At 47.6% G+C, this 1,153,433-nt stretch overlaps 2 protein-coding genes across 2 annotated transcripts; both read left to right on the forward strand.

Annotated features, from left to right (window-relative positions):
- The first annotated feature begins 134,543 nt into the window (after nt 1-134,543).
- Nucleotides 134,544-935,407, forward strand: GCGR (glucagon receptor). The gene is made up of 14 exons (XM_069655284.1): nt 134,544-134,820; nt 599,230-599,394; nt 612,675-612,771; nt 628,805-628,912; nt 652,189-652,310; nt 661,960-662,066; nt 699,449-699,605; nt 711,314-711,473; nt 747,825-747,885; nt 812,183-812,252; nt 856,071-856,159; nt 857,399-857,537; nt 912,797-912,838; nt 929,640-935,407. Exons 2-14 carry the CDS (start codon nt 599,341-599,343, stop codon nt 929,973-929,975), a joined length of 1,542 nt encoding a protein of 513 aa, XP_069511385.1. The 5' UTR covers nt 134,544-134,820; nt 599,230-599,340; the 3' UTR covers nt 929,976-935,407.
- LOC138448039 (spermatogenesis-associated protein 31H1-like) lies at nt 306,698-307,573 on the forward strand. Its single transcript, XM_069604579.1, has one exon. It carries the CDS (start codon nt 306,698-306,700, stop codon nt 307,571-307,573), a length of 876 nt encoding a protein of 291 aa, XP_069460680.1.
- Nucleotides 935,408-1,153,433: the final 218,026 nt, after the last annotated feature.

Consider the following 1,153,433-nt stretch of genomic DNA (forward strand, 5'->3'; position numbering starts at 1 on the left):
GTTCCTTGTCAGTAATCGTGTAATTGATTTCAGGAGGCGAGAATTTGCGGGACCAAAATGCCAGGGGATGCAACTGATTGGTTACCGGGTCCTTTTGTGATAGAACTGCCCCCATGGCAAGGCTTGAAGCATCAGTTTCCACGATGTAGGGGAGTTCGGGGCGAGGGTGTTTTAAGATTGGTGCAGAGATAAATTTAGTCTTCAAATCCTGGAAAGCTTGTTCCGCCTCGGTAGACCATTCAAAACGTTTGTTTTTCTTTAACAAGGCAGTGATGGGCTGGACTATTCGAGAGAATTCGGGGATAAACCTGCGGTAAAAGGTAGCGAAGCCTAACATGCTTTGCACACCTTTTACGGAGGATGGTGATGGCCATTTGAGAACTGCATCGACCTTCTTTGAATCCATACACACTCCGCCAGGTGATAATATGAATCCCAAGAATTCAACTTCAGTCACGTTGAAAACACATTTTTCCAACTTAGCGAAAAGTTTGTGTTGACGCAATCTTTCGAGGACCATTTTCACGTGTTTCCGATGTTCAGATTCCGATGAAGAATAAACGAGGATGTCGTCAATGTAAACAACAACACACATATCTATGAGCTCTCTGAGGACATCGTTCATAAAATATTGAAAGGCGGCCGGGGCATTGCAAAGTCCGAAGGGCATGACCTGATATTCAAATAGCCCATACTTGGTGTGGAAGGCCGTCTTCCATTCATCGCCCTCTTTTACTCGTACCAAGTGGTAAGCTCCTCTAAGATCCAGCTTTGTATATATGCATGCTTTTCTGACTTGGTCCAGGAGTTCAGGGATCAAAGGTAACGGATATCTATTCTTAACGGTGATCTGGTTCAGGGAGCGATAATCTATACAAGTTCTAAGGTCTCCTTCCTGTTTTGGAACGAAGAACAAAGCTGAAGAAGCAGGGGACTTGGAAGGACGAATAAACCCATTTGCCAGGTATTTATCCAGGTATTGTCGAAGGTGAAGGTTCTCAGGCTCGGTGAGGGCATACATTCTACTACAAGGAGGAGTAGATCCAGGTATCAGGTCTATCTGGCAGTCATAAGACCTATGAGGAGGTAGAGAGTTAGCCGGATCCTTCCGGAAAACATCTTGGTATTCTAGGTATTCGGGAGGTAACTGGGGAGTCTCTGAAGAAATTGCTGCCAGTGCAACACCAGGTGGAGGGTGACAAGTAGAGACACATTCTGGAAACTGGACCGTTCTTGCTCGCCAATCGATCAGAGGATTGTGTTTCTCTAACCAAGGTATTCCTAGAATATTCTGAAACTGAGGGGCCTTGATCACATCGAACACGATCTTCTCATGGTGTCCATCTTGACTTACTAGCGTCACCTCTTGAGTGGTATGCGTCACTGGCCCGGAGGCTATCTCCGTACCATCCACCGTAGTAATGACGTCCTTTACAGCCTTGGGACAAAGAGTTAGATTCATCCTCAAAACCATTTCATGATCCACATAATTGCCGATGGCACCGCTGTCGACGTAAGCTTCAATTGCATGTAATCGATCCGGATTATCAGGGCTAATGAGGACCATAGGTATCACGAAATGCGAGGTCACGGAACTGGTTTTCACGCTCGGCAAGAGGACCTCTATTCCTGTCGGGCGAGGTCGTTTCCCTGCTCAGAGTTTGTAACTTTGGTAACTGCAGCTCCTACTGCCTTCTTGGCAGGTTTCACCGGACAGTCTCGAAGAAAGTGCCCTGAGTTTCCGCAATAGAGGCATAATTGCAACTGTTTTCTCCTTTCCCGCTCCTTTTGTGTTAGAGGACCTTTCAGACCCCCTATTTGCATGGGTTCCCCGGAGTCTACTCCTTTGGAAGGAGTTGGCGGTTTGGAAAATACTCGAGCATCAAACTTGGAACGATCGGCCTTCCTGTTCTGCAGTCTGTGATCTATTTGAACGACTAAGTCTATATAGTCCGAACAATCTTGTGGGGGATTCACTACTTGGGCTAACACATCTTTGAGCTCTCCACGTAGACCTCTATAAAACAGCGTAATCCTTTTGTCCTCAGGCCATTGAGTTTCCACTATCAGTCTGTTGAAAGACGCAATATAAGCCAAAAGGTCTTGATTACCTTGTCGCAACGAAAGAAGCTCATTGTCCAAGGCCTGCCCCTGTGAATGTCTTGCGAACAGTTTTTCCATACTGAGCTGAAAAGCTTGAAAATCATGGAGGACCGGATCATCTTGATTCACTAGAGGGATCGACCAGTCTGCCGCATTGCCACTAAGGTACGAAAGCACGAAAGCTACTTTAGCTTAATCAGTTGGAAAGGCTGCTGGCCGGCATAAGAAATGCAACCGGCACTGATTGATAAATACTGCAAACCTCTTTGGGTCACCAGAAAATCGTTCGGGCGGAGCCAGAGGTACATTCCCAGGTAGGTTGATCTGCACTGGATTCATAGACGATGTAGAAGGAAGATTTCCCCCAGATGCGGGTAACGGGGTCTGTCCGGCTTGTGACTGTAGCAATTGTCTAGCGAGATCATCTGTTCGCTCCTTGGAAATAATCAGTTCCCTTCTTAGAGCGTTCGTTTCGTGACGGGCTGCATGCACTTCTGCCCTTAGTTCCCCAAGTAACTGGGCTAGCTGGTAGGTATCCGAGGTTTCCATAGCGCCTGGACGGGAGTTTTGTGGTAGGCTTTGCGTTCTGTAACGCTCACCTGATTCCCGTAGAGGCGCCGGTCTTGACTGGGCATATACCGTATCTTCAAAGGTGATGTGTAACACACGGCTGGCTCTTTGGACTGGACCTCTGTGCACTGTATGTCTGACTCGAAGGGTAAGATGTCTGCAGATAGAAAATATGGGATTAAGGAACTGGGTTATTGAATGTCTCTCTCTTCTTCCCTTTCTCTTCTCCTGTAGAACCCCAAAGGTTAATGCTCTCACCTTAGGTAAGTGAACGCCGTGCTCTCCATCTGCCTCGGGGCAGGGTGCTGTAACCAGTTTCTTCACTGGATAAGGGGAGCAGGCCTCTTGACTTCAGAGGACTGCTGTCCGTCGTTTACTGCATGAACGGTAAGTTTCGAGTAATTCTAATGTCTTTAAAGTCTTTAGTAATGATGTTTCTTGTTTTGCAGGGTTCCGGCGATGGCAGATGACGGGCTGAAGTGAGTTGAAGATGGAGCCCGTGTGATGAATAGAAGCGCCTGGAAGCACGTAAGTAAGCGCTTGTTGCCTGCTTCACGATGCGCTCTACCTGTCTTTTTATTTTGCAGGTACAAGTTCGGAGCGGCTTCAGGGTGCCGGAATACCCACTGGGTTAGATGTGGAAAGGAGTAATGGCACGTGAGTATTAAAGTTCCCCAATGTCTTTAAACGCACCTTGTTTTGTCTTTCAGATGCGGGATGCAGCGCCGAAGGCCTCCGGAGCGTGCAAAGAGTTGGTAAGCTTTTGTTTTTCAGATGCCGGAATGCAGTGTGAAGACCTCCGGAGTGCACGAAGAGTAGGTAAGCCTTTGTCTTTCAGATGCCGGAATGCAGCGCGAGGCGTTGGTGACAGCCGATGGACCAGGTAAGTGAAGAGCTGTCACTGAAGACCGTAATGCTAACCTGTTCTTTCTTGTCTTTATAGGTGTTGCTGAAGACTGGATTCAGGATGGTAAGCCTTTTTCCTTAGGCCCAGGATCAGATGCAGAAGACACGATGAGCGTTCTGCTGCAAAGGATGCAGAATAACGCAAAGCAAGATTCATCCATTGGGTGTGGTTTAAATAGCCTCCTGTAGTGCTTAGGTGTCTCCTAAGCCACGCCTAGGTAAGAAAAGAGTTCCTGCTTTCCAGAAGAGTTCCAGTGTTCTGAATCTAGGGAGTGGCTCCTGCCCCACCCAACAGGAAAAGTAGTTCCAAACAGAAGAGGATCAGAGGCTCAACTGGCAGGCAAGTAAGCAGCATGGTCTGCTGCAGGTAAGTCCACCCAAGCATTATGAGCCCGGCGCTTCCAGCGCTGGGACTGGGCATATTTATGAGCCTGGTGCCACTGGCGCCAGGACTGGGTCCAAAAGGTCCCAATTGGGACTGGTTGGCACTCGGAACCTGGGTTATGGATCTGCTTCCAAGGGAGTTGGGAAAACCCTGACCTTTTGGAAGCAGAGATCATGACAGCTATCTTCAGTTGTCTGCTTCCCTATTTGAGTCATGTGTTTGTACCACATGTTGTTCGAGACGTGTGCTGAGTCTTGTATGTAGTTGTCGATACCTTTGTTATCTGAGTATGTGCTGCGTTTAACTCTATTTTCCTTGTGTGGAGGTTTGCCAGTACCACCTGATGTAACACCTGTTGCAGCCGGGGGTGGGGGTATCTTAGGTTTGGGAACAGCCAAAATATTGATAGCATAACTGTTCTGCCATACAGAGGCAGCCAAGAACCCGGTGATCATCAAAATCCCTATCATTTTTATTACAGATGCTAGTCTCACCGGCATATTGCTCTTACCGTGCTGCAGTCCAGCAGATAATTCTTGCGACGTTAAAGTTGCCCGCCTGAAAATACTCAATATGCTTGTTATTAGTGTTAGTTGTTGGTTTCAAGCTCTCCCTATCAAGTAGTCGTTCAGTGCCCAGGCGAAGAGCTGTTCCCACGCCAATCTAAGCGATCTATCTCTTAGGACAGGCAAGTATGGGTGGAGGTGGGGCATGGATTGTTCTATGGCCAGGAGAAATGCTGTGTAGTAGACACGTACCCCTCTTCTTTTCAGGTATTTTGGCCTTTTTATGTGATAGACAAATTGGTGTGATAGCTCTTCAGGGTGGTTATGGTCTGAGGGTAGCGTCTACTCCTGGGCAGTGAACTTCGTTAGTAATCTCTTTTCTAACAGTACGATAATATGCGATACCTGCATGTGCGGGAAAGAAAAAGAGAACATTCAAGTGTTTACATGTGTAAATGTGTAAGATAGTGTCCTTCAGTCCGATAGTTACTACAGTAGGTAGGACATCGATAGGCAGAGTATTTAGGGTTCAACAGAAGGGGGTCATTTTACTCTTTTATCGTGTGACCATGGGGTGGGCGGTGTGGGGGTTGTCCTTCTCTATTTCGGTAGTAGTCTTTGGGGAGTCTGGGGGGTGATATGGTAGGGGGACACTTAGGTCGTTTGCAGTGGTAGAAGTCTCTTTTTCCGTTGGAGATGGCGTCGCTGTTCTCCCAATGGCCCTGTTGGTGACGCTAGGGCGGGTCTGGAGTTTGCAGATCTTTACGTCGTGTAGGTGGTTCCAAGCGCGTTTGTCCTGTAGCTTTACTGCTCTCGTTGATACTTCCTCTACCAGATGTGGGCCAGAGAAACGTGGGCTGTTCCACTTTCTGTTGAAATTGCGGAGTAGCACCTGGTCCCCTTTAGCAATTTTGTGCAGTTTTTCTTTTCCCAGTTCTTTGTCCGCATCTTCTTGCTGCTCACTCTTAGACCCGCCCCGCGTGTGCTCGAGCTGTTGAGACACAAACACTACACTAGTAATCAAAGAAGACACATATTGGTACATTTCATCACCGAGAACAGTAGCAGTATTTTCGTGGTCAGTAAATGCTCTTGATGTTGGCGTTAGGGGGAGGCGCATTTGACGGCCGGTCACCACCTCCTGAGGAGTGAGGTGGTGGTCGGAGCCTGGCCTATTCCTCAACTGAAATAGTGCTAGCGGGAGGTAATACAACCAACTCTTCTTTGTTGTTTGCTGTATTTTTGCAATTGCCTCCTTTAGCAGGCCGTTCAAACGTTCGCATATACCATTGGCCTGTGGGTGATATGCACATGCAAATTTATGTTTGATGCTCAGTAAGGATGTGATGTGCTGGAACATTTCATTGGCAAAGTGTGGGCCATTGTCTGACCGCAGTACCTCGCACACTCCCCATCTGGGGAAGACCTCCCTCACTAGAAATTTAGCTACTCTGAATGCATCTGGGTGTGAGCAGGGTCCTGCTTCAATCCACCTGGAGAATGGGCATACTACTACAATCATATACCTATTTCCTTAACATACGTTGATCATATCAACATAGTCAATATGGATATGTAGGAAGGGTCTTTCTGGCCGGGGTATAGTTCCTTTTATCACCTTCAGCGTGTGACCGGCCGTGAATTGTTGACATGTGAGGCAGTTGCTTACAAAATTTGTCACATGGGAATTTAACTCGGGGCAGAACCATTCTTCCCCAATTCGTGCTGCAATGACCTCCTTGCCTGTATGGGCTGGATGGTGTAATTGGCTCAGGGCAGTGTTCAATAGTGCCAATGGCATTACCATCTTTCCAGTGTTACCCTGGCGCCATAGTGCGTCAGTTGGTGACATTGTACATCCTCTTTTAACCCATATTTCTTTCTCTGCCATTGGTGCAGCTGCTTGTAGTTCCATTATCTGTGTGGCTGGGAGATGGGTGTATCCTTCTCTTATCAACATTTCTTTAGCTATTCCCCTCCCTCTCCCTCTCTCTGACTCAGGGGGGTTCCATATCTCACCAAAATATGCAGCATACTTCGCATGTGCGTCTGCTGCTGCGTTTCCCTTTGAGATGTGATCCTCTCCATTAGTGTGTGCAGTGCACTTGACCAATGCTAATTCTTGGGGGTTATTTATAACTTCAATTAGTTTAGCCAACAAGAGAGCATGTTGCACTGGGGTGCCGTCAGCTCTCCTAAACCCTCTTCTCCTCCATTTGGACAATCCTGAGTGGACAGTAGATGTGACATATGCGCTGTCAGAATATATGGTTAGTCGTTTGTCAAAGCTTTCCTGTAACGCCAAGATCAGTGCAGCTAGTTCAGCTGCTTGAGCAGAGTAATGTTGTGGTAATTGTACACATTTCATCGCCACACACACCGGTACCTCCGTCATTTTTACCACTGCCGCCCCAGTTCTCCTTATCCCATCATTTTGGTCAATTGTTGATGACCCATCAATGAACAAGAGCTCGCCTCCATCTAGTCCGTTCTCTTCAACTTTTCTAGTACATGCGTACATTTCAGTACTCTGCGTACAATCGTGTGTATAGTCGCCTTCCTCAATCACTTCTGCCATGAACCTTGCAGGGTTAACCGTGCTGTGCTGCATCTAACAATTGATTGTTCTGGCCTAGATAAGATGATCTCATAACCTGACGCCCTCTGTGTGGTCAGTGTGGACTTAGGTTTGTTCAATATTGCGAATAGTGCATGTTCTACAAATAATGTTGTTGAGCACCCTATGGTTATTGCTGAAGCTTTCTCTACTGCAAAGGCAGCTGCGGCGAGACCTTGTTCGCAAGGAAAATGTCCTAACATCACAGGGTCTAAGTGGCCGCTGTAGAACGCTACTGGTTTGTAGCCCGTGCTTGTTTTTTGAGCCAACACTGCTTTCATTACTGCTGAGTCGCAATGTGAAAATATAAAAAATGGCCGTTCATAATCTGTGGTGGCTAGTACTGGAGCAGTTGATATTGCATCTTTCAGTTCATCAAAAGTCTCTTTCATTTCCATTGTCCACCCCAACTTTTTCTCCCCTTTGTTAGCTTCTTTTAACCCTTCAAGTAGGGGACCTATGTATGAGCTGTAATCAAACACCCAGGCTCTACAGTAGTTGCACAGTCCCAGGAACTGTTGTAGTTCCCGCACTGTGTGGGGCAGTGGCGTTTTTGAAATGGCCTGTGCTCGTTGTGGTGCGATCTTTCTTCCGTGTTGGGATATGAGCTGGCCAATGTAAAGTACCTGTTCCTGACAGTACTGTAACTTTTCCTTGTCCACCTTGTAACCCTTTGCAGCCAATACTGTCAACATCTTCAATGAGTCCTCTCTGCATCTTATTTCGTTTGTGCTGCAAATTATTATGTCATCAACATACTGCAAAACTGTGCTTTCCACTTCAATGTTGGCCAAGTCCATCTGTATTACTCTGTTGAATATTGAGGGTGACTCGCAGTAATCTTGTGCAATCTGGTGTGTTTCCACTTTGTGTTTCTGTATGTGAAACTTGTCAAATTTTGTGAGTCTGGGTGCAGGGGTATTGAGAAAAAGGCATTTTTGAGGTCTATCACTGTAAATCGTGATGCTTCTGCTGGAATACCGCACAATATTGTTGCCAGGTTCGCTGCTATTGGATACTCTGCTTCTACTATGTTGTTCAAGGGCCTGAGGTCCTGTATGAAGCGCCAAGACCCCCCTCTAGCCTTGCGCACTGGGTATACAGCTGTGTTACATGGTGATTCTGATGGTACCAGTATGCCATTATTTATAAGGGCCGTTATTGTTTCATATATGCCCTCATCTGCCTCTTTTGATAGTGGGTACTGCTTCACTCTGGGGAGTATTGCACCTTTTTTCAACTTTATTCTTACTCCCCCTATGCTTTTTATGCACCCCACGTCATAGGGACTAGTAGTCCATAATGACGTTGGTACCTTTGCCATATCCTCCTCAAAGAAGGGAACTGGGGTTGGTGTGGGTGCTTCGAGTGCCATTGCTATTTTCTGTGCCACTTGTTTGTATGACACTCTTAGCCATATTTCTACACTCATCATAAACACCATTTCACCTTCTTCCTTTCCTTCGGAGAAGAGCTCCTTGTCAGACACCTGGGTGAGTCTACATCCCTCTGCTAGTGCTATCACTGCCCTCCATGCTCTTCCTTCTCTGTCTTGGGCATGTACTGCAATGTAATCAGCAGTGGCTATAATGCTCTCTATGTCCACTGAAATCACCTTTCCTTCTGGTTCATTGGCTGGTGTTTCTGGTCTAAAGAGATAGGCTGCTGGCCTTCTCCAGATCTTTCCTTCTATTCCAGGCATCCATGCAAATGCCGTGTCTGTCCCGTACTGGAACAGTTCACCATCTACTGGCTCAGCTCTAATCACAGTCTGTCCGCAGTATGCTTGCATAATTTGTCGTGCAGTGAGCATGTTAATTCCTGGAGTGGAGCAAACTATGCCGTCCTCCGTAAAGGAGATGGTCATATTTAGCCTACTCATTATGTCTCTCCCCAGTATGTTCACTGGTGAGGCCCTATGATACAAAAGTGGCACTGACATGTCATAATCTCCTATTGATAAGGGAACGTTATCAGTAAAGGGAACCAACCCCCTAGCCCCAGAGAATCCTTGGGTGTTCATGGCTTCACCTGACATTTTAAATTTACCTTCCTTTATGCAGGACCGGGTCGCCCCGGTGTCAACAAGAAATGATAATTTTTTGTCACCAATCGTTACCTCTATGCGTGGTTCCTCCGCACTATTAGGTGTTACTGACAGGATGGGACACACCAAGGTCGTCTGTGGGCTGTCCTATTGCGGGTACAATGATTGACCACTTCCTGTGTAAGGGTTGTGTCCCAGGACCGTCACCCTTCCCAGTTGTGTTTGTTGTAGTTGTGTATTGGTTGAGGTTATGTTATGGTCTTGGGTTGGGGCAGGTTGCTGTACTTTCTGTACTTGGTGTTGTTGTGTTACTAGTTCTTGCTGCCCATTTCCTTGTTGCAAGTTCTGTTGTTGCCAAGTGTTCTGCTGGTCCTGTGCGGGCCCTTGTTGTCCCTGTTCATTCCATGACGGTGTGCCTGGTCTTACTCTACATGTGCGTGACATGTGCCCTACCAATCCACAAATCCAACACACCGGTGGTTCCCTGTTCTGCCATGGGAAGCTTCCTGGGTTGTCCTGGTATGCTGGTTGTCCCGTGGGGTAGAAATTTCTAAGTCCTCCCCCCTGCTGTTGAGAGTTATATCCGTACCCTCTCCCCCTCATCATTCCTCCCCTTCCCCGATTATATTTATAATACCCCGCACCTGGCGTTGAGTACCCTCCTCCCATGTTGGCCGTGTATGCTTGAAATGGTGGAAGCTGCTGTGTTACAGTCTGTGATGGTTGTATTTGTGAGGGATCTTGCGCAGCTACTACTTGCGTGGGGCTTTGAGTCAATGTTGCAGGTGTAGTTATTAGTGCACCTTCCATCGTGTATTTAGTAAGTTTTTTCTGTACTAATTTAGCCTCTTCCGTTTTTCTGTCCTCTTCCTTCTGTTTCATTTTCTCTTGCCATGTCCTACAATGATGTACTATTGTCAGCTGTATCTCTGGCCAGGCTTTTGCTTCCATTCCCACCACTTTCTTCAATTGTTTCTGAACTGCTTCTGGGAGCCCTTGTACTAGTATATGATAGAATATTGCTGGTGTCTTGTCCCATTGTTCTCTAGTTTCCATGCACCACTTCTCTTGAATTTCCTGGATATAATCAACAGGATCTTCATTCTCATGCATCTTGCGTGAGGTAATTGCTCCTATGTCTGACGTGTCCGGGTACTGTACCCTCAGTGCCTGCCATAATGCATATCTGCAGTTTGCGAATGGTGCCCCATTGTGCGAGGTGTTTGTTATTGTGACCCCGGGGAAGCCTGCTCTCTTCCAAATGTCATCTGCTGCATCCCCTAGTATTGATATTAAAAGGCCCTTTACATCCCCCACTGCCAATTTCTGCCCTGCAGTGTGTTTTTCCATTTCATATATCCACTTCCCAGCACCTCCGCTTAATGATGGGAGCCTGCACTTTATATTTTCCTTGTCTGCGTGCTTCCAGGGGACATATTGTGGTCTAACCCCTCCCCTCTCCAGAAGTGGCATTAGGTTGTGTCCCGGTAGGCCCTTTGGGTCCCACACAATGGAATCCGTACACGCCTCCTCATCCAACCTATCTTCCACAACGTCAATGGGGTCCATATTTTTTCTGCCCGTGACTGTTTCTCCTCCATCTCTTCCCTTTCTTTTATCATATACTGTGGGCGTGTGCATTCGTTCTCCCTGCCTGCGTCCAGGGAGGTCGCTAAGCCTACCTGTGTAGGATGTCTGTTCGTGTGGGAAGAGCGCGAGTTTAGATGGGCATGTTGCACGTACTGGGTGCAAGGTATTGGAGCATGTGGTGAGGGATGGTGACGGTGTGGCTGTGCGTGTGTGCCTTTCCGCTATTCCTTGCTCTTCCACCTCACTTCCCTCTAGTTCTTCCTTTCTCCTGCAGATCCATGGTGATCCTCTATTTGTCCGGGTGATGTATAATTTATCTAGGCTTTCCCTGTCACTCTCTCTCCCTTCCTTCTCTATTCCTTCTCCTTCTTCACTGCAAAAGTCCTCCATTAATTCTATCCCCCAGTCTATCTTTTTTCCCATAATCGTTACTGATTCCAAGTCTATTAGGTCCGTTCCTCCCCTGTCATCCTTTCCAATTGCCCCCCTTTGTGTTGGAGTTGCTGTTACTCCTGTGTCGCCGTATACATATCTCCTTCCTTCAATCCCCCCTCTCCTTTCTTCTCTTTTCTCCTCATTTTCCTCCGCTCTTTCTCTACCAATGTCTTCTCTTTTCATTTTCAATTCCTCCATTACTTCAATACTCATTCTATTCATTAACCTTTCTTCTTCTTTCTCCCTTTCCCATCTCGCTCTCTCCTTCTCTAGTATACCCTCTATCATTCTCCCTTCTTCATGTTTCCTTTTGTTTTCTAATAATAGTCTCCTTCTACATATTTCTATTTCCTTTTCTCTCTCTTCTTCCTCCCTCTTCTTCTCACGCAGCGCTGCCCTCGATTCCCTTTCTGCAACTGCCTTCACCCTGTCTGCTTCTCTCCTTTTCTCCTCAGCTCGTTCCCTCATTTTGTCCAATTCATTCTTGCTCTCTTTCTTTTCCCGTGCTCTCTCCCTTTCCCTTCTCTCAAGCTGCCTGATCAGTGTGTTCTGCTCATCCCTTAATTCTGCTAATCGTTCTTCCAAAACCTCCTCCTTCTTTCTTAACAACTCCTCCTTCCTTTTCCCCTCTTCCCCTTTCCATTCCTCATCCATTTTTATTACTACCTTCTCTTCTTCTTCTGTTAATGAACCTCGTAATTTTAATACTACATTCGCAGCTACCCACTCATCCTGTCCTATCCCTGCGATTTGTTCTTCGCCAATGTCCCCTTCCCCTGCGGGAATTTTTGTGCGGGCTGGTCCCGCCGTGCTACTCTGCTCCCTTCCGGTGTGGCTAGCTGTTACTGTATATGGTGGCGGGCTGTATGCCGGGTTCCAGTACCCCTCAGCCGCCTTAAGTTGGACCATATCTCGAAGTTCTGTTAGAGGATATAACCCCCCTCCCTCCTTTTTCACTACCTTTGCTAGGGGTATATCGTTACTCTGTTCCCTTTTTACTTCCTTTTCGTTCATGTTGTTACTCTTTTCTCCTCCCTCTTCTCCATTCCCCGTGTTCCATGTGCTTTCACCCTCTTTTTCCCCATTCTCTCTTCCATCCTTAATCTTCTCTTCTTCCGTAGGTTCCCCCATAATAAACATTCTGTTCGGTCCTGGTCGGGACCCTTGGAACATCCTCCATAAGTTAAACACCTCCATATGGTGCATTAACTTCTTCCCCTTGTATGTATTACGCAGATGGTTTAATAGTGAATGTTGGGTATATGGGTCGAAACTGCCATTAGGCGGCCATGGTGTCGTCATTTTGTTGTCCATCCCCTGTGTCCATTCTATGCTATATTTGATCAGTTTCTCTCTATGGGGTACCAGTGTTTTACATATGTGCTGTAGCGGGGTAGTGAGAGTGTTCCCCCACCCTCCCGATCCTGCCCCGCATAACATAGTAGCGCTTTACTTGTTGTCCTTCCCTTATTTGGTAGTGGTTGTCTTACTAACACTTTATACTGTACAACCTTAGATCTTTACCTGGCCCCGTAAGTTTGGGGACTTGCGATAGTCGGTTAAGAAAAATTAGTAAAATATAACGTTGGCATTTGTATATTCTTTTCCTTTTTTTTTTTTCTTTACCGAACACCTTTACGGCCCCCTGCGGCCGAAGCGCACGTAGCCCCCTGCGGCTCTGTGCCCTTTTGTGACGTTCTTATACAGCCGTCCCGCTTTCCCTTACTCCTCCTCCCCTTTCTTCGCTTGCTGTGCCGGCGTTCTCCGTGCGTAGCCACGCCCCCTTTTTCACCTTCCCCTCGATCAACTCGTTACCATTTTATCTCCGTTTCCACACCATAATTCTCTTCTCCACCACTCTCATAAAATATACCTATATATATAAAAAAAAAAAAAAAAAACCCTACTGGTGACGTCACCGATCTCTTCAAACTACCGATAAGTTCCTCATATGTTTTTAAAAGTTGAAAATATGCTTTCAATCTACCCCCGTTAACCCCACAGCTGTCTTCCTGTCACGTCTGGAACAAGGTAATCAACAATATAATCGGACTGCGCACACTGCGTCGCCTCGCGTGTGATACGCCCCTCGACAGGAGGGCTTAACCAGCCAACTATCTTCCGTATTAGGCAACCAGCTAGCTACCACCTACAGGGAAACGTCATCTATCTATCGAGTTTCCTGCTCGACCAATAGGGATCCTCATCTACTCATTGATCAATAATCACCAAATCGTAGGAAACCGCACCCACACACACCCTTACACGCGGTCGCGACCTAGGCCAATCAGTGTCTACGAGCAGCCGCACGTGATGTTTTCGTGCTCTGCCCCTTTTCTTCCGTAATGTAGTGGACTGCTCTCGCATGTGTCCAGCTACCATTCGTTGTACCGTCAACACTGAGTTATCAAAACCTTCGCCGCGCACCTGTGCAACACCTCCCACCTCCCGTATTCAATTCCTCCCCCCTCCCTCACAATTTCACATTGCTTGTTGTGTGTGGTATACTCACCAAGTTCTCTCGATGCGGGGCCGCCCGACTGCGTGCACCCCTCCAAGCGGCTCGCCACCTCCCCTCGTCTGGACCACATCCGGACACTCGCCAACCGCGGGCGGGATACTTCTCAACCGGCTCCCGAAGGCCAATATTCGGATTGCGCTGTCCGGTCTTCTCGCAGTTCCGCGATGGTCCTGTAGTCCTCAAAAGGGGGCAGCGGCAGAGGGGGCCACGCCGCCGGGCCTCCTCGCAACAGGAGTACTCGGAAAAAGTAAAATAAAAGCAGACCTCAAACAGATCTCAGCAGTGCCTCCAACTTGTCGGGGGCAAATTCTGCCGGGGTCGGCTGGTCCGTCCGCGGACCTCCGGGCAGGGAGGCCCCAACTCCTCCCGTATATCCCAAAAATTGAGTATGAGACACACGCAAGAAGCAAGGTGATTCTGCTGTTTATTAGACAAAACGGCAGGGATGGGTCAAGGAGCGTACGCGTCCGTCCTGACACACACTTCAAATTCGTGGGGCTCGCAGGCCCTTTTTACCTCAGTATGACGCGCTACTTGCGTCGCCTGGGAAAATTAGCAAAAAACCTATCGCTACTTTGGATTGGCTCCTCGAGTGGTAGGGTTAGTATAGCATACATATAGAGAGCATTGTTAGTGGCTAATGGTTAGTCAGGTGGTACTATTGGGTTGTCCCTTCAAATTGATACACGAAAATTGTTACATGAGGATCCCTGGGGATTGGTCAATGCTAATGGCGTCAGTGATAAGAACCTCATGTTCTGATTGGTCCACGCACGAGCCCCCCAGTCTGGGACCATCGTTGTTCCCAGCTCGCGGTGCACCTGTCATTTACAACAATGTTTCACTATAATTATGTGCAGACAACGTGAAGATTTATTGGTATGCCTGAAGGCCGACTACTCCCACCGCTGCAGATGTCCATTGGATCATTTCATTGTATCTGCCGGTGTCTTGAAACGGGGGTTTCGGTGCCTCCCTTCTCCTGGGCCTGGCACCCTGTCAGATTTGGCTTGATCACGTGGGGTGGGACCGTGGTTGAGGCAGAATTCTGCACAATGAATATTGTATTTTTCCACCATGCGCCTGGTTTTAATTGCAGGTGTGACCTTGGCGTCGGCTCACGGCATACGAGATTGCAACATTGCGCCCTTGACTGTCAGTCATCGCCGGGCTCATTCTGCAGGGTCAGCAACTGTACTCTTGCTTATTCAATGTTCATGGAAACTGTTGCTTACGGCCTACTTGGGCCTGGTGCATAGGTGGAGATGTTTGATACCCCGCGCTTTAGGTTATGGTACCATATTGTTTTATCCCCAGTGTCGTGTCTTTGTTATATTTCTCATTGCAATGTATGGGTTTAGGAGAAGCGCAAGCAAGCGTTATAGATGAGTTCATTATGCTTCTTGCGCTTCAGCATTTTGAAAAGCCTATGTGAAAAATAATAAAGGTGCGCGTCAGTGAGTGTGTCCGTCATCTATGTCGTAGCACTGAATATGTTCTTCGTGTGGATTGGTGTGGGAGTGTCCAGTGTGCATGTTCGCATAGGTATGCTAACCTGTGGCTAAGTCGTCATGGCATCTCTAACGATGTGTTCATTTACTGCTGCATAGTTCAGTCGAGTTCATCAATGCCACAGGTGTTGGCATGGGCAGGACAGGCTGGTGGGCACATCCGTATGTTCTTGTACCAGGGTATTTGATCGTCTGGTAGATGGGCAAACTCCTCTCGTGGTGGGTGCCTGGGCCGTGATCCTCTAGGCCAGAGGCGTGAGGGGATTGGTGGGAGTCTTGTCTTCCATTTTCCCACTTCAAAGCTATTTTATGGTCCCCCTAATAAACCATCTGCCTAGGCCCTGGAAGGCCCATTGTTCAAAAGGAAGCCATTTACGACTACCCTAATAAACCTTCTGCCTGGGCCCAGGACAGGCCTTTGTTCAACTCCCTGTAGCTGCTCCACCCCTAATCTAATCAGAGAGGTGACAACTCCTTTTGGCAAGGGGAAGAGTGGCTGAGCAGGTTTTAACTCCTGTGGGGGTAGATGTCAGGCAGAATTCAGTTCCTTAAGCCAGGCCCCAACAAATGTCACTTCTAGTTACCCAGTTTTCTGCATTCAAATAAACTAACAATTTTTACACATGCAGCTAGAATGCTGATTCAAGGTTTAAAACTATGACATTTATACAATTGAAACCTATGTGACACTCAAAAGTAGGTCACTCATTTCTTTTAAACATTTAGATTTTTAGTGTCTTTCACTCCAAATTTACTTAAACTGCTGAAATCCACAGCTCAGCCAGTTTTGCTATGAACATTATTTTAGGCTCATCCTCTTTCCAGATTTTGTATGCCCACAAGACTTTATTCTGTCAAATGTCTGCTGGTGTTCAGTGAGATTGTTGGATATTCTGCAATGTTTGAAATGGGCATTCTGAGCTTGCCTTCAGAGAAACAAAGGGTGATTTTTAAAGTGCTTTCTAGCGAACAGGCACTGCTGTTTTTCTCTTTGGCACCCCATTTCACTCATGGCTCTTCTGACCCAGCACACCCGCACCGGGGGGTGGCAAGTCAGGCGACCATTTTGGTGTGCGCACAAACTGCGTGGTTTTCATAGATTCTGGCGCACATGTGGGCTTTTTCGGCCATCTTGGATTTCCTAAGCCCACAGCACCAAATGTTGTAGCATAATAGTCCAAACGTGGGTCAGAACACCCAACAGGCACCATGAAAAATAATATCCAGATGATCCCAGATGAGATACAAGGGATGAGAACAGATGTGGGGGTGAAACTGGCTGACCTTACGAGTAAAGTGTCTGCACTGGAGGACCGGATTGACGGATTAGAGAATAATCAAGTGGCCACTGACCTCCTGGAGACACAGATGAAAGCGAGATTTGTGGAGATACAGCGCTGCAAGGAGGAGCTCCGACTCAAAGTGGATGACATGGAAAATCGCAAAAGGAGGACCAATCTGCGCTTCTTCGGCCTGGTGGAAGCAGAGGGCGAGACTCCGTCAGGCCGGTAGGGCAAGGTACAGGACATAATCAGGATCATCCTGGGAGCAGACACTGGAGAAGGGGTCGTGATAGACAGAGTCCACCGGGTGGGGGGAGGTGGGAGGATCCCTCGCTCTGTGCTGGCCCAGCTACACTATTACAGAGCTAAAGCCAGGATCCTGGAGAAGGCAAATAATCTCTGAGATATACAATATGGTGACTCCAGAGTGGCCATTTTTCAGGATCTCTCGTTCCTCACGCTATTGATGAGGAAAATATGTGGTGCCCTTAACAAATGGCTACAAGCGAATGGGGTCAGATATCTCTGGGAACACCCATTTTACCTGGCTTTTGAGTGGCAAAGGGAGAGGCATCACCTTGTCGCCGAGGAGGACATCCAAAGAGTCACGGATGACCTGGTCAGTGGCCATCTGGCACGCTCAGGGGAACAGGCCGAGGGATGCCTGGATCCCACTTGGGGTGGGCTCTGAGGGCAGGGCTCACCCGCAAAGATGAGAATCGAGAGGCTCTCCTTGGGGACATGCAGGAGAAGAGGCAAGCTCTGCACACATTCCTTATTGAGAAAGTACTTAAAAAAATTAGATACAAGCAACAAAGTTATGACAAATGGGGGATAAAGTGGGGACCGTGTTGGCTCATAGAACTAGAGGCAGTAGGGTGGAGAGGCGGATGGGAGAGATTCGGGATGAAGAAGGGAGGCTCTGTAAGGAGGGAGAGAGTGTAGCGGAACGCTTTGCGGACTTTCATATGGAACTCTATACCAAGCAAGAGGGCGAGTCGATAGAAGATATCCACAATCACCTGAAGGCCCATCCCCTTCCCAAACTCAAAGATTCAGAACGAGAGGCACTGCAGGGTGAGATATCGGAAGAAGAGGTGGAGGGGGAAATTAAAAGGCTTAGGACACATAGGGGCTCCAAGGGTGTAAAAGCTAGACTTTACAAGCTATTCCTCCTGGCGGCCCAAGGGATCCTTCGACCGGCCAGATGAGATGGGGGAGGATCTAGGGGATGATATTGATGACAAAAGTTGGACCATCATGTGCAGACAGGCTAACCGCTCGACTGCCTCACTCCAGTACCGCCATCAGGCCCTGAAATTGCTGCACAAATGGAATTATCCCCCCGAGAGGATAGCCCGGATAAGGGAGGGGTACGATCCACACTGCTGGAAGTGTCATGTTGAAAAGGGAGACTATGAGCATATGTGGTGGAAATGTCCGATGGCCCAGATGTACTGGGAGGAGGCACTGTCCTGGATAAAGCGGGTGGACGGGATAGGGAGGACTTTGTCTCTGTGGCTTCTACTTTTTGGGGTTGAGGTGGAGTGAGACCATGGTGAGACACACAATCATATGTTTCAGGTCATGTTGGTAGCGGCTAGGTGCTGCCTGGCCCAGAGATGGAAAACTCCACGAATACCTGGGGGAAAGATTGCGTTACTAATGTTAGAGCAATCTACGACATAAAGTTGCTGACTTATCTCATGAACGAATCCAGGTCGAACATTGAAGGACAGTGGCTACTCTTTTTTTTAAAAATATGGACGGTCTGAGTGAGGGTCTTGAGGAACCCCTGAGGTGTTGCCCCGATGGTGTGCCCAAGGTTCTAGCGTGCATAGTAATCCCAGACTGAAGGGGAGGCAAAATGAAACCTAATGCGTCCGCCTCTTGATGTAACAACAGGTGAATGATCCATCGCAATCAGAAGGGGGGAAAAGGAGGGGAACTGTTATAATTATAACTGAAACCTAAATTTTGAGACTCCCATTACCTGTATTTTCACTGGCGAGTGCTACTGGTTCTTCCTGGGGTTTTTGGTCAGTGTGGTTCCACTGCGCCTTTGCTGCAGTGGTCTCAATGTGTTTTATGGACCCCACGGTCTACCTCGGAGAGTCCACGCCAACGCTGGATTCTTCCTGCTTCTGCAGTGAGTCGGGTTTACTGTGGCTCACGTAGTTCCTTTCGGCTTCTTCTTCAGAGACCAACTATCTCTCGATGCTTTGGACTCTGCAGAACAGACGCTAGCTTCCCTTGTTGCTCTTCCTGCACCTGAACACAACAAGTCCTTCTTTGGTTTTTACTTTAGATTGCTGGGCACGCCCCAGTGTAACGTCTGTGTTTGGTGTCAATGCCCTTGAAGTTATCTTCATGCCTCCTGGTGGCCACCTTGTCACAGTTATTTGGTAATTCCTTTTACTGTTGTTCTGTATATATCTTTGGTTCTTCTTCGTCTCAATCTTATTTGGTCTTACAGATGTGATAGTAGAGATTTCACAATAACACACAGTAGTAGTTTAATTGTGGGAGGGAGAAGGAGTCAATGGGGCCATGGCTTCTGGGAAAAGGGTTAATGGAGGTCTTTCACAGGACGGGTGTCCTTATCCCCATGAGGGGAGTCTCTTCCGATGAGGGCCTTCTGCTTTTACCACTCATAGGAGGACTATTGGATAGTTGCCTCACCTCCCTAGCCTCAAAGGGAAGAGCTCCCTTCCTGGGAGAAGTGATGAGAACCTGTGAATTGTCACATACCTTCCCATAACGGTTTTGGCTTTCCCATCTAAGGTTAATGCTGGGACTTCATCAACTTGATTTTAATTATGAACATTTCCTGGGATTTTTTCCCTCTCTCAAACAGGTGTGTCCACAGTGAACCCCTCTTCTTCCCAGCTGTTTAAGGGAGAATATTTAAATGGAGTTTTGTTGCGCTTACCAATTAAATCATGAAAGTAAGAGAAATCGGTGGCAATTATACCTTCCTCCCAAGGTCCAGGCACCACAGTAGAATTCATTACTATTTTTACACCCTGATTATTAATGATAACTGGGGCTCTAGGGTATATCTCTTAATCCCCATGCACACACATGATTCTTACTGGCTTCCCCATTTGTAAGTCCTCAGGGGTGTAAAAGGTTAAATCTTCTAGCCGTCTGTTTACTTCCCGAGTCTACTAATACCGAAGCTCGAACCACATCAATCTCTATTTGTTCATGAGTTTAAAGGGGGCTAGAACACAAAAATAACTGTTTGTGGTTTCTATTTCTTCTTCTCCTTGGTAGTCTGGTTCTTCCCATGTATCGGCTGCCATCCACACTATTTCCATAGGTTCCTCCCACTGATTTTGATGGCAGTGTCTTGCTAGGTGTCCTTTTTCCCTGCATACAAAATAAGATATGATAGGAATGTGAGTGAACCATACCTCTTTGGGTTTTATCACTATATTTGCTCTAAAATAGGGATGTTTCCTTTCTTCACTTTGCCTCTCTTCCCTAAACCCTGGTTTATTAACCTTAACTGTTTCTTCTGGTAAAATGTTCCTGGGGCTCGTTTTTATTTCTCTCCAGCCCTACTCCCCTCTATGTAGGGCTGTTATCTGTTTAGCATGAGCCTGTGAGTTTCTATATCAGTGTTAAGCATTGGATTACTTAGCTGTAGAACCACTATTTGTAAACATCAGGGAAGACTATTAGTCAACTGTTCGAGAGTCAGGACCACCATTGTCTCTGGCAAAGTTTTCTGTCACAACCATTGGGATAATGTATTCTGTCTGTATTCTGTTCTAATGGGGTTTCAGTAAAGCCCAAGCAGATTTCCCAGAACTTCGGGCGATACAAGTTCTCAGTTTGTCCTACTATTTTTAACAACCCTTGCTTGTTCTCATCAAAGGAAGTGGTACCCAATGGATTTAGGGTTTGATAGGAGGCTTGTAATTCACCTCTTAGTAAGGGGCGAGATAACAGGTCTTTATTTCTTCACTCCATCCAAACTGTTGGGCAAGCTTTTCAAAATTCTTAATAGTTTTTTCCAGGTCTTCCCTCTCCTGATAAGGCTGGAGGATGCTATGGGGGAGAATTGGGTGATGTTGAATGGATACTATTCTTTCCAGCCCCGCATGAAACCTTTGATCTTCCTGTATTTGGTGATTCACCAAGTGTTCCAGTAAAGTCTCTTTGGGATTCCTCCTGATTGTTTCTAATCGGTCTTTAAGGGATTCCTCCAGGCTTTCCCCATTATCTGAATCACTGGGCAATGGAGTCCTTGGGGGAGATGCGATTGAAGACCTTGTTAAGCTCGGTTTTATCCCCAGGGTTCCTGTTGGAGGTAACTGGTCATAGGGTCCACTTTGTTTCAGATGGACAGCGATCCCACTACTGACACCATATGTGGCATGACAGAGTAAGGAGGGTGACAGGGTGGTATCATTTTGGCTATAGATTTTTATTTAAGAAAAACCTCTTCTCTCCCTCTTTCTCATCTTAGAATAACTCAGGTGCTCATAAGGATGTAAGTCAAAAACAAATATACCATCCTCTGTCCAAACCAACTACTCTATCTCTACCACTAAAAAATAAACCAAGTAGAAAAGGGTTCAATTAACTTATTATCCAATTCACCAGGAGAATGGCTCAATTCTCATGGTGAAACAATCCAGTCTTAGGCTGACTCAACAGCAGTCTCTTGAATCAGGGTCTGATTGACCAAATACCCTTCTACTGGTCTATCTTGAAGAGGTTTGAAAACTGTATCTTCATACTACTTAATACAAGTCTTTAGAAGTCTGTTTACTATGTCTAAAGGATTTGCGAACAACAGAGTTAAGACTTTATTAACTCTTCTTCTTATGGCTGGTACTTTGTAGGGACTTTGTATATCTGGACAATTGGGGAGATTACTCCCTGACAGTTCTTGTTCCTTTTGGTATCTTTTACAGGTTGGGTTTCCAAATGAATGAGGGAGTTCACTCCAGAGGCACTCTTGATTTTTATGGTTTCTCGTGTCACCACTGTGACGAGGGCAATCACTCCAGATGAATTATTGACGCTTGGTTCTCTAGGTATCACTGCTGTGACGAGGGAGATCAGGGCTATCTTAACATTTTCTGGGGCCTGGGGCATGGACAGCATGGGCCTCCCTGAAACCCATGCCCTCCTCCCACCCCCGAAGAACCCCATGCCACCACATCCCCCAAATCCCATGCACCCTCCCAATCTGAAAAATGAAGGGATTACATACTCTGACTCAAATTCAACATAAACTTCATTATCTAGGCTTCAAACGGATGATCTAGTTTCTAATAACATATAAGCATTACACATCTCTGTGACCTGTTTCCTCAAAAGGGTGCTATATTGAAACATTTTCACTTTGTTTTTCTAATAATATATTAATTTTGAAAGAAAATAAAGCACTTTATTTTTAACCAAGTATTTCTTTAATAATATGATAGCCTAACAGTTTAATATGACTATTAGTTTTCTGTATGAGTGTGTTCAAAGTACATGCCCCTGGAAAACATTACATGACGCAGCATAGAAAACAAAAAGGCATATAACAAACATCAAAATTCACTTAGCATTTCAGTTCATGCCCAGGCAGCAGGCAAATTCAAGTAATCATAGAAAGAATGAAATGAGAAGCACCCAGTGAGTATATGCTTTCTACTGCCCTTGGTCGATATGCCTGAAACACTGCCAAGATTAAACTATACATTTCAATCTAGATTTGAAAACTGCTAAATCATTAATTATGTCAGAAAATGCAGTTTCTTCATCCATTCCAGAGTCTCTGCTTAGCAGAGCCAAACAATTCAAACTGGCATCTATCAGAAAGGTAAAAAGGGACAGTTTAGAGATGTATCTCCTTCAACTTTTTGGGTAACGTGGGCCGAGGGAAGGCTGTGCTCTTAAGAGGTGTGTGAAGATGAACCAGAAGTGACCCAAACACAAGATCACAGTCCAAAATAAAGGTAATGTCCAATAAAGGGTCTAGGAAAATAAATATACTTTAATAAAAAATAAATTGTAATAGAACAAATACAAAATACTGTACAAAATCCCACTCGAAGGAAGATCAGTGTAGATTTAAAAAGAAACTAACACTCTGAGCGTGGTTGCCGAGGTGGTAGGAGAATTTCTTGCCACAAAAAGGATATGTTGATTTTGAAAACAGGTGCAATTGTGACCTAACCAGACTCTCTCTAGAGCCCAAGTGGACCGAGGGGGCAGTTCAGGGTCAACCGTACCTGGATTCAATTCTTGGTGGGCGCCGGGTAGGGGCGAATGTGGTCGCTCTGTGCAGTGGAAAGGGTGCTCTGAATGACGCAGGTCAGAGCGGTCCCATGATTGCTTCACAGTTGAGCCAGGCCGAGTCGGGCTTTAGCTATTAAGAGGTGTCTATGAGTTAAGCTCCAGCGGTTCTAGTTGGTGGGCAACGATTGTCGAAGTGGTGACTTTGGGGACATCGATGTGCAGGTCGATGAGGTGGCTGCTCAAGGGCTAGCTGGGCCAAGACATGGTTGTAAACCCTGACCAGAATAGGTGTGTGACTCACCAGTGATTCAGATTGGGTCTCAGTGTCGAGCAGTCGATTCGGGCATAGCAGTATGTTGTAGGGGCTTCAGGAGGGTACAGGCCGGAGGGTGGGGGGGTTTCAATGTCTCGGGAAGATAGCTCTGGGGCAATGCGCTCACCTTGGAAGCAAGACTGATGCGGAGCAACGCAGGTTTGATCCCCTTGTCCGCGCTTAGAAACCTCTGGGTATTAAGCGCTTTATAAATAACCAATTATAATTATAATTAATAGGGACGCAGTGTGGGGAGGTTACTACATGCTTTGGGCTTAGAGTGCACTGTGAATAAAACGCCATCTTAGATAATAGCAGCCATATTGAAATCAAGGCCTAACTCTGCACTGCAGCCAGGACTGCAGGCCCAGGCCACAAACATGGAAACAAGCGTATGCATGCAGGAATAGGTTGCATCATGGGCACCGGTGAGAAAGGCCAGAGCTGGAGAGATTCATAGACCTTTCATTGGGCCTCATTACGACCTGTGCGGTAACCATAGCGCGAGTAGTGCCATGGTTGCCGCCGGTATTTTACCGATTCCGCCCTGGTGAATGGCGGAATTACCGCCCCATTCCAAGGTTGGCGGGGCGGTAATTCCCCATTCACCATTGGCCCTTCCCCATTCCCATTTTTGCCCCCATAGGGCTCAAACGAAATGGGGAAGGCGGTAGTTACGGTACCACAAATTGCAGTACCGTAATTACCTCCATGGTCCCTTTGCGGGTCCAATCCTTAACCGCTGGTAAAACCAGCCGTTAAGGTAGGGACCCGCAAGGGATCTCATAATAAGGCAGCAAGGGGTTAACGGCGCCGCCACCTTTTATGGCACCATTAACCCCTTACTGCCTGGGTCGTAAAGAGGCCCATTGTCTCATGTTGCCAGCATTCGTAACCCATGAGGAATGCACCCTGAAAGTCCACAAGGGAGTTGAGAGCTGCCTGCAAAGAGCGATCCCATGAGAAGGAGGGCACCGCCCTCTGACCTTCCCAGCTATAAGTAATAGTGCCCAAATGCCCCATCCCAAGACCCCAGCATTCCAAGGTACCAGCCAGTCCCAGACCACCGACAATAAAGCTGTTAGACTCCTGATCGATCCAAAAAGATCCAAAAACAGGGACAGGCTGCCCACACCATTAGGTCATGTGATTTGTGCTGCAAGGTCCTGGGAGGGGTAAAATAACACACCTAAAATGATGGTGGGGGGCTTTGGAAGGGCGCTGATGCATCTGGAGTCGAGCTAGGGTTTGTGGTTTACAGTGACCTTGAAGTATCCTCTTAGCTCTTGTCTGCAGTATCAGGTGCACATTAGGTTAGAGATAGAGAATGCATGGTTTTTCTTCATATAATGAGCAATTAACATAGCTATATGCCTGATGATGTGCGACAAGAAGCCCACATGGGAGAAGATGGACAGAAGCAGCTGGGACCAAAAGCCTGCCATTTCTTATGGCGAAGGTAGCCTAAGTATGGGGACTCACCAACTAGCCATTTGAATTTGTAAATTATGTAACTTACGTCACTGATGATGCTGTGTGCCTTTTTAATGTGATGCTTATGCTGATTTTGCCAGAATGTTCCGTGGCAGCAGAGCTCTCTGCTGGTGCATCTTTATTTTTATGGAAGCAAATTGTGTTCTCCTTGCAAGAGGTGTGCTGGGCTTTTTCCCTAGCAGGTTGCATTTTTTCTAGTTTGAGTGTTGAGGGGCTTCCCTACACTTATCTGCATTTGGTCTTCATCCCAGTCATCTAATTTTGCTGATGAGTGACTTGTAGATGAAGCAGACCTGAAAGCGGAGATCTGACGACTGGAGCAAAGTCGATTGGGGTGGTAAAGTGGCCTTGGGTGCAGCAGTGGTTGTACCTCGTTCTGGCAAAAAAGAGTTTGGTGCCGGTTCAACCACACAGCAAGGTACTGGTTTGAGGGAAGGTGGATTTGCGCTTGTGCTCCCTGCTTGAGATTGAAGTAGGAGCTGCGTGGACTGAACGGCCAGGGTATTAGAAAAAATAACCCTTGGACATGGCAGCAATCTTTTTTGCTAACAGTGACCAGTGTAAACAAAGTTACGGCATAGGTCTGAGTGGTTGGGAGAGGTGCGCATCTTCTTCAACGCAGTGTTTTCACTTCGGAATTAGATCAGTGGAGTGTGCATCTTGTTCGTTGCAGTAGTTTAACAATTTGCAGTGCAGCAATTCATATAGAAGTTCAAGCCTGTGGCACTGGTGATTATAAGAGCGACAGATAAAGAGAACGATAGGCTAGATGTCTATCGTGGTGCATCCTCCTCAGAGGTTTTTGTCTAACCCCGGAGTGCCTACCCTGGAGTGAATGGAAGCAATATTGGGGAAACTATCTGGGGGCAATGGAATATGAAGGAATGACAGCTGGAAAGAAGCAAATGTTGTTGCTACTTTGGGAAACCTGAAGGTGTCTCTCAATCTAGTCCCTGGGATCTGTCATCCAGGTGGCCAGGACATGGTCATTGCTATTGGATCCAGTTCCTGGGGCTGAACTAGAGCTGGAGGATCACTGGATGGGGGGTCATCGGGGAGTGGAATGGGAATACCAACAGGTGAAACACAGTATTCCCCTTCTGTCAAACTCTTTTCCCTATATTACTATACAGGTCATTCAACCTCTAAACCCTCCTTCCCGCTTTTCTGGCATCAACACTTTTGCACAGCACGAAAGACGACGGACTAACACCAGAGCTGTTTACCTGACATATCCCAATACAAGGGTCAGGCAAAGTCAGGCAATTGACCATAATCACACACACCTGATTGCCCTTTCCATTCCCCAGAGGGATAAAGGGTGGGGCGCAACAGCACAGTACGACCAAGGCAGACAGCATGACGTGAGAGCCAGTTCCGTCCAGCAGTTCAAGAGAAGACGAAAGACAGCGAGAGTCGAGAGGAGACTAGTGGGAGATGGGACCTTGGCCTTATCGATAGAGACCTGTAAAGCTTCAAGAGAATGAATCGTAAGGCCAGGAACAATAGCCCGCATGTGTTGCACAAGATGTCAACGGTACCCGGGCGTCTCTTCTGCTGACAGCCAAGCTAGGGAGAGATGCATGACCCCATGGTACCAGCCTTGACTCTACAGACAAGAAAGCAAAGTCGTTCATCACAATCAGTGAGTCAAGGGGAGACCGATATTGAAACCGAACTGTGTTGAACGAAGGTAGCAAAAGGCTAATTGAACTTTGAATGAGAAAAGAACTATTGATATGAACAAAAGGGAAAACCAGCAGAGCAGCATGAAACACCACGTGGCTGTTCACTTCAGAAACACTAGGTGATTACCCTGTAAATGAACCTCAGTAACCATAAGGCCTTAGGAAAAGACGAAAGGTGTAAAAGGGGTCAAATCCTCAGTGCAGTCAAAAATCTTTGACCGGCAGATGAATAGGAAACAAAGGGAAGAGAATCCCCCATGAAAAGTGCAAGAACGGTGTGCTGACAGGAGTTAATCTACAGAGGGACATCTGCATTGAACCGTTGTAGAAAAGGAGGCTGTAGTGAACCCGAAAGAGGGAGGATGATAAGCCAGGAGGGGACCAGAGTGAGACCAGAGGAGGGAGGACGACAAGCAGTGGTGAACCCTGAAGAGTTGAGATTTGTGAAACCGAGAGCTATTAAAAGACAAGGAGAAGTGCACTGTCCCGCTTGTCATTTGGTGTCCGAACCCGACCGAAGGAGAAACCAAGAGACATTTTAAGGCAAAGAGGAATGTCCTATCCAGCTTGTCATTTGGGGTCAGAGCCCGGCAGAGGGAGATACAGGGGTGAAAAAAGTATCACCCAAAGTTAATTGGAAATGGAACTCATTTGATTTGTTGAGGACTTGGGGTCTGAGACCGACCGAGAGAGATCCAGGGGTGAGAAATTATCACCCAGAGGTATTTGAAAAAGGAGCTGTTTATTTGATTTGTTCAGAAAGACTGTGAGGGGTCTGCGCCCAGAAGAGGCAGTCCCAGGGATGAAGCCACCACCCAAAAGCAATCGTGAAACAGAACATTTGTGTTTGTTTGTTGAAACTATCAGGCCCTGGAGGGTAAGAGTCTTTTTATTGGAAAGAGATGTTTAAGCCATCAAAGAACTTGACAGCTGATACTGAACTATTGGCTCGTGCTGTGAAAGCTTGAGTGTCTACTGTGCTCAGGAAACCCACCTTGTCCCGTGCTGAAAACGTAGGGAAGGCAGAACCCTGTAATCACATCCTGACTGTCATGATCACTGCTTCCAAGGAGCCAGGATCAGCCCAACGTCCTTGGAAGCAGGCCCCTAACCCTGATCCTAGGCACCAGCCGGTCCCCACAGTGACCTTTTGGACCTTGTCCTGGCGCCGGTGGCACCAGGCTCATCAGAAGCATCGGTCCCGGCACTGGAAGCGCCGGGCTCATCATTGGTGTGAAGGTGCTTGGGTGGACTTACCTGCGGCAGACCATGCTGCTTACTTGCCAGACTCTTAGAAGTCCTCGGTGAACTGGGACTACTTTCTTACCTGGGTGGGGCAGCTCCACTCCCTGGATACAGCACTGGAACTCTTCTGGAAGCAGGAACTCTTTTCTTTAGGCGGGGCCGTGGAAGGAGATGCCTCATCACTCCAAGGCTATTTAAACCACACCCGATTGATTAAACGTGCTTCGCGTTATTCTGCATCTGCAGCAGAACGCTCACCGAGTCTGTTCCAGCATTTCTTCTTTGGATCCTGAACCTGCAAGAATTATACTTACTATTCCTGTACCCGAGCAAAATCAGCACCTGCAAAAGACCAGAAACAACAGGTTAGCAGAACGAACTTTCACACGCAGTGCTTGCTTACCTGATCCATCGGCAGCGGCCGTGTCTCACGCTGCACCTTCGCCGGCAAAGATAAACAGCATTATTATACTTACCGGCACGCTGTGCACTCCAGATTCTTCACGCTGCATCTGCACCTGCAAAGATAAACAGCATTATTCTACTTACTGGCACGCAGTGCATTCCGGATTCTTCACGCCGCATCTTCACCTGCAAAGACAACAGCAGTGTCACACTTACCGGCACGCGGCGAATTCCGGATTTCTTCATTCTGCATCGCCTCCTGCAAAGACAAAGAAAGAGACAGTAAGAGCGCTGGCCATACTTACGCAACTCCAGGCGCTTCAGTGCCACGCATAAAAGACTATAAAGACTAAAGGTGTCCAGAAACTTACCGGTCGTGCAGTCAACGACGGTACCCATCCTCTGAAGTCAAGAGGCCCACGTTTCACCAGTGAAGGAGCTGGCAACGGCACCCTGCACTAGACGCAGATGGAGAGCCCAGCATTCACCTATCTAAGGTGAGCACGTTGACCTGGGAGGGGGGTTCAACAGACAAGCTGGGAGGAGAGAGAGATAGGGACATTCAACAACCCAGACCTTTAATCCCCATATTATTTCACCTGCAGAAACCTCACCCTTCGAGTTCGACACACAGTGCGGAGAGGGTCGACCCCAGAAGCCAACCGAATCCTGCACATCACGTTTCGTGTTACAGACACCTTCCTGCCAAGACCCGCGCCTCCGTGGGAATCAGGTGAGCGTTACAGAACGCGAAGCCGACCACTAAACTCCTACCCAGGCGCAATGGAAACTTCAGATACTGATCAACTAGCCCAGTTGCTTGGGGAATTAAGAGCAGAAGTACATGCAGCTCGCCAGGAAACAAGCTCTCTAAGAAGAGAACTGATAATTTCTAAGGAGCGAACAGAGGACCTTGCTAGGCAGTTGTTACAAACGCAGGCAGGACAGACACCTTTGCCCGTTCCAGGAGGAAGTTATTCTTCTGCCTCAGCTTCAAATCCAGTTCAAATCTATCTGCCCGGTAATGTGCCCTTGGCTCCGCCCGAACGCTTTGCTGGTGATCCAAAGAAATTTGCAGTGTTCATCAACCAGTGCCGCCTGCACTTCTTATGTCGACCAGCTGCATTCCCAACAGACCAGGCCAAGGTGGCTTTCGTGCTTTCTTATCTCAGTGGCAGCGCTGCAGATTGGTCGATCCCTTTAGTCACCCAGGATGATCCGGTTTTACACGATTTTCAAGCCTTCCAGGCCAGCATGGAGAAACTGTTCGCAAGACATGCACAAGGGCAGGCCTTGGACAATGAACTTCTCTCATTACGACAGGGTAACCAAGACCTCTTGACTTATATAGCCTCTTTCAATAGACTCATAGTGGAAACACAATGGCCCGAGGACAAGAGAATAACGCTTTTCTACAGAGGTCTGCGTGGAGAGCTCAAGGATGTGCTAGCGCAGGTTGTGAATCCTCCACAAGAATGTTCAGACTATATTGACTTAGTTGTCCAACTAGACCATAGACTACAGAACAGGAAGGCAGATCGCTCCAGATTTGATACCCGAGTGTTTTCCAAACCACAGACCTCGAATAAGGGAGCTGACACTGTGGAACCCATGCAAATAGGGGGCATGAGAGGACCTTTAACCCAGAAAGAGCGGGAAAGAAGAAGGCAGCTGCAATTATGCCTCTATTACGGTAATTCAGGACACTTTCTTCGGGACTGTCCCGTGAAACCAGCTAAGAAGACTGTAGGAGCCGCGGATACCTGTACCACAAATTCTGAGCAGGGAAACGACCTCGCCTGACAAGAGTAGAGGTCCTCTTGCCGAGCGTTAAGATCTTTCCCGTGACCTCGCATTTCGTGATACCCATGGTCCTCATTAGTCCTGAACGTCCGGATCGTTTGCACGCAATTGAAGCTTACATTGACAGCGGAGCAATCGGTAACTATGTGGACCGTGAAATGGTGTCAAGGATGAATCTACCCCTTGTCCCTAAGGCAGTAAAAGACGTCATCACTACTGTGGATGGCACGGAGATAGCCTCCGGACCAGTAACGCATGCCACCCAAGAAGTGACGCTGTTGAGTCATAATGGACACCGGGAGAGTATAGTGTTCGATGTAATCAAGGCCCCTCAGTTCCAGATCATTCTGGGAATCCCTTGGTTGGAGAAGCACAATCCTCAGATTGATTGGCGAGCTAAGACGGTTCAGTTTCCAGAGTGTTCTACCACTTGTTATCCTCGACCTGATGTTTCACTGGCGGCGATCTCTTCTGAGGAGATTCTCAAATTACCTCCCGAATACCAGGAGTTCCAAGACGTCTTCCAGAAGGATCAAGCTAACACCCTACCCCCTCATAGGTCTTACGACTGCCAAATAGATCTGATACCTGGAACAACTCCTCCTTGCAGCAGGATCTATGCCCTCACCGAGCCAGAGAACCTTCACCTCAGACAGTACCTGGACCAATACCTAGCTAACGGGTTTATCCGTCCTTCCAAATCTCCAGCTTCATCGGCTTTGTTCTTCGTTCCGAAAAAGGAAGGAGACCTTAGGACTTGCATAGATTACCGCGCCCTGAATCAGATCACTGTTAAAAACAGGTACCCGTTACCTTTGATCCCTGAACTCCTGGACCAAGTCAAAGATGCCCGTATATACACAAAGCTGGATCTCAGAGGAGCCTACCACTTGGTAAGGATCAAAGAGGGCGATGAATGGAAAACGGCCTTCCGCACCAAGTACGGGCTATTCGAATATCAAGTGATGCCCTTTGGACTGTGTAATGCTCCTGCTGCTTTCCAATATTTTATGAACGATGTCCTTAGAGAACTCATTGACGTGTGTGTAGTTGTCTACATTGACGACATCCTCGTCTATTCATCATCGGAAGAAGAACATCAGAGACATGTTAAAAAGGTTCTCGAGAGATTGCGTCAACATAGTCTTTTTGCTAAGCTTGAGAAATGCGTCTTCAACGCAACAGAAGTTGAGTTCCTGGGATTCATATTGTCACCTAACGGAGTCCATATGGATTCAAAGAAGGTTGATGCAATTATCAAGTGGCCATCACCAACCTCTGTAAAAGGAGTTCAAAGCATGTTAGGATTCGCTAACTTTTACCGCAGATTCATTCCTGAATTTTCCCGGATAGTCCAGCCCATCACCGCTCTGTTGAAAAAGAACAAACGTTTTGAGTGGTCTTCTGAAGCGGAACAAGCTTTTCAAGACTTAAAAGCTAAATTTATTTCTGAACCTGTTTTAAAACATCCTCGCCCAGAACTTCCTTACATCATGGAAACGGATGCTTCTAGTCTTGCTATGGGAGCAGTGTTATCACAAAGAGATTCGGTCACAAACCAACTACATCCGGTTGCCTTTTGGTCCCGCAAGTTTTCGCCTCCTGAGATCAACTATTCAATTACGGACAAGGAACTTTTGGCCATCAGATCGGCCTTTAAAGCCTGGTGGCATTATCTTCTAGGAGCCAGACACACAGTCACCGTAATGACTGACCACCGCAATCTACAATACCTAAAGACAGCCAAAGCTCAGTCTTCCAGACAACTTTGCTGGGCTCTGTTCCTAGCAGAATTTGACTTCATAATTACTTATCGACCAGGTAGTAAGAACGGAAAGGCGGATGCCCTCTCCCGGATGGGAGTAGATGAACATTTGATCAATCCAGATCCAATACCCATAATCCCAGAACAAAGGATTTTGGGTTTGGTCAGCACTCAATCTTTTGAAGACATCAAGAACACGGTGAAATCGCTCCTAACTCCGACCGATTTGCAGGACTGGCAATTAAAGGGAAAAGATTTCTCAGTAGATCAAGACCTACCATATTTCCGAGGACGATTGCACTTGCCCTGTGAGAGACTACAAAAACAAGTAATCTCCGGTTATCATGATTCTCTAATGGAGGGGCACCCTGGCATTACCAAAACCATGGAAAAGATTAAAAGACATTTCTGGTGGCCATCGTGGAAAAGGGATATTAGAGACTTTGTAATCTCCTGTGGTGTGTGTGCCCAGAATAAAAGTCAAAAGCAAAAACCAGCCGGCCTATTACAGCCACTTGACATCCCTCCCTGTCCATGGCATACCCACGTCTAGTCCATGGATTTTATCACGGACTTACCTCCATGCTTGGGATATACTACCATCTTAGTAGTCGTGGATCTATTCTCGAAAATGGCTCACTTCATACCCTTGAAGGGTCTGCCTTCAGCCTCAGTATTGGCCCGGGAATTCTTGGCGAACATCGTTCGCTTACACGGTTTTCCTTCGGTTTTAGTCTCCGATAGGGGAAGTCAATTCATCTCCCACTTCTGGCGCAGTTGCTGTCGTCTAGCCCAAGTTGATGTAAGACTTTCGACCAGTCACCATCCCCAAACGGACGGACAAATCGAAAGGACAAACCAGACACTAGAACAATATCTACGCTGCATGCTCCAACAAACAAAAAACCCCTGGAAGGACATTCTTTGGATCGCTGAATACGCGTACAACAATTCGACTCATTCTGGAACCGGGAAGACTCCTTTTTTCCTATTATATGGACACCATCCTAGAACCTCCAACCTGGATCCTCCCCAAGAAATTGAAGCACCTGCTGTGGATCACTTGCATTCGGAGATTACCTGTGCTTTTAAGGAAGCCACTGCCCATCTGCAAAGAGCTAAAGCGCAATTCAAAAAGGCAGCCGATCGGCACCGTAAAGAGGCCCCTCACTACGTTGTAGGAGATCAAGTCTGGTTATCCACTAAGCACCTGCCTTTAAAAGGACCCCGCACTTTCATCCCGAGATACCTTGGGCCCTACCTCATATCTGCCATAATCAATCCGGTGGCTGCCAAATTGGAATTACCTACGCATATGAAAATACATCCACTATTCCATGTCTCCTTATTAAAACCAGTACAACCAGAAACCCGATTGACTGAACTCCCAGAACCCGTTTTGGTAGACGGAGAACTCGAATTCGAAGTGAAGAACATCCTAGACTACAAAATTTCCAGGTCTAAATTATACTATCTGGTTGATTGGAAAGGATACGGTCCCCAGGAAAGGTCGTGGGAACCCTCAGAACACGTCCACGCACCTCGTCTGGTCAAGAGATTCCATCTGAATCACCCCGACAAGCCAAAACCCCCGGAGAAGACACACTTAGGAGGGGCCTTGAGGGGGGATACTGTCGTGATCACTGCTTCCAAGGAGCCAGGAAACGTCCTTGGAAGCAGGCCCCTAACCCTGATCCTAGGCACTAGCACGTCCCCACAGGGACCTTTTGGACCTTGTCCTGACGCCGGTGGCACCAGGCTCATCAGAATCATCGGTCCCGGCACTGGAAGCGCCGGGCTCATCATTGGTGTGAAGGTGCTTGGGTGGACTTACCTGCGGCAGACCATGCTGCTTACTTGCCAGACTCTTAGAAGTCCTCGGTGAACTGGGACTACTTTCTTACCTGGGTGGGGCAGCTCCACTCCCTGGATACAGCACTGGAACTCTTCTGGAAGCAGGAACTCTTTTCTTTAGGCGGGGCCATGGAAGGAGACGCCTCATCACTCCAAGGCTATTTAAACCACACCCGATTGATGAAACGTGCTTCGCGTTATTCTGCATCTGCAGCAGAACGCTCACCGAGTCTGTTCCAGCATTTCTTCTTTGGATCCTGAACCTGCAAGAATTATACTTACCATTCCTGTACCCGAGCAACATCAGCACCTGCAAAAGACCAGAAACAACAGGTTAGCAGAACGAACTTTCACACGCAGTGCTTGCTTACCTGATCCATCGGCAGCGGCCGTGTCTCACGCTGCACCTTCGCCGGCAAAGATAAACAGCATTATTATACTTACCGGCAGGCTGTGCACTCCAGATTCTTCACGCTGCATCTGCCCCTGCAAAGATAAACAGCATTATTCTACTTACTGGCACGCAGTGCATTCCGGATTCTTCACGCCGCATCTTCACCTGCAAAGACAACAGCAGTGTCACACTTACCGGCACGCGGCGAATTCCGGATTTCTTCATTCTGCATCGCCTCCTGCAAAGACAAAGAAAGAGACAGTAAGAGCGCTGGCCATACTTACGCAACTCCAGGCGCTTCAGTGCCACGCATAAAAGACTATAAAGACTAAAGGTGTCCAGAAACTTACCGGTCGTGCAGTCAACGACGGTACCCATCCTCTGAAGTCAAGAGGCCCACGTTTCACCAGTGAAGGAGCTGGCAACGGCACCCTGCACTAGACGCAGATGGAGAGCCCAGCATTCACCTATCTAAGGTGAGCACGTTGACCTGGGAGGGGGGTTCAACAGACAAGCTGGGAGGAGAGAGAGATAGGGACATTCAACAACCCAGACCTTTAATCCCCATATTATTTCACCTGCAGAAACCTCACCCTTCGAGTTCGACACACAGTGCGGAGAGGGTCGACCCCAGAAGCCAACCGAATCCTGCACATCACGTTTCGTGTTACAGACACCTTCCTGCCAAGACCCGCGCCTCCGTGGGAATCAGCCTGACATAGTATTTGAGAACACTTCTTTCTTTATTGAAACCCTATCCCACACTTCTTTGTATTTAGCGCAAGGATTGGCAATAGGCTTTTCTTACTATAGGCCCTTGTTTTTGACACAACGCCACTAGGACTGCCTGATTTTCATTTGATGGTCAACGCTTGCTCCCATCTTAGAATTAAGTTTTGTTTAGCCATTTTTCCACACCGCATTTACAGTTTAATAAACACCCTTAAACTATGATAACTTGTGTCTGTCTTTACTGTTGCCGCCATGAGTTTCTTACACTACATGCCCTCGGACCAGAGGGGGCAGAAAAGGTTTAGAGAAATTCCACCACTAGCAGATGGTCAAGGTGATAGTTACCTGGATTTATGTCAAAGGTGCCTCAAACAATTAGATGATTACAATGCAACTGAGGCAAACTTTGCAATCAGTAGTATCCATTTTATACTCACAGACAAGAAAGTCATGAGTCAGTTCAGAAATAGTTGAGTGCCCTCAGGACTCTAGCTGTTTTAAGTGAGTTCACTGCCAGGATGGACGCGGATGAATATGGTTGCAACTAATACAGAAGAATAACTAAGGAGGAATAGTTAAAAAAGATGAATCAAAGAAGGAGGGTGAGGGCAAAGGAGAGAAGAAGTAGATTGATCTGTCTGCAGAGTATGAAAAGGGCAAGTGATGTAGGTGTGGAAGAATGGGATATTATGCAAACTCAAATTTATGTTATGCAATCCATCAGAAGTGCTTTAAATGTGGGTGGAAGTGACACTTTGAAGCTATGTGTCACAGGAGGAAGAAGGTTTTGTGTGTGCAGGAAGATGGGGAGCAGGAAAGTTCTGATGATGAAGACCGTGTGGTAATGGTGCATGGAGCTGAGGAGGATAATTAAAAAAGGAAGTGTCCCAACTGCAAAATAAGAGTAGATGGGGGTCAGGTGAAGGTGATGGTGGACAGCTGTTCTCTCTATACCATTTTGACAGAGAGTAGATAGGAGAAGTTATAAGAAGCTGCTCTAAGGGGAACCCTCAAGAAGTCGAACATTAAGAACGTGGAAGAGTGTGAGGTTACAAAGATCAATATAAAAGGAATGTTTCAACTGGTTGTGGAGTATAAAGGGAGAATGGTTGCGTTAAATATTTCTGTAGCTAAGAAAGGAATAGACATTTTTGTATGGTGTGATTAAGTGGCATTTGGGATCAGGTTAGATCCCAGAAGTGAACAACCAGTCATGTTTGTGGTGGTGAACATCAAAGAGGAGGATCAGTTTGCATAGGTAGTTAAAAACAGAATTGGGTGCCTGCAAGGGTATGCTCATAAGATTGTGCTTAGGTCAGGAGCAGGGGCTGTGAGTCACAAGTTGAGACATATTCCTATGTCAATAAGAGGAGAAGTGTAGAAGGAAATAGAGAGATTGTTGGAAGGAGGAATAATTAAGTGGGGTGAGACCTATGAATGGATTACTCCCATAGTAATTGCCCATAAGAGGAATGGCAAGATCAGAATGTGTGTGGACTTAAGGGACGTGAAGGATGTTGTTTGGCTTGCCTTCGGCGTCTGCGGTTTCCCAAAGAGTGATGAGCAGGATTTTGAAAGGGGTCCCTGGTATGCTTGTGTAACAGGATGATATTTTGGTGTATGTAAGGGATGTGTTGGAGCATAACAAGAGATTGCATGATGTATTTACCAGGTTACAAGACAATGGGTTGACAATTGAAAGAAGTAAGTGCTGGTTTAGGGTGAAGGAAGTTGAGTACATCGGAAATGTGCTGAATGGAGGAAGGTACAGGCCGAAAGAAGATGCCATGAAAGCTGTGAGAGAAGCACCTGTTCCAAAGCATTGTGATAAGGTCCAGGCATTCCTAGGGTTGGTAAAGTTCTACAAGAGGTTTTTATAGAATTTAGCAGAATTGTGTGAGCCCATCAGAAGGCTGTTGAAAAAAGATGTAGAGTTTCAGTGGCACAGAATGTGCCAAGAAGCACTGGTATTAATTAAGGAAGGAATATGCAATGCAAAGAAAGTGGGAGAGATTAAAGTTGAAAACACTTCTTTCTTTATTGAAACCCTATCCCACACTTCTTTGTATTTAGCGCAAGGATTGGCAATAGGTTTTTCTTAGTATAGGCCCTTTTTTTTGACACAACGCCACTAGGACTGCCTGATTTTCATTTGATGGTCGACCCTTGCTCCCATCTTAGATTTAGGTTCAGTTTAGGCATTTTTCCACACCGCATTTAAAGTTTAATAAACACCCTTAAACTGTGATAACTTGTGTCTGTCTTTACTGTTGCCACCATGAGTTGCTTACACTACATGCCATTGGATCAGAGTTGCAGAAAAGGATTAGAGAAATTACATCAATAGCAGATGGTCAAGGTAATAGTGAACTGGATTTATATAAAAGGTTCCTCAAACAATTAGATGATTACAATGCAACTAAGGCAAACTTTTCAATCAATAGGTATCCATTTTATACTCACAGACAAGAAAGTCATGAGTCAGTTGAGAAATATGTGAGTGCCCTCAGGACTCTAACTGTTTTAAGTGAGTTCACTGCCAGGATGGACGCGGATGAATATGGTTGCAACTAATACAGAAGAATAACTAAGGAGGAATAGTTAAAAAAGATGAATCAAAGAAGGAGGGTGAGGGCAAAGGAGAGAAGAAGTAGATTGATCTGTCTGCAGAGTATGAAAAGGGCAAGTGATGTAGGTGTGGAAGAATGGGATATTATGCAAACTCAAATTTATGTTATGCAATCCATCAGAAGTGCTTTAAATGTGGGTGGAAGTGACACTTTGAAGCTATGTGTCACAGGAGGAAGAAGGTTTTGTGTGTGCAGGAAGATGGGGAGCAGGAAAGTTCTGATGATGAAGACCGTGTGGTAATGGTGCATGGAGCTGAGGAGGATAATTAAAAAAGGAAGTGTCCCAACTGCAAAATAAGAGTAGATGGGGGTCAGGTGAAGGTGATGGTGGACAGCTGTTCTCTCTATACCATTTTGACAGAGAGTAGATAGGAGAAGTTATAAGAAGCTGCTCTAAGGGGAACCCTCAAGAAGTCGAACATTAAGAACGTGGAAGAGTGTGAGGTTACAAAGATCAATATAAAAGGAATGTTTCAACTGGTTGTGGAGTATAAAGGGAGAATGGTTGCGTTAAATATTTCTGTAGCTAAGAAAGGAATAGACATTTTTGTATGGTGTGATCAAGTGGCATTTGGGATCAGGCTAGATCCCAGAAGTGAACAACCAGACATGTTTGTGGTGGTGAACATCAAAGAGGAGGATCAGTTTGCATAGGTAGTTAAAAACAGAATTGGGTGCCTGCAAGGGTATGCTCATAAGATTGTGCTTAGGTCAGGAGCAGGGGCTGTGAGTCACAAGTTGAGACATATTCCTATGTCAATAAGAGGAGAAGTGTAGAAGGAAATAGAGAGATTGTTGGAAGGAGGAATAATTAAGTGGGGTGAGACCTATGAATGGATTACTCCCATAGTAATTGCCCATAAGAGGAATGGCAAGATCAGAATGTGTGTGGACTTAAGGGACGTGAAGGATGTTGTTTGGCTTGCCTTCGGCGTCTGCGGTTTCCCAAAGAGTGATGAGCAGGATTTTGAAAGGGGTCCCTGGTATGCTTGTGTAACAGGATGATATTTTGGTGTATGTAAGGGATGTGTTGGAGCATAACAAGAGATTGCATGATGTATTTACCAGGTTACAAGACAATGGGTTGACAATTGAAAGAAGTAAGTGCTGGTTTAGGGTGAAGGAAGTTGAGTACATCGGAAATGTGCTGAATGGAGGAAGGTACAGGCCGAAAGAAGATGCCATGAAAGCTGTGAGAGAAGCACCTGTTCCAAAGCATTGTGATAAGGTCCAGGCATTCCTAGGGTTGGTAAAGTTCTACAAGAGGTTTTTATAGAATTTAGCAGAATTGTGTGAGCCCATCAGAAGGCTGTTGAAAAAAGATGTAGAGTTTCAGTGGCACAGAATGTGCCAAGAAGCACTGGTATTAATTAAGGAAGGAATATGCAATGCAAAGAAAGTGGGAGAGATTAAAGTTGAAAACACTTCTTTCTTTATTGAAACCCTATCCCACACTTCTTTGTATTTAGCGCAAGGATTGGCAATATGTTTTTCTTAGTATAGGCCCTTTTTTTTGACACAACGCCACTAGGACTGCCTGATTTTCATTTGATGGTCGACCCTTGCTCCCATCTTAGATTTAGGTTCAGTTTAGGCATTTTTCCACACCGCATTTAAAGTTTAATAAACACCCTTAAACTGTGATAACTTGTGTCTGTCTTTACTGTTGCCACCATGAGTTGCTTACACTACATGCCATTGGATCAGAGTTGCAGAAAAGGATTAGAGAAATTACATCAATAGCAGATGGTCAAGGTAATAGTGAACTGGATTTATATAAAAGGTTCCTCAAACAATTAGATGATTACAATGCAACTAAGGCAAACTTTTCAATCAATAGGTATCCATTTTATACTCACAGACAAGAAAGTCATGAGTCAGTTGAGAAATATGTGAGTGCCCTCAGGACTCTAACTGTTTTAAGTGAGTTCACTGCCAGGATGGACATGGATGAATATGGTTGTGACTAATACAGAAGAATAACTAAGGAGGAGCAGTTAAAAAAGATGAATCAAAGAAGACGGGTGAGGGCAAAGGAGAGAAGAAGTAGATTGCTCTGTATGCAGAGTAGGAAAAGGGCAAGTGATATAGGTGTGGAAGGATGGGACATTCTGCAAACTCGAAGTTATGTTGTGCAATCCATCAGAAGTGCTCAAATTTTGGGTGGAAGCAACACTTTGAAGCTACGTGTCACAGGAAGAAGAAGGTTTTGTGTGTAAAGGAAGATGAGGAGGAGGAAAGTTCTGATGATGAAGACCGTGTGGTAATGGTACATGGAGTTGAGGAGAATTATTCAAAAAGGAAGTGTCCCAAATGCAAAATAAGAGTAGATGGGGGTCAGGTGAAGGTGATGGTGGACATTGTTCTCCCTATACCATTTTGACAGAGACTAGATAGGAGAAGTTACAAGAAGCTGGTCTAAGGGGAACCCTCAAGAAGTCAAACATTAAGAACCTGGGAGGGTATGAGGGTATGAGGGTACAAAGATCAATATAAAAGGAATGTTTCAACTGGTTGTGGAGTATAAAGGGAGAATGGCCATGTTTAATATTTCTGTAGCTGAGAAAGGAGTAGATATTTTGGTATGCTGTGATCAAGTGGCATAGGGGATCAGGCTAGATCCCAGAAGTGAACAACCAGTCATGTTCGTGGAGGTGAACATCAAAAGGGAGGGTCAGTTTACGTAGGTATTTAACAACAGAATTGGGTGTCTGCGAGGGTATGCTCATAAGATTGTACTTAGGTCAGGAGCAAGGGCTGTGAGTCACAAGTTGAGACATATTCCTATGTAAATTAGAGGAGAAGTGTAGAAGGAAATAGAGAGATTGTTGGAAGGAGGAATAATTAAGCGGGTTGAGACAGTTGAATGGTTTACTCCCATTGTAATTGCCCGTAAGCAGAATGGCAAGATCAGAATGTGTGTGGACTTAAGGGACGTGAAAGATGTCATTTAGCTTGCCTTCGGCATCTGCCGTTTTCCAAAGAGTGATGAGCAGGATTTTGAAAGGGATCCCTGGTATGCTTGTGTATCAGGATGATATTTTGGTGTATGTAAGGGATGTGTTGGAGCATAACAAGAGATTACATGATGTGTTGACCAGGTTAAAAGACAATGGGTTGACAACTGAAAGAGTTAAGTGCCGGTTTAGGGTGAAGGAAGTTGAGTACTTTGGTATTGTACTGAATGGAGGAGGGTATAGGCCGAAAGAGGATGCCATGAAAGCTGTGAGAGAAGCACCTGTTCCAAAGAATTGTGATGAGGTACAGGCATTCCTAGGGTTGGCAAAGTTTTACAACAGGTTTGTATAGAATTTAGCAGAATTGTGTCAGCCCATCAGAAGGCTGATGAAAAAAGATGCTGAGTTTCAGTTGCACAGAAAGTGCCAACAGGCACTGGTATTAATTAAGGAAGGGATATGCAATGCAAAGAAACTTGTAGGGATTAAAGTTGCGGGAGAGTGTGCTATGACAGTAGGTGAAACTGTTCAAGGGTTAGAGGCTGTTTTGTCACAAGGGACAGATTTTGACTAAAGGACAGAGCAGTGACAGAATGTGGGGAGTTGCTAGCTTGCATGTGGGGTATAGAGTATTTAAGGAAGAATGTGTGGGGTCGATGATTCATGGTTAGAACTGACCAGAAAACATTGGTGGAAGTCTTTCCTCCCGCACCCCCAAGTGCTGTAAAGTTAGGCAAGACCTCTTTTAGGTGATATAATGGACTATGAGGAGGCGGGGCACTGGGAAGGCTCTCTCATGCAAATATAATCACATACACAGACATGGGCAAGCACTGAAGAAGGCAGTCATTCTTTAAATATAAGGCACAATTAACATTTAGCTGGATAGATTTGTAACATCAGATCCTAGGCATTGTAAAACCTTAGTGCTGTGTATGAGTCAAAAACTCCTCCTCATTCCCAGAAAGAATGCGGCCTGTGGAAATCTAAAAATTGGCCACAGGTGCTTACACAATGTTCGTCACTATCGCCAAGCACTGGCAGCACATGAGCTGGCTCATCAGCTGTCTACTGCCTGCCATGGGTCCATGCAGGGTAAGAATAGGAATTACATGTTCTGTGCAGCAAAATGCAGATTAGGATAAAATTAAGGGTGGAGGTAGTGCTACCGGCTCCGTTGTTGCCTCACTGCCTCATTACGAGTTCTGCTCACAGGGCCACCCTGTATGCCTGGTCAGGCCAGACGTGCAGAGTGGCACCCGCTAGCAGAACAGGATGCTAACAAAAGTCCCGTCATTAACAGGATCGTTGTTAGCATCCTCCCCATTCCCATTGAAACCTATAGGGCTCTAATGGGAATGTGGATGTACCGGGTACCGGTCCCACGAATGGGAATTACTGGGCCCGCAAAGGTCAGAATGGCCCGGTAATGCCCATTTTTCGGGACCAGGACCCGAGTTTGGGGGTAGCCATGCTGCTAAAAATGGCTTGGCTACCGCCAAACTCGTAATGATGCCCAATGTTAGCAGGAGGAGTGAAATATGTATAGAATGAATGAAAATTCTTCATAAAAATTTCAGGTTTTTCCCTTGGGCTAGGCCTCAAGGTTTGTAAAAGTCTGCAGAGCTGCAGTGTGCTATTGAATAGGAGGAAAGCATGAGCTACAGTGTGTTCTGGCAAAGATAGCCAAATGTAGAACAGCATGCCCTGACAAAAATCGCTAAAAACGCAGGAAGAAGGCTTTGGATCCTCCCTATTATGGAAGACATTACTGCCCTACTTTCTTACCAGTAGAAATCGCAAGAGTCAAGCGATGTGCCAACAGCCAATTACATTTTTCTCGTTCGTAGTAGTTACATCTGGTCCCGAAGATGATTTTTTCTGCCTTCTCAGAGAGCATTTTATTAAGTAAATACTTCTCTCATACCAGATAATTTTTCTTCAATTTTTCTTCTGGGCTTATCACATAATCTCTTTCCAATTTTTGAACCCCCACTTCAAGTAAATTCACCTCTGCATCCCTTGATATCCGTCTTTTACTAGAGAGGCCTATTAATAGACCTCACGTACAACATTTAAACGCTTCCCAAGTGGTTCCTATACTCACTTGCCCAATCAGTTTTTCTTAATTGTTCATCTTCCATGAGTTAAATCACCTATCGGTGTGAGTCCCAGACTCGGAAAGTTGTGTTGTATCTACTTAGTTCACTCTCCTGCCAACTCTCAATCTGTTGTTTACGGATCCCAGACGCTCTCTTTCTCCAGGGTGCCAGACCCTCTGGCTTTTGGGGACGTGTCAGAGACTTGCATGATTGGGTTGTATTCGTTTGTTTCGATCTCTTGCTTAATATACAACTATGTCTTATTTTCATCTGGGTTCCAGACCCTCTCTTTCTCTTAGGTCCCAGACCCTCTTTCTCTTGGGTGCGGGTCCAAGACTAGCCCCTTTGCATTGTATGGTACACTCTCCTGCCAAGTATGCAACTGTCTCTCCTTGATTACAGGGTCCCAGACCTTCTCTATTCAGTTCCGTAGCACACCCAATGCTTCCTCAGACCTCTCATGGTCCCAGGCAACCCGTTTACCTCTTTGCGGCTATCTTTGCAGTACCAACTCTTCCCAGGCAGCTATGCTCTTCCTGGAAGCTCCGGTAACATTTTGGTGTCCATTATGTTCTGCAGCGTCCCTGACGACAGAGACTTCCCCCTGGTTGCACGTTCTGTTTTCCCCGTGCTTCGCCTTGTGTCCGGGTAAGCCTCTTACTATTCCTTATCAGGGAACGGCTTTCCCTGGCTTGCGTCTCTGTGCTGTCTTCATTCCAGCTGCAGCTTGACTCTGGCCTCCTTTGGAACTCACGCATTGGGCTGATGTATTTGTTTAAGCCAGTCTGATCTTTCAATGTTGCCAGGTAAGTTAGTTTGGCTAACCTGGCAGCAATACATATTAGCCCTATCCAGGGAGGGGGCAGGAGGAGTAGGGAGGGCAGTTGGATATGGTGAAGCAGGGAAATGCAGCATTCTCTTATGATGATCGTCACCAATCCCATAGAGGGAGGTTCCATGTCTTTAAATCGAAAATGTTTCATCTACAAATTTTTCCATCTAATATTTTGTAACGAAAAAATGTTAATCGAATGCCTTTTTTTGTTTTTTGTTTTTTGTTTTTTCGGGTGGTCCTCCCTCAACCCCAATTAGAACCCTTAAAAACCCACCCCAAACATTTTGCAAACAAAATTAACCCTTTGCCCCACACAAAAATGCATTCGATGAACATTTTTTCGTTACAAAATATTCAATGAAAAATGTTTAGATTAAACATTTTTTGATGAGAAGACTGGATACCAAAGGGAGCTTCGCTCCTCATGTGATCCTACCTCTGCACCACCACCAGGGGGAATATTGTACTGTGGACGCACCACCTTGGCCCACGGGAAAGGTCTCACCCTAGGAGAGAATAGAAAACATCCTCAGATGTGTTAAGAGTGAGGATTAAGAAGGGCGCACATGTGCCAAAAGGCAGGTTGAGGTTTTCGGAGCCCAAGAGGGTTCTGAAGGTTTGGTCTAATGCCGTAAGAGTGGACGATGATTCCATTTGGAATTTGGACAGAGTGGTAACAGTTGATGAGAGGGAAGGTGGAGAGGAGTGGGTGTTCTGGTGGATCGTGGTTCCGGGGTGGTGGATTGTGTGGTGATGAAGGGATTGAAATTGGTGGCAGTGGTGAAAGGGGTATTGCAAGTGAGGTGGATTGTGGTGATGGCGGTAGTGGTAGACACATGAACTTTGGGGTGTGTGGTAAAAGGTCGGAGAGGGTGACAAAAAAGCCTGTGTGGTTCAAGGATTATGTCAGGCAATCATCCTTTCTTTCAAAAGTCAGGTTGACTATTTACTCTATCACGTGTCAATCTTGTCAAATGTTTCTGCCCTTATGATATGTTTTTACTGACTGCTTCATTGGCCCAGAAAATGCTGGTTGGTACTTGGTTTAACACAGTCTAGTGTTGCATCCTGTTTAGTACATGTCCTCTGTTAAATTGTTCATTGTTTTCGCCGTTTTCTTTCTTTATCGTTATGCTTTATTGTCATTTTTAAAGTTTTAAGGGGAAAAGGTGTAGGATTCTCTATGGGCATGACCAGGTTCCAGGATGGAATCTGATTCCTGGAACAAGTGGGATTGTGTGGTGGTTGGGAAGAGGCAACGGAGTTGACAGATGCCTGGAGAGTTTCTGCTGTATGCTGTGGGGCTTTGTTCAATTAAGTTGGGCTTACCTCATTTGGTCTCCGTCCCAGTCACCTCACTTCGACCCTGCCTAATTCTCCCTGAGTTTTACAGGCCAACATCCTAGTCTCACGTGCTCCACTTGTAGGATGCTTGATTGTGTGAAGTCAAAGCACATGCGAACCTCCTCTCATACAATATCTGACCATGTGATGTCCTACTGCATTAAATATTTCTCTTCTAGGAAGATTGTGTGTGATACCACATTGCATGTGAGGCTGTCCATGTTGGATTTGTATGTGTTTATTTTTGTATTTATCTGAAGAACAGCAATGTCAGTTTTGATCAGAAATAACATACAATACCAGCATTACCGATGGTGATGCATTACACAGAAGGATATCTGTGCAATAGCACAAAGATGAGAGCAAGTGATGAGCCACTCTATGAAGGTGTGAACAAAGTGGGTCATAGAGCAGGGACAAAACACAAACCAAACATAAATATAATGCACGACTTAGAACATTAGGGGGACAAGTGCAGCAAAGTAAAGAGGAGTTCTGTACAAATCTACAAAATGGCATTATGACGTGGCATGGGAGGGAGTGGTGGGGTCAGGAAGGGTAGATGAGGTAGGGCTGGAGGGGCTCTCTTTTTGACCAGTGACGCTTAAGCCGAGCTTTGAGAAGGTCCACCGTCGGGCAGGATTTGAATGTGATGGGCAGTGAGTCCCAATGGATCGGGGTGAGCAGGGAGAGAGAGTTAAAGCGGTAGGCGCGATGTGGTGCATGGGGCGGCGAGGTTGAATGCAGAGCAGAAGTGGAGGGATCATATGGGGAGATAAGTAGAACGAGTTACAGTCAGCCAGGTACTTAGGGGCAAGACCATTGATAGTTTTGTAGACTAGGAGAAGCAACTTGAAAAGGGATTGGTTGTTCATGGATTGCCAACCAGCAAGGTGTCAATAGGTAGAAGAAGGGAATGTGGGTAGATTGTAGAGAGTGCGGGTAGTGAAATTGAGGACTTTGCATTGAGGGAGAAAGGAATAGAGAGGAATGTCAAAGAGGAGGCACGAGTGGTAGTCGAGTTTACTGGGCTTGAGGGGAGGGTTTAAGGTTTTTGTGGTGTGGTGTGGTGAGAAAGACATAGATGGATTTTCTAAATGTTAAGCAGGTTAATACAAGTGCAGAGGGATATGACAGAGGACCCCAAGGTTTGCGAGCCTTGGCCAAGGAGAAGGTGATGGGGGAGGGAAGGGGATGAAGGGCATTGGAAGCTGAGAGAAAGAGGATTCCTGCTATCTCAATGTTTGACTGTGTGAAGGCATAGCGCTACCTGTGTTCTTCTTGTGGAATGTTGGCACTGTGGATGCTTGACTGTGGGTGGCCACAGTGCTTGTAATGTTGTGTACAAACCTTTGAGGCGGGTCATGGCACTGATTACACAGGCAGTAGGGCAAGATCTGGTGTTAAGTATAGGGTAGTATGCCCCATTCTGCATGTTATAAGAATATTGCAAGACACCAAGGAGTTCTGGGACCAAAAAGAAGCACTAGACAGAGGGCTGCGTCCTTTATGAGGTCACAGAACTCCAAGGTGAATGGCAATATCCTTTCAATGTACAGTAGTGGGTATTGTATTCCTTATAATACATGGCCGCACCATCAACCCCTTCAATGCTTGTCCTCTTGCTTGCTCTAGCGCAAGAGGTCTTTCAATGGTTGATGAATGTAACCAATGTACAATCTGTAGGAAAAAACACAACTATGCAGCTTGTACACTATAAACGACATAGTAATGTTTTTTCCTGCAGGTTTTACACTGGTTGCAAAAGAGATTTGAGGAGTTTAATACATTACAATTTCATATGTCTTATGTTTTAAAATGAGTGATCCTTTTAGATAGATGATTGCTCACCCGTATATCATTCCAGCAGTGCACAAAATAAACATACTACCATAAGCAGTTCTTTATCATTTAACGGCTGGAAAGTGTCACAGAAAGGTATTTGAGATGAAAAGAATATGAAATGTTGGCCACTTTAATTAAGTGCACCAGTGGCAGCTGGACTTTTCCTTCGTCTCATTGCAATTTTGTGGTGCTTCTCGGTCAGGAGTCACAATACCAAGACGCTTGTTTTTCTGTCTGTTTCTTTGTTTGTTATCTGTTTGTTTTACTTTCTTTTTCTTTATTGTGTTTTGTTCTAGACTGGGACTCAAATAATATGAATATGGTGGACCCTTCAAGCAAAGTTTAAGAGTGGTTTCCTGGAATGTTAATGGAATTAACTGTCCAAACAAAAGGATGGGAATGTTAGACATCTTGGCCAATTAAGGGCAGATGTGGCTCTTTTATGGAAAATCCATTTGATTGATGCTGATGCCAATAAATAAAGGAGTGGGTGGGTGGGCAGGGTCTTTTGCTTGTCCTTCTCTTCATGTTCAAGGGGAGTTTGCATTTTAGTTAGGAAGAGCCTACCATTAACTTTCCTTTCTTCTGATAAAGATAAGGAGGGAATGATGCATTCAATAATTGTGAAAGTGCAGCGCTCTGAAATTGTAATTTGCAGTGTTTGCGCCCCAATTGGAGTGATCAGTTCTTTTTCAGGTCATTGGCCCAATTCTTACAGAGCACTGGTCAGAACAACATCATTTTAGGAGGTGACTTCAATTAAACAATAGACTCATTTTTGGACAGGAGCAGTGGGTCTGCACTTGATATGGGTGACGGGAATGGCAGTGCCTTGACTTCTTGTTTGGATGAATTCCATTTAATGGATGTTTGGAGGCTGCTTTTATCACCCAATTTATAGGTGTTACAGCTTTCATTCGGGGTTTCAGGATGTTTACTCCCGCATTGACATGCTCCTGACTGCAGGGCAGTGCAGTCTTGTTTATGTCACCGGGGATATTTGGTTCATCAATATATCTGATCAGGCCCTCATATCGATTGATTTTTCCTTGTCATTCCTAACTCAGAAATCTAACTCATGGAAGATGAACAATTAAGAAAAACTGGATTGGGCAGGTGAGTATAAGATCCACTTGGGAAGCATTTAAATGTTGTATGTTTGGTCTATTAATAGACCTCTCCAGTAAAAGACAGAAATCAAGGGATGCAGAGGTGAATTTACTTCAAGTGGGGGTTCAAAAATCAGAAAGAGATTATATGATAAGCCCATCTGTGTTGAAGAGAAATTATCTGGTATGAAAGAAATATTTACTTAATAAGATGCTCTCTCCGAGAAGGCAGAAAAAATCCTCTTCAGGACCAGATGTAACTACTACGAAGGAGATAAATGTAATCGGCTGTTGGCACATCCCTTGACTCTTGTGGTTTCTACTCGACAGAAAGTAGGGCAGTAATGTTGATCTATTTCGATACCTTGATGACTGCAGCTTGCTGAGGATTACGAGTCAACCAAAAACAACCTGGAATTAGAAGATAGCGTGGATGAACTGAAAAAAATTGCCTTCCGCTTGAATGGAGGAAAATGTCCCGTCCCTGATGGATTGCCTGCAGAATGGTACAGAATAATGCCAGAAGTCAACTACTACCAGACATGCATCCATTTCCCCATTACTGAAAAAGTATAGCCCCCCCCACTTCCTCGAGCAGCTATAGGCCTATTAGCCTAGGATGACCAGAACAAAACAAAAAAAAGGGGACAGGCCAAAGTCATAGAAGTAGGACTACAGTAAAACACAAGCAGGATTCATATAACACGGTAGTCTTACTTCTGTGTCGCTGGCCTGTTGTGGTGGAGGGGGGGTGTGTTCCAGGCACACTCCTCTCATTGGATTTGAGTGACCGGGGAGGTGACGAGGGAGGAAATGAGGGCGTGGAAATCTTTCACGCATAGGAAGAGTCACGCCGGACTGTCAAACCGGATATTAAATTATGCCTCTCATTACAAACGATTTGTATGTATATTGGCCTACGCCAAGTTGCTTAAAAATTGTACGCGAATAACTCTCTGTGGCAAGGTCTTGACCTTAGAAATTGATGTAAGCCACCATCTTGAATCAAGCCTCCATTTTAGGTTAGAAACTGCCATTTTGGGGTTTGATACAAAGTCACCCTGTAATCTAAAATGCCCGTCTCGTGTGTCCTTGTTCTTGCCTTAACCTCTCCAACCTCTGTAGGGGTGTTAATGTCCAACCTGCCCTCAGGCTACATGTTAGGGTCATGTAGACCTTGTCCTTTGTTGACCTAGGGAGCAGGGGATTACTTGAATTAGCAATGTTAAAATGCTATCCGAATATAATATGTGAAACATTGTTTGGTCTGTTTTAAAGCAATATATAAAGAGTGTAAATGTTAAATTGAAGAATAATCGAGTGTGTTAGTAAATGTATTGAAAAGTAAACCGCATACACGAGATATGTAAATTAGGAAAGTGAACCTGGCGCGACCCTAGCCCAGTGCATAATTAACCTGTAAGGGGGCTGGACATCATTTTACAAATTGTATAAATGCATCGATGTCCACCTAGGAAATTCCCTCACTGCTCATATTGAACCCTGCTGGTGGTCTCTGTGATGTATTAACGGCCAAATAGCTATTTGTGTATTTTGTTGAATACTGTTCAGTTTTGTAATAAAGATTCTGGGAATCTTTATAAGCCCGTGTCGGTGTATTTTCCTTTGCTCGGTGTAACAGCCGTAAATTTGTATTTTTTCTGATTCCACAGATGGCGCCCGAATAGGGACCCTCAAGATTGACTTCGTCTCGTTGAAGGTTGGCTCGGCTATCGGACCGGGATCGGACGGTGTTAACAGAACTGGCCACTCTAAGATGAGAAGTGAATTCCTCGACGAAACTGCACGATCCGATCCCTGGACGATGAGCTATAGCCCGAGACGACGTCTTGACGAGGGTCCATATATTTGAGGTGGGTAAATTTGCCGAAAATCACCAGACACGTGGGTCCTTTGCATTGCCCTTAGTAACCCGATCGGGCCTCCCAGTCCTTTGGTCAGGTGAATCGTGTCCCAATTCTTTATTTAACCCTGACAAATTTGAATTTAGACCATTGTACTCGCGAGCACAATTATTTAACCAGGTAACACCGGAACTTTAATAATGCCTGGGAAATTGACTACCTGCTTTAGGGCATTTTTCCGCAGTGACAGACAATCTTTGGAAGATAGCCGTCCCGCACCACAGGAAGGGTCGCCGGCATGTACTATGTACTGTAAGAAAGGCTTTGGTAGTATAGCATTTGATGACATTTGGCACAGACAAACCAGACATAATTCTAATCTTCGGTGGCCAACCAATGGTAGTTTTGAAATCCCTCGTATACAATATTTAGAGTCTGTATTAGTAAAGAAGAAGGCCAGGCCTGCAGCGTTTGACGAGTTGCACAGTTGGAAAATAGAAGCTTTGCAGCAACAAAAGAGTAGAGAGAAACATATGCGTCGACATATGACGAGTGTCGAAAAGGCACGGTTATATGTTCAAAATAAACAATTGGAGTCAGTTAGGAACACGGACAGGGCATTTCAATTAGGCATTCAGAAAATCTACCCTTCAAAAGATTTTCATACGTCAGACAAATTGATTAATAAACTTTGCATGAACGAAGGCCTGATGCCTCCGCGCCACATCCATATGTCCCTCCTCCTGGCGCTTTGCCCCTTCCTGTTGTAGTTCCCCCTCCCATAGTTCCTCTGGTCCTCCCTGTTGTTCTTCCTGTTGTTCTTCCATCCGTCACCCCTTTGTCTCCCCTTGCCTTCACCTGTTGTTATTCAGAATGTGCCTACTCTTCCTCTTCCAAGTGATCCTGCATCACTTGTAGTAGACCAGGGAGCAAGACCAAGGGTTGTGACTCGTAATACTGTGTCGCCAGACAAGAGGAATGAATTGACTGCTTGGGCTAAACATTGTATGCAGAAGGGTGAACAAGCTGTTGTTTTTTCCACACTCAAAAATTTAAAAGATATTCCTGAGAAAAATGTTTTTATCGAAGGATTAGGGACTCATTTAAGTATAATGTGGAATAGACTAAATGATGTAGATTTCCCACAAGGGTTACGGGATTTGAACGCCTTAGCGTTGTCCAGAGATACTGCGGAGAAGGTATATGAGCATGTTGAGAGGATTTTTGAGTATAGGAAGGAGTTGGAAGAGTTACAGAACGAGGAAGTAGATGGTGATAGTTTAGGTACTATGTATTTACAGAAACGGTTTTCTCCTCGTCAAGAATTAAAAGGTGAGCAAGCACAAATTTGTACAAAGGACGCGATAAGATGGATTTCGGAAATGTCGATAACTCCAGATGAAGTATATGACACATACAGTCAATATACGTTAGAAATGCAAAAGAAAGTGATATGGGTGATGGTAGAGCACCTGCAGAATGAGTGTGTAAGAAGAAAGATTTGTTGTCCCGCAGAATTGTTGAGTGTTTATAAGAGAGCTTTTTCGATTGATACTTCTTCGACTGCCTTAGCGCTTGATTTGGCTCTGTTGCTTAGTAAGCGTTCGGAGCTGCCTACTTCTCAGGTGCCTATGAGAGAGGTCCCTCTGACATTTGTCCCAAAAGTTGAGATTGCGGCTGATGCTGCACGAGGTATAGTAGCCGGAGAAATTCTTGCACATTACGTTTCACAGTTTGTTCCCGTCCTGTTTTCAAGACAGGAAGTGAACACCATAAAGCAATCTATTCCTGATAAACGAAAGAATCCGACCGGATTCTATAAAGAAATAGAGTCGGTCTTACAGTCATTGATATTCACTCTAAGTGATATTGACCTATTATTTCCCGTACTCCTGCCAGTTGATTTGTGGAAGCAGATTAGGACGATAGATTACATACCTGGGTTGGGAGATACATGGGATAACATGACTAGGCTGGACAGAGGAAGACCAGCTGGCGAACGACCACCTCAAGTGAAATTAACCTTGCCTGATAGAATTATTGTAAAATTGAAAACTATGGTTCCAGAAAAAAAGAATCATCTGGGACAAGCTTACGGCCTGTGTCCAAGGAAAGTCTGAGAGTGCTACCGATTTTTTCAATCGGTTCGAGCAGGTATTCTCGGATTTCAGTGGACAAGACTTGGGCACAGAGTCAGGGAAAAGGTTGTTTGTCGACAAATTTGTACGTGGATTGCTGCCTGACATCCAGTTACAGAGTATGTCCTCTGAAAGCGCTTGGCAGGCGAAGTCCCAATCAGAAGTATTGCATATGGCTCAGTATTATGAAAATCGTGTAAACACTGAAAAAGAGAAACTTGAGAAAAAAAAGGGTGACTTGAAAACTAAAGTTTTATTGCAGCAGATCGTTAGAAACCCTAGAGGGGGTAATCAATTTAGAGGTCAGTACATTCCACAGGGAAGTGTGCCCTTGGCTCCGGTAACCATTAACCAGTGTGCCTATTGCCGGCAGGAAGGCCACTGGCGCGCACAATGTCCGACCTTACAGCAAAGGTCATTTGGGAACATGGGTAGACGATCCAGAGGTCGCCCAGGTGCAGGGGGCCCTGGAAGAGGTCAGTTTGCACCAGAATCACAGCAATCTCCTTCACAAGATAAGCAATTTTCGAATGTGGATAATAGAAACATTTTTGATCACCCTTCTGCCGCGTACCTCTCCGAAGAACTTCCTTTTGATAATATTTTGTTCCGCTAGGATTGCCCGAAGCAGGATTTGGAACCTACGCCTATTCCCGTTCATCAGAAAGGCCCCTATGTTGAGATAGCGGTGGGAAATAGGAAGCATCCATTTTTAGTAGATATGGGAGCACAGAAATGTTCCATTGACCATTCACGGGTTGCAAATATTCCCCTGTCAGGGCAATCCAACGTTTCCGTAGGGTTTTCAGGCACACCTGTAGTTTGTCGGGTCTCTTTGCCGGTAAAGATAACACTGGGTCCCTTCACGGAACAGTGTCCATTTTTACTTACCACAAACTGTGGGGAGATCTTGCTGGGGCTACATTTGTTGAAGGCATTACACGCAGTAATTCATTGTTCTCCGGATGGAATTCGGCTAACAATTTCACCCCAGCAATCACTCGCCTCTCAGTTTTTGACTCGATCTTTACCGCCAGAATTTAGTAATGTTCCAGAATGCTTATGGGCAATTGATGATAATGATGTGGGCATTCTCCAAATTGAACCTGTCAAAATTATTTTGAAACATGGAGTAAAATTGCCTCGCATCCCGCAATATAAGATCTCAGTTGAAGGCGAACAGGCTTTGAAATGTATAGTTTCTGATTTTGTACATCGTGAAGTAATTGAGGAGATTACGGGTAGCATATGTAACAGCCCCATTTTGCCAGTATACAAAAAAGGTGATAATGCGATTCCCTTTCGTTTTATAATTGATTTACGCGCTATTAACAAAATTGTGGCTCCTCAATTTCCTATTGTACCTGATGTTACAACGATATTAACCATGATTCTGGCTTCTGCCACTCACTTTAGCGTTGTTGATCTTAAAAACGCGTTTTTCAGTATTCCTATACACAAGGATAGTAGGTATTTGTTTGCGTTTACCCTAGATGGACGCTCGTTTACATTCACTCGTGCACCACAAGGGTACACTGAGAGTCCAAGTATTTATAGTAGGGGATTGAAAAGAGCAGCTTGATACCCTCGAGTTGCCTACTACTTGCACGTTACTACAGTACGTAGATGACCACCTCTTGGCTGCTGATTCTGAGAGTGCCTGTAAAGAAGGCACTGTGCTGTTGCTTTGTCATCTAGCAAAACATGGCCACAAAGCTTCACTTAAGAAATTCCAATATTGTTGCCAGGAGGTCACCTATTTAGGCTATCTCCTGTCAAAGGAGGGAAGACGGTTGACACCTGAACGAATAAAGACCATTTCTGGTATGCCTGTCCCAAATAAACAAAAGTTAGAGCCTTGATAGGTATGGCTTCTTATTGTAGATTGTGGATCCCGAATTTTTCGTTAACGATTAAACCAATGTTGGCTTTGACAAAGAAGGGCATTTCTTTGCCATTGCCATGGACCTTGGAACACCAGACAGAATTTGATTTGCTCAAATCCGCGCTGTGTTCGGCGCCGGTTTTAGGAACTCCGAATTATAATAAGTCCTTTGTATTGTTTGTGCATGAACGTGATGGATGTCCTTTGGCTGTGTTAACGCAGGAGCATGGAGGGAAGAATAGGCCGTGCGGCTACTATTCCTCCGCCCTTGATCCTGTAGCATGCGCTTTGCCAAGATGTTTGCACGCTGTTGCTGCTGCTGCTGTGTCTGTAAAACAGAGTGAGGGAATGGTCCTGGGTCATGCGTTAACCCTAATGGTACCTCACTCTGTAGATATTCTATTCAATAGAACTCAAACGCAACACCTCACTTCTGCATGATTGACAAGATATGAACTGATCTTGTTTGCTCCCCACATTCAAATTCAGAGGTGTTGCGTATTAAATCCGGCTGAACTTTTACCTGTCTCACAAAATATTTTTGATGACGACGATACGTCACACGATTGCCTTTATATGACAGAACAAGAGACTAAAGGCAGAATCGATTTGAAAGAAACACCTTTGAATAGCCCTCAAGGAGAGCTATTTTGTGATGGCTCTTGTTTTAAACTTCCAGACGGTACATCCACGGCTGCTTATGCTGTCACTGCTTTAATCACGGTTGTTGAAACTAAAAGAATTATGCATAACTCTGCGCAGGCCGCAGAAATTATAGCGTTAACTCGAGCTTGTGAGCTTTCTGAAGGGCGTACAGTGAATATATATACTGACAGTCAGTATGCCTTTGGGGTGGCCCACAATTTCGGTAGACTTTGGAAAGAACGAGGTTTCTTGACCTCGCACAGAACGAAAATCCAGCACGGCACTTTAATAGTGCGATTGCTTTCAGCACTTGCACTCCCTGTTCAGTTAGCTATCATAAAATGTTCAGCACATCAAAAAGTTACAGATGATGTAGGAAAAGGGAATGCCTTCGCCGATCAGATAGCAAACCAGACTGCCACTGATTTCAGTTCAGAAATGTACGCTGCAAAAGAAGTTGTAAATGTTTGCACTTTGGGAGAAAGTATTGATGTTGTAAAAGATATTCAAGCAGATGCTACCATAGAGGAAACTAAGAGATGGATCGTTGGTGCAGGAAGATTGGATGATGATGGGTGTTGGGTAGACAATGTTGAAGGGAAATGGTTACTCCCTGACGCCTACATTACAATGATGGTTATTATGGCTCATGGTCCGACACATGTGTGTGGGCGGAAACTAACAAAAATGCTACACAGTGTATGGGCCAATGATAAGATTTTCAAGATTGCGGAGCGTTTTGTCCAGAACTGCATGGTTTGCTTGCAGCACAATGTAGGGAAAGGTACCTCGACTCCTAGAGGAAGTTTTGCGTCACCTTCTGTCCCATTTGAGGTTATTCACTTTGATTTTATTGAAATGGAACGGTGTAACAATCTTGAATATGTATTGGTTGTTATTTGCGCCTTTATTAAGTGGGTTGAGGCCTTCCCGGTTAAAGATGCAACGGCCATAACCACGGCAAAAACTCTGCTGAAAGAGTTTTTTCCTAGGTTCGGGCTGCCGAGAGTCATCTGGTCTGATAATGGGCCACACTTTATTGCCACTGTAATCCTGCAAATTTGCAAAGGACTACAGATTGACAAGCGGTTCCATTCAGCTAGACATGCCCAGAGTGCCAGATTAGTGGAAAGGCACAACGGTATTATAAAGAACAAACTCGCTAAGACGTGTGCTGGCACCAAGCTAAAATGGCCAGACGCCTTACCGATCGTGTTACCATCGATGAGAATGACCCCTCAAACTAAGACTGGGCTCTCTCCCTTTGAGGTGGTAATGGGGAGACCTGCTAATATTTGGGGTATGCCAAAAAAGTCGCTCATTATGGGATGTAGAAAATGTGCTTCTTTCAGACTACTGTAACCAGTTGACTAAAAATCTTTTTTCAATTTATCACCAGGTGCGAGAGGCATTACCTGTACACTACGAGGGCCCCGGTCACAGTCTACGACCGGGGGACTGGATCCTCACGAAGGTTTTTGAGAGGTCATCTTGCCTTGCACCTCGGTGGAGGGGTCCCTACCAAGTCCTGCTAGTCACCCAGACTGCCGTGTGGGTAGTGGGTCGTAAACACTGGATCCATGCGACGCACACCAAACGGATCCCACAGCCCGTGCCATACGATACAGAAGACACAGAATCTCTTCCCACTGCTGTAACTCGTGTGCCTGAAACAGCAACAACCGACAAGGGAGAATCGGAGACCGCTTCAGAATCCGCAAGGCCGGACAAAACGGCCATCTTGTCTCCGCACTCCCCAACAGTGGAACTTCCGGATCAATCCTTTCTTGATCCCATTTCCGTCCGTTCACCACTTCCAGGAAGAAGTGATGACACTTTGTTCTCACCAGAAACTGCAAAATATAATTTGCGTCCAAGGAAATAAATGTACAGCATGGTCTGATTGTGCGACTGAAAAAAAATCATTTGAGGGCTTGTCTTTTTGGCCCGATTGTACGGAAAGATTCTGTTGGCTAAGGGTTGTGGGAAAGACATTAAGAAGACCCGCGACTGGAGTCGCCAGTAAACGAACAATTGGTGTTTTTCGATTGAAGACTACGATGCTTGCACCCGCTACCGCTCCTACTGAACTTTTAGATAAAAATGTGACTAGCAGAGACAATGATCAAGTATGTAAGGGGACCCCCAAAGTGTATTGTTGCCTTCTCGTTCTAATTACTGGATTTGTAATGACTTTTGGGTTTGGGTTATGGTATCTGGAAGAAGCATATCCGTTAGAGGACTTTTTACCTATTGAAAATGTATCTGTGATTCCCACTCCTTCTGTGCAATTGCATACTTTGTCACCTAGAGATTCTTTGCATAGACGGAATTATCAGAATAATACCCTTTTATTAATAATGAATGCCACTCATGCAATTTTTAATAAGACCAATTGCTGGATCTGTACACATTTACCGCAACATGGGGATAAAGCGCTAGGTTGGTATATTTACCCTTTGCCTCTGACAACTGCCTGTTACGCTTCTCTTAGAGCACTATTTTTTGGTCGATGGAATGACAGCATCTCAGGGAACTTTGATGGTACAAATTTAAATTGTTTTGAAAATAATGTTTTGATGCCCCTGGGATGCTCGCGTTTTGCAAATAGAAGCAAGCCAAACATTGCTTCTGTTAGGCCCTCTGATTGTCTCTTCCTTTTCAGTCTTTAATCTCTTTCAAAATGGCTCCTATATGCAATAAGGATGCCACACCTCCATCTTATTCTATTAATCACAGCCCCGATTCAGTATCCTTCTGCATACAGAGGAATGGAACACGGTCAATGGGTAATTTTAGAAAGTGCGCCAACGTTGCGAATTTGACTAGTGAAAACAGACCTAGGTAGGCGAACCTGTCTATTTTGTTTGCAGTAATGTGGCATTTCTGTGGTTGCCCAGGGATTGGCAAGAAACCTGTTATTTAGGGATTCTATTACCTGGGGTATTTATTGCCAGTACTACAGAAATTTCAAAGACTCATCCGCGACGAGGTGTAAAAGGGGATACTTCAGCGCAAACTTTAGGAGATATTATGAAATCTTTTGGACCATTTTTTGGGCAAATTACGAATTCAGAAGATATTAGGGGACTAGCGAGAGTATTGGAGAGAACCATCAATCGGACCACTGACATACTCTATAATATGACGTTAGAGCAGAGAGTGATAAGATTAGTGGCTCTTCAGAACCGGATGGCATTAGATGTCATCCTGGCAGAGCGAGGAGGAGTATGTAAATTAGTGGGGTCCGCTTGCTGCTTTACGTTCCAGACTCCTCTCCAACGATCTTTAGGGCGATCCAAAATCTACATGTTCTTAGTTCAGAAGTACATGTCCCTGAGGGAAATTGGGAACTTGGTACTGTCATGATGCCTGCCCCCGGAGCACCAGGCCAGGCCCAGCACCCCCGGAAGCAGGCATCATGCCCTCGGGTAAAATCCCAGCGGCCCCTTATAGGGGCTCTTTGGACTCAGTCCTGGCGCCTTTGGCACCAGGCTCATGTTGGACATCAGTCCTGGCGCCATAGGCGCCAGGCTCATAAAGGGAGGTGTTTGGTGCACTTACCTGATGCAGACCATGCTGCATGCTTCAGGCCTCCCTGAGACCTGAAAGGGACTATTTTTTCATAGGGACTATTTTTTCACTCGGGCGTTGCCAGGGAAGGATACATACCTAGTTGGGGAAGGATACATACCTGGGACTTCTTTGGAGGCTATTTAAGCCACGCCCAGACAGCAGCTCATGCTTCGCGTTGTTCTGCATTCCAGCAGCTGAACGCTCACCGTGTCTGCTCCTGCTCCTGGACTCCAGCCACGCCGGCCTCGAACCTGGAACTCCTGTTAGGAAAGAAGAGAATAGAAAGGTGAAAACCACGAACTATTTCAAACTTCTTACCTGCATCCGGAATCTTCACTCCAGCATCCCTGAAGAAGGACTTCCATTTAAAAGCATTGCGTTGCTCGCTGCAGCGCGCTCTTCACTCACCTGTCCTCGAGACATCTCCCGGCTCCATCGCAGCAGTCAGCACATGTCGCCACATCTCTGCGCCTACGGGAGAGAAGAAGAGACAAAAGGTGAGCAAAGGGAACACCGGAGGAAAGCCTAATTTACAGCCATAATACTTACCAGCTTTTCTTGGTGTCATCCCATATTTCGGGTCGGCGCCGCTCCGTTGGCAGGTACCGCACTCCGGCCCCTATGGGGAAAGGACAAAAGACATTATTGGGAAATGATAAAGACATTTAGAGGAATCTCCCTCACTAACTCACCTGAGTTTACCATCGGCAATTAACCCCTTCAACGCATCGTCTTCATTCTGCATCTGAAATAAAGGACAGATCACAAGTTAGGAAGACAACATAAAAGGGGGCTCACTCTTAAACTTTTGAATCTTCATACTTACAGCGTTTCGCTCAGAAAAGTCAAGAGGATTTTGCCAGCGCCATTCTGAAAACCAGTGAAGTAACTGGACTAACGTGCGCCCCTGCACCAGACGCAGGATGGAGAGTTCATCCTTCCAAACCATAAGGTGAGCTTAAACCGGGGGTTTGGAGGAGGAAGTTAGAGGAGAACGAAGGGGAACAAGGGGGGAATCAAGCACACTATTCTGCAGACGGTTAATTCCCTTTCTCAATTGCAGAAGGATATTCCTACGGGCCAGTCAAGCAAGATTTGGGGAACCAGTTCAATCGGTGTTCCGGGCTCTGCGCATCACGCTTGAAGAGGCCACAGCAATCCAGACTAGACCTGCACCTCCGTGGGAACCAGGTGAGCGTTACAGAACGCGAAGCCACCCTAAAAATTCCCACCCAGGCGCTATGGAAACTTCAGAGACTGACCAACTGGCCCAACTACTGGGGGAATTACGGGCCGAGGTACACGCCGCTCGTCAAGAGACTAATGCCCTCAGGAGAGAAGTGATTGTAACAAGGGAAAGAACTGATGCCCTGGCTAGACAGCTTTTGCAAGGTCAAGCTGGACAAACTCCTTTACCCGGTTCCGGGGGGAACCCCACTCCTGTGGTTTCCAGTAACCATGTACAGATTAATCTACCTGGAAACATGCCGCTGGCCCCACCCGAATGCTTTGCAGGGGCCCCAAACGATTTGCCGTATTCATGAATCAGTGTCGTTTGCACTTCCTATGCAGACCTGGGGCCTTCCCTAATGACCAGACTAAGGTAGCCTTTGCATTGTCATATCTCAGCGGCTGTGCTGCCGATTCGTCAGTTCCACTGGTTACTCAAGATGACCCTATTCTCCGTGACTTTCAAGGATTTCAAGCAAGCATGGAAAGGTTATTTGCTCGACACTCTCAGGGGCAGGCTCTGGATGATGAACTTCTATCCCTGCGACAGGGCAATCAGGACCTCCTATCCTACATTGCAACCTTTAATAGACTAATTGTGGAAACTGGGTGGCCAGAGGATAAGAGAATCACGTTATTTTATCGAGGTTTACGCAGAGAACTTAAAGATGTCCTGGCCCAAGTTGTGAATCCGCCCCAAGAATGCACAGAATATATAGACTTAGTGATCCAATTGGATCACAGACTTCAAAACAGAAAAGCAGATCGGTCCAAGTTTGAAACCCGGCCGTTGGTCAAGACCCACGTGAATCCCAAGGGTGCCGATATCTCCGAGCCTATGCAAATTGGAGAGGTTAAAGGACCTTTAACCCAAAAGGAACGTGAAAGGAGGCGGCAGTTAAAATTATGTCTTTATTGTGGGAACTCTGGACACTTTCTACGAGATTGCCCGGCAAAACCGCCCAAGAAGGTGGTAGGAGCCGCTGATAAAAACCATGAAGACTCTGTTTCGGGAAACGACCCCGCCCGACATGCGTAGGGGTCCGCTTGCCGAGCTTGCAAACTAACTCTCAGACCTCGCATTTCATTGTGCCAATGGTTCTCGTAGATCCGGAACAGCCTAAGCGGTTGCATGCAATAAAGGCATACATCGATAGTAGGGCTATAGGAAACTATGTGGATCGTGAATTGGTCTCTAGGATTAACCTCCCTCTGCGTCCTAAAACCAGCAAAGATGTCATCACCACAGTCGATGGAACTGAAATTGCCTCTGGACCGGTAACACATTCCACTACTGAGGTGACTCTTATTGGTCCAGACGGCCATTGGGAGGCAGTTGTGTTTGACGTAATCAAGGCTCCACAGTTTCAGGTTATTCTTGGAATTCCTTGGTTAGAGACACAACACTCGAATTGCTTGGCGAGTGAAGAGAATAACCTTCCCGGATTGTGCACAAACCTGCTACCCAGAAAATCTGAAAATTAGTCTAACATCAGTAACCTCTGACTCCATGCAACTACCTCCAGAATACCAAGACTTTCAGGACGTCTTCCAAAAGGAACAGGCCAACACGTTACCTCCCCACCGATCGTACGATTGCCAAATCGATCTGGTGCCCGGTGCTCAACCCCCTTGTAGCAGGATTTACGCCCTTACAGAACCGGAAAATCTGCATTTGAGACAATATTTAGATCAATACCTAGCCAATGGTTTCATTCGCCTGTCAAAGACTCCGGCATCCTCGGCTTTGTTCTTCGTGCCTAAAAAAGAAGGCGACCTTAGAACTTCTATCGATTACCGCGCATTGAACCAGATAACTGTTAAAAATCGTTACCCTCTACCTCTGATCCCTGAACTCCTTGACCAGGTAAAGGACGCTTGCATATACACCAAGTTAGATCTCCGGGGGGCTTATCATCTGGTACGAGTAAAAGAAGGCGACGAATGGAAAACGTCCTTCCGTACAAAATATGAACTATTCGAATACCAGGTGATGCCTTTCGGGTTGTGCAACGCGCCTGCTGCCTTCCAATTCTTCAAGAACGATGTCCTTCGGGAACTCATCGATGTCTGTGTTGTCGTGTATATCGATGACATTCTTGTGTACTCCTCTTCGGAATCTGATCACAGAAAGCATGTCAGGGCCGTTCTAGAGAAATTGCGCCTGCACAGACTGTTTGCAAAGCTGGAAAAATGCGTTTTACATACCACCGAGGTTGAGTTTCTTGGATTCATCTTGACACCTAAAGGGGTCCGAATGGACTCACGGAAAGTGGATGCCATCCTCAAATGGCCATCACCTAGTTCGGTGAAAGGCGTCCAAAGCATGCTTGGTTTTGCCAATTTTTATTGCAGGTTTATCCCGGAATTTTCACGTGTGGTGCAACCCATCACTGCACTCTTGCGGAAAAATAAACGTTTTTAATGGACCAAGCTAGCCGAACAGGCCTTTCAGGAATTGAAAGCTAAATTTACGTCCGCACCTATTTTGAAGCACCCACGTCCCGATCTCCCATATGTAGTTGAAACCGATGCCTCCAGTTTAGCCATGGGAGCTGTCCTGTCTCAGAGAGACCCTGAAACTAACCAACTGCACCCTGTAGCATTTTGGTCCAGGAAGTTCTCGCCGCCGGAGATAAATTATGCAATCACCGATAAGGAATTATTAGCCATTAAGTCCGCCTTTAAGGTTTGGCTGCATTACCTTCTTGGCGCCCAGCATACCATCACCGTGATCACTGATCACCGAAATTTGCAATATTTAACAACTGCCAAAGCTCAATCGTCTCGACAGCTCCGATGGGCTTTATTCTTTGCTGAGTTCGATTTTGTAATCACCTACCGCCCCGGCTGTAAGAATGGCAAGGCAGACGCTCTATCTCGAATTGGAATGGGAGAAATAGACACAAACTCAGAGCCTGTGCCGATAATTCACGAACAAAGAATTTTGGGGATTTTACAATCCCTTGAAGACATTCAAGCACGAGTAAAACAATTCCTGGACTCTTCAGCCTTGCAGGATTGGATCAAAAGAGGGTCTTACTTTTCAGTAACCGATGGCTTACCTTACTTCCAAGGATGCTTATTTCTGCCAGAAAAGGAATTGCAAGAACTGGTTATTTCCCGTCACCATGATACCCTGGTGGAAGGACATCCTGGCATTGCCAAAACAGAGGAAAAGATTAAACGACAATTCTGGTGGCCTTCCTGGCGAAAGGACATTAAATCTTTCGTGATGTCCTGTGGAGTTTGCGCCCAAAACAAAGGTCAGAAAACAAAACCCGCCGGTTTTCTTCAGCCCTTAGACATTCCACCAGCACCTTGGCACACCTTGTCACTAGATTTTATCACGGACCTGCCCTCCTGTAATGGATACAATACTATTCTGGTCGTGGTGGATTTATTTTCCAAAATGGCCCATTTTATTCCATTGAAAGGATTACCTACAGCTTTTGTTCTTGCCAAGGAATTCCTCGAAAATATCGTCCGATTGCATGGATTCCCGTCCATACTAGTCTCAGATCGGGGAAGCCAGTTTATTTCTCATTTTTGGAAAAAGTGTTGTCAACTGGCACAAATCGACGTAAGACTCTTAACCAGCCACCACCCACAGACCGATGGTCAGACGGAGAGAACGAACCAGACCCTTGAACAATATCTATGATGTATATTGCACCAATCGGAGGGTATTTGGAAGGACATTTTATGGGTGGCTGAATATGCATACAATAACTCGATACACTCTGGAACTGGTCAGAGCCCCTTTTATACCCTATATGGACATCACCCTCGTACTTCAGGCTTGGACTCACCTTTGAGCCTTGAAATGCCTGCAGTGGACCATTTGCATTCTACGATTACTCAAGCCTTCAAGAATGCAACTGCACATTTGCAACATGCGAAAGGGAAATACAAAAAGAATGCGGATTTGCATCGAAGAGAGGCGCCTCCATACCAAATAGGGGATCAAGTATGGTTGGCTACCAAATACCTATCACTCAAGGGGCCTCGAACTTTTAATCCAAGGTATTTAGGCCCTTACTCGATCAAAGCTATAATCAACCCAGTGGCAGTCAAGCTCGATCTACCAGCTAACATGCGGATTCACCCCGTTTTTCATGTGTCACTTTTGAAACCAGTGCACCCAGGAACCAGATTAACAAAGCCACGAGAACCGATTCAGATAGATGGGGAGCCTGAATTCGAGGTTAAGAACATTTTGGATTCTAAGATCTCAAAATCAAAACTTTTCTATCTAATTGATTGGAAAGGGTACGGGCCTCAGGAAAGGTCTTGGGAACCCAGTGACCACGTACATGCACCTCGGCTGGTAAAAAGGTTCCATCGGAATTTCCCAAAGAAACCGAAACCTCCAGAAGGAACGACCTTGGGAGGGGCCTTGGGGGGGGAGTGCTGTCATGATGCCTGCCCCCGGAGCACCAGGCCAGGCCCAGCACCCCCGGAAGCAGGCATCATGCCCTCGGGTAAAAGCCCAGCGGCCCCTTATAGGGGCTCTTTGGACTCAGTCCTGGCGCCTTTGGCGCCAGGCTCATGTTGGACATCAGTCCTGGCGCCATAGGCGCCAGGCTCATAAAGGGAGGTGTTTGGTGCACTTACCTGATGCAGACCTCCCTGAGACCTGAAAGGGACTATTTTTTCATAGGGACTATTTTTTCACTCGGGCGTGGCCACGGAAGGATACATACCTAGTTGGGGAAGGATACATACCTGGGACTTCTTTGGAGGCTATTTAAGCCACGCCCAGGCAGCAGCTCATGCTTCGCGTTGTTCTGCATTCCAGCAGCTGAACGCTCACCGTGCCTGCTCCTGCTCCTGGACTCCAGCCACGCCCGCCTCGAACCTGGAACTCCTGTTAGGAAAGAAGAGAAGAGAAAGGTGAAAACCACAAACTATTTCAAACTTCTTACCTGCATCCGGAATCTTCACTCCAGCATCTCTGAAGAAGGACTTCCATTTAAAAGCATTGCGTTGCTCGCTGCAGCGCGCTCTTCACTCACCTGTCCTCGAGACATCTCCCGGCTCCATCGCGGCAGTCAGCACATGTCACCACATCTCTGCGCCTAGGGGAGAGAAGAAGAGACAAAAGGTGAGCAAAGGGAACACTGGAGGAAAGCCTAATTTACAGCCATAATACTTACCAGCTTTTCTTGGTGTCATCCCATATTTCGGGTCGGCGCCGCTCCGTTGGCAGGTACCGCACCCCGGCCCCTATGGGGAAAGGACAAAAACATTATTGGGAAATGATAAAGACATTTAGAGGAATCGCCCTCACTAACTCACCTGAGTTTACCATCGGCAATTAACCCCTTCAACGCATCGTCTTCATTCTGCATCTGAAATAAAGGACAGATCACAAGTTAGGAAGACAACACAAAAGGGGGCTCACTCTTAAACTTTTGAATCTTCATACTTACGGTGTTTCGCTCAGAAAAGTCAAGAGGATTTTGCCAGCGCCATTCTGAAAACCAGTGAAGTAACTGGACTAACGTGCGCCCCTGCACCAGACGCAGGATGGAGAGTTCATCCTTCCAAACCATAAGGTGAGCTTAAACCTGGGGTTTGGAGGAGGAAGTTAGAGGAGAATGAAGGGGAACAAGGGGGGATTCAAGCACACTATTCTGCAGACGGTTAATTCCCTTTCTCATCTGCAGAAGGATATTCCTACGGGCCAGTCAAGCAAGATTTGGGGAACCAGTTCAATCGGTGTTCTGGGCTCTGCGCATCACGCTTGAAGAGGCCACAGCAATCCAGGCTAGACCTGCACCTCCGTGAGAACCAGGTGAGCGTTACAGAACGCAAAGCCACCCTACAAATTCCCACCCAGGCGCTATGGAAACTTCAGAGACTGACCAACTGGCCCAACTACTGGGGGAATTACGGGCAGAGGTACACGCCGCTCGTCAAGAGATTAATGCCCTCAGGAGAGAAGTGATTGTAACAAGGGAAAGAACTGATGACCTGGCTAGACAGCTTTTGCAAGGTCAAGCTGGACAAACTCCTTTACCCGGTTCCGGGGGGAACCCCACTCCTGTGGTTTCCAGTAACCCTGTACAGATTAATCTACCTGGAAACATGCCGCTGGCCCCAGCCGAACGCTTTGCAGGGGCCCCAAACGATTTGCCGTATTCATGAATCAGTGTCATTTGCACTTCCTATGCAGACCTGGGGCCTTCCCTAATGACCAGACTAAGGTAGCCTTTGTATTGTCATATCTCAGCGGCTGTGCTGCCGATTGGTCAGTTCCACTGGTTACTCAAGATGGCCCGATTCTCCGTGACTTTCAAGGATTTCAAGCAAGCATGGAAAGGTTATTTGCTCGACACTCTCAGGGGCAGGCTCTGGATGATGAACTTCTATCCCTGCAACAGGGCAATCAGGACCTCCTATCCTACATTGCAACCTTTAATAGACTAATTGTGGAAACTGGGTGGCCAGAGGATAAGAGAATCACGTTATTTTATCGAGGTTTACGCGGAGAACTTAAAGATGTCCTGGCCCAAGTTGTGAGTCCGCCCCAAGAATGCACAGAATATATAGACTTAGTGATCCAATTGGATCACAGACTTCAAAACAGAAAAGCAGATCGGTCCAAGTTTGAAACCCGGCCGTTGGTCAAGACCCACGTGAATCCCAAGGGTGCCGATATCTCTGAGCCTATGCAAATTGGAGAGGTTAAAGGACCTTTAACCCAAAAGGAACGTGAAAGGAGGCAGCAGTTAAAATTATGTCTTTATTGTGGGAACTCTGGACACTTTCTATGAGATTGCCTGGCAAAACCGCCCAAGAAGGTGGTAGGAGCCGCTGATAAAAACCACGAAGACGCTGTTTCGGGAAACGACCCGCCCGACAAGCGTAGGGGTCCGCTTGCCGAGCTTGAAAACTAACTCTCAGACCTCGCATTTCATTGTGCCAATGGTTCTCGAAGATCCGGAACAGCCTAAGCGGTTGCATGCAATAAAGGCATACATCGATAGTGGGGCTATAGGAAACTATGTGGATCGTGAATTGGTCTCTAGGATTAACCTCCCTCTGCGTCCTAAAACCAGCAAAGATGTCATCACCACAGTCGATGGAACTGAAATTGCCTCTGGAGCGATAACACATTCCACTACTGAGGTGACTCTTATTGGTCCAGACGGCCATCGGGAGGCAGTTGTGTTTGACATAATCAAGGCTCCACAGTTTCAGGTTATTCTCGGAATTCCTTGGTTAGAGACACATAACCCTCGAATTGATTGGCGAGTGAAGAGAATAACCTTCCCGGATTGTGCACAAACCTGCTACCCAGAAAATCTGAAAATTAGTCTAACATCAGTAACCTCTGACTCCATGCAACTACCTCCAGAATACCAAGACTTTCAGGACGTCTTCCAAAAGGAACAGGCCAACACGTTACCTCCCCACCGATCGTACGATTGCCAAATCGATCTGGTGCCCGGTGCACAACCCCCTTGTAGCAGGATTTACGCCCTTACAGAACCGGAAAATCTGCATTTGAGACAATATTTAGATCAATACCTAGCCAATGGTTTCATTCGCCCGTCAAAGTCTCCGGCATCCTCGGCTTTGTTCTTCGTGCCTAAAAAAGAAGGAGACCTTAGAACGTCTATCGATTACCGTGCATTGAACCAGATAACTGTTAAAAATCGTTACCCTCTACCTCTGATCCCTGAACTCCTTGACCAGGTGAAGGACGCTTGCATATACACAAAGTTAGATCTCCGGGGGGCTTATCATCTGGTACGAGTAAAAGAAGGCGACGAATGGAAAACGGCCTTCCGTACAAAATATGGACTATTCGAATACCAGGTGATGCCTTTCGGGTTGTGCAACGCGCCTGCTGCCTTCCAATTCGTCATAAACGATGTCCTTCGGGAACTCATCGATGTCAGTGTTGTCGTGTATATAGATGACATTCTTGTGTACTCCTCTTCGGAATCTGATCACAGAAAGCATGTCAGGGCCGTTCTAGAGAAATTGCGCCTGCACAGACTGTTTGCAAAGCTGGAAAAATGCGTTTTCCATACCACCGAGGTTGAGTTTCTTGGATTCATCTTGACACCTAAAGGGGTCCGAATGGACTCAGGGAAAGTGGATGCCATCCTCAAATGGCCATCACCTAGTTCGGTGAAAGGCGTCCAAAGCATGCATGGTTTTGCCAATTTTTATTGCAGGTTTATCCCGGAATTTTCACATGTGGTGCAACCCATCACTGCACTCTTGCGGAAAAATAAACGTTTTGAATGGACCAAGGAAGCCGAACAGGCCTTTCAGGAATTGAAAGCTAAATTTATGTCCGCACCTATTTTGAAGCACCCACGTCCCGATCTCCCATATATAGTTGAAACCGATGCCTCCAGTTTAGCCATGGGAGCTGTCCTGTCTCAGAGAGACCCTGAAACTAACCAATTGCACCCCGTAGCATTTTGGTCCAGGAAGTTCTCGCCGCCGGAGATAAATTATGCAATCACCGATAAGAAATTATTAGCCATTAAATCCGCCTTTAAGGCTTCGCGGCATTACCTTCTTGGCGCCCGGCATACCATCACCGTGATCACTGATCACCGAAATTTGCAATATTTAAAAACTGCCAAGGCTCAATCGTCTCAACAGCTCCGATGGGCTTTATTCTTTGCTGAGTTCGATTTTGTAATCACCTACCGCCCCGGCTGTAAGAATGGCAAGGCGGACGCTCTATCTTGAATTGGAATGGGAGAAATAGACACAAACTCAGAGCCTGTGCCGATAATTCCCGAACAAAGAATTTGGGGGATTTTATAATCCCTTGAAGACATTCAAGCACGAGTAAAACAATTCCTCGACTCTTCAGCCTTGCAGGATTGGATCAAAAGAGGGTCTTACTTTTCAGTAACCGATGGCTTACCTTACTTCCAAGGACGCTTATTTCTGCCAGAAAAGGAATTGCAAGAACTGGTTATTTCCCGTCACCATGATACCCTGATGGAAGGACATCCTGGCATTGCCAAAACAGAGGAAAAGATTAAACGACAATTCTGGTGGCCTTCCTGGCGAAAGGACATTAAATCTTTCGTGATGTCCTGTGGAGTTTGCGCCCAAAACAAAGGTCAGAAAACAAAACCCGCCGGTTTTCTTCAGCCCTTAGACATTCCACCAGCACCTTGGCACACCTTGTCACTAGATTTAATCACGGACCTGCCCTCCTGTAATGGATACAATACCATTCTGGTCGTGGTGGATTTATTTTCCAAAATGGCCCATTTTATTCCATTGAAAGGATTACCTACAGCTTTTGTTCTTGCCAAGGAATTCCTCGAAAATATCATCCGATTGCATGGATTCCCGTCCATACTAGTCTCAGATCGGGGAAGCCAGTTTATTTCTCATTTTTGGAAAAAGTGTTGTCAACTGGCACAAATCGACGTAAGACTCTCAACCAGCCTCCACCCACAGACCGATGGTCAGACGGAGAGAACGAACCAGATCCTTGAACAATATCTACGATGTATATTGCACCAATCGGAGGGTAATTGGAAGGACATTTTATGGGTGGCTGAATATGCATACAATAACTCGATACACTCTGGAACTGGTCAGAGCCCCTTTTATACCCTACATGGACATTACCCTCGTACTTCAGACTTGGACTCACCTTTGAGCCTTGAAATGCCCGCAGTGGACCATTTGCATTCTACGATTACTGAAGCCTTCAAGAATGCAACTGCACATTTGCAACATGCGAAAGGGAAATACAAAGAGAATGCGGATCTGCATCGAAGAGAGGCGCCTCCATACCAAATAGGGGGATCAAGTATGGTTGGCTACCAAACACCTATCACTCAAGGGGCCTCGAACTTTTAATCCAAGGTATTTAGGCCCTTACTCGATCAAAGCTATAATCAACCCAGTGGCAGTCAAGCTAGATCTACCAGCTAACATGCGGATTCACCCCGTTTTTCATGTGTCACTTTTGAAACCAGTGCACCCAGGAACCAGATTAACAAAGCCACCAGAACCGATTCAGATAGATGGGGAGCCTGAATTCGAGGTTAAGAACATTTTGGATTCTAAGATCTCAAAATCAAAACTTTTCTATCTAATTGATTGGAAAGGGTACGGGCCTCAGGAAAGGTCTTGGGAACCCAGTGACCACGTACATGCACCTCGGCTGGTAAAAAGGTTCCATCGGAATTTCCCAAACAAACCGAAACCTTCAGAAGGAACGACCTTGGGAGGGGCCTTGGGGGGGAGTGCTGTCATGATGCCTGCCCCCGGAGCACCAGGCCAGGCCCAGCACCCCCGGAAGCAGGCATCATGCCCTCGGGTAAAAGCCCAGCGGCCCCTTATAGGGGCTCTTTGGACTCAGTCCTGGCGCCTTTGGCGCCAGGCTCATGTTGGACATCAGTCCTGGCGCCATAAGCGCCAGGCTCATAAAGGGAGGTGTTTGGTGCACTTACCTGATGCAGACCATGCTGCATGCTTCAGGCCTCCCTGAGACCTGAAAGGGACTATTTTTTCATAGGGACTATTTTTTCACTCGGGCGTGGCCACGGAAGGATACATACCTAGTTGGGGAAGAATACATACCTGGGACTTCTTTGGAGGCTATTTAAGCCACGCCCAGACAGCAGCTCATGCTTTGCGTTGTTCTGCATTCCAGCAGCTGAATGCTCACCGTGTATGCACCTGCTCCTGGACTCCAGCCACGCCCGCCTCAAACCTGGAACTCCTGTTAGGAAAGAAGAGAAGAGAAAGGTGAAAACCACGAACTATTTCAAACTTCTTACCTGCATCCGGAATCTTCACTCCAGCATCCCTGAAGAAGGACTTCCATTTAAAAGCATTGCGTTGCTCGCTGCAGCGCGCTCTTCACTCACCTGTCCTCGAGACATCTCCCGGCTCCATTGCAGCAGTCAGCACATGTCGCCACATCTCTGCGCCTAGGGGAGAGAAGAAGAGACAAAAGGTGAGCAAAGGGAACACCGGAGGAAAGCCTAATTTACAGCCATAATACTTACCAGCTTTTCTTGGTGTCATCCCATATTTCGGGTCGGCGCCGCTCCGTTGGCAGGTACCGCACCCCGGCTCCTATGGGGAAAGGATAAAAGACATTATTGGGAAATGATAAAGACATTTAGAGGAATCGCCCTCACTAACTCACCTGAGTTTACCATCGGCCATTAACCCCTTCAACGCATCGTCTTCATTCTGCATCTGAAATAAAGGACAGATCACAAGTTAGGAAGACAACATAAAAGGGGGCTCACTCTTAAACTTTTGAATCTTCATACTTACGGCGTTTCGCTCAGAAAAGTCAAGAGGATTTTGCCAGCGCCATTCTGAAAACCAGTGAAGTAACTGGACTAACGTGCGCCCCTGCACCAGACGCAGGATGGAGAGTTCATCCTTCCAAACCATAAGGTGAGCTTAAACCGGGGGTTTGGAGGAGGAAGTTAGAGGAGAACGAAGGGGAACAAGGGGGGAATCAAGCACACTATTCTGCAGACGGTTAATTCCCTTTCTCATCTGCAGAAGGATATTCCTACGGGCCAGTCAAGCAAGATTTGGGGAACCAGTTCAATCGGTTTTCCGGGCTCTGCGCATCACGCAGGTGAGCGTTACAGGTACATGGTTTTGGGACCTCCTACAGTCATGGGGATGGAAGTTGTTCTCGGCCCCACTGATTATCTTGGGAGGTTTTCTGTTTCTTTGTTGTTGTATACAGTGTCACCTGGTATATGCTCAGTATTAGGGGGATGTTGCGCGCAAGCAACAAGTGTATTAGGGAATAAAATATACGCCCCAAAGGAGCTCTCCAAAGAGTATGTGTTGAAGGAAACTCTGGTATCAGACCTAATGGCAATAGATATGTCTGACAATGATTCGGGGTGTCTGGACGATGACGCATGGAGTTACTTACAATCAAATCAGAAATAGTATTAGCACTTGGCATCAGCCAAAAGGAGGGTTTGTCAAACCGGATATTAAATTATGCCTCTTATTACAAACGCTTTGTATGTATATTGGCCTATGCCAAGTTGCTTAAAAATTGTACGCGAATAACTCTCTGCGGCAAGGTCTTGACCTTAGAAATTGATGTAAGCCGCCATCTTGAATCAAGCCTCCATTTTAGGTTAGAAACTGCCATTTTGGGTTTGATACAAAGTCACCCTGTAATCTAAAATGGCCGTCTCGTGTGTCCTTGTTCTTGCCTTAACCTCTCCAACCTCTCTAGGGGAGTAAATGTCCAACCTGCCCTCAGGCTACATGTTAGGGTCATGTAGACCTTGTCCGTTGTTGACCTCGGGAGCAGGGGATTACTTGAATTAGCAATGTTAAAATGCTATCCGAATATAATATGCAAAACACTGTTTGGCCTGTATTAAAGCATTTTATAAATAGTGTAAATGTTAAATTGAAGAATAATGGAGTGTGTTAGTAAATGTATTGAAAAGTAAACCGCATACACGAGATATGTAAATTAGGAAAGTGGACCTGGCGCGACCCTAGCCCAGTGCATGATTAACCTGTAAGGGGGCTGGACATCATTTTACAAATTGTATAAATGCGTCGATGTCCAGCTAGGAAATTCCCTCACTGCTCATATTGAACCCTGCTGGTGGTCTCTGTGATGTATTGATGGCCAAATAGCTATTTGTGTACTTTGTTGAATACTGTTCAGTTTTGTAATAAAGATTCTGGGAATCTTTATAAGCCCGTGTCGGTGTATTTTCCTTTGCTCAGTGTAACAGCCGTAATATTGTATTTTTTTTTATTCCACAGGACTCCAATTTCTGAATAGGATCCGGCAAAGACCGGGACCGCAGCCACCCGCCCCTACAATCCTGGGACATGGTTCATTAAATTAAAAAGGTCTCGGGACCTCGGGACGAAGGACGATTTTCCCGGATGGTCCTGGGAAAACCGTGACATCTGGTCACCTTATATTAGCCTGATTAATACAGACAATAAGATACTCGAAAAACCTTACCAATGTGACTGGAAAACATTCTACCTCAGCTTGTGGACTCAAATCAGGCAGGTTTTGTTAAAGGGAGGCATGCCTCAGTCAAGAAGTGCAGGTTGATAATGACATTATACGAAGGTTGGAAACTGGTCACTGATGTGGCAATCCTCTCTCTGGACACAGAGAAAGCTGTTGACCGCATTGAATGGGGGATCTTCTTGGAAACTCAGTTTCGGTGCTACGCTGATAGATTGAATAACATTGCTGTACTACAAACCGTCTGCCTCTGTCATGCCGAACGTGCTATCTTTTGACAGTTTTGAGTTAGAAAAGAGGCATGAGGCAGGGATGTCCCCTTTCACTGCTGTTATTTGTACTTGCAATTGAACCATGGCTGACTCGATTAGGAATGATGCTGAGATACAAGAGGTACAGTATGCTGATTCAATGCAAATGTTGTGGCTTCTTCCATATGATCTTTTGCGAGTGGTCTAAAATGTGGGACGGTCTCTACCAGCACTGATGAAACAAACCGAAACTTTCCAATCCTTTTCCGGCTATAAAATAAACTGTCTAAAATCAGAGGCTTTTCCAGCTTCGAGTTCATGTGGGACACAACAAATCTGTTTGTTATGGATTCCAATGGTCCAGAGAAGATAAAGTATTGGGGATTTGGCTCACAAACGAGGTGAATCATATGATGAGAGAGAATATGAAGTGCCTGGTTTCGAGCTTGAGGACAGAGCTGCATAGAGGGATGGAAATAAGGTTGTCACTTTGGGGGAAAAGTGAATGCAATTAAAATGACAACTACACCACGGATAAAATACATTCAAAGCGTGCACCCGCTTTTTCCGGGCAAAGTAGAATTGAATGAGATAGTGAGGTTGATATAGGAATTTTTGCGGGATCACAAACAACCACGTTTGAAAAGACAGAAATTGCAGCTACTGTGAGAGAGAGGTGGCATAGGGGTCCCAGACTTTGCAGCTTATTATCTGTCTTCCTCTTCAATACACCTAATTCCATTTTTGGAGGAGTCACCTGATGTCTGGTCATGTACAGAGTCTAGTATGAATACACCTCTCACCTCTGGGGCACCGTTGATGGCGGAAACTACCGAAGGCAATGCATCCTCACCTCTTACAGAGTTTTTAAGGATATGTTGGCGTATGTTAAAATAATTGGCCGATGAGCACCCTTTTCTTTCAGAAAAATCATCCATCTGGCAGAATCCTAAGGTTAGGAAGGAAGGTGCTTTTTTGTCCGGATTGGTTTTTGAGTGGGGTTTGGTGACTAGAAGAACGGTTTGAGAATGATAGGTGGATCCCTTTCAATAGGGCAAAAAGATAAATTATGGGTCATATCCTTCTTTCTGGGGATGTCAAATGTGTTCTCCCTACCCTGGACACATACACTATTAGAAAAACAAGGAGTGGATCTCAAAACCTGACATTCTTTGCAGTACCAAGGATATTCAAAGAGCTCTTACCATCTAACTAGGAAAAGAGAAATCATAACCGATTTTCCTTTCTAAATGTATAAAACATCATCACATTTTATTTAAAGACAATTCACAATGCACAATTGATTGAATTAATTAATATAAATAATTGCTAGAACAAATATCACATTTATAAAAACAATATAAATATCAACGATTCCAGTTGATTACTTGAAGTGCTAAAGTGACTTTAGTTGTACTATACCCTCATTCGGTTCCATAAACACTAGAGAATAAGAATTCAGATATATAAGGGGATCTACAATATCATCAACCCTTTCTGCTGCCCAAAATGTTTCTGTTCCTTCCTCCTCATTGTGGTGAACATTCTTCAGGGGTTGTTATTTTAGTCACTATTCACTTTTTTTCAAACCAAAGGGTTTGAATTGATTGTATCATATACTTCAATGTCCTCCTTGTTTCTTCTCTTGCACTGCAAATAAATGACAAAAAACACCCATTACTTCCAGGTGCTATCTTCCATCAACACATTTATGTGTATGGACATGCCTTGTGTTTACACATTCCCTTCCTCTCAAGGATGCAATCAATGATTACCTTGCAGGGAGTCTGTGGCTGCATCGGCTGTGAAGGGGCGTCTCATTCACCAGACAGACTGTATGGCTTATCACCTATGATAGAAACGCCATAAATGCATTAGGAAGGGCCTCCAGCCGGTACACACACCAGTTTCTGTACTTGATACTCTCTGTACCAGATAGGTGTTATATCTGTATGGAGTAACGGAGAGAAAGTATTGGATATTTAACGTCAGGTGGGGCAACTAAGCCCTTCCTTCAAAGTGGCCACTATGAACGTCACTAAATGTACAACGTCCCATTGGCTACACAAACTATAGGACCCCCAACTATGTGGTCCCCTACAATTGGTTGGCTCCTAACCCCCTTCAGTAACTTTCCACCTATGTGAGCAGCACGCAGACCGAACAACCAGGTGCGGGTGAGCTTGTCTTAATACCAGCTTACCACCAATTAAGATTAAAATCCATCATCACCTCAATGGTTCAGTGTGAATTAGCACTTTGAAGTTGGCTTTGAGTCTGTACTGATCTCTGGGACTTTTTAAGGAGTATGGGTACTCTCTGGCTTCTGTGCATAGGTGTGACCTTCTCGTGCGTTCAACTTTCTTCCATCACGTGACTGGACACAACGAATTGAGCCTTTTCGTGTATTTGGATTTATTCTTCAATAGTCCTCTGACTTTCTTTGCTCTGCTAGACCTTCTTGAATATGAGTTTCTGTTCTTTCATGTTAATTGTATCCAATGTCAGCCAATTCCAGTTCTGATAAGACCTTGGATTTCGTGGCTCAGCCAACTCCTTTAGCTGAAATATATTCTGTTTAAATCAATTGTTTTTGTTACTGCAACACTGACTTGAGGCATTCCTTGTTGCTCAAGACTGCTTTATATGTAGTGGAAACATTCAGTCTTTATTTAATCCATATGTATCTATGAGGCATATGTATATGTTGGCGCTTGCCGCGGTCTAACTTTTTTAAAGCATTTGGCTTGCTTCATGATTGCTTTGTTGCCTGCGTTCCATTACATCTGTACACGTTTAAACTATCTAAGTATCTTCATCATGCTTGTGGCATATGTTTCTCTATCTTGATATCAAGATATCACTTATCCTTGGTATTTCTTCGTTCCTTATAAATCGTCTGCCTCTCTGGTCTGGTTATCTTTTTATCTGGTTGTCGATTCATCTTTGTAGATGTCTTTGTGGTCTTTCAGTTTCTTTGCTCCATCACGAATATCGTTCAAATGGCCATCATATTGTCTTGGATGCAAGTATGGTTTCTGTTATGTGATAAGTCTGTTTTGATATACCAATGCTTATGAATTTGTATTCAGTACAATGGTCTGATGTCACAAGGTTCCAGACTGTGGAACCCTAGTAGAATGTTGTTGCTTGAAATCTACAGTTTGATAAAGGAGAGTAATTTCTCTTCACAAACTTTCTTTTTGGTTTCTTTCTTTCCCTTATAAAATCTTTCTTTCTATCCGCACGGTGCAGTTGGAGTGCAAGAGAACTGCAGTTGGGAGCACCAGAGGTGTGTTTGGCAGGATCTGGCTGTAGACGTCCTAGGTCCTGTGGATATGGGTACGGGCCGAGGAAGGTTTGCGATTGCTCTGATAGATTTGTTCTCGAGGCGGACAGAGTTCAAGGTGATGAGGGATTTTACTTGTCGAAGTGTTGTTAGATTCCTGGAGGAGATATGCAAGAGAGAAGGATTGCCAAGGAGTGTGCTCTCGGATAATGGGCTACAGTTTACAGGGAAATTGTTTCAGGAGTATTTGTTCAGATGTGGCATAAAACACAAGAGAACTGCACTATACCATCCCCAAGGAAATGGGATGATTGAGAGAGTAAATCGTTGCATAATGGAGGCGATCAGAGGGGCGAGTGCAAGGTGTGTGGACCGTAAAGTTGCAGTCAAAGAACGTTTGTTTGCTTTGCGAATGGCACCGAATGTTGAGATGGGAGTTAGTCCTTTTGAGCTGATGAGCGGTCGGAAGGGTAACATATTGTTATCTCCTGCGTGGCTGGGTAGGGCGAGAGAAACTGATAAGGTAGTGGATGAAGTGAAGATGAGGATGGAAGCACGGAAGAAAAAGTGGGTTACGAATTTCAATAAGAGGTTTGCTGGGAAGACAACAATGGTTGAGGTGGGTGATTTGATCAGGAAAGCTGTTGTTTCTAAGAAGGGTGATTCTCTATATTCTGATCCTGTCAGAGTTGCCCAAGTGCTCCTGGGAGCGGTGGGACTGGAAAGTGGTCAAATATGGAACTTGTCTAGAGTTGCCAAAGTAAGGAAGTAAAGTGAGAACGAGAACCTACATTCCTGCTATGTGGTATTTTTCTATGTGTGGAACCTATTATTATTTGGTTATCTTTATATCATTTTTGTCAAATATTCTACTATGTTATCTTATAAGTTCAGTTACCTAGTTTTATCATTGAGGCTGTTCACGGTTGCTAGTTTGGAGCAACCCAAATGCTAGGTTTCATCTTGTTTTAGATAAGAGAGGGGGGTGTGTTATGTGATAAGTCTGTTTTGATATACCAATGCTTATGAATATGCATTCAGTACAATGGTCTGATGTCACAAGGTTCCAGACTGTGGAACCCTAGTAGAATGTTGTTGCTTGAAATGTACAGTTTGATAAAGGAGAGTTGGATGTATGCAGCAATTGTGGTTGTGGGTCTCATGTTTGTATCTGGATTATTGACAATAAACCATTGATGGACTACATCTTTCTTGGATTAGTTCCACAACATTTTCCACAATGGGCACTCCACCTCCCATATTCTCTTAGGTATAGGTATTCTTATGGGTACTGCACAGAGACCTCTCTCTTCGCTTTGCTGGTTTACTTGTTCAGTATACGTCACATACTTTGGTTCATATGTTTCAGGTAATGTAGGCGGGGCAGGTGGAGTGGGGGTACTTGGCTCCTCCTCTACACTCCCCCCTCTGGGAGATTTATCACTTTCACATCATCTTCTATACCTAGACATCCTGGTCTGAAGACATGCCTCTTAGGGATCCATATTTTTATGACTCCCCTCTAGCATCCAGCTGACTTCACATGTTCATCTTTGTTCCATGTCATGAGCATGCACTGCCCACTTGGACTGCAATAGATCCATCTTCCTACATACTTCTTATGGTCCTTTGGGTACAGGAACTTTGTTCTTTCAGGTGCATGAATACTGGCCTTCACAAAGTCTCTGATTTCTTCATCAGTCAAGTCTTTAGGCTTCCATCCTGGGACAACAGCAATCATCATTTTCATCCCTATGGCTTTCTTTGCTGTCTTCTTGCACTGTGAGATTATTATCTTGATCACACAGAATCCAAGCATCACTAACAATAGTAAAACTCAGAGAAATTTAAACATATCTGCCATCCATTGTGGAATCCAGGAGAAGAGTGATCCAATCCAGCTGTCATCAGCATTATCTTCTACCTCTTCTATCATTTGTCCATTGAGTTTTGTCAGCATGTCTATGGCCTCTGTCAAGGTTCAGTTCTCGTCATCGTGAGAAGGTATAAATGTCAATATGATTCTCCAATTTTGGCACAAACACCTCCATCCATGGCTGTGATCATGTCCAGGATGTTTCTGTTCTGGCGAGCCATCAGTCTTATAGCTCTCAGTTCTTCTCTGATTGCATTGAAATCTTTTATAGTTGTGTTAGTTGTCTGCAACAATTCCCATCTGGTAATTTGAAGACATTTGGTATTCGCTCCAAACTGGATTCTTGGCATAAAGATCATGGCGAACGCTGATGAAGTCTGGCTGAACAGCCTGTGTTCATATGGAATAGCATCAAAGGCTTCTATTGATTTGGCAGAGAAGTAGTTCTCTTTCTTGGTTCGTTTGATCATTTCTGCAGATATCTTCTTTCTTAGATGAGCATCTGCTTTCGGGAAACTCTCAATGTTCAGATCATCTTTAGGTATTACCAATGCAGGGTCCTGGACATTTACCAATATGCAAATTACTCCCCAATCTTTAGGCAGTCTGATGTAGGCTTTTGATCCACAAGCCCAATAGCAATCCATGATTACTGCTGTTACATGCACCATTCCTGGTACATCGAAGATCCGTCCACAGTTCTGATTTTCCCACATTTTTCTTGCACCATTGTTCCTGAATCATAATTTAGAACTTTCCAATGGTACTATCTGCAAGGGTCCTCCTCTGTCTTCAACCCATGTCAGTAGTTTAGCAAGTTTTGGCCATAATGAATTGCAGCCATTATGCACTATGTCAATAGTAGGTTGATAACAGTCAATAACTACCCATGCTCTGCAGAGTACTACTCCTTTTTCCCATCTGTCTGGTGATAATACTGTTCCCCAGATTTGCATTTGACCTCTGTTCTTCCATCTACAAGCTTCTTCTGCAGACTTTCCTGTGATGTCCAAATCTTATTCACTTCTCTTCTGATTTCTGCTCCTTTTACTCCAGGTTTCTCATACCTGATCACGATGCTCCTTGTTTTTGCATTGTTTCTTGTCTTTATATCTTGGATATAGTCATCTTCATCTGGATCTGTCTTTTCAGTTGCCCATTTGAGACAAGCATAACTTCCCATTAATTGACCTCTTGTTTTGCAAAGTGCTATGTGCGAAAGACAATGTGCTGTTTGAAAAGGACATCTTTTTCAATAGCTATGAAGATCTTTGACTTCCCCATGCTGTAAGGCAAGAGTGCACATACAAAGCATTCTTCATCTGACGTCCTTCTTCCAACTTCTTTCATGCGTTGGTACCATATGTTATTTCCCAGGTGTGCTGTGCTGTCTAGATAATCATTCAGTTCATAAATGCCTTCTTGGGTGCTTCTTTTAATTCTTAAAGTTTTCATGTAGTTTCTTATAACCACATCTCTGAATACATCAGTATAACTTCTTCTGGCTGGTTTGTCTGCAGGAACATCCATCCAGGTTTCTTGTGTAGAAGAACGTTCAGCAAGTCTTTCTTTACCCCCCTGTCTTTTTCTGGCAATGCTAAGAATGGCCATATAGATTCTGCTATCATCTTTGCACATGATTTTTCTGTGGGACTTGTGCTTGGGCTTCTTGTAACTGGATCATGCATTATCTGTGTGGGCCCAACCTCTGTCAACCCCTTATTTTGTCTATTCCACCGGCGTGCACAAGCAGTGTTTGAAGCAAGTGCGTTGTGTGATGTGTTACTAATAACATCCATTTCGAGCTCAGGTATCTGCCAATTTTTTCTAGGCATGACTATGTATGGCCTAGGCTGCTTTGTAGTTGCCATGCTCACCTTTTCCTTCTGTTCAGAAATATATACAGGAGTTTTTGCATCTTGTGCTCCTATATAGAATGCAGTTCTAACTGTCAGTGAAAGCAATATGAGTATGAATATTATACATGTGTAAACAATGCAGTGGTAAGTGAGTCTACAACATCTGCTTCTGGGACAGTATGTACGTCTGTCCTCTGGGGTAACACATAATTGCTGCTTAGGTTCCCCATCTCGATCATTTGATGCTAAGAAAAGAAAAACACTTTTTTAATGACACTGTATTTTGTTAGATTGCATCTGGAAGCTGTTGTCATTTTCAGCATTCATCCTCGATCAAGTAGCTGCTTTCTGGAACCAATCCCTTCACCAGTCGTAGTGCAAATGTTCCTTTATCATGAAGAAGAATGTCCTCTGTGGGCCTATATAAAATCTGCTTCATTTATTGGTTCCCAATCAATGCCTCGAATCTGCCTCAGTCCAGATGACATTGTAGCTTCCCTGTCAGCATGAACTAAGTTTTGTCCTTCATTCAATTCCTCGATCTGTTCCTCGGATGAAAGTTTCTACACAGCTCTGTGATCTGTGATTCCTTCCAGGATCACATTCAAATGTGCAGTGTTCTGTAGATCCCTCAGAAAGGTTACCACATCTGTGTGTCTTCCAACGAGAGGTGGATATTTTTCAATTGGACAAAAGAACACCACACTGACCAGTATATGTGCTGCATCGATTGATAAGGGCATTTTGTGTTTTCCTCACTGAAGTCAGGCAACTTCAAAAACTCTTCAGTGATGATTATGAGCAATCATCTAATGATCTTTTTGTGTCAGAATTACCAATAAAATATGGAATGCAGCAAGTTCTCCCCACCAGTGATGGATAAGAATGCAACACTCACTCAAGGTACGTAAGTATGTACCTAGAAAGGTCATCACTGGGCAACACCATGAGAAACACTGAACAAGAGCTCCATATAAAAAGGAATCAGGGTACTGTATCCTTTTCCAATTGCTGTGTCCACAATAAAAATGTGGCATATCCTTATTCTTATTACTGTGGTTTTTTAAGCATACAGATCTTCTTTTGCTCTGCAACTAGGATGCACAGAGTATTCAAATGTGTCCTTTTCCCCTTTAATTATAGCTCAGAAGGGGATAGTGTCCAATTCAAAGCACAGTCCAGCTAAAGAGTTGTTCACGCTTTCCACTTGTAAAGTTATGCGTCCTTCTTCCTCGTCATGGATCTCGTCTGCCCAAGCTGTGGTGCTTCCCCGATGTTTGTAGCTTCTTCGCGGTGGGGCATAAGCAGAGGAGTTTCTCCGGCGTAGATTTTAGTATCTCCCAGGAAGATCCAAGCTCGCCTACCTTGCAATTTGGCAGCAGATGCGTTACATCTTCAACAACGAAAGGGCCGTTAAAGCGGAGCTCGTCCCACTTTTTCCTTGTGTGATTATGAATCAATACTTTATCTCCTGGGTAGATTCTTGGATGTAGAAATTTGGGAGTTTGGATTGGTGAAGCATCTCCTTCTGTGTTCTGTACTGCCTTACACCCTTGTTTCTGCAACTGTCCTGAAATCACAGAAAAACTAGATGTTAAACAGTTCAAATAGTTTTGCAGTTCAAGTCCTAAGATTTCTGACGTTGGCTGAGCATCACTTCTAACTCGGGATGGAGGCATTAAAGGAGTTCTCATTCGCCTGCCTGTCACAATCTCGTGTGGCGTAAAAGGGTGGTCAGAACTTGGTTGTTTCCTTTATGCATACAATGCCAGTGGTAGGCAGTGCAACCACCCTTTTTTCAACGTAAGCTTCAACTTAACTATTCTTTCTTTTCACAGGCTGCTGAGCTTTTCACAGATACTGTTTCCTTGTGGATGATAAGCCGAAAAAATCTTGTGTTTTATACCAAGCAGCGAAGTGATCTGCTTGAAAACTGTATTAACAAAGTGAGGTCCATTATCCAATCTTATTACTTCATACACTCCCCATCTAGGAAACACTTTGCACACCAAGATTTTGGCTGCACAGGTAGAGTCTGGGTGTGTACATGGACCTGCCTCTATCCATCTGTAGAAAGGACATAATAAAACTAATAGGTTTCTATTAGTTTCTATTTCATGTATCCATTACAAACTTGTATCATGTCGACATAGTCGATATGTAAGTGCTGAAAAAGGCTGTTGTGTCTTGGGATGACCCCCCTCACTATGCGCAGTGTATGCCCAGCCATAAACTGTTGGCAAATAATACAATTTACCATAAAAAATGCAACATGCTCCATTAGGTTTGGCACAAACCAATCCTCAGCAATGGTTACAGCAAGATTCTCCCTAGTTGTATGCGTGGGGTAGTGTAGTTGTTCTAGCGGTACCCTTAATAAGGCTATAAGCATTACTGGTTTGCCAGTACTCTCTTGTCACCACAATGATTCGGAGGGGTTTAAAGAACACCCTCTTCATTTCCACAAATTCTTTTCCTCTTGCGGTGCTTCTCGTTGAAGTTCCACTATTTGTGTTTTAGGCATATGATTGTATGGCTCTTCCACACTCGTCATCACAGTCATTCTTTCATTCATATCAATGATTTGAATATTCATCATTCCTATATATGTATTTGTGCTTGGCTTCAGCGTCTGCTGCTTGATTTCCGTGTGAAATAAAATCTGTCCCTTTCCTTTGAGCTGCGCATTTTACGACCGCTATGCCCACTGGGAGTTGTAGTGCCTTAATGAGCCTGTCCAATAAGGCTGCATGCTGCACTGGCATACCGTCCACTCGGAGGTAGCCCCTCCTTTTCCAGCGTGCTAATCCTGCATGCACCATCGAAGTCACATAGGCGGAGTCGCTGTACACTGTTACTTCCTGGTCTGCATGATTCTCAATTGCGAGTATCAACGCCAATAATTCTGCAGCCTGCGCAGAATACTGCAATGGCATTCCAGTACTAACAAGCACTCGAAATTCTCCATTTGCCAAATGTTTCAATACCCCGGGGCCTGTATATCTTAGTCTGTCATTTTGATTGATTCTCAAAGAGCGGTCAATGAAGAAAATCTCTCTCCCCTGCGAGGGAATTTTCCTTTACTCTAGGGAGCTCATTACAGAATTCATCATAGTTTGCGCAATCGTGCATAGGCTCTCCTTCGGTAATAGGCTCAGCTATAAACATAGCTGGATTCACTATTTTACTTTGAAATATTTTAATCACTGAAGTCAATATAATTACCTCATACGCAGAAGCCCTTTGAGTGGTTAACGTACCTTTTGGTTTTTCTAAAATTGCAAATAATGCATGCTCAAAAAATAACATCATGGACTTTCCCATCACTATGCGTGTAGCCTTCTCTATGATGAACGCAGCGGCTGCTAAACTTTGTTCGCATGGAAAGTGACCTCTCATTACTGGGTCAAAAATTCAACTGTAATATGCAACGGGTTGAGCCCCAATGTAGTTATCAGTGTGAGTACTGCCGTCATAAAAGTACCATCTGTGTGCGAGAATAAACATAATTCCCCTGCATATTTGGGGATCCCTAGTACTGGAGCCTTGCAAATTGCTTTTTTCAATTCATCAAACCCTTCCTCCATTGCTTCAGTCCACACGATTTTCTCTTGCATTGCTTGTGCTTTCTTCAAGGCCTGTAAAATCGGCTTAGTATATGAGCTATAGTCAAAGACCCATGCTCTGACATGATTAAATAGCCCCAAACACTCTGTGCATCTGTTTTATCGTGTGTGGCTTAGCTGTTTTTAAAATGGCCTCAGCTCTTTCTGGGGTGACCTTCTTTCCTTCATGTAAAATCAATTGGCCTATGCACAACACTTCTTGTTGACAATATTGTAACTTTTCCTTGTCAGCAAGTATAATCATTAGCTGAAAAGAATTGCGTCTGCAGTCTTCTTCTGTGGTGCTGCAAACTAGAATGTCATCTACATATTGTAGCACAACGCTCTCTAAAGCAATATTGCTCAAGTCCATCTGGATGACTCAGTTAAAAATCGAGGGGGACTCACAGTACCCCTGACGCAACCTTGTGCTTGTTAATTGCACTTGTCTGAAAGTGAACAATGTCAAATCTTGTGAGTCTTTGTGCAATGGCATTGAGAAAAATGCATTTTTCAAGTCAATCACCGTAAACTATCGCGCATCAACAGGTATATTACATAGAATCGTAGATGGGTTCGGGACTAGAGAGAACTCGGCCTCTACAATCATGTTTATTGGTCGTAAATCTTGAATTAGTCTCCAAGACCCCCCTTTGATTTTTTAATCGGATAAACTGACGTATTACATGGTGACTCTGACATCACTAAGATACCTTGGTCCATCATGGCGGAAATTGTCTTGAAAATGCCTTCGTCTGCCTCTCAGGACATAGGGCCTCATCACAAGTTGGGCGGTAAACCAAACCCCCTTGTGCTATTAGCTCCGGATCACGGGTTTGGCGGAACGGTGAGTGCCCATTCCACATTGGGCCCATTCGGGAATTCCTCATTCTCCATTGGGCCCAATGGGGAATTTTCACGCTATTACTGTCGGAGGGTTTCCTGCCGGCGGTAATAGCACCGAAAATCAGCACATTTTTGGTGGATTTCCCCTCAGAGCTGGGGGGAAATCAGCCAAGGCCATGATTTGGCGGACCCTTAAATGCAGCGGTAATAGCCTTACCGCCACATTTAAGGGTTACAAACTCGTGATGAGGCCCATTGCCATGCTCGAGGCAGAATTGCTCCTGGTTTTAATTTAATCTTCACTTCCCCAACTACTTTCAGTAAGCCTACGTCATAGGGGCCAGTGGTCCATAATGAAATTGGTACTTTTGCCATATCTTCATCAAAATATTCAGGACACTTGTTTGCTAGCATCATTCTCTGCGGGACCTCTCTCTTAATCGCCTTAACCCAATAAGTAATGCACATTTCAAATATCACAAAATCATCAGATCTGTCATCTCCAAACAAGTCATCATCAGTGACGTCAGTCACTCTGCAGCTTTATTCAATGGCAATTATTGTGCTCCATCGTCTACCCTTATCATCAGTTGCATCAAGCAAAGCCATATTTCTTCTGACTATAGCTGCTTCTATGGCTAAGCGGAAAATTCACCCCTCCTCCTCATCTTTAGGTATCTGTGACCTAAATAGAAACTCATCTGGTATTCTCATGGTTCTGCCTACTAGGCCTGGCAGCCATGTTACCAATACACGTATTCCATAATAGAACACCTCAGGTTCAAGCAGTATTGCTCTAGGTGCTACTTGTCCTGCGATTGCCCTGATCATTTTGCACCCGTTCAAATAATGCATTCCTGGTGTTGAGCACACTATGCCATATTCTGTGAACGAAATGTTCATATTAATTTTTGTCATTAAATCTTGTGCTAATATGTTGATAGGTGTTTGCTTGAATAAAGTAGTGGCACCTTCATATCTCATTCTCCTATGAATGAGTACTGAGTACCAATTTTGGTTGGGTGATATTGTATGTAAATATGTGCTCTGTAAAGCGCTTTGGATAAAGGCGCTACCTAAATAAAACATCATTATCGTTATCCTATGGAGACTGGTAATTCTTCTGTAAAAGGAACTTGACTCATTGCTCTTGTAAAGCCCTGAGTATTCATTGCATCGCCAGACATTGAAAATGTGCCCTCACGTATACATGAGCGTGTGCACCCGTGTCCACTAAGAAGGAAAAAACATTGCCGTCTACAATTACATCTACCATTGGCTCCTCCCGAGGATTTGGCGTAATGGATAGGACTGAACACATCAGGTCTCCCAGTGAGCTGTCCTATTTCGGGTACAGTCTCACTCCATCACTCATGAATGGATTTCCTCTAGCAACAGTGAAACCTCCTATTCTACACATCATTGGTTGTTCTGTGTTTGTGTTTTGCTGAGGTTGCATAGGAGATTGCTACGATTGTCCTTGTGGTTAATTACCTGTCACTTGCTGTGGTTGCAAGCTTTTATACACTCTTGGCGCTTGCTGCTGCATTGTTGGATCTTGTGCAAATCCATTTCCGCCCTGCTGCGAATATGCAGGTAGATTTGGCATTCCCTGTCTTGAAAACTGAGCATTCCACACCATCCCTTGGCTTCTACACATATGAGCTATGTGTCCTGTCATTCCACATGTCCAACATACAAGCGGCTGTCTCCCCATCTGCCCATATTGCATGTTTTGATTACCATTTTGCATATTCTGGAACCCTTGCTGCCCATTCTGAAAACCTCCCTGATTATTCTGCCAATACCTTTGATTACCTTTGCCAACCTCTCCCTTGATATCCCCTTCCTCTTGGAGCATATCCGTTGTTTATCTGATCAAACTGTCTTTGGTTATTTACTTGTGGCATGTGTACTGCTTGCTGTGGGTTTGATCCACCCACGTTAGTTAACATTGGCCCTTCAATGGCATACTTGGATAACTTTTTCTGAACTAACTTCGCTTCTTCACCTTTGCGTGCATCGCCCTTTTTGCGATACTTTTCCTGCAGGAGTCTGCAATAATGTGCAATGGTTAACTGAATTTCTGACCATGGTTTTGCTTCTATTCCCACTAATTTCTTGAGCTGTTTCTGTACTTGGTCTGGCATCCCTTGGCATTATACATGTTAAAATACAGGTATAGACTTCCCCCAAGCTTCCCGTGTTTCAAGCGCCCATGCGTCTTGAAAACTTTGAATGTAAAGCAGTGGATCCTCTCCTTCCTTCATTTTTCTTGTCATTATAGCTCCCATATCAGACATGTCCGATTCTAGCACTCGAAGCGCTTTCCAAATCTCTGCTCTGCAGTTATTAAACGGCGCTCCGTCGTGTGCGGTGTTGACTGTAGTCATACCACGGTAACCTGCCCGTGTCCATACGTCATCAGCTCTCTCACCAAGTATGGCGATTAGAAGACCTTTAATATCCTCTTTAGCTAATGTGTTCCCTCCCGTCATTTTTTTTTACTCATGTATCCATTTTCCAGCGCCGGAAGTTAAATTCGTGAGTTTACATTTTAAGTTTTCCCTGTCCATCTGGGGCCATGGTATATACTGTGGCCTAGCCCCTCCTGTTTCCAACAAGGGGAACTGTGACGCTCCAAACTCATTCTCATTTCTCATCATTTGCCTATCTACTGCTGGAGTAATATTCCCACATCGTTGTCTACCTGGCACTGACCTTAGCCTGCTTACCTAAGGCGGGGACTCCCCCCTCTGACCATGGGGTTGCCCCTCATGTCGGTCTGACTGTGTCAGTGGCTCTGATGCCTTGGACATAGGTATCTTCAGATCTGACCATCTTACTTCTTTGTTCACAGGCGAATGTTCTTCTGTATTACATCTATCACTCCTAACCTACCACAAGAAGGTTTCCCTTTCTTCATCTGATACTTCTTGTGCCCAACTTGTGCAACTTCTCTCATCGTCATCTCTATTTAATCTTAGTCTGTCTAAAGACAGCTCCTTCTGTCTCGTACTACAGGAGGCTTCCTCTGTGTCATACAACTGAGTACTCTCGAGGCGATCATTTTTTCCCTTTCTTTGTGCTTCTTTCTGGCCTGCATTTCGTGGTATACTTTATCGATCGTTTCCGCAATGCTTTGCGAGTCAAACTCATCTTCCAGATTTGTTCTAGATGTGCTTGGTAATAACTCGGATTCGGGAAAGAATTCCTCTATGTCTTCCCATGCTACCTGTGCACTGGGATTTCCTACGCCCCTTTCCAAATATTCAAGATCACACGCTCTCTGTCTCCTTTTGCGTTCCATGTCATCATCAACTTCTCTGTGCTTTCTCGTCTCTTCTCTTACTCTATCTTCCTCTTTCTTTTTCATATCCCTTCGTTCATATGACCTTCGTATTTCTTCATCTCTTCGTCTCTGTATTCTCTTCTCTCTTATCCTTTCCTGTTCATCGTCTTCCATTCTTTTCTCTTTCAGCTTTTCGTTTTCATCGGCTGTTCTTCTTTTATTATCATGCTTTCTTTGCTCTTCTGCTCTCTCTTTTTTTAGCTTGCTCATCTTGATATAATAGTACTCCTCTTTGTCTATCTTTTGTTTTCGCTCCTTCATCTGTCAATTGTTCCTCCCTTTCTTTGTCTTTTCTGTCTTGTTCGTCTTGATCTCCCCTTTGTCTTACATCATCGATGCCTTTACCATTGAGTTTAAGTAAAATCTGACCTCCCAACCATTCGTTCTGTACGAGCGCTATCTCATCAGTTTTATCCTTATCCCCCTTCCATCTCTTTATTTCTCTCCTTATGTCTAGAGATGTACTTGCTTGATCACTTCTCTCCTTATCACGTCTCTCCTTGTCCCTCGGGACTTTGGAGGTTATATTTTTCTCTGTATCTTTCTATGGGCCCTCATCACTACTTTGCGTAGGTGACTCATATGACAGACTGCTATATCCCGTCACTGCTTTAAATTCTCTTAATGGGTACAACCCTTCTTCTTTCTTAATCTCCTTTTTCATTTCAGATGGGGCGGGTGGAGCAGAAGGCTCTTCACCCCCATCTTTGCATATATTGAGTATCCAATCTAAAGGAGGCTCCTCCTCCTTCTCATGTTCATACATTTTCCAAAGTTCTAGACTCGCTAGGTGCTTTTCTAACTTTTTTCCTGTATATGCAGCATGTAAATATGCCGCCATATGCTGTAGAACTGCTCTCGATAATGACCCGCCTTGCGGCCATGGCATAAACATTTTGTCTGCGGTCCCTTTAACCCATTCTGCACTGTACTGTTTAAGTTTAAGCGTGTGCTTTGGTAGCTGTTTGCAAAGATGCACTAAGGACGTAACTTCTTCCATTTCTTAACCTTTACTTTTCTCTTTGCTACCACTTGCTTATGCTTTAATTAGTTTTCAACTTTATGTTTCAATCAACATACACTTATGAGCAAGCACCAATCATCGTAAGCTCCAATCCCGTCACAATGCAATTTTTTTTAATTTACTTTAATCTTGCTAAAAAACAACCATCAAAGTTTTAATCTTACAATAATCACTTTTCGCGCCTTAACTTCACGTTTCTTCTATTACTCAAAACATTTCTTTTTTCAACCCTAACGCTATTACACCTCACAACCACATAAAACAAAACAGACAGACTTGACTGGCCACATGTACGTGCACCTCACAATCCTCTCTTAGGATTCGTCTTACCCTCTATATTCTGCTCCAATTGGAACTTAAGCTAATTCTGTTAAGAAAGCCCTTAAACTTATCTTGTCTCCTATATGTCCCTCGTAAAGGGCTCCGAATTAAAGCTTCTGCTAGCACTCTTTAAAGTCTAGGAACAGGGCGTATCCTCATAGCGTGGCTACACCTCACGACTATTTTCCTCATATATTACTTGGCAACACTCAAGTCAATATCTTTTTCCTATATATATCTATATCTATAGATATATATATATATATATATTCAGTGAAAAAACTTTGTTAAAAGGGACGTTATGGTTAAGTTGCGCTACTAAAAACCTATGAAATTCAGTGAAAAAACTTTGTCAAAAGGGACGTTATGGTTAAGTTGCGCTACTAAAAACCTAGCAAATTCAGTAAAAAAACTTGGTTAAAGGGACGTTATGGTTCAAAGTAAAACCGAAAAACCCCTGAAATTCGCCAGTTATGGTAAAATAAGCAACCATAACACGTGCCACCGTGCACTGCTAACACTAACACCCAGGACATCAAAGATGACATCACAAATGTCATTGATGACATCACTGATGACATCACATGGCTGGCTCTCCCTTTTTTTCCTTTACTGACATATCTAAGCCACATAGTTTTCTTCAGTAACAGTCAGGAAGTAAAAATTGAAAAGGTACTATATTTGTAGACTTAGGGTCAAGTCATATCATATGAAACATATATATAGCGGAAGACACAGGCTTTAAAGAGAGCAATCCTTTCTGTGCATGAAGATAATCATTAGAGTTATCAGCACTTTCTCATAGTTTTATTTTTATTACTATACCTTCCCTGTATATGCTCATATTTGTATACAATGTACTCACACTCCTTTCCTTAGGGTTCACTGACATCATTTGATACACATACATACAGAAAGTAGCACCTTTGAAACAGAGCAATCATTTCTCTGCATAAAGATAATCAGTTAGGTTATGAAGTCTTTCTGCTACTACTTCTGCTTTTTTGCTTACTTCTCTGTCCCTGTATATACTCATATTTGTATGTGTTGTTGTCTCTTTGTGTTTTGTCTGTATTAAGTGTAATTATGTATTAAGTGGGTCTTATTAGCTACTTATTACATGTTAGATTATGAATATTGCACCTTCATCATGTATACTGCACACACTGCCTAAGTTTCTGCATGAGTTGCTTAGTATACTGGATAGACCTTCATAATAGAATGCTATTTATATCAATGCATTGCTTAATGCACTAATTAGCTCATGATATTTATTCAAATGATTCTTCACACTTTTTGGTCAACATTATAAGAATCCCTCCTACAGAGTTTTCATGAAAAATAAATGCACATGTGATGTCATCAGTGATGTCATCAATGACATTTGTGATGTCATCTTTGATGTCCTGGGTGTTAGTGTTAGCAGTGCACGGTGGAGCGAGTTATGGTTGCTTATTTTACCATAACTGCTGAATTTCAGGGGGTTTTCGGTTTTACTTTGAACCATAACGTCCCGTTAACAAAGTTTTTTTACTGAATTTGCTAGGTTTTTAGTAGCGCAACTTAACCATAACGTCCCTTTTAACAAAGTTTTTTCACTGAATTTCATAGGTTTTTAGTAGCACACCTTAACCATAACGTCCATTTAACAAAGTTTTTTTACTGAATTTCATGTTTTTAGTAGCACAACTTAACCATAATATCCCTGACTTTATATACATGTAACATAGAACATACTGAACCCCTAGCTAGTGTTTTCGATGTCCGCGGACTACCGCCATGTCCGCTGACATATCGAAAATCTGAGCGTGGTGAATGTAAATTTAAATAGTGTGCCCCATTTCCCCTTTGAGGTTGGCTCTGAAAAGAGCCGTTTTTTTTTTTTTTTTTTTTGCAGATGCTTGACAGACACCTGTTATTTTGTATTTTTTTTTTGTTTTTCTTACTTTACTCCTAAAATCTTCACATAACCTTCTCCAAAGCAACCCTTACATTCCAAAACAGAATGGCATTTGCCATAAAAGATAAGGAAATGCCATCTTCTTTAAAATAAACAGCATTACTGGAATCAATATTCTCATTATCACAGAAGAACATACCAGCTCTAAGCATGAAGGCACACATGCCTCGGTTGATTACACACCTAGCATTGTTTTGCTGAGGACAAAAAACGAAGCTATTGTACCATATTGCCCTAGGTACTAATCCAGAAAAAATTACTTTGGCATTTGGAAGGATGTTCATTACTGCTTGAACCAAGTGTTCCAAATCTGCCAACAAAGTAGGGGCACTGACATAGCCCAAATGGAAAGCACCGTAGTGTGAAACTACCACATGGGGACTGTTGATCCTGCCCATATCTTCACAAACTTGTACAATTCCCTGTACATTGCAATCAGGCACAGTGCTCCACACCACCTCCACTCCTTTAACATCGAAATTCTTTGCAACATGCCTGCTTTGAGCATACTGTTGTAAACCATGCACAAACATATCTCTGAGAACCAACACCCTGACTTTCTCCACTTCTGTCATCTCCACTACACACAGTCTCTTTGAACACAAATCCACAACCTCGACATCTGATTGGCTGATCCGTACAGTCTTCTTTCCATGTTGGATTTCCTGGAAAAACCCGGATGTAGCACGCCCTGTCCACGAACAGCCGCGGTGTCCGCGGACGGCGTCCACTTTACTCTCTGTGCTATTCCCTCATTGCATACAGCTAAGCAATCACACAATACGAATAACGTCCTCAGAACACCCCCATTTTGTGAATTTTCGAACATTTCAGGACAATTATCATTTCATTATTCAACATATTAACATTGCAAATATTATACTTTTATCTTGTACTCTGCACACAATGCTATCTTTCTCCATTAGCAGCTCAGTATACTAGATAGAATCCCATAATACAATGCTATTTATATCAATGCATCGCTCGAAGCACTAATAACAGTATGATATTTATTGCAATATCCTTGACACTTTTTTCGCAACATTATAATAAAAATCCCTAGTACACAAATTCCATGAAAAGTACCTACACATGTGATGTCATCAGTGATTTCATCAATGACATTTGCGATGTCATGTTTGATGTCCTGGGTGTTAGTCTTACCAGTGCACGGTGGTGGCGCGAGTTATTTTTCATAGCTTACCATAACTTGCGATTTATAGGGGTCTTTCGGCTGTACTTAGAACCATAACGTCCTTTAAACAAACTTTTTTTAATATCAAGCAAACAATATACAAACATGGCGTGCAAAAACCAACTTCTACAGATGGCTTTATACAGAAAGTTGCAAAGTAAGAATTTATGCTCGTTCACAGTGAAGGTCAGCTGCTTCCATTTTTTTCTCGGGCCCCGTAGAGGCTCACGAAGTGGACTATAAGGTTGTATTGTGTTTTGACCTTGACAGACAGAGATTGTGATGAAAGACTTCTCTTGAAGTAGTGTTGCTAAAACGTAAGAGAAGATAAGGATGACATTTCTGAAACAAAACCACTTTTATATATTATATCACTATGCGAAAGATCGTTGGCACACGCGGTGTCGTACTTTGGGATTCCACCACTCGTAGACAATGGAAATTGCAATTGTACTGTAAGTAACCCTTTAGATTATTTTATACCAAATATAATTACAATAGCGTAGCATTAAAGACTGCTCAAGTTGAACTTGTTCGTTGAAAGTGACATAATGTTTTCTACCGCGCACCATCACCGCTGAATTGATCCCCTGTCGTTTAGAGGGCTCTGAAAAAGGCAGACGACACAGGGTGGGTTAATATAAATAATTTAACCGGTCTATAGGCGGTCAAGCGCTCTACTCGCTGTGCCACTTCACTGTAGCCTGTCAAGTGGCACAGCGAGTACAACGCTCGCTTTGACATCCGTGCACAGCTTGCTAACGCAAGTTCGAATCCCGGCAAGGCCAAACTCAGCCTTTCATCCTTCCGTGGTCGATAAATGAGCACCACACACCGTGATTAATAACAAGCACCGCTTAGATACCTCACGGTTCTTAGCGCTATATGAATGGGAACATATTATTATTTTATTACTAACATACTCCGTTGTACTATCTACGATAGCAAATAGTTTCACGCCCTAATAAATAAAATGATGATTTTTAATGAAGATCGGCTGGTGAGACTAATTTATGTTTTTTAAAACAGGTATGTGGCCCCATTTTGCCTATGTCACGATTTACAGACTCCAGCGGATGGTGTCTTCAACTGCCAGGTGCAGGTGCAAATATGCAACTTCATGACCCTCACCATTTTATGGGACAATCGCCAAGGACCAATATGCCCTTACGCAGTACTAGCGGCTACAAACAACATACCAACCAATAGGGTGAATGGCTCGTTGTTGGAGCAACCTTCCGATTATCAGAGTGACCATTTACTGCTTTTATCATAAACCAACAGCCTATCTACCGCAAAGGAACAACGCGTGGCTCCAAATAAACTTTTGCTGATCGACAGCAGAGACAATAGCAAATTGCTGAATATTCACTAAACATTTAATGTGAAATAAATGTACTTTACCAAATGTACAATCCTGCTGTTTACTTTTAAACCATAGTTTCATATTCCGAATTATGGCGCACTGAGTTGTAAGCTGATCTAACACCCTCTGTACCGCAAAGGAACATCGCGTGCCTCAACATGAACCTTTGCGGATCGACAACAAAGACAAATGCAAATTGCTGAATATTCTCTAAACATTTGATGTCAAATAAATGTACTTTACAAAATTTACAATCTTGCTGTTTGCTTTTAAATCACTGTTTCATATTCCGAATTGTGACGCGCTGTGTTGTGACATAATATGTGTTGTCTTCCGAGTTCTGCGTAAAGTCACTTAGGACTGGAGAGGACTGGGCGCGTTTGATGACGCACCCTGTAACGTCACGGAGAGAGGCGGGGAATATGAATGCTTTGATAATATCAGGCTTAGGGGCGGGAGATATGATTTAGTGTCGCAAAAGTAAGTCAGCCAGGTCAATAGCGCCAGTCATAGGATTATCACATAATGGGCCTCATTAGGACCCAGGCGGTAAGGGGTTTACGGCGGCGTAAACAGCGCCGACCCTTACCGCCTGATTCCGAGGTCCCTTAGCGCCATGGCGGATTTACCACCTGTTTTTAGCAGGTGTTAAAATCCATGGCGCTAAGGGACCATGTTGTTAATTATGCCACCGTAATTTACGGTGGCGTGATTAACGCCTTCCCCACTCCCATTATGCCCTATGGGGCAAAAATGGGAATGGGGAAGGGTAAATGGGGATTGGGTACTTACCGCCCCGCCGACCTCGGAATGGGGCGGTAAGTCCGCCAACCACCATGGCGTAAACGTAGTTTACGTCATGGTGGTAAAGGTACGACCCAGGCGGTAACTTACTGCCTGGGTCGTAATGAGGCCCAATGTCGGCGCACACCAGCCGGATTTATCGTTTCTTTAGTGGACAAAAAGTCGGTTGACGCCCATAGGAAATTGTACTATTAGCGGACAAAAGGAATGGTCTTAAAACACTTTCACCCTGACAACGAACAATACAAACAACGTTCTCAGAACACCTCCATTTTGTGTAATTGCAACCATTTCGGGACACCGCGAGTGTTCTTAGAACACATTCAACTAGACAGATTACAATACGGACAGCGTCCTGAGGACACCCCCAGTTTGTGTATTTACGAACAATTAAGTACACCGCGAGTGTTCATAGCTCATTTTTACCTTCCTTGCGAACAAAAATGACGCATACTCCGTCCTCTAAACACCCTTAGTTTATTTACAAAATGTCAGAACAGCCGTGTTCTCCGCGGACAAATCGAACGCAACAAAAACGTCTAGCACATAAAAAAACAAAACATTGAACCTATCTCATACTCCCCCACCCTCCCCAAACACTCTTACACACCAACACAGGGCACTAAATACAATTTTTTATCCACGTTTCACCGCGCTGTACGCGGTCGATGGCGAATACAAGATGGCGGGCGCCACAGAAAATCTGACGCGCTCCACGCCCCTCGCCGTCCAATCAGCGAACACGTCACATGTCCGCGGACATGACGCAAGGCCATGGGCCAATCGGGGTGCTGTCCGCGGAGCGAACAGGGAAGTGCGACCGCAAAGCGAACACAGATATCACTAATTGTTTTGCCTTACATTTTGGTCATTTTTTAAAAAACTACTGGACGGATTTACACCAAATTGGCAAAAGCACGCTTTCGGGACCAGGCCGCCACTACTGCCGCAAATTTGGTGTAAATCCATCCGGCGGTTCCGGCTGTAGCCAGTTTTTTCCCATTCAGTCTATGGGGAAAAAAAAAGTTTTGGGACCCCCCCTATAACTTTTCCCCCCCTGGACGAATCCTCACCACACTGCAAAAAAATTCAGAGTGGGCCATATACTTTTTTTGCAAAGTTTGGTGAGGATTCGTCCAGGGGGAGCGAAGTTACAAGCCGCCCAAAAAGTGCTCTTCCTATGGAAACACCAACTTAACCATAACTAAGCCATGTAATATATATATATGTATATATATATATATTACGCTCTTACTCTTGCATTATTTTTATATCCCACCTCCCTCCATTAATCTCTGTTATTTACCACGCAAGGATACTTTTGCCACACTCTTTGGTCTTATTCACTCACCGTTCGCATGTTTTTCATCTTCGGACCCTCGGGATCACTGTCATTGTTACCGCCCCTTTGAGCCGCTTTCCGATCCGCTTCTTGAAGATGTGGGAGGGGTTCCTATAGAAACTAGGGGTCCAGTCAACCGTCCTTGCAAGGATTTTGTCTTATTCTAACCACTATCCATGAGGAGCTTCACGTCCTGTCAGCTGAATGGCAAAGGTTGTGTGATATTGCCGAGACTCTAAAGTTACTTCTGTCGACGGCCGATGGTATCTTATCTAACCATCAATCTCTGCTACCAAGTGAACTGGTGGCTACCAGCCCTTTAAGATGAGTAGCAATACCCTGGAGATAGATGGGGATGCAGATTTTAATCAAACATCAATAATCCAGACGACACAACTAGCTTGGCAAAAGTTTGTCTGTTTTAATGCAACTATTTAAAACAGGGAGCACAATGAACATCAGCAATCGCTCGATACTCTAACTCTCAATCATTTAATAAAAAAGCTGGGTTCTTAAACCCATAATTGGTCATACCTGACGTGTTGACCCGAATCATTAACAACGCCATCCTACGTACAAAACTACTAAAACCTATTGGGAAGCAGGATTTGTCCGGAGTGAATAACTAAGTATAGGTGTTATATTTGTATGGAGTAACGGAGAGAAAGTATTGGATATTTAACATCAGGTGGGGCAACTAAGCCCTCCCTTCAAAATGGCCACTATGAACATAACTTAATGAACGACGTCCCATTGGCTATACAAACTATAAGACCCCCAACTACGTGGTCCCCTACAATTGGTTGGCTTCCAACTCCCGTCAGTAACTTTCCAGCTACGTGAGCAGCACGCAGACGAACAACCATGTGCGGGTGAGCATGTCTTGATACCAGCTTCCCACCAATTAAGAATACAATCCATCATCACCTCAATGGTTCAGTGTCAATTAGCACTTTTAAGTTGGCCTTGAGTCTATACAGTTCTCTGGGACTTTTTAAGGAATATGGGTACTCTCTGGCTTCCGTGCGTAGGTGTGATCTTCTCATGTGTCCAGCTTTCTTCCATCACGTGACTGGACACCACGAATTGAACCTTTTTGTGTATTAGATTTTATTCTTCAATAGTCCTCTGATGTCCTTTTTTCTGCTTGACCTTCTTGAGCATGACTTTCTGTTCTTTCACATTAATAGTATCCAATGTCAGCCAATTCCCGTTCTGATAAGACCTTTGTTTCCGTGGATCAGCCAACTCCTTTAGCTGAAATATATTCTGTTTAATTTAATTGTTTTTTGTAACTGCGACACTGACTTGAGGCCTTCATTGTTGCTCAAGACTGCTTTATATGTAGTGGAAACATTCAGTATTTATTTAATACATATGTCTCTATGAGGTATATGTATATGTTGGCGCTTGCCGCGATCTAACTTTTTAAAAGCATTTGGCTAGCTTCATGATTGCTTTGCTGCTTGCGTTCCATTGCATCTACACACGTTTAAACTAGCTAAGTATCTTCATCATGTTTGTGGCATAGGTTTCTTTATCTAGGTCCCAAAATATCACTTATCCTTGGTATTTCTTCTTTCTTTATAAATCGTCTGCCTCTCTGGACTGGTTATCTTTATTATCTGGGTGTCAATTCATATTTGTATGGCATCACAATTCATCCTGGTCTTTAAGTTTATTTGCTTCATCAGGTATCTTGTTCAAATGGCCATCATATTGTCTTGGATGCAAGTATGGTTTCCTCAATGGGCACTTCACCTCCCATATTCTCTTAGGTATAGGTATTCTTATTGGTACTGCACAGAGACCTCTCACTTCTCTTTGCTGGTTTACTTGTTCAGTATACGTCACATACTTTGGTTCATATGTTTTAGGTAATATAGGTGGAGCAGGTGGAGTGGGGGTACTTGGCTCCTCCTCTATACTAAAATACTAAACTTTGATTGGCTAGAATCAATGTCCTCTGGCATGGGATCCGTAAAGGTTCTCAGCTCTTGGAGTATGTTTTCAAGGTAATAAGAATGACTATGTGTCTGCATTGTGACTGGTGTTTACCACCTTAGTCTATGAGAGTGCTGGTTTGCTCAGTGCAACACTTGTCTCACATTGTAGCATCTTTGTTGTGAGCTTCTGTCTGGTAACGTGAGATTGGCTCTCTTTTTCAGAGCTGGTAGCTGTCCATTGCCTGCATCAGCCGGGTCACTTGTTCCAAGACCATGGTTTCAAGCTGTGCAGCTCTGAATTGTGAGGAATTATTGGGTCATGTGGATTATCCATCTTCGGGGAACCTGCTGGAAATAGTTCACACTGTGAATTCTTTGATCTGAGCTTGTCTCGTTCTGCAACAATTTCATCCTTCATCCCTCCTATGTTCACATCCATCAGGATTTGCCTTCCGATAGCCTTTTCTGCTGTTTTCTTGCCTTTTGCCATGCAGATTCTGGTCTGACACATTGAAGCTGCTTTCAGCACCTGGGCTCCTGCTATCACCTTCAGTCCGTCTGAAAGCCATGATGTCATCCATGATTATATATACACTAGCCAGTTCTTATCCTTCCCGGTTCCTCGTGCTTCATCTTCCATTTTTGCATGCATTTGTGCCAGCTTTGCTACTTTATCTGAGTGAGTTCTGTTATCTGCATTGTTAGCTGGAAAAAAATGTGTAACAGGAACTCCCTATCTTTGTGCAAACTCCTCCTTCCATAGCCATGAGGAGATCCAGAACATATCGATTCTGGAGCGACAGAGCTCTACCTTTATGGCATTGAACCCATTCACTGTAGAGTTAATTGTTACCATTAGCTCCCAACGAGTGATGTGAAACCACTTTGCATTCGTATATGTCTGTATTTCTGGTATTATTGATGCAAAGAACATCTGTGTCCTGCTGAACAATCTGTGCTCTGCTGGAATCTTGTCCAGTGCCATTTCTGCCTCCGAGAAGTAATTCCCCTCTCTGTTCACTCTGCTCAATCCTTCCCGTTTCTCTGCCTTCTTTACCTGGGTTGTTGATGGCAGTTCGACCCATCTTTTCTTTCTTTTGTTTTTGTCCACTTTCGGGAATTCATTGAGCTTTACATCTTTCTTTGGTATGACCAATGAGGGCATATTGCTGTGTACCAATGAGCAAACTCCTCCCCATTCTGGTGGCAATTTCTCATATGCTTTCGATCCACAAGTAATGATCCAACCTTGCCATTGCTCTGATAGCACAGAGCTGGTGTCTTCAGGTGGATTGTCGGCATCAGTCCAGCTTCATTCTCCATCCATGTCAGTAGCTTTGCACTCATGTCCCACTCCTTCAGGCACTTGTCATGTTCTTCCTGTGTCACGATCCATGCTCCTGACCCCCTCAGGTATAACAGCCCCCTGGCAGCAGTGGGGCTAAAACCCATCACATTGGCCCCAAGGGCCTTAAAACTCCATCTGAAACATACATGGAGTCAGTCCTGGCAACTTTCGCGCCAGGCTCATTATCAAGAATAAAGCAATACCAGTTTTGGACCTTAATCCAACATGGAGGCCTATTCCACAGCTCAGTTCTTTAGAACCAAGCCATGCAGTCTAGTGTTTTGGGTGTGGCTGGGCCTGGAACTACTTGGCCTGGAACTACTTCACCTAGGCTATTTAAACCACACCCAAACAGCAGAACATGCTTTACGTTATTCTGCACTCCTGCAGCATAACGCTCACCGTGTCCAGCTGCTGCTCAGCTGCTTCTCTGGCGGCCTGATCCTGAAGCCCTAGATCCGGATTCCATTAATAACCTGGAAGAACAAGAACAGCATTAGCAAGCAAGAACACTTACCTGTGAGGTAACCGGTCTTGAATCCATCCTGCGCTTCGTTTACCTCGCCCATCTCTGGAGTTCGCTCCAACCTGCAAGGGAGAAGGAACAAGGTCAGCATTAACAAAGCACTTACCTCGGCAAGCAGCGCTTCGATCGCTCATCACTCCTGAACATCCCCACAACCGGTACAAAGAAGAAAAGAGAACACAGGTTAGCAATTACCACCAACAAACAGCGCAGCGCTCCGCGCATCAATAACTCAATGTGGTCTTCGCCATCGGCATGGCAACTCAGAGATCGCAACCATCCCTGTGAAAACAAAAAGAGACATTGTTAGGGAACAGCATAGTAGAGCAAGATGCTGAGAAGACAGAGAAAACGGATGGAAAGAAAGAGACAGGATAAAGACGGAAAAGATATTATAACTCACCTGGAAGACAGCAAGCAGAGTCGGAGTCACAGCCGGTCTGCACCCGACATAATGGCACACGGACCAGTGAAGCAACTAGGCCCACGGAACGCCCGCACCTACCTCGCGGCCCTGCACAGAGACGCAGGATGGAGAGTTCAACGCACAAAAACCTAAGGTGAGCAATAACCCCAAGGGAGGGGATTTGGACCAGAGGGAGATGGGAGGCCACTCATCACAGAACCAGTATCTTAACCCTCCATTCTCCTGTTATAGGTGCTACCCAATGTCTGGCACATAACCAAGCAGAGAGGGTTCCGGGATAGCGCTTAGAGATCCATCCAGTATCGTGTGGCGCCCCGTGGATACCAGGTGAGCGTAACAGAACGCAAAGCCTCAATTAAAACATCCACCTGGGCATCATGGAAACATCAGAGACTGACCAACTAGCCGAGTTACTGGGAGAATTATGGGCCGAGGTGCACTCTGCCTGGCAAGAGACCAACACCCTTAGGAGGGTGTTGATTGTCACCAAGGAGCACACCAATGAATTAGCCAGACAATTGCTCCAAACACAGGTTGGGCAGGCTCGGTTGCCAGGAAGTATTCCGTCGGTTCCAGCCACATCCGTCAATCCAGTGCAGGTGTTCCCCTCGGGGGCAGTTCCTTTGGCCCCACTGGAACTTTTTAAGGGGGACCCAAGAAAATATGCAGTATTCATGAACCAGTGCCGCCTCCATTTTCTTTGTAGACTCAGAGCCTTTTCTAACGATCAGTCGCGGGTTGCCTTCGTTCTGTCATATCTGAGTGGCAGTGCTGCGGATTGGTCTATACCGTTAGTATGTCAGGATGACCCACTCCTGCGGGATTTCAGGGGATTTCAGCAGGAGATGGAGAAGCTGTTCACCCGACATACCCAGGGCCAAGCTATGGATAACAAACTTCTGTCCCTCCGCCAAGGCAGCCAAGATTTGTTAACATATATCGCCACTTTTAACAGACTTGTCGTTGAAACTGGGTGGCCTGAGGAGAAACGAACAACGTTATTCCATCGAGGATTATGGGGGGAATTGAAAGACGTCCTAGCTCAGGTGGTAAACCCCCCAAAAGACTGTGCAGAGTTCATCAACCTAGTGGTGCAGCTAGATCATAGGCTGCAAGATCGAAGGACAGATCGAGCCAGAACGGAGAATCGGACTGTTTATGTATGCTCAAAGGAGAACAGTCCACTTTCATCAGAAAACACTTCGGAACCCATGCAAATTGAGGGGGTACGGAGCCCATTAACCAAGGCCAAAAGACACAAAAGGAGACAATAGCAATTACGCCTGTACTGCGGGAAATCAGGTCACTTCCTCTGAGAATGTCCCGTAAAACCCCCTAGGAGAACAGTTGGAGCTACAGAGAAAGAAGGAGGAGAACAAGAGTCGGAAAACTTCCAGGCCCGGCAAGCATAGAGGTCCGTTTGTCGAGCGAAGGAATAGAGCGACAGACCTCACACCTTGCCCTGCCTGTGATTTTGATCAGTCACCACCCACCGTCTTGGATGCATGCTGTGGAGGCATACATAGACAGCGGAGCCATTGGTAACTACACAGACCAAGGCCTGGCAACAAGGATGGGGCTTCCCCTCTGTCAGAAAACAACAACTGAGAAGGTCACCACCATTGATGGCACAGAGATAGCTTCTGGTCCTGTAACTCAATGCACAGCAGAATTGACCCTTCTGTACCAAGACGGACATCGGGAAGCCATTGCCTTCGACCTTATCAAGGCCCCTCACTTCCGGGTGATTCTAGGGATGCCGTGGATGGTGGCTCACAATCCTAACATCGACTAGCGAGCCAAAACATTAGCCTTCTCCAATGAGTGTGCTCATGCGTGCTACCAAGTAGAAATGCCATCCTTTGACCCAGAGACACCTGTCATAGATAAAGAGGCGTTATTACTAGGTGTAACAGGTACACTACCTAGCGAATACCACTATTTCCAAGATGTTTTCCAAAAAGAGCAGGCTAATACCTTACCCCCTCACAGGCCATATGACTGTCAGATCGACCTCGTACCTGGTGCACAAATCCTGTGTAGTCGAATTTATGCACTCACCGAACCTGAAAATCTCCACTTGAAATCATATCTGGACCAATACCTGGCAAACAGTTTTATCCGCCCGTCCAAATCCCCGGCAGCCTCGCCCCTCCTCTTCGTACCCAAGAAGGAGGGGGACTTGAGAACATGCATTGACTACCGCGCACTAAAGCAGGTAACAGTTAAAAACCGTTATCCTCTACCCCTTATCCCAGAACTGCTTGACCTAGTCATGGAGGCCCATATTTACACCAAATTGGACCTCAGCGGGGCATACCATCTCGTGCGTGTAAAGAAAGGAGACGAATGGAAGACCACCTTTCGTACTAAGTATAGGCTGTACGTATATCAGGTGATGCCCTTTGGGCTTTGCAACGCTCCCGCCACATTCCAGTACTTCATGAACGATGTACTTCGGGAATTGATCGACATATGTGCCCTAGTTTATATCGACGACATCTTGGTGTACTCCTCTTCAAAACAGGACCATGTCAGGCACGTTCGCTCCGTCCTTTCAAAACTCTGACAGCATCAGCTATATGCCAAACTTGAAAAATGCTCCTTCCATGTCACCGAAGTTGAGTTCCTTGGTTTTGTTCTCACTCCCAGAAGCGTCCGGATGGATATGCACAAAGTAGACACCATCCTTAGCTGGCCATCACCGTCTTCAGTCAAAGGTGTTCAAATTATGCTCCACTTTGCAAACTTTTATCACCGATTCATCCCAGTTTTCTCCCAGATTGTGCACCCGATCACTTCTTTATTACGAAAAAACAACAAACTGTTCCAATGAAAAGAAGAGGCGGAGAAGGCCTTCCAGGAACTCAAGAAAAGATTTACCTCAGCCCCGGTGCTATGACACCCCCGACAGATCTCCCATATGTAGTGGAACTGATGCCTCCAGCATGGCAATGGGGGCTGTTCTTTCCCAAAGGGATCCCGAAACAGGCCAGTTAAATCCTGTGGCCTTTTAGTCACGAAAATTTACTACACCTGAACTTAACTATGCAATAACAGACAAGGAACTCCTGGCGATCAAAGCAGCCTTTAAGGCTTGGCGGCATTATCTCCTAGGTGCCAGACATACCATCACAGTAATCACGACCATCACAACCTATAATACCTCAAGACGGCAAAGGCTTAATCATCCCGTCAACTCCGATGGGCTTTATTCTTCGCAGAATATGATTACATAATCACGTGCCGACCTGGAGTCCAGAACGGAAAAGCTGACGCCCTATCCCGCCTGGGTTTTGATGAGAACACACATTCAACCCCAGACCCGGTGGCCATTATTCCAGGTGACAAACTACTAGGACTTACAACAACGTTATCTCTGGACGAACTCCAAAAGGAAATTCGGCTCCTAATGAACACCGAGGCTCTACAAGACTGGACCGCTCAAGGTGAACATTACACAACAAAGAACCAACTCCCATATTTCAGAGGGCGTTTATATCTACCGAATAAGGCACTATAAGAACAAGTCATTTCTAGTTATCATGACCCCATGATAGAAAGACATCCATGAATTGCCAAGACCCTAGCTAAGGTGAAAAGAAATTATTGGTGGCTGACCTGGTGAAAGGACATTACGCAGTTTATCCTGTTTTGTGACATTTGTGCACAGAATAAATCCCAGAAACAAAGACCTGCGGGCCTTCTTCAACCCCTGGAAATTCCACCTGCACCTTGGCACGGCGCAAACTCTCCCTCGATTTCAGCACAGATCTGCCTCCCTGTCAAGGGTTCAACACTATCCTAGTGGTTGTTGACCTATTCTCTAAAATGGCCCATTTCATTCCGCTTAAGGGTCTACCAAACGCATCCAGTCTGGAAAAGGTGTTTTTAGAGCAAATCGTAAGATTACATGGTTTCCCCTCCGTCCTGATTTCTGACCGAGGGAGTCAGTTCATGTCTAACTTCTGGAGGAAAAGTTGTGCAATTGCCCAAATCGATATTCGTCTGTCTACTAGTCACCATCCCCAAACTGATGGCCAAACGGAGCGGACGAATCAGACACTAGAGCAATACCTACGGTGCATGTTACATCAAGTGGAAGAAAGCTAGAAGGATGTGCTGTGGATAGCCGAATATGCCTACAACAACTCGCTACACACCAGTACCGGACAGAGTCCATTCTATACCGTATATGGAAGGCACCCACTTACTTCCGAATTAGATACCCCCCATGGCCTTGGAAATGCCTGTGGTGAAGACTTTACATACAACCATCACTCAAGCCTTTAAAAAGGCAGCAGAACACTTGATCCAAGCCAAAGAAAGACAGAAAAGATTCTCTGATTAACACCGAAGAAAAACCCCAGACTACCAAGTCGGAGATGAAGTCTAGTTGGCGTCTCGGCACGTGCCCATAAGAGGAACTTGAACAGTTCGTCCCAGATATCTAGGGCCCTATAGCATCAAGACTATTATAAATCCTGTGGCAGTAAAACTAGCTTTACCACCAAATATGCAGATCCATCCAATATTCCACGTGTCGCTCTTAAAACCTGGTCAGCCTGGAACTCGGGTCAAAACGCCACCAAATCTGGTACTGGTTAACAGAGAACCCGAATTTGAAGTCAAGGACATCCTAGATTCTAAACTCACCAGGTCCAAGTAATACTACTTAGTGGACTGGAAGGGATACGGCCCTCAGGACAGGACATGGGAGCCTAGCAAGCACGTCCATGTGCCACACCTGGTAATACGATTTCATCGGAACCATCCTAACAAACCAGGGCCAGACAAAGGAAATACCTTGAGAGAGGTCTTAGGGGGGAGTGCTGTCACGATCCATGCTCCTGACCCCCTCAGGTATAACAGCCCCCTGGCAGCAGTGGGGCTAAAGCCCTTCACACTGGCCACAAGGGCCTTAGAACTCCATCTGAAACATACATGGAGTCATTATCAAGAATAAAGCAACAGTTTTGGACCTTAATCTAACATGGATGCCTATTACACAGCTCAGTTCTTTAGAACCAAGCCATGCGGTCTAGTGTTTTGGGTGTGGCTGGGCCTGGAACCACTTTACCTGGGCTATTTAAAACACACCCAAACAGCCAAACAGCAGAACACGCTTTGTGTTATTCTGCACTCCTGCAGCGTAACGCCCACCGTGTCCAGCTCCTGCTCATCTGCTTCTCCGGCGGCGCGATCCTGAAGCCCTAGATCCGGATTCCATTAATAACCTGGAAGAACAAGAACAGCATTAACAAGCAAGAACACTTACCTTTGAAGTAACCAGTCTTGAATCCATCCTGCGCTTTGCTTACTTTGCCCATCTCCGGAGTTCGCTGCAACCTGCAAGGGAGAAGGAACAAGGTCAGCATTAACAAAGCACTTACCTGGGCAAGCAGCGCTTCGATCGCTCATCACTCTGGAACATCACTGCAACCTGTACAAAGAAGAGAAGAGAACACAGGTTAGCAATTAACACCAATAAACAGGGCAGCGCTCCGCGCATCAATAACTCACTGTGGTCTTCACCATCGGCGCGGCAACTTCGAGATCGCAACCATCCCTATGAAAACAAAAAGAGACATTGGCCCTCATTAGGACTCCGGTGCTAAACCATGGTGCTATTAGCACCATGGTACATGCCGGAGTCCGCCATGGAGAAAGGGGGAATTACCACCCCATTCCAAGGTTGGCGGGCTGGTAATTCCCCCTTTCTCCATGGCCCTTTCCCATTCCCATTTTTGCCTCATAGGGCTCAATGGGAATGGGGAAGGCGGCAATTACGGTACCGCAAATTGCGGTACCGTAATTGCCATCAAGGTCCCTTTGCGGGTCCCTACTTTAACGGCTGGTGCAGACCAGCCGTTCAGGTCGGGAGCTGCAAAGGGACCTCGTAGTAAGGCGTTAAGGGGTTAACGGCGCTGCAGCCTTTTACGGCGCTGTTAACCCCTTAACGCCAGGGTCCTAATAAGGCCCATTGTTAGGGAACAGCGTAGTAGAGCAAGACGCCGACAAGACAGAGAAAACAGAGGGAAAGAAAGAGACAGAATAAAGATTGAAAAGACATTATAACTCACCTGGAAGACAGCAAGCAGAGTCGGAGTCACAGCCGGTCTGAACCTGACATAAGGGCACACGGACCAGTGAAGCAACTAGGCCCATGGAACACCCAAACCAACCACACGCCCCTGCATAGAGACGCAGGACGGAGAGTTCAACGCACAAAAACCTAAGGTGAGCAATAACCCCAAGGGAGGGGATTTGGACCAGAGAGAGATGGGAGTCTACCCATCACAGAACCAGTATCTTAACCCTCCATTCTCCTGTTATAGGCGCTACCCAACATCTGACACATAACCAAGCAGAGAGGGGTCCGGGATAGCGCTTAGATCTCCATCCAGTATCGTGTGGCGCCCCCGTGGATACCAGGTGAGTGTAACATCCTGCACCTTGTTCTGACGATTGGGCTAGTGTCAGCGCCTTGCTACCACTCCATCTTGCTATCCATCGTTAGTGTACACTCATCCATACACTAATATCTGTGATCTTTCCCAGCAGCCTGGCTCTGCTCCTATCTCCTTCACTCTTGTCCAGGGACATGGCAGTTCCTTCAATGTGATAGTCTTTGTTTCTCCCTTCTCAGGTCCGTCAGTTATGTACTGCATCATATCCAATGTCTTTATGTTATTATCTTCATATGGGAATGTCCCTCTTGACATCCTTCTCAACGTTGCTGTCTTCCCTTGGAATCTTCCTTGTTTTTGCACCTTTACGAGATACATCATTCACTGTGCTCTTGCAGCTGGTATTTCAGTTGCTATGAACGTTGTAGAGGCAGTCATGGCGTAGGGGATTAAAGAGCAGATATAACTGCTCTCCCTGGTGGTTTCCTTACCTACAGTTGTCATATGTTTGTATCACATGTTGTTAGACACTCGAGCAGTGTCAGTGAGATATATACCTACTCCCTTCATGTCTGTGTCAACACTGCGCTTACCTCTCCTTACCTTATTATCAGTGTCCTCTTGTCCACCGGACATGGTCGTCCCACCTGCTTGGGTTGGGGGAATGTTAGTAGAGGGTACAGCAGTAGCAGTAACAATAACATATAATTGCCAAAATATGAATCCCAACAGGCCACTGGGAATTAATAGACACAACATAATGATAATGTTCTTTGTTGTTTCTTTCATATCCACTTACGCTGCTTGATCCTCTCAGCCTGAAAGGCGCAGAAAAAGACGTGATTGTGTTATTATTTGTCAGTGCCCTTAAGCCCTGCGGACCAAATAATCACTTAATGCGAAGGCAACTAGCTCCTGCCAGACTTTCCTTACTGGTGGGTCACTTAATGTGGCTAACACTGGGAGTTCAATGTGCTCAGGTTGTGGTATGTTTGGGCCAAGTACTCTACAAATCCAAGATAATATACTGCAGTGGATCGTGCTCTAAATCATCTGGGTCTTCTCACATAATAGACAAATTGAGCAGAGAAAGTTTCTAGGTGATGGGTGGAAGGTAACATCAGTGAAACAAACAGTACACCCAGGACATTCATGTAGATCCTGCGTGTGCAGAAAGAAAAATAACAAACAGACAGTGTATCTTCAGTCGATCTGTACAAGTATTTGTTACGCTCACCTGGTCTCTGCATAGGCGTTGGGGCACGGTTGCAGCCCTCCCTGAACTTGAATCACCCCCTTCAGGCCTCTCCCTCAGTAGAAAAGCTGTGAGTGGTGGTACATGGTGATACGGCTCCTGCATGGAGATAAGAGTGTGTGATTGAAGCAATCTGTGATTGTTGCACCTCTTGAACCCTTCACCCCAAAGTATGGTTTCTGTGAGCATACACCAGCCCAAAAAGCTCACCTGTGAATTATGAAAGATAAGCTCTCCGTCCTGCTACTTCTGGCAGGGGCGCGTCAAATGGGATCTAGTTCCTTCACTGATCCCTGATAAGGATTAGTCCAGTCCAGCTGCAACTATGCTTCTCCTTATAATTGGTAAGTCTTTCTTGAGCTCTTGTGATGCTGTTCATTCTGTTTAATGTCTTTATATGTTGCTCCTATTTATGCCCGCAATAATGTCTCTCTTCTGTTTTCTTCCCTTAGATGGAAATGCGGCCTCAATGCAGCTGTGAGACGCGAGACACGGCCGGATCGAAGATGGATGCAACCGCAATGTTCGACAGCAGGTATGTGATGGTTTAAGGAAAGCGCGAAGTATGGCGAAGCGCAACCTTGAACTGACTCTTTATTCAATGTCTAACCTTGTCTTTTGTTTTTCCTTGCAGGCGCTGCTGTCGACGATGAGTGTATCGTGCTGCGGTGCCAAGATGAAGATGTCGGTGTTCCGGAAAGTGTAAAGATGAATACTTTGTTCGTGTTCGCCAAAGAGATGTACAGGTAAGAACAGCTTCCCCCAGTTGGTAAGTATGCTGGCAGGAAGCAGGATGTCCAGGAAGCAGGATCTTCAAAGGTAAATCTGACCTCAGGCGACGGTGAGCGTTATGCTGCTTGCAAGTGCAGAATAACGTGAAGCGTCTGTCTTGAGGATCGGGCAGCTTATATAACTGAGATCGTGGGCACGCCCATTAGGGCCAGTTTACCAGCCACACCCTGCCGCTCCTAGAGAGTGAGTACGTGCAAAGGCAATCCATTAGCAGCCACACCCAAGAATACACTTGGGGCTACTTAATGGATGGAATGTTCAAGGTTAATGCATCCTGCTTAATGGATGGAATGTTCATGCTTAATGCATCTGAAGTTCTATGTCCATTATAAAAGCTTTTGGTGTTAAATGGATGTTCTTGTTTACTTTTGTTCATGAGCCTGGTGCCAAAGGCGCCAGGACAGTGTCCACCCAAGTCTCCTGCGCATGCGACCCCTGCATGCTTGTGCCCCTGACTTCATGACCATGACAGTATTCCAGTTGCTGCTTCTGCTGCTTAGGATCGTGTGACCATAGGATGCCCGGGTCTCCCTAATTGGGTAAGGTCTGCATGCACTTGTAGTTCATCTAGGTCCTGAATGTTGGCCCTGTCGTTCACGTAGACTCTGTTGGCAGGTGAGGCCACTGCTTTGTAGGGCTTGATGTCCAGGAGAACAATATCTAATAACAATATCTCCCACTTTCACAGAATGCTTTAGTTCACAGTCTTGTGGTGCGTCATCGCAGTCGATCTCTTCACTGTCTTCTGGGCCCCAATGGGATCGCTGTATCTGGCAAGAAATAAAAGAAGCGCTAGCAACAAAAGAAGTACTGTAGTCATGCACCACCTGTCCTAACATACCTGCACTATTCTAACAGTCTTTAGGTGCTCTTGTAGGAGGAGCCAGCGATAAGATGCATGCGCCGTCCCGTCTCCACCTCATGGGGCATTAAATGGCGGTCGAACCCTGGCTTATTGCGCAATGCAAATAAGGCAAGAGAAAAATAGTGCAACCAATTTTGCTGAGTCTTGGCTATGCACTCTTTTAGGAGTCTATTCAGGTGTTCACACACCCTATTTGCTTGTGAGTGGTACGCACAGGCAAACTTATGCTTAATGCCTAGAAGGGTTGTCATGTGTTGGAATAGTTTGTTGGCGAAGTGAAGGCTGTTGTTAGACCACAGGGCCTCACACACACCCAATCTCGGGAAGACCTTCCTGACCAAGAACATGGCCACTCTAACAGCATAGCATCTGAACTGGGACCAGCCTCTATCCACCTAGAGAATGGGCAGACAACCACTATCATGTAGCGGTACCCTTTATAGACTTGGATCATATCCTGGAGGTGGAGGTGCAGAAATGGTTTTGGTATGGCTCCTCTCAAAGTGCTGTAAACTGCTGGCATGTCAAGCAGTTATTGACAAATTCAGCCACATGTTCATTCACATTTGGACAAAACCACGTTTTTCCAATGTGTTTAGCAATGACCTCCTTCCCTCTGTGTGTTGGGTAGTGCAATTGTGTTAATGCTGTCTTCAACAATGCTAGTGGCATGACCACTTTCCCTGTGTTGTTCTGTCGCCATAAGGCATCTGTCGTAGACATGGAGCACCCTCTCTTTACCCATAGTTCCTTCTCCTCCTGAGCCGCAGCTCCCTGCAGCTCCATAACATGTGTCTCTGGTAATAAATTGTAACCTTCCTTCATCACCATCTTCCTCACTTCTCCCTGAGCCTTTTGTCTCTCTTTCAGTTCCCCCAATTGCCCAAAGTATGCTGCACATTTTGCCTCATATTCTGCTGCTTCATTTCCTCTTCAGATTGGATCTTCCCCTTTTATGTGGGCCTGGCACTACACTAGTGCTACCTTGTTTGGATATACAATCACCTTGATCAATCTGTCCAATAATAGCGCATGCAACACTGTGGTCCCGTCTGCTCTCCTGAACCCACTCATGAGCCATCGCGCCAGTCTTGAGTGTACTGTTGACGTCACGTAGGCAGAGTCAGAATAAATCATCACATCTTTCTCTGTGTTGTTTTCTAGTGCTAATCTGAGAGCCAGTAGTTCTGCTGCTTGTGCTGAATAATGGGATGGTAGCCACACACTTGAATACACCTCGCTTGTTCCTGTCATCCTTCAGTCTTACCACTGCAGTCCCAGTATGTCTGATCCCATCAGTTTGATCAATTGTCAATGAACCGTCAATCTACAGCACGTCTCCCCACTCAAGTGCGTCCTCCTCCACTTTGCTTGTCTCACTGAACATCGCTATGTTCTTTGTGCAGTCTTTTGCCTAATCTTCTACCTGTAGAACATCTGCCATAAATGTCACTGAGTTTACAGTCTTACTTCTTACTATCTTCAGTCCAACATTCAATAGTATCACCTTGTACCCTGATACTCTCTGTGTGGTCAGTGTGCTCTTTGGCTTAAGCAGTATCGCAAAGAGGGCATGCTCTACGTACAAAGTGGTAGTGCACCCATTGTCACTGCTGATGACTTCTCCATTGCAAAGGCTGAAGCTGCCAAAAATTGTTTGCACGGATAATGTCCTTTCATCACTGGGTCAAGTTGTCCACTGTAGTAAGCAATTGGTTTATGGCCCACGCTTGTCTTCTGTGTCAGTTCCACCTTCATCACTACACTGTCAGTATGTGAGAATAAGAATAATTCCTTTTTGTAGTATGGGGTCCCTAACACTGGGGAAGTGCTAACGGATTCATTCAGTTCCTCAAAGGCCTCAGTCATCTCTGTGGTCAATGTCAGTGTCTTTGTTCCTCTCTGTGCCTCTTTCAGAGTGCCCAGTAGTGGCCTTGTGTATGTGTTGTAGTCAAAGACCCATGCTCTGCAGTAATTACACAACTCCAAGAACTGTTGCATCTCCCGCACTGTCATGGGCTGGGGTGTCTTGCATATTGTCTGTGCTCTTTGTGGGGCAATCTGTAGGCCGTCCTTGGATATCACATGTCCAATGCACAGCACCTCCTTCTGGCAATACTGTAGTTTGGCCGTGTCCACTTTGTACCCTTCATATGCTAGCATTGTCAGCATGTGCACCAAGTCCCTCCTGCACTGATCTTCTGTCTCAATGCAAATCAAAATGTCAGCTACATACTGGAAAACAGCGCTTTATGTCTGTATGTTACTTAGATCCATCTGAATCACTCTGTTAAAGATAGGTGGTGACTCACAGTACCCTTGTGGCAAACAAATATGTTTCCACTTCTGGTTCGAGTAATTAAAGCTGGTCACGTTTTGTGAGTCTGGGTGCAGTGGCACTGAGAAGAAGGCATTCTTCAAATCAATGACCGTGAAACAGGCAGCTTTCGCTGGGATGCTGCACAGAATTGTTGCTGGGTTTGCTGCTAGAGGATACTCTGCTTCTACAATTTGGTTAAGAGGTCTTAAATCTTGAATAAAACTCCATGATCCCCCATTTGCCTTGCGTACAGGCTGCACTGTTCTGTTACATGGGGATTCTGATGGTTCCAGAATGCCTCTCTAAAGCAAGGCTGTAATTGTTTCAGAATGCCCTCACCTGTCTCCTTTGTTCAGAGGCATTGTTTTACTCTTGGCAAAATAGCTTCTGGTTTCAGTTTAATCTTCACCCCTCCTATGCTTTTTATGCACCCCATGTCATAAGGACTTGTCCATAGACTGCTGGGTACCTTGGTCATGTCCTCCTCCCTGACCGGGGATAGCGCCTCCAGCACCATTGTCATTCTCTATGGCACCTCTCTGTAGTGTATCTGCAACCAGTAGGTTACACTCATTTTGAACACCGTCTCCAGTTCCTGTCTCTCTTCTCAAAACAGTTTGTCATCTGTCACTATGGACAGCCTGCACCCCTCTGCAATTGCTATTATTGCTCTCCATGCCCTCCCAGTGTCATCTACTCCGTGCACTGCAATCCAATCCTCCCTCGTCAATACTGCCTCTATTTCTATGGACACTATCATTCCTCCTGGCTTGTCCAATGGTGTCACTGGCCTGAACAGGTATTCATTTGAATCTCGCCACACCTTCCCTGCAATGCCTGGCATCCATGCAACGGCATGTCAATCCCATATTGAAACATCTCTGGGTTCACTGGTACCCCCCTCTGTACCGTATGTCCACAATATGCTTGAACAATCTGCCTTATATTTAACATGTGTATGCCTGGTGTTGAGCACACTATGCCCTTGTCTGTGAATGATATGGTCATGTTTAGTCTGCTCATGATGTTTTGTCCCAATATATTTACAGGTGTCGGTCGAGAGTAAAGTAGAGGTCGTGATAAGACATGGGGCCTCATTCCGAGTACGGCGCTAACCAATGGAGCTATTAACGCCTTGGTTGACGCCGTACCCGGACCAGCAGCGCCTTGGTGGATGGCGGAATCACCGCCCCATTCCAATGTTGGCGGGGCGGTAATTCCCCATTCACCAAGGCTCTTCCCCATTCCCGAATGAGCCCCCATAGGGCTCAATGGGAATGGGGAAGATGCAAATAACGGTGACCGTTCATTACGATCACCGTTATTGGCTTGGAGACCCCTTTGCACCCTCGACTTTAACACCTGCTCAAAGCAGGCGTTAAGGGCGAGGGCGCAGAGGGAACTCGGAGTATGGCGGTAAGGGATTACAGCCACCGGTCTCGTTACCGGTGGCCGCTATCCCTTACCGCCATACTCGGAATGAGGCCCATGATCTCCTATGGATAGTGAGATATTATCAGTAAAAGGAACCACTACTCGAGCCCCAGAGAATCTTTGAGTGTTCATGGCATCGCCTGACAACATAAATGTTCCTTCCCTAATGCATGACCTAGTCGCACCAGCGTCAACAGAAAGGAAAAGGTTTTGTCACCTATCGCCACCCCTATGCGAGATTCCTCCACAGGGTTGGGTGTGATTAACAGGATGGGACACATCAAATACGTCTGTGGGCTGTCCTATTGAGGGTACATGGATAACCCATTTCCTGTAAAGGGGTTGTTCCCTACCATGGTAACTCTCCCAGTCATCAAACAGGTACTGTTGCCACTGTGCCCATGTGTGCTGGTGCGTCATCATTCTGTATTTGTGCTAGTTGTTGTGTGCTCCCTCTAATTGGTGGTGCTTGTAAATACTGTGGTAGTGGTGCTGGCATCTGTGGTACCTGCATCTGTGCATGTGGGACTTGTTCTTGTGCCATCTGTTGATATGTACCCTGCATCTGCCCTTGTGGTTGCTGGTCCTGTGTATAATATTCTTCTTGGCCCCCTTGATATGGCAGCTGGCCTTGCTCACCCCAATTCTGTTGCATCCCTCTAAATCGACATACCCTTGAGATGTGCCCTAGCTGCCTGCAGGTCCAGTACTGTGGTGGCTCCGTCCCTTGTCCTTGAAAATACCCAAAAAAGTCTCCTGGGTCCTGCTGCATCTGTTGTCCATATTCCCGAAATCCTCTGGAAACCCCCCTGGTTGTGATGCATCTGTGGCCACACCCCTTTTCTAGGCCTCGGGCCTACTGCTGTGGGCTCACCCGCACCATGTATCCTCCTTCCATGGGTGGTGCAAACTGTTGTGGCTGCTGATGCTGCTGCTGTGTCTGCCTTCCTGTCTTCACTTTTTGCTTAACCTTTTCCTGCCATAGTCTACAATGATGCAGTATCGTGAGCTGTATCTCTGTCCATCCTTTCGCTTCCATCCCCACCAATTTCCTCAGGCTCTTCTGAACTTGCTCTGGTAGCACTTACACTAATATGTAATAAAATATTGCTACTGTTTTGTCCCAAGGCTCTCGAGTTTCGTGGCGCCAAAGCTCTTGAATCTCCTGAATGTACTGCACAGGATCTTCATCATCTCTCATTTTGCGTGACTTAATCGCCCCTATGTGTGACGTGTCTGGGTATTGTGTTCTCAATGCCTGCCATAGTGCTGCCTTGTAGTTTGCAAATGGTGACCCGTCATGTGCTGTGTTCTGTGTCATCATGCCTGGGAAACCCCCCCTTTCATATGTCATCAGCTGCATCTCCTAACATCAATACTAAGAACCCCTTTATGTCACCCACTGCTAACCTCTGGCCAACTATCATCTTCTCCATCTCATAAATCCATTTCCCAGCTCCTGCACTCAATGATGGTAACCTACACTTCACATTCTCCTTGTCTGTGTGCTTCCATGACACATACTGGGGTCTCATCCCCCCTCTCTCCAATAGAGGCATCTGTGTGTATGCTGCCACCTGCTCAGGTCACCTGCTCAGGTCTTCTGGTCAGTCTAAATTGTTCAGGCACCCTCGTCTGCGCATCCATCTACTGGTTCCAATATAGGCACTGTCCTGTTATAATCATAAGCTCTAGACAATCGTCCTCTCGATCAAGCTGTCTCCTCCATCCTCCGTCCTGGGAGATTGCTTAGTCTACTAATATAGGTGCTGTGTGAGGTGCCAAAGTCGCCCATCTGTTGTGTCTGCTCATCTGAGCCACCTCCCTCTTCTCCCTGTGTTTGCTCCTAAGCTCCCATGACACCCATTTGTCTGTCTCTGTTCCCATGGACTGTGATCGATACTGCTCCCCACTCTCGTACCCACTGCATTTGTCCTTGTTTTCAGTCCCCGTGCCCATGTTGCTACAAAAATAATCTGTGAAACTCAGTCTTCTCGATTTTAAGCCTGTATTGAGTTTCATACTAAATCGATGTCTCTCAAGCTGCCCCGGGTTCCTCCTGCCCAGGCCCCTAGGCCTGCTCCACCTCCCTCATTTGTGATCCTGCACTGAGAATGTGTGCTGTCTGGTTCTGTCTGTCTGTCCTCCTCAAATCTATTCCTTTCCCTATCCAGTGCTACCGGTGTCTTCATCGCCCTTATTGCTTGCTCATCCTCCTCTCTGCATGCTTGTTCCCTTGCCAGTCTGTCCAATTGCAACTTTCTCTGTTCCCTCTCAGCTAATTTGTGTTTTTCTTGCTCTGCTATCTCTCTCCGTCTCTATGCATTTTTCAGTTCCCTTTCCCTCTTCTCCCTCATCTCCCTTTCTGCCCTCTTCCTTTCCTTGAGATCTCTCTCTATTATTTCTTCCCGCTCCCTTTCCAAGTGTTCCTTCTCTTCCTCCCTTCTTCGTTCCCTGTCTTCCCGCACCAGTTTCTCCTCTCTCGTTCTTTCTCTATCCTTGCGCTCCAATCTCACCTCCCTGTCCTTCTCCCTTCCAATCTCCGTCTCCATTAGTTTGTCGTGTTGCTGCCCCTTTTCAGGCTTTCTATCTCCTCGGTCGCACCCTTCTGCCTCTCCATTTGTCTTCCCTTGAAGCTTCAAATGTACGTGCGCTGGAATCCATTTGTTCATGCTTATGCCCTCAAGCCCCTCCTTCGCGCGCTGCTGCACCTCACTGCTTGTCTCTGAATCAGTAGTTGGCTGCCCTGCGCCTTTTGGGCTTTTCCTCCTTCGTATATGGTGGTGGCTTATATGTCAGATTTGAATATCACTCTGCTGCCCTTAGTACCCTCTTTGGATACATTCCCTGTTCATCATTTGTATCATCGGATACTACACTCGGAGGGGAAGGGGAGGTGCAGAGCGATGGGTCCCTTGGTCCTTCACCTCCTGCTGGCTGAGCGTCCACTGATGCCTCGCTGCATTCCCCTCTCCCACCTGAAACATGCGCCACAACTCGAATGTGGTCATGCTTTGTCATTTTCCTCCCCTTATAGGTACCCTGTATGTGTGTCAATAGTGATTGCTGCACGTCTTTGGAGAAACTTCCACAGGGTGACCATGGTTTGGTTAACTTCCCTTCTGTAATTTTAGACCATTCTATGCTATATTTACATATCTTTTCCCTCTATGGTGGAAGCAGATTACACAAATGCTGAAGGGGTGTAGCTCCTCCCCACTTAGCCTCTACATCTCAATACCTTTTACCTGACGTCAAGTCGAGGTTTTTGATAGTCCGCTGTTTAGGGATAAAAAGTCACAATGCAATAATAATAATGTTCAGTTTCTATGAGCCTCTCTTGCTCCACAACTTATCAGGCGTGCTCCGTGCACTGCTCCTCCTTCACAATCGCTGCCTCCTCCGGCACACGCACAATCCTACGCATGCACCTTCCACGCACGGCTACTGCATCACCTCATTTGCCAATCCCAAGTTTCCAATATTAGCTCCTCACCATCACAAGCTCTCCGTGTCCTATATTCAAACCTAAGGGTGACTTCACCAAGCTACCAGAATGACATAGGAAAATCAAATATCGTGCACACACTATAATAGGCTGTTACTCCAAAACCCACACAAAAAACCTGCAGCTGTCTTCCTGCACTCCAGACAGAGTACACCAATATTCTCTTGTGATCGAACTGCATCCGCTGCATCGCCTAACACGTGAAACGCCTCACTCCAGGAGACTTAACCAGTCGACTCACCTTCCGCAATCTAGGCTAGCTCCCTTGCTAACTCTCATGGGGGATACCGTCATCTATGACTTGAGCTAAAACACCCAACCCACAGGAATTCTTTATTTACATAACTTTTGTCATCCAATCCCTTGAGTCAATAGTCTAGGTTATTCACCAGAACCTTTTACCTCTAAGACAGAATGTGCCCTAAACATAGAAAAGGGACTTCTACATACGCTTCCTTACCTACTCACTTAAACACTAATAACCAATATTTGACAATACTAAACAATACTCCACAATACTTAATACCCTCCTTCACACCCACAATTGCCGTTAGACTGTGTCAATACTTACACTCTGCGGTTTGCTGGTGCTGCTTGTCTGCCGGCTCCCTGTCAAGGTGCTCACCTCCCCGTCCTGGTCTGCCTGGACAACTCACTAACTTTGGGCAGGTTGATTCACATGGGGCTCCTGACAAACTGTAAACAGGCACACGTTTTCACATCTTCCCCGAAATATGCAAGTGTCCCGCAGCCTCTCATGTACGCCGGCAAAGGAGACGACCTGGTGCCAGGCTGGTGCAGCCAACCATTCCTCTGGTACCAACTTGTTGGGACAAACTCCCAGGTATGCCAGAGGGCCACTAGGAGTTTGCGGACTCTCGGAAGGCCCAACACCTTCCACAGGACAAACGGAGGACTCAGTCAATGGCAAGTTCAAATTGCGGTTTATTACAAATAAAACCAACAGGGATCAGCACAAGGACAGAAGAAATCCGTGGACATCTCAACTTCTCCTGGCTCGCAGGCCAGTTTTGACCTAGAATTATGTCAGAGTGATGTCACAACCTGGGCCCTTCTCTAGAAAACCTATCGACATCTGGGATTGGGCGTCAGGAGCTTAATAACCTATATGGTCACCTATATGTGTTATTCTATTGGCTCTCCCATGTCAGGTGGCTGGCCTGGTCCATCCCCAAGTCACTGTCTATAACAATGTTGCAGTGTGAGGGTCTTGTCATTGGTTCTTGCCCGTTGCTATCCACTGCTAGGATACTAAACTGTGTTTGGCTAGAGCCGACGTCCCCAGGTCTGGGATCCGCAAAGGTTCTCAGCTCTTGGTGTACCTTTTCAAGGCAATAAGAATGACTATGTGTCTGCATTGTACCTTGTGTGTACGACCTTAGTCTATGGGAGTGCTTGTTTGCTCAGTGCAACACTTGTCTCACATTGAGCTTCTGTCTGGTAGCGTGAGATCAGCTCTCTTTCTGACCGCTGGTAGCTGTCTATTGTCTGCGTCGGCCGGGTCGTGTGTTGCAAGATCATGATTTTGAGCTGTGTAGCTATGAATTATGAGGAATTATTTGCATTTACTGCAGCTGGGGCTACTGTCGTTCAGGGAATGGAATGTCATCTGTATCTGGTGGCCTTGGCAGCGGGTCCTGTCTCACACGTGTGCTCTTGTCCAGCCTGAATTCAGCTCACCTTGATCCTGGCTGAGAGGCCTGTGGCCTTCTGTAGTTTTCCTAAGCCATAACAGGGCTTTTAAAGTGTTTATGCTATTCTATATTCTCCATAGGTTAGTCACACTTGGTTCTGTCAGGTCCTGTAGGTGTTCCTGCAGTTCCATAAGGTTATTTGCATGTAAGCATCTTCAAGCTCTACTCAGGATCTCTTACTCTTGCAGTTTCTACATTGCTGCATTAGCTAATCGTAAAATAATAAAAGCAATGACAGTATGTATATGTATCTGTCCTCTAACTATAGAACGGTATGCTTGTGTTCTTCATGCATTTGAGTGTGTGTTTGTGTCCCGAAGTGCAGATGGCACGTGTGCTTCATGTCTAATGCTGCTAAGTCGTGGTGTCTCTGTCGACATCAGCAACATGGCTTTTTGGTGCTTTAAATCAATACTTTAAATCTAGGTGTCTTTAGTTGCAGCCGGGGGCTCCTCATACACTCTGGGGTAGATTTGTACTGCACCTGGCCTATAGGGCTGGCTGAGGGGGTACCTCTTGACATACTTGTCAATCATTGGAGCACTGTTAATTGGTCCGAAATAGTATGGGTGATCGCGGTGTCTCCTGGCCTTCTTCTGTGTCATGTATTTTATAGGAGGGGGAATAGGTGGTAAACCTCCCCATACCTCTTCAGTATGTTAAAGACGGCAATTGGTGAACTGAAACCCATAGAGGGCAAAGACTTTTCTGGATTTCCGGAGAGATGGTCACATTGCTTCATATTTATATAAACTCTTGCTTAGCATTAAGGAGGGGAATCCAGATCTCCTTAGGTCATGGTCTGCAAACCTTGGGTCTGAGATGACAGGGAACAGGTGGCATAACTTGTGCAGGAATGTGTCATTAACCTCATTGAGCCTTGGGGAGATGGTGAGACAAATTAAGATCCTCAATAAGGTTTATTGGACACCAGTGAATGTATTTAGGAAGAGCATGAGTGATTTGGAAGCCTGTTAGGGCTGCGGTCTCAGGGTGGGGTCATTTGACCACATGATCTGGGAGTGTAGTAAGGTGATGTCATTTTAGATTGAAGTGACTGAGACCATGAACAAGGTTCTGATGGTAAGCATGGATTTTGGCTTTGCCGCTATTATTTTGGGTGAGGATGATCTTCTAGAAGATCTTGCTTACCCAGGGAAGAGCTGGTTTTTCAGAACTTCCTTATCTGATCTGTTCTCTCTTAGCACCGTGCACCTGGCCACCCTCTGTCCTTTGGGCCTAGGTACCTGCTCACCCTGCCACCCTCCCACACTGCCTCCGGACTCCCCGTTGCACTGGGGTCTGTATCTGTACCCATACAGGCCTCCCCTTTTTCATCCGGCACTTATCAGACCTACCCTGTCTGCTGCCTTAAACCCAGCACTTGCCAATTGCTGGCTGCATTACCACCGTTTGTTGCCTTTATTATTTATTTATTCATTCATTATTATTTATCTGTTTCTCCTTTTCTCCGCACTCTCCACTTCTCCCCCCTTCCATGCACTTTTCCCTCCCCCTCTCCCATGCACTTGCGCGTTCTCAATGTCACTGGGCCTAGTAAGATCGTTGTTTTGTTCTCCCCTGTTCCCCTCCCTTGCCTTGTCGCGCTCTGAAACACTTGTGTACGAGCGCGATAGAAATAAAATATCAATATCAATATCAGTCTGTTAAATAAAGGATGTTGAGAGGTTGGAAGAGTATAAATTCCCATCAAGTTCAGCATAGTTTAAAGATCTTCGTAAAATCTCCTTGTTAGAAAAGGTCATATTTCTAAACTCAAAAAAGAGTGCCCTGTCTGGAGAAATTTGGGGACAATGTTTGGATCTGCTGTAGGAAATTGCTATTCCTTGTTCCTTCCTGGCCTGTTATGTATTGTGTTGTATTTTATCTGTACTCTTGTTTGCTTCAATGGTTTTTATTTCTCTGCATTTGTACAATTAAAATATGAATTAAAAAAAAAACATTGTGGGCATTCTTATGATCCCAAAATGCTCTTTGCTATCATGCAAATCGCCAGGCTTAGGTTCCATGGAGAGGTACTGGGCTAGATCCTCAAATTATTTTTTGGCGCAAGCAGGAGAAGCCCAATATACAAAGGGCCTCTGAATGAACGCATCTTAAATGATGAGAAGGCTGAAAACAGCTGCTCCACCTGGCCGGTTCGTTGGGGCCTTTTTCCGGAGCTGCCCAACAGCCCCCCAATAGAGTGATACAGAGAGAGGTGCAGATTCATGGGGAATAAAGGTTTATGGGGGTCAGTGTCCAATGCTGTGCACTAGCCCCCAGGATAGAGCGGCATTGAAAGAGGTGCAGGTTCATGGGGGTCAGTAGCTGGTGCTGTGGAACCCAGAGGATAGGGTGGCATAGAGAGAGATGCTGCTACATGGAGGGCCATGCCTGATGCTGTCCCGCTGCCCACATGATAGGGTGGCATAGAGAGAGCTGCTGCTACATGGAGGGCCATGCCTGATGCTGTCCCGCTGCCCACATGATAGGGTGGTATAGAGAGAGCCGCTGCTACATGGGGGCCATGCCTGATGATGTCCGGGTGCCCACAGGATAGGGTGGTATAGGGAGAGCTGCTGCTACATAGAGCGCCATGCCTGATGCTGTCCCGCTGCCCACATGATAGGGTGGTATAGAGAGAGCCGCTGTTACATGGGGGCCCTGCCTGATGATGTCCGGGTGCCCACAGGATAGGGTGGTATAGGGAGAGCTGCTGCTACATGGAGCGGCATGCCAGATGCTGTCCCGCTGCCCACAGGATAGGGTGGTATAGGGAGAGTGGCTGCTACATGGAGCGCCATGCCTGATGCAGACCCGGTGCCACCAGGATAGGGTGGTATAGGGAGAGCTGATGCTACATGGAGCGCCATGCCTGATGCAGACCCGGTGCCACCAGGATAGGGTGGTATAGGGAGAGCTGCTGCTACATGGAGCGCAATGCCTGATGCAGACCCGGTGCCACCAGGATAGGGTGGTATAGGGAGAGCTGCTGCTACATGGAGCGCCATGCCTGATGCTGTCCCGGTGCCCACAGGTTAGGGTGGTATAGGGAGAGCTGCTGCTACATGGAGCGCCATGCCTGATGCTTTCCCGGTGCCCCCAGGATAGGGTGGTATAGGGAGAGCTGCTGCTACATGGAGGCCCATGCCTGATGCTGTCCCGGTGCCACCAGGATAGTGTGGTATAGGGAGAGCCGCTGGTACATGGGGGGCCTACATGGGGGGCCATGCCTGATGCTGTCCCAGTGCCCCCAGGATAGGGTGGTATAGGGAGAGCCGCTGGTACATGGAGCGCCATGTCTGATGCTGTCCCGCTGCCCACAGGATAGAGCGGTATTGGGAGAGCAACTGGTACAAAGAGGGCAATGCCTGATGCTCTCCCAGTACCCCCAGGAAAGAGCGTTATAGGGAGACCGGCTGCTACATGGAGGGCCATGCCTGATGCTGTCCGCGTGCCCCCAGGATAGAGCGGTATAGGGAGAGATGCTGCTTTATGGAGGGCCATGCCTGATGCTGTCCCAGTGCCCCCAGCATAGAGCGGTATAGAGAGACTGGCTACTAAATGGGGGACCATGCTTGATGCGGTCCCGGGGCTCCCAGGTTAGAGCGGTATAGAGAGCCACTAGTACATGCAGGGCCATGCCTGATGCAGACCCATGCCACCAAGATAGAGTGGTACTGGGAGAGCCTCTGGTACATGGAGTGGCATGCCTGATGCTGTCCTGGTGCCCCCAGGATAGAGCGGTACTGGGAGAGCCTCTGGTACATGGAGTGCCATGCCTGATGCTGTCCCCGTGCCCCCAAAATACAGCGATGTTGGGAGACCGGCTGCTACATGGGGGGCAATGCCTGATGCTGTCCCGTACCCCCGGGATAGAGCGGTACTGGGAGAGCCACTGGTAAATGGAGCGCCATGCCTGATGCTGTCCCCGTGCCCCCGGGATAGAGGGGTACTGGGAGAGCCACTGGTAAATGGAGTGCCATGCCTGATGCTGTCCCCGTGCCCCCAAAATACAGCGATGTTGGGAGACCGGCTGCTACATGGGGGGCAATGCCTGATGCTGTCCCGTGCCCCCCGGATAGAGCGGTACTGGGAGAGCCACTGGTAAATGGAGCGCCATGGCTGATGCTGTCCCCGTGCCCCCAAAATATAGCGATATTGGGAGACCGGCTGCTACATGGAGGGCAATGCCTGGTGCTGTTCCGGTGCTCCCAGGATAGAGCGGTATAGGGAGACCGGCTGCTACATGCCTGATGCAGACCAAGTGCCCCCAGGATAGAGTGGTATCGGGAGAGACGCTGCTACAAGGAGGGCCATGTCTGATGCTGTCCCGGTGCCCCCACGATAGAGTGGTATAGAGAGACCAGCTGCTAAATGGAAGGCCACGCCTGATGCTGTCCGGGTGCCCCCAAAATACAGCGGTATAGAGAGACCAGCTGCTAAATGGAGCGCCATGCCTGATGCAGACCCAGTGCCACCAGGATAGGATGCTATAGAGAGAGCTGCTCCTACATGGAGGGCCATACCTCATGCTGTCCCGCTGCCCACATGATAGGGTGGTATAGGGAGAGCTGTTGCTACATGGAGCGCCATGCCTGATGCTGTCCCGGTGCCCCCAGGATAGGGTGGTATAGGGAGAGCTGCTGCTACATGGAGCTCCATGCCTGATGCAGACCCAGTGCCACCAGGATAGAGGGGTATAGGGAGGGTGGCTGCTACATGGGGGGGCATGCCTGATGCTGTCCTGGTGCCCCCAGGATAGAGGGGTATAGGGAGAGCGGCTGCTACATGGAGCGCCATGCCTGATGCCGTCCTGGTGCCCACGGGATAGGGTGGTATAGGGAGAGCTGCTGGTAGATGGAGGGTCATGCCTGATGCTGTCCCTGTGCCCCCAGGACAGACTGGTATAGGGAGAGCTGCTGGTAGATGGAGGGTCATGCCTGATGCTGTCCCAGTGCCCCCAGGATAGAGCGGTGTATGGAGAGCTGCTGGTACATGGAGGGCCATGCCTGATGCTGTCCCTGTGCCCCCAGGACAGACTGGTATAGGGAGAGCTGCTGGTAGATGGAGGGTCATGCCTGATGCTGTCCCTGTGCCCCCAGGATAGAGCGGTGTATGGAGAGCTGCTGGTACATGGAGGGCCATGCCTGATGCTGTCCCTGTGCCCCCAGGACAGACTGGTATAGGGAGAGCTGCTGGTACATGGCGGGCCTTGCCTGATGCTGTCCCAGTGCCCCCAGGACAGACTGGTATAGGGAGAGCTGCTGGTAGATGGTGGGTCATGCCTGATGCTGTCCCTGTGCCCCCAGGATAGACTGGTATAGGGAGAGCTGCTGGTAGATGGAGGGTCATGCCTGATGCTGTCCCTGTGCCCCCAGGACAGACTGGTATAGGGAGAGCTGCTGGTAGATGGAGGGTCATGCCTGATGCTGTCCCAGTGCCCCCAGGATAGAGCGGTGTATGGAGAGCCGCTGGTACATGGAGGGCCTTGCCTGATGCTGTCCCTGTGCCCCCAGGACAGACTGGTATAGGGAGAGCCGCTGGTACATGGAGGGCCATGCCTGATGCTGTCCCTGTGCCCCCAGGACAGACTGGTATAGGGAGAGCTGCTGGTAGATGGAGGGTCATGCCTGATGCTGTCCCTGTGCCCCCAGGACAGACTGGTATAGGGAGAGCTGCTGGTACATGGAGGGCCTTGCCTGATGCTCTTCTGGTGCCTCCATGATAGAGTGGTATAGGGAGACCAGCTGCTACATGCCTTATGCAGACCCAGTGCCCCCAGGATAGAGTGGTATTGGGAGAGACGCTGCTACAAGGAGGGCCTTGCCTTATGCAGTCCTGGTGCCACCAGGATAGAGTGGTATAGGGAGAGTCTCTGGTACATGGGGGGCCGTGCCTGATGCTGTTCCGGTGCCACCAGGATAGACTGGTATAGGGAGAGCTGCTGCTACATGGAGGGCCTACATGGGGGGCCATGCCTGATGCTGTCCCAGTGTCCCCAGGACAGACTGGTATAGGGAGAGCTGCTGGTAGATGGAGGGTCATGCCTGATGCTGTTCCGGTGCCACCAGGATAGACTGGTATAGGGAGAGTCTCTGGTACATGGAGGGCCATGCCTGATGCTATCCCGGTGCCCCCAGGATAGAGCGGTGCATGGAGAGCTGCTGGTACATGGAGGGCAATGCCTGATGCTCTTCCGGTGCCCCCATGATAGAGCGGTATAGGGAGACCGGCTGCTACATGCCTTATGCAGACCCAGTGCCCCCAGGATAGAGCGGTATCGGGAGAGACGCTGCTACAAGGAGGGCCATGTCTGATGCTGTCCCAGTGCCCCAGGACAGACTGGTATAGGGAGAGCTGCTGGTAGATGGAGGGTCATGCCTGATGCTGTTCCGGTGCCACCAGGATACTCTGGTATAGGGAGAGCTGCTGCTACATGGAGGGCCTACATGGGGGGCCATGCCTGATGCTGTCCCAGTGCCCCCAGGATAGGGTGGTATAGGGAGAGTCTCTGGTACATGGAGGGCCATGCCTGATGCTATCCCGGTGCCCCCAGGATAGAGCGGTGTATGGAGAGCTGCTGATACATGGAGGGCCTTGCCTGATGCTGTCCCAGTGCCACCAGGACAGACTGGTATAGGGAGAGCTGCTGGTAGATGGAGGGTCATGCCTGATGCTGTCCCTGTGCCTCCAGGACAGACTGGTATAGGGAGAGCTGCTGGTAGATGGAGGGTCATGCCTGATGCTGTCCCTGTGCCCCCAGGACAGACTGGTATAGGGAGAGCTGCTGGTAGATGGAGGGTCATGCCTGATGCTGTCCCAGTGCCACCAGGACAGACTGGTATAGGGAGAGCTGCTGGTAGATGGAGGGTCATGCCTGATGCTGTCCCTGTGCCCCCAGGACAGACTGGTATAGGGAGAGCTGCTGGTAGATGGAGGGTCATGCCTGATGCTGTCCCTGTGCCCCCAGGACAGACTGGTATAGGGAGAGCTGCTGGTAGATGGAGGGTCATGCCTGATGCTGTCCCAGTGCCCCCAGGATAGAGCGGTGTATGGAGAGCCGCTGGTACATGGAGGGCCTTGCCTGATGCTGTCCCAGGGCCCCCAGGATAGAGCGGTGTATGGGGAGCCGCTGGTACATGGAGGGCCTTGCCTGATGCTGTCCTAGTGCCCCCAGGACAGACTGGTATAGGGAGAGCTGCTGGTAGATGGAGGGTCATGCCTGATGCTGTCCCTGTGCCCCAAGGATAGAGCGGTGTATGGAGAGCCGCTGGTACATGGAGGGCCATGCCTGATGCTGTCCACGCGGGCTGTCCAGTGTAGCCTTCATCATAGAAGCCCAGGGAGGGGGCGGTATGGGCACGGCGCTGGTACACGCAGCTGTCCAATCTCGGACAGAGCCACCAGCTGAGCATCCGATTGGTGTGTCGGTCTGTGAACCGAAGCGGTGCAGTGCGACGCGGCAATCGCACGCTTCCGTTCCCCACTCCACCCCCCACCCCCCAACCCCCAAAGACATAGCACAGGCATCTGGACACAGGGGTACTCCATAGTGCCTCCTGTGAGTGTCCAGGGTAAAGATTCCGTGAGAAGGGTGAGGGGACCCATGGGTGGCATCAGGGGCGGCTTAAAATGTGTCAGGGCATGTGGGGGACTATTTCAACATGATGTCTGGGAGCCTTTTTTACTACAGTTGGAAAACAGTCTGAAGCAACAGAGGGGCGCTTAAATCGTTACAGAAACAACTGAATGCAGCAGGGGGGTCAATTGCTGCAGATTACTAAAAGAAGCAGCCAGCACAGAGCTGAAACACTCAATGTCCCCTGAAAAGCTCTCTATTAGTCACTCTTTGTCAGCAAGTGGCTATGAAAGGAAACAGGAGTAAAAAGATACCGAAAAAACAAATATCCTAATTTTGGATCAACCATAATGCAGGAAAAGGTCACAGTTTATTTGGCGCTAGGGAACAACACAAATAGAGCAGACGGAGTCTTTCAGATACGTTATGTTATTTGGGTTTACAGTAAATGGTGTTTCAAGACGCTACTTGGCAGTTTGTATCAATATGAGTAGAGTAGAGGCACATAGCGAGAAAATACATGTTTTTAAATGCACACATGTTGGCAAATCAAGCAAAGATTCTAGATAGAAAATTATGCCATTTTTCTTGACTTCCTGTAATAGAGTTTTATAAATTAACGGTTATGTCTTTAACATATGCCAACAAACAGCCTGTCAAATAATGGACAAGTGGGCCAGTCACTCTAATGGTGTAAGAACTCCTATTAAGTTCCTCAATGGAAAATTAAATTGTTCCTCAAACAAAATGTGCTTATTTCACATATCTATTAGTGTCAAAAAGAAATTCATTTAGATCCGAATATTTACATTGTATCTCAATCTCAATAAACAAAATGTCCAATATCAACATTATAATTTCAATTTTTTAAAGAAGCAAAAAGAGGAAGCACAGATAAATCTATCATAATAGCCTAATGAATTCATCCATATATAACACTCCACAGTGTTCTTGAACACCATACTGTTTTACATCACATTGGATAACTTTGCTAAACTTATATTGAAGTAATGAAATATCAATATAGATGGTATATTATTAACTTCAGGAGTTCTTCTATAAGTTATACACTAGGCATTTCGGGTCAAATTCCCCTTCTTCGGGTGTGTGTGTTATTCTTTTCAATATCTAATGGATTAAAGATAAATAATAAGAGGTCAGATTTTCACCGCAGTCTACATTTTTTTTTTGAATGAATTGAATCAGAGAGGCTCTCACCTGTATAATCTTTGTAATATCGCAGTAATTACTCCAAAGCTGGAGCGTAAATAGCAATGTACATCACCATGTCTATCTATTCCTCTAACTTTAAACGTCAATCAGACAATTACAATAAAGAATCAAGAAAACCTGTGTAGGGCCAACTAACATCATATCTTGCCCGCGTATTTCAATAACAGTTGTTGCTTAGGATAGCTATGGCAACAATCGATCAGCCACCTTCAATGCATTGATCTCATCTGCAAACAAGATGGGCACAATGGGCCTCATTACACGGACGGCGGCCCCGTAATGAACGGTGCCGGTAAGGGACAGGCACCGTTCATTACGGGCCGCCACATTACGGGTCTGCTTGCGGGTGGAGGTAAGCACGTCTGGTCCAGACCAGATATGCTTACCGCACCCGCGAGCAGACCAGGATGCTAACAACGGGCCCATCATTAACAGGCCTGTTGTTAGCATCCTCCTCATTCCCATTGAGCCCTATGGGGGCTCAAATGGGAATGGGGATGTACATGGTCCTGGTCCCAAAATGGAAATTACAGGGCTCACCTAAGTTGGCATGGCCCAGTAATTCCCTATTTTCGGGACCCGGGGTATCCATGCCGCTAAAAATGGCATGGCTACCTCCAAACTCGTAATGAGGCCCAGTGGGCCTCATTACAATGAGGGTGGCAACGTAATGAACGGTACCGGTAAGGGACCAGGACCATTCATCAAGGGCCGCCACATTACGGGTCTGCTATGGGGGCTCAAATGGGAATGTACCGGGTCCCAGTCCCGAGAACGGGAATTACCGGGCCTGCCAAAGTCGGCATGGCCCGGTAATTCCCTATTTTCGGAACCCGGACATGGTAACCGGTTTGGGGGTAGCCATGCCGCTAAAAACGGCATGGCTACCTCCAAACTCGTAATGAGGCCCAATGTCCTAAATATACTGTATTGTATAAAACTAATGTTCTTCATCTGTTCCACATTGCTCTACGTCACCAAACACTTCCATTGCAAATAAACATGTGTCAAACTCACTAAACAATCGGCATACAATATATTCAATTACTGCTGCTCACTTGTGACACAGGAAACAGATAACGGCTGTGATAACAGCCTCCCATCCTGCGTCCACATAGTTTGATAGGCGATGTTTTTGGGCTTACCGTCTTTCATCTCTTACAAGCTTGGTGCATAAATCGGCACACCGCTGTGAAACCAGCCTCCCGTCCTGCGCCGGCGGTATATAATTGAGTACCACGCCATGTGACTCATTGTGTCACATGATGCTTCTCACATAGGACACCTCTACGGTTTCCTTTCCAAATACCGGAACCATCCTTGACTCTGGCGCTTTCAAAGAAAGAATATCTGCGCCACCCTCACTTCTTAATATCGGTCTGCCTACCTCCATCCTTACTTAGGTAAATATCTTTCTGGTGAAGTAATCTTTGTTCAAAACTTGAAAGAAGAGATTCACCTCAACAATATATGAATACATATCTGCTTGCTGTATTCCCATGGGACAAATATTTAATTTGAAGTACTAGCAACATCTACTTCGTATGTTTTTACTTACAAGCAAATGCTGTGTGTGGTTTGCATCCGGCGATTGTCTGCTTTGAAATAGAAATACTAGCAGCATTTTACGCTGTTTCCACCTGGCTAATCCATCATTGAATATATATAGGTCGTAAGGACTGCATCCATGTGGGTATATCTCTGCTCATTATTGTAAATACCACATATATTGATGATTCATAACTCGGTTGTCATTCAAGTCATGCACAATAATAAGGTGTCTGTAATACATCAGCAAGTTCTGCTCTCCTGGTTTGCAAAAAGCACTGCCAACCTTGCATTGTGTTCGCATGATTAACATGTTCTAATCTTGAACCAATTTGTCAAACTATGTTCGAATAATACCGTCTGATTATGAACATGGGCCTAAGTGCATTCGCATTTGTACTGAAAACCGCGCTTAAACAGACCTGAATAGAGTTGACTTTGCTTCCATCTTAGAACCATCCGCCATTTTGAGTCTAACTCCTGCTTTCTGTCCTAAATGTTAAATTGTGTTTTTGGCTGCAGCAGAGCAAAATGAACTTTGAACTATGTCAACATTGAGGCTGCTGAGAGCAGAAGTTTTGTCTTGTGGTAAGAAACCTTGGAGCAAAATTGAACCTCAATTCAAGTGTTGTCTGCACCAATAGCTTCATCCCTATACAAACACTGGAACTGAATGTTGGCCAACTAAAACTATGTGCCTTTGTAGAAACCCATTGAATTTGTTTCTTGAAACTGGACTTACTTTAAGCTGGGGAACCAACATGACCAGACAGAAAAAAGTTGTAACCATTGTATTTTGTAGACTGGAAAACTTCTGAAGTATTTAAAGACAATATTGTTGTATTTGTCATGTGAACTGGTAACATGACTGGAACCCTTGTAAGATATTAACTTGGAGAAGGGCTGGATGATGCGGCCGGGACTGTGTATAAATAATGCATGTTTTGTGATGTCCACCACTCTCTTCCCTCACAGTGTCTGTTGGTACACACTGTGAGGCACTTGAGAGCCAGATAGCTCTCTGTACTTGGATTAAAAAGTATACTTATAACTCTTAACTCGTGATTGGCGTATTTCATTTTGTTGGTACTAAGCCTCGATATTTCCTTTGATCTTTCAAATTGATATTTTTGTGTTGGTAATAACATGTAAAAATCACATTTTCAACTAATCAGTAATTCATTTCAATTCCAAGATATCGGTAAATTGATCATCATCTTTTGTTCACGTCCCTAACTATGGATACTCGGTACATTACTGATTATTTACAAAAGTATGACAGATCAAATTCAAGATTCAGACCTCATGGATTCAAAGCGTCATGGCTTTCTATCCAGAATATCTCTTTCTTATTAAGTAAATTGGTTATGTCTCCTCCTCTTTTAGGACCTTTCACCTGTTCCAAGATAACAAACCTCATCTAACATATGGCTCAGAATCGTTGCCTTTTATTCCACCAAATTTATGGTCGGACTTTGAAGGTGCATTTTGGAAACAGGTGCTGCGACTGCCAAGGTCAACTCCTATCCAAGTGATCAGAGAGAGCCAGGGTTGATCTTGTTAAAAGCAATGGTGGAGTGGAAATACTTAGCCTTATTTAGCCTTGTTTTAGAAGCACCACCCCCAATTTTTGATATCCTAAAAAATTAAATGACAAATTAACGATACTGTTTATTATGGAATTGTGGCGCGCAGTGCAGAGCTTTGCTTGATAAAGTATGTGCCTCGGAAGAGAATTTCAAGAGAAACCCAAACAAGGTGAAACTGAAAATTTGGGAACTGGATTAGATTTTAACAGTCGAATGGGCAAATAAGTATAAACTGCTTTACCATTTGACACATGAAATTAGGGCATTAAGCTCCATACCAAAATATCTGAAGAAGTTCCCAAATAGTGTTTTTAGAATTCAATTCACGAGGATCCTGCTGAACTTCCCCCAACCAAAGAAGTGCTATCTGCTAGACATCATATTAGACCGAGAGGCGTGCAATGTAGCTACTGTAATAAAAAGGGGATGGTGAAAATTTACATCATTTATTGTGATTTTGCACAGCTCTAACAACTTTAATTAAAATCAAAGCACTTTAAGACTTTTCTGGATGGCTTAAGCACTTCAATGCCTGAAGATTGGTAGCAACTTTTAATAAGTGGGGACATTATATTTTTGTATATAAGTACCTCGATGCCACATTCACCTGTATATATCTGCACATTGTATATACTGTTTATTCTGTATATTTTATCCTGTCATATGTAACCCTGTAACCTGCTCCGCGCCCAGATGCCTACAGGCCTGGTGTGCACTATGAATGAATAAACAATTACAATTACAATATCATAGGTTTTAGGAACTGTAAAATGTTTGGATATTGTGTTTAATAGGAATTTTTTGAATGTTCTTAGACTGTTTTATGTGTGAAAAAATATGAAATCTAATGGTTTGTTTTCTCTATTGTTGTAATGGTTTTATGGAGACGTGATTGTAATGAGTTAAATGCAAAAGGTTTGTAATAAACAAATAGTGCAATAAATTTTAAAAAACAATTTAAAAAAAGGTAACTAAGTGATAAGAATGCTGCTGGATACTGTAAGAGGCCCTAGTGAGGTGACAGCCTGAGGGTGTCAGCATAAGTAGCTTGCAACGTGTGTACTGTAAAACACACATTTAGTGTCATTAACTAAAGGCATATGCTGCTGTGACATAAGACTGCAAACAGGAAGGCAGCTACTCGAGGTACCCCACTGACGTCCTTTGCCAATTTCAAATGAAAAAGCTGAAATACCCTAACGGTTTCCCTGGGTGACATAGGGTGCGCCAGTACAGGCGTCCCTGAGAGGGTGCGAGACACTTGCCCTCCTTTCAGAATGTCTGCCCTCATCACTCTTTGGGCACAATTCATGGAATTATCAGCGTGGAAAATTGAGACTTTGACCGCCAAACTGCATGCAAAATCACATTTGTTGTGTCATGGAATCAACTGCGCTGGACTACACACAGGCTCAGCACGTCACACAGAGCACGGCCATGGCTTGTGCCCAGAACATGGTAGAGGGCGTAATGCAGAAAATTAGGAAGAACAAGGGAAAATGTGGGCGTTAGGATGGATGGCCCGCAGTCAGGCCATCGCATGCCCAGTATTGCATGGAGACGATACGCATTCATGGATCCCACCGTGCAACCTCTCACAGGGAAATGGTCATGCAAAGCCCTCAAACTATCTGTCACGTGAAGGCAGGCATACAGGCACTTGAACAAAGGATTCACTGCACAGGTATCGGATTTAGGGGTGCGTTTATGCAGTCGGGTTCTGATCTAACTTAGGGGCGCACGTACGCAGTGTAGCAGGGTGCAGGGATGGCTTAAAGGGGTTCACATGCAGATGTTCTGTGTTTTATTGAGTTACGATAAATCGTACGCATGTTGTTGGGGTGCCGGTAACAGTTGCAGGGGACGGAGAGCAGGATCCCCGAGATGGAGGCCTGCTTGCGGAGGACCCCATGCACTGTTTAAAGGGTGCATGTATTCGCACCTGGAGGAGCATGCAAAGGTAGCTGTTTCTGGCTGTTTTTGATTTGCGTGGGGGCATGTCGGAGAAATTCCGGCATCGAGTTGCGTATACGGTTACTTTGTGCAAACAATTCCATGAATATGCGGAGCGCACATTTTTTATTCTGCGCTCAGGCTCGCCCAGTGTCATTCTCGGCACACGGCCCTTGCGGGATATATGTGCAGTTTTCCATGAATCGGGTCCTTTAGCTGCTCCCCCTCTTCTCCACACCTCGAGTGAGAAGTAGCAGGGGAAGTTGCACCTGCGAGTTGCACCACAGGAGCTCCGTTCTTGGTCACCTTAGGAAGCTGAAACGCGTGTACACAGCATTCAAAGTGGGCTGCAGATTGACATGTGCCACAAGCCTCCCACACCACTGCTGTCTTGCAGTGATTGATGTGCTATATTTGCAAGGGTGAAGCTAAATTTGGAAACAGTGAATTCCATTACTTATATGGGAGTCAGAATTAACAAGAACATAAGCGATGTGGGACAATACCAACAGATCAGGGAAAAACGTACTAAACTTACTAATCAAGGTGGAGCGATACACAATCGATATGGATTTTACTCCATGATCCCCATCATAAGGTGGTGGCCGTTCTGACATATGGTGCTGAGACCCTCTTAAATCTATCGTGGAAGACCTGGGAAATCTGTGAGGGTTTCTTCTGGAGAAAAGTTCTAAGATTACCGAACTGTGTACCTGGTTACATGATCAGATACGAACTTAGACTCCAATCTCTGACGTCAATAACAATGGGGAAAACCATCTCCTTATACTGGAAATGCATAACAGGTACTGCACTGGCACCTTTTAAAGTTCTGAATAGCCAAATGGAGGGTAAAGATACGTATCTCATACAGTGGAAAGTCATTGTGAAGATTTTTTGGAGTCAAATAACATCGAAATAGAGATCTCAATGATAAATCCTTCTAGGGTTAAGAAATCACTCCAGGAAAAAGATTGGATTGAAACCCTAGAGGCAAGATCCGATAACAAATCGTGTACCTGCCTAACATGGGGATTGAAACAGCTAAATCCTCTCCTTAGTGACTTGCAAAAGTTCCCGTCGGCCCATTATCGTGACTTACCTCTGAGATGCAGAATGAAGGTCTTACCAGCAAGAGAAGTCATGCTCAAAAGAAGGCAAAGAAGGAAGCTGCCGGTTCTGTAAAGACCAGGATGGCATGGGGACATTACATCTAATACTGATCTGCCCGGCCCGTATGGACACACGAGTCCAATTTCTGGGGGGACTCCACCAAAGAAGAAAACTGGTGGGAAGGAATTCGGTCAGCAGAAAAGTTTGGTCCAACAATAGCGGCACTTAAATCATTGGAGAAATCACTTTTGGAGCCTTCCAGCCCCTGAACATTAATTACCAAGGAACTGTTTATTTGAGGAAATCATTAATTTTATGTTTTAAGAATCGATGGAGTGGTGTGAAAGGTGGAAAATTGTCAAAGGTTTAAAAATGTGTTAACCAATAAAATAATAAAAAAACATATTTTTTATCTACTCTCAAATTGATATCTCAATATTTCTGTGACTTATAAGTGTGGGCAAGATAAACGATTGCACGTTTTGATGTTACTGTGGCCTAGGTGTTCCTGTATCCAGCTAAACGTGTTCTACATAGCACTTCACACCGGATTCCTCTCGCTTCTAAGCGCAGTAACAACGTGTGTCAGTCTTGCGAAATGTGATGGTATGCAATGTATGGACCTGGGAAAGATTAAACAGCGAGTCACCTTTGCACTTGCTTAGCCTCTGAGCTAAGCGCCCAACTTGCTGAGCTATGTGTTTGGAGTACTGCAGCGTGACGTTTGATCAACGGTCCAGTGCAAAGGAAACGTTTCTGATGGGATCAACACGCCACCCTATCTCGACCCCCTCTACTCATTTGTTTGAAACAAACAAATGTCATGATGTTTCTATCATAATGTTTTTTATGGCGTGCTTCTAAGCACTGTAATAATAGCTGTCATATTAAAAGGCACTACAACTGCCAGAACCCAGTCCTTTTCAAAAGCCACGGTTAGGCACACTGTTATTGAGTACGGCTCAGATTTTAGCATCCATAATTCTCAGGAAAGCTTTCGGAGTAACTCCGTTGTCTTAAATCGATGCCACTTTGAGTGACTCCGGTGGGTCTAATTCATCAGCAGAAGCCCTTATACAAAAAAATCACAACTCTATCAGTGGCTCTGCTTCCGTGAGAAATGTTTGCTTTCGTTTGTACACGGCAACGCCTGAGCGTGAATGAGACTGGATACACGGCGTGTGCACAAAAACACTGGTGTGTGTTTCATTTTTCATGATATATGAATTCGATTCGCCCTTTATAGGTGCCGGCCCAACTTTGACATGTGGACACCTGTAAACAGCGGCTAACTATAATTCCCGGAGCTGCCGCTGGGGGTCACGTTCCCCCTGGAGCGTCGCGTCAGAGCGAGCGGGATTTAAAGAGTTTCGCCGAATATCAGTTTCAGAGTGTCCGTGCGTTTCTAAGTGTCTTCATTTAAGTGAGTGCAGGTGGGTTTCAGTGAGTGTCAATGAGCATCAGTTTTAGATCGTCTCCGTGAGTTTCAGTGAGAGTCAGTTCCATTTTCAGTCAGTTTGTTTGTGCTAGCGAGTTTCAGTGTCATTGAGTCAGAGTGAGGGTCCGTGAGTTCCAATCAATGTCAGTTTCAGATACTTTCAGTGGGTGTCATTGAGTTCTCAGTGAGTGGTGTGTTTCAGCAAGCTTCGGTGAGAGCCACTTTCAGTGAGGTTTTATGAATTTCAGTGAGCGTCGGTGAGTTTTAGCAAGTGCCACAGGCGTTGAGCAAGTGCCCGTGTCTTTGCCAGCGAGTTGCAATTCGTGTTGTGGGATTTCAGTTTCAATGACTTTCAATGGCAGTCTGTGAAGTGGCAGTCCGTGTCAGTGGCAGTCAGTGTTAGTTTCAGTGGCAGTCAGGGTTAGTTTCAGTGGCAGTCAGTGTTAGTTTCAGTGTCAGAGATTTAATGAGCCTCAGTTTCATATGCGCTTCATATCAGTGAGTTTCAGAGAGTGCTGGAGGTGTGCGTGTTAATTAGTGTCAATGGGTTTCAATGAGCGGCTTCAGATTTTCTGAGATCCGGATACATTTCAGTGAGCGTCATCGACTTTCAGTGTCGCATAATTAGTGTCACTGGATGGCATAATCTAATGAGTGTCAGTGTCACCGACTTTCAGTGTCAGTCTGCTATTGGGTGAGTGTCTTCTTCACCACGGCAGGCGGCCGGTCGCTGTCTGTTTATTCTGTCCTCACCGCGGACTCTAGGGGAAGGGAGGTGGGGGAGGGGGAGGGAATATCGCCATGGGCGGGGCTTGCCGCGGGGGCGGGGCGGGAGTCCCTCTGCTGTCAGTCTACACTCCTCACTCGCTGGAAAGTTTCTGTGTAGTGAGAGGTGACGGCTGACTACGGGGGATCCAAGGGGCTCGGGAGGCCACAGGAGGGACCATCGCCATCCGACATCTGGCCAGAAGGAGTCAGAGGCTCGGGAGGGGAGCGCCCGGAGCAGGTGCCCTGCGGCCGCCGGGGCAGGTGTGGTCGGAGGGCAGGAGTCGGGCTCTCTGGTCGGCTGCCGTTCTTGTGCCCATTTCTTGCACAGAAGATGCCGTACCGGGTTGCACGGAGACCGGTGGGACCCTCCGAGACAGGTAAGGAGCAAACCCCCACTAGTCGGCCGCCCTTACCGCCCTCATCCCTTTGCGCCCCCGAACCTCCTGACCCCGCTGTCTCCCATCCTTACATCTCCCCGGTACCCCCTCCTCCTCCCAGACCCATACGCGGTTCCTTGCCCCAGACTCTAGCGCCCAGAGCTCTGACGGACCTAGTGGAGCGGCGCCTTTTCTCCCTGGACGCCCCGCACCCTGGCACCACATGGCAGCACCTGCTGCTGTAGCTCTCCAACATCCAGGGGGTACCAACGGATCCCACCCGCCATCACTGCCCACTCTCTCCCCCAAACTTTCGAACCTGGCCAGCACCAGTCGTCACCGGTGCACTGGCGGGGCAGGTGCTTCCGGCTTGAGTCGGGGTGTGAGGTTCGGGTGGGGTGGAGTGGGGGCTTTATCAAGGTTTGTCACTGTCCGTAGTGGTCCGCCCCGGTCCTGCTGGCACAACCCCGCAGACGGTGCACCATGTTCAGTGTATGATCAGTGGTTTCATTGGGGCGGGGGGCGTCCGCTGTGCCACGGGGGTTGGGGCGAGGTTAACGTGGGCTTGATTCGAGGGGCAGTGTTGCTTGCCCACGTGTAACAGTCTCTCACACTGTGTGTATGAGGAATCGGGGCGGGAGGAGGGGTCTTCGCTCAGAATTGTCTTATGGTGGGAGATTTCTGGGTGTAGGTCTGTTAGTTTGGTTTGGCCCCTCCATGGCCCAGATGTGGAGGTTAAGATAGATTGGATGTCACTGTTAGGCAGGTGTGAAAGTTCTCGTGGTCAGGACCTGCCATTGTCTCCGCGTGAAGGTTGTAAAGCTATCAGCCCTGCCATTATCCAGAGGTGCACTTTCGGATGGGTTCGGATGTGAAGGTTTGGAAGAGCGTAGTTCTGTCATTATCCAGAGGTGCACTGTACCTTAGGACCTGCCATTGTCTCCGCGTGAAGGTTGTAAAGCTATCAGCCCTGCCATTATCCAGAGGTGCACTTTCGGATGGGTTCGGATGTGAAGGTTTGGAAGAGCGTAGTTCTGTCATTATCCAGAGGTGCACTGTATCTTAGGACCTGCCATTGTCTAGATGTGAAGGTTTGGAAAAGTTTAGTTCTGTCATTATCCAGAGGTGCTCTGTTGGATGGGCTCGGACCTTCCCTTTTCTAGATGTGAAGGTTTGCTAGCGCTTTTCCCTGTCATTAACCCGAAATGCACTGTTGGATGGGTTCAGACCTGACATTGTCTAGATGTGAAGGTTCGGAAAAGAGGGTAGCTCTGTCATTATCCAGAGGTGCACTGTGTGTTAGGACCTGCCATTCTCTAACTGTGAAGGTCTGAGAAGAGCGCATCTCTGTCATTATCCAGAGGTGCACTGTGTGTTAGGACCTGCCATTCTCTAGATGTGAAGATTTGGAAGAGCTAGCTCTGTCATTATCCAGAAGTGCACTGTGCCTTAGGACCTGCCATTCTCTAGATGTGAAGATTTGGAAGAGCGCAGCTCTGTTATTATCCAGAGGTGCACTGTGCCTTAGGACCTGCCATTCTCTAGATGTGAAGATTTGGAAGAGCTAGCTCTGTCATTATGCAGAGGTGCACTGTGCCTTAGGACCTGCCATTCTCTAGATGTGAAGATTTGGAAGAGCGTAGCTCTGTTATTATCCAGAGGTGCACTGTGCCATAGGACCTGCCATTCTCTAGATGTGAAGATTTGGAAGAGCGTAGCTCTGTTACTATCCAGAGGTGCACTGTGCTTTAGGACCTGCCATTCTCTAGAGGTGAAGATTTGGAAGAGCGTAGCTCTGCTATTATCCAGAGGTGCACTGTGCTTTAGGACCTGCCATTCTCTAGATATAAAGATTTGGAAGAGCGTAGCTCTGTTATTATCTAGAGGTGCACTGTGCCTTAGGACCTGCCATTCTCTAGATGTGAAGATTTGGAAGAGCGTAGCTCTGTTATTATCCAGAGGTGCACTGTGCCTTAGGACCTGCCATTCTCTAGATGTGAAGATTTGGAAGAGCGTAGCTCTGTTATTATGCAGAGGTGCTCTGTGTGTTAGGACCTCCCATTCTCTAATTGTAAAGGTTGGAAGAGCATAGTTCTGTCAGTATCCAGAGGTGCACTGTGCTTAGGACCTGCCATTGTCTAGATGTGAAGGTTCGGAAGAGCGTAGCTCCATCATTATGCAGAAGTGCACTGTGCGTTAGCACCTGCCATTCTCTAGATGGGAAGGTTTTGAAGCGTAGCTCTGTTATTATACGGAGATGCAATGAGTGTTAGGACCTGCCATTATCTATATGTGAAGGTTTGGAAGCGTGTAGCTCTATTATTATCCAGAGGTTCACTGCGCGTTAGGACCTGCCATTATCGAGATGTGAAGGTTTGGAAGCACGTAGCTCTGTTATTATCTGGAGGTGCACTGTACGCTAGGACCTGCCATTCTCTAGATTGGAAGGTTTGGAAGCGCGTACCTCTGTTATTATCCAGAGGTGCACTGTACGCTAGGACCTGCCATTCTCTAGATGCGAAGGTTTGGAAGCACGTAGCTCTGTCATTATCCAGAGGTGCACTGTGCGTTAGCACCTCCCATTCTCTAGATGCGAAGGTTTGGAAAAGCATAGTTCTGTAATTATCCAGAGGTTCATTGTGCGTTAGCACCCGCCTTTCTCTAGATGCAAAGGTTTGGAAGCACATTGCTCTGTCATTATCCAGCGGTGCACTGTGCGTTAGCACCTGCCATTCTCTAGATGTGAAGGTTTGGAAGCGCGTAGCTCTGTTATTATCCAGCGATGCACTGTGCGTAAGGACATGCCGTTCTCTAGATGTGAAGGTTTGGAAGAACGTTTTTCTGCCATGGTGCACTGTGCTTTAGGACCTTCCGTTATCTAACTGTAAAAGTTTGGAAGAGCGTAGCTCTGTCATTTTCTAGGTGTGTACTGCTGGATGAGTTTGGACATGACATTGGCCCTCATTACAAGTTTGCTGGTCTTGAAACAACGGTGCCAGCAGGTGCCGTTCCGCCCGCCTGGGTCAGACCTGGCGGGTGGAACGGCACCCACCTGCAGACCGGCACCGTTATTAAGGGTGCCTGTGATTCCGTGGTCCCCACTCCCATAGAGTTCTGGAATGGGGATCAACATTTCACCAGCGCCTGACTTACTGGACCGACAGGGCTGTAATGCCCTGGTGTTTCCGGCATGTCAGGCGGCAGTAATCATTACGGGTCCGGCGGCTACCTGCCGGTTTACCGTCACAGTTTCTGACTGACCCGTAATGAGGGCCAAATGTCTAGATGTGAAGGTATGGAAGAGCGTAGATCTGTCACTATCCAGAGGTGCACTGTGCCTTAGTACCTACCATTCTCTAGATATGAAAGTTTGGAAGAGCTTTGCCATGTCATTATCCAGAGCTGTCCTGTTGGATGGGCTTGGACAAGCCATTCTCTAGATGTAAAGGTTTGGAAGAGCGCAACTCTGCTATAATTGAGAGGTGCAATGTGCGTTAGGACCTGCCATTCTCTAGATGTGAAGGGTTGGAAGAGCGTAGCTCTGTTATTATCCAGAGGTGCACTGTGTTTTAGGACCTGCCATTCTCTAACTGTGAAGGTCTGAAAAGAGTGCAGCTCTGTTATTATCCAGAGGTGCACTGTGCGTTAGGACCTGTCATTCTCTAGATGGGAAGGTTTTGAAGCGTAGCTCTGTTATTATCCAGAGATGCAGTGAATGTTAGGACCTGCCATTATCGAGATGTGAAGGTTTGGAAGCGCGTAGCTCTGTTATTATCTGGAGGTGCACTGTGCGTTAGGACCTGCCATTCTATAACTGTGAAGGTTTGGAAGAGCGTAGCTCTGTTATTATCCAGAGGTGCACTGTGTTTTAGGAGCTGCCATTCTCTAACTGTGGAGGTCTGAGAAGAGCGCAGCTCTGTTATTATCTAGAGGTGCACTGTGCGTTAGGACCTGTCATTCTCTAGATGGGAAGGTTTGGAAGAGCGCAGCTCTTTTATTATCCAGAGGTGCACTGTGCGTTAGGACCTGTCATTCTCTAGATGGGAAGGTTTGGAAGAGCGTAGCTTTGTCATTATCCAGAGGTGCACTGTACGTTAGGACCTGACATTCTCTAGATGGGAAGGTTTTGAAGCGTAGCTCTGTTATTATCCAGAGATGCAATGAGTGTTAGGACCTGCCATTATCTATATGTGAAGGTTTGGACGCGTGTAGCTCTATTATTATTCAGAGGTTCACTGTGCGTTAGGACCTGCATTATCGAGATGTGAAGGTTTGGAAGCGCGTAGCTCTGTTATTATCTGGAGGTGCACTGTACGCTAGGACCTGCCATTCTCTAGATTGGAAGGTTTGGAAGCGTGTATCTCTGTTATTATCCAGAGGTCCACTGTACGCTAGGACCTGCCATTCTCTAGATTGGAAGGTTTGGAAGCGCGTAGCTCTGTTATTATCCAGAGGTCCACTGTGCGTTAGGACCTCCCATTCTCTAGATGCAAAGGTTTGGAAGAGCATAGCTCTGTTATTATCCAGAGGTTCACTGTGCGTTAGCACCCGCCATTCTCTAGATACGAAGGTTTGGAAGCACGTAGCTCTGTCATTATCCAGAGGTGCACTGTGCGTTAGCACCTCCCATTCTCTAGATGCAAAGGTTTGGAAAAGCATAGTTCTGTTATTATCCAGAGGTTCATTGTGCGTTAGCACCCGCCTTTCTCTAGATGCAAAGGTTTGGAAGCACATAGCTCTGTCATTATCCAGAGGTGCACTGTGCGTTAGCACCTGCCATTCTCTAGATGTGAAGGATTGGAAGCGCGTAGCTCTGTTATTATCCAGCGATGCGCTGTGCGTAAGGACATGCCGTTCTCTAGATGTGAAGGTTTGGAAGAACGTTGCTCTGCCATGGTGCACTGTGCTGTAGGACCTGCCGTTATCTAACTGTAAAAGTTTGGAAGAGCGTAGCTCTGTCATTGTCTAGGTGTGTACTGCTGGATGAGTTCGGACATGACATTGGCTCTCATTACAAGTTTGCTGGTCTGGAAACAACGGTGCCGGCAGGTGCCGTTCCGCCCGCCAGGGTCAGACCTGGCGGGTGGATCGGCACCCGCCTGCAGACCGGCACCGTCATTAAGGGTGCCTGTGATTCCGTGGTCCCCACTCCCATAGAGTTCTGGAATGGGGATCAACATTTTACCAGCGCCTGACTTACTGGACCGACAGGGCTGTAATGCCCTGGTGTTTCCGGCATGTCAGGCGGCAGTAATCATTACGGGTCCGGCGGCTACCTGCCGGTTTACCGTCACAGTTTCTGACTGACCTGTAATGAGGGCCTAATGTCTAGATGTGAAGGTATGGAAGAGCGTAGATCTGTCACTATCCAGAGGTGCACTGTGCCTTAGTACCTACCATTCTCTAGATATGAAAGTTTGGAAGAGCTTTGCCATGTCATTATCCAGAGCTGTCCTGTTGGATGGGCTTGGACAAGCCATTCTCTAGATGTGAAGGTTTGGAAGAGCGTAACTCTGCTATAATTGAGAGGTGCAATGTGCGTTAGGACCTGCCATTCTCTAGATGTGAAGGGTTGGAAGAGAGTAGCTCTGTTATTATCCAGAGGTGCACTGTGTTTTAGGAGCTGCCATTCTCTAACTGTGGAGGTCTGAGAAGAGCGCAGCTCTGTTATTATCTAGAGGTGCACTGTGCGTTAGGACCTGTCATTCTCTAGATGGGAAGGTTTGGAAGAGCGCAGCTCTTTTATTATCCAGAGGTGCACTGTGCGTTAGGACCTGTCATTCTCTAGATGGGAAGGTTTGGAAGAGCGTAGCTTTGTCATTATCCAGAGGTGCACTGTGTGTTAGGACCTGACATTCTCTAGATGGGAAGGTTTGGAAGCACTTTTCCCTGTCGTTATCCAGATGTGCACTGTTGGGTGGGGTGGACCTGGCACGAACCAGATGTGAATGTTTGGAAGTGCTTAGCCAGGGTACATCCAGATGTGTACTGTTGAATAAATGCTTAGCTGTCATGAAACAGATGTAAAGAGCCGTATGATCAGCCGGCCGCGAATGCTCCTGGGGCCAGTCCTGTCAGTTTCATTCAGGTCTGAAGATCCTTGAGTGTTGGGAGCTCTCACTTGCAGCTACGTGTGAAAGTTTTGATGTGACTTCCCCTACCATTACCAGGCTGTGAAGGTTCACTTTCATTTGCACTTGTCCTTAACAGATGTGAAGCCTCGGATGGATGCAAAACTCAATCCAGATGCTTCTTATCTTCTTGGATCATTTATAATCTGTGGATAGTATTAAAGAAAATACAATATTTGTATGGCGCTCAGTGAAAACCTTTACTCAAATAAAGAATACTTTGACTGTGGTGGGTTCAGACCGTCCTTACTATCCAGACGTGAAGGCTCTGATGTACCATAACCTAGCATTGTTATCCAGATGTGAATGTTTTGCTGTGCCACAACCTGCCACTGGCCCCCATATCGTAAACTTTCGCTCGGCCACAGCCTTCCATTACTGTCAACATGTGAATGTTCTGCTGTGGCTCAGCCGGCTATTATTTTCCAGATGTGAATGTTCTGCCCTGCCACAACCTGCCATTCTTAACCACACGTGAAGGCTGTACTGTTCCACAACCTGCCATTATTATCCACATGTGAATGTTCTGCTGTGCCGCAACCTGCAATTGTTAACCAGATGTGAATGCTGCAACGTTCCTCAGGCTGCCATTATTATACAGATGTAAAGGCTCCGCTGTGCCACACGCTACCATTATGTGTCCGATGTGCCTCAGCCTGCCATTATTATCCAGATGTGAAGGACGCACTATTCTCAGCCTGCCATTATCCAGATGTAAAGCCTCTGCTATGTCTCAGCCTGCCATTATTATCCAGATGTAAAGCCTCAGCTGTGCCTCAGCCTTCCATTATTATCAAAATGTGAAGGATGCACTATTCCCAGCCTGCCATTATCCAGATGTGAAGGCTCTGCTATGCCTCAGCCTGCCATTATTATCCAGATGTGAAGGACGCACTATTCTCAGCCTGCCATTATCCAGATGTAAAGCCTCTGCTATGTCTCAGCCTGCCATTATTATCCAGATGTAAAGCCTCTGCTGTGCCTCAGCCTTCCATTATTATCAAAATGTGAAGGATGCACTATTCCCAGCCTGCCATTATCCAGATGTGAAGGCTCTGCTATGCCTCAGCCTGCCGTTATTATTCAGATGTGAAGGATGCACTATGCCTCAGCCTGCCATTATTATCCAGATGTAAAGGCTCTGCTATGCCTCAGCCTGCCATTATTATCCAGATGTGAAGGCTCTTCTATGCCACACGCTGCCATTATTATTCAGATGTGAAGGCTCCGCTGTGCCGCAACTTGGCATTCTTATAGAGATGTGGACGTTCTGCTGTGGCACACACCGACATTGTGATCTCGTTGTGAACGATGCACAGGTTTCAGACCTGTCCTTACTTAAACAGATGTGACGTGCCTGATGGCTTTGAGTTCTTCCCCGGGCCGCTGTGAATGCTCGGCTGGGTTTGGACTTAACATTATTCAGATGTGAAGGTTTTTCTGTGGTCAATATGAGTCTGGTTAGAAGGATTTGGTAGATTCGGTTTTGCCATAATCCAGTTGTGAAGGCACAGCTGTGCAACAATCTGTCGATATCCAGATGTGTAGGGTCCTCGGGGCTACAGCCTGTCATTATTATCCAGATGGGAACGTTCCAGTGTGCCAGAGCCTGCTATTGTTATCCAGATGTGAATATGTCTCTGCTGCCACAACCTGTCATTATTGTGAAGGTACTTCTGTGCCTCATCATGTCATTTTTACCCGTATGTGAAATTTGCATTGTGACACAACATGCCATTGTTATCCAGATGTGAAGGTTCTGCTGTACCGCAACCTCTCATTACTAATCAGATGTGAGGGTTCTGCTGCGCCACAACAAATCTTTCGTATCCACAAGGGAATATTGCTCTGTGCCACAACCTGTGGCTATTATGCAGATGTGAGGGTTCATCTGTGCCACATCCTGCCATTAATGTCTACGTGTGAAGGTTCAACGATACCACAAGCTGTCATTTTTACCCACATGTGAAATTTCCATTGTATCCCAACCTTTGATTCCTATCCATATGTGAAGCTTTTGGTGTGCCATAACCTGTCATTATTAACCAGATGTGAAGGTCCTTTCTGTACTACATCCTTCCCTTAATATCCCAGTGTGAAGGATCCACTGTGCCACAATGCGTCATTACTGTTCAGATAGTAATATTCTGCTCTGCCACAACCTGACAATATTATCCAAATATTAAGGATCTGCCGCGCTCCAACCTGTCATTATTTCCAGATGTTAAGATTCGTCTATGCCACAACCTGTCATTATTTCCAGATGTTAAGATTCGTCTATGCCACAACCTGTCCTAATTATTCAGATGCAAACTTTATGATTGGTTCAAACTGTGCCCCGTGGCGATATGAAGTGAAGTCTTGAACATGTCATTATTCAGATGTGAACGCTTCCCTTTGTTAGATCAGCCATTGTTTAGCTGAGATGTGAAGGTTCAGACCTGCCATTATTATCTAGAAGTGAAGGTTTAGCTGGGTTCACACCTTTTCATTATTTTTCAGATAAAAAGGGTTAGATGAGATTAGACCTTACATTATTATCCAGATGTGAAGATTTGGATGAGTCCAGGCCTTTCATCATTATAGAGATGTTAAGGTTTAGATGGGCTCAGGCCAGTCCTTATTATCTAGATGTGGCGGCTTAACTGGGTGAGTTCAGACCTATTCTTGTTTTCCAGGTAAAAGAGATTTTGATGAGGTCAGACTGGTCCTTATTATCAAATGTGAAGGCTTAACTGGTTTCAGACATGTCATTATAATCCAGATATGAGGGTCCTGACGGGGTATGGATATCATTTGTATCTAGGTGTAAAGCTCTAATATGATCAGTTGTGTCATCATTATCCAGATGTAAGGGCCTTGATGGAGTACATATATCATTTTGTATCCTGCTGTTTTAAGGACAGGAAATTATGCAAGAAGTTGTGGGCAACGGGTTAAAAGGGGTGGGGAGGGGTTTGAGGTAGGGGTACTAGTATAGGAAAAGGTGGGGTTTGGGGGAAACCCCCCAAATTAAAAATACAAAATCATTGATTTTCTTCAAAATAATTAATTAGAAGTAATTCCTGTCGGTGAAACGACATGGAACCCTCTCATTTGTATCTAGGTGTAAAGGTTCTAATAGGATTATGGCGCGTGTATAAGTGGCCAGCAGCAGGATATGCTGTTTGTCTTGCACCTGAGGAGTCTGTCTACAGAGCCTTTACTCGTGAGAGAGACAGAGCCTGTTCTGGACTTGTGGAGCTGAAAACTTTAAAACCTGCCAGTACGCGCGTAGCGCCATGCTTGTGAAGTGGCGTATAAGCGGTCAGCAGCACTCCGAGGTGAGAGCGGGCAACATGGAACAAAGTAAGCCTCTCAGAACTTATAAGATGCCACGGAAAGTGCCTTGCAAAAGCAAACACTATAACTTGCGTGAAACTAAACTCTATGGAAAAACTACCTGTTACAGGAGGGCGTAGAAGGATGAAAGTAACCATGGAAATAGAGAGAGTCCAATCTTGTGTCAAGAGCCCCCCTCCTCCTACCAAAACAATTCCCCATGAACACTCTTCAACTATCCACATCACAGCGCAATTTAAACCAGGAGGCAAATAAAAAGAGGGGAAAGACCTTACGATTGAAAAACTGACTGAAGCAGAAATACATCCAAGAAATATCAAAATCAGCTTATTATCTGTCGCTTCTCTTGGAGAGATCGATGACAACTCTCTACTTGATTTGTGCTACCTTATCTATTGCATATCGAGAACTATTCAAGAGAAAAGCATTGAGAAAGAACCAGTGTCAGTATTATCCTCTTACTAAGCCAATGAAGCAGGCACCTCATATGAACATCAAAGACTTTCTACCACTCTGCTTCTTCTCCCTCCGACTCTGAACTCCCCGCTCAGAGTCGGCTCTGCCCCAGGCAACACAGCAGTTATTGAACAAAGTGAAAGTGGTGTTGAAGAAGCCCCACAGAGCATTCACCAGTCAAGAGAAGAAAATTCCACCACAACTGGGACCCAATTACCAAATGGCTTACTTAAATTTGCCATCAAAATCTTGTTAAAGCTCTGTGACCGCATTTATATGGAGACCCAAAAACATAGGGAGTTACTTGAGAGTCTACGTAATCAACTAAAGTGCGATATTAACAGTAGCGAAATACAGCTGAAGCCTGATGGTGAACCATTAACAGCAAAGCTGCTGCCCATCATTATCAATACTCAAGATGAAGACGAACAACTGATAATCCTTCATAACCAAACAGGCTCCCCCCTCACATACCCGACCCACAAGCAAAGGCGTAGATATGAGAAACTGCACAAAATACAAGAAAAACGCAAAGAGAAATCAACGTATGCTGACTCTGATTTAGATGAACAAGCGTAACCACTAAATTCCACCACCGTGTCTGCCTCTGATCCTCGTGGGAAAACTAAACGAACAAGGAAGAGAGAGAACAGAAAAAAGAAATGGAGACAACAGAAAATGGGAACACTAACCAGCTGGATATTACAGGAACACAACACCAGCGACAATGACGCCCAAACACTGTCTCCCCATCAAGTAAAACAGTCTTAATCATTCCTCAATGAAATAAGCTGTAATCGTCAAAATTCCGAGAAACTTTGTACTCGGACCAAGGCCATCCCTAAGGTTACACTTTATGGTGCGCACGACAAAAAAGAACTGGAACGTGCTCTAGGTGTCCGTATAGTAGTAATTAGTGAAAAAGTCAATGCCCAATCCAAAAAAAGATTAATAGAACTGCACTAGTACATTTATTCTGGAAAATACCTTCTCTTTGTGTCTTAAAATCTTGTAACTTTGATTTCACTGAACAAACGAAAAGAGGGTTTGGTGCAGTTTCCCGAATTCACTGTGTATTACCATCTACTGCTAGCTTGATTAGGAGTCAATGTGAATCACTGGATTACCTGGGCTATGACCTAGATAAAGAAATAATAACATTACAACAATCTCTTGCTGCGAACACGGCTGTGTAACAAAGAAGAAAGAGACAATCATTACTACCAGATCGAAGACGGAAAGCCTCGACAATCAAAAGGGGTCGCAGTGGCTGAAGAGTTGAGTGCACCAAACGGAGCCCTCACAAAAATGAGAATTTAAAGTGGCCTCATCGAATATAAGAGGCCATTCGCATTTTATAAAAACAGGTCCATCCCTTGAGACGCATGTGGTTTATTCCAGTGTTCATGCTGCAAGAAACTTGGTTGACTAATGATTTTTATTTGGTTAGTCATGTCATGCATCAAGTGAATGCTAAAAAAGGCTTAAAAGGCCGTGCACATGGCGGGCTGTTTATTGGAGTGAGCCATGAGTAACAATGTAAAAGAATAAATACGATGCATGTTAACGACAATGTATTAGCAATAGAGATTAAATCTAAGCATTCCATATATGCCCCAAACATCTTGATCTTAAACATATATGACCCCCCAACTGAAAATGTACCAGTGAGATATTTGATTATGTTGATGTAATAGTTACAAAATGGGCCATATCCTCTAATACCAATATGATCTTACTGGTTGGTGACCTAAACACCGGATGTGGTGTCTCAGTGATAGATGGTCACTATATAAATATTGCTTACTCCAATATCTTGACATATCCTAAAACCAACAGAAAGGGATTTGAATGCAATTCATTCATGGCTGAATGGGATCTATTGTAATTGAATTGCAGGACAATTAGTCATACCCCCGGCAAACCCACGTGGTACAACAGTACGAAATATGCAACAGTGGACTATTTATGTGGAAATGTGCCTCTATTACAATATGTAACTGATCTTAAAGTCCTCCCTACCTCATATAGTGATCCTTCGATTGTTTGTATTCACCTGAACAATTAAGTGGTCCATTACCAATATTTAAAAAATGTGCCGTGAAATACAGCGAATGGCAGAAGACTCTAACAATGTATTTTGATTGCTAAAAACCGATGAAATAGAACAATTAATTAGAAAACTATCTATATTCATTTTGGAGTACAAATTGCCCCCCTTGACCGTCATAGGTAAAAAGAAAAATCCAGTTTTTGATATTGAAATTCTCCACGCCAAGAGACAACTTTGTAAACAAATTGCAAGAGGTGAACCTTTTTGTTAGATCCCCTGAGGAGTGCACGAAAGAGCGTAAACATGAATCAATATAGAAATTGGTCTAAAAGAAGGCAGACCAGAAACTAAACACCCAGTGTAAAAATATAGTGGGAGCTTTGAAGGAAAATAATACTAGCTCTATTTGGAAACCTTTATATAAAGCCTGTGGAAACACCTGATGGGGTATGTCTATCATTTGTATGTAGGTGTAAAGGTTCTAGTGGGCTGAGACCTGTCAAAAGTACCCCAATGTGAGGGTCCTGGTGGGATATGGATATAATTTGTATGTATGTGTAAAGGTTCTAGTGTGCAGAGACCTGTCAACATTACCCAGATATGAGGGTCCTGGTGGGGTATGGTTGTCATTTGTATCTAGCTTTAAAGGATTCAATGGGCTCAGACTTGTCAGTATTACCCAGATGTGAAGGTCCTGATGGGGTATGGCTATCATTTGTATGTAGGTGTAAAGGTTCTAGTGGGCTCAGACCTGTCATTAATATCTAGATGTGAGTGTCATGGTGGGGTATGGATATCATTTGTATGTAGGTGTAAAGGTTCTAATGGTCTCAGACCTGTCATTAATATCTAGATGTGAGGGTCATGGTGGGGTATGGATATCATTTGTATCTAAATGTAAAGGTTCTAATGGCTCAGACCTGTAATTTTTCAAATGTGAGGGTTCTGGTGGGATATGGATATCATTTGTATCTAAATGTGAAAGTTCTAATGGCTCGGACCTGTAATTTTTCAAATGTGAGGGTCCTGGTGGGATATGGTTATCATTTGTATCTAGGTGTTAAGGTTCTACTGGGCTCAGACCTGTCAATATTACCCGGATGTGAGGGTCCGGGTGGGGTACGGTTGTCATTTGTATCTAGGTTTTAAGGTTCTAGTGGGTCAGACCTGTCAATATTACCCAGATGTGAGGGTCCTGATGGGGTACGGTTGTCATTTGTATCTAGGTGTTAAGGTTCTAGTGGGTCAGACCTGTCAATATTACCCGGATGTGAGGGTCCGGGTGGGGTACGGTTGTCATTTGTATCTAGGTGTTAAGGTTCTAGTGGGTCAGACCTGTCAATATTACCCAGATGTGAGGGTCCGGATGGGGTACGGTTGTCATTTGTATCTAGCTTTAAAGGATTCAATGGGCTCAGACTTGTCAGTATTACCCAGATGTGAAGGTCCTGATGGGGTATGGCTATCATTTGTATGTAGGTGTAAAGGTTCTAGTGGGCTCAGACCTGTCATTAATATCTAGATGTGAGTGTCATGGTGGGGTATGGATATCATTTGTATGTAGGTGTAAAGGTTCTAATGGTCTCAGACCTATCATTAATATCTAGATGTGAGGGTCATGGTGGGGTATGGATATCATTTGTATCTAAATGTAAAGGTTCTAATGGCTCAGACCTGTAGTTTTTCAAATGTGAGGGTTCTGGTGGGATATGGATATCATTTGTATCTAAATGTGAAAGTTCTAATGGCTCGGACCTGTAATTTTTCAAATGTGAGGGTCCTGGTGGGATATGGTTATCATTTGTATCTAGGTGTTAAGGTTCTACTGGGCTCAGACCTGTCAATATTACCCGGATGTGAGGGTCCGGGTGGGGTACGGTTGTCATTTGTATCTAGGTTTTAAGGTTCTAGTGGGTCAGACCTGTCAATATTACCCAGATGTGAGGGTCCTGATGGGGTACGGTTGTCATTTGTATCTAGGTGTTAAGGTTCTAGTGGGTCAGACCTGTCAATATTACCCGGATGAGAGGGTCCGGGTGGGGTACGGTTGTCATTTGTATCTAGGTGTTAAGGTTCTATTGGGTCAGACCTGTCAATATTACCCAGATGTGAGGGTCCGGATGGGGTACGGTTGTCATTTGTATCTAGCTTTAAAGGATTCAATGGGCTCAGACTTGTCAGTATTACCCAGATGTGAAGGTCCTGATGGGGTATGGCTATCATTTATATGTAGGTGTAAAGGTTCTAGTGGGCTCAGACTTGTCATTAATATCTAGATGTGAGTGTCATGGTGGGGTATGGATATCATTTGTATGTAGGTGTAAAGGTTCTAATGGTCTCAGACCTGTCATTAATATCTAGATGTGAGGGTCATGGTGGGGTATGGATATCATTTGTATCTAAATGTAAAGGTTCTAATGGCTCAGACCTGTAATTTTTCAAATGTGAGGGTTCTGGTGGGATATGGATATCATTTGTATCTAAATGTGAAAGTTCTAATGGCTCGGACCTGTAATTTTTCAAATGTGAGGGTCCTGGTGGGATATGGTTATCATTTGTATCTAGGTGTTAAGGTTCTACTGGGCTCAGACCTGTCAATATTACCCGGATGTGAGGGTCCGGGTGGGGTACGGTTGTCATTTGTATCTAGGTTTTAAGGTTCTAGTGGGTCAGACCTGTCAATATTACCCAGATGTGAGGGTCCTGATGGGGTACGGTTGTCATTTATATCTAGGTGTTAAGGTTCTAGTGGGTCAGACCTGTCAATATTACCCGGATGTGAGGGTCCGGGTGGGGTACGGTTGTCATTTGTATCTAGGTGTTAAGGTTCTAGTGGGTCAGACCTGTCAATATTACCCAGATGTGAGGGTCCGGATGGGGTACGGTTGTCATTTGTATCTAGGTGTTAAGGTTCTAGTGGATCAGACCTGTCAATATTACCCGGATGTGAGGGTCCGGGTGGGGTACGGTTGTCATTTGTATCTAGGTGTTAATGTTCTAGTGGGTCAGACCTGTCAATATTACCCAGATGTGAGGGTCCTGATGGGGTACGGTTGTCATTTGTATCTAGGTGTTAAGGTTCTAGTGGATCAGACCTGTCAATATTACCCGGATGTGAGGGTCCGGGTGGGGTACGGTTGTCATTTGTATCTAGGTGTTAAGGTTCTAGTGGATCAGACCTGTCAATATTACCCAGATGTGAGGGTCCTGATGGGGTACGGTTGTCATTTGTATCTAGGTGTTAAGGTTCTAGTGGATCAGACGTGTCAATATTACCCGGATGTGAGGGTCCTTAAGGGGTACGGTTGTCATTTGTATCTAGGTGTGAAGGTTCTAGTGGGTCAGACCTGTCATTATTATCCACGTGTGAAGAATGAGTTTGGATCTTTACTTCCCATCTTAATGTGAGGGCCCTGCCATTGTTATCCAGATGTGAGGTGTCTGCTTGGTTGTGACTTGTCATTCTATCCAGCTGTGTTCACCATGACCTGTCATTTCTATACACGTGCTGGGTCCATGCTTGTACTTTTAACTCAGATGAGGTGAGACTGGTGGGTGCTGAGCTGTCGTTATGAAGGTGATATAAGCGGGGTGTTTCCAGATGTGATTGATTTGATGCGTCCGGCCCTGCCATTCTATCGGAGGGGTTTGCTGTGTTGAGGCCTGTCATCCAATGGCGAAGGTGCTTAACCAGACGTTGATTTTCTTATCGCACCGCAGGTGTCCTTGTCCACATGTGAAGGTTTCCCTCATAAAAAGATCATATATAGCCCAGATCTGAGGATTCCCATGGGTTCTGACCTGCTGCCAGCAACCATTCATCTTTATCCAGATGTGAAGGTTTCCCTCGTAAAAAGACCATATATAGCCCAGATCGGAGGATTCTCATGGGTTCTGACCTGCTGCCTGCCAGCAACCATTCATCCTTATCCAGATGTGAAGGTTGTTATGGGTTAGTTACTGTCATCATTATCCAGGGGTGATGGTTCCAATGTGCACAGACCTGTCACTGTTAACCACATATGACGGATTTATTCATTTAGTTATATTCTAATGTGATGGTTCCGAACCTGTCATTAGGGCATTGGGCCAGCGAGGCGTAAGCCAGCCCACTGCCCAAAGGACCACTGAACCAAGGACAACAACCTGTCCTGTACCTGTCCAGTCCTTCCAGCCGCCACCGCCAGATATTCCTGCCCGATATTCCTCCAGAGCCCCAGCACGTTGACTAACCCGGATCCTACAAGCCCAGCCATCAAAGTTAACGTTTCCACGATATCGCCCACCTAACAATATTATCATCGCCTACCGTCAAGCGACGCCTACATCCTTGCGGCTATCATAAGCAATGATTGCAAAGTTGTAACTCGCAGGAGCCTTAAGCACCAGATTGACTATTTAGGAAATATTATCTAGCCGCATTGTTGAAGCACCACTGTCTGATGTAGCGCGTGACCTCCGTTAACTTGAATGACATACTCCTTTAAGCCCCACCTTTCTCGCAGTAACACACTCCTGTTGCCGGTAAGCTCTCCATCCAAAATCTGCAACTCACGTTGAACGCACCACAAGTATTGCTACTAACAAATTGTTTCACCTACTCCTCGCCATAGTCCATAACTGCTTACCTGCCTGCTCTATGAGCAACGGACCACACAGCAGGCCAATTGAACGCACTATGCAATGTTTCCCCGCTGTGGCCTATGACCAGTATTGTATGTAACGCTTTATATGTAAGTATCGCATCACATCTGCTTATGACTGCACTGTGTAACTCAGCACACTGCTTTTGTACATGCCGTTACTGAACTAGCCCATTTAATTTGCACCTTTCCCATGCTTATGTTGAACCAGCACCTTCTAATCGCACTCACCTTTCCCTATATTGGACCAGCCTATTTAACTTGCACTTGCCTATACCTATGTTGGACTAGCCTACTTGACCTGGATTTGCCTATACCTATGTTGGACTAGCCTACTTGACCTGGATTTGCCTATACCTATGTTGGACTAGCCTACTTGACCTGGATTTGCCTATACCTATGTTGAATTAGCCTACCTGAAATGTATTTGCCTATACCTATGTTGGACTAGCCCACTTGACCTGTATTTGCCTATACCCATGTTGGATTAGCCTACTTGACCTGTATTTGCCTATACCTATGTTGGACTAGCCTACTTGACCTGTATTTGCCTATACCTATGTTGGACTAGCCTACTTGACCTGGATTTGCCTATACCTATGTTGGCCCAGCCAATTTGACCCGCATCTACCCATACCTAAGTCGAAGCAGCACATCTGACCGGCATTGGCCCATGCCTATGTTGGACCAGTTTACCCCAATTTAATTTGCCTATGTTTACGTTGGACTAGCCTACCCTAATCCGCATTTGCACCAAACTATGTCCTCCAGTAAAACTCTGCTGACCTCTTTACTAATCATCCGACCACTAATCTACATAATATGCCACCAATTAGGCATTCACCTTGTCCACTCCTCGACAGAAACAATGGACTTGGAGCCAGACTACCATGTCTCTATGAGCCCAGACTGAATAATAACAAAAATCTAAATCCCTGATCCAGCTATAACGCCACCATCCCTTGCCATGAGCTGGCACCCAGACTTCGAAGCCATATCAATTACTCTAACCAGCCTAAACAGACCAACACTGGACCTCAGAATCCAATAAACATGACTACTATACCTGGAGCTCTTATTAACGCCAGATCACTAGTGGCTCAGCCGTGTGGAGTGTGTCGCTGTGCCCCCACCTATGACCCTATAACCCCACCTACTAAGCTCAGGCCGGGATTTCAGTTGCAGTGGACTAGGTTTGGTGATGGTTTGCAGGAGACCCATAACACCTGCTACTCCACTCAGGTGGCGCGGAGTAGCTTGGTGGCATGGTGACTGTGTGCAGAAGTACCTTTAAAACCTGCTGGTGCAGGCTCAGTGTAGTACCTGCTACTCAGTTCAGGGAGGGCTTGCAGGTACAGTAGAGTAGTGTGGCAGCATAGTGAAGGTGTTCAGGAGCACCCATGAACCCTGATACTCGTCCCAGGCAGGGCTCGAAGCTGCAGCAGTGTGGTAACATGGCCATGGCATTCAGGAGTACACATGACCCCTGCTACTCGCTTCAGCCAGGGCTTGCAGGTGGCATGGAGCAGCTTGGTGGTGCGATGATGGTGTGCAGAAATACCTAAAACTGCTGCTGGTGCAGGGGTTATATGCGAATTGACCGTTTCACAATTGACCGAATTGACAAATTACCAAATTTAAAAGGTCAATTAGGACATATATGCGGGGGGGGGGCGTTGCAACCCCCCACCGAATCCAAACCCCCTGCCACCCATTACCCAATCCCCTTATATTAATATAAACCAAAACCAATCCAATATATATATATATTATAACTAAAAGGTCAATTGTACAGAAGGTTAATTAGGACCACTGTAATTCGGTCAGTTAGGTCAAAAGGTCAATTGTGATCGGTCAATTCGGGTAACACCGGTGCAGGTGCAGTGGAGTAAGTATGGTTATGGTTTGCAGTTGACCCATGACCCTTGCTACTCAGTTCAGGCAGTAGGTGCAGTCGAGTAGTGTGGTAGCATAGTCATGGCATTCAGGAGTACACCTGACTCCTGCTACTTGGCCAGGCAGGGCTTGCAGGTGCAGTAGAGTAATGTGATAGTATAGTGATGATGTTCAGGAGATTCCATGACCCGGGTTACTCAGCTCAGGCAGGGCTTGCAGGCGCAGTAGAGTAGTGAAATAGTATAGTGATGATGTTCAGGAGATTCCATGACCCGGGTTACTCAGCTCAGGCCGGGCTTTCAGGTGCAGTAGAGTAGTGTGATAGTATAGTGATGATGTTCAGGAGATTCCATGACCCGGGTTACTCAGCTCAGGCAGGGCTTGCAGGCGCAGTAGAGTAGTGAAATAGTATAGTGATGATGTTCAGGAGATTCCATGACCCGGGTTACTCAGCTCAGGCCGGGCTTTCAGGTGCAGTAGAGTAGTGTGATAGTATAGTGATGATGTTCAGGAGATTCCATGACCCGGGTTACTCAGCTCAGGCAGGGCTTGCAGGCGCCGTAGAGTAGTGTGATAGTATAGTGATGATGTTCAGGAGATTCCATGACCCGGGTTACTCAGCTCAGGCAGGGCTAGAAGGTGCAGTAGAGTAGTGTGATAGTATAGTGATGATGTTCAGGAGATTCCATGACCCGGGTTACTCAGTCAGGCAGGGCTTGCAGGCGCAGTAGAGTAGTGTGATAGTATAGTGATGATGTTCAGGAGATTCCATGACCCGGGTTACTCAGCTCAGGCAGGGCTAGAAGGTGCAGTAGAGTAGTGTGATAACATGGTGATGTTGTTCAGGAGTACCCGTGACACCTGCTACTCGGCTCAGGCATGGCTTGCAGGTGCAGTAGAGTAGTGTAGTAGTATAGAGACGTTGCTCAGGAGTATCCATGACACCTGCTACTCGGCTCAGGCATGGCTTGCAGGTGCAGTAGAGTAGTGTGGTAGCATAGTGAAGTTGCTCAGGAGTATCCATGACAGCTGCTACTCGGCCCAGGCAGGGTTTGCAGCTGCAGTAGTGTTGTGTGGTTATGACTTTCCATAACCCCAGCTACTCAGGCAGGGCTTGAAGGTACCACATAGTAGGTTGGTGGCATGACGTTGATGGGCAGAAGTACCTTTAACTCCTGCAGGTGCAGTAGTAGTGGAGTAGCTGCTTCTCGGATCAGGCAGGGCTTGAAGGTGCATCAGAGTAGTGTGGTAGCATGGTGATGCTGTGTAGGAGTACACGTGACCCCTGTAATTTGGTTTAGGCAGGGCTTGCAGGTGGCATGCAGTAGTTTGGTGGCATAATGGTGGTGTGCAGAAGTACCTATAACCCCTGCTGGTGCAGGTGCAGTAGAGTAGGTATGGCGATGGTTTACAGGCGACCCATGATCCCTGCTACTTGGTTCAGGCAGTAGGTGTAGTAGAGTAGTGTGGGTAGCATGGTGATGGTGTTCAGGAGTACACATGACCCACCTTCTCGTCCTAGGCATGGCTTGAAAGTGCAGTCGTGTGGTAACATGGCCATGGCATTCAGGAGTACACATGACCCCGGTTACTGGGCTCAGGCAGGGCGTGCAGGTGGCGTGCAGTAGCTTGGTGCTGGTGCAGGTGCAGTAGAGTAGCTGCTACTTAGCCCAGGCAGGGATTGCCACCACAGTAGAGTAGTATGGTAGCATAGAGTTGTTGCTCAGGAGTACCCTGACAGGGCTTGCTGGTGCAGGAGAGTAGTGTGGTAATAGTGATGGTGTTCAGGAGTACACAAGACCCCTGCTACTCGTCTCAGGCAGGGCTTGCAGGTGGCGTGGAGTAGCATGGTGGTGTGATGATGGTGTGCAAAAGTACCCATAACCCCTGCTGGTACAGGTGCAGTAGAGTATTGTGATAGCATGGTGATACTGTGTAGAATAACCCTTGACCCCTACTACTCTGCTCAGGCAGGGCTTGCAGGTGTAGTAGAGTTGTATGGTAACAGAGTGATGTTCAGGAGTACCCTTGATCGATGCTACTTGGCCAAGGCAGGGTTTGCAGGTGCAGTAGAGTAGTGTGGTAAACATGGTCATTGTTTTCAGGAGTACCCATGACCCCTGTTGTTCGGCCCAGGCAGGGCTTGCAGGTGCAGCAGAGTAGTGTGGCAGCATAGCGATGTTGATTAGGTGTTTCCATGACCCTGGTTCCTCGGGTCAGGCAGGGCATGCAGGTGCAGCAGAGTAGTGCTATATCATAGTGATGCTGTATAGGAGCACCCATGACCCCTTCTACTCGGCTCAGGCAGGGCTTGCACTTGCAGTAGTGTGGTAACATGGCCATGGCATTCAGGAGTACACAAGACCCCTGCTACTCATCTCAGGCAGGGCTTGCAGGTGGCGTGGAGTAGCATGGTGGTGTGATGATGGTGTGCAGAAGTACCCAAAAACCCTGCTGGTGCAAGTGCAGTAGAGTAGCTGCTACTCAGCTCAGTCAGGGCTTGCAGGTGCAGTACAGTAGTGTGTTAACAGAGTGACGGTGTTCAGGAGTACACATGATCCCTGCTACTTGGCCCAGGCAGGGCTTGCAGGGGCAGTAGAGTAGTGTGGTAAAATGGCCATTGTTTTCACGAGAACCCATGACCCCTGCTAACCAGCCCAGGCAGGACTTGCAGGTGCAGTAGATTAGTGTGGTAGCATGGTGATGCTGTGTAGGAGCACCCATCCCCCCTGCTACTTGGCACATTCAGGGCTTGAATATCCAGTAGTGTGGTAACATGGCCATGACATTGAGGAGTACATGTGACCCCTCCTACTCGACTCAGGGAGGGCTTGCAGGTTGGCTGGAGTAGCATGGTGGCGTGATGATCGTCTGCAGAAGTAACTATTGCAGGTGCAGGTGCAGTAGAGTAGCTGCTACCCACCCCAGGCAGGGCTTGCATGTGCTGTAGAGTAGTGTGGTAGTATAGTGATGTTGTTCAGGAGTATCTATGACTCCTGCGTCTTGGCCCAGCCAAGGCTTGCAGGTGCAGTAGTGTGGTAACAGAGTGATGGTGTTGAAAAGTACACATGACCCATGCTACTCGGCTCAGACAGGGCTGGCAGGTGCAGTATAGTAGTGTGGTAGCATGGTGATGCTGTCTAGGAGCACCCATGACCCCTGCTACTCGGTTCAGGCAGGGCTTGCAGGTGCAATAGAGTAGTGTGGTAACATGATCTTTGCTTTTAGGAGCACCCATGACCCCTGCTACTTGGCCCAAGCAGGATGTACAGGTGCGGTAGAGTAGTGTGGGAGCATAGATATGTTGTGTGGGAGCACACATGACCCATGCGACTCGGCTCAGGCAGGACTTGCATGTGCAGCAGAATAGTGTGGTAGCATGGTGATACTGTCTAGGAGCACCCATTCCCCCTGCTACTTAGCTCAGCATGTGCAGTAGAGTAGTGTGGTAGTATGGTGATACTGTGTGGGAGCACACATGACCCCTGCTACTCGGCTCAGGCAGGACCTGTATGTGCAGCAGAGTAGTGTGGTAGCATGGTGATACTGTGTGGGAGCACACGTGACCCCTGCTACTCAGCTCAGCCAGGGCGTGCATGTGCAGTAGAGTAGTGTTTTAGCATAGGTGATACTGTGTGGGAGCACACATGCCCCTGCTACTTGGCTCAGGCAGGACTTTCATGCGCAGCAGAGTAGTGTGGTAGCATGGTGATACTGTGTGGGAGCGCACATGACCCCTGCTACTCAGCCCAGCCAGGGCATGCATGTGCAGTAGAGTATTGTGATAGCATGTTGATACTGTGTAGAATAACCCTTGACCCCTACTACGCTGCTCAGGCAGAGCTTGCAGGTGCAGTAGAGAAGTCTGGTAGCATGGTGATACTGTCTTGGAGCACATGTGACCCCTGCTACGTAGCTCAGCCAGGGCTTGCAGGTGCAGTAGAGTAGTGTGGTAGCATGGTGATACTCTCTGGGAGCCCACGTGACCCCAGCGACTCTGCTCAGCCAGGGCTTGCATGTGCAGCAGAGCAGTGTGGTAGCATAGAGATGCTGTGCAGGAGCACCCATGACCCTTGCTACTCGGCTCAGCCAGGGCTTGCACTTGCAGTAGAGCATTCTGATAGCATGGTGATACTGGGTAGAATAACCCTTGACCCCTACTACTCTGCTCAGGCAGGGCTTGCAGGTGCAGTAGAGTTGTATGGTAACAGAGTGATGTTCAGGAGTACCCTTGACCGATGCTACTTGGCCAAGGCAGGGTTTGCAGGTGCAGTAGAGTAGTGTGATAAACATGGTCATTGTTTTCAGGAGTACCCATGACCCCTGTTTCTCGGCCCAGGCAGGGCTTGCAGGTGCAGCAGAGTAGTGTGGCAGCATAGAGATGTTGTTTAGGTGTTTCCTTGACCCTGGTTAATCGGGCCAGGCAGGGCATGCAGGTGCAGCAGAGTAGTGCTGTATCATAGTGATGCTGTATAGGAGCACCCATGACCCCTTCTACTCGGCTCAGGCAGGGCTTGCACTTGCAGTAGTGTGGTAACATGGCCATGGCATTCAGGAGTACACAAGACCCCTGCTACTCGTCTCAGGCAGGGCTTGCAGGTGGCGTGGAGTAGCATAGTGGCGTGATGATGGTGTGCAGAAGTACCCAAAAACCCTGCTGGTGCAGGTGCAGTAGAGTAGTGTGGTAAAATGGTCATTGTTTTCAGGAGTACCCATGACCCCTGCTAACCAGCCCAGGCAGGACTTGCAGGTGCAGTAGATTAGTGTGGTAGCATGGTGGTGCTGTGTAGGAGCACCCACACCCCCTGCTACTCGGCTCAGTCAGGGCTTGAAGGTCCAGTAGTGTGGTAACATGGGCATGACATTGAGGAGTACATGTGACCCCTCCTACTCGACTCAGGGAGGGCTTGCAGGTTGACTGGAGTAGCCTGGTGGCGTGATGATCGTCTGCAGAAGTACCTATAGCTGGTGCAGGTGCAGTAGAGTAGCTGCTACTCGCCTCAGGCAGAGCTTGCATGTGCTGTAGAGTAGTGTGGTAGTATAGTGATGTTGTGTGGGAGCACACATGACGCATGCTACTCGGCTCAGGCAGGACTTGCATGTGCAGCAGAGTAGTGTGGTAGCATGGTGATACTGTGTGGGAGCACATGTGACTCCTGCTACTCAGCTCAGCCAGGGCGTGCATGTGCAGTAGTGTGGTAGCATGGGGATACTGTGTGGGAGCACACATGACCCCTGCTACTTGGCTCAGGCAGGACTTGCATGTGCAGCAGAGCAGTGTGGTAGCATAGAGATGCTGTGCAGGAACCCCCATGACCCTTGCTACTATGCTCAGGCAGGCCGTGCAGGTGCAGCAGAGTAGGGTGGTAACCTGGTCATTGTTTTCAGAAGTACCCATGACCGCTCTACTCAGCTCGGGCAGGTCGTGCAGGTGCAGCAGAGTAGTGTGGTAGCATGGTGATACTCTCTAGAAGCACACGTGACCCCCGCTACTCTGCTCAGCCAGGGCTTGCATATGCAGCAGAGCAGTGTGGTAGCATAGAGATGCTGTGCAGGAGCACCCATGACTCTTGCTACTCGGCTCAGTCAGGGCTTGCAGGTGCAGTAGAGTAGTGTGGTAACATGGTCATTGTTTTTAGAAGTACTCATGACCCCTGCCACTCGGCTCAGGCAGGGATTACAGGTGCAGTAGAGCAGGGTGGTAACATGCCCATTGTTTTGAGAAGTACCCATGACCCCTGATACTCAGCTCGGCCAGGGCTTGCATGTGCAGCAGAGCAGTGTGGTAACATGGTCATTGTTTTGAGAAGTACCCATGACCCCTGCTACTCGGCTCAGGCAGGGCTTGCATGTGCAGCAGAGCAGTGTGGTAACATGGTCATTGTTTTGAGAAGTACCCATGACCCCTGCTACTCGGCTCAGGCAGGGAGTGCAGGTGCAGCAGAGTAGTGTGGTAGCACAGAGATACTGTTCAGGAGCAACCATGACCCCTGCTACTCTGCTCAGCCAGGGCTTGCATGTGCAGCAGAGCAGTGTGGTAACATGGTCATTGTTTTGAGAAGTACCCATGACCCCTGCTACTCGGCTCAGGCAGGGAGTGCAGGTGTAGCAGAGTAGTGTGGTAGCACAGAGATACTCTTCAGGAACAACCATGACCCCTGCTACTCTGCTCAGCCAGGGCTTGCATGTGCAGCAGAGCAGTGTGGTAGCATGGTCATTGTTTTCAGACGTACCCATGACCCCTGCTACTCTGCTCAGCCAGGGCGTGCATGTGCAGCAGAGCAGTGTGGTAACATTATCATTGTTTTCAGACGTACCCATGACCCATGCTACCCTGCTCAGCCAGGGCTTGCATCTGCAGCAGAGCAGTGTGGTAACATGGTCATTGTTTTGAGAAGTACCCGTGACGCCTGCTACTCGGCTCAGACAGGGCTTGATTGTGCAGCAAAGCAGTGTGGTAACTTGATCATTGTTTTCAGACGTATCCGTGACCCCTGCTACTCGGCTCAGACAGGGCTTGCATGTGCAGCAGAGCAGTGTGGTAACTTGGTCATTGTTTTCAGAAGTACCCGTGACGCCTGCTACTCGGCTCAGACAGGGCTTGCATGTGCAGCAGAGCAGTGTGGTAACATGGTCATTGTTTTCAGAAGTACCCATGACCCTTGCTACTCGGCTCAGGCAGGGCTTGCATGTGCAGCAAAGCAGTGTGGTAACATGGTCATTGTTTTCAGAAGTACCCATGACCCTTGCTACTCGGCTCAGGCAGGTCTTGCATGTGCAGCAGAGCAGTGTGGTAACATGGTCATTGTTTTCAGAAGTACTCGTGACGCCTGCTACTCGGCTCAGGCAGGGCTTGCATGTGCAGCAGAGCAGTGTGGTAACATGGTCATTGTTTTCAGAAGTACCCGTGACCCCTGCTACTCGGCTCAGACAGGGGTTGAAGGTCCCAGGGAGTCGCTTGGCGACCTGGTGATGGCGGTGGGCAGAAGACCTATAACCCATGGTGGTGCAGATGTGTGGGTGTTGGCATGGTCGTGATGCGTTGTGCCGGGCTACCCCTGATCTTTGTTGTTCAGGGCAAAGCCTGCAGTGGTGCCAGTTAATTATTGTCCTGCAGCTGCAGAGTCAGCAGTGGGCGCGATTCGGCAAGGCAAGGGCACTGCGTGCGTGGGTGGCTGTGAGTGTGTTGTTTTTCTCCCACGTGTTGCTCTGCGGTGTTTTTCTCCCCAGACTCGTTGTGTAGTCTTCACTTCTTAACCTGTTCCTGCCTCCGTCTTCGCCACTCCTATTCTCCCAGGGATTGCCCTGCTACTCTTGGCCAACACCGGCCTACTTTCCCCTTGCCATCTGCCATTCCCAGGCGCTGTATGGCGAGGACAGTCAAGGCCGTCCACTCTTCAGAAAGACAGGTCTGCTGGGCTTACTTCGAGGGGTGATCCTGAGGCCAGAGTCACCCCTCAGCAGCACAGTACCCCCTCGCTTGAATACATGGCTTCATTACCAACAATGAAAGGAACAACAAGGAAACTCAGCCTGGCCGATTGACACAAACTATGGTGCTTTTCCAGCCAACAGGTCGCCCACGCGTGTAAGAAAACACAGGGTAAGATTAGCAAACGTGCTGGGCAAAGGTCGCCACCATGCGCCTGGGGACTTGGGCTGGGTCGCGAGAAGTGTGCCAGCAGCCCTCGCCCACCCCAGCCTGCTTCCTGCTCTCTGGCACTCCAGGGCCTCGCACTGGCACCCTGTCCTCTGGGTTTCCGTCGCAGGGGTCGCCGCAAAAAAGGGCAAAGTTAAGTCTGTCTCTCAGTGGAGTGCGTGGGGTACGATGAAGGCCTCGTGTCTCCTTGGGCCCCAAAGGAGCGGTTTTATGAACCTTTCCCCCATTTTTGTGGCTGAATGCATTTTCCACGAAGACCTTTTTAAATACATTCGATGAAAGTGGGCTGGACCTAGTGGACCTAGTGGACTTGGTAGAGTAGACACGGACAATGCTTTCAGAGCCATTCTGAGGCACTCTCACAAGCTACACACCAAAGAAACCAGAGCTCATAGTGCCCCCCCCCGTGGATACAGCATGACAAATATCACCTTACATAATAACCACAGACACCATTGCAAAGTATTTGGAAGCACAAGGTCACAGTTTTATTTGGAGCAACATAAAATGGGAGGGTCCCAGCCACATACGAACAGTAATGCACTACGCTTCTGGTTCTGACTGCCAGTCTGTAAACATTCTCGGGATCACTGACATCAGATGCTGTAGCCTCCACTGCCCTGGAGCGGAGTCAGTGCCCGTCACTTGGATTTGACTCGAGCCCGGCCATCCCTGAACTGCTCCCAGCCGAAGGACCGCCCGACACTGGGCTACGATTTGGGAGTGGATTCTCTGCTGCACCCAATGCCCCCACACAACTAGGCCATACTCACAATAACTCCAATCTGCAGCCAGCCCTTCTCAATGCCTCATGTAATGCCATGAGCAAGGCATCCATTTCCTTGTCAGACAGATGTACACCGTCTGCAGCAAAATGCGATGGGAGAGAATTCGCACAGCAATGCACAATGAAACCAAGACTTCCGATTTTGCTGATCTTTCCACGCTCCTATTGAACGCCTCCTAGATTTCTCCATCCTTTGCTGGGAAAGGGCGCCGCGCCAGTGCTTCCTCTGGGAAATCTCTGACTCAAATAAGTCTGCCAGGTAGCTCCTGAGCCGCCATGCACAGGGCCACCTGTACCTGGGCCAGCAAACCCCCCCGAATCAACTTGGCAAGGCCATTACCGACCAGGTGGATCACCATCATTATAGGTGCGGGCCTCCACTGCAGCTGGCAATGTATTGCGGTTAACAAGGAGTGCCACCTCATCCCTGGTGTGCCCAGCCATATCACTCTTGTTCCCCCGAAACCCCAAGCCCACTTTCCATTGCAGGGCCGTTTTCTCTGCCTGTGTTATAAAGGAATGACCAATCATCCGAACTGCATTATCTGTTGTTACAAATCATAAGTGTCATCAAAACCACTTTGCTCCTGCACCCCCACTTTGCTTGTGACACACTTCAAAACCTTGTTACCTGGGATGGGTGTCCACTGTTGAGGTCTGCATCCAATTTACCACCAGGCATAGGGCCCCCTTGGGTCCGTACATACAACCTTTAGCGGCTGGATTCTCATCTGCCCACCCTCATGATTGCCGGTGCTGACATCCCCGGTAAAAACGCTGTGGTGGCTGCTCCATTCCTAAAACTGTGCGGGGACCAACCCTTCGCATGGATGCCAATTGCTCCCAGGGTTACCGACAGGGCCTTCCTGAATTTTAACACTGTGAGGGGGGAGGCATCAGCATGCAGTAGGAGGGGGCCGCCTTCTTTGGTCCTCTTTGTTAGAAAGAGCTATAAGAGGTGTACCGGGCAGCTGTCCTTGAGTGGGGTCCCATGCATCTCAATATTTGTACCCTTACCTAACTGGTTTGTTTTGCATTTCCTCAACTTAATCATGACCCCTTCACCCGTACACTTGCTGAAAAAGTAAACGTCCCTTAAAGCAATGGCCCTACCTAATGCGTCTTTCTTTGAAGCCGAGACCAATTTGCTAATCCTAAAAGCCCTGAAAAAAGCCTGTGCAAAGGCAAGCCTAAATACGGACAGTTCACATGCATTAAAACAGACTGCCGCCAAGGCGGCCAGCAACCTTATCAGCATAGCAAATTTAATAGGTTTGAACCTGTCTAGTTTAGTAGGCTCCATCCTGGCCCAGCCCTTTAATGCAGCGCACACCAAAAATCCTTGTGTGGGATCGGCTTTCCCTTCCAATTTGCAATAAAAAGCCACCGCTGCTAGGTGAGCTGTTGCCCAGCTTTTAGTCTTTCCTTCCTTATGTGCCCACGCCACAAAAGCACGCACATGGTCTTCCATGGTGCGCTCAGTACATTGTAATGCCACAGTTACACTCAGGAATTTACCGTAGCTCTGCTGATACCTGGATCTGACGCCTGGTGTGAGCGATCACTCCCCCAACTCACAGAACGCCCTGTTCACGCTACCAACTGCCACCACTCCTTCTGAAACTGCGCTCTTCTCAGCTTGGCTGCCGGATGGGCCCTCCCCAACTTGGTCCACCGAAATCGAGAAAGAGCGTCAGCAGCAACATTCACAGTGCCCTGCAAATGCTGGAGCCTAAACTCAATATTACTGTACAAGCACACCTAGACCAACTTCCCCAGCAGGCTAAATACTGCAGGGTACGAGGCACACTGTAGATTAATGGCTTGCACCACAGCCTTGTTGTCGGACTAGAATCGTACCCTCTTGTTACCTAATTCCTTTGGCCATAACATGAGTGCTACCACAATTGGAAACACCTCCAACACCATGATGTTTCTTGTCCTACCGTTTTTGTACCATTGCTGCGGCCAGCGCTGAGCACACCACTCCTGTCCCAAGATAACACCAAATCCTTCACCGCCCGCAGCGTTTGAATACATTTGTAACTCCGAACTAGGCTCCCAGGGCGTTCTCCAAATCTGAACCCTGTTGAAACTCTCCAAGAATGTGAGCCACATTCTCAAGTCATCTTGTAGGCCTGCACTGAGGCAGATGTGGTGGTGTCAATTTCTATGCCAAAAAAAGTGAAAACCTCGCAAGGGCCCTGCGTCTTTTCTGGAGCCAATGGTATGCCCATCTTTTTCATCAAGTTTTGAAAGGAAGGTAACGTGTCGGCGCAGTCCTCGGACCCATCCCTGCCAGAGAACATAAAACCATCTATGTAGTGGAAGGTGGCTCCCTTTTGTTCCTCCCTGCATGCTGCACATTCAATAAAGGGGCTAAATGCCTCAAACAGTGCGCAAGACACCGAACAACCTATAGGCATACATTTGTCAACATAAAAGCTGCCCTCCCATTGGAATCCCAGTAAATGAAAGCTGTCTGGGTGTACTGGCAATAAGCGGAAAGCTGATTCGATCTCTACCTTGGCCAACAGTGCTTTCCTGCCCATGCCAGCCAACCATGGCATGATCAAAAGAGGCATAGTGCACCGGGCAGTGCTCAGGACTGAGTCATTCATTCAGTGACTCACCCCTGGGGTATGACAGGTGATGAAGTAACCTGACCTTTCCTGGTTCCTTTTTGGGCACTATACCTAGCGGTGATACAATGACATAGGGAAGGGGGTGGTGGGAAAAGGGACCGGCAATCCTCCCCAACTCTAGTTCCTTACATATTTTGTTCCCCACCACTAGGGGCTGGTCAGCAGGGGAGGGGAGGTTTTTGGCCACCAGGACAGTCAGGAGGCCCTCATAGGGGATGTGAAATCCCTCCGTAAATTCCCCAAACAGTAATCCCTCTCATACTGTTTGGGATAACCACTGAAATACTCCAGTAACACATGTTAATCAGAGGGGAGGGGCCCTTGACCTGTAGGCCACTACTGGCCTTCGTTGCGCTGGCTCCTGCCCCTGCCGCCACCTTCTGTTTTTATGCGTTTCACCACTTGCTGGCTGCCGCCGCATTTTGCACACTCATGGGGATACCTGCACTTGGGCCCCCATGTGCAATTCCCTTTGTTGAATGAACGGCATGGGTAGCCCCCTGTTTTTTGTGACCTTCAGCATTGTTGGACCGATGGTCTTGTCCCCCGTCCCTGGGGGCCATTGTGAAAGAGCTGCCCATTTGCCTTCTGGTCGTACTTACCATGCCAAGACCTTCAGGAACCTTTTTGTGCCTCAGTCAACACACAGTTGGCCCTCTCTCTGCCCCCCCCCATGAAGGAAACCCATCCCTCCATATCTTTCTGATCCCAAGACATTTCAGGAATCAAGGCAATTTTTTTTTAAAGTCCCTATCTTAATCAATCCAACCAGTTGAGCCATATTTCTTTTGCTCATTCACAATTGTCTCCTTATATTTCCACAAAGCGGGCCCATGCTCGGGAAATCTTTCCATCCACACCGCTGCCAACAAGGAAAAGGCCTTATTCCAATTAAATATATTTTCTACAGCTCTATATTTTTTCTGCCTTTTTTGTCATCATCTTGGCTGATAGTTATATATCGGGGTTCAGCAGTCTCACCTGCCAACAAGGAGAATATATCAAAATACTCCTCTTTCACCTGAAGGGGGATGTGCCACGCCAAAGAGGATCTGTCCGAAAGCAGGGAAGAAATGGTGACAAGTGGTGTGGAGGCTCCTGCACACGCACCACCTACAACGAATACACCCTGCTCCGAAGGTCCTGTGGGCATGGGGGCCAGATCGTGTAAAACCGACACAACCTTGTCCCCTTGACTAAGTGTGGGGAAGGTGCTACAAGCCGTGGCCTCTGGTGCCATCTGTACTCCTATGCTCAGCGGCGTTCCTACTGGACACTCCCAGACTCCCCTTGCTACCTGGCCAGTGCCCGTTATGATATGATATGATATTGATATTTTATTTGTATCGCGCTCGTACACAAGTGTTTCAGAGCGCGACTAGGCAAGGGAGGGGAACAAGGGAGAACACATCACAACATAAAAACGATCTTACTAGGCCCATTGACATTGAGAACGCGCAAGTGCATGGGAAAGGGAAAAGGGAAAAAGTGCATGGAAGGGGGCGAGTGGAAAGTGCAGAAGCCGAGGAGCGCAGATAAATAAAATAAATAGAAAATTGAGGCAAACTGTGGTAGTGCAGCCAGCAAGTGCTGTGTTTAAGGCAGCAGACTGGGTAAGTCTGAATAAGTGCAGAAAAAGAAGAAAAATGGTGGGGGGGGCTGTATGGGTACAGATACAGTCCCCAGTGCAAGGGGTGGCCAGGAGGCAGTGCAGGAAGGTGGCAGGGTGAGCAGGTACCTGGGCCCACGGGACAGAGGTTGGCCAGGTGCACAGTGCCAGGAGAGCAGATCAGCAGGGGAGAAGGGGAGCAAAGACAGAAGCAAAGAGGAAGGTTTTGAGGTGCTTCCGGAACCGGAGATGGTTCTCCTCAAGGTGGGGGGCATGCTCCCACCTCACCTGACCATCCTCAGCTTTTCCTCTAATAACATTCCAGAGGTTTCTGTTTCTACCATATTGCCAGTCGGGAGTACCAGGGCCGCACACTTTGCTGCCCTCTGAGCTGTAAGGGGCGCTGGTGCCAAAGCCAATGCACCCGAACCGTCCAAAGCACTGCCGTCTAAGGCGGGCGTCTGCGCCACTTGTAATGGTAATAGTTGTAGCTGGTCGCTGCCTACTTGCTCTAAAACAAACTCTTGGACCCCTGCCTGTGGTTTCTTACCCCTGGATTGGCGCTTCCTTTTAGCTGGTTGTGCCTTCAGGGGGCGCCTCGCTCGGGAGAGGGGTATCCGTCATGGGGGGTGTGGGAGGGAATCTGTGCTTGGACGACCAAGGGCTGGGTGGGACGTGCCTGCTTGCCCCGCCATACATTTTTCACCAAGCCCTGCCCCTGACTGCACATTCATTCCTGAAAGAGAGCCCAAAGCTCACCTTCAGCCTCGTCGTCGCTCCCACTGGGGCTGTTGGGAACCTCCTCGATACTATGGATCCCTCGATAGACTTGCCGACCTGTGGTAATGGGCACAAAACATAAAATTAATACACCAAGAGTGGCCTTACAGAGGCTGCGGCTACCAGTGCCCCCTTGCCTAACAGCACCTCTTTAAATGACCAGAACATGCTCCAACATGTAGTTCAATTTTCAGTCACTGGCATGTATGCCTTACCAAACGTCTTCTGGTCTTTTTAGGAAAGATAAAGGATCCATATGTGCAGCTTTGCTCCCTATGGTAGATGACATGTATTCAATACATAAGACATTACTTGTTAGTGTACCAACCCGATTACTCCATGCCACATCACAGGTAGTACAGTCCAATGTGCTAAAATCACATATTTCACTGTCGCGTATCATTGTCCCTCTCCCAAGGCCCTGTGCACCTGCTCTGTGCATAAAATCCAACACCAGTATGTGGTAGAATTCGTACAAACTGTACTTCCAGTACCACCACCTCGTTAGAATGGTATCAGGTAATAATGTCCCCATACATAATGTCCCCATACATAATGTCCCCATACACAATGTCCCTCCATACATAATGTCACCAGGAAAAGCCATTGACGACATTATATATGTTGACATTATCTATGGGGATGGGTTGCGAGGAAGTCCCCTGCTCACCTTGTAAAAAAAAAAAACATTCAGGGGTTGCGGGGTTGTTCCCCGCATGTTCAAGGTAATAATGTCTCTGCAAAAAATTGCGACTTTTTTGATAGGAGACATTTTTCCGGGGACATTATTACACAGAACCGTTAGAATCCCAGGTGCAAAGATTACTTGGTTCCAAAACTATCCCTATTGTCATCTCTGTTAATCAATGAGAAAAATCTTCTTTTAGTTATTTCCCTAAATAAAGTTGTTGTAAGTAACTTGGGTGCACCTCTTGGTCGAAAGGCAACCATGTCTTTCTTAAAGAGGGATGGGCGCTTCTATTACAAGCGATTCAAACAGTAGCTTAAGCAATCGCTTTGCTGATTGCTTTGTAATGGAGGAAGTAACACGTGAGTTGGTTTAAGTCTTGGGGGGTCATTCTGAGTTGGGCGGTAAGGGTTAACGGGCACCGGTAAGGATGCCGGTGCCGGTAAACCCTTACCGCCCAATTCCGAGGTCCCTTAGCGGGTCCCAGCAGGAACGGGTGGTCTGACCACACGTTCTCTGTGGTTGCCGTTAAGGGACCTTGGAGCATATAACGGTACCGCAATTTGCGGTACCGTCATTAGCGCCTTCTCCATTCCCATTGAGCCCTATGGGGGCTCAAATGGGAATGGGGAATGGTTTGTTCAATGGAGACTTACCGGTCCCTCAAGGGTCGGAATGCACCGGTAAGTCCCAATTGAACAAGACCGGAGCCGGACCTGGTATTGGAGGCAGCCATGGTGCTAATAGCACCATGGCTGCCTCCAATCTCGGAATGACCCCCAGGTTGTTGAAATAGGATCACAAATGGAGACGGACTGAGCACAGTACTGACAAACGTACTTATTGTACACTGAAGGAAAACTACTTCTTTAGCAAAACAGCTCCACATTAATAAAATCATCACCTCACTGCATCGCCTTTGCCGCGAGCAATTAAAGATTTTGTAGCCACCAGTGCCTTAAATGGCCTCTCATCATGGCGTTACGCGCAAACCTGTTACACATACAGTCCATGTTAATGACTGCCAGGGCTCAGAGGCCCATATACTGAAGCAATCCGGGATACATCCTCCAGCCCCCAGGCAGCACTGCCGAGAGCCCTCCGAATAATGAGATGGCTTGGGGACTGTTGTTCGCAAAACATGTAAATTACTCCGCTGATCAGGGGCCGCACAGCCCAAATCATCCTTTCCAGTGTGCCCGAAGCTGTCTCAAAAAAATAAAATACATGCCGGCCGTCGTACTTAACACAGCCAAATATTTGTGTAACGTAGAGTCCACAAACGCAAAATATGCACATATTGAATCGTAATACAGTCGCTGGACGGACACGCGTTGAATGTAGCCCAACTCACGCAGTGATCAATCAAGAGGCCAGAAACAACAACTTATGAAACAATGGCTGCAAGGCCACATCGGAAGGTACACACTCATAGACCCTAACAAAAAAAACACATTTTGATTAATCGGGCAGCGTAGAGGCCGCAAACCCAACATATTTACTCCTCATTACGAGTCTGGCGGTAACCTGTCGGTTTTTCCAGCTCAGTTACCGCCGGACTTGTTTTACCATTCCGCCTCCATGATTCCCAGAAGTACCAGGGCATTACAACCCTGGTGACCCGGGAATTCCGGAGGCGGAATTCAGTAAATCCCCATTCCCATTGAGTCCATAGGACTAGAAAAGAGGCCACCTGGATTTTGTGTCCTCTCCCCGGCAAAGAGGCCACTTGGATTAATTATGTTCCTCTCCCTGCCAGAGATCTAGAGTAGATTACCTCTCACTGGCTAGGAGACCACCTGTATACCTTGTATGTTTCTACCCGGCAGGAAGCCATTTGGCCATTTGGATTCCTTGTGTGCCTCTCCCTGGCAGAGAAGCCTCCGGGATTCCTTGCTTTCCTCTCCCTGGCTTGGAGAACATCTGGATACCTTGTGTGCATCTCGCTGGCAGAGAGATCACCTAGATACCTTGTGTGCCTCTCATTGGCAAGGAGGCCACCTGGATTACGTGTGCTGCATCCTGGCAGCAAGGCCACCTGGATACCTTGTGTGCCTCCCACTGGCAAGGAGGCCACCTGGATACCTTGTGTGCCTCTCACTGGCAAGGAGGCCACCTGGATACCTTGTGTGCCTCTACCTGCCAAGGAAAATATACAATGATCATCGAAAAATCGACGAGATATCCAGTACCTCTTGTGGGGAATTATCCTACAAGTTTTTTTTAATGAATTCTAGAAAAAAGATTCAAAAGAAAAAATATTTTGTTGAATTGATAATTACACTCAATAAAACAATAATTGAAAATACAATTCACTTGTATCAAGATTTCTATAAAAAGAAGAAGAATATTACATATACTCTTAATGGTGTGTATCACATGTTTATATAAGTGGGAATTGGAAAGCACATGGATCCACTCAAATATTTCACAGCCAATGTTACAATATAATAAACATGTAAGAAGAGTCCAACATCCACAAAGATGGCTCTTCTTCGAATTGCTCCCATTATCACTACGCCTTTTGGGACCCTCATCCGGTGGAAATATTTTCTGTTTTAAGTCTGTCTTTAAGCAATCTAATAAACAGAAAGGAAACAGTACCATTACAAATTATGCCCTAATAGGTAGTAAAGAAATAAATCAGCATATGTATAATTCTACATGTCCACTAACCTGTAACCTCATATGTTGGAAATAGCCATAAAGGAAATGAAAATAGAAATAATCCAATCAGCTCCACCTGATCTCACAGTTGTATTAAAAAAAGAATCTACGCCAAACTCTTTAGCAACAATCTCAATTAAACTGACCTTCCACCTCATCAACCGGCGCCAATGTCCAGAAGCTAAAAATAAATACAGAAATCCTAGTTGTGATGGTAATGTTTCACTTATTGTAACAGAACAACCAATATCATGCAGGATTCACTCCTCCAAGTGTTCAAAGTGCACATACATGGAACATATGACTGTTTAAACATAATATGCCTCATTACGAACCTGGCGGTAAGGGGTTAACGCCAGCTTTTAGCGGGTGTTAAAATCCATGGCGCTAAGGGACCATGGAGTTAATTACGCCACCGTAATTTACGGTGGCGTAATTAACGCCTTCCCCACTCCCATTATGCCCTATGGGGCAAAAATGGGAATGGGGAAGGGTAAATGGGGATTGGGGACTTACCGCCCCGCCAAGGTCGGAATGGGGCGGTAAGTCCGCCAACCACCATGGCGTAAACGTAGTTTACGCCATGGTGGTAAAGTCACGGCCCAGGCGGTAACTTACCGCCTGGGTCGTAATGAGGCCCAATGTCACATTCCTCCAGTCCACCGCAACAACAATTAAGCAATATAACCCGAGCGGTGGGGGCCTTACCGAAGGCCCTGGGGCATTACCTGAGTCGGTAATGCCCCCGCTGCGAGGGTTATATTGCTATTAGTGCCCCGGCCCACATTATGTGCGTGACCGGGGCACTAAAAGCTTTTTTTTTGTACCGACAGAAAAAAAAACAACCAAGAAAATGGCCGCCGCCATGAAAAGGGAAAACGGAGTCCGTTTTCCCTTTCCATGGCGGCGGCCATCGGGAGCAGACGCACTGGGAACACTTGTTACCAGCGCGTCCACTCCAGAAAAAAGGATCAAAAAGAAGGTAAGTATGTGGGATGGGGAAGAAAAAAAATAAAAAATGTATCTGCGTCCCCGGCGGGGGACGAGGGAAAACTCCTGCCGTGTGGAGCTCCGAGTCTCCACACGGCTGGAGGCTTCCAACGTCCCCTGCCGGGGGCGCAGGAACAAGAAGGTAAGTTGGGTGGGTGGGTGGGAAATGGAGGAGGGAAGGGAATAAAAAAAAAGACTTAGCCGAGTCTCCGGCGAGGGGCGAAGGCAGCCTCTCAGCCGTGGAGAGGCTCGGAGCGGGGATGGCCCCGCTTCGAGCCTCCTCATTGGCTGAGGGGCTGCCACGCCCCCCGTCGGGGACAAAGGCCGTGGAATCCCGACGAAGGGATTCCCAGCCGGGTAAGGACCCGGCACGAGCCAATCAGAATGCATGTTGCCTTCTGCTTGACTCTCGCCGGGTACTAATTCCAATTATTTCCTGCAAAATCAATTTAAACATCCCGTTTAGATTCAACCAGTCTCTAAAATATGGAGGCCTATGGAAACTATTCAGCCTCTAAAATGACTCACTTCACTTAAATCATGCAGTGTGCGGTCCCACACTCGCAAAACATAATACAACCCTTTGGTCACGTGATGGTTCCGTGATACATGACGTGTGACATCACAGTTAGTGTGCCATTTTTACTGGCGCTACAATGTCGGCCATCTTTAAAGGGAGTAAAGTGCGGCGTGGTAGACAAGAAGCTGCTGTGAACAGCATTGTGTCCCGCCTTCGCTTGGTTCAAATTAGCATATTTCTTTCTATGATGCCAACGCTTGTATTGGTAAATATTCAGTACAGGTAATCAATAGAACCCTTGCACTACACAGCAGTGACAAAGGCCGTGGCCTTGAAACCCACATGAAAAGCTTCAACTGGTAATCTAGTATATGTGACTACATATTCTCAACAGAGTCAACAAATTAAGAACAGTGGATTGGAATGTGTAGAGGAGCAGGTGTTGGCACCTCTAGTGCCCGTCCCCCTCACCTCTGTCATACTGGGCGAATACCAGTAGAAGAGCTCTATATGTGACACCAGGTATTGTCCTAGTACCGCATCAAGTATATGAGAGACATTACACACTCAGGCAGCCGTATCATAGGTATCCTTGTACTGAATTGGTGGAAGGATGCTGAAATACACCAGTGGACATAGAATAGATGTAAATGCTAGTTGACACGAGTAGAGTGATCTCATAAAGCAATGATACGAGTACATACAGAGACGATATGCAAATACTTAAAGATTGAAGGTGTAATTGAAGTAACAAAGTAATCAAGTGTAAAGAAATGGAGAAATTGTCTATGATGGAAAGACGCCCACATTCAGGCATGGGTCTCCAGCACATCCAATAACACAACTGAACTTTTTGGAATCTGCAGGGAACGAGCCAGCCCCTCTGCAGTCTCCTTTTCCCCTTCTCCTTCTCGGGCCGTCTGCAATGCACTGGCCTCATACGTTGCCACCAAAACTCAAGAAATTCTGACCACCCTTTCTGCTCTCCTTCACAACTCCCTCCACCAAACTCCCCCCTCCTTCTTCCTCCCTTTCCTCCGTCTCTCCTGTCACACCTGTAGAAGTTTTCAGAGTTGTCCACTCCTTGAAGGCCTTTACTAAACAGGTCTCCCATTGCTCATCCAGGACCATCAAGGATAACATTGGCTCTCTTGCCCCAGCTCTCGCTGATTTATGCAATCACTCCTTTAACACTGGATCTTTCCCCTCCACCTCATGCAATCCCTTGTGTGCCCACTCCTGAAAACAACATCCTCTGACCCTAACTGGCCTGCAAGCATCGCCCTATCTCCATCACACTCTTACCAGGGAAGCTACTGGAGAAGCTGGCCTTGCTCCAACTTAACTCTCACACTGAACTTGTTGGTGGCCTCTACGACCATTAATCTGGATTCTGAGCATCCAGAGGCACAGAAATTGCTCTTCTGAACCTGTGAAGAACTGCTCGCATCCCTGGACTCCAACTCCCGAGCTGTCCTTATCCTCCTCGATCTCTCCTCTGCATTTAGCACAGTTAACCATTCCATCCTTCTACAAAGGCTCCATGAAGCACTTGATATCTCGGAACAGGCACTGGATTGGTTGTCCTCTTTCCTCACTAACCGCTCGCTGAAGACATCCTCTCCTACATCCATCTCCACCTGTGGTGTCCCTCAGGGCTCTATACTCTCCGCTGGGCTCTTTCACATCTACCTTGCTCTCCTTGGACGCTTCATCTCCTCTTTCTCCTCCAACTTCCAGTGTTACACAGGTGACAAAGCTATTCTTCAGACTCCCTGCTGACCCTCTTGCACCCTCCATCCTCCCTGACTGCCTATCTGTCACCCAGTCCTGGTGCACTGCCAACGATCTCTGCCTCAAAACCTGTAAAACTGAGTTCCTTCCCATTGGGACCCCTGCTCCCTCCTTCTTCCCTTCACTCTAACCTTCTTCCTTGGGTTCTCCTCCTGCGCCCTCAACTGAAGCCAGAAACCTTGGAGTGATCTTTGACTCCTTTCTTTCCTTTCTCCTTCACTCTCAGGACATTGCCAAGAAGTCCAACTAGCAGCTCTTCCTTCTCAAAGGAATTGTACTTTTATCACTTTCCCTCAAAGGCTCAATGTGTTAAGCTCTTGTTTTCTCTAGACTTGACAACTGTAACAACCCTCTCCTGAATCTTCCTTCTTCCACTCTGTGACCCCTCCAGCTTATTCAGAATAGGGCAGCAAGACCTATCCTTTTCTTAAGCCCAGGGACTGCATCAGATCTCTTGCACTAAAAAGTATTCACTGGCTCCTGGTTGCTGCACAGATTAAATTCAAATCTCTCTGCATCATCCACAAGGCTGTCTGGGGCCAGGGACCACACTATCTTCAACTTTATCTCACCAAATACTTTCCCTCTAGATCACTATGTTCCTCTGGCACCAACTCTTTGTGTGTAAAGCGTTTTGCTAAACAGAGTGCAGGAGACACCCACTTTCCTCTGCAGGCTACCTCCTTTGGAATAGCCTCCCACCCCCCCTGCGCTTTGAGCAGGATGTTCTCAAATTCTGGAAGCTCCTTAAGGCTTTTCTCTTTTCCTCCTCCTTCTCTGCTCTGCTAATCCCGCAGTTGCTGAATCGGTGTCTTCGGGGCCTTGATGCCCATACCAATTCTTCCCAGATCCTGTCTTCCACAGCACTTGCATATGCACACCCTCCGCTCTGGAGACTTGTACTTACACCTCCCGTGGCCCAGGCTCTGTAGCACTCAACATTCCTAGCACTTCATCCAGGGCTCACGCATGAGCTCAGACTCCCTAGCACTTACCCCTTTCCCTCTTCCGTTCTGCACTTGCATGTTCTGAATACTCACAGCGCATATTAGGTTCGTCCCTCTTCCCCTTCTTCTCTCAATATCGTGTTGTAATGTATTTCCCTCCCTCCCTTCCTGCCCTGTGGGTGAATTGGGACGGTATATTCTTATTGTATAAGCGCCTAACAAGCAAACAATAAATAAAAAAACTATTAAAAGAGAAGCCTTGGCTTGTGGCCCAACTCATGAGAGATGGTAGGCTAATTGACCAAAGTAGGCAGTGTTCTGACGTCGTTCTCTGCACCTGGGTTTCCTTTTGTTCACATGCTGCTAGCGAGCCGAATGTCCAAGGTTGGGAGAGTATGCCAACCAATTATGAGTGGCTATGAAGCAGCATGCTATACAATGTTGCAGAAGCCAATCCACTGTTAGTATTTTTTGCTATAATCAGTATTATATGTATTTTAGAGGTAGTTTGAGGCGTGCCCACCAGATAAGGGGCAGCCAATAATGTTATTAACACTTACACATGCTATAAGTATATATGTTCCCCTAACCAATCCCTCCCCTCGATAACTTTTGTTGTTTGCCATGTAGGATGACATCATAGCTGACATACATTGAAGTATAACGTCTTTGTGTAAGAGAAAAGTAACCGAGAGCATGTGAGATGCAACTTGTTACGCTTGCCAGATTTCTCTCCTTTATTTGAGCTGACAATAAAGTAGTACTTTGCCATATTCTTTGAGTCTGTCTGGTTATTTGTGTCTGATGTCACTAATTCTGGTAATTCCATTCTGCACATGAGATACGCTCCAAGGTGCTACTGCACAAACGCATTGAAATTGGACCAAACTCTCTCACAACTGTTTGACCAACCCCCAACTTTTGCATATCGCGAAACGTAAATCAGTGATGGACTATTTGATTTGGTATGAATACATCTTACCTAACCCAATGAGTTGTCATTTAAGGGCACATTGCCATGTAATAATTGTCAACAAGGTCATTAGATCATGAAAGGCAATTATATTAACCATCCATACAGTAGCAGAAAGATTTGTTAATGCACTCGACTACATGTGATTCTTCAAATGTGATATATGGTATTAGGTGCCTGTGTGGCATCTTTTATGTTGGGATGACGACGAGAAACGTCAAAACGAGGTGGATGGAGCACAAGGCTAATGTGATTACTCACCAGGCGCATTCACCAGTAGGACAACATTTTGCACAAGCTCAACACACAATAGCTCAGATGAAGTTCCGGATCTTGTAACTTGTGAGGGTTCCCAAGAGATGGGGGGATTTGAATACTCATGGAAGCTCTGAGCCTAACGAGCCTGTATTTAGAATTTTATTTGACATGTTTGTTATGATGTAGACACATGGTAATGATTGATTTTTATTTATTTATTTAAATTTATAAAGCGCACAAAAGGGCCCAGAGGCATGATGCCAGTAGAACTTGGGAGGAACTAAAATCCTTCTCAGTGACATGTGGTGCTGATACTACTGGTAATATGATTTGAATTTCTAACAAGTTTCACAAATCAGCTGTTTGTTCAATAATGTACAATAGATTATACATTCTGCCAAGGGAGCATTTTATATCAGTGTTCTGAACAACAGATGTCATATAGACATGCTTAAGATTTTGATAGATTGTGCTGGATGTCAATAATATTTTGTGAAAATTACCGGAACATGCAGTCAATTGAAGAACAGATGAACACCTCAAGATGGTGATTTTTCTAGCAGAAATGTCTGGGAAGACAGAGTACATCATGTGTAGTGTATTGTGGCTACACACAGGCACAACTGAAGTAATCTTTGAAGCAGCCACTATTACAGGGCCTGCTGTAGTGGCCCTGTAGTTATGGTTAAGTTTCTCAACTCATAGAAAGAACACTTTTTGGGTGGCTTACAACTTTGCTCCCCCTGGACGAATCTTCAATAAACTTTGCGAAAAAAAAAGTATATGGCGCCCTCAGAATGATTTTGTGAAGTTTGGTGTGGTTTCATCCATGGGGGTAAAATTATAGGGCGGTCCCAAAATTAGTTGAAATCTTCATTGTTGCAATGGAAAAAACATTTTGCTTGTGCCTACAGCCCAAACTGCTGGATGGTTTTTCACCAAATCTGCGCCCGGAGTGGCAGCCTGGTCCTGAAAGCGTGCTTTTGTACAATTGGTGTAAATCTGTCCTGTGTTTTACTTTTTTTAAAGTGTCATAAAGTAAGTGAAAACAATATTGATATAACTGTGAGGGATTCGACTATCCGCACGGGAAGTGTGCGCACTCCTGTTATTTTACTTTATTTTATTTAAAAGAATGAATGATGAGAGAACAACATCCAAAAATATGTGGGGCCATTCCCGCATATATTTTCCATGCTCACCGCAGAGCAACAAAAATTGTCTTGTACTCAGCTTACCAGTGCTGCCCTCCCCTGTCATGTGTAGCTGACACCTAACAGCCGTGGGTACATTAAAAGCCTTTGGCCGTGGGCAACCTGATTAGAATTTCAAGGCCCTATGGATTTGCATCTCCATTGTCAAACCTTGGTGGTTGCGGAGAATACTGAAGACGGTTAATTAGCAGGCCTCAGAGAAGGTGTGGATGCAGGAAGTGACAATGGAGACCAGACGCCAACACCTCTTTGTAATGCAATGTTTCAACTTGGTACTAACACCCATCCTTGGTAAGAAAGGGCAGTGCATGTCCTGTGTGGAACCACACCTTTCAGAGCAGGGAAGTATTTGAATTGTATGAGACGAAAGTCTGCTTGAAACCCCCTACTTCAAAGGAGGTCCATGTTGTGATCAGAAGCTGTGTAGGGCTCAGTTAATGAGGGGGACACTTTGATGTACAGCAGACAGAAAGATGGGTGGGACTTAGAAGTATATGTGGTCATCCTTCTTCTGTCTGTTGCCAAGTGTCCTGGTTCTGACCTGAAGCATCACTGAAGATTGTTGGTGGAGACCTAGGATTGGCTCAATTAAGTTAGGTTTGGCCTACACCAATCCCTGTGCCCTGTTTGGCTTTAAAAGAGGGCTGAGCCCCTCACTGATCAGATCATCTGAAGAATTCACAAAGAGTAAGAAGAAGTACTCATTTGGACCTCGGCTGAAGTTACAGTCTACCTTAGATCTTCAGCCAGTGAAGGAAGGCCATGAGTTCCAAGAGGGAAGCAAGATCCCTCCCGTAAACTTCTCTCAGGAAAAAGAGGGAGATACCGGACTCAGAGGACCCGTCCAGCAGCTCCAGAACCGGTACCGGCACCCAGCGTGCCCTGCTATGTTCTGACAGCAAGCTTCGTAGGTGGGAAGTGCCAGAGAGTCTCTGGACAAAGGACAAGGCTTTTGCCTGCTAACACTCTCCTGAGCTTTGGGCCCTCTGTCTTGAAAGGACACAAGCCCTGCGAAGAAGGTAGGAGGAGTGCCACACAAGCATCATCCAGCGTCCATCTTTTTAAGGACAATTTAGAGACAATCGAGTCCTCGAACCGCATCCGGCTACATCACTGACTGTTGTCACGCCGCAGTCTCCAGAGCCGCCTGAGACGCCTCGACTAGCATTACAGATCGACCGACCAGCACAGAGACAATGATTCTTGGCCCCCGAGCCACCGCGCCGGACAGCCTGCAGACGTCCGTCCAGCCTCGCTAGCCAAACTGCCTGCCACCTGGTACCCACAGGTGTCTCCCACCACTAACTCTGTTTCATGGGCTGCGAAGCACTCTGGAACCACCTCGATGCTGTTGAGCACAAAGAACTTCTTCAGCACCAGGTACATTGTGATTCTCTGAAGGCCCCTAGAGACAGTTACGACCCTTTTTCCCCTTTGGTGTTGAAACCAAATAACCTTGAACTGTATGGCCGATTGCTTTACCAACTACCCTCCTGTCAGTATCCAGAGGGCATCCCTTTCCTTTGTGAAATTGTCTGTTCTCTGTGTTTCTTTACAGTGTGGTTTGTAATTCTAGTGTCCTAGAACTGTCTCTAGTAGTAATAATAAAGTACATATTTTTATACAACCTTTAGTGGACACTCCCTTTTATCATTGGGTAATAATTGTATATTCGCTGTGTTGCAACTACCCAACGATCCACGACCTTGTGGAGATAAGCCTACCGTTCCGTCCACGTTACTAAAATTGGACAAGGAGGACTTATAATTCACTTGTATTCTAACCTGTTTCGATCCCTTCTGGTGAACTAGAGGTGTAGGGCTGATTGTTGGTTTAGAAACCAATATTCATCCATGGAACACTAGTGCTTCGGAAGTTGATTCGTCACAATAACTTTGCTGCCTGGGCAGAGGGCCTGGCCTTTGGCAAGGACAAATGTCTACTCTGATTTGCCTATTGAGGAATGCGGCATGGCCGAAGCCCATGCCTCATGGATTATGGAGACTGGCCATGTCTGCAAGCCATGAGCACTGTTCATTGGTCACATTATGAGGGTATAGTGGACAATGAACTAGGATGCAGGGTAGGTGCTGTGGATAATGGGGGTGGTTTGTTGGGGTTGGGGACATGGTCGCGCCTCATTCCCTAGGCAATTCAACCATGACTTACATCCCCTGCAGGCGCTACTGATAACGACACACTTCAGCATGTGTTGCAAAAAATATGTTTCTTAAAGGAGGTTTACAGTTTTATATATGTTAAAAGAGGAATTATTAATACATTATATACCGTGATAACATCATGAAACATTTTCATTCATAAAAACCTATGAAATTCACCGGAAAAACTTTGTTAAAGGGACGTTATGGTTAAGATGCACTAATAAAAACCTATGAAATTCAGTGAAAAAGCTTTGTTAAAGTGACGTTATGGTTACAAGTAAAACCGAAATCCCCCAGAAATTCACCAGCTATGGTAAGCTAAGCAACCATAACTTGCACCAACACTGTGCACTGCTAAGACTAACACCAAGGACATCAATGATGACATCACTGATGACATCACATATGAAATTCATTTTGATGAAAAGTCCCTACAAGGGGTTGTGTTTATAATGTTGGTAACACGATGTCAGGGGTGATCGGAAGACCTATCATGAATTAATTAATGTATTAAAGAATGTACTCATCTAAACAAAACATTATATTGGAGTGTTGTTGTTAATACAGGAACCTAATCATACATACACATAGGCAATGGCTGCAGCATGCACCATAGGAGTACAATATTTTTAATCTGGTAATTTGGAATAGTAAAATAATGAATGCTACCTTATCAGAGTTTTGAGTCAGGTTAAACATGCAATAAATAGCTAATAATTCAAGACTTGCTGTATACTTGTGTTAGTACAAACAATACATATGAAGACCCACAAATCATACAAATCAGAGGCACATACAGGGAAACTAAAGTAAGGAAGAAAATAACACCATCCCCAGAAAATGTCAATAACATTTAAAGTTCATCATCATGTAGACAAATGAATTGTGTGTTTGAGGCCTGATTATTGCCCCATATATGTGCACCATGAGCTGAGACTAAATCGTAAGAAAAGTAATTTAAGAACATACAATAAGGGTAACGTCAAGATATACAGATCCTTTTCAATGTTCATATTTTGACTGTCAGTGAACAAAACCGCCTGGTTTATTTGTGATGTCATCTTTGATGTTCTGGGTGTTAGTCTTAGCAGTGCACGTTGGGTTGGTGGCGCGAGTTATGGTTGCTTAGCTTACCATAACTGGTGAATTTCAGGGGTTTTTCGGTTTTACTTGTAACCATAATGTCCCATTAACAACTTGTTTTCACTGAATTTCATAGGTTTTTATTAGGGCAACAAACTCATAACGTCCCTTTAACAAAGTTTTTTCACTGAATATATATATAAATAATTTTTCAGAAGTGCAAGGGTTCTATTGATTAACTGTACTAAATATTTACCATAAGAGCATTGTCATCATAGAAAGATATATGCTCATTTGAATCTAGCGAACGCGGGACAGCAGCTTATCTCCCATGCCGCACTTTACTCCCTTTAAATATGGCTGACAATGTAGCGCCAGTAAAAACGTCACACGCACCGTGATGTCACACGACACGTATCAAAGGCCATGTGACCAAACGGTTGTATTATTTTAAGCGGGTGCAGGACGGGAGGCTGTTTTGCAGCACTTTCCGATTCCCGCACGCTGCATAAACTGAGTTATTTCAGAGGCTGAATAGCTCCCATAGACTGGTTGAGTCTAAAGTGGATGTTTTAATTGATTTTCCAGAAAATAATCAGAATTGTTGTTGTGGTTGACTGCAGGAACGTGACATTATGTTGAAACAGTCATACGTTCCATCTAAGTGCAATTTGTACACTTGGAGGAGTGAATCCTGCATGATATTGGTTGTCCTGTTACAATAAGTGAAATAATACCATCACTGTGAAGGATTTCTATATTTATTTTTAGCTTCTGGACATTGGAGCTGGTTGATGACGTGGAAGGTCAGTTTAATTGACATTGTTGCTAAAGAGTTTGGCGTAGATTCTTTTTTTTAATACAACTATGAGATCAGGTGGAGCTGATTGGATTATTTCTATTTTCATTTCCTTTATGGCTCTTTCCAACATATGAGGTTACAGGTTAGTGGACATGTAGGATTATACATATGCTGCTTTATTTCTTTACTACCTATTAGGGCATAATTTGTAATGGTACTGTTTCCTTTCTGTTTATTAGATTGCTTAAAGACAGACTTAAAACAGAAAATATTTCCACCGGATGAGGGTCCCAAAAGGCGTAGTGATAATGGGAGCAATTTGAAGAAGAGCCATCTTTGTGGATGTTGGACTCTTCTTACATGTTTATTATATTGTAACATTGGCTGTGAAACAATTGCGTGGATCCATGTGCTTTCGAGTTCCCCCTTTATAGGCGGTTAACATGGGATGCTCACTATTTCGGAGTATATGTAATATTCTTCTTCTTTTTTGTAAAAACAACTTGATACAAGTGAAATGTATTTTCAATTATTGTTTTATTGAGGGCAATTATCAATTTTAAAAAGAAACGTTATTCTATTTAATCTTTTTTCTTGAATTCATTAATAAATAATTCCCCACAAGAGCGACTCAACATCTCTTTGATTATTCGATGAGCGGAGTATATTTAGTTTTCAGTCCCTGTAGCCAGGGAGATATCCAGGGCACCTGAAAGTTTGAATTACTACTTTAACAAGTATTAATAAAAAAACTTGAGATACAAGCATTTGTAGTGCACCCCTTCTGGAATATTTATACCTGGCAGGGAGGCCACCTGGATTCATTGTGGGCCTCTCCCTGGCAGGTAGGCCACCTGGATTCCTTGTGTACCTCTTCCTGGCAGAGGGGTCACATGGATTTCTTGCATTCCTTTCCCTGGCAGAGGGGACACATGGATTACTTGCATTCCTCACCCTGGCAGGAAGCCACCTGGATTCCTTGTGTAGCTCTTCCTGGCAGAGGGGACACATGGATTTCTTGCATTCCTCTCCCTGGCAGAGGGGACACATGGATTTCTTGCATTCCTCTCCCTGGCCGAGGGGACACATGGATTTCTTGCATTCCTCTCCCTGGCAGAGGAGACACATGGATTTCTTGCATTCCTCTCCCTGGCAGAGGGGACACATGGATTACTTGCATTCCTCACCCTGGCAGGGAAGCCTCCTGGATTCCTTGTGTAGCTCTTCCTGGCAGAGGGGACACATGGATTTCTTGCATTCCTTTCCCTGGCAGAGGGGACACATGGATTACTTGCATTCCTCACCCTGGCAGGGAAGCCACCTGGATTCCTTGTGTAGCTCTTTCTGGCAGAGGGGACACATGGATTTCTTGCATTCCTCTCCCTGGCAGAGGGGACACATGGATTTCTTGCATTCCTCTCCCTGGCCGAGGGGACACATGGATTTCTTGCATTCCTCTCCCTGGCAGAGGAGACACATGGATTTCTTGCATTCCTCTCCCTGGCAGAGGGGACACATGGATTACTTGCATTCCTCACCCTGGCAGGGAAGCCTCCTGGATTCCTTGTGTAGCTCTTCCTGGCAGAGGGGACACATGGATTTCTTGCATTCCTCTCCCTGGCAGAGGGGATACACGGAGTTCTTGCATTCCTCTCCCTGGCAGAGGGGACACATGGAGTTCTTGCATTCCTCTCCCTGGCAGAGGGGACACATGGATTACTTGCATTCCTCACCCTGGCAGGGAAGCCTCCTGGATTCCTTGTGTAGCTCTTCCTGGCAGAGGGGACACATGGATTTCTTGCATTCCTTTCCCTGGCAGAGGGGACACATGGATTACTTGCATTCCTCACCCTGGCAGGGAAGCCACCTGGATTCCTTGTGTAGCTCTTTCTGGCAGAGGGGACACATGGATTTCTTGCATTCCTCTCCCTGGCAGAGGGGACACATGGATTTCTTGCATTCCTCTCCCTGGCCGAGGGGACACATGAATTTCTTGCATTCCTCTCCCTGGCAGAGGAGACACATGGATTTCTTGCATTCCTCTCCCTGGCAGAGGGGACACATGGATTACTTGCATTCCTCACCCTGGCAGGGAAGCCTCCTGGATTCCTTGTGTAGCTCTTCCTGGCAGAGGGGACACATGGATTTCTTGCATTCCTTTCCCTGGCAGAGGGGACACATGGATTACTTGCATTCCTCACCCTGGCAGGGAAGCCACCTGGATTCCTTGTGTAGCTCTTTCTGGCAGAGGGGACACATGGATTTCTTGCATTCCTCTCCCTGGCCGAGGGGACACATGGATTTCTTGCATTCCTCTCCCTGGCAGAGGAGACACATGGATTTCTTGCATTCCTCTCCCTGGCAGAGGGGACACATGGATTACTTGCATTCCTCACCCTGGCAGGGAAGCCTCCTGGATTCCTTGTGTAGCTCTTCCTGGCAGAGGGGACACATGGATTTCTTGCATTCCTCTCCCTGGCAGAGGGGACACATGGATTACTTGCATTCCTCTCCCTGGCAGAGGGGATACATGGATTACTTGCATTCCTCTCCCTGGCAGAGGGGAAACATGGATTACTTGCGTGCCTGTACCTGGCAAGGAGCCAACTGGACACTTTATGTGCATCTCCCTGGAAGATAGATCACCTGAATACAGGGCCGGCCTTAAGTGCAGCAGCGCCCTGGGTGAATTGGTGCCCCCCTCACCACCTGTGCGCCCCTGGTTAACCAGGGGCAGGGCAGAAGGGGTGCGGGGCCAGGATGGGCCACTTTTTATTTTGTATATTTTTATTTAACCTCCTCGCTGTGGCGAGGAGGTAATAATATGAATAGGGTGCGTCAGCACCCGATTGTCATTGAATGAGCCCGCCGCCACGGGTGCATTTAATGACAATGAGGCATCTGCCAGGCATTCTGCCACTACACCAGCTCAGGGGAGCCCTTGGGGGACTCCCCCAAGCTGGCGTGGTGAGGGCTAAGGGTGCTCTGGGGGCGTGGCACCCCAGGCGGTTACCAGGCTCACCCCCCTCTAAGGCCGGCTCTGCCTGGATACTATGTGTATCTCTCCCTGGCACGGAGGCCACCTGGATTCCTCGGGTGCCTTTCCCTGGCAGGGAGGCTGCCTGGATTCCTTGTGTGTGTCTCCATGGCACGGAGATCACATCGGTACCTTGTGTGCCTCGCATTGGCAGGTAGACCATCTGGATACCTTGTGTGCCTCTACCTGGCAGAGAGATTATCTGGATACCTTGTGTACCTATCCCTGGCAAGGAGGGCACCTGGATTACGCGAGTGCCTCGCTCTGACAGGGAGGCAACCATGGATACCTTGTGTGCCTCTCCCTGGCAAGGAGGGCAGCTGGATATCATGTGGGCCTATCCCTGGCAAAGAGGTCATATGGATCACTTGCATTCTCTGGCAGGGAGACCACCTGGGTTCCTTGTGTGCCTCTGCCTATCAGGGAGGCCACCTGGTTTCACTGTGTGCCTTCCCCTGGCAGGGAGTTCATCTGTATTCCTTGTGTGCCTCTCCCTCGCAGAGAGATTAACTGGATACCGTTTGTGCCTCTCCCTGTCAAGGAGGACACGCGGGTACCTTGTGTACCTCTTCCTGGCAAGGGGGCCAGCCGTATTACTTGGGTTCCTCTCCCAACGCAGGGAGGCCACCTGGATAGGTTGTTGTTTATACCTGGCAAGGTCGTCACCTGGATACCTTGGGTGCTTCTCACTGGTAGGGAGGCATCCTGGACTCCTTGTGTATCTTTCCATGGCGGGTACACAACCTGGATCTCTTCTGTGCCTCTCCCAGGCAGGTAGGCTATCGGGATCTCTTCTGTGCCTTTCCCTGGTAGGGAGGTGTCGGGGGGAAATTCTGCCGGGGTCGGCCGGGCCGTCCGCAGACCTCCGGGCAGGGAGGCCCCAACTCCTCCCGTGTATCCCAAACGAGATAGAGTATGCAACACACACAAGAAGCAAGGTGACTTCTGCTGTTTATTAAACACAAATGGCAGGGATGGGTCAAGGAGCGTACGCGTCCGTCCTGACACACACACAATCGTGGGCCCTTTTTACCTTAGTATGACGCGCTACTTGCGTCATCTTACAAAGTTTAGCAAAAAACCTATTTCCACTCTGGATTGGTTGCTCGAGTGGTAGGGTTAGTATAGCATACGTATAGAGAACAATATTAGTGGGTAAAGTGGGTCAGGTGATATATCTGGGTTGTCCCTACAATTAGATACATGAGAATTGTTACATGAAGACTACTAATGATTGGTCAAAGTTAAATGGCGTCAGTGATAAGAGCCCCATGTTCTGATTGGTGCGTTCGCGAGCCTCCCAGTCTGGGACCATCGCTGTTCCCAGCTCGCGGTGCACCTGTTATTTGCAACAATGTTTCACTATGAGTACGTGTAGACAATGTGAAGACTTATTCATGAGCTGGAAGGCCGACTACTCCCACTGTCGCAGATGCCCATTGAGCCTTTCAAGTGTATCTGCCTGTGTCTCGTACTGAGGGATCCAGACACCTTCTTTCTTCTGGGCTTGGCATCCTGTCAGGTTCGGCTTGGTCACGTGAGGTGGGACCGTGTTTGAGGCAGACTTTTCACCATTAATATTGTTTTTCCATTGTGCGCTTAGTTTAATTTTGCAGGTGTGACCTTAACGTTGGTGTGCGGCATGCGAGGTTGCAACATCGTGCCTTTGATGGTCTGCTTTCGGAATGTGGGTTTGCAACATTACGACCTTGGCTGGCTGCTCTCGTCGGGCTCCTTCTGCGGGATCAGCAACTCGACTCTTGTTCTTTTCACGTTCATGGAAGCTCTTGCTTGCGGCCTACTTAGGCCTGGTGTATAGGTAGAACCATTTGGTGCACGGCGCTTTAGGTTATAGTAACATATTGTCTTATGACCAGGATCATATCTTCGTTATATTTCTCATTATTGAAAAGCATAGCAAGCTCTTTAGGTGAGTTTGTGGTGCGTCTTGCGTTTCTGCATTTAAAAAGCCTATATGAAAAATAATAAAGATGCACGTCCGTGAGTATGTCTGTCGCCTACGTCATAGCACTGAGTATATTCTTCGTGTAGATTGGTGCGGGAGTGTCCAGCATGTATATTTGCACAGGTGCGCTGATCGTTGACTAGGTCGTCATGGCATCTCTAACGATGTGTTGGCTTTAATCTAGTTGATCCGTGCCGCAGGTGTCAGCATGGGCAGGTCGTGCTGTCGGGCAGGCAGATGGACACATCCGTATGTTCCTGTACCAGGGTATTTGGTCGTCTGGTAGATGGGCAAACTCTTCTCGTGGCGGGTGCCTGGGCCGTGATCCTTTAGGCCAGGCGCGAGAGGGGAAGGACGGGAGCCTGTTTTTCCATTCTCCCACTTCAGTCCCCCCTCTCGTCGACTTGTTGACCACAAACATATCCTTTTCGTTATCTCCTCTCACTCTCCATATTTTAGTTATCCCTCCTAGATGTCCATAGTGGTTAACATGATCTTCAAACGACCAGTACATATATTCAGAGGTTCCTCCAGGAGTACAGTATACCCATTTCCCTATGTAACTCCTGGGGTTCTTTGGGTTTTCGATCTTCACTGAAGGTGGGTCCAAATGGTTGGTGATGATCTGGTTTCGCAGCTTCTCCCTTTCTTGTATTATTATGCCTGTGTGTTGGCCGTCATCTACTGGCATCAAAGGGTGCATACCGACCATTTCAAGCAATTCGTCAGTGGTGTGTGACTTCCGGGCCTTCCAAAATCTTATTATGATCAGTATAGCTCCAGCCAAAATAGTACAACCAACTATTATTTTCAGTCCATCTGACAGCCAAGATGGCATCCATGACCATAATAACGAAAACCAGCTCTCATCCTTTTTTACGCCGTTGCTTTCATCCATCATTTTGGAGTGCATCTGGGCCAATTGTGAAACTGCTTCTGTCAGTGTGCCGTTGTCAGCATCGTTGACAGGAATGAACGTGCAGCATGATTGTCCAATCTTTGCGCATACTCCTCCTTCCATGGCTGTGAGGAGGTCCAATACATATCTGTTCTGGAGTGCTACCATCCTTACAGCTCGCAAGTCCTCTTTGATTGCGTTAAATCCATTCACTGTGGAATTGATGGTCATCATTAATTCCCATCTAGTTATCTGGAGCCATTTTGCGTTTGCGTAAGCCTGTAGTCCTGGGTGTATTATTGAGGAGAAGAACATTGCTGCCCTGCTGAATAGTCTATGTTCTGGCGGAATTGAAGTCAGTGCTGTTTCCGACCTTCCCCATAGATAATTTCCAGTCAGAGGTTCTCCTTGTCTTTTCCTTCTATTCAGGATGGTTTTGTTACCGTTGGTCCTGTTCCCTTGCTCCTCCTGGGGTGGTGCGGATCTCTTCTTTCTCCTGTCCCCTTCATCCATTTTGGGAAAGCTTGCCACATTCACATGCTTCTTGGGTACCACTAGTGATGGTACATTGACGTGCACCATCGTGCATACACCATTCCACAGGGGGGGCAGTGTGTGGTATGCTTTTTCTCCACAGGCCCTGTAATGGTCCATTATTACTGCTGTTCCTGCTCCCCCCTCAGGCAACTCCATCACGCTGGCACAATTGGTGTTGTATCCTACGTCCACTTCCCCTTTATGTTGGTAGCATACCTTAGGCGCAGTCAGCGGCAGAATTGTTATTGGGTCTTCATCTGTCTCTACCCATGTGAGCATTGGTACGTACTTGATCCAAGTTGTCCAACACCTGTGGTTGTGTGCCTCGATAGTTGAGATAGTTTCCTTTGTCACCATGTTGCTTCCAATCACTCCTATCTCACAATTGTTATCCAAGTACACCTTCCCTGTTATCGTCACCAGTGGCCTCTCCCAGCATCCTAGTTTACCAGGAACTTCAGTTGCATACCAATCACATGGCAAATACTGCAATGTTACTCTCTTTGTTTCCCCTTTTGCAGGACCACTTGTTATGTATCTGAATGCTTCAGCATGTAAACTGCTCTTGTGATAACTCAAATAGGTCTTGAGGAAGTTGTTTTCATATGGGTATGAATCTCGTGTTTTCCACACCATGTGCACCACTGTCCCTTGAAATCTTCCTTTCGTTTGGAACAGTGCCAAGTATATAATGCATCGTGCTGTCTTTTCATCTATTTCCGTGGCCACACATGTTCGGGACGCGCTCATGGCGTAGGGTATTAATGAGCAAACGTAGCAGCTGTCTTCTGTTGTCTGCTTACCAATGCGGGTCATGTGTTGATACCATATGTTGTTTGAGACATGTGCCGAATCTTGGATATAATTATCAATACCTTTATTATCTGAGTATGTGCTGCGTTTAACTCTATTTTGTTTGTGTATACTTTTACTAATATCACCTGACTTGACACCTGTTGCAGCTGGGGATGGGGGTGTATTAGGTTTGGGTACAGCAATAATATTGATAGCACAGCTGTACTGCCATACAGAGGCAGCCAAGAACCCGGTGATCATCAAAATCCCTATTATTTTTATTACATATGCTAATTTCACCGGCATTTTGCTCTTACCTTTGCTGCGGTCCGGCAGCGTATTCTTGCGACGTTAAAGTTGCCCGCCTGAAAATTCTCAATATGCTTATTATTAAATATTAGTTGTTGTTAATTAAGCTCTCCCTATCAGATAATCATTCAGTGCCCAGGCGAAGAGTTGTTCCCACGCCAATCTAAGCGACCTATCTCTTAGGGCAGGCAGGTATGGGTGGAGGTGGGGCATTGAATGTTCTATGGCCAAGAGGAATGCTTTGTAGTACACACGTACCCTTCTCTTTTTCAGATACGTTGGCCTTTTTATTTCATATACAAATTGGTGTGACAATTCTTCTGGGTAGTAATCGTCTGGGGGTACCATCTACTCCTGGGCAATGAATTTGTTAGTTATCTATTTCCTTAACAGTACAATAATACGCAGTTCCTGCATGTGCGAGAGAAAAAAAAAAGAGAAAGCATTCACGTGTTTACATGTGTATTTGTGCAATATAATGTCCTTTAGTACAGTTATTACTCGTAGTTGGGGTAGGGGTCAATGGGCAGGGGGTTTTTGTTCACTTGGCTGAAGTAGTTTTACTCTTGGAGCGTGTGACCATGGGGTGGGCAGTATGGGGATCACCCTTTTCTTCTTCAGTTATTGTCTCTGGGCAATTTGGGAAGTGACAGGGTATGGGGACACTTGGGTCGTTGGCTGTGATAGAACTCTCTTCTTCCATTGGCGATGTTGTTGTTCTTCCAACAGACCTGTCGGTGGCGCTGGGGCGGGTCTGAGATCTGTAGATCTTTACATCGTGTAGGTGATTCCAGGCGCGCTTGTCCTGTAGCTTTACTGCTCTCGTTGATACCTCTTCTACTAGATGTGGGCCAGTAAACTGGGGGTCGCTCCACTTTCTATTGAAGTTGCGAAGCAATACGTGGTCACCTTTAGTAACTTCACACACTCTTTCTTTGTCCAATTCTTTAACCGCGTCTTCTTGTTGACTGCTGTTAGACCCGCCCCGTGTGCGCTCGAGCTGTTGAGACACAAACACCACACTAGTAATCAAAGAAGACACATATTGGTACATTTCATCTACAAAGACATCGGCAGTACTTTCATTGTCAGTAAATGCTCTTGATGTTGGCGTTAGGGGAAGGCGCATCTGACGTCCGGTAACCACCTCGTGTGGGGTGAGGTGGTGGTAGGACCCTGGTCTATTCCTTAGTTCGAATAGGGCTAATGGAAGACAGTATAACCAATTCTTATTAGTTGCTTGCTTTATCTTTGCTATAGCCTCCTTTAATAGGCCATTCAGGCGTTCACATACACCGTTAGCCTGTGGGTGGTATGCACATGCAAATTTATGTTTTATGTTCAACAAGGATGTAATATGCTGGAACATTTCGTTTGCGAAATGTGGGCCATTGTCTGATCTTAACACCTCGCACACTCCCCATCTTGGGAAGACCTCCCTCACTAGGAATTTAGCTGCTCTAAATGCATCTGGGTGTGAACAGGGCCCTGCTTCAATCCACCTAGAGAATGGGCATACTACTACGATCATATACCTATTTCCTTGACATATATTGATCATATCGACATAATCAATATGGAGATGCCGGAAAGGTCCCTCTGGCCGGGGTATAGTACCTCTTACCACCTTTAGAGTATGGCCGGCCGTAAACTGTTGACATATGAGACAATTACTGATAAACTTAGACACATGCGAATTTAGCTCGGGGCAGAACCAGTCTTCCCTAATTCGTGCTGCTATTACTTCTTTGCCTGTGTGGGCTGGATGATGTAGTTGGCTTAGGGCAGTATCCAAAAGTGCCAATGGTATTACAACTTTTCCAGTGCCGCCTTGGCGCCATAGTGCGTCAGTTGGTGACATTATGCATCCTCTTTTTACCCATATTTCTTTTTCGGCCATTGGTGCGGCCGCTTGTAGCTCCATAATCTGCGTGGCTGGGAGGTGGGAATACCCTTCTCTTATCAACATCTCCTTAGCTATTCCCCTCCCTCTCCCTCTCTGTGACTCTGGGGGGTTCCATATCTCTCCAAAGTATGCAGCATACTTAGCATGTGCGTCTGCTGCTGCATTCCCCTTTGAGACGTGATCTTCACCATTGGTGTGTGCTGTGCATTTTACTAAAGCTAATTCTTGGGGGTCGTTTATTACTTCAATTAGTTCAGCCAATAACAGAGCATGTTGCACTGGAGTGCCATCAGCTCTTCTAAATCCTCTCCTTCTCCATTTTGACAGCCCTGAGTGGACAGTAGATGTAACATATGCGCTGTCAGAGTATATGGTTACTTGTTTGTGAAGGCTTTCCTTTAACGCCAAGATCAGTGCAACCAATTCGGCTGCTTGAGCGGAGTAATGCTGTGGTAATTGTACACATTTTATTGCCACACACACGGGTACTTCCATCATTTTTACCACTGCTGCCCCAGTTCTCCTAATACCGTCCCCTTGGTCGATACTTGATGACCCATCAATAAATAAGAGCTCACCACCTTCCAGTGCGTTTTCTTCCACCTTCCTGCTACATGAGTATATTTCAGTTACCTCCGTACAGTCATGGGCATAGTCTCCCTCCTCAATTACTTCTGCTATGAACCTTGCAGGGTTGACCGTGCTACATCTAACTATTGATAGTTCAGCTCTCGATAAAATTATCTCATAACCAGATGCTCTCTGCGTGGTTAGGGTGGACTTAGGTTTATTCAATATTGCAAATAGTGCATGTTCCACAAACAAGGTAGTTGGGCATCCCATTGTTATTGTTGATGCCTTTTCCACTGCGAAAGCAGCTGCGGCTAGACCTTGTTCGCAAGGGAAGTGACCCAACATTACAGGATCTAAGTGGCCGCTGTAAAATGCTACTGATTTGTAGCCCATGCTTGTTCTTTGAGCCAACACTGCTTTCATTACTGCTGAGTCGCAGTGTGAGAATATAAAAAATCTTCTCTCATAATCTGGGGATGCAAGCACTGGAGCAGTAGATATCACATCTTTTAATTCACCAAAAGCCTCTTTCATCTCCATTGTCCACCCCAGCTTTTTCTCCCCTTTATTAGCTTCCCTCAACGCCTCAAGCAGGGGTCCTATGTACGAGCTGTAATCAAACACCCATGCCCTACAATAGTTGCACAGCCCCAGAAACTGCTGCAGTTCCCTCACAGTTTGTGGCAGTGGAGTGTTCGAAATTGCTTGTGCTCTTTGTGGTGCAATCTTTCTTCCATATTGGGATATAAGTTGACCAATGTAAAGTACCTGTTCTTGACAGTACTGTATCTTTTCCATGTCTACCTTATACCCCTTTTCAGCCAATATTGTCAACATCTTTAAAGAGTCCTCTCTGCATGTTCTCTCGTTCGTGCTGCATATTATTATGTCATCCACATACTGCAACGCCGTGCTTTCCACTTCAATATTACCCAAATCCATCTGTATCACTCTATTGAAAATTGAGGGTGATTCACAATACCCTTGTGGCAATCTAGTGTGTTTCCACTTTGTGTTTCTGTAAGTGAAGCTCGTCAGATCTTGTGAGTCGGGGTGCAATGGTATTGAGAAAAAAGCATTTTTAAGGTCGATCACTGTAAATCGTGATGCCTCTGCTGGAATGCCACACAATATTGTGGCCGGGTTTGCTGCTACGGGATATTCTGCTTCTACTATGTTGTTCAAGGGCCTGAGGTCCTGTATGAAGCGCCAAGACCCCCCTTTAGCCTTGCGCACTGGGCACACAGCCGTGTTGCAAGGTGATTCCGAGGGGACCAATATGCCATTATTTACAAGGGCTGTTATGGTTTCATAGATACCCTCATCTGCCTCTTTTGATAGTGGGTACTGTTTAACTCTGGGAAGTATTGCACCTTTTTTCAACTTTATTCTTACTCCCCCTATACTTTTTATACACCCCACGTCATAGGGGCCGGTGGTCCACAATGATTTGGGTACTTTTGACATATCCTCTTCAAAGAAGGGGACTGGGGTGCATGCGGGTGCCTCAAGTGCCATTGCAATTTTCTGTGCTACTTGTTTGTACGCCACCCTTAGCCATATTTCCACACTCATCATAAACACCATTTCATCTTCTTCCTTTTCATCTGAGAACAGCTCCTCATCTGACACCTGGGTGAGCCTACATCCTTCTGCTAATGCTATCACTGCCCTCCATGCTCTTCCTTCTTTGTCTTGGGCATGTACAGCAATGTAGTCAGCTGTTGCAATAATACTCTCAATGTCCATTAAGAACACCTTCCCTTCTGGTTCATTAGCAGGTGTTTCTGGTCTGAATAGATAGGTTGTTGGCCTCCTCCATATTTTCCCTTCTATCCCTGGCATCCATGCAATCGCCATGTCAGTTCCATACTGGAATAGTTCGCCATCTATTGGCTCCGCCCTAATCGCGGTCTGTCCGCAATATGCCTGCATAATTTGTCGCGCTGTGAGCATGTTAATCCCTGGAGTAGAGCAAATTATGCCGTCCTCAGTAAAGGAGATCGTCATATTCAACCTGTTCATTATGTCTCTCCCCAATATATTCACTGGTGAGGCACTATAATATAAAAGTGGAACTGACAAATCATAATCTCCGATAGATAATGCAATGTTATCAGTAAAGGGAACCAACCCTCTAGCCCCAGAGAATCCTTGGGTGTTCATGGCTTCGCCTGACATCTTAAACTTACCTTCCCTTATGCAAGACCGGGTTGCCCCGGTGTCGACAAGGAATGATAATTTTTTGTCACCTATCGTTACCTCTATGCGTGGCTCCTCCGCACTATTAGGTGTTACTGACAGGATGGGACACACCAAGGCCGTCTGTGGGCTGTCCTATTGGGGGTACAATGATTGGCCATTCCCTGTGTAAGGGTTGTGTCTCAAGACCGTCACCCTACCCAGTTGTGTTTGTTGTGCTTGGGGCTGCTGTGTCATCGCTACCTGTTGTTGTGGCAGCGAACACGTCTGTGGCTGTTGTTGTGCCAGTTGTGGTTGTTGTTCATTTCCCTGTTGCAACGCCTGCTGTTGCTGTATGCCCTGCTGTTCCTGTGAGGGTCTTTGTTGTCCCTGTTCACTCCATGATGGTATACCAGGTCTAACTCTACACGTGCGGGACATGTGTCCTAATAGTCCACAACTCCAACACACCGGTGGTTCCCTACTTTGCCATGGAAAGCTCCCTGTGTTGTCCTGGTATACTGGTTGCCCTGAGGGGTAGGGGTTTCTAAATCCTCCCACCTGTTGTTGGGCGTTATATCCGTATCCTCTCCCTCTCATAAATCCTCCTCTCCCCCGGTTATAATTATAATAACCAGCTCCAGTCATCGTTTGTCCACCTCCCATGCTAGTCATGTATGGTTGTATTTGCGGCGCCTGTTGTGTTACAGTCTGCGAGGGTGGTATTTGTGCACAATCTTGTGCAGCCACTACTTGTGCGGGGTTTTGGGTCATTGTTGTGGGCGTAGTTATTAGTGCCCCTTCCATCGTATACTTGGTAAGTTTTTTCTGTACTAGTTTAGCCTCTTCTGTTTTCCTGTCCTCTTCCTTTTGTTTCATTTTACCTTGCCATGTTCTACAATGATGTACTATAGTAAGTTGTATTTCTGACCATGGTTTTGCTTCCATTCCCACTACTTTCTTTAGTTGTTTCTGAACTCCTTCTGGGAGCCCTTGTACTAGTATATGATAAAATATTGCTGGTGTTTTATCCCATTGTTCCCTCGTTTCCATACGCCACTTCTCTTGAATCTCCTGGATATAATCAACAGGATCTTCATTTTCACGCATCTTACGAGAGGTAATTGCACCTATGTCTGATGTGTCTGGGTACTGTACCCTCAGTGCCTGCCATAGTGCATGTCTGCAGTTTGCGAATGGTGCCCCATCGTGCGATGTGTTTGTTATTGTTACCCCGTGGAATCCCGCTCTCTTCCAAATGTCATCCGCTCTATCCCCTAATATTGATATTAACAGGCCCTTTACATCTCCTACTGCTAGTTTCTGTCCTGCGGTGTGTTTTTCCATTTCATATATCCATTTACCCGCACCTCCACTTAATGATGGGAGCCTGCATTTTATATTTTCTTTATCAGTTTGCTTCCAAGGGACGTACTGTGGTCTAACCCCTCCTCTCTCTAAAAGTGGCATCAAGTTATGTCTTGTTTCGCCCAGTGTGTTCCACAATACCAAGTCGTCACACCCTTCCTTCTCCTCCCTTTCTTTTACATCTTCAATTTCGTCCGTATTTCCCCCATGGTGAACATTCCATTTGATCCTGGTCTGGACCCCTGGAACATCCTCCATAAGTTAAACACCTCCACCTGGTTTGCCAACTTCTTCCCTTTATATGTATTGTGCAGATGGTTTAGTAATGAATGTTGGACATATCTATCGAAGCTACCGTTAGGCGGCCATGGTGTTAGCATCTTGTTATCCGTCCCCTGGGTCCATTCTATGCTATATTTAATCAGTTTCTCCCTATGGGGTGGCAGTGTTGTGCAGATGTGTTGTAGTGGGGTAGTGAGTGTGTTCCCCCACCCTCCCGATCCTGCCCCATATGACATAGTAGCGCCCCACTTGTTACCCTTCCCCTATCTGGTATCAGTTTATCTCACTAGCAGATTGCAATATACAGCCTTATATTTCTTACCTGGCCCCGTAGGTTTGGGGATTTACGATAGTCCGTTTAAGAAAAATTACAGAAACTACGGTATGTTACATTTATATGTTTCCTTCTGTCTCCCCTACGGCCCCCTGCGGCCGAGGCGCACGTAGCCCCCTGCGGCTGCGTACCCCTTGATACGTTCTTATACAGTCGTCCTATTTCTACGAGCTCCTCCCCCTTTTACACTGACCGTGGCCGGCGTTCTCTGTGCGCGGCCACGTTCCCCCTGTTCACCTTTCCCCGATCAACTTATTTCCGTTTATCCCCGTTTCCACTTCCTTACCACAATTCTCTCCCCCACCAACCTCACTATGGAATACGCCTTGTGCTCGGGATATCCTATGAAAACCCTACTGGTGACGTCACTGATTTCTTCGAGCTACTGATGAGTTCTTCATATATTCTTTATATTCAAAATACACTTCTAATCTACCCCCGTTAACCCTACAGCTGTCTTCCTGTCACTCCTGGAACAAGGTAATCAAATCAATCATATAATCGGACTGCGCACACTGCGTCGCCTCGCGTGTGATACGCCCCTCGACAGGAGGGCTTAACCAGCCAACTATCTTCCGTATTAGGCAACTACCTAGCTACCGCCTACAGGGAAACGTCATCTACCTATCGAGTTTCTTGCTCGAACAATAGGGATCCTCATCTACTCATTGATCAATAAATGCCAAATCGTAGGAAACCACGCACACCCACACCCTTACACGTAGTCGCGACCTAGGCCAATCAGTGTCTACGAGCGGCCGCACGTGATGTTTTCGTGCTCCGCCCCCCCCCCTCTCTCGCGTAACGTAGCCGACTGCTCTCGCACTTGTTCGGCTACCATTCACTCCATTTCCAACACCAAATTCTCAACCCTTCGCCGCGCACCTGTGTAACACCTCCCGCCTCCCTTATTTAACTCCTCCCCCCTCCCTTACAATTTCACATTTCTTGTTGTGCGTGGCATGCTCACCAAGTTCTCCTGATGCGGGGCCGCTCGACTGCGTGCACCCCTCCAAGCGGCTCGCCACCTCCCCTCGTCTGGACCACGTCTGGACACTCGCCAACCGCGGGCGGGATACTTCTCAACCGGCTCCCGAGGGCCAATATCCGGATTGCGCTGTCCGGTCTTCTCGCAGCTCCGCGATGGTCCTGTAGTCCTCAGAAGGGGGCAACGGCAGAGGGGGCCGCGCCGCCGGGCCTCCTCGCAACCGGAGTCCCTGGAAAAAGTAAAAAATAAAAAGGCGGATCTTAAACAGATCTCAGCAGTGCCTCCAACTTGTCGGGGGGAAATTCTGCCGGGGTCGGCTGGGCCGTCCGCAGACCTCCGGGCAGGGAGGCCCCAACTCCTCCCGTGTATCCCAAACGAGATAGTGTATGCAACACACACAAGAAGCAAGGTGACTTCTGCTGTTTATTAAACACAAACGGCAGGGATGGGTCAAGGAGCCTACGCGTCCGTCCTGACACACACACAATCGTGGGCTCGCAGGCCCTTTTTACCTTAGTATGACGCGCTACTTGCGTCATCTTACAAAGTTTAGCAAAAAACCTATTTCCACTCTGGATTGGTTGCTCGAGTGGTAGGGTTAGTATAGCATACGTATAGAGAACAATATTAGTGGGTAAAGTGGGTCAGGTGATATATCTGGGTTGTCCCTACAATTAGATACATGAGAATTGTTACATGAAGACTACTAATGATTGGTCAAAGTTAAATGGCGTCAGTGATAAGAGCCCCATGTTCTGATTGGTGCGTTCGCGAGCCTCCCAGTCTGGGACCATCGCTGTTCCCAGCTCGCGGTGCACCTGTTATTTGCAACAATGTTTCACTATGAGTACGTGTAGACAATGTGAAGACTTATTCATGAGCTGGAAGGCCGATTACTCCCACTGTCGCAGATGCCCATTGAGCCTTTCAAGTGTATCTGCCTGTGTCTCGTACTGAGGGATCCAGACGCCTTCTTTCTTCTGTCAGGTTCGGCTTGGTCACGTGAGGTGGGACCGTGTTTGAGGCAGACTTTTCACCATTAATATTGTTTTTCCATTGTGCGCTTAGTTTAATTTTGCAGGTGTGACCTTAACGTTGGTGTGCGGCATGCGAGGTTGCAACATCGTGCCTTTGATGGTCTGCTTTCGGAATGTGGGTTTGCAACATTACGACCTTGGCTGGCTGCTCTCGTCGGGCTCCTTCTGCGGGATCAGCAACTCGACTATTGTTCTTTTCACGTTCATGGAAGCTCTTGCTTGCGGCCTACTTAGGCCTGGTGTATAGGTAGAACCATTTGGTGCACGGCGCTTTCGGTTATAGGATCATATCTTCGTTATATTTCTCATTATTGAAAAGCGTAGCAAGCTCTTTAGGTGAGTTCGTGGTGCGTCTTGCGTTTCTGCATTTAAAAAGCCTATATGAAAAATAATAAAGATGAACGTCTGTGAGTATGTCTGTCGCCTACGTCATAGCACTGAGTATTTTCTTCGTGTAGATTGGTGCGGGAGTGTCCAGCGCGTATATTTGCACAGGTGCGCTGATCGTTGACTAGGTCGTCATGGCATCTCTAACGATGTGTTGGCTTTAATCTAGTTGATCCGTGCCGCAGGTGTCAGCATGGGCAGGTCGTGCTGTCGGGCAGGCAGATGGACACATCCGTATGTTCCTGTACCAGGGTATTTGGTCGTCTGGTAGATGGGCAAACTCTTCTTGTGGCGGGTGCCTGGGCCGTGATCCTTTAGGCCAGGCGCGAGAGGACAGGGACGGGAGTCTGTTTTTCCATTCTCCCACTTCAGAGGCTACCCGGATAACGTCTGTGCCTCTCCCTGGTAGGGAGGCTACCCAGATAACATCTGTGCCTCTCCCTGGTACGTCTGTGCCTCTCCCTGGTAGGGAGGCAATCCCTCCCGTCTGTGCCTCTCCCTGGTAGGGAGGCAACCTGGATAACGCCTGTGCCTTTCCCCCCTGTAGGTTGGCTACCTGGATAACGTCTGACCAGGGAGGGTACCTGGATAACGGCTGTGCCTCTCCCTGGTAGGGAGGCTACCTGGATCTCTTCTGTGCCTCTCCCTGGTAGGGAGGCTACCTGGATCTCTTCTGTGCCTCTCCCCAGTAGGGAGGCTACCTGGATAACGTCTGTGCCTCTCCCTGGTAGGGAGGCTACCTGGATCTCTTCCGTGCCTCTCCTTGGTAGGAAGGCTACCTGGATTGTGCCTCTCCCTGGTAGGGAGGCTACCTGGATCTCTTCCGTGCCTCTCCCTTGTTGGGAGGCTACCTGGATTGTGCCTCTCCCTGGTAGGGAGGCTACCCTTCATCTCTTCTGTGCCTTTGCCTGGTAGGGAGGCTACCTGGATCTCTTCCGTGCCTCTCCCTGATAGGGAGGCTACCTGGATCTCTTCTGTGCCTCTCCCTGGTTGGGAGGCTACCTGGATTGTGCCTCTCCCTGGTAGGGAGGCTACCTGGATCTCTTCTGTGCCACTCCCTAGTAAATGGAACGGACTGTAGCAGACAGGAACACATTGGAGGCAGGGTCGGTCTGGGACATAAAACTGTACCGGGCACCGGTGAAAAAGTGACCCACCGTTGTGAATGGCAATTTATTCCTTTTGTGACAGACTAATGCCCACATGCTTGGTGCGGAATTCGGGCATTGCCCTATTGCCTTATAGGCCAGCCCGAGTCTGACTGGAGGGGCAATCCGAGTCTAACATGCTAATAACTATCCTTACTCACAGTTCAGACTTACACAGGGGCAAAGGGGGGGGCATTATTAGTCTAGTCAAATGAGCCTTATACAGGTGCCCTCACTCCCTTGGCAAGAGGAGGCTGCATGGACAGAAGGGCACAGTGGATCATTTGAGCTGTGGCCCTTCTGGCAGATTAGTGGGGCAACCATGTTCATGTTGCCACCCACCATCACCGGCTACTTACTCTGCCCTCTCTAGCCTTGGAGTCAAAGGCAACTCTGCGTGGTTCTTTACCACAGGTAGTTGCCAGCTGAACCCCCCAAGACAGACCCTGTGCTCAATTAGATAGTGGCATCCATGCCATGGGTTTGCCAGGTCCGATATTTATGTTAGGCAATGGATGCCAGGCCAGCCTTTGTGACGCAGTATTTGATGCCACCTGAGAGGGCATGCTGATGATTGGTTCTCTGCATTCACCTCCTAAGTACACTGGAGGCACATGGCAGCCACGCTGATATTCAGCAGGGTAAATCCGGAGACCATGCACGTATCCACTAGCCCCATGAGAAACCAACACAGGCCTTTTCACAGACGTAATGCTAGTCATTCCTAGCCACAAGCACTATCTGGGAGTCAGTGTCCAAGGAAAGTCCGTTCAATGCAAGCCCGGGACAGTGTAGCGACCTGGGAGGTCTGTATCCTTCCAGGGACTGAAAGCACACACGGCAGGGACATCACAGTGTCCAGAGACACTTCTCACACCTGGAGGTCCACTGTCTCTGGGGATCATTGTGCCCTATGTTTCCAGGGGGCCACATGCTGGGGCACCATTGTAAACTCTTGTCTAGTTTCCACTCCAAGTCAACGGGGACTTGCCCACTTGCCGCGAGGGTGGAAACAGGTGTGGGTGGGCACTTGTGCCTCTGGCGAGCGTGCTGCCCTCTGGGCACGTGCATCGCATGTGCCCCGCTTGCTGGACTCCCTTCTGCCAGGGGCCAGGACTGGGGTAGGGGTGCTGTCCCCCAGGGGTCCCGTCACGCTACCTTATTGTTTCCCTCTGCTGTGTGATCGTGAACTTTGGAGCCCGGTGATGACATCAGCAGCCTGTGGTCGGGCGCTCACCATGTCCCCTGCCCCCGGCCTCTGCATCGTGTTATTCTCAGCACTACGGTCTAGGCTTCCCCTGTTCAGATGTTGTGCAAATAACCGTCACCCCGGAGCTGAGCGTGCGTGGGTTAGAGCGAAAACAACCCCTTCTCTTGCCTAATTAGATGGCATTTCAACGGTTCAAGTTGTTCATTTTCAATTGATAGCCGACTGTTTGGTCGTTTCGTTTTATTCAACCTAAATCCGAGCTTCTTATTCCTGTATCATGGGGGAATCTCCCCACATTCCCCTCTCACTGCCCCAACCTCCTCCCCCGTCTCCATCTCCATACTCCCCTACCCCTTTGCACACATCTACTTTTATTTACATACATGTATATATTTATAGATATTTGGTTGAGCCGACCAAAAGTATTCGACCAAATTGTAGACTAATAAATGGTAGTCCGTGAAGAATGGGCATAGCCATTTAAACAGGACTGAGCAATGCAGGGTGGGGTCTCCGGCAAATCAGTGCACACCAAGGACTGCCCTAGCTACCAACCAGCTGCCCCTCTTTGGGGCCCACTACATAAAGCTTTGCAGGGTCCACTTCAAGCAGACGTGGATGGGCTACTAGAGAAAGGGAACATGTTGGATCTCACGGGAGCCAATCTTGACCCTCTTGAATCATCAGGGAAACATCACACAGGCCCCCTCCCCCCTCGTGATTGCGGGCTCTGGCAGGCGTTTTAAACGGTGTGCATCGCTAGGCTTGCCTTCCCAGAGGCGGCGTGCTGCATTTACTCTGCTCATGGCCTTTCCCCCTTTAAATCAGCCGTTGTGATGTCCATCCAGCCTGTCTCTAGCGCCAGAGGTTCCACGCCTGTCAGCCACTCTGCGCTGCTGGCCCTCCCTCTCCATAGCAGGCGACAATGTAACTTTTCATTGCATGCAAAGTCTTACCTCCTAGTATGTCTTCGGTAAAGCCCTAGGGGGGCCACAGGTGGGGCCTTGTAGCGCAGAGAGACCACTCGGATGCACCTCCATGTGTTTTGGTCCGGCCAGGGTTTTTATGACATGGGCAAGCGATTAAATATGAATTAAATTGGGAATTAATGAAATATGAATCCGTTGCCAAACACCCTGTGCTTTTAATTTGAGTTTGGTATTTGGGGCTTAATGTCGCGTGAACCTAGGTAGGAAGCCACGGAGCGCTGTACACATCAGTGGGCGGGACATATGAAATAAGGGCGGGGGGGCAGAGGAGGGGAGATTACAGTATGTGGCATGGGGGCTTCCAGCCAATTGGGTGAATTATGATGTGGGGCCACAAGGAGCCTAGGTGGCACCCCATGTTTCTAATGATGATCCGGCTACTCTAACAGATGCATAGAGGAATGTGTATTTGTTATGATTGATCCGGGAGAGATTTGAACCAACTGGTTTAAATGTGTTATTTATTTCCATGCGGCTTTCGCTTGTTAGTATTTATAATGATGAGTTCACGAGTTTTATAGGAACCAGTGATTCATGAGTAAAGTACACCCTAGGGCCTAGGCTGATACACGGCATAGCAAGCACGTATGCTGACATTAAAAGAGCACGCAAGGGCTGCCCAGGTGGGCTGCAGGCAGATGCTATGTGTGTGGCTTTGCTGTACTGTGGGCTGCAGGCAGAGGCCATGTGTGTGGCTGTGCTGCACTGTGGGCTGCAGGCAGAAGCTATGTGTGTGACTGTGCTGCACTGTAGGCTGCAGGCAGAATCTATGTGTGTGGCTGTGGTGCACTATGGGCTGCAGGCAGAGGCTATGTGTGTGGCTGTGCTGCACTGTGAGCTGCAGGCAGAAGCCATGTGTGTGGCTGTGCTGCACTGTGGGCTGCAGGCAGAAGCTATGTGTGTGGCTGTGCTGCACTGTGGGCTGCAGTCAGAAGCTATGTGTGTGGCTTTGCTGTACTGTGGGCTGCAGGCAGAAGCTATGTGGGTGGCTGTGCTGCACTGTGGGCTGCAGGCCGAAGCTATGTGTGTGGCTGTGGTGTACTATGGGCTGCAGGCCGAAGCTATGTGTGTGGCTGTGCTGTACTATGGGCTGCAGGCTGAAGCTATGTGTGTGGCTGTGGTGTACTATGGGCTGCAGGCCGAAGCTATGTGTGTGGCTGCGGTGTATGGTGGGCTGCAGGCAGAAGCTATGTGTGTTGCTGTGCTGTACCGTGGGCTGCAGTCAGAAGCTATGTGTGTGGCTGTGCTGTACCGTGGGCTGCAGGCAGGTGCTATGTGTGTGGCTTTGCTGTACTGTGGGCTGCAGGCAGAGGCCATGCGCGTGGCTGTGCTGCACTGTGGGCTGCAGGCAGAAGCTATGTGTTTGGTTGTGCTGCTCTGTGAGCTGCAGTCAGAAGCTATGTGTGTGGCTTTTCTGTACTGTGGGCTGCAGGCAGAAGCTATGTGTGTGGCTGTGCTGCACTGTGATCTGCAGGCAGAAGCCATGTGTGTGGCTGTGCTGCACTGTGGGCTGCAGGCAGAAGCTATGTGTGTGGCTGTGCTGCACTGTGGTCTGCAGTCAGAAGCTATGTGTGTGGCTTTGCTGTACTGTGGGCTGCAGGCAGAAGCTATGTGTGTGGCTGTGCTGCACTGTGAGCTGCAGGCAGAAGCCATGTGTGTGGCTGTGCTGCACTGTGGGATGCAGCCAGAAGCTATGTGTGTGGCTGTGCTGCACTGTGGGCTGCAGTCAGAAGCTATGTGTGTGGCTTTGCTGCACTGTGGGCTGCAGGCAGAAGCTATGTGGGTGGCTGTGCTGCACTGTGGGCTGCAGGCCGAAGCTATGTGTGTGGCTGTGGTGTACTATGGGCTGCAGGCCGAAGCTATGTGTGTGGCTGTGCTGCACTATGGGCTGCAGGCCGAAGCTATGTGTGTGGCTGAGGTGTACTATGGGCTGCAGGCCGAAGCTATGTGTGTGGCTGTGCTGTACTAAGGGATGCAGGCCGAAGCTATGTGTGTGGCTGCGCTGTACTATGGGCTGCAGGCTGAAGCTATGTGCGTGGCTGTGCTGTACTATGGGCTGCATGCAGAAGCTATGTGTGTGGCTGTGGTGTACTACAGGCTGCAGGCAGAAGCTATGTGTGTGGCTGTGCTGCACTGTGGGCTGCATGCAGAAGCTATGTGTGTGGCTGTGCCGTACTGTGGGCTGCAGGCAGAAGCTATGTTTGTGGCTGTGGTGCACCGTGGGCTTCAGGTAGAAGCTATGTGTGTGGTGGTGGTGTATCGTGGGTTGCAGGCAGAAGCTATGTGTGTGGCTGTGCTGTACTGTGGGCTGCAGGCAGAAGCTATGTGTGTGGCTGTGGTGTATGGTGGGCTGCAGGCAGAAGCTATGTGTGTTGCTGTGCTGTACCGTGGGCTGCAGGTAGAAGCTATGTATGTGGCTGTGCTGTACCGTGGGCTGCAGGCAAAGCTATGTGTGTGGCTTTGCTGTACTGTGGGCTGCTGGCAGAAGCTATGTGTATGGCTGTGCTGTACTGTGGGTTGCAGGTAGAACGTATCTGTGTGGCTGTGCTGTACTGTGGGCTGCAGGCAGAAGCTCTGTGTGTGGCTGTGCTGTACTGTGGGCTGCAGGCAGAAGCTCTGTGTGTGGCCGTGCTGTACTGTGGCTGCAGACAGAAGCTATGTGTGTGGCTGTGCTGTACTAAGGGCTGCAGGCCAAAGGTATGTGTGTGGCTGTGCTGTACTATGGGCTGCAGGCCAAAGCTATGTGTGTGTCTGTGCTGTACTATGGGCTGCAGGCATAACCTATGTGTGTGGCTGTGGTGTACTGTGGGCTGCAGGCAGAAGCTATGTGTGTGGCTGTGGTGTACTGTGGGCTGCAGCCAGAAGCTATGTGTGTGGTGATGGTGTACCGTGGGCTGCAGGCAGAGGCTATGTGTGTGGCTGTGTTGTACTGTGGGCTGCGGGCAGAAGCTATGTGTGTGGCTGTGGTGTATGGTGGGCAGCAGGCAGAAGCTATGTGTGTTGCTGTGCTGTACCATGGGCTGCAGTCAGAAGCTATGTGTGTAGCTGTGCTGTACCGTGGTCTGCAGGCAGAAGCTATGTGTGTGGCTTTGCTGTACTGTGGGCTGCAGGCAGAAGCTATGTGTATGGCTGTGCTGCACTATGGGCTGCAGGCAGAAGCTATGTGTGTGGCTGTGGTGCACTATGGGCTGCAGGCAGAAGCTATGTGTGTGGCTGTGGTTCACTAAGGGCTGCAGGCAGAAACTATGTGTGTGGCTGTGCTGTACTATGGGCTGCAGGCAGAAGCCATGTGTGTGGCTGTGCTGTACTATGGGCTGCAGGCAGAAGCTATGTGTGTGGCTGCGGTGTTCTATGGGCTGCAGGCAGAAACTATGTGTGTGGCTGCACTGTACTATGGGCTGCAGGCAGAAGCTATGTGTGTGGCTTTGGTGTACTATGGGCTGAAGCCAGACGCTATGTGTGTGGCTGCAGTGTACTATGGGCTGCAGGTCGAAACTGTATGTGTGGCTGTGCTGTACTATGGGCTTCAGGCAGAAGCTATGGCTATGTGTGTAGTTGTAGTGTACTATGGGCTGCAGGCAGAAACTATGTGTGTGGCTGTGCTTTACTATGGGTTGCAGGCAGAAGCTATGTGTCTGGCTGCGCTGTACTATGGGCCGCAGGCAGAAGCTATGTGTGTGGCTGCAGTGTTCTATGGGCTGCAGGCAGAAACTATGTGTGTGGCTGCAGTGTTCTATGGGCTGCAGGCAGAAACTATGTGTGTGTCTGTGGTGTACTATGGGCTGCAGGCAGAAGCTATGTGTGTGGCTGTGCTGTACTATGGGCTGCAGGCAGAAGCTATGTGTGTGACTGTGCTGTACTATGGGCTGCAGGCCGAAGCTATGTGAGTGGCTGTGGTGTACTATGGGCTGCAGGCCGAAGCTATGTGTGTGGCTGCGGTGTACTATGGGCTGCAGGCAGAAGCTATATGTGTGGCGGTGGTGTACTATGGGCTGCAGGCCCAAGCTATGTGTGTGGCTGTGCTGTACTATGGGCTGCAGGCCGAAGCTATGTGTGTGGCTGTGCTGTACTAAGGGCTGCAGGCTGAAGCTATGTGTGTGGCTGTGCTGTACTATGGGCTGCAGGCTGAAGCTATGTGCGTGGCTGTGCTGTACTATGGGCTGCATGCAGAAGCTATGTGTGTGGCTGTGGTGTACTATGGGCTGCAGGCAGAAGCTATGTGTGTGGTTGTGCTGCACTGTGGGCTGCATGCAGAAGCTATGTGTGTGGCTGTGGTGCACCGTGGGCTTCAGGCAGAAGCTATGTGTGTGGTGGTGGTGTACCATGGGCTGCAGGCAGAAGCTATGTGTGTGGCTGTGCTGTACTGTGGGCTGCAGGCAGAAGCTATGTGTGTGGCTTTGTTGTACTGTGGGCTGCAGGCAGAAGCTATGTGTATGGCTGTGCTGTACTGTGGGCTGCAGGTAGAAGCTATCTGTGTGGCTGTGCTGTGCTATGTGTGTGGCTGTGCTGCACTATGGGCTGCAGGCAGAAGCTATGTGTGTGGCTGTGGTGCACTATGGGCTGCAGGCAAAAGCTATGTGTGTGGCTGTGGTGCACTATGGGCTGCAGGCAGAAGCTATGTGTGTGGCTGTGTTGTACTATGGGCTTCAGGCAGAAGCCATGTGTGTGGCTGTGCTGTACTATGGGCAGCAGCCTGAAGCTATGTGTGTGGCTGTGCTGTACTGAGGGCTGCAGGCCGAAGCTATGTGTGTGGCTGTGCTGTACTGTGGGATGCAGGCAGAAGCTATGTGTGTGGCTGCAGTGTTATATGGGATGCAGGCAGAAACTATGTGTGTGGCTGCGCTGTACTATGGGCTGTAGACAGAAGCTATGTGTGTGGCTGTGGTGTACTATGGGCTGCAGCCAGAAGCTATGTGTGTGGCTGCGGTGTACTATGGGCTACAGGTCAAAGCTATCTGTGTGGTTGTTGTGTACTATGGGATGCAGGCAGAAGCTATGTGTGTGGCTCTGGTGTACTATGGGCTGCAGGCCGAAGCTACGTGTGTGGCTGGGGTGCTATGTGTGTGGCTGTGGTGTACTATGGGCTGCAGGCAGAAACTATGTGTGTAGCTGTGGTGTACCATGGGCTGCAGGCAGACACTATCTGTGTGGCTCTGGTGTACTATGGGCTGCAGGCCGAAGCTATGTGTGTGGCTGGGGTGCTCTATGTGTGTTGCTGTGGTGTACCATGGGCTGCAGGCAGAAGCTATGTGTGTGGCTGTGGTGTGATCTGGGCTGCAGGCAGAAGCTATGTGTGTGGATGTGGTGTACTGCAGGCTGCAGCAGAAGCAATGGCTATGTGTGTGGCTGTTGTGTACTATGGGCTGCAGCCAGAAGCTATGTGTGGCTGGCAGTGCTGTACTATGGGCTGCATGCAGAAGCTATGTGTGTGGCTGTGGTGCTATGTGTGTGGCTGTGGTGAACTATGGGCTGCAGGCAGAAGCTATGTGTGTGGCTGTGCTGTACTATGGGCTGCATGCAGAAGCTATGTGTGTGGATGTGGTGTACTGTGGGCTGCAGTCCGAAGCTATGTGTGTAGCTGTGCTGTACTGTGGGCTGCAGCCTGAAGCTATGTGTGTGGCTGTGCTGTACTGAGGGCTGCAGGCCGAAGCTATGTGTGTGGCTGTGCTGTACTGTGGGCTGCAGGCCGAAGCTATGGGCGTGGCTGTGTTGTACTGTGGGCTGCAGGCAGAAGCTATGTGTATGGCTGTGCTGTACTGTGGGCTGCAGGCCGAAGGTATGTGTGTGGCTGTGGTGTAATATGGGCTGCATGCCCAAGCTATGTGTGTGGCTGTGCTGTACTATGGGCTGCAGGCCGAAGCTATGTGTGTGGCTGTGGTGTACTATGGGCTGCAGGCCGAAGCTATGTGTGTGGCTGTGCTGTACTAAGTGCTGCAGGCTGAAGCTATGTGTGTGGGTGTGCTGTACTATGGGCAGCAGGCCAAAACTATGTGTGTGGCTGTGCTGTACTATGGGTTGCATACAGAAGCTATGTGTGTGGCTGTGGTGTACTGTGGGCTGCAGGCAGAAGCTATGTGTGTGGCTGTGCTGCACTGTGGGCTGCATTTAGAAGCTATGTGTGTGGCTGTGCCGTACTGTGGGCTGCAGGCAGAAACTATGTGTGTGGTGTGCTGTACTGTGGGCTGAAGGCAGAAGCTATTTGTGCGGCTGTGGTGTATGGTGGGCTGCAGGCAGAAGCTATGTGTGTTGCTGTGCTGTACCGTGGGCTGCAGGCAGAAGCTATGTGTGTGGCAGTGCTGTACTATGGGCTGCAGGCAGAAGCTATGTGTGTGGCTGCAGTGTTCTATGGGCTGCAGGCAGAAACTACGTGTGTTGCTGCGCTTTACTATGGGCTGTAGACAGAAGCTATGTGTGTGGCTGTGGTGTACTATGGGCTGCAGCCAGAAGCTATGTGTGTGGCTGCGGTGTACTATGGGCTGCAGGTCGAAGCTATCTGTGTGGCTGTGGTGTACTATGGGATGCAGGCAGAAGCTATGTCTGTGGCTCTGGTGTACTATGGGCTGCAGGCCGAAGCTATGTTTGTGGCTGGGGTGCTATGTGTGTGGCTGTGGTGTACTATGGGCTGCAGGCAGAAACTATGTGTGTAGCTGTGGTGTACCATGGGCTGCAGTCAGAAGCTATGTGTGTGGCTGTGGTGTACTATTGGCTGCAGGCCGAAGCTATGTGTGTGGCTGGGGTGCTATGTGTTTGGCTGTGGTGTACTATGGGCTGCAGGCAGAAACTAGATGTGTAGCTGTGGTGTACCATGGGCTGCAGGTAGAAGCTATGTGTGTGGCTGTGGTGTGATCTGGGCTGCAGTCAGAAGCTATGTGTGTGGCTGTGGTGTACTGTAGGCTGCAGGCAGAAGCAATGGCTATGTGTGTGGGTGTTGTGTACGATGGGCTGCAGGCAGAAGCTATGTGTGGCTGGCTGTGCTGTACTATGGGCTGCATGCAGAAGCTATGTGTGTGGCTGTGGTGATATGTGTGTGGCTGTGGTGTACTATGGGCTGCAGGCAGAAGCTATGTGTGTGGTTGTGGTGTACTATGGGCTGCATGCAGAAGCTATGTGTGTGGCTGTGGTGTACTGTGGGCTGCACTCCGAAGCTATGTGTGCAGCTGTGCTGTTCTGTGGGCTGCAGCCTGAAGCTATGTGTGTGGCTGTGCTGTACTGTGGGCTGCAGGCCGAAGCTATGTGTGTGGCTGTGGTGTAATATGGGCTGCAGGCTGACGCTATGTGTGTGGCTGTGCTGTACTATGGGCTGCAGGCCGAAGCTATGTGTGTGGCTGTGGTGTACTATGGGCTGCAGGCCGAAGCTATGTGTGTGGCTGTGCTGTACTAAGGGCTGCAGTCCGAAGCTATGTGTGTGGCTGTGCTGTACAATGGGCAGCAGGCCAAAGCTATGTGTGTGGCTGTGCTGTACTATGGGCTGCATGCAGAAGCTGTGTGTGTGTGGCTGTGCTGTACTGTGGGCTGCAGGCAGAAGCTATGTGTGTGGCTGTGCTGCACTGTGGGCTGCATTTAGAAGCTATGTGTGTGGCTGTGCCGTACTGTGGGCTGCAGGCAGAAGCTATGTGTGTGGTGTGCTGTACTGTGGGCTGCAGGCAGAAGCTATTTGTGTGGCTGTGGTGTAATATGGGCTGCATGCCCAAGCTATGTGTGTGGCTGTGCTGTACTATGGGCTGCAGGCCGAAGCTATGTGTGTGGCTGTGGTGTACTATGGGCTGCAGGCCGAAGCTATGTGTGTGGCTGTGCTGTACTAAGGGCTGCAGGCTGAAGCTATGTGTGTGGGTGTGCTGTACTATGGGCAGCAGGCCAAAACTATGTGTGTGGCTGTGCTGTACTATGGGTTGCATACAGAAGCTATGTGTGTGGCTGTGGTGTGCTGTGGGCCGCAGGCAGAAGCTATGTGTGTGGCTGTGCTGCACTGTGGGCTGCATTTAGAAGCTATGTGTGTGGCTGTGCCGTACTGTGGGCTGCAGGCAGAAACTATGTGTGTGGTGTGCTGTACTGTGGGCTGAAGGCAGAAGCTATTTGTGTGGCTGTGGTGTATGGTGGGCTGCAGGCAGAAGCTATGTGTGTTGCTGTGCTGTACCGTGGGCTGCAGGCAGAAGCTATGTGTGTGGCAGTGCTGTACTATGGGCTGCAGGCAGAAGCTATGTGTGTGGCTGCAGTGTTCTATGGGCTGCAGGCAGAAACTACGTGTGTTGCTGCGCTTTACTATGGGCTGTAGACAGAAGCTATGTGTGTGGCTGTGGTGTACTATGGGCTGCAGCCAGAAGCTATGTGTGTGGCTGCGGTGTACTATGGGCTGCAGGTCGAAGCTATCTGTGTGGCTGTGGTGTACTATGGGATGCAGGCAGAAGCTATGTCTGTGGCTCTGGTGTACTATGGGCTGCAGGCCAAAGCTATGTTTGTGGCTGGGGTGCTATGTGTGTGGCTGTGGTGTACTATGGGCTGCAGGCAGAAACTATGTGTGTAGCTGTGGTGTACCATGGGCTGCAGGCAGAAGCTATGTGTGTGGCTGTGGTGTACTATTGGCTGCAGGCCGAAGCTATGTGTGTGGCTGGGGTGCTATGTGTGTGGCTGTGGTGTACTATGGGCTGCAGGCAGAAACTAGATGTGTAGCTGTGGTGTACCATGGGATGCAGGTAGAAGCTATGTGTGTGGCTGTGGTGTGATCTGGGCTGCAGGCAGAAGCTATGTGTGTGGCTGTGGTGTACTGTAGGCTGCAGGCCGAAGGTATGGCTATGTGTGTGGCTGTTGTGTACTATGGGCTGCAGGCAGAAGCTATGTGTGGCTGGCTGTGCTGTACTATGGGCTGCATGCAGAAGCTATGTGTGTGGCTGTGGTGATATGTGTGTGGCTGTGGTGTACTATGGGCTGCAGGCAGAAGCTATGTGTGTGGTTGTGCTGTACTATGGGCTGCATGCAGAAGCTATGTGTGTGGCTGTGGTGTACTGTGGGCTGCACTCCAAAGCTATGTGTGCAGCTGTGCTGTTCTGTGGGCTGCAGCTTGAAGCTATGTGTGTGGCTGTGCTGTACTGTGGGCTGCAGGCCGAAGCTATGTGTGTGGCTGTGGTGTAATATGGGCTGCAGGCTGACGCTATGTGTGTGGCTGTGCTGTACTATGGGCTGCAGGCCGAAGCTATGTGTGTGGCTGTGGTGTACTATGGGCTGCAGGCCGAAGCTATGTGTGTGGCTGTGCTGTACTAAGGGCTGCAGTCCGAAGCTATGTGTGTGGCTGTGCTGTACAATGGGCAGCAGGCCAAAGCTATGTGTGTGGCTGTGCTGTACTATGGGCTGCATGCAGAAGCTGTGTGTGTGTGGCTGTGCTGTACTGTGGGCTGCAGGCAGAAGCTATGTGTGTGGCTGTGCTGCACTGTGGGCTGCATTTAGAAGCTATGTGTGTGGCTGTGCCGTACTGTGGGCTGCAGCCAGAAGCTATGTGTGTGGTGTGCTGTACTGTGGGCTGCAGGCAGAAGCTATTTGTGTGGCTGTGGTGTATGGTGGGTTGCAGGCAGAAGCTATGTGTGTTGCTGTGCTGTACCGTGGGCTGCAGGCAGAAGATATTTGTGTGGGTGTGCTGTACCGTGGGCTGCAGCAGAAGCTATGTGTGTGGCTTTGCTGTACTGTGGGCATCAGGCAGAAGCAATGTGTGTGGCTGTGCTGCACTGTGGGCTTCAGGCAAATGCTATCTGTGTGGCTGTGCTGTACTGTGGGCTGCAGGCAGAAGCTATGTGTGTGGCTGTGCTGTACTGTGGGCTGCAGGCAGAAGCTATGTGTGTGTGGCTGTGCTGTACTGTGGGCTGCAGGCAGAATCTATGTGTGCGGCTGTGCTGTACTATGGGCTGCAGGCCGAAGCTATGTGTGTGGCTGTGCTGTACTATGGGCTGCAGGTATAAGCTATGTGAGTGGCTGTGGTTTACTGTGGGCTGCAGTCAGAAGCTATGTGTTTGACTGTGGTGTACTGTGGGCTGCAGGCAGAAGTTATGTGTGTGGCTGTGGTGCACTATGGGCTGCAGGCAGAAGCTATGTGTGTGGCTGTGGTGTACTATGGGCAGAAGGCCAAAGCTATGTGTGTGGCTGTCTGTACTATAGGCTGCATGCAGAAGCTGTGTGTGTGGCTGTGGTGTACTCTGCGCTACAGGCTGAAGCTATGTGTGTGGCTGTGCTGCACTGTGGGCTGCATTTAGAAGCTATGTGTGTGGCTGTGCCGTACTGTGGGCTGCAGGCAGAAGCTATGTGTGTGGTGTGCTGTACTGTGGGCTGCAAGCCGAAGCTATTTGTGTGGCTGTGGTGTATGGGGGGCTGCAGGCAGAAGCTATGTGTGTTGCTGTGCTGTACCGTGGGCTGCAGGTAGAAGGTATGTGTGTGGGTGTGCTGTACCGTGGGCTGCAGGCAGAAGCTATGTGTGTGGCTTTGCTGTACTGTGGGCTTCAGGCAGAAGCTATGTGTGTGGCTATGCTGTACCGTGGGCTGCAGGCAGAAGCTATCTGTGTGGCTGTGCTGTACTGTGGGCTGCAGGCAGAAGCTATGTGTGTGGCTGTGCTGTACTGTGGGCTGCAGGCAGAAGCTATGTGTTTGTGGCTGTGCTGTTCTGTGGGCTGCAGGCAGAAGCTATGTGTGTGGCTGTGCTGTACTAAGGACTGCAGGCCGAAGCTATGTGTGTGGCTGTGCTGTACTATGGGCTGCAGGCCGAAGCTATGTGTGTGGCTGTGCTGTACTATGGGCTGCAGGCATACACTATGTGTGTGGCTGTGGTTTACTGTGGGCTGCAGGCAGAAGCTATGTGTGTGGCTGTGGTGTACTGTGGGCTGCAGGCAGAAGCTATGTGTGTGGCTGTGGTGCACTATGGGCTGCAGGCAGAAGCTATGTGTGTGGCTGTGGTGCACTATGGGCTGCAGGCAGAAGCTATATGTGTGGCTGTGCTGTACTATGGGCTGCAGGCAGAAGCTATGTGTGTGGCTGTGCTGTACTATGGGCTGCAGGCAGAAGCTATGTGTGTAGCTGCAGTGTTCTATGGGCTGCAGGCAGAAACGATGTGTTTGGCTGTGCTGTATTATGGGCTGCAGGCAGAAGCTATGTGTGTGGCTGCAGTGTTCTATGGGCTGTAGGCAGAAACTTTGTGTGTGGCTGTGGTGCACTATGGGCTGCAGGCAGAAGCTATGTGTGTGGCTGTGCTGTACTATGGGCTGCAGGCAGAAGCTATGTGTGTGGCTGCGGTGTACTTTGGGCTGTAGGTCGAAACTGTCTGTGTGGCTGTGCTGTACTATGGGCTTCAGGCAGAAGCTATGGCTATGTGTGTAGCTGTAGTGTACTATGGTCTGCAGGCAGAAGCTATGTGTGTGGCTGAGGTGTACTATGGGCTGCAGGCAGAAGCTATGTGTGTGGCTGAGGTGTACTATGGGCTGCAGGAAGAAGCTATGTGTCTGGTTCTGGTGTATGATGTGCTGCAGGCAGAAGCTATGTGTGTGGCTCGGGTGTAATATGGGCTGCAGGCAGAAGCTATGTGTGTGGCTGCGCTGTACTATGGGCTGCAGGCAGAAGCTATGTGTGTGGCTGTGGTGAACTATGGGCTGCAGGCAGAAGCTATGTGTGTGGCTGTGGTGTTCTATGGGCTGCAGGCAGAAACTTTGTGTGTGGCTGCAGTGTTCTATGGGCTGCAGGCAGAAACTATGTGTGTGGCTGTGCTGTACTATGGGCTGCAGGCCGAAGCTATGTGTGTGGCTGTGCTGTACTATGGGCTGCAGGCATACACTATGTGTGTGGCTGTGGTTTACTGTGGGATGCAGGCAGAAGCTATGTGTGTGGCTGCGGTGTACTGTGGGCTGCAGGCAGAAGCTATGTGTGTGGCTGTGGTGCACTATGGGCTGCAGGCAGAAGCTGTGTGTGTGGCTGTGGTGCACTATGGGCTGCAGGCAGAAGCTATGTGTGTGGCTGTGCTGTACTATGGGCTGCAGGCAGAAGCTATGTGTGTGGCTGTGCTGTACTATGGGCTGCAGGCAGAAGCTATGTGTGTTGCTGTGCTGTACCGTGGGCTGCAGGTAGAAGGTATGTGTGTGGGTGTGCTGTACCGTGGGCTGCAGGCAGAAGCTATGTGTGTGGCTTTGCTGTACTGTGGGCTTCAGGCAGAAGCTATGTGTGTGGCTATGCTGTACCGTGGGCTGCAGGCAGACGCTATCTGTGTGGCTGTGCTCTACTGTGGGCTGCAGGCAGAAGCTATGTGTGTGGCTGTGCTGTACTGTGGGCTGCAGGCAGAAGCTATGTGTGTGTGGCTGTGCTGTACTGTGGGCTGCAGGCAGAAGCTATGTGTGTGGCTGTGCTGTACTAAGGACTGCAGGCCGAAGCTATGTGTGTGGCTGTGCTGTACTATGGGCTGCAGGCCGAAGCTATGTGTGTGGCTGTGCTGTACTATGGGCTGCAGGCATACACTATGTGTGTGGCTGTGGTTTACTGTGGGCTGCAGGCAGAAGCTATGTGTGTGGCTGTGGTGTACTGTGGGCTGCAGGCAGAAGCTATGTGTGTGGCTGTGGTGCACTATGGGCTGCAGGCAGAAGCTATGTGTGTGGCTGTGTTGCACTATGGGCTGCAGGCAGAAGCTATGTGTGTGGCTGTGCTGTACTATGGGCTGCAGGCAGACGCTGTGTGTGTGGCTGTGCTGTACTATGGGCTGCAGGCAGAAGCTATGTGTGTAGCTGCAGTGTTCTATGGGCTGCAGGCAGAAACGATGTTTTTGGCTGTGCTGTATTATGGGCTGCAGGCAGAAGCTATGTGTGTGGCTGCAGTGTTCTATGGGCTGCAGGCAGAAACTTTGTGTGTGGCTGTGGTGCACTATGGGCTGCAGGCAGAAGCTATATGTGTGGCTGTGCTGTACTATGGGCTGCAGGCAGAAGCTATGTGTGTGGCTGCGGTGTACTTTGGGCTGTAGGTCGAAACTGTCTGTGTGGCTGTGCTGTACTATGGGCTTCAGGCAGAAGCTATGGCTATGTGTGTAGCTGTAGTGTACTATGGTCTGCAGGCAGAAGCTATGTGTGTGGCTGAGGTGTACTATGGGCTGCAGGCAGAAGCTATGTGTGTGGCTGAGGTGTACTATGGGCTGCAGGAAGAAGCTATGTGTCTGGTTCTGGTGTATGATGGGCTGCAGGCAGAAGCTATGTGTGTGGCTCGGGTGTACTATGGGCTGCAGGCAGAAGCTATGTGTGTGGCTGCGCTGTACTATGGGCTGCAGGCAGAAGCTATGTGTGTGGCTGTGGTGAACTATGGGCTGCAGGCAGAAGCTATGTGTGTGGCCGTGGTGTTCTATGGGCTGCAGGCAGAAACTATGTGTGTGGCTGCAGTGTTCTATGGGCTGCAGGCAGAAACTATGTGTGTGGCTGTGGTGCAATATGGGCTGCAGGCAGAAGCTACGTGTGTGGCTGCGCTGTACTATGGGCTGCAGGCAGAAGCTATGTGTGTAGCTGCGCTGTACTATGGGCTGCAGGCAGAAGCTATGTGTGTGGCTGCAGTGTTCTATTGGCTGCAGGCAGAAGCTATGTGTGTGGTTGTGCGTTACTATGGGCTGTAGGCAGAAGCTAAGTGTGTGGCTGTGGTGTACTAATGGCTGCAGCTAGAAGCTATGTGTGTGGCTGCAGTGTACTATGGGCTGCAGGTCGAAGCTATCTGAGTGGCTGTGCTGTACTATGGGCTTCAGGCAGAAGCTATGGCTATGTGCGTGGCTGTAGTGTACTATGGGCTGCAGGCAGAAGCTATGTGTGTGGCTGTGGTGTACTATCGGCTGCAGGCAGAAGCTATGTGTGTGGCTCTGGTGTACTATGGGCTGCAGGCAGAAGCTATGTGTGTGGCTGTGGTGTACTATGGGCTGCAGGCAGAAGCTATGTGTGTGGCTGTGGTGCACTATGGGCTGCAGGCAGAAGCTATGTGTGTGGCTGTAGGGCACTATGGGCTGCAGGCAGAAGCTATGTGTGTGGTTCTGGTGTACAATGGGTTGCAGGCAGAAGCTATATGTGTGGCTCTAGTGTACTATGGACTGCAGGTAGAAGTTATGGGTGTGGCTGTGCTGTACTATGGACTGCAGGCAGAAGCTATGTGTGTGGCGGCGCTGTACTATGGGCTGCAGGCAGAAGCTATGTGTGTGGCTGCAGTGTTCTATGGGCTGCAGGCAGAAACTATGAGTGTGGCTGCAGTGTTCTATGGGCTGCAGGAAGAAGCTATGTGTGTGGCTGTGCTGTACTATGGGCTGCAGGCAGAAGCTATGTGTGTGGCTGCGCTGTACTATGGGCTGCAGGCAGAAGCTATGTGTGTGGCTGCAGTGTTCTATGGGCTGCCGGCAGAAACTATGTGTGTGGCTGTGCTGTACTATGGGCTGCAGGCAGAAGCTATGTGTGTGGCTGCAGTGTTATAAGGGCTTCAGGCAGAAACTTTGTGTGTGGCTGTGGTGCACTATGGGCTGCAGACAGAAGCTATGTGTGTGGCTGTGCTGTACTATGGGCTGCAGGCAGAAGCTATGTGTGTGGCTGTGCTGTACTATGGGCTGCAGGCAAAAGCTATGTGTGTGGCTGCAATGTTCTATGGGCTGCAGGCAGAAACTATGTTTGTGGCTGCGCTGTACTATGGGCTTTAGGCAGAAGCTATGTGTGTGACTGTGGTGTACTATGGGCTGCAGCCAGAAGCTATGTGTGTGGCTGCAGTGTAATATCGGCTGCAGGTCGAAGCTATCTGTGTGGCTCTGCTGTACTATGGGCTTCAGGCAGAAGCTATGGCTATGTGTGTGGCTCTGGTGTACTATGGGCTGCAGGCAGAAGCTATGTGTGTGGCTGTGGTGTACTATGGGCTGCAGGAAGAAGCTATGTGTGTGGCTGTAGTGCACTATGGGCTGCAGGCACAAGCTATGTGTGTGGATGTGCTGTACTATGGGCTGCAGGCAGAAGCTATGTGTGTGGCTGTGCTGTACTGTGGGCTGCAGGCAGAAGCTATGTGTGTGGCTGTGGTGCACTATGGGCTGCAGGCAGAAGCTATGTGTGTGGCTGTGTTGTATTGTGGGCTGCAGGCAGAAGCTATGTGTGTGGCTGTGGTGCACTATGGGCTGCAGGCAGAAGCTATGTGTGTGGCTGTGTTGTACTGTGGGATGCAGGCAGAAGCTATTTGTGAGGATCTGGTGTACTATGGGCTGCAGGCAGAAGCTATGTGTGTGGCTGTGTTGTACTATGGGCTGCAGGCAGAAGCTATGTGTGTGGCTGTGCTGTACTATGGGCTGCAGGCAGAAGCTATGTGTGTGGCTGTGGTGCACTATGGGCTGCAGGCAGAAGCTATGTGTGTGGCTGTGTTGTACTGTGGGCTGCAGGCAGAAGCTATGTGTGTGGCTGTGGTGCACTATGGGCTGCAGGCAGAAGCTATGTGTGTGGTTGTGTTGTACTATGGGCTGCAGGCAGAAGCTATGTGTGTGGCTGTGGTGCACTAGGGGCTGCAGGCAGAAGCTATGTGTGTGGCTGTGTTGTACTGTGGGCTTCAGGCAGAAGCTATGTGTGTGGCTGTGGTGCACTAGGGGCTGCAGGCAGAAGCTATGTGTGTGGCTGTGTTGTAGTATGGGCTGCAGGCAGAAGCTATGTGTGTGGCTGTGGTGCACTATGGGCTGCAGGCAGAAGCTATGTGTGTGGCTCTGTTGTACTACTGTGTGAGCCGAAACCCGTGGCTAGTGCTGCTTGCGTCTGGGTTTGAACCAGAGTGTGATGCCTGCGACCGGCCAAGTGATGCCGAGCGGGAAGAGCCAGAGATGCCGCTACCAGGACAACTGTTTGCACATTGTGGGCTCTTCCTGACTTCGCTCATAACCGTAAGTCCATGATAGGGACTAGACTTTAGTTCTTGCTGTCGCCTGGTCCGTGTTGGCGAGGAGCGCTTAGAAGCCCTCTGTGCATTCACGCACAGCCCTGGGGACCACTCGTCCAGCTTTTTGGGGCACTGAACTGACATTGCTGAAGCGGATGGTCAGGACCTGTGTCCCCGCCTCTCAGCCTTCATCAGCAGGAAGCACTGTTGTTTCAGGATAAAGGTGACAGCAGCCTGGAGGAAGAGAATTGGAATCTGATGGAGTTGCCCATTGGAATGCCCACCTTAGCCCCGAAGATGCACAAACATCACCTGCTCTTCAGGAAGACATGTAAAATATATTTCTTCAAATAAATCCTTTGGTCCCAGAACTTTGTCCTGGAACCTGCTCCCTTCTTCTCTCCCTGCACTTAGTCCCGGAGCCTTTTCTCAGTTCACTGTCTGATCTGCCTCCTTACTCTCTCCCTGCACTTAGCCCTAGCGACCTATCTCATGTTAGTGCCTGCTTCCTTCCTCTGCCTGCCCTTATTCCTAAAACCTTGTCTCAGGTTACTGCCTGCTTCCTTCCTCTCTCCCTGCATTTACTCACGAAGCCTTATCTCATGTTACTGCCTGCTTCCTTCCTCTCTGCCTGCCCTTACCCATGAAGCCTTAACTCATGTTACTGCCTGCTTCCTTCCTCTCTCCCTGCCCTTACTCATGAAGCTTCATCTCATGTTACTGCCTGCTTCCTTCCTCTCTCCCTGCCCTTACTCGTCTAGCCTTATCTCTTGTTACTGCCTGCTTCCTTCCTCTCTCCCTGCCCTTACTCATTAAGCCGTATCTCATGTTACTGCCTGCTTCCTTCCTCTCTCCCTGCCCTTACTCATGAAGCCTTATCTCATGTTCCTGCCTGCTTCCTCTCTCCCTGCCCTTACTCATGAAGCCTTATCTCGTGTTCCTGCCTGCTTCCTTCCTCTCTGCCTGCCCTTACCCATGAAGCCTTAACTCATGTTACTGCCTGCTTCCTTCCTCTCTCCCTGCCCTTACTCGTGAAGCCTTATCTCTTGTTACTGCCTGCTTCCTTCCTCTCTCCCTGCCCTTACTCATGAAGCCTTATCTCATGTTGCTGCCTGCTTCCTTCCTCTCTCCCTGCCCTTACTCATGAAGCCTTATCTCATGTTACTGCCTGCTTCTTTCCTCTCTCCCTGCCTTTACTCATTAAACCTTATCTCATGCTACCTTCTGCTTCCTCTCTCCCTGCAATTAGTACTGGAGCCTTATCACATGTTACTGCCTGCTTCCTCTCTGCCTGCCTTTACACATGAAACATTATCTCATGTTACTGCCTGCTTCCTCTGTCCCTGCCCTTACTCATGAAACCTTATCTCATGTTACTACCCACTTCCTTCCCCTCTCTGTGCCCTTAGCCCTGAACGTATTATCACCTGTTACTGCCTGCTTCCTTTCCCTCTCCATACCCTTATTCCTGAACGCATTATTTCATATCACTGCCTGCTTCCTTCTCCTCTCCCTGCCCTTAATCCTGAAATCTTATCTCATGTTACTGCCTGCTTCCTCTTGCATGCCCTTAGTCCTGAAGCCTTATCTCATGTTACTGCCTGGTTTCTTCCTCTCTGCCTGCCCTTACTCCTGAAATCTTATCTCATGTTACTGCCTGCTTCCTCTCTGCCCGCCCTTAGTCCTGAAACCTTATATCAGGTTACTGCCTGCTTCCTTCCTCTCTGCCTGCCCTTAGTCCTGAAGCCTTATCCCATGTCACTGCCTGGTTCCTTCCTATCTCCCTGCACTTAGTCCTGGATCCAATCTCATGTTACTGCCTGGTTCCTTCCTGTCTCCCTGCACTTAGTCCTGAAACCTTATCCCATGTTACCACCTGGTTCCTTCCTGTCTCCCTGCACTTAGTTCTGGAGCCTCATCTCATGTTACTGCCTGATTCCTTCCTGGTTCCTTTCTGTCTCCCTGCACTTAGTCCTGGAGCCTTATCTCATGTTACTGCCTGGTTCCTTCCTGTCTCCCTGCACTTAGTCCTGGAGCCTTAACTCATGTTACTGCCTGCTTCCTTCCTGTCTCCCTGCACTTAGCCCTAGAGACTTATCTCATGTTATTGCCTGCTTCCTCTCTCTCTCCCCTTAGTCCTGAAACCTGATCATATGTTACTGCCTGTTTCCATCCTCTCTCCCTGTCTTTAGTCCTAAAACCGTATCTCATGTTACTGCATGGTTCCTTCCTGTCTCCCTGCACTTAGTCCTGAAACCTTATCCCATGTTACTGCCTGGTTCCTTCCTGTCTCCCTGCACTTAGTCCTGAAACCTTATCCCATGTTACTGCCTGGTTCCTTTCTGTCTCCCTGCACTTAGTCCTGAAACCTTATCCCATGTTACTGCCTGGTTCCTTCCTGGTTCCTTCCTGTCTCCCTGCACTTAGTCCTGGAGCCTTATCTCATGTTACTGGCTGGTTCCTTCCTGTCTCCCTGCACTTAGTCTTGGAGCTTTATCTCATGTTACTGCCTGGCTCCTTCCTGTCTCCCTGCACTTAGTCCTGAATTCTTATCCCATGTTACCACCTGGTTCCTTCCTGTCTCCCTGCACTTAGCCCTGGATCCTCATCTCATGTTACTGCCTGGTTCCTTCCTGTCTCCCTGCACTTAGTCCTGGAGCATTATCTCATGTTACTGCCTGGTTCCTTCCTGTCTCCCTGCACTTAGTCCTGGAGCCTTATCTCATGTTACTACCTTGTTCCTTCCTGTCTCCCTGCACTTAGTCCTGGAGCCTTATCACATGTTACTGCCTGGTTCCTTCCTGTCTCCCTGCACTTAGTCCTGGAGCCTTATCTTATGTTACTGCCTGGTTCCTTCCTGTCTCCCTGCACTTAGTCCTGGAGCCTTATCACATGTTACTACCTGGTTCCTTCCTGTCTCCCTGCACTTAGTCCTGGAGCCTTATCACATGTTACTGCCTGGTTCCTTCCTGTCTCCCTGCACTTAGTCCTGGAGCCTTATCTCATGTTACTGCCTGGTTCCTTACTGTCTCCCTGCACTTAGTTCTGGAGCCTTATCTCATGTTACTACATGGTTCCTTCCTGTCTCCCTGCACTTAGTCCTGAAACCTTATCTCATGTTACTGCCTGGTTCCTTCCTGTCTCCCTGCACTTAGTCCTGGAGCCTTATCTCTTGTTAGTGCCTGGCTCCTTCCTGTCTCCGTGCACTTAGTCCTGAAACCTTATCCCATGTTACTGCCTGGTTCCTTCCTGTCTCCCTGCACTTCGTCCTGAAACCTTATCCCATGTTTCCACCCGGTTCATTCCTGTCTCCCTGCACTTAGTCCTCGAGCCTTATCTCATGTTACTGCCTGGTTCCTTCCTGTCTCCGCACACTTAGTCCTCGAGCCTTATCTCATGTTACTGCCTGGTTCCTTCCTGTCTCCCTGCACTTAGTCCTGGAGCCTTATCTCATGTTACTGCCTGGCTCCTTCTTTCTCCCTGCACTTCGTCCTGAAACCTTATCCCATGTTACCACCTGGTTCCTTCCTGTCTCCCTGCACTTAGTCCTGGAGCCTTATCTCATGTTACTGTCTGGCTCCTTCCTGTCTCCCTGCACTTAGTCCTGGAGCCTTATCTCATGTTACTGCCTGGCTCCTTCCTGTCTCCCTGCACTTAGTCCTGGAGCCTTATCTCATGTTACTGCCTGGCTCCTTCCTGTCTCCCTGCACTTAGTCCTGAAACCTTATCCCATGTTACTGCCTGGTTCCTTCCTGTCTCCCTGCACTTAGTCCTGGAGCCTTATCTCATGTTTCTGCCTGGTTCCTTCCTGGTTCCTTCCTGTCTCCCTGCACTTAGTCCTGGAGCCTTATCTCATGTTACTGCCTGGCTCCTTCCTGTCTCCCTGCACTTAGTCATGGAGCCTTATCTCTTGTTACTGCCTGGCTCCTTCCTGTCTCCGTGCACTTAGTCCTGAAACCTTATCCCATGTTACTGCCTGGTTCCTTCCTGTCTCCCTGCACTTAGTCCTGGAGCCTTATCTCATGTTACTTCCTTGTTCCTTCCTGTCTCCCTGCACTTAGTCCTGGAGCCTTATCCCATGTTACCGCCTGGTTCCTTCCTGTCTCCCTGCACTTAGTCTTGGAGCCTTATCTCATGTTACTGCCTGGTTCCTTCCTGTCTCCCTGCACTTAGTCCTGGAGCCTATTCTTATGTTACTGCCTGGCTCCTTCATGTCTCCCTGCACTTAGTCCTGAAACCTTATCCCATGTTACTGCCTGGTTCCTTCCTGTCTCTCCGCACTTAGTCCTGAAACCTTATCCCATGTTACTGCCTGGTTCCTTCCTGGTTCCTTCCTGTCTCCCTGCACTTAGTCCTGGAGCCATATCTCATGTTACTGCCTGGCTCCCTCCTGTCTCCCTGCACTTAGTCCTGGATCCTATCTCATGTTACTGCCTGGTTCCTTCCTGTCTCCCTGCACTTAGTCCTGAAACCTTATCCCATGTTACTGCCTGGTTCCTTCCTGTCTCCCTGCACTTAGTCCTGGAGCCTTATCTCATGTTGCTGCCTGGTTCCTTCCTGGTTCCTTCCTGTCTCCCTGCACTTAGTCCTGGAGCCTTATCTCAGGTTACTGCCTGGTTCCTTCCTGTCTCCCTGCACTTAGTCCTGAAACCTTATCCCATGTTACTGCCTGGTTCCTTCCTGTCTCCCCGCACTTAGCCCTGGACCCTTATCTCATGTTGCTGCCTGGCTCCTTCCTGTCTCCCTGCACTTAGTCCTGGAGCCTCATCTCATGTTGCTGCCTGATTCCTTCCTGGTTCCTTCCTGTCTCCCTGCATTTAGTCCTGGAGCCTTATCCCATGTTACTGCCTGGTTCCTTCCTGTCTCCCTGCACTTAGTCCTGGAGCCTTATCTCATGTTACTGCCTGGTTCCTTCCTGTCTCCCTGCACTTAGTCCTGGATCCTATCTCATGTTACTGCCTGGTTCCTTCCTGTCTCCCTGCACTTAGTCCTGAAACCTTATCCCATGTTACCGCCTGGTTCCTTCCTGTCTCCCTGCACTTAGTCCTGTAGCCTTATCTCATGTTACCGCCTGGTTCCTTCCTGTCTCCCTAAACTTATTCCTGGAGTCTTATCTCATGTTACCGCCTGGCTCCTTCCTGTCTCCCTGCACTTAGTCCTGGAGCCTTATCTCATGTTACCGCCTGGTTCCTTCCTGTCTCCCTGCACTTAGTCCTGAAACCTTATCTCATGTTACCGCCTGGCTCCTTCCTGTCTCCCTGCACTTAGTCCTGGAGCCTTATCTCATGTTACCGCCTGGTTCCTTCCTGTCTCCGCACACTTAGTCCTCGAGCCTTATCTCATGTTACTGCCTGGTTCCTTCCTGTCTCCCTGCACTTAGTCCTGAAACCTTATCCCATGTTACCGCCTGGTTCCTTCCTGTCTCCCTGCACTTAGTCCTGTAGCCTTATCTCATGTTACCGCCTGGTTCCTTCCTGTCTCCCTAAACTTATTCCTGGAGTCTTATCTCATGTTACCGCCTGGCTCCTTCCTGTCTCCCTGCACTTAGTCCTGGAGCCTTATCTCATGTTACCGCCTGGTTCCTTCCTGTCTCCCTGCACTTAGTCCTGAAACCTTATCTCATGTTACCGCCTGGCTCCTTCCTGTCTCCCTGCACTTAGTCCTGGAGCCTTATCTCATGTTACCGCCTGGTTCCTTCCTGTCTCCGCACACTTAGTCCTCGAGCCTTATCTCATGTTACTGCCTGGTTCCTTCCTGTCTCCCTGCACTTAGTCCTGGAGCCTTATCTCATGTTACTGCCTGGTTCCTTCCTGTCTCCCTGCACTTAGTCCTGGAGCCTTATCTCATGTTACTGCCTGGTTCCATCCTGTCTCACTGCACTTCGTCCTGAAACCTTATCCCATGTTACCGCCTGGTTCCTTCCTGTCTCCCTGCACTTAGTCTTGGAGCCTTATCTCATGTTACTGCCTGGTTCCTTCCTGTCTCCCTGCACTTAGTCCTGGAGCCTATTCTTATGTTACTGCCTGGCTCCTTCATGTCTCCCTGCACTTAGTCCTGAAACCTTATCCCATGTTACTGCCTGGTTCCTTCCTGTCTCTCCGCACTTAGTCCTGAAACCTTATCCCATGTTACTGCCTGGTTCCTTCCTGGTTCCTTCCTGTCTCCCTGCACTTAGTCCTGGAGCCATATCTCATGTTACTGCCTGGCTCCCTCCTGTCTCCCTGCACTTAGTCCTGGATCCTATCTCATGTTACTGCCTGGTTCCTTCCTGTCTCCCTGCACTTAGTCCTGAAACCTTATCCCATGTTACTGCCTGGTTCCTTCCTGTCTCCCTGCACTTAGTCCTGGAGCCTTATCTCATGTTGCTGCCTGGTTCCTTCCTGGTTCCTTCCTGTCTCCCTGCACTTAGTCCTGGAGCCTTATCTCAGGTTACTGCCTGGTTCCTTCCTGTCTCCCTGCACTTAGTCGTGAAACCTTATCCCATGTTACTGCCTGGTTCCTTCCTGTCTCCCCGCACTTAGCCCTGGACCCTTATCTCATGTTGCTGCCTGGCTCCTTCCTGTCTCCCTGCACTTAGTCCTGGAGCCTCCAGGACTTAGTCCAGGACTTAGTCCTGGAGCTGCCTGATTCCTTCCTGGTTCCTTCCTGTCTCCCTGCATTTAGTCCTGGAGCCTTATCCCATGTTACTGCCTGGTTCCTTCCTGTCTCCCTGCACTTAGTCCTGGAGCCTTATCTCATGTTACTGCCTGGTTCCTTCCTGTCTCCCTGCACTTAGTCCTGGATCCTATCTCATGTTACTGCCTGGTTCCTTCCTGTCTCCCTGCACTTAGTCCTGAAACCTTATCCCATGTTACCGCCTGGTTCCTTCCTGTCTCCCTGCACTTAGTCCTGTAGCCTTATCTCATGTTACCGCCTGGTTCCTTCCTGTCTCCCTAAACTTATTCCTGGAGTCTTATCTCATGTTACCGCCTGGCTCCTTCCTGTCTCCCTGCACTTAGTCCTGGAGCCTTATCTCATGTTACCGCCTGGTTCCTTCCTGTCTCCCTGCACTTAGTCCTGAAACCTTATCTCATGTTACCGCCTGGCTCCTTCCTGTCTCCCTGCACTTAGTCCTGGAGCCTTATCTCATGTTACCGCCTGGTTCCTTCCTGTCTCCGCACACTTAGTCCTCGAGCCTTATCTCATGTTACTGCTTGGTTCCTTCCTGTCTCCCTGCACTTAGTCCTGGAGCCTTATCTCATGTTACTGCCTGGTTCCTTCCTGTCTCCCTGCACTTAGTCCTGAAACCTTATCCCATGTTACTGCCTGGTTCCTTCCTGTCTCCCTGCACTTCGTCCTGAAACCTTATCCCATGTTACCACCTGGTTCCTTCCTGTCTCCCTGCACTTAGTCCTGGAGCCTTATCTCATGTTACTGCCTGATTCCTTCCTGTCTCCCTGCACTTCGTCCTGAAACCTTATCCCATGTTACCGCCTGGTTCCTTCCTGTCTCCCTGCACTTAGTCCTGGAGCCTTATCTCATGTTACCGCCTGGTTCCTTCCTGTCTCCCTGCACTTAGTCCTGGAGCCTTATCTCATGTTACCGCCTGGCTCCTTCCTATCTCCCTGCACTTAGTCCTGGATCCTATCTCATGTTACTGCCTTGTTCCTTCCTGGTTCCTTTCTGTCACCCTGCACTTAGTCCTGGAGCCTTATCTCATGTTACTGCCTGGCTCCTTCCTGTCTCCCTGCACTTAGTCCTGGAGCCTTATCCCATGTTACTGCCTGGTTCCTTCCTGTCTCCCTGCACTTAGTCCTGGAGCCTTATCCCATGTTACTGCCTGGTTCCTTCCTGTCTCCCTGCACCTAGTCCTGGAGCCTTATCTCACGTTACTGCCTGGCTCCTTCCTGTCTCCCTGCACTTCGTCCTAGAGCCTCATCCCAGTTCACTGTCTGATCTGCCTCCTTACTCTCTCCCTTCATGTATTCCTGCATCCTTCTCTCCCTGCTCCGGGCCCTTTTTCCTCCACTCTGGCTGCCCTCCTGGTTCTTCACACTTACCCTTCTGTGCTGCTCCCTGTTGTAGGCACCTGTATCTATTGCACTTTTCTTCATTCCTCACCCCTGCACTTACTGATCTGAATGCTTTTAAGGCATGTAAAAGATCAATTGTCTTCACCCCCCTTCCTTACATTGCAGGTGCCAGGAAGCTGCTGCAACTTCAGTCGGCACTATATAAATCACCAATAAATACCATGATATCCGTCAGTAAAGGCCTCAAGACAAGAATTCGTTACAGAATTAGTTTTGAGAAAACACATTTTTAAGCAGACCTCCCAGAAAGGTCTCTTTATCACATGTATCAGGGGACCTGAGTCTGCAGGTCCCGCTACCTACTCATCAGAGCCTGATCTTTGACCTTAGTGTTCAATTTATCATGTGACTGGCACATTGGTGCCTTGGGTCATGGGACTGCGCCTATGTACATTTGGTTACATAGCCGTAACCACGGGTGCAGCCTGGCATCCAGTGGGCGGCTCACACCCACTGAGGGTGTATTCTTAAGTCAGGTCTTGCTCCTAAAGGGAGATCTTCCTGCTGGATCAAGCAGGAGATTCCCAAGATTTTTGTGAAGGAGGAAAGATTTGCTTGGGTTCTGGTAAGAGATTCAACCTCTTTTTCTGGTGGTAACATTTCTCATAATATAAAATGATAATTGTTCATTAAAGATAGAAAGGTTATTTTTAAAAAGTGGAAAAGGGGAATGGAAATATTATTTATTTAGGGTTCAGCACTGATTTTTGCTGAAAGAAGAAGCGACCCAGCCATCAGCAGGTCAATATTTGACTGAAAAAAGGCAGTCGATTCTGATTGCTGAGAATCAAAACGGTTCCATTGATCATTTTAAAACTACAAGGTTCAGATTTGCGACCTGCCAGACAGTGAGGCCCATTACAAGTGTGCCAGCCTGGAAAAAATGCCAATAATTCCGGACCGGCACACTTCAAGTATGCCGGTGGGGGCCACGGATCTCCAGGCAGGCCTGGCCTGTGGCCCCTACCGGCAAAGGAATGCCGCAATTACCAGCACCAGTAATACCGGTGCCGGAAATTGCAGCAATACCACCCCCTCTGAGTCCTTATGGGACTCCATGGGAATGGGAACTTACCGCCACTCCCCCAACTGTAATATCCCAGTAACACCGGGATATCGAGCGGCGGAAACGGTAAGGGCAGTTTCCCGGTATCCCGCTGGAATTACCCGCGGAAACTCTCAATGAGGCCCAGTGTGTGCTAATCACCCTGGTGAGAAGCACACACTGCCTCACATGTTTGGCAGTATGCAAGCTGAGCGCATTAGGGAGGTGGGCACAGTGGGAGCACTATGTGGAGGTGAACTGTGGACTGTGAGTAATGGAAAATGTGCAGTCCTTACGTGTAACTGAAAATACATTTGTCAAACAGTGCTTGGGACTGGCAACCAGCACTCCCACAATCTCCACACACAGGGGCGGACTGGCAACGTTTGGCAGGGGTGGGCGGGGGTCAAGATTACATTTATGGCCCATAGTGCAATAGCCCCAACTTCCAAAACAAGCAACCACAATACCAACCTCTCCCCCTGCCACACATTCTGAGGTATATACAGTAGGCATTATTGACATCAACCTCTCCCCCTGCCACACATTCTCAGGTATATACAGTAGGCATTATTGACACCAACCTCTCAGCCTCCCACACATTCTCAGGTATATACAGTAGGCATTATTGACATCAACCTCTCCCCCTGCCACACATTCTCAGGTATATACAGTAGGCATTATTGACATCAACCTCTCCCCCTGCCACACATTCTCAGGTATATACAGTAGGCATTATTGACACCAACCTCTCAGCCTCCCACACATTCTCAGGTATATACAGTAGGCATTATTGACATCAACCTCTCCCCCTGCCACACATTCTCAGGTATATACAGTAGGCATTATTGACACCAACCTCTCAGCCTCCCAAACATTCTCAGGTATATACAGTAGGCATTATTGACATCAACCTCTCCCCCTGCCACACATTCTCAGGTATATACAGTAGGCATTTTTGACATTACTTTCCTTTATGCAACATTTTTTTCATGTATGTTGGTGGTTTCTTAGAGTCCCAGACCCCTGGAAATTCTCCCACTTACCAAATATTGTAACATTATTTCACCAGGGTAATATAATTAGTGAAATGGGAAAACGGGTATTTGAGCTCCATTTTCAGTGTTTTACCGTTTGTAATTTGATGGCAGGCCACATCTCATCCCATCCCATCCCATATCAGCTTTATTTTTAGAACAATGAAAAGAGGTTGCAAAGCTGGAGAATTCATTGGTAGAGCAGAGCATTGGCTGAACAATGGGGTCTGGGTTTGCTCTCAGAGCCAAACATGAGCTGGCATGGGAAAAGACCCATACCTGGCTTCCTGCCACCCAGACCACAACACAAGACCATACCTGCACTCTGTATATCCACCCCACAACATAAGACCCTCTTTTGTCATCCTGCCCAGTATGCTTAACCTACTTTGCTTTTATTATAATTATTTATACAGTATAAACCCATATGAGTGAGGCTTTTTTCTACAGATAGTTAAGGAAAATAAGGTGCAGTGATGAAATGTGATTTGCTCAAGATCACATAACGTATGCGTACATTGTCACTGGGCAACATGAACCTGTCTGCAGCCTAGAATCCCCTTCCTCTCACTCACTATGGGGGCCCATGTGTAGGGGCCATGCACGCACAGCTGCAACATTGCGGAAATCAAGATGAATGCCTCGCCCCATTGCACAGAATTGGGGCAGGCTTTGCAGCACTCGGTTCCATTGTGGCAGGCTAGATTCTGAAGGATTTCATCCTTGCAGGTCTGCCACTGCTCACACGAGAGCCTCGATGGGTGTATGGAGGAGAGTTTATTCTTTGGGTATACCAGGCCCACTCTGTGAGGTGTGCTCAGGCCCTTAACTTGGGCGGCGGGCCATTACCTACATAATGCCTCAATGTGATGTTACCGAGGTGCCACTTCCTCCTTGGCCCTTCCTTTGGTCTTTAGATCTAGTCCTGAAACCCCAGGGTCCTGCCGGACCCCCGTGATCCCGGGCAGGGACTGGTCACTGCCTTTGCAGCCCTAATGAGATTCCCCTGGTATTTCTATCTGAGCCCTTGGAGCCCTCTTTTCCACCACCTTGATGATGTCATGGACCCCTGGGATGAAGCCCTAGACCTGTGCTTGGAATATATGATGGTACTTTCCTCTAAGCCTCTAGCTCACCTATCAATCCCTGCTCTGAGCGCTGATGGTCTTGATCTTCAAGGCAGGGCACTGGGGAGCAGGGATTGATTGGCTGCCAGCTGCCCTGCAGCATCACTCGGGGCTGGTGCACAGGTGGTTTAGTGCTGCCTCGCGGCACGTGGTCACTTTCCTCCTTCAAGCCAAAGGCTGTTTCAACAGAGACAAAGCAATATGATGATGTGTAGTTAGGATACCGGAAGCACATGTCACACTCTCTGCAGCCCTTCGCTCCTACCGTTATCAGTGTAAACACATGACTGTTGATCTGACATGCACATCTATGCATCCCATGTTTACTTGCAAAACAGAGATAGCTCACCGAAGTAGGCGCTTTCCACCCGTGTTCACTCTGCTGGTTACAGGGGCACGCCCCGCAGGGCCAACCAAGCTTTTCAACCTTCTGGGCGCTTCCCACCCATGTTCACTCTGCAGGTGGGTGGATGAAGCCCCACATGGACAACTCAGTATTTCAACCTTCTGGGCGCTTTCCACCCATGTTCACTCTACAGGTGGCTGGATGAAGCCCCACGTGACCAACTCAGCATTTCAACCTTCTGGGCGCTTTGCACCCACGTTCACTATGCAGGGGGGTGGATGAAGCCCCACATGGACAACTCAGTATTTCAACCTTCTGGGCACTTTCCACCCATGTTCACTCTGCAGGTGGCTGGATGAAGCCCCACGTGACCAACTCAGCATTTCAACCTTCTAGGCGCTTTGCACCCATGTTCACTCTGCAGGTGGGTGGATGAAGCCCCACATGGCCAACTCAGTATTTCAACATTCTGGGCACTTTCCACCCATGTTCACTCTGCAGATGGCTGGATGTAGCCCCACGTGACCAACTCAGCATTTCAACCTTCTGAGCGCTTTCCACCCATATTCACTTTGCAGGTGGCTGGATGAAGCCACACATGGCCAACTCAGTATTTCGACCTTCTGGGGACTTTCCACCCATGTTCACTATGCAGGTGGCTGGATGTAGCCCCACGTGACCAACTCAGCATTTCAACCTTCTGGGCGCTTTCCACCCATATTCACTTTGCAGGTGGCTGGATGAAGCCACACTTGGCCAACTCAGCATTTCAACCTTCTGGGCGCTTTGCACCCATGTTCACTATGCAGGTGGCTGGATAAAGCCCCACATGGCCAACTCAGCATTTCAACCTTCTGGGCGTTTTCCACCCATATTGATGAAGCCCCACATGGACAACTCAGCATTTCAACCTTCTGGGCACTTTCCACCCATGTTCACTATGCAGGTGGGTGGATGAAGCCCCACATGGACAACTCAGCATTTCAACCTTCTGGGCACTTTCCAACCATGTTCACTATGCAAGTGGCTGGATGAAGCCCCACGTGACCAACTCAGCATTTCAATCTTATGGGCGCTTTAAACCCATGTTAACTCTGCAGGTGGCTGGATGAAACCCCACATGGCCAGCTCAGCATTTTAACCTTCTAGGGGTATTCCACCCATGTTCACTCTGCAGGTGGATGGATGAAGCCCCACGTGACCAAATCAGCATTTCAACCTTCTGGGCGCTTTCCACCCATGTTCACTCTGCTGGTGGCTGGGTAAAGCCCCACATGGCCAACTCAGCATTTCAACCTTCTGGGCGCTTTCCACCCATGTTCACTCTGCAGATGGCTGGATGAAGCCCCACGTGACCAACTCAGCATTTCAACCTTCTCGGCGTTTTCCCCTCATGTTCACTCTGCAGGTGGCTGGGTAAAGCCCCACATGGCCAACTCATAATTTCAACCTTCTGGGTGCTTTCCACCCATGTTCACTCTGCAGATGGCTGGATGAAGCCCCACGTGACCAACTCAGCATTTCAACTTTCCTGGGTTGATACATATTGGACCAGTAGAATGGCTAATATTAACGCTGGTTCATGAAGCAGGGTAGCAAGCACTATATGTTGTGGTATTGGTATAATGTTATGTTTGTTAGCAAGGCCCATTGCCGCTGCCTCTGCACGTTGCCTGATTCCCAGCACAGGGCTTGGGAGTGAATATTATGCCATTGGCCCTGCTATGGCGCCATTTCTGCAATTGGTGGAGAACTCTTAGCTTCCTCTGGCAGTGCTTTGTAGTGAGGTAAGAGCAGTCACGGTGGTAGGTTTGGAGTGGAATATTTTTGGGCTTGCAGCTTTTGGATTATCATCAGCGCTAGCCAGCAAAGTAATGGTGAGGGATATTGGGAGTCGTATTCCAACACCTCTGGAAAGACGCTGTTGCTGTGATCCCTTAGGATCCTGCTCTGAGCCCATGGATTCTGCCGCCCCCTCTAAGGTTGGTTTCATTTTTTTACTTCAACGCCATTGCACTCCCTGGAATTGTTTGGCAACTCAATTAGGCTCTTTCCTTAGCAGGAGGCCCTGTCAGAGGCGCCGCTTGAGCTGTCGCATTCAGCTTGTGTCACTGCTGTGTGGGCGTGCCCATCCTCAGTCCCACTAAGGAGACCATGGCTCCGCTCCAAGTGTGGGTACTATGGACGTCATATTGATGTGGGTCATAGACAGACAACCCAGGATATTGCGGTATCCAAATTCTGCAGCAAGAAAAAGGAAAGATTGCAGCAGAAATATGCACATTTTGTGGCATTTATGCTTCTTTGGAATGGTCACCGCTAAACTTGCAGAATCCCATTGCTCTTGCCCTTTAGTACCGCAGGATTGCAAACAATGGTCCTCATTATGAGTTTGCCGGTCCGGAAATAAGGTGCCGGTAACAACGTGCTCTACAAGTCTGCCGGTACGGGCTGTGATCTACCGGCAAACCTGACCTGCCAGTAGCTCACGTCCCTACCCGGGCAGAAAATTGCCACAGACAATTGCCAGAATCACCGGCACCGGTACTACCTGTGCCAGTCTCTGCAGCATCCCAACTCCATAGGAATGGGGATTTACTGGCATCTCCGCTGCACGCAATATCCCGTTAACACCAGGATATCGGGGGGCAGAGATGGTACGGTAGTTCCCTGGTATCGTGCCGGAATTACCGGCGGGTTACCAGGGAACTTGTAATGAGCCCCAATATCTCACAAAGGGAGCCCCCACATGTAAATGATGCTTGGGATTTGGGGCTACAGGTGTGGTTGGCACTAGATATCAGAAACGGGCATCTTGAATTTGAATTGATATTGCAATCAGATCCTCCAGGGAGGATAAACAACTGGGCCGAGACTGAGCTGCATCTGGGCGTCAATGTTGTTTTTCCTGCGGAATTAAATGGTAAAACATTATGTGCAGTGAAATGTTCATTTATTCCAAGAGATATGTTTTGGGAGTTTTACAAACAAGTGGAAATGTGTCGAGAGCTGTCAGGTTAAGAGGTAATGAATTCCAGAGCGAAAATCGTCTGTCTCCTCTATGGGTATGATGCGATAACAAGCAGACATTGGTTGCCCGAGCCAAGAGATTGAATCGCCAGATATGATTGGGTCTTGCATTGACGCATTCTGCTCTGACCGGCACCCCCACCCCACTTCTTGTTACTGCACTTGCACGATCCGAATGACACAAGGCCTAGTAGGACTGTTTTTTGTTATTCCTCTTCTCTGTCACCCCCTCCCCCCCACCCCCAGACCCACTCCTTTGTCTTGTGGTGCCTGGAAACACCATTTGCTGTATAGGCGCATTATAAATACCCAATAAAACAAATAAAATAAATAAAGGGATGCGAAACACGGCTGCATTTTAGGCCCCCTGGTGGCGTGACATCTATTTTTCAGGGATGCCGGCTAATGTAGCTTTTCCGTAATGCTTTTTGGAGTTGATGAGGGCACCTACCACAGCAGGCCGGTGGGCTGTGTTAATGAGAGGGAGGACGGGACGAAGAAGCGAATCTGAAAACAGATTTCACTGTTTCACTCATCTGGGATTTGCGGTCCAGATAGATTGGCTTGCCTTATAAATCCTAGGTTTTTGACCTTAGGGGAGGTCGGGAGTTCGAATAAGGGAAGAGGGTGAGGGGGGACGGAAAACATGAGAGACTGTTTAATATATTTTTGGGGCCAAAGAGGGCAAGCTCCATTTTTGAGAGGTTGAGTTGTAGTTTGTTATGGGTCATCCATTGCCTGCCTTCGGGTGCGCAGTCCGTGATGTGTTGCAGAGATGCGTCAGGATTTCTGACCCAAATATAAATGTGGGCGTCACCTGCATATGAGTGGTAGCGCAGATCACATTTAGAAAAAATGCACACAAGGGGCTGGATGTATATATTAAAAAGCAGCGGGGATAGAGAAGAACTCTGGGGTACCCCATAGGAGACAAGAAAGGGGTCGGAATAGTTCATATGGATTTGTCAATCAGACTAATTACATTGATTGGCAGATGATTTATGTACTATATTGTACGCCATTTTAGTGGCAATTCACATATTTTGTGGCACATGTAAAAATGACACATTTTGTCCGATTGTGTTGCGATAAGCTGGATGGTCTGACGCGCATCCCGGTCTGCGCCATGTTGGGAGCCGGAGTCGCTAACGATAATGATGTATTCCTGTGCACTGTGGGTTTCCCTTCATGTGACTATGTCTGTGCATTGCCTAGGCATGTGCCCTGCGTGCGTGTGATTCTTTTTGTGTGCCTGTCGGAGCATAACCTGCTTTTGTCTGGAAGGATATGTGTAAGATTATCCTATACAAAGCATCTGTTTCTGTATATCTCTATGTACATGGTTATGCATGCCAATATGCAGCGAGTCTCAATTTGCATGCATGTGCTTAGTTTAGGCATACGCACTGCTTGCACTGCTTGCATCTTTCCCTCTTTATCTTCATGTGCCTGCCATGCACCGTGTTTCTTTACGTTTGAGAGTGCATGTATGATCAGAACCTAGGCATGTGCCCTGTGTGTGTTTCTTTGATCTACCTCTCTGATCTCCTTCTGCAATGGCACAGACTGACTGAACAACCATGGTATGGAAGGTGGACAGTGGTTATGATTAATTTAAAGCCTTCTATCCATCACTTTTTTGGTTTTAGTCTCCCTAAGCAAGGTGAGTATGCCCAGGTGTGGGTCTCTTGTAGGCTTCTCCAAAGGGCATCAGGCGGCACCTCAATCATGAGGCCTTACCAGTCCGAACACTGTCTGGGGTGGCTGTGTAAGAACATGGTGGTATGGAAGACTGCCCAGAGCAATGCCCGTGGTACCATTCATTTAAAGCTTTCCCTCCGCACGTCACGCTTTGGTTTTAGTTTGACGCACTCCTGCCCACCATATTTGTCCACTTTATAGGATTGTCACAAGCTCAGTGAACTAATGCACCGATCCCTTTTGGTTATGCTAATGACACTATCCTTTTAAAAGATTGCGCGGCACGCGCCGCCAGCGTGGAGTACTCCGCTGAACTCAAGGTGGTTAATCAGTGAGACCGAAAGCATAATTTTGTGCTGGTTGTCAGCCTCATTATACAAGTGGCGCCAATGGCATGTAGGGGTCCACCGATGTGCTGTGGGGTCCCCTGCGTGCAATTTTAAAGGTCCATGAGGCAGCATTGACAATGAAAGATTAGAACACGGCAAACTCGCTTTTCCACTCCATCTGATGCCATCCTGAGGCCTCCCGAGGCCATCCTGAGGCCTGCGGGCATGTTGGAGCGTTAAAAAAAATTTAAATAAATAAATTAAAATCTCATGGAAAAGTAAACACCACCTGCAAATTCCACCTGGTTTTAACTGGTTGCAACATCGCAGTGGATTCCATAGTGAGCCTTTGCTTTCACGCCTGCATGAATATCTCAAGCAGGTGGGAATTGAGATGCTCGCACGAGAGAGACGGAGATCTTTTCTCTACTCCGTGCCCCTCCTCTGCTTTGAGTGAGCAGGAACATGGAGCAGAGCAGGAAGTGGAGGCATTACGTCTTGCATTTACGTCTTCATTTTCCACTCCACCCCATGTAAAATGAGGGTGTTTGTCAAAAAGGCAGACAAGCGCTGAATGTCTCTATTGCAGAGAGTGTACGGCTGAAGCTGCACTCTAATTTGCGTCATGTCGCACTTGCTCGAAATTAAATCAGGAGAAATCCTCAAGCTATGATAGAGCACTACATGGGAACATCGCTCCCACCTACTGACTCATTTCAGTACCCCCTGTAAGTACTAGAAGCTGCCCACCCAGGAAAGCACTCTTTTGCAGTAGCCGTAAGCATTTGCCCTTTTCTGATCAGCACTTTACTTTAATCATTCTTCCTGACTCTACTTGCATGCAAACTCTCACAAACTCCATCCTTACTCCTCATTCCCATTCTTTAATGCGCTTTTAATTGTTCTATCCTTTACCCATTACCCTTCCCTGCTTCCATTTTCTATTATCCTGCAGACCAACATTTGCATAGACCTGGCAGGGACAGAATACACCATTTTTCGAACAGGCCTTGCCTCTGTTAGACCACCATGGTGGTGACCGGTGCACCATAAAAAGCTCTGTCTGGGTCTGATCTATGAATTAGAGGATGACCTGTACGAGGCACTGTCTGTCATCTCTCTCTCTCTCCCCATCTCTTCTTTCTCTTTCTCCATCTCTTTCTTCTCTCTTTCTTTTTTCCCCACTTTGTGTTTCTGTCTCTCTTTCTTGGTGGGTGAGAGTTGACTTGTCATATGTGCTGTCTCTGTTCCCTCTGTGAGTGTGGTCTGGTATGCTCTCACCGTCCTCCCTCTCTCTCAGTTCAGCCTTTTTCTCCCCTCTCTGTGTCATCCCTCTCTCTCTATCTCTTCCTCATCATGTGGCTCTGTCTCTCCCTCTATCGCTACCTCTGTGAGTGTCTCTGTTTATCTGTCTCTCTGTCTCTCTCCCACTCACTTATTATTTCACCCTTGATGTCTTACTCATTCGCACCTGGGAAAGGCAGATTGACCAATCACAATCTGCCTTTCCCGGCCCTATTGTGCATTCACCGGGCATGGTGAAAAATAAAAGTCAATAAAAATGGACACCATAAAAATAGAAAAGGGACTATGTCCCTTTTCTGATAACAGCAGCCATTTTAGAATCTGTTTTCCATGGCCGCCATCATCCAAAAAGGGACCTCGTTCCTTTTTATTATTTTAATTGCAGCGGCCATATTTTATGATATTTTGTTTTCTCCGACAGGAGATGGGTTTGCGCAGAGTTTATCTCCCGTTGGAAGAAAAGAAATAAATGAAAACTATCCGCACCCCGGGATGCGGGTCTCGTGCTGGCGGGCTATTAAATGCCATGTCCGACCCCCAGCCAGGGCGTGAAAGATGCAATTAAACAGCTCCTTCTTGCTCACAGAAGAGACAGAGCATTGGTTATAATCTGAGTGTGAAGCTTTCCAAGAAGGAAGGGCATTTTTGTTGCGTGCATTATAGACAAAAGAAGATATTAAAAAGGAAATCATTTCTTTTGTTTCACATTTTTTTTATTGTCAGTTATTTGAATACTTAATGTAAACTAATGAACATTTTAAAAAGGGTACAAACAGTTCGCCCCCATTCCCTTCTCCACATACAGCAGTACATTCCGTCTACAGTTCCGACATGCATGTCAACATTCAGTCTTGCGTATACATGCCTATGGAGTTCTCGAATACCCAGCTCCAAGTAGGCCAAAGTCTTGCAGCCTAAGCACCCAGCCGCAATCTTTTACATACCCTCCCATGTGTGCATCATCTAGTTCCCACACATTATTCTGAATACCCCATGTGCACCTCCATCATGGTGGCATCAGGTCCGATGACTCCAGTACTCATCCCAGACAGAGTACATGCCCTCATGTTCCACTGGCAGTGCCCGCTTCAGTCTCATATTCTTTTCGGGTATGGCCCATTTTATCATGTCTGTAACCAATCTCTCGAGCGATAGGACAGATTTTGTGCGCTGTTCCTTTTCATAATAAGATTGTACCCTTGCCTGACTGAGCAAAGCACATTATAACAACTTAGAATAATCAAATATGTTGTTTCCTTTTATGCTTCCTTTTATACTCTTTCAAAATACCCCTGTAGGGATGGTGACAAATAGCACCATAGATGGTTCCTGGCTGCTTTCTATAAAAACAAATAGCATTCGATGAAAATAAGGATGAGAAAATAGAGCTGTACATTTTGACAAATAGGTCTGTGATAAAAGGGTTGTATGTTTGATTCACGTCACGCACACCGGGCGTGGTGCTCATTTAATTGTTCACAACACTCTCCTTAACATTACAGCTTTTGGTACCTTGACTATGATATACTGATTTGTGCAGCCCTACTGGCTGGTTGTGAGGGTCAACTAGCTCATCTCTTACTTCATTAGAATCCCAGGGCTGGCCTCCTTTGCCCCGCTCTGACTTTTAGAAGCAGAGGTGCCGAGCGAGGTATTCTATATACATGCCAGTTCCCAATGCAGAGACATCCTTAGGGAATTCTAGATATGAATTCGCTTTTTTTCTTCTTTTGTATCTCCCAAAAGCGGCCCCTACTGGAAACATTTCTCATGGAAACCCAATGGTTATGTTTAGACCAGCCAAGTCTTCCCCGTCGGTGAGAAGGGAGGTGTGTATATTTGTTGTCGAAAGCAATCATACTCCCTAATATTTGAGGCAGGTGTGCAACACCACTGGGCTAATTGGGCTTCAGCCCTGCCTCCCAAAAATCATGATGGGTGTGATATGATATGGCATTTATAACGCGCCTATACACAAGGGTGCTGAAAGGCCCTTGCTCCCCTTTTGAGGATGTCATTAAGAGGATGCAGAGTCTGGTAATAAGCAGGGTCTGGGGCAGCGCTGTCCCAAGAAATCTAGCAGGGCCCAGCAAGTACCTTTCTAGTATCATTTCTTGGTTCAGCAGCATATTGTCTTACCAGCACATGTCAAATGAAATTCTGTGTATTTGTGGTGGATAGTAGCAGTAAGGGAGACGACTTTGATTGACTTTAACAGGTATGTCTAAATTGTGAGTGAATGGGGAGGCAAATGGAACTAAATTAGGCACACGTCCACCCGAAAGCTCACACATGCTCCAATTACCTACCAAATATGTACCTTCTTCTGAGGCAATTATGATGAGTCTCAAAATAAAGTTCCTTTTTTAAACTGACTAATTTATATCCTTTCTGTCGGCTAGTTTGACACCAGAAGAGGTTTGATGTTTTGTGGAAATTCAAATGTTCTTAGAGGCAAGCCTAATAACAATCTGCAATGATGTGCTAAACAATGACTATAGGCAGGAGGACTTATCAAACAGTTTATTTAGTTGCTTGTGTTTATGATCTGAAACTACCGTGGGAAAACCCAGAGATCTGTCAAGGTCTTTTTAGTGTGCCGTCAGTTACTTATAGCCTTCCGTTTAGGATGTGTGAGTTGCCAAGTTTGTTTCTTGTGTGACTTGTGCAATTAATCATATACAACAGAGGAATGTTGTCGTTATTTAAAACCAAAAAGTAGCACATAGATGTATCAACAACTAACATGTGTGATCCTGGGCATATGAGTTCACCTCGCTGTACCTCATCTTTAAACATTTTAAGTTCCTATAAGGGATTCAGTTCACATAACGTATGCTACCCGAAAAACAAAACCTGTGCATGGTTTAATAAACTATTGGGCTGCTTAGATATAATTAATAATACTGCACAGTCATAAATGGGTCACCACAAAGTGTTTTGTCTTTGGGCCTAATGACGGCAGCCCCACTTGAAAAACATGGCATTGTTCAGACTGGAAAGAGAAATATGTTGTATGACATTTTATTTTGTGTTTTATTATTTGCCTTTATCAAATCAATGATTTAGCAAAGTTCTTTAATGTCGTGTTTTTTTTTTTCTTGTTGCCTTGTTCCGTTAAGGTTTACTTTTTCGCTGATCCTGGATAACCAGGCCCTAGCCAAATTAGTCGAGAGTCTGTTTGGTACATTCTTCAAGAGCAGCCTTTAAGATTTTCACAGTTGCTAGGGACCAGGATGTTTTTGTGCCACTCAAAAGGCAACTCCACCACACTTCCTCTTCATAAAGGATGCTTGATTCAATTAGGGGTCCAAGATACGCTCTTCTCCATTTGATGGTTGATGGACATCTCATCAGGAGGTGTTTCACCGATTCAATTTCAGATTCGTCTTTGCATAGACGGCAATGATTTGTTGGCGATAGGCCTCTGACAGCCCAAATTTCATTTGTCAGGAGTAAGTTTAGGCGTGTCCTTAGAAAGGTGAGGCTCAGAGCTTTATCCGGGAACCTTTTAAGGATTTGGGCAGTGAAGTGCAGTTTTTTGGCATGAAAAGTTAAGTGGGCCAATAGCTTGTTTTTCTCAGCTGAGGCTTGTGTTTCGATCCAGTCCGCCTGGTCCATTTTACGTTTAACTTTTGTTGGGTTCTGTATCAGAACCGCTTCAGAGCATGCGATGTTGACCAAATGGGATCTCTGTTTGGCGGCCCATTTTGTTAACGCCTTCCAGCCTTGACCTTCATTTCCATTTTTATCATGTTGTACAGTGGGGGAGATTCCGGCATTCTCACTTTTCTAACAGAGCCATTTGTCCAGCTTTGCTTGCTGCTTTCAGAGAGAGTAAACCCAATTCTCTTTTAATTGCCGAGATGGAAGTTGAATTGGGAAATTGAAGGACCTTGCGCCAAAAGTAACCCTCCAGTTTTTGTCATATTGTCGAGGGGATCGTTGGCATTGCTTCACCTCCATACACCAGACTCGGCACAACTTTCCCTTATAGAACTTTAGTACTGGTAACAGCGAGAAACAACCGTATTTCCTGTCTATTATATGTGCCTGCATGGTAAGTTTTCGTGTCTTTTCCCACAGGTGTTTTTGCATCGTTGTCTCGCCTTTTGAGCTATCCACCATCACGCCCAAGTATTTAAGTCTTTAACTACTTCGATGCTTGAGTTTTCAATGTGCCAGCCGAGGGTCTTTGCCTTCTTTTTCGATGGTTTGTCTAGAATCAAGATTTTCGTTTATTCTTTATTTATCTCCAAGTTGTTTTTGATATATATTTGGCCCAGTTGTTCAGTTGTCTTTGAAGGCCAATTGCAGTCTGATATAGAAGAATAATGTCATCAGCGTATAGTACGCGGACCACTGCTGTTGGACCAATTATGGGCGAGAAGGATATTATGAGGCTGTCGTCCTCTTTGTAGTTGCCCAAAAATGAAGTAAACAGGGCCGGGGCAAGCGGGCAGCCCTGCTTTACCCCTCTGTGCGTTGGAATTTCCTCAGACAGCAGACTGTTTTGGTTTAGCTTGACTCTCATGTTGGTTGAGGTGTGCAGGGCCTTGATTGGATCGAGTATTTCTCTCGGACAGTTCCAGTTTTCCAGTTTAGACCATAACATCTCTCTGTCTATTTGGTCAAATGCTTGAGTGAGATCTATGAAAGCCAAGAACACCTTCCCTGTCCCTGTCATGAGTTTGTTTTTTATGATACTGAGTATCATAATGTTGACTGTCGTTCCGGAGTTTTTCATAAACCCCGCTTGGAAGGGGTTGGTGCATGGAGCGGTTTTTGCCCATTTCTGGAAACTCCTTAAGAGAAATGAGCCATAGATCTTTCCGATCATGTCCAGCAGCGCGATGGGGCGGTAGTTGCCAGGATCCGCTCTATCTCCTTTTTTGTAAATTGGAGCGACCACGGAGGAGGTCCAGCATCTAGGAATCGATCTTGAAAGGCAGCAGTTTTTAAAAACTTGGCTGATGAACGTGGCCCATTCTGCCGGGTGATTTTTCAGATCTATGTTGGTGATTCCGTACAGAACACAATACGGACATCTGCGAGGCGAGTCATGGCTATTGCCAATATCGCATGTACATACGGCCACTTCGGCAGATGAAACAGAAGACCCATATTTTGATGCAAGCTGTATTTGCACATGACGACGGTGCCGCCTGCAGCTGTGTCTTTACTCTCCTGAGGTGGCTCCCACATATTCAAGTGGACTATATGAGGTGCCCTGTTTCCAATATGCCTGTCTAGCAGGCTACTGCAGGAGTATTCTAGGGGCTGAATTTAGGACTAAACTTCCTGAAGAAGGTGGTCTTTATCCTGTTATAATCCACCGAAACTCCATACCTGCCACGTTCCTGTCATAGGTGCATGTGTACCTGTGACCGCCGGTCGTGGCGTTCATGCTTACTAGCGGAAGGCATATGTGTTTTTATAAGAAAAAAAGCTTTGTATTACATTGCTACCTTTGTAAAAACAACATTTTTCTGTACCATATATATAAAAACATTTTTTGGGTAAGGGTCAACTAGTCAACCCCCTCCCCTCCTTTAAATTTATTTTCGATAATTATTTGAGAATTTTTTATCAGAACAAGAATTGTTTGTTTGTTTTGGATAGATAAAAGACTTTCACTAGACTACTTGTTTCTGTACATTTGCTTATTATTTTTTTCTATGCCCTTCTTTCTTATTTATCTTTCTCCCCTTTATCTTATTCTTTTGTTTCTTACAATACTGAATGTATTTTGTATTTATTTTAAGATTTATTTTTTATATGTTTTTCTATTTTGCACATCATTGTTTTTTTATAAATAATAAAAATGTGTGTGTTTATACTTTTTTGTGTGGTTTCCATGTTAGGTACTTTCAATAAATGGCACTACCAAGGTTTAGCATGACTGGTGATATAAGTATATTTGCCAAATTGAATGATTTACTCTTTCCTAGCTACCAGTTGAATAGGTACTGCTAGTTCCTTAAAATGTTGCTAAAACTTTAGCTGTACGGGAACATCTCTCGTTAGATATATAGGTGATTCCGTCTGGGCCTGGAGCTCTGGAAGATTTTAGTCTCCTTATGGCCGTCTCAATGTCGTCTTTATTTGAGAAATCTTCCCAGTTGATTATTTCGGGGTCCTCTTGAATGGTGATCGTCTTTGGCAGGGGGGGCTGAAATATGCTGATGAAATGGGATTTCCAGCTTTCCTCCGAGACGCTGTTTAACGCTGTGAGAGTCGATGCGCAGCCAATCTGTTTGATCAATTGCCAGAATGCTCCAGAGTTTTTATCTTCTAGCTTTCTCAACATTTCCTCAGAGTCTTGCTGATAGAGGGAACATCGATGGAATGTTAATCAGGATTTGTACATTTTTTGTTCGTCTGAATTGGCATTTGCAGCCTGTCTCTTCAATTTCCTCAAGTTTCGCCGTTTCATCACCAGCTCCTTATCGTACTCATGAAGGGGTTGTCAATTTCCCCTTGGTTTTTTCAGAAAATTTGAATAGTACGGTAGTAATAGAGGTTGGTAGTCCGTTGGGGATGTAAACCCTCTCTCCTTCCTAGCGAGTTGAGTGGTGTAGTTTTTTGAAAGTTCTCTGATTCTTTCCGCCGTTAATCTAAGGCGGTTTCCTTGCGCAGTTGTTTCAATTTCTTCAGGCATTTGGAGTCTCGGACTGCTCTGAATGGGCCATGCGATTTTAAGTATATTGTGATCGCTGGCCTCAGCCCGTATGACCTCAAAGGATGTAATCAGGCTGAGCATCGCTTCTGATGTGAAAATATAGTCAATTGTCCCTTTTTGTGAGCCTCTTTCCCAAGTCGGAATGTGGCAAGCTGCGGGGAGAGACTGCTCAATGTTATGGAGATTTCTGGTGTCCATGAGCGATTGCCATAATTCTCTGCGAGATTCTGCCTGGAGTTTATGGCGTGGTGGATTGGTGCTTGAAACTCGCCTCGGACATTTAGCGTTCAAGTCTCCGCTTATTATTATTAGAAGTTCATCCTGGTCTGCAATAATTCCATCGATTTCTGTTTCAATGATGTTTAAAAATGTCTTGTCCGAGATGGCCTCAGGGTTCCAATAGGTTGTAATTATAGCGAGCCAGGAGATTGTCGTGGGTTGGGAGCGAACGCAGGTCGCTCCCACTTCACTAGTACTGCTAAGTGGCTCTGGGTGGAAGCAAGGCATTTTTGTATTGACAGACCAGAGCCTGATCGGACCGCTACTAAGAGTCCATCTGAAGGGCGGCCCAGTCGACCTTTAGTTGCTGGAGAGACCACTACAGTAAAGCCATCTATTGCTGGGGTGTTGAGGAGCCACGTTTCTTGTAGTGTTATAATGTCGAAGTCACCCAGGTTGACATCTCCTGCTTTTGTTAAATGGGTGTGTCCCCTGGTATTCCAGGACATCATTTTGAGATCCACAGTAGTTTGATTCTTCTCAATGTAAAATCCATTTGGGTTTGTAGGATCTGCGATTTTCGTCGTGGTTTTACTAGGTGGTGTTGGTTGCTATTTGCTTGTTAGATTAGCCGTGGCTTTCGGAAGCCACGCCAAACGTTGTTTGATCGGTGCAAATGTTGACGAGTTGTTGCGAGAGGATACGGGTTCCGAATGAGCGAGAGCTTGATGGTCCTTATCGGTAGGTCTCTGGGCTCTCGTTGTGGCAGCCCGGTATAAACCGGGACTGGCGTTGTTCATTTGAACGTCATGGATTTCTTTTAGCAAACTCGAAGGATTATCGGGGGCTTTCCTGTTTGCGAGCTTGGTCTGGATTTGATTATCAGTGGTAGCTTGCATTTGGTTAATGCCTGGTTTGTGGCATTGAGAAAAATTCCATTTATTGGCCTCTGTTTTTGACCTATAGTGGGGCTTCTGGGCTGAAGGATGTCTGTCCCTAATTTCGGGTTGTTTGTTCACCTGTTGTCCCTGTCATCTCTGTGACATAGTAGCCCCTTTTGAGGCGGTCTGCCTCTCCTTCTTTGGTCCGTCGGCCTAGGGAATTCGCTCTGACATGTAAGTAGGCCTTTGCTTTTTGGTCTTTGTGATGTGGCTCGACTAAGATTAGATCATCCATCATCAGGTCTTTAAAGTCTATGGCGTGTTTCAGGACTTGTAGAACCGTTCCCCTATTCAGGGTTATTGCCTCAGAGTTTTGCGGGATCTGCTCTAGCTTGAAAAATATTTGTCGGTGTTAGGCAACGCTGACTGGTGATTTTTGGCGCAGTGGCCTTTGCCCTGTGGGGGCTACTCTGCTTCTGTGGCCGAGTTTCTCTCGTCCTCCTGTCCGAAGTGCGTCTTTTTCTGCCCTCTTCTTTATCTCTATTGATAGATCCATGCTTTTATAATGTCTTTTTGGCGTTGAGGGGTGGGTTCTAAGAGATTCTGGGCCTCTCGGGTATCTAGAATTATTTACATTATGACATTTGTTTGTGACACTTTTTAATGTATGCATTCTTACAAATAAGCACTTATCTGTTAATTTCTGTTGTCCGCTCTTATTTGTAGTGGGCCCCCAAGTTTGATCCTTTTCCCTGCCTTCATGTGAGGCAGGGAGTCACTATCTATGGATGGGGGCAAACCAGGCCACTCTTTTTGGCCCCAGATTCTAAATGGGTGGCAGTCGATGAAGCCAAGAGGTCCCCCATTACATGATACGTACACAAAGGGTAGGAATTGGGATAAAGGGGTGATAAGCATGGGGGCCCATTAGCAATGCACGCTACTAACAGAATAGTCCCCTAGTGCTTGAGTAGTGGGCATTTTTGGAATTTGATTAAAATAAATGTGATGTTTTCAGCCTCGTTATTTTTTATATCCGGTATTTCAACGTAGAGCCCTACTACCCTACGCACTGATACTGTATTAACCATGAAGGGATGAAAGGCTGGTCCTGCCAGGATTCACAACTTACCTACAGGTCTGTGCTAAGTTCAATGATATCTTACTAGGGAGATTTTTAAAGCTTGACATCGCCAGTACACGGGGGTGTACTTGCAGCTTAGTGGCACTATGTAGAGATAATGGAGCAGTGTGCACACATTTTGTTGTTAAACATCTGTTGATACTGGAAACATATTTACCTGTGAAATTGGTTGTTACCTTGGAATGCATTTTAACCAGGTCTTTAAGTGGGACAGGACTAGTTGTGGCCGATCCTTGGGAGTCTCCAGAAAGGACTCCCGAGCCGGGGCCGAGCCAGGGCCCAGTAACTACTAGTCCCAAGCCACGTGGACACCTTAGGCACCCTGTGTAGCCGAAACGCTACACGGTTACAAGGGCTGGCTGCAGGTGTCCGCACTTCAGATTAGAAAAAAAGAAAAGGCATCCCATTTTCTTTTTTTCTAAACAGAAGTACTGATACCTGCACCAGCCTGTATAACCGTGGCTTCGGCTACACAGGCTGCCTGATGACTCTACTCAGAAACAGGAGGAGGGCTGGAGGTCCCGGCTAGCCTAATGTTTCTGGGTAATGAGTAATCAGGCAGGAGACAGACCTTTCACTCACAAGGAGCCCGTGGTTTTTAACCACGCGGGTCCTTGAATGAAAGGGGTGCCTGCTGCATCTGAGATCTGGGTCGCACTGGTGTCACACCTTTGCTGCGCCCCATCTCCCCTGCTTTCACCAGCCCCCTCCTTCTTAGATGAGGATTGCTTTCATTAAGGGCATGGCTTATGTACAAACATACTTAGGCCACGCCCCCTAACGAGACCCCCCCTCGATTTAGCACCCCACTTAAGGCAGTGATTTTAACCCATGTTACCATGTCCTTTGCTGTGATTCCACTTCTTGTGCTGTCACTTCCCTAGGTGACCCCAAGAATGAGAGACTAGAGGCACTTGCAGTACTGCCAATACATATGCAAATGAGCGGCGCTCCTTCTCTCTTGCCTCGCATGAACCCAAACATCCTAGGACTCCCACTACCAAAATGCAGATCAGTCTGAGGGCATGCACTTCTCATCCTTCTGGGCAGCGCTTAATTTGTAAGAAAATAAGTGCCAGTGCGCAAATATATGCTTGCACGTCACTGGCAAATCGGTGCCGGCAGCGCCCAGCCCACTGGCACCACCCATGCCTGCTCCATACAGTTCCAACATAATTGGTAGGGCACAGGGATTGTATTGGTAAATGAAACCACGACAGTGTGGAGCTGCTTCTTGATTTGTTTTCATTTCATTTGTAGTTTTATAATGTGCCAAATTACAAAAATACATTTTTCTGTGAACTGCAAGATGGACCCCCTTTCCCTTACAAAGAGGGTAGAAGTGGCGATATAGGGCAACAAGGAAAGTATACGAGGCACGCAAACAAGCAAGCGTGGGACGTTAGAAATCAGAGTTAATCAGCAAATCACATATCAATGCTAGGTAAGTGCCACTAGGAGAATAGGTGGGTGATGTAGAGCGAGGAAGCAGGTTTTCCTTAGCAATCACCTGTCCTCCTCTCCCCCCCTCTCCCCTCCACCCGGTACAGCTGTACTCCTCCTCTGTTTCCCTCTGTACCCCACCACAGGCTATACATCTGTGTTCTGTTGTTACCTCTGAAAAGTGCTCTGTTATGCATCTGCACTTTTATATACCTCTGTAAAGCGCTTCATTGCTTCTCGAGGCTAGGTCCACGCTCAGTATTTAGGGCCCAAGGGTACCCAGTGTTTGCCTCCATGCCTTTGCTTTTTAGATTTACGGAAGGTCAGGAAGTTCTCACCGGGCGATCTCAGTTTTCTACAGGCGGTCTTCTGTGTTTTGGGCCCCTTTTGTGCAGGCTTGCGTGTCTCAAGCATCATGATGAGGACACTAAACTGACTGAAGGAACTAAACTATGACCACGACACCAGACTGACTAAAGGAACTAAATATCTGCTCTTAAGGGAACACTGCACCAACCTATGACGACACCATACTGACTGAAGGAACTAAAGCCCTGCTCATCAAGGAACACTGCACCAACCTATGACGACACCATACTGACTGAAGGAACTAAAGACCTCCTCTCAAACGGGCAGATGACCCAATCCCTCCTCAGAGACAGGCAGATGGCATAATCCCTCCTCAGAGACAGGTATATGACCCAATCCCTCCTCAGAGACAGGCAGATGGCATAATCCCTCCTCAGAGACAGGTATATGACCCAATCCCTCTTCAGAGACAGGCAGATAACATAATCCCTCCTCTCAAAGGGGCAGATGAGTTTCTCCCTCCTCAAAGATAGATAGATGACATAATCCCTTCTCAGAGACAGCTATATGACCTAATCCCTCCTCAAACAGGCAGTTGACATAATCCCTCCTCTCAAACGGGCAGATGAGCTAAACGCTCCTCAGAGACATGTATGTGACCGAATCCTTACTCAGAGAGCGGAAGATGGTCTAATCCCTCCTCAGAGACAGCTATATGACCTACTCCCTCCTCAGAGAGAAGCAGATGAGCTAATCCCTCCTCAGAGACATGTATGTGACCGAATCCTTTCTCAGAGAGAGGCAGATGGTCTAATCCTTTCTCAGAGAGAGGCAAATGACCTAATCCGTCCTCAGAGACTGGCAGATGATTTAGGCCTTCCATAAAGAAGGCCCAGAAAACCCTCAGGGATGGAGAGAAGACCTGCCCCTCTTCAGAGACATGCAGAGACACTAATCCTTTAGAGACAGACAACTGGTTTGGATCACCTCGAGAGAGACGGACAGAGGGCCCGATCCTTCAGAAACACAAGCAGAGCCTGTCCGCTTCTCAATTATGGATAGAGGGGCCAGCCACGCAGAGTTAGATAGAGGGTGCAGACACCCAGCGACACATGGTTTCTGGACCCTTTTTATGGATGGATAATGGTCATAGTCCCTCATAGAGGGACAGAGGGTCCTGTCCCTTAGAGATTGAAAATAATCCAGACGCTTCTCAGGTACGGCCCCTTAGAGACAGAGAGTCTGCCCTCCCACCCCTAGACAGGAACAGAGAGAGACCCCAATTCCTAAGAGACAGAAAGAGGGCTGCCCCACACAGGATCAGACAGAGGGCCCAGTTCCTCAGGGAGAGAGAGAGAGAGAGAGAGAGACAGAGGCTCTGGTCCATTCTAGGGACAGTCAGAGGGCCCAGTTCTTCAGTAGTAGTAGTTTGTCATTTACATAGGGCCTTTATCCCATTAGTATGGCCTCAACCTGCTTGTGAGGGAACGCCCTCAGAGACTGAAGTCCAAGGTATGGGGAAATTGTCAGGAGGATTAGAACGCATATGTGAATTTGGCCATAATAGGTAGTTGGGTGGGCTGGAAAAGCTCCAGTAAGCTAACCATGATGGTCAGGCATGTGGATGGGTGCTGAGAGGTGGTCAGGAGAGTGTGCGAGTATAGAAGACTCGTCATGTGTCCAGCTAGACCAAATGTTTTGTTGTAGGATGTAGCTGCATTCTAATGGCAAAGATGTTGTGCTTTGTGTTTTAGTCTGGTGTATGGCGGTGAATGCATATGGGCAGCCGTGCCTGTGGTTCGTGCCCACCAAAGTGATGTGTAACTATATACCTTGAACCTCAGTCAGAGCTTTGCGTTTGATGCAGCTGTGTAATTTGATCGTCCGGTCTGCTCCGAAATTATACCTTACCTTGTTCTGGAAAATATACTGGGGAGGCACTGACAGTGTCAAGGCCTAGGTGTCATGGAGGTAAGTGCGAAATGGGGAAAGTTGGTCAGGTTACTGGAGGGAATGAGAAGGAATCCAGAAGGAGAGAAAGTCCTCATTGTGGTGGATGCTGAGGAGAAGGAAGTTCCAGAGGGTGGGAGCTTCGACGGAGAAGGACGACCCTCCAACTCTGGTGGAATTGAAAGTGGGGATCACAAGGAGGAGTGTAGAGCCACATTTAAGGCTTCTGATGGGTTGGTAGCGTGTAAGCTTGACAGAGATACATGGAGGCTATGGTGCCTTCTCAGGGATAGTCAGTGGTCAAACAGGTAGAGACTCCAGTCCCTTCTCAGTGATCATCAGAGGACTCAGTTCTTTAGAAACTGACAGATGATCTTGGAGATGGTCAGAAGGCCCACTTCCTAAGAGGACCGCAGAGGCTCTGGTCCCTTATAAGGGACGGTCAGAGGGCCCAGTTCCTCAGGAACATACAGATGTTCGGGTCCTTTCTTAGGTTCAGTAAGAGGGTCCAGTTCTTCATAGATAGAAGTTCTGGTCCCTTGTCAGGGACGGGCAGATGGCCCAGTGCCTCAGTCACAGATTCTATGGTGCCTTCTCGGGGAAGGTTAGAGCAGGGACGTCATTGGGAGTTGCCAGGTGCAGCAGCTGCTGGCTCCCCCTCTGGTACCCGTAGACCTGTCCTTGCGACCCCTGGGCCACTGGACAAAGAGGCAATGCCAAGAGAAGATATCTGTGTTGCACGTAAACACAGCAGTTGTAAATGCAGCTAAATGTGCCACCGCTTTTTTCACCTGGAATCTTGATCTCGTTAGCTGGAGAAATAACAGGGATGCAGGAAAAACCATGAAGCCGCCATCACTAACAGGTTAGCATTCCATAAGTGAAGAATGCCCGGTGGGGCTGTCTGGGGAGCTCATACCCAGTACTGTAGCAGCAGGACAGGTATGGGGGCTAGGTCTAGATAGTTGGCAATGGGTGAGAGCAGCCTACAGAACTCAGAGAACTCAGCGACAATACAGCATGAATGCAAATCTTATCAGTGTTTCACGTTGTCTGCTTTGCACATCCAGTGAGCTACTGGGCCTGTGATCGGATGGGTGTGCCCCGGTGGCTTCTGCCACCAATCCTGTCTGGGCACTGTGTGTCCTGACCCAGATCTGCCAGACCTGCATCACATGCATACTCTAGATCAACACAAGGTGAGATAATTAATTTACATGAAGTTGCCCTCCACCTTTGAAGTAAACCATCTGATGCTTCCTCAAGTAAAAAAACATACATGGATGGATTGCTCAGCGGCAACGCACTTGCTTTGAGAACAATATAATGAAGTGCAACATGGGTTCAGTTCCTGTTCTGGTGCTTAGAAGCTGGAGGAGGCTGGCATTAAGCACGATATGAAGGACCAAAGATAATTATAACATTGGCTTTTTCTACGGGTGATGTCATGGAGCTGCTGCTGCTGTTTACATTTGAGCATAAACAAAACCTGCAATTACTGTGGCCTGCAAAACATCCGTCCCTTCTATCTCCCATCTAAGAAGAACAACATTGGGGTAATACCATACACGCAAAACAGAAAGCTGATGGCTGGAAAGTTTCAAATCATTCATAACCACTAGCACAGCTCTGGGCAACCCTCCAGACCATGGTTTTTCAGCCTGCCAAGTTACTACAGAAGGGGAAAGACCATATGCAAATCATGCTTAGTCCCACCCCAAAAGGGGCAGTATGGTCCGAACTGCTAGGTCACATCCCTTCTGCATGAGACCACCAGCGTCCCCAGACATGTCCCAGCCTCATTTCGACATCATGAGTGAGGAGTAGCCTAGGCCCGTAGGCCCAGCAGGCTTTTTCTACGGGTAATGTCAGGGATACTGATGTTTAGATTTTCTAATTTAAAAAAAAAAAAACTGCAATTGCTGTGACCTGCAACCCATCCTTCCCCTATATCTCTCATCAAACAAAAAAAACTATGGGTTACTGACCAAATAAGCAAAACAGAAAGGTGATGGTCAGTTGCTGTTTCCAGTCTGTGGTCAGACACTTGGCAGGCACTGGAGGTTTCCGCTTTGGCGTTTTTGGCTCTTCAAGACTCTTTGTTTACAGTTTAGCCAGAGTGATGTACAATAATTCAGGTTGTTGTGTTGGATGTCTGTTTACAATCACAGTAATTTGGTAATATAGGCCTACACACACTGATATTAACACTGCATATGGTGATCCATTCTTGTATGAAATGTATATCATATTACAGTGATATCATAACCATATTTTTCGTTGTGTTCTGAAAAACAATGCCATGTGATGCCACTTCCTGATTTGTCAAGGGGTGAAAGGTCGTGTTCCATAACTTCCTGTGTTATTACTTGGGGTGGGGTCATATGACATCACTTCCTGTGATGTCATCAGAGGTCAAGAGTCGGGTGATGTCACTTCCGTGACCCCAGGCATTTTTGTGAAATGATGTCCCTGGGTCAGAGGGCCAGTTCCTTAGAGCCTGACACAGGCACTGCTTCCTTCTCAGGTATGGGCAGAGGGCCCAGTGCCTCAGAGCCAGGCACAGTCTCTGGTCCCTCCTCAGGGACGGCTAGAGGGCCCAGCCACCCGTGATCTCACAGACACAACCTTGGCTCAGAGCAGTGCTGAGGTCTGGACCATCTCAATCCTTGATTAGCCGCGGGCAGCTGTCCAGGCAGTGTTGGCGCTCCTTTGTCATTGTTGAGCGGATAAGGCCAGCGCCAGTCCTGCAGCTCATGCTGCCCCTGCATCCACATGCTCCCCCCCTGGCGATAACTCTGGGGCGACCATAGCACAGTACAGTACAGTCCAATTCATATGCCAATAAACAACTGCACATGTACTCAGCACTGCACAGTTTAATGTAACAAAGTCAGAAAAACAGAATCACTAGTCCAAATTGACATCAAAAAAATCTGAACGCGAGCGGCACATCTAAAAAAGTGATCATTATAGAGATTAGTTGCCAAGTCTCGAGCAGTCAGTGCACACAAGCCTTCTGTGTGCATGGTCTGTTGGACTTATTATGGCCACCCGTCTAACTACACAAGCAGCAATACCCCTTTAGGCAGGGCTTTAAGTGGGGCAGGGCTAGCCGGGACCCTGTTGGGGCTCATTAATCCTCCCTGGCAGCCCCAGCCACTACAAGACAAGGCTTTTTTTTCCAAAGCCTGTAGCTGTCGTTCATGTGTGAGAGATTCAGGCTTCAGAAAAAAATGCCTTTCATCCATAATGGGTGCCGACTGCACCTTCGAGGCATCCTTTCAAGCAAGAGATGCCCATGGGCCGGCGCCACCATTATGGAGAGAAAGGGAGGCCGCTGGAAGCAGAAGCTTTTTTTTCAAAATCCTGAAGCTCCCGCGAATCAGTGGGAGCTTCAGGATTTTGAAAAAAAAGGCCTCTGCTTCCAGCGGTCTCCCCTTTTCAGCTTTAATGGTGACGCTGCCCCTTCCAACACCTGACGAGGGGCAGCACCACTTTTAAGGCTGAAAAGGCGAGCCACTGACGCCTGCCAAGAAAATAATGCAGCCATCAGCAGCTTCGTTCCCGGGAGGTCTGGGTTCACATCCCTTAGGGGTCAGAAATGCATGTCCCAGCAGTAGCCTCGCTCCGGCACTTTCAGTCTCCTAGGTGAAACTCAGTTTGATGCTGTGTGGTCAGTGGCCAATGGTGGCAGCTCAGCTGGTCTCTCTGGTGCTGCAAGGGATGTCCTTGCATGAGTGCGGCCCTTGCGCCAGTTGAGGGGATCCCTCACCTGCTGCCAATCTGCCCCGCTGCTGCAGAAGACCGGTGATAAGTCGCCAGACACAGGCCCCTTTCTGTGCAGAAGTGTCCTATACCATTGTGGCCCTGCCAGGAAGAGGCCTCCACGTAAGGGCTGTTGCACAAAAGTGGCTTCCTCCTCAACAAGTAAGTATCAGGTAATTCATCAGTCTGCCTGAACCCCACATGTAATTGGAAAACCCTTGAGGTAAAGGGGCGTGCTGGGGGAGCAGAGAATCCACTTCTCGAGCTCTGCCATTCTACTGCTTCTGCACAGTGGGGGCAGCATGGCCGGCCTGTGAGCCGGGCTTTGAGCACTGCTAACTGGAAACATGAAGACACATAAAGACCACCCCTGAAACACCAAGGCTGGATTAAGCTTCTGGGGGAACCCTTCAGGGGGTCCAGCTGGAGACCCAAGCTACTCGTCACTGATGACGCCCATTGAGGCTGAAGCATGTCTGGGGATGCTTCTGGTCTCGTGCAGAAGGGATGTGAGCTAGCAGTTCGAGCTGGACCGCCCTTTTTGGGGTAGGACCAAGCCTGATTTGAATACAGTCTTTCCCCTTCTGTAGTGGCTTGACAGGCAAAAAATGATAGTCTGGAGGGTTGCTCAGAGTAATGCCAGAGGTTAAGATTAATTCTAAACCTTCTAGCCATCACCTCTTTTGTTTTGCTATGATTGAGAGGGGCTCTGCAGCAAACACACTAGTCAGCTAAGCTATCGTACTAGTTTTTGAAAGAGCAGGCTATATACTGACTGACCTCTTCAGCAAGCACCCGAACACGCAGAGCAATGTGGCTGGGGCTGGAATCTGTAACCGCAGAGCTATTTCACCAGCTTAACCGGAATTGTACTTTTTGCCCGACTATAAATGGTCGCAAGGACCAAAAGTTCTAAAAATGCTACCACCAAAGGTCGAACACCAAAAGTTCATTTAGTGGTAGCATTGCAGGTAAGTAAAACATTTTTTAAAAGACTGTAGGGGCTGCGGGTGTGTCCCCCGCCATACCCTGCTCACTATACTGTATGGCAGGGGACACCCTTGCAGCCCCCGTAATAAGTACGTTTGTTCACTTAGAACCACTTAATCTAGGTGGCTTTCATTAAGTGAACCATCTGCCATGTTTCGCTAGGCCCTGAAGGCTACTGTTTGGCAGCATTCTATGCAGTGCTTTATAGAAAGACCGGAGAGGGGTCATATGAAACTCTTGTGGGATGTACATTTGAACTGACCTCCCTTTAGGTAATTGCTAACAGGTGCTATTGCCCTCTATATGACACTTATTTAACAATCCAAAAAATTACGAAAAGCTGACATGTGAACCTTACGGAATGAGATCTACTGGAAGTTTTCAAGCTGCACACGTATTGCAATTATGACAGCAAAGAAAAAAGCAAGGCTGGAGGCTGGTGGTACATGCAGTTCCTCAGCTGAGAGGGTGATGTCACAGTTCAGTATCAAGTCTGTCTCTGCAGAGTTCCTGTGCTTGTAATGACCGGTGTCATCTCCAGGCCACCTGTTGGAACTCACTCCCAGTGCTTTAAGCGGGCTGGGGCCAGCCGGAGCTGGGACCCCGGCAGTCTCCGAAAAGTGGGGTTGAGCTGGAGCCCGGGGCTGGCTGGCACTTCTGTCTGTCATTGTAACTTCCTCTTGTGACCCCTCGCATGATGGGTCACAGGAAGTCACTGTCCTTTTGTTTCCCCGCCCCCTCCCCAGTTCACTGAGGCATATTTGACCCTCAGCGAACTTGGGGACTCCGTGCTAATTTCTATGTTTCTAAAAGATGGCTTGAAAAGTGCACAATTCAAGCCATCTTTTATAAAGCTTTGCCGATGGACAAAGATGCCTCAGACTTTTTCCATTGTGATAGCTTTATAAAAGATGGATGGAACTATGTACTTTCAAGCCATCTTTTATAAGCATAGACATGTTTAAAAAAGATGACTTAAAAAGTACGCAGACGATAAGTAATGGGAGGATAGCTCAGCGGCAACCTGCTGGCCTTGGAAGTAAGACGACACAGAGCAACACAGGTTCGATCCCCGGGTCTGTGCTTAGAAACCTCTGGGTATAATGCGCGTTATAAATAACTTATCATTTCTAAGGTATGTACTCAAATATATAAATGTTATATATTTGTGTGCGTTCCTTACTAGGGTTTGTGTACTTTTCAAGCCATCATTTATAAACATATTAATATGTAACATATGTCTATGTTTATAAAAGATGCCTTGATAGTACACAAACCATAGTCAGATACACACACAAATATATAAATGCTTAAATGCATTTATACATTTGTTTGCTTACCTTACTATGGTTTGGGTACTTTTTTAGGCCACGGCCATCCCGCAAGCCACGCCCCCAAATGAGCCCCTCCCCTTGAGTTCTTACCCCACTTAAAGCCCTGCTCAGTCCCATTCACTAGCCTATGTTCCACAAGGCACTCACACAATAACTGAACTCCATGCGTGTCTCCAGCCATGGGAGCATGACCAGACACCGTGCTGAAGCTTCAGCAAAGTTCTACCAACAGCCCAGAAACACTGTCTCTCAGCACAGTAAGCTGACAAGAATTCTTTTGTTGGCTGAAGCCAACAGTGACCTAAACCAAAGTCCAGGATGAATAAGTGCCTGTGCAGTTGGCTAATGAGTGTTTACAGCTTTTTGTCTCTGTACATGGCTGCACTTATCTAACACTTGTTGTCCGCACTTAACCTCTGCAGTGCCACCCGTGGCCGCACTTCTTGTTATTTGATGTTTTGATCCTATGTTTTGCACTTGCTCCTCCTCCACGTGCCCTGGCACTTTTCCCCTTCCCTCTCCCCTGCACTTGCACAATCTCAATGTCACTTGGCCTAGTAGGACCGTTGTCGTGTCCCCCCTTGTGCCCCTCCCCTGCCTCGTCGTGCCTTGAAACACTTGTGTATAGGTGCACTATAAATGTCCTATCATTTCATATCATATCACCAAATAGACATTCAAGGCCATTTCTTGGGGCAGTTAAAGAGGGCAGACCCGGGTGCAGGGACTTTGAGGGTAAAGGTTCCGAGTCGGGGTTTGGAGACTGCTTTGCACACCCTGTTTATTTTTTTTTTTTTTTGGCTTTGCAGCTCAAGTACAAATAAATAAATATGATGGCACAGAGTCTGTCAAGTGTGATTTTTAGAAGCCTGTTGCTGCCAGTGCATTTTAAAAGCTGAACAATGAGTGGCAGAATTCTGTAGACACAGCTGAGAGTGGCTCATTGGCAGTCACTATTGTTAGTGCGATGCCCCTTAAGAGGGGCACACATTGTGTGTATATAAAATAACGGGGCTGCATAACAAGCTCCATGTTGTGTAAAACAATGACGACAGACAAGTAACCTTATTATGCATTTTTTTTCACTAGTAACTTCAAAACTCCATAGGCTCCATAGTACAGCTGTAAAATGTAAAACCCAGAGAACATATGTTTAAGCTCCCATATCTGTCCCAACTAGAGCTGGGAAGGCGCGTGGTCCAGTGCATAGCTAGCAGACTGGGCTGCAATATCGGCTTCACCATTTACACAAAGTGTGTGATCCTGAGTAAATCCTTTAACCTTACTGTGCCTTAACTACTGAATTCGGGAGTCGCTAGAAGCGATTCAATTCGCTGTGTGAGCTGTTAAAAAAAAGACCCACTCATGTTTAATTGGATTGCATCTGCTTGTGCCTTCTAGTTTATTACAGTCTTTCAACTTTATGTGCGCTTGCATGTTGTGCTGTGTGTGTCCCTGAGGCCTACGGTGCGTTAAACCAATTTAATAATAATAATAATAATAATACTAATAATGATATAAAAAAGCCAAGCCAACCATTTTAGGTTGGGGATAGTGAACATGCTTTCTTTGTTCCAGTGTAGTCACCATACAAAGACATATTTGTTGTTCTAAATGTGAGGGTCACCCTATAGATCCTGCGTCCTGATGGAGCCTCTCAGCAAAAGCATCTGTACTCAAGTGCCTCTATACCCTCAACACAGACACAGACCACTTACAAACCAGTCCACAGACAGTGCCTGGATACTTCTGAATGACACACATCAGCACAGCAGCAAAGCTTCCTCGCATCCCCCTCTCTTCCCACTCACTGAAGTCCCCCCTCCCTTTCAGATCGCCAGAGAGCCGGGAGAGCATGCACATGGCACAGCTGCACAATATAAACACTGGTAACATAGCATAACATAGATGCATTCTGATGAAATCACATTGATGGCCTTGAATGGCTGAAGAGGGGCTGTTGCCTCTATTGGCTCATCTATTGATGCATTCACCTGAGGGCAAAACAGATCATACAACAGCAATAACGAGTTTTGCAGTAAGAGATCATACTTTAGACATGCGATTACACCCCCCCCTTCCACATTTCAGGGAGGAGCTGAAGACCCTCCCCTTCAAGTGATGGCTCCTCCCTAACAACGGTTCCATGTAATAATGTCCCCCCAAAATTGTCTCCTGACAAAAAAGTTGCTGTTTTTGGCACAGACATGACTACATTAAACTTGCAGGGGACGGTTCCATGTCATTTCATCGGGGGATGTTTTTTCACTGTTTTTTTTTTACCGCAGATATCTTTACGAAAAAACTCCTTGAATTTATTTATTTTTTACAAACCCCACCCCCTTTAATTTTTTATATATTCCTGAACACCCACACCCAATTTATATATGTTTTATCCCTCCAAAAATGTGATGAGTTTTTTTGTAAAAAAAATCACAGTAAAAAGCCCCATGAAAAAACATCCCACAATGAAATGACGTCGTACCGCGGGGGAACACCTGCAACCCCGGAATTATTTTTACAAGGGATACAGGGGTCATCCCTGTAACCCGTCCCCATACATAATGTCACCATATATAATGTAGCCAATGGCTTTCCCCGGCAACATTATGTATGGAGGGACATTGTGTATGGGGACAGTATTACCTGATGCACCTAACACCTCAGTCCATACACAGTGCACCCCCCGCCTTAGCTGAGATGGGTGATCTGATCCCGGCTGTTTCCTCCCCTGGTTACTTGCAGACCTATTGCCGGGTATTGCCCCCCTCCCGTCCCTGTTGTTAGATCCCCGCTCCCATGCTTCTATGCTCCCTAACTTTCTTCTTCCTCCTATGGATTATAAAGTGCTCCGCTGCTGCTCCGAAGCTAGGTCCGAGCTCAATAAATAACATAAGAATAATAATGATTGTGAATTCTTTATTGCAATAATGTTGTCTACTTTGTCAAGTCTACTTATTCCTTTTGAGTACTTTGCAAACCATGGAAACTATTGTGTTTGTGTTGCAATGATTTTTTAATGTTGTGGAGAGGTTGCAGTGCAGAGTTCCCAGTACACGGTTCATGCTACTGTTTTGCCCTGGCGGCTGTATTATCTAGAAACTGCCCCCCCCCCCCCCCCCCCCGCGCCACACACACACTACTCCCAGAGGCCTGCTACGGGTTTACAGGTTATAGCAGTATTGTAAACCACAGATAGATATAAAACCAGTTCAAAGATTCCCTCCTTTAACACTTTCCGGCAGTCTCTGAATTAAATGTGACCAGTATAGACTAATTTACTTACAATGTCAAACAAGCTCAACCCATTGAATTATTAAAAGTGAAAAACCTAAAAACACTGTCATTTTTAAAGAGCAAATATTCATGGCCGAGACAGGCTTTCTAGTCAATAGTAGTTTTGGGGATGCCCGGATATGACAGCAGGGGTATGGACCAGCAGCCAGGTAAGTTGCATGAAGACCGAGCATGGTGCATGCTGGGGTGAAACAGTCCTTTAGGTTTACTGCCTGTCTTTGTTACCATCCCAGTTATCATTGCAAAGAAAATAACATAGACTTCCTGTTATGTAATTCTATTCGCCGTTTCAGGATTGCGATGCAAAGCAATGGGAACTCCCGAATCGCAATTTTACATTTTGGTGACCTGTTTTCTCCTGCGCTTAATGCATCGTATTAATAGGAAATACTAATTCTATTTGCAGCGCAGATGTGTGCTACAGAGCATGACAGTAGCCAGAGCCCTCGAAGCTCAATGAGTTTCCAAAAAGAGATGTAATGACCTCAACACGTGTTTAATGCTAGATAACTGCACAGGCATGTCTCACAAACAAAGGTTCGACTGCCAGTTAACAATAAAAGCAAAGTAGTGAAATTCATCTGCATCAGGGGAGTGCCTAGTGATTATGGAGGCATGATGAAGATAAACCGTTTTCTTCTACAGAACTCCCATGCCCGCTTGTGCCAGGCTCTGTCCAACGTACCTGGGCAGGATTGACTCCTCTGGTATGCAGCGGACCGTTCACTGGTGAGCTCCATACATCCATACCTTGCGTAATGGAGATTGCAATTGCCCAAATCATTCTGTGAGAATTAGGTCCCTTAGCCGGCTTCCAGTGAAGCCATGCATATTTCGTTCCTCTAGACAGACCGGGATGCAGTCTTTGCTCTGAGGATACTTTTGCTATGGTGTAACAAGGACCCTTACAGTCAGTCTTGTCTAGAGCACTTTTCAGTCCAGTTTTCAGCATCTTGTGCTGGTCTGTGTGACGAATCAGCGTCCGGGGCACCAGTGGCCCATGAATGTATATAGGTTTCCAAACCATCAATCTGCCCACACCTCTAGTATACCAGAAGGGATGGAAACACAAGCACATTAAAAACCTCTTTGTCCAATTTTGGTAACGTGGACAGAACGGCAGGCTTATCTCTGCAAGGTCGTGCATCATTGGATAGTTGCACACAACGAAAATACAATTATTACCCATTGATAAAAGGGACTGTCCAGTCAGGGTTGTATAAAAATATCCACTTTATTATTATCACAACAGACAGCTCTAGCACACTACAAAATATAACCCACCCTGCAAAGGAATGCAGAGGACAGACAGTTTCAAACAAGGAACAGTGATGGACTTTAGATACTGACAGGGGGGTAGTCATTATAGTAAGTAATCACAGTAGTTCAAGGATACTTGGTTTCAACAGAAAGGGATAAATGAGTCGTAAAAGTACCAGGGGGACATAACAACAATGTACCTTGTGCTGTAGGAGTTCTGGATGTCCATTATTATTTCAATTCCGAAAATGTAGGAATTCACAATGTTCGAAATCGTAATAATCACAAACATTACCCCGCAGCAAAAATGACACTCTGGGACCATTCCCCCTACTTACCTTTTGACGCAACACTTGGCTGTGTGCCGCCGACTCTCTGTCTCCCTGCAATGCCAGTTCCCTTCACTTACATAGATGGGAACCGCCACCGCAGGGTCCTTTTTTTCCTTTTTTAAAAACTGTATTTTATCCGAAGTGGGGGACACCCCTGCAACCCCCTATGCCATTATTATCGAACAAGGGTAAAGGGGATAACCCCCACAACCTCTGCTCCCCGTGTTCGCTATAATGACACTGGATGGTGATACATTTTCGGCTGTACGTAACTTTCGTACAGCCAAAATTCGAACAAATATATCATAAGTTTTCTTTCCAATTAATTCTACAGATTCCAGGAGTTCTTGGCGCTCGATGGGGTCGGTTTCATTTTGCTTTGCAGCTTCTGCGACAGAATTCACGATGGGAGACAGCTGCGGGTATCAGGCAGCAGGCAGTTTGATGAGCGAAGCTGGACGGACAGAGGCAGATAGGCCCACACGTCGGCTCGGGGTCAGGAATCGTTGTCTCAGTGGTGGTCGGAGGTTCTGAAGCACTGGTCAAAGCGTCTCGGACAGCTTTAGCGACTGCAGCGTAACAACAGTCATCAGTGCAATTGGTTGCAGCTCAATGGGCTCGACGATATCCTTTAAGGCGGACGTCGATAGAGGCTTGTCGATATACTCCTCCTAGCTTCTTCCCTGGGCTTGTGTCGTCCATTAAGGCAGATGGCCTAAAGCTGAGGAGAGTGTTGCAGGCAGCTGCCTTGTCCTTAGTTTGGTTCAGAGACTCTCTGGCCCTTCCCACCCAGGAAGCTTGCTGCAGATGCAAGCATAGCACGCCCTGTGCTGGCTGGGTACCGGTTCTGGAGCTGCTGGTAGGTCCTCTGTATTCTGTATTTCCCTCTGTTCCCTGGGAGATGTTTAGGGGAGGGATATTGCTTCCCTCTTGGAGGTCCTGGCCTTCCTTCACTGGAAGAAGATGTAAGGCAGACTGTTCCTTCAGACAGGATCCAATGATGAGTTCTTCCTTGTGCTTCTGGTGAAGTATTCAGATGATCTGCCCAAAAGAGGGGCTTGGCCCTCTTTTAAAGCCAATTGGACCACAGGGATTGATGTAGTCAGCCAATCCTGGGTCGCCAGCAACAGTCTCCTGTATGCGTGAGGCCATAACCAGAGTGCTTTTCAATAGAAAAGGTAAAGGGATGATAACACTAAGTAATACTAAGTCCCACCCATCTTCCTGTTTGTTGTGGATCAAAGGGTCCCTGGTTGATAGAGCTCTATGTGGTTCCTGATTAAAGCAGCAGGTCTCCCATGAAGCTACTTTGTGACCAGACTTTCTGGCTCCGTCAAACCACATACTCGTACATTCTGAATGGGGTCTCCCTGCGGGGACGACTACTGTAAGCACACAGTCCCAGACATGACATTTCACTGTCAATCGATACTGAGGGCGGGAGCTGGCCTCAGGTTGACACAGTGCATATGAAAGGGTGTTGGTGTTTCCAGTCTCCTTTGTTAGTCTCTGCAGCCAGGCCCCCCAGGGGCCTATTTGAATCAACTCTGACTAATATGCAAATGATGTCACCAACTACAGGGCTCAAAAAAAGGACAGGGCAGATCCATGGAGGCTTTGTTAGTTAATTAGGCTCCCATGGCAGGGGGAAGGTTTATCCCTCTCCCTTCTGGAGATGCATTGTGTACTTCACCTGTCAGATTCCAACTAAATATGACGGGGGGACTCTGTCTGTAGGCTGTGTCCATCCAGAGTACACAGGTCTATGCGTATGTCGTGCGGTGAGCATAGGAAAATGTGGGCGGATCAGTGTGGTATGTTGACTTGCACAACAATAATTAGCCAACCTGCTATTAAATGATAACGCGAAGGCTGACTCGATGTCTACATCTTTTTATTGTCCCTTCAAAACTGCCAACTGCCTTCCCCACGTTCCCCTTCATTCCCACCCCGTTCCATTCTTTTCTGCAAGTTCCACTCTGCCAGATTCCATCTCCTACTCAGCCACAACACCCGCCCTTACTTATCATATAAGTTCACCCTATCCATCCGCTCAGTAAGTCTACATCTGTTCAATAAGACGTGGGGGCTTGTTGACAGTTCTTTGAGGGCCGCCAGTAGCCCCATGAGTTTCTTCGCTATGCAAATGAGTTGAAAATGTCCAGAATCTTCAGGGGACTTGACAGTGTGTAATGTGACAATGGGTTCTTCATCCCCCTTGACTAGGGGAAATGGGAAGTATTCATCTATAGCTACCAGTAGATGACCCCCTTCTTCCAATGGCCCATAGTAGTCTATTGCCACTCTTTGCCATGGCCCATCAGGTATGAGTACTATTTGCAGTGGGCATGGGGGCTTATTTGAGGCGGTCGCTTGACAGGCCACACAGTGTTTTAGGACATCTTCCACTATTGTGTCCATGTGTGGGAATCACACTTGATTCCTCAGAATCTTCTTTGTGTTCGCAATTCCACTGTGCCCTTCAAGCGCTATAACAATGAGAGCTTTCCTCAGGCTTTTCGGAGCCACCAGTCGACTCCCTCTAAGCAATATCCCCTGATCTGTTGTGGCCAATTCACTTTGTATTCTTGGCAACCTCTGGAAATCCCTCCTGTCCACCTCCCCATTTTCAAACTGTTCTGTTTCCAGGCACAGCCATCTGTTGGCATTGGTAAGCTGAATGGCCGCTTGGATGGTGGGATCAGCCTTACTCCTTTCTGCAAACAGTTCTTTTGTGATGGCCGGGGGAAGGGCGTTGAGGGATAAGTATGCAATGGATGCCTCTGCCTCCAACTGCATCGCATCTTCAGGCATTCCCCAGGGTGTCGAGAAAGATAGTTTGCAGGATTAGCCTCCTTCCCCGGCTTGTGAACTATGGTGTAATCATATTCCTGAAGGCAGATACCATTTTCCGGAGGTTTATCTACCATCATTCAATTTCATTTAAAATTTCAACGAAGCCTAGGCGAGCGCACACCCACCGTGGTGATGGTCTAAGTCCTCACAGTCAGTCTGTCTGTTTCTCCCTCTCTCTCTCACTCTCTCTCTCGCTCTCTCTCCTTCTCTCACTCACCCTCTCTTGCTCTCTATTATCTTTCTCTTTGATTGATATTTTATTTATATTGCGCTCATACACATGTGTTTCAGAGCGCGGCAAGGGAGGAGAACAGGGGAGAAAACAAAACAACGATCTTACTAGGCCCAGTGACATTGAGAATGCGCAAGTGCATGGGAGAGGGGGAGGGGAAAAAGTGCAAGGGAGGGGGGAGAAGTGGAAAGTGCAGAGCAAGAGGAGAGCAGGAATAAATACTGATAAATACATGATAATAACAGCAAACACAAAATAGTAGTGCTGCCAGCAAGTGCTTAGTTGAGGGAAGCAGACAGGGTAGGTCCGGTAAGTGCAAGGGAGGAAGGGGGGGGCTGTGTGGGTACAGATACAGACCCCAATGCAAATGGTGGCCGGGAGGCAGTGCGGGAGGGTGGAAAAGATAAGCAGAAGCCTGGGCCCGGAGGACAGAGGGTGGCCAGGTGCACGGAACCAAGAGAGGCCAGAATCAGTGGAGGAGAGGGGGGCGAACGGAGAAGCAAAGAGGATGGTCTTAAGGTGCTTCTGGAACCGGAGGTGGTTCTCCTCAAGTTTTAGGATTGTAGGGAGGCTGTTCCAGAGGGAGGCCCCAGCCGAAGAAAGAGATCTACCCACAGCTCGTTTCTTAGAAAAACGACTGACCCTGAGGTAGAGGAGCAGAGAGCTCGAGAGGGGAGGTATTTGCAGAGGGATAGCTGAAGGTATTTTGGACCCAGGCCCCAGTAAGCCTTGTGGATAATGTAGAGGGTTTTGAATTTAATCCTTGCATCCACTGGGAGCCAATGAAGAGATTTTGTCACTATCTCCTTTTCTATGAGTGAGAGTCACGTTCTCAGATGTACTCTCTTTGTTCTCTCTTTTTTCAGGGCAGTCTTGTATGCTCTCATGGTCTCGGGCTGTGCTGTCTATCACTCTCTCTGTGTCAATGTAGTCTGTCTCCCCTCTCTCTCACCCTCACACTGTGTTTGCCTCTCTCTCTCTATCTCCATATCTGTGTTTGTCTCTCTTTGTCCCTCTTTCTCTTCTCTCTCTCTTGCTTTCTGGCCCACCGCCTCACCCTGTGCGTGTCTCTCAATCACTGCCTTCTTTGCTCACAAATCACACTATCAAACCATAGAATAACCATATATATGAGTTCCTAGTATTCACACCGGGCTTTGTGTTGATCACATTTGTGAGAATACTCACCATGATATTACATTATGTGGAACCTTGCCATATATACGCCTTTGTATTGTTTCAGGATTTAGACATGCAAATGAAAAGGCTGTGATTGTGACATCTGTCACGTTCTTGGACTACAAGTGGTGTCCTTCTTTACCCCACCCTGAATTTTAAAAGGGGAGGAGCCCACAGGGGGCGTCTGTGTGCATTCCTAGTCCTAAAAGCACAGCCAACTTTACAGAATACCCCAGTAACCATTCCTTAACTCTTTAAGCTGGTATTAAAGGGTATAATTATACTCAGAAAAATATCTATGTATCCATCTACAGTCCTCTGTACTATACATGTGAATAGCCCAGGCTAAGTGCTCACCCCAGTGTGTGGGATAAAATGGAATCCTGCTCTGGCTGACTCCGCCTTTCATGTTCTAAGGTCGCTACACTGAATACTGCCATACTGGTTAATGCTAAGGCCAGCTATTACAGCCCTTAGGAGTGGGAGGCATCTGGAGTGAAGTGCTATATACACACCGGGCACTATTATCAATTTAGTTTGGTTTTACCTGCTCCTCAGCACTACCATTTGAGAACAGCGGAAAGTGCACCCCATCGGACCAAATGTCTTATAGAGTCAAAATACAGGGGTTTCTTCCAGGATAGTTTGGGGACCAAACTCTTACTGCCATATTTCCAATAAAATGACCCCCAACCCATGACGCTCATACAGTAAACCCCTGACTTTAAGGAGAACCTGATAAAGGCTGTGCCCTGCCAGTCCATTGAAACCAAAGCCTTCTCCAAATATCCAGCTGCCCGGGTCCATGAGCCACGTGCAGTCTCTATCTACTTGGGTGGGCACGAGGAACTCTGGTGTGGAATACTTGCCCAGGATAGCCCCCAAATGTCATTGTAAGAAACAGTGACAAAGAACCCAAAGAGTGGCTGTACGAGGCATCACACGAACACAGGACCTCCAACATATGGTAAAGGCTTCAAGGAAACATCTGTGCTGGAAGGGAAAAGTGTAACCTTTTATACCACAAGACCCCCAAGGGGGTTCACAAAGTGCTTCCTGCTTGTAGCATACCAGGTGGGGCATTCATTCTGGTGGCATTAGAATGTAATAAAATAGGTACACATCACAGTTTCAGCACTTGACCACAGCCTTGTTTTAATTTTATTTGGGTGCTTTGATTATTTGGGTTGTCATTGTGACTGGCAGTGCCCTAAAGAGAGCAACGATCAGGAGGAGAGTCAGTCTCTTTTTGGAGTGACTATACATAGTTGAGCTGAGTATGCTGGTGGAGGTGAAGCAGGGGATATTTATTGGCAGAGACAAACATACATACAGTGCCCATTTGGCCTTGGGCCAGTAGCTACAAGAATATCCACATCACATGACATCGCATCAACTTTCCTATAGACACTATTCTTCTTAATGTACACCATCTACTTTTCGGGACGCACCTGCTGCGAGGAATGTTCTCTGTAAAATGTTCAGATGCCCTTCGGTGCAACGTTGGTACAAAAGTACATTACTTAAACAAAATTCTTGGCCAATGTCCACTCATTGGAGTATGACCTGAAATTACCACAGTACCAAGATCATGGAGGTAAAGCCTGGTATGTACAGAACCAAGATTATTGAGATACGACTTGATAGCTGACTATAGTATGACCATTGGGGATGATCTTATCGTATCTACGATCATTGTGTCATGGATCGATAGCTGGCCATATCATGATCATTGGGGATGATTGGATAGTTTCTATGAACATTGGGGATGATCTTATCGTTTCTACGATCATTGTGTCATGGCTCGATAGCTGGCCATATCATGATCATTGGGGAGGATCTGATAGTTTCTATGATCGTTGGGGCATGGCTCGATAGCTGACTATATCATGGTCATTGCAGATGGTGGAATAGTTTCTATGATCATTGTGCTATCGCTGGAAAGCTGACCATTTCATGACCATTGGGGACGATTGATTCTTTTCTATGATCCTTGTGGTATCGCTCGATAGCTGACCATATCATGATCATTGGGGATGATTGGATAGTTTCTATGATCATTTCTATGACCCCCTTGCCCTGCATGGAGGTAGGGGTCACTACCTGGCAGCACACAGACTTTCTCACCCACTACAATACGACGCTGATGCCCCCATGGAAGATGGCCGGCACTATCCCCTGCTTACTGCACTGTCTGGTGGGCGCAGAAGGTGTGCATTCGATCTGCACGCTTGACTAGCTAGCTGCTAGCACTATTCCAGGGCTTACTCGAAGCCGGCAGGCGGAGCCGGCACTGTCCTCTGGGAAAAGCCGCCAGGAAAGGCAAAGGCCTGTCTGTGCTCTACAGACTACCGCCTTGTGTCGGCCTAATTCCACCATGACCCCCTTCCCCTGCATGGAGGTGGGGGTCACTACCTGGCAGCACAAAGACTTTCTCACCCACTACAATACGACTCTGAAGCCCCCCTGGAAGATGGCTGCTGCTATCCCCTGCTTGCTGCACTGTCTGGTGAGCGCAGAAGGTGTGCCTTCGATCTGCACGCCTGATTGGCTAGCTGCTAGCCCTATTCCAGGGCTTACTCGAAGCCGGCAATGTCCTCCGGGAAAGGCCGCCGGGAAAGTTGAAGGCCTGTCTGTGCCTGTCCGGTCCTAGCAAAGGGCCCAGCAGACCTCCGTATACCTAGGTATGCGCCTTCTCCTGTTACATTCGTTATACCTTTACATACTGTATTAAAACGTACTACTAAATCCTCCTGCTGTAACGACCGCAAACATCTTATTCTCCTACTGACTATGCTGGGACTGAGCAAAATTCCTATTTTCTTTGAGTACCTGCCAAAGGTCTGCATTGTCAGACCTTCTTACTGCCATCGACTACGAAACGTGTAGCTCTCTGACTCTGCTCGCCATCGCCTTCACACTACCGATGTAGCCCCCTCCAAAATGGGGTGAGGCTTTCCGTGTGTGCGCTTGGCTAACTTGCTGCATTGCTACTACCTGCCTAATGTATTCTGCACACCCATCGCGCCTATTTGAACCCAGTGAGATGGCTATGTTCCTTTAAAGCTAATTTATGTCGGATCTCGTAATTCACAGCAACTGTGTGAACTATCTATGTTGCTTTAACATCACCTGTAATTCTAACTTGTACCGCTCCCTCTCTTGCCTGATGTGATCTAGCACGAGAACTGCGCCTACTTGAAACCAGCGAGCTGGGATTGTTTCCTAAAGCCACTAACTTTGTGGGAATGTACTACATACTTATGTAGAAACACGCACTTTGCCGTAATGTACGTTAACCGCTTATGTATCTTGAACACCACTGGTAACTATAATGTGTAACCGCTCCCTATCTTGTCTGATGTATTCCTGCACCGAACCCAGCAAGCAGGGTTTGTTTTGCGTTAATGCTATTTATGACTGAATCACGTACCATAACTGCGTCATCCAACTCCGTATCTTCACCATTACCTGTAACTATAACTTGTAACCACTCCCCACCTTACCTGAAGTGTTCTCCGTGCACCGCGCCATTTGAACCCAGTGAGTGGGGTATGTGTATTTACAGATAATTCATGTCAAATCACGCACTTTTCAGTAACTGCGTGAACTACCTATGTTGCTTTAACATCACCTGTAACTACAACTTGTAACTACTACCCTCTTGCCTGTTGTGCTCCTGCAAGCGCACTGCACTTATTTAAACACAAAGCGGGGAATGTGTCCTAAAGCCTCTAACTTACTATGAATCAACTGCCTACGTATGTCTAATTACGTCACCCTTGTATCTGCAACTATGACCTGTAACCGTTTTCTTTTGTAACTAGCGCCCAGTTGCCTGAGGGCTTTGTGCACTGCTATAAATGTAAAACTAAATAAATAAGTACAATAAATTGGGGCATGGCCCGAAAGCTGACTATATCATGACCATCTTGGATGATTTGATCGTTTCTATGATCATTGGAGCATGGCTCGATAGCTGGCTATATCATGACCATCTTGGATGATTTGATCGTTTCTATGATCATTGGAGCATGGCTCGATAGCTGGCTATATCATGACCATCTTGGATGATTTGATCGTTTCTATGATCATTGGAGCATGGCTCGATAGCTGGCTATATCATGACCATCTTGGATGATTTGATCGTTTCTATGATCATTGGAGCATGGCTCGATAGCTGGCTATATCATGACCATCTGGGATGATTTGATCGTTTCTATGATCATTGGAGCATGGCTCGATAGCTGGCTATATCATGACCATCTGGGATGATTTGATAGTTTCTATGATCATTGGGGCGTGGCTCGATAGCTGACTATATCATGACCATCTGGGATGATTTGATAGTTTCTATGATCATTGGGGCGTGGCTCGATAGCTGCCTATGTCATGATCATCTCAGAAGATTTGATAGTTTGTATGATCATTGGGGAATGGCTCGATAGCAGGCTATATCATGACCATCTTGGATGATTTGATCGTTTCTATGATCATTGGAGCATGGCTCGATAGCTGGCTATATCATGACCATCTGGGAGGATTTGATAGTTTCTATGATCATTGGGGCGTGGCTCGATAGCTGACTATGTCATGATCATCTCAGAAGATTTGATAGTTTGTATGATCATTGGGGAATGGCTCGATAGCTGACTATGTCATGACCATCTTGGATGATTTGATCGTTTCTATGATCATTGGAGCATGGCTCGATAGCTGGCTATATCATGACCATCTGGGATGATTTGATCGTTTCTATGATCATTGGAGCATGGCTCGATAGCTGGCTATATCATGACCATCTTGGATGATTTGATCGTTTCTATGATCATTGGAGCATGGCTCGATAGCTGGCTATATCATGACCATCTGGGATGATTTGATCGTTTCTATGATCATTGGAGCATGGCTCGATAGCTGGCTATATCATGACCATCTGGGATGATTTGATCGTTTCTATGATCATTGGAGCATGGCTCGATAGCTGGCTATATCATGACCATCTGGGATGATTTGATAGTTTCTATGATCATTGGGGCGTGGCTCGATAGCTGCCTATGTCATGATCATCTCAGAAGATTTGATAGTTTGTATGATCATTGGGGAATGGCTCGATAGCTGACTATGTCATGATCATCTCAGAAGATTTGATAGTTTGTATGATCATTGGGGAATGGCTCGATAGCTGGCTATATCATGACCATCTGGGATGATTTGATAGTTTCTATGATCATTGGGGTATAACTTGATAGCTGACTATGTCATGACCGTTGAGGATGATTTGAGAGTTTCTGAGATTTACTGGGGCATGGCTTGATAGCTGACCATATCATGATAATTGGGACTTATCTGACAGTTTCTATGATTATTGGGGATGAGCTGATAGTTTCTATGATTTTTGGGGCATGGCTTGATAGCTGACCATATCATGATTATTGTAGATGGTTGAATGTTTTCTATGATCATCATAGATTGTCTGATAGTTTCTATGATCATTGTGCTAATCACTCGATAGTTGACCATATCATGATCATTGGGGATGAGCTGATAGTTTCTGTGATCTTTAGGGCATGGCTAGATAGCTGACCATGAGTGTTACATAATTTTTCTTCAATATATCAGAAGATTTGCTATCAACAAAGAGTTTAGTCTGATAGAATATTTGTATTTTTATACTTTAGAAACCATGTAGTGATCCTATACGTTGACGTGGATCCCCACAATCACCATCAGTTGCCATTGGTTTCAGACCATAGGAGCGGTGAGTACTGCTCACACAGAAATCGCATCTCATACCTTGTAAAGGTTACATTTGACACATATCAAATTTAGAACGCTGAATGCCCCTCCTCTTTTCTTTGTTAGGTGGAATACATTGGTGCAAGGAAAATTGCTCTGAAAGGGACACAAGTATCCAACTAGGAGAATAAAGGAACTTGAGCTGGTGAATTGTTCAGAGATAAGGAAGGTGAGATTAAGGCACTTTCCCTATACCTAAGGTTCTTGTTACTGCAGCTCGGGTATTTCTACTATTACCAAAAACATGTTATATGTTAGACTTGAACATTGTCTGATCTTTGTCAGCAAGGACGCCATACTATGAACTGACATCATACAGCTTTCAAAAATCTATCCCCTTGAAAACTGTTGCTTTTAGAACCCTAGAGATTATAAGGCACATTTGGTTTACCAAATCTTACTAACAATTCACATGCTTGTGGGTCCACATGCAAATGTATGGACCCTACTTACTGAAAAATGTTTCTTTCTGATTGTTTGTAGAAATGCCAACTGATCATGACCCATGACGAAGGGATTTATTCTCGAAACGCATTTGGTCAATTATTTAAAAATATATTCAAAATGTGTTTATATCTCAGAGCAAGAAAAGAATGTTTTGCATTGATGTGAATCTATTATGTCTAAATCCTCTATGGGCTCAACTCACAGAACAAAGTGGTTTCTATGACACACTTAGTTGATCATTGAAAAGGGTACACATTTGTACAAGATATTCATCTAATGTTTGGCTATTTTGGCCTGTGATAGTGTGCAAGGGACAGGAGTTCCCTATCTTTGGGAACGTTTTCTTGCTTTGTTTGTAGTTCAGTCCATGTGCCAGGGATGATTTGTCTCCCCAGCACCTTAAAACCTAGACAAAAGGATATACAATGTATTGTTTTACTATTTAGAAAATGTATTGTAAAAAATGACAAGAAGGATTGCATTGTGTCGCATTTTGGATAGGTAGCTGACCATACCATGATCATTGGAGATGATTGCATAGTTTCTATGATCATTGTGGTATGGCTCGATAGCTGACCATATCATGACCATTGGGGATGATTGATAGTTTCTATAAGCATTGGGGCATGGCTCGATAGCTGACTATATCATGACCTTTGGGGAAGATGTGATAGTTTCTATGATCATTAGGGCAAGGCTTGATAGCTGACTATATCATGACCATTGGGGATGATTGATAGTTTCTATAAGCATTGAGGCATGGCGCGATAGCTGACTATATCATGACCTTTGGAGAAGATTGATAGTTTCTATAAGCATTGGGGCATGGCTCGATAACTGACTATATCATGACCTTTGGAGAAGATGTGATAGTTTCTATGATCATTGGGCCAAGGCTCGATAGCTGACTATATCATGACCATTGGGGATGATTGATAGTTTCTATAAGCATTGGGGCATGGCACGATAGCTGACTATATCATGACCTTTGGGGAAGATTGATAGTTTCTATAAGCATTGGGGCATGGCTCTATAACTGACTATATCATGACCTTTGGGGAAGATGTGATAGTTTCTATGATCATTGCGGCATGGCTCGATGGATGACTATATCATGACCATTGGGGATGATTGATAGTTTCTATAAGCATTGGGGCATGTCTCTATAACTGACTATATCATGACCTTTGGGGAAGATGTGATAGTTTCTATGATCATTGCGGCATAGCTCGATGGATGACTATATCATGACCATTGGGGAAGATTGATAGTTTCTATAAGCATTGGGGCATGGCTCTATAACTGACTATATCATGACATTTGGGGAAGATGTGATAGTTTCTATGATCATTGCGGCATGGCTCGATGGATGACAATATCATGACCATTGGGGATGATTGATAGTTTCTATAAGCATTGCGGCATGGCTCCATAGCTGACTATATCATGACCTTTTTGGAATATGTGATAGTTTCTATGATCATTGGGGCAAGGCACGAGATCTGACTATATCATGACCAGTGGGGATGATTGATAGTTTCTATAAGCATTGGGGCATGGCTCGATAGCTGACTATGTCATGATCATTGGGGAAGATTACATAGTTTCTATGATCATTGGGGCATGGCTTGATAGCTGACCATATCATGATCATTGCGGATGATTGATAGTTTCTGTAAGCATTGGGGCATGGCTCGATAGCTGACTATGTTATGACCATTGGGGATGATTGATAGATTCTATAAGCATTGGGGCGTGGCTCAATAGCTGACAATATCATGACCATTGGGGATGATTGATGGTTTCTATGATCATTGGGGCATGGCTCGATAGCTAACTATATCATGACTTTTGAGGAAGATTTGATAGTGTATATGATCTTTGTGGCATGGTTCGATAGCTGACTATATCATGATCATTAAGATTAATGTGATAGTTTCTGTGATCTTTGGAATATGGCTCGATAGATGACTATTCCAACATCGGGGTCATGGCTTGGGTGCACTATTCCACGATTCCAGGGACAACCCATGCCATATGCACAATACCAATATATATGGCACCTTGGCTTATATGCAAACTGTGCAGAGATTTATGAGGCACTTTTTCTAAGAGGCGCACAATACCGAGATCAGCATGGAACGGCATGAGAATGATGGCATAGCGGGAATCATTCAGCTATTTGTGTCCGGTGTTTGAAACTGGATGGATCTTGACTAGGCCGTGGAATAAGAAAAATGTGACTGCTTTAAGATACATTGGCTCACTTATTGGTAGCATTGGTCAAACCATGGTGGAGCTTGGGCCTGGAGATGGATTCAGTGCTGGCATTGCCTGTGGTGATGAATATAATGCAGGCGCAATCGGCTGAATGGCAGCACCATGGCCATGGTGCCGGATGTTGAGGGAACATGTCGACCCACGCAAAGCTTCAAGAGAGCACAAATCCGAGGCCTGAATCAAGTCTGGTCAACCTCCAATTAGCAACAGACATGGCTGCAGAGGCCTCACACTGGGCTTTACTCAGAAATGGCCGAAAGGCTCTATTTTGGAGTGCAGTTAGGTCCTAGTCCCTAAAATCAATAAATTGCTTCCAGCCAGCAAGGGCCCGTAACAGCCAGCTCTGTGAGATTACTTCATCTTTACTTTGCTTTAATTAATGTGTATCGCACAGCCATGGACCCTGAGGCGTAAGGGTGCTAACAACACAGACAGTACGTGAAACAAGAAGGGACGGGGTCCCGCAAGGTCTGAGAGATCCAAGGCATGATGTGTAGACGAGCGGTCAGTAGAACCAAGATGTTCAGCAAAACCCTCATTGTGAACATTTTTGGGTTCCTAATATTAGGGAACACATTTGTGTCTACAATACTCCTTCTTGGTCCTTGAGTTCTATGCTTAATGACCATCACAATAAATGGTACCATTGATTTCCGCAGCCCACCCAAAGCACGGCCCACTGAGTCACATTTTTGAGCTTGTCCTGTGCTACCATAAGGTGAGCTAGAAGGTATTTCTCAGGAACAACTGGACTATTTGGTGTGCCACTCCCTGTATAGGCCATTGTGTGAGCTCAGCAGAAGTGTATTACGTTTCTGTCTATTCTTTTGACTTCTCTTGGACAGGCTTCCGAAATTACTAAAACACCCCCAACCTGATGCCACCTTGTTAATTATCTCAGAATCTGCCCTATTCCTCCCCTTATTGCACATTATTATATCCTACCACAGGGTCACTGCACTCTGCTGCTGCCTAACTAGGTTACCTATAATACCTAAATACATACATAAATGTATGCCAAGTGCGGTGGGCGGATCGGCAAGTAAATATGCAAATGTGCAAGTCAATGGATGGCAAAGCAAGCGCATAGATGGATAGGCTAGTGAGGTGGGTGAGTACGTAAATGGATGGGTAAGGGAGTGGGTACATGGATGCGTGAGTAGGTGGGTATTCTTGGCATCTGTCCTGGTATGCTTTCTGTATACAAATGCCAGTGGAATGATTTCATTTGTATACAGTGCCTATATCACTAGGGTACATTTTGGTATGTATACAGTACCAAGTACCGCTCTTCCGTCTCACCTAAGAATGATCGAGTCCCACCAAGCATTCTGCAAAGCCATCAAAACCAAGCTCTTTGTCTAACTGCCTCTCTAACTCTTATATGCTCTGTTATTTTTGCTGTGATATTGGTTGTTGGCTCACCTGTCATGTATCACCTACCTGTCTTGTATGAAGTCACCTACCTTTATTACACCTGTATCCAAGAGACCGCGTCGGTCACCTGTATTCACTTAATCTAAATTTCTTACAAATTACATGTAACAAACCTCGATGGCCCTGGTCTCTGAGTGCGCTATACAAATGCAAATAAATAAATAAATAAATCATGTGAGGCCTGCTCTGAGATGAGTAGAGCACCAAGGTCATTAGGAAATGACTCAATGTGTATGAAGACTGGCCTGATGTATGTTTAGATTGGAAATCTGATTAACACATGATCTGATAAGGATACAGTACCCGTATCATTGGGATATGTGCTGATATACATATCAGCTCAAACTTTTAAGATCATTGGGACATGATCTGGTGTGCATAAAATAGCATGACTAAGAATAACTGATGTGTATACTGTACGGAAGTCAGCGGACCATTACTTGTTATGTTTACAGTACACATCTCACCCATATCAACATCTTAAGTGTGTGTTGCCTAATGTGTGTACTAGACCAAGAACACTGAGGCATGATCTGACATGAATAAAATACCACGATTGCATCATCGCCTAATATGTATACTCTACCAAGATCAGCTATGCATGGCCCAACTGTGCAAACTCACATTAATGAGCTGATACGTATGTAGTGCAAAGGTCCTTGGACATTGGCTGATGAATACAGAGTGGAGAGAATACCTGGGCTGGGATGAAAACTGTACTGTTATCATATGGGCATGACTTACAATGTATACAATAATATAGCACGATCTTACTAGTATCCATTACTCAGATCATCAGAGCATGGCCTGACATATCTACAGTACCAACAATACAGAGCATGTCCTCATATGTTTGAAATACAGGAGTGATCAGGCTATGGTATAATATGCACACATGAACAAGCTCTTCTAGGCACAGCCTGATATGTATACAATACTAATTTCATCTGGGCATCGCCTGATATGTACAAAGTATCAAACTCATTTAGGCATAGCCTGACATGTACACAGTGGCAAGCTCATCTAGGTCTGGCCTAATATTTATAAAGTGTGCGAAGCCCATCTATACCTGTCCTGATATGTGCGCAGTAGCAAGCTCACATATGCATGGCCTGATATATGCACGGTACCAACCTCATCTAAGTATAGCCTGATATGTCAAAAACACCAGACTCATGTACGCATGGCCTGAAATGTATACTGTGCCTATGTCACCTAGGCGAGGCCTGGTACGTATACATTGCCAAGCTCACCTAGGCATGACTTAATATGTATAAAGTGGCAAGCTCATCTAGACATGGCCTGATGTGTCTACTGTACCAAGCTCACCTGGGGATGGCCCGATCTGTGCACAGTTCCCAGCCCATCCACCTGAATAGTGTGGAAGTATTTTGTGATCAACGGGTTCTGTGTCAGTGCTGGTGAAACTCAGTGTTTTGGCTGCGGCGGCGCCCCTGCGTGTGTGTTATCCCTGAGTTGGATGGTAGTGCTGGGGACCCCACGCATTGAGTATGTGTCGGTTTTACTCTAAGTGTTGGGTACGCATCGGTGTCCCTCAGGTACCACGACATTCCTTAGTGGCTCTCCCGATGTTTTGGGCTACAACGCCAATCAATCCTAGCCAGCACGGGCAATGGCAAAGGATTCTGGGAACTGTAGTCCAAAACATTCGGAGAGTCAAAGCTTGCACACCCTTTGCATAGTGATTCCTAAATGCTGACGCACCGCTGAACAACGTTGGGTGTTGTGGCAATTCTGTTAATCCTCTGGTGACCCCTGAGTGATGTGGTATCAGTGTGCGTGGCACTGCGTGGGCCCCCGAGTGCTGGTGACCCCTGAGTGGTGTGGCAGTAGTGTGCGTGACAACGCGCGAGCCCCCCGAGTGCTGGTGACCCCTGAGTGCTGTGGTAGCAGTGTGCGTAGCAACGCGCGAGCCCACCGAGTGCTGGTGACCCCTGAGTGCTGTGGCAGCAGTGTGCATGGCACTGCGTGGGCCCCCAGTGCTGGTGACCCCTGAGTGCTGTGGCAGCAATGTGCTTGACAACGTGCAAGCCCCCCGAGTGCTGGTGACCCCTGAGTGCTGTGGCAGCAGTGTGCGTGACAACGCGCGAGCCCCCCGAGTGTTGGTGACCCCTGAGTGCTGTGGCAGCAGTGTGCATGGCACTGCTTGGGCCCCCGAGTGCTGGTGACCGCTGAGTGATGTGGCAGCAGTGTGCGTGACACCGCGCAAGCCCCCCGATGCTGGTGACCCCTGAGTGCTGTGGCAGCAGTGTGCATGGCACTGCTTGGGCCCCCGAGTGCTGGTGACCCCTGAGTGCTGTGGCAGCAGTGCGCGTGACACCGTGCGGGCCCCTGAGTGCTAGGGAGCCCTGAGTGCTGTGGCAGCAGTGTGTGTGACACCCCGTGAGCCCCCAGAGTGCTGGTGACCCCTGAGTGCTGTGGCAGCAGTGTGTGTGACAACGCGCGAGCCCCCTGAGTGCTGGTGACCCCTGAGCCCCTGAGTGCTGTGGCAGCAGTGTGCGTGATACCGTGAGGGGGCCCCGAGTGCTGGTGACCCCTGAGTGCTGTGACAGCAGTGTGCGTGACAACTGAGTACTGTGGCAGCAGTGCGCGTGACACCGTGCGGGCCCCTGAGTGCTGGGGAGCCCTGAATGCTGTGGCAGCAGAGTGCGTGACACCGCACGAGCCCCCCGAGTGCTTGTGACCCCTGAGTGCTGTGGCAGCAGTGTGTGTGACAATGCGCGAGCCCCCCGAGTGCTGGTGACCCCTGAGTGCTGTGGCAGCAGTGTGCGTGACAACGCGCGAGCCACCCGAGTGCTGGTGGCCCCTGAGTGCTGTGGTAGCAGTGTGAGTGAAACCGCGAGGGGCCCCGAGTGCTGGTGAGCCCTGAGTGCTGTGGCAGCAGTGTGAGTGATACGGCGTGGGCCCCCGAGTGCTGGTGACCCCTGAGTGCTGTGGCCGCAGTGTGCGTGGGCAGCAGTGTGCGTGACACCGCGAGGGCCCCTGAGTGCTGGGGAGCCCTGAGTGCTGTGGCAGCAGTGTGCGTGACACCGCACGAGCCCCCCGAGTGCTTGTGACCCCTGAGTGCTGTGGCAGCAGTGTGTGTGACAATGCGCGAGCCCCCCCGAGTGCTGGTGATCCCTGAGTGCTGTGGCAGCAGTGTGCGTGACAACGCGCGAGCCCCCGATTGCTGGTGGCCCCTGAGTGCTGTGGCAGCAGTGTGCGTGATACTGTGCGGGGGCCCCGAGTGCTGGTGAGCCCTGAGTGCTGTGGCAGCAGTGTGGGTGACACGGCATGGGCCCCCGAGTGCTGGTGACCCCTGAGTTCTGTGGCAGCAGTGTGCGTGGGCAGCAGTGTGCGTGACACCGCGAGGGGCCCCGAATGCTGGTGAGCCCTGAGTGCTGTGGCAGCAGTGTGCGTGGGCAGCAGTGTGCGTGACACCGCGCGAGCCCCCTGAGTGCTGGTGACCCCTGAGTGCTGTGGCAGCAGTGTGCGTGATACCGTGCGGTGGTCCCGAGTGCTGGTGAGCCCTGAGTGCTGTGGCAGCAGTGTGGGTGACACGGCGTGGGCTCCCGAGTGCTGGTGACCCCTGAGTGCTGTGGCAGCAGTGTGCGTGGGCAGCAGTGTGCGTGACACCGCGAGGGGTCCCGAGTGCTGGGGAGCCCTGAGTGCTGTGGCAGCAGTGCGCGTGACACCGCGCTGGCCCCTGAGTGCTGGGGAGCCCTGAGTGCTGAGGCAGCAGTGCGGGTGACACTGGAGACCGCACTGATTGATGTGGCAGAGCTGATCACAAGAGTACTGCAATCATACTTGGCTTCCCCTTAGTACCGAGGCAATTCTGGCGAGCCCTGTTTATTGTGCCAGTGCTGGCGACCCTGGGTGTTGTGGCAGTGTGAGCTCAGGGTGAATCTGAGGCCCTGCTGGCACCGGCTGGCAGCACAGAGGAGGTTTCTGGCCAAGGGGACATTTGGTAATTGTGAAAACATCCCCAGGAAGCCTCGCAGTTCAGGCCCATCTTTCCGCATTCCGCAGTAAATTATTCCTTGCTGTCACGGGGTGCTTCTGGGACAGGTTCAGGGGAGGGGCTGCTGTCAGTCCAGATGGCATCTGGAGGCCAGGCCCAGTGGAGGTGAAGGTGATGAATGGAGGGGCTCCCAGGGTCCCGGAACTTTAGTAGGAGGGGCCAGAATCGTTCGAATAAGTGCTTCCCCCAAAACGTATACAGGTACAGCCCCTGGTGACTCGGCTCTATCCGCCTCCTCCACCCTCCAATTCTGTACCCCAGCCTTTCCCTTCCTACTTCTAAAGTGCTGACATCCCCTCTTTGCTAAAGTGCCTTGATCCCCATTCTCGTCACTAAAGCGCTTCAGTCCCTTCTTGTAGATAGATTTCACCCAGCCCCCTTTCCTCTCAATGAAGTAGCTTCTCATCTCCCCAATACCCTACGCTCTATTAAACACCCCCTAACTAAGACTCTCTGTATCATCCACCAGACTCAAGTTTTTCACGGTCCTCTCCCCTCACTGAAGTTCTCTCAATCTAAGTTCTCCATACCTCTGCTCCTAGCTCTTAGAATCAAGCTTGCTCATCCTTCTCTAGCAAATGAAAGCTCTCTCGAACCTCGCTTTTCCTACCCCTCCTTCTAGATGCCCCAATCCTCCTCCTACCTCAAGCTTTCCCTGCCCCCTCCTACTAACTAAATCTCTCTCAACCCTAACTTTCCCACCTTTACCCCCTCCTTCTAGCAGTCTCAGTCACCCCCCTAACTCAAGCTTGATCACCCTCCCTCTGCTCCATCCCCGCCTAGCACTCTCAATCCGTCCCCGAACTCGAGCTTCATTTATTTATTTATTTAATTTGTAAAGTGTACAAACAACCCTGAGGCATTGAGGCGCTGACTGCCTCCTGCTAAATAAAGCGCTCCCTACCACTCTTCCTGCCTCCTCCTAACTAAAGCTCCTGCGATCATCTCCCTAAATCGAGCTCATCGCCCCACCTAAAGCGCTCTCAATAATCCTCCTAGCTCAAGTTTGCTAGGCCCCCAGCTGCTAACTAAAGCTCTGTCAAACATCCTACAACCTCAAGCTTGCTCAGATCTCCCCTACTAACTAAAGCGTTTTCACCAAGTTCTCCCTATTACATTTTCCCCTCCTCCTAACTCTTCTCAATCACTCCTATGTCTGGGCTCCACATGCCAAATAAAGCTCTTTCAAACCAAGCTCTCCCTATTCTTGATCCCCTCTCCTCCTAACTAAACCTTTCTTAACCATTCCACTATCTCATGCTTGCCCCCCGCCCCCACCACTAACTAAAGCTCTCTTTTCAGGGGTGGAGCCAGCCACAACATTATTGGGGGGTGGGGGGGTTGGATGGCAGTTTTGAAAGCTGGCAGTGAGTGGGGCCATGACACCTATTGCACTGTTCACCCTCCCTCACCCCCGAGCCCAGGAGGCTGAATAGATATAACACCTTTCTTTGTCTCATTAGTTGCATCTTTCAGCCCAACTCACCAGGGGCGTAGCCATGATTCTGTAACAATTGGGGCCTGGAGCTAATGTAGTAGGGTGTGCGGGAGCCCGTACAGGGAACTAAGCTTGTTTTGCCCCGGCTGAATCCACAGGAGCAACAGAGTGTAGCGAGGGACAGCAAACCACTCAAGGTGGGTTTAGAGGGTTTCTCTACCTTTACCCCCCAAGAACAATATTTAAATAAGGCGTTAAAATTGTGCATTTTACAGTACACTAGCTGAAATACATTAAGTAACTAGCCACACAGTTTACTATCAGTTATGTAGGGCAAGACATGAAAAAACTCTATTAGAAGCCTAGTCACCAACAATGAACAGGAATATTTTCAAACACATTTTCCTTATGCCTTTGCCCAGTGTATGCCAGTACTCTGCAAGTGTACATAAAAAAAGGCATACTGGTTGTGCCCAAACATGTCCATTCTGGTGCGCCTATATATACAACTATTACCACTTAAGAAAATACTCATGTCTGCTTTGCCCATAATGCCAGTAATGATATTATAACAAAACCTGTTCATGCCGGCTCTGCCAATATATACCATATCCCCAACATACTCCTGTTGGCTTTGCCCTATTGCTAGTAAAACAAAAGCCATGCAACAGTAAGAAAGTATGTGTTTGCTACCTAGCTGTTAAGATAGCTCAGCAGGTTGAACGCCTGCTGATGTGATGAAGTCTGCAAGTGATCTGCAGGTATCAGGTTCAAATTCCGGCAAGACCAGCTCAGCCTTTCCTCCTTCCGAGGTAGATAAATGAGTACCACCTTCAGTTGGGTGATCATTTTATATAAATAGGTTCTCTGTACAGTGCTTTGGAGAAAGCTCTATACAAAATCCTTATAATTACACAAATGTCTAGGGCACTCACTTGGTTACATTACACAAATGTCCCCATATAAGAACCCTCATCATGTTGTATTTTCCCCTTAAAGCCAGTAAAAGAAATGTCATGCCACAGTAAGAAAACATTGCCTTGCGGGCTGCATAAATGCCCCCCTCCTGCCTATGGTAGAACACATATCATGTTGCTTTTGACGTTGACACTGTAGAACAGTGCCATGCCACAGTAAGGAAACATGCCCTACACGCCCCCATGTAAGAAGAATCAACATGTTGGCCTTGCCCTTAATATGAGTCCAACAGTCCATGCCACAGTAGGACCCAGTCAGCCCCATTGCAGTATTCTCCACCCACTCCAAACCCTCATTCACACAACATTCAAGTTGGCTTTGCTTTGCCACAAAACAGCAGTAAAACATGCAATGATCCAGGCAAACATTTTTCATACTCCAATGCCCCCTCCCCGGGCTCCAGCCTCACAGATACACTCAGACAGATACAGGATGTACACACACACACATACAGATATACACACGCTGAAATACACATATTCATACACATTCAGGCACCCACACAGCTTAAGTCATTCACATGCCTGTATCTCTCCCCACCCACTTTATTCTCAGACGCACACACTCGCACCCATGTAAACCATTCACACTGCATTCATTCATATGCATGCACTTACAGACACATCCTCGCATGCAAACATATTTACACACTCCCTGAAATGCATGCAATCCACGCACGCATGCATACACACAAACAAAACCACTTTTTTTTGTTTGTTACCTGTTTCCCTCTGGACCCGCTCAGGCCCTACTCTGTCTACCCATCTGAGATCACAGGCTATGCGTTTAGCAAACCATGGCTAATCATTGAAGGCATGGACCGACTCAAAGTTGAGCCCAGCAGTTAAGCCACTAGCACCCACACTGCCTTTTACCTAACTCACGCTTGCTCACTTCTCAACTAAAGCCCTCTCAATCTCTCTCCTAACTCACACTTGCTCACTTCTCAACCAAAGTCCTCTCAATCTCTCTCCTAACTCACACTTGCTCACTTCTCAACTAAAGTCCTCTCAATCTCTCCCTAACTCAAGCTTGCTCGCCTCCTCCTGCTAACCAAAGGTATCTCGACCCAAGCTCTCCCTACAACACTTACCCCTTCTCCTAACTAATGCTCTCTATGCCAAAATTCTCCCTAAACCTCCTCTACCTCCTTCTAATTGAAGCACTGCCAATTAACCCCCAACTCAGCTCCATCTAACTAAAGCTCTCCCAATCACTCCCCTAACTCAAGCTTGCTTGCACCCTTCTGCTATCTAAAGCTCTTTCAAGCCACTCCCTTTCTACCCTTGCCCCCTCTCCTCTAATTAAATCTCTCTTTCAATCATGCCTCTAACTTAAGATTGCTCGGCCGCTTCCTGCTAACTGAAGCTCTCTAAGCCATGCCCCGATCGCAAGCATACTCATCGCCCTACTGCTAATTAAAGCTCTCTCGAAGCTAAACTTTCTATAACTCTTTTAACCCTTTCTCTTAACTTAAGCTCTCCCAGGCAGTGCCAGCATGTGGGATCGCCTTAGCCTTTAGTAGAGAAACCCCAAATGCATGTGTGAGCAATATAAAAGACTTGTGCGCAGTCAAGGGCTTGAAACGCAAAATGTCACAGCAAATTCAGTATGTACGTTTTTGGGGACCAAGCAGTTTTAATGAATGCAGTTTTGTATGACTCAATGCACTTATCTGTTCACACATTCTGCATACGATATGATATGGCATTTATAACGCGCCTATACGCAAGTGTTTCAAGGTGCGACGAGGCAATGGAGGGGAAACAGAGGGAAGACAGAGACAGCGATCCTACTAGGCCAGGTGACATTGAGATCTTGCAAGTTCTGGGGAGGGGGCAAGGGGAAAAGTGTGGGGGGAAAGCGGAGGCGACAGTGCAGTATATAGGTTAATAGTAAAATAAATACATAAAATTGCGGCCAGCTGGTGGCAAGTGCAAGGGTAAGTAGGGATACAGAAATAGTGCCCGATTGCAAAGGTCACCAGGGGGGCAGTGCAGGCGTGCAACTGGCGGGGAGGGGACCTGGGCCCGAGATCAGAGGGTAGCCAGGTAACCAGTGTAGTTTCAGATTCAGCCAGGAGATCAGCAGGGGAGAGTCCATACACCGTAAGGACTGGGAACCATTCTTGGACAATTATCTGTTTTCTTTGTCATACTGAAACATAGTTTGAACATCTTCCTTGCTGTTTTACAGGCCTCTTAGATTAACATCATGCAAAGAATGCAGCCTTCACAGACTCTGCTTGTGGCTGAATTCTGTGACCAGGGCAATGCATGGGCATGATGGCTACCACGGGAAATGTTCAGTGCCCTCTGCATGGCAGAACAAAGGCGGCCAGCCGTGAAGCTGAAACATCAAATGACCACTTAAGAAAAAAACGATTCTAAACAGCTGTCTCTGTCAGAGTCAGAGACCAATGGCTCCAACATTTTGGGGCCAATTACAGTTAAAATGGTTGAAATTCCCTCACAATGGCCCTGCTCAAAGCCCCTTTTTCCCAAGCAAACCTCACATAAATTGACGCCTCAGACCCCATTTTAGATACATATCTTCCCCATCACACAGTAATGTGTTCAAAGCCCTCACATTGTAACTACATGCATCTCAAAGCCTTTCCCTCAGCCATCCTCCTTACGAAAGCAGCCCCTTCGCCAAAGGCATACATTCCTGCCCCTTCCTCCTAATTCAGGCTTTTGGCCCACTTTCTCCTAACTGAAATTGCACGTTCCCTGAATTAGCACTCTCGACCCTCAGCCTCCCTCTTACTCTGGCTTCTGCAGCCTCCTTCTTGTCCAAGGTCTCCTTAATCTCCTAACTCCAACTCTCCAAAAAACCCTCTTACCTAAAGCCTAGGTCTTCCCAATCCTCATCCTGACTGTAGCGCCCCCAGCCATCCACATACATAAAGATGAGTACTTCCCAAACCTCCTTATAACTCTCCTAGCCCTCATTCTACCCAAGGCCTCCTTAATCTCCTAACTCCAACTCTCCAAAAAACCCTCTTACCTAAAGCTTAGGTCTTCCCAATCCTCATCCTGACTGTACCGCTCACAGCCCTCCACATACCTAAAGCTGAGTACTTCCCAAACCTCCTTGTAACTCTCCTAGCCCTCATTCTACCCAAGGCCTCCTTAATCTCCTAACTCCAACTCTCCATAAAACCCTCTTACCTGAAGCTTGGGTCTTCCCAATCCTCATCCTGACTGTAGCGCTCCCAGCCCTTCACATACCTAAAGCTGAGAACTTTCCGACGCCTCCTGCTGACCGTAACTCTTCTACCCCTCCTTCTACCCAAGGCTTCCTTAATCATCTCTGACCTCAAGCTCTCCAAGCCATCCTCTTACCTAAAACTTCGGCCTTCCCAACTATCCTTTTACTTGACTTTAATATATTTATAATGCGCAGACCTTGGACCCGTGGGCATCAGGGCGCAACACACAAAGAGACAGAACAAAAACACAGAGCTATTCAGTAACAAACTGATCTTAGAAATTCATACTTGCAGAATCAAGCAAGTAGAAGTGTTTTTAGTTTCTTCATAAAGAGATCTATCGACTTCTGGCATCTAAGTTCCCAGGGCAGATCATTCCAAGCTTTTAGGGCTGCGATATGAAAGGCCCCTTTTTCGGCCCTCACGGTCCTGCACCTGGGGAGCACCAGCTGCTCCTGGTTACTAGATCTGAGAGTTCTTCTGTGGCTTTTTTCTACAGGAAGATCTTGAAGGTAGAGAGGCATTTTGCCCTGTCTACATTTATGTGTGATAACCAATAGGAGGAAGGAAAGCCTTGCCTCAACTGGGAGTCAATGGAATGCCCGTCTAGCCACTGACACATGGTCTCTGCGAGCGAGTCCCATAACCACACGCACAGCCCTGCTTCCTTTAGCACTCTGAGCTCTCGAGAACACCCAAACCCAGCCTGCCAAGCCACTCTGTTCCTTTGCAGTGAACTCTCTTCATGTTCCCATTCGCAGGAAAACAGAACAAGAACTCTTTCTTTGTCATTTTATGTTTAGGCAGCGACGAGGACCTGGCGATGACCAGGCTACCTGGCTGGAGTATTGTGCTCCTAGTACAGCACTCCTCCCGAGGTGATCTGTCCTAGTTGCAGCATTCCCATCCTGACTGAGAATTCCACTTTTCCGAGGGTACCTTCATTCTTGCTGAGGATACTCTACTACTATTGGGGATGCTCTATTTCTATTGTGTTACTCAGGTCCTGTGCGGGCACGCTACTGTTATCAATGCATTTTCTCTCTGCTGGAGCACTCTGCTCGTATTGGGGATACTACTCCACTTATGTTTGGGTACTTCAGACCTACTAGAGGCACCCATATCCTACCAGGAATACTCAGATCCCGTGGATAGTGCCCTGTTTCTGTTGGAGTACTCTTGTTATGCGTTGATACCCTACTCCTGCTCAGGGTAATGGAATCTTTCTGAGCTACTACTTGTCTCCAGCTGGGGGTACTCTGGCTCTAATGGGTGTGCTATGCTGCTGTTGGGGATACTCTATTATCATGCTTTGGGTACTTTTATGCAGCTGGTAGTACTCTGATCTTGCTGTGTGAGCTCTGATCTTAGAGTAGATATTATGATCCTGCTAGAAGTACTCTGATCTTGTTGGAAGTTCGATGAGTCTGCTACGATTTAACCTGATCCTGCTATCAGAACGCTGACCCTGATTTGGAGGATGAGTGTCAAGGTGCACTCTGGTTCTGCTTGATATTCCGCGGCCCTGATGGGAGTATGCAGATCCTAGTTGAAGTGATCTGATTCTGCTGCACTACTCTGATGTGGCAACTCATCAACTGATCCAAGTGAGATTATTCTGATTTTGTCTAGGGAACTCTGCTTCTGCTGGGAGGTACTTTGGGGCCACTCAGACCCCTCTGGTTGTTCTCCTCGGGTGCTCTAATCTACTGGTTTCAATCTGATTGTCCTGGGGGTACTCTCGCCCTATCAGGGGAGGAAGAGTCTGTTGCTAGAATTTTTCGGATCCTGAAGGAGATACCCATATCAAACAATCAAAAACTCCCCTTCTCTTCTGAAGATTCTAGACAAATTGTGCATGAGCAGATACAGACGTTTCTGGTTACTCAGAGCATACTGGAGCATGAACAGTCAGGATTTCGGAGTGTGCATAACACCAAGTCCACTTTGCTGGACCTTAAGACCAACAGCCTGCAAACTATGGATAAGGGTAAAATATCATTGCTGATGCTCCTGGAACTCATGGTGGCGTTTGACCTGGTGGATCATACCATCTTGGCCAACAGACTGACAGGAAGGGCTTCCTTCTCTAAGGAAGCAGTCAGTTGGGTGCTCTCATTCTTGTCAGACCGGACTACCAAGGTCTTCCATGAGGATGCTATGTCAGAAGGTGTTGTTTTGAATTGTGGAGTGCCACAAGGCTCGTGTTTGTCCCCCACCCTCTTTAATAACAATTGAATGGCAAAGGCACTATTATGCAAATTACGCTGATGATACTGAGTGCCTTTTTCCACTCACAGGTGACTACCTTAAGGACACCAAGGTCATTAAGCTACGTATAATCAAGTACACCTCTGGATGCTGCATAATGGTCTAGCCTTAACCAACTCTAAAACAGAGATTACTATTCTGGGAACTGGTCCTAAATTCGCCATTTGGACAAAGCCTATTCCTTCATCCAAATTGCTAACTGTCTTCTTCCAACTCTCAAGAAAGTGAACATCTTGGGAGTTACTTTTGATCAAGAACTCTCAGTGAGGGCTCACATCAGTAGCCTGGTGGCAAACTCCACATACTACATCAAACCTCTGGCACAGATTAGATCCTTCCTTGATGCATCCAGCTGCACCATGTTTGTCATGGCAATTATTGGAAGCCACTTGGACTACTGTGCCAGTGTTCTACTGGGAGCAGGCAAAACAGAAATAAACTGCCTGCAAGTTGTTCAAAACAATTCAGTGAGGGTCGTAGTAGGTCTACGAAAAACTGATCATGTGTCAACAGCACGACGATTGCTGCACTGGCTGCCTATAGCAAAGAGAGTTATGTTTCGCACTCTTGTATCTCACACTCTTGCTTGTATGGTAAGAGCCCGTCGTACCTGGCAGCATAACTCAAATGGCTGCCGGACAGACGCAGCCTGAGATCCAACAACACTGGCTTACTCCAGATACCAAAGACAAAACTGTCTCAAATAAAAGAGGGCTGTTTTCCATCCTCCACCCCACGCCTACGGAATTCCCTTCCACCCGACTTGAGGCTATGTCCTAGTCCCTCCAATTTCAAAAACAATCTGAAAATGTTCCTATTTTAAAGACTATAAATTCCAGGATACCTCTTTCTCCTGCTTTTTTTGCATCTCGTTGTGTTATTGTTTTGTCTTATCTTAGCTCTCCTATGCCTCAGGGCTTTTTGTCTTCAGCGCTATAGAAATCAAATTAAATAAATAAATATCCTCCTGGAAATACTTTGCCTCTGGTGGAAAGGATATTCTGATCATATTGGCCCCCCTACAATGGAACTTCTTACCTCTCTCTATCTGCTCTAAACCCACCTACACCTCCTTAGGCACCTCCTTGAAAGCCCTTCTTCTTCACTCTCCCCCTTGACCTTCTACTATTTCCCCTCTCCATCTCCCTATCCCTCATACTTTCCCTTCTCCTCCCTTCTCACATCCACCTGACCTTATATCTCATATCTGACTATACTACTCCTCTTCCTTTCTACCTCCTCTCCCTTCCTTCTTTCCGTTCCATCATCTCCACTTCCAAGGAAACTGTTCTACATATTAAATCATTGTTTGTATCATGATTGTTAACTTGCTTCTACCATTATTGTATCTTGTTGTTATATTCTAAAGTGCTTTGGCTTAAAGCGCTATATAAAATAAATAAACATAAACATAAACATATCACTGGTACTCTGATCCTTATGGTTTATTCTTTTTTTCTGCGATTACTTAAATTTTCTTGGAGATACCCTACTCCTGCATGCTCTACTTTGATACTATTTTGGTGATCTGTACCTGGTGGATGTACTGTGATGGTTTTGCTGGCACTATGCTGATCCTAGTGAGAGTACTGCTGAGGGCACCTCTTTTCTTGTGGGGGCACTCTGATTATATTGGACAGGCACTCACACCCTGGTGGGGCTACGGTTATCCTGTTTGAGCTGCTCTGAGCCAACTGGGACTACTCTAATTCTGGTAACGGTGCTCCCGTTGTACTGTCGGGTACCCTGATCCTGATAAGGCTACTCAAATCCTGTTTAAAGGTATTTAATCTTATTATGGGTGCTCTGACCCTGCTGGCTGTACTCTGATTCCCCCGGGGATACATTATTCCCTTAGCAGAGGAAGGATTCTTTGCATCTAGTTGGGTTCTCTGATCCCACAGCAGGCTCTGGGCCCATGCTGGATACACTCTGATCCATTCAGGGGTACTCTTATCCTACTGGTAGCTGTACTGGTTTTAAACTTCAAAATAAAGATGTATTACTACTACTGATAGTGCTCTCGTTCTGTTGAGCAGTATTGAGAACTCTTGCACTAATAGGAGTTCTCTGATCATGAGGGAAGTACTCTTACCCTACATGAAATACTCTATTCCTGGTGGTACTCTGGTCAGCTTAATGGTATTCTGATCCTGACCGTGTTCCTGTAGGATGTCTTAAATAGTTTTGGTGACATTCCAGACTAGCATGGGGTATGATGATCCTACTTCAGTAGTTTGCTCTTGCAGTGTTACTGGTAATTTGGTAGGAGCAAACAGATTCTATTTAGGTCTCTCTGTTTCTGCTGGGACACTCTGATTTTCCTAGAGGGTACACTAATCCTGCTGGTGTTACAAAGACCCATCTGGGGATAGTCTGAGCCTGATATCAGTATTCACATCTTGGCCTGATACTCTTATCATGTTGGTGGTGCTCTGATCCTAGGTGGGCACTGCCTAGGACCTCTGGAGGTACTCTCAGGGTCCGACTGGGGCATAAAATTGTCCTGGGCACCAATGGAAAAGTGTCCCACAGTAGCAAATGGCAATACATTCATTTTGTGACAGACTGTTTGAGTATTAGATAAAGGGGACGTTTTTTTTATCACTTTTGATACAAATTGTGTATTTTAAAGAATATTTATTCAGTAACACTGGTCAGAACTCCTGGCCGCAGGGTGAAGTAACGTAAGAAACTGGCCCACTTTGCCCAGAAAAACGAGCCCACACCAGCATTTTGCGTTTTGGTTTGGGCATTGCCTATTGCCGTGCGACCCTGGGTGCTCCGATCCAGGTCAGTTTGCTATGATCCTTATGGGAGTCTCTACTCCTGCTTGAGGTACCCTGAACTTGTAAGATGTACTGTGACCTTACTGGGAGCACTCTGTTGTTTCTGACTGCACTCACCTGTACTGGGGAATACTCGGATTCTGATGTGGCTACTCTGATCCTATGGGAGGTGAAACCACTTGGTACACTCTGCTTCTACTGGGTGGGGAACGGAGGATACAATGATCCCACTTGGGGCCACACTCGGCCTTCTGTGGTAATGCTGATCTTGGTGTGAGTACTCTTCTCTTGCTGAGAGTGCTCCTATCCTGACGGCGGGGTAATCTGAATCGTTAAGGATACTTGTATCCTGTTGTTAGAAGAGGGATACATAACTCCTAATGGGATACTCTTCTCTCAAGTATTCTGTATACTTAACTTGCTAGGGTTCACTAATCCCCTAGAGGAGTACGCCAGTCCTGCTGGAAGTACTCTGCTCCTGTGGGGGGTGGGGTATTCTAGTGTTACCGATGATACTCTTTTCCAGTTGTCGTACTCCGTACTGTTGGGTTTATTTGTATCCTTTAGTCAGTACCCTAATCCAGCACATGGTACTCTGCTCCTCCTGGAGTACTCTAATACTAACAGGAATACTCAGCTTTGTATTTATTCTACTTATTGAACATTAGGGGTGTCATTTCTAAAGCAGATACCATCCTATGATCTGCTCCTTTTTGGGCTCCTGTCATTCTACCTGGAGTAATATTATCACTCTAATCTGATTCTGCTATGGGCATTTTGTTTCTGCTGGGAGATACTCTGATTCCACTCTAATCCTGCTGGGGATACTTTGATCCTGCTGGGGCTACTATGATCCTGCTGCAGGTACCATGACCTTGCTGAGAGTACTCTAATACTGCTGGTGGTATCCTGCTGATGCTGGGCGATACACATATCTTGCTGCGGCTTGCTCTATGATCAGTGTGGGGGACATTGGGGCGAGGTCTCTCTCTGGTCCTCCTGGGCTCCCTGCTCACGTCGGGCTACTTTTATCCTACACACAATATGATGTTATGTTATTTGGTTTTATACATCACTCCCCTGCCATTTGTAGGGTCTCTCCGTGCTTGTGCTCCTGCTTGCGGTGCTGTTCCTGCTGGGAGCACTCACCTCCCATTGGGAGTATTTTCTATCCTGGTAAGTACACGGTGCTCCTGCTGTGAAAGCTACACTGATCCCGCTAGGTCCACCTTGGGCTTGCTGGTGGTACTCTGATCTGCTCAGAGTATTCTGATCTTGCTGCGGGCATTTTGATACTGATGGTGGTATTGCAATCACCCCAGTGAGGGCTTTATGCAGTTTGTTTCTGGCTGTGGGAATGCCCTGGTCATACTGGAAATAATCTGCCCTTGCAGGAAGTACTCGACACCTTCTGGGGGTTACTCTGGTCCTTCTCATGGATATTCCTATTCTGCTGGTTGCACATCTCTTCTGCTGGGCGTACAATATTCCTGCTGTGGTTCCTCAGCGCCCAAGGCGGCACCCTGATACTAATGGAACTATCCTGCTGCTGAGGTGGTACTCTGATACTACTGTCTGTACTCTGCTCATGGTTGATAGTCTAATCATGATGGGTGTCCAGCGATCCTGCAAAAGGCATTCTGGTTCTAAGGGCATATGGTGCTGCTGGAGAAGGCACGCTGATCCTACGGAGAGTCTCTGTTTCTGCTTGGGGCATTGTGATTTTGCTGATTACTCTGATCCTGCGGAGAGTCTCTGTTTCTGCTTGGAGCATTGCAATTCTGTCGAGTACTCTGATCCTACGGAGAGTCTCTGTTACTGTTTGGGGCATTGCGATTATGCAGATTACTCTGATCCTACGGAGAGTCTCTGTTTCTGCTTGGAGCATTGCGATTCTGGAGAGTAATCTGATCCTACGGAGAGTCTCTGTTTCTTCTTGGGGCATTGCATTTCTGCCGAGTACTCTGATCCTACAGAGAGTTTCTGTTTCTGCTTGGGACATTGCGATTCTGCGGAGTACTCCGATCCTACGGAGTGTCTCTGTTTCTGCTTGGGACATTGTGATTCTGCCGAGTACTCCGATCCTACGGAGAGTCTCTGTTTCTGCTTGGGGCATTGCGATTCTGCGGAGTACTCTGATCGCACATTGTGTTCTGACACTGCAGGGGGCAGTTCCCTTCTGCTGGGATGGTACTGCGATACTGTTCTGATCCTGCTGACAGTAATCTTGGGCTGATTCATGGAAGTGTTTTACAATGGCGCAATCCCATGGGAAAACGTTCCATGAATATGCCCCTTATCTTGTCGAGGGTACTCTGTTCCTGCTAGTGATACTGTTTTCATCCCTATTTTGCTATGTTCCTTTTGGAGATGAGGGGTAATATTGCTTCTAAAATGAAAACTCTGTTCCTGCTAGGAATACTCTTCCTCTGGATGGGGCTATGCAATCCCATGAGGGATACTTAGATCCTACTGCGAGTACGCTGGTCATGCATTCAGTACTCTTCTATTGCTATGTGAACTTTGTTCCTGAGAGTGGTATTCTGATTCTATCAAAAGTATTAGGCTGCTGTGGTACTCTCATCCTGTTGGGGGATCTCTGCTCCAGAGAGGGGGATACTCGGTTCATACTTTCGGTACGGTACTCTGATTCTGCTGTGAACACTACTCTGATGTTACTGTGGGAAACTTGCTCCTGCCGGGAATATTCTTGCCCTGCTAAGGGGTCGCCGCTCTTTCTGTGGGTGCTTTGCTTCTGCTGGTGGCCTTACTGTGTATACTCTGATACAGTGTGGGTGGGCCATTCTTATCCCAAAAGGGTATGGTGGGATCTACGTTTTTTACATAGAGGGATTTCTCTAATCCTGCTTGGGCTACACTGTTCCTTAGGGGTAGGGTGGGATAGGTGTTTGTACTCTACAGGGTGTATCCCCAGAATTCATTAGAAGGGGTTCAATTATATTGCTCTGGCCATGGTGTGCACTGTAATTGTGAAAAGGGTGCTTGGCGCTGGCACTGTGATGCTGCTTGGCGTAGTCTGGTCCTGGATGGTAACTCTGCCCCCAATGGGGGTACTCGGAGCATTTGGGAAATGTTTGGCTATGCGTTACTCTGATCATACAGAGGTCTCAGACCCTGAGGGGAATACTCGCAATAATCCGGTGGGGTTCAGGGGTAACTCTCATCCTGTTGTGGCAGGCAAAGTGACTTAATTGATCCTACAGGGATTTTCTGCCCATGCTGTGGGTGCTCCCCATCTGGTAGGGGGCAGTGTTCAGCTTCCAGGCATCCAGGAATAGGGCATTCTTTGGGCTGTGTTTACTTGCTTAGTGCTGAGGTGTGAGCCAGGGTCGGACTGAGCCATAAAATGGTCTCGGGCACCAACACAAAAGTGGCCCACAGTTGCAAATGGCTAAACAGTACTTTTGTGACATTGTTTAAACAGTAACTAAGGGGGTGCTTTTTGATAAAGTGTGATGCAAATTGTGCATTTTAAGGAATATGTATTCAGCAGCACTGGTCAAAACTACTAGCCACAGAGTGAATTCACTCATCAAACTGGCCCAAATTGGCCACAAAGGCGGCCACTTTGACCCAAAAACCGGGCCACACAAGCATTGTGTGTTTTTGGTTCGGCCATGGGCCTGTTGTCATATAGGCCAGTCTGAGCCTGGTGGGAGGAGCTCCCAGCACAACAGTCTTCCTCAGTCATCACTTTTGAGCATTCCTCCTATCAGGGCTGCCTGGATGAAGAGTGTGTTTGGAGGATGGGGTCACATGTGCAGGACTATTAAGGGGGGGTAAAGAATCCCGCTGCTTCCCTAGCCATCAGAAGAGCAACATTGCAACCAAGTGAGTCCCGGCGGTTAACCACGAAAGGAGAAATAACCGAATTATATATTATTTTTCTGATAATGCCCCACACACTCACCTTGTCCCCTTCCGTTACTAATACCCTTGCCCCAGCCCACACCTATATTTTAATAAAAACGACCCAACATTTAGAAAAAAGTAGGTCAAAGATTTGTCATTTCTTTTTCGTTTGTATTCGATCATTTATACGGATACCAGCACAGACCGCCCATTTAAATCATTATTTTGCACGTAAGTGGAATGTGACCCCGGCACAACTTTCCACCACTCTGTTCCATTTCTCCCTTTGCAGCTTAACAGCAGTTTAGTAAAATAACACATGTATGAACTCAAAGGCAACACTCTTCTCTTTTGCACGCCCCGTACAGTTGTCCGGCCCCTGGGCCATGATCGCAGTCTGCTGGGTCAGTTTTACTTCTTCAATGAATGTCATCTGCACCTTTCCATGTTCGCATGGAAATCCCCGCCCCCACTGCGTTCCAGTTCACTGACACTTCCTCTACACCTACACAGAGTTTGGATAAAAAGTGGTTGGGTGTAAACACATCGGGATGTTTCTCCATTCAAGTACGCCCTTCTCAATTACTTTTCTCCCCTGTCTCCACAGCCCTCTCAATTGCCGTGCCCCCTCCCTCTTCATCGTCCTCATTTGCCATTACAGACCGCCCTTCTGCGCTCCTACTTCGCTGCATTCACGCATGCCCTCCTTCTCCACTCTGTCCTGTGACGCCCCTGCTCATCTCCATCACCGGCTACTAGTCTTCTCCTCCTGCACTTTCCCCTTTCCCTTTCTACTGCCCTCTTGATTTCGGAGCCCTCTCCTTTCCCACCGGCCCCTGCTTTCCTGACCTTTACCCCTCTCTTTATCATCTGCTTTCCTGTTTCCTAGCACAGTCTTTCTTTCTCCCGCTCTCTTCAATTCTGGAGTCCTTCTTCTGTTTCTCTTACTGCATTCTGAGCTTGCATTGCTGCACCGCTTTATCCTTTATCTCGCTCAATGGCACATTGCTTGCCCTTGTTGCTGCTTTGGTGGAGAGCATCAGTCTTTTCCACTAGTATCTACAGCATATTGGAGTGCCACGAGACCATGCAAGTGGCAAGAGTGCGCAGTACAAGTTCCATTAACATATTTAATGATACTTAGCAGTACATTTGTATATCTGGCTGAACTAGAATTCCTAACTAGAGAGAATGCCACCTGCTGTCCCAACAATAAATCGAGGGGAGCCCATACCTCAAGCAATGAGGCTGTCTATACTGCCAGAACTCAGGGGAATGGTGCCAGCTAATCAGGAGATTAAAAATACGGGACATAGTCAGCGTTCTATGCCAACCTCCTGTGCCACTCCCCAGAGCCGCCATCTTGCTTTTAACCATCAGTCACTTCTCCACATTCCCCATTCCCGCTCTTCTCCCTTCACTTCTCTCCATTCCCTGCCACTCCATGCCACAGCCCCTGCTCCAAAACCATACTTACCTGCCCGCCGGACTCCCCTTTCCTATGTGTCACAGCTGCACACAGCAAAACAGCAGAAATACCTACCACGCTTTTGCCATTTCTGACTCCAGCTATTTTGTTTGGTTGCTATTTTTAAAGGCAATTGGGCTCACACTGGCTTTCCTGTTTCAAGAAACAGTATTAGCACCCCATATCACGGATGACCTGGGGTGCTAAGAGCATTAATGGCTTTGGACAAGGGCAGGCTTGGCTGTTCATGAGCCGAGTCTTTCCCAATGCCCTTACTTTGCTCGGGTCTCCTTAGGCTCCATTCTATGGGGATTAATGCCATATAAATGTCAAAGCTCAAGTCTACTAACTTTGGGAATGCCAATGTTAAGGTTCTTACAAACAGTCAATCTACATGACAAATATTTACCAAATAAAAACTGTTTCTGACCACTCCTTCACAATCTCACTTCAACTAAATAGCACTCATGTAATAGACCTAATATTTAAAGTGACAGTGGGCATGATATGATATGATATATGATATGGCATTTATAACGCGCCTGTACACAAGTGTTTCTAGGCTTGACAAGGCAAAGAGGGGGAAACAAAGGGAGGATAAAATAATGATCTTACTTAGCCTTGTGTAATTCAGATCACGCAAGTGCGGGAAGGGTGCGAGGAAGAGGGAATGGGAGAAGTACCAGGGTGGGAGGGGTAGGGGGAAGTGCAGTTAACTCACAAGTGCAGCCAGCGAGTGGCTCATAAGTGCAGAGAAAAGGGACTGTAGGGTTGCAGATACAGACCCTTAAGTGCTGGACAGCCCAAAGGCAGTGCAAGGGCAACTGGACATGCAGGGGCATGGGCGCGAGTTCAGAGGGTGACCAGGTGACCAGTGTGCAGAGCAGTCAGGTGCATCAGCAGGTGAGAGGAAGCGAGAAAGTGGAAGCAAAAAAGAAGGTCTGGAGTTGCTTCCGGAAGCAGAGGTGGTTCTGCTCAAGTTTGAGAGAGGCAGTGAGGCTGTTCCAGAGGGAGGCCCCAGCTGAGGAGATAGACTGGCCCCCAACTCTCTGCTTGGAGAAGCATCTGACCCTCAGAGAGCTGGAGGTGGATGAGCGGAGAGCTGTAGAAGGAAGATGTTTTGGAAGAGGAAAATGGAGGTAGAGTAGTCCCAAGCCCCAGAAAGCCTTGTGGGCGATGCCGAGGGTCTTGAACTTGATCCTTGTAGCCACAGGGAGCCAGTGAAGAGATTTCAGAGCTGGAGAGATACCATCTATGTGCTTCAGGCCAAGAACAAGTCTCACAGTCTTGTTCTGGGTAAGCATCATTGCAAGTTAGGCAGTCTGGAAATAAGGGTGATGGTAGCAATGTATCGGCACCCTTTCCGGAACAGCCAAACTGCGTTTTTGCCGAAAGGGGCACAGAACTCCTGGCCGGCCTGACCTGCCGAGTGTTCAGGCCCCTAACGGCAGTATTTTCACTGAAGCACCGGCACTGTTAGCAACAGTGCTGGCGCTTCAGTGTCCCCATTCCCATGGAGTCCTATCGGATTCCACAGGAATGGGAATTTACCGTTTCCGCCGCCTGCCATGATTTCCCGTTTGCAGCCCACAGCCTACTGGCGGGTTCTACCGCCGACCCCGTAATGTGGCCCAATGTATATTTGGGGGAAAAGCATAAGGTAATGGCTGGAATGTTTTCAATCCATGATAACCACTGGCACAGCTCTCCAGACAATCGTTTTATAGCCTGCTAAGCCATTACAGAAGGAGAATGACCATATGCAAATCAGCCTAGGTCTCACCTCAAAAGGGGCATTTCAGACCAAACTGCTAGGTCACATCCCTGGGTATACCCAGATGTGGGTCCTGAGCCTGCTGGGTCTAGAGTCTGAAGCTACTCCTCACTGATGAGGCCCAACAAGGCTGAAATATGTATGGGGATGCTTGTAGTCTCGTGCAGAAGGGATGTGACCAAGCAGTTTCGGCTGGACTGAGACTTTTGGGGTAGGACCAAGCCTGATTTGCGTGCATTCTTTCCCCTTTTGTAATGTCTTGTCAGGTGAAGAACGATGGCCTGCAGGGATGCCCAGAGCAATGTCAGAGGTTATGAATAATTCTAAACCTGTCAGCCATCATCTCTTTTGTTTTGCTGTTGTCACCCCGAGTGGGAGGGGTATGCCAGATGTGAGTTCCATGCCTGCTGGGCCTACAGAGCTAAGCTACCCTTCACAGATGAGGCCCAATGAGGCTGAAACTTGTCTGGGGGTACGTGTGGTCTTGTGCGGAAGAGATGTGACATAGCAGTACAGGTTGGACTGCCCCTTTTGGGGTAAGACCAAGCCTGATTTGCATATGGTCTTTCCCCTTTTGAAATGACTTGGCAGGCGAAGAACGATGGCCTGGAGGGTTGCCCAGAGCAATGCCAGAGGTTAAGATTAATTCTAAACCTGCCAGCCATCACCTCTTTTGTTTTGCTGTTGTCACCCCAAGTGGGAGAGGTATTCCAGATGTGAGCCCCATGCCTGCTGGGCTTAGAGACCCAAGCTACCCTTCACAGATGAGGCCCAATGAGGCTGAAACCTGTCTGGGGGTACGTGTGGTCTTGTGCGGAAGGGATGTTCGGGCTGGACTGCCCCTTTTGGATCCATGTGTTAAAATTGCGGCACAAATGGCCGTGGACACAAAATATTGTGGCAAAAAAGGCAGTGGTTTTGCCGCCGCAATTCATGTAAAGGATGCGGGAACACCCCTGCTCCACTTAAATGGTATAATGTAATACACCTTTACCGGTTCAAACCACTGCATGTTTGCTGCAATTTTGCCACGATTTTATCACTGCATACCCTCCATTTGGGGTAAGACCAAGCCTGTTTTGCATATGGTCTTTCCCCCTTTTGTAAAGGCTTGTCAGGTGAAGAACGGTGGCCTGGAGGTTTGCCAAGAGCAATGCCAGAGGTTAAGATCAATTCTAAACCTGCCAGCCATCACCTCTTTTGGTTTGCTGTTGTCTTCCCGAGTGGGAGGGGTATGCCAGATGTGAGTCCCATGCTCACTGGGCCTAGAGACCCATGCTACCCTTCACAGATGAGGCCCAACGAGACTGAAACCTGTTTGGGGAGGCTTGTGGTCTGCGCAGAAGGGATGTGATCAAGCAGTTTGGGCTGCCCCTTTTGGGGTTGGACCAAGCCTGATTTGCATATGGTCTTTCCCCTTCTGTGATGGCTTGGCAGGCGAAGAACGATGGCCTGCGGGGTTGCCCAGAGCAATTTCAGAGGTTAAGATTAATTCTAATCCTTCCATCCACCACCTCTTTTATTTTGCTAATGTATTTTTATGGGTGCTGTACTTATTCCCAAAATGAGAAAATGAAAATATAATATCTCTGGGTTGGCAGAGGCGATGTTTGTTCCCCGTCAGATTTTGGGGTGTGCAAAATAATCTAAAAAATCCAAGGAGACTATTTTTAGATATTTATTCTGAAAGTGTTTTCTTGGAGTTCATGGAAAATCCCATTTACCAAAACTGGAAGAGACTGTCTCTGACTCTTCTTTGGGACTATGGAAATGTTCAAGAAATGTCCCGATATGTGGGGTGCATGCCGTTGTGTTCCATAACTTAAGGTTGTTGAAGTTGGGTGAAGTTCCATTGACGAGGTCAAAGGTTTTAGAGGAAAATGATTTTTCCTACGTAAGGTGTAACGCAATGTCAACTAAAGTGTTTACACAAGCCAAAGTTTGCCCCATTTTTTTAAAAACTTTTTCTTGGGGGAGAACCCATCACAGCACACTGCCCTTCAGAGTGGGGCTGGTTTCAAATGGGGATGTTGGGCACGTTTCTCAAGCCGTCCCCGCTAGTGGGGGCCACACTGCGGCTTCTTGGCTTAGTCTGATGCTGCTGCTGGCTTCCTCTGGAACCCGCAGAGTGGAATGGGGAAGGGTGAGGGGGTGAGGGGGGGTCGTGCTTGCATTATGCTCTGGGTGGGTACTCGTCACTCTACTCAGCTGGAATAGCGTCCCAGGCCGCGGTTCCTCTTCCTTGTGGCCTAGGGAGCACGCGACATCTCAGAGGCTACAGAACAGCTCCATGGGTGAAGATGAGCTGGGACACTGCTCGGCGTGTTTGTCTTTTTCCAGGTGACCCACACATAGTATTCACCCTCTGAAATTCTCCAAAGGCAAACAGAGGCTTCATCTGTCACTATCTGCCGAGGGTGGACTATGCCCTGCCCTGGAACAAGGCCCAGAGGCCTCGTGGAGGCTGCTGCCAAGTCACTCCACAACAGTGGAATGTTCCACTAAGGCTAGTCTGCGGGGGCGAGCTGTGGCATCGCCAGTCATCCTCTAACAGGTGCGCCGCCCTCTGACAATCCTTCCACTACCAACCACCATCATCTCTACTGCCAGCACACTCCACTGCCACACGCTTCACTCGCCCTTTTCATAAGCCCCTCTCAGATCTGTAAATCACCTTCTATTCACTGCCAACCCCCCGCCCCCTGCCCACTTCCACTTGCTATGGCCACTTGGTACTGCACCCAGGATGCAGTGACCCCACGAAGTGTACTCACAGAGCGTGGCATGGCCGCATTCCATGCCATTTGTATATGACACCGGGGCTTCAACTGGGCCTTTGCCCTACACAAAGTACATATCTGTAGGGTACTCAGAGGTTCGGCCATTGTCCGCTCCTCTCCTCCCCGCCACCCTGCACAGCTGTACCCCTCCTCTGTATCCTACCGCCCACGCCTCCCCCGCTGTGTATATGTTCTGTTGTTTCCTCTGTAGACCGCCACGTCATGCATCTGGACTGTTGTGTACACCTCTGTAAAGCACTCCGTTGCTTCTCGAAGCCAGGTCCGCACTCAATAAATGCCGTAATAAGGATTTAATGAGATCTGGTTTGCGGCAATGCCACAATCGCCCCTCCTATATCCACATCATCCCCAAAGTAGGGCCCGCATTTGGGTAGAAGCGGCAGCATTGACAGTCCCAATGCCACCAGCACGGCTTTGCCATAGCATGTGAGTAATGACTTCAATGCCCCGGACACAGCAGTCACGCCCCCTCCAAGGATTGGCCGTGAAAGTCCGGGATCCCAAACGCAGGCCCAATGTCCTTTGTCTACTAAGATGTCCATGTTTGGTGACGTGGCCAGTGGTTTCATGGGTTGGAACATTTGGGATGCTTATGGCGGGGCGAGTTGTGGTTGCGTTGCTAACCATGACAGTGAATTATAGTGGTTTTAGGTTTTGTACGCTTTGTATTGAAACCATAACATCGTTTCACCTAAAAGTGTCTCCAGTGGAGTTTTTATAACTGCAATTTAGCAATAACCAATGACTGGTTTAAGTGAATTTCAAAATTAATTTAATAACGAAAGATGAACCATGACCTATTTTAACAATGTTTTATGTGGGGAATGTGTGGCTTTTCGATATTATAGTATATATCAATATATATCCATATTGAGTGGTCGTTACCCCCGGCATAGGCCTTGGTCCAGGACCCTGGCACAGTGAATCTGTTGGCAATGGTCACTAGGCATGGCCTGTGCCTGAGCCCTGGGAACACTGACCATACCTGCACGCCTCCATGTGCAGCGGCAACGTGCCTGGCCTTACCTGAGCACACCTGTCCTACCTGCAGTGCTAGCTGGCCTTGATCTGTGGAGACACTTTGCTTGAATCCTCTCTTGAAGATGTCCCACCCCCCGCCCGAGATGGAACTTCAAGAAACCAAAAGTTGTCTATGTATGTTTTTTGGGAGGCTTCAGTCAGGTTTGTTTATGGGGCCAAGGATAAATATGGAAAGGTTATTTTTAGCTCCCCTAAAACATCTGACCCCTGGACAGAATTTCACAAAACTACTACCAGAGATTTAAACTTTGCTATTACTGTTTTCTTTTGCAAAGTTGTGTGCAGTTCGATCTATTGGGGAGGCAAAAGTGTAAGCCTCCCAACATGGCCTTTTTCCTATGTTCTGACATCAATCGAGGGTTGGCAGTGCCTGCTTTTCCGGATCTGCAGAGGGCAGCAGTCTATGTTGTGGGCATAGTGCAGCCCTCCTTGGAATGAACTTACCCTTTCCAGGGACCTGGTGTGCCACTGGTGGGCGCTACGGGCCTCTTTCACGCACGTATGTATTGTACGATCCACAAGGTACACGACTGGGTGTATTTTATGGTGTGTTTAGTGTCTAAATATGCAAGAAAGATTACCTTTTCATTTCCAATGGTTATAGACTGCAACTTTAAATAGCAACATTTTTTAAAACGTTTCTATCTTGCTTTCCAAGTTTTTGAAGGTAGTATTGTATGAATGCTGCATGCATTATGTGTGTTGTTTTCCTTTTGTTTTGTGCATTATTGTGTTGGTTGGGGCATACTATTTTGCGATTGGTCTGAGTATATGAGGTGTATACAGCGTAGCGTGCAAGGGGCTGGACCTGTGTTAATGTGTAGATGCAGTATGGGTTTCTGCTTTGAGCAATGAAGACACTGCACGCTCATGCGTGTTGCTGATGTATTTGTTGTGTAGAAAGTAACTCAGTTATGAACTAAAGTGTCTACTTTCTGGGACTCAAGCATCCTTTTCTAATTCAGTGGAACATGAAACCATGCATAAGAAATATTTTGAGTGCCTGTTGGTGTTGTGAGGGTCATGCTCTTGATTTTGCTAGGTGTAGTACAGCAAGACTGGACCTTGTCAAGTTGAGGTGTGTGTTGGTATTGTGAAGACTCCATTCTTTCTTTAGTGGCATATCTTTTATGTTTTGGTATAATAGAGAAATTGATGGGATAATGATCTGTGTGTACACCTGGTGGGGTATATTATAATGCCGGACTTTGTCTATGTGTGTATGTTCCTATTTTTTTTTTTTTTTTAGGGGCAGGAGTTTTTATCTGAATGTTATTTTGACTTTTGACTGGCACGAGTACATTTCTTCTAGGGCTTGACTGGCACGCGTACATTTCTTCTGGGGCTTCTTTTGGGAGTGGAAAGGTATTTACGAAGTTTCCAGTGAAGTTGCAGTAACACCTTGAGTGTATGATGGCTGCTCCAGATTTCAGACCCCTGCAGCCTGTGTGGGACTGTCGAGTTGCATTTGTGTACGGTGCCAGCTTTCGCGCGAGCGCGCGTGTGTAAGTGTGTGCATGTGTCTGTGTGTGTTTGGTGCTGGAGATGAGTCGCTGTGTTGCACAGTAAATTACAGAAGTGCTTCAGCGCCGCAGACCTCGCCACACACGCGTTTCGTGGGGAGTGTGGTGCGTGCAGATGTTCGTGGTTGCTGTCTGCTACACACCTCATTGTGTCTGTCTCTCCGAACTTACTACACATGTGTTTCTGCAGGCTGTCTGGACTGTTGGCCAATGTGTTGGGCGGTACACATGTGATAGTTTGGACCTCCGTGGGACCTATGTTCACACTGCTCAGGTCTGCAACTCTGCATGCATGTTTTGGAACTTAAAAGTGAACATCCGAATGTTTGCCTGTTGCGGTTTTCGCTTTTTGTTGGCAAACACAACTTCAGCATAAGGCCTTGCTGTCTGCCAAAAACTCCCCCAAAATGTAAATGGACAATGTTAATATAACAAGGGCCTAATAGTACTTTCTTCAGCCTAAAAAGTCCTTTCCAAAGAAACAGATTTTATTATCAGGCATGCAGAGGCGCGTGGGACTTGGCCGCACGTGTTGTGAGTGCTGGGACTTGACGAGGCGAGTCACGTGCCGAATCTGGTCAATTTTCATTAATTAAAACAAAGGTTACTGAAGAAATATGTTTTTGTGTTTTCCTACATAAAATGGATCCAACTTTAAGTATATATTGCTGCTGCTACAAAAATAAATATACATTAAAAATGAATTAATATTCACTATCGCCATTTACAAGAGGTTGACAATTACTCTTTATTTTTCATATGTTAACAGGGCTGAGTTTGGCAAGTTTTTTCTAAAAGTGGGAAGTTTGTGTCCTATTTCAGAACATTTTAAAAGCAATTAATTTTGCAGGAATGTTGTGATCACACATTTGTTCTCTGCAGTCCGCAGCTGTGTACAGAAATGTTAGACCGGTTGGACAGTGGGTTTGGTGCACGCGGTGACGTCAGTTCACCAAAATGCCTAAGGTACCGGAAGTGACATCACACAGGCAAAGGCATCGCAGGAAGAGCAGCTGCAGAGGCCCCGACAATGCCAACCAATTCCAGTGAATGCCTTTTATGATGGGCACAAGGCACAGTATAGGCAGCCTCCCATATGCCAAGTGCAGCCTTAAATGCCCCGTAATGCCATCCAGTGCCCTTATGACTCATATGTGTGGTATACATAGCTCTCAACCATTTTTGTCTTATAGGCGGGTGAAATCACCGGATTTTGTTTTTGGCGGGTGAGACGCCCATTGGAATGAATGGGCGTGCCCGAGGCTTGGCGAGTGTTTCTGCCATTTACAAGGCGTGTGACACCCGCCAAAAGCGTGTGAGTTGAGAGCTATGGGTATATGCTACTCAACCGCATATGTCTAATTGCAATTAAAATCATCGCCAAGCACATAATCAAATACCCCAATAATGCCATGCAATGCTTCTTATGAGGCTTTAAATGTTTGCCACAAGTGCCCGTAAGTATTGTACAACTTCCTTGTCTAATTGCTGCATCACATATCGGGCATAGTGGCATTAAATACAGGCTAATGTCTCAAATAGACAGTGTAAGGCTCCATATGCAGTGTGCGACCTGCTCTGTGCACTCGGGCATCCTCTAAAGCACCTTTTAAGCCACCCACTGCTCATACGTAGGTGGCAAGAGTCGCCATACATACTGTTCGGCTTCAAGTATCCAACTGCTGCATCATGTGCCAACTACGCACTCAAATAGTCCAATATGGGCACTCAAAGCTAGTTAATGCCTCACATGTTCAGTATCAGGCAACACGTGCGGTGCTCAGTCTTGAACACTGCTGCTGCCACCATGTGTCAAACAACACAAGGCCTAACATGTATGTCAAAAGGCGCCATATGTATTGATCAGCCTTGCATGTCTAATTGCTGCCATTGTATGTCAAAAGCAGCTTCAGCTGCCCTAATGCTATGTCATCACGGACATTCTTGCATATCAGTACATTCTAATGAATGGATGCATACCCGACTCCAAAGGATGCACCCACTGAGCTGGCAATGTTTCCCTTCTGCCACAACATTCTACTTACAGGCACCGAAAACCTGGAATTACCTACCTAAGAATATACGAAACACAACAAACCACCTAGCATTCTGGAAACTCCTCAAATCATGGCTCTTCACAGCGTAACTACAAGAGCGACGCACTAGAATGCCCACCCCGTTAAACAACGATGAAAATAACACCAACCTCGGTCACTCCCAAATGGACATACACAGAACCCAAGGAACGGACCCCACGACAGACCATAAGATATTATGGGAAATAGCCACAAAGGAGGTCACCATAGACTGATCCCATACTCAGACCCAGACGAAAGCGCTAAATGACTCATCCACTGCCATCCGGCCGTACCGTATCCAAACCCCAGCAGACACATTTAGATAGAAAGTTTGTAAGAGGAGACCACAACACCTGCTCCAACACCCAAGGAGGAGAATAGACACCCAACCCACATTAATTAGTTCACCAGCATGAGAACACCTACAGAGCTCGCTAGAATAGAACGGCTAGTGCATGTATGTATACCTGCCAAAACCGGAGGTTAGGCAGGTATACATACAGCTCACTATATCGCACAGGCTCTCCTGGGCTGTGTCTAACATTTCAAAGTAGCGCAAGCCATAGGACAACTTGCAGCCTCTCCAAACTGTCCTGCGTCCCGGTACTTCTAATCAAGGAGTTAGAATGTGCGTATGCATGCAAAAATGGGATGCGTTGAAACGCCATCACTCGCAGAGCAGGATTGGGCCACTTTGCTTCAGCATATTCTTGCAGGAAACAAGAGTGTGAATGAAGGAGCAACGTTTTTATTTTTTATTTTGAAAAAAGTCAGCAGAGGTTTGTCAACATTACTAGCTTTTACATTGTCAGCAGTTTCGTACAAGCTGCGGCAGAAGAGAAAACGTGTAATTACGTCACCTAAGTGCGTCCATCCCATGGGACCAGGTACAATAAACCAAGTTCTTCTGAACTAGGTTCTGATCACTCTCTGTAACAAGCGCCACAATGCTCTCGGGCTGTTGCGCGCTCTATAAATATGAATAAATAAATAAATAAATCACACCGACTAAAACCCAACCCACAACACTCACTCCATCAGAATTAGAACACATACAGAGCACGTTAGAACAGCACAGGGAGCGCCTCACACAAATCTAAAACCCTGCCAGGTGCAACCCCTTCGCCCATCCTGACGTGATTGGGAGGATTGGCGAGCGCCACACTCGGACAGAGTTCTGAATGTTAGCATGTTAAACTTCATACAGCCCACTAACAAAAAAATCAGCATTTCTGCAGACTTATCTCACTCAAAAATCTCACACAACCATCTCTCGCACAACAACCCGCACGCACTTCACAACAATGCAACAACACATAAGCCGCACCAACAGCACACGAGGGCTGACATCGATCCGATACTCGCACCAAAGCTCAGCACCCGGTGTACACCGAGTTGAAGCTGCCAACAGAACACCACTCCTCTCACTATCCTACTCCCGCTTCACCCTACTAACCCATCCCACCTTCTCGTTTGCAGATCCGCCAGAGCGCCTGGGGACCAACTCCGTTGGTGACGGTGCGTGGTACAAATACCTTTACCATTTAACATTTGCATGCGTGATGCCCCAGGAGCAAGGAAAGGCCGGTGCCATCTTCAGCCAGCCCTGCTAACCGCTGCCAACTCCCTCACCTACCATCACCCTTTACTCATTTAAGCTTCATGCAGAAACAGAGCTCTCAAGTGAGGTTCAGCCAGTGCTGACGTGTAGCTCACGTAACTCTGCAAGTCATACATAAAACTATCAGAGAACCATGTCAAGGTATATGAACTTAAAAGCAGAACTTGCTATTGTGAATCCGATAACAAAACGGGAGTTTTCTGTGAAATGTCTACTTCTGTCGATATTTCAAGGCATGCTCAAAAGACCTTATGCTATCCCGTGGCTGTCAGTTACTCACAATCACAAAGAATAGTGAATACTAGTAACTTGCTATACCTTCGTCAGCTGCAGCTAAGGTCTCTGCTTTGTTGAACACCATTAAGAGATCTGCGCACTTTTTCTTGGAGGTTGGCACACTCTTGCAGGCACTCCGAAACAGAACTCCCACTCCTTGTCCCTGCCCCAGTTGCTCATCAGCCAATAGGAGCTTGCAGAGGTGCTGGGGCGTGAATGGGGGCGGAAATGTACAGCCAAAAGTAAACTGGGTTCCAATTAGCCTATTTTACACCCGGTTTTGCAGGGGTTACAGAGGCGGTGTGAGAGGTCTAAGGTCTCCGGGGAAGAGCATGGAGCCTCCGGGTTTCCGGCAGTGACAGCAAATCCCCCACACCTTCACGTGAGTGGCTACAAACATATTGCTAGTGGCCAATCACATGGAGGCGTGGGAGGATACATAGCAATGCAAGCGAATCCTGCCCCTTTTCTGGCATCATACCGTGGTGTTTGCCTTTTTTAAAACCATGTGGGTGGGGCAAGCCGGTGGGGTCTTGTGTGCGTGGGGCATCGGGGAGACGTGGATCTCTGGGTTTTTCTTTTTTCATTGTAGTCAGGTCGGGTCTCAGGGGAGCTGCCAGGAGTCGTAGCTGCGACACCTGGCAACCCCATATGGCATCTACGTCTGACCATGGGCTCATGCTTGTTGTAGCACCCCAGGGGTCGATCCTGGCACCCATGCTTATTAATGTTGGGGCATGGGACTGCTGGGAGATTTGGTGCCTGATGCGGTCATCCCCGCGCACCATTACACATATCACCCAATTGGACCTGGTTGTCCTTTCTCCGGGTGGATGCCCCTCTCTTCAAAGTCTGCGTTTGATTGATCGGGTGTTGGACAGCATCACATTTTCCTAAACTAAGCCCTGCATGTCCTAAATTCCGCGTGTCTTCTCTTTCCTGGCATCATCTTCAAGATCTGCTAACTTCTTAGGTTTCACAATGGATCCAGAAGGCTGTCTCTTTTCACCCCTCACATCAACACTCCCATGAATTCTAATGTCCTCAGTGTTATTAAATCTTTTGTTTTCACTTCTTATTTGTGATTTGTGCCCAAAGGAACAAGTTGCTTCTTGTCTTAAGATAGGGAATTCTGTTCTTGGGGGTTAAATCCATACCACTCCTGTCTCGCTCCCTTGATAGCTGCCCTCTGGTCTGCTGCCACTTTGGGGGCCGATAAGAGGAAATTGGGCTCAATCTCCCCAGTACCAAAACAACTGCACAGACATCCCCTGAAAACCAGGATCCGTTTAAGGAACCACAAGGCCGGTCAGTCTGCTTCCTCAAGCATTTAGATCCTCCACAGCCGTGGTGTGTGGTGATTTAAGGATGTAGGAGAGTCGTGAGGGACCTGCTCAAGGATTCCTGAGTTCCACGTATTTATTTATTTATTTATTACATTTATTACTTGCCCAGACACTAAGGTATCATGGCGAGGTTGCAGACAGCTTAAAACATTCTTAAAACACAATAATCAATTATGTTAACACCATATGTACAGTAATGCAAAAAGTAAAACAATAGGAGATTAGACATTATTTACAGAGTATGGATCTGAGCAGGAGGGAGTTCCAGAGTTTGGGGGCAAGGCATTGGAAGGTACTGCCGCCAGCTTTAGTGTTTTTGAAGCGGGGTGTTACCCTGAGAAGGTTGTCGTTAGATCTCAGAGATCTAGTGGATTCCGTTTTCTCTATGGCATTGTTCAGGTAGATGGGTGCTTTTTTGTGAAAGCATTTAAAGGCGATGCAGAGAGTCTTAAAGATGATTGTGGCTTTGATGGGCAGCCAATGGGAGTCTCTCCTTATTTTGGAGATATGATCTAATTTTTTTTATCCCTAATGCTGCCCACCTCTTCTGAGCTTTGAAAAGGTCAGTCTCTGGCGTGCCCAGCTGAAATGCCCTGATAGGGGCTCTTGGTCAAAGCAGGCAAGAGTTAACTTAGTATTGGGTCTCTGCATGTTCTGATCTCTCTCCAGCCAATTCCAGAGTATTCATTCTATGTGAAATTTCCGCTTTTTGAAGGCCCCACATAAAAAAGACCGAATTATTTGGGTCAAGTTTGTGCAGCCCTCAAAAAGCAGAAATAAAATTAATTCGGGGGTTTCATCCCCCAAACCCCCTTTCCACTTTGCTCCCCCACACTGCCTCCTTTCCCCCAAGCATACTCACTGAATAGCCAACCACATTCATACACACACACATGCAAACACGCAACCAGATGCATTTACCCCCTGCCCCTCCCCTTCACAAACATTCCTTTTACATGCACACACACACACACTCTCACATATACACAAACACACACACACAGACAGTCACACACACACCTCAGTCTACCGTGACTCCTCCCCTGGACCCGCCGTGCCTGTCAGCCCCAGCGTGCACTCGTGTGCGTCGCAGTGTCTGACAGTTCGGTCTTTCTAAATCGGTCATTTTTTTTATCGATTACAAAAATCGACGTATTTACTTAGAACGAGTTTGTTGCTTGTTCTCCCTGTGCTACTGCAGAGGTTCCTTTGTTCTGCGCTGTGCATGGTTGTCAGTGTTTCTATACTTCATATAATGGTTCTTGTGGAGTGCCTGGGGACCAGTTTCGTTGGTGACAGTGCGCGGTACAAATTCCTTTAACATTACCCTTAACTTGCATTGTGTGCATCATTTTTAATTGCCCAGATCTCTGATGTAAATCGGTGTATTTATCCATGGTTTATAAAAATACTCAAAACATAAGAGCAATGAGTATAATTATCAGTTGACTTGATTTTGCCATGACTAGTGATAACACAATGGCAATTCATTCAATTGCTTCATGGCTGCTCCCTGCCCCGCCCCATTCACAATGTGCAGCAATTTGCATGGAGAGATGATCACACCTGCTCCATTGATCATTTAAAGTAATTGTCGGGCTCAGAGAACAATGCGTCGCATGGCTCAGAGAACACTGCGTCACATGGCTCAGAGGACAATGCGTCACATGGCTCAGAGGACAATGCGTCGCATGGCTCAGAGGACAATGCATTGCATGGCTCAGAGAACAATGCGTCGCATGGCTCAGAGAACAATGCGTAGCATGGCTGAGAGGACAATGCGTCGCATGGCTCAGAGAACAATGCATCTCATGGCTCAGCGAACAATGCGTCGCATGGCTCAGAGAACAATGCGTCGCATGGCTCAGAGGACAATGCGTCGCATGGCTCAGAGAACAATGCGTCACATGGCTCAGAGAACAATGCGTTGCATGGCTCATAGGACAATGCGTCGCATGGCTCAGAGAACAATGCGTCTCATGGCTCAGAGAACAATGCATTGCATGGCTCAGAGGACAATGCGTCGCATGGCTCAGAGAACAATGCGTCGCATGGCTCAGAATACAATGCGTCGCATGGCTCAGAGGACAATGCGTCGCATGGCTCAGAGGACAATGCGTCGCATGGCTCAGAGAACAATGCGTCGCATGTCTCAGAGGACAATGCGTCGCATGGCTCAGAGGACAATGCGTCGCATGGCTCAGAGAACAATGCGTCGCATGGCTCAGAGGACAATGCGTCTCATGGCTCAGAGAACTATGCGTTGCATGGCTCAGAGGACAATGCGTCGCATGGCTCAGAGAACAATGCATCTCATGGCTCAGAGAACAATGCGTCTCCTTGCTCAGAGAACAATGCATCGCATGGCTCAGAGAACAATGCATCGCATGGCTCAGAGAACAATGCGTCGCATGGCTCAGGGGACAATGCGTTGCATGGCTCAGAGAACAATGCGTCGCATAGCTCAGCTGATATTCCAGGCTTCCCATTCTTAGAAATCCGTAAGACAGGAATGATGTTATTTGCCGTGAATTATGACAAATAATTCAACAGTACGGCATGAACCCATTTAGTCATGGCTTTTGTCGGCAAAGGTTCTCTGCCCTTTCTAAAAGGCCGTGTGACCCAAATTTGAGGTTTCTCTGAGACCAGGCCCACGTACAACAAGCATTGGCAAAGCCAGCAATTGTGGCTCTTGTGTAGACATTTTCCAGGCAACACAATTGGAGCACCTCGTACACCAGCTATCAGGTGGCGCCATCTTATGGGTGCCATCTTTGTCCTGGTATTGAGATGGCCTGGCTAGATATCTAAATCATGTGGCACATGACATGGCATGTATTTCTTTCATCTATCTGGCATGGGCTTCATATGTCCAGGTATTCATATAATTCCCAGGCATCGCCATTAACAGCGCATGTATATCCCTTTGCTATAGCACATTGACAGTCATCGTGTGGGCACATGGGTATACATTGGCAGTGCCTCGCAAATGCCTATCAAATGCTCTTCCAAGACAGAATACACTCATTCAGACTTAACCCCTGGCTCATGCTGTGCAAAAGGAACCCTATATGACTATGTTGCCTGGACATCAATTCCGGTCCCGCGTGCATGTAAGCCATATGCCATGATGGAAATATAGGCACAGAAATTACAATACATGCCCCACCATCATAAATAGCATACATAAGAATGATCTCGCCAATAGAAGTAGCTGTTTGTGCTCGATGCCACACAATAGAGAAGACCCCATTGGGTCAGGGTTCTGGTGGGAACCCTTATTTGCTTAAACCAAACATCACCCGCGGGCTATGCATTCATCCATGCATCCATCTCCCCTGTTTCCACACTCTCAAAGCAATTGTTTTTCCACGCTGAGGCCACATTACGAGTATGACGGTAATTGCCTGAATTATCACCACATTCATTTAATGTTACCACCAAATGGTCTGAGGGAATTACCACTGGATTAGGAGTGGTGGTAAAGCAGTGTTAATTCCCATTTTTAGAGTCTATAGGACTCCACAGGAATTTTTTACAGATTTACCACGAGCGGTAATTCTGTCAGGGTAAATCCACCCATTTTGGAGGTGAAGTGGCAGCTCTATGCCAGAGATAAAGCCGTTTAACAAGGAGTTTGGCAGTGCAGTAAACTTGGCAGTAATTCTGTAACTGTCCAAAAAATCTGCAGCAACAGGATTACCGAAACATATTGAGAACACACAGCCAAAGCAGCTATTGCTCCCAACGGATCCAAAAAAAGCCTACACCAACCAAATCCATCCATTGCAGGTCCTCGAGGTTCTCCCGGGAGAGGGAGCACACACCCAAGGCAGCTATTGCTCCCAACTGATCCAAAAAAATCCGCCACCAACCAAATCCATCCATTGCAGCTCCTCGAGGTTCTCCCGGGAGAGGGAGCACACGCAGCTATTGCTCCCGACTGATCCAAAAAAAGCCAGCACCAACCAAATCCATCCATTGCAGCTCCTCGAGGTTCTCCCGGGAGAAGGAGCACACACCCAAGGCAGCTATTGCTCCCAAATGAACCAAAAAAATCCTCTACCAACCAAATCCATCCATTGCAGCTCCTCGAAGTTCCCCGGGAGAAGGAACACACACCCCAGGCAGCTATTGCTCCCAACTGATCCAAAAAAATCTGACACCAACCAAATCGAACCATTGCAGCTCCTCGAGGTTCTCCGGGGAGAAGGAGCACACACCCAAGGCAGCTATTGCTCCCAACTGAACCAAAAAAAGCCACCACCAACCAAATCCATCCATTGCAGCTCCTCGAGGTTCTCCTGGGAGAGGGAGCACACGCAGCTATTGCTCCCAACTGATAGAAAAAAAAGCCTCCGCCAACCAAATCCATCCATTGCAGCTCCTCGAGGTTCTTCCGGGAGAGGGAGCACACGCCGCTATTGCTCCCAGCTGTTCCAAAAAAAAGCCTCCACCAACCAAATCCATCCATTGAAGCTCCTCAATGTTCTTCCGGGAGAGGCAGCACACACAGCTATTACTCACAACTGATGCAAAAAAAGCCAGCACCAACCAAATCCAACCATTGCAGCTCCTCGAGGTTCCCCGGGAGAGGGAGCACACACAGCTATTGCTCCCAACTGATCCAAAAAAAAGCCTCCACCAACCAAATTCATCCATTGCAGCTCCTCGAGGTTCTTCCGAGAGAGGGAGCACACGCAGCCACTGCTCCCAACTGATCCAAAAAAAAGCCTTCACTAACCAAATCCATCCATTGCAGCTCCTCGAGGTTCTCCCGGGAGAGGGAGCACACGCACAAGGCAGCTATTGCTCCCAACTGAACCAAAAAAAGCTGCCACCAACCAAATCCATCCATTGCAGCTCCTCGAGGTTCCCCGGGAGAAGGAGCACACACACCAAGGCAGATATTGCTCCCAAATGAAGCAAAAACATCCTCTACCAACCAAATCCATCCATTGCAGCTCCTCGAGATTCCCCGGGAGAGGGGCAGTGTGGGATTACCCATGAAACACACCAGGGACATGCCTAGGCACCCCGAATATTACGGTGCAACCCCCACTCCCCCAGAGCCACAGGGATAGTTTCGGCTGTACATTAACTGTGAACGCAGGCTGCTTTAAAAACCCACCATGGTCTTTCCCGTGTATTTGGCAGTGGTTTCCCCTCTCTCAATCCTGATGCTTTTCACCATGTTTTTCAGTTTTCCTCTGCTCATCCAGGTTTGTCCAACTCCAGACCTTGAGTGCCGGATCCATGTCGGGTTTACAGGATACCCATCATTAATATGCATGAGACAAATTTACATACAATGATTCTAAATGAATTTTAATGCATATTAATGAGGGATATCCTGAAAACCCGTCTGGATCCCGGCCCTCGAGGCCTGCAGATGGACAATAGACAAAGGAAAGTCTTCAGCACAATATTGCTGCAGCCTCGTATAATGCAATGGGAGACAAGTCTTGGATACCCACCTTAAAATGAATTAGGCTAGCATCATGTTTCCATGGTGACCTTTATCCCGAGTGGCAGCCATAGAACCATTCATTTGTTGGCAATAAAATCATGAAGCAAATCATTTTCTTTTGATTGGCTCTGCTGTTTAAATGTTTTTAAACCCTGGCACAAAATCGATAGGCTCTGGTTTATGAGTTTGATGGTATTATTTCAGGTAATACCTAAAACTCAGTTACTGCTACGTCATGTGGTTACATTAGGGCAAATGATTGGGTCTGCATGATTGCAAGCTATGTGGACCCATAGGGTCGCCCCCCAGGCCTCCAGGGGATCAGTATTAGCGCATGCAGCAATTACCGCTTGCTGTAATGCTTTTGTGTGGCGATAATTACCACCTATCAAGCTGCAAAAATGAGTTTTGTTATTGAAACTCGCAGCTCGGTGCAGTGGTAAAATATACAGTATTCCAAAGTACCAGCTGGATTACCACTCTGGCCCACCTTGGAATCAGGCCCATAGAGTTGCTAACAAGCCCCGGGTCATCAGGAGCATCTTTATCCAGGCCAGAGTTTGTATTCCTCACTTTTGATTATGCTGGCTAGCGATGATGGGAGTGTAGGCCAAACCATCTCCTGTTTGGGTTGGGGGGCGGGGGTATTTATGTCACGCTGCTTTAAATGTTAGCCACCTCTGATGGAAACACTTTTTGTAACTTTTGAAATGATCAGGAAGGACGCCCTGGTTTTTGGTGCCTAGAGTCCGCAAAGGGCCGTAGTCCGGCAGTTATGTCAGACCTAGTATGATTTCTCTCTCCTGATCCTCAAAGAGCCAAATGGGTCTTGTTTGCGCATCCCATTTTACACCACAAAAATAGTGCAAGCTCTGGGCTACACCGTCTGCAACCATTAAAAACCGCAACGTAGGACTTTGAAGTTCGCATTAATTCCCAGCGAATGCTCCAACGCCTCTGCCAGCACGGTGCCAAGGGTGCTTTGCATCTGAAGGTGCTTTCCTGGAAACACCCTACCCCTCTGCGCTTCAGGATGGTATTGCAAGGTGTTGCGCTGCTGTGGCGTGGAGCGTGCTGATGTTCCTACCCAGTGTGTGCCTGCACTCGTCTCATTTCTCTGATGTTAGGCGGGTCTGTGCTGCTTGTGTTGTGGTCATACTGTACCCAAGTCCCATCAACTGGACTCAATAATGGTCTTGAAGTGTGCTGTGCTGCTGGGCCTAATGCATTTATCATCCAGCAGAGGTTCATCTTTCAGTTCTGTGAAATCAGAGATCTTCTTGGAGAATTTCCCAGAGTTCTCGGTTTTCTCACACTTGTGACAGTGTCTGAGGAAGTGCTCACTTCCTCAAGGCCCAGGTCACAATGATGAACGAGCTGGTCTTGCTTTGCTTCTGGGGCTGTCTGTGTAGGCCTGCTCCCATTGCCAGCCTCTGGGTACTGACTCTATACTTTATCTGCCTGTTTTTCGGATCACTCGATCCAATTGTGCCTACGGGCACTGGCCCTGTGCTTGACCATTATCTGCCTGTGTTCTAGATTCCTGGGTGTTTGAGCTGACATAGCGGGGGCCACATCAAGCTTCAGAAAGAAATTATTTCTTTCTCAAGTCAGATCATTTATTTCTGAAGTCGGAGTGCATGCACTCCGACTTCCGAAAGAAATGTGCTGGTTGCAGCGTGGGATGGAGGCAGTCTGGCTTCCCTGTAAATGTCAGGAACCAAGGAGCTCTCCATGCTTTCTGGTTCCTGTCGGCATGGAGCGCGGGAGCCACAGGCCTGCCTGGAGGAGGAGTCCCTTGGGAGAGATGGATTCGGGAAACAGCCAAATACGAAAAATATATTTTTCATAAGTGTATGTACGTGCATGCATGCAAAGGTGTTGCATATCTATAATGTATGTTTGTATTTATGCATGCGTGCATGCAAGTGTGTGTTATGTATTATGTAATGTGAGCGAATGGGTGAGTGTGTGATGTATTGGTGGCTGGTTGCATATGTGAATGAGCAAGTATATGGTGTGTAAACGCTAAAGTGAATGTTGTGTGAATATTTGTGTGTGTGTGTGTGTGTTTGTGCTGGGTGGCTGGCCAGGATCTGATTTTGGCGGGTTTAGGAGCGGTGGACTACTAAGTCATTTTTAATAGGCACCCATCCTCAATAAAGCAAGCATGATGTGTGTCATTAGGTGGATATGCTGACATTTTGGTGCAGCCACTTTAGCCATTGTTACTGTGCCATGACGTGTTTTACTGTGAATTTATAATAAAGCAAGCATGATACATGTTATTTTGTGGCTTGAGTGTAATTTTGGTGCAGCCAGTCTATCCAATTCCTACTGTAACATGACATTTTTAATGGGTATCTAAGACAAAACAAGCATGATACGTGTTATTAACTGGCTAGACTTGGATTATAATGCAGCCAGGCTAGCTATTTCTTACTGTAGCATGCCATTTTCTTCTGGGTAGCTAAGGCAAAAAAAGCATGAGAAGTGTCATTACGTGGCTATACTGGCATCATGATGCTCCTGTCTAGACATTACTTCCTGTGGCATGGCATTTCATTCTGGGCATCTATGATAAAGTAAGCATGATAAGAGTTATTACTTGGCTAAACTGGCATTTTGATGCAGCCGGTCTATTTGTTACTGTGACATAGCATTTGTACTGGGCATCAAGGGAAAAGCAAACATGAGAAGTGTTATTTCATGTCTAGACTTGCTTACTCTGTGCAGCCAGCTTGGACAGGCTTTCCTATTGTGGCATGGTGTGGGGATACTGCCATATATTGGCATAGCCAGCCTGGAAATTGTATCTTACAGTATTAATACTGACATTATGTGCACACAAATCAAATTTGAGTATTTTTCTTATATGGGAATACTGGCTTATGTTGGTGCAGCATCACGGACATGTATGGGCACAGCCAGCATGAAAAGGTGTTTGTACTGGTATACATTGAGGGCAATGACATCATGAAAATGCCTGGGGATATGCTCTTGTGCACTGTTGGTGCATTGCATCTACTGATTTATTTACAGATATTTTGGTTTGGAGTTACCCTACAAAGCAAATCAACTTGCAAACTGTTTGGCTTTGTATGCATTTTTTCCACAGAAAGTGCGCTGTATAATGCACCATTTTCATCCATTATTAAAAAAACATTCTCAGGGCAGAACCCCTCCTCTGTCCCGAATGCCCTTTGGTTGGTATGTGACCCCCTCACTACGCTTGGTGGCTCTGGCATTTTTGTGGGACATTGAAAATGTCACCAGCCTCCACTGGGATAGTGGCTGGTGGGGGAATGTGTATGCATGTGTGTATGAATGTGTGCATGCAATGCCGGGGCCCGGCAAGGGGCAGTGGTGCATTGACGTGTTCTTATGTGTTTTACTGGTATTTTGGGGCAAAGCCAGCTTGTTGAATATTATTACATGGAGGAGAGTGGGGTTTATACCACAATGTGACCGGCAGACTGGACATGTATTTTCTTGGCATGTTTTACTTACATGAGAGGCAAGACCAATATGATGCGTGTTCTTACATCGGAGGGTGGGGGGCACTTCTGCAGTTCGCAAGTAAATGTTTTCTTACGTTGGCATTGCACGTTTTACTGGTGTGAAGGGCAAAGTCAACATGACGAGTGTTCTCCCATGGTGGCTGGAATCATTTGTGAAGCCAAACAAGGAAATGGTTCCTTATTGTAGCACTGTATGTTTTGCTGATGTTGAGGGCAAAGTCAACATGAAGAGTTTTTTTTACATGGTGTGGTGGTTGGACAAGTATTTGTGAAGCAGCAATATTCTGTTTTTTTCCTGAGGCAGGAGGCTTTTACTGACATTAAGGGCAAAGTCAACAAGAGAATGTTTGTAACTTGGGATACTGGCATATGCTGGAAGAGGCAGCATGGACATGTTTGTTTTCTTGTGGTTTCATTACTGTGCATACTATTACTGAGCACGCACAGAGTCGGCTGGTACATTTGGGTGCCAGGAATCAGGAGCCAAGCACATCCCCCTTGTTTCCAAGCTATTCTACGCGGTTGTTTGATTAAAACACATACGTACACCGTTCACCTAGTGCAGCACGCAGCATGCCCCTAAAACAGCATGATCGTCATGTGCATTGATCGTGTGTGATGGACCAGGCCGGCCCAGAGTGCGGCACAGCATGTGATTTGTTGCAGAGGTTAGGGGGATCAGTATAGCTTGCAGGGGGGGGCATCTTTTGTGTTACTCCACTGGTTGTTTGCATGTCTATCCCAATCCCCCCCCTGTAGGCACTGCCTCTGTAATTGGCCACTTGCTGCCTGTTTTTGAGATTCCTAGGTCTCTCTGTGCCTGTTTCACTTGCCAGATTTTGGGCACTGGCCCTGTGCTTGGCTACTAGTTGCCTGTTTTCAGGGTTAGTAAGTCCCTTTGTACATGTTTCACTTGCCAGATTTTGGGTACTGGCCCTGTGCTTGGCTACTAGTTGCCTGTTTTCGGGGTTAGTAAGTCCCTTTATGCCTGTTTCACTTGCCAGATTTTGGGCACTGGCCCTGTGCTTGGCTACTAGTTGCCTGTTTTCGAGGTTAGTAAGTCCCTTTATGACTGTTTCACTTGCCAGATTTTGGGTACTGGCCCTGTGCTTTGCTACTAGTTGCCTGTTTTCGGGGTTTCTAAGTCCCTTTGTGCCTGTTTCACTTGCCAGCTTATGGGAGCTGGCCATGTGCTTGGCCATTAGCTACCTGTGTTTGGGATTCCTAGATCTCTTTGAGCCTGTGTCACTTGCCAGTTTATGGGTGATGGCCCTGTGCTTGGCCATTAGCTGCCTGCTTTCAGGATTCTTGGGTCTTTGCATGCCTGTCCCAATCTCCCCCTCTGGAAACTGACCTTTGCTTGGTCAGTAGCTCTCTGTGTGGGGATCACTGTTTTTATGTTTGCCTTTTGTTTCAATTGCGACCTATGAGTCCCAAATCATGGGTTTTGTCATTTCGCTGGTCATTGAGTGCCTGTATTTGGGATTCCAGCATTCTCAGTGCCTGCTTCAATATCCATCTGTGGGCATTGGCCATGTTCTTGGTTCTTAGGTGTCTATTTAAATGCTTGCGCGTGGGTCTATCTCGGTATGGTCCTTAGGCGCCTGCATAATGGAACCCCCAACACTCTGTGTCTGTTTCAAGCGCTGCCTGTGGCCACTAACCCTGTAATGTCATTAGGTGCCTGCATCTGGGACCCAAAAATTTACCTGTTCCAGTCACTGCACGTGGGCCGCCACCCCTGTGTTTGGTCCTTGGTTGCTACTGTAATTCCCATCTGTGCTATGCGGACTCTCTAGTGACATGCACTTAGTGTAAGCTTCAGCTACAGAGGTCCTCTGGAAGGGGAACGCCAGCAGAGGGACTGAAGTACGCTTGACTGAAACCAGCTCACCGCTGCTACAAAAAGTGGGAGGAAATAACCTAGCTAATGTCCTCCATGACCACGTGAACTCCTCTTGCCCAGTACACCTGCGTGACCCTCCCCAACAACACCCCCTCACAAAAGCAGGAATCATTAGAAATATCTTTTCATCTGGGCCTGAAGGTCACACCGGTCATTAGGGGAAATAGATGCCATTCACAGTAGCCCCAGGGTGGACTGAGAAACATGGGGTCCAACTTAACGTTACAGTCTCGAGGAACCTCTATCCAAAGCATGGATTATGCATTATCAACTACAGCTTCTTAGGCTTCCTTCCTCACCTCACAGGCCAATTATTCAAGAGCTAAGACACACCCAGCAGTGGCCTGGCTGTTCTCACAAGCCCCTCTCCATTTTCCCCCCACTGCAGCTAATCCAGAATAGGTCTGAAAGACTTATCTCTCTGCAATAGCCTCTTCCTTAATCTAGCCTCTTCTTCTCTAAGACCCCCTACAGCTAACCCAGGATAGGGCTGCAAGACTTATTCTTGGCCTCACACCCAGGGACCGCATCTCTCCAGCCCATAAAACTCTCCACTGGTCCAAGTTGCTGCAAGGAGCAAACTCAAACCCCTCTGCATCATCGATAAGGCTGTCTGGGGCCGAGGACCACGCTTTCTAACACTTGCTGTCACTAAATACTCCCCCCCCCCCCGATCTTTACATTCCTCTGGCACCAACTCTCTGTGCGTCAAGTGCTTCGTTACGCAGGGAGCTGGGGGCCAATCTTGCTTCTGCTGTCTCCCTCATACGGAACAGCATCCCCCTTCCTCTTAGTCCTGAGCAGGATCTCCTCAAATTCCGGAAGCTCATTAAGACTTTCCTTTTCACCTCCTCCTCTTCCTCCCTCTTCTGCTAATCCCACAGTTGCTGCGATTGGTGACCAGGGCCCTTATGTATAATTTGGGGCCCTGGAATTCCACACCCAATCACCTTCAGCACTCCCAGCACTTGCCTCGGCACCCACTGGCCCTGGCACCCACTGGCCCATGCCACTGCAGGCCTGCACATACTGACTGACAGTTGATCACTAACCCAGGCACTTACGGCTGCTCACTCCCTGGCACTTCCCTCTTGGTACACCTCTGCTCTCTGCACTTGTACGTTCAGAGTACTCACAAGGCCTAGTCGGGCTGCCCCTGTCCTTCATTGTTTTATTTGCTTTTCATTCTCATGTTTCCTCCCTGTTGCCCTGTATAAGCGCCTTACAAATGCACAATAAATAAATAAATAAATAACCCCAAATCTACCAATTCCCAGGGCAATTCCTGCCAATGGAACATAGCAGAACACCCCTAGTACATACGACCAAACAGGTGTGCCACCTCCAACTGGCCTGGAATCTCTCCAGCACACAGGCACCGAGTGCTTCTGGGCCGTCGTAGTAACATGTCTGCTGTGGCACCTTGCTTCGCCCTCTGGTCTCACTAACCTCGCCAGCCCCAACAGCACCCTTTTCCACATTGCCCTGTGAGTAGAGACCAGGCTGCTGAACTGTACAAGTATCCAATTCCCCACCTGCCCCCCCCCCCTCAACCGAAGCCCCCGCCATAGGGTAGATGAACAAGGGGTAAGTCCGACTTATCAGCGCTGTGTGGAGATGCACATTTAAAAGGGTTAGCATGTTTTAAATGAATACTTTTCACTCTAACAACATGCCGCACATCTAGATTGAGTTGGCCTGGCTTTTCTAACACAATGCTTGCATCTCAGAAGACACACATATGTAAGGCATTGAGCGGTGCTGCTCCCTACGTTACACAAACCCAATGGGAGTTCCATTCCAAATAGTTACCTTGGCGACAGCAGCCCTTGTTCGGTTTTGTCGTGCAACATAGTTTCAACCCCAAAAATTACAAAATGGCAACCTACTTCATGGTCGATTTCATCGTGGGGTTAGGGGGGGTTAATATATGTAGAGGGGTGGGGAAGGAGGGTATGTGGGACCCCCTGTAACAGAAACAACACTCAGAAAGCTACCACAAGGCTACTTGCGGGATTCATTCGTGAAGATCCATTTTCAGAGAGTACATAGCCTGGACACTTAATAAAAGTGCCCACTAAGCATACCCGTCTAGTGATTGGATCTAGAATAGTTTGTTATACTTTTTTTGATAAAGTAACTTTAAGTGCAGAACATTGCGGCGGCGGTTCTGTAACAAAGCTCTCCTGGGAAGAAAGTTTGGCCTGCACCAAATTCCCCCGGCTTCTTTACCATCTCTAGATGAGATACTTTGCTGTTACTTGGGTCTAAGACTCAACAGACTACAACGAGTTCGCAAATTTGGACTAACGGAGGAACCAGTTCATTTTTTATTTTGGGATGCTCTCTTGGACCACCCTGCTCTAACGGTTCCTCGTGGATTGGGAAAGGGAGCTTGCGCCTTTTAGTCAGTTGTGCTATGACTGATATTTGGGATGCTCTTGTTAGGAAAGATTTCGTAATTGTAGGTAATTTTCCTTCCATGTGGCAACCCCTAAACTTTTTGCTGTTGTTTTTCACCTTGTTCTCGACTTTGCCAGAGAAGTGCAGCCTTCTGCTGCACTCCTCTGGGCTTCGCTCCTTTCTTACGGGGAAACTGACATGCCCTTAAGACAGTCAGTACCGGGAAACAGTGTTTTCCGTAGTTTCTTTTATCATGTTTCGTCTTTCGTGCAACATGACACAAGAGGGCACTGTAAGCTAAGTTACTGCTCTCTTGGGTCTCTAGCCTTCTACAGGCCCTAGATACTCGTTTAGGATTGTCACTGATCGGTGCAAGTAATTCACGGACGGGAATGGTGGCAGCGATCGTATCTTGTGTTTTGAGCTACTTTTGGCGTTTTAAGCGCGTTTCTCGCGCTTAACCCAAAATGGTGGCCTGGATCCCAAAATGGCCAGACCACGAGGCTCCTTTGTCCTGTCCGCTGACCGTCTTGCTCCCTTCACCTTCCCCAGGTCGAGCCGACCCGGGGCCTTCCTTATTTGGGCATGTACTTTCCCGCGAAACACGGATGCTTTTGCGGGCTTCTACATGCCTGGTGTGTGCCTCCAGGATGTGGGCTGGGATGTCTGGTCCCAATACACATCCTGGGTGCCAGAGAGTCTAGGGTGGTGTGAATGCCTGGGACCACCGTGGTCCGTGATAGGTCCACGAATGGTGTGAGTGTTGATGAGCGGATCTCCCATTGGGTCCCCTCCGTTTTGGCGCGAAGGGAACCGTGGATAAGAGGGGGCTGGAAACACCACTACCATGTCGATCTCCTGAGTTCTCACGAACGAAGGAATACAGGAGCTAAGTATCCTGCAACCAAGAGGCTGAACCGAGGAATCGCTGGTGACCCACTGAAGGACTGCTCCTCTGCACTGCTGTCGCCTTGTGAAACCCTTTTTACCTTTGATCGAACCAGAAGGCCTGGACTGGTACTTCGACCCTTGGAATAGCGGGAACAGCTATCCTCGGCATCTTCACCATCTCCTGCTCGTAAGCCTTCGGAAGCGTCTCTGGGCCATCCAGCAGACTGACCAGCCTACACAGGAGTCTTGCTCTGTAACCGCCGCCAGGTTGTGTAGTATTTCGAGTCCTTGTCACTTTCACACGATTCGTACACTTGGCGTTCCCAGGTCTGAAGTGAGTAGTGTACATTTGGCTCAGATACACACGGCCGCTCCTTTGCCCTGCTGTGGTAACAAACTGTGCGGGTTCCTTCGTTTGGGACGTCTTTTACTCAACTCTGCTGCTGCAGACTCAACACGACGACGAGATGTCCCCTGCTCTTCTGAACCTGCCAGCGACTGAAACTGACGCGGAGAAGCCTGGGTCTGCTTGCGTCGGGGACCGGTGAGTAGCATAGCTAGGAACTGGTCGCCTTCCTGCAGGAGCCCATAGCTTTTCCCCGCTGTGTCAAAACAGCACGCCTTTCCGTACTCGCGCTCTGCTTCTGCCCACAGTGGAGGCTGCGCTTGAGTCGCGGGACACTGTTCTTCTTCATTTGTGCACTAAACTGAACTGCCTGATTTCCCTCGAAGAGACTCCCCTGTTGCCCGTTGGCACCAGTGTGTGCAGGTACTTTTGAGCACAAGGCTCCACTCTTCGTAGGGCTCGGACTTCCTTTTAGTTAGGTACCTCTGAAGGCGGACTGGGTCTAAGCATTATTTCGCACTGCCTGTTTTCCTTCCCTTTTAGGTGGTCTACACATTTCGTGCATCTAACGCTTGAGACTTGTTTGTATTTGTATATATATTGTATTGGTATGGTATGTGTTGGTTTACTAGAGTTGTATTGTGATTTCTCGCTACGGTCATTGTTTTAAAGGCCTTGGAATAAATGTGTATATATTTTTAATATAACACCTGTTTGGAGTAGTTTGTAAGTGTCCTTGTTTTATGTGCTCATTGCGGGCTTTCAGTCACCCTCACCCCTCATGAGACCTAGTCTTGACCGCCGCGATCGCTACCCTGATTGGTCTGGCTTGTCCAGAGGTTACCCTGTTCCAAGTAATTAGGTTGGCCTTCTGAACTTCTGCGCCGCCAGGACAGAGTTCAGAAATCCGTCTTAACAAATTGGTGTACAGCGGTGGGATACGACTGAAGGTATCCAGTGTTGCGCACGAACTAAGGCATTTCAAGTTATTCCTACCAGGACACGTAGTGAATTGTTGTAGTATAACTTTAAAAAGGCCATAGTCCTATCTAACAGTATGGAAACAAATACCTTGTTAACTTTAAATGCTTCCAAATCAGAAACATTGAAAAAGATGTGTGCGGAGAGAGGTGTTTCCTCTCAAGGCACGAAATTGGATATGATCCAAAGAATCGTGGCGTGGCAAGAAGCGCAGCTTGACGCTATAACTTCTGAGGACAGTGTGTTAGGAGGTGGGGCTGCTCTCACTGGTAGAACCGACGGTTCTGCCGCTGCACTGATCCACCGCGACCACGAGGACAGGGAGGATGAGATGTCTCATGTTTCCTCTGCCAGTGCTGATGGGGAGGCTATGCTTGAATTCAAGAAGCAAGAGCTGCGGTTTAGGCAGAAGGAGCTTGAATTCAGCATAGCCAAACTAAAAATCGAACAGGCAGAAAAACAGAAGACAGGGATCACCAGTTGGAACTGGCCAAGCTTCAGGTTGCAAATGGGTCCAAGGGTCCAGGACATGGGTCTGGGGCCTCCTCTCATCCACGGTTTCCGAAAGATCTGCTCAGTGTGTTTGAGGAAAGGAATGACATTATGGACTGGCTGAATGCGTTTGAGTATGCATGCGAAGTTCAAGTTGACAATGCTGATAAGATTGCCTGGTTACTCAGCAGACTGCCCCATTCTGGCTGTAGTGCCATTATGGAAATGTCGAAGGCTGAGCGAGCTGATTTCGCAATGTTAAAGCAAACTCTCATTTTAAAGTTTGGGAAGACTCCGGCCCAATATTTGAAACGATTCAGAGAGTATAAGAAAAAGGAAGGTGGTACTTGGGTATCTTATGTAACTGAATCCTTAAAAAACTTAACTAGCTGGGTCGAAGGTTATAAGGTTTCTATCTTCGAAGGCATGATAAATCTTGTCATGCTGGAACACATTTTTGCATCTTCTTCCCCGGAGCTTAAGCAGCATTTGGCCGATTCGGAGGAGATATAACCTAAGAAGCTGGCCATTGCAGCAGACTTATGGGTGTCACATCGAGTGTCCCATAAGGACAAAACTCATCCTGGTAAGCAGGAGGAAGGGAAAAAGTCCAAAGATAAGGAGGGTGGAGAATCTGATAAATCTTCTTCCCAAAAGGGCCACAAAAAGAAAAATAAGGGTAAGACACAAGAGAACTCACAGGGTAGTGGAGGTCAGCCTCCGAAACAGAACTCTGGTTACAATAAGCCTCCCTATGTAAACAGACCCAATGGATCTTGTTTTGCTTGTGGAGCAATTGACCACGTGATGGGGGATCCCCGGTGTAAGGTTAGACATTTGGGGGTCCACTCCGCTAATCTGGCCTTCTCCTCCTACGAGGAAGAAGAGATTACAGGAGCATCCTTCTCCTCAGACTCATTTCCCAGCGGGATAGAAGCTGAGGTAGTTTTAGTTTCCCTGGGTTCCTGGGAGCCTAAAGTCGCAGAGGCTTATGCTAGGATTCCAGATAATACCAAGCACTACTTTAAAGACAGTGTGCTGATCAATGGAGTAGATACTCCAGCTCTTAGGGATAGTGGGTGCAGTCGAACTGTAGTGGATTCTACCTTGGTAGACTCAGAGGAAGTTGCCAGAGCTACTCTGATGCCCACTAAGTTGGCTGACGGCCCACTCCGTATGTTCCCAGTAATACCTGTAAATCTTACTTTAAATCGTACAGCAGTCAGGATTCCAGTGAGCATTCAGAGAAACGTCCCAGGAAAGGTCTTGTTAGGTAATGATCTCAGAGCTTTAGGGCTCGTAGGAGACACTGCCGAAAGACCCTACACACAGTCTCAAGCATGGGCAGCATTGGCCAAGACCAATACGCCGCCCCAGCCGAAGGGGAAACCGAAGGCGAAAGGAGTAAACAAGTCAAGACGAGGGAAAGAGAATATTCCCCTGAGCTCGCCTACCACTGCGGTGGAGGAAGTTGGTCAATCGCCCGGGCCTGACGAGGAGGTGGCGATGCCTGAAGTATTTGACCCCAACGACCATCCTGAACTAAAAGACTTGTTAGTAGAAGGTGGTCCTGATAGGGACGAATTCAGTAAAGGCCAACTTGAGTGCCCATCTCTGGAAGGCCTAAGGAGACAGGCCTGCTCCCAGCTTGAGGGTGAACCTCCTGGGACGCATCGGATTTATTTGGAAGGTGGACTCCTGTATAGTGAGCCCACAGAGTCTACAGAAGGAGACCATAGGAGGTTGGTGGTTCCCCTTGCTGTTAGGCCCTTCCTTCTGCAGTTGGCGCATGAAGTGCCCCTTGCTGGTCACCTTGGTATTAAGAGGACCAAGCAAAGGTTATCCATGCACTTCTACTGACCCAAGATGGGGGTGCAAGTAGAAAGTCACTGCAGGAGTTGTGCCTCCTGCCAGTTATCTGGTAAGGTTGGCTCGACAATCCAAGCTCCATTGGTACCACTCCCAGTTGTGGGGGTACCATTCGAAAGGGTAGGGATCGACATTGTTGGTCCCCTTGACCCGCAAACATCCTCGGGCAATAGGTTTATGCTGGTGCTGGTCGACCATGCAACCAGATATCCTGAGGCCATCCCATTGAAAACTGTAGCTGCCAAGTCAGTTGCAAAAGCTTTACTTGGCATATTTACTAGGGTTGGCTTCCCTAAAGAAGTTGTGTCGGATCGTGGCAGCAATTTTGTGTCGAAGTATATGCAGGCTAGTGGAAAGAATGTGGGGTCACCTACAAGTTCTCTTCTGCATACCACCCCCAGACCAATGGTCTGGTGGAACGTTTCAACAGAACGTTAAAAAGCATGATCGGGGCTCTGTAAGAACCCCAGAGAAGAAAATGGGATCTTCTTTTACCATGCTTACTGTTTGCCTACCGAGAGGTACCACAGGAGGGTGTTGGCTTCAGCCCCTTCGAACTTCTGTTCGGTCACCCTGTAAGGGGACCCTTAGCCATAGTCAAAGAGGGATGGGAGATGCCTACTCCCCCTGTTACTACCAACGTAGTTGATTATGTGCTAGGGCTCAGGAAACGGATGGTACTTCTGATGGGCTTGGCTAGTGATACATTGAAGGCAGGACAAGCGCTGGTGAAACATTGGTACAACCAGAAAGCTTCCCTCATCAACTTTACACCTGGTCAGCAAGTCCTGATCATGAATCCCATAAGGCCTCGAGCTTTACAGGACAAATGGTCAGGCCCTTACACACTGGTGGAGCCCCTGGGTGAGGTTAACTATTTAGTGGACCTTGGAAGGCCTGGACAGGCTCCAAAAGTGTTTCACGTGAATAGGCTGAAGGCTTTCGTCCCAAGAGTCGAAATCGCAGCACTGCTACTGGCTTCAGATGTTGAGGAAGAGGAGTCTGAACCTCTCCCCGACCTGTTCCAAAGCGGTCCTTCAGATAGCTCCTTTGAGGGTGTCCGAGTGGCCCCTCACCTGACTTCTGATCAGCAGGCTGAGGTGAAAGGTTTGCTTAGGCAGTTTTCCCCCCTGTTTTCACAGTCGCCTGGTTTGACACCTTGGTGCAAACATAACATAGACACAGGAGACAGTGTACCTACCAAAAGTAGGGGATACAGGATGTCAGACAAAGTACGGTCTTATATTAAGACCGTGGTCAACAAGATGTTAGACCTTGGGGTGATTGAACCCTCTAGTAGTCCTTGGTCCAGCCCTGTGGTTTTGGTTCCAAAGGCAGGCACTTCTGAATTGAGGTTCTGCGTGGATTACAGGGCTCTGAATGCTGTCACCAAGACAGATGCACACCCCTTGCCTCGAACAGATGAGATGGTGGATACTTTGGGTGCCTCCAAGTACCTCAGCAAGTTTGACCTCACTGCTGGCTATTGGCAAATAGCTTTAGCAGAACATGCCAAGGAGAAGACAGCATTTTCTACTCCAGACGGCCTTTACCAATTCCGGGTAATGCCATTCGGGTTGAAGAATGCACCTGCCACTTTCCAGAGGCTTGTGAATCATGTTTTGAATGGGTTGGACGAATTCTGTCTTGCATATCTGGACGATATAGCAGTTTTCAGTGCCACCTGGGAAGACCATGTGAAACACCTCGGGATTGTGCTCCAGGGTCTTCAGAAAGCACTCTTGACCATAAAGGCTAGTAAATGCCAGATTGGACAAGGCTCAGTGGTTTACCTTGGACATGAAGTAGGTGGAGGGAGGATACAGCCTCTTCCCAGTAAAGTACAAGCAGTACAAGACTGGCCTACCCCCACTACACAAACCCAAGTGAGAGCCTTCTTAGGACTCACGGGGTATTACCGAAACTTCGTGGCAGACTATGGCACCATAGCTGCCCCTCTGACTGCCCTCACCACTCCGAAGAAACCCAAGAAGGTAACTTGGACCGACGAGTGTGAGAAGGCCTTCAATGGCTTAAAAGACTCCTTGTGCCAGGCCCCTGTCCTCAGGGCCCCTGATTATCAAAGACCTTTTATCGTGCAGACGGACGCCTCTGACACTGGGATAGGAGCTGTACTATCACAAGTAGATGAGAAGGGTAAGGAACACCCTATTGGTTTTATAAGCCGCCAGCTTAAGGACAGAGAGCTCAGATGGTCCACGGTAGAGAAAGAATGTTTCTCTGTTGTGTGGGCCCTAAGGAAGCTGAGGCCCTACCTCTATGGGACCCACTTCACTGTGCAAACTGACCATAAGCCCTTAAAGTGGCTAATGAACATGAAGGGGGAGAATCCAAAGTTGCTTAGGTGGTCCATAAGTCTACAAGGCTTCGACTTCACTATTGAGCATAGGCCAGGTGTCCAACATAGCAATGCTGATGGGTTGTCCAGAATGTTTAACCGACCTGAACAAGAGACTCAGCCAGGGGTGGATTAGTTCCCCTGTCCGTAGTCTGGGAGGGGCGAGTGTTAGGAAAGATTTCGTAATTGTAGGTAATTTTCCTTCCATGTGGCAACCCCTAAACTTTTTGCTGTTGTTTTTCACCTTGTTCTCGACTTTGCCAGAGAAGTGCAGCCTTCTGCCGCACTCTTCTGGGCTTCGCTCCTTTCTTACTGGGAAACTGACATGCCCTTAAGACAGTCAGTACTGGGAAACGCTGTTTTCCGTAGTTTCTTTTATCATGTTGCGGCTTTCGTGCAACATGACACAAGAGGGCACTGTAAGCTAAGTTACTGCTCTCTTGGGTCTCTAGCCTTCTACAGGCCCTAGATACTCGTTTAGGATTGTAACTGATCGGTGCAAGTAATTCACGGACGGGAATGGTGGCAGCGATCGTTTCTTGTGTTTTGAGCTCCTTTTGGCGTTTTAAGCGCGTTTCTCGCACTTAACCCAAAATGGTGGCTTGGCTCCCACAATGGCCAGACCACGAGGCTCTTTTGTCCTGTCCGCTGACCGTCTTGCTCCCTTCACCTTCCCCAGGTCGAGCCGACCCGGGGCCTTCCTTATTTGGGCATGTACTTTCCCGCGAAACACGGATGCTTTCGCGGGCTTCTACATGCCTGGTGTGTGCCTCCAGGATGTGGGCTGGGATGTCTGGTCCCAATACACATCCTGGGTGCCAGAGAGTCTAGGGTGGTGTGAATGCCTGGGACCACCGTGGTCCGTGATAGGTCCACGAATGGTGTGAGTGTTGATGAGCGGATCTCCCATTGGGTCCCCTCCGTTTTGGCGCGAAGGGAACCGTGGATAAGAGGGGGCTGGAAACACCACTACCATGTCGATCTCCTGAGTTCTCACGAACGAAGGAATACAGGAGCCAAGTATCCTGCAACCAAGAGGCTGAACCGAGGAATCGCTGGTGACCCACTGAAGGACTGCTCCTCTGCACTGCTGTTGCCTTGTGAAACCCTTTTTACCTTTGATCGAACCAGAAGGCCTGTACTGGTACTTCGACCCTTGGAATAGCGGGAACAGCTATTCTCGGCATCTTCACCATCTCCTGCTCGTAAGCCTTCGGAAGCGTCTCTGGGCCATCCAGCAGACTGACCAGCCTACACAGGAGTCTTGCTCTGTAACCGCCGCCAGGTTGTGTAGTATTTCGAGTCCTTGTCACTCTCACACGATTCGTACACTTGGCGTTCCCAGGTCTGAAGTGAGTAGTGTACATTTGGCTCAGATACACACGGCCGCTCCGTTGCCCTGCTGTGGTAACAAACTGTGCGGGTTCCTTCGTTTGGGACGTCTTTTACTCAACTCTGCTGCTGCAGACTCAACACGACGACGAGACGTCCCCTGCTCTTCTGAACCTGCAGCGACTGAAACTGACGCTGAGAAGCCTGGGTCTGCTTGCATCGGGGACCGGTGAGTAGCATAGCTAGGAACTGGTCGCCCTCCTGCAGGAGCCCATAGCTTTTCCCCGCTGTGTCAAAACAGCACGCCTTTCCGTACTCGCGCTCTGCTTCTGCCCACAGTGGAGGCTGCGCTTGAGTCGCGGAACACTGTTCTTCTTCATTTGTGCACTAAACTGAACTGCATGATTTCCCTCGAAGAGACTCCCCTGTTGCCCGTTGGCACCAGTGTGTGCAGGTACTTTTGAGCACAAGGCTCCACTCTTCGTAGGACTCGCACTTCCTTTTAGTTAGGTGCCTCTGAAGGCGGACTGGGTCTAAGCATTATTTTGCACTGCCTGTTTTCCTTCCCTTTTAGGTGGACTACACATTTCGTGCATCTAACGCTTGAGACTTGTTTGTATTTGTATATATATTGTATTGGTATGGTATGTGTTGGTTTACTAGAGTTGTATTGTGATTTCTCGCTACGGTCATTGTTTTAAAGGCCTTGGAATAAATGTGTATATATTTTTAATATAACACCTGTTTGGAGTAGTTTGTAAGTGTCCTTGTTTTGTGTGCTCATTGCGGGCTTTCAGTCACCCTCACCCCTCTTGAGACCTAGTCTTGACCGCCGCGATCGCTACCCTGATTGGTCTGGCTTGTCCAGAGGTTACCCTGATCCAAGTAATTAGGTTGGCCTTCTGAACTTCTGCGCCGCCAGGACAGAGTTCAGAAATCCGTCTTAACAGCTCTCTTGGACCATCCTGCTCTAACGGTTCCTCGTGGATTGGGAAGGGGAGCTCGCGCCTTTTAGTCATTTGTGCTTTGACTGATGTGAAAAAGTAGGTTGTCTTCTGGGGCTTTGAGCATGATTCTGGGGAAAGCACGTGGAAGAAAGCCTACTTTCTAATTTGCCAGCAAAGATGGCCTTTACATGGTCTTAAAGACCATACCTGCAATCCCACTTATGCATCGTAGAACCCTTACAAACCCCCTGGCAGGATCAAACAAGTCTGCTCCCCTGTATGATCTCTACAGAGGGAGCAGGGGGCACACTATGCTTGTTGGTATAAGGCTGCTACTCGTGACCATTACAGGGATGTAGGGAAGAAGCATTGATGCCACTGTTGTGCCCTTTCAGTGAGGTCTTGACACCTTGTTAATCAAATACATATCATTGACTAACAGGATAGCCTATTACACTAAAGGATTTATAGGATTAGCCCGTCTATTGCACTTAGAAGATTATTACATTTGACAAATACGTTTGTGATATTGATCCAAGCCTGCAATCCTTCTGAGCCCATAATGCATGCTCGCCTTGCTGCTCATTTAATTTGTGATAACACCTTAATAGTAAAATGTTTGCAAACCATGCCTCCTTGTGACACATCAACCTCTGGGGCACCAGTGGTCTAGGGATAAATATCTGTTTCTAATCCATCAATCAGCCCCACACCTCTAGTACACCAGAAGGGATCAAAACAGATTGGAAACACAAGCAAATTATAAACCTCCTTGTCCAATTTTGGTAACGTGGACGGAATGGCAGGCTTATCTACGAAAGATCGTGGATCGTTTGTTAGTTGCAACACAGCGTAAATGCAATTAATACTCAATGATAAAAAGAACTGTCCACTTAAGTTTGTATACAAATAACTTCTTTATTATGATCGCAACAGACAGTTCTCGCACTACCAAGAAATACAACCCACCCTATAAAGGAATGCAGAGGACAGACAATTACAAAGAAGGAAAAGGGATATACTCCGGATACTGACAGGATGGTGGACGGTATAGTAAATAATCGCAACAGTTCAAGGATACTTGGCTTCAACACAAATGGAGCAATGAGTCTTAAAATGTGTCTAGGGGCCTTTGGAGAATGACCAGGGGAACATAATCACAATGTACATTGTGCTTGTAGTTGTTCTTGATGCTCGACAGGGTCAAATCAGTTTCGGAGCACTTTGCAGCTTCTGTAACAGAGTTCAAGACGGGAGACAGCTGTAGGTATCAGGCAGCAGACAGTTTGGCGAGTGAAGCTGAAGGGAAGGCTGCAGGGAGGCCTACACAGTGGCTTGGGGTAAGGAATCGTTGTTGCAGTGCTGGTCGGTAGTTCTTAAGCACTGGTCGAGATATCTCAGATGGATTTAAGTGACTTTGACATAACAACAGTCAGCGGTGCAGTTGGTTGCAGCTCGAAGGCTCGAAAAAATGTCCTTGAAGGCGGACGTTGGTAGATTCATGTTGATGCACTTCTAGCTTCTTCACTGGGCTTGTGTTGTCCTTTAAGGCATACGTCCCAACGCTGAGGAGTGTGCTGTGGGCAACTGCTTTGTCCTTGATTTTCGTGTTCAGAGACTCTCTGGCGATTCCCATCTAGGAAGCTTGCTGCAGAGCCTAGCAGGACACTGGGATATTACAAGTCCCCGCAAATCGGGAAATCAGGTGCCGGAAAATGTAAGTCCCCATTCCCGTGGAGTCTGGAATCCACGGGATGGGGACTCGGAAGCACCGGCACCATTGCTAATGGTGCCGGTGCTTCCCGGAAACTCTGCTTTCCGGGGGTTGTTGCACCCAGCAGGTCAAACCTGCCAGGCACACAGGCCCTGGAAAGCAGAGTTGTAGACTGTCGGTCCGGAAAGGGTGCCAGTACGTTGCTACCAACACAGTAATTTCCAGACCGGCAGACCTGTAATGAGGCCCAATATCCAGGTGGCGGCACTGCCTCACACCCCTCTTACATGAAGCCCTGGTGTGGCTAAGTGCTGTACAGCGCTCTGTTGCTTCCCAGCTAGGATTGCCATGCAGGAAACCCAGCCCATGCACATGTTACGTTATTCATCTCCACCCTAGTGGTGCACCAAGCCTTGTCAGGGTAGAGGTGACTGGTGACTCTGCCCAGGATGGCAGCCAGACCGTGGTCTGTGGGGTGAAACGGAAACGTTTCCCGCTCTGAGAGAGCGCATCGCCTGTTCTCACCATCAACATATGTCGAATTTAGATGGTTAACAGTGACAGCTAACTGCGTAAGACTCTCGCTGTTTGCATATGGAAATAGAAATGGGTAAATTCGATGATTTGTCCACCATTTGCCCGCTACATTGTGTGCCACTTAACTCTACTGGCACACAATTGCCAATTCAAAGCGAAGCTCGTGTCTTAAAGCTTTGCAGTGAGCTGGACTTCAATGTCTTAGGATGCAATGAGGCTTCCTGGTGAAAGATAAGCCCGGTCTTTCATTAAGATGTAAACATTTAGGTTATAAAGCCTGCAGATAGATTATGCCAAGGGTTAAAGATCAATTACCCTTGTTTCTGGCGGGTGACCCGGTGTAACCTGCCGCCCACGGGCTCGTCTCTAATGTAAACGCGGCCTCCCGCCTGCCTCGGGAGCTGTAAAGTGGCTCCCGCCCTCATGACCTCCGCCGAGCGATGGGAGATGTGGATAAACATCCCCGCAGGTGGGGTCGCCTTTCCCGTGCCTGCTTCCGCCCGTCACGAGGCGCCTGCCCCCTGAACTGTCGGCCTAAAGTGAGGGGTGCGCGGAGGCTGGGCTGAGGCTGCGGAGGTGCGGGGGAGGCCGCCCTGCTCCTGGATTCCACCATCGCCAGCTGACGCGGGAGGGTTTCATTTACAGACTGAAGGAAAGTTATTTTGGGAAAATGATTTCGCCCGGAGATGTGCAGGTGAATGTTTTTACCCGGCTTATCTACCCCCTTCCCTCCCTCCTCTCCCTTTCTCCCCTCCCTTCCCTGCCCTGCCCTCCCTCCCTCCCTCCCTCCCTCCCTCCCTCCCTCCCTTCCTTCCTTCCTTCCTTCCTTCCTTCCTTCCTTCCTTCCTTCCTTCCTTCCTTCCTTCCTTCCTTCCTTCCTTCCTTCCTTCCTTCCTTCCTTCCTTCCTTCCTTCCTTCCTTCCTTCCTTCCTTCCTTCCTTCCCTCCCTCCCTCCCAGTGGCGTAACACAAAATGTGGGGGCCCCCCTGTGAGCCTTGCCGAGGGGTCCCCTCCCAACTCGGCAACAAATCACGGGTCGCGCCACACTCTGGGCCGGCCTAGATTGTCACAGGTGTGCAATACACACGAACGTGCTGCTGAATGGGGTATGCCGCACACTGCACTAGGAGAAAGATATAAATATGTATTTTAATGCAATATACAGCACACTTTCTGAGAAAAATTGGCTAAAAAGCCACAGTGTTTGCAATTGTTTTGTAGGGTAACACCAATCCAATACATGTAAGTCACCAACAGTGCACAGGAACATTAATGCTTTGCTGTTGAAAATGCCATGCCACAATGAAAACATGTCCAACTGGCTGCACAATATAGACCAGTGTAGACACGTAATAACATTACAGTAAAGCATGCAAGGCCACATTTAGACATACCTAGACAGGTTGCACCAAAATTCTAGTCAAAGCAATAACACTCATCAAGAAGAGAGCACACATTAAAACCTGTGACTCCGCAGCCTCTACCAACACAGCCGAACTCTTTAAAATCTGCATGGAACTGGTCAATCCTGTTGCTCTCTCTACCTCTCCTGCTCCCTCCAAGGCCGTCTGTACGGCTCTGGCCTCCCACTTCTACGCTAAATCTCAGGACATCCGGTCCTCTATCTCCTCTTCCTCTCCCTCTTCCTCTCTCGACCCCCTTTGGCCATCTCTACCTCTCCCCCTCCTTTTTCCTCTTTCTCTCTGACAACACCTGATGTGGTTTCTAGACAAGTCTGATCTATGAAAGCGTCGTCCAAACAGGTGCTCCCCTGCTCCTCCAGAACCATCAAGGACGATATTGACACCCTCACTCCAGCCTTGGCCGATTTTTGTAATCACTCTTTAGCCACTGGAACGTTCCCCTCTCTCCTTAAGTACTCCCTTGTGCACCCACTCCTCAAGAAGCCGTCTGCTGATCCTACCTGCCCGGCAAACTATTGCCCAGTCTCCATCACCACTTTCCTGGGCAAACTCTTGGAAAAGCTGGCCATCTCCCAGCTTACTCTCCACACTGAATCTGTTGGTTGTCTCCTTGACCATCAGTCTGGCTTCAGACCTGCCAGAGGCATGGAAACTGCTCTTCTGAACACCCATGACGATCTTCTCTCTAACCTTGATTCCAGCATTCCTTCTGTCCTCACACTCCTTCTTTCCTCTGCTTTCAACATGGTCAACAACGCCATCCTGATCAATGGACTCCGTGAGAACTTGGGCATCACGGATCAGGCCCTGGAGTGACTGACCTCCTTCCTCTTGGACCACCTCCCCTCCCAGGTCCAACCTGGTCCCAATCTCTCTGCCTCCTCTATCTACCTGTGCCATTCCCAAGGGATCTATACTCTTATGCTGGTTTTTCAACCTCTACTTGGCCCCTTGGCCCACCTGATCTCTACCTTCTCCTCTAACTTTCAGTGTTATGTCGATGACTCGGGTTTCCTTCAGGCTCACCTCAGCCACATCTCCTATCTCGCTCATTCCTGACTGTCTATCCGCGATTCAGGATTGGTGCGCCTCCAACGATCTCTGCCTTAATGCCAGTAAAACGAAGATCATTCTCATTGGGACCGTGGCACCAGCTTTCCCTCTCCAACTCTGGCCGTCCGCCTTGGGCCCTCTTCCTTCACCTTCCTGCGAGGCAATAAACCTTGGTGTTATCTTCTATGCCACTCTCTCTTTCCCTCCTCACTTCTCGGATGTCACCAACAAGAGTTCCACTACCAGCTGCTCCTCCTCAAAGGGACTCTTCCCATTCTCACTTTCCACCAGAAACTCACTGTCTCCAGAGCCCTGGTTCTCTAGGCTGCTGCAACAACCTCTTTCTCATTCTGCCTTCCTCTACTCTCCGTCATCTGCAACTAATACAGAACAAGACTGCAAGACTTATCCTTGGCCTCAAGCCCAGGGATAATATCTCTCAAGCCCTGAAATCTCTCCACTGGCTTCCGGTGGCTGCAAGGATCAAGTTCAAGACCGTTGCATTGTCCACAAGGCTTTCTGGGGCCTGGGCCCGCACTTCATCCAACGCTCTCTTCCAAAATACCTTCCTTCTCAAGCCTTTTGCTCAGCTACCTCCAACTCTGTAAGGGTTAGACGCTTCTCCAGGCAGAGAGTGGGGGGTAGATCTCTCTGCTCTGCTGGTGCCTCCCTCTGGAATGGCCTCCCTACTCCTTCAAACTTGAGCCGGACCATCTGAAATTTCGGAAGCAGCTCAAAACTTTCATTTTTTCCTCTGCTTTCTCTCTCTTCCCTCCCCTGCTGACCTCCCTGTCTGCTGTACCGATCGGTTGCTTTGATACCCACAGAGTCTCTCTGAGTCCAGGCTCTTTCTTGATTGGTCACCCTTGCACTGTCTCTGGGCCTACCATGCACGTAGGGGCTGTAACTGTAACCCTGCAGCCACTTGTTCTCCTTGCACTACCCATAGCCGCGCAGCCCTGGCTGCACTTACTCAGAGCATTGCAGCCCTGTTTTCCCCTCCCCTTTCCCCTGCACTTACACCCTCCCTTTCCTCTTGCTCCCTTTCCTCTTGCACCTCTCGTTCTCACAATGACACAAGGCCTAGTGAGATTGTTTGTCTTGTCCTCCCTCTATCTTCCCTCCCTTGTCTTGTCGTGCATAGAAACACTTGTGTACAGGTGCATTATAAATGACTTTTATCATATCATTTAATCACAGATGCCCAAAAAAATATACAATGCCGCAGTAAGAAATGGCTAGATTGGCAGCACCCAAATGCCAATCTAGCCAGGTAATTACACTTAGCAGGACTGCTATATCAAAAATTCCCAGTTAAAAGAAAGTCATACCAAACTGGGGAATGACTAGACTGGCTGCACCAAAATGCCTCTCTAGCCACTAATACCACATATCATGCCTGCTTAGCCTGGACATGGACAACCATTATGAATAATCGCACAATCCTGCCCCCACACACATGCCCTCTCCCTACCACCCCTAACCCAACCTCCAAAATCATCTCCTTGGCCAAGAATTACCTCCAAGTCCCTCTTCCTTGTCCTAGAGCTTACGTATGAGGCTCCTTGCCTCATAGGTAAGTACTGGGATGAGGAAGAATGGGACTAGGAGTAATGAATATTACAGGTAGTTAAGTTGGGCATTACCTCCATGTACGTATACCTCATCCCAGTACTTGTGTATGAGGCAGAGTACACAAGTACTGCCTCATACATTAGTACTGGGACGAGGAAGAATAGGGCTCGGAGTAATCAAGGCATTAAACACAAGTAGTGGCGCAACACCATTGAGTTGACTGGGCTTCAGCACTCCCCCCCCTGACATTTTGGGCTATGTTGACTCGACCTGGCTGACCTTTAGAGCAGTTGCCGGACAGAACAGGACACAGATGTTAAACGGCACTTGGGTTTTGCTGTTAAAGGCCCAGCAATTACCAACATGAAGCATTTCACTGCTAGTACCTGCATTCAAATGCCACATTTTTTAGGCATGTGGGTCTAGTACTTGCATGCCAGTGGAGTGATTGGAAGGGTAGAGAGGGAATAGGAGACTTAAAGGAGAGAGTTAACTGCTTGTAACATTGAAGCTGCACTAGAATAGTCTAATTAAAACACGTAAAGAAGTTAGATGCCCCACAAAAATAAGTTTGCCCCTCCTCACCACCCGTGAAGTTAGAGCCTCTCCCAACATTTGAAGGGTTACCCCCTAAAATGTAGGTTTTCTTGTGCCCCTGTACACAAGCACACACACCATTCACCATATACACACCCAGCCATCCATACATTTAAGTGTGCACTCTTTCACCATACTTGCACACCCAGGCAGCCATCCATACATTTAAGTGTGCACCCTTTCACCACACAGGCACACTTAGGCAGCCACCCATACATTTAAGTGTGCACCCTTTCCCCATACAGGCACACCCAGGCAGCCACCCATACATTTAAGTGTGTACCCTTTCATCGTACACGCACACATGTACACCCAGCGACCCATACATTTGTGTGCACCCTTTCACCATTCACTCACACACGCACACGTCATGGGGTTGAGGTGAGCCCTATAACTTCAAAAAGAAATTGGGGCTCATTACGGGTCTTGCAGTAACTGTGCCGGTGCTACCGGCAGGTTGCCACGAGACTCGTAAAAAAAATGACCGGCGCCTGACTTCTCGGTGCCACAGGACTCTTCTAAATCCGGCGGCTGGGAAGGCAAGCCCCGGTAATTTCGGTAATCCCCATTCCTTCCTTCCTTCCTTCCCTCCCTCCTTCCCGGGGCCATGGGCGGGCGAAGGAGAGGGCCGAGTAGAGGTGTTGAACCCAGAACTTCCTAGGTAGGGGGAGCTGGAGTTTTCATAGTTGGCTGAGTTCGCTCAACGGGTCCATTCTTGACACAATAAGCCCTGACCGACCTATGGTGGTTCTGTTCTGCTGAACGGACAGGCCATGCTAGGTGGCACAATAAGAGGATACAGACGCCGGATATGAGTGTTGACTGACCTCTCATCTCTGGTAGCCCAATGTGCCCACCGTGGGAGGCGTCTCCAGGGATGCTGGGTCGCCAGGTGCCTCACTGGTTCCTCTACAGTCGCAAAGCCACTCATAACTGGTGGCGTGGCCTTCGCACCAACCTTGGATGACTGCCGCTACTCTCACCTACCTCTAGGAGGCGTAATACATACCTCAGGCAGAGAGCTGGACAAGCTGCCCTCCCTCCCTGCCTCGTGGAAATCCTATTGGTGCATTTTTCAAAACCCCTCTCGAGGAATAGGCACATTTTGTGATGTAAAACCTTTTTTGGTCCTTACTTATTACATGCCATCACCATGCCTTCAAATTGTTCTTTTGCAGAGGTGAACACCACTCAGATAAGAACCGCTGCAAGGAAAGCAGGCGAGGGGCAATTCCTCAGGGACCCCGTTGTTGGCGACCAATTTGCCCTAGGAGACAGCTGACTGGACACAGGTTGTGGCATTCCCTGCGGTGGCCTGGCTGGAGGGTGAATGTAGCGTTGGTACAGTCTGAACGTCAGCGACCTACTTTCCTCATTGCTCCGCCCACCAGGCCCGCTGCTGCAGCCTCAGAGTCTGCCCCAATCCTGAGCGATTGTGCTCCATAACTGCTCTTAATACCGTGATAACACCCCAGAGTCACTGAGATTGGTGGCCTGGGACCTTATGTGTCCTCCTGGGTCCCGGCCTTCCTCCTTATCGCCCGCAGCCATCGGCACCATCTAGCACTCTCCTTCTGGCTTGCGTCTCACAGGCCTGCACTTATTAACGGCAGGTGATCAACCTGCACTAAGCGATCCCAGCCAGGCACTTACTGCTGCGCTTAACTATCTCCTCTGCACTTCCCGCTATGGAATCCCTGGCACTTACCCCCTCCCCTGTCCCTTCCTCGCTCCCTGCACTTGCACGTTCTGAATGCTAACAAGACTTAGTAGGACCTCCCCGTTCCTGTGTAGATGGTTATTTTCTTCGCCTTTGTTCCTATGACCCCTCAAACCCCACTTTGCCCTGGGGGCAATTTGAAACACAGTTTCTTGTTTTACAAGCACCTTACCAATGCACAATAAATAAATAAACTAATAAAATACCTGGTGGACACGTTTCCAAATAATCTCTTGTTGCCTGGACAAGCGGCACCTTCTGTGTTGGTTTTTAGGGAGACCAGGCCCCCTTACCCCTCATCCCTGTTTTTCATACAAGGATCTTAAAACTCATCCATTCGTGGTCGAACCAACAGTCCGTCCATAACTACAGCCTGCTTTCAGCTTCTTTCTTGGGCACTGCCAGTTCACACACTATAGTGGCACCAAAAATACTATTAAATATGCACATTGGAGTAAGACCACCGCGGAAGCGTCTCTGCACACTTCTTGTAAACTGTGCAAAAGCCCTCCCAAAATAGCAAATGATAGCTCTCTCTTCCTTTCCCACTCTCTCTCTTGCTCTGATCTCAGCCCAATTTTCCATTGTCGTCTTCACTTTTGGGAATCTCTCCCAAGTTTATGATATCAAGGTGGCTGCTGCCAACTTTCCTGCTGCCCAGAACCTACATCCCCTTTTCTCCCATTCCACTCCTATTTCCACCTCTAACCAGTACAATGTACCCAGTTCCTCTAAACCTACCATCTCTGTAAACAGTCTCCTCCAGCTTTCTAGATAGCTTTGGTGGCTTTGGAAAGGGCAGAACATATGGTTGAAGGTCCCAAAATGCCAAAGATTGTGTAGAAACAGTCCATCTCTTCTGCTTCTGGAGCCAATCACCAAAATCTTTCCCACTAAAATTGAGATAAAGCATTATCAACAAATCTCACATCGAAGTCGTCTCGGGAGGATATCAACGCGCTCGTCTTGGAAGCAAGACGAGGCAGCGCAATACAGGTTCGATCACCAGGTCCGCGCTTAGAAACCTCTGGATATTAAGCGTATTATAAATAACCCATTACAATTGCAATTACAGTTGTTCTCATTCAAACAGTGCAACATCAGTGCCCTTGTGCGCGCCTTGCCGACTGCTTATTCAGCACCTTTAGGTTAGGCGAACAGTTTGACCAAAACACTATCGGTCTCATTACGAGTCTGGTGGTAATTGAGCAGTACATCTTCTGAATTACCACTAAACATGGTTACCATTAGCCACTTGGTCCTGTGGATTTACCATGGGATTATAAATAGTGGTAACTCCCCAGCTGTAGTGCAGAGGACTCATGGGGATTACCATGTGATACATCTGCCAATTTCCAGTGGTGAAGTGGTAGATTCACCTCCACACCCTCCATTTCACCTCCAATCTTATAATTCGCCAGTGCGGGGGAAAATGGTTGTAATTCCATTATCGCACAAAAGAATGGCAGTAAGAGAATTACCACCAGTTCTTTCCTCATCCACCAAGCTTGTAATAAGGCCCATGTCTTTGTTGCCCAATCCCGCCCCCCAAATTTATGACTGTCATCAAGACGGCGTTAAGAATAAGGAAATTGATGCTTATAGCCAACTCGATACTTCTCCAGCTGACAGTCTACCTCATGGCGCACCGTTGCTTCCCAGTAAGAGCGCCAACAATAACATTGCCTGATGCATTCGAAAAACGTTCCAGTTGCACACTGCCATTCCTGGCACTCCTCTACAAGGAAGCTCTATCGAATGCCCATTACTCCACGGCCATGATTCGACGCTTTCCTGCGTCTGGTGAAGGCATGCTTGTGTCTTAACTTGACAGTGTCCCACTCCCTAGTCAACCATCATTGCATAGGTAGTATAATGAAGTCGCAACGCGCTCGTCTTGGGAAAAAAAGACGAGACAGAGCAACACAGGTTCGAATCCCGGTCCGTGCTTAAGCGCGTTATAAATAACCAATTATACAAACATCATAAAAATGGCTTGCTTAGTGGTGGAAGGGCCTGCAACTGTCAGATAAATCCTTTGAGAAGGTAATTAATGATTTCCGTGCCTCTGTGTCCAGCTCTATTCCCAGGAAGGGAAGGCAGGTGATATGCCCGTTGCATTCATCTTGTGTCACTGGGACTCCAAGCCAAGTCATTGCCCACAAACGATCTACTAGCCTGTGTCCTTCCTTGCTAGCCCTCAAACAGGAAGTCATCTGGATAATGTACCTTCTGATAACAGTGTCACTATAAAATGGTAGAGCAATGCTTAAACACAACACCGGAAACATTGCAACCCATTGAAACAGCTACCATAGCAATACTAAAATATCCGAAGGCCAGCAGGGGGTAAGTCTCTGAATGAACCAGCCCAAACGTTGATTTAACATCTGGCCGTTTAAGGTTCTAACTCCTTTTTCTCTCACCATGGAGACCGCTTCACCCAAAAGAGTTGTCAAATACTGTATAGTCCTCCCTGTGTAAATGGTGGTCCACAGAGCTGGCGCCTGGGTTTATGGGTCATATATCAGTCTTGCAGTGACCCCTTTATATTCTGTAATGGAGGCCCTGGTAATGGTGTGACCCCCAGGACCAATACGAACTTCTTCCTAATCTTGTCCTTTGAAACCACAGGCAGCTCTCTTGCTGACTTTCGGGTCCCCCACCCGAGAGGGTCGCCTGGGCCTTAAAAAGGACTCACAAAGTCATTCATGGGCTCATCCAGCAATACTAATCTGCCCCCATTCCTCACCTTGTCCGGCTATAGCTTTCTCGGGGCAGCTAACTACGTTTTATGGGTGTCGCAGGGGTGCCACCACCCCTAGAAACTGGTTTCTTTCCCAGATCTCTCACTAGTGACCAGGTTGAGGTCCCTGGACTGCTTTTAGGGGGGAGGGATCCCCGGAGAAACATTCTGCTCAAGTTTAAAGTCACCTTTTCAGACCCGGTTTTCTTCTCAACATCCATTTTCTGCATGTTGAACTGGGGCGATTCCCTCCACAGTGCCCTCTACAGTGGGTATATAGTATTGCAGTGCACGCTCAGCCTGTTCATATCTCAAGCAGAACTGTTTCCTTCTTGCCCCCTCTGACCTTATGTGGTCCCGTATCTGCCCTTCTGCCCGAGGGGCTGGCTCTAAAGGGCTGGCAGACAGGCATGTCCATTGAATTCAGCATATAAACATTGTATAGCTTTTCCCAGCTGGTAACCGGGTTCTTTTCCTTGTGGCAGTCATACTGGTCACCTTGGAAGCACCACACACCCCTCCATGCCTGTCATGTATGCTCTGAATCAGGTCTTGGCACTGGTTGATGCCCTCCTTTAAATAAGGACCCTCGTCTTCTGTGATCGATTTCATGATAGGCCAATTCTATAATGTTTGGGGTACACATATCTGGGATGCTTTCTTCTCAGGATCAACCCATGTATCTGACCACAGCGGGTACCTTACTAACCCGGCAACACGGAGAGCAAGGCATCTATGTACGGATTACTGACCCAGCACAAAAACCAGGATAGTTGCCCTACTGAGAGCGTCCGCGACCTTCAATTAAACACATAAAGAGGAAGTCCAGTAGATATTACTAACCTGGTTGCAGCAATATAAACAATTGTGCTGGGAAATCTGGAATACCAACCCTCTTACCGCGTTAGCTGAGAGAAGAAGCCCTACATCGCCATTGCGAGAGACGCAGAGGTGCAGCACATGACTCGGGTATATCTTCAAATGCGGTGAGGATGACTGCAAACTCTACCTCACCAACAAAGATTGTGAGTATATCACTTATTTATAAGACCGCTCCGACAAAAGTGGAACAAGAAATATTGTCAACCTGAAACCGGTCAACAACGGTGGCGATGGCTAGTGGATAAAAAAGCCACAATCCACAGATAACTTGATTCTCGATGGGGGAAGTAGTTTAGACCCCATAAGTATAGCAAGTTGGTATTTTTAAACTTCAATTTATTTTTCAAAAATTGTTTCTGGATGCTTGTGCTCCCAGACAATTGGTCATTAAAGAATTTAAGGATTTGCTATAGATAGCATTCTGGGTACCTCATATTTTAAACTACATGTTTACTGTCACTGAACGCCCCTCCATACCTATCAGAAAGGGTTACCCTCAACCCTACTTCCAGACCCACTAGAGCGCATCTATCCAAATAGATCTATGTCCCCTCCCTCAAACGGTCAAAAGCAGGAGGCACCAGCTTTCAACACCTAGCCCCCAAAAACTGGAATGCACTCCCCACTACACTCAGGAATGAGAATCCTACACAATATTCCGTAAAATGCTGAAAACCAATTTGTTCAACTAATCGTGTAATGTTGCTGCAATTGGAACACGCCCTCAGGCTGATATGCTGTTCTCTGTAACCAACGAACAGGCATCTCCTCCACAGATTGTCTACTATGTCTGCCTTGTTGTTCTGCCTTTGAAAGCCTGTACTAAGCAAGAATTCTGTAACAGCGCCAAGATGCCCCAGGGCCGATGTGCGCTATACAAATTCAAAAAAGTAAAATCAAATAAATAAATAAATAAATACATGTAAATGTGGAAGTGAGGGTGAGGAGATAAAAATCAATCCGAACCAAGACCTGAGGAGAAAATACTGCTCGTACTTGACCTATCCACTTTCAGATCGGCGGCGCATCAGCACGTTAGCGCAAGTTAGCTGCTGCTCTCTGTCCTCCTTTTCCTCCCTGTTCATACCCTGTTGATCTCATGATCTAAAACCAAAGAACTGTCACATCGCCACCCTCTCTGAATGATTGCTTGCACGTCTTTTTGGTACATAATTGAAATTTAGAAGAGCTCTGCCCAATTCTAGTGTGATAATACTTTGGAGCTGGGGCAGGTCCCTATTAGCTCATGCACGACCCTTCTTTGAGTGTTTTTCACCTCTTGTCTTCACCCTCTTCTGGTAGCAAGGAAATCATGGACAGGCACTTTAAATCCACCACCTAGCTCCCCATATGCTGGCCTGGTAGGATAGCTCTGGGGCAACGTGTTTGTTTTGGATTAAAGACAAAGCAAACCAACACAGGTTTGAATCCTTGTCCCGTGCTTAGAGACTGGCCTCCTGTATTCAGTACATAATAAAACATTAATTAATTAATATATGTGCCTCAAAATGAACATAGCCTTTTAGCAGATTCACCCACATGACCTCCATTTTGAAGAGTAAGGCCCTCATTATGAGGTTGAGGGTAGCACCAGAGGACCTACCAGCAACCTCGGCTTACCGTTTCTGTCGACCGATATCCCGGTAATAGTGGGATACTATGAGCGAGGGAGGAAGTCTAAGTTCCCATTCCTGTGGAGTCTGGGTACACTGAAGCAACAGCGCCGTTAGTAAATGTGCCAGTGCTTCCATGATTTTTCTGCCAGTAGTTCACTGCCCCTGCTGGCAGACTTGGAATGACACAGTGTGTAAAACCGGCACTTTTGTCCGGCCCGGGTCACTCATAATAAGGGCCTAAGTCTTTGAGAAGCCCCATATTGCATCTGTACCTACACATGTTCCTGTTCTCCCTTTTATTCTTTTGTCCTTAATACTGTGTTGGTTTGTCGCCTCCTTCACTTCTGATTCCACCGGAGTCAATTGTGTCAGCAAAACTTGCAATAAATGCACATCTCTCAGCCGGCTTTGGCTGTCCTGAGCCTGCTCATTGCCAGTGCACTCTCCCGTTCCCTTGCTACTAAGGCCCGAGTTCTTACTTTCCCTTTCCCTGCCCTTCCTTCATCCTTGTCCTTCTGCTACACCACTGTGGACTTTCCGCTGCCCACCATCCCTTCACTTTTACTCTTACATTCTCTCTCTTTTACTTGAGTTCTGGATGTTGTAGCTCTGGCTTCAACCTTGCATTGTCTCTTCAGTGCCCATTTCGGTGCAGAATTTCCAGGAATTTTCTTGCCACAGTCAGTCCAATATGGCTGCGCTAATCTCAGCATGCACCCCCATGCCATTACCTTTCTATTCACTTTCCTTCTGGTCTTTGCTTGTGACATCTCCTTCTGCCTGTACCTCTTCATCCTCCACGGCCCTCTCCTTTTCATTACACACTCTTCTGCCTGCATCTATCACTCTTCCCTTTTTTCTTGACCCACCTCACACTTTTGTCTTTTTCCTTTTCCAATCCCTTCCTCTCCTCTTCTTTGTTCCTCTTCCTCTCCGCCATTTCCCTCTTTCTCCAGCCTCACCCTCTGTTCCTCTAACCACTGCCTCTGCTCAGTGCCGCGCCTCAATTTCTTTGTGTTATTCCATCAGTCTCTTACTCGTGCTCGCTTCCCATTCCCTCTCACTCTCATGCTACCACCTCCTCTCCCACTTCTTCGCCATCTCCCCTTCTTGTTCCAGGGCCATGCCTTTCTCGCTCAGCACCCTTTTTCTTTTAGGCTGACCTCCCTCCTGTTCTCTTACTCCTCCACGCTGGACTGCTCTCTTGGCTCTCTGGGCCGCTCACCATCTCATCAGCATCAAGCCTTACAAGCTCACCATCTCAAACCTCCAGTTTCTCGCCTAACTCCCACACTCCGGCAAGAGGAAGAGTAGAGTAGTTTGGGCGAGTCGGTCTCCCCTCAACTTGTTCTCTCTATGTTCTGCCTTTGCTGCCCTCTTTTCTGCTGGTTCAGTCTTCCTCTGTATTTGAATGAACCTCTGCATCATGGTAGCAGACAGATTGTTGAATTACTCCATGTTGGACATTTCGCCCCCTTACCCTCCCTCTTTTTGCCATTTCCTGCCATAATCAAAACATTTCTCAAATGAGTCCCACAAGGAGTGTTGCTAGGTCTGGAAAAGACTGGGACTATGCTAATGTGGGGACTGGTGGTACTCAGGGCTCGGTAGCCTTTTGGTTGTAGCACCTGAGCTTCTATCTGGGGCTACAACCAAAAACCCAGAGCTATAGACCCCTCCCCAGCTCCTCCCTAGAGACGCCCCTCTGTCCCACTCTCCCAACCTCATCACTAACCATCTCAATGAGTGGCACCAGCCACCTAACTTACCCGTCCCAATGAGCGGCGCCAGACTCCAGACTTTCCCACCCCAAATGCCTCAACAATACACCTGCTGGATAAAACCCTGTTGAATAGCATGCACTAATTACTATGGAAGAAGTGCCCAATATCCTACATCTTGGTCCCTCAAAATGTAGACATACACACCATATAACACCCTCTACTTGTTGATTCAATCATTAGTCCAATAAACACAAAGGGCCCCTGTTTGGGAGGAGGTAGGCTGAGAAGGGTGGGCGCAATCAACTTGACCAAATTATCCACCCATACTTCCTTTTATCCAAATGATGTCCCTCCCACATTTTTAGTGGTCCAGCGATCCCTCAACCCCTTTTCATCTACCCTTTGTAGTTTGGGTTATCACCTACCAGTCGAAGCTATTGCAATGGAGTACAGCTAGAGAGAAATGGCATATGAGGAGGGACACACAGCTTGTAGGTGTTGCTTGGTTATTTCCCCACCCATTGACTGCCCATGGTCATGCTAATCGTTATGGACATTCCCACCCAGCTCCTGCCCCTCGCCGCCAAAAGCACCTCCTCATCAGAAACTCTTTGAGCTTGCTTTAATGAAGCCTTACCATCAAACTTTGCACTCAAAGTGCCTGCTAGTGGTTTTCAAAGCAGTCTTCAGAGATTTTATTACTTAATTGGATCTTTAGAGGTGCTACTGGTGTAATAACAATGTCTAAACAAGGTCTGCCTTCAGCCACCCGATTTATAAGGACTTTTATGTCCTTCCATGAAGTCCTGTTAAAAAAAGCATTGACAAAGCCAATAGTTTTGGCTTGTGTATAAGTTTAAGGCATTTGCCAGGCACTGCTAGTAGATGCCTAGGTACTCCATCTCTGTTTATTTCAAATCACCTGGTGGTCAGAGGGACCTATTCGTTTTCCCTAACAACCCTGGTGTCCAGTGGACTGTGCAAATTATGTTTGATCTGATTCCCTGGGATCCTGCGGCTCCCCAGTGCCCCCCCTTTCCTCTGTACACAATCCCTAGTGATGCAGTGGACCGCTCCCTTCTTGTTGCCACTAATCTCCTTCCCAAGGGCCAGTGGGCTTCCTACCTTGAGCGCCCAATCACCTGTTGGTCTTGGTGGTCCAGTGGACCTTCCTCATGTAAGGTGGGTCTTTCCTCATATATGGCACAATTCGCCAGGTGGTCCAGTGCGTTCCATATCCCCACTCCTCTTCCCTCACTTTCCTCTGTTTATGGTGCCATGATGTCTACCCCAAGGATCGTGGCATCCGGCGGGGCTTAGTCGTTTGCTCCTCCCTCGCCACGTCGCTCTGGTCATGCTGTGTCACTCGCCGCATGCTGCTCCCACTCCAGCTCCTGGATTAGGTTCTTGCTCGCTAGTCCTCCGGAACTGTAGCTGCCACGCCAATCCTTCCCCGCGCCTCTGCTGCTGGTTTCCTCTCCCATCGTGTCCTCTTGCCAATCCGTCCATGAAGGGAAATGCAAAGAACCACACTCCTCGCTGTCCACCACCACCAATATTCCTTGCCACTGCCCGCAGCCACCTGGTACAACCTGAAGGGAAAAGCAAAGAACCGCACTCCTCGCTGTCCACCACCACCAATAGTCCTTGCCACTGCCCGCAGCCACCTGGTACAACCTGAAGGGAAAAGCAAAGAACCGCACTCCTCGCTGTCCACCACCACCAATAGTCCTTGCCACTGCCCGCAGCCACCTGGTACAACCTGAAGGGAAAAGCAAAGAACCGCACTCCTCGCTGTCCACCACCACCAATGTCCTTGCCACTGCCCGCCACCACCTGGCACAACCTGAAGGGACAAGCAAAGAACTGCACTCCTCGCTGTCCACCACCAGCAATAGCCCTTGGCAGTGCACGCTAACTCCTTTAGTTCTTTGGTCCGTTGCGTGAGGTGATGATGCTATTACACTGGACCTGCACATCACGCGTTGCCCACTGTAGGGAGAGGTCCAGGCGCAAGTATGTTGGTGCCTCCTCCGCTTCACAAGCTCCACCAGCTTAATGGCTGACATTTGTCGGAGTGCACTTGTGTTGTGAACCTGGAAAGAGGAAAGAGTCCTCGTTTGGGCCAGAAGAACCAATGTTCTCCAGCTGACATCCCATTGGTTCTGCCCATGCACTCTCTAGAAGCCCTGATGAAGCGGGGCAGACCCCTTCCTGTGCGTCTGGAGGGACCGACCACTAGATGACCATTTCAGCCAAACAGCACTCGGCGCCTCACTTGTTGTTAAGCATAGATTGTTGTGACACCTTTGAGCACAATGGTGCATCAGCTCTCCAGACCAGACAGGTTTCTTCAGTAGATGTAACCAGGACCTAATCTGTGCGGGTGTTTGTGCCGGGGCTCATCCCTGGCACTCATTTCTGGTGTCCGGCACTTATTTTCCAACTCAGGTTCATTATGTAGTGATGACGGTCAGAGCATCCATCAACCCCTATGAGCAGGTGTGAGCTGTAGCTTAACCCCAAATGTGTCAACACTGTGCAGCGTGTTAGAAAATATTTGGGCCCTGGCACTTAATTTCTTGCAAATTAAGCGCTGGATGTAACAGGTTGAAAGAGAGGAGCATGTAAGCTGACAACATGTCACTTCTCTTTGAGGGGGGCCAGCTGAATTAAAGAGCATAATCACCTTCAGGGGAAAAGGTACAGTGGTATAGGATAACAACAATACAACACTCGAATCACACTCTGCTAACTTGTCCCAACCGATTCTTTTAATTTCAAGACTGACACATCAACTATGCACCGCTGTCAAGGGTCACATTGTTCCAATCGTATCAATGTTAATGTTTCCCAAACCAATGTAGCCCTTTGTAGCTATGCTTTAGCAGGCTCGGACTGGCCTATACCAATGTAGCCCCTTTGTAGTTAGGTTTTAGCAGGCTCGGACTGGCCTGTAGGGAAATAGGGCAATGTCTGAACCAAAAACGCAAAATCCTAGTGAGGGCCCATTTGTTGGGTCACAGTGGGGCACTTTTTTCGCGGATTTAAATTGCACAATTTGCTGCATTACATTTTATCAAAAAACTCCCCCTTGGGCACTATTCAAACTATCACAAATAGAATCACTAGCCATTTGCACCCGTGGGCCACTTTTTTCATTGGTGCCCGAGACAATTGTATGCCCCAGTCGGACCCTGGGCTTTAGTAACGGCACATACTTAAACTCCGATGAATATTGAGTGTTACCTTGCAGTGCTGCAATGGCGAGTGGGGATGAAGGAACCAGAGACATGGGTATAGCCAGCCCGAGCCCAGCCCGAGCCCAGCCCGAGTCCAGCCCGAGCCAAACATGAGCCGAGCCCAGCCCGATCCCAGCCCGAGTCCAGCCCGAGCCAAACATGAGCCCAGCCCAGCCCGAGCCCAGCCCGAGCCAAACATGAGCCAAGCCGGCATGGGAATAATGCCTGTGTAAATATTGGACATGAAAAATGTGTGGACCGTGCAAGCTTTCAGCACTTGCCCAGTGTATGACTCTCCACTAGACCCCCACCTCGCATACACCCTCCCACCAAGAAAACACCCCAACCTGGCAGCTTGCCAGCTCATGGAAATGGCTGCAGCTGCGCTTTATAAAACCCAATGGCATTTCTGGTACACAAACGTTGCTGACTTGCAAAGTGCTGACCTGCATAAGCAACTCATGCACTACTTATGTGGTGCGTGCATCCGTTCTGTGGCGGCATTTGCAGAAATGTTCACTTTGGCCGTTTAATTTGATTTCAGTGTTGCTATTCTCATCGACACAGTCACACTATATTAGTTTTTATCATTACGGTTTATATGATTTTCAGGTTGTAGTATTTAATATCTGTTAAAGGTACTTGTGTATTATAGACTCCTGACATCCCTCCCACCTCAAATCACCATACCCCTAAAGTTAGTCTACACGCAAAACCCCTGACCATTTAATCCTCTCCATCCTTCTCACCATAACGCCTCCCGCTAACTACCAGACTCCACTCTAAATTCATTTTTGTGAATAAATAATTTTTTATATTTAAATACATATATCTTAAAATATTTGAAATTGGGTTTTTGAACTGCGGAATACGACGTAACCTTTTCTCCAATGTCTTCCCCCTCAGTCGCCTCAAATACCTCTGTAGTTGTTGAAAATTGTTTTAAAAAGAAATCTAATAATGCATTTTTCTGAAAAAAAAACGCTTGACATTTTTAAATTTTTTTTTTTTAAATATGAACCCTAGTAAAACGTTGTACTGAAACCTCATTTGGGCACTAGTAGGGAAGATCAAGTTTCTTTTACAACTCCTAAAATGATCAGCATCCAGTTTGTGGTAATATGGGGTTTCTTTGGCAGTGGGCCTCATCACAAGTCCGGCAGTAACCTTGCCGATAAAACCGACAGGTTGCCGCCGGACTTGCAAATTTGGCCGGCGCCTGGCTTGCCGGAAACAGCAGGGGATTACAGCCCGGCGTACCGGGAAGTCAAGCGCCGGTAATTGTATCTCCCCATTCCCATATGAGTCCGAGGACTCAATGGGAATGGGGACCATGGAAGCTCCGGCACTATTAATAACAATGCCGGTGCTTCCGTGAAACTCTGCAGGCAGGTGCTGTTCCGCTCACCAGGTCTGACTCTAGCAGGCGGGACGGCACCCGTCTGCAGAGTCGTACTGTGCCAGTCCGGTAACAACAGTGCCGGTGCTTCCGTGAAACTCTGCAGGCAGGTGCTGTTCCGCTCACCAGGTCTGACTCTAGCGGGCAGGACGGCACCCGTCCGCAGAGTCGTACTGTGCCAGTCCGTTAATAACAGTGCCGGTGCTTCCGTGAAGCTCTGCAGGCAGGTGCCTTTCCGCTCACCATGTCTGACTCTAGCGGGCAAGACGACACCCGTCCGCAGAGTCGTTCTGTGCCAGTCCGTTAATAACAGTGCCGGTGCTTCCGTGAAACTCTGCAGGCAGGTGCTGTTCCGCTCACCAGGTCTGACTCTAGTGGGCAGGATGGCACCCGTCTGCAGAGTTGTACTGTGCCAGTCCATTAATAACAGTGCCGGTGCTTCCGTGAAGCTCTGCAGGCAGGTGCTGTTCCGCTCACCAGGTCTGACTCTAGCGGGCGGGACGGCACCCGTCCGCAGAGTCATACTGTGCCAGTCCGGTAACAACAGTGCTGGTGCTTCCGTGAAACTCTGCAGGCAGGTGCTGTTCCGCTCACCTGGTCTGACTCTAGCGGGCAGGACGGCACCCGTCCGCAGAGTCGTACTGTGCCAGTCCGTTAATAACAGTGCCGGGGCTTCCGTGAAGCTCTGCAGGCAGTGCCTTTCCGCTCACCAGGTCTGCCTTTAGCGGGCAGGACGACACCCATCCGCAGAGTCGTTCTGTGCCAGTCCGTTAATAACAGTGCCGGTGCTTCCGTGAAACTCTGCAGCCAGGTGCTGTTCCGCTCACCAGGTCTGACTCTAGTGGGCAGGACGGCACCCGTCTGCAGAGTCATACTGTGCCAGTCCATTAATAACAGTGCCGGTGCTTCCGTGAAGCTCTGCAGGCAGGTGCCGTTCCGCTCACCAGGTCTGACTCTAGCGGGCGGGACGGCACCCATCCGCAGAGTCATACTGCGCCAGTCCGGTAACAACAGTGCTGGTGCTTCCGTGAAACTCTGCAGGCAGGTGCTGTTCCGCTCACCAGGTCTGACTCTAGCGGGCAGGACGGCACTCGTCCGCAGAGTCGTACTGTGCCAGTCCGTTAATAACAGTGCCGGTGCTTCCGTGAAGCTCTGCAGGCAGGTGCCTTTCCGCTCACCAGGTCTGACTCTAGCGGGCAGGACGACACCCGTCCACAGAGTCGTTCTGTGCCAGTCCATTAATAACAGTGCCGGTGCTTCCGTGAAACTCTGCAGGCAGGTGCTGTTCCGCTCACCAGGTCTGACTCTAGTGGGCAGGACGGCACCCGTCTGCAGAGTCATACTGTGCCAGTCCATTAATAACAGTGCCGGTGCTTCCGTGAAGCTCTGCAGGCAGGTGCCGTTCCGCTCACCAGGTCTGACTCTAGTGGGCGGGACGGCACCCGTCCGCAGAGTCGTACTGTGCCAGTCCGGTAGCAACAGTGCCGGTGAGCTTACCGGCATCGTTGTTACGGGACTGGCATAGTTAGAATGAGGCCCAATGTCTAACTTTGACGATCATTTGAGTAGAATATATGTAAAATGCCACTGTGTCTGAAATCCACATTATTTTCAAAGCAGCGATTATATTATTAGTAAACTTTTTAAAGAATATTCTAACATAGAGTAGCCACATAATATTTGTTTTAAGAAGCGCCTGAAGTTTTGTATGAACAATGTACTGAAACACACCATTCCCCAGCAATGCCCAAGCCTCCAGAGCAGGCCTTCGTTTTCTGTTCATCCCTTTGTCTGATCTACCCACTTGACTGCTCATGCACTCATACATCCGCAACCGCAGCCCGCGTGTTCCCAACTTCTCCTTCTTTCTTGCCTTCTTTCTGCTCAGTCTGTACGTGTATCCTCTTCTGCCTTTTTTCGTCTTCCCCGCTACCACTTTCCTGCACAGGCCAAAGTCTAGTTCGCCGCTGTTGGGGTTCCAAAATCTCTCCTTTTGTCGGTCAAGCTTTGGTGCTGTAAGACCTCTCTACTGGTGACGAGCACATTAGGAATGCTCAAAAACGTAACATAACATGTTTATCCCCGAAATGAGAGCGTTTTTAAGATTGAGACTGTAATTGAGTAGACCATCTTCATCCATTTGCATGCAAGATTTACTGAGCACATTCCTGCAGGACTACCAGTCTGATTTCAGATCACAATGCACCATAGAGGCCACCAACATACATACACTCGATGATGTCTACACATCCTGGACAACGGGGACCCCGGCTTAGTCATCCCACTTGAACCTTTTATTGCCTTCGATACTGTTGACCTTGAAGTCCTCCTGAACATTCCCACCACGTGCATGGTCTTCAAAAGAGCTGCAGTGGTTCACCTCCTACTTCTCCAAAAGAGAGTGGTTTGTCCAGTTTTACCCATAGAGATCCCGTGCCACACAGTAACGTGCAGAGTTTAACAAGGTTCCCCATTGACCCTGCTATCTTCAAACTTCACACGGAACCTCTGCTGGAACTCCTTTCCAACACCAACATCAAGGTACACCAATATGCAGGTGACCCACGGCTTTGCTAAAAGGTTAATTGCAGCAATGACTTCCATCAACTCAAGCACTGTCTGTCCCTTATCGAAGCCTGGATGGCAAGTGCCCACATGAGGCTCAACCCTACAAAAAACAAATGAATTCTCCTAGGAAACCCTCCAAGCATGTCTGAACCTAGAATTGGCAGACTGACCACAAGTCCCACCCAGTGCTGAATCTCTCTGCTTTACCATTTACTTTGACCTCTCATTCAAAATACAGTTCACCCAGAAGACCCGGGTAGCAGGGTTCCAGCTTGTGCTTCTCTGCAAGATCAAGCCTTTCATCCCTGCAGAGTTTCAGAACAGTTTTCCAAGCCCACCTTAACGTTGGCAACACTCAAAGGAGCCCCAGATGCCACTTCGGCCCCTCTAAAAGCTGGCCGGCATGTGGCAGCATGCCTCATCACGGAAGTAAGAAAACCTGAACACATCGCTCTACCATCATAGGTGGCACTGGCGGAATGAAGAAAACCTGAACACATCGCTCTACCCTCGTAGGCTGCACTGGTGGAATGAAGAAAACCTGAACACATCGCTCTACCCTCGTAGGCTGCGCTGGCGGAATGAAGAAAACCTGAACACATCGCTCTACCCTCGTAGGCTGCGCTGGCGGAATTAAGAAAACCTGAACACATCGCTCTACCCTCGTAGGCTGCACTGGCGGAATTAAGAAAACCTGAACACATCGCTCTACCTTCGTAGGCTGCACTGGCGGAATTAAGAAAACCTGAACACATCGCTCTACCCTCGTAGACGGCACTGGCGGAATTAAGAAAACCTGAACACGTCGCTCTACCCTCATAGGCGGCACTGGCGGAGTTGAGAAAACCTGAACACATCGCTCTACCCTTATAGGTGGCACTGGCGGAATAAAAAAAACCTGAACACATCGCTCTACCCTCATAGGCGGCACTGGCGGAATTAAGAAAACCTGAACACATCGCTCTACCCTCATAGGCGGCACTGGCGGAATTAAGAAAACCTGAACGCATCGCTCTACCCTCGTAGGCGGCACTGGCGGAATTAAGAAAACCTGAACACATCGCTCTACCCTCGTAGGCGGCACTGGCGGAATTAAGAAAACCTGAACACATCGCTCTACCCTCGTAGGCTGCACTGGCGGAATTAAGAAAACCTGAACACATCGCTCTACCCTCGTAGGCTGCACTGGCGGAATTAAGAAAACCTGAACACATCGCTCTACCCTCATAGGCTGCACTGGCGGAATTAAGAAAACCTGAACACATCGCTCTACCCTCATAGGCTGCATTGGCGGAATTAAGAAAACCTGAAGACATCGCTCTACCCTCATAGGCTGCACTGGCGGAATTAAGAAAACCTGAACACATCGCTCTACCCTCATAGGCTGCACTGGCGGAATTAAGAAAACCTGAACACATCGCTCTACCCTCATAGGCGGCACTGGAGGAATTAAGAAAACCTGAAAACATCGCTCTACCCTCATAGGCGGCACTGGCGGAATTAAGAAAACCTGAACACATCGCTGTACCCTCATAGGCGGCACTGGCGGAATTAAGAAAACCTGAACACATCGCTCTACCCTCATAGGCAGCACTGGCGGAATTAAGAAAACCTGAACACATCGCTCTACCCTCATGGGCGGCACTGGCGGAATAAAAAAAACCTGAACATATCGCTCTACCCTCATGGGCGGCACTGGCGGAATTAAGAAAACCTGAACACATCGCTCTACCCTCATGGGCGGCACTGGTGGAATTAAGAAAACCTGAACACATCGCTCTACCCTCATAGGCAGCACTGGCGGAATTAAGAAAACCTGAACACATCGCTCTACCCTCATAGGCTGCACTGGCGGAATTAAGAAAACCTGAACACATCGCTCTACCCTCATAGGCGGCACTAGCGGAATTAAGAAAACCTGAACACATCGCTCTACCCTCATAGGCGGCACTGGCGGAATTAAGAAAACCTGAACACATCACTCTACCCTCATAGGCTGCATTGGCGGCCCCTGCCAGCAGGCATCATGCTCAATGCTGACTGCACAGCCCACAAAGCTGTCACACCAAAACCCACCACTATGCCGGGCCGAGAAACTCACCATCGCCGGATGCCCGTGCACGACCACAGGCCACAAAATCTCCAAACTTGAAACAAAGAACTGCGAGATGAATAAATACAGGAAATCGGCCTGTTGCTGCTATGCGGATAAGAATGTGCCCTGCATCCTACACCTCAGCAGGGATTTGCAGACCCCACATTCCAAAGAAAATTTCTCAAAATCACTAATCGCTCCACACAACCCACATTCTCCAACTCTGGAGCCCTCCCTCTTCTAAACCCCCTACCCATCATCCATCGCTGCTCCTCTGCCATCCTGCACCTTTAGCTGAAACCCTGAGTGGTGTTCCAGGTCTGGAAAAGATCTGGGGCTAGGCTAATGTCGGGACTGTCGAGACTCGAGGCTAGCTAGCCTTTTGGTTCTAGCTCCTGAGCTTCTATCCAGGGCCAAAAGACCCAGGACTACAGCACCCCAGAACCTCCCCAGCGACAACCCTGCATGTGTCCCTGAATCTCATGAATCCAGCCCGCACATGTCATAAAGGTCAATATTGCTTAACAACCCTTCGAAAAATTTGAAAATAATTACAAGTATGCACATTTAAAAAAATATAAATACAATTTAGAACTTTTAAAGTTATTTGTCATTTTTATAAATGATTTATTTCCCTTTTCATAATAATGCAGGATAAAAAAGAAGTCTTTTTTCTACTGGAATGAATACTTATGTATGTGGTAATGTAATTTAATAAACAGTTATACTGTGCACAGCAACCAGAAAAAGCGACGAAAAGCGTAGGCTTTTGAAATGCAGACACCACATTGTGCACAGTTACTCAGCGGAGGGATATGCCCCACTTTGCTGTGCACGGCTACTCAGCGGACGGATATGCCCCGTTTTATGCCTATTTCTGTAGGAATATGCATTGTTCTTCCTCTGATCGCTTGAACTACTTTATTTGCAACATAAATCCACCACCTTCCTCCTTCCCCTGCAGCACAGTTTGCCAACACCAATATGCTCTCACGAATGCAAACTAGGATGATGTCCCTGGCACTGAACTTGCAGAAGAAAGAGGATCTTGTTAAGGATTCTAATCGGGCGTCACACACCGGACCAGGACCCTTGTCCTTAACCTGGGATGTAGCGCTCAATTAGAATGCTTTTTCTTTATTTCATACAATTCAGATTGAGCTGGCACCCAACCCGTCCCAGGCCGGTTGGTGAAAATGCAATATTTATTTATTTTAAATTCAAAGAAAATCACACAGTTTTAATATTGGGCAGCAATTACCAATGGGGTGATCATTACAATGTAACCTGATGAAATACACTTCGTGGACCTTCTACTAGAACATATCCAAAGCAGAGATGAATAGGAGCAATTTTACTGTTTGGGTAGATAGCACCCAAGTTAAGATTTCCCCCTGCATTGCTCCCTAAAACCCCTAATAATCGAATTTTGAGAAAGAAGCAGCAAGGAGTCAGGGATACTAGGCAGCAAACGGAAATAAAATCCGAAATGGGAGGCAAAATCGGGTTTGAAAACCTTTGCAATTGCATAAATGACACTCGGAATTGGTAAATAATTAATTTAAATGTGCGGTTAAATAAATGAGGTAAATATGATTTATCACAGTATCAGGGATGTAATAACAGTAGCAACTACAAGGCAAGGTAACAACAACGGGCATACAGTTCAAAAATCCACTTTGGAGGGACAACACAGTGCAGCCAGAATCACATGCACAGAATTTGCATTTGCTAAATTACACGGGTTTAAATGTAAAAAAAACAGTTTGAAAAATGGGTGAAATAGACATAATCGGAATGCAGTTTTTAGGACGGGTGATAGATGTACATCACATGGATGATGGGAAAGTGAAAGAGTGACCCTAGCTTGAGAACTGGATGAGATTTTCAAGGTGAACGTAAATTCGGTTTTGGGTAAATAAAGCAGTTAAAAGAGAAAAAGGACAAGTTTCACTTAAGCTAGATTTAATGACTAGATTGTTAAAGAAAGACACGATACGCTCCAAGGTTAATTTGCAAGGTTAACCTTTTCACGCCGCATTCAGCTCTATGTGGGAATTAATTTAAATTATGCAAAATATGACTAAGGACTTATGCAAGTCAGAAATGAAGGGAAGAATTACGCTAACACTAGAAAATCAAGCACCAGAATACGCAGCGGATTCAGACCTTAAACAAATTATCAGGGTATGGATGGTATTACTTAGAGAGTGAAATAAAGACAGGGTACCAAGATAGGGTATACTATGTGTTGCTATGGGATGGGGAAATACTCACAATCAACGCTTAGGTTTGGGATTTGGGACAGCCAACTAGGTTTCTAGACTCAAAGGATCTGGTTACCGCAGCAGACTCTCCTGACAAAAGACAGCTGGGCAGAGGTCTGGTCACGGCACAGCGACGCCTCAGCTGGATGGAGCAGGTAGCAGGACAAGCAGGCAGCACTGGAGAATCCCAAAGCGGCCTCAGCCACCTTTCCCCTTTCTCCCTGAATTTAGTGGGATTTTGTTATGAGGTTTAGTTCTGAAGGGTGGTTCTGCCTGGATAGGAGGGCCTGAACCAACTATCCCTTTCCTGGCAGTGGGGTCTGGAATCTGTAGGGTGGATCTGGAATCTGCAGGATGAATATGAAAAGTCTGGCTACGCAGCAGCTGGAACATTCAGAAGTGTGTGTCCTGTCTTTTTGAACCTCTACCTTTTATAAGCGGGTGACATCACAGGATTTATTTTTGGGCAGAACTAAGCTAGACCTACCCCTAAGAATCGGATAGGTCAGTCTATGTTATGTCACCTCCTCCTTAGGGGCAGATTGAACTGAAGGAGGGGACTGAGTTTTATGGGGTTTGTTTTATGAGGTACAGATCCATCCCACATTCACATTTGCCAAAATCAGTTTAGGATATACATCACACATTTTTTCAGTAGTGGTGCTTCCACAAATCATATAGGCAAATTGCATATTCCACACAGAGCATAATACCCCCACTCCCAGGTTAGTAGGACTTTGTTTCACCCTTCTAATAATTTTCCATCATTTTCAGTGAGAAATATTTGACCTATATTTCTATAACTTTATACATGTATACCTATTATCATAAGGCATGTTAGTATTGAATTTCAAAGTGGCACCCACCACACACACTTTCCTCAGAATATACAATTTTCCATCATTTCCATCCCCAAAATGCTAGTGAAGGCTACCACGTCTTAATTTAAAGCCACCAAAATTGCATTTAAGCTGTAAAACATTTACATTCCGGCGTGGTCCGGTTGCAGAGATAAAAATGCATAAAGTTTATTGATAAAATAGTCTTTTAAGCCAGAGGGCCAGCATTGTCTCACAAATAAGGGCATAACTTCCAAGGCTGTTCTGGAGCTGGATTTGAAGCCGCCCCAGTTGAAGTTGAGGGGAGGTGTTCTTTGCAATTTCACACCTAAGTGTCCTGGAACTCTATTGTAACAGGCTCAAGCCCAGACACAAAGTCTGACAAGCGTGTGATATGCTTCCTCTTGGTCCATCCAAAGTTTCCAAGGGGGTGGCTCCTTTTGGGGGAAGTCCCCTCCTGTTTCCAGCATGCAAATTTAATTTGAAGCCAAGCAGGAACACCTGTTTTGCAGGTTCCCCATTACAGAAAATGCATTTTTTTCCCTGAGCCAAAAGGCAAGGCTTTTGGAATGAAACATTATACTAGATTTCAAACAAACCCCCCTTACATTTCTAGGCAAGGACAGGGCCTTATTCAACATTACACTTTTAAAACAGACATTTTTCTTGTTTGCAAAAGCAACCCTTTTTACATGTGGGGAATTCTGCTGGGATGTCACTTTCAAATGTGGCCATCTTGCATTCATTTTCTGAATCTTTCCAAAGCCCATGTCATGTTTCTAATACAGAGGAGTCTGGCCATGGCAAGGGTCCAATGAACTGACATAAGCACAGAGATATAGGATTTCTTTTGAAGAGTTTATCCGGGATATTTTGTCGCAAAAAGTCAAGTGTTTTTCCGTATGGCTGGGAATAAAGTTGTTTGTGATTTCACAGATTTTTGCCTGACACAGCCTGTCATTCAGTGGAAAATGCTTTCTTTTGCTGGAGCACAACCTGAATATGGCTGGGCATAGCTGGGTCTCACTGGATCAGGACCGTGCATTGTTGAACAGATGAAAAAGCGCATCGGGCTCCATCATTTTAATGCAAAATATTTCCTTTTTCATGGCAAATTTTGGAGCTAGCAGCCAAGCAGCGCTGCTTTTTAACTCTCTTCTTTGGTGCACATCAGAAACACATTGGCAACCTTTAATTATGTATTTATTTATTCACACTTGTAGAGCACACAGCAGCCCTAGGGCATCGTGGCGCTTGTTACAGAAGGTAGGCTTAGCTTAGTTACAGTAGCAGCAGGTATACATTTTTCAACTTTTGATAGTAAAGCCTTTCTTGCTGTGTTCCCGGTTCCATCTTGCCCCGTATGTGCTTGGCAATGACAGCGCAACCATGATTTTGGTGACTGCAAAACACAGTTTTTATGGCAAGGCAATAGTGCTCAACAGCACCAGCACAGCCATTTTGCTGGTAAATGCTGAAGTGAAGATTGGTGATGGAGGGGAATTCAGCTGGGTGGGTAAATGTACCCCACAGTCTGACCCTCATAGACTGGGAAATAAAGGAAGATGTGTGCACACATGAAAAAAAGAAACACAGTGGTAATTGGCAATTGGTTGCTTTTCTGCGGGGGCCTTCTTGGTCAAATTTGTTGAAAACAGTGCATTTTAAATCACATTTGTCAGTAACATTGGTCAAAACCACCAATGCTGCTAACTACACAGTGCAATAACTAATCAAACAGGCCACAAAAGTTGCCCTCACTAGTATATTGGGCCACCCTTCGGGAATTGCTCTTCAAGGCCTTTCCAAGCCTGCAACCAGAAGTGATAGATGGATTAAGGCTGCTCTTCAATTTGTTGCTCAAAAGTGACACTGCACCATTTAGCTATTTTCCTTCAGTTAACAGTGCTTCATTTGTGAGGGTGTTTCTCGGGGCTATGTGTCAAGGCTTATTGCTTAGCGACTGCGCTTATTTCCCAGATTCAATTTGATAATGATGTTGGGCTGTTGCAACTTTAGTATTATAACGGTCAGTCATAGACACAGCAGTGTGGATGACACGTGCCTCTGCTTCCTGGACTTGCTCATTATTATTCATGAAACTGAAAAGACACACTGACGCTGATTTCACCAAATCCAATTCCCCATAAGATGAAATCTTTGATTTATTTTCTTATGTACGGGGCGACCCACGCCCTCCCCCACTTCCGTCTACCTCATCCTACTCCGTAACCCACCCCATCTATGTTTTAAATTTACCTACTTACCTAACCAATTCGAAGACATTTTTTTTCTAAGATTTCTGAGTAGGTAAAATTGGATTCAGTGAAATCGACGGTATCAGTGCCAGTTAGCCTTTTTCATGAGCCAGATGGTGACAATTTTATTTATTCATTTATTTATTTAGATTTGCAGAACGCACTACAGCCCGCAGGCATCAAGGCGCTATATCAGAGCATAGGAAGGCTTTATTATGGGTTACAAAGAAGCCACCCAGTGAATACTTGCTTACAATTCAGCGTACATGTTTACATAGTATCAAAGAGTACATGTTGATACATGTTGATACATGTTGTCAGAGAATACGTGTTGATACAGTCAGACAAAGAGGTTTGATTTGATGGCTTTGCGAAAGGCTGAGTGAGATTCAATGATCCTGATGTGAGCTGGTAAGGAGTGCCAAAGTATGGGGGCAGCGGGGTGGGGAGGCTAGAGCCGCCCGCCCGGGCTTTACGAGTTCTGAATGATGGGTTATCTTGCTGGCCATGCCTGCACACTGCTCCAGGCAGCTTACATGACGATGGCTCTGCCCATGTGCTGCAATCACCTGCAGCACTATTGCAGCAGGGTGGGTGGCTGCCGGCAGCAGGTAGCCAGCTGCAGTATGAGCGGCAGCTAACTTGCCTTACGATGGGTATGCTAGAACACACAAGCATATCTGCCAATGTCAGGGGTATGGCTGGCACATGGCATGCCTGCTCTGGCTCTGACTTTCCTCTGCGGTCTGGTGCACCCGATGGGCACATGCATGGCCTTGTTAGGCTGGGCACTTCCCCTTTCTCCTCTGGTGTGCGGCCAGCCTGGGGTGTGCTGATATACAGGCACGTGCCAGGTAACCCATTTACTGAGTCTTAAACACACCCTGGCTCACGACCGCAATCAGTGCTCCACAGTCGCAGGTGCCATTGGTGGGGCAGACAGGCTCCTGGCATGGCGAGGACAGCAGCAGCAAAGCCAGCAGCAGCACCACAGGGGCAATGCCAGGGGAAATGCCACTGCTGAGGAGGAGCGCCAGCTTCTGGGAGATGTTCTTGGTGTAGTGTTGGGCAGGCAGGTTCATCTGTGCAGTAATGGTTGTGTCTGCACGTGTTCACTTTAATAGGGCGCAAATTAACGCACATTCTAGTGTGTGTCGACAGACAATCACACTGTTTCACTTGCCACCTACAGAATCAGAGCTCAATTATAATAAGGACAATGTGTTCAAAGAAGCACTTGAGTGCTGCCTCATTTCAAGACACAACGAACATGTGATGTGGATGCATGGTATTGTTAAATTGCACACCTACCATACCCCTCTCCCTCCCAAATGGGTCGCTGGGAGCGGCAGCTGCAACCCCAAATATGTTGACACTGGAAGCAGCAATGGGCGGTGGCAACTGTGGGTGGTGAGCTGCCGTCACAGGCAGGGTCAGACTGGGCTATAAAATTGTCTCGGGCACCAATGAAAAAGTGGCCCACAGTTGCAAATGGCTATTCATTCCTTTTGTGATACTGTTTGAATAGTACCCAAAGGGGAATTTTTTTGATAAAACATTATGCAAATTGTGCATTTTAAAGAATATTTATTCAGCAACATTGATCAAAACTACTTGCCACATAGTGAAGTAACTCATCAAACTGGCCCATATGGACCAAAAAAGTGGTCCACTTTGACCATAAAAACTGGACCACACCAGCATTTTGTGTTTTTGGTTTGGCCATGGGCCTATTGTCCTATAGGCCAGTCCGGCCCTGGTCCCAGGGTGGCACTGGCGCGCTAGAAAACATGTGGGACCTGGCACGGCGCCTGCCCGCCTTCCTTGGGTTCGCCTTATTTAATTGAAGCAATAGTTGCACAGTTCGAACAATATTATAAGATGACGTTTTTTGTCTATCAAACCAGTGCTGAAGTTTTCACTGGATATAAACATTGAGGCAAACAGCAGCGTGTTATAAGCAGCTGTGCTCATCTGGTGTCTTTGCAATTTGGCATAGGTTTCTCTGGCAAGTCCAGCTTCTTTTCCGGTTTGTTATGCAGAAGTGTCTTCGTTCCCAGGATGGAGCGAGGGCAGCGTTGGGCTCCTTTCCCTCCCACCCAGTATATATCAGGGTGCCATACAGTTCAATGATGATCTATTGGCATGGCTAAACGTAACACTTGCAATACTGGCTTCTCCGTCTATTTCTAATCAGTTTGTGTGGATGTGATAATGTGTTATTTATATAGCGCTTTCGCTAAAGCGCTGTACAGAGACCATGCGCACATACAGTTATCAACCAAACGAAGTCGGTACTCATTTATCAACTTTGGAAAGTTAAAAGGCTGAGTTGCCCTAGGCGGCATTCGCACCTGCGACCTACAGATCACACTCAGATTGCAGCACTGAGCACTCAACCCACTTAGCCGTCTTACCAGCATTTACATTTGTTGTGCATGATCCGTAGTGTCAACTAGGCTGCGTGTTTATGGGTCTGGATATGATATGATATGATAGGTTATTTATAATGCGCTTAATACCCAGAGGTTTCTAAGAGCGGACCCGGGGATCGAACCTGTGTTGCTCCGGGTCGTCTTGCTTCCAAGGCGAGCACGTTGCCTTTGAGCCATCCTCCCGAGACTCCCGAGGATTTTTGGGCTCCTTACATGATGAGATGTTGTCAGGGTCTGCTCCCAGTTCTCACCCTGAGGGAATTGCATCTTAATTCATCATTTAGGTTCTGCTAAACCTTGACGCTTGTTGCACTATGTGAGGTAGCGCGTTTGATCTCCCATAAGGACGTTCCGTCTCCCATAAGGACCATCACATCACTTTTCTGTGACCTTTCCATTCTCTGCTTTCCCACTCTGTTTGTGTTGGTTGCAGCGTGGCTGCAGTTGGCAAGTTGGTCTGGTTCAGGTGTAAGCTGATACTCTGTGGGTGATGTCCCGGTGTGTTGACTCCTCAGGTGAGGCTGTTCCAAGCGCTGTACCCTTTCCACTGGTTATGGTGCAGTCCAAGGAAGTGCATCTAAGGAAAGGAAGACACATTGGTGAAGTTGATGCAGGGCCAAAATGAATGAAGTCCTTAAGTTTTGGACTACGGCTTCCATGATCCCTCAGCATCGACTGTGCTGGCTAAGGATAATGGGTGTTACAGTTAAAAACCTCTGGAGCGCCAAAGGTTTCAGACAAGGGACCTAGATGGTCTTTGGACATCCTGTGCAAATCAAGAACAGGGCACCAGTTTAGTAGAGGTTGGTCAGTAGATTTTGTGGTTGCAGGCTCATGAAGTCCTTTTCCTGGTAAGCCATAGGAGGATGCTCTGTGTGGGGCTGCCATGGGCTCCAACACCTGCTGGTAATATTAGCCTTTGACAGGGAGGTGGTTGTGCGTGATTCGAGCATCACGAGGCGTGTGGTGTCATTTTCTGGAGCATGCATCCTTTTCGTCCTCTTCTGATGTTTGCTGGGTTCTTGTGCCTCGGCGTGGATATTGTCGCGTGAAGGCAACCGATAGACACATTGGGCATGTTGGACTTGGACTGGCAAATTCTTGCATCTTGTCTCTTCCACAAGAAGCATGTGGTCACCCCGACTAAGCTTTCCATAGCCAAGAACTGCCATTTCTTTATATTATTTCATCAAGTAGAAGGCAGCGTGTCAGTCTCAGAATTGATATAGCGACATGCGGGGGAGCAGTTAGGCCCTTGCTGGTGTTGGGCTTTACGGACTTTCCCAGTTCTTATGTTTGTGTTTATGTTTATGTATGCTTATATCGCGCCGGAACCCGAGGCTCGGCACATTGGGCCTCATTCCGAGTATGGCGGTAAGGGATAGCGGCCACCGCTAACGAGAGCGGTGGCGGTAATCCCTTACCGCCATACTCCGAGTTCCCTTAGCGCCATGGTGCTTTTAACACCTGCTTTTAGCAGGCGTTAAATACCATGGTGCTAAGGGACCTTGATGTTAATTACGCCACCGTAATTTACGGTGGCGTAATTGACGCCTTCCACACTCCCATTATGCCCTATGGGGCAAGAATGGGAATGGGGAAGGGTAAATGGGGATTGGGGAATTACCGCCCCGCCAACCTTGGAATGGGGCGGTAATTCCGCCAACCACCAAGGCGCTGCCGGTCCGGGTACGGCGTCAACCAAGGCGTTAATAGCGCCATTGGTTAGCGCCGTACTCGGAATGAGGCCCATTGTTTCAGTTCCTTCTTGAAGGCAGTGTTGGGGCCGCCTGGCCTCCTGCTTCTGTGGTTTCTGCTTCCTTTCTGGGCCTCCCAGTGTTCTGTGCGCTGCTGTTTTCCGTGTTGATGGACGGGGCAGGCGTCCCTGGCCTGCGCTCGAGCTGACTGCAGCGTTGGAGCTGCTGTTGTGCAGAAGGGGGGCACTCTTGGTTGATGTGCCTCTGCCCCGGAAACAGGAAGTGAGTGGGTGTGGTGAAGGGCCTGCGGTGAGTTGTTGTTTGCTGTTTTCTTCTTCGCAAGACCACGCAGGTCATGAACGGAGTGAGAATTGCAAAGGTGCAGACCACAGACACATCACAGGGCGGGCAGCTAGTACACCATGGCATGTCAAATGGGCGCCTAACACGTGGCAGCCGCGTCAAGAAACGTGTGTTCTTCCTCTGTCTGGAAGTCATTTACAGCTGAAAATGGCAATCGGGTGTCATTGCTACTCATGTAAAACCCATATACTTAACTCCTGAGTCGCAAATAAGACTCGCAAAGCTGATAGTTTTACTTGCAGTGCCTTTCTCGGGTAACTTACTTAGACAGGAAAAATGAATTAAATCGGACGAAAAGCATTAAGAAACATGTTTTCTATATTCGAAAATATTTTTTTAACCAAATATTCTTTTTTACTCCGCACTCACTGCATGTTTACATACATTTTCATTTTCTTTCACACATCACAACACTCACACCTAGAACACTTGCATGTGTATGTTATGCAACTGTGCCAACACGTACACCAATAGGAACATCGTACATCCTTTTGCTAATCACCGAACTTGTGTTGTGAATCCAGAGTAACTTATATGAACACTTTTTCCATAATCAAGTCAAATATACTCCTGTATAAAACTTTGGAGAAATAGACCCATTGCATTTAAGATAAATAGTACACATAGAGAGAGCGGTTGTGGCCTATGATGGGGGTAGGAGGCTCTGGGGTCAGGCATGGGGGCTGGGAGGGAAAGGGGTGCTGTGTGGGAAGGGGCAAGCATACACCACCTTTCATAAAGAGGGTGGCTGGCTATCTTACATCCATAGTTTACTTTCATATGTGTTTTCTGTGATGTCACTCGGCACTTGAAAGCACAGCTTTCATTCGTTTTGGGTCAATGTTCCTTGCCTTTATTTCTGTTTGAGAATTGGGTATCTAGTCAATTCATCTAAAACCATTCCATCTAATACCATTCCATCGACATTTTTCCATCTAAAATATTTCCATGTAATGCACGTTTTTTGGGGGCAAAGGGTTAATTTGTATTCGGGTGTATTTTAAAGGGTAAAACACAGTGGTTTGGGGGAGGACCCCCCAAAAAGGGTAAAACACAGTGGTTTGGGGAAGGACCCCCCAAAAAAAGAAAAAAAAGGGAAAAAAAGCATTAGATGGACATTTTTTTGCTGGAAAAATTTCGATGGAATGGCATTAGATGCAATGATTTTGGATGAAATGACAATAAACCCACGTACAGCTGAGGTACAGTCTCTCCCTGGCAGGGAAACAATGGGTTAAATCTGGCCCATGTGATGAGTTCGCTTTACTCTGAGGTGCTCAGAATAGACCCTGGTTTAGCGAGGTCTACAATGCTCACCGTCACCCCGAGCTGCACCTCCATATTCCAACAAAATATACCTTTACACTCAACCGCAGCAGGTAACCTTTAATACTGGGCCTGGCCAATTTGAGTCTAGTGATGTTTCAGCTAAGCCCTGTATTATTTCACTCCACCCGCTGCAGGGTTTAAAACAAGTATTGGAGCTTGCACGTAGGTTTGGCTGCATTCATTCAGGCTAAAAACAAATCTGGCGACTGTTGGTGCCAAGTCATGATCCTCAGGCCATTCTTTTCTTTCCTTCTTTTCCTCTTTTCCTCTGCGTCTTTTCCAATGTCTTTCTTCTGTTGAGTTTTAGAGGCAGGGCCACTATCTACGACGAAACAAAAATTGAGATCTTACATTTCCCAGTTTCTACTTCTGTTTTATTCCTTTTTTCCTTTTGTTTACTTCCGTTCAACTTCTTATTTCTGACTGTCCTCGTAATCTTGGGTTTATTTTTGATTCCAATCTTTCTTTTCAGAAAGAAATATTCTCTGTTACACTATCTTGTCCTTTTCAATTGTTTAATATTATAAACAATTGATATCTACTTACATTTCCAGCCACTAAATTATTGATTGAAACTTTGGTACTTTCTCTGTCCTAATTACTATAGTTCTCTTTATGCTGACCGACCTCATTACACTGTTTGCCTTTTCAATCCATGCTAAATTCGGCTTTTCGTATTTTGTTTAATCTTAAGTATTCCATTTCTAGCCCTCCTTATCTTGCACACACTCATTGTTTACCTTTATCTAACAGGTTTCTGTTTCATATATATATATATATATATATATATATATATATTTTTTTTTTTGTTTAGTTTATTTGTATTTAGTCAATAATGATCCTTTACATAAATTAAACATTACATTCACAGTAAACTTAATAACATTTATCATACGTACAGAAAACAATTTAATTCATGAAACAACTTAATTCATACATATAATTATTCGTGAATATTCAGACCACCTTACAAACCATATATGCATATTTCTTTTACGCTTTTCAGTTCATGTGTTTTAAAATTTCATACACTCAAAAGCTAGCTAAATCCCTATCAGTGTTATGTGATACGACCACTGGCGTGGTCCTTTTCGGGTCCTTTATGCTCCGTTATGTAGCTCAACTATTGAGTTCATCAAAGCGCATATTCACGCGGCACCATACTCTGTACAAGGCAATATGAACAGACCAATTTTCTGTGTTCTGTGACCAGAATCTGAGTGATTTTATCGACTCGTACTCATGAGTCAGGTGGCCTAGCAAATGTCTCATAGTTTCTACAGATGAGACAGTTTTACAGATTCTACAGAATCTCCCCTCTCGTGGAATTTTCCATTGGGTTCCCCGGAAAGCATGGACAGGCAGGTGGTTGGTACGCTTTAATAATCTAAATCGACGCAGTTCAGGGTCGGGGCAACGTAAGTGATACCCTTTGGTTTCATGTACTTGTGGGTAACCCGCACAACTTGGCAATTGCCATGAAGTTTTTGCAAGTGGTCATAGTTGCTTGCCCAATCCCATGTTTCCATGCGTCTTGAATATGCCCCTTTTAGTTTCAAGAAATTCAAACTTTGTTTGAAATCTGGTCTCCAGTCAATCATAGAAAATGCCTCTTTTACCAACTTTACAAACCCATTGTTTTTCTCATGTGTGTGGTCAAGGCAATAATTCGCTCCCAGCATTGTTAACAGAGGACAGGTAGATAGAGTTTTAGATTTTAAGAAACATTCTCAACAATAGTAAACCCTATTCTAGGTTTATATACTCAAATGATGTTGATGGAGGTAGCCTTAACACACAACGCTTAAAGAAACCCTCAAGTACTTGCAACCAATCCAAGTCATGGAGTTCAAGTGCCTTCAACCCGTACAGAATTACTGGACAGAACGACTGCTTATACAAAACGAGGATCCCACCCAGAGAGAACCCTGCATGACCCAGCGCAAATTTACAAACCATGAACAGAATGTGTTTGGATCTGCAAGATTTAGTTGTTATAATCTCGCTGTGTCCCTTTTTAATTGTCATTTCTAGTCCTAAGTAGGAATAGAACTGGCTATATTCTATACAGCCAAGGTCTGTACTCATTGTTTGCCTCTTTATGTGGTGGGATGTAGCCAGCATGGTTTTTGTTTTTCTTAGATTAACAGTCAGACCATGTTCGTCTGCATAGGAATTGCTTTCATCCCAGACAATAAGTGGTCACATAGAACAAGATCGTCAGCATATAGCATGCTTTTCTCTATATCATGTTCGGATACATTAATTTTGTACCGTTTATCCTGTGTTTGTAAAGCACTTTGGATAAAGATACCATATAAATAAATAAATACATTAATTAATTTATAAAATTACTTTGTTAGCAAATTGTAACTCATCGTCGTTTAAAGGAAAGTTTCACCCAACAAAAAAATTCTAATAAAAGGTAGATTCTTGGATAAAGCAACCTGTTTGTTGCAAATAAACACAATGGGCCTCATCACGTGTTGGGCGGTATCCCGGCTGTAATACCACCCAACTATAGTTGCCTAGCCGCCAACCGGTCTGGCTCTATTAGCGCTGGATCACGGTTGGGCGTTAATGGTAAATCCCCATTCCCCATTGGGTCCATTGATCCCAATCGGGCATTTTCCGTGCAAATGCTGCACGCTAATACAGCCGGCGGTAATTGCGCCGAAAACAGAGCGATATTCACCTCCAGAAAAATGCTGGAGGTAAAACAGCCCATTTAGCAGCCAACTCATGATAGGGCCAGCCTTTAAATACAGCAGTAATACCGTTAGCGCTGCATCTACGGACTACTGCCCAACTCGTGATGATGTCCAATGACTCATCATAGCCTTGGCAATATCCAGGCGGTAATTGCGCCGGGATAACACCAAAGCTATTAGCATTACCGCTACTCAGTCTAGCACTATTAGAGCTGGATCCAGAGTAGTGGTAAGGCAGTAATTCCCCATTTGTTGGAGAGTTCATAGGACTCAATGCGCTATTACCGCAGGGGGTGATAGCACAGAAAACGGGCGGAAAGCTGGAAAGTTACCTCCATCTCCAGCTTTACACCCAATCTTGGGATTGGGCGGAGCAGTAATGCGGGGGTAATAGTGTTACTGCTGCAATTTTGCCAGTCTGCCCAACCCCTGATGAGGCGGAATTGATTCTTAGATAAAGGAACATATATAAAACTAATATCACCTGGAAAACCCTTCCCACAAACATAGTGCAGCAAATTAGTGGATATTTGGATTTTCAACTCATATCACAATTTGTGAAAACGGTATTTGAATACAACCAGACCTAGTTTCTATATAAATTCCTAGGGACGTTAATTCAACAAAATGGCTAGGGTAGTGCAAGTGACATCAAACGATTGATTCCATACTGATGACATCTAGGAACTGATGTCACATGATCTTTGACCTTAATGGCATCACATGAAGTGGTATCATGGATGTAAAGAAAGCTTAAATAGGTTTAAGGCGAATACAAAAATAGTTACTAAAGCATAAAAAGACTATTTTCATTACTAACCATATTTAAAGGTTGATGTCAAGTTGATGTGCCATGGCTGGGCCCTGATCTGCCTGGGGTCCTTTCAGCCGAATGAACATAGACTGCTGTCATTGCTTTCAGAAGCCAGTACATGGGTACACGACCAGCTACTGCCATCTTAAAGCATTTATTACCAGAAAGCCATAGTCATTATATACTAATTACATCTCCAGATCCTCTGGTGGTTCTATAATATGCCACGATATAGTCACACATGCCATGTACAGCCTCTCATATCCACATGCAGCACCACAAGCCAAAGGGAGCCTAAAATGCCTCTGTAGAGCCACCCGATGGCAGTTAATGCTAACCATGGCATGGCAGGTATGGTCACCATTTGTAAGGTACAGCATCATGTGTGCAAGTCCAGCCTCAAATTCTTCAATTATACCTTCCTATGCTGGATAATGCCACTTATGTTATGTTAATGGCAATTTACATAATATACTCTGTATGTAACCTTGCACAAATTGCCCCCTGATGCCCCCGGGCCTGTTGGCTGCGCATTATAAATAAATAAATACAAATAATGCCACGTATGTTTTGTCAGGTCATCTTGTGCAACATTCAGCCTCCCCACAGTTCTATAACTCACCCCTGCTTCTTACCCCCCAAAGGATTTCACTTTTAAAGCCGTTTTTTCGTCTTCCCTCCCCTGCTGTTCCACTCTTGCTGCATCGCAAACTTCCTGCTGACATGTTGAGGGTGTGGGGGGAGTTCCTGCCCTCTTTCCCTCTAATTGCCAGGGGATTTGGGGAGGGACCGAGTACAGCAGAGCAGACACACTGTCCTTATGGAGGTACTGCTTGCACCCTGTTCAAGACAAAGGGGCCAGCTCATTCGCTGGCAAGCTGCTTACAACGTCCACGTTACTTCCCCTGAAATCACCCGCCCATTAATATGAGCATAGAAAGGCACGATGGCTGCGCCTGGTTAAGGAGTCCTTGAGGTTATACCTGGGCAAACGAGCCTCTGCCTGGCATGTGAGACTTTGCATTTCATGCCTTTAACTACGTGTCATCATGATATGGTATCTGTTATACTTGCATTGTATTTATTGAACAATATTGATGCCATTTTGCCCAGAAGACCCATCTCTGACGGGTTATGTGTTTTATTACTTGCACTCCCTTCTATTCATTTGTAGGAATAAAATGCCAGCTATAAATGCCAAAACACCTAAGTGGAAAGGGAGACAGTAAGGGAGAGCTGTTATTGCAACCCTAACATGTGGGGATTTATGGCATTTTTTATTCTTTTGCCCACTTGATTCGTCTTGGAGACAGAAAGCGCTCATGCTTGCAGGTAGATCCTGGCCTGTTAATGGATGCACACCGGCCAGCACCAATGTACCTTCCGGTGCTTAAGGGTGAATTAGTTTGTTGTTGAGAGACATTTGCTGGGGGGTTTCAACACCTGAGGTTCTGTAGACTATTGCCTAGCGTGGCTTTTTTGTAGATTTAAGCTGGCATGTGACAATGTTTGTGGAATGGGTGCACGATTGTTGTTGTTTTTGTCACATTTTATCTTATTTTATACTTTTCTTATCGAAATAAAGGTAATTGAATTAATTTGAGTTACATGGGATGCTTTAGAGTTGATGGAGGTGATCTCTGGGTGGGATGCAGTGGCATAGTGGGAGACCCGGCAACCCTTGCGGTTCATGTCGCACCGCCACCCCATGTCTGGGAGGGGTTTGCCTCATCCATTACCCTGGAGTCGACAAGGACTGGCTTGCAGCAGGGGAAGGGGCTGTTCTGCCACTGGCTCCCCTGCTACGTCAGACAGGAACCAGGAAGCTCTCCCTGCTTCCTGAATGGATGGAGTGTGGAAACTGGATGCCTGGAGATGGAGAACTTAATCAGACAGACCAAAAGCGGAAAAAAGGTAAGAACATGTTTTGTGTGTGTATGTGTAATCTGTGCATGTGTGTAATCTGGGTATGACGCATGCATGAGTATTTATTTATATATGCACACATGTATGAACTGGGGTGACTGCATGTATGGGTGTGAGTGCACATGTCATTGTGTCAATGAGAATGCAGTGTGTGAATAGTCTGGGTGGGTGGGTGTGCGTCTGGAGAATGCAGTGTGAATGTTCTCTGTGCGCGTGCAAGTAAATGTGAAAGAAGGTGTATGGGTGAGTTACTGGTGGGTGAATGGGTATGAGTGTGATTGTGTGTTCGAATGGTATGGGTGAGCGCACATGTAGAGAATTCAGTGTGAGGGAATGTGAGCAATGGTGTGTGGGTGAGTGACTGGTGGGTGAATGGGTATGATTGTGATTATGTGTGTGCATGAATTGGTTGGATGTCTGTTTGGAGAATGCAGTATGGGTGTTCTAGATGCATGTGTTAGTGAAAGTGAGATAAGGCGTATGGGTGAGTGACTGCTGGGTGGATGGGTTTGAATGTGATTGTGTGTGAATGTTCTGGGTGGGTGTGCATGTGGAGAATGGAGTGTTCGTGGATGCATGAGAAGGTGAGTGACTGGTGGGTGAATGGGTATGAATGCGATTGCATGTGTGGGTGAATGTTCTGGACAGGTGCAAATGTGGAGAATGCAGTGTAAATGTTGTTCTGGGTGTGCATGTGAATGAATGTGAGAGAAGATGTATGGGTGAGGGACTGGTGGGTGAATGAGTATGCATGTGATTATGTGTGAAAGTTCTGCATAGGTGCCAGTTTGGCGAATATAGTGTGAATTTTCTGGGTGCGCATGTGAGGGAATATGAGGGGAAAGTGCATGGGTGAATCAGTGGTTGGTCAAAAGGTTATGAATGTGATTATGTGTGAGTGCAAGGCACTGGGGGGCGGGGAGCACTGGAGCATTATTGACATTTCCTTAAAGTGACATGGAATGTTTTACTGGCATTGTTTGGGCAAAGCCAACTTGATGAGTGTTATTACCTGGCAAGATTGGCATTTTGGTGCAGCCAGTCCATCCTTTGCTTAATGTGAAATCACATTTTTTACTGGAGATCTATGATAAAGCAAGTACAATAAGTGTAATTGTGCGACTAGACCAGCATTTTGGTAGAGCCAGTCTAGACATTTCTTACTGTGACATGACATTTTTACTGGGTATCTATGTTAAAGGAAGCATGATATGTGTTCTTTTGTGGCTAGGCTAGCATGTTGGCACAGCCAGTATAGCCATTTATTACTGTGGCATGCCATTTTGTTACTGGCCATTTGTGTTAAAGCAAGTGTGATAAGTGTTATTATGAGGCTACACTGGCATTTTGAAACAGCCAGTCTAGCCATACCTAGTGTGGCATGACATTTGTTACTGGGTATCTATGACAAAGCAAGCAGGGTAAATGTTATTACATATCTTGACTGGTATTTTGGCGCAGACAGTCTAGCAATTTCTTGCCATCTCATGAAAGAGTTTAGTAGGCATATATGATAAAGCAAGCAAGCATGAAAAGTGTTACATGACTAGACTGGAATTTTGGTGCAATTCATCAAGTCATTTCTTACCGTGGCATGACATATTTTTTCCTGGGAATCTATTATAAAGAAAGCACAGTAAGTGTACTTGTGTGGCTAGACTGGTATTGTGTTGCAGGTAGTTTAGCCATGTCTTACTCTAGCATGACATTTTGTATTAGATATCTATAATAAAGCAAGCATGATAAGTGTTATTATGTGGCTTTACTGGCACTTTGGTGCTGCAAGCCTAGTTATTTCTTACTGTGGCATGCATTTATTTTTACTAGGCATCTATGATAAAGCAAGCATGATAAGTGTTATATCGTGACTTAACTGGCCTACATTGTTTCTTATTGTGGCATGGTATTTTTAATCGCAAAGCCAACAGGAGAATGTTTATTTATTTATTGTTTGCTTGTTAGGCACTTATACAGCAAGTAAAATACCGTTTCAAAGTGCCCACAGGGCGAGGGGAGGGAACAAGGGAGTGAAATACATTACAAAACACAATATTTAATAAGAGCAGTGGAGGGAAAAGCACCAACCTACTATGCCTTGTGAGTATTCAGAATGTGCAAGTGCAGCAAGGAAGAGGGAAGAAGGCGTAAGTGCTGGGGAGTCCAGGGTCATGGGTGTACCACAGATGAAGTGTTTGGGTTGTTGAGTGCTACACGGCCAGCGGACACATTAAGGGTAAATGTAAAACCTACAGGGTGGAGGGTGTGCCAAGGCAAGTTCTGAGAGAAGACAGGAGCTGGGCCGATTCGGTGCGGGAGGTCAGGGGCTCCAAGGATGCATCAGGGCCCCGGACACCAACCACAGCAACAGTGGGATTAGAAGGGCAGGAGAGGTAAAGAGGACAGACTTGAACAGCTTCCGGGATTTAAGGAAGTCCTGTTCAAGGCACAGAGGTAGGGGGAGGCTGTTCCATAGAAGGGAGCCAGCTGGGGAAAGCGATTGACCACCTCCCCTCTGTTTAGCAAAACACATTACACACAAGGAGTTGGTGCCAGAGGAACGTAGTGGCCTAGAGGGAGAGTATTTAGTAAGAAACCGGGAGCCAGTGAAGAATTTTTAGGACAGGAGAGATGCAGTCCCTGGGCTTAAGGCCAAGGATAAGTCTTGCTGCTCTATTCTGGATTAGCTGGAGGGGTCGCAGAGTGGAAGAAGGTAGATTCAGGAGGAGGCTATTGCAATTGTCAAGTCTAGAGGGAACCAGGTCTCGGGTAACATTGAGCCTCTGGAGGAAAGTGAGAAAAGAGAGAATTCCTTTGCGAATGAAGAGCTGAAAGTGGGACTTCTTGGCAATGCCCTGAGTGTGAGAGAGGAAGGAGAGAGAGGAGTCGAAAATGACTCCAAGGATTCTGGCTTCAGAAGAAGGAGCAGGGAGAGAGCCCAATGAGGAAGACCAGAGTGAAGGGGTGAAGGAGGAAGAAGGGGTCCCGATTGGAAGGACCTCAGCTTAACAGGCGTTGAGGCAGAGATCAATAGAGGTGCACCGGGACTGGATGGCAGATAGGCAGTCAGGGATGATGGAGGGTCAGCAGGAAGTTTGAAAAAGGGCAGTGTGTCATCTGCGTAACACTGGAAGTTGGAGGAGAAGGAGGACATGAGGTGTGCAAGCAGAGCAAGGTAGATGTTAAAGAGCCAGGGGCGGAGGATAGAACTCTGGGGGACATCACAGGGGGAGAAGGCAGAAGGGTAGGAGAAGGTGCCCAGGATGATTTGTGAAGAGTGGTCAGTAAGAAAGGATGCTAGCCTGTCCAGTGCCTGTTCTGAGATACCGAGGATATCGTGGAGCCTTTGTATGAGGATGGCATTGTTGATTGTGTCAAATGCAGAGGAGAGATCGAGGAGGATAAGGACAGCTCAGGAGATGCGAGCAGCTCTTCACATGTGTTCAGAAGAGCAGTTTCTGTGCCTCTCGATGCTCGGAATCCATATTAATGGTTGTGGAGACCATCAACAAGTTCAGTGTGAGAGTTGAGTTGGGGCAATGCCAACTGCTCCAGCTGCTTCCCCAAGAAGGTGTTGATGGAAATAGGGTGGTAGTTGGCAGGGCAGGTAGGATCTGCTGAAGGTGTTTTCAGGAGTGGGTGCAGAAGGGAGTGCTTGAGGGGGGAGTGGAAAGATCCAGTGTCAAAAGAGTGATTGCAGATACAAAAAACGATTGCAAACTGTCTGGCTTTTTATCCAATTTTTCACAGAAAGTGTGCTGTATAATGCACCATTTTAACACATTATACAAACAATTTGGACTGCCTCACTACGCCAGGTCGCTCTTGCATACTTATGACAAATAATTACACCCCTCAAATTAAAATGTTCACCATCCACCAGGGGTGGCTGGTACACTTGGGTGCCAGGGGCCATACACTGCCCCTTGTTCCTACACTTGGAGAAAGATTTAACCTCTGATTAAAAAACATACGTACATTTTTCACCTACACCAGTGTGCGCATACCCTTGCGACAGCTTCATCATCGTGGGCATTGCGTTTGCATGGTGGTCCATTGTGGCAGGAGTGTGGCGTGTCCCAAGCTTTGAGGAGCGGGGGGGGCTGGGCACATTTTTCTGTTCTGCTACTGGTGGTGTGCCTTTGTAGTGTGCAATGGTTTGGGGCTGATTGTACACCAGGTGATGAGGGGTGGTTAGTGTAGGACATACACTGGGGACAACGACAGGGAAACAAACATAAATAGGATAAGGCCCAGTGCCATTATTTATGTTGGAAACGTTACACATATCAAGATAATTAACATTATGACGGATGATATTGAGGGAGGTATGCTGGCGATCAGAGAAGATGGGTGACACTCCTTGGCCAGCTGGTAAGTAGCTTGGGTCTTGAATACTTCCACTGATTGCCTGGATTTGGTGGCTTCGGGAAAGCATTCCAGTGCATGGGGAAAGTAGAGCGAAGGAGCGGAAGTGGAAAGAGGTGCAGGGTTGTCATGGAATGGAAAGGAAGTGTAGGGATAAGGATCTTAAAGAGTGAGAGGGAGAGTAAAGAGAGGTGCATTCAGCAAAGGATTGGGGGTTAGACCTTTGATAGGTTTGAAGACAAGGCATAATACTTTGAAGGGGCAGCAATCTTGTATGAAGAGACATCAACGTACTGTCAGCAGGGGTGGACTGGGAACTAAAAGAGGCCCTGGAAATAATTACTGTGGGGCAAAAGAGGCCCTGGAAATACTTTTCAAAGTGGCCCCATATGACACATTTTCAGCAAGCGCAATGCTTTTCCTATGAGAAAATTTGGAAATGCCACAAAAAAAGAGGCCCAGGGTGCAGAAGCCCACCGGGAAATCTCCAGTGTTCCCTATAGGCCAGTCCTCCCCTGACTGTCAGAAAGTGTAGGTGCAGCCAGATCTGGGTTGCTTGCAAAAGGTGCTAGTAAAGAAGCCTGGAAGTTTGTTAAGGGGTAAAAGGGGTAGCGGGAAGGCAAAAGTGTAGGCGGGCAGAGATTACAAGTTTAATGGAGTGATGGATGTTGTAGAGAAACCCCTCAATGCTCACACCAGAAAAAATGCAACCCAGTAGGGAAAAGCCCAGCACAACTCTTGCCAAGAGACCAACATTTTATTTCCACAAAAAATGAAATATACTAGCAAAGCACTCTCCTGCCACAGAGCATTCTGGCAAATGTAGGACTTTGTGAAGGCACAGAGCATCACCAGGGACACAAATTACATAAGGTATAAATCCAAATGCTTGGTGGTCGCGACTCTATTTATTTATTTAAATGTTTTAATTTATTTTAACACACCATAGCCCGCAGGCATCATGGCGCACAGATACACAAGTATGTTACAACATAAGACAGGATGAGTGAGAGATAAGCGAGGGGGTTTATTCAAAGAGTACGTTTTAATGTTTTTTTCAAACGGTAGTGGATTTTTCTTCTGAGCGCATAGACACGGGAAGACTATTCCATGCACTGGCCGCTCTGAGAGGGAAGGATCTACCCTTTCCTCAGACCCGTTTAGCATGTAGAATGGTGAGAAGGCGTGATGAGCCTGATCGCAAGGTCCTGCTGGGGTTATGTCGTATCAGAGTGGGCTTAAGATAGCCAGAAGCATCACATGTAGGCACTATTGAGTCGAGGTTAATGTTTTACATTGGGTTCTCATTTCCACGGGCAACTAGTGGAGCTCTTCCCGCAATTTAGTAATATGTTCTTTCTTAGAGATGTTGTATATTATCCTGACAGCATCATTCTGGATAATCTGTAGTTTCTGAATATTTTCCTTGATAGCTTCACTAAGCAGGGCATTGCAGTAATCCAGCCGGGGCATTGGTATGGCGCTCGCCAGAGTTTTACAGTTCTTTTATGATATAAGCGGGTTCATTTTCCGCAGGATACTGAGATGGCAGTGAGCATTTTTAGCAAAATTATTGACGTGAGTGTCAGTGCTAAGGGATGCCTCTAATACTGTGCCAAGTGTTTTTACTTTGTCACCTACATGGATGGAGCGGTCTTCCATATGTCAGACTTAACTTACTCCTTGCTTGTTTGGTACCAACAATCATGAGCTCCGTTTTAGAGCATTTGAGGCACATCCAGTAACTAACCATCGATTCCCTAATGGATGAATAGATGTCATTAAGATTGGCTGAGTCGGTCATATAAATAGGCTACCTGCTCGATACGTATTGCTATTGGTCCCAGCCCCGTCTTTTCATCATCTTCCACGTGGGCTCCTCCTTGCACATCATCAGGTACAAAAATACAGGAAATTGGCAATTATGTGAAGAAAAACAATACATGTTCTATATGTAACCTAATGTTCACCTAGTACTGCAGACAGGGGCTAAGATGATACTTCGAGGTCATATGATCGCACACACCAGCGTGATTCCACATACGTCGACGCCCATCCAAAGCTTCCCACCCTCGTTTTAGCTATCCTGTTTTTATCCCTCCATGCACCTGGCAGCACAAATCACATGGCCTATGGTGAAGGCAACTGGTCCCTGCTTTCTGAGCTTTTCTGATTGATTGGAGGTTTTAACACTTTTATGGTCGGGGGACTGGCTGGTTCCTTGGAATATTGGAGGGCTTGGAATGGTGGCCTTTGGGTACCATTACATAGAACTGGGACAGGGATGGTGAGAGGCTTGTGGGCGTTCTACTCGTAGGATCCCTTTTCGCAGAGAGCTCTTATCCCCCTTGTGGCCTTGCAGAGCGCATCCCTTCTGGGATACGAATGCTAGCAACATGAGACAATGAAAGGCACATGAATCTCGACTCTCCACAGCTCTGACCTTTCTCACTGGTGCCTAGGCTGCACCCTATTCTCTATTCCTGCATGCATAGGCCCATGTCCATGTGTGGATAGGCACAGCGATTTTGTCTCTTGTGCGAAGCTATGCCTCAGTACCAATATGACAGCTAATCTCAAAAATGCTGTCTACCTTCCCCTGGTACACACTCCCAGGCCTCTGCCGCATTCAAAAGCACTTAGAGGTCTGGGACGAATGTCCCCCCCTTCCCAACAATGTCATGAGGGCGACTCGAGTCTCTTTGTTGAAGAGGTGGATGGCTGCAGTGGCCGTTGTCGTAAATACACTGGAGGAGTCTGACGTCTCTGTGAAAGGTGTCTCGAAGGTTGTGAGGCCTGGGGGGCAGAGTTGACGAGGCCATAAGGGAAGGAGATTGGAGATGGAAACGTGGTGTTAGCATTGGAGGCGCGAGAAAGATGACTTCTGTATTGGAGGAGGTTAGCCTTAGGCAGCGAAGAGCCATCAAGTATCAGCTAGCTGAAAGATCCTGCGATGGCAGGGATGAAGGAGGGAAAAGATCTGAGGGGCGCTGAGAGGTGGCATTGAGGGCCGAAGAATGAGGTGCGATTACTCATGGAGGATGTATAAAGGGTAAACAGGACTGGACCAAAGACTGACCCTTGAGGGTCGCCCACAGCAGGAGTTTGGGAGAGGAAGTATTAGAGTTCCATGAGAAGGAGAAGTCGGTCCATAAAGCCAAGAGAAGAGAGGGTTTGTAGGCGAGAGGTGTCAATCACAGAGTGAGTTGCAGGCTGCAGAGAGATCAAGGAGAATGAAGGGTGGGGCAGAGATGAGAGTGGACAGAAAATCAGAGACATGGATTGGAGCAGCTTCAGTGGAGTGTTTGCACTGAGCGTCTGATGGGATGAGATCACTCGGTGTGTGCATCTTCAGACAGTTGACGATGTGACTGAAGACAACTTGCCAAGACATTAGGCGTGGGGTGGCGCAGCGGTAGACAAACAGAGCTGTAGAGAAAGTGGTTGATGGGATAAGTAGTGTCTTTCTTATGTGTTCTCACATCATCCTGGGGAAGCACCAGAGGTCAGCTTTTAAAAGGTATGGGCCGGAGTTTGCTCAAACGTTTGATATTTGATTAAAAACATGTATTATTACTCGGCTAAGTTGTTTGCAAAATTAGTTACGTTATCAGAAATCAGCTTTAACTAGTGTTGTACAAAAAAGGTGAAAAATAAAAAATATATTCTTGTCTTAGACAGAATAGTGAATGTTTCCATTTGTCAAATCCTGATGCAGATAAACTCACATATGTGTTTCAGAAATCAGAATTCTGCAAATGTAACTCTCCGAGTGGCTTACTGTTAATCTGCTACTTCCTGACTTTGAAGTTGTGTAACTTCAGATAAGTAGAAGAAACGAGAGAACAATGGTCGCATACCTGGCATAAGAATGCATTTCCTTATAAGGGCATAGAGACTTCTGATAGTTGCTTCCCCCCATCCTGGCGGATCTGAGTATTAAAGCCACTACTTGGTAGCTCCTTAGTGGAAGTGGCACTGGAGTCACCTGCCCGCGAGTGTAAACTCTCTCAGCACACACTCACAGACTCACAGACAAGTGGAGCGGGCAAGTGGCAAGTAACCACCTGACTGCTGTCCTGATGTGGCAACTGAATCCAGTTCTCAGAATCTGTTATTAACTCAAGAAGGTTAATACGCTGCTGTATCAGAGCAAATTCTATGTTAATTATAATTCAGATGCAGCAAGCACACTGACCACTCGAGCTGACTTCTAGTCGATTTAATACAATATTGTATTTACCTACTGCACTATTTTAATTATTTTATTTGTTTGAAGTATTTTATTGTGTATGTGGTTTTAAAAAGTCACCTTACATGAGCAGAATAAAAATAATGTAAAAAGTACCCGAATGACAGTAAAAAATGGGAATACACATTTACAAAATTGTGTCAGTGCAATTATTAATGAGCTCTGATTGCTCGATAACAAATTTAATTTTTATTTAAGTGACTGCACAAATGTTCAGGCTAATATGGTCTAAAGTGTAATTAATTTGCAAAATGTTAGTATCGCAGTGAATGTTCCTCATTGCTTTTTGAAAATATCATTTGTTCTTATTCGTTTTCCCTCTTTTTATATTTTTTATTTTATTTCATTGGTATTTCTATCACATTAAATACATGGAGATCGAACCTGCGCTGCGTCGTCTAGCTTCCAAGGAGAGTGAATCGCCCCTGAGCTATCCTCCCAGCCCTCCATTATAGCTATTGGTATATGGCCTTGTAAGAACCCTAAGCTGTTGTACATTTTTTGGGTATAATTTTTCTATATTACTATAACAGTATTTGGGTTCATTGTATATTCTTATGCTTTAATGCAGTGCCTTGAAACTGGATTTTTCGGGTACATATTTTGCATGAAAGAAATATGTTTTACCACTACAATGAGCCTCATTACAACTCCGGCGGTAGCTGTGCCGGCAAAACCGGCACTGCTGCCTCCGGAGTTGCATTTTTACCGGCCCCCGCAAATGGGCAAGAACTGGGTCATGCCGAGTTCGGCGGACCCGGTAATTGCCCATTTGCAGGTGCCGGCAATAAGGGACTTCCCATCATTCAGAATGGTGCTGGTGAATCCGACCTGCTGATGAAACCAACGTGCTGTGCTCGTGGGTGCCGCTATGCCCGCCAAGTCAGACCTAGCGGGCTGACAGGCACCCGCGAGCACAGCTCGTAGTATGGCGGTCAGGGAACTACGGTACCGGTATGCTTACCGTTACCGTAGTTCCCAGACCGCCAGGATCATAATGAGGCCCATTTATTTCTACAGGCATTCACATAGAATAGTCCCAGTTTGGGAAAACCAGCATTCCTGTTTTGTTATTAGAAATGTGCTGAAACATGGCCTATTATGACATAGAGAAAGGAGGACAAAAAAGGAGGACAGAGTGAGCGATAGTGTTGGAAATAGGGGAGAGCAAAGTGCGTTATACTGTTAGGAACTTCAGAAAGAGAGGACAGAGTGAAGAGCAGTGTTACACCATTTGGGGCCTAATTCACAGAAGCGTTTTATAATGGCAAACTTCCACTGGAAAACGCTTCCTGAATCATGGCCTAAGTGAGGAGGATAGAGTGAGCGATAGTGATAGGAAATAAAGACAGGTGAACAGAATGAGGGATAGTGTTAGGAAACAGTGAGAACAGAGCGAACAATAGTGTTAGGAAATAAAGATAGGTGAAGCGGGAGGGAGTTAATGTTAAGAAAATGGAGAGACCATAACAGAGTGAGCGATACTGTTACAAAATTGAGAGAGGAGGACAGATTGATCGCTGGTGTTTGGAAATAGTGCAGACAAAAGTGAGGAATAGTGTTAGAAAATACAGAAGAACAGAGGGAGCAATAGCGTTGGGGAATAGAGTAAGGGAGGACTGAGTGAGCGATAGTGTTAGGAAATAATCAGAGGGGGACAGAGAGAGCGACGTGTTAGGAAATAGAGAAAGGGGCGACAGAGTGAGCGATAGTGTTAGAAAATATAGAACCGGGGACAGAGTGAGCAATAGTGTTAGAAAATATAGAGGGAATGTAGAGAGGAGGAAAGATTGAGCAATATTCATAGACTGTACAAAATTGGAGGACAGAGTGAGTGATAGTTTTAGAAAACAGAGATGGCGACAGGCAGAGCTATTGGGTTAGTGAATTCACAAAGGGGGGACAGAGTGAGCAATAGTATTAGGAAATAGTGAGAACAGAACAGAGTGAATGACACTGTTAGGAAATATTGAGAGGGGGATTGAGTGTGCGATAGTGTAAGGGAATAGAGAAAGGGAGGGCAGAGTGAGTGATAGTGTTAGAAAATATAGAGAGCAGGACAGAGTTAGCATAGTGACAGGGAAAGTAGAGAGGAGGAAATATTGAGTGATATTGATAGACAGTAGAGAAATGGAGGATAGAGTGAGTGACAGTGACTTGACTTGTTGGTTCAGCTTTAGCGCCGAGTTGCCTTCTGGTGTTGGTTGCGCTACACCCTTTTTGGGGGTGAAAAATTATAACATAACATAACAACAACATAACATAGTGTTAGAAATCAGAGAGCGTGACAGGCAGAGCTATGGTGTTAGTGAATTGACAAAAGGAGGACAGAGTGGGCGATAGTGTTAGGAAATAGTGAGAACTGAACACAGTGAACGATAGTGTTAGGAAATATTGAGAGGGGGACAGAGTGAGCGATAGTGTTAGGGAATTTTGAGCGCGGGAAAGAGTGAGCGATAGTGTTGGGAAATATTGAAAGGGGGAAAGAGTGAGCGATAGTATTAGGGAATAGAGAAAGGGAGGACAGAGTCTGCGATAATGTTAGGACATTTTGAGAACATAATAAAGTAAGTGACAGTGACAGGAAATAGAAAGAGGTGAATCGAGAGAGTGATACGATTAGGAGATAGAGAGAGGACACCAGAGTAAGTGATACTGTTATGAAATTGAGAGAGGAGGACAGATTGATTGGTGCTGTTAGGAAATAGAGAGCGGAGACAAAGGTGAGGGATATTGCTAGTAAAAACGGGAGAACAGAGTGAGCGCTAGTGTTAGGAAATAGAGAGTGCGATCAATAGCGTCATTAAATAGAGGTGAAGAGAGTGGGAGATCGAGAGGGAAACACAGCGAGCAATAGTTTAAGGAAATTGAGGGAACTGAAGAAAGTGAACGATGGTGTTTGGGAAAAGAGAGAGAACTTAGTGAGTGCTAGTGATAAGCATTAGAGAGATGTGAAGAGAGTGAGTGATAAGGTTAGGAAATAGAGAGAGAGAACTGAGCGAGGGATAGTGTTAGGAAATAGAGAGGGGATAAGAGAGAGATGAATAGTTCCATTGAATAGGAGTGGGGGATGACCTTAGGAACCAGGCAGAGGGGAACAGAGTGAACAACCGCGTCAGAAAAAGCGTGGGAAGGAAGTGGGGGATAGTATTAGTAACTAGAGGGTGCTGAATAGAGTGAATGATAGCATTTGGAAATAGGGAGAGAACAGAGCCAGTGCTAGTGTTAGGAAATAGAGAGATGAAAACGGAATGAGTGATAGTATTATGAAATAGTGAGTGGAAAACAGAGTGAGTGATTGTATGAGGACATAGAGAGAGGACAGCAGAGTGAGCAATATCCATGAAATAGAGAGAGGCCAGCAGAGTGGGGGCTAGTGTTAGGAATGTGAGTGAGGTGAAGAGAGTGAGCGATAGTGTTGGGAATGTGAGTGGGGCAAAGAGAGTGAGCGATAGTGTTGGGAATGTGAGTGAGGTGAAGAGAGTGAGCGATAGTGTTGGAAAATGGACAAAGGGGAACATAATGAGCGATAAGGCTTGGAAACAGAGCGAGAGAGAGAGAGAGAGAGAGCAATAGAGTCAGTAATTAGGTGTGAAGAGAGGGAAATAGTGTTAGGAAATAGAAGCGCACAGAGTGAGTAGAGAGTGAGCGAAAGTGTTAGGAAGTAGAGGTGAAGGGAGTGAGCGATAGTGTTAGCAATGTGAGTGGGGAGAAGAGAGTGAGCGATAGTGTTGGGAATGTGAGTGAGGTGAAGAGATTGAGGGCTAGTGTTAGGAATGGGAGTGAGGTGAAGAGAGTGAGCGGTAGTGTTGGGAATGTGAGTGAGGTGAAGAGATTGAGGGCTAGTGTTAGGAATGGGAGTGAGGTGAAGAGAGTGAGCAATAATGTTGGAAATGTGAGTGAGGTGAAGAGAGTGAGGGCTAGTGTTAGAAATGTGAGTGAGGTGAAGAGAGTGAGCGATACTGTTGGGAATGTGAGGTGAAGATAGTGAGGGCTAGTGTTGGGAATGTGAGTGAGGTGCAGAGAGTGAGGGCTAGTGTTAGAAATGTGAGTGAGGTGAAGTGACTGAGCGATAGTGTTGGGAATGTGAGTGAGGTGAAGAGAATGAGCGATAGTGTTGGGAATGTGAGTGAGGTGAAGAGAATGAGCGATAGTGTTAGGAATGTGAGTGAGGTGAAGAGAGTGAGGGATAGTGTTGGGAATGTGAGTGAGGTGAAGAGAATGGGCGATAGTGTTAGGAATGTGAGTGAGGTGAAGGGAATGAGCGATGGTGTTGGGAATGTGAGTGAGGTGAAGAGAGTGAGCGATAGTGTTGGGAAATGGACAGAGGGGAAAATAATGAGCGTAGGGCTTGGAAATAGAGCTGTGAACACACCGGGAGAGAGAGAGAGAGAGAGAGAGAGAGAGAGAGAGAGAGAGCGCAATAGTGTCAGTAAGTAGGCGTGAAGAGAGGGAATGACATTGAGGCGAACAGAGTGAGCGGAGGGTGAGCGTTAGTGTTAGAAAACAGAAAGAGGTGAATAGGGTGAACTGAACATCTGAAAATGGTTTAGAAAGGAGGTCGCGGTTTTCTTAATTGGTGCCCAAATGCCACATGGGACAGAGTCGCGTAGAGAGGTGGACTCACGCGTTGTCCCGATGAGTGGATTTTCTTCCCATCCCTGACAAAGTTAATAGCCGACGGATCTCGAAGACTTGAGTCTCGGTCCCTTCACAGCTGAGGTTGAGATGCAAGTTTCCATTCACTATGAATGGGGCAAGGATCAGATAACGGGCTCATGAGCCAGGCTGGCCTGGGCGGACAGCTGACGACCTAAGCACTTGGGTGAGAGGCTGGCTCTACGCAGGTTCGAGTCCTGCACGCGGCGGCCTCGTCCTTTCATCCTCCAGGGACCATACATTCACTCAGAGAACAATAGCAACTGTTATTTCAGCGCTTAGAGGCGGCGGGAGAAAGTGCTGCGTAAAAACGCAAGTTATTACTTCTAAGGAGACCCCCCTTATCCACACCTTATTTATCACCTTGAAACTACCAACAACATTCCATAGGACCCGCTGCCCAGACCCACCTGTGCTCCGCCTCATGGCGCTTTACTCAATACGTGTATGCGGATTAACAGAACAGGCAAGACGAGGGAGTGTCTTCATTTATGTCAGGTAGCCAAACAAAATCACATTCTGGGGGACACCCCCGACCCACAAGTGCATTGACCTGAGTGTTGTACCCCCGGTGGTATATAGATAAAAGGTCTTATTAGAAACCTGGCAAAATGAGTTGTGCTAATACCACCGAACGGAGTTATTGCCACTTCCGGAAATAACGGAAGTTTGCAGCTACTTTTATGGTAGTGGTTTCTGACCATTTTGGGGTTCCGTTGGACGCCATTGGTGATAGGCTGGAGGTAACAGCACAACTAGGTATATTTTTTTACATATAGCTGCCCAAACCACCAATTGTGCAGAAAGTTAGAACAGTATTCCGAAACACTGCCAGTTTCACACTTACCACACAACTTATAATGCGAACCAAAGGATGTTCATGTTCTCTGCAATTCGCAGAAGACTCTACATTTCATTAAACGCGAGTAAGACGCCCCCTTACTCCTGCGCGCTTCCCCTGGCGGTGCCTGCATGGAGGGACTCCATACTGCAGGGAGTCAGGGGCGCCGCTTTCATTTCAGGCTTGGGGGTCCCAGGCCTTCTCGGAGAGGTGGCAGTTACTTCCGGAGCCTGCCTCGAAGCTCCCAGTGGAAGACTCCTGCATATCCTGTCGGGCTGTCACTCAGAGGCTGCTCTGCCAGGGCGCAGCTTTTGCTACAAACCCTACGGTGTGGACATGTCTGCCGCTGGCTAATGTCTTGAACACATTGGGGGCGATTACCGGCTTAGCAGTATTTCCTGCAGTAATACTGCCAAACTGAATTACCGTTACCGCATGCCGTAGGCATTCAGTAACTTGAACGCTCTGCATGATTCTGACTCCTGTGCAACCTTCAGTTATTACACATGTTGGAGTGCCATGGCGAAACACCATATTAACACGTGTAGGATTACTGCATGCAGTAGCATCGCAAGTGGCACCGCATTCTGTAGCATCATATGTGGTACCGCATGCAGTAACATTGCGGGTGGTACTGCATTCAACAGAATTATCAAATGTGGTACCACATGCAGTAGCATCGCATGTGGTACTACATGCAGTAGCATCGCATGTGCCACTGCATGCAGTGGTACCGCATGCAGTAGCATCGCATGTGGTACCGCATGCAGTAGCATTGCATATGGTACTGCATGCAGTATCATCGCATGTGCCACTGCATGCAGTAGCATTGCATGTGGTACCGCATGCAGTAGCATTGCATGTGCCACTGCATGCAGTAGCACCGCATGTGGTACCGCATGCAGTAGCATCACATGTGGTATTGCATGCAGTAGCATTGCATGTGCCACTGCATGCAGTAGCACCGCATGTGGTACCGCATGCAGTAGCATCACATGTGGTATTGCATGCAGTAGCATCGCATGTGCCACTGCATGCAGTAGCATCGCATGTGCCACTGCATGCAGTAGCACCGCCTGTGGTACCGCATGCAGTAGCATCACATGTGCCACTGCATGCAGTAGCATCACATGTGGTATTGCATGCAGTAGCATCGCATGTGCCACTGCATGCAGTAGCATCGCATGTGGTACCGCATGTAGTAGCATAGCATGTGGTACTGCATGCAGTGGCACAGCATGTGGTACCGCACGCAGGAGCATTGCATGTGGCACTGCATGCAGTAGCATCATATGTGGTACGGCACGCAGTTGCATCGCATGTGGCATGCAGGGCTTCACATGTGCTACTACTTTTGTGCGAAGAACACTTCCTCCCAACACAAACAAACGTAAATGAGAGCTTTGTTAATGAAACTCGTACTTTGGCAAAGCAGTAAATTATATGGTCTTGGGAAATACTGCATGTTTCACAACTACTGTAAAACTTGCAGTCACGCTCTTGGTTTGATTTTCGGCCAGGTAAGCTGTCACTATTCTTTTAAAGACACACGCCCTTTGTATAAAGCAGTGGTACGCTTTATTAGATTTGTTTTCACTAAGTATAAGGCCAGTTCCGAAAAGGCGCGTTTGCAGGCTCACTGTTGCGATTAGATTTTAGGTCTGGCTTGGGAGCCCGTTGTGCTCTCGGAAGGCAAACCTTTCTGTGTGCGAGTTCAGACAAGGGGCAGGGGCCTCATTACAAGTCAGGCGGAATGGGTTAACGGGCTCCACCAATGGTGGCGGGCCCGTTAACACCATTCCACCTGATTATGAGGTCCCCTCGTGGGACCCGGTAAGGACGGCTGGTAAAACCAGGCGTCGTTACCGGGTCCCACAAGGGGAAGAGGGAGCTAACAAAGGGCCGGTCGTAATTGGCCCGTTGTTAGCTCCCTCCCCATTTCCATTGAGCTCTATGGGGGCTCAAATGGGAATGGGGAAGGTACGGGTACCCGAACTCGGAATGGCCCGGTAATTCCCCATTCAGGGAACACGGACCCGGTTTTGGTGGCAGCCATGCCGCCAATAGCGGCATGGCTACCGCCAAAGCCGTAATGAGGCCCAAGAATTCCACGGAGTAGCAGCGCACACTAGGAATATTCCTTTCGCTATGCAGGGCTAAAAGACTGGGGTGCGATTTGTTCATGAGGGGTGAGAAAAGGGGAGTTAGACCCCAACACCTAACTCAAGAGGACTACCTCCTGAGTCATTTGTGTTCACATCAGCCTACTGGGAGAACGCTGGGAGGAGCGCCTCTGCTCAATGCCAGTTGTTCATTTACATGGGTTGCAACATATAGGCGAAGGCTCAATATTGCACAACCCACTCATGCTCTGCCAATGAAAAGTGGTTAGGCCTGAAGTGACCCGCCTTACCGGGGCTGTGGTGGCCCCAAATAATGCAAGATTATGAATGCATCTTTTATACCACGCTTAATACCAGAGTCCAGTCTCTCAGTAGAGGACCTTGATTTGAACCAATGTCTGCATTTTCTTGCTTCCAAGTCAAATGTGTTGCCCCTGAGCTATCCTCCCGGCCCGGCCAGGAAGCGTCAACCGGCGTAAACCAAGAATTGCAGCCACACTATCCACACACAGCACTTAGGAACAACTCAGCACAGGAACTAAAAAGCATAGACTATAGAGCAGGTCTAAAGTCCTCACATGTTAACTGTTGGACTGATTTTCCCCATAGCAGGTCACCCCTTTTTTCACTGATACCTCCCCAGGAACACTTCATTCCATTATTGGGGGGAGCACTGATAACCTCAGCCGGCTGGCTCTATGGGGTGTGATTTTTCACTGTGAATGGGCCTTCTTAATACAGCTTTCATTTCCCTATTTTTCACCCGAACCAATCCTACCCCCCCCTTCAGAGAGCACCCCGAAGTGACTATTACTGTCCCATTTTGGGCCTGTGGCATGTGACCAATGAAAGCAAAATAAAAAAAGATGGTTCCAGCAGCAGTTGCACCAAAACTCAAGCTTCAGTGCCAGGGGGTGCAGCAATAGGTACAAGGTGTGCCTCTTGCTACGCTGTTCCGTAGGTCACATGCAGGAACAATGCCCATCATATGCCAGTTGCCGCCCCACACATCCAGCTAATGTAATAATATGTGGGCAGGTGAGGCGCGCAAATCATCTGCCAGTGCTGCCCTTGCCTGGACAAGGGTGCGAAGAGGCTTATCTCTCAGAAAGCAGTTGCATAGAGCCGCAGTCTAGCAGGAGGCATGCGTGATGCACTTTTCCCACACAGCACTTCCTTCCCTTCCATTGCATGGCCTCGCTGCATTCGGCAAACTATCCTCTCTCCTAACCCCTCTGGATCTCTCGTCGCCTTTGGAATGGTGGAGCACTCCTCTCTCATCAGATCCTTGCCCTATCCCATCAGCCCTTCTCCATCTCGTAGAACACGGACACTCTGATCCAACCTCCCTACTGGTTGGTTACCCCCAGGGCCCTGTCATAAGCTACGCCGCCTCGATTGGTCAACTGATCTCCTGCTTTGGTTTCTTCTTTCATCACTGTGCAGATGAATAATACCTCTTCTTCTCCTTCAGTACTTTTACTCCTGTCCCTAATTCCTGCAAAAGTGAATTGCTCTTTCCTTCCTTCACCCATCTCCTTTCCACTTGGCTAACTACCTCCCACCCCCCACCCCAAAGCACTGAAACTTGTTATTGTACCCCGATGGAGACCTTAGGCCATCAACACTTTATTACTCATACCCCTAATGTGGCCAGGATTTAACTTCTTCTATCAAGAAAATCTGTCCCATCCTCAAAGCCCTCACACTGACCTTGATACTTAGCATTCTCAAAGCCCTCACACTGAAATTGATACTTAGCATCCTCAAAGCCCTCATTCTGACCTTGATACTTAGCGACTTCAAAGCCCTCACACTGACCTTGATACTTAGCATCCTCAAAGCCCTCACACTGACCTTGATACTTAGCATCCTCCAAGCCCTCATTCTGACCTTGATACTTAGTGTCTTCAAAGCCCTCATACTGACCTTGATACTTAGTGTCTTCAAAGCCCTCATACTGACCTTGATACTTAGTGTCTTCAAAGCCCTCATTCTGAACTTGATACTTAGTGTCTTCAAAGCCCTCATACTGACCTTGATACTTAGCGTCTTCAAAGCCCTCATACTGACTTTGATATTTTGCGTCCTCAAAGCCCTCATACTGACCTTGATACTTAGCATCCTGAAAGCCATCCTACTGACCTTGATACTTTGCATCCTCAAAGCCCTCATACTGACCTTGATACTTAGCATCCTCAAAGCCCTCATAGTGACCTTGATACTTAGCCTCCTCAAAGCCCTCATACTGACCTTGATACTTAGCTGACTCGGCTACTGAGCCAGCCTCCTCTGTGGCCGCAGCCTCTTCTCCTTCTCCCCACTTGACAAAGTACCCAACTAGGCCACCCAAACCGTCTGCAATCTTCCTGTTTTTCCCCTACCTCTACACTGCCTTCATGCCGGTTCATCACTTTCCATGAAAAACTGGAGCCTCTTAAAAAGCCTACTGCCTGCTTTCAAATCCCTGCACGAGCTTGCAGGCAGCTATCCAGCAAACTCTATCTCCCACAACTCTACTCCTCGCAGCCTCTGGCCTAGTGCATTCCCTAATCTCTCTGTCCAGCAACCAAACTATGGCTCCTCCCACTTCCGCCTCGTCATAACTGGAACTCCATTCCTCGCCATATTAAAAATGCTGCTACTACCCACTCCTTCAAATCTGCGCTAAAGCTCCACCTTATTAACTAAGCAGGAGCACCCTCTACTTACTGCCACATTAATCCCATGTGTACATACTTAAACTGTATAGTCCTAGCCCGAGGGCCGTACCAGGAGTTATGGGCCCCAAAGAGTGAGTTAAAGCCCCGAGCACAGGTTTACGAGGGCCGTACCAGGAGTTATGGGCCCCAAAGAGTGAGTTAAAGCCCCGAGCACAGGTTTACGAGGGCCGTACCAGGAGTTATGGGCCCCAAAGAGTGAGTTAAAGCCCGAGCACAGGTTTACGAGCCCATAACTCCTGATATGCCCAGGGGGCATGGTCTGAAGCTATTATCACTCTTTAGGGGAGTAGGGTTTAGAAAAAAGCAATGAGCTTGGAGTAGTTGCTTGGAACTTGCTATAATGGGCTAAAAAGATGTCATCCATGCTCGGACTGGCCTACAGGGCAATAGCGCATTGCCCAAATCAAAAAACACAAAATGCTAGTGTTTTGGCCAAAGTGAGCCCATTTTCTGGCTAATGTGGGCCTGTTTGATAAGTTACTTCACCCTGCGGCTAGTAGTTTTGACCAGTGTTCCTGAATACACATTCTTTAAAATGCCCAATTTGATTCACATTTGATCCAAAACTCCTCTTTCTCTACTACTCAAAGAGTCTGTCACAAAAGGAATGAATTGGCATTTGCAACTGTGGGCCACTTTTACATTGGTGCCCGAGACAATTGTATGCCTCAGACCGACCCATGGGAGGGAGCAACTGGCATCTGAGGCTGCAACTAGCATATGTGCATGCAAGGCTGTCCATGGGCATATGGTGGCTGCACTTGGGCATATGAGGCTGCACCTGGACATATGAAGGAAGTGTCCATGCACATAAAGCTGCACTTGCAAATATAAGGCTTTGCCTGGGTATTGACGCCGGCACCTTGTGTACGTGAGGCCGTTTGGCCCATGATGGCTGAGGACGAGTATAAGGCTACAGCTGGCATAAGGTGGCAATATGTAGGCATTCGCCTGAGTGTATGATGCTGAAACTTAGCATACGAGGCTGTATGGGGCCGTGTGACACCCAATGGTGGACATGGGTGCATAAGCTGTGTCTGCATAGGATTGCACTATTCTGGTATTCATTGGCTGTCCTTAGTCATCTGATGACTGTGCCTGTGCGCAACATATTGCACCTGGGCCTGCGATTGCTCCATCTGGGCCCACGGGGCTGCATGTGAGATATGTGACGTATTATCGCATTAGCTGGATGTGTGGGGCTGCAACTGGCATACGATGGCAGTACTTGGGCTCACAAGGATGTGCCTTGGCATAGCTCTGCATCTGAGACTGCGCCTGGGTATATGTGCATAGGGTGTTAGCATGTTACTTAATAGCCCACTCAGGCTGTTAGAAAGTGCTATTAGGGAGAGGCCAAAGAGAGGAGGAACAGGGCAGAGGCCTGGAGGAGGAAGGGAAGTGGTGAGGTTTGCACAGAAATCAGGGGGGCGGGGGCAGTCAAGAGAAACAGGGTGTTAATTGGCCCCCTTACGACTTTGCCGGTATTCTGGCAGTAATTCCACCAGTATACCAGTAAATGGTAATACCGTTTCTGGTACTCGGTCTAGCGGTATTACCGCCAGATCACGAGTGCCGAGCTGACGGAGTAAATAAATACCCATTCATTGAGACCCATGGGACTCCATGCGGGATTTGCCGTTATTACCTGCAACACCAGTGCCTATAATACCGGCTATTCTTTGCTGGTAGGATGATGGAATTACCTCTAGCTCTTAGCTGGAGGTAATTCCTCCATCCCACCGGCAAACTTGTACTTGGCCGGCACAGAAACGTGCCGGTATAGGGCTATACAAGCACATCCATTCTGCACCGGGCAAGTTGTAAGCACAGATTATCAAAGGGGCTATGCCAGTTATAGCCCTCTTCCGCGGCACACAACTTTAATTCCCTTCTTCTTCTCCGATGACAAGCACGTCAGGGTTTGAATGAGGTCACCCTCCCAGGGTGCTAAGAGGCAGGCTGTGGCGCCAGATCTAGGTTTAAGGGGCGAGGTAAGGACCCTAAGCTGCTTGGATGGTAGCTCCATGAAGCGTCACTGGCCTGGAAGCTCTGCCTCACAAAGCCTGTGATTGTGTCTGTGAATGTTCGGGGAGCTCAGAGAACACTCTCTGCCTGTTCTGCGCCAGGATTAGTATGTAGCAGTAACTGGGCCTATGAGATTGCGCCTTTGTTGTGAGGCTAATGCTAGGCACACAAGGGTGTATATTTGCATTTAATAGCTAAGACCGGGCATGTAAAGCTGCACCTGGCGTAGGAGGGCCGTACTGTGGCATATGATGCTGGCACCTGTGTATGTGAGGCTGTGCTTCTGTATATGTAGCTATGCCGGCACACAGGGCTCTATTTGGGCGCATATGAGACGGTAGTTCAGCGCATGGTGGCTGACATATGATTGCAGTGCCTGGTATCAGAAGCACTACTTAGCACTCATATTTAAGCAATAATGTCACATTCTAGCTGGTAAAGGACCTCTGCCCAATTTAAAGTCTTGATCAAAAAAGCACTCATGCCAGCCATTAGCACCCGGGTGGGGGTCGCAGCCAATCAGGTTCCGCAGATTGCGGGCTGAAATCTCTGTTCTCAGCCCGCGTTCCATATAACCCGGCACGCTGCCTCCCCTGCCGCTGGCTGCCATCTTCTACATACCCTATCCCTTGATTTAATTTTATTTTTAAAAAACGTATCCCAGCCCCCCTACCCAGCCCCACTCAAATGATTGCGGTGGCAACGCCTGCCATCACAACTCCTTCTGTCCTTATGGTTTGCAGCTGCCATGGAAATAGAAGAGGGGCTCCGTTTGGAGCCCCGCCTTCCACAACCATGGTGGCCATCTTGGCACAGTATTTTCATTCATTAAACAGGACGCTGCACGTGTCCCATTCTATGAATGAAAATACTTTTTTTTTAACACCCTGCATTACCGCTTTGGTAACCCGGGATGCTAATAGCATAAGCACCCCGTTAGTGCACTCATTATAGGCCTGAGCGAAGCTGCCGGGCTGTTACCCCCGTTCCAGCCCGTGGAATGGGGTGCTAACACTATATTATTGCCCTCTTGCAGTGCATTGTCTGCTAGGGACCCTCCACTGTTCTAATGATCTAATTGGCGATGCCTGGAGGTGTGTGGATGCAAGAGAGGATTTTATGAGTGTACATAGCGCCTGATGGACGTGCTATAGAATAAGAGGCTGCGTGTAAGCATATGATGGCTTTCTTGACATGCGAGCCTCTAGTCCCTAGACATGGAGGAACATGTGGCCATGTGAGGCTTCAGGCGGGTTTATGAATCTATACCTGAACATTGGGGGTTGTTACCAGTCATATGAGGCTGTATTCCGGAAAGAAAGGGACATGTGATTGTTGTGCCAGTGCATATAGGCACACCTGGGCACGTTATGCCAGTAATTGGTCCCATGAGCCTGCACTTGATATGTATCACCAGCCCCTGGGCAGCTACGCTGAGGCCTATGAGGGGGTGCCTGTACCTCTGCTGGCTTCAGCGTGGCAACTGAGGATGCAGATGTCTTGCTATTGTTGTTTCTGGATACATGAGGCCCTACCTTAGCATATGATTTCGGGCCCAGGTCTCTGCCTGCCCAGTGGCACTCTTGCACTGCCTCCTGGCAACCCGTGCACTTGGGTCTGTATCTGTAAAACTACAGCCCCCCTACCAGCACTTATTGGACACCCGTTGTCTGCACTTACCCTTTCACCTGCCACCTGCTGGCTGCATACTTGTTATTGTTTTGATCCCATGCACAGCACTGCCCCCTCACCTTTACCCTGGCCCTTTTCCCCTCCCCCCTTCTCCTGCACTTGCGCAATCTCAATGTCACTTGGCCTAGTAGGATCGTTGTCTGTCTTCCCTCTGTTCCCCCTCTCTGCCCTCGCCGCCCCTTTCATTATCGGCGCGTTATAAATGCCATATCATATCATATCATATCATATCACTGTGTACAAGAGTCTGCAAATTGCAAATGATGACTGTAACTGAATAATTAAGGATGGAAGACATGTCAGGATGTACATACGCATCCATGCCTCTGCATGTGAGCAAGGCTGCGCCTAATCAATGATGGTAAAACCTTGGAAGAGAAGGTTGCTCATGGCCTGTGATAGCAGTGTCTGAGCATGTGAGGCTATATCTGGCATGTGAGGCTATATCTGGCATACGAGGCTGCATTTGAAACTAGATGGGTGTACCTGAAACTACAAGGCCAAAAATGGCAGATGATAACAGTACTTGGCCATGATGTTACAACATCAACTTGTGAGACTGTGCTTTGGCATATGGGGAGTGTTTCCTGGCATATGAGACTCGATACATGCTGACTGTATCTGGGCATTAAAGGAGACACATGGCATATGACAGAAACACATGGGCATATAGTGGCAGTAATTGGGAATATGAGGGTATGGTTACGCATATGAAGATATACTAGAAGATACAAGGTTGTACATCCATGCACCTTATCATGCCATATATGCATATGGCGTTGTATGATCAAATTAAGCCGTACCTGAACAAACAAGGCTTCAAATGGCAAATTAAGACAATGGGCCTCATTCCGAGTAAGGCGGTAAGGGATACCGGGCACCGGTAAGGAGACCGGTGCCGGTAATCCCTAACTGCCCTACTACAAGGTCACTTAGTGGGTCCCTCCAGTAATGCCTGGTCTGACCAGACGTTATGGACGGGACCCGCAATAACGGGCTTGACATGCGCGAGCCCGTTATTTGCACCCTCCCCATTCCCATTGAGCCCTATGTGGGCTCAATGGGAATGGGGAATGGTATTTTCAATGGGGTCTAGACCGGTGCCGGACCCGTTATTGGTGGCAGTCATGGCGCAAATAGCGCCATGACTACCACCAATCTCGAAATGAGGCCCAATGTCTGGGCACACGACAATCCATTTGGCAAATGGTGGCATTACATTTTTTCGAGAAGCTGTGTCTGTCATGTGGCTGTCCGTACCTTGACGTATGATAGTGGTAGCTGAGCACATGATCCAGCACCCACTGGCTTTATCTGGCATATACGTCTGTACTCGGACCCTTAGGCTAGTACCTGGTCTTTGATGGCTGTGGCTACCATTTGATGGAAGGACATAGGAGTCTACACCTATGCATATTATGGCTATACATCTGCTTATGTGCTATTGTCTGGAACAATGGGTCTCTGCATGGGGATGTGAAGCTGTCCATAGATATCTAACCATATATGTGATCACATTATGGTTACATCTGGACATATGAGATTGAAACAATGACACGTAAATATTACCTAGTCATTTGAATTCATACATGGTGTCACGGTTTATTACACGGCACACTCCAGCCAGGGAACTCCTTCCCCTACACTGAATGTGGCACACAATATAACGGCTTTTTTATTTTTATAATCCTACAGATTCTTTTGAGTAGTCTCCAACCCGTCTCACACCCAACCTCCGCAAACATCCTGTGTCACAGTGGACTAGGAACCAGGCCAGTGTGTATTAATAAGATATTTATACATTTATTATTTAATGAAAAAGGAAAATCAAACAATTTCACAGCCACCAATGTTGTGGCAACACAAATGCAATAACATCTACAAATCCATCAGGTTAAGATATACCATTACAGTTTATTCTGTTTTTTTAATGGCAGAACAGAAAAAGAACAATTTACCTCAAGATGATAGCACCGACAGTTAAGTACTCTCCTCTGCACAATACCAAAATGGGTTTTCAATGATTCAATACTAATGATATGGGGCAGCACACAAGGGTACTTTGGGCTGCTTACACTAAAGGACACACTGGGCTTCAAAGACAGAAAGACAATGAAAAAAAGGGAATGCATTTCAAAATCCGCACTCAGAATCTGATAGAGGAAGGGGAATACTCTAGTAAAAACGCTTATTAAAGGATGAAAAGACGTTTTTAGAAAAATGAAAATTGGAATCACATTAACTTTGCTGGGGCTGGAAATGACACACAAGCTTTCAACAATGAGAAAGGCACATAGGAAAATCAGTAGGTTTTGGGCAAAGGGATTACTCACAATGGGAACAACAGTGTGGGTTTAATAAGACAGATGCCAATAGGAATGACAGTGGCAAATGAAAATTCGCTTAGCAGGGAGGGAATACTTTAGACACCTGGACAAATTCAGTTTTCAGCACACAATGGGACTAATTCTTTTGAGGCAACACTTCAATGACTATAACAATTAAATAAAAACACTAGACAAGGATGGTTGCTCTCGAATTTCAACAATCCCGATCCGTGAAATTCAATGGTGGAATTAATTGATTTACTTACAAAAATACTAAGGATTTACAGTCAAATGAGAGGTTTTTCAAAGGAGATATGCTAACATACACAGGCAAACCAAAGATTTTTCTATAGGGAGATGGATGAACTACACAGGCAATTTGGGGTTTTCAAATGGGGAATATTGGATGCACTATTACAAAAATGACGATCTTATGCATTCTAGGGCTGGGTTTTTCAGGCCTTTGTTTAAGATTCAGGAAAGCCTGCTGCATCTCAGGCCACTCTGGAAAGAAAGGGTAGGGGTCTGGTCACTGCACTCTCAAAGATGGCAAGGTTTAGCAGCCTTCTCTCCATCCTCCTTTTTCTGTCTTCCCTGGTTGTTGTGTGTCCTGAGTCCTAGCACAATCCCCCTAATATAGCAGAAATGACATCACTAATTTTACAATCTAGGGGAAGTACCCTTCAATAATCCTGGCTGCCAGGATTGGACAGTTTTTCTCTTTCTCTCTCTCTCCGCCCCAAATCAGGATTGGATTAGGGATTTTGGAGCACCAATTGTCTTTTCCCCTTTATTACCATCCTTTGAGCTCACTACAACTTTTTGGCACCAACTAGTTATGTATCATAACTTCATAATTGTACTAGCAACTGCCATATGAAACACACATTCGGTTTGAGCTGATCATGGGGAATTAGATGAGCTGATCGCCAAATCTGTATGATGTAGCATGGCCATGTGCCACATTTTTGTTGTTTTCATAAAATGTCCAACAGTTATAAATATGTAAGTCATCAAGCCTATTCCCAATTTCATTTTCCATCTTTTCATCAACTTTTACATTTGCCAAATGTCCAGATCAGCCAGAAATCTAGTCTAACTGGCCAGAGTTCCCAGAGTCCCAGGTAAATGCAATTTATATCCACAAAACTGCCTGGAAATTACATGAACAATGTCATGAAATTGAGATAATTCCTCAATCTGATGGCTGCGCAAAATGCCTAAAATGAAACAGTCTTTTAATATCAATTGGGAGTGTCTGTTCAACATGTGGGAGGGCTGCTTCATCCACCACAGCCATCTGCCTTCCTGGGCTCAAACTGTGACCAGAGATTTTTTAATAAGTCTCTTTGAAGTGGTCAGGGCTCTTTTAAAGTGGATGCAACAAGGGCTCACACCTTTTTGTTATTGCATAGCCAAGGATTGCCTTCTTTTGAAATCTCTGCTTTCTTGCCGGCCAGTCTGCAGAATAGGGAAGTTTGACACGTCCAACAGCATCACATTTTATTGCAGGGTTGCTGGCTGGTAGGTGCGACATCCAGCTGGAAGCGGGGCATTTCATTGTGAAGTTTAGACCTCAGGCAGAACAAGTTTTTCCTAACGTAAGTGTCTCTTCAAATGTTTACAGGAATTTTGGTGGGTGAAACATAATATACATTTGCTTTGGTAACCCCCACACATCAGGTGTTGCCTTCCTGACATTTCTCTGTGAGCAGTGGTGTCTTTTTCCATTGTGGCTTTTTAAAGCTGTTTTTGTTTGCAAATACCTGTAGAGGCCGTCTTTTGCTTTTAATGTTTAAAACTCCTTTTTTCCATGTCACATGATTCTTTGATTCCTCCTTCTTGGGTGAATTACATTGCTGCTGGTCCATTGATAATGGCAGGTAGGCCTCTTTCCACATGGCTCTCTTTACAACTTAAAACCTTACATGACACAAAAGAAAAAGCCAGGCCATTTTTAGTTGCAATGTTTGAATGCCTGCCATTCATGTGACAGGGAAAGTAAAAGCCAGGCCATTTTTGGTTGCAGTGTTTTAATGCTGCTGTTCATGTAAAAGGGACTTCGGTTTGGGACCTTTAAATACACCCCACAATGGAATTTGTATCTCTCTTTGGGCACTTGATCACAACACTTTGGCATGTTAGATGTACTAAGCGTAACCTGCTTACACGACTGCCATTGGGCATATCAAGTAGTAACTGGATCATTGATGTGTGCACGCTAGTAAATGATACTGCATCTACTCAATGGCATAACACAAAATGTGAGGGCCTCCTGTGAGCCATGCTGAGACCACTGCCGAAGTCCAGAAAAAAAACACAGGATGCACCAAAATCAGTGCCGGCATGGAGCACCATGAATGCACAGTGCACACAATGATCATGCTGCTGCAGGGCCACTGCGCACTGCTCCAGGTGAAAGTTGTAAGTAAGTGTTTTAATCAATGCTTAAATCTTTCACCTAGCGTAAAAACGGGAACTGTGCCTGCCTCCTGAGTCTTGACACCCACATGTACTAGCCAACTGTGTTCATAGACAGTAATATTACGCACAACAATGGTACCATAAGAAAACATGTTCATTCTGGCCCTGACAGTATATGTCACTATACCCAGGTACAAATATTCTCTTCTTGTCTTTGCCCTTATTGCCAGAAAAAATCCCCTGCCACAATATGAAAACATGTTATTACTGCTGCACAAATGCTTGCCCAACCTCATAACCACCAAGTAAGAATACTCTTTATGTTGACTTGGCTCTCAATGCAATGAAACTGTAGGAAAACATGTAATTGCTGACTGCACAAGTGCCCCCACCCTCTCCATCTAAGAAAACACATCATTTTCTCCTTGCCCATTCAACGAGTAAAACATGCCATGCAACAGAAGGAAAATGTCATGCCTGCCTGTCCCATTGCCTTCTCCATGTAAAAACATTCATCAAGTTGGCTTTCCCGAACAATACCAGTAAAACATGTAAGAACATGTCCATGCTTTAAAGTCCCTTGCCTTGGCCCCGGCCTTGCACAAGTACATTTATACCCATTCACCAACAGTCACTCACCCAGGGTTGATTGGTCAATTTTTTTATTGGGTGGATGTAAACATTTCCCACAAATATGCCAGAGCCAGGAGCGTAGCAAGGGATTCCGAAACATTAAAAGGTGGTTCAGGGAGAGGTTTGCATGCCCTACTCTCCCGGGGAACATTTTTGGAATAATGGGTTATAATAGTGCCTTATACAGCACACTTTCTGTATAAATTGGGTAAAAACCAGACCGTTTGAAAGAGGTTTTATTGGCTAACTCGAATCCAAATGTCCAAGGTGTGCAACTCACCAACAGTGCACTGCAGCATTTACCAGTGCATTTTCATGATGCCTTTGCCCACAATGCATGCCAGTATAAAAACATGTTCATGCTGGCTGTGAACACAGATGTCCATTATGGCTGCACCAATATATTCCAGTTTGTGTGTAAGGGCAGTAATAATACTATAAGAAAACCTCTCCCGGTGGGCTCTGCCAATATACAGCAGTATCTCCACATAAGGATATAGGCCTGTTGGCTTTGATGTTAAAAATGACATGCCACAAATGTCCAAACTGGCTACACCAAAATTCCAGTCTAGCTACAAAATAACACTTCTCATGTTTACTTTGTCATATATGCCCAGAAAAAATGCCATGCCACAGTAAGAAATGACTAGACTGGCTGCACCAAAATGCCAGTCCAGTCATTTAATAAGACTCATCATTCTTGACGTATTATAAATGCCCAGTTAAAAATGTCATGCCATAGTAAAAAAAGGCTAGATTGACTGCACCAAAATGCCAATCTAGCCAGGTAACACTTTATCATGCTTGCTTTATTATAAATGTCCAGTAAAAAAATATCATGCCACAGTAAGAAATGGCTAGACTGGCTGCACCAAAATGCTGAGATACGAGGGGGTTGAGTCAAAGGCTTCCCAAGCCAATAGCTTGATAGGAGGTTACTGAAGCCTTGCAGGAAGAGCTAGATTATTACTAGCTCAGAACAAAAAATCACCGTAGAGGAACAATACAATATAAATTTATTTAACAGGAAGACATTTTTGAGTTTTTTTGTGCCATTATGTGGCATATATGCATACAATAGATCTGCATTATAGTGGATTAGTATACAATAGTGACAGTCTATTTTCTGTGTTGTTTACTTTCACAACACATTTTTGATTGAGTTACTCAAGGGAGTAAAAGTGGTGACGCAGGTCATTTTAGAGTTGGATTGATCTCTGGTGGTGGGAGTAAGGCAAGTCTCCCGATTGGTGTGTTTGACTCTTTTTCTGGCCTGACGGATAATATGGCTAGGATATCCCCGTTCTTTTAGACGGGTAGCAAGTTCTTTGCTCTTGGATTCGTATTCCGTTAGTGTGGAGCAATTACGTCTGATACGTAAGAATTGGCCATAGGGTAAGTTGGTTTTTAACCCTAGAGGGTGGAAGCTGGAGTATTCTAGTAGAGTGTTTTTGGATGTGGGTTTGCGGTATAGAGAGGTGCTGAGGGAGTTGTTTAGGTTCTTGGATATTGCTAGGTCCAGAAAAGGAATTTGATTTGGACTGTACTCCATGGTGAATTTGATGCATTCATGTTGTGAGTTTAACCAAACCAGGAACGCGTGGAGATTTTCTTCGGTCCCTTTCCAAATCATGAACACGTCATCAATATATCTTAGCCAACATCCAATTGATTCTTTAAAGGTGTTGTGTTTATTGTAGATGGAGTTTTTTTCAAAAGTGTCCATGAACAAATTTGCCACATCTGGGGCAAAAGTGGCTCCCATGCTGGTCCCGTGGCATTGTTGGTAAAAAGATTGTTTGAAAATGAAGTAATTTTCCGTTATTATTCCCAGCTCCCGTGCTGACATGTTCAACACCGAGGTGGAATTACGTAAATTCTTTCGCACCATCCGTTTACGTTATTTCTTCAGAGATAGCCCTGAAAAAGAACCGCCAAAATCAACAGGCCTAAAACCTCCATCTACTTTCACCCCCCTCTCCTCTATGATATGTCCAGAGATTCTATCTTTTGAGAATCGCATCCTTTTAGAAATGCGGAACTTCTTCGACAAACAAACCCACTTCAAGAATAACCTCTCGGCCCAACAGAGGTTGGCCCTAAAATCATTAGAAAACAATAAGAACTTTCTCATCAAACCAGCAGACAAAGGCGGCGGTATCGTTCTCTGGAGCAACACCCTATACGACACTGAAGTAATAAGACAACTATCGAATACCAAGTTCTACAGACCAATACCGTTGAACCCCACATCTAGGATCCTGTCCGAAGTCACCAGCCTGATGTGTCACGCATATGACGAAGGTTGGATCGACGAGGACGAGAAAGCTTTCCTGGTCAACAACCATCCGATTATTCCAGCATTCTATCTGCTCCCAAAAATCCACAAAAACACAACCAATCCACCTGGGAGACCTATCGTGGCCGGCATCGGATCAGTCCTAGAGCCCCTATCAATCTACGTGGATCACTTCCTAAGGCCTTTCATCAGTAAGATGCCCTCCTACGTCCAAGACACTAAGTCTATGATAAAAAAACTGGACACAATACAAGCCGAACAAGTGGACCTATTAGTTACCCTGGACGTAGAATCGCTTTACACGAGCATCCCTCAAATTGAATGCCTGCAAGTTCTTAAAACCTACTTAGACGAGAGGCGAACAAGTGAACCCCCCACCGCTTTTCTCCTTGAGTGTACCCGACTAGCTCTAACGGAAAATTACTTCATTTTCAAACAATCTTTTTACCAACAATGCCACGGGACCAGCATGGGAGCCACTTTTGCCCCAGATGTGGCAAATTTGTTCATGGACACTTTTGAAAAAAACTCCATCTACAATAAACACAACACCTTTAAAGAATCAATTGGATGTTGGCTAAGATATATTGATGACGTGTTCATGATTTGGAAAGGGACCGAAGAAAATCTCCACGCGTTCCTGGTTTGGTTAAACTCACAACATGAATGCATCAAATTCACCATGGAGTACAGTCCAAATCAAATTCCTTTTCTGGACCTAGCAATATCCAAGAACCTAAACAACTCCCTCAGCACCTCTCTATACCGCAAACCCACATCCAAAAACACTCTACTAGAATACTCCAGCTTCCACCCTCTAGGGTTAAAAACCAACTTACCCTATGGCCAATTCTTACGTATCAGACGTAATTGCTCCACACTAACGGAATACGAATCCAAGAGCAAAGAACTTGCTACCCGTCTAAAAGAACGGGGATATCCTAGCCATATTATCCGTCAGGCCAGAAAAAGAGTCAAACACACCAATCGGGAGACTTGCCTTACTCCCACCACCAGAGATCAATCCAACTCTAAAATGACCTGCGTCACCACTTTTACTCCCTTGAGTAACTCAATCAAAAATGTGTTGTGAAAGTAAACAACACAGAAAATAGACTGTCACTATTGTATACTAATCCACTATAATGCAGATCTATTGTATGCATATATGCCACATAATGGCACAAAAAAACTCAAAAATGTCTTCCTGTTAAATAAATTTATATTGTATTGTTCCTCTACGGTGATTTTTTGTTCTGAGCTAGTAATAATCTAGCTCTTCCTGCAAGGCTTCAGTAACCTCCTATCAAGCTATTGGCTTGGGAAGCCTTTGACTCAACCCCCTCGTATCTCTGTACTTCTCTACCCTCTTGAGTCAGGCCCCCTAAAAAAGAGGGTCCGCCCATTCTTTTTTCTGCACCAAAATGCTAGCATAGCCACATAATAACACATACCATGTTTGATTTATCATGTATGGATGCCCATATAAAAATTCTCTAGTAGTTCTCCCTGTCCTTCACCCTACATCCACCAAATTGAGCTCCCAGGCAGCGGGCCCAGCACAAACACACACACACCCATTCACACAACATGCACTCACCCGTTTACCCTCACCATTTACTCGCTCATTCACATGTGCACCTATACACCATACACTCGCTCATTCACACATGCACCCAGCCACACATACATCATACACACATTACATAATACATGACATACATAGCATGCACTCATGCATACATACAAACATACATACATCATCAACATGCAGCATGCAAGCACACACACTTACAAAATGTTTTGTTCTTACCTGACGGTTCCTGATCTGAGTCTGTCTTCTCTGAGGGACTCCTCTCTAGGAAGGGCTCTGCTCCGGCAGCGGCTCCTGCATGCCAGCTTCCACCAGGAACAGGAAGCAGGTGTCATGCACAATGCAGCACTTTGCAACTGGCTCATTTCTTTCTGAAGTCGGAGTTCATGCACTTCGCTACAGAAATAAATCATTTCTTTCTGAAGTCGGAACGCATACACTCTGACTTCAGACACATTATCTGACTTAATCGAGGAATCGATGGGTTAAGCAGGGTTGTCCCCTGGCGCCGGCACTGTTTATAGCATTTCTAGGTGACTACCAACTCTCAGAAAGCAAAATCCGATCTTTCCCCCCGAAAATCGGGAAAACGGAGATCCCACGCCTATTCTACGCGGATGACGTCATTTTGATCGATCAGACAAAAGTGGGCCTACAAAGAAAATTACGTAACTTGGAGAACTACATTGCTGAAAACCACCTGGAGCTAAACAAAACAAAGACAAAAATTCTGGCGATGGAGAAAGTTCCCAGTAAATCGACAAAAAAAACAAATTTGTTCATCGACAACACCAGAATCGAAATAGTAAAACATTTCAAATATCTAGGGATTCAAATGGACAGTTCCAGAACAGAAAAGAGTCTCCAAAACCAACAATGGGAAAAAGCAAAATGCCTGACCGCCCAAATAAGAGCAGTTGATCGCAAGTTCGGAAAATTCTCACTGATACCGGCAATAACCTTTTACAAAGCCAAAGTGGTTCCTGCTTTGGCTTATGGAATGGAGGCCTCACTAAACTTCCCACGTAACACCTGGAGCAAATTAGAAGGCTATGTTTGGAAAACAGTGTTGGCCCTTCCTAAATCCACTGCAATGCCGGCTATCAGGAGAGAGCTGGGGCTTGTGTCATTAGCGTCCATGGTAGATCAAAGTGCGATGCGTCTGTATAGAAGAATAATCATGTCGGACACGCTCCCCATCTTTAACATCATAAAGGATGAAATGGAAACAGGCAAATGTGAGGCTTTGAAAAAATGGGTAAAAGCTAGAAAGGATGATCTGGCAAAAATTGAATGTACTGAAAAAGAGCTGAAAGAAAATCCAGATCGAATTAAAAGAAAAACGGAAGAAACGGACTGGATTCTGACAACAGAGAAAGCGGTGGGGAATAAACTTCTAAACCACCTGCCTCCAACATTCAATAAAGTGAAAAAACCACTGAATTACTGTGCCAAGTTCCCAGACAAGAACCTGAGAATCTGTATTATGAGAGCAAGACTCAACCTACTGCCAACCAGAGAGATCATAACAATCAGAGGAGCTTCAACCGACAATCGATGCCGCCTTTGCAAAAAGGAATCTTCCATCGAAACATTGAAGCACCCTGTGATAGAGTGCACAAAAATGAACGAAAACAGAAACATCTACCTCCCCTCGCTGGCAGAAAACCTCTGGATATTCCAAATGAACAATCTGTGGAACAGATTAATTTCTGACGAGAACACAAGATGGACCACAGCTTTGGCCAAACTAATCGAACTTGCTTTTGATCAGATTAACCGTCTACAGCCCGACGGCTGCACTTTGCAGGACTCTGACCCAGGACAAAGAAATGAAGAATCAGGAATTTAAGCAAGCTTAAGTGGCTTGGCCAGCTTTGGGGAGGTTTCTGCAGTTTCTCAGAGAACAAGATCCTGAAGACGTGGAAGTTTTGACAAAACTTAGTTGTAACTGAGTAAAGTTCAAATAAATAAAAATAAAAAAAAATAAAAATTATCTGACTTAAAAAAGAAATCCTTTCTTTCTGCATCTTGTTGAGGTCCCCCAGGACATGGTATGGCGCCCCCACCCCCTGCAGCGTCTGTGGAGGGGGGCCTTGCTAGGCCAGTGCATCTACCTTTTAATAACTGTACCTGGGCATGCAAGGCTGCACGTGGAATGTGGTGGGAGTTCATGGGCATGCCAAGTTGTGCCGAGGTACATGAAGGGAATAGCCATACATATCGATCTGTGCCTGTAATGTGAGGCTCTACAATATAGTGAATGATGACGATACCAAAGTTTATAAGGCTATATGCCTTGGTACAGCATGCCTGTACCCCACGTATGAGGCTGTACACAATACTGCGCCTGTACACGCCATGAAGCATTACCCAGCCATATGAGGCTTCATTATTGAACATGAGACGTAATTCCCCGCATCCCATCTCCCTGACCCTGGGACGCTTTATATCCGGGTCACATGGGAGTTTCCTAACCGGGCTCTGCTTTTGCGCCTGAAGAGGCTCCATCTGGCGAGCAGCCCTGGGCGTCTGCGGGGGGAGAGCTGCCAGGCACACGCAGGCCTTGATGAATGGGATTTTCGCGCTCAGAGGATGAGATCGCAAAGGAAAAATTGCTCCAGTCCTCACAAAAAGCCATCAGGCTTCCAGGGAGAAACTTTTCCCACATGTCTATAAATAGGTATTTTTACACAAGTAGTTCAGAGTGATGGCAAAGTGGGGAAGGTACTGGTGAAAGAGGGTGGCGGAGGGAACACTGGTCCTGGCGACAGGGGACGGGGGTGGGTGGAGTACAGACTGTCACACAGAAGCGGGATGTAGTTATGGCGTGAGAATTAGTTGTCTCACAAGGGCAGGGCTGTTTCTAGGGCTGGGCAAACCAGGCAACACCCCGGGGCACAGATGGATGGAAGGGGCCCAGCTTAGACATCCTGTACATTTCCCACCTGGGAGAGCGCAAAGCCTTGGGATTTTTGTATCATGAACAGGCAGAAGACAGGGGACAGTAGCCTCTACTGGCCGTATGCTTCTGTCCCCCTTGATGCAGGCAGAGGCTTAATACTCTGCTGATTTTGTAAGAAGGCTCACACATGCCACATTAGCATTACTTTGTGAAACTAAACATCTTCAAACTGTCCACAATCTTGGACAGAGCGGCAATTGCTACACAGCGACACTGGCATGTCAGAATAGGGGGCTGGGAGTTTCTGAGGGCCTTTTTTGCTTGGATACTTGCAGGAGTAGGAGGAGTACGGACAGAACATAGAATTTAGTGGTCAAAGTAAGCGAACATGAAGACCTCATATATTAGAAAGGGTGGAATTGGCGTTCACCTATGGTCTTTTATGCGCATTTTCTTATCTGTGTGATGTTTTATTGCAATCAAACAGGGACTCCATGGCATTCGGACACCACTGGCATTTTTTGGGAATTGTATTCTTTTCTCATATGTCAATCGAGATGAAACAAAAAAATAAAACAAGTTCCAGAAAACCATGTCCTGTTACATGAAAGACCAGGGCCGGTGAACATGTGTTCATGTGACTTGGAGTCCCAATGACAAACTATGCTGTTTACTGGCAGGCACAAAACATCCTTGAGTATGCAGGGGGAAACAGCAATATTGTTGCTCATTATGCTTGCTGCTCCCCTTTAAGTTTTAGGCAAAGGGGCCAGGAGTTGGAAAAATGGGAGGGTAATGGTTTAGAGCGTAAGGCAGGGTTGCCCAACTCCAGGCCTCGAGGGCTGGAACATTTTACATTTTTCACGATACCCCACTCATTAATATTCATGAGATACATTTGCATGCAATGATTTAACGGGTATGCAAATTCTTTCTCATGAATATTAATGAGGGATATCCTGAAAACCCATCAGGATTCTGGCCCTCAAGGCCTGGAGTTGGAGAACCCTGTCTTAAGGGGGCAACTGTCTTTGGTGTTGTATTTGTCCATCAGCAATTTCTAGATAGTACCATCCTACACTCGGGTACTCTCACTATCTGGCAGATGTTATTTATTTTGAATTGGTTTAAGAAAATGAAACCTCACAGGGCTATTTTCCATATGTAGCATATTTTCCAATTAAATGCTCATCCACTCAGACCATTTGGCTGTTATTGTTATAAATGGTGCCGTGTTCCCCCAATGTATGGCAACATGCTTCTCCTCATAGCCTACCTACTTCTCTTGCCTTCTCTGATAGTGCTTTGTAGCAGCATTGAAACGCTTTTTGCAATCTAGCCTAACTTAATATATATGCGAACTGCCCCCTCTTCCCCACCACCTAACTCTCTTTCCCTTTTTCTACAGTTTCAATTGAGAGCAAAACTGTTGGTAAAAGTATGCAGAACCAAAAATGCCCTTCATTTAGATTATATTTAACATAAAGATTGGATAAAGAAATGAATTCCTGTTTGTAATATTGTTGTGTACATTGTGATCTATTTTATATTATTATTATAAGTGCAATGTTATTTAATTTGCAATGACTTAATAATGTTGCGGAGGGACAGCACTGCAGGAGGTGGTCCTTACCAAGGCCACTTGCTGCCTGTTAGGCCACAACCCTTTCGGCCACTCCCCCTGTCACAGTTCCCCATCGATTTGGCATATCACTCAAAGCACTCTGAGTACCCTGATATGCTCATACGCATTGGGGGAGGCATCAGGCAGCCAACCACGTCAGAGAACAGCAGGTGCCACAGCACTTCTCTGCCTTGGATAAGGAAGTGGCTAAACTGGCATGAAAAACAGGCCGTGCATGATGAAGGGGAGCAAAATAGGGGTATTTAAGCAGAGGGGGTTCAGTGCACTTCAACTATTGGAGGCAACAATGAATGAAATAGAGGTATGGCTGCAAGAGGACCTGTGCGGTGGCGATCTGGTGCGCCAGGCAATGTTGTTGACTACGTTGAGGGGTCAGGCTTGGTGGCTGCATCATGTGGGATCAGGAAGGTCACCCCTATGCACACATAAGAGAAGGGGGCATGGTTGGATACCGTGGGGAATAGTGAAAGCTATGTGGAGCCAGGATTGCTCAGCCGGTGGAGGAGCCACCACGGAAGCCACAGAAGCGTGGATCATGTCTGAGGGCCTACATGAAGCAGGTAGGGAAGGTGTGGGGGACGGAGGTGGAGGTGGAGATCATTTGGAAATGGATAAGAGAACAGAGCGGGGTGAGCGGTTGAGTGCGGACACAAAGAGCCAACAGGGCCATCTTAATCACTTTGGGGGCACGGGGCACATACAGCTTTGAGACCACCTCCACCGAACAAAGAAATAAAGGGATCCAGAATATCTGGTCACACACCCCTCATCAGGATCACAACACATAGCTTGAGTTGTTGCCTTGCAGCAATAAAAATAGTCACAGTGGAGCATGCAAACTAAGTTACATGGGCTGAGCAAAGGTGTCCAATGAGCAGAAGACAGAGGACCTGGCAGCTGGGCCTAGTGGGGAAGGTGGCAGAGGAGGGCAAGTGGTGGATAAGGAGGACGCTGGGCTAATTAGAACATAAGGGTGCCGTATACGGGGGTAGCAGGACTCTGGGATTACACCTGACAGCGGGCAACTCTCCTACTACTTCATAGACCTAATGACACATTTAATAGGATTGTGTGATAAAGATTCCTGCTTGTAGTCACTCTTTGACACTGTCCTGGAGCTTGCTGTTACGCGTGATGAGATTAAATCTGCAGGTGAACGAAAATGTTTTTTTTATGTGCCAACCAGCCATTGTGGGCATCGAACATTGTGAGCATTGTGGGTTCTGAAAACCATACTATTTTTACTCCATTTTTGTTTTTTCGAATGCATGTCATTATTATGCAGGGAATTGTGGATTGCGTGAGGTGTTGCATGCCCCACCGCTAACGATCCAACTATTCACACTCCTCTGTAGATCTAGGGTATGTCAGAAAGGAAGGTTTGACCCGCAATACAACTCTCTGCTGTGTCTGCAGCAGAACAGGACCTAACAACGATGCCTCACAACAGTGACAGGAGGATAACAAGTGATGGCAGCCCAGCATGAGAGCCTGCTGGGAAAGCTCAGCTCCAGTGGCTCTACTGGCTGACACTTAAATAGGGCACATCTCCTTCTCTGTGGCAGGTGTAAAGGCAGGCATAATCCACTTGCATAGCACCCCAACTTGTGTCTGTGTAGGGGGTGATGTGGGGAATGTTCAGTGCGGGTGGTGGGGAGGGGTCTGGCATGGTTTTGCCAGTGCCAGTCGAGGGAAGGGTCCTGCGGGTGTGTTTGCAGGTGGTTGGCCCCGTGTTCGACAGGCTGAATCTGTGGTGGGCACACGGGACGGAGTGCCACAGGTTGTCTTGCACCATGCTGTGCAGGAAAAGTAGATACTTTGCCCTAAAGTAATCCCAGCACACCGTTACTCCGCGTTACTCGCTCTGTTCTCTGGCGGCTCTGATGGCAGCATTAACATTCATCATTACCAAGGCCCCAGAGTGCAGACAGAGCCCACCCTTCATACCCCCCCACCCATGCACCGCTGTTCCCATTGGGCTATCCCACCAACTTACACTACACACAGACACCCCCCACAGATGGCTGCCACAGGCCTAGCTGTTAGCACATCACCACTACCGAGCCACTACTAAGCCCTCCTTAGCCCTGTCACACTCTCGCACATCAGAGGAACCAGACCCAGAGTGCTGCAGTCTCACAGATCCCGGGTTCTTCCCTATAGACGACCTACTCTCAGGTTTCTCCACCAAACCCACAGAAAGCAGATTGGCACTCAGGAACCAGGTACTTCCCACCTGCACCCATCAACAGCACAGGTTTCACTGTCAACCTAATAAACCCCACCCCATTTTTAGTTTGTGCTATTCGGTTTCACTTGAGCCAAAACTATTCCATTAGAGTACAGATAGGAAGAAATGGCACATGAAGAGGGACACACAGCCTGTAGGTGTTGTTTATTTGCCCACCCATTGACTGCCCTGTGAACATGTTATAGTCGTTCCCACCCAGTTCATGCCCCTCCCTTCCCAAATCACCTCCTCATGTCAACTCTTGCATCAAGCCTTACCATCAAGGTTTGCCTTCCAGTGATTTTTCAAAGAACTCTTCTGATAGTTAATAGCTTAATTGGAGTTGTGAATTTGTTACTGGTGTAATAAAAATGTCTTAACCATGTGTGCCCTTTACTGAAGACCTATTAAAAACAAGCATTGGCAAAGTCAACAATTTTGGCTTGTGCATAAGTATTAGGCGTTGGCCAGAAACGTCCATTAGATGCCCAGGTACTCACACCATTTTCCCTTGCTAGTCAATGGCCAGTTAATAACACTACGGCTATGCCTGGCAAGTGCCTTTCTCCTGCCTACACAAAAGCCCAAACGGTTGGCATTGCCAATGCTTGTTTCTGACACACCCATGTACAGCGACAGCACCAATCGTGCCAGAACGGAACGTATGCACGACTAACACTACATTAGGCTTGGTATAGAGTCAGCAGAAGTCATGAGCGTATGTGACGGCCAATTGCGCCGTCTCAAGTGATCCGTCTTTGGCTGAGGCGTCCAGGCTCCTGCTTGTGCGGTAAATAGAACCAAGCAAAACCTATGGGTCTTGTGTTGATGCGGTGGAGGGCTGCAGGTAGGGGGTGGGCAAAGGGCTGGAAAATCACTCTCTTTACTTCATGCTATATTTACACTATTGTAGCACGTCAAACGCTGGCATGCACACGTTCAATGCATAAGATGGGGTCCTAGATTTCGTGTACGTCAAATATATATACACACACACACACACACACACACACACAAAAGTGCTTTCTATGATTTGAGCAACTTAACCATAACTACAAGGCCGCTACCGTAATATGAAATGAATGGCACATATTTGACAACTATTTATGCATTTGTAAAATATGTCTACACTAGGCTGACTACATGATTCATATACGATATTTAGGGCTCTTCAGCCTGACATTGTGTGGTAAACTAAGCCACCTTCTTCATAGAACAAGAACACCAGAAGGAAAGTTTACATGTAGGTTTATTTCTCCAGTTGTTAAGTAGAAAAAGCACTGGGACATCCATCCAGTAAAGCACATTAGGCCCAACTGACCCCAGTAGAACCCAGCACTCCAAACATCCATCAACACTCCACATAGAATGTCAGTGACATCACCAGATCATCATAACACACATGGCCATAATCAGGCCCCAGCACAGATTATGACACATTGCTGCCACACGTGCTTAGACATAAGTACCTCCCCCAAACATGGCGCAGCACAGCAGACCTGCAGCTACCACAAGATGTGGCACACCCGTACCCAGTGCAAAAAGGGCACACGCCTTTCGAGGTAGCCTTTATTCACCATCAAAACAGAAGAGGAGCGCAAAGGGCAGACTCAGAGGCCCGATGCTGAGGGGCACTTAAAAGCACCATATTTTGTCAAAATGAGAGTGTGGTGGACTGGCATGGAAGCCTCTACTTTTTTCATGTGCCCGATTTACGGCTTGACAACAGCCCTAGCAAGCATGGGGAATGCAGGGCAGCCAAATGGAGGGGATTCTCCTCTCAAAACCCCTGGTTTTGTACTGCACACCTTTTCCTTTATAATGTAGGCGTTCCTCAGTTTGCAGCCCCACTTTCCTTATTTACTGAAGGGACACTTGGTAAATAAGAAAAGTGGCAGACTTTTTAGAAATGCTCGCAACTTAATCGGGGCACACGCTGGCCACACACAGGCAGCTTGTTTCAGCTTTTGAAGCGGACAAGCACAACTTCTCCCAATGTCGCCTTTCTTCAGTAATGTTATCCCTAGCTCAGAATCAGGGCCTTAATGGGGCGGTGCTGAAGACTTGGGTGTCGGGCAGGGGGCAGCGCTCAGTCCATTAACGTCAGCTCACGGCAGCAGCTCCCACACCCGCAGTCACCCCAGGCCTCGCGGTCTTCTTAGCCTGGAGGAAGCACGTCAGCTCTTTAAGGGGATAACGAGCTCCGCTAATCCGTTAATGGGGTCACTAGCCTGCAACACATTCATTATCCTAATGAATACACCTTTGATTCACAATCACCGAGAGACCTTGTTGCAATTCTGAGACACCCATAAAATCAGCTTAGCTCATGCTATAGCCCAGGCCAAGTGTATCGGATCAGAGGAGCCTCGTAGACAAAGCCAGGACACATAGCACCCACACCCACATACTGCCCCACGCCCCCATTCCCCTGACTCCCAGCACCTCAGCCCAGGGGGTGCCAACTTTGGCTCTGACCATTGTGGCAAACCTTTGACCCAAGTGATGTCATGGGAAGTGACATCAAAGGGAATGAGCACCTCATCCAGGGGATGCACTTTTGGGTCTGAACCTTATGGAACAAACTTTGACCCAGGTGATGTAATGGGAAGTGACATCACAGGAATTGCAATCAAAGGCACGTCACTGTAGACGATGCACTGGCTATGCCTTGTTTTTTCCAGTGACAGTCTGTTTTTTTCTCAAACTAAAAAGGGATGGATAGAAGGTTTTAAATTAATGATAGCCACTAGCCTCGTTCTGGATAGCCTTTCATTTCACACATAGGCTACGGGCCCTAAACACGTTTGCAACTGCCTGGTTCTCTTCTGCAATGAGGAACACATGCAACAAAAGGTGCAGGAAGGCTGCTCAGAGTCATGATAGTGGCCATGGTTAATGCAAAGCCCTGCATTCATCACTTTTGTAGCGCAACGAGGCTGTGCAAATGGAAGTTGTGCTAGACAAATCCCAGTTACATTACAATACGTTTTCATTTTACTCCACATGCCACTCCAGAATGACACTCCTCATATATCAGTGCTTATTTTACACCTATCCTCAAGAAGGCAAAGCCACAGGACAGATCATTTTAAAATAATGATTAAGGTACCACAGTTGGTTGATGCTCCTGCTGCAGTAGTACATTTGGTTGATGCATCTGTGTTGCAGTTGCAGGTCACAAGTTTGTATCCTGGATGTGTTGCCAGATCACGTAATCCTTCTGAGGCTGGTACAATGAGTACCCTTGTGTCGGCTCGTACCCTCCTGTCCGGGAAGGGACGAGCAAGCCTCACACAGAGCTGCTAGTGGGCTAAAGTCATACGGGCCCCGGTCCCCCATCAGGCAAATGTGGGAGCATCAGGTGGCGCTCACATGTCCTGGAAGGTGGAAGAGAAGGTCGAAAAACCAGCGCCATGTGGAGAAGCTCGCAAGCCCCAAGAGTAGGCCAGCAGCCCCATGCCTAAAATGAGCTTCTTCTCTCCCACCACCCCACCCAAAAACTGTGTAGCGAGTGGAGACCCCACATCGAATACCCCTTCGCTAATGGGGTGTGGGTTTAATAAATCAGGCTGTCAGACTCCTTAGGTTCCATGTAATAATGCTGCCACAAAAATATCGCCATGCAAAAATATTGCCGAAAAATGGCCGTTTTTTGTGGCGACATTATTGCATGGAACATGCTGGGGACACCCCTGCAACCTTTTTTTAAAATTATTATTATTATTATTTTATTTTTTGCCCCCCTTGTCCCCATATATATGGTCACCCATATAATATCGCCACGACCTTTTCCCGGCGATATTATTTACGGCGACCATATATATGGGGATAATATTACCTGATACCACTCCTTCCACAGTCAATGCCCACCACCTACCAACCAAACATTGCAACACTTAAGTTAACCTTTCTGTTAGGAGCATAGCAGGGCTCACGAGTGATGGTGCATGAGCAATGATCAGGCTAAGGCGACATTCATCATGGCAGGTGCGCTATATTATTACATGGACCCAACACCATAGTCTATAGTGATCAATAGATTGGTCAAACCGGAAGCCTTGCCTTAAGCACAGGCTTTCTAGCTGCCATGTTCCTTGTTAGATGTTCATTGCTTGCAGGAAATTGCTATGCCTCTATCACACTGCCTCAATCTGGAAAATGGCTCTGGTGGGTCCACATTGCTCCAAGAAAATGTGCATGCCTGTGTCACAGACAATGCTCAAACTGCTTTCATATCAACAGCAGAAAAAGGCTTTGGCATTGCCAAACTGGCCCCGGACAAGACAATTGCCACCCCTATAAATGTTTGCCTGTTCCTCGTCTGCATGTCCCACATCTTACGTAATGAATAGATTCCATGCTAAATTGGGCTAATGTTCGGGCCTATTTTGCACATGCCTGCTTGTCTGAAACACAAAGCACATCAAATCATGGGAGGTTTTATTTTTTATATAACAGAATATTTTGGTGCATATTAAGTGATTCTGCTGTGGCCTGATGGCTTTCAGTTACTGTACATTGTGAAGATAAAATCATTTTTATGTTTCAGGAGAAATATATGTCATTAAGCAATGACCAGAATGTGTGTAGAAAGTCATGTGGATTTCTGTATTATAAAGATGCATGTGCTGTGTAATTTGGTTTTCTGGCCATTTTGAAAAATCAAATGCATACAGAAAAACTAGCCTGCTCAGAATGTAACTCATCTAGTTATTTACATAACACTCAATGATAAGCCCACAAAGCACACTTACAACAAGTGGGACCCACCCTTTAATCCAGCAAGGAATTGAAAGCAATTTATCTATAATTACTTCTTTCAGTATTTGGTGCGCAGATGAAACATTAAAAAGGCACATAACGGGTAAGTTTAAATCAAACGAATATGCAGGAAACTTGCCCCGGTGCCAGGCGCACCCTGGTGCTCACACAGCACTAAGTTATTCTTTAAACATTCAGTAAACATATTTCATCATAAGCAACAAAAAAACATCCACTTTCTGTTTTTCATCTGGTCGATATTATTGTTGTGTCTATTTTTGCACAGCATATGATAATGATATTGCTATATTAAAGACAGGTACGTTTGCTCACTTTGGTCTATATTTGTAGATTTACTTTGCTGTTTCTGATTCATTCTACATGTTAGGAGGACTCCATTTCTTTGTATTTGTACTGTTTTTCATTGTGTTGCTATCCTTTGCCTATTTACCCCTGCTGATGGACCCATAAGTCTGAAATGCATTGGCCATACCTCATCTGCCTCCATTTTCTATCAGATGAAATCCAGACACATTAAAGCATAGTGCCAAGAAGCAACTTTTCTTGAATTAGTCTGTCTATGATGAATGTTGTCTATTGATTGTTTACGGAATAGCTTAGTGCTTCGTGAGTAGAGAGTGACTTCGCCACCCAGGAAGGTTTCCTGGGTATTCGTTTGGTTTTAGCCTGTGAAGCAGGCAGACAGTTGGCTATGCCTGGCCATTTCATTGCCTACACAACACCCCCATGTGTAGCATAACAATATTTTAAACCAGCTGGCTAGGTTGGAATATGGGAATAGACCCAAGATTTAAGGCCATGATGTCATGCTTCGACTCACTTCCGTTGTTTTCATAATAACTCATTCTAAAGGATGGGAGCCGGCAGCCGTCTGATCTAAGTAAAACTATGCACAGACAGTACAAGAAAAACATGGGTTAACTAAGCAAGCATGAGTCCTCCATATAGAGGTAGCTCAAAAGGGGAGGGGAACACACATTCATGCATTTAGTTGCAAGGAGATTCCATGAGGGGCAGCGTTGGCAGGCAGGGCCAACCCTTAGAGCTTCAAAGACTGACTGCTTTGAGTAGGAATAAGCAGAATTGATGCTAATATATTTACCAGATCAGAGAAAATTAGCTCTTTCTGCTGCGAAGAATTGGCACTTTTGCCAATTCTCCCAAATTTTAATTGAATGCTTCATTCTATATGTTGGGGCCTAAATTAGGCCTTTTAAATCAATGTTTACATATATGTGTACCTTTTAAACATAGCTCTTTTTCCCATGATCTTTAAAAAGCAAGAGTTGCCATGATATATTTGTGTTAGGCTAGCTCCTCCTTACCTTGTGGCATATGGAGAAACATCAACCCTTTTTGTGATGCAAGTTTGGGCAAAGTACATATCAAAACCTCTGTTCCCCCTTGCAGTTTCCATAGCCATGATAAATGGCAGCACCTATTCCCTGGTGGGTGGAAGGGAGGAAACCAACAGGTGGATTTCTACACTTTACCTGGATTTGTAATCAATAGCTTTTGTGTTTAGGCTTTTTCCCTGAAAAGTCAAAGGCTTTAGATAAAGTTGTTTAGCCAGTTCCAGGTACGTGGGTTGAAGTGACTGGAACCCCACCACCTGGCTATTGCCTCACACATTGCGTTAGCGCTACTGTGAGCATATCCTAGGTTTTAATGTGCCATATTTAAGGTGGCTATGCACATTATTGAATGTTTGTAGGTTTTAAATTCCTACAAGTTAATAGGAGGAGGATAGGATGCTAGTACTAGTGGGCCACATTATTGCTAATATCGGCAACTGTTCATGGTTGACTGCACTATTTTCAATGCTCCTACATTCAATGCTCCCAGGCGCCGGTCCGCCATTCTTTCTGGTTAGCTCCACCTGCTCGCCCTCCAACCTACACCACTTCAGTGTGTACCGTCAATTGTGGTAAACTAGGGCTTTTTCTCCCCTCGCAGGACTCTCAAACTTAGGTGGCCTCTACACTGGGTACCTTACTCACATTTACTGTTGCTCTGTAATTGTGGTAAACTAGGGCTTGCCGCTTCATTCCTGTCCGCTTGCTCTCGTCTGTCTTCCCCGCCCCCCAATCCCTCCTTATTCCATGGTGCTCTCTATCTCTCCTATCTTCTCTAACTGCTTCTCCATTGACTATCCTGCTCTCCTCACTAAATCTGGTAGGAAAAAGTTTAAAAAGGATATCCTGGTCTCCAACCCAGGCCTCCCTATCGCTGACACCTACACCAGTGCCTCTTCCAAGGAAACTCTTACTGACATCCTCTTTTTCGTGCCTTCCCCTGACCAATGGACCGTTCATATGGTCTCTGTGCTCTCTCCCTTCCCCTCTTCTCCCATTAATGGTGGCACCCGTTGGGATGTCCTTTTGGCCCCCTTCCGCTCCTCTAAGGCCATCATTAATGTCTACGCTAATGGGACCGTCTTGGTCCAAGGCCCTCAGGCCAACCTCCACCTCTTTGATAAACATTTCCCGCGCCTCATCAACTTCCTTTCCTCTCCTGCTGTCCCCTCTTCCCTGTCCTCGGCTACCTGCCTCCACCCTCTCACCCTGCCCTCTCTCTAGCTCCTTCTTCTTCACGATCCACAGGGCGTACCTCTGATCTGTACCCCTCCCCGGAAATCCTTCAAGGATGGCAACCTTCTCCACATTGCCACTCTCAACTCTCGCTCTGCCGTCAAACATTCCTCTGATATCTGTCGACTTCTTGAGGAACTGGACCTTGACATCCTCGGTCTCACTGAGACATGGTTTACGGCCAGCTCTGTCACCAGCTTTGACACACTCCTACCTGACGGTTACAAGGTCCTCTCCTTGCCCAGGCCCAACCGTGCTGGGGGGGTGTGGCCCTTATTTTCCCTGAGTGGATTCCTGCCACTGTCACTTCTACGCAGACCTACTCCTCCTTTGAATGCCTTGTCTGCCGACTCTCTCTCACCTAGCCATTCCCTTACAGTGGCTACTATCTATCGGCCACCTGGTCAAATTTCCGCCTTCCTCTCTGAGTGGGCTAACCTCTCCTCCTCACTCCTGTCCTCAACCACTCAACTCCTCTTTCTTGGGGACTTCAATATCCACCTTGATGCCTCCTGTCCTCCCTCTGGACTCTTTCGCGACCTCTGCGACTCTCTCTCACTCTCTATTCTCCCGTCTGGGCCGATCCATTCTGCAGGGCACACTCTCGATGCTCTGATCTCTTCTGACCTTCCCCTCTCTGTCCCTCTCTGCACTCCTCTCTCCTGAAGTGATCACTTTCTCCTATCCTCCCACCTCACCCTCCCTACCCTACAGGCAAAGCCACCCTCATCACTGCCACCCACCTTCGCGGTCATCCGACCCATGAAGCGCGTGTCAGTCGAGGCTTTCGCTACCACCTTCTCGCCCCCTCCCCCCTTTGGCTGACTCCCACCTTGACACAGCCCTCTCTACTCTCCACTCTGCTATATCTGATACCCTTGATATCCTTGCCCCTGTCATGAGGATCCGCCTGAAGCCCAAAGCCAAATGTAACTCCTGGTATGACTCAGATCTCGTCGCCCTTAAACGCAAGTGCAGGGTGGCAGAGAGGAAATGGCGTGCCTCATGTTCATCCTCGGACAAACTGGCCTGCCGCCTGCTCCAAAGGCAATACCGGCTCTCCGTTCTCACTAAGAAGAGAGCCCTTATCCAAGCCCGCATCTCTGCGGCATCTAACAATTCGGCCGAACTCTTTAAAATCTGCAAGGAGCTGGCCAACCCTGCCGCAGTCTCCACCTCTCCTGTCCCCTCCCAGGCCCTCTGCACGGCACTGGCCTCTCACTTAATTTCAAAAACTCAGGACATCCTGTCCTCACTCTCCTCCTATCACTTCCCCCCCTCTATTCCCTGCTCTCCCTCTGGCCCTTCTGCAGCCTCCCCTCCTCCCTCCTTCTCTGCCTTTCCCCTTTCTTCTGCTGACGAGGTATCGAGACAAGTCCGATCTATGAAAGTCTCGTCAAAACAGGTCCACCCCTGTTCCTCCAAAACTATCAAGGACCACATCGACTCCCTGGCCCCTGCCCTGGCTGACTTCTGCAATCACTCCTTTGCCTCTGGAGTCTTCCCATCCCCCCTCAAGCACTCCCTTGTGCACCCCCTTCTTAAGAAACCCTCTTCCGACCCCTCCTGCCCAGCTAACTATCGCCCAATCTCTATCACTCCCTTCCTGGGCAAGCTCCTGGAGAAACTGGCCATCTCCCAGCTTAGTCTCCATGCTGAATCTTTTGGTAGTCTTCATGACCATCAGTCTGGCTTCAGAGCTGCCAGAAGCACGGAAACTGCTTGCCTGAACATCCGTGATGACCTGCTCTCTAACCTTGACTCTAACACCCCTTGTGTTCTCATTTTGCTCGACCTCTCTTCTGCCTTTGACACTGTCAACCACACCATCCTGCTCAACCGTCTCCGTGATAACCTGGGTATCACTGGTCAGGCTCTGGCGTGGCTGACCTCCTTCCTCTCCAATCGACCCTCCCAGGTCCAACTGGGTTCCTTCCTCTCTGACATCTTTTTCTCTACCTGTGGTGTCCCCCAGGGATCTAACCTCTCCCCCTGGCTGTTTAACTTGCTCACCGCATCTCCGCTCTCTGTCCCAACTTTCAGTGCTACGCGGATGACACCCAGCTCATTTTCAGGCTACCCTAGGCCTCCTCTTCCCTTTCCCTCATCTCTGACTATCTCTCTGCTATCCAGGAATGGTGTGCCGCCAATGAACTCTGCCTTAACGCTAGTAAGACTGAGATTCTACTTATCGTCACACCCACTCCCTCCTTCCCTGCAGCTCTCTGGCCGGCCTCCCTGGGCCCTCTTCCTGCGCCTACCTGCAAGGCAAAAAACCTTGGGGTCATCTTAGACTCCACACTCTCTTTCTCTCCTCACAAATCTGACGTCTCCAAGAAGTCACACTACCAGCTACACCTCCTCAGGGGTATCCTTCCTTTCCTCTCCTTCCCCCAGAAGCTCACTGTCTCCGGAGCCCTGGTTCTCTCGAAGCTGGACAACTATAACAGCCTCTATCTAAATCTTCCTGCCTCTACTCTCCGCCCTTCGCAACTCATCCAGAACAGGACTGCGAGACTTGACCTTGGCCTCAAGCCCAGGGACCGTATCTCTCCAGGACTGAAATCACTACACTGGCTCCCAGTGACTGCGAGGATTAAGTTCAAAACCCTCTGCATTGTCCACAAGGCCTTGCGGGGCCTTGGACCAAAATACCTTCAACTCTCTCTTCCGAAATATCTTCCTTCTCGAGCTCTTCGCTCATCCACCTCCAACTACCTCAGGGTCAGCCGCTTCTCCAAGCAATGAGCTGGGGGTAGATCTCTCTCCGCAGCAGGGGCCTCCCTCTGGAACAACCTTCCTGCCTCCCTGAAACTTGAGGAGAACCATCTCCGGTTCCGGAAGCACCTCAAAACCTTCCTCTTTGCCTCCGCTTTCTCTCCTTCTCTCCCCTGCTAAATTCACTGAACCTGCACTGAATCTGCTACTGGGCCACTTACCGATCTCGGTCCTTGGCCCAGCCACTCTTCCCTGCACTGCCTATCTGCACTACGGGACTGTCTCTGTATCCTTCAGCCCCTTCTCCCGGCACTTACCTTGCACTTGCCATCAGCTGGCCCTATTATTTATCTTGTATTCGACTAACCATGTACTGCACTTTCCTTGCACTTGCCACCACCTGGCCCTATTATTTATCTTGTATTCTGCTAACCATGTACAGCACCTTTACCCCCCTCTCCCCTTCCCCTTGCACTTTTCCCAGTCCTCTTTCCCTTGCACTTGCGCGATCTGAATGACACCTGGCCTAGTAGGATCGTTGTCTGTCTCCACTTATCCCCCCCCTGCCTCGTCGCGCCTTGAAACACTTATGTATAGGCGCGTTACAAATGCCATATCATATCATATCATACCTCTGTAATAGAATAAATCCACCTAGGTGCTAAAGTGAGAGCTTTATTGCTGTTTTGATATGAGCATAAATAATCAAGTTTAAATGCCTGTTGGTTTAGTGGTGAAGCTATGTAGGGAAGTTATTGATGACATCTAATGTTAATTATTTACACACAATAGTTCTAAGATATTCTAGGGGTATGACTACACCATTTATGCTTTCCAATAGTAAATCTGTGGGGTGCTCAGTGATAGAGGATTACCTTGTGCTAAGCCCAGAGGGCCAACTATTTCCATAGTCTTACATTGGGTATAGTATATACTTAAGCAATATAACCCGAGCGGCGGGGGCATTACCGACTCAGGTAATGCCCCGGGGCCCATAGTTATAGGCCCGAGTGAAGCGAGGGCCTTACTGAAGGCCCTGGGGCATTACCTGAGTCGGTAATGCCCCCGCCGCAAGGGTTATATTGCTATTAGTACCCCGGCCCGCATTATGTGCGTGACCGGGGCACTAAATGCATTTTTTTTGTCCCGAAATGCTGCGGCGCTTCGGGACAGAAAAAAAAAAAAAAAACGACCATGAAAATGGCCGCCGGGAAAGGGAAAACGGGAGTCCGTTTTCTCTTTCCATGGCGGCCTTCGGGAGCGGACACGCTGGGAACACAAGTGTTCCCAGCGCGTCCGTTCTCGAAAAAAAAAGAAGCAGAAGGTAAGTGGGGTTGGGAGGGAGGGAGGGAGGGGAAGGGGAAAAAAAAAAAAAAAAGAAAACGTACCTTCCTCCCTGCCAGGGAACGATGGAAGCCTCCAGCTGTGTGGAGGCACGGAGTCTCTACACTGCTGGAGGCTGCCATCGTCCCCCACCAGGGACGCAGGAGCAAGAAGGTAAGTGGGGTGGGGTAGGGAGGAGGGAGGAGGAAGGGAAGGGGAAAAAGAAAAAGCTTACCCGAGTCCCCAGCGGGGGGCGGAGGCAGCCTCTCAGCCGCGGGGATGCTCGGAGCGGGGATGGCCCCGCTTTGAGCCTCCTCATTGGCTGAGGGGCTGCCATGCCCCCCCGCCGAGGACAAGGCAGCTAGAGTCCTCCCGGCCGAGAATCGGAGGATTCTCGGCCGGGTAAGGACACGGCGAGAGCCAATCAGAATGCGTGTTGCATTCTGCTTGACTCTCGCCGGGTACTAATATGTCAAAAAGAAAAAAAAAATGCCTGCTGCAGCACCAGGTGGGTATTTTCAACACCTCTGGTATGAAGGTTAGGCGCGGGCATGCAGGGTGTGATACAAATCATAACATGCTGCACTCCAAGATAGCCTCAATCACCTATGCTATGATACTCGGCTACATCACCCTGGGCTTACAAATAAATGCTACGGTTTCTGGGTGCCTACTGGACTAATCCACTACATTTTGGTTGTAGCTATCCCAATCCACTATATTCCTGTCACTACAGGCCAGATCCACTGCAGTCTTCTTGCTACCAGCCTAATTCAAGGCCATTTGGCTACTACTGAACTAATCCACCGATTTTGGTTAATTTTTGCCGTTAGTCAAATCCACTACATTTTGATCACAGTTTGCTTAATTCACGGCAACCAACTTAATCCACTGTTTTGTTCAATGCCCTCCTACTCCTCTGTAGTTGGGTTGCTACCTAATTCACTGTGCCAACCAATGTCCCTGCTTTCCCATCATTCTCCTACACCTCTTTATCCTTATCCTAGAGGTGGCCCCTGGTGAAATGTAGTGCTTTGACAATGAATAAACCAAATAAAGAATGCTAGTCTAATAGCTATGCAAGTTATTTGCACTCTATGTGCAACAGGACCGCACAGGTTTGGATCTGGCCAGGGCTGCCAAAGCACTTCCTCCTTCCAAAATGTACACATTGAGACCCATTGAGTATAGTAATAGCACCTACTCCTGCAGTACCTACACATAAAAGAATTCTTACCTAAAATGCTGCATGAAAGCGCTCATATATTATTAGTATATTTTATCTTGCATCAGACATATAGGAGAAATTATCAGTAAATGTAGGGTAAGAAGTCACATCAAGCCAAGGACGACTTTGGTGAAATTACAAAGAACACAGCGTAAAACCAGTTCTTTATGATGTTATAGATCTTCTGATCCAATTTCTATAACTTGATAACACTGAAAGAGTCAACATCCTAAAGGTTTGATCAATAAGCGAAACCTATTATGTTATAAATAAACTGGAGTGACTATCATCCAAATTTCTTCGGGTTCTTGATGTTTATTTTTTATGTTTTGTTTTTTCTCTTTTTCCTTGATTCATTTTTATGTATATTTATGTTTATCTATTTTACTATATTATCATTAGGATTTGTTTTATTGCCTGATTTGTTCTTCTATACTGTTTTTAGATCTATTTTGATTTGTAAACATGAATAATCACATACCTTTTTAAATCCCTGGTCTATTCTATTTGTTATTTTCATTTACATTTTTTGATTAGATCTTTTTAAAAATATTTTTGTTTATATTTCTTTTTGTTCCTGCATGTGGTGTTCCTATATTTTGTTTTATTTTGTGTCAAATTTCATTCCATTTTTGTTGACTATGACTGTGCATTGTATTATGCCACACCGTGTTGCCCACATGACTCTGTTGCATCAACAGGTGGAGTGAGCCTCTGTGTTGCCGCCTCTTGTCGTTTCACTTTTTCTCTCTTTGGTTGTTCCGTTACCTATTTATTCTAACTTATTTGGGACATTTCGAGCTGCTGGTTAAGCCATATTTCAGAATTGCATGTACATATTTGATTCCAATTTACCAGGTAGCATATGCTTGTTTTTTTATTTTTACTTTATGTTTTATTTTTTATGTATCTCACCCAGCTTCCCTGTAATAGTACAACACTTCCTTAACTTTTAAAATGTCTCTTTAATTTTTGTATACTTATTTTAGACATTGTTGAACTGGGCCTGGGAGAGTTATTCGTGATATATGATCACAGTTTTGAGTGTAGATTGCTGAAACACTTTATAGGTGATGCCTCTCCTTCTTGATGGTCTTGTTGACCAAAATGTGTTGGGCCTTATTTTGTTATTCACTCTCATAATATGTTGACTTCATTTGTTGGTCTATACATAGTATATGCATTCAAAATGTTTCCACTGAGCGGATTTGAATGTTCATATTGAAACTTATCTTCATTCACTCTTTTGATGAACTCCAATTTTGATTATCTCTGGTTTATAAGTTCATGGTAATATTGTACCTCTGTATAGCAGAATTATAAATTGAGTGAAGGGTGCAAATTGATAGACGGGAGGATTTCTTAGGAGATTCGCACAATAATCTAGATGGGAAAAAATGAAAGAGAAGAGAAGAAGTTTAGTGTAGGATAGAAAGGAGCAAACACTGCAAATATTATATATGTGAATGTGACAGATATGTGCCATATTGGAGATATGGGTAGTGAAGGAAAGAGAATAATCAAACAAGACACCCCGATCACTGACTGAAGATGAGATTAGGATAGAAGAGATAGGGAAAGAAAGGAAAGAGAAGAAGGAAGTAGGATAAGAAAGAGAAGCAGGAAAGGAAAGTACCTCAATCTTAGTGGGGATCAGGTGAATAACAATGGGAGAAGAGACATAAGATCAAAATGATCAGGAAGAGAAGAGTAAAGGGATTTTCATTAAGAACAGGGACACGAGTAACATGCTTAAACTCTAGTACGAAGACAGCAGTGGAAAGGGATGTGTTGTAAAGAGAGATCAAGATGTGAAGCAAACAGGGATAGATTTCTTTTGTATCAGGTGAGAGAGAAGAGGATCATACTGAAAGACTGGGGGGTGGGTACGAGCCAGAAAAGAAGCAATGGCAGTATTGGAGAGATGGACGAAGAGAGAACTGGTGTGGAGGAATTAGAAGAGGGTGGAGTCAGGGCTATTTAACAAGGCAGAGGGGAAAAGGAAGAGTGCAAAAAAACAACTTCAGTCGAAAAGTACTGGGCAAAGCCAGAAGAGGAAAGAGAAGAGCATAAAAGGGTCCAGGAGAAGGCAAGGACAAAATATGATATAAAATCTGTAATACCTGCCAAGGATGAGAGGACGGTGAGAGCACAAAGTCAGGGAAATAATGTTTCTTAGCCGTAAGTAGGGAAGTATCATAGGAAGCATGTGAAGTAGAAAGTGAAGCAAGATCATAAAGAGATTGTCTTTTCATCCAGCGTCGTTCAGCACTGTGCAGAGACCGCCAAAGAGAGGGAAGGTCCAAAGAAAGCCAAGGCTGGGGATGGTTCCATGCGAAACGAAAAGGGTGAGAAGGAATAGTCGTCCAGCGTCGTTCAGCACAGTGCAGAGACCGCCAAAGAGAGGGAAGGTCCAAAGAAAGCCAAGGCTGGGGAGAGTCCTATGCGAGACGAAAAGGGCGAGAAGGAATAGTCGTCCAGCGTCGTTCAGCACAGTGCAGAGACCGCCAAAGAGAGGGAAGGTCCAAAGAAAGCCAAGGCTGGGGAGGGTTCCATGCGAGACGAAAAGGGTGAGAAGGAATAGTCATCCAGCGTCGTTCAGCACAGTGCAGAGACCGCCAAAGAAAGGGAAGGTCCAAAGAAAGCCAAGGCTGGGGAGGGTTCCATGCGAGACGAAAAGGGTGAGAAGGAATAGTCGTCCAGCGTCGTTCAGCACAGTGCAGAGACCGCCAAAGAGAGGGAAGGTCCAAAGAAAGCCAAGGCTGGGGAGAGTCCTATGCGAGACGAAAAGGGCGAGAAGGAATAGTCGTCCAGCGTCGTTCAGCACAGTGCAGAGACCGCCAAAGAGGGGGAAGGTCCAAAGAAAGCCAAGGCTGGGGAGGGTGCCATGCGAGATGAAAAGGGCGAGAAGGAATAGTCGTCCAGCGTCGTTCAGCACAGTGCAGAGACCGCCAAAGAGAGGGAAGGTCCAAAGAAAGCCAAGGCTGGGGAGGGTTCCATGCAAGACGAAAAGGGCGAGAAGGAATAGTCGTCCAGCGTCGTTCAGCACAGTGCAGAGACCGCCAAAGAGGGGGAAGGTCCAAAGAAAGCCAAGGCTGGGGAGGGTGCCATGCGAGATGAAAAGGGCGAGAAGGAATAGTCGTCCAGCGTCGTTCAGCACAGTGCAGAGACCGCCAAAGAGAGGGAAGGTCCAAAGAAAGCCAAGGCTGGGGAGAGTCCTATGCGAGACGAAAAGGGTGAGAAGGAATAGTCGTCCAGCGTCGTTCAGCACAGTGCAGAGACCGCCAAAGAGGGGGAAGGTCCAAAGAAAGCCAAGGCTGGGGAGGGTGCCATGCGAGATGAAAAGGGCGAGAAGGAATAGTCGTCCAGCGTCGTTCAGCACAGTGCAGAGACCGCCAAAGAGAGGGAAGGTCCAAAGAAAGCCAAGGCTGGGGATGGTTCCATGCGAGATGAAAAGGGCGAGAAGGAATAGTCGTCCAGCGTCGTTCAGCACAGTGCAGAGACCGCCAAAGAGAGGGAAGGTCCAAAGAAAGCCAAGGCTGGGGAGAGTCCTATGCGAGACGAAAAGGGTGAGAAGGAATAGTCGTCCAGCGTCGTTCAGCACAGTGCAGAGACCGCCAAAGAGAGGGAAGGTCCAAAGAAAGCCAAGGCTGGGGAGAGTCCTATGCGAGACGAAAAGGGTGAGAAGGAATAGTCGTCCAGCGTCGTTCAGCACAGTGCAGAGACCGCCAAAGAGAGGGAAGGTCCAAAGAAAGCCAGGGCTGGGGAGGGTTCCATGCGAGACGAAAAGGGTGAGAAGGAATAGTCGTCCAGCGTCGTTCAGCACAGTGCAGAGACCGCCAAAGAGAGGGAAGGTCCAAAGAAAGCCAAGGCTGGGGAGAGTCCTATGCGAGACGAAAAGGGTGAGAAGGAATAGTCGTCCAGCGTCGTTCAGCACAGTGCAGAGACCGCCAAAGAGGGGGAAGGTCCAAAGAAAGCCAAGGCTGGGGAGGGTGCCATGCGAGATGAAAAGGGCGAGAAGGAATAGTCGTCCAGCGTCGTTCAGCACAGTGCAGAGACCGCCAAAGAGAGGGAAGGTCCAAAGAAAGCCAAGGCTGGGGATGGTTCCATGCGAGATGAAAAGGGCGAGAAGGAATAGTCGTCCAGCGTCGTTCAGCACAGTGCAGAGACCGCCAAAGAGAGGGAAGGTCCAAAGAAAGCCAAGGCTGGGGAGAGTCCTATGCGAGACGAAAAGGGTGAGAAGGAATAGTCGTCCAGCGTCGTTCAGCACAGTGCAGAGACCGCCAAAGAGAGGGAAGGTCCAAAGAAAGCCAAGGCTGGGGAGAGTCCTATGCGAGACGAAAAGGGTGAGAAGGAATAGTCGTCCAGCGTCGTTCAGCACAGTGCAGAGACCGCCAAAGAGAGGGAAGGTCCAAAGAAAGCCAGGGCTGGGGAGGGTTCCATGCGAGACGAAAAGGGTGAGAAGGAATAGTCGTCCAGCGTCGTTCAGCACAGTGCAGAGACCGCCAAAGAGAGGGAAGGTCCAAAGAAAGCCAAGGCTGGGGAGAGTCCTATGCGAGACGAAAAGGGCGAGAAGGAATCGTCGTCCAGCGTCGTTCAGCACAGTGCAGAGACCGCCAAAGAGAGGGAAGGTCCAAAGAAAGCCAAGACTGGGGAGGGTTCCATGCGAGACAAAAAGGGCAAGAAGGAATAGTCGTCCAGCGTCGTTCAGCACAGTGCAGAGACCGCCAAAGAGAGGGAAGGTCCAAAGAAAGCCAAGGCTGGGGATGGTTCCATGCGAGATGAAAAGGGCGAGAAGGAATAGTCATCCAGTGTCGTTCAGCACAGTGCAGAGACCGCCAAAGAGAGGGAAGGTCCAAAGAAAGCCAAGGCTGGGGAGGGTGCCATGCGAGATGAAAAGGGCGAGAAGGAATAGTCGTCCAGCGTCGTTCAGCACAGTGCAGAGACCGCCAAAGAGAGGGAAGGTCCAAAGAAAGCCAAGGCTGAGGAGGGTTCCATGCGAGACGAAAAAGGGCGAGAAGGAATAGTCGTCCAGCGTCATTCAGCACAGTGCAGGGACCGCCAAAGAGAGGGAAGGTCCAAAGAAAGCCAAGGCTGGGGAGGGTTGCATGCGAGACGAAAAGGGCGAGATGGAATAGTCGTCCAGTGTCGTTCACTTATAGGGACAGGGCGTGAGGTGTTGTCGCTATTAATTAGAAATAAAGCAATGCTAAACACTATTTCAAAGGTACATATTCTTTGTTTCTAGTAGCGCTGATCGTCACTTCAGAGCGCTTTGTTAAGGAAGACTGGGGCCTTGTTCCAGTAGATACAGCTCGGATAGGAATACAGTTCCGGATGAGTACTTGGTAGCCTCTGGTGAGAAAGGTTTGATGTCTGAAGTATGACTCCTTGAGAGGTATTAGGAAAGAGAGTTGCTAGTAGCTGGTTAAGTGAGCAGCCATTATTGTGAGGAGGTTTGCACTCTGCTTAATGTGGATCGCATGATGATGAGGCCTGAGCTTTGTGTGAGGTTTTGCACCTTTCTGGCTTAATGCAGCATCTCTCCCTCGCTATCCCACTTCCCAGTTGAAGCCTTGTTTATTCATTATTAGTACCCGGCGAGGGTCAACCAGAATGTATGAAACATTCTGATTGGCCCTCACCATGTCCATACCTCGCTGGGAATACTTTCCTTTGTATCCGGCGGGGGGTGTGGCTGCCCCTTCGTCAATGAGGAGGCTCAAAGCGGGGCCATCGATGCGTTGAGCCTCCACGTGGCTGGAGACTGCCTTTGTCCCCCGCCAGGTATTCAGGTACGTTTTTTTTCCCTTCCCACCTCCCCTGCACACAATCCCCTCCACGCCCTCCGAACCCCACTTACCTTCCTATTTCTGCCTTTTCGGGAGCGAACGCGCTGGCAACACGCGTCTGCTCCCGGTGGCCGCCATGGAACGGGAAAACAGACGCCGTTTTCCCTTTCCCGGGGGCCATTTCCTTTGACATTATTTTTCTTTTTTTCTGTTCCGAAATGCTGCAGAGTTTCGGAACAGAAAAGAAGGCTATTAGTACCCCAGTCTTGTTTTCCGGGGTACTAATAGCAAAATGCCCCTCGCCGCAGGGGTATTACTGAGGCAGCTAATGCTCTGGGGCCTTCGTTAAGGGTCCCAGGGCCTTTACCTGACTCTGTAATGCCCCCGCTGTTCGAGGCATATTGCTTAATTATTGGACAAACTAACAATAGAGGTGCACTTAGCTTTCTGCCTAAAACATAAAACTAGATTGGAAATACAAGACCAACTTCAGAACTAAACAGCCGTGAAGAAGAGCATGTAGGTCGCAACGCGTGTCGGCCATGAGAGTTTGACTGTAAGTTAATTGATCTAGTACGCCGAAATACCCTGGTTAAAATAACTTGAACATGTAATGCCTGACAGCCCTTTTGAGGATGCACTCATAGCACAAGCTCAGGTTGATCCCAAAATCCATGCCATTTAAAATATTCGAAACGATTGTTGAATAATCCCCTGTTGCTTCAAGCTTTCCACCAGCACTAAATGGCCCCTTGGTAGAGAATAAGGTTCCAGGTTCCGCGAACATGCAGTGGTTATATTTCTTCTTTAGAAGTCATCTTTGGACCAAACTGACTTATTCAACTTTAACCAATATTCAGAATGATATATTTAGCAAATCTCCTGAAGAAGCTCATTCTTTCTCACACGCAGACAATTGTCGAAACCCATAACTTAATCTTTCACAGAAAGGATGTCAACCTAGTAGAGGCCCTGAGTAGGTTCTTATTGCCATGGTGGCAGCATAAGACAGTACCTAGATGATGACAGTGCTGAGGTGCTAATCCGTTTGGCTTTATCAGTGACTTTTGACACAGTCGACGATGTCCTTCCTCTTGGTCACCATTCTGACGTCAGCATGAGAGACTCCACTCTGGTGTGCTGCTTCTCTACCATATGGTCTTGGTCACAGTTAGTAACATTCTCTTCTTTTTTTCTGCAGAGCCAAAACCTCTGACCTGTTGTGTTCCCCAGGGCTCACCATTATCTCTGTTGTTCGTCAATACTTATATCCAGTTATTGACTGATATCATCTGTGTTTATGATTGGGCATTCTTTAATTATGCACATGATACCCAAGTGTGGCGTGATTGTTGGATGCTGAATGATGGATGCCCGTGAATCACCTTGAGCTGAATCCCAATAAAGCATAAATGGCCGCCGTTGCTATCAACCCATGGTCTAATAGTGACTGGCCATCGTCCTTGGACGTGCACCCACAGTTGCCATCCCCATTGCAGACTCAGAGAATTGTGGCTGGTATGCCTCTCTTGTTTGTGATGCAGATCACACGCACTGCCTCAAACCTACAGAGAAAAACTCTCAAGTGGATATTGAAATTCTTCTAGTTCTCCAGGGTTTCAGCCACAAAACAAGGGTCTGCGTCATGAGTGGATTCCACCAATGGACTCCATTTTGGTTTCCGGAACTATGCTCCTCACGGTGCAGACCGAGCAGAGTCTTCTGTATGCGCTGTTGCGGTTCTGTTACTTCTGGGTTGTGCACTGGGTGCCCATGATGCCCATTTAAGGCCTTATGCCCTTAAGTATGGCATCCAGGACCTTCACGTTATAGCTGATTCTTACAGAATTGCACATTTTGACCATATTTAGTGGGACGATATCTGCACTCCACTCACGGCTCCTTAGTACAGATCTCCTAAATTCGGCGTAGCAAACTGGCTTATACTCGTTCTCTTACTGGATGTGAAACTCTATTCAGCTAGTTACCGGACATCGACCAATCACACCCCACTCAACACATGGTTGAAACCATCTCTGTGAACATGGGATTTCGTTTGTTTACAATTTTTGTTTTGTATGTGAACAGTAATGATTTTTTAGTTTAAAAAAAAGCAAAACACGAAATATTCCAAAATACAATAAGTGCAATTAATTCCTATATTTCGAATATAATTAGTATCCTATAAAACAAACAGCTGTAAAACCCTTTCATTTCAGAATGAAATTGAGAGAATGTTTTTTCAATTTCTCAAACACATCATTAAAAGCTTTAAAAAGTTTAACACATATTGCTGAATTGACTATACGGGCACAATTTCTACTATAAAGGTGCATTTCACACAGTTCAAAGTTCAGCGCTCAACCACACATTTCCAGTATTGCATTAAAACTAATTTCAATCTTTTCATAGGTGAGAATTGCAAACAAAAAACATTGCTCTGATGCATCCAGAAGAGAAAATTACTTCCCTCTCCCAGGACTTGTGAAAACAATAAGGACGATGACCTAGTTCCACCTAAAATAACCTTATAATAAATATATATTCATTTTCTGCCCAGTCCCTTTATTGTAGAGGTCAAATCATCAGCGAGAAATGACAATACCTCCTACACGTAGATGTTGCAGCGCTATAGCAGTGCGATTAGCGCCTTCCCGCCTCATTAATCCAAATGGGTGTAATCTGCGTGATTAGGAGAAGGAAGGGAAACCAAAAGACCATGTGCACAGCTTTCCAAAGCAGCCCCACGAAAACAGCACATGCTTTCTTTCAGCTGTTCCATGCCCTCCCCGAGCTGCTTCTAGCCATCCGAGAAGGGAGATATGAGGATCCTCACTGCAGCAGCACAGTGAGTCTGTTGACAGCCTGAGTCTCCTAATTGTACAGGACTCAAGGACAGGTTGCATGCTCTTAAAGTTCTTCAACCCTCGCCTTCTTCTCTTTTTAGAGTTCTGCTGCACTTTGTCTTGGGAGGATAGCTTAGTGGCAACGTGCTCGCCTTGGAAGCAAGACGACACGGGGGCCCGCGCTTAGAGTTATAAATATCATCGAGACAATATCAACATCGGTGAAAGTTGTCACCACCACTGCCAACCAATCACTAGAGATGCCATCAATTCTCCTCTTCTCAAAAGAAAAGAGAGATCCAGTCAGAGCCATTTCCAGCTCCCTCCAGTACAAGGACAGATGAAATAGGATGTGGGGTTCAAGTCGCCCTAATGGCGCAAACACCAATTTCCATTCGAAAACCTCACCTTTCTAGAAGAAAATATTTCCGATAGAGCTGCACCCTGCAGTGTCTGATGCTAGCCCTTGGCACAGATAAATTGCAGTAAAAGGGCCCCACATAACGGCGAAGTAAAAATTGCAGACTGCAAAAATGTATTTCGAAATGCACATTTCCCTGCAATTATATGTGGTGGCAAGGTTCATTGTGAGCAAATGTTTCAAGAAAATAATTCGACATTTTCGTTTCCGACATTTCGTGATTGCAGTGATCACATAGATCCGATCATAGTAGTCAAAAGTCACTCCCAGTCCCTCAATGCACCATTGAAACCCCCTTTTACTCGCACTGAATCGGACTGGATTTCATTTACCATCGTTAATTATCAATGTATTGGTGGCAGAATGATTGTATACAGGCCCGAAGGCTCCTTGTAAACCCAAGGGACACTGAGAGTAAAGAGCTGATTGGCCTGCAAAGGTAAGCAGTGGGATTGCCACACCACTCACTTTGAGGGAGAGAAACTATCTGCGTCAGCACCTGGGGTGTGCCAGAGATGAAGTGTGGGGTGAAAACTGCACCCCGTCCTTCACTCTTCCAGCTATTGGAGCCGCATTCCAATAAGAACCATCATGGTCCGAGGAGATCTGGACCTCGGTGTTGCATAGACTTGCATAATAGCCTGGCAGTTAAGGGGTTAATCATTCCAGGAATAAGAGGGGCAATCCCCCTATTGGTTTATTTGGGCTGATCGATTGTATCACATTCTGCGAGGCAATCTATCAGACAGCAATAGAGAGTAGCATATTGCAGATTAATAACTAATGCCCTTGACTCCGTGATGACATCACAGGGAGTGATATCATACGATCCTTATTGAGCCTGGTGACTGCGGTTCAACTTACCTTTTCTGAAACAAACGTCTTTGAACACTGGAAAATGTGAAATTGTAATTAAGCAGGAGTTGGTCAGAGACAAAACACCCACCTCGTAAATCTAGTGTTGGGCCATAGTGTGCTGGCTCTGCTATTCCATCTATGCCAGCCTAGGTAACCCCACTGGACTGCACCTAACATATCACAGGGCGGTTTCCAGATGCCAGCGACACTGGGCACTCCTTATTAAGGCATAACCACTGCAATCAACTTTAGAAGAGGAAGATCACAAATGGAGATTGCTTTGCATGCAGGGCCGGGCATAAGGCACTCAATGTGTTCATTCTGTCTACCCCACCCCCTTACCTTTTACTCCCTCTGCCTCCCTTGCCAGCAACTTTCCCCCCTCTGACGGGTCCGGCTCTTGGATTAGGCGGCCTTCTGAGGGGGCCTGCCAGTCACAGAATTATTATTTGGCATTGCACCTGTAGGTCACGGTTTTAAGTCTACCCATCTATGGGGATTGCCCAGGCACGCTTCCAAGCCCCTCAAGCACCAACACTACTGTAGTGAGTGTCCTGTCTCCCAGGGAACACGGGCAACATGGGAGTTACGAGCACACATTGTATTTTTTGGGTAGCATGATCCCTGCTCCCAGCGCCACCATCCTCCAACCGTCTCCCTTCACGCACCCCCTTGCCCCCCCACAGTTCTGGACTCCCTCCGCCTCCATGCCATCCGATGGTGACACGACACCACAACCGCTCAGTCTACATCTGATGATGCCCCAAACCCTCTACGGAATCCCAGTGCATATATCAGCCCAACCCATTCCCTTCGCTGCCACCTTTCTCTAGAGGACTGCCCATCTATAGTGCAGGGAGAGGCGTCCAGACTGAAGCACGCGCTTGCTCTGGCCTGGCTCTGTCCATGCATCCGCAAGCTCCTTGCCCGCTTGCCCTCCAGCTGGTTCCATCCACTGCGGCTCATGCTCGTTTTACCAGCAGACTAAGTTCTGGTTACCCCAGGTGGCAGCAAAACACACCACCGACAAATATGCAGCGCTTTGAAACGGCTCCACTGGTGATTTGGGCGCAGTACAAAAGCACAGTAACAGACATGACCTAACATAATGGCACGGTACCCCCCCATCCTCCAGGAGCGGCACTGGCTACCCCTTCAAGCAGGCATTGTGTTGAAGAAACAGTCTCCTACCAAGCGGTCACAACCATAACACTACTCTGCCTGGCAGAGAAGCCCAGCTTCTCCGGAGGTCAGAGTACAAGCAGAATCCACACTACCACCAGACTGAAGGTGACGGACGGGGAGCGCAGCGAATGGAGGAGGCACCCCGATAACCGGGGCAGGGGCCTTCCTCCTTTACGCTCTCTTACCCCTCCCCCCACAGGGGAGAGGGCGGCAAAGGAATGAAAGGAAAGGGCGCCAAGAGCCCTGGAAAGCCCGCGAAGGGCAACAAAGGAAGGAGGAGGGGCTTGGGGCATAAAAACGGTGGGCGCCTGGCGCAGGAGCACTTGCAGCTCTTCCAGCAGCCGGGCACCCGCCAAAAGTGGAGGACTTTGTTCTCCCTATGCCTGGATAGCTCAGTCGGTAGAACATCAGACCTTGCTCTTGTTTCCACCAACACCCATCGAAGAGGCATGGGTGGAAGTGCACGCCCAGGAGGGGGAGAAGCAGGACATCGAGGAGCTCGAGGAAGAGGACGAGCCGGTCGGCAAAAGGAAAAGAGTGATGACCAAGAAAGCAAGGGACAGCCAGCAGCAGGCGGCAGCGGCGCAGAAGCGGAAAGCCAACCCCGAGGGAAAGGGGAGGGCGCAGGAGGTTGAAGCCACACCGGCACCTGTTCTTGCTGAGGCTCCAAGGCCAATGGGAGGTCCTCGCGGCACACCTGTAGCCACACCGGCGGTAGCAGCTGAGGTTCCAACCACCTTGGAGATGGTGAAAGGTATGTTCAGGGAATGTATGGAAGCATGGGGGACTGGTGTAAATGGTCAGTTACCTTTTAGTAGTAATAATGCCTTGAACCTAGTGGGTAAAGGGGCGCAAGGGGGAAGTGTGGTCGTGGAGCAGCGGGGCCCGGGGGGGAGTCAGCCCGTGGTAGGTGTAAGTCAGCCAGTAGTGGGGGTGAACCCGGGGCAGATGGCGATGCAAGGGGCAAACACCATCTATACGCCACAAATAGGGGGAACACCTTGGTGGGGTGCACAGGCTCCCCCACATGTACAAGGGCAAGAGCTGGCTAGCAATAACACAATATACGGGAGGCCCATGCCGGGGTTTGCACCAGCCAGAGTGGCGATTAACGCATTGACATGGCACATCCCGCTGGCATACAAAGAGCGGGTATGGAGGAAGGAGTTCATGGATATTATGGAGTTGTTGGGGATGGTCCCCTCGGGACAGGGTTTCAGTGAGCCCACTGAGATGGAAAAGGAGAAGAGGGAGAGGGAGAGGCCTAAAATAGAGCTCAATATCCATACCTGGTTGAGGGCTTTCCGGGTATATGCCACTATTATGTTAGAGAAATTCCCACAAGATGGCGTGGCATTGATGGCGTACGAGCAGTATGTTCATGAGCAGTACTTGAAGCATGGGGGAGATTCATGGAGCAATTATGATAAGGGTTTTAGACTCAAAATGCAGGTATGGCCAGCAATGACCTGGGATGAAGTGGATGTGGGCGGGCGCATAGACACAAAAATGGCCCCAGCCAGGCCAGTGGATGAGATTGTTACAAGCGAAAGATCAGCCCAGGGCAAGGGCAGGGGGTCCTACTCAAGGGGGAGGGGGTCCTTTCCCGTTCCAACTACCAAGGGGAGTTGCCAAAATGTTGGTTGTTTGCAGAAGGGAAGTGCTCCTATGGAAATGCATGCAGGTTCAAGCACTCAAAGGCCGCGAGCGCAGGGAGGCACAGCTCCTCCAGCTGAGAGGGTAAGGCAAGGGGCAGCGCAAAAAGCAAGGTTAAAAACAAGCATGATTAAAACACAGCTGCCAACGCCAATACGTTTACAGGCTATGATTCCTTTTCTGAATGCATATTGTGACAAGGGTGATGCAAAATTGTTATGGGAAGGTTTCAGGTGGGGTTTTAAGATTCCTTTCAACGGGCAAATAGGACCAAGGGAGGCGTGTAATTTGAAGTCTGCATTAGCAATGCCTGAGGTCTTGACACTGAAAGTGGGAAAAGAGGTGCAGTTGGGGAGGGTGGCTGGCCCCTTAAGCACACCTCCACTGGAATACCTGGTAGTGTCCCCGTTGGGCCTGGTACCTAAAAAGGAGACGGGGCAGTACAGATTGATACAGCATCTATCTTTTCCTGAGGGGGAGTCAGTTAATGATGGCATTTCTGGAGAAGAATGCAGGGTTCATTACGCAGCGTTTGAGGATGCGGTGGAGTTGGTAAAGTCTGTGGGGGTGGGGGCCCTCATGGGGAAGGTCGACATAGAGTCGGCTTTCCGTTTGCTGCCAATTCACAAGGACAGCCATCATTTGCTGGGGTTCAAGATGTTACAAGAGTACTTCTACGACAAATGTTTACCAATGGGGTGTGCAATTTCATGTGCGTATTTTGAGAGGTTCAGCAGGTTCCTTGAATTTTCAGTAAGGCAAAGAACCAAGGTCGGGGGGATGCTCCATTACCTCGATGATTTCATGTTTATTGGGAGAAAAGGAACGCAGGATTGCAAGAATCTCATGGCGGTATTTCAAGAGTTGATGGAAGAGTTTGGGGTTCCGCTGGCTAAAGATAAAACTGTGGGTCCGGTCACGACACTGGTATTTTTGGGGATTGAAATTGACTCAGTGGCAGGGGTGTGCAGGCTTCCGGGAGACAAAGTACGGAAGTTGAAGGAAGTAATTGCAGGGTTGTTGGGCAAGGAGAAAGCCACTTTGAAGGAGCTTCAGTCCCTAGCTGGCAGCCTGAATTTTGCGGGCAAAGTGATCCCGGCAGGTAAAGTGTTCGCTAGAAGCATAGAGTTGAAAACAGTGGGCTTGAAGCATGCGGGCCAGCATGTGCGCCTGGTAAAGAAGGTTAAGAAGGATCTAGAAATGTGGAATACCTTTTTGGACCGTTTTACCGGGGTGTTGGTGTGGAAAGAAACCCTGGGGAAAGGGAATGGCCCGAAGCTGGTTACCGATTCATCAGGGGCTCTAGGTTTTGGTGCCATCCTGGGCAAGAGGTGGTGCGGGGAGGCGTGGCCGGCTGAATGGCGGGTCGAGGGGATCTCCAGGGACATTACGGTTCTGGAGTTGTTCCCGATAGTGGTGGCATTCAAGCTCTGGCCAGAGCAAATGCAAGACAAAAAGGTGCTGGTTTGGTCGGACAACCTAGCGGTAGTGCAGATTCTCAACCAAGGAACAAGCAAGAACGGTAGGGCGTTGGGGCTATTCAGGGAGCTTACAAAGTACTTGCTGCAGCTGAATGCAGAGGTCAGGGTACGACATATACCCGGGGTTAAGAATGTGGCCGCTGACTCTGTTTCTCGTTTACAGTGGGGAAAGTTCCGGGAAAATCACCCAGAGGCGAGCACAAGGATGACACCCTTCCAGACACAATTGTGGGGATTGGGTGGGTAGATCTGAGCTCACTGATCGACACGGCTCTCGCACCAGGCACTATGTGAAGATACAAAGGGTGCTGGGAACGATTCATGGCCTTTCAAAACAACATCCTGCCCGAGAGCGAGAAGGAAAGGCCAGTGCGTACCTTTGTGGGATGGTGTTGGCACCAAGGAAGGTCCAGGGATTGGGTGGCTTACAACCTGGCAGCGATTGTGCATTTCTATAAATTGGGGGGCAGGCCCGACCCCACTAAAGAGCATTACATTGTTATGGCAATGAGGGGTTGGGCCAAACAGGTGACAGTGAAACCCGACGAGAGGCGGCCCATAGATGTGGAGAAGTTGCACGAATTGATCAGGAGCTTGGGGGTGGTGTGCAGGGATGATTATGAAAAAGCATTGTTCGCAGCAGCCTTCTCACTTGCATTTTTTGGGGCCTTAAGGGTAAGCGAGTTGGTGCCAGCCAACAAGAAGGGTAAAGGCTTGAGTTTCCTTAGGAGCTGTGACATAGGGGTACAAGGGGAGCGGTTATACATATTTCTGAGGAGATCCAAGACCGATCAGACAGGGAAAGGCAGAAGCATTATGTTAGGGGGTACCCAGGACAGTCCGGTTTGTCCAGTAGGATGCGTAAGCAGGTATTTGAGTCGGAGGATTCACACGGGGGGGGAGGCCCCTTTTCTGGTACATAACGATGGGTCAGCGTTAAGCCTGTTTCAGTTTAAAAAGGTGTTGGACATGACACTGGTGGAGGCAGGGTTCTCGAATGGGGTTTATGGGACGCATTCCTTCAGGATAGGGGCAGCTACGTCTGCGGCAGGGATGGGCATGGGAGCAGAGGCAATCAAACAGATTGGGGGCTGGAGGTCCGGTTGTTTTAAACGGTACATCAGGCCTGAAAAAATGTAAGACTAACGGTTCCGCACTCCTATCTCCTCGCAGTAGCATCGAAGAAGGGAAGGCGACGGTCTGCCTTGGTGGTGGGCCATTTGTTTGTGTCAAGGGCCAGGGCAAGCTGGACAGTCAAGCAGGAGGTATTGACCGCCGGGGAATACCGGGTGCAGTGGCACGGAGTGCCGGGTATGAAATGGGCACAGTTACAGGGGCACATACGCAGACTCCTGAGGGAGCATCGGAGGCCCGATGTGTTGGTGGTGCACCTCGGCGGCAAGGATTTGGCTGGTCTGGGGAGGGGGATCTTGCTCAGGGAAATGATGTCTTCATTACAGGAGCTATCGGCGGAAATGGGGGACATGGAAATCGTGTGGTCGGAAATCATCTCGAGGCACGAATGGAGGGGCGCTGAGAGTCAGGCAGCCGTGGAGAATTCAAGGAGGAAGTTGAATTGGGCCATGGCTAAGTTTTGCAAAGGGAGAGGCTTTCAGCATATCAGACATGGTTTGATCAATCTTAAAAACAGGGAGTACTACTTGAAGGACGGAGTGCATTTGTCGGAGCAAGGAATGGATTCGTTTTTCTGGAATATCTGCACAAAATTACTGGAGTTATAAGCAAGGAAAGGAGGGAGCCACAGTGGGCGATAACCCACCTTTGGCGTGGCGGGTTGTGGCAACCTATGATAAGACAAAGACTCCGAATGAGCCATTGCTAAACCGGAAGGGGCTTCGCCCATTCTAGACAGCGCCTCCTGGGAGCCTAAACGGCGGGGGTGTCTGGCGGTAGCAATTGGGGCTCAACTTCCCCCCAACAAACAGCGCTCCCCCAGTCCGCAAAGACCTTCAGGGGTAGGCGGTTCTCAGACTCGAAGGCCTTGGGGGAGTTGTGCCTGCAATCAACATGGAGGTAAAGGGGGAAGCAGGACGAGGAGCAGTCGCCACACCTTTTGGAACTAATTTTAATACCTGTTTGCAGTGGTTATGTATATGTAAAAATAAATCTGCGGCCTTGTTATGCCAAACCAAAGGAAATGTCTCATACAGCACCTTACTGGAGGGGAAAGGAAAGGGGCGGACAAAATGAGTAATGTTGGATACAAACGGCATAGCTAATGGACGAATGTCCAGGTTATGAAGGTGACGGACGGGGAGCGCAGCGAATGGAGGAGGCACCCCGATAACCGGGGTAGGGGCCTTCCTCCTTTACGCTCTCTCACCCCCCCCCCCCCAGGGGCAGGGCAGAGGGCGGCAAAGGAATCAAAGGAAAGGGCGCCAAGAGCCTTGGAAAGCCCGCGAAGGGCAACAAAGGAAGGAGGAGGGGCTTGGGGCATAAAAACGGCGGGCGCCCAGCGCAGGAGCACTTGCAGCTCTTCCAGCAGCCGGGTGCCCACCAAAAGTGGAGGACTTAGTTTTCCCAACCTCCCACCCTCCAGTTATGACGGAGCCTGGACGTCGTCGTCGCAGGATGGACAGGCGGGTTGTGGCAACCTATGATAAGACAAAGACTCCGAATGAGCCATTGCTAAACCGGAAGGGGCTTCGCCCATTCTAGACAGCGCCTCCTGGGAGCCTAAACGGTGGGGGTGTCTGGCGGTAGCAATTGGGGCTCAACTTCCCCCCAACAAACGGCGCTCCCCCAGTCCGCAAAGACCTGCAGGGGCAGGCGGTTTCTCAGACTAGAAGGGCTTGGGGGAGTTGTGCCTGCAATCAACATGGAGGTAAAGGGGGAAGCAGGACGAGGAGCAGTCGCCACACCTTTTGGAACTAATTTTAATACTGTTTGCAGTGGTTATGTATATGTAAAAATAAATCAGCAGCCTTGTTATGCCAAACCAAAGGAAATGTCTCATGCAGCACCTTACGGGAGGGGAAAGGAAAGGGGCGGACAAAATGAGTAATGTTGGATACAAACGGCATAGCTAATGGACGAATGCCCAGGTTATGGAAACAAAGAGCTGCAAGAGGGCACGGCATGGGTAACAGAGCTGTTCCTGCCCCCGGGGCAAGTTACCAACACACATCAGACTGACCCGTCCAGCCTACACTTCAGCAAAGACCTGAGGCCCACATCTATAAGCAACACCTTGCCAATGGCCGATCACTTCGCTAACCCGACTTCCCCAGAGCGCTCCCCATCCCCTGCTCCCCCTACTCATCCCAGAGTGTCTGATATCCCCCACACCCTGCGCGTCACCCCCTCAATCAATCGCCAGTATGCAGCGCTACACTGCCACCCAGCTGGGTGGGCGCTTTATGACTCCTACCATTCCTCCATGCCCCCATATAGGCAGGGGTGTAGCTAGGTCTGGAAAAGATCCGGGGCTGCGCTCATGTCGGGACTCGGGGCTAGTTAGGCTTCTGGTTGTAGCCACTGAGCTTGTATCCGGGGCTACAGCCAAAAGACCCGGGGCTATAGCTCCCTCAGCGCCCCTCCCCGCCCCCCCAGCAACGCCTCTGATCATAGGGTACGCCAAATATGGCGAAGCACTGCGGTTAGTTTTGGAGCCTTTCTGCGGTGGTCCCCAGTAAGTCACTACTGTATTATGGCGTGGATGCGACGCGTGAGAGGGGAGTCATCTCTGTGTCCTTGGCTTCGTTACCCTTTGGGAATAGTGTCCAAAAAAATGTTTAAAGGAAAAGGAGATGAATTATTTATTTGACTTAATTGTAATAGAATTGTAGTTGGTATTTAATACAATGTGCATTTTCTACTAATGTTTAATGTACTGCATAAAATGTTTCTTTGTAAGCAGGGGTGGACTGGCCTATCAGGAACTCTGGAGATTTCCCGGTAGGCCTATGCAGTCTGGGCCTCTTTTCTGTGGTATTTCCAAATGTTCTCATAGGAAAATGGTTCAGCTTGCTGAAAATGTGTAATATTGGGCCACTTTGAAACATTTTTCCAGGGCCTCTTTTGGTTCCCAGTCCACCCCTGTTTGTAAGCCAAAATATACTCAATAAACCACGGAAGAAAATGCCATTTTTTGCGTGTCTGCCCCCCCAGCGCCCAACTGCACTGAGCCTTTCACCCTTGCATCAGTACAGCTGTGTGTCTGCAATCCGATGGCAGTGAAGGGTCCCCCTGGTGCCCCCTCACTAGTCTGGTGCCACAGCATTTACTAACACATGTCTGAACCATGCACGTATTACTTACCGATGACGTCCGTTACAGCCAGTCCTAGTCTTCCTCGTCACAGTCCTTGCATGCACCAAGCGGGACTGCCATCGTGCAATGAGCATGAGGGGGCATGAGTGTAATTGATAGCAAGTGTTGGCCCAGGTCAATGGTTCGGGCTTGAGGGCGTCATTGGCCAAGTCAGGCCCAGGGCCTTTTAGAGATGGCATTAAGTGCATTGTGCAGGTAATCGCCCATAAAGGAATATTCATGTTGCAAGGGACCGACTTCATTCTAAAGAAGTGTTTCTCATTGGACAATAACCTTTCCCCGGCCCTGGAGTAGGTCTCTCTGGGACCTGTGTAAAGAGCTTACACACTGTAGGTCATCAATGAAGGAACACAGGGTGTGTAAAGGGCCTAAATACTGCAGGTAATTAATGAAGGAACCCAGGGGACCTGTGTAAAGAGCTTACAGACTGCAGGTCAGTAATGAAGGAACACAGGGGACCCGTGTAAAGGGCCTAAACACTGCAGGCCCTCAATGAAGGAACACAGGGGACCCGTGTAAAGGGCCTAACACTGCAGACCCTCAATGAAGGAACACAGGGGACCTGTGTAAAGAGCTTGAATACTGCAGGCCATCAACGAAGAAACACAGGGGACCTGTGTTTCACACTTCACACTGCAGGCCATCAATCAAGGAACACGGGGGACCTGCGTAAAGAGCTTTCACACTGCAGGCCATCAATGAAGGAACAGAGGGGACCTGTGTAAAAGGCCTAAACACTGCTGGTCATTAATGAAGGAACCCAGGGGACCTGTGTAAAGAGCTTACAGACTGCAGGTCATTAATGAAGGAACACAGGGGACCCGTGTAAAGGGCCTAAACACTGCAGGCCCTCAATGAAGGAACACAGGGGACCCGTGTAAAGGGCCTAAACACTGCAGACCCTCAATGAAGGAACACAGGGGACACGTGTAAAGGGCCTAAACACTGCAGACCCTCAATGAAAGAACACAGGGGACCTGTGTAAAGAGCTTGAATACTGCAGGCCATCAACGAAGAAACACAGGGGACCTGTGTTTCACATTTCACACTGCAGGCCATCAATCAAGGAACACGGGGGACCTGCGTAAAGAGCTTTCACACTGCAGGCCATCAATGAACGAACAGAGGGGACCTGTGTAAAAGGCCTAAACACTGCTGGTCATTAATGAAGGAACCCAGGGGACCTGTGTAAAGAGCTTAGACACTGCAGGCCATCAATGAAGGAACACAGGGGACCTGTGTAAAGAGCTTGAACACTGCAGGCCATAAATGAAGGAAGACAAGGGACCCAAGTAAAGAGCTTTCACACTGCAGGCCATCAATGAAGGAACACAGAGGACCTGTGTAAATGGCATAAACACTGCAGGCCATCAATGAAGGAACCCAGGGGACCTTGTAAAGAGCTTTCGCACTGCAGGCCATAAATGAAGGACCACGGGTGACCTGTGTAAAGACCTTTCACACTGCAGGCCATAAATGACAGAATACTGGGAACCTGTGTAAAGAGCGTAAACTCTGCAGGCCATAAATGAAGGAACACAGGGGACCTGTGTAAAGAGCTTAAATGCTGCAGGCCATAAATGAAGGAACACAGTGGACCTGTGTAAAGAGCTTTCACACTGCAGGCCATAAATGAAGGGACACAAGGGACCTGTGTAACGAGCTTGAACACTGTAGGCTATAAATGAAGTTTCAAAGAAAGAGACATGTGTATAGAGCTTGAACACTGCAGGCAATCAATGAAGGAATACAGGAGACCCGAGTAAAGAGCTTGAACACTGAAGGCCTTAAATGAAGGAACACGGGGGACCTGTGTAAAGAGCTTGAACACTGCAGGCCATAAATGAAGGAACACAGGGGAGCTCTGTAAAGAGCTTTCACACTGCAGGCCATAAATGAAGGAATACAGGGGACCTGTATGAAGAGCTTAAACTCTGCAGGCCATAAATGAAGGAACACAGGGGACCTGTGTAAAGAGCTTAAATGCTGCAGACCATGAAAGAAGGAAGACCGAGGACCTGTATAAAGAGCTTTCACACTGCAGGCCATAAATGAAGGGAAACAGGGGACCTGTGTAAAGAGCTTGAACTGTAGGCTATAAATGAAGTTGCAAAGAGACCTGTGTATAGAACTTGAACATTGCAGGCAATCAATGAAGGAACACAGGAGCCCCGAGTAAAGAGCTTGAACATTGAAGGCCATAAATGAAGGAATACAGGGACCTAGGTAAAGAGCTTGAAGAATGCAGGCCATAAATGAAAACACTGCAGGCCACCAATGAATTAGCACATGCGGACTGTGTAAAGAGCTTACACACTGTGGGCCATAAATGAAGGAACACAGGGGACCTGTGTTAAGAACTTGAACACCGCAGGCCATCAATGAAGGGACACAGGGGACCCGTGTATAGTGCCTAAACACTGCAGGCCATCAATGAAGTAGCACGGGGGACCTGTGTAAAGAGCTTACACACTGTGGGCCCTAAATGAAGGAACACAGGGGACCTTTGTACAGAGCTTGAACACTGCAGGCCATAAATGAAGTAGCACATGGGACCTGTGTAAAGGGCCTAGACACTGCAGGCCATCAATGAAGGAACACAGGAGACCTGTGTAAAGAGCTTTCACATTACAGGCCCTCAATGAAGGAACCCAGGGGACATGTGCAAAGAGCCTGAAGACTGCAGGCCATAAATGAAGTAGCACATGCGAGCTGTGTAAAGGGCCTAAACACTGCAAACCATAAATGAAGGGACACAGGCAACCTGCATAAAGAGCGTACACACTGCTGGCCATAAATGAACACTGCATGGGGGAGATGGAAGGACCTTTGGTGACCTGTGACAAGGGCCTAGACACATCCACTAGGAGAAACGCAGGGGACTCTGCAACGAGACCAGAAACCGCAGACTGGGACTTCAGGGCACATTACCAAGTGGCTGAACACTGTAGGCCTTAAATGAAGCAATGCAGGAGACCTGTCCAAGGGCCTGAACACTGCACAGAGGAAATGAAGGAATGCAGATCACCTGTCCAGGGGCCTGAACACTGCACAGAGGAAATAAAGCAATGTAGGAGACCTGTCCAGGGGCCTGAACGCTGCATGTAGGCCATGAAGGAATGCACGAGGCCTGTGTCAAGGGTCTGAACTCTGCATTCGGGAAATTAATACATGCAGGAGACCTGTCCAAGGGCCTGAACACTGCATGTTGGGCGGGGGAGGAATGCAGGAGATCTGTCCAAGGGCCTGAACACTGCATGGGGGGGATGCAGGAGGCCTGTGCCAAGGGCCTGAACACTGCATGGGGGGAATGCAGGAGACCTGCCCAAGGGCCTGAACACTTAATGGGGGAAGGAAAGGAATGCAGGAGACCTGTCCAACGGCCTGAACACTGCACAGAGGAAATGAAGGAATGCACGAGGCCTGTGTCAAATGCCTGAACTCTGCATTCAGGAAATTAATCCATGCAGGAGACCTGTCGAAGGGCCTGAACACTGCATGGGGGAAATGAAAGGAATGCAGGAGACTTGGGTCAAGGGCCAAAACAGTGCATGGAGGAAATGAAGGAATGCACAAAACATGTGCCACGGGCCTGAACGCTGCATGGAGGCCGTGAAAGAAGAGGCCATGAAAGAATGTACGAGACCTATGATAAGGGCCTGCACACTGCACAGAGGAAATGAAGGAATGCACGAGGCCTGTGTCAAGGGCCTGGACTCTGCATTCAGGAAATTAATACATGCAGGAGACCTGTCCAAGGGCCTGAACACTGTGGGGGGGGGGAGGAATGTAGGAGACCTGTCGAAGGACCTGAACTCTGCATTCAGAAAATTAATATATGCAGGAGACCTATCCAAGGGCCTGAATACTGCACGGGGGGGAATGAAAGGGATGCAGGAGACCTGGGTCAAGGACCTGGACTCTGCATTCAGGAAATGAACACATGCAGGAGACCTGTCAAAGGGCCTGGACACTGCATGGGGGGGTGCAGGAGTCCTATCTAAGGGCCTGAATACTGCAAGGGGGAATGAAAGGGATGCAGGAGACCTGGGTCAAGTGCCAAAACACTGCAGAGAGGAAATGAAGGAATGCACAACACATGTGTCAAGGGCATGAACACTGCATGGAGGAAACGAACAAATGCAGGAAGCTGTCCAAGGGCCTGAACGCTGCATGTAGGCCATGAAGCAATGCACGAGACCTATGATAAGGGCCTGCACACTGCATGGAGTAAATGAAGGAATGCACAAACCTGTGGCAAGGGCCTGCACTCTGCATTCAGGAAATGAATACGTGCAGGAGACCTGTCGAAGGGTCTGAACACTGCATGGAGGAAATGAAGGAATGAACAAACCTGTGACAAGGGGCTGAACACTGCACAGAGGAAATGAACAAATGCAGGAGGCCGTCCAGGGCCAGAACACTGCATGGAGGATATGAAGGAATGCACAAACCTGTGTCAAGGGGCTGAACACTGCAGGAGACCGTCCAGGGCCTGAACACTGCATGGAGGTAGTGAAGGAATGGGGGAGACCGTCCAGGGCCTGAACACTGCATGGAGGTAGTGAAGGAATGCAGGAGACCGTCCAGGGAATGAACACTGCATGGAGGTAGTCAAGGAATGCACAAACCTGTGTCAAGGGGCTGAACACTGCATGGAGGTAGTCAAGGAATGCACAAACCTGTGTCCAGGGCCTGAACACTGCATGGAGGTAGTGAAGAAATGCAGGAGACCGTCCAGGGCCTGAACACTGCATGGAGGTAGTGAAGGAATGCACAAACCTGTGTCAAGGGGCTGAACACTGCATGGAGGTAGGGAAGGAGTGCAGGAGACCTGTTCCTGTGCACTTGTGTTGGTGGCTTTGGCGCCTTGGGCCAGGCCTGAGGAATCACAGAGGACTCTGCAACGGGTCCGACCTCGTTCAAGCATGTCATTTTACCAAAGGTCACTCGGTACACATTTGATAAAGGTTATGCAATATTCCTCTAAACCAGTTCTCCAGTGGAGAAAAGGTCAGTCCACAAACAGCCGGTCGTCGCTGATTTCCCAAAAGGGAGAGGCTCTCGCTGTTAAATATTTCCCCTTCCCCACCACAGGTGTCTAATATATCCCGCTGCCCCGTGAGTACGTGAGTACTTGGATGCCAGGGAGTAGTGGGTATGGCGGGGAAGGGTCAGTGTAAAGCAGTGCTACTCAAACCTTTTTATGCTGACCCCCCCTTTAGTAAACATGTTGTTCCTGAGCCCCCCCTTGAGTATAAATATTACTGCCTCCTACCCCCCCCCCGCATGACATTTCTGCTTGTATTTTTGATTAAAAGCAGTCACCATACTCCCTTTTGGAAGAGCCTTAGGCGACTCCCACCCCCCCACCCCCACATCGTTGGCCCCCCCACCCATGAATCCAGCCCCACAGTATGAAGAACACTGGAGCAAAGGAAAGGGGCAGTGTGAACACTACACATCCTTTTCTGTGTTTTTATTTTATTATTTTTATTTAGTTTATTACAAACTTTTGAAAAAAACAAATTTACTTATCAAAGGCGCACTATCGCTACAACACTGTAAGTTGTAATAAGTGCTACGTTTACATACTCTTTAAATACTTAAAACTCTTATTAGCACATACATTTTTGGATAAAGTCACAGTTAAATTGGACATTTTTTTCGTTACTGAACTTCAGAAAGTCTGATCTCGAGATATTTCAAAAATAACGTAAGTGCAATCACCAGTTTCTTGTTTGTACTGCAATGCATTCTTGACCACCATTCGTCAACAGTGTAAGTCGACCCTTTTTCTTTGTTGAAATGAGAACGAGTAATGTCCAAAATGGAGCTCAATGGAGGCCTTCATAGCAGGAGGGTAAGAACGCCGGGCCGGGTAGGGTGGCTGCATAAATCCGTGTCTGCAGGGCCGGGTAAGGTGGCTGCAGAAATCCGTGTCTGCAGGGCCGGGTAGGGTGGCTGCATAAATCCGTGTCTGCAGGGCCGGGTAAGGTGGCTGCAGAAATCCGTGTCTGCAGGGCCGGGTAAGGTGGCTGCAGAAATCCGTGTCTGCAGGGCCGGGTAAGGTGGCTGCAGAAATCCGTGTCTGCAGGGCCGGGTAGGGTGGCTGCATAAATCCGTGTCTGCAGGGCCGGGTAAGGTGGCTGCATAAATCCGTGTCTGCAGGGCCGGGTAAGGTGGCTGCATAAATCCGTGTCTGCAGGGCCGGGTACGGTGGCTGCATAAATCCGTGTCTGCAGGGCCGGGTAGAGTGGCTGCATAAATCCGTGTCTGCAGGGCCGGGTAAGGTGGCTGCATAAATCCGTGTCTGCAGGGCCGGGTAAGGTGGCTGCATAAATCCGTGTCTGTTGCACAGGACGTATATAAAGAAAACACGAAGCTTCGAGTCATAACAGGAATGCACACAGTACAAATAAGTTTATTGGACAATCAAGCCAGGCAGGTGCTGCCAAGGGAAACAAGCTGAGGAAAGTGTACCTAGGATGATATAGACCTTACGCTAGGCAAACTTTCCGCACTGTTTCACGCATTGTTAGGGCAGTGGAAGACACACATGCAGACAGTCTCCTCTGTGGGCAGTCACACTCTAAATGTCCCATCTGGTGGCATGCGCCAGTTCTCTCTTCTGTTAATGTGCGCCGGAGGTCTCATAAGGAGAAATTCGCTGCACGTCTCTTTTGGTGAAATTAGACTTTCGTGGTGGCAGAGACAGTCTCATCACAGATAGTCTGGTACCCGGGCAGCGTTTTCTATTGGTTGCCCAGACGCTTCCGATTACCCTTGCAGACAGTCTCTTCTGGTGGCATACATAGGCTGGGTGTGACATGCAGTGCCGGATTAAGCCCTTTCGGGGTCCCTAGGCAGTCGGATGTCGGGGCACCACACGCAAATGATCTCCTAATACGTTTTTATTTTCTGCACCCCTTTATTTTGATCCATTGTCGCTGGGCCCCTAGAAGGAGTGGGGCCCATAAGCCGGTGCCTACTTGGCCTAAGGGATAAGCCGGCACTAGTGACATGCTCTGTCCCCATCAGGTGACAGTCCAGTTTTTGACGTACTCAGATAGTCTGTTCGAGTAACTATCACTCCGCTCTACGGTTGCTGGTGTTTCCCAATCGTTCACTGCGTGTTTTCCACTTCCGTTTTACTCAGGAAGTCTTGCTTTCCTCGCAGAATGCGGTGGATGTCTTTGTGTGAAGGGCAGTGGAGGAGACAGTGACTGCCCTTCGGCCTCTGGCACTTCCCTCGGGCCACACTACTGGCGAAATCTGCCCTCTCTGGATGTGGAGTTTTGGTCTCCACCCCCAGCTCCATTTCCTGCCTGTGGTTAGGGCCGGACCCTCGCAAGGTTCAGCATACTTGCCAGCATTCTGTGACCAAAAAGATGTAGAATTGTTTCTAAAATACACAACGACTGAAACAGCAGCACATGGAAAGTTGTTGGTAGTGGCACTTGCCAGTGCTCTGTAGCAGCAGCCTCGGCAGTACATAGTTATTCCTGCAGTGCAAGTGAAACATTGAAGGACATGGGGACTGATACCCGCCCCAGTCTGATAGGCAGATGCAGTGTGATGGTGGCGCGCTCCTCCACTTGCCTTCACTGGTGGTTCACCTAAGGCCTGTCCGGGCCAGAGTGCAGGCCAGTGGATTGGTCTGACCCCATCACTCAAAGTAATCACTGAACAGCCCAATGCACAGACAGATTCATGAACGTGTTGCTTGCTTTGTCCTGCAGCCTGCCTTAGAGTCACACACATTACCTGCCACTGTAAAAAGCAGCAGGATCTGTCACCCAAATCTGCAGGCGGTAGGGCTACTGCCTCAATCAGTAAGGTTGGCAAGTATGGGTTCAGCGGTGGAGAAAGTGTCCCTCTGGCCCTACTTCCCCCGGGCCACACTACTGGCGGATTCTGGCATCTCTGGATGTGGAGTACGCTCTATGCCTGCCAGTTTCCTGTCTGTGGTCGCAGACAGGCTTTCACGAGGTCAAGTGAAAGGGAGAGCAAGGTATCTTCCAAGATGGCAGTTCCACAGCTCCCAGCTATCACAGCGCGCCTGTTATTACTGGTCAAAAATAATCCAATCAAATGCATCAGTTAAAGTATTACAAACTGGTGGAATAAAACATTCACCTAACATTAACTGTAGGGCATGCATGCATCCGTCAGGACTTGCAGGAGCTCTGGAGGGGATGACCCTCCTTCTGGCGCTCTGTGTGCACTCCACGCGTGCCTTTGCAAGCACTGTCACCAGTGCTCCTCCCCGCGGACCACCAGGTCATCAAGCGTGCAACACGAAGGTCACCCACAGAGCACTCTATGGTACCACAGACTTCATTTCCTTTAGACACATCTCCTCGTCCTTGAACGTGGTTCAGATCAGTCAGACTGCTTTGCAGGCAACCTCCTCTCTCTCTTTTGCCTTCCCCGGTGTTCTGGTGACGTGACATTTTCGGGGTGGGAGGAGCCTCCCAGAGGTGCTGCCTTTGATAAAACTATTGGCCCTTTGTACTTGGCTGTTGGCCTGTGGATTATATAAGACAGATTTGCACTAGGTAATAGCACAACTGGTTGGGTACCTTTTCATTTCTGCAGAGACTGACTGGACCCAGTTGCCAGTCACAATTTCTTGTTTCTAACTCTTTGAAAGATCTCCATCAGAACACTTATAAGCGTGGATGTGATGCTGAGTTTCTTGAGTTTCAGGTCCAAGGGTTGAAAGCAGGGTGCTCGCAGGAGGTCTCTTGCATCTTGCAGAAGGTTCCTCTCTGAGCTGGATCCCAAGCAATGCCTTGCCTTGCCTTGCCCTTTCTTTGCCAGAATTGCCAAGTGCTCTGTCTTTTCTGAGAACGCGGACACAAACAGGGCAGAATTCCTGGCTAGGCCTAGGCATGGCTTAAGTTCCTCTTTGTTGCCGGGTGCCAAGGCATTCATCGTGGTGCTTAGCAAGTTGTGTTTTGGAATATGCTGCTAAATGATATGGAATATCCCAATTACTCCCTTGTGTTGGCCTGAAGACACACTTCTACCTGCGTAGTCGCAATCCTGATGAGTTTAATCTCTGAAGCACGATGTTCAAAATGGTGTTATATACCTTTGACTTGCCGCATATTAGTATATGGTCCTGCAGACAGACGGTTGAGAGAGTATTGCAATAGAACTACTTGGGGGTAATCATTGACCACCAACTCAACAGGAATTTATAGTGGGAAAAAATTGGGGTGGGAGAGCGTTGGCAAATAGGGGCAATTGGATCTTTTGCAGTAGAGCATGCTGGATATTCTTTCTCCTGTTTGATTTTCATATATAAGCCAAAATGATCCCAATAACTTTGTATGGAATAGAATCGGGGGTGCAGGTCAAGAAAAGGATCTCAAGAAATTTGAGAGTTGCGGTCTAAGAGCAATGTTGAATTTCCCGCAACGCCTCCCAGTGGAATTTCTACTGGGATAATTGGGTATTTGTTCTATCAACTCTCTTAAATACTTCCTTGTTTGTTGTATTACTGGAAATTGATTACTGCTGGTAATAACACCCGTCTGAATCTACTGCTAGAAGAGGCGACTAAGAAGGATAGCAATTCAAAGAAAATGACGTGGGTACGGAATATGATCGAGGGATCAATACGGTGCAATCGATTAAATCCTGATCCTTTTAGAACCCCAGTGCCCAGAGTTCAAAGACTCAATACAAGTGCAATTGTAGAACTGGATTGGGGACACAATTGGGGCAACCTGGCCAACAAATCATCAAGCAGGAACTACATTTCCAAGATGCCCGCTTTATCTTACTTCCATATGTATGTAAATGAGTTTCCTAGTTCCTTTATTCAAACAGAAAACACGAGTCAAATATAATCTGATAGTGACCCTGGATGTTTTGGGAGCTAGGCTTTCTTTGAAGAGAGAGCACTGAATGTGTAGGCTGTGTGATGCTAGGGCTATGGAATCTGCTAAACATTGGATGTGCGTGTGCCAGGCTGTGCTAGTTCTGAGAAGGACCTCTCTGAAAACCGCAGGAGATTGGAATGCCTTATTTCCCTGTCAGGACATTCTGTGGAAGAGCCAGATGGATGGTAGCCGCAGTCTATTAATTTATCATCTCACCATATTCTGGTTAAAAATGAAAGCCTTATCCAAATGTTATGTTGGGGAGGTTAACTTTCCTCAGTGCGTGAGTGAAAACATGAATTGTTAACCAAAACTTTCCCCTTTTTTATTGCATTGTAATGTTGATAATCAAATTCGAAATTTTGTATTTGTGTATAAAAAGTCATTGATTTGACGGTACTATACTATAATAAAAATACAAATAAATGTCATCCCTCAGGTATATGACATTGTGAACATCCCCCAGCACCAATTCCATAGAGCATAGTCCAATTATTATCATTAATATTAATTTATTTGTAATGCGCTGAAATCCTCATAGTGGCACCAGAGTGCATGCATGTGCTTTGGAATGTTACTAATGGTGAAATGAATGTGGTGAGGGATTCAAAGGAATCGGGGTCCTTCTGTTGATGGTAGGCGTTGCGCATATGCGTATCCAATTCGGAAAATACCATGGCGACCCTTAACCTTGAGATGCTCGGGTGGGGAAATCTATCTGTCACTACCTCCTTGGCAGGTTTCTAAGTCTATGCAAAGGTGTATTTGTAGAAATGCCTTTTTTGTAAGCTTACTACCAGCTCGGCGAGTCCGTAACTTCAGCAGTCTCTATGGGTTCCTTTGTGCAACAGTCTCTTTAGCAGTGCTTTGAGCCGTTCCTTTGCCGCAGCCGTGTCGGGGCTTATTTTGTGGCGAAGCTTTATCGTGTAGTCACACTTTTTGGTGCATTGTGGTTGTTGAGGACAGTCTCCAAGCATTCCTTTTCAGTCGGCAAGACTTGCTCTTCACTGTTGGAATCCAGCGCAGTGTTGAGCTTTGCTTCATTTTACCATCCTAAGATGGTGGGCCCATGAACACTGAACATCCCATCTCATCGAGGCGGCACTTCTTGCACCCGGGAGCTTGACTGTAGACCCACCATAGGCTGTGGGCTTCATGTGTCCCATCTCCACGTGTCTATTGTCCTTGCTGACCATCATTTTGTGAGCCTTGAGGAACCACAGTGAGATCCATACACAAATCTGCCATTAATTGGGCATGGCTTCATGGACTCGTGCAGCACAGTGTGGTTTGCTTCTCTTCTTTTGTGGCCTAGGGCATAGAGCATTGTTGTCGCTCCTACTGAGGGTGCCATCACTAGTGTCTAATCCCGTGAGGGTGGCAATGGTGCTGTGACGCTTCTGCAGACATACCTTGGAGAAGTGCCCCAATTTGTCTCACTCGGCTCATTCTCTGTTCTTTACAGGGAGTCTTCTCTCATGCCCGGTGTGGTCTGTATTGCCACATCTGCAGCAGGGGTGCTCCTGCTTTATGTTTCTTTCCTTTGCATCTGTATCTGGCACCTTGAGTCCCTCTCTTGGACCTGATTGTGGGTTTGAAGTGCGGGACGTGCACTTCGGTAGTTGCAGTGTTGCGGGCTGGGTCTCTTTCTTCTGGTGGAAGTTTATGTGATGTGCTTAGTCAATTGCCTGGTGTTTTTGTTCTCTGAAACCCTCATGTTCCTTGTCGTAGTTTGTGTGGATGAACATCGTTTCCCTTACTAAGCCTTCACCATATGTTTAGAAATATGATTTTATAACGTGTTTAAATCCAGGAGGTTTCTAAGCGTGGACCCAGGGATCGAACCCGTGTTGCTCCGTGTTGTCTTGCTTCCAAGGCGAGCACGTTGCCGCTGAGCTATCCTCTCATGACGAAATGTACTCATTTGCTAGATCACCATGCAACTGTACTCTAAAATAGATTTCATCTTCTGGGACACGTTTTCTTTATTGTTAAATCTTCTGCAATTCTCAATGCAGCCTCTTTCAAGTCTCTGTATTCCTCTGTGTGTTCTGGCGGTGGTTTCTTCTGCAGCGATTGAAGATTCTTATGACTCTACCCCCATTGCATTATCAGCGCTCCCTTATTCCTGGCAGTTGTGTAATCAGCCCCACAGACGAGAGAAAATGAGGGATGAAACAAGTATGTTTGTTGCATGAAAAGAGAGATAAAGCCTGGCTTTGCGAATATTGGAGAGATGGAAATGACCAGAACTGGAAAGAGCAGACATATGAGGAGAGAAGGCCAGAGAAGAGTCAATGTGTATGCCAGGATTATGAGCAGATAGAATGATAGGGAGTGCAGCAGGCAGAAATGAAATAGAAGTTGGGGGAGATTGTAGTAGCGGGACAGATAATAACCTAATTCTTGGAAGGATTGAGGTAGAAAAAGTGATCAGACAGTCTGGATAGCTGGGGTACAGGACGTAAGAGTAGCGTGAATGGATGAAATGAAGAAAGGAATAGGAAACGTTGTGTGTCATCAGCACAGACGTGATGAGACAGACCAAAGGAAGTCATGATAGAAGCAAGAGGAATTGTGTGAAGAGAAAGGTACTCAAGAAAGAGGCTTGATTTATGGTATTAAGCGAACAGCTCTCCTATATTTACAGAAAAAAAAGTTCATTTAGAAAGAGAGCTAATTGATTTCGAACGACATCTTTGAGACCAGAGTGGTCTTTCTGAATCAAACTGTCATGCCACTGCAGCAGACGCGTGCGCTAAGGGGCTGGTAGGTACATCCAGGACTGAATACAGGCGTCATGGCCGAATCAGGGAACCGTATGGGTGTGTGTGTGTGTGTCTGTTGACGGAGAATGTTTGTAGCGTGGTGGGGTGTAGGAGATAAGCTATGTGTAAGGGTGTTTGAGTGGGGGCCGAGGAGGAGTATCTGTGTCATGGAAGAGAGCGGGCGGGTGAGTGAGTACGTGTTTGTGTGTCTGTTAGTGTGTGTGTCTGTGATAGGTTGGGGTTTAGGTTAATGCTTTGACCGGAAGTGGATGGGAGAGCAAAGGAGGATTAGGGAGGTGAAGCCTCCAGTTTTAAGGTGAGACCGCAGGGGAGTGGGTGAAGGGGCAGTTGGGGGAACCCCCACTGAAATTGTGATATATCTAGAATATTGTGGGCCGCACCAAACTGGGTGAAATAAATCCGTCTTCTTGATGTGCGACCTTCAATATTTGACATCACATAGAACTCTGAGGTCACCATGTTGAAGGGGAAATATAGATAAAGTGTGGTTTGCCCATGAGACAGAGTAAGTGCAGTGAGAAAGGTAGGAACACAACAGCGCCTTTGAAGCCTAGAAAGGAGAGAGAGCATCGTGGTCAACAGTATCAGAAACGGTTGAGAAAATAAGGCGAACCGAAAGAGACAGCTGTTCAGCATAGTGACCCGAAAGACGGGAGTCGCAGGCGGAAAGAAAGCCAGTGTCTGTATAGTGACTAGGATGAAAGCAGATTGGGAAAGAGAGAATTCGAGTTGCGATAAGTAGAAATCGGAGAGTATGTGATACGCTCAAGGAAACAGAGAGAAAGGGAAGACATGACATCAGTAGAAAATTAGGCAGAAGAGAAGGATCAAGAAATGTTTTTTTAAGGCTAGAAAGAATGGTAGCATGTTTAAAAGAAGACGGGAAAGTAGAGGATACGAGAGAAGAATTGAAAAAGAGAAGTAACATAGGGGAGAAGAAGGGGATAGATTTGAAGAATTAGGGACGAAGGGAGACGATGTGTGGGGACAGAGGCAGGGGATCTTCAGTAACAATATTAGAGTCAAAAAGGGGAAGAGAAGAAGATGAAGAAGAGGAGGAAAGAGGAGAGCAGGGGGAAGTAGAAGGAACACAAGAAGAGAACATGGAATAATGAGAGACAGCAGCCTTTGTAGACAAATAAGAGGCCATGTCAGATGCAGACATGGGGGTAAACAAGAGCTGGGTCAGGAGTAGTGGGGAGGAATACGAGTCAAGGTCAGCAAGAGATGAGCGGGATGAGAAGAAAGGGAGAGTAGTCAGTGTAGCATTGCAGTGTAGCTAGAAGAAAGGAAGTGTCAAAGGCAGTGCAAGAGTAGTGAGGAGGTTATAATCAGAGAGGAAGTGGGGTCCCCGCCAATAACGCTCAGCCTGGCCTAAAGTGCGATGAGGGAGCGAAGTGACAGAGTCCTCCAGGTGTGGGGTGACTTGCATGTAGGAAAGAAGGGAGAGTCAGAATAGAGAGAATGAAGAGTATTAGAAATGACGAAGAAGGAGAAGAGTCAACTGATATACAGGTAAAAGCGGTCAGTGAAGGGAGAGATGAAGACCAGAAGTAAAAGCAGAGGCATTAAAAGCAGCGACGATCACGAAAAGTCGGACAAGAGAGTGAAGGGGAAGGGGGTGGAGAGGTGGTGACAGAGAAGGACAGGAGAGAATGGTTAGATGATTATACGGGGAAAGCAGGACCAGAGATGAGGGATAAGAGAGAAGAAACAATGAGGTATCAGAAAGAGCTAGCAACATGAGAAGGCATGGAAGGAATAAGGGATTTAGGGTAGAAATGGGAGGAGTGAAGAATTGGTCGTGGAAAGATAGAGATTAAAGTCATCAAAAAGGATCAGGGGAGTACCGGAAGGGAGAAGAGAAGCCAAAAGTGCATCTAAGACGTCACAGAAGGAGCTGAACAACCCCCACGCCACTCACACACAAACACGCAACACTCTCATCCAAACATGGACCTTGAGGCCAGCGTTGCTGTCTGAGCCGGAGTGAGTACAGCTTGAGATCAGACAGGAATGGAATTTGAAACGTTCTAGCCAAAAATGTTAAATAGCAACAGTGTTTTTTGCAGAGACGTTTCAGATTTCGCTCTGCTCTCCATCTTCACCTGGAGCGGCGCGACCACCTGGCAAGGCAGGAGATCATGACCGAAGACTACTACCTAGACGTCCATCTGGTTCTGTGTATGGCGGCATATCATCATCTTATTTATTTATTTTAAATGGTTTGGATACATGCCCAATTGTTGCCTGGCGGCTACTTCTGATCCAGGCATATATGGTTAGAGTAAACAATCAAATTATGTAGAAACAAAGAAACGTACATAAAACAGTTTAATATCAGTAAGTGGTGCAGGTTAATAGAAAGGTACTAGAATGGGTGTGGAGGGTGGGTTGACCCAATTGACTACTGGGGCCGGGAAGGGTTCGAATCACTACCACAGCAAGAGATGGTCCTGCTCAGACATTACACATTGTTCATGATTTTATGTTGTCCAGAGAAGCCTTACTCCTTCACCGGGTCATCATGTCCATCCTTTGTCCAGTGTGTCTTTGAAAGGTTTGCTGATCCGGATCTTTCTGAAGGTCGGGTAGCATGGTTCAGCCCTTCGAGCCAGATCTAATGTTCCTCGGGACTTCAGGAGCAGTACTCCGAGAGCTCCACCAACATGTTTTTATCTTATGACTTTTTGTTAATGTAAGGCTTGGGATTTCGATGAGCAAAGGTTCCTTGGTGGTATATAGTGTGGTGTGTCTGGGTATGCCAAATTGCAGTCGTTGAGTTGTGCCATCACTAGGGACTGTGTTTTGTTTTCAAGAAAGGCAGAGTGTTGTCCAGCATCCATAGACAGAAGTTGATTGTTTTGACCGCTGCACAGATGTGGGGCTGGGGGGAAACATAGGTGGTGCATCAAATATCGCTCCCAGGTCTTTTAACTTCTGAGTCAGGGATGGAGCACTGCTCAGTGCAATGGGATCCTCAAATTGAATAGCTTTGTCGGTTGAGTCATCCAATAGGACGGTCTCTTACTTGGAGCCATTGAGGCAGACAAAGCTCTCCCTCATCCAATGGAAAATGTAATCCACTCTCCTCGTAAATATGGACCAGTTTCCCACCTGCTTTCCCATATGTAGGCGGACTTGTATGCCATCTGCTTGATTCCGCATATCAAGCTGGTATTTTTTGATTAGTTTGGCCAGTGCCTGCATATAGATGTTGAACGAGAGGGGCGTTTTCGGGATCTGTTCTTAATTTTCTGACTGTGAATGCTGAGGAAAAGTGAACCATTTAAGAAGGGTCCTGAGGCACCGACCCATTCTTTTAATCTTTTTAATAAAAAGGCATGGTCTGCGGCGTCATAGGTCACCCACGGGCCAATAAGACTATGGACCCCCTTTTGTCATTCTTCCAAGGTCATCGACAGATCATCTCATAGATTTGCCAATCCGTTGCATCCTCCCATGGACCTACCCTCTGATTGCTGGATGAGAAGTCGATTGTTCTCCTCCACATACTTCAGAAGATGCCTCTCCAGTATTCTGCTTAGGCGCGGTGGTTTGACATCATCCTAAAATGTGATAGATTTTCAGGATCAAGTCTGGGTTTCTCCAGATGTGGGCTGATTACACTTAGTTTCGATTAATCATAAACTTTCCACTTGGCGAGGGCTGCATTAAAGATGTTATGGCTGTAAGGGACCAATGGTGAGGGAAGGTCTTTGAGGCATGCAGCCAAACCATGGTTTGAGCAAGTGTTGGAAACTTTGATTTCATTTACCAGTTTTTTTACTTCTGATTCCATTGGTTTGAGCTTTTTTCTTTATATTGAGCTTCATGCCAGAGATCAGCCTCAGGACGGGGATTCGAACCCTTGTTCTCTTGCTTCCCAGACAAACGCATTGCCTTCTGACTCAGACTGAAACAGGATAGCATGCAAGTGGTGTGTGTGGTGTCAGGGATGTATACAATGAGAGAATTTAGTTGTTGGCTATTTCCTCTCAATTCTAATGTTGTTTTGAACTATTGGGTGCATTTTCCACCTCCATGTTTCTGTTTGACAAACTCATTATCCCGCCCGAAACATACACAATTGTTCAGGTTTTGTATATTTATGCTGGAGTAATTAATTCTCAGAAATTGTCACAAACTCTCTAGTTCGCTTTCATGCATTCCTAAGGCTGATACTAGGCTTTTCTGCCCCATATGCTTAGTGCCCAAATGGTGATGAGTATATATTTGTTTGTTTGCTGGGCAGTGGCAGAAGGGCAGTGCCATTGTGGCAGGATGTGTGAGTGACATCGGAAAAGTGCCATGCGTGCCTTGTTTCCAGGCACTGAGATCCTTTCTGTTTTCTGGGACACACATTTTTAGGAACACGCCCATTCCTTTCCCATGCCCCAAAGACTTTCTCCCAATGCATGTAACCCACCGCAGATTTTCCTGAGGGCAGGGAGAGCCAGATAAGGATTTGCCCGCAGGATTCGCATGAACCACTTCTGCAAATTGCCGGGGATTTGCATGATCTGAACTTTCATGGTCACGAAATCCTGAAATTACGGTAGGCCTATGGCGTACTAACAAGAGTCTCTGAGATCATCTTCGTCAAAGAAGGGTGAGTAATCCAGGAAAAATCCCTGCAGGACCTTCGGGTTCCACTGCCAGAGCGGCACCAGCAGTGCCCTTCCCATCTCAATGTGCGTCCCATTATAAGGTCCCTTTCAGGGGTAGCATCAGAGGCGTTACTGGGGGGTGTTGAGGGGGCTATAGCCCCAGGTCTTTTGGTTGTAGCCCTGGATAGAAGCTCAGGGGCTAGAACCAAAAGACTAGCTAGCCCGAGTCCCGCCAGTCCCGACATTAGCGTAGCCCCAGATAGAAGCTTAGGGGCTACAACCAAAAGGCTAGCTAGCCCCTAATCCCGCCAGTCCCGACATTAGTTTAGCCCCAGATAGAAGCTCAGGGGCTACAACCAAAAGACTAGCTAGCCCGAGTCCCGCCAGTTCCGACATTAGCTTAGCCCCAGATAGAAGCTCAGGGGCTACAACCAAAAGACTAGCTAGCCCCGAATCCCGCCAGTTCCGACATTAGCTTAGCCCCAGATAGAAGTTCAGGGGCTACAACCAAAAGACTAGCTAGCCCCGAGTCCCGCCAGTTCCGACATTAGCTTAGCCCCAGAAGACATTAGCGTAGCCCCAGATAGAAGCTCAGGGGCTACAACCAAAAGACTAGCTAGCCCCGAGTCCCGCCAGTTCTGACATTAGCTTAGCCCCAGATAGAAGCTCAGGGGCTACAACCAAAAGACTAGCTAGCCCCGAATCCCGCCAGTCACCACATTAGCTTAGCCCCAGATAGAAGTTCAGGGGCTACAACCAAAAGACTAGCTAGCCCCGTGTCCCGCCAATTCCGACATTAGCTTAGCCCCAGATAGAAGCTCAGGGGCTACAACCAAAAGACTAGCTAGCCCCAAATCCCACCAGTCCCGACATTAGCTTAGCCCCAGATAGAAGCTCAGGGGCTACAACCAAAAGACTAGCTAGCCCCGAGTCCCGCCAGTCCCGACATTAGCGTAGCCCCAGATAGAAGCTTAGGGGCTACAACCAAAAGGCTAGCTAGCCCCTAATCCCGCCAGTCCCGACATTAGTTTAGCCCCAGATAGAAGCTCAGGGGCTACAACCAAAAGACTAGCTAGCCCCGAGTCCCGCCAGTTCCGACATTAGCTTAGCCCCAGATAGAAGCTCAGGGGCTACAACCAAAAGACTAGCTAGCCCCGAGTCCCGCCAGTTCCGACATTAGCTTAGCCCCAGATAGAAGCTCAGGGGCTACAACCAAAAGACTAGCTAGCCCCGAATCCCGCCAGTTCCGACATTAGCTTAGCCCCAGATAGAAGTTCAGGGGCTACAACCAAAAGACTAGCTAGCCCCGAGTCCCGCCAGTTCTGAAATTAGCTTAGCCCCAGAAGACATTAGCGTAGCCCCAGATAGAAGCTCAGGGGCTACAACCAAAAGACTAGCTAGCCCCGAGTCCCGCCAGTTCTGACATTAGCTTAGCCCCAGATAGAAGCTCAGGGGCTACAACCAAAAGACTAGCTAGCCCCGAATCCCGCCAGTCACCACATTAGCTTAGCCCCAGATAGAAGTTCAGGGGCTACAACCAAAAGACTAGCTAGCCCCGAGTCCCGCCAATTCCGACATTAGCTTAGCCCCAGATAGAAGCTCAGGGGCTACAACCAAAAGACTAGCTAGCCCCAAATCCTGCCAGTCCCGACATTAGCTTAGCCCCAGATAGAAGCTCAGGGGCTACAACCAAAAGACTAGCTATCTCCGAGTCCCGCCAGTTCTGACATTAGCTTAGCCCCAGATAGAAGCTCAGGAGCTAGAACCAAAAGACTAGCTAGCCCCGAGTCCCGCCAATTCCGACATTAGCTTAGTCCCAGATAGAAGCTCAGGGGCTACAACCAAAAGACTAGCTAGCTCCGAGTCCCGCCAGTTCTGACATTAGCTTAGCCCCAGATAGAAGCTCAGGGGCTACAACCAAAAGACTAGCTAGCCCCGAATCCCGCCAGTCCTGACATTAGCTTAGCCCCAGATAGAAGCTCAGGGGCTACAACCAAAAGACTAGCTAGCTCCGAGTCCCGCCAGTTCTGACATTAGCTTAGCCCCAGATAGAAGCTCAGGGGCTACAACCAAAAGACTAGCTAGCCCCGAATCCCGCCAGTCCCGACATTAGCTTAGCCCCAGATAGAAGCTCAGGGGCTACAACCAAAAGACTAGCTAGCCCCGAATCCCGCCAGTCCTGACATTAGCTTAGCCCCAGATAGAAGCTCAGGGGCTACAACCAAAAGACCAGCTAGCTCCGAGTCCCGCCAGTTCTGACATTAGCTTAGCCCCAGATAGAAGCTCAGGGGCTACAACCAAAAGACTAGCTAGCCCCGAATCCCGCCAGTCCCGACATTAGCTTAGCCCCAGATAGAAGCTCAGGGGCTACAACCAAAAGACTAGCTAGCCCCGAATTCCGCCAGTCCTGACATTAGCTTAGCCCCAGATAGAAGCTCAGGGGCTACAACCAAAAGACTAGCTAGCCCCGAATCCCGCCAGTCCCGACATTAGCTTAGCCACAGATAGAAGCTCAGGGGCTACAACCAAAAGACTAGCTAGCTCCGAGTCCCGCCAGTTCTGACATTAGCTTAGCCCCAGATAGAAGCTCAGGGGCTACAACCAAAAGACTAGCTAGCCCCGAATCCCGCCAGTCCCGACATTAGCGTAGCCCCAGATCTTTTCCAGATCTAGCAACACCCCTGGGTAGCATCCATCCTTGCAGTGGCCCTCGGGAGTGTCTTCCTCTGGACTGGCTCCATTGGACAGACGAGCCGCCCGCAGCCCCAACTCCAATTCCTAAGGATTCCTACACTGCCTCCGGAAATACTTCTAGAAGAGTGCAGCTTTGGGTGCAGAGGTCGCAGGATGTGAGCGACCACATCAATGACTCCTCATTTTCCAGGCTTTTGTGGCTGCCTGGTGGGGATGACGAAGATATGACCGGTTGGGATTCTCGGGTGTGCAACGTTTCTAAGGGATTTTCCACAGGGTCCATTTCTCCACTGGGAGAGCGTCTTGTCACCAGTGCCACCCGAGGCTACACCATCTATCTTCTGTGGCAGATAAAGGAAACCCTTCTTGACCAAGGCAACTGCATGCTTTATTGCTTTTCCCAGTAAGACAGAGAGCAGCTGGGGACTGAGTCGTAGGGGAAGCGCAAGGACCCAGCAAAGCCTTCATCCGGGACTCGAGCCAATCAGCGACCATGTAGAGAGGCATCTGTGCAGAAGTACGGGAAGGGCCCGCCAACTGGGTACACTGCTCCAGTGCTAGTAGCAGCCAATCGGAAAGAAGGGGGCGTGTTTTGAAGCCGCTTTTAGCAGCAAAGCCGGAAGAGAGGCTTGGTTTAAATGGATGAATGAATCCTTATTGATATTCCCGTTCTTTATTTGAATGTCATCAAGCCTTCGGGTTTAGCCCGGCCACCAAAGCCCTGATCTAAAAACAGTGACACGTGCGTCTTACAATAAACCGCTCTTCATGACTTTCTATACTGGTAGCTTTTTCGCAAGGACATGTGTTTGTGGCGGTTCCTGTAGTTTTCATCATACTTTAGGTCCAGAGCTGTGGAGGCATAATGGAGAAAAAGACGGTTACAAAATCTGCAACTGTGTTTAATTAGGGTGACCAGATTAAAAACGTTAAAAACCGGGACAGGGCAACTAAAATAAAAGTAGCAATTACTCTTGAAGGTGGCTGTCAAGGCACTACACTCCAGTAGCGTTTGGAGGAGAAGCGGGTTTAAGTGTTAATGTTCAAAGAAACATGTTGCCGTACAGATGGGGCGGCAGTGCGGCGGTGATTTGAAAGTGCTGCACGTGCCCTGCCCGTTGCACGCGTATTCCGTGTGGCTATGCAGCGGCTCACCTTCTGCAGTGCTGGTGGGGGCACCGGAGCAGGCGCAGGCCATAACTAATTTCCGCGGGCCTTGCTTGGTTTACACGCGGTCCGCGCGGCCGTGCAGCGGTTGTCCTCCGGGAGGAGCCGTTGATGGGAGGCATGCCGACGCGCTAAAACTGCCCGACGGCAGGCTTCACTCCCAGGCACGAGCGGGTTGGGCACCCCTCGTCCCCATTGTTGAAGCCCTAGGCGGCGTGGGCCTGCAGGCTCGTGTAATAAAACACGGAGCTGAGCTGATCTCTAACTATCTTTATTGCATAAAAACGGCAACTGCCGGAAACCCGTGCCCGCCCCTCCCTAGCCCCAACGTCATGTCCTTATCTCTCCACGCGCCTGTGTTCCTCAACTAGACCACGCCCACATAACGATGTGGACATCGCGGACAAACCCTATCTTAAGTTGTAAAATGCAGCATTTCTTCTGGGCGAGATTGTGCATCCCTGCCTGCCAGCTATGAAGACCTATTACCAAAAACCAGGACCACTGCAGTTTCCAATGGGAATATAATCTTGAGAAACTGGGACAGAGAACCAAATACCGGGACGTCTGGTCACCCAGGTTTAATAGAATAATCAGAGTAGTAATTATGATTATTATTTCTCATTTATATATAGTGATTTGTGCTAGGTTACCCCGCTTCTCAGAGCTGTATCGACAGCTGTAATTATTACCTAATTTACCTGTTCACCGTTTATCAACTCATCTCAGTATTATACAGGGCTGAGACAGACCTACTGGAATTCGAACCTTTCTCCTGCAGGCTGAAGGCTGATGTGAGGAGTGGTTAATTCACCATGCAATTAATGTGTGTACTCACTAAACTAAGGTAAATATTACATCAATCAAACAGCAGGCTGGAGGCGACCTCACAACAATCACAGCACCACGTCATGTGGGAGCCAGGCGATGATTAGTATTTTCTTAAACAGGTGCATCGCGGCAGGCGACTATTCCAATCAAATAAGAAATAAAGTGAATAGATCACAGACACCTGAAACATATTCACGGGGCTAGAGTAGGAACAGCGGCATTTACATAATCAGCAAACTATGCTTCCCGCCACCACTGAACCAGGCATCCAACATGTGACCTGAGCAGAACAGCCGCGGTGAAATGACTTTACTACAGTCACAGCAAGAGTTCAAAGGGGCAGCAATAGACAAACACCGCAGAAAACAACCCATAACAACCACAAATCCGAAGTCAGTATCAGTGAGTCAGGAACAATGCGAAGCCACATCATGTGCACACTGGAGGCGTCCGCAACCACACAGTGAGTGCAGCACTACACGGGCTGGAGCGAGCACACGCAAGGAGCGTGCGACTGGAGCTGCACCGCATGCAGACTGCAGCATCGTGCATGGATACTGTGGCAGACGCCGAGGCAAGGGCTGCATGACTGCATAGACCAGGAATGTCTGCTGGGCTGCTTATCAAAGAGCTACTGCTCGTGGTGGGGAAAGGAATCAGGTCCAGGAATAGAATATTAGACAGAGGCCATTTCTGCAGAACGGAAGCTGCCCTGGGCCTTACAACACTATGCCACAGGCAGCCACTGGACGTGCACATGGCTTCTCACGACCAGTGACAAACCCAAGCTACAGTACTATGCCACAGGCAGTCACTGGACGTGCCCATGGCCTCTCACGACCAGTGACAAACCCAATCTACAGTACTATGCCAGAGGCAGTTACTGGACGTGCACATGGCATCTCACGATGAGTTACACAGATCCACTGCACAATATTACGCCAAAGGAAGTCACTGCAGGTGCACATGGCATCTCATGACCATTGACAGATCGGCTCTACAGTAGTATGACACAGACAGTCACTGGACGTGCACCTGGCATCCAGCGACTTGTGACAGATGATTCTACAATACTATACCGCTGGCAGTCACTGGAGGTGCTCATAGCATCTCATGACCGGTGAACGACGCACTCTTAAATACTATGCCACAGGCACTCACCGGAGGTGTACATGGCATCTCATGACCGGTGACAGATGCACTCTTAAATACTATGCAACAGGCACTCACTGGAGGTGCACACGGCATCTCATGACCAGTGACAGATGCACTCTACAATACTATGCCACAGGCACTCACTGGAGGTCCACATGGCATCCTGCGACTTGTGACAGATGCATTCTACAATACTATGCCACAGGCACTCACTGGAGGTGCACCTGGCATCCTGCGACTTGTGACAGATGCATTCTACAATACTATGCCACAGGCACTCACTGGAGGTCCACATGGCATCTCATGACCGGTGATAGACGCACTCTTAAATAATATGCTACAGCCACTCACCAGAGGAGCACTTGGCATTTCATGATCGGTGTCAGATGCACTCTACAATACTATGCGGCAGGCACTCACTGGAGGTGCACATGGCATCTCATGAATGGTGACAGATGCACTCTACAATACTATGCCACTGGCAGTCACTGGAGGTGCACATGGCATCTCATGACCAGTGACAGATGTACTCTACAGTACTCTGCCACAGGCACTCACTGGACGTGCACTGGCATCTCATGACTGGTGACAGATGCACTCTACAATACTATGCCACTGGCAGTCACTGGAGGTGCACATGGCATCTCATGACCGGTGACAGATGTACTCTACAGTACTGTGATACAGGCACTCACTGGACGTGCACTGGCATCTCATGGCCGGTGACAGATGTACTCTACAGTACTCTGATACAGGCACTCACTGGACGTGCACTGGCATCTCATGACCAGTGACAGTTGTACTCTACAGTACTCTGCCACAGGCACTCACTGTACGTGCACTGGCATCTCATGACCGCAGACAGCTACACTCTATAATACTATGCCACAGGCACTCACTGGGGTTGCACTGGCATCTCATGACCGGTGACAGATGTACTCTATAATACTATGCCACTGGCACTCACTGGAGGTGCACCGATCACAGATCCACACTATAAACCTCTACCACAGGCACTCACTGGAGATGCATATGGCATCTCATGACTGGTGACAGATGTACTCTACAATACTATGCCACAGGCACTCACTGGACGTGCACTGGCATTCCATGACCGGTGACAGATGTACTCTATAATACTATGCCACAGGCACTCACTGGACGTGCACATGGCATCTCATGACCGGTGACAGAGGCACTCTATGATACTATGCCACAGGCACTCACTGGGGGTGCACTGCACTCTATAATACTATGCCACAGGCACTCACTGGAGATTCACTGGCATCTCATGACGGGTGACAGATGCACTCTATAATAGTATGCCACAGGCACTCACTGGAGATGCACTGGCATCTCATGACCGGTGACAGATGCACTCTATAATACTATGCCACAGGCACTCACTGGACGCGCACTGGCATCTCATGACCGGTGACAGATGCACTCTATAATACTATGCCACAGGCACTCACTGGAGGTGCACATGGCATCTCATGACCGGTGACAGATGCACTCTACAGTACTCTGCCACAGGCACTCACTGGACGCGCACTGGCATCTCATGACCGGTGACAGATGCACTCTATAATACTATGCAACAGGCACTCACTGGGGGTGCACTGCACTCTATAATACTATGCCACAGGCACTCACTGGAGATTCACTGGCATCTCATGACCGGTGACAGATGTACTCTACAGGACTCTACCACGGGCACTCACTGGACATGCACTGGAATCTCATGACCGGTGACAGATGTACTCTACAGTACTCTGCCACAGGCACTCACTGGACGTGCACTGGCATCTCATGACCCGTGACAGATGCACTCTATAATACTATGCCACAGGCACTCACCGGAGGTGTACATGGCATCTCATGACCAGTGAAAGATGCACTCTTAAATAATATGCCATAGGCACTCACTGGAGGTGCACTGGCATCTCATGACTGGTGACAGATGCACTCTACAATACTATGCCGCAGGCACTCCCTTGAGGTGCACATGGCATCTCATGAACGGGGACAGATGCACTCTACAATACTATGCCACAGGCACTCACTGGAGGTGCACCTGGCATCCTGCGACTTGTGACAGATGCATTCTACAATACTATGCCACAGGCACTCACTGGAGGTCCACATGGCATCTCATGAACGGTGACAGACGCACTCTAAAATACTATGCCACAGCCACTCACCAGAGGAGCACTTGGCATTTCATGATCGGTGTCAGATGCACTCTACAATACTATGCCACAGGCACTCACTGGAGGTGCACATGGCATCTCGTGAATGGTGACAGATGCACTCTACAATACTATGCCACTGGCAGTCACTGGATGTGCACTGGCATCTCATGACCGGTGACAGATGCACTCTACAATACTATGCCACTGGCAGTCACTGGAGGTGCACATGGCATCTCATGGCCGGTGACAGATGCACTCTACAGTACTCTGCCACAGGCACTCACTGGACGTGCACTGGCATCTCATGACCGGTGACAGATGTACTCTACAGTACTCTGCCACAGGCACTCACTGGGGTTGCACTGGCATCTCATGACCGGTGACAGATGCACTCTATAATACTATGCCACTGGCACTCACTGGAGGTGCACCGATCACAGATCCACACTAGAAACCTCTACCACAGGCACTCACTGGAGATGCATATGGCATCTCATGACTGGTGACAGATGTACTCTACAATACTATGCCACAGGCACTCACTGGACGTGCACTGGCATTCCATGACCGGGGACCGATGTACTCTATAATACCATGTCACAGGCACTCACTGGAGATGCACTGGCATCTCATGACCGGTGACAGATGCACTTTATGATACTATACCACAGGCACTCACTGGGGGTGCACTGCACTCTATAATACTATGCCACAGGCACTCACTAGAGATTCACTGGCATCTCATGACCGGTGACAGATGTACTCTACAGTACTCTACCACAGGCACTCACTGGACGTGCACTGGCATCTCATGACCGGTGACAGATGCACTCTATAATACTATGCCACAGGCACTCACTGGGGGTGCACTGCACTCTATAATACTATGCCACAGGCACTCACTGGAGATGCACTGGCATCTCATGACCGGTGACAGATGTACTCTACAGTACTCTGCCACAGGCACTCACTGGACATGCACTGGCATCTCATGACCGGTGACAGATGCACTCTATAATACTATGCCACAGGCACTCACTGGAGGTGCACTGCACTCTATAATACTATGCCACTGGCACTCACTGGAGATGCACTGGCATCTCATGACCGGTGACAGATGTACTCTACAGTACTCTGCCACAGGCACTCACTGGACGCGCACTGGCATCTCATGACCGGTGACAGAAGTACTCTACAATACTATGCCACTGGCAGTCACTGGAGATGCACTGGCATCTCATGATCGGTGACAGATGCACTCTATAATACTATGCCACAGGCACTCGCTGGGGGCGCACTGCACTCTATAATACTGTGCCACAGGCACTCAATGGAGATGCACTGGCATCTCATGACCGGTGATAGATGTACTCTATAATACTATGCCACTGGCACTCACTGGAGATGCACTTTCATCTCATGACCGGTGACAGATGTACTCTATAATACCATGCCACAGGCACTCACTGGACGTGCACATGGCATCTCATGACCGGTGACAGATGCACTTTATGATACTATGCCACAGGCACTCACTGGGGGTGCACTGCACTCTATAATACTATGCCACAGGCACTCACTGGAGATTCACTGGCATCTCATGACCGGTGACAGATGCACTCTACAGTACTCTACCACAGGCACTCACTGGACGTGCACTGGCATCTCATGACCGGTGACAGATGCACTATATAATACTATGCCACAGGCACTCACTGGAGATGCACTGGCATCTCATGACCGGTGAAAGATGCACTCTATAATACTATGCCACAGGCACTCACTGGAGGTGCACATGGCATCTCATGACCGGTGACAGATGCACTCTACAGTACTCTGCCACAGGCACTCACTGGACGCGCACTGGCATCTCATGACCGGTGACAGATGCACTCTATAATACTATGCAACAGGCACTCACTGGGGGTGCACTGCACTCTATAATACTATGCCACAGGCACTCACTGGAGATTCACTGGCATCTCATGACCGGTGACAGATGTACTCTACAGGACTCTACCACGGGCACTCACTGGACATGCACTGGAATCTCATGACCGGTGACAGATGTACTCTACAGTACTCTGCCACAGGCACTCACTGGACGTGCACTGGCATCTCATGACCCGTGACAGATGCACTCTATAATACTATGCCACAGGCACTCACCGGAGGTGTACATGGCATCTCATGACCAGTGAAAGATGCACTCTTAAATAATATGCCATAGGCACTCACTGGAGGTGCACTGGCATCTCATGACTGGTGACAGATGCACTCTACAATACTATGCCGCAGGCACTCCCTTGAGGTGCACATGGCATCTCATGAACGGGGACAGATCCACTCTACAATACTATGCCACAGGCACTCACTGGAGTTGCACCTGGCATCCTGCGACTTGTGACAGATGCATTCTACAATACTATGCCACAGGCACTCACTGGAGGTCCACATGGCATCTCATGAACGGTGACAGACGCACTCTAAAATACTATGCCACAGCCACTCACCAGAGGAGCACTTGGCATTTCATGATCGGTGTCAGATGCACTCTACAATACTATGCCACAGGCACTCACTGGAGGTGCACATGGCATCTCGTGAATGGTGACAGATGCACTCTACAATACTATGCCACTGGCAGTCACTGGATGTGCACTGGCATCTCATGACCGGTGACAGATGCACTCTACAATACTATGCCACTGGCAGTCACTGGAGGTGCACATGGCATCTCATGGCCGGTGACAGATGCACTCTACAGTACTCTGCCACAGGCACTCACTGGACGTGCACTGGCATCTCATGACCGGTGACAGATGTACTCTACAGTACTCTGCCACAGGCACTCACTGGGGTTGCACTGGCATCTCATGACCGGTGACAGATGCACTCTATAATACTATGCCACTGGCACTCACTGGAGGTGCACCGATCACAGATCCACACTAGAAACCTCTACCACAGGCACTCACTGGAGATGCATATGGCATCTCATGACTGGTGACAGATGTACTCTACAATACTATGCCACAGGCACTCACTGGACGTGCACTGGCATTCCATGACCGGTGACAGATGTACTCTATAATACCATGTCACAGGCACTCACTGGAGATGCACTGGCATCTCATGACCGGTGACAGATGCACTTTATGATACTATACCACAGGCACTCACTGGGGGTGCACTGCACTCTATAATACTATGCCACAGGCACTCACTGGAGATTCACTGGCATCTCATGACCAGTGACAGATGTACTCTACAGTACTCTACCACAGGCACTCACTGGACGTGCACTGGCATCTCATGACCGGTGACAGATGCACTCTATAATACTATGCCACAGGCACTCACTGGGGGTGCACTGCACTCTATAATACTATGCCACAGGCACTCACTGGAGATGCACTGGCATCTCATGACCGGTGACAGATGTACTCTACAGTACTCTGCTACAGGCACTCACTGGACATGCACTGGCATCTCATGACCGGTGACAGATGCACTCTATAATACTATGCCACAGGCACTCACTGGAGGTGCACTGCACTCTATAATACTATGCCACTGGCACTCACTGGAGATGCACTGGCATCTCATGACCGGTGACAGATGTACTCTACAGTACTCTGCCACAGGCACTCACTGGACGCGCACTGGCATCTCATGACCGGTGACAGAAGTACTCTACAATACTATGCCACTGGCAGTCACTGGAGATGCACTGGCATCTCATGATCGGTGACAGATGCACTCTATAATACTGTGCCACAGGCACTCGCTGGGGGCGCACTGCACTCTATAATACTGTGCCACAGGCACTCAATGGAGATGCACTGGCATCTCATGACCGGTGATAGATGTACTCTATAATACTATGCCACTGGCACTCACTGGAGATGCACTTTCATCTCATGACCGGTGACAGATGTACTCTATAATACCATGCCACAGGCACTCACTGGACGTGCACATGGCATCTCATGACCGGTGACAGATGCACTTTATGATACTATGCCACAGGCACTCACTGGGGGTGCACTGCACTCTATAATACTATGCCACAGGCACTCACTGGAGATTCACTGGCATCTCATGACCGGTGACAGATGTACTCTACAGTACTCTACCACAGGCACTCACTGGACGTGCACTGGCATCTCATGACCGGTGACAGATGCACTATATAATACTATGCCACAGGCACTCACTGGAGATGCACTGGCATCTCATGACCGGTGAAAGATGCACTCTATAATACTATGCCACAGGCACTCACTGGAGGTGGACTGCTCTCTATAATACTATGCCACTGGCACTCACTGGAGATGCACTGGCATCTCATGACCGGTAACAGATGTACTCTACAGTACACTGCCACAGGCACTCAATGGACGCGCACTGGCATCTCATGACCGGTGACAGATGCACTCTATAATACTATGCCACAGGCACTTACTGGGGGTGCACTGCACTCTATAATACTATGCCACTGGCAGTCACTGGCGATGCACTTTCATCTCATGACCGGTGACAGATGTACTCTATAATACTATGCCACAGGCACTCACTGGAGGTGCACTTTCATCTCATGACCGGTGACAGTTGTACTCTACAGTACTCTGCCACAGGCACTCACTGGACGTGCACTGGCATCTCATGACCGGTGACAGATGTACTCTATAATACTATGCCACAGGCAGTCACTGGAGCTGCATTGGCATCTCATGACCAGTGACAGATGTACTCTACATTACTCTGCCACAGGCACTCACTGGACGTGCACTGGAATCTCATGACCGGTGACAGATGTACTCTATAATACTATGCCACTGGCACTCACTGGAGATGCACTTTCATCTCATGACCGGTGACAGATGTACTCTACAGTACTCTGCCACAGGCAGTCACTGGAGCTGCACTGGCATCTCATGACCAGTGACAGATTTACTCTATAATACTATGCCACTGGCAATCACTGGAGATGCACTTTCATCTCATGACCGGTGACAGATGTACTCCACAGTACTCTGCCACAGGCAGTCACTGGAGCTGCACTGGCATCTCATGACCGGTGACAGATGTACTCTATAATACTATGCCACTGGCACTCACTGGAGATGCTCTTTCATCTCATGACCGGTGACAATTGTACTCTACAGTACTCTGCCACAGGTACTCACTGGACGTGCACTGGCATCTCATGACCAGTGACAGATGTACTCTATAATACTATGCCACAGGCAGTCACTGGAGATGCACTGGCATCTCATGACCGGTGACAGATGTACTCTACAGTACTCTGCCACAGGCACTCACTGGACGTGCACTGGCATTTCATGACCGGTGACAGATGTACTCTATAATACTATGCCACTTGCACTCACTGGAGATGCACTTTCATCTCATGGCCGGTGACAGATGTACTCTACAGTACTGTGCCACAGGCAGTCACTGGAGCTGCACTGGCATCTCATGACCGGTGACAGATGTACTCTATAATACTATGCCACTGGCACTCACTGGAGATGCACTTTCATCTCATGACCGGTGACAGATGTACTCTACAGTACTCTGCCACAGGCAGTCACTGGAGCTGCACTGGCATCTCATGACCAGTGACAGATGTACTCTATAATAATATGCCACTGGCACTCACTGGAGATGCACTTTCATCTCATGACCGGTGACAGTTGTACTCTACAGTACTCTGCCACAGGCACTCACTGGACGTGCACTGGCATCTCATGACCGGTGGCATATGTACTCTATAATACTATGCCACAGGCAGTCACTGGAGCTGCACCTTCATCTCATGACCGGTGACAGATGTACTCTACAGTACTCTGCCACAGGCACTCACTGGACGTGCACTGGCATCTCATGACCGGTGACAGATGTACTCTATAATACTATGCCACTGGCACTCACTGGAGATGCACTTTCATCTCATGACCGGTGACAGATGTACTCTACAGTACTCTGCCACAGGCACTCAATGGAGATTCACTGGCATCTCATGACCGGTGACAGATGTACTCTATAATACTATGCCACTGGCACTCACTGGAGATGCACTTTCATCTCATGACCGATGACAGATGTACTCTACAGTACTCTGCCACAGGCAGTCACTGGACGTGCACTGGCATCTCATGACCGGTGACAGATGTACTCTACAGTACTCTGCCACAGGCAGTCACTGAAGATGCACTGGCATCTCATGACCGTTGACAGATGTACTCTACAGTACTGTACCACAAGCACTCACTGGACGTGCACTGTCATCTCATGACCGGTGACAGATGCACTCTATAATAGTATGCCACAGGCACTCACTGGAGATGCACTGGCATCTCATGACCGGTGACAGATGTACTCTACAGTACTCTGCCACAGGCACTCACTGGGGGTGCACTGCACTCTATAATACTATGCCACAGGCACTCACTGGAGATTCACTGGCATCTCATGACCGGTGACAGATGTACTCTACAGTACTCTACCACAGGCACTCACTGGACGTGCACTGTCATCTCATGACCGGTGACAGATGTACTCTACAGTACTCTGCCACAGGCACTCACTGGACGTGCACTGGCATCTCATGACCGGTGACAGATGTACTCTACAGTACTCTGCCACAGGCACTCACTGGAGATGCACTGGCATCTCATGACCGGTGACAGATGCACTCTATAATACTATTCCACAGGCACTCACTGGGGGTGCACTGTACTCTATAATACTATGCCACTGGCACTCACTGGAGATGCACTTTCATCTCATGACCGGTGACAGATGCACTCTACAGTACTCTGCCACAGGCACTCACTGGAGATTCACTGGCATCTCATGACCAATGTCAGATGTACTCTATAATACTATGCCACAGGCACTCACTGGAGATGCACTTTCATCTCATGACCGGTGACAGATGCACTCTACAGTACTCTGCCACAGGCACTCATTGGACGTGCACTGGCATCTCATGACCGTTGACAGATGTACTCTATAATACTATGCCACTGGCACTCACTGAACGTGCACTGGCATCTCATGACCGGTGACAGATGCACTCTATAATACTCTGCCACAGGCACTCACTGGGGTTGCACTGGCATCTCATGACCGGTGACAGATGTACTCTACAGTACTCTACCACAGGCACTCACTGGACATGCACTGGCATCTCATGACCGGTGACAGATGCACTCTATAATACTATGCCACAGGCACTCACTGGAGATGCACTTTCATCTCATGACCGGTGACAGATGCACTCTACAGTACTCTGCCACAGGCACTCACTGGGGTTGCACTGGCATCTCATGACCGGTGACAGATGTACTCTACAGTACTCTACCACAGGCACTCACTGGACATGCACTGGCATCTCATGACCGGTGACAGATGCACTCTATAATATTATGCCACAGGCACTCACTGGAGATTCACTGGCATCTCATGACCGGTGACAGATGTACTCTACAGTACTCTACCACAGGCACTCACTGGACGTGCACTGGCATCTCATGACCGGTGACAGATGCACTCTATAATACTATGCCACAGGCACTCACTGGGGGTGCACTGCACTCTATAATACCATGCCACAGGCACTCACTGGAGATGCACTGGCATCTCATGACCGGTGACAGATGTACTCTACAGTACTCTGCCACAGGCACTCACTGGACATGCATTGGCATCTCATGACTGGTGACAGATGCACTCTATAATACTATTCCACAGGCACTCACTGGAGGTGCACTGCATTCTATAATACTATGCCACTGGCACTCACTGGAGATGCACTGGCATCTCATGACCGGTGACAGATGTACTCTACAGTACTCTGCCACAGGCACTCACTGGACGCGCACTGGCATCTCATGACCGGTGACAGATGCACTCTATAATACTATGCAACAGGCACTCCCTGGGGGTGCACTGCACTCTATAATACTATGCCACAGGCACTCAATGGAGATGCACTGGCATCTCAAGACCGGTGACAGATGCACTCTATAATACTCTGCCACAGGCACTCGCTGGGGGTGCACTGCACTCTATAATACTATGCCACAGGCACTCAATGGAGATGCACTGGCAACTCATGACCGGTGACAGATGTACTCTACAATACTATGCCACTGGCAGTCACTGGAGATGCACTGGCATCTCATGACCGGTGACAGATGCACTCTATAATACTCTGCCACAGGCACTCACTGGACGTGCACTGGCATCTCATAACCGGTGACAGATGCACTCTATAATACTATGCCACAGGCACTCACTGGGGGTGCCCTGCACTCTATAATACGTTGCCACAGGCAGTCACTGGATTTGCACTGGCATCTCATGACCGGTGACAGATGTACTCTATAATACTATGCCACTTGCACTCACTGGAGATGCACTTTCATCTCATGACCGGTGACAGATGTACTCTATAATACCATGCCACAGGCACTCACTGGACGTGCACATGGCATCTCATGACCGGTGACAGATGCACTTTATGATACTATGCCACAGGCACTCACTGGGGGTGCACTGCACTCTATAATACTATGCCACAGGCACTCACTGGAGATTCACTGGCATCTCATGACCGGTGACAGATGTACTCTACAGTACTCTACCACAGGCACTCACTGGACGTGCACTGGCATCTCATGACCGGTGTTTGATGCACTCTATAATACTATGCCACAGGCACTCACTGGAGATGCACTGGCATCTCATGACCGGTGACAGATGCACTCTATAATACTATGCCACAGGCACTCACTGGAGGTGCACTGCACTCTATAATACTATGCCACTGGCACTCACTGCAGATGCACTGGCATCTCATGACCGGTGACAGATGTACTCTACAGTACTCTGCCACAGGCACTCACTGGACGCGCACTGGCATCTCATGACCGGTAACAGATGCACTCTATAATACTATGCCACAGGCACTCACTGGGGGTGCACTGCACTCTATAATACTATGCCACTGGCAGTCACTGGCAATGCACTTTCATCTCATGACCGGTGACAGATGTACTCTATAATACTATGCCACTGGCACTCACTGGAGATGCACTTTCATCTCATGACCGGTGACAGTTGTACTCTACAGTACTCTGCCACAGGCACTCACTGGACGTGCACTGGCATCTCATGACCGGTGACATATGTACTCTATAATACTATGCCACAGGCAGTCACTGGAGCTGCACTGGCATCTCATGACCGGTGACAGATGTACTCTACAGTACTCTGCCACAGGCACTCACTGGACGTGCACTGGCATCTCATGACCGGTGACAGATGTACTCTATAATACTATGCCACTGGCACTCACTGGAGATGCACTTTCATCTCATGACCGGTGACAGATGTACTCTACAGTACTCTGCCACAGGCAGTCACTGGAGCTGCACTGGCATCTCCTGACCGGTGACAGATGTACTCTATAATACTATGCCACTGGCACTCACTAGAGATGCACTTTCATCTCATGACCGGTGACACATGTACTCTACAGTACTCTGCCACAGGCACTCACTGGAGATTCACTGGCATCTCATGACCGGTGACAGATGTACTCTATAATACTATGCCACTGGCACTCACTGGAGATGCACTTTCATCTCATGACCGATGACAGATGTACTCTACAGTACTCTGCCACAGGCAGTCACTGGACGTGCACTGGCATCTCATGACCGGTGACAGATGTACTCTATAGTACTCTGCCACAGGCAGTCACTGAAGATGCACTGGCATCTCATGACCGTTGACAGATGTACTCTACAGTACTCTACCACAAGCACTCACTGGACATGCACTGTCATCTCATGACCGGTGACAGATGCACTCTATAATAGTATGCCACAGGCACTCACTGGAGATGCACTGGCATCTCATGACCGGTGACAGATGTACTCTACAGTACTGTGTCACAGGCACTCACTGGACGTGCACTGGCATCGCATGACCGGTGACAGATGTACTCTACAGTACTCTGCCACAGGCACTCACTGGGGGTGCACTGCACTCTATAATACTATGCCACAGGCACTCACTGGAGATTCACTGGCATCTCATGACCGGTGACAGATGTACTCTACAGTACTCTACCACAGGCACTCACTGGACGTGCACTGTCATCTCATGACCGGTGACAGATGTACTCTACAGTACTCTGCCACAGGCACTCACTGGACATGCACTGGCATCTCATGACCAGTGACAGATGTACTCTACAGTACTCTGCCACAGGCACTCACTGGACATGCACTGGCATCTCATGACCGGTGACAGATGTACTCTACAGTACTCTGCCACAGGCACTCACTGGAGATGCACTGGCATCTCATGACCGGTGACAGATGCACTCTATAATACTATTCCACAGGCACTCACTGGGGGTGCACTGTACTCTATAATACTATGCCACTGGCACTCACTGGAGATGCACTTTCATCTCATGACCGGTAACAGATGCACTGTACAGTACTCTGCCACAGGTACTCACTGGAGATTCACTGGCATCTCATGACCGATGACAGATGTACTCTATAATACTATGCCACAGGCACTCACTGGAGATGCACTTTCATCTCATGACCGGTGACAGATGCACTCTACAGTACTCTGCCACAGGCACTCACTGGACGTGCACTGGCATCTCATGACCGATGACAGATGTACTCTATAATACTATGCCACTGGCACTCACTGGATGTGCACTGGCATCTCATGACCGGTGACAGATGCACTCTATAATACTCTGCCACAGGCACTCACTGGGGTTGCACTGGCATCTCATGACCGGTGACAGATGTACTCTACAGTACTCTACCACAGCCACTCACTGGACGTGCACTGGCATCTCATGACCGGTGACAGATGCACTCTATAATACTATGCCACAGGCACTCACTGGAGATGCACTTTCATCTCATGACCGGTGACAGATGCACTCTACAGTACTCTGCCACAGGCACTCACTGGGGTTGCACTGGAATCTCATGACCGGTGACGGATGTACTCTACAGTACTCTACCACAGGCACTCACTGGACATGCACTGGCATCTCATGACCGGTGACAGATGCACTACATAATACTATGCCACAGGCACTCACTGGAGATTCACTGGCATCTCATGACCGGTGACAGATGTACTCTACAGTACTCTACCACAGGCAATCACTGGACGTGCACTGGCATCTCATGACCGGTGACAGATGCACTCTATAATACTATGCCACAGGCACTCACTGGAGGTGCACTGCACTCTATAATACTATGACACAGGCACTCACTGGAGATGCACTGGCATCTCATGACCGGTGACAGATGTACTCTACAGTACTCTGCCACAGGCACTCACTGGACATGCACTGGCATCTCATGACTGGTGACAGATGCACTCTATAATACTATGCCACAGGCACTCACTGGAGGTGCACTGCACTCTATAATACTATGCCACTGGCACTCACTGGAGATGCACTGGCATCTCATGACCGGTGACAGATGTACTCTACAGTACTCTGCCACAGGCACTCACTGGACGCGCACTGGCATCTCATGACCGGTGACAGATGCACTCTATAATACTATGCCACAGGCACTCGCTGGGGGTGCACTGCACTCTATAATACTATGCCACAGGCACTCAATGGAGATGCACTGGCATCTCATGACCGGTGACAGATGTACTCTACAATACTATGCCACTGGCACTCACTGGAGATGCACTGGCATCTCATGACCGGTGACAGATGTACTCTACAGTACTCTGCCACAGGCACTCACTGGAAGCGCACTGGCATCTCATGACCGGTGACAGATGCACTCTATAATACTATGCCACAGGCACTCGCTGGGGGTGCACTGCACTCTATAATACTATGTCACAGGCACTCAATGGAGATGCACTGGCATCTCATGACCGGTGACAGATGTACTCTACAATACTATTCCCCTGGCAGTCACTGGAGATGCACTTTCATCTCATGACCGGTGACAGATGTACTCTACAGTACTCTGCCACAGGCACTCACTGGACGTGCACTGGCATCTCATGACCGGTGACGGATGAACTCTATAATACTATGCCACAGGCACTCACTGGGGGTGCACTGCACTCTATAATATTTTGCCACAGGCAGTCACTGGATTTGCACTGGCATCTCATGACCGGTGACAGATGTACTCTATAATACTATGCCACTGGCACTCACTGGAGAAGCACTTTCATCTCATGACCGGTGACAGATGTACTCTATAATACCATGCCACAGGCACTCACTGGACGTGCACATGGCATCTCATGACCGGTGACAGTTGCACTTTATGAAACTATGCTACAGGCACTCACTGGGGGTGCACTGCACTCTATAATACTATGCCACAGGCACTCACTGGAGATTCACTGGCATCTCATGACCGGTGACAGATGTACTCTACAGTACTCTACCACAGGCACTCACTGGACGTGCACTGGCATCTCATGTCCGGTGACAGATGCACTCTATAATACTATGCCACAGGCACTCACTGGAGATGCACTGGCATCTCATGACCGGTGACAGATGCACTCTATAATACTATGCCACAGGCACTCACTGGAGGTGCACTGCACTCTATATACTATGCCACTGGCACTCACTGGACGTGCACTGGCATCTCATGACCGGTGAAAGATGTACTCTATAATACTATGCCACAGGCAGTCACTGGAGCTGCATTGGCATCTCATGACCAGTGACAGATGTACTCTACAGTACTCTGCCACAGGCACTCACTGGACGTGCACTGGCATCTCATGACCGGTGACAGATGTACTCTATAATACTATGCCACTGGCACTCACTGGAGATGCACTTTCATCTCATGACCGGTGACAGATGTACTCTACAGTACTCTGCAACAGGCAGTCACTGGAGCTGCACTGGCATCTCATGACCGGTGACAGATGTACTCTACAGTACTCTGCCACAGGCACTCACTGGACGCGCACTGGCATCTCATGACCGGTACCAGATGCACTCTATAATACTATACCACAGGTACTCACTGGGGGTGCACTGCACTCTATAATACTATGCCACTGGCAGTCACTGGCGATGCACTTTCATCTCATGACCGGTGACAGATGTACTCTATAATACTATGCCACAGGCACTCACTGGACGTGCACTGGCATCTCATGACCGGTGAAAGATGTACTCTATAATACTATGCCACAGGCAGTCACTGGAGCTGCATTGGCATCTCATGACCAGTGACAGATGTACTCTACAGTACTCTGCCACAGGCACTCACTGGACGTGCACTGGCATCTCATGACCGGTGACAGATGTACTCTATAATACTATGCCACTGGCACTCACTGGAGATGCACTTTCATCTCAGGACCGGTGACAGATGTACTCTACAGTACTCTGCCACAGGCAGTCACCGGAGCTGCACTGGCATCTCATGACCGGTGACAGATGTACTCTATAATACTATGCCACTGGCACTCACTGGAGATGCACTTTCATCTCATGACCGGTGACAATTGTACTCTACAGTACTCTGCCACAGGCACTCACTGGACGTGCACTGGCATCTCATGACCGGTGACAGATGTACTCTATAATACTATGCCACAGGCAGTCACTGGAGCTGCACTGGCATCTCATGACCGGTGACAGATGTACTCTACAGTACTCTGCCACAGGCACTCACTGGACGTGCACTGGCATCTCATGACCGGTGACAGATGTACTCTATAATACTATGTCACTGGCACTCACTGGAGATGCAGTTTCATCTCATGGCCGGTGACAGATGTACTCTACAGTACTCTGCCACAGGCAGTCACTGGAGCTGCACTGGCATCTCATGACCGGTGACAGATGTACTCTATAATACTATGCCACTGGCACTCACTGGAGATGCACTTTCATCTCATGACCGGTGACAGATGTACTCTACAGTACTCTGCCACAGGCAGTCACTGGAGCTGCACTGGCATCTCATGACCGGTGACAGATGTACTCTATAATACTATGCCACTGGCACTCACTGGAGATGCACTTTCATCTCATGACCGATGACAGATGTACTCTACAGTAGTCTGCTACAGGCAGTCACTGGACGTACACTGGCATCTCATGACCGGTGACAGATGTACTCTACAGGACTCTGCCACAGGCAGTCACTGAAGATGCACTGGCATCTCATGACCGTTGACAGATGTACTCTACAGTACTCTACCACAAGCACTCACTGGACGTGCACTGTCATCTCATGACCGGTGACAGATGCACTCTATAATAGTATGCCACAGGCACCCACTGGGGGTGCACTGCACTCTATAATACTATGCCACAGGCACTCACTGGAGATTCACTGGCATCTCATGACCGGTGACAGATGTACTCTACAGTACTCTACCACAGGCACTCACTGGACGTGCACTGTCATCTCATGACCGGTGACAGATGTACTCTACAGTACTCTGCCACAGGCTCTCACTGAACGTGCACTGGCATCTCATGACCGGTGACAGATGTACTATACAGTACTCTATCACAAGCACTCACTGGACGTGCACTGGCATCTCATGACCGGTGACAGATGTACTCTACAGTACTCTGCCACAGGCACTCACTGGGGGTGCACTGCACTCTATAATACTATGCCACAGGCACTCACTGGAGATTCACTGGCATCTCATGACCGGTGACAGATGTACTCTACAGTACTCTACCACAGGCACTCACTGGACGTGCACTGTCATCTCATGACCGGTGACAGATGTACTCTACAGTACTCTGCCACAGGCACTCACTGGACGTGCACTGGCATCTCATGACCGGTGACAGATGTACTCTACAGTACTCTGCCACAGGCACTCACTGGAGATGCACTGGCATCTCATGACCGGTGATAGATGCACTCTATAATACTATGCCACAGGCACTCACTGGGGGTGCACTGTACTCTATAATACTATGCCACTGGCACTCACTGGAGATGCACTTTCATCTCATGACCGGTGACAGATGCACTCTACAGTACTCTGCCACAGGCACTCACTGGAGATTGATCTTGAGAAAGGGGACAGAGCACCAAATACAATGACAGTCCCGGCAAAACCGGGTTGACTGGTCACCCTATATCAAATTCAACAATAGTATAAAACAGCACATATATAGAAAATATCAAGTAACACAATGGGATTTTAAGCCATGCAGGGCAATTGGCAACAACATTCTAAACACGCAGGCAGAATAAAGACGAAATGCAAGCGTCTGCATACATGCTCACAATTAAACAGCCAAATACAGTAAACACAGAAACAGCCATTGTGCAAATATCCTTCTAGGCACACGTGTAAATGCAATCGATCCCCTTTTCAGGATCCATTCCAGAGTTGAGGGGTTTGCAGAATGACGTGAAGAGCTTTATTTTGGTGTTGTGTTAGGGGCGAGGTTTGTGTGTGCAGAGTCACACAGAGAGGTTTTATAGAATGGATCCCCAGAGATGTCTTTATGGGAGGGCAAACGGGGCACTTGCCCAGCCAGGGCCCCACATTGGAGGGGGCCCCCTCAAGGCTGCTTATTCTAAAGTAAGATTCCATTGTCCACCAGACTTAAATAGCACACACCATGATATTTCATGACATGCTGCCGAGGCGCTAACCCTCTGATCATTCTGCAGTGATCAATTAATGATGTGATGCTTTCTGTGTTCACTGTGGAATACATGGTTTGTGTGTTCCGTACGGCACAACTTCTGTAGCATTTTTTTCCTTCCTCTGTGAATTATGTTGATCATGTGCAATAGCCAAAGTTGAAATCCATATTGATAAATTGAGTGCCACAATGGTTCAGAAGTTAGCTCAGTGTGTTAAGCACTCATTGTAGAGATATGTGTTAATATGAAAGATTAGAAGAGCACATTCCAAGGCTGGCTGAACCTTTCCTATGTCTGAAGTTTATAAACCTGCCTGCATACGTACTTGGTTTTGCAGCATAAGAGGTGCTATTATCAGCAATGTTCCGGCACCAGAAAGGGGTTGCTATAAAAACTAACATGTCATTCATATGGTGAAGATCTACAAATTGGTTTGTTAAGATGGGGCGTTCTAAAACCTAGGCAATCCCCACCAAAGATGAGCATAAACTATTAGTCCAAGAATAGAATAAGTATTCAAATTCAAGACTATGGAACCAAAGTGTTCATGCTTGTGGCCTGGCTTTGCCAGCAGACGATACAGTGATCCTGGTCAAATCCTATAATCTCTCTTGCATTACTGTGCTGTCATCTGGCATGTTGGTGGCATCGTTTAGCTCATTACTTGATATTTCTTCTTATGCAGGCCATTTGAGTGGAAGGGGTGGTAGACAGGAGAGCGTGGACCAGAGGTTGTAGGCCTTATGCAAGCATATTTTAAGGTCTGCTAATTTGACACAAAAAACGTTTTGCTTTTTGTATAAAAGTCAAAAGTTTTTCTGCATGCTTATGAATGACAATGTCACAAACCATTGTTTTGGAAGTATTTAAAGCTTAAAAGTAAAAAAGACATACCAAGATTAAATCTGTTGAATCACATCGATTGGTATGCTGGTACTTATATACTTCCCTTGATGATGGAGCAAACAAAGCTAGAATCATTCCCATTTTGCGTAACACCCTTCTGTAATATTTTAGTTTTAAAAATGGTCAGATTTGGAAATGTGATTTGGATACTTTGCAAGTCAGTTTTATGAAATGAGATAGTTAGCACACATCCCAGCTTCACCCCTTAAGCAATGTGTGATCCTCGGCAGCTCATTTAATCTTGTATTGCCTAACCTCTCAAAATTGCCAGTCCCTAAACCTTTCAAAATTGTCAGCCATTCAGAGTGATTTCCTTCTCAGGGTATGATCTTCATAAATGCCTCACTCATTGATACACTGCACACCACAAGCACTTGTTCCCTTGATCTCTAATGGCAACACTATTTGAAAACCACATCCCACTTCTAATCCCAGTCTGTCTGGATACAGACATCTTCCTCGTAGCTTCTAATCCGCATCCACTATCCATGCCATGCTATGTGTAGATTTCTCCTTCCTTACAATTGGTCTCCTCTATCCATGCTTGAGCACTTTTGCATTCTCTGAGGCAGCTGATGTGAGTTCCCTGCCTATTTTGGGTTACATGTACCTTTTACATACATTCCCGCATGAATACAAGAGGCTGCATACCTTACCGGATGCTATTGATAAAATGTATCTTGTTTCTATTCTAGAAGAAAAGTAACCTCTTCATAGAAGGCTAATGTTGGGCTTCAAATGCTCCTTGTTTATCATTCTGATTAGAGCAAGTATGGAGAGGGTAAGGAGTAAGCATTCTTATTTTGAATGTTGCGAGACAGCATATCAACCAATACGTTATGATCACGGCGGGGGTTGGGGGGTGCCACCAGATACTATTGATCACTTAATTCCTTTGGTTTGGTGGAGGGGGGCCCCAAAGATGTCCACGCCCAGGGCCCCAAAAATGCATAAAATGGCCCTGTCCCCGTGGCTTGGCTCCCCACTGAAATACTGTCCCAGCCTCAATGGCTGAACGAGTGCAGCCTGAGATGCTGGCGCCAGCGCCAGGCAGAGAATGTGAATGGGGGAATCCTAGGGGTCCAGCGGGAGCGAGGCCACGGATGAGCTCTAATTACAATGAACTCCCACGCTTTAGATCTTGGCCTCGCTCGCTAGTATACACTGTCTTGTTTAGGGAAGAGGCAAAAACCCTAACTCACTCCTGAAAGAGCAACCGGAACGGAAAATGAATAATGTTTGGTTTGATAGCAGGTCACTGTGGAAGTTAAAATGCCTTGCCTTTCTTGCTTCACAGCACCCAAATACAGGAAACACTGAAACAGCCATTGCGCAAATATCCTTCTGATTTGTTAAAACATTGTTTTAAGCTATTGCTTCAAAGCATAATAAAACAGCATGGCAAACACATACACAGCATGAACTATGTCCCAAAGAATGCCGAACGCTATGCACACAGTCTAAAGCAACACCGGGCTGTACCTACCTTCTTTCTGAGATGTTGTGCACACAACCGAGTGGGGGTGCAATGCAGTCTTCTTTCTTCACAGGGTCAGGAAAGCCAGGAACGCTCAAAGGAAGCAGCCATCTTTATTCCACTGTGGTGTTATATTCCTGCAGGATTGCAAAGGCGGGCGGCCACCAGGAAAGTCTCCCTTTTGTGCCCCACGTGGCGCGATAGTTCTCAGAGCCTCTGACTTCCATAATGTCACGTAGTACTTGCACGCAGCAGTGTCAGAACCTGCTACAGCTACTGTGCTGCGGAACTCTCCCCACGACAATCACGCCCCACAAACTGGGAAATTACGCCCTCCAGGGACCCGGGCAGTTGTGCCCCCCAGGGCTATTGCACCCCGGGCAGCCGCTCCCGCCTGGCCCGGGCCAAGAAATGGGTCTGCCTATGACTTTGTCAAAAGAATATGCAGAAGTGTCCCACTTTCTTTTTGTCACGTGTAGTCCCGTATTTTCGATGGAAACATAAAACTACAAGTACCAAAATGCACCAGACATGGGGTATAGTTAGGTTATCAAACTGCTCTACACTTACCGGCCTCACATTCTAAACACAACGTTGGTCTGCTGTCTGGTGTCACATGTGTGTAGTCCATGCAGTCCCCATGCTGTTTTCTTGGAATTCTGGTAGCTCTAGCTCTGCACGTCTGGTGTGGGAGGAAGAAGGAAAAGAAGCAACGCGGGAGGAGCCACTCAGGCGGACATGGGGTGGGAGGATAAACCTCTTCTTCCCAAAGTAGGTAGTAGCAGGGAAGAGCTCAGAGGCGACCAATGCAGCTTTTTAGTCAGCAGCACTTTGCACTTCACGATTTGTAGGCCATCGCTTAAGGTGAAAGCATCACCCCAAGTCCCAAAATGCAAATCAGAGTTCACATATGCTAGGGCTGGATGACAGAGTTAGACAGCGCTATGAGGTGACTCTGATTGCCCGTTTGGCACCGACCTTACAAGTGAACTATTAACACATATAGAAATAGACAGGCCATCATGGAACCACTCGGTGAAGCTTCAAGCATTCCTAGAATTAAATTCCCTCTCCAGGTCATTCTGTCTCTTTCATATCAAGTGTGAAATATAAGTAAAATATGTGGTGATGGGTGGAAGATACTGGATTAATCGTAACCACCGGCATTGCTCTGCACAAACCTACACACCACCGTTGTTTAGCCTGTCTGCACCATTGCAGAAGGGGTCCAGCTATTTGCAAATCAGTAATGGAACTTCCACCAATGGGAGCAGACTAGCCCAAACCGCTAGACACGGTCCCCTCTCCACAGAAACCCAGCAAACCCAGACATGTTCCGGCTTTGGGCCTCATAAGTGAGGTGAAGCTTGGGTTCCCATGGCGTAGCGAGCAAGCGGTAAACATCTGAGGCCGAAAGATGTCTGGAGTTGCTTGAGGTCTGGCGCAGAAGGGATGTGACCTGGCAGTTTGGACTCGACTGTCCTTTCTGGCAGAGAACCAAGATAGACTTTTCTTATGGTCTTTCCCTTTCTGTAATGACTTGGCAGGATGAAAAACGTTGGTCAGGAGGGTTGTACCGAGCAATGTCCATGGTTATGATTAGTTCAAACCTTCCAGCCATCACCCTTGAGTTTTCCTTATGTCACTGTAAGTATGCCCAGATGTGGGTACTGAGTCTTCTGAGCAGGGGGGTCGGGGGGAACTGGCCTATAGGGAACTCTGGAGATTTCCTGGTAGGCTTCTGCACTCTGTGCCTCTTTTGTGCGGTATTAACATTTTCCCAAAGGAAAAGAGCTGGGCTTACTGAAAACTGTGTACTATAGGGCCACTTTGGAAATTATTTCCAGGGTCTATTTTGGTTCCCAGTCCACCCCTGCTTTTGAGGCAATTGACACAAGCTACACCTCACCGATGATGCATAGGGAAGTTGAACCATGTTGCGGGTTGCTTGCTAGCTCGTGCAGAAACATCTCACCCAGCAGTGCGAAAAGGACTCAATTCTTTGGTGTGGGCCCTACCCTGGTTTGCGTATTATCTTTCTTCTTCTATAATTGCTTGTTAGGCTAAAGCACAATTGTCTGGATGGTTGCCCAGAGCAATACCCGTGGTTAGCTTAATTAAAAGCCTTCCAGCCATCACCCTTCAGTTTTGCCTAAGTCACTGCAAGTGGGACAAGTATGCCCAGACGTGCGTACCGAGTCTTCTGAAGCAATAGACCCAAGCTACACCTCACCGATGATGCATAGTGAAGCTGAACCATGTTTGTGGTTGCTTGCTTTCTCACACAGAAGGGATCTCACGCACCAGTTTGAACTGGAGACAATTCTTTGGTGTGGGCCCTACCCTGGTTTGCGTATTATCTTTTGTCTTCAGTAATTGCTTGTTAGGCTGAAGCATAATGGTCTGGATGGTTGCCCAGAGCAACATCTGTGGTTATGTTAATTAAAAACCTTCCAGCCATCACCTTCCAGTGTTGCCTAAGTGTGAAATACTGCACCAGCCATGCCCCCTTGGCTCACACCCCCCTACACATCTTCTCCTTTTAGTTCTGTATTTACAATGGGAAAACGAAACTACAATATGACAGAGAGTGATGTAAGCCAAATCACCAGAGCCAGAAGTACATCTCAAATCTAGACCTGACAGTACATCACAAATCTAGACCCGACAGTACATCTCAAATCTAGACCTGACAGCACATCTCAAATCTAGACCTGATAGTACATCTCAAATCTAGACCTGACAGCACATCTCAAATCTAGACCTAACAGTACATCCCAAATTTAGACCTGACACACATCTCAAATTTACACCTAACAGTACATCTCAAATCTAGACCTGGCAGCACATCTCAAATCTAGACCTGACAGTACATCTCAAATCTAGCCCTGGCAGCACATCTCAAATCTAGACCTAACAGTACATCCCAAATTTAGACCTGACACACATCTCAAATTTACACCTGACAGTACATCTCAAATCTAGACCTGGCAGCACATCACAAATCTAGACCTGACAGTACATCTCAAATCTAGCCCTGGCAGCACATCTCAAATCTAGACCTGACAGTACATCTCAAATCTAGACCTAACAGTACATCCCAAATTTAGACCTGACACACATCTCAAATTTACACCTGACAGTACATCTCAAATCTAGACCTGGCAGCACATCACAAATCTAGACCTGACAGTACATCTCAAATCTAGCCCTGGCAGCACATCTCAAATCTAGACCTGACAGTACATCTCAAATCTAGCCCTGGCAGCACATCTCAAATCTAGACCTAACAGTACATCCCAAATTTAGACCTGACACACATCTCAAATTTACACCTGACAGTACATCTCAAATCTAGACCTGGCAGCACATCACAAATCTAGACCTGACAATACATCTCAAATCTAGACCTGACCGCACATCTCAAATCTGGACCTGACAGCACATCTCAAATCTAGACCTGACAGCACATCTCAAATCTGGACCTGACAGCACATCTCAAATCTAGACCTGACAGCACATCTCAAATCTAGACCTGACAGTACATCACATCTCACATCTCAAATCTGGACCTGACAGCACATCTCAAATCTGGACCTGGCAGTACATCTCAAATTTAGACCTGACAGTAAAATCTCAAATCTAGACCTGACAGAACATCCCAAATATAGACCTGACAGCACAGGAACACGACTTCTGCAAAGTCTTGAGAAGTGTAAATGAGGGCCTGGTTTCAGACAACAGTGGCAATATATTGTCTTATTTTCTAATTTTACTGCCCCTCAAAAAGGTATTTGGCAGGAAGACTACCATTACGTCCCAAAACAATCTAAGGTGCACCGCTGCCCACGTTGCATCAGGATTATGCAGCCAAGGTTTCTGGCTAGAATATGCCTGTGCTGGTATTACACAGAGACTGATATTGGCTGAGGACAGGGGAGTGTAGGCATGGGTTGTATAGCTCAGTGGCAATGCACTCGTCCTGGAAGCAAAACTACTCAGAACGGCACAGGTTTGCATCCCGGATCTGCGCTTAGAAGCCTCTTCCGTATTAAGGAAGATGTGAAAGTACACACTTTTGCTGCTGGACACTGCCGGCATGTTTTCTAATCATAGACAAGCACCAAATCTTCGGCTCTATGAGTGTTTCCTGACTTGCCTTTTGCCAAAGGCAACTTTGCTGAATTCTGTTCCCAATTTATCTCTTCTTTTTACTTCAAATAGCGAGGTGAGACCCCCTGCTTTTACCACTAACCCAACACAACCTCTACACACCATACCCACACTTAACATCTATAGTTTTAGGTAAAGGAAAGTGGTACAACATTGGCTAAGTTGCATTTTGGCAAAAGTGTGAAATATCAAGTCTTCATTGTCTCTGCAGGTCATTAATGAAGCATTTCAGACCTCCCAAGTTATTGCCCCGGGTGAAGCTGAGGGCTACGTCTTATCCCACAATCATCGTCCATATCGAGGTCTATAAGGATATTTGCACATGTAGTTATGCAGATAAAAAGGAAAGGGGATGCTTTGAAGCTGCTGCTCAGGACCAAATGTTTGGTTTTTGGAACATTGAGCATTTTGAACGTTCTGATTGGCTCAGAGGAGGTCAATAATGGAAGCACATGCATCTTTTCTGATTGCCCCTGAAAGGTTGAAGCACCATGTCAGTGCCCTAGAGTTCCCACATACCTCTGCAGAAATCCTCAGCCTAGAAAGCTATGCTGCTGCGATTGTCTTGCATTTTATTACCATTGTGTTGCACTAATCAATTGCTAAATGGTGTGCGGAAGTGTGACAACATCTCAAGTAGTTGACTGCAACCGTGCTGTGCCACCCACTGCACATTTATGATAAACCAGTGGAGTTCACTTATTTTAACACAAATACAACTGTTTTCTTCCTTGCATTGGATAATGTACTGGGGGAAATTACCAGCGTGGTTTTTGCTAAAGATTTGAATTTTGAAAGGTTGATTTGCCATGTAGCTTGGTGGTTTGCAAGTCGGCTTCATTAAACCCAGTAATAATGTAAAGTTTGTAATCAAACTGAATCATTTAAAAAAAATCAAATTAAAAAAGAATTAAACCCAGTAATGGCTTAGCTTTGGAACTAAGCAGAAAGCATTGACTTAAGGGGGCTGGGAAGTGTGTAGATGTATTCTACTGGCTGCATTTCCTGTTCGAAACAATCAATCCTGGCTTCCTGACTTAACCGTGCTGTGCCACCCACTGCACATTTATCAATGTGCATTATTGACTTTCGTTCCAAAGTTTGGATCTTTCATTAGAGGCCAACCGATGCCATCCTGTGCAAGTTAATCATAGCCCATTATTCTCTTCCGTTCCGAAGTTTGGATTTGCAGAAGGAATTTGTTTATGTGTGCTTTGCACACAACAACACATTCATGCTTGGTTTAATGCACTACGATGCTGCTTCTTTTATAATAATATATTATTATTATTATTATTATTATTATTATTATTATTATTATTAGCACAATACTACGTTACAGGCAGCAATAAGAAAAGAAAAGACAAGCACTGACAATGCCAACAGATTTCGCTTTTGTGTTGGCATGGGTAAATGGCATTAACTGGCTGTCGATGGTAGCAGCTGCAAAATGGTGCGAGTATCTCGGCATATAATAGTAGTGCCTGGAAAATACCTAATACTTATACACAAGCCCAAACTCTTGGCTTTGCCAATGTTTGTTTTTAATAGGACTTCAGTGAAGGGCACCCATACTGCTCATAAATCGATTGGCTGAAGGCAGATGTGGCAAGACATTTTCATTACACCAGTAGCACATTTACAGCCCCAATTAAGGCATTAACTCTCGGAAAACTACTTTGAAAAAACACTTGAAAGCACTTCAAACACAAACTTTGATGGTAATGCTTGATAAAGGCGCCGCAATGGGCCTCTGATGACTACTAGTCCTGCTCCTGCCTGCCTATGCGCACCAGCCAAGGTGTGTCCTAGACTCACTGAGTCTGTGATTGGGGCCTGGCTGGCATGCAAGTAAAAAAAAAAACTAAAATGCAAGTCAGCAGGCAGGAGGGTATAGCCACCCAGACGAAAGAGAAAAAACAATGCTAACGCTGCGCAGCGCACAAAGGCCTCTGCCCTGCTGCTGCTGGAGCAGGCCAGCTGAGAAGTACCGAAAAAAGAGTCCCATTGGCCATCCCCGGCAAACACCGGCACACATTAAGCACTGACAGGGCCCCTAAAAGGAGTGGGGCCCATAGGCTGGTGCCTACTTTGCCTATCTGACTTACTAAGGTAGTGTTTACAAATACTATTAAACCCTGCCCCACATGGGAGCATGTCCGGCAAGGTTTACTCACTTTGTATGGCTGCAGGGATGTTGCTAGGTCTGGAAAAGATCAGGTGAACTGGATAAGATGGTGGTCGGTCCAAGGGAGGCGAGTGTTTGCACTGACAACTAGTGGGCAGTTGTGGTGTGCTAGCCAGTCCAGGATTCAGCCTTTGATGTGTGTGGGGTCCATGATGGTGTGTTTGAACTGCGTACAGAGAATCGTCCTAAGCTAGCATGGGCAAACAAAGTGAGTACAATAATGTGAAAAGTCTTGGTATTCAAGTACTACCACCAGATCCCATGTATGCACATGTCATGTTCGGCACTCCAGGACTCCCTGCAGGGTCCGCCACTTCTGAGAGGCACACATCACGTCCTGTGAAAGGGCGTAAACAAAGCATGCTTGCACAGGACTATGTGGGCAGAAAGGTGGGGTGGTGTAATAATGACTGATATTGAACCACCTACAGCTGCAGTCTGTAACCTTTAGCTCTCCAGATGTTATGAACTACAACTCACATTTGCCCTAGCCAGTATAGCCAAGTGGGAGGTATCCTGGGAATCATAGTCCAAAAGATTGGAAGAGCCTCAGGTTTCAGACCCCTGACCCAAAAAACACTCTTCCATCCACAAGGGTGTGCATCTACACAATAGTGCTAGAGCATAACATGACACTTTTTCTTGTGTGTTCTCACAATCGTCCCATCCAGCCTCACGGAAGCATGGGTACGCCCCCTCCTAAAAAAAACTCACTCGACCCTAACACCCCTAACAACTACAGACCCATAACCACATGCCCCTTCTTACTAAACATTGTGGAAAAAGCAGCCTACTTACAAGTCCAACACTTCCTGGAATCAAACAACATCCTTGGCACCCGACAATCTGGCTTCCGCCCCGGCCACGGAACTGAAACAGATGGATGATATTAGAGACACTGGCAAACCCACCCTACTCTTCCTTTTAGACCTCTCTGCCATTTTCGACTTGGTCGACCACAAGCATCTGTGTCAACACCTCTCCTCCTCAGCAGACTTCTCCGCTAACACTGTTGCCTGGATCTCCTCCTTCCTCCAAGGCAGAGCCATGCGAGTATTCTCCGACCAAGCTTCTGCAAAACCAGCCATCATCCAATGCAGAGAACCACAAGGTTCCTGCACATCCCCTACGCTCTATAACATATTCACCAGACCACTTTTCAGCATACTTGATTCTCTCTGCATCATGTATACCAACTATGCCGATAATACACAAGTTCTCCTCCCTCTGTTGGGCCACCATGAGGCTGATGCCAAGACCATTAACGCCATCTACTCCACCATCCACACCAGAATGGCTGAAAACTGGCTTTGCCTCAACGGTGAAAAGACAGAACTGCTACTGCTAGGACCCATTGACACACTGAAAAAACCTGACAACAGCACTATCCCAGTATCCCAGGCTGTAAAAACACTTGGGGTCTAGCTAGATGCCACCCTATCCATGTCCAGTCAAGTCAGCGCCATTGCATCCTATGCAGCCTACTACACAAAACTTCTAAACCCAGCCAGGCCATTCGTCGCCTCAGGAAAATGCCCATTGCAGGAGCCCTAATTGGGTCTAGATTGGACTACTGCAACGTCCTCTTCATGGGCACATCGGCAAAAAGCCTTGACAAACTTCAAACCATCCAAAATAATGTCCTTTGCGCCGCCATAGGCATCCTCAAAAGGGAAGACATCTTCTCAGCCAGACGACAAGCCCACTGGCGTCCCGTCCGCGAATGTGTCCTATTTAAAACACTTGCCCTTACTCACAAGTGCATCTACCACACAGCCCCACCCTACCTACTTCAGAGAGTAAACATACCCCTCTCCTCCAGACCTACAAGAACACCCTACGCCAACCTGCTGCCTGTGCCAAAAGTGAAGCGCGGCAGAGGAGGTGGAGTAAGTTTCCCCTTCATTGCTGCTAGGCAATGGCACACCCTGCCGCTCGCCCGCAGATCTGAACCCTCACACCTCGACTTTTCGCAGCGCATTTTCAAAACAAGGTTATTTTCTTACCCCCACCACCCAACTGAGCCTTCAGCATCCCTCTGCCAGGTCAAGATGTGCACTCATGCCAAAATAACTATATGTATTGTGCAATGTCATGATATGCTCTACACTATGTAACCCCCTACGTGACCATATCGCTACCCATGTAACACATCATGCACCCAAGTACGTACACCCACTTGTACCTAAGCCGATTCCATGTAACAGTGCCACGATGCCTCCGGGCTGTTTGTGCGCTTTATAACTGTAAATAAATAAATAAATACATTATGTCAGCTAACTGTAACACTCATGTTGGCTTTGCTGCTGCCAAAACACTTTTGTGTATTTATCTTAAAATTCATAAGCGCAAAAGCCTTGCCCTGAAGCCAGCAGAGAGCTGTACAAATAAACATTCTGTCCGAAGCATGACATTAAAACCACATTCTTAATTGAACAATCAGTAGGAGCCATCAGAAATCACCAGAAAGCTAAAATGCATACTTAGGGATAAGCTAATTTAAACAAGTTTTAAAGGCTTTTCGAAACTGAACTCCCAAACAAACAAACAGAAGGTGGTGGAACCTTCCAGACCCAAGATGCGGCTTGCGAAAATGCCTAGACAGGAAAGGTCGAATGTTTGAATCTGCGGATTTCCAGCTAATGCAGCAGATCTTGAGAGGGGTGGGAGCCAATGGAGAGAGAGACGTGGCGTGACGTCATATGCTCGAACCTACGCACCGCATGACGAGCCGCCCTCAAAGTGGCCGATTGATGGTAAAAGCAGGCCCCTAAAGACACCGTCACCGCCACCCAGGTGTGCAAGAGCCAACGCCCGGACAGCTGAGCCAAAGCCCCAGGGAGGAATGAAAGGTTTAATCTTTCAGAGAAGGGAACACTTAATAAAACGGGACTGTAGGGAGGAAAGTTCTGATTTCAAGCTAAGTTTAGAGTCAAGAGTTGAAGCAAGAGATGTGACAACGATTGCAAGATGCAATTGCCCCAGATTTGCATGATATATTTGTCGGGGTTTGATCTTCAGCTGTGCCAAGGTTGTATCCTGTTTGGACCTGGGCACAGGCCTATCTACATTATGAGTTTCTGTGAACTTCCAGAATGATAGAGGAGTATCAGAGGGCACCTGCATTTCCTTTGCTGCGATGACCAACTCTGCTTTTGTGAAGTCGTTCACACCTCATCGCTCCCGCACTCATCTTTGCTTATGACGGAGCGCCTTACACCTTCATCTGGGACCGCAAGGACTGAGCAGCCCAGGACTGCTCTTCAGCTAGGCTGTGTTGATGGAAAGTCCCGGGACTTCTCTTCACCTGCGCTTCAATGATGGAGTGGCCCGGGACTTGGTTTTTCTTCACTGTTCCATCCGACGTAGTGGAGCAGACATTTGACGCCTCCTCTTTCCACTGTTCACCGCCCAGGCTACACCTAGCATATACGGCCTGGTAGAACTTTTTTTTCTTCAGGGCCTCCCTGTCTGCCTCTGAGGGGGGCCGTCACGGAGCAAGGTCATGTCGCGGAGCTAGGCCCCACAGCCCATACGGCAAGTCTAGGTGGCATCTCCTCCTCCTTCCCTCATCCGCCCACACGTCTGCATGTTTTGCTGCTTGTGTCTGTTTGATCTGACCCCTGGGAGGCCCAAAAGTCCATACAGTCCATGAGTGTGGATGCTGCTCTGGGCATGCAGCCTGGACAAAGAGTAGACACCAGAAAACAAATGTCCTCGTTACGAAAATTGTTAGGCCGTAGAGGGCCCTCGAAGCAACAGCCTCCAGTGAACTGAGATGTCTTGCCTCCTCCTCAGTCTTTGGTGTTTTTTTCTTATTCTTTATCATTATTTCTCAGAATGTTCCCTCGTCCCTGCCCAGCCTAATCCTGGTCAACTGACCTCTGACCTTTGTGATTTTTTCTTTAGTCCTTCCACATTCCATCTAGCCCCATGGTGGACTGGATGGTTCAGTCCAGGTAATGCCATCAAAGCATTATCACTACATAAACATTAAATAAACTAACACATTAAATCAAATATTTCTCAAATATTTTTCATAAAATTAGAGGCGCTGGCGACTTAGCATTGGGTAAACCAACCGCCACTGAATTGGTTTCTCTAACGTTGGAAATATGTGCCGGCAGCAGCATGGAATATTGTTAAGCCACCGCTGGCACATATTTAAAATGTTAGTAAAACAGATTCAATGTTGGTGGGGGCTTAGTTTGCTCTGCACCTGCTCTGTATAGCAACTGCAGCCATGACAGTGAAAACCGCACTTTACCTCACAGTGAGAAGTGGATTCTACGATATATATTTCAAACATTGCCGGCGGCGGCCCACCAACATTAGGCAAACCAAGCTGCTGCCGGTAAGCATTTGCAACGTTAATATAACAAATGCAATGTTGGCGGCGGCCACGAGCCGGCACATTTTAAAAGCATTACATCATAAGCACATTTTTACATGTTGATAAAAACCAAAAAAGCGAAGAAAAAAGGATAAAATCACTTGCAGTGTAAATACATAATTTACTTTAGAACTGGCAATTATAAGTAAAGCACATTCCAGTATCAGAGCCAACAAATCCATACATCAAAACACATAACTTAACCTCTCTCATCGAATTTTCAGCAAACAAAATAAGCAACATCCCATCACATCACTAATTGCAGAGCCAATCAGGCGCTCATTACATCAAAAACACTACACCAATCCCCCAAAAGTCACCAGATGTACATTTACAAAACCATTTTAAACCAAAATGTAACTATTACACTATCTTGTTTATGTTTAATAAAAAAAGACTGTGAAATGTTTAACATGAATTGAAAGCTGCAGCAAATATATTTTAAAACATCAATCAAGTCAAATAACTTTTAAATAACATTAACAGTTGGCTGCCATTTTGAAATTCAAAATGGCTGACAAATTCACCACACAGTATGGATTCTGCCAAATAATGGAAAAAGAGGTGTGGTTGCAGGTAAAGGGGCGGGAATGGGAGGAAAAGCCTATGGATTTCACTTAGCCATGGGCTTTAAATGAGTGGGCCACATACCAAATTACATAATATATCCTCATATGTCATCTGCATTGAAAAGCATTACAAACCTACATTCAAAGCCCCATTTCAAGCTCTTCTGTTAAAGGTCTTATTTTAACGACAATAGTGTTGGCTTTAAAGGTAGCGCTTTCAGAATCACCTAATAGCCAACACTAAAAATTAGGGCGCAGAGCAGTACTGTCAGTGTGCAAAGCACAGCTGAGACACAGTGGGGGGCTGTCTGCTCCCTTTGTTGACATCTAGCGCCCTGCCATGGCCCTGCTCGAGGGGAATGAGGTGCTATGGCCAAAGAGAATGAAGAACACACCTCTGAGAGCACCAGCGATCAACCATTAACCCTTTAATGCGCTTGCTGAAAACCACGCATATAGAAAGAATCATGCGTTAGTCCGTTTCTGCAGATCAATGTGCATTCAAGATTTGACAGGGAGCCCAGGTAGAGGCGCTACAAATGGTACATAGGGGAAAAACATGGTTATGGGCAACATGGAGCTACAGCACTGCCCCGAGGCCAGTTTTTGGAGAGAGCCCTTGCCCAAGAGTCGGGCTGAGAGACTTCTGATCTTTCCTGCATGATCTCGGTCTTGAGAGGGAGGCCCAGTGCAGCCTGAGCATTCTGACCGTCAGAAGTAATGCATGTGGGTGGGGCTGGAGCAGCAGGGTAAGATTTCCACGCGGAAGTGCTGGCGGTGGAGAAGGATGGCTGCTGCAGCTGCGCCAGGGTCGGCTATGCCAACTTCCAAGAACCTCTCTTGGCACAGGAGGTGAGGCCATAAGGAAGGGGATTATCGGAAGTCCTCTGACGTGCACGTTTGGATGCCGATGCTACATGTTGTGTGAGTTGGTGGAGACTTCACTAGGTGCTTGGTTGTGTGTCCGCTATAGCTTGGACCCTCCGGATGGATATTCTCTCTTGCATTTTTCCCAGAGTGCAATATTTGCTTTGTGCCCAAAGATTGTGATCAGCCCCAGTCAATGTCAAAGCCAAACTGCCACATATGAACTTAAATCTGGCACTTGTGCATACATGTTGATAAAAACCAAAAAAGCGAAGAAAAAAGGATAAAATCACTTGCAGTGTAAATACATGATTTACTTTAGAACTGGCAATTATAAGTAAAGCACATTCCAGTATCAGAGCCAACAAATCCATACATCAAAACACATAACTTAACCTCTCTCATCGAATTTTCAGCAAACAAAATAAGCAACATCCCATCACATCACTAATTGCAGAGCCAATCAGGCGCTCATTACATCAAAAACACTACACCAATCCCCCAAAAGTCACCAGATGTACATTTACAAAACCATTTTAAACCAAAATGTAACTATTACACTATCTTGTTTATGTTTAATAAAAAAAGACTGTGAAATGTTTAACATGAATTGAAAGCTGCAGTAAATATATTTTAAAACATCAATCAAGTCAAATAACGTTTAAATAACATTAACATTGGGCTGCCATTTTGAAATTCAAAATGGCTGACAAATTCACCACACAGTATAGATTCTGCTAAATAATGGAAAAAGAGGTGTGGTTGCAGGTAAAGGGGCGGGAATGGGAGGAAAAGCCTATGGATTTCACTTAGCAATGGGCTTTAAATGAGTGGGCCACATACCAAATTACATCATATATCCTCATATGTCATCTGCATTGAAAAGCATTACAAACCTACATTCAAAGCCCCATTTCAAGCTCTTCTGTTAAAGGTCTTATTTTAACGACAATAGTGTTGGCTTTAAAGGTAGCGCTTTCAGAATCACCTAATAGCCAAAACTAAAAATTAGGGCGCAGAGCAGTACTGTCAGTGTGCAAAGCACAGCTGAGACACAGTGGGGGGCTGTCTGCTCCCTTTGTTGGCATCTAGCGCCCTGCCATGGCCCTGCTCGAGGGGAATGAGGTGCTATGGCCAAAGAGAATGAAGAACACACCTCTGAGAGCACCAGCGATCAAGCCATTAACCCTTTAATGCGCTTGCTGAAAACCACGCATATAGAAAGAATCATGCGTTAGTCCGTTTCTGCAGATCAATGTGCATTCAAGATTTGACAGGGAGCCCAGGTAGAGGCGCTACAAATGGTACATAGGGGAAAAAACATGGTTCTGGGCAACATGGAGCTACAGCACTGCCCCGAGGACAGTTTTTGGAGAGAGCCCATGCCCAAGAGTCGGGCTGAGAGACTTCTGATCTTTCCTGCATGATCTCGGTCTTGAGAGGGAGGCCCAGTGCAGCCTGAGCATTCTGACCGTCAGAAGTAATGCATGTGGGTGGGGCTGGAGCAGCAGGGTAAGATTTCCACGCGGAAGTGCTGGCGGTGGAGAAGGATGGCTGCTGCAGCTGCGCCAGGGTCGGCTATGCCAACTTCCAAGAACCTCTCTTGGCACAGGAGGTGAGGCCATAAGGAAGGGGATTATCGGAAGTCCTCTGACGTGCACGTTTGGATGCCGATGCTACATGTTGTGTGAGTCAGTGGGGACTTCACTAGGTGCTTGGTTGTGTGTCCGCTATAACTTGGACCCTCCGGATGGATATTCTCTCTTGCATTTTTCCCAGAGTGCAATGTTTGCTTTGTGCCCAAAGATTGTGATCAGCCCCAGTCAATGTCAAAGCCAAACTGCCACATATGAACTTAAATCTGGCACTTGTGCATACCCCTATTAGTCTCTAGGACAGAAGGGGTGGGTGTGTTGTTCGTGTTTTAATCGCTACTTCCTTCCTGCCTAAGTGCTAGCTTCCCCACGACTTGGAGAGCCTATTCCCATGCCACAGTATGATCTATAGCAGTACTTCCTTTTCCATTGCCAATGTGATACTCCTCCCTCTGTTGACTATTGCTGGAGATTGTAATGTATGCTGAGCGCAGCTTCCAGCCAGCTCAGGCCAGCCGAGCCCTTTGTCAAGACCCTCAGCTTGAGACACCCCCGGATGGGCATAGCATGACCTCTGGGTGGCACCATGCGCTGTGTGATTAATAGAGGTAGTCTTGCCTTTTTGTGTTGCATTCTGGGACTTGTCGTTTTGTTTTCCTCATTATAAGTATGGGCCTACAAGTTCCAGCATTCAAATCTAAAAGCCGGACTGGCCCAAGGGGTCACGCATGACTTGGGGGCACTTGGCAGCTATGGTGAAATCAGGCCCGGGTAGTATGTGTAGACTTTATCAGCCTAATTATAAGGTAACAGGCTTACTCCCCATGAAGGGAAGCTGACCCCCTTCTCTTTTCCCTGAAACCCTGCTCATCTTTTGTCAGAAAGTAAGGGTCCACAAAACATGGCATTTTCCAGCGACCCACGCATGGGCAAGGATGATCCCCTGGCCTCCTAGCTGGAACATCCGGAGAACCTCTTTCTCCACAGCGGGTGGTGAGGGGCAGTGCCAAATTGCACAATGCTCCCAGATTACTTCAAGCATCTGATATTCTGTGGTTCACTCCCTTATTCCAAAGGCTGTGGTGATTTAAAAAGGCAAACCTTCTCCTGACTGCACCTCTACCTGACTGTGGCACCGGGGCTTGTATGCCTGGGACCCTCACACTTACCAACACCTCTTCTGTTCAAGAGGGGACCCCACCAGAGTCAGTTGCCACCCAAACTCCCGAAGAGAAGCTGAGCTGCTCCTGCACTAAGCCGCTGATCCCCCCACCCATTTCACCATGTTAGGGACCCATTGCCATCCACAGGGAAACTGCCAAAGGAAGTGGGTAGCCACTTGCCAAACACTCCACCTCTTGCTGCTAGTGCGAGTGGGCACTGTGTTAGAGATGCTCTTTAAGGGGCATTGTCCCCAGGCGGAAGTAGTGTCCATTGGCCCTCATTAGGGTCACTCAGTACGACAGTGTGTCAGATCTGTGCGGCCAACACCGCGGTTCAGCCAGTGGTCGAAGTGGGCAGGACCGGTTGGGATGGGTGCTCCGCTACTTTTTCTAGTATGTTTTACTTTTCCTATACTTTTCAGAATGGTTTAGTTTTAAAATAAAAGTGTAGTATGAAGTTGAAACTTGCACTTGAGTGCACTGCACTGAGCATTCCCTTAAAGAGCAGATGTGTTTGTTTGGGTGTTAGGATTGCGGTTGGGATAATGCGTGGCCATGGGGTTTGTGGGCAGCAGGGGACGGCAGCAGGATATAGTTCAACTACTTTTCATACACTTCGACCACTGGGTTCAGCCGCCTGACGTGAGTCAACATCTGGGGTCCAAATCTTACTAGAAAAATTCACAACCGTCAGGAATGAGTGTGCGCTGAATGCCACACCTGTGCTCCTTTTCTCCCATTTGCAAGCACGTGGCAGGCTGAATCCCCGAGTCCTGCACGCTCAACTAGTCCCCATGAGTCCCCACACCTACCACATGTCTCTGCCCACGCAGACTCTGTGCGTTCAGGCCTGTGCATGCGCCTGCTTCTTAGAAGCCTTCAACACCCGAACTCCAGACCTCTTGCCTCTAAGGTAAACCTGTGCACGTGCGCTCGATGGTTGCGGATGCGCAACCTGCACAGACTAGTGACCGATTCTCATGCTCTGAGTGAGGCCTTCCTGCCTGACTCCCTGGAACATGGAGTATCATCTGGACAGGGGCTACCGGAAAGCAAGCGAAGGGGCACTGCTTTGCGGCCCAAGCGACCAGAATCTGAAACTTCCACTGTCGCTCTGTACAGAATCTAACCTTTTCACCTTCCAAAAAGACCTTTGAAACATTTCTATTCAAAATGATTCAAACAATTACAATTTAGATATGCCATTCAGCTGTTCCTTGTTTAGCCTAATGGCGTTCTGTGTCCTTTCCTCTTCCGTCTATAGCACCAAGAAACCCTGGGGTAATCGTAGCGCTCTATAAAACACTTACATAACATAACATTCTACATTGCGGTGTGATGCTTTGCCCCTCGCTTCAGGAGGAATCTGCATCATACGAAGGTGTTTGGGCAGAGCCCATTCCCCTCTGACCATCCTGGAAAGACCACCACATTCCGCCCCCACTCATAGTAGTGTGCTCATGTGGGCAGAGTTTCCCCGTAGTAGTCCTGTGCTCCGGGGCTCTGCCCCACACTTAGAAACCTCTGGGTATTAAGCGCGTTATAAATTACCTATCATATCATATCACTGCCTTGACTCCTTTGGAAATGTGTTCAGGACCTTGGGGAATTATACCTATTTTAACAAATATCATGTTAACAATTGCGTCTTTTCTACCCAGTCTTACTGTTGTCCAGGCATGTTCATGTTCATGTAATTTTTACTTATGGGGCATATTTAAAATTAGCAGCGGGGGTGGGGGCATAGACCAGTCAGCTTCCACATACTGCGACATTATGCTAGTGACACAAGCTCATGCTCTGCGTGCGACCCTCCTGCCTGACTCCCTGGAACATGCCTCCTGCCACACAACCCACACTCTCCATCGCCACCGTGCCTCCTGCTACACAAGCCACACTCTCCATCTCCACCGTGCCTCCTGCCACACAAGCCACACTCTCCATCTCCACCGTGCCTCCTGCCACACAAGCCACACTCTCCATCTCCACTGTGCCTCCTGCCACACAAGCCACACTCTCCATCTCCACCGTGCCTCCTGCCACACAAGCCACACTCTCCATCTCCACCGTGCCTCCTGCCACACAAGCCACACTCTCCATCTCCACCGTGCCTCCTGCTACTCTTCCACAAACACCTGAGCCTCCCATTTACCTTATTTTGCGATGGTGGCTGAGAGGAAGTGGAGGGCTCCGGGCGCATCCTCTGACAAAATGGCCTGCCGCCTGCTCCAAAGGCATTACAGACTCTCTGTCCCGTCCAAGAAGAGAGCCCACATTCAAGCCCACGTTGCTGCTACCGCTATCAACACGGTGAGCTTATGGGATCATACAGAATAATTCTGAGTCCAAATAACAGTACCAACTCAAGAAGATGGCAAAGTACTGTTTTATTAACAATTATCTAAAACAGGGAGTTTACAACGAACATCAACGTACGTACGCTCAGTCTCTCAGTGATCTTTACACAAAACATAGTTTTTATATCAATGATACATCAGAGGTGATGTCATACTATGTGACAATAATGAAAAACCTATCAAGGGTAGGGATTGGCTAAGGGAAACATCTAAGTATATTTTTCTATAGGAGCTATAATTGTGATTGGTTGTCCACTATCAGGTGGACAACATCTGCCTACCTCTAACACATGTCATCTTCCCAAACATTAGATACACAGTTTCTCATTGGTCTTCAAACTATAAGGTCCTTCGTTATATGGACTAATCTGATTGGTTGGCACATTTGTTTCATGTCTGGAACATTCCGTTCATTTAACAACATCTAAGCCCAGACCCACGTACAAGGATATGCGGCATGACACTACCTCCCCACCAGAGTAGGCCAGCATCTCTCATCGCCCACTCCTTCTGCCATGAAGATTGTTTTTGGACTTGACAAGTAAGTTGTTTCCTCACACAAAGAAAACAGTGCCACACAAATTCACTGTGTTTCAAAAACATACTCTTATTTTTTAATCATAAAACACAAAAGTTGAAACCCCTATAATGCGATAGTGAGTGCCCTTTAGATTACACGTGTTTCAGCACTGCTTGTGCCTTTTTCAAATCAGGGCAAATTCAATCAGACCAAATTCTAATAACTCATATAGATGGTCTATTTTCCCATCTTTATTAAGTGTCATGTTCAAAAGCCATTGGGTTCAAATCCCTCCTGAAATGTATTCATCCTGCCTCCTCGCATCGGCCAACAAAACCCCAACCATTCTATGTCTTTGGACTTGGCCTTGCAAAGTATCCTTGTCTTTGAGAATGCACGGGAGTGAGAGCACTCACTATCGTGTCTGGGACTCCAAGTTCATAATCCATTTTTATCCTTGGCTCACGTGACAGGAGACCACAATTTGGTCCATTTTGCAGGTTTTAAATGCTCTAAATGAATTAAACTTTGCACCTTTGGCGTTCTTTCTTTGCACCTCAGCAAGGGAAGATTCCTTCGTCACACGCTCACTCCTTTCCCAAATAGATAGCTGACCTTGGCTGCTTCAGTCTTGACTCCGGGCCAGACAGCCTCACCATGCAGCGCCACGATTCTGCTTATTCTTGCTGCGACACAGTTTTCCCTTCCTGCTTCGTGGGCCCCGGCTTATTAAATGTATGATACCAATGTCCAGATTCTAGACAATGGTTGTATTCACTACTCATAGCCAGCTTCTATGATAACTTAGTCTACTTTGCGTTTCAGAGTCTGTACATTTATTGAACGGTTGAGTTTCTGGAGCACTTTGTGCACGTGTAATCTTCTTTTTTATATTTAAAGGTCCACTTGATTCTTTACTTCGTCATTAGTTTCTTTGGGATCTATACATCTTCTTCCGTCAGTATCTCGGGACATCATGCATACTTTTTATGATGTCACTACCTTCTTTTCTTTGCTCTTAATCATACTCCTTCAGGGAGTTCCTCCCTTAGGTTGTCATCACTTCAGGGATACTTTCAGTAAGGTTGTCTCAACAGGTATCTTCTTTTGAACATACGCTGCGATATTGGCACAACGGCTGTTGTCAAACACAGAGGAAGGCACGCGGGGTCTCCTAAAGAGGTATACAGGTGCTCCTCTACAACGGGCACATTCTTTAAAATTGGAAAGGAACTGGGCAATCCTGCTGCAGTACCTACCTCTCCTGTTCCCTCCCAGGCACTCTGTCTGGCTCTGGCCTCTCACTTCACCCCTAAAACTCAAGACATCCTGTCCTCTATCTCTTCTTACTCTTCATCTCCCTCTTCCTATCTCGGCCCCTCTTTGGCCAACTCTCCCTCTCCTCCTCCTTTCTCCTCTTTCTCTCTGACAACAACTGAAGAAGTTTCAAGACAAGTCCGATCTATTAAGGTTTCGTCCAAACAGGTGCTCCACTGCTCCACCAGAATCATGAAGGAGCATATTGACACTCTTGCTCCAGCCATGGCTGATTTCTGTAATTACTCTTTAGCCACTGGAACTTTCCCCTCTCTCCTAAAGCACTCCCTTGTTCAACTCCTCCTCAAGAAGCCATCTGCTCATCCTACCTGTCTGGCTAACTATCGCCAGATCTCTGTCACCCCTTTCCTGGGCAAGCTCCTTGAAAAGCTGGCCATCTCCCAGCTTACTCTCCACACTGAATCCATTGGTTTTCTCCATGACCATCAGTCTGGCTTCAGAGCTGCCAGATGCATGGGAACTGCTCTCCTGAACATCCATGAAGATCTGCTCTCTAACCTTGATTCCAGCATTCCCTCTGTCCTTGTCCTTCTTGATCTTTCCTCTGCCTTTGACATGGCCAACCACGCCATCCTGATCAATCGACTTGGTGAGAACCTGGGCATCGCGGATCAGATACTGGAGTGGTTGTCCTCCTTCCTCTTGGACCGCCCCTCCCTAGTCCAATATGGTTCGTTTTTCTCTGCCACCTCTCTCTCCATCTGTGGCATTCCCCAGGACTCTATCCTCTCACCCTAGTTTTTCAACCTCTACTTGGCACCTTTGGCCCACCTGATCTCTACCTTCTCCTCAAACTTTCACTGTTATGCGAATGACACTCAGATCCCCTTCAGGCTCCCCTCAGCCTCCTCTACTCTCTCACTCATTCCTGACTGTCTATACGCGATTCTGGATGTTGCGCATCCAACAATCGCTGCCTTAATGCCAGTAAGACAGAGATCTTTGGGACGCCTGCTCCCACTTTCCCTCTCTCACTCTGGCCATCCTCATTGGGCCCTCTACCCTCGCCTTCCTGTGACGCAAAACACCTTGGTTTCATCTTCGACTCCACTCTCTCTTTCTCTCCTCACATCTCAGATGTTCCCAAGAAGTCCCATTTCCAGCTTCACCTCCTCAAAGGTATTCTTCCCTTCCTCACCTTCCCACAGAAGTTTAATGTCTTCAGAGCCCTGGTTCTCTCTAGGCTGGACTGTCAGTCTAGAAAAATGGATACCTCTCATGATTGACAGCAAAAGTATTTTGGTGGCCGTGGGCCAACCGTCTCATGCACGATACGATAGAAATACAGGTTTCCGAGTTTACCAATGAACGGCCATTTTGATGTAACAAGGATCGCCATTTTGTTTTCTAATAATTGCTCATTGCTTTCTGTTCTTATTGCTTCGCAGCACATTTTCTGCTTACACTGCTCGACTGTTAATATTGTTGTCTGAACATGAAAGTAAAAGGCCGCAGGGCCGCAAGGCTAATATGAGTTCGTTGAAACACAACGTAGGCAGCGCCGGGAAGGAATGCCTGGCTCCCTCCCAAATGTAGCCTTGAAGCAGAGCAGCAGGGCATTTAATCATTTCACAGCTGCCAGCCAGTCTCGTTATATGGTAGAATATGTTAGAATAAAGCAGCTAAAGGCTTGAATTATGCTCTTCTTACGACCCCCCTTTACCGAGCCCTGTAGAGCGTGTCGGCTCCCAGGACACGAATAGCACCTCATAGATAGCAAGGTCTGGAATGTGACTCTTCCCCCGTATGTAGCTCGCTTCCAAGAACAGAAGCACTGTGTTCTGTTCAACAACTAAAAGATGCCTCCGCACTTGCAAAATTGCATATTGTTACTAGAATAGATATTTGAAGGTGTCATAATTGTCGAAAGTGTCCATCATCACACCGAGTTCAAAGAAACCCAATAAAGGGGGTGTTAACCATGTCACAGCTGATTGTATGATATGAATTTTGTATATATGTAACTGATGTACGTAATTCACTCTCTTGCGTCCCTCGAGGTCTAGAGATACACGTCGCGGGGCGTGAGACCGAGTTGGCCAACTGAGACTATTTGCGTTGCAATAAACCCTAGCTTTGGGAATACAACCTTGTGTCTGTTGTTTCTATCGTGTGTGGTGACTTGCCTTGTTTCCATAGACGTAAGGGACCCCTAGGAGTCCCTTTCAAGATGGCGCCCAAATAGCGACCCTCCCCCACTTGTTCCATCGTATACGTTGTAATTGAGTAAAGGCGGAGAATGGCGAGGACGGGATGATCGAGCCGGGATCAAGAGGTGTTCGGGGCGCTCTGTAGAAGAGATGAGAGATTCCTTTGCAGATCTCACACATCTGATCCCTGATCGACGTACCTGGCTAGAGAACAAGGAGGCGATGATCCCGAAACAAGGCGGAAGCCAAGAAACGCAGACACGACGTCATTGGTTGCGTCAGTATACAGACGACTTGTGTCCTAAAGGACAAATTGATTTATCAGGTGAGTCATTCCCCGATTAAAAGTAATCCTGATATTGGTTGAGAGTTGACTTTGCAAAATCAAACGCCCTAGGTAAGGTTGTTTAACCAGGGGGAAGGTTGTAACATGCCTGGGGTATTGTCCACCCTAGCAGGGTTTTTCCGCTGTGGTAGACAATCTTTGGAAAATGGCCAAATTGCACCACCTGGAGGAACGCTGGCATATGAGATGTATGTGAAGTATGGAGTGGGTGCAATAATATTCTGTGAGGCTTGGCATAGGCAAACCAGAAAGCAACAAGACCATCAGTGGCCGATTAATGGTAGTTTTGAAATAGCGAGAATAGACAACCTGGAAAGGGTGTTGATAAGAAAGAAAGCACATCCTGCAACATTTGATATTGTTAAGGACTGGAGAAGGGAAGCAATGCTCCGACTTAGAAGTAGAGCAAAGCATGCGCACAGGCATAAATAGAAAGGTGAAGTAGCAGAGGAAAAAGAGGAGGATTGGACTGAGAGTCTAATGAGGTCAGGTAGACGTGACCAGTTGAATATAGAAAAAATATACCCACAACGAAAATTGCACAAAGCAGATGAATTGATAGAAAACATATTGATCCATACAAAACAAGGCCCAAGATCAGAATCGAGGCCAAACATGTCAGTAACTATTGCCCAAACCCCTCCTGAAGCCCAAACTCTCCCTCCCGCAGCTCAAGCCCTCCCACAGCCACAGACCGTGCATGTAACACTTCCTATTAGCCACCAGGCCCACAGCAGAGACTCCCCGCTTCTGTTGTCCCATCCGCACCTCCCGTTTTAGATACAGACTCGGTACCGTCCGTCCCTCCCGGGGGTGAAATAGAAACCACAGGGGCGAGAGGCGGGACAGAACAAAGTAGATGCATGAGGGTAACTCGCAGTACGATCAGCAAAGAAAGGAAGGTGGAATTACAGCAACAGGCAGAAATGTATATAGACGTGAATGATGGGACGGCAGCACTGGCTTCGATGTATGACTTCCGAAGAAGCAACGAAAGACAGGTAGTGTTGGAATGTATGGGTGAATATTTGGTGGAGAGATGGAAACAGTTAATTGGGAAATTACCACTGCAGCGATTGTTAGATTTGAATGTATTAGCACGCTGTAGAGAGAGAGATGAAGAAGTGAGAGAACATGTATATGGACTTTTTGAACTTAAAAATGCATTAGATAATGATTATGCTGAAATGTTTACTGCTCCTGGGTACAGGGGTAAGGATATCGGGAGACATAGGAAGGAAGCGGTAGAGCCATATATACAAAGACAACATTCAATGTCGTCAGTACAGAGGGGCGACAAATTGAAAGTATGTATACGAGGAGCGTTCAGATGGATGTCGGACCCCAGTATTCCCACAATGGAGATACATGAGATATTTGATGAATATTCCATGCCCATGAAAAGAAAAGCACTGCAGTCGATGGCTGAACATTTACTAGACAAAGATATAAAAAACGACAAGGCCAGCCCACCCGAAATAATGACAGTGTATAAGAGAGCACTAGAGCGAGGGACAGGAGAAACAGCCCTATCGCTTGATCTGGGAATATTATTGCACATGAGAAAAGGGGGAGGGACAGCAAGTGCGGCATTTTCTATGAGAGAGGTCCCACCTACCTTTGTGCCCAAAGTAGAGGTTCCCGCAACGGACAACGTAGCGGCACAGGTAACACCAGCCCATTATACAGCCCAATATGTGCATGTCCCCTTTTCCAGACAGGAGGTGAACAACATAAAGCAGACAATTCCCGATATAAGAAAGAATCCTGCAGGGTTTTACAAGGAAGTAGAGTCCTGCCTACAATCATCTGTGCTTACCATGGGTGACATAGACCTAATATTCCCGGTGATCCTGCCAACAGACATATGGAAGCAAATAAGAAAGGTGGATGACGTAACGACCTGTGGCGCCACATGGGCGGATTTGGTAATAGAAGACAGGAATAAAGCGGTTGGAGGAACACCGGGAGCGAACCTGGTAGCATTACCAGCACGCATAGTACAGAAATTAAAAGAAATTCTCCCAGAGAAAAGAATTCAGTGGGACAAATTGACTGCATGTGTACAAGGCAAGGATGAGTTAGCTACAGATTATTTGAATAGGTTTGAAGAAGTATTTACAGACTTCAGTGAGCAGGATGTGAGCTCAGAAGCGGGAAAGAGGTTATTTGTTAACAAATATGTGAGGGGGTTAAAACTTCCAATCCAGAACCTAATAATGACATCAGAGAGTGCATGGCAAGCAAAAACGCTGGGCGAAGTATTACACATGGCCCAATATTATGAGAACAGAGTGACTGCGGAGAAAGAGCAAGAGGAGAAGGATAGGGTAAATCTGAAGACACGGGTGCTACTGCAGCAAGTAGCAGGACATATTAGAGGGAGAGGGAATGCACAAGGAAGGAGTAATTTGAATATGCATGGGGGGCCAGTGGGACCAAATCAGTGTGTGTACTGTAAGGAGGAAGGACACTGGCGAGCGCAATGTCCGCATCTGCAGAATAGAAATGGGTCTGGTCAGAGAAGACAGCACAGAGGGCACCAAGGAGCGAATGGACCAAATAGGAATAGTATGCAGCAGCACCACAATAATGGAGGTAATCAAAACCAAGCCCAAAACCAAAGTGCTCCTAACCAGAGTCAGGTTCAACAAAACCAACAGTACAATGGAAACCAGAGTGGGGGAAATAGAGGGAAGAGTGGGAATGTTTTTTGATACACAGCCAAATATGTATTACAGTAATAGTAATGATTACACATCGGATGATGTGTTATTTCCCCAATAGGACAGCCCAGGACAGGGGTCGGAACCAGTGTCTATTCCCGTGAATCAGAGAGGACCCTACGTAGAAATGAGAGTCGGGAATGAGGAGCACCGCTTCCTTATAGATACAGGAGCGCAAAAGTGTTCAATAGACCATCACTTGGTTCCGGATATACCACTGTCAGGGCAAAAGAATGTTTCCGTAGGGTTCGCAGGTACACCAATTATAAACCCAGTGTCCCAACCAGTCCCAGTTACTATAGGACCATTCACTGAACATTGTCCTTTCCTTTTAACAGAAAATTGTGGGGGGAACCTGTTGGGATTAAATTTGTTGAAAAAGTTAGGTGCCAGTATACATTGCACGGCAGACGGGGTGTTCCTGACGATTTAGCCAGATAATGCCCCTGTGTCAGAATGAATGTTTGAAACTTTACCAAGAGAGCTAAGTAAAGTGCCAACCTGTATATGGGCAATGCATGACAACGATGTAGGATGCTTGAAAATAGAGCCAGTAAAGATCCTTTTGAAAGAGGGTGTTACACTACTATGAATTCCCCAATATAGAATTTCGGCTGAAGGTGAGAAAGGATTGAAGCATATTGTTACAGATTTGGTGAAATTAGGGGTGATTGAAGAAATTGCAGGCAGTACATGCAACAGCCCGATTCTTCCAGTTTATAAAAAAGGAGGCAATGAAGTACCATATAATTTCATAATTGATTTGCGCGCGCTAAACAAAGTAGTAGATCCACAATTTCCTTTAGTCCCAGATGCCACTACAATATTGACAATGATACCTGTCTCAGCAGCATACTTTAGTGTAGTTGATCTGAAAAATGCGTTCTTTAGCATTTCGGTGGACAAGGACAGCAGATATTTGTTCGCGTTCAAATTAGGAGGACGATCATTTACATTTACACGGATTCCGCAAGGATACACGGAAAGTCCGAGTATTTACAGTAGAGCTTTGAAAGAGCAGCTAGACATGCTAGAAATACCAGTGGGTTGCATACTCTTGCAATACATAGATGATCTGTTGTTAGCTGCTGACACAGAAGAGATTTGTAAAGAAAGCACTGTATTACTACTGTCACATCTAGCGGCACATGGCCATAAAGCTAGTTTGAAGAAGTTTCAATATAATCGAAAGGAGGTAGCTTATTTGGGCTACCTACTTTCGAAAGAGTGGAGAAGGCTAATGCCAGAACGCATAGAAACATTTCTTGTATGCCTATTCCAAAGACACAGAAAGGAGTCAGAGCCATAATAGGCATGGCTTCGTATTGCCGACAATGGATCGGTAATTTTGCGTTAATTGTGAAACTGATGGTGAATTTGACTAGAAAGGATGCGGGTATGCCTTTACAGTGGGATGAGGAATGTCAGAGAGCGTTTGATCAATTGAAAACTGCATTATGTTCTGCTCCAGTTTTGGGCACACCAAATTATGAAAAGGTTTTTAGACTGTTTGTGTGTGAAAGTGAAGGATGTGCATTGGCGGTTTTGACACAGGAACAAGGTGGAAGAAATAGCCCATGCGGCTATTTCTCTTCCGCGCTGGTCCCTGTAGCGCGCGCACTACCACGATGTTTGCGATCTGTCGTGGCGGCTGCTGCATTGGTGAAACAAACGGAAGGGATGATATTGGGGCATACTTTAATTCTGATGGTGCCACATGCCATAGACGTTCTATTAAATAGGACACAGACCCAACACCTCACCTCTGCTAGATTGACAAGATATGAGATTATCTTGTTCGCGCACCTTATCCAAATTATGAGGTGTAGCGCTTTGAATCCTGCAGAATTAATGCCACTGCCCATAAAAGAAATTGGTGACAACGAATCACCCCCCCAGCCTTGATTGCTTAATGGTCACTGAGGAAGAAACGAAGGGGAGAGTTGATTTAAGTGACACCCCACAGAAAGAGCCAGATGGAGAGTTATTTTGTGACGGCTCTTGTTTTAAATTACCTGATGGCACGACAACTGCCGCCTGCGCTATCACTACCCTAGAGAGCGTTGTAGAAAGCAAAATAATCCCCTATAATTTGGCACAATCTGCGGAAATAATAGCATTGACCAGAGCCTGCGAGATTTCTGAAAATTTGAATGTGAATATATATATACTGATAGTCAGTATGCTTTTGGGGTGGTTCATAACTTTGGTCGACTCTGGGCTGAGAGAGGTTTCTTGACATCACATGGTGCCAGAATTCAACATGGCCCTTTGATTGTACGATTACTGTCTGCACTCACGTTTCCAAAGCGCCTAGCAATAGTGAAATGCGAGGCACATAAAAAAGTAACATGCAAAGTAGGAGAGGGAAACGCGTTTGCAGACAGAATTGCGAAACAAACTGCCACTGATTTAAATACTAAGATGATGACAGTCCAGACTGAGGAAGTACCCTGTATGATAGAAAATGGAATTGCCACTGTCAAAGAAATGCAGGCCGAAGCCACGGCCGATGAAATACAAGGGTGGGCAAAGGGCTCTGCTGAGTTAGATCTGGAGGGTTGTTGGGTGGACAAGGGAACTAGAAACCGGATGTTGCGGGTGGATGAACGGAAGTCGTTGATCCATGCCACCCATGCCAAAAAGATCCCAACTTCGCTGAAAGACTTGCCTGACCCAGACGACCGGAAAGAGACAGCAGTCCCAGAAACGAAAGAAACTGTTGCCTGTAAACTGTCACCAAATCTGCCCGAGCGAGAAGTAAAACTCGAAACAAAGCCTGAAACGATTGCCAAAAAGCGGGAAGGGCAAAGAGTGCCCCAACGTGGCCCAACAAAATCTACATCACTGTTGGCTGACACAAAATCTTCATTGCAAATACCGGCAGACACTAAACGTGTACCCCTTTGGCGCCCACCAGCACTTGCCAGCACCACAAAGACCGAATCTGCATCACTGGCGTGGCGCGCACCAGCACTTACAGTAGCTCCACAGGCTGACTTTGAGCCTGGATCTGGAAGTGCACCGGTACTGTTCACGGATCACACAATACCAGGAGTGAGGCGATATGATTTATGGCCTCGAAAGACAAAGTGATCCACAGTTCTTTGGTGCCTATGTTAACCTCTGGTTCCGCTCATGGACGGAGAAGGAACTTGAGGTGTAGAGGAGAGAAGCGGGAGAATTGTGCAGGTCAGACAATTCAAGACTCGCTGCTCCTCGGTGCGATCATAAAAAGTACATGTGTCTGGAACCAGAGCGGACAAGCTGGGTGCACATGGTACTAAGGCAATAGATAACTGATCAAAAGTCCTCTGAGCAGTATGAGAAAGGACAAGTGATCTTGCCTAAAATCAAATAAGTAAATCCAGGCTATAAAGGACTGGCAGAACTGAACTGTGACAATTCCGTTGAATTTATTTACATCAGAACAAGTGCAACAAAGAGAGATATCCACGACGAACTCTAAAAAGGAAGAATAAGGACGATGAGAAACATGTCGGGACCAGTTTCAGCCTCCTCCTGCACCGCTGCTGAAGATAAGTTTGTTGTAAAGACTGTAAGCTTAAGGAAAAGGGATGGTAAAACGAATTGTATGCTGGCACTGACAATAATCATGTGCTTCATGAGTGTGGTAGCACCAATAACGACAGCCCTAGTATTATGGTATGTGGAATCTATACACCCATTGGGGATGTTTTTACCATAAGTTAATATATCCACTACTGAAAGCCCGGTTCAGGTGATTACCTATACCTTGTCCCCAATGGAAGAAAGACATAGGGAAGGGTATGGGAACAATACGCTGTTACTGATCATGAATATGACACATGCAATTCTAAAGAAAACAAACTGCTGGGTATGTGCCCATTTACCGCAGCATGCTGGGAAAGGAATAGGTTGGTATGTACAACCATTACCATTAAGTTCTGCATATAGTGCATCTTTAGGTGCAATGTTCTATGGGAAATGGAATAAGAATGGTACGGGTCAATTAGACAGAACAAACATGAGTGAGTTTGAGGAAATAATTATGAGGCCTGTGGGTTGTTCCATATTCCATAAAGCACAAGTGATGACCCCAGAACCTTCGAGGAAAAGTACACGAAAAATAACACGACAAAATAGACAAGATAGATTGTCCCCACCAGTTAAAACATCTGTGATGACGTTTTGTGTAAGAACAGACGAGAACAAAGATGCAGTTCCCCCTTCTTACACGGTGAATTATAACCCGAGAACTGTCCCTTTTTTGTCTAAAAAAGAAAGGCTCCTATTCAGTCGGAACATTTACTGGATGCATGAATACAGTGGTATTAAAAGGGGAAATAGAACCAGTATATGTGGGAGATCCAGTTTATTTTATATGTGGAGAGAAGGCATATCCTTGGTTGCCCAGAAACTGGGGAGGTACAATGTTATCTAGGTCTACTGTTCCCAGGAGTGTTCCTCTTAGAAACAGCAGACATGGCCAGACTATCCAGATCTAGAACCAAAAGGAGTAGCAAAGGTGTTTTGATAGCGACTGACGTAGCAAAATCATTCATTCCATTCTTGTCCCAGATAGTGAACTCCTATAACATAAGGTAGCTGTCCAGAATACTAAAAGATACCATAAACACAACAACAGATATACTATTTAACATGATGTTGGAAGAAAAAGGAATTAGGTTAATGACACTGCAAAATAGAATGGCTCTCGATGTGATCCTGGTTGATCGTGGGGGAATTTGCAAGATTGTGGGAGCAGCGTGCTGTGTATTTGTAGATGACTATTCCCCTACGATTTTTGAAGCAATAAAGAAAATGCATGTCCTAAGCTCCGAACTCCCTACTGGAGAAGGGGGTTGGGGAATAGAGTCCTGGTTTTGGGGAATATAGCGTTCTTGGGGATGGAAGTTGATCTCGATATTAGTAGTGGTGCTTGGAATATTCTTAACGTGCTGTTGTTGCATACACTGCCTACCGTTAGTTTGCACTGAGGTAACGGAAGGATGTACGAAGGGATGTATGCATATGATAACAAGAAGAAAACCAATTTATGGCCGGGATGACAGAGACACAAATGAAATGAAAACAGTGAAAGAATTAATGGCTACAGATATTAATGAAGATGATGCTTATAGTAGTATGCAAAACTCAGACATAAGTACTTTAGACTTATCGTCATCAGAGGAGGATACAATAAATGAATGGGACGTTTGGCATACGGCCAAAGGAGGGTTTGTCAGTCTAGAAAAATGGATACCTCTCATGATTGACGGCAAAAGTATTTTGGTGGCCATGGGCCAACCGTCCCATGCACGATACTATAGAAATACAGTTTTCCGAGTGTACCAATGAACGGCCATTTTGATGTAACAATGATCGCCATTTTGATTTCTAACAATTGCTCATTGCTTTCTGTTCTTATTGCTTCGCAGCACATTTTCTGCTTACACTGCTCGACTGTTAATATTGTTGTCTGAACGTGAAAGGATAAGGCCACGAGGCTAATATGAGTTTGTTGAAACACAACGTAGGCAGCGCCGGGAAGGAATGCCTGGCTCCCTCCCGAATGGAGCCTTGAAGCAGATCCGCAGGGCATTTAATCATTTCACAGCTGCCAGCCAGTCTCGTTGTATGGTAGAATGTTTTAGAATAAAGCAACTAAAGGCTTGAATTATGCTCTTTTTACGGCCCCCCTTTACGGAGCCCTGTAGAGCGTGTCGGCTCCCAGGACACAAATAGCACCTCATAGATAGGTCTGGAATGTGACTCTTGCCACGTATGTAGCTCGCTTCCAAGAACAGAAGCACTGTGTTCTGTTCAACAACTAAAAGATGCCTCCGCACTTGCACAATTGCACACTGTTACTAGAATAGATATTTGAAGGTGTCATAATTGTCGAAAGTGTCCATCATCACACCGAGTTCAAAGAAACCTAATAAAGAGGGGTGTTAAACATGTCACAGCTGATTGTATGATATGCATTTTGTATATTTGTAACTGATGTATATGTAATTCACTCTCTTGCGTCCCTCGAGGTCTAGAGATACACGTCGCAGGGCGTGAGACCGAGTTGGCCAACTGAGACTATTTGCTTTGCAATAAACCCTAGCTTTGGGAATACAACCTTGTGTCTGGCATATTTATCGTGTGTGGTGACTTGCCTTGTTTCCATAGATGTAAGGGACCCCTAAGGGCCCCTTTCAGGACTACTGCAAAAGCGTCTTTCTCAATTTGCTTTCTGCTTCTCTCCGCCCTCTGCAACTAATCCAGAACAGGACTGCAAGGCTTATCCTTGCCGTCAAGCCCAGTGACTGTAGCTCTCCAACAATGAAAGGTATCCACTGGCTCCTGGTGACTGCAAAGATCAAGTTCAAGATCCTTTGCATTGTCCACAAGGTTTTCTGGGGCCGGGGCCCGCACAACATCCAACACTCTCTTCCTAAATACCTTCTTTCTCGAGCCCTTTCGCTCAGCTACCTCCAATTCTCTAAGGGTCAGATGCTTCTCCAGGCAGAGAGTGGGGGGTAGATTTCTCTCCTCGGCATGTGGCTCCCTCTGGAATGGCCTGCCTGCCCATCTCAAACTGGAGCCAGACCACCTGAAGTTCCGGATGCAGCTCAAGACCTTCCTTTTCTCCTCTGCGTTCTCTCTCTCTCTCTCCTCTGCTTACATGTCTGCTGCGCCAACTGGTTGCTTGGCTACCCTCAGAGTCTCAGTGGGTACCAGGCTCTTTCCTGATCAATCTCCACTGCACTGCCTCCAGGCCTGTCGTGCACTTAGGAGCTGTAACTGTAACCTCTTCAGTCCCTTGCCTCCTGGCACCCTGAGCTGCACTGCCCTGGTTGCACTTTCTCAGAGCAATGCTGCCCTGATTTCCCTTCCCTCTCCTTTGCACTCCCCCCTCCCTTTCCCCTTGCACTTCTCATTCTCGCATGATCTGAATGGCACAAGGCCTAGTAAGATTGCTTGTCTTGTCCTGCCTCTGTCTTCCCTCCCTTGTTATGCTGCGCCTAGAAAGACTTGTGTACAGGCGCGTTATAAATGACTTATATCATATCATGCTCCGGATTCCCGCTTGGTGACACAGCCGGCGATGGAAAGCACATGGCACGCCCCCAAAAGGGCTCAAAACGCTAAGGCATAACATGGCAGAGGGGCCGAGTTCCGCCGCATGCCTCCTGCCTCAGTAAGGAGGCGCAGGCAGGAAAAAGAAATTGAGCCATAAAGTATGGTCACTAAATCTAGTACCTGGGCAGAGGTTGCGGTCTCTGCATGGCCGCTCGCACTTCAGCAGGATCAGTGTTTTCAAGCACACGTCGCTGGCGGATGTAAGGTGCGTGGGGTTGAGGGTCAAGGTACCTGCTGGACCCTTCGCAAGCAGAGCAATGGCGGGTAAGCCTTCTGAACATCGACCTCTCTGCCCCTTTTGCTGTTTCCCAGCCCAGCATAATGCAGTGTGGGTGCCGGGCGGGTAACTCTGGCGCCGGCTCTTGGTACCGGCACAATAGGGGTACTCGAGGGGTGAAGCAGGCCCAGAGGCAGGGGGTTGTTAGAGTCTATCGGCCCAGGGGAAGGCGAGAGTATCGTGCAAGGAGCAAACGCAGCACAGATGTGTCGCTTTCACCACAGCTTCGATAGGAGTGAAAGGCCCAGATGTTGCAGTGTAATTTGCCACTGGCGAGATATTAACGGCGCAATGCCCCGCAGGCTTTGCGGCTTTAAAGTAAAGAGTTGCTCACGTGGGAGCAAACTGACAGAGCGAGCAACGTGTTTTGGAAGAATATACAGGCACAGTTAACAAGAACGTGCTGTATGATTGCACTTTGCACTTCTTTGCTGTTCAGAAGCTTACGGTTCCGGCGGCGAGCGGGAGGTTTGTGATGTAATGCGTCTGGAGGTAATATTTCCCCACGGAAGGCTTAGTCTGCCGCACCGATCTTTGCCCAATACTTTACTGTTGGCGCCTTCCGGGCCCTTCCACGCGTCAGAGTCTTACTGTGCACTGGAATGAGGGGTGCGGGAGCACATCGTTAAGGAGACGCCATTAGAGTTATGTGGATGCAGGAGGCGATTGGTCGTTTTTCTGCCGGATCGGGCCGCGTGCAAAGATAGCAGTGTGTCCGATGTATGTGCGCGCGCCAGCGGGAGGGAGAAATACAATCAGAACAAATGGCCTGGCGAAGGGGGACAATCAAATGAATGATGCACAAGGAGCGGCCATTCTCCCCCTCCAGCGCTAGGATCGATTCCCCCTCGCTGCCATCTGCGGCGCTGTGATTCATGGCGCCTGATAAGAGCATCTGTGCCACCAGTTGTTTAAATCGTGCTGCTAATTAACTGGTGGGACTGCGGTGACATCATTGCCAGTAATTAGTTGACCATGTGAATGGTGACAATAATCACATTTTTAGGATCAACGACCAGTCTGCTTTAAAATGTAATGATAATTAGACAGGATAGAATGTTTTCCTCTTTCTCATTATGACTGATGGAATGCATTAAGTTACCTGACGCTTTGCAGGCAGAGGATGTAAGCAGGCGCCAGTGTGGTGCTGGTCGCTTTGGAGGCTGAGGATGTAAGCAGGCGCCAGTGTGGTGCTGGTCGCTTTGGAGGCTGAGGATGTAAGCGGGCGCCAGTGTGGCGCTGGTCTCTTTGGAGGCAGAGGATGTAAGCAGGCACCAGTGTGGTGCTGGTCGCTTTGTAGGCAGAGGATGTAAGCGGGCGGGCAGAGGATGTAAGCGGGCACCAGTGTGGTGCTGGTCACATTGCAGGCAGAGGATGTAAGCAGGCGCCAGTCTGGTGCTGGTTGCGTTGCAGGCAGAGGATGTAAGCAGGTGCCAGTGTGGTGCTGGTTGCGCTGCAGGCAGAGGATGTAAGCAGGCGCCAGTGTGGTGCTGGTTGCGTTGCAGGCAGAGGATGTAAGCAGGCGCCAGTGCGGTGCTGGTCGCTTTGCAGGCAGAGGATGTAAGCAGGCACCAGAGTGGTGCTGTTCGCTTTGGAGGCAGAGGATGTAAGTGGGCGGGCAGAGGATGTGCGGGCGCCAGTGTGGTGCTGGTCGATTTGGAGGCTGAGGATGTAAGCAGGCGCCAGTGTGGTGCTGGTCGCTTTGGAGGCTGAGGATGTAAGCAGGCGCCAGTGTGGTGCTGGTTGCTTTGGAGGCTGAGGATGTAAGCAGGCGCCAGTGTGGTGCGGTTCGCTTTGGAGGCTGAGGATGTAAGCAGGCGCCAGTGTGGTGCTGGTCGCTTTGGAGGCTGAGGATGTAAGCAGGCGCCAGTGTGGTGCTGGTCGCTTTGGAGGCTGAGGATGTAAGCAGGTGCCAGTGTGGTGCGGTTCGCTTTGGAGGCAGAGGATGTAAGCAGGCGCCAGTGTGGTGCTGGTCGCTTTGTAGGCAGAGGATGGAGGCAGGCACCAGAGTGGTGCTGGTTGTGTTGCAGGCAGAGGATGTAAGCAGGCGCCAGTGTGGTGCTGGTCGCTTTGCAGGCAGGGGATGTAAGCAGGCGCCAGTGTGGTGCTGGTTGCGTTGCAGGCAGAGGATGTAAGAAGGCGCCAGTGTGGTGCTGGTCGCTTTGCAGGCAGAGGATGTAAACAGGCGCCAGTGTGGTGCTGGTCTCTTTGGAGGCAGAGGATGTAAGCGGGCGCCAGTGTGGCGCTGGTCACATTGCAGGCAGAGGATGTAAGCAGGCGCCAGTGTGGTGCTGGTTGTGTTGCAGGCAGAGGATGTAAGCAGGCGCCAGTGTGGTGCTGGTCGCTTTTCAGGCAGAGGATGTAAGCAGGCGCCAGTGTGGTGCTGGTTGCGTTGCAGGCAGAGGATGTAAGCAGGCGCCAGTGTGGTGCTGGTCGCTTTGCAGGCAGAGGATGTAAACAGGCGCCAGTGTGGTGCTGGTCTCTTTGGAGGCAGAGGATGTAAGCGGGCGCCAGTGTGGCGCTGGTCTCTTTGGAGACAGAGGATGTAAGCAGGCACCAGTGTGGTGCTGGTCGCTTTGTAGGCAGAGGATGTAAGCGGGCGGGCAAAGGATGTAAGCGGGCGGCAGTGTGGTGCTGGTCACATTGCAGGCAGAGGATGTAAGCAGGCGCCAGTCTGGTGCTGGTTGCGTTGCAGGCAGAGGATGTAAGCAGGTGCCAGTGTGGTGCTGGTTGCGCTGCAGGCAGAGGATGTAAGCAGGCACCAGTGTGGTGCTGGTTGCGTTGCAGGCAGAGGATGTAAGCAGGCGCCAGTGCGGTGCTGGTCGCTTTGCAGGCAGAGGATGTAAGCAGGCACCAGAGTGGTGCTGTTCGCTTTGGAGGCAGAGGATGTAAGTGGGCAGGCAGAGGATGTAAGCGGGCGCCAGTGTGGTGCTGGTCACATTGCAGGCAGTGGATGTAAGCAGGCGCCAGTGTGGTGCTGGTTGCGTTGCAGGCAGAGGAAGTAAGCAGGCGCCAGTGTGGTGCAGGTCGCTTTGCAGGCAGGGGATGTAAGCAGGCGCCAGTGTGGTGCTGGTTGCGTTGCAGGCAGAGGATGTAAGAAGGCGCCAGTGTGGTGCTGGTCGCTTTGCAGGCAGAGGATGTAAACAGGCGCCAGTGTGGTGCTGGTCTCTTTGGAGGCAGAGGATGTAAGCGGGCGCCAGTGTGGCGCTGGTCACATTGCAGGCAGAGGATGTAAGCAGGCGCCAGTGTGGTGCTGGTCGCTTTGCAGGCAGAGGATGTAAGCAGGCACCAGAGTGGTGCTGTTCGCTTTGGAGGCAGAGGATGTAAGTGGGCAGGCAGAGGATGTAAGCGGGCGCCAGTGTGGTGCTGGTCACATTGCAGGCAGTGGATGTAAGCAGGTGCCAGTGTGGTGCTGGTTGCGTTGCAGGCAGAGGAAGTAAGCAGGCGCCAGTGTGGTGCAGGTCGCTTTGCAGGCAGAGGATGTAAGCAGGTGCCAGTGTGGTGCTGGTTGCGTTGCAGGCAGGGGATGTAAGCAGGCACCAGTGTGGTGCTGGTCGCTTTGCAGGCAGAGGATGTAAACTGGTGTCAGTGTGGTGCTGGTCGCTTTGGAGGCAGAGGATGTAAGCAGTGTGGTGCTGGTCTCTTTGGAGGCAGAGGATGTAAGCGGGCGCCAGTGTGGCGCTGGTCTCTTTGGAGGCAGAGGATGTAAGCAGGCACCAGTGTGGTGCGTTGCAGGCAGGGGATGTAAGCAGGCACCAGTGTGGTGCTGGTCGCTTTGCAGGCAGAGGATGTAAACAGGTGTCAGTGTGGTGCTGGTCGCTTTGGAGGCAGAGGATGTAAGCAGTGTGGTGCTGGTCTCTTTGGAGGCAGAGGATGTAAGCGGGCGCCAGTGTGGCGCTGGTCTCTTTGGAGGCAGAGGATGTAAGCAGGCACCAGTGTGGTGCTGGTCGCTTTGGAGGCAGAGGATGTAAGCGGGCACCAGTGTGGTGCTGGTCGATTTGTAGGCAGAGGATGTAAGTGGGCGGGCAGAGGATGTAAGCGGGTGCCAGTGTGGTGCTGGTCACATTGCAGGCAGAGGATGTAAGCAGGCGCCAGTGTGGTGCTGGTCGCTTTGCAGGCAGAGGTTGTAAGCAGGCGCCAGTGTGGTGCTGGTTGCGTTGCAGGCAGAGGATGTAAGCAGGCGCCAGTGTGGTGCTGGTCGCTTTGCACGCAGAGGATGTAAACAGGCGCCAGTGTGGTGCTGGTTGCGTTGCAGGCAGAGGATGTAAGCAGGCGCCAGTGTGGTGCTGGTCGCTTTGGAGGCTGAGGATGTAAGCAGGCGCCAGTGTGGTGCTGGTCGCTTTGGAGGCTGAGGATGTAAGCAGGCGCCAGTGTGGTGCGGTTCGCTTTGGAGGCAGAGGATGTAAGCAGGCACCAGTGTGGTGCTGATCGCTTTGCAGGCAGAGGATGGAAGCAGGCGCCAGTGTGGTGCTGGTCGCTTTGGAGGCAGAGGATGTAAGCAGGCGCCAGTGTGGTGCTGGTCGCTTTGGAGGCTGAGGATGTAAGCAGGCGCCAGTGTGGTGCGGTTTGCTATGGAGGCATAGGATGTAAGCAGGCGCCAGTGTGGTGCTGGTCGCTTTGTAGGCAGAGGATGTAAGCAGGAACCAGAGTGGTGCTGGTCACTTTGTAGGCAGAGGATGTAAACGGGCGGGCAGAGGATGTAAGCGGGCACCAGTGTGTGCTGGTCACATTGCAGGCAGAGGATGTAAGCAGGCGCCAATGTGGTGCTGGTTGTGTTGCAGGCAGAGGATGTAAGCAGGCGCCAGTGTGGTGCCGGTCGCTTTGCAGGCAGAGGATGTAAGCAGGCGCCAGTGTGGTGCTGGTTGCGTTGCAGGCAGAGGATGTAAACAGGCGCCAGTGTGGTGCTGGTCTCTTTGGAGGCAGAGGATGTAAGTGGGCGCCAGTGTGGCACTGGTCTCTTTGGAGGCAGAGGATGCAAGCAGGCGCCAGTGTGGTGCTGGTCGCTTTGCAGGCAGAGGATGTAAACAGGCGCCAGTGTGGTGCTGGTCTCTTTGGAGGCAGAGGATGTAAGCGGGCGCCAGTGTGGCGCTGGTCACATTGCAGGCAGAGGATGTAAGCAGGCGCCAGTGTGGTGCTGGTTGTGTTGCAGGCAGAGGATGTAAGCAGGCGCCAGTGTGGTGCTGGTCGCTTTTCAGGCAGAGGATGTAAGCAGGCGCCAGTGTGGTGCTGGTTGCGTTGCAGGCAGAGGATGTAAACAGGCGCCAGTGTGGTGCTGGTCTCTTTGGAGGCAGAGGATGTAAGCGGGCGCCAGTGTGGCGCTGGTCTCTTTGGAGGCAGAGGATGTAAGCAGGCACCAGTGTGGTGCTGGTCGCTTTGTAGGCAGAGGATGTAAGCGGGCGGGCAGAGGATGTAAGCGGGCACCAGTGTGGTGCTGGTCACATTGCAGGCAGAGGATGTAAGCAGGCGCCAGTCTGGTGCTGGTTGCGTTGCAGGCAGAGGATGTAAGCAGGTGCCAGTGTGGTGCTGGTTGTGTTGCAGGCAGAGGATGTAAGCAGGCGCCAGTGTGGTGCTGGTCGCTTTTCAGGCAGAGGATGTAAGCAGGCGCCAGTGTGGTGCTGGTTGCGTTGCAGGCAGAGGATGTAAACAGGCGCCAGTGTGGTGCTGGTCTCTTTGGAGGCAGAGGATGTAAGCGGGCGCCAGTGTGGCGCTGGTCTCTTTGGAGGCAGAGGATGTAAGCAGGCACCAGTGTGGTGCTGGTCGCTTTGTAGGCAGAGGATGTAAGCGGGCGGGCAGAGGATGTAAGCGGGCACCAGTGTGGTGCTGGTCACATTGCAGGCAGAGGATGTAAGCAGGCGCCAGTCTGGTGCTGGTTGCGTTGCAGGCAGAGGATGTAAGCAGGTGCCAGTGTGGTGCTGGTTGCACTGCAGGCAGAGGATGTAAGCAGGCACCAGTGTGGTGCTGGTTGCGTTGCAGGCAGAGGATGTAAGCAGGCACCAGTGCGGTGCTGGTCGCTTTGCAGGCAGAGGATGTAAGCAGGCACCAGAGTGGTGCTGTTCGCTTTGGAGGCAGAGGATGTAAGTGGGCGGGCAGAGGATGTAAGCGGGCGCCAGTGTGGTGCTGGTCACATTGCAGGCAGTGGATGTAAGCAGGCGCCAGTGTGGTGCTGGTTGCGTTGCAGGCAGAGGAAGTAAGCAGGCGCCAGTGTGGTGCAGGTCGCTTTGCAGGCAGAGGATGTAAGCAGGTGCCGGTGTGGTGCTGGTTGCGTTGCAGGCAGGGGATATAAGCAGGCACCAGTGTGGTGCTGGTCGCTTTGCAGGCAGAGGATGTAAACAGGTGTCAGTGTGGTGCTGGTCGCTTTGGAGGCAGAGGATGTAAGCAGTGTGGTGCTGGTCTCTTTGGAGGCAGAGGATGTAAGCGGGCGCCAGTGTGGCGCTGGTCTCTTTGGAGGCAGAGGATGTAAGCAGGCACCAGTGTGGTGCTGGTCGCTTTGGAGGCAGAGGATGTAAGCGGGCACCAGTGTGGTGCTGGTCGCTTTGTAGGCAGAGGATGTAAGTGGGCGGGCAGAGGATGTAAGCGGGTGCCAGTGTGGTGCTGGTCACATTGCAGGCAGAGGATGTAAGCAGGCGCCAGTGTGGTGCTGGTCGCTTTGCAGGCAGAGGTTGTAAGCAGGCGCCAGTGTGGTGCTGGTTGCGTTGCAGGCAGAGGATGTAAGCAGGCGCCAGTGTGGTGCTGGTCGCTTTGCAGGCAGAGGATGTAAACAGGCGCCAGTGTGGTGCTGGTTGCGTTGCAGGCAGAGGATGTAAGCAGGCGCCAGTGTGGTGCTGGTCGCTTTGGAGGCTGAGGATGTAAGCAGGCGCCAGTGTGGTGCTGGTCGCTTTGGAGGCTGAGGATGTAAGCAGGCGCCAGTGTGGTGCGGTTCGCTTTGGAGGCAGAGGATGTAAGCAGGCACCAGTGTGGTGCTCATCGCTTTGCAGGCAGAGGATGGAAGCAGGCGCCAGTGTGGTGCTGGTCGCTTTGGAGGCAGAGGATGTAAGCAGGCGCCAGTGTGGTGCTGGTCGCTTTGGAGGCTGAGGATGTAAGCAGGCGCCAGTGTGGTGCGGTTCGCTATGGAGGCAGAGGATGTAAGCAGGCGCCAGTGTGGTGCTGGTCGCTTTGTAGGCAGAGGATGTAAGCAGGAACCAGAGTGGTGCTGGTCACTTTGTAGGCAGAGGATGTAAACGGGCGGGCAGAGGATGTAAGCGGGCACCAGTGTGTGCTGGTCACATTGCAGGCAGAGGATGTAAGCAGGCGCCAGTGTGGTGCTGGTTGTGTTGCAGGCAGACGATGTAAGCAGGCGCCAGTGTGGTGCCTGTCGCTTTGCAGGCAGAGGATGTAAGCAGGCGCCAGTGTGGTGCTGGTTGCGTTGCAGGCAGAGGATGTAAGCAGGCGCCAGTGTGGTGCTGGTCGCTTTGCAGGCGGAGGATGTAAACAGGCGCCAGTGTGGTGCTGGTCTCTTTGGAGGCAGAGGATGTAAGCGGGCGCCAGTGTGGCACTGGTCTCTTTGGAGGCAGAGGATGTAAGCAGGCACCAGTGTGGTGCTGGTCGCTTTGTAGGCAGAGGATGTAAGCGGGCGGGCAGAGGATGTAAGCGGGCGCCAGTGTGGTGCTGGTCACATTGCAGGCAGAGGATGTAAGCAGGCGCCAGTGTGGTGCTGGTCGCTTTGCAGGCAGAGGATGTAAGCAGGCGCCAGTGTGGTGCTGGTCGCTTTGCAGGCAGAGGATGTAAGCAGGCGCCAGTCTGGTGCTTGTTGTTTTGCAGGCAGAGGATGGAAGCAGGCGCCAGTGTGGTGCTGGTTGCATTGCAGGCAGAGGATGTAAGCATGCGCCAGTGCGGTGCTGGTCGCTTTGCAGGCAGAGGATGTAAGCAGGCACCAGAGTGGTGCTGTTTGCTTTGGAGGCAGAGGATGTAAGTCGGCGGGCAGAGGATGTAAGCGGGCGCCAGTGTGGTGCTGGTCACATTGCAGGCAGAGGATGTAAGCAGGCGCCAGTGTGGTGCTGGTTGCGTTGCAGGCAGAGGATGTAAGCAGGCGCCAGTGTGGTGCAGATCGCTTTGCAGGCAGAGGATGTAAGCAGGCGCCAGTATGGTGCTGGTTGCGTTGCAGGCAGAGGATGTAAGCAGGCACCAGTGTGGTGCTGGTCGCTTTGCAGGCAGAGGATGTTAACAGGTGTCAGTGTGGTGCTGGTCGCTTTGGAGGCAGAGGATGTAAGCAGTGTGGTGCTGGTCTCTTTCGAGGCAGAGGATGTAAGCGGGCGCCAGTGTGGCGCTGGTCTCTTTGGAGGCAGAGGATGTAAGCAGGCACCAGTGTGGTGCTGGTCGCTTTGGAGGCAAAGGATGTAAGCGGGCACCAGTGTGGTGCTGGTCGCTTTGTAGGCAGAGGATGTAAGCGGGCGGGCAGGGGATGTAAGCGGGTGCCAGTGTGGTGCTGGTCCCATTGCAGGCAGAGGATGTAAGCAGGCGCCAGTGTGGTGCTGGTCGCTTTGCAGGCAGAGGTTGTAAGCAAGCGCCAGTGTGGTGCTGGTTGCGTTGCAGGCAGAGGATGTAAGCAGGCGCCAGTGTGGTGCTGGTCGCTTTGCAGGCAGAGGATGTAAACAGGCGCCAGTGTGGTGCAGGTTGCGTTGCAGGCAGAGGATGTAAGCAGGCGCCAGTGTGGTGCTGGTCGCTTTGGAGGCTGAGGATGTAAGCAGGCGCCAGTGTGGTGCTGGTCCCTTTGGAGGCTGAGGATGTAAGCAGGCGCCAGTGTGGTGCGGTTCGCTTTGGAGGCAGAGGATGTAAGCAGGCACCAGTGTGGTGCTGATCGCTTTGCAGGCAGAGGATGGAAGCAGGCGCCAGTGTGGTGCTGGTCGCTTTGGAGGCAGAGGATGTAAGCAGGCGCCAGTGTGGTGCTGGTCGCTTTGGAGGCTGAGGATGTAAGCAGGCGCCAGTGTGGTGCGGTTCGCTTTGGAGGCAGAGGATGTAAGCAGGCACCAGTGTGGTGCTGATCGCTTTGTAGGCAGAGGATGTAAGCAGGCGCCAGTGTGGTGCTGGTCACTTTGTAGGCAGAGGATGTAAGCAGGCACCAGAGTGGTGCTGGTCACTTTGTAGGCGGAGGATGTACACGGGTGGGCAGAGGATGTAAGCGGGCGCCAGTGTGTGCTGGTCACATTGCAGGCAGAGGATGTAAGCTGGCGCCAGTGTGGTGCTGGTTGTGTTGCAGGCAGATGATGTAAGCAGGCGCCAGTGTGGTGCCGGTCGCTTTGCAGGCAGAGGATGTAAGCAGGTGCCAGTGTGGTGCTGGTTGCGTTGCAGGCAGAGGATGTAAGCAGGTGCCAGTGTGGTGCTGGTCGCTTTGCAGGCAGAGGATGTAAACAGGCGCCAGTGTGGTGCTGGTCTCTTTGGAGGCAGAGGATGTAAGCAGGCGCCAGTTTGGCGCTGGTCTCTTTGGAGGCAGAGGATGTAAGCAGGCACCAGTGTGGTGCTGGTCGCTTTGTAGGCAGAGGATGTAAGCGGGCGGGCAGAGGATGTAAGCGGGCGCCAGTGTGGTGCTGGTCACATTGCAGGCAGAGGATGTAAGCAGGCGCCAGTGTGGTGCTGGTCGCTTTGGAGGCAGAGTGTGTAAGCAGTGTGGCGCTCGTCTCTTTGGAGGCAGAGGATGTAAGCGGGCGCCCGTGTGGCGGTGGTCTCTTTGGAGGCAGAGGGTGTAAGCAGGCTCCAGTGTGGTGCTGGTCGCTTTGCAACCAGAGTATGTAAGCAGGCGCCAGTGCGGTTCTGTTTGCGTTGCAGGCAGAGGATGTAAGCAGGCGCCAGTGTGGTGCTGTTCGCTTTGCAGGAAGAGGATGTAAACAGGCGCCAGTGTGGTGCTGGTCGCTTTGCAGGCAGAGGATGTTAACAGGCGCCAGTGTGGTGCTGGTTGCGTTGCAGGCAGAGGATGTAAGCTGGCGCCAGTGTGGTGCTGGTCGCTTTGCATGCAGAGGATGTAAACAGGCACCAGTGTGGTGCTGGTCGCTTTGGAGGCAGAGGATGTAAGCAGGCACCAGTGTGGTGCTGGTCGTTTTGGAGGCAGAGGATGTAAGCAGGCACCAGTGTGGTGCTGATCGCTTTGCAGGCAGAGGATGTAAGCAGGCTCCAGTGTGGTGCTGATCGCTTTGCAGGCAGAGGATGTAAGCAGGCTCCAGTGTGGTGCTGGTCGCTTTGCAGGCAGAGGATGTTAACAGGCGCCAGTGTGGTTCTGGTTGCGTTGCAGGCAGAGGATGTAAGCAGGCGCCAGTGTGGTGCTGTTCGCTTTGCAGGCAGAGGATGTTAACAGGCGCCAGTGTGGTTCTGGTTGCGTTGCAGGCAGAGGATGTAAGCAGGCGCCAGTGTGGTGCTGTTCGCTTTGCAGGAAGAGGATGTAAACAGGCGCCAGTGTGGTGCTGGTTGCTTTGCAGGCAGAGGATGTTAACAGGCGCCAGTGTGGTGCTGGTTGCGTTGCATGCAGAGGATGTAAGCTGGCGCCAGTGTGGTGCTGGTCGCTTTGCATGCAGAGGATGTAAACAGGCACCAGTGTGGTGCTGGTCGCTTTAGAGGCAGAGGATGTAAGCAGGCACCAGTGGGGGCTGGTCGTTTTGGAGGCAGAGGATGTAAGCAGGCACCAATGTGGTGCTGATCGCTTTGCAGGCAGAGGATGTAAGCAGGCTCCAGTGTGGTGCTGATCGCTTTGCAGGCAGAGGATGTAAGCAGGCTCCAGTGTGGTGCTGGTCGCTTTGCAGGCAGAGGATGTAAGCAGGCGCCAGTGTGGTGCTGGTCACTTTGTAGGCAGAGGATGTAAGCGGGCGGGCAGAGGATGTAAGCGGGTGCCAGTGTGGTGCTGATCGCTTTGCAGGCAGAGGATGTAAGCAGGCTCCAGTGTGGTGCTGGACGCTTTGCAGGCAGAGAATGTAAGCAGGCGCCAGTGTGGTGCTGGTCACTTTGTAGGCAGAGGATGTAAGCGGGCGGGCAGAGGATGTAAGCGGGTGGCAGTGTGGTGCTGGTCGCTTTGGAGGCAGAGGATGTAAGCAGTGTGGTGCTGGTCTCTTTGGAGGCAGAGGATGTAAGCGGGCGCCAGTGTGGCGCTGGTCTCTTTGGAGGCAGAGGATGTAAGCAGGCACCAGTGTGGTGCTGGTCGCTTTGGAGGCAGAGGATGTAAGCGGGCACCAGTGTGGTGCTGGTCGCTTTGTAGGCATGGGATGTAAGCGGGCGGACAGAGGATGTAAGCGGGTGCCAGTGTGGTGCTGGTCACATTGCAGGCAGAGGATGTAAGCAGGCGCCAGTGTGGTGCTGGTCACGTTGCAGGCAGAGGTTGTAAGCAGGCACCAGTGTGGTGCTGGTTGCGTTGCAGGCAGAGGATGTAAGCAGGCGCCAGTGTGGTGCTGGTCGCTTTGCAGGCAGAGGATGTAAACAGGCGCCAGTGTGGTGCAAGTTGCGTTGCAGGCAGAGGATGTAAGCAGGCGCCAGTGTGGTGCTGGTCGCTTTGGAGGCTGAAGATGTAAGCAGGCGCCAGTGTGGTGCTGGTCGCTTTGGAGGCTGAGGATGTAAGCAGTGCCAGTGTGGTGCGGTTCGCTTTGGAGGCAGAGGATGTAAGCAGGCACCAGTGTGGTGCTGATCGCTTTGCAGGCAGAGGATGGAAGCAGGCGCCAGTGTGGTGCTGGTCGCTTTGGAGGCAGAGGATGTAAGCAGGCGCCAGTGTGGTGCTGGTCGCTTTGGAGGCTGAGGATGTAAGCAGGCGCCAGTGTGGTGCGGTTCGCTTTGGAGGCAGAGGATGTAAACAGGCACCAGTGTGGTGCTGGTCGCTTTGTAGGCAGAGGATGTAAGCGGGCGGGCAGAGGATGTAAGCGGGCGCCAGTGTGGTGCTGGTCACATTGCAGGCAGAGGATGTAAGCAGGCGCCAGTGTGGTGCTGGTCGCTTTGGAGGCAGAGTGTGTAAGCAGTGTGGCGCTCGTCTCTTTGGAGGCAGAGGATGTAAGCAGGCGCCAGTGTGGTGCTGGTCGCTTTGGAGGCTGAGGATGTAAGCAGGCGCCAGTGTGGTGCGGTTCGCTTTGGAGGCAGAGGATGTAAACAGGCACCAGTGTGGTGCTGATCGCTTTGCAGGCAGAGGATGTAAGCAGGCGCCAGTGTGGTGCTGGTCGCTTTGTAGGCAGAGGATGTAAGCAGGCACCAGAGTGGTGCTGGTCACTTTGTAGGCAGAGGATGTAAACGGGCGGGCAGAGGATGTAAGCGGGCGCCAGTGTGTGCTGGTCACATTACAGGCAGAGGATGTAAGCAGGTGCCAGTGTGGTGCTGGTTGTGTTGCAGGCAGAGGATGTAAGCAGGCGCCAGTGTGGTGCCGGTCGCTTTTCAGGCAGAGGATGTAAGCAGGTGCCAGTGTGGTGCTGGTTGCGTTGCAGGCAGAGGATGTAAGCAGGCACCAGTGTGGTGCTGGTCGCTTTGCAGGCAGAGGATTTAAACAGGCGCCAGTGTGGTGCTGGTCTCTTTGGAGGCAGAGGATGTAAGCGGGCGCCAGTGTGGCGCTGGTCTCTTTGGAGGCAGAGGATATAAGCAGGCACCAGTGTGGTGCTGGTCGCTTTGTAGGCAGAGGATGTAAGCGGGCGGGCAGAGGATGTAAGCGGGCGCCAGTGTGGTGCTGGTCACATTGCAGGCAGAGGATGTAAGCAGGCGCCAGTGTGGTGCTGGTCGCTTTGGAGGCAGAGTGTGTAAGCAGTGTGGCGCTGGTCTCTTTGGAGGCAGAGGATGTAAGCGGGCGACAGTGTGGCGGTGGTCTCTTTGGAGGCAGAGGGTGTAAGCAGGCTCCAGTGTGGTTCTGGTTGCGTTGCAGGCAGAGGATGTAAGCAGGCGCCAGTGTGGTGCTGTTCGCTTTTCAGGAAGAGGATGTAAACAGGCACCAGTGTGGTGCTGTTCGCTTTGCAGGCAGAGGATGTTAACAGGCGCCAGTGTGGTGCTGGTTGCGTTGCAGGCAGAGGATGTAAGCTGGCGCCAGTGTGGTGCTGGTCGCTTTGCATGCAGAGGATGTAAACAGGCACCAGTGTGGTGCTGGTCGCTTTGGAGGCAGAGGATGTAAGCAGGCGCCAGTGTGGTGCTGGTCGTTTTGGAGGCAGAGGATGTAAGCAGGCACCAGTGTAGTGCTGATCGCTTTGCAGGCAGAGGATGTAAGCGGGCGGGCAGAGGATGTATGCGGGTGCCAGTGTGGTGCTGGTCACATTGCAGGCAGAGGATTTAAGCAGGCGCCAGTGTGGTGCTGGTCGCTATGCAGGCAGAGGATGTAAGCAGGCGCCAGTGTGGTGCTGGTTGCGTTGCAGGCAGAGGATGTAAGAAGGCGCCAGTGTGGTGCTGGTCGCTATGCAGGCAGAGGATGTAAACAGACGCCAGTGTGGTGCTGGTCGCTTTGGAGGCAGAGGATGTAAGCAGGCGCCAGTGTGGTGCTGGTCACGTTGCAGGCAGAGGATGTAAGCAGGCGCCAGTGTGGTGCTGGTCACTATGGAGGCAGAGTGTGTAAGCAGGCGCCAGTGTGGTGCTGGTCGCTTTGGAGGCAGAGTGTGTAAGCAGGCGCCAGTGCTGTGCTGGTCGCTTTGCAGGCAGAGGATGTAAGCAGGCACCAGAGTGGTGCTGTTCGCTTTGGAGGCAGAGGATGTAAGTGGGCGGGCAGAGGATGTAAGCGGGCGCCAGTGTGGTGCTGGTCACATTGCAGGCAGAGGATGTAAGCAGACGCCAGTGTGGTGCTGGTTGCGTTGCAGGCAGAGGATGTAAGCAGGCGCCAGTGTGGTGCAGGTCGCTTTGCAGGCAGAGGATGTAAGCAGGCGCCAGTGTGGTGCTGGTTGCGTTGCAGGCAGAGGATGTAAGCAGGCACCAGTGTGGTGCTGGTCGCTTTGCAGGCAGAGGATGTAAACAGGTGTCAGTGTGGTGCTAGTCGCTTTGAAGGCAGAGGATGTAAGCAGTGTGGTGCTGGTCTCTTTGGAGGCAGAGGATGTAAGCGGGCGCCAGTGTGGCGCTGGTCTCTTCGGAGGCAGAGGATGTAAGCAGGCACCAGTGTGGTGCTGGTCGCTTTGGAGGCAGAGGATGTAAGCGGGCACCAGTGTGGTGCTGGTCGCTTTGTAGGCAGAGGATGTAAGCAGGCGGGCAGAGGATGTAAGCGGGTGCCAGTATGGTGCTGGTCACATTGCAGGCAGAGGATGTAAGCAGGCGCCAGTGTGGTGCTGGTCACTTTGCAGGCAGAGGATGTAAGCAGGCGCCAGTGTGGTGCTGGTCGCTTTGTAGGCAGAGGATGTAAGCAGGCACCAGAGTGGTGCTGGTCGCTTTGTAGGCAGAGGATGTAAACGGGCGGGCAGAGGATGTAAGCAGGCGCCAGAGTGTGCTGGTCACATTGCAGGCAGATGATGTAAGCAGGCGCCAGTGTGGTGTTGGTTGTGTTGCAGGCAGAGGATGTAAGCAGGCGCCAGTGTGGTGCCGGTCGCTTTGCAGGCAGAGGATGTAAGCAGGCACCAGTGTGGTGCTGGTTGCGTTGCAGGCAGAGGATGTAAGTAGGCGCCGGTGTGGTGCAGGTCGCTTTGCAGGCAGAGGATGTAAACAGGTGCCAGTGTGGTGCAGGTTGCGTTGCAGGCAGAGGATGTAAGCAGGCGCCCGTGTGGTGCTGGTCGCTTTGGAGGCTGAGGATGTAAGCAGACGCCAGTGTGGTGCTGGTCGCTTTGGAGGCTGAGGAAGTAAGCAGGCGCCAGTGTGATGCGGTTCGCTTTGGAGGCAGAGGATGTAAGCAGGCACCAGTGTGGTGCTGATCGCTTTGCAGGCAGAGGATGGAAGCAGGCGCCAATGTGGTGCTGGTCGCTTTGGAGGCAGAGGATGTAAGCAGGCGTCAGTGTGGTGCTGGTCGCTTTGGAGGCTGAGGATGTAAGCAGGCGCCAGTGTGGTGCGGTTCGCTTTGGAGGCAGAGGATGTAAGCAGGCACCAGTGTGGTGCTGATCGCTTTGCAGGCAGAGGATGTAAGCAGGCGCCAGTGTGGTGCTGGTCGCTTTGTAGGCAGAGGATGTAAGCAGGCACCAGAGTGGTGCTGGTCACTTTGTAGGCAGAGGATGTAAACGGGCGGGCAGAGGATGTAAGCGGGTGCCAGTGTGTGCTGGTCACATTGCAGGCAGAGGATGTAAGCAGGCGCCAGTGTGGTGCTGGTTGTGTTGCAGGCAGAGGATGTAAGCAGGCGCCAGTGTGGTGCCGGTCGCTTTTCAGGCAGAGGATGTAAGCAGGTGCCAGTGTGGTGCTGGTTGCGTTGCAGGCAGAGGATGTAAGCAGGCACCAGTGTGGTGCTGGTCGCTTTGCAGGCAGAGGATGTAAACAGGCGCCAGTGTGGTGCTGGTCTCTTTGGAGGCAGAGGATGTAAGCGGGCGCCAGTGTGGCGCTGGTCTCTTTGGAGGCGGAGGATGTAAGCAGGCACCAGTGTGGTGCTGGTCGCTTTGTAGGCAGAGGATGTAAGCGGGCGGGCAGAGGATGTAAGCGGGCGCCAGTGTGGTGCTGGTCACATTGCAGGCAGAGAATGTAAGCAGGCCCAGTGTGGTGCTGGTCGCTTTGGAGGCAGAGTGTGTAAGCAGTGTGGCGCTCGTCTCTTTGGAGGCAGAGGATGTAAGCGGGCGCCCGTGTGGCGGTGGTCTCTTTGGAGGCAGAGGGTGTAAGCAGGCTCCAGTGTGGTGCTGGTCGCTTTGCAACCAGAGTATGTAAGCAGGCGCCAGTGCGGTTCTGTTTGCGTTGCAGGCAGAGGATGTAAGCAGGCGCCAGTGTGGTGCTGTTCGCTTTGCAGGAAGAGGATGTAAACAGGCGCCAGTGTGGTGCTGGTCGCTTTGCAGGCAGAGGATGTTAACAGGCGCCAGTGTGGTGCTGGTTGCGTTGCAGGCAGAGGATGTAAGCTGGCGCCAGTGTGGTGCTGGTCGCTTTGCATGCAGAGGATGTAAACAGGCACCAGTGTGGTGCTGGTCGCTTTGGAGGCAGAGGATGTAAGCGGGCGCCAGTGTGGTGCTGGTCACATTGCAGGCAGAGAATGTAAGCAGGCCCAGTGTGGTGCTGGTCGCTTTGGAGGCAGAGTGTGTAAGCAGTGTGGCGCTCGTCTCTTTGGAGGCAGAGGATGTAAGCGGGCGCCCGTGTGGCGGTGGTCTCTTTGGAGGCAGAGGGTGTAAGCAGGCTCCAGTGTGGTGCTGGTCGCTTTGCAACCAGAGTATGTAAGCAGGCGCCAGTGCGGTTCTGTTTGCGTTGCAGGCAGAGGATGTAAGCAGGCGCCAGTGTGGTGCTGTTCGCTTTGCAGGAAGAGGATGTAAACAGGCGCCAGTGTGGTGCTGGTCGCTTTGCAGGCAGAGGATGTTAACAGGCGCCAGTGTGGTGCTGGTTGCGTTGCAGGCAGAGGATGTAAGCTGGCGCCAGTGTGGTGCTGGTCGCTTTGCATGCAGAGGATGTAAACAGGCACCAGTGTGGTGCTGGTCGCTTTGGAGGCAGAGGATGTAAGCAGGCACCAGTGTGGTGCTGGTCGTTTTGGAGGCAGAGGATGTAAGCAGGCACCAGTGTGGTGCTGATCGCTTTGCAGGCAGAGGATGTAAGCAGGCTCCAGTGTGGTGCTGATCGCTTTGCAGGCAGAGGATGTAAGCAGGCTCCAGTGTGGTGCTGGTCGCTTTGCAGGCAGAGGATGTTAACAGGCGCCAGTGTGGTTCTGGTTGCGTTGCAGGCAGAGGATGTAAGCAGGCGCCAGTGTGGTGCTGTTCGCTTTGCAGGAAGAGGATGTAAACAGGCGCCAGTGTGGTGCTGGTCGCTTTGTAGGCAGAGGATGTTAACAGGCGCCAGTGTGGTTCTGGTTGCGTTGCAGGCAGAGGATGTAAGCAGGCGCCAGTGTGGTGCTGTTCGCTTTGCAGGAAGAGGATGTAAACAGGCGCCAGTGTGGTGCTGGTTGCTTTGCAGGCAGAGGATGTTAACAGGCGCCAGTGTGGTGCTGGTTGCGTTGCATGCAGAGGATGTAAGCTGGCGCCAGTGTGGTGCTGGTCGCTTTGCATGCAGAGGATGTAAACAGGCACCAGTGTGGTGCTGGTCGCTTTAGAGGCAGAGGATGTAAGCAGGCACCAGTGGGGGCTGGTCGTTTTGGAGGCAGAGGATGTAAGCAGGCACCAGTGTGGTGCTGATCGCTTTGCAGGCAGAGGATGTAAGCAGGCTCCAGTGTGGTGCTGATCGCTTTGCAGGCAGAGGATGTAAGCAGGCTCCAGTGTGGTGCTGGTCGCTTTGCAGGCAGAGGATGTAAGCAGGCGCCAGTGTGGTGCTGGTCACTTTGTAGGCAGAGGATGTAAGCGGGCGGGCAGAGGATGTAAGCGGGTGCCAGTGTGGTGCTGATCGCTTTGCAGGCAGAGGATGTAAGCAGGCTCCAGTGTGGTGCTGGTCGCTTTGCAGGCAGAGGATGTAAGCAGGCGCCAGTGTGGTGCTGGTCACTTTGTAGGCAGAGGATGTAAGCGGGCGGGCAGAGGATGTAAGCGGGTGCCAGTGTGGTGCTGGTCGCTTTGGAGGCAGAGGATGTAAGCAGTGTGGTGCTGGTCTCTTTGGAGGCAGAGGATGTAAGCGGGCGCCAGTGTGGCGCTGGTCTCTTTGGAGGCAGAGGATGTAAGCAGGCACCAGTGTGGTGCTGGTCGCTTTGGAGGCAGAGGATATAAGCGGGCACCAGTGTGGTGCTGGTCGCTTTGTAGGCATGGGATGTAAGCGGGCGGGCAGAGGATGTAAGCGGGTGCCAGTGTGGTGCTGGTCGCTTTGGAGGCAGAGGATGTAAGCAGTGTGGTGCTGGTCTCTTTGGAGGCAGAGGATGTAAGCGGCGACAGTGTGGCGGTGGTCTCTTTGGAGGCAGAGGGTGTAAGCAGGCTCCAGTGTGGTTCTGGTTGCGTTGCAGGCAGAGGATGTAAGCAGGCGCCAGTGTGGTGCTGTTCGCTTTTCAGGAAGAGGATGTAAACAGGCGCCAGTGTGGTGCTGGTCGCTTTGCAGGCAGAGGATGTTAACAGGCGCCAGTGTGGTGCTGGTTGCGTTGCAGGCAGAGGATGTAAGCTGGCGCCAGTGTGGTGCTGGTCGCTTTGCATGCAGAAGATGTAAACAGGCACCAGTGTGGTGCTGGTCGCTTTGGAGGCAGAGGATGTAAGCAGGCACCAGTGTGGTGCTGATCGCTTTGCAGGCAGAGGATGTAAGCAGGCTCCAGTGTGGTGCTGATCGCTTTGCAGGCAGAGGATGTAAGCAGGCTCCAGTGTGGTGCTCGTCGCTTTGCAGACAGAGGATGTAAGCAGGCGCCAGTGTGGTGCTGTTCACTTTGTAGGCAGAGGATGTAAGCGGGCGGGCAGAGGATGTAAGCGGGTGCCAGTGTGGTGCTGGTCACATTGCAGGCAGAGGATTTAAGCAGGCGCCAGTGTGGTGCTGGTCGCTTTGCAGGCAGAGGATGTAAGCAGGCGCCAGAGTGTGCTGGTCACATTGCAGGCAGAGGATGTAAGCAGGCGCCAGTGTGGTGCTGGTTGCGTTGCAGGCAGAGGATGTAAGCAGGGGCCAGTGTGGTGCTGGTCACTTTGCAGGCAGAGGATGTAAACAGGCGCCAGTGTGGTGCTGGTCTCTTTGGAGGCAGAGGATGTAAGCGGGCGCCAGTGTGGCGCTGGTCTCTTTGGAGGCAGAGGATGTAAGCAGGCACCAGTGTGGTGCTGGTCGCTTTGCAGGCAGAGGATGTAAGCAGGCGGCAGTGTGGTGCTGGTCGCTTTGCAGGCAGAGGATGTAAGCAGGCGGGCAGAGGATGTAAGCGGGTGCCAGTGTGGTGCTGGTCACATTGCAGGCAGAGGATGTAAGCAGGCGCCAGTGTGGTGCTGGTCGCTTTGCAGGCAGAGGAAGTAAGCAGGCGCCAGTGTGGTGCTGGTCGCTTTGCAGGCAGAGGATGTAAGCAGGCGCCAGTGTAGTGCTGATTGCGTTGCAGGCAGAGGATGTAAGCAGGCGCCGGTGTGGTGCTGGTTGCGTTGCAGGCAGAGGATGTAAGCAGGCGCCAGTGCAGTGCTGTTCGCTTTGCAGGCAGAGGATGTAAGCAGGCTCCAGTGTGGTGCTGATCGCTTTGCAGGCAGAGGATGTAAGCAGGCTCCAGTGTGGTGCTGGTCGCTTTGCAGGCAGAGGATGTAAGCAGGCGCCAGTGTGGTGCTGGTCACTTTGTAGGCAGAGGATGTAAGCGGGCGGGCAGAGGATGTAAGCGGGTGCCAGTGTGGTGCTGGTCGCTTTGCAGGCAGAGGATGTAAGCAGGCGCCAGTGTGGTGCTGGTCACTTTGTAGGCAGAGGATGTAAGCGGGCGGGCAGAGGATGTAAGCGGGTGCCAGTGTGGTGCTGGTCGCTTTGCAGGCAGAGGATGTAAACAGGTGTCAGTGTGGTGCTGGTCGCTTTGGAGGCAGAGGATGTAAGCAGTGTGGTGCTGGTCTCTTTCGAGGCAGAGGATGTAAGCGGGCGCCAGTGTGGCGCTGGTCTCTTTGGAGGCAGAGGATGTAAGCAGGCACCAGTGTGGTGCTGGTCGCTTTGGAGGCAGAGGATGTAAGCGGGCACCAGTGTGGTGCTGGTCGCTTTGTAGGCAGAGGATGTAAGCGGGCGGGCAGAGGATGTAAGCGGGTGCCAGTGTGGTGCTGGTCACATTGCAGGCAGAGGATGTAAGCAGGCGCTAGTGTGGCGCTGGTCGCTTTGCAGGCAGAGGTTGTAAGCAGGCGCCAGTGTGGTGCTGGTTGCGTTGCAGGCAGAGGATGTAAGCAGGCGCCAGTGTGGTGCTGGTCGCTTTGCAGTCAGAGGATATAAACAGGCGCCAGTGTGGTGCAGGTTGCGTTGCAGGCAGAGGATGTAAGCAGGCGCCAGTGTGGTGCTGGTCGCTTTGGAGGCTGAGGATGTAAGCAGGCGCCAGTGTGGTGCTGGTCGCTTTGGAGGCTGAGGATGTAAGCAGGCGCCAGTGTGGTGCGGTTCGCTTTGGAGGCAGAGGATGTAAGCAGGCACCAGTGTGGTGCTGATCGCTTTGCAGGCAGAGGATAGAAGCAGGCGCCAGTGTGGTGCTGGTCGCTTTGGAGGCAAAGGATGTAAGCAGGCGCCAGTGTGGTGCTGGTCACTTTGGAGGCTGAGGATGTAAGCAGGCGCCAGTGTGGTGCGGTTCGCTTTGGAGGCAGAGGATTAAAGCAGGCACCAGTGTGGTGCTGATCGATTTGCAGGCAGAGGATGTAAGCAGGCGCCAGTGTGGTGCTGGTCGCTTTGTAGGCAGAGGATGTAAGCAGGCACCAGAGTGGTGCTGGTCACTTTGAAGGCAGAGGATGTAAGCAGGCGCCAGTGTGTGCTGGTCACATTGCAGGCAGAGGATGTAAGCAGGCGCCAGTGTGGTGCTGGTTGTGTTGCAGGCAGAGGATGTATGCAGGCGCCAGTGTGGTGCCGGTCGCTTTGCAGGCAGAGGATGTAAGCAGGTGCCAGTGTGATGCTGGTTGCGTTGCAGGCAGAGGATGTGAGCGGGCGCCAGTGTGGCGCTGGTCTCTTTGGAGGCAGAGGATGTAAGCAGGCACCAGTGTGGTGCTGGTCGCTTTGTAGGCAGAGGATGTAAGCGGGTGGGCAGAGGATGTAAGCGGGCGCCAGTGTGGTGCTGGTCACATTGCAGGCAGAGGATGTAAGCAGGCGCCAGTGTGGTGCTGGTCGCTTTGGAGGCAGAGTGTGTAAGCAGTGTGGCGCTGGTCTCTTTGGAGGCAGAGGATGTAAGCGGGCGCCAGTGTGGCGGTGGTCTCTTTGGAGGCAGAGGGTGTAAGCAGGCTCCAGTGTGGTGCTGGTTGCTTTGCAGCCAGAGTATGTAAGCAGGCGCCAGTGTGGTTCTGGTTGCATTGCAGGCAGAGAATGTAAGCAGGCGCCAGTGTGGTGCTGTTCGCTTTGCAGGAAGAGGATGTAAACAGGCGCCAGTGTGGTGCTGGTCGCTTTGCAGGCAGAGGATGTTAACAGGCGCCAGTGTGGTGCTGGTTGCGTTGCAGGCAGAGGATGTAAGCTGGCGCCAGTGTGGTGCTGGTCGCTTTGCATGCAGAGGATGTAAACAGGCACCAGTGTGGTGCTGGTCGCTTTGGAGGCAGAGGATGTAAGCAGGCGCCAGTGCGGTGCTGGTCGTTTTGGAGGCAGAGGATGTAAGCAGGCACCAGTGTGGTGCTGATCGCTTTGCAGGCAGAGGATGTAAGCAGGCTCCAGTGTGGTGCTGGTCGCTTTGCAGGCAGAGGATGTAAGCAGGCGCCAGTGTGGTGCTGTTCACTTTGTAGGCAGAGGATGTAAGCGGGCGGGCAGAGGATGTAAGCGGGTGCCAGTGTGGTGCGGTCACATTGCAGGCAGAGGATTTAAGCAGGCGCCAGTGTGGTGCTGGTCGCTTTGCAGGCAGAGGATGTAAGCAGGCGCCAGTGTGGTGCTGGTTGCGTTGCAGGCAGAGGATGTAAGCAGGCGCCAGTGTGGTGCTGGTCGCTTTGCAGGCAGAGGATGTAAAGAGACGCCAGTGTGGTGCTGGTCGCTTTGGAGGCAGAGGATGTAAGCAGGTGCCAGTGTGGTGCTGGTCACGTTGCAGGCAGAGGATGTAAGCAGGCGCCAGTGTGGTCCTGGTCACTATGGAGGCAGAGTGTGTAAGCAGGTGCCAGTGTGGTGCTGGTCGCTTTGGAGGCAGAGGATGTAAGCAGGCACCAGAGTGGTGCTGGTCGCTTTGGAGGCAGAGGGTGTAAGTGGGCGGGCAGAGGATGTAAGCGGGCGCCAGTGTGGTGCTGGTCACATTGCAGGCAGAGGATGTAAGCAGGCGCCAGTGTGGTGCTGGTTGCGTTGCAGGCAGAGGATGTAAGCAGGCGCCAGTGTGGTGCTGGTCGCTTTGCAGGCAGAGGATGTAAACAGGCGCCAGTGTGGTGCTGGTCTCTTTGGAGGCAGAGGATGTAAGCGGGCGCCAGTGTGGCGCTGGTCTCTTTGGAGGCAGAGGATGTAAGCAGGCACCAGTGTGGTGCTGGTCGCTTTGCAGGCAGAGGATGTAAGCAGGCGCTAGTGTGGTGCTGGTCACTTTGCAGGCAGAGGAAGTAAGCAGGCGCCAGTGTGGTGCTGGTCGCTTTGCAGGCAGAGGATGTAAGCAGGCGCCAGTGTAGTGCTGGTTGCGTTGCAGGCAGAGGATGTAAGCAGGCGCCAGTGTGGTGCTGGTTGCGTTGCAGGCAGAGGATGTAAGCAGGCGCCAGTGCGGTGCTGGTCGCTTTGCAGGCAGAGGATGTAAGCAGGCTCCAGTGTGGTGCTGATCGCTTTGCAGGCAGAGGATGTAAGCAGGCTCCAGTGTGGTGCTGGTCACTTTGTAGGCAGAGGATGTAAGCGGGCGGGCAGAGGATGTAAGCGGGTGCCAGTGTGGTGCTGGTCGCTTTGCAGGCAGAGGATGTAAACAGGTGTTAGTGTGGTGCTGGTCGCTTTGGAGGCAGAGGATGTAAGCAGTGTGGTGCTGGTCTCTTTGGAGGCAGAGGATCTAAGCGGGCGCCAGTGTGGCGCTGGTCTCTTTGGAGGCAGAGGATGTAAGCAGGCACCAGTGTGGTGCTGGTCGCTTTGGAGGCAGAGGATGTAAGCGGGCACCAGTGTGGTGCTGGTCGCTTTCTAGGCAGAGGATGTAAGCGGGCGGGCAGAGGATGTAAGCGGCTGCCAGTGAGGTGCTGGTCACATTGCAGGCAGAGGATGTAAGCAGGCGCCAGTGTGGTGCTGGTCACTTTGTAGGCAGAGGATGTAAGCGGGCGGGCAGAGGATGTAAGCGGGTGCCAGTGTGGTGCTGGTCGCTTTGCAGGCAGAGGATGTAAACAGGTGTCAGTGTGGTTCTGGTCGCTTTGGAGGCAGAGGATGTAAGCAGTGTGGTGCTGGTCTCTTTCGAGGCAGAGGATGTAAGCGGGCGCCAGTGTGGCGCTGGTCTCTTTGGAGGCAGAGGATGTAAGCAGGCACCAGTGTGGTGCTGGTCGCTTTGGAGGCAGAGGATGTAAGCGGGCACCAGTGTGGTGCTGGTCGCTTTGTAGGCAGAGGATGTAAGCGGGCGGGCAGAGGATGTAAGCGGGTGCCAGTGTGGTGCTGGTCACATTGCAGGCAGAGGATGTAAGCAGGCGCTAGTGTGGCGCTGGTCGCTTTGCAGGCAGAGGTTGTAAGCAGGGCGCCAGTGTGGTGCTGGTTGCGTTGCAGGCAGAGGATGTAAGCAGGCGCCAGTGTGGTGCTGGTCGCTTTGCAGTCAGAGGATATAAACAGGCGCCAGTGTGGTGCAGGTTGCGTTGCAGGCAGAGGATGAAGCAGGCGCCAGTGTGGTGCTGGTCGCTTTGGAGGCTGAGGATGTAAGCAGGCGCCAGTGTGGTGCTGGTCGCTTTGGAGGCTGAGGATGTAAGCAGGCGCCAGTGTGGTGCGGTTCGCTTTGGAGGCAGAGGATGTAAGCAGGCACCAGTGTGGTGCTGATCGCTTTGGAGGCAAAGGATGTAAGCAGGCGCCAGTGTGGTGCTGGTCACTTTGGAGGCTGAGGATGTAAGCAGGCGCCAGTGTGGTGCGGTTCGCTTTGGAGGCAGAGGATTAAAGCAGGCACCAGTGTGGTGCTGATCGATTTGCAGGCAGAGGATGTAAGCAGGCGCCAGTGTGGTGCTGGTCGCTTTGTAGGCAGAGGATGTAAGCAGGCACCAGAGTGGTGCTGGTCACTTTGAAGGCAGAGGATGTAAGCAGGCGCCAGTGTGTGCTGGTCACATTGCAGGCAGAGGATGTAAGCAGGCGCCAGTGTGGTGCTGGTTGTGTTGCAGGCAGAGGATGTATGCAGGCGCCAGTGTGGTGCCGGTCGCTTTGCAGGCAGAGGATGTAAGCAGGTGCCAGTGTGATGCTGGTTGCGTTGCAGGCAGAGGATGTGAGCGGGCGCCAGTGTGGCGCTGGTCTCTTTGGAGGCAGAGGATGTAAGCAGGCACCAGTGTGGTGCTGGTCGCTTTGTAGGCAGAGGATGTAAGCGGGTGGGCAGAGGATGTAAGCGGGCGCCAGTGTGGTGCTGGTCACATTGCAGGCAGAGGATGTAAGCAGGCGCCAGTGTGGTGCTGGTCGCTTTGGAGGCAGAGTGTGTAAGCAGTGTGGCGCTGGTCTCTTTGGAGGCAGAGGATGTAAGCGGGCGCCAGTGTGGCGGTGGTCTCTTTGGAGGCAGAGGGTGTAAGCAGGCTCCAGTGTGGTGCTGGTTGCTTTGCAGCCAGAGTATGTAAGCAGGCGCCAGTGTGGTTCTGGTTGCATTGCAGGCAGAGAATGTAAGCAGGCGCCAGTGTGGTGCTGTTCGCTTTGCAGGAAGAGGATGTAAACAGGCGCCAGTGTGGTGCTGGTCGCTTTGCAGGCAGAGGATGTTAACAGGCGCCAGTGTGGTGCTGGTTGCGTTGCAGGCAGAGGATGTAAGCTGGCGCCAGTGTGGTGCTGGTCGCTTTGCATGCAGAGGATGTAAACAGGCACCAGTGTGGTGCTGGTCGCTTTGGAGGCAGAGGATGTAAGCAGGCGCCAGTGCGGTGCTGGTCGTTTTGGAGGCAGAGGATGTAAGCAGGCACCAGTGTGGTGCTGATCGCTTTGCAGGCAGAGGATGTAAGCAGGCTCCAGTGTGGTGCTGGTCGCTTTGCAGGCAGAGGATGTAAGCAGGCGCCAGTGTGGTGCTGTTCACTTTGTAGGCAGAGGATGTAAGCGGGCGGGCAGAGGATGTAAGCGGGTGCCAGTGTGGTGCGGTCACATTGCAGGCAGAGGATTTAAGCAGGCGCCAGTGTGGTGCTGGTCGCTTTGCAGGCAGAGGATGTAAGCAGGCGCCAGTGTGGTGCTGGTTGCGTTGCAGGCAGAGGATGTAAGCAGGCGACAGTATGGTGCTGGTCGCTTTGCAGGCAGAGGATGTAAAGAGACGCCAGTGTGGTGCTGGTCGCTTTGGAGGCAGAGGATGTAAGCAGGTGCCAGTGTGGTGCTGGTCACGTTGCAGGCAGAGGATGTAAGCAGGCGCCAGTGTGGTCCTGGTCACTATGGAGGCAGAGTGTGTAAGCAGGTGCCAGTGTGGTGCTGGTCGCTTTGGAGGCAGAGTGTGTAAGCAGGCGCCAGTGCGGTGCTGGTCGCTTTGCAGGCAGAGGATGTAAGCAGGCACCAGAGTGGTGCTGTTCGCTTTGGAGGCAGAGGGTGTAAGTGGGCGGGCAGAGGATGTAAGCGGGCGCCAGTGTGGTGCTGGTCACATTGCAGGCAGAGGATGTAAGCAGGCGCCAGTGTGGTGCTGGTCTCTTTGGAGGCAGAGGATGTAAGCGGGCGCCAGTGTGGCGCTGGTCTCTTTGGAGGCAGAGGATGTAAGCAGGCACCAGTGTGGTGCTGGTCGCTTTGCAGGCAGAGGATGTAAGCAGGCGCTAGTGTGGTGCTGGTCACTTTGCAGGCAGAGGAAGTAAGCAGGCGCCAGTGTGGTGCTGGTCGCTTTGCAGGCAGAGGATGTAAGCAGGCGCCAGTGTAGTGCTGGTTGCGTTGCAGGCAGAGGATGTAAGCAGGCGCCAGTGTGGTGCTGGTTGCGTTGCAGGCAGAGGATGTAAGCAGGCGCCAGTGCGGTGCTGGTCGCTTTGCAGGCAGAGGATGTAAGCAGGCTCCAGTGTGGTGCTGATCGCTTTGCAGGCAGAGGATGTAAGCAGGCTCCAGTGTGGTGCTGGTCACTTTGTAGGCAGAGGATGTAAGCGGGCGGGCAGAGGATGTAAGCGGGTGCCAGTGTGGTGCTGGTCGCTTTGCAGGCAGAGGATGTAAACAGGTGTTAGTGTGGTGCTGGTCGCTTTGGAGGCAGAGGATGTAAGCAGTGTGGTGCTGGTCTCTTTGGAGGCAGAGGATCTAAGCGGGCGCCAGTGTGGCGCTGGTCTCTTTGGAGGCAGAGGATGTAAGCAGGCACCAGTGTGGTGCTGGTCGCTTTGGAGGCAGAGGATGTAAGCGGGCACCAGTGTGGTGCTGGTCGCTTTCTAGGCAGAGGATGTAAGCGGGCGGGCAGAGGATGTAAGCGGCTGCCAGTGAGGTGCTGGTCACATTGCAGGCAGAGGATGTAAGCAGGCGCCAGTGTGGCGCTGGTCGCTTTGCAGGCAGAGGTTGTAAGCAGGCGCCAGTGTGGAGCTGGTTGCGTTGCAGGCAGAGGATGTAAGCAGGCGCCAGTGTGGTGCTGGTCGCTTTGCAGGCAGAGGATGTAAACAGGTGCCAGTGTGGTGCAGGTTGCGTTGCAGGCAGAGGATATAAGTAGGCGCCAGTGTGGTGCTGGTCGCTTTGGAGGCTGAGGATGTAAGCAGGCGCCAGTGTCTTGCTGGTCGCTTTGGAGGCTGAGGATGTAAGCAGGCCCAGTGTGGTGCGGTTCGCTTTGGAGGCAGAGGATGTAAGCAGGCGCCAGTGTGGTGATGGTTGCGTTGCAGGCAGAGGATGTAAGCAGGCGCCAGTGTGGTGCTGGTCGCTTTGCAGGCAGAGGATGTAAAAAGACGCCAGTGTGGTGCTGGTCGCTTTGGAGGCAGAGGATGTAAGCAGGCGCCAGTGTGGTGCTAGTCACGTTGCAGGCAGAGGATGTAAGCAGGCGCCAGTGTGGTGCTGGTCACTATGGAGGCAGAGTGTGTAAGCAGGCGCCAGTGTGGTGCTGGTCGCTTTGGAGGCAGAGTGTGTAAGCAGGCGCCAGTGTGGTGCTGATTGCTTTGGAGGCAGAGGATGTAAGCAGGCACCAGCGTGGCGCTGGTCGCTTTGGAGGCGGAGAATGTAAGTGGGCGCCAGTGTGGTGCTGGTCGCTTTGGAGGCAGGGGATTTAAGCAGGCGCCAGTGTGATTCTGGTCGCTTTTCAGGCAGAGGATGTAAGCAGGCGCCAGTCGGTGCTGGTCGCTTTGGAGGCAGAAGATGTAAGCAGGTGCCAGTGTGGTGCTGGTCGCTTTGGAGGCAGAGGATGTAAGCAGGTGCCAGTTTGGTGCTGGTCACTTTGGAGGCAGAGATTGTAAGGAGGCAGAGGATGTAAGCAGGCGCCAGTGTGGTGCTGGTCGTTTTGGGGGCAGAGGATGTTAGCAGGCACCAGTGTGGTGCTGATCGCTTTGCAGGTAGATAATCTAAGCAAGCTCCAGTGTGGTGCTGATCGCTTTGCAGGCAGAGGATGTAAGGAGGCTCCAGTGTAGTGCTGGTCGCTTTGGAGGTAGAGTATGTAAGCAGGCGGCAGTGTGGTGCTGATCGTTTTGGAGGCTGAGGATGTAGGCGGGTGGGCAGAGGATGTAAGCAGGCGTCAGTGTGGTGATGGTCGATTCAGAGGCAGAGTGTGTAAGCAGGTGCCAGTGTGGTGCTGGTCGCTTTGGAGGCAGAGTGTGAAAGCAGTGTTGTGCTGGTCGCTTTGCAGGCAGAGGATGTAAACAGGTGCCAGTGTGGTGCAGGTTGCGTTGCAGGCAGAGGATGTAAGCAGGCGCCAGTGTGGTGCTGGTCGCTTTGGAGGCTGAGGATGTAAGCAGGCGCCAGTGTGGTGCTGGTCGCTTTGGAGGCTGAGGATGTAAGCAGGCGCCAGTGTGGTGCGGTTCGCTTTGGAGGCAGAGGATGTAAGCAGGCGCCAGTGTGGTGCTGGTTGCGTTGCAGGCAGAGGATGTAAGCAGGCGCCAGTGTGGTGCTGGTCGCTTTGCAGGCAGAGGATGTAAACAGACGCCAGTGTGGTGCTGGTCGCTTTGGAGGCAGAGGATGTAAGCAGGCGCCAGTGTGGTGCTAGTCACGTTGCAGGCAGAGGATGTAAGCAGGCGCCAGTGTGGTGCTGGTCACTATGGAGGCAGAGTGTGTAAGCAGGCGCCAGTGTGGTGCTGGTCGCTTTGGAGGCAGAGTGTGTAAGCAGGCGCCAGTGTGGTGCTGATTGCTTTGGAGGCAGAAGATGTAAGCAGGCACCAGCGTGGCGCTGGTCGCTTTGGAGGCGGAGAATGTAAGTGGGCGCCAGTGTGGTGCTGGTCGCTTTGGAGGCAGGGGATTTAAGCAGGCGCCAGTGTGATTCTGGTCGCTTTTCAGGCAGAGGATGTAAGCAGGCGCCAGTCGGTGCTGGTCGCTTTGGAGGCAGAAGATGTAAGCAGGTGCCAGTGTGGTGCTGGTCGCTTTGGAGGCAGAGGATGTAAGCAGGTGCCAGTTTGGTGCTGGTCACTTTGGAGGCAGAGATTGTAAGGAGGCAGAGGATGTAAGCAGGCGCCAGTGTGGTGCTGGTCGTTTTGGGGGCAGAGGATGTTAGCAGGCACCAGTGTGGTGCTGATCGCTTTGCAGGTAGAGAATCTAAGCAAGCTCCAGTGTGGTGCTGATCGCTTTGCAGGCAGAGGATGTAAGGAGGCTCCAGTGTAGTGCTGGTCGCTTTGGTGGTAGAGTATGTAAGCAGGCGCCAGTGTGGTGCTGATCGTTTTGGAGGCTGAGGATGTAGGCGGGTGGGCAGAGGATGTAAGCAGGCGTCAGTGTGGTGATGGTCGATTCAGAGGCAGAGTGCGTAAGCAGGTGCCAGTGTGGTGCTGGTCGCTTTGGAGGCAGAGTGTGAAAGCAGTGTGGCGCTGGTCTCTTTGGAGGCAGAGGATGTAAGCAGGCGCCAGAGTGGTTCTGGTTGCGTTGCAGGCAGAGGATGTAAGCAGGCGCCAGTTTGGTTCTGGTTGCTTTGCAGGCAGAGGCTGTAAGCAGGCGCCAGTGTGGTGCTGGTTGCGTTGCAGGCAGAGGATGTAAGCAGGCGCCAGTGTGGTGCTATTCGCTTTGCAGGAAGAGGATGTAAACAGGCGCCAGTGTGGTGCTGGTCGCTTTGCAGGCAGAGGATGTTAACAGGCGCCAGTGTGGTGCTGGTTGCGTTGCAGGCAGAGGATGTAAGGTGGCGCCAGTGTAGTGCTGGTCGCTTTGCATGCAGAGGATGTAAACAGGCACCAGTGTGGTGCTGGTCGCTTTGGAGGCAGAGGATGTAAGCAGGCACCAGTGTGGTGCTGGTTGTTTTGGAGGCAGAGGATGTAAGCAGGCACCAGTGTCGTGCTGATCGCTTTGCAGGCAGAGGATGTAAGCAGGCTCCAGTGTGGTGCTGATCGCGTTGCAGGCAGAGGATGTAAGCAGGCTCCAGTGTGGTGCTGGTTGCTTTGCAGGCAGAGGATGTAAGCAGGCGCCAGTGTGGTGCTGGTCACTTTGGAGTCAGAGGATGTAAGCAGGCGCCAGTGTGGTGCTGATCGCTTTGGAGGCTGAGGATGTAAGTGGGCGGGCAGAGGATGTAAGCAGGCCTCAGTGTGGTGCTGGTCGATTTGGAGGCAGAGTGTGTAAGCAGGCGCCAGTGTGGTGCAGGTCGATTTGGAGGCAGAGTGTGTAAGCAGTGTGGTGCTGGTCTCTTTGGAGGCAGAGGATGTAAGCGGGCGCCAGTGTGGTGCTGGTCGCTTTGGAGGCAGAGTGTGTAAGCAGTGTGGCACTGGTCTCTTTGGAGGCAGAGGATGTAAGCGGGCACCAGTGTGGCGCTGGTCTCTTTGGAGGCAGAGGATGTAAGCAGGCTCCAGTGTGGTGCTGGTCGCTTTGCAGGCAGAGGATGTAAGCAGGCGCCAGAGTGGTGCTGGTCGCTTTGGAGGCAGAGGATGAAAGCAGGCGCCAGTGTGGTGCTGATCGCTTTGGAGGCTGAGGATGTAAGTGGGCGGGCAAAGGATGTAAGCAGGTGTCAGTGTGGTGCTGGTCGATTCGGATGCAGAATATGTAAGCAGGCACCAGTGTGGTGCTGGTCAATTCGGATGCAGAGTGTGTAAGCAGTGTGGCGCTGGTCTCTTTGGAGGCAGAGGATGTAAGCGGGCGCCAGTGTGGTGCTGGTCGCTTTGGAGGCAGAGGATGTAAGCAGGCGCCAGTGTGGTGCTGGTCGCTTTGCAGGCAGATGATGTAAGCAGGCGCCAGTGTGGTGCTGGTCATTTTGGAGGCACAGGATGTAAGCAGGCGCCAGTGTGGTGCTGGTCGTTTTGGAGGCAGAGGATGTAAGCAGGCGCCAGTGTGGTGCTGGTCGTTTTGGAGGCAGAGGATGTAAGCAGGCGCCAGTGTGGTGCTGGTCGTTTTGGAGGCAGAGGATGTAAGCAGGCGCCACTGTGGCGCTGGTCGCTTTGGAGGCAGAGGATGTAAGCAGGTGCCAGTGTGGCGCTGGTCGCTTTGGAGGCAGAGGATGTAAGCAGGCGCCAGTGTGGCGCTGGTCTCTTTGGAGGCAGAGGATGTAAGCGGGCGCCAGTGTGGCGCTGGTCGCTTTGGAGGCAGAGGATGTAAGCAGGCGCCAGTGTGGTGCTGTTCGCTTTGCAGGAAGAGGATGTAAACAGGCGCCAGTGTGGTGCTGGTCGCTTTGCAGGCAGAGGATGTTAACAGGCGCCAGTGTGGTGCTGGTTGCGTTGCACGCAGAGGATGTAAGGTGGCGCCAGTGTGGTGCTGGTCGCTTTGCATGCAGAGGATGTAAACAGGCACCAGTGTGGTGCTGGTCGCTTTGGAGGCAGAGGATGTAAGCAGGCACCAGTGTGGTGCTGGTTGTTTTGGAGGCAGAGGATGTAAGCAGGCACCCGTGTCGTGCTGATCGCTTTGCAGGCAGAGGATGTAAGCAGGCTCCAGTGTGGTGCTGATCGCGTTGCAGGCAGAGGATGTAAGCAGGCTCCAGTGTGGTGCTGGTTGCTTTGCAGGCAGAGGATGTAAGCAGGCGCCAGTGTGGTGCTGGTCACTTTGGAGTCAGAGGATGTAAGCAGGCGCCAGTGTGGTGCTGATCGCTTTGGAGGCTGAGGATGTAAGTGGGCGGGCAGAGGATGTAAGCAGGCGTCAGTGTGGTGCTGGTCGATTTGGAGGCAGAGTGTGTAAGCAGGCGCCAGTGTGGTGCAGGTCGATTTGGAGGCAGAGTGTGTAAGCAGTGTGGTGCTGGTCTCTTTGGAGGCAGAGGATGTAAGCGGGCGCCAGTGTGGTGCTGGTCGCTTTGGAGGCAGAGTGTGTAAGCAGTGTGGCACTGGTCTCTTTGGAGGCAGAGGATGTAAGCGGGCACCAGTGTGGCGCTGGTCTCTTTGGAGGCAGAGGATGTAAGCAGGCTCCAGTGTGGTGCTGGTCGCTTTGCAGGCAGAGGATGTAAGCAGGCGCCAGAGTGGTGCTGGTCGCTTTGGAGGCATAGGATGTAAGCAGGCGCCAGTGTGGTGCTGATCGCTTTGGAGGCTGAGGATGTAAGTGGGCGGGCAAAGGATGTAAGCAGGTGTCAGTGTGTTGCTGGTCGATTCGGATGCAGAGTGTGTAAGCAGTGTGGCGCTGGTCTCTTTGGAGGCAGAGGATGTAAGCGGGCGCCAGTGTGGTGCTGGTCGCTTTGGAGGCAGAGGATGTAAGCAGGCGCCAGTGTGGTGCTGGTCGCTTTGCAGGCAGAGGATGTAAGCAGGCGCCAGTGTGGTGCTGGTCGTTTTGGAGGCAGAGGATGTAAGCGGGCGCCAGTGTGGTGCTGGTCGTTTTGGAGGCAGAGGATGTAAGCGGGCGCCAGTGTGGTGCTGGTCGTTTTGGAGGCAGAGGATGTAAGCGGGCGCCAGTGTGGTGCTGGTCGTTTTGGAGGCAGAGGATGTAAGCGGGCACCAGTGTGGCGCTGGTCGCTTTGGAGGCAGAGGATGTAAGCGGGCGCCAGTGTGGCGCTGGTCTCTTTGGAGGCAGAGGATGTAAGCGGGCGCCAGTGTGGCGCTGGTCGCTTTGGAGGCAGAGGATGTAAGCAGGCGCCCGTGTGGTGCTGGTCTCTTTGGAGGCAGAGGATGTAAGCAGGCACCAGGATGTACACGATGCATTGTGGGTAACTACTTATTTCTCATGTTACAACCGAGATCTTAGTTTCTACCAGTTGCACGTTTCATCGAAATTAAGAAGTTTGCCCTGTCTGGATGTGGGGATACCAGGACCCCAGAGGCGTAGCCCGGAGGCTCTAACAAATGGGGGATGAGGCTGATCTAGTTGGTCCCACCACAGTGACATTAACATCTGTATATGCCCACATAGCACTGCTGAGTGGGCGTGCCTTGCCCGCTCAGGCGCTACGCTGTCTATGCCTCTGTCCTACTCCCAGGTCATTGAGAAACAATGGGTCTAATGGCATGATTAACATGTTTAGGGCCCACTTAGGAGGTATCCTTGCAATAGCGCCGCGTGCAAATAAAGCGGGGGGGGGGGCGGGGGTGTGTGAACAGCTTCAATGATAAATACGGTGGTAAATGGCAATGAGGCATGCTCAGCAAGGGAAGGAATAGTGACATGGGTGACCCCCCATGGTTCAAAAGTGGGCATATGTAGCTGGAGCACGGGGGACGAATCAATGCATTAGGTGCAGACATACAGACTGGCCGTGCCTTGCCTGCCTGGAAGGAAAGCGCATCGGTGCATCTGATGCCAGGCCTACCCAGCTATCTGCACTAACAGTGGGCATCTACCCAGCTATCTGCACTAACAGTGGGCATCTACCCAGCTATCTGCACTAACATTGGGCATTTGAGACAGTCTATACGTAAACATGAGGGCGAAGCTATGCGATAGTTACAGCATAAGGGGTATAATGGGCTCCAGTGCAAGTTCGAGTTGCGGATCGCTCTGTACTAGCTCCTCGTTCCCCACTCGTAGCGCCTGGTCACTCGTCCAGGCGGGATACCCGGAAGCTGCTCGTAGCTGCTGCTTAGCCAATCCTAATTTGCGGCCCTTGTGGCTCTGGCAGTGCAACAGCCATAGCAGCAAATTAGCAGCGTGTTCCTGGTGCGTATTAGGAAAGCCAAGGGGAACATTTCCACTGGCACATAACTAAACCCAAATCGCACCTGCTGTTGCAGGGGGGCGTACAGGAGGATGTTTGGTTAAACACAGAAGCACGGGCGGCATAGAGAAGGACCTTTGACATTAACTGGTGCAGAGTTAAGTCTTGGTGGGAAGGAAAGCGTAACGGTGCTCCCCGTAGCCCAACGGCGGCGGCTGTCAAGGCGATTTGCCCTGAGCGGCAGGCTCAGGGAGGTCGGGGGAGTGAGACATAAGGATGCTGCAGAAGAAACGGTAGACATGGCATACAGGGTGGGCGGAGTAGTCGAAGAGAAGGGTGGCTGTGTACTAGGATTTACTGTATGTATTGAGTCAGACCAGGATATGAAGGGTAGAGTGGCGACGTAGACCAGAGACAAGAGTAGAACACATACATATTATAATATTAAAGCACCTAGGGGCACTAATTACAGAGGGAACGTTTTTATTTTCATAGCCCTGGGAGTAGAAGGTGTGAGAGGTAGGCTAGGGGGTTCATTGGGGTCTGAAAGAGTTGTGGTGACGGGGGCTCATTTGGACGCTAGCAGGGGCCTTTGGAGTGTGGGTTTAAAGAGTTCTACCAATTTAAAGGTTTTGATGCCTGGCGGGGAGAGCATTTGAGTGGCGTGGGGCAAGTATATGAAAGGAGAAAAGTGGGAGGAGGCTCAGGGGGCTGGGAACAGATTGCTTGCAGAGAGCCCGGGCGGGAGAAGAGCGGCAGCCGGCAAGAAAGTGGGGTGAGGGCATCAATGGATTTAGAGTCGAGGAGCAGGAAGTTGAAGATAGAAGGATTTTTCATAGTCAGGCATCCAATCTGGTGTCTGTGGAAAGAGGTGGGATAGGATCTAAGGAGGCTTAAGAGTGTGTGTGTGTGTGTGTGTGTTGCAAAGTTGACAACTTTGTTGATGGGAGTGAAAGATAAGTAGTGAAGACCAAAGAGAAGGCTCTCACAATTGCCAAGTTTGCAGAGCTCTTCGGTAGAGATTAGCGCTTTGGTAGAGTGCTGTGTGAAGTGCTGGAATACTCTACTAATGATTAAGAGATTGAGCCTGGCAGCAGGATAGATAAATACTTTATTATCGCTTATCACCATTTTAAGCAAAATAAGCGTTGATGCTCGCGCTGTTGACGATTTATCAAGTATATTATTTCCTCTTTTGAGCGAATGACAAGAAAATGTTCATAATTGCTGGTTTTTATTGATACCTGTACTGTATATTTTTTCATGATTTTTTAAATGACTCAATTTGTATTGTATTTTATTTAGCTTGTAAATGGGCAGCACATGAAGTATATATCTATCTGGCCGCAGGTGCATCAGCTGTGATCAACTGGGAGAGTTTCAGGTTGCTATCAAAGAGGACACCAAGGCTGTGAGCCATGAGTGAAGGGGTGTGGAACTCATGGTACAAGGAGACAGGAGAGGGAAGAGTGAGGTTGGTGCTGGCGGCAGGGAGAAAGATGACTCCTGGTTTAGAGGATGTGTGCAAGGGGCGGTGTAGAGCACCAGTCTATCGCTTTCTTTGCCTGTGTTTCCCCACCTCTCCGGCTTTGTAACGTGTAATGACCTAGCGTGCACCTATCTCCAGAGTGCAACACAGCCCGTCATGCAGATGGATAGGAAACACATCCAATCAATCGTAACATGCAGCACGAGGGCCGGGGTTCACAGGAAATCCCACAGGCTGAAATGTTTCGAGTTAGGGATGGCTCTGGGGTCGCCTGCAGGTCAGTTCCCGCTGAGCAGGAGGTAGTGTTGTCTAAACCAGGGATGTCCATCTTCAGCCCTCGAAAGCCGGAAGCATGTTTTGTTCACAATATCTCTCATTAAAATTCATGAGATCCATTTCCATACAATGATTCTAAATGTGTGCAGGTTTTTTCTCAGAAATATTAATGAGCAGTATCCTTAAAACCCATCAGGCTTCCGGCCCTCGAGTTGGACAACGATGGTCTAAACAGATGCATCTTGCGTTCCGTGATTCTGAAAGGAGCAGTTCGTTCTAGATTGTGGGAGTGTACATTGGTATCGTTTTTCTTCAGGTTTTTCCATGTTGAATTTTTATTTCTCGAAGAAGTCCAGGAAGCGGGCTATTTTCTATGTCCTATTAACAGTCCATCCGCAGTTCTAAGAGCTGCCTCTGGGGCGGTGAGGTGTGATGTGGAGAAAGGGCAATGTATATTAGGGCTGGACACCTTGCATATTAGGGCTTGCCTTTGTGAGCAGGTACGGAAGAAGCCCAGACATTTGGCTCATTGTGTGACTTAGGGGAGAAGCGGGATTGGACCTCAAGGTGTGGTGCACCACGGTTCAGGAGGACAGATGATGTTAAGGTGGTGCTTAGAAAAATGGCTGACATTCAGCTATGGATGGCTGAGAGGCAAGAAGTTAGTCGTTAGGTGTTTTCTAACAACACCCTGAGTTTGGAGCTGAATGTTGCCTGTGTTTTGGTGGATGGTGATGCAAAGATTCTCTCATGAAACCCTCACAGGTCCAGAAAATACATGTAAGCATCATGGCTTTCAGGGAGGCAATGCGTGTGAAGACATAAGGGGGCTAAGCGATGGCATTAGTTCATCACCTGGCTAAGCTGATGTCTCATTGTTTGGCAAGATATGAGTGCCATTGTACTGTACGTCACATGTCCATTCAGGATGCGAGAAAGGGGAGGAAAGGTTAACCAAGCCAATGCTGTCAGATTCTGACGGAACCATCAAGATAAGCCGACACATCTCCTTAATCCATGATTTGTACTGGGTCATTAAGTCCTGATAGTAGCGATCTCTCTGTGGCATTGAAAAAAGAAGTCTGATTGGCTAGTAGGGTTGGTCAATGTAAGGTTGAGGTTGTAAAGCTAGAACTATTTATAGCATTCTTCCCAAGAACAGGGGGTGAGGAAGTGACTGGTATGTTCATCTGGACCTAGTTGGGTTTCTTCTGGCGGAGTAAGGTTTGGCCAGGTTTCAGGAAGCAGGACACTGTGGGTGCTCACAGGACTGTGTTGGCTTTGTTGAGGATCAGGTTGATGGATTGGGGAGTTGATTTTCATGAATGAGGATATCATGACCTTGTTTTTGCAGATGGTGACTTTGAACTTGTTGACAATGTGTGTGAGGGATTGTTTACAGTCTTACATTTGCTAATTAAGTATTCACTGATAGTTACGGATTTGTCCACCAAGTGTGGCGCTGGAGGACTTGAAGATTCATTTGCTTTTGTGGTTGCTGTGTGTGATGGTGTTTGAGAAAAACATCTTTTAAGCATTTGATTGAAGGGTCTCCTGGAAGCATGAAGGCTGGAGAGTAGGGGAGGGGGAAGGTCAGCTCAGAGAATGGGTTGGTAAACATTTCCTGAAACTAGATAATCTATTGATGAGGTGGGAGGTGATGGAGTGATTTGTAAACGAAAAAAGATCTACGGAGAGTAGTTTGAAGGTGCTGCAATGGTCCAATTTGATTTCAGTTCACAACGTAGGGCCCGATTCATGGAATTATTTGTGCAGGAAATAGGGAACTTGCACGCCAAACTGGGTGTTCGTCGATTCATGGAATCGAAAGCGCGGGACTTTTCCAGGACTTGCATGGACATCTCTGCGAGTCGTCTAGTGCATTGCGCGAGACACCACGCAGAGCATGGGTGTGGCTTGTGCAGAGGGGTGGGAATGGGGCGCTACACAGAAAATGGGGAAGAACATGCAAAAAAGTGGGCGTTCCGATGGACAGCCTGCAGGCAATCCCTCACACGCCCACAATTGCACCAAACAAAACATATTCTGGGAACCACACGCGCGGCCTCTCGGCATAGAAATGGACACGCAAATCCGTCGATCTCTATGCCACATGAGGACAGGCGTAAAGAGGTGTGTTTGCATGTCAGATTTAGGGGTGCGTCTACGCAACTGGGGTTTGGATCTAATTTAGGGGAGTGCATACACAGTGTAGCAGGGTGCAGGAATGGTTTACAGGGGTTTGCATGCAGATTATTTGAGTTTAACCCGAGTTATGAACTTTCATACGCATATTGTCAGGGTGCTGGCAGTTGTGGGGACCTTTTGCAGGGTTCCCAAGATGCAGGCCTTCTGCGGGGGACCCCATGCACTGTTTGAAGGGTGCATGTATTGACGTGTATTGACACCCTGCGGAGCACGCCAGGGTAGCTGTTCTGGCTGTTTATGCTTTGCGTGGGGGAGTGTTGGGGGCGTTCTGGGGGTGACTTGCGAATACAGGTATTTCGTGCAGGTTCATGCCTTGTCATTCTCGGCACGTGGCAATTGCGGGAGAAATGCGCACTTTTCCATGAATCTGGCCCCTAGCGTTTTTTTAATAGATGATGGCTAGCCTCCTTCTGTCATGTGGAGGGGTTTCTGTTAGAACAGTGTGTAGGCAATAGAGATTCATTAATTGAAGAGTAGGCTGATAAGTAGGTTTTTGGTAAAGAAAACGTTTTTGGATGCTGCTTTTCTGATAATGGACCAGGCAGCGATTGGTGAGAATGAGGGTGTCAGACTGTTCAGTTTTGTGTTGATGTGGTATTTGTCTCAGGAATGTGTTGCTATTGATCATGAGCATGTGGGTTTGATGTATGTATTTGATGTATGTATATCACTGTAGGAAGGGAGGGTTTCGTGTTTCAGCAACATGTTTGCTGGCATACCTGAAAGTCCTATTCCAGGGTTTAACAGGGCCAAACAGGTGGCATCATTAGCTTCACTGACCTTAACTGCGACGCCCAAGAAAAGATATCTTGAATCTCTGGATATAAATGAAGTGAAGATGACAAGTGCACATTTTATTGACAATAATTCCAATTATAAGTCGCTTACAACCACTATTTACTCTCGATGGCTTAGACCACATATCTTCAGGATACACTATTTTCAATGAAACCCTGGTGTATCCTCTGGGAGGGTAACAGCCCCATGCAATTTTACACATCCAGCATGGCACCCCTATATTGATATAGGCTCCCACATGCCCACAAGCATCCCCAATGCAAGAGATGCTTCAAGGCTCTTTGATCTTCAATTGAAGTGAGGTCAATCTCTGCCTGAAATGCAGCTTTAGGGGAGCTCGTCGATAAGGATTGTAACCTCTAAAGAAATGCACTCCCTATAACAGTCAGAATTGGTTTATATATTGTCTGTATTCATTGGTTTGCCTTTTGTTCATATTCTCACAATTCGTGTGGATGTGTCTTTCACAAGACAATTCAGTGTCTATGGGTAAAACAATTATTTAATTTCTCAAAATGTGTTTGTAGCCAAATGTGTATTATGGACAAAAGACACAATTATTTGTTAGCCAAGAAGGAGAGGCTGTGATATAAAACATTACCTTATGAAAAAGGAAGACAAAATGCAGCCTGCATTTAGAAGCAAATATTCCTTTTATTCTTTAGATTGGTGGCTTAGGATAATGCTATCTAGCAAATTCCAGATTCACATGCCGGAGAGGATGTGTGGGTGACCCTCTGTATAAGCCCGAAGACCATTCCCCAAAATCGTGTTGGGGCACTTTAACCATGGCTTTACTCAAGTCTATTACACTTCAAAATGTTGGGATAGTCATGGTATCTTGCTAAAGTCTTATTATGCTCCAAATCTTGCGATTCAATGGGATCCGCACTGGTGGACATGCATTGGCTGCTTCCTTCTTTAGTGACATCATTTAGACAGGAACAGCTCTCCTGTGTACTTATGCTTTTAAAGTTTCAGTTGTTATGTAACATTGCATGATAAACAAAAGAATACACAGCGTACCATTCAATGAAGCCACGCCTTACTCTTTGATGTAATAGAACATGATTGATTTTCAGCAATAATGGGTACCAATGTTTTGCCCCTTTTGCTCACAAACATGAATGTATGTATTCATCGGTTACGCTCATTCATGGTATGATATGATTGGTTATTTATAACCCAACCCAGAGGTTTCGAAGTGTAGACCTGGGGGATCCAACCTGTGTTGCTTCGTGTCCTTTGCTTCCAAGGCGAGCGCGTTGCCGCTGAGCTAGGATAGCGCCCTGTCTCGGGAGGATAGCTCAGCGGGTTTCCATTTCCATTCCACTCTCCCACATGCCACCACCAGAGAGATTGACATTGACGTTGACGTTTAATTAGAAATGATTCCAATTTGCGCCTAGGGAAGAGAAGTCTCCTCCTGTAGATGCATCTTTCTAAAGTCCTTTTTTCCCTCTTAAATTCCAGGTGGTCCTTAACATTCCCATATTCTAGCAATTAAACGCCATCCTTTTATTTATCCTAGTGTGGATCACTGTGAATGCTGCACATTCCTGTGTCCGCCCTGCTCTGGAAGCATCGCATCCAGGAGAATTAAAGCAGGTCTAATCGGTCACGCATAAAGAGTCAGAGGGGTGAAGAAGTTAAACATGCATTTCTCAATGTTTGAGGTTACGTGTGGATAGTATGAGAGACTTGAAGATTTGTTGCATTGGGAAATGGGAAAGGTCTGAGGATTTCCAAAGCGCTCGTTCACCACTGGACATCTTGGCACTGTCGCACGCAACTGGACGGTAAGACGGGATGCTGATTTATGGAAAGAAAGCGTCCTTAATTGCCTGATGAGAAGGGAGATGATCAGTAAGCAGCTTATCTGCGAAAGGTATAGTGTGCCATAATCGAGGGGTTGCACCATGAAAGGGGTGAGCATATTTATGTTTAAGGCAATAGCCAATAAGAGGTTTCCATTCACCGAATCGAGATAATGGGAAAGGCGATGGGCAGTCAGCCAATCAGTGTTGGCGGAAGGCCCAAATCTATCAATTGGCCAGTGTGCTTTAAATAGTGTGTTAAATGTAGTTCTTTGTCTCATTGGCAAACAGTGCAATCTGTGGAGGTGTGTGTGGCGTAAGGGGGTGGGGGGCAGGGTGAGGGATATCTAATGAGTTCTTTCTGAAGTGCTGCCTGGCACCAAGCTGCAGCATCCTTTATATCCTGGCATCTTTGCAGCAGCTGCTCCAGAAGGCCTAGGGTGTAATTAAGGTGGGCAATAACTGTTGCTGAGATACTTCGTGTTTTGTGGCCATAAGAAAGGTAAGGTGGAATTTCAATATGGTCTTTAAGCAAATAACATTCATGAAGCAGTCACCGTCCCTATTTCCAACTTGAGACTCGGTTCAGATTTAGATTGAAACCAGAGAGTAGCCTTAACCCTTTTTAACGCCCTCTTTCCACTTTATAAACATATGGGCGTGTATTACTTTCCAATGGAGCAATTGACAGCTTGTTTGACCAATGCGTATCTCGCACATCAGCAGCATCTGATGCAAAGGTACCTTAAGAGATCATACGCTTCTGATATCCTATGGGTGATTTCAAGGAGAATATACCCAGGGCAATTTTCTGCACACGTGGGAGGTGGGTCGAACATGTTCTGCATAACAGCTCTCCTCTCTGTGCTCTGTATCTGAAGACTCCTATCTGGATGATGATGTTGCTTCCTGAAAGAGTGACATTAGTCCCGTTTTGAATTGTGGCCCCAGGGCAGTACGTCTGAGCTAGTGCCAGCTCACCAACACCACCACCACCAGGCCAATGTGGAAAGGGCCCCAGAGATTATAAGGATTGCTTTGCTGCTTGATGTGGCGCTAGAAATCTCTGCCATCTTGACACAAGTGCACACAAAGAGTGGATCAAAATGGACTACAGTCCAGCCCGGAAGCTAGCAGATATCCAGTCTGGGGGTGCTATGTTGCCTCGTCGCCCCACTAGCATTATGGCCATTCGCAAGACATATAGACACTTGGATTGTTGCTTTTGTGGATGCCAAGGTTGCGCCCGTTCCAGAGGATAAAAGCGCATTACGTTGGATGGTGTCTCTGGCAACTGCGCTTCCTAGCACTGGGCAGTGGGGAGACAGGGTATACATCCAGTTGCTCTATAAATAGTTTCACGTGGGATATTGATGTGGACTATCCCTACCCATGTTTAATCACTATTTGCTGTACCTGCATTAATCCTGCTTAAAGGCAATATTATTTCTGCCTCCAATTAAAAATACATTGGTGGGTATGCTTATCTATGGTACCGGCCCAACTTACGGGCAAACTCATCGCGCCCATTTTGCCGCAATTTTAGTGGTATTTTTAGGGTGGGTGTGCAGGGTTATGGTATATTTTCTTTTAATTTTGAGGGTTGGGGAAGGGTTAGGGAGGCATAGAAGAGTGGTGTGAGGGGCACGCCCCACTTGCAAGGAAATTTCCACAACGAGCTGGCCACCTACGAGTTGTACCAGGTCTGCCTTTACACAACCTTGCCCTTTTTAAACTCGGTTTGTGTTGATTTGCTCGAAAACATTTGCTCGTTGGAGAATTGGTCGAATTATTATTTTTCTGCACATGCATTTTGCTGCATACGTATGCAGGGGGAGACCCCCGCAACCCTCCCTTAACACTCATGCATTCGCGCAATGATGGGTTATTCAAAACGCGCTTAATACGCAGAGGTTTCTAAGCATGGACTGAGGATCGAACCTGTGTGGCTCAGTGTTGTCTTGCTTCCAAGGCAAGCACGTTGCCCCTAAGCTATCCTCCCAAGCCAATCATGTATCATAATCATATATCATATTCATGATACCCCTAAACCCACCTACCACCTATATATGCTGCAAAGTGCAGTAAAAAATGTGCAACCAATTCTCCAACCATCAAATGTGCAGTGCAGTAATCAACCATCCGCATAAACTCCATAGCGGCATCTGTGGGCGGCCAAGCTCGGTGCGGATCCTGCTCACTGGTTTCTACCGACAGCTCTACCCTGCTCATTGGAGTATTGTGCGAGTTATATAACTATTCCCAATAACATTACAGCAAAATGATATCATTGTTCATATAGATAAGGATCTGTTAGGACCGAGTTTAGTGTACCGAGGGCAAGGTTTTATAAATGCTGGGGTGGGAGGAGGATGATAGTTCAGGTAGTAGATACCTTCAATTGGTGTCGAGGGAGTTTGGAGGGGCAAAGTCCTGGTGTACGAAGCTTAGATGAGAGTATTGGAGAGTGAGCGGAAGGGTTCATGTATGTTATCCGAACGTCTATAAGGAGGGGGCGAGACTTAGGTGGAGGGATAGAGATACTCGAATCGCAGGAGCACAGCTGGAGAAGGCTTGTTGACTCATTGACTTGCCACCGTCTACGTGGGGCTGCACAAGTCTTTGGACCATGGGTCAAAAGTTCTTTTGGTGGAAATAAAAAGGGGATGATTCTCTTCAGGAGACTCAACTGGTACCAAGAGGTCTGGTACTTCATCTTGGTGTTTTCTTTGAATGATAGGTCAGGTGTTATGCAGCATGGGAAAGAGGGGGAACTGAGAGAGAAGACGTCAAGGTGCTCCTACGCGAGGCATTCTTTCTGGAGTGGTTGGAATCGTCTGCCGTTGATCACTCTGAGTTTGGATATCTGCAAGACAGGTTGTTCCAGTGGTAGGGAGTAGGGATCCCAAGGAATGGAAGGGAGAGGCCGCCGTGGGTGGGCGAGAAGGAGATAGATAATGGCACTGGAGGGGATGGTGCAAGCTGGTGAATATCGGTAAGCGTGGGGCGAGCCAGAGGATAGGTGTGACGAAGGATCAGCTATGCACAGAGCGCAAGCAGCATGGAGACGGTGGATAGAGATGGGAGAAGAGCGTGGCAGGTCATCGAGAGGGCCTGTGGCCATTTATTTTAAAGCGGCAAAGGAGTAAAAAGGGACCCCAGGAGGAGGCTCAAATAGTCACATCTCCTATGTCGGAGAATACTCCTGAGAACGTTCTTTTACTGGGTCTGAATGGTATCTAGGGAGCTTCTGCGACGGTCCTTGTGAACGGTGTTTGTCGTGGGATTCCCAGCGGTTTTTTTACGATAAGGTAAAGGATGCAACAGTGGGAGATGCCAGAGTTAAAGGGAAGAGGAAGAAGTCCTCTTAATCAAACCTTCACTGGCCTTCGGTGGCTACTAAGACCAGGAAATGCAATAGAGCTGGAGGAGCCAAGCAAGGGTCTAGCCTGCCCGGGTCAAACAACTGACTCTAGCTGACTCTAGCTCAACCCAAGCTTTGAGACAGTGCCTGCCCAAAAACCAGGGCATGAGCCGAACCTGGGTCCTGCAGAGGATCAGAGCAGGCGTTACTGCACTGTGCTACCAAGCCTGCACACCTGTTCTTTGAATTATGCATACATGCTTTCCGACTGTCTCGATGGCATGGTCTGTTCCAGTGCAGGGTAATCTCTCCACAGTCTTCCCAGCACTCAGAGCGCAAACTGGAGAGTACTCACATTGTATTTCAAGCACAGGATGGCACCGCAGCCCGCTCTCGGCTCCTTAGCACAGCCTTGGTTTCAGCAGAGCACTGCACCGTGTGAGTTATTGGTCCGAGGACCGCAGACACAGCAGTGAGGTGTCTATAGCAGGGGATTATAAATGCGAGGTTGCGAACTGCTGCATGCTCTGTGAAATAATGACTACTAGCAATTGATATCATCATGTATTTTTTCAGTGTGTGTCGAAGATGCGATAATATGGTAAAAAGCCAAAGAGACGTTGGTTAGGCTCACATTACTTTTGATGCAGCTACTGTAAACTTCCATTCAAGATGGGGGAAATAAAGCTAAATTCCTGCTCTTTTTGATCGACATGCTGCCACAATTATTTATATATTGTTAGGTTTGTTGTGTCATTTGGGTACACTTCAATTCATTTCTATAAAACAACATATTATTTTAGCATTAGCAGTTGAAACCAAAACGTCAACCAATATTTGTAAAACCTAAGCCTGGGAAGATATGTGCCTAAGTGCCTGCATTGCAGACTGGGGCTCAAATCCTGATCTCATACTTAAACACAATGTCCGATTGTGATCAGAGCTGCTCCAATCTCACTGGGCCTTGTCTGTCATAATTGGGAGTCAAGAGAAGTGATTCACTTCGCAGCTTATGTTATTTAACAAAAAATCCCCACTCGTGGTTTAATAAACAATAGAGGTGCTCAATGCATTTGATAACAGTAATCACTCTTATACTGCAAAGCACAGCGTCAGATGTCTTTTGGTTTACATGGCAACATCTGCCCTCAAAGACTGATGATGCTCATTGTCCAGTTCTATGATGTTGCTTCTGATGATTCCAACACAAATGTAAATTACATATGCAATTTGCATATGCAAATTAGAGGACCCGCAAGTCTTGGCCTAAAAAACTAGGACTAAATTCTAGCCGGTCAGAGCCCTGTATTGATTTTTTAAGGCTCTGTATGTGATGAAATGCCATTTGCCACTAATGATGTCGAAAATGCAATGTAGTGTTGGATAGGGGAGCGTGAATGGCACTGTCCAGGACCACGCGCAGCCCATACTGATTCTGATGCCTCTATGGGTGTAAAGTGTCCCGGGAAATAATTGTGTAAAGTTGCCCACACTGTTCTGCGTGCTTGGCATGCAAACATTTAACTCATGCAAGCATCCGAATCACGCTGCTACCTTCCCAATCCACCACCTTTTTAGGTTGGGCCATTAGGTATCGCTTGTGACACCTGTAAGCCGAAGCTATTGCATTAGAGTACAGACATGGAGGGACTCACAGACTGCAGGAATAAGAACTGTGATTGAGATATGTGCAATTTAAATATCCCACATAAGTTCATCTGAGTACATTGAACCCCAAACCAGGTCTCTTTTCTATTTAAACTGTACAACGCTCATAAGGCTAGAACATGTATTTGTTAAAAACAGAAAAGGGGGAACTCACTGCAGATTTGTTTCACATTGCCTATAGCAACAAGCTGCCAACCTGGGTTAAACAATGACTACAAGCAGGTGACTGTCACACAGGCTCTTCTGGACTGTGGCTGTATACCCCTAAAGTAGAATAGCTGATGTGACAGACCACAGCAATCTCAAGTTGCCTCATTTCAGATGTAAAATTATCATCCAGTCCTGACTGACATTTTGGCGCATGTCATGTTGCATCCTACTACTTTTAGGCCTTGATTTACAATATGAAGAAATTAGAATACAAAATGACATGCCAAAAGAAGCTACCACTTCAGGACCCAACGTATACTCTTCTCTGTGAGCACTTTCATCACCATCTGCTTCTCTTAAGTCATGCTAGGCGAGAGAAGTGGGCACTCATTTGTTGGCATTAGCACCCAGAGGCAAGGGGGTGCCAGCTAATCAGGTAGTTTGGATCGCAGACAGATCCCGCGTTCCAAGCCTGCGTACCGAACAAGCTGAAGGCTTCTCTCACCTGCGCTGCAATCTTACCACCACCCTCCCCCCACCTCTAGTCTCGTTCCCTTCCCTGGCCAACCGCGACCCGATTTACCCGATTCCTTTGGCGGCGATGCACCACGGCCGCCGCCGCTTCTCCAGCTCCAGACTCCCAGGGACTCACGTCTAGGCATATCCATCCCACTCTGGATAACTATTGCAAAACAAAAGAGGTGATGGCTGGGAGGTTTACAATAAATGTAACCTGGGACAGGTATTCCCAGACTCACTCTATACCTCTCTTGTAGTTCCTATCATTTCCTCCTTTGGTATATCTCACCACTTCTACGCCGATGATACCCAGCTCTGCCTCTCCTTCTCTTCTTTCACCCCCGACATCCACCTTAAGCTCTCTTGCCTCTCTGCTATTAAGTCCTGGATGTCCTCCCCCTTTCCTACTCTAAATACTGACAAAACCGAAGTCTTATTCTTTCATGCTAATACTCTCCCTCCCTCTCCCTCTCCCCATGCCCGCAATCTTGGCCTACACGTTGACTCCAACCTCTCCTTTACTCACCACATTTCTCTCACCGGCTGTACCTGTCACTTCCATCTCTATAACATTCACAAAATCGGACCCTTCCTTACCTTTCACGCCACTAAACTCCTAATTTCCTCTTTAATCTTCCCTCGACTCTTCTACTGCTCAGCTCTCCTCTTTGGTCTTCCTTCCTCACATATAAGCCCTCTTAAATCCATCTACCACTCTGCCATCAGCTCTCTCTTCATGACTTATCTCTTCTTCTCGCTCCTCACTGGGCTGGCTCTCCTTTCATTCCCAACTCAAATTCATCTTCCTCTGTCTCGTCCTCAAATCTCTCTATGGTTTTGCTCCGCCCTACAGTTCCTCCCTCCTCTCATTCTACTCTCCATCTCGTCCACTCCGCTCTGCTGATCATTTCCTACTCACTGTTCCACGCTCACCCTGCACACCTACCCGCTTCCGTTCCTACCAACTCTTTGCTCCTCTCCACTGGAACCGTCTCCCTCTCCCTATCCGCTCCAACACCTCCTACCCCTCCTTCCGCACTTCTTTCAAATCCTACCTTTTCCACTCCCCGACCTGACATCTCTCTACTGTTTTCTCTCATAACTGTCCTGTCCTACACATGCTTACTCATATGTACTCCTGGTAAATTGTTCTATACATTGTTCCCAGTTTTTTGATTCATGACACGTTATGTATTGCTTATAATGTATTCAATGTTGTTCATGTAAAGCGCTATATAAAATTCAATAAATACAAAATACAAATACGTGGGTCCGGAGACTGCGGGGCCTAGAGACCCAAGCTACTGCTCATGAAGAGGCCTAACCAGGCCGAAACATGTCTGGGGAGGCTTGTGGTCTTGTGCAGAAGGGATGTGACTGAGCAGTTTGGGCTGGACGGCCCCTTTAGGGGTGGGGCCAGGCATATGGTCTTTCCCCTTTATAATGGCTCGGAAGGCTGAACAATGATGGCCTTCAGGGTTGCCCAGGGCTGGGGCAGTGGTTATGATTTATTCAAACCCGCCCAGCCATCTGCATTTGGGTTTGGTTGTGTTTGTGAACTATGGTGTGCTGCTTTCTTCTGGTGGCTCAATGCTGTCGTTTGGGTGAATGCAGCATAGTGTACTAGATTGGGGGTTCATAGGTCATTAGTAACTTGGTCAGCCCGAATGCCTAACGAGTTGCTTCAGGGAGAACGATGATGCTGTTGGTTGCAGAGATCCAGCAGGCAACAGTTCCTCTAGCCGGGCAGTTGTTCTGACAGCCTTTTGTGGGCATTTGGGACAGTGGGTAGGATTCATGTGGATGTCATGTTCTTCAAGTGCAATGCATGACGTTTGCCCTGGGTCGCCCTAAATCTTTATTGCAAAAGTGCTGAGTCCAGTGGAGTGTTCCGGCTTCACGGCAGCTGGCGGAAGCACATTTCCTGACCTTAATGATTGTATTGAAAGCTTTGAATGCTCTCGCTGGGGTCAGGGTTAGTGCTAACACGATTTATTAACAACGCTGAAAGTTTAGTCCATTGTATCTAATAGGATGAGTACTAGGTTGCTTTCAGATGAGTGGCGGCGCATGGCCAGCACACTTCCCCCTTGGTGAGCGTGGGCCCAGCCTTTGGAGTCATTGCATCTCTTGTATTGTTTGGCCTTGTGAAAGGGTGTTGCCCTTTAAATTCACATTCCTTTTTACAGTCATTGGCCCATGGCCCTACTTGTCCATTTACAATATTTGGCACCTATCGAGTAAACGCAAATCTCAAGTAAAACAGGGATTGATAAATGGACTCTGCATGTTTAAGATAAACCAAAGCAGCAGCTCTCGAATCCATACGGATTCTAGCACAAGCAGCACCCCACAAGTTTCATTCAGTATAGGCACATTATGAGGTTCTATTCGTAGCAAAGGGGTTTAGAGTTGGGTGGACAGTTAATAGTGAAATGAATATGGAAAAACGTAAATGGAATTGGTGTCTCATTAAGAACATTACTTTAGTTGGGCACAGTGTTTTCCGAAATACACAAGCTGTGAGAAATTCTCACCCAATAATTAACAAAGAAATGGCCTGTTCTATGGGCTGGGGTAATCCAGGCGTGGTCCCTTGCTCCTAGGATTAGGATTGCTGGTCCGATCCAAATGTGGTCTCCTTCTCTAAGGATTAGGATTGCTGGGGTAATCCAGGTGTGGTCTCCTTACCTCAGGATTAGGATTGCTGGGGTAATCCAGACGTTGTCCCCTACCCTCAGTATTAGGATTCCTGGGGTAATCCAGATGTGGTCCCTTGATCTGAGGATTAGGATTACTGGTGTAATTCAGATGTGGCCCCCCTTCTCTCATGATTCGGATTGCTGGGGTAATCCAAATGTGGTCCCTTACTCCCAGGATTAGAATTGCTGGTGTAATCCAGATGTGGTCCCCTTCCCTCAGCATTGCAATTGCTGGGATAATCCAGGCGTGATGCCCTGACCTCAGGTTTAGGAATGCTGGGGCCCCCTTCCGTCAGGATTCGGATTCGCTGGGGTAATCCAAATGTGGTCTCTTACTCACAGGATTAGAATTGCTGGTGTAATCCAGATGTGGTCCCCTTCCCTCAGCATTGCGATTGTTGGGATAATCCAGGCGTGATGCCCTGACCTCAGGTTTAGGAATGCTGGGGTAATCCAGATTTGGTCCATTACTCTCAGGATCAGGATAGCTGGTTATTTCCAGACAAACCACCCTGCCCTCAGCATTAGGATTGCTCGGATAATCCAGATGTGGTCCCAGACTTCAGGATTTGGATTGCTGATGTAATCTGGATGTGGTTTGCTTCCCTCAGGATTAGGATTGCTGGGTAATCCATTTGTTGTCCCCTTCCCTCAGGATTAGAATTGCTGGGATAATCCATAAGTGATCCCTTGCTCCCAGGAATAGAATTGCTGGTGTAATCCAGATTTGGCCCCCTTCCCTCAGGATTCGGATTGCTGGGGTAATCCAAATGTGGTCCCTTATTCACAGGATTAGAATTGCTGGGGTAAGCCAGATGTGGTCCCCTTCCCTCAGCATTGCGATTGCTGGGATAATCCAGGCGTGATGCCCTGACCACAGGTTTAGGAATTCTGACGTAATCCAGATTTGGTCCACTACTCTCAGGATTAGGATTGCTGGTTTTATCTAGACAAAACTCCTGCCCTCAGGATTAGGATTGCTGTGGTAATCCAGATGCGGTCCATTACACTCAGGATCAGGATAGCTGGTTATTTCCAGACAAAACCCCCTGCCCTCCGCATTAGGATTGCTCGGATAATCCAGATGTGGTCCCAGACTTCAGGATTTGGATTGCTGATGTAATCCGGATGTGGTTTGCTTCCCTCAGGATTAGAATTGCTGGGATAATCCATAAGTGATCCCTTGCTCCCAGGAATAGAATTGCTGGTGTAATCCAGATTTGGCCCCCTTCCCTCAGGATTCGGATTGCTGGGGTAATCCAAATGTGGTCCCTTATTCACAGGATTAGAATTGCTGGTGTAATCCAGATTTGGTCTCCTTCCCTGTGGATTAGGATTGCTGGGGTAATCCAGATGTTGTCCCTTAATCTCAGGATTAGGATTGCTGGTGCAATTTAGATGTGGCCCCCTTCCCTCAGGATTCAGATTGCTGGGGTAATCCAAATGTGGTCCCTTACTCACAGGATTAGAATTGCTGGTGTAATCCAGATGTGGTTCACTTCCCTCAGCATTGCGATTGTTGGGATAATCCAGGCGTGATGACCTGACCTCAGGTTTAGGAATGCTGGGGCCCCCTTCCCTCAGGATTTGGATTCGCTGGGGTAATCTAAATGTGGTCTCTTACTCAGAGGATTAGAATTGCTGGTGGAATCCAGATGTGGTCCCCTTCCCTCAGCATTGCGATTGTTGGGATAATCCAGGCGTGATGCCCTGACCTCAGGTTTAGGAATGCTGGGGTAATCCAGATTTGGTCCATTACTCTCAGGATCAGGATAGCTGGTTATTTCCAGACAACTCCCCCTGCCCTCAGCATTAGGATTGCTCGGATAATCCAGATGGGGTCCCAGACTTCAGGATTTGGATTGCTGATGTAATCTGGATGTGGTTTGCTTCCCTCAGGATTAAGATTGCTGGCTAATCCATTTGTGGCCCCCTTCCCTCAGGATTCGGATTGCTGGGGTAATCCAAATGTGGTCCCTTATTCACAGGATTAGAATTGCTGGTGTAATCCAGATGTGGTCCCCTTGCCTCAGCATTGCGATTGCTGGGATAATCCAGGCGTGATGCCCTGACCACAGGTTTAGGAATTCTGACGTAATCCAGATTTGGTCCACTACTCTCAGGATTAGGATTGCTGGTTTTATCCAGACAAAACTCCTGCCCTCAGCATTAGGATTGCTTGGATAATCGAGATGTGGTCCCAGCCTTCAGGATTTGGATTACTGATGTAATCCGGATGTCGTTTGCTTCCCTCAGGATTAGGATTTCTGGGTAATCCATTTGTGGTCCCCTTCCCTCAGGATTAGAATTGCTGGGATGATCCATAAGTGATCCCTTGCTTCCAGGATTAGAATTGCTGGTGTAATCCAGATTTGGTCTCCTTCCCTGTGGATTAGGATTGCTGGGGTAATCCAGACGTGGTTCGTGTCCCTCATGATTAGGATTGCCTGGGTAATCCAGAAATTGTCCCCTGCCCTCAGGATTAGGATTGGTGGGGTAATCCAGATGTGGTCCCTTACTCTCAGGATTAGGATTACTGCTGTAATTCAATGTGGCCCCCTTGCCCCAGGCTTCGGATTGCTGGGGTAATCCAAATCTGGTCCCTTACTCCCAGGATTAGAATTGCTGGTGTAATCCAGATGTGGTCCCCTTCCCTCAGCATTGCGATTGTTGGGATAATCCAGGCGTGATGCCCTGACCTCAGGTTTAGGAATGCTGGGGTAATCCAGATTTGGTCCATTACTCTCAGGATCAGGATAGCTGGTTATTTCCAGACAAACCCCCCTGCCCTCAGCATTAGGATTGCTCGGATAATCCAGATGTGGTCCCAGACTTCAGGATTTGGATTGCTGATGTAATCTGGATGTGGTTTGCTTGCCTCAGGATTAGGATTGCTGGGTAATCCATTTGTGGTCCCCTTCCCTCAGGATTAGAATTGCTGGGATAATCCATAAGTGATCCCTTGCTCCCAGGATTAGAATTGCTGGTGTAATCCAGATTTGGCCCCCTTCCCTCAGGATTCGGATTGCTGGGGTAATCCAAATGTGGTCCCTTATTTACAGGATTAGAATTGCTGGTGTAATCCAGATGTGGTCCCCTTCCCTCAGCATTGCGATTGCTGGGATAATCCAGGCGTGATGCCCTGATCACAGGTTTAGGAATTCTGACGTAATCCAGATTTGGTCCACTACTCTCAGGATTAGGATTGCTGGTTTTATCCAGACAAAACTCCTGCCCTCAGCATTAGGATTGCTTGGATAATCGAGATGTGGTCCCAGCCTTCAGGATTTGGATTACTGATGTAATCCGGATGTCGTTTGTTTCCCTCAGGATTAGGATTTCTGGGTAATCCATTTGTGGTCCCCTTCCCTCAGGATTATTTTTATTTATTTATTTATTTATTTATTTGTTACACGCCCAGACCCTCGGGTGTCACGGCGAGGTTATAAGATAGCTTAGAAATTAGTCACATTCAAACATTACATTAGTTGCATTACATGATATAGGTTACAACATATTCACAACAATATACAGTGGCCTAAGTATTCACAACAGTATCCGATGGAAGGGGTCCTATCTTTGGGTGCTAATATTGGTTGAATAACCAGGTTTTTAGCTGATTCTTAAAGATCGTGAAGGAGGATGCTTTTTTGATGATGATGGGTAGGGTGTTCCAGTGTTTGGGGGCTAAAGTGGTGAAGCTGCTGCCCCCTGCTCTTGTGGTTTTGAATCGGGGGGGGTCCAGGAGGAGTTTGTCGTTGGATCTCAGTGATCTTACGTTAGTTTTAGGATGCAGAGTGTTATTGAGGTAGATAGGTCCTTTTTTTGTAATGCATTTGTGGGTGATGCATAATGTTTTGAAAATGATGCGGGCTTTGATGGGGAGCCAGTGGGCATCTTTCCTGGTCTTGGATATATGGTCTGATTTTTTTATGCCTAGCGCTGCCCTCAGGACTTTGTTTTGCAAAAGTTGCATTTTGGCTAGGTTGGTGTTGGATGTGCCCAGTAGTAATACATTACAGTAGTCCAATTTCGATAGGACCAGTGCTCTGGCCAGGGTGAGGCAGTTTGCTGGGGTCAGAAATTGTCGGCTGAGTGCAATTAATTTGGAAGTGTAGGCCGTGGAGGAGGAAAGTACATTGATCTGTTTAGTCATGGTCAGGCTAGCATCGAAGTACACGCCCAGTGTTTTTACTTGTTTTGACACTGGAATATTGGTGCCGTCGATGTTGATGGTTGAATATTCTGGCTGAAGGGTTGCTAATTTGGCTGGAGCTCCTACGATGAGGACTTCCGTCTTCTCATCGTTAAGACATAGGCTGTTTAATGCCATCCAGTTTTGTATGATGACGTAAATTTTATTGATTGTTAAAGTGTCCTGGTCATAGTTGCCTGTAAGAGGTATAAGGATCTGGGTGTCATCCGCAAAATTTGTGTATATGACACCCATATCGTCGAGTGCTGAGAACAGGAGCTTGGTATATGCGTTATACAGCGTGGGAGAAAGGCAAGAGCCTTGGGGCACTCCTATTGGGACTGGGATGGGGTTGGCTGCTTCTTTGCCTATGGACACTCTGGAGGTGCGGTCAGTTAAGAATGATTTCACCCAAGCAGTGGCTGCCCCAGAGAAATTAAATTCACGGGCAAGTGAGTTGCAGAGTTTGTCGTGGTCCACCAAGTCGAACGCAGCTGAGAGGTCCAACAGCAGGAGAATGCAAAGTTTCCCTGAATCTCTAATGGCATCCATCTGGATTTTGAGGTCCAAGAGAGCTGTTTCAGTGCTGTGGTTGGGCCTGAAGCCTGATTGTCTGGTGCCGAGGAGCTGGTTAGATTCTAAATGGGTTTGAATTTGGTAGTAGGCTAGTTTGTCGATGATTTTGAGTAAGAATGGGACCGTGGTTATGGGGCGATAGTTAGTTGGAATGGTGGGGTCTAGATTTGTTTTTTTTAGAAGTGGTGTAACCCAGGCTTCTTTAATGCAAGTCGGAACTGTATTGGAGTTGAATGAGGCATTGACAAATTTAGTGATGAGGGGGGTCAGGGTGGGTGCACAGGCTTTGACTAGTTTGGCTGGGACAGTATCTCCTTTGCAGTTGGATGCTTTTAGTTTGGAGATAGTCTCGAGTACGAGATTGTGGGTGACTGGTGTGAATTGGAAGGGGGGGTTGGAGTTGTCACTGGAAAGGGTACAGGGATTAGGGAAGGGGGGGTTTTTCGTAGCTAGGAGTCATTTTTTGGAGTTGATTTTGTTTTGTAACATAGTGATTTTGGAGGCAAGAGCATCTTGTATGGTGGTACACCATTCTTTGCTTGTGTTTATGGGTGTGTCGGTCGGAAGTGGGTTTTCAAGTTCTCTAAGGATAGAGAAGAGCTCTTTGGAGTCGGATGCTGCATTGCTAATGCGAGCATTGTAGGCGTTAGCTTTATGTGAGATGATAGCTGATTTGTAGAGGGTATATGCGTCTTTGAATGCTTTAGCTGAGTCCGGGGAGGGATGTTTATTATGGGCATGCTCAAGAGAGCGTTTTTCCCTTCTAAGGGCGATTAATTCCTCGTTGAACCAGAAGTTGGATTTTTTGTTGAGGCGCCTTAGTTTGGAGGTTACAGGTGCTATGGTGTTAATCGCTGTGGAGAGGCATTTGTGGTAGTACTCAGCGATAGTAGTTGGGTCATTGCTGAGGATTGATTGGGTATCTAGCAATTTATTCAAGGTGGGGTCGAAGTTCTCAGCTGTGAGCTTTTTAGAGTTTCTACTTTCGATGATGTCCATAGATATGTTCTTGGGTGTGCAAGGGTCGTCGCTAGTGATTGTAAATTCTATGCAGTAGTGGTCTGTCCAATTCAGTGCGGTAATCGGGCCTAAGGTGATGTTGGTGTTGAGGGTGAGGATCCAATCAAGGGTTCTGCCCTTGGTATGGGTGGGGACATTGACGTGTTGGCAGAAGTTCATGTCATTTAGTGCCAGGATGAGGGCGGTTGCTTTGGTGTCTTGGTTATCATTAAAACCTAGATTCAAGTCACCAATGATGATACATTTCGTTTTGGGTTTGAGGAAGGGCGCCAGTATTAGTGGGATGTCTGTTTCTGGGTGGCTGTTTGTGCTAGGGGCTCTATAGATGACCACTATGTTAATTGTGGTGTTTTCATTCAATGAGAGTTTGGCGAGTAGTAGTTCGTACCCTGAGATTATTTCAATGGAACTTGATCTAAGTTTGATAGTGTTTTTTGCAATGATGGCCACACCGCCTCCTGGAGTGGTGGTTCTATCAGATCTGAGAATGGTGTAATCTGGTGGAATAGCCAATGCTAGCAGAGGGCCTGATGCTTGGTGTAGCCAGGTTTCTGTGATTACTAACATGTCAAGGTCAAGTTCGATGATGAGGTCATGAATATCAATGGCGTGGGCTCCAAGGGAGCGGGCATTGATGAGTGCATTTTTGAGACTAATGGGAGGGTTGGGCTCCTTAGAGTTTATAGTTGGTGGGCCACTTAGTGGAGTAGTTTTAGTTGCTCTAGGCTGGGTGTGTTTGTCGTTAGTTGTGTGGGCCGTGGGTTTGGGTGATCTGGGAGGCTGGGTCTTGGTAGTAGGGTTGTAGTGTGGTAGCCTTGTGCGAGCTCTTAAACGGGATGTTCTCTCATATCCTAGGATAGGGTGTGTTTTACCATTGCTTGAGGGGTTGGGGTATACATGTGGATCATCAGTGATGGTCGGGTTGGGATGGTGTTCCTTACTGGTTGCGTAGGTGTCCTTGAGCCTGGAAAAGAGAATGGAGGAGGATGGGAAGGGAGGTGTGGTAGGGAGGAAGGGGGTAGGACAGGGGATGGGATGGTGTCTTGGGCAAGCTAGTTTGGTGAGCCCATTACTGAGGGCGAGGAAGTGAGTGCCAGTGCACGGGGTGTCCGCTCGGACAAGGCAGAAGGGGAACATGATGCACAATATCCAACTTAACATAGCTAGGGATATAGGGGGGTGGTGTAAAGTGAGGCTCGGCTCGCTTTATTTGCACCAATTGGGCTAGATACAGTAGTCAACAGTAAAATACTGTTAGGCTAATAGCAAAAATCCTAGGAGGGCCTGTGAGCGGTCAGGAGCGACCATAAGGCACAACACAGTATCACAGAGGTCTCTGAGCGACCATAAGGCACACCACAATATCACAGTGGTCTCTAAGCAACCATAAGGCACAACACAATATCACAGTGGTCTCTAAGCGACCATAAGGCACAACACAATATCACAGAGGTCTCTGAGCGACCATAAGGCACAGCACAGTATCACAGAGGTCTCTGAGCGACCATAAGGCACAGCGCAATATCACAGTGGTCTCTAAGCGACCATAAGGCACAACACAATATCACAGAGGTCTCTGTGCGACCATAAGGCACAACACAATATCATAGTGGTCTCTGAGCGACCATACAATTGGCAAGCGACCAGGAGGGTCTCAAATGGGTCATAAGGTGTATTAGTAGGGGACCATGTTTATGCAGTAGGTGGTGAAAAACACACTGTTCAGGGCTGCTCAAGCTGTAACAGTACTATGAAGGTCAGCCTATTGTGGACGCTAAATTTCAATAAGCACGGAGAGCTGGATAGGATATTTCAATCGGGCATACTGGACAGAGAATAGCATATGCACAGTAGGCCACAGTGGCTAAGGTTCAAGTAGCATAGGCCCAGTGGGTAGCAGAAACTAAGTTACACAAAATCAAAGAGGGCATGGTTCAGCATAGTCTCCATAGGCTGCAATGACTACAATACTCATGGGCACAGTGGGCAGAGAACAGCAAAGGCTACATTGACTAAGATGCTTGTAGGCACAGTGGGCAAAGATCAGCCTAGGCACAGTGGGCTGCAGTGACTAGGGTGCAAGTAGCAAGGCACGAAGGGCTATAATGATTGCATTTCAAATGGCATAGGAACAGTGCAGGCAACAAGGTAAAAGCAGGTGACCATATCGCTGGCAGGGAGGGATAGCATATTATAGCTACCTATTGAACTGTGATGGGCAAGCCTGAGCACCCATGTAGTGGCTAGTTCCAACACATACGGGGAACACCTTATTGAAATAGCGCGGTCATTATGGAAAGTCGAGCTTCATGCTTTGGGACTGTGTGAGCTGCACGATAGTGGGCAGAGTTATATGAGAACAGCTCGCAGCAGCGCAAGAAGTGTTACAGAATGGCTCTATGTCATTAAGCGGAGCGTAGATACTGGATCTCGATTTCAAGGTTTTTCGTTTCCCTGCTAGAGGTGCAGATTAAGATTAGAATTGCTGGGATAATCCATAAGTGATCCCTTGCTTCCAGGATTAGAATTGCTGGTGTAATCCAGATTTGGTCTCCTTCCCTGTGGATTAGGATTGCTGGGGTAATCCAGACGTGGTTTGTGTCCCTCATGATTAGGATTGCCTGGGTAATCCAGAAATTGTCCTCTGCCCTCAGGATTAGGATTGGTGGGGTAATCCAGATGTGGTCCCTTAATCTCAGGATTAGGATTACTGCTGTAATTCAATGTGGCCCCCTTCCCCCAGGCTTCGGATTGTTGGGGTAATCCAAATGTGGTCCCTTACTCCCAGGATTAAAATTGCTGGTGTAATCCAGATGTGGTCCCCTTCCCTCAGAATTGCGATTGCTGGGATAATCCAGGCGTGATGCCCTGACCTCAGGTTTAGGAATGCTGGGGTAATCAAGATTTGGTCCATTACTCTCAGGATTAGGATAGCTGGTTTTATCCAGACAAAACCCCATGCCCTCAGAATTAGGATTGCTCGGATAATCCAGATGTGGTCCCAGCCTTCAGGGTTTGGATTGCTGATGTAATCCGGATGTGGTTTGCTTCCCTCAGGATTAGGATTGCTGGGTAATACATTTGTGGTCCCCTTCCCTCAGGATTAGAATTGCTGGGATAATCCATAAGTGATCCCTTGCTCCCAGGATTATAATTGCTGGTGTAATCCAGATTTAGTCTCTTTCCCTGTGGATTAGGATTGCTAGGGTAATCCAGATGTGGTCCCTTAATCTCAGGATTAGGATTACTGGTGTAATTCAGATGTGGCCCCCTTCCCTCAACATTGCAATTGCTCTAATAATCCAGGCGTGATGCCTTGACCTCAGGTTTAGGAATGCTGGGGTAATCCAGATGTGGTCCCTTACTCTCAGGATTATGATTACTGGTGTAATTCAGATGTGACCCCCTCCCCTCAGGATTCAGATTGCTGGGGTAATCCAAATGTGGTCCCTTACTCCCAGGATTAGAATTGCTGGTGTAATCCAGATGTGGTCCCCTTCCCTCAGCATTGCGATTGCTGGGATAATCCAGGTGTGATGCCCTGACCTCAGGTTTAGGAATGCTGGGGTAATCCAGATTTGGTCCATTACTCTCAGGATTAGGATAGATGGTTTTATCCAGACAAAACCCCCTGCCCTCAGCATTAGGATTGCTCAAATAATCCAGATGTGGTCCCAGCCTTCAGTATTTGGATTGCTGATGTAATCCGGATGTGGTTTGCTTCCCTCAGGATTAGGATTGCTGGGCAATCCATTTGTGGTCCCCTTCCCTCATGATTAGAATTGCTGGGATAATCCATACGTGATCCCTTGCTCCCAGGATTAGAATTGCTGGTGTAATCCAGATTTAGTCTCCTTCCCTGTGGATTAGGATTGCTGGGGTAATCCAGACGTGGCACCTTCCCTCAGGATTAGGATTGCTGGGGTAATCCAGATGCGGTTCGCTACCCTCAGGATTAGGATTGCTGGGGTAATCCAGATGTGGTCCCTTACTCTCAGGTTTAGGTATGCTGGGGTAATTCAGATGTGGACCATTACTCTCAGGATAGGACTGCTGGTTTTATTCAGACAAAACCCCCTTCCCTCAGGTTTAAGATTGCTTGGATAATCCAGATGTGGTCCACTGCCCTCAGCATTAGGATTGCTTGGATAATCCAGATGTGGTGTCCTGCTCTCAGGATTTGGATTGCGGATGTAATCCGGACGTGGTTTGCTTCCCTCAGGATTAGGATAGCTGGGTAATCCATTTGTGTTCCCCTTTCCTCAGGATTAGAATTGCTGGGATAATACAGATTTGGTCTCCTTCCCTGTAGATTAGGATTGCTGGGTTTATCCAGACGTGAACCCTTGCCCTCAGGATTAGGATTGCTGGGGTTATCCAGACATGGTCCCCTTCCCCCAGGATTAGGATTGCTGAGGTTATCCAGACGTGGTCCCCTTCCCTCAGGATTAGGATTGCTGGGGTTTTCCAGACATGTCCCCTTCCCTCAGGATCATGATGGCTGGGGTAATGCAGATGTGGTCCCCTGCCGTCAGGATTAGGATTGCTGGGATAATCCAGACGTGAACCCTTGCCCTCAGGATTAGGATTGCTGGGGTTATCCAGACATGGTCCACTTCCCCCAGGATTAGGGTTGCTGAGGTTATCCAGACGTGGTCCCCTTCCCTCAGGATTAGGATTGCTGGGGTTTCCAGACATGTCCCCTTCCCTCAGGATCATGATGGCTGGGGTAATGCAGATGTGGTCCCCTGCCGTCAGGATTAGGATTGCTGGGATAATCCAGAGGTGAACCCTTGCCCTCAGGATTAGGATTGCTGGGGTTATCCAGACATGGTCCACTTCCCCCAGGATTAGGATTGCTGAGGTTATCCAGACGTGGTCCCCTTCCCTCAGGATTAGGATTGCTGGGGTTTCCAGACATGTCCCCTTCCCTCAGGATCATGATGGCTGGGGTAATGCAGATGTGGTCCCCAGGCCTCAGGATTAGGATTGCTGGGGGATTCCACATTTTGTGACGTTGTGATCCAGGAATTGTGGAATTGGAATTGTGATTTGCGAGTCCTCCTCCAGCCAATCACATTTGCTTCCGGCACCGTCCCAGCCAATTTGAAACAATCCTGGGTACTTCCGCTTCTCAAGAAGCAAACTTTAGACCCACTTATCGATACCAATTACCGCCCCATCACAACAGTACCATTTCTTCTCAAAATTTTTGATAAAATTGCATACTCGCAGATCCAAAAACACCTTGATCAGCACAAACTCCTAGGGGTCCGTCAGTCAGGATTCCGACCATTACACGGGACGGAGACTGCACTGATAGACCTGAAGACACAGATCGATGAGCTGAGAGACCAAGGGAAAACAGCACTATTGCTGCTGCTCGATCTCTCAGCTGCATTCGACTTGGTCGATCATAAGGTCCTTTGTAGGCATCTTGATACAGCAGCCCACTTCTCTATAGGCACTGTTAAATGGATAGAATCCTTCCTGAGCGAAAGAACTAGCAGAGTCTTCTCACCCTCTGCAGCTGCGGATCCTACTCCTACCTTCTGTGGGGTCCCTCAGGGTTCTTGTGTGCCCCCCACTCTCTACAACATATTCACCAAGCCTATGTTCGATGATTTGGACCTTCTGGGTGTCACCTACACTAACTACGCAGAAGACACTCAGATTCTCCTCCCACTTTCCGGGGATCATGGCAGGGACCTGGCATTGGTGAATAGAATCTATCTCATCATTCAGGCATGGATGGCCACCAACGGCCTATGCCTGAATGATGACAAGACAGAGTTGATAATCCTTGGCTCCCCTTCCAACATCTCCAAACTAGGGCATGAATATGCTTCTTTCATCATTGACGGTAATAATACCATCGTCTCCAAGGAGGTAAAAACCCTTGGTTTCTATCTGGATGCAATAAGCAACTAAACTCTCTGGCTTCTACTACAGCCTACACTTGTAAACTGATTAGAGCAGGCAGGCCCTTCCTCTCCAATGACAGCTTCCTTATACTGTCCAGAGCACTCATTCTATCAAGATTAGACTACTGCAACGCCCTCTACAGTAGTGCTAATAAAACCATCATCCAAAAACTCCAAATATTGCAGAACAATGCCATAAGAGCTGCACCAGGCATCAACAAAAGCCTGCATATCTCTGCTATCAGATGTCATCATAAATGGTTATCGACCCATAACAAAATACAACTAAAAATCACCTCCCTGACACACAAAGCACTACACAATGTGGCTCCGAGCTACCTAAGTGACAGAATATCCAGAAGAACCTCCAGTAGACCGACAAGAACTATCAATACCAATTGCTTGTTAGTACCCAGATTCAAATTGTCTAAGATTGGCGGCACCAGCTTCCCTGTGATGGCCGCTAAACTTTGGAACTCCCCGCCACACCAGTTGAGAGCTGACCTCCCCTACTCTTTATTCAGAAAGAACCTCATTACTCACCTCAACCTGACTGAGAATTATTCTGCCTCTCCATGTAACTTAAGTTCTGCTTATTGTATTATATTGTATTATTTCATGTGTATGTTGACATTTTGTATAACGCCTGTATATTTGTAACATATGTAAGCTTTGCATATCAGTCTGCACCCTGCTACTCTTGGGTCTGGTGCGCCTTATAAGTGCAATAAACAAACAAAAAAACATTATTATTTTGTAACCATTCAAATTGTCTTTTCGACACTTAAAAAACAGATATGCAAATGTAACTCGCAATACATGCATAAGTAAACAGGCTCTCCTTTTTTAACTTTTTTCTTCTTTACGGATTTTATCAAATTCGGAAAAGCACACTTTCGGGATGAGATGGCGTCCCTTGCAAAGGTTTGGTGAAAATACGTTCAGCGTTTTTATCTGTAGTTAAGAACAAAATCCCTTGTATAAAAATAATTAGGAAATGAAAAATGTTGGACCCTCCCTGTGACTCGTTTGCCTCGTATACAGAATGTTACAAAACTATCCTCAACAATTAGAGGTGCATGTATATGTTTTGCCAAGTCGCATTACAATTCATTAAATGGCACCAAAGTTAAGCATCTCAATATTGCCTCTTCCTATGGAACCACCAACTTAACCATAATTACACAGTCACAACTGCAACTCTGTAATAAATAGCACTAAAGTATCATATATATCTACCAGCTGGGAAACCCCGCTGAGGGGGGCGGACTCCAAATTCAATGTTCTCCAGATCGCGATGTAAAAGACATTCCCATTGCTGGTCCCATAGCTGATTATAGTATTGCCCATCAAAGAGGCTTTTCTCTAGCGCTCAGGGACCTCATAGATAGAACGTGTTTCACAGCTGATATAACTTGGTCATGATCGACAACCCGAGTAACCAGCAGGTATGTATCGGACCAGGGAATCCCATGTATCATATTTAGGAAATCCATAGTGTCTTTCACATAAGACGGGAACGTTTCAACAAAAGGAAAGTGGAATGTATCGACACATTTGGAGGTTTTCTCTAAAAGTGATTCATTTGAGGCTTCAATAGGCCAACCCGGTGGTTTTGTTGATTCCTTATGAATTTTAGGAATACGATAAATGATGGGAATTATAGGGAAATCCTGAGCCAGATACTGTTTCTCATCCCATTGTAACAATCCCTTCTTATACCATTTAAGGAGCATCCCATCATATTCCTTTGTGTACTCTGGATAGGGGGATTCACAGCCAATGTTTTAATAACATTTATTATCACTCCATTTCTGATTTGCTTCGGCAATATAGTCTTGTGTGTTTAAAATGACTACATTGCCCCCTTTATCAGATGATGTAATGACTATGCTATTGTCCTTTTGCAAACCCTGGATAGGTTTCCATTGTGTATATTCCATATTCCATATTCAAACCCATCTTAACTAGATCCTCCAAACGATCTATATTGGGACAGTTAGAGATAGTCAAATTGAATATGGATTTTCTCTTGAATTTACTATCTACAGACTTCATAGGATCTATTCCCAATGTTTCTGGTATAACAACATCCCATTCTTCTGATACATCTCTGTCTTCATCAGAGGGTACACATACATCAATGTCCATCTCCAATGATTCCAAAGCACATAGAGCTGGCATCTCCCGATAGGGAGAAAGGAGGCTCTTTCATGGGTGCCATATTATCCGGATCTAAGTTCTCATAACGCTTGGCCAATGTTACCTTTCTGATGAAACAATGCAAATTAATAAGGGCTTGCTGGTAATTACATGTAGTTAACGGATATTTTAAACCCCTTAGGTAGAACCTCCCAATCAACTAGAGAGAGTTCTCTATTGGAGAGATTGATCACTTGTTAATCATTATTTCTTTTTTGATCTTTCGCCCCCGACCTGCAGAGCGCATCTGATGCCCTGGGAAGGGCAGCTCTTTTTGATTGTCCGCTTCCTCTTTGTCCTGTTCCTGTTCTCTTTGTACTATAATATTTCTTTCTGGTGGTCTTCCTCGCTACTTTCCCGTTTGATAGATGTTTCCCGTCCTGATGTAGGAGTCTAATTTCTTCTAACATATTAAGATAAATGGGGGTACTTTCATAGTCACTAACCAATGTTCCAGTAGATGTACTGGGACTGTCTTCTCTCTCTGATTCCATTTCCTGTGCCTCTATTATATCTGTATGATGTGCTGCTTGGCGCATAGCGTCAAACCTTTTGGCAAAGGCATAGATCCTCCCAGATTCAGGATCCTCTTTGTCCCTCAGGAACTTTCACTTTTTCCTATCTTTAATTTCTTTTTCATATTTCTAAACATTACTGTCCATTCGAATCTTCAGGTTTTTCCCTGTTTTTTCATCTGGTCCTCTTAATACCATGTCCTCTTGTTCTTTAATTTCTCTAAAGGTCTTATCTCTATCGCTTTTCGCATACTTAAGCAAGATAGCCAATTGTTTAAATGAGCACTCAGTGGGAGCCTCACCCCATACGTTTAACATTCGTGGCTCAGGGTCTCCATATGTAGGAATAGTCACAATGCGCAGCCCTCTCGGTATACACGTCATGCCAATGTTCTTCTGCAATGAGGCCGTTTCCTACCACTTATTTGTCTCCTTTTGTGTAGATTCTAAAATATAAAATTTTTTGTTGTATAGTTTTATTTTCTCCTTTACGTGGATTTGCCTTTGTTTTAAGACTGAGAGCCTCATCAAAAAGTGCCGTGCCTCTGCATGTCTTGGATCTCCTTGTCCAACATTTCAATGCTTCTTACTACAACCGATGAATTCACAATCCGGAGGGCTTGTGCTATGGACTGAAGGAGAGTGCAGTAATGTGGAGCAAAGAAATATGTGTTGTGACCGCCTGTCCTTACTATGTCACCAATCTCGAAGTCCATACACAATACCTGTGCCTCTCGCCCCATAGCAAAACCAAAGGGTATCAATGTCCAGTCGCAATGTGGTGTAACGGTGTTAAGCTTAAACCGCCACGCTTACCTCACCTGCGCTTCTTGCATACCTGCCTAGTCTCCGGGTTTAACCCAGTGACTCGGGGTTTTCAAGCTCTTCTCTGGGTCTCTGGGGAAGAGGGTGGAGTCTCTGGGTTTTTTCCTGGGAGACCACAGATGGCCCACTGCAAGGCACTTCTGCAGCGCAGGATTCTGGTCCACTTCCAGACGTGCTAATCGTGCACATTGTTATTAGACACTCCCCCAATGCGCCGAACGTTATCAATAACAATAGAACACCTTCTCCTCCAACACCTCAAGGGACAGTGCAGCAGCCACACCACTCGGGCAAGTGCCCGGGCCATTATGCAATATTCAGCCAGATTACAGTTTAATTGCAAACACTAATGAAGACACCCCCAGCTCTCAGGGTGGGACCGACCCCCTATTGGAATGTTTGTGCTCTCCAAAGGACGTTAATTTAGGCGGGAGTGGAAATTAGGAGAACGGCTCTACAGAATAATAAAGGGAAAAATAACTCCTCAGTTGTCCAGTCCTAACTCCACAAACCATTTCAATCAGCCTTGCACATTCGGTCCAATTTAATTAAAAAAAAATAGATTACCAGTCTCCAGCTTGCAAAAATGTGGGCGGCGTGGGTGGACGGAGTCTCATGGAAAAGGGAGAGGGGGGGATCCGATGACGCCATCCTACGCGTTTTCTTTTGGCAAATGTAGGCAGGTATGGCTTCTTGGGTCCTCTGACTCAAGCAGCAAGCTTTCAGCCAAGGGGCATCCGTAAGAGTTGAAATGTATGGGGCTGTTCCGTGTACGGGGTGCATTCTAAAGGCGTGTGGCAGCGCCGGAATCAAAAAGTTCAATGTCCGACCAATACTGGATGGTTAACAACGCACTGTACGGCGGGCAAATGTAAGCGGACAAAGACGGCTCCGGGTACGGGTGCCTGTCAGAAACGCAGCCGATCCCGTTGTTGTAATACACAACAAAACCAGCTGGGAAACCCTGCTGAGAGGGGCGGCAGCAGTCCAAAAATAACGTTCTCCAGTTCATGATATAAATCATTGGTGGAACAAAACAACGTAATGCACTTCACCCAAACCTGGGCTTCAGAATGCAGGCAGTATAGAGGGGGCAACATAAATACATGCTATTTTAGTCCTTTTTCTCTTTTCTTCCTCTGCACCTTCCTTGCAAATGCTCAGCAAATAGGAGCGCCGAATTAGTTGATTCTAATTGACAAGGTTTTCATACCATAATGTTAAGGCAGTTCCACTGAATCGTGCATTATCTCAATAATCATAGTAGGGTTCATGCAAAATGTCAATCTTATGAAGACATAAGGCTTCATTACACGGAATGCGGTAAGGGTATACTGGTACCGGTAAGGGCACCGGTACTGGTAAACCCTTACCGCCTTACTACGAGGTCCCTTTGCGGGACCCGACCTTAACGGCTGGTGTAGACCAGCCGTTAAAGTTGGGACCCGCAAAGGGACCTTGGTGCTAATTACTGTACCGAAATTTGCGGTACCGTAATTAGCTCCTTCCCCATTCCCATTGACCCCTATGGGGCAAAAATGGGAATGGGGAAAGGCCATGGAGAAAGGGGGAATTACCGCCCCGCCAACCTTGGAATGGGGTGGTAATTCCCCTTTTCTCCATGGTGTTACCGGTATGGTACCGGCGGCAACCATGGTGCTAATAGCACCATGGTTTACCGCATTCCGTGTAATGAGGCCCATAGTGTTATAAATAGTTTTCAAACACAAAGTGCAAGTGCATGTAATATGATATATACTAAAATACTAAAAACCTCCATTGGGCATAAACATATCGAATTAAATTGTATGCAAGTGCTCATATTGGGATATTTCCTTTGTAACAAATCCAGTTTACACAATGCAAGGGCATAAGAGACCCCCTACATTCCAAACAATGACCAAATCTACTGCAAAACAATGGTGTTCAAATGCAAAGTGCAAATGCCTGCTTATATCTTACTTCATCTAAGAGCCGAAACTTCTTCATTATAAAGATTATATCATATAAACTGCAAATGGATATAATAAAGTGCAAGCATCTACAGGAGTTCTAATAATAGAATTTAAGTGCATATGCCGTATTCTACTAATAATAGAAATTAATGATATTAATATTAAAGTGCAAGGTGCTAATAAATACATTGAAACGCAGAGGCCTGCTGTGCTCTACCTCCATATAAATACCAAGCCCACTACATTGTATAAAGGGCAAGTGCATTAATTAAAGCGCTGGTTCTAAATTGAAATCTAGATGATAAAATGCAAAGGCATGAACATCTACAAAGAGAGCCCACCTCATTCCATCAATAGTGGATGTATAAGGTGCAGATACATAGATTTTATTTAATTAGTGTGCTTTAGTTAAACATAGCTTTTCACACCATCATGCAAAAGAAATCAAACATTAAATGAGAATAGAAATACCTATAAAAGATAAAGGAATTGTCCCCTTCGCAAGTGCATACAATTCTTACATGAATACATTACTACAAATCACATCTCTCATAAAGCCGAGGACATAAATGCATCATTATTAATGTCCATGTTATTCCATATGTGCTAATATCGAGTGCTTGGCCAGTTCTTTTTCAATCTCCCTCCACAATGTAATAGTACTAGCGACAGGGAGACACTTGAGCCATGCAAGCATCTTATCCAAAAAGTGAGTCTGTTTCATCAATTCCCTTAACAGAGGTGCCTGAATGGCAAGTACGGGTAGTAATCAATGCCTCCCGCTCCATCGTTAGGTGGCTCAGTGATTCCACAGAGTCCCACGTTTTCCAAAGTCTGCAAAACCTTTCCTTCATCAGAACCTTGTGTCAGGCTCCCCAGATTCCCCTGGTTTTCTCTTGATTAAGTCTTAATAACAAAACTGCTCTCTTGAAGTTTGGATTCGGGAATTGACTAATGTAGGGTTGGGGATTTAAACAGTCGAAAGATAACTTAGCAAATGTATTAAGTCTTTTCAGTCTCTCTCTATGGGCATAGTTTCTAGCCCAGTCCTTCAGTTGGACACGCTTCTTCAACATTTGCAGAAGGACCCATTGGGTCCTAATTTGGTGCCCAGACTATCTCACTGAAGAAGGCATCATTCATTGATCCCTCCTCCACCATTGCCTTCTAAGGTATTGTCAAAAGTGAAGATGCAGGAGCCTATTAGCTTCACCAGTGCTGCCAGGGAAGGAAGCCTGAGTTCTACTCTGACCACTGTTTTCCACAATGTGCCTTCCAATGTGTCCAGCCACTTATCCAAGTCCCCAGGGAATGTCTCTAACGCATACACACGACAAGTTATATACTCTTATTATACCAAGCAGACTAAATCCTGCATACCTATCAGCAAAGGTCTTAATCATTACCAGAGTAGTCAGTGCCTTTTTTTCCTTTATCCACCCAGTCCCTCAGACTCTTTTCATGATGTCATAACCAAGTTAAGTAACTGTTGACACTCTCAATCGACTGACCCTAGGATGTCTATTGACACTTCGGCACGTCTTCTACTGTCAAAGCACGTCAGCTTTCATTTGGCCATATTAATAGTCAAGGCTTGTGTGTGGCATATTCCATAAGCGCCCTGACACTCCTGTTCATTCCTACACGTGTATGATTGATTAAAACAACGTCATCTGCATACTACATGCTTGGAACATGGAGACCCCCACCTTGGGCGGGAAGGTCCTCACTTTGCGGAGGCAACCCTTCCTATCCACCAGGTACAAATTGAATAGCATGGGATCCTTGGGGGCCCAGGCACGTCCCTGCTGAACACCCCTTGCCAACGGGACTGTCCTGGTGGAATCTCCCATGCCCTTCGGCCAGACCTTTGCCACAGTCCCCACATGGATCAGCCTAATTAAACTTATTAGCCCCAAAGGCATCCCCAGCAGCCCCAGCTTGTTCCAAAGTCATGCACGATTTACTGAGTCGAAGGCTGCTGAGAAATCAATAAAAACAACAGGGTCGTTTCCCTTTCATTTTTGCCTGCTCGATAAGTAAATTCAATAGACATATGTTAAATATTGTGGACTTCCCGGCAGGAATCCTGTCTGTAACGTAGATCGCGCCTTCACATTACCAGCCCACAACTCAATTTCTCCCAATAGAACCATAGAGAAACGTTTGCTCGGCATGGCTAAACGTAAAATTAACCTGTAGCTACTAGGGTACGATCTTTCACCTGTTTTAAAAATTGGGATGATATGGGACATTTGCCAGGAATCTGTGATTTTCCTATGTTCTAGGGCAGAATTTAATAGTCTCAGAAGAATAATAGCCAATTCTTCTGGTTCTTTACTTAGAACAACATTGGCAAGGCCCCGGAGCCCTGGATACTTTTAATCTTTTAATAATCCTTACTATATCATCATCCAATTTCTCTAACCTGTAGGGAGTCCACTGCGGGTCTGGTTCTTCGGCCGCCTCAAACCTTTCTTGAATGAACTGACACCAGGACTCTTCCCGAACACTGTTAATTAGACATGGGGACTTCTTACATTCCTGACCAGGTCCCACATTTGTCTACTCGTACCAGGTTTCAAGACTTTAAGCATTTCTTGCCAACGCCAATTATTTTGCGAGCTTCAATAGCCCTTCATCCAATCATGATATCCATTTTTAATTCGTTTCATTGTGAAAGGATATGTTGGCCAGTCCAGGCTGTTATTTTGAATCCTTCTGATCTCCTGTCTCAATTGTCTCTTACGCCACACAATTACTGGGTCACTCGAGGCTATTTTGCACCTTCTCGGTGGATAATCCCATTACCCAGGGGGGCCAAATTCATCGTAATCTGAATCATCCACTCTCCGATTTGATGAGGAGGGTATCCCAGCAAGGGCCTAAAGACTTCAGCAGGTAAATACTGAATATAGTCAGTAATAGCCTGAATATTTCGGTCTGCATTTATGGTGACTTCACCCGACTGCCTCCTCCTATGCGGGAGGGATGGTTTCGACAAGGTTAGCGTTAATGGTCACTGAAATCATTACATTTAACCGCCATGGCCAGAATATGGTTTTTTTGTAAAGCTGTTTTTATTAGCATTTCAGGCAAAAACAACCAGAACTCAGCAATAACAAGGGAAACAGTACCTAAACCCTTCCACCCAACCCATCGTCCCTCCCACCACTGTGAATACCGTATGGAACCTGTGCAGAAATAAAGACACGAGAGCATAAATAACTAACCAGTAGCAGTATAACATTCCTAGCATGGGTTACATAGCAATCTTGTGAAAACAGTTCAACTCGGGATCCCAGAGACAAACAACAAGCCCTCTGGAGGAGGAAATCCCACCTCCTAGCAGGACTCTGGGAGAGAAAGCCATGCATGGTCGGATTCCAGAGGGCCCCCACCCTCAAGTCATACCAACACTCCTGGGCGTCACCCCGTGCACTGGGCCAGGCTGGGGGTGCCTCAGTTCTTGACAGCATATATGATCGGAATGGGGTCCAAATGTCCAATCGTCTGCAGTGAGACGGGAGCATCTGGGCATACTGTGTCTCTCTGCTCTCACACATTGACATATTATTAAGCCATTCATAAAATGTAGGTGTCTTGTTCGATCCCCAGGATTTAGCAATAAGAGACCTCGCAACCGTGGATGCCATGGCTATGAGGTGTTTCTCAGCTCGGAGGCCCTCTTCCATCAGTGCCATGAGACATAATTCAAGGGAGGTCCCTTTCTGGGGCCTAGCATCTCGGACATTGTGGCCTCCACCCTGTTCCACAGGATTTGTACCCGGGGGCAAGACCAAGCTATATGAAAGAAATCTGCAGAGATCTGACCGCATTTCAGGCAGTTTGGGGACCATTCAGGGTAATATTTATGCAGGCGGGGTGGGGAATAGTACATCTGGTGATAGAATTTAAACTGTATTAGGCAGAGTTGGCTGTTAAACGATATAGATCTACTTTGTGAGCACACAAAGTGCCACTGTTCCATTGTCAGTGCCTTCCCCAAGATATTTCCCCACTTACCCCTGGGGCGGTCCGGGCGAGTGGGGCTGTTTAAATGGGAAATTGTGTACAGGGAGGAGACCAGCATGCTTGTGGTTGGGGGTGGTGGTGATATACAGCAATATTGGGGAGACAGGCAGGGTTATTGGGAAGTCGGGCCCTCTGGATCGTATCGCCTCACGGCGGCGGTAGTATAAGAGCATAGTGATAGGAGTCCATTCCCCCCTGTCCTTCAATTCGCTCCACGAGATAAACCTGCCATTAAGCACAACGTCCCCCAGGGTATGAACATTCAATTTAATAAAGTGTTGTCTAAATATCTTGTCGTGTGTGAGGGGGGTGCCTCTGACACCGTAAATCGCCATGAGGGGGAGTACCACTGATTCTGTCCCACCCGCCGAGCCAGGTGGTCCGAAGCCTTAAGTGTTACCTCCACGGACTGTACCTATGATCTTTCCTGTTTCTCCGGAGGTCTCCACAACAGCCCCTCCACTTCATTAGGGAGAAGAAATTCCCTCTCAAGGTGAGTATGCAAGAGGGCTCCTGCGACCACCGCCCAGTTGTCCTGCTCCATAATTTGCCTCTCAACTAGGATATCCAGTGGAATCCTATTAGTATGTTTTCCGTCTGGGGGATCATAGACGTTTACCAATAATAACTTGGTTGCATCTTTCACCACAATTCTAGTTATTAAAACAGTGGGATCCCCGTCTTCATGTACACTTAATTCTGATACTAAAGAGCAATGACATGCAGTTAACAACCTGATCATTGGACTCCCTTTCTCACCCTTCATTGCCCCCCACATAAACAGTAAAACCATCAATCGCCAACTCTTTTAAAAGCCATGTTTCTTGAAGCATAACAATGTCTGCATTAATCAATAAAGCAGCAAATCCTGATTCATTATCTAACAAATGTTTATGACCTCCATTGTTCCAGATTTTGATCTCCAAGCATCACCACTTCTTAGCTTTCTTTGTTAGCAGGAAAGCTGATAGCACACCCACTCATTGCATTCATGTTCACTTTCCTCCCTCATAACTTGAGCCCCAAAATCAGGCATGTCACGGAATGACCTCCTGCCCCTAACATTATCAGGGGTGCATATAGAAATGAGGGGGAACACTCCCTTTGTTTCTTCATAGGCATGTTGGTCAATGTCATATCCTGGGTTTCAGTAATGGAAGGGTACTGTCCTTCACAATATTAGCAACTTCTGAAGACCAACAGTGGATTCTTGAAGTAGTTTTACGAATATTACCCAACTGCTCAACATAAGAAACATTTTGAGACTCTAGCACCCTCAAAGCTAGGATGTGAGCTATCAGGTGCAGAAAACACACTCTGTTTGAGGGAGGTAAGCACTCATCCGCGAAGATTCTTGTAATGGTAAGGTCCATTACTGTATCATCCCTTATTGTTTCCCGCAATATTGGTTCCTTGACAACCCTTTTAATGGTTCTATCAACGATCTGATTTGAACTCCCCAAGACTACAAAATGTGACCGAGGATGGAGGTCTCAAGCACTTCTAGGTCCTTATCCCCTGCTTATTCTATCAAACAAACCACAGATTGCTTCTCAGGCCTCATAAATTCAGCTTGGCCAGTATTCGATCTAAGGAGCCAATTTGTCAATTTTCCTGGACCTTCCTCTTCCCATCTCCTTTTCCTACTTGCCCTTTCCTGTGCTTTCTTGGCTGTGACTCAAGTTACTCTGTTGCCCATGAATAAGTTGTTGTTCCGTTCGTGTCTCTATCATGGGCATTACGTTTACACCCTGTTGGTGTTGCTGCTTCTTAGCTTTTTTTTGTTTTCTTCTGTCTTTATGAGATAGGAGGCAGTGGTCCTCTACCACACTTAGTGCTTCTTGCTGGTGAGTTGAAGTTGATTCCACTAAATTGACGCATTCCTCATTTTCTCTGTTAGTGGCCGGTTGCTGATCTAGTGGACACATTTCTCTTCGAACACCCAGCTCTATGGCATTCCCCAGCCTTTGCTCATTTCCCTCCCTTCTCTCCAATATACAAGAATGATGTTGATTTGCTTCACAGATTCTTGAACACATCTTTAGGAGAGCTTTTAGGGCAAAATTTATAATCTTGTTGTCTGCAGAGTTTGTGATTCTCCTGCTGAAATTAGGGTTCTTTGTGCATCTTCTATTTCATCCTGGTGACAGAGCACTGGGGATGCTGATAATCTATCCACCAGATTCCATTGAGCACCTCTTGCTTCACTTTGGAGAACCCGCTCACCACACTCCACTGATTCAGAGATTCTTTGTGAAAGACTGTTAACCTCATTCTGAAGGGAATAAAAAAGTTTGAGTAATGATTTGTTATCAATCAGTGACAATGCTGACCGATTCATACTCACTTTGTCTCCATTCTGCTGACCTGAAACTTCATTCTCTTTAGTTTGATGAAAGTAGTTTGTGATTTTCCTGTGATTACTCTTTTCAGGCAGGCTGGACGTTCTCAACCAGACCCGGAACATCAGGCAGCTTATTATATTCCTGATCATCGTCAGTTACTATGTTCCGCCGTCAGTAGACTTTCTACTGCACAGGTGATGGCTTATTTTTAGCCCTCTCCTCATCATGGCTTTTAACCCTCACTTTAGCACAATGTTCGACTTCCAAGAATATAATACAATATACGGGTGAAGGTAAGTTCACTCACCTTATTTCAAGTCTCTCCCTCCCTGAAAGGTAACCCAACTTACAGGGGTACCGCTTTAATTATATGGGTACCCCTAATCACGCTCACACCAGATTAAAGTTCACCACTCTAGGGAATTAAGGCCAAGAGTCTTATCTTGCAAGGATAACAAATTTAATCTTTACAGAAAATGAGGAGGGGGAAAAGAACTATGCTCCTGAATGGCATTCTGTCCCTCACCATTCCCAGCTCCCTCAGACTGATACCAAGCAGGAGCCTTATACACTGTTTAACTTGGTTATTGGATATTGGCATGGCTCATCCAAAAGTGTCCTAGGGATGCGGCAGTCTTCCTTCTTGCATGGCGGGTTTCCGTTTAGGGCAAACTACTTAGCATACTGCTAGCCTATGCAAGAATACATTGTAGCTCCTGTTTATCATCATTTTGCTATATTATAAACATTTATATATACACATATTTTCCCATCATACTCTCCATAATTCACTCCATATACTCATATTTTATCTGGTCCAGTAATTCCCCTTACAATCTTATTTTCCCGTAAATTTTCATTGTGTACGTGAGTCCCAGCCTGCCTGGGTTTTTTGATGGACAGGAAACAGCTGCTAAGTTACGTGCTGGCCTGCCAGCACTAGCAGAGCACCATGGCAATGCCTGTAGTCAATTTTGAGCACACGCTGCATTCCTTTTGGCACAGAGCCTGCTGCTCTTTACTGTACTTTGAGAAAAACGAAATACAATTTAAAATGTTTACAAATGTATCCAGCTATATGTATTTACACCTTACATTGAAATAACTGCTTTCTTAGTGCTCCCCCATGGACTCTTGTAGTGCTTAGAAATAGTTAAAAGAAGACTTGCCTAATTCTAAAGCACTTGGGAAGCTTGGGAATGAAGGAAGGCTCTAGCTTCTTCCCAGCATGCCGCACCGGGTCACCTACACCGTTACTTATGGCTCGGCACAGGAAAAGTTTGACCAGCTAGAGAGCTTGACCTTCACTGCTGGATGCCACCCATTGACTGCCTTCTGCGAACTCAATGCACTTGCTGCTCTCGCGCAATCAAGCAATCTATTACAGAAGTCCCCTCAAGGCGGCAACGCTACGGGGAGAGGGGAAATGAGGAGAGGGAAGGAAAGGGAAAAAGGGGCGTGATCATTTGGGAGAAATGGAAGCACACAGGGAGTCACCAGGGGCCAAAATTGAAGTGATAGCACAATGAAATGCAAAACCACTTACTTCATCTCATCAGCTGAGAGAGCTGCGGCAACTAATAACCGCTGTCGTTGGGCAAGTAATGGAGGCCAGGCAAGAAAAACACCCCAAAGTTCTGGATCTCATAGGTGTGAGGAGGGTCAAAACTCAGCGGCAAGCTGTCAAATTACCAGTAGGCCCACCAAGGGACACCGAGGCCTCTGTGATCCAGTCCTACTGACACTACTCCACTACTCCTCCTTGAATAAAGCTACCGGCAACTTGCTCTGTCTCTCCTCATCTCCCGTTCTCTGTGCTTGAGCCAGTGACACAGAGGGCCTGATTCATGGAGGTGTTTTATAATGGCGCAATCCCATAGGAAAATGTTCCATGAATCAGGCCCAGAGTCTCACCACCTAACTGGATCTTTAACAGTAGGATTGGCTAGAAAAAAGGACCGTCCAACGTCCTTGCACATAAAGGGCCTGATTCACAGAGTGTTTTCCTATGGGATTGTGCCATTATAAAACACTTTTGTGAATCAGGCCCACATTGTCAAGCCGCACAGATGCAACACGTTTCAGCCACTTCTGACACCAAAATGCGAGAGTGAGAGACAGTGAAAAAAGGGGGGTAAATAAAAGACAAACCCCCTTTATCCTAGGGTACACTTCAAACACTTCTTTAAGCTGAACTTTTTCAGACCCAATATCCTATTCACAATGCAGCTTAAAATGGTTCCCTCTCTAGTTGTTCATATTGCAGAACAATCACATATTTTGGACAAACTAACTTCAAATTCCTCCAAATAAGGACATTAATCACACAGTGTCAATTAACGCACATACAGTTTAAGATAAGTGTTCACCTGGGAGAATCAAGTGATATGACTTAAATTGTTATCCATGAGGTTCTTACCCACTATTCACCAATGAAACACGCACCCCTTCATACTTATTATGGCCATCAATATATATCTGTGTATTATGCTAGCGCATAGCATAGTTAAGGTTAAGACAAATTGGGCCTCATTACGACCCAGGCTGTAAGTTACCGCCTGGGGCGTACCTTTACCACCATGGCGTAAACTACGTTTACGCCATGGTGGTTGGCGGACTTACCGCCCCATTCCGAGGTTGGCGGGGCGGTAAGTCCCCAATCCCCATTTACCCTTCCCCATTCCCATTTTTGCCCCATAGGGCATAATGGGAGTGGGGAAGGCGTTAATTACGCCACCGTAAATTACGGTGGCGTAATTAACATCAAGGTCCCTTAGCGCCATGGATTTTAACACCTGCTAAAAGCAGGTGTTAAAATCTCCATGGCGCTAAGGGACCTCGGAATCAGGCGGTAAGGGTCGGCGCTGTTTACGCCGCCGTAAACCCCTTACCGCCTGAGTCGTAATGAGGCCCATTGTCTATGGAGTTTCAGAAAGTAACTTTTTGTGATAACTGTAGATCCCTTCCATGAATAACTCATTTGGGCACGCACCTAGAGATTATCACGAATCGATGCACTGAAAGAAACGTGCAACTTGAGCTGTCCAAGATCAGGACATTGATGTTTTAACATGTATCTGCATATGACGCCTGCACAGAACGAGTGTGCATCATCTATATGAACTGGACACGTACATGAAGAAGATGTACATTTCATACATGCACGCTACTATACGAATGAAAGCTCACGTCAAAAGCAGGTGTGACTTTGATGTTAGCTTTCATATGTGTATAAGAGATACACAATGCGTACGTGGAGGACATGTTCAGCTCGTATACGCCTCTTGAACATATTGTAAACAGACATCCTAGCTAGGCCTTACTTCAAGGTGAGCTTCTTTATGTGTAGGAGGCATATAAGACATGAGCAGAATTCATCTACATCTTATATCTGAACTGTGCGTGTACTCGCGGGAAATGTGCATTCTGTGCATGAATACATACATATGAAAACCCACATCAAAATCAGGACTGACTTTGATGTCAGATTTAAGGAGATGCAGATTATGTACATGTATGAATGGCAGAACTCTGTATAAGAATCTGAGAGACACATACAGCATGTTCCCATGGCAGGGCTACGAGTAATGCTGGACAAGTGACTCCTCAATGCTCTCCGAGTCAGAGGTGCTTCTCTGTTCATTCATACCCTGCTAGCAGTGGGAAGAGGGATTCTTATTAATACTCATATTTGATTACTGTGCTGAGGGTATGGCTCATCTGATCTTCATGAATATTCAGGTGCTTGGTATATGGCTAGGATGGTAATCATTAATACTCTGTTGCTATTGCTCGATTGTGAGCATAGGTGCATATTTCCTTTGATACTCCTAAGGGGCAGGGGTGATCCCCGTTGATGCTGTGGTTTCATTACTCTTCTGCAACTCTTTGGTCATACTAAGTTCATGTCGGATTCTGTTCCATTGCTGGGAGCAAGACTTGTTGAGGGCGTGGTTTTATGGCTGCTTGCAAGCAGTGTTTATTATTACTCCGATTAATACTCCTCCGAAAGAAATGGGATGTTGCTTTTCTGTAATTGAGATATTAACTATGGAGTAAGGGGTCTGAATATCTGATTAAAGTGGGCATTGAGTAGGGTATCCTACTGGTGTGAGCCCGGCATGCTGTAGGGCTCCTGAATGGGCACTAATGCCACCGTGCTCATTGACCACAGCTGCATGAGGTAAAGAGCAAAGCCTGTGGACTCTGCCACCCCGGCCCACATCCTTCCCTGCCACCGCCATCCTCAACGCATCCCCCACTCTCCACGTTACACTGAGTCATGAGGTACCGATTTCTGCCAGCAGGATGAACTCTTATTGACCCCAAGAACTTTCTACATACTCTGGCTTTCAGCATCGAATGGTGTCTGCACCACACACTGCATGGCTCCCACATCTGGCCAGCTCGTTAGCCGAGAGAAAACACCAACATCTGTCCAGAGACCCCAGACGGTGAGTCCTTAAACAGCTGGCAGCAGCCAACATCCGAACAGAACCCGTAGATAGTAGTAGCCTTGAATAGCGGGCGACAGCCGGCAGGCCAGTGGTGCCACAACATCTGCACAGAACCCGGAAGACCACAGTGCCCTCCAAAATACCCTTAGAGCCTAGATGCCTTTGGGCTCGGAGCACTCTACAAATGTTAAATAAATAAATAAAAATCTGTCCAGATCTTGCAGTCTAGTGGTGACCCTCCTTCTGCAAAGTACCCACAAACAATGGTAGCCTGCAGCCTTTGTGCAGGGCATGCAGACGAGGGCCGCTCCGTACCCCTGTATTGAACCAGCAGACTGTGGTGGCCTCAAACATGGGCCATATAACCCACCCTCAAAATCTGTGTATGACTGGCAATCAAGGGGGGTCCCCAAGCTCTGGCCACTGTGCAAAGAAGGTGAAACTCACACATCTGTCAAGAGCCAGCAGGCAATGGGTACCCCAATATCTGCATAGATGCTAAAGAGAGTGTCAAACCTAAATATCTCTGCGGAACGCGCAGATGAAGGAAAATAGCACGTTCGGCCCAGATCCCGCAGACAAGCGGCACCCCATCATCTGCACAGACTGCGACAGTCTCCAACATCTATCCAGGGCCCACCGACCAGGGGCACGCCAATATCTAGGAGGGTTGCCCCAACATGTGTCCACAGCCCACTAATGGAGGCAGCCACGACATATTTCCAGCAATGTCCACCAGAGCAGGGCCAACATGCACTTAGACTCCATACACCAGAGGAACCTAAACATCTCTATATCTATGCACGTGAAATCTGAACACGAACACACTGCCTGCCTTAGGCATGTAAATGGCTCTTTGTTTGCCGGAGACTATGCAGCAGAAAGTCCCTGGCAGAAGATTTGGCTCAGGGAGAAGTGACAGGGGCCACCGGATTCAGAAGTGTCAGACAGGGCGGCCAACGGGGCCTGCATGGCTTCAACATTGGAGGTGGGAAATGTTCTATGGCGAGGCACTAGATCCAAGAGGTACATTCTAGGTGGAAGCAGTTCACCTTGCAAATGGCAACCAGCAACAAGAGGGCTTGGCATGTATTTCCAAGCAATTCCATCCTGAACCAAAGCGACTTCTTCCCAGAATTCACTGCTCGCTTCTGGCACCTAGGCAGCAGAGAAACCATTCAAGATTTAGAGTTAGAAAGGTCAGGCTGATTCAGGCCATAGCAGGCCATTGGCAGGCATTCCACTTCTGTGTCTACTGTCCTCGAATCCTAGAAGAGGAGAATTGGTTTGAATTGGGATCTTAACATTTCAAGAGTCATTTAGGCAAAGCCTGCGGGCTAGTGTCAGTGGAAATACAGGGTACACCCACCCAGCGTACCCTGACTGATAAGTGTGGCCTGGTGACATCACCTTGGGAGATGGCCTGACTGCCTGATTGGTTGTGATTCAGTGAAAGGGATGCTGGGACTATGTCTAGTCTTCTGAAACCTGCACTGAAAATGTTCTAGGATCACATTTTAGACTTCCACTGCATACTCTAACAGTTGGATATACCGCTCCACTCTGATAGCATAAGGTGACTGAAACGGTGGGTGGGGGGGTGTCGGTTTAGACATTCCTGCTTTGAGGAGCTACTTCATCCTTCCTTTTCCCCTTGCACAGTTTGGATCATTTGCTTTTCCTCCCCTGCCGATGGACCATGCACTGTGTTTAAGAAACCCCCAGCTTCCTCCAACAGCATTTCTTTGCCTTTAATGCAAGTGCACGCCCATGCATGTTCATTTTACACACTACACTAACCACCATTTGCAACTTGGAGAACAGCCATTGACCAGTAAAAAAAGATATTCTTAGTTCAAAATCTTAGCCTTCCCTTTGGCGTCTTTGGGTGGACAATGCACAAAGTACAGTTAATATTTTCCACTCCCTGTTTTCTTTACAAATTAAAGATTAGGTGTCACCGAGCTACTGCTACAAAGTAGCAGCCCTTACTTCCCTGAACTTCAGAGATGAAGAAAATATGTCCTTCGTTCAAGTCTATTATTGAATGTTTGTGACAAATAAACACAATGCGTTGGAAGATTAACTGTAGATCTCCTCCCACCGAAGCCACATTGAGGGTTAATTCTTGGGGCCAGTTGTAATACTTGTACAAGTCTTTTGCTGTTCTCAAAGGTACTACTGATGATTACTACAATGTTTTTAAAGCATATGCTTGTGTGCGCCCCTTTCAATAATACATGAATACATTATGGAGGTGAAGGCCAGGAGTAAAAGGCCACAGGAAGAGACGGGGAGGATGACTTGGAAGCAATATTTAGCAATACTAATGGGTAGCATTTTCTTCAGAGGGGCAGTGAATGGATGAAATGCCAGACCATATGGACGGGTACGAGACAATAACTGTAAACAATATAATATATATGACTATGGATCTCTCCCTCGAGAATCCCTTCAATTTGAACGATTTGCCCCTACTCTCGTGTACCCCCTCACTGTGCACAGCTCTCTCTTCCCTGTTATAGCACCCTTTTCAACGCTTGCTGTATCCATTCTCCCTTATAATAATAATATATTTCTTATATAGCGCTACACACCCATAGGTCCCAGAACGTTCAAATAACAAAAGACATTGTTAACCCACAGAGTGGAACTCATTTTATAAACCTCAGAAGGATGAGTTGACCCTGCCGGGATTCAAACCTGCCACAGCAGGCTGCACACAAATATCCAGGATGAGCGCTTAGCGTGCTGTGCTATCTGTGCCTTTTCTCTTTAATGCTGTCTGTTTTCACCAGCCTTTTCTTTGTTTCCTTTCACCCAGTATGTCCTACCTTGTTGCACCCTCTATTCTTGCACACTTTCCAGGGTTGCATCTCTTATGCGTTCAATTGACTCCCACGGTTTGAATCCATCCCTCCATGTGTTACTCTCATAGTTGTTCTACCTTTCACTCTCTTTCGTGTCTTATTTGTTGGCCTTGTTTTCTCAATAACAGCAGCGTGCACCAGAAAATTGCACTTATCCAGTTATATCATAACAAGTGATTTCATTAACGCATATAATACAAAAATCAAAACGTATCCCTTTCCAAATATGATACAAATGACACACAAAGTCTTTCCCTAACCGACACGTGTTTCGACCAAGGTTGGTCTTTCTCAAGGCAATTAGTTTAAGACAATGACATATTACCTAATCAACAGTCTGGCTTTAGGAGCGATCACAGCACGGAAACAGCATTGCTAGATCTCCAGTCGCACATGCTTAAGATAATGGACAAAGGCAAGTTGGGATTTTGATATTACTCCACTTGTCGGCGGCCTTTGATTTATCCGACCATTAGCAGCTCCAGTGGGCACTGGACTATATGGGAGGCTGTTCAATAAAAACCACAAAATGTATACTCTCTTTACTAGCTAATCGAAAGTCTAAAATACAATGGGGGGGGGAACTTCTCACCATCAGAACCCATTAATTTCGGGGTCCCACAAGGGACGAGTCTGTCCCCCCTACTTTTCAATTTATATCTGAGAGACTTCTGCAGAGTGCGCGAGAGAATCTGAGCCTTTTTCACAAATTACGCTGATGACACACAGCTGGTGATGGAGCTGACTGGTTGTTATGATACAGACACAGGTAATTTGGAGACGCTTTATAACAACATTGAGATATGGATGAAAGCCAATTGGATGTGCCTGGACGCGAGTGAAACAGAGCTGATGATATTTGGTTCACCGCAGGCGCGAGCAAGACTTGGTAACGAATACGAAAGCGTCCAGAGAAAAAACTCACCCATAACAGTTGCAGAAAAGATAAAGACCCTGGGAATTTACCTAGAAGCGTCGCTAAGCGCTGAATCCCGTGCCAACTATCTAAGCAAGAATTGTAATGTCATCTGCGACTATTGAGGCGCATCAGACCATCTCTGAATGAGAAGAAGAGTGCCACCATAGCAAGGGCCATAATCCTGTCTAGACTAGACTATGGTAATGCCCTGCTGGCAGGAGCCAATAATGGGTGCATACCCAGGTGCCAGGTGATCCAAAACAGCATGGTAAGAATAGTGAGCAAGAGAACTAAACGGGATCACATCGCCCCAGAGAGGAGATCCCTTCACTGGCTGACAATCAAGGACAGCATTATGTTTAAAGCTAGGACTATAGTCCATCGATGCCTCCATGGAAAGTCACCTAGACGTCTGAGGAAACAGATATACCAATACATCCCAGGTCGACCACTGGGATCGGAATCACTGGGGCAGATTCCTTGCTCCTTGTTCCAGAGATCAAACGGTCTGGGTAGATCCTTCACGGTCATAGCGGCCGAAATGTGGGACCGACTACCAAAGCCAACCAGATGAGAGAGCAGCCACCTGGCATTCGGCAAAGCTTTGAAGACAGCCATTTTTAAATAAATCAGAAACGCACAGGTCATGTAAAACACACCCAGGTGTCCCTTCTTAATAATACGTTGTCTTAGTCTGAAATGTAAGCGCCCCGATGCCCGCGGGCTTCGGCGCTATAAAAGCATATAAATAAAGTATCATCATATTACGAAGGCATCCCTTAGGTTGGCAACTCCACCTCAATTCAAAGTAATACATATAGATAACAATGATCTTGATAATATGAGAATTCGCATGCGTTGGCACTGCTCAATGTGTCAGCAATTCAGCCATTCCAAAACATTTGATTTCACGTCTCAATAAGAACAAGTTCCCAGCATGTGTTTTGCCTCTGTTACATACAAGCAAGTTTGTTCTCATGCTATGGAATGTTAATAACAGGATGTCCTGTTAGGGTCCTCCTAGCCGAGGTGGGCGCCCCGCAGGTAGTCTTTTTTTCCTTTCCTCCACTATGTTCTACCAGTGCCTCTTAGTTTTCTTCTCCACTGTTTGCACCACCCCCTCCCCCCCACACACACACAGGCACACACACTAGTTGCACCCTCTATTCTTGCACACTTTCCAGGATTGCATCTCTTATGTGTTCAATTGACTCCCAGCGTTTGAATCCATCTCTCTGTTTGTTAGTCTCATAGTTGCACTGCCATGCCCTCTGGTAAGATGGCTCAGCGGGTTAAGCGCTGGCTGCTGTGATCTGTGTTTGATTTGCAGTTTGCAGGGTCGAATCCCAGCAAGGCCAACACAGATTTTCATCCTTACTGGGTCGAAAAATGAGTACCAATTTCGATTGGGGTATAATACTAATGTATGAAAATATGTCCTATTTAAAAATGCATTCTCTTTCGTGCCTTGTTTGTGGGCCTGGTTTCCTCCAGTGTCGCCTCTGCTTGCGTGCCTTGAACCTTGGTTTCACTCATGAACCCATTGAGCTGCCACGGTGTTCACCCGTCACTTTCTCTCGCCTCCTCTCAGTGTTCAGAGCTGTCCTGTTTGTTCTGTCCTTTCCGGCTCGGGGGTGGGGTCTGCATCGATTTGATTTTCTGCCTCTCTTGCATGTTGTGACCAGTGACCCTTCTTGAGATCCCGGCTGTGTGACATGTTCTTGAGTGCACTCAATGCTCAGGCTTCCCATTGTTCTCTCCCTCTCTCTTGATCTCTGTCCCTCTCGCTTGTTTCCACTCCCCTGTCTTCTGGTCGCCTGTTTTCTCTCCTGCACCCTCTCTGCGTGTGTAATATTCACCAGTGTCTCCATCTCGCCCACGTTCTGCTTGTGTCTCTCTTTGCTATTCCATCTGTTTGCACGGTTTTCCCGTTTTTTTCCAGTTTTCCCTCCAGTTGTAAGATTTCACAAGACCTGCTGTATCTCAGACATTTGCACGCTTTTCATTAGACTCACTCTCGTGTACAGGGTTTTAACCAGGCTCCCTCTCTTTCTAAGTCGGGAAAGTCGCGGGGTGTGGACTTGCTGCCCTTTACTGGTCTAGTCATCCGCCCTTGAAGCTCTGAGTTTCACCACTGCCTTTCCCATGTTTCACCGCAGCCAGCACTAGTGTCAGCTGTGCCTCTGTCTTTGTCCATCTGTTTCATCTTGTCATTCGGTTTGCACGGGCTTCAGCTGTGCCTCTTTCTTTGGTTCTCTATTTATACGCATTTCACCTGTGGCTCCTTCTTTGTCCATCTGTTTGTACGGATTTCACCTGTGCCTCTTTCTTATTCCTGTTTGGACGGGTTTCTCCTGTGTCTCTTTCTTTGTCGTCTTTCATTGTCCTTCTGTTTGCACAGGTTTTACATGTGTCTCTTGCGCAGTCCTTCTGTTTGTGCGGGTTTTACCTGCGCCTCTTTCTTTGTCCTTCTGGTTACACAGATTTCACCTGCGCCCCTTTCTTTGTCCTTCTGTTTACACAGATTTCACCTGTGCCTCTTTCTTTGTCCTTCTGTTTGGAAGGGTTTCTCCTGTGCCTCTTTCTTTGTCCTCATTCTTTGTCCATCTGTTTGCACAGGTTTCACATGAGCCTCTTTCTGTGTCCTTCTGTTTGCACGGATTTCACTTGTGCCTCTTTCTCTGTCCGTCTGTTTGCACAGGTGAAACCTGTGCTTCTTTTATTGTCCTTCTGTTTGCATGGGTTTACACCTGTTCCTCTTTCATAGTCATTCTGTTTGCACGGGTTTCACTTCTACCGCTTTCTTCGTCCATCTGTTTGTACGAATTTCACCTGTGTCTCTATCTTTGTCCTGTTTGCACGGGTTTCACCTGTGCCTATTTCTTTTTCCTTCTGTTGGCATGGGTTTCATCTGCGCCTCTTTCTTTGTCCTTCTGTTTGTACGAATTTAACCTGTGTCTCTTTCTTTGTCCTGTTTGCACGGTTTTCACCTGTGCCTATTTTTTTCCTTCTGTTTTCACAGGTCTCACCTGCACCTCTTGTTTGTCCTTCTGTTTTCATGGGTTGCATCTGTGTCTCATTCGTAGTCATTCTGTTTGCACGGGTTTCACACGTACTTCTTTCTTTGTCCTTCTGTTTGCACGGGTATCACCAGTGCCTCTTTCTTTGCCCTATTTCTTTGTCCCTCTCTTTGCACAGGTTTCACCCGTGTCTCTTTCTTTGTCCTTCTGTTTGCACGGGTTTCTCCCGCACCTCTTTCTTTGTCCTTCTCTTCGTACAGGTTTTACCTGTGTCTCTTTCTTTGTCCTTCTGTTTGTACAGGTTTCACCTGTGCCTCTTTCTTTGTCCTTCTGTTTGTACGGATTTCACCTGCGTCTCTTTCTTTGCCCTGTATGCACAAGTTTCTCCTGCACCTCTTTCTTTGTCCTTCTCTTTGTACAGGTTTCACCTGTGTCTCTTTCTTTGTCCTTCTGTTTGCACGGGTTTCTCCTGCACCTCTTTCGTTGTCCTTCTGTTTGCACGGGTTTCACTTGTGCCTCTTTCTTTGTCCTTCTGTTTGTACAGGTTTCACCTGTGCCTCTTTCTTTGTCCTTCTGTTTGCACGGGTTTCACCTGTGTCTCTTTCTTTGTCCTTCTCTTTGTACAGGTTTCACCTGTGTCTCTTTCTTTGTCCTTCTGTTTTCACGGGTTTCTCCAGCACCTCTTTCTTTGTCCTTCTGTTTGCATGGGTTTCACCTGCGCCTCTTTATTTGTCCTTCTGTTTGTGCGAATTCAATATGTGTCTCTTTCTTTGTTCTGTTTGCACGTTTTTCACCTGTGCCTATTTTTTTCCTTCTGTTTTCACAGGTCTCACCTGCACCTCTTTCTTTGTCCTTCTGTTTTCATGGGTTGCATCTGTGTCTCATTCGTAGTCAATCTGTTTGCACGGGTTTCACCTGTGTCTCTTTCTTTGTCCTTCTGTTTGTACGGGTTTCTCCTGTGTCTCTTTCTTTGTCCTTCTGTTTGTACAGGTTTCACCTGTGCCTCTTTCTTTGCCCTATTTCTTTGTCCTTCTGTTTGCACGGGTTTCACCTGTGTCTCTTTCTTTGTCCTTCTGTTTCCACGGGTTTCTCCTGCGCCTCTTTCTTTGTCCTTCTGTTTGCACGGGTTTCACCTGTGCCTCTTTCTTTGTCCTTCTGTTTGTACAGGTTTCACCTGTGCATCTTTCTTTGTCCTTCTATTTGCACGGATTTCACCTGTGTCTCTTTCTTTGTCCTTCTGTTTGCACGGGTTTCTCCTGCGCCTCTTTCTTTGTCCTTCTCTTTGTACAGGTTTCACCTGTGTCTCTTTCTTTGTCATTGTGTTTGCACGGATTTTACCTGCGCCTCTTTCTTTGTCCTTCTGTTTGCCCGGGTATCACCTGCGCCTCTTTCTTTGTCCTTTTATTTGGCCGGGTGTCACCTGTGCCCATCTCTTTCATCCCCATAGCTGCACATTTGTCGTCAGTACCTCACATTTGCATCCCCACTTTTTGCACTGCTTTAACCAGCGGTTCTTTTGTGGTCCTTCTGTTTGCATGAACACGCTTTGTTTGCACAGTGTTTACCTGTTTCTTTCTCCTGCATCCATTCTGCGTGCACAGTTTTAACTCTCTCCCCCTCACTCTTTACATCTCTCCCTCTCTTCTTCACCTATCTCCAGCTCGCTCCCTTTCTCTGACTCTCTCCCCTTTTATCTCTCGCCTTTCCCTTTGTCAGTTATGTCTATTAGGTTCCACTTATATGTAAAACTATTGCATTGGAGTGGGGCTAGGAGGGGGACGACATGTGAGGAGGGACACACAGATTGTGGGTGTTGTTTGGTAGTGACAGACACTTTGACTGCCCATGACCAGGATAATTCATATGCTAGTCCCACCCACCACCTGTCCATAGTACCCAAAACCCATCCTCCACGGGTCTTTTGGAGACAGCTCTATCAAGCAGCAACATCTAACTATGGCCTGCCAGTGTGATTTCTAAACCGCCTGCTCGGTGTTAATGGGTGAAGTGCAGCTTTAAATGAGCTACTGGTCTAATAGAAATGTCTCCCCAAAGAGTGCCCTCAATCGCTTGCTGGATATCTGCTGCTTGTGCTGAAATCTTGTTAATATGAGCACTGACAAAGCCAACCGTTGGGGATTATGCAAACAAAATAGATGGACATTTGCTAGGCACCTCTATCATATGCTCTGCCAGTCACATAATGCTGCAGGTGGTGGCACCTTGTGGCTATGAAGAACTATTATGCCAGTGCCTGAGAAAAGCCTGGCTCATGCCCACACAAAGGCCGAAACTGTTGGCTTTGCCAGTGCTTGGCTCTGTGCCTCTCCCTCGTGCTGCGACCAGTGCTTGTTTGCCATGTCCCCGCATTTGCACATGTGTCACCAGTGCCTCCCTCTTGTGCCCCCTCTGTCTGCAGGGCATCCGCGCGGGCACCCAGGAAGGAGAGGCGCGCCCAGGTTCCCTGAAGTTTGGCTGCAATAAGAACCCCGGAACGCGTTCCAGATGCGTTTCGAAGGACGGCAGAGGGATGTTCCAGACCGTTCACCTCAGTGCCATGCTGGCACTCCTCTTCATCTGCCAGGTACCACATTGACACGCCTTTTCTACTGCACGCTAGATCGCTCGGGTGATGCCACTTTACTCGTGTTTCTCTTCAGGGCACCTCATGAATTGCTTCTATGCCAGTTAACGCAATGCTGACAATCCCGCCCCTTTGCCATGAAGGCCTGGACCTGGTCCTCTCAGCTGGCATTCGTGGTCCTCTATTGTGCCACGCTTGCATTTGTGCCTAGCGCTCCTGTTCCTCTTCAAGTGCCCTCAGTGCTGCCCATCCTATTCAATTCACCCAGGATTTGGCACTCGCATTCCGCATCAAAGCAGCTCGTTCGGTGCACTCCAGTTTCCACTCCTGTTCTTCTGCCCGCCACCACTGACACTACTCCTCTCATCGGGCACCCCTGATCCTCTGCTGCCATACGTGTTCCTCTCCAAAGTAGCTCCCTGCTGGCTCTCCTGTTTCAGATCCCTGCTACCTCACTGCTGGCACTCCTGTTTCTTTACCCATCATCCTACTTCTGGCACTCCTAACCCTCTGCTAGCTCTCTTGTTCCACTGTTGGCACACCTGTTCCTCTCTAAAGTAGCTCCAGGCTGACACTCCTGTTACCTCTCCCTGGTACCTCACTGATGGCAATCATATTCTTCTGCTAGTCACCCTACTTCTGGCACTCCTAATCCTCGGCTGGCTCTCCCGTTCCTCTGCCCCACAAGTGTTTATCTCCAATGTAGCTCCCTGCTGTCACTCCTGTTTCCTCACTGCTGGCACTCGTGTTTCTTTGCGCGTCAACCCACTTCTGGCACTCCCAATCCTCGGCTGGCTCTCCCGTTCCTCTGACCCACAAGTGTTTATCTCCAGTGTAGCTCCCTGCTGCCACTCCTGTTTCCTCTCCCTGGTACTTCACTGCTGGCACTCATATTCTTCTGCTCGTCACATCACCTCCGGCACTTCTGTTATTCAGCTGGCACCCCTGTTCCTTTGCTGCCACAATTATTTCTCTCTGAAGTAGGTTGATGCTGGCACTCCAGTATCCTCCAACTCGCACCTCATTGATGCAACATCTATTCCTCTGTCGACACTCCGGTTTCCTGTTCTTGCTACCTCGCTCCAGACACTCCTTTGCCTTTGTAAAGTACCCCACGACTGGCACTCCTGTTTCTCTGCTAGCCCTCTAGCTCCTCTGCTGGCACTCCTGTTCCTCTGCTAGCCCTCTAGCTCCTCTGCTGTCACTCCTGCTCTGCTAGCACTCTAGCTGTTCTGCTGGCACTCCTGTTTCTCTGCTAGCCCGCTAGCTGCTCTGCTGGCACTCCTTCTTCTCTGTTAACCCCCAGCTCCTCTGCTGGCACTCCTGTTTCTCTGCTAGCCCTCTAGCTCCTCTGCTGGCACTCCTGTTCCTCTGCTAGCCCTCTAGCTCCTCTGCTGGCACTCATGTTTCTCTGCTAACCCTCTAGCTGCTCTGCTGGCACTCCTGTTTCTCTGCTAGCCCTCTAGCTCCTCTGCTGGCACTCCTGTTTCTCTGCTAGCCCTCTAGCTCCTCTGCTGGCACTCCTGTTCCTCTGCTAGCCCTCTAGCTCCTCTGCTGGCACTCCTGCTCTGTTAGCCCTCTAGCTGCTCTGCTGGCACTCCTGTTTCTCTGCTAGCCCTCTAGCCGCTCTGCTGGCACTCCTTTTTCTCTGCTAGCTCTCTAGCTCCTCTGCTGGCACTCCTGTTCCTCTGCTAGCCCTCTAGCTCCTCTGCTGGCACTCATGTTTCTCTGCTAGCCCTCTAGCTCCTCTGCTGGCACTCCTGCTCTGCTAGCCCTCTAGCTGCTCTGCTGGCACTCCTGTTTCTCTGCTAGCCCTCTAGCTGCTCTGCTGGCATTCCTGTTTCTCTGCTAGCCCTCTAGCTGCTCTGCTAGCACTGCTGTTTCTCTGCTAGCCCTCTAGCTGCTCTGCTGGCACTCCCTTTTCTCTGCTAGCCCCCTAGCTCCTCTGCTGGCACTCCTGTTTCTCTGCTAGCCCTCTAGCTCCTCTGCTGGCACTTCTGTTTCTCTGCTAGCCCTCCAGCTCCTCTGATGGCACTCCTGTTTCTCTGCTAGCCCTCTAGCTCCTCTGCTGGCACTCCTGCTCTGCTAGCCCTCTAGCTCCTCTGCTGGCACTCCTGTTTCTCTGCTAGCCCTCTAGCTCCTCTGCTGGCACTCCAATTCATCTGCCGACCTTCTGGTTCCTCTTTAAAGTAACTCCATGGTGGCATGTCATGATCTCTGCTTCCAAAAGGTCAGGGTTTTCCCAACTCCCTTGGAAGCAGATCCATAACCCAGGTTCCGAGTGCCAACCAGTCCCAATTGGGACCTTTTGGACCCAGTCCTGGCGCCAGTGGCACCAGGCTCATAAATATGCCCAGTCCCAGCGCTGGAAGCGCCGGGCTCATAATGCTTGGGTGGACTTACCTTCAGCAGACCATGCTGCTTACTTGCCTGCCAGTTGAGCCTCTGATCCTCTTCTGTTTGGAACTACTTTTCCTGTTGGGTGGGGCTGGAGCCACTCCCTGGATTCAGAACACTGGAACTCTTCTGGAAGGCAGGAACTCTTTTCTTACCAGGAACTATTTTCTTACTTGGGCGTGGCTGTGGAAGGAGACACCTAAGCACTACAGGAGGCTATTTAAACCACACCCGGTGGATGAATCTTGCTTTGCGTTATTCTGCAACCTCTGCAGCAGAACGCTCATCGTGTCTTCTGCATCCGGTCCTGGGCCTAAGGAAAAAGGCTTACCATCCTGAATCCAGTCTTCAGCAACACCTATAAAGACAAGAAAGAACAGGTTAGAATTCCGGCATCTGAAAGGCAAAGGCTTACCATCCTGAATCCAGTTTTCAGCAACACCTATAAAGACAAGAAAGAACAGGTTAGCATTCCGGCATCTGAAAGGCAAAGGCTTACCTACTCTTCGTGCGCTCCGGAGGTCTTCACACTGCATTCCGGCATCTGAAAGACAAAAGTTTACCAACTCTTCGCACTCTCCGGAGGCCTTCGGCGCTGCATCCTGCATCTGAAAGACAAAACAAGGTGCGTTTAAAGACATTGGGGAACTTTAATACTCACGTGCCATTACTCCTTTCCACATCTAATCCAGTGGGTATTCCGGCACCCTGCAGCCGCTCCGTACTCGTACCTGCAAAATAAAAAGACAGTTAGAGCGCATAGTGAAGCAGGCAACAAGCGCTTACTTACGTGCTTCCAGGCGCTTCTATTCATCACACGGGCTCCATCTTCAACTCACTTCAGCCCGTCATCCGCCATCGCCGGAACCCTGCAAAACAAGAGACATCATTACTAAAGACTTTAAAGACATTTGAATGACTCGAAACTTACCGTTCGTGCAGTAAACGACGGACAGCAGTCCTCTGAAGTCAAGAGGCCTGCGCTACCTATCCAGTGAAGAAACTGGTTACAGCACCCTGCCCTGAGGCAGATGGAGAGCTCAGCATTCACTTACCTAAGACATCTTACTCTACACGTCAGGCATACAGTGCACAGAGGTCCAGCCCAAAGAGCCAACCGGGTGCTACACATCACCTTTGAAGATACGCCCAGTCAAGACCGGCGCCTCTACGAGAATCAGGTGAGCGTTACAGAACGCAAAGCCTACCGCAAAACTCTCGCCCAGGCGCTATGGAAACCTCGGATACTGACCCCCTAGCCCGGTTACTTGGGGAACTAAGGGCAGAAGTGCATGCAGCTCGTCAGGAAACGAATGCTCTAAGAAGGGAACTAATTATTTCCAAGGAGAGAACAGACAATCTTGCTAGACAAGTGCTACAGTCACAAGCCGGACAGACCCCGTTACCCGCATCAGGGGCAAATCTTCCTTGAACATCCTCTATGAATCCAGTGCAGATCAACCTACCTGGGAATGTACCTCTGGCTCCGCCCGAACGATTTTCTGGTGACCCAAAGAGGTTTGCAGTATTTATCAATCAGTGCCGGTTGCACTTCTTATGCCGGCCAGCAGCCTTTCCAACTGATCAAGCAAAAGTAGCTTTTGTACTTTCGTACCTTAGTGGCAATGCGGCAGACTGGTCGATCCCTCTAGTTAATCAAGATGATCCGGTTCTCCATGATTTTCAAGCCTTTCAGCTTAGTATGAAAAAACTGTTCGCAAGACATTCACAGGGGCAGGCCTTGGACAATGAGCTTCTTTCGTTGCGACAGGGTAATCAAGACCTTTTGGCTTATATTGCATCTTTCAATAGACTGATAGTGGAAACTCAATGGCCTGAGGACAAAAGGATTACGCTGTTTTATAGAGGTCTACGTGGAGAGCTCAAAGACGTTTTAGCCCAAGTAGTGAATCCCCCACAAGACTGTTCGGATTATATAGACTTGGTCGTTCAAATAGATCACAGGCTGCAGAACAGGAAGGCCGATCGTTCCAAGTTTGATGCTCGAGTATTTTCCAAACCGCCAACTCCTTCCAAAGGAGTAGACTCCGGGGAACCCATGCAAATAGGGGGTCTGAAAGGACCTCTAACACAAAGGGAGCGGGAAAGGAGGAAACAGTTGCAATTATGCCTATATTGCGGAAACTCAGGGCACTTTCTTCGAGACTGTCCGGTGAAACCTGCCAAGAAGGCAGTAGGAGCTGCAGTTACCAAAGTTACAAACTCTGAGCAGGGAAACGACCTCGCCCGACAAGAATAGAGGTCCTCTTGCCGAGCGTGAAAACCAGTTCCGTGACCTCGCATTTCGTGATACCTATGGTCCTCATTAGCCCTAATAATCCGGATCGATTACATGCAATTGAAGCTTACGTCGACAGCGGTGCCATCGGCAATTATGTGGATCATGAAATGGTTTTGAGGATGAATCTAACTCTTTGTCCCAAGGCTGTAAAGGACGTCATTACTACGGTGGATGGTACGGAGATAGCCTCCGGGCCAGTAACGCATACCACTCAAGAGGTGACGCTAGTAAGTCAAGATGGACACCATGAGAAGATCGTGTTCGATGTGATCAAGGCCCCTCAGTTTCAGATTATTCTAGGAATACCTTGGTTAGAGAAACACAATCCTCTGATCGATTGGCGAGCAAGAACGGTCCAGTTTCCAGAATGTGTCTCTACTTGTCACCCTCCACCTGGTGTTGCACTGGCCGCAATTTCTTCAGAGACTCCCCAGTTACCTCCCGAATACCTAGAATACCAAGATGTTTTCCGGAAGGATCAGGCTAACTCTCTACCTCCTCATAGGTCTTTTGACTGCCAGATAGACCTGATACCTGGATCTACTCCTCCTTGTAGTAGAATTTATGCCCTCACCGAGCCTGAGAACCTTCACCTTCGACAATACCTGGATCAATACCTGGCAAATGGGTTTATTCGTCCTTCCAAGTCCCCTGCTTCTTCAGCTTTGTTCTTCGTTCCAAAAAAGGAAGGAGACCTTAGAACTTGTATCGATTATCGCTCCCTGAACCAGATCACCGTTAAGAATAGATATCCGTTACCTTTGATCCCTGAACTCCTGGACCAAGTCAGAAAAGCATGCATATATACAAAGCTGGATCTTAGAGGAGCTTACCACTTGGTACGAGTAAAAGAGGGCGATGAATGGAAGACTGCCTTCCGCACCAAGTATGGGCTATTTGAATATCAGGTCATGCCCTTCGGACTTTGCAATGCCCCGGCCGCCTTTCAATATTTTATGAACGATGTCCTCAGAGAGCTCATAGATGTATGTGTTGTTGTTTACATTGACGACATCCTCGTTTATTCTTCATCGGAATCTGAACATCGGAAACACGTGAAAATGGTCCTCGAAAGATTGCGTCAACACAAACTTTTCGCTAAGTTGGAAAAATGTGTTTTCAACGTGACTGAAGTTGAATTCTTGGGATTCATATTATCACCTGGCGGAGTGCGTATGGATTCAAAGAAGGTCGATGCAGTTCTCAAATGGCCATCACCATCCTCCGTAAAAGGTGTGCAAAGCATGTTAGGCTTCGCTAACTTTTACCGCAGGTTTATCCCCGAATTCTCTCGAATAGTCCAGCCCATCACTGCCTTGTTAAAGAAAAACAAACGTTTTGAATGGTCTACCGAGGCGGAACAAGCTTTCCAGGATTTGAAGACTAAATTTATCTCTGCACCAATCTTAAAACACCCTCGCCCCGAACTCCCCTACATCGTGGAAACTGATGCTTCAAGCCTTGCCATGGGGGCAGTTCTATCACAAAAGGACCCGGTAACCAATCAGTTGCATCCCGTGGCATTTTGGTCCCGCAAATTCTCGCCTCCTGAAATCAATTACACGATTACTGACAAGGAACTTCTGGCTATCAAGTCTGCCTTTAAGGCTTGGCGGCATTATCTGCTGGGGGCCCGACACACCGTTACTGTGATTACGGATCACCGAAACCTGCAATATTTGAAGACCGCAAAAGCCCAATCCTCTAGACAACTCCGTTGGGCATTATTCTTTGCCGAGTTTGACTTCATAATTACCTATCGACCTGGTACAAAGAACGGTAAAGCCGATGCCCTTTCTCGGATGGGAGTGGAAGAACACTTGGTCAACCCTAAACCTGTACCAATCATTCCCGAACAAAGAATTCTGGGTGTAATCGCCACAGAATCCATAGAGGAAGTTAAGGATAAAGCCAGGCAACTTGTAACTCCAGCAGACATACAGAATTGGCATCTGCAGGGAAAGGACTTTGCAGTAAAGGACAACTTATTGTATTTCCAAGAACGATTATACCTACCCAGCACAGATTTACAGAAAAAAGTAATCTCTTGTTATCACGACTCTTTAATGGAAGGTCATCCCGGTATAGCCAAGACCTCAGAAAAGATCAAGCGCTACTTCTGGTGGCCGTCTTGGAAAAAAGATATCAGAGACTTTATAATGTCCTGTGGAGTATGCGCCCAAAACAAGAGTCAAAAGGAAAGACCAGCAGGCCTCTTACGCCCTATTGACATCCCACCTCGCCCTTGGCATACGCTTTCTATGGACTTCATCACCGATCTACCTCCATGCTCCGGATACAATACGATTCTAGTAATCGTGGACTTATTCTCCAAGATGGCGCATTTCATTCCGCTCAAAGGCTTGCCAACAGCAGCAACTCTGGCCCGAGAATTTCTCGAAAACATCGTCCGACTGCACGGTTTTCCTTCGGTTCTAATTTTGGATCGAGGTAGTCAATTTATTTCTCATTTTTGGCGAAGTTGCTGTCGGTCGGCTCAAATTGATGTGAGACTATCGACCAGTCACCACCCTCAGACCGACGGACAAACCGAGAGGACCAATCAAACTCTGGAACAGTATTTACGCTGCATGCTGCAACAAACTGAAAAAACTTGGAAAGATATCCTTTGGATAGCCGAGTATGCCTACAATAACTCTGTCCATTCGGGAACTGGGAAAACCCCGTTTTTTCTTTTGTACGGCAGTCACCCTCGAACCTCGGAGTTGGATCCCCTCCAAGATCTTGAAACACCAGCAGTAGACTACCTGCATTCTACAATCACCCAAGCCTTTAAGGAAGCTGTTTCTCACCTTCAAAGGGCTAAAGAACAATACAAGAAAGGAGCAGATCAACATCGGAAGGAAGCCCCTCACTATCAAGTAGGGGATCAAGTCTGGTTATCCACCAAATATCTATCTCTAAAAGGGCCACGCACATTCAACCCAAGATACCTTGGTCCCTATTCCATCACTACCATAGTAAACCCAGTAGCGGTCAAGTTGGACTTGCCCCCGCACATGAAGATACATCCGGTCTTCCACGTCTCTCTATTAAAACCCGTGCAACCTCAAACCCGACTAACCAAATCTCCAAAACCTATCCTAGTGGATGGAGAACTCGAGTTTGAAGTCAAAAGCATTCTGGACTCCAAGATCTCCAAATCTAAACTATTCTACCTAATTGACTGGAAAGGCTACGGCCCCCAAGAGAGATCCTGGGAACCTGCTGAATATGTCCACGCTCCTCGCCTAATCAAAAGATTTCACCGAACATTTCCTGACAAGCCAAAACCCCCGGAGAAGCCCGGTTTGGGAGGGGCCTTGAGGGGGGGTACTGTCATGATCTCTGCTTCCAAAAGGTCAGGGTTTTCCCAACTCCCTTGGAAGCAGATCCATAACCCAGCTTCCGAGTGCCAACCAGTCCCAATTGGGACCTTTTGGACCCAGTCCTGGCGCCAGTGGCACCAGGCTCATAAATATGCCCAGTCCCAGCGCTGGAAGTGCCGGGCTCATAATGCTTGGGTGGATTTACCTTCAGCAGACCATGCTGCTTACTTGCCTGCCAGTTGAGCCTCTGATCCTCTTCTGTTTGGAACTACTTTTCCTGTTGGGTGGGGCTGGAGCCACTCCCTAGATTCAGAACACTGGAACTCTTCTGGAAGGCAGGAACTCTTTTCTTACCAGGAACTATTTTCTTACTTGGGCGTGGCTGTGGAAGGAGACACCTAAGCACTACAGGAGGCTATTTAAACCACACCCGGTGGATGAATCTTGCTTTGCGTTATTCTGCAACCTCTGCAGCAGAACGCTCATCGTGTCTTCTGCATCCGGTCCTGGGCCTAAGGAAAAAGGCTTACCATCCTGAATCCAGTCTTCAGCAACACCTATAAAGACAAGAAAGAACAGGTTAGAATTCCGGCATCTGAAAGGCAAAGGCTTACCATCCTGAATCCAGTCTTCAGCAACACCTATAAAGACAAGAAAGAACAGGTTAGCATTCCGGCATCTGAAAGGCAAAGGCTTACCTACTCTTCGTGCGCTCCGGAGGTCTTCACACTGCATTCCGGCATCTGAAAGACAAAAGTTTACCAACTCTTCGCACGCTCCGGAGGCCTTCGGCGCTGCATCCTGCATCTGAAAGACAAAACAAGGTGCGTTTAAAGACATTGGGGAACTTTAATACTCACGTGCCATTACTCCTTTCCACATCTAATCCAGTGGGTATTCCGGCACCCTGCAGCCGCTCCGTACTCGTACCTGCAAAATAAAAAGACAGTTAGAGCGCATAGTGAAGCAGGCAACAAGCGCTTACTTACGTGCTTCCAGGCGCTTCTATTCATCACACGGGCTCCATCTTCAACTCACTTCAGCCCGTCATCCGCCATCGCCGGAACCCTGCAAAACAAGAGACATCATTACTAAAGACTTTAAAGACATTTGAATGACTCGAAACTTACCGTTCGTGCAGTAAACGACGGACAGCAGTCCTCTGAAGTCAAGAGGCCTGCGCTACCTATCCAGTGAAGAAACTGGTTACAGCACCCTGCCCTGAGGCAGATGGAGAGCTCGGCATTCACTTACCTAAGACATCTTACTCTACACGTCAGGCATACAGTGCACAGAGGTCCAGCCCAAAGAGCCAACCGGGTGCTACACATCACCTTTGAAGATACGCCCAGTCAAGACCGGCGCCTCTACGAGAATCAGGTGAGCGTTACAGGCATTCATGTTCTTCTGACAAGTATCACACTGCTGGCGGCCCTGGTGTGCTGCAAGGTTCCTCCCTGCTAGTACTCCTGCTTCTCTGCTGGCACACACATGCATTCCTCTGCTGGCACTCATATTCCTCTACTGACATTCCTGTTCCTTTGCTGGCACTCATATTCCTCTACTGACATTCCTGTTCCTCTGCTGGCACTCATATTCCTCACTGACATTCCTGTTCCTCTGCTGGCACTCATATTCCTCACTGACATTCCTGTTCCTCTGCTGGCACTTATGTTCCTCTGACAAGTATCACACTGCTAGCGGCCCTGGTGTGCTGCTAGGATCATCCCTGCTGTTACTCCTGCTCCTCTGCTGGCACATGCGTTCTTCTGCTAGCACTCATATTCCTCTACTGACATTCCTGTTCCTCTGCTGACACTCACGTTCTTCCAACAAGTATCACACTGCTATCGGGCCTGGTGTGCTGCGAGCTTCCTCACTGCTAGTACTCCTGCTCCTCTGCTGGCACAAACATGCATTCCTCTGCTGGCACTCATATTCCTCTACTGACATTCCTGTTCCTTTGCTGGCACTCATATTCCACTACTGGCATTCCAGTTCCTCTGCTAGCACTCATATTCCTCGGTTGATATTCCTGTTCCTCTGCTGGCACTCATATTCCTTGGTTGATATTCCTGTTCCTTTGCTGGCACTCATATTCCTCGGTTGATATTCCTGTTCCTCTGCTGGCACTCATATTCCTCGGTTGATATTCCTGTTCCTTTGCTGGCACTCATATTCCTCGGTTGATATTCCTGTTCCTCTGCTGGCACTCATATTCCTCGGTTGATATTCCTGTTCCTTTGCTGGCACTCATATTCCACTACTGGCATTCCAGTTCCTCTGCTAGCACTCATATTCCTCGGTTGATATTCCTGTTCCTCTGCTGGCACTCATATTCCTTGGTTGATATTCCTGTTCCTTTGCTGGCACTCATATTCCTCGGTTGATATTCCTGTTCCTCTGCTGGCACTCATATTCCTCGGTTGATATTCCTGTTCCTCTGCTGGCACTCATATTCCTCTACTGGCATTCCTGTTCCTCTGCTGGCACTCATATTCCTCTGTTGATATTCCTGTTCCTCTGCTGGCACTCATATTCCTCGGTTGATATTCCTGTTCCTCTGCTGGCACTCATATTCCTCGGTTGATATTCCTGTTCCTCTGCTGGCACTCATATTCCTCTACTGGCATTCCTGTTCCTCTGCTAGCACTTATATTCCTCGGTTGATATTCCTGTTCCTCTGCTGGCACTCATATTCCTCTGCTGGCATTCCTGTTCCTCTGCTAGCACTTATATTCCTCTGTTGACATTCCTGTTCCTCTGCTGGCACTCACGTTATCATGCTGGACTTCTTGTTAATCTTCTGGCACTCCAGTTTTTTTTCCAGTTCCTCACTGCTGGCAATTCTATTGCTACTTTGGCACTCCAGTTCATTATTTTCAGTAGCTCACTCTTGGCACTTTTGTTCTTCTGCTAAGTACATTATTGCTGGCACTCCAACTCTTCTGCTGGCACTCCATTTTGCTCTTCCCTGTTTATCACAGCTGGCACTCCTGTATCTCCACTGGCACTCCATTTTCCTCTTTCTGTTACCCCACTGTGTTCCTCTGACAGGTACCACTGTTCCCCTGCTAGCACTCATATTCCTCCAGTGACGCTCCTGTTCCTTCACTGCCACTCCTGTTCCTCTACTGGCACTCCAGTTTCCCCTTCCTGGTACACCACTGTGTTCCTCTGCAAGGTACCCCTGTTACCCTGTTAGCACTAGTATTCTTCCACTGATGCTCCTGTTCCTCTACTGCCACTCCTGTTCCTCCCACGGGCACTCCAGTTTCCTCTTCCTGGTACACCACTGTGTTCCTCTGCCAGGTACCACTGTTCCCCTGTTGGCACTCATATTCCTTCAACGGCACGCCTGTTCCTTCGCTGCCACTCCTGTTCCTCTATGGGCACTCCAGTTTCCCCTTCCAGGTACACCACCGTGTTCCTCTGCCAGGTGCCCCTTTTATCCTGTTGGCACTTGTATTACTCTACCAACGCTCCAGTTACTCTGCTGGCACTTCTGCTCCTCTGCCAGGTTACTCGCCATTGTGGTAGCCCGATTTTACAGCAACTGTGCTTGTGTTGAGGACCCAACCCTGCTACTATATCATGTAGTTGTCTGCTCCAGTTAGGTAATGCTGCTCGCTTCCTCTCCTTGTTATGTTATTGGTAATTTGTATAGTGCCTTTCACCATTGATATGGTCTCAACGTGCTCTCGATTGAACGCCGTCTGGGACCGTATTCCAGGTCAGTGGAGAAATACAGAGTAGTAAATAGTGCGTGTGTGCACTCTGTATGTGTGCAGCTAGGCCACATTTTCGTTGTGATTAGCTGCATTCCAATATTAGAAGTAATGTGAAGGTTATGTGGGACAGGTATTATGTGTGCAGCTAGGCCGAATTGTAATGGGGTAGCTGCATTCTAGTGGAGGTGGTGCTTGTATTTGTATTTGAGACTTTGTGTGCAGCTAGGCCAAATAAATCATGGGGGTAGCTGCATTCTAATGTTATATGGTGCAGAGTGGAGAGTCAGTATATCGGGAGGTATGTGAGAGTATTTGTGCAGTTGGAAGAGGACCTCCTGTTCCTGATTACCTTCCTGTGCCTACATAATTAACTGCTCTCCCCTGTATAGTGTGGCACATTACCTCCCCCCAACAATCCATCTAAGTGTGGCACATTACCTCCCCCCAACAATCCATCTAAGGGTGGCACATTTCCTACGCCCAACAATCCATCTAGGTGGGGTACATTACCTCTCCTAACAATCCATCTAAGGGTGGCACATTTCCTACGCCCAACAATCCATCTAGGTGGGGTACATTACCTCTCCTAACAATCCATCTAAGTGTGGCACATTACCTCCCCCCAACAATCCATCTACGTGTGGTACATTTCCTACGCCCAACAATCCATCTATGTGGGGCACATTACCTCCCCCCAACAATCCATCTAAGGGTGGCACATTTCCTACGCCCAACAATCCATCTAGGTGGGGTACATTACCTCTCCTAACAATCCATCTAAGGGTGGCACATTTCCTACGCCCAACAATCCATCTAGGTGGGGTACATTACCTCTCCTAACAATCCATCTAAGTGTGGCACATTACCTCCCCCCAACAATCCATCTACGTGTGGTACATTTCCTACGCCCAACAATCCATCTATGTGGGGCACATTACCTCCCCCCAACAATTCATCTAAGTGTGGTACATTTCCTACGCCCAACAATCCATCTAAGTGTGGTACATTTCCTATCCCAATAATCCATTCAAGTGTCCTCCCCCCCGATGATCCATCCAAATGTGGTACATTTTGTACCCCCAACAATCCATCCAGGTGTGGTACATCACCACCCCACAACAATCCATCCAAGTGTGGTACATTTCCTACCCCAACAGTTTATCTAAGTGTGGTACATTACCTCCCCCCAACAATCAATGCAAGTATGATTCATTTCCTACCCCCAACAATCCATTTGTTTGGTTCATTACCTCCTCCCCAGCAATCCATCTAAATGTGGTACATTACTTCCCCTCAACAATTGATCTATATGTAATACATTACATCCCCCCAATGATCCATCCAAGTGTGGTACATTTCATATCCCCAACAATCCATCCAAGTGTGGTACATTACCTTCCTCCAACAATCCATATGTGTGAAACATTGGTGAAGAGGATGGTAATAGTTAAGTCAGCTGGCATCTTGTTCCAAAAGCTTTTAGTAGTGTGGGACCTTGCTGACCTCTTTCTTCTCCCACAGGGGTCCTCAGCGCAGATCATGGATTACCTCTACGAGCGCTGGAGAAAATACGACATGGAGTGCCGTGAAACCATGGCAAGGGATCCAGCCCCCACAGGTGAAGCTTTCAAGGCAGATACAATGCACACCTCATTAGGATTGCATACATACACCACTATGCCCCTAACCATACTCCATCATACATAGATATGTATTTTTACTTTTTTATTTTATTGCTTAAAGGGCGCAGTGCTGCTGGAGTGTTTTCCCGTGTGGTCTGAGCTGTGTCTGTCATTGTTGCTAGCTGTGAAGGAGGAGCAAAGCTACCAAATCTCACCTCCCATGCAGAGCTGTGGAGTGCTGTGGGAGCGTTTCCTGTGTGGTCTGAGCTGTGTCTGTCATTGTTGCTAGCTGTGAAGGAGGAGCAAAGCTACCAAATCTCACCTCCCATGCAGAGCGCTGTGGAGTGCTGTGGGAGCGTTTCCTGTGTGGTCTGAGCTGTGTCTGTCATTGTTGCTAGCTGTGAAGGAGGAGCAAAGCTACCAAATCTCACCTCCCATGCAGAGCGCTGTGGAGTGCTGTGGGAGCGTTTCCTGTGTGGTCTGAGCTGTGTCTGTCATTGTTGCTAGCTGTGAAGGAGGAGCAAAGCTACCAAATCTCACCTCCCATGCAGAGCGCTGTGGAGTGCTGTGGGAGTGTTTCCCGTGTGGTCTGAGCTGTGTGACAGCCTGTCATTGTTGCTAGCTGTGAAGGAGGAGAAAAGCTACAAAATCTCGCCTCCCTAGCGGCGCGTTGCCGCTTGCTGCGGGTGTGTTTCCCGTGCTCCCCAGGATGTCCTGAACCTTTGTGATAGTAGGCGATCCAGTTCGGACCTCTAGGGAAGTCCCAAGAACCTCTACTACCTACGGGATTACAGGCTGATTTAAAACGATAATGCTCTGGCTGGAGGCCAAGAGGATACTGGCACCCAGACAAACAGAAGATAGATGTCTGTTTTGACTCTCGAGCCCGCTCGAACTTTGAACCTCGGTTAACTCGTGGCTGTACCGATTGAAGCCGTTACCCCCACAAGGAGGGCTGGAAGTGATACCTACAACGCCCACATGACTCAGGAATCTTCTGTCTCCTCCCGCCTTCCACAAACAAAACGCCAAGTGCCGAGCCATGACCGTGGTTGCCTGCTGGCCTGCTAAAAAGTCTGAATCTTCAGCTAGCGTTCCTCTCACGCGCCCCTTCCAAACTGGCTTGACAGATGCAGACACCTGGCGGCAAGACTCGCAGGTCGGTATCGAATGTGGGAGTCTGTCAAAGGTTTTGACATCTGAAAAATCTCTCATAAGGCCAGCTGTACACCGCTCTCCTTCCATGGAAACACAGCCTCTTCCGCTCCCTAATGTCCCCAAGAAACGTATTAACAGCTTTGATTAATGATTTGAAAATCCTAAGTGCAGGGAGCAGGGGGCTTGATGGAAGGGATGCTGAAATGTTAGAAGGCGATTTATCACCATCCATTGAGAATGAAACGGCAAATGCAGTGAATAGGGGGATTGAGTTCATGGACATAGAGATGGTAGAAGCTGATTAATCCCCTTCCATGCGGTCCAGGGCCGGGCCTGGTTTAACTTCAAATGAAATGGCTGAGGTGGCAGAATCAGACACTTCATTGAACTCTGTTCACTCTCTACAAACGCTTTGAAGCACTTGTGTATAGGCGCGTTGTAAATGCCATATCATATCGTACAAAAGTCCCACTGTAACCTTCCCGGGACGGCCTCTTCCCCTCAGGCTCAAGCTCTGACGACTTCGACAATTCTGTCGACTTCACCTGAAATGGCAGCAACGACACAGAAGCCTGTAATTCAGGCTGCCCAACACGTATTTTCCTCACAAAGCATCGAAGGCGTGTCCTCACCCTTAGCGGCACGTATAGCCAGAGAGATTGCCCTTATTAAAGAGAGACTCGAGGAAAAAGAGAAACCCACTAGCCTTGAACTTGTCATTAACCCTCTGGACTCTCATTTGATACGGCCAAAAAGATATGTTTTTATTTTTATTTTATTCTGTATTTGTAAGGCGCTTATACATCAAGAAAATTGTGTTGCAAAGATGTTATGAACGATCAGAGTAAAATCGCCTCTCAGGATATAGCAGGAGATGGTCCGAAGGATGGTACCAGATTAACGGGAACTGAGGAAGCCTCTAATACTGCTCCTCTGTTGATCCCATTATTATCACAATCTGTATTTGATCCCTCTAATATCCATCCAACTCCATCATCTTTCTCTTCATTGGCTCTTGATGATTACATTTTTTTACCAAAAACAAATCTGTGGCCAGCGCATCCTATAAACTCCACTACATTTCAAAACCATTGCAACATTATGTCAGTGTTAACCATCACTTTGGCTCCAATTTTAAAACTGTACGAATCAATCAATGAAAATATTCAAGATCAAGCAACTCAATTAGCTGTGATCAGCTAAAAAATGATATAAGTAGAATAATTGATTAATTCATTGCAAACAAGAGTGGATCACGAAGCAACAATTTCCTCTCAGCTACAAAAGAAGCTCTAGGAATCACTTCAATTGGAGCGTGCAGACAAAAACAGTATGCTAGGATCACTGTTGGAGGTTTTAATGGGGGAAAAAAGTGGTCATGACCAAAGCCTTATGGGTTTGGACCATCAAACTGTTGATCGCAACTCAAATAATAAAAACAACAATTGAATCTAACACTCTGCCACTCTCTAAATCAACTAGCTATAGAGACCAAATGGCTCAGCTCCCTTGTGTGATTCCCATAGATTAACAGCAGTCTTTAAACAAATAGACATCAGATTCTAACAGAGTCCCCTGTAGTCTGTTGTTGAGAATAATGGAAGAGTCAAATCGAGATCCAACTAAGCCAGAAAATGATGGGACATTCCCTACTCAGATGACTGTCGAAGGAATCCTGGAAAAAGCGATTTCACTGAATGACTCTTATCCTATATTTCAAAAGAGAAAGAAAAGAAAATTGCTTACAAAAAACATCAAAGTGGGATCGCAAATAAGGAAAACAAAACACTGCCAACAAGGAAAAAGAGGTCATTCTAATAATACGAGGAAGTTCTCATGCAACTTATCAACCCCCCCTTTGTCCTTGAAGCTAATACCAAGTAAGAAAAATAAGTCTTTGACATGTCAAAACCGAAACAGTAAAAATATAATATTGACAAAGCTGTCGTGAGTGAACATCAAGATGAAGAAGACCTCCTGGACCTTTCAACTTACATGATGGATGATGGACTGAAAGAACCGGGGATCTTGGAGATTGAAGAACAAGAACCAAACTTGACTGAGATGGAGATAGAGAGAGACGAAATTCAAGTTTATTCATCCAATGACAAGTCGCCTTTTCTTACCTGAGCACAAAAAAGAAATGGCCGTCGGCTTGAAATTCAGGATGATGACTAGTCGTCAAGAACCTAAACCATTCACTGAGGGAATGATAAAAGGGGTATAAATCCAATTATTGACAGAAAAGAGACCCGGGGCAATTCTAATTTTTTGAGGCATAGCAAAATGGGTCCTAGTTCAATCATTGACAATAAAGAGCTCAAGGGTAACATCCGGCTCTTGCAACATTTATTACCAACAGAAGAAGATGGTTTAGTCTTAAACTGGTGCAACATTTTGAGATCATTCCATCACATCCCTTTATTACGTTTCATCAACACAGAAGATATAAAGATTGTAGAATTTGTTAATGAGTCCCAATTAGACCGGGGGATTCTCCACCTGAACTCAAACTTGGTCAAAGCCTCTTTGCTAGAAGTTGCCCATTTGCTGCTACCCTTGGGTTTTGAACTAGGTGCATTTTCGGCCAACATGCAGTCTACAACAGAAAAGTTACAAGAAACTAATAAGTTAGTCATAAGAAATAAGTCACAGAAGTCGATAACTACCACCAGTCCAAACTTTGGGGAATATCAAATTTGCGAATTACGGCTAAGGAGGAAGATTTGAATGTTTCCGACTTAAATAAAAATCACCCTTTATACCTTAAGCAGTACGAAAATATTGGATTGAAAGGTTAGAGAAGAGCCCAAAAACCCTGAAAGAACATTTCAAGATGACCAGTGGTGCTGGATGGCAGAGGATCTTTCCCAGTCCAATAAATAACATCAAGAGTTACCTAAAAGACCGATTTGGGTTATTGGCGCATGTAATACCCGAGGTTTCATTAAGTTGTTCACTGATTGTGAACTTCATCTCGACAGTTTTGATTGCGTATGCTTGCAGGAGACATGGTTGCAGTCTACACCTATTCTTGATGGTTACCGTTTATTTTATATCTTAATCCAGTTTACAAGGGTTCCTGTGGTAGACCCTCTTCAGGGCCCCTTACATTAGTGCAGAACAGGACAGGGTTAGTGACAACTTGGAACTTGAATCCCATTACCCAAGCTATTTTATTAGAGTTTCACCAGGAGGGTTCTCAGAATTCAAACTTGGGGCTAATTCTAAATATGTATTGGAATCCTGATGCGATAGCGTCCAATAACTTTGTGGATTCTCTGATGAACATCAATGATAAAAACAGGATCCAAGTGAATGCAGCATTAATTTCTATATGTGGGGACTTGAATATTCACTGTATTGATAAAAACAAAGTCCAGATCATCACAGATTTTGACAATACTACTAATAGGGGCCATGAAAGAGCAGTGGAATGGTCCAACACAATGCAGAAGAGAGATTTGTATATGTTAAATGCGCAAACACAGGGCAACATCCCAAGTAAATTTACTTGGTCCAATGGTGCTCAACTTGGAGTTCTAGATTATTTTCTTGTTTCTGGGAACATGATTAATGACGTAAAGATTACAATGCATGCTGAATCCAGGCATAAGTGCTTCTCAGGCATCCAGAGAAAGAGACAGGGAAGGAGTACAATCCATGCTGAATCCAGGCATAAGTGCTCTCAATCATCTAGAGACATGGGTGGATTATAATGTATGATTAATCGAGGTTTAAGAGTTTCTCTGGCACCTAGAGAAAGAGACAGGGGAGGATTACAATGCATGCTGAATCCAGGCATAAGTGCTTCTCAAGCATCTAGACAAAGAGACAGGGAAGGATTACAATGCATGCTGAATCCAGGCATACATGCTTCTCAGGCATCTAGAGCAATAGACAGGGATGGAGTACAATGCATGCTGCATCCAGGCATAAGTGCTTCTCTGGCATAGAGAGAGAGAGAGACACGGAGGGATTAAAATGCATGATAAATCCAGGCATAAGTGCTTTTCAGGCATCCAGAGAAAGAGACAGGGAAGGAGTACAATGCATGCTTAATCCAGGCATAAGCGCTTCTCATGCATCCAAAGAAAAAGACACGGAAGGATTACAATTCATGCTGAATGCAGGCATAAGTGCTTCTTAGGCATCCAGAGAAAGAGACAGGGATTGAGTACAATGCACGCTGAATCCAGGAGGAAGTCTTTTTCAGGCATCTAGAGAAAGGGACAGGGAAGGATTACAATGCACGCTGAATCCAGGCATAAGTGCTTCTTGGGCATCCAGGGAAAGAGACAGGGAAGGATTATAATGCTTACTGAATCCAGGCATAAGTGCTTCTCAGGCATCTGGAGAGAGAGACACAGATGGATTACAATGCTTGCTGAATCCAGGCTTAAGTGCTTCTCAAGCATCTAGAGAAAGAAACACAGGACGCATGCTGAATCCAGGCATAAGGGCTTCTCATGCATCTAAAGAAAGAGACATGGGTGGCATGCTGAATCCAGGCCCAAGTCTTGCTCAGGAATCTCGAGAAAGGGACAGGGAAGGATTACAATGCATGCTAAATTCAGGCATACATGGTTCGCTGGCACCTGGAGAAAGAGATGCAGATGGATTACAGTCCATGCTGAATCCAGGCATAAGTGCTTCTCAGGCATCTATGGAAAGAGGCAGGGATGAGGTACAATACATTCTGAATCCAGGCATAAGTCTTTCTCAGACATCTGGAGAAAGAGACACAGAAGGATTACAATGCATGCTGAATCCAGGCATATGCACTTCTCAGGCATCTAGAGAAAGAAACACATAAGGATTACAATGCATGCTGAATCCAGGCATAAGTCTTTCTCAGGCATCTAGAGAAAGAGACAGGGAAGGATTAAAATGCATGCTGAATCCAGCCATAAGTGCTTCTCAGACAGCTAGAGAAAGAGACAGGGGAGGAGTACCATGCATCCTGAATCCAGGCATACGTGCATCTCAGTCATTGAAGGAAAGAGACAGCGAAGGAGTACAATGCATGCTGAATCCAGGCATAAGTGTTTCTCATGCATTCAGAGAAAGACACACAGAAGGATTGCAATTCATGCTGAATCCATGCACAAGTGCTTCTCGGGCATCCCGAAAAAGAGACACGGAAGGATTACTGTCAGATCCTCACTCCTCTTGACAGGCGCAGAGGCAGCACAAACTCCTCCCTCCCCATTGGGTCTTGGCACCTGGGAAATGAAAACCGCAGGCCACCGCAACCCTCTGGGGAAAGAGGGTTAGGGTTCGTTGAATGGATGGGTAGAGGGAGTTCAGGATCACCGGAAAGAGGTTTAGGGAATCACAATGGATGGGAAAGGGGGTTTTAGGGAAACATGCTCCTCGGCTCCAATGCTCCTCCTGCTGATGGTTGTTGGCATTGACTTTGCTCACACACACTTTCTCACTACCATCACTCTCACAGAAATTCTCCTTGGAGGCCTTTGTATTGGAGCCTCTAACCAACTTACACCTAGATCAGTATTCTCTAGTGCTGGCTTGGTTTCACACTGCTTTCTCAAACATAAATATGCAGATTACATGTTCCCCACCTCACCCTGTGCAATAGTAACAACAAACAATAACATGCACATGAGGTGCTAAAGCACTTAGCTCAGTGTTCTGTAGAATTCTAGGTCCTACAGCCTTTTCGTGTTGATGGGCGTGATATGTCTCACCAATCCGATCAAACAATAAGCTGAAAATAGCAAAACAAAGTCAGTGCACGTGCGTGCGAAATTGCTGCTCCAAAGGAACGTTCCCTAAAGGGTTAAAGATTTGTTAAAGGTGCGGTTGCTTCACCGCCAAGCTAACTCCAACTTTGGGTTAGTATCATGCTCTGCATGCAAACATGTGTAACTCGTCTTTTTGTGCTTCCGAAAATGTCAACAGAATACTTTCATCAGCGCGTAACGCGTTTCCCTCCCACGGGATAAATCAGCTGTTTATGAAAATAGTCGTGCACTTAGCTTTTCATGTACGCGGGGCCGGGGGTTGAGCTGGCGGGCGGTGCCCCGCGTAGGCGTGCCTGCAGGAGCTCGAGACGAACACGTCCTCTCTTGCCGATGGCCAGGATTGCGAGCGCTGCTCCCTGGGCGCGGCTCGCGCATGCGCAGTAGCGCGTGTGGTCCTTTTCCTCCCAGCAGGCCCGTGATGCGCATGGCCTGCTGGGCAATGTAGTCTCTGGGCGGTTCTCCTTCCTTGGGCCTTTGTCCTGCAAAACGGAAGGAGAACACGCCTGGACAAGGTGGTGGGACTCCCCAGGGCCCTCTTAACTCCTCCCAAAACCCCCAAAACACTGCCAATTGCCCCAGCCCTGACAGTACTCCCCCTCCCTCCAGCAGGTCCTGGTTTAGTGGGGTGTAACACATGAAATTGGCGGAGGAGCCGAGGAGCATGAATATTACATGCGGGCACCCATGAGCGGTCTTCTGGGCCATACCCCTTCCAGTCCACCAAATGCCAGAGTGATCCCTGTCTACGGCGTGAGTCTAGGATGTTGTGGACTTCATATTCAGGGATGCCATCTCTCAAGACCGGTGGGGGTTTCTTGGATGTTATGGAAACTGGGGCTGGTTTGAGTAATGAGATGTGAAACACTGGGTGTATTTTCATGGATGGGGGTAGGATTAACTTTGTTGCCACAGGGCCAACCAGAGCTTTAATCGGAAATGGGCCAATGAAACGAGGGCTAAATTTGCGGGAGCCCTGTAGATGAAGATTGCGTGTCGAAAGCCACACTTGATCCCCCACCTGGTATAAAGGACTTGGTCTCCTTTTCCTGTCAGCATGGCGTTTGTAAGTTGCTTTAGCGAGATTTAGACTGCATTGCGCAGCTTGCCAGATGCTTTCCAAATGTTTCTGTCTCTCCCTGACTGCCAGAACTTCGGGCACTGGTTCATGTGCCACAGGCTGAAATCGTGGGTGATAGCCATAAGCACAATAAAATGGGGTGACCTTAGTTGATGCATGTACGGCATTGTTGTAAGCCAGTTCGGCCAGCCAAATTACTTCTGCCCATTCGTGTTCTTTTCCTTGAGTCAGATAACGCAAATATTGTTCCAATGTCTGATTAAGTCTCTCGGTTTGACCATCAGTTGCTGGATGGTAACTGGTGGACAACCGAATCTCAATCCCTGCTGTTTTGCAAAAAGCCTGCCAGAATCGCGAAGTAAATTGAGGTCCTCGATCTGAAACTATCCCATACGGTATACCATGAAGCCGTACCACGTTCTGTAAAAACAAGTTTGCTAGCATGCTGGCTGTTGGTGTGCCCTTGCATGGTATGAAATGAGCCATTTTAGTTAAGTAGTCCACAACAACTAGTATAGCTGAAAACCCCTGACTTGGTGGTAATTCGACAATTAAGTCCAGCGATACCGTGTGCCATGGTGCCGGAGGAGTGGGAAGGGGTTGCAACAGACCTGCAGGTTTTCTGTGCTCAGTTTTGTTCCTTAAGCAGGTTTCACATCTTGATATATATTGTTTCACATCTTTTTGTACATTAGGCCACCAGAAATGACGCATGATTAGCTCCTTGGTTTTCAGTGTTCCAGGATGACCCACGAAAGGGGAGTCGTGGCACCACCTGATGGCTTGTTGTCGAAGCGGTATAGTAGGTAAGTATAGCGCTGATTTGTAAAATGGCAACCCCTCCTTGATAGTTTGCTCTTGACTCCTGCTAGCCCATTGCACCAGATCTTGCGCTGACATGGCTTTTCGGATTTTTTCAAATATGGCGTCTACCACCACACTTCCGATTATTCGTGTCGGGTCCACAATTGGTTTGGGTTCATCTATGGTCTTTGATAGAGCCGAATTTGCCTCCGGATACCTAGAGAATATATCTGCCTTTCGATTTTCCACTCCAGGTCGATATGTGACGACAAAGTCGTATTCTGAGAACTGCATGGCCCACCTGAGTTGTCTCGGACTAAGCGCCCTGGTGGATTTCAAGAATTGTAAATTACGATGGTCGGTATAGATGGTGATAGGATGATGAGCTCCCATGAGGTGATGACGCCACTCATCGAAGGCCACCTTAATAGCCAACAATTCCTTGTCTGCAATAACATAATTTTGTTCTGCCGGTAACAATGTTCGCGAGTAGTAAGCGACTGGGTGTAATTGCCCATTGTTGTCACGCTGCGACAGAATAGCACCCACCGCATAACTGGATGCATCGGTTTCTATGACGTAAGGCTTAGAAGGGTCCGGATGCTGCAACACTGGTGCTGCCACGAACGCTTCTTTCAAAGTCCGAAAACTAGCTTCAGCCTTTTCGTTCCACTGAAAAGGAACTCCTTTTCGTAGTAGTTGTGTAATGGGTTGGACCTTCTTGGCAAAACCGTCAATAAACCGGCGGTAGAAATTGGCAAATCCCAACACCGTTTGAATATCCTTCACTGAACTCGGAGAGGGCCAGTTGGCAATGGCCTGCACTTTCTTTTGATCCATTGTGATACCTTGAGGTGACAAGATAAATCCTAGGAATTCTACGGTGGTTTGATGAAATTGGCACTTCTCAAGCTTGGCATATAACTTATGTTCCCGTAACCTCTGTTAAACAGCCTTCACATGGCCCTGATGTTCTGCAGCATTGCGAGAATAGATTAAGAAGTCATCGATGTATACGATGGCAAAGACATCTAGGTAACCACGTAACACCTCATCTAAAAAGTGCTGGAATGATGCTGGGGCATTACATAGCCCGAAGGGCATGACCTGATATTCGTACAGGCCCAACTTGGTCCGAAAGGCCGTTTTCCATTCGTCGCCTTCTCTGACGCGTACCAGATGATACGCGCCTCGCAGATCTAACTTCGTGTATACGGTGGATCCTCGTACTTGATCCAACAACACAGGGATTAAGGGCAACGGGTAACGGTTTTTGATGGTAATGCGATTTATTGCTCTATAATCAATGCACGTCCTCAGGTCTCCCGTTTTTTTCAGTATGAAAAACAAAGGGGAGGATACCGGGGACGTAGAATGTCGTATGAAACCGTTTGCCAAATTGGTTTCGATGTATTCCTTCAGGTGTTCATTCTCGGCTTCAGTGAGTGCGTATATTCTGCTACAAGGTAGCACAGCGCCTGCTTCTAGGTCTATGCGACAGTCAAAGGGCCTATGTTGTGGTAAAGTCTCGGCGGCCACCTTACTGAAGACATCCCGATACTCCTCATACTCTTCAGGTAGAACCACATCTGTACTGCCTCCTATGTAGTGGGGACAACACTTCCCCACACTACAATTAGCCTTGCAATGCATTGACGAGAACTGCAGCGTTCCTGCGGCCCAATCCACGGCTGGGTTGTGGAGTCTTAACCAAGTGAGGCCCAAAATGAATCCAAATTGTGGTGCAGAAATCACATCAAACTCAATACTTTCTTGATGTCCCTTCCCACACTTTAATTGCATGGACTGCGTATGCTGAGTGATCGGGCCTGAAACCAACGGCGATCCATCCACTGATTTCACTTGTTCTGGCTGTTCTTTAGCCACCAATGGAAGTCCTAGTCTCTTAGCTACTTGAACGTCTACGAAATTACCAGTGGCCCCTGAGTCGACCATAAGTGACACTGGTATGCGCCTTCCTTGTACTTCCAGATGACCAGCCAGCATAACGTGAGCTGACGGAGTGTGATGAACATTTGCTAGCATCTTTGGGGTATCTTCAGATTCGCTCGCCCTCACCCCCCTCATGGACGAGCTGGGGCGTTTCCCAACTGGGTTCCCTTGGTGGATGGTTTATTGGTGCATTCTCGGACGAAGTGGCCCGACTTTCCGCAATAAAGACATAACTTTTCTCTCCTTCTTCTCTCTTTCTCCTCTTTAGTTAAGGGGCCTCGTATGGTTCCAATCTGCATCGGTTCCTCGGTTCCCTTCTCAGATAGCTTGGTGTTTTTCTGTTGATCCAGCCGAACCATAGGCTTATTGTCCCATTTACGACGGTCTTGGTGACGTTCACTTTGTCTCTGATCTAATCGTAATGCCAGATCAATCATGGTGGAACAGTCTTCTGGTTGGGGGTCTACTTGCGCAACTAAATCTTTCAGGTCCTCCCTTAGACCCTGATAGAATAGGGCCATTCTCTTTTCCTGGGGCCAATCAGTTTCCACTGCCAAACGGTTGAAAGCTGTGACATACGAAACCAAGTCTCTGCTTCCTTGCCTCAGTGTCAGCAATTCTCGATCTTTAATCAATGTTGCAGCCCTACGGTTAAATATTTTACCGAATTCCTCCAAGAAAGTATCCCAGTTGTACAATAAGGCATCGTCCTTGCGAACCAGTGGTGTAGCCCAAGAAGCTGCATCCCCCTGTGAGATAGGATATTACGAATGCTGTGCGGGCTTGTGCGGTTCTAAAAACTCCTGGCTTGGTCAAAAAGTGCAACTGGCACTGCATGATAAACTGGTTAAAATTCTGTGGGTCCCCATGGTATCTTTCGGGTGCAGCTAGAGGCAGGGATGGTTCCGTGGCTACCTGCACTTGTACTGGCGCTGGCGGGGGGTTTCTGGGCAAGGGCGTTGCTTTGGCCTGAGTCTGGATAGTCAGGGTATGGACTTGACCTGCTAAGTTCTGATAATCCTGCCTGGTTGCTGCCAATTCAGCCTTGAGGTCCTGGAGAAGGGCTACTACGTCTGCCATGATTGTGCTGCCTAGGCGCCGAAAGAATACGTGGGCTCGCAATTCTGTCAGATCCTCACTCCTCTTGACAGGCGCAGAGGCAGCACAAACTCCTCCCTCCCCATTGGGTCTTGGCACCTGGGAAATGAAAACCGCAGGCCACCGCAACCCTCTGGGGAAAGAGGGTTAGAGTTCGTTGAATGGATGGGTAGAGGGAGTTCAGGATCACCGGAAAGAGGTTTAGGGAATCACAATGGATGGGAAAGGGGGTTTTAGGGAAACATGCTTCTCGGCTCCAATGCTCCTCCTGCTGATGGTTGTTGGCATTGACTTTTCTCACACACACTTTCTCACTACCATCACTCTCACAGAAATTCTCCTTGGAGGCCTTTGTATTGGAGCCTCTAACCAACTTACACCTAGATCAGTATTCTCTAGTGCTGGCTTGGTTTCACACTGCCTTCTCAAACATAAATATGCAGATTACATGTTCCCCACCTCACCCTGTGCAATAGTAACAACAAACAATAACATGCACACGAGGTGCTAAAGCACTTAGCTCAGTGTTCTGTAGAATTCTAGGTCCTTCAGCCTTTTCGTGTTGATGGGCGTGATATGTCTCACCAATCCGATCAAACAATAAGCTGAAAATAGCAAAACAAAGTCAGTGCACGTGCGTGCGAAATTGCCGTTCCAAAGGAATGTTCCCTAAAGGGTTAAAGATTTGTTAAAGGTGCGGTTGCTTCACCGCCAAGCTAACTCCAACTTTGGGTTAGTATCATGCTCTGCATGCAAACATGTGTAACTCGTCTTTTCGTGCTTCCGAAAATGTCAACAGAATACTTTCATCAGCGCGTAACGCGTTTCCCTCCCACGGGATAAATCAGCTGTTTATGAAAAGAGTCGTGCACTTAGCTTTTCATGTACGCAGGGCCGGGGGTTGAGCTGGCAGGCGGTGCCCCGCGTAGGCGTGCCTGCAGGAGCTCGAGGCGATCACGTCCTCTCTTGCCGATGGCCAGGATTGCGAGCGCTGCTCCCTGGGCGCGGCTCGCGCATGCGCAGTAGCGCGCGTGTGGTCCTTTTCCTCCCAGCAGGCCCTGATGCGCATGGCCTGCTGGGCAATGTAGTCTCTGGGCGGTTCTCCTTTCTTGGGCCTTTGTCCTGCAAAATGGAAGGAGAACACGCCTGGACAAGGTGGTGGGACTCCCCATGGCCCTCTTAACTCCTCCCAAAACCCCCAAAACACTGCCAATTGCCCCAGCCCTGACAATTACAATGCATGCTGAATCCAGGCATAAGTGCTTCTCAGGCATCCAGAGAAAGAGACAGGGAAGGATTACAATGCATGCTGAATCCAGGCATAAGTGCTTCTCAGGCATCCAGAGAAAGAGACAGGGAAGGATTACAATGCATGCTGAATCCAGGCATAAGTGCTTTTCAGGCATCCAGAGAAAGAGACAGGGAAGGATTACAATGCATGATGAATCCAGACATAAGTGCTTCTTAGGCATCCAGAGAAAGAGACAGGGAAGGATTACAATGCATGATAAATCCTGGCATACGTGCTTCTCAGGCATCCAGAGAAAGAGACAGGGAAACAGTACAATCCATGCTGAATCCAGACACAAGTGCTCTCAATCATCTAGAGACATGGGTGGTTTATAATGTATGATTAATCGAGGTTTAAGAGTTTCTCTGGCACCTAGAGAAAGAGACAGGGAGGGATTCAAATGCAGGCTGCCTCCAGGCATCAGAACTTCTCAATTATCCAGAGAAACTGATACAGAAGGATTACAATGCATGCTGAATCCAGGCATAAGTCCTCTGAACCCTCTAGAGAAAGAGACACAGAAGGATTACAATGGATGCTACCTCCAGGCATACGTCTTTCTCAGGCATCTAGAGAAAGAGACAGTGAAGGATTACAATGCATGCTGAATCCAGGCATAAGTGCTTCTTAGGCATCCAGACAAAGAGACAGGGAAGGATTACAATGCATGCTGAATCCAGGAGTAAGTGCTTCTTAAGCATCTAGAGAAAGAGACAAGGAAGGATTGCAATGTATGCTGAATCCAGGCATACTTGCTTCTCTGGCATCTGGAGGAAGAGACAGAGACAAATTGTAAAGCATGCTGAATTCAGAAGGATTACAATGCATTTTGGCCTAAGTGCCAGAACTCAAGCATCTATAGAAAGCACAGGGACTACAATTTATACAGAATCCAGGTTTCAGAACGTGAATAATATCGATTGGCTCTGGGCAGTTATCCTATTTTAGCTATTGATCTCACCCTGCCTCTACATCTTTAACCTTGGCCTTGTTAATTCCTCGATTGTTGGAGCCAAGTCCATCCCCATTCAACGATATATCTAATAACACTCCCCACGGGGACACATCCGCACACACTGGCATGCTCCCCCTTTATTAAACCTTGACTTGTTTTTTAGGGGGTGAACGCACTCTGGAGTGGCCTCTATGGGACATTGAGGTGCCACATAAAACTCTTACAAAAGTAAATCAGAACCTTACAAAATGAACACCTCTTAATCGTTCCAATGTCCATGTTACAGACGTATATTGTTCACGCTGTAAACATGTCAGACTCCAACTCCTTGTAGCGGCCTCTGTTGCACGTGGCCAGTCTGATGATGTGGGCCATGGCCTCCAGAAAGCTTGCAAGACCAGATGCCTGTAAGCCTGATAGTGGCATCATCCATTGCAGGCTGCATCTTCATTGGTTGCTTGTTTAGAAATGTGTTGTGAAATGGGTGACCCTGCCTTCAATGCATTTCAAAGTGAGGGGAAAGGGAAGATGGGAGGATAGGAGAGAAGGAGACGCAGGGTGACTTTAGAAGGGACATCAGAATAGTGGCAGTGATTGTTTACAGGGAACCACCGGCTTCTAATCCTCGCAAGAAATCTTGCAAGTGTAGGTGTACGGGTCACTCCACTCTCATTGTGTTCAGAGTCCGGTGGTCTTCACCTCATGCCCGGAAGGCATATGGGTGTGAGGTTCTCTAATCACCAATCGAGGCACTTCAAGCTGATGTACTCCCAGTAGTAGAAGCTTGACCTCCTTTGAGTGTCGGGGAGAATGTGTGGTCTTCGCTAGGTGTTGGGCCCAGGACCACAGTATCTGTGCCTGGCAGGAGAGCTAGGAATGTATTTTCTGGACACTGCCATGGGTCGGACTATGCGGACCCTTGTAGATGATGATGGCTGCTTTAATGTTACTCGCTTTGAGATGGCAAGCCAATATACCGAGACCCCCTACACTGCGATGTGGATGCACCTTTTTAGCCCTCTGGTTAGGTGTCCCAGTAATGCTTTGGAAGTTCACTGGACATCAGATGTCAGTTTAAGGTGTAGCCTTCCTTTAGGGTCCTTCGGAGTGGAGTCAGAGGATTCACAGCTGCCCTTTCCACTATGGATCCTTTTACTACTTGGTGAATCAGGGCCCAATACAAAGGCAATATTATAGCACATGCGTTAGGCAAACTGATATTCTCCTCCAAACTGTTCCGTTCACGGCACTGCTGCGGCTTGCAATCCATGGACAAATGTAGCCTTCTATCCTCTTCTAGTAGCAGGGTCTGGATGGTTGTGTCATCATCTGGGCCCCATTTGGATCACTGTGTCAAACCTGGTGATCAAATCTGGAGCCTTGTATCCTAGTCTAGAAGAAAGGTCTGGGTTGTTCTGTTCATCTTGAGAGTCACACCTGGAGCCTTGTATTATCTTCTAGAGGCCACATCTGGATTGTTGTGTTCATCCTAAGGGTCACATCTGGAGCGTTGTTTTCTGTTCTAGATGCCCCATCTGGATCGGTCTCTCTATCTTGAGGGACACATTATGTCTATGCTGAGGGACTTGTATCCTGTTCTAGCGAAGCAAGGTCTGGATTGTGTTGGCCATCCTTATGATCACATCTGGAGCCTTGGATCCTGTTCGAGATGCAAGTGTGGATTGTCGCAACCGTCCTGATGGCCCATCTGGAGTACTGTGCCACGTTCTGCTTTATTCACAGTACTGCCCACAGTTGTTCCTATGCTTACTTTCTCTCTGCCACTTACCAGATCCTCTGCTTCCCGTTATCCCTGATACACCCTGTACCCCCCTTTTCTCTCTGTCTGTAACACCGTACTCTACCTAGTATGTATGTTCTTCTTGTGTCCCCCCTACTTACAGCTCCTCTTCTCTATTCACAGGTCTCGTGTGTAACCGGAGCTTTGACAGGTTCTCCTGCTGGCCTGACACTCTGCCCAACACCACGGCGAATGTTTCCTGCCCTTGGTTCCTCCCCTGGCATGATAAAGGTACAGTGTACTCAAGGGTATGCAAGGCGGAGAAGCAACAGGGCGACTGGGTAGCCAGGGTGGCTATAGGAGTGGATTCCTGGCAGGGCAACAAGAGGAGGTCGGAGAGGGCACATGGTGGGACAATTGAGGGCATACAGGAGGGCGACTAATGATCTAGAAGAGGCTCCCAGGGAGGGCCACTAAAGGCTCAAAGGGAGGGTGACTGAAATATGCCAGTATCCAGTGATTTTAACGAATAAAAAACAGAATGACTTTAATAACTAAACAATAATAATGAAAACATATCATTTTTTCTAAACTATATATGGGCGGTGTGGTAAGGAATGAAAATGGGTGGGGAGGGTGTTGGGGTGTGTTTAAAAGCATAGGGAAACGGAGGGCGTGAGGGCAGGACCCCCAAACAAAAAAACGAAACCAATTGGAAATCTTTTCGTTATAAAAGTTTTGTTGTAAAATCATTCTCTGTAATTTAATTTGGTAACATCACATAGACCCTAATAGCCACAGGGGCTGTCATGAGGAGAAGCTGAACTGCCAGGCACGGCAACTGCCAGAACACATGGGGCACGTGACCCGCACAGCATCGGGAATGACCACTGGTGCACTGTGCTAGTGTTTCGCGGTTATGTGCGCACATCAATCACAGGTGTTTACACGAAGCTGCGGAACTTGGCTGGGGATCCCAGCCTGCGTGTGGCTCACCTCCGAGCCTCCCGTAGGAAGCATGCCCGCTGCCCAGAAGCTTTCACATGCTTGAGGGAATTTAGAGCGTGAGGTGGCCGCCTTCTGGAAGGTGGGCCGCTGGGCCTCCTGCCGCAGCAGTGGTGCACACGAGGCCCAAAGACAGCAAGAAACACACCCAGCAGTGAGGCAATGCTAGGGGCAGGCAGGTGCACGTGAGCTGGGGCAGGCACGGCGACGTGAGCCGGGGTACCCCAGGTATTCGTAGAACGTGAAGCTGCTACAGTGTTGACATAAGAGGGCGTGCATTTAGAAACTCTGCCCCTCTGGTCCGCACCTGCAAGAGGGAAACGACATGCACCTGCGCCCCTTTGTCCACACAACAAAGGCCTGATTCATCAAGCAATGTACCAAGCAATGTTCGCAAAATGCGCAAACAATCAGGAAAATGCGCGTGCGTGCAATTTAAATCTGCAGTGACGCTCAGAGAGGATTTGCGCCTGCACATTTTTTACTACATCAATGCAAACAAGTCTTCGCTGATGCATCACCTGAAGGTGCAATGCCACGGAAATGGTCTCCGCCTTTCTGGCTACATCCTATCTGAAGGTGCAATGCCACGGAGATGGTCTCCGCATCTCTGGCTGCATCCTATCTGAAGGTGCAATGCCACGGACATGGTCTCCGCATCTCTGGCTGCATCCTATCTGAAAGTGCAATGCCACGGAGATGGTCTCCGCATCTCTGGCTACATCCTATCTGAAAGTGCAATGCCACTGAAATGGTTTCTGCCTCTCTGGCTGCATCCTATCTGAAGGTGCAATGCCACGGAGATGGTCTCCGCCTCTCTGGCTGCATCCTATCTGAAGGTGCAATGCCACGGATCTGAAAGTGCAATGCCCCGGAGATGGTTTCCGCCTCTCTGGCTGTATCCTATCTGAAGGTGCAATGCCACGCAGATGGTCTCCGCCTCTCTAGCTGCATCCTATCTGAAGGTGCAATGCCACGGAGATGGTCTCCGCCTCTCTGGCTGCATCCTATCTGAAAGTGCAATGCCACGGAGATGGTCTCCACATCTCTGGCTGCATCCTATCTGAAAGTGCAATGCCACGGAGATGGTTTCCGCCTCTCTGGCTGCATCCTATCTGAAGGTGCAATGCCACGGAGATGGTCTCCGCCTCTCTGGCTGCATCCTATCTGAAGGTGCAATGCCACGGAGATGGTCCCCGCATCTCTGGCTGCATCCAATCTGAAGGTGCAATGCCACAGAGATGGTCCCCGCATCTCTGGCTACATCCTATCTGAAAGTGCAATGCCACGGAGATGGTCTCCGCCTCTCTAGCTGCATCCTATCTGAAGGTGCAATGCCACGGAGATGGTCTCCGTATCTGTGGCTACATCCTTGACTTAGGCATCCCCCTCCCCCAAACCTCCCTCACCTCTTCCATTGACACTGGCATATACAATCACCAGGGGATGCGGCATTACTGACGCCTGCACTGCAGTGCCCCTGTGCATTGTATGGGACGTGCTCTTGAAGCTGAGCCCCACTGTGCATTGTATGGAACGCGCTTTTTATGCTCAGTCCCCCTGTACATTGTATGGCACGTGCTCTTGAAGCCTAGTCCCCATGTACACTTTATGGAACGCGCTCTTTAAGCACAGTGCCCCTGTGCATTGTATGGAACGTGCTCTTGAAGCTGAGCCCCACTGTGCATTGTTTGGAACGTGCTCTTGTAGCTGAGTCCCACTGTGCATTGTATGGAACGTGCTCTTGAAGCTGAGTCCCACTGTGCATTGTATGAAACATGCTTTTGAAGTCCAGTCCCATGTACACTGTATTGAACGCACTCTTTAAGCTCAGTGCCCCTGTGCATTGTATGGAACGTGCTCTTGAAGCTGAGTCCCACTGTACATTGTATGGAACGCGCTCTTTAAGCTCAGGGCCCCTGTGCATTGTATGGCGTGCGCTCTTTAAGCTCAGGGCCCCTGTGCATTGTATGGCGCGCGCTCTTTAAGCTCAGGGACGCTGTGCATTGTATGGTACGTGCTCTTTAAGCTCAGGGCCCCTGTGCATTGTATGGTACGGGCTCTTTAAGCACAGTGCCCCTGTGCATTGTATGGAACGTGCTCTTGAAGCTCAGTACCCCTGTGCATTGTATGGCATGCGCTCTTTAAGCTCAGGGCCCCTGTGCATTGTATGGTACGTGCTCTTTAAGCTCAGTGCCCCTGTGCATTGTATGGTACTGTAACGAGTGCCCTCTACACCCTCCAAATCCAGTTCGATCCCCTCCTCCTCACCTGAACCTTCAGGTATATCTTGAATCCGCCTTTCTTTCTTCCTTCCTATGGCTCCTTTTTTTATAGAGATAAGGCCTGCTCCAAGAGGCAGCCGCCGTGGCTGCTGATAGATCACAGCACACCACTGGCTGCTCTCTCGAGACAAGCCCTCCAAAAGGGGAAAAAAGCCAGAAGGCTAAAAAAAACACCCTTATAGAAATCCAGAATCTGATTAAGGATCCTGGTGTAGTGATCTGCCTAGATCAGAAGACTGCACTAGTGGTAGTGCAGGCAGAATACTGCAGGGAACCCCAGGTGCGCTGGTATGAAGACTGGCAGCAAGTTGGTCCAGAGTGATAGTGCAGAAATCTCCAGAAAGCACAGGCAGCAAATAGGCAGAAGGTTGGACTGACAGCTGGCAGGTAGAAGGCTGGACTGCACAAGCAAGAAGAAGTTCTGGGGATATGGAAGGTACGCCAGTGGGTAGAGAAGGGGAACAGAAGGACAACGGGAAAGCAGGGAGGACGAGAGAAAAAGGAAAAGGACAAAGGGGAAAGTCGCAAACGAACGGGGCACAGAAGGTAGCAGGGCGAGGAGGAGAAATAACGAACAATGGGGCACGGGGCCGGCAGGAAGAGGGAAAACAAGCTGGAAGCGCTGGATGAGCAGGGAAGCGTGTGTCCAGGGCAGGGAAAGCTGCGGATGCAACGCGACGCCCGCCGGCTACAACAGGAAGTTAAATCCTCCAGCGGCCGCACGTTGCAACCGCTAGACTGGGAACGAGCACTGGGCCCCGAACGTAATGGAACGCTCAATGGCATCCAAGCCACCAGCGATTCCAGAGACGATGGAGAGCCCAGCGCGTGACAGTATGCCCCCGTCCAAAGACCGCTCCTCTGGGTTTCCCTGGATGAGCTTGGTGAAACCTCCTAATTAACCTCGGAGCATGGACAAAGCTCTTGGGTTGCCAAGAGTCTTCCGATGATGGGTAGCCCTTCCAGTGTATGAGATATTCTAAACGCCTCTTGTGGTAGTGCGATTCACAGATCCGAGACACTTCATATTCCGCAGGCATGGGATCCTTAGGAACCGGACCCTTCTGTCTAGTCAGGGAGGTCAAGTCTGGGGCTACGGATTTCAAAAGAGAGGAGTGAAATACAGGGTGAATGCGTGACAGACCTTTTGGCAGTTTCAAGCGATAGGCAACAGGATTAATCTTGGCAAGTATCTCAAAAGGTCCCAAATACCTGGGAGATAGTTTAGACGGGTGAACCCATCGGGGTAAGCATTTAGTCAACAACCATACCTTAGAACCAACCTTCCACTCAGGACATTCCCTGCGGAAGCGATCCGCCTGGGCCTTGTACCGAGTGTGAGCCTCCGCTAGGGCCTTACTGGCTATCTGGTGGGCAACGGCTATGTTCTGAAGGGTGGCTTCTATCGAGAGGATGTTAGTATGGGTGGAAGTGTCAAAGGGTAAGGCTCGAGGATGCAGACCATAAGTACAGTATAAAGGGCTAATGCCTAGGGCCGAGTGCACTGAGTTGTTATACGCGAACTCAGCGGTGGGTAGGAGTGAAACCCAATTGTCTTGGAACTGATTGGAATAACAATGAAGATACTGCTCTAGCGTGGCATTAAGGCGTTCAGTTTGCCCATTAGTTTCGGGATGAAAACCTGAAGAAAGCGCTCTATCTATCCCCAGGGACTTACAGAGGGCTGTCCAAAATCGTGAGGTGTACTGACTTCCCCTGTCGGAAATAATAGTCTCGGGTAAACCATGTTGACGGAAAATGTCTCGAATAAACGCTTCTGCCATCTTGGAAGCAGAAGGTACACCTGCCAAGGGGGAAAAATGTGCCAGCTTAGAATATGAGTCCACAGTGACCATTATACAAGTACACCCCTGGGATTCTGGGAGATTGACAATGAAATCTGTGGATATCTGCGACCAGGGCCTTGGGGGGACCGAGGCAGGATGGAGAAGACCATAAGGTCTCTGCGTACTGTACTTGTTTCGGGCACATACTGCACAAGCCTTACAGAATCTAACGACATCACTACTCATCTTGGGCCAATAAAAGGAGCAGCAAATTAACTTGAGTGTGTTCTTTACTCCTCGATGACCAGCAGTCTTGCTGTTATGGCACCATAGTATCACTTTCCTTTGAAGAAGGGAGGTAGGTACATACACCTTCCGGTCAATGAACAAAATTCCCTCTCTCTGTTCGATCTGGTGGGGACCCCTAGGTAGCACAGTTTGTGTGGTGGCTGTAGCTGCCTTCAGATCTTGAAGAAAGGAGGACACCAGATAGACAATCTTATTGCGGGGAAACATGGGGCTAGCAGGATATTCAGTGTGACAGTCAGAAAACGCCAGGCGAGAGAGAGCATCTGCCAAAATGTTCTGACTGCCGGGGATGTAAGTTACAGTGAACTCATGGTGGCTAAAAAAATGTGCCCATCTGACCTGCCTGGAGTTAACACACTCCATATTCTGTAGAGCCATGAGATTCTTATGGTCAGTGCGGATGAGAAAAGGGCTGACACCCCCCTGGAGGAGGTGCCTCCACTCTTCGCAAGCTGTCTTAATGGCCAATAGTTCTTTCTCTTTAACGAATAATTCCGTTGACTAGCCGAGAATGTCTTCGACAAATAGGCTATCGGATGTTCCACCCCATTCCATTCTTGAAGGAGGACAGCCCCTAGAGCCCCAGGAGAAGCGTCTTTCTCAACAATGAACTCCTTGGACTGATCCGGTTGACACAATATTGGGGCTGAACAAAAGAGTTCTTTGAGCTTCCGGAATGCCCGTTCGGCTTCTTCGGTCCATAGAAAGGGTTGACTTCCTTTCTTCAAGAGACCTGTAATGGGTAATACCACATCCAAAAACTTAATGATGAACTTCCGATAAAAAATGGCAAAACCTAGGAATCTCTGAATGTCCTTAACGGAAGAAGGAGTGGGCCAATCTAGAATGGCTGTTACCTTAGCAGGATCCATCTTAATCCCCTGTTGAGAGGGGACAAATCCCAGATAGGGTACCGTGGAGGCCTTGAATACACATTTTTCAGGCTTGACTAATAATTTGTTGTCCAAAAGTTGGCGTAGTACCGCCTGCAGATGTTGGTCATGTTCTTGAAGGTTTTGGGAGTAATCCAGGATATCATCCAGATAGACTATGGTATTCAAGTATAGGAAGTCTGTCTGAGAACAGGCGGTCCATAAAGCGTTGACAGATGGCCGGGGCATTCACAAGGCCAAAGGGCATAACTCTGTATTCACACAGGCCGTAGGGAGTACGAAAGGCTGTCTTCCACTCATCACCGCTCCGAATCCGGAGCATGTGGTAAGCACTTCTGAGATCCAGCTTGGTGAATATTGATGCTCCTTGAACAGCTTCCAGAATATCAGAAATCAGGGGCATGGGATAACGATCCCTTATCATGACCTTGTTGAGACCCCGGTAATCTATACAAGGTCCGAGATCCGAGGAATTCCGTTTAGGAATGAAGAATAAGGAAGCCCCAGCAGGCGATCTGGATGGCTGAATAAGACCGTTCTGTAGATGGGCATCTAAATATTCCTTTAGGGCTTTCTTCTCTACTAGGGATAAAGCAAACATCCGCCCAAAAGGAATCAAGGCGTTGGGGATCAGGTTGATGGCGCAGTCCACTGGACGATGAGGAGGTAGATCGAGAATGGTCTTATTCACAAATACCTCCTGATATTGCTTCAGTTCTGGTGGAATGCAACAGATTCCTTTGGGTAGATCTTTGCAGGTTGGCAGCACTTGTACAGTATCATTCGGTTGAGCAGAAAAACAGTTACTTTGGCAGTACAAAGAAAGGAATGCAAGGGAGTTCTTGCTCCAATCAATAGTTGAATTGTGCTTCCTAATCCAAGAGACCCCTAGGATAACAGGGAAATGTGCTGCTCGGATGATGTCAAAGGCTAAGTTCTCTTTATGTTGGCCCACTGTTACTTGCAACGGTTCTGTAGTGTGGGTAATGGGACCAGAAGAGAGGGGCGTGCCATCCACGCCTTCTACCTTTTGGTTTTCATTGCAACTAAGGCGATGCAAGTTCATCTGGTCCGCCCAAAGGGCATCGATAAAGTTGCCAGCGGCACCATAGTCTATCAAAGCGATAGCTTCAATCTTCCTTTCCATGGTATGTAGTTGGAGTTTGACCACCATTAAACGGGAGTCCTCCGAGCCATTTGGAGGCACCACAGATAGGGTCACAAAGGGACTGTTAGAAAAACCTCGGTAGCCCGTCCCTACTAGGTCCGAGGTCGTCCGTTTCCCGATCTCAAGAAGCTCCATGCAGTTTCGGAGCAAATGCTTATCGGAGCCACAGTACATACATAACTCAGCATCCCTTTTACAACTCTGCTCTTCTTGAGTTAAAGGTCCCCTGGCGGCTCCTATCTGCATTTGTTCTTCTTTAGACGTCCTGTCCATGGTGGGAGGAGGTATATAGGGTGACGGGCCAGCAGCGGACAGGGCTCGGTTGTTCCTTTTCTCTGTTCTTCGCTCCCCTAGCCGGAAGTAAATCTGAAGGACGGTTGACAGGAGCTCAAATAACGATGCCGGCCTAGGGATTCAGGCCAACTCATCCTTTATGTCTTCTTTAAAGCCCCTCCAGAAGATAACATACTGCGCCTGTTCTGCCCACCCAGCCTCGGACGCCAACCTTTTGAATGTGGAGATGTAGGTAAATAAGTCCATAGCTCCTTGATGGATGTCTAATAATTCTTCACACGCTCCAAATGATATTTCTGGACGCTCAAACGTCTGCTTGTACAGAGAGTGGAACCCTTCATAGTCCAGAAGTAATGGGTCTTTGGCGGTAACCAAAGGAGTGGCCCAGGCTAGTGCGTTACCAGTCATGTTCGAGACCATATAACCCACCCGAGCCTGATCAGAAGCATAGGCGTGGGGTCGAAAGGCAAAATGGATTGTACATGCCTCAATGAACTCTTTTAATTTCTTGGGAGAACCATCATATTTTCCAGAAGAGAGGGACATTGGGGGCAAATCCATTGGAGGGGGTTCCCTGGCGGAAACCATCTGGCCGAGTACAGTGTTTTCAGACTTCAGGTTTTGCACCTCCGGAGTCAAGCCCTGAACAGCGGCTACTAACTCCTGAATCTGTTCTGCGGTAGACATAGCAATACTTGGGCTTTGCAAACTGTAACGAGTGCCCTCTACACCCTTCAAATCCAGTTCGATCCCCTCCTCCTCACCTGAACCTTCAGGTATATCTTGAATCCGCCTTTCTTTCTTCCTTCCTATGGCTCCTTTTTTTTTTATAGAGATAAGGCCTGCTCCAAGAGGCAGCCACCGTGGCTGCTGATAGATCACAGCACACCACTGGCTGCTCTCTCGGGACAAGCCCTCCAAAAGGGGAAAAAAGCCGGAAGGCTAAAAAAAAAACCCTTATAGAAATCCAGAATCTGATTAAGGATCCTGGTGTAGTGATCTGCCTAGATCAGAAGACTGCACTAGTGGTAGTGCAGCCGGAATACTGCAGGGGACCCCAGGTGCGCTGGTATGAAGACTGGCAGCAAGTTGGTCCAGCGTGATAGTGCAGAAATCTCCAGAAAGCACAGGCAGCAAATAGGCAGAAGGTTGGACTGACAGCTGGCAGGTAGAAGGCTGGACTGCACAAGCAAGAAGAAGATCTGGGGATATGGAAGGTACGCCAGTGGGTAGAGAAGGGGAACAGAAGGACAAGGGGAAAGCAGGGCGGACGAGAGAAAAAGGAAACGGACAAAGGGGAAAGAGGCAAACGGACGGGGCACAGAAGGTAGCAGTGCGAGGAGGAGAAATAACGCACAACGGGGAAATAACAGCTGGAAGTGCTGGACGAGCAGGGAAGCGTGTGTCCAGGGCAGGGAAAGCCACAGTTGCAACGCGACGGCCGCCGGATACAACAGGAAGTTAAATCCTCTGGCGGCCGCACGTTGCAACCGCTAGACTAGGAACGAACGCTGGGCCCTGAACGTAATGGAACGCTCAATGGCGTCCAAGCCGCCAGCGATTCCAGAGACGATTGAGAGCCCAGTGCGTGACAGGTACATACTCTTTAACCTCAGTACCCCTGTGCATTGTATGGTGCGTGCTCTTTAAGCTCAGTGCCCCTGTGCATTGTATGGTGCGTGCTCTTTAAGCTCAGTGCCCCTGTGCATTATATGGTACGTGCTCTTTAAGCTCAGTGCTCCTGTGCAGTGTTTGGTACGCACTCTTTAAGCTCAGTACTCTGTGCATTGTATGGAACGTGCCCTTGAAGCCCAGTCCCCATGTACACTGTATGGAACGCGCTCTTTATGCTCAGTGCCCCTGTGCATTGTATGTAACGTGCTCTTGAAGCTCAGTACCCCTGTGCATTGTATGGCACGCGCTCTTTAAGCTCAGGGCCCCTGTGCATTGTATGGCGCGCGCTCTTTAAGCTCAGGGCCCCTGTGCATTGTATGGCGCGCGCTCTTTAAGCTCAGGGACGCTGTGCATTGTATGGTGCGTGCTCTTTAAGCTCAGTGCCCCTGTGCATTATATGGCACGTGCTCTTTAAGCTCAGTGCTCCTGTGCAGTGTTTGGTATGCACTCTTTAAGCTCAGTACTCTGTGCATTGTATGGAACGTGCCCTTGAAGCCCAGTCCCCATGTACACTGTATGGAACGCGCTCTTTATGCTCAGTGCCCCTGTGCATTGCATGGAACATGCGCTTGAAGCTGAGTCCCACTGTGCATTGTATGGAATGTGCTCTTGAAGACCAGTCCCCCTGTAAATTGTATGGATCGCGTTCTTTAATCTCAGCCCCCCCTGTACATTGTATGGATTGCTCTTTATAAACTCAGTCCCCCCGTGCATTGAATGGAACGTGCCGTTTAAGCTCAACCCTCCTGCGCATTGTATGGGTCTCGTTCTTTAAGCTCAGTTCCCCTGTACGTTATGTGGAACATGCTCTTTAAGATGAGCTTAATGTACTATATTCGTTTAAAAAGAAATATTCTGCATTATTCAAATAAGAAATCAGTATGTAAGGTTAAAAATGATATTTCACTAAATTATGTACCATACATTTTTTGATCATGGAGCAATGAAAAGCTGAGCCCGTTCTGTCCCGCTGCTTAGATTTTAACATGTGAATTAGCCGCCTTGGCCCTTCTTGTCAGATGAATACATGACACTGATCCTTTAATTTCTGAAAATGTTAGTAGTTTTAAAACCAGCTGTAAAAACCATCCAAGAAGCTTTATTTTAAGATTTGAACACTTGTGAATCCTTGGAGTAGCCCAGAGAGTGAAGAAACTGACACACAGATCTAGCTGCAGGTTTCACATAAATCCCTGCAGCAGGCACATTAACCCATCAAGCAAACATTCCAAAATAAATTTGCATGGTTAAAAGGTGAGAGTGCACAGCAATAACAGAATAGTCTGTTGCAATTTTTAGCGGTTACACTGACTTCTGATTTGTTTTATTTGCAGTCCCTCCTTGCCATTTGCATAAACTCGCTTGTTATTAGATAAACCCATTTTATCTTTGTTGTGGTGATTGTTAGGCATATCATAGAGAAATGTAATAGACATCTCGCACCCTTACACAACTGTGAAGTTTAAGTTTCCCAATGAAATGCAGATCCACAAGTAGCAGGCTTGAAGTTTGATGCAGGCATAGAGGCCATGGAAGCCAGTAAGATAGCTTAGTGCGTTGTGAACTTGCTGCTGCAATCTGTATGGCATCTGTATGGGATCTGCAGGTCGCAGGTTTGGATCCTGGCATGTCCATCTTAGTCTTTCTTCCTTTCAAGGTCGTTAAAGAAGTACCAACATCAATTGGGTGATATTGTATGCAAATAAGTTCTAGGTAAAGCACTATATTAATAATCCATATCCTAGATAGCAACTAATCAACTCTGAATAACAATGGTGTAACTCTCACTTGAAGTTGATTAGCTTTATAGATCTGCAGAGAGGGACTACATTCCAAGAAACCCTAAAGCATTGAGAAATGGTTCAATAATGTGGCTGACATCTCTGAACCAACACTGGCTGTTCATTCAACAGTGCTTTGCATTCCGGGACTTGTAGTTTAGCTTTTCTTAAATGTTTGTACCACAAATCAAATGCAAATTGGCATTGGCTTAATAGCAAACACGGACGACTTGTCAGCTTTTTTCCCTTCACTGCCTCCGTACTCTATATGGTGGTTGTGAAGCAGAGATGTATATTAATAAACGTTGCTTGCTTTTTGCATTGTCGTAAACAGGTATCCATCATAATGTCTTGCATATCTGTAAATAAAATATGCAGTTCTGGAAAAAACTGTTTTTTGATTTCAAACAAGCAGGCAGCTTTGTAGATTTCTTTAAATATAATGTGTGCCTTTTCTTTCACAAATGAGCCAAACAGCTTGAGAGTCCTGTTGTCTGGGCTTGCCTTTAAAATGCAACTCTCTGAAGGTCAGATGCTTTTCCAAACAAAGAGCTGGGGGCAGATATTTTTCTTCAGCTTGGGCCTCCCTCTGGAACAGCCTCCCTGCCTCTCTCAAGCTTGAGCAGAACCATCACTGGTTCCGGAAGCAACTCAAGACCTTCCTCTTCGTCTCCGCCTTCTCTCTTCCTCTCCCATGCTGATGACCCGTCTGTTCCATGCACCTGGCTTACTTGGCCACCCTCTGAACTTGGGACCAGGTCCCTGCCTATCCAGTTGCACCTCACACTGACGCTAGGCCCTGCTAGCACTTGTGGTTTGTATCTGTAACCCTATAGGCCACTCACTCTGCACTTATTAGCCACCCGCTGGCTGCAAGAGAAACTCAGTGAGGAATGAATCAGGAAACTGCTCCCTTTTCGAACTCAAAACTTGAACTATCTGGTGAATAGTCACTCTTTTGGCCTCTTCGTCTGCAGCTTTATTCCTGTGTGAGATAAAGTCAGTTTGCTTAGAATGTGCTGTGCACTTAACTATTGCGATGGATACTGGGAGTTGTAGTGCCTTGATAAGCCTATCCAATAATGCAGCGTGTTGTACTGGAGTGCTAGCCGCTAGGAGGTAGCCCCTCCTTTTCCAATGTGCTAGACCTGCATGCACGGTTGAGGTCACATAGGTGGGGTCACTGTACACCATCACTTCCTGCCCTGCAGGTTTTTCAAGTGCAGCAATAAGCGCCACTAATTCTGCTGCTTGTGCTGAAAAGCGAGACGATAGTCTTGCACTTGCTACCACTTCAAATTCCCCATTAGCTCTGTGCCTTACCACAGCTGAAACTGAATGCCTTTCCCCATCAGTTTGATCAATGTTTTAAGACCCATCAATGAAGAGAACCTCCCCTCCTGCTAGCGCATTCTCCTTTACTCTTGGGATATCATCAAAGAACTACTCGTATTTAGAGCAAACATGTACATGCTCACCCTCTGCCACAGGCTCAGCTACAAACGTGGCAGGGTTCACTATTTTCCACCTGACTATTTTGATTGCTGGATTCAATGTAACTACCTCATAAGCAGAAGCCCTCTGTGACGTCAATGTACCCTTAGGTTTCTCCAAACCAGTAAACAATGCATGCTCAACAAACGTCATAGAACATCCTATCACAATGCTTGTAGACTTTTCAATAGTGAATGCGGCTGCTGCTGCCAGCGATTGTTTGCACAGAAAGTGTCCTCTCATAACTGGATGCAAAATCCCACTATAATATGCCAGAGGTTTGTACCCTAGTGTATTCCTCTGTGTAAGCACTGCTGTCACAACTGTCCCATTTGTGTGCGAAAATAAGAACTCCTCAGAATAGTTGGGAATTCCTAAAACTGGAGCTGTACAGTTGCTTTCTTCAATTCTTCAAACCCTCCCTCCATTTCCTCAGTCCATTCTATTTTTTCCTTGTTCACTTGTGCTTTCTTCTGAGCCTGTAAAATGGGTCATGTATATGTACTATAATCAAATACCCATGCTCTAACATAGTTGCACAATCGCAAAAGAGGTTTTGCTGTTTTCATAATCCTCAGCTCTTTCATATGTAACTTTCTTCCCCTCATGGGAGATTAACTGTCCTATGTACAACACTTCTTCTTGACAATATTGCAACTTCTTCTTGTCCACTTTATATCCCTTGTCTGCTAGAATAATCATTAACTGAATTGAATCTTGCCTGCACTCATCTTCTGTCGTGCTGCAAACCAAAATGCCATCTACGTACTGCAGCACAACACTTCTCAAATCAATATTGCTTAGGTCGATCTGCAGGACCATATTAAAGATCGATAGAGACTCACAGTACCCTTGGGGCAAACGGGTGCTCTTCATTTTAGTCTGACGAAACGTAAAATGACGTAAGGTCTTGGGAGCCCTTATACAACAGGATTTAGAAAAACGCCCTTTTCAAGTCAATCACCATGAAATATTGTGCCTCTGTGGGGATAGTACATAGTATCATCACTGGATTCGGAACTAAAGAAAACTCTGGCTCTGCAATCTGGTTAATTGGTCTCATGTCCTGAATTAGTCTCTACTGCCCCCTTTCAATTTCTTCACTGGGTACACTGCAGTATTACATGGTGACTCTGACATCACTAAGATACCCTGTTCCATTAGTGCTGACATAGTCTTAAAATACCCTCATTCACCTCTCGAGACATGGGGTACTGTCTTGCTCGAGTTAAAATTGCTCCTGACTTCAGCTCAATCTTAACCTCCACTAAGCCCATCAGCAGGCCTATGTCATAGGGCCCTGTAGTCCATAAAGAGGTTGTCACTTTTCCAAGCCCTCGTCGAAAAATGCTGGGCACTGCCGCACTATCATAATTCACTGTGGTTTTTTCCCTTTTCTCTATTCTGATTCAATATGTAATACTCATTTAGAATATTACTTCATCATCTGATGGATCATCTCTAACATATCCTCGTAAGTGACGTCAGTCAATCTATACCCTTATCTAATGGCAATCACTTTTCTCCATGGCCTGCCCTCGTCATCGGTTCCTACGAGCATGGCCAATTCCCCACGCACTATGGCTGCATCTAACCCTAGGGGAATAGTTTGTACCCCCTATTCATCCAATGGTATCTGTGGCCTGAACAAAAACTCATCAGGATAATCTTTCCCACTAGGCCGGGTAGCCATGTCAACAAAATGTGCACCCCATAAAGAAAGACCTCTGGCTCTAATGGTATTCATCACAAAGCCATTTGCCCTGTACATGCCAATATACATTTGTCCACGTCCAGATAATGTATCCCTGGAGTGGAACACACGATGCCTTCATCAGTGAAATTAATAGTCATATTTAGCTTTGTTATTAAATCTCGGCTTAGAATACTAACCAGTATCTGTCTTGAATACAATAATAGAACAGACATGTAACACTCTCCTGTGGAGACTGGTAATTCATTAGTAATAGGAACTTTGCTAGTAGCTCCAGAGAAGCCTTGCGCATTCATGGCATTTTACGATAATGGATATTTTCCTTCTCGTATACATGAGCGAGTTGCATCCTTGTCTAAAAAAGAAAAAGATGTGCCTCCTATGGTAACATGAACCCTTGGTTCCTATTGGGGGGTCTGGTGTCACCGATAGTACTGAACACATCAAGTTGCCCTGTGAGCTGTCCTATTGTGGGTATATGCTTATCCCTGTACCTGTAAAAGGACTTCCTCCCAGCACAGTGATACCCCCTAGACTGGGTGTAAATAACTGTCCCGTGTTTGCACGTTGCTGTATCTGCATGGGTGCTTCCTGTGACTGCCCTTGCAGCGAATTCAAAGGTGCTTGCTGTGGTTGCAATGCTTGTTACATTTGTGGTGCTTGTGCTTGATGCACTGTCTGATCTTGGGCAAACCCATCCCTATTTTGTGAGTTATATGCAGGAGGATAGGCTGTCACCCCTCTTGAGAATTGCCCATTCTGTACATACCCTTGGCTCCCACATGTTCACCCGATGTGCCCTGTCATTCCTGTCATTCCACATGTCCAACATATAGGAGGAGCTCTTCTGACCAGCCCTCCTTGGTTGAATCCCTCTTGCCCATTCTGATTCTCATTCAACATATTCTGAAACCCGCCTTGGTTATTTTGAAAACCACCCCTTCCTCTGTAGCCCATTCCTCTGCCTCTCGGCATAAACCCATTTCCTCCTTGGTCCATATGATGTTGATTATTCGCCTGCGATGTACCCACTGCTTGCTGCATTCCCAGTCTCTCTCCACTTGTCAGTATCACCCCTTCTATGGCATATTTTGACAATTTCTTCTGAACTAACTTGGCTTCCTCAAGTTTTCTAGCGTCTTACTTCTTCTTATTTTTCTCTTGCAACAGCCAGCAGTGATGTGTGATAGTGAACTGTATCTCTGCACATGTCTTCACTTCCATTCCCACTAGTTTCTTGAGCTGTCTATGTACCTGTTCTGGCAATCCCTGGCACAGAACGTGGTAAAATGCTGCCACTGATTTCCCCCATGGCTCCCTCATTTCCAAAGTCCAGCGTTCCTGAATACTTTGAATGTAAGCAAGCGGATCTTCATCACCTTTCATTTAACGTGCCATAATTGCACCCATATCTAACGTATCAGGATACTGTACCCCGAGGCTCCTCTAGGCATCTGCTCTACAATTATTAAATGGTGCTCCATCATGAGCTGTGTTCTGTGCCGTGACAATAGAATACCCTGCTCTTGTCCAAATGTCATCAGCCCCTTCCCCAAGAATGGCTGCTAAGAGACCCTTAATGTCCCCTATTGCCAGAGTATTTCCTCCTGTCATTTTTTCTAGCTCATAAATCCATTTCTCCACCACAGCAGATAAACTGGGGAGTTTGCATCTTAAATTATCCTTATCCATCTGTGGCCAGGGAATATACTGTGGTCTGGCCTCTCCTTTCTCCAATACAGGCAATTGCATAAACCCAATTCCGCAATCGGTTCCCATCGTCTGCCTATCCATCGTAGGGACAATGGTTCCTGATCGCCTTCTACCTGGCAATGACCTTAGCCTGCTCATATATGGTGGCGATTCTCCCTTCTCACTATCCGACCGTCCTTTAGAGTGCTCTGGATATGCTATGGGATCTGGCGTCCTATCCTTAGGCTGCTCTAAATCAGACCATCTTACTTCCTTGTCTGTCTGCAGACATCCCTCAGGACCACATGCACTTTCTCCCTCCTCCCCACGGAAGGTCTCTCTCTCTCCGTCTGACATATCTAGTCCCCAACTAGTATGGCTTTCTTCTCTTTTGCCCTTGTCTAAGTTCAGCCTGTCTAAGGACAAGGATCTATGCTTGAGACTGAACAGGCTTCCTTCGTCATCCCGCGATTGGGCAACTATAAATCAATCTTCTTTTCCTCTACTTCCCGATTCACCTCTTGCTCTCAAATCCTGATAGGCTTTATTCCTATCTCTGATATTCCCTATCTCAAAGTTCTCATCTAATGTAACATTAGATGGTCCTGTTGTTGCTCCCTGCGATGAGAGGAACTCCTCTGGGCTTATCCTAAGTGGTCTTGCTGTTGCTTCCTGCAGTGGGAGGAGCTTCTCTGTATGGCACCATAATATTACTGGACTCGAGTCCATTAGCTCTTTATGAATGCGATCAATATCACATTCCCTTTGTTTACTTTTTCGCTCCTTTTCTTCATCTAATTCTCTTCACCTTCTTGCTTCCTGTCTAACCCTTTCCTCTTCTTGTCTTTTCGCTTCTCTTCTTTCATTCTCTCTATGCTCTTCTTCCCTTCGTCTTTGCATTCTTTTATTCCTTAATTTCTGAGCTTCCTCCTCTTCTCTCTTCTTCTCTTGACTGTCTCATTCTTAGATTGCTCTCTGCCTGTTGTCATACTTTCTTTGCTCCTCTGCCTTTTCTTCTATCTTTTGCAGCTCCTCTTGATACACCTGTTCTCGCTTCTCTCTGTTCTTTCTCTTATATTTATCCTCCTTTAGTCTCTTTTCTCGTTTCCTGTCTTTTCAATCCTGTTCCTCTTGATCTTCCCTCTGCCTAACTTCTCGATACTTTTCCCATCGAGTTTGATCAATAGCTGTCCTCCCATCCATTTGTTCTGCATGGGCGTTACCTTGCAAGCTTTATCCTTCTCTCCTTTCCATCTCTTAATCTCTCGTTCTATGTCTAGGGTCACATTTGTTCGTTCGCTTTTCTCCTCTTTGTTTTGTAAGACCTTAAAGGTCTCCTCCTTTCTTTTAGTCTCTTCTGGACTATCATCACTGCTATAGGCAGGTGGTTCAAATATTGGATTACTATATCCTGTCGCCGCCTTCAGTTCTCTTAACGGATACAATTCTACATCTCATGTACTATTGCCGTTTACTTCGGGTGAGGTAAGGAGAGCAGAAGTCTCAACACCTTCCTCCCTATACTGGTTAACCATCCAATCCTCAGGAGCCGCGTTTCCCGATCCTCATAGTACATTTTCCAGATTTCTAAAATAGCTAACCTCTTTTCCAATTTCTTCCCTGTGTACGCAGCGTGCAAGTATGTGGTCATGTTTTGCAAAACCGCTTTTGACAGTGATCCTCCTTGTGGCCATGGCATGAACATCTTGTCTGATGTGCCCTTTATCCAATCCGCACTATACTGTTTGAGCTTGGGTGCGTGTTTTGGCAGTGTTTTGCACATATGCATCAGTGGAGTAACATCCCCATTGTGACAAGCCTCAATTGACTGTCAATTCTTACCGTTGATTTACCCAGATACGTTTCAGAAAAATAACAAATATGAGCGCGCTCCAACAGTCGCCGCTCAAAGCCTCTACTTCTCAATGACCTGAACCTATCTTTTCAGGCAGCGCTGACAATGACTAAAAAAATAGATAACTTTTTATATCTTCTTTAACATCACAATTTACTGTTGTCACTCTTTGACACTTTTTTTCAACTTCAAAATACACAAATAGACTTGTCGACTTTACATATATCTCAGTATGATACTCCTTTTCTCTTAGCTCCTAAAATACAGAAATTGTAGTTTGAGTCATTCCCTCTCATAAACCTGTTTATGTGCAGCCTAAGTACCCACTTGGGTTTTGAACTGACTCCTTCTAAAGCTCCTTGAGCTAGGACACTAGGCTCTATAGAACGCTCCTCGACACTTCTCATTTACATCAAACAACCCTGTTACTTTTCTACTACCACAATCTCATCCCCTTTATTTTTCCAGTCCACTCAATCTACTCACCATTCCATTTTCAGCTCCAGACCTTCGGGATCATCCCCTCCTCCAATCAGCCACCGTCACCTTCGGTCCGCTCAGCGCCTGTGGAAACCAGGAGGGATTTCGTCAAAGAGGGACCCATCCCACCTGTATCGATTTTCTTGCAAGAGTTCTATATTGGCCGCTCTACACAGGAAACCTTGCGATCCTCCAGCTAGATGGAGGGGGGTGTCTGATTTTCTGAAAATTCAAAAGACCTACTCATCGACGGACCCAAAACCATCCTCCTTCTGCTACCATGTGAAACCGTAGGCCCTTTAAGAGAGGTAGCGCTCTATAGGATGGATGAGGATGAGATCTTACTCTCGCACCAATAATCAGACTGACTCAGGAAGTTGGCAAAACACAACCGCTTTAATTGTAATTGTCTAAAACAGGGAGTACAATGGGTGTCAACAGACATTCCACCGCATAAGTCTCTCGACGATTCACATGAAAATATACAGTTATATAGCAAAAACTCATCATACGTGACATCATACTACGTGGCAAAATAAGGACACTTATGATTGATTGGGGTTGGTCTACGGGAAAACATCTAGGTATAGTTTCTATGGGGTATGGGATCGTGATTGGGTCTCTAAGGTCAGGTGGTCAGCTACGCCCACCCCTAGTGCAAGTCATCTTCCATGTCATAAAAATACACAATGCTACGTGGCCCTCTACGTGGCCCTCTACAATCGGTTGGCACGCAGAATATTCCACTCGCTAGCAGCACGCAAGCTGGTACCCCAGGTGCTGGAGGGTTGGACTTGACCATACATCCCCACCCAATTAGCCCAACATTCATCATCACTCCTACTGTCTGCCATTCAATTAGTCCTTTGAACTCATCCTTGCAAAGGATCACTGTGCCTGAGAATAAAAGGAAGTGAGAGTATGGTCTTATCTTCTGGTGGTGCAGATCACCCAATGTCTGTTTTCTTCTGACAATGTGACAGGAGGCCGTGTTTTGAGCACCTTCATTGTATTTAATATTATTAAATGACTAAAACCTGGCACTTCTAGTCATTTTCCATTACACCTCAACAGGAGCCTGTCTTGCTTCTCACTTTCATTGCATCTCCTCGAATAGATAACCAGTTTCTTGGCTGCCCCAACCCTTGACACTGGGCCAGACAAGCCTTCTTGAATCTTCTTTCGCCGTCAGCTGTTTAATTCTACTGCACCACACTTTCAGCCCTTCTATTCACAGCGTCCAAGTCCGTGGAACTTCCAGATTCTATACACACTTATATATACTGGCGGCACCGCCTGCAGTCTATTCACTGCGTATAGCCAGCCTTATGATTACTTAGTCTACTTGCGTTTCAGTATCTGTACAATAATAAAATGGCTTTGCATTTTCTTCAGTGCTCTCCGCACGTGCATTTTTTTTTTTGCTCAGGAAATGTTGCTCAATTCTGTACTTAGCCATCAGATTCTATAAGGTCTATGCACTCCCTTCTTTAGCATCTCTTCTGGGTGCATCATCTCTGCTTCATGTGACGTCACCAGTCTTCTCTTTCATTCATCTTCACCCTTCTTCTGGAACTTCCTTCAGAAGACTAATTACTTCGCGGGTACATCTTCTAGAGTTTTCTCAATGGATACCTTGTTTCAAGAACTCTTTGCGGGATAGGTACCATTACTGGCGTTGGGTATGTCGCAATTTCCGGTTTCCAACATATAGGTAAACTGGGGGCGGGACTTTCAGTAGAGGCACTTGGCTCTTCCTCTACACGATTATTCTTCCTTCCCACCAACCAGTTCCTAAATAGGGGTAACAATGCTACATTCAAATCCAGTATTCAAGAAGGGGAAAGTTAGTTAGATGCAGAGCCTGTATTCAAGAAGGGGAAAGGTAATTAGCTGTAGTTCCAGTATCTATGAAGGAGAAATTATCTACAAAGACAGAATTCAACAAGAAGCAGATCCATATCCAAGAATGGGAAACTAATTAGATGCAGATCCAGCATGAAAGAAGAGGAAACTTAGCTAGATGCAGACAATACATCCAAGGACAGGAAAGTTAGCTAGATGCAGACCCAGTTTCTAAGAAGGGGACACTTAGCTAGATGCAGAAATTACATCCACGGACAGGAAAGTAAAGTAGATGCAGGCCCAGTCTCTAAGAAGTGGAAACTTAGCTAGATGCAGACATTACATCCAAGAAAAGGAACGTTAGCTAGATGCAGACCCAGTCTCCAAGAAGGGGATGCTTATCTAGATGCAGACATTACATCCAAGGACAAGAAAGTTAGCTAGATGCAGACCCAGTCTCCAAGAAGTGGAACCTTAGCAAGATGCAGACATTACATCCAAGGACAGGAACGTTAGCTAGATACAGACCCAGTCTCCGAGAAGGGGAACCTTGGCTAGATGCAGACATTACATCTAAGAAAAGGAAAGTTAGCTAGATGCAGACCCAGTCTGCAAGAAGGGGAACCTTAGCTAGATGCAGACATTACATCCAAGAAAAGGAAAGTTATCTAGATTCAGACCCAGTCTCTAAGAAGGGGACACTTAGCTAGATGCAGACATTACATCCAAGGACAGGAACGTTAGCTAGATGCAGACCGAGGCTCCAAGAGGGGACGCTTAGCTAGATGCAGACATTACATCCAAGGACAAGAAAGTTAGCTAGATGCAGACCCAGTCTCCAAGAAGGGGAACCTTAGCAAGATGCTGACATTACATCCAAGGACAGGAAAGTTAGCTAGATGCAGACCCAGTCTCTAAGAAGGGGACACTTAGCTAGATGCAGACATCACATCCAAGGATAGGAAAATTAGCTAGATGCAGATCCAGTCTCCAAGAAGGGGAACCTTAGCTACATGCAGACATTACATCAAAGAAAAGGAAAGTCAGCTAGATGCAGACCCAGTCTCCAAGAAGCGGACACTTAGATAGATGCAGACATTACATCTAAGAAAAGGAAAGTTAGCTAGATGCAGACCCAGTCTCTGAGAAGGGGACACTTAGCTAGATGCAGACATTACATCCAAGGACAGGAAATTTAGCTAGATGCAGAACCAGTCTGCAAGAAGGTGAACCTTAGCTAGATGCAGACATTACATCCAAGAAAAGGAAAGTTATCTAGATACAGACCCAGTCTCCAAGAAGGGGACACTTAGCTAGATGCAGACATTGCATCCAAGGACAGGAATGTTAGCTAGATACAGACCCAGTTTCCAAGAAGAGGAACCTTAGCTAGATGCAGACATTACATCCAAGGACAGGAAAGTTAGCTAGATGCAGACCCAGTCTCTGAGAAGGGGACTCTTAGCTAGATGCAGACATTACATCCAAGGACAGGAAATTTAGCTAGATGCAGACCCAGTCTGCAAGAAGGGGAACCTTAGCTAGATGCACTAGATGCAGAGATTACATCCAAGAAAAGGAAAGTTAGCTAGATACAGACCCAGTCTCTAAGAAGGGGAACCTTAGCTAGATGCAGACATTACATCCAAGAACAGGAAAGTTAGCTAGATGCAGACCCAGTCGCTAAGAAGGGGCACTTAGCTAGATGCAGACATTACATCCAAGGACAGGAAAGGTAGCTAGATGCAGACCCAGTCTCTAAGACGGGGAACCTTAGCTAGATGCAGACATTACATCCAAGGACAGGAAAGTTAGCTACATGCAGACCCAGTCTCTAAGAAGGGGACACTCAGCTAGATGCAGACATTAGATCCAAGGACAGGAAAGTAAGCTAGATGCAGACCCAGTCTCCAAGAAGGGGACACTTAGCTAGATGCAGACATCACATCCAAGGATAGGAAAGTTAGCTAGATGCAGACCCAGTATCTAAGAAGAGGAGACATAGAAAGAAGCAGGTTCTAAGCATGGAAAATATGCTAGATGCAGATCCCACATTATCTAGCTGCCCGAGTCTTAAGGAAACAGGCAGAGAAGCCTTTCTAGGTGAACAGGCAGGAGTAAGTATTGGGGGGCTGAACATGTGTGCTATATCATAAAGCACTGGTGGGTGAAATGATTTCCAAAGGACATTCCTTCTCCTGTAGTAAGAGTTCTAGTGAAGAGGGGGGCGAAGCAGGAATGAAGTTTACGTTTAGGACTGTGTTGAGACATCTGCAAAATTAATACATACATAACAAATAGTATCTGAAATGTTTTTGTTCCTTATTAAATGATTAGCTAATATCATGTAAATTGCTTAACCAGATGATATTCTCAAGCAAAATGTAGGTTCTTAATTGAAAATGGAATACACTGCCCACCCTAGCCCACAGCAAGACTTGTATGGTACGAGACCCACATTGCATGGGAAGTTTAGACCAAAGGCCCGGATTTGTGTGAAGGGGTGGGTGGCTTTGGGAAACAGCAACCCTGCCAATCGGGGCAGTTCACCATTGCAGCTGGGGAACGGCAATGAATTGTGCCTTGGTCAATGGGAATGCACCATCTATTGGCGGGCGCCGCATGCATGATTTTAACATAGGACACGGCAAGCTCAGAGGCGTGGCGGTCTCCTAAGCCTGCAGTGAAGGGGCTTGGACGGATGGAGATCGACGACGGACAAGTCTGGGGCGGGGCCGGCACAGGACGGACAGTGAGTAGGAGAGAGGTGGAGGGCAGGGAGTTGATGGGGTCGGCGAAATGTCTGTATTTCACTCTGCAGGTTAAATGGCGAATTCTGGGCAAAATCCGCACTCTCAGCAAATGTTCACTTTTGGCCAGTTTTCCTTCCTGAAATGTCGTTTTTGTCACAGCTTAGAGGCACGTGTGCGAATATGTCTGTCAATTAATTGGACCCATAACTTTTCAGTTTCCTAATTGAGCAAAAGGTTTCCATTTCTAAAGCAAAATTGCCCAACATACTAAGGGCCTAATTCACAGATGCGTTTTATAATGGCAAACTCCCATTGGGAAACGCTCTGTGAATGAGCGGCTAAATGGTCCCAAAGAAGGGCAAAATGAGAAAATAACCTGCTCTGCACGGAAACAAAAGTAGAGGCACATGTGTGCCATTCCGCTTTGCCGAGAGTGATTTCACTTATGCTATTATTATATGGGTCACTGCCAATATAACCATTTCTCTCTCTCTCTCTCTCTCTCTCTCTCTCTCTCTCTCCCCCCCACTCCCTGCAGTGCAACATGGGTATGTTTACAGGAGGTGCGGTCCTGAAGGCCAGTGGGCTCCCACCATGAATGGACACACTGTGAGGGATGCCACCGAGTGCGAAGTGGATGCCGAAGAGATCCGAGCTCAGGTCTGAATAGTGGTCCACTTTTTTGAGCTTGTATGTGGAAGCCTTTGCCGCTGCAGTGTGGTGCAGTGGTCTGGTGCGGTACAATGCGCCACTGCGCGAAGGCGCAGAACGCGCTTTGCTTTGTTTGTAGAACATTGTCCTCGGGTCTTGAGCCCCACAAGCGGCCTGCGCACAGCTCGGGAGACTACCGCTGGGTAGTAGTGTTGCGCGGTATAAATCAACATAACATAACATCTCACCAGAGCACCATGGGCGTGTGCCGACGGTGGACGCAACCTCTGGCCCTTCCACTCAGCACCTTCCTCTTTCCATTCTTGCTCAGGCCTCTAAACTCCGGTCCTGGCCCTATTGCCACCTGCCCCTTCCCTCTCCATCCTAGCCCAATTCTTTTCACTCCCATTACTAGCGGACCCTTCTTCTGCACCTTCAGCCCCGCCCACTGCCTCACACCTCTGCCACAACCCCGCCACACTCCTCTAGCTTGATATCCCACTTCCTCTTCTATACTCTCTTTCATGCCCCTCCCCGCTCTAGGCTCCTCCCCTCCCCAGCAATTTCCCAAGCCTCCTCTCAGTGTTTACCTCTCTGCTCACACCGCCCCCTCCTCAGTCTCCCCCTCACTCTTCCTGAACTCACTGTTACCCAGGATTCCTCTGCAGGGCTTCCTTCTGCCTCTAATCTCCCTATGCCCTCTCAGCACACATGGTGTGTTCGCAAAAAGGATGTGTGCTCAACAATGTGTGTATCCTATGTGTTATGTATGCTGTGAGAATCGGAAATGTGTGCCAAATGTTTGAGGGGGGGTAATCTATTTTTAGAATGCAACATCATATTTATGGCATTTATAGTGTTATTTTATGATGAGTTGTATAATTTGTTTTTTATGTTGTGTTTTTTGTTAATGGATAATTTCAATAAACAACTTTACTGCTACTACATTTTATGTTTGCCGGTGTAGTGTTTCTACACGGACATTGGCTCTGCTGACATAGGGTGACCATATTTTGAAAATTAAAAAACGGGACAGGCCACAGACATAAAAGTAGGACTAGTGACACACCCGGGGGCTGAAGAGAAAAATGGGACAACTGAAAGCAAGAGAACTGTTCATTATCAATGAATATCTCCGTCATTTATTGCATCGCTGCAGTGGTCGCCAACCCTTTCGTAAAACCGTGACAGGGGCCGAATTCTGGGACCGCCCTGGCAAAACCTGGAGGTCTGGTCACCCTAGCTGATAGCGTGCGTGAACACAGGGGGAGTTTGGAGACAATGTGTGCATACAACAAAGCATGTATGCTGACAGTGTGTGCCTTCATTCTTACTCTGTTTGTAGATGGTGTGTTAATAAATATAGGCCATGATTGTAGTCTGTTTGTGTATCCCGGAAAGATGTGTTTACAGGGAGTGTATATAGACGGTCTTTGTTTGCGGATACTGTTTGTGTGTCCAGACAAGCTGCCTTTGCAGACAGTGGGCTCCATTCACACCCAACAGGCCTGTCAGGAAGCATAGCTGATGCACCTATTTGAGAGGCCCGCTTGTGAATGGGCACGGCCATTTTATCCTGTGCATTTACTAAAGGCTGGACGGGTGGCATGCACCTGAAATGCTGCAAAGCCTGGCCCCAAGAATGCACGAGTCTTAGGTGAGTGCCCAATATACATGCTATATTATTGGTTCCTAGCATCCACAGGAAACTTCAAGGCCTAAGAATGACTACTCTATTGCCTTGCTCCCTTCGCGCCTTCAAGCGCTTTGAAGCACTCCACTTGTGTATAGGCGCTGTATAAATAAACAATTACAATTACATGGCTAATGGGAGCACAATCCACAATCTAGCATGGCAGGTCCCTCCCACTCTCTCCGCCACACTTAATTACCCCCGAAGCACCTGCTCTCCACCTGTAACCCCCTGGGTGTGCCCGCTATGTGCAGCGCGCTGTTGCTTCCAGCTAGGTATGCGATTCATAATAAATCACTTGGATACAGACCTTAAAGTGTTCCTCATGCCGGATTGCAGAATTTCCTGGAAATACAAAAGGCCAGGAATACATTTCAAGCAGGAGCGCCTCGTGCCACTGTTATCCACAGCTGAGACTATGCACAGAAGTCATTATGTATCCTTGCATTTTGCATTGCCCCGTGCCTCTTACGAGTCTGCGCCAGGGGAGCCCTGAACAGCCCCCTGTTCTTTTTTTGTGCATGTCTCATTTTTTTTAGTTTTGACTATTAGGTGGCGCCAATGCGCTCCCAATATGCTGAAAATGTTCATTAGAGCACAGGTAGGAGGGCGACTGGATATTATTAGGGACACAAAGCTTCAAGGTTCTGTTGGTTATTTACTACCCACAGCCATGCTAATCCCTATGACTATTCCCACCAAATTTCTGTCCATCTCTGCCCAAATTCCCGGCCCCCTCCCTGCGGGATCTCTTTGATATGCCATTATCAGGCAGTAACATGAACGTTTGTGCTCAAAGTGTCTGCCAGTGACATTTCAAAGCAGTCTTCTGAGAGCGAATTGCTTATTTGGAGCGCTAAATGCGCATCTGGCGTAATACAAATGTCTTAACCAAATGCACCTTCAGCAGCAGTATGTGTGCCCTACACTGAAGTCCTGATAAAAACAGGCACTGGCAAAGCCAACAGTGTTGGCTTGGTTTAGGTATTAGAGAGCATTTGCCTGGCACTGATATTAGATGCCCAGGTACTCACACCATTTTGCAGCTTCTGTCAAGGATTAAAAGATGAACTTAATCGAGGAGAGACACACATCCTTTTTGAGCCTGGTAGCAATGGGCTTTATATTGAACTGCAGGCTATAGTAAAACTTAGGGAGTAGGAAAGTAAGTGTGCCTAGGCCGGCACCCCTTGTATCCTCTTTGGGAAACTAACCGAAGATACTGACTCCGAACCTATGCAAGCAGGCTCAGCCGGGGGGGTGGGCTATTCCAAGAGATACAGACAAGACCATGAATGCTGGACGTGTGCATCTGTCGCGACTTCAAAGGACACCTGCATCTCCAAAAAAGAAGCCAAGTGACACCATCTCCCTTCGCTGAAGAGAAAGGAGCTCCGACGTATCCACGAACCCCCTCCAAGGAATAGCAATGCATCCACCGTTTCTATACACTCCTTGGAATCGGGCTCATTCGTTACTCAAGATTCCCATTTCCATTCCCACGCGCATTTCTGCTGGACACACACAGTGACAACGTGTCTTTCTGCTGGAGAGACCCAGTGACAGCGTGTCTTTCTGCTGGAGATACACAGTGAAAACGTGCCTTTCTGCTGGAGATACACAGTGAAAGTGTGCCTTTCTGCTGGAGATACACAGTGAAAACGTGTCTTTCTGCTGGAGAGACACAGTGAAAGTGTGTCTTTCTGCTGGAGAGACACAGGGAAAGTGTGCCTTTCTGCTGGAGATACACAGTGAAAACGTGTCTTTCTGCTGGAGAGACACAGTAAAAGTGTGTCTTTCTGCTGGAGAAACACAGTAAAACTGCGCCTTTCTGCTGGAGATACACAGTGAAAACGTGCCTTTCTGCTGGAGATACACAGTGAAAACGTGCCTTTCTGCTGGAGATACACAGTGAAAACGTGTCTTTCTGCTGGAGAGACACAGTAAAAGTGTGTCTTTCTGCTGGAGAAACACAGTAAAACTGCGCCTTTCTGCTGGAGATACACAGTGAAACCGTGTCTTTCTGCTGGAGAGACACAGTGAAAGTGTGTCTTTCTGCTGGAGAGACACAGTGAAAGTGAGCATTTCTGCTGGAGATACACAGTGAAAACGTGTCTTTCTGCTGGAGAGACACAGTGAAAGTGTGTCTTTCTGCTGGAGAAACACAGTGAAAGTGTGCCTTTCTGCTGGAGATACACAGTGAAAACGTGTCTTTCTGCTGGAGAGACACAGTAAAAGTGTGCCTTTCTGCTGGAGATACACAGTGAAAGTGTGCCTTTCTGCTGGAGATACACAGTGAAAGTGTGCCTTTCTGCTGGAGATACACAGTGAAAACGTGCCTTTCTGCTGGAGAGACACAGTGAAAGTGTGTCTTTCTGCTGGAGAGACACAGTGAAAGTGTGTCTTTCTGCTGGAGAGACACAGTGAAAGTGAGCATTTCTGCTGGAGATACACAGTGAAAACGTGCCTTTCTGCTGGAGATACACAGTGAAAACGTGCCTTTCTGCTGGAGATACACAGTGAAAACGTGTCTTTCTGCTGGAGAGACACAGTAAAAGTGTGTCTTTCTGCTGGAGAAACACAGTAAAACTGCGCCTTTCTGCTGGAGATACACAGTGAAAACGTGCCTTTCTGCTGGAGATACACAGTGAAAACGTGCCTTTCTGCTGGAGATACACAGTGAAAGTGTGCCTTTCTGCTGGAGATACACAGTGAAATTGTGCCTTTCTGCTGGAGATACACAGTGAAAACGTGCCTTTCTGCTGGAGAGACACAGTGAAAGTGTGTCTTTCTGCTGGAGAGACACAGTGAAAGTGTGTCTTTCTGCTGGAGAGACACAGTGAAAGTGAGCATTTCTGCTGGAGATACACAGTGAAAACGTGCCTTTCTGCTGGAGATACACAGTGAAAACGTGTCTTTCTGCTGGAGAGACACAGTAAAAGTGTGTCTTTCTGCTGGAGAAACACAGTAAAACTGCGCCTTTCTGCTGGAGATACACAGTGAAAACGTGTCTTTCTGCTGGAGAGACACAGTAAAAGTGTGTCTTTCTGCTGGAGAGACACAGTGAAAGTGTGTCTTTCTGCTGGAGAGACACAGTGAAAGTGAGCATTTCTGCTGGAGATACACAGTGAAAACGTGTCTTTCTGCTGGAGAGACACAGTGAAAGTGTGTCTTTCTGCTGGAGATACACAGTGAAAACGTGCCTTTCTGCTGGAGATACACAGTGAAAACGTGTCTTTCTGCTGGAGAGACACAGTAAAAGTGTGTCTTTCTGCTGGAGAAACACAGTAAAACTGCGCCTTTCTGCTGGAGATACACAGTGAAAACGTGTCTTTCTGCTGGAGAGACACAGTGAAACTGCACCTTTCTGCTGGAGATACACAGTGAAAGTGAGCATTTCTGCTGGCGATACACAGTGAAAACGTGTCTTTCTGCTGGAGAGACACAGTGAAAGTGTGTCTTTCTGCTGGAGAGACACAGTGAAAGTGTGCCTTTCTACTGGAGATACACAGTGAAAACGTGTCTTTCTGCTGGAGATACACAGTGAAAACGTGTCTTTCTGCTGGAGAGACACAGTAAAAGTGTGTCTTTCTGCTGGAGAGACACAGTAAAAGTGTGTCTTTCTGCTGGAGAGACACAGTGAAACTGCACCTTTCTGCTGGAGAGTCACAGTGAAAGTGTACCTTTCTACTGGAGATACACAGTGAAAACGTGTCTTTCTGCTGGAGATACACAGTGAAAACGTGTCTTTCTGCTGGAGAGACACAGTAAAAGTGTGTCTTTCTGCTGGAGAGACACAGTGAAACTGCACCTTTCTGCTGGAGATACACAGTGAAAGTGAGCATTTCTGCTGGAGAAACACAGTGAAAACGTGTCTTTCTGCTGGAGAGACACAGTAAAAGTGTGTCTTTCTGCTGGAGAGACACAGTGAAAGTGTGCCTTTCTACTGGAGATACACAGTGAAAACGTGTCTTTCTGCTGGAGATACACAGTGAAAACGTGTCTTTCTGCTGGAGAGACACAGTAAAAGTGTGTCTTTCTGCTGGAGAGACACAGTGAAACTGCACCTTTCTGCTGGAGAGACACAGTGAAAGTGAGCATTTCTGCTGGAGAAACACAGTGAAAACGTGTCTTTCTGCTGGAGAGACACAGTAAAAGTGTGTCTTTCTGCTGGAGAGACACAGTGAAACTGCACCTTTCTGCTGGAGATACACAGTGAAAGTGAGCATTTCTGCTGGAGAAACACAGTGAAAACGTGTCTTTCTGCTGGAGAGACACAGTAAAAGTGTGTCTTTCTGCTGGAGAGACACAGTGAAAGTGTGCCTTTCTACTGGAGATACACAGTGAAAATGTGTCTTACTGCTGGAGATACACAGTGAAAACGTGTCTTTCTGCTGGAGAGACACAGTAAAAGTGTGTCTTTCTGCTGGAGAGACACAGTGAAAGTGAGCCTTTCTGCTGAAGATACACAGTAAAAGTGTGCCTTTCTGCTGGAGAGACACAGTGAAAGTGTGCCTTTCTGCTGGAGAAACACAGTGAAACTGCGCCTTTCTGCTGGAGAGACACAGTGAAAACGTGTCTTTCTGCTGGAGAGACACAGTAAAAGTGTGTCTTTCTGCTGGAGAGACACAATGAAAGTGTGCCTTTCTACTGGAGATACACAGTGAAAACGTGTCTTTCTGCTGGAGAGACACAGTAAAAGTGTGTCTTTCTGCTGGAGAGACACAGTGAAACTGCACCTTTCTGCTGGAGATACACAGTGAAAGTGAGCATTTCTGCTGGCGATACACAGTGAAAACGTGTCTTTCTGCTGGAGAGACACAGTGAAAGTGTGTCTTTCTGCTGGAGAGACACAGTGAAAGTGTGCCTTTCTACTGGAGATACACAGTGAAAACGTGTCTTTCTGCTGGAGATACACAGTGAAAACGTGTCTTTCTGCTGGAGAGACACAGTAAAAGTGTGTCTTTCTGCTGGAGAGACACAGTAAAAGTGTGTCTTTCTGCTGGAGAGACACAGTGAAACTGCACCTTTCTGCTGGAGAGTCACAGTGAAAGTGTGCCTTTCTACTGGAGATACACAGTGAAAACGTGTCTTTCTGCTGGAGATACACAGTGAAAACGTGTCTTTCTGCTGGAGAGACACAGTAAAAGTGTGTCTTTCTGCTGGAGAGACACAGTGAAACTGCACCTTTCTGCTGGAGATACACAGTGAAAGTGAGCATTTCTGCTGGAGAAACACAGTGAAAACGTGTCTTTCTGCTGGAGAGACACAGTAAAAGTGTGTCTTTCTGCTGGAGAGACACAGTGAAAGTGTGCCTTTCTACTGGACATACACAGTGAAAACGTGTCTTTCTGCTGGAGATACACAGTGAAAACGTGTCTTTCTGCTGGAGAGACACAGTAAAAGTGTGTCTTTCTGCTGGAGAGACACAGTGAAACTGCACCTTTCTGCTGGAGAGACACAGTGAAAGTGAGCATTTCTGCTGGAGAAACACAGTGAAAACGTGTCTTTCTGCTGGAGAGACACAGTAAAAGTGTGTCTTTCTGCTGGAGAGACACAGTGAAACTGCACCTTTCTGCTGGAGATACACAGTGAAAGTGAGCATTTCTGCTGGAGAAACACAGTGAAAACGTGTCTTTCTGCTGGAGAGACACAGTAAAAGTGTGTCTTTCTGCTGGAGAGACACAGTGAAAGTGTGCCTTTCTACTGGAGATACACAGTGAAAACGTGTCTTACTGCTGGAGATACACAGTGAAAACGTGTCTTTCTGCTGGAGAGACACAGTAAAAGTGTGTCTTTCTGCTGGAGAGACACAGTGAAAGTGAGCCTTTCTGCTGAAGATACACAGTAAAAGTGTGCCTTTCTGCTGGAGAGACACAGTGAAAGTGTGCCTTTCTGCTGGAGAAACACAGTGAAACTGCGCCTTTCTGCTGGAGAGACACAGTGAAAACGTGTCTTTCTGCTGGAGAGACACAGTGAAAGTGTGCCTTTCTGCTGGAGAGACACAGTGAAAGTGTGCCTTTCTACTGGACATACACAGTGAAAACGTGTCTTTCTGCTGGAGATACACAGTGAAAACGTGTCTTTCTGCTGGAGAGACACAGTAAAAGTGTGTCTTTCTGCTGGAGAGACACAGTGAAACTGCACCTTTCTGCTGGAGAGACACAGTGAAAGTGAGCATTTCTGCTGGAGAAACACAGTGAAAACGTGTCTTTCTGCTGGAGAGACACAGTAAAAGTGTGTCTTTCTGCTGGAGAGACACAGTGAAACTGCACCTTTCTGCTGGAGATACACAGTGAAAGTGAGCATTTCTGCTGGAGAAACACAGTGAAAACGTGTCTTTCTGCTGGAGAGACACAGTAAAAGTGTGTCTTTCTGCTGGAGAGACACAGTGAAAGTGTGCCTTTCTACTGGAGATACACAGTGAAAACGTGTCTTACTGCTGGAGATACACAGTGAAAACGTGTCTTTCTGCTGGAGAGACACAGTAAAAGTGTGTCTTTCTGCTGGAGAGACACAGTGAAAGTGAGCCTTTCTGCTGAAGATACACAGTAAAAGTGTGCCTTTCTGCTGGAGAGACACAGTGAAAGTGTGCCTTTCTGCTGGAGAAACACAGTGAAACTGCGCCTTTCTGCTGGAGAGACACAGTGAAAACGTGTCTTTCTGCTGGAGAGACACAGTGAAAGTGTGCCTTTCTGCTGGAGAGACACAGTGAAAGTGAGCCTTTCTGCCTCATCGCAGCTCGTTATTTTCCAATTCTTGGTCTCCCTTTGTATTAACATTGCAATCCCTAAATCAATTGCTCTTCTGCTATGATGTTCTTTTGATGGTGTGTTGTATAAGCACAGGGAGCGTTCAAGTAGTCACTATGTGTGAGCAGGTGTGGGTGCCACTGTTCAGACTTGACCCGAACTGCTTGTGCTTGGGTTGATCACGTCGGGTCACAGAGAACAACCATATAGACCTACATTGCATTTCTGTAAACCATTTCTGACAAGACGGAACATCCATCCAGTGGGAAACAATGGTGTGTTCAGAGATGGGGAGGGCCTAGTAGTATCGTACAAGTACAGTGTGAACAAAAGGTGGTAAACTATTAGTGGGCAAGGTGTGGGCGCACATGATAAGTGAGAAGGTGTGTGATCAGCCACAGTATGTAAGCAGTCATGAGCAGATGGTGGCTGTGAGCATGTGCGTGTGGGACTAGGTAGAGCATGGGACTAGTCATGAGCAGATGGTGGCTGTGAGCATGGGCCACGTGGGATCAGCCACAGTATGTGACTAGTCATGAGCAGATGGTGGCTGTGAGCATGGGCCACGTGGGATCAGGCACAGTATGTGACTAGTCATGAGCAGATGGTGGCTGTGAGCATGGGCCACGTGGGATTAGCCACAGTATGTGACTAGTCATGAGCAGATGGTGGCTGTGAGCATGGGCCACGTGGGATCAGCCACAGTATGTGACTAGTCATGAGCAGATGGTGTCTGTGAGCATGGGCCACGTGGGATCAGCCACAGTATGTGACTAGTCATGAGCAGATGGTGGCTGTGAGCATGGGCCACGTGGAAAGTATGTGACTAGTCATGAGCAGATGGTGGCTGTGAACATGGGCCACGTGGGATCAGGCCCATGTGGGATCAGGCACAGTATGTGAGTAGTCATGAGCAGATGGTGGCTGTGAGCATGGGCCACGTGGGATCAGGCACAGTGTGAGCAGCCAGAGTGATTGACCAGCTGGGTGTGTGATCAACTGGTGCGCAAGACTGGAGGATGTGAACAGGGGCAGTGTGTGAGCATCCTGTGTGTGTGTGCGTACGTGGGTGGTAGTATTTGTGGCATGTCAGATGAAGGGTGACTTTATCTGGTGGGCAGTGCTAGGAGGCACAATATGTGAAGAGGCTAAAAGTACTGGGGATTCTCCATGTGGGAAGTATTCTAAACCCTCTTCTGTTTCTCTGTTACAGGAAGAAAGCGCACAGACGTATAACAGATTTAAGATCATGTACACAGTGGGATTCTCCCTGTCGCTGGGGACCCTGGTGCTGGCCCTCATCATCCTCCTGGGCTTCAGGTAAAGGGGGCATGGGCCAGGTGGCTGCACATGTTCATAGAGAGGAAGATCCAGGAAAAAGAATTGAGAATCTCACACCACTCCTTCTTGTTGTCACTTTCTTTCCTCTTTCTCACCCTTTCTCTCTTCCATGACCATCCCTCCCTCCGCCTGAAGTCCTACTCGGGATCTCCACCAGCCTTAATTCTCAGTTCAGTACTTGCTGGAACCTCAATGGTCCCCTTGCATCACACGAGGCATGCAACCTCATCTGCCAGTGGTCCCCTTGCATCTCACGAGACAAGCAACCTTATCTGCTAATGTCCCCTTCCATCTCATGAGACATGCAACCTCACCTGCCAATGGTCCACTTGCATTTCATGAGCTATGCAACCTCATCTGCTAATGGTTCCCTTGCATTTTGCAAGACATGCAACCTTGTCTGCTAATGGTCCCCTTGCATCTCACGAGACATGCTACCTCATCTGCTAATGGCCCCCTTGCATATCATGAGACCTGCAACCTCATCTGCCAATGGTCCCCTTGCATCTCACGACACATGCAACCTCATCTGCTAATGGTCCCCTTGCATCTCTGAGACATGCAACCTCATCTACTAATGGTCTCCTTCCATCAGACAAACCATGCAACCTCATCTGCTAATGGCCCCCTTTCATCTCACGAGACACACAACCTCATCGGCCAATGGTCCCCTTGCATCTCACAAGACACACAACCTCATCTGTCAATGGTCCCCTTGCATCTCACAAGAAATGCAACCTCATCTGCCAATGGTCCCCTTGCATCTCACGAGACATTCAACCTCATCTGCCAATGTCCCCTTGCATCTCACGCAACATGCAACCTCATCTGCCAATGGTCCCTTTGCATCTCACGAGACATGCAACCTCATCTGCTAATGGTCCCCTTACATCTCTGAGACATGCAACCTCATCTACTAATGGTCTCCTTCCATCAGACAAACCATGCAACCTCATCTGCTAATGGTCCCCTTGCATCTCTGAGACATGCAACCTCATCTACTAATGGTCTCCTTCCATCAGACAAACCATGCAACCTCATCTGCTAATGGCCCCCTTTCATCTCACGAGACACACAACCTCATCGGCCAATGATCCCCTTGCATCTCACAAGAAATGCAACCTCATCTGCCAATGTCCCCTTGCATCTCACGCGACATGCAACCTCGCCTGCTACTGGTCCCCTTGCATCTCATGAGACATGCAACCTCGCCTGCTAGTGGTCCCCTTGCATCTCATGAGACATGCAACCTCATCTGCTAATGGCCCCCTTTCATCTCACGAGACACACAACCTCATCGGCCAATGATCCTCTTGCATCTCACAAGAAATGCAACCTCATCTGCCAATGTCCCCTTGCATCTCACGCGACATGCAACCTCGCCTGCTACTGGTCCCCTTGCATCTCATGAGACATGCAACCTCGCCTGCTAGTGGTCCCCTTGCATCTCATGAGACATGCAACCTCATCTGTCAATGTCCCCTTGCATCTCACGCGACATGCAACCTCGCCTGCTACTGGTCCCCTTGCATCTCATGAGACATGCAACCTCGCCTGCTACTGGTCCCCTTGCATCTCATGAGACATGCAACCTCCTCTGCTAATGGTGCCCTTGCATCTCACGAGCCATGCAACTTCATCTGCTAATTTATTTTTATTTTTTATTATTGTGTAATTTAGTTTTACATTAACATAAAACTTTTAACACAATCCTCATCAATCCTAAAATGATCAACTCTTCAGTGGAGCCTTATTTACATCTCTGTGATCCGAAATCTCCTCAATCTCCACCTGACAGTTCATGTCCCCTGCAGGTTTTCTTGTTCTTTCTCTTTCATAAGGTTATCCAGTAGAACAATGGCGGCTGCTGTAAAGCGTGGATTTCCACCTTGAGTAAAGTAATGCCACCAATCGTCCATCAGGAAGATTAACAGGCTTTTCCTCCTTATACTGGCAACCCACAGGCACTCCAACAAAACATCACGTGTTGTTAATAATTCCGTTCGAAGTTTGCAAAATCGACAGCTCGCTAACCTGTGTTAAACTTGAAGGCATTCGTTGGTTAGAGAGCCAGTCTTATTTGCATCAATCTTTCTCTAATATGCTTTGTGTAGGATTTCTCTAAGTATGCTCGTAAGGTGTCTCTCTTGCGATGCTCAGTGGCAGCATCTTCTGGGATTTATATGATGACCGAATATCTCTAGTCTTTATCGAATCTTGTGTTTTTTCTCTCTCTTTGGTTTTTCCTGGATTAGCTATTCATTCATCCTCCGAGGAGCCTAGTTTTATGAGCTCATCCTTCCACTTCTCTTTCCAAAGTGACAGCATCTCTGCACTTTTTCCGGATTCGCACTTTGCAAGGATTTGGTAACCTGCTGGCGGTTGTGGTAGAATCGTTTTTCTTAATAGAGCCAACGGTTTCCATTTTATGACAGAGTATAGTGATTGTAATCCCAATTGGGCTCGTATCGCTGCCATCGGTGTACTTCTCGGCATGTAATATTCGCTTCCAAAATTTACTTTCAAGCTTTGTCCAGCCTTTCCAGGTTATATTCAGAGCCGCCTCTCTTCCATAAATTAGTGCTGGTATTACTTTTTGTACGTAAAATGCTCTTACTGGTAGTAACGAGATCTTTCCGTATCATCCATTCATGATTGCCCGTTGCATACTTAGGGCCTCATTACACGGTATGCGGTAAGGGTTTACCAGTACCGGCAAGGGCACCGGTACCGGGAAACCCTTACCGCCTTACTACGAGGTCCCTTTGTCGGACCCAACCTCAATGGCTGGTTTTACCAGCCGTTAAGGAACGGGCCCGCAAAGGGACCTTGGTGCTAATTACGGTACCGCAATGTGCGGTGCCGTAATTACCTCCTTCCCCATTCCCATTGAGCCCTATAGGGGCAAAAATGGGAATGGGGAAGTGCCTTGGTGAATGGGGAATTACTGGCCCTGCTCACCTTGGAGTAGGCCGGTAATTCCGCCATCCACCAAGGTGGACACGGTAAAGTACCAGCGGCAACCATGGCGCTAATAGCGCCATGGTTATCGCATACCGTGTAATGAGGCCCTTAATCTTTTAGCTTTTATGTGCAGTTCGAATTCCCAATTCCGTTCGGCAATTGACTGATTAAATCTAATTCCAAAATAAGTTTTTCTAGTTTTTCCTCCCCTATGTGCCAATTGAATTGTTTATCTTTCTTCGTGTTGGCTCCTCCGATCGAGAGTATTTTCATTTTTTTGATGTTATTTTCTAGTTCATTTGACTTGTAGATCAACCAACATATGCTGTAACCCAATTTGTGTGCGGTCCATTAGGATAATATCATCCACATAACAAATAGTTGGAATCTCTACATTATTCAATCTTGGTGGAAATGGCCTCGTGTTTTTAAGACAGTCTGGGAGGTCTGCTATATAAAGCTTAAAAAGTGTTGCCACTAAGGGGCAGCCCTGTTTGACTCCTCTTTTGGTCTCGAGATCTGCTGAAAGTAGACCCTTGTTGTTTATCCTGCTTTTTGTTGAGGTATGATCGGGAAGGGCCATCATTTTATTTTTTTATTTATTTATATTTTTATTTTTTTGTTTATTTTTGTTATAAACCTTTACAAAATTCAAAAACAGTATACAGTTCAATGGCAGATAAAATCTATCAAAGAAAACAATCACTCAATTTTTTAACTAAAGCACACGAATCATCAATGACGCATAAAGTAACAATTTGGCAAAAAAAAAACTATAATTCCATTTTCATACTATAAACATAACAATCACCACTATCAGATATAATGTTAACACAGATCACAAACGTTTCTCAGAAAAGAGGTTACACATATACTTTACAGCATTCTATTTCATATCAATTCCCTATTAACCGTTTCAGTTGATTGTACAAATTGTGCAACGTAAGCAATCCTTTGACTTTTAAGTGCGGAACAGATGAGCAGTACATGTTGGAGTGATTCTACTACCCCCTCAACTTTACAAAATCGACACCATTGCCATTCTTCTGAACATTGGTTTCTGATACTCTTTATTTGATTTGTTTGGATCACATTAAATCTAAAACGCATAAAATCATTGCATAGCCTCTTACATGGATATTTGGTTAGATATCCTTCCATAAAAGGTGACCATTTTCATGTCGAACAAACCTGATTGTACAGTTTGGACTCTAAGATTCTATTCATTGTATTCTGCCAATCAAAGCCTATTAAACGTTCTTTGATTTTATTTGGTTTATTGAGCAGTGTTGTGACAGACATGCCTAGATTTCCCAAGTATATCGTCATCTCGTTATGCAAAGTATTTATGAAAGGAATAATGATTTCTTTGCCTGCACACGCATAAAGTTCCTCCTCATTTGCCATTTTCCATTTTCTCCACAGAGACATTCTTTTCCAAATTACCAGAGTTGAAAGGGATTTTAGGCCTAATTCGTACTTTATAAGTTCAATTGGGATACATTTTGGTAAAAAAAATCACACAGACCTCCAGATTTTACCCTCCAAACTCCCCAGGTAACCCGTGAGCTCATTAGAAGACAGTTCCAAATGATAAACAAGTCTTGGTACCACTTTCATAGTATAGAAATCTCTCAAGGGTACCATAGACAACGTACCAAATTTCGTTTCTATGGAGCACATTTGTCTTATTGCAACTTCAGCTTTTAATTTGAGTTGACTTTTGATTAGGATGGTGGAGCCTACCCCAGAAAAGTAGTATCCCAAGTATTTGAATGCCGGTTGAGATCTAATCAGTTTTCCTTCACAAGACCAGGTAAAGGCACTTTGACTCTTATTTGGTCTACCAAAGCGAACAATAATTGTCTTTGTAGGGTTGATTTTCAAAGATAATTTAGAAACAAACCCTTCAAAGACTTTTATTAAATGTTGGAGTCCCACCTTTGTATTGTCCATCAAACAGAAGTTGTCTGCGTAAGCCATCCATGAAAAACTAGTATTGTTAAGTTTAGGTGACACTAGTCCTTTGTGGGACAACGCTGCTTCGGCACCACTGACATACAAGTTATATATCGTGGGGGCCAACATGCACCCCTGGTGTAAGCCATTTGGTATTATAAATTCTGTAGAAAGATGTCCCGTAGAGTTGAAACGCACCTTTAACCTGGAAACAGAGTAGAGAGCAATCACAATGTCTAACAGATGTCTTGGCATGTCTAAATCTATCAACAACTGCCATAAAGTATTTCTGTCGACAAGATCAAAGGCCATACTTCAGTCCATTGATGCAATGAATGGCGGCTTAGCTCCTATTTTCATTGATTTCTCGGATAAATATTTTAAAATTAGACCCCCATAGTCGGTACCAATGTTCTTTTTAAAGCCAATTTGTTTTGGATCCAGAATGTGATCCATTTCTGAATATCGAGAAGTACCAAAGAAGCAAACAGTTTGGACTCAGGATCGGCTATTGCAATTGGCCTATAACTCGAGGGACACAGACGGGATCCTTTTTTAAACACTGGTATCACAATCAAAACTCTCCATGATTGTGGAATAAGTTTAAGCAACAAGATGTTATCAAAAAGCAGAAACAAGATTTTAGCCCACAGTACTGGATTAAGCTTCAATATTGTATTAGTTACATTGTTTGGACCTGGAGCACCCGAATCTTTAGATCTTTTGATTAAGCCCACAATATCATCTAGGGAGAAGTCCAGGGTCCACTTTAGACTATCATCAATCACAATCCCCTCCTTCTTCCCAGAGCTGTTATATAATGACCTAACCAGGAAGAATTGACAACGTCTCTGGTCTTTCTAAGTCATTAATCAATTTCCAGATGTTAGAGGAATTGACCCCCCGCAAAGATTTTAACATCCCTTCACCATTCACTTGAGCTATATACCCTCTGTGACTGATCATCCAGTTTTTATAATTTTGTAATTTTATATAATTATATAATTTTGTAATTTTATAAAAATGTTTTCTTTACCAGGATAACCGTTTCAGGAAGCCCTGATTTAAATAGGTGCCTTAGTTCTTTCCTCATATGACATTTACGGTCATGCACCTCGCTGTCTGTCTGGTGTTTGGGAGATTTATTCATCATTGTCCTCTTAGAAGAGTTATCCTCCAGCTTTGAAGTGTTGGTTGTTATGTATTGGGTGAAGTTGGTTGCTGAATAGATGTCAAACCGCTGATAATGAGAAAATGTATCATATTCTCTTATCATAACTGCTGAGAATTTTACTGTTTTTTTGTTAGTCTACTTTATTCTGTTGCCCCTAGTATTGCACTTTATACCTTCGTTGTAAATATCGACCTTTGGCTGTTGAGAGTAAGCCGATAATTATATACATACGCATACAGTGATCACTACAGGCTGACTCCTTAACATCAAATTTTAACAAACGATTCATCAAGCCAACAGACAGGAAAATATAGTCAATTATTGATTTGTGACCCCTAGATTTCCAGGTGAAATGTTCATTATTTAACACATCAAGCCCACATATCTCACCAAATGAACCCATAACCTCCCTCGCAGTTTGGAGTTTCCACCCACTCTGACGTGAGTGCCTATATTAGAGAATATCACATCCCCGGTCAAACGTTCAACTGAGTAGTCGGCATTCATGTCACCAGCAACAACAAGCTGCCCCTCTGAATTTGCTTGAATCCATGCTTCAATAAAGACCCCTAGGTTGGTTAACTCATTCTCCAGCCATTGGTCTGAATGCTCATTGGGATTCCAGTATACATTCACGATAAGTAGGGGTACACCTGCTACTTTGTCCCCAACTATAAAAGGCACCACCAGAAAGAAGTGTGAAAAGAACCATTCCCCTGTTTTGCACAACTGATTGGAGTCTTTTGCTGCTATGATAAGTCTGCCCTTAGGGCGTCCCTTGTTGCTGCCTTGCGCATAAAGTACAGACATGTTAAAACCTTCTCAACACAATTTTTCTCTTGCCCAGGACTCTTGAATAATAAAGTCAAACCGTGCCAAATACAGCATCAATTTCTCATTATTCATCAGGTTATAACAGCCTCTCGAATTCCAACTCACCAACTTTAAACGACTTTGAGAGCTAAAAGGGTTTACCCAATTTTTTCAGTGTATCAATTGACTCACGCAAAGACAGAGCAGACCATCTCCAGTCCTGTTTCTCAGGGTTGGAATCCTGAATACAATTCGACCTTTCATAATTGCCTCTTGGTAACCTCGTTCGGTATTCACTGTAACTTGTGTATTAATCTGGGCAGTGGGAATCGTAAAATTGTATTCAAAATTATCAAAACCTCTACACTGTAGCTGTTCTGCTTCTTTCAAAAGCAATGACCGCACCAAGAGGGAGGGTATAACCAAACATACATAGTCATATCTGACTTTATGAATGAAATCAACCAGGTATATGTCTTCAGAGGTGATTAAGCTTAACTCAGGAATGGCTGAAAAGAAAGACAAAATATAAGGTCTGTTCAGGGATATATTTTCAGTATCATTAAATAGACATTTTATGATAAGCCCAGGTAGCTCCGGATCGGATAGCTTTCTCAGATCCCTCTCTTGATTCATTGTAAAAAACAGATCCCGCCCCCCCAACTTGGTTCACAAACTCATGAGAACCCATCTCCTTATTCCTAGAAGTAACATACCCTTTGCTATTGTTTGTACTAGTTTCAGTTGGTTTCATTGATGGGTTCATATCAGCCAAATTCAATCCATTCTCTGAAGGGGTTTGTTTTTCTGCAAACATCTTAAGGATCAGACGTCTCAAATCGTCTTCCTTTTTTGCCTGCTCGTCTATGTCAGACACTTTAGGTATATCTTTTATTTCAGTTGGATCCAGTATGACTCCATTTTCATAAGTGACTAATTGATCTGGCACTGTAGTTAAATTAATACAGGTCGTGTCATGAGCGACCTTCCACTCCGCATTGCCAAGACCTGCATTAACTGTAATTCTCTCTACTTTCCTAGGAGAGTCAGGTGAATCACATATATTAATCGTGGGTTGGGTCGTAGTATCCTTCATAACCGAAGTCGACGATGGATTACCAGTACCACTCGACCCCCAGTCAAGTTACGGTTGCTAGTTTTGGAAACATTAACAGTTGGGGTTGGATTTTTGAAAATATCGAAAACATCTTCCCTTTTCTTTTTCATTATATCAGAGAGCGCGTATTCACCCTCAGAAAATACGCTCTGCGAGGCTGGATCAGATAATACCTTGGGCTGGGGGCCAGAGTCAATCTTACCCTTCCTTGGCCTTTCCACTGGTCTCTCTAGTACCCGTACCACTTCAAGTGCCTCTTGAATAGTGTGTTTGAGGTTCGAATCCCTCAAAAATGTCCTTGATGATTTTTAATTTGCCTCATTTATTTTTTTTTGCCCTGTCGTTTAGACATTCTAATTTGGAAATCGTCCGTGTCCACCTGACTCTGGATTCCTTCACCTCCTTTGGGCTGATTACTTTCCCTTCCCAACATCTTATTTGTTCCTTATGAGTGTCCCTCACTGGGGAGAGTGGACTGAAACCCCTCCTCTCCCTGTGTTTTGGGAATTGTTATTGTTTCCCTGTTTACAGATGGTATGTATCGCCCACTAGGTGTCTTAACTGTAGTCCCAAGCCCCTCTTCAGCAGTGAGCTTGACTAATATATCCTTTCTAACAAGGAGTTCTAGTGCTTCACTCATCCTATTTGGTAACATCGCCACTTCGACAGATAAATTGGTCATTGCAGCCGACTGCTTTCGTAATTCAAGCAGAATCAGCCTGTTAAATATACCCAGCATAACTGAAGTGTCTGGATCAACTACAAGTTGGTTGATATCTGACATAGAACCATTAATGTTACATTCAATGGCGTGTTCCTTTGAAAGAAAAGTACTCGGGGAGTCAAAAATATAATCACAATTAGGGGTGACAGGTTTACATAGATCCTCCAGTGTAGGTCTCATGTCTTGATTGCGTTTGATGGGCTCTGTTGACTCCTCCTCCACAAACAGTGGTTGTGAAGGGTCCATCAAGTCCTCTGTGTTTTTTTCGGCCAGTGAGCAATCTTGTGCACACTGCAAAAGAGCAGCCTCTTCTTCATTAGACGCAGGTAAAGGTAGAGCTGCTGCTCTAGCAAGACTGGCTCGTCTCGTGCTTACTGCGGCAAAGACATCCGCACCAGGTTCTTTCCTGAGGGTTGGCATTCTACTCTTTCTCATGATGATTTAAGACTTTAGATAAAACCACCAAAACTGAGTCCAAAATATCCGTACTTATTCCCCATGACTAGCACAATGACAAACACACAAGATTATAATTGAGCGCTCACTTCAACAGTAAAGCTACCTCCTTCTTCTGCCAGCCGAACAGCCCACCCGCCTTCACTTGCAAGTCACTTACGGTGCGTGTGCAGTGCGCATAGCCGGAATAGATATGACTTGCAAGGACCAATGGCTGAACTAAGTGGGCAGAGCTAAGGCGTGTGTCACTGCAGGAAGGAGGGGCCATGGGTGGTGTTAGCAATCTGAAGTCCGTAGTCTTACACAAGTAAATGTTTCGTCCGAGTTTCTTCCTCTTGCCGACTAGTGTCCAAAAACAGCAAACAGAATGGCGCTTCCAGCCCAACAACCGTCACTTGCAAGTCACTTCCGGTGGGCCATTATAGGCTGTAGGATCTCCCTCGGACAGTTCCAAGTCGTCTTTAATTTAGACCATAGTTTTGCCCTACTGCTCTACTGACACCATCAAAAGCCTGCCTTAAATCTATAAAGGCTAGATGTAGGTTCTCTTTGGCTTTGATGGTGTACAGCTTCAAGAGGGAGAGAATAAACGGGTTCAGCTCAGTGCCTGTTTGCTTTGTAAACCCAGTCTGTCGAGGATCATTGATATGTTGTTGATCAGCCCAGTGGCTTAATTTATTTTGCAAACAATTTACCAATTGTAATCAGAAGGGCTATCGGCCTGTAATTACCGGGATCACTTCTCAAGCCCTTTTTGAAAATAGGAACTGTGATGCTGGTTGTCCAAGATTCAGGTATTTTCTTGTAGATTTGGATGTTCATAAGTATTTTCCTGATCAGACTACCGCATGTTGCAGGATATTTTTTAGATTAATATTTTTAATCCCGTCGGAGCCGACTGCAGAGGAGGAGAACAATTTGGTTATTCTCAACAGTATTTCCTCCTCATCAACTAGCACATCCCACGTCGTGTTGCATTGTGGACCCTCCACCCCTTTACATACTTCATTACTCCCAAAAACCTTTGAGTAATGTTCCATCCACGCCAACTCGGGGACACCAAACTGCAGTCGACTCTGTTTGTTGAGGGTTTGATTGTTGATGATAGACCACAGGTCCCCGTGTTAGATTTAGATAACCCCGTAGCATCAGCTCTCCTTGTTCTTGGTCTCTCATTTTCCTAAATCTAATCAACCAGTTCTTATATGATTGTTTTTGACGTGTTATCAACTGATTTTGATGCTCAGGATGTTCTAGCTTCTTAATTAATTTTATTTTTTGTCTCATCTTTTTCCTCTGAGCCACCACTATTTCACTATAACAATGTTTAGGGGCTAGGAGTGGATGTTTCAACCCAGTCTTTTTACATGTATAGTCTTTCAGCAGTGGTGTATATGAACCATGGTTCAAGCCTTTTCCATTTTCGGCATGAAACTTCATATGTAAATCTTTGATACCTTTATTCATTTCTACGTCACTCAGGTCCACATTTGCAACTTCGTCTCTGAGGCAGTCGTTCCATATAAGTCTGAGGATGTTGTGGTCACTATTTGATTGATTTAAAATTTCAAATATGGCCACTTTGTGTAGATAGCATTTTTTGAACCACATGTAGTCAATCATGGATTTTAACACCCCATTAGACCATGGCCCTCATTACGACCCTGGCGGAAAGCGACTGACCGGAGCGCCACAGCGTAAATAGCGTTTCCGCCATTGCACGAAGGAGCAAAGTGCGGCCCATTCCGACCCATCGGGCACGAGCACCACGGCATGGCGGAAGTGCAAAGTCCGCGATGGCGGAAATGACCCCAAAACGGCCCACACCGCCGCCGTATGGCGCCCTAGGTGCAATACCGCCACCCCTCTTAGCGGTCACCGCAGTGTGCGCCTACCGGAAAGTACGGTGCCCGGAAATATACGGAAACGGAAGTTAAAACATGGGCCCGGAACGGGAAACATCCCGGCGTACACCTATAAATACACTAAAACCACACAACCACTAAAATCACTACCCTGAAACACACCCCAACCCGTCAACCACCCTAGCGAAACCAAGAAAAATGGGAAAAGTAGCGAAGAAAGCGTGCGACCGCAAGCGGCAGGTCCACTTCTCCCGTGAGGAACTCACCGTGCTAACAGAGACCCTCCAGGAGAATGCTGCCGTCGTCTTCTGCACGCAAATGACCAGGACGGCACTTGCAAACAAGAAGGCCATATGGGCTCTGGTGGCACAGCGGGTAAGTGCGGTGGGGACCGCACCCCGCACCCCACAGCAATGCCGCAAGCGATGGGACGACCTGCGGATACGCGTCCGCAGCATACTCTCTGCCAACCGCAACATTGCCACAGCCACCGGGGGAGGTCCTGAATCACCCATCAAGTTGACCCCCTGGGAAGAAATCTGTGCCTCCACCATCGGAATGGAGAGCATAGAGGGAGTCGGAGGGATGGAGAAAGGAGTGCAGACATCCGAAGATTCAGGTAGGTGGGCCAGATAAAACAATGCCAAATCCACACAGTCCATCCATGTGAAGTACCATGCGTCCACATAGTGCAACAGAAACACATGTCCAGGAGAACGTCCACACACATCGGCCTGATAGCGCACGTTAAAACCCACAATAAATACATAAATAATTAAAAACCCCTAATACACGCACTACACGTGCAGCAGGCACACCCTAACTGCAGGCTGCCAAACAACTGCACCCTCACTCCACACACAAATCAAAGCACCTCCAAGGCCCCGACCCAAATCACCCTCAGGTACCACCCCAATGCATGTGATACAATGCCATTCCAATTCCCACAGACCCATCAATAACCCTCGCCCTCCTTTACTCCACCACAGGGTCCGATCCAAACGACGAGCTACAGGACACCCCTACCAGCACACCTGCAAAGAGGGCCAAGACCAACGGCCAGAGACCCTCCACCTCAGCTGCACGCATCAAGACACGGCAGCAGCACAAATCAGGTGGCAGCACAGAGGAGGGAACATCAACAGGCACCCCAGCAGCCAGCATGCCCACAACACCACCACCACAGGTCCCCCCAATGGATGCCACAGAAGGCACTGCCTCTGGTGGCAGCAGCACCATAGGTGACACCCCATTGATGGCAGCATGCTCGGACACAGAAAACGGGGATGCCGAAGTCAGATCCATCCATGACCTGTCCCAATCCCCCTGTCTGTCCCATCCCGTACAACATGAGGATACCACGCAGGGGCACCCACAAGACGACGACTGGCCATCCCCCACAAGCCCTGTGGCAAGGCAACATGAGGACAACAGCCCCTCTGTGACACCCCCGCAAATGGCCATGGCCCAGCAGAGGCAACAGTCCCTCGACCAGTTGATCGAACAACAGCAGCAACTGGCCACGCTCCTCAAGGACCATGCTGATGAATGTGGGGGCACTAAGGCAGACATAGAAACATCAACTGAGACACTTAGGGCACAAATCGAGAGTAGCACCGAGAGCCTGAGAGTCCAAATGGAGAGTAGCACCGAGAGCCTGAGAGTCCAAATGGAGAGAAGCACCGAGAGCCTCAGGGGGGAACTGCATGGGACGGCCAAGGACGTATGTGCCGAACTTGCCGCAGTGCGCCGTGTGCTCACTGAGCTCTCGCAAACCCTTAGGGACATGCATGGACGTGAGCAGGCAGACACATCATCCGTTGCAAGTTCCGTCCAGGGCAGCCCCCAACGTAGATCTGGAAGGAACCTGCGCTCCACAGGCAGGGGTGCCCCTGATACCCGCAGAGGGGGCATGCAATAGCGACAGCCCACTGACAATGAGCATCTTTGGACACTGGTGTTCGGGGGGGAGGTAGGAGGGTGGAGGGGGTGTGTTGGGCTCACTTGGGTGGCGGGTCGATAGGGTGTTCAACATGACATCACATATGCCATAAAAAGTGCACGATCAACCAATGAGATGTGTGGACATTGATCTTTGTGTACTAGGCCATCATAGGCGTACAGTCCATATTGTGCATGTCCCAGACACACGCAGTGCCACGAATCCCGTGTCCATGTATCAGCCACCAGGCGTGAGTGCTAGAAGCATACATCAATGAGATGCTGACGAATGTCACGGGCCTCCGGTGCCTCGCAGACTCCATGAGGTGCTGCCACATCCCCACCCTCATCATGACCATCATCAGGTGCTTGCAGTTCTGCGTCAGGGGGCATGGGCACATTTCTACGTACGCACATGTTGTGGAGCATGACACATGCCATCACCATCTTTGCAACCTTCTCATGGCGGTACAGGAGTGCCCCGCCAGACCTGCTGAGGCAGCGGAAACGGCCCTTCAGTAGGCCGAATGCCTGTTCTATGACTAGACGGGTACGTGAGTGGGCATGGTTGTAGTCCTCCTCATGCTGGTCCCGTGGGTTCCGGACTGGTGTGAGGAGCCATCTCTTCAGTGGATATCCAGCATCACCTGTATGTGGACGAGAAACGTATGATGTGGAATGCCATTGATACGTACGCACCGCCCCCCCCTTCCTGCCAGGTCATTGCCAATTCACATACCCCACATCATCATGCATGTAATGAGACTCACCGAGTAGCCAGGATCTGTTCCCTGCGTATCGCTCCATGTAGCGTGGTATTGTAGAGTTCCTCAAGACCATAGAATCATGGGTTGATCCAGGGAATCGGGCACAACAATGTGTAATGATCCTGTTGGAGTCACACACCATTTGTACATTCAGGGAATGAAATTGTTTTCGGTTGCGGTACTGGGCCTCCATGGCATGTGGGACGACCAATTCCACATGGGTGCAGTCGATGGCACCAATGCAACCCGGTATGCCGGCAAGTGCATGGAATCCCACTTTCGTGTTTGTAATTTCCTGCTCCGAGCGTGGTAGGGAGATGTAGTCGTCTGCGTGCTGCAGGAGGGCATCGAGCACTTGCAATAGTGTCCGTGAGAACAGTGGCTGAGAAATGCCATGCAACTGTCCGACTGTGTGCTGGTAGGTGCCTGTGGCCAGGAAGTGGAGTACAGACACCACCTTCAGTAGGGGTGGGATGGCGGTTGGGCTATCTATCATGCTGACAAGGTCAGCCTGTGTCATGTCCACAATGGCGGCTATGGTGTCCCGGTCCAGACGGTAGAGGGTGTGGATCTGCTCATCAGTGAGGTTGAACGGATGTGCTCGGAGGCGTGGTATTGCGGGCTGCCTGCGTGGTGGTAGTGGCTGTGCTGGTGGGCCTTGCTGGCCCTGCCTTGGCCTCCTCCTCCTCCTGCGTCTCCTCCGTGCGGCTGGTTGTAGTTGGTGTTCGTCTTCTTCTTGGAGTTGGAGCACTTGCAGTGCTATCAGGTCCCCCAGGGCCAACATCGCGAGTCCTGCCGGTAGCATTTCGGTGTGGTTGTGGGAGGAGACTGGCTGTGCAATTTATGTGTTTTCAGGCTGTATGGCCTCCACCTGTGGTGATTCATTCCACCTGTTCAAACTGCTCTCCCCTTTGGCCGAGCACGTCACGCGCACAACGCTGCAATTCGGGGAATGGTATCTTGCTATTGCTATCATGTATTTGTACCCGATGGCCGTGTAAGATTGGTTGATATGTTCATTCTGCTGTGGTCCCATTGTTTCCCATACTATCTGTGCAGTCGCGAACAGACTTGTGAAGGGTCAGTGGAACGTAGTACTCGAGTAACGGTGGGCCCTCATGCATCACTGTACCGAGTTGCAACGACGGGCGGGGCGTCCCATTCGTGGGTGAAGGCAGTTGCCATTTTCACACACAGCCGCACTCGATGGAATAATTAGTGATTTCAAACGGCCACAGATGCCTTTCCGACGTGGTGTTCCAAATGAGGAATTCGAAGGGCGGCGCTTTCGGTTTCCAGCTAGCGGCGAGGAGATGCCCACAGGTCTGACTGCAAATATAACGTTCTATTGTTCAATGTCCTTGAGACAGGGCCCATGGCGAGGGAGCAATGATTGATATGAATAGTTTGGGATGCGCAATAGCTACGTGGGCGATGAGGCCGGCCGTTCCCAAATACATGTTACTTCACAACACTGGAATTACGGGCTGGGGCACTGTGGATTTTGCAGGCTGCATAACGCACAGACTCAATGGATGTTTCTAATGTTATGTGAGTAATTATTCAGGCGTTTTGATCCCGGGATGAGGGAATGATGAATGGATGCATGGGCAGGTGATTTGATACAGAGTTTGCCATGTACAGGGCTTCTTGGGATCTATCCGCCTCCCCTACGCTATGTGATGCAGGGCTGCCATAGTGGGACCATCGTCTATCTGGCCTTGTTGAGCCCTCCCTGTCTCGAGGCGCCCTCAGACACTTGTGTCCATGCACGTTAACATTCCCATCTGATGGATTCTGTTTTGACAGACGCATGCACAGGTACACTCGTTTGTGATGGTGTTTGCACCTCGATATAGATGGTTATGAGTCGCAAGTGGTTTTGGGGTGGTGATGATCCTTTTGAGTGGGCTAGCATGCATATGGCTGTGGATTTCGTGTGATCATTGAAGTGAGTTGTTCGAATGTAGTTCTGATGGCCATTCTGTTCTTTTTCTTTTCTTTTGGTTGACAGGTATCTCCTCCCCTTTTGCCACTGCCATCTGTATGCCACTCCTGCAGATGGATTTTACTCCCGACACCTGCTGCTTCGTGTTAATCAGTGGAGCAGCATTACGATCTTATGGGACGATCGCCAATGGCCCACATGCCCTTACGCAGTACTGGTGGCTCGGAGCAACATTTCGGCCTTTCAGCTGGACTAGTGCCTCCCCATTGGGACGGCCCTGCGGTTCTGTGCGCTTCCATGTTGCCTTTTCGTACGTGAATGTGGCTCTGTGTACCATGGGGGAACAGGGCGACACACAAGTAGTGGCTGGTCATTTCTTGCGGATGCAGCCCACAATGGTGATTAGTGTTTTGGAGTTCATGGCCTGATGGCTGTATGGGCTTGGTGACTTTGATGTGCATAAATTTCTATTCTGATTTGGCCCGTGTAGCGTTTTTCTTTGCAAGTGATGTGGCATATGCCTATTTGGGGGGCGATGTATTGTGAGGAGTTCTGCATTGGGTTCCAGCTTCGGGGTTTAGTTGCGTGGTACTGTACTGGGCGCGTTTGCCTACTAAGCCCGTGAGGTCAGGGATGGGGGCTGCCTATATGACAGTTTGAATGTTGTCATGCTCAGGGGCGGGGGATTGGGTTTTGTGTAACAGATGCCGGTCAGCCAGGTGGACTGGTGGAATGATGTGATTTTCGGAATATTGCTGGTCACAGGTGCCTGTGTTTGCGTGCGTTTCTTGGTGGGGGACTGTGGTCATGTCCATTGGGATGGCTTCTGTATTCGTGCCATCTGTGCCCTGCAGCTCCCATTGGCCCCTCTTGTGTTTCTTTTGTTCGTTGGCATGCATGGGTGACTTGTACATTTCAATGGTTGCATTGTGACTTCATTGCACCTACGGGGAGTTGTACTTTGTGGGCAGGGAGCGGTGTACAGGCACTCAGTGGGGCCGTTTACGGTTGATTCGCGATGCCGTACTTCTCGCCATGGCGGAATGGTACATTACGCCATGCCTGATGGCGTTAGGTACATGTCCGCTAGGGTCGGAATTGGCGTACCCTTGCGCCATGGTGGTGTTTGCGGTTTGGCATGGCGCGCGCGCGCGCGCGTGCTTGGTGCAGTTAGCGTTGGCGTTCACTACGGTGTCGCTAATGGCTTCGTACTTTGCGGTGACGGGTCATAGTCGCACCGAGCGCTATTCGATGGCGGTATTGCATTTCCGCCATCGTTTTTCGATTTCTGCCAGGGTCGTAATGAGGGCCCATGTGTGTTTGCCTGGTAAGTCTCCTATCACCTCTCCATTTAACACAAACATGTTCAAATCTGACATCTTTTGCAGCCATTGAGCTGTAGCTCAGTTTCCTCTGAGTTTTTCCTCAATAACCCACCGACCCATTGTGTCTAAACATTTAATATCCAGATCTCCCACTGTTATAATGTTTAGAAAGGGATTTTTCCCTAGTTGTTTTTTCATTAATAGAGCCTTCTTTTTTTAGTAATTTCACAGTATTTTCTTGGGCATGGTTCCAATAAATGTTTATAATCATTTGATGCTACTTTGCTCGACCGACATTGTCTCTTTTCAATTATAGCCCATTGGCCAAAGTTCATCACATTGCCATGCTCAATTATTAATATATTGACCCCTTGTTTTATGAGCAATAATAACCCTCCCTACGGCCTTCGATTATGCCCTTTTCGCGCAGGATTCTATAGTACATCATAGTTTGGACAGACTGGTTGCTCTTGCACCCATGTCTCCTGAAGGCAGATGATTGTACTATTTTCTAGTTCCTTGTTCGTCTTGTTGAAGAGGTGTTTAAAACCTCTGGTATTCCAAGACAAGAGGGAATCCCTCACCTCCGTTATGTTCTTTGTTGGCTAATGATGTTTGGAAGTGGACAAAGCATTTGCTATCCAAGCCCAGTCCTCAGGCTCCCTTTCCGAATGATCTTGCCCTTTACCTCCTTTGGACCCTTGTGGATCCCTCAGAGCATTTTTGAACGTAACCTTGAAAGACCCTCTTTGCGTAGAATCTTTTGATTTTGATTCTTTCTGTTGTTTGATCACTCTTCCCTTTGCCGATTCTACAGGTGATTTCCCACTGTAGTCTTCAACCTCACAGCCGAATTTTAACTCATCTAGGAGGGTGTCTTTAACTTTCGAAAGAGGTCAAATGGAGGATCACTCTGTCCACTCTGACTTCATCCACATATTCCACCACCAATATGTCATTCGTGTCGAGAGGTCTTAGTGATCGAACCCCATGTAACAGATGCAAGACATTCTTTCTATTGAGGTTAATCATATTCTGCTCTTTCAGAATATATTCGTTAGTTTGATTTTGAAGGTATTGTTACCTCTGTCTCTCACACTTTTCTCTGCTTGTTTTCCCTTGTCTACTGTGCAAATTGCACCTGCAGGTTTTGTTGGATTCCAGTTCATTTCTGTAGAATTTGAAGACTGATGCCTTTTTTTTGCCTTTGACTGGTTTCCACCCTTTCTAGTTTTTTTCATTTATCTTCCATGGATGTGAAGGGATAGTCACTTGTGCACAAATCCGTGGCTGTTTCTTCATCTAAGTTGCCATCATCTGAGTCTATATTTTGGATAGTATTGCTTATCTCGTCCATATCTGTCTCCTGGGTGGCTGTTTCCTTATTATTCGATCTCTGCACACTTTGACTTTCTTCACTATAGTAGGAAGCATCATCAAAGTGTGTGTCAGCCTGCCCATCTTTCATGACTTTTTCATTATTGCGTCCCATCGTCGTTTTTCTTTTTGATGGTTTTTCCTGATTTTGCGTGCCTCCTATGGGGGTTAACATTTCAGACTGAACAGCAGCAGTCATCACTAACTCTGAGCTTTCCATTGTTCCCGCAAGAGAGGAAACTTCTGATAAGTTGTTAGTTGGGACATGCCCTTCCATTACTCCTCCTGTCGCTCCATTTAGTTTTGTGGTTATATTTGATTGTTGGATGGCGTTTATACCCGGAAGTTGCACAGTTGGAGTGTACATCAATGTCCTTGTTTTTCGCACCCCAATTCCAATGGTTTCTGCCCCGAACTTCGAAGGACCCTTTGGCTGTTGGTAGCCTTCTCTGATCCTCTCCAAGTGAAAATGTTGGTCTCTTTCATGTCTTTCCATTGACTTCTGCATCCATGTCAATTAATCTAGAAGTGCTCTTGAGATAGCAGCAGAATCTTCTTGACTGCTAACAGCTATATCATGTAATTGTCTTTGCCAAGTGGCTGAAGCTTTGGATTCTCGATTGAGATGTTCTTCTGTCTTTGACGTAAATGATTTGAGATAGACGCGCTTCGAATGAACCAATGCCAGCATTGTTGTATTATCCTTCACATTTTCATTGATTGATTCATATAATTTTGTGTATGGTGCCAGTGAGATGGACAATGTGGTCATTGCATAATTGTGAATCTGCATTCCCTCAGCTATTGACAGATTGCTTTTGTCAGCTGTCTGCTGTTGATTGTCTTCACTTTTCAAGTCCTTATCATGTAAGGACCCAGGCTCAATCGTATTCATCGGTCTTTGTATTGAAACTGGCGGATGGCCGTTCATCGGCCTTGAACTGTATCATCCTCTTAAGTCGATTATTGCCTTAGATGCCTCTGTTTTTTCCTGCTCACTCATTGCACCTCCTCTTGATCTTACAGAGCTGTCTATATTGGAATCTTTGGCGCCTTTAAAGCCAGCAAAATCATCTCGCTTGCTGCGAGGAGCCAACTGCATACCTATCGGATATTCTTTATTGTCCTTCGTTCTTAAATTCATCTTCTTGATTAAAGAATGGCGTCATTCAAGTTGACGAATTTCATCGGAAAATGAGGTTTCCTGTATGCTTAGTCTTCATTAGTTTATTTTCCTTCCTGTTAATGGTGTAGACATTTGATTCTTGTCTATTATTTTATTAGGATGAACCCCTCTGTTAAGAGAATGGTTTGAGGTGGTCTCTTCCTTATCGTTAAGTCTGAGTCCCTTAGATGTGCTTGGATTGGAAGACTCCTCACGTCCATCCATAGTTTCTCCTCATCTAGGTCCTTCTAGGTCCTGTTGCTTCTCCATTTCCTTTCTAGGAGGCAAATATCGCACACCTTTAGTGAGCTCACCAGTCTCTAGCCTGGCGTTGCCTGCTGGTTCATCCTGCCTTGTTATGTTAGCCATGCCTAATTTTGTTTGGGTTTATTCAGCCCTGCTTGTGCTTGACAAATGTCTCGCAAGACAGTATAAGATCCCTCTTTGGTTCCCTCAATTGCAAGATCATTACTTATTGGAGATGTAGTTGTCATTGGACGCTGTTGCTCGTTCAATTGTTGCAGTAATGCATTTTGTTCCTCCACACTCACATGCTGTTCGTATTGCTTATCGGCAGAATTTGCAGAATTTTCAACCAGTTTCTTCCTCATAAGCAGTTCTTCGTTGGAGGGACTTCCAACAATCTCATAGTTGTCGTTCGTTTCTTCTCTGGTACCCTCTGTTGTTACACGATTGAAATTGCCAGGCGCTTTTTCATGCTTGTATTCTGCCGGCAAAGTATTACGTAGTCCTGCCATTGTAGCATGATCCTCTCGTGCATTACCCTCAGCAAAGTCTTGACCCACTGTTATCATTGTACTTCCCTGTTCATGCTGTTGGCCGTGAGTGGGCTCCTGTATGGCGCTCATGAGTGGTATTCTGGGTGGTGCCCTCTCCGTCTCCAACTCGTGAATACTGTCTGACAGTGAACTCACCTCCATTGTTGTTTTTAGTGTGGCGAGAGCATGCCCACTCTCCTTCCCTGTTTTTGCCTCATGCCCCTCGTGCACAGCACTTTGCGTCAAGCCCCCATCACCACGCCCCCATTGATCGCCTTTGTTCTCCGAGCCAAACTCAAGTAGCTCGGCAGCCGTTACGTCCAGGCTATCTTGGCTTCTCGTGATGTGACGGCAGCTCTCCGCATTGAGGACTCGGATGCCTGGCATTGGATCGCAGGGTGGGGGGGCGCACACGTTTGTCTTACATGTAGTTTGAGTTTTTATAGCAGAGGCACTTACCGGCTGCCTATCGTCCTCGCCTTCTCCCGCTGGATATTATGGAGCACCTGTAGTAACGAGGGCTTCTTCCCGAGGTGGGCACGGGTATTTGGTCTTTGGTCGCCCTCCATGATACCCTCTTCCCCCGGCATCATCCCGGCGTCAGCGTCGAACTTTAACTCTTCTTAGTTCTTTTCCATTCGGAAAGTGCTTTCTGGGTCCGGAGGTACAGAGCTGCCACGGATGTGACAAACTGCACCTGACACTCTGCTGCAGCCTTCACATCTGCTAATGGTCCCCTTGCATCTCACGATGCATGCAACCTCGTCTGCTAATGCTCCTTTGCATCTCATGCGCCATGCATCCTTGTCTGCTAAGGGTCCTTTGCATCTCATGCGCCATGCATCCTTGTCTGCTAATGGCCCCCTTCCGTCTCACGAGCCATACAAATTTGTCTGCTAATCGTCCACTTGCATCTCATGAGCCATGCGACTGAATCTACCTATGGTCCCCTACCATCTCACAAGCGGTGCAATCTCGCCTGCTAATGGTCCACTTCCATCTCAAAGGCCATGTAACCTTGTCTGCTAATGGTCTCCTTGCATCTCGATCCACGCAACCTTGTCTGCTAGTGGCCCCATACATCTCACCAGCCATGCCACCTCGTCTGCTATATGGACCCTTTGCATCTCACCAGTCATGCCACCTCGTCTGCTAATGGACCCATTGCATCTCACCAGTCACGCCACCTCGGCTGCTAATGGACCCTTTGCATCTCGCCAGCCACGCCACCTCATCTGCTAATGGACCCTTTGCATCTCACCAGACACGCCACCTCGTCTGCTAATGGACCCTTTGCATCTCACCAGCCACGCCACCTCGTCTGCGAATGGACCCTTTGCATCTCACCAGCCATGCCACCTCATCTAATGAAGCCTTTGCATCTCACCAGCCATGCCACCTCGTCTGATAATGGACCCTTTGCATCTCACCAGCCATGCCACCTTGTCTGCTAATGGACCCTTTGCATCTCACCAGCCATGCCACCTCTTCTGATAATGGACCCTTTGCATCTCACCAGCCATGCCACCTCGTCTGCTGGACCCTTTGCATCTCACCAGCTATGCCACCTTGTCTGCTAATGGACCCTTTGCATCTCACCAGCCATGCCACCTCGTCTGCTAATGGTCCACTTGCATCTCACCAGCCACACCACCTCGTCTGCTGGACCCTTTGCATCTCACCAGTCATGCCACCTCATCTGCTATACGGACCCTTTGCATCTCACCAGTCAGGCCACCTCGTCTGCTGGACCCTCTGCATCTCACCAGTCATGCCACCTCGTGTGCTGGACCATTTGCATCTCACCAGTCATGCCACCTCATCTGCTATACGGACCCTTTGCATCTCACCAGTCAGGCCACCTCGTCTGCTGGACCCTTTGCATCTCACCAGCCATGCCACCTCGTCTGCTAAGGGACCCTTCGCATCTCACCAGTCATGCCACCTTGTTTTCTAATGGACCCTTTGCTTCTCAACAGCCATGCCACCTCGTCTGCTGGACCCTTTGCATCTCACCAGCCATGCCACCTCGTCTGCTAATGCACCCCTTGCATCTCACCAGTCACGCCACCTCATATGCTAATGGACCCTTTCCATCTCACCAGCCACACCACCTCGCCTGCTAATGTACCCTTTGCATCTCACCAGCCACGCCACCTCGTCTGCTAATGGACCCTTTGCATCTCACCAGTCATGCCACCTCGTCTGCTAATGAACATTTTCCATCTCACGAGCCATACCACCTCATCTGCTAATGGACCCTTTGCATCTCACCAGTCACGCCATCTTGTCTGCTAATGAACCCTTTTCATCTCACCAGTCATGCCACCTCGTCTGCTAATGGACTCTTTGCATCTCACCAGCCACGCCACCTCGTCCGCGAATAGACCCTTTGCATCTCACCAGCCATGCCACCTTGTCTGCTAATAGACCCTTTGCATCTAACCAGCCATGCCACCTCGTCTGCTAATGGACCCTTTGCATCTCACCAGCCACGCCACCTCGTCTGCTGGACCCTTTGCATCTCACCAGTCATGCCACCTCATCTGCTGGACCATTTGCATCTCACCAGTTATGCCACCTCATCTGCTATATGGACCCTTTGCATCTCACCAGTCATGCCACCTCGTCTGCTAATGGACTCTTTGCATCTCACCAGCCACGCCACCTCGTCCGCGAATAGACCCTTTGCATCTCACCAGCCATGCCACCTTGTCTGCTAATGGATCCTTTGCATCTCCCCATCCACGCCACCTCGTCTGCTAATGGACCCTTTGCATCTCACCAGCCACGTCACCTCGTCTGCTGGACCCTTTGCATCTCACCAGTCATGCCACGTCATCTGCTGGACCATTTGCATCTCACCAGTTATGCCACCTCATCTGCTATATGGACCCTTTGCATCTCACCAGTCATGCCACCTCGCCTGCTAATGTACCCTTTGCATCTCACCAGCCACGCCACCTCGTCTGCTAATGGACCCTTTGCATCTCACCAGTCATGCCACCTCGTCTGCTAATGAACATTTTCCATCTCACGAGCCATACCACCTCATCTGCTAATGGACCCTTTGCATCTCACCAGTCACGCCATCTTGTCTGCTAATGAACCCTTTTCATCTCACCAGTCATGCCACCTCGTCTGCTAATGGACTCTTTGCATCTCACCAGCCACGCCACCTCGTCCGCGAATAGACCCTTTGCATCTCACCAGCCATGCCACCTTGTCTGCTAATAGACCCTTTGCATCTAACCAGCCATGCCACCTCGTCTGCTAATGGACCCTTTGCATCTCACCAGCCACGCCACCTCGTCTGCTGGACCCTTTGCATCTCACCAGTCATGCCACCTCATCTGCTGGACCATTTGCATCTCACCAGTTATGCCACCTCATCTGCTATATGGACCCTTTGCATCTCACCAGTCATGCCACCTCGTCTGCTAATGGACTCTTTGCATCTCACCAGCCACGCCACCTCGTCCGCGAATAGACCCTTTGCATCTCACCAGCCATGCCACCTTGTCTGCTAATGGATCCTTTGCATCTCCCCATCCACGCCACCTCGTCTGCTAATGGACCCTTTGCATCTCACCAGCCACGTCACCTCGTCTGCTGGACCCTTTGCATCTCACCAGTCATGCCACGTCATCTGCTGGACCATTTGCATCTCACCAGTTATGCCACCTCATCTGCTATATGGACCCTTTGCATCTCACCAGTCATGCCACCTCTTCTGCTAATGGACCCTCTGCATCTCACCAGTCACGCCACCTCATCTGCTAATGATACAGCCACGCCACCTAGTCTGCTAATGGACCCTTTGCATCTCACCAGTCACGCCACCTCATTTACTAAGGGACCCTTTGTATCTCACCAGCAACGCCACCTCGTCTGCTAATGGACCCTTTGCATCTCACCAGTTATGCCACAACGTCTGCTGGACCCTTTGCATCTCGCCAGCCACGCCACCTCATTTGCTAAGGGACCCTTTGCATCTCACCAGTCACGCCACCTTGTCTGCTAATGGACCCTTTGCATCTCACCAGCCACGCCACCTCGTCTGCTAATGAACCCTTTGCATCTCACCAGCCACGCCACCTCGTCTGCTAATGGACCCTTTGCATCTCACCAATCTTGCCACCTCATCTGCTAACGGTAACCTTTGCATCTCACCAGCCACGCCACCTCATCTGCTAATGGTACAGCCACGCCACCTAGTCTGCTAATGGACCCTCTGCATCTCACCAGTCACGCCACCTCATCTGCTAATGGCACAGCCACGCCACCTAGTCTGCTAAAGGACCCTTTGCATCTCACAAGTCACACCACCTCGTCTGCAAATGCACCCCTTGCATCTCACCAGTCACGCCACCTCGTCTGCTAATGAACCCTTTGCATCTCACCAGCCACGCCACCTCGTCTGCTAATGGACCCTTTGCATCTCACCAATCATGCCACCTCATCTGCTAATGGTACCCTTTGCATCTCACCAGCCACGCCACCTCATCTGCTAATGGTACAGCCACGCCACCTAGTCTGCTAATGGACCCTTTGCATTTCACCAGTCACGCCACCTCATTTGCAAATGGACCCTTTGCATCTCACCAGCCACGCCACCTCGCCTGCCAATGGACCCTTTGCATCTCACCAGCCACGCCACCTCGTCTGCTAATGGACCCTTTGCTTCTCACCAACCATGCCACCTCGTCTGCTAATTTACCCTTTGCATCTCAGCAGTCACACCACCTTGTCTGCTAATGGACCCTTTGCATCTCACCTGCCGCGCAACCTCGTCTGCGAATGGACCCTTTGCATCTCACCCGCCATGCAACCTCGTCTGCTAATAGACCCTTTGCATCTCACCAGCTATGCCACCTTGTTTGCTAATGGACCCTCTGCATCTCACCAGCCACGCCACCTCGTCTGCTGGACCCTTTGCATCTCACCAGCCACACTACCTCGTCTGCTGGACCCTTTGCATCTCACCAGTTATGCCACAACGTCTGCTGGACCATTTGCATCTCACCAGTCATGCCACCTGATCTGCTATATGGACCCTTTGCATTTCACCAGTCACACCACCTCTTCTGCTAATGGACCCTCTGCATCTCATCAGTCACACCAACTCGTCTGCTGGACCCTTTGCATCTCACCAGCGACGCCACCTTGTCTGCTAAGGAACCTTTTGCATCTCACCAGTCACGCCACCTTGTCTGCTAATGGACCCTTTGCATCTCACCAGCCGCGCCACCTTGTCTGCTAATGAACCCTTTGCATCTCACCAGCCACGCCACCTCGTCTGCAAATGGACCCTTTGCATCTCACCAGTCACGCCACCTCGTCTGCTAATGGACCCTTTGCATCTCACCAGCCATGCCACCTCGTCTGCTAATGGACCCTTTGCATCTCACCAGCCGTGCCACCTTGTCTGCTAATGAACCCTTTGTATCTCACCAGCCACGCCACCTTCTCTGTTGATGGACCCTTTGCATCTCACCAGTCATGCCACCTCATCTGCTAATGGACCCTTTGGATCTCACCAGCCACCCCACCTTGTCTGCTAATGGACCCTTTGCATCTCACCAACCATGCCACCTCGTCTGCTAATGGACCCTTTGCATCTCACCAGTCACGCCACCTTGTCTGCTAATGGACCCTTTGCATCTCACCAGCCATGCCACCTCGTCTGCGAATGGACCCTTTGCATCTCACCAGCCATGCAACCTCGTCTGCTAATAGACCCTTTGCATCTCACCAGCTATGCCACCTTGTCTGCTAATGGACTCTTTGCATCTCACCAGCCATGCCACCTCGTCTGCTAATGGACCCTTTGCATCTCACCAGCCGTGCCACCTTGTCTGCTAATGAACCCTTTGTATCTCACCAGCCACGCCACCTTCTCTGTTGATGGACCCTTTGCATCTCACCAGTCATGCCACCTCATCTGCTAATGGACCCTTTGGATCTCACCAGCCACCCCACCTTGTCTGCTAATGGACCCTTTGCATCTCACCAACCATGCCACCTCGTCTGCTAATGGACCCTTTGCATCTCACCAGTCACGCCACCTTGTCTGCTAATGGACCCTTTGCATCTCACCAGCCATGCCACCTCGTCTGCGAATGGACCCTTTGCATCTCACCAGCCATGCAACCTCGTCTGCTAATAGACCCTTTGCATCTCACCAGCCATGCCACCTTATCTGCTAATGGACCCTCTGCATCTCACCAGCCACGCCACCTCGTCTGCTGGACCCTTTGCATCTCACCAGCCACACCACCTTGTCTGCTGGACCCTTTGCATCTCACCAGTTATGCCGCAACGTCTGCTGGACCATTTGCATCTCACCAGTCACACCACCTCTTCTGCTAATGCACCCTCTGCATCGCATCAGTCACGCCACCTCGTCTGCTAATGGACCCTTTGCATCTCACCAGCCGCGCCACCTTGTCTGCTAATGAACCCTTTGCATCTCACCAGCCGCGCCACCTTGTCTGCTAATGAACCCTTTGCATCTCACCAGCCACGCCACCTCGTCTGCTGCTGGACCCTTTGCATCTCACCAGTCATGCCACCTCGTCTGCTAATGGACCCTTTGCATCTCACTAGCCATGCCACCTCGTTTGCTAGTTTCTGGCACATTCTTCCTACACTCTACCTACTACCTAGTAGTGTTTTATGGGGACTGGCATCTTTTAAAGACCATAATCTACACCACTAAATTCATCTGTAATAAAATCCACACTATTGGGTCATGTTTGAAGGCGAAAAAAGTGACTTCTTTTGAACAAACTAGAGCAGAGAACCAGCGATGTCCAATGTAATGCTGGGGTTGCGTTGCCTCGCGGCCGTGAGAAGGTTTATGATTTGCTCTTTTTCAGGGGGTTATGAAAATGGCGGCCGAAAGTTCAAGTTTAAGTGTCCTTTAAATCCAATCGTCCGCCCTCAGACACACAAGAGGGAGGGATCTCCCTCCCCTGGAGCTGACCCAAGACCACCCGCTGATCTCTCATCCAGGAGGGCCTTGAAGGCCAGGAGATCTGCTCTTAAAAACCGCTAGAAATCTTAGGCTGGTGGATAAATGGTGCAGAACAGAATAAGGATCCTGGCAGCGTATTACATTTTAAGGTGGAGACCATTCCAAGTTAAATACATCAATCCACTAGAAGCGCCTTTTTTTGCCAGTTCAAATCTCTGTATTCCTGGAAAATATGTAAGCAATATATTATTTAAAGAGAATCCCTGCCCAGGCAAAAAAACGGCAAACGAAACATCACTTCCAGGTTAAAGGTTACAGCAGGTCGATGAATGAACTCCCGTGCATGCCAACCGTGAGCAATACTTGACACATCTGCCGTTCTCTAATTACCTTCAGTAAGAAGTAAACAACCCAGGACCAGATGAGAAAACAACAGGTGATTTTCAATAGGAGGAGCAACTTCTAGCTAATAAAAAATACGCGTGACAACCCTTAAAACACTGGACTTTATAAACAACACACAAGACTTAGAACATTGTCATTTCAGTACTTTACAGAACTGGCAGCAAAAAACGCGGACATGTTCAGTGCCCTAAAGAATCCGGTCTGGCACCCGGAAGCCCCCCACTAGTCTCTCAGCAATACTGTTCTTGGTTTCAAAATTGGAAGATGTCCAAATGAGTATATGTGGCTCGTTGTTTGCGGCCATTTTAATCTTTGCGTATTATCATAAATTAAATAGGCAAGCAGGCCAGTGTGCGTTATGTGCTCAAAAAACTGGCAGGCTTGAATCACTGTCACAGATATGTCATGAATAAAAATGTGTGTTCATTTTTATGTTCCCAAAACGCTCTCTGATTTTATGCAAAACATCAAGTAGCTTCCATTGGTTCCATTTGCCCCCCTGCCCATTTTATGGGTGAGTTCAAGGCTGGCTTAAGATGAGTGGGGGCTCCGTGGTAGCTCATTTCAAAATAATTTCTGGTTGCACTGTAACCCCCATTTCTGAGACCGCTGTGTGGCGTGTATATTATTATGGAGATGTATCCTAATGCAAAATCCAATTAGCGATTTTCCTGGGTTTATCAAAGAGGCTGCCTACCATGGGCCCTCCCTTGGACTTCTATATTCCTCAAGCATAATCCAGGCCCCACACCAAAGAGCTGAAAGCAGCGTAAACATGCCAGGGACAACTTAACACCTTTCAAAGAGGTCTTTCTTTGGCCAGCAGAGGCCCATTTAAAGTGACAGAGCATTTTGTTTGAGACGCCATTACAGCCATTACATGCTGGTTTCTACTGTGGCAAAACCCCAGAGAAACGGAGGCATGGGGGCATGAGGTTTATAACTTTCCGATAATCATGGTACTGGGGCGCTGAAACTCTAAGTTAGCACTTAAGAAACATTACCGCATTAAGGTGATTTACTCACTGATGGCATTGCTCACACACTGTGTAAGAAGCATATTTATTTACAGGTAGAAACTGATTTAGAAATTGAAACAGAGGGATCTTGCTTTGCAGTATGCAGACTAGACCACCTGAGACACTGCGAAGTGACTCAAAATACACGTTTGCAGGTCCTCGTGATGGACTGTTTGGGGCAGGTGGCCCTTGCCTAAGCCACCTGCCCCTCTTTTAGGGGACACGCACAGAGACGTCATTTCACCAAAATGCTAGGGGTAGCGGAAGTGACATCCCACGACCCTTGACCCCCCTGATGATATCACAGGAAGTGATGTCATTTGACCCGACCCGAAGTGATATCGCGGGAAGCATTGGAACACGACCTTTCACCCGTTGACAAAATAGTGGCATCAGAAAGCATTGTACACAACGAAAAATATGGTTACGATATCACTATAATGTGATGTACATTTCCAGTGTGTATAGGCCCATATTACCGTGAATGCAAGCAGACGTCCATGACCAAATGATAATGATGTGCTATTATATAGCACTTACGCTTAAGTGCTTTATATAAACAAATAGACACCCAATATCACCCAACCTGTGCTGGTACTCATTTATCGACCTCAGAAGGATGAAAGGCTGAGTTGAGGCGTTTAAGAACAGACTAAATCAGTGATTCACCCCCTGAAGTGTGCCTGAAATAAAACTTTAATGAATCTAGCAATTATTGTATAGAATTCCAGAAAGACACATTATTTGGTAGTTCTATTCTTTCTTATTAAGGGTCAGTGCTGAAAGTGTTAGACTTGTGGCGCTCCTGTTCTTATTTTTCTACTTTTTTTAGGAGGCCTGAACAAGAAAGCCAGCCACTCCAAAAGTAAAGAGCCACATGGTGCTGGCCACAGCCCAGGAGCTTGCATTACCCAAAAAAACCAAAAAAAGTATATTTTTTTCTTTAGAGGTCGCAGTGGCGACCTCTGGCAACCCCCAAATGAAGTTCCTTGACACTCAGCACTCTTTGCCATGCTCAAGACCAGAGACACCCCTCTATCCCCTTTATTTTGGATCCCACTTAAAGCACTGCATGGCCCCCTTTACATTTCGACATAGGCAAAGCTTTAAAATGTTACTCTACTACCAATAACAATACAACAAGCTAAACTGCCTATCTCTCGAAGAATATAATTTCAAATGAGCCGTAAGGTCAATGGAAGACACAAAAGTGCTGCGTAAGGCCTTTTCATTTTCCATTCACACCACCGCTCATTTTGATACAATTGCATGCCGGAGACGAGGGGCGGAACGCAACTTGCGTTTGTGCCACTCCCTTCCTCTCTGCTATACAAATGCTCCTGCATTTGCACAGGCATGGATTTTCATGCCGGCAGAAATGCTGGAGAACCCGATAGGGCCCGCCAGCTTTATGCAGCAGAACGGAGAAGGACCCCGTAGGGATGGATTGTAAATGCTGTCTCCAATACTTGAATCGCAGACAGCGTTTGCAATTACAAATAAACGCTCTCCAACATGCTTGCATGTCAGAGAGCGTTTATTATCCATTGTGAACGTTGCTTACCATGCGCACTTGCTCTCTCGCCGCTTGCCATGCGAGCATGACAAGCAGCGCTCACAATCAAAAGTAAACACTGCCTGGTGGGACAGCATGGCAGGCAGGGTTTACTCACTTTGCACTGCGGAGTGCAATTGTGAATATCAGAAGCCAGCACACACTCTTGTATGCCATCTTTTGCTCTTTACATTTGCACCCCTCAGTGCAAATGACAAAAAGTTGTTGCTGGGGACCTGACTATGCCTCAGTACAAATGTGGCTGGTCCACGCTGTCAAATTACGTCTGGGTGCAAAAGTATCTCCTGTGTGTTTTCTCTGAGCAGAGAATCGTCTAGACTCCAGCATTCCTCTAACATCAGTAATCTCTATTTGGCATCAGAATCCTGACCAGGTCCAGTTATTAGGAACAGCAGTCAACTTGAATACTTCAAAAAAGGTAGAATTGAATGTAATTGTGGATGACCTGGTACTAGGCACGTGGCCTGGCTTCACAGTTTCTAACCAATCACTGCACCGCCCAGTCTGGGCTAGTCCCCTCTCTTCACAGGAACTCGATATGAAGGTTATGTTTGCAGAGGGCACTTACAGGACCCAGTGATGCCCAGGTCATCGCCCACCTAAGCCAAAGGAGGGGCAGGAATGTTCAGAGCGGGCCTTTGTTTCTAGCAGAGCACCCCTAGAGGTCTCCCGCCAAGCCCTCGCTCTCTTACAGTCACTTCTGGGTCTGAGCCCTGACAAGCAAGGTGCAAACGCAACACCACTTAGGAATGGGACGTTACCATTCCTTATTGTTCGTGTCACGTTTAAACGATCAAGTCTACAGGTTTATCATGAACTTGAAAACCAGAATTCTAACAGCAAGGAGCTTAATACCCACCTTTAAAAATATCGAACACTTTGGATCATAAGATTGACTATAATGGCTGCAACCACAGAAAGTACTTTCGACATGTGTGATCCAGGAAATAGGCTCGGAGGGTTTGCAGCACAACTGTGACTAGCCTATGTCTAGCTCAAATCGAGTTCACTTACAACAGCAAACCTGACACTCATTTGGTGTACAGCTTTGAAGCAACTCCATGTGACTGACACTCAACATCCTCTAACTCCTTTCCGATCAGTCACTCCTAACCAGTGCCCAACTTACTCACTTCTAATTAGCACCCAGTGGGGGATCCAGCCAGTAAGGTGGCTAGTAACGCAGTCTTGAACCGCAGGTGAAAGCCTGCGTTCCATGCCACCTGACGGCTGGCTCCCCCATCGCCATCTTCCCCCAACCTCCGTTCCCTCATTAAAAAACATATTTTACCCTTTTCCCACCCCCAATTACCTGTTTGCTTCCCCGCTTCTCCGGTAGACATGAAAAGGGATTTCCATGGTGGACATCTTGGAAAAGGATTCCATTAATTGAACGGGACACCTTGCGCGTCCTGTTCAATGAATGAAATACTTTTTTTTCTTTTTTTTAGCACCCCGGGTTACCACTTTGGGGCTGGGATGTGGGTGTTAACGTCCTGGGTCCCTCCGGACTCTGGCTTTTAACTTGGGCCGCCGGGCCATTAATACCTGTTCCAGCCCCTGGAACCAGTGCTTAATGCCACGTTCACAAATGTCAGTCAAGCACTCCTAGACCTAACTCTTCACTGATTTGTGAGCTATTTCTTTTCAATACAATAAACATAGCATAGTGTATTGGCTATGCCATGCAAGTTTCGATCATAGTAAATACCTCGAGTGCATTAAATAAAGTGATCCTTGGTGTTGCAATGGTATTGTATGCACTGTTGTATCTTACACTCATGTAATGTGCATGCCACTCTAATCCTTGCTTCCTGTAACGGTTTATTGAGAAGCCACCCTCAACACAGGGAGTCTCTTCCCTCCCCACTCAAGTGGTTATTCAACAAACTGTTAAACAGATTATTTTTTCAGCCCTATCTCAGACACAAATCATGCCCCTTGGATCCCTCGCCCCTGAGTCAACAATGAGCCAAGAACCAGGCCCTTGTACGGGAAATATATTGGTATTTATGTAAATTAAAAGTAATAGAAATGAGCATGAAAATGTTAAAAAAAATCTTGCCACAATGCATTCAACTTCTCTCAGCATACATAATTCACAAAAGTGAGTTAAAAAGACACAATTTCACTTATTCACTTTCTTTAAATATCACTCCACAATATAATTACACTGATCAATAATGAAGGCATGTATGTACCGTTGTGCTATTTTGATTTTCCTGCACGCTTAAAAGGCTAGCCATAGGATTTCAAGATTGGTAAAAATACATATGGCAATCATAATTTCGCCCACACATTTGGTTTAAAATAAACACAAGGCAATTTATCGCTTTGTTTTTCAGATCCCCCCACCTTGCTTTGGTCTAGGTTTGGAAGTCAGACAGAAAAATTGGAATGCTTTGGGGATCTTTGGATTTTAGATGCCCTTACTGAAAGGCCTGTGTTCGGGAAGCTGGACAAAAAGGTTGGACTGATTTAAGAACAAAGACACCCCTCTTCATTAAAGAAGTTGGGGTCAGCAGCACAACAAGGATTACCCAATTAAATTATAGGCTATAGTTTTCAGTGCACACTGGGAAGTGAGCTTTGTTCATTTAGAATTTTAACAAAATTCACCCCATAGTGTTCTGCCAAATGGGGTATTAATTAAATTAATATATTTGGTTACATAGGCTAAGGATCTACACAGTTGTACCCCCCCTCACCCACTATAAAGGGAATGGGTTCAAGGCAAGCAGACTCCCCACCTTCTGGTTTCCCAGGGCTCAGTTCTAATTACATAGCAAGCCCCTGTTTAAGGGTCAGGTAAGCCAGCTTCATCTCAGGACACTCTAGAAAGAATGGGCAGGGGTCTGGTCACTCCACTCTCAGGGTGCCTACCACAGGACCCAGTCAGCTTTGAGGCCTTCCTAGAAATAGACAGCTCCACCCAGATGCACTCTCAGCAATCCCTTCTGGTGTCTGCTTAGAGCTGTCAGATGGTAAGTTTCAGCAGCCTTCCTGATGTAACAAAATTTATTGAAGCGCACATACGCCCAAATGCATCATGGCACTGGAGGCATGAGGACGTTTTTAGTGGTATAGCTGATTCTAAAATAGAATCGTTTTCAGTAGCTGATGAAAGATAAAGAAGTTGGTGGTCCCCAGCGGAGCAAGAGAAAGGTAATTCCAGGCTTTGGCATCTGCCACTGAAAAAGCGTGCCCCCCCTTGTTGAGATAACCTGAGCCGAGGAATCGCTACAAGAGAAGCCGACTGGGATCGGAGAGAATGAGTGGGCATGTAGTGGACGAATTTAGCTTGCAAATATTCCGCTCCCATGTCGTAAAAAGCTCGATGTACCATGCACATGGACTTAAAAAATATCTGGTCGGCAACGGGGGGCCAGTGCAGTTGCCTCAGCAGAGGAGACATATGGACTCCAAAAGGGGGGCAAAGAATAGATCTGGCCGCAGCATTCAGGAGTAACTGTAACCGCTTGATCAGATAACAGGTCTGTGCCAGATAAAGTGAATAACAATAATCCAGTACACTTAAAACCAGAGCTGCGGCCACTGGGGCCTGACATACTGTCGGAATGAAAGGAAGAACCTTCCGGAGGACACAAAGCTTAAAATTGCCAGTCTTACAGACCGCAGCAACTTGCTCATCCATGGCCAAAGAAGCAGCAATTTTTACTCCCAAATTCCTGACTGACAGGCATGTGGACTGGGCCAATAGATGAGTGCCAAAAATCAGTGGTCCAAAACAGGTGAGGAGATGTAGTGCCTACAACCAAGACCCCGGTTTTTACTGCAATTTAGCTTTAGCCAATTCGTTTTCATCCATGTCCCCAGCTCCTCAAGACACTTTCTCAGCTGAACAGCTGTCTTAGATTGAGTAAGGTCCAATCGAACCAAAATCTGGGCATCGCCTGCATAAGAGTAGTAACGGAACCCATGCGACTGAATGAGGAGCAGTAGATATCTAATAAAAATGTTAAACAAAATAGAAGACGTGCCGATCACTGAGGGACCCCACAGCAAAGTGAAGCAGGAGCAGAGTGGAAGGGAAGACACTGATTGGGAACAATCTTCCAGAAAAGTCGAGAACCAGTTCAGGACTTGACTAGACAAGTCAGCCGCGGAGATATGGAAGATCAGGGTAGGCTGGTTAACTGTGTCAAAATCAGCCGACAGATCAAATAGCAAGACTGCTCCAACAACCCCCTGATCCACCAAACACACCAGGTCATCCAGTACTGAGTTCAGCACAGATTTGGTGGCTCTACCAGATTGAAACACATCAAAATACTGGGAAGACTCCAGGAAGTTAGAAAAAAGGGGGATACCAATCCTTCCAAAACTTTCATCAGGAACAGCAAGAGTGAAATGGGGCAATAGTTGGCCAACACTTTGGGATCCAAGGAGGGTTTTTTTAAGCAAAGGAATGACCAAAGCGTGCTTAAGTGAGCATGGGATCACTCCAGTAGCAAAAAAGCGTTAACTGATGTTGTTATATGGACAATTAAATCACCGGACACCTCCTTTAGAAGAGCCAAAGGTATGGCATTCGCAGGAGAGGCAGATTTCAATCGCATAATAGCTGACAGTACGTCTGAATTAGAAAATAGCGGAAATGTGGATCACAACCATTTAGCAGGGGGATTCCACAAAGGTCCTATCAGCTTTAGACACAAGCGCCTCATCCTTTATCTTATCCCGAATGGTAGAGATTTTGGTCACAAAGAATGCTGAGAGGGAGTCACACAAATCCTGTGAGGGCGGCACCAAAACATGTCCTTTCTCTGGAGTGGAAAGTGACAGAACCATGTCAAATAGGGTATTTGGTTTGTTAAGGACCCCCACAACCATATGACTGAAGAAAACTTTCTTAGCACTTATGACTGCCTAATGGTAGGCAGTGAGAGTACTGCGAAAAATGATTTTAGATTCACAGGAGTAGCTAAGATGCCACTTTCTCTCACCCTGCCTACAACACAGTTTGCTTGCTCTAAGTTCTTGCAAAAACCAGGGTCTTTCTCTTCTCTTTGTTCTCCTGTCTTTCTCCTTTTTCTGTCTCCCTCTGTCCTATTGCAATTATATAGCAGCAATGACACCACCAATTTTACAATCTTGGGGAAGTACCCTGAAATAATCCCTGCCACTAGGATTGTACAGTTACCCTTCTCTCTCTGCCCAAACCCAGCCTCCAAGTCAGGATTGGGGTAAGGGTTTGGAGCAACATATGTCTATTCCCATGTGCCATCATCCTTTGTACTCCTTTCAACTTTTTGGCAAAAACTAGTCATATATCACAACTTCATAACTCTACTAGCAACTGCCATACTAAAAATATTCTCTGACTTAGCTAATCATGGAGAATCAGATAAACCAACCACCAAATCCGTACAATGTGGCACCTTTCTGACCTTTCCATAAAAAGCACAACAGTTATGAATATGTAACTTATTGAACATACCCACAATTTAATTTTCCATCCGCTCACCAACTCTCACACTTGGAACATGTTCAGATCAGCCAGAAACCTAGTTTAACTGGCCATTACAGTTCCCAGAGTCACAGGTAGATGCATTTTATATCCCCAAATTACATAGAAAATGGTATAAAAATTAAATCAATCCAATCCACATTATGTTTGTCCTTTTAAATTAATTGTGAATCTTCCTGTGGGACAAATGGCAAATGTTTTCAATGGGTCTGCCTGTAGCTGCATCAGTCTCCTTTGTGTTGGAAGCATGCTCTTTGAAGTGGGTGCCCCCATTTTCACACATATTAGTCGTGCTCCAGCCAAGGGTGACTTTCCTTGAAGTCCCTGCTTTCAGGGCTAGCAGGTCTGGAGAACACTGAATTTCGACACCTTTGGCAGGAAATGTGTATTGTGGGTGATTATTAGATGGGAGATGTGACATCCATCCTGGAAATTGGAGTTTTCCTTTGTGAAGTTTTGTCCACAGCCAGAAACACGGTCTGCCTTGGGCTGACATTTTCCATGAAGACAAAGTGGCTCTTCATATGTCACTGGAGATTTGTAGGTGAAACATAATATACATTGCTTTTGTCACCCCACACATCATGTTTTGTTTTCCTGACATTTTTCTGTGAGCAGTGATAATTTTTCCTCTTTTGCTTTTTAAAAGCCTTTTTTTTATTTGCACACACACGTGCAGGCCGTTTTTGTTTTCAATGTTTAAAAATCCTGTTTTCCATGTGACAGGGATCTTTGATTCCTCCCTCTTCTGTAAATTAAAATGTGGCGTGTCCTTTGGTAATGACCGGCCCCTTCCGCATGGCTCTTTAGCTGTACTTGAAAAACAAAAACAAATGCCAGGTCGTTTTTGTTTCAGTGTTGAAAATCTTGCTATTCATGTTAAAGGGACTTCGGTTTGGGGCCTTTAAATGCATCCCACATTCTCCACCATCCTCCCTCCCCACTCGTTGTTCTCCCTCATCTCTAACCTCACCCACAGGTCTTTCTCTTTACCGAATCGCACACTGAAGTTATATTTTGAACCCAATGATCCAGATCCATGGAATATTTTGCACGGTTCAAAGTGAGTTTGCACTGCTGAAAAGTGACTTTTGACTGCCGATGCAAACCCTGAGTCAGCGTATTCTTGCAGTGCAAAGTCAGTACAAAGTCATTTTTGTGGTACAACATGACTTTGAACTGACTGTGCACTGCAAAAAAACACTTTGCACAGTTCCATGAATCAGGGATTGTGTCGGCAGTGCAAAGTCACTTTTCAGAAGCGCAAAGTCACTTTGAATCGTGCACAAAATTGCATGAATCAGGCCCTGTGTGTCTCCCTGATCCTCCACCTGCTATTCAGGTTTTCCATTACTCCATTATACTCTAGGCACCGTTTACTCTGCCTCACAATCTGTTGCCCTGTCTCTGAACTCAATGAGTGTTGTTTCTTCTATTATAAGTGGGACCTTGTGTTATCACACCTGTTGAGCGCGGACTTGTCTCTCTCCCTCACTGGGTGTCACCCTTTCTTTCAGTAAGCTGCACTGCATGCGGAATTACATCCACATGAACCTGTTTGCCTCCTTCATCCTGAGAGCCGTGTCTGTCCTCATCATCGATGCGCTTCTCAAGACCCGATACAGTGAGAAGATCGACGATGACTACAAAATTCACATTTGGCTAAGCGACGCAGTGAGTATATCCATGCTCTGCGGTTACTGTGGAGGCTTGAACCCTGCTGTGCAGAGTCACTGTGACCTGCAGAGGGCACTATCACTGCCAAAAAATCAGGCACTGTCTGTGTTCCGAAGTGGCTCCACCCTCTCGCCACATGAAATCTGATCCGTGAGGATGCACTGTTTTGCACAAATTCTGCTGAACCACACTTCTACCTCTTCCTGGGGGAGGCCGATCCCTGCAATGCCCAGCCATTGCTCCCTAAGAGCACTCTCCAGTACTCAGTAACTGCATTGCATTAAGTCTCCCGAAAACACAATGCACCCACTAGAGAGCTACTTCCTTCTTTATTAAAAATAAATCAAATTGGTTTCTTATATTGCGCTTCATGCCGGACTCCAGCCTCTAAGCGAAGTACCAGCACTGGTTACTGAACCCGTGCTACTCATTGTAGACTTGTTTACAAGGCCAGAGCTTGCTCTGAGCTATAGATCAACTGCCAGGCACCTTCACTGCCCTATGTAGAGGATCCCCCAAACTGTGCAGTCCATCGCTGCCCCTGATTGAGACTCCCAGCCCTACAGTGCAGTGGAAACCCTCCCTGGTTCCTTGGGGAGTTCAACCCGACAGTGCCTGGTTACTTCTCAATGTGGAAACCCCCAGTGCAGGAAATAGGCCGGAGCAAGACAGAGCAGCGCTTTGGGTTTACTGCACAAAAAAATCACTTTAAAGTGGAAAAGGTTGCTTTAATGTGAGAGGCCACCGCTCAAAAAGAAACGCTACCTTGGCTCCCTGGCCTTATAGACTAAATAACCGTTTTAACAATTGCCAAACAATTAAATAAATAAACAATTTCCAGTCCCCGACAATTGAATAATTAAAGCATTTCAAATTCCTCCCTTCCTATCCCTTGCTCCCTTCCGTCTCCTTAAAATCCTCTCAACCTTCATTCCTGCCTTCTCCCCGAGGCCGAACCCCTCCTTCTTCAATACCTGTTCCCCCTCTTTGTACCCCCGGGGCAGCCCGTTTGTGCAAACAGCACTCCCCCCCCTTCCTTTACCGCGCTAGTACCCCATTGTGCTTCCCCCACCCCGCCTCCAAACGCCCATTTTCCCGGCACCAGAAAAACCCTCCCCTGAGGTGTTCTTTCTGCCCCACCTACCTAACCTTTCCTCTATGTCTAATTTGTATTATCCCCTTATCTCCCTAAATCACTGCTGTAACTGCAGCCCAGTTGAGGCCCAACCATCCGTTATCTCCCCTAATCCCCTGCCCCTTAACAATCTGATGGCCATAAATCCTTATCTGCAGCAACTCACCACTCCTCCATTCCTCCATCTGAAAAAGAAAGTTGTTATGAGTTTCTCTTCGCCATTGCCAAACCCCTCACCCCCTTGCTCCAGCCCTCGCTACAAATCTGATCCCAATGTCCAGAACTCTCTACTTTTACCACCTGTACTTTCCTTAAACCATTGCCCCCCCTTTTGCCTTCTTCTCGGCTAGGCCCATCCCGCAACCTTCCGGTGCCGTCCGCCAACCTCCTGAAAGCATCATTTCCCAACCCCTGCCCGCTCTCCCCCTGGGCCACCAAAGCTCTCCTCCTAACCCTCCAGCACTTGTGCTGCCACCTCAGCCGACCCGTCCCCGCACTGGAGACCACCCGTTTTCTCCCCCATATGTCTCCCCAAGACAATCCATCCTCACCGGGTACCACTCCTTACTCCCCTTATGGAAGCACCCAACAGCCCTTCCATCCTAATCACCTTTTCATTTGTGCATCCCTACCCACCTAATTCTAGATAAATGCACCTCCCTCAAATTGGGCCTCCTTCCTCTGTCCTCCATTTCCCCCCTCTGTTCTCTCTTGACCAACCCTCCCACACCTTATTTCCTTTTCCCATGTTTCCCAAACTGCACCAGGAGCCCTTATGCATCCCAGTCCATGCAGGCCCCCATCTCCTCAACCCCCCCACTGCACCAGAGGCCAACCTGCGCTCCGGTCCATGCAGACCATTACGCACCTTACGTCCATTTCACCATGTTTCCCACACTGCACCAGGGGTCCTCGTGCACCCCCGTCCATGCAGTCACATCACATTGCTTTCCCCTCCACTGCACCAGGGGCCACAAGCACCCCTGTCCATGCAGTCCAATCTATGTAACCTGCCCCTCCAGCACCTTACGTCTTTTTCACCATGTTTCTCCCACTGCACTGGGGGCCCTCATGCACCCCTGTCCATGCAGTCACCTCTCATCACTTCCCCTCCCACTGCACCAAGGGCCCAACGAGCGCCCCGTCCATGCAGTCCAATCTCCCTAACCTGCCAATTCGTGTTGCCTCTCGGCCCAATTATCCTTTTGAATGCCTCTCTTCTTCTGCTCATACCTCAAGCACCAGCTCTGATTTTGCCCCTTTTTGCCACCAAAATACTTCAAATAATCCAAGCTCAAACTTGCAATTCCCGAGACCGCACCTTCCTACCTCCTCCTGTGGTCTGTGTACGGAGTTCCCGCCCTATCGTGTGCCCTTTCCTCTACCCACATGCAAACCTAGGACACAACCGTACAATCAAAATTGTGATACCCTCTTCCCTTTCGGCAATCTCTCAGTATTATTTCCGTTCCGCTATCACCCTCTCTCGCCCCCCACTAGCCTGCTCACATTGTGCGGCAAGTGTGAGGACCTGGCCGCCACATCAAGCTCACTCCCTAGAAATGTCAACACCCCCACCGGTTCTTCGGTTATAACCTACTGCCCATGGCCCTCCCCATTCCTACCTTCATGTCTGACAAGAACTCCACGACAGCCGACATCCCTGTTCTCTGCCCGTCCCACTTAAAATCGTCCAGCTACTGCACCCTCTTACACACCCGAAGCTGTAAGAAAACCCACTACAACAACAGCTAAAGCGCACCCACGCACATGAACATATCCAGCCCTTGGGCAACACTATGTCCACATAATTTTGGTGTTTAAACTGCATCCACACCCCTCCCCCTTTGACCTTGCTAACTCACTTAAAGCCCTCACAAAATCATTCCCCCAAAAATGTTGGCCACTTCCCAGTCTGGGGAAACTGAGCCCCTCATTCATCCCACAACTCTAACTGGAGTATGGACCTTCCCCCCAACTCTTTGCCCTATTCCCCGCCCTCTCCCTCTATCCCCTGATTGAAAACATTGCGTAATCGGATTCCGCCCTGCGCATCCGCTGCACTCGTGCTGAACTTTCCCACTGCCCTTGTGCACCCTCTGTTATTGAAAGCCCAACATGCTGCTGAGTGCTGATCCCGCCTCCTCCCCCCTCCCCTTCTGGGATGGGGCGACAATGAAAGGGCCGGTAAGGCACGGGTAACACGCTCGCTGTATTCAGTTTTGGTGCTGGCTGCGTGGGCGCCTTCCACTGCAGACAGAGATCCATGTCAATCTCTCCCCACACTGCCTGGCTGTCCTCCGCCATTCTTGCCCTAAACTCCTCATCATATCTTACATGCAAATGCCTTCCTTATTACATCCATGTATTTCAATAAGGCTGCACATCTCTCAGGAAACTTCTAAAAGTAAAGACTTGGATATAGGATGAAAGCTGACATCCAGTTATCAGTTGTAACTGGCAACTTAGGTCTTGTGGCCAACTCCCTCTCTTCCTCCTTGGACCCTTCCTTCACCTTTACCTCCCTGTGTAGAAGTTTAAAAATGTCCACAAATTCCCCTGCCCATATCTTTTCTCTTGTTGACCCCATCAAATGTGCCCCAACAGTTCTGTAATGACGATGTAAGGCATTATTTTGTCTTTCCCAGTACCTTCTGCAGTCTTTTCTTTCGTAACGTCCACTACCCCTTGCACCACGGGCCCCGCCACCTTATCCGTTTGCACTTCCACCGAGGATACACATTTTCCGTCTCCCCTCTCCCTCCTTGCGCCCTGCACCCCAGCTCCCTCCATACCTGTCCCCCACCTTGTGCCCGGCCTGTGCAATGCCACCGACCATTCCTGTTCCTGCTCACCTCTTTCTGCCCTGCCGTCACCGAGCTGCAGCATCCTGGCCTCCACTCCGACACTCCTCGTCTCTTTTCTCACTGGGCTCCTGCTTCAGGGACAAAAATTATCTGCAGACTCTCCCAGCCCATTCCCTCTCTGCCCTCTTGCACTTCTACCCCCAAAACTAACCTTCCCCTTCAAACCTTAAAGGGATGGTCTAGTAAAAATTTTTATTTAAAAAATAGATAGGCCACATAAAAAAAAAATACTAGCATCCTCCGTTTTAAAACTTCCTATGTAAAATTTTGAGCTATTCAAGCTGAAAATTCGAAAAAGCAAGCACAGGGGCGCAGCCATTTTGTGAAATGGAGGCCCTCCTGTGCTGGCTTTTGCTTTTGCGGCACTAATGAAGGAAAAGCCAGCCAGCTGTAGTAAACAAAGTCTACCGCTGGGTGGCTTTCCCTTCATTAGTGCCGGGACTCGGAGGACGCGGACCGGAGACCAGAGCAGGAAAGCTGCAGCTGGATCTCGGTAAGTGCTATTTATTTTTTTTACAAAAAATAAGCACTAGCTGCGTTTTTTTTTCTAAGTTTTCCGGGCTGGAGGAGCCCGGAAAACTTAGAAATAAAACCGCAGCTTTAAAAACGTTGTATTTATGTTTGTGGTCGCTTTTGAAGCGACTGCAAACATAAATACAACGTTATTGTGTTGGAAAACGCTGCGGTTTTTCTTTCCAAGTTTCTCAGGCTTCTCCGGCTCGGAGGAGCCTGAGAAACTTGATAAGAAAAACCGCAGCGTTTTCCAACACAACCGCGTTGTGTATGGTAAAGCAGATTCAGGCAGACACAACGCGGCATTGCGGAAAACAACCGCGTTGTGTCTGCCTGCATTTGCTTTTCCATTTGGGGCTCTCGGGCTCCCCACGGGGAGCCGAGAGCCCCAAATGGAAAAGCAGATGTAGGCAGACACAACGCGGCATTGCGGAAAACAACCGCGTTGTGTCGGCCTGAATCTGCTTTTCCATTTGGGGCTCTCGGGCTCCGCGTTGTTTCTGCCTGAATCTGCTTTCTCATTTGGGGCTCTCGGGCTCCCCATGGGGAGCCCGAGAGCCCCAAATGGAAAAGCAGATTCAGGCAGACACAACGCGGCATTGTGGAAAACAACCGCGTTGTGTCTGCCTGAATCTGCTTTTCCATTTGGGGCTCTCGGGCTCCCCACAGGGAGCCCGAGAGCCCCAAATGGAAAAGCAGGTTCAGGCAGACACAACGCGGCATTGCGGAAAACAACCGCGTTGTGTCTGCCTGAATCTGCTTTCCCATTTGGGGCTCTCGGGTTCCGCGTTGTTTCTGCCTGAATCTGCTTTCTCATTTGGGGCTCTCGGGCTCCCCATGGGGAGCCCGAGAGCCCCAAATGGGAAAGCAGATTTAGGCAGACAACGCAGCATTTAGCATTTCCCATTTGGGGCTCTCGGGCTCCCCACGGGGAGCCTGAGAGCCCCAAATGGGAAATCAGCTGCAGGTAGAAACATTACGGGGCATGTAAACATAACCCCGTGTGTTTCTGCCTGCTGTGGCTTTCACTTTGGGTCTCCGGTGTTCCCCTGGGAGCACCGGAGACCCAAAGTGATAGCCACAGCAGGCAGAAACACACGCGGTTGTGTTGTATTTATGTTTGCGGTCGCTTCAAAAGCGACCGCAAATATAAATACAACGTTTTTAAAGCTGCGGTTTTATTTCTAAATTTTCCGGGCTCCTCCAGCCCGGAAAACTTAGAAAAAAAAACGCAGCTAGTGCTTATTTTTTGTAAAAAAAATAAATAGCACTTACCGAGATTCAGCTGCAGCTTTCCTGCTCTGGTCTCCGGTCCGCGTCCTCCGAGTCCCGGCACTAATGAAGGGAAAGCCACCCAGCGGTAGACTTTGTTTACTACAGCTGGCTGGCTTTTCCTTCATTAGTGCCGTAAAAGCAAAAGCCAGCACAGGAGGGCCTCCATTTCACAAAATGGCTGAGCCCCTATGCTTGCTTTTTCGAATTTTGAGCTTGAATAGCTCAAAATTTTACATAGGATGTTTTAAAACGGAGGATGCTAGTATTTTTTTTTCATGTGGCCTATCTATTTTTTAAATAAACATTTTTACTAGACCATCCCTTTAAACCCCTTCTCACCCTTTCCCTTGCCGTAAACCATTATGCTCTTCTTCCTCCCATTGTTCAACATTCTCTTCCTGCCAATCATAATCCCCAATGCGATAACATTGTTGGTGCAAGCTCCCGCTTGGGCCGGCAGCTCCTCTTCGGGTGAGCCCGGGGTGTAACCCTGCCGCTCCTTCGACGTCTTTTTGGCAGGCCGGGCCAACCCCCGTCTGCTCTTCTCTTCTACGGCGAGGGGTTCTCTCCTCCACCCTCTGCTCCTCCATGCTAGGGGCCGTGCTGCGCTCTCTAGTCTGTTCCCCGCGTCCTCCAAGAGGAGCCATTCTCAAGCCCTCTCCTACTGCCCTTTCAGGAACCACGGGGGCCATACTCTGCCCTCCGTCTGTAATCCTCCTAAGCGGGGATGTCGTTCCGCACCTTCCCCTGTCTACCCTAACCGACGGGGACCGCTCCTTCCTCTCCCACCTGCACTCTTTTGCAGGTATTTCCCCCCTCAGACGCCCCTGCCTTCGCCCCTAGCCTGCTTCCTGCCCACCTCTGGTCCCACTCCACTAGATGCCTCCACCAGGTCTTCGACTCCCAGCCCACTACCCAAACCCTCACCTACCCCCCTAAACCCCAGAACGCTCTTCTAGGATCCTCCCTCCTACTCCTTCTAACCCCTTTTTCCCATACTCCTTCCCTACCTGCAGAAGGGCTACAAGCCAACACTGTGGCGAGGGCCATATCCGCCGCTGCTCTATGCTGGGGCCTACCCTCCCCGGCACCTTTTTCCCCCGTAACTCCACCTACTGCCCCCTCCAGCTGGGCTTTGGTTGCCCTGCTAATAATGTCCACCAGGCCCTTACTCCCAGCTCTCCTTCCTGCCATCCTCGGCACATGAAATTTCTTAATTAGATGCTATTGCCCCTTGCCCCTTCCTCAATAAACTGGCACACCTGAGCCTTGCTGTTAACTCCCTGTGTGGCTTTGCCTGCAAATATCTGACTGCTGAGTGGGGGGCGGAGGTAGCAGTTTCAATTGACAACCCTATTGATTCCCCCTAATACCCACCACTTAAATCCTCTCCCGTATATGTCTATACCCACACTACAAGAACGATAATTAAAATCCACAATTATTATTTATTTATTTATTTATTTAATTTAAACTATGCCACCTACACTGTAATTGAGCCAGCCCAAGCGCTCCTTGCCCGGTAAATCTGACACCCCCAACATCTAAATTACTAAATTATCCCCCCAACTGCTGGGGTACCCCTGCTACTAAACGTGCCGTTGAAAACAAGGCTCACCCCCTGGTGACGCGATGCAGGCACCGCACCCCTGTGCCCCGTCAATGGTATACTGCCGAGCCAAATGCTCCCGGCTAATTCTCTAACAAGTGCGGCGCATTTAAGGCTCTGCACTGCCACCTCTGGCCCCACCCCACCACCACGCTGTAATGAACTCAGCGCCGGTCACCAGACCTCTTGCGCCCGACTTGTTGGGGTCCCGCTTTAACCCCAAGGGGGTGCAAAATATGCCCAGATGCGTCCCGCGTCCACCCTTCCCCTTCAATGACACTGCGAGGACCAGCAGTTGCACCCCCCTCCCAACGCCACTACCCGGTGTCGCTGAAAACTGTGACGGAGCGCCCTCCACACCCACTGACCCTCAGATACAAATCCACACCCTAACCAACAGGGCCAGCCACTGGGGAGCCGCTCCGCGGTAAGGTTGAGGGTGCCTTATCTACGGCACCCCGGCTATATTATTATTATTATTTTTTTAAACAATGTAACTTAATTCCTATGCCTACCCACCCACAACAACCGCACTAAACCTACCTCACCAAGAACAACCGCAAAGCTTATAGGCCCCACGCGGGGAAGGCTTGGGAGCACGGAACTAGGACAAATGCACGTCTCAACTGTCGCCTGTTTCTGAACCTTCCCTGCCCCCTATATATACACCTGGGCGCTCTGCATCGCTGGCCTGTGCTGTGCCCAAAATTACCCCAGGGGGGAAACGCTTTGCATTCCCCCCCAGGGCCCCTGTTCTGCAAACTCCACCCTGCAGACCCAGGGGGTACCAGACACAGCTCTCGTGCTTCTTCTGAAAGCAGAGAACTTGGTGGGCAGCTGCACAACCTATGCTTCAAGCCTGCATACAGAAACTGCAGAAGCCTCACATACAGTTTTACAACTGTTCAAACTGGTATATATGTCCTGCATTTTACAGATATCTCTTTATTGGGGTGAATATTGTGACCAATGAAAACAGAAGAGTCCATTATTCACTTAAAAGGTTTTCTTAATGAACCACCATGAGACATGTTATCATTTAAAATTGTGGACATTATGTTGTTCCCATAATGCTCTTTGCTTTTATGCAAATCGCCAGGAATGGAGTCTATATAGAGATAATGTATTGCGCAACCTAGGGGGTCACATCCCTTGGCACCGCCCCCTCCTTTGCAAAGCCCCAACCTCCTAAGAAGTAACGGTTCTCCCAATAAATGTTTATACATTTCCAGCACTGGGAACCCCACCTGTCTGCCGCACAGTCACTAACTACCCTTTGTGCAGGCTTACGCTGCCCACGGTCCAAAGTGTAGACTGGGAACCAAAGGTTGCCCTGGATATATTGTTCAATGTGACCCCATACAGCAGTGTGTGAGTGATCGCAGCAACCAAGACCAGCCCCTCTAAGTAGGGGTTGTGGGGATTCTCCCATAGGAAAAGTTGAAAAGATGGGTCCAAATGGTGAAGATTTCCACAAGTCCCTCTTCGGATTTGCGGCGTTCTGCGCAGTAGAGAAAGGGCATGCATTTGGAGTTGATCATCACGCAACAGTGGTTATATCCAAGTGTGTGACAGGCCAAGATCTCTTGGATGGAAGCCTGTGTTGCATATAAAGGAACCGCTTTTTCCTTCATTTGTTCTTATGTTTTTTCTATTTATTCTTTTTCAAATAGTTAAATAATTCATTTAGTTGTGTATGGAAACGTTCTTTCTCTGATTTGCTTTGTCTATGTCAAATCACCAACTTTGCAAAAAAATTGTTAATTCAATTTTTGCGCAAATAAATAAAATAAATAAATGAAGGCACTGCTTTAATCAAGATCATCAGTGTGTGGTTGTGCAAATCTTGAAAGTCATACAGAATTAGGACCTGCCTTGAAAAAGACCATCAATTGGTCAAAACACGTGTCGGCCGTGCATTACATATTATTTAATTGAATCTTTTGGTCTTGGGACTATTTGGTCTATCTGATTTTAAATCATGTGATGAAAAGTAGGATTAGGTCGGGGTGCAAGTGGCCAGTAGTTCTGTTTGCTCTATATACAAATGCAGAAGTGTCCAGGCTTGCGATGTCACTCATTCAGTGTGAGCGTCTTTTGTCTATTCAATGTCAGTGTGAGCTCCCTCCAGCTGTACCTTATCAGTGCTATATGACTGCAGTAGTGTGAGTTTCCTCCACCAGTGCCCTGTCAGTGCTATATGACTCCAGCAGTGTAATGTCAGTGCTATATGACTCCAGCAGTGTGAGCTTCCACCAGCAGTCCCCACTCAGTTATACATGGCTCTTCCACCAGTCCTGTCAGCGTTATATGACAACAGCAGTGGGAGTTTCTTCCAGCCGTGCCATGTCAGTGTTATATAATTCCAGCAGTGTGCGCTTTCTCCAGTAGTGCAGTGTTTTTGCTATTGGTATATGACTATAACAGTGTGAGCTTTCTTCAGAAATGCAATGTCAGTGCAAAATGACTCCAGCAGTGTGAGCTTTCTCCACCAGTGCCCCGTCAGTGCTATATGCCTCCAGCAGTGTAATGACTGTATGACTGAAGCAGTGTGTGATTCCTCAAACAGTGCACTACCAGCACTATATGACCCTGCAAATCGAGCTTCCTTCAGCAGGGCCCCGTCAGCTCTATATGACTGTTTGATCTAGGCCATGGGTAAGGCCTCCTCACCCTCTTGCAACTGACACTACTTTGTCGTGTCTGCTTTATAACATCCTATGACTCCTGTTTCTGGTAGAGTCCGTCTTGTTCCTACCATCCTTGTCTTTTTTTCATATTCTATGTTCTTCATTGTCTGTTTCTTTCTCTCCTGTGTGCGCCCTGAGGCCTTAGGGTTAGTGGCGCAATAAAAGAGCACAGATAGATAGATAGATAGATAGATAGATAGATAGATAGATAGATAGATAGATAGATAGATAGATATGTAAGATTCCTCCAGCAGTGCCTTGTCAGTGCTATATGACCCCAGCAGTGTGAGCTTCCTCTAGCAGTGGAGGGTTAGCACAGTATGACTGCAGCAGTGTGAGCTTCGACCGCAGCCCCCTCTCAGTGATACAGGGCTCATCCAGCAGTGCCCTGTCAGCGCTATATGACAACAGCAGTGTGAGTTTTTTCCAGCAGTGCCATGTCAATGTTAAATGATTCCAGCAGTGTACGCTTTCTCCGGTAGTGCATTGTTATTGCTATATGACTATAACAATATGGCTATAACAGTGTGAGCTTTCTTTAGCAGTGCAATGTCAGTGCAATATGACTCCAGCAGTGTGAGCTTCCTCCAGCAGTGGCCTGTCAGTGCTTTAGGAGCCCAGCAGTGTACACTTCTTTCCTGGTTGTGCCCATTCAGTGCCACGTGAGCCTGTTTGAGCTTCTTCCAAGAGTGTCCTGTCAAGGCTGTATTACCTGGCAATGTGAGCTTCCTCCAGCAGTCCCATCTTAGTGCTACCTTTCTCTTTCAGCACGGCCGTGTCAGCGCTATATGATTCCAGCAGTGTGAGTTTCTTGCAGCAGTGCCCTGTGGGTGCTATATGACTCCAGCAGTGTGAGTTTCTTCCGGCAGTGCCCTGTCAGTGCTATATGACTCCAGCAGTGTGAGCTTCCTCTAGCAGTGCCCTGTCAGTGCTATATGAATCCAACATTGTGAGCTTCCTCTGGCAGTGCCTATTAAGGTCTATATAACTCCCGCAGTGTGAGCTTCCTCCAGCAGTGCCCTGTCAGTGCTATATGACTTCAGCAGTGTGAGCTTCTTCCACCCGTGCCCAGTCGGTGCACTATGCCTCCAGCAATGTGAGCTTTCTCCACCCGTATACCCTGACACTGCTATATGAATCCCGCAGTATGAGCTTCCTCCACCCATGCCCTGTCAGTGCTATATGACTACAGCAGTGTGAGCTTCCTCCAACCGTGCCATGTCAGTGCTATATGACTCCACCCGTGCCCTGCCTGTGCTATATGACTCCAGCAGTGTGTGCTTCCTCCACCCGTGCCCTGTCAGTGTTATATGACTTAAGCAGTGTGAGCTTCCTCCGGTAATGCCCTCTCAGTGCTATATGACCCCAGCAGTGTGAGCTTCCTCTGGTAGTGTCCTCTCAGTGCTCTATGACCCCAGCAGTGTGAGCTTCCTCCACCCGTGCCCTGTCAGTGCTATATGACTCCAGCAGTGTGACCTTCCTCCAGCGGTGCCCTGTCAGTGCTATAGGAGCCCAGCAGTGTGCGCTTTTTCCTGGGCGTGCCCATGCATTGCTACGGAAATCTACCTGTGCCCTGAGTGTAGCCTGGGCATTTACCTGTTCTTCTTCGCCCACAGGCTGCTGCAGGGTGCCGCGCAGCCACAGTTCTCATGCAGTATGGAACTATCGCCAACTACTGCTGGCTGCTGGTGGAGGGCCTCTACTTGCACAACCTGCTGGTGTTGGCTGTCTTCTCCGAGAAGAGCTACTTCACAATCTATGTGTGCATTGGCTGGGGTGAGTATACAGAATTACGTAGCCATTGACTGGGGTGAATACAAAACATGATGTGCACTTTGGCTGGGGCGAATGTAGAACAGCATGTGTGCAATGCTTGGCGTGAGGACGGAACAATCTGTATTTCTTAGCGCATGTAGACCACTCCTTATGCATTGGCTGTGGTGACCACAGAATGCTATGCATGCATTGGCTGATATGCATGCATGGGCTGGGGTGAGCACAGAATGCTGTGCATGCATTGGCGGTAGTGAGTACAGAATGCAATGCATTGGCTGGGGTGAGTACAGAATGCTATGCATGCATTGGCGGTAGTGAGTACAGAATGCAATGCATTGGCTGGGGTGAGTACAGAATTTTATGCTTGCATTGGCTGGGTGAGTACAGAATGCTAGGCTTGCATTGGCTGGGGTGAGTACAGAATGCTATGCTTGCATTGGCTGGGGTGAGTACAGAATGCTATGTTTGCATTGGCTGTGGTGAGTACAGAATGCTATGCATGCATTGGCTGGGGTGAGTACAGAATGCTAGGCTTGCATTGGCTGGGATGAGTACAGCATGATATGCTTGCACTGGCTGTGGTGAGTAGCGAATGCTATGCATGCATTGGCTGGGTTGAGTACAGAATGCTATGCATGCATTGGCTGTGGTGATCACAGAATGCTATGCATGCATTGGCGGTGATGAGTACAGAATGCAATGAATGTATTGGCTTTGGTGAGTACAGAATGATATGCTTGTTTTGGCTGTGGTGATTACAGAATGCTATGCATGCATTGGCGGTGGTGAGTACAGAATGCTATGCATGCATTGGCTGGCTAGGGTGAGTACAGAATGCTATGCATACATTGGCGGTGGTGAGTACAGAATGCAATGAATGTATTGGCTTTGGTGAGTACAGAATGATATGCTTGTATTGGCTGTGGTGAGTACAAAATGCAATGAATGCATTGGCTGTGGTGAGTACAGAATGCTATGCATGGATTGGCTGTGGTGATTACAGAATGCTATGCATGCATTGGCGGTGGTGAGTACAGAATGCTATGCATGCATTGGCTGGCTAGGGTGAGTACAGAATGCTATGCATACATTGGCGGTGGTGAGTACAGAATGCAATGAATGTATTGGCTTTGGTGAGTACAGAATGATATGCTTGTATTGGCTCTGGTGAGTACAGAATGCAATGAATGCATTGGCTGTGGTGAGTACAGAATGCTATGCATGCATTGGATGGGATGAGTACAGAATGCTATGCTTGCATTGGCTGGGGTGAGTACAGAATACTATGCATGCATTGGCTGTGGTGAATACAGAATGTTATGCCTGCATTGGCTGATATGCATGCATTGGCTGGGGTGAGTACAGAATGCTAAGCATGCATTGGCGGTAGTGAGTACAGAATGCAATGCATTGGCTGAGGTGAGTACAGAATTTTATGCTTGCATTGGCTGGGTGAGTACAGAATGCTAGGCTTGCATTGGCTGGGGTGAGTACAGAATGCTATGCTTGCATTGGCTGGGGTGAGTACAGAATGCTATGTTTGCATTGGCTGTGGTGAGTACAGAATGCTAAGCATGCATTGGCGGTAGTGAGTACAGAATGCAATGCATTGGCTGAGGTGAGTACAGAATTTTATGCTTGCATTGGCTGGGTGAGTACAGAATGTTATGCTTGCATTGGCTGGGGTGAGTACAGAATGCTATGCTTGCATTAGCTGGGGTGAGTACAGAATGCTATGTTTGCATTGGCTGTGGTGAGTACAGAATGCTATGCATGCATTGGCTGGGGTGAGTACAGAATGCTATGCATGCATTGGCTGTGGTGAGTATAGAATGCTATGCTTGCATTGGCTGGGATGAGTACATAATGCTATGCTTGCACTGGCTGTGGTGAGTAGCGAATGCTATGCATGCATTGGCTGGGGTGAGTACAGAATGCTATGCATGCATTGGCTGTGGTGATCACAGAATGCTATGCATGCATTGGCGGTGATGAGTACAGAATGCAATGAATGTATTGGCTTTGGTGAGTACAGAATGATATGCTTGTTTTGGCTGTGGTGATTACAGAATGCTATGCATGCATTGGCGGTGGTGAGTACAGAATGCTATGCATGCATTGGCTGGCTAGGGTGAGTACAGAATGCTATGCATACATTGGCGGTGGTGAGTACAGAATGCAATGAATGCATTGGCTGTGGTGAGTACAGAATGCTATGCATGCATTGGCTGTGGTGATTACAGAATGCTATGCATGCATTGGCGGTGGTGAGTACAGAATGCTATGCATGCATTGGCTGGCTAGGGTGAGTACAGAATGCTATGCATACATTGGCGGTGGTGAGTACAGAATGCAATTAATGTATTGGCTTTGGTGAGTACAGAATGATATGCTTGTATTGGCTGTGGTGAGTACAGAATGCAATGAATGCATTGGCTGTGGTGAGTACAGAATGCTATGCATGCATTGGATGGGGTGAGTACAGAATGCTATGCTTGCATTGGCTGTGGTGAGTACAGAATGCAATGAATGTATTGGCTTTGGTGAGTACAGAATGATATGCTTGTTTTGGCTGTGGTGATTACAGAATGCTATGCATGCATTGGCGGTGGTGAGTACAGAATGCTATGCATGCATTGGCTGGCTAGGGTGAGTACAGAATGCTATGCATACATTGGCGGTGGTGAGTACGGAATGCAATGAATGTATTGGCTTTGGTGAGTACAGAATGATATGCTTGTATTGGCTGTGGTGAGTACAAAATGCGATGAATGCATTGGCTATGGTGAGTACAGAATGCAATTAATGCAGTGGCTGTGGTGAGTACAGAATGCTATGCATGCATTGGATGGCGTGAGTACAGAATGCTATGCTTGCATTGGCTGGGGTGAGTACTGAATGCTATGCATGCATTGGCTGTGGTGAATACAGAATGTTATGCTTGCATTGGCTGATATGCATGCATTGGCTGGGGTGAGTACAGAATGCTAAGCATGCATTGGCGGTAGTGAGTACAGAATGCAATGCATTGGCTGAGGTGAGTACAGAATTTTATGCTTGCATTGGCTGGGTGAGTACAGAATGCTAGGCTTGCATTGGCTGGGGTGAGTACAGAATGCTATGCTTGCATTGGCTGTGGTGAGTACAGAATGCTAAGCATGCATTGGCGGTAGTGAGTACAGAATGCAATGCATTGGCTGAGGTGAGTGCAGAATTTTATGCTTGCATTGGCTGGGTGAGTACAGAATGTTATGCTTGCATTGGCTGGGGTGAGTACAGAATGCTATGCTTGCATTTGCTGGGGTGAGTACAGAATGCTATGTTTGCATTGGCTGTGGTGAGTACAGAATGCTATGCATGCATTGGCTGGGGTGAGTACAGAATGCTATGCATGCATTGGCTGTGGTGAGTATAGAATGCTATGCTTGCATTGGCTGGGATGAGAACAGAATGCTATGCTTGCACTGGCTGTGGTGAGTAGCGAATGCTATGCATGCATTGGCTGGGGTGAGTACAGAATGCTATGCATGCATTGGCTGTGGTGATCACAGAATGCTATGCATGCATTGGCGGTGATGAGTACAGAATGCAATGAATGTATTGGCTTTGGTGAGTACAGAATGATATGCTTGTTTTGGCTGTGGTGATTACAGAATGCTATGCATACATTGGCGGTGGTGAGTACAGAATGCTATGCATGCATTGGCTGGCTAGGGTGAGTACAGAATGCTATGCATACATTGGCGGTGGTGAGTACAGAATGCAATGAATGCATTGGCTGTGGTGAGTACAGAATGCTATGCATGCATTGGCTGTGGTGATTACAGAATGCTATGCATGCATTGGCGGTGGTGAGTACAGAATGGTATGCATGCATTGGCTGGCTAGGTGAGTACAGAATGCTATGCATACATTGGCGGTGGTGAGTACAGAATGCAATTAATGTATTGGCTTTGGTGAGTACAGAATGATATGCTTGTATTGGCTGTGGTGAGTACAGAATGCAATGAATGCATTGGCTGTGGTGAGTACAGAATGCTATGCATGCATTGGATGGGGTGAGTACAGAATGCTATGCTTGCATTGGCTGTGGTGAGTACAGAATGCTATGCATGCATTGTCTGTGGTGATACAGAATGTTATGCATGCATTGGCTGGGATGAGTACAGAATGCTATGCATGCATTGGCTGGGGTGAGTACAGAATGCTATGCATGTATTGGCTGTGGTGAATACAGAATGTTATGCATGCATTGGCTGGGATGAGTACAGAATGTTATGCTTGCATTGGCTGGGATGAGTACAGAATGCTATGCTTGCACTGGCTGTGGTGAGTAGCGAATGCTATGCCTGCATTGGCTGGGGTGAGTACAGAATGCTATGCTTGCATTGGCTGTGGTGAGTACAGAATGCTATGCATGCATTGGCTGTGGTGAATGTAGAATGTTATGCATGCATTGGCTGGGATGAGTACAGAATGCTATGCATGCATTGGATGGGGTGAGTACAGAATGCTATTCTTGCATTGGCTGGGGTGAGTACAGAATGCTATGCATGCATTGGCTGTGGTGAATACAGAATGTTATGCATGCATTGGCTGGGATGAGTACAGAATGTTATGCATGCATTGGCTGGGATGAGTACAGAATGCTATGCTTGCACTGGCTGTGGTGAGTAGCGAATGCTATGCCTGCATTGGCTGGGGTGAGTACAGAATGCTATGCATGCATTGGCTGTGGTAATTACAGAAGGCTATGCATGCCTTGGCGGTGGTGAGTACAGAATGCTACGCATGCACTGGCTGGCTGGGGTGAGTACAGAATGCTATGCATGCATTGGCGGTGGTGAGTACAGAATGCAATGAATGTATTGGCTGTGGTGAGTACAGAATTATATGCTTGTATTGGCTGTGGTGAGTATAGAATACAATTAATGCATTGCTGTGGTGAGTACAGAATGCAATGCATGTATTGGCGGGGATTAATACAGGGCAGCATGTACAAATTGGCTGAGCTGATCACAGAACATTCTTTATTGTGCACGGTGTGTACAGCATTCTGTGTGCATTGGCTCGGGTGAATATAGAAGAGTGTGTGATGTGTACATGGGCTGGAGTGAGCACAGAACATTCTTTATTGTGCACGGTGTGTACAACATTCTGTGTGCATTGGCTGGGGTGAATACAGAAGAGCATGTGATGTGTGCATTGTCTGGGGAGAATAACGTGCAGTATAAGTGCAATAGTTGGTTGAGCACAGCACTCTTTTTGTGTGGGGTGTATACATGCTCCGTGTGCATTGGATGAGTATAGCAAACTATAAGTATCCTGACTGGGGTGAATATAGAACTGTCTTTGGCAGGTGTGAGTATAGCACTGTTAATGTGCCACATCTGGGCTGATCACAGAACATTCTTTATTGTGCACGGTGTGTACAACATTCTGTGTGCATTGCCTGGAGGGAATACAGAAGGGCATGTGATGTGTACATTGTCTGGGGTGAGAAACGTGCAGTATATGTGCAATAGTTGCTTGAGCACAGAACAATCTTTTTGTGTGGCGTGAATACATACTCCGTGTGCAATGGCTGAGTATAGCAAAGTATGTGTGAGTATAGCACTGTTTATGTGCCACATCTGGGGTGGCCACAGGGGATTCTGTATTGTTTAAGCTCTTTATAACATTCTGTGTACATTAATAGGTGAATAAAAGGGCAGTGTGTGTGTGTGTGTGTATGTGTGTGTACATTGTCTTTGTTGAGTATAGAACAGCATGCACGCTTTGGCTGATGTGAGTGTAGAAAGGTATGTGTGCATTGGCTGGGGTGAGTATGGAAAATACTGCATCGCTTAGTGTGTGTAGGCCATTCTGCGTCCATTGGCTGGGGTCAGTCCAGGGCACTATAGCTACATTGGCTGTGATGACAGACAAGTCTATGGAGCTCATTTTAGAGGGCCTGTAACGTAAACTTAATGTGAAAAAGTGAAAAAGTCATGTTTGGCTCATTTTCATTCATTTAAGTGGCGAGAGGATGCATTCCCGCCGTTACGATTCCGTCTCGCCCTTCCTCTCCGCCTTATGAATAAGTATTTGCGGCAGCATGACGTATTCAGACTGGCACAAATGCTGTGAACTTCCATTGACTTCACCGTCTTTTTGCACAGGTGAAAAAAACAGGCGGCTTCCATAGGAATCCATTGTAAACGCTGCCTGTAATTCACATGGCCACCAATCTACACTCCCCTTTTCCAGTCGGCCATACAAAAGTTGAAAATTATGCAGAGGGGGCCTGTGTACGCCAAAGTGTAATTGTAACCAGTCCCCTCCACTTAAATGAGTTCCTATGTATGGATACTGCCATATTTTAAAGCATTGTGTGTGCATTGGCTTTAGTGAGTACAGAACATTCTCTGGGGTGTAGGGTGTTTGCACTGCATCATTCACAGTTTACAGTATAATGTGTGCATTTGCTTTAGTGAGTACAGAACATTCCCTGGAGTGTAGGGTGTTTGCACTGCATCAGTCACCACCACAGTTTACAGCATTATGTGTGCATTGGCTTTAGTGAGTACAGAACATTCCCTGGAGTGTAGGGTGTTTGCACTGCATCATTCACAGTTTACAGCATAATGTGTGCATTGGCTTTAGTGAGTACAGAACATTCTCTGGAGTGTAGGGTGTTTTCACTGGATCAGTCACCGCCACAGTTTACAGCATTATGTGTGCATTGGCTTTAGTGAGTACAGAACATTCTCTGGTGTGTAGGGTGTTTGCACTGGATCAGTCACTGCCACAGTTTACAGCATTATGTGTGCATTGGCTTTAGTGAGTACAGAACATTCTCTGGGGTGTAGGGTGTTTGCACTGCATCATTCACAGTTTACGGGGGGGCGTGGCCAGCGCCGATGGTGTAAAGACGTGTCTGTGAGGAGCTCCCGTCTCGATCCTGGCCTAGATCCTTAATTCGATCGATATTTTTGACCTGAACAAGATCCAAGCCCATACTCCGGTGGGGGAAGCGATTCTGGCCCTGCTCGGCGCAGGAACGAAGAGAAACGGAGCCGGCGTCCCTGAAAACGCAGCATCCGAACTGATACCCCCGGGAGAAACAAGATGGCGGACGGCGCCGAGGCCTGACGGAAGAGCAGTTTAAGCCGGCAGCGAGGCAGCGGGGAGAAGGTCCAACGGGCGCTGCCTCCTTCGTCGCGTCGAAGGAGTCCCTGTGAGTAGAGCGGAAAGACCCCAGTGGAAACCAAGCGCAGGACCGGCCGCCCTTGGATCTCCCTCCCCCCCAGAAGCCCCCGAGCGCACAGGAGAGCCTCCGCATTACCCAGGGGAGCGAACGGAACTACATCCGAGGCCCTGGGACCGCTGCAGAGGAGACACAGGGGGTGAGCGGACCGCTGCCATTTCGAGGGAGACCCGTCGGTGAACTGCCAGCCGCGAGTGCGGTGGTGCTCCGTGAGCCGGAGAGGCAGCAGAGTTAGCGGACCCTTGCCGCTGTCGTTACAGCGTACTGCACGGGGCCCTCCTCCCTCCCTGAACAGGCAACCGCTCGGTTGAAGAGGGAACGGTCCACGCTCAGACGAACCGGAAGACTTGTAGACCCTAACCCAACACCGGGGAGCAGGAACTCGCCCGTGCCGCAGACAGCAGGGCCTAGCAGGGTTACAGGACAGTGGCCCAGCGTGCTGAGAGATCGCAGAGCACTCCATTGCCCAACCGGGAGAATACCCTGCGCAGGAGCGTATACTTAATTGCACCCCCCTGTGTTCTCCGGTGCCATCACTGACTATCACTGTGCATCACTGCATAACGCTCGCCTTGTTACTCACTGTCTGGGGGCTCATATCTGCCTCCACAACACTAGGAGGGACTAATGTCTACTTTACGAAACAAAAACAGGGGTGCAACAATCATGGACTCGTTCTCAGGGGCTAAACCTAAACAGCCCAGCCAATATGAGATCCCCACACAGACGGAACCCCCTGCAACAGTTGATGACCCCAGCAACGCCCAAGTGCTGCAGGCCATTGCTACACTCCAAACGTGCATGGAGACCAGGATAGATGAACTTAAGGTGGACATGCAGCTCATCCGCCAAGATGCCCGCAACCTAGCGGAAAGAATAAACACGGTGGAAATAAAACTCCAGGACACCACAGACACTGCCAAGGACTTAAAGCACAAAGTTATCGCACTTGAGAAACAAGTGGCTCATCTCGAGGCGAGGTCTGAGGAAGCAGAGGGAAGGGCCCGCCGCAGTAACATCCGAGTCCTTGGCGTTCCGGAAGGGATGGAAGGTACTGACCCCACAGAATTTATTGAGTCCCTATTAATGCAAGAGGTTGGAGCTGGCAAGCTTACACAGGGATTCTCCGTCGAGAGAGCCCACTGCTCCCTACAGAAACGATCCCCACCGGGATCACACCCACGCCCGATGATAGCCAAGATCTTAAACTTTCGCGATAGAGAGACGATCCTCAAATTCTCGAGGGACGGAGGCGAGATCAGACGCAATGGCTCCAAGATCGTTATCTACCCAGATTATACCCCGCAAGTGCAGCGCGCCAGGAACTCATTTATACCTATCAAAGCCCAACTGCGGAAGCTGGATCTTAAATACATGCTCCTGTACCCCTCGCGCCTTAAGATACTATACAAAGGCAAAGCTGTCTTCATGGAGACTCCGGCAGCAGCCACTATGTGGATGGAGCACAATAATTTGGCTGAGGGAGAAGATCACGCCCTGACGCCCAACGGCTGATCACAAACAGATCTCTTTGCTGTAATGATCAATTAGTTCTTTCAAGGACGGGAGCTATATGGACTACCCACGGACATTGTCACAACCCACCCCACCCCAAGCATGGCTGGCCTATGGCCAACACCACATCCGCACCTCACGACCCGGATCGGCCAATGGGTAGCGGAAGCCCCCGAGCGTTGTCCTCCCAGAACGACTGCTGGGGGCAACACACAGTTATCTTTCATATTCGATCCACCTGTTCGAGTGGAAGTTAAATTTGTTCATAAGTCTCCGTTTAATATATCAACACAACAATCATGGGCAACAGGAAGATTACAATGCGCATTGCTGACGGCCGACCCAGGGGGCATTTGTTCAGCACACGAAGCCGGCTTGAAGACGGACGAGACTGCCATGAGTTCAGCGCTCCAACTCCTCTGCCACCATCATGTCTACACGCCTTAAGATCGCCACTTGGAATGTGAGGGGTTTGGGTACCTACTTACGCCGCAACAGAGTTAAATCCTATCTACACAGGAAGAAGATAGGGCTGGCCCTATTACAAGAAACCCACTTAACCAAGGAATCCACCGCGACGCTCCAATCATACTGGGGTGGACAGGGGTTCGGGTCCGCCTATTCTAAATTCGCAAGAGGGGTGTTCACTTGGATCAGCCCTCACATCCCCTTCCAGCTTAAAAAAGCCGAACAGGACCCGGAAGGAAGGTACGTGATACTCTGGGGCCACATCGAACAAACAGAGATATGCATTGTCAATTCATACCTCCCCAACAACAATATCCCTGCGCACCTCACTATGTTGTACACAAAGATTACACTGTATAGAGACACATTCTTTATCTGGGGAGGCGATTTTAATTGCGTCAGTGACTCAGTGCTTGACAGATCTGCTCCTCCCTTGGGGGGCCCGTCGACCGCTACCACCGCTATGAATGTCATGCTGAACCGCCTAGACCTGGTAGACATCTGGCGGGAGCAACACCCAGGGGATCGAGGCTATTCCTTCTACTCCTCGCCACATAATCTTCACACCAGAATTGACTACCTCTTTACCGGCAGAGAAAGCTTTCCCCAGATTGCTTCTTCCAATTATTTGGGCCGCACCATCTCTGATCACTCTCCCCTGGTAATTGAATGGAACATAACTGGCCCCAGACCTCCTATACCTACATGGAGGATGCCCACCGAGGCACTTAAAGATTCGGAGTTCAGGGAAGATCTCAGGGAATCCCTAGAGAACTACATTCGTGAGAATAAAGACAGTGTTGACCACCTAAGCACAGTCTGGGATGCTCTCAAAGTGGTTGTAAGGGGAGAGGTCATAGCAAAGGCTGGAGGAATGAGGAAACGCCTAAGAACTGAACTTGAATTACTAGAAACTGAAATAGAACAGCTAGAATCCAACACCCTGGACCCCCAACCGCAGGAAGACAGGCTTGCCAGTACTAGGGCCACCTGCAAGGAAGCTTGGGACAGACTGGCCAAATTTGATTACATCACCAGAACCAATAAAGCACACGCCCACGCTGATAAACCTGGTAGACTGCTCGCCTGGCTGTGTAGGAAAGAACACCCTAAACATTCGACTACAGCCTTAAGAGATGCTGATGGCACGCTACATCGGACCCAACATGGGATTAACGACACTTTCGGGCAGTTTTATGCCCAACTATACTCCCATAATGACGTGGTGCCCCCTGAGGAAATTTCAAACACCTTGGATGAAATTGGCCTGCCCCTACTCCCGCTGTCACATAAGGAGGCTTTGGATGCTGATATCACCATAGATGATATAACCGATGCCATCAAGTCTCTGGCCACTTGTAAGGCCCCGGGCAGTGATGGGCTACCTGCTGAATTTTACAAAACCTACGAGCCGGAATTGACTCCGCTGCTGCACGAGGTGTTCCTAGAAGCCTATGAGTCGGGTATCCTGCCTGGGAGCATGCGTGAGACTTTGGTGGTTCCGCTCCTCAAGCCAGGTAAACCTGCAGATGACTGTGACTCCTATCGCCCTCTCGCGATGCTCAATTATGATGTCAAAATTCTTACAACCATTCTGGCTAAGCGGCTGTCCAGGGTGATCGGAGGAGTGGTGCACCCCGACCAGAGCGGCTTTGTGCCGGGCCGCAACACCACTGCCAATCTTCGTAGGCTACAACATCTATTATCACATTCCACTCATGTAGGGGAATCTTATGCTTTGCTCTCTTTGGACGCCATCAAGGCGTTCGATTCTATTTTCTGGGAATGGCTAATTGCGGTGCTTCGGGAGTTTGGCTTTGGAGAACGATTCGTTAGATGGATCACAGTTCTCTACACTAAACCACGAGCACGAGTAAAATCTGGCCGGCTCATCTCCACGGCATGGGACATACAAAGGGGCACGAGGCAGGGCTGCCCGCTCTCCCCTATGTTATATATACTTGGGCTCGAACCCATCGCCATTTTTTTTAGGAAACAGTTCTTCGATGCTGGTATAAGGCTAGACGGGGTGGACCACATAATTTCCCTGTATGCAGATGATGTCCTCCTTTATGTGAGGGACCCGCAGTTGAATGTCCCGACCATGCTGGAGGTCCTCGGCAACTTTGCCAAGGTATCAGGCATACACTTCAGCAGACATAAGTCTTGTCTGTTTCCGTTGGGTGCCCTCCAAAACACACACGTCGATGACCTCCCCTTGTTGGGTATAAGTTGGCGCCCCATCACGTTCCGCTATCTGGGCATTAATATCTATCACACGCCCGAACTTATGCACGTCAATAACACGGCAGCGGCGCTGCCTCCCTTGCGCAAGTCGATTAGGTTTTGGGCTCGCCTCCCCCTATCCATGATGGGCAGGGCTTCCATCATCAAGATGATTGTTCTCCCCAGATTTCTTTATGGTTTCCAAAACATTTTTTATTATATTAGGACACCCTTCTTTCGCCTTTTGGGGAAGATACTTAAAGACTTCCTGTGGGGAATTAGTAGGCACAAATTTGCATTATCCACGCTGACCCTACCCTATGAGCAGGGAGGCATTCGGCTCCCTGATCTGGAACGATACTACCTGGCTGCCCAACTAAGCTTCGTGGCTAAATGGCTAGCCGATGATGACACCCCCGAAACAATGCTTTTACAACGCTCAATTGCTCCGATCCGGCTAAACGAACTCATCTGGGCCCCTCAATGTCTTGTGAATGGGATCCCATATTTAGCTACCCTGGGTCGTCAGATATGGCAAAGGGTTAAAATTCTTCTCCACTTGAAACATAGATATACTCCGGACACACCGCTCCTTGCCGACCTGTGCCAGAACTCTGTAGACCTTGCTTCCATTAGATACTGGGAAAGGCTGGGAGTGTACACTTGGGGGGATCTATATAACGAGGGCTCCTTCCGGGATTTCTCCTCCTTGCAGTCAGTCGATGGCGTCCCAGCTGGCCAATTCCTTTGGTACTTAAAGATCCGTAAATTTGCTCGGACCAAATGGGACGCGTGGCCAGAAGAACCTGAAACTGACCCCTTCATAACACTCCTATATAGTTTGGGAGATGGATGGAGGCCTGTGTCCCGTATATACAGCCACCTAATCGATAGGCCCAATCCCCGCAGTCAGGCTCTCAAACTCAAATGGGAAGGAGACTTGGGGCATGAATTGTCTGAAGCAGAATGGGGCAGAGCACTAGCGTTTCCCAACGTGGTATCTAGAAACTCTAGATTTAAATTGATTCAGCTTAATATGTTATATCGCTCGTACCTGACACCACTTAGAATAGCCAAAATATATGAGCTACCCCAACATAACTGCCCTTGGTGCGGCAGAGATGAAGCAAATCTTTTACACATGTTCTGGGGATGCGTCCAGGTCCGGCAACTCTGGGCGAGAGTGGAACTCCTCTGTAGCGAGGCAGGCATGACCAGATATGAGTGGACCCCAAAGGAGTGCCTTCTCGGAACGTATCCCAGACTGGCCAATTTCAAACACTCAGTTAAGCTCATGGACCTAGTATGCATTCTGGTCAAAAGGACCATTGCTATGGCCTGGACGCGACCCGGAGGCCCACGATACCAGGTATGGCGTAACGAACTGGAGCGCTGGATAGGGGCAGAAACCTCTGCTTGGGAGGATGGTGTTACCACATCCCCCGAAGACACGAGCTTGGCACTTTCTGCCTGGAAAACTCTCACCTGGGCCTTACTTAATCCCCCCAATGACGATAAACCCCCTTGAGTAACTTGCCCCTATGGATACATGCTATCTGACACGGAATATTTGCGCAGTCCCTAACCTGAACTTATTTGTTGCCTGATCTCCCCACGTTGCTTACGCCACTGACCATACGGAGACTTGTTAATGTTGTTTACATTTTGTTGTTTCTGTTTAATTGTTAATTTCTATTTGGCCTATTTTGTTTAATCCTGACTTATACCAATGTGATCGCACAATGTTACGATGCAACTGTCTCTTATATAAATGCCAATAAAGAAATTTGAAAATAAATCATTCACAGTTTACAGCATAATGTGTGCATTGGCTTTAGTGAGTACAGAACATTCCCTGGCGTGTAGGGTGTTTGCACTGGATCATTCACAGTTTACAGCATAATGTGTGCATTGGCTTTAGTGAGTACAGAACATTCTCTGGCGTGTAGGGTGTTTGCACTGCATCATTCACAGTTTACAGCATAATGTGTGCATTGGCTTTAGTGAGTACAGAACATTCCCTGGAGTGTAGGGTGTTTGCACTGCATCATTCACAGTTTACAGCATAATGTGTGCATTGGCTTTAGTGAGTACAGAACATTCCCTGGAGTGTAGGGTGTTTGCACTGCATCATTCACAGTTTACAGCATAATGTGTGCATTGGCTTTAGTGAGTACAGAACATTCCCTGGAGTGTAGGGTGTTTGCACTGCATCATTCACAGTTTACAGCATAATGTGTGCATTGGCTTTAGTGAGTACAGAACATTCCCTGGAGTGTAGGGTGTTTGCACTGCATCATTCACAGTTTACAGCATAATGTGTGCATTGGCTTTAGTGAGTACAGAACATTCCCTGGAGTGTAGGGTGTTTGCACTGCATCAGTCACCACCACAGTTTACAGCATTATGTGTGCATTGGCTTTAGTGAGTACAGAACATTCCCTGGAGTGTAGGGTGTTTGCACTGCACCATTCACAGTTTACAGCATAATGTGTGCATTGGCTTTAGTGAGTACAGAACATTCCCTGGAGTGTAGGGTGTTTGCACTGCATCATTCACAGTTTACAGCATAATGTGTGCATTGGCTTTAGTGAGTACAGAACATTCCCTGGAGTGTAGGGTGTTTGCACTGCATCATTCACAGTTTACAGCATAATGTGGCATTGGCTTTAGTGAGTACAGAACATTCCCTGGAGTGTAGGGTGTTTGCACTGCATCATTCACAGTTTACAGCATAATGTGTGCATTGGCTTTAGTGAGTACAGAACATTCCCTGGAGTGTAGGGTGTTTGCACTGCATCATTCACAGTTTACAGCATAATGTGTGCATTGGCTTTAGTGAGTACAGAACATTCCCTGGAGTGTAGGGTGTTTGCACTGCATCAGTCACCACCACAGTTTACAGCATTATGTGTGCATTGGCTTTAGTGAGTACAGAACATTCCCTGGAGTGTAGGGTGTTTGCACTGCATCATTCACAGTTTACAGCATAATGTGTGCATTGGCTTTAGTGAGTACAGAACATTCCCTGGCGTGTAGGGTGTTTGCACTGCATCATTCACAGTTTACAGCATTATGTGTGCATTGGCTTTAGTGAGTACAGAACATTCTCTGGCGTGTAGGGTGTTTGCACTGCATCATTCACAGTTTACAGCATTATGTGTGCATTGGCTTTAGTGAGTACAGAACATTCCCTGGAGTGTAGGGTGTTTGCACTGCATCATTCACAGTTTACAGCATAATGTGTGCATTGGCTTTAGTGAGTACAGAACATTCCCTGGAGTGTAGGGTGTTTGCACTGCATCATTCACAGTTTACAGCATAATGTGTGCATTGGCTTTAGTGAGTACAGAACATTCCCTGGAGTGTAGGGTGTTTGCACTGCATCAGTCACCACCACAGTTTACAGCATTATGTGTGCATTGGCTTAAGTGAGTACAGAACATTCTCTGGAGTGTAGGGTGTTTTCACTGGATCAGTCACTGCCATAGTTTACAGCATTATGTGTGCATTGGCTTTAGTGAGTACAGAGCATTCTCTGGAGTGTAGGGTGTTTGCACTGGATCAGTCCCCACCATAGTTTACAGCATTATGTGTGCATTGGCTTTAGTGAGTACAGAACATTCTCTGGAGTATAGGGTGTTTGCACTGGATCAGTCCCCACCATAGTTTACAGCATTATGTGTGCATTGGCATTAGTGAGTACAGAACATTCTCTGGCGTGTAGGGTGTTTGCACTGCATCAGTCACAGTTTACAGCATAATGTGTGCATTGGCTTTAGTGAGTATAGAACTTTCTATGGAGTGTAGGGTGTTTGCACTGGATCAGTCCCCACCATAGTTTACAGCATTATGTGTGCATTGGCATTAGTGAGTACAGAACATTCTCTGGCGTGTAGGGTGTTTGCACTGCATCAGTCACAGTTTACAGCATAATGTGTGCATTGGCTTTAGTGAGTATAGAACTTTCTATGGAGTGTAGGGTGTTTGCACTGCATCAGTCACCGCCACAGTTTACAGCATAATGTGTGCATTGGCTTTAGTGAGTACAGAACATTCTCTGGAGTGTAGGGTGTTTGCACTGCATCAGTCCCCACCATAGTTTACAGCATTATGTGTGCATTGGCTTTAGTGAATACAGAACATTCTCTTGAGTGTAGGGTGTTTGCACTGGATCAGTCCCCACCATAGTTTACAGCATTATGTGTGCATTGGCATTAGTGAGTACAGAACATTCTCTGGCGTGTAGGGTGTTTGCACTGCATCAGTCACAGTTTACAGCATAATGTGTGCATTGGCTTTAGTGAGTATAGAACTTTCTATGGAGTGTAGGGTGTTTGCACTGCATCAGTCACCGCCACAGTTTACAGCATAATGTGTGCATTGGCTTTAGTGAGTACAGAACATTCTCTGGAGTGTAGGGTGTTTGCACTGCATCAGTCCCCACCATAGTTTACAGCATTATGTGTGCATTGGCTTTAGTGAATACAGAACATTCTCTTGAGTGTAGGGTGTTTGCACTGGATCAGTCCCCACCATAGTTTACAGCATTATGTGTGCATTGGCATTAGTGAGTACAGAACATTCTCTGGCGTGTAGGGTGTTTGCACTGCATCAGTCACAGTTTACAGCATAATGTGTGCATTGGCTTTAGTGAGTACAGAACTTTCTATGAAGTGTAGGGTGTTTGCACTGCATCAGTCACCGCCACAGTTTACAGCATAATGTGTGCATTGGCTTTAGTGAGTACAGAACATTCTCTGGAGTGTAGGGTGTTTGCACTGCATCAGTCCCCACCATAGTTTACAGCATTATGTGTGCATTGGCTTTAGTGAATACAGAACATTCTCTTGAGTGTAGGGTGTTTTCACTGGATCAGTCACCGCCACAGTTTACAGCATTATGTGTGCATTGGCTTTAGTGAGTACAGAACATTCTCTGGTGTGTAGGGTGTTTGCACTGGATCAGTCACCGCCACAGTTTACAGCATTATGTGTGCATTGGCTTTAGTGAGTGCAGAACATTCCCTGGAGTGTAGGGGGTTTGCACTGGATCAGCCACCGCCACAGTTTACAGCATTATGTGTGCATTGGCTTTAGTGAGTGCAGAACATTCTCTGGGGTGTAGGGTGTGTGAACTGGTTCAGTCACCGCCATAGTTTACAGCATTATGTGTGCATTGGCTTTAGTGAGTGCAGAACATTCTCTGGGGTGTAGGGTGTTTGCACTGGATCAGTCCCACCATAGTTTACAGCATTATGTGTGCATTGGCTTTAGTGAGTACAGAACATTCTCTGGAGTGTAGGGTGTTTGCACTGCATCAGTCACAGTTTACAGCATAATGTGTGCATTGGCTTTAGTGAGTACAGAACATTCCCTGGAGTGTTTGCACTGGATCAGTCCCCCCCCATATTTTACAGCCTGTATGTGCATTGGCTTTAGTGAGTCCAGAACATTCTCTGGAGTGTTTGCACTGGATCAGTCCCTGCCATATTTTACAGCATTATATGTGCATTGGCTTTAGTGAGTACAGAACATTCTCTGGGGTGTAGGGTGTTTGCACTGGATCAGTCCCACCATAGTTTACAGCATTATGTGTGCATTGGCTTTAGTGAGTACAGAACATTCTCTGGAGTGTAGGGTGTTTGCACTGCAACAGTCACAGTTTACAGCATAATGTGTGCATTGGCTTTAGTGAGTACAGAACATTCCCTCGAGTGTTTGCACTGGATCATTCCCCGCCATAGTTTACAGCATTGTGTGTGCATTGGTTTTAGTGAGTGCAGAACATGTTCTGGGGTGTAGGGTGTTTGCACTGGATCAGTCCCACCATAGTTTAGAGCATTATGTGTGCATTGGCTTTAGTGAGTACAGAACATTCTCTGAGTGTTTGCACTGGATCAGTCCCCGCCATATTTTACAGCATTATATGTGCATTGGCTTGGGTTAGTGTAGCTCATTATGTGGTCTGGCCATTTGCTGGAGTAAGTACAAAACAGACGTGTACTTTGGCTGGGGCCAGTGTTGAGCGGTATGTGCAAGGGCCTGCTGGGTGAGTACACACATTCTGCATTGATTAGGCTGTCAAGACTATTCTGCGTGTATTGACTGGGGTGAGTACACATGTACTCGCAAAGAGAACAGGACTCACCCCATGTCCTTCTTCGGTGGGTAGAACGCATTTTGTGTACTTTGGCTGAGGTGAGTTCAGAGCATTCTTTTTTTGTGTACAGCTCTCTGTGCGCATTGGCCGGAGTGCACCACAGCCAGGGTGAATAACGAATAGTATGCATACTTTAGAAGGGGTGAATATGGCACTGTACACATGAAATAGCTGGGGTGAGTACAGGACAGTCTGTATTGTTTAATGTGTGTAAAACATTCTGTGAGTATTAACGAGTGTCCCTATGTGCTCTGACTCCCCCAAAAACATGCATTACCGACTTTAATTCTGGCATTAATGCAGTGGGTTAGCAGCTGCCAGCTGCTAAAAAGGGACAGATTCCATAAGAAACCATGTTAAATGGCTGTCACCGTGAGACCATGGCCAGGGACGTCGTTTCACCAAAATGACAGGGAAAGAGGAAGTGACATCGGCTGACTATTGGCTTCTGGTGACGTCATGGGAAGTGATGTAATTTGACCCCACCCCCAAGTGACATCACAGGAAGTGATGGCACATAACCTTTCACCCCTCAGCAGAATAGGAAGTGTTATCACAGAGCTTTGTTCCTCAGTATACTAATAATAATATGGTTAGGATATCACTGTAATACGATATACATTTCATACAAGAATGGATCACCATATGTAGCGTTAATCGTGTGTATAGGCCCATATTACCAAATGACTGTGAATGTAAGCAGACATCCAACACAACAATCTGGAGTTTTGTACATCCCTCGGGCTAAACTGTAAACAGACAGCGCATCTCGAAGAGGCCTAAACCCCAAAGCGCAGACATCCACTGCCTGCCAAGTGTCTGACCTCAGATTGGAAACAGCAAGTGACTCACAAGTCTAACCGGAAGACAATCATGGGCTGTTCCACTTCATACTTTTACACTTAGACAATATGGATTTTCTTGTCAATAGTGAACTTTGAACCATTGTACAGCAACACACTCCCACCAGTCACCCAGAGCTGGAATATCCCCCTACCTTGTTCACCACGTGCACTCCACCATCCACTGCAAATCGCTAAGGGCCCTTAGTCAACAGCTTTAAATGTCTGGCACCCACTCCTGCCCACCAACACCTTACACCTTCATGTTTACACAGTGCCACCCTGCTGTGCCGCTTGTAAATTCCCTGACAGATGCCAGTATCACGTTCTGCTTCTGGAGGCTGCCTGTAGTACCAGAGTTGGCCTTGTGCACCCCCAACACTGTCTTGCTTAAGCAAGCTGCTCTTGTTTGCCAGAGATGTCAGTGGGGCTGGGACAGGATCAGGATCATTGTGACCACGCAATGAAAATATCACAGTAGCACTGCTGCTCGCCTGGAAATTTTCAAAATAATATATAAAAAATGGTGCAATTTCTTTCATGTGGCTTCTTTCCAAACTCCATACTGTACATTTCCACTTTAAATCACTTCCATGACACAGGTACACCCACTTTTAGTACATTAAGCGATCCATAGACACGCTGTACAGTAGAAGCCTACCAGGGTAGCTCATCAGGTTGACAGACCGATACTGAGATGTTATATATTCAAAACTAAATGCTGTATCATATCAAATCACAAGTGTTTCAAGGCGCGACGAGGCAAGGGAGGGGGAACAGAGATAAGACAGACAATGATCCTACTAGGCCAGGTGTCATTCAGATCGCACAAGTTCATGGGAAGGGGGAAAGGGGGAAGGAGGAAAGTGCGAGGGGAAGGGGACCATGCAGTACATGGTATATTAAATAACAATAAGTAGCATCCGGCCAGCTGGTGGCGAGTGTAAGGGTAGTGCAGACATCAGGTGTCAAGTGCTAGTGGTGGAACTGTAGGGGTACAGAACAGTCCCTAAGTGTGGGGGGTTGCCAGGAAGGCAGTGCAGGTGTGCAACTGGTGTATGGGGGGCCTGGGCTTGAGAGCAGGGGGGTTGCCAGGTGACCAGTGCAGGTGACCAGTGCAGTTTCAGTATCTGCCAGGAAGTCAGCAGAGGAGAGGAGAAGAAAAGCAGAAGCAAAGAGAAAGGTTTTGAGGTGCTTCCGGAACCGGAGATGATTCTCCTCAAGTTTCAGGGAGGCAGGAGGCTGTTCCAGAGGGAGACCTCAGCCGAGGAATGAGATCTACCACCAACTTGTTGCTTGGAGAAGCGACTGACCCTGAGGGAGTTGGAGGCGGATGAGCGAAGAGCTTGAGAAGGAAGATATCTTGAAGAGAGAGCTGAAGGTATTGAGGCCCCAGGCCCCAGAAGGCCTTGTGGACAATACAGGAGGTTTTGAACTTAATCCTTGCAGCCACTGGGAGCCAGTGCAGAGATTTCAGTCCTGGAGAGATACGATCCCTGGCCTTGAGGCCAAGGACAAGCTTCGCAGTCCTGTTCTGGATGAGTTGCAGAGGGCGAAGAGTAGAAGCAGGCAGATTTAGAAAGGGGCTGTTGCAATAGTCCAGCCTAGAGAGAACCAGAGCTCTGGAGGCAGTGAGCTTCTGGGGGAAGGAGAGGAAAGGAAGAATGCCTCTGAGGAGGTGTAGCTGGTAGTGTGACTTCTTAGAGACGCCCGAGATGTGAGCAGAGAAGGAGAGTGTGGAGTCGAAGATGAGCCCGAGGGTTTTAGCCTCACAGGTGGGAGCAGAAGGATGGTCAAGGGAGGCCGGCCAGAGAGTGACAGGAAAGGAAGGAGCAGGTGTTCCAATCAGGAGAATCTCGGTCTTACTGGCATTAAGGCAGAGATCATTGGCGACACACCACTCCTGGATGGCGGCCAGGCAGTCAGAGATGAGGGAGGGAGAAGAGGTGGCTGAGTGTAGCCTGAAAATTAGCTAAGTGTCGTCCGCTTAGCTCTGGAAGCATAGAAAAAGATCTATAAAATGTTTTTGGCCAGGGTATGGGTTGGGCTGGTTGCTTGCTTATATTCAGGGCAGAGGTGGGGATATTTCTGCCCCAGTAGTGAAAATCAAAAGTTGGCACCCATGAACCTACAGTTTAATTTCCTAAAAACTGCTCGTCAGCACAACAGAAGCATTTATTTGTGATTAACCAGTTTGACAAGCATATAACATCTTTATAAATATAACCTGTGCTAAAACACAGAGGGGCACACAAATAACAGAGTATGTGTGGTGTCTGACAAAAAAACATTTCAACGAAAACTAGTGAACGCAAGCAGCATTTTTCAATTTGGAAATGACTTTTGTTTTTTTATGGAAGTGTGAAATGCACATTTGGAAAACAATAGAGTGTCTAGCATGTAGAAAGCCTGTATAAAACGCAAAGGAAGGGCACAAACATGACAGGATATTTGTGTGGTAGTCCAACAAATATCTGTGTTTTTGAGACAGCTACTAATAAATAATAGTGCAACAAAGAGGTTTTTGAGATTCTTAATATAATCGTGAAGGCATATGTTATTCCATCTGTTTATAGAGAGGAAATAATTGGGGCAAAAAAATATTGGTAAAAATTTAGAGGTTTATAAATATCCCCACCCCGATATTGCCTGCTAGTAGCTCTCCACTGTTGACCTCCACTACAAGTAGCTCTAGCTAACGTAAAGGATGGAGACCCCTGCTGTAGGCGATTTATCAAGTGTTGGAAGCGAGTTGTGTTCACGGAACGGATGCCTCATTCATACACCGCCTGCAAAAGCACTTGGTTTTACATCAGCATGGATTCCTATGGAATTCGTCTGTTTTTAGCACTGACTAATATAAGTTAAATTCCACAGGAATCCATTGTAAATGCCTCCCGCTAATGCCACATACTGGGGCGTTTACAAAGTGTAAAGGTCATGTCACCTCTTTTTAAATATTGTTTGCACTTTGTAGTGCAAATCAATTGCACAGAGGGGAACATATTTCATGGAAGTTCAAACGTAGCTGCTCCCCTCTTTGCCATTTATTTATTATTTTTTTTAATGATACTCAAAGGGTCTCATTTTCTGTAAAGGGTAAAATGTACAAGTTTGCACCTAGTGCAACAAGTCGCACTTAGTGCACAAAGGTGCCCCCGTCAATTGCAGTCATTTGTACTTCTAAGTGCAAAGGAAAGTTGTAAAAACAGGCGCTATCGTGTTTTCGCCTTCTGTTTGCAACTTGTATTGCGAATAGTGTAAATACAGCTCGCCATATACGCACGGCAGTTTCCGTGTACAATGTGTTCCTTTGGAATTCCCCTGCCTTGGATATATGCTAAAAAGCAGGTGGGTCCTTTAGGAAGGCATGAAATGACAGGCTGCTGTAAAACTAAGTTGCTCTTGTTTGCGGTTAGGAAGGGAGGCAGGCGCAGTCCTCACGGAACGTGCCCCCATTCCACCTCCAGAGCCCATAGAATAGCCTGGAGCATAACAAAAGCCCTGGAGACAGGTGTAACACCTTCATGCCTGTCTTTAGTCCCGTTGTGTCCCCTTTGGGGACTTGGAAAATGAGCCCCTGCGTGGGCATTGAGTACACCCAGTGCCTGACCTTCTGTGTGCAATAGATGTAGCGTGTGGAAGATTCTGCACATTGGCTGGGAGAGTACATGGCATTTTGTGTGCATGGGCCTGTGCATGGACGGAGGGGGCCCGAAGACCTTTACCTGCAACAACACTCTGCACATGGTCTGACATTGAGTTGGTAAACGTGTGCAGAAGTGGGTTCGTCCCAGGAAGCGTAGAGTAAGCGCGCTCTGCTCACATGCAGCAATTAACTTAGATAGAGAAAGGGAGCACTTTGCACCATTAAAGCAATTTAACTCATCATCGTAATCACACATATTAATATTTGTCTACAACAACGTTATCAGCGGCCTTCTGTGTAAACAATGCTTCAGTGTAATGTGAAAATCACACCCCCTCGAGCGTATACACATGGCAAATACTCAGGGCTGGCTGTGCATGTTGCCTCTTATTTCACTTCTGAAGTGTCACAGCTCGCTCTTCTAGTGCTCCTGCTCTAGGGCACTATACCTTTACCCTATAGACCACTCCGAGGCTGGCGACTAATACATAATGGGTGAGGGGGTATCGACCTAGTGGCCCCCTCACCCATTACGGAGCATTTTGACCATTGTTGCTGAATACATATTCCCTAAATATCACACGTTGGTTACATTTTAACAAAAAACACCCCTTTTGGTACTATTCAAACAGTCTGTCACTAAAGGAATGACTTGCCATTTGCAACTGTGGGCCACTTTTTCATTGGTGCCCATGACAGTTTTACGCTCCAGTCCAAGCATGTGAGCTGCCCCTGCCCATTTAAAAAAAAAAGGAAAAAAAAATGTCAGGATGGGAACTCATGCCCCCCCCCTGCATTGCGGCCATGTGCTCCTGGGGGGGTGCGCCCCACAGTTTAAAGACCTCTGCTCGAGGGCATCTCTGGCCCTTTCCTCTTCTTATTCACGCGCTTCTGTTTCGATGCTTACGGGTACTCAGACAGCTACATGTGTTGCTTGTGATCACCTTACGGCTGCCCCCTCTGATCCCCTGTCGTCTTCCTTTATTCAAATCTTACCCCACCTAATTCGTCTGTTTAATACCTCTCTAACTCCCGCAGTCTTTCCTTCTTCCTTTGAACTCGCAATTGTTGTTCCTGTTTGGAGTAAACCCTCCCTTTGTGCGGCTGTTCTATCTAGTTTCTCTTCTTCCTTAAATCTCTAAGATCCTTGAAAGAGCGGCCGCCTCTCAGGATTCGTCCAATGTGAAGCGCCACTCTCTGCGTGCACCTCTCCAATCTGAGATCATTCTGCTGACGCTGATCTACTCTGTTACCGGCTCTCTTCTGTCTGCCCGCTATGATAAAGTTTCTTCTCTCCTTACTTTATTAGATCTGTCTGCGGCCTTCTACACGGCTGATTGTGCTATTCTATCTGATGCCTCCCACATGGCTGATCGTGCTATTCTATCTGCAGCCTCCCACACGGCTGATCGTGCTATTCTATTGGCTGATCGTGCTATTCTATCTGCAGCCTTCTACACGGCTGATCGTGCAATTCTATCTGATGCCTCCCACATGGCTGATCGTGCTATTCTATCTGCTGCCTCCTACACGGCTGATCGTGCAATTCTATCTGATGCCTCCCACATGGCTGATCGTGCTATTCTATCTGCTGCCTCCTACACGGCTGATCGTGCAATTCTATCTGATGCCTCCCACATGGCTGATCGTGCTATTCTATCTGCTGCCTCCTACACGGCTGATCGTGCAATTCTATCTGCTGCCTCCTACACGGCTGATCGTGCAATTCTATCTGCTGCCTCCTACACGGCTGATCGTGCAATTCTATCTGCTGCCTCCTACACGGCTGATCGTGCTATTCTATCTGCTGCCTCCTACACGGCTGATCGTGCTATTCTATCTGCAGCCTTCTACACGGCTGATCGTGCTATTCTATTGGCTGATCATGCTATTCCATCTGTGGCCTTCTACACAGATGATCGTGCTATTCTATCTGCTGCCTCCCGCACGGCTGATCGTGCTATTCCATATGTGGCCTTCTACACAGCTGATCGTGCTATTCTATCTGCTGCCTCCCGCACGGCTATCTGCTGCCTCCCGCACGGCTGATCATGCTATTCCATCTGTGGCCTTCTACACAGCTGATCGTGCTATTCTATCTGCTGCCTTCTACACGGCTGATCGTGCTATTCTATTGGCTGATCATGCTATTCCATCTGTGGCCTTCTACACAGCTGATCGTGCTATTCTATCTGCTGCCTTCTACACGGCTGATCGTGCTATTCCATCTGTGGCCTTCTACACAGCTGATCGTGCTATTCTATCTGCTGCCTCCCGCACGGCTATCTGCTGCCTCCCGCATGGCTGATCATGGTATTCTATCTGCTGCCTCCTACATGGCTGATCGTGCTATTCTATCTGCAGCCTTCTACACGGCTGATCGTGCTATTCTATTGGCTGATCATGCTATTCCATCTGTGGCCTTCTACACGGCTGATCGTGCTATTCTATCTGCTGCCTCCTACACGGCTGATCGTGCTATTCCCTCTGTGGCCTTCTACACGGCTGATCATGCTATTCCATCTGTGGCCTTCTACACAGCTGATCGTGCTATTCTATCTGCTGCCTTCTACACGGCTGATCGTGCTATTCTATTGGCTGATCATGCTATTCCATCTGTGGCCTTCTACACAGCTGCTCATGCTATTCCATCTGTGGCCTTCTACACCGCTGATCGTGCTATTCTATCTGCTGCCTCCCACACGGCTGATCGTGCTATTCTATCTGATGCCTCCCACATGGCTGATCGTGCAATTCTATCTGCAGCCTTCTACACGGCTGATCGTGCTATTCTATCTGCTGCCTCCCACACGGCTGATCGTGCTATTCTATCTGCTGCCTCCCACACGGCTGATCGTGCTATTCTATCTGCAGCTTTCTACACGGCTGATCATGCTATTCTATCTGCTGCCTCCCACACGGCTGATGGTGCTATTCCATCTGTGGTCTTCTACACGGCTGATCGTGCTATTCTATTGGCTGATCATGCTATTCCATCTGTGGCCTTCTACACAGCTGATCGTGTTATTCTATCTGCTGCCTTCTACACGGCTGATCGTGCTATTCTATTGGCTGATCATGCTATTCCATCTGTGGCCTTCTACACAGCTGCTCATGCTATTCCATCTGTGGCCTTCTACACCGCTGATCGTGCTATTCTATCTGCTGCCTCCCACACGGCTGATCGTGCTATTCTATCTGCTGCCTCCCACACGGCTGATCGTGCTATTCTATCTGTGGCCTTCTACATGGCTGATCGTGCTATTCCCTCTGTGGCCTTCTACATGGCTGATTGTGCTATTTTATCCTCTGGGCATTCTTTGCTTGGCACCGCTGGTACTGCTCACACATGGCTTCTTCCCATCTCTCTGGCAGTTTCTTGGGCTGGACACTCTTATTCTGCTACCTAGAGTTTGTTGGTGGCCCAGGGTTTGGTTCTGGGCCCTCTTAATTTTTCACTCTATACTATCCATGGCCATGATTTCTTTTTTCATTTCTCCTATCACATTTACGTAGCCGGACCACAGATTTATTTTTCATTGTCATCCTTTTCAGAGTCTCTGCCTTCTAATCTTTCTGCTTGGCCTTCATTTATTCCGTCTTGGATGACATCTATATTTCTTAATTTAAATTTAATTTACCTCTCTCTATTACAGTTCGTAAACGTGTGTTATCTTCAACTCTTAACTTTCTTTTGCTCCTGAAATTTTTTCGATTGCTTTTGTTGTTTTCATTTATGTAACATTCATAGAGCCCAATCCATCAGATTTATTTTGGTGAAAATCGTGTGCAATATAAAATACAATAATACCAGCTCCGTAACACAAGTCAAAATCATGAATAGAAGCAACATTGTTTCAACGTAGACATACCATGACAAATTCATATCAATATGCAAAATAACAGTTTGAAATAATATCGAAGAATTCCTCCCCCTATTGATATGATACATTTCGATGAACTATGAAGGCCATATACTTTACACCTGAGTTATACCATCGGATATTCTAAGCAATCTCCAAGAGTTGGGAGATTCCCTGCAAAGAAGCCACATATTATTTATAAATACTGTAAAGAGATATTTTCCTCTCACTGCCATATAAAAGTGGCATGTATCTAAGCGCTGGCCGGGGCATCTAAGCGCTATCGTTCAGCTACGTGCACGGAAATTGCTAAAAAAGAAACTTGACCTGCTCTAGGGCACAGATTACACTTGTCTGTATGTTCAATCTTCAATCAATGGATAAACACACCCAAAGGTAGCATTCCTGGGTGGAATTTCAGATAAAGGAGCCTAGCCTGAGTGCCTTCTATCACCGATAGATGTAGTTCTTGGCCCAGTGGTTCTTCGTGTCTAGGCATCCGCATGCCGTGCCCTGGATGGGGACTGCTGGCATAAGGCCAAATCATGTTTACCTTTCATGCTACTCAACCTATGGCTTCTAGCATTATTCTTTCCCGTCTTGACTACAGTCCTTCTCTTCTTCTTGGCTCCACTCGGATCTATGGTCAATTCCTCTCTTTGCCTCATATGACATCATTCTGCTCATGATTCCACAGCTTCTCGCTGCTGGTTGGCCTTTGAATCTCGTCTTTAATTTCACTTTCTATATATTGTATTCCCGCGTCTGCATGGGATGGCGCCTTGTACCTTTCTGCTCTCATTTCTTGGTATCAGCTTTCACATTCCCTTTGCTCTTAATCACAATATTTATTACCCGGTCGTTTTGCTCAATCACAAACTTGCTTTTTTTCTCTTTTGTCACCTAAACTTTTGAACTCTATCCAGGTTTCTGCCTGGTCCCTTACTTCCTTTTCTTCTTTCCATTCCCATCTAAACTTTTGAACTCTATCCAGGTTTCTGCCTGGCCCCTTACTTCCTTTTCTTCTTTCCATTCCCATCTGAACTTTTGAACTCTCTCCAGGTTTCTGCCTGGTCCCTTACTTCCTTTTCTTCTTTCCATTCCCATCTAAACTTTTGAACTCTATCCAGGTTTCTGCCTGGCCCCTTACTTCCTTTTCTTCTTTCCTTTTCCATCTGAACTTTTGAACTCTCTCCAGGTTTCTGCCTGGCCCCTTACTTCCTTTTCTTCTTTCCATTCCCATCTAAACTTTTGAACTCTATCCAGGTTTCTGTCTGGCCCCTTACTTCCTTTTCTTCTTTCCATTCCCATCTGAACTTTTGAACTCTCTCCAGGTTTCTGTCTGGCCCCTTACTTCCTTTTCTTCTTTCCATTCCCATCTGAACTTTTGAACTCTCTCCAGGTTTCTGCCTGGCCCCTTACTTCCTTTTCTTCTTTCCATTCCCATCTGAACTTTTGAACTCTCTCCAGGTTTCTGCCTGGTCCCTTCCTTCCTTTTCTTCTTTCCATTCCCATCTGAACCTTTCAACTCTCTCCAGGTTTCTGCCTGGTCCCTTCCTTCCTTTTCTTCTTTCCATTCCCATCTGAACTTTTGAACTCTCTCCAGGTTTCTGCCTGGTCCCTTACTTCCTTTTCTTCTTTCCATTCCCATCTAAACTTTTGAACTCTATCCAGGTTTCTGCCTGGCCCCTTACTTCCTTTTCTTCTTTCCTTTTCCATCTGAACTTTTGAACTCTCTCCAGGTTTCTGCCTGGCCCCTTACTTCCTTTTCTTCTTTCCATTCCCATCTAAACTTTTGAACTCTATCCAGGTTTCTGTCTGGCCCTTTACTTCCTTTTCTTCTTTCCATTCCCATCTGAACTTTTGAACTCTCTCCAGGTTTCTGTCTGGCCCCTTACTTCCTTTTCTTCTTTCCATTCCCATCTGAACTTTTGAACTCTCTCCAGGTTTCTGCCTGGCCCCTTACTTCCTTTTCTTCTTTCCATTCCCATCTGAACTTTTGAACTCTCTCCAGGTTTCTGCCTGGTCCCTTCCTTCCTTTTCTTCTTTCCATTCCCATCTGAACCTTTCAACTCTCTCCAGGTTTCTGCCTGGTCCCTTACTTCCTTTTCTTCTTTCCATTCCCATCTAAACTTTTGAACTCTATCCAGGTTTCTGCCTGGTCCCTTACTTCCTTTTCTTCTTTCCATTCCCATCTAAACTTTTGAACTCTATCCAGGTTTCTGCCTGGCCCCTTACTTCCTTTTCTTCTTTCCATTCCCATCTGAACTTTTGAACTCTCTCCAGGTTTCTGCCTGGCCCCTTACTTCCTTTTCTTCTTTCCATTCCCATCTAAACTTTTGAACTCTATCCAGGTTTCTGTCTGGCCCCTTACTTCCTTTTCTTCTTTCCATTCCCATCTGAACTTTTGAACTCTCTCCAGGTTTCTGCCTGGCCCCTTACTTCCTTTTCTTCTTTCCATTCCCATCTAAACTTTTGAACTCTATCCAGGTTTCTGTCTGGCCCCTTACTTCCTTTTCTTCTTTCCATTCCCATCTGAACTTTTGAACTCTCTCCAGGTTTCTGCCTGGTCCCTTCCTTCCTTTTCTTCTTTCCATTCCCATCTGAACCTTTCAACTCTCTCCAGGTTTCTGCCTGGTCCCTTACTTCCTTTTCTTCTTTCCATTGCCATCTGAACTTTTGAACTCTCTCCAGGTTTCTGCCTGGTCCCTTCCTTCCTTTTCTTCTTTCCATTCCCATCTGAACCTTTCAACTCTCTCCAGGTTTCTGCCTGGTCCCTTACTTCGTTTTCTTCTTTCCATTCCCATCTGAACTTTTGAACTCTCTCCAGGTTTCTGCCTGGTCCCTTACTTCGTTTTCTTCTTTCCATTCCCATCTGAACTTTTGAACTCTCTCCAGGTTTCTGCCTGGTCCCTTACTTCCTTTTCTTCTTTCCATTCCCATCTGAACCTTTGAACTCTCTCCAGGTCTCTGTCTGCTTCCTTTTCTTCTTTCCATTGCCATCTGAAAACGTATTTTCTTTCTCCTTCATAAAACTGGATAATATCATATTTTGCTGTTTGCATTGAAACATACAGTTTTATATTTGGCGATAAGTGCTATATAAGCACACATGAATATAAATACATTTGCACCAAGGGGCGTGCCAGTTCAGTACCTCTCAATGCGGATGGTGGCCTGGACGTTGGCGCATGGCGCAGTGTTTTAAATGGGCACATAACATGCGCAATCCAGCTTGTGGGTGCTCCGCTAAAAATGTGAATCTCAGTGTGCAGATTTGTTCAATGCTGATACGCTTGGTAAATAACGAATGTTGCATTGTACTTCCTATATGTGTGCCATCCTAGGTGTCCACTCCCAGCCTAGCACGCTACCCTAGACCCACCATCCCATGCTTGCACTGCCCGTCGCATTGGCGCCCTTCTCACTATCTAAGTGTATAGGCGGGTTATAAATGCCATATCATATATCTTTCCACCGTACTTATTGCTACCATCCTCCACCATGGTCTCAAAATCGGACTTCCCATCTATCATCCTGGGTAAAGCGTTACTGATCCTCCATTCTGCCAACCCTTCACACCACAATCAATCAAGAATTTGCTGCCAACCTGACCCTACCACCTTCCTCGCTTCAGCATTCTCCTTCCCTCTGATATGCTCCCAGCTGGGAAGGTGGCCATTATCCATCACAAGGTATCGACTGGTCTATTTCCTTCCTTAACCAGTTTCCAACCGCATCACTGACTACCTGGAGGCCAAGAGACCCAGTGAGCCCTCAGTGAACGCCCAGTGAACCCCATGGGATTTGCAGTAGATGCTCCAGGGTGCCAGCACCCACCAATGCCCTTACTGCCTCTAAACGGTTCAGCCCTGCACCCTAGACGCATTTCCTGAGCTCTCTCTCCCGCCGTTGACACTGTGGCTCAGCCCGCCCTCCTTCAGACGCTCCCACACCTTCGCTGCCAGGGCGCTCTCCTCGCTTGGGTGGCCTCCGCCCTGTGTGAGCAATACTTCACCCTCTCTTTGCACGCAAACGTTTTGACCACAACAGGTAATTCACGCTGTGCAAGGAAATCACACTGATTTGTGCGCGTAACTAGGATGAGGCAACCCACATATGTAAATATGGCTAATTGTGCTCCAGGCAGAGCGAAGTCATTTTAAAAATAAATCACCTGACATTTTGGACAGAACGTTCTTTCGACAGACGTTTGACAACGGAAGAGTTGCCCCTCGCGTATTGCTCATGACAGTACATGGAAAAGGTCCCCGTCTTCATTCATGGCAGCTTCAGCATTGACGCTATGCCATCAAGCATCTATGCCATCAAACATCTATGCCATCAAGCACCTATGCCTTCAAGCACCTCTGCCATCAAGCACCTATGCCATCAAGCACCTATGCCATCAAACATCTATGCCATCAAGCATCTATGCCATCGAGCACCTATGCCATCAAGCACCTATGCTATCAAGCACATCTGCCATCAAGCATCCATGCCATCAAGCACCTATGCCATCAAACATCGATACCATCAAGCACCTCTGTCATCAAGCATCTATGCCACCAAGCACCTCTGCCATAGAGCACCTATGCCATCAAGCATCTATGCCATCAAACATCTATGCCATCAAGCACCTTTGCCATCAAGCATCTATGCCATAAAGCACCTATGCCATTGAGCATCTATGCCATCAGGGCGCCTGCACCATTAGACGCTGGTGTTTTCTCCTCAAACCTTTCAAACTCACCCACGGGACCTTCCGAGTTTCTCAATAATGGGCACTCTTTGCAAATACATGCGATGTTTACCCCTTTTTAAAGTCGCCATGCAAGTGAAACTTTTTCATAAGCAAGAGTGGCTGCAGTTCCCTGTGCACTGACACACCACTATAGGCAATGCTATCTATTTTGATCAGTGGTAGAAGGGTACCAAAAAAAGGAGTGGAACTGTGACCACGCAGCGACCAGAGAAGGCAGGAAGGGAGCAACGTGCAACACATTTTCCAAGGGTTGCAGTCTTGCTTGTTGACAGCCAATTGAGTTGAAACAGATTTCAGTTTAGCTGTAATTGCTATTGGGTGGTAAAGTGGAGAAGTGTGCTTTAACTTCACAAAATACGGTGGAAAAGGTTGCAAATGTAGTGGAATTGTTAACAGTAAAAAAAAAAAAGTTGTGGAACGCCATTCCCGACCATTCCCGCTCACTTCAACCACTGATTTTGATCATATTTTGTCTCAGGGTAGTTTGCAGTAAACAGGCTGAGGCTACAACAGGTTCTGGGATCTCCATCTATTATTATCAGAGTATTTATTCAGTGCAAACCTAGCTTTGGGAAACAACAGAGTGCTTTACAATAATAGGGGGACGCACACAGCATCGCTGTGTCCAGACTCTTTTGACTGGGGTGGTCCTAATGGGGAACTGACTTATGCAGGGGTGGCATGAATTACAAGCGCACACACACATATGATTATAGGGTGAAGTTAGGCTCTAGGAGTGGAACCTGCCTGTGCTAAGCTCCATTTCATTTAAGGTTTGGGAGTATCGCAAGATCACAGGAGTGGTTTTGGGGTTTAGCCTGGACCCCAGTTTGGTAGGTAGGTAAATAGTTTTTACTCCTGGATATCTTGCTTGGATTTGCTGCAATGGTTAGTTCCAACACTCTTGTAGGTACGAAACAATTCGTTTTTTATTTGGTGGTTTTCTTGGGTGGTTTTTTTAATACAATTGTCAGTGTTGTGCCCTCATTGGGGTCCTGGTGCAGTTGTTGAAGGCTGTCCTTGTGGCAGTCTTGGCTCCTGTCGGGCCCTGGAGCCCGAGGTTGAGCGTCCTGGGTGCTCTGTCGCGCTCCTGAGCACGCTCAACCTCGGACATGTCGGCTGACCGAATTGGTACATCAAGTCCTAATATTGTTTTCTAAACACTGACAATTGTATTCAAATTATTGCAGCAAATCCAAGCAAGATATCCAGGAGTAAAAACTCTTTACCCACATATGATTATAGTTTCGGATAATGGGTTGGCACCTTGGGTGCCCAATCAGATTCCAGGGCTAGAACGTGCAACCCCAGGCCGGTTCTATGTTTATTCTTCACCCGTTTTTTATTCGTGGCTCTTTTTGCAGAACTTTTTTTTGGGGGAAAAAAAATTGCATTTATTTGGGGGCTGTCCCCCCAAACACCCCTCACCGATTATGTATTCCCTATACACCACCCCACCCTACCCCTTATATGCCCCCCATATTTGTTGGTTTTTTTCAGCAAAACATTTTGGGCAAAAAATGTCAAGAAAAAAGAAACAGGGGGTGAATGAACGTTGTATCCCCAGGCCACTCCTTGGTCACAACACCGGAACAAAGTGAAGGAAGCAGAAAAACAGGAAGTGGGGAGCTAACAACAGGGGGGAGGGCGGGCAATTTGGCAGCAAGGGATCTACAGGCAGCCAGGGGAGGAAATGGTGGTGAGCAGATCAGCAAGTCTCAGGGAGGGTGTGGAACAGAGGGTGTGTAGACCTATGTGTTAGGCAGAAGCCATTCCTTGAAGAGGAGGCTCTTCAGTTCCTTCCTGAACTGTAAAATCGATGTTGATGGGGAGGAGGTTCCAGAGTCTTGGGGTGTTACATTTGCACTCAAACTGGGACTTGCGTATGAGACAATAGGGCAATGCCCTAGTGCAGGCCCAACATGCAAGCATGGGCTCATCTATTTGTGGTCAAGTTGGGCCAGTCTGATGAGTTGCTTCACTGTGCAGCTTGTAGTTTTGAATAGTCTTACTGTACACATATTATTTACAATGCACTATTTACAACACATTGTATCCCAAAACCTCCCCCGTGGGTTCTACTCAAACAGTGTATCACAAAAGGAATGATTTGCCATTTGCGACAGTGGGCTACATTTCATTGGTGTCAGAGACATTTATAAACCCCAGTCTGACCCTGTGTGCGCCAATACAGTGACATACCGAAACGGGGGCAATGATGTAAAGACAGACCCCCATTTTGTGTTTGCCTTTGCTGCCATTTTGTCTCTCATATCTGCCATCTCTTTGCCTGTCCAGCCCATCCATCGATGATTGATATGTCGTCTCCCTCTCTCCCTAAGTTTTTCCCTCTCCCTGAGTGTCTCCCTCTCTCCCTGCGTGTCTCCCTCTCCCCCTGAGTGTCTCCCTCTCCCTGAGCGCCTCCCCCTCTCCCTGAGTGTTTCCCTCTCTCTGAGTTTCACCCTCTCTCCCTGAGTGTCTCCCTCTCCCTGAGTGCCTCCCTCTCCCTGGGTGTCTCCCTCTCCCTGAGTGTCTCCCTCTCCCTAAGTGTCTCCTTCTCTCTGAGTGTCCCCCTCTCTCTCTGAGTGTCCCCCTCTCTCTCTGAGTGTCTCCCTCTCTCCCTGAGTGTTTCTCTCTCCCTTTGTCTCTCTCTCTCCCTAAGTGTCTCCCTCTCCCTGAGTGTCTCCCTCTACCCCTGAATGTCTCCCTCTCCCTGAGTGCCTCCTCCTCTCCCTGAGTGTTTCCCTCTCCCCAAGTTTCACCCTCTCTCCCTGAGTGCCTGCCTCTCTCCCTGAGTGTCTCCCTCTCCCTGAGTGCCTCCCTCTCTCCCTGGGTGTCTCCCTCTCCTCCTGAGTGTCTCCCTCTCCCCCTGAGTGTCTCCCTCTCCCTGAGTGCCTCCCCCTCTGCCTGAGTGTCTCCCTCTCCCTGAATGTCTCCTGCTCTCCCTGAGTGCCTCCCCTCTCTATCTGAGTGTCTCCCTCTCTCCCTCAGTGTTTCTCTCTCCCTGTGTCTCCCTCTCTCCCTGAGTGTCTCCCTCTCCCTGCATGTCTCCCTCTCTCCCTGAGTGTCTCCCTCTCCCTGAGTGTCTCCCTCTCTCCCTCAGTGTTTACCTTTCCTTGGGTGTCTCCCTCACTCCCTGAGTGTCTCCCTCTCTCCCTGAGTGTCTCCCCCTCCCTGAGTGTCTCCCTCTCTCCCTGAGTGTCTCCCTCTCCCTAAGTGTCTCCCTCTCTCTGAGTGTCTCCCTCTCTCCCTGAGTGTCCCCCCTCTCTCTCCGAGTGTCTCCCTCTCACCCTGAGTGTTTCTCTCTCCCTGTGTCTCCCTCTCTCCCTAAGTGTCTCCCTCCCCCCCTGAGTGTCTCCCTCTCCCCCCTCCCCCTCTGAGTGTCTCCCTCTCCCCCTGAGTGTCTCCCTCTCCCTGATTGACTCCCCCTCTCCCTGAGTGTCTCCCTCTCCCTGAATGTCTCCTGCTCTCCCTGAGTGCCTCCCCTCTCTATCTGAGTGTCTCCCTCTCTCCCTGAGTGTTTCTCTCTCCCTGTGTCTCCCTCTCTCCCTGAGTGTCTCCCTCTCCCTGAGTGTCTCCCTCTCTCCCTGAGTGTCTCCCTCTCCTGCGGAAGAATGGGGAGAATCTGGAGAAGAGGTAGAAGTAGTAGAAAGCCAGGAAACTGAGGAGAACGTTCGCTTCCAACCTATTGAGAAGGAAGATATAGAAGCTTTAATACTCAAGTTAAAACCCACTAAAGACTTGGCTTTTCCTATACCAGCATGTACCGCTATTCGTTTAGCAGCCAACCTCACCCCTTTTTTAACAATTTTTGTAAATAAATCCCTATGAGAGGGCTATGTTCCTTGCTCACTTAAGCGAACGGTGGTAAAGCCGCTATTAAAAAAGCCCAAGTTGGACCCCATGATACAAAAAAATTACCGTCCTGTGGCTAATCTATGCTGGCCTAATAAAATTCTTGAAAAAATTGTTTGTAACCAATTCCAGCAGTTCGTCGACAATAGAGACATCTTGGAGGAACACCAATCAGGATTTCGCCCGAATCATGGGACAGAGACTGCCTTACCGGCAGTCCAGGATGACCTACTAGAAGCTGCGGACAGAGGAAGCAACACAATACTGTTGATGCTCGATCTGTCGGCAGCATTCGACACAATCAACCACAAAATTATACTCCAACGGATTGGAAGTATAGGCAGAGCAGCTAAAGGTGTGGTGGATTGGTTTAGATCCTTCCTACAAGACAGAACTCAACAGGTGGCCCTGGGAGCCTTCCTCTCAGAGTTAATACAACTGAGATGTGGAGTCCCCCAAGGCTCAGCGCTTTCACCTCTGGTTTTCAACCTATATATTCGACCACTGTTTGACATCCTGAGGAAACACGGTCTATGTTTCCACTCTTATGCCGACGATACGCAGATCTATGTGGAGACGGATAATCTTCCGGAGGCATTTGAAAGGATAGACCGGTGTATGCAAGATGTCAAAAAATGGATGGCTTGCAACCAGTTACAGCTCAATGCAGCCAAAACGGAGGTAATCCTGTTCAGATCAGAGAACAAAAACAGAGAGGAAGGAACCCACATAACTCCACAGATCTTAGGTCAAAGCATCCCGTTCTCTAGGAAAGTAAAACATCTTGGTTGCATCTGTCAAGAAAACTTGGCCAGTGAAGCACAAGTTGGGGCAAAAATAAAAGCAGTATATTACGCCCTGCACTTGCTTAGGAACGTACTTCCTTTTTTAACACCCCAAGATCAGCCAGTGGTGGTGGGAGCCTTGGTAAATGTCCATCTTGACTATTGTAACAGTCTCATGACAGGGATTCCTACGAAACAAATGTCAAGACTACAAAAAGCCCAGAATGCGGCAGTGAGGTTAACTGCCCACCTGGGCAAAAGAGATCACGTTTCTACATCTCGAAAAGCATTCCACTGGCTGATGGTGGAGAACCGTATTAAATTCAAGGTGGCGTGTCTGGTTTATAAATATTACCACAAACTCGCACCCAGATACCTGAACACGAGAATCCACCAGTATTACCCTACCAGAGACCTCAGTTCAGGAGACAAACTCCTGCTATGTGTCCCTCGGACAAAATACACCTCTAAAGGATTCAGGAGGTTCTCCGTGTTCGGCCCCAAGCTGTGGAATCAGCTGCCTTTTGGCATTCGTTCATGCACTACACTGGCAACGTTCAGAAAGGAACTAAAAACATTCCTATTCAAATGAACTTAAGTAACCATGGAGACCCTAAGCCTCCACAGCTAAACATATAACATATAGTTAACATCTGCGCCCGAATGCAATTGCTTGCTTGGTGCGCGTAAGAAATGAATCAAAATTAAAAAGAAATCAAATCTCCCTGAGTGTCTCCCTCTCTCCCTGAGTGTCTCCCTCTCATTGAATGTCTCCCTCTCTCCCTGAGTGTCTCCCTCTCCCTGAGTGCCTCTCTACAGCTCATCCGTTTTTGTCTCACCTGGCTTTGTTTTCTTCTGCCACCATATTCTTCCGTTTGTCTTCTGTGTCTCCTCCACCCTACAGCCCCTCACATCCTTTTCCCCTGTTAACGGCCTGATGCTTACCCCTTGCTAATTTGTTCTTTTCCGCAGGAGCACCAGTGTTATTTGTCATTCCGTGGGTAGCTGTGAAGTACACATACGAGAACATTCAGTAAGTACATGGATGTCTTTGTGTGGTGCAACTGACAATACTGCTGGTTGTGTTGGCTAAGAAGCGTGTGTGTTCTGTGTGCGTATGTTCTGTGTAGAAGCAATGCGTTTTTACTGTGTGGGGTGAGGCGAAGGCTTAATTCACACCCTGTCTGTGCCTCTGGCCTCTCATGCTGCACAGAGCTTGCAGGAAGTGCTATGCATGTCACACACCAACCTGGCGTCCTCTCACTTTCTTTCCCTCTGCGAGCTCTTTCAGTCTCTTGCTTTTCTCTCTCTGCCTCTCTCTGAGTCGCGTTGTCAGTGCACTCTCTCTGTCAGTGTGGTCTGGTATGATCTCACTGTCTCGCTGTTAGTAAAGTCAGTTTCTTTCAGCCTGTCTCTCTCTCTCACTCTCTCTCTCTCTCTCCCTCTTACTCTGTTCACTGATCTTCCGGGCTCTCTTCTCTCTGTCTCTCACACTCTGGTACACCCATGCTTTCTCTGCCACCGTGATCTGGTTCTACATCTGCATATGCCAGTCCCTCTGTCAGAGGCTCTCTCGTAACCCCACACTTCTCTTTCCCCCTGTCTCTATCTCTCTCTCTCTTTCTCTCTGCTTTTCCCTCTTTCTCTCCTACTGTCTCTCACTCTGAGTGTGGGTCTCTGTCATAACTTTGGCAGCATTTGCATGAATTAGAACGCTAATTGAAGTCATCTGATGTCAAGAAACTATTTTCCTTACTGCAAGGCTTGCCGTGAACTTAAAATGTGCTGGTGCACGATTATTTTGCCCCATTATTCAGGGAGATGTGCAGGGAGAGATTACTCGGAGATGAAATCCGAAGTCTCTGTTGATAGCAGGGTTCCATGCGGAGAAGGGGTAGATTCTACAAACCCCCCCTATCCCTGTCCTATTAATCTCCCTCCTCCCCAACACATCGATTGCTCCCTCAGTACTAGAGCTACCCCAGCTGTTGCTGACAGTAGAGCAACCAGAGAAAAAACACAGACATATGGAAGGAGTGTTGTAGTTTGGGGGTAAAAGTAGAATGAGCGCACCAGCCATGGAGGTGGGGACCCATCCGGTGTTTAGAGATATGCATGGCCATTGCTTGTGTCCTGCAAGAAGGTTTTCATCACAGGGGGGGGGACATGGATAAGGTCCGCAGGAGGAGCTGGGTTTAGACCTGATATGGGAGCATAGAATGAGCTTCATAATATATAATTGTTCATTTATAATGCGCTTAATACCAACAGGTGGGTTCTAAGCGTAGGACCGGGATTCGTACCTGTGTTGCACCGCAGTGTCTTACACCCTGCAGCTCTGTATATTCCATAAGCAAAGCAGATGACAGTCTTTCTTTTATGTCTAGTGGTGGACAAGCAGGCATTTAAAAAGAAATGGGGCACTGCTGTTACAATCCAATATGAAGGATACTGAGGTAGGCTGCAGGTATGATGAGCAGGTTACTTTAATCACGTTATAAAGGTTTAACCAGGTGATAGAAGGTACATCAGGAGATATGAAGTACGGCAGGGGAGCCCACTGGCTCCCACCACCCAGGCTACATCACCCAACTGCCCTGGGTGGAATCACATTCGACCTCAAACATTCCAGTCACTCTCACAGCATTCCATTCATGACATCACAGCATGCATTCACACACCATGCATTCAGGGAACAGGGACCAATCAAGGAAAACCAATCATGACACGTGCCTCATCCACAGGGTTTATAATTTAAAAAAAAGGAAGTTGAGAGGATAGGGAAAAACTGCCACATCATGCTGCAAGCTTGTGGCAGGACTGAGGGGCCCAATTGACCTGTAAATCGCCTCATTTACTCACAAATACGCGTGAGTCGCCTTTACCAAAGTAAACTGAGGCCTAGTCAGAATTATGCATATTTTGATGAAACTATGTGCCCGGTGTAAGGTAATGTTTGAATGCGTGTGTATGGTAGGTCTGTGTGTGTGTGTGTGTGTGAGTGTACTCTGCCAGAAGCACGCATACGTGCTATTTATCAGGACTTCATGAAAACTGTGACTGAACAGTGCTCAAACATGTTTGTGCCTACCAGACAGAATTTTCAGCACACTGAATCAGGGGGTGTGTTACAACGGTGTGTGCGTAATCATTATTTGTGTGTGCGTGTAATATCTGCCATAATCATGTGTGTTGTTTGTTTACTATGTAAGAAATGTGTCTATAAGTTGTGTGTCTGACTATGGTTGTGTAATGATCTCATTTGTGTGCTACTTGTCTGAAGACCCTGATTGCGTAGTGTGGTTCAGCCATAAAATATGATTGTATGTCTGTTGGGTTGGGGGGCTGTGCCTCCATATTTGTCAGGTAAGAATGAACAAAGTGCCTGATGTTTGGAAAAAGTATAGAAACACAGTCCCCTATTGGCTGGGCCACAAAGCCCAAGGATCACTGCAGCTGGAATAGGCAACACAGGGCAGCCGTGGCCTAGTCACCTGTTTGGGCGCACCTCACCTGGAAGCCCTGTGTGCCCGTTGGACCGCTGCTGTGATCTTGTGGGCGGAAGGAATAAACCAGCACACGCTGTTGCGATAGGGCCTGCACTCTTTGACCCACCAGATGTTGAGGACTACAACGTCTCTCGACACCAGCCAGCATACTCAATGGTGAGGGACAGTGGGAGTTGCAGTCCAGAACACGTGGCGAGCCTCAGGCTGCAGACCCCTGCGCTGCACAGTAGCTCAGCAGCTATGCAGACAAGACACCGCACGCAACGCGCCTTGAAGAATCCTTTCCTCTCATGGCAAACTGCCAGAGTCCCAAGTTTAAACACAGGCAGTGGAGAGATGCCAGGAAACAGCCGAACACAACAATCGCACTGTATAAAAAAGCGAAGAATGGCCCAGCAAAAGAGGACCATATTACTATCATCTCCTGTTACTAGAACTAACAAGAGATTCAAATCATCACAAGCAGAGTTGGAAAAGTCTCCCTTTTATGGGCCTTGACAAACTGATCTCAAAGATGGCTCTGAAGAAATCTATTTCCTAAAAGTCCCTTGCAATCTACAGCTGGTATACAATTAAATATAAAAAAAAACCTGTGTCCCGAGGAAGATTATCAGGATAAAGGCCCACATGCAAGTAAAGCTTGCCGAGTAGGGTTGTGGGGTTGGGTCGTGGGAAAAGTTACATTTGTGTCTAACCAACTTTCTGGGTGAAGAATTCTCCGAGGGGAGCTGAAACTGAAGCCATCTCTGTTGGGCATAATGTCCCGTGTGTGGCTCTGATGCAAGTTCTATTCTGTAATGCTATTGGTGGATTTAGGTGAAGAGATCCTCTGTGCAGGCGATGGCGAGGAGGCGATCCAGCAAGGGCTCAACTTCCTGTGCTGGCTCAGCAGTGGCTCAAGGCCACGGGGATCCATCCAGCCTTAGCCTCTGGTGTGTAAGGACCATCCTGTGAGGTGTGGCTGGGAGTGTAACTGGCTGCTCGAGGCAGGATGGCCCCTGCTTGACCCCTAGTGACCCGCAGACAGGTTATGCCCTTAGCCTGTGACTCTGACTGGTTTCTCTCTGACTTGAAGTTTAGGTTCAGGTACTTAGACTTATTTTGGGTGCCTGAGATTCTGGCATTATGGTGAGTGGTGTGGACTGGAATTTGAGCTGGCGCTGGTATGGGGGTCTCCAACTCTGGTTCACGAGAACAAAATCCACTCCATGATTTTAGAATAGAAACACACAATTTATCTGAACAGAGTACATCCAAATAGTAGTAATTTACATAGCCACTGGCTTGCCTGTGAGCCAATGGGCCTTGGCGTCAATACTAATCTTCCTGCAAGGAGGTAGTCTGAGCAGAGCACCAATAATGTCCCCACTACTAGGTGAGCCAATGGGCCATGCCATCAATAGAAATCTTCCAGCAAGGAAGAAGTCTGACCAGAGCCCAAATCATGTCTCTAGTGTTAGGTGAGCCAGAGGACCATGACTTCAACAAGAAACCTTCAGGCATGGAGGAAGTCTGACCAGAGCCCCAATTATGTCCCCACTGATAGGCGAGCCACTGGCCATGAGGAAGTAGTCTTCTTCAGGGGCATACCTGGCAGCAGACAGTAACCCACTTTTCTCGTGCCCTTTGTCACACTGTGCTGCATGTTATTAGATTTGCACTAAATGGAGATTGTTTGGGACCTTGAGAGGTCAAGTACACATCAGAAAAACACGAGTCTGGAAGCCATATGTCTGGGACATAACAAGCAAGACAAGGTTTTCCTCACAATCGTGAACTCCATTAAAACCGCTTGATGCATATTGACACTTCCTGGGGTGTTTGTGGTCATTTGTAGCACAAAACCGTCCCCTCTTCTCTCCAGTCTTTTACCAGCTGCAGGACCTGAATCTGTCCTTTTTAGTATGAACCAGTTACACCAGATTGTACCATTTCACATGATACAAGGGCAAATAGAGATCTGACATAGAACTGATAATGCAAAGAAATTTCAAATAAGAGGTCTCGTAGGTAGGGTGCAGAATCGGCGCTACATTTGGTGCAGCTAGTCCAGCCATTTCTTACTGTGGCATGATATTTTTTCCAAGGCATCTATAAAAAGGCAAGCATGATAGGAGTTATTACATGGCTAGACCGGCATTTTGGTTCATCCAGTCTAGCCATTTCTTGATGTGGTATGACATTTCTTACTGGGCATCGATGGTAAAGGAATCATATTATTTGTTATTATGTGGGTAGACTTGCCTGCATTGGAGCCAATTTGAACATGTTTTCTTATTGTGGCATGGCATTTTTAATGGCAGAGCCAACAGGAGTATGGTTCTACGTGGGGTTACTGGCATATATTGCTAGAGCCAGCTTGGGCATGTTTACTTATAGTATCATTACTGGAATTATACGCAGAGCAAACATGAGTATTCTCATATATGGGAATACTGGTCAGGTACATATTGGTGCAGCCAGCATGGGCAAAGCATGCATGAAAATGAATTTTTATAATGCATACATTGTGGTGAAAGGCATACAAATGCATTGGGAAATACCACTGTGCACTGTTGGCAACTTGCATTAATTTGACATTTTTTTAGTTGCCCTACAAAAAATGTCTGCCTTTTTGCCAAATTTTTCAAAGAAATTGTGCTGTAAAATGCACAATTTTAATCCATTATTCCAAAGGTTTTCGTTGGTTCAGGCTTCTGGGATATGCTTGGTCGTTCTTGCATACTTGTGGCAAATATGGATGCCCCTCCAATTAAAAAAATCACCATCCTTCGCCAGTGGCTGGTACATTTGGGTGCCAGGGAGCAGGCACTCCCCTCTTGTTTCTACTCAAGGTAAAGGATTTAAGCTTTGATTACAAATATTTTTACATCTTTCACCCAGAGCAGTGCACATGGCCCTGCAGGTGCACGATCATCATGGCCATTATACACAAATGAGGGTCCTGGACAGCTCTGAGTGTGGAACATCCTGTGCTCTGTTGAGCTTAAGGTGAAGGACCCTCAGCATGGCTCACAGTGGGGCCCACAAATGTTATGTTACACCACTAGCCATATAAGAACCCTAGTCATGTTGTCTTTACTGTCAAAGCCAATAAAAAAATGCAATGCCACAGGAAGAAAACATGCCAGACTGACGGCAACAATTTGGGCAGTAGGGTCATGTAAGAACACCCATAATGCTGGCGTTGCCCTTGATGCCAGTAGGAAATTACATGCCACAGCAAGAAAACATGTTCAGAGTGGCTGTGCCAATGTAGGCACGCATAACCACTCAAGAACACTCATCAGGCTGGCTTTATCATGAGGTCAGTAAAACATGCCATGCCACAGTAAGAACATATGTCCTGACTGGTGGCCCTAATGTAGGTCAGTACAGCCCCTTAAGAAGACTCATCATCCTGGTTTACGTTTGATTCCAGTAAGAAATGGTATGCCACAGTAAGGAACTATGTCCAGACTTGTTCCACCAATTAAACCAGTGTGGTTTTACAAGAACATTCATCATTTTGGCTTCACCAATAATGCCAGTAAAAAATGCAATGCCACTATAAGAAAACATGTCCTTACTGGCTGCTCTAATATAGGCATTTGTGGATAATTAAGAACACTCATCTTATTTACTTTGCTCATAATACCAATAAAAATGCAATACCACTTAAGAAAACACGGCCTAGACTGGTTGCACTATTGTATGGCTGCATGGACATGTAAGAGAACTCATCTTGTTGTCTTTGCTTATATTGCCTTTAAAATTCCAAGTTTGAGTCCAAGCACCCGCTGCCCATTCACTCCCACCCTCCTCTCATCTCACTAGCTGTTGGAGCGGCATTACACTCATTCATGCATGCACTCTAATGACTCCTTGCATGCGTGGATACATTCAAACACACAACCATTCTGTAAATACATCATTCCTACACTTACCTGCTAGCACATGCTGTTGTCGCAAGCTGGTGGTGCAATATTGGCAGATGGTGGGGCCAGGCCAGCCTCTCAATGTTGATATGTACATCTAATTACTATTTGGAAGTTTGTTTTCCCATTCCTAGGCAATTAAAGCCAACTCGCTTCAAGGGGGCATTATGAGCTCACGCCGAATCCATCACATACACTAAAATGCGTAATATTCTCTAGTAACCCTTTCCTCATGTAAATGTTTCCATTATCTACAGACACCATTAAACTTAAACGCTCAGCACAATTCTTTCATTTTCCAGGTTTATGGGAGCATCATGCACCCGAACCTTCTCAGACATTGCTCTTCTCCATTTTACCTCCCATTTTATATCTTTCCCTGTTCTTACTTTGTTACAACCGTTTTCCCTTACTCTGCCCCAACCCCTTTCCTCTGTCTTCACAGATTACAGCCAGTGTTGGACAAGCCTAGGCACTCTGACACTACTACGGTGGTGATTTGCCTCATTATAAAAGCGTTGTAACTTGGCAGGGAGAAAGAGAGTAAAAGGCTGCTCACCCACTTGAGGCCCAATGCACCAGGTACGCCCCCTCTCCACCAAATGTTGTAGTATGTCCTTTATTTCACATGTATTTTAGGGTAGAACCCTGGCTCACAAGTCACAGCAGCCTGAGCAAAAAATAGCAACCTACTGGAAAATTCACTATTTCAATTATAAAAAATATTTTATTTTTATTTATTTATTTGCATTTTAGTTTGTTAAAACTTATATCAAAAGAGAGATTGACATCAGGTATTTTTACAGACCATCTAGTCCTGATCTAAGTTTGTCGCAGTCGCTCCACTATTTACTTCTTGTCCAAACATTCTACTTGCAATTACCCGGGAGGTCTTCTCCACCAATCCTCAGATGAGAGTGTAGAGGTGCCGTCCTGTAATCTTGAGAAGACCCTTGTCCTTAGCTCTGTCAACGTGGTAAAGGTCGTGAAGATGTGTTGTAGATCTTCCAGAGATCCCTCGCAAAATCTGCAGGTCACGGCTCTCGTCCCCTCTCTATTTCTCACTGCTAGGACCTCCTTCGTGTTATGCAGGTTCAGTCTCATCCTCATAAATTGGGTCCTATAACGGGGATCAGGAAATGTTCTTACATAGCCTAGGATATTTCCCAGTGCGCTGGTTTCCAGCGATAAGCTTCGATATAGTTTATATTGGTTTTCATCGTCGCAAGTTTGGATCCAGTCATGTTCCCTCAATTTCTTTTTAACTTTATTCAGGTTTTTTGTGCAGGTCCTCAAGTATGGCATTAACCTGCTCCAGCATATCTCTACAGCCTTTTGCCCAATTCTGCACTGCTTTGTCGAGTCCTCTTTCTAGTTCTGTTTTGATTATTTACAGGATTGGGGCGTTGTCCCCTTTCAAGCATTTCCTGTATAATGTCAAGACCTTCCAATTAACCATTGCTTTTAGTGAGGTAAATCCTAGTTCTCTTCTAATTACTGCACCATAGGACATACTTGCTACCACCTTTGCTTTGTAATATTCCAGCAGCGGGAGCAGCATCTTCATCTTAGATCAGTGCTCTGTGTTTCCACGTGGCTTTTACTAATTATCATCGCAAGGTACTTAAACTGGTCTACTTTTTCCAGTGGTAAACCCCCGAGATGCCATTTAAATGACTGTGATCTCTTGCTCCTCCCTCCAGTCAGACATAGTATTTTTGTTTTGCTAGAGTCGAATAATAAGCCATTCTCGGCTGCATATTCCTCTAGTCTTCTTAGCTGTTTTTGCAGTCCCATCTCTGTGTGGTCTACTAGGACTCAGTCATCTGCATAAAGCAGGTGACTTACGTGCACTCCACCCACATTTGGTGGAAATCTTTTACCTGTCTCCATAAAATGGCCTAGGTCGGAGATGTATAGATTGAAAAAGGCTGGAGCTATGGAGCAGCCTTGTTTGACTCCCCCTTGCTATTTCAATCTCTTTCCTTAGTTGCCTTTCTAAGTTTAGACATACTCTCATAGAGGTGTCTCGGTATAAGCTTTTAATTTGGGCTACCAGATCTTCCAGCCAATTCCAGTCCCCCATTGTGTTCCATAGTCGCTGTCTTTTTATGGTATCAAAGACTTTATTCATCATAATAATAATAATAATAAAATGTATTATTATTATTATTTATATAGCGCTACAAACCCTCAGGTATCTGAGCGCTGCTTATTATTACCCATGGTGTGTGGTGCTCATTTATCGACCTCGGAAGGATGAAAGGCTGAGTTTGGCGCTGCCGGGATTCGAACCTGCGTTAGCAGGCTCTGCACAGATGTCAAAGCGAGCGCTCTACTCGCTCTGCTATCGGACCGGTTTTAACCAGGTCAACAAACGCTAGGAGCATTTTGTTGTTTTTCCTTTTGGTTTGCTCTTTTATTATTGACAGCAGGAAGATTGAGGGTGGGGGGTACCCAGTCCTTTTCCGAACCCGCATTGGGATTTATCTTGCCTCTTTGCATTGTATGACAAGTCGTTTAACCTCCTCAGCTATAATGGCCCATAAATCTTCTCCATGACGTCCAAGAGGGCAATAGGGCAGTAGTTGTTTGTGTCGTCCCTACTGCCACTCTTGAAAATTGGGATCAAATTCGCCGACCTCCATGACGTACGGACATTTTGGACCTCTCTCACATTTTCTAGGATCTGACATATCAATTTGGCCCATTGGTCTGGATGTTCCTTCAACATATAATTTGATATTCCGCTTGTACCTGGGGTACGTGAGACACACGTGAGGCGCTTGCTCACTTTATCAGGTGATTGAGAGCTATCTTTTGAGACCGACATGCGTATAAAGCCTTAAAATGATTTCTCCATGTCTGCTACGCGACACCGTTGATCTGTAATATCTGCGGATTATTTACCTGCGATTTAATATAGCCCCAAATCTCTATTGAATTTTTACTTACAATGGCCCTCATATTTTTTTCTGTGTCTTGTTGCACTAGTGTACATTCGTATTACTTCAGCCAGTTCTTATATTTGTTCCGCAGTTTCCTGATGGCCCTTTCCTTATTTGAGGGCTTATCGCGTTTTACTTGCCTAATTGCAGATCTCAGTTCACGCCTTTTTATCGTCAGATGTTTATCAAAGGCGTGTGGATGGTCTTTTTTTTTTCCCCATCTCCACTATTCTTTTTAATCATAAACGGGATAAGGATTGGAATTGGAATATAATCCGCAGCCCCCTGTTATTTACGTGACCCAGATTTCGATACAGATTTCATGTACTGCTGTTTGTATATTCCAGGTCTTTTTTTGTCATTTTTAAGCGGCAGCCATTATTTACACATTCTACAGATGTCCTCATTGTTCACCTCGTCTTGCCATCTCATTTTCAAGATATTATGGTCGCTCGCTTTTGCTGGTAAGATTTCAAAAGATACAATATCGTCAATTAGGTCTCTTGTGACGAATATATAATCTAACACCCAGGATTGCTCACCTCTCTTCCAGGTTGGTGTTCTTTGATTCTGTTGCTTCATATGTGCTTCAGTATACATAAGATCACTGATGCCCCGTAGGAAACCTAACTCCATGGTCCGAGGCTAACCATAAATATATATACACAAAGGAGAAAAGGTACACTTCATTTAGTCTATTCCATTACTCATCTGTCTAAATGAAGATGATCAGTAATCACCCCTACCTATTAGTCCTGAAAGAATGGACTTGTTGTGTCACACAAATTTATACATTAAATCATTTTAATTTTTATATTCAAAATTTGATAAAACATTGTTAAAACAACTTGTTTTAAAACACACTATGAAACCCAAGATAATAACCCACACGGTGGGTATAACACCAATCTACAACATTACAAAATTCACAGACACATGACGATTAACATCCACTAAACATTAAACAACGTTGTTAATCGACACGTTGTTTAATGTTTAGTGGATGTTGTAAACATTGTGGTATATTTCATCCCATTAGATTGGTGTTATACCCACCGTGTGGGTTATTATCTTGGGTTTCATAGTGTCTTTTAAAACAAGTTGTTTTAACAATGTTTTATCAAATTTTTAATATAAAAATTAAAATGATTTAATGTATAAATTTGTGTGACACACCAAGTCCATTCTTTCAGGCTTCATAGGTGCTTCCATTTTTTATTAAGGTTAGCAGACCTGCAGAGGGCCGGCCTCTTTCCCCTCTCACAGCCAGATTCAAGAAGGCATCATATCCATCCAGTGTAGGCCTCGAGGTCAGCCACGTGTTAGGAAAGATTTCATCAATGTGTAATTTTCCCTCCAATTGTGGACGCCCAAACTATTTACTTTTGTGTGGCTATCCTATCCTGACGTTTACCAGTGGAGCACAGGCTTCAGCTGTGCTCCCCTGGGCTTTTGCTCACTCATTATGGGGAAACTAACACATCCTTCAGACTGTCAGTAATGGGAAACTATGTTTCCCTTAGTCTTCGACTATGTTGCCATTTTTTGGTAACTTTTTGACAGTGCGCAATGTACCTTCCAGTACTGTGCACTGGGGTCCTTTTTGTTTTATGGCCATAGGTACCCTCGAAGGATTTTTTGGTGATTGTACGAGTGTGCCTGGGAAGAACTGGTAGCAGCAGTTACTTTTTATAAGTGTTTTACTTCTTTTTACTTAATGACATCACGTTTTCCGTCTGTGGTTCGAGACGGTGGGCAAGTCCGAAAATGGCCGAGCCACGACATCTTTTGCTCTGTCCCATGGCCATTTTGTCCCTTGCCTTCACCCAGGTCGAGTAACCCAAGTCTTCCTTATTTGAGCATGCAGCCTCCCGTGAAAACCAATCTCTTTCATGGGCTTCTACCTGTTATGTGTGTGTGCCCAGGAAGGGGTTGGGACTGTCTGGTTCCAATACACAGAACTGGTGACAGGGTGTCTGAAGCCCCTGAATGTCTAGGGCCACCGTGGACTGTATTGGTCCTTGACTGGGATTCCTGCATGAAAGCAGATCTTTGATTGGAAGTCCTTGATTTTGGCGCAAAGCTAATTTTGAATAAGAGAAGGGGCTCTGCATCCATTCCAGGACAATCACCTAAGTTCTGCACGCACCACAGAAGGAACCAAGTATCCTTTATGAAGAAGCAGACTTGTGGAACCGCCGGAGACGCATTCGAAAGTTTTGGCACCCTTTGCCCTCTGCTGTCTTGTCAGACCACTGTTTTCTTCAACGATCAAGAAGGCCTGACCGGGCGCTTCACCCCTTTGGAGTAGTGGGAACAACTACCCTTGGCGCCCCCTGCTTACCTGCCAAACGAGCCCCTTCCGAAGAGTTCCTGGGCTATCCAGTGAACTGTCCAGCTCTACCTCAGAATAATCCACAGAATCGCTGCCATCTCGAGTTGAATCCCGAGACTTGGGACTTCGCTTGCTTGTGTCACAGGCCTAGCTCCTCTAGGTCCCGAATTAGTAGAGTGCATAATGCTGCACACATCTGTGATTCCCGCATCAATACTTGTTGGTGACGGTCACTGTAGGTGTCTTGCTGACCTGCTCTCCATTGCCCTGAGCCTGCTGCACCAGAATTTTCTTTGTATCTCCTTCGGAAGCTGAGAAAACACCACTGTTCCGTCACGGACGCTCATTCTATCCCGCAGCCGCTGAGAACCGGAGCACTGCGAATCTGCAAGACTCAGACCTGCTAGCGAACTCCACTAAACTGGCAAAGTTTGGTCTGGACTGTGTTGAGGGTCGGTGAGTAGTTGCATCACTTACCGGTGGACCCCTGGCACAACCGATCTCGTTTGCACACGAATATCCCTAAAAAGGTATTCGCTTTTAGCTGGGTTAGTCTGCGCTCCCTAGCTATTCTCACCTTTTGAAAACTGCTCTGCCACCAAGGGCAGACCTTACTCAAAAAGTGGGAACCAATTCTTCATCACCCGTTCCTGACTTGCTACAGCTCTCCCAAAAAGACCCGCTTTTTGTTCTGTCTGCGTGATTGTGCATTTTTACGCACAACTGTACTGTTGAGCACAAGGCTCCCTACTTCTAAGGGCTGGACTTGAAAGTTAGGGAAGACTCAGAAGAATTGTCTAATGCTCCTAGTGTGTTAACCCACCTTTCTCTTCACAGTTTGTGGCTGTGTTTTACTCCTTTCTCACATTAGGAAACATATTGTATATATATCATTTAGTATAGTATTTGTATGGTAACTGTTTTTATATAACTGTAGTTTACTGGTGTCAATTGCTCTGGCCAAAAATAAACTTATAGATATTTTTCTTATACACTTGTCTAAGAGTAATTTGTGGTTCATTGCTGTGTGTGCTCATTTTGGGCTTCTGATCACTCTAACCCCTGCTGAGACTTAGGGGGTCATTATGAGTTACCGGTGCCAGTAATCCCCTACCGCCCAATTGCAAGGTCCCTTAGTGGGAACCGTAAAGAATGTGTGGTCTGACCACACGTCCTTTGCGGGTCCCGCTAAGGGACCAGAGTGCTGGTAACGGGCCCACGAATAGGGGGCTCTAATGGGAAGGCAGAATGATTGGTTGAATAAGGATTTACCGGGTCCGCACAGGTCGGAATGTCCTGGTAAATCCCCATTCAACCAGACCGGTGCTGGACCCGGTATTGGAGGCAGCCATGGCGCAAATAGCGCCATGGCTACCTCCCATCTCGGAATGAGGGCCTTGGTCTTGACCACCTGCCAAGCTACCTAGATTGGTCAGGCTTAACCAGAAGGTTCCCTGTTTTCACTAAACCGAGGGTGGCCTCCTAGACTTCTGCCCACCAGGTCAGGGTGTATAAATCTATCTTAACACCAAGTTTCTTGTAGACATATGAAATCCTGTAAATTTCAATTCGACTCCCTTCCCTTTAGTAGATGTGAATATCCTCTGGTGTTACACGAGGTCAATGAGAGGGTAGGTCTTCTGGATTTTTTTTAAGTCTAGTTATTTATGACTCCTTCCCTAATGCTGCAGGCAGCCAGGACCAGCATTCTCCATCTTGTATATCTCTGCAGCCTTGGTTATGTACTCTGGGTTTCTCTAAGGGTAACTGCTTCTTCCACAGGGATCCGCCCTGGGGGTGGGGGTAGGGTTAGTTCTTGATTTTTTTTCGTTTACTGACTGAGGATTATTCAATGGATCTGTTCGCAGATCTTTTGATGTTATAGCTGTCAGCAGTGTTAAGTCGAACCCTAAGATTTCAAAGCTAGTAACCGAGTCCAGTATTAGGTGCTTTACCACTATTGAGAGCAGATGGATATGAACTAAATCCATATGATCTTCTTGTATGAATGCAATGATTGTGATATCTTCAGAGTTTATTTGTCGTGTATTTGGAATAAACTGAAAGAGTGTCAAGACATTATGTCTATTTAGGATGAAGTCCTCTTCCCTGTCCAGCACTCTTTCTAATCTAAGACGCCTTGCAGTGTCTCTTATGTTATTCCTCGTTAAATCCATGATGTCCATTCTTCTGTCTTTTCCAAATAAGTAGCTTTTGTATTTTTCATTACTTGTGTTTCTTATAGTCCCATTTATTTTACCTTGGATAAAGAGGCCCCCAGGGCCCTCATTCTTCTGTGGGGATTTCTTAAAGGCCACCCGCTGGGTGACCCTCAGATCTTGTTCTTTGCTGGCTAATGATTTTTCTGCCCTATCGCAGACCCTCTTCTTCTGACTGTTCTCATGTATGTCAGGTTCAAAACTTTTATTATTCTCTAGGATCACATTTTGTTTACACCTATCTCTATTTTTTCTGCCAAAAAGGATGTTTCTCTTTTCATTGTCCCCTGATGCAATTCTTTGAATAGCTTCTGTGTTGCTCTTTATATGAGGCGGACATTAGGATTCGGATGTCCCTGCAACTTCTTCCTCTTCTTCAAGTGAATAGACTGAAATGTTTGCTAAAAAAGCAGAAATGTCTGAATCTATGGACTCCTCTGCATGGCCTCCGGTGTTCACCTTAGTGATCTTCTGTTCACCATTCTTCACCTTTGATTTTTCCAGGTTCTTGGGTCGGGTTGTCTCCATTGGCAGAAGTTATATCTTTCTAAAGAAATTCCTGGAGTCGTTAGATTTGATCAGCAGAACTTTGTTCTGCGGTTTCTGATTTGCAGCATTTTTTTACTTCCTCTTTTTCATTGGGGCGAACAATGGATAGGTAGTTGTTGGTAGGTTCTCTTTGTTTTTTTCCCTCATTGGTGCGTCCAGCAGTGGTCTCGTAAGTGAGGGAGCCAAGCCTTCCGAACCCGCTCTGGTTGTCACCTCCACCATATTATCAGGTTCGGGTATGGCGATCTTAGGTGGGATACTTTTTGATCTCTCGATGCTATAAAGGGGTAATGAGATCGCCGCACTCGAATGCCTCCCACGGTCTTCCTCCAAGGATAATATTATCACCTCTGGCTGCTGGCTAATGGAGAGCCTATTTAGACTGTCTCCTCTGTGTTTAGCTCCTGGAGGTGAGGTTTCACTGGAAATGTTCCTGGCCACAATAAAGCCTTCAATATAAATCATCTTGGTGTGTAGCGTCGTTAGGAGAGTATTGTTAATGCCTATACATACTGTTATGAAGGGTGCCATCACTATGGTGATTACTGACATCTGACTAAAACGGTCTTGCTTCCACTTTTCCTTTCCAGTGTTATTTTCTCAGTTTAGGGTTTTATCTTTTGTTTTTCCAGATCTTCGGGTGGTGTAGAGGGTTGTGTGTCTAAAGTGTGGGACGACCATCTTGCTGAAGAGCTTCGTGTGGGGCTCATATTTGTTATTTCCAGGGTTATCTCTTTTGATTCTAACTGCTTGTTTTCAAGCTCCCACACACAGGAGACCATAGATTCCTCCCCACACATCTTCTCCATTCGCCCCAAACTCTCACAATGGGCGTTGGTGCTCGGAGAGCCCAGATTCTCTGTGCGCTCTCCCACAGATTTTGCATTATTTATTAATTTTGCCTTGACTTGGTTGATTGTTTCCCTTAATTTAGCAATCTCATTTTGTAAAGTAGTCCAGAGTACTGGGGGGTCCACCCCACAAATCACAGCTTTGCAGAGTACTCAGGGCCCATCAAACCTTTCCTGGCAATAACGGAGGACTGGGGCAGAGCAGTACTGTCTTTTATTTTACAAATAGATAGGGATCATACAGGAAACACACAAATCTCCTGCAATCACGGTTCCTGAGCCCGCGTCACAAGCTTTTTATCCTATTCTGACATCACAATCCCTAACCCTTCCCCAGAAACCTAAGAACAAGCACTATTGGGTCGCTCGGGTAGTAGAACCTATAGGTATCCACTATAGGAGTGGTCTTACTGGTCCTTCCATGTCAGATGGGTTTGCCTTAGGCTTCCCCAAAAACTATTTCTTACATTGTTGCAGGGTTGCAGGACTACCATTGGCCCTTGCCCCATTACACACCACCCCAGGATTTGTGTGCACTTATTGGCTGGAGTGGGTCTCCTCAGGCCTGTGACCCTGCTCTGTTCACAGCGCTCAGTGTGCCTCAGTGTGCCTCAAGGTAATGAGAAAGACCCTGTGTCCCAATTGTTGCCACTGGTATAGCCACCTACCCTGGGAGAGTGCCTGCATGTTGCAATGTTCATTGGGCAAGACATGTAACAATTCTGCCTTGAACCTTAACTGTCTTCTTGCATTACTTATTTTCTCCAACTTTCACTGCTCCATCATTCTGGAAGCACAATGCTGCTGTCTTCAGTGGTATTATGGGCTTTGGTCCAGGTTAACTTCACACTTGCTCCCCATTCCTTCAGGCATTTGTCATTCTCTTGAACGGTACAAACTGGAACTGTCAAGAGCGTGTGCACCTTACTTCCCACTCTTCCTTTTTTCCATCCTTGTGCTGCATAAACTTGGCCATATACAAGCATATGTGGTCTTTCCCAGCATCCTGGCTCTTCTTCTATCTCTATTCATCCTTTCTTATGTCATATTAAGTTTTTCAGTGTTATTGCTTTTGTCTCCCCCTCTGTGGGCCATCAGTGATATATTGTATAGCTTGGTCTTTTTTTCAATACCTGTCCATCATCTCTAGCGTCTTTATATAGCCGGCTTCATAACGAAATGTTGCTTTGTACATCTATCTGAAGGTTACTGTTTTCCCTTGGAATTTCCTTAGGTGGTAAATATCACTAAGTACATAATGCACTGTGATCTTGCTGTCGGTATTTCAGTTGCCACAAACATTCTGGAGGCACTTATGGCATAGGGGATAACAGAGTAGACATAGCATCTCCCCAGTTGTTTGCTTACCTACTTTAGTCATGTGTTTGTAGCACATGCCATTCGATACTCTAGCAGTATCAGTGAGATAGAGATCAACCCCTCTCACATCTACATCAACACTGTGTCAACCTCACCTTACCTCGTTTGCAATGTTTACCTCCATTCTGACATGGTAGCCATACCTGCTGGAATTGGTGTAGTGTTAGTAGGGGTCATGGCTTTATTTTCTATAACAAAGGACATTCGCCAGAAAATAAGGGCAAAGCTACCAGATGAAAAGAAGATACACGACACCATTAGCACACTTTTAATAATTGCATTCATTACTTACTCCGCTTCAGGATCTTGTGCAGCCTTCAAGATATTGATGTACCACCTGAAATGTACTAGAAATGCGTTATGTTGTTAGTACTTAATATTTTTAAGCTCTGCGGTCACGATGTTGGGCTAGTGGAATAAAGAATAGTTGTTCCCACACAATGCGTATTCTAGGGTCACGAAGTACTGCAGGTACCAAAGTACCAATGGATTTCCTCTATTCAGTTGGCAGTATGTTTGGGACATGTAGGCCAGGAAAACACAGAAGAATAGCCTGGGAGAGGGGCTTCTTACACAGTCGGAATTTCTAACAAAAAAGACAAATTGGCCTTGGATGATCGCAGCGTGAGTGTCTTCAGGAAGCATGGGACAATGAAAGAACAACAGTCACAACTTTCACGATGAATGCTGTAAGTGTGCGAAAAAAAAATTAATAAACAGACAGTGTATCCTCACTCTGGATGTGTAGGAATACCTTTCCCTATCTCTCTTGCTCTGGAGTGAGTTATCATGAGTTGACGTTTGCTGGGCGGCGATGCTCGTCTGTGATATTTTTGCTCTTTTTCTTATGGATTGTGGGCCCTTTCGCTGTTGTTTAGAGGAGAAGCCGCTGCTCGACAGGGCTTGACTTCCCCGATGTAATGCCAGGCCTTTTTGCCTTGGATCTTCACCGCTCGATCTGTTAGTTCCTTAACGCTTGCACTTCATCATTTAAATGTGTGTAACATGTCTACGATTGCATGTGTGTTCTAAGTTTGCTGGGCCGTTATGTGGGGTGGCGCTATGTGAGGGTGCTTTGTAGTCATTACAAACGTTAGTTGTAAAATCTGTGCAATCCTGTCCCTCAATGCTTCCCTCAGTGCTTTCCCTCTCTGTACATTTGGTTAGTTCGAATTGTTCGGCTGTTATTCAGGCCGCATTACTGACACGGGTAGAATGACTTTGTCTATGAGTGCATTGGGGGGCAGATGTAGTACAAATTGAGTTTCCAAAGCACCATCAGGCCCTAACAAGTCATTAATACACATTGTTGCTTCATGTTGCTTACCAGTGGTTGCACAACGCGGAGGAGACTCTCCGGAGTCTGCAGGGCTAGGGTTGGATGAAGGTTCTGGTAGCACCGCATGAGCGACGGGGCAAGCACTTCTCAGACTTTTCAACTGCCCCTCTTCGTCTTTCCATTCTTCCCGGTTCAGTTGTTTTTTCATCATGGTTGCCCGAGACCCAGTACCCGGCACGTCCTTTTCGACCTTCCTTGGGCGTCCTTCATCACTCGCCTCTCGACCTCCAGCGGCTAACTGGCGAGTGACTTGACTTGCCACCAGACTCTCCGCTCAGGCACCCAGTGCCTGATTTTGCCCATTTTACTTTTTCTTAAAGGCACACTGTACACTGCAGGCACACTGACATTTCTCTCACTTGCAGCAAATGATGGCCAGTCTCCACAGAGCCCTTTTCAGGAGTGACTGGACTCAGTGTCGGACTCTCCACGCAGGCACTCTGTGCCTGAGTTTGCCAGTTATACTTTAGCTTAAAGGCACACTGCACACTGCGGGCACACTGCAAAGTCAATTTCTATCACTTTCTTATCTATGGAGCAACATTGTATGCACGAGTGCAGCTTTGTTTGTTGCGCATACCACACAGATTCACTTTTACATCATCTCGCTTTTGAAAGCCAAGGAAAATATTGCGGAGTGATTTTCCCAAGAAGGCATAGATTGGTCAAGTGGCAAGCCTGGCAAAGAGCCTAGGTTTTGGTAGCACAGTTTGCAATGTTATAGGGTTCAGAATACACATTATGTGCTGCTACCCTCCATCGATTTCCACAGTGATGGTGCTGCAGGCTTATATTTTGAATCTAGCTGTATTTTGAATCTAGCGCCTGTTCTGTGCCACTGATTTGCATATTTTCCCACAGGGAAAGTGTCGAAGGCTTGTAATTTGAATATAACTGTATTTTGCACCACTACACGGCATATTTTTCCACAGGGATGTTGTTGTGGGCCAGTGTTTTAAGCATGGCTGTATTTTGGAATCTCGCTGCTGTTTTGTGCCACTAGCCTGCATCTTTTCCCACAGGGATAGTGTTGAAGGCTTGTAATTTGAATATAACTGTATTTTGCACCACAACACGGCATCTTTTTCCACAGGGATGTTGTTGTGGGCCAGTGTTTTAAGCATGGCTGTATTTTGGAATCTCGCTGCTGTTTTGTGCCACTAGCCTGCATCTTTTCCCACAGGGATGTTGTTGTGGGCCAGTGTTTTAAGCATGGCTGTATTTTGGAATCTCGCTGCTGTTTTGTGCCACTAGCCTGCATCTTTTCCCACAGGGATAGTGTTGAAGGCTTGTAATTTGAATATAACTGTATTTTGCACCACTACACGGCATCTTTTTCCACAGGGATGTTGTTGTGGGCCAGTGTTTTAAGCATGGCTGTATTTTGGAATCTCGCTGCTGTTTTGTGCCACTAGCCTGCATCTTTTCCCACAGGGATGTTGTTGTGGGCCAGTGTTTTAAGCATGGCTGTATTTTGGAATCTCGCTGCTGTTTTGTGCCACTAGCCTGCATCTTTTCCCACAGGGATAGTGTTGAAGGCTTGTAATTTGAATATAACTGTATTTTGCACCACTACACGGCATCTTTTTCCACAGGGATGTTGTTGTGGGCCAGTGTTTTAAGCATGGCTGTATTTTGGAATCTCGCTGCTGTTTTGTGCCACTAGCCTGCATCTTTTTCCACAGGGATGTTGTTGTGGGCCAGTGTTTTAAGCATGGCTGTATTTTGGAATCTCGCTGCTGTTTTGTGCCACTAGCCTGCATCTTTTCCCACAGGGATGGTGTTGAAGGCTTGTAATTTGAATATAACTGTATTTTGCACCACTACACGGCATCTTTTCCCACAGGGATGTTGTTGTGGGCCAGTGTTTTAAGCATGGCTGTATTTTGGAATCTCGCTGCTGTTTTGTGCCACTAGCCTGCATCTTTTCCCACAGGGATGTTGTTGTGGGCCAGTGTTTTAAGCATGGCTGTATTTTGGAATCTCGCTGCTGTTTTGTGCCACTAGCCTGCATCTTTTCCCACAGGGATGTTGTTGTGGGCCAGTGTTTTAAGCATGGCTGTATTTTGGAATCTCGCTGCTGTTTTGTGCCACTAGCCTGCATCTTTTCCCACAGGGATGTTGTTGTGGGCCAGTGTTTTAAGCATGGCTGTATTTTGGAATCTCGCTGCTGTTTTGTGCCACTAGCCTGCATCTTTTCCCACAGGGATGTTGTTGTGGGCCAGTGTTTTAAGCATGGCTGTATTTTGGAATCTCGCTGCTGTTTTGTGCCACTAGCCTGCATCTTTTGCCACAGGGACAGTGTTGTAGGCAAGCTTTTCTACAGGGACTTTCTGGTACACATAGCACTCCATTTCAATGGAGCACAGCCGTGGGCCACCCGGACACAGACACTCACCCGCATACATCTGCATCAGTTAACTACTGAGCTTCATAATGCACATCACCTCTGCCATTAGAATGCAGCTGAGTGCCATGAGAACATTCCGTCCATCTGTGAGCATAATCAGTCTCCTTGACTCACCTACTCCCCTGACAGTCTATCACAGCGCCCAGCCACTAGCCAGATATCCGTGGGTCGCTAGCATTCGTGCTGGCTAAAATGCACGCACGCATTCCACAATCTTCCTTATAATTCCCATACCTTGGATTTCGGTCCTCCAACGGCGTTCCTCCCACAGCGCTTTGAGGCCATACCATTAGCATTGGGTGCTATACAAATGCCATATAACATATAACATAACACCTCTTCAGTTTTGCACCACCATGCAATGTTGTCTGCATAGTGATGTCTGCATAGTGTTTATTTGTTCTATCTTAGATGGACGGACCAAAAAGTGAAGGCACAACCTTTGACCAAGTCTAAAGAGGCATCACAGAAAAACGAAATATGGCCTAAACAAGTCATGGTAGAAGTTGATGCGTTTGTTGGTATAAGATAGGAGCCTGGGTTTCAAAGATGCTCCCTGATCTTCCAGCCAATCAGTCCCAAACATATCAATAATCTGAAGCAAGGGAAACTAAGGACTGACCCATTAAATGTGCTAGATAGCCATTGTGGTTCTATATTAAACAAATGCAGAACCAAGGCACTTGGATGTTCCTTTCTAAGAATTGTGATTTGTTTGTATTTCTGGCTATTTAGTTCCCATCATTCTTTATTCTTGTAAAGTTTATTTAGTTGAATTTCACCCCTATAAATGCAGGACTGCTAGGACCAGAATGCACTAGAAAGGGGCACCTATAGGCCAAGACTCACTGAGCCTCTCAAAGTTGACCTGGGTCCAGCGTGGGATTTCTTTATTTACTCTTCAGGGTCAATACCCATGTGATAACATCACTTCCTGTTAGTAATTGTTTTATTCAGCCATGCATCTCTTTGCTATACATGATGGGAGTTGCATTCTCACACAAAAAAACAAACAACAAATTCACAGTTACGGAAATCAACTGGTGGTTTTCAAAATGTCTTTTTATAGCAACGCCGACATAAAGTGCTGGCAAAACAAACAGTGAGCTTGTCGGTCTTTTTATCAAAAATCAACACATGGGGCCACATGACGGGTCCGGCTGTAATTATGCCGGTGCTACCGGCGGGTTGCCTCTGGACCGTAAACATTTACTAGCGCCTGACTTCCCAGTGCCACGGGCTCACTACGAGTCCGGCGGCCAGGATGTCGGGCACCAGTAAATGTACTAATCCCCATTCCCATAGAGTCCCGGGACACGGAAGCACTGGCACCCTTGCTAATGGTGACGGTGCTTCCGCGATGGGTTTGCTTACCATGACCGCTGCGTCCGGCACGGTCACACCTGTCGGGCACAGCGGCTCCGGCATGCAAACACGTGAGCTTACCGGCACCCTTTTTTCCAGGCCGGCAAAGTTGTCATGAGGCCTACGGTCTTACAGGGATGACACCTTTCATGCCCCTGTAAGCAGTATCCATATAGCAGGTGGGAATGTCCCTGATGCCGCTGCAATCGACCAGTTTTGTTTGCTGGGGGACAAAGGTGAGGGCAGCCCGTGTCATGCCATTCATGACTCTGAGGTTGCTATGGCCATAGGGAGGCCTGTCGTCCCCAGCCTTTTTCAGGGGGGTGGAACCCATGCCTCCCCCACAGACCAGGCCACTGTGTGTACCATCTGTACAAGTTGCACAGCATATTCCTATCTGTGTGCATTCAAAGGATGTGGGAGTGGCTGCTGCTCGCGACTGTACCGGCCTATCAGCAGCTCACATTTCAGTAGATGTTGGCCACTGCTTAGCCTCTTTGAGACAATGAATGAAGCAGTGGCCTCCAACCCACCTCCCTTAGAATGAGTGCTCGCTCAGAAGTGTACTCAGTTATGTAAACCAGGAACGGGGTAGGCCAGGGGAGTGGTTCGGGGACCTAATGGCCACACCTGGTCAGCATCAGGGACTCTTATTTCAAATACCGTCCCCTTCCTCATTATGGATGCTTTAGGTGGGGTGACCAAGGCAGCCGGGCATCTTCACAAGCTAGAGGGTGATAGGCCCAGCGAGGGAGTGTCGGGAGCATATTGTGTTCACCCGAACGTAGCCCCTCCCTTTGGCAGGGGACAGTCACAAAGAACAACATTTATCTACATCCAGGAGGCGCCCAGGCTCGGCCATGTCAACAACCCACTCCTTTCCAGCAGTCCTGTGGCCTTGGAGTCAAGCCAAACATAATGTCTTTAAAGCACCATTCTGGTGACAATGTCCCTTGCAGAAAACAGGAGTCTAAGCAACGTAGCGTGAACTGTGCAAAAAAAATCACACACCCACCTTGGATCCCACACTTATCACAGACCCCCAGGAATTTTTGAGCGACCTCACCCATAGGCTCACACAGGCCTGGTACATTTATGAAACTCCGTAGTGCAGTCCATGGAGCGAGTTTATAAAGGACCACGGGCGACTCTGCCGGAGCTGATAACCCTCAGTCTGCAACAGGAGCAGTCACCAGGGAGTCATGGGTACTCACCAGCCTTTGTAAATATAGGGGTAGTGAAGTAGCACACAACAGCTCCTGTGGCTTCCAGCATACTATGGCAATAACTTGACGCGGCCCACCCTCACTATCATTCAGTGTACACAGTTGATAATATTGAGAATAGCCAATACCAGACCTTCACTCTTTCGCTATCAGAGGTGCAGACCCTCATGGAGAGTCTTGCCCACAGGGAGGGGTTACAGGGCTGTATATGCTTGCGCACTCATTTAGACAGTGTGGGGGTTTGAAGAAGGAGCTATAGGAGAGATTTTGGAAGTGGTTGGAGAGAAGAAGAAGCCTGGAAAAAGAGAGAAGCCTGGAAAGGAGTAAAAGAGGTTTTGACAGTATAAGGAAGATGGGACAGGGGAGAAGTGGGCAATGGAGGATGGAGGACAGAGGACGAAAGGTGTTTGAGTAAGGAATTTAGGAGTAAGAAGGAGGAATTAAGGAAGAGGGGTGTCAAGACCAGAATGAGGAGAAATGAGGAGTTAATCGGGGGAGATATCAAGAGCACAAGGAGGAGGTTAGAGGAGGTGGTAATGGAAAGTATGACAGGAGGTATGAACAATAGGAGGAGGTGGCTAAAGGAAGAAAGAAGGAGGTGGTTGAAGATCATCAGGAGGGGATAGAGAAAGACAATGCAGAGATTGGGGAACATACGAAGGAGGTGGCGAGAGGAGATAAGGAGACGGCTGCTGGAGATCATGAGGTAGTTGGAGTTGAACAGCAGGAGCAAATAGACAGTGAGTCTTGGAAGATTCGAGGAGGTGGATGGGGCACAATAAAGGAGGTAAGGGGAAAGATCCCAGTCCAAAGGTCCCGAGCCCATGGTGGGAGGCGAGAGAAACATCCTTAAGCTGGCGAGAAAACAGAGTATAGTCCAGGCTTCTTGACTCTACTTGACGCTCCTAGGTATGTTTTCCCATGTTTTCAGAGAATTTGAAGGCAACTTCCTATCTCCTGCGAGGGTACTTGATTCCTGAAGTTTGAACCAGCAGATTAAGTTACAGAGGCTGGTAGAAATAAAAGAGGGTGCAGGAAACCATTGGTCAAGAAACTGGTAGAGATAAAACTCCCTCTCAATTATTTGGGGGAGGAGGGTAGGTCCCAGGGGGACTTTGACAGGGGCTGGGGAATGTGTTATTTTCATTGAGTACGTTGTTATCTACTGTTTGTGCAGAAAATGTTCCAGTAAACAGAAGTTGCAACAAAAAAAAAAGAAATAAAAGAGGGTCCAGAAAACCCTTCAATCCGAGAAACTGTCAAAAAGAGAGAAAAGAGGATGCAGGAAAACCCTAAAGCCTCAGAGAATGAGAGTGCCTCAAGTCTGAGACTGAGGCAGGGAGTAAAAAGGGTGTCAGAAACTGGAAGTGGCAGAAAGAGAAGGGAATGGCACATGTACACCTAAAATAAATTGTCCAAGAAGGATCTGTAACAACAACCAATAATAGACCAACACTCTGTCACACTCATGTCATCACCCTGATGACATTACCTAGTAGAGAATGGTCTGCTAGGGCAGACTTGAACCAAGGCACCCAGTAATTAACTCTTTGCTCAGCCGTGGATAAGACATGGAAAATGTTCATGGCTGATAATGAAGAAGTGCCCCCATTGAGAGGCCCACCATGAATACCTTACCTTGGTGATAGATGAATGCAGGTGGCGGCCCCTTCTCAAGAGCGTTTTCACAAAAAAAGGTGGCCCTCAAAAATGTAAAAATGGGCTGGCCGCAGCCTCTTACGCCAAGTCATGTTGCTGTGTGTTCATTCCCTATGTGTTACTTCAGTGAGGTGAGCAGCGGACGGGGGTGACCCAAGCTGGGGGCCTTACCGCATCCCTCCATGATGCGTGTCACAGTCTTGCGGGCTCTCCATTGAAGGCACAAACAGGAGAGCATGCGGGTACTTGAGAAGTGGCATGATTGCCGCTGGAACCCAGAGGAGGGTGCCTGGTGATGACGTTGCGGAGTCAGATGAGACTGTGTATCACACCTGGCCCCATCCCTTCTCTTTTCAGACATACATTGTATATTCTATCCCCAGCCAAAATCTATCATGCATCAGCTCCTCTGCCTAAGATCTCCCCGACTCTCCACGTCTCCCCACTAGCTGACCTCTTTACCTCCCCCATCGAACGTATTGCTTACATCACCTCTCTGTCCCACACATTACCTCATCTCTGTGTCTCGGGCTGACCTCTCTAGCCAACCCATTCACCCCACTGTGCAATTCACCACTCTGTCTAACCCCTGCCAGGATGGCGCAGGTGATCGTTTAAACTCATCATTTAAAGCTCCATATCTCTTTAACCTCCGGTTTAAGGTTCACCTCTCATACAGACCTCTCCTTTTTCTAATCTTTGTACTTCACCTCCGGCCTCGCCTCTTGCTTCACCTCCTACCTTAGCTCCTAGCTTACCTACTGCCTCACCCCTGCCTCACCTCATGCTCCGCCTCATGCTACACCTCCTTCCTCACCTCCCACCTCACCTCTTTGACATGTTGTGTTTGCTTCTCCTCATGACCTCTCCAGCTGAAGTCTCCTCTTACTGGGGTTGTCACCTCTCTGAATGCATGAACTTATTAACTCGCTATTGTACAGGTCCACTGTGCCTCAGTTCTTTGCCTCTCTTCTGCCTCCCCTGTCTCTACTGCATCAGGTTTGCTTCCTCCCCATGAGACCTTATCTTTGTACTTTACCATTTGGCACAACTTCACGTCTTTCTCCCAACATTCTAATCAAGCCCTCGCCTCTCTGAGGAGTCTCAACTCTACCTAACACCCACATCACCCCCCCCCCCCACCCCTCACCCGCCTCCCTCACATCTCTACTTCTTCTCCGTGTCCCCCTTCTCTTCCTGCATCAGGCGCCTGACAGGCGACAGGGAAGACGCTTCTAGAAGGTGGCCGCCCGGGGGAAGGTCACGTGCGCGTCTTTGATGTGTCTCACGTGGCAGGGCTGGGAGAGAAGCGACGCCTCTTATCAGATTGGCGAGCCGGCGTCTGTGCTGCTCGCCCTTCCGCGGCTGCCCGCGGGCCTCCTCAATTCTCTGGCAAATTAGTTTTGCGTTTGCCTCCGCGGATTTCTGGTTCTTGTCACTTCCGCATCATTCAGGCCCTTGTATTTCCAGGGAAGGTCGGCGTCTATCAAGGAGATACAGCTGTAACAATAATTCTCAAATATCCTTCAGCGCGAGAAGCCGGTGGCCGTCCGTCAACGCCAAGGATCTAACTGAAAAATGAGACTTTATTTCACGTAAATAATAGGATATCTTAAGTATAAGAAAACTATATTGCAAGATTGTTGTCTTGAAGTGGAATAAAGGCTTCCTCGCGAGAGACCACGGAAGCAGCGCCTGAAGTAATGGGACCCAGTTATCAATCTCGGGTATGAGCTGAGAGACACGATTGGTCGCCACTAATGTGAACTCTGCCATTGGTTGAACACTGCAGCCATGGCCATGAGCAGGATCCAGGGACAATAGGGGCAGAGTGCATGCGGTATTTTACTCAGAATGTATAAAGCACAATGTCTAACATTTACAGAACTGCAGGCAGCTGATGATGTCTCGATTCTAGGATTTGTGAGATCCTGTGACACAAAGGGCCTCTAGAAGTGACATCATAGAAAGTGGCATTAATCAATGATACTCGAAGACAATGTGGGAAGTTACATTACAGTTCCAGTCTGAACACAAAAAGGAATGTAGGTCTTGAAAATATCATCTGGGTTTTACAACTATGCTCCAAAGACTTAAAGGCACACAACGAAACAAGTCGTGTAATGAGGTTACCTGCTCGCAGTCATTTGTTGGTGCAGATTGTTGTTCTGCATGATGAAATGACAATGTCACGTTCAGAAAAAAAAGGCAAACACTTTATGTGTGTATCAACAAGCATACATCATTGAAATGAAAGAATTGGTCTAATTGCGGGTTTATATTGTGAGATTCGAGTAGCTAACTGGCCCTCTGCTACGATTGCTGCTCCAATCAATCAGCATTCATGCTTCCATTGGGGAAATGTTTTCACCGACAAAGGGGCTCTACTTCTGAAAACGATGCGACATAAATCTGCAAGGCCTCACTGGGTGGGACTCTTCTGGCCTTTACTAGGTGATCGGGGAGAGGGTGAGAGGTGTCTCCAGGGACTCGGGCCACAGGTGGAAAGCATCCCCTCCAGACTCTGGCCTTGAGGTTAGCTGGTATGCAGGGCTAGCTGCAGTCTGTGGGGCCTCCATCGCTGCAGGCCAGTGGGTGACAGCAATGACTACCCATGACTAGACAGGTGCTTCATATTGGCAAAGGGGTCTTTTGAAAGTACTTAACACCTGTGAGTGTGTAGTCAGTGTGGTGAAAGTTCTGTGTTTTTGGGTCATGGACTGGGTGCGGGTAATTGTGATTAATTTTGGAAGCCCGTTGGGAGCTTAGAAGAGTGGTATTTGACTCGTTGTTGCAGGGTTTGGCAGATCGGATTGGAGGATTGGCGTGTGGCGTCCAGGAGTGTATGGCACAATGCCTGGCATCTCTTTGGGCAGTTGAGGTATGATTGCATGCTGTCCGTGAGGTTATGCTTCCAGACCCACTTTCTGTGTGCATGTGTGGTGCCAGCTTCTATCGCATGCCTGTTGTTTTTTATCCTGGGCAGTTTCACCCATGTTCCAGCTCGCTTAACCCCTCTAATTTGCCTGTTTGCAAATATCATGCCAAAAAGTGGCTCTAGGACAAGCTGAAGTGGAGCCGGAAGAGGGGGCACCATTGTCTGTTGCCCCAGTGGATCCCAAAAGATGGGGAGAGGTGTCTGTGCACCAGGACAGCTACACAGAGATCATTACACACGGCCTCGCGCTCTGAAACACTTGTGTACGAGCGCGATGTAAATAAAATATCATTTCATTTCATTTCCAGACAGTGGCGGAGCCAGGGTGGGGCAGTGGCGGTGGCCACCCCTCCCTGCTCCCCCCTTGGTTCCCAGTGCATGCCCAGTGGACACCTCTAGCCTCCCGCTGGTGTCCTATTATCTGCCCCCCCCCCGGCACCAAAAGCTGCCTCCGCTACTGCCTACAGATACTGCCAATGCCCTCCCTGTACCAGAGGCGGCTTCAGTGCGTTGTACAGTATGTGCCACGGCACTTTGCTGGAAGACCTTTCTGTATCTGAAGGATTGGCTCTTCTGCTGTTGATGGAGCAGATGCCCTGGCCCTGGCATGGGTTTCAAACAAGTCCCTTTTTAAACTGCACATAAAGATGCTCCCTGATCTTCCAGCCAATCATCCCAAACATATCAATACTCTTAAGCAAGAGAAACTAAGGACTAACCCATTAAATGTGCTAGATCGCCATTGTGCTTATATATTAAACACATGGATGTTCCTTTCTAAAGATTGTGATTTGTTGTTGTCATTTCAGGCTATTTAGTTCTCATCATTATTGTAAAGGTTTTGTAGTTGAATTGCTCCCCTATAAATGCGGAACTGTTATGATATGTTATTTATAACGTGCTGAATACCCAGAGGTTTCTAATCGTGGACCCGGGGATCGAACCTGTGTTGCTCCGTGTCGTCTTGCTTCCAGGGCAAGCACGTTGCCCCTGAGCTATCCTCCCGAGACTGCTAGGACTAGAATGCACTAGAAGACGGCACCTAAAAGCCAGGACTCACTGAGCCTCTCAAAGTTGACCTGGGTCCAGCGTGGGATTTCTTTATTTACTGTTCTGGGTCATACCCATGTGATAACATCACTTCCTGTTAGTAATTGTTTTATTCAGCGCGCAGTCTGCCGAAGTTTGCAGCTGGAGCCTTGTTATTCACTAATATATTCATACATTAACTCCTCCCCTGGAGGATTTGCAGCAACACAGAATTGCAGATGGGTTCCCAGCTGTTGGTTGGTGCAGCTGTTGGCTATATCGAGATAGAATGGAAATTGAACACAATCATGGGGTCTTTGCCCGGCTTAGGGATAACTTACATGAGCCCATGGAGATCGTCACTCACTTCCTACCGCTGGCATCGACTGAACAGTCTGTAGCGAAAAGTAAACAGAGAAACAGCAATGCAATTCCCAGACAAGAATCTTTTTCAACAAGAGACTTTGTCACTGGGGGTAGCCTTTTGTGCTGCAACATCCTATTTAACACAGCAAAGAGAAAGGTAACATGGCAGAACTATTTTCACTTTCTTATAGAGAAATTGTTTACTCTTGCACGATCCCTTACACAGGCTCATGTTAAACCCACACCATTATAACCAAGTTTGCAATTTAAATGTTTAATTTTTTTGAAGACAACCTTATTAAATACTACAAAATAAAACACATTCAATTTAGAAACTTCTTTCTTCGCCACAGAAATGCCAACACGTGTATAGACCTTGGGAGGGTTTGTTAGCGCTTGGCCTCCTCGGGTCCGATCTTGCTGGAGGGTCATTATCACACAATAATGACTGCTCCCTGTGTCTACAAGCTGCCTACATTAGCACATCCGAACGCAAGTCTTTGTCTTTCGCCTGATCTGCCAAGTGATGGAACACAGGCGTGCTGTTCAGGATCCGGAGTGTGCTGAAGGATTCATAAAATGCACGCAGAGTCCCACCTGAGCCTTCTTTGACCCCATACTATGAGCCTCATCACAAGTTGGGCGGTAACGCCGGTGCTAATAGCGCTGGCGTTATTAGCCCTACCGCCAAACCCACCGGCGCTATTAACGCCGGATCACGGGTTTGGCGGAACAGGTATTGCCCATTCCCCATTGAGGCCAGTCGGGAATTCCCCATTCCCCATTGGGCTCAATGGGGAAATTTCACGTTTTTACGCCAGCGGATTTCCTGCCGGCGGTAAACGTGCTGAAAATCAGCAACTGAGCTGGGGGGAAATCTGCGGAAGCCTTGATTTGGCGGACCCTTAAATCCACCGGTAACAGCGCTACTGCCGGATTTGAGGGCTACCGCCAAACTCGTGATGAGGCCCTATGACTCTCCTTTCAGATCTGATTGTTGGCTGCCTAGTTAACCTTCTCTGCGATCAGCAGGGAATCTGCATTGATCTATTTGGGGTTTTGACAGGACTGAGGTTTTATATAGTGCAGCAGACATCTTTTAACATCTTATTATCGTCTTTTTTGTAGAGCCTATTTTGGCATCTGCGGGCAATCTAGGAAGGTTTACTTTAGCTAAAAACTAAACTAATTAGGATTTTGTTGCAAATGTGATTTAAGCAGATATGTTGCAAAAGACACCTGGAAAGTCTTGCACAAGCTCACCTCACCTTACAGACATTAGCACCCCCGGTGTTTTCTGGGAAGCAATAATGTTGCTTGGACTGCAGGCTTTGATTAACAGGATAAACAGCATTGTAAGCAAACTGTGGATTGCTTGAGCCCTCCTCCAGCTAGCCCTCTGCCACCCGTACCCAACATTTGTGTTCTGCTCCATTGCCTTAAACCTATTTAAAAAACACCCTGACCTACTAAAATAGAAAAAACACATTATGCCCACTCCACCGTCTTTGGACAAATAGTCCCTACAAAGATCAAGAAATGCATCCTAGACCTCCTCTAGGAAGTCAGTGGCAGCATAAAGGCAGGGGATGGTGCCTTGTCAAATCAAGATTCTTTGACATGAAACCGTTCCAGTAAATCCTAACCCACATACCAAGAGAACACAGCCCCATGGTGGTAAGAGTGCTTGAAAACACACCGGCTTCCTGTAAAGGCAAGACTCTCCTTGGAGGTCTGCTGTCTTGACTAGAAAGGCCTGCACGCTACAACATACAAGAATGGATTGTCATGATACTGACCCAACACAGTCCTAAACACTGCCCAGGACCACCACCAACTAATCCCAAAAGTGAAGAAGGTGACTCTCTAGACTCATTCCCAGCGTCTAGGATAACCTCCCAGAAGACATAAGATTTCCCCAAATCTGACGTCTTTCAGGGCAAACTCTAAACCAATCTGTGCTAAAAAGGCACCCAGGAGGAATTACTGCTGTAATCTGCCAAAGTGCCAAGAATTAATTAAGTTATGCAGTGAGCACTCTTCAAATAACCATATAAATAAATACAACAAAAAGTAATATGACCTCTTTGATGTCTGAGCTGAGAACCTTAGTGGCTATTGATTCTCAGAACTTAGTTGAGTGGGTGTCAACAGTGAGGTGTAGCTTTGGCCGCTAGCCATAACTCTTCAGTGTTGGGTCTCTCGGGGTGGGATGGTGTGCTCAGATGTGGGACCTGACTCTGCAGTGCATAGTGCCCCAAGCTACAATTCATCGATGATGCCCAATGAAGCTGAAAAGTGTCTAGGGGTGTTTGTGGTCTCGGGCAGAAACAGTGTGACCTTGAAGTGTAGGCTGAATTGCCCTTTTTGGGGTCAGCGCAAGCCTGATTGCTATCTGGCCCTTACCATTTTGTAATGGCATGGAACATTTAAAAACAATGGCCAGGAGGATTGTCTAGAGCAGTGACAGCAGTAATTATTCATTCAAAACCTTCCAGCCCTTAACCTTAAGTTTTGCAAATATCACCCTGAGTGTGAAAAGGGGGTCTCTCGAAAAACCCTCATGTCCCTTATGTGAATGACAGCCCGAAAAATGAGAAACGAAAGATGCTACTCACTGTTCGGGCAATCACCAGGCGCGCCAGTGTATCCCACATATGCAAAGAGATATTGCCTCAGAGGACCCTTTCACCCTAATCCAGTTGACAGCCTCGAAGAGACAGAAGCCTCATTGATGGATCAGATTGACTGATGACAAGGCCCAGCCGTGATGACGTCACTAGTGACAACACGACATAGCAGCGTTAGTCACAAAACAAATGTGTATCCCTGCACAAAGATACGCAGTCACACAGACGTATACACAAAGAACATGCTTACAACTTCTATAGATAGAGGACAAATACATGCACACACTGGCAAGAGCTTTCCCTTTGCTTTAGCCAAATGCAGAAACGCAAGAAAGCAAAATATACGTGGACCGAATTTGCAACCGCTTTACCGCAACTAACCATAAGGAGCTACGGGGACATATATAAGGAACCTATAGGGCTCTCTCACAACTAAACTCTAAGAAGATATTAGGACACATAGGGGAACCATAGAATAACTGTAGTAAATACATGTGAAACCAAATGCATGGAGGGAAAAGTGCAGTCCTTGCAGCATGAAGCACAAAGATAGTGTTCGCAGCAAAGGACAAGGGCGGGTGGAAAATTCCTGATTCCGGAGGCAGCGAGCCACCTGCATAATACAGAATAAAATCCTCATAATTGTAGATGGAGATGCTCAGTTTTGTGGTCCTCGCACAAGTAACCCAGCAATGCCTATTTGCTCATGGTCAGAAGAGGAGCTGTTTCCAGTGAAGCAAACAAGATTGATACATGTGTTGGCTGCCAAAAAATGCAACCTGCAGGCACTCCCTCAGGCTAGGTGATCAAACCAGTGGTAATAATGGGGACACATAGTCATTCTCATTACCTTGAAAGGGTACACCAAGCGTTGTGAATGAAACAAGGTCCCAAGCCTGGGGGCACCCACTCCAGCCAATGCAGACAGTCAGATCGTGGGGTGGTGTAGAATTTTGCATGGACAAATGGTTTTCATGCAACCCTGCAACAAAGTAATAGATCGTTTTGGAGGGGAAGCCTCAGGCGTAACCACCTGACATAGGAAGAACAGTGAGAATCCAGATGTATATGGGTTCTATAGGTAGTATGCCTGAGCTAACCAATAGGGAGTTCCCATAGGTTTTTCGGGTATGGTGTTAATTTTCACATTTCACCTCGATACAAAACTGGGTCACACAGGTTCAGGCGCTGAGATTGCCAGAGATTTGTGGTTTCATGTATGATCCCTCTCTATTGGAGAATAAAAAGTCAGTATAACTTGCCCCATGACTGATTCTTCCGTTTTTACCAGGGGGAAGGTTTCGGGTGGGACCTCGATACTCTGCTAACTTGTGATATTGTTGATGCGAACACCCCCCATCCTGTGGCATACTATTACAAAGTGGTAGCAGAGGACGGTTGACTAGGATCGATCGGCACAAAGCCATCTCGTCCCGTAAACCACAGAGGGCTGAGAGATACACGGGAGGTGCACACCGTGAAGAAGTCTCCAGGTACTGCCCTGGAGAAATTCCTGCCTGCTCTCCGTTTGACAACCAGCAGACCAGAAGGGCGTAGTGGCAGGTTGAGGGAGAGCCGGTGTCCGAGCGACGTCATCTGATCCCGGAGTGTAAGTATAGACTCAGCCATAAAGCAAATAGGGGAAGGGGTGAACAGATGTTGGGTGGTGGGTTGTGTTCAGTACCTCGGGGGTGGTGAGAATCAGAAGTGGATGTTAATTGTTCGTGGTCATGGAACATACGATTCATAGGTGACCAGTTTCGGCAGTTGGCCTAGATGATTGGCACAAGGGTACGGGTGACAGAGGTTAAGTAAATAGTGGATTTCCTGTGGGTTGGGCATTGTAACTCGGGTCATGGATGACCATATCCTGTGTATATGCTTAGTAGGTGAAGCTAGCTTGAATAGCGGAAGGTGTTTTTCTGGTTAAGTCTCGCAGGGGAGTTTTATCTACAAGGCGACGCTGTAGGTACAGATTGAACATTTGAAATATTGGTATCCCCTGTTAGGAGGCAGGAAGATGGCTGTGTATATGTTGTTTGTATTTGTTGGGATATTGGTGCAGTTGGGAAATGTGATAAGTTCATTGAAGGGGCGGGAGCCGGCTGTGGGTGATTTTTCTTCCTTTCTCTCCTGTATTGTAGACGTGATGTCACCGATAAGGTTCGTGTATAGGAATGGGAGCACACAAGGCCCAGAACCTTTCAGTGGCTGTAATTGACACTCAAGGGTTAAAAGAGTTGTGTTTTGGGGCGGTGCTTTGAAGGCGCATGCGCAGGATTGGTGGGTGTGCCTTTTGAGGCAGAGAATTGCAGAATGGCGGTGCACGGAGCACTCCCAGGGTATTGGTCGAAAGCCGGAGAGGCTGGTGATTTGTGTGTCTTGGAGAGCTATTTGAATTTATGGTGTTAAGGCAAAATAAAGTGATTTTGTCTGGTAACAATGGAAGTGTTGAAAACCCAGACTTGGGGTTAAATAAGTATAAAAATAATGTATTCCGGCAAAAACATGGGTGATAAACCCCTACAGGACATGTGCAAGTCTCTTCCACGCTATAAGGACAAGATTTGTAAATATAGTGCAAAATGGACCCGAGTCACAGGGGGCAAGCTGCCTAAGCCATAGCCAAAGGGAGGGAGCTTCTCAAAATGTGTGTAGCAACCATTACACATGCATAGACATAAGGCTTACAAAGGGAAGAAGTTGAGCAAACAAATGGGTATATTTGAGCTGTGGAAGATGTTTCAGGACGATGGTGGGGACATGGCGCGGCATCACTGGATGCTGAACCAACAAGAGGCGAGTGGCGAAAAGCCCTCGGACCCTACTCCTCCCCCTCCTCCTGAACACAAAAGCGAAAGCACAACAGACCGGGCCCAGGGATTATATCCATTGAGGGAATTAAGAGCACTGGCAGGGTATACCAATCCATTATTTGCATCTCCAGCATATAGTAAGTGGCAGAGGCAAGAAGAGACTGGACAAGTGGCTAATGGAGTACGAAGCATGGGTGGCGAAAACAGGGAGCGCAGCGAGATTCAGACACGACTAAAGGAGAATGACACAGGGACAGAGGGAAGAATGGAGGGACTGCAGCACATAGTTCTGAATGAGTGGGTAGGCATACACATATTAAATTAGATGGGAAGGTAGCGGGAGAGATGGGAAGCCCTAACCAAGAAGGAGTGGGTTGCAAATATGTAGATGAAACAAGAGAATGGGCTGGGATAATGGAAGAAGTAGAGCGATGAGAGAAAGAGGAGAAGGAAGAGAATGAAAGAGTACATGGGGAGAAACAGAAGGCAGAAGTGTGAGAGCGCGAGGAGAGGGAAGCACAGAGAGAACTTGATGACATGGCAAGAAGGAGGGCAGAAGAAGAGAGGGAAAGGCAAGTGCAAATAAAGAGGGACAAGGGTAAGTTGGAAGTAGAGCAGCTCCTTAGAGAGCGATGGCACATGGAAGAAGATAGGCATGCTGTGAAGAAAGATTGGTTTTGCATGTTTTAGTGACGAAGAACAGGGAGATGCGCAGGGGAGGTGAGAGCGTGATCGAGATGGGAAACATAGCAGGTCTGCCCCACGAATAGACTGAGATGACATTGTTTCCTCCATGAGGGGAGTGCAGAAGTAATAGTAAGCTAGAAGAGAGGTAGCAGTAAGGCGCACTGTTGAGGAAGATCAGCTTCCAGAACTTTGACAGTGCTGATGGGGATACATGGTCAGATGACGGCTTAGTGGGGAGTGAGTACAAGGGGGGAGGGTGGTCCTTCCATCGTTTTCAAGGGAAGAGCCCAGACTGAGACACAATGTGGGGAGAAGATAAGGGCACAGACAGACTAAGGGAGGACAAGGGGAAAGATCATAGCATCCTAGGGATATATCGCACAGCACAGACAGCATTACTCCATATACGCAAAGGCTCAGAGATCTCCCAGCACGAAGGAGGGGCGAATTGGCGACGGCATTTACCACCACTAAAGGCACAGTGGACAGGGTGGAAAGGCAGGACTGGCACAATGCTGGGAAATGGATATATGAGATACAAAGATTGACAACAGGGACGCCTTAGCGGTGGGTGACATTAACAGCCGACTTTTGTCCATTCTTGGGAAGGTTGCGGACGATGTATGGAAAAGGGCTAGCTACCCAGGAGTAACCACAAAGAATACGGCGCACACTTGTTTGTCATTTAACAATTGCTGAGCGGCCATGTGGCGTGCTCTAAGGGTGCAGTACCGAGACACTTCAGACATCAGTGTGATTATGACACCAAAAAGGGGGAAGACGAAGACCCTCTTCAGTGTTTTCAGGCTATTCAAGAGAAATGGAGAAAACGTGAGAAAGAAGCGTGAGGAAAGAAAGCAGGAAGAGGTGAAGTTAATGCAGAAGCAATTGTCAAAATATACTATGGAAGGGGCAATGTTTACAAGCCCAGAAGGACCAGGTAAACCACATGCACAGTACAGACCGTGGGAGGAGGTTTCATGGGGCGGGGCGACATGCACTACGGGTTTAGAGGGAGAGAGGGGCCTCCTAGGGGAAGAGGGTATGGATATCAGATGCAGCAAGACCAAGAGGGGTTTTTACAGTGTTGTGTGCGCAGACATATAGGCATATTTCTCGAGTGTGTCAAAGCAGGGAAGGGATGCAACAGAACGGGGAAATGTAAATCCAGCCCACATATCAGGGAGAACAGATTGACTATTATGCCCAAGACCAAACAAGGTGACAAGTGCGGACCCCTGAAGCACACACACAGGCATACCAGCCTATGGTGCAGACACCTCAGCTACAGTGGTCTGCAGAATCATATTCACTGGCACCACCTGCACTGCAGATGCAGAGTAACATGCAGTCATTGCACGGGACACAGCAGAATGATGGGAAACTGACACACACAGATTCAATGGGAGTAGCTCCTAATCAGAAGTTGGGAGGGTTGACTGTGGTGGGGGGCAACCCATTCCCAGGGAATAAAATGTAATTGTACCCACTATAGGACAGCCCACAGAGGGACCTGATGTGTTCTATCCTATCGATTACACCCAACCCGGCAGAGGAACCATATATAGGGGTGACAATAGGTGATACAACTTTTTCCTTCCTTGTAGACACAGTGGGGACTAGATTCTGTATCAGGGAGGGAAGGTATCCAATGTCAGGCACTGCCATGAATGCGCAGGGATTTTCTGGAGTGACAGATTTGGTTACTTTTACAGACGATCTTACACTTTCTGTAGTGGAGCACGACTTAACTCTACCACGATAGTATTCCCGACAGACACCAGTTAACATAATGGGGAGGTACATCATGAGTAAACTTAACATGACTATCTCATTCACTGACCAAGGGATAGTGTGTTACACACCTGGGATTCACCTTTTGAATATAAGAGAGATTATTCAGGCTTATTGTGGGCGCACGGTACAGAGGGGGGTACCAGGGATTTGGAGCTATTCCAATATGGAGTAAAAGTGATAATAACATGGCTCCCGGGGGTTCTGGCAAAACAATGGCGGCTTCCCAATGAGTACATATTCAGACCAGAACTATCATTAGATGAGGCAGAATGGACGGTGGTCTTACTAGAACTAGGGGCAGTGATAATGGGAGAAGATAGAATAACATTGCATGGGACAGATGACACCGGACGAGTTTGGATGACAGTAATTGCAGTAGGAGAAGGTTATAGGTTGACTACCGTGGCCGATGAAGAACTGTTTCAGGACAATCGTTCAGATCACAAAATGATATTCGAAATTAGCATCATACACTTGGTGATAGTACACTACAGGGAAGTACCACAGAGAATGGCAATGATGCTGAAAGCACTGCCTCCATTTATCGAGGAAGACTTGGCAAAGGTCACCAGTGTCTTATGGGCCACAAGTCCCTATGAAGTGGGACTCTTATAGGGGATAGGGGCAGTAAAGATAAAGCTCAAACTAGGAGCAATTTTACAGCGAGCAAGGCAATATCGCATGTCAAGAGAGGCAGATGAGGGCATACGAGACAATTGTGGCACTAGTTAAACAAGGCATTCTGGTACCATCAGAATCACAGTGCAATACTGCGGTGTACCCTATGAAAAAGGCAACAGGGGGATTGTGGCATTTTATAAAGGATTTACACCCTTTGAACCACATTGTCGAGGCAGAATTTTCTTTAGTCCCACATCCAGCGACAATTTTTTGTAGCATTCCCACGGAAGCTACCCACTTCTCGTTTATAGATTTGAAGAATGCCTTTTTCTCTATACTACTCCACCCAGACTCACAAGATTTGACTTCATTTCTATACAGAAATAAGAAATGGAAACATACGCGGCTCCCACAAGGGTACTGTGAGTCTCCATCCATATTCAATAGGGTCCTACAAATGGACTTTGGCAGTGTACAATTAGAAAGCGTTGTTATACAGTACTTAAATGACATTTTTATCTGCAGCAAATCGGAAATGCAGTGCAGAAATGACTCATGTGGGTCATACTGGCAGAAAAGGGGTAGAAGGTAGACAACGAAAAATTCCAGAAAGAAGTGTTATACATTGGACAGTTGATATCACAGGAGGTGCAAAAAGTGATGCCAGAAAGGGTAGAGGCATTTCACAAGACACAAAAACCCATGACAATAAGGCAAATGCAGCAGTTTTTAGGTCTCTGCAATTATTGCAGAGCATGGGTTTTCAATTACAGCACATACACAAAGCCTTTTTTAAATGCACTGAAGGAAGCACGGAGAGGGGAGGGCACACTACAGCGGACATAAGATATGACCGGTGCATTTGAGGAGCTGGAGATAGCAATATGCACAGCTCCAGTGCTAGGGATCCCAGACTATCAAGACAAACCTTATTTGTTTCCACACACCAATGGAGTGGTAATGACCACAGTGCTCACACAGAAAACCACGATGTGTCACAAACCATTAGCTTACTACAGCAGAAAACTAGATCCAGTAATGAGAGGGAATTACTGTTGTGGACAGGCACTGGCTACTGTCACATTTGCAGTAGAGAAGTCAGCAAGTATTACCATGGGATGCATGATATGATATGATATGATAGGTTGTTTATATTTCGCTTAATACCCAGAGGTTTCTAAGCACAGACCTGGGGATCAAACCTGTGTTGCTCTGCGTCGTCTTGCTTCCAAGGCGAGCACGTTGCCCCTGAGCTATCGTCCCGAGACTCTCTTCACAATACTAGAACGGCCAAAGAGCACACTGACCACACAATGCGCTTCAGGGTACAAGATACTATTACCCAGTCCAGCTATAAAGATAATGAGATGCCGACATTGGTCGCTGAGCCCATAGAGGAGGGAGACTATGTACATGATTGTACCACAAACATAGAAATCTGTGACGATATTCCAAGAGTGAGGGAGAAGCCATTTGAGGGGGGAGGAGTACTTTATATTGACGGTTCATTGACAATAGACCAGACCAAGTGAGAAAGACATACTGGGATAGCAGTAGTGAGGCTAAAAGTGGATGGGACAAGTGAGGTGATCAGGGGTGGACTGGCCTATAGGGAACTCTGGAGATTTCCCGGTGGGCCTCTGCACCCTGGGCCTCTTTTGTGTGGTATTTCCAAATGTTCTCATAGGAAAAGCATTGAGCTTGCTGAAAATGTGTCATATGGGGCCACTTTGAACTTTATTTCCAGGGCCTCTTTTGGTCCCCAGTAATTATTTCCAGGGCCTCTTTTAGCTCCCAGTCCACCCCTGGAGGTGATAGTAAGCGCATGCTTACCGTCAATGTTTTCAGCGCAGGCTGCAGAACTAGTGGGTCTTATTGGCATTGGAGCAGAGCACAAACCAGAAAGTGACATTGTACTCAGATTCAGCCTATGTGACGTCTACAGTCCACGCTGGTCTGGCACGCTCACTGAAGAGGGGCTTACGACATGCTGCCAGCATGCCGGTGCAGCATGCGCTGTTATTGGGTAGACTGATAGAGGTGCTTCGATTCCCAATAGGCATAGTGGTCTTGAAGTACCAGTCCCACACGAGGGGGGAGGATCCCGTCTCCAGGGGCAATGAAAAAGCAGAAGCAAAGTGTGCAGCATATTTTGGAATTTCCAAGGCGTATGAGAAGTTACCACCCAACTGGGGAGAGGTGTGCTCACTGGGGCACATCAACACACCAGCACATCCTAGATATGATTCCCTATCCAGAGCGCATAATTATGCATGAACTATGATACTGAAAGAAGGGTACAATGCATTACCAATGAAACAAATAATGGAATTCCAAGGGAATAGGCCAAAGGAGGAAAAGGAGCAAAAGGAGTTATGGGTGAAAAGGGGGTGATCTATACATGGGTAAAGTAGTGATGCCATTATCATTGTTACATACAGCACTGCCACAACTACACCATCCTACCCTTATTGGGAAGGATGTACTTGCTGCTCATATTGGAGAAGATTGGTTTTGTCCCAACATGATGGAACATGTGGCAGAGTTTATGAACAATTACATTGTCTGCAGGAGCTTCACAGCAGGCCATACATTGAGGATAGTCAGAGGAGCCATACCTCACCCACAGGGTCTGTTCCAACACCCACTGTCGACTATGTTGACATTCTCCAAGGATGCCAAAGCTACCACTACATGATAGTGGTTGTGTGCCTGTTTTCCTGATGGATCAAATTCAGTCCCTGTTACCATCCCGAGGCCCTTAGAATGGCAAAATTTCTGGTTAAAGAAATGTTCCCATGATGGGGCATGTGTGAGTTCCTGCGGTCTGACAATGGCCCTCACTTAGCCAACGAGATGTTTCAACATATTGCAACCTTAACAGGGATTCAACACAAATTCTCCTGTGCATATCACCTGCAAGTGAACAGGGTGTGTGAGCGCCTCAACAGGCTGCTTAAGGAAATCATCGCCAAAATAAAAGTAACCCTGAATAAAAGTTGGCTCCACTGTTTGTCTTTAGCTCTGTTCACCTTGCGCAACAAACTGGCGCATGGTGCATGTGACTTCCCCTGGGTCCTCCCACTAGGGTTTTAACAGAAGCAGAATCTGTATCCAATGTATTGGGCAAGGAAATGTATGATCTTACTGTTGCCTTGATGGCTAGTGTGTCTTTTATTTCTCACCTACTGCAGGCACAGCGGGAGAGGTTTAAAAAGAGTGAGGAAGATAACAATCGAGAGATCAGCGGAAATCATCTCAAGCCACCGCAACTTACCCAGGAGACTCTGGGCCTCATTACGGCTTTGGTGGTAGCCATGCCGCTATTGGCGGCATGGCTGCCTCCAAAACCGGGTCCGGGTTCCCTGAATGGGGAATTACCGGGCCATTCCGATTTTGGAGGGTCCAGTAATTCCTCCCTCAGGGAACCCGGGCCCGGACTTTCCCCATTCCCATTTGAGCCCCCATAAGGCTCAATGGGAATGGGTGCAGGGAGCTAACAATGGGCCGATTATGACCGGCCCATTGTTAGCTCCCTGGTCCCCTCGCGGCACCCGGTAAGGACACCTGGTTTTACTGAACTGAAGGCCCACAAAGTGAACCCGTAGGACCTTTAAAGCAAGGTAACAGTATCAGAGATGGATGGGGATGCAGATTTTACGCATACATCAATAATCAGACCGACTCAGGACGTTTGGCAAAAACACAGCTGTTTTATTAACAATTATCTAAAACAGGGAGTACAACGGACATCAACGGACGTTCGCTCAAGTCTCTCAATGATTTACATGAAAAAACACAACTCTATACTAAAAATTCATCATACGTGACGTCATACTACGTGGCAAAATAAGAAAACCTACTAGGGGATGTGGTAGGCTTAAAGGGAGTCTCTAAAAAGTGAGGTGGACAACTATGCCCACCCCAAGTTCAAGTCTTATTCCTTGTCAGACCAGTACACAATGTTCTATTGGCTTTTCAAACTATAGGGCTCCTTGCTACGTGGCCCTCTACAATTGGTTGGCATGCTTGTACCCTTCTGGAATATTCCACTTGGTAGCAGCACTCAAGCTGGTACCCCAGGTGCTTGGGGATTGGCCTGGTCATGCCTCCCCACCCAATTAGCCCAACATCTATCATCACTCCTGCGGTCTGCCATTCAATTAATGCGTTTGAACTTAACCTAGCAAAGGCTCTGAGATTAAAAGTGAGTGAAGGCATGGTCTTATCTTCTGGTCTCGGTGTAGCTCGCCCCAAAGTCTATTTTCCTCTGACCATGTGACTAGAGACCACGTTTTGAGCTCCTTCATTGTATTTAATACTATTGAATGAAGAAAACCTGGCACGTCTAGTGTTTTTGTCACGAAGCATGCCCCGGACCCCCTCAGGTATAACAGCCCCCTGGCAGCAGTGGGGCTAAAGCCCTTCACACTGGCCCCAAGGGCCTTAAAACTCCATCAGAAACATACATGGAGTCAGTCCTGGCGCCTTCGGTGCCAGGCTCATTATCAGGAATAAAGCAATACCAGTTTTGGACCTTAATCCAACATGGAGACCTATTACACAGCTCAGTTCTTTAGAACCAAGCCATGCGGTCTAGTGTTTTTGGTGTGGCTGGGCCTGGAACTACTTGGCCTGGAACTACTTTACCTGGGCTATTTAAACCACACCCAAACAGCAGAACATGCTTTGTGTTATTCTGCACTCCTGCAGCGTAACACTCACTGTGTCCAGCTCCTGCTCGTCTGCTTCTCCGGCAGCCTGATCCTGAAGCCCTAGATCTGGATTCCATTAATAACCTGGAATAACAAGAACAGCATTAGCGAGCAAGAACACTTACCTGTGAAGTAACCAGTCTTGAATCCATCCTGCGCTTCGCTTACCTCGCCCATCCCCAGAGTTCGCAGCAACCTGCAAAGGTAAAGAAACAAGGACAGCATAAATAACAATTCTTAACTGGGCAAGCAGTGAGTTCTGGCAGCACCCTGCTCTTCTCTTATCTCACCCATCTCCGGGTTCTACTACAACCTGCAAGGGAGAAGGAACAAGGTCAGCATTAAAAAAGCACTTACCTGGGCAAGCAGCGCTTCCATCGCTCATCACTCCGGAACATCACTGCAACCTGTACAAAGAAGGGAACACAGGTTAGCAATTAACACCAATAAACAGTGCAGTGCTCCACGCATCAATAACTCACCGTGGTCTTCGCCATCAGCGTGGCAAATCCGAGATCGCAACCATCCCTGTGAAAACAAAAAGAGACATTGGCCCTCATTACAAGGTTGGCGGAATAGGTTTACCGGCACCGGTAATGGTGCCGGTGCCAGTAAACCCATTCCGCCCTATTACGAGGTCTCCTCGCGGGACCCGCAATGGGTGCCTGGTAAAACCAGGAGGAGACCAGGGAGCTAACAACGGGCCTGTTATTAACGGGCCCGTTGCTAGCTCCATCCCCATTGCCATTGAGCCCTAAAGGGGCTCGAATGGGAATGGGGATGGACCAGGTCCGGGTTCCTCGGACGAGGAATTACCGGGTCCACCAAGGTTGGGATGGCCCGGTAAGTCCTCATTTGAGGAACCCGGGCCCAGTATGCAGTAAGGAGGCAACCATGCCACTAAATGCGGCATGGTTACCTCCAACCTCGTAATGAGGGCCATTGTTAGGGAACAGCGCAGTGGAGCAAGACGCCGAGAAGACAGAGAAAATGGAGGGAAAGAAAGAGACAGAATAACAACGGAAAAGACATTATAACTCACCTGGAAGACAGCAAGCAGAGTCACAGCTGGTCTGGACCCGACATAAGGGCACACGGACCAGTGAAGCAACTAAGTCCACGGAACGCCCGCTCCAACCACGCATACCTGCACAGAGATGCAGGACCGAGAGTTCAACGCACAAAAACCTATGGTGAGCAATAACCCCAAGGGAGGGGATTTGGACCAGAGGGAGGTAGAAATCCACCCATCACAGAACCAGTATCTTAACCCTTCATTCTCCAGTTATAGGCGCTACCCAATGTCTGGCACATAACCAAGCAGAGCGGGGCCCGGATAGCACTTAGACCTCCATCCAGTATCGTGTGGTGCCCCCATGGATACCAGGTGAGCGTAATAGTTTTTCCATTACACCTCAAACTGGAGCTCAGATTGCTTCTCACGTTCATTGTATCTTCTCGAGTAGATAACCAGTCTCTTGGCGGCCCGACTCTTGACACTGGGTCAGGCAAGCCTTCTTGAATCTTCCTTCGCCTTCAGCTTGTTTTATTCTGCTGCACCACACCTCCAGCCTTTTCATTGGTGGGGTCCAAGTTTGCTAAAATGCATCGTTGGACATCCAGATTCTATACATTCCTATATATATATTGGCGGCACCACCTGCAGTCTATTAACTAGATAGCCAGCCTCATCATTACTTCGTCTACTTGCATTACTGTGTCTGTACATTTGTAAAATGACTTTGCATTTTCTTCGGTGCTTATCCATATGTGCAATCTACAATTCGCTTCCAAAAAGTTGCTTAATTCGCTACTTCGAGTTCAGCTTCTATAAGGTCTATATTCTTTCGTCATTGGCATCTCTTCTGGGTGCATCATTTCTACTTCTGGTGACGTCATCAGTCTTCACTTTCATTCATTTTCACACTTCTTCCAGAACTTCTTTCAGAAGACCATAATTTCTCTGCAGATACATATAGGCCCTCATTACGACCCAGGCGGTAAGTTACCGCCTGGGCCGTGACTTTACCACCATGGCGTAAACTACGTTTACGCCATGGTGGTTGGCGGACTTACCGCCCCATTCCGACCTTGGCGGGGCGGTAAGTCCCCAATCCCCATTTACCCTTCCCCATTCCCATTTTTGCCCCATAGGGCATAATGGGAGTGGGGAAGGCGTTAATTACGCCACCGTAAATTACGGTGGCGTAATTAACTCCATGGTCCCTTAGCGCCATGGATTTTAACACCTGCTAAAAGCAGGTGTTAAGTCCGCCATGGCGCTAAGGGACCTCGTACTCAGGCGGTAAGGGTCGGCGCTGTTTACGGCGCCGTAAACCCCTTACCACCTGAGTTGTAATGAGGGCCATAGTGTTTTCTGACTGGATACCTTGTTTCAAGGACTCTTCACGATATAGGTACCATTACTGGCTTTGAGCATGTCACAATTTCCGGCTGCCAACAAATAGGCAGAATGGAGTGGGACTTCCGGTACAGGTACTTGGCTCTACAAAAGGGAGAGACAAGAACCATAACATTAAAGGTATTGCCCTGTCCCAAGAGGGGACCAGCAGAAATAGGGGTAGAACCAGGATGGTGGGAAAGACTGAAGATGCTTGTGTATGGTAACGTGTACACAGCTGAAGGATGGAAAGAAAGAGTGGTGGGGAGCAAGGCACATACACTCCTAACAGTTCCAGTTTGTACAGTACAAGAAGAGAATGACAAATGCCTAAAAGAAAGGGAAGCAAGTGTGAAGCTACTAACATGGGTAGAGAATGAGGCTGGGCTCATGCCCAAGTACCACTTAAAGGAGCAGAAATATGTTTCCAGAACAACGGTGCAGTGAAGAGTGGAGAAAACAAGGAATGCAAGCAGACAATGAAAGCTCCAGGCATGAAAGTTGGAACATCAGTATTAATGGATCATTATTGGGCCTGCCGATCCAAGGAGTATGAGAAGTTACCACCCAACTGGGGAGGGGTGTGCTCACTGGGGCACATCAACACACCAGCACTAGTAGTACCACAGAAGGACATCAAAATGTACGCGTTTCCTAAAATGAATTGGAAGGAAGACAAGATCTGTAGAGCTAACAAGGGTGAAAAGAGGAAACTATATATCATCAGCAATTGAGGACTGTCATGCCTGCATGCCCTAAGCCCAAACAACAGAGAACTCATACTCACACGGCTCACAGAACAGCCAGACCATTCTACACCCACTGGAGTCTCATTAGCAAACTCCCGAGGAAGCGTCTTTTTTTTATAATAGCACGCACGGAATAACATTCTTCTTCTTCATGTGCAATTGTCAGGGACGCAGGAAATGTCTTCTGTTCCTTTAAATCGGGACATGTCACGTGGTGTTGTTGAAGACGTACGCGTTCACGCGAGTCTTCACGTGACTTGTATTTAAACCCGGAAGGTTTCGGGATCCTTGCTTCTGATCGTTTCCTGTTCGAAGCTTGGAGTTGTGTCCCGCAGCTTCGTTCTATTTCCTCGCGTCTCTACAACGCTTCCTTTGGCAGTCTTTACTACTCCCATTCTACCCAGAGTAGTCGGCTAACTTCACTGCCATCTTTCCACCGCAGTCCTTTGCAGTGCAACGTAAGTCAGCTACCTACGCTCCTTCCATCTAGAGCCGTCGGGACATTTTTCTATCGACATTCCACCGTGTTCCTCAGCGGTGCAACGTAATCAACTACCAATGCACCAATTTCACCTGGAGTCATCGGCCCGTTCCCTCGCCGACATTTACATTGCATTCCTCAGCAGTGCAACGTTCAACAGCCATCCAATGCTCTTTTCTCATTTGGAACCACAGACTGACAACTACATTGCATTGCGTGTCTCCACGGTGCATCATCACAACTTTCTCAGCACTCCCACGCTACTCAGAGCAATCAACTCCCTCCAGCTCCCATTGCTCTAATTCCACTGGGGACAACCGGCTAGTTATTGTAGTCAGTACCTTTTTCTTTCAGTCTGTTGATTTACTCAATCCTTACTAGTTCTTTTAGGGCTTACATGTCATCTCTATAAGGGACCTTGTCTCTCCTTCATCCCATTCCACTTGGGTCTTCCATACCGGACCAGTGCACAGAACTTTAAGGACGCTATCCTGAGTGCACCAACCCGACTCTAGCGCGGCCCTCGTTCCGTTCGGGTTAGTTCCCATACTAACAACCTTCCCAATTTCGTTGCTTCTTGGAGGACCTATGGACTTTGCATTCTACTGGGGACTGTTCCCATCACAGGTTAGTGCTGTTTAGAAAGAGTATTACTTTCAGATTGGGTTTGGTATATACTAAAGTCCCTTTCATTTCTTTTCACAGTCCTGTGATCTTGGTCTCTTACACGCCCTTTCCATTGATTACTCTCTTTAGCTGTCATTTTTCACCCAGCTGGAGAGTTACATTAGTTGGAAGGTCTAAATGTCAACGGACGTCGTCCTACTCCTCTTCGCTTTGGGGCAAGTCCAATTGTATCCTTTTCCATCAGTATCACCCAAGCATAGGTTGTTCAGCAGGACGGAAATGTTCTTCGCATTCCATTGTTCCTGCAGTACAGACCAACACAAATGCAAAATGGCTCCAGATCACGAGGTGGGATCTAATGCAAACAATAAACTTGACTGTTAAGGGCTTCAATGCAATACAAGCAGAGCTCCGAGCAGTACGTTTAATGGCTCTCCAGAATAGATATATTCTGGACCTCCTGTTAGCCATGGAGGGAGGAGTGTGCACCAAAATTGGGTCTTCTTGCTGTACCTTTGTTTCAGCAAATGACGAAGACAACAGGACACTCACTGAAACAGTTAGCAGATTATCACAAGTGCATGCCAAAATGGAAACAGAAACGAATAATGCAGGAAAAGATGAAGGCTGGCTACCATATAACTTCTCATGGGTACCAACATGGATGGCCAATGGACTGAAGGTATTACTTGCAGTATTAGTACCGGTGTTGCTGATGTTCTACATCATCAGAATATGCATCACACAATGCCCAAACATGACTGAAAAGACTGTAGTTGTGAAAGTACTGTTAGAAACAGCTTCTTAGGACAAGATAATAGTAGCTCGAGATACCCTGCGAGCACAGATAACAAGCTGTCCTCTGTTCCCGACTGGAATGGTGTTCGATGACCCTGAGTACTCCAGAGACTATTGGGGAAAATGGTTTTGGTGTAACCCTGGAGGACAATGTTGTTACGTGACATGAAGTTTGGATGACCATGCAAGATTTTATGGACATCTACAGGGAGTGATGAAGATTTGCCTCCCGTGGTTGAAGGTGAACAGGTTTGGAGAAGTGGTCAACAGGTTGACAAGAGGGGGGACTGAAGAGGAGGTCCCTGGAATGGCCCTCATGTCCCTGATGCAAATGTCAGCCCATAGAATGAGAAACAGAAGATGCAACTCACTGTTACGCCTATTACCAGGTGTGCCAGTGTATTCTACATATGCAAAGAGATATTCCCTCAGACGACCCTTTAACCATTATCCAGTTGACAGCTTCAAAGAGACAGGTGCCTCATTGATGGATCAGATTGATGACTGATGACAAGGCCCAGCCGTGATGATGTCACTAGTGACAACACAAAATATCACAAAGTTTGTTAATGTTAATCACAAAGCAAATGTGCATCCCTGCACAAAGATACGTAGAGACACACACGTATACATGAAGAACATACTTACACATTCTATGGACAGATACATGTAAACACTGTCAAGAGCGTTTCCTTTCCTTTAGCCAAATGCATAAATGCAAGAAAGCCAAGCATACATGGACCGAGCTTGCAACCGATTTACTGCAACTAACGATAAGGGACGTGTAAGGAACCTATAAGGCTCTCTCATTACTAACTTCTAGTAAGATATTAGGATGCATAGGAAAACCATAGAATGACTGTAGTAAATACACATGAAAACACAGGCCTCAAATACATGGAGGGAAAAGTGCAGTCCCTGCAGCACAAAGCACAGAGACGGTGTGTGCAGCCAAGGACAAGGGCGGGTGGAACATTCCTGATGCAAAATACAGAATAAAATACTCTGAATTGTAGACGGAAAGGCTCAGTTTTGTGGTTCACGCACATGTGACCCACACGTGACCCAGTAGAGCTGAAAAATGGCTATTTACTCATGGTGAGAAGAGGAGCTGTTTCAGAGAATCAGACAAAATTGTATGGTCTACCAAAAACTGCAACCCGCATGCACTCTCTCAGGCTAGGTGATCAGACAAGTGGCAACAATGGGGAAACATAGTCATTCTCATTACCTTGAAAAGGTACACCAAGCACTGTGAATGAAACAATGTCCCAGGCCTCTGAGTCCAGCTGCAGCCAATCCAGACACTCAGATCATGGGGTGGTGTAGAATGTTGCATGGGCCAATGGTCTTCTAATGGTCTTCGTGCAACCGTGTGACCCTGCAACAAAGTAATAGATAGTTTTGGGGGGAAGCCTCAGGCGAATCCACCTGACATTGGAAGACCAGTGAGACTCCAGATGTGTAAGGGCTCTATAGTTAATATGCCCGAGCGGTTACATGTCATTTCATTGTCGAAGGTTTTTCGCAGGGGTTTTTACTGCAAATTATTTTACAAAAAAAGCTAATCTGATTTTTATTTTTTTATTTTTGGGGGGCCCTTTAATTTGCTATTCTTTTGTCAGGTGTTGTTGAAAGAGCCATGTTTTGGGAGATTTGAGAAATTGGAGAATTGTGGGAGGGTTCCGAGTCGACACGGGGATCGAGTTCCAGATTGTGGATGCATGACAAGAGAAGGATTGTTTTCAGGTTCTCTCTTTGTGGACGAGTTGTGATTCAAGCTGGTTATTCGATTTGCTGCGCAAGGAGTGTGTGCTACCTTATATGTGGAGCTTAGCTGCCAGGTGCATTGGTGTGCTACTCGTGAGTGCTTTGTAGATGATACATGCAGTCTTGCACGGTATCCTGGCAGGATGTGGAAGCCAAAGGAGTTCGCCTAGGATGGGGTGATTTGGTTAAAAGTAAGAAAATGTGTGACGTGTACAGCGCTTTGTAGATGTATTCAGCGATATCGTTCAGTAATATTTTTTACTGCTTTTTCATTTGACTAATTTAAACATAGGGACATTTGGTCGGCATATCAAAAACGTTGAATACAAATTAAGAGTTTAGCAATGGGTGTTCTGGAAACTCATTATTGGTTAAATCATTTTAAAGGCCAGCTGCATTTTGGAATAACATTTACAGTATCTCTTTGTACCTCGTCCAAATGTGTTCCTGTTTATCAAGCTTTCAAAGCTCAAAGACAGGAAGCTAGCATTACTTCATTCTGGTCACATGACTTGTTTAAATGCTCTCTTATTTCCACTTGATGTTGTCCGCTGTGTCAGGATGCCTTTGGTTGATATGGAACACTGACATTTGGGGCAATATCTTCCCATGGCACTGCACACATTGCATTGCACTTCCTTGCAGAAAAGCAGATATACTTTGCATGATTCTTTTTCAGAACTGAAAATTGCACATTAAGGAAATTATCATCTATGGTAGGGCTGTACTGAATAGTGAATTTGCTATTCAGCCGAATACCGAATAGTTGGTCCAAGAATTCATTCGGAGCCCAATAGCCGAATAGTGAGCCGAACATAGACTTGCATAATAGGCTGGCACTTAAGGGGAAAGACACATCAATCCAGGGTTTGCATGGGCAAGGCCCCCAAATTGCAGAATGGGGGGGCAGCGGACCTTGCTCTGTTAGTGCCCCATATTGTTTTGTATTTTAAAACTCTGCACAAGAGGGGTCACCAGGCCTTGCCCCGGCTGCCCCATTTGCACCCCCTAACCCCCAGCAACAATTGCGGTGGTCGCCAGGTCTTGCTTTGGCGGCCCTTGCTGTATTCTTCTTTTATAAATGATTGGGTGGATGCCAGGGCAAGGCCTGGGGACCAACTCCCCCACTCAGCAACAATTGTGGGCGTTGCCTGGACTTGCCCTTGTGACCCCCACAGAGACACTTTGTTTCTAAATGGGATGAATGAGGGGGTCCTCAGGCCAAGGCCTGGAGACACCCCTCTCACCAATTAATGGGTTTCACAGGGTCTTTCAACACCCGCAGCGGCTTTCGTTTTTTAAATGAGAGGAGGGGCCCGCCAGGGCAAGACCAGGTGACTCCTCCAAGCAACAATAGTAGGGATCGCCGGGTCGCGCCCTAGTAGCCCCATCGACTGATTTTTAATTTTTTAAATGATCGGGACGGGCGCCTGAGAAAGCCCAGGTGACCCCCCCCCCCCAGGAACAAGTGCTTGGGTCGCTGGGTATTGTCTTGGTGGCTCCCGCGGCTGCATTTTTTAAAAACGCACTGGGTCTGCCACGGCAAGTCACGACGACCCCCAAGCAACAATTGTTTGGGGGTTGTTGCTGTATTTTAAAGCCGTGGCTGTATTTAAAAAAAAAGAACGAGCTGGGGTGCACCAGAGCAAGGCACAGGGACCCCTCACAAACAATTGCTGGAATCACTGGGTCTTGCCATGGCAGCCCCCGCTGCTGAATTTCTTTTTTAGAAAGCCCCCGCAGAGGCATTCATTTTGTAAACAAGCTGAACAAAGCTTGGTGACCTCCCCAACAATAATTGGCTCCCGCAACTGTATATTTTTCAAAATGAGTGGGGGGGGCCTGCCAGGGCAAGCCACAGTGACCCCCCAGCAGAAATTGCAGGTTTCACAGGGTCTTGCCCTGGCAGCCCCTGCAGCTGCATTTCTTTGAATGAGCGGGGGCCACCAGGGTAAGCCCCGGTGACCCTTCCAGCAACAATTACAGAGGTTGCAGGGTCTTGCCCTGGCGGCCCCCATAGAGGTATATTTTTTTTACCTTCCCTCTGCAACAATTGCAGAGGTTGCAGGGTCTTGCCCTGGCGGCCCCCATAGAGGTATATTTTTTTTACCTTCCCTCTGCAACAATTGCAGAGGTTGCAGGGTCTTGCCCTGGCGGCCCCCATAGAGGTATATTTTTTTTACCTTCCCTCTGCAACAATTGCGATTGTCGCTGGGTCTTACCCTGACGGTCACCATGCCTGCATTTTAGATGCAAGCGCCGGTGACTCCCCATCAACAATTGCAGGCGTTGGCGTGTCTTGCCCTGGCGGCCCATGCAGCTGCATTCTTTTTTTTAAACGAGCTGGGGTGCTGCCACGGCAAGTCCCGGCAACCATCCAGCAATAATTCTGTGGGTCGCCAGGTCTTTTCCTAGCTGCCCCCTTGCTGCATTTCTTTTCAACGAGCCGGGGGGCCCGAGGACGCGACCGGTTGACCCCCCTGTTAGGCCAGATGACTTATGAAATGAGGATGCGACAACGGAGAGGATTGGAACATCTTCATCAATCAAATATCAACTGCGTACTAACTTTTCCTCTTGTGACTCCTCCCCTCTCCCACGTCATCCCTCATGTGGTCTCTCTCTGTCTCTTAAGGGGACAGAGTCTTGTAACATCACCCCCGGACAAATGTCCTGACATCCGCCTAGCACCCTTTGACTAGGAGGGGTGGTCCTCAGATGGTCCGATGGGGCCTTTCATTCCTCTCGCCACCCATGAGTGGTCCTGTTGCATCCGCTGGTTCCATCACTCGGTGACGGGTTTCACCTGGGGGAACCCACAGGTCATCTTGGGTCAGAATCGGGTGGTGGAGGTGTTTCATCTTCTCTCTTAACGAAATGCTTAAATTGGGAACTGATTCTTGTGACTTTTTGTTTGCATTCTCGGCCGTCACCATGGTGCCCTTGATGGCTGTGAAATTGAGCGGCTTCAGTGCACACTAGGCATCAGTCTTCCTAATGGTTGCTTGCTGCACCAGAACTTCATCGCCTACTTGGAACTCCTTGGCCATTGCCCCTTTCCTTAGGTCTGTGTCCGCCCGAGTATTCTCTTTCCTCTCAGTGTCCCTTCTTATGACCTCAGGATCTTCCTCTTGCTGGGTCATCGGATGTCTCATAATGTGGGTGTGGACCTCTTATCGCATCATTAGCTTTGCAGGCGCTTTGTTGGTGGCTTCGTGGGGAGTGTTCCGTAGTCTTGGAGTAACCGACACAGTGCTTGATTGGGGTCAGCACACTAGATGCGAGCTCTCTGCATCATTTTCTTAATGGAGGCCATAAAGCATTCGGTCATTCCATTTACTTGTGGCCATCTGGGGGTAATCTTCTGATGGGTGAACCCCATGTGTTTCGTGAAGGATGCAAACTCGTGACCACTGAATGGGGGCCCGTTGTCAGATGTGATTGTCCCCGGGATGCCCCATTCGCTCAGTACTTCATCGAATGTTGCTGCTATGTGGGTGAATGCAGTGGTTGCTATTTTCTTGACGATTGGGAACCTTGAATGTTCATCAATGAATAGCAGGAGGTAACCTCCCAATTCCATAGGTCCATAAAAGTCAACTGTCATTCTATCCACTGAATTGTCTGGGATGTGCGTTGGTTGGAGTGGGACTGGGGCTTCTGCTTTGACTGTGCATTGACATGCTATGCAGTTCTTCACCCATCTGTCAACCATCGATTCTAAGAAAGGAAACCACACGTGACACCGTAGCTGTCGTTCCATGTTGTTGGCACCCCTGTGTCCCTCATGTGCCGTCTTGATTACCTCTGCCCTGAGCGTCATGGGAATGACTAGCCGACATCCTCTCAGTAGCATTAGATGGTCTTTCACGGCCAGTTCCGTGTGTATCCTTGCAAGCCTGTCCAACTCTTCTCTGCACACCCCCGGGTGGTTTAAAATGGCACGTCAGTAATCATTCCACTTGTTGTTTCCTGTTAGGCTGATTGCTAACGCTGTGGAAGGGTCTGCGGCGGATGCTGCTGCGACCATCTCTAGTGAGATTGCTAGTGGGAGTGCATTGGAGGCTACGCAAGGTTTATGTATTCTGTATCGCCTGCTCCAGCGATAGACGTGCCTGCTGGATGGCGTGAGAGGTAGTTCGCTAGGTTGTTGTCAGCCCCGGGCCTGTGGATAATGTCATAATCATATTCTTGTAGTTCGATGCTCCAGCGTTCTATCTGGGGGGCAGCTTGGTGCAAGGATTTCCGAATAAGGACAGCAGAGTCTGATGGTCCGTGATTTGCGTGAATCTTTTCCCTATGGTGAAGCTATCAAAGTGTTCACACGCCCATACTGCCGCCAGGCTCTCTTTTTCTGCTTGTGAATAAGCCGATTTGGGCTGGCCAGAGCTCTGCTCGCATAGGCAACGATGTGCCTTGGGTGTGTGTCAGGAACATTTGTCTGGGCAAGTATTGCACCTAACCCTATGAGCCTCGCATCCACGATGATTTCTGTGTGCCAGTCGGGGTCGAAGTACGCCAAATGATGGGCTTCTGCCAGAGTGGTTTTGATGGTGTTGATGGACGCATAGTGGGGGATATAATGAGCGCAGTAGCCTGCCACCCCCAGAAATGAGAGAATGTTTGCTACTTGCGTCGGTTCTCGGAGGTGTGAGATTGTGCTGACCTTATCGGGGTCTGGCATCATGCCTTCTGCAGAGAAGATGTGTCTGAAAAATGGTAACTTTATTTTACTGAAACAGCACTTTTCAATGTTAAGTGTCGGACCTACTTCTTGGACAGCAGAACATGTCACCAGTAGTTCAGTGTTGTGATCCTCTCCGGTCTTGCCGAAGACAAGGATGTCATCGCTGTAGTTCAGGGCCCCCCGCACTGGTCTGATGACTTGTCTGATGGCTTCCTGAAAAATTACGGTAGCCGATGAAATGGCAAAGTTAAGGAGTATGTATTGAAATAGGCCATCTTGGGTGGCAACGGTGGTAATGCCCCTTGACTCGGGGTGTAGTTCCATCTGGTGGTACCCCTGATTGAGGACCAATTTACAGAACAGCACAGACTTATTTAGCTGGACAAGCATGTCTTCAATGCGGGGTCCCGGGTGTCGTTCTCTTTGGATGGCGGTGTTGGCCATTCTCATATGTCCTCCTTCTTTAGGCACAATAACCAGAGGTGAAACCCAAGAGGTCGGGCCTGTTGCCAGTTCAATCATGCCAGCGTTGAGCAGCTGATTGAGCTCTTTCGAGACTGCCTCTTGCAAGTCTAACCCTACCCTCCTATGATGCTGGGGAACGGGTCGGACCATGTTGTCTATTTGTAGTTTGATAGGAGGTCCTTTCAATTTCCCCAACCCCTTGCAGAGGAGCGGGAACTTCATCAGGATCGTCTCTTTTGTGATGAGAGTCCTTGGCGTGGGTTTGTGGATCATCATGCAAATGTTCTCTTTCATGTTGCCTTACGGTGCGACTGTATGTATTACATCACCTTCGTGGAAATGGATATTGATGAGTCCAAGGCAGGACGCGGTGTGGTATCTCAGCAGGCATCGCCCCTTTGTTGGGCTTACGTGAATGACTGTGGTTGTAGTTAGTCTCTTGTGTGTGAGTTGGCTCTTGAAGCATCCTATGGAGTGAAGGGGGAGGTTTGCGCCACACTCGAAGATCTTTGAATTGGTTTTGGCTAGCGTCGGTCTTTAGGGAATATGCAGGAGCTCTTGTTCACCCATAACGTTAACGGTGGCACTGGAGTCGGCCAGGAAACAGAACTGTCTCTCGCCAATGTTGATGGTTATCCCGGGTGCCTCCCTTGCTTCCCTGTCATCCAGGATGAGATTTACGTATTCATCTTGAAAATATTGGTCGTAGTCGTCTCCTCCGTATGGGGGTCCAAATTGTTGTTGCGGGTTGTGACTGTGTTATGTTTGTGGGGGCCCGTCGTATTCATCAATGAGGTGCAGGCCTTGATCATGGGGGTCAAAGTCTTGGGAGCAATCTTGGGGGTGGTGCTCTTCTACAGCTCTTACGTAGTGCCTTGGTCCTTGTTGGTAGGGTCTCATCTGCCACAGTTGATGCATCTTTGAGAGAGCGCAGGGCATGTCCTTGAGTGAGGGAACGCCATCCTGCAGCGATAGCACTGTCTTTGTGGTCTGGGACCTGTTTGATTGCCCCCTCCATATTGTGTGACTCCCCTATCACCAGGGCGTTGGTTAGCCGGGTGGACTGCTGCTATGAGTTCGCTCTTGTCTTGTTTGGTGCTAGGATTCCCCGTCATCGACGCTGCTTTTGCGTCTACCCTCTCAAAAATTCTTGCCAGCTCACTTACTTCGTATATTGAGAGTGGCTTTTTAGTAGTTGTATCTTTAGGGTTTGGGGTAGACACCCTTCTATCACCCACAGTCTTATTTCTTCATCCAGTGAGAAAGCGTGTAACTGGCAGTGTGCACCTTTGACTCTCAGGCGAGTGATGAATTCATCGACTGTTTCTTCTCGTCGTTGTGTGCACTGATTGAACATGTAGCTCTCGTAGTCGCGATTGGGTTCAATCACAAGTTTCTTGTTTAGGGCAGTTATCAGTCCGGTTGTTCTTCTCGGGGGATTGTCTTGACAAACATCTTGATTTCACTGCCGACAATGTTAATGAACATGTTTTGTAGATTCAGTGACTTTTCTTTGCCTACTGCTTTTATAAAGTTGTTAAAGTCATCCATCCATTCAACCCACCTCGGTCTGCTTGTGGGGTCATGGAAAACGGGAGTGGCATGCGGTTCATGTGGACCTGGTTGCGGTGGGTAGTGGCGCTGCGTCACTCAATGTGGCAGGTTTGGCATGTGAGGTATGTGGATGACTTTTGATGCTAGCCTCTTAGTAGTATCTGGTCGTTCGGCGCATGTGTGGCCTGTGCGCAAGGTTTCATGTGGATGTTGCCACTGGTGGGCTGTGGGCCTTATGTGTGTCGCTTGGCTGTTCTGTATTTGTTCCTGGTGTTTTGAGTAGGTGGTGTGCTTGCAGGGTGACACACAGGGTCCCCCTGAGCTTGTTGCACAACGGTATGTCTTTCATGCGAGGGGGTGCGCCTTACTTTTCAGCGGGAACGTCTGTGGCTAGTGGAGGACGAAGCCCCCCTTATAACGTGGGCCGGAGTGGCCTGTGGGGGCATATCGTGATGTTTTCAGGACTGCTGGAGTCTTTTGTTAAGGAGGCCGGAGCAGCGTGAGGAGGAAGTGGTGCGTGGTATTGGCGAGAACGCCAGTAATGCAGAGAGGAGGAGGCACCCACCTGCGTGTGTTCTCGCGCTCTCGCAGTGTAGAAAAGGACGGCCGCTGGCGGACTCCCGCACGAGGTGGCACTGGAGTCTGTGTATTGATTCCACACTGGGAGCGTATGGAATGCTCCCGCAGTGCAACCCAGGTTCGGGTGTCTTGGTGCGTCACAGGATCGCTGGCACAACACAGGATGGAGTGTGTGCAGATGGTGCAGTGGAATGGGACGGTGGGTGTTCGGCTGGTGCAGTGAAATTATCCGCCAGCTTGGAGGAAGGACACGGGGTCACGGGTGACCGCCTCGTCACCAGTTGTTAGGCCGGATGGCCTAATGAAATGAGGACACGACTCCGGATAGAATTGGAATATCTTCTTTAATCAAATATCAGCTGCGTACTAACTTTTCCCCTTTTGACTCCTCCCTATCCCACGTCATCCCCCATGTGGTCTCTCTCTGTCTCTTAAGGGGACAGAGTCTCGTAACACCCACAGCAACAAATGCTAATGTTATCAACTAATTTGACAATTGCCCCATTAGTCTTAATTTTATGTAATGACAGTCTTTCGTTGATCATTTGTTATACTGATTTAATTCCAGACTATGCAAATGCACTACAGAGCATTTGAGGTTAATTTGAAGCTTTGGGCAGACAACACATGACGTTTTACAAAGTTTGGATAGTTTGGCAAATTTACATTTGCTTTATTTTTAATGAATTCTGACAGTGGGTGTCTAGTTGAAATGTGAAAATATGACTTCCAAATGTCATTTGGTTACTGTTGCCGCCACCCATCTCTTCCTTCATGTGCCAAATCGCTGATAGGAGGTCTGGGTCCAATCCCGGCTTCTTGTAAGACCACCTGTGTTCTCGTTGGCATTTTAATTCATCTCTACCTACGTTATTTGCCTCATCTTCAAAAATCTAAAGGACAGAAAGAAGCACTATATCTATTACTGCCCATGGTTATTTACCCACAATCTACATCAACGAGTTCCTTGTGGCATCATCTGTGTCATGGCCCGGGTGTCGTTCTGTGCCTCTGGCTTGTAACCATCTGATCCCATGAGCGGTTAAAGTCTTCTTCTATATTGGTCCTAAGGCTATCCATGCCAATCCATGAATCCATGTGCAATTCACATACAAGATACTGTACATTACACAAGCCCACGATTGTGCCTTCACATGGTTTATAGTCATTCCATCGACAGCCAAAGCATCTATGACATACCGTCTGAGAAAAAGCATCTAAAAAAAAGCATCTAATGCATTTTTTGACATTATTTTATTTTTAATGGATGGGGGGGTCCCCACCCATCCCCCCTTTTTTAACCTTTAAAACCCGGTTTTATTAAACTAAACCCTTTACCATCTAGAAAATTGCATTAGATGCTTTTTGTTTTAGATGGTATGGCTGTTGATGCTTTGGTTGTCGATGCAATGACCGGATACCCATTCACATGTAAGCCATACTTTTTACACCGTGACAATCAAAACATCAGCACTTTCAGCGATATATGTAAATATGAAGCTTTCTTCCCTATGATTTCCATTGACCCTCCACTTAACATGTTTTGTTCCTTGGTTTGAAGATATCGCATCGCATCCATCCTCGGCGTCTCCTGGCAGTCCTAACTTGCCTGTCCGGTTTCGTTTTCATTTGCTGCATTTACAGGATTTGGGAAACACGCCGGCCCGTGTCTCCTCTTGTGCATATTTTCCTGTGCTTATGTAACACTTCTGACATTGACGAACAATGTTTTCTTCAATTTGTTACATTTAGGGAACTGTCCCAAATCTTTTGTTGTCAGCTGTGGATTCACAGCTAAATGTGGTCATCAATTACTGTGGAGGTTTCAAGCCTTCTTGCTCAAACAGATGAGCGCTGGCCTTTCTGATGGCTCTTAGGATTTCTTTTAATGAAAGCTCACCATTTGTCATGGGTTTTGGGCTTGACACCTGCTTACACTAAACTCTTGATTTGGAAATCTTTCAAAGTTGCATTTTCAGCTTTTCCACTAAGTCATGTTCCTGTGACTTGTTTAGTAAAACACTGGCTTAGACCATTCCTATTCATTCACATGAATAAGCATTTAAAATTAATATGGTTAGCTAATAGTTTTACATGGCAGAATTAACATTATTCTTTGTGCCAGTCCACCTTGTATTAACATAACCCCAAGGCCATTTAGAGCATGTTTTATTTTGAAAATATTTTCTGTGCATTTGTGTGAAGGCTCATGCATGCATCTATTTCATTGCTGTCCTATTAGAATGTAATGGTTTTGGTGTAAATCTCAAAAAAAAGATTATTCTTGCTTTCTCATTTCCTAAAATGTTTTAACCTTGTGCCTTCAATTCATGGAAAATCATTGCCATTGTTGGATTTTGGGGAATCTGGCATTTGTTCAGTATTGTTTGCAATTGCACAATCGCACTAACTGCTGCCCAAATTGCACAAACATGCAATTGTTTATATGGTGTAATGAAGCAGAGTAAGAACCAGACACAGGAATTGAGATGACTGCTATAGAGGTTTATCAAAGAAAAAAGAAGAGTTGAAGAAAGACCTATCTCACCCTATCTCTATGACGGCTTTCCCTCCCTGAAGGACGTTGGTGCCCGAATGTCCAAAAAGTAAATAGTTCTCCATCCTGTGTCCAAAATTGTAACCTGGCCCTTACAAGCTGAACTCAAAGGAAAGTGCAAAGGGGCATAGTCTTTCAACTGGTCATCTATAGCTTTCTCCAATCTTCCAACATAAAGTCCCAGAATGGGTGTAGAAATAACAAAATACTCAAAGTTCCACAATCGTCAGGAGGGGCGTTCACCTGTGTTTCTCAGATTCTCCTCGGATTATTCTCACATTTCTCGGTAGATGTGTCTGGTGAGATCTTCAATCACTTTATAGTTCATAAATGCAATAGTGAAAGCAGACTGGTTCTTCCTTTACTTTCTCTTCTGCAACATGTTATTTCTCAGTTCAGGGGGCTCTATTCCCTATCCCCCTGATTTCCACACATTCAAGTAATTCTCTACTTTCCTAGTTTCTTATAGATTTGCGCCTGAGTCTCAGTCTCGCATCAATTTGCATGGTATATTGTACTAGCAGAACTTTCTTGCCTTCTATCATATGTTGCTTCCACTTCAGGGTGTATGGTTCCCCTCCCCAGGATTTCACTTAGGTTCTTCACTGTCATACTTCTCTTTCCCAGTTAATGTGATTTATCTACTCCAGGGGGTATGGCTTCCTTCCCTTGTATTTCACACACTCAAGGGATCTTATTCATGTATCTCTTAACTTATCTTGCAATTGGGTGCAGGTTCCAGACTCGCAGCAAGTTGCCTGGTGTACTCCCCTGCTAGGGCTTCCACATGATTGACTTTATCTTTTGGGAGCAGGTCTTGGACAGGGCTTATTATAATATTCACTTTATGATTTTGGGTGTAGGTTCCAGACTCGCAGCAAGATGCCTGGTGTACTCCCCTGCTAGGGCTTCCACATGATTGACTTTATCTTTTGGGAGCAGGTCTTGGACAGGGCTTATTATAATATTCGCTTTATGATTTTGGGTGCAGGTTCCAGACTCGCAGCAAGTTGCCTGGTGTACTCCCCTGCTAGGCCTTCCACATGATTGACTTTATCTTTTGGGAGCAGGTCTTGGACAGGGCTTATTATAATATTCGCTTTATGATTTTGGGTGCAGGTTCCAGACTCGCAGCAAGATGCCTGGTGTACTCCCCTGCTAGGGCTTCCACATGATTGACTTTATCTTTTGGGAGCAGGTCTTGGACAGGGCTTATTATAATATTCGCTTTATGATTTTGGGTGCAGGTTCCAGACTCGCAGCAAGTTGCCTGGTGTACTCCCCTGCTAGGGCTTCCACATGATTGACTTTATCTTTTGGGAGCAGGTCTTGGACAGGGCTTATCATAATATTCGCTTTATGATTTTGGGTGCAGGTTCCAGACTCGCAGCAAGTTGCCTGGTGTACTCCCCTGCTAGGGCTTCCACATGATTGACTTTATCTTTTGGGAGCAGGTCTTGGACAGGGCTTATTATAATATTCGCTTTATGATTTTGGGTGCAGGTTCCAGACTCGCAGCAAGATGCCTGGTATACTCCCCTGCTAGGGCTTCCAAATGATTGACTTTATCTTTTGGGAGCAGGTCTTGGACAGGGCTTATTATAATATTCGCTTCATGATTTTGGGTGCAGGTTCCAGACTCGCAGCAAGTTGCCTGGTGTACTCCCCTGCTAGGCCTTCCACATGATTGACTTTATCTTTTGGGAGCAGGTCTTGGACAGGGCTTATTATAATATTTGCTTTAAGATTTTGGGTGCAGGTTCCAGACTCGCAGCAAGTTGCCTGGTGTACTCTCCTGCTAGGCCTTCCACATGATTGACTTTATCTTTTGGGAGCAGGTCTTGGACAGGGCTTATCATAATATTCGCTTTATGATTTTGGGTGCAGGTTCCAGACTCGCAGCAAGTTGCCTGGTGTACTCCCCTGCTAGGGCTTCCACATGATTGACTTTATCTTTTGGGAGCAGGTCTTGGACAGGGCTTATCATAATATTCGCTTTATGATTTTGGGTGCAGGTCCCAGAATCGCAATCACACGCCCGCTATACTCTCTTGCCAGGGCCTTCTCATATAACTACAATAGAAAGGGGTATGGTTCTTCCCTTGTGCTCTCACTTAAATGTTCATGCCTTGTTTCCCAGTTTACCCATCACTGGGACGTATGCAGCTTGGAGCAGGGCAAAGGGGTCTCTTGTTTCCCTGGGTCCCCTTTCAGACTCTCAGGCACTCTCCCTGCATCCCAGCCCTTGTACATTGCGCTCACCGGTTATGGAACCTCTGCCTTTCCCACGCTTCGGTGAGTCGCTAACCAGCTCTCGCGGCTTGGCGTACTACTGGCAGCACGTTCCAGCAGCATCTTGGTGTCGGCTTGCTACTCCGACTCCCCACGCCAGTATCAAGCATCCGCTCTGGCTCCCTTCATCGGCCTGCCTTCTGCCACCGCCTCAGAGCTTTTGGGGACATGTCACTGGCTCGCACACTGACTTCTCCCCACCTGCTGCTCTAGACAGCACTGTTGCAGCCCCCACACCACTCGCTAAACTCCCAGCCATGGCTAGGAGGAAGCAGTCTCCCTTTTCCTTGCGCCGCTGGGATTTAAATGTCCCAGCATATTTTGGCTCCAACCAACCACTAGAGTTCCCCTCTAGGTTCATAGCTTCAGTGTGCTGCATTACTCCTTTTTTTCTTCCTCGTCCCAGTACATTTGCAAGAAAGTATTAAACAGAGTCCTATTGTCAGTACAAATTGGTTGCACTGGATCTATATTACAATTGGCCATATATGTTTGGGAATGTAATGAGTTATCATCCCCTGAGTGGAAAGGGGGATACCATGTTTCATCCGAAGATGTCTCCCCTCTCCTAAGAGGGTTGTCTCCCCCCATGTGGACCTCCCTCACATATCACCCCCAAGGTTAGAATCAGGCAGCTTCTGCCTTTCCCTGGCCACATGGGGAGAGATTTGCTCCCAGAAAGGAGGGATGACATCGCCAGATTCATCCCACTGGGCAATAATACAATTGTGTGACCACGTGTTCAAGTCATTACATGTCCACCTGCCATCAAAGCATCTTCTTGCTCTGCACTACCTGCACACAAATACGTGTCTTACTAAAGGTTTGACATAACACATTTTCCTGAGTTGAGAGTATTTATTTCTTTTGTCTAAAATTTACTGTGGGTTTCTCCATAGATTTTATGTAATATTTTCAGAATTCAATTTATTTTGCCATTTTCATTTTTGTTTTACTCTTCCACGAAAGGATACAGTTTGTAGGCAGACACTTTTTATGTATATCATGTGGTTATTTTTCACTCCACTTTTAATTCAATGATTTCAGAATTGCATAGTTTTTGAATTCCTGATGTTATGCTAATGTCCTATTAAATAGTTGCACTGCCCCCTCTGCTCGTCCTCAGCTGCCCCCTCTCCTCCCATTCCTGCAAGCAGGGTAGTTCCGACACCTCCAATGCTGGGTGCCTCGTCGCACAATATAAAGAGGACCTCTGACCCCCCCCCCACCTCATACAAAAGTATGAGGTGCGGGGGTCAGAGGTCCTCTGCGGTGCTGAGAAGACTCTCAGGGGTCCCGTCATAGATCCACGGAGGGTAGAGGTGAAGATGAGTCATCAGATGGTCTCTTGAGAATCGAAGATTTGGGTGCTGCATGTGATTGTACTGTATTAAGATTCTGCCTCATATTAATAAAGTCCTGAAGTACCTCACTCTGTCTATCCTTTCTACTTCCCTTTCCTCGAATGTCTACCTCGCCTGTTGTTTTCTACGTCCTTCTCTTACCTTTGTTTTCTTTCCCTTCCCTCTTTCTCTCTCTTCCTTTGCTCTCGCTGTTTTCTCTCTTTCTCTCTGGTTTCCTTTATGCCTGCCGTTTCCCTTTATTTTCATTTGCTCTGTCTCCCTGGGTCGTTTCCCCTTATTATCACCCCTTTCGCTGTATGTATTTGGTGTCTCCATAACCCTTTCACTTGCTTCATTTGCTTTCTCATTTCCCACTTCTCCTATTTTTCTGCGCTCCCTCCATTTCCCCTATCACTCCCTTTGGTCTCTTTGCCTTTATTCTTTGTCATCTTGCTTTCTCTTCCTTTGCTCTCTCATTGCCATATTTGTATCTCTTCCTTTGCTTTTCCATCGTCCCCTTTCTATTGCTTCCTCTGCTCTCGCCGACATTCTATTGCCTCCTTTTCTCTCTCCCTGACTCAATCTTTTTCTTTCTCCTCCTTTGCTCCATCCCCCATTGTATATCTTCCTTTGCTCACTCCTCTGCCCTCTTCCTATTGCTTCCTTTGCTCTTTCCCTCACTCAATCGTTTTCCATATCCTCCATTGCTCTGTCCTTTGCCCCATTGTATTTCTTCCTTTGCTCTCTCCCTTGCTCACTTTCTATTGCTTCCTTTGCTTTCCCTCACACTTTCTATCTCCTCCTTTGCTCCTTCCCCCATTGTATATCTTCCTTTGCTCACACCTTTGAACTCTTTCTATTGCTTCCTTTGCTCTTTCCCTCGCTCAATTTCTCTTTCTTTGCTCCCTGACTCCCATTGTATCACTCCTTTGCCCTCTTCTTATTGCTTCCTTTGCTTTTTCCCTCACTCAATCTTTTTCCATTTCCTACATTGCTCTGTCCTTTGCCCCATTGTATTTCTTCCTTTGCTCTCCCTTGCCCTCTTTCTATTGCTTCCTTTGCTTTCCCTCACTCTTTCTATCTCCTCCTTTGCTCCGTCCACCATTGTATATCTTCCTTTGCTCACACCTTTGAACTCTTTCTATTGCTTCCTTTGCTCTTTCCCTCGCTCTCTTTCTTTGTTCCCTGACTCCCATTTTATCACTCCTTTGCTCTCTCCTCCGCACTCTTTCTATTGCTTCCTTCGCTCTCCCTCACTCACTCTTTTTCTATATCCTCCTTTGCTCCGTCCTTTGCCCCATTCTATTTATTCCATTGTTCTCCCTTATCCTCTTTCTATTGCTTCCTTTGCTCTCTCTCTCACTCTTTCCATCTCCTCCTTTGCTACGTCCCAAATTGTATATCTTCCTTTGCTCACACTTTGCCCTCTTTCTATTGCTTCCTTTGCTCTTTCCCTCACTCCTTTTTCCTTCTTTGCTCCCTCACTTCCATTGTATCACTCCTTTGCTCTCTCTTTCACCCTCTAATGCTTCCTTTGCTCTTTCCCTCTCTCTCGTTCCATCTCCTTCTTTGCTCCATCGCTCCCATTGTATCACTCCTTTTCCCACTCCTTCACTCTCGTTCTGTTGATTCCTTTGCTCGCTCCCTTGCCCTCTATCCATCTCCTCATTTGTTCTCTCGCTTGCTACCTTTCTATCTTTTGCTCTGCTCTTCCCCTGCAGGTGCTGGAGCAGTAACCATAACATGGGTTTTTGGTGGATCCTGCGTGCTCCTGTTTTCCTAGCAATATTGGTAAGTTGCCTGCCAATTAATCCCTAATCAGTGCATGAAGTGAAACTAGCAGGTGCTCAGCCTCACATTCCGTGCTGTCTCCTCAGAAGTGCCGGCACTGTCTCTGTAGGAGGTCCACCAGCCTTCTGATGAGGTGCAGATTTTTGTTCTCGGAGACTGACTTGACCCTGAGTTTTCTTGTTTTAGACATTGCATGCTCTGCTTTAGTGTTAGATGGACCATACCTGCACCCAGACGTAGGCACAGAGGCGTAGCCATGATTGTCTAACAAGCGAGGCCCGAAGCTAATACAGTTGGTCTCACGTGAGCCTGCAGAGGGAAGGGGGTCTGTTCTGCCCCTGGCCGCATGCGCAGAAGCGACCAAGTGTAGCGAAGGAGCATGAACCAACCAAAGGGGTTTCTGGGGGTTCTCTCCCCAATTCAAATGAAACATTAAAATGGTACATTCTGCAGTAAATGCTCTGTTACAAAAAGACACTCAGTTTTGTAGGGTAAAACATGAACAAATCCTATAGATGCCAAATCACCAACAATGCACAGGAGCATGTTCTAAAGCATTTTCATACTTCCTTTGCCCACTATATGCCAGCACTCTCCCAGTGTAATGTTTTTGTGCAAGATGATTGTGTCCAGACATGTCCATGCTGGGATTCCCGTCAAAGAACATACTCATGTGTGCTTTTCCCATAATGCCAGTAATGATACTATAAAAAATATCTTCATGCTGCTCTGCCAATATATGCCCGTATCCCACATAAAAACATGCTCCCATTGGCTTTGCCCTAATGCCAGTAAACAACACCCATGCCACATCAAGAAAACATGTCCTTGCTGTCTAAACAAATGTCCCTGCATATAATGTTGTATTTTCCTATAATGCCAGTAGAAAATAAATGCCATTCCACGGTAAAAGAAACATTGCCTAGTTTGCTGCACAAATGTCCCATGTAAACACGCTCATCATGTTGACTTTGACCTTGACACCAGTAAGAAAAATGCCATCACAAAGTAAGGAAACATGGCCTCCCCTATCTAAGAACACTCATAAGGTTGGCTTTGTCCTTAATTCGGGTACACAATTCCATGCCACAGTATGAAAAGATCCAGGCTGCCAGACCCATTGTAGTACCCTTCCCCACTCCAACCACTCCTCCATGCAATAACACTCATCAAGATGTCTTTGCTTTGCATAAAAATGCCAGTAAAACATGTCCTGCCCCAGTCAGAAAATGTTCATGCTTGAATGCCCTCCTGGACCACAGCCTCACCTTTTGTACACACACATAGGCGGGCACTACCCGCTCCTCAGATGTGCATAGAGGGGCAGTGTGAAATTTGCACCTTACTTTAATAGCACATGCAAACATATGCACTGTCCCTTTTTATGAAATGGTACAATTTTTTTGTGACTCAATTTTTATTAACTTTTGTAAAGTAGCAAGACATTTAAGACACTGTATGTGTAATACAACATCTTGTCATTCAATCTTATATTTACGTTTTTATAAGGTTTACAATCATAACAGATAAGATAAACATACATCAGGAAAAAAAACATTTCAACAAAACAAAATCGACACGAACATATAACACAAGAATCATCACAATAGGTTAAACCTCACTAAGTAACATGTAGAGGATAAAAAGACATTTTAGGTTTCCTGTTCTAGGAACCTACCCCGCATCTTATCAAATAAGTTCATTTTTTTCTCTCTGAAAAGGATAATGCTCTCCATTCGGGCCACCTGTATTAGGTCTGAGATCTATTCTGCAAACTTAGGTTTTTCCACATCTTTCCACTTCCTTAGAATAACTTTTTTGGCAGAGTTAGAAGCCCTGTAAAACCAACATCTTTGAGGATATGTGAGTTCAGCCACCAATTCATCTTCGCCCAGAATCACACTTGCATAGTCGAAATCCACATCAAGCTTGAGAACCTCATTCATTTTCATTGAAACCTTCCTCCAGTAGTGCCTCAGTTCATAGCATTACCAAATCATAGGTTCAAATGTCCCTTTAGTATGTCTGCATTTCCAGCATGCCTCTGAGTCAAGAAGGCCCCTTACATGTTGCCTTTCAGGTGTCCAAAAAATCCTGTTCAATATCTTGATCTGACGACTTCTCTCACCGAGATTTAGAGATGTTAAAAGCCAAATCTTTGCAAATTTTTGACCACCTATTTTTGCTCATCTCTGTGTCAAGAGTATCTGACCATTTGACCAATAATTCTGAGTTTGACTCCTTGTATTGACTCAGACTTTTGTACACTCTTGAGGCCATGTGGACTTCTGCTTTATATTCCTTCAGCCAGGGATGCCACCCATTGTCTACATCAGGAATTTTGTTCATCAGTGCCTCCTTTAGCTTTCTATATTCCACCAGAGTACAATCCAGGAGACCTTTACTTGTGGACAATTGATTAAAATTGAGCCATTTTCATCCATCCATTAGGTCTTCCAGATACTGGATGCACCCTAGCAGCCAGTTCGGCCAGAGAAGGGATTTGCCATCTACCTTTATGTCAGGATATAGCCAGATTGAGGTGATGGAATTATCTACTATATCCTGTTTGCTTTTCTTCATAAGAGCTCACCAACATGTTCAGATAAAAGTTGTTGGCGGAAAGGATTTGCTGCCAGCTCCACCCACAGAAGTAAGAATAGCTCTAGGGGGGAGAGGGGAAGATCTACTCGTCTCCGCCTGCGTCCAAACATCATTCGAGTTTTCCATGAATGGGACTAAGTGCCTTGCAGCAAACGCCAAATGGTAGTTGTCAAAGTCCGGAACACCAAGGCCACCTCTTCCCTGAGACAATTGCAGTTTCCACAATTTCAGACAAGGCTGCTTACCTTCCCATAGAAAACTTTGAATCAAGCTCTCAATTTTCTTCATAAAACACCTTTTTGATCTGCAATGGAATCGTATTCAACACATAATTGATTCTTGGAGTCAACGTCATTTTGCAGGTGTGACTCAAAATTTTGGGTAGCACAAGCAAGATTGAACTCCATCATTCTCGACATATCTTTTGTCAACCAAATCCCTAAATAACGCTTCTTATCAGGACACAAATTAAATCCATATGCACTCATTTATTTGATTATTTAAATTCTTGTTACGCGCCACATGCCCGTGGGCCTCAGGTGTACAGAAAACAAAAACAAGACAAACAAAACATTAAAGCCTGAAGCAGAGGAAGTGTGGAGAAGTCGTAAGATTACTCTATATTAAAAAGGTGGGTCTTTATAGCTCTTTTAAGAAGAGGGTTGTTTTGAACCTGGCGTATTGCAGGTGGAAGTACATTCCATAGGAGAGGACCCTGGTAGTCGAGAGTGGTACCTCCAAATGTATTGATTTTGAATCTGGGGGAAGCAAGTACTGTAGCAGTAGAGGAACGAAGGTTCCTGCTGGTTGTCTTGAGTTTGATGCATTCTGATAAATATAAGGAACTGCTGAAGGACACACACTTGTTAGTCATTGTTAACACTTTATGTGTTATTCTGTGTTTTATCAGTAGCCAATGCAGCTTCTTTCTGTAGGTGGAAATGTGAGCGCGGCGTAATTGGTTAAAGATGGTGCGCACAGCATTATTCTGAGCCACCTGCAAAGATTGTATGCTTGCAGCGGTGGTGCCGGACCAGAGTAGGCTGTTACAGTAATCTAATCTAGAATTTATCAACGCAGTGGACAGAAGTGCACAGATTTCAGTTGTTATGAATGGGCGAATATAGTGTATTCGCTTATTAATCAGCCCACAGCTAGATTGAATGCTGGAGACATGGGGCTTCATGGATAGTTCGTCATCTAGAACGACGTCCAATGTTTCTACTTTCCTTTGGACCATGATGACATTGTCCACAATAGTGAAGTTGGCATAGTCTGTGGCTAGCTTGTTTCGGGTGTTCTTAGAGGATACTATCATGAGCTCTGTTTTATTGTTATTGAGGGCCAAGGAGTTGTAGACCATCCAATCCTGGATGGCTTTATTGATGGTATTGATTGTTTCAGCATCATTTTCATAGTGACCGCTTAGCTGGATGACAATCTGAGTGTCGTCCGCGTAGTTTGTATATTGAACACCTATTTCATTTAGAAGATCCAGTAGTGGTCGTATATACAAATTGAAAAGCAGAGGCGACAGGCATGAGCCCTGTAGAACACCGCAGGTTTTAGAGATGGGGATGGAGTGATTATTACCCACACAGTCTCTTACCATGCGAGGGACCAAGAAGGACACTATCCATTTGGATGCCAATCTGGAACAATTTGCGACCTCTCCTAACCATGTCACTAGCAAGCTATTATCAACAAGATTGAAGGCTGTGGAAAGGTCGAGCAAAATCAACAATGCAGCTTGATTTTTATCCGCTATGCTAGCTAGAGTAGACTTTAAGTCAAGCATGGCGGTTTCTGTTCCGTGACAAGCCAGTAGCCTGACTGTCGAGTGCCTAAAATGTTGTGCTCTTCGACATGGGCCTGAAGTTGGATGTATGCAAGGTTGTCCAAAATCTTCAATATGAAGGGTAAATTAGTTATTGGTCTGTAATTGTATTTATTGGTGGGATCTAAATTCATTTTTTTCAACAAAGGGGTTATCCAGGCAGATTTAAGTTTAACCAGTACCGTGCCTTCATCAAAAGATCAGTTTATTAATTTAGTAATCCAAGGGACGAGTAGATCTTTCGATTCCTTGAAAATATTGGTGGGGCAGTTGTCTCTGGGACAAGAGGTGGCTTTTAAATCTTGTATCACTTTGAGCACATCCTTTTCCGAGTAATGAGAGAAGGAGAATTGTGATATATTGCTCTGAGAATTGGTGGGATGCGTTATAGTTTTTGTGGTAAGCGACGTTGTTAAGGGATTTCTTAATTTTTTCCTTATGGGAATTGATTTTAGACAGAAAGCCATCATGGATGTCTTGGCACCATTCAGAATTCTTTGTTATGTTGTTAAATGGTGGAGCATCTGCCAGCTCTCCAACGTTAGATTGGGCGTTAATGATTCTTTTGTTATAGTGTGTCGCTTTAGCTTGTATGGATTTCTTGTAGGCGGATAAGGTATTAGCGTTGGGGTTCTTCCTCCAAGTTATTTCTAGGGCCATTTTGGATTGTCTGGCGGCGTCAATTTCTTCAGAGAACCAGGTGTTTTTAATGGCTTCCGATTTAATTACTTTCATCTTCAATGGGGCTAATTCATTTACAACTTGCTTGATAGCAAAAGTCAAGTGATCAACTAGAGCCGAAGAGTCAGCGAAGTTGACTAAAGGCTGCAGTTTGGATGATAGCAGAGTTGAGAACTTGGGGGCAGTTATGTTTTTCAGATTACGCATTAATTTGCGTAGGTGTGGGTAGGAGTTGAGTTTCGGTGGAGGACTGAGCAGGAAGATTTTCTCCTGGATAAGAGCATGATCTGACCAGATACATAGTGTTACTGTAGGTTGGGAAATGTCTACGTTTTGCAATAGGAGCCAATCGAGTGTATGTTCACTTTTTTGTGTAGGAGTTTTAATCCATTATTTTAGTCCTATTGAGCTGATAGAGTCTAGTAGGCTGAGAACCGCTTTATCCAGTTGGTCGTTAGCCCAATAGCTAATGTTGGCCATGATGATAAGAGGGCTTTTAGTTTCACAGATGTGTGCCATTAGATTGATCAATTGTTCTTCGAAGAGGGGCATGTCCTTAGGGGGTCGATATATGGTGAGCACGTTGAGGGATGTATGCGGGGAGGTTTTAATTTTTACCCACAAAGATTCGCATCCATAAGGTGAAATATGTGGTAAAACGTGGCAATTAAGGCTAGACTTGCACATAAGTGCTATTCCGCCTCCTCTGCCTTGTAAACGATCTGTCCTGTAAAGGGTGTACTCGTCAGGAGTTGAGAGCGTGGCTTTGGTGGCAAGGTCAGGGTTAAGACATGTTTCGGTAATGTCGAAAATGTCAGGGTTGTTTTCATTCACATGGTCTGCAATTTCTACTCCAAACTTATAAAGAGAGCGAGTATTTATAAATGAAAAGACAAGACTAGCAATGGGGCAATGTTAGACATTTTGTCACTGTTTGCATGCATTGTTTTATCTAGGCACATGGTTGCAAATAGCTCAAGGGTTGTGTACTTATAGAATCGGAAAATGTGAGCTTACTGGCAAAGGGAGCCTTCCTCCAGGCTCTATGTTCTTTAGAATGCTGAGTGTGACAAGGAAAGGGCCAGGCGAGGCGCAAGGCAGCTGCGGCGTGACCGGCGAAAACCGACATGTCACAGAAGCGCCGGCGCTGAAGCGCCTGGACTTCCTACTTAAGATTGAACAGGAACTTGACGCTGTCATTGCCTCTGACTTCATCCAATTGATCTTGTAACCTGAGACTCTATGGAAAGCCTCGATTTGATCAATCAATGCTGGAACTGAGGATTTGATGTTTTGCAAGACCAGCAGCATGTCATCAGCATAGAGCCAAACTTTTTGGCAGGCCTCTCCAAACTGTACTCGTTCAATTTCACATCTTCTCTAATCCGGACAGGGAGTAGCTCCATTGCAATCACAAATAAGATTGGAGAGAGCGGACAGCCTTGTCTCATTCCCCTCTCAAGATCAAATGTCTCAGAGACATATCCATTCGTTTTCACACAAGCAGTTGGAAAGGAGTATAAGAGCCTAATCCAATTAATCCGGTTATACCCGAAACCAAAACCATCCAGGGCTGCCAAGAGGTACTCCCACTCAATCCGGTCGAAAGCTTTCTCTGCATCCAACGACAACACCACCACCTCCTTCTGATGATCTTTACTTTCAAACATAGTTAACAACAACCTTCTCATGTTATCAGAGGCATGCCTCCCCTTCACAAAACCAGCCTGACTTTGGTTTATGATTGTTGGTAGAAATTGTTCCATTCTCAATGCTAGGGCTTTATCAAAGATTTTATTGTCCATATTAATCATACTTATAGGTCTATATCTGCTCTTTAACACAGGCGATTTCCCTTCTTTGAAAAAGGTTGAAATTGAGGCATGTCTTGTCGCTGGTAGTTGACCTTCCTTTAGAGATGCATGTAACATAGCCAACATCAGATTGTCTTGTCATTCAATCTTGACCCACCACCCCTTTCCACCCCCACCTTCCCCCATCATAAACTTGGTAAAGTACAGAATCCCAACACTTATACACCAACAGTGATACACTTCAAACAGTCATCCCTTCATCCTGCTGGCCAAAAGTCATCTACCTCCACTCTCCTTAGCCTGCCCACCCCCCTAACTTAAACCCGCCTCTATAAATTGTCTGTGTGCTATGGGTACCCTTTCTCCGATGTCTCAGGAGCACTGTATTTATTTCACTCCTATTCCGATATTTTGGTTTCCTCTAAAGGTCGTTATAACTCCACCATCAACTCAAATGTCTGTAGGGCTCAATGGCTCACCCCCTTCCAAATCCCACCTATTTAGTAGCGCACTTCTCATTAAATGGCCCCAACCTGTGATTCACAGACGCTCTAAATGTTTCCATCACCATCATGTTATGCACTTTCTGCTCCCAAACCACCTTTGACGGGAGATATTAATTTTTCCATCCCTGGGCTGTGGCCAGCTGCCCGCTCTAAGCTTTGCTTCCCACATCCTTGGGAGTCTATGTTCCTCCCTACCTTTTGCTCCAACCACCAATAGTGTCGGTAGCGGGTCCAAGCCTAACTGAACCCCTGTGACTACTTTCATCCAGCTCAACACTTCCACCCAAAAAAAAACATATCTTGGGACACCGGCACCACATGTGAGGCAGAGATCCAAATTGGCCACATCCAAGGGCAAAGAGGAGAGTCCCCTGTAAACATGTTGGATAGCCTCTGGAGATCCCTATGCCAACCCGTCAACATTTTGAAGTTATTTTGCATCGTGGAGGTGAACAGATTACCATGAAAGGTTACTTTATAAATTCTCGCCCAATCTTCCTCCGACATATCCTCTCCACCAGATCCACCCAGTACCTCTGAAATGTTTGTCTCTCTGTCAGGCATGATAAGTTCATAGCCTTATATCATTTAGACAGAATTCCCTTCCTTGTGAATGATGAGTCAATAACCTTCTCAAAAATGCTCTCTTGACACCAATTTTCCACACTTCGGGTCGGATACTATGCCCTTGACACCAATATACTCAAAAACTGAGACTGAGTCCCTCCCCAATACCTCACGAACTGTCTCCAGATCTAAAAAAAACCCATCTTTGAACAGGCGACCCATCATCTCAAGGCTCGAGTCAGACCATTTCTGTGAGAAAGTCAGCTCCTGAAGCGCAAGATTAAATGGGGGCCCCACACTGACGGCATTGGGGAGGGCCATGATGAAAACCTGTGGTTAACTCCACTATCATGCCAGACAGACCGAACACTGCCAAAGTGGCGTGGGTATGGAGTCGCCCAGGAATGGATTTGAGCAGGGACCGAAGACTGTGTCTCACCTTCAATGGGTGGGCCATCAAATCCTCCAGGTAGGCCCAGTAAGTCCTTGTGTCAGCCATCATGTGCTCTAGAATCATCGCAATTGGGCAGCCTTATAATATAATCGAATATCAGGAAATCCAAACTCACCTCTTTCCCTCGGGAGCGTTAATGTCACTATTTTCACCCTCAGTGTCCTGTTTTGCCAAATTAATCTACGAAGTTCTCCTGTTAATTTGGAGAAGAAATTCTCTTGGAACTGACTTGGAATAGCCGCAAATAAAAACAACAGACGGGGGAGCACATTCATTTTTATGGAGGTGATTCGTCCCAATCAGGACAGAATTAAGGGGGCCCACCTTTTAAGATATGTTTTCAGCTGCTCAAAGAAGGGGTCATAATTAACTTTCACCATCTCTTACAGGTCACTTGTATTCCCAGATATTTTATGTTTTTTTGTTCAACTCTCAGTCCAAGATATCTCTTCTTGAGTCTAGGAGAGAGCTTTGTTTGTGAATGGGCATGATACATGATTTGTCTATGTTAATTTTAAGGCCCGAAAGGTGGCCATACTACGAGATTTGTTCCAATAATGCAGGAGTGAATGCTGTATTTCTGGGGAATAGCCCAATATATTGCCCACAAAAAGCAATAGCTTACATTCGATCTCTGCACCAGATATGCCCCTGATTTGTCAGTTCTATCGAATTGCAATCGCCAATGTCTCGTGCCTCTTGTTAGCATGATTACCTCAGAGAGCCCCCCATTTATGTAAACTCTAGCCGTAGGTTCATAATAGAGTTCGCTACACATCTCAAAAAGTGTGTACCCAACCCCATTGTTTAACAAGCGAGACAGAACCTTTGCCAGAACCTTCATCATAAAGGGCCATTCCACCCTATCAAACTCTTTCGCCGAGTCAAGAGACCCCAAACAGGCATCCAGGTCCCCCTTTGGGCACAGTGTATCAGATCCATCGTTTTCTGTATGTTGTCTGGTCCCTTCTTCCCCCAGACAAAGCCTACTTTTCGCAGTGTAACAACATTGGCAGCCTTACCTCCAGTCTCGTTCCGAGGGTCTTTGCCAAAATCTTCATGTTATTGCTTAGGAGGGAGATGGGAATGTATGAGGAACATTTAGTGGGGTCTTTCCCCTCCTTTGGAATGGCTACTATTGATGCCAACAACATAGTAGCAGGTAGGGCCTCTCCTACCAAACATGCGTTAAATACTTTCATTAAGTAGGGGGAAAGTGGGGAGGGTGTGGCCACAACAGCACGATGCGGACGTGAGCCCTTGGAGCTCCCATGACCGCCACACTAATCCTGAAAATAGCCTGACATCCGCTGCAGCCAAGACTCCAAAAAGTGTGTAATGAAAGATAAAGAGCCCTACCATAAACTGACCCGAACTAGTCTTGCATTTCGCCCGGGCAGGGGCATACGGCGACAAAGATTCTTCCCCATGCGGGCCGAAGTAACTGACTCCAAAATGGCGGCGCTGGTATGAAACGTCTCTGAGCCTGCCGCGGAGGAAGAGGCACAGAGGGAAAGCCTCCACGAGACGTCGGATCGGAAGGCGACCCCCCCTGCCGGACCCTCGTGGATGAAGAGGAGCGAGGGATCGCTGGGGAGCCCGGATTGAGGACCACCTCGCAACACAGGGAAGGAGGGAGGCATGCAACATATACGGAGGCGTGCTCCGTACTATGACCGCGAGGGGGTGGCGGCCGACCGCAGGAAGGCTGCGCGAGAGAGGAGAAGAGGCAGCCCCAGACAGCAGCAGTCGGGAGCCCTGCAGTGTGATTCCGCCTTGGGCGCTGGGCTGACTGAGACACGGGAAGTACAGGGAGCGGCCGAGGAAGAGACACCCCCGCAGCCGGCAGCCGCCGGGCAGAAGCTGAGGCCGAGAGCGCGAAGCGGAGAGCGGGAGGTCGGCAGCTACCCTGCAGCCTTGATCAGGAAAATAAATGTGCGGCCAATTCCACGTAAGGGTACACTGACCTGCAAATCCAGGCAGATTGACAGAGGCGCCTGCACCGTCCCCTCGCTAGATGACAAGTAAGTGGGGAAAGAAGTTAAAGCATTCCCTACACTACCGGCTGGCATCTTGGGCCACAGGCGAGCAGATGGGTGTGTGGGACTAGGAGCAGGCACCGGTGAGGAGGCCTGAATAACACACAGACAAACGTTAAATTATTGACAGCCTGGAGCCGGAGCTGGCCCCAGCCGCTGAAGCTTGCTGATCGCTGAGGGCGAGCTGCTTCCCCCTCCCCCATAGCGGTCCTGGGCTGGGTTAGCGGGGGATGACCGTGATGGGCGGTTGTGCCCACCTAAATACCTACACTACTGGAAACACAATAAACAACGAACTGGCACACTGAAGCGCAATTGGGGCCCGATGAAAGGCTGCACTACAAGGTCCGACGTGGCATCAATCCCCCAAGTACAGGAACCGCAGGTCTGCACGGTCACTCCCAGATCCCCAGCGACAAGGCGGAGCCAGGACCTACTAAACCTTCCTCCCCGGACGATAAACCACGGGCTTGACAGTCACCTGGGCCCACTGTGCCTAATAAAACGAGATATCCCCCATGCCGGAGAGGCCCAATGCCAAGGAATACTAATAATCCATAGTGGAATCACTTGCTACTAGAGTGTGATAGCAGGCAAGCACACCACTTACGGGTGTGTCTGGACAAATGGTCCAGACAATGTGAAAGTGCGAATGGTGAAGCATAAGCCAGTGCCACGTGATGCTAGCATGGGCAGAGACAGGGGGAAAAAGCCAGTCACCCAGAGTAAAATAGATCAATTTACCACACCCACGACACCCACGGTACTCGAACAGCATCGCCCAGTGGACGTGGCAGCGGTGGGGGAAGGAATATCCCTGAAAGATGTTATGGCGGCAATAGCTGATTCACGGGCGTCCATGGAACAGAAGATGGACGGTATTAGCATGAATGTCTCACTGCTGCGACATGACCTCCAGAAGCTAACGGCGGAACAATGGATTTCAGGGGCAGAAGATAGGCTGAGAAACCTGGAACAACAGCTTAATAGAGTCACAGCGGGTCTGAAGGTGATGGAAGGAAGAGTGGACGAGGGAGAAGGTAGATCAAGATGGAATAACGTCCGGATTCTGGGATTGCCAGAGAAAAAGGAAGGACCAAGTGTGGAATTGTTCCTCGAACAGTGGCTGGTAGACGTTTTTGATAGGAAAGGGTTCTCTAAATTCTTCTCGATTGAGAGAGCGCATTGTGTCCCTACGGGTCGAGCAGTGCCAAGCGCCCCGCTACGTACTGTGATAGCAAAATTCCTGAATTATAGAGACACCGGGACGCGCTGCTCCAGATGGCACACACTAAGGGCACCATAACCTACAATGGCTCCCGAGTAGCTTTTTTCCCGGACTATACGAGAGAAGTACAGAAGGCAAGGCAGTCGTTTGACCATCTTAAGAGACAGCTACGCATCCTTAACGTTAAGTACGGCCTTGTGTTCCTGGCACAATTGAAAATTTACCATAAAGGCACTTCTGTCCACTTAACGGACCCGAAAGAAGTCTGGGCTTGGGCGGAGTGACACATTGAGGGAGACTGGAGTGCAAGCCGAAACAACAGAAAGGGGAACCAAAGAGCCCGACCGGCGCCGGACCCACCAGACGAAGATCCACAGAGACGAGAAAGAGACTCACTGGCACCGATGGAAGACGACTGAAACATCGGGGGGCACTATCCGGAAAAACTCGCGTCCCGGGTGCCATGGCAGCACTGCGGAATCCTCACATGAAAGCTTGATGAAACAAGAAGCAGCAGAGATGTACAAGATGGTGCGGTAGGTCAGGACGAGGGGGAAAATGCTCCTGTTCCCCCCCAACTCGCTGAGACTGGTAGTCTTTTAGCCAATTGTATTGGCAACGTTTATAAGTTAGGTTGTATCCATGTTTGGGTGACAGGTACTTCGTGTTGGGGTGGACTATGGGGTGGGGGAAAGGGATAGTTTACGTTGTTTTAATATTGATCTAAAGTTATGGTGCATTCATGGGTTTATGGCACCATGCCTACTGGCGCAGACTTTGTTAGTTCGGGACTATAGCTTGTTCAAACAATTACCCAATCACAACCCTGGCCATATTACACCCTATAGCACTATCCATCGGGATCCTACTCCCACAGGACATCCCAACGGGAGACAGCTCTCCCAAATAAGATGTCCTCCGAGCCCTCCAACACGAGTTTTAGATGGCACAGACACACAACCATTCACCCCCAGCTGACCGCCCCAGATCCCTCAAACTGCTCACCTGGAATGTGAATGGAATGGGTTCTGGAATTAAGAGACGCCTGATTAGGCAACTGTTGAATAGACACTCTCCTGATGTGGCCCTGCTATCTGAGACACATCTAGCGGGAACACACTGTGCCTTCTTCCAGAGGACCAACTACCGGGCCGCATTCCATGCGGGACACATAATGGGATCCAGGGGCACCCTCATCCTCATACACAGAAGACTCCCGTTCTCCTTACAGGTCGTAGAACAGGACCCTCGAGGTCGCTATGTGTTCATCCTGGGATCGCTCTGGGTGGAGACATTGGCCATTGTGTCGATATATTCCCCACCCGGACTAGGTCGGGAATTACTCGATGACCGAACCACTCTTATGAGGAGACACCAGTCAGATCGGTGGATACTGGGGGGAGATTTTAATGATGTTATGTGCAATACCACAGATCGTAATCACCTTAGTGGGTGCAACCCAGATACCCCCACAAGGCTGTCTAACTTTGTATCCGCTCTGGGCCTTCGCAATGTGTTCCTCGTTCCATTCGGGAGTCCACGGCTCCCTCTCCAGACTCGACTATCTCCTCCTCCCGAACACAGACCTACATAGGGCAATATCCGCAGAGTTCCTCCCTCGTGGAATCACGGACCACTCACCCTTAATAATAGAAATGCGAATGCATGGCATGACATGGAGATTTGGAGATTAAACAATTACCACCTCGGGTTCCCCGAACTCATTCACCGCCTCACGGAAGTGTCTGATGAATATTTTGACATAAATGAACCGGCAGTGGACAACCCAGTAATAGTATGGGAGGCTTACAACACAGTCCTGCGAGGAGAAATAATCTCCTGGGTAGCGAATAAAAAGAGCGAGAGACTCCAAAAAAGAATAGAGGCAGAAGGGGAGGTGATCCGGTCCGAAAATACGCATATACTTGACCCTACCCCGCAGACCCAAAGGCTCTTTAAATTAGCTACAGAATGCCTCAGAAATACCATGCTGGATAATGCCAAACAAGCCCACTGGGACTCCAGAGAGAGAATATATGAGCTGGGGGACAAAGCGGGTAAAATGCTAGCCTGGCTTGAAAGGAGGGATGAGGGACGACGCTATGTCCGGGAAATTTTTACTCCATGCAATGAGAGGTACCAGGCTGATGCCGAAATAGTGGAGGCCTTCGCCCAATTCTATGCAGAATTATAACGAGCCCCGACATCACCACTCGACCCGACTCTGCTAGACGACATAACATTCCCAGCATTGACAGAACAGCAGCGAGCGGAACTAGACTCAGATCTCTCTGAATCCGAAATAGACGAAACCCTAGCACAACTCCAAACAGGGAAAACACTAGGCCCTAATGTATTCCCGGCTGAAGCTTGGCAAAAGCTTGGAGGGAACAAAATAGCAACCCCCCTCTACAAAATGCTCCTGGGTTCCCGGGAACGGGGCACCCTGCCACCAGACCTATGTAAAGCCACCATTGTGGTTATTCCCAAACCGGATAAACCCCTGGGGATGTGTGCCTCTTATAGGCCTATCTTGCTCATTAATAGTGAAGCCAAGGTCCTCTCCAAGCTCCTAGCCAACCGACTGCAGACAGTAGCCCACACCGTGATCCACCTGGATCAATGTGGCTTTATGCCACAAAAGTCCTCCCAAATGAATCTACGTCGGCTCCATTTGGCTTTAGAACGGGCCCCAGTTATCGACACTCCTCTCGCTTTATTGGCAATTGATTTCGAAAAGGCCTTCAATTCGGTCAGGTGGGACAGCCTTTGGGAAATCATGAGACGCATGGAGTTTGGCGACGGCTTCCTGGGATGGGTAAAATTACTCAACACGAACATCCAAGCGGAAGTCAGGGTGAATGGTTGGCCCTCCCGGTCCTTCCCTTTGGGAAAGGGTACGAGACAGGGTTGCCTCCTCTCTCCCCTTCTCTTCTCCCTTGCAATTGAGCCTCTCGCCCTTTGGCTCCATCAAAATGCAGCCTGGATAAGATTCAGATGGCCTGAAGGGCATGAGGACCGAATTTCTTTGTACGCAGATGACCTCCTGATATATCTGGTGGACCCAGCCTGGTTCTGCCCTGTAGTGACACAAATGCTTATCCGTTTCGGTGAATTTAGCGGGCTCAGAATTATTTGGAGAAAATCCGTTCTCTTCCCGGTGAAGGGTGGTGCGCTGGTCAACCCCCAGGAATGCCGATACTAAATGGAACAACAAAGTTTTCGATATTTAGGGATCTGGGTGTCAACAGACCTCACTAACTATGCAACACACAATATTCAACTGGTACTTGACCGCTTTGTCAGGGACGTCCACCACTGGAATCTTCTCCCCCTCACGCCCATGGGCAGAGCCACACTCTTTAAGATGATGACTCTCCCAAGGTTTCTATATGTCTTACAGAATTCCCCACTAAGGATCCCAGGCTCCGACTTTGAACGGGTTGAAACCCTCCTCGCAAACTCATATGGGGTGGAGGCCAACCAAGGATAGCGCTAACCAAGCTCCAAAGGTCGATCTGGGAGGGCGCCTGCAAACCTATTACTGGGTCTCACAACTCTCAGTGGTTAATGACCTGCTTCACGGAGACAGGGAACTCCCCCGCATCAGGGCTGAAATCGTTGCTATGCATGACACCGACCCATTGCACTTACTATACCAAACCCTCCCGAGACCTCCCCCCCATCAACGACCACGACTCACATTATTACTGTTTGGAAACAGGTGCACGGATTTGTAGGGTGGAAAAATAGAATAACCACGGCACAACCCCTGTGGGGAAACCACAACATGCTCGAGGTAAAGAAGCTTGTCCCATGGGCTCCATGGGTTGGGGCCGGGATTCTGAGAGTTGAGGATATTCTTGATGGAGGGGAACTAGCCTCGTTTGAAGCCATCCAGCAAAAATTCCAACTCCCGGGTACCTTGCGATACCACTATGTACAATTGGCCCATGCCCTAAGAAACCATATACCTGTAAATGCCAGTATCCCAGACTACACACCTATAGAACGCAACATGCTACCAGATTTCATCCCCACCAAATGCACCTCCATCCTATATAACGCTATCACATCCTTTGCTATACCTGAACTGACAAGCTTAAAGGCTAAATGGGAGGTGGATGTGGGGGAGTTACACCAAGCACTAATGCATCCGAGGGTGGTTGCAATCTCCTCTAGGCTTCGGCTGGTCCAATTAAAAATCTTGCATAGAGTCTACTACCCCAGAACGATATTACATAGGGGGAGGAGAGCTCCGAACCCGATTTGTCTCCGATGTGGGGAGGAAGAGGGAACCTTTTTTCATATTCTATGGGCATGCCCCCGAATCCACACCTTCTGGATCGATTGCTGTAATGAACTCAATAAGATCCTCACCCGTCATATACCCCTGGACCCAAATATTCTCCTCCTGGGTGTACCGGATGAAATTTCTCTTAATAAATGGGAAAGGCTGCTCTTGAACACAGCAGCAGGGCTGATGAAGCGTAACATAGTGCAAAAGTGGGGAGCCCCAGAGTCCCCAACGGTGGAGCAAAGGGCAGCGGACATGGACATATGAGCACAGAATATACAACGCAAGATGCTGCCCTGTTAAGGCAGACAAAATATGGAGGAGGTGGGAAGAGAAAGGACCCTAGATCCTACAAGTCGCTGCAGGGGTGATGCTGTTTAATTGCATTAAAGACTGGGGGAAATGTTATGGGTGATTGGTAACGAATCTGCTAATGTTGTTCTTTGAAAATACATGCTAGTCCCTACATGTTGTTGTTGTTGTTGTTGTTTTGATTGTGATGTAAAACAATAAAAATGCTTTATCAAAAAAAATAAATAGGGGGGGAAGTAATGACCAGAATCATTTATAAAACTTCATTGAGAACCCATCCGCTCCTGGGGCCGTCTATGAATTCATATTCTTTGTAGCGTGCAGTATGTCCTCTTCTATTATAAGGGGATCAAGAGTCTCCACTATGGCATGGGGAAAAGCTGGTAGCGGAAGCCCCTCTAAGAAGCAATCTATCTGTAGATCCTCTCCCTTACATTCCGATGTATAGAGATTGCTGTAATATTTAGTCTATTCTCTCCTGATGCCCTTATGGTCATATGTGGTAACTCCATTCTTGGTCTCTATGCCCGCTATCGTTCTCCATTTCCTTTCCTCCCCCAGTCTCCACGCCAAAATCTTGTCCACCTTACGCCCTTTTTCGTGGTATTTCTGCTTCAGAAACAGGAGTTTTTTTCACTATCCTGAACCATAATGGTATGTAATTGCATTTTTTATTGCCAGAGTTTACTCGTTTCCGTGGGAGACATATACTTGCCCTGGACACCCCCTGCACTATCTTTCGACTACGATTATTTTCCTGCGCTCCCCTCTCTCTTTTCTTCTGGAACCCTATCCTTATCAAAACTCCCCAAATTGTCTCTTAAATCCCTCCCAGAGGGACTGAACCCCCACCTACCCAGTGTCATTAAAGAGAAAATAATCCTTAATTTCTGAAAGCAATTCTTGTGTCACCTTCCTATCCTTCAACAGGAAATCCCATGGGGGCTGGTGTCCGTTTCGACCCTACAACCACCTTTACCATATCATGGTCCGACTATGGGATTGGGGTGACCTGAGAGTCCAAGACCTGTGCTTTTAAGATCATATCTACCAAAATTAGGTCTATGCATGAACAGGAATTGTGCACTGCTGAGAAGTAGGTGCAAGGCCTATCCCCTTCCGAGGGGGGGGGGGGTGAAAGGGAGTCTCCCAAGCCCAGGTCCTCATTCGCATGTCTAAAATGGAATGGGCTGAATCTCCAGTACTCTCACCTGCTGCCGGAACCTTCCCAACTCTCTTAAAATCTTTCAATGGGTCCAACATCATGTTGACGTCTCCTCCAACCACTAATTCACCCTCAACAAATAGAATCAGTCTATCTCTCACATTCTCCCAAAATGTGTACTGACCCAAAATAGGGGCATAGACGTAACCCACAGTAAACCGGGTGCCATGTAGCTGGCCCTTAATAAATATATAACGCCCATTCAAATCAACCAAAACCGATTCTGCAAAAAAAAACAATTGGGTTGAGACCAGAACCACCACTCCCATTCTTTTATTCAGATCAGAGGCCATAAACACTTCTTCCACCTCCCTGGTTTTTAAACAGGGTTCCCTGGCCCTCTGCCAATGTGTTTTCTGCAGCCAATCCAGTCTTGCCTTCTTAAGTTTATGGAGAACCATCAACCTCTTCCATGGTTAATTAAGACCTCGTACATTGTGGGAGCCAATTTACATTTCACCCAGAGAAGTCATTTTTCTCCTGCCAGAGTACAACACATCTCCCCTGCCTCGAGACATTACCTTCGACAAGCTCTTTCCACTGAACCCGCAATACCCATAAAATCCATTGAAAAAACTGTCCCTGAAACGTACAAAAAGTGATCAACATCAACTTCCCCTATCCCCCCTCGGCATCCAACCACACCCAGATTCATCACCTAAGACAGGATCACTAGTGCCCCTGCCAGCCATAGGACCAGCTTCTTAAAGCTCTGTTCCCTGAGCCCACCCTCTATGATATACCCATGTGTTCCTCACTCACCGCCTCCCCTATTTACACCCTCTTAACTTCCATGCCGACCTTTCAGAATGAAATAACCATATCGTATACACTCCCCTCAGACCTCTTCCTTACAATCCCACAGTGGAGTCGTTCTTATGTGAACCTCGGAGAACCATATTTGTCAGCTCTTTTTCCCTCCGGGGGTGTTAAGTTTCTTAAACTTCCATATTCTGGGAATCTTTTTGCCTGTACATCGACAGGTCTCGGCTGGTTGTCCCTTCTTTTGTATCCCCTGGGCACTGGGGGGAGGGTCAGGGGTCTTCCATAATTTCAGTGGTGACCCTTTGGATGTCGTCTTCTGTATCTAGTTTATATGAATAACCCTTGTGCTCAAACCAGAATGAAAAAGAGAAGCCATAACGGTATCTTACTCCCTTTTTGTTTAGCCATTTTGTAAGGGGGGCACATTGCTTCCTCCTGGCCGATGTGAAGGCAGACAAGTCTTGATATATAGTTATTTTAGCGGAGACATAGTCAAGTGGACTCACTTTCCTAGCCCTCTTCAGTATCTTCATCTTTTCTGAAAAATAATGCAACTTAGCCAACACTGTCCTCGGCCCCCTGGAAACCCCACTGCTTGGTGTGCCCGATCAATTGTGGGTTCATCAATTACATCCAAGCTGAACAGAAGCCTCAACACCTCCATGATAGATCTCTTGATATCGCTCTCGGATTCCCCCTCTCTCAGCAAACCCAAAAAAGCAGAGTTTATTCCTTCGTTCTACGTTCTCGAAGACATCCATTTTTAGCTTAACTTTGGACTCCCTTCTTTCCACTTCTGATAATTGCATATCGATTTGCATCTCTATTGTGTCAAGCAAAGTTTGATTGCTCTCTAGGCCTTGAACTCTTTCATCTATTATTGAGTTCATCCTCTGATCAATTTTGTCCGACCTCTGGCCCAGCGCTGTACGCATGCCCCTTATTTCCTCCATTAGCATGGCTATATCCTTCTGTGTGGATACTGGGTTGTCCTCCATCATTCCTACCTGGGTGGGCTCTGTTAGATCAAAACTTGATATGGGGGCATGTAACTGGAATTTCTTTTAGGCCGTTCCCCAGTTCATCTGTGTTAGGGCGTCCAGCATTCTCTACAAACTCTACAGTAGCCACCAGAGCTCCTTCCTCCTGATTCAATGACTTGGTGTCATCTGCGTACAAGTCTGCCGCTGCGAGGGACCACCATATCAGGACCGCCTGACCGGGCACGTCTCTCAGGGCTGCTGGGTCTCTCCAGCCACCTATTGTAGGCAGGTATTTTACCTCCTCAATGAAGTCTATTGTTCATCCACAGGCATGAGTCTCCCCTTGCTCATCCTGGGATCTGCAAGAGTTTTGACAGGGCGGCGACTTCGGGGTGCGCTTGTGGGACCACCAATTGTAAAATATAGTTGCAGGGGTCTCCAAGTGATCTTTTCCTTTGCTCGCCTCTACCAAGCAATATCCTTTATGTCAGCTGGTGGGGGTCTCACCCATGAAGCACCTCCTGTTTGGTCCTCCTTCCTTAGCGAGCCCTCCACAGGGTGCTGTGGTCTGAGTTTGCGACTGTAGGTGTGACCCTGGGAAGAGCCCAGTGGCCACTTCTAGGCCTCCTCCTCCTCCTCCTCCTATGTGTCTGGGGTCACAGTTTATGCCTCCTTTCCAACAGTCTAAGTGCTGACTGCTCACCCAACATGACGTGTCCACAAGCCCCTCAGCGCGGCCCCTACCTCTGTCTCAAGACTTTTTCTCCAACCTTCCTTTTATCTTGCACCTTTAGGTCTCTACAGGCCTCAATATTCCGGCACCACTGTGTTAGTGGCCTACTTCCTGCAGCTGCCGACCTTGCAATTCTTCTGGCTAGTGTAGACTGTCAGATCAGGGGCGGCTTGTCCCCCTCCTCTAAAGTTATTAACTCCAAGCTTTGTCCAGGGGGAATTACAGGCTTGTGGCAGTCTTCCCCGCGTCGTCGAATTTCTGGGTAAGGTTCGGCACTGTCTCTCCAGCGTTGGCACTGCTGCGGTGCTGCATTGCGGCCTTCCTTGCCGCACCTTTTCAGTGGCGAAGCCGCCTCCCTCATCACACTTCACCTGGGACCCACTGATCTTGCGGAGTTGCTGCTGAGGCCTCCGTGCCATAGTACAAGTGGTGTGCCCACCCATTAGCAGGCTCTTCAGGCCCGGGCCCTCAGCGCGTGGGCTCCGTACCCATATGGACCTCACGTAGCATTTCACCGGCTCTCCGCTACGTGTCCATTCTGCTGCTTCTCCCGCCGAAGTCTTCCACATGGCTAGTTCAGCCGCCCAGCATCGGATTCGCCCCAAACTTGGAGAGAGTGTGCCCTGAACATCCTTCTCATGGGGGTAATCGCGAGATAAGCACTGAGGGGGGGTGAAGGAGGGCTCAATGCCCCTTTATGTCCTCTCAATCAGAAGCTTGAGGAATGGCTAGCTTTCCTCCATGTGCCCCCTGGTGACCTCTAAATGGTACCATTTTTAAAAGCATAATCGGATCTGTCCTCTTCCAGTAGAGCTGTGGGTAGCAGGAGATGCAGTGTCCTACGGACAGGCCTGCCTGCAAAGAGTGATCTGGGCCCCCTCTATACTAGAGGTGTACAACATGCAATGGCCCCAGTGTGGAATATAGTGTTTTGAATTAACATGTCTGCTGGGGTGGACGGAAATTCGGCTTAACACGTGCAATGCAAGCAGTGTTTTCAGAATTAGTAAACACCTCTTTAAGTGGTGCTGGAAGAGCAGCGTGTGTGTTCCAGACAGTACTGGAGTAACCGGATGGAGGTCTTGAAAGACCCTTGTGGATTATCCCAGTACTGCAAGTCCAGGATTGAGATCCACCAGCAGACCTTTGTGGAGGATTCAGTACTGGACAATCAAATCAGAAGTGAGGGGCAATAAAAAGACCATGGTGCTGCAGGCCATGATTGAGGGGATTCTCAGAAATGTCTTTGGCTCAGTACTGTTAAGATGTGCCCATTGCCTTGATTTGAAATAGCCCACTGTGCCCACTGTACTACCTATTGTATCCACTGAACCTGCTCACTGCTGATAGCTTGCCCAGTCCCTCTGCTTGCTTTGTGCACATCACACTGACTATTGAAACAGCTTACAGCCCTCTTGTGCCCGTTCTGCGCTCTGTGTGCTGATAACCTGTGTGGATAACCTCCTACAGTGCCACCATCTTATCCCTCACTATCCTAAGCCTGTTACTTGTCGCACCACTATGTCTTCCTTCCACACAGCCACCTTAGCCTTCGCCTCACTCCTCCCCCTAGTCCAGACAGTTACCCCTTCTTACTCTCTACCTATACTACCTACTCTCAACCTCAGACCTTCCAGTAAACCACCCCCCACCACAGCAACCAACAACCCACTCACCCTTCTCAAATGGTTACTGCGCTTCACCACGCCACCAAAATCACTCATCCCACACCCAGTCCACATCAGAAACCAGAGACTAGGCTCTCACTTCCCAAAACACAAAAGTTCCTCCAAAACTAAAAACGACCAACCTGATACTAGCAAAGACACAACCTGTCCTATCTCCTGGACCCCTATGCCCACTCCTAACACGATCACCCCACCAGACCCTAATATCAAAGGAGCCCTTATCAATGCTAGATCCATTGTCACCCATGCCTCAGAGATCGCGGATCTTATCATCGCAAACAGCCTAGACTTCCTGGCCCTACCAGAAGGCTACACCATTATCAGAGCCGACAGAACCTCAGGTTAAGGTAGTGGAGTGGCCTTCATTGCCAAAACCCACCTTACCGTCAGAGCTATTCCCTCCTCCAGCCTCTCCTCCGCCAAGCTCCTATAAGTGAAACTTACGAACGCCCTCACCCAAACTATACTCGTGCACCTCATTTATTGGCCACCAGGCCCCTCTCCATCTTTTGAGGACGAGATCCTAAATCTTCTCTCCACTCACACCAAACTGGGATCCCAAACTATCCTCCTCAGAGATCTGAATCTCGTACTCCACGACCCTAACGATCACATTGCCTCAGCAGTGGACAACGCTATTTCTAATTTGGGATTTACACACAAAAATCACATCACCTACCCACGCCAAAGGCAGAATGTTGGATTGGGTGTCAGACCTTAACTGCTCTGTTTCTGTTACCCAATACGAACCGGTAGCCTGGTCAGATCATCACCTCATACTATTCTCCATCCCTGGACCATCCCCCTCCAAAGCAACACTAGCACCCCTATCACTCTCTAGAAAGTGTCGTAATATCACCATTGACAGCCTCCAACCACTCATTAGTGACAACCTCAACAAGACCAAATTTAGCAAGCTTGAACCTTCTAACTTGGTAGACCTCTACAACAATACTCTCAAATCGGCACTAGACGCTGCTGCGCCTCTGAAACTCAGGAAGGCCAAACCCTTGGCCCACCTTAATAAATGGTTCACCCCAGAACTAAAAAGCCTCAGAAACATCAAAAGATCCACGGAATCAACATGGCTCAAATCTCCTACTACCAACAATAAAACCGCATTAACCTCAGCCTCCACTATCTACAAAGCAGCTACCCTCTTTGCAAAAAAAGAAACCTATAATTCCAGAATCCATAATGCCAAATCCAGTACTAAGGAACTCTTTAGCATCCTAAAAGAGCTTGAATCCCCTGCACCACCCACACAAGACTGCATCAAAAATGCAGAATGGTGCATGAAAATCCAGAAAGCCCTTGCAGATAAAATCACCCTACTCCAAAATAAGATCAAAGGCAAAAAAGCAAGCCTTACTATAGATCCTCATACTGTCCCTGACCCACCGAAAAACCCTCAAACCTGCACGCCCTTCTCCTTCTCGCAAGTGACTCCAAAGGAAGTTGAAGACATCATAAAGAGTCTAAGGGCCTCATTACGAGTTTGGAGGTAGCCATGCCCTTAATAAGGGCATGGCGCCTCCAAACTCGGGTCCGGGTTCCCTGAATGGGGAATTACCAGGCCATTCCGACCTAGGAGGGCCCGGTATTTCCCCATTCAGGGAACCCGGACCCAGACCATCCCCATTCCCATTCGAGCCCCCATAGGGCTCAATGCGAATGGGGATGATGCTAACAACAGGCCCGTTAGTAACCGGCCCATTGTTAGCATGATGGTCCCCTCGCAGGACCTGCAAAGGACATCTGGTCTGACGAGACATCCAGAGCGGGTCCCGCGAGGGAACCTTGTAATGAGGTGGTATGGGTTTAACGACGCCTGCACCTTTACTGGCACCGTTAAACCAATACCGCCAGGGTCGTAATGAGGCCCTAAAACCTTCCCACTGCCAAGGAGATATTTGCCCAGCCTCCATCATTAAAGAGGGAGCTAAAAACCTAGCCCCTTTCATCACCTCACTGATAAACTCCTCATTCTCATCCAATCATGTACCCAACAACCTCAAGGAAGCGTGAGTTATGCCATTACTAAAAAAAAACAACCTTGACCCTAATGTCCCCACTAACTACAGGCCCATCACCACCACCCCGTTCCTGCTAAAAACCTTGGATCAGGTGGCCTAGCTGCAAATCCAGAAGCACCTGGAGGAAAATGAACTCCTCGGACTAAGACAATCTGGATTCAGACCCAGACATGGAACTGAGTCAGCACTGCTAGATCTTAAGATCCAAATGGACGAGGCGAAGGATAATGGCAAGCTAGCAGTCCTCCTACTTCTAGACCTTTCTGCTGCCTTCGACCTCGTCGACCACCAAATTCTTACCAAGTACCTTAAAACAGCGGCATCATTCTCCACCAATGCATCCAACTGGATTAAATCCTTCCACTCAAACCGGACTACAAGATTCTTCTCCCGTTCTACTTCAGCTGATCCCACTCTGATACTGTGTGGCTTGCTCAGGGCTCCTGTGTGTCGCCACACTATACAATATTTTTACAAAGCTGCAAAGCTGCTTTTTGACCGCCTGGACAAGTTGGGTGTCGTCTACATCAACTACGCAGACGACACCCTAGTCCTCAACCCCCTCACTGGCTGTTATGACCACGACTCGAAATTGTTAAACAACATCTACAGCGAAATCCAAGCATGGATGACCAACAGCAGTCTTTGCCTCTATGACGATAAAACAGAGTTAATGATCGTTGATACACAGGCATGCCTGAACAAACTCGACACCAGATACACCTCTTTTGTCATTGACGGCAACATAATTAACGTCTCCAAAGAGATAAAAAAACATTGGGGGTCTATCTTCACTCAACTCTTTCTCTTAAAAGACAGGTCGGCAGTGTTGCCTCCTCCACAGCCTATACTAACAAATTGATCTACAGTTGCGAATGTTATCGTTCCACAAGCAGTTGTCTAACGCTAGCTAAAGCACTCCCTCTATCTAAACTTTATTACTGTAACACACTATTCCTTGGTACAGCTGAACAAAATCTAAATAGGCTCCAGGTACTCCAAAATAATTCACTAAGAGCTGCACCCAGTCTCCCCAGATCCTGCCACATATCCACTCACAGAAATAGCGCCAACTGGCTGCCCATCCGTGATAGAATCACACTACGCACCCTGGCCATCACGTACAAATGCCTCACAAATTCAGCACCAAAATATTTAGCAGACAAAATCTGTATGCACAAACCCACACGTACACCAGATATTCTCTCTCCCACAGTCTGGTGGTACCAAGGTTCAATATCAAAACCGCCGGAGGAGCCAGCTTCCCGGTCCAAGCCGCTAAACGTTGGAACTCCATCCCCATCCCTCTCAGACGGGAACCTTCCTCACTCTCCTTCAAAGCCAGCATAAAATACTGGCTCTCCACTTACCACTAAAATTCCCGCTATCTTGTTGTTTGCTCATTGAATATGTCTGATATCGACTGACTGTATGTAACCGTTTTTCTGTTACCCATGGCTTCCTCAGACCTATATGTAACCAGGGTCCCACTTATTTTATTGTCCTCACACCTGTGTGTATCTTCTTCTGCCTTTTCATGTATGTAACCTTAAGCTTTCAAGCGCCCAGCTACCTCAGGGTGTGGTGCGCAATGTAAATATTAAACAAATACAAAAATACTGTGGGAGCCGGGCTGCCAAAGCTCTGGTGAAACGAGCATCATGAGAGCGAATCTGAAAGACGGGTCTTTCTTGAAGTAGTTTCATACATGCATTCTAATGTACCAAGGTAATTGGGTATTCGTATATATATATTTTTTTAAAAGGAGTATTTGCATTGGTGAATGACACCCCTGCTGAGCCCACTCGGTGCCCTTTGACCCTGGGTAGGCAACCGAGCAAGTGCTGCTACATTAATTGCCTGCCTGCGTTTCTCCCCACTGCACAGGAGTGCACATGAGACATGCAGTACCACGGGTCAAGTCCTAAAAGAAAAAGTGGTGGGACTAATTAACATGCCAATTGAATGAGGCGTCACCAGAAATTAGCATACGAAGTTCCCCTCTGAAAAGTGTGTGGACTACGTCCACCCGCATGTACCCTCGACCTTAGACCTCCTTACAGCTGAGAAAAGCTACGATGGCTTGAACTGAGCCGCGAGATGGCCTTTGACAGCACAGGTATCTCTCTGTCTGTAGCATCAGACACACACACACACATTCACCCAACAGTCACACGCCCATACAGCTTCTGTCATTCTCACGACCACCCCGGAACATTCACACTGCATTCTCGTTCACGCCCAGGCATACCATTCACACTACAATTATTCATACGTGGGCACTTACAAAAGCACTCTCTCAAATACATATATATGCGCACTTTCACACAAACCCTTCACATGCATACACGCATACATTCAAACATAAATATATTTTTTGCACAAACGCATACACAGAAAATAAATGTGTTTCCTTACCTGTAGCGTCGCCTGTTCAGCTGGTTGCTAGGCCTCGTGCTGCTGCACTTCACACACACAGGAACCAAGATTAAGGTAGAGCTTCCTGGTTCCTGACATGCGCAAAGGAGCCTGAAAGCGACCCCTGCTACTCAGCTGCGACACTGATATCGGTAAATTCTCTTATAGATGTTGCTTGGGCCTTGCCCATTCAGGAACTACCCTGCCTACGCCTCTGCGCAGGCAACATTGTAAGTTACGCACCTACTACCTATATTTCAGAGGAGCAGAGGCCGATTCAGGCCAAACTGTAATGTACCAAAAGCCATTCTCTTTACGAAATGCGGCAGAATTGTTTGTGTACTGCTGTATCGCTATGTCATGAGGGCAGTGGAGTAACTAAGCTGAAAATGTTGGGGGGGACATGACAACTCAAGAAAAGGTGCCCCAGCCAAATGAACGGGGACACAATGGTGTGCCATGAAAGTTGGGGGGGACAAACACCCCTGTCCCCCCTAAAATTACGCCCATGCACGAGGGCAGGGGGAAATGCCAACATGCTCGCTGAGCTAAACCGTGGCTATTTAATTTGCTGCATATAGAAAATGGCGTCAGTGTTTCAGGCCTGTACCAGAACTTTATTGAAGCCCACTGTAAAAATGTATATTTAATCTAGTATCAGCACAATTCTCTTCCACCTAACAATAGTCTAAAAAAATGAGTCCCTGAAAGAATTGCAACTAGGTTGTGTGCTTGCTATAATGTTATTTAAAACAAAATGGCTGCCCTTGCATCTTCAATGTTCACTGCACCATTTTATCCCCCAGAGTATGTATTGTAGAAATAGGTGTTCTGCGGACTGCGATAGCCTGATAAAACAAGTAGAAAGTGACGTAAGATCGTCCCCAAGTACCAATATATAGGGGTGAACTTTGCCCACTCATTGGGTTGTCAGGAGAACGCTGAAGACGATGTAGCAAGGGGCAACCAGGACTCGGCTATGTTACCCAACTACATTAGCAGACTGCGGGCGACTCATTAACACCAGCATTATTAGCTTTCAAAGCTAAATACCACTAATGTACAATGATATTGTGTAGGGTATACAGGCCTGTCTTGAACTGACTGGAAGAGACTTTTGGGGCTCTCTCCTATAACCCACAGGAGGCAACAGTTCGAGCCGAGCCAGGTCCGTGTCTGTTAAAACAGTGTATGGCAAAGCAGCAGGACACACATAGATGTTCTCTTTCTGGACCCTCCTGGCACACTCTGCATCTTGTCTGTAGGTATTACAGAGTTAGAAATATTGTGGCAGGAAACATAATTGTTTCTTGGCCCTCGTACTACCTGTGTAACCAAGGACAATGCACACTCTCAAAAAGCAGTTTGAAATGATTTGCTTCGGTCAAAGGCACATTTGAACATTTTAAGTTTACTAGTCATGAGAATGTGTTTTTACTACATTTACCTGTCAGGATATCTGGTCTTTCCATCTAAAACGTATTAATCAAATACCTTTCCATCGAAAAGCACATTCATTGAATAATTTTCGATGGTTAATTTCGATGGACAAGCGTTAGATTTAGGTTTAGACTAAGAGTTAGATTAGGGTTGGGCTTGGGGTTAGGGTTGGGTTAGGGTTGGTGTGCGTGGGGGTTAAACTTTAGAACGTTACAAGGAGCTGGCCAGTTCTGAAATTTCAACACTGGGCAGCTCCATGTAACGTTTTAACGTTACAAAAAAATGCAGCAAAATGCAATTTTTTACATTTTAAAGTGCATTTCCACCTAAACGTGTTCATTTATATATTCGATGGACTAGTTTCAATGGAGATGCACTTTTACATGTAAAAGATAGCATTTCGATGCAATGACATTCGATGTATTTCCATCGATTAATTTGCATTTCGATGCATTTCCATCAATGGAAAGACCATAAACCACCTGTCAGGCACTTCCAACTATAGGGGAGTCCATAAAACTTTGGAAAATAATAGGCAGGTCTCCCCTGTCCAGGCCTGATGGACTAACCCTCATAAGGGAGTGCCATGAACTGAAAAAAGAACCGTTCAAAGAAATGCTGGGAAGAGAAGAGAGGAGGTGTGACAAAGAAGTGGAGGGCGATGCAATTAGGCCCTCAGGTGACACCCCCAGGGTGTCACAAACCTTCAAATCATGCCGCATCTGCCAAGAGCGGACCATTGTGGAGCAATGCCCTGGACTGCAGGGTGGCCTGGGAGGAGCGTGGGTCCGAGGGAAAGTCAACCCACCTCAGGGAGGGCCAGAAGAAGCATCAGTGCCCCCCCCCGCCCAAGTAAGTCCAGACCTGGGTGGGGAGGTGAGGGCTATGGATGCCCAGTCCTGGGCCACATAGACAGGGACGTTGGGACCAGACATTGCAGACTGAGCGGCAACCCGCCCAACTGGGGACATTCAGGCGAACATGAAACATCCAAAACATCCGGGCTGCATGTGCCATAAAGGCATGTGGGGGAATCATCCGGCACTGGGGCAAGTCAGGGTGGGCTGTGGCATGTAAAGTCCTGGGCCTCAGCTGCATGCATGAAAAGGAGAGCAGCCGGGATTTTATAATTTTTATTTATTAGTCTGTTTACAAAATTTTAAAAAGAGATAAAACCATGACATTTCCTTAAATACAAAAAGGATGAAAGGTGGAAGAACAGTGGACTAGGAAACCACCAAAGAGAAAACAGAAGAAAGAAAAGGGTATCCATATTCTGTCCCTCATATTCGTAACAACACGGCGAACTTGGACACTTTTCGATATTTGGTCATCAGGGCATTTTGGTAGAAGTATCAATTACTTTATTCTATCTCGTAACTCAGTTATCTCTTTTCTAATGCTTCCAAAAAGTAAACCAGAGCATAGACTAGCTTCCTACCTAATCCGTCTGACATCCTCTTCCACCAATCCTCTGCGTTTAGGCACGGGCTAGCCTCCAATAGTTTCCCCATCGTGATCGTCCTTGTTTCAGATAGTTTGGGGCAGAAGAGAGTCAGATGTTTCAATGTCTTGTTTTCGTGGGTGCAAAATCTACATGAATAGACCAACTTCGGGGGATGGAGGCGTGAATTCAAAAGTTCCTTAGTTAAAAAAAGGTTTAAATGAAATTTCAAGTAAATTCTTCGTTTCGTTGCACAAGGAAATAGTTCCAAGTATTTCGGGATCGATCTGCGGGCTCTGGCGTCAGGTGCTGCAAGATTCATACGGCGATGGGCAGTTCGGGTGTCACAGGTTTCGCACCAATCGGCGTCCCACAATTTCTTTTTGACTTTATTCGGGTTTTGTACCAAAGTTTCTTTGCCCGAGTTCAGTTTGTCTAAGCAAGCTAGACATCTGCTCTCCCACGCGTCCTGAACTGAATCCAAGGGTGATTTTCCTTCCTTTTTTTCTCAAGATTTTAAAGTGGGGAAGGTCTTCAGTGCCAATGATCTTTCTTTTTTTTTTTTTTAAACTTTTCTTTATTGGCATAGAAAGAGTACAGACTACAAACACAGTGCGTATATCAGCTGGTAATGCAGTTTCATGGATAACACTTCACATCTTGCTAGTATTAAACAGGGAGCTGAGCCCTCATGCATACAGTACAGAGTTTTTAATTGGTAGCAGGGGTTAACTCATCAGGTAGAGGTGATGATGCACGTACAGTGTCTTCCTTGTTGTTCAGGTAGCTACAGAACTCCGACCATACGTTTTTGGGGCGGGAAGACAATGGGAGGGTATTAATGTAGTCCTCCTCGCACACTTGAGTCCAGGTAAGGGCCTTTAGCCACATCTCGAATGATGGGGGAGAGCGGCGTTTCCAGCATTGTAGGATACATTTCTTAGCTACCATGGTGGCAACATTCAGAAACTTAGCCATCTTCCTAGCCTCAGGTTCGTCCCACACACCGAACAGAACAGCAAGTGGTGCAGGAGAGATTTGGGTCATTGTTATTTCAGATAACGCTGCAATAATGGCCTCCCAGTACGGGCCCAGGGCCACACAGGACCAAAACATATGTATGTGATCGGCAGCAGTGGATTTGCATCTAGGGCACAACTGAGCCTGGCCTGGCGTGAACAGTCCCACCCTGTGCGGCGTGTAGTATAGACGGTTTAGGAGTTTATATTGCATACATCTATATCTGGCGTTGAGGGAGGTTTTACGTGTGTGCAAACACATCTTGTTCCACAATACATCTGAAAGGGGAACACCCAGTTCATCACTCCACAAGTCACGCGCCGGTTGCAATGCCTCATCAATGCTAGCCATTTGCGATTTATATAACGATGAAGTTATGCCTCCGGCTCCGGCCGAGTTAGCTATATATTGGATTTCGGGGGAGTCTGGGGGCTCATCGGGGTAGCAGGGCCACCAAGCCCGAATTGCTGCTCTTAACCTGAAGTACTGCAGCATTTCGAGTGCCGAGCCGGAGTGACCGGGTCTCCACGTCTGCGGGGTAATGAACTTCCCATCAGGGAAAAGGTCGGTCAACGCTCGGTAGCCGAGGCTGTCCCAGCGTTCAATTAGGAGTTTATCATGAGTAGGGCTGAGACCCGGGAACTGCCAGATGGGCAGCCATTTATAGTATGGGTGGTGGCCAGTGTTTGCCTGCAGCAATCGCTTCCAAGCCAGGATTGTGGCCGCCACGGGGTCGGCAGGGGCATCAGCTCGGAATGTGTGGTGTAGAATGAGGGATAGGGGGTTGATTCCCTCGCATGCCAGTGTCTCTAACTTCATATGTGGGGGAGGGTCCGTAAATGTATACCAGTGTGAGGCGTGTTGTGCTTGTGCGGCGATCCAGTACTTTGTGAAGTCCGGGGCGGTGAAGCCCCCCTTCTCATAAGGGAGAGTCATATGCTGCCACTTTTTCCTCACCGCTCCCGCATGCCACAGAAAGCGGGCGCAGGCCGCGTGGAGGTCCCTGAAATATCGCCTTCCGGGCCAGATCGGCACATTCGCGAAGATGTAGAGCAACTTAGGGACAATAATCATTTTAACCAAAGAAAGCCTGCCCGACAGGGACAGCGGCAGACCACGCCATTTCGACAACCGGGACTCTATTAGGTGCGCCATAGCTGCATAATTGTCAGCTATCAATGATGGCTTGCCGAGGGAAACCCGCACTCCGAGGTAACCGATGCCCTCGGGCGACCAGCGAAGGGGGAACTCACAATCCGGTCGGGGGGTCGCCGCCGTGAGTGGGAAGATGTCGGACTTAGTGTAGTTGATTGTGAAACCTGAGAATGTACCTATTTTGATTATATCTCGGAGAATGGGGTCTAAGTGAGCAGCTGGGTCTCTGATGTATAGGAGTACATCATCTGCATACAATGAGATGATCTCTGGGGTGTCTCGCATACGTATGCCTTTCCGAGCATGTTTGTCCCGGACACTGTCGGCCATAGGTTCGATAGCAAGTGCGAAAAGTATTGGGGAGAACGGGCAACCCTGGCGAGTGCCTCTATACAGCGCGAAGGGGGGGGAGACTTTAGAGTTGATAAGAACTCTGGCCACCGGGTCTGTGTATAACAGCTTGATGTATGATATCATTCGCGGGCCAATTCCCATTTTGTGGAGAACTGCCCACATGTATTGCCATGCCACCATATCGAACGCCTTTTGGGCGTCAAGGGTAACTGCCACGGCATGGGCATCGGGGTCGATTCTGGACATGACATTGAACAGCCGGCGAATGTTAAGGGACGTGGATCTGCCGGGGACAAATCCGCTCTGATCCGGGTGGACCAGATAGGACATTATCGGGAGGAACCTGCTCGCAGTGATTTTGGCAAATATTTTGGTGTCTGTATTTATTAAGGAAAGGGGTCTATATGACCCGCATTCATCCGGTGGCTTGCCCGGTTTGGGGAGTACGGTTATAACAGCCTCACGTAAAGAGTGGGGCAGCGTACCTAGTTCGAGCGATTCGTTCCAGACCTCAAGGAGTCTGGGTGCCAGGATGGCTACATGTTCCTGGTAGAACTCTGAGGTGAGACCGTCAGGGCCAGGCGCTTTGCCTTTGGGGCAGCTCGATATGGCGGTGGTTATCTCATCAAGAGTGAACGGGACCTCTAGCTGGTTCCTTGTGTCGTGGGAGATGAGGGTCATGGGGATTTGATCAAGAAGGAGGTTAGTGTCCTGCAGACTGTGTTCTTGTCGGGGGCCGTATAGGGCTGTGTAGAATGCGGTGAAGGTTTCTAGAATGTGTTGGTCAGACCAGCCCAGAGCTCCGGAAGCATCATGGACACAGTCTATGCGTGTTTTGCCACACTCTGCCCGAGCCAGTCTGGCAAGTGTCCTCCCGGGTCTGTCCCCCTCGCCATATTTCCGGGCAGCCATCGGGCGGGTATGGTACTGTAGCTCCCTTCGGGCATGAGCCTCGAATGTTTCAAGTTCCGACCTGATTTGTGCCAGTATGATCGGGGAAGGGGTGGAGGCATATTGCTTTTCGAGGTCCTTAAGCTTCCCCTCCGACCGATGCAAGCTGTTTCTAATGGCTTTGAGGACCCCAGCCTCCCTGGAAATACACATCCCCCTAATGAAGACCTTAAAGGCCTCCCAGCGCACTCCATCGGAAGTGTCATGTCTGATATTACATTCAAAAAAGGTGCTGATGTCGGCCAAAATTTCGGCTCTGAAGACTATATCTTGGAGGGCCTCAGATTTGAATTGCCATGTTGGGCGGGAGGGCTGGTCACGCTCCAGTGTGATTCGCAGCGTTACTGGGGAGTGGTCCGAGAGTGTGCGCGGGAGTATCTGTGCATCTGCGGCCTTGCCTACCAATTCGCTCGATGTGAGGAACAGGTCTATCCTCGATAGGCTGTCGTGCACCGAGGAATAAAAGGTATACTCTCTTGACTGTGGGTGGAGGACTCTCCATACATCCCTGAGTCCTAGTGCATCCATATGTGTGCGCAGTCTAATGGCCGCGCGCGTGACAGCCCTACGAGCATTCCCAGTTCTGTCCAGGACGGTGTCTAGTATCAGGTTCATGTCCCCCCCCCCCATATTATAGGGACCCCTGCATATTTCAACAAAACGCAGGTGATTGCGTCAAAAAAATCTGGCGCATCAAAGTTAGGGGCATATGTGTTTACCAAAAGGCATTCCCTATTCGCGAGTAGACAGTGGAGTATTACATACCTGCCTTCAGGGTCAATGTGACTAGTACGCAATAGGAACTGGACTGATTTGTGAACCAAAGTGAGTACTCCTCTAGACTGAGTGGAGTATTTTGTATAGTATCTGGTAGGACCCCAGCTAGGGGCAAGACAAGCAGCTAACCGCCCTAAAGCATGTGTTTCCTGCAAAAGGAGTACCTTAATTCCATGTCTCTGGGCGTATGCAGTAATTCTACGTGCCTTGGTAAAGTTGCTCAGCCCCCGAACATTCCATGTCATAATGTTAATAGACATAGGGCGGTGTTATGGAACATCCCAACTGCGATAGGCTCCTATGTGCAGTGTAACAGAGCCCATTGCAAGAAACACACATAGTGCTGCAATCGTGCACCCCTCTTCCATGCCATTTTCATTAACAAAAACCCCTTTTTTTGTGCCCCCCTCCCTCACTGCCCACCCACAATTTGCAGTGTAGACCCCCCCCTTCCCAAACACAAGTGCCATCAGTTCCCCTCGTCCAGGCGTCTCCAGCGGAGCCAGAGGCCACATCTAGACAACAGTCGGCGGACAGCACCCAACGGGGGTGTGTCCCCACCGTGGCCCAACGGGGGCCCAGAAACAGTGGCAACAAGGTGAAAACAAAAAATAACATTGCAACTGCAGAGAGGTGCGCCGTTGCCGTGTAGTCGGCGTCGTGAACTGTGAAAGTGGACAGAATACTGCCCAAGGTGTGTTTCTGCGGTGGGCGGATCCAGTACATGATCCCTGAAGTCTGTGAGCCAATCCGAGTGAATAGAGTGCGGAAGCAGTTGTGGTCAGGGCAGACAGCCGAACAATTGCCACGAGAACAAGTGACAGTATATATTTAAGGCTTTGGGGCAAGAGTCAGCAGCCCAGTCATTGGCAACAGGGATCAACATTTGCTGGTTGAAGAGCGAGGTTACCATCGTCACGTTGGGTAGATAGGATCATCAGATAGGGTTAGCATAGACAGGTAGATAGGGATATGCTTATGCATCATTGGGGCGGGCCTCCGCTGGAGTAGGAAGTGGAAACTGCGCCTCGATGAATCTCGTTGCCTCATCAGGGACAGTGAAAAAAAACAGTTTTCCGTTGTGAGTAATCTTGAGTCTCGCGGGGAACAGGATGGCATAGGGAACATTACGCTCTCTAAGCAGTTTCTTGACGCCTAGGAATTGCCTCCTCTCTTGCTGCACTCCGACAGAGAAATCCGGGAAGATTCTGATCGTATGGGCTTCCCAACGCAAGTCACCTTTCTCTCTCGCCAGGCGCAGGATAAGGTCTCTGTCTCGATAATTTAGGATCCTGGCAATGATGGGTCTGGGAATATCGCCGGGTCTGGGGCGAGGAGACAAGGCCCGGTGCGCTCGCTCAACTGTAAAGTATGGTGACAAGGAGGGGTTCCCTAGGAGATCTTTGAGTAGACATTCGACTGCGTCTTCCATGCGTCCCTTAAGGGCATTTTCCGGGACCCCAATAATGCGCAGGTTGTTCCTGCGGGAGCGCGACTCCAAATCCTCGCACTTCGCTTTCACATTTTTCATGTCGCGGGTCAGAGATTCAACCGTATCCTGTAGTACGTGTATGTTATCCTCATTGGACGATACCCTAGCCTCAGCCTCCGTGATTCTAGTTCCGGCCTGGTCCACTCGTGCCCTGAGCGAGGCAACGTTGGCGTTGATGTCGTCTAACTTCTCATGAAAGGCGGCAAAGTTTTTGGCCATTGATTCCATCAATGTGGTGAGGTCCGGCTGCTGGGGAGCAGGGTGAGGGGCGATCTCAGGCTCTTCATGCTCGGGCGATACCCGGTCAGTCTCAGCCCTCGGGACAGACCTAGCAAACCTGTCCATGGCTCCCCCCTTGTTACCCCCCTTGGTTCTACTCGACATTATATGCTTAGGCTGGTGATGCAGGAGGTCTGCGGGCGATGGCCCACAAAGGGGGGACCCAGGAAGGGCCACAAGTACCGGACCGGACACCACTTGTCCTGTATACGGGTAGGGTCCGCAGTCAGCTATGTGGAGGTCAGACGGGCAGGATGCAGCTGGAGGAGGCAATGGAGAGATGGTCCCACCCAGCAGAGCAGACTGGCAATATTGGATGGGGGCTCAGTGAAGGTAAGTGATCGCTGCCAGGCAGATGTGCAAAGTAGTGCTGATGGGGCCGCAATACCCAGATGGACCATGTCCCGTATTGACATATGTATGGTTAGGTAATAAAGCCGTGCGCTAACCGTTGGATGATGGGAGCGAGATCACCCCCAGACGGGCACAGTGCAGGTAGGTACCGTTCCACGAATCACAGTTTGTACCCTCAACGGTGTCAGGCCCCCCAGTGCGTAGCCACGGCCGCAGCCGCCAGGAGCAGAAAGCGCGGCCCCCACCTCCTCACCTGGTGAAACGGGGAGCAGTCAGACACCGCCCCGCGGCCTCCGGAGGCAGCCGGGACACAGCAGCAGCGGAAGCCCCGTCGCAGTCAGTAGATGGAAGGGGGGAGAGGCACGGCCGGCGCACCAGCGCAAGGCAAGCCGCCGTCCCCCGGCACAGCGGCCCAGACGATGTCGCCGTAAGGAACCCTCCACCGGTGTGCAGGGCCGAAGGGACGCCGCCCTCGAGCGGCCAGGCCACAGCTGAGCGCAGGTCAGGCCACAGCCTCGCGGTCCCGGAGGAGGCGGGAGCCCGGCTGGATGTGGTAGAGGAGGGGGGGAGGGGGACACGGCCCGCGCTCCAGCGCAGGCAACAGCCACCGTCCCTGAGCCCCGCAGTCCAGCCGGCACCGATAGGGGCAGCACACACAAGCCCGCAGAGCCCCTCGGCGCCCACCGCAGGGCCCCAGGCGAGGATCGTCGGTTCTCAGCCGCCGCCGCTCCGTAGGCAGCAGTCACAGGGGGCCGGGGCGACCCGGCCGCCGGCAGCCACACGTTGCACAAAGCCACACGATGTATGGAGCTGGCCCAAATTCACAGGGCGTAGGGCAGGAATGACAAGCAGCAGCTGGACCAGGTTATGGGGGACAGGGTCTCCCGAATCCGCAGATGCAGACGGATGAAAGCCGACGTTCCACGGAGCCAAAGAGCTAAGCAGCCATCTTGGGCTGCTCAACAGCGCCACCCGCCAATGATCTTTCTATATAGAGACAAAGTATTCCATATTACTATGGCGTTAATGGATGTCAGCCCTAGTTCATAGCGAGTACAGGTGGGGGGGGACCCTTTCGGAAGGTGCAGGATACCATTCCAATAGGTGTTCTTGCACCACGACCAAGTGTCGTGGGCGCATCCCAGCATCGCTTCTGCTCCAAAGGTTAGAGACGGTACCACCTTGGCCTTGTAGTATTCGAGTGCATGTTTTATCGAACATTTTCCATATTTCTTGTTTATCATAGCAGCTTGGACTGACAGAAGTTTGTATTTTCTTTTAATCCTTTGGACCTTAGGCTCATCATTTATATGGGAGCTAAGCACGGCCCCCAAGTAAGGTACCTGGCTGACACAATTAATCAATTTACCTCCGACGTCCCATTTGAATTTCTTTCTTCTTAGAGATGTTGAACCGGTTAGACTTTGTAGAACGAGGATCTCGGTTTTCACAGCATTGATCGAGAGACCGTTTTTCACGGTGTAATGTTCCAACGCCCTCAGTTTTCTTTGTAGGCCAACCGGCGTTGCATCAATAAGAACTATGTCGTCAGCATATAAGATGTTTCCTATGTGGAATCCATTGATCTTGGGTGGAAAGGATCTAACTTCACCTAAATCCTTCGGGGAGTCTGTATGAAAAAGTTAAATAGGGTTGCTCCCAGTGGGCAACCCTGTTTCACGCCTCTTGAAGTCTTTATAGCCGAAGACAGTGAACCCGTTTGGTCCAATCTAATTTTCACTGTCGTTTCAGAATACAATTCTTGTACGGCTTTCATTAGACTCGGTGGGCATTTGATGTGTGTAATCTTAGTCCAGAGCAAATCTCGGTCGACGCTGTCAAAGGCGTGAGCCAAGTCGACAAAGGCTAAGTATATCTTTGTTTTTTTCTTTATCGCCTCCATTTTGAGTATATTTTGGATGAAAAGATTGAGTGAACATCCAACGCCCCTTGAAAATGCCGGTTTGACGCTATGGCCTCTACATCCTTAATCCATGCTGTTGGAGGGTTCAGAACTTGGGAACCAAAGATTTTCCCAATCATGCCGAGTAGGGCTATGGGTCTAAAGGTTTTGGGATCAGAACGCAAACCTTTTTTAAAAATTGGGACAATCAGTGCGCTTTTCCACGTTAGCGGAAGTCTTCCTTCTTTTACGATGTTACAAAAGAGGTTATAGCAAAGGTTTGCCCATTGATCTGGGTTTTGCTTTAGCATCCAGTTGGTCAGCCCGTCAGGACCGGGTGCTCTGGACAGACTTAGCCTTTTGATGTTTTTCAGAATGTCTTCTTTTGCAATCTCAAAATCCCAGGGGGCGAGGTGTTCCAAGATTTGTTGGCAGGCCTTTAGTTGGTTCATAAATAGCTCTGTGTAGTGTGTGATCCACTGGGCTTCTGTGACCAGGGAGACCTGCAGTGATCTTTGACTGGCTTTGGTGCTATTTATTAGGAAACAAAAGGATTTTGAATTTTTTTGTGTCATGCTCTTTAACATCACCTCCGCATCGTTTTGTAGGATTAGATTTTTGTGACCCCGCAGCCATACTTTATATGATAATTTGGCTTTTTTTTTTCTAGTAGGCGGCCATCTGGAGAAATCTTTCTAGCGCCTCTTAAGGTTTTTCTCAGCACCCTTTTTCTTGCTAGTATTTCAGGGTCTTAGGTGTGCTGATGACAAAACCCTTTTTTTTGAGGGCCGAGATTGTGTTCAGTGTATTTCTCCAATAGTCTTGGATATTCAATTTGCTCACATGATGTACTGACAATGTTGTTCTCAAGTGCTGCTGCGATGTCAATGATGTTTTCTCTGTTAATACGCACTCTGTTTCGACCCGGCACCACACTTATCTTTGCGTTCCAGGATTTTCTTTCTGCACACCGGAGGCCAGAAATTTGGATGTCACTAAGTTCTGAACACTCTGTTCCATGGGGATCACTACTAGTTGAGATATTTTTCCCACAATGGCACTCGATGCGTAAAATTAGTCCAGGATCGAGGCTTTGGGCCCTTGTGTCCAAGTTGCTGCGGGAGGTATGTCTCCTCGGATGTTTCCGTTTAGTAGGGTAAATTCGTGGTCCTCCATCTCGTCTTCCCATGCTGTTTTGATTTGATGAGGATCTTTAGCTTTTCTGTTTGATTTGGTTTTTGGTATGGTGTCAGATTTCAATTTTACACATTCCATGTTAAGGTCTCCGCATATAATTATATGAGGAGCTGCACAGGACTTCGTTATGCCGTCAATTGAGTCACAGATTAGATCGAGAAACTCTAATTCGTCTGTGGCAGCGTGCTGCCAGTATATATTTATGATGTGTAGAATCGTTGATTCATAGGGTGTACTTTCATTTTGTACAATGGTCGCAGTTTACAAGTATGGTGAAGGATTTGCGGATTTTGTTAGTTTCAGGTTTTTGGATTTTTTTGCCATTATTAGTAGACACGCCATCGGTCTAACCACCTGTTACTTAATTGCTGGGTTCAGAACAATTTCAAAGGCTTCAGCACAAGGGGCATCCTGAATCTAAGTTTCTTGAAGACAAATTAAATCTAGCTTCTCGAGGTCTTGGGACAATTTTCCAAATAGGTGGTTGAAACCGCTCGTGTTCCAAGATCCTATCTGTATTGATTGGGCGTTCTTTACTGGTTGGCATTAGAGGACCTCGCTGTTGTTCAGAGACCCTGACAACCAACTCCAACTTCCCTGGTCAATGCCCACATTTTCAACCCTGGAGTCTTTGTCACTACCGTTTGCTTTGTTCCGGTCATTCTTCATCGTGATTTTAATTAGTTTCGTAGGACTTTGCCGGGGAATGGGGTCAGGTGGTGGAGTGTTCGTTGACACACCCTTTTCGTTGGTCTGGGCTGATCCGATGAAGCCCCACAGAGGCTTCTCAGTCTGAGCCTCCAAGGTCAAGTTTCTTTTTGCACTTCTGTTTCCATTTGGTAAATTGGTCTTTGGTGGTCTTACTTGTAATGATGTTGTTGCGACACAGACTTCTTTGATGTCAAAGCCCAAGGAGTTTAGCTCTGAGTCACAGTTAAGGATTAGGTTAAAGATGATTCTCGACGGTATGTGCAGGAGAACTCTATCTGTTACAGACTCATATACAAATTCAACAATTTTTGTGTCATCTGATGAGACTGCACATAGTTTTGGTATGTGGCCAAGCAGCTAGAGCATGTTGCGTCTGTTCAGAATAAGAAGGTCTCCCGATCTAAATAGTCTCTCAATCAGAAGACGGTTTTCCGTTGGTGTACTGAGGCTCTTGCTCTTAATTGACGGAGCTCTGCTAGCTTGAGGCCATGTGTCGTTTCTCCAATCTTGAGGGAGATTAATTTGGGGGGTGACAAGTTGCTTCGCAGTTTCAAGATGGTCCGCAGCGAATTTTTTTCCTGGTTCGATTAGAGCCTTTTGTTTTCCTTCGCTGTCACGTTCATTTAGGAGTTTTGTAGGCACCACTGCGAGGTCCGTTTTCTTGACGGCTCTTGCTCTTTTTTATGCGATTGTCAGGAATCTGTATGGGCTTCCATGATTCAGGTGAGCGTCTTTTGGCTTTTCGGTTAGGGGGCTTGAAAAGGCACATATTCTTTTTGCAGAGCCACTCGGGACATACTTGTCCTGAGTAGAGTGGTCAGAGGACTGGTCAGGTTCCTCATCTGGGATTTGACCGATGTCATCATCATCACTGTTTTCGTTACCTATAGGTTCACTCTCCGATTCAACCTCTTGTGTGGACAGGTTAGCCAATAGTTTGATCATTCGTTCGTCTTCCGTTTTTTGGTTATCTGATTCAGTAGTGTTATTTGAGGCATTTAGTGGGGCTTTTTCCCCAACCTTTTGGCTTTTGCCAGGTAGTTCCGGTGGGACAATTATTGAATCTTTCTTTTGTTCAGTCAAAATTGTTACATTTAGAGCCTTAATGTTTCGTAAAAATTTGTTTGAATTTTTGGCCCTAACATTGTGGGTGTTTTTTACGTTTTTTGTTTTTCGTGTTTGGGTTGGTACTTTGGGGAGTGCCCCTTTTTTAACAGCATCTCTGGGTTTTTGCTTTTCAAAGATGGCAAAAGTTGGCTCCTTCGGCACAATCTTATCATTGCTAGAGTTCGGAACAGGTGTGCAGGGAGTTGGAAAGCCCTCGGTATTTGCTGTTGGAGGGGCAACAGCAGGAGTGTCGAGCGGTGCATCGTTAGTTGGGGCGTCTTCCTCCGAGCAGGTTTTTTCGTCTATCTGCTGCATCGCCACGTTTTGAGATTTTAAAGGGAGTAGATCGGGGGCATCTTAAGGCTAGCAGGAATCCAGTTCAGGGTCACTTGGGGGTGTATTGTCTGTGGTCTGGTCCTCACTGGCGTGCGAAACAGTGTCTACTCTGGGTAAAACCTCTGAGTCAATCCGCTGCGCTTGGCAATTTTTTTCCCTCGGGTTGTCAGCGCTCTAGGTTTGTTGTTTTTGTAAAATTACGAGGGCTTCTCTGGTGACCCCTGCCAAGAGCCGTTTATCCTCAGAGTTGTTCTTCAGTTGATCTCTCAATAGAAGGTTTAACATTTCGTTTTTCTTGAGGTGGTTGGAATCCTGTTGTTTCAGGTCATGGATTACGCCTTCCATTGCAATGTTTTTTGAGTTAATTGACCCCGAGAAGGCTGTTTTGATCATGACAGGCTTCATTCAGGTGCTCATAAAGTTTTAGTAAAGGAGCCACTGTGATGGTTAATGCAGAAATCAAGTTTTGCCGCAGTTCATTGATTACTTGCTCCACCAGGTTTGTACAAGACTCCCGGTTATCCACAGGTAGAGATCTATTTTGTGGTCTGGGTGCTGGCCAACGGATTTTTGGAAAATCACGTTCCATAAAGGAAGAGTCTGTCGGACCTTCTCCTGAGGATTCGTCAGAAGTGGTTGAGCTCTGGTTGCAAATTGGGGTAATTTTGCCTTTAGATTTCAAGACTGGGGTTGTTACTTTAATCTTGTAGCAAGGTAATCTTTTCTGGGAGCATGATATGAAGGGCATCGCACAAGAGTCAAGTTTGCTTCTTTTGGGTGGAATGTTTGATTGACTCTGGCTAGGGTGAACTCGCCGAGCCAACTGTCCCATTTCCGGTTTTCCGTGTGGTTTACTGCGGCAGACAAGTGCTCTTTTAAGTCGGATTTTGGAGTGGATTTTGCGAACGTATGGATCGACAGTGGGACGCAAAAAGCACTTGTTTGGGCAGTCAGATTAGTATTACAAGGATTACGGGAGGAGAGAGACTGTTTGCACACTTGAGATGGTTGTTGAGAGACTTTCAGGAATTCCATTTTCATGATCGAGGCTAGCTCGCAAAGTAAATGAGTTTAGAGAAAATAAAGTCTCGGCCGGTGTTATAACTTAAAGTGGCTCTTCCTCTGGCTGAGGTGTAACTCTCCTAGAGCGTGGGAACACTTGTATAACGAATTTACTGTGCTTTCAATGGGATCCCCACCCCCCCACAGTACAAGGACCCTCTTACTTGATGTGGAGACTTTGATCTTTTGGGTCTCAGAGTCGCAGCTGTCTGACTTCAGTATGCGGGTTTTCCTTATGTTGTGCGAAGTCTGGCAAACGCACCAAAGCCGCCAAACAGCTAAACAGCGCCACCCAGCCCTTCTGTCCTCAGGGCTTACACCGCAAGGGTGTCAGGGGTGTGGTTTTATGATTATTTATTTATTGGTTAGATATACATATAGCCAATTGGCTTTGTATAGCCCATTAACAAAACAACAGAAATACACAAAATCTTAAAACATATTTCATTTTCACATATCCTAAACAATACAATTTAAAATTGCCACAATTCTCAAGTAAAAAACAACAATGAAATATATGAGGTTAATATCATTGCCTCGCATAAAAATCATCCATTGATCAGATATCTCAGTCATCACAGTGTCATTATTATAAGATTTAAAACAAATAATTTGCAGATCGTTTAAACTTTCACAACACATGATAAGATGGTAAAGGGACTCAACGACATTTACTCCACACAGGCGACAGTACTTTGGCATATGTGTGGATCCTATATTAGCACAATTTGTTTCTAATGCAACAGTAACGTTAAATTTCATCATTAGATAGGTACGAAACGTGCTAACATTGGGATAGGCAAGAATGCATAGGGGAGAAGACACTCGACTCATATACTCATCAAGAAACCTGCCACTGAACTTTTTAGATGCTAGATTAATCATGTTTTGTTCATGGCAGGGTGTGGTTTTATGCTCAGCTGGGTCAGGGTTCAGGAATCCAGGTCTGGTAAAACTGGTGGGCGTCCTTTTCACCTTTGTTCACCGCTGCTTCACCAGTGTTGCAGGAAACAAGTAGGAATTAACTTCCACACGTGAAATTAGCGTTTCTGATGTCGTCCTTCACAGAAACACTTGGCATGCAAGAAATGCAATGAAAAACGCTGCCACAGCTAAACAGCGCCACCCAGCCCTTCTGTCCTCAGGGCTGGATTGTGTCATGGCTGTGACTTTGAATGGCACTTCTGTTTGGGGCAACGAGGCACAGCAATGATAACAGACTCCATGCCAATGGCATTGATCAGGACGCCCCCCTGCCAATAGTGCATGGCAGTGAGGAGAGACAGGCCAGTGTGGCTTTCAAAACTCTACACTTTTTGAACTGCCAAATTGCCTCTCAAGCCATCCAGAAACCATCTCACCTTATTGAAGTGGACTGCCTCGTCTCGACCCGCTTTCCAGCCCAACGCCCAGATAGGGATGCAAATGTTTTAATGTAATTGCCCATTTCATTGGGAGCCACTGGAGTGTTCCAAGAGCTGGGGTCAGGTGTTTGTGTCTCAGAGGAAGTCAGGCTGCGGTGGCGTGGCATGTGCAGTAGGTAGATGCTGCTGGCGTAGTCTAGTGTGATCACCGCCGCGGTTCTGTGCATGAAGGTGCAGCACGACACAAAGTTCTAGACTGTCCGGGTTTAGTTTCAGTCTTTTGCTGTCATCCAAGAGTCTGTGTGTATTTGGGTGTAAAGTTGCTTGTCAGCTTGTATATGGCGTGGGTGTCATCAGCATAGAGGGTGAGTGCATCTCCGGATATGGTCTAGTCGCGAGTCGAAGTTGCAGACTTCAGACGTTCATGGACTCCTCCTCATTTTCTCCCAGACCCTTCTTTTTTTTATCTTGTTGAAGACAGCTGGTCCTTTTGAGCCTATGTTGACTCATTAAAATAGATGTTGTTCATTAATGAGGAAAAGAAAATAAATAGGTGAATGCTGCTATGGGAGCCATTTTGGTTCTTTTAGAGGCTTTCCTGAGTCACCACACATTACAGACAGTTTGTTTTAATTGTATTTCTAGTTTAATTTATAAATTTAAAGTTTTGTTTGTTTATCCACAGATCAATTTCTTCATATTTGTCCGTATTATAGAAATCCTGGTGTCCAAACTGCGTGCACATCAAATGGGGTACACGGATTACAAGTTCAGGTGAGCCGGCGGGCATGAGGGGTGGCAGGACAGGGGGACTGGAACTATGCATGGCATTGGCAGTCACCTAGAATGGGCTCCCCTCACATAGGGGACAGCAAAGGGGGATACGTTGGATCAGTGTTCAAATTAATCTTGTAACAGAGGGTCTCAATGGTGAACACTGCCTAACATCTATAGTACAACTGCTGAGTTCTGATTCTGTCATTTGGTGGTAGCTGCTGAGGTCTGGTTCTTTCACTGGGATATGATTCTGCCCCTCCGCACCTACCGCCAAGGTTCTACTATGATCCTATCCTGTTTAGACCACCCTCCTCTGCACATTAAGAACTGATCTGGTACCTGGATCAAGTCCCAATTCTGGTTCTGTCCTGTTAAGATCCTTGCTTTGTGTTTTCCACAAGAATTCTGTTCTGTGTCCTAAGGTCTAGATTAGGGTCTGTCCTGGTATGATCCAGACTGTTCCACTCACATGAGATCTGGGAGACTCCCTCTGAGATCTGAACTTACACTTAGGGCCAATTCTTTTTCTGTTGACTTTAGACCCTAGCTTGGTTATGTGTCTTGGCGTTCTGATTCCCTGAATACCTATCCTCCCTCCTCTCCTGAACCCCAGGTCCACTTTTACTTCTGTCCCATTTAGGCCTCATTAGCCCTTTCCAGGAATCGCCATTGAGGTCTGTTCTGTCCCCTGAAGACCTATCCTGTCCCATTTAGGCCTCGCTTAGCCCATTCCAGGAATCACACTGAGGTCTGCTTGAACCTTCTATGGTCAGGTTCTGTCCCCTGGAGACCTATCCTACCCTCCTCTCATGAACCCCAGGTACTCATTTACTTCTGTCCCATTTAGGCCTAGCTTAGACCTTTCCAGGAATCGCCACTGAGGTCTGCTTGAACCTTCCATAGTTAGGTTCTGTCCCCTGAAGACCCATCCTGCCCTCCTCTCCTGAACCCCATGTCCACTTTTACTTCTGTCCCATTTAGGCCAAGGTTAGCCCTTTCCAGGAATCGTCTGCTTGAACCTTCTATGGTCAGGTTCTGTCCCCTGAGCTCTAGTCCCTTTCCTTGACATCTGGATCTGCCACTCTGAGGCCAGGTTCTGCCTTCTTGGATCAGGCGTTAACCCCCTTTCCCCCACGAGAGATGGTTCTCTTCCCTGGACCTGCTTCAGACCCTGTCAGCCTGTCTCTCTTGCCTGAGGTCTGCTTCTGCCCATCTAATATTGTGTGTGTTTTGCAGGTTGGCAAAGTCCACTCTCACCCTGATTCCTCTTCTGGGGATAAACGAGGTGGTGTTTGCTTTTGTCACAGATGAACACGCCACGGGTACTCTGCGATACGTCAAGCTGTTCTTTGATCTTTTCCTGAGCTCTTTCCAGGTGAGCAGATACTCTTCCGAGCTTCGTGATCTGACACTCAAACTGCTACCCTTGCTCTAATCCTCGTAATTGACAGACATGCCATTCCCTTATGCAGTCTTTTCATTTAGCGGTTTCATCCATCTCTCTATCCCTCTACCCTTATCCAGAACGTATACTCTTTCTTAGTCTGTCCTACACCAAATTGTCAGACTCTACTTGTAAATGAGAGACCCTCAGAAAATGACACTGAGCCTCAAACCAGTGCTTAATGTTTTTCTTGTATTCATTTAGTGTAATTCGAAAAGTGATTTATAAAAAAGTACTATACATTAAATTCATATTTCTCTGCCCCTTCATTAATTCCTGAATGGTCTCTAGTTTTACCCTCCCTACACATGGCAATCATCAAGGCGGTCCTGTGCTGGGAGATTATTGAGAAACAGTTGTTGTGGTCAACTTTAAGATGCCTAAAGACCGGGCCTGACCAGGGCATTCTGAACACTGGATGCCGGGGGAGGAGAGAAGAGATGGAATATGAGTCATGGAGCGCATAACGTGGGTGTCACGTGTCCATGGGTGTGGGAAGCTGAGCTCTTTCTTAAAGGCCATGGAGCCCACACAAGCGCTCAATCCTATCTTGGAGTGCGGGCCTATACATGAGGCACGCTGGCCAGGCAAACAGCTGGTGGACCCTTGTCGCCCTGGCCTACTGAGGCTTTGGGCATGTTTTGTTGTATTTGGTCAAAGCTCCCACAAAAGGCACAGCCAGCATTATTTTAAAAGTGGGGCCTGTAGTTGATGTAGTTAGGCACAACATAATGGGAGCCCACAGAGGGTTTGCTCTCCCGCCCAGCTGAATATTAATGAGCTATACAGTGTAGAAAGGGCGCCAGAACCAACCAAGAGAAATTCAGGGGTGTTCCTCTCTCCCGAGAACATTCTTTATAGAATGTGTTAAAATTATGCATTAAAGGAATGGTTCGGTCAGAAAATATTATTGGCCAAAAAGATGGCCAATAATAAAACAAATACCTAAAATATATATATATATATTTTAAGTCCCTATGCAAACTTTCGAGCAAATGCAGCTCAAACTTTAAAATTGCATGCACTAGGGGGCATCCATTTTGTGAAATGGATGCCGCCTGTGCTTGCGTTTGCGGCACTAATGAAGCAAAAGCCAGCCAGCTGTAGTAAACAAAAGCTACCACTGGGTGGCTTTTGCTTCACTGGTGCCGGACTCAGAGAACAGGGACCAGAGAATACAGGCAGGAAAGCTGCAGCTGCATCTCGGTAAGTGCTATTTTCTTTTTTAGATAAGCACTAGCTGCATTTTTAAAAAAGTTAAACCGCAGCTTTTAAAACATTGTATTTATGTTTGCGGTAACTTCAGCTTGGAGCCCACTGGGCTCCAAGCAGAAGCTACCGCAAACATAAATACAACGTTGTTGTGTTTCAAAAATGCTGCGGTTTTTCTTTCTAAGTTTCTTGCGCTCCTCCAAGCCGGAGGAGCCTGAGAAACTTAGAAAGAAAGGCAGAAACACAACGCGGGTGTTTAGAAATGCTGCAGTGTTTCTGCCTACAGCAGCTTTCACTTTGGGGCTCTCGGGCTCCCCCCTGTATGGCCACATGAGAACGTACTCATGTTTGCTTTGCCCATAATGATACCATAATATATGCACTTTCTTTATAAAAGCCTGGTGGAGATAATCGTTTTACTACAGGCTAGTTGTGACATCACAACTGATCTGTAATAAGAAAATAACATCACAACTGCTCTGCAATCAGTTATTATGCTTCAGTTGTGACGTCACTCATACTACCAGCTGCTTGAGCCAGCAGGCAGAATGCCAGCTGTCACTGCATCACTTGATTAAAACCATGACAGCTTTTCAAATTCCTTGCTTGCAGAATAGTTTTCTGTGTCGCTTTACAGACATTATATTACAAGGAACTATTTACCTAAGAATGTCTAACTTGTGCACTGCTGGAGTTTAACACATGTGAGCAAGAATCTGCATGTTATTACATATTTTAAAACACAAAATGAGACCTTTTTTGATACTGCTTGAACTATTTTTCTGCAACACTTTAGGAGCTGCATTTTTGTTTTTTTAAATCCAAGCCGTTTCTATATTGTTTATATGATCAGCAAATGGAATATCTCTTAAATTATATTATGCAATTGACGAGGTATTAAAGGGAATGACAATATGCAGCCATATATTATAAGGAATATAATACTCTTTACTGTCCATAAAAAGGATATTGCAAGTCACCTTGGAGTTCCGTGACCTTATAAAGGAACTCGGCCTTCGGCCTTGTTCCTCTACTTGGTCACAAAACTCCTCAGTATAAGAAACCATGTCCATGGTGGCTCTGCCAATTCATGACAGCATCCGAAAACCATATTCCTGCTCCCCACCAGGTAAACACACTCATCATGATGGCTTGACCCTTAACATCAGTAACAATTCCATGCCACCGTAAGAAAAATCCCCTTGCTGGCTGAACAAACGCCTCCCACGTAGGAACACTTATCATGTTGTCTTGCACTTAATGCCAGGCAAACCGTCATTCCACAGCAAGAAACAAATTCCTGGATGCATGCACAAACGCCCCAACCCTCATATAAGACCAGTCATTGTGTTGGCTATGCCCTGAAAGCCAATAGAAAATGCCATGTCATTGTAAGGAGACATTTCCTGGCTGGCTGCACCAATGACGCCCTCACTGCCCTGTAAGAATACTCAGCATGTTGGGTTTGGCATTAACATGAGTAAAAATGCCATGCCACAGTAAGAACACATTTCCATGCTGGCTGACAAATTCCCCCCATATAAGAACACTCATTCAATTTAGCCATTAACACCAGTAAGAAATGCTATGCCACAGTAAGATAATATAGTCTTGATGGCTACACAAATTCTTGGCTTTGCCATTGACACCAACAAAGGATACCATGTCACAGAAACAGAAAATGTCCTTGCTGGCAGCACAAATGCCTCCACTCCTCCCATGTAAGAACACTCATCATGTTGGCTTTGCTCTTAATGCAGTAATAAAATGCCATGCCACAGTAAGAAAACATTTCCTGGATGAATACAAACATCCACATATAGGACCAGCTATGATAATTGCTTTGCCATTAATACCTTGCCACAATAAGAAAACATTTCCTTGATGGATGCAACAATGCCCCATTCCGCATATAAGACCAGCCATCAATTTGGCTTTGCCATTAAAGCCATTAAAAAATGCCTTGCCATGTTTAAGAAAACATGAATTGCTGGCAGTACAAATACCTCCCCCACCACATATGAACACTCCCCATGTTAGCAATGCCTTCAATGCCTGCAAAAAATGCCATTCCAATGAGGAAAACATTGGGCCTCATTCCGAGTACGGCGCTAACCAATGGCGCTATTAACGCCTTGGTTGACGCCGTACCCGGACCGGCAGCGCCTTGGTGGTTGGCGGAATTACCGCCCCATTCCAAGGTTGGCGGGGCGGTAATTCCCCAATCCCCATTTACCCTTCCCCATTCCCATTCTTGCCCCATAGGGCATAATGGGAGTGGGGAAGGCGTCAATTACGCCACCGTAAATTACGGTGGCGTAATTAACATCAAGGTCCCTTAGCGCCATGGTATTTAACGCCTGCTAAAAGCAGGTGTTAAAAGCACCATGGCGCTAAGGGAACTCGGAGTATGGCGGTAAGGGATTACCGCCACCGCTCTCGTTAGCGGTGGCCGCTATCCCTTACCGCCATACTCGGAATGAGGCCCATTACCTTGATGGCTGCACACATGTTGCTTCCCTCATATAAGATCAGTCCTCATGTTCACTTTGCCATGATTGCCAGTAACAAATGTGATGCCACAGTAAGGACACATATCCTTGCTGTCTGCATAAAGGACTCTATTCCTCCCATGTAAGAACACTCATCATATTGGCTTTGCCATTAATTGCAGTAAAAGATTTCATGCTGAAGTAAAAAAATGAAATTCCTAAATGAATGCACAAATGCCCCTACCCTCATATAACACAAGACATCATTGGTTGCGTTGCCATATCACATTAAGATTTTTTTTTTTTGCTGGAAGAGGAAATGCATTCTCCACCATGAAGGAAGACACACCATGTTGGCTGTGCCCTTAAAGCCAGTAAAAATGCCATGCTACAGTAAGACATCATTTTCTTTCTAGCTGCACAAATGTCACCCACCTCTCCGGTGTATGTAAGAACACTCATCATGATGGCTTTGCTATTGAGAGGAGTCAAAAATGCAATACCACATTAAGAAAACATTTCCCTTGCTGGCTGCACAAATGCTTCCACATCAGTGTGAGAACATTCATCTTTTTGGCTTTGTTCTTAATGACAGTAAAACATGTCATGGCACAGTAAGAAGTCCTTCCGATGCTGGCAGCACAAGTTCCCTCCCCACCACCTCCATGTACGGAAACTCATTGCGTGGGCTTTGCCTTCAACACGTGTAAACTCACGCCACAGTAAGATATTGCTTCCTTGGTGTCCACCCAAATGTCCTCTACCCATGTAAGAACAATCATCATGTTGCCTTTGCCATTAACACCATTAATGCATTCCATGCTAAAGTAGGAAAATATGACCTTACTCGCTGCACAGTTGTCTGTCACCCCTGTGTGAGAACACTCAGCTTGCAGGCTTTGCCTTTAATGTGAGTAAAAACTCCCATAATAAGAAAATGTCCAGGCTTCCTGTCCATGCGTAGTAACGTCCCAGAACTCATATCCGTGCTTCCATATAATAACACTCATCTAGTTGGCTTTCTCCAAAAATGGCAGTTAAGCATGCCGTGCCTTTGTAAGAAAACATCCATGCTCCAATGCCCACGCCCTACATCCTCGCATGCACGGACCCATACAGCTTCCCTCTCAATCATTCACACGCAAACCCAGAACATACTCACTGCAATCCCACTCACATACACACCCAAACCAATGCTCACCATCCAGACTACACTCCTATTTATATGCATACTTGCAAAGACACACCACTGCAAGCATATATAAATACACATCCTCACTCGCATGCATACACACATACAAAATGCTTTTTTCCATACCTGTTTCTCTCCAGACTAGGTATGACACTGCCTCCTCCTTAGCCTCTCTCCAGGTGGCAGCCTCCGGTTTATGCACTCAACGCAAACAGGAACAAGGAAGCAGGGAGAGCATCTTGGTTCCTCACATGTGTGGTACACCTGGAGCACTTTCATCTCTGGAATACCCCTGCATCTTAGCTGCTAAATGAGTGTGCAATTACGCAGTTTGGGTGGGCCTTGCCCATTCAGGCCCTACCTTGTCTACACTCCTGACTGCCATCAGAATGATCCCTCATGTGATGGGTAACCAGATGGCTTCTAGGTATGTTGATGAGACCGAAACCATCCGGTGAGTCCCTAGGAGGCTAGTGCTTCTCTGTCCTCCACTTAGTAACTGAGTATATCCAAGCACCGCTAGTTTATGGGATGTGCAGGAAGAGGATGTCACTGTTCCAGCAATGCTCGTGTTTGCCTTGCCCACGCCATTCTTGCGGGGTCCCAACCTTTAGGGAAGGTTGGGATCCACTCTGTGGAAGTGCGCTTTCTGACAATCGGAGGGTTCTTGTGTTGTTGCTGGCATGTCTTACCACAGGTATTGCGCATTGCTTGTGGCTTCTGTAATTATCGCAGACGCAGAGTGTATTTTGTGGAAATCCTTCCTCTTTTCAGCACATAGCATACGCTTTTCACCCTCTCTTTAAGGTAAATACTGGCAGGCTGTCCTTCAGTTGCCCTGATTGTCGGTTTTTGACACCTTCATGGACCCATCCAAGGGGGCCCGTGGGCCACATCAGTGTCGGGGAGGGGAGCAGGAGAGATGTGACTGCGTTAAGTCCTTAAGTACGCCAATGACTGCCAGTCACTGGCAGTGGAGACCGGTGAAATGTATACTAGAGAAAAAGCATAAGCGAGAGAGACAAAACAACCGAGTGCGAGTCTGGGGAATGTGGGGGAGGAGAGGTTGTCACCCCAAGCGATTTATAAATTATCATGTTGCAATTATCCTTTTTACAGCGCACTTGAGGATTAGGGACAAAGCCATAACATTTACAACTTGTTCTATAGAGTTAAATATGAAAACATCCAATAGAGGCCAGGCTAACAACACTGCACAGGACATTTTAAAGATGACTTTGCCCCCAATATTTGCTAGTATTCTGTCAATGTTACATGCTGGCTGTGTCTAATATATGCCAGTTTTCTGTCAATATAAGACATTTAAATGCTGGCTGTGCCCCATAATGCTAGTATTACCACAGTAAGAAGTCATAGCCACGCTGGCTGCACCATTATATACAAGTTTTCCTACATAATTATAAACTCATGTTGGCTTTACCCGTAATGAGACTGTAAGAAATCATGCCCATGCTGGATGTTCCAATATATGCCAGTATCCCATGTACACACACATTCATGTTCTCATTGCCACTTATGCCATTGTAAGAAACCATGTCCACGCGGGCTGAGCCACTATCTGGCTAGCATGTACACATGATAATCCTTAGGTTCGCTTTCACGAAAATATTATTGTATGAAAACATGTTCATGCTGGCTACGCTAATGTGTGTCAGTATTCCCACATAAGAACAAGCTCCATTTTGCCCATAATCCATTGCACCCCGTTTATCAAGCAATCAAAGGCTAAAGTAAGCCCCTTCCTCTTGAGACACACGCGGACAGTTTGGCAGCATCCAGCAATTCGCCAATGCATCTATTAGTAGTTTGGAAATTCTTATTCTGTCCCCACCAGTGGTATGCTTCTTTAAATAGCATCCTTAATTCAAGCTGTCATGTCTTGCAATGTATTCGGTATATTCGTTGATTGATTTTTGAGGTGAGCCGTGAACCACATCTGTTATTGATCTTAGATGTGGGTAACACGGCCGTTTTTGTGCATAAGTGGTTATTCCTTTCCTTGTTAATAGCAGAGTTGCTTGGCCATTTGGGATGGTGACACTGAATACCATTCCTCTGCAGTGATCGAAGTGAGTGGGAACGGTCGGGAGCGGTGTTCCACTATTTTTATTTTTTCCGTTTATCATTCCTCTACATATTCACCCTTATATATTGAGGATTTGTCCATTCATGTCCATGTGCAAGTGTAAAGTTGTAATAGGTGCCATATTTACTAGTCAGACTATGGCGATGCCCCGGCCGCAACACTTCTCACCTGTTGCACTATGCTTCCACCTACCCTCTCCCCTGCCAAGACCACAGTTCCACTACTTTGTCCGGTACACTTCTACCACTGGTCCCCCGAGATCCCATTCGTCAACAGCTTCACCTCTCCGTTCTTGGGTGTAGGGTAAGCCTTTCACTTTGAGCAGAGCCGATTGAGCACGTGGTGATTTCCCCCCATGGTCCAGTGTTAATTAAGAAGCTTTGCGCGCATCCTCGGGTTCAGGATTCACCCACAACCTGGCAGGTGGCGAGCTGTAAGTTGGGTTTTTGAATGCTTTACATGGTCACTTTGTGGTGTGGAATTTGCACAAACCTTTATCACATTGATAATAAGAGATGTTTTTTGAGAACATGTTTCGTTTGTTCCACAAGGTCATCTCTACATTTGGTCCTGAGGAAGGCGGAGTCATTTATCCCAACCTGCAAAATATGACCGACTAAAAAACCAGTGGACATAGATTGTGTTCTACCCAGGCTTATATACAGAGTGCTTTCTCATAGGTAGACCCTGTTTGTTATGGTCCAGGTTGATTAAGTTCACTTTGCCTCTGTTATTGATAATGGGGAGGGGAGGGGGGGGCCCTGAGGGCCACACATCAAGTCACCCTCATACATCAGTTAACATATTGAACTGGAATTTTCCGCAGTATTTCCAGTTGTCAACATTTCTTACGTATCAGCATGTTTTTGTATTTGTTAGTAATATGTTCCTGCACTTGATTCAGGTGTGTTTTAAATTTGAGACATCACGAGGCATGCTTCCATTGCATCAATGTGATGAATTTAATATACAAAATGTGTTGGTTTCAGACACTTACTGCTCCAGTGTGTGTTGTCCCGTGCATGATCTGTTCGCTCCTCAGGTTGCTAGAATATTACCGTTAATTGGTATATCACATTGATCAATAGCGGTCCCATCTACAGACAGGAGTACATTGCTCCTGGTGGGAACACTTCCCTTGCTCCCACCTGTGCGAAACATAATTCATTCTAAGCAGACAATGCTAGAATATTACCGTTAATTGGTATATCACATTGAGCAATAGCGGTCCCATCTACAGACAGGAGTACATTGCTCCTGGTGGGAACACTTCCCTTGCTCCCACCTGTGCGAAACATAATTCATTCTAAGCAGACAATGCTAGAATATTACCGTTAATTGGTATATCAGATTGAGCAATAGCGGTCCCATCTACAGACAGGAGTACATTGCTCCTGGTGGGAACACTTCCCTTGCTCCCACCTGTGCGAAACATAATTCATTCTAAGCAGACAATGCTAGAATATTACCATTAATTGGTATATCACATTGAGCAATAGCGGTCCCATCTACAGACAGGAGTACATTGCTCCTGGTGGGAACACTTCCCTTGCTCCCACCTGTGCGAAACATAATTCATTCTAAGCAGACAATGCTAGAATATTACCATTAATTGGTATATCACATTGAGCAATAGCGGTCCCATCTACAGACAGGAGTACATTGCTCCTGGTGGGAACACTTCCCTTGCTCCCACCTGTGCGAAACATAATTCATTCTAAGCAGACAATGCTAGAATATTACCGTTAATTGGTATATCACATTCAGCAATAGCGGTCCCATCTACAGACAGGAGTACATTGCTCCTGGTGGGAACACTTCCCTTGCTCCCACCTGTGCGAAACATAATTCACTCTAAGCAGACAATGCTAGAATATTACCGTTAATTGGTATATCACATTGAGCAATAGCGGTCCCATCTACAGACAGGAGTACATTGCTCCTGGTGGGAACACTTCCCTTGCTCCCACCTGTGCGAAACATAATTCACTCTAAGCAGACAATGCTAGAATATTACCGTTAATTGGTATATCACATTGAGCAATAGCGGTCCCATCTACAGACAGGAGTACATTGCTCCTGGTGGGAACACTTCCCTTGCTCCCACCTGTGCGAAACATAATTCACTCTAAGCAGACAATGCTAGAATATTACCGTTAATTGGTATATCACATTGAGCAATAGCGGTCCCATCTACAGACAGGAGTACATTGCTCCTGGTGGGAACACTTCCCTTGCTCCCACCTGTGCGAAACATAATTCATTCTAAGCAGACAATGCTAGAATATTACCGTTAATTGGTATATCACATTGAGCAATAGCGGTCCCATCTACAGACAGGAGTACATTGCTCCTGGTGGGAACACTTCCCTTGCTCCCACCTGTGCGAAACATAATTCATTCTAAGCAGACAATGCTAGAATATTACCATTAATTGGTATATCACATTGAGCAATAGCGGTCCCATCTACAGACAGGAGTACATTGCTCCTGGTGGGAACACTTCCCTTGCTCCCACCTGTGCGAAATTCTAAGCAGACAATGCTAGAATATTACCATTAATTGGTGTATCATATTGTGCAATTTCATGTCATTTCATTTTATTTTAAGTTATTATGAGCAACTGTGTAAAGCTGCATTATGGAAATTAAACATTAGCTAAATGACGCAAGAAGAATGTCAACAATAGAAATTAGTCTTCAAAGCTTTTCGAAAGGGAAGTAGATGATTTACACATTGAATCTTCAAGGGAAGGTCGTTCTTCGTGGAGCTGGCACTGAAAACCAATAATCACCCTTTGGCAGTGGAAGACGTGTACCGAAAAAAGTAGTGTAACTGTGGTCTCGGCAGGGGTGAGGGTAGGTGGAAGCGTAGTGCTGACATGGCAGTCCAATAGTCGAATGCTCCTAATCAACTTTACACTTGCACAGGGATATGAATGGACAAATCCTCTGTATACAGTGGTGAATATGGTCATAAAAAGTAGAGGAATGGTAAAAAGTAGTGGAACACGGCTCCCGACCGCTCCCGCTCGCTTCGATCACTGCCCTTTGGTTTACCTTGGGATTTAGGTACAGTCGAGAGTAGGAACTGTCCAGAGAGGAGAGACTGGACCGGATGATAGAGAACAGTATGGCATTTCAGATATTTTGGGGGCAATGGCATGTTGGCACTTAAACGCCATGTGGGGGATCATGGGGGAGATTCTGCAATCTGTCTACTAGGCAAAGCAGTGATCGTCTAAAAGGAGCGATATGTAAAATGTTTACGGCGGTCTCCCCCGATTGCCCGAGGGGCTGCGGCCAGAGGGGCTCACGAGGCCACATGTGGTGGCACTGCCCGAAAGTGCAGGCATACTGGGCAGAGGTGAGGGGCTGGATGGCTGAGGTCACAGAGGAACTGCTTCCCCAGGATCCCCTGGTGGTGCTGTTGGGCCTCCCGCCAGAGTCCTCGGACCTCTACAGGTACCCCAGAATGTGGGAAACGATGCTACGGGCGGGGAGAGTGGCATTGGCACAGAAATGGAAGAGCCCGGAGACCCCGTCCAAGGCTGACTGGCTGAAGAAATTGAAAAACTTGTTTCTAATGGACAAACTAACTGCCATGGTGAACAATGATTCCGGGTCATTCCTTGAAAATTGGCAGGGGGTAAGGGAGGCCTGGGGATGGGATGTGCACTGAGGCCTGAGGGGAGGGGCCGAGCGGGGCTCGAGGAGACTAGGCCGAAAGACTGTACGATAAAGTACCAGGGACCCCAAGGACGGAATGTGTGCCCACGGCCCGGGGACATTCGGTCGGCCGTCAGCCACCAGATTATGCCGACGCTCACACTCACTACCAAAGTAATGGACGCAAAAGAAAAGTCCAAATTTCCCAATGTTATGGTTCGAGTTGGTAAAACGAGGGGTGGGGGGAGGGGGGTTTGAAGGGGGGGGCTGTTGGGGGGGTGGGGGTGGGAGTTTGCTGGGCAAGTGCACTGTGATTAACTGCTGATTACAAATATTGCCTGCTTGTTATACTCTTTAAAATACCAATAAAACCAAAGTTTTAAAAGGAGCGATATGTTCGTGTTTGGCTAATCCAAAGGCACTGACAGCAAACATTGGAGCTGATAAGAAGGAAGATATTAGAAGTTTAGAATTCATCATTGCTCCAATAAGCCACGGGTGTACAAAGGTGGCAGAGTTAAAAGAAAGAACTTTTGACTACTTCCTCAATCGGTACAGCTACATCTGGATACACCTGCCAAAGGACTACACGATTCCTCCCACTAGTGGCATGAACTGTTGGCAAACCAAAGATACATGTTTGGAGGGGGGCATCTCAAAGTGTTTTTAATCGTCGGCGGTTTGTGGGCCACGGAGGAAGTGCAATGGTAGCGCGCAAAAGGGGGTGCGGGAGAGGCCACAGAGCAGGGACAGAAGTTGCGGAGGGACGGTGGGGGAAGACGAAAAGAGACCGCTTTGCATGGTGATTGGACCTACATCCTTTTAATCAGATGTTATGGCCCCATGAGGGTCACCTCTGTCTGCGTATGGAGGCCACATTGGTGAAGCCCTCAATTGGGCCTCTCGGCCTCGGATGAACCTGATTATCGTCCGCATAAGAAATGTAACGTCGATTTTGCTTGGCAACGATGAACAACAGAGAGTGCATGTGAATACGGAACTATAGGACAAATAAGGGCAAGTCCTGAGGGACTTTGCAACCAACAGGAACAAGGGTCAAAAGGAAGGGGCCCAATCCAACACTTTGCCGCCTTCAATTGCTCATAAATGATTGAGACCAAACAATGGCTCTATCGAATAAGCATGTCAATAAAAATCATTTAGTAAAGATAGCCATGGCAGAGGGACAGGGTTTGCTGAAGAATCTGATGCCTGATAGAAGAAGCCACGTAACTAGCTTCTGTAGATACTAAACAACAGATCAACCATGCACAGCTGCACCTGTAACAGATGCTGACAGAAGAAGCCATGTAATCTATAACTAGCTTCTGTAGATACTAAACAACAGATCAACCATACACAGCTGCACCTGTAACAGATGCTGACAGAAGAAGCCAAGTAATCTATAACTCTCTTCTGTAGACACTAAACAACAGATCAACCATGCACAGCTGCGCCTGTAACAGATGCTGACAGAAGAAGTCAAGTAATCTATAACTAGCTTCTGTAGATACTAAACAACAGATCAGCCATGCACAGCTGCACCTGTAACAGATGCTGACAGAAGAAGCCAAGTAATCTATAACTCTCTTCTGTAGATACTAAACAACAGATCAGCCATGCACAGCTGCACCTGTAACAGATGCTGACAGAAAAAGCGGAATAATCTATAACTTGCTTCTGTAGATACTGCACAACATATCAACCATACACAGCTGCACCTGTAACAGATGCTGACAGAAGAAGCTGAGTAATCTATAACTCGCTTCTGTAGATACCGCACAACATATCAACCCTACAGAGCTGCACCTGTAACAGATGCTGACAGAGGAAACCAAGTAATCTATAACTCGCTTCTGTAGATACCGCACAACAGATTAACCATGCACATCTGCACATGTAACAGATGCTGACAGAGGAAACCAAGTAATCTATAACTCGCTTCTGTAGATACCGCACAACAGATCAACCATGCACATCTACACATGTAACAGATGCTGACAGAGGAAACCAAGTAATCTATAACTCGCTTCTGTAGATACCGCACAACAGATCAACCATGCACAGCTGCACATGTAACAGATGCTGACAGAGGAAACCAAGTAATCTATAACTCGCTTCTGTAGATACCGCACAACATATCAACCATGCACAGCTGCACCTGTAACAGATGCTGACAGAAGAATCCACGTAATCTATAACTAGCTTCTGTAGATACCGCACAACAGATCAACCATGCACAGCTGCACCTGTAACAGATGCTGACAGAAGAAGCCACGTAATCTATAACTAGCTTCTGTAGATACCGCACAACAGATGAACCATGCACAGCTGCACCTGTAACAGATGCTGACAGAAGAAGCCGAATAATCTATAACTAGCTTCTGTAGATACTGCACAACATATCAACCATACACAGCTGCACATGTAACAGATGCTGACAAAAGAAGCCGAGTAATCTATAACTAGTTTCTGTAGATACTGCACAACATATCAACCATACACAGCTGCACCTGTAACAGATGCTGACAGAAGAAACCGAGTAATCTATAACTTGCTTCTATCGATACTGCACAACATATCAACCATACACAGCTGCACCTGTAACAGATGCTGACAGAAGAAGCCAAGTAATCTATAACTCGCTTCTGTAGATACCGCACAACATATCAACCATACACAGCTGCACCTGTAACAGATGCTGACAGAAGAAGCCAAGTAATCCATAACTCGCTTCTGTAGATACCGCACAACATATCAACCATACACAGCTGCACCTGTAACAGATGCTGACAGAAGAAGCCGAGTAATCTATAACTCGCTTCTGTAGATACCGCACAACATATCAACCATACACAGCTGCACCTGTAACAGATGCTGACAGAAGAAGCTATGTAATCTATAACTAGCTTCTATAGATACTGCACAACAGATCAACCATGCACAGCTGCACCTGTAACAGATGTAACTAGCTTCTATAGATACTGCACAACAGATCAGCCATGCACAGCTGCACCTGTAACAGATGCTGACAGAAGAAGCCGAGTAATCTATAACTTGCTTCTGTAGATACTGCACAACATATCAACCATACACAGCTGCACCTGTAACAGATGCTGACAGAAGAAGCCGAGTAATCTATAACTCGCTTCTGTAGATACCGCACAACATATCAACCCTACAGAGCTGCACCTGTAACAGATGCTGACAGAGGAAACCAAGTAATCTATAACTCGCTTCTGTAGATACCGCACAACAGATCAACCATGCACATCTGCACATGTAACAGATGCTGACAGAGGAAACCAAGTAATCTATAACTCGGTTCTGTAGATACCGCACAACAGATCAACCATGCACATCTACACATGTAACAGATGCTGACAGAGGAAACCAAGTAATCTATAACTCGCTTCTGTAGATACCGCACAACAGATCAACCATGCACAGCTGCACATGTGACAGATGCTGACAGAGGAAACTAAGTAATCTATAACTCGCTTCTGTAGATACCGCACAACAGATCAACCATGCACAGCTGCACCTGTAACAGATGCTGACAGAAGAATCCACGTAATCTATATCTAGCTTCTGTAGATACCGCACAACAGATCAACCATGCACAGCTGCACCTGTAACAGATGCTGACAGAAGAAGCCAAGTATTCTATAACTAGCTTCTGTAGATACCGCACAACAGATCAACCATGCAAAGCTGCACCTGTAACAGATGCTGACAGAAGAAGCCAAGTATTCTATAACTAGCTTCTGTAGATACCGCACAACAGATCAACCATGCACAGCTGCATCTGTAACAGATGCTGACAGAAGAAGCCAAGTATTCTATAACTAGCTTCTGTAGATACCGCATAACAGATAAACCATGCACAGCTGCACCTGTAACAGATGCTGACAGAAGAAGTAAAGTAATCTATAACTAGCTTCTGTAGATACCGCAGAACAGATCAACCATACACATCTGCATCTATAACAGATGCTGACAGAAGAAGCCATGTAATCTATAACTATCTTCTATAGATACTGCAAAACAGATCAACCATACACATCTGCATCTATAACAGATGCTGACAGAAGAAGCCATGTAATCTATAGCTATCTTCTACAGATACTGCACAACAGATCAACCACACACAGTTGCACCTGTAACAGATGCTGACAGAAGAAGCCACGTAATCTGTAACTCGCTTCTGTAGATAATGCACAACAGATCAACCATGCACAGCTGCACCTGTAACAGATGCTGACAGAAGCAGCCAAGTAATCTGTAACTCGCTTCTGTAGATACCGCACAACATATCAACCATATACAGCTGCACTTGTAACAGATGCTGACAGAAGAAGCCAAGTAATCTGTAACTCGCTTCTGTAGATACCGTACAACATATCAACCATGCACAGCTGCACCTGTAACAGATGCTGACAGAAGAAGCCAAGTAATCTATAACTCGCTTCTCTAGATACCGCACAACAGATCAACCATGCACAGCTGCACCTGTAACAGATGCTGAAAGAAGCAACCAAGTAATCTGTAACTCGCTTCTGTGAATACGCACAACATATCAACCATACATAGCTGCACCTGTAACAGATGCTGACAGAAGAAGCCAAGTTATCTGTAACTTGCTTCTGTAGATGCCGCACAACATATCAACAATACACAGCTGCACCTGTAACAGATGCTGACAGAAGAAGCCAAGTAATCTGTAACTCGCTTCTGTAGATACCGCACAACATATCAACCATACAGAGCTGCACCTGTAACAGATGCTGACAGAAGAAGCCAAGTAATCTATAACTCGCTTCTGTAAATACCTCACAACAGATCAACCATGCACAGTTGCACCTGTAACAGATGCTGACAGAAAAAGCCATTTAATCTGTAACTCGCTTCTGTGAATACGCACAACAGATCAACCATAAACAGCTACACCTGTAACAGATGCTGACAGAAGAAGCCAAGTAATCTGTAACTCGCTTCTGTAGATGTCGCACAACATATCGACCATACACAGCTGCACCTGTAACAGATGCTGACAGAAGAAGCCAAATAATCTGTAACTCGCTTCTGTAGATACCGCACAACATATCAACCATACACAGCTGCACCTGTAACAGATGCTGACAGAAGAAGCCAAGTAATCTATAACTCGCTTCTGTAGATACCGCACAACAGATCAACCATGCACAGCTGCACCTGTAACAGATGCTGACAGAAGAAGCCAAGTAATCTATAACTCGCTTCTGTAGATAATGCACAACAGATCAACCATGCACAGCTGCACCTGTAACAGATGCTGACAGAAGCAGCCAAGTAATCTGTAACTCGCTTCTGTGAATACGCACAACAGATCAACCATACACAGTTGCACCTGTAACAGATGCTGACAGAAGCAGACAAGTAATCTATAACTATCTTCTATAGATACTGCACAACAGATCAACCACACACAGCTGCATCTGTAATAGATGCTGACAGAGGAAACCAAGTAATCTATAACTCGGTTCTGTAGATACCGCACAACAGATCAACCATGCACATCTACACATGTGACAGATGCTGACAGAGGAAACCAAGTAATCTATAACTCGCTTCTGTAGATACCGCACAACAGATCAACCATGCACAGCTGCACATGTGACAGATGCTGACAGAGGAAACCAAGTAATCTATAACTCGATTCTGTAGATACCGCACAACAGATCAACCATGCACAGCTGCACCTGTAACAGATGCTGACAGAAGAAGCCAAGTATTCTATAACTAGCTTCTGTAGATACCGCACAACAGATCAACCATGCAAAGCTGCACCTGTAACAGATGCTGACAGAAGAAGCCAAGTATTCTATAACTAGCTTCTGTAGATACCGCACAGCAGATCAACCATGCACAGCTGCATCTGTAAAAGATGCTGACAGAAGAAGCCAAGTATTCTATAACTAGCTTCTGTAGATACCGCATAACAGATCAACCATGCACAGCTGCACCAGTATCAGATGCTGACAGAAGCAGCCAAGTAATCTGTAACTCGCTTCTGTGCATACACACAACAGATCAACCATACACAGCTGCACCTGTAACAGATGCTCACAGAAGCAGACAAGTAATCTATAACTAGCTTCTATAGATACTGCATAACTGATAAACCATACACATCTGCATCTATAACAGATGCTGACAGAAGAAGCCATGTAATCTATAACTATCTTCTATAGATACTGCACAACAGATCAACCACACACAGTTGCACCTGTAACAGATGCTGACAGAAGAAGCCACGTAATCTGTAACTCGCTTCTGTAGATAATGCACAACAGATCAACCACGCAAAGCTGCATCTGTAACAGATGCTGACAGAAGAAGCCAAGTAGTCTGTAACTCGCTTCTGTAGATAATGCACAACAGATCAACCATGCACAGCTGCACCTGTATCAGATGCTGACAGAAGCAGCCAAGTAAACCGTAACTCGCTTCTGTAGATACCGCACAACATATCAACCATATACAGCTGCACCTGTAACAGATGCTGACAGAAGAAGCCAAGTAATCTGTAACTCGCTTCTGTAGATACCGTACAACATATCAACCATGCACAGCTGCACCTGTAACAGATGCTGACAGAAGAAGCCAAGTAATCTATAACTCTCTTCTGTAGATACTAAACAACAGATCAGCCATGCACAGCTGCACCTGTAAAAGATGTTGACAGAAGAAGCCAAGTAATCTATAACTAGCTTCTGTAGATACTAAACAACAGTTCAACTATGCACAGCTGCACCTGTAACAGATGCTGACAGAAGAAGCCATGTAATCTATAACTAGCTTCTGTAGATACTAAACAACAGATCAACCATACACAGCTGCACCTGTAACAGATGCTGACAGAAGAAGCCAAGTAATCTATAACTCTCTTCTGTAGATACTAAACAACAGATCAACCATGCACAGCTGCGCCTGTAACAGATGCTGACAGAAGAAGCCAAGTAATCTATAACTAGCTTCTGTACATACTAAACAACAGATCAACCATGCACAGCTGCACCTGTAACAGATGTAACTAGCTTCTATAGATACTGCACAACAGATCAACCATGCACAGCTGCATCTGTAACAGATGCTGACAGAAGAAGCCATGTAATCTATAACTAGCTTCTATAGATACTAAACAACAGATCAACTATGCACAGCTGCACCTGTAACAGATGCTGACAGAAGAAGCCATGTAATCTATAACTAGCTTCTGTAGATACTAAACAACAGATCAACCATACACAGCTGCACCTGTAACAGATGCTGACAGAAGAAGCCAAGTAATCTATAACTCTCTTCTGTAGATACTAAACAACAGATCAACCATGCACAGCTGCGCCTGTAACAGATGCTGACAGAAGAAGCCAAGTAATCTATAACTAGCTTCTGTACATACTAAACAACAGATCAACCATGCACAGCTGCACCTGTAACAGATGTAACTAGCTTCTATAGATACTGCACAACATATCAACCATACACAGCTGCACCTGTAACAGATGCTGACAGAAGAAGCCGAGTAATCTATAACTCACTTCTGTAGATACCGCACAACATATCAACCATACACAGCTGCACCTGTAACAGATGCTGACAAAAGAAGCCGAGTAATCTATAACTTGCTTCTGTAGATACTGCACAACATATCAACCATACACAGCTGCACCTGTAACAGATGCTGACAGAAGAAGCTGAGTAATCTATAACTCGCTTCTGTAGATACCGCACAACATATCAACCCTACAGAGCTGCACCTGTAACAGATGCTGACAGAGGAAACCAAGTAATCTATAACTCGCTTCTGTAGATACCGCACAACAGATCAACCATGCACATCTGCACATGTAACAGATGCTGACAGAGGAAACCAAGTAATCTATAACTCGCTTCTGTAGATACCGCACAACAGATCAACCATGCACATCTGCACATGTAACAGATGCTGACAGAGGAAACCAAGTAATCTATAACTCGCTTCTGTAGATACCGCACAACAGATCAACCATGCACAGCTGCACATGTAACAGATGCTGACAGAGGAAACCAAGTAATCTATAACTCGCTTCTGTAGATACCGCACAACAGATCAACCATGCACAGCTGCACCTGTAACAGATGCTGACAGAAGAATCCACGTAATCTATAACTAGCTTCTGTAGATACCGCACAACAGATCAACCATGCACAGCTGCACCTGTAACAGATGCTGACAGAAGAAGCCATGTAATCTATAACTAGCTTCTGTAGATACTGCACAACAGATGAACCATGCACAGCTGCACCTGTAACAGATGCTGACAGAAGAAGCCGAATAATCTATAACTAGCTTCTGTAGATACTGCACAACATATCAACCATACACAGCTGCACATGTAACAGATGCTGACAAAAGAAGCCGAGTAATCTATAACTAGCTTCTGTCGATACTGCACAACATATCAACCATACACAGCTGCACCTGTAACAGATGCTGACAGAAGAAACCGAGTAATCTATAACTTGCTTCTATCGATACCGCACAACATATCAACCATACACAGCTGCACCTGTAACAGATGCTGACAGAAGAAGCCAAGTAATCCATAACTCGCTTCTGTAGATACCGCACAACATATCAACCATACACAGCTGCACCTGTAACAGATGCTGACAGAAGAAGCCGAGTAATCTATAACTCGCTTCTGTAGATACCGCACAACATATCAACCATACACAGCTGCACCTGTAACAGATGCTGACAGAAGAAGCTGAGTAATCTATAACTCGCTTCTGTAGATACGCACAACATATTAACCATACACAGCTGCACCTGTAACAGATGCTGACAGAAGAAGCCAAGTAATCTATAACTAGCTTCTGTAGATACTAAACAACAGATCAACCATGCACAGCTGCACCTGTAACAGATGTAACTAGCTTCTATAGATACTGCACAACAGATCAGCCATGCACAGCTGCACCTGTAACAGATGCTGACAGAAGAAGCCGAGTAATCTATAACTTGCTTCTGTAGATACTGCACAACATATCAACCATACACAGCTGCACCTGTAACAGATGCTGACAGAAGAAGCCGAGTAATCTATAACTCGCTTCTGTAGATACCACACAACATATCAACCCTACAGAGCTGCACCTGTAACAGATGCTGACAGAGGAAACCAAGTAATCTATAACTCGCTTCTGTAGATACCGCACAACAGATCAACCATGCACATCTGCACATGTAACAGATGCTGACAGAGGAAACCAAGTAATCTATAACTCGCTTCTGTAGATACCGCACAACAGATCAACCATGCACAGCTGCACATGTGACAGATGCTGACAGAGGAAACCAAGTAATCTATAACTCGCTTCTGTAGATACCGCACAACAGATCAACCATGCACAGCTGCACCTGTAACAGATGCTGACAGAAGAATCCACGTAATCTATATCTAGCTTCTGTAGATACCGCACAACAGATCAACCATGCACAGCTGCACCTGTAACAGATGCTGACAGAAGAAGCCAAGTATTCTATAACTAGCTTCTGTAGATACCGCACAACAGATCAACCATGCAAAGCTGCACCTGTAACAGATGCTGACAGAAGAAGCCAAGTATTCTATAACTAGCTTCTGTAGATACCGCACAACAGATCAACCATGCACAGCTGCATCTGTAACAGATGCTGACAGAAGAAGCCAAGTATTCTATAACTAGCTTCTGTAGATACCGCATAACAGATAAACCATGCACAGCTGCACCTGTAACAGATGCTGACAGAAGAAGTAAAGTAATCTATAACTAGCTTCTGTAGATACCGCAGAACAGATCAACCATGCACAGCTGCACCTGTAACAGATGCTGACAGAAGAAGCCAAGTAATCTATAACTCGCTTCTGTAGATAATGCACAACAGATCAACCTTGCACAGCTGCACCTGTAACAGATGCTGACAGAAGCAGCCAAGTAATCTGTAACTCGCTTCTGTGCATACACACAACAGATCAACCATACACAGCTGCACCTGTAACAGATGCTCACAGAAGCAGACAAGTAATCTATAACTAGCTTCTATAGATACTGCACAACAGATCAACCATACACATCTGCATCTATAACAGATGCTGACAGAAGAAGCCATGTAATCTATAACTATCTTCTATAGATACTGCACAACAGATCAACCACACACAGTTGCACCTGTAACAGATGCTGACAGAAGAAGCCACGTAATCTGTAACTCGCTTCTGTAGATACCGTACAACATATCAACCATGCACAGCTGCACCTGTAACAGATGCTGACAGAAGCAGCCAAGTAATCTGTAACTCGCTTCTGTAGATACCGCACAACATATCAACCATATACAGCTGCACTTGTAACAGATGCTGACAGAAGAAGCCAAGTAATCTGTAACTCGCTTCTGTAGATACCGTACAACATATCAACCATGCACAGCTGCACCTGTAACAGATGCTGACAGAAGAAGCCAAGTAATCTATAACTCGCTTCTCTAGATACCGCACAACAGATCAACCATGCACAGCTGCACCTGTAACAGATGCTGACAGAAGCAACCAAGTAATCTGTAACTCGCTTCTGTGAATACGCACAACATATCAACCATACATAGCTGCACCTGTAACAGATGCTGACAGAAGAAGCCAAGTTATCTGTAACTTGCTTCTGTAGATGCCGCACAACATATCAACAATACACAGCTGCACCTGTAACAGATGCTGACAGAAGAAGCCAAGTAATCTGTAACTCGCTTCTGTAGATACCGCACTACATATCAACCATACAGAGCTGCACCTGTAACAGATGCTGACAGAAGAAGCCAAGTAATCTATAACTCGCTTCTGTAAATACCTCACAACAGATCAACCATGCACAGTTGCACCTGTAACAGATGCTGACAGAAAAAGCCATTTAATCTGTAACTCGCTTCTGTGAATACGCACAACAGATCAACCATAAACAGCTACACCTGTAACAGATGCTGACAGAAGAAGCCAAGTAATCTGTAACTCGCTTCTGTAGATGTCGCACAACATATCGACCATACACAGCTGCACCTGTAACAGATGCTGACAGAAGAAGCCAAATAATCTGTAACTCGCTTCTGTAGATACCGCACAACATATCAACCATACACAGCTGCACCTGTAACAGATGCTGACAGAAGAAGCCAAGTAATCTATAACTCGCTTCTGTAGATTCTGCACAACAGATCAACCATGCACAGCTGCACCTGTAACAGATGCTGACAGAAGAAGCCAAGTAATCTATATTTCGCTTCTGTAGATAATGCACAACAGATCAACCATGCACAGCTGCACCTGTAACAGATGCTGACAGAAGCAGCAAGTAATCTGTAACTCGCTTCTGTGAATACGCACAACAGATCAACCATACACAGTTGCACCTGTAACAGATGCTGACAGAAGCAGACAAGTAATCTATAAGTATCTTCTATAGATACTGCACAACAGATCAACCACACACAGCTGCATCTGTAACAGATGCTGACAGAGGAAACCAAGTAATCTATAACTCGGTTCTGTAGATACCGCACAACAGATCAACCATGCACATCTACACATGTGACAGATGCTGACAGAGGAAACCAAGTTATCTATAACTCGCTTCTGTAGATACCGCACAACAGATCAACCATGCACAGCTGCACATGTGACAGATGCTGACAGAGGAAACCAAGTAATCTATAACTCGCTTCTGTAGATATCGCACAACAGATCAACCATGCACAGCTGCACCTGTAACAGATGCTGACAGAAGAAGCCAAGTATTCTATAACTAGCTTCTGTAGATACCGCACAACAGATCAACCATGCAAAGCTGCACCTGTAACAGATGCTGACAGAAGAAGCCAAGTATTCTATAACTAGCTTCTGTAGATACCGCACAACAGATCAACCATGCACAGCTGCATCTGTAAAAGATGCTGACAGAAGAAGCCAAGTATTCTATAACTAGCTTCTGTAGATACCGCATAACAGATAAACCATGCACAGCTGCACCTGTAACAGATGCTGACAGAAGAAGTAATCTATAACTAGCTTCTGTAGATACCGCAGAACAGATCAACCATGCACAGCGGCACCTGTATCAGATGCTGACAGAAGCAGCCAAGTAATCTGTAACTCGCTTCTGTGCATACGCACAACAGATCAACCATACACAGCTGCACCTGTAACAGATGCTCACAGAAGCAGACAAGTAATCTATAACTAGCTTCTATAGATACTGCATAACAGATCAACCATACACATCTGCATCTATAACAGATGCTGACAGAAGAAGCCATGTAATCTGTAACTCGCTTCTGTAGATAATGCACAACAGATCAACCACGCAAAGCTGCTTCTGTAACAGATGCTGACAGAAGAAGCCAAGTAGTCTGTAACTCGCTTCTGTAGATAATGCACAACAGATCAACCATGCACAGCTGCACCTGTATCAGATGCTGACAGAAGCAGCCAAGTAATCTGTAACTCGCTTCTGTAGATACCGCACAACATATCAACCATATACAGCTGCACCTGTAACAGATGCTGACAGAAGAAGCCAAGTAATCTGTAACTTGCTTCTGTAGATACCGTACAACATATCAACCATGCACAGCTGCACCTGTAACAGATGCTGACAGAAGAAGCCAAGTAATCTATAACTCGCTTCTCTAGATACCGCACAACAGATCAACCATGCACAGCTGCACCTGTAACAGATGCTGACAGAAAAAGCCATTTAATCTGTAACTCGCTTCTGTGAATACGCACAACAGATCAACCATAAACAGCTACACCTGTAACAGATGCTGACAGAAGAAGCCAAGTAATCTGTAACTCGCTTCTGTAGATGTCGCACAACATATCGACCATACACAGCTGCACCTGTAACAGATGCTGACAGAAGAAGCCAAATAATCTGTAACTCGCTTCTGTAGATACCGCACAACATATCAACCATACACAGCTGCACCTGTAACAGATGCTGACAGAAGAAGCCAAGTAATCTATAACTCGCTTCTGTAGATACCGCACAACAGATCAACCATGCACAGCTGCACCTGTAACAGATGCTGACAGAAGAAGCCAAGTAATCTATAACTCGCTTCTGTAGATAATGCACAACAGATCAACCATGCACAGCTGCACCTGTAACAGATGCTGACAGAAGCAGCCAAGTAATCTATAACTCGCTTCTGTAGATATCGCACAACAGATCAACCATGCACAGCTGCACCTGTAACAGATGCTGACAGAAGCAGACAAGTAATCTATAACTATCTTCTATAGATACTGCACAACAGATCAAGCACACACAGCTGCATCTGTAACATATGCTGTCAGAAGAAGCCATGTAATCTATAACTCGCTTCTGCAGATAATGCACAACAGATCAACCATACACAGTTGCACCTGTAACAGATGCTGACAGAAGCAGCCAAGTAATCTATAACTATATTCTATAGATACTGCACAACAGATCAACCACACACAGCCGCACCTGTAACAGATGCTGACTGAAGCAGCCAAGTAATCTATAACTATCTTCTATAGATACTGTACAACAGATCAACCACACACAGTTGCACCTTTAACAGATGCTGACAGAAGAAGCCACGTAATCTGTAACTCGCTTCTGTAGATACCGTACAACATATCAACCATGCACAGCTGCACCTGTAACAGATGCTGACAGAAGCAGACAAGTAATCTATAACTATCTTCTATAGATACTGCACAACAGATCAAGCACACACAGCTGCATCTGTAACATATGCTGTCAGAAGAAGCCATGTAATCTATAACTCGCTTCTGCAGATAATGCACAACAGATCAACCATACACAGTTGCACCTGTAACAGATGCTGACAGAAGCAGACAAGTAATATATAAGTATCTTCTATAGATACTGCACAACAGATCAACCATACACATCTGCATCTATAACAGATGCTGACAGAAGAAGCCATGTAATCTATAACTATCTTCTATAGATACTGCACCACAGATCAACCACACACAGTTGCACCTGTAACAGATGCTGACAGAAGAAGCCACGTAATCTGTAACTCGCTTCTGTAGATACCGTACAACATATCAACCATGCACAGCTGCACCTGTAACAGATGCTGACAGAAGCAGCCAAGTAATCTGTAACTCGCTTCTGTAGATACCGCACAACATATCAACCATATACAGCTGCACTTGTAACAGATGCTGACAGAAGAAGCCAAGTAATCTGTAACTCGCTTCTGTAGATACCGTACAACATATCAACCATGCACAGCTGCACCTGTAACAGATGCTGACAGAAGAAGCCAAGTAATCTATAACTCGCTTCTCTAGATACCGCACAACAGATCAACCATGCACAGCTGCACCTGTAACAGATGCTGACAGAAGCAACCAAGTAATCTGTAACTCGCTTCTGTGAATACGCACAACATATCAACCATACATAGCTGCACCTGTAACAGATGCTGACAGAAGAAGCCAAGTTATCTGTAACTTGCTTCTGTAGATGCCGCACAACATATCAACAATACACAGCTGCACCTGTAACAGATGCTGACAGAAGAAGCCAAGTAATCTGTAACTCGCTTCTGTAGATACCGCACTACATATCAACCATACAGAGCTGCACCTGTAACAGATGCTGACAGAAGAAGCCAAGTAATCTATAACTCGCTTCTGTAAATACCTCACAACAGATCAACCATGCACAGTTGCACCTGTAACAGATGCTGACAGAAAAAGCCATTTAATCTGTAACTCGCTTCTGTGAATACGCACAACAGATCAACCATAAACAGCTACACCTGTAACAGATGCTGACAGAAGAAGCCAAGTAATCTGTAACTCGCTTCTGTAGATGTCGCACAACATATCGACCATACACAGCTGCACCTGTAACAGATGCTGACAGAAGAAGCCAAATAATCTGTAACTCGCTTCTGTAGATACCGCACAACATATCAACCATACACAGCTGCACCTGTAACAGATGCTGACAGAAGAAGCCAAGTAATCTATAACTCGCTTCTGTAGATTCTGCACAACAGATCAACCATGCACAGCTGCACCTGTAACAGATGCTGACAGAAGAAGCCAAGTAATCTATAACTCGCTTCTGTAGATAATGCACAACAGATCAACCATGCACAGCTGCACCTGTAACAGATGCTGACAGAAGCAGCAAGTAATCTGTAACTCGCTTCTGTGAATACGCACAACAGATCAACCATACACAGTTGCACCTGTAACAGATGCTGACAGAAGCATACAAGTAATCTATAAGTATCTTCTATAGATACTGCACAACAGATCAACCACACACAGCTGCATCTGTAACAGATGCTGACAGAGGAAACCAAGTAATCTATAACTCGGTTCTGTAGATACCGCACAACAGATCAACCATGCACATCTACACATGTGACAGATGCTGAAAGAGGAAACCAAGTTATCTATAACTCGCTTCTGTAGATACCGCACAACAGATCAACCATGCACAGCTGCACATGTGACAGATGCTGACAGAGGAAACCAAGTAATCTATAACTCGCTTCTGTAGATATCGCACAACAGATCAACCATGCACAGCTGCACCTGTAACAGATGCTGACAGAAGAAGCCAAGTATTCTATAACTAGCTTCTGTAGATACCGCACAACAGATCAACCATGCAAAGCTGCACCTGTAACAGATGCTGACAGAAGAAGCCAAGTATTCTATAACTAGCTTCTGTAGATACCGCACAACAGATCAACCATGCACAGCTGCATCTGTAAAAGATGCTGACAGAAGAAGCCAAGTATTCTATAACTAGCTTCTGTAGATACCGCATAACAGATAAACCATGCACAGCTGCACCTGTAACAGATGCTGACAGAAGAAGTAATCTATAACTAGCTTCTGTAGATACCGCAGAACAGATCAACCATGCACAGCTGCACCTGTATCAGATGCTGACAGAAGCAGCCAAGTAATCTGTAACTCGCTTCTGTGCATACGCACAACAGATCAACCATACACAGCTGCACCTGTAACAGATGCTCACAGAAGCAGACAAGTAATCTATAACTAGCTTCTATAGATACTGCATAACAGATCAACCATACACATCTGCATCTATAACAGATGCTGACAGAAGAAGCCATGTAATCTGTAACTCGCTTCTGTAGATAATGCACAACAGATCAACCACGCAAAGCTGCTTCTGTAACAGATGCTGACAGAAGAAGCCAAGTAGTCTGTAACTCGCTTCTGTAGATAATGCACAACAGATCAACCATGCACAGCTGCACCTGTATCAGATGCTGACAGAAGCAGCCAAGTAATCTGTAACTCGCTTCTGTAGATACCGCACAACATATCAACCATATACAGCTGCACCTGTAACAGATGCTGACAGAAGAAGCCAAGTAATCTGTAACTTGCTTCTGTAGATACCGTACAACATATCAACCATGCACAGCTGCACCTGTAACAGATGCTGACAGAAGAAGCCAAGTAATCTATAACTCGCTTCTCTAGATACCGCACAACAGATCAACCATGCACAGCTGCACCTGTAACAGATGCTGACAGAAAAAGCCATTTAATCTGTAACTCGCTTCTGTGAATACGCACAACAGATCAACCATAAACAGCTACACCTGTAACAGATGCTGACAGAAGAAGCCAAGTAATCTGTAACTCGCTTCTGTAGATGTCGCACAACATATCGACCATACACAGCTGCACCTGTAACAGATGCTGACAGAAGAAGCCAAATAATCTGTAACTCGCTTCTGTAGATACCGCACAACATATCAACCATACACAGCTGCACCTGTAACAGATGCTGACAGAAGAAGCCAAGTAATCTATAACTCGCTTCTGTAGATACCGCACAACAGATCAACCATGCACAGCTGCACCTGTAACAGATGCTGACAGAAGAAGCCAAGTAATCTATAACTCGCTTCTGTAGATAATGCACAACAGATCAACCATGCACAGCTGCACCTGTAACAGATGCTGACAGAAGCAGCCAAGTAATCTATAACTCGCTTCTGTAGATATCGCACAACAGATCAACCATGCACAGCTGCACCTGTAACAGATGCTGACAGAAGCAGACAAGTAATCTATAACTATCTTCTATAGATACTGCACAACAGATCAAGCACACACAGCTGCATCTGTAACATATGCTGTCAGAAGAAGCCATGTAATCTATAACTCGCTTCTGCAGATAATGCACAACAGATCAACCATACACAGTTGCACCTGTAACAGATGCTGACAGAAGCAGCCAAGTAATCTATAACTATATTCTATAGATACTGCACAACAGATCAACCACACACAGCCGCACCTGTAACAGATGCTGACTGAAGCAGCCAAGTAATCTATAACTATCTTCTATAGATACTGTACAACAGATCAACCACACACAGCTGCACCTGTAATAGATGCTGACAGAAGTCGGATTCACCACAGTGATGTCTTTGCCCCATCACCATCAAGCCAAGGATGAAGACTCTGAACACTTGCCCTAATGCCAATCTCACATCTCACTTGGTGCTTGTATGCCATGTAGAGGAACTCCCTTACTACATCTCACTATATTGTACCCTAACGAGGCGACGGTGACAGAGGTGATTAGAAACAGCATCCTATTGTGTTAATAACAATGTCCATATCTTGTTTTGTCCTCCGCTGATTGTTTTGTTGTTGCTACTGTTATTGGTTGACTTACGTAAATGCTGAACAACTAATGGCTCTCATTATAGGGCCCGCATTGTATTTGCTGGATGTGAATATCTTCAATGAAAACATTAAATACAAAAAAAACTCATCGTCCCCAATATCATATACTGCCGCAAGATTAAACATTATTAGTAATGACAAGCGTAACCTTATCAGAGATCAATATGTCTTCCAGAAATAGAGCAGTGTAGACTCTGTCTCCTGCATTGAGCGGTTACCTCACTCATAACATGTGTGACTTTCCACAAAGCTCAGCAACTGAGAAGCCACATCAAGTATTTCAGAGGGCCATGGAAGACCAGCAATAGGACAATAGCTTTCAGACACAAAAGGGCCAGTGGCATTTTTTTAACCTCAGAGTGATGACTAACTCTTTGAGCGAATCAGGGACCACTACTTCAGAAAAGAATGTGTTGATGGACTCAACCAGAAAAGGGAAAAGCGACCTCTGCATGATTCTTTGCTTCAATAGCTGGGGAGACACTTCCTGAGGAGGAAAGGGCTGTAAACCACACTTACTTATTCTGATCTCCTTCTGACGGTCAGTAATCTTAGAGTAGAGGAAAAGGTGGATGCATTTTCCCTAGCTCCCACCTCCTCAATGCTGTCATACTGGAACGGCAGGAGAAGAGCTGTGTGTGGGACCCCATGTGTTTGTCCCTATCCCGCATTGAGAGTATGAGAGACGATATGCACTCAGGCAACCATACCAAATGTACCCTCGTAATGAAAGAGTGGATGGATGTCAGCACACACCATTGGACATCACGTAATGCTGAGTGAAATCTGATGAGGGCAGAGTGATGTCATAAAGAAGATATATGAGGACATAGAGAAACAATATGAAAATACTTAAGAGTGATGATGTAACTGGAGTGACAAGAGAAACACATACAAAATGATAAAGTAATCATACATCCAACGAAGATAAAGTAACTTGCTGATCAATAAGTGTAAATACGCAGTAACACAAGGTAAATGAGAAATCTAGAAGCTTGCTATAGAGGAAAATATAACGTGGCTAGGACGGCCATGAAAGGAAGATGGATGACGGCTCATGTTAAAACTCAATCCAGCTACCTCAGAAACAGACCAGGAATGCAGAATCAGGAGACTGGAAAAACAGTACCATGTGCAGAATAAAGAGGAGTCTATGTTGGACTGGGATCAAAGATGCTATTTTAAGGAATAATTGCGAGACACAATGGGACGCAGACAGATAAACCATGTACATAACACATATTTCTCTTAGATTAAAGAAGCAAGCTTCCTAGGTGGGAAGTGCCAGAGAGTCTCTGAACCAAACCAAGGACAAGGCTGTTGCCCACAACACTCTCCTCAGCTTTGGGCCATCTGCCTTAAAGGACGACACAAGTCTAGTGAGGAAGCTAGGAGGAGTGCATTGACAGGCATCAACTAGCGTCTGCCTTAAAGGACATTTTCGAGCCAGTCGAGTCCCTCGAGCTGCAACCGACTGCACCACTGACTGTTGTCACGCCGGAGTCGCTAACGTCATTCGAGATGCCTCGACCAGTGCTTCAGACCCGCCAAGCAGCAATGAAACAATGATTCCTGACCCTGAGCTGCTGTGTAGGCCAGCCTGCAGTGGTCTGTCCAGACTCTCTAGCCGAACTGCCTGCCTCCTCATAACCACAGCTGTCTCCTGTCTTGAACTCTTCCGCAGAAGCTGCAAAGCACCCGGAAACCGACTTGACCCTGTTGAACACCAAGAACTTCTACAAGCACAAGGTACACTGTGGTTCTGTCCCCGTGGTGCTTCTCCTAAGGCCCCTAGTGACATTTTAACACCCATTGTGGTGAAATCAAGTATCCTTGAACTATTGCGATTAATAACTTTACCAACTACCCTCCTGTCAGCATTCAGAGTGCATTCGCTTTCCTTCTTGAAACTGTCTGTCCTCTGTATTCCTTTACATAGTGCCTTGTATTTTGTAGTTTCCTAGCTGTTGTGATAATAATAAAGTAGATATTTTATACAACCTTGACTGGACAGTCTCTTTTATCATTGGGTAATAATTGTATTTTTTCTGTGTTTCAACTAACCAACGATCCAGGACCTTGCAGAGATAAGCCTGCTGTTCCGTCCACGTTACCGAAATTGGAAAAGGAGATTTATTTGCTTGTGTTTCCAATCTTTTGGGATTCCTTCTGGTGTACCAGAGGTGTGGGGCTGAGTGATGTTTTAGAAAGCCAATTTCCATCCCTGGGCCACTGATGGCCCGGAAGTTGATTCATCACCATTAGTCCATTGTTCATCAGTTTTCCCTGCTTTAATGAACTGAGAAAGTCGTATTTTGCCATATTTTCTGAGTTTGTCCCGTTATTTTGTCTGAGATCATTATTGGTAATTCCATCTAGCACAAGAGACGTTTCAAGGTGCTAGAGCTCATTTGACATGAAATAGGAGCCGAGAGCTTCGTATTGCTCTATCAACGGTTCTAAAATAGACTGTCTACTTTTAAAAATTTAGAAAAGACTTGATGACTTGGAACAATTCCCTCGGCGTATGTCACTCTATCGGAAATATCACCTCTAACTTCAAAAACAGATTTGTTGTGCAGTTTTAGAGCATCTTTAGTCAAAGACAATGGCCCTCATTAGGACTCCGGCGCTAAATCATGGTGCTATTAGCACCATGGTCCATGCCGGAGTCCGCCATGGAGACAGGGGGAATTACCACCCCATTCCAAGGTTTGCAGGGCGGTAATTCCCCCTTTCTCCATGGCCCTTCCTCATTCCCATTTTTGCCCCATAGGGCTCAATGGGAATGGGGAAGGCGGCAATTACGGTACCGCAAATTGCGGTACCGTAACTGTCATCAAGGTCCCTTTGCGGGTCCCTACTTTAACAGCTGGTCCAGCCCAGCTGTTCAGGTCGGGAGCTTCAAAGGGACCTCGTAGTAAGGCGTTAAGGGGTTAACGGCGACGCAGCCTTTTACAGTGCCGTTAACCCCTTAACGCCAGGGTCTTGATGAGGCCCAATGTCTCAGCTGATTATCAGTCTCATTATATTTCCTGCAGTGGTTTTCTTTTCTCCAAAGGGCTGTTTCAATTTATGAATTAAAGTTGGGTAGCTATCCAAAATGAATAGTACTTCTTCATACTCCTGGCTTATAACGGGTCATGGTATCTAGTGGTTGCACCAATATGTGACAGTATCCTGATGTATGAACACTATCCCTTTTGCCAATAAAGCCTTTGTAAGTAAATACGTCCATGCTGGCTGCACCAATATGTTCCAGTAATCACACTTAAAGACATACTCGTTTTGCCAATATGTCAATTTGAGAAAAACAATCTATGTTGGCTGTCCCAAAATGTTACAGTACTGCCCCACATTTTATTTGATTTATTTGATTTTATTGCTTAAAAATACAGAGCTAGTTCGACACCTATAGATGACTTGGCTCGAGAATTGCCCTTGCTACCTGCACCTCTATTATACTCCCCCATCCCAGCCCTGTGACATTCACCTGCCCTTCTTCCCCTAAGCTGTATTGGCTGAGGTGCACGGTGGAGCACAATTGGCTCACTCCCCAGGACAGCCTTCACTGTAGGGATATGCGGGAGCTCCCCCTGCACGTTTTGAGCCTGCAGTACCACATCCTGCATGCCATGCCTCTCATGAACTGCAATAGAAAATGGGCTGTAAGGCTGCTTAAATAGGGTAAAAATAGCACCAAAACAAGAAGGCACAATATGATTAACAGTGATTGACAGGTGGGTGGGGATAAGGTCATGTGACCTAGATTCTTCTGCAGCAGTTCACAAACTGCAATAGAAAAGCTGTGAGGCTACTAAGGTAGTGGAACAAAGAGCAGCCAAACAAAAGGCACCAAAAGCTTAGAAGTGATTGCCAGGTAGGGAGGGCTTAGGTCACCTGACCTAGATCCACATGAACCAGTTCATATTTGCAATAGAAAAAGATGTTGCTTACATACCCCCCGAGATACCTCCAAATCAGGTAACTGTTAGTAAAAGAATATTACCTAAATGTTGTGACAGGGCTGGCGTACCGGCCCTGTAACAGGAGAAAGGGCATCTGCCTCCCGAACACAGTGCAAGTGTGTGTGATGGTGGTCCCTCTCCCCTCACTTGCTTACCTGAGACGGCGGCATGGAGAGCATCGCTGGAGCCATGCCACAGGCAGAGAGGAGGGAAGAGGACGTAGCAGCCGGGTTGCTGCAGCTACTGCTGTGCTTTGGGATGCCGGCACAGCATCACCGCAGCCGGAGAGAAGGAGAGGAGGAGGGGATGCAGAGGGAAGTGGCATAGTCTGCAGCATCAGCCCCAACCCCATTTACCCACTAGGGATTTCTTTGGTATACATAATAAGAGCTCACTGAACCACCAGGGAAGTATTTATGTTAATGTTACTGTTAAAGGTTACTTGTACCGCGCACTATCACTACCGGAGTGGTCCCCTGGTGCTCTGTCGGATCTGGAAAAGGACAGTGTGAAACAGTCAGGCTGTGGGAGTGGTCAGTAGGGTGCAGTGGGAATAGGAAAGTGAGATATGATGTTCTGTTGGCAGCCTCAGTTCGGTTTGCACCGTTCGCTGAGCTTAGGTGTGATTTTCGAGTCTGAGCGATTCCTATGTGCTGTTGTGCATGGTTATGTGTTGTGTTGTTTGTATGTTGTTTCAGTGTGGTCAAGTATGTGTGGTTTGCTGTGCAGAGATGTGGTCGCCTGAGTTTCTGTAGGAGAACAGTTTGCAGAAAAAATAGGTTTTAGTATTTGTTTAGCCGGGTTTTCTTTCTTAACCCTTTGCTTTGGTTTCTGTGGTCGGCATCTATGACCATCCTGTGTGCTTTGATATTGTTTGGCATCCTCGCCGGTAGGTACGTTGCGGTCTGGTAATGTCTGGTAATTATCTTCTGTAGAAGTCTAGTGGTATGTGGACATGGGTCGTGGAGGTGTGTTCCACCCGCCCTAGGGTTGGAGATGGTCAGGTTAGGAAGGACTTCTAGTGGGGGGTCCCTGCCTACTGTGGTATTCCTCTGTAAGCTTGGCGGTGTGTGTACATGAGAGGTCCAAAATGACCTCCCTACACCCACCAGTTCGGGATGGTTAGGCAATGGATTGCAGGTCACTCCCCGGGCTTCCTGTTTCTGCCAGAATGTATGATTCCTACTCGTTCCTTTCTGATTCTGGGGTGAAGAGCCACGTTTTCAGTTATTTTCTGAATTCCAGATGATCCCTTGTATTGCGTTTGGCTCATCTGTTTTAATTTTCAGGTGTTCCTTGCAAGCTACTACCAGTCCTCCTCTTTTGTTTTTTCTGCTTGCCTGTGAGCACTTGAAGTTGTTAGGGAGGCAGTTATGAAGTGTGATTTTGTAGTTTTCTTCTAGCCAAGTTTCGGTTATGAATAGGATGTTAATACCCCCATCGTACAGAAGGTCAAACGTCTCTGTGGCATGTTTGGACATTGATCTTGCATAGATTATGTTACAATAGATCTTATCGATGGAGTTATGTTTTTTTATTGTATGTCTGTTTTGTCTTGCAGTAGTTCTGTTGGTTGCTTCTGTTTTGCTTACACACATTGATTGGAGCTGTGTGGCCTCTTGTCACGTATCGTCTCAGCCTTCCCCAACTCCTCCTCACCTTTCTTCTCCGGTACTTCTTCCGTCCTTGCTACAGCCTTCTTCTTCTTCTCCCTTTCTCCTTCGGTGGGTTTCTTCTCCTTTTTCTTTTGTCGAAGGTAAGGACGCGCTCCCTCGGTAGCCTCCGTGATCTGGCTGATAACAGACCAAGGGAATACCCGAGGAGCACGCCCTAAAGAATGGGGAAAAAGCCTCCTGGCAAAAAACCCCGATCAGTATTCAGGTGTCCGTGGAATACTGATGTCCGGCAATTACATGGAGATCTTGATTCCGGTAGTCGCAGAGCTCCGGACACGTAGTGTAAATGTCCACACCTTGCTCAACTGTAGTATCGGCTGAGTTGTGATAGGAGGGAGGTCTCGGCCCGTCGGAACACCGAAGAGGCGTTACGAACGGAAGAAAGGAGGAAGGAAAGGAAGGGGTAAGGAAAAGGACAGGAAAGTATGGTCAGTCGAAAACGCTAACAGCGAAGATACTTACGCTGAAGCGCCGGCTGAGTGAAGAAGTCAGGAAAAATACTTACATGGAAAACGCGGGGTAGAGTGCGTTGTGCAAGAAAGGACAGAAGAAAAGTCCCTAATCACCTTACCTGAAAACCTGAAATAACCTCCTGTGTAGGGAAAGGAAAGGTAGGTAAAGTAAAGACTTTGAACGCAAGGCACTGTTGAAAAGCTAGACGCTGAGAGCGACTTGCTGGGCACGTAACGGAAACGATACAACGCGCAGAGCGTTGCTACGGGCTGCTAGTTATAGAAGATGTCGGCCATGTTGGAATAAACTAGACCGATAGAATGGAACAAGCCGCCATTTTAGTAGTATCTCCAACGACTAGCGATTCTCCAGGGCTGGTGCATGACAATATGCCCCCTTCGATATCTGCCTCCTCCAGGTTTTCCTGGGTACAGCCTATGGAATCGCTGTACAAGTCTGGGAGCGTGCATATTGGATCTTGGTTCCCAAGATCTTTCGGCCATGGGAAATCCCTTCCAATGGACTAAATATTGAAGGGTTCCTTTCCTGTAGCGGGAATCTACAATTATGGCCACCTCATATTCCTCAGGTTCTTCGGGCGGAGTGATCACCGTCCTTCTCAAAGGTCTCTTGTACAGATCTCTTTGATAAGTCTTGAGTAAAGAGGAGTGAAAGACCGGATGTACCTTCCGCAGAGAGTGAGGTAATCCTAGCTTGAAGGCTACAGGATTGATCTGGGCCAGGATTGGGTAGGGCCCTATGTATCGTGCTGTGAACTTTCCCTTATGCGTCCAGCGAGGTAGATATCGCGTAGATAACCAAACCAAATCTCCTGTTTTCCAAAGTGGAACCGGATTACGTTTGGCGTCCGCATAGGTCTTATACCTCTTGCGGCTTTCCTCTAAGGTTTGTAGGGCTTCCTTATGTGTACGCTTGAGATCCATCAGCATCTTCTCCAAGGCGGGAGTTGTGGTCTGGCTGCTGAAAGATAAGGTTCCTAGATGATGCGGGTCATAACCATAGGTGCACCTGAAAGGACTCATCTTAATTGCCGTATGAAAGGTGTTATTGTAAGCGAACTCTGCCATTGGTAACAGAGCAGCCCAGTTGTCTTGTTCTCTATTACAATAACAGCGAAGGTATTGTTCTAAACCAGCGTTCAGTCTTTCGGTCTGTCCATTGGACTGGGGATGATATCCCGAGGATAACGCTTTCTGTATAGCCAACTGGTTACATAGCGAGTTCCAAAATTTAGAAGTAAACTGCGTTCCTCTGTCCGAAATTATGGACCGTGGTAAACCGTGTAACCTTACTATCTCGCGAAGGAAGACTGTAGCGGTCTCTGAGGCTGAAGGAATTCCTGCGAGAGCTACGAAATGAGCTAACTTGGTGAAATAATCAATCGTCACTAGAATCACCTTCTTTTCCTGGGAAACTGGAAGTTCTACTATGAAGTCCAATGAGAGGTCCTCCCAAGGGCGTGTGGGAGTCTTGGCTTGATGTAGGAGTCCGAGTGGTCTGTGACGAGGGGTCTTATTGATGGCACAGATGGGACAAGTCGACACATAAGAGGTGATGTCTCTTCGCATCGACGGCCACCAGAAACTCCGGGACACCAACTCGAATGTTGCCTTCTCCCCCTTATGTCCAGCCAAGGGTAGATCGTGGCAGAAGCTGATGGCCTGTCTGCGAAGATCAGTGGTGGGTAAGAACAATGCTGAATGATGAAACCACAATCCTTCGCGTTCCTGCAATTTGTATGACTGTTTCTCTTCCTGATCATAATCCTTGAGGTCACCTTGAACTTTCTCAAGGAATAGGTTAGCAATGGTGTGAAAGTGGTTCTCAAGCAGTATCTTCTCCTTTTTAACCTCCGATAGATCTTCCTCTAACCAACTTCGGGATAACGCGTCTGCCACACTGTTCTGGGATCCTGGTATGTAGGTGATTAGGAAATCAAAGCTTGAAAAATAATAGGCCCAACGGGCATGCCTGGAATTCCTGCATTCCATTTGTTGGAGAACCTTGAGATTCCTATGATCAGTACGAATCACAAATTGGTGAGAGGCTCCCTGGAGCAAATGTCTCCATTCCTGACAGGCTGCCCGCATTGCTAATAATTCTCTCTCCAGAACTGAGTAGTTTCTTTCCCTTCCAGTTAGGGTGCGAGAGTAATAGGCGACAGGGTGTTCTTCTCCATTGCTTCCTTCTTGTAACAAGACCGCCCCTAAAGCACCTCCTGAGGCATCGGTCTCCAAAATAAATGGTTTATTCTGCTCGGGCTGAACTAAAACCGGGGCAGTGATGAATCGTCTCTTTAGTGTCTTGAATGCTGCTTGAGCCGCCGAACCCCACTGGAATACTATACCCTTTTTGAGAAGTGCTGTAATGGGTAATACCAGATCAGAGAAGTTGGGTATAAACCGGCGGTAAAAGTTTGCCAGACCTAGGAAACGTTGAATCTCCTTGACAGACGAGGGCTCTGGCCATCTGTCTATGGCCAACACCTTCTTGGGGTCCATGCGGATACCCTTCTCCGATAATATGAATCCCAGGTAAGGTACTTCTGTGGTCTCAAAGAGGCACTTCTCTGGCTTGGCGAAAAGTTGGTTTTCCAATAACCTACGAAGTACTTCGCACACATGTAGCCGGTGTTGCTCCAAGGACGGAGAGAAAATAAGAATGTCATCCAGATATACGACTACCGATATGTATAACATATCGGCAAAGATCTTATCTACAAATCTCTGAAATACCGCTGGGGCGTTTACCAGTCCGAATGGCATAACACAGTACTCAAACAACCCCAGCGGCGTCCTGAAAGCGGTCTTCCACTCGTCTCCTTTCCTTATTCTTAGCAGATGATATGCACCACGGAGATCCAGCTTGGTGAATACTTTTGAATCTCTGACCGCTTCCAGTATGTCTCTGATAAGAGGCATTGGGTACCTGTCTCGGATGGTAATGCTGTTCAAGCCCCTGTAATCGATACAGGGGCGTAATTCTTTGGAGTCCTTCTTTGATATGAAGAACAATGATGCCCCTCCTGAGGACTTTGATGATCGGATAAGCCCATTCATTAAGTTGGAGTTGAGGTACTCCTTCAATGCTTCCTTTTCAGATAAGGATAGTGGATACATTCGACCGAAGGGTAAGGAGGTCTCTTCCTTTAGATCTATGTTGCAGTCCTCGTGGCGGTGAGGTGGGAGGAGTCTGGGATTAATGTCTTCAAACACTCTAGCGAAAGCCAGATACTGTCTAGGTATAGCGGATATTGAGAGATTGCACTGAGTTGTAGGGAGACTGGAATGTATCTCCTTCTGGGATTCCATAGCATTCATGCAGTGTTCCCGGCAGTATTCGGAGTCGAAGCTTAACTTGTTATTAGTCCAGTCAATCTTGGGGTTGTGTCTTCTTAACCATGAAACACCTAATATCAACGGAAAATGAGCTGCTCTGATGACATCAAATGTGAGGGTTTCGACATGATGATCCATCCTTACTGTTATAGGTTCCGTCTCCATGGTAATGAGTCCAGATAAAAGTGGACGGCCATCTACTCCCTCGACCGGTATCGGTCGGTCCTTCCTCCTCAGTGGAATCTGATTTTCTTGAGCCCATGTTACGTCTATAAAGTTTCCTGCTGCTCCGCAGTCAAGCATTGCCAAGACCGATAGGTTCTGTTTCAGACTGTAGAAAATGGACAGCTGGAAAACCATCAGACGATTGTCCTCTATTCCTTCATTAATGGGTCTTGTGAGGTTGCAAGGGTTTGTACGGTGGTCCCCATGGCTTCCCTTGCAAAAACCCGGGGTCTGGCGTTTCCCTGTCTCTTAGAGGGGGTATCTGGACAATCCTTAAGCATGTGAGCGGATGAACCACAGTACATGCAAAGGTTGAGCTCCTGCCTTCTTCTCCTTTCAGCCTTGGTTAGCGGTCCCCTGGTTGCCCCTATTTGCATAGGTTCTTCTGACATAGGTCTTTCCCTCCTTCCTGAAGGCGGGCTGTAACGTGGCACTGATCTTCTTCCTCTACTCTTCTCTGCCCGTCTTTCCTGTAGACGGTAGTCGATTTGTAGTACTAGCGTAACCAGCTCTTGAAAGGTGTTGGGACGTACTGCTCTAGCCAGTTCGTCCTTCAGTTCCTCATTTAGCCCTCTCCGGAAAATAGTTTGTTGTGCCGTATCTGGCCATCCAGCTGATACCGCCAGTGTTTGGAATTGTGCAACATAACCCTGTAAATCTTGGTTTCCTTGTCTGACATCCAGATAAGCATCATATTTGGAATACTGTACTTCGGAACGCTCAAACCGGTTCTTGAAACCTTGTATAAACTGGGCATAATCGTTAATCAAAGGGTCTTGGTTGGTTACCAAAGGGGTAGCCCATGCTAGGGCGCTTCCTGTCAAGTTGGCTATGAGGAAACCGACTCTGGCCCTTCCAGACTCGAATGCCCGAAGTCGGAAGGAAAAATAGACTGTACAAGCATCGAGGAAATCTTTGATATACCTAGGGTTTCCATCGTATTTACCAGATGTAAATGGCATCGGAGGTAAATCGTCTCTACCAGCTTCCCTAGTATCTGCTTGTTGTCGTAAAAGAAGGTTCTCGGCGTGCAGTGATTGCATATCGACTCTGAGGTTCTGAATGGCATTACACATATCTTGAATTTGTTCTGGTGACGCCATTGTGTCTTCTGGGCGTTGTATATTGTCACGTATCGTCTCAGCCTTCCCCAACTCCTCCTCACCTTTCTTCTCCGGTACTTCTTCCGTCCTTGCTACAGCCTTCTTCTTCTTCTCCCTTTCTCCTTCGGTGGGTTTCTTCTCCTTTTTCTTTTGTCGAAGGTAAGGACGCGCTCCCTCGGTAGCCTCCGTGATCTGGCTGATAACAGACCAAGGGAATACCCGAGGAGCACGCCCTAAAGAATGGGGAAAAAGCCTCCTGGCAAAAAACCCCGATCAGTATTCAGGTGTCCGTGGAATACTGATGTCCGGCAATTACATGGAGATCTTGATTCCGGTAGTCGCAGAGCTCCGGACACGTAGTGTAAATGTCCACACCTTGCTCAACTGTAGTATCGGCTGAGTTGTGATAGGAGGGAGGTCTCGGCCCGTCGGAACACTGAAGAGGCGTTACGAACGGAAGAAAGGAGGAAGGAAAGGAAGGGGTAAGGAAAAGGACAGGAAAGTATGGTCAGTCGAAAACGCTAACAGCGAAGATACTTACGCTGAAGCGCCGGCTGAGTGAAGAAGTCAGGAAAAATACTTACATGGAAAACGCGGGGTAGAGTGCGTTGTGCAAGAAAGGACAGAAGAAAAGTCCCTAATCACCTTACCTGAAAACCTGAAATAACCTCCTGTGTAGGGAAAGGAAAGGTAGGTAAAGTAAAGACTTTGAACGCAAGGCACTGTTGAAAAGCTAGACGCTGAGAGCGACTTGCTGGGCACGTAACGGAAACGATACAACGCGCAGAGCGTTGCTACGGGCTGCTAGTTATAGAAGATGTCGGCCATGTTGGAATAAACTAGACCGATAGAATGGAACAAGCCGCCATTTTAGTAGTATCTCCAACGACTAGCGATTCTCCAGGGCTGGTGCATGACACCTCTGCTTTGTCATTGAATCGTTCTGTTAGATTGATAGCTGTGTTTGAAAAACCTTGTACTTCTTCATCTTCGATGTTTTGATGCAGTTGTTGATGCTGCCCTTTTATTTTTGTGATACAGGGATTGAAAGCGTTGATTTCGTTCCTTTCTCTTCTTGGATCTTCTCTTTTTTTTATGCGTGGTTCCAATAGGTTTTCTGTCTGCCTAGAACTGCTGGTGGCATTGGGGTGTTGCGGTGTGGAGGCAGTTGCAAGGTATGGTGTTGGCTATAGGATGAAAATGGAGAAAATTGATATATTTTCTCTTCTCATGATGTTTTTCTGTTGGTTGTGGTGTTTGTAGGGGTGTGTTCTGTATTTGTGGCAGTTTCTATTGGAAGAGGGAGCGGCTGCATTGGGATTGTTCCTTGTTTCGTGTTTCTTTAGCGGCGTTCTGTTCTGTGTCGGGGCATCTTGTGGACCTAGGTGGTCGCAGGGTTGGATTTATTTAGTTATTTATTCATGTTTTAATGTTTGTTTTCTTTTCTTTTCCTTTTTGATTTGGGTTATTAGGGCTGTAGCCCACCGGTAGGATCTCTTGCGGTTTGGATGGTGTTGAGTCTTGTCCTTTTGCCTTGTAATTGTGTGGTACACTATGTGACCTCGCTTCTTTTGTACATAGTTATAATCCGGGGCTACTTGTGGGGTAACGCTGGAGTGTGTCGAAAGGCTGGAGACAATTATCAAACCGCAATCGCGAAGGAATATACAATTATAAAACCACAATCGCAAAGGAATAAACAGAATATTGGATTAAATAACTTTTAACCATGACGGCAAAATGCCAATTGATATATTTGAGAACAGAAGAGCATTTCAAGCCTCAGAAGACGAGCGCTGGCTCAAAACACCTGTCCGACTGACCTTCATTTAAATTAAACTACATGCACTCACGCATGAAACTTATGGAGATTGGCGCAGTGTGAATGTATCTGTGTATATGCTTACTAGTTGTGGTGTAGTTGTGATATAGTGGGCTGCTGTTGTATATTGGCTGGGGGGTCTGCATATGAGTGATATTGAGATATTTGGGGGATTCTGGGCATGGGTTGTCCTAGGGTGCAGGCAGTTTGCTGGGGGTTTCCCAGGTGGCTGCCTAAATATTGGATTTGGGTTTTGTAACTCTCTTTCCTGTGGGTGAAGGGTCTAGGTGCAGTGGTGTAGAGATATTAAGAATTGGAGAGACGGTAGGCAGTTGGGTTATCAGTCGGTTGTGAGAAGTGAACGACCTGACCTTGGTTCTTAGTTAGTTGGGTACTGACCAAGCTATGCTTAGGTATTTTCAGCGGGTAGCCATATGTTCCTGGACGGTTGGTGAAGGCTTGGGTTTCACAAAATGGCAGATATAAACACTTCTAAATTTGAGATTCCTAGATAGTGGGAGAAAGGCCTAGTTTTCACAGAGTGGCAGATATAAACACACCTACGTTTGAGATTCCTGGAATGTGTGAGAAGGGCCTAAGCTTCAGAGTTGCAAATATAAGCATAAACATTTCAGACTCCTTGACGGTAGGAGAAATGCCTGCGTTTCACAAAAATGCAGATATAAATACATTGAGATTACTAGATAGTGGGAGAAAGGCCTAGTTTTCACAGAGTGGCAGATATAAAGACAGCCAAGTTTGAGATTCTTAGACAGCGGGACAACGGACTAGTTTTCTCAGAGTGGCAGATATGAAAAGTTTGAGATTCCTAGATAGTGGGAGAATGGCCTAGTTTTCACAGAGTGGCAGATATGAACACACCTACATTTGAGATTCCTAGACAGTGGGGGAAAGGCCTAGTTTTCATAGAGTGGCAGATATAAACAAAGCTAAGTTTGAGATTCGTAGACAGCGGGGGAAAGGCCGAGCCTTCATAATATGAAGGGCATTTAAGTGCGCCAGGATTTCTACTGGCCTTCCCAGGAAATGTCATGGGTGTGTGTGATTGATGCAATTACTGCAAGTCTTTGGTTGATTTTGGTATGCTTATGTTGTGTAGGTAATAAGACAGGCAGGGCTTTTTGGAATACAGTGATTGCTCTACTCCCCACCCAGACCACACTTATCTTGTCAGTCGCTGCAGGTTGACGGCTGGCTACTGGCTTCCCAGGCGAACATAGGCAAATACGGTCTGGAGCTGCTTCTTTGGGAGCTGACCTTTGCCTTGGGGCCAAATGGGCTGTACGGGCAGTGGGCTGCCTTAGGCAGACCCTCCAGGATATTGCGGCATGAAATGGAAAATTTTGCGGCACAAAAAAGAAAAAATTGCGGCACACAACTGCATTTTTTGCGGCATTATTTATTGTCGAAAAATACATCATTTAACATCTTTTTTATCCAAAAACAGAGAACTTGAACAGTACAGAGTGTTGCACATTGAAACAGGAATGTTTGAGGTGATGTGGAGAACTTTGAACAAACCTTTGAGCTAACTTTGTCGAGCAATAGCATCAAACTGTGACCCTGAAATGCCTGTCATTGTTTTTTCAAAGCAGTCTTCTGAGTTAATGCCTTCTGCCACTTGATTTATAAGCACTATAATGGCACTGATTGCATAGCTTTCTGAGCACCCCCGTCCATTCCTGAGCTACATCAGTTTCAGTACTTGGTCTCAATCCCATCTCCCCAAATCACATCAGTCCTGATTTGCAGCTCCTCTTTTATTCTGTGGGTTCTTAAATATAGCTCTACCAGTCGACCTCAGTCCTGACTTTCAGCACTCTACGCAACTCCAGCTTTGGTACCTTCATAATGCTGCCCAGCTATAACCCCTGCATTTTCAGTACTGGGATGTAGACACATATAGGCACACACGCACACAGCTCTGCTGATCTACCTAAATTCTAAAATGCGCCCCTTCTGCTATCCCCCTACTGAGATCCTCTCACACAGGTGCGTCCAGGCACACCTGTCCCTAGTTAAGGTAACCCTTATGGTCCATTTCTGGAAGCCCATCACTGCTTCACTACCACTCTTTAGTCATGGCATGTGAACCCAATGTGTACGGGCAGTCCTCCGGGGTTAGGTCCACACATTTCAAAACAATGACATTGAAGTGGAGCTAAACACCCTCAAAGCCTAAATTGGCAGATAAGTACCAAAATCGAAAATTTTAAAAGACTGGGGAGTGAAGCGTTGGGTATAGATAGTGGGTGAGTGCAGTGAAGAAAGAGGAAATCCAAAGATGGCATGGGGGTGGTGGGATCCCTATAAAAGTAAATGGAAGGTGTATCTTAATTAAAGATGACGACGTCGATACGATAATCTCAAAAAGACTCAGTCTCCCATCCAAATGAGCCATGAGAATCCTCCCTTCAGCGGAGGACAGGAGCATCCTCTGCAGGCCATCTGGCTTGCCTCCAAGGCTGAAGGCACTTCCCTCGCCAGCATTCGTCCCCCAGATCTATACTCCCAGTCCGTTGCTGCACACTGCTAGAATTGTTTTGCATAAATCAGGGCATTTATGTAATTCCTTTAGCTCTTAGTCTTCACTGTGGGTCACCTGCGTCTGAAAATCACCTCCTTCCCAGTTCCTATTCCAGCTTTCTACCAGATTCACTGCCTGCTCCTCTGGAAGCACTCTCGAAACCGCATAACACTCTGAGTTGCTCCCACAGTCGGTCCATCGCTACTAGTATTCTGTGAGTTGCTCCCAAAGCCTTAATCCTCCACAGCAACACTGTGTTATTTGGGGAAGGGGGTCCCTCAAGATGCTTCTTAAGCTCAAGGGATCCAGTAAGCGCTCGCCAGTAATCCTGACAGGTTTCCTGGCACCTTAAATCCTTTAAGTCATTTAGTGCGGTGGACAGGCCACATCACTGGTGAGGGTCACAGCACAGCTGTGGCAGCAATGCGCTTTACAGGAGCTTGCTGCCATGTGAAGAGGATATGGGATACTGCTGTTGCCGAAGCTTGGTCTCAGCAAGCTTGGTGTCAGTGCAGACCCTCCCTAGAATAACTGTTGCACTTAATCAGGTCCAGTACCTCTGCCAAACACACAACGTGGGTTCCTTCCCCAAGATAGTTTCTATGAGTGTCCTTCACTGAAGTCCTGCTAAAAACAAGCATTTGCAAATCCAACAGTATTGACTTGAATTTAACATAACTGTGTATAGGAATTGCCAGCTGCTGCTATGGTAATTAATTGCAAGGCCTTTGTCATTTGTGTCCCGTTCTGTCTGGCCACGCTCTTTAGGACAGCCAGGCTGAGTCACCACAGCCTAACATTTTGGGGTGTGTAGGGGGGAGAGGGCTACAGCTCGATCAGCTCCATGGAGGGGCTTGAATTCAAAGGTGTCAACCCTGGTTCACACCTTTGAACTGAAGCCCCTTGGTTTATTTGCTTTTTGCTCAGTGGAGTTGTTAACCTTTGAGCTGCTGCAATTGGCAACCCCTCTGTGGATGCTATAAATCATTAAATGAGCGTGAAAAAGATACATAAAGCTAATGTGTCTTTTTTGCGCTCATTTAATGATTTATAGCGGCCATAGCGGGAAAAGGCAAATTTTGCGGTTTTTTTGCAAATCGCAAAATCGCCATAAGCTGGGTGGTCTGCTTAGGGGGTGTGGTTAAGAGCCTGCCTCCTGGAGGGAAAAAGCCAATCGCGGACAAGTGCAGGGGAGAGGTCACACAGCTGTGGCAGAGAAATGGAAAAAAGTCTACAAGGTTTGTGGAAATGGCTGTCAGGAGCAAGGCAGAGACACGCCTGACTATTCTAACCAATTGCAAGGGGGGAGGGCGGGGACTGGGAGAAAGCTAGATACAGACAAAAGACTACAGCCCAGGAACTACACAATCTAGATGCAGGCCAGCTCATAAAAACAGGGTGAAAAGCCACAGAAACACAAGAGAAAGCCACCAAAATAGCACAAACTGGTCAGAAAATGATTGAAAAAACACTCAAACCCCTCCACAGGGCCACATGAAACAGGTCAAAAACGGATTACAATCAGTGCATTTATACTAAATTAAGACCTCTGAGAAGGTCCTTTGAAAACACTAAACTACCAGGGATTAATATGAAAAAAAGGTCCCAAGAGACAGCCCATACAGGAGAAGGAAAAGGGGTGGGGCTAATCAGCCTTCTGTAAGCCCTCCCAGTGCCTTTCCTGTCACACCCCCGTAAATCAGGCAGGTAAGTGATTGACAGGGTAAGTAGCAAATCCTGGGAGGGGGTGATGAATTGAAGGAGGTGTGTGTGAGTGTGCAAGTGTGGGTTACTTGGGTGAGCACAGGAGGTCGTGGAGGACATCCAGTGGATGCGATATTAAAAGGAGTGCAGAGGCTATTGTTAAGGAGGGGTCTGTGGAGTGTTTATGTGAGAGAGGGAGCATGTGAGTGTTAGAGGTAGAGTAGGAGAAGTGGTAGTGGCAGAGGTGGTGGTAGTAGGTGGAACTAATTAAACAGGCAGTGGGAGTAGCGAGTGAAAGAGAGAGGAAGTAGTGGGTATTAGAGGTGTGTGCAGGGCACCCTGGGTGTCCCTGTGGTCTTGACCAGGGGCTAGCGAGAGAGGTGAGCAGGGCACCATATCCCTGGAGGTCCGGAGAGAGGAAGACAGTGGTAAAGTGGGATTGCTAGTAGTAGAATAGGCACAGCAGTAGAGGGAGAGTGGTGGGAGTGACAGTGAGTGGGGAGCAGGAGTAGCTGTTTTTATGGAGGTAGAAGGGGTAGTTGGAGGTACGGGCGACAGTAATACAGGAGTAATAGAAGAAGTAAGATCGAAGGGTGGAGGTGAAAGGTGGAGTGAGAGATTGGAAGGACAGTGACGGGGAAGGAGGAGAACAGCCTGAGAAACCAGTATCGAAAGGAGTCGGTCCGAAAGGGTGTGAAAGGAGTGAGGGTGACGCTTTGCGAAAGAAGGCACCATTCCTTTCCCCTTCAGGATATTGAGACCTGGATGGCTCCACATGTTTCTTAATTGAACGTTTCTATTCTCATACTTTGCTCCGAAGCCTTCTGTCACTGAATGGTTTTGTAAAGACCAAATTCCAGGGCTTTCTTAGATTTTGCTAATTGTGCAAAATGGCTGGGTTTTATTTTAGATTCTCGTCTTTCATTCGTGCCACATATAAATGAATTGGTGAAATCAGTAAACTACCACACGTTTTCTGAGACAGCGGTGAAACCTTATCTTCCACTGGCACATTTTCGTTTATTGGTGCAATCTTTAGTTCTATCACGCATTCATTTTGGGAATTCATTCTTATTATATCTTCCTAAATCTCCTTTGGCCCCTCTAAAAGTGGTCTTTAATGTGTCCACCTACTTTGTGTACGGTGCCAAGCAATCTGGCCGCATTTCTCCAATTTTAATAAGTTTGCACAGGCTTCCGCTTGACTCTAAAAATCTTTTTAAATGAATGTGTATTACGTAGAAAGTAGTTCATGTGCAGCACCCTTCTTATTTATCTGAGAGTCTAAGAGTCTCTGGCGGTGTGAGAGGCCTTTGTAGTCGGGGCTCACTGTATCGTCCTTTTTCTGCTGCGGCGATGCAGGCGTGAGCTTCTCCCTGAAGTATGATCGATCCCAGAATATTTGAAGTTTCGAAAAGTTTTAAAATCTTGGTGATAGAATGTTGCTTTTCAATTTTTACCAAGCATTCTGTTGTGTCTTTTATATATGGTCCTTTGTATAAATGATATTGTACAGCTCTCTGCGGCACTTGTTGCCTTGATCACGCCATATAAAACGTCTTAAATAAGTAAAGTGTGTCAAACTCTGATAAAAGCTGTGCCCAAAGCTTGCCAAGTGCCCGGCTCAGCATAGTACTCGGGCATCCCAACTCTTTAAGGACCATTATGATTTTCAAGGGTTTATGGAAAATAAATGTCCTAGTTCAGGTCCATGTGAATTCGGATCCGCGTAACAGAACACTGGCTCCTTTTACCTTCACCTAACTCTCCACGCGGAACCACAATACTGTCAGAAGCTTTCCTCCCGTAGGCTTTCACACCTATCAATCTACCTGGCCCGCCCATGTTACAGAAAACAACCAATCAACAGCAAGACCTCTTACTGGGAAGAATGCTACACGGCAGACCATGGAGAGGGCCAATGAGGCTGACCACGGGAGGATGTCATTATCCCACAGGAGAAAGGACAAGATTAACCCTATAGATGGCAAATTGCAACAGCCAAGTAAAACACGTGAATGGAATACAGGCACACGGAATGTGGCACGTAGCCCTTCTGTACATCGCGGGGCTAGATAGGCACCCCGAGACTCTAACTCTTTAAAGATGTAAACCTTTTCATGTTATTGCTATTCAGTTTCCCACTCCCAAACCTGCACATTCTTCATGTGTTTGGCTGATACAAATAAACTGCTAGACTGGGTCAGCCGTCATAGCATGGAAGTCCCCCACTTTAGCTATGCTGGGACACACCAGGGCGATGTTCATTGTAGAAGTAACGTGTGGTGGAGCTGATCTTGGGGCGTCCAGGATAGAAATACCAGTGAAACAGGCAGCTCACATGGGCGTTCTGCAGAGTGTTTACTTGCCAGCATAATGAAGTAGCCTTGGTGGTAAGGTAAGTCATAGATGAAGCAGGAACCACTCCAGACCAGGATTCGCATCCCAGGAATGCCTGTTTATCATATGTAAGTTGCAGGAATAGCTTAGAGGCAGGAGAGCAGTCTGAAAGCACCCTTCAGGTTCCTCAGTCTCTCTGCCAGTTGCCAACAGTACACCAGGCTCCACGTGCATCACATGATTCCATACAGCCTCACAGCTCACCAGCACACTTATACACATCACTACACATCCTGCTCCTTACAACAAACAAAAGGAAACTCTACTCTAGGCCATAGTATGCTGTTGAGATTCTAGACCGATACTAACATGCCCAAACATACTATAACACCCGTATGTACTGTTCTGCCACACAGGCCTGCCACACCCGAGCACAACCGCTCACAAAAGAGCATCAAACATGACTTAACTAACACAACCACCAGGGAAACTTTGCACCCTGTGTTGGGATCTCCCACCTCCTAACCCTAAGCCTCTCACACGCAACCACAAACTCACTCTTAACCCAAGAGTGAAATAAAAGTAATCTGTAGAATGTCTGAACACATTGCTCGTATCTGAAGAAAAACCTTATTGTAATTGAAGACACACTTTATTACCTCTCCAAAGAGAACACACACAAGTCAGAATCACAGTAAAGATAATAACACCACAAAGATCACAAGAAACAAACCGCAACACAAGGAAGCATTGCGTAAGATAAACCGATAAACACATAAATAACAGGCAATGCCTCTTATGCACATGTAAAACTGTAAAGTATTTTGAATATTAACCTTCCCATACTAACAGATAGTACATAACGTGTTTCATTCATATCACTTCAAAAAACTGCCTTAATAGACATGGAAATCGCCTCGCCATTCTACCGACACATGTAACTAATATGGACAAATACAAGAACCATGTCTCAAACTCCATATTCCACTCTAATATTCAACTATGGAAAGGACACTACTTTTCCATATCTGCGTAACCGCTGGACAGGTACGCTGACTGAGCTCCTTACTTCCTTAATTACAGACTTCATTATTTCCTACCCCTACATGTCAACATCTGGATATGTACACCAAGTGTGTTACCTCAAATCCAGACCTCAGTTCCACTTCCTGAAGAATTGTATCAGTGGTCCTAACTACTACTCGCTCGTTCTCAGGGTTCTCAGATTCAATGATTGGTTTGGCCATTCAACCGAATTCAACATCGTTTATCCTATGTACACTTCAAATATTCTTTCAGTGCATGTATATGTTTTAAAATAATTGGGCACCTGCATAACCCGCCCTAACATGCATACCACTTAAACTACAAAATGTTTTGTGCTATGTCTAGGAGTGCACTAAAAGATGTTAGACAACAGTGGTGATCAGTCACTGACCATTCAAACATAATATAGCATGCAATAACACTTGAAATCATCACACAAATATGCACGATTGACATACTACCTATGTCAATAACACCCTCAATATCTCAACTCATGCCCCATCCCTCAGCAGGCACTGGTTGCCATTAACATGTCAACTCATCCTCATACCGAGTTCACATCATATGCTTAACATTCTGTAACCAACAGTTTATTATAACACTAATTTAGCGTGGTATAACACACAATACAGACATTACCTTCTCGCGATTAACATCACATTACTAATTCATTCTTGTCCACAGGTCTGGCAATTAAAACTCACTACACTATTTTAAAAATGCACCATTATTGACATTCATGTAAACATGTGGACCTAAATACACTTCTCTGACACTCGCGCATTGCACCCATGCAATTCCTTTAATAGTGTGTGCCGCTCACTTACATTCTACTTGCATTCATAATCATCCATTTAAAGTTCTCTGCTCCCAACTTGCACTATGGACACCTAAAAAGTCATTTTTATCACAACATTGTCATCTTAAAGTATTCAAAATAACTGAAAGAGTGCAGGGATTACTATACAACTCTATTGCCATTTCAAATTCTTAACAAGGTGTAAAACATAATATCCACGAGAACAGCAGTTCCCCTCTGTAAAACTGTTCAATTCTCGGTCAGGACCGGTCTTACACCAGATTGCACCGTTGGCGCACCCCCCACCCACATTCCGACCCCTAAGAATGAGAACCAAAAAATGTGTTACAAATGTTGTGAATAGGGCACTTCATTACAAAACCAGATAGAAATACAAATGCAATAGAAAATGCATACACGAGACACTAGGTGACAGTCTTAGAATGTTACCTGTATTATGTGTTCAAAAAGCAACTTTTCTTTACTTTGCCCTTGCGAATTGAAGCACAGCGTCGGATACCAGCGCTTTGAGATCATACCAATGATACATAAGGCACTATACAAATGCCAAGTAACATAACATAACATAATATTTCATTAAATTGACTTTGCATAACCACACAAATTGCACAGGACGAATGGCATTTGCTTTTTCATAAAATCAACACACACAAAACCAAGAGAGGATATTTTCTTCTAATAGTGTTTTTGAAAACGTTAAAAGGTGTCCCTGTTTTAAACTATAAGAACCAATACAAATGTTTTCCCGGGAACTTGCAGTACCGAAATGGGACATTTCACCTTTAGCTGTATTTTTCATCAGGTTATATAATGAAGTGTGGTGAAGTGCCCGGCCTACAAACCTGATGACTGTGGTCCGATCCCCACGGTCGGCTTTAATGCATACATTCAAAGATGACATTCAATGTTTCTCATTTTGGCGGGGGGGGAAACTGAGTCTACCCTCTGAAAAAAGTGGGTGGACTCTGTCCCTCCGCGTGTACCCTTGACTTCAGCCCTGCTACTCTCAGTCCATGTGCTAGAGTGCCCTGTTCCACTGACGCGAGCAGTAGTCTCCAGCCACAACTCATTACTGGCACACCTCTCTATTTCATATCGGTCACTGCACCTGGATCCATTGCAAATGACAACTGCGTGTGGTATACATTTTAACCGCATAAAAATCCATGGGGTGCTTGGATGCAATTACACACTGTTTTCCTTGCCACCCCTTTCCTGTCTACCCTCTCCCTGCCTCCCCTTGTCATCTCCGTCTGTTCATTAGTTCCTTACTCCACTGTCGCCCTTTCCCCTTGTTCGCACCCTCCGCTTTCGCCCACTCTCCCTTAACCCTTAACCCCATTGGGCCATTTACCTACCCTGATTTCTTGGCATCCCTCCCGCCCATTTTCCCTCGTCCTTTCCCTTCTTATTTCCTCACCCTTCTGTTCCCCCTTCTACTTATCCTATTGCACTCCCCCATCCTTTGTCCTCCTTCGATTTTCTTTAACCCCTTTCTCTCACTCTGTACTCCAGCCTTTCCTTCCATTCCTATTGTTCTTCCCCTCTCTCTCCTCTTGTATCCCCTTTATCTCCCCTCCCTCCACTCCCCGTCTCCCCCTCACCGCCCCTCCCCTGTTTGCCTGCTTCTGCTGAGTGGCGGGGTGTTATAGAGAGCCGAGGACTCCCTGACATCACAGATCCAGGAAGAGGCACTCCTGCTCCTGGTTTAAAAGCAGAAGAGACCCAACTCTCGTCAGCACCAGCAGCAGTCCCGGGATCTCTCGCGGTTCACAGGGCAGCCCCTGCACCGTGCTGTCCCTGCTTCTCCCATACTGTCAGGGTACATGAGATGGAAACAGGACGTAGGGGAGAGATGAAAGGAAAGAGCGGGTGAAAGGGTCTGTGCGCCAGTGAGAGGCTGCAGTGTCCATGCAGGGTGTGTGTGCTGGAGCAGTCTACCTCTCACACACAAGCTGCAGCAGTCTGTCTAAATGGGATGGAAGCAAAACCCTCCACAGCCTGGGGCGGGGGGTGCATTCTACCTTATCTGGGTGCAGACAGTTGAATCCATGGTCTCGTACCATTGATCCGCCGCTCCGGGCATACGGGATGGATAATGGAAGCAGGACCAGTGGCACTGCAGCAGGTAGAGATGGCCAGAGTGCGTTAAAGAAAGGATGACTGTGTACTTGGCCGGGCTTTCACATGCGTATAAGGGATGCAAGCAGGATTCCCATAGCTTTGTAGTGCGTGGAGGGGAGTGCACGCAACTGGGGGCCGGCTAGGGGTGGGGGAAACTGTATGCGCCTGTGTCTGTGCAGGGCGCAGCTTAGCACTCATAGAAGAGACCTAGAAACCTGGGTATCTGACACGGAAGCAGGATCCCCTGCAACAAGTAGATTAGTGGTGGTTCTTGAGCATCACTGCAGGAGGTTGTCTGTGTGCCTCTTGAGCCTCGGTAGCCTGCAGCAGAGTGTATATATGTATCGCAAGCCCAGGACTCTCACACGCGCCCCAGCATCTATTCTAGGTTATAAGAAATGAAAGCCTGACCGTTTGGTGGTATTGCGGTGTGAGTCCCACTAAGGGGAAGGGAGCTGTGGGCAGCACTCACTGCTGTGTTCTGCAATGTGAATATAGATGGCTGCTTGCAGTTCACGTCGGATCTTACTCTTCATTCAATACCTAGGTGCCACCCAGGCTCCTTCCCTTTCGGCATCACATCATATCATGCCACATATTGTAAACCCTCCTTAGCTCGCATGTTACCCTCAACGACATGTACAGTGCTCTGTTGCTAGGTTTGCAATATATAAATCCCCAATAAGAATAGGGGTTCTGTGTCAACTAGCCACCCAGTGCTAGACGAGGAACCGTATACTAAATCAACTCTGGGGAAGGGGATGTGGGGATCCTTGGAAGATACACTGCACCAATGTCTACTAGTCGCTGGATGCGTGTAGGACCCTTTTTTGGATATGTAATTGAATATACTGCAGCTCGGGCAATGTCTGTGCTAATGGCACGAGTGGCTGTGAATTTTTAGTGTAGATGAGAAAATGCAGGTGAAAATGGCCCCCGCCATATACCTGCTCAACTTGCATGTTTTTCCAGAGGCGTTCTGGTCAGTGCAAGGGATGTTTATTGTTGAGAGGTCTTCTTGTGTGTGGTTCATTTTAAAGTAGTATTCTGTGAACATTTTAGTTATGATTTGTTATTTACATAGCGATTATACCTGAATTCTGTTCATAGAACATAGGTAAATACATCATCGTCCTCCCAACCGAAGTTGGTATTTATCTACCTCAAAGGGATGACGGGGTGAGGTGGCCTTGCCGGGATTCAAACCTTGCTACCTGTGGATCTCACACACAGATCGTAGCAGCAAGGGCTCAACCCACCGAGCTATCTTACCAGCTTTTAAATGATCCCGTAATCCAAAACATTTCTTTGAATTGATTGTTGGAGGAATAGATACTTGGCGTACCTCCTATGCCGTGACTAGTATTGGTTTGCTTTAGGCAAGGGCACTTCTTATTGGTTGATTTTACTTCAAGATTTGCTTCTAAAACTACTTTGTATTCGTAAGGTCTTGGCTGATGCACGTTTTGTGGCTGAAATGTGCTTTTTCTAGTGCAAAGCCTAGGGTAAAAAAACAAGCTTTGTAAGACTGGTGCTGGAGGGGCAAGCTTGCATGATAATGCCAAGTTATTGCCTGACTCAATTGGACATGTTTCTTTTCCAAAGTGAACATGAGCCACACCCAGCAGTCCCTCTTCAGCACAGCGCCCGGGCCTTCCAGCATCACCTGCCCCCGGCAGGAACTTTTCATTCTGAGAACCAGAGGGGTAGCAAGAGCTGGGATGAACACTGGGGCGACGAGAAACATCCTCGGAGTGGAAACGGAACGAGACCCCGCGAAGACCCCGAGCTGAGAAAAGAGAGGAGTCCACAAGGGGATGAGAGGCGACGAAGATGAAGTACCTAGATCTGACGAGAGTCAAGACACTAGCTGACCCTGCTGCAAACTAAGCAGAAGACCCCCGAGCGGGAAGGGGCTGCCGTGGACGTCCTATCACTGAAAGCGCAGAGCCTGGGCCCGAAAGAGGTCCCTGCTGCACCACCTGACCACCGCACTCCGAGCCGTGAAGAAACTCGGCACGCTCTCAAATGAGAGATTTCAGCACAGAGGGAGATGGCAGGCAATGCATACTGGGGAAATCCAGAGGCAGGCGAAACACCCAAGCCAGTAGACCTTCATTTGTATTTATGTATTTATAGTAAGCAGGAGGCCGCAGTCTGTCCCTGCAATGCTCGGACATGCACCACCTCTCCACTTCCTGCAATGCACCCACCTCTCCGCCCAGGCTGTCCCTGCAATATTCTGCAATCATGCACCCATCTGTCCTCCTCCTGTTGCCCCCCCCTTTTCTTCACCACCATATTTCTGATTATAATCCTGCCCTGCTCACCCTTCCTCCAGTCTCCCGTGCCACTTTCCAGCTCTGCTCGTGCCCTGGCCCCCGCCCCTATCCCTCCCATTTTGTTCAATGGGACCGGGCCCAGCACTTAAGTTGATGGCATGCCATTACAACTTGATAACGGGGCGACGGGCCCGCCCCGCCGTGCTGCCCACTGCCCAAGGTGTTATCCGAAACGGGGGCAGAAAACTGGAAGAACTCGGCTTCGATGTAGCCAGACGCAATCACGCTGCACGCATAAATGAAACTGTCAACTTGTGTGTCCACACGTCGGCACATGTATGGCATGTTTGTTTGCATATCTTGTCCATCTTACATATCTGGGTGGCCCACCAAGATACGTAACCTGGACAAGATGGGCAAGCACGCCATACATGGACATGGATAAGACTTCATCCCCCCGTCCTGAAGAAGGCCATTCTCACTAGAAGCTTCAAGAAATAGCTTTAACTGGCAGAAACATTATAGTGTTGACAACCTCCTTGTTGTAATGTCCAGTGTTCAATGTCACACTGTGGTCTCTGTACTCGAGAAATGCATCACCCTCTGGAGAGCATACCTTTGTATGGAAATGTTTTGTCACAAATGATAGGAAATGTTCATTGTATGAGTTAAACCCTTTTGATTGAATTGGATGGTACACAGTGGTACTGCCACACTTTATGATTGATACAATGTCTGGTTGTGGGCCATATTGTGTAATATGAAGGAACTGATCTGTTTAATAAACAACCTAGGGTCAAAGACTTGGTTGACCCAACAGTAAAAGTTGTTGTATGCTATGTGTAATAATATACCGAAGGACTTTATATGTGATCTCGCACCCTGATTATTTGTGAGATATTATTGTATACCCACCTGGGCATATCAGAGCCTAGCCAGGAGCCCTTTTTCTTATTTAATACAACTTGTACATGTCTGGCACAAGTGCACTGATAGTCTTAATACCATGGTATCATGGTAAGCACCGGTGGAAAGGCTGAGCTCGGGCTGGGCTGCTGCTTATAAATCTGTATGATATTCGCTGTGTCCTCTTTCACGCCCACCTCCCCGCACTGTATGCATGTTGACAGTTGATTTTTTACTCTGACTCAAATCACTCTCTCTCCCATCACAGGCCCCCAAGGTGATTAACACTCTCTTTTTGCTTTCTCCCATCTCAGGGAATGCTGGTCGCCATATTGTATTGCTTCATCAACAAAGAGGTATGTTGTATCCTAATACTTTCTGTTCCCCATATTATCACCCGGGGCTTGCTCTGCACCCAATCAGCTTGCTTGGATCACGGGCCTACTTCCACAAGCCAAGCCCGCTTTCTGAGCAAGCTCTGTGCTGCGAACGCCTGCCCCGCCATTTTCCCCCCACCGTCACATATCCCTCCAACTCCCTCCGGTCTGTGCTACCTGATCCACTCTCCTTCATCCCTGACCCCTCAAAACCCTACTTACGTGGTTGCTCTGGTGGCAGCACCACCGCTGCTGCTTCTCCAACCCGGGCCAGCACGGAAATGGAAGAGGGGCTGCGCTGGGAGCACAACCTTCTTTTTCCATCGTAGCCATCCTAGATGAGTATTTATTTGAATTTAAACAAATATATTGCTATCAGTACCCCGATTTAAATACCCGGGGTTCTAATAGCAATAACACCCTCACATTATTGCAAGAAGGGGCTGCATAAAACCACTTCCCTTATAGCACACACTTCAAAGGCAATCGTTTCCAGGCTTAGAAATGTCAGTGTCATGATTGGGCAGGTGAAAATACTCTCCCTTCTTCCGTATGTGACCAGGCTCCAGGTCCAATTAATGAAATTAGGCATCAGACAGTGTCCCTCATTCTTAAAGCAGTGCTATTATGCATCGTGGAAGTTATTAGGAGTGGCACCTTGAAGAATAGTTTGCGTAAATATGTAAATTACCTCCCAAATTGCTCCTCAGAGTTGCTCATGTGAGGAATCATTTTAAAATAAATATTTGCCTCAGTGAAGCTACTTTTACAAAATAACAATAAATAGGTTGATGACTGTAGTCCTGCAATTGACATATCTATCTCATGGCATCTCTCACAGAGAGGGGGCAAGAGCTGAGCCTTGATAGAAATGTCAATTTCAGTAATAGCCTGCATTCACTTTCAGAATGGATGTAGCCTTAGTTAAGCAAGGGCATTCTTCCATGCATTCATCTATGTTTGTTACTTTGTAAACATTTCTTCAGAGTGTAAAAATTCATTCTAAAGTGACTCCTCACTGGAGTGAATTTGAGGGTTTATTTTGAGGGTAATTTACATCTTCACATGGGGTCTAAAGCTACCCTTCAAGGTACCATCCACCGCGATGTGTTCTATGTTTGAAAGAATATGATGCATGATAGCACACCTGTACGGAGAGTGGGGTCTGCCTACTGCCCCTGCCCAGGTAAAAACCAAGACAAGAGCCCTATTCCCCCTTAAAGAGGTGATCATTTCAGTGCCGTAATGGAGTGATCGCATGCGTGGACCTAGCAGCACCAATTAGTGAGAGGAGACTCTCACTGTGTGCGTCTGCGGATGTGCCCTGGCTGTGCAGGTGTGCTCTGACTGAGTGATTATGCAGCTGCGATTTGGCTGTGCAGATGTATGTCCTGGCTGTGCAGATATGCTGTGGATGAGCTGGTGTACATATACACATTGGCTTTGCAGTTGTTCCCCACCTGTGCAGATGTACAGGTGTTATATGATATGATAGGTTCATTATAACGCGCTTAATACCCAGAGGTTTCTCAGCCCGGACCCGGGACTCGAAGCTGTGCCGCTCCATGTCGTCTTCCTTCCAAGGCGAGCACGTCGCCGCTGAGCTATCATCCCGGGACGAGGATGGGCCTTGGCTGCACAGGTGTGCTCTGGCTGAGTGGATGTTAATATGCATTCTGGAGGTGTAGGTGGGCGCTGGCTGCATGGATGTACATGTATGCTATGGCTGTGCATATGTGCCCTAGGTGTACCTGTGTACTCTAGGTGTGCAGGTGTACTGTGGCTGAGTTCAAAGATGCGCACATTCAAATGTCCTATATCACGCTCTTCCGGCATTTACACATACATGGGGGCATTTCTGCGCATGTTACTGTGTAGTCTGAATTCAATTCACAAATGGTGTGTGTTATGCGCAGATAATGAACACATTCACATGCGCCTGTTTGGAACAGGGCCAGGGGGGCGAGCAATGTATGGGAGGATGAGATCATTTCTGACCAAGTCATGAATAGTGTGTTAAGTGTTATAGCAGTGATATGAAATGCGGCTGTCACACTCCCATTTCCATCACCGCAGCAGGGCAATGATGGGCATTTTAAGGGCATGCCACTGTGGGTTGGGAGCCTGTCGTACATTAGTGTGGGGAACATATCTTTCGCGCTGCCACCCCGCCCCCAGGAAATGCACAGGTCACCTTTGAGAATAAGGTCACTTGCACATTCCGTAAAGTGGCACAAGTTAACAAACATGCCTCCTTGGTGCTTTTATGCTTGCACCACTTTGTGGGCTTTCCCCCACATGTATCTGGATTGTGGCAATGTGCCCCAATTCTGCAAATAGGCACTACCCTTGAAGATGTGGTGATGTTCGCAAGGTGTTCGGATCTACTGACTTTAAAGGGGAGTGCCCGTGTGCAGTGGCTGTGATTGTGTGACTGGGCTGAGCCCATGCACACTGGCTGTACTCTGCTGTGCCCGGCCTCTGTATTTGTATTTGTATTTGCTTATTTGTATTGCGCAACCTGCCCAAGGGCATCAGGGCGCATGTTTGGAAAGGTAGTTACAGAAAAGTGTTACATAGATGGGTACAAAATTACATTACATAGACATATTTACAACAAGAGTAAGAACAAGGATCAGAGATATTGCAAGGACTGGCAGAAAGGTCAAATATACAGTATATACAGTGGGTGGCCTATTTGCAGGTGACCGCTGCGTGAATTACAAGGCGGAGGTCAGTGCATCCTGTTCGTGAAGCCACCGTTTAGTTTGTTTTTGAAGGATTGGATGGCTGGCACGTTCCTAAGATCATTGGGTAGGGAATTCCACAAGTGAGCAGCCAGGACTGGGAAACTCGAGCCCCTAGCTGTCTGAAGCTTGAAACTAGGGATAGTTAGTGTGTGCGCCTGTGCAGATCTCTGTGGTCTGGATGCTGTATGTTGTGTGAAGCGCGAGGACAGGTAAGCAGGTGCAGCATTGTTTTGTGCCTTGTGTGTTAGAACAAGTGTTTTGAGTGACATGCGGAGTGTAATGGGTAGCCAGTGTAGGTTGCGCCTAGTGGAGGAGATGTGTGTGCGCCTGGGGATATTGAGAGCAGCCCTAATGGCATTGTTTTGGGTGACCTGAAGTTTATCAAGGTTTCTTTGACTCGTCCCTAAGTAAAGGGCGTTACAGTAGTCAATTTTTGACATGATGAGGGTTCTGGCAAGGATCAGGCTGTTGTCAGTAGTCAGGAAGGGGCGGCACGCTGTGATGAGTTTACGCATGTACGATGAAGCTGAGGCTACTGAATTGGTTTGTCTATTGAGAGAGAGAGTGGAGTCTAGGTAGATTCCAAGTGTTTTCGTGACGTTGGTGACTTTAATAACATTTCCATCAATAATGAAGGAGTTATATTTAGGGTCAAGTTTCGCGAGTTTGGGCTGAGAGCCTAGGATGAGTAACTCCGTTTTCTTATTGTTAAGGCAGAGCCCGTAGTGTGCCATCCAGGCCTGGATGACTGAGTAGACTGAGTTGAGTGCGTTGACATCGGTTACATAGTTGCCAGTGATATGGATGAGTATCTGGGTGTCGTCCGCATAATTCGTGTAAGAGACACCCAGATAGTCAAGAATATCAAAGAGCGGTTTAGTAAACACGTTGTACAACGCGGGCGATACGCAAGTGCCTTGTGGGATTCTGCAAGGGACATGTGCTGGATCGGCTGTGGCTGAGGCGGAAAAGACCCTCATAGATCTATTTGCCAGAAAGGAGCTGATCCAGGAAGTAGCTGCGTCAGAGAAGTGAGCGGCTATCTTAAGGTGATGGCAGAGGATTTGGTGAGCGACCAAATCAAATGCGGCAGAGAGGTCAAGAAGGAGCAGGAGAGCTAGTTTGCCCTTGTCTTTCAAGTCCTCAATTTGGGTTTTTAAGTCGATCAGGGCTGTCTCCGTGCCATGTCTTGGACGGAAGCCGGATTGTCTAAGCCCTAATAGGTTGTTAGTATCAAGGTAATCCTGGATTTGGATTTTGGCTGCACGATCCAGAATTTTGAGTAGGTAAGGCACCGTGGTGATGGGCCTGTAGTTGGTAGGATTACTAGGGTCGAGGTTGGGTTTTTTAATTAGGGGGATGACCCGTGCATCCTTAAGGTTGTCGAGTACTGTGCCCGATTTGAATGATGAATTGATAAAGGAGGTAATGAATGGTGCAAGGTCATGAGCCGCTTCCTTTACGACCGGCGCGGGGCAGGCGTCTCCTTGGCAGTTCGAAGGCTTAAGCTTCATGATGATGTTTTCAACTTCCTTGATGGTAAGGGGTGAGAAGCTGAAGGGTTTGAATGCATGCTTTGGAGTGGGGGTATTGTAAAACTGGGGGTTGCCCGTTGAATCTGAGAGGTGGCTTTTTTTGCTATTAATTTTGGCTTGGAGCAAGGCAATTTTGTTTAGTAGTGCTTTTTGTATATTAGCGAACCATTCAGAGTCCGGGTTGCATTTTTCAAATCGAGCTACTGGGGACTCTAATTCCTTAAGGATCTTGAAAAGTTCCTTGGTGTTAGATTGAGCTTGTGTGATCCTGATGTTGTACACTTCTTTTTTGGCTGTTAGGATAGCTTCTTTGTAGGTGATGGAGGTGGTTGTAAGGTTATTTCTATTGGCTGGAGTAGGTGAACTTTTCCAATGTGACTCAGCTTTTCTTTTTGCTTTGCGTAGTTCACTTAGGTGAGGGGTGAACCATGAATTAAGATGGTTGCAAGGTTTTTGTTTGCGTAGTTTGAGAGGGGCAATAGTGTTGAGAGCTTTTAACATGGCGCGGTTATATGTGTCAACTAAGGCAGTGGGGTCCGAGCAAGTGGAGGAGGCCGGGTTCAGTAACGGGAGGATAAGGGTGAGTAGTTTCTCAACCGTAATATCCTTCTTGTTTCGCTTATAGGTTGGTGGTGCAATGTTGGGATTGTCAGAGGGTGGGCTAGAGTTAATGGAAAATATTATTTTGTGGTGATCCGACCACGCACATGGAGGTTACCTCTAGTGCACAGTTCATGTCTGAAACCCAATCGAGGGTGTGACCCTTGATATGTGTGGGTTCATTCACGTGTTGGGTGAGGCCAAAGTCTGACAGAACATTGGCTATATCATTGGCTTTGGCGTCATTCGTGTCCTTGTATCCCAGATTGAAGTCGCCAAGTATGATGATTTGCGATTTAGGCTTAATGCTGGAGGCTAAAATGGATGAGATGTCCTCAGCAAATGTGGAGGTGGGGCCGGGTGGCCTGTAAATGAGATGCACTGAAGCTGTGTGATTGGGAGAAATCGGTAGTTTAATAGAAAGTAGTTCAGCTGATGGCAGTTGCAGTGTGTTGGCCGCTCTAATATTAAGCGAGGTCTTAAATATAAATGCTAATCCGCCCCCTTTAGTTTGTTTAGTGTCCCTATCGCATCTAATAAGGGAGTAGTTGTCAGGGATGGCTAGGGTCAGGGCAGGCCCCGAGGCCGCATGCATCCAGGTTTCCGTGATAGCAAGAAAGTCAAGGTGAAATCTGCGATGTCTAAGGCGTGAGCAGGGACAGAGCGTGTGGTAATAAGTGCACCTTTGAGTTTGGTCACGATGTTGGGATAGTTAGCAGTGGGGGTTACCACAGTTATTGGTGCCACAGGGGAAGTGGTGTTTTTAGTTTTTTCCAGAGTAGGGATGTTCATGTGATAGGACCAGTGATGGTATCTGGAAGCTAATCTATGGTTTCTAACTGAAGCGTCACAAGGTTGCTTCAGGAGGTTAGGTGATGTTAATATGTTAATCTAGTCGGGATGAGACAGTATATGTTTATGCGTAGCACTTGACGTGTTGCTATTGTATAGGCGCGAGCCAAGCCTGGCATTCCTGATGCTAGTAGGGCAGGGTTGGTTGGGGGTAGGTTTGGTGGTGAAGTGTTGTAGCCAAAGGGCAGGTGCATTTAGGTATGGATTAGGTGGAGTTGTATTAGGAGGTGTGCCTGGTAGGTTTGCATCCAATGTAGGAAGCATGGTTATGTGCATTGTAGGTGAAGATGGTGTGTGGAGTTGGGCAGTAGTGTGGTAGAGCTGTGGGCCAAATATGGCCAGGATGGTGAGCAATACATAGGGGGTGAGTTGGAGGTTAGGCAGAGGTGTAAGCTTTAAGGAACACGCGTGTGAGGCTAGGAGATGCAGGAGTGGTCTAGGGGCACTATACATTTTAGTAGAAGAAGTCAGCTAAGAATTACGATGGGCAAACTGGGAAAAGGTACGGCAGATAATACTTGGCAGCCTAATGCGGCATAATAAGTCTGTCAATGCCTAACACTGACTGAATGTGATCCGACATATAATGGCCTAAGCAGCACCATGGGTGCAAATGCCAAGCAGAGACTAAACGTAGTCAGAGTGGCCAGAGCAGGCCCAATGGGTGCATATACCTAGCAATGACTAAGTGCAGTTAGACAGGTGGACAGGGGACACATTGGGCCTCATTACGACCCAGGCGGTAAGTTACCGCCTGGGCCGTGACTTTACCACCATGGCGTAAACTACGTTTACGCCATGGTGGTTGGCGGACTTACCGCCCCATTCCGACCTAGGCGGGGCGGTAAGTCCCCAATCCCCATTTACCCTTCCCCATTCCCATTTTTGCCCCATAGGGCATAATGGGAGTGGGGAAGGCGTTAATTACGCCACCGTAAATTACGGTGGCGTAATTAACTCCATGGTCCCTTAGCGCCATGGATTTTAACACCTGCTAAAAGCGAGTGTTAAAAGCACCATGGCGCTAGGGGACCTCGTAATCAGGCGGTAAGGGTCGGCGCTGTTAATGCTGCCGTAAACCCCTTACCGCCTGAGTTGTAATGAGGCCCATTAAGTACATATGCCTTGTGCTGGCCAGAGTAACATGTAAGTAATGACTAGGGGGTACAGTGATTAGGCAGTGCAACACTGAGGATTAGCACTCAAAGGTGCACTGGGGAGGTACGGTGGATGGGCCCTAGGTGCACTGATCAGAGTCATAAACAAACAGCGAGTTAGAGGTCCGTTTTACCAGTAGTACATAGACATTTCTAGAAGACGCTGTACATGAAGTGCATACAATGCTGAGAGGCTATGCAATTGGTTTAAGAATGGTGGTTATTGCGCACAATATTTAGTAGGCAGCCAGCGGTAACAATGATAGCAAATGCAAAGCGGCTGCGAAGGGCACGGATAGCACAACGGTGCAAGTCACATGTGAGTCGAATGTTCGGGACGATGCAGATGTGCCCTGGCTGTGTAGACATATGCTTGCTGAGTAGGTCTGGATATGTGTGCCCTGGCAGTTCACACCTGCACTTAAGTCCAGGCTGCGAGATGTGCCTTGGCAGTGCACTTCTGTTCTGGTTGTGTAGCACGCAAGCAGAGTAAACACCCTTTGGATCTACACAGCAACTGCAGATGTGGATTGGCTGCTAAATGTGACCTGGCTGGTGGTGCAGATGTGCACTTGCTGTGTGTATATGCGTGGCTGGGCCAATGCCACGTGGCTGTCCAGATGTCCCCTGGCTCCGGGTTCTGGCTGCCGTGATGTTCTGTGACTCTGCACATCTGGACTGGCTGTGGAGATGTGCTCTGCTTGAGTGCACATGCAGATGTGGGGTGGCTGCTAAATGTGACCTGGCTGAGGGTGCAGATGTGCACTTGCTGTGTGTATATGCGTGGCTGGGCCTATGCCACGTGGCTGTCTAGATGTCCCCTGGCTCCGGGTTCTGGCTGCTGTGATGTTCTGTGACTCTGCACATCTGGACTGGCTTTGGAGATGTGCTCTGCTTGAGTGCACATGCAGATGTGGGGTGGCTGCTAAATGTGACCTGGCTGGTGGTGCAGATGTGCACTTGCTGTGTCTATGTATATGCGTGGCTGGGCCCATGCCACGTGGCTGTCCAGATGTCCCCTGGCTCCGGGTTCTGGCTGCTGCAATGTTCTGTGACTCTGCACATCTGGACTGGCTGTGGAGATGTGCTCTGCTTGAGTGCACATGCAGATGTGGGGTGGCTGCTAAATGTGACCTGGCTGGTGGTGCAGATGTGCACTTGCTGTGTGTATATGCGTGGCTGGGCCCATGCCACGTGGCCTCCCAGATGTCCCCTGGCTCCGGGTTCTGGCTGCTGCGATCTTCTTTGACTCAGCACATCTGGACTGGCTGTGGAGATGTGCTCTGCTTGAGTGCACATGCAGAGGTGGGGTGGCTGCTAAATGTGACCTGGCTGGTGGTGCAGAAGTGCACTTGCTGTGTGTATATGCGTGGCTGGGCCCATGCCACGTGGCCTTCCAGATGTGCCCAGGCTCTGGGTTCTGGCTGCTGCGATGTTCTGTGATTCTGCACATCTGGACTGGCTGTGGAGATGTGCTTTGCTTGAGTGTACAGGCAGATGTGGGGTGGCTGTGTGCAGCACTGCACTGGAGTGCAGCTAGCTGTGCAGTCCCAATCTTCGGGGATCTTTCGGTGCTTTCATTCTGAGCAGTGTAATGTTCTCTTTCTTGCGGAGAGCATTGCGCTGAGCCAGCCGCGCTAGCTATTAATCCTCAGAGCTTATAAACAGCCTCTTCCCGGCCAAGATTTAATGGAAACATGGAAGGGACAGGAGCCTCGGCGGGTCTCCCAGTCCGGCTGCACAAATGCGGTCAAAGACCTCCGCTGGCGCCCGGCCCACTTTCACAGGACGTTGGGCCTGTTTTATCAGAAGGTTCTCAAGCTTTGTAACCCCGTTGCTGTGTTTTCTGCCTACTGTTCAGCAGGCAGCGCTGTGCTTCTCGCCTCAGGGCGTGGTTTAGAGTGCTCACCCCCAGTGGCGGCTGGTACATTTTGTAATTGGAGGGTGGAAATGCTTGCCCTGAATGTGCCTTGGAGCGAACCAGCCTAGCGTGGGAGTTTGAAGGCAACTTCGGGAGGCGGTGGAATCGATTCTTAGAACATTTTTTAAAATAATGGGTTAAAATGGTGTATTTTAAAGTACACCTTCTATGAGGTAAAAGCCACACAGTTTGCAATCTGTTTTGTGTTGCAGCACATAAACGATCTAATAGCGGCATCAGGCAAGTCACAAACAGGGCATAGGTGCACTTATCCAGTACATTTTCATGACGCCTTTGCCCAAAATATATGCCAGTATAAAACAACATTTTTATGCTGGCTGTGCCTATATGTCCATGCAGGCTGCACCAATTTATGACAGTATTACCATGTCAAAACGACTTCCTTTTGACTTTGCCAGTCAGTAAAACAATGTAATGGGGCAATAAGACTATATTGACAGACTGGCATCACCAATGTAGGCCAGTGCAGTGATCTAAGAACATTTAGGTCTGCTTTACACTTGATGCTCAGTGAAGAACTCCATGCATCCAGAAGCCCCTTCCCCCGCTAAATTTAGTGACCTTCTTCACCTTCACACACACTCATTCACATGCATTCATACAACATAGACCACCAACACATTGATACAGCATTCATACAACACCTTGCATGCACAAATACATAAATACAAACACGCAATCATGCATGTGCACATACATGTAAACACATTTCATGCACATAAATCAGACTTTTACCTACTCGCTCCTTCAGAACTCTGCGGCTGCACAGACCCGCATGGCCCGCCCCTCTTCTCTGCAGCGTGAACAGAATGGCTGACAGGAGAGGACCTCTCTTCTGTCAGTCAGCATGTGTACTGGGCCAGAAGGCCTACACCTCGCCAGCCTCTTATTGTTGCAACCTACATTTTTTGTTACACCCAAAGAGTCTGCACTCCAAAAAACAAATATGTGGGGGTTCCAGGGCGACACGCTCCTGCTCAGGGGCAGGCAGTAGAGTCCTCTGGCACTCAGGTGGAGGAGGGACCCTCTCCCATACAGAGGAGCCCCCACGGCTCACACCCAGGTCAAGGGTGTGTACTGAAGAGGTACACAATGTTGTATGCCCTGGGAGACATAAGATGCCCCTGAGGGAATACAGGATGGCATAGTACCCTGGGGTGCATAAATGAACTAGGTCCCCGGAAGTCCATTTGTGTTGATAACTTGCAGTACTGGTATTCTAAACTCCTGCGGTGCATTAATGGTTCGCGACACCCCTCGAGGCATTCATAGTTTGCTATACTCCTAGGGTGCATTATGGTTGCTCTGTATCCATGGGGACATAAACATTGCCCTGTGCACCTAGGGACATTAATGGCGTTGTATAAACCTGCGGTCTAGTAAGGAGCTCTATACCCCTGGGGGCATTAATAGTGCTCTATACCCCAGATGGCATTAATGGTGATCTATACCCTTGGGGTCATTATTAGTATCTAAACCTCTAGGATACATATTGGTGGTACGATGAAGTCAGCGCTCTCAGGATCGAATTAATACATCAACTATCCTCCACTCTGTGAAGTTCCAGGCTGACCCCCCCGGCCCCCACCCCCGGCATTCCACACTTACCTCTTTCATTGTAAGATGCACAGCGATTAGAGGATATTAAAAGAAATGAAAAGGCAACTTTCAAAAAGGCCAACCAATGGATACCGCACGCAGCATGAAAAGGAAAGCCACCCATGCCCTTACTCTGAGCCCCAGAGGTAAAGGGCCACCCATGCCCTTACTCTGAGCCCCAGAGGTAAAGGGCCTCCCATGCCCTTACTCTGAGCCCCAGAGGCAGAGGAGCAAGGGCCACCCATGCCCTTACTCTGCCCACCCATGCCCTTACTCTGCGCCCCAGAGGTAGAGGAGCAAGGGCCACCCATGCCCTTACTCTGAGCCCCAGAGGTAGAGGAGCAAGGGACACACATGCCCTTACGCTGTGCCCCAGAGGTAGAGAAGAAGGGCCACCCATGCCCTTACTCTGAGCCACAGAGGTAAAGGAGAAGGGCCACCCATGCCCTTACTCTGAGCCCCAGAGATAGAGGAGCAAGAGCCACCCATGCCCTTCCTCTGAGTCCCAGAGGTAGAGGAGCAAGGGCCACCCATGCCCTTACTCTAAGCCTAGCCCTTACTCTGAGCCCCATAGGTAGAGGACCAAGGGCCACCCATGCCCTTACTCTGAGCCCCGGAGGTAGAGGAGCAAGGGCCACCCATGCGCTTACTTTGCACCCCAGAGGTAGAGCAGCAAGGGCCACCCATGCCCTTACTCTGAACCCCGGAGGTAGAGGAGCAAGGGCCACTCATGCCCTTACTCTGAGCCTAAAGGTAGAGGAGCAAGGGACACCCATGCCCTTACTCTGAGCCCCAGAGGTAGAGGAGCAAGGGCCACCCATGCCCTTACTCTGAGCCCCAGAGGTAGAGGAGCAAAGGCCACCCATGCCCTTACTCTGAGCCCCAGAGGTAGAGGAGAAGGTCTACCCATGCCCTTACTCTGAGCTCTAGAGGTAGAGGAGCAAGGGCCACCCATGCCCTTAATCTAAGCCCAGCCAGAGGTAGAGGACCAAGGGCTACCCATGCCTTTACCCTGAGCCCTGGAGGTAGAGGAGCAAGGGCCACCCATGCCCTTACTCTGAGCCCCAGAAGTAGAGGAGCAAGGGCCAGCCATGCCCTTACTCTGAGCCCCGGAGGTAGAGGAGCAAGGGCCTTCCATGCCTTTACTCTGAGCAGGGCCACCCATGCCCTTACTCTGAGCCCTGGAGGAAGAGGAGCAAGGGCCACCCATGCCCTTACTCTGAGCCCCGGAGGTAGAGGAGCAAAGGCTGGGCATTCAGTGCCTGGTCCACACTGTAGTCACGCTCTCTCCTGCAGGAATGATCTCGGCAGATGGACACAGGTTGGCTGCATGGAAAAGGGCAGTTCCTTATCCAGCCCGAGCTTCAGGAAAAGCACCATAGGATGTGACCTTGGACAGCAAGCTGCCATCTGCTGTGCCCTCACCGGTTTCTGGCACATTCAGGTTATGCAGAGAAGTGCTCTGTAGTCAGGTGGGATTTCTTGTGTTTTGTTCAGAGGGAGCAGGCCAGGCTGAAGATGTGTGGGGACCCATTTCAACATGATGGTTGTACCCCTCCAGCCCCCCTCCCCTTGCTTAGAGCTGAAAACACTTTGAGGCACCAGTGGAGTGCATATATTATAATGCAGACAAATACAGTCAGAGGGGTGGTGTGGGGGGTTTAATAGCCACTGATTGTCACGAGAAGAACAGCCAGTAGGGAGCTGAAACACAAAATGCCCACAGAAAAGCTATGGATCCTTCTTTGTCAGCAAGTGGCTGTTGTGGAGAAACCAGTGTTGAAAGCCAACAAGGAGATAACACTTCAGTGTACCCCGAGGGAAATGCAGCTGGTAAGGGCACTGCAAAGCGCAAATTTAAAACTCCAGAACGAAAGTGCTATAGAAAGTACTATAAAAAGTACAATAGAAATGAATATATTGCTGTGTTATAAGACTGATGACGGGCAACATGGGGTAGTTGCTGGGTTCCCCCTGAGGCTCAGGGCGCTTTTAAACTGAAAAAGTTGAAAGGCCCTGATGCTGCCACGGAAGAGATTTCAATTTGAAAGACAATTGGTACGTTGTACAGGGCAATCAGGCAACCTTTCACTTATGCTATGTTTTCACGTCATGTTGGTCATTGTACAGTTAATACCTTTCCATGTTGCCTGTTAAATGGCGCTCTACCATTTTGTGGACCTGGCGGGCTGAAAGGTACCCACTCACATAACTTGTAGTTTGCCGGTCCGGAAACAATGGTACCGGCAACCTTACCAGTATCGTTGTTTCCAGACCGGCAAATTTGTAATGAGGCCCATTGTTTTATTTTATTTTATTGTTTAAAGCATAGACCTAGCACAAGAGCACCAGAGCGCTGTACAGAGGGTAATTAGCCAGCATTTGCCATAGCATCTTTAAAAAGTAGCCCAATACTGTTACGCCATTGCAGGAAGAAAAAAAACAGAAGACAGGCCTTCTCTGTCTATGCCCCAAGACTCTGGAACCTCGTCCTCATCAACATCTGACTCGGCCCATCACTTCTACAGTTCAAGAAGGAGCTCTAGACCATCCTTTTCAAGGAATGGCTCCTCCCTAACACCTCGGTCCATACACCGTCCACTCCCCGCCTTACCTGAGACTGGGTGATCTGATCCCGGCTGTTTCCTCCCCTGGTTACTTGTAGATTAATTGATGGCTATTGCCCTCCCTCTACTGTTGTTAGAACCCCTCTCCATTGTTTCTCTGCTCCCTAACTTTATGCTTCCCCCATGAATGCAAAGTGCTCTATTGCTTCCCGAAGCAAGGTCTGCGCCCAATAAATACAATAATAATAATAATGATAAATAATAATAATATCTAATAATACATAATAATAATATTAATAACTGTGAATTGTGGTCTGTGAGTCCATTGGAATTAGTCCTTGATCAGGTGTTGTCCTTTACATCTAAAACCGAACATCGAATGGTGGCTGCAACTTTGATGTGAATTTTCAATACGTCTAAGACGCAATGTAAAACTCTTTTAAGCATCTTATATACATATGAAAAGTGACATCAAAGCGAGTCCTAACCCTAATTTGGATTTTCATATGTATGGTAGCATGCATTACGAAATGTAAATCTCCTACACATGCATGTACAGATCGTTTAAAAGATTCACATTCATTTGGCGCCTGCGTCATATATTGATGAATCTTAAAACGTTAACATATCAAAATTGCCCAACTCAAATGTTTTAATTTAATTTTCAGTGCACCAATTCATGATAACATCTAGGTGCATGCCAAAAATCTTAAAAATCGAAGTGGACAATTTTGAGTTATATGGGGCCGAAACTATGTATTTTATTTCCAATGAGAAAACCACGTGTTAAAAGCTGTTAAAAACTCGATCAAAACAACATTCTTTTAAACTATGAAGCCCTCCATTAAAAATTCTGAAATGTTTCAACGCAGAGGTGGCTACCCCGGAATTATACTGTGGCGTTTTTTCAGATAATTTTCATGGAAGAGTTAAAGAGTTATTAAGGAACCTTATTTTCTTAAACTCCATAGACAATCCATCTTAACCCTAACTATGCTTTGTGCTAGTGTGATGGCATTATATATTATAGGACAAAGCTATCCGCCCTATAGTTAAGGGGAAACCTATTATCTGTCGCAGTATATCAGGCAGTCACATTCAGTTCCTTTCGCCCCCAAGCAAGGTGGCACACAATAAAGTGCTTTACAGATTCAAATTTGGTGAGGCCTTCTACCCGTCTTGCACCCACCCCAATACCCTGTGTCACCAATGGACTAGGAACCAGGCCGATGTATTGTAAGAATATATATTTATTTAAGGTTTGTCAAAGAAGACTTGCAGCCAATATCAGCCCTCAATGATGTGGCAACACCCAATATCACAACTCTAAACAACGTTCGGTTATTAAAACAACACAGGTAAAACTTTGAAACATGCACTCACAACTTACCACAGATTTAATTTCAATGTTACCAATAGAAAACATTCACAATACAATACAAGATCCACAGGCATGACTTAATTTGAAACAATACTTTTCTCCCAGCAACCCCCACCGTCCAGGCCTCCATTAAATATGACTCCAATGGGAAAAATCATTTTGGGCTTGTTACTAGAAATGCAATATTAGGGAAAGGAATACAGTGGGAAAAATCGTTTTTGCAACACACATGAAAATGAAAGCAATGCTTGGTAATTGTGGTTTGGCAACAAAGGGGGAATTTCGTTTTGCAACACACATACACATCAGATGTAAGGCTTTGTAATTCTGACTTTGGACTGGGACTACATGGGAAGTTTTGTTTTGTACCCTCTACATTCACTTGAAAGGTAGCATTTAGGATGACTTATTTTGGGATTATGGACACCCCACTTCGGGACAGGAGTCGGGGGTTTCAAAGGACAGTCACCCAAGTCTTTTTGGTCTATACCAGCTCTAACACACTGGGCATGACATTTGTTAGTTTCAAACTCTAACAAAACTCATCCTGTGATTTTTCTATGTGGGAATTAATTGATTTACTTTAATCAAATGTGCTAAGGGGCTACACAGTGCTCCCCTTTCCCCCACAATTTAATGGAAAGGATTAAGGCAGACAGTTCCCAACACAATTCAATTTCAACAGAGAGGGTTGTTTTCCATGGGTAATAATTTGAATGAGATTTAATATACTGTGCAAAGGGCCTACCCAGATTCACCACCCACCTTTACCCACTAATGGAAAGGAATAAATCAGAGATATCTACTTACATGGGAGCTCTCTCTACTCTTTGCTCAGGAGGCCAGCCAGATTTTTAGGACCCTCTTTTGGTAGGCATCTCACTCCAAGCCTCTCCCACAGCAAGGTACCTCCAGTTAGGCCTCTCTCAGATAGGGCTCCCAGGTTTCCAGGCAAGGTTTACCTAGATGGTCTTGGTAGCTCTCCTTGCCTCTCTGCTAGTTGTTCCTCGCTAGAGTCCATCAGCAGGCTATCTCCCGGTATCAAGAAAAAAGTCCTGTTCTGCAAACATGCCCTCTTATAGCGCTGATGACACTCCAACATGGCCATAATTCCCATGGTGAAGATTGGCTAGCATTCTCCCTTCACCTCCCACGAAGACACCCACTGGCTGCTAATAGGATCTGAAGTTGGGAGATATGTATGTTGTAGACTGAGGGAGGAAGATTTGTTATCCCAAAGTGACATGTGGGTTTTACATTTTGTGTTCTGAAAAATCTCACAATGTGTTAAATCCCTTAATCTTTCAGCTAACCATGTGAATATATATATTTTTGAGTTCTATATTTTATGGTGAGTCGGACAATAGTAATTTTTTTATTTCGGCACGCCCTTCCTGGGCGGAGCTACCGTTTTTCACGGTTTGCTGCTGCGCCAAAATAGTTACAACTCCGGCACTACATACTTCCAACATTAATTTCACTGTCTATTATTCTATCAATATCTCCAATTCCTCAGATTTATGAAAATACCAGAATCATATGTACATCACATCACAAAAATGACCCGGGATGGGCTCGATAGGACACACAATGCTCTTTTTATTTAGGAAAAATATCTTCAAAGTTTAACCAATGGCACTGCATGCTACACAAAGTAGTTTCATTTCTCCTGAAGTATGTGACCAGCCACCTGCTCGGGCCAGTGTTTATCCTACCCTTCTTCTGCTGTGCTTCAAAGGGTCTTTGTTCAGAGCTAATGCACATTTTATGTGTAACCTGTCCTTAAAGGTCAATTCTGTTGGTCATGTTATCTGTAAATCTCATAATTTCAAACTACTTCTTTGTATATCCTAGCATTTAAATTGACAGCCAGACCTGTTTCCTTGGTGGGCCCAGCCCCAAAGGTCTTGAGTTCAGATTTTCAAAGGGTCTTTGTTCAGAGCGAATGCAACATTAATGGGGAACCTGACCTTAAAGGTAGTTTATGTTGGTTGTGTTATCAGCAAAGTAATCACAATTCCATTCTCTTTCTCTGTATATTGATGCATTTACTTGAAACCAGCCCTGCATTCCTGGTATGCAACAACCCAAGGAAATGTGAAATCTCCCACAGCATCATACTAGTGATGCCTCAATGCATAAAGCCTGGAAGAGAAAGCGCCAAAATGCATTATATCAAACGATTCAAGTCAAGTGAAACCCAGTAAAATCAGGCATAGTAAAGTACTTTGCAATTTTCTCATTTGACCAATCAATATCCTGCTTTGCTCCCAGCCAATCTCCCAGCATCAACAATTTCCTGTATTTCCTTCCGCTTTTGATGTACACACTCTGTACTACTGGCTGAGGCCCTGGTTTTATGCACATGCGCTCTGACACTCTCTATTTCCGCTTCAGGTGCAGTCTGAGCTCCTCAAGTGGTGGAAGCGCTGGAAACTGGGTAAGGACATCGAGGAGGAGTACCGCCACACCTACAGCCATACTCCCAATGCCAGGAACGATGGCGGCAGCAGTGTGAGCGAGAAGTACAAACTGGTGGGCATCCTCAACAATGGGAACAGCCTAGCCCCGCATGGGGGGACACACTACCTCCAGAATAGGGGCAGCACCACCACCACAGAGAACCTGACTCTCAGCGACAAGCACCACTGCTACGAGTTTCCCGAGACTGCCGAGGAGAACTTCCGAGCAACCGCCACCACTCTGCAGCCACAGGACAGCAGCAGGGAGTGAAAGGGGGCCAGGTGGGTGTTGCAACCTGGCACAGCGGTTGTAGACTCAATTGCACACCCCAATTCTGGCTTTATTCTCATTTGATTCCACCATGTGCCCTGTGGTCGAGCATCCTCCAACCATTGGCGGGGGGCAAGCTTTATCCTCCATCCATCGCAAAGGAGAACCTCATTGTTGTGTTACTATCTGTCCCCCTATGATCTTCATTGGAAAATAAGGAGGTCGTGACCAACATGCTAGGCTCTTTTGTGACTTCATCACCCGCTTGGGTCCGACACAGCCAAAGAATCTACTTCTACAATGGGTAGGGATTTCCCTATGGAAGCCCCCAAGGGGGCAGGCAGCTCAAGACACCTGTGTTCATTGGTGGAACCTCTACATGGGCGGAAGCAGCAGTGGGCCTGCCGTGACTGTTGGATTTGGTGTGACTGTGAAAGGGGAACATTGGACTGGGGCGAGAAGCTGAGGTTGGTGCTTGATGCGCCCCATCTACCATAGTTGTGTTATCTGAGAACTTATATTTATGAGGTACTGCTGAATGTGATGTCATCCAAGTGTCCTACGTCACCCCATCGCGCAGAGGGACCTCCCCCTTTGCACACTGACATATACGGTTTGGCTCTGAGAAAGGCCTACTTGTGCCTTGACAACAAAGATCTTGCTCGGACACTTCCGCTTCATGCTTTTTACTGTGCTGGAATTGCAGAGTCTGTTGTGGTGGTCATGCAGGGGCTGTAGCTATGCCAGACGCGGTGTAGAGCTGGGACAGAGTTCCACTCATGGGTGGTGTGGAGACACTGATCAAAGCTAGGAAGTGAGTTTCCTCCCTCCAGAGTCCATGCACAGGGCTTTCTACACATCAGGAGTGGTGCAAGGGCCTTTAACCTTCTAGGGCCGCCCCACTAGCTCCTTAGAGGTGGTGCAGAGGGCTCTATCTGCCTCAAGGTTGGCACAACAACACTGACCTCAGTTTGGCAGGGGCTGTAACTTCCTGGTGGTAGAACCCTGCGTGGTGAGGCCAGGCGCCTTGATATTTGTTAGGGAGAGACTTCTGTGACTTCCACACAGACAGTATAGAGAGCAGCACCCCCATCAGTGGATGCACTTTGGGAATTGGCCTTGGATGTGGAGGGACTATCACCGCCTCAGAACCAGTGTAAGATGGGGTGCTTTCAGCAGAAGTACTAGGTTTGTTGAGTTAAGGGTTCTCTCCCCCTTAGAGATGAAACAAGGTCCTTAATCCCGAGCCACTCCAGAAAGGTAAAAAGAACTCTGTGGTTTTGGTTAACTAGGACTGGAGGACGGTCATTCTCTGTTGTTACAGCCGAACTGTGGAACTCCCTGCCACCTTTTCTCTGGGCCACTGAGAATCACTATCAGTTTAGGTGCTCTTTGAAAACTTTGTTATTCTAGGCCCTAGGGCGTTAGCTTCTTAGTGGTATCTGTTGTGTTTTAGCACCAAGATGCCCTCGGGTGGACGCGCGCTATATGCCTGCAACACCTGGAGAGAGGCAATTCCAAGGAAAAAAGGTCACAGGGGAGATCCACTCTCCGGAGAAATTGAGGCAAGGTACATTGAAACACTTGTGTATAGGCGCGTTACAAATGACTTATCATATCATATGGACGGTCCTATGTTCTTTCATCGCCAGGCTTTCTAACGACTGCCTTTTAAATGTGGAGAAAATAACGAAAAGTTTCATTGAATTTCTTTTTTGGGGGGTTACCCCGAACCTCCTTCCCGCACCTATTTTTAACCTTTCCCAACGCCCTCAAACCCTTGCCTGTCCTTTCCCACCCTTTTTCGTTATTTCCTCCACGTTAAAAAGGCAGTCTTTAGAGAGACTGGCAATGAAAGGACGTCCTACCATATGGACATAAGGCCGTTGCATTCACACCGCAGTCCATTCAGCTCAGGTTTACTGCTCCATTCGCTTCTATAAGAGGGCGGGTGCCGCTGCTCTCCTGGCCAGTGTCCCCCCTTCTTTGTGAACCAAGCATCTTGCCTCTGCTCCCCCCTCTTTGTAGGCTGTCTCTGTCTCTGTGACGTCTCTATTAGGAGAGCCTATCTGCTCCACCCTCCCTTTATAGACTGGAGTGCCTTCTGCTGAAGTGAACCCCTCCTCTCACTCTAGGCACTAGCTCCTGGAGATAGAACCTGCTATAACTGGCTTCTGCCTATCAAAGAAATAAATGAATCCATATTCCAAAAATGTAAACATATATGTAATAATTTAAACCAAAAACGCATATACTCCAAATCCCAGATGTGTTCAGAACCCCCTTATTTGCACATGTCATGGGAAATCCAGAGGTGCTGGCCTATCTTCAGTGCCTATTCCCATGACTCCAGCCCCATCCACCACAGGTCCTTTCCTTGGAGCCTATTTCCATGATTCCAGCCCCATCCACCACAGGTCCTTTCCTTGGAGCCTATGTCCATGATTCCAGCCCCATCCACCATAGGTCCTTTTCTTGGAGCCTATTCCCATGACTCCAGCCCCATCCACCACAGGTCCTTTCCTTGGAGCCTATGTCCATGATTCCAGCCCCATCCACCATAGGTCCTTTTCTTGAAGTCTATTCCCATAACTCCAGCCCCATCCACCACAGGTCCTTTTCTTCGAGTCCATTTCCATGACTCCAGCCCCATCCACCACAGGTCCTTTCCTTGGAGCCTATTTCCATGATTCCAGCACCATCTACCATAGGTCCTTTCCTTGGAGTCCATTTCCATGACTCCAGCCCCATCCACCATAGGTCCTTTCCTTTGAGCCTATTTCTATGGCTCCAGCACCATCCACCATAGGTCCTTTCCGTGGAGCCTATTTCCATGACTCCAGCCCCATCCACCACAGGTCCTTTCCTTGGAGCCTATTTCCAGGACTCCAGCCCCATCCACCATAGGTCCTTTTCTTGGAGCCTATTTCCATGATTCCAGCCCCATCCACCATAGGTCCTTTTCTTGGAGTCCATTTCCATGATTCCAGCCCCATCCACCATAGGTCCTTTTCTTGGAGTCCATTTCCATGACTCCAGTACCATCCACCATAGGTCCTTTTCTTTGAGCCAATTTCCATGGCTCCAGTCCCATCCACCATAGGTCCTTTCCTTGGAGACTATTTCCATGACTCCAGCCCCATCCATCATAGGTCCTTTTCTTGGAGCCTATTTCCATGACTCAAGCCCCATCCACCATAGGTCCTTTTCTTGGAGTCCATTTCCATGACTCCAGCCCCATCCACCATAGGTCCTTTTCTTTGAGCCTCTTTCCATGGCTCCAGCCCATCCATCATAGGTCCTTTCCTTGGAGCCTATTTCCATGACTCCAGCCCCATCCATCATAGGTCCTTTCCTTGGAGCCTATTTCCATGACTCCAGCCCCCTCCACCATAGGTCCTTTCCTTGGAGTCTATTTCCAGCTCCGACGCCATCGACCATCGGTCCTTTTCTTGGACACCTTTGACATCGCTTACGGGTGTGTTTGCCTTCGAGGGCTGAAATCGGTCAGAATCTGCACGCAGAGTGGGCCTTACAGTAGGCGTTTCAGCGTGATACCTCTCATCATTAAATCAGGTGCAACATCTGGACTACTCTTTGGCCGCAGAGGCGGTCATCAGCAGGGTACCTCGCACTTGCCGGTGGACCCTTCTATTGGTAGATGATGCCCAGATGGACGGTGTTCCCCTTGGTTGGCGTTTCCATGGAGGGCAGACAGTGAAGCCCTTTGATTGTAGCGGCCCCTCCCCTTGGAAAGTGACACTGCTGTTGACAGGGGAACTTTACAAATGCACTTATTTCAGCCTGAAGGCTGCTCTAGGACTCAGGCCTTGCGTGACCAAGTAAACCTCTGAAAATATGAAAAGAAGGCCACATCTAAACCGGGCAGCTTTTCAAAAAAGACTTCCGGTGACCTCAGATGCAGCCAGACACAAGGACACATCCCAGGTGGGGGTTCTGAGATCACAATGGGAAACATGCATGGTAGGTCCACCTGGACGGTGCACAAACCAAAAACAGCAAATATCATGACGTGTAACCCTCATAGCACTCACGGCGGAAATGCTCCAGTTGTGTTGTACACTGAGGATGCAGCAATCAATGTGCACATGTTTGAATGGATTAGTATCAATGTTTATGTTGGAATACAGCCATGAGGTCTGGTGGAATGTATCTGTCGCAACTCAATGTACCATTCATGGTACACATTCTCGAATGTACTGAACACACTGCACCTGTTCCTCTTGCCACTGGAATGTGCCAATTGCTACAGTATCCTCTGGGTAGTATACTAGCCAGTTTCAGGGCAGGTTGTGTAATATACAGCTATTGTGGACTCGTTGGAATGTAAAGTCAGTGTACACATAGGAATTCACCAATCTCAATGTACATAGTGGAATGCACCTATCACAGTGCACACAGAGGTAAAGACCAAAAACAATGCACATAGTGAACAGATAAATGACAGTGTACACTGTGATAGAAGTGTGCCAAAGAAATTAGCAGAACTGTAACTCCGGCAGGGGACGGGGTTGGCGGGAGGGAGCAAGGTGCAACACAGATAGTAAGGGGGTTGTGGATGGGCCAGGTAGACAGCTAAGTGGGCGTAACAGACACCTGTAACGTTTTTCATTCATTTCTCTCAGTTGGTCAGCCAATAGGTGCATTTATATATGGCTGTTGTGAAATCTGTCTCCTCTACTCTGCTGGAACCCAAACGTAACACCTACCTGACCAGGGGCTGCTTCCACTGGTGCCTGCCACTAGGAACATGTGTCCTGGAACAAATAGGATTTGGTGACTTATTACAAAGCCTGGATCCCAAGACTGACAATCTTTTATCGCCTCTGGTCTGCGAGCCTCTAAGGGATGAAGAGTCTGTGGTCCTGAAATATCCCTAAGGAGTTCATCACGATAATTCACGTGACTAGTCAGGAAGGCTCCTACTATACTTGCACATATGTGCCGGGGGCCTGAAGGGGAAAATCCCATGTAGCCGCTTGACGCTGAAATCATATGCCGTAGAATTGGGCCGGACCTTCATCAACTGTAACATCTAACCTGGGTAACGAATTGACCAGTTTTCCAAAAATCAGGGGGGTGGGGGAAGTGTTAGGAGAGATCTTTTCTTAGTGTTTGCAGAATCTAGCCCAGCTTCCAGTAGTTGAGATGAAGCCCGATAGAGTTCACCCAGGCTGACATGTCATTCAATCTTTCTTAAAGCACAGTGGAAAAGATTTCACCCAGGCTGACATGTCATTCATTCGTTCTTAAAGCAAGGCGGAAAAGATTTCATGTTAGCTGTAACTGTTGTACGGTGGTAAAATGAAGAAGCATGTTTTAACTTCAAGAGAACCGTTCCAGGATGGTGAGAATGGTTGTAAAAAGTAGTGGAACTGTTAACGGTGAAAAATAAAACTAGTGGTACTCCACTCCCGATAGCGCCTGCTCACTTCAAACACTGTCTGTGCATGTTAGAACGCTCCAATTGCACTGCACACATAAAACTGCTCTAACGAGAATGCAGGTCTTGGAATGCATCCATTACAGCGCATACATTGGAATGTGTCAATTACGGGGTACATGGATGAATGTGTCAATCAAAATGGGCTTGGTAAAAGGTAGCATGTGAGGTGTAGGCAGAGGAATAAACCAATCAAAACGTGGTGGTGGTCTGTACCAATCACATTGTACTGTCACAATGCTCGTAGTGAAACAGACAATTGACAGTGTGCATGACTGCATGCAACAATTTCAGTTCACATGCTGGAATGTACCAAACAGTGGACATGTAGGAATGTACCAAATGTTATGTCTATGCTGGAATGTAGAAATAAGAGCTGTTATATTAGCGTTACTGGATTTGTAAGTCACGACTGCGGCCGGTGTCCTTGCAAAGGGCCAGAAAAATCGAACACCAAAGGGGAAGAGCTGCACTGGCCAGAGGTGGCCACAGAGACTTCTTAGAGTCACTCAGTGGCAGCCATTTCCTGAAGGGTTAGGCTAGGCATAGGTCCGACTCATCAAGGGTGCCAATACTGCTTTAAAGTCAGTGCAGAGGTGCTCCCTGCTTTGTCTCAGGCGCCCCATACCTTGTGTGGCACCCCAGTACTGCGCATGCTCCTGGACGATAGAGGCCCCTACCTCAGCGCTGAAGCCATGAGCAGGGCCCCAGAGTGCAATGAGCTGCAGTGGGAGGCTTCAATGTTCACTGGTGTTTCCTGCACTGCTAACGGCTTAAACGCAAACAGTGTAGATGCAACAGGACATGTCATTACACAGCAGCAGCGGCAGTGCAGTGATCGCCACAAGTGGCAGTACTAAAATAAAGCATTATGTGTCATACTCCTGTGAACAGCAACACAGAACGCCGCATTTCCCCACCACACACTCAGCCCCATGGTGTGCCCAATCCTTCAAGGTGGGTGGCATCATTAGAACTCATAAAAATGTAGCAGAGGTTGAAATGTGGAGCAGACTGCTCCTTTTCTTCAAGGCACTTTGACAACAAATGTGCAAAGCATCTCTGGTGAAGTAGTAACAATATATGTGGTTGTTATTTAGCACTTCGTGCCGAATTCCTCCTGCTTCTAAGCGCTGTCCTTATTTTCCAATTTAACTGCATTCAAATTCTCGACCTCAGAAGGAAGAAAGGCGCAGTTGACCATACCAGTGATTCACACCTGTGACGTTTAAGCGCACCTATGTCAGAATCAGCCACTTGACATGTAAGCAATATTCTTGGACGCTTTCAACCTTCTGTTACTGATACCGGTTAATCAAAAATATTGAAGAAGAGGTTATTTCAGGGAGTAGAATTGAATCTGAGATGCAGTGTTATCTGATAGGCTGGATCAAATGTGCGAGCAGCAAAGCATTGTGGGTGGCAAACGTCCGCCCTGGTTCAGGGCATCTCTGCCTCCTGGTGCTCTTCCATCCAGAAGAGCCCATCAAGTGCTCAGCCACTTACAGTGGAGTCACATGGGCATCAGAGAGAGCGTGCCCTCTGCTGACTCCCCTCCTATCTAGAAAGCCACCACCCGTTTATGCACCTCTAGATGGTGAGCCCCAGAGGGCTCCATCCTCTCACCCATGATCCTCAACCTCTAGATGGAGACCCTAGCAACCCTCCTGACTGGCCACAACGTCCACGTCCACTAATATGCAGAAGATACACCACTCCACTTGAAAATGCCAGCTGTCCTAGCCATCCACCAACAGAAACCATGGCACGTTCTGATGACCAATGCCAACCTCAGACGGAGCCTCACTAAGATGGATGTCCACTAAACCTAGCGTTCTCACTTCCAGTTCTGGCTGCCTGGCATGAACCCTAATGTCATCCCTCATACTACAGCTGATACTGTGCCAGTCTCTAGGATTCCACGTGGACACCAACCACTCATTCAAGACACACGTGGCAAAGAAATCTCAGACAGCACAGCACCACTACTAACCCTTCTGGGGGAAATGAAGCCCTTGATGCCAGTCGGCAGCTTCAGGTCCACGCTACACGCCCTGGTCATATCTGGCCTCAACATTGGACATAACCTCATAACCTGCTCACTCAGTCTCTGCCCCCCCTAGCACTCCTGAGAAATATCCTCCATGCTGCTACTGCAGCAAAGGTCTTCAAATACGCCCACCCTCGCCAACCTTCACTTGCTAACCCGACAAGCATACATCACCTTCAATACCAGCTGCAGCATGTACAGAGCTGGCATCATGCAAGCTCCCTCTAAGTGCCACATAGCCATTGGCGGATAGTGCATGGTCAGACTAGAGAAGCACAAGTGCAGAAATACAACTATTGGGAGACGAGCATTCTCCATCTATGCCCCAAGACTGCGGAATCTCAAACCTGCCAACATCAGACTCACCCACCCCGTGCCGTCCCCTCCTCACCCCCCCCCAGCTTCTGCAGTGCAACGCCAGCTCTACCCACACACCTTTCACCCACACACCTTCAGCATTGCCCCCTGCTCTCCACTCACTGTAAATCCTAGCTATGGGGCGAGGACTGCTCCAGCCCGTAACCTGCTAATGTATGTCTGGGAACGCTAACACTGAGCAGCGCTCCGGTGCTTCCAGAAACTAGGCTTGCGCTGAACAAAGACTCCAAAATAAAAGAAGGCCAATTCGAACATTCTTTTGGATAATCAACCATTTTGACGCCACCCACCCCCATTGAGAAAAAGAATGCTGGCAAAGAGAACCTGTCTATAAGTCTGGATGACCCAAAAAAGGTGGAAAAAGGGGAAGAGGTGTGCAAAAGCTCTAGAACGGGGGTTGGGGGTGAAGCAAGTGGGGGGCAACACTCCCTAATTTTTTAAAAAAGGTGTACAATAGTGCTAAAAAAATTAAAATGAAACGAAGGACGAATATAACCATTCTCAATAAATGGCTATTTTTTTTTTTTTTTTTTTTTTTTTTATTGGTTTATACAAAACCTTTAAAAGGCAAAAACAAAAAAAAACAAAAGGACACAAGTCATCCATTTCCACGTTCAGAAACATACATGAGATCACGTTTCAAGATACAGACATAAGAAAGCAGGAGTCCACAGCAAATGGCTATTCAAATGTGCGCCATCTAAGCAGATATTGTACTCCTGGTTCAGACTGGCGTCAGAAAATGGACTTGTGTTAAAGTGCGCAGAACCTGCGGCGTGTGTGTTATGCTGTGAATCCCATGTGCCGCGGCTGCCACGTTGTTACATCACCAGTATACTTTTTCAATTCGTTTTTTGCCGAAACCGTTTCAACGGAAAAATCTCATTGAAAAATATAGGGAGGGGGCTGGGCAAAGGGGAGATAAAGGGTAGGGAGCTGGGGGCTAAGGGAGTAAATAATAGGAGAGGGGTGGCTTGGGGGGCAAAAAAGTAATCGAAAGAAATACAAGGCGAGGTAACAGCATAGAACTGTGCTGCCTGGAGCGGATAGGATGTATTTTGCAAAACATCTTATGAGCCAAATCTTGCAGAGCCGTGACCTCGACGAAAGGTTAGCACTGAACCTGCGGATATGCTTTGGTAAGAACCTTTGGTGGAACAGATGAATTAAAACAAACACGTGGAATGGACCTACATCAGAATCAGCTGCAGGTCACAACAAGAACAATACAAAATAGACCCCAAAGCATTCATAATACTAGTGTCTTATTTTCTAAGCGCTGTACATAGAACATGTCTGCGTGCACTTATTACCCATCCAAAGTTGGCACTCATGTATCGACCTTAGAAGCATGAACAGCTGAGTTGGCACTGCGGGGATTTTGACCTGCAAATCTCACCCAGATCTTAGCAGGGAGCACTCAACTCACTGATCTATCTTACCAGCTATCCATCACCCGTAGCACTTGTTTAACTCACTTGCTCTTGTTTGTACTTACCCTTGTCCTAAACCCCCCCCCCCTTACACTTTCCCTGATCGGAATGAACCAAAACATGTGAAGGATCAGCTTGATGTGCCCCTCCTTTATCTTGTCTCCCCTTTAACCCCATCCCATTGGTGCACCATGAAGTAAGTTTGTTTTGCAGTTCTCGTTCTACAAAATCATATTAGCACATGGAGATCGTTATTGACCTCCTCTGAGCCAATCAGAATGTTTAGAGGGCAGTCAATAACTACTAGTATTGACTGCATTCTAAACATTCACTCTTCAAAAGCAGACAGGGAATCAACAATGCAATTTCCAGGCAAGGTATCTATCTTTCAACAAGACCCTTCCTTTCTTGGGGGACCTTTTTTTCACGGCAACATCCTACTTAGCACACCAGAGAGAAAGCTAAAACATGGGAATATGCTTCCACTTTCTTACAGATGATCTTTCTTTTACATGACGCCTAATGCGTGCTCATGTTCAACCCACTCCAACCTGACTAATTTTGCAATTAAAATACTTAACTTATCAAGACAACCATGTTATTTTAACACTACAAAGTAAAACCACATTTACTTTACAGCTTTGACTCAGACCATAACGTGGTGGTGGGTCATTATCCCATGATAACGACCCCTCTCTCGGCCTACAAGGCTATATTGTCCTCATGAAAATGTCTGAAGAGATGAAAGAGGGCCTGGCTTTAAGGAGTGCCAGCATTGGGCGAAAAACACAGGACTGGCTTTGCAAGTGAGAACAATCAGTTCTTTCAGCAATGCCACATAGTTTGCAATCGTCCTTCTTCTGTACCCACTCAACGTGTGGTTCACTAATGCGAGCTGAGATAGCAGATCTTCCAGGCGATGCAAGCCACTAAATCATCCACATTAGACTTTATGAACAGGATTGGCACAGTCTTCTCTGCTGGTGCCAGAGTAGTTTTCAATGTGGTGACTTGGTCAACTGCCTTCGATACTGCACAGCCAATAGCCAGGAGCTCTCCTTTAAGACTATTCTCTGATGCAGAAGATGAGGGTAATGAAGGGTGCTCTTAGTTGGCTGCTGCTAGGCTTAAGGCAAAGAACATGTCCCTGATCGCTCATGTTCCAGGCTTATTGGAGCGTCATACACCCAAACTTCCACAAATATTACCCCCTTCTTACCTTCTAGGTTATGTCTTTCCCGGGTCATCCGTCATATGTTACGACTTTCCTCGCAGACTACGCCTGGAAGCACCAGCTGGTGGCACAATAGGGCGCTTTTTGGAAAAGCCTAAGTGCTCTGAGACTATCACAGTGGTGATTTGGCACAGTTTAAAAATGTTGTAACATACCATAACATAGCAATGGCATTCTGTCTTTCAAGTGGGCCAGGTGAAGTGCAGCCTGAGCTGACAAGCAACAGGAAAGAAAGACCTGGGCCGCTATGAGAACAGGTGCACCAGAGGACCACAAACTCCCTGCCTTTGGCTGGGCACCCGCTTCACACCTGGACCCTATCAAATATGATACTATCATTCCACACCCCCATATGCACTTAATTAGATGGCATTAGAACATAAAGCGCATACAAAAGTAGCTGATGAGATCCTGCTGGGATCAAGAAAGCCACTCTCGTATAAACAGACAAAACAATAAAACAAGACATCACTGTTACTAATGACTCGGTTGGTTTTAGTCACCATCAGGTCTCATAGAAAGTACCAATCGCAAAGTACCTGATGAAATGTAAATTGATGTGTTCACAACGTACTGTGTTATCACAGCACTCAAGTTTCACGTCGCCATGCGTGAAAGGGCCATTGAATCCTGTTTTTGCTTGGAATTCTGGGACTTGTAGTTTTTATACATTTCGATTGGTAAATAAAAAACAAGAAGTCCCAATCTAAAGGCAAAACTGGACTAGAGGGCATTATCACTCATGTCCCCACAAAACTTGAGAGCTCTGTGAGATTGTGTATGGTGGAGGTGTGGTACGCTCCACTGCGCTGAGTGGGATGTGGTGTGTTTTTAATTTATTTTTGTTAGACTGGTGCGTGAGCAGCACCGTGGTGAGTGGGTAAAACTGTGAGAATACCTGATGAATTTTTATTCAGGCAAAGATTCCTATGGATGAAAAGGAAGGGCAAGTCTTTCCTTTAGAATTAAAAGCAGCTATAGTGCGAGAAGAATTAGCTTTGCTTGATGGGAATGACTATGACGGCAGATGATGGTGCACAGTGATTGCGATTGGGGAAGGTTGCAGATTGACTGACTTCACAGATGAGGATCTGATTGGAGATCATCCCACAGATGACGAAGTGATATTCGAGATGTGTATTACTTATTGGGTGAGAGCAATTAAACGTGAGGTTCCTCAGAAAATGATGTTGGCCCAGAAACGCCCCGAGTATTACGATGAAGACAGGGCAAAGGTGCCAGCCTCATTATGGACAAAAGGCCCCTATGATGTAGGCCTATTGAAGTGGGCTGGAGAAGTAAAGATTAAATTGAAACCAGGAGCAATTTTACCTCAAGCACGAAAGTATCCCATGTCTCGAGAGGCGGATGAATGTAATTTTAAGACGATTTCTGCTATGATGGAACAAGGCAGCTTAGTGACATCAGAGTCGCTGTGTAATACCGCAATTTATCCTATCAAAAAAGGGAAAGGAGGGTCATGGCATTTAATCCAAGACCTTTGCCCTCTTAACCAGATTGTAGAGGCCGAGTTCCCTCGAGTTCCTAATCCGGTGACAATTCTATGTAATATACCTGTCAAGGCACAATACTTCACTGTGATTGACTTGAAAAATGTGTGTTTCTCTATCCCATTGCATAAAGATTTGCAAGATCTGACATCATTTACGTTTAGACAAACTCACCTGAAAAGCACTAGTTTACCCCAGAGGTACTGTGAGTCCCATCGATTTTCAATAGAGTCCTACAGATGGACTTAAGCAATGTTGATTTAGAGAGTGTTGTATTACGGTGCGTGGAAGACATATTGATCTGTAGCACCTCAGAGGAAGAGTGTAGACACGATTCAGTTCAACTGATGATTATCCTTACAGACAAAGGATATATAGTAGACAAGGAGAAATTGCAGTATTGTCAAGAGGAAGTGCTGTACATAGGCCAGCTAATTTCGTGTGAAGGAAAGAAGGTTACTCCTGAGAGGGCTGAGGCTATTTTGAAAACAGTAGAACCGACCATGATAAAGCACATGCAGAGATTTTTGGGACTGTGTAATTATGTAAGAGCATAGGTCTTTGATTACAGTTCGTATATAAGACCCTTGTTGCAAGCCTTGAAGAAAGCGCAGGTAAATCAGGAAAAAATTGTTTGGAATGAGGAGATCGAAGAAGGGTTTGACGAATTGAAAAAAGCAATTTGCACAGCTCCAGTTTTAGGGATTCCCAATTATGATGAGGAATTCTTTTTATTTTTGCACACAAATGGCACTGTTATGACAGCTGTACTTACACAGAGAACCACATTGGGGTACAAACCCCATGCATATTACAGTGGGATTCTGGACCCAGTAATGAGGGGTCACTTGCCGTGTGAACAATCTTTGGAAGCCGCCACATTCGCTATAGAGAAGGCTGCTAGCATAGTGATGGGATGTTCTTTGACGTTATTTGTTGAACATGCATTATTTGCAATTTTGGAAAAGGGCTTCTGCCTACGAGGTAGTCATATCGAATCCAGCGATCAAAATAGTGAGATGCAGAATAGTGAATCCTGCCATGCTCGTAGCAGAGCCATTGGCAGAGGGCGAGCATGCACATGATTGCTCGAACTCTGAGGAGTTCTATCATGAGCTTCCGAGGGTAAAGGAAAATGCGTTGGCAGCTGGGGAGATTCTCTTTATGGATGGTTCTTCGAGAATCAATCAAAACGATGGACAAAGATATACAGGTGCTGCTGTTGTGAAGCACATGGCCAATGGGGAATTTCAAGTGTTATTAAGCACATGGCTACCATCTCACTTTTCAGCACAGGCTGCAGAATTAGTGGCACTGATAGTCGCGCTCGAGAATCATACAGAGCAGCAAGTAATGGTGTATAGTGACTCCGCCTATGTGATGTCAACAGTGCATTCAGGGCTAGCACATTGGAAAAGGAGGGACTGCATCTGAGCGGATGGCACTCCAGTGCAGCATGCAGCCTTATTGGACAGGCTTATTAGGGCACTACAAGTCCCAGTAGCCATCGCAGTAATTAAATGCGCAGCTCATACTAAGAAAACAGATTTTATCTCACGTGGAAATCAAAAAGCAGATGAGGAAGCGAATGCGTCGCATATACAGAAGTTATTATGTCCTTTGATACGCCTGATGCAAATGAAAGCATGGTGGTGATGATGAGTGTGTCTGAGTGTTATAACAACCTGTCTAGGACTGAAATGGTAGAGATCCAAGGGGAAGGGCCCCAAGATGCAAAAGGCTTGTGGACACAGAGAGTGTGTTCTTTAAACCCCTCTGAAGCATTGTGGCGACAAGACAGCACTGGTAAACCGGTGATGCCTGTAGCCTTATTAAGGGTGGCGTTGGAACAGCTACACTACCCTGCGCACGTTATTAGAGAGAGCCCCACTGCAACAATTGCGGAGGATTGGTTTGTTCCAAATATAGTAAAACATGTTGCATTTTAAGTAGTAAATTGTATCGTATATCAATGGTTTACTGCTGGGCATACATTGCGCACAATTAGAGGAGTTATTCTAAGACCGAATGGTCCCTTTCAGCATTTACATATCAACAATGTCGACATGCTGCAAGTCTGTAATGGATACAGATATATGATTATAGTAGTATGTACCTTTTCAAGGTGGGTTGAAGCTGGACCATGTACACAATCAGATGCCACCTGTGCAGCCACATTTCTAGTACGAGAAGTGTTTCCTAGATGGGGAATATGTGAAGTATTAAGATCAGATAATGGCCCTTATTTTGTTTACGAAGTCTTTGAGTAAATAAGCTTGTTGCTTAGTGTAAAGCACAAGTTTTCATTGGCGTATCACCTGCAAGTGAACGGTATCTGTGAGAGACTCAACGGCTTTCTTAAAGAGAGAATAGCCAAATAAAAATTGACAATGAAGAAAGGATGGTTGCATTGTCTGCCACTGCCATTGTATGCATTGACTAATCAACCGGGTTTAGACCATTATCTTACCCCCCACGAGTAAGTGACAGAGAGGCGAATCAGGACACCTCTCACACCTCTGACTCGGGTTAGAAGTGATGCCCAGCTGACAGCAGAATTGTTAGGAAAGGAGCTACATGATTATCTTACATGCATGACTTCAAGTATCTCTGTCATTTCAGATCAGCACATGCAGAAGGGATGTGGGGCAACTCGGAACACAGAAGGAGATGCTGCAGCAAATGGAGTTAAAGAGCTATGTCTTCCCAAATTTTCCCAGAGATGCGATCCTAATCTGAAACTTCACTAGAAGGTGGCACAAGCCGCTTTTTAACTGCCCCTTCATAGTGGAGGACGTTACACTATCTGCAGTCAAGGTGCAAGGCTGACACGCTTGGATATTTCTTGGTGACATGAAGATCTATGCTGGAGAACCCCCTTCACACCCACCCCCATCGAAATAAACATCGGGGAAGAACCACAGCATGTGCAAACTAGGTTTATGACAAGGAAGGAGGATGCAGAAGCTGTTAAATAAAGATAAAGAGTTTATTGGATTGTTGCTTATATTGGGACACTCTTTTCAGTCATTAAAAAGGAGTTAAGGGAAGTTATTTGTTCTTGAGCCACAGGAGTTTGTTGACATTGGACTGGAGGATGCTTAAGCCTTGAGTGAAAACCAAAGATATGCCAGATCTGGAGTTCCTTTTCGACAACTGGAAGAGGGAGCATTTCGCTGATTCCTTTCTCACTGAGTTCCTGTTCGGAAGTGCCTATGGTGGTGCCCGTTTCAAGGATCGTTCTTGCAGTTTTTCTGTTCATATTGTGCGCTTACCCTGCACTTGTGGGGAGAACTACTAGCTTTCATTTGTTCTTGCAAGATCCTAAGAATGGTCCAATTGTGAGGGGATTGCTTGCAGTTATCATTGAGCAAATTCCTCTGCTTCCTGAGTTCAGCGGGGAGAAAACAAATGCCCCTGTCACCAGATAATGCGCATAGACTGGTCAGCTTAGTATTCTACTACCTGATTGAGGAGTGCCCGCATCTTGTTGTGAGGCAAACCGACATCCGAACGTTCCTAAGAGACCAGAGGAACAATGCAGCGCTCAATAGAATATTAAAAGACATCATAATCCAAGTGAATGGGTACTCTGAGAGAACATTAAGAACTGAATGAGGTTGTTAAGGGAGAAGATCCAAAGGCCTACTGATTAAGGAACTTTGTTTCATGCTGAGAGAGGACCTTCAGGTCTTCGGGTCAAAGGCCAATTCGTGATGTCCATTGGGAATTTGTATTTATCATGCCTAGCCAGCTGAAGCAGATCGAGGAACATTTGAGCCGACTTAGCAGCATCCAGAAGTAGTGCACGATGTTGCCTGATTAAAAAACTGTTTTTCCTTCCTTAAAAAAGAGAATGAGCAGCATCAATAGCAATTCTGTCATGGCAGATCACGAGAGACGTCCACAATGGGCAAAAAGCTATTGCTGCAAGAGGTCATACTTGTGCGTCATTTACTCTTGTATCTTGTTCATAGTGATATCGCTCTCACTTACAGTATGATCGGCTTGCTATATAGACATAAGTGGAGCAAAGACGCATGTGTATCCTCCTATACAAGATAAGGGTACTGATGTGGCAACTTCAAGGCAGCCGAGACCTTATGTGATTATTCCTACTCTAGAAACACACACAAGAGCACCTGGTCCTGTGATAAGTAAACCTGGGTTACCTTTTAGAGGAAGGTCACGTATGGAGATTATAGCAGACTCTCTATGGCCGTCATTTTCTGCTGCTAAGAAAAGGCATCAGGATAGGATGAGGGTTTTAGACCATTCTCCTATACAGGTAGCACTCGTAAAAGCACTGAGTCCACTGACAAATGTTTCTATGATTGGTCCAGTGAGAAGAAATTATGCTGACATATTGCATGAGATGGTTAGAGAAGCTTGTAAGAAATGAACCAGACCTAAGAGAAATGCTAGGGAAGATGATCATGAGCTGAATGATTACCTGGATAGTACAGCACACATGGGGAATACCATCTGGTATCAGCATATGAAAGAAATGGGAAGAAGGACCTCAAAGGAGGAATGCTTTGTATGTGCACTCCGGCCTTATAGCATGGGAAAGTCTAAGATCTTCATAGCCATTGAAATAGACGTCCAGACAGCACAGTGTCTATCGCACATAGCAGTTTGCCGCACCCAAGGTCAGTTCATGGGCCAAAATGCCTATCTCAAATGGGCAACTGAATGGACAGATCCATACGAAGATGACTATATTCAGGACACAAAGACAAGAAATAGGGCGCATACTAAGAATCATGAGATCAGATACGAAAAACCTGGAGTGAAAGGAGCTGGAATCAGATGGGAAGTAAACAGAAGACTTGAGAGTCCAGAAAAATCTGCAGAAGAAATTCGTAGATGGAAAAACAGAGGCCAAATGCAGATTTGGGGATCAGTGCTATCTCCTGATGGATGGGAAGAAGGAGTGGTTATCGGCAGAGCCACGGTGGTCATTGATTGTTATCAACCAGCTTTTGACATAGTGCAAAATGGATGCAAGCCACTATGGCTAAGACTTGCTAAGCTACTGACTTAGGTCGAAGATGGAGGAGAACCCTTGCAGATAGTGCCTTTGGAGAGTGCAAAGCTGTGCTTCAGAAATAATGGCACAAGAAAAGTTGGAGAGAATCAGAACTGTGGTTGAATCTTTTATGTACCAGGAATGAAACTTGGAACAGCAGTTATCATGGATCACTATTGAGCTTGTGTATCCAGAGAATATATGAAGCTACCCAAGGATTGGGGAGGACAATGCACACTAGTGAATGTTCATGTTCCAGCGTTGGTGATTCCTAAAAGTGATCTGAATATTGACAGTTTCCCGAAAGCAGATGCTCACCTGAGGTAGAAGAGATCTGTGGAGCTGATTAATCTAATGAAGAGGGAAAACTCTTTCTCTGCCAAGTCAATAGAAGCTTTTGACTCTGTCCCGTATGAACACAGACTGTTCAGCCAGATTTCGTCAGTATTCACATTGATCTTTATGCCGAGAATACAGGTTAGAGCAAATACCAAATGGCTGCAGATTACCAGATGGGAATTGCTGCAGACAATCAATACAACCATAAAGGAATTTAATGCTATCAAAGAAGAGCTAAGAGCCATAAAACTGATGACTCTTCAGAACAGATACGTCTTGGACATGATCACTTTTATGGATGGAGGTGTTGCACATTCATACCTTCTCATTGCGACAAGAATGGCACCTTGAGAGAGAGTCCAAAGAGATGTTAACTAAGCTACATGTCCAGATGATAGACGTAGTAGAAGACATTGCTGATAACAGCTGGTTTGGATCACTGTTTTCTTGGGTTCCACAATGGATGGCAGTACTGGTGTTACTCGGATTCTGTTTAATCAGAATAATACTATCACAATGCAAGAGGACAGCAAAGAAAGGCATAAGGATGAACATCATGATCAATGTTGAATCAGGATGGAAGACCAGAGTCTTGACGTATGAAGAAATCAGACTTTGTGAAGGCCAGTAGCAACAAAATTCCTGTATCCAAAGAACCATAAGAAGTATGTGTGAAGATGGATCTATTGCAATCCAAGTGGACAGTTCATGCTCATGACCTGGAACAAGGATGAGCATGTGAAATCACCTGGGTGCCTGAAGGGAGTCATAAAGATATAGATCCTAAAGAAGCATTTCTTCAGACAAGGATGTGAAGGATGATGGGAGATGGATTGCTCAGAGGGGGGAGTGTAAAGAAGGAGCTAAGTACACCCACCTCAATCGCCTTGCACATCTTGCCTATATGTTGGGAACCAGAGTGTGAGACACGTGTGGTACCAGTGAAAATACTGATACCAAGAAGAATCCTGGAAGCAAGGTTCCCATGGAGAAAACCATACCTGCATACAAGAAAGTATGATGGTCATTGGAATGAAATCCCAGAAGAAGCAGAGCAAATGAATGGCCTAAATGAATGGTGACATCACACAGATTCAAAACTGACTTACATAGAAGAGATGCAGACACTATAGAATGCTGATATTCTATAAGGCATCAAGGAAGGATCGAAGGTAAGTGGCATCTTGGGATCAAGATGAAGAGACTTATGCTACAAAATGGATGAATATATCAAGTCAGTTTACACGTGTACAGATGCAAGAGAAACACAAGCCGAGGAAGTATTCTTGAGGCTAGCTTAATAGTGAATAGATTGTGGCATGTGCCAACATATACATATATGCATAAGTGAGTAAAGATTGTATGTTTCCACTACGAACTATAGCCGAGCTGGGCTAAAAAGGAAGGCCTCTTTTCCAGTGTGTCACAGTAAGAAAACAAATGAATTACAAAGTGAATCTCAGAAAGGCGAGGCTGGATGAGCCATGAAACCAAGCCAAGAAGCCAAGGTCTTATCAGGCTGGAGTGAGCAGACATTCGATACAAATCCTGTGAAAGAACAAAACTCCTGTCCAGAAGGCATGGACAAAAACAAGGAAGAAGTCAGAGGTTTATTAGAAAATAGTATGTATTTTAATACACAAAAAGCTCGATTTTGTGATCTTTAATCACGTGGATGGATGAAGTTGGACGAACACGATGGTCACACCTATGTATGAGGGCAGAGCGTGCCTTCACTCCCCTAAATTCTCCAGAGCTAAGAACACTCCCAAGGACAATTTCAAAGTCCTAATTGACAGCAGACCACTGAGGTGATGATAGATGAGTATGCTAATTGGTGGGAAGCTATGATTAACACTAGCCCACCAGCACCTGGAAGCTCATCCTGCGTGCTGCTATCGTAGGTGAAAAAGTACTGACGGAGGTAAGAGTGCCAACCAATGGTAGGGAACCGCATGATTAAGGGTCATATAGTTTGTGTAGCCAATAGGACGTTGTGTATTTAGTGACGTTCATAGTTTATGGGGAGGGCTTACTTGCTCCATCTGATGTTAAGAAACAAATCACTTTCTTTCACTGCCTTAGCTGGCGGCAGTGCTGTGTATGTGGATTGTCGTAGTTGGTAACATGGTGATATGCCTGGTGGCTTTACGTTGCAGTGTGTGTATGCAAGGCCTAGAGTATTGGGTGCATGGCCGAAGGACTTAGGCCGTAGGCCATGAACTCAAGAGCCTAGGGCTTGAGAACACCCACGGCAGTAATTCATTTTTGACTCTGCATCAGTTAGAGGTTGGTGACTTGTACAGAATGGGTGTGGAGCATATTTTAGACGCAATAGAGCAGCAGAAGTAAGGTGCCATGCGTTTATGTTTGGTTTCGCAGGTCAGGTGACTGTTACAATATGGTAAAGTTTTTGATGTGTGGTTGGAGATGGTGCAGTGAAAAGTCATGCAGTGTGGGCACTGGGTGCAGTGAAGGGCGCAGACCGTAGGCCATGCAATCAAGCGCCTAGGGTTTCAGATCACTCACTGAAGCAATGCATGTCTGACTCTGCATCTGATAGAGGGGGTGCATGCATAGTGTGGTGTGTGCAGATTGGGTGGAGTAGGGCCAATATTGTGAATAGTATGTGGGTAGGTTGGCAGTGAGACAATACTTTGTGAATGGAAGTGTGCAGGGCCGTAGTATGTGAATGAAAGTGCACATTGGTGCAGGACACAGGGCTTTATATGTACATTATGGTAACTGTTGCAATTTTTTCCTGCATAGCTCCATGGCGGTGCGCAGGTTGGGTAGGAGGGCTAGTGGCAGTGCTGTGTATGTGGTTAGTCGTAGTTGGTGACATGGTGATATGCCTGCCGGCATTATGTTGCAGTGAGTGTGTGCAAGGCCTAGAGTATTGGGTGCATAGCCAAAGGCGGTAGGCCATGCACTCAAGAGCCTAGGGCCTGTGCACACAGACGGCAGTAATGAATTATGGACTCAGCATCAGGCATATTTCGGACGCAATAAAACAGCAGAAGGGAGCTGCCATGCATGTATGTTTGGTTTTGCAGGTCAGGTGACTGTTAGAACAAGTGACTGTTAGGTCAAGTTTTCCATGTGTGGTTGGAGATAGAGCAGTGAAAAGTCACGAAGTGTGGGCACTGGGTGAAGTGTTTGCATAGTGTTAGTATGGTAGCGGGTATGGTTGCAGGGCAGCTTATATGTGCTTGGGTAGTGTGCTGTGTGCAGGTTGCTTTGAGTATGGGCAATGTTGTGAAAATATTGTGGTTAGGTTGGCAGTGACACAATACTTTGTGAGTGGAAGTGGGTCAGACAATTGTATGTGAATGAAAGGGCGTGGGGTGCTGGAGACAGTGTAATGTTTGTACATTATGGTAACTGTTGCATATCCATTGCAGTGTGGAGGTTGGGTACGAGTGCTGGTGCCAGTGGTGCGTATGTACATAGTGGTAGTTGGTGACATGCTGACATGCATGGTTGCATTACGGTGCAGGAAAGTGTGCAAGGAGTACACCCACTGCACCAAAGATCAGGCACAGGGTTGTGATCTTTGGGGAATGGGTGCGGAGCACATTGTAGACGTGTTAAAGCAGCACAAGTGAGTTGCAATGCGTGTACTGTGTGTTCCATGATTGTGGTGATAGTTAACAAGCTACAGTATTTGGTGTACGGTAGGAGATGGTGCAGTGAGAAGTTGTGTAGTGTGGCCACAGGGTGCAGTGTTGACGTAATGTGAATATGGAAGAGGGTATGGTTGAAGTGCAGCTTATATGTGCTTGGTCACTCTGCTGTGTGCAGATTTATTGAAGTAGGCCCAATGTTGCGACGCTGTTGTGCATAGGTTGCCAGTGACACAATACTTTGTGAATGGTAGTGGGTAGGGGTGGTGCAGGCAGTGGTATGTTTGTGGATGCTGCTAATTGTGATACGTTTTCGTGAATGGGTGTTTTATGGTTTGGCGGAGTTGGGTAGAAGTATCGCTACGTATGGTACGTTTGTGCATAATGTTAGGTACCCCCATGGTCGGATGCATGGATCCATAGTGTTGGTGTGGGTGTGGAAAGGGCTGCACTGTTGTGTGCATGGCCAAAGGTGTGCTGGGTGTGCCTCAGGATCTTTGAGGTTGCTGCAATCGTGCATTCTTTAGCAGAAGTTTCTGGTGCGGTGGCTTTGGAATGAAACGTAACGTGTACTGAGAGTATTTAACGGCAAATATGGAGTGGTGTACAGAAGTGATAATGTGCAATGCAGAGGTTTTCTATGTGATTGCTGCATGCGTGTTTCAAAATTTGACAGCACCCAATGGGGGAGTGCTGCAAAAAAAATGCCTGTGCAAAGGGAAGAAGTACTGTGTGTGCTTTACTGGGCCGTGCCTCTCAGTGTAGATGGGAAAGCGCACGTGCCACATTCTGCCATTATGAGCATGGTGGACATTGAAATGGAATTGTGGGAAATAGGTAATTAAGTGTTTAGGGTGTGGTTGACCGGAAGGGGCGGTACCATTTTGTCCCAATGCTGTGTCGTGAGGTTGGTTGAGGTGGAGAGACGCACAGTGCTTATCGTCTGTGATACATTTGTGCGCCATCTGCACAGGTGTTATGTGCAAAGAGGCATTGCTGGTAATTTTGCGTTGGAAGGAGTGTACACTTTCTGGGGCTATCAGGGTGACTGCAGTTTCAGCGGGATGGTTCGCTTTTGCACAAATGTGGCGTCTATCACAAACATTGACTTTGTCGTGGTGCACTATGGAAGATTACATTTGGGTTACATGTCATGTGGACGTTTAATCCGTCACCTGGAGAGGTTGCTGAATGCAGTTCTTTCGGGATTACACGTGCCACATCCAGGGTGGACAAGCGGATGTCTGTGGATGGAGAAATCATGCATACTTTACTGAATGTTGTAGTGGACGTGTTTTGGAATGGCACAACACTTGTACTGTAAATGTGTAATGGTACATTTGAAGTGTTGTACAGGAGTGACAGTGTTGGATGATGTCGGCTTCGATGCGATTGGTGGATGTGTTAAGGATTCCAATCGGGCGTCACACACTGGACCAGGACATTTGGATTTAGCCTGGGATGTGGTGCTCAATAGGAATGCTTTTTCTTTAATATAAATGAATTCAAATTGAGCCGGTACCTGACCCGTCTCACACCCCCTTTTACAAGTACCCCGGGGAATAATGGTACATGAACCAGGCCGGTTGGTGAAAATACAATATTTATTTATTTTTAAAATTCACAAAAATCACACAAATTTTAATATTGGGCAGCAATCACCAGTGGGGTGATAATTAGAGTAGAAATGGAAGCAAGGCACTTGGTTTAAACTCCTAGAAGAACAAATCCAAAGCACAAAGGAATAGGAGCACTTTTTGAATTAGGATAGATAGCACCCAAGTTAAGGTTTCCCCCTGCAATGTTTCCTCGACCCACCAATAATCGAATTCTGAGTGGATAGAAAGAAGCAGCAGGTAGTCAGGGATAAGAGGCAGCAAACAGAATCAAAATCCGACCCTTTTGCAAAGGCCTAAAATTACACTTGGATTTTGTAAAATAATTAAGTATATGTGTATTCAAAGAATGGCATACATATGTTTTATGACAGTATTAGGGATGATATCTCACTATCAACCATAAGGTAAGGTATCACAAAAGCATACAGTTCACAAAGCAGATTGAAATAGAAAACCCAGTGCAGCCGAATTCACACATGAAAAAGTTGCATTTTTTTCTAGTTGCCAGTTTTAATGAATCGGAATGCGGTTTTTGGGCAGGGTGAGAGATGCACAGCACAGGGACAATATAGAAGTGAAAGGAGGACTCTAGATGAAGAATTGATAGAGATTTGAAAGGTTGAATGAGGTTCATTTTCAGGAAAATAGAGCAGTTCAAAAGTGAAAATCGGTTTTAAAAATTAAAGGCAAATTTTACTTAAACCAAATTATCTAGACTATATTGTTAAAGAAAGCCACGGTCTGTTCAAAGATTGATTCTCAACGTCAACCTTTTCCTGCAGTGTCTTAATCTATGTGGGAATTAATTTAAATTACTCAAAATATTACTAATGAGTTATAAGATGAGATGAAGGAAAGAATTGTGCTAACACTAGGAAACAAGAACAGGGTGCACAGAGGATTAGAACAGTCTATATAAGTTATCAGGGTATAGATAGGGTTGCTTAGAGAGCAGCACAATGGCAAAGGTCAAGATGGGGTAGACTATGTGTTATGGGATGTTTGATACTCACAGTCTGCTTTGAAATTTAGGATTAGGAACAGTCAACCACCTTCTGGACTCCAGGGCTTGGGTCACCAGGTAGCGGCAGACTCTCCTAGCAGAACAACAGCTGGGCCTGTCTTGTCATTGGATAATCATGACAGCTGGGTGGCAGGGTTGCAGCGGGCATGCAGTTAGTGGCAAAAAGCCAGTCTGGTTTCAGGATGCTTCCCAAAAGAACACCACAGCTTTTTCCTTTGGTTATTGGGATTTTTTAGTGGGATCTCTGGATTGAGGCCTAAATGTGATGGTCAGCAATGCTTTGGTCTTGCAGTGAAATCTGGAATCAGCTGTGCTTTGGCTTTGCAATGGGATTTGGAATCAGCTGTGCTTTGGCTTTGCAGTGGGATCTGGAATCTGGCAACATGAATGTAGAAGATCAGGGACGCAGGCGCAGGAAATCAGGAAAGAGTCTCTGTAGAGTTTTGTCAGCCACCCTTTTTATAGAGCATGGTGACATCATGGAATTAAACGGCAGGGCAGTCTTAGCTAAGCACACCTCTGAACAACTGGATTCGTCAGGGGTGATAGCTACCACCTTCCTCTCAGCTGGTTGGTTTCAAGGGCATGATGTCAGATTTATTATGTGAGTTTTACAATGTCCAGAACCACCCACAGTTACTTTAGCTACAATTCAGTTTTGCCATAAATGGCACATTTGTACAGTTGGGGGCTTCTAACAAATTACATAAGCAGATTACATATTTTATGCAGAACATGCCAGTCCAACTCTACAATTTGCAAGACATTGTTTTGCCCTTCTAATAATTTGTAGGCATTTTTGGTGTGAAATATTCAGCCTATAATTCTATAAATGTAAAGGTGTGTATGGATTATCATCAGGAATATTAGTATTGATTTTTACATTGGCATCATGTACTCTTTCCGTGGAATACCCAATTCTCTGCCATTTCTGTCCCATATATGGCAGTGAAGGCTACAACGTCTTAAATAAAAACCCACAAAATGACATTAAAACTGTGAACTTTTTACATTCCTGTGAACTTCTGTTGCAAAAATAACCGTCATCAAAGTTTCTTAATAAAATAGTCTTTTGAACAAATGGACATCCTTTGTCCTTCACTGGGACAATTTTTTTCTCTTCAGCTACCCGAACTGTAACTTCAGCCCAGTATGTAGGGGGGTTTCCCAGTTTGATTGAAGGTTTATGGCCGCTTCCACAAGTTGGTGTCCTGGAGCTTCCATTGTAAGAGGCCTCCGCCCAGATGAAAGTCTGCCAAAGTAGCAATAATCACTTGTGTGTTCTAGCATCTACTGTGAGGGGCCTTCTGTTGCTGGCAATCCCCAAGCAGAAACCTGTTTGGGCTGATTTCCCCCACTGCAACCAATGTAATTTAATTCCTTATTTTATTTATTTTTGTTATAAATCAGAAAAAAGCCTGTTGAATAAGACCTCCCATGTATGTTTCAAAACATCAAACCCCTTCACATTGCTAGATAAGGGCAGGGCCTTATCCAACATACACCTTTAAACAAGTATTTTTTTTTAGTTTGCAAAAGTACATTTTAAACGTGTGGTGACTACATTTTCCTTGCAAATTTGATTTTTCTCTTCCATCTGAATTCCCACATTGTTTTGTAGCCATAGTTAGCTTCTGGTATGCAGCAATGGGTTAAAACACAGATGCACTGAAATTAACATAGGCCCAGAGAGCCAGGGCCTTTTTGACGCATTGATCCTTGACATTTTGTAGCCAAAAAGTAAAGCGTTTCCCATGTAGCTGAAGCAAAGCTTCTTTTGATTTCTTCAGATCTGAACAACAGCCTGTCATTCAGGAATACTGCTCTTGCCTGCTTAGAGCACAATGTGAATGTGAATAGGCATGGCAGGGTCTCCTTAATAAAAGTATTGTGATGAGACACAGAGGAAAAAGAGCATCAAAGCAGCGCCATTTTTAACTGTAAATATTTCCCTTTCTCAATGGGAACTTTGGGCTTGCAGAAAAGCAGTGCCGCTTTTTTACTCCCCTTCCTTTGTACATGTAATAACACACTGGCAAGCTTTCTCAGTGTGCCCCCTTGTTCCTTCCTGCCCAATATGTGCTTAGCAAGATGGTGCAGCCTTCTTTTTGTAGCTGAAAATGCAGTTTTGGTGTGAGACAAAAGTGCAGCTTGGTTATGGAAGAGAGTACATCTGGGTAAATATATCCCACAGATGTGTGTGTGCCTATTTACGTGTAACCCAATGAGATAGTGCTGCAGAGAAGATAGTGCAAAGGGAAGAAGGACTGCTTCAGCTTTACAGGGGTGCAGCCCTCACGGTACTTTGGAAGGAGCACATGCCAGAATCTGCCCTTCGCACTATGTTGCCCAATTGACATGGCACTGTGGGGATTAGACAATCAGGTACTGTGGGTGTGGTTAACAGGAAGGGGCAGTGAAACTGCTGTACATTATACTCTGTGTACTGAGAGTGGCTGACATGGCGAAACACATTGTGTTGACTGTAGGTGATCCCTTTGTCATAGATCTGGCCAACTATGCCCTGGAAAGACACTTTGACTGCAATTTTGGTTTGGAAGGAGTGGACGCATTGTGGAACGCTGTGTATGAGAGAAAATTTGCCGATATGCATGTACTTTGTGAAGACCTAGCCACTTTTCAAGCAGTAGATGTTATCGTCATCCACAATGGCTGCATGCATATGGGTTACCTGGCTTGCTTAGATTTGTTCCGTAGACTGAGGAGATTGCTGGATGTCGTGAAGACGCTTTTTCCCACTGCCACAGTGCTTTTCCAATCCATAATACCATGAAGAGTATGGGCCACTGCTCATGGATGTTGCTCCGAACCAGACGCTGGAACTGGTCTCATCAACAGAAGCATGTATACTTTTTTGTCCTCTCGTGCAATGTTCTTCTGCAACAATAACCTCATTTGTTGTGCAAATGCAGAGTTTTTCCAAGAAACTGACATTTTGTTGTCACCCATTTGCAATGCAGTTTTGTTTGCCCGTTTACACAATGCAGTGAAGAGTTTACTGTGCTAATGTGAGCACAAGAATACACAAAAGCAAATAAAAACCAAAATAAGGTGTTTCTGTAGAAGCATCTAAAAAAAACAAAAAAAGGCTCTTCGAAGAGCCTCCCTTACCACGATTTCCCCCTACCCTGGTTGCAAGTTATTCCCCCACGCCTGCACGCAGCACAAAAGCCACATCCAAGGATTTAGCAGGTGGCGGTCATGGAAATGGGACTGTGGGGATTGTCCAATCAGATGCTTAGGGTGTGCGGCAATAGGAAGAAGGACTTCCAATTCACTCGGGCCTGGTCCTTGCCGTACTTGGGGAACCGCACGTGCCACATTCAGCACTTCTCACCATGCTGGCCTATGGAAATGGGACTGTAGGGATTGTCCTATCAGGTGCTCAAGGGGTGCGTCACAGAATAGCGCGCCAAGAGGATGAAGGACTCCTCCAGCTTTACTGGGGTGCGGCCCTCGTGGTACTTGGGGAAAGGCACGTGACACATTCTGTGCTTCTCACCATGCTGGCCAATGGAAATGGGACTATGGCCTTTGGCCAATCAGGTTCTCAGGGTGTACGTCACAGGAAAGAGCACCAGTAGGGAGAAGGACTCCTCCTGCTTCACTGAGGTGCGGCCCTCACGCTTATTGGGGAAAGGCACATGCCACAAGCTATGCTTCTCGCCATGGTGGCCAATGGAAATGCGAATATGGCCTTTGGCGAATCAGGTGCTCAGGGTGTACGTCACAGGAAAGGGCGGCAATCATTTCTTCCTTTACTTTGTGTAGTGCGGCTGGCAAACATGGCAGGATGCACAGTTTTCGTCGTAGGTGATGCCTTTGTGGAAGATCTGGTCGTGTATGCCCTCCAAGAAGGCTTTTTTGGCAATTTCGTTTTGGAGGGAGTGGAGGCTTTGTGGCACAGTGTAGAAGCATGCTGTTTCGGTGGAGTGCTTGTAGAATGTTAATGCATAGCCACTTCCAGACCTGTACATGTTGTGGTCGTGCACTTTGGAGCCTTCTTTTTGGGTTCTATGCCTTGTTCCCACGTGTACCGTCAACTGAAGAAGATGATGAAAGCAGTGCAGCGCATTTTTCCACTGCCAAGGTGCTTTTCTCATGTTTACCCCAGAGAATAGTGTGGAAATATTCCAATGATTCCTGTCATCAGTCAGAAGTCGGAAGGGGTCTCATCAACAGAAGCATGTGTGACTTGGGATGTTTTCCTGTGATAATGACAACATGTGTTATCGATATGTACACCTTTTCAAAGGAAATGGCATGTCTCTGTCGACCAGTGGCAATGACATTTTCTTTCACAATCTACAGGCTGCAGTGAAGACCCTATTGTAAGAATGTGAGCTGATGTTGAAAACACAGAAATACGTATAAAAACTGCCAAAAAAAGGTGTTTCTATGGAAGCACCTTCAAAAAAACATAAAAAAACAAACAAAGGCTCTTATAAGAGCCGCCACACCTAATGGCGCCCCCTACCCTCGTTGAAAGTTATTCCCCCACTCCCGCACGCACACAGCATAAAAAGTTCGCAAATATCGTGATAGTTGCAGGGTGGCACATGTTAGATATGCACCTTGCGCAGATGACGCCCATACAAATGGGCCTGTACAGACTACGGGATTGTTCAATAAGGTTTGTGGGTGTGGTGTGTACACACTGACTGTGGTGTATTTGTCGACAGAAATGCAGAAGGTGCGTTGATGGCTGTGTGTTTCACAAGCCACAGTGTGCAGGTGTTAGGGGAGTTCGAAATACAGTTACTGAAAGTGAATGGAAAACACTGTGCAGTGTCTGCTCATTTTGGAATCTATCATGTGGATGTGTAGTGGTATGCAGTCCCTACAATGAAGTGACTGATTTTGGTTTGTCTGTGTGACACTTTGGAGACACACAATCATGCCGATATTATTGTTGTTCATTGTGGAGGGAAAATTGCACAGCATGTTACACGAGTTTCAGTGTCGTTTGCGATAAAGGAGGCACTTGCCCAGGTCATGCGTTTGTTTCTGATTTCTTGCATAACTTTCTATTGCATTATGCAGACACCGATGTGGCTACGATATTTTCTATTTGGTCTGCAAATGGAGAAATTGCGGTAGATTGCGAAGAAGTGTATTTGTGCCTTTATACGACATGTGCCAATGGCGTACTTCACACATGGGAATATGATGTTTCACAGCAGGAACAGTTTTCCCCAGCTATACCGTTCATCTTAATATGCCTTCCATCCTGATTTCTGCACACCCCATCCAAATTGCCTTGGTGCCGTTATTGAAAGTAGTGAACATTTTTGTAGTAAGTGTTGCACACTGACACTCTTGAAATGCTTGGCAACACATAAAGAAACCTCTTTCTACAGCGACCCCCTTTCTAACGGATTGAACTACAGTGTTTTGCACAGTGCCACGCCTCCCGCCCTGCATCCGTTCATTGGCAATTGCATTGTTCATCTATAAAAGGTGCTTTTCTTATTTCCCTTTTTTCCTTTCCCAGTTCATTTCCATTTATTATGGTCTTCTGACACATGCCACAGAAGGAATGGCAGGAAAGGGCCGGTACAGAAGGGGCAGCACTTGCATGCATATTATAGGGACGTGCCGAGAGACGGAATTAATGGGTGGTCTCACCTAAATAGGGACCATTGTCATGCTCCAGGAAGGACCCTTCCCACGCACTTTCAAGTAACTTCCCTCTGTAGAGTAGCGGGTTGCAGTACATGCACAATACAATGCCCTTTGCTGGGTAAGGGTCTGTAGTGCGGCACATGGTCTGCAAGGATGTTTTAGAGCTCCGCTGCCCTACAGGAGTGCCCCTCTTGTTGCCCGCAGCAGATGTGGCAAATGCTGCACATGAAATTACCCTAGGTAATTGTTGGAAGGGCGGTAGACTGCCCACTGGTCTTGTGTGCTTTAATTTCAGTTGTTGTCACATGCAGTGCAAACACTTCATGCTATGCCATTAGTCTTAGGGGTAGCATTTCCGAAGATGCATACATTGTGTAATACAAGAATGTTTACAACAACGCGAAACACAGCTTCATTACGTGGAGCAGGAAGCCATTTATTCTGTGTGGCCCATGCAGCTACAGTACTTTTCTAACCACCACTAAGATTGTTTGCACTCTGCATATTGTACTGTTTGCTTACGTGCCTTTACATGCACTGGTATGTGCGTGACCAAGTCGCAGCAGGTTTGTCATTTTGCAGACTCACTACAAACTGTCCCACCTGCATGGTTTCTTCAACTGTACGACCCGCAGGCGACCTCTTCACACTTTCCGTCACACTGCTCAGTGCAGACATGATGTGTCTGTTTCACGGGTCATGTAAAGGAAAGCAGCACATCAATCAAATTAATGCGACATTTACCATGCCCACATTACACTGCAGGTTGCAGTTCCTTGTTTACCAGGGGATTCATAAAGTCAGTCGTGCTTTAGCCATAAATTGGTAAGTTTGCAGAGCCACCCACGTAGTCGGCAGGAGTACTTGAAATGCGGTAGCCTACTGTATGAACCCGTAGCACTGGCGACAGGGGCGGTGTAACCAGCACACAGTGCATGACCTATGCGTGGATATAGGTGTGGAACGGATACAGGTGCGCTTCCACAACTACTTAAAAGTGCATTAGAAGATGCGGACATGCGGCCACTAATTGAGTCCTATGGATACTTGCAGTGTGATTGCACATAGGCCGACCAGGTGCAGTCTCCCTAGGAAACGTCCATATTGCTCATCTGTACTCATCTCGGCCAGTACTGTGCGGTACAGATTCACCATGCAATTTTAACACAAAAAGAGAAACTACTCAAACACTCAACAACATTTACCATCTACATCTGTAATTGCTAAGATACACCAACACTATTCAGAAAAGGAAGGGGTAGCACAAATGGATACATACACTAGACAATTTGGCCTTTTCACACGTTAATCATGAGGGCAGTCAAGGAATCAGTAAAAAACGCTGTTAATGGGACGCTATGGTTCTGTTGCAGTTCCAAACAGCTATTATCTTTACAGAAAACACTATGGTAAAGCAACATTGTGGTTACAGTGCCCTACTAAAAACCTAGGAAATTCACTAACAAAAACATTGTTAATGGGACGTTATGGTTAAGTTACACTAGCAAAAACCTATGAAATTTTATGGAAAAACGTTGTTACAGGGATGTTATGGTTACAGGTAAAACCAAAAAAAAAAAAAAAAGAATTTGTCATCAGTGATGTCATCAATGCGCTTTGTGATGGCATCTTGGATGTCATGGGTGTTAGTCCTTGTAGTGCACACTGGTGGCGCGAGTTATAGTTGCTTAGCTTACCATAACTGACGAATTTCATTTTTTTTCGGTTTTACTTGTAACCATAATGTCCCTGTAACAACGTTTTTCTATAGAATTTCATAGGTTTTTGCTAGTGTAACTTAACCATAACATCCCTTTAACAATGTTTTTGTTAGTGAATACATATATATATATATATATATATATATATATATATATATATATATATATATATATATCTGAAATTCACCAATTTAGACCATCAGTAGTTAGAAGTCGCACTCACAGTTAGTAGTAGTCAGCGGCTTAAGCAATCACCAATTCCATGAAAAACATCAATGTCCAAAGATTTATCGAATTAAAATCTTCTTTTATTCTTCAATTCTTTTTTAAATTTCTTGCTTCCAATCTGCACCCAGCAACATTTCGTGGGAGGCAGGGAAAACCGATGACGCGTATCGCTACTCCTGGTAACTTGCTCACATGATTTTTTCACTCGTTGGTTTACACAATTTATCCTCAACACACAGTACTTTATAGACATAGAAAGGGGACTGGGCTAAACTTTGGTAACAGTCAATTTTTTATATTAATTGCATTCAAAGCACCACAGAGTATTGCGAACATGATACAGCCACATTGGCGATGTCATTTCTATGCTTAGCATCACCCATAACGCCATCTTTGTGCACACAATTGAAACATATTGTTTCTGCAAAATCCACCATTATACTATATGTAGATGCTAAGCTAAATTGCAAACGTCACTTGGAACATTAAAAACCTGTTTGCATGTAGTGTTGTTTGATGCGTGCTCGCTAAAGGTGCTGTGTGCTTATGCCATAAATAAAGTACATATTTCATGTTTGCGGTAGTAAAGTGCCTAACTTTGTTATGAAGCGCATAGTGCACTACATTCTGTATCGATATCGAGCCCATATAAAAAGGTGGCTTTTCATATCTTTCATCCATCGGGGGACATTATTTTGGAAGCCTGAACCGCATACAATTATGTTTATACGCCTATGGACATCATAATTAAGGATTTAGTTTTGTATGATTGAACAATTTTACAATTAAGATCTGTATCACCATACCATCAATCAAATAGCCTTGAGAACGACTTGTAGTCGAAACACGTGTCGGCTGACTCTCCATGGATATTATCAATACATTTTTACTGCTGCTCAAGTTTTGGACACCATATATTATCATATTAAACTGAAACTCGGGAAGAGAGCGTATTTGCATGTCATTTTTTACAGATTATCTACTTTTCCAGGCAATTAGTGGGTACCTGGCCTTGACACTTTCAACGCAGCTCAATACTATCACTAAAGTATAGTGTGCAGAGCGCATGTACAAGCCTTTACCCACTATAAATATTATTTCCGTTATTAACGGTGCCGGTGCAACCATGCTCCCGACCCCCATTCAGCCCTATGGGGCAGAATGGGGATCGGGAGGCCGGCCATAACGGCACCCGCGAATGGGCAATTACCAGCCCATTCATCTTGTAATGGGCCAGTAATGGCCCATTCGCGGGTGTCGGGCCGGTAGGGAGTTTGGCGGTAGCCATGCCCTTAATGAGGCCCATTTTGCTTCTGTGTAGTCAGGAAATAGTTTTGCGCTTAAAGATGCAACAATAATAACTGTCACTTGTTTTGATGTCTTGGCTGTAAGTATTTTTGTAATTAGGATTTTATTTGTAGTTTATAAAGCGCCTTAATCCAAAGCGTTGTACATTATAAAAGAAAGTACAGTACAATACAAATTATTAGACAATTAAGTAGTCAAATTCAGGCCACATAAAATCAGGGCTGTTGGAGAAGCTACTACGTTTTCAGAGAAGCACGAAACAGAGAGTAGGAGGTAATAGAGCGAAGTGAGAGAGGCAGGGCATTCCAGTTAAGTGAAGCAAGAAGTTAAAAAGATTGAAAGCAGGACTGGGCACATGGAGGACGAGGGACCACAATTCTGAAAACGGAAGACGACTGAAGAGAGAGAGTAGGGATATAGAAAGATACAAGGACAGGCAATTAGTGGGTACCTGTCATTGACAATTGCAACGCAGCTCAATCCTATCACTAAAGTACAGTGTGCAGAGTGCATGTACAAGTTAGGGGCAAGTCCGTATGGAGATTTAAAGACAAGGCAGAGAAAGAGAAATTTGATTTGTGAATGAAAAGGGAGCCAGCCAAGTGTAGCAAGAGAGGAAAACATAGAATCACGATAGGGAAGTAGACATAGTAAATGAATAGAGGAATTAAAGACTGATGATTTAAAAAAGCCAAGGGGAGAACTTGGGAGCCCAAGGAGAGTAGTGGAACAACTCTGGACTACTATCACTGTAATTGCCTTTGACTGTACCTATTGATTGCAACATGTACTATACTACATACGAGCCAGCGCTTCACCGCTCCACTGTAACCGGAAGTGGCAGTAATTATATACTACCTGTATGTATATGTACTTATTTGACACATTCTGTAACCAAGCTTTAAGTTATCTTGTCCTACTGTGCCCAGCTACCTAAGGGTTTGGCGCGCAATACTAAATAAACAAACAAACAAACAAATAAAAGAGCCAAGAGAAGATCAGTGAAGATATTAGGAGTTTTGATGCCTGGAAAGTGAGGAAAGGGCGAGCTTTCCGTATATTGTGAAGGTGGAAGCGACTGGCACGGGAAGTGAGGGAAATACGATGAGAAAAGGAAAGTTTACAATCAAAGTGAAGACCAAGATTACGAGCAGTAGTGCATATTGGACGGTTAGAAGGAGGGAAGGATATAAACGGGGTGAGGGATGGGGAGGAAGAGTGCTAGCTGGGAAGAACAAGACATAAGTCTTCCTTCAATTAAGAGTGAGAAAGTGAGAGGACATCCATGATTTCATTGCGGTGAGACAGGCAGTAATAGTATGGTGAATTTCAGGAGTAAACCAAGAGGAAGATAGAAAAAGCTGAGTATCATCCGCATAAAAGTGATGACAGAGACCAAAGGAAGAGATAATAGCCGTGAGTTGTGAAGTATATAGTGAGAAAAGGAAAAGGCCTAGAACTGACCCTTGATGGACCCCATGGCCAAGAGGGAAAGACAAAGAGGTCTTGCCCGCTCATGAGACAGTGAAAGTCTGATTAGAAAGATATGACCTAAACCAGGATAGAACAGGACCCTTAAGACCAAAAGAAGAAAGTGAAGACAAGAGGAGAGAATGATCTACGGTATCAAATGCCACAGATAAGTCAAGAAGAATAAGAAAAGAAGATTGTTTAGAGTGCCGAGGTGAAAGCAGAGAGTTGAGAACAGAAATCAGGGCAGTTTCAGTTGAATGAAGGGGACAAAAGCCAGATTGAAATTGAGGAAGAAGAGAGACGGTGACAAAATATGAGATCTGGGAGTACACAAGACGTTCAAGCAGCTTGGAAAGATATGGTAAGATATATGTTATGATATGGTAAGACTCCTCATTTTCAGAAATAATATATTGCGAATATCCATAGTATTTCAATCCTTCATTTTTTTGATAACATATCAATCCACAATTCAGTTCCAAATTCCTACATATGCTTGACATGTCCTCATAAATCATTCATCTTCATTCATTGAAAAACTGAAAGACCAATATCACATATTCCTTCCTCCATGCACATGGTACCTGCACGCATGACTAAACACATCTGGGTTGAGCACCGGCAACTGCACCTGCTGTGTGGGGCTGCCCCTGTGTTACTTTCCAGAACTGCACTTGCGACACGTGCAAACACACCACGTGGATCCTGCAATGTTAGGCCCCAGTGAGCAGAGAGTGGCGTGAAGCATGGTGACACCAGCATATATTGCTATTCAAACAGCTGTGAATAAATACATGCACAGGAATGTGCACGTGCCAGCACCTTGGAAGTTCTTCTGTGGCCCACCGTGAATGAGTTCTCTTTGGGTTCAGTCTCGGGCCTTAGAGCTGGTTGTGCAATGTCTTCTCCTTATCTGCAATAGTTCTCTTGTCTGACTTGTTTATATCCAGCGCCGGCGATTGGGCCGGCTCTCGCTGGATCTGAGATCCGACACCAGATGTGTAGCCGAATCTCAGGATCCAGCCAGAGTCAGGCTGGGAAAAATAAAATAAAAAGCGCCCGCAACCAATCTGTAACTTCCTCTGGTGACCCCGTGCAAGGGGTCACAAGAGGAAGTTAAAGACCTCAGCCATGACCCAGTCCTCAGCCATTTGTTTATGAAATGTTTGTCGGATACATGAAATGATATGATATGATATGGCATTTGTAACGCGCCTATACACAAGTGTTTCAAGGTGCGACGAGGCAGGGAGGGGGGAACAAGGGGAAGACAGACAATGATCCTACTAGGCCAGGTATCATTTAGATTGCGCAAGTGCAGGGGTAGGGGGAAGGGAAAAGTGCAAGGGGAAGGGGAGGGGGGAAGTGCAGTACAGGGTAAGTAGAATAAAAATAAATCAATAAATAGGGCCAGCTGGTGGCAAGTGCAAGGTAAGTGCAGACAAGTGCTGGGAAGGGGGGGGAGGGCTGTAGGGATACAGAGACAGTCCCGCAGTGCAGGGGTTGCCAGGGAGGCAGTGCAAGTGGAGAGTGGCTGGGCCAAAGACCAAGGTCGGTGAGAGTGGCCCAGTTGCAGATTCAGTGCAGTTTCAGTGAAGAATTTAGCAGGGGAGAGGGAGAGAGAAAGCAGAAGCAAAGAGGAAGGTTTTGAGGTGCTTTCGGAACCGGAGATGGTTCTCAAGTTTCAGGGAGGCAGGAAGGCTGTTCCAGAGGGAGGCCCCTGCCGCGGAGAGAGATCTACCCCCAGCTTGTTGCTTCGAGAAGCGGCTGACCCTGAGGGAGTTGGAGACGGATGAGCGAAGGGCTCGGGAAGGAAGATATTTAGGGAGAGAGAGTTGAAGGTATTTAGGCCTTAGGCCCCAGAAGGCCTTGTGGACAATGCAGAGGGTTTTGAACTTAATCCTCGCAGCCACTGGGAGCCAGTGTAGAGATTTCTGTCCTGGAGAGATACGGTCCCTGGGCTTGAGGCCAAGGACAAGTCTCGCAGTCCTGTCTGGATGAGTTGCAGAGGGCGGAGAGTGGAGGCAGGCAGATTAAGATAGAGGCTGTTACAGTAGTCCAGCTTTGAGAGAACCAGGGCTCTGGAGGCCGTGATCTTCTGGGGGAAGGAGAGGAAGGGAAGAATACCTCTGAGGAGGTGCAGCTGGTAGTGTGACTTTTTAGAGACGTCAGATATATGAGGAGAGAAGGAGAGTGTGGAGTCGAAGATGACCCCTAGGTTTTTTGCCTTGCAGGTAGGAGCAGGAAGAGGGCCAAGAGAGGCTGGCCAGAGAGCTGCAGGGAAGGAGGGAGTGGGTGTGCCGATGAGTAGAATCTCAGTCTTACTGGCATTAAGGAAGAGGTCATTGGCGGCACACCATTCCTTAATAGCAGACAGACAGTCAGAGATGAGGGAAGGAGAGGAGGAGGCCGAGTGTAGCCTGAAGACGGATTATTGGACGGATTATTTATTCATGCAATGTTTGTCGGATACCTGTATCTGACAAACATTGCATAAATAAATAAATATGCAGGTATATGACAAACATTGTATGAATAAATAAATACCCCTATTAAAACTATCACACACGATGCAGCCACCCAACTGCTTTCAGATGGGGGCTGCAGGAGCTGTGCCAGGTGTGGTTCAGAAAACCACATTTTGTTGCTTATTGTGAACAGAAATCACCCTGTTTGAATAGTACCCAAGGGGGAGTTTTTAATAAAATGGGATGCAAATTGTGCATTCTAAAGAATATTTACTCAGCAACACTGGTCAAACCTATTATCCACATAGTGAAGCAACTCATCACAAGTGCCATGGAAATGGTTTAAAGTGGAATTGATTTAGAGTTTGGAAAAGAAGCAGCATGAAAGTAATAGTGCTGTTTTAAACTATTATTTTGGACATTTCCTTTGATCGGGGTCAACTGCCAGCTCTGTCCCCCTAAACCCCGCCTCCTCGGGCACTGCCCCCCAAACTCCGCCCCACCCCAGCCCTTGTGGGATCCCGCACCAATTTATTTCCATTTCCACCGCTGTTTATATCCCATTATCTCCAGGCCAGGCCTAGCTCCAGGCCGCCATTCCAAAGCCTATCCGGCAGCCATTCTGTGTCCAAGCTGCTGCCATTGCGTTCTGCCCAACAAAAGGCACTGACGTTCACATGTTACCAAAGGTCACTTTATACGTGTCCTCTGACATACCCGTTGATGACGTGTTACGCGATGTCCACTACCGACTGCAGTTTTAATGTATATGCCACCAGAATGTAAATATGTGTATGTACCACAGAGAGCGGCATGTTTCGTGTATGTGTGTAGTAACGCCTAAAAAACCTGTGCCAATAACATCGTCTCAGCCTGTTTGCTGGTCGTTAGCTGTTCATGGGTCTCTTGCTGATTTCAGCGTCCTGGAGGCGCAATCAGGTCCTGCACATTGCCCTCGAGCAAATGTTCACAGCAGTGGCGCGCCCAGACTCTTTTGACTGGAGTGGCCCAAGTGGGGCACTGACTTATGCAGGGGTGGCATGAAGTACGAGCGCACACACACATAATGATCATACTTTAGGATAATGGTGTGGCACCTGGGGTGCCCAATCAGATTCCAGGTGTAGCACGTGCCACCCCAGGCCACTCCCTGGACATACCACTGGTTCACAGAGGGTTGTAAGACGTATGGTGAGTTGGGTGAACTCCAATGCAGTGGAGTATTATCCATGGAGTAGGCGGGACGAGCCTGCCAGGCCAAGCTCAAAGAGCAAAACAGTGGACTATCTTTAGTGTCACCAACAACGCATACAAACATCATGGTTACTTAAGGAAAAAGTAACAATGTGTCAATCATAGGTTATAAATGCAGACATTCGGGTAAAGGATTCCTGAATTACATGATGTAAACCACACTTATAAACTGTTTTGCTCAAAAAGTGTAAAGTATGAAATTTGTAATATGAGTCGGTGGTCTTCAAACTAAGGGGGCCAGAAGGATGTCCTGGGGGTCTGAGGCTTTTTTTAAAAGCAATTACAGTGAATGTTTTTAATAGATATTAGTACCCAGCGAGGGACAACCAGATTATAAACAATCTGATTGGCCTTCGCCGGGTCTTTAACTGGCCAGGAAAGACTCATCTGAAGCACTCGTTCTGAGCGTCGAGTCCCTCAGAGTTCCTTTTCTTGCTCTACCGGCCGCATCCCTTCTCCCCATTCCATGGCGGCCAGTTTGTTTGTTTATTTTATTTTCTATTTTTTTAATGGCCGCCATGGAAAGGGAGAAGGGACTACTTGTTGTCCCTTCCCTGCGATCCATGGCAGTAATTGTTTTTACTTTTTTTTTCTCGAGTTGAGAAATGGTTTCAACGCCATTTCTCAACTGGAGAAAAAATGCTATTAGTTCCCTGGTATGACGTTCTTGGGTACTAATAGCAATAGGACCAACAGAGGGGGGCATTACCTCACTTGGGCTTGTAACTATTGCCCCAGGGGCATTACTAGAACGTAATACCCCCCACTCCTCGAGTTCTATTGCTTCAATATAAACAGTTATAGCTCATGGTGGGTGGTCGCTTGAAACAATATTTTTACTCAAGGGGAGGCTCAGTAAATAAAAGCTTGAATACCCCGTCATCTAGTCTACATCCTTGTCAGTGAAGTGGAGTTGCTGATGCAAACCAGAACCATGGCTATACCTTTAGAAGTCTATGGGTGGTAATTAGTATAGGGTTGGCACCAAAGAAATATGCTCGTAACACAGACAATGCCAATTTAGACGCAAACCATAAACATGGACCTAATAACAAACATTTAATATATTTATTCCCATGAAGTTTCGGCGCTACTTCTCAGAACCTGTTTATGTTTATGTTTATTCATTTGTACCGCGCTCCGGGTACCCGAGGGCTTAAGGGCGCCTTATCACAGAGTGGAATGAGACAAATAACCAAAAAGGTAGAGAAGAAATAGGATCAAAGGCCATACTATTCAAGAGGGGCAATGTCCGGATCAGTCGAACAAAAGAGGTTTCAGTTTCGTTTTAAACCCTTCAGTAGATTCCATATTTCTGAGATCGAGTGGCAAGGCGATCCATGCCATTGGGGCTGCAACATTAAAGGCTCCATTACAAACTTTATTAGTTTTGCAGTGAATCGTTTTTAGAAGATTTGTGTTGTCGGATCTTAGGGATCTGATACTATGCTTTTTTCTAACTATAGCTTCTGCCAGGTATGCCAGCATATGACCCAAGAGACATGTGTGGGTAATGAGTAGCAGCATGTGGTCATCTAGGTGAAAGTAATGTTTACCCTTCTGTAAATGTCATTTCAAATCAGCCAAGTGACTATACATGTCAAAATATACAATCTTATATCTAAACCAAGTTTAACAATATCCAAATATTGCTAATTCATGCAGTCCAAATATATTTTTTCACTGAAAATCAATGAGGGCCCACATCACCCATAAAGTAGTCTGGCTCCATACAATCACCTGCAATAATTTATAACATATCTGCCCTCCCTAAGCATAATGTATGTGTGTAGATTTCAACTACCACCTACTTTTTAGCAATCACAATGGACTGGAAAATAAAACGAACTTGGATGCTGTTTCAGCATCGCCATTCATTTTTAAAAGCCGCCCTCAGGACCAGGCTTATGTTTAAACTCTTTATTTATTTGGAATTTGTACGACACTACTAAGAGGGCTGACTAGAGTTACCGTTACAGGAGTGGCTTTGCACTAGGATTTAGTGATAGGAAGATAAAATCCATTACGAGTCGGGCGGTAGGGGATACCTGGCACCGGTAAGGAGACCGGTGCCGGTAATCCCCTACCGCCCGATTCCGAGGTGCCCTAACGGGAACCGCAAGGGACGTGTGAACGGACTACACATCCCTTACGGGTCCCGTTAGGGGACCAGGCCGCTAATTACGGGCCTGCTAACGGCGCCTTTCCCATTCCCATTGAGCCCTATGGGGGCTCAAATGGGAATGGGGAATGGTTGGTGCAATGGGGACTTACCAGTCCCACCAGGGTCGGACTAGACCGGTAAGTCCCCATTGCACCACACCGGACTCGGTCCGGTTATTGGAGGCAGTCATGGCGCAAATAGCGCCATGACTACCTCCAATCTCGGAATGAGGCTGATAGAGTTGGAGGAGTCAAGAGAGGGACAACACCTTGGTGGGTATAGTGGCTGGTTTTAGGCCTCTGTCTGGTAAGCATATAGTAAAATAATAATAGCCTTATAGAATGCAAGCATTATACTAAAAGTTCTGCCTTCACTGGAATCCAGATGATGGAGTAGAGGTCAAAATCCCCATATCGCTGTGCTTTTTGATCTTTAAGATAAATTATATATTAAATATTTAATAGCTTTCCCAATTAATTAGAGGAGCCAGAAACTCATTTTAATACAAATACTAAGACATTCTTATAATCAAAACAGTTCTGTTTCCAATTAATTGTGTCCTCAAACAACAGAGGCTTTTCTTTCATTATTTCATCAAGCAAAATCTACATAAATAATTTCTCATCTCACTTAATCCTGATGCTTAATTTTTGAGTGATCGAAGAAGCGATTCAGAATATTTTAGTTTCAGGCATAATGGGTCATGTATATTATTCTTTCCATAGATTGCAGAGTTTGTTTGCTTTTATCAGGAAAATAACCATAAAATCCTCAAACAAAAAGAATTCCATTCCAATACATTGTACGTCTGTTACTCACCTACGAGCACCTCATGGGCGGGCTTTATCAAATACATGAACTGATGACTCTGTCACTCTGATGAGAAGTGTGATGGATATTTTCATGATCAATCATTTCTCTTTTTCATAGTGAATCGTTTAGGGGGACACATGTGGATGTGCAGCTAAGATTGGATCTAACATTTCGGAATCACTTCAAGGATTACTCAATAGCTGCAATCAGTGTTGGTATTATTTGCAAACTTGTTTTTGTAGTTTTGTATATAATCTAATGATGAATCGTAGAGCATATAAGTCAGTGCAGGAAGTAATCAATGGTGGACTGAATTATTATGTTTTCATTAATTGGGCAAGCAATAAATGAGACAATTCGGCCTACTACGGGAATTACATAACTGGGCTACAATCTCTCAAACACCAACTCTTTAAAGATGTGGCAAAGTTCTTTAACCATCAAAATTGCTCCACTGATAGCTCAAATGAAACTTATCCACTATAAGCATTGCAAATTCTCACTCATGCCACTGATAAATGTCTATCTCATGAAAGTAAAGGCAACCATTATTTATGGGCTGGATCTATGCTTGTTAAATATTGGATCAATTCTCAATAAGATACAAGGCAGTATCGTTCTTGGTCTTCCAAAAGGACTGCCCAACGTCATTCTCATTCATGAACGTGGGTTGTCTTCCTTGGCCTCCAAGCTTCAGTGGAGAAGGCTTAACAATTATGGCAAAATGTTACATTCTCGACAAATTATCTCTATGATGATCTTGCGGCAATGCTTATCAAACTCTCACGAGATTCAATTGCGCATTTCAATAATCAAATGCAATCTTTGCTTATTATGATCGCGATGGAGCCTGAAGATCTTTTCTCACGCACTGCGCTTGCGAAGAAAAAGCTCTTTCAACATGATTTGGCCCACACTTCGGATCGCATTGCAACATAGCAATCTTAAGTGGAATACACCAAATTCAGACACAAACAATACCCTCGTATGGCCTCGGTATCTCACATGTTTTCCATGCAATAAATCTAGAAATCTCTATAGGAGATTCATATTAAATTTATTTCACGCTAATGCCCATATAAAGCACAGGAAAAACAACAAGGGGGCAACAGTCGATGGTCTTTGTCGTTTTTGGCACAACAGTGCTGAACCAGAAACACTAAAGCATTTGATTATATTTTGCACATTCTGGGAAAATCAAAGACTGCTAACATTGGGAAATAGCTTGCTTCATTCTTCGTTAATTTCCCGTGAACTATTGTGGTTGTGTTGTATGTGTGGTCGCTGCACCACCTTAATTCTTTCCTTAGCACGCCTCTTGAGTACGGTTCAGGTTAAACTGAATGAGCTCGAGGAGTAAACAATAATACCTGTGTGTCCCCATCTCGACAAGAATCGTAATACATGCTAATATTTAGTACTAATAGCTCTGCTATATGTTGCTAGCAGAAATTTTAAATATTTGTTTTTGTGCAAGTTTATTACCTCAATGTGTCTGAAGACTTTGGCTTTTCTCCTCTCACTTTAATTAATTGTTCATGTCAATGATGTAGTTCTAGACCATTGTATTGCTCTTCCCCGAAAAGTGCACGGAACAACCATAAATCACCAATGCAATTATAGAGCAAATACTTTGAACCATAAACAGCAGACACAATAACTCACAGCCACACACTCTTTAGAAGATAATCAGCTCTTTACGGCTATTTATTCAAAGCTTACAAATACATGGAAATAACTCATAAAAATAATAAGGACATAGATCACAGAAGAAGTAAAGAAGTCAAAAAGAAATACATCACCGTGAGCGTCACAGGATTCCTCATCTCATCCAGAAGCGGCTGGAAGACCCCGGCAACAGCCAGGCCGAGAGCACCACAGCTCAAAGGAAGGCTGGACATAAGCGTCCTTCTCCGGCTGAAGTCTCACCTGACCACCTCCGGGTTTCCTCATATATACACACTCCACAAAGGGGAGTTAATTCCGCATATATACACACTCCACAAAGGGGAGTTAATTCTCGAACATTCTGGAAATTGCACTTGCGCAGTTGAGGAACAGCCGTCGGTTGCCAGCTGGGTGAATCGAGAGCTCCCTCCAAGAAGCGCAGTGCCTCCCTTCTCTAAAAACACGCTCCACAGAGAACAGTAGCAAGCCATAACAACGTTAGCTTTCTCAGCAGAAATGGCCTTGACCGCATACCAGGTTTGGAAAAGCATGTTTGTCTCAGCACTGTGAATCTAACACTCAGCAAAAATGTGTGCAGCGTTTCACTGCAGTATGAAGTAAATATCCAACATGGCTCAGAGCGCTCCCAGAATGCATTGTGCACCCATGCCATTTTGGATCAAGCATAAATCAAGCATAACAACCATACCTTCATCAAATTGATATATTTGTGAAATTGTGTATTATTGTCTTGTTTGACATACTTTAATCTTAATACACCTTTTAAGATTCATGTTCAGTCTTCAGCCATGAGGGCATTTCTGATTCATTCATTCTTATCTGTCTGATTTATCTACTTTCATCTGTCTTTCTCAAATTGTATGTCTTAATGTAGTTTTAATTTGTATAATTTCATGAATATTTTATTTATGAAATGTTTTGGCATTTCTTCATGAATTATATATGTTTATGCGTATTTGTAAAGGTGCATGTGCATCAAACACCCAAAAAAAATACACAAAATAAAAAGAAATAAAAATGAGACATTAACTTTACATAAATCAGTTGTAAAGTTTAAAAAGTTGCATTTACAGATAGTTTTTATAGCCTTTTTGGTGGATATGGACACTCTTGCAAGCTACTCCATCATTCCCATGGCCCTGCATGCAGAATGTTTACTTTAATGCAAGTAAACATGTTGTCTGCATTCTTCGGTTTACTGGTAGAACATTATTAAGGAAGAAAAGAGGGAATATATAAAATTAAACTGGTACACTCATTAATTCATAGATTACAAAATACCCTTTAAAGATCATGATGTAGAAACATACAGCAATACAAACAATGCAGGCATCAAAGAGCCTGCAAAGCTGCACCACTCTGCAAATTTAATTTAAGAACTTGATCTAACCCTGTACATTGATTATCATATTTACCCCAAATAGCAGTTTGTGTTAATGCTATAATAATAGTCTTGAAAATAAATCAAATATGACTGTCAAATGTGCTTTTCTGTACTCTACGGTATTATCTTCTCCATTGTTTTGTATATACTGACTGTAACTACTGTATTTCAGGCTAATGTATATTTGTAACATTCTGTAATGCACCCAGATACCTTTGGGTTTGGTGCACTATATAAATCAATAAACAAACAAACAAGTTGCTACTCCCTGTACTGCTCATCTAAAGACCAGTGGAACCCACAAGGGCCTAATTACCTGTTTTGAAATTAGACTTATCTTTTCAAATCCCTCTCCAAAAATGCTGCCACATTAGGACATAAACAGAAGAGGTGCTTAAATGGGCTTCAATTAGTCCACACCTGGGATAACTAAGAGTACATTTGATATGATATGATGTCTAATTGATCACAACTACAAGACTGACCCGCGTGGCAGCTGGTATAGCTTAACCTGGGTGTAGATTTTCCAATAGTTCAACCATCCAATCATTTTGTGGGCCCTTGAACCCCATCATATTGCGCCAATAATACCAGCTAATATCTTCCCTGTTGGTTACCTGCTTAACACATATGTATGCAGTCTCCATCCCGTTGTCCAGATAATTAATTTGATGTGCTAGAAAGACCCTTATCTGGGAAATTTTGAAAAGCTCTCACTTGGGAAAAAACACATTTCTCTTGAAGTTGTTTGAATACTCTTAGCCCAGACCTGCTGAGGATGCTTGGCAGTAGTTGTATGGTGAATGAACGAACGCTGACACAAGGCTGTTACTCATCACTTACTATATTTATACATTTGAGGAATCCCTAAGCATTTCCTAATGGGTTTCCAGAGAGAGAGAGAGAGAGAGAGAGAGAGAGACAGAGAGACAGAGAGAGAGAAGAGAGAGAGAGAGAGAGAGAGAGACAGAGAGACAGAGAGAGAGAAGAGAGAGAGAGAGTGTGAGAGAGAGAGGGAGATGGAGAGAGATGTCATCCTCATTTCCTGATCAGGTTCCTATCAATCCCACTAGCAGTTATGTATGTTCCTAGGAGTCATAAGCAGTTGAAGAATTTTAATATGGCATCAAAGTGAATATTAATTTGCCATCATTGTATTTGTATTTGTTTTATTTATAACGCGCAAACCATCAGGCCCGGAGGCATCAGGGCGCAATTTGTACAAAGTTACAGAAATGCATATATACAGACATGGGGCCTCATTACACGGTAGGCGGTGAGCCATGGCGCTATTAGCGCCATGGCTCATGCCGGTAAAATACCGGCACCGCCTTGGCGGAAAGGGGATTTACCGCCCCATTCCAAGGTTGGAGGGGCGGTAAATCCCCTTTCCGCCATTGCCCTTCCCCATTCCCATTTCTGCCCCATAGGGCTCTATGGGACTGGGGAAGGCGCTAATTACGGCACCGCAATTTTGCGGTGCCGTAATTAGCTCCGAGGTCCCTTAGCGGGTTGGATTTTAACACCTGCAAGAAGCAGGCGTTAAATCCTCCAACCCGCAAAGGGACCTCGTAGTATGGCGGTAAGGGTTAACGGTCACCGTTGCCATTAACGGTGACCGTTAACCCTTACCGCCGTCCGTGTAATGAGGCCCATAAACATTACATTACATTAACGGACATATTAACAGGGTTTCTATCTACATATATTACAGTGGTTTCAGTGCTGCTAAGGCTTAACAGTGGATATACCCATACGGTGTACCGTAAAACATAGTAGCGGAGGTCATCGGGTCAGGGTGTGTAAAACCAGGGCGCTGCGCACGTCTTAAAGCTGGTCGAAAAGCCAGGATTTGGTTTTGGCCTTGAATGTGTTGAATGAGTCTTCAGCTCTGATTGTAGCGGGGAGGGAGTTCCATAGCTTAGAGGCTAGGACAGGGAAGCGCGAGCCCCCCGCTTTTTGCAGTTTAAATCTAGGGATCGAAAGACAGTGGGACTGGGCAGTTCTGAGTGGTCGGGAGGTCGAGTGACGCGACAGCCGACTGCAAAGGTAGATAGGGGCCTTGTTAGCCAAGCATTTGTGTGTAAGGGCGAGTGATTTTAGTGAAATTCTCTGCTTGACAGGTAACTATTTTAGGTTGGTTCTAGGTTCTGAAATGTGGTGGTTGCGGGGAATGTTTAGGGCAGCACGAATGGCATTGTTCTGGGTTGTTTGGAGTTTATTCAAGTTCTCTTGGCTGGTGCCTAAGTAAAGCGCACTACAATAATCAATTTTAGCCATTATGAGGGTTCTAGCTAGTGTGACACTGTTAGGGGTGGTAAGAAACGGTCTGCAAGCTGCAATGAGTTTGCCTGTGTGTGCAGAAGCAGATCTAACAGCATTTATTTGTCGGGATAATGATAGGGTGGCGTCAAGGTAAAAACCTAACGTTTTAGTATAATTTGAAACTCGTATGGTGTTACCGTCTATGGTAAATGACTGATAGGACGGTTCTAGTTTGCTCAGGCATTGAGCGGTGCCCAGGATCAGGAGCGCCGTTTTATCGTCATTTAGGCATAACTGGTGTTGGGCCATCCAAGCTTGGATGACCAGGTAGATGTCGTTGAGGGCCTTGGTGTCAGCTAGATAATCACCTGTGATGGGAAAGAGTATCTGGGTGTTGCCCACTCCTCCAATCTCTGCAGGCCTACCCAGCATACATGACCAATTAAAGATCAAAGAGCTTTCGACCTGACATTGAGAGATCACTGGACAACATGTTTGAGTAGGTTCTCCTGGGTTTCTTGTTGCTCTAGACAAAGATATTACTTGAAGTATAGAGACAATGGGCCTCATTACGGGTCCGGCGGTAACCGTGCCGGTGATATCAGCCAGTTGCCGCCGGACCGGTAAACATTACCCGGGGCCTGACTTGCCGGTAACACTGGGGGATTACAACCCCAGCGGCTGGGAAGTCAGGCACCGGTAAAATGTTGTTCCCCATTTCCATAGAGTCTCATAGGACCCTATGGGAGTGGGGACCATGGAAACACTGGCACCGGTAATAACGGTGCCGGTGCTTCCGTGAAACTCTCCAGGCGGGAGGACACCCACCCGGCAGAGTTGTAGTGTGCCGGTCTGGAAACAATGGTGCTGGTAAGCTTACCGGCACTGTTGTTTCTGGACCGGCATACTTGTAATGAGGTCCAATGTCTTTGAGCTGCTTATTGGAACTACTAGTCAACAGGGCCCTCAGAATCTACAGAAGTATCAGCATTTCAGTCATCTTGATTGGAATTACTCTGTCATATACATGAATTGGAAGATACTTCATCTGTTACACAGGGTTTGATCTGCCTTATTAATCGTAATAATATTATAAGATTCCAACTGTGCGGGTTATCAGCTAGATTCCACTGCTTAAAAGATGACACTGATATATACATTTTCCTCATAGCCCCTCAACTTTCAGCCTATTGACTGAGTCTTACTTACATTCTGTTTAGAATAATTGTATCACTCATTTTATGTAATGACGGATACCAATACAAAGACCCAAGGTAATCAGTACACAGAGTTAATTACACTCCATATTTAATACTTGATTGAATTAGATAAGATTTCTATAATATCTAATTTAAATGAAAAAGGGTTCCAGGTAGAATGCAAAGAGTAGGGGTGATAGTGGCAGCTCTGTCTCATCCTTCTCTTTATATAGAAATCCTGTAAGTAGAATTCTTCTAATCCTTGCTCTAGGGTAATTGTACCAGTCGCCCCCTCATTTGCAAAGCAACTTGGAAGGAGCATTTTACTTTGCGTACTACTTAGGACTCCATAGCTGACCCCGTCATGTGGTTTTCAGTGTAATGAAAGATTAGGGCTAGCCGGGGATCCCCAGCCACCTTCTTCAACACCGGAGGAGCTTCTCAGTTTGTACATCCATTTGACTCTTTCCCTGAATGATACTAATCAAATTGGCCATTATTTTCACACATATCCTGCAATCGGCATTAAGCCGGGTAATATGCCGATATGACAAATGTAACTTAATGTCTGCATGCAAAGCCAGCATGTGGGTCAACAGATTGAAGGCAGTATTCCAATCAATGATGCAAACGCGATAACATTTTGCCAATGCACAAATGCATTTGGAACATGGGCAAATGGCATTGCCACCAGTAAATACAACTGCACTGTGTTTTTGTTGGCGCTAATGCCACTTGTACAAGCGCAAAATGCAATTGCGGTTGCGCAATTTATCATAATACCTTTCTACGAATCAAACATTCTCCGGGAGACACTGCTTAGGCTGACATGTCTACAAAGGCATACTGAGGCACACATACTCATGCAGGCACGCTCATCCACTCACAAGTGTGAGTGCGTTTCATTTACACAACCCTCCAGTGGAATTGAAGTGCAACCCATCATTCATTTGTTTGGGCAGCTTATAAATATGACTTGCTACATAGAGACCCTACTTTGCTCAGCAAAGAAATAAAGCACATTTTGCGAAGTATGGAAATGATGGCGTGAATATTTGGGAAGTGCCTTCTGCATCAGGCAATGTGCAAAACTGCCTACCAATCCTCATCCAGCACGTTAGGAAGTGCCAGCCATCGTTATCCCTTCTCTATGGGGAGCATATTCTCACCATAGGGCTCACCTCAAATCCCCTCCATGGGGAACCGCCTTAAAGGCATACTCTAGTAAAAAATGTTATTGTCCCTATGGGTCGGCCATGTTTTTTTAAGGCTAAGTGGCTCGATTTTAGAAAACTTTCCTATGGACCTTACCCGAGTTTTCGTCCATTAAACGCACGCGAAAACAAGCACCTGGTAGCCGCCATTTTCTGATAATCCTATCTTTTCCCCGATCGCCCTGGCTGACCTGCTTTTGCGGCACTAAATCAATTCCCCCGCCCCTGAGCCTGACATTATCAAAACATTCATATTCCCCGCCTCTCCCCGTGACGTTACTGTGCTGCGTAGGCAAGCGCGCCCAGTCGTCTTCTGCGCGACTCCACACAGAACCCGGAAACCAACACAGATCAACTCACAACACAGCGCGCCACAATTCGGAATATGAAACTGTACTTTACAATGAAACAGCAACACGGTACATTTGGTAAAGTAAATTTATTTGGCATCAAATGTTTAGAGAATATTCATATGAACTCCGGAAGGCATTTATTTTCTTTTATCTGTATCCGCAATAACTGTTCCGTTTCATCTTGAGTCACGCGCTGTTCCTTTATGGCACACAAGGAGTTCATTTTCGTAAAAAGAATCACTTTGGAAGCACGGTGAACCGCAAGGCTGTTCCATCAACTAGGCACTAGTCCAGCCTAAAGTTTGTTATGTTACTTCTAGCCACTAGTACAGTGTAAGGGCATGTGGGCCCTTGGCGATCGTCCCATAATATGGTGATCGTGCTCCAGTTGTTGACACGAAGCTGCAGGTGTCTGCTGAAGAATCCATCCGCCGGTGTCTCAAACAGATGGCAGTTGCAGAAAGGGATCAAATACCTGTTATGAAAACAAAAAAATGATAATTAGTCTCGCTAGCCGAACTTCATTAATATTACTCATTTCATTTATTACGGCCGATCAGCAACTATTTGCTTGCAAGGGTAGTTCAATGGAGTATGTTCTTCTCTAACATAAATGCGAAAAGTAACGAGATAAATCGAGGCCAACACACAATGATAAACGGCAGTCTACATGCATGAGGAATGATATGATATATGATATGGCATTTGTAACGCGCGTATACTCAAGTGTTTCTAGGCGTGACGAGGCAGGTGGGGAACAAGGGCAGACAGACAACGATCCTACTAGGCCAGGTGTCTTTCTGATCGCGCATGGGGATGGGCTGTACAAGGATAGTTGAATACAAATTAAATAATAGGGCCAGCTGGTGGCAAGTGCAAGGTAAATGCCGGGACAAGGGGCTGAAGGATATAGAGACAGTCCCGTAGTGCAGGGAAAAGTGGCTGGGCCAAGGAGCTAGATCGGTGAGACCAGTGAACCTGCATGCCCATGTGCCCACTACGAACAGTTTTACTTGCTTTTCCTAGCTCTTCATTCATTCATTTATTCATGCATCCATTCATTAAATCTTCATTCCGGTATAAAAGCGTGTAAAGATTTACTTACATTATATTTGAAATTTCCATTGTGTCTCTTCGTAATGCAGTCTGTAAAACGGACCGTGCTCTTGACAATGATTTTTCGTATACTGACCTAAAACTGAAACTCGGTCTAGTTTCTGAATTTTCTGCCTTATCGTTTCTTACGTTATTGCGCACTCCCTTCAAATGTAGTTCTTTCGGCATGGTCCCTGTCTCAAGGTCAAAAAACAATAGACCCTTATACTTCGAGTGCGACTTGTGGGCCTCATCTGTGCACTGTACTTCGCATTATTTATTTGCAACATCACGTAGTATAGGCATCTATGAGAACTTGAAGTTTAGAATCCGTCTATGTAGTGAGCCTCAATGTGCAAATGCGAACTGGCTTCTCTCCCAAATGCCACGGCCTGCTTGGCTGGCGCGTTCTAAGTGCCCCAATTTTGTCCCCGTTGTCTGCGAGCTTTGCAGCCCAAATTGAGACATTTAATTTTTTGCGGAAGGTCAGGGAAAGTATAAAGTACCACAGGAGTTGAGTTAAAAGTGAGATTTATTGTTTGTTTGTTTGTTTTATTATTTGCAATACGCAAGCCTCCCCTCCGTTAACAGTGCGCAGCATTTACATTTACATGAGATGAGACATGAGAAAAATATATACATACACATATGTGAGGTGAATATAGAGAATTCAAAGATGACACCCAGCTTCTTCGCCACCCATGATGGTGAAGTTGGGGGTTAGGTTTACTGGTACACTGTACAATAACATTTATTTACAAAAATACAATCCTATTGCAATTATTTAAACCGCGATTTGTACTTTACAATCAGCTGTGCATCGGGTGGGCATGGCACAGTCGCAATGTTTGGTGGCAATGGATCACTGCTCTGTACAGAAATTTCCAAAATTCCATAACTGTGCTTCTCTAACACAGCAACAATAAGGCCTTTCACAAAGTCGAACTGCATTTCATCATAGACTGGTTTGATCACCCATTGCTTACTTCGTTTTGAAAACACCTTGGTGTAGCGAGGCATCCTTACTTTACCCCTAGTCCTAGATTGTTCACGTCCGACATTGCTGTTATGGGCCAAGACCGCTAGTAGAGTGCAATGTTTCATGCCCCGAAAGCTAAAATGCAAGCGCTTTGGCCTCTACTTTAGGCACATATTGTGGAACACCTCAAAATCTCCTGTGTGACAGAATTCTGTCAGTCCTCTCAAATCTCTTGATAGAGTTTTGTCGAAAACAATCTTCTCAATGGCTTTGTGTGTCGGTGATGATGGAATCAACCACTTCTTCTTCCGTGCCTCCTCTGGGGACAAAGGGCCATGTTCACATTGGTGGAAATGTTCATTTGCTGTCCAGCAGTGAACGTTGGTACAGTGGTGCATCAGTGACCGGCATTTTTCAAGTAGCATTTCCACTGACCCCTTGCAAGTTTTTGAGCTCCACCAAAGATGGTTGGTGATAGAATGTGACCACTGCAAAATACTTTCAAAACCTTTTATTTTTCCTGCAGCCGAAATTTTCTAATTGATTGATTTAGCAAGATGCCATACGTCAAATTGATGTTTAATATGTGGGAACTGCTCTCTCATTGTCTTGGCAATTGAAACGTGTCTATCCGTGGCTATGAGGTCGATGTGCATCCCCCTCGATTGTAGATCTTCCACTGATTTTATAAATCCTAGTTTCTCCATGGCCACTGAGGATGTACATTGTGTTACCTGCACGACCTCCGAACTCACAATTTTCTTACTATCCATGTCCTGAAAGTGGTAGGTGCAGTACTTGGCAGAAAATCCAGGGCTATCGCACTGTCCATCGCCGGCTAGCCTGAATCGTTTGCCTTCGAATGTACTTGCTAGAGACAATTGTTCAATTCTCCAAGCATCACTAATGGCCGGAAACAGATAATCACGTTGGTATGTGTAGTACAGCGCACTAGAAATGAAATGGAGTCCCACAAAATGAAAGAAAGCCTCTAACTTTCTAAACCTGGAGCCACTAAAAAGTAAAGCAGCTGCACACAGTAAATTGCCTGCTGGCATTTTCCCCAGCATTGGTTGTGCAGACCATGAGAACCTATGATTTAATCTACAGGCGGCATTTATTTTGACGTTACTGCCTTTCATTTTACGAGTCACATTAATCAATGGCTTCCCACATACTTTCCCTCTAACGGAATGCACACATTTCAGCATACTTATAATTTCCATCAAGCAACTGTCGAATACAATGTATTTGCTCTCTTTCATTAGACTGTCATCCTGCGTCAACGTTGTTTCGGCCTTTGACGTTGTGGAGATGTCAACACATTGGAAAGTAATATCGCTGATATCACGTATTGTTGCGTCTATGGATGCTGCGGCTGGTTCATTCTCTCTCATTTCAACATCTGCTAATTCAACATTGATGGGAGAACACAACAATGTCGACATGTTTTTTGCTGGCAATTTTTTGGCTGGTGTAGATTGTGTAAATTGATATGCAACTACTTCAGAGCTGTCTCCAATACATTCAATAACATCTTCTTGTGGTGGTCCGGTCGCACAGTAGCTATGGTCCAATGCAACTTTGCTGTAGTCTCCAAACAGAGCTAATTCATGTTCTGGCCATTGGACATGAGCATCTCGAGCCTGAACACGCCTCGCCTCAATTAATAGTTCCTCCATAGTGTACATGGTCTGGCAAGTCACATCTCTCATTCGCTTCACTGTCTGTGTGTGTATAGTTCTGACGCCCACGGGTAACTGGAGGAGAGATTGGAAAAGGGATGTTCAGTTTAAACACAAGATGGAGTGTAGTAGAATTGACTGGAAAAAAACATAAAATAGTCCCCACCACAACATTTATTTTAAAGTTATTAACTGTTTGTAACTAACCTTTTTTTGTTTTTTTTTCTTTGCAACTTTTTTGACTCGACCTTCAACATCTGCACGCTGTAGCTCCGATTCGTTTCCGCATGTCCTCCCTTCCTCCTGCGCTGCCAGGACTATATTTTCTGTATCCGCATAGCCAGCAAGGAATGAGGCTCCATCGTCTCCCTGAAACATAGTACTTTCATTACTATGTATCAAAATATTGTTAGCATAAAACACGTGAGGACGAACACACAGGTACATCTCAATAGCCAAATACGATTTAAACATTTTGTGCAACAATCAAACGACAAGTATTCGACCAGTGATGATCTATTTCGATGGAACTGTTAGTATCCATACCTCTGGCTCTGCATGGACTGCCATGAATGGTTGTATTGGAGAGGAGGCATCCGCATCTCCCTGAAACACAGTACTTGGATTAGTATGCTTTTCAATATTGGAAACACAACACACACTTGGGGTCGACGGCACAAGTACATATAAAGAGATAACCGCGAAAGATGCATTGTCCAAAAGAATCAAGGAAAATCAAAATATGATCACATTGCATCAACTTATTTCAACGATTCCTTTACATCTGCATCATCTCAATGAGATGTTGTGATTGTGTTGGAAGCTCCGTCGTCTCCCTGAAACACAGTACTTGGATTAGTATGGTTTTCAATATTGGAAACATAACACACACTTGGGGTCGACGGCACAGGTACATATAAAGAGATAACCGCGAAAGATGCATTGTCCAAAAGAATCAAGGAAAATCAAAATATGATCACATTTCATCGACTTATTTCAACGATTCCTTTACATCTGCATCATCTAAATGAGATGTGATTGTGGTGGAAGCTTCGTCGTCTCCCTGAAACACAGCACTTGCGTTAATATGGAAGAAAGTATAGCAAATGGAATCACGTTATATGATCACGCATGCTGGAGCTGTCAGTATCCATACCTCGTGCTGCTGAAGAATATCTATGGATGTTGCAAATGTAGTGCGCACTTCCGAAAGCTGTTGCGCCGATTCGTATACTTGAATGTCAGGCTCTGCATCAAGTGCAGGGGTTGACGCTCCATCAATTGCCTGAAACATAGTACTTGCATTAGTGAGGTTTACAATTGTGAAAACATAACATACACCTGGGGTCGACAGCACAGGTACATATCAACGGATAACCACGAATGAAACATTGTGTAGAACAATCAAACGACAGGAATTCCGGCTCTGATGATGACGCTTGATGGAGCTGTCAGTATCCATACCTCGTGCTGCTGAAGAATATCTATGGATGTTGCAAATGTAGTGCGCACTTCCGAAAGCTGTTGCGCCGATTCGTATACTTGAATGTCAGGCTCTACATCAAGTGCGGGGGTTGACGCTCCATCAACTGCCTGAAACATAGTACTTGCATTAGTGAGGTTTACAATTGTGAAAACATAACATACACCTGGGGTCGACAGCACAGGTACATATCAACGGATAACCACGAATGAAACATTGTGTAGAACAATCAAACGACAGGAATTCCGGCTCTGATGATGACGCTCGATGGAGCTGTCAGTATCCATACCTCCTGCTGGTGAGGATCATCTAGAAACGTTGTAGATGTGGCGGACGCTTCAGCATCTCCCTGAAAGACAGTACTTGCATTAGTATGGATAACACTAATTATAAATGAAAACAAACACCAGTGGACGATAACTAAGGTGTATATCAATTGGAAAGCAGTAACTATTACATGACATGCATAAAACAAGTATGTAGCGGATTAGCCTAGAAAGATTACCTGATACACGCTAGAAGTGGTTGATAACTGCGACCACGTCAAGGATGTAGAATGTTCTTGCTTCAGATTCAAGGGATAGTCAAGAAGTTGTAAAGGTCAATTAATGATTGATAGTGAAATGCCAATATTAAAAATAGCCATGTAAGGCGACAGAATACTTGAAAAATGCTCAATACAGCACAGTTCCCTGTCCCCATATATATATACATTGCGTTTGTGGGTTATGAAATCGAAAAAGAATATATTGATAAATGCCATTATTCAAAAAACTATACACTCATATCAATATCGAAATTATTACAAGGGATAGAACACCTACAATATTTATTAATCCATTCGGCTACACACGACCGCAAGGCCTAAAGCTACATCGGGACACTTGACTCACCGGTGGCGGAATGTGGACGAATAGAGTGGGAATAGCGATTTGCGCAGTTTGCGTGTCGTTCGCCGTTTATTCTTCTTTGTTACCCAAGAAGTTGTGTACATGTCCAAGGAAAAGTGCCGGCTGCAGATGCGGTATCGATCACCCCTCTTGTCCTCTAAGACTTGTTGGACTCTACTTTCCAGCTCATCCAGTGGATATCCGCAATGTCTGACCCATTCTCTTATTCGATCAACAGTTTTCGGGAATACATGCATTGTAGTTCCTTCAGATTTCGCATGGGTCTTCGAAGGGCAACCGCTAATCGAACAGGCAGGCATTGTTGATAAATCTGAAAAGTAAATATCGACATTATTATACAATCTTCAAGAGTAAAGATTTGATACAAAAGTAAATGAATCATACAATGATCAATGCAAGGTTTGTTTTGGTCGCAGGAACTATTCCAGTTCATTATGTGCTGCTTAGTATTTGCATAAGTTGTAGAAATGTATAATTCATGTGTCTGAAATCTGAACATGTGACTCGTCCCTTGGATGTTTTGTCTTGCATGAGAAGGAAACATGCTAACATTATTGACTGGACCCCCGAAGGATGCAATTCAATCACAATAGTCACAGATTAAAATAAATAGATCTATTGATAGCATAGCAATGGAAACTGAAGTCAATACCAATGAGACCAATGAACATTGCACTATTTTGTACTCTACTGGAAAATAGATAGAAATTTAAAAATCTGCGAAATATAACCAGGATACATGGCCTTACCTTGACCAACAAACAGTTGGGTTCAGCAAGCAGAGCAGTATGTTGCGGGAGAATAGGTGGATGGCCACAGGTAGCGCACTGATGGGTATGCTCGAAGCGGTGGGTCACAGAGTTCACGGATAGCACGACGACAAGCAGATTAGCATAGATCGCAGTGGTCCCAGGTAGCACGTTCAAGAGTTGAGTTGCAAAGCACAAAGATGTTCTCATGAGACATATCGAGTGGTTTTTAAAGCATTAGAAACTGGGGTGTGTTTGTGAATGAATGACGTATGTATGTCGTGGTATTAGGGGGGTGGCCTGCCTCGGGGGAGGCCTGGCTGGAGACACGGGGTCTGAGGAGGCCATGTGACCTATGGCCCCTTGGCGTGGGACACCTTTTGAAGTGTACATGTAGTTTGGCACCTTGGCTTTTCGCGCCCCTGACAGACCCCCATGCCAGCGAGCATCCACCGGCGCGAACCGCCTTTGATACAGGGGGGTGGGATGGATGGGCCTGGGGCGTGCAGATAAGGCACAGGAAGACTGTTGAATGGAGACACACTTATGTGGATTGCAGGGGGGCGTCCTGCTTCAAGGGGAGGCCTGGCTGGAGACACAGGGTCTGAGTAGGCCATGTGACCGATGGCCCCTTGGCATGGGACACCTTTTGAAGTGTACATGTAGTTTGGCACCTTGGCCTTTCGCGCCCCTGACAGCCCCCCATGCAGCGAGCATCCCCGGGTGTGAACCGCCTTTGATACAGGGGGGTGGGATGGATGGGCCTGGGGTGTGCAGATAAGGCACAGGAAGACTGCTGAATGGAGACACACTTATGTGGATTGCAGGGGGGCGTCCTGCTTCAAGGGGAGGCCTGGCTGGAGACACGGGGTCTGAGTAGGCCATGTGACCGATGGCCCCTTGGCGTGGGACACCTTTTGAAGTGTACATGTAGTTTGGCACCTTGGCCTTTCGCGCCCCTGACAGCCCCCCATGCCAGTGAGCATCCCCGGGTGTGAACCGCCTTTGATACAGGGGGGTGGGATGGATGGGCCTGGGGTGTGCAGATAAGGCACAGGAAGACTGCTGAATGGAGACACACTTATGTGGATTGCAGGGGGGCGTCCTGCTTCAAGGGGAGGCCTGGCTGGAGAGACAGGGTCTGAGTAGGCCATGTGACCGATGGCCCCTTGGCGTGGGACACCTTTTGAAGTGTACATGTAGTTTGGCACCTTGGCCTTTCGCGCCCCAGACAGCCCCCCCCCATGCCAGCGCGCATCCACCGGCGCGAACCGCCTTTATATCAATATACAGTATATCGCCTTTATATCAATGATAGTATATCGTTGCTTATCAATAACAAATGCCACATACCGGAGATTCTTGTGAGCACAGACCCACACTTCAACCGGTGTATTATAGTGGCCAAGACCCTAAGGCCTGTATAATCCAATGGTAATTGATAGTATCGATATATGTGATTCATTTAAAAAATCGAGACAAATGTTGTTAAAATAAATGTGGTGTTTTATTTTGTAACTTATTTTCATGACACAAAAATAGAAGACTTTAAAGGTTATACAGGTCAGGTTGCAGCACAGCGAGAGAAAATCCCCTGTACTGACCGCTGTCACTCGGGAACGTGTCTCTAATGGCACGAACGGCACAGGCGGGTATCACTCTTCGAACGCGGTGTCCAAGCCTCCCGTGAAGCCACCATGTAAAGGAACGATAGGCCACCAGCCTGTACCACCTGTGAAAAGGAATGAAAGAAACTGTTTTTAAATGACCCAGATATGACAATTCTTGTAACTAATGGCATTTTACACGGATTTATATGTAGATTTTGGATATAGTAGAAGAACATGAAATAGGAGTGGCATGACATGCAGAGTATACTTACTCGTTACTCGGATTACGAGGACGAACAGTTGCTCGAAGTTCGTGCATAAGCACCATCATGATTCTCAACACGGCCCGTGTGAGGCAGGCTGCCCTGAAGTCTGGCAGCTCGGTGATGCATTGCGGTCGTGGCTCGCCTTCGGAAGTGTAGGCCAGGTATCCCGAGTTCTCTCGGCAGCAGCAGTTCTCCTCCTCGGTTGGCATTAGCTCGCACCGATTGCATGTGCACCAGGTGGCGACGCCATCCATGCGACTAGGCCCAGGCTCTTCATCTGTTGAATCGTCCTCCCAACTGCCGTCGAATCCCCATCGTTTTCGCGTGCTTCCCTTTCCAGTAGTTCCTCCTCGGTATACTCAGGCTCGTACATGTAGGGCATTATTGTAGCCATTTTGTGGTAAACAGAGTAAAATAATTTACCGAGATGGTACAGGTGTTCACACGGGCTACAAGCGGCGAAGGTAGCTGACCAGAGCACAGAAACGAGTCACAGAATACTCAAAGTAACACAGAGAGAGGAATGGAATCGAAAATCTGCTGCTGTGTGTTGTGAAACGGTCTGTTTATACTTATTGAGGAAAGAGGCGTCCTGCCATTTCCATGGCGACACGTCATTAGCTGAAGCGCAGCGAATGTTGACACGAGATGTGCTTTGGCGTTGGGAAATGGGCGGTACGAGTCTGCTGATGACAGGCTCAGGGGCGGGGGAATTGACTTAGTGCCGCAAAAGCAGGTCAGCCAGGGCGATCGGGGAAAAGATAGGATTATCAGAAAATGGCAGCTCCCAGGTGCTTGTTTTCGCGTGCGTTTAATGGACGAAAACTCGGGTAAGGTCCATAGGAAAGTTTTCTAAAATCGAGCCACTTAGCCTTAAAAAAACATGGCCGACCCATAGGGACAATAAAATGTTTTACTAGAGTATGCCTTTAAATTCTATCCATGGGGAACCACCTTCAATTCTATCCATGGGGAACCATCTTAAATTCTACCCATTGGAAACCTCCTTAACTTCTATCCACGGGAAACCACCTTAAATTCTATCCATGGGGAACCACCTTAATTTCTATCCATGGGGAACCACCTTAAATTATATCCATGGGAAACCGCCTTAAATTCTATCCATGGAGAACCACCTTAAATTCTTTCCATGTTATAACCTACATTCTCTGCATGGCTAAACACATTGCTCCTTGTAACTGAGCCTCCTCTGCCTGGTGCAGTTCTTGTCTTTGGGCGAAACTGTGTTCCATCCAACAATTTGAGTGCACCAGGCAAAAGGCTCCCACTGTTACTAAATAACTTGATTTTTCCATGGCACAGCAATATAAACGTCACCTTTATTGCCATCAATGATCCTTGCAATCCGTGTTTGGTCCTTTGATCAGTAATAGAATGGGGTTCACAGGACAGTCCTCCACTGGTTGACCTCCGCCCTCTCGGATAGACACCAATGCAGAGGGGTAACCCCAGGTCGAACTATTGCTTGGACCCCTGCGGAGTCCCACAAGGCCCAATCCTTTACCCAGGGATCTTTAATTAATTACTATTTGGAGCAACTGGGGTTACTTTGCACCGACCCAAATATTTCACGTCACCAATATGCAGACTACACACAGCTATGCCTCAAAGAGAGCAGTGGTCAAGACATTTCAGACCCAAAGAGTGATTGCTTACATCGAAGCATGAACGACAAGCACCTACCTGAAGCTCAATCCTACAAAAACAGAATTCATCTTACTAAGCCATCCACCTAAACAGGAGACAATTCAAGGGTGGCTAGGTGACGTGCGACTCAATGGATTGCCTCCTGAGCTCATCCCAACTATCAGATCAATTGGGATCCCTATTGACAGTGACCTCTCCTTCCAGCAACACATGACCCAGACCACCGGTCATCAACGAGTATTCATCCAGAAGAAAATACACTCCCCCCACTGGTGGCCTTCAGAAGTCAGCTCCATCCCGAGGGATCTCGCACCTCAATGGAGGGTACAACCTGCTCGCCACATCTTAGTCACACACCTAGCCCCTGCCAGGGGCTGTTCAGCATACTCCTCAATATCTGACCACGGGATCAAAGAAATGGGACCCCGTTTCTCCATCCTAAGAGAACTGCACTGGTTACACTCTTCAGCATAGCCGGAATCACATACAAGGCTACTACTGCTTAGACACTGTCCCTCCTCGCCCCTCAACTCACTGTCCCAGGTGACACAGGTGTCTTCCACGAATCAGACCATTTCCAGGCTTCAGCCAAAACAAGCACACAATGACAAATCTAGGAAAAAAGTGTTTTATTGCTATGTACCGGCCTACTGGAAAACTATCCAGGTTGCAATTAGAATAGGCCCAACATGCTTGTCGTTCTGGAAGGACACCCAAACACGGTTCATCAGGGAGTACCTAGGAAGCCCCTAGCACCCTCATCTCATCCTGCAGGGGCTCAAGACCTCCATTACCTCCCCCTAAACACCACCCTCCCACCCCAAAACTACAGCCAGAACCTGTCCCCACCTGGGCCGGACTCCACTTTTGTTGTAATTCTCAAATAGCATTCTACAACTTTTTGCTGACCCCAATGCTTATGTATTGCAAATGCAAGTACAAAATACAAATAACTAATGTTTAAACACCTTAGATGTCCCTACTCCCCCATTTCATTTCTTTGGATTTTTAAACAACCAATTCTTCTTGGAAGAAAATGCTAACATTCAGTTGGTCAGTGTTGTCAAGACTCCAAATAACACTGTTGTCCTTCCTCACTTCCATTCTTGGGATGAGTCCCAATCTGTGTCTATTGTATATCTCACTAATATTTGGTCCTAATGTGACGAAATGACTACTACTCCAAAGGAGTACGAGGATGAGTGGTGGCTAAAATTCCTACTCAGCCCCAGACTAATAAACCAGCAGTGGTATCAATCATACAGGTGAAACAGGCACAGCCCAACAGGTATAACTCCTTTGCATCTTTAAGGTAACATGAGTAGAAGGCAGGCTTTACTCTTCAAGAGCGGTGTGAACTAGCAAAGAAGTAGCCAATCAACAGTAGTAGTGTTATGCCAAAAGAAGGGAAATGTGCAACCCAGGTTCTATAAAAAGCTGAGGACTTTATTCAAACTGAAATTATGAACACACTAATAGAAACACTGATAGCCCATCCCTGTAATGGAAGATGCAGAATATGCAAGTTTTGGAATGAAAGGGGGCACTCTGTGTCCAAAGACAGGGATAGACAGGCAATAGTCTCTGCAACTATGTTCAAGCCCCCCACTACAAGAACCTTTCATCTTGTTCTTTGGGAGTCTGGGGATTTCTAAAGGGGTGATTCAGAATTGAGTGGGTTCAACACGCTGTGCGGCTGAACAAGCTGCGGAGACACTTGTCACAAAGACAGACGGGCGATGGACAGTTCTGAGTAGCACAAGATGGTTCAAGGCAAGAATAGAGGTGTTCCTTTGTCCCTGGTTGCCGTGAGACACAGTCCAGGGTCTTTAAGGATAAGGTGAGTCCTTCCTCTGCCTTTCCAAACCTGGAAGGTTGCCAGAGAACACTTGCAGGAGCTGCCACTTGCAGTGGGCAGAGTCATGGCTACCAGTGTTCCGGAAGCAGGCAGGCCTGGTCTAAATGGTCCTATAGGATGGGCGAGGGGACTGTCTTGCTCCTTCCTAGAAAGTCCTTATCTTCACCTCAATGGCAGAGGGCTTTGGGCAGACTGATGGCCAAATAATGGCCCAGTGAATTCCTTCTTCTTCTGGAACCCATAGATGATTCCTTTACATGGGTGGTCTCACCATGTCATAGTCAATCTATCACAGAGGATTGCTCCATTTCCACCATTTTGAAAAGGTCAAATCCTGGCTGCTGTGATAGTCTTTTCCTGATGATGGTAGCCCCAGAGTGCTTTGTCTGAAGGAAGTCAGGTCGGGCACAAGAAATGTGAGTGGCCTAAAAATATGCCATATGGCGGCACCCTTCCCTGGGCTGCCACTACTCTATTGCTACTTTGACTCCTCCCTCTGCCCGGCTGTCCTACACAAAACATAAAATGATTCCCCCCTGGTGTGGCCTGACTCTTGCTGGCAGAACTCGTCCTCTGAAGCCCTAGACCACTCTTAGCCTCTGGGGGCTTATCCCGTTCTCTGTGAAGGTGCTACGCATGCCCACTCACGAACAAAGAAAGGCTTTGACTCTGGGTGATATGCTGTTGTGCGAGGACCCAACCCAGACAAACTATCACAGGACAGTGATGCATTAGAAACCAGCATGGTAATAAAATGACATCAGTAGGGTTTGGCCAGTATCATTGAATATTTCTGAAGACCACCACATCAAACCAGATATAGTTTATATTGATTTATTAATCAAACGGCAAACGGACCATTGGATGAACAGGTATTACTCCAAGAAAGGTCAAGGCACAATGTAGATTAGCTTTGGTTCTATCAATCCCAGATCCCAGCAGAAAATCATTTGGAGAACATCTCCCCCTGCAGGAGGCGGCCATAAATGTTCTGTCCAAACTGTGGACTTCCACCACTTTTGTAACTGATTTGGCAGCCAAAATCAGCATTATTCTTTTCAGTGAACAAATGACCTGTGGCACTTTTGAAAATGTCAGCCCAGTGCTGCCAAACTTTAGCAAATTGCATATCGCACTTTCCCTTATGCCAAAATACTGGATTAATGTGGTGTGATGTGTCAATCAACAGCTGTGTGGTGTGAAAGGGTTTTCTTAGTGCCAATTAGGCTTTAAAAGGAAACTTAGATGAGAAACGGTGTCTCTGTTTCTGCATGTGCACATTTCAGGCTGTGCATACGTGTGCGTTAGATACTGTGTGGCTGAACAGCTGCATCGATGCCAGTTACTGATTCCAAGCCGAATGCATGCATGTCGTGTCTTATATATGGATGCTGATACGTGCAATTATCCACCCATTGGTCGGCGGGCCAATCTGGGTGCAAACCCGCCAATAGCAGACTGGAAAGCACAGAGCACTGTCTGAAAGGGAGACTGCTTAACAGAATCTATTTACTGGCTTTTACATGTTTAAAGACATCTGGGAGAATCCCTCTAGTAGATGGAAATCCATCCAAATGACATAAAAGCTACATCTGTCCAAGAAAATCCTATTTCTGAGTCCTTTTTAAAAAAAAAGGTTCCTACTTCAGCTTTCTCCTTTATGTCATTCAATTAGTGAAGTGCTTCCTTTGCGAAAAAATAGGACCTTTGACTTTGCCGATTTGGACCATTGCCGGCCTATTATTGCTGTGCTCAGCCCTCAACATCAGAATCACCCTTTTTCGAATCACCTCTTGTGTACCTACCAAGCAGGATTCTGCTCCATTTATTGCCGACATCCTTCAGGTTCTCGACTTGAACATGGGTCTTGCGCTGTATTTGTTCTGTTCTTCAATTTCCAAATGGAACCAGTTGCTTTATCTGTGATCATCCATGGAAGGTCCCCTCACAAAGCATTGTGCCACACTCAGAGCTTCTCGCTTTTCCCCCTGGGGTTTATCTAATATTTATATGGATCCAGAGGAGGTTTTGGTCGAGATCCTGGGCATCACCATTCACCAATATGCCGATGATAACCAGCTATATCACTTTGAGTCATCTCTGGCTGACGTCTATTCATTTTGGATCTATCTGGGCCTTATTGAGGAATGGAGGTCTGTACACTTTTTAAAATGATATCCACTAAATATTGAGCGTCTACATATTAGAGGGTGTGGCTAGCGGCCATGTAAAGCAGAAATGCTCTCCGGCAGCTACGGCAAACCCGATCACTGATATGCTCCATACTGCACCCTAAAGTTACTAACGAGGCACCAAAAAGGAGGCAATGCTAGGCGAAACAGCCGGGAAGCTGCTGGCTGCGTGGGAAGACCAGACTCCTTATTAAGAACTGTATATTCACACCGAAGTGAAACCACCTACGATGAGGGAGAAAATGGCGGTGGAGTGACAGAGCGCTGCCCCGACCTGAAGCCGTGCAAGCCAGGCACGAGACAAAGTTGCGCGATTAGCCCACGAGTTGGGCAACTGCTGGCAGCGTGATCCGAAGAGAAGCGAGTGGAGAACTGGGAAGGCTGCTGGAGCCCAGGTGTCGACGTGAGGTCCGAGTTAGTCATTGGGCACACACGAGCCAAAGAGTGGTGTGTTGAGGCCACTGAGACCACTGCAGGCGCGCTGCAGGAGACCAGTGGAGACTCTTGAGGCCCAGAACAGTGCTGGTGAGGAGGCGATACGTGCAGAGGGAGGCCCGACAGATGCGAGAGTGGACTGCAGCACCGGGCACCGGACAGGGAGCAAACCTTTCCTTGAGAAGGAGACCAGGTGTACCACAAAGCAAAGCCCTGTGAGAGATTGTGCAAGACCCGATCAGCACAATGGAAGCAGTAAAGAGACACAGGGGTGGAGGGGCCCTGATCCGGAGAAAGAGGCAGGACAGGAACTATATGAGAACATGCACAGGGCTCCCACCCACAGCCAGCATAACACCGAAGGGGCGCTGAGATAATGTTGCATAGGGGTACATAAACAGAAATATCACGCCCATCGCCCCACCGGGGAGAGGCCTTTTCTGCACCAGAGCAGGGGCTGTGGCGCGCACACAAGTTGAGTATGGAGGCTGGCAGATGAGAGCCGCGGCTCCCAGGGGCCACATGTAAAGCAACAGAAATACAGGCAAGCGGACACGACCCCTGTGTCTACACGCAGGCATCCCATAGGCGGTGACTACCAGAGGAAGAGGGCGCTAGGCGCAGCAAGACCCTACAGCACAGCCTTAATTTGCCAGAAAAATATTGATGGCAGGACATAGTCAAACCACTTACCGGCATTCAAGGAAACAGTGCAAACGGTGCTGTGGCAAGCAGACCCTACCCCACAGGCAGGGATACCGCCCCAGAGCAAGCTAAATCAGCAGGTGCGGAAGGGCAAAGAGTTTTAGGTACTATATTCCTGGGACAAGAGGTGGCACCACACACTGGCTAGCCCCTCCTGCAAAAGTGAACCGAACTTGGGGCAGAGAACCCAGCAGCTGAAGTGAAGGCAGGCCTGCGCAGGCACAAGGGGATCCTGGAGTGCCGAGAGAGTGGAGGACAGGAGACTACTGGAGAAAGGCTACCGTGTTAAGCACCTGACATTGGGGGTGCACATACGTTCAGCTGCGAACAATGTCTACCAAAAGTAACAAGACAAAAAGCAAACAGACTACGATGGAGACCTACCTTTACAAAGGGCCAGGAGCACCACCTAGAAGGGGACAGCAGAGACAAGGCAAAGGAGAAAGCGCCTCAAGTGGCTGAGACGACAGGCCCGGGGACCCAAAAGATCCTAGAGGCCATAGCAGCATCACTTGCCACATTAGAGGGCAAGATAGATGCGTTGGCCGTCGACGTGAGGTTACTAAGACAGGATGTATGAGCCATGGCGGAAAGGACCGAGAAGTTGGAGGAGCAGGTCAAGGAAAATACGGAGGTCCGGGTACAGACTACAAAGGATGTCGACGTCCTCTTACAGAAAGTTAAGCTACTAGAAGACAGGGCTGAAGAGGCAGAAGGCCGGGCACGCCGCAATAATATACGAATTGTCGAACTACCACAGGAAACCGAAGGGGCAAACCCCACCATGTACATTGAGGACCTGCTCATACAACAAATAGAGGCTTGTGAACTCACACAGGGGTTCATGATCGAAAGAGCGCATCATGCTCTCACAAGGAAGCCACCCCCGGGAGCTCCACCCCGGCCCATGATTGCCAAGGTCGTGAACTATGAAGAGCGAGAGAGGATCCTTGTGCTTTCCAGGGCTGGTGGGACGATACAGAGAGCCTCTCCAAAGATTTACATCTACCGTGACTACACATTCCAAGTTAAAAAAAGCAGGGCACAATTCATCACTACGAAAGCAAAGCTCAGAAAGGCAAGGTTTAAATATATGCTACTGTACCCGGCCAAGCTGAAAGTGATCCACAAGGGCAAAGCACTTTTCTCTGAGATGCCGGAGGAAGCAAAAGACTGGATGGACAGGGAGCAGGTCCCTGAGACTGCGGAACAAAATCAACGCACTTGACAGAGGTGGGGAGGGCTAGCATAGAGTTGTGCGACATTGTGGGTGCAAGAAGAGATGTGTGGGGGAGTGTACTGACTGGAACCACGACAAAAGGTTTGCTGAAAATAGGGGAGCTAACATGATGCACAGACAGCCAGGAGAGTCAACGCAGACACAGAAGTTCTGCTATACCTGAACACAATGTAAACAAGATACTTGTAACTGGGTGCAGATAGGTTTATGTTATAGTCATTAAAACCTATGTGCAATATGGATGCGTCAACACTCGTTAAAAAGGTATGGGAGCAAGCACGGAGAACACAGAATCCTGATATCCTGATAATGGGAGCGTTGAGAAAAGGCAGCTACCCCCACCCCCCGCATGTAGTAGGTTTAGGGCCACAGTATAGGGCGCAACTGTAGTACACCAGGAGCCTGGTCTAGCGGCTAGGCTGTATGGAGCGGAAACAGGGATTTCCCAGCATGCTTTGCATAGTGGGACAAGTTGAGTTTGAGTTTGGTTTGGACTGGGGTTGGGAATGGGGAGGGGAGAGCCTGACATACATGGTTAAAAGATGCATCAAACTCCTATTGAGGCGGGCAACAGGCTGGTGGCCTCGTTGATGCCCTGGACTAGGTAACTCAATGGCAGACAAGGTTAAAATCATGACATGGAATGTCCGGGGGCTTAATAGTTATGTGAAACATAGAAGAGTGAGCATGTATATTAATAGGAGCAAGGTAGGGATAGCATTGTTGCAGGATACGCATTTAGACGCACAGAAGCAGAGAAACCTGGCAAGGGCATGGATAGGAGTGTTGGTGGGTTCCACTTACTCAACATATGCAAGAAGGGTCCTAATCTGGGTAGACCACGCTATCCCATTCAAAGTGTTGACCACCAAGACAGATAATGAAGGCAGAATGGCTATGTGCATGATGCTCTGGAAAATCGCAAGATATGCATTGTTAACACGGATGCCCCCAACCATGATGCCACAGTGTTTTTTAGGTCTTTTTATGAGAGGTTGAGAGCATACAGAAGGGGGACCCTGATTTGGGGGGGATTTTAATTGCACATTGGACCCAAATGTAGATAGGTCGGATGAGAAATACAAACGGCTGTCTCCGCTCTCCAAAGTACTCAACTCGCTGATGCAAAACTTTCAATTAGAAGACCTATGGAGGGTACAACATGAAAAAGGCAGGGAATACTCTTATTACTCCGCCCCACATAAAATATACACAAGGACAGATTACGTGTTTGCTAGTGAAGAACATGCATGAGAATTCTCGGAATCTATCTGGTCAGGGTACTGTCAGATCATTCCCCGCTTGTAGTGAGATGGTGAGTGTCTGCCCCAAGAGCACCCATACATATATGGAAGTTGGGAAGCGAGACTCTGCTAGACAAAGCATGTGCTGAGCACATTCACAAGAGGACAGTTGAATACACTCCAGTGAATGAAGGAAGTGTACAGAAGGTGGGCACGGTGTGGGAGGCGTACAAAGTGGTTATCAGAGGGGAAATGATAGCAGAATCGGGAGGGGTACAAAAAGTCATTGTCAATGAACTACAGAACATGGAAGTGAAACTGAGGGTGCTGGAAGGGGAGGCGAAGGTAAACAAGGAGCATGTGGGGGAAATAATAGAACGAAAACAGGCATGTCTAAAACAATGGGATAGACTGGGAAAGTTTAACTATGCATAATATCTGGAAGGGAGCCATGCCCAAGGAGACAAGCCTGGGAGAATGTTAGCCTGGTTGTGCTAGCAGAATGATACTCGACCCCCTATATGTTCCATCCAGAATGAGGATGGAGAGGCGATAAACATGCAGGCAGGTATTAATAAGGTTTTCTCAGACTATTATGAAGCACTTTATGCGAAACCCCTGTTAAGTGAGAGGAGGGATCTGCAAGAGGTACTTGACCTTATCGCCCTACCCCGACTAGATGACCTGCAGGCGGAGACATTGGAAGTACCCATAACTCCAAAAGAGGTGGTAGCCACTATCAGAACATTGCCTATGGGCAAAGCCCCAGGCACAGATGGACTCCCTAGTGAGTTTTATAAGGCCTATGGAGATACGCTGGCCCCGCTGATGGCTAAGATGTATAATGAGGCGTTTGAAGTGCATATACTCCCTGATAGCTTGAGAGAAGCCCTGATTGTGCCATTATTAAAACCAGATAAGACAAACACAGATTGTCGTTCCTATAGGCCACTGTCACAGTTGAACCAAGACAGTAAGGTACTCACAGTGATTTTGGCAGATAGGCTCTACATGTGCTGATCCATCCGGATCAGACCGGGTATGTACCAGGGAGAAACATTACAGAGAACCTTTACAGAGAACCTTAGAAGGCTGCACCAAGTGATCTACAGCACCGAGGATCACGAGGGGGATTGTGCGGTCGCCTCCCTAGATGTGACTAAGGCATTCGACTCGGGGCACTGGGATTGGCTATACGCCACAATGACAAAGATGGGTATAGGGCCGCAATTCATGAAATAGGTACAGCTGATTTATACTGAGCCAATGGCTAGAGTTCGAACCGGGAGAGTATACTGAGACAAGTGGCAGCTACACAGGGGCACGAGACAGGGCTGGCCGTTGTCTCCAATGCTGTATATTATAGCGGTGGAGTCTATAGCGGCGTATCTGAGACAGGAATATAGAGATGGGGGCATAGAGACGGGGGGTGAATCATGTAGTGTCCATGTACGCGTACGACATGTTGCTGTACTTGAGTAACCCAGAAGTGAATTTGCCATACATTCTCGAGGTGCTTTATAATTCTAGTGCACTGACATGAATCAAAATAAATAAAAATAAGTCATGCCTGTTCCCGCTAGCTAGAATGGCAACAGTGACGGAGGGGAAATTACCAATCCTTCACCTGCCTTGGATCAGGAATTCATTTAGATACTTAGGGATTAGCATTTATCCGGACCCCGCACAGGCACATGAATTTAATACAGTAAAGGGCAAGAATGGGCTGCTGAAATCCATAGAGTTCTGGAGTAAGTTACCCCTGACTGTGATGGGCAGAGCAGCGCTGCTGAAGATGGTGGAACTGCTGAGGCTCATGCACTGCTTTGGAAACGTCTAATATAACATTCCGAAGCAATTCTTCAGAGACTTAGAAAAGATGTGCAGGGGTTTCCTGTGGCAAGAGGGAAGGAACAGGGTGGCCCTGAGCACATTGCAAAGACTGTCTGTGCATGAAGGTGAAGCAGAATTGCCAAGTATCAGCCGCACCCCAGCCACCGTCTTCGAAGTGCCAGGAAGGTTCATGCCAAAATATGTGACATATGAAGAAGAGATAAACCAGCAGAAAGCCGTAGTTGGGCTCTGCCCAGTGCCTAGCAGAAGAACAGCACCTATTGGAGTACCGACACCTAAGCAAACCTGGACAGCAAGGTACCCACTGACAAATCCATATCTACAGACATGACAAAAAGCCGTTATCAGAATGGAATACCGAAGAAGCCAAGAAGATACTAAGAGAAGACGACTGGTGACTTCATGAGAAATCGAAATGACGCACATATAGAATATAATGACCTAAGAATGCTGATAAAGAGAAGAAATACCATGGATAAGTGACATCTTGAGCCTAAGGTGAAACAGTCGGAGAAACTTATACCATATGCACAATGAAGACATTAAGACAGTTTAAATGTGTACATACGCAGGGAACCGCAAGAAGCAAAGAAATCGTGAAAGCTTGCTTATGCCTAATAGTAAAATAGATTGCGGCAAGCGCCAAATATATATATCTACCTCAAAAGCACATTATACATGAGTGAAAATCCACTACGCACATAAGCAGAATCGAATCGAGGTTACTAAAGGTCTCAAGAGGAGAAGGCCTCAGCTAACAATTCAAGAATTAAAGACAGAGAGAAATCCTCCTGAAGGTAACCACGCAAAGAAGCCAAGGTCACGTCAGACTGGAACAGACTAGCAATGCCTACGATTTAAGAGAAAAATAACAAGAGTCTCCTGTTCAGCAAGGTCGAGATAAGGCGCAGATGGTAAACGACTGACAGAAGCAAATCAAATACACGAAATTGCATGAAGAAGAGGCCGATTACACAGTGTCCTAGTCACTTGGTAAGGCAGGCAGAAAGGGATGAGACTTTCACACCTACGCATGGAGCCTTATCGTACCCATCCTCCTTAACTTTCTCAGACCAAGAAGCCGACTCAAGGCCAAACTACAAGGCAGTAATTGACACACGGCCCCTGAGGTGATGAATGGTTATAACATACATTGGAGGGAAGCTGGGGTGAAGACTTACTCCCTGCACCTGGCTCATTATTCTGCATGCTGCTAAGCGCAAGTGGAAAAGTATGTGCGCGCTCAATGCCAACCCAATCATAGTGGAACATGGGCCTCATTCACAGACGGCGGTAACCATGGCGCTATTAGCGCCATGGTTGCCGCCGGCATTTTACCGATTCCGCCTTGGTGAATGGGGGAATTACCATTCCAAGGTTGGCAGGGCGGTAATTCCCCATTCACCAAGGCCTTTCCCCATTCCCATTTGAGCCCCCATAGGGCTCAATGGGAATGGGGAAGGAGCAAATAACGGTACCGCTACCAGCGGTACCGTTATTTGCCCTGAAGTCCCTCAGCGGGTCCCTTCCTTAATGTGTGGTCTGGCCACACGTTAAGGACGGGACCCGCTGAGGGACCTCATAGTATACCGGTGCCGGTAATCCCTTAGCGCCATCTGTGTAATGAGGTCCCATGTAATCTAGGGTCCTATAGATAGTAGAGCCAATGGGACATTGTACTTTTTGTGATGTTTACAGTGGCCAGTTTGAAGGAAGGGCTTAGTTGCCCCACCTAACATTATCTGATCCGCTCCCCCGTTACCATATACAGATATAGTACCTATATTAAAGTTACCTTCCTATAAACAATTAAGTTGCATGTTAGGTTTTTAAGATCACATGTCAATGATGACGAGTTTTTGGTATAAATGTTGTTTTTCTGGAATTAAGTGGCGTTTAAGCGAGAAGGAAGATCGAGCGGTTGCTGGTGTTCATTGATCTCCCTGTTTTCTGTACTTGTCATTAAACAGACTCCCTTTGCCAAACTATTGAGTTGTCATTATTATTTGATGCAAGAGTACAGATCTGCATCCCCATCTATCTCAAGGGTGCTGCTGCTCATCTTAAAGGGCTGTTTGGAGACCCCCTGTCTTGTGGGCCGGCTGGGGTCCATCCAGTTCACTTGGTAGCAGAGATCAGATGGTTAGATTAGATAAGACACCCATTGACCATCGACATGAGTAACTTCGGGTCCTCGGCAATATCACAAGTCCTTTGCCATCCGGCTGATAGAACGAGAAGTTCCCCGTAGATAGTGGTTAGTGTAATTGAAAACCATGCAGGTTGGGTGTGAAGGAACCTTTGCTTTCCCCCAAGAATCCCTTCCCACTTCTACGAGCAGCTGATCGGACAAGCAGCATGGAAAGGTGGTAACGAAGGCAGTGATCCCGAGCGTCCAGAGAGGAAAACATGTGAACAGTGAGTGAAAAAGACTGAAAGCTTTGGCAAAAAGTTGCAGGCCTTGAAACAAGTAAGGGAAGGTAACGGAGGCAGGTGGGACAAAAGTAATGTCAGAGTAAGAGTATAAGACCTCGCTCCCTTCATTACAACTTTTATCAACTCCTCATTTCAATCGGGAGTGATCCCTAACAATTTGAAGGATGCTTGGGTCATCCCTCTTCTAAAAAAACCAACCCTAGATCCTGAGGTCCCAACCAACTATAGGCCCATCACGACGGCCCCGTTCCTCCTGAAAATCTTAGACAGAGCAGCGTATCTACAGATACAGAACTACCTGGAAACTAACAATCTTCTAGGCACTAGACAATCTGTCTTCAGACCTAAGCACGGCACGGAGACAGCCCTCTTAGACCTCAAAACCCAAATTGAGGACCTCAAAGACAAAGGTAAACTAGCCCTGCTACTACAATTAGACTTATCCGCTGCCTTCGACTTGGTCAACCACCAAATCCTTTGTCATCACCTGAAAACTGCAGCCCACTTTTCTGACAATGCCACTAATTGGATTAAATCACTCTTGGACAACAGACATATGAGGGTATTCTGCCCTACTTCCTCTGCCGATCCTGCGCCAGTCCCTTGCGGGGTCCCTCAAGGATCATGCGTATCCCCTACCCTCTAAAATGTTTTCACTAAACCCCTGTTTGATGTGCTTGACTATCTGGATGTCACATGCACCAACTATGCCTATGACACCCAGATACTCATCCCCATCACGGGTGACTACACGGTAGACTCGAAATCCTTAAATGACATATACCAAGTCATTCAAACCTGGATGGCACAACATGAGCTCTGTTTTAATGACGACAAGACAGAGCTCCTCATCCTAGGTACACAGCAAAGACTTAACAAATTGAAGCCCATGTTCAGCTCCTTTAATATTGACGATAACTCCATAAAAGTCTCCAAAGATACCAAAACCCTCGGAATCTACCTTGACTCCACTCTCTCCCTCCACAGACAAACAAATGCAGTCGCTGCAGCCGCTGCATACACATGCAAGCTGATCACAGCATGTCGCCCTTTTTTCTCCTCTAAGAACTGCTTAACCCTTGCTAGGACTTTGGTCATGTCCAAACTTGACTACTGTAATGCACTGTACCAAGGCACTAACCAATGCAACCTTGACAAACTCCAGATTGTGCAAAATAACGCCATCAGAGCAGCCCTCAACATTCCTAGATCATCCCACATCACTGAAACTAGGAAGAACCTTCATTGGCTGTCAGTCTCCCAAAGGATTTCACTAAAATCTCTTGCCCTGATTTACAAATGCATGAATAACCAGGCTCCTATCTATCTTTCCTCACGGTTCGCTCAGTACACCCCATGTCGCTCACTAAGGTCTTCCATTAGTCAGAGCCTACTGATCCCCAGATACAAGCTCCAAACAGCCGGTGGGGCCAGCTTCCCAGTTCTGGCAGCCAAACTGTGGAACTCTGTGCCACTCACTATCAGAAACCTGCCTTCCCTGAACTCATCCAAACACAAAGCCAAACTCTGGCTAGTCACCTCAAACGACCAATTGTCACTTTGAAGAACCTGATTACTTATGTATTTCTGTCTTAACCTCCATTGTGATCGAATTCTAATGTTCAACTCAAATGTTCTTTGTAATGTCATACTGTTATGTAACCACTGCTTCAAAGATATGCGCCCGGTAGCCTCCGGGCCTGGTTTGCGCTACACAAATAAATAAAATACAAATAAAATACAAAATAGTGTGAGTTTTGACCTATTCAGAAAGGAAGCATGGGATTATATAAGCTAATTTATTATTTTATTTTATTGTAATTTTTGTTCAGTGCTGGCCCTGCCTAGAGGGTCTTGAAGCACCCTATAGGCAGGGCCAGCACTGAACAAAAGGTGAAAGGTTAAAAAGGTGAGTGGTACAACAGTATATTTTGAGGTTCTTTCTGAAAGTGGTGATGGAGGGTGCAGTGTGGATGTAAAGAGTTAGGGTGGTCAATGCACTGGGCGCGCAGTGGGTAAATGCTTTCTTTTGGGTGTATGCTAGCTTGCGGAGTGGAATGTGTAGGAGATGCTAGTTTGCTTTTCTGGTGTTTGTTAGGGTGCTGGGTTCGAGTTTATCGTGAAGGTAAGGAACAAGTTACTTACCTGTAACTGTTGTTCTCCAGCATGGATCTGGCATGGATTCACATGATCATGAATATTCCCCGTAGTCAGGCCAGGAATCCTCGGTAAAGAAAAAATCAGTATCAGTTTCATTTCTGATCTGTCTTTCTTAGTAGTAACCAATCAATAATCTCTGGGTCATACTGCCCCCAGCCAATGACTGCCCTCTACCTAAGCCCCTCCCCTGGCAGCCATCCTCAGATTTGGTAGCACGTAAAGTGGCAGTATGACCAAGTGAAGAGCCGCAGAGGGGAAGGAGGGAGGGTTCGCATGTGAATACATGCCAGACCCATGCTGGAGAACAACAGTTACAGGTAAGTAACTTGTTCCTTCTCCAGCATGGGGTCTGGCATGGATTCACATGCTCATGAATATAAGAATACATAGCAGTATACACATGCACAACCACGGGAGGTGGCAACAGGCTCAACATTAAGCAATACAACAACCCAACATTAAGCATCTCTTACCTCCTCACCAGGCTCACCTTAAGCGAACAGGTTGGCAAGCACTGCTTGGCCGACCCTGGACTCCTCCCTGTAGTCCCGATCGACGCAGTAGAATCTTGTGAAGGTGTGCGTCGACCTCCATGTAGCAGCCCTGCAGATGTCCAGCAGGGGCACACCAGACAGGAACGCCGTGGTAGCAGCGATCGCTCTGGTCGAATGGGCTCTCGGACGGCCGGGCAGCGGTCGCTTTGCCAACCGGTGACAGTACATGATGCAGCCGGAGAACCATCTGGAAATGGAAGCCTTCGAGAGAGCCTTCCCTTGATTCACAGGGTCAAAGTTCACCAACAGCTGTGATGTCTTCCAAGAACTCTTTGTGCGATCCACATAGAACTTCAGCGCTCTAGCCAAGTCCTCTCGGCCGGAGACGAAGGCGACGGGAAGAAAACTGGTAACACCAAGGGCTTGTTGAGGTGGAAGTCCGACGGCCCCTTTGTCATAAAGGAGGGGTGCGTCCTCAGCACCACCCTTGTGTCATGAAAAGTTAAGTATGGAGGCTTGCAAGATATTGCCTGGATCTCTCCCACTCGTCATGCGGAGGTGATGTCCACAAGGAATGCTGTCTTCCACGACAGGAACTTCAATGGTGCCGAATGCATGGGCTCGAATGGGGCCCCCATGATCCTGGTCAGCACCACATTGAGCTCCCACGCCGGGGCAGGGGCCTTCACCGGCGGGAGCGATCAGAATAGTACCTTCATAAATTCCTTCACCAGGCGATGATACCACAAGGACGCCCGTCCTGTAGTTCTGGTGTATCGGGAAATGGCAGCCAGATGTATCTTGATGGAGGCGTGAGCCATTCCAGCTTTGGCCAGCGACAGTAGGTACGGCAATACTTGTGGGGCCGTAATCCGTAGAGGGTTAATCTTCTGTGCACGGCACCAGACAGAGAACCTCTTCCACTTATGTCCATAGCATTTGAGAGTTGAGGACGCCCTGGCCTTTGCAAGAACTTCTCTGCAGTCAGCTGGTATATCGTATCCTCCAAACTCTAGTGCTGCAGGAGCCAAGCCTGCAAGTTCAGCGACTCCGGGTCGTGATGGAGAATGGCACCTCCTTCTCTGGAGAGAAGATCCTCGTCCGTCACCAGCTTGATAGGTGGGGACGCTGACAAGTCCAGAAGGTCCGGGAACCAGATCTGTCTCGGCCACGCCGGTGCAACGAGGATCATCCTGCACCTGGACCTCTTGAGCTGGTTGATGAGACGAAGCAGCAACGGCAACGGAGGGAACGCGTACAGGAACAGGTTGTCCCAAGGGAACGAGAAAGCATCGCCCATGCTCCTCGGTTGTGCGAACCTGCTGGCGAACCTCTGGCACTTGGAGTTCGTCGCCGTCACGAACAGGTCGATCTGGGGTTTGCCCCACCATTGAAAGAGCCGATCCACCTGGTCCTGGTGTAGTTCCCACTCGTGGCACGAGCACAGCTCCCTGCTGAGTGAATCGGCGATGGTGTTTTTTATTCCTGCCAGGTGCAAGGGAACCAGAAACATCCCCTGGGTGACGGCCCAGTGTCACAGATCCTGGGCCTCCTTGGATAGGGCTGGTGATCTGGAGCCTCCTTGCTTCCGGATGTAGAACATCGTGCTGGTGTTGTCGGTGAAGATCCTCACCACTGTGTCCTTGACGGGCAGAAGGAACGATTTGAGCGCCCAGAACACGGCTCGTAGCTCCAGGATGTTGATGTGAAGAGACCTCTCCTCCGGGAGCCAGAGGCCTCTTGCGTGGAGATCTCAGGTGTGGGTCCCCCATCCCTCCAGGGAGGCATCCGTTCTTACCGTCTCCTAATACGCCAGGGCCTGAAAGTCCATGCCTGTGGCGAGGTGCGCCTGGGGACCCCACCATAGAATTGCCCGACAGAACTCCTCGTCGAGCGGGATCCTGTCTTCGAAGCTGCCCGCCGCTTGAATCCATCGGGCGTCGAGGAACTCTTGTAGCGGACGCATCCGAAGTCTGCAAAGGGGCACACGGTAGATGCATGAGGACATCATCCCGAGGAGGGACTTGATGGACCTCACTCTGGCCACATCCGTGGCTAACAGGCGCTGCACCTTGCCCAAAATGGCCTTCGTCCTTTCTTCCGACGGAGATGCCAGTCACTTCACTGTATTGAGCTTCGCTCCCAGAAACAGTGCCACCTGCGACGGGACCAGATGGGATTTGGGGTAGTTGATGGCGAATCCCAGCTCCGTGAGCAGGCGGACGGTCCTCGCTGTGTGTTCGACGGCGAGTTCTCTTGACCTTGCACGGATTAGCCAGTCATCCAGGTAGGGGTAGACGTGGATCCCTTGCAGACGCTGCTGCGCCGCCACAGGTGCGAGGCACTTGGTGAACACCCTGGGTGTCGACTTTAATCCGAACGGCAGGGCTCTGAATTGGTAGTGACGCCCCTGGACTACGAATCTGAGGAACTTTCTGTGTCCTTTCAGAATGGGGATGTAGAAGTAAGCATCCTCCAGGTCCAGTGACGATAGGAAGTCGCCCTCCTCCAGCTGTCCCAGCACGTGCTGGAGGGTGACCATCCTGAATTTCTGTGCCTTGATGTACCTGTTCAACCGACGCAGATCCAGGATGGGGCGCCAACCACCTGTCTTCTTTCTGACGAGGAAGTATCTTGAGTATACTCCGGAGCCCCGGAGCGTCTTGGGGACAAGCTTGATGGCACCCTTCTTGAGCATCGCCCTTACCTCCAACAGCAGTTGAGGGACGTGATTCTCCTTCCTGGCCATGGGAGGAATGCGAGGACACTTCTTTTGAAATTCCAGCGAGTGTCCACAGGCCAGGGTGTCCAGCACCCAACGGTCGGTGGAGATGGAGTCCCACACACTGATGAACTTCGTCAGCCGGCCTCCCCTTCGGGTGCTTCGGTGGGGGCCCGACGCTACGGCCGGTTCAGTCCTGCTTGGAAGAGACCTTGCTGCCTTGGCCTCCTTGCCGACGGCGGCGAGACCCTCCTTGCTTGCCACGGCCTCTGTAGGCCTCCTGGGACGAGGAGCGGGCCGCCTGCCGGTAAGTAGAAGAGCCGCCGCTGGATCCCTTGGAGGCTCCCTGTCTGCCTCCAGAGTTCCGAAAGGGCTGCCGTTGCTGAAGGACTCCTAGGGCACAGGCTGTTTCCCTGTCTATCTTGATGACCTGGAGGGACTCATCCACCATCTTTCCAAACAGGTTGTTGTCGTCGAACGGCATGTCCAACACTCTGGTCTGGACGTCCTGGCGAAAGTCCGTCGCCTTGAGCCATCCTCGTCGTCGGAGGCAAACCCTGTTGCCCAGTTGGTGAAATCCGGTATCGGCAATGTCCGTTGCCACCGTTATGGCGTGATCCGACGCCACCTCTCCTTCCTGCAGAATCTCTAGGGCCTCTGCCCTCTTGTGGTCCGGTAGGAAGTCTAGCAGAGGAGCTATCTTGAACCAAAGCTCCCTGTCGTAACGGGCCACAATCGCTAAGGCATTGGCTGCCTTAATCGTCTTTGCCGCCGACGAGATGACTCGTCGTCCCATGGAGTCCAACTTCTTGCCCTCGCTGTCTGGGGGGGAAGTGGAAGTTGAAGCCGCCGCACCCGCTGCTTTCTTCTTGGCCGCTGCCGAGACTACAGAGTCCGGCGTGGGCTGGGCCCTGAGGCACAAGGGGGCGGCATCGGGGACTTGGTACTTCTTCTCGCACCTGTCCCTCTTGGCGGGTGTCGTGGAAGGGTTCTTGAGAATAGCCAGCCCCTCGTCCCAGATGTCATCGAGCAATGGCACCGCGAGGACCGTCTTTCTCTTGGCCTCTCGTTGTTGGTAAAGAAAACCTTCCCTTTTCTGTTCCTCAGGGCAGAGCTGGAAGAGCTCGGATGCCCTGGCTATCATGGCGTGAAAAGAGCCAATTTCGTCGGGCGGAGAGGCCCGAGGGGGGGGGTGATGACGGAATTTCCGTTGTGTGATCGCCGCCGTCGTCGTCCGTCCTCGTCGCCGTATCCTCTCAAGGGTCCGGCGAGGGGGATGAGGGGTCCACAGGCCTCGCAGGCACGAAGGACGGAACGGGGTGGACTCTCCTCCGCTTGTTCGGAGGGCTTCCTGACGGGCTTGGTTCTGGATCCTCCGTCGGGGTCCGTAGTAACCTCGTCCTTAGCTCAGTACATAAGGATTGGATCGCCAACAAAATGGCTGCCGAGCTATCCTGGGGCTCGGGTAATGGCTGCGACGGACGGGATGGCTGATCCACTGGGCCCTCGTCGTCGCTATCTTTGATCACATCAGCGGGAACCGTCCCCTGGGATCAAACCTTCTCGAACCTCTCGTTGAGGCCTATGAACCTCTCGTTGAGGCCTTTCACGGCTTCCACGGGATCCTCTTCAGAGGCTGAATCCGAGTCCGTAATGGCCACCGCCCCCCCCTCTTTTTCCTCCGGGGTCTTCACGGGGGTCTTAACGATGGTCTGGAAAGAGGATTCCCTCTGCGAGGCAGGGAAACTCTGGGCCCGAGGCTGCCTCCACTGGTGTAGCCTCTGCCGGTTTCGCCAGGGCCGCTGCGACAACCTCGATAGAGGCCTTTGCCGGGTGGATCAAGGCCCTTACCACCTTAGGTGCATTCTGGGCCTTTGCTTTGGGGGAAGGGTCATCGCCTCGCTCCCCCTCGGCTCCCTTCGAGATCGACCGGGGCCTCTCCAGAAGCTTACCCGGGTTCTCGGACTTCCTCTTCCCCCAACCAGAGCACTGGCTCGTGGTTGATTGTGCCGGGGAAGTCGCGCCCTGCTGGCAGCCGAGGAGCCCCACCTTTCGGCGCTCCCGGTGCCCGCGGACTCGCAGTGCTTGGCCTTCTGTTGGGCCCCCGTCGCCGGGGCACCCTCGCAGGACTTAGAAGACCGCTCAGACTTTTTCTTCGCCTTTTCACCTGCTGTGCCCTTCTCCAGCCAGGCGGCGAGGCGGAAACGACGATCTTGCTTGGTCCGTTCTGACAGGTTCTTGCAGAACACACAGTCCTTCTCCATGTGCGTCTTGTCCTCATGAAGGCAATAGAGACATCTCGAATGCTCGTCCTCCTTGAAAACATTTTGCAATCCGCATCCTGGGCAGCTCCTGAACAGCTTGGATCCGGCCGTCGAGCTTCCCTTGTCCTGGGCCATGTCCGTTGAGGTAAGCCACAGATCTTCTGGAATCCTCCAAGAAGCGTAACTCGACGAAAACTTCACCCTTGAGGGGCGTAGAAGAATTCCGAAACGGGTCCCCGTTATCGGAAGTAGAAACGGTGGAGCTAGAGGCTCGATTAACTGAAAAAATGAGGAAATCTCCTGAAAAAGTGCAAAAACACAGTAAAAGCTCGAGAGCTAAAACACTAGGACTCCCAACACTTGAACGTGCGGTACAAATCTGAGGATGGCTGCCAGGGGAGGGGCTTAGGTAGAGGGCAGTCATTGGCTGGGGGCAGTATGACCCAGAGATCAATGATTGGTTACTACTAAGAAAGACAGATCAGAAACTAAACTGATACTGATTTTTTCTTTACCGAGGATTCCCGGCCTGACGACGGGAATATTCATGAGCATGTGAATCCATGCCAGACCCCATGCTGGAGAAGATGGGGTTTTGTGGTGGATGACTTTGAAAACAATGCGCAGTCCTATGAAGGCAATACTTTGGCGTGCAAGAGCCAGTTGAGCTTGCCGAGAGCTTGAGTGGTGTGTGAATGTTTTGGTGGGTGGAATATGAGTCTGGCTCCTGTATTTTGTATTGCTTACAAGGGGCAAAGGGGAGTCCACTGAGGAGAGCATTGCCTTAATCCAGCTTGGAGACAACCAGTGCTTTGGACTGCAATGCAGCAGTCATCAGAAAGAAGGATGTGTCTGATCTTTCGTAGGAGGTGTAGTTGTAGATTTTGCATGTTTTGGTGACAGCAGCTATGTTGCGTAAGAAAGAAAGGTGGGGTCAGTGGTGAAGCTAAGGGATTTTACAGGTGTGGAAAAGGGTTATGTTTAGGATGTACGTGGTGAGCTTTATGATCCAGGGGAGAGTTTGGGTTTGTGTCTAGTGGGGCAGATGAGGATGTATTCCGTTTTGGAAGGGTTGAGCTTGAGGAAGTGGATGGTCATCCAGTTGGTGATGGTGGAGAGACAGCTTTTGAAGATGTGGCATTGTGAGGGGGAAGAGATTTGGAAGTATGTTTATGCATCATCTGCGGTTTGGTGGAAATGGATGTGGTTGTTGTGTCTGCAGAGGACTCAACATATAGGTTGAAAAGGAGCAGAGACAGGCAGCAGCATTGCGGGACAGCATACTCGACTGGCGTGGGGTCAGTTGGAAAAGGGTGTGTGCATACAAAGTGTGTCCTGTCAGTAAGGAAGGAGCCAGTCGAGGAAGGTGCCTTAGAGTTTTATCCTGTGGTACAAGATGTTGACTGAAACGGGTATCTGGTTATTGCATCGAATGCTAAATCGTTGAATGCCATACCATAGAAAAAAATGCATTAAAAAAAAGCATTGAATGCATTTTTTTAAATGGTAAAGAGTTTAATTTAAAATTTAATTATAATGGGATTTAAAGGTTAAAAAAGGGGGTTTGGGTGGGGGAACCCCCCTATTAAAAAATCTAATTAAAAAAAAAAGCATTCAATGCTTTTTTTCCGATGCATTCTTTTTCTATGGTATGGCATTCAACGATTTGGCATTCGATGCAATGACTAGGATCCCTGAAATGGTATGGTCGATGGTGTTGAAGGCTGCCAGGAGTTCGAGGGGTATGAGTAGTGCTGTATGTCCAGCGTCAGTGATCTTACCAGCATTCATGGCCTCTATGCCCACATCAAACTTCAAGCCTGCTACTTGTGGATCTACATTTCATTGGGAAACAACTCCACTGTTGTGTAAGGGAAGAAAATGTCTATAGTATTACTCTATGATATGCCTTACAAGTACAACAAAGATAAAATGAGTATGTTTAATAACAGGACAGTTTTGCAAAAGGCTAGGAGGAACGGGACAAAAATCAGTCACAAGTCAGTGTAACCGACTATGCCTCTAAAAATTGCAACAGACCATTCTGTGATTGCCGTGCACTTTATAAAATGGTCAGAGAATCACTCTCACCTTCTAGCCATGTGACTTTATTTTGGAATGTTTGCTTGGTGGGTTAATGTGCCTGCTGCAGTGATTTATGTGAAACCTGCTGCTAGATCTGTGCTGTCGGTTCTTAACTCTCAGAGCCATTCCAAGGATTCACAAGTGTTCACAGCTTAAAATAAAGCTTCTAGGAAGGTTTCTACAGCTATTTTCAAAACTGATAACATTTTCAGAAATTAAATGATCAGTGTTATTTATTCATCTGCCACGATAGGCCCAGTTTGTTAATTCACATATTGTAAAAACAAATGAGCACCCAGATACTCATCCCCATCATTGGTGATTACACGTTAGATTCGAAATCCTTAAATGACATATACCATGTCATTCAAACATGCATGCCACAACATGAGCTCTGTCTTAATGACGACAAGACAGAGCTCCTCATCCTAGGTACACAGCAAAGAGTTAACAAATTGAACCCCATGTTCAGCTCCTTTAATATCGACGGTAACTCCATAAAAGTCTCCAAAGATACCAAAACCCTCGGAATCTACCTAGATTCAACTCTTTCCCTTCACAGACAAACAAATGCAGTAGCAGCCAACTCTGCCTGCACATGCAAGCTGATCACAGCATGTCGCCCTTTTCTCTCCTCTCAGAACTGCACTACCCTCGCTAGGACTTTGGTCATGTCCAAACCTGACTGCTGTAATGCACTGTACCAGGGCACTAACCAATGCAACCTTGACAAACTCCAGATCGTACAAACTAACGCCATCAGAGCAGCCCTCAACATCCCTAGATCAGCCCACATCACTGAAACTAGGAAGAACATTCATTGGCTGTCAGTCTCCCAAAGGATTTCACTAAAATCTCTTGCCCTGATTTACAAATGCTTGAATAACCAGGCCCCTAGCTATCTATCCTACCGGTTCACCCAGTATATCCCACCTCGCTCACTAAGGTCTGCCTCTAGCCAGAGCCTACTGATCCCGAGATTCAAGCTCCAAACAGCCGGTGGGGCCAGCTTCCCAGTTCTGGCAGCCAAGCTGTGGATGTAACGCTCACCTGATTCCCGTAGAGGCGCCGGTCTTGACTGGGCGTATACCGTATCTTCAAAGGTGATGTGTAACACACGGCTGGCTCTTTGGGCTGGACCTCTGTGCACTGTATGTCTGACTCGAAGGGTAAGATGTCTGCAGATAGAAAATATGGGATTAAGGAACTGGGTTATTGAATGTCTCTCTCTTCTTCCCTTTCTCTTCTCCTGTAGAACCCCAAAGGTTAACGCTCTCACCTTAGGTAAGTGAACGCCGTGCTCTCCATCTGCCTCGGGGCAGGGTGCTGTAACCAGTTTCTTCACTGGATAAGGGGAGCAGGCCTCTTGACTTCCGAGGACTGCTGTCCGTCGTTTACTGCACGAACGGTAAGTTTCGAGTAATTCTAATGTCTTTAAAGTCTTTAGTAATGATGTTTCTTGTTTTGCAGGGTTCCGGCGATGGCGATGGCGGATGACGGGCTGAAGTGAGTTGAAGATGGAGCCCGTGTGATGAATAGAAGCGCCTGGAAGCACGTAAGTAAGCGCTTGTTGCCTGCTTCACGATGCGCTCTAACTGTCTTTTTATTTTGCAGGAATGCAGTGCTAGGCGTTGGTGACAGCCGATGGACCAGGTAAGTGAAGAGCTGTCACTGAAGACCGTAATGCTAACCTGTTCTTTCTTGTCTTTATAGGTGTTGCTGAAGACTGGATTCAGGATGGTAAGCCTTTTCCTTAGGCCCAGGATCAGATGCAGAAGACACGATGAGCGTTCTGCTGCAGAGGATGCAGAATAACGCAAAGCAAGATTCATCCATCGGGTGTGGTTTAAATAGCCTCCTGTAGTGCTTAGGTGTCTCCTTCCACAGCCACGCCTAGGTAAGAAAAGAGTTCCTGCTTTCCAGAAGAGTTCCAGTGTTCTGAATCTAGGGAGTGGCTCCTGCCCCACCCAACAGGAAAAGTAGTTCCAAACAGAAGAGGATCAGAGGCTCAACTGGCAGGCAAGTAAGCAGCATGGTCTGCTGCAGGTAAGTCCACCCAAGCATTATGAGCCCGGCGCTTCCAGCGGTGGGACTGGGCATATTTATGAGCCTGGTGCCACTGGCGACAGGACTGGGTCCAAAAGGTCCCAATTGGGACTGGTTGGCACTCGGAACCTGGGTTATGGATCTGCTTCCAAGGGAGTTGGGAAAACCCTGACCTTTTGGAAGCAGAGATCATGACAGTACCCCCCCTCAAGGCCCCTCCCAAACCGGGCTTCTCCGGGGGTTTTGGCTTGTCAGGAAATGTTCGGTGAAATCTTTTGATTAGGCGAGGAGCGTGGACATATTCAGCAGGTTCCCAGGATCTCTCTTGGGGGCCGTAGCCTTTCCAGTCAATTAGGTAAAATAGTTTAGATTTGGAGATCTTGGAGTCCAGAATGCTTTTGACTTCAAACTCGAGTTCTCCATCAACTAGGATAGGTTTTGGAGATTTAGTTAGTCGGGTTTGAGGTTGCACGGGTTTTAATAGAGAGACGTGGAAGACCGGATGTATCTTCATGTGCGGGGGCAAGTCCAACTTGACCGCTACTGGGTTTACTATGGTAGTGATGGAATAGGAACCAAGGTATCTTGGGTTGAATGTGCGTGGCCCTTTTAGAGGTAGATATTTGGTGGATAACCAGACTTGATCCCCTACTTGATATTGAGGGGCTTCCTTCCGATGTTGATCTGCTCCTTTCTTGTATTGTTCTTTAGCCCTTTGAAGGTGAGAAACAGCTTCCTTAAAGGCTTGGGTGATTGTAGAATGCAGGTAGTCTACTGCTGGTGTTTCAAGATCTTGGAGGGGATCCAACTCCGAGGTTCGAGGGTGACTGCCGTACAAAAGAAAAAACGGGGTTTTCCCAGTTCCCAAATGGACAGAGTTATTGTAGGCATATTCGGCTATCCAAAGGATGTCTTTCCAAGTTTTTTCAGTTTGTTGCAGCATGCAGCGTAAATACTGTTCCAGAGTTTGATTGGTCCTCTCGGTTTGTCCGTCGGTCTGAGGGTGGTGACTGGTCGATAGTCTCACATCAATTTGAGCCGACCGACAGCAACTTCGCCAAAAATGAGAAATAAATTGACTACCTCGATCCGAAATTAGAACCGAAGGAAAACCGTGCAGTCGGACGATGGTTTCGAGAAATTCTCGGGCCAGAGTTGCTGCTGTTGGCAAGCCTTTGAGCGGAATGAAATGCGCCATCTTGGAGAATAAGTCCACGATTACTAGAATCGTGTTGTATCCGGAGCATGGAGGTAGATCGGTGATGAAGTCCATAGAAAGCGTATGCCAAGGGCGAGGTGAGATGTCAATAGGGCGTAAGAGGGCTGCTGGTCTTTCCTTTTGACTCTTGTTTTGGGCGCATACTCCACAGGACATTATAAAGTCTCTGATATCTTTTTTCCAAGACGGCCACCAGAAGTAGCGCTTGATCTTTTCTGAGGTCTTGGCCATACCGGGATGTCCTTCCATTAAAGAATCGTGATAACAAGAGACTACTTTTTTCTGTAAATCTGTGCTAGGTAGGTATAATCGTTCTTGAAAATACAATAAGTTGTCCTTTACTGCAAAGTCCTTTCCCTGCAGATGCCAATTCTGTATGTCTGCTGGAGTTACAAGTTGCCTGGCTTTATCCTTAACTTCCTCTATGGATTCTGTGGTGATTACACCCAGAATTCTTTGTTCGGGAATGATTGGTACAGGTTTAGGGTTGATCAAGTGTTCTTCCACTCCCATCCGAGAAAGGGCATCAGCTTTACCGTTCTTTGTACCAGGTCGATAGGTAATTATGAAGTCATACTCGGCAAAGAATAATGCCCAACGGAGTTGTCTAGAGGATTGGGCTTTTGCGGTTTTCAAATATTGCAGGTTTCGGTGATCCGTAATCACAGTAACGGTGTGTCGGGCCCCCAGCAGATAATGCCGCCAAGCCTTAAAGGCAGACTTTATAGCCAGAAGTTCCTTGTCAGTAATCGTGTAATTGATTTCAGGAGGCGAGAATTTGCGGGACCAAAATGCCACGGGATGCAACTGATTGGTTACCGGGTCCTTTTGTGATAGAACTGCCCCCATGGCAAGGCTTGAAGCATCAGTTTCCACGATGTAGGGGAGTTCGGGGCGAGGGTGTTTTAAGATTGGTGCAGAGATAAATTTAGTCTTCAAATCCTGGAAAGCTTGTTCCGCCTCGGTAGACCATTCAAAACGTTTGTTTTTCTTTAACAAGGCAGTGATGGGCTGGACTATTCGAGAGAATTCGGGGATAAACCTGCAGTAAAAGTTAGCGAAGCCTAACATGCTTTGCACACCTTTTACGGAGGATGGTGATGGCCATTTGATAACTGCATCGACCTTCTTTGAATTCATACGCACTCCGCCAGGTGATAATATGAATCCCAAGAATTCAACTTCAGTCACGTTGAAAACACATTTTTCCAACTTAGCGAAACGTTTGTGTTGACGCAATCTTTCGAGGACCATTTTCACGTGTTTCCGATGTTCAGATTCCGATGAAGAATAAACGAGGATGTCGTCAATGTAAACAACAACACACACATCTATGAGCTCTCTGAGGACATCGTTCATAAAATATTGAAAGGCGGCCGGGGCATTGCAAAGTCCGAAGGGCATGACCTGATATTCAAATAGCCCATACTTGGTGCGGAAGGCCGTCTTCCATTCATCGCCCTCTTTTACTTGTACCAAGTGGTAACCTCCTCTAAGATCCAGCTTTGTATATGTGCATGCTTTTCTGACTTGGTCCAGGAGTTCAGGGATCAAAGGTAACGGATATCTATTCTTAACGGTGATCTGGTTCAGGGAGCGATAATCTATACAAGTTCTAAGGTCTCCTTCCTTTTTTGGAACGAAGAACAAAGCTGAAGAAGCAGGGGACTTGGAAGGACAGGTATTGATCCAGGTATTGTCGAAGGTGAAGGTTCTCAGGCTCGGTGAGGGCATACATTCTACTACAAGGAGGAGTAGATCCAGGTATCAGGTCTATCTGGCAGTCATAAGACCTATGAGGAGGTAGAGAGTTAGCCTGATCCTTCCGGAAAACATCTTGGTATTCTAGGTGATGTGTAACACACGGCTGGCTCTTTGGGCTGGACCTCTGTGCACTGTATTTCTGACTCGAAGGGTAAGATGTCTGCAGATAGAAAATATGGGATTAAGGAACTGGGTTATTGAATGTCTCTCTCTTTTTCCCTTTCTCTTCTCCTGTAGAACCCCAAAGGTTAACGCTCTCACCTTAGGTAAGTGAACGCCGTGCTCTCCATCTGCCTCGGGGCAGGGTGCTGTAACCAGTTTCTTCACTGGATAAGGGGAGCAGGCCTCTTGACTTCCGAGGACTGCTGTCCGTCGTTTACTGCACGAACGGTAAGTTTCGAGTAATTCTAATGTCTTTAAAGTCTTTAGTAATGATGTTTCTTGTTTTGCAGGGTTCCGGCGATGGCGGATGACGGGCTGAAGTGAGTTGAAGATGGAGCCCGTGTGATGAATAGAAGCGCCTGGAAGCACGTAAGTAAGCGCTTGTTGCCTGCTTCACGATGCGCTCTAACTGTCTTTTTATTTTGCATGTACAAGTTCGGAGCGGCTGCAGGGTGCCGGAATACCCACTGGGTTAGATGTGGAAAGGAGTAATGGCACGTGAGTATTAAAGTTCCCCAATGTCTTTAAACGCACCTTGTTTTGTCTTTCAGATGCGGGATGCAGCGCCGAAGGCCTCCGGAGCATGCAAAGAGTTGGTAAGCTTTTGTCTTTCAGATACCGGAATGCAGTGTGAAGACCTCCGGAGCGCACGAAGAGTAGGTAAGCCTTTGTCTTTCAGATGCCGGAATGCAGCGCTAGGCGTTGGTGACAGCCGATGGACCAGGTAAGTGAAGAGCTGTCACTGAAGACCGTAATGCTAACCTGTTCTTTCTTGTCTTTATAGGTGTTGCTGAAGACTGGATTCAGGATGGTAAGCCTTTTTCCTTAGGCCCAGGATCAGATGCAGAAGACACGATGAGCGTTCTGCTGCAGAGGATGCACAATAACGCAAAGCAAGATTCATCCATCGGGTGTGGTTTAAATAGCCTCCTGTAGTGCTTAGGTGTCTCCTTCCACAGCCACGCCTAGGTAAGAAAAGAGTTCCTGCTTTCCAGAAGAGTTCCAGTGTTCTGAATCTAGGGAGTGGCTCCTGCCCCACCCAACAGGAAAAGTAGTTCCAAACAGAAGAGGATCAAAGGCTCAACTGGCAGGCAAGTAAGCAGCATGGTCTGCTGCAGGTAAATCCACCCAAGCATTATGAGCCCGGCGCTTCCAGCGCTGGCACTGGGCATATTTATGAGCCTGGTGCCACTGGCGCCAGGACTGGGTCCAAAAGGTCCCAATTGGGACTGGTTGGCACTCGGAACCTGGGTTATGGATCTGCTTCCAAGGGAGTTGGGAAAACCCTGACCTTTTGGAAGCAGAGATCATGACAGTGGAACTCTGTGCCACTCACTATCAGAAACATGCCTTCCCTGAACTCAACCAAACACAAAGCCAAACTCTGGCTAGTCTCATCTGATGACCAATTGAAACTTTGAAAAACATGTTTACTTATGTATTAGTTGTCGAATCTGCAATGTGATCTTATTCTAATGTTCAATTTAAACGTTCTTTGCAATGTCATACTGTTATGTAACCTCTGTTTTGAAATTATGTGACCGGTAGCCTCCAGGCCTGGTTTGCGCTATACAAATAAAATAAATACAAATAATGTATATCTAAGGGGAAAATATTGGCTCGAGGGTGGCCGAGCAATAGAGAGAGATACCGGGAATGACTGAGGTAAAGTGTATACATCCAGTTTCCAAGCTTTTAAAATAGCACTAGAAGAAGCCTTCATTTAAAGTCCTGAATTGATAGGACGACGTAGAAGACCAGAATCGATTAAAGACGATCTGAAAGAAATGGACTTGAATTCCATGTCGGAATAAAATTAGGGGCAGAATGCATCGGAGGAATCAGATGGTATGAGATTTGTGTAGCTGGCCGCAGTCTGTCTTGTCTGTTTCATGTTTTTATTTGTAACGTTACAAGGTAAAAGCTTTTAAAAATAGCATGAAAATTGCACGATTTACGGTAATGTGATGGTGCATTGCATATATTGATGGCTGTAGTTGACAAAAGTAACAGTGACTTTTTTGAAAAAACGGGATTGGAACTTGCAACGATTGGTGCTCGCTCATATTGTTGATCTTGATTGTGAAACGTAAAGCATAATAAAGTGTTGTATAGAGATAAAATAAACAGGTTAAGCATGGAAGACATTACCCCTCTGGTGCACATGTGCAAACAGTTGCCGAAGCATGCACCTAAGCTTAAGCTGTACAGTTCAGAATGGGTTAGAGGAACCACAAACAAAATGTTTATGCCATGGCCCCAAGGTGGTTCGCTATCTAAAACGGTCTTAAAGCACATGACGACATACTTGCACGCCACATACACGGGCAAAAGGTTAGACAAACGCCTAGCTAGTTTAGAGCTTTTGAAAATGTACCAACAAGAAAAGGAGGAGGAGCCACCGTTAGATTGGAAACTGAATGTATGCACAGAGAGGGGTAAAGAGCCTTCTGCACCACTACCCCCGTCTGAAACAAAAAGTGAAGGTAGTAAAGATGAAGGATTATACCCATTGAGAGAACTTAAACCAGCCATGGGATAATGCAACCCAGCATATGTGTCATCTATGCAAAGTAGTGACGAAAGCCCAGAGAAGGACAGAGACAGAGATTTTACCTCCAAAGTCCCAAAGGACAAGGAGAGGCACAAAAAGGGAAAAGGAGACCAAGCACAAGCAAGTACATCTCTAGATATGGAAAGAGAGGGAAAGATATGGAAGGTAGATGAGGATAGGGCTGATGAGATGGAAACTCGATGGTAAAGGCATTGAGAATATGAGATAAAAGGGAGAACGGGATGAGTTAGAGAGAAAGGAAAAGGAATACCGATCAAGAGACGAAGGGGCTAAGAAAAAGGATAGACAGAAACGAGAGCAGCTGTATCATGATGAACAGGTCAGAAAACAGGAAAAGGTAGAAGAACCGACAAAATGCGATCACAAGCAGAGAACAGCTGAGGATCGAGATAGAACAGAACAAAGGAGAACAGAAGAAGAAGAGCAAAAGATACAGGAGAAGACAATAAAAAGTCAAAGGGATGAGGAAATGCGAAGGGCAAATGAACAAAGAGATGCGAGGAAACAAGAAGATGATAGGGTCAGAGAGGAAGCGATGAAACGTAGAGTTTAATGACGACATAGAACGTAAATGAAGACAGACAGCACAGGATCTTGAATTTCTGGAAAGAGAGGTTAAAAAACCGATCCAGTAGTAGGCTGGGAAGATATAGAAAAATTCTTCCCTGAGTACGTTTCAGTACCAGGCACGTCAAGGGAAAATATTGAAGATCACCAGAAGTATCAGGGAGACTATCGATAGAATATATGATGAGATGGGGTTAGAAGGATTACCCCAAAGGGAAGAAGAGGATGAGCGTCTAGAGAGCACTCAGTTGTACGATACTGAGGATGCCTCACGAAGTAGCAGAAATAGAAAGCTGTCATTAGATAGGCTGACCATAACTTGAAATGACGAGGATGGGAGAAGTTGCACGAGTTGGGTACAGACAATATTGGACGCAGAAAGAGAAGAATGTGAATAAAAAGAAGACGAGAGAAGACACGAAAGACGCTTCTCTAGGGGAAAGGGAGTGAGATGGTCAGATTCTAGTGGGTCTACATCTAAGGCATCAGAGTCAGCCACACAATCAGATCGGCATGAAGGAGTATCATACGGTCAGAGGGGGTGTGTCTCCTCCGCCCTATGTGAACAGACTAAGGACATTGCCAGGTAGACGGCGATGCAGGTATTTTAGTCTGCGGTAGACAGAAAAATGCTAAGAGAGGAAAAGGAGTGTCATGTGTCACAGTTCCCTTTACTAGAAAAGGGAGGAATGAGACCACAATATATACTCTGGCCTCACATGGACAGGGAAAACCTGAAAAATAAGCTCCCAATGTTGACATCGGGAGCTGGGAAATGGATACATGAGTTAGAAAAAATTACAGGAGGGAACACGTGAGCTATAGGGGATATTAATGGTCTTTTAATCGCTATAATTGGTGATAGAGCTGACGATGTGTGGGCACGAGCAGGTTACCTGGGAGTGACTACAGTTAATACCGCGCATGATGGAGCACCGTTTAACAATTGCAGAAATGCGGTATGGAAAGCGCTTCGAGTGCTATACCTGGACACTTCAGATACGGGAGCTTTAATGATACGCAAGATGAAGGAGTCAGATGATCCTTTGCTTTACATTCAGAATTTCCAAGATGCCTGGGTGCTGGAAACTCAGGAATCTTGGGGAAAATCTATACCCGTGTTTTACCATATATTATGCCAAGGGCTGCCAGAACAGGTACAGAATTAGCTCAAGAAATTGGTAGGGTTTGAGTCTAAGCCATGGTCTGAAATACAGTTGACAATCGCACAATATTGCAGGCTGCTGCAAGAACAAAAATCGGAAAAAGGACATTGCACAGCGAGGTGAGGAAGCTAAATTGGTGCAGACAAAATTATCAAAGTATGCCATTGAGGGGGCAATGATAATTAATACGGATGGATCAAACATACAGCAGGCCAATAGCCAGAGGCAGTTTCATTAAAGCAATGACGGGCTTTATCAAAGGGGAAGAGGCCTTTGAGGAAGAGGATGGCAGAGTAATCAGGGAGGTTTTCAAAATATGCAAAATTGAAACCAGGGTATGCCAAATGGGCAAATGATCACACCACCACCAATGTGTTGGACATGTGGAATGACAGGGCATCTAGCACGCACATGCAGAAGTCAAGGCATGGTGCAAAATGAACAGCTCACAAGAGGAGGGATAGTGAGTCCATCTGCGTTCTTGCAGCAGGATGGAAATGGAGTTGCACAGAATCACACGGTGAGCAGCAAGAGTCGGGAGTACAGCAAAGTTGCAACCCCAGAAAGTGACAAATTTTACACAGGGACAGTCGCTGATGCAACTGACGCAAACAACAGGTACAGGACAGATACTGAATTCAGGGCTGAGAACGCCACAAGTGACGAGGGAAATCTGGTAACTCATAATGGGACAAGATTCTTTATAGACTAGGACAGCTCACTGGGATACCTGATGTGTTCTATCCTATCAGTAACACCAAACCCTCACCAGGAACCAAGGGTAGATGTCTGTATAGGGGATAAAGAATATTCTTCCTTAGTTGACACAGGTGCGAAACGCTCATGTATACGTAAAAGCAAGTTTTCTTTGTCTGGTGATGCCATAAATACTCAGGGCTTCACAGGAGCAAGAAGTCATGTTCCTCTTACAAAAGAACGTCCAGTCTCCATAGGGGATTGTGACATGAATGTGCCTCTGCTATATTCAAAGCAAGCCCCAGTGAATATATTGGGACGAGACCTAATGACAAAGTTAAACATGACAATCTTGTTCACAGAGAAGGACACAGTATGTTCAACTCCAGGAATGCATTATTTGAAAGTATGCAAAATGATTAGAGCATATGCAGGACAAACGGATATGAGATATATTCCATTGGAACCAGAAATATTCGCTTATGGAGTGTGAATATTAATGTCATGGCTACCAGGCCTTGCAGACAAAACCATGAGAACCCCAGATGAGTTTTTATTCAGACCAAGAATACCTATGCATGAGGAAAAGGAATGAGGGTTTCCCTTGACAATACAAGCATCCATAGTGCAAAGAGAAATGGCTCAGCTTAACGATTGGGATGATGAAGGCAGACAATGGTGTGCAGTAATCACCATTGGAAAAGGTTACAGATTTACCAACGTCACTGGTGACGATCTGTTTGAAGAACAAACAAGTGAAGATTTGATAACAGTTGAGGTTAATTTAATCTATTTGGTGAAAATGATCAAAAGAGAAGTGCCTCAGAGAATGATGCTGGCACAAAAATGTCCTAAATATTTTGGGGATGACATGGCAAAGGTTCCTGTCTCACTATGGACTACAGGCCCCTTTGACATAGGCTTATTGAAAGGAGTCGGAGAAGTGAAGATAAAATTGAAACCAGTAGCAATTTTACCAAAAGCACAACAGTATCCCATGTCTAGGGAAGCAGATTAAGGGATTTTTAAGACAATTTCTGCCATGATGGAGCAGGACATCTTAGTGATGTCACAGTCACCCTGTAATACGTCAGTGTACCCTGTCAAGAAATCAAAGGGAGGATCTTGGTGTTTGATCCAAGATTTACGACCATTGAATCAGATAGTCGAGGCCGAGTTCCCTCTTGTCTCTAAACCGTCCACGGTCCTATGTAATATACCAATTGAGGTATAGGCAAGGTATTTCACAGTGATTGACTTGAAAAATGCATTTTTCTCAATCCCATTGCACAAAGACTCACAAGATTTAACATCATTTACGTTCAGACAAGTTTGTCTGAAAAGCACAAGGCTGCCTCAAGGGTACTGTGAGTCTCCTTCGATTTTCAACAGAGTCCTGCAGATGGACTTGAGCAATATTGCTTTACAGCGTATTGTCTTGCAATACGTGGATGACATCCTAATTTGCAGCACGATGAAGGAAAAGTGCAGACACAATTCTATTCAGCTATTGACTATACTGGCTGAGAAAGGATATAAAGTTGACGAGGAGAAGTTACAATATTGTCAACAAGAAGTGCTGCATATAGGCCAGCTAATCTCACACGAGGGGAAAAGGGTTACCCCTGAAAGAGTTGAGGCCATTTCAAAGACAGCCAAACCACACACAATAAAACAAATCCAGAGTTTTCTTGGATTAAGCAACTATATCAGGGCATAGGTCTTGGACTACACTTCCTATACCAGACCCTTGTTACAAGCCGTGAAGAGGTCACAAACAACGAAAAAATCGTGTGGACCGAGATCATGGAAGATGGGTTTTGTTGAACTAAAAAAGGCCATTTGTACAGCACTACTTTTAGGGATTACCGATTATGCAGAGGAATTCTACCTTTTTTCACACACCAATGGCAGTGTTATGACAGCAGTACTCACACAGAGGACCACACTGTGGTACAAGCCCCGTGCATACTACAGTGGGAATTTAGACCCAGTGATGAGGGGTCACTTCCCATGTGAACAAAGTGTATCTGCCGCAGCATTCGCCATAGAGAAGGCTACAACCATTGTGATGGGATGCCCAATGACGTTATTCGTCGAGCACGCACTATTTGCCATTTTAGAGAAACCTAAAGACACATTGACATCTCAGAGAGCTTCTGCTTATGAAGTGATTATATCAAATCCAACAATTAAAATGGTTTGATGCAAAATAGTGAACCCAGCTATGTTTATAGAAGAGCAAGTCATTGAAGGAGAGCCAATACATGATTGCTTGAACTACGAAGAATTCTATGATGAGATTCCCAGAGTAAAAGAAAATGCATTGGCAGGAGGAGAAATCGTCTTCGTTGATGGTTCTTCGAGGATCAATCAAAATGATGGACAGAGATATACAGGCGCCACTGTGATGAAGCACACGGCAAATGGGGAATTTCTAGTTCTCATTAGTGCACAATTACCCTCACATTATTCAGCCCAAGTTGCGGAATTATTAGCGTTCATTCTCGGGCTCGTGAATCACGCAGACCAGGAAGTAACGGTGTACAGTGACTCCGCCTATGTGATTTCAACAGTGCACGCAGGCATAGCGCATGGGAAAAGAAGGGTCTACCTCTGAGCAAATAGTACACCACTGCAGCAGGCAGCCCTCTTGGACAGGCTCATTAAGGCACTACAACTACCAGTGGGCATAGTGGTCGTGAATTGCGCCGTCCACACGAAAGGGACAGATTTGATCTCACGTGGAAATCAAGCAGCAGATACTGAAGCCAAGCGTGTGGTGACAAAAGACGAAATAATCGTGAATGTGGAAATAACTGATATGCATGAGAGAATTACTATTGCACGAATTTGGCAAAAACTCAGTTAGTGGAGCCGCAGGGGGAGGCACCGCAGGAGGAGAAGAACCTATGGAAGCGACAAGGGTGTTCTTTAAACCCCTTTGAGAGCTTGTGGCGACAAGACAGCACTGGTAAACCAGTGATGCCTATAGCCTTATTGAAGATAGCACTATCCAGCGCACATGACAAAGGAGAATCTAGCAGCAACGATTGCTGAAGACTGGTTCATACCGAACTTGGCAGAACCCGTTGCACACAGCTGGGAATACACTATGTGTAATTAGAGGAATTATCCCAAGGCCTAATGGGCCTTTTCAGCACTTGCATATCGACTACGTTGACATTATTCAAGTATGTAACGGGTACAGGTATCTAATTGTTGTGGTGTGTCCATTCTCTAGATGGATAGAAGCAGGTCCATTTACACACCCAGACTCTACCTGTGCGGCCAAATTCTTGGTGACGGAGGTGTTTCCCAGATGGGGAGTGTGTGAAGTCATAAGATCAGACAATGGTCCTCATTTTGTTAATGCAGTATTTGAGCAGATTAGCGTGTTGCTTTGTATAAAGCACAGGTTTTCCTCAGTGTATCATCCTCAAGGGAACGACATATGTGAGTAGCTCAACGGCTTGTTAAAGGAAAGGATAGCCAAGTTGAAGCTTACTCTGAAGAAGGGATGGCTACACTGTCTTCCACTGGCACTGTATGCACTCATAAAACAGCCTGGTTTTGACCATCATCTCACGCCGCACAAAATCGTGACAGGCAGAAGGATGCGCACTCCAATGACACATCAAAATAGATCTAGATGTGATGCCCAGCCAACAGGAGAAGTGTTAGGATTGGAAATGCAAAACTACTTGAATTGAATGACATCTTGTCTTACTGTCATTTCAGGACAGCTGCAGCGAGGACAGAAGGGTGCAGGGAAGCACAGAACACAGAAGGAGATACTACAACAAACCCAGTTCCGAAGTTGCACATTCCTCCCATATTCCCTGGGGACACAGTCCTGGTGAGAAACTACACAAGATAAAAGTGGGACGAGCCAAGGTTCAACAGCCCCTTTCGAGTAGAGGACGTCACACCCTCTGCAGTCAAGCAAGAGGGAAGAAGAGCATGGATCTTTCTGGGAGACATCAAGCCATACAGAGAAGACCCTCTGCCCGCACCCCACCGCTTAGAGACTACAGACGACGGGAAGAACCACAGCACTTGCAGACGAGATCCATGACGAGGAAGAAGGACGCATGACCACCAAAGCAAAGACAAGGAACATTTTGTGCAAGTTGTGGCTTAGTTTTGGACACTTCCTTGGAGCAAAATAAGGAAAAAAAGGGACATAAAAACAAAGACACTCTGTGCATCCTAGTTGCAGGGTGAAGAAGAAGAATTGCACGTATAAGCCACAAAAATAGCTTGTTGATTTTAGAGTTTGGAATGAGGCACACTGAAGCCTTGAAAAGAAAGGATATGCTAGATTTTGATCAAAGACACGTTAATTGGAAAAGAAAACAGTATCCTGACTCTTTCAAGACACGTCATAGTGACCTCACCAAAGACATTCTGACTTCTTTCAAGTTAGTATTGAGGTCATACCCATCGTTGATGGGAAGAATCTCAAGCGTAACAGAGTTTCTTCACGATCCTGAAAACAAAAAGACAATAAGGAGGTTGCTCACAGTGATTGCAGAGCAGTTTCTTTTGCTTCCGGATCACAGCGAGGACAAGACAAATGTCCCTGTTACGAGAAGATAGCAGACTAGCTAGCAACTTATTTTTTCGATTCATTGAAGACTTGTGGGGAGGCATACCAGTGTTGATGTCGTCACTATTGTTAGAGACCCAGCGAACTCTAAATAAATGAGCATGTTCCTGCATGGTATCATAATGCAGGTCGAATTTTATAATCAACAGCAGAATCACCAGAGAAGATCGTAAAACTTTCCTTCGAGGGACAGATCGTGAAGGTGTTCCCAAGGACTTGATTTTGTTAATGCGGAGCGAAACATATAAGAGACATTGGGCCTCATTACACAGTAGGCGGTAAGGGTTTACCGGTACTGGTAAGGGCACCGGTACCGGTAAACCATTACCGCTTTACTACGAGGTCCCTTTGCGGGACCCGACCTTAACGGCTGGTGTAGACCGTAATTAGCTCCTTCCCCATTCTCATTGAGCCCTATGGGGCAAAAATTGGAATAGGGAAGGGCCATGGAGAAAGGGGGAATTACCGCCCTGCCAACCTTGGAATGGGGTGGTAATTCCCCTTTTCTCCATGGTGGTACCGGTATGGTAACGGCGGCAACCATGGTGCTAATAGCACCATGGTTTACCGCATAACGTGTAATGAGGCCCATTGACTGGGAACTGGTCTATTTTGGACACGCAATTTAAAAGACTTGCTGAACCTATTGCCTCATTTGGAACTTACGTTTTTAGAGAAAGGAACTGTTTCCAGAGACAAGAGACAGTGTATTATTCAGACAAAAGGATAAGCAGTTTAGCATCTGTAACCTGCAAACAGAGACAGCAGAATACAGTGGCCATATTTAATATGTATTAAAAGTTAGTTTTACTTCCTTAAATGATCGAGATGGGAAACCAGAGTAGTAACATTGTCCTCCCTCATGAGTAGAGACGTTCCTATTGGCCAAGGAACAAATGCTGTAAACTCACTTACAAATGCATTATTTACATGTGCATAGTATTCATTATCATATTACTGTCATTGACGATTAGAACTGCATTTTTCATTGGTGCACAAAGCATTCATGTTCCCGTGCACCCACCTAATGATATACGCATGCAACCTACAAAGGTACCCACACCTTACATAGTCATTCCAGATCCAAGAAAGAATGACGGAGTGACTGATCTTGAAATGGATGTGATAAATAATGACACACGCACGAAACCTGGGGTAACAAATAAACTGCAACGCCAGAGACAGGGTCGGCAAAGTAAACCTGAGAAGGCGTTGAGGCAAGGTACACATACACAAGTAATGAGCGCATACACACCTGGTCTAGTGTCAAGAAGTTCAGAATCACATTCCAGAGAATGGGGAAAGCTCGGACAAACAACGATGAGAAGTTCCACACCAAGAGAAGTTGAGAGACAGATGGAGGAAGCTGAACTTTTAAAGAGACAAATGACTCTAGAGAATGAACAAACAGAGACATCACCGACAAGCACGCCTGACCCAATGATGAAGAGGTCAAGCTTAAATCCTGCAAGACGATCAAGTGCTGAGATACTAGCAGAATCAATATGGACGATTATAAACAGAGCCAGAAGGAACCAGAGGGATAAACAAAGACTTACCTGACTTTCTCCTACTTAAATAATACAGATGAAAATGCCTGGATCATTGATGAAGATACCGGAGAATCCTCCAGCAAGAAGAAGCTATACAGATGTGTTTAAGGAGGTGGTTATAGCAAACTAAAGAAAGACCTTTAGAGTTAGAAGGAGTGCACAAGAAGACAATAATGAATTGAATGATTACTTGGACAGCACAGCACATTTGGGCAACAACATATGGTACCAACACATGAAAGAAGTTGGAAGAGGAACTTCAGAGGAAGAATGCTTTGTGTGTGCACTCCTACCTTACAGCATGGGGAAGTCAAAGATCTTCCTAGCTGTTGAAGTAGATGTGCAGACAGCACACTGTCTGTCACACATAGCAATGTGTAGAACCAGAGGTCAGTTCATGGGAAGTGATGCTTCACTCAAATGGGCAACTGAAGCGACGGATCCAGATGAAGATGATTGTGTACAAGACATAAAGACAAAAAACAATGGCAAAACAAAGAACATTGTGATAAGATATGAAAAGCCTGGAGTTAAAGGAGCGGAGATCAGAAGGGAAACAAACAAGAAACTGAATTTCCAAGGGAAATCTCCAGAAGAAACGCAAAGATGGAAGAACAGAGGCCAAATACAAATCTGGGGAACAGTGCTTTCACCAGACTGTCATGGCCACAGGACCCAGAACACAAAAACGACACTATCTAGTGATGGGAGCAATGGGTCACTTGACTCACTTATGTCCCTTTGGGACCTGTAAACACAGGGGCCCTGGCTGGACTCAGCTCAGCTATATAAGCTGCTCCATCCTTAAGGCCGGTGCTTCGCATTACTGTGCATTTGCGTGAAACGTGACGCTCAATGCCACTTGGATCAGTTTACTTACCTTTGAAACCAGGCGTTCTCCTGCATACTCACCTCCAGGAAACCTTCATCGCTTCATCTGCAGAATCATCTCCTGACATCCAGTGATCTTGATCCTGACGTTGCAGCACCACACTCTGCATCCACAAACTCGGACCCTGTGAAGAAGAAGAAAGACAAGGTTAGAAAATCCGTCCTAAAGCCGCGCCGCATTTGACCCTCACGTGTCCCCTAGTTAACAATTTACCAGCTACTGTATCGCTGCAGCTTCATTCCTCATTCCCTCCAGCTGTCTCCTCGAGCTCCACAGCTTCTGCCGGGCCAGCAACATCACCTACAAGGGAGGAAAGCAAAAGAGCAAACATCAAAAGTGGAACAGACAGCAATACAAGACAACAAACTTTACAATACAACAAAAACAGAGGAGGAAAGACAAAGGAAACAGGAACACTTACCTGAAGTATACTATCTTAGTCGCAGCAGGACTGGACTACCACGTGCAAGGGACCAGTGAAGGAACTCGGGCCAGATCATACAAGCGCCCCTGCCAGGAGCAGCAGGACGGAGTGCGCGCCAAAACGAATCAACAGGTGAGCTTTCCAGGGACAGCGCATCCCACGGGTACCACGGTTTGGGAGAAGGGGTCTGGAAGGGGATCAGGCGCACAAGCTGGCATACTCACGCCCTCTATTCTCCACACAGGAGCAGTCCCGAGCAGCATCACCTATTACCACCAGTCACCACATAAGCGCAGAGGGCGAAGTCGGACTCGAGCGCCCTCACCCTGCGAGGGCTGCAACCATGCCTCAATGCCTCCGCAGAGACTAGGTGAGTGTAACACAGACAGATGGGAGAAAGGAGTAGTGATCTGCAGAGCATGGATGATCATTGTACACTTTAAGGAAACCATTGAAAATGCACAGAGGGTACGCAAACCATTATGGCCGAGACTGGCCAGACTGCTAACATGGGTCGAAGACAGAAGAGGACCCCTACAGATTATGCCATTGGAGCATGCCAAACTGTACTTCAGATACAATGGTACAAGAAAAATGGGAGAAAACTAGAATAGTGGACACATCTTCAATGCTACAGCAATGGCATATGGTACTGCAGTGATCATGGATCATTATTGGGAATGTGGATCCAAAGCATATATTAGGTTGCCGAAGAAATGGGGAGGTATATGCACATTGGTGAATGTCCATGTTCCGGCATTGGTGATTCCAAAAGGTGGCCTGATTATTGACAGTTTCCCGAAAGCAGATGCTCATATGAGGAAGAAGAGATCTGTGGAACTGATGAACCGAATGAAGAGAGAGAATTACTTCTCTGCCAAATCAGAAGAAGCCTTTCAAGCTATCCCATACAAACACAGGCTGTTCAGCTTGACCTCATCAGTGTTCACGACAATCCTGATGCCAAAAGTTCAGATTGGAGCAAATACTAAATGGTTACAGATAACCAGATGGGAATTACTGCAGACCATCAACTCAACAATAACGGGATTCAACACAATCAAGGAAGAGTTAAGAGTGATTTGACTAATGACACTCCAGAACAGATTTGTCCTAGATATGATCACAGCTATGGATGGAGGGGTTTGTGCAAAAATCAGGCAATCATGTTGCACATTTTGATACCATCTCACAATGACGAAAATGGAACCTTAACAGAAGCCATAGGTATGCTGACGAAACTACAGAATCAGATGATTGATGAAGCTGACGAAGTTGATGATGACAGTTGGTTTGGATCACTGTTTTCATGTATTCCACAATGGATGGCAGACGCATTCAAGATCCTAGGAGCCCTGTTGGTGATGATATTGCTTGGATTCTGTGTAATCAAGATAATAATCTCTCAGTGCCAGAAAACTGCGAAAAAGGCCATAGGGATGAAAATCATGATTGACGTTGAGTCAAAAGGGAAGCCCAAAGGCCTGACTGATGAAGAAATAAGAGACTTTGTGAAGGCCAGCATTTATGCACCAGAAGGAACACATTTTCAGTATCCGAAGAAACATAGAAAATATATGGGAAAATGGATCTTTTGTAATCCAAGTGGAGAATGTCAACTAATGACATGGTACAAAGACAAGCATGTAAGAACAGCAGGATGTTAAGGGGAGTGATAAAGATATGGACCCCAAAGGAACATTTCTGCCGACCTAGATGTCCAGATCCAGAGGATGACAGAAAAGTGAATGCAAGGAAAGAAATAAGAGGGGTTGATGAATCGCCCAGAGGGGGGAGTGAAGAGGAAGTGCCAAGTATCAGCCGCATCCCAGCCACCCCCTTCGAAGTGCCAGGAACGTTCACGCCAAAATATGTGACGTATGAAGAACAGATAAACCAGCAGAGGGCCGCAGTTGGGCTCTGCCTAGTGCCTATCGGAAGAACAGCACCTATTGGAGTACCGACACCTAAGCAAACCTGGACAGCAAGGTACCCACTGAGAAATCCATATCTATAGACACGACAAAAGGACGGTTGTCAGAATGGAATTCCCAAAGAAGCCAAGAAGATACTAAGAGAAGACGACTGGTGACGTAATGAGAGATCAAACTGACGCACATATAGAATATAATGACCTAAGAATGCAGATAAAGAGACGAAATACCATGGCTATGTGACATCTTGAGCCAAAAGTGAAACAGTTCAGCTCAAGATGGAGAAACCTATGCCATATGCAGGATGAAGACATTAAGCCAGTTTAAACTGAATTATATGCAGGAAACCACAAGAAGCAAAGAAATCGTTAAAGCTTGCTTATGCTTAATAGTAAAATACATTGAGGCAAGTGCCAAATATATAAATCTACCTCAATAGCACTTTATAGATGAGTGAAAATCCACTGCGCACATGAGCAGAATCGAATCGAGGTGACTATAGGTCTCAAAGGAGAGGGTCTCAGCTAACAATTCAAGAATTAAAGATGAAGAGAAATCCTGCTGAAGTTAACGATGCAAAGAAGCCAAGGTTGTGTCAGACTGGAATAGACTAGCAATGCCTACGATTTAAGAGAAAAATATCAAGAGTATCCTGTTCAGCAAGGTCGAGATAAGCCGCAGACGGTAAAAGACTGACAGAAGTAAATCAAATACACGAAATTGCATGAAGAAGAGGCCGATTTCACAGTGTCTTAGTCACGTGGTAATGCAGGCAGAAAAGGATGGGGATGAGACTTTCACACCTACGCATGGAGCCTTATCGTACCCATCCTCCTTAACTTTCTCAGACCAAGAAGCCGACTCAAGGCCAAACTACAAGGCAGTAATTGACACACGGCCCCTGAGGTGATGAATGGTTGTAACATAAATTGGAGGGAAGCTGAGATGCAGATTTACTCCCTGCACCTGGCTCATCATTCTGCATGCTGCTAAGTGCAAGTGGAAAAGTATGTGTGGGCACAATGCCAACCCAATCATAGTGGACCATGTAATCTAGGGTCCTGTAGAGAGTAGAGCTAATGTGACGTTGTACTTTTTCTGATGTTTACAGTGGCCAGTTTGAAGGAAAGGCTTAGTTGCCCCACCTGACATTATTATCCAATCCCCTCTCCCGTTACCATATACAGATATAGTACCTATATTAAAGGTACCTTCCTATAACCAATCAAGTTGCTTGTTAGGTTTTTAAGATAATATTGTTGCCTTTCTGGAATTAAGTGGAGTTTAAGCGAGAAGGAAGATCGAGCGGTTGCTGATATTCATTGAACTCCCCGTTTTCTGTACTTGTCATTAAACGGACTCCCTTTGCCAAACTATTGAGTTGTCATTACTATTTGATGCAAGAGTATGGATCTGCATCCCCATCTATCTCGAGGGTGCTGCTGCTCATCTTAAAGGGCTGATTGGAGATTCCCTGTCTTATGGGCCGGCTGGGGTCCATCCAGTTCAAAGGGTTAAAAATACCAAACTTTGAGCTGTATTTCTTGGCAGGATGTAGTGCAGTGGATGGCAGGTGATCCCACGATAGAAACGGTGCTGTTACAACCGGCTATTAAAAAGAGATACTTAAGAGACCTACTGTGGATCCCCCCTGGGAAGCAAACTAAATATCCTTATCTGATAGAATTTGGCATCCTCTCGCCACTGGCACCGATAGCAGCAATCCTAGAAGGTAGGGTGGGTGGCAAGGAGATGGTGAGGACGAAATGGGAGGAGTGTGGAGAAGCTACAGTGCGAGACCTGCGGCATGAGAAAGGGCTGATGATGTTTGTGGAGTTGCAGGAAGCCACGGGTATACATGGAGGGTAGTTTCTAATAGACAACACAGTGGTGAAGGTATGAAGGTACTGCGTGATTGATGGCCGAATAGTAATGATAAGATGATAATAAATGAAGACATTGAGACACTGTTAGCGATAGCGGAGGGAGGGCACGCCGTATCTAGGCTCTATGAAGAATTGATAGACTGGAATTCGAGAGCAGAACTGAAATGCAGGGAGAGATGAGAAATGGAATTGGGGAAGAGGTTTGAGGATAGGACGTGGAAGAAGGTGGTGTCGTACCACAAAAATGTCTCTAGGAACGCTATGCTACAACTAATACAGTTGTACATAACAGAAAGAGCATACCTTACACCCGCCCTAATCGCAACTTTTAAAGGCGCAAAAAGGCAAGAAGGCCCCAGATGCAGCATGATGAATGCTGTACTGGTACACATGTTTTGGGGATGCCCGATAGTGCAAGGGTTTTGGAGGGGGATGGCACACAAGGCTGGTAGCTTATAATCTGCATCCACTATCCATGCTATGGTATGTGTAGCTTTCTCCTCCCTTCCACTTGATCTCCACTATCCATGATTGAGCATGTTTGCGTTCTGTGAGGCAGCAAATGTGAGTTCTCTGTCTATTCTGGGTTACATGTGCCTTTGACATACAGTCCTGCATTAATATTACAGGCTGCATATCTTCCAGGATGCTATTGATAGCAAGTCTCCTGTATCTATGCTAGAACAGGAGTAACCTCTTTGTATACTGATAATGTTGGCACTTGCTTATCATTCCGATTAGAACAAGAATGAAGAGGATAAGGGGACTTAAAGGGAGTAAACATGCTTATTTTTAAGCTATGAGGCAGCATTTCAACCTATGGGTTGTGATCGCGGTGGGTGGGGGACGGGGCAGATACTCTTGATCACTTAATTCCTTTGGTTTGGTGGAGAGAGACCCAAAGATGTCCATTCCCAGGGCCCCAAAAGTTCTTAAAATGGCCCTGGTCTTCCTCATTCATTATTGAAGACATCACAAAAGAGTAGACCTCCTATTTCCAAGCATTGCCCTCGTCCTGCTCATTTTCAGAAATATCAGGAAGGGTCTCAGTCTTCCTCAAACTCTCTCTAAACACTAACTAACCTACCTTTCTGATCAGGAAAGAAATGGGCTTGAACCTACATCTACCCTGATTGAGTGAAAAGCATGTAATGAGACTGGGTCTGGACGGAAGAGGCCCGCACAGGCCTCAGCTTCTGGAAATAGGGACCGGTCTCAACCTTCTACTAGTACACAGGGATTTAATGACACTAATTGATTTTAAGAATGGAACATTTTGTAGAGGAAACCGCAACTGTTGGATGGTATTACAGAAGCTTTGTACGGTGCACGTGCAATTACCATTAGGGGACAAGTCGACAACCTTTCAAAAAGCATATCCTGTCAATGCACTGTTGCACCAGATCAAAGGACTTGCACTAGGACAATTAATGCCCTGCTGAAATGTAATGAGAGAATATTTTTTTTCAATGGCTCAATTTGTGTCCCATTTCCAATTGCACTTGCACTGGTGCAAACTTTCTGTCATGCAACTCAATATAGTGGACGAGAGAGGTAGCCATGCATGAGCGCTGTGGCCTAAACACTGCCTACTCCTGCTCCTTCCTTAGAAATGCTAATAGAGTTCAGTGATTGGTGCTTAACCCATATTGACTTCCATGCCATTGCAAAGCCTTTGTAAATCCTGCTGAAGCCATTCAAAGAGGCCAGTCTGGATCTTCCCGAGTACATTTAGTCAGATAGGCGCAGTTTTGGGAGGGTTGGCACGCTCCGATTGGGGGAATGTAGTGTGTTATAGAGCTTGTTTTGTGATTGTCTTGCTCCTAATGCAAAATAAGTAAGAAGTGAGAATGCATAATAGGAACTGGTTCCATGTGTTAATATCCCCGCAAAAATATCACGATACAAAAATATCACCATATTATTGTGGTGATATTGAGCCATGGACACCACCGCAGCCCCCGCATTATTTTTAAATGTGCGGGGGACACCCCCGCAATCCCCACTCCCACAAATTATCCCCCCCAAAAATAACACCTATGGCGAGACAAACAACCATATGTACGGGGATATTCTTGGTGTGGATAATATGTGGGGAGATACCTAGGAACCTGTGGCGCTGTAGCATAAGGCCTTTCTTAAAGGAAGCCTCAGTTGCACTTTAATCTCCTTAACAAGGGGTTTGCCTGTGTATCCTCTCTCCATGCAACCATGTGAATCTTTACTCTTTAGGAATCTAGAAAGCAGGGAGGCCGGAGTGTTGCAGTGGTGGCAACTGCTGCTGTAGGCTCGATCTCCTCATGTACTATTTGCTGATGACCTACTTGGGGATAATGTGTGGATGAATAAACTCACATCCCTGAGGAGTGGGGTCCTACTATTCCTTCAGAACAGGGTTCCTCGGTTCTCAATTTCTTCCCCCAGCCTGTCCTCCCAAAGAGTCTTTCAGCCTGTTCTCTCCCATGCATCTCCTCTTTTCTGGAAGATCAGGATGAACACAGACATGTCCTACCTCTAAATCAGGTCTGGTGCCACCCATGACGTTCCCTAACCACACGTAAACTCATGCACTGGGGTCTCCCTTTCATCGATTGGTTCACCCTGTTCAGAATGTCTAGAGGCGCTGTGCGTGAAGAATGCAATCTTTTTCTAAGGACTAGGGGTGTACCGAACTTCGGCTTCAAATAAGTATTTGACTGACTTCTGGCCCAATAGTTTCTTGCTATCCTGATCTAGCAGACTACTTTCGGTGCGCGGTAGCAATACACTAAACTTTCTCTTTTCATTTGAATGCAATGTAACGAATCAGTGAGGCAAATATGGCATGCAAATTGCAAAAAGGAATGGAATTAAACATTGTTAGCATCACATAAAAATATTGTTTGGTAACATTTTCATATTTGTGATACATCTTTCTAACATGTGTCAACCCCAGAACGTTTTGCTTGGTCGTGGGGATTATTTCTCCTTGTCCCTAGGTGAGTGGGAATCTTTTTTCCCTCTCACCTAGTCTTTTATTCTTTTTATGGGTGACCTTTTTATGTCTCTCCATAGTGTATGGTTGGAGTTCTACTTTCCTATAACTTTTGGGCTTATGCTGGGTTGCCCCTTTGGTCTTCCCTGTTAATTTCTCTTTAATGTACTTGGCTGAACTAGTACATCCCCCTTTAACTTTTACGTGCAGTGCTGGCATTGCTTACTTACATGTAGCATTGTTGTTACACTTGCAAGTATACTTGAATGGCTGGTGGCAGTGGATTTACCTTAATGACATTTTAGTCTCATTGCCCCAGGTTGTTAAATCAGCCCTGGTAATGCACAGAAGGGCCACCATTTTGATAACATGGTGGGCTTCTTCTTTTTTTGCCATTTCTCATGTGATTATAGTTTCTGGGGTCTTCCGCTGACGTTCTAGGTGGGAGCGACCTCAGTGGAGGTTTTGTCTTCAACAGAAATCCTTTATATTACCCGTCCAGGCTGCCTGAGAAGGCAGGAAGCAAGGGAGGAGTCCAAAACTCTACATCCCTTTGTCTTTCACCTTGCCTGAAAGGAAACTAATTCCAGTGGGAGGCTGGCTGTCCTGATTGGACCTCCAGACCACCCCTTTCTGTACATTTCAGGGAGAAATTGCAGAAGTTGTGCTGAACCTGGAAGCTGCTGACAAGTCGACCACTGGAGTTCAAATAAAGAGAAAGATGGAGAAAAGATGTCTGTAGCGATGTCCAGCGACCGGAGAGCCTGCTGTGTATCTGGAGCCTGATGCAACCATTCCTTCCAATCAACCTGGGGGTCGTGAACACACTGACTCCTACCCAATGTCTAATGAGATCCAGATTCTCATAATGACCGCCATTTTGAGCCATCCCATGATGTGCTGCAACCTTTCTGGGCTGCAATACCCTGGGAGCTCAAGCCATTGTGCAGTGCAGGGTATTCCAAAGACTGAATTCATCCAAAACTTTGTTGGCCTCCTCCTGGTTCTCCAGAGACACAATTTCAATCCCTGAAGGCCGGGAGAGTGAAGAGAATCCAACCAGCGATATCCATTCTTCATCTGGCTGCTGAAAAAAGGTGCCAAATCCAGAGCCATGAGAATCCATGAAAAAGCTTTTACTGCAAGCCTCCTCTGATGACTGCTGCTGCAAGTTCCCATCCAGTGTCCAGTTCTTTCGTCTCCAGACCAAGAATCCAGGGACCGGGTAGTGTTCGGCTGCATCCTGAAGGCATCCACTCAGAAGCTAGTGGGTTAGACCTGGCAGGCGGAACGGCATCCGCCAGCAGACTCGTAGTTTGTTGGTCTGGAAACAACGGTGCCACTAAGCTTTCCGGCACCGTTGTTTCCAGACCAGCAAACTTGTAATGAGGGCCGTAGTGTTTAAGTGTTTCTTTGGACCATATGCATGCTACAATTTCTTTGTAACAAGCTACAGCCTTCTCTCCCTCCTAAGATAAGCCTGGCTGGTCTGGCCATGCTGCCCCCATCCTCACGTGGTACAGCCTTATACTAATAGAGGAGCTTATGTACTGCCTCAGATATGGTTTGTCCGTAGCCTGCTCCAAACAAATATCAAACTAATGTGTACTGTAGAGAAGGTGCGGTGATAACACTACTGGTAAGTCTGCCACAGGAAAGGTGTGAGAGATGGATGTACTTTTTTGGCAAGAGGGAGAAAGGTAGAGAGGAGAAGAGGGGGGAGTGTGTGAGGATTAGAGATAGATGGATAACTAATATCTGTATCTGCTGGTGTAGCGGGTTAAAGAGTTAGAGACATAGAGCCGTGCATTCTCTAGAGTGGTGGGAAGGAGGTGCTGTAAGTGGGTGTGGATTGTAATTTGGTGGAATTGAGTAGCTGCCCAACAGGCACGTGCCTTCTGGGAGATTGTAGGCTTTGGGCAGATTCAGTCACAGGTCAGGCTCCCCTGCTACTGCCCCAACACTATAGGCCTCTCCGGGAGAGTCCTCTCCCTCGGTTTGCCTATGAGGATGGGGGGGGAATGTTCAGGAGATGGAGTCCACTTCACTTGTGTCCTGCATGAGCTGAAAGAAACAGTTTGTACATTTCTATGAGAGCTGCAAGGTAGGTTAGAAAGTCCCTTTCCACCAAGGCTATCATGCATCTCGCAGGAAATTGCAATATATTTGATCTGCAATTGCTTTTGCAAATTGCAATTTCCATTTTGTTCATTGCAACCTTTGCGTTTGTGAAGTCTGCCACTTTGAGTAGCACTGGTTTTGCATATGCAACCAAACATTTGGTCCCTGGCTTTTTGTTAATCTGTTGTCTTCTGGCATTTGTGCGCTGGATGATACATTGAATAAATTGAAAAGAAATAAATGAAACATGGAACACGGTTTAAATACTATTTTATTTATTTTGAATATTTTTCATATTTGGAATAGCAACTATTCACCCAAATACTTGAAGCTCCACTTGTCTATAATGTCACTTGAGCATCGTAGTTGAAATACTCCAAGTAGTTGAAAGCTAACCATGTTTCATTGTGACTGGCCCTGCTGCTTCCTTTTATACGCCTTGAACTGCCCCTTATGATCCAGCATCGCTGGGGTGAAGACTGGAGGCATGGGGAGGCTATATACAACATACACAATATCAAGTTTCCTTTACCCCTACCCGCCTAACCCTAAAAAGGAAAGAATACCCGGCCGAGGGAAAGCTGCACCCCTCTCCTGTGACTTCATAGTAATTCATTATGAAGTTCATAATCCTCTGCCATGATGTCACAATAGGACAGGGGTCACCAGCCTTTGGATCTCCAGATATTTTGGACTACACCTCCCACTAGCCCTAGCTTACATAGTGACAGGTGAGGGATCATGGGAGCCATAGTCCAGAGCATCTGGAGAGCCGCTGGTTGCAGGCCACTGCAGTAGGGAGGTACAGCATTCAGAAAGGGGAATTGTAGCTAGGCAGCACAGCAGTATGATGTTTCACTAGCTCACAAGAGCAGCATTTCTCTTCTCTGGAGAGAGACTGTCGAGGGAGCACACCCGCAACCCCCGCAACTTTAATGAAGTCTTGCCCATCTCAAAAGATAATGGAAGGGCGCTCTTCCTAGCAACCCCTTCTGTCAATCCAGTGCTGAAGATGAGCTTGGGTGCTTGGGTGACACTGTCGCTGCCAAATCTACTAATGCCGTTCCTGCCAGAGTTTAGAAAGGTCCCAGGCGGTTTATAGTGATTAATTCGAATTACATTATGTCGAAAGACATAGGGCCTCATTACACGGTATGCGGTAACCATGGCGATTTTAGCGCCATGGTTGCCGCCGGTATTTTACCGTGTCCGCCTTAGTGGATGGCGGAATTACCGCCCTACTCCAAGGTGAGTGGGGGCGGTAATTCCCCATTCACCAAGGTACTTCCCCATTCCTATTTTTGCCCCCATAGGGCTCAATGGGAATGGGGAAGGAGCTAATTACAGTACCGCAAATTGCAGTACCGTAATTAGCACCAAGGTCCCTTTGCGGGCCCATAAAACCAGCCGTTGAGGTCGGGTCCCGCAAAGGGACCTCGTAGTAAGTAAAATTTCGAATGTCTTTTTTTGTTTGTTTTTTGTTCGAAATGGGGAGTTCCCCCCTAACCCCCCCTTTGTTTTTACCCCTTTTTGTTACTTACGGAACCCCAAAAAAACATATAAATAAAAAAATAAAAAATTTGGAAAAAAAGAATTCTACATTTTTATTTCGACATTATGTCTTTCAACATAATATTTTCGACTTTTTAACTCCACACCGTCCCAGGCACCTCATTACCATCATTGAATCATTCATCCAAATTTACTGACACAAGCCAAATATTCTAGACGAGTCCAGACAGGCTAGAACCTCAACCTGCAACTTTCATTTCCATCCCTTTACACTGATCTTTAGGCGCTAGCCGCATCGAAGCCTTTAGGCGCTAGCCGCATCGAAGGGTATGGCAGTGCAGGAGTAGTGTAGGAAGAGGTTTTCAAAGCAAGGATATCTCTTGCTGCATAATTTCAGACTAATGAAGCGCTCACCCCCGCCATCTCTTTTTGTTAAGCTGCTGGGGGGACTGTGAGCCTGGGGGCGCCTTTGGATTGCCGGTGCTTGCTGAGGAGTTGCGGCTGCTCCGGCGTGTGGCTGGTCATACGCTGGGGGGCCCAGCACTGAGTCTGGAGTTTGCTGCCAAGTGCTGGTGCCCAGGAATCGTCTACAGGATACATCTCCTGCACACTGCCTGTGAAATATTTAAGACTTGTTCCCCTCCACCTTCAGCTTTTGATTCGGAGGTTTTAGGGGGGACTTGTTTTGTGGTCTTGCAATGTTCCTCTGGCTGCTACACTTTTTCACCTTTACTGGTTTACCGGACCATGGCATCAAGTTTCGCCCTATATTGGTGCTCTTCTGTTCTCTTTTCTTGTTCTGGGCTGTTTTGATTTGAACCATTTCATCTATTGTACCAACTCATTACGTTTTGTAAAGCGCTTTGGCGTAAGGCGCTATAGATGTAAATAACAATAACGATCTGTGTGCGTCCTGCAGTGACACATTTGAATTCCGGGAGGGTTGACATGGCTCATCATCCTTCAGAAGTTGATAAACTGAGTACCTTGAAGATCCCTCTTCTCTTTGCAAGGAGCCAAGAGGTGGAACTCAGTGTTCAGGCATTCCCATGACACCAGCTAAATCCCGGACCAGGCAGAACAAAGAGTCAAAGATCCACTAGAACCACTCGGATGAGCCTGCAGGACGCTGCAACTCACAAGCGATGGGCCACTTGGATGTTTACAACATGAAAGACATCACAAATCTGCGCACAAAGCAGGGCTCAAGCCGAGGGTACACATGGGTGGACGGAATCCAGCCACTTATTTCATAGGGTGGACTCAGACCCCCCCCCCCACCCCCAGCTAAAATGAGAGACAGTAAATACTCTCTTTGAATTTATGAATTAAAGCCGATGACCGTACCGCCGTCTTCAGGTTTGCAGGCCGGACACTTAAGCATTGCACTGTATAACCTAAACTAAACGGAACTATATCACCAGATGAAAAATTACAAACAACTAAAGGTGAGATGTCCCATTTCGGGACTGCAAGTTCCAGGGAAAACTTATGTATTGGTTCTTGGAGTTTAAGACAATCACACCTTTTAACGTTTTCAAAAACACTATTAGAAGAAAATATCCTCTCTTGGTTTTGTGTGTGTGTTGATTTTATGAAAGGAAAATTCCATTCATCTTGTGCAATTGGGTGGTCATGCAAAGCCAATTTAATGAAATGTGCATATTTCACCTTGATATGCTAATTTCTGGCGACGTCACATCCCATTGAGTTTTTTGATGAGTCCTCACACTTTTTTTTTAGGACTTGACCTCCGGCACAAAGGCTGATGAAAGCACCAATCTCACAAACAGGACCAGATTCAGGTCAGTTGCACACACAGGTGCAATACGCCCGTGCAGAACACCTTAAAGACTGGAACCCAGTCTGGTCAGTCACCCCAACTGTTTGTCCCACCAGATATAAGACCTCAAGAACCCTGCAATCATCATAAAGTCACAACGTGCCGCCCAGTGCAGTAACAGCACCTCCTCGCAATAGCTAACATGATGAGCAGGACCACTTCACTCTATCCCCAGAGTTCCACAGATGTAACTCCACGGGGGTTGCACCACCCCCACAAACCATCGTTCAATCTCCTAGGACCCTTAAACTAGACCCACAGACCAGAGCTGCCAGAGTAGACGTATGCCTGCTAGCACCACTCCTGCCAGAGGAGCCTTTGGGGGGCAGCTCTGAGGGCATCGCAGGGGCTGCTACATCCTTGCTTCAATCACATACTGTTCCATGTCAGGGGGCTCTGCCAGTGTGCCAGCCCTGCCATCTAACGGATGCTGAATGGTTCCCTCTGGACAGGGCAGGCACCCAAATGCTAAAGTCACAGAACACATAGAGCCATAGCAGCACTCAGGGCTCGGGTACTTCCAACCCATACTCTGCATCGCCACGTGCTTTGAGCCTGCCTCTCCCTTATAAGCACCCCCTACTTCTTTGACAGGACCACATGCAACACGTTTCAGAGGAATGAGGTGCACGACTACTTGTCTCGCGAGGATAGCTCAGCGGCAACGTGCTCGCCTAGGCAGCAAGACAACACGGAGCAACACAGGTTCTATCCCTGGGTCCTCGCTTAGAAACCTCTGGGCATTAAGCGCGTTATAAATAACCTATCATATCATACTTTACATTCCCATTGATTTGGCTCACAATAACACATATTACAGCACACACAGGAGAGGCGCTAGATAAAAAGCAGAAACTGTTGTTAAACTTGAACCCATGAAGAAGGTTTTGAAGGAAAGCTGTTATGTGTTCTTTGCCAAAAGCACTAGTGCACACTTAAGGAGGACAATTGAAATGCCATGCTGGAAATGTAATAAGCAAGTCTTGCTGGGGCACCTCTCTGGGTGCTGAGGGTAAGGATGAAGGGGAAAAGCAGGAGGTGATAACAGATGCCACGCTGGAAATGTAATAAGTAAGTCTTGCTGGGGCACCTCTCTGGGTGCTGAGGGTAAGGATGAAGGGGAAAAGCAGAAGGTGATAACAGATGCCACGCTGGAAGTGTAATAAGCAAGTCTGGCTGGGGCAGATCTCTGGGTGCTGAGGGTCAGGATGAAGGGGAAAAGCAGGAGGTGATAACAGATGCCACGCTGGAAATGTAATAAGCAAGTCTGGCTGGGGCACATCTCTGGGTGCTGAGGGTCAGGATGAAGGGGAAAAGCAGGAGGTGATAAGAGATGCCACGCTGGAAATGTGATAAGCAAGTCTGGCTGGGGCACATCTCTGCGTGCTGAGGGTAAGGATGAAGAGGAAAAGCAGGAGGCGGTAACAGATGCCACGCTGGAAATGCGATAAGCAAGTCTGGCTGGGGCACATCTCTGGGTGCTGTGGGTAAGGATGAAGAGGAAAAGCAGGAGGCGATAACAGATGCCGCGCTGGAAGTGTAATAAGCAACTCTGGCTGGGGCACATCTCTGGGTGCTGAGGGTAAGGATGGAGGGGAAAAGCAGGAGGCGATAACAGATGCCACGCTGGAAGTGTAATAAGCAAGTCTGGCTGGGGCACATCTCTGGGTGCTGTGGGTAAGGATGAAGGGGAAAAGCAGGAGGCGATAACAGATGCCACGCTGGAAGTGTAATAAGCAAGTCTGGCTGGGGCACATCTCTGGGTGCTGAGGGTAAGGATGAAGGGGAAAAGCAGGAGGCGATAACAGATGCCACGCTGGAAGTGTAATAAGCAAGTCTGGCTGGGGCACATCTCTGGGTGCTGTGGGTAAGGATGAAGGGGAAAAGCAGGAGGCGATAACAGATGCCACGCTGGAAGTGTAATAAGCAAGTCTGGCTGGGTCACCTCCCTAGGTGCTGTGGGTAAGGATGGAGGGGAAAAGCAGGAGGCGATAACAGATGCCACGCTGGAAGTGTAATAAGCAAGTCTGGCTGGGGCACATCTCTGGGTGCTGTGGGTAAGGATGAAGAGGAAAAGCAGGAGGCGATAACAGATGCCACGCTGGAAGTGTAATATGCAAGTCTGGCTGAGGCGCATCTCTGGGTGCTGTGGGTTAGGATGGAGGGGAAAAGCTGGAGGGGATAACAGATGCCACGCTGGAAGTGCAATATGCAAGTCTGGCTGGGGCGCATCTCTGGGTGCTGAGGGTAAAGATGGAGGGGGAAAGCAGGAGGCGATAACAGATGCCACGCTGGAAGTGCAATAAGCAAGTCTGGCTGGGGCGCATCTCTGGGTGCTGAGGGTAAGGATGAAGGGGAAAAGCAGGAGGCGATAACAGATGCCACGCTGGAAGTGCAATAAGCAAGTCTGGCTGAGGCACTTCTCTGGGTGCTGTGGGTAAGGATGGAGGGGAAAAGCAGGAGGCGATAACAGATGCCACGCTGGAAGTGTAATAAGCAAGTCTGGCTGGGTCACCTCCCTAGGTGCTGTGGGTAAGGATGGAGGGGAAAAGCAGGAGGCGATAACAGATGCCACGCTGGAAATGCAATAAGCAAGGCTGGCTGGGGCAGATCTCTGGGTGCTGAGGGTCAGGATGAAGGGGAAAAGCAGGAGGCGCTAACAGATGCCACGCTGGAATTGTAATAAGCAAGTCTGGCTGGGGCACATCTCTGGGTGCTGAGGGTAAGGATGAAGGGGAAAAGCAGGAGGTGATAACAGATGCCACGCTGGAAGTGTAATAAGCAAGTCTGGCTGGGGCACATCTCTGGGTGCTGAGGGTAAGGATGAAGGGGAAAAGCAGGAGGCGATAACAGATGCCACGCTGGAAATTTAATAAGCAAGTCTGGCTGGGGCACATCTCTGGGTGCTGAGGGTAAGGATGCAGAGGAAAAGCAGGAGGCGATAACAGATGCCACGCTGGAAGTGTAATAAGCAAGTCTGGCTGGGGCACATCTCTGGGTGCTGAGGGTAAGGATGAAGGGGAAAAGCAGGAGGCGATAACAGATGCCACGCTGGAAATGCAATAAGCAAGTTTGGCTGGGGCACATCTCTGGGTGCTGTGGGTAAGGATGAAGGGGAAAAGCAGGAGGTGATAACAGATGCCACGCTGGAAGTGTAATATGCAAGTCTGGCTGGGGCGCATCTCTGGGTGCTGAGGGTAAGGATGAAGGGGAAAAGCAGGAGGCGATAACAGATGCCACGCTGGAAGTGTAATAAGCAAGTCTGGCTGGGTCACCTCCCTAGGTGCTGTGGGTAAGGATGGAGGGGAAAAGCAGGAGGCGATAACAGATGCCGCGCTGGAAATTTAATAAGCAAGTCTGGCTGGGGCGCATCTCTGGGTGCTGAGGGTAAGGATGGAGGGGAAAAGCAGGAGGCGATAACAGATGCCGCGCTGGAAATGCAATAAGCAAGTCTGGCTGGGGCACATCTCTGGGTGCTGTGGGTAAGGATGAAGGGGAAAAGCAGGAGGCGATAACAGATGCCACGCTGGAAGTGTAATAAGCAAGTCTGGCTGGGGCACATCTCTGGGTGCTGAGGGTAAGGATGGAGGGGAAAAGCAGGAGGCGATAACAGATGCCGCGCTGGAAATGCAATAAGCAAGTCTGGCTGGGGCACATCTCTGGGTGCTGAGGGTCAGGATAAAGGGGAAAAGCAGGAGGCGATAACAGATGCCGCGCTGGAAGTGTAATAAGCAAGTCTGGCTGGGGCACATCTCTGGGTGCTGTGGGTCAGGATTAAGGGGAAAAGCAGGAGGCGATAACAGATGCCGCGCTGGAAATTTAATAAGCAAGTCTGGCTGGGGCACATCTCTGGGTGCTGAGGGTAAGGATGAAGAGGAAAAGCAGGAGGCGATAACAGATGCCACGCTGGAAGTGTAATAAGCAAGTCTGGCTGTGCCACATCTCTGGGTGCTGTGGGTAAGGATGAAGGGGAAAAGCAGGAGGCGATAACAGATGCCGCGCTGGAAATGTAATATGCAAGTCTGGCTGGGGCACATCTCTGGGTGCTGAGGGTAAGGATGAAGGGGAAAAGCAGGAGGCGATAACAGATGCCGCGCTGGAAGTGTCATAAGCAAGTCTGGCTGGGGCACATCTCTGGGTGCTGTGGGTAAGGATGGAGGGGAAAAGCAGGAGGCGATAACAGATGCCACGCTGGAAATGCAATAAGCAAGTCTGGCTGGGGCACATCTCTGGGTGCTGTGGGTAAGGATGGAGGGGAAAAGCAGGAGGCGATAACAGATGCCACGCTGGAAATGCAATAAGCAAGTCTGGCTGGGGCACATCTCTGGGTGCTGTGGGTAAGGATGGAGGGGAAAAGCAGGAGGCGATAACAGATGCCACGCTGGAAGTGTAATAAGCAAGTCTGGCTGGGGCACATCTCTGGGTGCTGTGGGTAAGGATGGAGGGGAAAAGCAGGAGGCGATAACAGATGCCACGCTGGAAATGCAATAAGCAAGTCTGGCTGGGGCACATCTCTGGGTGCTGTGGGTAAGGATGGAGGGGAAAAGCAGGAGGCGATAACAGATGCCACGCTGGAAGTGTAATAAGCAAGTCTGGCTGGGGCACATCTCTGGGTGCTGAGGGTAAGGATGGAGGGGAAAAGCAGGAGGCGATAACAGATGCCACGCTGGAAGTGTAATAAGCAAGTCTGGCTGGGGCACATCTCTGGGTGCTGAGGGTAAGGATGAAGGGGAAAAGCAGGAGGCGATAACAGATGCCACACTGGAAATGCAATAAGCAAGTCTGGCTGGGGCACATCTCTGGGTGCTGAGGGTAAGGATGGAGGGGAAAAGCAGGAGGCGATAACAGATGCCACGCTGGAAATGCAATAAGCAAGTCTGGCTGGGGCACATCTCTGGGTGCTGAGGGTAAGGATGAAGGGGAAAAGCAGGAGGCGATAACAGATGCCGCGCTGGAAGTGTCATAAGCAAGTCTGGCTGGGGCACATCTCTGGGTGCTGAGGGTAAGGATGAAGGGGAAAAGCAGGAGGTGATAACAGATGCCGCGCTGGAATTGCAATAAGCAAGTCTGGCTGGGGCACATCTCTGGGTGCTGTGGGTAAGGATGAAGGGGAAAAGCAGGAGGCGATAACAGATGCCGCGCTGGAAGTGTAATATGCAAGTCTGGCTGAGGCACATCTCTGGGTGCTGAGGGTAAGGATGAAGAGGAAAAGCAGGAGGCGATAACAGATGCCACGCTGGAAGTGTAATATGCAAGTCTGGCTGAGGCACATCTCTGGGTGCTGAGGGTAAGGATGAAGAGGAAAAGCAGGAGGCGATAACAGATGCCACGCTGGAAGTGTAATAAGCAAGTCTGGCTGGGGCACATGTCTGGGTGCTGAGGGTAAGGATGGAGGGGAAAAGCAGGAGGCGATAACAGATGCCGCGCTGGAAATGTAATAAGCAAGTCTTGCTGGGGCGCATCTCTGGGTGCTGTGGGTCAGGATGAAGGGGAAAAGCAGGAGGCGATAACAGATGCCGCGCTGGAAGTGTAATAAGCAAGTCTGGCTGGGGCACATCTCTGGGTGCTGAGGGTAAGGATGAAGGGGAAAAGCAGGAGGCGATAACAGATGCCGCGCTGGAAGTGTAATAAGCAAGTCTGGCTGGGGCACATCATTGGGTGCTGAGGGTAAGGATGGAGGGGAAAAGCAGGAGGCGATAACAGATGCCGCGCTGGAAATGCAATAAGCAAGTCTGGCTGGGGCACATCTCTGGGTGCTGAGGGTAAGGATGGAGGGGAAAAGCAGGAGGCGATAACAGATGCCGCGCTGGAAATGCAATAAGCAAGTCTGGCTGGAGCACATCTCTGGGTGCTGAGGGTAAGGATGGAGGGGAAAAGCAGGAGGCGATAACAGATGCCGCGCTGGAAATGCAATAAGCAAGTCTGGCTGGGGCACATCTCTGGGTGCTCTGGGTAAGGATGGAGGGGAAAAGCAGGAGGCGATAACAGATGCCGAGCTGGAAGTGTAATAAGCAAGTCTGGCTGGGGCACATCTCTGGGTGCTGTGGGTCAGGATGAAGGGGAAAGCAGGAGGCGATAACAGATGCCGCGCTGGAAATGTAATAAGCAAGTCTGGCTGGGGCACATCTCTGCGTGCTGAGGGTAAGGATGAAGAGGAAAAGCAGGAGGCGATAACAGATGCCACGCTGGAAATGCGATAAGCAAGTCTGGCTGGGGCACATCTCTGGGTGCTGAGGGTAAGGATGGAGGGGAAAAGCAGGAGGCGATAACAGATGCCGCGCTGGAAATGCAATAAGCAAGTCTGGCTGGGGCACATCTCTGGGTGCTCTGGGTAAGGATGGAGGGGAAAAGCAGGAGGCGATAACAGATGCCACGCTGGAAATGTAATATGCAAGTCTGGCTGGGGCGCATCTCTGGGTGCTGTGGGTAAGGATGAAGGGGAAAAGCAGGAGGCGATAACAGATGCCACGCTGGAAGTGTAAGAAGAAAGTCTGGCTGGGGCACATCTCTGGGTGCTGAGGGTAAGGATGGAGGGGAAAAGCACATCTCTGGGTGCTGAGGGTCAGGATGAAGGGGAAAAGCAGGAGGCGATAACAGATGCCACGCTGGAAGTGCAATATGCAAGTCTGTCTGGGGCACATCTCTGGGTGCTGTGGGTCAGGATGGAGGGGAAAAGCTGGAGGGGATAACAGATGCCACGCTGGAAGTGCAATATGCAAGTCTGGCTGGGGCACATCTCTGGGTGCTGAGGGTAAGGATGGAGGGGAAAAGCAGGAGGCGATAACAGATGCCACGCTGGAAGTGCAATATGCAAGTCTGTCTGGGGCACATCTCTGGGTGCTGTGGGTAAGGATGAAGGGGAAGCAGGAGGCGATAACAGATGCCACGCTGGAAGTGCGATAAGCATGTCTGTCTGGGCCACATCTCTGGGTGCTGTGGGTAAGGATGGAGGGGAAAAGCAGGAGGCGATAACAGATGCAACGCTGGAAATGCGATAAGCAAGTCTGGCTGGGGCACATCTCTGGGTGCTGAGGGTAAGGATGAAGAGGAAAAGCAGGAGGCGATAACAGATGCCACGCTGGAAATGCGATAAGCAAGTCTGGCTGGGGCACATCTCTGGGTGCTGTGGGTAAGGATGAAGAGGAAAAGCAGGAGGCGATAACAGATGCCACGCTGGAAGTGTAATAAGCAAGTCTGGCTGGGGCACATCTCTGGGTGCTGAGGGTAAGAATGGAGGGGAAAAGCAGGAGGCGATAACAGATGCCGCGCTGGAAGTGTAATAAGCAAGTCTGGCTGGGGCACATCTCTGGGTGCTGTGGGTAAGGATGGAGGGGAAAAGCAGGAGGCGATAACAGATGCCGCGCTGGAAATGCAATAAGCAAGTCTGGCTGGGGCACATCTCTGGGTGCTGAGAGTAAGGATGGAGGGGAAAAGAAGGAGGCGATAACAGATGCCACGGTGGAAATGCAATAAGCAAGTCTGGCTGGGGCACATCTCTGGGTGCTGAGGGTAAGGATGGAGGGGAAAAGCAGGAGGCAATAACAGATGCCACGCTGGAAATTTAATAAGCAAGTCTGGCTGGGGCACATCTCTGGGTGCTGAGGGTAAGGATGAAGAGGAAAAGCAGGAGGCGATAACAGATGCCACGCTGGAAGTGTAATAAGCAAGTCTGGCTGGGGCACATCTCTGGGTGCTGTGGGTAAGGATGAAGGGGAAGCAGGAGGCGATAACAGATGCCACGCTGGAAGTGTAATAAGCAAGTCTGGCTGGGGCACATCTCTGGGTGCTGAGGGTAAGGATGAAGGGGAAAAGCAGGAGGCGATAACAGATGCCGCGCTGGAAATGTAATAAGCAAGTCTGGCTGGGGCACATCTCTGGGTGCTGTGGGTAAGGATGAAGGGGAAGCAGGAGGCGATAACAGATGCCACGCTGGAAATACAATAGGCAAGTCTGTCTGGGCCACATCTCTGGGTGCTGTGGGTAAGGATGGAGGGGAAAAGCTGGAGGCGATAACAGATGCCACGCTGGAAGTGTAATATGCAAGTCTGGCTGAGGCACATCTCTGGGTGCTCAGGGTAAGGATGAAGGGGAAAAGCAGGAGGCGATAACAGATGCCACGCTGGAAGTGTAATAAGCAAGTCTGGCTGGGGCACATCTCTGGGTGCTGAGGGTAAGGATGAAGGGGAAAAGCAGGAGGCGATAACAGATGCCACGCTGGAAGTGTAATAAGCAAGTCTGGCTGGGGCACATATCTGGGTGCTGTGGGTAAGGATGAAGGGGAAAAGTAGGAGGCGATAACAGATGCCGCGCTGGAAGTGTAATATGCAAGTCTGGCTGGGGCGCATCTCTGGGTGCTGAGGGTAAGGATGAAGGGGAAAAGCAGGAGGCGATAACAGATGCCGCGCTGGAAGTGTAATAAGCAAGTCTGGCTGGGGCACATCTCTGGGTGCTGTGGGTAAGGATGAAGGGGAAAAGCAGGAGGCGATAACAGATGCCGCGCTGGAAGTGCAATAAGCAAGTCTGGCTGGGGCACATCTCTGGGTGCTGAGGGTAAGGATGAAGGGGAAAAGCAGGAGGCGATAACAGATGCCGCGCTGGAAGTGTCATAAGCAAGTCTGGCTGGGGCACATCTCTGGGTGCTGAGGGTAAGCATGAAGGGGAAAAGCAGGAGGCGATAACAGATGCCACGCTGGAAATGTAATAAGCAAGTCTGGCTGGGGCACATCTCTGGGTGCTGTGGGTAAGGATGAAGGGGAAGCAGGAGGCGATAACAGATGCCACGCTGGAAATGCAATAAGCAAGTATGTCTGGGCCACATCTCTGGGTGCTGTGGGTAAGGATGGAGGGGAAAAGCTGGAGGTGATAACAGATGCCACGCTGGAAGTGTAATAAGCAAGTCTGGCTGGGGCACATCTCTGGGTGCTGAGGGTAAGGATGGAGGGGAAAAGCAGGAGGCGATAACAGATGCCACGCTGGAAATGTAATATGCAAGTCTGGCTGGGGCACATCTCTGGGTGCTGAGGGTAAGGATGAAGGGGAAAAGCAGGAGGCGATAACAGATGCCACGCTGGTAATGTAATAAGCAAGTCTGGCTGGGGCACATCTCTGGGTGCTGTGGGTAAGGATGAAGGGGAAGCAGGAGGCGATAACAGATGCCACGCTGGAAATACAATAGGCAAGTCTGTCTGGGCCACATCTCTGGGTGCTGTGGGTAAGGATGGAGGGGAAAAGCTGGAGGCGATAACAGATGCCACGCTGGAAGTGTAATATGCAAGTCTGGCTGAGGCACATCTCTGGGTGCTGAGGGTAAGGATGAAGGGGAAAAGCAGGAGGCGATAACAGATGCCACGCTGGAAGTGTAATAAGCAAGTCTGGCTGGGGCACATCTCTGGGTGCTGAGGGTAAGGATGGAGGGGAAAAGCAGGAGGCGATAACAGATGCCAAGCTGGAAATGCAATAAGCAAGTCTGGCTGGGGCGCATCTCTGGGTGCTGTGGGTAAGGATGAAGGGGAAAAGCAGGAGGTGATAACAGATGCCGCGCTGGAAGTGTCATAAGCATGTCTGGCTGGGGCACATCTCTGGGTGCTGAGGGTAAGGATGAAGGGGAAAAGCAGGAGGCGATAACAGATGGCGCGCTGGAAGTGTAATATGCAAGTCTGGCTGGGGCGCATCTCTGGGTGCTGTGGGTAAGGATGAAGGGGAAAAGCAGGAGGTGATAACAGATGCCACGCTGGAAGTGTAATAAGCAAGTCTGGCTGGGGCACATCTCTGGGTGCTGTGGGTCAGGATGAAGGGGAAAAGCAGGAGGCGATAACAGATGCCACGCTGGAAATGTAATAAGCAAGTCTGGCTGGGACACATCTCTGGGTGCTGTGGGTTAGGATAGAGGGGAAAAGCAGGAGGCGATAACAGATGCCGCGATGGAAGTGTAATAAGCAAGTCTGGCTGGGGCACATCACTGTGGGTCAGGATGAAGGGGAAAAGCAGGAGGCGATAACAGATGCCGCGCTGGAAATGTAATAAGCAAGTCTGGCTGGGGCACATCTCTGGGTGCTGTGGGTAAGGATGAAGGGGAAGCAGGAGGCGATAACAGATGCCACGCTGGAAATACAATAGGCAAGTCTGTCTGGGCCACATCTCTGGGTGCTGTGGGTAAGGATGGAGGGGAAAAGCTGGAGGCGATAACAGATGCCACGCTGGAAGTGTAATAAGCAAGTCTGGCTGAGGCACATCTCTGGGTGCTGAGGGTAAGGATGAAGGGGAAAAGCAGGAGGCGATAACAGATGCCACGCTGGAAGTGTAATAAGCAAGTCTGGCTGGGGCGCATCTCTGGGTGCTGTGGGTAAGGATGGAGGGGAAAAGCAGGAGGGGATAACAGATGCCACGCTGGAAGTGCAATATGCAAGTCTGGCTGGGGCGCATCTCTGGGTGCTGAGGGTAAAGATGGAGGGGGAAAGCAGGAGGCGATAACAGATGCCACGCTGGAAGTGCAATAAGCAAGTCTGGCTGGGGCGCATCTCTGGGTGCTGAGGGTAAGGATGAAGGGGAAAAGCAGGAGGCGATAACAGATGCAACGCTGGAAGTGCAATAAGCAAGTCTGGCTGAGGCACATCTCTGGGTGCTGTGGGTAAGGATGGAGGGGAAAAGCAGGAGGCGATAACAGATGCCACGCTGGAAGTGTAATAAGCAAGTCTGGCTGGGGCACATATCTGGGTGCTGTGGGTAAGGATGAAGGGGAAAAGCAGGAGGCGATAACAGATGCCGCGCTGGAAGTGTAATATGCAAGTCTGGCTGGAGCGCATCTCTGGGTGCTGAGGGTAAGGATGAAGGGGAAAAGCAGGAGGCGATAACAGATGCCACGCTGGAAGTGTAATAAACAAGTCTGGCTGGGGCACATCTCTGGGTGCTGTGGGTAAGGATGAAGGGGAAAAGCAGGAGGCGATAACAGATGCCGCGCTGGAAGTGTCATAAGCAAGTCTGGCTGGGGCACATCTCTGGGTGCTGAGGGTAAGGATGAAGGGGAAAAGCAGGAGGCGATAACAGATGTCACGCTGGAAATGTAATAAGCAAGTCTGGCTGGGGCACATCTCTGGGTGCTGTGGGTAAGGATGAAGGGGAAGCAGGAGGCGATAACAGATGCCACGCTGGAAATGCAATAAGCAAGTATGTCTGGGCCACATCTCTGGGTGCTGTGGGTAAGGATGGAGGGGAAAAGCTGGAGGTGATAACAGATGCCACGCTGGAAGTGTAATAAGCAAGTCTGGCTGGGGCACATCTCTGGGTGCTGAGGGTAAGGATGGAGGGGAAAAGCAGGAGGCGATAACAGATGCCACGCTGGAAATGTAATATGCAAGTCTGGCTGGGGCACATCTCTGGGTGCTGAGGGTAAGGATGAAGGGGAAAAGCAGGAGGCGATAACAGATGCCGCGCTGGTAATGTAATAAACAAGTCTGGCTGGGGCACATCTCTGGGTGCTGTGGGTAAGGATGAAGGGGAAGCAGGAGGCGATAACAGATGCCACGCTGGAAATACAATAGGCAAGTCTGTCTGGGCCACATCTCTGGGTGCTGTGGGTAAGGATGGAGGGGAAAAGCTGGAGGCGATAACGGATGCCACGCTGGAAGTGTAATATGCAAGTCTGGCTGAGGCACATCTCTGGGTGCTGAGGGTAAGGATGAAGGGGAAAAGCAGGAGGCGATAACAGATGCCACGCTGGAAGTGTAATAAGCAAGTCTGGCTGGGGCACATCTCTGGGTGCTGAGGGTAAGGATGGAGGGGAAAAGCAGGAGGCGATAACAGATGCCAAGCTGGAAATGCAATAAGCAAGTCTGGCTGGGGCGCATCTCTGGGTGCTGTGGGTAAGGATGAAGGGGAAAAGCAGGAGGTGATAACAGATGCCGCGCTGGAAGTGTCATAAGCAAGTCTGGCTGGGGCACATCTCTGGGTGCTGAGGGTAAGGATGAAGGGGAAAAGCAGGAGGCGATAACAGATGGCGCGCTGGAAGTGTAATATGCAAGTCTGGCTGGGGCGCATCTCTGGGTGCTGTGGGTAAGGATGAAGGGGAAAAGCAGGAGGTGATAACAGATGCCACGCTGGAAGTGTAACAAGCAAGTCTGGCTGGGGCACATCTCTGGGTGCTGTGGGTCAGGATGAAGGGGAAAAGCAGGAGGCGATAACAGATGCCACGCTGGAAATGTAATAAGCAAGTCTGGCTGGGACACATCTCTGGGTGCTGTGGGTTAGGATAGAGGGGAAAAGCAGGAGGCGATAACAGATGCCGCGATGGAAGTGTAATAAGCAAGTCTGGCTGGGGCACATCACTGTGGGTCAGGATGAAGGGGAAAAGCAGGAGGCGATAACAGATGCTGCGCTGGAAATGTAATAAGCAAGTCTGGCTGGGGCACATCTCTGGGTGCTGTGGGTAAGGATGAAGGGGAAGCAGGAGGCGATAACAGATGCCGCGCTGGAAATACAATAGGCAAGTCTGTCTGGGCCACATCTCTGGGTGCTGTGGGTAAGGATGGAGGGGAAAAGCTGTAGGCGATAACAGATGCCACGCTGGAAGTGTAATATGCAAGTCTGGCTGAGGCACATCTCTGGGTGCTGAGGGTAAGGATGAAGGGGAAAAGCAGGAGGCGATAACAGATGCCACGCTGGAAGTGTAATAAGCAAGTCTGGCTGGGGCACATCTCTGGGTGCTGTGGGTAAGGATGGAGGGGAAAAGCAGGAGGGGATAACAGATGCCACGCTGGAAGTGCAATATGCAAGTCTGGCTGGGGCGCATCTCTGGGTGCTGAGGGTAAAGATGGAGGGGGAAAGCAGGAGGCGATAACAGATGCCACGCTGGAAGTGCAATAAGCAAGTCTGGCTGGGGCGCATCTCTGGGTGCTGAGGGTAAGGATGAAGGGGAAAAGCAGGAGGTGATAACAGATGCCACGCTGGAAGTGCAATAAGCAAGTCTGGCTGAGGCACATCTCTGGGTGCTGTGGGTAAGGATGGAGGGGAAAAGCAGGAGGCGATAACAGATGCCACGCTGGAAGTGTAATAAGCAAGTCTGGCTGGGTCACCTCCCTAGGTGCTGTGGGTAAGGATGGAGGGGAAAAGCAGGAGGCGATAACAGATGCCACGCTGGAAATGCAATAAGCAAGGCTGGCTGGGGCAGATCTCTGGGTGCTGAGGGTCAGGATGAAGGGGAAAAGCAGGAGGCGATAACAGATGCCAAGCTGGAATTGTAATAAGCAAGTCTGGCTGGGGCACATCTCTGGGTGCTGAGGGTAAGGATTAAGGGGAAAAGCAGGAGGCGATAACAGATGCCACGCTGGAAGTGTAATAAGCAAGTCTGGCTGGGGCACATCTCTGGGTGCTGAGGGTAAGGATGAAGGGGAAAAGCAGGAGGCGATAACAGATGCCACGCTGGAAATTTAATAAGCAAGTCTGGCTGGGGCACATCTCTGGGTGCTGAGGGTAAGGATGCAGAGGAAAAGCAGGAGGCGATAACAGATGCCACGCTGGAAGTGTAATAAGCAAGTCTGGCTGGGGCACATCTCTGGGTGCTGAGGGTAAGGATGAAGGGGAAAAGCAGGAGGCGATAACAGATGCCACGCTGGAAATGCAATAAGCAAGTTTGGCTGGGGCACATCTCTGGGTGCTGTGGGTAAGGATGAAGGGGAAAAGCAGGAGGCGATAACAGATGCCACGCTGGAAGTGTAATATGCAAGTCTGGCTGGGGCGCATCTCTGGGTGCTGAGGGTAAGGATGAAGGGGAAAAGCAGGAGGCGATAACAGATGCCACGCTGGAAGTGTAATAAGCAAGTCTGGCTGGGTCACCTCCCTAGGTGCTGTGGGTAAGGATGGAGGGGAAAAGCAGGAGGCGATAACAGATGCCGCGCTGGAAGTGTAATAAGCAAGTCTGGCTGGGTCACCTCCCTAGGTGCTGAGGGTAAGGATGGAGGGGAAAAGCAGGAGGCGATAACAGATTCCGCGCTGGAAATGCAATAAGCAAGTCTGGCTGGGGCACATCTCTGGGTGCTGTGGGTAAGGATGAAGGGGAAAAGCAGGAGGCGATAACAGATGCCACGCTGGAAGTGTAATAAGCAAGTCTGGCTGGGGCACATCTCTGGGTGCTGTGGGTAAGGATGAAGGGGAAAAGCAGGAGGCGATAACAGATGCCACGCTGGAAGTGTAATAAGCAAGTCTGGCTGGGGCACATCTCTGGGTGCTGTGGGTAAGGATGAAGGGGAAAAGCAGGAGGCGATAACAGATGCCACGCTGGAAGTGTAATAAGCAAGTCTGGCTGGGGCACATCTCTGGGTGCTGTGGGTAAGGATGGAGGGGAAAAGCAGGAGGCGATAACAGATGCCGCGCTGGAAATGCAATAAGCAAGTCTGGCTGGGGCACATCTCTGGGTGCTGAGGGTAAGGATGGAGGGGAAAAGCAGGAGGCGATAACAGATGCCGCGCTGGAAATGCAATAAGCAAGTCTGGCTGGGGCACATCTCTGGGTGCTGAGGGTCAGGATGGAGGGGAAAAGCAGGAGGCGATAACAGATGCCACGCTGGAAGTGTAATAAGCAAGTCTGGCTGGGGCACATCTCTGGGTGCTGAGGGTCAGGATGGAGGGGAAAAGCAGGAGGCGATAACAGATGCCGCGCTGGAAATGCAATAAGCAAGTCTGGCTGGGGCACATCTCTGGGTGCTGAGGGTAAGGATGGAGGGGAAAAGCAGGAGGCGATAACAGATGCCGCGCTGGAAATGCAATAAGCAAGTCTGGCTGGGGCACATCTCTGGGTGCTGAGGGTAAGGATGGAGGGGAAAAGCAGGAGGCGATAACAGATGCCGCGCTGGAAATGCAATAAGCAAGTCTGGCTGGGGCACATCTCTGGGTGCTCTGGGTAAGGATGGAGGGGAAAAGCAGGAGGCGATAACAGATGCCGAGCTGGAAGTGTAATAAGCAAGTCTGGCTGGGGCACATCTCTGGGTGCTGTGGGTAAGGATGAAGGGGAAGCAGGAGGCGATAACAGATGCCACGCTGGAAATACAATAGGCAAGTCTGTCTGGGCCACATCTCTGGGTGCTGTGGGTAAGGATGGAGGGGAAAAGCTGGAGGCGATAACAGATGCCACGCTGGAAGTGTAATAAGCAAGTCTGGCTGAGGCACATCTCTGGGTGCTGAGGGTAAGGATGAAGGGGAAAAGCAGGAGGCGATAACAGATACCACGCTGGAAGTGTAATAAGCAAGTCTGGCTGGGGCGCATCTCTGGGTGCTGTGGGTAAGGATGGAGGGGAAAAGCAGGAGGGGATAACAGATGCCACGCTGGAAGTGCAATATGCAAGTCTGGCTGGGGCGCATCTCTGGGTGCTGAGGGTAAAGATGGAGGGGGAAAGCAGGAGGCGATAACAGATGCCACGCTGGAAGTGCAATAAGCAAGTCTGGCTGGGGCGCATCTCTGGGTGCTGAGGGTAAGGATGAAGGGGAAAAGCAGGAGGCGATAACAGATGCAACGCTGGAAGTGCAATAAGCAAGTCTGGCTGAGGCACATCTCTGGGTGCTGTGGGTAAGGATGGAGGGGAAAAGCAGGAGGCGATAACAGATGCCACGCTGGAAGTGTAATAAGCAAGTCTGGCTGGGGCACATATCTGGGTGCTGTGGGTAAGGATGAAGGGGAAAAGCAGGAGGCGATAACAGATGCCGCGCTGGAAGTGTAATATGCAAGTCTGGCTGGAGCGCATCTCTGGGTGCTGAGGGTAAGGATGAAGGGGAAAAGCAGGAGGCGATAACAGATGCCACGCTGGAAGTGTAATAAGCAAGTCTGGCTGGGGCACATCTCTGGGTGCTGTGGGTAAGGAAGAAGGGGAAAAGCAGGAGGCGATAACAGATGCCGCGCTGGAAGTGTCATAAGCAAGTCTGGCTGGGGCACATCTCTGGGTGCTGAGGGTAAGGATGAAGGGGAAAAGCAGGAGGCGATAATAGATGCCACGCTGGAAATGTAATAAGCAAGTCTGGCTGGGGCACATCTCTGGGTGCTGTGGGTAAGGATGAAGGGGAAGCAGGAGGCGATAACAGATGCCACGCTGGAAATGCAATAAGCAAGTATGTCTGGGCCACATCTCTGGGTGCTGTGGGTAAGGATGGAGGGGAAAAGCTGGAGGTGATAACAGGTGCCACGCTGGAAGTGTAATAAGCAAGTCTGGCTGGGGCACATCTCTGGGTGCTGAGGGTAAGGATGGAGGGGAAAAGCAGGAGGCGATAACAGATGCCACGCTGGAAATGTAATATGCAAGTCTGGCTGGGGCACATCTCTGGGTGCTGAGGGTAAGGATGAAGGGGAAAAGCAGGAGGCGATAACAGATGCCGCGCTGGTAATGTAATAAACAAGTCTGGCTGGGGCACATCTCTGGGTGCTGTGGGTAAGGATGAAGGGGAAGCAGGAGGCGATAACAGATGCCACGCTGGAAATACAATAGGCAAGTCTGTCTGGGCCACATCTCTGGGTGCTGTGGGTAAGGATGGAGGGGAAAAGCTGGAGGCGATAACAGATGCCACGCTGGAAGTGTAATATGCAAGTCTTGCTGAGGCACATCTCTGGGTGCTGAGGGTAAGGATGAAGGGGAAAAGCAGGAGGCGATAACAGATGCCACGCTGGAAGTGTAATAAGCAAGTCTGGCTGGGGCACATCTCTGGGTGCTGAGGGTAAGGATGGAGGGGAAAAGCAGGAGGCGATAACAGATGCCAAGCTGGAAATGCAATAAGCAAGTCTGGCTGGGGCGCATCTCTGGGTGCTGTGGGTAAGGATGAAGGGGAAAAGCAGGAGGTGATAACAGATGCTGCGCTGGAAGTGTCATAAGCAAGTCTGGCTGGGGCACATCTCTGGGTGCTGAGGGTAAGGATGAAGGGGAAAAGCAGGAGGCGATAACAGATGGCGCGCTGGAAGTGTAATATGCAAGTCTGGCTGGGGCGCATCTCTGGGTGCTGTGGGTAAGGATGAAGGGGAAAAGCAGGAGGTGATAACAGATGCCACGCTGGAAGTGTAATAAGCAAGTCTGGCTGGGGCACATCTCTGGGTGCTGTGGGTCAGGATGAAGGGGAAAAGCAGGAGGCGATAACAGATGCCACGCTGGAAATGTAATAAGCAAGTCTGGCTGGGACACATCTCTGGGTGCTGTGGGTTAGGATAGAGGGGAAAAGCAGGAGGCGATAACAGATGCCGCGATGGAAGTGTAATAAGCAAGTCTGGCTGGGGCACATCACTGTGGGTCAGGATGAAGGGGAAAAGCAGGAGGCGATAACAGATGCCGCGCTGGAAATGTAATAAGCAAGTCTGGCTGGGGCACATCTCTGGGTGCTGTGGGTAAGGATGAAGGGGAAGCAGGAGGCGATAACAGATGCCGCGCTGGAAATACAATAGGCAAGTCTGTCTGGGCCACATCTCTGGGTGCTGTGGGTAAGGATGGAGGGGAAAAGCTGTAGGCGATAACAGATGCCACGCTGGAAGTGTAATATGCAAGTCTGGCTGAGGCACATCTCTGGGTGCTGAGGGTAAGGATGAAGGGGAAAAGCAGGAGGCGATAACAGATGCCACGCTGGAAGTGTAATAAGCAAGTCTGGCTGGGGCACATCTCTGGGTGCTGTGGGTAAGGATGGAGGGGAAAAGCAGGAGGGGATAACAGATGCCACGCTGGAAGTGCAATATGCAAGTCTGGCTGGGGCGCATCTCTGGGTGCTGAGGGTAAAGATGGAGGGGGAAAGCAGGAGGCGATAACAGATGCCACGCTGGAAGTGCAATAAGCAAGTCTGGCTGGGGCGCATCTCTGGGTGCTGAGGGTAAGGATGAAGGGGAAAAGCAGGAGGCGATAACAGATGCCACGCTGGAAGTGCAATAAGCAAGTCTGGCTGAGGCACATCTCTGGGTGCTGTGGGTAAGGATGGAGGGGAAAAGCAGGAGGCGATAACAGATGCCACGCTGGAAGTGTAATAAGCAAGTCTGGCTGGGTCACCTCCCTAGGTGCTGTGGGTAAGGATGGAGGGGAAAAGCAGGAGGCGATAACAGATGCCACGCTGGAAATGCAATAAGCAAGGCTGGCTGGGGCAGATCTCTGGGTGCTGAGGGTCAGGATGAAGGGGAAAAGCAGGAGGCGATAACAGATGCCAAGCTGGAATTGTAATAAGCAAGTCTGGCTGGGGCACATCTCTGGGTGCTGAGGGTAAGGATGAAGGGGAAAAGCAGGAGGTGATAACAGATGCCACGCTGGAAGTGTAATAAGCAAGTCTGGCTGGGGCACATCTCTGGGTGCTGAGGGTAAGGATGAAGGGGAAAAGCAGGAGGCGATAACAGATGCCACGCTGGAAATTTAATAAGCAAGTCTGGCTGGGGCACATCTCTGGGTGCTGAGGGTAAGGATGCAGAGGAAAAGCAGGAGGCGATAACAGATGCCACGCTGGAAGTGTAATAAGCAAGTCTGGCTGGGGCACATCTCTGGGTGCTGAGGGTAAGGATGAAGGGGAAAAGCAGGAGGCGATAACAGATGCCACGCTGGAAATGCAATAAGCAAGTTTGGCTGGGGCACATCTCTGGGTGCTGTGGGTAAGGATGAAGGGGAAAAGCAGGAGGCGATAACAGATGCCACGCTGGAAGTGTAATATGCAAGTCTGGCTGGGGCGCATCTCTGGGTGCTGAGGGTAAGGATGAAGGGGAAAAGCAGGAGGCGATAACAGATGCCACGCTGGAAGTGTAATAAGCAAGTCTGGCTGGGTCACCTCCCTAGGTGCTGTGGGTAAGGATGGAGGGGAAAAGCAGGAGGCGATAACAGATGCCGCGCTGGAAGTGTAATAAGCAAGTCTGGCTGGGTCACCTCCCTAGGTGCTGAGGGTAAGGATGGAGGGGAAAAGCAGGAGGCGATAACAGATGCCGCGCTGGAAATGCAATAAGCAAGTCTGGCTGGGGCACATCTCTGGGTGCTGTGGGTAAGGATGAAGGGGAAAAGCAGGAGGCGATAACAGATGCCACGCTGGAAGTGTAATAAGCAAGTCTGGCTGGGGCACATCTCTGGGTGCTGTGGGTAAGGATGAAGGGGAAAAGCAGGAGGCGATAACAGATGCCACGCTGGAAGTGTAATAAGCAAGTCTGGCTGGGGGACATCTCTGGGTGCTGTGGGTAAGGATGAAGGGGAAAAGCAGGAGGCGATAACAGATGCCACGCTGGAAGTGTAATAAGCAAGTCTGGCTGGGGCACATCTCTGGGTGCTGTGGGTAAGGATGGAGGGGAAAAGCAGGAGGCGATAACAGATGCCGCGCTGGAAATGCAATAAGCAAGTCTGGCTGGGGCACATCTCTGGGTGCTGAGGGTAAGGATGGAGGGGAAAAGCAGGAGGCGATAACAGATGCCGCGCTGGAAATGCAATAAGCAAGTCTGGCTGGGGCACATCTCTGGGTGCTGAGGGTCAGGATGAAGGGGAAAAGCAGGAGGTGATAACAGATGCCGCGCTGGAAGTGTAATAAGCAAGTCTGGCTGGGGCACATCTCTGGGTGCTGTGGGTCAGGATGAAGGGGAAAAGCAGGAGGCGATAACAGATGCCGCGCTGGAAATTTAATAAGCAAGTCTGGCTGGGGCACATCTCTGGGTGCTGAGGGTAAGGATGAAGAGGAAAAGCAGGAGGCGATAACAGATGCCACGCTGGAAGTGTAATAAGCAAGTCTGGCTGGGCCACATCTCTGGGTGCTGTGGGTAAGGATGAAGGGGAAAAGCAGGAGGCGATAACAGATGCCGCGCTGGAAATGTAATATGCAAGTCTGGCTGGGGCACATCTCTGGGTGCGGAGGGTAAGGATGAAGGGGAAAAGCAGGAGGCGATAACAGATGCCGCGCTGGAAGTGTCATAAGCAAGTCTGGCTGGGGCACATCTCTGGGTGCTGTGGGTAAGGATGGAGGGGAAAAGCAGGAGGCGATAACAGATGCCACGCTGGAAATGCAATAAGCAAGTCTGGCTGGGGCACATCTCTGGGTGCTGTGGGTAAGGATGGAGGGGAAAAGCAGGAGGCGATAACAGATGCCACGCTGGAAATGCAATAAGCAAGTCTGGCTGGGGCACATCTCTGGGTGCTGTGGGTAAGGATGGAGGGGAAAAGCAGGAGGCGATAACAGATGCCACGCTGGAAGTGTAATAAGCAAGTCTGGCTGGGGCACATCTCTGGGTGCTGTGGGTAAGGATGGAGGGGAAAAGCAGGAGGCGATAACAGATGCCACGCTGGAAATGCAATAAGCAAGTCTGGCTGGGGCACATCTCTGGGTGCTGTGGGTAAGGATGGAGGGGAAAAGCAGGAGGCGATAACAGATGCCACGCTGGAAGTGTAATAAGCAAGTCTGGCTGGGGCACATCTCTGGGTGCTGAGGGTAAGGATGGAGGGGAAAAGCAGGAGGCGATAACAGATGCCACGCTGGAAGTGTAATAAGCAAGTCTGGCTGGGGCACATCTCTGGGTGCTGAGGGTAAGGATGAAGGGGAAAAGCAGGAGGCGATAACAGATGCCACGCTGGAAATGCAATAAGCAAGTCTGGCTGGGGCACATCTCTGGGTGCTGAGGGTAAGGATGGAGGGGAAAAGCAGGAGGCGATAACAGATGCCACGCTGGAAATGCAATAAGCAAGTCTGGCTGGGGCACATCTCTGGGTGCTGAGGGTAAGGATGAAGGGGAAAAGCAGGAGGCGATAACAGATGCCGCGCTGGAAGTGTCATAAGCAAGTCTTGCTGGGGCACATCTCTGGGTGCTGAGGGTAAGGATGAAGGGGAAAAGCAGGAGGCGATAACAGATGCCGCGCTGGAATTGCAATAAGCAAGTCTGGCTGAGGCACATCTCTGGGTGCTGTGGGTAAGGATGAAGAGGAAAAGCAGGAGGCGATAACAGATGCCGCGCTGGAAGTGTAATATGCAAGTCTGGCTGAGGTACATCTCTGGGTGCTGAGGGTAAGGATGAAGAGGAAAAGCAGGAGGCGATAACAGATGCCACGCTGGAAGTGTAATAAGCAAGTCTGGCTGGGGCGCATCTCTGGGTGCTGAGGGTAAGGATGGAGGGGAAAAGCAGGAGGCGATAACAGATGCCACGCTGGAAATGTAATAAGCAAGTCTTGCTGGGGCGCATCTCTGGGTGCTGTGGGTCAGGATGAAGGGGAAAAGCAGGAGGCGATAACAGATGCCGCGCTGGAAGTGTAATAAGCAAGTCTGGCTGGGGCACATCTCTGGGTGCTGAGGGTAAGGATGAAGGGGAAAAGCAGGAGGCGATAACAGATGCCACGCTGGAAGTGTAATAAGCAAGTCTGGCTGGGGCACATCTCTGGGTGCTGTGGGTAAGGATGAAGGGGAAAAGCAGGAGGCGATAACAGATGCCGCGCTGGAAGTGTAATAAGCAAGTCTGGCTGGGGCACATCATTGGGTGCTGAGGGTAAGGATGGAGGGGAAAAGCAGGAGGCGATAACAGATGCCGCGCTGGAAATGCAATAAGCAAGTCTGGCTGGGGCACATCTCTGGGTGCTGAGGGTAAGGATGGAGGGGAAAAGCAGGAGGCGATAACAGATGCCGCGCTGGAAATGCAATAAGCAAGTCTGGCTGGGGCACATCTCTGGGTGCTGAGGGTAAGGATGGAGGGGAAAAGCAGGAGGCGATAACAGATGCCGCGCTGGAAATGCAATAAGCAAGTCTGGCTGGGGCACATCTCTGGGTGCTCTGGGTAAGGATGGAGGGGAAAAGCAGGAGGCGATAACAGATGCCGAGCTGGAAGTGTAATAAGCAAGTCTGGCTGGGGCACATCTCTGGGTGCTGTGGGTCAGGATGAAGGGGAAAGCAGGAGGCGATAACAGATGCCGCGCTGGAAATGTAATAAGCAAGTCTGGCTGGGGCACATCTCTGCGTGCTGAGGGTAAGGATGAAGAGGAAAAGCAGGAGGCGATAACAGATGCCGCGCTGGAAATGCGATAAGCAAGTCTGGCTGGGGCACATCTCTGGGTGCTGAGGGTAAGGATGGAGGGGAAAAGCAGGAGGCGATAACAGATACCGCGCTGGAAATGCAATAAGCAAGTCTGGCTGGGGCACATCTCTGGGTGCTCTGGGTAAGGATGGAGGGGAAAAGCAGGAGGCGATAACAGATGCCACGCTGGAAATGTAATATGCAAGTCTGGCTGGGGCGCATCTCTGGGTGCTGTGGGTAAGGATGAAGGGGAAAAGCAGGAGGCGATAACAGATGCCACGCTGGAAGTGTAATAAGAAAGTCTGGCTGGGGCACATCTCTGGGTGCTGAGGGTAAGGATGGAGGGGAAAAGCACATCTCTGGGTGCTGAGGGTCAGGATGAAGGGGAAAAGCAGGAGGCGATAACAGATGCCACGCTGGAAGTGCAATATGCAAGTCTGTCTGGGGCACATCTCTGGGTGCTGTGGGTTAGGATGGAGGGGAAAAGCTGGAGGGGATAACAGATGCCACGCTGGAAGTGCAATATGCAAGTCTGGCTGGGGCACATCTCTGGGTGCTGAGGGTAAGGATGGAGGGGAAAAGCAGGAGGCGATAACAGATGCCACGCTGGAAGTGCAATATGCAAGTCTGTCTGGGGCACATCTCTGGGTGCTGTGGGTAAGGATGAAGGGGAAGCAGGAGGCGATAACAGATGCCACGCTGGAAGTGCGATAAGCAAGTCTGTCTGGGCCACATCTCTGGGTGCTGTGGGTAAGGATGGAGGGGAAAAGCAGGAGGCGATAACAGATGCAACGCTGGAAATGCGATAAGCAAGTCTGGCTGGGGCACATCTCTGGGTGCTGAGGGTAAGGATGAAGAGGAAAAGCAGGAGGCGATAACAGATGCCACGCTGGAAATGCGATAAGCAAGTCTGGCTGGGGCACATCTCTGGGTGCTGTGGGTAAGGATGAAGAGGAAAAGCAGGAGGCGATAACAGATGCCGCGCTGGAAGTGTAATAAGCAAGTCTGGCTGGGGTACATCTCTGGGTGCTGAGGGTAAGAATGGAGGGGAAAAGCAGGAGGCGATAACAGATGCCGCGCTGGAAGTGTAATAAGCAAGTCTGGCTGGGGCACATCTCTGGGTGCTGTGGGTAAGGATGGAGGGGAAAAGCAGGAGGCGATAACAGATGCCGCACTGGAAATGCAATAAGCAAGTCTGGCTGGGGCACATCTCTGGGTGCTGAGAGTAAGGATGGAGGGGAAAAGCAGGAGGCGATAACAGATGCCACGGTGGAAATGCAATAAGCAAGTCTGGCTGGGGCACATCTCTGGGTGCTGAGGGTAAGGATGGAGGGGAAAAGCAGGAGGCGATAACAGATGCCACGCTGGAAATTTAATAAGCAAATCTGGCTGGGGCACATCTCTGGGTGCTGATGGTAAGGATGAAGAGGAAAAGCAGGAGGCGATAACAGATGCCACGCTGGAAGTGTAATAAGCAAGTCTGGCTGGGGCACATCTCTGGGTGCTGTGGGTAAGGATGAAGGGGAAGCAGGAGGCGATAACAGATGCCACGCTGGAAGTGTAATAAGCAAGTCTGGCTGGGGCACATCTCTGGGTGCTGTGGGTAAGGATGAAGGGGAAAAGCAGGAGGCGATAACAGATGCCACGCTGGAAGTGTAATAAGCAAGTCTGGCTGGGGCACATCTCTGGGTGCTGTGGGTAAGGATGGAGGGGAAAAGCAGGAGGCGATAACAGATGCCGCGCTGGAAATGCAATAAGCAAGTCTGGCTGGGGCACATCTCTGGGTGCTGAGGGTAAGGATGGAGGGGAAAAGCAGGAGGCGATAACAGATGCCGCGCTGGAAATGCAATAAGCAAGTCTGGCTGGGGCACATCTCTGGGTGCTGAGGGTCAGGATGGAGGGGAAAAGCAGGAGGCGATAACAGATGCCACGCTGGAAGTGTAATAAGCAAGTCTGGCTGGGGCACATCTCTGGGTGCTGAGGGTAAGGATGAAGGGGAAAAGCAGGAGGCGATAACAGATGCCACGCTGGAAATGCAATAAGCAAGTCTCGCTGGGGCACATCTCTGGGTGCTGAGGGTAAGGATGGAGGGGAAAAGCAGGAGGCGATAACAGATGCCACGCTGGAAATGCAATAAGCAAGTCTGGCTGGGGCACATCTCTGGGTGCTGAGGGTAAGGATGAAGGGGAAAAGCAGGAGGCGATAACAGATGCCGCGCTGGAAGTGTCATAAGCAAGTCTGGCTGGGGCACATCTCTGGGTGCTGAGGGTAAGGATGAAGGGGAAAAGCAGGAGGCGATAACAGATGCCGCGCTGGAATTGCAATAAGCAAGTCTGGCTGAGGCACATCTCTGGGTGCTGTGGGTAAGGATGAAGAGGAAAACCAGGAGGCGATAACAGATGCCGCGCTGGAAGTGTAATATGCAAGTCTGGCTGAGGTACATCTCTGGGTGCTGAGGGTAAGGATGAAGAGGAAAAGCAGGAGGCGATAACAGATGCCACGCTGGAAGTGTAATAAGCAAGTCTGGCTGGGGCGCATCTCTGGGTGCTGAGGGTAAGGATGGAGGGGAAAAGCAGGAGGCGATAACAGATGCCACGCTGGAAATGTAATAAGCAAGTCTTGCTGGGGCGCATCTCTGGGTGCTGTGGGTCAGGATGAAGGGGAAAAGCAGGAGGCGATAACAGATGCCGCGCTGGAAGTGTAATAAGCAAGTCTGGCTGGGGCACATCTCTGGGTGCTGAGGGTAAGGATGAAGGGGAAAAGCAGGAGGCGATAACAGATGCCACGCTGGAAGTGTAATAAGCAAGTCTGGCTGGGGCACCTCTCTGGGTGCTGTGGGTAAGGATGAAGGGGAAAAGCAGGAGGCGATAACAGATGCCGCGCTGGAAGTGTAATAAGCAAGTCTGGCTGGGGCACATCATTGGGTGCTGAGGGTAAGGATGGAGGGGAAAAGCAGGAGGCGATAACAGATGCCGCGCTGGAAATGCAATAAGCAAGTCTGGCTGGGGCACATCTCTGGGTGCTGAGGGTAAGGATGGAGGGGAAAAGCAGGAGGCGATAACAGATGCCGCGCTGGAAATGCAATAAGCAAGTCTGGCTGGGGCACATCTCTGGGTGCTGAGGGTAAGGATGGAGGGGAAAAGCAGGAGGCGATAACAGATGCCGCGCTGGAAATGCAATAAGCAAGTCTGGCTGGGGCACATCTCTGGGTGCTCTGGGTAAGGATGGAGGGGAAAAGCAGGAGGCGATAACAGATGCCGAGCTGGAAGTGTAATAAGCAAGTCTGGCTGGGGCACATCTCTGGGTGCTGTGGGTAAGGATGAAGGGGAAGCAGGAGGCGATAACAGATGCCACGCTGGAAATACAATAGGCAAGTCTGTCTGGGCCACATCTCTGGGTGCTGTGGGTAAGGATGGAGGGGAAAAGCTGGAGGCGATAACAGATGCCACGCTGGAAGTGTAATAAGCAAGTCTGGCTGAGGCACATCTCTGGGTGCTGAGGGTAAGGATGAAGGGGAAAAGCAGGAGGCGATAACAGATGCCACGCTGGAAGTGTAATAAGCAAGTCTGGCTGGGGCGCATCTCTGGGTGCTGTGGGTAAGGATGGAGGGGAAAAGCAGGAGGGGATAACAGATGCCACGCTGGAAGTGCAATATGCAAGTCTGGCTGGGGCGCATCTCTGGGTGCTGAGGGTAAAGATGGAGGGGGAAAGCAGGAGGCGATAACAGATGCCACGCTGGAAGTGCAATAAGCAAGTCTGGCTGGGGCGCATCTCTGGGTGCTGAGGGTAAGGATGAAGGGGAAAAGCAGGAGGCGATAACAGATGCAACGCTGGAAGTGCAATAAGCAAGTCTGGCTGAGGCACATCTCTGGGTGCTGTGGGTAAGGATGGAGGGGAAAAGCAGGAGGCGATAACAGATGCCACGCTGGAAGTGTAATAAGCAAGTCTGGCTGGGGCACATATCTGGGTGCTGTGGGTAAGGATGAAAGGGAAAAGCAGGAGGCGATAACAGATGCCGCGCTGGAAGTGTAATAAGCAAGTCTGGCTGGGGCACATCTCTGGGTGCTGAGGGTAAGGATGAAGGGGAAAAGCAGGAGGCGATAACAGATGCCACGCTGGAAGTGTAATAAGCAAGTCTGGCTGGGGCACCTCTCTGGGTGCTGTGGGTAAGGATGAAGGGGAAAAGCAGGAGGCGATAACAGATGCCGCGCTGGAAGTGTAATAAGCAAGTCTGGCTGGGGCACATCATTGGGTGCTGAGGGTAAGGATGGAGGGGAAAAGCAGGAGGCGATAACAGATGCCGCGCTGGAAATGCAATAAGCAAGTCTGGCTGGGGCACATCTCTGGGTGCTGAGGGTAAGGATGGAGGGGAAAAGCAGGAGGCGATAACAGATGCCGCGCTGGAAATGCAATAAGCAAGTCTGGCTGGGGCACATCTCTGGGTGCTGAGGGTAAGGATGGAGGGGAAAAGCAGGAGGCGATAACAGATGCCGCGCTGGAAATGCAATAAGCAAGTCTGGCTGGGGCACATCTCTGGGTGCTCTGGGTAAGGATGGAGGGGAAAAGCAGGAGGCGATAACAGATGCCGAGCTGGAAGTGTAATAAGCAAGTCTGGCTGGGGCACATCTCTGGGTGCTGTGGGTAAGGATGAAGGGGAAGCAGGAGGCGATAACAGATGCCACGCTGGAAATACAATAGGCAAGTCTGTCTGGGCCACATCTCTGGGTGCTGTGGGTAAGGATGGAGGGGAAAAGCTGGAGGCGATAACAGATGCCACGCTGGAAGTGTAATAAGCAAGTCTGGCTGAGGCACATCTCTGGGTGCTGAGGGTAAGGATGAAGGGGAAAAGCAGGAGGCGATAACAGATGCCACGCTGGAAGTGTAATAAGCAAGTCTGGCTGGGGCGCATCTCTGGGTGCTGTGGGTAAGGATGGAGGGGAAAAGCAGGAGGGGATAACAGATGCCACGCTGGAAGTGCAATATGCAAGTCTGGCTGGGGCGCATCTCTGGGTGCTGAGGGTAAAGATGGAGGGGGAAAGCAGGAGGCGATAACAGATGCCACGCTGGAAGTGCAATAAGCAAGTCTGGCTGGGGCGCATCTCTGGGTGCTGAGGGTAAGGATGAAGGGGAAAAGCAGGAGGCGATAACAGATGCAACGCTGGAAGTGCAATAAGCAAGTCTGGCTGAGGCACATCTCTGGGTGCTGTGGGTAAGGATGGAGGGGAAAAGCAGGAGGCGATAACAGATGCCACGCTGGAAGTGTAATAAGCAAGTCTGGCTGGGGCACATATCTGGGTGCTGTGGGTAAGGATGAAAGGGAAAAGCAGGAGGCGATAACAGATGCCGCGCTGGAAGTGTAATATGCAAGTCTGGCTGGAGCGCATCTCTGGGTGCTGAGGGTAAGGATGAAGAGGAAAAGCAGGAGGCGATAACAGATGCCACGCTGGAAGTGTAATAAGCAAGTCTGGCTGGGGCCCATCTCTGGGTGCTGTGGGTAAGGATGAAGGGGAAAAGCAGGAGGCGATAACAGATGCCGCGCTGGAAGTGTCATAAGCAAGTCTGGCTGGGGCACATCTCTGGGTGCTGAGGGTAAGGATGAAGGGGAAAAGCAGGAGGCGATAATAGATGCCACGCTGGAAATGTAATAAGCAAGTCTGGCTGGGGCACATCTCTGGGTGCTGTGGGTAAGGATGAAGGGGAAGCAGGAGGCGATAACAGATGCCACGCTGGAAATGCAATAAGCAAGTATGTCTGGGCCACATCTCTGGGTGCTGTGGGTAAGGATGGAGGGGAAAAGCTGGAGGTGATAACAGATGCCACGCTGGAAGTGTAATAAGCAAGTCTGGCTGGGGCACATCTCTGGGTGCTGAGGGTAAGGATGGAGGGGAAAAGCAGGAGGCGATAACAGATGCCACGCTGGAAATGTAATATGCAAGTCTGGCTGGGGCACATCTCTGGGTGCTGAGGGTAAGGATGAAGGGGAAAAGCAGGAGGCGATAACAGATGCCGCGCTGGTAATGTAATAAACAAGTCTGGCTGGGGCACATCTCTGGGTGCTGTGGGTAAGGATGAAGGGGAAGCAGGAGGCGATAACAGATTCCACGCTGGAAATACAATAGGCAAGTCTGTCTGGGCCACATCTCTGGGTGCTGTGGGTAAGGATGGAGGGGAAAAGCTGGAGGCGATAACAGATGCCACGCTGGAAGTGTAATATGCAAGTCTGGCTGAGGCACATCTCTGGGTGCTGAGGGTAAGGATGAAGGGGAAAAGCAGGAGGCGATAACAGATGCCACGCTGGAAGTGTAATAAGCAAGTCTGGCTGGGGCACATCTCTGGGTGCTGAGGGTAAGGATGGAGGGGAAAAGCAGGAGGCGATAACAGATGCCAAGCTGGAAATGCAATAAGCAAGTCTGGCTGGGGCGCATCTCTGGGTGCTGTGGGTAAGGATGAAGGGGAAAAGCAGGAGGTGATAACAGATGCCGCGCTGGAAGTGTCATAAGCAAGTCTGGCTGGGGCACATCTCTGGGTGCTGAGGGTAAGGATGAAGGGGAAAAGCAGGAGGCGATAACAGATGGCGCGCTGGAAGTGTAATATGCAAGTCTGGCTGGGGCGCATCTCTGGGTGCTGTGGGTAAGGATGAAGGGGAAAAGCAGGAGGTGATAACAGATGCCACGCTGGAAGTGTAATAAGCAAGTCTGGCTGGGGCACATCTCTGGGTGCTGTGGGTCAGGATGAAGGGGAAAAGCAGGAGGCGATAACAGATGCCACGCTGGAAATGTAATAAGCAAGTCTGGCTGGGACACATCTCTGGGTGCTGTGGGTTAGGATAGATGGGAAAAGCAGGAGGCGATAACAGATGCCGCGATGGAAGTGTAATAAGCAAGTCTGGCTGGGGCACATCACTGTGGGTCAGGATGAAGGGGAAAAGCAGGAGGCGATAACAGATGCCGCGCTGGAAATGTAATAAGCAAGTCTGGCTGGGGCACATCTCTGGGTGCTGTGGGTAAGGATGAAGGGGAAGCAGGAGGCGATAACAGATGCCGCGCTGGAAATACAATAGGCAAGTCTGTCTGGGCCACATCTCTGGGTGCTGTGGGTAAGGATGGAGGGGAAAAGCTGTAGGCGATAACAGATGCCACGCTGGAAGTGTAATATGCAAGTCTGGCTGAGGCACATCTCTGGGTGCTGAGGGTAAGGATGAAGGGGAAAAGCAGGAGGCGATAACAGATGCCACGCTGGAAGTGTAATAAGCAAGTCTGGCTGGGGCACATCTCTGGGTGCTGTGGGTAAGGATGGAGGGGAAAAGCAGGAGGGGATAACAGATGCCACGCTGGAAGTGCAATATGCAAGTCTGGCTGGGGCGCATCTCTGGGTGCTGAGGGTAAAGATGGAGGGGGAAAGCAGGAGGCGATAACAGATGCCACGCTGGAAGTGCAATAAGCAAGTCTGGCTGGGGCGCATCTCTGGGTGCTGAGGGTAAGGATGAAGGGGAAAAGCAGGAGGCGATAACAGATGCCACGCTGGAAGTGCAATAAGCAAGTCTGGCTGAGGCACATCTCTGGGTGCTGTGGGTAAGGATGGAGGGGAAAAGCAGGAGGCGATAACAGATGCCACGCTGGAAGTGTAATAAGCAAGTCTGGCTGGGTCACCTCCCTAGGTGCTGTGGGTAAGGATGGAGGGGAAAAGCAGGAGGCGATAACAGATGCCACGCTGGAAATGCAATAAGCAAGGCTGGCTGGGGCAGATCTCTGGGTGCTGAGGGTCAGGATGAAGGGGAAAAGCAGGAGGCGATAACAGATGCCAAGATGGAATTGTAATAAGCAAGTCTGGCTGGGGCACATCTCTGGGTGCTGAGGGTAAGGATGAAGGGGAAAAGCAGGAGGTGATAACAGATGCCACGCTGGAAGTGTAATAAGCAAGTCTGGCTGGGGCACATCTCTGGGTGCTGAGGGTAAGGATGAAGGGGAAAAGCAGGAGGCGATAACAGATGCCACGCTGGAAATTTAATAAGCAAGTCTGGCTGGGGCACATCTCTGGGTGCTGAGGGTAAGGATGCAGAGGAAAAGCAGGAGGCGATAACAGATGCCACGCTGGAAGTGTAATAAGCAAGTCTGGCTGGGGCACATCTCTGGGTGCTGAGGGTAAGGATGAAGGGGAAAAGCAGGAGGCGATAACAGATGCCACGCTGGAAATGCAATAAGCAAGTTTGGCTGGGGCACATCTCTGGGTGCTGTGGGTAAGGATGAAGGGGAAAAGCAGGAGGCGATAACAGATGCCACGCTGGAAGTGTAATATGCAAGTCTGGCTGGGGCGCATCTCTGGGTGCTGAGGGTAAGGATGAAGGGGAAAAGCAGGAGGCGATAACAGATGCCACGCTGGAAGTGTAATAAGCAAGTCTGGCTGGGTCACCTCCCTAGGTGCTGTGGGTAAGGATGGAGGGGAAAAGCAGGAGGCGATAACAGATGCCGCGCTGGAAGTGTAATAAGCAAGTCTGGCTGGGTCACCTCCCTAGGTGCTGAGGGTAAGGATGGAGGGGAAAAGCAGGAGGCGATAACAGATGCCGCGCTGGAAATGCAATAAGCAAGTCTGGCTGGGGCACATCTCTGGGTGCTGTGGGTAAGGATGAAGGGGAAAAGCAGGAGGCGATAACAGATGCCACGCTGGAAGTGTAATAAGCAAGTCTGGCTGGGGCACATCTCTGGGTGCTGTGGGTAAGGATGAAGGGGAAAAGCAGGAGGCGATAACAGATGCCACGCTGGAAGTGTAATAAGCAAGTCTGGCTGGGGCACATCTCTGGGTGCTGTGGGTAAGGATGAAGGGGAAAAGCAGGAGGCGATAACAGATGCCACGCTGGAAGTGTAATAAGCAAGTCTGGCTGGGGCACATCTCTGGGTGCTGTGGGTAAGGATGGAGGGGAAAAGCAGGAGGCGATAACAGATGCCGCGCTGGAAATGCAATAAGCAAGTCTGGCTGGGCCACATCTCTGGGTGCTGTGGGTAAGGATGAAGGGGAAAAGCAGGAGGCGATAACAGATGCCGCGCTGGAAATGTAATATGCAAGTCTGGCTGGGGCACATCTCTGGGTGCGGAGGGTAAGGATGAAGGGGAAAAGCAGGAGGCGATAACAGATGCCGCGCTGGAAGTGTCATAAGCAAGTCTGGCTGGGGCACATCTCTGGGTGCTGAGGGTAAGGATGAAGGGGAAAAGCAGGAGGCGATAACAGATGCCACGCTGGAAATGCAATAAGCAAGTCTGGCTGGGGCACATCTCTGGGTGCTGTGGGTAAGGATGAAGGGGAAAAGCAGGAGGCGATAACAGATGCCACGCTGGAAATGCAATAAGCAAGTTTGGCTGGGGCACATCTCTGGGTGCTGTGGGTAAGGATGAAGGGGAAAAGCAGGAGGCGATAACAGATGCCACGCTGGAAGTGTAATATGCAAGTCTGGCTGGGGCGCATCTCTGGGTGCTGAGGGTAAGGATGAAGGGGAAAAGCAGGAGGCGATAACAGATGCCACGCTGGAAGTGTAATAAGCAAGTCTGGCTGGGTCACCTCCCTAGGTGCTGTGGGTAAGGATGGAGGGGAAAAGCAGGAGGCGATAACAGATGCCGCGCTGGAAGTGTAATAAGCAAGTCTGGCTGGGTCACCTCCCTAGGTGCTGAGGGTAAGGATGGAGGGGAAAAGCAGGAGGCGATAACAGATGCCGCGCTGGAAATGCAATAAGCAAGTCTGGCTGGGGCACATCTCTGGGTGCTGTGGGTAAGGATGAAGGGGAAAAGCAGGAGGCGATAACAGATGCCACGCTGGAAGTGTAATAAGCAAGTCTGGCTGGGGCACATCTCTGGGTGCTGTGGGTAAGGATGAAGGGGAAAAGCAGGAGGCGATAACAGATGCCACGCTGGAAGTGTAATAAGCAAGTCTGGCTGGGGCACATCTCTGGGTGCTGTGGGTAAGGAAGAAGGGGAAAAGCAGGAGGCGATAACAGATGCCACGCTGGAAGTGTAATAAGCAAGTCTGGCTGGGGCACATCTCTGGGTGCTGTGGGTAAGGATGGAGGGGAAAAGCAGGAGGCGATAACAGATGCCGCGCTGGAAATGCAATAAGCAAGTCTGGCTGGGGCACATCTCTGGGTGCTGAGGGTAAGGATGGAGGGGAAAAGCAGGAGGCGATAACAGATGCCGCGCTGGAAATGCAATAAGCAAGTCTGGCTGGGGCACATCTCTGGGTGCTGAGGGTCAGGATGAAGGGGAAAAGCAGGAGGTGATAACAGATGCCGCGCTGGAAGTGTAATAAGCAAGTCTGGCTGGGGCACATCTCTGGGTGCTGTGGGTCAGGATGAAGGGGAAAAGCAGGAGGCGATAACAGATGCCGCGCTGGAAATTTAATAAGCAAGTCTGGCTGGGGCACATCTCTGGGTGCTGAGGGTAAGGATGAAGAGGAAAAGCAGGAGGCGATAACAGATGCCGCGCTGGAAGTGTAATAAGCAAGTCTGGCTGGGCCACATCTCTGGGTGCTGTGGGTAAGGATGAAGGGGAAAAGCAGGAGGCGATAACAGATGCCGCGCTGGAAATGTAATATGCAAGTCTGGCTGGGGCACATCTCTGGGTGCGGAGGGTAAGGATGAAGGGGAAAAGCAGGAGGCGATAACAGATGCCGCGCTGGAAGTGTCATAAGCAAGTCTGGCTGGGGCACATCTCTGGGTGCTGTGGGTAAGGATGGAGGGGAAAAGCAGGAGGCGATAACAGATGCCACGCTGGAAATGCAATAAGCAAGTCTGGCTGGGGCACATCTCTGGGTGCTGTGGGTAAGGATGGAGGGGAAAAGCAGGAGGCGATAACAGATGCCACGCTGGAAATGCAATAAGCAAGTCTGGCTGGGGCACATCTCTGGGTGCTGTGGGTAAGGATGGAGGGGAAAAGCAGGAGGCGATAACAGATGCCACGCTGGAAGTGTAATAAGCAAGTCTGGCTGGGGCACATCTCTGGGTGCTGTGGGTAAGGATGGAGGGGAAAAGCAGGAGGCGATAACAGATGCCACGCTGGAAATGCAATAAGCAAGTCTGGCTGGGGCACATCTCTGGGTGCTGTGGGTAAGGATGGAGGGGAAAAGCAGGAGGCGATAACAGATGCCACGCTGGAAGTGTAATAAGCAAGTCTGGCTGGGGCACATCTCTGGGTGCTGAGGGTAAGGATGGAGGGGAAAAGCAGGAGGCGATAACAGATGCCACGCTGGAAGTGTAATAAGCAAGTCTGGCTGGGGCACATCTCTGGGTGCTGAGGGTAAGGATGAAGGGGAAAAGCAGGAGGCGATAACAGATGCCACGCTGGAAATGCAATAAGCAAGTCTGGCTGGGGCACATCTCTGGGTGCTGAGGGTAAGGATGGAGGGGAAAAGCAGGAGGCGATAACAGATGCCACGCTGGAAATGCAATAAGCAAGTCTGGCTGGGGCACATCTCTGGGTGCTGAGGGTAAGGATGAAGGGGAAAAGCAGGAGGCGATAACAGATGCCGCGCTGGAAGTGTCATAAGCAAGTCTGGCTGGGGCACATCTCTGGGTGCTGAGGGTAAGGATGAAGGGGAAAAGCAGGAGGCGATAACAGATGCCGCGCTGGAATTGCAATAAGCAAGTCTGGCTGAGGCACATCTCTGGGTGCTGTGGGTAAGGATGAAGAGGAAAAGCAGGAGGCGATAACAGATGCCGCGCTGGAAGTGTAATATGCAAGTCTGGCTGAGGTACATCTCTGGGTGCTGAGGGTAAGGATGAAGAGGAAAAGCAGGAGGCGATAACAGATGCCACGCTGGAAGTGTAATAAGCAAGTCTGGCTGGGGCGCATCTCTGGGTGCTGAGGGTAAGGATGGAGGGGAAAAGCAGGAGGCGATAACAGATGCCACGCTGGAAATGTAATAAGCAAGTCTGGCTGGGGCGCATCTCTGGGTGCTGTGGGTCAGGATGAAGGGGAAAGCAGGAGGCGATAACAGATGCCGCGCTGGAAGTGTAATAAGCAAGTCTGGCTGGGGCACATCTCTGCGTGCTGAGGGTAAGGATGAAGAGGAAAAGCAGGAGGCGATAACAGATGCCGCGCTGGAAATGCGATAAGCAAGTCTGGCTGGGGCACATCTCTGGGTGCTGAGGGTAAGGATGGAGGGGAAAAGCAGGAGGCGATAACAGATACCGCGCTGGAAATGCAATAAGCAAGTCTGGCTGGGGCACATCTCTGGGTGCTCTGGGTAAGGATGGAGGGGAAAAGCAGGAGGCGATAACAGATGCCACGCTGGAAATGTAATATGCAAGTCTGGCTGGGGCGCATCTCTGGGTGCTGTGGGTAAGGATGAAGGGGAAAAGCAGGAGGCGATAACAGATGCCACGCTGGAAGTGTAATAAGAAAGTCTGGCTGGGGCACATCTCTGGGTGCTGAGGGTAAGGATGGAGGGGAAAAGCACATCTCTGGGTGCTGAGGGTCAGGATGAAGGGGAAAAGCAGGAGGCGATAACAGATGCCACGCTGGAAGTGCAATATGCAAGTCTGTCTGGGGCACATCTCTGGGTGCTGTGGGTTAGGATGGAGGGGAAAAGCTGGAGGGGATAACAGATGCCACGCTGGAAGTGCAATATGCAAGTCTGGCTGGGGCACATCTCTGGGTGCTGAGGGTAAGGATGGAGGGGAAAAGCAGGAGGCGATAACAGATGCCACGCTGGAAGTGCAATATGCAAGTCTGTCTGGGGCACATCTCTGGGTGCTGTGGGTAAGGATGAAGGGGAAGCATGAGGCGATAACAGATGCCACGCTGGAAGTGCGATAAGCAAGTCTGTCTGGGCCACATCTCTGGGTGCTGTGGGTAAGGATGGAGGGGAAAAGCAGGAGGCGATAACAGATGCAACGCTGGAAATGCGATAAGCAAGTCTGGCTGGGGCACATCTCTGGGTGCTGAGGGTAAGGATGAAGAGGAAAAGCAGGAGGCGATAACAGATGCCACGCTGGAAATGCGATAAGCAAGTCTGGCTGGGGCACATCTCTGGGTGCTGTGGGTAAGGATGAAGAGGAAAAGCAGGAGGCGATAACAGATGCCGCGCTGGAAGTGTAATAAGCAAGTCTGACTGGGGTACATCTCTGGGTGCTGAGGGTAAGAATGGAGGGGAAAAGCAGGAGGCGATAACAGATGCCGCGCTGGAAGTGTAATAAGCAAGTCTGGCTGGGGCACATCTCTGGGTGCTGTGGGTAAGGATGGAGGGGAAAAGCAGGAGGCGATAACAGATGCCGCACTGGAAATGCAATAAGCAAGTCTGGCTGGGGCACATCTCTGGGTGCTGAGAGTAAGGATGGAGGGGAAAAGCAGGAGGCGATAACAGATGCCACGGTGGAAATGCAATAAGCAAGTCTGGCTGGGGCACATCTCTGGGTGCTGAGGGTAAGGATGGAGGGGAAAAGCAGGAGGCGATAACAGATGCCACGCTGGAAATTTAATAAGCAAATCTGGCTGGGGCACATCTCTGGGTGCTGATGGTAAGGATGAAGAGGAAAAGCAGGAGGCGATAACAGATGCCACGCTGGAAGTGTAATAAGCAAGTCTGGCTGGGGCACATCTCTGGGTGCTGTGGGTAAGGATGAAGGGGAAGCAGGAGGCGATAACAGATGCCACGCTGGAAGTGTAATAAGCAAGTCTGGCTGGGGCACATCTCTGGGTGCTGAGGGTAAGGATGAAGGGGAAAAGCAGGAGGCGATAACAGATGCCGCGCTGGAAATGTAATAAGCAAGTCTGGCTGGGGCACATCTCTGGGTGCTGTGGGTAAGGATGAAGGGGAAGCAGGAGGCGATAACAGATGCCACGGTGGAAATACAATAGGCAAGTCTGTCTGGGCCACATCTCTGGGTGCTGTGGGTAAGGATGGAGGGGAAAAGCTGGAGGCGATAACAGATGCCACGCTGGAAGTGTAATATGCAAGTCTGGCTGAGGCACATCTCTGGGTGCTGAGGGTAAGGATGAAGGGGAAAAGCAGGAGGCGATAACAGATGCCACGCTGGAAGTGTAATAAGCAAGTCTGGCTGGGGCACATATCTGGGTGCTGTGGGTAAGGATGAAGGGGAAAAGCAGGAGGCGATAACAGATGCCGCGCTGGAAGTGTAATATGCAAGTCTGGCTGGAGCGCATCTCTGGGTGCTGAGGGTAAGGATGAAGTGGAAAAGCAGGAGGCGATAACAGATGCCACGCTGGAAGTGTAATAAGCAAGTCTGGCTGGGGCACATCTCTGGGTGCTGTGGGTAAGGATGAAGGGGAAAAGCAGGAGGCGATAACAGATGCCGCGCTGGAAGTGCAATAAGCAAGTCTGGCTGGGGCACATCTCTGGGTGCTGAGGGTAAGGATGAAGGGGAAAAGCAGGAGGCGATAACAGATGCCGCGCTGGAAGTGTCGTAAGCAAGTCTGGCTGGGGCACATCTCTGGGTGCTGAGGGTAAGGATGAAGAGGAAAAGCAGGAGGCGATAATAGATGCCACGCTGGAAATGTAATAAGCAAGTCTGGCTGGGGCACATCTCTGGGTGCTGTGGGTAAGGATGAAGGGGAAGCAGGAGGCGATAACAGATGCCACGCTGGAAATGCAATAAGCAAGTATGTCTGGGCCACATCTCTGGGTGCTGTGGGTAAGGATGGAGGGGAAAAGCTGGAGGTGATAACAGATGCCACGCTGGAAGTGTAATAAGCAAGTCTGGCTGGGGCACATCTCTGGGTGCTGAGGGTAAGGATGGAGGGGAAAAGCACGAGGCGATAACAGATGCCACGCTGGAAATGTAATATGCAAGTCTGGCTGGGGCACATCTCTGGGTGCTGAGGGTAAGGATGAAGGGGAAAAGCAGGAGGCGATAACAGATGCCGCGCTGGAAATGTAATAAGCAAGTCTGGCTGGGGCACATCTCTGGGTGCTGTGGGTAAGGATGAAGGGGAAGCAGGAGGCGATAACAGATGCCACGCTGGAAATACAATAGGCAAGTCTGTCTGGGCCACATCTCTGGGTGCTGTGGGTAAGGATGGAGGGGAAAAGCTGGAGGCGATAACAGATGCCACGCTGGAAGTGTAATATGCAAGTCTGGCTGAGGCACATCTCTGGGTGCTGAGGGTAAGGATGAAGGGGAAAAGCAGGAGGCGATAACAGATGCCACGCTGGAAGTGTAATAAGCAAGTCTGGCTGGGGCACATCTCTGGGTGCTGAGGGTAAGGATGGAGGGGAAAAGCAGGAGGCGATAACAGATGCCAAGCTGGAAATGCAATAAGCAAGTCTGGCTGGGGCGCATCTCTGGGTGCTGTGGGTAAGGATGAAGGGGAAAAGCAGGAGGTGATAACAGATGCCGCGCTGGAAGTGTCATAAGCAAGTCTGGCTGGGGCACATCTCTGGGTGCTGAGGGTAAGGATGAAGGGGAAAAGCAGGAGGCGATAACAGATGGCGCGCTGGAAGTGTAATATACAAGTCTGGCTGGGGCGCATCTCTGGGTGCTGTGGGTAAGGATGAAGGGGAAAAGCAGGAGGTGATAACAGATGCCACGCTGGAAGTGTAATAAGCAAGTCTGGCTGGGGCACATCTCTGGGTGCTGTGGGTCAGGATGAAGGGGAAAAGCAGGAGGCGATAACAGATGCCACGCTGGAAATGTAATAAGCAAGTCTGGCTGGGACACATCTCTGGGTGCTGTGGGTTAGGATAGAGGGGAAAAGCAGGAGGCGATAACAGATGCCGCGATGGAAGTGTAATAAGCAAGTCTGGCTGGGGCACATCACTGTGGGTCAGGATGAAGGGGAAAAGCAGGAGGCGATAACAGATGCCGCGCTGGAAATGTAATAAGCAAGTCTGGCTGGGGCACATCTCTGGGTGCTGTGGGTAAGGATGAAGGGGAAGCAGGAGGCGATAACAGATGCCACGCTGGAAATACAATAGGCAAGTCTGTCTGGGCCACATCTCTGGGTGCTGTGGGTAAGGATGGAGGGGAAAAGCTGGAGGCGATAACAGATGCCACGCTGGAAGTGTAATATGCAAGTCTGGCTGAGGCACATCTCTTGGTGCTGAGGGTAAGGATGAAGGGGAAAAGCAGGAGGCGATAACAGATGCCACGCTGGAAGTGTAATAAGCAAGTCTGGCTGGGGCACATCTCTGGGTGCTGTGGGTAAGGATGAAGGGGAAAAGCAGGAGGCGATAACAGATGCCGCGCTGGAAGTGTAATAAGCAAGTCTGGCTGGGACACCTCTCTGGGTGCTGAGGGTCAGGATGAAGGGGAAAAGCAGGAGGCGATAACAGATGCCACGCTGGAAATGCAATAAGCAAGTCTGGCTGGGGCACATCTCTGGGTGCTGAGGGTAAGGATGGAGGGGAAAAGCAGGAGGCGATAACAGATGCCACGCTGGAAATGCAATAAGCAAGTCTGGCTGGGGCACATCTCTGGGTGCTGAGGGTAAGGATGGAGGGGAAAAGCAGGAGGCGATAACAGATTCCACGCTGGAAGTGTAATATGCAAGTCTGGCTGAGGCACATCTCTGGGTGCTGTGGGTTAGGATGGAGGGGAAAAGCTGGAGGGGATAACAGATGCCACGCTGGAAGTGCAATATGCAAGTCTGGCTGGGGCACATCTCTGGGTGCTGAGGGTAAGGATGGAGGGGGAAAGCAGGAGGCGATAACAGATGCCACGCTGGAAGTGCAATAAGCAAGTCTGGCTGGGGCGCATCTCTGGGTGCTGAGGGTAAGGATGAAGGGGAAAAGCAGGAGGCGATAAAAGATGGCACGCTGGAAGTGCAATAAGCAAGTCTGGCTGGGGCGCATCTCTGGGTGCTGAGGGTAAGGACGAAGGGGAAAAGCAGGAGGCGATAACCGATGCCACGCTGGAAATGTAATATGCAAGTCTGGCTGGGGCGCATCTCTGGGTGCTGTGGGTAAGGATGGAGTGGAAAAGCAGGAGGCGATAACAGATGCCACGCTGGAAGTGTTATAAGCAAGTCTGGCTGGGGCGCATCTCTGGGTGCTGAGGGTAAGGATGAAGGGGAAAAGCAGGAGCAGATGCCACGCTGGAAGTGTAATAAGCAAGTCTGGCTGGGGCACATCTCTGGGTGCTCTGGGTAAGGATGGAGGGGAAAAGCAGGAGGCGATAACAGATGCCACGCTGGAAATGCAATAAGCAAGTCTGGCTGGGGCACATCTCTGGGTTCTGAGGGTAAGGATGGAGGGGAAAACAGGAGGCGATAACAGATGCCACGCTGGAAATGCAATAAGCAAGTCTGGCTGGGGCGCATCGTGGATGCTGTGGGTAAGGATGAAGGGGAAAAGCAGGAGGCGATAACAGATGCAACGCTGGAAGTGTAATAAGCAAGTCTGGCTGGGGAACATCTCTGGGTGCTCTGGGTAAGGATGGAGGGGAAAAGCAGGAGGCGATAACAGATGCAACGCTGGAAGTGTAATAAGCAAGTCTGGCTGGGGCGCATCTCTGGGTGCTGTGGGTAAGGATGAAGGGGAAAAGCAGGAGGCGATAACAGATGCCACGCTGGAAGTGTAATAAGCAAGACTGGCTGGGGCGCATCTCTGGGTGCTGTGGGTAAGGATGAAGGGGAAAAGCAGGAGGCGATAACAGATGCCACGCTGGAAGTGTAATAAGCAAGTCTGGCTGGGGCGCATATCTGGGTGCTGTGGGTAAGGATGAAGGGGAAAAGCAGGAGGCGATAACAGATGCCACGCTGGAAATGTAATAAGCAAGTCTGGCTGGGGCACATCTCTGGGTGCTGAGGGTAAGGATGCAGAGGAAAAGCAGGAGGCGATAACAGATGCCACGCTGGAAGTGTAATATGCAAGTCTGGCTGAGGCACATCTCTGGGTGCTGAGGGTAAGGATGAAGAGGAAAAGCAGGAGGCGATAACAGATGCCACGCTGGAAGTGTAATAAGCAAGTCTGGCTGGGGCGCATCTCTGGGTGCTGAGGGTAAGGATGAAGGGGAAAAGCAGGAGGCGATAACAGATGCCACGCTGGAAATGTAATAAGCAAGTCTGGCTGGGGCGCATCTCTGGGTGCTCTGGGTAAGGATGGAGGGGAAAAGCAGGAGGCGATAACAGATGCCGCGCTGAAAGTGTAATAAGCAAGTCTGGCTGGGGCGCATCTCTGGGTGCTCTGGGTAAGGATGGAGGAGAAAAGCAGGAGGCGATAACAGATGCCGCGCTGGAAGTGTAATAAGCAAGTCTGGCTGGGGCGCATCTCTGGGTGCTGAGGGTAAGGATGAAGGGGAAAAGCAGGAGGCGATAACAGATGCCGCGCTGGAAGTGTAATAAGCAAGTCTGGGTGGGGCACATCTCTGGGTGCTGTGGGTAAGGATGAAGGGGAAAAGCAGGAGGCGATAACAGATGCCACGCTGGAAATGCAATAAGCAAGTCTGGCTGGGGCACATCTCTGGGTTCTGTGGGTAAGGATGGAGGGGAAAAGCAGGAGGCGATAACAGATGCCACGCTGGAAGTGTAATAAGCAAGTCTGGCTGGGGCACATCTCTGGGTGCTGTGGGTAAGGATGGAGGGGAAAAGCAGGAGGCGATAACAGATGCCACGCTGGAAATGCAATAAGCAAGTCTGGCTGGGGCACATCTCTGGGTGCTGTGGGTAAGGATGGAGGGGAAAAGCAGGAGGCGATAACAGATGCCACGCTGGAAGTGTAATAAGCAAGTCTGGCTGGGGCACATCTCTGGGTGCTGAGGGTAAGGATGGAGGGGAAAAGCAGGAGGCGATAACAGATGCCACGCTGGAAGTGTAATAAGCAAGTCTGGCTGGGGCACATCTCTGGGTGCTGAGGGTAAGGATGAAGGGGAAAAGCAGGAGGCGATAACAGATGCCACGCTGGAAATGCAATAAGCAAGTCTGGCTGGGGCACATCTCTGGGTGCTGAGGGTAAGGATGGAGGGGAAAAGCAGGAGGCGATAACAGATGCCACGCTGGAAATGCAATAAGCAAGTCTGGCTGGGGCACATCTCTGGGTGCTGAGGGTAAGGATGGAGGGGAAAAGCACATCTCTGGGTGCTGAGGGTCAGGATGAAGGGGAAAAGCAGGAGGCGATAACAGATGCCACGCTGGAAGTGCAATAAGCAAGTCTGGCTGGGGCACATCTCTGGGTGCTGTGGGTAAGGATGAAGGGGAAAAGCAGGAGGCGATAACAGATGCCGCGCTGGAAGTGTATGTAATATGCAAGTCTGGCTGAGGCACATCTCTGGGTGCTGAGGGTAAGGATGAAGAGGAAAAGCAGGAGGCGATAACAGATGCCACGCTGGAAGTGTAATATGCAAGTCTGGCTGAGGTACATCTCTGGGTGCTGAGGGTAAGGATGAAGAGGAAAAGCAGGAGGCGATAACAGATGCCACGCTGGAAGTGTAATAAGCAAGTCTGGCTGGGGCGCATCTCTGGGTGCTGAGGGTAAGGATGGAGGGGAAAAGCAGGAGGCGATAACAGATGCCACGCTGGAAATGTAATAAGCAAGTCTTGCTGGGGCGCATCTCTGGGTGCTGTGGGTCAGGATGAAGGGGAAAAGCAGGAGGCGATAACAGATGCCGCGCTGGAAGTGTAATAAGCAAGTCTGGCTGGGGCACATCATTGGGTGCTGAGGGTAAGGATGGAGGGGAAAAGCAGGAGGCGATAACAGATGCCGCGCTGGAAATGCAATAAGCAAGTCTGGCTGGGGCACATCTCTGGGTGCTGAGGGTAAGGATGGAGGGGAAAAGCAGGAGGCGATAACAGATGCCGCGCTGGAAATGCAATAAGCAAGTCTGGCTGGGGCACATCTCTGGGTGCTGAGGGTAAGGATGGAGGGGAAAAGCAGGAGGCGATAACAGATGCCGCGCTGGAAATGCAATAAGCAAGTCTGGCTGGGGCACATCTCTGGGTGCTCTGGGTAAGGATGGAGGGGAAAAGCAGGAGGCGATAACAGATGCCGAGCTGGAAGTGTAATAAGCAAGTCTGGCTGGGGCACATCTCTGGGTGCTGTGGGTAAGGATGAAGGGGAAAGCAGGAGGCGATAACAGATGCCGCGCTGGAAATGTAATAAGCAAGTCTGGCTGGGGCACATCTCTGCGTGCTGAGGATAAGGATGAAGAGGAAAAGCAGGAGGCGATAACAGATGCCGCGCTGGAAATGCGATAAGCAAGTCTGGCTGGGGCACATCTCTGGGTGCTGAGGGTAAGGATGGAGGGGAAAAGCAGGAGGCGATAACAGATGCCGCGCTGGAAATGCAATAAGCAAGTCTGGCTGGGGCGCATCTCTGGGTGCTCTGGGTAAGGATGGAGGGGAAAAGCAGGAGGCGATAACAGATGCCACGCTGGAAATGTAATATGCAAGTCTGGCTGGGGCGCATCTCTGGGTGCTGTGGGTAAGGATGAAGGGGAAAAGCAGGAGGCGATAACAGATGCCACGCTGGAAGTGTAATAAGAAAGTCTGGCTGGGGCACATCTCTGGGTGCTTAGGGTAAGGATGGAGGGGAAAAGCACATCTCTGGGTGCTGAGGGTCAGGATGAAGGGGAAAAGCAGGAGGCGATAACAGATGCCACGCTGGAAGTGCAATATGCAAGTCTTTCTGGGGCACATCTCTGGGTGCTGTGGGTTAGGATGGAGGGGAAAAGCTGGAGGGGATAACAGATGCCACGCTGGAAGTGCAATATGCAAGTCTGGCTGGGGCACATCTCTGGGTGCTGAGGGTAAGGATGGAGGGGAAAAGCAGGAGGCGATAACAGATGCCACGCTGGAAGTGCAATATGCAAGTCTGTCTGGGGCACATCTCTGGGTGCTGTGGGTAAGGATGAAGGTGAAGCAGTAGGCGATAACAGATGCCACGCTGGAAGTGCGATAAGCAAGTCTGTCTGGGCCACATCTCTGGGTGCTGTGGGTAAGGATGGAGGGGAAAAGCAGGAGGCGATAACAGATGCAACGCTGGAAATGCGATAAGCAAGTCTGGCTGGGGCACATCTCTGGGTGCTGAGGGTAAGGATGAAGAGGAAAAGCAGGAGGCGATAACAGATGCCACGCTGGAAATGCGATAAGCAAGTCTGGCTGGGGCACATCTCTGGGTGCTGTGGGTAAGGATGAAGAGGAAAAGCAGGAGGCGATAACAGATGCCGCGCTGGAAGTGTAATAAGCAAGTCTGGCTGGGGCACATCTCTGGGTGCTGAGGGTAAGAATGGAGGGGAAAAGCAGGAGGCGATAACAGATGCCGCGCTGGAAGTGTAATAAGCAAGTCTGGCTGGGGCACATCTCTGGGTGCTGTGGGTAAGGATGGAGGGGAAAAGCAGGAGGCGATAACAGATGCCGCACTGGAAATGCAATAAGCAAGTCTGGCTGGGGCACATCTCTGGGTGCTGAGAGTAAGGATGGAGGGGAAAAGCAGGAGGCGATAACAGATGCCACGGTGGAAATGCAATAAGCAAGTCTGGCTGGGGCACATCTCTGGGTGCTGAGGGTAAGGATGGAGGGGAAAAGCAGGAGGCGATAACAGATGCCACGCTGGAAATTTAATAAGCAAATCTGGCTGGGGCACATCTCTGGGTGCTGAGGGTAAGGATGAAGAGGAAAAGCAGGAGGCGATAACAGATGCCACGCTGGAAGTGTAATAAGCAAGTCTGGCTGGGGCACATCTCTGGGTGCTGTGGGTAAGGATGAAGGGGAAGCAGGAGGCGATAACAGATGCCACGCTGGAAGTGTAATAAGCAAGTCTGGCTGGGGCACATCTCTGGGTGCTGAGGGTAAGGATGAAGGTGAAAAGCAGGAGGCGATAACAGATGCCGCGCTGGAAATGTAATAAGCAAGTCTGGCTGGGGCACATCTCTGGGTGCTGTGGGTAAGGATGAAGGGGAAAAGCTGGAGGCGATAACAGATGCCACGCTGGAAGTGTAATATGCAAGTCTGGCTGAGGCACATCTCTGGGTGCTGAGGGTAAGGATGAAGGGGAAAAGCAGGAGGCGATAACAGATGCCACGCTGGAAGTGTAATAAGCAAGTCTGGCTGGGGCACATATCTGGGTGCTGTGGGTAAGGATGAAGGGGAAAAGCAGGAGGCGATTACAGATGCCGCGCTGGAAGTGTAATATGCAAGTCTGGCTGGAGCGCATCTCTGGGTGCTGAGGGTAAGGATGAAGGGGAAAAGCAGGAGGCGATAACAGATGCCACGCTGGAAGTGTAATAAGCAAGTCTGGCTGGGGCACATCTCTGGGTGCTGTGGGTAAGGATGAAGGGGAAAAGCAGGAGGCGATAACAGATGCCACGCTGGAAATACAATAGGCAAGTCTGTCTGGGCCACATCTCTGGGTGCTGTGGGTAAGGATGGAGGGGAAAAGCTGGAGGCGATAACAGATGCCACGCTGGAAGTGTAATATGCAAGTCTGGCTGAGGCACATCTCTGGGTGCTGAGGGTAAGGATGAAGGGGAAAAGCAGGAGGCGATAACAGATGCCACGCTGGAAGTGTAATAAGCAAGTCTGGCTGGGGCACATCTCTGGGTGCTGAGGGTAAGGATGGAGGGGAAAAGCAGGAGGCGATAACAGATGCCAAGCTGGAAATGCAATAAGCAAGTCTGGCTGGGGCGCATCTCTGGGTGCTGTGGGTAAGGATGAAGGGGAAAAGCAGGAGGTGATAACAGATGCCGCGCTGGAAGTGTCATAAGCAAGTCTGGCTGGGGCACATCTCTGGGTGCTGAGGGTAAGGATGAAGGGGAAAAGCAGGAGGCGATAACAGATGGCGCGCTGGAAGTGTAATATGCAAGTCTGGCTGGGGCGCATCTCTGGGTGCTGTGGGTAAGGATGAAGGGGAAAAGCAGGAGGTGATAACAGATGCCACGCTGGAAGTGTAATAAGCAAGTCTGGCTGGGGCACATCTCTGGGTGCTGTGGGTCAGGATGAAGGGGAAAAGCAGGAGGCGATAACAGATGCCACGCTGGAAATGTAATAAGCAAGTCTGGCTGGGACACATCTCTGGGTGCTGTGGGTTAGGATAGAGGGGAAAAGCAGGAGGCGATAACAGATGCCGCAATGGAAGTGTAATAAGCAAGTCTGGCTGGGGCACATCACTGTGGGTCAGGATGAAGGGGAAAAGCAGGAGGCGATAACAGATGCCGCGCTGGAAATGTAATAAGCAAGTCTGGCTGGGGCACATCTCTGGGTGCTGTGGGTAAGGATGAAGGGGAAGCAGGAGGCGATAACAGATGCCACGCTGGAAATACAATAGGCAAGTCTGTCTGGGCCACATCTCTGGGTGCTGTGGGTAAGGATGGAGGGGAAAAGCTGGAGGCGATAACAGATGCCACGCTGGAAGTGTAATATGCAAGTCTGGCTGAGGCACATCTCTGGGTGCTGAGGGTAAGGATGAAGGGGAAAAGCAGGAGGCGATAACAGATGCCACGCTGGAAGTGTAATAAGCAAGTCTGGCTGGGGCACATCTCTGGGTGCTGTGGGTTAGGATGGAGGGGAAAAGCTGGAGGGGATAACAGATGCCACGCTGGAAGTGCAATATGCAAGTCTGGCTGGGGCACATCTCTGGGTGCTGAGGGTAAGGATGGAGGGGGAAAGCAGGAGGCGATAACAGATGCCACGCTGGAAGTGCAATAAGCAAGTCTGGCTGGGGCGCATCTCTGGGTGCTGAGGGTAAGGATGAAGGGGAAAAGCAGGAGGCGATAAAAGATGCCACGCTGGAAGTGCAATAAGCAAGTCTGGCTGGGGCGCATCTCTGGGTGCTGAGGGTAAGGATGAAGGGGAAAAGCAGGAGGCGATAACCGATGCCACGCTGGAAATGTAATATGCAAGTCTGGCTGGGGCGCATCTCTGGGTGCTGTGGGTAAGGATGGAGGGGAAAAGCAGGAGGCGACAACAGATGCCACGCTGGAAGTGTTATAAGCAAGTCTGGCTGGGGCGCATCTCTGGGTGCTGAGGGTAAGGATGAAGGGGAAAAGCAGGAGCAGATGCCACGCTGGAAATGCAATAAGCAAGTCTGGCTGGGGCACATCTCTGGGTGCTGAGGGTAAGGATGGAGGGGAAAAGCAGGAGGCGATAACAGATTCCACGCTGGAAGTGTAATATGCAAGTCTGGCTGAGGCACATCTCTGGGTGCTGTGGGTTAGGATGGAGGGGAAAAGCTGGAGGGGATAACAGATGCCACGCTGGAAGTGCAATATGCAAGTCTGGCTGGGGCACATCTCTGGGTGCTGAGGGTAAGGATGGAGGGGGAAAGCAGGAGGCGATAACAGATGCCACGCTGGAAGTGCAATAAGCAAGTCTGGCTGGGGCGCATCTCTGGGTGCTGAGGGTAAGGATGAAGGGGAAAAGCAGGAGGCGATAAAAGATGGCACGCTGGAAGTGCAATAAGCAAGTCTGGCTGGGGCGCATCTCTGGGTGCTGAGGGTAAGGATGAAGGGGAAAAGCAGGAGGCGATAACCGATGCCACGCTGGAAATGTAATATGCAAGTCTGGCTGGGGCGCATCTCTGGGTGCTGTGGGTAAGGATGGAGGGGAAAAGCAGGAGGCGATAACAGATGCCACGCTGGAAGTGTTATAAGCAAGTCTGGCTGGGGCGCATCTCTGGGTGCTGAGGGTAAGGATGAAGGGGAAAAGCAGGAGCAGATGCCACGCTGGAAGTGTAATAAGCAAGTCTGGCTGGGGCACATCTCTGGGTGCTCTGGGTAAGGATGGAGGGGAAAAGCAGGAGGCGATAACAGATGCCACGCTGGAAATGCAATAAGCAAGTCTGGCTGGGGCACATCTCTGGGTTCTGAGGGTAAGGATGGAGGGGAAAACAGGAGGCGATAACAGATGCCACGCTGGAAATGCAATAAGCAAGTCTGGCTGGGGCACATCTCTGGGTGCTGAGGGTAAGGATGGAGGGGAAAAGCAGGAGGCGATAACAGATTCCACGCTGGAAGTGTAATATGCAAGTCTGGCTGAGGCACATCTCTGGGTGCTGTGGGTTAGGATGGAGGGGAAAAGCTGGAGGGGATAACAGATGCCACGCTGGAAGTGCAATATGCAAGTCTGGCTGGGGCACATCTCTGGGTGCTGAGGGTAAGGATGGAGGGGGAAAGCAGGAGGCGATAACAGATGCCACGCTGGAAGTGCAATAAGCAAGTCTGGCTGGGGCGCATCTCTGGGTGCTGAGGGTAAGGATGAAGGGGAAAAGCAGGAGGCGATAAAAGATGGCACGCTGGAAGTGCAATAAGCAAGTCTGGCTGGGGCGCATCTCTGGGTGCTGAGGGTAAGGATGAAGGGGAAAAGCAGGAGGCGATAACCGATGCCACGCTGGAAATGTAATATGCAAGTCTGGCTGGGGCGCATCTCTGGGTGCTGTGGGTAAGGATGGAGGGGAAAAGCAGGAGGCGATAACAGATGCCACGCTGGAAGTGTTATAAGCAAGTCTGGCTGGGGCGCATCTCTGGGTGCTGAGGGTAAGGATGAAGGGGAAAAGCAGGAGCAGATGCCACGCTGGAAGTGTAATAAGCAAGTCTGGCTGGGGCACATCTCTGGGTGCTCTGGGTAAGGATGGAGGGGAAAAGCAGGAGGCGATAACAGATGCCACGCTGGAAATGCAATAAGCAAGTCTGGCTGGGGCACATCTCTGGGTTCTGAGGGTAAGGATGGAGGGGAAAACAGGAGGCGATAACAGATGCCACGCTGGAAATGCAATAAGCAAGTCTGGCTGGGGCGCATCGTGGATGCTGTGGGTAAGGATGAAGTGGAAAAGCAGGAGGCGATAACAGATGCAACGCTGGAAGTGTAATAAGCAAGTCTGGCTGGGGAACATCTCTGGGTGCTCTGGGTAAGGATGGAGGGGAAAAGCAGGAGGCGATAACAGATGCAACGCTGGAAGTGTAATAAGCAAGTCTGGCTGGGGCGCATCTCTGGGTGCTGTGGGTAAGGATGAAGGGGAAAAGCAGGAGGCGATAACAGATGCCACGCTGGAAGTGTAATAAGCAAGACTGGCTGGGGCGCATCTCTGGGTGCTGTGGGTAAGGATGAAGGGGAAAAGCAGGAGGCGATAACAGATGCCACGCTGGAAGTGTAATAAGCAAGTCTGGCTGGGGCGCATATCTGGGTGCTGTGGGTAAGGATGAAGGGGAAAAGCAGGAGGCGATAACAGATGCCACGCTGGAAATGTAATAAGCAAGTCTGGCTGGGGCACATCTCTGGGTGCTGAGGGTAAGGATGCAGAGGAAAAGCAGGAGGCGATAACAGATGCCACGCTGGAAGTGTAATATGCAAGTCTGGCTGAGGCACATCTCTGGGTGCTGAGGGTAAGGATGAAGAGGAAAAGCAGGAGGCGATAACAGATGCCACGCTGGAAGTGTAATAAGTAAGTCTGGCTGGGGCGCATCTCTGGGTGCTGAGGGTAAGGATGAAGGGGAAAAGCAGGAGGCGATAACAGATGCCACGCTGGAAATGTAATAAGCAAGTCTGGCTGGGGCGCATCTCTGGGTGCTCTGGGTAAGGATGGAGGGGAAAAGCAGGAGGCGATAACAGATGCCGCGCTGGAAGTGTAATAAGCAAGTCTGGCTGGGGCGCATCTCTGGGTGCTCTGGGTAAGGATGGAGGAGAAAAGCAGGAGGCGATAACAGATGCCGCGCTGGAAGTGTAATAAGCAAGTCTGGCTGGGGCGCATCTCTGGGTGCTGAGGGTAAGGATGAAGGGGAAAAGCAGGAGGCGATAACAGATGCCGCGCTGGAAGTGTAATAAGCAAGTCTGGGTGGGGCACATCTCTGGGTGCTGTGGGTAAGGATGAAGGGGAAAAGCAGGAGGCGATAACAGATGCCACGCTGGAAATGCAATAAGCAAGTCTGGCTGGGGCACATCTCTGGGTTCTGTGGGTAAGGATGGAGGGGAAAAGCAGGAGGCGATAACAGATGCCACGCTGGAAGTGTAATAAGCAAGTCTGGCTGGGGCACATCTCTGGGTGCTGTGGGTAAGGATGGAGGGGAAAAGCAGGAGGCGATAACAGATGCCACGCTGGAAATGCAATAAGCAAGTCTGGCTGGGGCACATCTCTGGGTGCTGTGGGTAAGGATGGAGGGGAAAAGCAGGAGGCGATAACAGATGCCACGCTGGAAGTGTAATAAGCAAGTCTGGCTGGGGCACATCTCTGGGTGCTGAGGGTAAGGATGGAGGGGAAAAGCAGGAGGCGATAACAGATGCCACGCTGGAAGTGTAATAAGCAAGTCTGGCTGGGGCACATCTCTGGGTGCTGAGGGTAAGGATGAAGGGGAAAAGCAGGAGGCGATAACAGATGCCACGCTGGAAATGCAATAAGCAAGTCTGGCTGGGGCACATCTCTGGGTGCTGAGGGTAAGGATGGAGGGGAAAAGCAGGAGGCGATAACAGATGCCACGCTGGAAATGCAATAAGCAAGTCTGGCTGGGGCACATCTCTGGGTGCTGAGGGTAAGGATGGAGGGGAAAAGCACATCTCTGGGTGCTGAGGGTCAGGATGAAGGGGAAAAGCAGGAGGCGATAACAGATGCCACGCTGGAAGTGCAATAAGCAAGTCTGGCTGGGGCACATCTCTGGGTGCTGTGGGTAAGGATGAAGGGGAAAAGCAGGAGGCGATAACAGATGCCGCGCTGGAAGTGTAATATGCAAGTCTGGCTGAGGCACATCTCTGGGTGCTGAGGGTAAGGATGAAGAGGAAAAGCAGGAGGCGATAACAGATGCCACGCTGGAAGTGTAATATGCAAGTCTGGCTGAGGTACATCTCTGGGTGCTGAGGGTAAGGATGAAGAGGAAAAGCAGGAGGCGATAACAGATGCCACGCTGGAAGTGTAATAAGCAAGTCTGGCTGGGGCGCATCTCTGGGTGCTGAGGGTAAGGATGGAGGGGAAAAGCAGGAGGCGATAACAGATGCCACGCTGGAAATGTAATAAGCAAGTCTTGCTGGGGCGCATCTCTGGGTGCTGTGGGTCAGGATGAAGGGGAAAAGCAGGAGGCGATAACAGATGCCGCGCTGGAAGTGTAATAAGCAAGTCTGGCTGGGGCACATCATTGGGTGCTGAGGGTAAGGATGGAGGGGAAAAGCAGGAGGCGATAACAGATGCCGCGCTGGAAATGCAATAAGCAAGTCTGGCTGGGGCACATCTCTGGGTGCTGAGGGTAAGGATGGAGGGGAAAAGCAGGAGGCGATAACAGATGCCGCGCTGGAAATGCAATAAGCAAGTCTGGCTGGGGCACATCTCTGGGTGCTGAGGGTAAGGATGGAGGGGAAAAGCAGGAGGCGATAACAGATGCCGCGCTGGAAATGCAATAAGCAAGTCTGGCTGGGGCACATCTCTGGGTGCTCTGGGTAAGGATGGAGGGGAAAAGCAGGAGGCGATAACAGATGCCGAGCTGGAAGTGTAATAAGCAAGTCTGGCTGGGGCACATCTCTGGGTGCTGTGGGTAAGGATGAAGGGGAAAGCAGGAGGCGATAACAGATGCCGCGCTGGAAATGTAATAAGCAAGTCTGGCTGGGGCACATCTCTGCGTGCTGAGGATAAGGATGAAGAGGAAAAGCAGGAGGCGATAACAGATGCCGCGCTGGAAATGCGATAAGCAAGTCTGGCTGGGGCACATCTCTGGGTGCTGAGGGTAAGGATGGAGGGGAAAAGCAGGAGGCGATAACAGATGCCGCGCTGGAAATGCAATAAGCAAGTCTGGCTGGGGCGCATCTCTGGGTGCTCTGGGTAAGGATGGAGGGGAAAAGCAGGAGGCGATAACAGATGCCACGCTGGAAATGTAATATGCAAGTCTGGCTGGGGCGCATCTCTGGGTGCTGTGGGTAAGGATGAAGGGGAAAAGCAGGAGGCGATAACAGATGCCACGCTGGAAGTGTAATAAGAAAGTCTGGCTGGGGCACATCTCTGGGTGCTTAGGGTAAGGATGGAGGGGAAAAGCACATCTCTGGGTGCTGAGGGTCAGGATGAAGGGGAAAAGCAGGAGGCGATAACAGATGCCACGCTGGAAGTGCAATATGCAAGTCTTTCTGGGGCACATCTCTGGGTGCTGTGGGTTAGGATGGAGGGGAAAAGCTGGAGGGGATAACAGATGCCACGCTGGAAGTGCAATATGCAAGTCTGGCTGGGGCACATCTCTGGGTGCTGAGGGTAAGGATGGAGGGGAAAAGCAGGAGGCGATAACAGATGCCACGCTGGAAGTGCAATATGCAAGTCTGTCTGGGGCACATCTCTGGGTGCTGTGGGTAAGGATGAAGGTGAAGCAGGAGGCGATAACAGATGCCACGCTGGAAGTGCGATAAGCAAGTCTGTCTGGGCCACATCTCTGGGTGCTGTGGGTAAGGATGGAGGGGAAAAGCAGGAGGCGATAACAGATGCAACGCTGGAAATGCGATAAGCAAGTCTGGCTGGGGCACATCTCTGGGTGCTGAGGGTAAGGATGAAGAGGAAAAGCAGGAGGCGATAACAGATGCCACGCTGGAAATGCGATAAGCAAGTCTGGCTGGGGCACATCTCTGGGTGCTGTGGGTAAGGATGAAGAGGAAAAGCAGGAGGCGATAACAGATGCCGCGCTGGAAGTGTAATAAGCAAGTCTGGCTGGGGCACATCTCTGGGTGCTGAGGGTAAGAATGGAGGGGAAAAGCAGGAGGCGATAACAGATGCCGCGCTGGAAGTGTAATAAGCAAGTCTGGCTGGGGCACATCTCTGGGTGCTGTGGGTAAGGATGGAGGGGAAAAGCAGGAGGCGATAACAGATGCCGCACTGGAAATGCAATAAGCAAGTCTGGCTGGGGCACATCTCTGGGTGCTGAGAGTAAGGATGGAGGGGAAAAGCAGGAGGCGATAACAGATGCCACGGTGGAAATGCAATAAGCAAGTCTGGCTGGGGCACATCTCTGGGTGCTGAGGGTAAGGATGGAGGGGAAAAGCAGGAGGCGATAACAGATGCCACGCTGGAAATTCAATAAGCAAATCTGGCTGGGGCACATCTCTGGGTGCTGAGGGTAAGGATGAAGAGGAAAAGCAGGAGGCGATAACAGATGCCACGCTGGAAGTGTAATAAGCAAGTCTGGCTGGGGCACATCTCTGGGTGCTGTGGGTAAGGATGAAGGGGAAGCAGGAGGCGATAACAGATGCCACGCTGGAAGTGTAATAAGCAAGTCTGGCTGGGGCACATCTCTGGGTGCTGAGGGTAAGGATGAAGGGGAAAAGCAGGAGGCGATAACAGATGCCGCGCTGGAAATGTAATAAGCAAGTCTGGCTGGGGCACATCTCTGGGTGCTGTGGGTAAGGATGAAGGGGAAGCAGGAGGCGATAACAGATGCCACGGTGGAAATACAATAGGCAAGTCTGTCTGGGCCACATCTCTGGGTGCTGTGGGTAAGGATGGAGGGGAAAAGCTGGAGGCGATAACAGATGCCACGCTGGAAGTGTAATATGCAAGTCTGGCTGAGGCACATCTCTGGGTGCTGAGGGTAAGGATGAAGGGGAAAAGCAGGAGGCGATAACAGATGCCACGCTGGAAGTGTAATAAGCAAGTCTGGCTGGGGCACATATCTGGGTGCTGTGGGTAAGGATGAAGGGGAAAAGCAGGAGGCGATTACAGATGCCGCGCTGGAAGTGTAATATGCAAGTCTGGCTGGAGCGCATCTCTGGGTGCTGAGGGTAAGGATGAAGGGGAAAAGCAGGAGGCGATAACAGATGCCACGCTGGAAGTGTAATAAGCAAGTCTGGCTGGGGCACATCTCTGGGTGCTGTGGGTAAGGATGAAGGGGAAAAGCAGGAGGCGATAACAGATGCCGCGCTGGAAGTGCAATAAGCAAGTCTGGCTGGGGCACATCTCTGGGTGCTGAGGGTAAGGATGAAGGGGAAAAGCAGGAGGCGATAACAGATGCCGCGCTGGAAGTGTCATAAGCAAGTCTGGCTGGGGCACATCTCTGGGTGCTGAGGGTAAGGATGAAGAGGAAAAGCAGGAGGCGATAATAGATGCCACGCTGGAAATGTAATAAGCAAGTCTAGCTGGGGCACATCTCTGGGTGCTGTGGGTAAGGATGAAGGGGAAGCAGGAGGCGATAACAGATGCCACGCTGGAAATGCAATAAGCAAGTATGTCTGGGCCACATCTCTGGGTGCTGTGGGTAAGGATGGAGGGGAAAAGCTGGAGGTGATAACAGATGCCACGCTGGAAGTGTAATAAGCAAGTCTGGCTGGGGCACATCTCTGGGTGCTGAGGGTAAGGATGGAGGGGAAAAGCAGGAGGCGATAACAGATGCCACGCTGGAAATGTAATATGCAAGTCTGGCTGGGGCACATCTCTGGGTGCTGAGGGTAAGGATGAAGGGGAAAAGCAGGAGGCGATAACAGATGCCGCGCTGGAAATGTAATAAGCAAGTCTGGCTGGGGCACATCTCTGGGTGCTGTGGGTAAGGATGAAGGGGAAGCAGGAGGCGATAACAGATGCCACGCTGGAAATACAATAGGCAAGTCTGTCTGGGCCACATCTCTGGGTGCTGTGGGTAAGGATGGAGGGGAAAAGCTGGAGGCGATAACAGATGCCACGCTGGAAGTGTAATATGCAAGTCTGGCTGAGGCACATCTCTGGGTGCTGAGGGTAAGGATGAAGGGGAAAAGCAGGAGGCGATAACAGATGCCACGCTGGAAGTGTAATAAGCAAGTCTGGCTGGGGCACATATCTGGGTGCTGTGGGTAAGGATGAAGGGGAAAAGCAGGAGGCGATTACAGATGCCGCGCTGGAAGTGTAATATGCAAGTCTGGCTGGAGCGCATCTCTGGGTGCTGAGGGTAAGGATGAAGGGGAAAAGCAGGAGGCGATAACAGATGCCACGCTGGAAGTGTAATAAGCAAGTCTGGCTGGGGCACATCTCTGGGTGCTGTGGGTAAGGATGAAGGGGAAAAGCAGGAGGCGATAACAGATGCCACGCTGGAAATACAATAGGCAAGTCTGTCTGGGCCACATCTCTGGGTGCTGTGGGTAAGGATGGAGGGGAAAAGCTGGAGGCGATAACAGATGCCACGCTGGAAGTGTAATATGCAAGTCTGGCTGAGGCACATCTCTGGGTGCTGAGGGTAAGGATGAAGGGGAAAAGCAGGAGGCGATAACAGATGCCACGCTGGAAGTGTAATAAGCAAGTCTGGCTGGGGCACATCTCTGGGTGCTGAGGGTAAGGATGGAGGGGAAAAGCAGGAGGCGATAACAGATGCCAAGCTGGAAATGCAATAAGCAAGTCTGGCTGGGGCGCATCTCTGGGTGCTGTGGGTAAGGATGAAGGGGAAAAGCAGGAGGTGATAACAGATGCCGCGCTGGAAGTGTCATAAGCAAGTCTGGCTGGGGCACATCTCTGGGTGCTGAGGGTAAGGATGAAGGGGAAAAGCAGGAGGCGATAACAGATGGCGCGCTGGAAGTGTAATATGCAAGTCTGGCTGGGGCGCATCTCTGGGTGCTGTGGGTAAGGATGAAGGGGAAAAGCAGGAGGTGATAACAGATGCCACGCTGGAAGTGTAATAAGCAAGTCTGGCTGGGGCACATCTCTGGGTGCTGTGGGTCAGGATGAAGGGGAAAAGCAGGAGGCGATAACAGATGCCACGCTGGAAATGTAATAAGCAAGTCTGGCTGGGACACATCTCTGGGTGCTGTGGGTTAGGATAGAGGGGAAAAGCAGGAGGCGATAACAGATGCCGCAATGGAAGTGTAATAAGCAAGTCTGGCTGGGGCACATCACTGTGGGTCAGGATGAAGGGGAAAAGCAGGAGGCGATAACAGATGCCGCGCTGGAAATGTAATAAGCAAGTCTGGCTGGGGCACATCTCTGGGTGCTGTGGGTAAGGATGAAGGGGAAGCAGGAGGCGATAACAGATGCCACGCTGGAAATACAATAGGCAAGTCTGTCTGGGCCACATCTCTGGGTGCTGTGGGTAAGGATGGAGGGGAAAAGCTGGAGGCGATAACAGATGCCACGCTGGAAGTGTAATATGCAAGTCTGGCTGAGGCACATCTCTGGGTGCTGAGGGTAAGGATGAAGGGGAAAAGCAGGAGGCGATAACAGATGCCACGCTGGAAGTGTAATAAGCAAGTCTGGCTGGGGCACATCTCTGGGTGCTGTGGGTTAGGATGGAGGGGAAAAGCTGGAGGGGATAACAGATGCCACGCTGGAAGTGCAATATGCAAGTCTGGCTGGGGCACATCTCTGGGTGCTGAGGGTAAGGATGGAGGGGGAAAGCAGGAGGCGATAACAGATGCCACGCTGGAAGTGCAATAAGCAAGTCTGGCTGGGGCGCATCTCTGGGTGCTGAGGGTAAGGATGAAGGGGAAAAGCAGGAGGCGATAAAAGATGCCACGCTGGAAGTGCAATAAGCAAGTCTGGCTGGGGCGCATCTCTGGGTGCTGAGGGTAAGGATGAAGGGGAAAAGCAGGAGGCGATAACCGATGCCACGCTGGAAATGTAATATGCAAGTCTGGCTGGGGCGCATCTCTGGGTGCTGTGGGTAAGGATGGAGGGGAAAAGCAGGAGGCGACAACAGATGCCACGCTGGAAGTGTTATAAGCAAGTCTGGCTGGGGCGCATCTCTGGATGCTGAGGGTAAGGATGAAGGGGAAAAGCAGGAGCAGATGCCACGCTGGAAATGCAATAAGCAAGTCTGGCTGGGGCACATCTCTGGGTGCTGAGGGTAAGGATGGAGGGGAAAAGCAGGAGGCGATAACAGATTCCACGCTGGAAGTGTAATATGCAAGTCTGGCTGAGGCACATCTCTGGGTGCTGTGGGTTAGGATGGAGGGGAAAATCTGGAGGGGATAACAGATGCCACGCTGGAAGTGCAATATGCAAGTCTGGCTGGGGCACATCTCTGGGTGCTGAGGGTAAGGATGGAGGGGGAAAGCAGGAGGCGATAACAGATGCCACGCTGGAAGTGCAATAAGCAAGTCTGGCTGGGGCGCATCTCTGGGTGCTGAGGGTAAGGATGAAGGGGAAAAGCAGGAGGCGATAAAAGATGGCACGCTGGAAGTGCAATAAGCAAGTCTGGCTGGGGCGCATCTCTGGGTGCTGAGGGTAAGGATGAAGGGGAAAAGCAGGAGGCGATAACCGATGCCACGCTGGAAATGTAATATGCAAGTCTGGCTGGGGCGCATCTCTGGGTGCTGTGGGTAAGGATGGAGGGGAAAAGCAGGAGGCGATAACAGATGCCACGCTGGAAGTGTTATAAGCAAGTCTGGCTGGGGCGCATCTCTGGGTGCTGAGGGTAAGGATGAAGGGGAAAAGCAGGAGCAGATGCCACGCTGGAAGTGTAATAAGCAAGTCTGGCTGGGGCACATCTCTGGGTGCTCTGGGTAAGGATGGAGGGGAAAAGCAGGAGGCGATAACAGATGCCACGCTGGAAATGCAATAAGCAAGTCTGGCTGGGGCACATCTCTGGGTTCTGAGGGTAAGGATGGAGGGGAAAACAGGAGGCGATAACAGATGCCACGCTGGAAATGCAATAAGCAAGTCTGGCTGGGGCACATCTCTGGGTGCTGAGGGTAAGGATGGAGGGGAAAAGCAGGAGGCGATAACAGATTCCACGCTGGAAGTGTAATATGCAAGTCTGGCTGAGGCACATCTCTGGGTGCTGTGGGTTAGGATGGAGGGGAAAAGCTGGAGGGGATAACAGATGCCACGCTGGAAGTGCAATATGCAAGTCTGGCTGGGGCACATCTCTGGGTGCTGAGGGTAAGGATGGAGGGGGAAAGCAGGAGGCGATAACAGATGCCACGCTGGAAGTGCAATAAGCAAGTCTGGCTGGGGCGCATCTCTGGGTGCTGAGGGTAAGGATGAAGGGGAAAAGCAGGAGGCGATAAAAGATGGCACGCTGGAAGTGCAATAAGCAAGTCTGGCTGGGGCGCATCTCTGGGTGCTGAGGGTAAGGATGAAGGGGAAAAGCAGGAGGCGATAACCGATGCCACGCTGGAAATGTAATATGCAAGTCTGGCTGGGGCGCATCTCTGGGTGCTGTGGGTAAGGATGGAGGGGAAAAGCAGGAGGCGATAACAGATGCCACGCTGGAAGTGTTATAAGCAAGTCTGGCTGGGGCGCATCTCTGGGTGCTGAGGGTAAGGATGAAGGGGAAAAGCAGGAGCAGATGCCACGCTGGAAGTGTAATAAGCAAGTCTGGCTGGGGCACATCTCTGGGTGCTCTGGGTAAGGATGGAGGGGAAAAGCAGGAGGCGATAACAGATGCCACGCTGGAAATGCAATAAGCAAGTCTGGCTGGGGCACATCTCTGGGTTCTGAGGGTAAGGATGGAGGGGAAAACAGGAGGCGATAACAGATGCCACGCTGGAAATGCAATAAGCAAGTCTGGCTGGGGCGCATCGTGGATGCTGTGGGTAAGGATGAAGTGGAAAAGCAGGAGGCGATAACAGATGCAACGCTGGAAGTGTAATAAGCAAGTCTGGCTGGGGAACATCTCTGGGTGCTCTGGGTAAGGATGGAGGGGAAAAGCAGGAGGCGATAACAGATGCAACGCTGGAAGTGTAATAAGCAAGTCTGGCTGGGGCGCATCTCTGGGTGCTGTGGGTAAGGATGAAGGGGAAAAGCAGGAGGCGATAACAGATGCCACGCTGGAAGTGTAATAAGCAAGACTGGCTGGGGCGCATCTCTGGGTGCTGTGGGTAAGGATGAAGGGGAAAAGCAGGAGGCGATAACAGATGCCACGCTGGAAGTGTAATAAGCAAGTCTGGCTGGGGCGCATATCTGGGTGCTGTGGGTAAGGATGAAGGGGAAAAGCAGGAGGCGATAACAGATGCCACGCTGGAAATGTAATAAGCAAGTCTGGCTGGGGCACATCTCTGGGTGCTGAGGGTAAGGATGCAGAGGAAAAGCAGGAGGCGATAACAGATGCCACGCTGGAAGTGTAATATGCAAGTCTGGCTGAGGCACATCTCTGGGTGCTGAGGGTAAGGATGAAGAGGAAAAGCAGGAGGCGATAACAGATGCCACGCTGGAAGTGTAATAAGCAAGTCTGGCTGGGGCGCATCTCTGGGTGCTGAGGGTAAGGATGAAGGGGAAAAGCAGGAGGCGATAACAGATGCCACGCTGGAAATGTAATAAGCAAGTCTGGCTGGGGCGCATCTCTGGGTGCTCTGGGTAAGGATGGAGGGGAAAAGCAGGAGGCGATAACAGATGCCGCGCTGGAAGTGTAATAAGCAAGTCTGGCTGGGGCGCATCTCTGGGTGCTCTGGGTAAGGATGGAGGAGAAAAGCAGGAGGCGATAACAGATGCCGCGCTGGAAGTGTAATAAGCAAGTCTGGCTGGGGCGCATCTCTGGGTGCTGAGGGTAAGGATGAAGGGGAAAAGCAGGAGGCGATAACAGATGCCGCGCTGGAAGTGTAATAAGCAAGTCTGGCTGGGGCACATCTCTGGGTGCTGTGGGTAAGGATGAAGGGGAAAAGCAGGAGGCGATAACAGATGCCACGCTGGAAATGCAATAAGCAAGTCTGGCTGGGGCACATCTCTGGGTTCTGTGGGTAAGGATGGAGGGGAAAAGCAGGAGGCGATAACAGATGCCACGCTGGAAGTGTAATAAGCAAGTCTGGCTGGGGCACATCTCTGGGTGCTGTGGGTAAGGATGGAGGGGAAAAGCAGGAGGCGATAACAGATGCCACGCTGGAAATGCAATAAGCAAGTCTGGCTGGGGCACATCTCTGGGTGCTGTGGGTAAGGATGGAGGGGAAAAGCAGGAGGCGATAACAGATGCCACGCTGGAAGTGTAATAAGCAAGTCTGGCTGGGGCACATCTCTGGGTGCTGAGGGTAAGGATGGAGGGGAAAAGCAGGAGGCGATAACAGATGCCACGCTGGAAGTGTAATAAGCAAGTCTGGCTGGGGCACATCTCTGGGTGCTGAGGGTAAGGATGAAGGGGAAAAGCAGGAGGCGATAACAGATGCCACGCTGGAAATGCAATAAGCAAGTCTGGCTGGGGCACATCTCTGGGTGCTGAGGGTAAGGATGGAGGGGAAAAGCAGGAGGCGATAACAGATGCCACGCTGGAAATGCAATAGGCAAGTCTGGCTGGGGCACATCTCTGGGTGCTGAGGGTAAGGATGGAGGGGAAAAGCACATCTCTGGGTGCTGAGGGTCAGGATGAAGGGGAAAAGCAGGAGGCGATAACAGATGCCACGCTGGAAGTGCAATAAGCAAGTCTGGCTGGGGCACATCTCTGGGTGCTGTGGGTAAGGATGAAGGGGAAAAGCAGGAGGCGATAACAGATGCCGCGCTGGAAGTGTAATATGCAAGTCTGGCTGAGGCACATCTCTGGGTGCTGAGGGTAAGGATGAAGAGGAAAAGCAGGAGGCGATAACAGATGCCACGCTGGAAGTGTAATATGCAAGTCTGGCTGAGGTACATCTCTGGGTGCTGAGGGTAAGGATGAAGAGGAAAAGCAGGAGGCGATAACAGATGCCACGCTGGAAGTGTAATAAGCAAGTCTGGCTGGGGCGCATCTCTGGGTGCTGAGGGTAAGGATGGAGGGGAAAAGCAGGAGGCGATAACAGATGCCACGCTGGAAATGTAATAAGCAAGTCTTGCTGGGGCGCATCTCTGGGTGCTGTGGGTCAGGATGAAGGGGAAAAGCAGGAGGCGATAACAGATGCCGCGCTGGAAGTGTAATAAGCAAGTCTGGCTGGGGCACATCATTGGGTGCTGAGGGTAAGGATGGAGGGGAAAAGCAGGAGGCGATAACAGATGCCGCGCTGGAAATGCAATAAGCAAGTCTGGCTGGGGCACATCTCTGGGTGCTGAGGGTAAGGATGGAGGGGAAAAGCAGGAGGCGATAACAGATGCCGCGCTGGAAATGCAATAAGCAAGTCTGGCTGGGGCACATCTCTGGGTGCTGAGGGTAAGGATGGAGGGGAAAAGCAGGAGGCGATAACAGATGCCGCGCTGGAAATGCAATAAGCAAGTCTGGCTGGGGCACATCTCTGGGTGCTCTGGGTAAGGATGGAGGGGAAAAGCAGGAGGCGATAACAGATGCCGAGCTGGAAGTGTAATAAGCAAGTCTGGCTGGGGCACATCTCTGGGTGCTGTGGGTAAGGATGAAGGGGAAAGCAGGAGGCGATAACAGATGCCGCGCTGGAAATGTAATAAGCAAGTCTGGCTGGGGCACATCTCTGCGTGCTGAGGATAAGGATGAAGAGGAAAAGCAGGAGGCGATAACAGATGCCGCGCTGGAAATGCGATAAGCAAGTCTGGCTGGGGCACATCTCTGGGTGCTGAGGGTAAGGATGGAGGGGAAAAGCAGGAGGCGATAACAGATGCCGCGCTGGAAATGCAATAAGCAAGTCTGGCTGGGGCGCATCTCTGGGTGCTCTGGGTAAGGATGGAGGGGAAAAGCAGGAGGCGATAACAGATGCCACGCTGGAAATGTAATATGCAAGTCTGGCTGGGGCGCATCTCTGGGTGCTGTGGGTAAGGATGAAGGGGAAAAGCAGGAGGCGATAACAGATGCCACGCTGGAAGTGTAATAAGAAAGTCTGGCTGGGGCACATCTCTGGGTGCTTAGGGTAAGGATGGAGGGGAAAAGCACATCTCTGGGTGCTGAGGGTCAGGATGAAGGGGAAAAGCAGGAGGCGATAACAGATGCCACGCTGGAAGTGCAATATGCAAGTCTTTCTGGGGCACATCTCTGGGTGCTGTGGGTTAGGATGGAGGGGAAAAGCTGGAGGGGATAACAGATGCCACGCTGGAAGTGCAATATGCAAGTCTGGCTGGGGCACATCTCTGGGTGCTGAGGGTAAGGATGGAGGGGAAAAGCAGGAGGCGATAACAGATGCCACGCTGGAAGTGCAATATGCAAGTCTGTCTGGGGCACATCTCTGGGTGCTGTGGGTAAGGATGAAGGTGAAGCAGGAGGCGATAACAGATGCCACGCTGGAAGTGCGATAAGCAAGTCTGTCTGGGCCACATCTCTGGGTGCTGTGGGTAAGGATGGAGGGGAAAAGCAGGAGGCGATAACAGATGCAACGCTGGAAATGCGATAAGCAAGTCTGGCTGGGGCACATCTCTGGGTGCTGAGGGTAAGGATGAAGAGGAAAAGCAGGAGGCGATAACAGATGCCACGCTGGAAATGCGATAAGCAAGTCTGGCTGGGGCACATCTCTGGGTGCTGTGGGTAAGGATGAAGAGGAAAAGCAGGAGGCGATAACAGATGCCGCGCTGGAAGTGTAATAAGCAAGTCTGGCTGGGGCACATCTCTGGGTGCTGAGGGTAAGAATGGAGGGGAAAAGCAGGAGGCGATAACAGATGCCGCGCTGGAAGTGTAATAAGCAAGTCTGGCTGGGGCACATCTCTGGGTGCTGTGGGTAAGGATGGAGGGGAAAAGCAGGAGGCGATAACAGATGCCGCACTGGAAATGCAATAAGCAAGTCTGGCTGGGGCACATCTCTGGGTGCTGAGAGTAAGGATGGAGGGGAAAAGCAGGAGGCGATAACAGATGCCACGGTGGAAATGCAATAAGCAAGTCTGGCTGGGGCACATCTCTGGGTGCTGAGGGTAAGGATGGAGGGGAAAAGCAGGAGGCGATAACAGATGCCACGCTGGAAATTTAATAAGCAAATCTGGCTGGGGCACATCTCTGGGTGCTGAGGGTAAGGATGAAGAGGAAAAGCAGGAGGCGATAACAGATGCCACGCTGGAAGTGTAATAAGCAAGTCTGGCTGGGGCACATCTCTGGGTGCTGTGGGTAAGGATGAAGGGGAAGCAGGAGGCGATAACAGATGCCACGCTGGAAGTGTAATAAGCAAGTCTGGCTGGGGCACATCTCTGGGTGCTGAGGGTAAGGATGAAGGGGAAAAGCAGGAGGCGATAACAGATGCCGCGCTGGAAATGTAATAAGCAAGTCTGGCTGGGGCACATCTCTGGGTGCTGTGGGTAAGGATGAAGGGGAAGCAGGAGGCGATAACAGATGCCACGGTGGAAATACAATAGGCAAGTCTGTCTGGGCCACATCTCTGGGTGCTGTGGGTAAGGATGGAGGGGAAAAGCTGGAGGCGATAACAGATGCCACGCTGGAAGTGTAATATGCAAGTCTGGCTGAGGCACATCTCTGGGTGCTGAGGGTAAGGATGAAGGGGAAAAGCAGGAGGCGATAACAGATGCCACGCTGGAAGTGTAATAAGCAAGTCTGGCTGGGGCACATATCTGGGTGCTGTGGGTAAGGATGAAGGGGAAAAGCAGGAGGCGATTACAGATGCCGCGCTGGAAGTGTAATATGCAAGTCTGGCTGGAGCGCATCTCTGGGTGCTGAGGGTAAGGATGAAGGGGAAAAGCAGGAGGCGATAACAGATGCCACGCTGGAAGTGTAATAAGCAAGTCTGGCTGGGGCACATCTCTGGGTGCTGTGGGTAAGGATGAAGGGGAAAAGCAGGAGGCGATAACAGATGCCGCGCTGGAAGTGCAATAAGCAAGTCTGGCTGGGGCACATCTCTGGGTGCTGAGGGTAAGGATGAAGGGGAAAAGCAGGAGGCGATAACAGATGCCGCGCTGGAAGTGTCATAAGCAAGTCTGGCTGGGGCACATCTCTGGGTGCTGAGGGTAAGGATGAAGAGGAAAAGCAGGAGGCGATAATAGATGCCACGCTGGAAATGTAATAAGCAAGTCTAGCTGGGGCACATCTCTGGGTGCTGTGGGTAAGGATGAAGGGGAAACAGGAGGCGATAACAGATGCCACGCTGGAAATGCAATAAGCAAGTATGTCTGGGCCACATCTCTGGGTGCTGTGGGTAAGGATGGAGGGGAAAAGCTGGAGGTGATAACAGATGCCACGCTGGAAGTGTAATAAGCAAGTCTGGCTGGGGCACATCTCTGGGTGCTGAGGGTAAGGATGGAGGGGAAAAGCAGGAGGCGATAACAGATGCCACGCTGGAAATGTAATATGCAAGTCTGGCTGGGGCACATCTCTGGGTGCTGAGGGTAAGGATGAAGGGGAAAAGCAGGAGGCGATAACAGATGCCGCGCTGGAAATGTAATAAGCAAGTCTGGCTGGGGCACATCTCTGGGTGCTGTGGGTAAGGATGAAGGGGAAGCAGGAGGCGATAACAGATGCCACGCTGGAAATACAATAGGCAAGTCTGTCTGGGCCACATCTCTGGGTGCTGTGGGTAAGGATGGAGGGGAAAAGCTGGAGGCGATAACAGATGCCACGCTGGAAGTGTAATATGCAAGTCTGGCTGAGGCACATCTCTGGGTGCTGAGGGTAAGGATGAAGGGGAAAAGCAGGAGGCGATAACAGATGCCACGCTGGAAGTGTAATAAGCAAGTCTGGCTGGGGCACATCTCTGGGTGCTGAGGGTAAGGATGGAGGGGAAAAGCAGGAGGCGATAACAGATGCCAAGCTGGAAATGCAATAAGCAAGTCTGGCTGGGGCGCATCTCTGGGTGCTGTGGGTAAGGATGAAGGGGAAAAGCAGGAGGTGATAACAGATGCCGCGCTGGAAGTGTCATAAGCAAGTCTGGCTGGGGCACATCTCTGGGTGCTGAGGGTAAGGATGAAGGGGAAAAGCAGGAGGCGATAACAGATGGCGCGCTGGAAGTGTAATATGCAAGTCTGGCTGGGGCGCATCTCTGGGTGCTGTGGGTAAGGATGAAGGGGAAAAGCAGGAGGTGATAACAGATGCCACGCTGGAAGTGTAATAAGCAAGTCTGGCTGGGGCACATCTCTGGGTGCTGTGGGTCAGGATGAAGGGGAAAAGCAGGAGGCGATAACAGATGCCACGCTGGAAATGTAATAAGCAAGTCTGGCTGGGACACATCTCTGGGTGCTGTGGGTTAGGATAGAGGGGAAAAGCAGGAGGCGATAACAGATGCCGCAATGGAAGTGTAATAAGCAAGTCTGGCTGGGGCACATCACTGTGGGTCAGGATGAAGGGGAAAAGCAGGAGGCGATAACAGATGCCGCGCTGGAAATGTAATAAGCAAGTCTGGCTGGGGCACATCTCTGGGTGCTGTGGGTAAGGATGAAGGGGAAGCAGGAGGCGATAACAGATGCCACGCTGGAAATACAATAGGCAAGTCTGTCTGGGCCACATCTCTGGGTGCTGTGGGTAAGGATGGAGGGGAAAAGCTGGAGGCGATAACAGATGCCACGCTGGAAGTGTAATATGCAAGTCTGGCTGAGGCACATCTCTGGGTGCTGAGGGTAAGGATGAAGGGGAAAAGCAGGAGGCGATAACAGATGCCACGCTGGAAGTGTAATAAGCAAGTCTGGCTGGGGCACATCTCTGGGTGCTGTGGGTTAGGATGGAGGGGAAAAGCTGGAGGGGATAACAGATGCCACGCTGGAAGTGCAATATGCAAGTCTGGCTGGGGCACATCTCTGGGTGCTGAGGGTAAGGATGGAGGGGGAAAGCAGGAGGCGATAACAGATGCCACGCTGGAAGTGCAATAAGCAAGTCTGGCTGGGGCGCATCTCTGGGTGCTGAGGGTAAGGATGAAGGGGAAAAGCAGGAGGCGATAAAAGATGCCACGCTGGAAGTGCAATAAGCAAGTCTGGCTGGGGCGCATCTCTGGGTGCTGAGGGTAAGGATGAAGGGGAAAAGCAGGAGGCGATAACCGATGCCACGCTGGAAATGTAATATGCAAGTCTGGCTGGGGCGCATCTCTGGGTGCTGTGGGTAAGGATGGAGGGGAAAAGCAGGAGGCGACAACAGATGCCACGCTGGAAGTGTTATAAGCAAGTCTGGCTGGGGCGCATCTCTGGGTGCTGAGGGTAAGGATGAAGGGGAAAAGCAGGAGCAGATGCCACGCTGGAAGTGTAATAAGCAAGTCTGGCTGGGGCACATCTCTGGGTGCTCTGGGTAAGGATGGAGGGGAAAAGCAGGAGGCGATAACAGATGCCACGCTGGAAATGCAATAAGCAAGTCTGGCTGGGGCACATCTCTGGGTTCTGAGGGTAAGGATGGAGGGGAAAACAGGAGGCGATAACAGATGCCACGCTGGAAATGCAATAAGCAAGTCTGGCTGGGGCGCATCTCTGGATGCTGTGGGTAAGGATGGAGGGGAAAAGCAGGAGGCGATAACAGATGCCGCGCTGGAAATGCAATAAGCAAGTCTGGCTGGGGCGCATCTCTGGGTGCTGTGGGTAAGGATGAAGGGGAAAAGCAGGAGGCGATAACAGATGCCACGCTGGAAGTGTAATAAGCAAGTCTAGCTGGGGAACATCTCTGGGTGCTCTGGGTAAGGATGGAGGGGAAAAGCAGGAGGCGATAACAGATGCAACGCTGGAAGTGTAATAAGCAAGTCTGGCTGGGGCGCATCTCTGGGTGCTGTGGGTAAGGATGAAGGGGAAAAGCAGGAGGCGATAACAGATGCCACGCTGGAAGTGTAATAAGCAAGTCTGGCTGGGGCGCATCTCTGGGTGCTGTGGGTAAGGATGAAGGGGAAAAGCAGGAGGCGATAACAGATGCCACGCTGGAAGTGTAATAAGCAAGTCTGGCTGGGGCGCATATCTGGGTGCTGTGGGTAAGGATGAAGGGGAAAAGCAGGAAGCGATAACAGATGCCACGCTGGAAATGTAATATGCAAGTCTGGCTGAGGCACATCTCTGGGTGCTGTGGGTAAGGATGAAGGGGAAAAGCAGGAGGCGATAACAGATGCCACGCTGGAAATGTAATAAGCAAGTCTGGCTGGGGCACATCTCTGGGTGCTGAGGGTAAGGATGCAGAGGAAAAGCAGGAGGCGATAACAGATGCCACGCTGGAAGTGTAATATGCAAGTCTGGCTGAGGCACATCTCTGGGTGCTGAGGGTAAGGATGAAGAGGAAAAGCAGGAGGCGATAACAGATGCCACGCTGGAAGTGTAATAAGCAAGTCTGGCTGGGGCGCATCTCTGGGTGCTGAGGGTAAGGATGAAGGGGAAAAGCAGGAGGCGATAACAGATGCCACGCTGGAAATGTAATAAGCAAGTCTGGCTGGGGCGCATCTCTGGGTGCTCTGGGTAAGGATGGAGGGGAAAAGCAGGAGGCGATAACAGATGCCGCGCTGGAAGTGTAATAAGCAAGTCTGGCTGGGGCGCATCTCTGGGTGCTCTGGGTAAGGATGGAGGAGAAAAGCAGGAGGCGATAACAGATGCCGCGCTGGAAGTGTAATAAGCAAGTCTGGCTGGGGCGCATCTCTGGGTGCTGAGGGTAAGGATGAAGGGGAAAAGCAGGAGGCGATAACAGATGCCGCGCTGGAAGTGTAATAAGCAAGTCTGGGTGGGGCACATCTCTGGGTGCTGTGGGTAAGGATGAAGGGGAAAAGCAGGAGGCGATAACAGATGCCACGCTGGAAATGCAATAAGCAAGTCTGGCTGGGGCACATCTCTGGGTTCTGTGGGTAAGGATGGAGGGGAAAAGCAGGAGGCGATAACAGATGCCACGCTGGAAGTGTAATAAGCAAGTCTGGCTGGGGCACATCTCTGGGTGCTGTGGGTAAGGATGGAGGGGAAAAGCAGGAGGCGATAACAGATGCCACGCTGGAAATGCAATAAGCAAGTCTGGCTGGGGCACATCTCTGGGTGCTGTGGGTAAGGATGGAGGGGAAAAGCAGGAGGCGATAACAGATGCCACGCTGGAAGTGTAATAAGCAAGTCTGGCTGGGGCACATCTCTGGGTGCTGAGGGTAAGGATGGAGGGGAAAAGCAGGAGGCGATAACAGATGCCACGCTGGAAGTGTAATAAGCAAGTCTGGCTGGGGCACATCTCTGGGTGCTGAGGGTAAGGATGAAGGGGAAAAGCAGGAGGCGATAACAGATGCCACGCTGGAAATGCAATAAGCAAGTCTGGCTGGGGCACATCTCTGGGTGCTGAGGGTAAGGATGGAGGGGAAAAGCAGGAGGCGATAACAGATGCCACGCTGGAAATGCAATAAGCAAGTCTGGCTGGGGCACATCTCTGGGTGCTGAGGGTAAGGATGGAGGGGAAAAGCACATCTCTGGGTGCTGAGGGTCAGGATGAAGGGGAAAAGCAGGAGGCGATAACAGATGCCACGCTGGAAGTGCAATAAGCAAGTCTGGCTGGGGCACATCTCTGGGTGCTGTGGGTAAGGATGAAGGGGAAAAGCAGGAGGCGATAACAGATGCCGCGCTGGAAGTGTAATATGCAAGTCTGGCTGAGGCACATCTCTGGGTGCTGAGGGTAAGGATGAAGAGGAAAAGCAGGAGGCGATAACAGATGCCACGCTGGAAGTGTAATATGCAAGTCTGGCTGAGGTACATCTCTGGGTGCTGAGGGTAAGGATGAAGAGGAAAAGCAGGAGGCGATAACAGATGCCACGCTGGAAGTGTAATAAGCAAGTCTGGCTGGGGCGCATCTCTGGGTGCTGAGGGTAAGGATGGAGGGGAAAAGCAGGAGGCGATAACAGATGCCACGCTGGAAATGTAATAAGCAAGTCTTGCTGGGGCGCATCTCTGGGTGCTGTGGGTCAGGATGAAGGGGAAAAGCAGGAGGCGATAACAGATGCCGCGCTGGAAGTGTAATAAGCAAGTCTGGCTGGGGCACATCATTGGGTGCTGAGGGTAAGGATGGAGGGGAAAAGCAGGAGGCGATAACAGATGCCGCGCTGGAAATGCAATAAGCAAGTCTGGCTGGGGCACATCTCTGGGTGCTGAGGGTAAGGATGGAGGGGAAAAGCAGGAGGCGATAACAGATGCCGCGCTGGAAATGCAATAAGCAAGTCTGGCTGGGGCACATCTCTGGGTGCTGAGGGTAAGGATGGAGGGGAAAAGCAGGAGGCGATAACAGGTGCCGCGCTGGAAATGCAATAAGCAAGTCTGGCTGGGGCACATCTCTGGGTGCTCTGGGTAAGGATGGAGGGGAAAAGCAGGAGGCGATAACAGATGCCGAGCTGGAAGTGTAATAAGCAAGTCTGGCTGGGGCACATCTCTGGGTGCTGTGGGTAAGGATGAAGGGGAAAGCAGGAGGCGATAACAGATGCCGCGCTGGAAATGTAATAAGCAAGTCTGGCTGGGGCACATCTCTGCGTGCTGAGGATAAGGATGAAGAGGAAAAGCAGGAGGCGATAACAGATGCCGCGCTGGAAATGCGATAAGCAAGTCTGGCTGGGGCACATCTCTGGGTGCTGAGGGTAAGGATGGAGGGGAAAAGCAGGAGGCGATAACAGATGCCGCGCTGGAAATGCAATAAGCAAGTCTGGCTGGGGCGCATCTCTGGGTGCTCTGGGTAAGGATGGAGGGGAAAAGCAGGAGGCGATAACAGATGCCACGCTGGAAATGTAATATGCAAGTCTGGCTGGGGCGCATCTCTGGGTGCTGTGGGTAAGGATGAAGGGGAAAAGCAGGAGGCGATAACAGATGCCACGCTGGAAGTGTAATAAGAAAGTCTGGCTGGGGCACATCTCTGGGTGCTTAGGGTAAGGATGGAGGGGAAAAGCACATCTCTGGGTGCTGAGGGTCAGGATGAAGGGGAAAAGCAGGAGGCGATAACAGATGCCACGCTGGAAGTGCAATATGCAAGTCTTTCTGGGGCACATCTCTGGGTGCTGTGGGTTAGGATGGAGGGGAAAAGCTGGAGGGGATAACAGATGCCACGCTGGAAGTGCAATATGCAAGTCTGGCTGGGGCACATCTCTGGGTGCTGAGGGTAAGGATGGAGGGGAAAAGCAGGAGGCGATAACAGATGCCACGCTGGAAGTGCAATATGCAAGTCTGTCTGGGGCACATCTCTGGGTGCTGTGGGTAAGGATGAAGGTGAAGCAGGAGGCGATAACAGATGCCACGCTGGAAGTGCGATAAGCAAGTCTGTCTGGGCCACATCTCTGGGTGCTGTGGGTAAGGATGGAGGGGAAAAGCAGGAGGCGATAACAGATGCAACGCTGGAAATGCGATAAGCAAGTCTGGCTGGGGCACATCTCTGGGTGCTGAGGGTAAGGATGAAGAGGAAAAGCAGGAGGCGATAACAGATGCCACGCTGGAAATGCGATAAGCAAGTCTGGCTGGGGCACATCTCTGGGTGCTGTGGGTAAGGATGAAGAGGAAAAGCAGGAGGCGATAACAGATGCCGCGCTGGAAGTGTAATAAGCAAGTCTGGCTGGGGCACATCTCTGGGTGCTGAGGGTAAGAATGGAGGGGAAAAGCAGGAGGCGATAACAGATGCCGCGCTTGAAGTGTAATAAGCAAGTCTGGCTGGGGCACATCTCTGGGTGCTGTGGGTAAGGATGGAGGGGAAAAGCAGGAGGCGATAACAGATGCCGCACTGGAAATGCAATAAGCAAGTCTGGCTGGGGCACATCTCTGGGTGCTGAGAGTAAGGATGGAGGGGAAAAGCAGGAGGCGATAACAGATGCCACGGTGGAAATGCAATAAGCAAGTCTGGCTGGGGCACATCTCTGGGTGCTGAGGGTAAGGATGGAGGGGAAAAGCAGGAGGCGATAACAGATGCCACGCTGGAAATTTAATAAGCAAATCTGGCTGGGGCACATCTCTGGGTGCTGAGGGTAAGGATGAAGAGGAAAAGCAGGAGGCGATAACAGATGCCACGCTGGAAGTGTAATAAGCAAGTCTGGCTGGGGCACATCTCTGGGTGCTGTGGGTAAGGATGAAGGGGAAGCAGGAGGCGATAACAGATGCCACGCTGGAAGTGTATTAAGCAAGTCTGGCTGGGGCACATCTCTGGGTGCTGAGGGTAAGGATGAAGGGGAAAAGCAGGAGGCGATAACAGATGCCGCGCTGGAAATGTAATAAGCAAGTCTGGCTGGGGCACATCTCTGGGTGCTGTGGGTAAGGATGAAGGGGAAGCAGGAGGCGATAACAGATGCCACGGTGGAAATACAATAGGCAAGTCTGTCTGGGCCACATCTCTGGGTGCTGTGGGTAAGGATGGAGGGGAAAAGCTGGAGGCGATAACAGATGCCACGCTGGAAGTGTAATATGCAAGTCTGGCTGAGGCACATCTCTGGGTGCTGAGGGTAAGGATGAAGGGGAAAAGCAGGAGGCGATAACAGATGCCACGCTGGAAGTGTAATAAGCAAGTCTGGCTGGGGCACATATCTGGGTGCTGTGGGTAAGGATGAAGGGGAAAAGCAGGAGGCGATTACAGATGCCGCGCTGGAAGTGTAATATGCAAGTCTGGCTGGAGCGCATCTCTGGGTGCTGAGGGTAAGGATGAAGGGGAAAAGCAGGAGGCGATAACAGATGCCACGCTGGAAGTGTAATAAGCAAGTCTGGCTGGGGCACATCTCTGGGTGCTGTGGGTAAGGATGAAGGGGAAAAGCAGGAGGCGATAACAGATGCCGCGCTGGAAGTGCAATAAGCAAGTCTGGCTGGGGCACATCTCTGGGTGCTGAGGGTAAGGATGAAGGGGAAAAGCAGGAGGCGATAACAGATGCCGCGCTGGAAGTGTCATAAGCAAGTCTGGCTGGGGCACATCTCTGGGTGCTGAGGGTAAGGATGAAGAGGAAAAGCAGGAGGCGATAATAGATGCCACGCTGGAAATGTAATAAGCAAGTCTGGCTGGGGCACATCTCTGGGTGCTGTGGGTAAGGATGAAGGGGAAGCAGGAGGCGATAACAGATGCCACGCTGGAAATGCAATAAGCAAGTATGTCTGGGCCACATCTCTGGGTGCTGTGGGTAAGGATGGAGGGGAAAAGCTGGAGGTGATAACAGATGCCACGCTGGAAGTGTAATAAGCAAGTCTGGCTGGGGCACATCTCTGGGTGCTGAGGGTAAGGATGGAGGGGAAAAGCAGGAGGCGATAACAGATGCCACGCTGGAAATGTAATATGCAAGTCTGGCTGGGGCACATCTCTGGGTGCTGAGGGTAAGGATGAAGGGGAAAAACAGGAGGCGATAACAGATGCCGCGCTGGAAATGTAATAAGCAAGTCTGGCTGGGGCACATCTCTGGGTGCTGTGGGTAAGGATGAAGGGGAAGCAGGAGGCGATAACAGATGCCACGCTGGAAATACAATAGGCAAGTCTGTCTGGGCCACATCTCTGGGTGCTGTGGGTAAGGATGGAGGGGAAAAGCTGGAGGCGATAACAGATGCCACGCTGGAAGTGTAATATGCAAGTCTGGCTGAGGCACATCTCTGGGTGCTGAGGGTAAGGATGAAGGGGAAAAGCAGGAGGCGATAACAGATGCCACGCTGGAAGTGTAATAAGCAAGTCTGGCTGGGGCACATCTCTGGGTGCTGAGGGTAAGGATGGAGGGGAAAAGCAGGAGGCGATAACAGATGCCAAGCTGGAAATGCAATAAGCAAGTCTGGCTGGGGCGCATCTCTGGGTGCTGTGGGTAAGGATGAAGGGGAAAAGCAGGAGGTGATAACAGATGCCGCGCTGGAAGTGTCATAAGCAAGTCTGGCTGGGGCACATCTCTGGGTGCTGAGGGTAAGGATGAAGGGGAAAAGCAGGAGGCGATAACAGATGGCGCGCTGGAAGTGTAATATGCAAGTCTGGCTGGGGCGCATCTCTGGGTGCTGTGGGTAAGGATGAAGGGGAAAAGCAGGAGGTGATAACAGATGCCACGCTGGAAGTGTAATAAGCAAGTCTGGCTGGGGCACATCTCTGGGTGCTGTGGGTCAGGATGAAGGGGAAAAGCAGGAGGCGATAACAGATGCCACGCTGGAAATGTAATAAGCAAGTCTGGCTGGGACACATCTCTGGGTGCTGTGGGTTAGGATAGAGGGGAAAAGCAGGAGGCGATAACAGATGCCGCAATGGAAGTGTAATAAGCAAGTCTGGCTGGGGCACATCACTGTGGGTCAGGATGAAGGGGAAAAGCAGGAGGCGATAACAGATGCCGCGCTGGAAATGTAATAAGCAAGTCTGGCTGGGGCACATCTCTGGGTGCTGTGGGTAAGGATGAAGGGGAAGCAGGAGGCGATAACAGATGCCACGCTGGAAATACAATAGGCAAGTCTGTCTGGGCCACATCTCTGGGTGCTGTGGGTAAGGATGGAGGGGAAAAGCTGGAGGCGATAACAGATGCCACGCTGGAAGTGTAATATGCAAGTCTGGCTGAGGCACATCTCTGGGTGCTGAGGGTAAGGATGAAGGGGAAAAGCAGGAGGCGATAACAGATGCCACGCTGGAAGTGTAATAAGCAAGTCTGGCTGGGGCACATCTCTGGGTGCTGTGGGTTAGGATGGAGGGGAAAAGCTGGAGGGGATAACAGATGCCACGCTGGAAGTGCAATATGCAAGTCTGGCTGGGGCACATCTCTGGGTGCTGAGGGTAAGGATGGAGGGGGAAAGCAGGAGGCGATAACAGATGCCACGCTGGAAGTGCAATAAGCAAGTCTGGCTGGGGCGCATCTCTGGGTGCTGAGGGTAAGGATGAAGGGGAAAAGCAGGAGGCGATAAAAGATGCCACGCTGGAAGTGCAATAAGCAAGTCTGGCTGGGGCGCATCTCTGGGTGCTGAGGGTAAGGATGAAGGGGAAAAGCAGGAGGCGATAACCGATGCCACGCTGGAAATGTAATATGCAAGTCTGGCTGGGGCGCATCTCTGGGTGCTGTGGGTAAGGATGGAGGGGAAAAGCAGGAGGCGACAACAGATGCCACGCTGGAAGTGTTATAAGCAAGTCTGGCTGGGGCGCATCTCTGGGTGCTGAGGGTAAGGATGAAGGGGAAAAGCAGGAGCAGATGCCACGCTGGAAGTGTAATAAGCAAGTCTGGCTGGGGCACATCTCTGGGTGCTCTGGGTAAGGATGGAGGGGAAAAGCAGGAGGCGATAACAGATGCCACGCTGGAAATGCAATAAGCAAGTCTGGCTGGGGCACATCTCTGGGTTCTGAGGGTAAGGATGGAGGGGAAAACAGGAGGCGATAACAGATGCCACGCTGGAAATGCAATAAGCAAGTCTGGCTGGGGCGCATCTCTGGATGCTGTGGGTAAGGATGGAGGGGAAAAGCAGGAGGCGATAACAGATGCCGCGCTGGAAATGCAATAAGCAAGTCTGGCTGGGGCGCATCTCTGGGTGCTGTGGGTAAGGATGAAGGGGAAAAGCAGGAGGCGATAACAGATGCCACGCTGGAAGTGTAATAAGCAAGTCTGGCTGGGGAACATCTCTGGGTGCTCTGGGTAAGGATGGAGGGGAAAAGCAGGAGGCGATAACAGATGCAACGCTGGAAGTGTAATAAGCAAGTCTGGCTGGGGCGCATCTCTGGGTGCTGTGGGTAAGGATGAAGGGGAAAAGCAGGAGGCGATAACAGATGCCACGCTGGAAGTGTAATAAGCAAGTCTGGCTGGGGCGCATCTCTGGGTGCTGTGGGTAAGGATGAAGGGGAAAAGCAGGAGGCGATAACAGATGCCACGCTGGAAGTGTAATAAGCAAGTCTGGCTGGGGCGCATATCTGGGTGCTGTGGGTAAGGATGAAGGGGAAAAGCAGGAAGCGATAACAGATGCCACGCTGGAAATGTAATATGCAAGTCTGGCTGGGGCACATCTCTGGGTGCTGTGGGTAAGGATGAAGGGGAAAAGCAGGAGGCGATAACAGATGCCACGCTGGAAATGTAATATGCAAGTCTGGCTGGGGCACATCTCTGGGTGCTGTGGGTAAGGATGAAGGGGAAAAGCAGGAGGCGATAACAGATGCCACGCTGGAAATGTAATATGCAAGTCTGGCTGGGGCACATCTCTGGGTGCTGTGGGTAAGGATGAAGGGGAAAAGCAGGAGGCGATAACAGATGCCACGCTGGAAATGTAATATGCAAGTCTGGCTGGGGCACATCTCTGGGTGCTGTGGGTAAGGATGGAGGGGAAAAGCAGGAGGCGATAACAGATGCCACGCTGGAAGTGTAATAAGCAAGTCTGGCTGGGGCACATCTCTGGGTGCTGAGGGTAAGGATGCAGAGGAAAAGCAGGAGGCGATAACAGATGCCACGCTGGAAGTGTAATATGCAAGTCTCGCTGAGGCACATCTCTGGGTGCTGAGGGTAAGGATGAAGAGGAAAAGCAGCAGGCGATAACAGATGCCACGCTGGAAGTGTAATAAGCAAGTCTGGCTGGGGCGCATCTCTGGGTGCTGAGGGTAAGGATGAAGGGGAAAAGCAGGAGGCGATAACAGATGCCGCGCTGGAAATGTAATAAGCAAGTCTGGCTGGGGCGCATCTCTGGGTGCTCTGGGTAAGGATGGAGGGGAAAAGCAGGAGGCGATAACAGATGCCGCGCTGGAAGTGTCATAAGCAAGTCTGGCTGGGGCGCATCTCTGGGTGCTCTGGGTAAGGATGGAGGAGAAAAGCAGGAGGCGATAACAGATGCCACGCTGGAAGTGTAATAAGCACGTCTGGCTGGGGCGCATCTCTGGGTGCTGTGGGTCAGGATGAAGGGGAAAACAGGAGGCGATAACAGATGCCACGCTGGAAGTGCAATAAGCAAGTCTGGCTGGGGCGCATCTCTGGGTGCTGAGGGTAAGGATGAAGGGGAAAAGCAGGAGGCGATAACAGATACCGCGCTGGAAATGCAATAAGCAAGTCTGGCTGGGGCACATCTCTGGGTGCTGTGGGTAAGGATGAAGGGGAAAAGCAGGAGGCGATAACAGATGCCACGCTGGAAGTGTAATAAGCAAGTCTGGCTGAGTCACCTCCCTAGGTGCTGTGGGTAAGGATGGAGGGGAAAAGCAGGAGGCGATAACAGATGCCACGCTGGAAGTGTAATAAGCAAGTCTGGCTGGGGCACATCTCTGGGTGCTGAGGGTAAGGATGGAGGGGAAAAGCCGGAGGCGATAACAGATGCCACGCTGGAAATTTAATAAGCAAGTCTGGCTGGGGCACATCTCTGGGTGCTGTGGGTAAGGATGAAGGGGAAAAGCAGGAGGCGATAACAGATGCCGCGCTGGAATTGCAATAAGCAAGTCTGGCTGGGCCACATCTCTGGGTGCTGTGGGTAAGGATGAAGGGGAAAAGCAGGAGGCGATAACAGATGCCGCGCTGGAAGTGTAATAAGCAAGTCTGGCTGGAGCGCATCTCTGGGTGCTGAGGGTAAGGATGGAGGGGAAAACAGGAGGCGATAACAGATGCCACGCTGGAAATGCAATATGCAAGTCTGGCTGAGGCGCATCTCTGGATGCTGAGGGTAAGGATGGAGGGGAAAACAGGAGGCGATAACAGATGCCACGCTGGAAATGCAATATGCAAGTCTGGCTGAGGCGCATCTCTGGGTGCTGAGGGTAAGGATGGAGGGGAAAACAGGAGGCGATAACAGATGCCACGCTGGAAATGCAATAAGCAAGTCTGGCCGGGCGCATCTCTGGGTGCTGTGGGTCAGGATGAAGGGGAAAACAGGAGGCGATAACAGATGCCACGCTGGAAGTGCAATAAGCAAGTCTGGCTGGGGCGCATCTCTGGGTGCTGTGGGTTGAATCCTGAGGTTAAGGATGACGGCGAAAAGCAGGAGGTGAGAAAAGAATACATTTATTATCTTATGCATTTTTTCATTAATTGATTTAAAGCAGCGGCAATAAATGATAGTATGTTTTCATTGAAAAACACACATTAAAACAGTTGTAAGACCAAATGACTTCGGAAGGATTTTGAGGGCTTTTTTGCAACTACTGAACACAAGTTTCCTTTTTGGGTGAATATTAACCTGATTCAAACCTTTAAAAAAAGGTCTTAAACCTACTCTAAGCTTGCATAAAGTCACCTTAACACATATGTTACTTATATGGTATAAATGTGTACATAACTAACTCGACCTGGTGAACCTTTTGGGTTTGTGCCCCCGCCCTCTCCCTGCCCCACCCCTCTTTCTGTTTTTGCCGCAGCGTTTGCCCTCTGGCATTGATTTCTAGAGACGCTACTGGATGTGCACCAGATTCCCTGTACAGGCTACAACCAGGCTATGGTAGGCACTAATACACGGTGGCGAGATGCACCAGATTCCCTGCATGGGCAATGAGTGTGCACTAATACACGGAGGAGATAACCCCACGATTCCCGGCACAGGCTAGAATAAGGCAATAATACAGAGAGGATAAATGCCCAAGATTCATTGCACAGGCTAGAATCATGCACTAATGCAGAGGGGATATATGCACCAGATTCATTGCACAGGCTAGAATCATGCACTAATACAGAGGGGATATATGCACCAGATTCATTGCACAGGCTAGAATCATGCACTAATACAGAGGCGATTGCACCAGATTCCCTGAATGAGCTATGAGTGGGCACTAATATACAGAGGATATAACCATATGATTTACTGGACAGGCCAGGATCATGCACTAATGCAGAGAGGATATATGCACCAGATTCATTGCACAGGCTAGGATCACGCACTATACACAGAGGTGATTAGCACCAGATAACCTGCACAGGCTAGGATCACGCACTATACGCAGAGGTGATTAGCACCAGATAACCTGCACAGGCTAGGATCATGCACTAATACACAGAGGGGATGTGATCCAGATTCCCTGTTCAGTCCAGGATCATGCTCTAATACACAGAGGAGATATGCACCAGATCCCTAACCAAGCTAGGATCATGCACATACACAGAGGTGATATGCACAAGATTCAATGCATGGGCTATGATCATGCATTAATACACATGCGAGATATGCACCATATTCCATGCTCAGGCTAGGGGCAGGCACTAATACACAGAGGAGATAAGCATACGATTCACTGCAGGGGCTAGGGTCATGTTTTAATACACAGAGGTGATATGCACAAGATTCAATGCATGGGCTATGATCATGCATTAATACACATGCGAGATATGCACCATATTCCATGCTCAGGCTAGGGGCAGGCACTAATACACAGAGGAGATAAGCATACGATTCACTGCAGGGGCTAGGGTCATGTTTTAATACACGGAGGTGATATGCACAAGATTCAATGCATGGGCTATGATCATGCATTAATACACATGCGAGATATGCACCATATTCCATGCTCAGGCTAGGGGCAGGCACTAATACACAGAGGAGATAAGCATACGATTCACTGCAGGGGCTAGGGTCATGTTTTAATACACAGAGGTGATATGCACAAGATTCAATGCATGGGCTATGATCATGCATTAATACACATGCGAGATATGCACCATATTCCATGCTCAGGCTAGGGGCAGGCACTAATACACAGAGGAGATAAGCATACGATTCACTGCAGGGGCTAGGGTCATGTTTTAATACACGGAGGTGATATGCATCAGATTCACTGCACGGGCTAGGATCAAGCACTATACACAGAGGTGATTTGCACCAGATTCCCTGCACAGGCTAGTATTATGCTTTAATACACAGAGGCGAAATGTACCACTTTTCCTGCACAGGCTCGGATCATGCACTAATACATAGAGGCGATATGCACCACTTTATCTGCACAGGGTCGGATCATGCACTCATACACAGAGCCGATATGCACCACCTTTCCTGCACAGGCTAGGATCATCTTTTAATAGACAGAGGCGATATGCACCACTTTTCCTGCACAGGCGAGGATCATGTTTTAATACACAGAGGTGATATGCACCACTTTTCCTGCACAGGCTAGGATCATGTTTTAATACACAGAGGTGATATGCACCACTTTTCCTGCACAGGCTAACATCATGCACTAATACGCAGAGCCAATATGCACCACTTTTACTGCACAGGCTAGTATCATGCACTAATACACAGAGGCGATATGCACCACTTTCCCTGCACAGGCTCGGATATGCACTAATACACAGAGGCGATATCCACCACTTTCCCTGCACAGGCTAGGATCATCTTTTAATAGACAGAGGCGATATGCACCACTTTTCCTGCACAGGCTAACATCATGCACTAATACGCAGAGCCAATATGCACCACTTTTACTGCACAGGCTAGTATCATGCACTAATACACAGAGGCGATATGCACCACTTTCCCTGCACAGGCTCGGATCATGCGCTAATACACAGAGGCGATATGCATAAGTTCTCTGCACAGGCCATGATCAGGCACTCTCGGCGATTGCCAATGAATGCACAGCAGGAGAGAGCGCAGAGAGAGAGAGAGAGAGAGACTGCGAGAGAGCAATTGCTGCAATCAGATATACATTGATCCTTAATTTCAGACTACTGCCGCCTCCTGTCGGATGGATGCCTGTTGAGTCATGGGTGGTAATCGGGCCTCTCTGCTAGGTTTGCCAGCGAGGAGGCGGTGATGAATGCCTGATGCGGGTCCATTTTCTGAGAATTCATGCCATTGCTCTGCTGAAGGTGATTAGATGTAATGCCATCCTTCCAGAGGTAAGTAATGGGATGAGTTAACTGCTAGTGTATTAGCCGCGTCCCCAGCATCACTCATGCGCACCCACTTAGCAAAGCCACGCTATGGCCCGTCAAGCCCGGCCTCCCTCATGAAGTCAGCCTCGTGCATCTTATCATTTAATTCTGCCCATCAGTCACACTATCTTGCAGGGGGTGGCACCCCTCCCCCAGTCTGGTATGCCCTTCAACATGCCTGGCGAGCCGAGCGTGGGCGGGATTCTGCCGGATTCATTCACGTGACGGACAGGCTGAGGCGGCCATGTTTGTTCTGTGTCTCGGGATGTGTGCTTTCATATTAGCGGGTTACTGAGTGCGGTGTGCGTGGAAGCAGAGCTCAGTCGTTGGAAAGAGATAAAAGTGACAGGCATGCAGTTCCGAATCCTCTGGTGACGTCAGACTCACTAATACCCGTAAGAGAACATTTCGTTTATATTTTCTTTCACACATATTCGGAGGGATCGATGCGTGTTATTGCACGAGGCTGGCTCCAGTCATATAACAATTACAGACACAGCCAGGATATCCTCTTGGGGCATAGTCACTCTATAAGAACTGATTAACATACCACAGCAAACAGCAGACCATGCCAAGCATAGCAATGCCATCCCACACCATTCTATACTGTACCATACATTCCATAAATACTGTGCATATCCTACAATACTACATTATGTGGCGTGCGTTTAAAGGCCCCCAACAGAAGTACCTTTCACCTGAATCGTAGGCATTTAAACCTTGCAACAAAAACGGCCTGGCTTTTCCTTTTGCCTTTCACATGAATTGCAGACAATTAAACACTGACAACCTGGCTTTTGCTTCTGTTTTCCATGGAAAGTTAAAGAGCCATGTGGAAAGGGGTCTACCTATCACTATCCATGGACAAGTAGCAGTTTAATTCACAAAAGAAGGAGAAATCAAATAATCCAGTGACATGGAAAACAGGATTTTTAAACATTGAAAGCAAAAACTGTCTGCACATGTATGTGCAAATAAAAACGGATTTAAAAAGCCACAATGGAAAAAAATATCATTGCTCACAGAAAAATAGCAGGAAAGCAAAACATAATGGGTGGGCTGTCCAAAGCAATGTCATGTTTCAACCACAAAACTCCAGTGACATTTGAAGGGACACTTAGACTTCAGGAAAAACCTGTTTCTGTCTGAGGACAAAACTTCATAAAGGAAACTCCATGTCCAGCTGAACGTCCCATCTCCCATCTAATGACCCTGCAATAAAATGTGGTGCTGCTGAAGGCGTCAAAAGTCAGTATCCTCCAGACCTGCTGACTAGGAAATCAGGGACTTCAAAAGAAAGGTGTCCTTGGCTGGAGCATGACTAAAAGGCGTGAATCCTTTTTGCATCCACTTCAAAGAACACACACTAACTTCAAAGAGACTCATAAAAACCTCTGGTCACAGGATGGCCTAGGGGAACAGATGGCTATGTGGGATAAAGCAGCCATCCATTTGTTGAACAGGAACAACCACAATCAATTGAAAAGACGTTTTTCATTAGACATTTTGCGCAGGAATCATACTGTGAATTGAGTTTATTTTTTATGTAATTTCCAGGTGGTTTTGGGGATATAAAATGCATCTACCTGTGCATCTGTGAACTGTAATGGACAGTTAAACTAGGTTTCTGGCTGATCTGAACATGTTATAAATGTGAGAGTTGGTGAAAAGGTGGAAAATGAAATTAGGGATATGCTTGATAACTGTTGTACATTTTATGAAAATTACATAAATGTGGCACAAGGCCATGCTACATTGTACAGATTTGGCAGTTGGCTTAACTATTTCCCCATGATCAGCTAAAACAGAAAATAGTTTTAGTATGGCAGTTGCTTGTACAATTATGAAGTTGTGATACATTACTAGTTTTTGCCAAAAAGTTGAAAGGAGAACAAAGGATGATGACAAATAGGAAAAGAGAGATGTTGCTCCAAACCCCTAAACCAATCCTGACTGGGGGCAGAGAGTGAGAGAGGGTAACTGTCCAATCCTAGCAGCAGGGATTATGGCAGAGTACTTCACCTAGATTGTACAATTAGGGATGTCATTTCTGCTATATAAGGGGGACTGCACTAGGACAGGAGACAAGAAAAAACAGGTAGCAGAAAAAGGAGGAGGATGGAGAGAAGACTGCTGAAACTTACCATCTTTGAGAGTGGAGTGACCAGACCCCTTCCCTATCTTTCCAGAGTGTCCTGACAGGCAGCTAGCTTTACGTACCGGTTTGTGAGATCACTCTAACAAAAATGATCGCACTCTGTGCACACTTTTAGACATAAATCATGCAAAACAAATTTTCTCAATGCAGTTTAATGCAAAACGTATTTTTTCTTTAATCAAAAAATAAATAAAGGATATCTAAATACACATTATCGATATCTATGTTCGATTTGGTTGATTTTTCAAAATAAACATCATTTTAACAATTTCTGTTCATGTGATCTTGTATTCGCAAATTACATTCAGTTTTTTAACATACAAAGAATATGGATGTTTTCACAACTTGTTTTGAAACAAGATAGCTTGTTGTGTCCCTTTAACAGTTCCTTTCCTCTTATTTAATAGGGATTTTATGGTTCAAAAGTTCTCCCAAGTGGTAAAAAAGACTGTTTGTTGTTTGGTCTCTTTTTCTTTAATGCACAACGCGTTTCGGGCTCTCTGTGCCCTTCATCAGGTGCGACCAAATTATATACTTCAATGTGTTGTATCTGCAAATTAAACATATATTTTCTTTTAGATCTTGTATCCTTGTTGTTCGCATTGTTTTTAACTTAACCGATTCCTTTTTCAGTTAAAAGACCATTGTACCTGAAATACGTGTGTGTTTTGCCCAGTCTGTAACAAACAAATTAACATCCGTTTTTCATGAAAAACGGATGTTAATTCGTTTGTTACAGACTGGGCAAAACACGCACGGAGCACATAAGAACTGACGAGGCAATAACAGTGACAAGTATTAGAGATTGGAAGATTGGAGAGATCCACAGTATTTCAGGTACAATGGTCTTTTAATTGAAAAAGGAATCTGTTAAGTTAAAAACAATACGAACAACAAGGACACAACATCTAACTAGAAATATATGTTTATTTTGCAGATACAACACATTGAAGTATATAATTTGGTCGCACCTGATGAAGGTGCTAACCTGCTCCGGATCATCCTGCTTCTGCTTACCTGCTCCGGATAATCCTACTTCTGCTTACCCGCTCTGGATCATTCAGCTTCAGCTTACCTGGTTCTTACTCCACGCCGCAGCTATCTCCAGTTAAGAGGGGACTTCTACACCGGCACCTGTAAGAACAAAGAAGAACAGCATTAACACGCGCACATCAGTAACGCTGCGCATACTCACCGAATCTTCCCGCAACGCCGGAATCCAGTTTAGTTGCATGAGCGCACAAACCCCTGTAAGAAAGAAGAGACATTATTCATTGCGCTCGCTCCAATAACGCGGACACTTATTTCACTGCGCGCTCTCTCTCTCTACATGGTGCATACTTACCAAAAGCCTCCGTGCAAACTCACCTAACCACCAAGTCTCCAGTAGCGCTGAACCCGGACTCGAGGCGCTAATACCACATAATTTCTCCTGCAAGGGAAAGGGAGAGACATTACCAGGCACGCTCGAATTGAAGGCACTGTGCAAATCTACCAGCAGCTAGCTTCTACACGCAGCGTTACTCGCCCACAAAAATACCGGCAAACAAAGACAATACAGACAATTTTGGACACTCAACATTCTCCACGCAACGTTCACTTGTGGGAAGGATTTTCTAGCCTGTGAAGAAACTGGCACCTTGAACTCTCGGCCTAGCTGTGAAGGCATAAAACAGCGTTTGGCATCTGAACTCAGCCTACAGACATTGGCACCAATAACATGAGTGAATCGCGCCCCTGCAAATGCAGGATGGAGTGCACACCCTACTAAAGATCAAGGTAAGCCCATAGGGGGACATCACAGCACACAGTAAAGAGAAGGTAAGGGCCCAGGGTAATGGGGTGAATTTAGGTCTGAGTGTACACCTTGTATTTGACAGGTATTCCTCCGGATGAAACAGGGGAAGTGAAGACTCAGGGTCAAGGGAGGCTCGTCCATCGCTCCTGCATAGACACAGGTGAGTGTGACATAAGAAGCTTTTGAGGTGCTCACAAAAGCTATTTCCTCATGGGTGATAGGTGGAGGAGAATTTGTGCCTTTTCATCAAGAGGATAATGATGTGCTCAAAAATAATTTACAAAAAGCAGTTTGTTGTAGGAACGCAACACTTCACGCACACCCACCTTGGAAATACCTCTCATACGTGGAATTGTGCTGCACATGTGGTATCAAGATGTGTGCACGGACCAGCTTCGATCCATCAGGAAAAGGGACAAACAACCATTAGCATGTATCTGTAGCCATTACAAATTTGGGTCATGTCGACATAGTCAATATGCAAATGTTATAATGGTCCTGTGGGAAAGGTTATTGCTACTCTCACAGTTCTCAAGGTCTGCCCAGCAGTACATTTTTGATAGATCAAGCAATTAATTACACAATTAGCATTGTGCTCTGTTCAGTTAGGGATGAACTAGTCCTCCAAAATCATTACTGCAAGACATTCGCTGGATGTTTGTGCTGGGTAGTGCAGCTGTTCTAACGCTACTATAAGCAGCCCTCAGGGCATAACAGGTTTCCCAGTACTCTCCTACTGCCACATTGCATCTGTGGGGGACAATGTGCGCCCGCCTCCTTTTCCATAACTCCTGCTCTTCTGGAGGTGCCCTCCCCTGCAACTCAACAATTTGTGCTATGGGCAAGGTATAAAATCCCTCTTTCATCACCATGTTGTGTGCAGGCCCCTTTGTAGTTGGTGCAGTTGCAATGTCAGTTACTTCTGGAAAATACTGTGCACTTTTTGCTTCTAAATCAGTGGCCTTGTTACCACAAGAAATCAAATCTACACCTCTGGTGTGGGCTGCGCATTTCACAATGGCATTAGCCGATGGGAGTTCAAGTGCATCTATGAATCTGTTTTATAATGGGCCATGCTATACAGGTGTGCCATCTGCATGCAGGAACCCCCTCCTTTTCCAACATGGCAGTCCTGCGTGTACTGTTGATGTCACGTAGGCAGAGTCAGAATACACTGTTACCACCTCATCTGCATGCACTTTTACCAATTGTGCTGCCTGTACTGAGAAATGTGATGGCAATCTAAAACTGGCCACCATCTCAAAGCTGTCATTCTCCCTGGCCTTCACAACTGCTGTTCCACAGTGCTCTGATCTTTCGGTGACAACCTGTCAATAAAGAGAATTATCCCCCCTGCTATGGCATTTTCCTTAACATGGAGTACTTCATCATGATATTCAGTGTAGTTAGTGCAATCATGCACATAATCTCCCTCTTCCACTGGTTCTGCTATGTATCTGGATGGGTGTACTACTCGGCACCTGACAATTTTTATTGAGGGATTTGATATACTCTCCTCATAACCAGATGCTCTCTGTGTGGCCATTGTGCTTTTGGGTTTTTCAAGGATGGCAGAAAGGGGATGCTCGACATATAATGTTACTGAACAGCCCATTGTCATGCTTGCTGATTTCTCATTGCAAAATCTGCTGCAGACAATGCTTGTTCACATGGGTAATGGCCTCTCATTACTGGACCTAGGATCCCGCTGTAAAATGCGAATGGTTTGTGTTTCATGGTAGTTTTCTGTATGAGGACAACTGTCACACTACTCCATTTGAATGAGAAAACAGAAAAAAGTCTTCATTAAAATCAGGTATCTCTAACGCTACAGCTGTGCTTATTGCTAGCTTCAACTCATCAAAGGCGTCCATCATTTCTCCATTCCAGTCTATGTAATTTCTGTCTTTCTGTGCTTTTTTTTGTCCCTTTATGAGTGGTCTGACATAAGTAATGTTGTCAAAGACCCATGTCCTTCAATAATTGCAAAGACCTAGGACTTTCTGTAATTCTTTCACTGTTTCTGGCCTGCATGTTTTCATGATTGCTTCTGCTCTATCAGGTTTCACCTTCCTTCCTTCATTTTTTATTCTTTTTTATAAACCCTTTTTTTAATTGAGTTTGGCATCATACAACATAACAAAACAATGAAACAATACATAGTCCAAGTTCTCATTCCCCACTGATTCACAAATGCTCCTCGTGCTCCCTCTCCTAAACCCATTACCCCTTCCCCTGCTAAACGACTCTTCTCATATTGCATAGAACTCCAATCACTTCTTATCCCTCTGCCCGCTCCCAGGTCCCCCAAATGTTTTGGTATTTATTGGGTGATCCTCTGTTCTGTAAGTTATCTGTTCCATGCTATGACAATTCTCCATACCTATAGTCCACATCCCTTATGTGGCCATTTCCTTGGATACCCATTTTACTGCTAGATCCCTTTTGACCACCATTGAAGCAATAGAGGTCAGTTTCTCCTCCCATCTATTCCCTTCATATTCGCCGCTTATATGTAATACCAATATATTGGGGTCTTTGGGAACCATGTCACCCATTAGCCTTGATATTTTGTACAGGGCAATGTTCACAAACCTCAAAGAGACTCAAGGGAATTTTATTTGGACCACTTTAAACAGAGCTCTTTAAACTACATCAATACAACCAAATTGTTTAAAGGGTACCTTGCTTTTCACCCCATCCGTGTTAGTCCAGTCGTGTATGTTATTATTTATTATATTATCACATACCACTACCAACTTTTGTATAAAAAAATATCAATTTGTTTTTCCTTTTTCTAAAAAGCACATCAATAAAATACATTCATTATATATTTTTTTAACAATATTCTAAAAACGTTCTTAACATAGATAAACTCGTCCCATTCAAAATCTGTTATATAGTACATCAATTATTTGACAATTAATCAGTCTATAGCACCGTTTTTCATTAGGAATCTTTTGCCACACCTGATCTACATTGACGGAAGAGCACAATAGTCCTCATACTTTCTAATCTTCCGTACAACTGTCACCCATTCATTCATACATTCAACACTCATATCACACCCAACATATTTCTTTCCTTGTGTCTTTAACCAATTCACTAGGAAATTCTTCAGGGGTATGTACTTCAACAGTTTGCTATGTCTAACACCATGCTTGTCTTCTAATCTTCATTGGTAAGTGATCTTCTATTTCACTCCCTTCTATCCTTCATCTGGGCCAGACACCGGGTGGATGTCTGTGAAAAGCAAGTGCACACAAGATGGGTTCATCAATTAGCCACTCTGTTTGTAGTTTTTTTTAACTACAAAAGGTTGTGTTTTAGTCACACTTGACCAGGACAATTAATTTAGACCCTTCTTCCTCTCTCTTGTCATTCACTTCCCTCACTTTTATCTAGGTAACAGGTTTCGTATCGACACTTCATATTGTATACTATTTAAGCCATTTCACAAAGTCTAAGAGCATTTATCTAACTGCCTTCTCAGACCTCGTTATTGCAAGTCTTTTTATATATATTGGAACATTCACAATCACCTGTTTCATGTTTTACCTTTCTAGCAGCAATTATTTCTTTTCTCCGGCCATCCTTTTCCCACACTTTTACATCTGGGTTCCAGAGTTTTAAGTTAAATTGGTTAGGTTTTCATACACCTGCAATGGCAACTATGAAAGAAAGGGCACATATTAGATCTTATCATCGGCTTCTATACTATACCAGGGGTCCTAGTGTAGATTTCTCTTAATTGTTTTACCTTTCTGTTAAGTCGCGGTCATTTCTGTTCCAATTCTCTTTTATACTCGGACAGTTAGATCCCATATCAAAATGCTTGACTCTTTATAGCACTCAATTTTTATTTTGGTTTCAGTCCTCCCTGTTCTGGATTTGTGGCGCTATAGACCAAAACAATAAACACATTATTAACACACTATTGTTTACTGGGCTTCCTAGCCTCATTCACCTCTTTCCCAGTCTTCGCTTTGTGTGACTCAACCTATTCTATTAACTTACTTCAGTATTGCTGTGTCATTGCATACTTCCGTGAGTGCCGGCCATCAATCCAGGTCCAAGGTGGTATGTTCCATCTCGCCGTTTTCCATTTTGCAAAGTCATATTACTATTAACTCTGCAATATCCCATCCTTCGCCTCATTAAATTGATCATAATGATTAAACATGGGCCTCTATCAATAGATTTCAGGACAGCAACCATTTTTCACAGATCTACTTTCCGTCATTATATTTTACTGTGCTGTCTTTTCTCAAAAACATTTTTATTCTTTGTTGTGTTCATGGCTTCTTTAATATCGTATGGGAAAGGTATGGGGAAACAAACAAGGCAATCTTAGTGGTACAAACATATTCATTTATGGGTGCTATTTATGTTTCAGCTCTTGGTTTGATCCACTTCTTAAACCACACACCTGTTATATGTTATCTCCAAGGTTACCGACCACATGGCCTCATTCTGTTTTTTTAATTCAGTCCCAGCTCTGTACTTTTTGTTAGGAATATTAATTCCTTCTCTTTTACCATGAATCTCTTTCAATCCATATTAATATCACTGCTGTTTTTTACCTGGTATACAACTGTCCCACTAATGGGGCTGTGTGAACTCTGTTTTTAATGCAGCTTTTATGCTCCGTGATCCGGGTTTTAACTATTCTCTCGGTCTTCCCAATATAAATCTTTTTGCAGGGACACCAGATCACATAAACTACAAATTTGGAATTACAATTAGTTAGCACTCTCTGTTTTCATTGGCTAGTTGGGCCTAGATCTATTTCTGTGGTTTTCCTGGTTTGTTGACAACAAGAACAATTTCCACATGGCTAGTGCCCCTCTGGTGCCTGCATTCCCCAGGCTTCTGTCAATGCGGGCTGGGCCTTTACTTGCTTTGTGATATTGTTACGCATTATCTGATCCTTCACCAATTTACTCCTCTGGAAAGCAATTAGTGGTCTCTCGATGGGGCTCTTTCCTTTTTCCAGGATTCTCCAGTTTCAATGTAAAATCTTTCTGATCCTGTTAGATAGATTACTGTAAGTATTTACAAAGTATCACAAAACAACGGTTTTGTAGGAAAAAGTGACTCAAAAAGGTTCTATACGTGGGAGAGCAATAGTGTGGATACACTCGACCAGAGTGGAGGGGGGGCCGGGGGTCAAGGAGGACAATATCTCACTGTACCTGTCCCTAGAGAAAGTCACCCTGTCCTTAAAGGGAGTGCCTAGCCCTAGGTTGCGTGTGTGCTGGCGCCTGTCTGGCAAGGATAGAGGAGAAGTCTAGCCCTAATCAACTAAACTGGTGACTATCGTGAGACTTCAAAGCACATTGAAAAGCACAAAGAGTAGAGGTTTTTTTATTCCATCTTCAAAAAAATAATAATAAAGAACTCCAAAGTTGGGGGCGATTCCAATATCGTGTTTCGTGCAGCAATAGCCAGAACTGTGGATTAGATTCTGTAGCTGACTCGATGGTTGTTGAAAAGACCTAAGAAGAGGTCAACTGTCTGTTATTCCTTCTCTTGTATCAATTTTATTGTTTGCCCATAGGTCGCATGAAGAGCAATTCCTAGCAGTTTGAATATTGGAAAAGCCTTGGAACAGGTAAAGGTAAAAAGGCCATGGGGCCTAGGGGTGTCGGAAAGGCTCTTATAAAACTACACACTTTCACCATAAGTGTGCGTGGAACCAATTGTATGGAACAATATCCTTATCTTCTTATTGGGGATATTTGTCATAGGTCATGAGAGCCCTCATGACCTCTGGGGTCGACCGGTTTCAATGGTTTAAGTGGCTGCAGCCATCTTCTTCAGGACCATAATTCAAAGATGTGACCAAATCCGGGAGTTCAGAATGGCTGAACTGGATCGGGCGTCTCATCTGTATCAAAAAGCAAATGGTGGAGGAGGGTCTCCGATCAGGTGCTTGCAGACAACGCTGGATAAAGGGAGTCTGCAGGAGTCTCAGCGGATGCTTCGAGTGCTCACGAGATGCGTACCGAGTGGTGTACAGCTTTGCAATGCTGAAACCGGTCGACCCCAGAGGGCAATATAGCAATGAATTCCCATGGCCTTGTTGGCAGTGTAGTTTGCAGTAGAAGACCTGCCGGTCTCTTGTTATCATGTTTATTTTGACTACAGATAGCACAAGCTTGGATGTACTGCTGTACATCGGTCTTCATTCCAGGCCACCAAAACTGTCTTTGTATGAGGCGGAGGGTGTTGGTTATGCCACGATGTCCGGAGTGAAGGGTATCATGACAGAGGTTTATTATTCTTTGTTGGAATTTCTGTGTGGGAATGACCAATACATAGTCCTTGAATAAATATCCTTCCTTGACTCTTAGATTCCATTGATTCTTCCTTGAAATATCCTTCCACATATCAGAGGATTGGGTTTGTACTCAAATTTCTTCCAGGAGATTGGCTGCTTGAGCTACAAAGATCGTGTGGGGAAACATCTTAGGATAGGCCCTATCTTCAGTAGTTACATAGTCAGGACGTTGAGATAAGGCGCCAGTAATCAGGTTTTGTGATCCGGGAACATGAGTGATGTGGACCTGGTACTGGGCAAAGAAGTAGGCCCAACGCGCCTGACGACTGTTCCTACATTCCAATGACTGTAGAATTTGAAGATTCCGATGGTCCGTGCGGACCTGAACTGGATGTCTAGCACCCAGAAGTAGGTGTCGCCATTCAGTGAAGGCTTGGCGGATGGCTAACAGTTCCTTTTTCCACGATGCGCTCTAACTGTCTTTTTATTTTGCAGGTACAAGTTCGGAGCGGCTGCAGGGTTCCGGAATACCCACTGGGTTAGATGTGGAAAGGAGTAATGGCACGTGAGTATTAAAGTTCCCCAATGTCTTTAAACGCACCTTGTTTTGTCTTTCAGATGCGGGATGCAGCGCCGAAGGCCTCCGGAGCGTGCGAAGAGTTGGTGAGCTTTTGTCTTTCAGATGCCGGAATGCAGTGTGAAGACCTCCGGAGCGCACGAAGAGTAGGTAAGCCTTTGTCTTTCAGATGCCGAAATGCAGCGTGAGGCGTTGGTGACAGCCGATGGACCAGGTAAGTGAAGAGCTGTCACTGAAGACCGTAATGCTAACCTGTTCTTTCTTGTCTTTATAGGTGTTGCTGAAGACTGGATTCAGGATGGTAAGCCTTTTTCCTTAGGCCCAGGATCAGATGCAGAAGACACGATGAGCGTTCTGCTGCAGAGGATGCAGAATAACGCAAAGCAAGATTCATCCATCGGGTGTGGTTTAAATAGCCTCCTGTAGTGCTTAGGTGTCTCTTTCCACAGCCACGCCTAGGTAAGAAAAGAGTTCCTGCTTTCCAGAAGAGTTCAGTGTTCTGAATCTAGGGAGTGGCTCCTGCCCCACCCAACAGGAAAAGTAGTTCCAAACAGAAGAGGATCAGAGGCTCAACTGGCAGGCAAGTAAGCAGCATGGTCTGCTGCAGGTAAGTCCACCCAAGCATTATGAGCCCGGCGCTTCCAGCGCTGGGACTGGGCATATTTATGAGCCTGGTGCCACTGGCGCCAGGACTGGGTCCAAAAGGTCCCAATTGGGACTGATTGGCACTCGGAACCTGGGTTATGGATCTGCTTCCAAGGGAGTTTGGAAAACCCTGACCTTTTGGAAGCAGAGATCATGACAGTACCCCCCCTCAAGGCCCCTCCCAAACCGGGCTTCTCCGGGGGTTTTGGCTTGTCAGGAAATGTTCGGTGAAATCTTTTGATTAGGCGAGGAGCGTGGACATATTCAGCAGGTGCCCAGGATCTCTCTTGGGGGCCGTAGCCTTTCCAGTCAATTAGGTAAAATAGTTTAGATTTGGAGATCTTGGAGTCCAGAATGCTTTTGACTTCAAACTCGAGTTCTCCATCAACTAGGATAGGTTTTGGAGATTTAGTTAGTCGGGTTTGAGGTTGCACGGGTTTTAATAGAGAGACGTGGAAGACCGGATGTATCTTCATGTGCGGGGGCAAGTCCAACTTGACCGCTACTGGGTTTACTATGGTAGTGATGGAATAGGGACCAAGGTATCTTGGGTTGAATGTGCGTGGCCCTTTTAGAGGTAGATATTTGGTGGATAACCAGACTTGATCCCCTACTTGATATTGAGGGGCTTCCTTCCGATGTTGATCTGCTCCTTTCTTGTATTGTTCTTTAGCCCTTTGAAGGTGAGAAACAGCTTCCTTAAAGGCTTGGGTGATTGTAGAATGCAGGTAGTCTACTGCTGGTGTTTCAAGATCTTGGAGGGGATCCAACTCCGAGGTTCGAGGGTGACTGCCGTACAAAAGAAAAGACTGGGTTTTCCCAGTTCCCGAATGGACAGACTTATTGTAGGCATATTCGGCTATCTAAAGGATGTCTTTCCAAGTTTTTTCAGTTTGTTGCAGCATGCAGCGTAAATACTGTTCCAGAGTTTGATTGGTCCTCTCGGTTTGTCCATCGGTCTGAGGGTGGTGACTGGTCGATAGTCTCACATCAATTTGAGCCGACCGACAGCAACTTCGCAAAAAATGAGAAATAAATTGACTACCTCGATCCGAAATTAGAACCGAAGGAAAACCGTGCAGTCGGACGATGTTTTCGAGAAATTCTCGGGCCAGAGTTGCTGCTGTTGGCAAGCCTTTGAGCGGAATGAAATGCGCCATCTTGGAGAATAAGTCCACGATTACTAGAATCGTATTGTATCCGGAGCATGGAGGTAGATCGGTGATGAAGTCCATAGAAAGCGTATGCCAAGGGCGAGGTGGGATGTCAATAGGGCGTAAGAGGCCTGCTGGTCTTTCCTTTTGACTCTTGTTTTGGGCGCATACTCCACAGGACATTATAAAGTCTCTGATATCTTTTTTCCAAGACGGCCACCAGAAGTAGCGCTTGATCTTTTCTGAGGTCTTGGCCATACCGGGATGTCCTGCCATTAAAGAATCGTGATAACAAGAGATTACTTTTTTCTGTAGATCTGTGCTGGGTAGGTATAATCGTTCTTGGAAATACAATAGGTTGTCCTTTACTGCAAAGTCCTTTCCCTGCAGATGCCAATTCTGTATGTCTGCTGGAGTTACAAGTTGCCTGGCTTTATCCTTAACTTCCTCTATGGATTCTGTGGCGATTACACCCAGAATTCTTTGTTCGGGAATGATTGGTACAGGTTTAGGGTTGATCAAGTGTTCTTCCACTCCCATCCGAGAAAGGGCATCAGCTTTACCGTTCTTTGTACCAGGTCGATAGGTAATTATGAAGTCAAACTCGGCAAAGAATAATGCCCAACGGAGTTGTCTAGAGGATTGGGCTTTTGCGGTTTTCAAATATTGCAGGTTTCGGTGATCCGTAATCACAGTAACGGTGTGTCGGGCCCCCAGCAGATAATGCCGCCAAGCCTTAAAGGCAGACTTGATAGCCAGAAGTTCCTTGTCAGTAATCGTGTAATTGATTTCAGGAGGCGAGAATTTGCGGGACCAAAATGCCACGGGATGCAACTGATTGGTTACCGGGTCCTTTTTTGATAGAACTGCCCCCATGGCAAGGCTTGAAGCATCAGTTTCTACGATGTAGGGGAGTTCGGGGCGAGGGTGTTTTAAGATTGGTGCAGAGATAAATTTAGTCTTCAAATCCTGGAAAGCTTGTTCCGCCTCGGTAGACCATTCAAAACGTTTGTTTTTCTTTAACAAAGCAGTGATGGGCTGGACTATTCGAGAGAATTCGGGGATAAACCTGCGGTAAAAGTTAGCGAAGCCTAACATGCTTTGCACACCTTTTACGGAGGATGGTGATGGCCATTTGAGAACTGCATCGACCTTCTTTGAATCCATACGCACTCCGCCAGGTGATAATATGAATCCCAAGAATTCAACTTCAGTCACGTTGAAAACACATTTTTCCAACTTAGCGAAAAGTTTGTGTTGACGCAATCTTTCGAGGACCATTTTCACGTGTTTCCGATGTTCAGATTCCGATGAAGAATAAACGAGGATGTCGTCAATGTAAACAACAACACACACATCTATGAGCTCTCTGAGGACATCGTTCATAAAATATTGAAAGGCGGCCGGGGCATTGCAAAGTCCGAAGGGCATGACCTGATATTCAAATAGCCCATACTTGGTGCGGAAGGCCGTCTTCCATTCATCGCCCTCTTTTACTCGTACCAAGTGGTAAGCTCCTCTAAGATCCAGCTTTGTATATATGCATGCTTTTCTGACTTGGTCCAGGAGTTCAGGGATCAAAGGTAACGGATATCTATTCTTAACGGTGATCTGGTTCAGGGAGCGATAATCTATACAAGTTCTAAGTTCTCCTTCCTTTTTTGGAACGAAGAACAAAGCTGAAGAAGCAGTGGACTTGGAAGGACGAATAAACCCATTTGCCAGGTATTGATCCAGGTATTGTCGATGGTGAAGGTTCTCAGGCTCGGTGAGGGCATAAATTCTACTACAAGGAGGAGTAGATCCAGGTATCAGGTCTATCTGGCAGTCATAAGACCTATGAGGAGGTAGAGAGTTAGCCTGATCCTTCCGGAAAACATCTTGGTATTCTAGGTATTCGGGAGGTAACTGGGGAGTCTCTGAAGAAATTGCTGCCAGTGCAACACCAGGTGGAGGGTGACAAGTAGAGGCACATTCTGGAAACTGGACTGTTCTTGCTCGCCAATTGATCAGAGGATTGTGTTTCTCTAACCAAGGTATTCCTAGAATAATCTGAAACTGAGGGGCCTTGATCACATCGAACACGATCTTCTCATGGTGTCCATCTTGACTTACTAGCGTCACCTCTTGAGTGGTATGCGTTACTGGCCCGGAGGCTATCTCCGTACCATCCACCGTAGTAATGACGTCCTTTACAGCCTTGGGACAAAGAGTTAGATTCATCCTCAAAACCATTTCATGATCCACATAATTGCCGATGGCACCGCTGTCGACGTAAGCTTCAATTGCATGTAATCGATCCGGATTATCAGGGCTAATGAGGACCATAGGTATCACGAAATGCGAGGTCACGGAACTGGTTTTCACGCTTGGCAAGAGGAACTCTATTCTTGTCGGGCGAGGAAGTTTCCCTGCTCAGAGTTTGTAACTTTGGTAACTGCAGCTCCTACTGCCTTCTTGGCAGGTTTCACCGGACAGTCTCGAAGAAAGTGCCCTGAGTTTCCGCAATAGAGGCATAATTGCAACTGTTTTCTCCTTTCCCGCTCCTTTTGTGTTAGAGGACCTTTCAGACCCCCTATTTGCATGGGTTCCCCGGAGTCTACTCCTTTGGAAGGAGTTGGCGGTTTGGAAAATACTCGAGCATCAAACTTGGAACGATCGGCCTTCCTGTTCTGCAGTCTGTGATCTATTTGAACGACTAAGTCTATATAGTCCGAACAATCTTGTGGGGGATTCACTACTTGGGCTAACACATCTTTGAGCTCTCCACGTAGACCTCTATAAAACAGCGTAATCCTTTTGTCCTCAGGCCATTGAGTTTCCACTATCAGTCTGTTGAAAGACGCAATATAAGCCAAAAGGTCTTGATTACCTTGTCGCAACGAAAGAAGCTCATTGTCCAAGGCCTGCCCCTGTGAATGTCTTGCGAACAGTTTTTCCATACTGAGCTGAAAAGCTTGAAAATCATGGAGGACCGGATCATCTTGATTTACTAGAGGGATCGACCAGTCTGCCGCATTGCCACTAAGGTACGAAAGCACGAAAGCTACTTTAGCTTGATCAGTTGGAAAGGCTGCTGGCCGGCATAAGAAATGCAACCGGCACTGATTGATAAATACTGCAAACCTCTTTGGGTCACCAGAAAATCGTTCGGGCGGAGCCAGAGGTACATTCCCAGGTAGGTTGATCTGCACTGGATTCATAGAGGATGTTGAAGGAAGATTTCCCCCAGATGCGGGTAACGGGATCTGTCCGGCTTGTGACTGTAGCAATTGTCTAGCGAGATCATCTGTTCGCTCCTTGGAAATAATCAGTTCCCTTCTTAGAGCGTTCGTTTCCTGACGGGCTGCATGCACTTCTGCCCTTAGTTCCCCAAGTAACTGGGCTAGTTGGTCGGTATCCGAGGTTTCCATAGCGCCTGACGGGAGTTTGGTGGTAGGCTTTGCGTTCTGTAACGCTCACCTGATTCCCGTAGAGGCGCCGGTCTTGACTGGGCGTATACCGTATCTTCAAAGGTGATGTGTAACACACGGCTGGCTCTTTGGGCTGGACCTCTGTGCACTGTATGTCTGACTCGAAGGGTAAGATGTCTGCAGATAGAAAATATGGGATTAAGGAACTGGGTTATTGAATGTCTCTCTCTTCTTCCCTTTCTCTTCTCCTGTAGAACCCCAAAGGTTAACGCTCTCACCTTAGGTAAGTGAACGCCGTGCTCTCCATCTGCCTCGGGGCAGGGTGCTGTAACCAGTTTCTTCACTGGATAAGGGGAGCAGGCCTCTTGACTTCAGAGGACTGCTGTCCGTTGTTTACTGCACGAACGGTAAGTTTCGAGTAATTCTAATGTCTTTAAAGTCTTTAGTAATGATGTTTCTTGTCTTGCAGGGTTCCGGCGATGGCGGATGACGGGCTGAAGTGAGTTGAAGATGGAGCCCGTGTGATGAATAGAAGCGCCTGGAAGCACGTAAGTAAGCGCTTGTTGCCTGCTTCACGATGCGCTCTAACTGTCTTTTTATTTAGCAGGTACAAGTTCGGAGCGGCTGCAGGGTGCCGGAATACCCACTGGGTTAGATGTGGAAAGGAGTAATGGCACGTGAGTATTAAAGTTCCCCAATGTCTTTAAACGCACCTTGTTTTGTCTTTCAGATGCGGGATGCAGCGCCGAAGGCCTCCGGAGCGTGCGAAGAGTTGGTGAGCTTTTGTCTTTCAGATGCCGGAATGCAGTGTGAAGACCTCCGGAGCGCACGAAGAGTAGGTAAGCCTTTGTCTTTCAGATGCCGGAATGCAGCGCAAGGCGTTGGTGACAGCCGATGGACCAGGTAAGTGAAGAGCTGTCACTGAAGACCGTAATGCTAACCTGTTCTTTCTTGTCTTTATAGGTGTTGCTGAAGACTGGATTCAGGATGGTAAGCCTTTTTCCTTAGGCCCAGGATCAGATGCAGAAGACACGATGAGCGTTCTGCTGCAGAGGATACAGAATAATGCAAAGCAAGATTCATCCATCGGGTGTGGTTTAAATAGCCTCCTGTAGTGCTTAGGTGTCTCCTTCCACAGCCACGCCTAGGTAAGAAAAGAGTTCCTGCTTTCCAGAAGAGTTCCAGTGTTCTGAATCTAGGGAGTGGCTCCAGCCCCACCCAACAGGAAAAGTAGTTCCAAACAGAAGAGGATCAGAGGCTCAACTGGCAGGCAAGTAAGCAGCATGGTCTGCTGCAGGTAAGTCCACCCAAGCATTATGAGCCCGGCGCTTCCAGCGCTGGGACTGAGCCTGGTGCCACTGGCGCCAGGACTGGGTCCAAAAGGTCCCAATTGGGACTGGTTGGCACTCGGAACCTGGGTTATGGATCTGCTTCCAAGGGAGTTGGGAAAACCCTGACCTTTTGGAAGCAGAGATCATGACAACAGTACATCAATTATTTCACAATTAATCAGTCTATAGCACCGTTTTTCATTAGGAATCTTTTGCCACACCTGATCTACATTGACGGAAGAGCACAATAGTCCTCATACTTTCTAATCTTCGGTACAACTGTCACCCATTCATTCTTACATTCAACACTCATATCACACCCAACATATTTCTTTCCTTGTGTCTTTAACCAATTCACTAGGAAATTCTTCAGGGGTATGTACTTCAACAGTTTGCTATGTCTAACACCATGCTTGTCTTCTAATCTTCATTGGTAAGTGATCTTCTATTTCACTCCCTTCTATCCTTCATCTGGGCCAGACACCGGGTGGATGTCTGTGAAAAGCAAGTGCACACAAGATGGGTTCATCAATTAGCCACTCTGTTTGTAGTTTTTTTAACTACAAAAGGTTGTGTTTTAGTCACACTGGACCAGGACAATTAATTTAGACCCTTCTTCCTCTCTCTTGTCATTCACTTCCCTCACTTTTATCTAGATAACAGGTTTCGCATCGACACTTCATATAGTATACTATTTAAGCCATTTCACAAAGTCTAAGAGCATTTATCTAACCGCCTTCTCAGACCTCGTTATTGCAAGTCTTTTTATATATATTGGAACATTCACAATCACTTCTTTCATGTTTTACCTTTCTAGCAGCAATTATTTCTTTTCTCCGGCCATCCTTTTCCCACACTTTTACATCTGGGTTCCAGAGTTTTAAGTTAAATTGGTTAGGTTTTCATACACCTGCAATGGCAACTATGAAAGAAAGGGCACATATTAGATCTTATCATCGGCTTCTATACTATACCAGGGGTCCTAGTGTAGATTTCTCTTAATTGTTTTACCTTTCTGTTAAGTCGCGGTCATTTCTGTTCCAATTCTCTTTTATACTTGGACAGTTAGATCCCATATCAAAATGCTTGACTCTTTATAGCACTCAATTTTTATTTTGGTTTCAGTCCTCCCTGTTCTGGATTTGTGGCGCTATAGACCAAAACAATAAACACATTATTAACACACTATTGTTTACTGGGCTTCCTAGCCTCATTCACCTCTTTCCCAGTCTTCGCTTTGTGTGACTCAACCTATTCTATTAACTTACTTCAGTATTGCTGTGTCATTGCATACTTCCGTGAGTGCCGGCCATCAATCCAGGTCCAAGGTGGTATGTTCCATCTCGCCGTTTTCCATTTTGCAAAGTCATATTACTATTAACTCTGCAATATCCCATCCTTCGCCTCATTAAATTGATCATAATGATTAAACATGGGCCTCTATCAATACATTTCAGGACAGCAACCATTTTTCACAGATCTACTTTCCGTCATTATATTTTACTGTGCTGTCTTTTCTCAAAAACATTTTTATTCTTTGTTGTGTTCATGGCTTCTTTAATATCGTATGGGAAAGGTATGGGGAAACAAACAAGGCAATCTTAGTGGTACAAACATATTCATTTATGGGTGCTATTTATGTTTCAGCTCTTGGTTTGATCCACTTCTTAAACCACACACCTGTTATATGTTATCTCCAAGGTTACCGACCACATGGCCTCATTCTGTTTTTTTAATTCAGTCCCAGCTCTGTACTTTTTGTTAGGAATATGAATTCCTTCTCTTTTACCATGAATCTCTTTCAATCCATATTAATATCACTGCTGTTTTTTACCTGGTATACAACTGTCCCACTAATGGGGCTGTGTGAACTCTGTTTTTAATGCAGCTTTTATGCTCCGTGATCTGGGTTTTAACTATTCTCTCGGTCTTCCCAATATAAATCTTTTTGCAGGGACACCAGATCACATAAACTACAAATTTGGAATTACAATTAGTTAGCACTCTCTGTTTTCATTGGCTAGTTGGGCCTAGATCTATTTCTGTGGTTTTCCTGGTTTGTTGACAACAAGAACAATTTCCACATGGCTAGTGCCCCTCTGGTGCCTGCATTCCCCAGGTTTCTGTCAATGCGGGCTGGGCCTTCACTTGCTTTGTGATATTGTTACGCATTATCTGATCCTTCACCAATTTACTCCTCTGGAAAGCAATTAGTGGTCTCTCGATGGGGCTCTTTCCTTTTTCCAGGATTCTCCAGTTTCAATGTAAAATCTTTCTGATCCTGTTAGATAGATTACTGTAAGTATTTACAAAGTATCACAAAACAACGGTTTTGTAGGAAAAAGTGACTCAAAAAGGTTCTATACGTGGGAGAGCAATAGTGTGGATACACTCGACCAGAGTGGAGGGGGGCCCGGGGGTCAAGGAGGACAATATCTCACTGTACCTGTCCCTAGAGAAAGTCACCCTGTCCTTAAAGGGAGTGCCTAGCCCTAGGTTGCGTGTGTGCTGGCGCCTGTCTGGCAAGGATAGAGGAGAAGTCTAGCCCTAATCAACTAAACTGGTGACTAGCATGAGACTTCAAAGCACATTGAAAAGCACAAAGAGTAGAGGTTTTTTTATTCCATCTTCAAAAAAATAATAATAAAGAACTCCAAAGTTGGGGGCGATTCCAATATCGTGTTTCGTGCAGCAATAGCCAGAACTGTGGATTAGATTCTGTAGCTGACTCGATGGTTGTTGAAAAGACCTAAGAAGAGGTCAACTGTCTGTTATTCCTTCTCTTGTATCAATTTTATTGTTTGCCCATAGGTCGCATGAAGAGCAATTCCTAGCAGTTCGAATATTGGAAAAGCCTTGGAACAGGTAAAGGTAAAAAGGCCATGGGGCCTAGGGGTGTCGGAAAGGCTCTTATAAAACTACACACTTTCACCATAAGTGTGCGTGGAACCAATTGTATGGAACAATATCCTTATCTTCTTATTGGGGATATTTGTCATAGGTCATGAGAGCCCTCATGACCTCTGGGGTCGACCGGTTTCAATGATTTAAGTGGCTGCAGCCATCTTCTTCAGGACCATAATTCAAAGATGTGACCAAATCCGGGAGTTCAGAATGGCTGAACTGGATCGGGCGTCTCATCTGTATCAAAAAGCAAATGGTGGAGGAGGGTCTCCGATCAGGTGCTTGCAGACAACGCTGGATAAAGGGAGTCTGCAGGAGTCTCAGCGGATGCTTCGAGTGCTCACGAGATGCGTACCGAGTGGTGTACAGCTTTGCAATGCTGAAACCGGTCGACCCCAGAGGGCAATATAGCAATGAATTCCCATGGCCTTGTTGGCAGTGTAGGTTGCAGTAGAAGACCTGCCGGTCTCTTGTTATCATGTTTATTTTGACTACAGATAGCACAAGCTTGGATGTACTGCTGTACATCGGTCTTCATTCCAGGCCACCAAAACTGTCTTTGTATGAGGCGGAGGGTGTTGGTTATGCCACGATGTCCGGAGTGAAGGGTATCATGACAGAGGTTTATTATTCTTTGTTGGAATTTCTGTGTGGGAATGACCAATACATAGTCCTTGAATAAATATCCTTCCTTGACTCTTAGATTCCATTGATTCTTCCTTGAAATATCCTTCCACAGATCAGAGGATTGGGTTTGTACTCGAATTTCTTCCAGGAGATTGGCTGCTTGAGCTACAAAGATCGTGTGGGGAAACATCTTAGGATAGGCCCTATCTTCAGTAGTTACATAGTCAGGACGTTGAGATAAGGCGCCAGTAATCAGGTTTTGTGATCCGGGAACATGAGTGATGTGGACCTGGTACTGGGCAAAGAAGTAGGCCCAACGCGCCTGACGACTGTTCCTACATTCCAATGACTGTAGAATTTGAAGATTCCGATGGTCCGTGCGGACCTGAACTGGATGTCTAGCACCCAGAAGTAGGTGTCGCCATTCAGTGAAGGCTTGGCGGATGGCTAACAGTTCCTTTTCCAGGACGGAGTAGTGTGTCTCACTGGGAGTCAGGGTTCGTGAAAGGTAAGCAATGGGGTGTTCCAGTTTATCCTCAAATTCCTGCTTCAACACCGCTCCTATGGCGTATTTAGAGGCATCTGTTTCCACTAGGAATGGTCGATTTATGCCAGGTTGGGCTAAGATGGGAGCTTGCGTAAACTCTGCCTTTAAACTTTGGAATGCCTTATCTTGCGGTGTAGACCAGATAAAGGTGGTGTCTTTCTTCAAGAGAGCAACGATCGGCTGAACGATCTCGGAAAAGGTGGATATGAACTTCCGGTAGAAATCGGCAAGCCCCAGGAAAGGTTGAACTTGTTTCACGGACGTGGGAGTGGGCCATGCCAGTATGGCCTTTACCTTTGAAGGGTCCATACCAATTCCTTCTGGACTAAGGATGAATCCAAGGTAGTGAACAGAAGTAACGTGAAACAAGCATTTTTCGGGTTTGGCTAAAAGTTTGTGTTCACAGAGTCGTTGTAATACTGCCTTTACATGTTCTTCATGCTTTAGAAGGTCCTTGGAAAAGATCAATATGTCCTCCAGATAGACAATGACGAAGAGGAATAACATGTCAGAGAACACCCTATCCATGAAACGTTGAAAAACTGTGGGGGCATTAGCTAATCCAAAGGGCATGACTAGATATTCATAGTGACCAAAGGGTGTTCTAAAGGCTGTTTTCCATTCGTCTCCTTCCCGGACACGGATCAAATGGTAGGCACCCCGGAGATCCAACTTCGTGAGTATTATGGCACCTCTCACAGCTTCCAGGATGTCCGAGATCAAGGGCAATGGGTACCGGTCTTTGAGGGTGCATTGATTTAAGCCACAACAGTCGAGGTAAGGTCTGAGTTCCTTGGTGTCATTCTTGGGAACAAAGAACAACGAAGCACCAGCTGGAGATTTTGAAGGTCTTATGGTGCCATTTTCAAGGTTGGTATCCAGGTATTCTCAGAGGGCCTTTTTTTCAGGTTCGGAAAGGATAAACATTCTGCTAAAGGGAATCACTGCTGAGGGATCTGTATCTATGGCGCAATCTTCAGGTCTGTGATGGGGTAAGGCCTGGAATATGGCAGTTGAAAATACATCAGCATATCCCTGATAGGCCTCAGGGACTTGTATGATATTGGAAACCATGAGTGGTGTTTGCTGGTCTCTTGGCGGTTCTTTAGAGGGTGTCAAGGAGGGGTCCAGGAATAGACAGTGAGACATACAAAACTCTGAGCCTAGGAATAGTGATTCTGCTGTCCAAATGATATACGGATTGTGCTTCTGTAACCAGGGCATACCCAATACCATGGGTTAATGAGCTGACTTAATGATGTCGAATCTAATCCGCTCTTGGTGATGGTTTATAGAAAGCTGGATCTCTTTAGTCTGCAGGCTTATAGGCCCTGAAGTGAGGGGTCTTCCGTCGATTGCTTCCACCGGCTGCATGGTGCTTCGTGTTTCGTATGGAATGTGATGACTAACAACCCAATCTTGATCAATGAATATTCCCATAGCTCCGCAGCCTACCAAGGACAAAATGGAATAGGTCTTATTTTTGGAGGGCGATAGGAAGGCCTGCAGTATCACCAAATTGTTTTGTCCAGGAGAGTTCAAGGATGGAATTGATGTGGAGCAAACATCTCTCTCCCGAAGCTCTGCTCCATCTAGCTGGCGTTTCCCGAACGCCGAGGAGGGGCTAGAGGATATTCCCTAACCAAGTGTTTATCTGAGGGATAATGATACCGTGTGACCGAGACACGGCTACAATAGAGCATTGATAGCTTGTACTTATTATACATTTAATGAGCAATCCTAACTTAGATAAGGATTAAGTACTAGGCAGCTAAATGTCACACGTATAGAGCTTTACTAGTAGTGTTGATTGCTTTTTCTTAGAATTGATTGCAGATTTCTTAATGTGATTTTATGTAAATGTATTTTTTGCCCAATAGTGTATGTATTGATGAATTGTGCGAGTGATAATATTTAGGTGGAGGACCTTTGTGCTGAACTTGGTGTTATCAGTTTATTATTTAATTTATCACTTGTTTTTCCTTTTCCCCCTTTTTTGATTTGTGTCAATATTTGGTGCATAGTTTACGTTGGCAATGTATGTTAGATAACATTTTTCTACAAAATTTTAAAAAAAGGTTTACATTGCAGCCCTATTTAGGCTGTATATGTTTTTTAAAGCATAGAATGTAATATGGTACAATTAAAATAAATATATATATTTTTTCAATTTTCTATGGTCCAGAAATGTGTTTTGGTTTGAACTGCGAAGATGCACACCCTCCAGGGCCATTGTGAGTATTTATCTCACTAGAAAGGGGCGAAAGTGAGGTGCAGGATCTCTTTTGTAAAAAAAAATGTCAGTGCGTGTGGGTCACGGTCCTGGCCTTAATCCAAAAAAAACCCTCTTCCAGTTATTAGGTTATCTGAGGCACAATACATGCACAACCCGTATGAATTCTTCTCATCCTTTCTTGCGGGGATATAGGTCCGCGGAAAGCTCCTATCTGCATGGGTTCTGGTTCAGTGACTGAGCCTGGGTTTGTGTCCGTCTTGGTGGTGCTTTCAAAGGACACTTTCAGTGAATTTCCTCTGGATTTCTTCTTCTCTGCTTTCCTTTCCTGGATACGAAAGTCTGTTTGCATGGCAAGGTCCATTAGTGCCTGGAATGAGTTTGGGCGAGCCACTCTGGCCAACTCATCCTTAATCTCCTCATTAAGTCTTCTCCTGAAAAGGGTAAAACTCACCTCAGGGGACCAATCAGCTTCCTTGGCCAATTGCTTGAATCGAGTTACAAAGGTGAGCATAACCTGGGATCCCTGCTGAAAGTCTAACAGACGTTCCTGGGCACTATAGACCTGCTCTGGGTGGTCAAACATGGTTTTAAGGGCCTGTATGAAACCATCATAGTCAACTAGGAGAGCATCGCCAGAATTAACGAGGGGCGTAGCATAGGTTAAGGCATTTCCTGAAAGGTGAGAAATTATGAAACCCACCTTACCCCTGGGAGTCGAAAAGTAGTAGGGCTTAAAAGTAAAGTGGACCAAACATGAATCCAGGAATCCATCAAGGGTTTTTGCCGACCCATCGTATTTGTCAAGTATGCCGCTCAGCAACACACTTTCTTTTGTGGCAGAATCACGGGATAGAACTAATTGTTTGAGAGCGGCGTTTTCCGCCTTTAGATTCTGTACCTTGGTTGTTAGTTGTTGCATGCCACGCATCAGGTCCTGAACGGCCGCTTCATGTCCATATCGAGTTCGGTCAGGTGGCATCTCAAACTGTCAAGGAGTTCCCCCCTTCTCACCTGAGTCCGATCTTTGTTGGATTTCTTGGTCGAAGCCTTCTTGCGGATGGATCGGGTCTTGAATAAGGCTGCACGAGTCTATTCTGACTCCAGCGTGCGTTCAAAGTTCCGGGATGCAACGATCCAGGAATCCGGGAATGAAGTAAGTGCACTACGCAGCACACAAGTCCAGGAAGTTTAGAAAGAAAGGAGGGGGACTAGGAATGGAGTTAGTAGGGACAGAATCAGGGAAGCAATACCGCGAGCTACGGAGCACACGTCTGGTCGCTATTTCGCAATAGCAATGAGACGCGCAGAGCCGCGGAGGGCATGGTCTATTAATAGAACACGCTATGTCCAACGTGTAGAGCGAGGAAAGTGTTTCACGCTGGACGGCCATGTTTGCAGTACCAGGGAGTGCAAGCCCCGTTGAGGCAAGGACGAGGAAGTCCAAAAGGGGTGTGTTCTGTAGGTCATGACAATTGGGGTGTCCTGGGTTTCTCTACCAGGAGGAAATCTGCTACTTTCTTGGTAATCCATCCCCTCTCCTGAGCTTTTACTACTTTCTGATGGATTATTAACTTCAATTTTTGTGTTGGGTTATCCTCCAACTGTTGATAGTTCTTATCATCAATTAACTGACTCATGCATTCCTCGATGTAATCCTTTCTATTGAGGACCACTGTGGCGCCCGCCTTGTCTGCTTTTCTATTCACTATCGATTCATTATTTAACAATGCTTTCAATGTACCTTTCTCTTCCCGATTTAAAGTTTTGAAATGTCTTTTCTTTCTACGTTTTTTTCTCCAACTGCATCAATTCCTGTAACACCATGTTTTCAAAAACACATGGTTCTGCAGTTTGTGAGTGTATCGGAGGGGCAAAATCAGATGTTTTATGCCGCCCACTGTCTGGTTCATTGAACTCCAGTTTATCTTCAAAAAACTGTTTCAAATGAATTTTTCTCATAAACGCTGCTAACTCTTCCCTGAATATGAAACGGTTGTGTTTGTTTGTTGTCACAAAAGCTAATCCCTTTTCTAGAGTCGAGGTCTCACTTTGGCTTAGATGATAATCTGAAAGATTCACCACAGTGTCTTCATTCTGCGTGTCCCACAGAGCCGAGACATGCAGGCACTCTCAAATCATGTGGAAAAATGTACCTGTCTCTCTACCACACTTTAGACATCTCTTATCTTCGGCCCTGCCCATCATTTGTATTCTATCTCTGGCGTAGTATACTCTATGTAAGCTTTTATAGTGTATTCATCTCATTCTTGAGGAAATGTTTAACTCTCTTGCCACCATCATTGCTTCCATCCATTCTTCACTCTCTAAGGTCCATAGGTCCTATTCCTATTTTTCTTTCAAGGGAGTCGTGGGGGACGTGAAGTAATGTATTTCCTGGTATAGCTTAGTTATCCCTTTCTCCATCAAATTCTCAGAGATGAGGTTAACCTCTAAGGGAGTATGTTCTGGAAGATCAAGTGCCCCTGAATTGGGCTGTCATAGCGTGTCCTAAGCTTACATATGATATGATATGATATGGCATTTATAATGCGCCTATACACAAGTGTTTCAAGGTGTGATGAGGCAAGGGAGGGGGAACAGAGGGAAGAGAGAGACAATGATTGTAGTAGGCCGGTGACATTGAGATCACGCAAGTGTAGTGGCGGGGTGAGGTGGAAAGTTCTGGGGGAAGGCGGAGGGGGCAGTGCAGTACTTGGGATAACAGTAAAATAAATAAAACAATAAATAAAAAGTGCAGCCAGCTGGTGACGAGCGCAAGGCTAAGTGCAAACATCAGGTGTAAAGTGCTGGTAGGGGTTTGTAAAGATACAGAAACAGCCCCTAAGTGCAAGGTTTGCCAGGGGGGCAGTGCAAGTGTGCAACTGGCAGGGAGAGGACTTGGACCCGAGATCAGATCTTAGTCAGGTAACCAGTGCAGTTTCAGTTTCAGCCAAGCGATCATTAGGGGAGAGGTGGAGAGAAAGCAGAAGCAAAGTGGAAGGTCTTGAGGTGCTTCCGAAACCAGAGATGGTTCTCCTCAAGTTTCAGAGAGGCTGGGAGGCTGTTCCAGAGGGAGGCCCCATCCGAAGAAAGAGATCTACCACCAACTTGTTGCTTGGAGAAGCGACTGACCCTGAGGAAGTTGGAGGCGGATGAGCAAAGAGCTCGAGAAGAAAGATATTTAGGAAGAGAGATTTGAAGGTATTGCGACCCTAGGCGCCAAAAACCTTGTGGACAATGAAGAGGGTTTTGAACTTAATCCTCGCCACCACCGGGAGCCAGTGCAGAGATTTCAGTCCTGTAGGGATACGATCCCTGGGCTTGAGGCCAAGGACAAGTCTTGCAGTCCTGTTTTGCAGAGGGAGGAGAGTAGAGGCATGTAGATTTAGAAAGAGGCTGTTGCAGTAGTCCAGCCTAGAGAGAACCAGAGCTCTACAGACAGTGAGCTCCCGGGGGAAGGAGAGGAAAGGAAGAATACCTCTGAGGAGGTACAGCCGGTAGTGTGACTTTTTAGAGACGTCAGAGATATGAAGAGAGAAGGAGAGTGTGGAGTCGAAGATGACCCCGAGGTTTTTAGCCTCACAGATGGGAGCATGGAGAAGGCCAAGAGAGGCGGCCCAGAGAGTGACAGGAAAGGAGGGAGTAGGTGTGCCGATGAGAAGCATCTTGGTCCTACTGGCATTAAGGCAGAGGTCATTGACATCACACCACCCCTGGATAGCAGACAGTCAGAGATGAGAGAAGGAGAAGAGGTGGCTGAAGAGAGCCTGAAAACGAGTTGAGTGTCATCCGCATAGTGTCATCCGCATAGCACTGAAAGTTGTGGCAGAGAGCGGCAATGCCATGGGAAAGAAGTGCCAGGTATTGGTTGAACAGCCAGGGAGAGAGGTTAGACCCCTGGGGAACACCACAGGTAGAGATAGAGATAAAGGAGAGGAAGGAACCAAGTTGGACCCGGAGGGTCGATCAGAGAGGAAAGAAGTCAGCCAAGCCAGGGCCTGATCGGTGATACCCAGGTTATCACGGATATGGTTGAGCAGGATGGCTTGGTTGACCATATGAAAGGCAGAAGAGAAATAAGGTAAGATGAGGACACGGGGTGGTGAGAAGGAAAGAAAGGGGAAGGTCTGAAGAGATCAGAACATCCAGAGTGTGCCCTGCAGAGTGAGTCGGGAATCCAGGTGGATGTTAAAGTCTCCAAGAAGGAGAGTTGAGTGGTAGAGACCAGGAGGGAAGAGGAGAGGCCCGCCCACTCAGAGAGGAAGGAGACGATCTGACCGGTGGCCGATAGGTGGTAGCCAGAGTAAGGGAATGGCCAGGGGAGAGAGAGCCTGTATACGAGGCATTCGAAAGAGGAGTAGGCCTGCGTAGAAATGACAGAGGCAGGAATCTACTCCGGGAAGATCAGGACTACACCCCTTTCTGGAACAGTTGGATCTGGGTGTGGAGAAGATCTTGTAGCCATCAGGAAGGAGAGTGTTATAGCTCATGACAGAACTGGCCGTGAACCATGTCTCGGTGAGACCAAGGACTTCGAGGTCAAGTTCCTCCACGAGGTGGCAGATGTCAGAGGATTCTTTTACAGCTGAGTAAGAGTTGAGAGTGGCAATATAGAGAAGGTTGTCATCCTTGAAAACCTCCGGGGAGGGGGTACAAATCAGAGGTATGCCCTGCAGAGGTGTAGAAGAAGCCTGAGGGGTGGGCAGAAGAGGAAGTAGGAGAGGGTAAGGTAGCAAAGAAGTAGACAGTGGGGGGAGGCAAGGGAGCTCTGGGGGGAAGAGAGGGGACAGCAGGAGAAGAAAGGAAATTGATGATGTGCGGGAAGCGTCTATCAAAGAGGAGAAGGTTGGCCTCAGGGTCTTGGACCAAGATGGTACCATTCAGGTAAACATTAATGATGACCTTAGAGGAGTGGAAGAGAGCCAAGAGGGCCTCCAACCGGGTGTCACCATTAATGGGAGAAGAAGAGAAAGGAGAAAGCACAGAGATCATATGAAGAGTTCATAGGTCTGGCGACGGGACAACAAAAAGGATTTCGGTGAGGGTTTGCCTGGAGGAGGCACTGGTCTAGGTGTCTCCGATAGGGGGGCCTGGGTTGGAGAGTAGGATGTCCTTTCTGTTTTTTAAACTCTTTATTTATCATTTTAAAGAAGTACAATGAAAACATATTCATGACATTCATGCAATGCTTTTCCACTACAAATTGTTTCCTGCATCAACTCATCTAAATAATATACTAACCATAACAACATTCCATTATCTTATCAATAATAAATAATTTCAATACATTAGTACAACACGATAGCAGAGATATCAAAGCTATACAATACATACACAACAAACATTAACAAACAGAAAGACAATCCTCCTTATTATTTCCCTATCCTTCACGTCATATCAAACCTTCATTAAAATGATACTTGCCTCAACTATACAATTCATCACATGGTCCCCAAATCTCAAAATATTTGCCTTCCTGTTCCTGTTTTTTAGCACAACTCTCTCATAACTAGCCAGGATTCACAAATCCGACAACCAACCCTCCTCATCTGGTTTTTTCTTCGATTTCCAAACCCTCAGAATTTGTTTAGCAGCCACAATCAAAACTCTGTTATCCACCCACTATGTTCTCTAGCTATCACACACCTCCCAGAGTTTGAAAGCAAAATTGTTGAGAGTGGTGACCTAGGTAACTCTACTCCCAGTATTATATCCAACCTGTTCAGGACCTCGCTCCACAATCCCACCACTCTCGGACAGTCCCACAGCATATGTAATAGAGTGCCCCCTTTTTGACTGCAACCCCAACACGAATCATCATTAATCATGTCTAAATTGGCCATCCTCCCCGGTGACCAATACAAACGGCACAAAATCCTTTGACGCATGTATCATAAGTGCAGATCCATTTTGGAATTTGTGCCAATTCTTATTAAATTTCCACTACTTTTTAGTTATATCCTTGCCCAGCTCCTTCACCCATGCCTGTCGCAGGTTCTCCCACAAATTCACACATGAACACTCCATTGGCATCAACTTCAGATAGGTCGAGACCATACATGGGGAAGAGTAAAATATATTGCAAGCTGTCGCCTCTCTTTCATGGGTTTGTTTAACATTCCCTGCCTTTGTGTGAGCAGAGATTCCATTTCTACAAAACGACTATGTTCTCTTTTCCCTAAACCAAATTTTGTTCTGAGCATACCAAACGAGACCATTTGTCCATCTTTCCACACATCACTCACCCTTAAAATACCTCTCTTTAACCAATTCTGCCAGCATAGAGTCTTATTTCTAATCTGCAAACCTAAGTTGTGCCATAATGATGCCTCGTAATGAATCAATATATTCTCTCCTCCATTGCTCACAAAAGATCTCAATGCCTCTCCAGGTACTTCCGTTGTAGGCAATTTAGCAAGCAAATTTGGCATTTTCCCCATTGTATACACATCTTGCAACAAGTATGGCAGAAATGTCTCCTTCTCTATAATCATCCACAACGGCACACAATTATTTGTTTCATTAAAATATAATGCAGCTTTCTGCAACACAAACCCTCTGCTGTAATCCGCCAGTTTTGGATAACCAAAGCCCCCCTCACGCACTGGCTGGGTCAGTACATAGCGTGGGATTCTAGGTTTCTTGCCTTCATCCCATAGAAAAACCTGGAAAATGTTATCAATGTGTCTAATAAACTTCTTAGTGAATTTAAGCAGGATCGATTGAATGATATAAAGAACCTTGGATAGAAGCACAACTTTTATTGCATTGACCTTAGTCCAAATACTGAGTATTAGACGATCCCATTTCGGCGCATCCTTCCAAATTACCTCAATAATCCTGGCTACATTAAACTCCACCATCCTTTTCAAATCCTGAACTAGATAGACCCACAAATAATTCACACTTTCTATAGCCCACTGACAATTCCATGAACTCAAGTCATTACGTGGTTGAACACTTTCCAATGGGAAAACCACTGATTTCTCCCATTTGATCTTGTGGCCCGACATGCAACCACCTCCTCAATTATACTGTTAACCTTTGGATTGGCCAGAATTATCGTCATGTCATCCGCGTAACATAGCACTTTGATTTCCTCATCCCCTACCCTGAGCCATTATATTTCTTGTTACTGTCTGATATAAGTTATCAAGGGCTCTTACGCCAAATTAAAGAGGAGGGGTGATAACAGACACCCCTGGCTAGTACCCATGGTCAAAAGAAACGAAGTGGAAAGCTCTCCAATTACCCATATTCTTGCACTAATCTAGGAGTACAGAGCTTTGATAGTTCTCAAAAAAGTACCACCAAAGACCATCTTCTTAAGCATGGGGTCTAGAAAGCCCCAATTGACTCTATCAAACGCTTTCTCAGCATCCATAAAAATCAGCAGACTATTCTCCACTTCTTCTTTAGGGAGCCCCATTAAATCTATAATAGTTCTAATATGATCATATCCATGCCTCCCACGCATAAATTCAACCTGCGAATGCTCACTCAATCCTCCAATGCACATATTCAGTCGATTGGCCAGTATCCTGGTGAATATTTTTGCATCAACGTTAAATAATGATATTGGCCTGTAATTCTCACATTTAGTATGGTCCTTACCAGGTTTCGAGATTACTGTAATACATGCCGCCTGCATCGTTGGACACATAACTCATTCTGTCATAAAACTATTATATAAACTACATAGCAACGGCGCTAATACAGGTCCGATAGCTCTGCAGAACTTGACTGGTGGACCATCTACACCCAGGGATTTACATACATTAAGCTGATCAATAGCTCTTAGTACCTTGGCCTCCGTAATCGGCTGATCAATCGTTGTTGCATGCACAATTTTTCTAAAAAAGTCTTCCAATTGGTCTGATGTAGGAAATTGAGTTTCAGTATATAAGGATGAGTAAAAGTTCCTGAAACTATAGCATATATATTCCCTTTTTACCATTGTTATTCCCTGCTCATTCACCTATTTTTGAACATATGCCTTATCTATTAAACCCTTCAATTTGTTTGGCAATAATCTGCAACCTTTATCTCCTTGTTCCCAATAGTTCTGTTTCATATAAAACAGACCTTTCTTAGTTTGTACATCCAGTTCACTCTTCAGGGAATGCCATGCTCTGTCCATCTCCACCTTATCCTCCCTATTATCTGTCAATTGGAATGTTCTCTGTAGCTCACCTAGCCTACTTTGACAAATTATTTAAAAGAAGACAGCACATTTTCATCTTTTAATATATATGTCTTTAAAGGCCATCTTGAAGTAGCCGACCTTTCACCACCTAACTCTTTATCTTAATCATTGAATGATCTGATAGACTACGTTCCAATATCTTTGATTCAACTGTCTTCCCAATAAGTCTTTCAGAGATTAAACAATAATATATTCTAGAATATGAATTATGTACTGCTGAAAAGAAAGAAAACTCCCTTTCCCCAGGATGTAAAATTCTCCATATGTTAACTAAGTCCAAGCTATTCAGAAGATCATGAAATGCTCTAATTGTGCTCTCCGCAGTATATCGGCACTGCGCCGAGCGATCCAAGTTATGATTTAGGTTGCAATTAAAATCACTGCCTAAAATAATGTGCTCTCCACACATATTCTGCAACATAGATGTTATTTTCTTTTTTTTAAATGTTCCCCGCTGCACAGGGACCATAGATAGATCCTATTGTAATTACATTCCCCTCATACTTTATATCAACCAAAATCACTCTTCCTTCATCCTCCATGGACACCCTCTCCATACTCCTATACAATCTTCTGCAAAATAGTATGACTATCGGCAAGTCAAAGCTCGTATGGCATGTCCCTTCTGGCCCTGCCGCCATCAACATTCCAGAAATAGCCTCCTACCATAGCTAGCAATAGTATCGCTTATCGGATTTGTGTTAATCCCCCTACCAAGGTCATCTCAGTCAGCCCCAAACATCATCCTGGATTTATGCTAGAGTGACATAGCTTGACCATCCTGACAATAGGTCTCCATGCCTAACCCAGCATACAGACATGAAACCGATTCCTAAAGATGAGAGCATGGGCACACTGGCCAGGCGCACAACAGGTTATATAATCCCCACATCCCACACACATTAACCATTTCCCAGTACAGCAGGCAATAACACATCTCAAATTATTCTTGAGAAGTCAGGCAACTTGGGGTTGCAGTGTTTCAACACTCCCATGATCACCCGTGTCCTCTGTGCATTCCCTGCTAATGTTACCGCAAGCAGGCCATGAATTTAGAACACAACCTTACTCCTATATTTTACACATTGCCTACATTATTCCCCTTCCAAGCCTGGCCAATGAAAGAACAGATAACATATCCGATCCATAATGTTGCACACACGCACATATTATGTATCCCAAATGCCTGAGGTCTTCTGGAAAGTGCCTGTATTTACCCATAGCCAGTTCTCGAGCCCACTTCTCATCAGAGATGACATTAGGCAATCTCATTTGTTTTATCTTCACCAGTATATGAAGGCTAGGTAAAGGAGTCATCATACAGAACCCCCCCCCCCCAGGAATACATTCATAGAATTCAAAGACTCTGTGGCGGTGTCGAAAGGTGGCTTGCATCATATCCGCCCGGCGAAGTCGGAGCCCCTGCTGTGTTGGAGCTGGGGGGGCCACATGGGAAGTGGAGGGCTGGTCCCTGCCAGTGCCCGGCACGCTGGGAAGTGATGGAGGGCTAACATGGCTTGTGCCTGGCAGCGCTGCAAGCGCCGGGCGCTCTGGGAATGGCGGCTGACACCGTGCCTGCCGAGCACCGACACCAACCCACACGACGCTCGACTGAGAGGGGGCCCACACGGGGTGTGAGCCTGGAGGGCCGGGAATGTCAGGAGGTGCCAGCCCCTGTGGAGCCAGATCCAGGCAAGTAAATCCCCCGGCAGGGGCCCTGACGGGCCGTTTTGGACTTGGACGCACCGTTGAAGGGTGCATGAAGACCAGGGGGGGGTAGCCTCCCTAGACGCTGAGGCCTGGCTGAACGATGTGTGCGCCCCGAGGGTGATGCCTGGCTGGGCCCCTCGGTGGCGCACAACAGGATTGAAGAGCGGCAGAAGTAACCCCGGAGAGCACTACCGAACACAATTCCCCTACACGACGCTCCACCCATTGCGGACGGGCTGGAACTGCAGTGGATACAAGGTGGCATAATAAATGGGAAATTTTAATAAGACACTGTATCCCAGAAGCCACGCACATGGTGCCGGGGCTCCACATAACAAGTCGCCTTGACAAGATCTGAGCTCTGGGAGACCCCACCATCAAAGGAACGGGGCAAAACAGAGCTTGTACCAGCACTGGGCTGAACAATAGCGCTGGAGACACGTCTGTGGGCTTGAAGGTTACGGAGCCCGGACAGGCCCCGGAGCAGAAGGGGGTGGAAACAGTGGAAGCGCCCGACTACCAGGGGGCCAGTGGAATAACACAGAGCAGGCGCAAACACGTGGGAGCACACAGCCCATTCCTAGAGCACAGCAGGCAGCAGGGGAGTACCTCTAACACGGTCAAGCAGGCCCTAGCCTTCAGAATAGCACAACACCACGTAGATCCTCACAAGAGAGGTGGCTGTGCTGGCGCACACGTAGGTGTTACGGCACAATGTCGAACAAAGTGGTAAGACCAAAGAGCAAGCAGCCCACGCTGGATGCT

Source organism: Ambystoma mexicanum, chromosome 3q (assembly GCF_040938575.1).
Source record: "Ambystoma mexicanum isolate Mex_15411 chromosome 3q, UKY_AmexF1_1, whole genome shotgun sequence".
NCBI lineage: Eukaryota > Metazoa > Chordata > Amphibia > Caudata > Ambystomatidae > Ambystoma > Ambystoma mexicanum.

Excerpts from the sequence above, each read along its gene's own strand:
- LOC138448039 (XM_069604579.1), top strand. The coding sequence starts at position 306,698 with ATGGCTCAGAGAACACTGCGTCACATGGCTCAGAGGACAATGCGTCAC.
- GCGR (XM_069655284.1), top strand. The coding sequence starts at position 599,341 with ATGTTCCAGACCGTTCACCTCAGTGCCATGCTGGCACTCCTCTTCATC. Across the intron at positions 599,395-612,674 it reads CACTCCTCTTCATCTGCCAG|GGGTCCTCAGCGCAGATCAT; the intron begins GTACCACATTGA and ends CTTCTCCCACAG. Across the intron at positions 612,772-628,804 it reads AAGGGATCCAGCCCCCACAG|GTCTCGTGTGTAACCGGAGC; the intron begins GTGAAGCTTTCA and ends CTCTATTCACAG.